This window comes from Scyliorhinus torazame, chromosome 17 (assembly GCF_047496885.1).
Source record: "Scyliorhinus torazame isolate Kashiwa2021f chromosome 17, sScyTor2.1, whole genome shotgun sequence".
Classification (NCBI taxonomy): domain Eukaryota; kingdom Metazoa; phylum Chordata; class Chondrichthyes; order Carcharhiniformes; family Scyliorhinidae; genus Scyliorhinus; species Scyliorhinus torazame.
The window spans coordinates 138,729,516-139,882,948 of NC_092723.1; the positions used below are offsets into that span (position 1 = coordinate 138,729,516).

The 1,153,433-nt window shown below is 49.5% G+C and overlaps 11 protein-coding genes and 1 long non-coding RNA gene across 27 annotated transcripts; 5 read left to right on the forward strand and 7 right to left on the reverse strand.

The window, feature by feature from the left end:
* Positions 1 to 104,559: 104,559 nt before the first annotated feature.
* Positions 104,560 to 487,650, forward strand: LOC140394184 (trinucleotide repeat-containing gene 6A protein-like). Of its 13 annotated transcripts, none has more exons than XM_072481149.1 (26): positions 104,560 to 104,864; positions 261,527 to 261,574; positions 334,706 to 334,796; positions 336,451 to 336,472; positions 337,395 to 337,547; positions 389,827 to 390,150; positions 393,342 to 393,389; positions 412,613 to 415,624; positions 427,613 to 427,819; positions 432,422 to 432,588; positions 433,961 to 434,041; positions 437,474 to 437,522; positions 437,709 to 437,851; positions 438,423 to 438,590; positions 442,039 to 442,176; positions 443,114 to 443,260; positions 444,358 to 444,432; positions 445,193 to 445,634; positions 446,214 to 446,363; positions 446,577 to 446,753; positions 455,291 to 455,431; positions 461,392 to 461,499; positions 461,975 to 462,193; positions 465,259 to 465,329; positions 466,305 to 466,444; positions 485,590 to 487,650. In XM_072481149.1, exons 3-26 carry the CDS (start codon positions 334,737 to 334,739, stop codon positions 485,960 to 485,962), a joined length of 6,615 nt encoding a protein of 2,204 aa, XP_072337250.1. In that variant the 5' UTR covers positions 104,560 to 104,864; positions 261,527 to 261,574; positions 334,706 to 334,736; the 3' UTR covers positions 485,963 to 487,650. The 13 variants fall into 13 exon arrangements, with proteins under 13 accessions (XP_072337250.1, XP_072337248.1, XP_072337252.1 ...); XM_072481147.1 differs by lacking the exon at positions 104,560 to 104,864 and adding an exon at positions 261,072 to 261,217; XM_072481151.1 differs by lacking the exons at positions 104,560 to 104,864; positions 337,395 to 337,547 and adding an exon at positions 261,072 to 261,217.
* Positions 197,346 to 261,028, reverse strand: LOC140394186 (uncharacterized). The gene is made up of 3 exons (XR_011935828.1): positions 260,947 to 261,028; positions 201,493 to 201,590; positions 197,346 to 200,370 (listed from the first exon to the last, which is right to left on the reverse strand). It is a non-coding gene; the product is annotated as an uncharacterized lncRNA (long non-coding RNA).
* On the reverse strand, positions 487,318 to 584,461 carry LOC140394185 (uncharacterized; the record flags this gene model as incomplete). The annotated part of the gene is made up of 9 exons (XM_072481160.1): positions 487,318 to 488,179; positions 489,498 to 489,651; positions 497,162 to 497,389; positions 514,115 to 514,306; positions 516,874 to 517,036; positions 520,171 to 520,334; positions 559,628 to 559,686; positions 577,297 to 577,412; positions 580,894 to 584,461. Coding segments are annotated over 9 exons (4,719 nt in total), but the record flags the coding sequence as incomplete, so codon positions are not given.
* Positions 584,462 to 586,242: 1,781 nt separating this feature from the next.
* LOC140393474 (uncharacterized) lies at positions 586,243 to 600,661 on the reverse strand. The gene is made up of 4 exons (XM_072479802.1): positions 600,534 to 600,661; positions 596,742 to 597,122; positions 586,576 to 587,169; positions 586,243 to 586,307 (listed from the first exon to the last, which is right to left on the reverse strand). The coding sequence occupies exons 1-4, from the start codon at positions 600,574 to 600,576 to the stop codon at positions 586,243 to 586,245; spliced, it is 1,083 nt and encodes a 360-aa protein (XP_072335903.1). The 5' UTR covers positions 600,577 to 600,661.
* A 6,248-nt stretch (positions 600,662 to 606,909) lies between these two features.
* On the reverse strand, positions 606,910 to 614,701 carry LOC140394187 (acyl carrier protein, mitochondrial-like). The gene is made up of 5 exons (XM_072481161.1): positions 614,500 to 614,701; positions 611,341 to 611,463; positions 609,673 to 609,760; positions 608,011 to 608,125; positions 606,910 to 607,078 (listed from the first exon to the last, which is right to left on the reverse strand). The coding sequence occupies exons 1-4, from the start codon at positions 614,662 to 614,664 to the stop codon at positions 608,034 to 608,036; spliced, it is 468 nt and encodes a 155-aa protein (XP_072337262.1). The 5' UTR covers positions 614,665 to 614,701; the 3' UTR covers positions 606,910 to 607,078; positions 608,011 to 608,033.
* Positions 614,702 to 645,981: 31,280 nt separating this feature from the next.
* On the reverse strand, positions 645,982 to 670,907 carry palb2 (partner and localizer of BRCA2). The gene is made up of 14 exons (XM_072481162.1): positions 670,739 to 670,907; positions 670,357 to 670,416; positions 668,238 to 668,337; positions 666,021 to 667,805; positions 660,764 to 661,105; positions 659,100 to 659,647; positions 658,135 to 658,227; positions 657,466 to 657,627; positions 656,872 to 656,957; positions 655,443 to 655,601; positions 654,060 to 654,176; positions 650,232 to 650,319; positions 648,510 to 648,667; positions 645,982 to 647,064 (listed from the first exon to the last, which is right to left on the reverse strand). Exons 1-14 carry the CDS (start codon positions 670,784 to 670,786, stop codon positions 646,839 to 646,841), a joined length of 3,972 nt encoding a protein of 1,323 aa, XP_072337263.1. The 5' UTR covers positions 670,787 to 670,907; the 3' UTR covers positions 645,982 to 646,838.
* Positions 670,908 to 671,316: 409 nt separating this feature from the next.
* On the forward strand, positions 671,317 to 694,266 carry dctn5 (dynactin 5). Its single transcript, XM_072481163.1, has 7 exons — positions 671,317 to 671,470; positions 674,695 to 674,763; positions 677,013 to 677,131; positions 678,543 to 678,654; positions 683,514 to 683,616; positions 685,750 to 685,881; positions 693,508 to 694,266. The coding sequence occupies exons 1-6, from the start codon at positions 671,423 to 671,425 to the stop codon at positions 685,845 to 685,847; spliced, it is 549 nt and encodes a 182-aa protein (XP_072337264.1). The 5' UTR covers positions 671,317 to 671,422; the 3' UTR covers positions 685,848 to 685,881; positions 693,508 to 694,266.
* Positions 694,267 to 704,243: 9,977 nt separating this feature from the next.
* plk1 (polo-like kinase 1 (Drosophila)) lies at positions 704,244 to 724,130 on the forward strand. The gene is made up of 11 exons (XM_072481168.1): positions 704,244 to 704,790; positions 706,635 to 706,803; positions 708,439 to 708,583; positions 708,675 to 708,768; positions 709,880 to 710,099; positions 719,450 to 719,498; positions 720,286 to 720,386; positions 721,094 to 721,171; positions 721,763 to 721,917; positions 722,917 to 723,099; positions 723,188 to 724,130. Exons 1-11 carry the CDS (start codon positions 704,434 to 704,436, stop codon positions 723,392 to 723,394), a joined length of 1,758 nt encoding a protein of 585 aa, XP_072337269.1. The 5' UTR covers positions 704,244 to 704,433; the 3' UTR covers positions 723,395 to 724,130.
* ern2 (endoplasmic reticulum to nucleus signaling 2) lies at positions 724,127 to 855,030 on the reverse strand. Of its 3 annotated transcripts, none has more exons than XM_072481166.1 (22): positions 854,835 to 855,030; positions 798,158 to 798,272; positions 790,358 to 790,391; positions 788,689 to 788,761; positions 783,610 to 783,682; positions 781,303 to 781,425; positions 771,520 to 771,621; positions 771,073 to 771,334; positions 769,940 to 770,018; positions 769,546 to 769,675; positions 765,773 to 765,891; positions 755,433 to 755,618; positions 753,984 to 754,251; positions 753,739 to 753,832; positions 750,328 to 750,517; positions 744,678 to 744,777; positions 740,831 to 741,030; positions 739,919 to 740,066; positions 732,568 to 732,695; positions 730,160 to 730,283; positions 729,990 to 730,057; positions 724,127 to 728,125 (listed from the first exon to the last, which is right to left on the reverse strand). In XM_072481166.1, the coding sequence occupies exons 1-22, from the start codon at positions 854,901 to 854,903 to the stop codon at positions 727,934 to 727,936; spliced, it is 2,877 nt and encodes a 958-aa protein (XP_072337267.1). In that variant the 5' UTR covers positions 854,904 to 855,030; the 3' UTR covers positions 724,127 to 727,933. The 3 variants fall into 3 exon arrangements, with proteins under 3 accessions (XP_072337267.1, XP_072337266.1, XP_072337265.1); XM_072481165.1 differs by having other exon boundaries at positions 753,739 to 753,829; positions 769,516 to 769,675; XM_072481164.1 differs by having other exon boundaries at positions 769,516 to 769,675.
* A 1,506-nt stretch (positions 855,031 to 856,536) lies between these two features.
* ubfd1 (ubiquitin family domain containing 1) lies at positions 856,537 to 890,900 on the reverse strand. 2 transcript variants are annotated; one of them, XM_072481170.1, is made up of 8 exons: positions 890,790 to 890,884; positions 883,573 to 883,700; positions 880,744 to 881,028; positions 874,152 to 874,360; positions 865,024 to 865,089; positions 864,125 to 864,230; positions 862,056 to 862,138; positions 856,537 to 858,946 (listed from the first exon to the last, which is right to left on the reverse strand). In XM_072481170.1, the coding sequence occupies exons 3-8, from the start codon at positions 881,009 to 881,011 to the stop codon at positions 858,836 to 858,838; spliced, it is 843 nt and encodes a 280-aa protein (XP_072337271.1). In that variant the 5' UTR covers positions 881,012 to 881,028; positions 883,573 to 883,700; positions 890,790 to 890,884; the 3' UTR covers positions 856,537 to 858,835. The 2 variants fall into 2 exon arrangements, with proteins under 2 accessions (XP_072337271.1, XP_072337270.1); XM_072481169.1 differs by lacking the exon at positions 883,573 to 883,700 and having other exon boundaries at positions 890,790 to 890,900.
* Positions 890,901 to 985,660: 94,760 nt separating this feature from the next.
* Positions 985,661 to 1,076,684, forward strand: LOC140394194 (UNC93-like protein MFSD11). Its single transcript, XM_072481171.1, has 13 exons — positions 985,661 to 985,795; positions 992,212 to 992,267; positions 997,466 to 997,573; positions 1,000,415 to 1,000,494; positions 1,000,898 to 1,000,994; positions 1,003,722 to 1,003,780; positions 1,004,671 to 1,004,809; positions 1,010,860 to 1,010,909; positions 1,017,738 to 1,017,803; positions 1,032,067 to 1,032,192; positions 1,056,049 to 1,056,223; positions 1,068,396 to 1,068,531; positions 1,075,775 to 1,076,684. Exons 1-13 carry the CDS (start codon positions 985,706 to 985,708, stop codon positions 1,075,925 to 1,075,927), a joined length of 1,335 nt encoding a protein of 444 aa, XP_072337272.1. The 5' UTR covers positions 985,661 to 985,705; the 3' UTR covers positions 1,075,928 to 1,076,684.
* A 19,159-nt stretch (positions 1,076,685 to 1,095,843) lies between these two features.
* On the forward strand, positions 1,095,844 to 1,135,187 carry ears2 (glutamyl-tRNA synthetase 2, mitochondrial). Its single transcript, XM_072481172.1, has 9 exons — positions 1,095,844 to 1,096,034; positions 1,106,187 to 1,106,342; positions 1,106,959 to 1,107,148; positions 1,109,278 to 1,109,750; positions 1,112,511 to 1,112,619; positions 1,130,667 to 1,130,820; positions 1,131,819 to 1,131,949; positions 1,132,752 to 1,132,890; positions 1,133,407 to 1,135,187. Exons 1-9 carry the CDS (start codon positions 1,095,881 to 1,095,883, stop codon positions 1,133,488 to 1,133,490), a joined length of 1,590 nt encoding a protein of 529 aa, XP_072337273.1. The 5' UTR covers positions 1,095,844 to 1,095,880; the 3' UTR covers positions 1,133,491 to 1,135,187.
* The last annotated feature ends 18,246 nt before the right edge of the window (positions 1,135,188 to 1,153,433 follow it).

Sequence of the window (1,153,433 nt, forward strand, 5' to 3'; positions counted from 1 at the left end):
TAGATTCAGCTTGTACCCCGAGAAAGACCCAAACACTCCAAGCAATTCCAATATTCCCCCGATCGACATACTCGGTTCCGACACCTATAACAGCAAGTCATCGGCATATAAGGACACCCTATGCTCTATCTCTCCGCCCCCGCACTATTCCTTTCCATACCCCCGAACTTCTTAATGCGATGGCCAACGGCTCAATCGCGAGTGCAAACAGTAGGGGGGACATGGGACATCCCTGCCTCGTCCCACGGTGGAGAGAAAAGTATCTCGAGCTGATGTTGTTGGTGCGGACACTCGCCCTCAGCTTATATAGTAGCTTTACCCAATTCACAAATCTTGGTCCAATCCCAAACCGCTGCAGAACTGCCATCAAGTACCCCCATTCTACCCGGTCAAACGCTTTCTCAGTGTCCAATGCCACAACCACCTGTTTCCTTCCCCTCTGCCGGTGCCATAACGATGTTCAATAACCTTCTAATGTTTGAAAAGAGCTGCCTCCCTCTCACGATCCCCGTCTGATCTTCACTTATCACCTTCGGGAGGCACTCCACCAGAAACCCATCCGGCCCTGCCACCTTCCCCGACTGCACCCTCCCAATTGCATCCTTTATCTCCTGCTCCACTATCGCTCCTTCTAATGTAGCCCTGTCCCCCTCCCCTAATCTCGGGTATTCCAACCCATCTAGAAATTCCTGCATCTCACGATCTCCCCCGGGTGGCTCTGACCTGTACAACCTCTCTCAAAATTCCTCAAAACCTTGTTAATCAGATCCGGCGCCACCACCAGCTTCCCTGCCCTATCCCTCACCTGCACAATTTTCCTTGCTGCTGCTTCCCTCCGGAGCTGACCTGCTAACAGCCTTGTCTCCATGTTCGTAAACTGCACCCCTTGCTCATCTCAGTTGGCGCACCGCCTTCCTGGTAGATAGTCGGTCAAAGCTCGCCTGTAGTTCCTTCCTCTTTTCCAGCTTTTCTGGGTCCCCATTCTCTGCATAACTCCTATCTACCTCCAACCTCTGCCGCTCCAACCTCTCTTTGTCCACCCTGGCCTTAAACGGGATCACCTCCCCCCTCACCACTGCCTTTAGAGCCTCCCAGACGACTGCCTTTGACACCTCACCCATATAGTTGAAACCTACATATTCCTTAATTACTTTTTCAATTTTGTCACAGAACACTTGGTGCCCCAAAAGTCCCACATCTAATTTCCACCCCGGCCTCTGCGCTATCCCCTTCTCCAGCACCATATCCACCCAATGCGGAGCATGATCTCACACTGCAATTGCCGAGTATTCCAACCCCTTAACCCTGATGTGTTAGGCAGGTTGGTTTGATGTGGACTGCACTCGGTGCAGGGAAGTTAGAAACAGACGTCTAACACAGGAGAAGATTCAACATGTTTTATTCAACTAGATGAACTGCTGTACATATTCAGCTGTGGGTCGACACTACTGATCTGACTAGTGACCTTGTAGTAGCCTGACCAGACTTACTAGCTACCGCATGGTGTTTGTGCTTGCTAGCTCGTGGGCTCTGACTGTCTCAGTAGCTGGGTCCCGAGAGAGCGGGAAACCTAGTGCCCTCTGGCTTTATAGTGGTAGTGTCCTATCTAGTGATTGGCTGTGCTGTGTTGTATGCTTACTGATCATCCTATGTGTCAATCACTGCCTGCCTACATCTCATATATATGAGTGGATATTATGACAAACCCCAGCCAACAAAGCCTTCCCCACCACAAAAAAGTCGATCCACGAATATATCTTCTGAACTGCTGAGAAGAACGAGTACTCCCGCTCCCTCAGGTGCAGAAACTTCCTCATTTCCGCTATTAGCCTAGGTAACGCCTTTGCCCCTCCTGATGGGACCAGCGAGCGCGGCCGTGACCTGTCCGACCTTGGTTCCTGCACCAGGTTCCAGTCTTTGGCACCATACTTCACCCTCAGCTTCGCTGGGTATACCATACCAAATCGCACCCACTTCTTGTACAGTGCCGCCTTCACTCGCCTGAACGGCGCTCGTCTTTTTGCCAACTCCACCGTTAAGTCCTGGTAGATCCGAACTCCAGCACCATCCCACTGCACCTCGCGCTTCTGCTTCACCCAGCTTAACACCTTCTCCTTCATGCAGTATTTATGAAAACAGATGATTACTGCTCTTGGCAGCTCATTCACTTTGGGCTTCGGCCTTAACGACCGATGAGCTCGGTCCAGTTCGTACCGAGAGGGGTTCTCACCCTCCCCCATCAGCTACGCCAACTTCTTAGCGAAATACTCTGTTGGCCTTGGGCTCTCTGTCCCTTCGGGCAAGCCCACAATTCTTAGATTGTGCCGCCTCGAGCGGTTCTCCAAGTCCTCAAGCTTTGCTCGGAGCCCTCTGTTGACCTCCACCGCCCTCCGCAACTCGTCCCCCAAGTTCTTTTTTTTTAATAAACATTTTATTGAGATATTTTTGGTATAGTCACAACAACAAATAAAACAATATACATGAAACCATAAACATAGTGCAAAAGCCATTTACCTCTCGTACAGGTCCCACCCTTATCGACCCCCTACTCTAATCAAAACTACCCCGCCCCCCATCTGCTGACGATTAATTTCCCGCAAAGAAGTCGATGAACGGTTGCCACCTCCGCGTGAATCCTTTTTTTAACCCCCCCCCCCCCCCTGGGTTGCTGCTGTTGGTCATCCGTCTTCCCTCTAACGTTCCCCTAGGTAGTCGAGAAATGGCTGCCACCGCCTGGTGAACCCTTGAGCCGATCCTCTCAGGGCAAACTTTATCTGCTCCAGTTTAATAAACCCCGCCATATCGTTTACCCAGGCCTCCAGTCCGGGGGGTTTCGCCTCCTTCCACATGAGTAGGATCCTGCGCCGGGCTACGAGGGACGCAAAGGCCACGACATCGGCCTCTTTCGCCTCCTGCACCCCCGGCTCTTCCGCAACTCCAAATAGAGCTAACCCCCAGCCTGGTTTGACCCGGGCCTTCACCACCTGCAAAATCACTCCCGTCACTCCCTTCCAATATCCTTCCAGTGCCGGGCACGCCCAAAACATATGTGCATGGTTTGCCGGGCTCCCGCCACACCTCCCACATTTGTCCTCCACTCCAAAGAACCTGCTCAATCTTGCCCCCGTTATGTGTGCTCTATGTAGCACCTTAAATTGAATCAGGCTAAGCCTGACGCATGAGGAAGAGGAATTTACCCTGCTTAGGGCATCAGCCCACATACCCTCCTCTATCTCCTCCCCTAATTCTTCTTCCCACTTTCTTTTTAGTTCGCCCACCGACTCCTCCCCCTCTTCCCTCATCTCTCTATAAATCTCTGACACCTTGCCCTCTCCGACCCACACCCCTGAAAGCACCCTGTCCTGTATCCCCTGTGTCGGGAGCCGCGGAAATTCCCTCACCTGTTGTCTAGTAAACGCCCTCACCTGCATATATCTCAAGAAATTCCCCTGGGGTAACTTATACTTTTCCTCCAGTGCTCCCAAGCTCGCAAAAGTCCCATCTATGAATAAATCTCCCACCTTCCTAATTCCCAACTGGTACCAGCTCTGAAATCCTCCATCCATTCTTCCTGGGGCGAACCTATGGCTGTTCCTGATAGGGGACCCCACCAGGGCTCCCCGCACCCCTCTTTGTCGCCTCCACTGTCCCCATATGTTCAGTGTTGCCGCCACCACCGGGTTCGTGGTGTACCTTTTCGGTGAGAACGGTAGCGGCGCCGTCACCAGCGCCTCTAGACTCGTCCCTTTACAGGACCTTCTCTCCAGCCTTTTCCACGCCGCTCCCTCACCCTCCATCATCCATCTACGTATCATTGCCACATTGGCGGCCCAATAATAATCTCCCAAGTTCGGTAGTGCCAGTCCTCCTCTGTCCCTACTGCGCTGCAGGAACCCCCTCCTTACTCTCGGAACTTTCCCTGCCCACACAAAGCTCGTAATGCTCCTATCTATTTTATTAAAAAAGGTCCTGGTGATTAAATTAGGGAGACATTGAAATACAAATAAGAACCTCGGGAGGACCATCATCTTAATTGCCTGCACCCTGCCCGCCAGCGATAAAGGCTGCATGTCCCACCTCCTAAAGTCCTCCTCCATTTGTTCTACCAGCCGTGTCAGATTAAGTCTGTGCAAGGTTCCCCAGCTCCTAGCGATCTGAATCCCCAAGTATCGGAAGTTTCTTTCCACTTTCCTTAGTGGTAAGCCTTCTATCTCTCTACTCTGGTCCCCTGGATGTATCACATATAATTCACTCTTCCCCATGTTTAACCTATACCCCGAAAATTCCCCGAACCTCCTCAAGATTCGCATAACCTCTATCATCCCCCCCGCTGGGTCCGACACGTATAGCAATAGGTCATCCGCGTATAACGAGACTCGGTGTTCTTCTCCCCCTCTAGTCACCCCTCTCCATTTCCTGGAGTCTCTCAGCGCCATGGCCAGAGGTTCAATTGCCAGCGCAAACAACAATGGAGACAACGGGCATCCCTGTCTTGTTCCCCTATATAATCGGAAATACTCCGATCTATGTTGACCTGTAACTACGCTTGCCGTTGGTGCCCCATAAAGTAGTCTAACCCAGCGAATAAATCAGTTCCCAAACCCAAACCTCCTTAACACTTCCCATAAATACTCCCACTCCACCCTATCAAATGCCTTCTCTGTGTCCATTGCCGCCACTATCTCTGCCTCCCCCTCCACTGAGGGCATCATTATCACCCCTAATAGCCGTCGCACGTTAACATTCAATTGTCTCCCTTTTACGAACCCTGTCTGGTCTTCGTGCACCACCCCTGGGACACAGTCCTCTATCCTCGATGCCAGCACCTTTGCTAGCAGTTTGGCGTCCACGTTCAATAGTGAAATAGGTCTATAGGACCCACACTGCATCGGATCTTTGTCCCTCTTCAAAATTAGCGATATCGTCGCCTCCGACATTGTCGGGGGTATTGTCCCCCCTTCCCTGGCCTCATTGAACGTCCTCGCCAATAACGGGGCCAACAAGTCCACATATTTTCTGTAGAATTCCACCGGGAGCCCGTCTGGCCCCGGGGCCTTCCTTGCTTGCATGCTTCCCAGTTCCTTAATAACCTCGTCCACTTCAATCGGCGCCCCCAGGCCTGCCACCGCCTGCTCCTCCACTTTCGGGAACCTCAACTGATCCAGGAACTGCTGCATCCCCTCCTCTCCCTCTGGGGGCTGAGACCTATACAGTTCTTCATAAAAGGTCTTAAACACCTCATTTATCTTTCCTGCCCTTCGCACGGTGTCTCCCCTTTCATCCCTAATTCCTCCTATCTCCCTCGCTGCTGCCCTCTTTCGCAGTTGGTGCGCCAACAGGCGACTAGCCTTTTCCCCATATTCATACCTCCTCCCCTGTGCCTTCCTCCACAGTACCTCCGCCTTTCTGGTGGTCAGAAGGTCAAACTCGGTCTGGAGTCGTCTCCTCTCCCTGTACAGCTCCTCCTCCGTTGTCTCTGCAAATTCCCTGTCCATCCTTAAAATCTCCCCCAGTAATCTATCCCTTTCCTTGGCCTCTGTTTTCCTTTTGTGGGCCCCAATAGAAATCAGCTCTCCTCTGACCACCGCTTTTAGTGCTTCCCAGACCACTCCCACAGGGACCTCGCCGTTGTCATTGACCTCCAGGTATCTCTCAATACACCCCCTCACTCTTGCACACACTCACTCATCCGCCATCAGTCCCACATCTAATCGCCAGAGTGTTCTCTGCTCCCTGTCCTCTCCTACTTCCAGGTCCACCCAATGTGGGGCATGATCCGAAACCGCTATGGCTGAGTATTCAGCTTCTTCCACCCTAGAGATCAACGACCTTCCTAGAACAAAAAAATCTATCCGGGAGTACACTTTATGGACGTGGGAGAAGAAGGAATACTCCCTAGCCCTGGGTCTAAGAAATCGCCATGGATCCACTCCCCCCATTTGGTCCATAAACCCCTTAAGTACCTTGGCCGCTGCCGGCCTTCTTCCGGTCCTTGAGCTGGATCTATCTAGCCCCGGGTCCAGCACCGTATTGAAGTCTCCTCCTAAAATCAAATTTCCTGCCTCCAGGTCCGGAATACGCCCCAGCATCCGTCTCATGAACCCCGCATCGTCCCAATTTGGGGCATACACATTAACCAACACGACCTCCATTCCCTCCAGCCTACCACTCACCATTACATATCTACCTCCACTATCTGCTACGATGTTCTTTGCTTCAAATGCTACCCGTTTCCCCACCAAAATGGCCACCCCTCTGTTCTTTGCGTCCAGTCCTGAGTGGAACACCTGTCCCACCCATCCTTTCCTTAGCCTAACTTGGTCCGCCACCTTTAGGTGCGTCTCTTGGAGCATAACCACGTCTGCCCTTAGTCCTTTCAAATGCGCGAGCGCTCGGGCCCTTTTTATCGGCCCATTCAGGCCTCTCGCGTTCCACGTGATCAGCCTCACTGGGGGGCTACCTGCCCCCCTCCCGTGTCGACTAGCCATTACCTTCTCTAGGCCAGTCCCATATCCCGCCTCCACGCTCCCGCTCGCTCCCCCAGCGTCGCATTCCGCCCCCGACCACCTTCTCTTTAGCCATTTCCTTTTGGATTTCCGCAGCAGCAACCCAGTTGTCCCCTTCCCCCCTCCCCCCCGCTAGATCCCTATCTAGCTTGATTGCTCCCCCCATATCACTTCCGTAAGTCAGCTGACTTCAACTGACCCCGGCTACTCCTGCTCGCTCCTCGGCCCCCCCGGTGTGAGGGAACTCCCATCCGCCTTGTGCCTGTTTTCCCGCCTTATTCTTTCTGGCGCGGGAACATCCCTTTACCTGTCCCGCCTCTTATGGCGCAGCTCCCTTTCCCCTCCCCCTCTCCTTCCCCATTCTCTGACTATGTCCCGCCTCTTCCCCCCTCACCGGCGCCCACATTTCCCCAGTGCCCCCCCCCCTTCCCTGTTTACTTCTCGCTTAACTTTCACCATCCCATTAACAAAAACAATAATAACAACAATAACAGTTCCCTGCAGCATCAGTCCCTCAGTTCCGGTCCAGTTTCTCTTCATTGATGAAGGACCATGCTTCCTCCGCTGTCTCGAAATAATAATGTCTCTCCTGATGCGTGACCCATAGTCTTGCCGGCTGCAGCATCCCAAACTTCACCTTCCTTTTGTGCAAAACCTCTTTGGCTCGGTTGAAGCTCGCCCTCCTTCTCGCCACCTCCGCACTCCAATCCTGGTAGATCCTTACCACCGCATTCTCCCATCTGCTGCTCCGCACCTTTTTGGCCCATCTCCCCCAACATCCATTTTACAATTCAAGTCCGGTGGAAAAACTGGGGAAAGATCCAAAAGTCCGACCAGAGTGGGAGCCACCAAATGTGTGACTTACTCCTTCATAGCCGCCACTGGAAGTCCTACTTCTCCCAGTTCTAATTGTGCTCTCAGCCCCCTTTTCCTATCTTCCCCTACGCCTGGCATGTCCAGTCCATCGAGGACCTATTTCATCCCCAAGACCCTTTCTGGGGGCTTCGGAGGTGTACAGCCACTGGTAGAAGGGCTCAAATGCCTCGTTGCCCTTTTCCGGCTTCGCTACTCATTTGCCTTTGTCTCTGATCTGAGCTATTTCCCTTGTGGCTGCTTGCTTTCTCAGCTGGTGAGCCAGTAAGCGGCTGGCTTTGTCTCAGTGTTTCTTGAGGATCCCCAATGCCTGGCCACTGTCCCCATCTGCTCCATGAATAGGTCAAGCTCTTTCGCCATGTTGGAGGTTTCCCCGTTTTGGGGTTCAACCTGTCTGTCCGTGGGTGCTGTACACCGTTGAAGTCCCGCCTCCCCCACCCATGATTAGTAGGTGTGTGTTGATGTCGGGAATTCCTGCCATGATCTTCTTTATAAACTCCGTGTCGCCCCAGTTGGGAGCGTACACATTCACCAGATCTAGCGGTGCCCCATCTAGGACATCGCTGACCATGACGTACTGTCCCCCTGGGTCTATAACTGTCCTTGTCATGTTGAACATCCTCCTCCGATTTAGCAGTATGGCTACCCCCCTGACCCTCCTCCCATAGCAGGAATGGTAGGTCTGTCGCAGCCTGCCCTTCCTTACCCGCAGTCAGTCCTTCTCCCTCAGGTGTGTATCTTGGAGGAAGATGATGTCGGCTTTCATACTTTTCAGGTGGGCGAAGACTCTGGATCTTTTCACTGGGCCGTTAAGTACCCTGACATTCCAGGTGACTATCCTGATTGGAATTTGACCCAGAGTTTGGCCGGGTACAGCACTCCAAATTTCATGCTGTTTTTGTACAGTGCTATCTTCCCCCTGTTGAACTCTGCCTGGTGCTTGGCCAGATCATCCCAAATGTCCTGTTAGATCGTGATCTGGTGACCTTCCCACTTACAGTTTTTCGTCTGTCTTGCCCAGCGCAGGATTCTTGCCCGGTCATTTGGTCTTCATCTACCACCACTGGTACGCAGTCCTCCAGTCTCCTGGCTAGGATCTTGGTCAGTATTATCGGTGCATTTTGCCGATTATTGCCCTGGGTTGTTCTCCAGCCTTGGGCATTGGGCAGAGCGACCGTGGGCTCTGTCTATTTCTAGTGAGTTGGGGAAGCTATCCCTTCCCACCAGATTGCACCTTTATGACAAGCACACTATCCTCCAGTTTCGTCACCTTTAATGGTTCTCCTGATCTTCTATCTTTCCCTTCAGATTCCCCTGTGTCACAACCAACCTTATTTCCTTTTCCAGGGCGGTGATCAGGTTCCTCTGGTCTGTTGAGACCTTTTCATGCTCCTTTATGGTGATCTCCTGGATAGTCACCTGGACCTCCAATCAGGATAGTCACCAGGGCCTCCAATTGCATCTCCGCCGTGTCCAGGGCCACCTGCATGGTTGCCAGAGCTTTCGCGACTCCCATCCTGACTGCAGCCTGGATATCAGCCTTTGTCTCCTCTCTATGTTCTCTCAGTTCCCTTGAGAGAAACATCCTCTGGTGAGGGGGGGCTCCTCGTGCAATGGGCCGGTCCTTCTCGTTCTGACAGGCCCAAGCTTTGTCTGCCAGCTCAGCCACTTCTCCTGGCTTTTCCCATTTTTCGACTCTGCGGTCTCTGGAGTTGCTGTTGCTCAGCATCTCCATTCGTATTGTTGTTGGGAAGGATACAGGGACACTTTATTCCCTCTATTAATGGGCTACTTTGATTAAAAGAGCCTATTTTCCAGTTCGCAGGAGCAGTCACCTGATGTGCAACTACTCAGCACATCCCCGAAGTCCTGACCTTTTCTGAGGCCCTTTTAGCCCGGAGTGACCAAAGAATTGGACCAAGATATTGGCAGGATCAGGATAATTGTTATGTCGAAGAGTAATAACATGTGCTGTACACTGGAGCAATGTTAGCAGAAACAGGTTAATATGCTGGGGTGGCACGGTGGTGCAGTGGTTGGCACTGTTGCCTCTCAGCGCCGAGGACCCGGGTTCAATCCCAGCACTGGGGCACTGTCCAAATGGAGTTTGCACTTTCTCCCCGTGTCTGTGTGGGTCTCACCCCCAAGATGTGCTGGGTAGGTGAATTGGCCACGCTAAATTGCCCCTTAATTGGAAAAGAGTAATTGGGTTCTGTAAATTTACAAATATGTATACATTCTGCCCAAAAATAGCAAATCCGTGGAAAATATCAAGGAATTTCAAGCGCAGTTCCATCCAGCGCAGATAGACTAATTTCAATCTTTTGATAATCACCATGGCAACTTTCCCATAGCCCTGTTTGCGACCCTTCCAAGATGCTCTTAACATATATTAATGACGCCTTTTAAATATTACAATATAGTCATTTATAAGAAAATGACTGACGTACATTAAAGGCTATACTTAACTATCAGCTAGTTTCATGATTTTTTTAAATTCGGGTTACTCAGATGGACTCGGCACACCTGTTAAAAACGCTTATTTTTTGTGAAAAACGCTTATTTTGTGGCAGCACGGTAGCATAGTGGTTAGCACAAATGCTTCACAGCTCCAGGGTCCCAGGTTCGATTCCGGCTTGGGTCACTGTCTGTGCGGAGTCTGCACATCCTCCCCGTGTGTGCGTGGGTTTCCTCCGGGTGCTCCGGTTTCCTCCCACAGTCCAAAGATGTGCAGGTTAGGTGGATTGGCCATGATAAATTGCCCTTAGTGTCCAAAATTGCCCTTAGTGTTGGGTGAGGTTACTGGGTTATGGGGATAGGGTGGAAGCGTGGACCTTGGGTAGGGTGCTCTTTCCAAGTGCCGGTGCAGACTCGATGGGCAGAATGGCCTCCTTCTGCACTGTAAATTCTATGATCTATGATCTTCAGTTATATTAAAATTGCACCATGTTACACTCTTAAATATATCAAGAATTAGTTTAATGCAAGGAATAGATTAAAATAATGTTCTAAAATGTTCCAAGTCAATTCCGAAAACTCATGAAACTTTCAGGGCAATTTGCATTCAATTGTCCCCAGTTGGGGGGGGGGGGGGGGGTGTAACAAGTACAGCACAGCGAGATATAAAGTATTGGACAATTAATTGTCAGGAGGTTATCTTGCTTCCAGACTCTAGTTTCAGATTCCCTCGCCGATACGTTTACCCTATTGAATCCTTTATCATTAAACACCACAATTAGGTCATTCTCTATCTGGAGAACAAAGTCTCGGCTCATTCGTATTTCCTGATAGTTTGACCCTCTGTCCGGCGTCACGTTGTAAATCTCTGCAGTGCTGTGTGTGTGTATGTGTGCAGGGCCCGCCCTGTGCAGCAGAATTCTCTCTCCCAAATCTTAATTTGCATTCCACCAGCTCCCAGCAAATGGGGGCTGCTGTTATTGTTGCTGTCCCACATAAACAAAACACTTTAGGCTCAATTTTACTGTACTCTCCTTCGACTGGACATTTTGAAAAGAAGCAGGTAAAAAGGTCACTCGGTTGAAAGGTAGATGAGAGTTGCTAATTAGTAGTATGCTGAAATTCCTTTTGCTTCATTTCTGAGACACACGTTCTGTTTTGCAGCTGCCTAAAATAGACTAAGATAAGATGGGGGTTGGGGGGACCACTGAACAACATGACACGTTTGTTGGTATAGTCCCTCCCCCCTCCTCTTGAATTTTTAAAAATGTTTTACCCCCCTCACCGCTCCTCCACTGTGGTGTGAGATACTGAGGTTCAGCAGTGGATACAGGCGCGATGCCAAGTCTCTCTAACCAAATTGGCTCTGCTCACAAATCTTGACAGCTGAAAACAACTCCAGGATTGTTGGTTGTTTTTTTTGTTGAATGTCATGGGAGAATTTTCTGGAGTTGTCTCTGCTGTCCTGGTCATCACATTCCAGGCTTGAATTTACGTAATTTAGACAAATCCAATTCCAGCTACTTTAGAAGTCATTTGTCTGTAAGTTAAACTGCTGGAATGGACACAATCAAGTGAGATTCATTGAAACATTTTGATTTGTTTTTGTTGAGATCTGTATCACTGCAAGGCTGATACCGTGTAATAGCCATTGACGGCAAGCGTTCCATGCCTGTTTTTCAAAACTTGTCTTTAGTTATTAGAGGAACTAACTTGTCTTCAGATGTTCACGACCTCTGGGCGTCCCAAAGTGCTTCACGGTCGATGAAGTACTTTTGAAATATAGTCATTATTGTCGGAAGTGTGGCAGCTAATTAACACAGTGAGATCTGACGAATAGCAATGTGATAATGACCAGATAAATTGCTTTGGTGAGAAAAGCAAAATTCCTTGGATGCTGGAGATCTGAAATAAAAACAGGAATGCTAGAAAAAGTCAGCAGGTCTGGCAGCATCTGTGGTGAAAAGATGACTTTTAGCAACAAACAGGGAACTACATTCCTTTTCAAAGAGTGCAGTGGGATCTTTAACATCCCCGTGAGGGTAGATGAAGCTTGTGTTTAACTGCTCATCCAAACGATGGTGCCTCTTACATTACAATACTCCCTCAGCATTGCAATGGAGTGTCAGTCTAAATTCTAGGCTCCAGTGCCTGTAGTGAGGCCAAAACCTACAATTAGTAAGGATTTACACTTGATACTAAACCCCAGAGTAAGCAATTTATTATTGATAAATAAATAATCTTTATTATTGTCATAAGTGGGCTTACATGAACACTGCAATTAAGTTACTGTGAAAAGCCCCTAGTCACCACACTCTGGCGCCTGTTTGGGTACACAGAGGGAAAATTCAGAATGTCCAATTCACCTAACAGAGGAATGACCTTAATGGTAAAAAGGACAATCACTAATTTAGAATGCAAACCAACAAGGTTTATTGAACAACAAAGATTAATACTTAACATTTCACAAGTTAAGGCAAGGCATGATACACAAGTTCAATATATATTGGTCTGTCTTTCTGTGGATCCCAGGACTTGTGGAGACTTCTCTTCTTGGTTCCTTGAACCTGGTCTCTTGACTCCTGACATTCTTTGAGATTTCATCTTGGTCGACTTAACTTTAACATACATACAACCTCTCTCTGCAGCTTTCAGACTTGAACTCTAGTTTCCCAGTCTATTTAACATGTAGCTTTCACCCCCCCCCCGTAACTGCTGAAGTTGTACATTTCACAGCTGCCTGCTGAATATTTCTTTCTCTCGAATTTCATGGAATTTACAGTGCAGAAGGAGGCCATTCGGCCCGTCGAGTCTGCACCGGCTCTTGGAAAGAGCACCCTACCCAAGGTCAACACTTCCACCCTATCCCCATAACCCAGCAACCCCACCCAACACTAAGGGCAATTTTGGACACTAAGGGTAATTTATCATGGCCAATCCACCTAACCTGCACATCTTTGGACTGTGGGGGGAAACCGGAGCACCCGGAGGAAACCCACGCACACACGGGGAGGATGTGCAGACTCCGCGCAGACAGTGACCCAAGCCGGAATCGAACCTGGGACCCTGGAGCTGTGAAGCAATTGTGCGATCCACAATGCTACCGTGCTGCCCCCAAAGCTGTTTCCAAACAAAGTCTATTCTCTTTCAATCTTTAGACCAAATACTGGATTTTTAAAACAATATTTTTATCAGAGCTCCTCCCATAATCCAGCGTTCAGTTCTTCCCCCAGCTCCGCATCCCACATTTGCTTAACTACTCCTGTTGATTCCCAAATTTCTTTCTCCGTCAGTCTGGCCTCAATAAAAGTTGAGATGGATTCGCACGTAAAAAGAAGTTATTTATTTAGCTTGCAAGCTTGATTCATCTTACAGAAACATAAGAGACATCCAGTTTCCTATATCCCAGAAAGCGAATGAACAAAGAAACAAAGGGATCTCTGCAAATCAATTCAAATGGTATCAAGTTTCACATACTCGACGCCCAGAGGTCAGCCTATGTCCCTCCTGACCTGTTTGATCTATTCTGATTGGCTCACTTCCAATCCCTTTCTCTGGCCCCTATCAATGCAGCATCACTCTCATAGACTCACCTCTTCCTGCTTTTTCCATGCGGTCTCAAATCCCTTTCTCTATCTGCCAGAATCAAAGTGGCTTATTTCTACATTACATTAACTAGTATCTCTAAAGTAACTATTTTATATCACATTCGTCATTCCCTCCTTTTATCATTCCATGATAACCGAACTATCCAGTCCATAGCTACGGTTCCTCATCTAAAAAGATCCGTCGCTGCATTTCCAATTCCTGTCTTAGCCCCCCTTCATCTGCCTCACCCTCATGGATTTTAACAGTTAAATTTTTTTTTTCGGTGATTGGGGCGGTGATCTGATCCAGTGCACCCCGCATTCTACCCATCACACATTTAAGGATGGCCAGGCCCACAAAGATGCAGCCGATAGCTACCACTAGATACATGGCCATATTTATCAACCAGTCCTTCCATCCTCCAAATCCCCAGTTACCCCAAGAGCCAGGATCCTTCATCCCGTCCAAGTGATCCCGTATGCGATCCATAAATTTAGTGATGTTAGCGGTCAAGTCCTGAACTCCCATGATACACTTGTCCTGTACTATGGCTCATACCCCACCCTCACGGGCCAGAAGATAGTCAAGAGCATACTGGTTCTGCATTGCAAACAACCGTAGCTGAGACAACTCCTTGGTTATTGCCCCGAGGGCTCCCAAGGTTTCATTTCCCAAGTTGGTAAGGCCGCAAATAAAATAATTCCGATCACTGACAGCCAAGGAACCCCCCACACCTCCCAGTTTATCCAACTTTGAAATGCCATTCGGGCCGCCCAGCAATGCGTAAAGCCCTAGTCCCAACAGTGATATGAGAGACATTCGCCCAGCCACAGAGGAGCTGGAGGCCGGCGTTCAATGGAACGCAAGTGGTGTTGTAACAAACGCATTGGCCAGACGCCTGGGTGATATGGCACCTCCTGTCCGTACAGGTGGGAAACAGACATGTTATATTTGTGTCCACCTCTACCAGCAAACAGCCATATCCTTCACTGCTGAAGCAATTCTCGTACGACCGGGAATCCCTATTGGGAGTGAAGTGGCTAGGTATGTGCGCCCTCCACCGTCGCAGCCTATCGTACTGTGAATGGGAATTATCCCGAGGAAGGGGAAGGCAAATAGCCGGTGGTGCTGAACCCGAATCGTAAGGAAGAGTGACCTGATCGGGCAGTGGCTCGGAATGCTGACAATGAACCACCGTTTGGGGAGTGCCCCAAAGCGGTGAAACAGAAAATAACCTAGACACCGCTGCGGGGTTTGGGTAGCAGACAACCCGTCCCTGGCCATACAAGCGGTGGTAAATCTGGTAGAAGAGATTCATACTACCCGGGTTTTCCTCAGTTTGGCCTTTAATTAACTTAAGTGTATCTCCCGGTAACCTACGTTCTAGCTGTACTTCCCTTCTCATACGCCCCGTCCTCTCTCTAGTCCCTTTCTCTTTCTCATAGCCTCTTCTGACAGCCTGATGTTACCTTTATTGTACCACTCTTAACACATCCAAAATCAAATTTACATGTATTCCAAAAACAAGGCAATGTCCATATAATGTTCCCTTCCCATCGCCGGGACCGGTGCAACTGCTTCATGACTCCTGCATTCTCCTTAACTTTGATGACCTTCCATGAGTCGATACCATGTCCTCGTATATGGGGGCAGCGAAGAACATCACCTTTGCATAGGTGATGTATCCTTGTAGATTGGTTGGGGCTACACAGATACATAATATTCCCCTTTTCCATGTCCATCGCCAATAACACGCCAAGCGAAGTGAGGCCAAATATCAGACAGACGATGCGTAGCCACTCCATCATGCTCCACACCTGTAAAATAGCACTGGAGAAGGGAGGCAGGTTAGTATCCGACCTTTTACAGTAGTGGAGATGGACTCAATTTACAGTGATGTAGGTGGACCCAAGCACTTCGCCCCTCCACTTTAACTGCTGTGGGGGTGGTAAGGAGAACTTGGAAGGGCCCGTCCCATCGCGGCTCCGACCCCTTCCTAGTCCAATTTTTGACCATGACATAACTACCGGGCTGGACTGAAAGTGAGCTAGGTACTGGTACAGTGGCTGGTGAGCCGCGCGGACTTGGCCATGGAGTTCCTTGAGCACTTGCGTAAGGGCTAGAACATAGGTGGTCATTTCTTCAGTCATCTGATGAAACTGAACCAGTCTGGGAACCTGCACGCTCCAGGGTGTTCTAAGAGGCCTGCCATAAAGAATCTCGGCGGGAGAGAGCCGGGCCGGTCCCGCAGGTGTAACCCGCAGCTGGAAGAGGGCAACGGGGAGCAACTTAAGCCATGTCAGTCCCGTGTCTGCTCTTAATTTAGCCAATTTAGTTTTGAGGGTCTGATTGTGTCTCTCAACCAACCCGGCCGCCTGCGGTCTGTAAGCACAGTGTAACTGCTGGCGTATGCCCAACTGGGAGCAAAACTCCTTGTTAATTTGTCCAATAAAATGAGGCCCATTATCAGAACTTAACTGAGCTGGTATACCGTACCGGGGAATGATTTCCCTCATCAAGACTTTAACCACAGTAGCAGCTTTATTATCGATAGTCGGATACACCTCAACCCATCTGCTGAACACATCCACAATGACCAAAACATATTTGTAACATTGACACCTTTCCAACTCAATGTAATCCATTTGGAGCGTCTCAAAGGGACCACTGGGCAATGGGGTTTGCCCCTTCCCACAAGGGATACCTTTTCCGGTGTTATATTGCTGACAAATCAAACACCGATTACTGATACTTTGGGCCAACACCTGCATTTTAGGGTGCCACCAAGTGTCCAGCAACAAATCACTAGTCCCTCGAGCCCCACAATGAGTTGCAAAGTGTACACATTCAATGACCCATAAAGCCAGCACATCAGACATACAAGTCTGATGTGCAGGCGTGGTCCATAAAGAGGAAACAGAATCATATGTACAACCTAACCGTTTCCACATTTGTTTATCACTCTCAGGAGCGTCCTCACGTAACCTTATGATGTCTTGGATGGTTGGCATTGACTTGTCAAAAGCAGACATATTTATAGTAGATCGTTTAGTCTGACTTAACATCTTAGGCACCATCACTTGCTGAATTTGCGCGGCTGTTCGCGCTGCACAATCTGCTCGTTCATTACCAACGTCAACTGGGGTTGTACCATTCGTGTGGGCAGCGCATTTAATAACGGAAATCTGCGCTGGCATAAGGAGGGCCTGCAGTAGGTCATTAACTAAACCCCGGTGGGATATTTCTGTGCCTGCCGAGGTAAGGAATCCCCTATTCTTCCAGAGTTGTCCGAAGTCATGAACTACCCCGAAAGCATATCGGGAGTCAGTGTAGATATTTACCCGGCGATCTCCCCCAAGTATACATGCACGGGTGAGGGCAAAAAGTTCGGCTTGTTGTGCTGAGTAAGGAGTCTGGAAAGCTGCCGCTTCTAAAATCAGACCATCCTGATCTATGATTGCATAACCGGACAGTCTCCGGCCAGTGGGGCTTACTAATGCACTGCCATCAACATACATAATCATGTCGGGTTGTTCTAACGGAATATCACTCAGATCGTCCCTTATTGTTGTAGTTTCCTGAATCAAGGCTAAACAGTCGTGACCAGGCGCGTCTTCATGGACAGGGGGACCGCTAAGAAAACAGGCTGGATTGATAGTGGTACAGTATTTAAATGTCAGACGTGGATTGTTCAAAAGGTATATCTCATACCTATTCTGACGAGCTGCGGTAAGATGCTGAGTCTGCAGTTGCCTCAGTAGTGCGATGACCGAGTGGGAGCTATACACCGTAATATCCTGTTGGAGGGTGAGAGCATGTAATGGCTATGCGATGGCATTGATTGAACGTAAATCCTGTACTAATCGGTACTGGTCTGGTTTGGCTGGTTTAGGCACAGCAAGTATGGGGGTGTTACATTCTGATTGGCAAGGGACCAAAATACCCTGTTTCAACAGCTCTTGAATTAATTTATCTATTGATGGAGCAGCTTGAGATTTCAGGGGGTATTGTCGAATGGAAGGTAGCTTTACATGATCCTTAATCATCACCTTAATAGGTGTAACATTTGTCTTTCCCACTTGTGATGGGTATTCCGCCCAGACCTGTGGATTGACATATTCCAACACATTATGTCCCCTGTGATGCTGCAGTCGAGTGTTAATCGTTTCAGGGACCTCAAAATATTTTATGGTAGTGCCGTCCGGCATGACTTGAAGTGCGTAGTCTGTTGGATCTGAATGATCCACTGCCCTCCTGACCATTCGCCCCATATCCCTGGCATGGTACTGGTCATGGACCTGACGTGTAATATGAGGGCTGACCGAAGCTGACTGTGGCCATAAATGTGGTGATATTGTAACAAAATCGGCTGTACCTTCTTTTCCCGTGACTGTGGCTGTAACCTTGACTGGCCATTCGGTCTCAAGTAATGGCCGGTATTCGTCCTCCAACTCCCTGTTTCGTCCAGTTCTGTCATAGGCCAGGGTAACGTGATGCAGTGACTGTTCAACGTCTAACGTCCACCACTGGGGGGTGATAGAAATATAGCACTGTTGTCTCATCCTCCTCTTCGCTGATCCACCCACCCAAAGTCACTATATTGGGGCTCCTGCTGGTAAACTACCATTTCTGCCGCTTGTTGGGGTCGCAGATCATACTTTTTCATTACATACTCAGTCTTAACCTTTGTAACTGAGCCTCCTTCTTGGCCTACACCCTCCTTCCAGTAAAATCTGACTGCCCTTGCCATCTGGGAAGGGTCGTTCTCTGTCCAATTCATGTTATTACATTTCACAGCAGTAACCACAGAAGGTGGTAGGCAATGCATTAACATAGCACAGTATTGAGGGGAATTCTGACCATTTTGATACAGCAAATCGCCTGACTGCCCCCGGTAGATTTCATTAAAACGCTCCAGAAATTCCTCTGGCTTCTCAGTCTTCCTAGGTTTTAGGTCTAAGATAACAGAAAGATTTATGGGCCTTTGAAATGTGCTATTCAACGCATTCAAGATCTGTGTCCTTCTTTTCTCTATTTGCTCTTTTTTTTTTAACTTAAAAATGTTTGAAAATTCAAATTGAATTACTGCAACTTGCAAGCTTAGCTCTGATCTCAACTTAGAACTAAATTTACAATTTGCTTAACACAAACTTGTATAACATTTACAACTTAATTATTTCTTTATCTTAACAATTTTTCTTTTAACAAGTTTTTTTTCTTTTACATACACATAAGTATTAGCAAAATCAACTATTAGCTCCAGATTGACACTTTTTAAAATGGTGTCCATGATCTTCTTTAAGTTTCTATTAATCTCCAGATAAAATGAGATAAACCTTATTTCAAGTAAGTAAAACTTAAGATTCTGGCAATTTCAATCAATTGCTTTCGAAAATAATAACTTTTATCAAAGAGGTGGAGAAACCCACTGGTTTCCTTTAATTAATTCAAAACGTAACTTTGCTGGTGTTCACTGACTCAAAGGAAAGGTATCCGATTACACTACAGACTGCTGCTGTTATCTCAAAGCCTGAGTGAGAAGCACTGTCTGTTTTCAACTTCGCCTGCTGCTGTTAACCCTTTGAGAGACTTCTGCTTCAACCAATATGCAGCATTCCCCACAATCTCAACTAGACCTCGGAACTGCGTTTTTCGCCAATACAGTCCAAGGAGACAATTTTAGCTTAATCAACTATATATTTAAAACACTCACACATAGAGTTGAACCATCTTCAGATTTAAAAACAGTTATACTGGACTGAACCTTCAGTACTGAAGTCACATCAGCCCCTGAACCCATATAATAGACTGAACCTTCATTACTGAAGTCACATCAGCCCCTGAACCCATATAATAGACTGAACCTTCATTACTGAAGTCACATCAGGCTCTGAACCCTTATACTTGGAATTGAATCATCATTTGAGATGTCCCATCAACCCAAAACCCTAACCCAAGCCGAAACAACAATATGAAATCCCATCAATTAAATTGCTAATCCCCAGACTGACCTGTGATTTCGTCGAGGCGGTCTTTCTGTGCCAACCGCGAGTGACCAGACTAATCAGACGATAAGAAGAGGGGAACAATCAATGCGCGGTCGTTTTCCAGTTCTACATTGAGGGCCCTTTGTTCCCCATCCTCCTGTTCATAATCAGTCTAATTCTGATTTCGCAGTTGGATCAGGACCGCCCTGAGAAATCCCGGTTTTCGGCACCAAATGTTGATTCCCAAATTTCTTTCTCCGTCAGTCTGGCCTCAATAAAAGTTGAGATGGATTTGCACGTAAAAAGAAGTTATTTATTTAGCTTGCAAGCTTGATTCATCTTACAGAAACATAAGGGACATCCAGTTTCCTATATCCCAGAAAGCGAATGAACAAAGAAACAAAGGGATCTCTGCAAATCAATTCAAATGGTATCAAGTTTCACATACTCGACGCCCATAGGTCAGCCTATGTCCCTCCTGACCTGTTTGATCTATTCTGATTGGCTCACTTCCAATCCCTTTCTCTGGCCCCTATCAATGCAGCATCACTCTCATAGACTCACCTCTTCCTGCTTTTTCCATGCGGTCTCAAATCCCTTTCTCTATCTGCCAGAATCAAAGTGGCTTATTTCTACATTACATTAACTAGTATCTCTAAAGTAACTATTTTATATCACATTCGTCACTCCTATCGGGGCGCCCTCCCAATCCATCAATTCTTTATATATCTCTGACACCCTGCCCTCACCAAGTTCTGTTTCCGACGCCTTATCCTGCAACACCAGGGGTGGTAGATCAGGAAAGGACGGCACCTGTTTTCTCACATAATTCCGCAACTGTAAGTATTGGAAACTGTTTTCTCTGGGCAACTCGTTCTCCTCTACCAGTCCCTCCAAGCTCGGAAAACTGCCCCCCACGAATAAATCCACAAACCGCTCAATTCCCGCCTGCCGCCAACCCTGAAACTGTCCAGTCCCCCCCGGAGCAAACCTGTGATTCCACAGATCGGAGACAAAACTGAGGCCCCTTCAAGCCTGTCGCCACTGTCTCCACAGCCTCAGGGCCACCACCTCTACTGGACTTGTGGAATACCTGTCCAGCGGGAACAGCAGAGGCGCCATCAACAGCACCCCCAAACTAGCACCCTTATACAAGGCTGCCTCCGTCCGGTCCCATCCCGACCCCTCCCCCACTACAACTTCCTCACCATGGCTATATTTGCCGCCTAGTAATAATTCATTAAGTCCTCAGCCCCCACCCCCCTCGCCCCAACAGTGCCTTCTTTACTCGTGGAGCCTTTCCCGCCCACACAAATCCCGATATCAATGTGTTAACCTTCCTAAAAAAGGTCTTTGAGATAAAAATCGGAAGGTTCTGGAATACAAACAAAAACCGCAGGAGCACAGTCAACTTTTTTTAAAAATTTGTTTCTATTAAACCTTTTTTCCAACAGAATTTTTACATAACCAATAACAGAAAAATAAAAGGAAAAAATTTAACAACACTAGGTGGGATTCTAACCTAAATTTTTAAAAAAATTTGAGTATTTGGGAACTAATTAAACATAATAACTTAATTATAATTTAGAGGATATCTAAGCCAGAGATCGGAGAGTATTATAGTTAGCTATCGCATTTCTATTAGAAATCTAGTGCTAGGAAACAGATAGTTGACAGTAACTTTGAAATTAAAAAAAAAAGTATTTAAAAAAAAAAGACAAATTTTAATTAATTGACGCAATGTCAGTTAGAGGGGTGCTGTGCTCTGACTGTGAGATGTGGCAGGTCCGGGAGGCTTCCAGCGTCCCGGATGGCTTCATCTGCAGAAAGTGCACCCAACTGGAGCTCCTCACAGACCGCATGGTTCGGTTGGAGCAGCAATTGGATGCACTTAGGAGCATGCAGGTGGCGGAAAGCGTCATAGATCGCAGTTATGTAAATGTGGTCACACCCAAGGTGCAGGCAGAGAAATGGGTGACCACCAGAAAGGGCAGGCAGTCAGTGCAGGAATCCCCTGTGGTTGTCCCCCTCTCGAACAGATATACCCCTTTGGATACTGTCGGGGGGGATAGCCTATCAGGGGAAAACAGCAGCAGCCAGAGCAGTGGCACCACGGCTGGCTCTGATGTTCAGAAGGGAGGGTCAAAGCGCAGAAGAGTTATAGTAATAGGGGACTCTATAGTCAGGGGCACAGATAGGCGCTTCTGTGGACGTGAAAGAGACTCCAGGATGGTATGTTGCCTCCCTGGTGCCAGGGTCCAGGATGTCTCCGAACGGGTAGAGGGAATCCTCAAGGGGGAGGGCAAACAGGCAGAGGTCGTTGTACATATTGGTACTAACGACATAGGCAGGAAGGGGCATGAGGTCCTGCAGCAGGAGTTCAGGGAGCTAGGCAGAAAGTTAAAAGACAGGACCTCGAGGGTTGTAATCTCGGGATTACTCCCTGTGCCACGTGCCAGTGAGGCTAGAAATAGGAAGATAGAGCAGATAAACACGTGGCTAAACAGCTGGTGTAGGAGGGAGGGTTTCCATTATCTGGACCACTGGGAGCTCTTCCGGGGCAGGTGTGACCTGTATAAGAAGGACGGGTTGCATCTAAACCGGAGAGGCATAAATATCCTGGCCGCGAGGTTTGCTAGTGTCACACGGGAGGGTTTAAACTAGTATGGCAGGGGGGTGGGCACGGGAGCAATAGGTCAGAAGGTGAGAGCATTGAGCGAGAACTAGGGAATAGGGACAGTGTGGCTCTGAGGCAGAGCAGACGGGGAGAAGTTGCTGAACACAGCGGGTCTGGTGGCCTGAAGTGCATATGTTTTAATGCAAGGAGCATTACGGGTAAGGCAGATGAACTTAGAGCTTGGATTACTACTTGGAACTATGATGTTGTTGCCATTACAGAGACCTGGTTGAGGGAAGGGCAGGATTGGCAGCTAAACGTTCCAGGATTTAGATGTTTCAGGCGGGATAGAGGGGGATGTAAAAGGGGAGGTGGAGTTGCGCTACTTGTTCGGGAGAATATCACAGCTATACTGCGAGAGGACACCTCAGAGGGCAGTGAGGCTGTATGGGTAGAGATCAGGAATAAGAAGGGTGCAGTCACAATGTTGGGGGTATACTACAGGCCTCCCAACAGCCAGCGGGAGATAGAGGAGCAGATAGGTAGACAGATTTTGGAAAAGAGTAAAAACAACAGGGTTGTGGTGATGGGAGACTTCAACTTCCCCAATATTGACTGGGACTCACTTAGTGCCAGGGGCTTAGACGGGGCGGAGTTTGTAAGGAGCATCCAGGAGGGCTTCTTAAAACAATATGTAAACAGTCCAACTAGGGAAGGGGCGGTACTGGACCTGGTATTGGGGAATGAGCCCGGCCAGGTGGTAGATGTTTCAGTAGGGGAGCATTTCGGTAACAGTGACCACAATTCAGTAGGTTTTAAAGTACTGGTGGACAAGGATAAGAGTGGTCCAAGGATGAATGTGCTAAATTGGGGGAAGGCTAATTATAACAATATTAGGCGGGAACTGAAGAACATAGATTGGGGGCGGATGTTTGAGGGCAAATCAACATCTGACATGTGGGAGGCTTTCAAGTGTCAGTTGAAAGGAATACAGGACCGGCATGTTCCTGTGAGGAAGAAAGATAAATACGGCAATTTTCGGGAACCTTGGATGACGAGTGATATTGTAGGCCTCGTCAAAAAGAAAAAGGAGGCATTTGTCAGGGCTAAAAGGCTGGGAACAGACGAAGCCTGTGTGGCATATAAGGAAAGTAGGAAGGAACTTAAGCAAGGAGTCAGGAGGGCTAGAAGGGGTCACGAAAAGTCATTAGCAAATAGGGTTAAGGAAAATCCCAAGGCTTTTTACACGTACATAAAAAGCAAGAGGGTAGCCAGGGAAAGGGTTGGCCCACTGAAGGATAGGCAAGGGAATCTATGTGTGGAGCCAGAGGAAATGGGCGAGGTACTAAATGAATACTTTGCATCAGTATTCACCAAAGAGAAGGAATTGGTAGATGTTGAGTCTGGAGAAGGGGGTGTAGATAGCCTGGGTCACATTGTGATCCAAAAAGACGAGGTGTTGGGTGTCTTAAAAAATATTAAGGTAGATAAGTCCCCAGGGCCTGATGGGATCTACCCCAGAATACTGAAGGAGGCTGGAGAGGAAATTGCTGAGGCCTTGACAGAAATCTTTGGATCCTCGCTGTCTTCAGGGGATGTCCCGGAGGACTGGAGAATAGCCAATGTTGTTCCTCTGTTTAAGAAGGGTAGCAAGGATAATCCCGGGAACTACAGGCCGGTGAGCCTTACTTCAGTGGTAGGGAAATTACTGGAGAGAATTCTTAGAGACAGGATCTACTCCCATTTGGAAGCAAATGGACGTATTAGTGAGAGGCAGCACGGTTTTGTGAAGGGGAGGTCGTGTCTCACTAACTTGATAGAGTTTTTCGAGGAGGTCACTAAGATGATTGATGCAGGTAGGGCAGTAGATGTTGTCTATATGGACTTTAGTAAGGCCTTTGACAAGGTCCCTCATGGTAGACTAGTACAAAAGGTGAAGTCACACGGGATCAGGGGTGAACTGACAAGGTGGATACAGAACTGGCTAGGCCATAGAAGGCAGAGGGTAGCAATGGAGGGATGCTTTTCTAATTGGAGGGCTGTGACCAGTGGTGTTCCACAGGGATCAGTGCTGGGACCTTTGCTCTTTGTAGTATATATAAATGATTTGGAGGAAAATGTAACTGGTCTGATTAGTAAGTTTGCAGACGACACAAAGGTTGGTGGAATTGCGGATAGCGATGAGGACTGTCTGAGGATACAGCAGGATTTAGATTGTCTGGAGACTTGGGCGGAGAGATGGCAGATGGAGTTTAATCCGGACAAATGTGAGGTAATGTATTTTGGAAGGTCTAATGCAGGTAGGGAATATACAGTGAATGGTAGAACCCTCAAGAGTATTGGAAGTCAAAGAGATCTAGGCGTACAGGTCCACAGGTCATTGAAAGGGGCAACACAGGTGGAGAAGGTAGTCAAGAAGGCATACGGCATGCTGGCCTTCATTGGCCGGGGCATTGAGTATAAGAATTGGCAAGTCATGTTGCAGCTGTATAGAACCTTAGTTAGGCCACACTTGGAGTATAGTGTTCAATTCTGGTCGCCACACTACCAGAAGGATGTGGTGGCTTTAGAGAGGGTGCAGAAGAGATTTACCAGAATGTTGCCTGGTATGGAGGGCATAAGCTATGAGGAGCGGTTGAATAAACTCGGTTTGTTCTCACTGGAACGAAGGAGGTTGAGGGGCGACCTGATAGAGGTATACAAAATTATGAGGGGCATAGACAGAGTGGATAGTCAGAGGCTTTTCCCCAGGGTAGAGGGGTCAATTACTAGGGGGCATAGGTTTAAGGTGAGAGGGGCAAGGTTTAGAGTAGATGTACGAGGCAAGTTTTTTACGCAGAGGGTAGTGGGTACCTGGAACTCGCTACCGGAGGAGGTGGTGGAAGCAGGGACGATAGGGACATTTAAGGGGCATCTTGACAAATATATGAATAGGATGGGAATAGAAGGATACGGACCCAGGAAGGGTAGAAGATTGTAGTTTAGTCGGGCAGTATGGTCGGCACAGGCTTGGAGGGCCGAAGGGCCTGTTCCTGTGCTGTACATTTCTTTGTTCTTTTGTTTGTTTGTGGCTGTTATCATTATACAAAAAGAGAATATACATTAAATGAAAAGTTCCCCACCTAAGCCCCCCCCCCCCCCCCCCCCCCGCCCCCCCCCCCCCCCCTGATTGCTGCTGCTTCTGACATTTTAACGCTCTCCTAGGAAGTCAAGGAACGGTTGCCACCGCCGGGAGAACCCCAGCAAGGACCCTCTCAAGGCAAACTTTATTCGCTCCAGGCTGAGAAACCCAGCCATGTCACTAACCCAGGTCTCCACACTCGGGGGTTTCGAGTCTCTCCACGTTAACAAGATCCGTCTCCAGGCTACCAGGGAGGCAAAGGCCAACTCCTCGGCCTCTTTCGCTTCCTGTACTCCCGGATCCTCTGACACCCCAAAGATCTCTATTGTTGGCCTCGGCTTCACCCGAGTGTCCAAAATCCTGGACATAGCCCTCGCAAAGCCCTGCCAGAATTCTTTAAGTGCCGGGCATGCCCAGAACATATGGACATGGTTCGCTAGACTCCCTGAGCATCTCGCACAGCTGTCCTCCACCCCAAAGAACTTGCTCATTCTCGCCGTCATCATGTGAGCCTGATGTACCACCTTAAACTGAATTAAGCTGAGCCTGGCACATGATTAGGAGGAATTTACCCTGCCTAGGGCATCAGCCCACAGGCCCTCATCTAGCTCCTCACACAGCTCCTCCTCCCACTTGCCCTTCAGTTCCTCCACTGGGGCTTCCTCTGCCTCCTGCAGTTCTTGGTAGATGTCCGACACCTTCCCCTCTCCTACCCAGATGCCAGACACCACCCTGTCCTGTATCCTACGATGGGGTAGCAACGGAAATGCCCCACCTGCTTTTTAAGAAAGTCACGGACTTGGAGGTATCTGAACACGTTTCCAGGGGGCAGGCTGAATTTCTCCTCCAGCGCCTTCAAGCTAGGGAAAGTCCCATCAATGAACAGGTCTCCCATCCTAATGCCTGCCCTGTGCCAGCTTTGAAAGACCCCGTCTATCTTGCCCGGAACAAATCTATGATTGTCCCGTATCGGGGTCCAAACTTAGGCCCCCTCCTCCTTCCTGTGCCTTCTCCACTGACCCCATACCCTCAGTGCCGCCATCACCACCGGGCTTGTGGTGTATCGTGCTGGCGAGAACAGCAGCGGTGCCGTTACTACTGCCCCTAGGCTGGTGCCTTTGCATGACGCCGCCTCTAGCCGCCCCCACGCCGACCCCTCCTCCATTACCCATTTCCTAATCATGGCTACATTAGCCGCCCAGTAGTAGCTACAGAAGTTCGGAAGCGCCAACCGCCCCCCCCCCCCCTCCCCAACTGCGCTGCGCTCCAAAAACAGTCTTTTAACTCGGGGGTCTTGTTTGCCCACACAAATCCCGTGATAATCCTGTTCACACGCCTGAAGAAGGATTTGGGGATGAAGATGGGAAGGCACTGGAAAACGAACAGGAATCTGGGGAGGACCGTCATTTTCACGGTCTGCACCCTGCCCGCCAGGGAAAGCGGGAGCATGTCCCACCTTTTAAAATCTCCCTCCATCTGCTCTACAAGCTGAGATAGATTGAGCCTGTGTAGGGCATCCCAGTTCCTGGCCACCTGTATACCTAGGTAATGAAAGCTCCTCTCCACCACCTTGAGCGGGAGCTCTCCCAGTTTCTCCTCCTGACCCCGAGCACCCCTACCCCAAACAGCTCACTTTTCCCCACGTTCAACTTATACCCCGAGAAGCTCCCAACGCTCTAGCGGGTCCAAAATATACAATAGCAGGTCGTCTGCGTAAAGCGAAACCCGGTGCTCCCCCCCCCCCTTCCCCCGGACCAGCCCCCTCCAGTTCCTTGAAGTCCTCAGCGCTATGGCCAACGGCTCAATTGCCAGGGCAAATAGTAGCGGGGATAGGGGGCACCCCTGCCTCGTCCCTCGGTGCAGCCTAAAATATTCCGATCTCAGCCGGTTCGTGGATACACTTGCTACGGGGGCCTGGTACAGTAGCTTGACCCATCCTATGAATCCCTCACCGAATCCAAACCTACCTAACACTTCCCACAGGTACTCCCATTCCACCCGGTCAAAGGCTTTCTCTGCACCCATTGCAGCCACTACTTCTGCGTCCCCTCCTTCTGAGGGCATCATGATAATATTTAGGAGCCTCCTCACATTTGTGTTCAATTGCCTGTCCTTGACGAAACCCGTCTGGTCCTCCTCGATCACTCCCGGGACACAGTCCTCTATTCTAGTACCCAAAATTTTAGCCAGCAGTTTGGCATCCACATCCAGGAGTGATATCGGCCTTTAGGACCCACATTGAAGTGGATCCTTCTCCCTCTTCAGGATGAGCAAGATGGAAGCCTGCGACATCGTCGGGGGGAGGGTTCCTCTCTCCTTTGCCTCGTTAAAGGCTCTTAGCAGGAGTGGGCTCAGCAGCTCCAAGAATTTCTTGTAGAATTCTACAGGGAAGCCGTCCAGTCCCGGGGCCTTTCCCGACTGCATACTTTCTAGGCCCTTAACTATCTCCTCCAACTCAATCGGGGACCCCAGTCCCTCCACCAGATCCTCGTCCACCCTTGGGAACCCAATTGGTCCATAAATTGCTTCATCCCTTCTCCTCTGACCGGGGGCTCTGACTCGTACAGTTTACAATAAAACTCCTTGAAGACTTAGTTGATCTTCTCTGGGCCCAAGACTGTGTTACCTGCCTTATCCCTAACTCCCCCAATCTCCATGGCCGCCTCTCTCCTGTGAAGTTGGTGCGCCAGCATCCTACTTGCTTTCTCCCCATATCGTAGACTGCCCCTTTCACCTTCCTCAGCTGTGCCTCCGCCTTCTCAGTGGTCAGCAGATCAAACTCCGCCTGCAGTCTCCGGCGCTCCTTTAGTAGCCCCTCTTCGGGCGTCTCCGCATACTTCCTGTCTACTCTGAGTATCTCTCCCACCAGCCTCTCCCTCTCCGCCCTCTCCCTCTTCTCTCTATGGGGCCTAATAGAAATTAACTCCCCTCTAATAACTGCCTTCATAGCCTCCCAGACCGTTGTTGCTGTTACCTCCCCTGTATCGTTTGTTGTCACATAGTTTTGGATGCTCCTCCTTATCCGCCCGCACACCTCCTCATCCGCTAGCAGTCCCACATCCAGTCTCCAGAGAGGGCTTGCCCTCCCTCCGCCCCTAGCCACAAGTCCACCCAGTGCGGTGCATGGTCTGAGACCGCAATGGCCGAATACTCGACCCCCTCCACCCTTGGGGTTAACGCCCTACTCAACACAAAAAAGTCAATCCGTGAGTACACTTTGTGAATGTGGGAGAAAAATGAGAACTCCTTCGCCCTTGGCCGCGTGAATCTCCATGGGTCTACGCCCCTCCATCTGATCAATGAACTCCCTCAGGGCCTTGGTCGCCGCCGGTCTCTTTCCTGACCTGGACTTAGACCGGTCCAATGCCGGATCCAGGACTGTGTTGAAGTTTCCCCCCCATGATCAAATTACTTGACTCCAAGTCCAGGATTTTACCCAGCACGCATCTCATGAATTCCATGTTGTCCCAGTTTGGGGAATAGACGTTCACTAACACCACCCAGGCCCCCTGCAGCTTGCCACTCACCATAATGTACCTGCCCCCCTTGTCCGCCACAATACTCCCTGCCTCGAATGCCACCCGTTTGCTAGCCAGAATTGCCATCCCTCTGGTCTTTGAGTCTAGCCCCGAATGGGACACCTAGCCCACCCATCCCCTCCTCAACCTCGTTTGGTCAGCGAGTTTTAAATGCGTCTCCTGTAGCGTGGCCACGTCCGTCTTAAATCCCTTTAAGTGCGAGAACACGCGGGCCCTCTTGACCGGCCCGTTCAGACCCCTCACATTCTTGACCCCCCCCTCTTCCTACCGACTAGCCATCTCCCTTTTTCGGCCAGCCACGTGCCCGCACCCCCCGCTCGCTCCAGCCCTCCCGCCGGAGGCCCCCTAACCCGACTCTCCATCCGTACCCAAACGTTGGCTCCCCTTCAGTCAGCAAAGCAGCGCCCCAACTCCCCAATCCCAATCCCCCATGCCAAGCACCCGCTTAGCACTGATTTCCCCCCCCAATACGCTTCCGTAAGTCAGCTGACCCATGCTGTCCCCGGCCGCTCCCGCCTCTATCCCCCATCTTGCTGTTGTTTCCTCCTTCGGGCCCCCAACCTCCCCTCCTTCACAGGGTAAGAGAGCGAGAGCCATCCAAATTCTTCCCGTGAAACGAGAAACCCATCCCGAGCGTTACCCCGCCCCCTGAAAAAAACAAAAAAAGAAAAGCGAACAACTTAACTTCTACTACCAATCTTACATTAGGCCAACACCCGGTTACACATCCCCACCAGGGCGTTTCACCCACGTGCAGCTGTCCTTTAGTTCGAGTCCAGCTTTTCATGCTTAATAAATGTCCACGCCTCGTCCGGATATCGAAGTAGTGATGCCTGTCCTGGTACATTACCCAAAGCCTCGCCGGATCCAGCAGCCCGAACTTCACCCCTTTGCTGTGGAGGGCCGCCTTAGCCCGGTTGAATCCCGCACGCCTCTTAGCCAATTCAGCTCCCAGGTCCTGGTATATATACGAATCTCGCAGTTCTCCCATTTACTGCTCCGCTCCTTCTTTGCCCAACGCAAGACACACTCCCTGTCTGTGAAGCGGTGGAACCTTATCACCATCGCTCTCGGTGGTTCGTTCGCCATAGGCTTCCTCGAGAGGACTCTGTGTGCCCCGTCCAGTTCCAAGGGCCGTGGGAAGGCCCCCACGCCCATCAGCGTCACCAGCATTGTAGTCACAAATGCTCTCGCGTCCGCCCCGTCCGCACCTTCAGGGATGCCCAGAATTCACAGGTTTTGCCTCCTAGACCTATATTCGAGGTCATCTCCTGCCATCTCTTGTGCAAGGCCTCATGCGCCTCCACCTTGACCGCCAGGCCCAGGATCTCATCCTCGTTGTCAGATACCTTTCTCTCCACCTCTTTGATCGCCTTCTCCTACACCTTCTGAGTCTCCACCACCCTTTCCATAGAGGCCTTCATAGGGGGCCAGCATCTCCGTCTTCAGCTCTGCGAAACAGCTTATTAGGAACTCCTGCTGCTCTCTCGACCACTGGGCCCACGCTGCTTGGTCCGTGCCGGCTGCCATTTTGTCTTCACGGACCCGTTCCGCTTGCTTCCCCGCAATCACTCTCTTGATGGCCCCACTCCTGGTCCCCTCCATGCAGCAGTGAGGGGAACCTCTCCAGCGTCTCTTGCCATGCCAGGAATCACCGCCGAAGTGCCGCTACAGCTCCGTTAAAGGGCCCAAATGTCCGATCTCGGCAGGAGCTGCCGTGTGTGCAACCTATTCGGACATGGTTACCGGAAGTCCCAGGAGCACAGTCAACTTAACGGACTGCATCCACCCCGCCAATGACCACGAAGGATTTCCCACCTCTTAAATTCCCCCTTCATTTGCTCCACCAGATGAGCCAGATTCAACTTGTGCAATTGCTCCCACCCCCGCGCCACCTGGATGCCCAGATACCTGAAACTCACCCCCTAAATACTGGATTATTAATCGTGATATCTATTCTTACAGCAGTCCTCAATCTGCGACAATTACATTAATCACTGTGTTCTTCTGGCAACACCTAACCTATGACAATTACCTGTCCACTGGCGATGTACCACGTAAATGCTAACTTCTTAACAGTGCCCTCCCCCTAACTCATCTTCCAACAAAATACCCCAGCAAGTATCCTTCGACAACTTCTATCCTTTGGCAAGTGAAAAGACCCTTGTGATGCATCCCTATTGATTCCCCTTTCTACAAGTAACTTTGCTAAATTTAGCACCTGGATCAACACAACTATTTACTTCTACTCAAATATTTTAAATTCTTTATCAATGGGAAGAGTGCTTCTGGATTCCCTTCAACAAACTCATCTTAACTTGAACCCTTTTGACCAGAGGCCTTGGTATATCTCGCTCTCAGGCCATCATTCTAGGTAAGGTAGCACAGTGGTTAGCCCTGTTGCTTCACAGCTCCAGGGTCCCAGGTTCGATTCCCAGCTTGGGTCAGAGTCTGTGCGGAGTCTGCACATTCTCCCTGTTTCTGCGTGGGTTTCCTCCAGGTGCTCCGGTTTCCTCCCACAGTCCAAAGATGTGCAGGATAGGTGGATTGGCCATGATAAATTGCCCTTCGTGTCCAGAAAGGTTAGGTTGGGTTACAGCGAAAGGGTGGAGGTGTGGGCTTCAATAGGGTGCTCTTTCCAACGGCTGGTGCAGTCTTGATGGGCAAAATGACCTCCTTCTGCAATGTAGATTCTATGATTCTATAATCAACATCACTGTATTGGCTTTGGTTTACTGCTAATTCTAGACTCACGGAGCCCAAATGTGCTGTAGTTATAACTCATGTGTTCTTACTTAAAGCTACAGTACAGTATTTTGGCATTTCGAGATGCCAACTTAAAGACTAACAACATCCCAATGATACATACAAATTGAGGCTTTTCATCACTAAACTTGTGTACAGTACAATTTAAGAACTTGAGTCATATTAATAACACAGATGTGACAATGGGGTGAAGTCTAACAAACTGAAATATTTGTTTAAAATTTTAAAGTTCCCCTAATTGAGCACTTTAATTTTTTTCCAATTAAGGGGCAATTTAGCATGGCCAATCCACAACCTGCCTTGGTTGTGAAGGTGAGACCCACGCATACACGGAGATTGTGCAAACTCGAACAAACATTTTTTTTAAATTTAGAGTACCCAATTCATTTTTTTCCAATTAAGGGACAATTTAGCGAGGCCAATCCACCTGCCCTGCACATCTTTGGGTCGTGTGGGCGAAACCCACGCAAGCACGGGGAGATAGTGCATACTCCACACGGACCGTGACCCAGAGCAGGGATCAAACCTGGGGCCTCTGTGCCGTAAGGCAGCTGTGTCCAACAGACATTTTAATCAGAGGCAAGAGTGCTACCCATTGAGACACAGCTGACACTGAAATGAGTGGAGGCCAGCAGAGTGTTTCCTGGCATCTCCATTTGTCTGTTAGCCAAGTTTAAGTTTAGATTGGTTGAGCATTTTTGTTGTGTATCGGAGTTCTTGGCTCAAATGAGAAGCCAAGTGTACTGCAGTAAGGGCTCTGGAATCCGTCCAAGAGCCTGGGTTCATAAAAATAGGATGATTATTTTATAATCTGCCTGGCACAGAGTTTCAAACAATGGTGCAGTGCAGAAAGCAGACTCCTGAGTGAGGGAAATGAAAATAAATACAATGAATTAACTCAGGAGCCTCAGCCCTTGACTCTGTCCAACAGGTATGAGGCACTTGCTCCCTGTGTGGATGACGAACAGGGCTGCAGGAAGGATGAGTCAGCTGACCAAGGCACCATGGTTCAGCAGGCCATTCAAGGGGAGGGAGTAAATAGGCAAGTTGTAGTTGTAGGGGATTCTATTATCAGGGGGATAGATAGTATCCTTTGTGAGCAGGATAAAGAGTCCCGCATGGTATGTTGCCTGCCCGGTGCTCGGGTGCGGGACATCTCTGACCGGCTTGAAAGGATACTGGAGAGGGAGGGGGTGGATCCAGTTGTTGTGGTCCATGTCGGTACCAACAACATAGGCAAGTCTAGGAAAGAGGATCTGTTTAGAGATTATAAAGAGCTAGGATTCAAATTAAAAAACAGGTCCTCAAGGGTCATAATCTCCGGATTACTGCCCGAGCCACGTGCAAATTGGCATAGGGAGGCAAGAATAAGGGAAGTTAACACGTGGCTGAAAGAGTGGTGTGGGAAAGAGGGGTTCCTTTTCATGGAACACTGGCATCAGTTTTGGGATAGGGGGGACCTATACCGTTGGGATGGTCTCCACCTGAACCGAGCTGGGACCAGTGTTCTGGTGAAAAGAATAAATAGGGTGGTCAATATGACTTTAAACTAAAGATTGGCGGGGAAGGGAAAGTCAGGGAACCAAGAGGTGAAGTAATCAGTGGGAAGCGTAGCTGCTTAGGAACACAAAAAAGCACGAAAAGACAAAACTCAGGAGAGGTTACGATAGTCCCCATCCCACAAAATATGACACAGTGTATGGAAAGGCTCAGTAAACCAAGGTCCACCACACTAAGAAAACAAAACGGGACGGTCAATAGAGAATTAAAGGTGCTATATTTAAATGCGCGCAGTGTACGGAACAAGGTAGATGAGCTTGTGGCCCAGATTGTGACTGGCAGGTATGATGTGGTAGGCATCACAGAGACATGGTTGCAGGGGGTTCAGGACAGGCATTTAAACATCCAGGGATTCACAACCTATCGAAAAGACAGGGAGGTGGGCAGAGGGGGCGGGATTGCCTTGTTAATTAGGAATGAAATTAAATCAATAGCACTAAATTACATAGGGTCAGATGATGTGGAGTCTGTGTGGGTAGAGTTGAGGAACCACAAAGGCAAAAAAACCATAATGGGAGTTATGTACAGGCCTCCTAACAGTGGTCAGGACCGGGGCACAAAATGCACCACGAAATAGAAAGTGCATGTCAGAAAGGCAAGGTCACAGTGATCATGGGGGACTTCAATATGCAGGTGGACTGGGTAAATAATGCTGCCAGTGGACCCAAGGAAAGGGAATTCATTGAATGTTTACAGGAGGGCTTTTTGGAACAGCTTGTGATGGAGCCCACGAGGGAACAGGCCATTCTGGACTTAGTGTTATGTAATGAGCCAGACTTGATTAAAGATCTTAAAGTAAGGGAGCACTTAGGAGGCAGTGATCATAATATGGTAGAATTCAATCTCCAATTTGAAAGAAAGAAGGTAGAATCAGATGTAAAGGTGTTACAGTTAAATAAAGGTAACTACAGGGGCATGAGGGAGGAACTGACGAAAATCGACTGGGAGCAGAGCCTAGTGGGAAAGACAGTAGAACAGCAATGGCAGGAGTTTCTGGGAGTAATTGAGGACACAGTACAGAGGTTCATCCCAAAGAAAAGAAAGGTTATCAGAGGGGGGATTAGGCAGCCATGGCTGACAAAGGAAGTTAGGGAATGCATCAAAGCAAAAGAGAAAGCCTATAATGTGGCAAAGAGTAGTGGGAAAGAAGTCAGAAGATTGGGAAGGCTACAAAAACAAACAGAGGATAACAAAGAGAGAAATAAGGAAAGAGAGGATCAAATATGAAGATAGGCTAGCCAGTAACATTAGGAATGATAGTAAAAGTTTCTTTAAATACATTAAAAACAAACGGGAGGCAAAAGTTGACATTGGGCCGCTCCAAAATGACGCTGGTAATTTTGTGATGGGAGACAAGGAAATAGCTGAGGAACTAAATAAGTACTTTGCGTCAGTCTTCACAGTAGAAGACATGAGTAATATCCCAACAATTCCGGAGAGTCGGGGCAGAGTTGAATATGGTAGCCATCACAAAGGAGAAAGTGCTAGAGAAACTAAGAGGTCTAAAAATTGATAAATCTCCGGGCCCAGATGGACTACATCCTAGAGTTCTAAAGGAGATAGCTGAAGAAATAGTGGAGGCGTTAGTTATGATCTTTCAAAAGTCACTGGAGTCAGGGAAAGTCCCAGAGGATTGGAAAATCGCTGTTGTAACCCCCCTGTTCAAGAAGGGAACAAGGAAAAAGATGGAAAATTATAGGCCAATTAGCCTAACCTCGGTTGTTGGCAAGATTCTAGAATCCATTGTTAAGGATGAGATTTCTAAATTCTTCGAAGTGCAGGGTCAGATTAGGACAAGTCAGCATGGATTTAGTAAGGGGAGGTCGTGCCTGACAAACCTGTTGGAGTTCTTTGAAGAGATAACAAATAGGTTAGACCAAGGAGAGCCAATGGATGTTATCTATCTTGACTTCCAAAAGGCCTTTGATAAGGTGCCTCACGGGAGACTGCTGAGTAAAATAAGGGCCCATGGTATTCGAGGCAAGGTACTAACATGGATTGACGATTGGCTGTCAGGCAGAAGGCAGAGAGTTGGGATAAAAGGTTCTTTTTCGGAATTAAGGGCTATGGAGAGAGAGTGGGTAAATGGAGTTGAAATCAGCCATGATTGAATGGTGGAGTGGACTCGATGGGCCGAATGGCCTTACTTCCGCTCCTATGTCTTATGGTCTTATAACTGTCCAGTGTCAACAGTTCACCATGAGAGGCTCTGAGAGATATACAGTTCACCACGAGAAGCTCTGAGATATGAGTATGTCATGGCTGGCGAGAGTCATGACTTACTCTCTGGAGTGTGAGCTGGGGCTGGCTTTGTGGCCACTGCTGCAGAGTTTCCTTTGATGTGTTACATTGGAATCCAATGCCTCAAATGAAGAACGGCTCAGAATGTTCTGATCTAAATGCATCCTCTGAGCACAATTAATTTTTCAGGTCTATTGTTTGAACTGCATAATAGAACTCCACCTATCTTTTTTTGGACTGTGGCTAAAGATTTTCTGGCACAGTTGCTGTGTAGTTGTTCTAGTTTGTTTGCTCTATGCTTTGTGTAATGTGCTGTATGCATTGTGAACTGCCAGAATGAATATGAAAGAGCCAGGAAAATAACGCTCTGTAAAAACACTTGTTTCAAGTTTTTAAAAAAGTAAATTTAGAGTACCCAATTATTTTATTTCCCAATTAAAGGGCAATTTAGTATGACCAATCCACCTAGCCTGCACATCTTTGGGTTATGAGGGTAAGACCCACGCAAACACGGGGAGAATGTGCAAACTCCACACAGTGACCCAGGGTTGGGATGGAAGCCGGGTGCTCAGCGCTGTAAGGCAGCAGTGCTAAGCACTGTGCCGCCACAACACTTGTTTCAAGTTGAAAGGGTAATTTTTTTTATTGTGGGATGCAGGCAGGATATGTATTTTGGTCAATACAATCATCTTCCTGAAGGGTTGTGCTTCAGCAAATAATACTTAACAGAAGAAAGGTTGTTGAACCAATGTACTCACCACATTCTCCCAGATGATGGGGGGAGAGGAGGGAGAGAGAAGAGAAAGCTCCATTGACTTGAGTTACATCTAGCACAAAGGGAGATAATCGTGGTTGTTGGCCAATTATCCCAGCCCCAGGGCATCACTCTAGCTGTTCCTCAGGTTAGTTCCCTAGTCTCGATCATCTTCAGTTGCTTCATCAATTACCTTCCTTCTATCACAAGGTAAGAATTGTTTAATATCATTCATAGCTCTGCAAATACTGAGGCAATCCATGCCTACATACAACAAGAACTGAGTAACATTTAGGCTTAGACTGATAAATAAATGGAAAGTAATATTGCCGAACACTTGTGTTATATAAAAGACCACGCCCAAAGAGAAGAGTTTAACCATCTCCATTTCAGGAGCGGACATTACCATCACTGATACCTCAAAGATCAATATCTTGCAGGTGGCACAGTGGTGTAGTGGTTAGCACTGATGCCTCACGGACTCGAGGACCCAGGTTCGATCCCGGCCCTAGATCACTGTCCTTGTGGAGTTCGCGCATTCTCCCCATGTCTGCCTGGGTCTCACCCCCACAACCCAAAGATGTGCAGGGTAGGTGAATTGGCCACGCTAAATTACCCCTTAATTGGAAAAAAAGAATTGGATATTCTAAAAAAAATTATCAATATCCTGAAACTTAACTGGACAGCTCAATAAATACAATAGCTATGCAAACAAGTCTGAGACTTGCAACCTACCTCCTGATTCCCAAACATTTAGCCTTCATTTAACAAGTCAGGAGAGTGATGAAATACACTCCATTTGCCGTGATGAAATACACTCCATTTGCCTGGATGAGTGCTGCTCCAACAATACGCAGAGCTCAACATCAGGACAAAACAACCTCTTTATCCCCCACCTTAATCACTCACTCCATCCACCACCAGAAGTGATGTTTATAGCATCTGCAAAATGCACTGCAACCAAGGTTCCTACAGCAATACCTTCCAGACCTACAACATATTAATAATAATATTTATTATTGTCACAAATAGGCTTACATTAACACTGCAATGAAGTTACTCTGAAAAGCCCCGAGTCGCCACACTGCAGCACCTGTTCAGTAACACTGAGGGAGAATTCAGAATGTCCAATTCACCTAACAAACACGTCTTTCGGATCTTGTGGGAGGAAACTGGAGCACGCAGAGGAAACCCACGCAGATACGGGGAGAACGTGCAGACTCCGCACAGACGGTGACCCAAGTGAGAATCAAACCTGGGAACCTGGCGCTTTGAAGGACCTAGAAGGACAAGGGAATCATGCATGGAAACACCACCAACTGCAAATTTCCTTACAAGTCGCACATAATATCCTGATGTGGAACAATATTGCTGTTCTTTTACTGTCAATTGGTCAAGATCCTGGAATTCCCTCCCTAATAGCACTCTGGGTATGCCTACACCATATGGACTTCAGGGGTTCAAGGTAGTTCATCACCACCTTCTCAAGGGAAATTAGGGATGGACAATAAATGCTGGCCAAGCCAACCATGGTCAAAATCCATGAATAAAAAAAAAAGAAAGTCAACTTCACAGCTCATTTCAAATGTAATTAAGATCATTTACACACAATCCCAATCCATGTAGACCTGGCACACATTACTTCTCACAATCCCCTTGATAGGACCTTATTGACTGCCACCTGGAAGTCCATATAAATAACATCCTATAAGATAGTCTATTTCCACTACCTCCTCAATAATTAGGTTCATTGGTGCAGTGGTTAGCACTGATGCGTCACGGTGCCGAGGTCCCAGGTTCGATCCCGGCTCTTGGTCACTGTCCGTGTGGAGTTTGCACATTCTCCCCGTGTTTGCGTGGGTTTCGCCCCCACAACCCAAAGATGTGCAGGGTAGGTGGATTGCCAAGCTAAATTGCCCATTAATTGGAAAAAATGAATTGGGTACTCTAAATTTTTTTTTAAAAATCATGAACCTATCTATCTCTGTCTTAAATACACTCAGTGAATTGGCCTCCACAGCCTTCTGCGGCAAAGAGTTCCACAGATTCACCACCTTCTGGCTGAAGAAATTCCTCCTCGTCTCTGTTTTCAAGGATCGTCCCTTTAGTCTGAGATAGTGTCCTCTGGTTCTAGTTTTTCCTACAAGTGGAAACATCCTCTCCACGTCCACTCTATCCAGGCCTCGCAGTATCTTGTAAGTTTCAATAAGATCCCCTCTCATCCTTCTAAACTCCAACGAGTACAGACCCAGAGTCCTCAAATGTTTCTCATACGACAAGTTCTTCATTCCAGGGATCATTCTTGTGAACCTCCTCTGGACCCTTCCCAAGGCCAGCACATCCTTCCTTAGATATGGGGCCCAAAACTGCTCACAATACTCCAAATGGGGTCTGACCAGAGCCTTATACAGCCTCAGAAGTACAGTCCTGGTCTTGTATTCTAGCCCTCTTGACATGAATGCCAACATTGCATTTGCCTTCTTAACTGCCGACTGAACCTGCACATTAACCTTAAGAGAATCATGAACAAGGACTCCCAAGTCCCTTTATGCTTCTGATTTCCGAAGCATTTCCCCATTTAGAAAATAGTCTATGCCTTAATTCCTCCTTCCAATGTGCATAACCTCACACTTTTCCACATTGTATTCCATTTCCCACTTCATTGCCCACTCTCTTAGCTTGTCCAAGTCCTTCTGCAGCCTCCTTGCTTCCTCAATACTACCTATCCCTCTACAGATCTTTGTATCATCCGCAAACTTAGCAACAGTGCCTTCAGTACCTTCTTCCAGATCATTAATGTATATTGTGAAATGTTGTGGTCCCAGCACAGATCCCTGAGGCACGCCACTAGCCCCAACAGAACTTATTTTACAGCCAACCCGTGGCGAAGAGAGGAGAGAGGTCCCCTACTAACTTGTGTGGACCGGACCCGCAGCGAAACGGCCAAAAAAGTGGCATTGGAGCAGCGGGAGAAGAGAGGGAAAACAAGCAAAATGGCGGCGGCCGGGGACAAAGAGGAGATGCAGGAATTCATCAAGCGCTGCTTCGAGGAGCTGCGTAAGGAGATGGTGGCGCCTATGTTGGCAATAATTGAAGGACTTGGGGCAACCCAGAAAGCCCACGAGGTGAAGATCCAGGAGATCCAGGAAAAGGTGAGTGAGAATGAGGATGAGCTCTTGGGCCTGGCGGTGAGAGTGGAGCGGCACGAGGCGCTACACAAGACGTGGGCGGGAAGACTCGAAGACCTGGAGAACAGGTCGAGGAGAAATAATCTGAGGATCCTGGGTCTCCCAGAAGGAGTGGAGGGGGCCGATGCCGCGCCATATGTGGGCACAATGATTGGGGCGCTGATTGGCGTGGAGGCCCCCCTGAGGTTGCTGGAGCTGGAAGGGGCGCAGCGGGTGCTGGCGAGGAAGTCCAAGGCAAATGAGCCGCCAAGGGCGATGGTGGTGAGATTTCACCGGTTTACGGACAGAGAGAGGGTCTTGAAATGGGCCAAGAAGAAGCGGAGCAGCAAATGGGACAATGCAGAGATCAGAATATACCCGGATTGGAGCACGGAGGTCGCTAAGCGGAGAGCGGGTTTCAACCGGGCCAAAGCGGTGCTGCATCGGAAAGGAGTTAAATTTGGAATGTTGCAGCCAGCGCGACTGTGGGTTACACATAATGGCCAACACCACTACTTCGAAACGCCCGAAGAGGCGTGGACCTTTATACTAACTGAAAAGTTGGACTCTATTGAGGGTTTGTGAGGGTGGGGGGTGTTTGAGGGTTGATGTGTGATGGTTGTTGTATATAGGGGGTCAATCACGCGCAGGAAATGTTATATGGGCTGGGGAGAGAGACAAGGCCACGACATGAGCTGCGCCAGAGGGGGCGGGGCAGGCTTTGGAAAGCGCGGGGTTCTTTTCCCACGCGCGGGAAGAAAGGCGGGAAGGGGAACGAAGGAACGTATATTGATGGGGAGACTCCCACATGGGGGGGGTCAAAGGGATGGCGGGGGAAGCCGGGGTCAGCAGGTGTCAGCTGACTTACGGGAGTGATATGAGGGAACAAAAAATCTAGACAGGGATCTAGCGGGGGAAGGGGAGGGGGGGAAGGCGGGGAAGGAGGGGGAAAAGAGTTGCTACTGCACTGGCCGAAAAGGAATGGGACACAGAAGAGGTGGTCGGGGCGGAGGTCCCCCGGCTGGAGGGTGAGGGAGACGCGGACACGGGATTGGCCCAGAAAAGGAGATGGCTAGTCGGCGGCGGAGGCACAGTGGAGGAAGGCGCAGGGGGCGACCTACGAGTACGGGGAAAAGGCCAGTTGGATGCTGGCACACCAGCTCCGTATGAGGACGGCAGCGAGGGAAATACGGGGAATCAAAGATGGAAGGGGAGCCACGGTTCAGAGTGCAACGAAAATAAACAAGGTATTCAAGGCCTTCGATGAAGAGCTGTACAGATCCCAGCCCCCAGGGGGGGAAGAGGGGATGAGACGATTCCTAGACCAACTGAGGTTCCCGAGGATGGAGGAGCAAGAGGCGGCTGGTTTGGGGGCACCAATCGGGTTGGAGGAGCTGAGTAAGGGTTTGGGGAGTATGCAGGCGGGGAAGGCCCCGGGGCCGGACGGGTTCCCGGTGGAGTTCTATAGAAAGTATGTGGACCTGTTGGCCCCGCTACTAGTGAGGACCTTTACCGAGGCAAGAGAGGAGGGGACCCTGCCCCCGACAATGTCGGAGGCGACAATTTCCTTGATTCTGAAGCGAGACAAGGACCCACTGCAATGTGGATCGTACAGGCCGATTTCGCTCCTCAATGTGGACGCTAAGTTATTGGCAAAAGTGCTAGCCACGAGGATTGAGGACTGTGTCCCAGGTGTGATTCATGAGGACCAGACGGGATTCGTAAAGGGCAGGCAATTAAATACTAATGTGCGGCGGCTCTTAAACGTGATAATGATGACATCGGAGGAGGGAGAGGCGGAGATAGTGGCAGCTGTGGACGCGGAAAAGGCCTTTGACCGAGTAGAGTGGGAGTACCTCTGGGAGGTGTTGCGTAGGTTTGGGTTCGGGGGAGGGTTTATTAGCTGGGTTAAGCTCCTTTACAGCGCCCCGGTGGCGAGTGTGGTGACGAACCGGCGGAGGCCGGAGTACTTTCGGCTGTACCGAGGAACGAGGCAGGGGTGCCCCCTGTCCCCCCTGTTGTTTGCATTGGCGATCGAACCCTTGGCCATATCACTGAGGGAGTCTAATAAATGGAGGGGGGTGGTCTGCGGGGGAGAAGAGCATCGAGTGTCGCTATACGCGGATGACCTGCTGCTGTACGTGGCAGACCCAATGGAGGGGATGGTGGAGGTCATGCAGACTCTGAGGGAGTTTGGGAGTTCTCGGGCTATAAGCTCAATGTAGGGAAGAGTGAGCTTTTTGTATTACAGGCAGGGGACCAAGAAAGAGGGATAGGGGACCTACCGCTGAGGAGGGCGGTGGGGAGTTTTCGGTATCTGGGGATCCAGATAGCCAGGAGTTGGGGGGCCCTACACAAATTGAATCTGACGAGGTTGGTGGACCAAATGGAGGTGGACTTCAAAAGATGGGACATGTTGCCGCTCTCGTTGGCGGGTAGAGTGCAGTCGGTCAAAATGGTGGTCCTTCCGAGGTTCTTGTTTGTGTTTCAGTGCCTTCCCATCGTGATCACCAAGGGCTTTTTCAAGAGAGTAGGTAGGGGTATTCTGGAGTTTGTGTGGGCGAATAAGACCCCGAGGGTAAGGCGAGGGTTCCTGGAACGCAGTAGGGACCGAGGAGGGTTGGCGCTGCCAAACCTAGGGAGCTACTACTGGGAAGCAAATGTGGCGATGATCCGCAAGTGGGTTATGGAGGGAGAGGGGGCGGCATGGAAGAGGATGGAGATGGCGTCCTGTAAAGGAACGAGCTTGGGGGCGTTGGTGATGGCACCGCTGCCGTTCTCGCCATCAAAGTATACCACGGGCCCGGTGGTGGCGGCAACGTTAAGGATCTGGGGCCAGTGGAGACGGCACAGGGGTGCAGTGGGAGCCTCGGTGTGGTCCCCGATCAGGGGTAACCACCGGTTTGTCCCGGGGAAGATGGACGGGGGGTTCCAGGGCTGGCATCGGGCGGGGATTAGAAGAATGGGGGACCTGTTCATTGATGGGACATTTGCGAGCCTAGGGGCACTGGAGGAGAAGTTTGAGTTACCCCCGGGAAATGCATTTAGATATATGCAGGTGAGGGCTTTTGTGAGGCGACAGGTCAGGGAATTCCCGTTGCTCCCGGCACAAGAAATTCAAGACAGGGTGATCTTGGGTGTATGGGTCGGGGAGGGCAAGGTTTCGGCAATATACCAAGAGATGAAAGAAGAGGGGGAAGCCCTAGCAGAAGAGTTGAAGGGTAAATGGGAGGAGGAGCTGGGGGAGGAGATCGAGGAAGGTTTGTGGGCTGATGCCCTGGGTATGGTTAATTCCTCCTCCTCGTGTGCCAGGCTCAGCCCTGATACAATTTAAGGTGGTTCACAGAGCGCACTTGACGGGGGCGAGGTTGAGTAGGTTCTTTGGGGTAGAGGACAGATGTGGAAGGTGTTCAGGGAGTCCGGCGAACCATGTCCATATGTTTTGGTCATGCCCGGCACTGGAGGGGTTCTGGAGAGGAATGGCGGGAGCAATATCTCAGGTGGTGAAAGTCCGGGTCAAGCCAAGCTGGGGGCTAGCAATATTCGGAACAGTGGACGAACCGGGAGTGCAGGAGGCGAAAGAGGCCGGAATTCTGGCCTTTGCGTCCCTAGTAGCCCGGCGAAGGATCTTGCTATTGTGGAAAGAGGCGAAGCCCCCCAGCGTGGAGGCCTGGACAAACGACATGGCTGGGTTCATAAAGCTGGAGAGGATTAAGTTTGCCTTAAGGGGGTCTGCGCAGGGGTTCTACAGGCGGTGGCAACCGTTCCTAGACTATCTCGCGGAGCGTTAGAGGAAGGTCGGTCAGCAGCAGCAGCAACCCTGGGGGGGGGGGGGGGGGGGGGGAACGAGAGATTGTTTGAGGGGACGGATGAGCAGGAGATAACATGGAGGGTGGGGGAAACTGGCACGTGAGGGCGAGAGCCAGTGTATAAAGCTATGTAAATATACCATTTTGCCATGTATACATCTTGCTCAGTGCAATTTTGTGTTATTTTGTTACGGGGGGGGGGGGTTATTGTTTGTCAGGGGAAAAAAATGTGTTGTTAAAAAACTTTAATAAATATATATATTTTTTAAAATTGTGACATAGAGGCCTGGTATTTTAAAACGCTGCCTGCTTTAGCTGTGTAACATGGTATTAAGGCATTTAACATCGGTCTTACTGGCAACTCAACATTCTTCATTAATATAATCTCCCTCCTTCATTTAGGGTAAGAAACCTGAAGAATATCTCTTCCTCAGTTCTCATATCTCGACTATCTCCACCATACTGTCTCCTTGACATTACTCTTCGTATGTTTGTTCTGTTTCTCTTTTTGTTGGTAGGTAACTGTGGATGAGAGAGAGAGGGAGGGGGGTGGTGAGAGAGGTTTGAATGGAAAGCAAAGTCCTAATCTACCTCCTAATGCATGGATTCACAATCGAGGGTCTGCGGACCCCTGGGGATCCACAAAGGGCGTTCGGGGGTCCATGGAGCTGGCGACCGCCACGTAACAGCAAACACCGGTTTGAAAGGAGCAACCGACCAATTTCAAAAATAATTACACCAATTAAATAGGGTAATCAGAACAAGGCCTCTTGGAACTGGATGCTGATAGCCTAGAGGGGGTAGGTGTGTGTGAGAGAGGGGAAGGAATGAGTTTGTGAGTGTGTGTGGGAGAGAAAGGTGAGCGAAAGACGTGTATGGCTGTGTGTGAATGTGTGAGCGATGTGAATGTGCGTGTGTTTGGGCGAGGGAGTGTGTTTGTGTGTGAGGGAGTTCGAGGTGTGTGGCTGATATGAGAATTAGATTTCCAGCAACATTTCTTCGATTAAAAATAATAAAAGTAAGACTTAAGTACATGCTTCTTCTCCCACCTTGCCCCCTGGATGCTGGTTTTGTCCCCCCGGGCCCGGCCGCAGGACACCAGGCACCATCGTTCGGCATGCGTGGGCGGAGGTGGCCGAGGCCATCAGCGCAGTCGGGCCGGTGGCCAGGACAGCTGACCAGTGCAGGAAGAAGGCGCACAACCTACTCAGGGCAGCCAGGGTGAGTACCCAGCACTGTGCCCTTGGCACCAACCCCCCTACCCCTCCCTACACACACATGTGACCCACCCCCCACTCTCAGGGGGATGGTGCCACCCCGCCCTGACCCATGCCAGCCGCAATGGCCGGATGCCCTGTGCACCGATGCCACCATAGACCAAATCGCTCAGCTGCATGCATTGGACTGTCTAACTTGCTGCTTGTGCCACCCCCACCCTCCAAGAAACGTCCGCGCTTAACCACAGGGAGCGGGAGAAAACCGGACGGGGAGCACCAGAACTGCATTCCCTCATCGTGCTTTATCCGAGGGCACTGGACGTCGTTGCCGGACCCGAGGAGCGGGAGGTTGCCCATGCCGAGATCGGAGGCACGCCACCAAGTGAGAACCCCCTGCCTGGTTGCGGCCCCTCACAACACGTGTGCTCACCCCACCCCCTCACCCTATCCCCTCACCCCTAATTCCTCACCCCATCACCTCACCACATAACGCCTCACCCCCGTCCGTCTGTCTAATCATACATGCTGTCTTGTGTTCTGCAGGGCCAGCCGGTGATGGTCACGGCCCATCCGACACCCCCCCGCACCCAGCCAGTGCCAAGGCCAGTGCCTACAGGGTTGCAAGCACCGACGGGGAGGGCAGCCGCCACAACAGCCCTGCGCTTTGATGTCTTGGGTGCTCTGGATCCGTGGAACACATACAGGCCACCAACACTTAAAATAGTACAACACTATTTTATTAAGTTAGAAACTGTTGAACATACTTTCACTGTGGGTTAACACAATGTTAGATTAAACTAAAGACCTATGCCTGTCCTAACCAGTCTATGCACTCAGCACATGGTGAAGATCTGTGCTGTAAGCTGTAAGCTCTGTCCTTCTGAGAGGCTGCATCCCGAATGAGCGGGAACTCTGATGCCCTCTGTCTATATAGTGAGTGTGCTCTAACTGGTGATTGGCTGCGGTGTTGTGTGTGTTGATTGGTCCCACTGTGTGTCCATCAGTGTGTGTGTCTGCACCATGATATACTGGTGTATATTATGACACACTTGATATGAGCCAGGACACAGCGCCACAGAACCACGGGACAAGACACAGCACACAACGACCCAGGCAACAGACACTCTGAGCCTTGCCATGTCGGGGATTCCTCGGCTGCTTCTCACGCGATTCTCCAGGCCGCACAGTGGGCGCCGCGATTCCGTTGTGTTGGGGGTTCGAAGAATCGGGAATCGGCGCCAAACTGGCGTCAACACCGATTTCGGCATCGGAGTCGATTCTCCGCCCGATTGCGTTACGCGATTTCGGCGGGAATCTTCGGAGAATCCAACCCAACATATTTCCTTATAAATCCAGTTCACCGTTCACCTCTTATGCATCTAGCACCTTTACCCGTTTTATCTCTCAACTCTCCCAGACAAGTCTCTATTTACCTTTCCTCTCCCTACAGATGCTGCCAGACCTGCTGAGAATTTCCAGCATTTTCAAGCGACATATTCCTTCTTTCAATTCTTTTCACTGTGGGGTGGCACTGCTGTCTCACAGCATCGAGGACATGGGTTAGATCCCGGCCCTAGATCACTGTCGTTGTTTGCGTGGGCCTCACCCCCACGCCCCAAAGAGGTGCAGGCTAGGTGAATTGAACATGCTTAATTGCCCCTTAATTGAAAAAAAATAATTGGGTACTCTAAATTTACAAAGAAAGTTTTAAAAAAAAAATATATATATATATATATATTCGCTGCTCGTTATATTTATTAGAAGCACACAGTCAGATAAGAGAGCCCAGATCAGGTTTGACTTGTGAGAATGTACTATCAGCTTGGTTAACACCTCACTCTTAAATTAGTAGGGTGTAATTAATAGTATCCAGACACAGAGTGTCTTTAGCTCTGCCCAGTGACTGGTGAATAAGAGGCAGGTCTTGAGCACATTGTCGCCTTTCTTTCCATTCTGCTTATTCATAGAATCCGCACAGAGCAGAAAGAAGCCATTCGGTCCATCTAGGCAGCACCAACACCTTTGCTATATTGAAGGGGAAGAGAGAATGGGAGAGCTTCTCTGAGGAGGAAAGGGACAAGAGGGAGGGACGGAAGGAATGTATAGATGCACACAGAGTTAGAGGGCCTTGGGGAGGGAGCATGGCATTGGAATTAGGTTTAGATTACTCCATTAGTGTTGTACAATGGAAATTACTGACAGCTGGCAGACTTAGTTACAGAAACATTGTTTTAGCTACACATACTAATTTTATTGCAAAACGCCTTAAACCCTGATGCACGATCAATGACCACTAAAGCGAGGTTGTAGTCCAACTGAAGGCTTTAATAAGCTAGATGTTTCCCCCAGCAGCTCAGGTACAGAAAGAAGGCTGCTGGGGCAGCATGGGCTCTTATACCCCGCCTTGCAGGGCGGAACTACCATACAGCTTGACCAATAGAAAACATACAATATCTACCAATGGTGTTCCAGCATTACCAGGTACCGTAATACCTCTACACAAACTACCACAAACCCATACTAGTAAATGTACTTAATGTGTGTGTTTTCTAAAATTCTATCATCATTCAGTAACCAAGGAAATAACCAAGGAAATAAAACATTCACAAGGTTAAAAACACACAAACACTCTGTTTTCATCTTATTATTTTACTAACAAATGCACTAAATGCACCATGTAAATAGAAGCACTGAGTTCAACGGTCAGCCATAGTGTTTATTACCAATCAGAATTGCAATTAGCCATGTCCAAATTTCCAAATAATAACATGCAGCAAATGACTAACGTATTGGATAATACTGTTGTAGCAAAGAGCTCGCACAGATATGAAAGGCTGAATGGCCTCCTGTGAAGAACTTTGGTCCATTTCTGAGACATCCGATAAGGTGCTACATGGATGTAAGTCTGTTTTGTACTCTGATTCTTATTCTGATTGTCACTCTTAAAAACTACTAGAAGTAGAGATTATGGGGAGATTACACAGAGTATTGAGAAGTGGAGTGAGTTCACAGTCTTGATTTCCAATCTCATTAATGCTAATAGAGGGGGAGGACAGACCTGTCAGATATAGCTGCTCCCAGACCTAGGCCCGTCCTTAGTCCCCCACTCCCCATTCTGGCTCCCACCAGATCCTTTGTCATCAGGTGTAATTCTTCCAATGACTATCAGTGAATCTGTTTCCCTGGTCGCTGATGAATAGTTTGTCGCTCCTATTAATAATTGAACAGATGATTAGAATCATAATTTGTTCAGAGTAATTGTTAATTTCATCCTGTGTAACATATTTAATTATGATTCCTAATGAATTGCTTTAAAGCCATTCATGGTGTCAATTTGTTGTTAATTGTGTATAAACTGCTGAATGTCACAATCTGTTTGAGAAGAGAAACAGTGTGTTGTTCAACAACATTTATTTTAATTTAATATTTAATATTAAATGACATTTATATTTAAAGAACCATGATTTGTGAGCGGGGATGATCGGAACACTGTCAATTATTTATAATATATTTTGTTCAAGATGATTCATTTTCTATTTACTTAAACACTCAAGGCAGATACAGCATGGGCTACATACAGAGGGAAACGCTCCATATATTGTCCTGTCAAATGTTTTCCGTATCGGGCGGCATGGTGGTGCAGTGGTTAGTGCTGCTGCCTCATGGCACCAAGGACCGGGTTTGATCCTGGCCCCAGTCACTGTCCATATAAAGTTTGCACATTTTCCCCGTGTCTGCGTGGGTCTTACCCCTAGAACCAAAAGATGTGCAGGGAAGGTGGATTGGCCATGCTAAATTGCCCCTTAATTGGATTTATTTTTTATTTTTTAAATTCTCCCAGGAAGGAACATAGATATTAGGCGCAGAAGTAGGCAATTCAGCCCTTCGAGTTTGCTCTGTCATTTAATCAGATGGTCTCAAATACACCTCCTTGCCTGTTCCTCATTCCCCTTTAACTCATTTTTTAAAAATCAGAAATATATCTCTCTCCTTCTTGAAACCATTTGATGATTCAGACTCCACCGGATTATGGGGCAGCAAGTTCCACAAATTTCCCAACCTCTGCAATAAGTAGTTCCTCCTCATCTCAGTTTTAAATCTACTACCTCTCAACCTATATCTGTGAAGGCATGTTAAACTTTCATAAATGTCTAGTTCGGCCTCAGCTGGTAATTGTGTACAATTCTGGTCACCACAGGGCGGCAAGTGGCGCAGTGGTTAGCACTGGGACTGCGGCGCTGAGGACCCGGGTTCGAATCCCAGCCCTGGGTCACTGTCCGTGTGGAGTTTGCACATTCTCCCCATGTCTGCGTGGGTTTCACCCCCACAACCCAAAGATGTGCTGGTTAGGTGGAGTGGCCACGCTAAAATTGCCCCTTAATTGGAAAAGAAAAATAATTGGCTACTCTAAATTTATTTTTTTTAAATTCTGGTCACCACACTTTAGGAAGAATGTCAATGCTCTGGAGAGGGTTTAGATGAGGGATGAGAGATTTCAGTTATTTGGAGAGGAGAACAAAAAACAAAGAAAAGTACAGCACAGAAACAGGCCCTTCGGCCCTCCAAGCCTGCGTCGACCATGCTGCCCGTCTAAATTAAAATCTTCTACATTTCCGGGGTCCGTATCCCTCTATTCCCATCATATTCATGTATTTGTCAAGATGCCCCTTAAACGTCACTATCATCCCTGCTTCCACCACTTCCTCCGGCAGCGAGTTCCAGGCACCCACTACCCTCTGTGTAAAAAAACTTGCCTTGTACATCTCCTCTAAACCTTGCCCCTCGCACCTTAAACCTATGCCCCCGAGTAATTGACTCCTCTACCCTGCAAAAAAGTCTCTGACTATCCACCCTGTCTATGCCCCTCATAATTTTGTAGACCTCTATCAGGTCGCCCATCAACCTCCGTCGTTCCAGTGAGAACAAACCGAGTTTATTCAACCTCTCCTCCTAGCTAATGCCTTCCATACCAGGCAACACCTGGTAAATCTCTTCTGCACCCTCTCTAAAGCCTCCACATCCTTCTGGTAGTATGGCGAGCAGAATTGAACACTATACTCCAAGTGTGGCCTAACTAAGGTTCGATACAGCTGCAACATGACTTGCCAAATTTTATACTCAATGCAATGCCCCAGCCAATGAAGGCAAGCATGCCGTATGCCTTCTTGACTACCTTCCCCACCTGTGTTGCCCCTTTCAATGACGCTATGTTCTACATAACTAGAGGAGGTTAAAGGGAGACCTAATGGAATTATTCAAAATTATTTTTTTTTTTTATAAATGTTTTATTGAAAATTTTTTCCCAAACAACAATTTTTCCCCTCTTACAAAGCAAACGCAACAATAACAATACAGAAATTTTAAACAATACACAAGTAACAAAACCCCTTTATCTTTGACCTAAACTAAACCCCCCCTCCCCCCCCCCCCCCCGGGTTGCTGCTGCTGGTCATCTGTCTTCCCTCTAACGTTCCCCTAGGTAGTCGAGAAATGGCTGCCACCGCCTGGTGAACCCTTGAGCCGATCCTCTCAGGGCAAACTTTATCTGCTCCAGTTTAATGAACCCCGCCATATCATTTACCCAGGCCTCCAGTCCGGGGGGTTTCGCCTCCTTCCACATGAGTAGGATCCTGCGCCGGGCTACTAGGGACGCAAAGGCCACAACGTCGGCCTCTTTCGCCTCCTGCACTCCCGGCTCTTCCGCAACTCCAAATAGAGCTAACCCCCAGCCTGGTTTGACCCGGGCCTTCACCACCCGCGAAATCACTCCCGTCACTCCCTTCCAATACCCTTCCAGTGCCGGGCATGCCCAAAACATATGTGCGTGGTTTGCCGGGCTCCCGCCACACCTCCCACATTTGTCCTCCACTCCAAAGAACCTGCTCAATCTTGCTCCCGTTATGTGTGCTCTATGTAGCACCTTAAATTGAATCAGGCTAAGCCTGGCGCATGAGGAAGAGGAATTTACCCTGCTTAGGGCATCAGCCCACATACCCTCCTCTATCTCCTCCCCTAGTTCTTCTTCCCACTTTCCTTTTAGTTCGCCCACCGACTCCTCCCCCTCTTCCCTCATCTCTCGGTAAATCTCTGACACCTTGCCCTCTCCGACCCACACCCCTGAAAGCACCCTGTCCTGTATCCCCTGTGTCGGGAGCAATGGAAATTCCCTCACCTGTTGTCTAGTAAATGCCCTCACCTGCATATATCTCAAGAAATTTCCCCGGGGCAACTTATACTTTTCCTCCAATGCTCCCAAGCTCGCAAAAGTCCCATCTATAAATAAATCTCCCACCCTCCTAATTCCCAACTGGAACCAGCTCTGAAATCCTCCATCCATTCTTCCTGGGGCGAACCTATGGTTGTTCCTGATTGGGGACCTCACCAGGGCTCCCCGCACCCCTCTCTGTCGCCTCCACTGTCCCCAGATATTTAATGTTGCCGCCACCACCGGGTTCGTGGTAAACTTTTTAGGTGAGATCGGTAGCGGCGCCGTCACCAGCGCCTCTAAACTCGTCCCTTTACAGGACTTTCTCTCCAGTCTTTCCCACGCCGCTCCCTCACCCTCCATCATCCATTTACGTATCATTGCCACATTGGCGGCCCAATAGTAATCGCCCAAGTTCGGTAGTGCCAATCCTCCTCTGTCCCTACTACGCTGAAGGAACCCCCTCCTTACTCTCGGAACTTTCCCTGCCCACACGAAGCTCGTGATGCTCCTGTCTATTTTATTAAAAAAGGTCTTAGTGATTAGGATAGGGAGACATTGAAATACAAATAAGAACCTCGGGAGGACCATCATCTTAATTGCTTGCACCCTGCCCGCCAGCGATAGAGGCTGCATGTCCCACCTCTTGAAGTCCTCCTCCATTTGTTCTACCAACCGTGTCAGATTAAGTCTGTGCAAGGTTCCCCAGCTCCTAGCGATCTGAATCCCCAGGTATCGGAAGTTTCTTTCCACTTTCCTTAGAGGCAAGCCTTCTATCTCTCTACTCTGGTCCCCTGGATGTATCACAAATAATTCACTCTTCCCCATGTTTAGCCTATACCCCGAGAAATCCCCGAACCCCCTCAAAATTCGCATAACCTCTATCATTCCCCCCGCTGGGTCCGACACGTATAACAATAGGTCATCCGCATATAACGAGACTCGGTGTTCTTCTCCCCCTCTAATCACCCCTCTCCATTTCCTGGAGTCTCTCAACGCCATGGCCAGAGGTTCAATTGCCAACGCGAACAACAATGGAGACAGCGGGCATCCCTGTCTTGTTCCCCTATATAGTCGGAAATACTCCGATCTATGTCGACCTGTAACTACGCTTGCCGTTGGAGCCCCATAAAGAAGTCTAACCCAGCTAATAAACCCGTTCCCAAACCCAAACCTCCTTAACACTTCCCATAAATACTCCCACTCCACCCTATCAAATGCCTTCTCTGCGTCCATTGCCGCCACTATCTCTGCCTCCCCCTCCACTGGGGGCATCATTATCACCCCTAATAGTCGTCGCACGTTAACATTCAGTTGTCTCCCTTTTACGAACCCTGTCTGGTCTTCGTGCACCACCCCCGGGACACAGTCCTCTATCCTCGATGCCAGTACCTTTGCCAACAATTTGGCGTCCACGTTCAACAATGAAATGGGTCGATAGGACCCGCACTGCAACGGATCTTTATCCCTCTTCAAAATTAACGATATCGTCGCCTCCGACATCGTCGGGGGTAGAGTCCCCCCTTTCCTGGCCTCATTGAACGTCCTCACCATCAACGGGGCCAACAAGTCCACATATTTTCTGTAATACTCCACCGGGAACCCGTCTGGTCCTGGGGCCTTCCCTGCTTGCATGCTTCCCAGTCCCTTAATAACCTCGTCCACCCCAATCGGTGCCCCCAGGCCTACCACCCCCCGCTCCTCCACTTTCGGGAACCTCAATTGGTCCAGGAACTGCCGCATCCCCTCCTCTCCCTCTGGGGGTTGAGACCTATACAGTTCCTCATAGAAGGTCTTGAACACCTCATTTATCTTTCCTGCCCTTCGCACCGTGTCTCCCCTTTCGTCTCTAATTCCTCCTATTTCCCTCGCTGCTGCCCTCTTTCGCAATTGATGAGCCAACAGGCGACTCGCCTTTTCCCCATATTCATACCTCCTCCCCTGTGCCTTCCTCCACAGTACCTCCGCCTTTCTGGTGGTCAGAAGGTCAAATTCCGTCTGGAGTCGTCTCCTCTCCCTGTACAATTCCTCCTCCGGGGTCTCTGCAAATTCCCTATCCACCCTTAAAATCTCCCCCAGTAATCTTTCCCTTTCCTTGGCCTCTGTTTTCCTTTTGTGGGCCCCAATGGAGATCAGCTCTCCTCTGACCACCGCTTTTAGTGCTTCCCATACCACTCCCACCGGGACCTCGCCGTCGTCATTGACCTCCAGGTATCTCTCAATACACCCCCGCACTCTTGCGAATTATTCAAAATTATGAGCAGTTCTGATAGAGTCAGTAAGGATAAAGTATTTCTTCTGGCAAGTGTCCAGAGGTCATAGATTTTAAAATAATTCACAAACAAATGTCTTCTCACATGGGGATAGTTAAAATTTTAAACACAGTGCCTGAAAGTGCAAGAGGGGGAATGAGATTCCATCGCAACTTTCAAATGGTAATTGGACAATTATTTGAACAGGACTGATTTGCAAAGTTATGGAGAAAAGTGAGTTATGTTGGACAACATTGTCAAAGTGCTAACACAGCCATGATGGGTTCAAAGACATTCTTCTGTACTATAAGATTCTAAGGTTTTATAACGTCAAGTCCTCACTCCCCTACCACACCCAGAGCACGGACAACCTGATTTAAATACAGAGTAGCATTCACTGTCTGCTATTTCTCACTTCATGTCTCATTTCACACTTTCTCTCTCTGCACTGATCCTCCTAATGTTTGTTTCCCCCCTGTTGTGGAAATGAGCTTTAAAGTATCAGTCTCGGCTTGGTTAAAGTCGCACTTCTGAGACTTGAGCATGTCTCACTGCAACATCATCCTGAACCATGTGCTCTAACATCAGGACTGGGGCTTGAACATTCAAAGTTCTCACAGATGAGAGTGCAAATAATTAACTATTTGATCTCAACCGAGGGCCTGAAAAAAGAAAATTGATTTCTGCTTGAGCGGGTACTTGAGAAAAACCAGCTCCCATGGTAGAGGTGGAAGGGACCAGCTCCCCAGGGTTAGTGTGGAAGGAACCAGCTCCCTGGGTCAGTGTGGAAGGAACCAGCTCCCTGGGTCAGTGTGAGAGAGACAAGTTCCCTGGGTCAGTGTGAGAGAGACCAGCTCCCTGTGTCAGTGTGAGAGAGACCAGCTCCCTGGGTCAGTGTGAGAGAGACCAGCTCCCTGGGTCAGTGTGAGAGAGACCAGCTCCCTGGGTGAGTGTGAGAGAGACCAGCTCCCTGGGTCAGTGTGGGAGAGACCAGCTCCCTGGGTCAGTGTGAGAGAGACCAGCTCCCTGGGTCAGTGTGGGAGAGACCATCTCCCTGGGTCAGTGTGAGAGAGACCAGCTCCCTGGGTCAGTGTGAGAGAGACCAGCTCCCTGGGTCAGTGTGAGAGAGACCAGCTCCCTGGGTCAGTGTGAGAGAGACCAGCTCCCTGGGTCAGTGTGAGAGAGACCAGCTCCCTGTGTCAGTGTGAGAGAGACCAGCTCCCTGGGTCAGTGTGAGAGAGACCAGCTCCCTGGGTCAGTATGGGAGAGACCAGCTCCCTGGGTCAGTGTGAGAGAGACCAGCTCCCTGGGTCAAGGTGAGAGAGACCAGCTCCCTGTGTCAGTGTGAGAGAGACCAGCTCCCTGGGTCAGTGTGAGAGAGACCAGCTCCCTGGGTCATTGTGAGAGAGACCAGCTCCCTGGGTCAGTATGGGACAGACCAGCTCCCTGGGTCAGTGTGAGAGAGACCAGCTCCCTGGGTCAGTGTGAGAGAGAGACCAGCTCCCTGGGTCAGTATGAGAGAGACCAGCTCCCTGGGTCAGTGTGAGAGAGACCAGCTCCCTGGGTCAGTGTGAGAGAGACCAGCTCCCTGGGTCAGTGTGAGAGAGACCAGCTCCCTGGGTCAGTGTGAGAGAGACCAGCTCCCTGGGTCAGTGTGAGAGAGACCAGCTCCCTGGGTCAGTGTGGGAGAGACCAGCTCCCTGGGTCAGTGTGAGAGAGACCAGCTCCCTGGGTCAGTGTGGGAGAGACCATCTCCCTGTGTCAGTGTGAGAGAGACCAGCTCCCTGGGTCAGTGTGGGAGAGACCAGCTCCCTGGGTCAGTGTGAGCGAGACCAGCTCCCTGGGTCAGTGTGGGAGAGACCAGCTCCCTGGGTCAGTGTGAGAGAGACCAGCTCCCTGTGTCAGTGTGAGAGAGACCAGCTCCCTGGGTCAGTGTGAGAGAGACCAGCTCCCTGGGTCAGTATGGGAGAGACCAGCTCCCTGGGTCAGTGTGAGAGAGACCAGCTCCCTGGGTCAAGGTGAGAGAGACCAGCTCCCTGTGTCAGTGTGAGAGAGACCAGCTCCCTGGGTCAGTGTGAGAGAGACCAGCTCCCTGGGTCAGTGTGAGAGAGACCAGCTCCCTGGGTCATTGTGAGAGAGACCAGCTCCCTGGGTCAGTATGGGACAGACCAGCTCCCTGGGTCAGTATGGGAGAGACCAGCTCCCTGGGTCAGTGTGAGAGAGACCAGCTCCCTGGGTCAGTGTGAGAGAGACCAGCTCCCTGGGTCAGTTTGGGAGAGACCAGCTCCCTGGGTCAGTGTGAGAGAGACCAGCTCCCTGGGTCAGTGTGAGAGAGACCAGCTCCCTGGGTCAGTGTGAGAGAGACCAGCTCCCTGGGTCAGTATGAGAGAGACCAGCTCCCTGGGTCAGTGTGAGAGAGACCAGCTCCCTGGGTCAGTGTGAGAGAGACCAGCTCCCTGGGTCAGTGTGGGAGAGACCTGCTCCCTGGGTCAGTGTGAGAGAGACCAGCTCCCCGGGTCAGTGTGAGAGAGACCAGCTCCCTGGGTCAGTGTGAGAGAGACCAGCTCCCTGGGTCAGTGTGAGAGAGACCAGCTCCCTGGGTCAGTGTGAGAGAGACCAGCTCCCTGGGTCAGTGTGAGAGAAACCAGCTCCCTGGGTCAGTGTGGGAGATACCATCTCCCTGGGTCAGTGTGAGAGGACCAGCTCCCTGGGTCAGTGTGAGAGAGACCAGCTCCCTGGGTCAGTGTGAGAGAGACCAGCTCCCTGGGTCAGTGTGAGTGAGACCAGCTCCCTGGGTCAGAGTGAGAGAGACCAGCTCCCTGGGTCAGTGTGAGTGAGACCAGCTCCCTGGGTCAGCGTGAGAGAGACCAGCTCCCTGGGTCAGTGTGAGAGAGACCAGCTCCCTGGGACAGTGTGAGAGAGACCAGCTCCCTGGGTCAGTGTGAGAGAGACCAGCTTCCTGGGTCAGTGTGAGAGAGACCAGCTCCCTGGGTCAGTGTGAGTGAGACCAGCTCCCTGGGTCAGTGTGAGAGAGACCAGCTCCCTGGGACAGTGTGAGAGAGACCAGCTCCCTGGGTCAGTGTGAGAGAGACCAGCTTCCTGGGTCAGTGTGAGAGAGACCAGCTCCATGGGTCAGTGTGAGAGAGACCAGCTCCCTGGGTCAGTGTGAGAGAGACCAGCTCCCTGGGACAGTGTGAGAGAGACCAGCTCCCTGGGTCAGTGTGAGAGAGACCAGCTCCCTGGGTCAGTGTGAGAGAGACCAGCTCCCTGGGTCAGTATGGGACAGACCAGCTCCCTGGGTCAGTGTGAGAGAGACCAGTTCCCTGGGTCAGTGTGGGAGTGACCAGCTCACTGGGTCAGTGTGAGAGAGACCAGCTCCCTGGGTCAGTGTGAGAGAGACCAGCTCCCTGGGTCAGTGTGGGAGAGACCAGCTCCCTGGGTCAGTGTGAGAGAGACCAGCTCCCTGGGTCAGAGTGAGAGAGACCAGCTCCCTGGGTCAGTGTGAGAGAGACCAGCTCCCTGGGTCGCTGTGGGAGAGACCAGCTCCCTGGGTCAGTGTGAGAGAGACCAGCTCCCTGGGTCAGTGTGGGAGAGACCAGCTCCCTGGGTCAGTGTGAGAGAGACCAGCTCCCTGGGTCAGTGTGGGAGAGACCATCTCCCTGGGTCAGTGTGGGAGAGACCATCTCCCTGGGTCAGTGTGAGAGAAGCCAGCTCCCTGGGTCAGTGTGGGAGAGACCAGCTCCCTGGGTCAGTGTGAGAGAAGCCAGCTCCCTGGGTCAGTGTGAGAGAGACCAGCTCCCTGGGTCAGTGTGAGAGAGACCAGCTCCCTGGGTCAGTGTGAGAGAGACCAGCTCCCTGGGTCAGTGTGAGAGAGACCAGCTCCCTGGGTCAGTGTGAGTGAGACCAGCTCCCTGGGTCAGTGTGAGAGAGACCAGCTCCCTGGGTCAGTGTGAGTGAGACCAGCTCCCTGGGTCAGTGTGAGAGAGACCAGCTCCCTGGGTCAGTGTGAGTGAGACCAGCTCCCTGGGTCAGTGTGAGAGAGACCAGCTCCCTGGGTCAGTGTGAGAGAGACCAGCTCCCTGGGTCAGTGTGAGAGAGACCAGCTCCCTGGGTCAGTGTGAGAGAGACCATCTCCCTGGGTCAGTGTGGGTGAGACCAGCTCCCTGGGTCAGTATGGGAGAGACCAGCTCCCTGGGTCAGTGTGAGTGAGACCAGCTCCCTGGGTCAGTGTGAGCGAGACCAGCTCCCTGGGTCAGTGTGAGAGAGACCAGCTCCCTGGGTCAGTGTGAGAGAGACCAGCTCCCTGGGTCAGTGTGAGAGAGACCAGCTCCCTGGGTCAGTGTGAGAGAGACCAGCTCCCTGGGTCAGTGTGAGAGAGACCAGCTCCCTGGGTCAGTGTGAGAGAGACCAGCTCCCTGGGTCAGTGTGAGTGAGACCAGCTCCCTGGGTCAGTGTGAGAGAGACCAGCTCCCTGGGTCAGTGTGAGTGAGACCAGCTCCCTGGGTCAGTGTGAGAGAGACCAGCTCCCTGGGTCAGTGTGAGTGAGACCAGCTCCCTGGGTCAGTGTGAGAGAGACCAGCTCCCTGGGTCAGTGTGAGAGAGACCAGCTCCCTGGGTCAGTGTGAGAGAGACCAGCTCCCTGGGTCAGTGTGAGAGAGACCATCTCCCTGGGTCAGTGTGGGCGAGACCAGCTCCCTGGGTCAGTATGGGAGAGACCAGCTCCCTGGGTCAGTGTGAGTGAGACCAGCTCCCTGGGTCAGTGTGAGCGAGACCAGCTCCCTGGGTCATTGTGAGAGAGACCAGCTCCCTGGGTCAGTGTGAGAGAGACCAGCTCCCTGGGTCAGTGTGAGAGAGACCAGCTCCCTGGGTCAGTGTGAGAGAGACCAGCTCCCTGGGTCAGTATGGGAGAGACCAGCTCCCTGGGTCAGTGTGAGTGAGACCAGCTCCCTGGGTCAGTGTGAGAGAGACCAGCTCCCTGGGTCATTGTGAGAGAGACCAGCTCCCTGGGTCAGTGTGAGAGAGACCAGCTCCCTGGGTCAGTGTGAGAGAGACCATCTCCCTGGGACAGTGTGGGCGAGACCAGCTCCCTGCGTCAGTGTGAGAGAGACCATCTCCCTGGGTCAGTGTGGGAGAGACCAGCTCCCTGGGTCAGTGTGAGAGAGACCAGCTCCCTGGGTCAGTGTGAGAGAGACCAGCTCCCTGGGTCAGTGTGGGAGAGACCAGCTCCCTGGGTCAGTGTGAGAGAGACCAGCTCCCTGGGTCAGTGTGAGAGAGACCAGCTCCCTGGGTCAGTGTGGGAGAGACCAGCTCCCTGGGTCAGTGTGAGAGAGACCAGCTCCCCGGGTCAGTGTGAGAGAGACCAGCTCCCTGGGTCAGTGTGAGAGAGACCAGCTCCCTGGGTCAGTGTGAGAGAGACCAGCTCCCTGGGTCAGTGTGAGAGAGACCAGCTCCCTGGGTCAGTGTGAGAGAGACCAGCTCCCTGGGTCAGTGTGAGAGAGACCATCTCCCTGGGTCAGTGTGGGGAGACCAGCTCCCTGGGTCAGTGTGAGAGAGACCAGCTCCCTGGGTCAGTGTGAGAGAGACCAGCTCCCTGGGTCAGTGTGAGAGAGACCAGCTCCCTGGGTCAGTGTGAGAGAGACCAGCTCCCTGGGTCAGTGTGAGAGAGACCAGCTCCCTGGGTCAGTGTCAGAAGGTCTGTGCAATATGAATATAATTAACAAAAACAGGATGGTGAGAGGCCACTGCTCAATGTGCTCTTTTATTTTCACAAATAATGCCTCCCCTGATATCAATGATGAATGAAATCAGGGCAACACAGTGGCACAGTGGTTAGCACTGCTGCCTCACGGCATCGTGGTCCCAGGTTCGATCCCAGCTCTGGGTCACTGTAGTTGTGGAGTTTACACATTCTCCCCGTGTGGGTTTCACCCCCAGAACCCAGGGATGTGCAGGCTAGGTGGATTGGCCACGCTAAATTGCCCCTTAACTGGAAAAAATTGGGTACTCTAAAATTTAAGAATTAAAAAAAAAATGACGATTGAAATCAGCCGAGAATTGAAGTTAGTGACGGCATGGTGGCGTAGTGGTTAGCACTGCTGTCTCTTGGCGTGGAGAACCTGGGTTCGATTCTGGCCCGGATCACTGTCCACATGGAGTTTGCACATTCTCCCTGTGTCTGCGTGGGTCTCACCCCCACAACCCAAAGATGTGCAGGTTAGGTGGATTGGCCACGCTAAATTACCCCTTAATTGGGTACTTCAATTTTTATTTTGAAGAATTGAAGTTAGAGCCAAGGTGGTGAAAGGCTCTGCTAATAATGGGGGGGGGGGGGGTGCGCGGCCGGGGAGAGAGAGTTGTATACGGCTGGGTTAAGGGAGTCGGTTGGGTGGATGGTGAAAGTGAAGAAAAGGGGAGATCTAAATATGTCCGGACAATTGAGGGTTAGGTAGAGTTTGTGAAATGTTGATGGGTTATTTTCCAAGTGTCTGGTGACAATGGATGAAGGAGAATATGATCCTCATCGGGTTTTTCCAACTGAACAATTTACAACCTAATGGCAGAAAACGAATCTCACAGTTAATTACCCTGAAGAACTGGGAGTTCCACCATTAATCCCTGCAAAGCTGGGACGTGAAATCTTGGCGGAAAATATTGATAATTTAGAAATCTAGAACTTTACAGAGCTTGAACCTTAACTAGAGGAGTCGCTGGGCAGTGATGTGTTGGGTGCTCTGCTACACAGACGAACCAACACGGTTGCGAATGGTACAACTCAGTTTTATTTCAAACATCTATTTACATTGGTAAACTGTTTACTGAGGTTTGATCATAACCCTTGAATCTGTGGACCTACTCCTAATTCTATCTTGTAGTGGCACTCAGCACATGGTGGATGTTTGAGTGGCTTGCTATGAGCTCTGTGCCCTGAGCTGTCTCGTCCTCCAGTGCCCAGGAAGTGTCGTGTTCCCTGTTTTGTACTGTGTATGCTCTTGCCTGTGATTGGCTGTCGTGTTGTGTGTGTGTTGATTGGTCCGTTGATCTGTCCATCAGTATGTATGTATGTATGTGCTATGATGTTTACCTGGATATCATGACATCCCCCTTTTTTACAAGAACATGTGCCTATGTGGTCATAAATAGAGATGTGTACTGAGTGTAGCTAAATGTGTGTGTGTGCAATATCTACAGCATGTACATGGGCCTAAACTATATACAAGGGGCGATGTCGGGTGTGACATAACAAACGAGGTTGTACCATAAACAAAGAACGGGGAAATGTAGAACGACAGAACAAATTCCTGTAACGATAAGAACAGAAACATATTAACACAGTGGTAGTATGATTTCAATGTACAAACAGTCTCATAAGTCCAGTCTAGTAGGTGGGCGACGAATTCGGGTTGACCGTTAGGGTGGCACACCATTCATCACCCGGAATGACAGTGTTAACTTGCATCGGCTGGTGGGTCCTGGCTGGAGACATTCGGTTCCCATCAATGACCGCAACATGGAAGGCGTCCCGGTCGTCTGTGTCACTGGTCTGGATATCGTCTGGGCACGACTCGTAGTAAGGAGGCTGAATGGTCCGCACGTCCCTACGAGGTTGTCGGAATTGTGGAACATTGGCAGGTTGAGCTGCTCGACAGCAGGCAGCGTAGTGGCCCACCTTGCCACAGCGGAGGCATTGTCGGGTTCTTGCGGGACATTGCTGCTTTAAATGTGTGGCTCCACAGTTGCCGCACGTCGTGACATCATGGCATTCGTTGCACCACCGCGCATGCGCAGTTCGGTCTTGTGTCGAGCGCGCCTGCGTATCACGCGCCTCAGTGTTGCCGTCGTTTTTTTTTTTTAATTAAATATTTTATTGAAAATTTTTGGTCGACCAACACAGTACATTGTGCATCCTTTACACAATATTATAACAACACAAATAACAATGACCTATTTTATAAACAAAAAATGAATAAATAATAAATAACAAAAATGAAAACTAGCCCTAATTGGCAACTGCCTTGTCACAAGTAACACTCTCCAAAAATATAATTTAACAGTCCAATATATAATTATCTGTAGCAACGACCTATACATACTATACAGTATATATTAACAACCCTGAGAGTCCTTCTGGTTCCTCCTCTCCTCCCCCCCCCCCCCCCCCCCCCCCCCGATCCTGGGCTGCTGCTGCTGCCTTCTTTTTCCCATTCCGTCTATCTTTCTGCGAGGTATTCGACGAACGGTTGCCATCGCCTGGTGAACCCTTGAGCCGACCCCCTTAGGACGAACTTAATCCGCTCTAGCTTTATAAACCCCGCCATGTCATTTATCCAGGTCTCCACCCCCGGGGGCTTGGCTTCTTTCCACATTAGCAATATCCTGCGCCGGGCTACTAGGGACGCAAAGGCCAAAACATCGGCCTCTCTCGCCTCCTGCACTCCCGGCTCTTGTGCAACCCCAAATATAGCCAACCCCCAGCTTGGTTCGACCCGGACTCCTACTACTTTTGAAAGCACCTTTGTCACCCCCATCCAAAACCCCTGTAGTGCCGGGCATGACCAAAACATATGGGTATGATTCGCTGGGCTTCTCGAGCACCTCGCACACCTATCCTCCACCCCAAAAAATTTACTGAGCCGTGCTCCAGTCATATGTGCCCTGTGTAATACCTTAAACTGAATCAGGCTTAGCCTGGCACACGAGGACGACGAGTTTACCCTGCTTAGGGCATCTGCCCACAGCCCCTCCTCGATCTCCTCCCCCAGCTCTTCTTCCCATTTCCCTTTTAGTTCATCTACCATAGTCTCCCCTTCGTCCCTCATTTCCCTATATATATCTGACACCTTACCATCCCCCACCCATGTCTTTGAGATCACTCTGTCCTGCACCTCTTGTGTCGGGAGCTGCGGGAATTCCCTCACCTGTTGCCTCGCAAAAGCCCTCAGTTGCATATACCTGAATGCATTCCCTTGGGGCAACCCATATTTCTCGGTCAGCGCTCCCAGACTCGCGAACTTCCCATCCACAAACAGATCTTTCAGTTGCGTTATTCCTGCTCTTTGCCACATTCCATATCCCCCATCCATTCCCCCCGGGGCAAACCTATGGTTGTTTCTTATCAGGGACCCCCCCAAGGCTCCAGTCTTTCCCCTATGCCGTCTCCACTGTCCCCAAATCTTCAGTGTAGCCACCACCACCGGGCTTGTGGTGTAGTTCCTCGGTGAGAACGGCAATGGGGCTGTCACCATAGCCTGTAGGCTAGTCCCCCTACAGGACGCCCTCTCTAATCTCTTCCACGCCGCTCCCTCCTCCTCTCCCATCCACTTACTCACCATTGAAATATTAGCGGCCCAATAATACTCTCACTTAGGCTCGGTAGTGCCAGCCCCCCCCTATCCCTGCTACGCTGTAAGAATCCCTTCCTCACTCTCGGGGTCTTCCCGGCCCACACAAAACCCATGATGCTCTTTTCAATCCTTTTTTAAAAAGCCTTCGTAATCACCACCGGGAGGCACTGAAACACAAAGAGGAATCTCGGGAGGACCACCATCTTAACCGCCTGCACCCTCCCTGCCATTGACAGGGATACCATATCCCATCTCTTGAAATCCTCCTCCATCTGTTCCACCAACCGCGTTAAATTTAACCCATGCAATGTGCCCCAATTCTTAGCTATCTGGATCCCCAGGTAACGAAAGTCCCTTGTTACCTTCCTCAACGGTAGGTCCTCTATTTCTCTACTCTGCTCCCCTGGATGCATCACAAACAACTCACTTTTCCCCATGTTCAATTTATACCCTGCAAAATCCCCAAACTCCCCAAGTATCCGCATTATTTCTGGCATCCCCTCCGCCGGGTCCGCCACGTATAGTAGCAAATCGTCCGCATACAAAGATACCCGGTGCTCTTCTCCTCCCCTAAGTACTCCCCTCCACTTCTTGGAACCCCTCAACACTATCGCCAGGGGCTCAATCGCCAGTGCAAACAATAATGGGGACAGAGGGCATCCCTGCCTTGTCCCTCTATGGAGCCGAAAATATGCAGATCCCCGTCCATTCGTGACCACGCTCGCCACTGGGGCCCTATACAACAGCTGCACCCATCTAACATACCCCTCTCCAAAACCAAATCTCCTCAACACCTCCCACAAATAATCCCACTCCACTCTATCAAATGCTTTCTCGGCATCCATCGCCACTACTATCTCCGTTTCTCCCTCTGGTGGGGCCATCATCATTACCCCTAACAACCTCCGTATATTCGTGTTCAGCTGTCTCCCCTTCACAAACCCAGTTTGGTCCTCGTGGACCACCCCCGGGACACATTCCTCTATTCTCATTGCCATTACCTTGGCCAGGACCTTGGCATCTACATTTAGGAGGGAAATAGGTCTATAGGACCCGCATTGTAGCGGGTCCTTTTCCTTCTTTAAGAGAAGCGATATCGTTGCTTCAGACATAGTCGGGGGCAGTTGTCCCCTTTCCTTTGCCTCATTAAAGGTCCTCGTCAGTACCGGGGCGAGCAAGTCCACATATTTTCTATAGAATTCGACTGGGAATCCATCCGGTCCCGGGGCCTTTCCCGCCTGCATGCTCCTAATTCCTTTCACCACTTCTTCTACCTCGATCTGTGCTCCCAGTCCCACCCTTTCCTGCTCTTCCACCTTGGGAAATTCCAGCCGATCCAAGAAGCCCATCATTCTCTCCCTCCCATCCGGGGGTTGAGCTTCATATAATTTTTTATAAAATGTCTTGAACACTCCATTCACTCTCTCCGCTCCCCGCTCCATCTCTCCTTCCTCATCCCTCACTCCCCCTATTTCCCTCGCTGCTCCCCTTTTCCTCAATTGGTGTGCCAGCAACCTGCTCGCCTTCTCCCCATATTCGTACTGTACACCCTGTGCCTTCCTCCATTGTGCCTCTGCAGTGCCTGTAGTCAGCAAGTCAAATTCTACATGTAGCCTTTGCCTTTCCCTGTACAGTCCCTCCTCCGGTGCTTCCGCATATTGTCTGTCCACCCTCAAAAGTTCTTGCAGCAACCGCTCCCGTTCCTTACTCTCCTGCTTCCCTTTATGTGCCCTTATTGATATCAGCTCCCCTCTAACCACCGCCTTCAACGCCTCCCAGACCACTCCCACCTGGACCTCCCCATTATCATTGAGTTCCAAGTACTTTTCAATGCACCCCCTCACCCTTAGACACACCCCCTCATCTGCCATTAGTCCCATGTCCATTCTCCAGGGTGGGCGCCCTCCTGTTTCCTCCCCTATCTCCAAGTCCACCCAGTGTGGAGCGTGATCCGAAATGGCTATAGCCGTATACTCCGTTCCCCTCACCTTCGGGATCAATGCCCTACCCAGCACAAAAAAGTCTATTCGCGAGTAGACTTTATGGACATAGGAGAAAAACGAGAACTCCTTACTCCTAGGTCTGCTAAATCTCCACGGGTCTACACCTCCCATCTGCTCCATAAAATCTTTAAGTACCTTGGCTGCTGCCGGCCTCCTTCCAGTCCTGGACTTCGACCTATCCAGCCCTGGTTCCAACACCGTATTAAAATCTCCCCCCATTATCAGCTTTCCCATCTCTAGGTCCGGAATGCGTCCTAGCATCCGCCTCATAAAATTGGCATCATCCCAGTTCGGGGCATATACGTTTACCAAAACCACCGTCTCCCCCTGTAGTTTGTCACTCACCATCACGTATCTGCCCCCGTTATCCGCCACTATAGTCTTTGCCTCGAACATTACCCGCTTCCCCACTAATATAGCCACCCCCCTGTTTTTCGCATCTACCCCGAATGGAACACCTGCCCCACCCATCCTTTGCGTAGCCTAACCTGGTCTATCAGTTTCAGGTGCGTTTCCTGTAACATAACCACATCTGCCTTAAGTTTCTTAAGGTGTGCGAGTACCCGTGCCCTCTTTATCGGCCGGTTCAGCCCTCTCACGTTCCACGTGATCAGCCGAGTTGGGGGGCTTCCTACCCCCCCCCCCCCCCTTGTCGATTAGCCATCACCTTTTTCCAGCTCCTCACCCGGTTCCCACGCAGCTGTATCTCCCCCAGGCGGTGCCCCCCCGCCCATCCTCTCCCATACCAGCTCCCCCCTCTCCCCAGCAGCAGCAACCCAGTAATTCCCCCCTCCCACCCCCCCCCGCTAGATCCCCCGCTAGCGTAATTACTCCCCCCATGTTGCTCCCAGAAGTCAGCAAACTCTGGCTGACCTCGGCTTCCCCCCGTGACCTCGGCTCGCACCGTGCGACGCCCCCTCCTTCCTGCTTCTCTATTCCCGCCATGATTATCATAGCGCGGGAACCAAGCCCGCGCTTCTCCCTTGGCCCCGCCCCCAATGGCCAACGCCCCATCTCCTCCACCTCCCCTCCTCCCCCCATCACCACCTGTGGGAGAGAGAAAAGTTACCACATCGCAGGATTAGTACATAAAACCCCTCTTTGCCCCCCACATTCGCCCCACCACTTTGTTCGAACGTTCTTTTTAATAACCCGCTCATTCCAGTTTTTCTTCCACAATAAAAGTCCACGCTTCATCCGCCGTCTCAAAGTAGTGGTGCCTCTCTCGATATGTGACCCACAGTCTTGCCGGTTGCAGCATTCCAAATTTTATCTTCTTTTTATGAAGCACCGCCTTGGCCCGATTAAAGCTCGCCCTCCTTCTCGCCACCTCCGCACTCCAGTCTTGATAAACGCGGTTTACCGCGTTCTCCCATTTACTACTCCGAGTTTTCTTCGCCCATCTAAGGACCATTTCTCTATCCTTAAAACGGAGGAATCTCACCACTATGGCTCTGGGAATTTCTCCTGCTCTCGGTCCTCGCGCCATCACTCGGTATGCTCCCTCCACCTCCAACGGACCTGCCGGGGCCTCCGCTCCCATTAACGAGTGCAGCATCGTGCTCACATATGCCCCGACGTCCGCTCCCTCCACACCTTCAGGAAGACCAAGAATCCTCAGGTTGTTCCTCCTTGCGTTGTTTTCCAGTGCCTCCAACCTTTCCACACATCGTTTCTGATGTGCCTCCTGCGTCTCCGTCTTCACCACCAGGCCCTGTATATCGTCCTCATTCTCGGCTGCCTTTGCCTTCACGACCCGAAGCTCCCGCTCCTGGGTCTTTTGTTCCTCCTTTAGCCCTTCGATCGCCTGTAGTATCGGGGCCAACAGCTCTTTCTTCATTTCCTTTTTGATCTCTTCCACACAGCATTTCAAGAACTCTTGTTGTTCAGGGCCCCATGTTAAACTGCCACCTTCCGACGCCATCTTGGTTTTTGCTTGCCTTCCTTGCCGCTGTTCGAAAGGATCCACTGCAATCTGGCCACTTCCCTCTCCTTTTTCCATCCGTATCCAGGGGGGATTCCCTTCTGGTTTACCGCACAGTGTTTTTAGCCGTCAAAATTGCCGTTGGGGCTCCTATCAAGAGCCCAAAAGTCCGTTTCACAGGGAGCTGCCGAAACGTGCGACTCAGCTGGTCATCGCCGCACCCGGAAGTCCATTGCCGTCGTTTGTGGCGCACACAAGCGCGGGAGGCCTCGAAAAGCTCACAAAATGGCCGCCCTCATCCGGGCCGCGGGCCGGGAGGAACTCGATCGCCTGGAGCCGATCGGCCGCATAGGACCCCTGCCGCGCCGATTCGGCCGCCTGAAATTGGGTATAGTGGCTAGTTGCGTTTTCGTGCAGGACACAGGCTTCGATTGCGGAGGCTAAGGTGAGGCCTTTTATTTTTAAGAGCTGCTGGCGTAGGGTGCCCGAGGTGACCCCAAAAACGATCTGATCCCGAATCATGGAATCGGAGGTGGTGTCGTAACTGCAGGACTGCGCGAGGATACGGAGATGCGTAAGGAATGACTGAAAGGGCTCATCCTTACCTTGCAGGCGCTGCTGGAAGAGATACCTCTCGAAGCTCTCGTTGACCTCGACGTTGAAGTGTTGGTCGAGCTTGAGAAGGACCATCTTGTATTTGGTCTTGTCTTCACCTTCCGCGAACACCATGGAATTGTAGACATGGATGGCGTGTTGACCTGCCGTGGTGAGGAGGATGGCGATCTTTCTGGTGTCCGAGGCACTCTCCTTTTCGTTGGCTTCCAGAAAGAGCTGGAAGCGCTGTTTGAACAGCTTCCAATTAACGCTGAGGTTTCCAGCGACTTGCAGCGGCTGCGGTGTGTTGACGGTGTCCATGGCGCAGGATGGCAGATTCCGGAGGATTTGTAGGTAGGTACCACAGTTACGCCTGGTACTATGAAGTGTTGGGTACTCTGCTACACAGACGAATCAACACGGTTGCGAATGGTACAACTCAGTTTTATTTCAAACATCTATTTACAGTGGTAAACTGTTTACTGAGGTTTGATCATAACCCTTGAATTTGTGGACCTACTCCTAATTCTATCTTGTGGAGGCACTCAGCACATGGTGGATGTCTGAGTGGCTTGCTATGAGCTCTGTGCCCTGAGTGTCTCGTCCTCCAGTGCCCAGGAAGTGTCGTGTTCCCTGTTTTGTAGTGTGTATGCTCTTGCCTGTGATTGGCTGTCGTGTTGTGTGTGTGTTGATTAGTCCGTTGATCTGTCCATCAGTATGTATGTATGTATGTGCTCTGATGTTTACCTGGATATCATGACAGGCAGAAGATCTATTTTAGGGGATTTATCAAGAGGACTCGGTAGTGCAGTCTCGAGGAAGGGGCAAACGGGAGCAGGTAAATCGAGTGCTGAACAAGGAACCTTCAAATGCTGCCCTCAACAGTTGTGAAAAGCGATCGGGAAAACCTGCGCTCGATGAATTAACTCACTGAGAAACTGGCTGAGGGTCTCAGAGAATTGTAACCACAAGTGTCCCATTGACACTGTGCCCAGCTCTTCAAATCGTTTCTTATTATTTTACACTTGTCTCAAATATGGATCCAATTCCATTTTAAATCATGTTCTAGTTTGTTCCCATCGCCTCTTGTGGTCAAGCTATCTGTGCAATATTACTGAAACATTTAATCTAAGTCTCTTCTCCATTCTAATGATAATCTTGAGTCTATGTGTCCCTTGTTGCCGATTCATCACTTAAAACCTTACACAGCGATAAAAACCCTCTCCCGGATGTCTCCTTAATCTGTTCTGTCCCTGTAAAAGCCTATGTTTTTAAAGCACTTTCTTCCTAACTCTTCACACTCACTCCTGAACTTAGTCCATTTGGCCGTTTCCTCTCCATGTACCTTCCCTGTAACTGGGAGGTCAGAGCCACATGCAGCACCGACTTGACCATTGCATAATACAAATTATTATTTCCTGTGTAGCTGTCAAGAAGCAGAGGTAGTTTTTGTTATATTACAATATGTAATATATTTGTTACTCTTGAATCAAACTGAGTTGTTAAATGATAGCTGTAAGCTTCCAGTAACAATCAAGTAATTTATTGAGTAAACAAACTAATCTCGTGAGTTCTTTTCACTTAATACTAAATTGGTAAAACAAATAAACAACTGTAGAATATTAACTATTAAATAAGTAGATGTAAAACTATGATAACTAATAACTTCTTCTCACTGGCTTTCTCACTTCTGGGGCGTCATTCTCCGACCCCCCACCGGGTCGGAGAATGGCCGTTGGCCGCCGTGAATCCCGCCCCCGCCCCCGCCGAAGTCTCCGCTCCCGGAGATTGGGCGGGGGCGGGAATCGGGCCGCGCCGGTTGGCGGGACCCCCCGCTGGATTCTCCGGCCCGGATGGGCCGAAGTCCCACCCAGAAATTGCCTGTCCCGCCGGCGTAAATCAAACCTGGTATTTACCGGCGGGACCAGGCGGCGTGGGCGGGCTCCGGGGTCCTGGGGGGGGCGCGGGGCGATCTGACCCCGGGGGGTGCCCCCTCGGTGGCCTGGCCCGCGATCGGGGCCCACCATGGGGGCACTCTTTCCCTTCCGCCTCCACTACGGCCTCCACCATGGCGGAGGCGGAAGAGACTCTCCCCACTGCGCATGCGCGGGAAACTGACAGCGGCCGCTGACGCTCCCGCGCATGCGCCGCATTTCCGCGCCAGCTGGCGGGGAAACAAACGCCATTTCCGTCAGCTGGCAGGGCGGAAATCCCTCCGGCGCCGGCCTAGCCCCTCAATGTTGGGGCTAGGCCGCCAAAGATGCGGAGCATTCCGCACCTTTGGGCCGGCGCGATGCCCGTCTGATTGGCGCCGGCTTTGGCGCCAGTCGGCGGACATCCCGCCGTTGGGGGAGAATTTCGCCCCTGTTCTCTCTGCAATCCTGACACACACTCCTCTGAAAGAGTGGGAAAACAGTTATATAGGTTCTGGTAGTGTGGCCATCTAGTGTTCATTTGCCTATACTTGCTTAACATAGTCTGACCATGTATTATTAAAAGGGGCGGTGCGGCATGTGGCGTAGTAGTTAGCACTGGGACTGCGGCGCTGAAGACCCGGGTTCAAATCCCGGCCCTGGGTCACTGTCTGTGTGGAGTTTGCACATTCTTCCCATGTCTGCGTGAGTTTCACCCCCATAACCCAAAGATGTTCTGGTTAGGTGGATTGGCCACGCTAAATTGCCCCTTAATTGGAAAAGAAAAATAATTGGCTCATGTAAATTTATTTTTAAAAATTGAAAATGCATTATTAAATACAGAGATCACTACAGTTTTAAGTGAGATATATTTATCTTGTTGGATATAGAAATAAAGTATAGATTTAAATGAGTTAATTTAGTGTTTTGTGCAAGGAAGGATAAAACTTTAGTTAAATTAAGCAAAGGTGTTTGCATGTATGGGGAGTTTTGGTTTCATTTTAACCTGCGGATGCATTGTGCGGAGAGAGTCCACGACTTGTAAAGTAAGTAAGAGATTGGAGAAAGAATGAGGTGTCGCTTCGCAGCCAGGGGCCACGTTTAGGGAAAATACCATTTTGAGTTTTGTTTTAGCTGAATTCATAGCAGATGGAACTAGGAAGCTAGACAGAGGACAACTCTCAGCTCTGCCAGGGAAGGAGTTTAGCAGTGAGAGAGGGAATATCCCCTGCCACTTTTCTGGAAGAATAAACATACAATGGAGTTAGGGGCAAGGAAGCAAGTGCCAGAAATCTAAGGAACAGTTAGTTAGGAAATCTAGAGAAATTAAGAGAAGTTCTCAGGAAGTCTGATGTTAAAGGAACCGAGGAAACTGGATCTGGAACAGGGCACTGTTCATTGAAGTCACAGTCGGAGCAGAGAAGTTGGCTGGTGAGAAGCTAAAGATATCTGAAGTGATCCAAAGTTTTGTGATATTTTACTACAGCCTGTGAAGCAACAGTTGAAGCAATTTGTGGCTGAATCTCAGAGTTTGTGTAAAAGCTTAAAAGCAATCAAGACAAACTAATACTAAAAGGAGAGTTGTAAAACCTGGTGGAAATGTTTCTTTGTTGGGAACAGTTGAGTGAAAATGCTGTTTGAAAGAAGATTCTAAAACATGTCTTTTTGAGAGTGGAGTTGTGAATCACTTGTGTGGAAGCCAGAGTCCAGCGAGAGAAGTTGACCCAATGTGTAAGAATCATCTGGGGAGATTTGAGGAGAAATCCACCAAAGATCATAAGACCATAAGAAATAGGAGCAAAATTAGGCCATTCAGCCCATCGGGTCTGCTCCACCATTCAATCCTGGCTGATGAGTTCCTTGTCCCCATTTTCCTGCCTTCTCCCCGTAACCTCTGATCCCCTTATTAATCAAGAAATCCCCTTATTAATCAATAACACCAGATTTGTGCTTGAAGTGCTGTTATCTACATGGATACAGACCAAGAACTGGAAGGTGACATTAGACAGAATAGTTCTTTCTTAGAACATAAGAACTAGGAGTAGGAGTTGGCAATTTAGCCTCTCGAGCCTGCTTCACTGTTCAATACGTTCATGGCTGATCCCATCATGGCCTCGTCTTCACCATCCTGCCCATTCTCCATAACCCTTCAACCCATTATTAATTAAAAATCTGTCTAACTCCTCAAATTTACTCACTGTCCGAGCATCCACCACACTCTGGGGTTGCGAATTCCACAGATTCGCAACCCTTTGGGAGAAGTAGTTTCTCGGTTAGGAGGGGTTATTGGGTTACAGGGATAGGGTGGAAGTGAGGGCTTGGATGGGTCGGTGCAGTCTCGATGGGCCAAATGGCCTCCTTCTGCACTGTATGTTCTAAGTTCTTCATCTCTGTTTTAAATTTGCTATCCCTTATCTTGAGACTATGACCTCTCGTTCCACAATGCCCCACAACAGTAAGCATCCTCTCAATGTCTACTTTATCCATACCTTTTATCATTTTATATACCTGAATTTGATCTTCCCCCATTCTTCTAAACTCTTTAGTACTCAATGCCCCATCCGATGAAGGCAAGCATGCCATATGCTTTTCTTTTTTTTTCTTTCTTTTAAAAATTATTTAGAGGAACCAATTAATATTTTGCAATGTAGCGTGGCCAATCCACCTAACCTGCACATCTTTGGGTTGTGGGGGGGGGTGAAGCCCACGCAGACACGGGGAGAATGTGCAAACTCCACATGGACAGTGACCCAGGGCCGGGATTCAAACCCAAGTCCTTAGCGCCGTAGTCCCAGTACTAACCACTGCGACGTGTGCCGTCCCTTCCATATGCTTTCTTTATCACCATTTCCACCTGTGCTGCCACTTTTAAGGATCTGTGGTCTTCCACGCCCAGATCTGTCTGAGTGTCTATACTCCTGATGGTTCTGCCATTTATTTTATAGCTCCCACCTGAATTGAATCTACCAAAATGCATCACCTCACATTTGTCCAGGTTAAATTCCATCTGCCATTTCGTCACCCAATTTTGCAGCCTATCTATATCCTGCTGTATTCTCTGACAAGCTTAATCACTATCCGCAACTCCTGCAATCTTAGTATCATCCGCAAACTTGCTAATCCAACCAGCTACATTTTCTTCCAAGTCATTTATATATATATATTACAAACAACAGAGGTCCCAGTACTGATCCCTGTGGAACACCACTAGTTACAGACCTCCATTCGGAAAAACACCCTTCCACTGCTATCCTCTGTCTTCTATGGCCAAGCCAGTTCTGAATCCATCTAGCTAGTTCACCCCTGACCTCATGTGATTTCATCTTTTGCACCAGCCTGACATGAGGGACCTTGTTAAATGCTTTATTAAAGTCTATGCAGACAACATCCACAGCCCTTCCGTCGTCAATCATTTTTGTCACCTCCTCAAAAACACAATTAAATTAGTGAGACTCACTGGCCTATAATTACACAGGTTACCCTTACTACCCTTCTTAAATTTTTTTTTGATGGTGGTAGGACAGATTGAGATAGCAGTTTTAAAAAACATTTAGAGTACCCAATTAATTTTTTCCAATTAAGGGGCAATTTAGAGTGGCCAATCCACCTAACCTGCACATCTTTGGGTTGTGGGGTGAAACCCACGCAAACACAGGGAGAATGTGCAAACTCCACATGGACAGTGACCCAGAGCCGGGATCGGACCTGGGACCTCGGCGCCGTGAGGCAGCAGTGCTAACCACTGCGCCATCGTGCTGCCCCTACTCTTCTTAAATAACGGGACAACATTGGATATCCTTCAATCCTCGGGGACCTCACCTGTGGCCAATGAGGAAATAAAGATTTCTGTTAGAGGCCCAGCAATTTCATCTCTGGTCTCCCTCAGTAATCTGGGATAGATGCGATCTGGCCCTAGGGATTTGTACCTTAATGCTTTTTAACACACCTAACACTTCCTCCCTCGTAATAATGACTTGTTCTAAAGTGTTTACATATCCCTCTGAGACACCACCAATCAACGTGTCCCTCTCTTTTGTGAATACCAATGCAAAGTACTCATTAAGGATCTTACCTACTTCCTTCGGTTCTAAGCATTATTACCCTCCTTCGTCCTTGAGTAACCAACTTTCTCTAGCTACCCTTTTGTTCCTAATATACATACAAAATGCCTTGGGATTCTCCTTAATCTTGTTTGCCAAGGACATTTTGTGACCCTTTTTTGCCCTCCTAACTCCCTTGAGTTCTTTTCTACTTTCCCTGTATTCCTCAAGTGCTTCATCTGTTTTTAGTTGCCTCGACCTCATGTATGCATCCTTTTTCATTTTGACTAGACTCGCAATTTCCCTGGTCAGCCACGGTTCCTGAATTCTGCCTTTTCTGTCTTTTCTTTTACCGGCACATGCCTGTCCTGCTCTCCCATCAATTGCTCCTTAAAAGACACCTACATGCCAAATGTGGATTTACCCTCAAACAGCCTCTCCCAAATAACAGCCTCTAAATCCTGCCTAATCTGGTTGTAGTTAGCCTTCCCCCAATGTAGCACCTTAACCCTAGGACAACATTCGTCCTTTTCCATGAGTATCCGAAAGCTTACGGAATTGTGGTCACTGTTTGCCACATGTTCTCCCACTGCAACTTTGATGACCTAGCCGGGCTCGTTCCCGAGTGCTAGGTCCAGTATAGCCCCCCTCTAGTCGGACAATCCACACTTTGTTCCAAAAAACCTTCCTGGACACACTTAACATCCTCACCATCCAGCTCCTTAGCCCAAAGGGATTTCCAGTCAAGATGAGGAAAATTAAATTCTTCCACTACAACAACTCTACTATTTCTGCACCTATCCAGAATCTGCTTACATATCTGTTCTTCAACTTCCTGGCACCAGAGAGGCAAACTATCGTCCTGGAGTCCCTTTCTCGGCCACAGAAGCACCAATCTGTGCCCCTGACTATTTTAAAAAAATAAAATAAATTTAGAGTACCCAATTCATTTTTTCCAATTAAGGGGCAATTTAGTGTGTCCAGTCCACCTACCCTGCACATCTTTGGGTTGCGGGGGCGAAACCCATGCAAACACGGGGAGAATGTGCAAACTCCACACGGGCAGTGACCGAGAGCCGGGATCGAACCTGGGAGCTCGGCGTGTGAGGCAGCAGTGCTAACTAACCCACTGCGCCACCATTCTGCCCTGTGTCCCTGACTATTGAATCCCCTACCACAATTGCTTTGCTATGCTTTGTACCCCCCCATCCCCGTCTGTGCCGCAGGGCTAGCCGTGGTACAGTGGTTAGCACCACTGCCTCACGGCACCAAGGACTCGGGTTCGATCCTGGCCCTGTCTCACTCCTCTGTGGAGTTTGCACATTCTCCCCATGTCTCTGTGGGTCTCACCCCCACAACCCAAAGATGTGCAGGGTAGGTGGATTGGCCTCGCTAAATTGCCCCTTAATTGGAAAAATAAAAAAGTAAAATAAAACAATTGGCAGCCATGTGACTGTTCATTCACATTTCCTAAAGAAAATGGTCTTTTGAACCAGGATTCCACTCTGCGGTCTTCCCGTCCAATAGGAACATCAAAAGGGATTGCAACAGTATCGTTGAAGTTACCTTTGCAAACCTGAATGTTTTGGAGGTGAGGAAGACATTCTCAAATCATCTTCAGCTCATGCTTGACGTGGAAGTGTTTGGCCAGTATGGGGGGGGGGGGGAGCTTTATTCCGTATCCAACCAGAAGAGAGAAAAGCTTTCATTTTTGATTTTAGTAACTCGTTAGTTGGGAAATAATCGCTTGGAGATGATAAAAATAGGTTAAACTAGAATTCATTTGAAAAAATATACTCTATAAGTTTAACAGCAAAAGTACGCAATACGAATACGTCGTTTGATTGGTTTTGTAATTGGGCTGAAGTGTAATGAAAGTCCTGAGACAGTTGTTAGTTTAATCAGCGATGGTGTTGCTTCTCCCAGCAATGAGGTGTGCAGCCGGCAGTGCCTTAATGAAGCTGTAAGAAGTATTCACAGTCTCACTGCTCACACTAGCCGGAGATTCAGACAGTTTAGTGCTGGATGATGAGTTGAGCTTGCAGAATGTGAGGAGAGTGGCAGACAATATCATTTCTAATAGATGTCTTTGACTTGGGGAAAACCCCCCCTGCTTTCTGCCGGTTACCGGGCGGGTGAACCGGATTTGGGCTTCGGTCACCAGCAGGGTCTGACAGTATGAGGCTGGGTACAATCCCTGGCCCTTTTGTAGGGGCACCTGGAATCTGGAATCCTCCCCACACACACACAAACACATTGTTTTGTTACCTGTATGGCAGGTAACATGTGCTACTCAATTCAGTTACAGCAAAGGCTTTCGGAAGAAGGCTCGAAGTCGTCCAGAAGTTTTACATAACGTTTATTGAGTAATACAACTTAAATAACTGCGTGAGCTCTTACTTTAAGAACTGTACTAGTAGAAAGGTTACAACTTTTCTATACCCTACCACTAGGCCTGACCACACAAGCAGCCCTGAGCTAAATCTCTGCCTTTGTTCACCTAACAGTCTTCTCAGCCAAAGAGCCCTTGAGGGCTGCTTGCTTCCCCCTTTATACCCGCCAGTGCTGCCCCCTAGTGGTCTTTCCATTTCCCATCAGCCCCTTCTGTACATACCCATGCAAAGATCACTACATCCCCCCCTTTTTTTTTTAGTTGCAGAGCTGCAACTACAATGGAACAAACACAGTTAATTTTATGCACGCCAAAGCATGTAGTGAGGCAGTGGGGAAGGGAACACTGACAAAGGAGAGTACTTGCAGGCACGGAGATGGGTTGAAGTGTGTATACTTCAACGCAAGAAGCATCAGGAATAAGGTGGGTGAACTTAAGGCATGGATCGGTACTTGGGACTACGATGTGGTGGCCATCACGGAAACTTGGATAGAAGAGGGGCAGAAATGGTTGTTGGAGGTCCCTGGTTATAGATGTTTCAATAAGATTAGGGAGGGTGGTAAAAGAGGTGGGGGGGGGTGGCATTATTAATTAGAGATAGTATAACAGCTGCAGAAAGGCAGTTCGAGGAGTATCACCCTATTGAGGTAGTATGGGTTGAAGTCAGAAATAGGAAAGGAGCAGTCACCTTGTTAGGAGTTTTCTATAGGCCCCCCAATAGTAGCAGAGATGTGGAGGAACAGATTGGGAAACAGATTTTGGAAAGGTGCAGAAGTCATAGGGTAGTAGTCATGGGCGACTTTAACTTCCCAAATATTGAGTGGAAACTCTTTAGATCAAATAGTTTGGATGGGGTGGTGTTTGTGCAGTGTGTCCAGGAAGCTTTTCTAACACAGTATGTAGACTGTCCGACCAGAGGAGGGGCAATATTGGATTTAGTACTGGGTAATGAACCAGGGCAAGTGATAGATTTGTTAGTGGGGGAGCATTTTGGAGATAGTGACCACAATTCTGTGACTTTCACTTTAGTAATGGACAGGGATAGGTACGTGCAACAGGGCAAGGTTTACAATTGGGGGAAGGGTAAATACGATGTTGTCAGACAAGAATTGAAGTGCATAAGTTGGGAACATAGGCTGTCAGGGAAGGACACAAGTGAAATGTGGAACTTGTTCAAGGAACAGGTGCTACGTGTCCTTGATATGTATGTCCCTGTCAGGCAGGGAAGAGATGGTCGAGTGAGGGAACCATGGTTGACAAGAGAGGTTGAATGTCTTGTTAAGAGGAAAAAGGAGACTTATGTAAGGCTGAGGAAACAAGGTTCAGACAGGGCATTGGAGGGATACAAGATAGCCAGGAGGGAACTGAAGAAAGGGATTAGGAGAGCTAAGAGAGGGCATGAACAATCTTTGGTGGGTAGGATCAAGGAAAACCCCAAGGCCTTTTACACATATGTGAGAAATATGAGAATGACTAGAGCGAGGGTAGGTCCGATCAAGGACAGTAGCGGGAGATTGTGTATTGAGTCTGAAGAGATAGGAGAGGTCTTGAACGAGTACTTTTCTTCTGTATTTACAAATGAGAGGGGCCATATTGTTGGAGAGGACAGTGTGAAACAGATTGGTAAGCTCGAGGAAATACTTGTTAGGAAGGAAGATGTGTTGGGCATTTTGAAAAACTTGAGGATAGACAAGTCCCCCGGGCCTGACGGGATATATCCAAGGATTCTATGGGAAGCAAGAGATGAAATTGCAGAGCTGTTGGCAATGATTTTTTCGTCCTCACTGTCAACAGGGGTGGTACCAGGGGATTGGAGAGTGGCGAATGTCGTGCCCCTGTTCAAAAAAGGGACTAGGGATAACCCTGGGAATTACAGGCCAGTTAGTCTTACTTCGGTGGTAGGCAAAGTAATGGAAAGGGTACTGAAGGATAGGATTTCTGAGCATCTGGAAAGACACTGCTTGATTAGGGATAGTCAGCACGGATTTGTGAGGGGTAGGTCTTGCCTTACAAGTCTTATTGAATTCTTTGAGGAGGTGACCAAGCATGTGGATGAAGGTAAAGCAGTGGATGCAGTGTACATGGATTTTAGTAAGGCATTTGATAAGGTTCCCCATGGTAGGCTTATGCAGAAAGTAAGGAGGCATGGGATAGTGGGAAATTTGGCCAGTTGGATAACGAACTGGCTAACCGATAGAAGTCAGAGAGTGGTGGTGGATGGTAATATTCAGCCTGGATCCCAGTTACCAGTGGCGTACCGCAGGGATCAGTTCTGGGTCCTCTGCTGTTTGTGATTTTCATTAATGACTTGGATGAGGGAGTTGAAGGGTGGGTCAGTAAATTTGCAGACGATACGAAGATTGGTGGAGTTGTGGATAGTGAGGAGGGCTGTTGTCGGCTGCAAAGAGACATAGATAGGATGCAGAGCTGGGCTGAGAAGTGGCAGATGGAGTTTAACCCTGAAAAGTGTGAGGTTGTCCATTTTGGAAGGACAAATATGAATGCGGAATACAGGGTTAACGGTAGAGTTCTTGGCAATGTGGAGGAGCAGAGAGATCTTGGGGTCTATGTTCATACATCTTTGAAAGTTGCCACTCAAGTGGATAGAGCTGTGAAGAAGGCATATGGTGTGCTCGCGTTCATTAACAGAGGGATTGAATTTAAGAGCTGTGAGGTGATGATGCAGCTGTACAAAACTTTGGTAAGGCCACATTTGGAGTACTGTGTACAGTTCTGGTCGCCTCATTTTAGGAAGGATGTGGAAGCTTTGGAAAAGGTGCAAAGAAGATTTACCAGGATGTTGCCTGGAATGGAGAGTAGGTCTTACGAGGAAAGGTTGAGGGTGCTAGGCCTTTTCTCATTAGAACGGAGAAGGATGAGGGGCGACTTGATAGAGGTTTATAAGATGATCAGGGGAATAGATAGAGTAGACAGTCAGAGACTTTTTCCCCGGGTGGAACAAACCATTACAAGGGGACATAAATTTAAGGTGAAAGGTGGAAGATATAGGAGGGTTATCAGGTAGATAAGGTGGTAGATATAGGTAGGTTCTTTACCCAGAGAGTAGTGGGGGCATGGAATGCACTGCCTGTGGAAGTAGTTGAGTCGGAAACATTAGGGACCTTCAAGCAGCTATTGGATAGGTACATGGATTACGGTAAAATGATATAGTGTAGATTTATTTGTTCTTAAGGGCAGCACGGTAGCATTGTGGATAGCACAATGCTTCACAGCTCCAGGGTCCCAGGTTCGATTCCGGCTTGGGTCGCTGTCTGTGCGGAGTCTGCGCGTCCTCCCCGTGTCTGCGTGGGTTTCCTCCGGGTGCTCCGGTTTCCTCCCACGGTCCAAAGATGTGCAGGTTAGGTGAATTGGCCAATGATAAATTGCCCTTAATGTCCAAAATTGCCCTTGGTGTTGGGTGGAGGTGTTGAGTTTGGGTAGGGTGCTCTTTCCAGGAGCCGGTGCGGACTCAAAGGGCCGAATGGCCTCCTTCTGCACTGTAAATTCAATGATAATCTATGATTAATCTAGGACAAAGGTTCGGCACAACATCGTGGGCCGAAGGGCCTGTTCTGTGCTGTATTTTCTATGTTCTATGTTCTATAGAACAGAGAGCAATAATTGTATCAGTCCCATGTTCACAAGTTTAGACGGTTGGGTGCACGTCTGATTCGGGTAGACCTCCTGAGTGGGCATGGAGACCCTGAGGTTTTTCCGTCCAGCTGGGCATCAGCTGCTGGTGTCCCGGGATGTCACATGATAGCGTCCTGCAGATCCAACGTCGGAAATACAGGTTGATGAGGTGGAACCTTCAGCAGGTCTCGTCGATTGCAGTGAAGCAGCATACCATCATCAGACTTCACAACGTACGATCGTGGCGATACTTGTCGGAGCACCATTGCCATGTTAGACTATCCTCCACCAGGGTGTCGCAGTCTAACCATATCGTTGATCGCTAACGGATGCAGCACTTTCGCATGTCGGTCATAGTGCTGCTTTTGTCTGTGACGCTGGTGACACAACTTGTCCAGGACTGGCGAGTGATCTGGATTGGCGAAGTGTAACGCCGGTAGCGTTGTCCTCACATCTTGATTGGAGAGCATTTGAGCTGGTGACAGCCCTGAGCTCAATGGTGACGAACGATATGATAATAGAGCCAAGTGTATGTCGGAATTTGAGTCAGTGGCCTTGCTGAGCAGTTGCTTAATAATGTGGACACCTTTCTCCACCCTGCCATTCGATTGAGGAAATTGTGGACTCGATGTCACGTGCTTAAGGTTATATTTTTTTGAGAATTCCATCCATTCCCCGCTTGCAAAGCAAGGACCATTGTCGGACATGACCGTCTGTGGGATGCCACGTCTCGCAGGCTTTGATAACTGACGGCGATGTGAGATCCGGGAGTTTCATTACTTCCAGAAAGTTGGAGTAATAATCGATGAGAAGAACATAGGGCAAAATTCTCCGTTATCGGCGGAAAGTCCGCCGATCGGCGCAAAAAACGGTGCAAATCCGACTTGCGTCACGTCGGAAAAATGGGTCGATAGTCTCCGGCCCGAAATGGGCTAGCAGCGACGTAACGGGATCCGCGCTTGCGCAGTGGTTCACGCCGTGCAGTGTCATACGCGCCGCACGGCGTGACGCCTCATAAACCGCGCTGCTCCCCCCCACCCGACCGCAACACCCGACCGCAACACACGACTGGATGGCTGGCCGTCGCTCAGCCCCGAGGTTCGAGTCACGCGATGTGGAGGCGCTCCTGGACGCGGTGGAGCAGAGGAGGGACGCCCTGTATCCTGGGCACGGCCGCAGAGTTGCCCCACGCCACAGCCGGCGTCTGTGGAGGGAAGTGGCAGAGGCTGTCACCGCTGTGGCCCTGACACCACGGACAGGCACCCAGTGCCACAAGAAGGTGAACGACCTCGTCAGAGCAGGCAGTGTGAGCCTCCCCATATCCCCCCTCCCCCATATCCCCCCTCCCCCATATCCCCCCTCCCCCATATCCCCCCCTCCCCATATCCCCCCTCCCCCATATCCCCCCTCCCCCATATTCCCCCCTCCCCCATATCCCCCCTCCCCCATATCCCCCCTCCCCCATATCCCCCCTCCCCCATATCCCCCCTCCCCATATCCCGCCCTCCCCCATATACCCCCTCCCCCATATCCACCATATCCCCCCTCCCCCATATCCCCAAGTGAATCCCGCCCTAACCTTAACCTCTGCAATGCACGCGCAACCGATGGCGTGCATTCATATACCTGCCTAAGTGTTGCCTTTTACCCCTGCCACCCCCCCCCCCCCCCACACAGGAGAAGCGCGCACACAACAATAGGGAGCATGTGAGGACTGGAGGAGGCCCCGCTGATGAGAGGCCACTGACCGAACACCAGGAAAGGGCCCTGGAACTGGCTGGCGGACCTGAGGACCGGGAGGTTGCTGATGCAGAGGTCGGGGGCGTACTAGCAAGTGAGCCACCGACAGCCCGTCCCCATATCCCCCCTCCCCTATATCCCCCTCCCCCGTATCACCTGATCACTGCCTGATGTCTAACCATGCATGCTTCATTGTGTATCGCAGGACCAAACGTCCAGGCACCCATCCCCGCAGATGCAGACCACCCTCAGGATGCCCCTCGGAGACCACGGGAGACGGAGAGACCCGCACCCTCCAGCATGCGACGCCCACAGGATGCCCCTCGGAGACCACGGGAGACGGAGAGACCCGCACCCTCCAGCATGCGACGCCCGCAGGATGCCCCTCGCACACCACGGGAGACGGAGAGACCTGGAGCAACAGGGAGACGACACCCCCGTCACGTGCGGGAGCGACCACCCAGCGACGAGGGGGGCAGCCACAGGCCCCCGTCACATCCGAGCCAGGACACCACTACCCAGGACACCACTACCCGGGACACCACTACCCGGGACACCACTACCCGGGACACCACTACCCGGGACACCACTACCCGGGACACCACTACCCGGGACACCACTACCCGGGACACCACTACCCGGGACACCACTACCCGGGACAGCAGTACCCGGGACAGCACGACCCAGGAAGACGAAATACCGGACAGTGACTCAGGGTGGATGGGTGGAGACGAACCCCCACCCCAAAGTGCCATGGACTCAGAGTGGGACGAAGAGCACGACACAACGCCACTGCTGTCACCAACACCCTCCACCATCGCAGAAACACTCACCACGGTTGGGCACTTTAGTGATGAGGCGTCTGGTACACTCACTGGTGCGCACAACACAGCCGTCCCGGTACAGCAGGTGGAGGTAGGAGCAGCAGAGGGGCCGGGCGGTCGGAGGGCAGCCCAGCCCAAGCGAACATCTGCCGCCCAGATGGATCCCGGGTTCCTGGAGTTACCACACCCACACATAGATCCGATGCAACCACCGACCCGGAGACGAGAGAAGAGGGTGACGGGTGGCTTGCGGCAGCTGCGATCGCAGGTGGAGGAGTCCACCCGCGTCCAGGAGCTGGGAGTGGTGCCGGTCATGCGTGCCACCCAGGCCGACACCGCACGGGTGGCGTCCGCGGTGAAGGCAATGGGTGCGACGGTGTCAGACATGGGGAACGGTTTGCGAGGCCTGGGGCTTTCCGTGCAGGTGGCGTCTGTGGCCCAGGAAATGGCTGCCCTCTCACAGGAGGCCATGAGCCAGTGCCAGTGCCAGATGGCAGAGGCGCTCAACGCCATAGCCCAGTCTCTGCAGGCCATGGCCCAGTCTCAGCAGGCCATGGCCCAGTCTCTGCAGGCCATCGCTGAGGGCATCGGCACCAGTGGCTATGTGCGAGCCGGCGTCGCACTGTCACAGACAGGGTTTGCCAACCCCCTGGGCTCCATGGCTGCAAACCTGCAGACCCCTGTCGATACCAGCACGGGCCTCCAGGACTGGCAACGCCAGATGTCGGGGGGGCGTCGGATGGCCAGTCCGTTCGCATCCCCCACCCATGTAGAGGCCTGGGGGCCATCGGGCACCCCGAGGGAGGAGGAGGTGGTGTGGTCCGTCCCGGCTCCCTCTGTAGGGGAGGTCCCGGTACACCGCAACACCTCGGACTCCGCCCCTTCCGTCCCAGGTGCATCGGGTGGGCAACGGGCAGGACAGGCTGGCAGCTCGCCATCCCAGTCGCCCGGGCCGCAGCCTGGCCCATCTAGGCCAGGACGCCCCAGGAAACGGCCGCCAAAGGGATCCAGTGTCAGAGGGCAGGAATCACAGGAGTCCACCTCCAGTTCTGCTGTACCGTCTGGGGAACCACGTAGACGTAGTCAAAGGGCCCGTAAGGCCAAACAATTAGACACTGAGTAAGTTGGCTCGGTTGCAGGGCACAGATGAGTTTTAGGGGCTAGGGCACGTGCATGAACTCCTTTGGTTATTAAAGTCAATGTTACACCTACAGAAGCTGCCTTTGTGCTCTGTCCAAAGTGTGCGGGGGTGTCATGTACGTTGAGCGCAAGTGTGTGTGTGAGGGGTGGTCTTACCTCAGCCCCAGGTGGGTCTGCCCCCTTCCCCCTGGGCCGCCATCAACATCCCCCAGGCAGAGGACGGGACCGTGCGCTGCAGTGTCACTACCGCATGCAGGGATGGTCCGGGTGGATGGTGGTACTGTGGCCATGGGTCAGACATAGTCCAACGATGTAGAGCCAGGAGCTCACCGCAGGGTGGGTTGTCATCATCCTCCATGGCCTGCGATAGACACGCGTCCACCCGCAACTGTGTGAGCCCGGCCCGTTGTGCTGCAGGTGGATCGGCAATGGGGGGGGGTGGGGGGTGGGGGGGGGGGGGTGTGTGCATGCGGGTGGGGTGGGTGGGGTTGGGGAGGGGGGTGAGGGTGCTGGGTGGGTGGATGGGTGGGGGGTGTGGGTGGTCGGCTGTTGCCATGGTGTGCGGTCTGTGGCCATACTACCCGATTCCCACGCCCATCTAGTCAGTGAAGCTGGCGTCTATCAGTCTGTCCCGTGCCCGCTGGGCCAGCCGGTAACGGTGGACAGCCACCCGCCTGTGTCTACCCCGTCTGCCCTGACCATTACCTCCATCCCCCTCATCTGGGGAGGACTGCGCCTCTTCCTGCTGCTCCACCACTCCGCCCTCCTCTGCCTGCGTCACATTGCCCCTCTGTTGGGCTATGTTGTGCAGGACGCAGCACACCACAATGATGCGGCCGACCCTATCTGGCCGATACTGGAGGGCGCCCCCAGAGAGGTCCAGGCACCTGAAACGCATCTTCAGCACGCCAAAGCACCTCTCGATCACTCCCCTTGTCGCTACATGGGCATCATTGTAGCGGTTCTCCGCCTCATTGCGTGGCCTCCGTATAGGCGTCATCAGCCACGATCGCAATGGGTAGCCCCTGTCACCCAGCAACCAGCCCCTCAGCCGGGGATGGCGTCCCTCGTACATGCCGGGGATGGATGACCGCGACAACACGAATGAGTCGTGTACACTGCCTGGGTGACGGGCGCAGACGTGCAGGATCATCATGCAGTGGTCGCAGACCACCTGAACGTTCATCGAATAGGTCCCGTTCCTATTAGTGAACACGGCCCTGTTATCTGCAGGTGGCCGCACGGCGACGTGCATCCCATCGATCGCGCCCTGGACCATGGGGAACCCGGCCACGGCAGAGAAGCCCACGGCCCGGGCATCTTGGCTGACCCGGTCCACGGGGAAGCGGATGTAGCGGTGCGCCATGGCATATAGGGCATCTGTCACTGCCCGGAGGCACCGGTGCACCGATGTCTGCGATATGCCGGACAGGTCCCCACTCGGTGCCTGGAATGACCCCGTTGCATAAAAGTTCAGGGCCACCGTAACCTTGACGGACACGGGGAGAGGGTGTCCCCCGCCAGTGCCACGCGGTGACAGGTGTGCCAGCAGGTGGCAGATGTGTGCCACGGTTTCCCGGCTCATCCGGAGTCTCCTCCTGCATTCCCGGTCCGTGAGGTCCTGGTATGACTGCCTGGGCCGGTACACACGGGGCGCCCTCGGGTGCCTCCGTTGCCGTGGGGCCGCAACGTCCTCCTCCCCCTCCTCGTCCTGTCGGTCAGGTGTCCCTCCAGCCTGGGCGGCTGCCGCCTGCCCCTCTGCAGCAGCCTGCGCCGCCTCTCTGGCACGCTCCTCTTCCTCCTCCTCCTCATCCAGGGCAACATAGACATGAGCGGCTGCCGCCACGGCGGCCAACATCGCTGGATGATCTGAAAACATGACGGCCTGGTGGGGGGAGGGGAACGACGACATGTCATCATTGCCCATATCTCCTCCTCCGCCCAGCCAGGTGGCATGGACCGCATGGGTCCAACTGTTGGAGGCTGGCACCTGGCCAGGTGGACCAACTCACTTGCCCTCCCATCCCCCTCCCCAGCATGGACCCCCCCCCCTCAACCTCCACCCCGGCACGGACCCCCCCATCCCCCTCCCCGGCACGGACACCCCCCCCAACCTCCACCCCGGCACGGACCCCCCCCCAACCTCCACCCCGGCACGGGCCCCCCATCCCCCTCCCCAGCACGGACCCCCCCCATCCCCCTCCCCAGCACGGACCCCCCCCATCCCCCTCCCCGGCACGGACCCCCCCCCCAACCTCCACCCCGGCACGGATCCCCCCCCCAACCTCCACCCCGGCACGGACCCCCCCCCAACCTCCACCCCGGCACGGAACCCCCCCCCAACCTCCACCCCGGCACGGACCCCCCCTCCAACCTCCACCCCGGCACGGACCCCCCCCCCTCCAACCTCCACCCCGGCACGGACCCCCCCATCCACCTCCCCATCCCCCTCCCCAGCACGGACCCCCCCCCAACCTCCACCCCGGCACGGGCCCCCCATCCCCCTCCCCAGCACGGACCCCCCCCCATCCCCCTCCCCTGCACGGACCCCCCCATCCCCCTCCCCGGCACGGACCCCCCCCCCCAACCTCCACCCCGGCACGGACCCCCCCATCCCCCTCCCCAGCACGGACCCCCCCCCCCAACCTCCACCCCGGCACGGATCCCCCCCCCAACCTCCACCCCGGCACGGACCCCCCCCCCAACCTCCACCCCGGCACGGACCCCCCCCCAACCTCCACCCCGGCACGGACCCCCCCCCCCTCCAACCTCCACCCCGGCACGGACCCCCCCATCCCCCTCCCCAGCACGGACCCCCCCCCAACCTCCACCCCGGCACGGGCCCCCCATCCCCCTCCCCAGCACGGACCCCCCCCCCATCCCCCTCCCCAGCACGGACCCCCCCCCATCCCCCTCCCCGGCACGGATCCCCCCCCAACCTCCACCCCGGCACGGACCCCCCCCAACCTCCACCCCGGCACGGACCCCCCCCCCCAACCTCCACCCCGGCACGGGCCCCCCCTCCAACCTCCACCCCGGCACGGACCCCCCCATCCCCCTCCCCATCCCCCTCCCCAGCACGGACCCCCCCCCCAACCTCCACCCCGGCACGGACCCCCCCCCCAACCTCCACCCTGGCACGGACCCCCCCCCAACCTCCACCCCGGCACGGACCCCCCCATCCCCCCCAACCTCCACCCCGGCACGGACCCCCCATCCCCCACCCCGGCACGGACCCCCGCATCCCCCCCAACCTCCACCCCGGCACGGACCCCCCCATCCCCCTCCCCAGCACGGACCCCCCCCCATCCCCCTCCCCGGCACGGACCCCCCCCCAACCTCCACCCCGGCACGGAACCCCCCCATGCCCCTCCCCAGCACGGACCCCCCCCCAACCCCCTCCCTGGCACGGACCCCCCCCCATCCCCATCCCCAGCACGGACCCCCCCCCCAACCTCCACCCCGGCACGCAGCCCCCCCCCCAACCTCCAACCCGGCACGGACCCCCCCATCCCCCCCAACCTCCACCCCGGCACGGACCCCCCCCAACCTCCACCCCGGCACGGACCCCCCCCCCCCCAACCTCCACCCCGGCACGGGCCCCCCCTCCAACCTCCACCCCGGCACGGACCCCCCCATCCCCCTCCCCATCCCCCTCCCCAGCACGGACCCCCCCCCCCAACCTCCACCCCGGCACGGACCCCCCCCCCAACCTCCACCCTGGCACGGACCCCCCCCCAACCTCCACCCCGGCACGGACCCCCCCATCCCCCCCAACCTCCACCCCGGCACGGACCCCCCATCCCCCACCCCGGCACGGACCCCCGCATCCCCCCCAACCTCCACCCCGGCACGGACCCCCCCATCCCCCTCCCCAGCACGGACCCCCCCCATCCCCCTCCCCGGCACGGACCCCCCCCCAACCTCCACCCCGGCACGGAACCCCCCCATGCCCCTCCCCAGCACGGACCCCCCCCCAACCCCCTCCCTGGCACGGACCCCCCCCATCCCCATCCCCAGCACGGACCCCCCCCCCAACCTCCACCCCGGCACGCAGCCCCCCCCCCAACCTCCAACCCGGCACGGACCCCCCCATCCCCCCCAACCTCCACCCTGGCACGGACCCCCCCATCCCCCTCCCCAGCACGGACCCCCCCCCCCCATCCCCCTCCCCGGCACGGACCCCCCCAACCTCCACCCCGGCACGGACCCCCCCCCATCCCCCTCCCCAGCACGGACCCCCCCCCCATCCCCCTCCCCGGCACGGACCCCCCCCAACCTCCACCCCGGCACGGACCCCCCCATCCCCCTCCCCAGCACGGACCCCCCCCACCCCGGCACGGACCCCCCCCCAACCTCCACCCCGGCACGGACCCCCCCATCCCCCTCCCCAGCACGGACCCCCTCCCGGCACTCCCCCGGAGCCCAGCCTACTCTAACCACCACCCCCACCCCGCCGCACACACACACACAACCCGAGACACACCTCTCCTCACGCATTCAGACTGCGGCCATTTCCTGCCCAGAGCCAACCCCCCAGGCCATCACTCACCTCCACGCTGGTCGGCGTGAACCTGGAGCACAGGGTCACGCTGATGAAAAGGAGGTTTAATTTACGTCGACGTGAACGGTCATCTCGTCGACGGGACTTCGGCCCATCCGGAAGGGAGAATATCGGCAGGCCGAAAATCGGCTGCCTTGCGCAGACCCGTGACATTCTCCGACGGCAGCGGCGACATTAACGCCCCGCCGACTTTTCTCCCTTCGGAGACTTCGGCAACCGGCGGGGGCGGGATTCACGGCGGCCAACGGCCATTCTCCGACCCTCTGGGGGGTCGGAGAATGACGCCCATAGTGTCGACTCATGGAATGAAACAAGTCAATACCAACTTTGTCCCACGGTGATGTAGCCATCTCATGTTGTCACAGTGGCTCCTTGCAATGTGCCGGCCGATGTTTTTGATACGTGTCACATGTTAGCACCATGTTTATTATGTCCTCGTTTATCCCAGGCCAGTACACGGATTGCCGTGCTCTTTTTTTGCACTTATCGACACCAAGGTGCCCCTCATGAATCCTGCGGAGCATGTCCGCCCGGAGGGCCAGTGGAATGACGATTCTGTCATTTCGCAGTACGATGCCATCCACCACAGACAGTTCAGTTTTGACGTTTTGGAACTGTGGGCACCGCCCTCTTGGCCAGCCATGCCAAGGTTGTGCTTGACCTGGAGCAGGGTCGCATCTTCTCGTGTTGCCTGACTAATTTGCTGCAGCCTCTCGTCCGTTGCCGGGCGTGTCACCCTGCACCACTGTGCATGAGCTTCTACATCAATAATGGAAGCCGGAGGTGTACTGTTAGCATCAATGGCTCGGGACAAGGTATCAGCTATTATTAGGTCCTTCCCTGGAGTGTAGACCAGCGTGAAGTCGTACCTCCTCAACTTCATCATCATGCGTTGTAGGCGCGGCGTCATGTCATTGAGATCTTTGTTGATAATGTTGACCAGTGGCCTATGATCAGTCTCCACTAGAAATGTGGGAAGGCCATACACATAGTGGTGGAATTTTGTTATACCCATGATCAATCCCAGGCACTCCTTCTCTATCTGTGCATACCTGCACTCTGTGGCGGTCATCGCTCGAGAAGCATATGCCACTGGGACCCAGTCCGACTGTTGAAGTAGCACTGCACCAATTCCATGTTGACTGGCGTCAGTGGAGATCTTTGTGGGTTTTGCCGGGTCAAAGAATGCCAGCGTTGGAGCTGCCATCAGTTGGTGCTTCAGATCCACCCACTCGTCTTGGTGGTGTGGAGTCCAGTCAAACTCCGTGTCCTTATCACATTTCGTAATGTTGTCGTCCGTGCTGCTAGGTTCGATATGAACTTGCCTGGGAAGTTGATGAATCCCAGAAACCTGAGCACCGCTGTCTTGTCACGTGGCCGCTGCATGTTCTGAATTGCCGCGATCTTCTCAGCGTCCGGCTTCACCCCGTGCTCTGATATTGTGTCACCCAGGAAGGTCAGAGATGAACGTGCGAAGGTGCACTATGATTGGTTAAGCTTCAGCCCAAATTGGTGGATTCTGTTGAAGACTTCCTTCAACCGAACAATGTGGTCTTCCTCTGTCGTTGACCATATTATGATGTCATCAACATATACACGGACGCCTTGAATTCCTTCCGTCATCTGCTCCATAATTCTGTGAAATATTTTGGATGCAGAGATAATCCCGAAAGGCATACGATTATAACAGTATCGTCCAAACGGTGTGTTGAAGGTACACAGCAGTCGGCTGGAATCATCGAGCTGCATCTGCCAGAAGCCTTGTGAGGCATCAAGTTTGGTGAATACGCGAACCTTCGCCATTTCGCTCGTTATCTCCTCTCGCTTGGGTATGGGGTAGTGTTCCCTGCGAAGTGGGGGCGCCAATTGGGGTGGAGGAGCTGGTTAAAGGACTGGGGAGCATGCAGGCAGGGAAGGCCCTGGGACCGGATGGGTTCCTGGTGGAGTTCTATAGGAAGTATGTAGACCTGTTAGCCCTGTTGCTGGTAAGGACCTTCAATGAGGCAAGGGAGGGGGGGACCCTGCCCCCGACAATGTCGGAGGCGACGATCTCTTTGATCCTGAAGCGGGATAAGGGCCCACTGCAATGCGGGTCGTATAGGCCCATCTCGCCCCTCAACGTAGATGCTAAGTTGCTGGCAAAAGTGTTGGCTACGAGGATTGAGGACTGTGTCCCGGGGGTGATTCACGAGGACCAGACTGGATTTGTAAAGGGCAGGCAGCTAAATACCAATGTGCGGAGGCTCCTAAATGTGATTATGATGCCATCGGTGGAGGGAGAGGCGGAGATAGTGGCAGCTATGGATGCGGAGAAGGCCTTTGACCGAGTAGAGTGGGAGTATCTCTGGGAAGTGTTGCGGAGGTTTGGGTTCGGGGGAGGGTTTATTAGCTGGGTCAAGCTCCTATATAGAGCCCCAGTGGCGAGTGTGGTTATGAATCGGCGGAGGTCGGAGTACTTCCGGCTGTATCGAGGGACGAGGCAGGGGTCCCTGTCCCCCCTGTTTGCATTAGCAATCAAACCTTTGGCCATGGCACTAAGGGAGTCCAGGAAATGGAGGGGGGTGGTCCGAGGGGGAGAGGAGCATCAAGTGTCGCTGTACGCAGACGACCTGTTGCTGTGTTGCTGTATGTGGCGGACCCGGTGGAGGGGATGGTGGAGGTCATGCAGATCCTCAGGGAGTTTGGGGACTTCTCGGGCTACAAGCTCAATGTAGGGAAGAGTGAGCTCTTTGTGGTGCATCCGGGGGATCAGGGAAGAGGGAATAGACGACCTACCGTTGAGGAGGGCGGAAAAGAGCTTTCGATACATAAGAACATAAGAAGATACTTGGGGATCCAGGTTGCTAGGAGCTGGGGGGCCCTGCACAAACTTAATTTGACACGGCTGGTGGAGCAGATGGAGGAGGACTTTAAACGGTGGGACATGTTGCCACTCTCGCCAGCGGGCAGGGTACAGTCGATTAAAATGGTGGTCCTTCCCTGGTTTCTTTTTGTATTCCAATGCCTTCCAATTGTGATCACCAAGGCCTTTTTTAAGAGGGTAGGCAGGAGCATTATGGGTTTTGTGTGGGTGAGTAAGACCCCGAGGGTAAGGAGGGGGTTCCTGGAGCGTAGTAGAGATAGAGGAGGGCTGGCGCTGCCGAATCTGGGTGGCTACTACTGGGCAGCCAATGTGGCGATGATCCGTAAGTGGGTGATGGAGGGAGAGGGGGCGGCATGGAAGAGGTTGGATATGGCGTCCTGTAAAGGAACGAGCCTGGGGGCGCTGGTGACGGCACCGCTGCCGCTCTTGCCGACAAGGTTCACCACGAGTCCGGTGGTGGCGGCAACGCTAAAGATCTGGGGCCAGTGGAGACGGCACAGGGGTGCGATGGGAGCCTCGGTGTGGTCCCCGATCAGGGATAACCATCGGTTTGTCCCAGGAAGGATGGACGGGGGGTTTCAGAGCTGGCATCGGGCAGGGATTAGAAGATTGGGGGACCTGTTCATCGATGGGACGATTGCAAGCTTAGGGGCGCTGGAGGAGAAGTTTGGACTACCCCTGGGAAACGCCTTCAGGTACATGCAAGTGAGGGCGTTTGTGAGGCGGCAGGTGAGGGAATTTCCGCTACTCCCGGCACAGGGGATTCAAGATAGGGTGATTTCGGGCGTATGGGTCGGAGAGGGCAAGGTGTCGGCGATATACCAGGAGATGAAAGAAGAGGGGGAGGCTTTGGTAGAGGAGCTGAAGGGTAAATGGGAAGAGGAGCTGGGTGAGGAGATTGAGGAGGGTCTGTGCGCTGATGCCCTAAGCAGGGTTAATTCCTCTTCCTCGTGTGCCAGGCTAAGCCTGATACAATTTAAGGTTGTTCACAGGGCGCATATGACAGGGGTGAGGCTGAGTAGGTTCTTTAGGGTGGAGGACAGATGCGGGAGGTGCTCAGGAAGCCCGGCGAACCATGTCCATATGTTTTGGTCATGCCCGGCACTGGATGGGTCCTGGAGGGGTGTTGCGAGAACAGTATCTAAGGTGGTGAAAGTCCAGGTCAAGCCAAGTTGGGGGCTAGCACTATTTGGAGTAGCGGACGAGCCGGGAGTGCAGGAGGCGAAAGAGGCCGGCATTCTGGCCTTTGCGTCCCTGGTAGCCCGGCGAAGGATCTTGTTAGTGTGGAAAGATGCAAAGCCCCGCAGTGTGGAAGCCTGGATAAATGATATGGCAGGGTTTCTCAAGTTGGAAAGGATAAAGTTTGCCCTGAGAGGGTTTGTGCAGGGGTTCTCCAGGCGGTGGCAACCGTTCCTAGACTATCTAGCGGAGCGTTAGGTGGAGGTCGGTCGACAGCAGCAGCAACCCAGGGGGGGGAAGAGGGAAAGGTTTTTTTTAACGGGGGGGCATCTGAGCAAGAAAATACATAAATGATCCTGAAAACTGATATGTACGGGAGGAATCCAATGTACAAAGTTCTGTATCATATTGATTTGCCATGTTTATGTCTTGCTATGCAAGTTTTCTTTTATTTTTGTCACGGGGGGGGGAGGGGGGGGTTTGTTTGTATGGTTGAAAATTTTGTTAAAAAATTCTTAGTAAACATATTTTTGAAAAGAAAGTGTTCCCTGCGAATGTTTTTGTTCAAATCTTTGGGATCTAAACAGATTCTGAGTTCACCAGACGCCTTCTTGACACATACCAACGAGCTGACCCAGTCAGTCGGCTGTGTGCCCAGTGATATGATGCCTTGAGATTGGAGGCATTGGAGTTCTACTTTTAGCCTGTCCCGAAACGGAGCTGGTACCCTCCTTGGTGCATGAATGACCGGTGTTGCATCGTCTTTGAGCAGGAATTTGTACTTATAGGGTAACGTACCCATGCCACAAAAGACGTCAGGATACTCACTGAGAAGCAGCTCGTGATGAATCAACCGTGTTCATGAAAATCCTCTGTATCAGCCGCAAATCCTTGCAGGCTCGAGCACCTAACAGTGATGTTCGTTTGTCGTCCACAATCTCAAAGCGTAGTCCTTTCGTGACTTTCTTATTGACTACTTGTAGGTGGCATGATCCCCTCGAGGTGATCTGGTTGCCATTGTAGTCTGTTAACTTGCATGCAGCAGGTATCATCTTGTGTGTCCCTGGGATGGATGCGAGGGGCGCTATTCTACCCCCCATGCTGGGTGGGAGAATCGCCGGGGCGCCGTGCCAATCGCACCACGTCGCCCCGACCCCCGCACGCGATTCTCCCACCCCCCAGAAGCAAGCGGCACGCGATTCGCACCGGGCCGCTCGGAGAACCAGCGATCAGCGATTCTCCGGCTGGATGGGCCGATGGAGTGTGGCCCGCGATCGGGGCCCGCCGATCGGCGGGCTGGCCTCTCCCCCCCCCGGGCCTACCTCCTTCCGCGCGCGGCCCCAGAACACCGGCTCCATGTTGGTGAGGGGCCGGCGTGCGTAAGACTTTCCCCGCGCATGCGCAGGATGGCGCGGCGCCCATTTGGCGCCGCGTAAGGACGATGGAGCCTGTAAAAAGACATTTTAACGTCTTTCACCTCATGGAGGATTTTCTCCGCATTTATTTTTTTAGAAACTCTAGGTACTGCTGTTTTTTCTGTTCTTGCTGTAAGCATTTTGCTATGGTAGTTTTAAAAGTTAAATCATTTTGCTACATTAATGATTCCCTTAAATTTTCATCTGAGAGACCATAGATTAATTGATCCCTGATGATGGAGTCTGTTACATCAGCATAGTTACAACCTTCTGCTAGCAATCGGAGATCTGTAACAAAATTAGAGATAGTCTCCCCATTTCGTTGGAATCTGTTACGCAGGTTAAATCGTTCCATGATTTCATTTGACTGTGATTTACAGTGTTCATCAAATTTTGTAATTATCACTTGAAAGCTATTTTTATCTTCATTGTCACCCTACGTAAAAGAGTTATAAATGTCTGCAGCTTGCCGGCCTGCCATTGAGAGTAATATCCCAATCTTTCTCCCATCAGGGGCTGCATATACATGGCATGTATATTTGAAGCTGCTGTTTATACATTTTCCAGTTACTATTTAAATTACTGGTAGTTTTTAGCAGCTCGGGAAGTGGCGTGTGGTCCATCGCTTTGGTTGGTGAGAAGTCGTCACACAACCGAGTGCCCCCCCCCCCCCCCTGCCCCCGCCCCTCAGTCAGTCAGAGGACATTTTGTGGAACTGGAGTTGGTGAAGACCACACCATGTGGGCGGGGGGGGCTGTTGGGTTTATCTGACCATCCAATGATCACATTTGTCGATTTTACCTCAGAAGGAAAGAGTTTAAGGGAGGGAGGGAGAGTCAATGAGGTGGGAGAGGGAAGGGAGTGTGATTGAGAGTGGGGAGGAGAGAATGAGGCTGGAGGCTGGGAGGGTAAGGCTGGAGCATGGGAGAGTCAGTGAGGTGGGAGAGGGAAGGGAGCTGAGTCCACAAAGATCAGCCATGATCTCTTTGAATGGCGGAGCGGGCTCGAGGGGCCAGATGGCATACTCCTGCTCCTAGTTCTTATGTTCTTATGTGATTGAGAGTGGGGAGGAGAGATGAGGCTGGAGGGTGGGAGGAATATGCTGGAGGGTGGGAAGGAGGGAGATAGAGGGAAGGAAGGGTGATTGAGAGAGAAGCGAGGATGCGGATGGAGGGAGGGAGAGTCAGTGAGGTGGGAGAGGGAAGGGAGGGTGATTGAGAATGGGCAGGAGAGGGTGAGGTTGGAGGGGAAGAGAGGGTGAGGCTGGAGGGGTGAGGGAGAGTCAGCGAGGTGGGTGGGGTGGGAGGGCGAGGAGGTGGAAGAGAGTGGGGGGAGAAAGACAGAGAGATTGAGTTGGACAGGAGGGTGGGTGGGAGAGGCAGAGGGTGAGGTCTCTAACAGCAGCCCTTCTTAACATCGCTGTGGGTGTACCTACACCTCAAGGACTGCAGCGGTTCAAGAAGGCAGCTCACCACCACCTTCTGAAGGACATCTAAGGATGGGCAATAAACACAGGTCCAGCCAGCGACGCCCACATCCCATAAATGATTATTTTGAGATAAAAATCAGCTCTTACTAGTTTGAGGTGAACATGGAGGAGTTGGGGAAAAGGCCGCTGTGGCGGGAACAAGGGGCCTGGGATTGTTCAGCGGTGGTTTCTGGAAATGAAGCCACGTCGAAAATGTTGTCCATTGGGTTTTGAAAACCTTTTTCTTATTACAGAGACATAGGTCACATGTTCGTCTGGATCATTAGCTAAGCGGGCCAGTAATGTTAACAAGACTGTGAACACCGAGAGGGATATAGCTGCGGTGTCCCAAACACACTTTCCCGGGGGCAGACTGGGACAGGAGACACAAGCAGGCTTGTTCACACAGTGAACTCTCACCCTCTCTGACACACCGACCGGGAGATTACACCCTCACCTCGACTGACGAATCAGCGGAATCTCCGTGCCGAGAGCAGAGGGCAGCTTGGGGGTGGGTGAAGGATTGTGTGAGAAGCAGGAGGTTTCTGTGTGATGTAGATCGAGCTCCAAGTCGAGCCTTTCCTTCCCCTTCTGCTTCACTGTGACTGACAGGCACTGGCATGTGCTGAGAATTTAAATACATGTCGAGTCGGTAAATGCATTTCATTTCAGGAGATAACTTTATTTTCAAATACATTTTTAATCTGACCATTGGCATAGGAGTCCCTGATTCTAAATACATCGTATTAAAAATGTAAATCGCGAGACCAATGGATTTATGTTTAACTGAAAGGATTGCCCCAGACAACGGAGCTATTCAGGTGCCACAGTGCACTCACATACACTTGTACACACATCAAATTAAGCTTCATATTTTAAGAAGACAATTTGAGGGAAAGTACGTTTAAATTTCATACATTTTGTTTCCATTCCTGAGTAAGGGCCTCAGAGAAAATGTTGGCCAACCATATTAAGTTTAATTCAAATAATTTGCAGCTATTGAGTCGCTATTTCGACTGACAGACAGAAAGGGGGCAGGCAGACTGACAGAGGGGCGGTGCAGGAATAAAGACAGTGAAAAGAAAATTAAAGAGAGAAAAATAGGCACACAAGCAACAGACAGACAATGAGGAATTCACAGCAAGGGAGAAAAGGAAATGATGCGGTGAGGTAAAATTCAGAACAGGGAGCGGAATTTAAACAAAAGCACTGAACTGATTTTATGCAGACTGATGTGTTATGTACTCTGGGATAACACAGGCTGCAACTGGATGCAGCTTTCACCAAAAGATACTCCAGACCTTGAAATTAGTTCAATCTGATTTATTGAACCAGTAGCACAGTTCTCTATGAGTTCGGCTCTCTGCTAAGTTAAGTGTGGTTACTCTGTCTGACTGAACCAGACTAGCTCTTAGCCACGTGCTGAAGGTGTGATACTGTACATACACCCTGACTCACTCTGTAGATGTTCACCAGTGGAAAGAGGCAGAGTGTGAGTGCCTCGTGCCTTTTATAGTGAGATACCACCTCTGAGTGTCCTGCCTGCTCATTGGTCATGTCCTGTTCTCTGTGTTCATTAGTTGCCTGTCTGTATATCATTATCTGCATGTCTGCATATCATGACATCTCCCCTTTTTTTAAATGCTTTGTTGGCACATGGGAACGTACTTACATGTGGTGGCATATATTAACATATTTACAAGCGGTGGCATATGTGAACGTATTTACATGTGAAGACAGCTGTCTAATGTGAGAAAACAGAACATAGCAAACAAAACAAATGTTCATAAGTCCAGTCTCTGTGGCTTGCGTCTGAAACTTGTTGACCGCCGGAGAGGTGGTGGTGGGGACGACGGCGCCTTGACAGGCGGGATGGAAGCCTGACTGGTGGCCTCGTAGTTCAAGGTATCAGGAGGTGGCAAAACAACGGACAGAAACGGAGAAGAAAGCAGTTGCGGGCAGGCAACTTTGTGCAGTGCCTGTCTGTTTCGTTGCACAACAGAACCATCAGCCATACGTACAACATACGAGCGGGGCGCAGCCTGTCGAACAACGACAGCTGGAGCAGACCAGCCACCATCCGGTTTCTTGATCCTGACAGTGTCTGCTGGGGATAACACGGGCAAATCAGTGGCATGAGCATCATAGCCCTGCTTTTGCTGGTTTCGGAGCTGCTGCACCTTCTGCAGCACCGGGAGGTGATCCAGGTTGGGCAAGTGTATGGCTGGAAGTGTCGTCCGCAGGTCCCTGTTCATCAGGAGTTGAGCCCGCAACATGCCAGTGGACAGTGGGGTCGCCCTGTACGCAAGCAGCGCGAGGTAGATGTTAGAAGCAGAATCCGCGGCTTTGCAGATGAGCTGTTTCACAATGTGCACCCCTTTTTCAACCTTCCCATTGGACTGCGGATAGTGTGGGCTGGAAGTGACAGGTTTGAAATGGTATGACTTGGCAAACATAGACCACTCGTGGCTGTTGAAGCACGGGCCATTGTCTCTCATGACAGTGAATGGGATACCATGCCTGGAGAACGTCTCCTTACAGGCCTTGATGACGGTCCGAGATGTGAGGTCTGAGAGCTTCACGACTTCAGGGTAATTGGAGAAATAGTCAATAATCAACACGTAGTCACGACCATCCGCACGAAAGATGTCGATGCCAACCTTGGACCACGGGGAGGTCTCGATTTCTGCTGGAGCGTCTCCTTGCTCTGCGCTGGATGGAAGCGTTGACAGGTCACACAGTTGAGGACCATGTTCGAGATGTCCTGGCTAATACCGGGCCAGTAGACAGCCTGCCTGGCTCTGCGTCTGCACTTCTCGACGCCCAGGTGTCCCTCATGGATTTGGCGGAGCACCAAGCTCTGGAGACTGAGTGGAATGACAATCCGATCCAGCTTGAGGAGGATACCATCAATCACCGTCAGGTCGTCCTTTACATTGTAAAATTGAGGGCACTGCCCTTTCTGCCAGCCATTGGCGAGGTGGTGCATGACACGCTGCAAGAGGGGTTCTTTGGCTGTCTCCTCGCGGATACGAACCAACTTCTCATCAGACGCCGGGAGGGTGCTAGCACACAGCTGAACCTGTGATTCAATCTGCCGGATGATTTCCAGTGGTCCATTAGGCAATGTGATGTTAAGTAATGGGTTAAGAGACATTGTAATTAGTTGTCTCATTTATGTTAAGTATCCATTAATTGACACTGATATGTAAAGGGGCTTCAGGTGGCCTCTGTCAGGTGGGTGTGTTGTTAAGAGTTTTGTGCAGAGGCTGTGGAAATGAAATAAATGGTGTTTGGTGAAAAGGAAAAAGAACTTTAGACTCTTAATTTCACAGCAACTAAAACGTCTAACAATGGTAGCAGAGGATGGTTGCTGTGCAAATGTGAAGGTTTGAAAGATACAACTTTTCCTGATCAAACCAAGGAGTGAGTGAGAAGGAAGAAAAAAAGATAAATGGCTGAACCGAGGATAAAGATGGCTGAATATGACTATCCTCCCTTATTTTCTGAAAGGGAATCATACGACCAATGGAGAAGTGCAGTAGTTATGTGGACTAAGGTAACTGCTTTGGGAAAGAGAAAACAAGGTATGGCATTAGCTCTTTCTCTACCATATGGCAGTAAAATCCGAAACAAAGTGCTTTCTGAGCTGGAATTGGAAGAGTTAGACTCAGAAGAAGGTCTGGAGACTTTATTACATTATATGGATAAGATTTATAAGAAAGATGACTTGTTAAGTGCGTATGAAGCATGGTCGGATTTTGATAAGTTCCGGAAAATGGAGGATATCTCCATGGAAGACAATATAATGGAATTTGGCAGACTATATAAAGGGCTGCAGAAACACAATCTGGAATTTCCACAGTCTGTGTTGGCCTTTAAATTACTTGACTGTGCTCGAGTGAGCAACATGGATAGGCTCCTGGTTTTGACAGGAGTTCAGTTTACTGATAAGGATACCTTATGCGAACAGATGACAAAAGCTTTACAAATGTTTCTGGGGAAACATTTGATTCCGATGGCTCTGATGACCCAAATAGGTCAGCCTGCAATAAGGCAGAATATGGAAGATACACTAGTAACAGGATGGCGAAAACATATGGCTACGAACAGGGCTCAAGACTATAGACAGAGACCGAGACAAGGAAATTATGAAAACAGAAACCCAGTTAGAACCTACAATAGGAAGATGAACCCCAGAAATGCACGGGGCATGATAAATCGATGTTTTCGATGTGGCTCTCAATACCATTATGCTTTCAACTGTCCAACTCGTTATGATAGAGTGTTTGAAGCGACACATGACACAGAAGAGTCAGAATAGGAAAAAGATAGTGACCAGAAAGAAGGCATTGTCCTATTGACAAGCAGTTTTACGCCGGTAATGAGTGTGTTGGTTGCAGAATCCTTCAACTGTGCTGTATTGGACAGTGGCTGCACATCTACTATGTGTGGATTGATTGGTTAAAATGGTACCTGGACTCTGAAAAGAGTGGTGATCCCTTGCAATATTGCCGGAGTGAATCATTTCATTAGCATGGATGTTGTATCAAATGAGATACCTTTGCTTCTGAGCAGACCATCGATGAAGAAAGCACACATGAAACTGGATATGGAAAAGGATAAGGCAACAGTTTTTGGAAAGACTGTGGACTTACAATTTACACAGTTGGGACACTATTGTATTCCATTACTGACAAATAATGTTTCAAGTATAGTGGTTAAGGATGTGTTAATGGCAGTTGAAAATGGGACTTTAGCTGATAAATAGCTTGTGGTATTAAAACTGCATAGGCAATTTGCACATCCGTCTCCTCGGAGGCTGAAACATTTCTTAAAGGATGCAGGGGTAAGGGATGACGATTATACTAAACTGATAGAACAGGTTAGTGACCGCTGTGAAGTTTGTCAGAAGTACAGAAGGACACCAGCACGACCGATAGTAACCTTACCTTTGGCCAGGGATTTTAACAACATTGTGGCCATGGACCTTAAGATCTGGGATAAAGCAAATAATATATTTATTTTGCATTTTGTAGATTTAGCAACCAGATTTAGTCAATCAACGATTGTACGAAGTAAAGAAAAGAGAGTAATTCTGGATCAAATCGTGGAAAAATGGATAGCGACAGGAATGGGTCCACCGGCAAAATTCCTTGCGGACAATGGGGGGGGGAATTTGCTAGTGATAAGTTTAGGGATATGTGTGAAAACATGAATATCAGAGTTATGAATACGGCTGCAGAAAGCCCATTTAGTAATGGTGTCTGTGAAAGAAATCATGCTGTCATCGATGATGTGCTTCGGAAAATTTTGGCAGATCGACCAAATTGCAGGCTAAATTCAGCTTTAGCATGAGCGGTACATGCAAAGAATTCATTGCAGATGGTTGGGGGCTATAGTCCTTATCAATTAGTGTTTGGTAGAAATCCTAAAATTCCGTCCATTTTGGATGAGCAGCCTCCAGCTTGGGAGGGGACTACAATTAGCTCTGGTTTTGTTGAACATTTAAATGCATTACATAGCAGTAGAAAAGCTTTTTTGGGAGCAGAAGTCTCTGAAAGAATTCGCAGAGCTTTAAGACATAACGTACGGCCATCAGATGCCGTTTTTCAGCAAGGAGGCATGGTATACTATAAGAGAGACAATTCTAATGAATGGAAAGGCCAAGGAAGATCATAGGCATAGATGGCAAAACAATTATTTTGCAACATGGTAATCAAACTGTTAGGGTACATTCATCAAGGATAATGGGTACAGATTACAAATTTTCAAATTTAGACAGAGCAGACAGACATGACGAGGAACAAGACTCATCTGGTACGCATGTGTTACAGAACTATGAGGACCAATTAACTGATATAGAAATGGTTTCTGTGGAGGAACACAACACTTCTGGTGAATTAAAACAGGCCATTTTTCCGAAAGGGCAACTGCCAAAAGTTGGTACAAAAGTGACATACTTTCCTGAAGGGTCTAGTCAATGGAAGGATGCAACTGTTATTAGTAGAGCAGGGAAGGCCACTGGAATGTATAAACATTAGTTGAATGTACAGCATTCAGGGGAAGGAGTCAAGACAATGGATTGGGAAAATGAAGTTCAAAAATGGAGGGCACAGAAACGCAGTGCCAGTTCAGATAGTACATCGGATAGTGAACAGGTCCACAGGAAAAGGTCGAGAACTATTGAAAGGACATCCCACAGCAGAAGGGAAAGATCAAGCAGTAGCAGTACAGAACGAGATACCAGGCGGGAGAGGGGACATAGTTTACCAAGATCTCGGAACATGAGTAAGACTACGAAGACTAATAGGAGTAGAAGCCCACATGCACGTGAGATTTTGGTGGCTTCAAATAAATTAGATGAAAAAGTTATTAAAGAAGCTAAACAGCAAGAATTGCATAGTTGGAGTGAATTTGGGGTATACACGGAAGTACCGGATAGGGGACAAAGAGCTCTATCCCACAGATGGATTTGCACGGAAAAGGTTCTTCCGGATGGAACTTATAAGGCAAAGGCCAGGCTCGTGGCAAGGGGATTTGAAGAAAACTTAGAAGATCAGGATTTAAGGGTAGATTCACCTACAGCAGGAAAGGTTATTTTAAAGATCTTCTTGGCTCTATTAGCCACAAAGGCATGGGAATGCAAATCTATAGATATAAAAGCTGCCTTTTTGCAGGGGCATCAGCTCCAGAGAGACATTTTTCTCTGTCCTCCTAAAGAAGCAGCTAACACAGAAGGGGTACTCTGGAAGTTGAACAAATGTGTATATGGATTAAATGATGCATCTAGAGTCTGGTATTTTTCGGTAAGGTCAGTTTTGCTAAAGTTAGGCTGTTGCCAGTTGAAAGCAGATCCTGCAATGTTTTACTGGCACTATAAAGGAAATCTTTCTGGAATTTTTATGATGCATGTCAATGATTTTTTGTGGGGTGGGACTAGTGATTGTGAAGCTATTGTAATCTCTGGTTTGAGGAAAGAATTCAGGGTTGGAAGTCAGGCTTCCGGTGCATTTAAATATATTGGACTGGAAATTGGACAGACTAAGTTAGGGGCAACTTTACGTCAGCAATCTTATTTGGAAAGCATCACCCCAATAGCAATTAGTCGTGGCCGAGTTTCACAAAAAGACGCAATGGTTTCAAAGATAGAAAAAGAGCAACTGCGAAGTTTAATTGGGCAACTGAACTGGTTAGGTAGACAGACTAGACCGGACGTGAGTTTTGATGTCTTAGAGTTGAGTACAACAATGAATGATCCCAAAGTGGAAGACATAATAAGAGCAAATAAAGCGTTGGCCAAACTAAAAATGCAGGAGTGTGTTTTGAAGTTCCCTGTTTTAGGTGACCTTAAGCACTTGAAACTCATAGTTTATAGCGATGCGTCCTACACAAATTAATGTGATGGGGTTTCAAACGCAGGAGGTTTTATAATTTTCCTTTTGGGGAACAATGGTAAATGTTGCCCACTTGTGTGGGAAACAAAGAAAATAAGGAGAGTGGTAAAAAGCACTTTGGCTGCTGAGACGTTAAGCCTTGTAGAGGCGGTGGATATGGCTTTTTATATAAGTATGATATTGACAGAAATTTTGGGATTAGGGGATTTGGGTAATATACCTATTGACTGTCACATTGGCAATAAATCCCTGTGGGAAAATGTGCACTCTATAAAAAGTGTCAATGAAAAGAGGTTACGGATAGACATCGCAAGTTTGAAGCAGATGTTGGACAGAGGGGAAATAACAAAAATTAAATGGGTCGACGGGAGCTATCAACTGTCAGACTGTTTTACGAAAAGAGGGGCGAGTTCACACAAACTTTTGGATATTGTTAATGAAGGGCGCTTGTTTCTGTGACTGTTTTTTTTTCTTTTTCGTCCAAAAAAAAAAGAGGGGGGACATCATGAATGTGTTTTTGAGTATCTTGAAATTTTGTTTTCACCTAATTTTTTTTTTCTCCAAGGAAGGGGAGACTGTTAAGTAATGGGTTAAGAGACATTGCAATTAGTTGTCTCATTTATGTTAAGTATCCATTAATTGACACTGATATGTAAAGGGGCTTCAGGTGGCCTCTGGCAGGTGGTGTGTTGTTAAGAGTTTTGTGCAGAGGCTGTGGGAGTGAAATAAATGGTGTTTGGTGAAAAGGAATAAGAACTTTAGACTCTTCATTTCACAGCAACTAAAATGCCTAACATGTGGAGTACATGCACACCACAGTATGGAGTACCCGCACACCTCAATATAGTAAGAAGTCTTACCACACCAGGTTAAAGTCCAACAGGTTTGTTTGGAATCACTAGCTTTTGGAGCGCAGCTCCTTCATCGGGTGAGCGCAGCTCCTTCACTCACCTGAGGAAGGAGCTGTGCTCTGAAAGTTAGTGATTCCACATAAACCTGTTGGACTTTAATCTGGTGTTGTAAGACTTCTTACCATGCCCACCCCAACGCCGGCATCTCCACATCGTGACTTCAGTATCGGGTACACACACCTCAGCGCAGGATGCTCTCACCTTTCTATAGGGTACACACACCTCAGTATAGGATGCACACACCTTTGTATAGGGTACACACACCTCAGTGTAAGGGACAAACCTTACTATGCATAGTATGCACATTCAGTATAGGGTACACACCCCTCATTTGTGCAGTACACACACCTTAATGTAGGGTATACAGACATCAGTATATGCATCTTAATATAATGTACAAGCACACAGGTACAGGGTACACTTACTTACCTGACTACAGGGCACATGGACCTCAGCAAGCGCAATCTGCACACCTAATTATAAGTTGTGTGTATCTCAACATGTGCTGTTCACACATTTGAGATTAGGGTATATATTCCACAGTATTCACAGGACATGCATGCTTTAAGATACATGCACTTCTGTTTGTGCAATGGACACACCATAGCAAAGGGTGCACAAACTTTAGTATATGCAGTATACATACCTGAGTAAAGGGTATATTTGGGCACCCACTCAGTAATGCACAGTGTGGACATTTCAGTACCAGGTAGACACAACTCGGTATATACAGTACATGCACCTCAGTGCACTCAGTACATACACTTCAACATCGGGTGTCCACCAACCTCAGTATCAATAGGACATGCACCTCAGGAGAGGGTAGGCGCATGTTAGCATGCATAGTTCACACCTCAATATAGGTTACCTGGACCTCAGTACAGGATACACATATGCCAGTATGTGCAGGGCACAAAGCTCAGTACACGGTGCCTTGACACACACATCACCTCAGTGTATGTGCTCCCTATGGAGTTGGTGGTGAGGAAGAGCAGCCAAGGATTAATTTTGCATTCCAGGTTTATCTGGAGTTGTGAGCAGTTTTGAAGTAGAACTTAAAACGGCAGCACAGAACTTAAAATGGCATGGTGGCACAGTAGTTAACACTGCTGCCTCACAGTGCCAGGGACCCGGGTTCAATTCTGACCTTGGGTGACTCTGCAGAGTTTGCACGTTCTTCCCGTGTCTACGTGGATTTATAATAATAACCGCTTATTGTCACAAGTAGGCTTCAATGAAGTTACTGTGAAAAGCCCTCAGTCGTCACATCCCGGCCATCCCGGCACCTGTTCGGGGAGGCCGGTACGGGAATTGAACCCGCGCTGCTTGCATTGTTCTGCATTACAAGCCAGCTGTTTAGCACAACCAAAGATGTGCAGGTTAGGTGGATTGTCCATGATAACATTTAACCTTTGTGTCCAAAAATGTGTAGGTTAGATGGGGTTATGGTGATAGGGTGGGGCGGTGGGCCTGGGTAGGGTGTGCTTTGAGGGTCGGTGCAGACTTGATGGGCCAAATGGCCTTCTGCACTGTGGGGATTCTATATGTGTAATATTTTAAAAAAATCTTTTTTTTTAAATTTAGAGTATCCAATTCGGGTTTTTTTTTCAATTAAGGGGCAATTTAGCATGGCCAATTCACCTACCCTGCACATCTTTCTGGGTTGTGGGGTGAGACACACGCAGAGTGAGACCCACACAGACACAGGGGGAATGTGCAAACTCCACACGGTCAGTGACCCAGGGTCGGGATCGAACCCGGATCCTCAGCGGCATGAGGCAGCAGTGCTAATCATTGCGCCACTGTGACGCCCTATTCTACATGTGTAATATTGGGTACCTTATTGTAGATATAATATGGCACTTCAATGTATTCAGTATATAGCACCTTGGTGTATATAGTTACACTGTACTTTTATATGCAGTGCATAAACTACTCCATATGCAGCATATAGCATCAGTCATGGTTGGTTTGGCGGTATTTGTGCCTCGGACTCGGAAGGTGTGGACTTGGGCACAAAAATACACGGCTGACACTTCAGTGCAGTACTGAGGGAGTGCTGCACTGTCAGAGGTGACCTCTTTCAGATGAGACATGAACTGAAGCGAGCTGCAAATTAGCTGCTGCGGTTCTTACACGACAACCTTGGTTGTAAAACGATTTAGGACATGGTGAAAGGCACTTTATAAATGGAGGTATTTCTTTATCTAACGCACCATGTCCACCGGCACACAGTTGCAGTGCAGCCAACGTACAGGTCCTCAGTCATTCTGTGTACACTGTCCATGGGTTCGGATTGTACGCAGTACACGGCACACTGCAGTGCTGGGAGGACGGGAGACGCAGATACAGAAGTTAACAAAGGAGAATATTGAAATTAAGTTGGCACCCGTCCAAAATAGCAGAGCTTGTAAAGTGGGAGGGAGGACACATCAATTATACATGAAAATATAGCCGCCTTGGCATTTTGCTGCACTCGGGCTCTTCTAGAAAAATAAATCTGTGTTTGATTCTGCCGTCCGCGGTGCTTATTCCTTCGATATCCGCAACCCAGACGGTGATCCGGGCAAGGACCCCCTTCGTGCCCCCGGTTACCGGCGCAATGACACTTCGTCGGCCCTTATTATCATGTGACTTGTGACCTTAGTCATGTGACCAGGTGGACCGACACCAGCGAGCAACATGTGATCCTCTAATGTTACCTGAGACCCTCAGAAATTTTAACAGGAAAAATATAAAGCAGCTCCCCCCCCCCCCGGAATCTTCACCTTCGCCGCCTGACACGGAGTCCTCAGCACAGAGGAGTTCACCTCTTCACAGCAAAGCGAGCTGAACATCACTCGGCGAGCGGGACTGGTGACTCGGTAAGTTAACAGTTACTTTCACTAATTAATTTGTGGGTTTACCCAGTGTAACTCATTAGCATGCGTGGCGCGGCGCCGGGTGTAAATAGGCGGGCAATCTCATCAGGGCCAAATTCCACAGGCGCACAATCAATCGCCACTGTCAGCTCAGTGTGAGCACTGAACTCTCTCTCCCTGTGTAATGTGTGTGTAAATCCCTCCCTGTACACTCCTACTCCATGTACGATCCAACATGGCTTTTTCATTGGATTTACTTTCTCTCTCTCATTTCTCCTGCTATAATTGCTCTTTAATTTAAACCCACGTGTCCAAGTTGCACCCGGAGCCAAGATTCCTGCAGACCCCCTCCAAAAAACAAATCACTGCTTTAACCTCTTTAAATAAAATCCGTGGGCCAATTCAGCGAAGATGTCGTCCTTTTGTTGGCTGCTGTGTCTGGGCAGCCCGGTGAACGACGATTGTGTTTCTTTATACGTTTGCAAAGCAGAACAAAAATGGATGTTGGCGCTATTGGCAATTTTTGACAGGGGCTGATATTGAAATGTGAAGTTGCTGTGTTTTTTTTAAGTAACCGAGTTAATGCAATTTTTTGGGTGGGTAATCTGAAAATGTACTGACATTGAAACTGCCGCGAAAAATCCTTCTGCAAATAAAGTGCAGCATCAATTGGGTTGATGTGGGCGGCGGAAGTCCTTGTGGGTCGTGGAAGTGTTAATTTAATCGGTCGTATTTTCTGATGAACCAGGGGTCAAGTTTCTCCCCTGTGTCCAGTTTAATTTTGAAGAGGCGGATAGCTGCCGCCAATCAAGGCTCGAGTTTAAAAACTGGGAGACAGACACAGAGAGAGGCCGGAGCCCCGACTCCGGTTAATTAAGATTCGAGCGGATGAGGTTTGGAAGGACGGGCAGTTGTTGAAAGGGTTATTGACAAACCGGTTCAATTCTTGCTCTTTTGCTTAAGGATTACTGCCACAAAGTGAGGGAAACCCCTCGGCCCCCGGGGAGGGCGGGGGGTAAATGGATCCGATTGAACAACACGCCGAGTTGGTGGTGCTAACCCTGCCACTCTCAGTTTGGGTCGATCTTAATCCAATACCGCTGGTCGGGGAATTGGCGGGATCGGCTGGTGCCCCGCCCAGTTATGGTCCTGAGACTGAAAGGACCTATAAATAAGAGCGAGGTTTTCTTTATATAGCACCTTTTAATATAGGACAACATCTCGCTTCACTAAGATATGGGACAAACAACGAGCATGCAACCAAGCTGAAGATATGAAATCAATCGCCCAGAAGTTGACCCACATGTGAGGGAGCAGAGAGATGAGGGTTTTTAGAGTTTATAGCCCAGGCAGGTGAAGTCACGGCCACTCACTAGGGACTGAGAAATGCACAGAAAATCAGAGGGGTTCCAGGGCCAGTTGTTCAATGTGCTGCTACCACAAAGCAGGAATGTCCGAGGATCATTTCTGAGCCACAATGTAATTCCTCCACCGTCACCACGTTAGGCCTGATCATAATAGCGGCAATACACCTGACCTCCGTGTTTCGCCACTAAAGAGGATGGAGGAAATTAGACTCTTTCCCCTCCTGACTCTGCTGCCCATTTTGCCCTCTGCACCACCATCCCGTGCTTGTTGACCTCCATTGGCTCCCAATTCAAAAGTGACACTTTCCTTCATGGTCATGTCCTTTCCTCTCTGTAACTTCCTACACCTCCCACTGCCTGTTCTCGACATCTCTCCAAATCTAGCTCTTTTGCAACCTGGATTTTAATTGCTCCACTTTCAACTGACTGGTCCCCAAGGTCTGAAATTCACTCCCTGATCCTCTTTAATTACTCAAAACTATCCCCGTTTGTTCAAGCGTTTGGTCAGCTGACCAAATATCATCTTATGTGACTAGGTTTCAAATTTTATTTGCATTATGAAGCTACTTGGGAAGTTTTATTTCCAAAAGGCACTGTATACACACAAACATACATAGAAAATAGAAGCAGGAGGAGGCCATTCAGCCCTTTGAACCTGCTGCGCCATTCATTGTGATCATGGCTGATTATCAAATTCAATAACCTGATCCTGCCTCCCACCCCCACCATATCCCTTGATCCTTTTCGCCCCAAGAGCTATAATCACACGTTTTATTATTTTTTAATATTTTAATTTTAAAAAAAAATTTAGAGTACCCAATTATTTTTTTTCCAATTAAGGGGCAATTTAGCGTGGCCAATCCACCTAACCTGCACATCTTTGGGTTGTGGGGGTGAGACCCACACAGACGCGGGGAGAATGTGCAAACTCCACATGGACAGTGACCCAGGAAATCACACAACATTTTCGCCTTAGTTACTTTCTGTGGTAGTGAATTCCACAGATTCGCCACTTTCTCGGTGAAGAAATTTCTCCCCTGAGTCCTAAAAGGTTTACCCCTTATCCTCAAACTGTGAGTCCCAGTTCTGGTGTCTCCCACCATCGGGAACATTCTTTCTAAATCTATCCTGTCTAATCTTGTTAGAATTTTATACATTTCTATGAGATCCCGTCTCGCTCTTCTAAACTCCACAGAATACAATCCTTTTTTTTAAATTTAGAGTACCAAATACTTTTTTTCCAATTGAGGGGCAATTTAGCATGGCCAATGGGGTGAGACCCACGCAGACACGGGGAGAATGTGCAAACTCCACATGGACAGTGACCCGGGTCCTCGGTGTTATGAGGCAGCATTGCTAACCACTGAAATGAATATAATCCTAATCTATTTAGTCTCTCCTCATATGAGAGTCCTATCATCCCAGGAATCAGCCTGGTAAACCTTTGTTGCACTCCCTCCATAGCAAGATAAGGACACCAAAACTGCAGACAATACTCCAGGTGTGGCCTCACCAACACCCTATGCGATTGCAGTAAAACATACCTATTCCTATACTCCAATCCTCTCGCTATGCAGGCCAACGTACCATTTGCCTTCTTTACTGCCTGCTGTACCTTTCAGCGACTGATGCACAAGGATACTGAGGTCTCGCTGAGTATCCACTTCTCTCAATTTACACCCATTCAAATAATAATCTGCCTTTCTATGTTTGCTACTGAAGTGGATAACTTCACGTTTATCCACGTTATACTGCATCTGCCTTATATGTGCCCACTCACTCAGCCTGTCCAAATCAAATTTATAAATGCAGGTCATTGTTGACTAACTGAGAACTCCATACCAAGAAGACAGTCGTACGCTCTGGATAATTGATAACATCCAATCATAAAGTCAGAGATTTGGTGGTAGAAAGTAAACCCCTTGGCCCATGAGATCCCAAATCCAAATCACAATTTCTTCCCTCCTCCAGTCACTGGATCTAGTGGTTTCCTCCATGTAACATCATTACCTCTCCTTATAACTACAATTTAGAATGTACTTTGTAGGCTTTGGATGGTCAGCTGAGATTTCTTAAGGGAAGGATATTTGCCTTTATTAGCTGAGGCATAGAATATAAGAGCTGGGAGAGAAAACACTGGTTAGGCCCCAGCTGAACTACTACATGCTGTCCTGGTCATTGCACAATAGGGAAGGTGTAATTGTATGAGAGAAGGTGCAGAGGAGATTTATATGGATGTTTCTTGGACAGGGGAATTTTAGTCATGAGGAAAGGTTGGATTTGCTGGGGTTGGTTTCTTTTGACCTAACTGAAGTGTATAAACTTATGAGGTGTCTAGATATGATTGGATAGGAAAACTATTCCCCTTGGTTGAAGAATCCATAACTGGCAGCATAGGTTTAAGTTAAGAAGTAGGAATTTAGAGGGGTTTCGAGGGGAAATGTTTTCTCACAGAGGATGGTGGGGATCAGGAACTTACTGACTAAAAGGATGGTAGCACCAAAATCCCTCATAATATTTAAAACGTACTTGGATATGCACTGTAACCTACAAGGCTACAGACCAAAAGCTGGAAAATAGGATTAGGCTGGATCCCTAGAATCTGTACAGTGCAGAAGGAAGCCATTTGGCCCATTGAGTGTGCACCGAACCTCCGAAAGAGCACCTTACCTCGGCCACTCCCTCACCCTATCCCTGTAACTCCACCTAACCTGCACAACTTCAGACACTAAGGGACAATTTAGCATGGCCAATCCACCTAACTGGCACATCTTTGGATGGTTACTTGTCAGGCAGCATGGCCATGATGGATTGAATGACCTCCTTTCATGATGTAAGTTTCTGATTTTTTCAATGGTTTTCATGATCATTCCATGGGGATCCCAAAACTATGCTCTAACTGTGGCCTAACCAATAGTTTGTACACTATTATTATTTCTTCTATTGATGTGGTGACATGCTGTCTTTCCTTGGCTAACATTTATTGCCCATTTCAAAATTGGTTCAGAAAGCTGTGATGCATGGGCTGCCTTTTGTACGAGCGTATCTTTGGAGAATAGTAAGGGAAATGGTGAAGAATTCCCAAGCTGGTTATCAATCTGTTGAACCAGGGTGGCATGGTGGCACAGTGGTTAGCACTGCTGCCTCACAGCTCAGCGGACCCGGGTTCGATCCTGGCCCCGGGTCACTGACTGTGCGGAGTTTGCACATTCTCCCCGTGTCTGCGGGGGCCTTGCCCCCACAATCCAAAGATGTGCAGGGTAGGTGATTTGGCTATGCTAAATTGCTCCTTAATTGGAAAAGAAATAATAGGGTACTCTAAATTTAAAAAAAAAAATCAATCTGTTGAACCACATTATGAACCCTCCTTCCGTGGTCAACAAGTCCTGGTGTTGGACTTGAATCCGGAGCTTCTGGCCCAGAGGCAGGGGAACTCCACTGTGCTACAAGACCTCCTGTGACCTTCTTGAACTGCTGGTTTGATACAACAGTGTGTCTCTTTATGTCACTTTAAAGGGCAGTTAAAAGTGAACCACTTTGCTGTGGGATTGGAATCACAGAGAAACCCAGATGGGGGAAGGATGGCAGATTTCTTTACTAAGAGGGTATTGAAGATCAAGTAGTGTTTTATGACAATACAACAACCTCATTGTCACTTTTACTGGTCCCAGAAAATTGTTTAAATTTTGAATTCAAACTTTCAAACTGCCTATGGAGGGATTCAAACTCGGATTCTCTGAATTATTCATCCAGTAACATTAGCACGGCATTAATCTACCTCTCTCAGGCCTTCTGTCAGGTGAGTGCTGAGTAGGCACATTCCGAAACAGGCAAATCCAGATTCTGAAGTCACCCATCAACCCAGCCTTCTGGACTTGTTGACCTGGGTCTTCTCATACTCCGTGAAGTGGGCACACCAAGAGTGATGTTGCTAACTTTTCGTTGGTTCAATTGCTCTGTTTTATTACCTTTGCTCTCGAGTCGCCAGGTATCTTTATGATACCACCACGAGGTTCAAGTCCGAGTAATGATCAATGACCCAATACACCGATTAGTAAAATTCAAATCAAAGCACATTTATTATACACCGTAATCGCTACTCATGCACAAATTCTACGTCTAAGCTACTTCTACAACTAACAGGCCTATACTTAACTTCGAACTGGCCCACCAGGTCAGGGGAACAAATGGCCTTTCGTTCGGGTTCTGAGTCTGCGGGATTCGAAGTTGGTACGGATTGGTAGCTAGGAGCGCCTATCTCGTAGCGAGCATTGAATTAAGACTTACATCTGTCAGTGGTCACTGCACCGGTCACGGTCAATGTTGGTTTGTGTTGCTGGGCGACCCGGGCAGGACGAAGAGGTGAAGAGAGCGATTTGAACTTGGGGCTTAACTCTTATAGTCTCCAGGGGCTTCCCGCCTTTCGGGGCGGACCCTGTACCTGGTCCCAAGTGATTGGACTTTGTCCCAATCGCTTGGTTCGATTTCTCCAATACTGGAGCGGTTCCCTGATCGATGGGCAGTCTTGAGGTATTCGTTCACCTCCTTTGTGTTGGCTCCTGCTGGCGCCGGGGAGTCTGGCTTTGCTTTGTGTGTCCCAAATGTTACTAATTGTTCCCGGGGATTACTCATCAGTATGTAGATGGCTGCTACATTGTTATGCTGATGGTCGCTGGTATCGATGTTGTCTGGCCTTTTGCAGAGTTAAATACACAACAAACCTGCACCTGCTGGTTTCTGTCTATGTTGGCTGACTTTCCCATCAGCCTTCGCTGTTCGGGAGTTGGCCAATTTAGGTGGCTACAGTGAGCAACACTGACGTATATGGATACAGGGACAGATTGGCTGCTGTTACCAGTCACTTCCATGGAATTAGCTGCTGCTGGCAGTGGTAAAAGGCATCAATAATCAGTGTAGGAGCCGCAGCAAGGGTTGGATTGCTGCTTTAATCTCTTCTAAACGTCTTTAATATAAAAACTCTCTTGAAAATGACAAATGACTGACATAATTAAGTTAATTTTGCAAATGAAGTGAAGGAGCCTCTTAAAGAACAGGTGTAGCCGGAAGCTGTGATATTGGACAATTATTTTTTTTAAATAAATTTAGAGTACCCAATTAATTTTTTCCAATTAAGGGGCAATTTAGCGTGGCCAATCCACCTAACCTGCACATCTTTGGCTTGTGGGGGCAAAACCCACACAAACACGGGGAGAATGTGCAAACTCCACACGGACAGTGACCCAGAGCCGGGATCGAACCTGGGACCTCTGCGCCGTGAGGCAGCAATACTAACCACTGCGCCACCGTGCTGCCCTATATTGGACAATTATAATGGAGAGATAAAAGTACATCTCCCTGTAACCTCAGCCTCCAAACATTGTCACAATATTGAATACTGATAGATAAGGGCATCATGCAGAGGCATCGCTGGTAGGGGAGCACGAGCTAACAGCTGGTACACTTGAGGTCTTTCATAGCTGATTGATTTGTTCAAGTTTTCTTTCGGTTTTGGTGGTTTTTGTTGCTGCAGTTTATTAGTGGTGCCTCTTTCAGATGAAGACTCAGTATTACCTCTTTTAATTGATACAGACTTGTGATCGGTTTACATTGAAGAGGTAGAAATATATTTGCCGTTGCAATGTCCCCTGAAGTGAAATTTTTGTTGAATGTTGTTTGTTAGTTTATTAATGGTGTCCCTTTAAGAAGAGGGCATTTATTATTGCTTTTAATTGATAATAATTGTAACTGGTTTTATATAAAAGAGATGGACAGGGGCGTGACCAATCCACCTAGCCTGCACATCTTTGGGTTGTGGGGGCGAAACCCACGCATACACGGGGAGAATAGACAAACTCCACACGGACAGTGACCCAAAGCCGGGATCGAACCTGGGACCTCGGCGTTGTGAGGCAACGTTGCTAACCACTGCACCACCATGCTGCCCTTGTGCATTCTCAGTTGATGATTCCTCAACGGTGAAATTTATTTCTGGTGTTGGGAAGCAGATCACTTAAACTACTATTGCAGAGAGCACAGGACAAGTAACCTTTACTGTTAAATTTGGAAAGAGCGTCTTTCACAAGCTCAGCTTGTTCCAAAGTACATTACAGCCAATTAAGTACTTTTGAAATGTAGTTACTGTTGAAATGGCAGCCAATGTTCAATCAAAAGGGAATCACAAACAGCATTGTGATAATGACGATATAATCAGTTTTAATTAAGTACATAAATAATTGCCTGGACACCAGGGAGAAGGAAAAAGAGACATGTAGAAGTGATTAGCAGTCAGGCAGCATCTAAGGAGAGAGAAACCGTTAATGGGCACTTTTCTTGGATGCAATAGAGATCTCGACCACCAGCTGGACAGCCGGTGAGAGCCCCGTGTGGCCTTCTTTCAGGAAGGCCTTTCCCAGGAACCAGGACCCCGAGGGCAGAAATCCACTGCCCCCATTCCAAAGAGCTGCTGGCCAATCAATGACCGGAAGCAGGGCATTGCTCAGCAGCACCAGTTAACCACCTGATGCCCAGAGCCACCAAGGGGCCCAGGCCACTGATGAATGATGGTGGGATGGGGGCTATGGGATAGTTGTTGTAGTGGGGGGAGGATAATCATAAGCCCCTGTCCCCCAACACACACACATACCCTCCCGACATTGGGTCCTTCTACCAGGCACCAAGTGTTTTTGATCAAGGGCAACCGCTGCCCACGTACCCCCCTCCCAGAAGCCTGCAAGTAATTCTGGTAGGCTTTGCTTATCATGCTTACTACATGGCAAGCCTCCCACCCAGTGCTGGTTGAATACCAGATGAGGCCCTCAAATGGACATTAAACACCCACTTAAAGGAGTTAATTGGTGGCAGAGCAGCCAGGTCCGTCCATGAGCCTCACTGCCTTGGACTGAATCAGGACAGAGGCAGCGGGATCCCCACCCACACCCTCCTTCCCAAATCAAATGTCTCCTCATTACAAAACTCACCTGCGTGCATTATAATTTGCCAAATGTTTCTGGTCTGTGACCTTTTATCAGAATGAGGAAAACATTAGCAATATTAAAAGTTTTCAAGTGAAAGGGGGGAGTTTGGCAAGAGGGATAAAAGGGACGATCTGTGGTAGGACAGAGGGCAGGAGGGATGAAATGACAAAAGAAAGTTTAATAGTGCAAGGCCAAAGGATGTGCAATGGGACAAGGAAAGTAAAACATTTGTTGAGAGAAGGTGTGAATAGCAGGTTAACTGCTGTCTGAATGCAAAATAAAGGAAATCAGAGAGAAATGAGAGAACAAAAAATCTACCCAGCAAAGAAACATGAAATGGGGCAGCACAGTGTCACAGTGGTTAGCACTGCTACCTCACGACGCCGAAGACCTGGGTTCGATCCCGGCCCTGGGTCACTGTCCATGTGGAGTTTGCACATTCTCCCCATCTCTGCATGGGTCTCACCCTCACAACACAACAGAAAGCGCACAGGGTAAGTGGATTGGCCACCTTAAATTGCCCCTTAATTGGAAAAAATAATTGGGTACTCTAAATTTTTTTTTTTTTTAAACATTTTAAAAAAGAAACCTGAAACAAAATGGGTGCAGAGGTTAAGTGTAAGATTGTTGAACATCAATATTGAGTCCAGAAGACTGTAAATTGCCCGTCGAAATATGAGGTGCTGTTTCTCAAACTTGCATTGAGCTTCATTGGAACCCTGCAGGAGGCCAAGGACAGAAAGATCAGAATGGGAGTAAGATGGAGAAATAAAATGACAAACCACTGGAAGCTCAAGGTCACACTTGCAGACAGAATTTGTGTTTTGTCTCCCCTTTGTCGAGACCATATCATGAGAAGTGAATACAAAATACTAAATTGAAAGAAGTATAACTGAATCGCTGTTTCTCTTGTTTGGGTTTTGGATGGTGAGAAGGGAGGAAGTTAAAGGAGAGGTGTTGCATTTCTTGAAAACTGTGGAGAATTCTCCTACTTGGCTTCAAAATATTAGAGTTCTGCCGTGAAACATAGGTTCTAAAAAAAATCATTTTGGTAACAAATCCAACCTGTGTGTTCTTAATTTTGAGGCTGTCACCTCTCACAAGCAACATTGTAAAAGAAAAATATTGGTTCAAAAAGGTCAACCATCTTCATTGGGTGGGGCAGCACGATGGCACAGTGTTTAGCACTGCTGCCTCATGGCGCCGAGGACCAGGGTTTGACCCTGGCCCCAGGTCACTGCCCGTGTTGAGTTTGCACATTCTCCCCGTGTCTGCGTGAGTCTCACCCCACAATCCAAAGATTGGCCACGGTAAATTGCCCCTTAAATGACCCCATCTTCAATGCTGTCCTTAACTACCTGCAGGTCCGGGACTTCCTACGCAGGCAGGTCTCAACTTTCTCGCTCCTACCGCCTAGGGGGATACAGGACAGGGTAGTTTCCAGAATGTGGGTGGGAGAAGGGGGGGTTCCGGACATTTACAAGGAACTCATGGGGTCAGAGGGAATGCAGACAGAGGAGCTGAAACCCAAATGGGAAGAGGAGTTGGGAGGAGAGATAGAGGACGGTGTCTGGGTGGACGTGTTGAGTAGAGTCAATGCGTCTACAACAGTGTTCTTCAAAGTCGGCGTGGGTCGCGGGCGGGTGTCGGGAGGGTCGCGGAGCCGTTGTCCGCGGCACTCCCGATCGCGCAAATCCCCGCGCAGCAGTCGGCTTTTCATAACGCCGGCTGCAAGCAGCCCCGAACATGTTTTATAAAAATAATAAATTCGGCCGCATTGCGCATGCGCGCACGATGATCGGCACGCTTGCGCAAATGCGCAGTGCGGTCGCTATTTTTTTTAACAATTGCAGCTTTTTGTTTTACAAGTTCTGTAGTGGTTTTTATTCATTTATTTTATTCATTTAATTTTTATTTTTTCATTTATTTTATTCATTTTTTTTTTTACAAGTTCGGGGGGGTTTTATTCATTTTTCCCATTTATTTTACTCATTTTATTATTTTTTTTTACAAGTTCGGGGGGGGGGGGTTTATTTGATAACATTTTACAGGAAAAAAAATTCAGAACTTTGGACAGATGGAAACTCCATATTTTCCGACATCAGAAGGCTTCACCAACAGGTTCCATTGGAGGAGCGTGTACGAGGGCCAAAGGGACCCAAAACCATTTCCTCCATTTTTGTCAGCAGCAAACAAAGTAAGAGAAAATGGTGGGTCGCGAAGGTCGGCGTGGGTCGCGAAGGTCGGCTAGCGTGGGTCGCGAATGTCGGCCGGGTTGGGTCCCGAAGGTTGGCCGGTTGGTACAAATGGATCCTCGGAGAAAAGGTTTGAAGAACACTGGTCTACAACATGTGCCAGGCTCAGCCTGATACAGTTTAAGGTCGTTCACCGGGCCGACATGACAGTGGCCCAGATGAGCAGGTTCTTTGGGATAGAAGATAGGTGCGCAAGGTGTGTGGGAGGACCGCGAATCATGTCCATATGTTCTGGGCATGTCCGAAGCTTAGGGTATTCTGGCAGGGGTTTGCGGATGTCATGTCCAAGGTGTTAAAAACAAGGGTGGCACCGAGTCCAGAGGTGGCGATTTTCAGAGTGTCGGAAGACCGGGAATCCAGGAGGAGAACGAGGCAGACGTCCTGGCCTTTGCTTCCCTGTTAGCCCGGAGATGGATATTATTAGCTTGGGGGGGACTCAAAGCCCCCGAAGTCGGAGACCTTGCTAACTGACATGGCTAGCTTTCTCTGTCTGGAGAAAATCAAGTTCGCCCTGAGAGGGTCAATGGTAGGGTTCGTCCGGAGGTGGCAACCGTTCGTCGACTTCTTTGGGGAAAATTAACTGTCAACAGAAGGGGTGTTGGGGGGTTGCTGGGGATTAGTTTAGTTTAGAGTAGCGTGTTAGAAAAGGTGGGACCTGTGAGGGAGAAAGACGGCTTTTGCACAATGTTTATATTTGTGTGTATATTGTTTCTTCTGTTGTTATAAAACCATAAATACCTCAATAAAATGTTTATTTTAACAAGTGCTGTCCTTAACTTGAGAATATGTTTTATTTTAATTGTTCAGGGCATGATTATTTCATAGAATCATAGAATTTACAGTGCAGAAGGAGGCCATTTGGCCCATTGGGTCTGCACCGGCCCTTGGAAAGAGCACCCTACGCCTCCACCCTATCCCCTTAACCCAGTAACCCCACCTAACCTTTTGAAACTAAGGGGCTATTTAACATGGCCAATCTACCTAACCTGCACATCTTTGCACTGTGGGAGGAAACCGGAGCACCCGGAGGAAACCCACGTAGACACGGGGAGAAAGTGCAAACTCCACACAATCACCCAAGGCCGGAATTGAACCTGGGACCCTGGAGCTGTGAGGCAGCAGTGCGAACCACAGTGCCACCGTTCCGCCTGTATATGAGAAATGGAATTGCTACACAATGGGCTGTGATACAAACACATTGTTAAAAACTTTGAAAGGAAGCTTTACTCTATATCTAACCCACGCTGTACCTGTCTTCTTGAGTGTTTGATGGGACAATGTTGAGGGAGCTTTACTCTGGTCTAACCTATGCTGGACCTGCACTGGGAATGTTTGGTCTCAATGCTGGATATGCTGGCAATAGAATAAAGCTTTTAGACATCAGCAGCTTATCCAAAAGGAAGGCCTATTATTGTATTATCAGCTCAGCAACATGCCTGGCATCAAAGCAGCTTGTTTCATTTTCTAATTACAAAAGCTCTGTATCTAATTCCAGGAGCTCACAGACAGTAAACTGCTCCAAATAACTCCCAGGCGGTGTGAACGTGAGTGATGTGCTCAGCATGTCAGAAAATACATGTATCAGCAAAACATGTCTTTGGTTTCTGAATTGTCAGCGATTCTTAGTGACAGTGCCTGACAGTCTGAGTCTGAAGCTGAGTCTGTCACAACAGACAACCCCCTCCTGCTTGACCACCTCATCTCTAAACCCATCTAAACTTGCCCTGTTTTCATTCTACCATGCACACCCCCAGCTTGTTACATCCCTGTCTCGCCCCTGCTCCATTTCACCTCATCATGATCCCGCCCCCCCCTTCTCTTTTGCCGTAGCTGGCAATGATCCATTATCCCACAAGGCCCTCATTCTATCTCAACCTGCGCGGTCTTGTCCCACCACGTCACACCCATTCCCACCCCATCATATCCGCAGTCCCGTCTTACCTCGGCATGTTTCATCTCGGCCCAACCCAATTTGCTCCTGCCGCTTCCCATCCCTGTTCGGTCTCAACCCTATCCTATCACACTTCACTCTTTATCAAATCTGTTAGAATCACAGAATCTGCAACACAAACTTCTAAACTGCAGTTGATATTTCACACGAGCTCCCTCTATTTCCAGGAGTTGAATTTGGGAGTGTAGGAGAGAGGGGGGTTAGTGGAGCACCTGGAGGAACTGAGAGAGGGGGGTTAGGGGAGCACCTGGAGGAACTGAGAGAGGGGGGGTTAGTGGAGCACCTGGAGGAAGTGAGCTGGAGGCAGAGGCGAATTTGCCAGGGATGATGATGACAGGTAGGGACCAGTAATGACTTGGAACAAGAGTGCCTGAGTGTAATTTGATGAGGTGCCATAATGACGCCCACCCCCCCCACCCGATGAACTGTACGTGTAATTGGCCGTGGATTTGGTACATACCCTGCAGCCGTCTTGAAGACCCCACCCAACATCGTCTCCAAATTTCGCCCCCCCCCCCCCCATTCTTACCATAGAACAGAACAGAATTCCAATAGTGCAGAAGGAAACCATTTGGTCCATCGAGTCTGCACCAATCCTCCAAAAGAGCGCACTACCTAAGCTCACTCCCCCGTCCTAACCCTATAGCCCTGCTCATTGATCATGGTCAGTCCACCTAACCTGCACATCTTTGGATTGTGGGAGGAAACCGGAGCACCCGGAGGAAACCCACGCAGACATGGGGAGAATGTGCAGACTCCGCACAGACAGTCTCCCAAGGTTGGAATTGAACCCTGGCGCTGTGAGGCAACAGTGCTAACCACTGTCCTACCATGCCACCCTGTCTCCAAGGAACAAGAATTGATCCTTTGCACAGTAATATGCTGAAACCAGCAAGTTCTGAAGCTGGGGGTAGATTGGATATTATTTCAGTGAGAAGCAAGGAGGGAAATCTGGGCATCACCCACACACTGCAGGGTGATCAGGAGTCTGTATACAGCCATTTAAGCCAAACACATTATGTGGTTAATGGAAAAAAAAATCCTTAATTTGTCAGAATGTGACAGATTAGTAAATGATGATATAATTGGGGATGTCGGCTGCACGGTGGCGCAGTGGGTTAGCCATGCTGCCTCACGGCGCCGAGGTCCCAGGTTCGATCCCGGTTCTGGGTCACTGTCCGTGTGGAGTTTGCACATTCGCTCCGTGTCTGCGTGGGCTTCGCCCCCACAACCCAAAGATGTGCTGGCGAGGTGGGTTGGCCATGCTAAATTGCCCCTTAATTGGAAAAATGAATTGGGTACTCTAAATTAAAAAAAAATAATAATTGGGGATGTCATGGGCGTGTCCCTTTTATAAAAAAAAGAAGTTTTTGTCTCATCAATGACAGTGATGTCATTGTCTGGGTGGAGCTGGGCTGTGGCTCTGGGAGTTGGGTTTTACTTCTGCTTTGGTTTGGGGCTTGTTTGTGGCTCTGAGGTTTTGCTTTTGTTTTCACATTTGGCTGCTGTACTCAGAAAGAGTAGTATCTTGGGAGTGTCTCTCTATCTTCAGTTTAAAAGCTGTTTCCAGATTACTTGATAACTTAAAAGAAATAAATGCTTTCTGGAAGGAATTCAAACCTGCTGTTTGGAAGGAATTCAAACCTGCTGTTTTGGAAAAGAAGCAAGAGCATCCAAACCAGGTCTTGTGTGCTGGGCCACACCTTGAAAAAGGGGTACTGCTTTATGAGATCTTGTTATTAAATTGGAAAAGTTAAAAGGGGGAATTTATTAAGGGTTATACATAGAGTACTGTAGCTGTGTGGGGTGTTTATGTTTGTAGTTGATAAAAATGCTTACTGTGTGTGTTTCTAAAAATGTTGACTAAATTCGTAGAATAAAGCTTGTTTCTGATTAAAAGTGCTTAAGGCCTCTGTTGAATAACACCTGAAAGCCAGGCCCTTGTGCTCAGCGTAACCAAAATAAATAAACAGTTGTAGGTCGGGTGAACTCCATGACATACCTTGGAGTTTTCTAAACCCTGGCCCATAACACGGAGGACTCTGAATGGAGCTGATGGAATCAAACGGGTGGGTTATTGTGTGGATGACAAGTATTTGAGGTGGTAGCTTTCCCCTACTGTGGCTCATGTACCTGCCTCCTGGTTAGGGGTCAGAGCTGGATAACTCTGCTTCTAACAAAACTAAATTTGTTAGAAATTTAAAAAAAAAAGAATTAGGCATTCTGTTAACCAACAGGTGGCTCATTGGGTGTACATTTCCCAATGTGGTATTGAGCCATATATAGTCAAAAGGATCTGGATTCGAGCAGCATGGTGGCACAGTGGTTAGCACTGCTGCCTCACGACACCAAGGTCCCAGGTTCGATCCCGGCTCTGGGTCACTGTCCGTGTGGAGTTTGCACATTCTCCCCTGTTTGCGAGGGTTTCGCCCCCCACAACCCAAAGATGTACAGGGTAGGCGGATTGGTCACTCTAAATTGCCCCTTAATTGGAAAAAATGAATTGGGCACTCTAAATTTATTTTTTTTAAAAAGGATCTGGATTCCATTCCATCTGTGGATGAGGGTGTCACCCACATTGCCAATCCTTAATTGCCTGTGAGAAGGTGGTGGTTAGATGCTTTCTTGAACTGTTGCAGTCCATGTGGTATAGGTACACCCAAAATGATGTTAGGGAGGAAGTTCTAGGATTTTGACCCAACAATAGTGAAAGCAATAAAGTTACAAGTCAGGATGGTGCGAGATTTGGAAGGGAACCTGCAGGTGGTGGTGTTTCTATGCGTTTGCTGCCCTCCTGCTTCTCGATGGTAGAGGTTGCAGGTTTGGAATGGTAGAGGTTGCAAGTTTGGAATATGCTATTGAAGGAATCTTGGGAAATTGCACCTTGTAGATGGTACATACAGCTGCCATTGTGTGTCAGTGGTGGAGGGAGTGAACGCTTATGGTAGCGGATGGGGTGCCAATCAAACAGGCTGCATTGTCTGAGGTGGTGTTGAGTTTCTTTAATATTGTTGGAACTGCACTCATCCAGGCAGGTGGAGAGTATTCCATCACACTGACTTGTGCCTTGCAGATTGTGGACAGGCTTTGGGAAGTCCAAAGGTAAGTTACTCACTGCAATATTCCCAGCCTCTGACCTGTTTTTTGTCATCGCAGTATAGTATTTATATATACTGTCCAGTTTAGGTTCTAATTAATGATAAGCTCCAGGATGTTGATAATGGGGAATTCAGTGATGTAATGCCATTGAATGTAAAGGGGAGATGGTTAGATTCTCTCTTGTTTGAGATGGTGTGAATGTTACTTGCCACTTATCAGCCCAAGTCTGAATATTGTCCAGATCTTGCTGCATATGGACAGGGGCTGCTTCAGTATCTGAGGAGTTCCAAATGGTGCTGAACATTGTGCAGACGTCCCTACTTCTGACTTTATGATGGAGAAGATAATTGATGAAGCAGCTGAAGATGGTCTAGGACACTACCCAGAGGAACTTCATTGATAGATTGGCTTCAATTGTCTGTCGTGCTCCTGGACTGGTTAAAGCAGAATCAACCAAGATGATCCTCCCAGAAGGTCTAGTTGAGTTGGTTATAATTGGATATGATTATGATTGTTTCAATGGCATGATGGTCTCCGTGACATTTGTTGCTTGCATCAAGCTGAAATGTTTCACCAATTTCACTGGCCTCATGCTGAAATCAGTTCATTGTCAGCAGCATCTCCCACACCCACAACATCCAGGGCAGCAGATGCATGGGAACACCAAGTTCCTCCCCACCCAACTTGGATATATATTTATATATATTGGCTGTTCCTTCATCATCGCGAGGTCAAAATCCTGGAACTTGCATTTTCCTAACACCTTTTCACTACCTCAGAATGTCCCAAAGCACTTCACAGTCAATTAGTAGGAGTGTAATGTAGGCAACACAGCAGCCAATGTGCACACGGCAAGATCCCACAAGCAGATAATCTGAATTAGTGATGTTGGTTAAGGGACAAATATTGGCTAGAACACCAGGAGAATTTCCCCTGCTCCTCATTGAAATATTGCTATGGGGTCTGTATTGTCCGTCTGAGAGGGCTGCCAGGTTTGATGTCATATTTTAATAGGTAATGCTTCCAACAATGCAGCACTCTCTCTGCACTGAAGTGTCAACCTAGATATTGTATTCCGTTGTTCACATGACACAGAGGCACGAGTACAACTCACTGAGCCATGGCTAAAAACTGCATTGTGAGAGCAACTTCAACAAACAGACTGCAATGGTTCAAGGTGGCACACCTACAGCATGGATGGGCAACAAAGGCCAGCCTTCCCAGCAATGCTCATACCCTGAAGAATGAATAAATAGGAAATGCTGGTGATTGGAGAGGTTCTGGTTTTCCTATGGATGGCTGAAATTGTAATTTCGATTTGCATCTACCTAATGGCCTTGTAAACAAACAAGGGACTGAGAGGAGGAAAAACTGTCCAATGGAAGAGAGACTGAAGGGAAGGACAGACTATTCGGAGTATTGAATGAGACACTGAGAGTGAGGGGAGGCTGTGGGACTGAGGGGAGGGACTGAGGGAGAGAGACAGAGAGGAAATTATTCAGGGAGTGCGGGAAATAACATGTCTTGTTAAAGCTCTCTACAACTTGAGTCTGTGCCACCTAGTTCCCAGTTAATAACCTCTATTCTCTGATTATGTAAACATAAGAGCCTAGTTTATAGACTCAAAAGCCAGCAGAGAGCCCTTCATTGCCTTGTCACTAAAGTACAAAGGGAAGACAATGGAATATTAGATGATGCTTGCTTCATGAACTGGAACATTATAATCAGGCACTCTGGCTGCTGACTGTGAGTGGTGTCTGTCTGACGTGTTTAATCACACTCGTTCCTACAGTGGTAATTTTACTGCAATTAATGATTTGAATTTGAATAGCAATGGAGGGTTACACTGAGTAAGCAATCAGTGAGAATCCAAGCTGGGAGGAGCGTGTTAATGAGCTACGAGAACTGATACGGGAAGGTGGCTTCATGTTTAACAGGGAAAGAATAGAGCTGAGCTGGAGATGAAGAGCGGGGAGCTGGGGAAGAGACTGCACCTGGAGTGTGTCAAGCCTCTGGCTGTACTGTAACTTTCCCACCACCACCCTAATACCCCTCACAAGATCCAAAGTGCAGTCTAATCAGTGTGTGGTGTGGATGAGGCAGTGCCAGTGTACCATTTTAAGAGGTGGTGAGGTAAACACATGAGGAGAATGGGAACAGAAAGAAAAATTGATTGGATCAGGTTAAGAGGGGTAGGAAATGGGACACGTGGAACATAAACACCGGCATAGACAAGTCGGGCCAAATGGCCTGTTTCAGTGCTATTTATTCTATGTGATAACATCAGCCTCCAGCTCTGAGTTAGCAAGGAATTGGGCTGCTCTACCCACAGTCATCAGGGGGAAAGAAATGGAAATAGGTTGGAAAGGTCATAAAGGCTATGAAAAGGGCAGCACGGTGGCGCAGTGGGTTAGCACTGCGGCCTCACGACGCCGAGGTCCCAGGTTCGATCCCGACTCTGGGTCACTGTCCGTGTGGGGTTTGCACATTCTCCCCGTGTTTGTGTTGGTTTCGCCCCCACAACCCAAAAGATGTGCAGGGTAGGTGGATTGGCCACGCTAAATTGCCCCTTAATTGGAAAAAAAATGAATTGGGTACTCTAAATTCAAAAATAAATAAAGGCTATGAAAATCTACGGTGCTTCCAAAAACTAGTTCCATTGAGGAGGAGAAAGAGAGAAAAACAATTCCACAGGTGGTTATGATCCCTGCAGAGGCCAATAACTTTTTTTCGAAGAAAAGGAACCACCACGACATTAACAGAACGAAAACTGTAACAAACCAACCAAAATCAATATATCCCAAGCATTATTTTAAAAAAAAATTTAGAGTACCCAATTATTTTTTTCCCCCAATTGAGGGGCAATTTAGCGTGCCAATCCACCTACCTTGCACATCTGATGGTTTGTGGGGGTGAGACCTACACAGACACGGGGAGAATGTGCAAACTCCACGGACAGTGGCCCGGGGCCGGGATCGAACCTGGGTCCTCGGCACCGTGAGGCATAAGTGCTAACCACTGCGCCACCATGCTGCCCCTCCCAAGCATTAGTTACCAAGTGAAGGATATTTAAAGTAAAAAAAATGTAAATTTCACTTTAATTAGTCAACACAACAAAGATACACATCATGTAGTTAAAAGCATTCACATTATCTCCCGCAAAAATGTGGCATCACGTGCAATCTCACGGCATTTCCAACTCAGCCTCCACTTTTGTAGAGCATCGCACTTCCCACTCAATTGTTTTAGCCGTTGAGTTTCATTCACCATCAGCCGTATTCCATCCAAAATCCCTGGGCCGACACTGACATGGCACACATCTACAAGCCCTCTCTCACTCTGGTTATGACAGACCTGACAGCACAAAATCCCCAGAGATTCCCCTTTCTTACCCCTTAATTGGAATAGTTGGTTCTGGCAACACTAAAACAGCAGCAGGATGTCTTGTCCAATCCACAGGGCTGGTTTAGCTCAGTGGGCTAGACAGCTGGTCTGTAATGCAGAACAAGGCCAGCAGCGGATGTTCAATTCCCGTACCGGCTGAGAATTCTGAATTCTCCCTCTGTGTACCCGAACAGGCGCCAGAATGTGGTGACTGGGACTTTTCACAGTAACTTCATTGCAGTGTTAATGTAAGTCTACTTGTGACAATAAAAATATTATTATTATTCCCTATTGTTCCTAAACATCTTTCCAACTGTATAACACACAATAACACAGTGTCTGCTCTATTCCCAGACACCTGCTTCTACAACAGGATCAGCTTTGAACTACAGGTTCTGTTCTAAACTGTCTTCCATAGCGATAGGCTGAAATCTGACACCACTGCAATTAGCTTTCTGTTTACCATTTGCTTTTTAGCTTTTCAACTCCATGGTAACCTCCGGTCACAGAGCATTTCTTGGAACTAAGCTACCTGCTAGAAAATTCATTTCCAACCGTTTCAGAATTCCTCCCAAGTTTCATTTTTTGTCTTAAATGGGACATTGCACAATTAAGGAGCAATTTAGCGTGGCCAATCCGCCTACCCTACACATCTTTGGGTTGTGGGGGTGAAACCTATGCAAACACGGGGAGAATGTGCAAACTCCACACAGACAGTAACAACAAAGATTTATTGAGTAACTATAACTATAAATGCATGAGTTCTTTACCTTAACATGGAAACTAGGGACTGGTTAACAAGATTTAACAATAATAACTAAACGTAGCTCCACTAACTTTCTATGTGATTCTGATGTTACCCTGTCCACAGTACACCCATGAGAGAGAGAGACACCGTGTGGCTGCTTTTTATACCCCTGTTGGTCCAGCCCTCTAGTGATCATGTGGTGCTGCTATTTACGCATTAACCCCTTGTGTGCATGCACCTACAGAGATCACTACTTCTCCACCCTTTTTCGTGTACTGATTTTCTGTATGGTGTAAAGAAAATTGAACAAACATAATGAATTAAGTCAACTGGGAACAGACAATACAAGTAATGATGCTGTGTACAGTATGTGATGGTAATAATGACTGTACAAAGTCAAATCAACGTTTAAATGTCCAATCGTAACGAAAAACTTTGTGAGTCCAGACCGCATGAGTTTGATCAGGTGGGTTGATCTCTTCTCCTGTCGTTGAGGTGGCAGTGTTGATGTCGTCATTTCGTTGTGACCACTATCGGTGTTTGTGTGTGTACGTGAGCACCTCACGAGATATCGGAATGGCTGAAGTAATTTGATGTTAGTAGCGGACTTTCTTTTGTGCTTGCAGTGTTGACTCTGTATGTCATCTTTTCTGCAAGCTGGGTTGGGTGATTGCTGCGGCGCAGACACAAAATCACGAGATCTGTTGTTGTTGTTGTGGTTTTGTTCACTGCTTAGATCAACAGTGGGTCAACATTTAATGTCTGCTGCTGGCTGCTCATACAAGGCAGATAGACCGTCATAGTCTTCCTTGTTCACGGCTGTCGCTCCGGAGTCGTCGCTTGTGGCCATTCTGGAGCCTGTCAACGAGCTCGCTGTGGAGGCCGGTATCACTCCCTCAGTGGAGTCAATCTGTGCTCTCTGCGTGGCGTCGCCTTCTGCTAGGATATGTGACATGTGGCTGTCATCCATGTTGTCGACGAGCTGCCATGTCGTCATGGTACTGGATTCTCCCATCATGAGACTCGTATGGGACTTGGCACCCATGTTACTGCTGTAATGACCATCAGATCCGGAGAACTGATCCATGGCTGAGTGGCATTCGTCAGCGAGCAAATCATCGCTTCTTGTCAAAGATGTGTCATGGTGCTCTATTTGTCCAATGAGGAACTCATCCCCTGAGTAATCATAGAATTTACAGTACAGAAGGAGGCCATTCGGCCCATCGAGTCTGCACCGGCTCTTGGAAAGAGCACCCCACCCAAGGTCAACACCTCCACTCTATCCCCATAACCCAGGAACCCCACCCAACACTAAGGGCAATTTTGGACACTAAGGGCAATTTATCATGGCCAATCCACCTAACCTGCACATCTTTGGACTGTGGGAGGAAACCGGAGCACCTGCAGGAAACCCACGCACACACTGGGAGGATGTGCAGACTCCACACAGACAGTGACCCAAGCTGGAATCGAACCTGGGACCCTGGAGCTGTGAAGCAATGTGCTATCCACAATGCTACCGTGCTGCCCATGAGTCATCGTCAACGAACAAATCTTTTGCTATGGATTTGTCATTGTGCTCTTCTCTTTGGGTGTTGCAAACTGTATGTGTCAGGGTGCTGCGGCAGTGATCTTTAACTGTGAGTGGAGGCTCGGGCTTCATTCTGTCGCTGGGAAAAATAATTTTTTGTTTTGAAACTTCAAACCCCTTGTTGTTCACTCTCGGGCATTTTGGATGAGGTTTGGTGACGTAAGGTTCCTCAGTTACTGTAACCGTGTCTACACTGTAGGAGTCATCATAGGCAAGGTCATCATTTTCGGACAGGTAATCACTGTACAGTGGTTGTCTGTCCATAGATGCCACGTTCCTAACGTCACAGGGTCTTAGTTGTTGTCCCGTGGAAGTCATAGGGGCTGGTTTAGCACAGTGGGCTACGACAGCTGGCTTGTAATGTAGAACAAGACCAGCAGCACGGGTTCAATTCCCGTACCGGCCTCCCCGAACAGGCGCCGGAATGTGGCGACTGAGGGCTTTTCACAGTAACTTCATTGAAGCCTACTTGTGACAATAAGTGATTATTATTATGTAGCACAGCTCGACATTTGAATGCATAGTGGTTGTATCTTCCACACATCAGGCACTGTTTGCCAAAAGCTGGACATTGCCCTTTTAAGTGGGCGTGTCCGCAGTTGTGACATATCATGATGCCGTCCCACCACGCTCGCACATGCGCAGTAGCGTTGTCAGCCGGTTCCAGTCTTTGTGCAAACTGCGCATGTGTGTGGGCCAATTCCAGATTTGCGCGCGTGGGATTGCCGGTGGAGGAGCGCCTTTGAGAAGCCTGGGTCACCATTTTAACAGATCGAACCTCGTGGTGGAGGCCTTGGTCCCAGTGAGTAAACTGTTGATATTGTGCTTCAGTGATTTCGTGAGCAGAACATAGTTGTATAGCCATTTCAAGATTAAGATTTTTGTGCTTAAAGAGGGATTTTCTGAGTCCCTCATCAGAGATGCCACTGACAATCTGGTCTCTGATGAGGGAGTCACGAAGGTTCTCATAATTACAGGATTGGGCCATCAGCTTTAAGTCAGTGAGAAAGCTGCTGAATGATTACCCTGGTCTTTGTATACGCCTGGTGAACTTGAAGCATTCAAATGTCTTATTCACCTCCGATTTGCAGTGGGTATCAAATTTTTTTATAATTATGTCCCACTTTTCCTTATCCTCCCCTTCCGCGTAGGTAAATGAGTTATACATCTCCATGGCCGGTTTCCCTGCCGCAGCTAAGAGGTAGGCTATTTTTTTTTTGGAATCTGGCGCAGCGGTCATGTCCTTAATATCCAGAAACAAATTAAATTGTTGCAGGAAAATCTTCCAATTATACTGGAGATTACCAGAGGTTCTGAGATGTTCTGGAGCTGGAAGTGATTCCATCTTACCAGTTTGTGCCCGAGAGATCCGAGTGTTGCGATGCCTTCCTTGGCCGAATATCTTATCAGAATTTTTTCTTTTTTCTTGTCTGTCGAACCTAATCTAGCTAGTTTCTGTTTTTATTGTTAAGGCCAACACTCCTTGGTACCATGTGGTGTTACCTGCATGGTTGATAACATGTGTTACTCAATCCTTGGTTGATGGTGAGGTCCTCTGAATCTTGTTGAAGAAGACTCAAACTCGTCCAGTAACAACAAAGATTTATTGAGTAACTATAACTATAAATGCATGAGTTCTTTACCTTAACATGGAAACTAGGGATTGGTTAACAAGATTTAACAATAATAACTAAACGTAACTCCACTAACTATGTGATTCTGATGTTACCCTGTCCACAGTACACCCATGAGAGCGACGGACCCCATGTGGCTGCTTTTTATATCCCTGTTGGTCCAGCCCTCTAGTAATCATGTGGTGCTGCTATTTACCCATTAACCCCTTGTGTGCATGCACCTACAGAGATCACTCCAATGGAGATGTGACTGATTTAGGTTTGGAGGAGGCCGGAGATCTCCGCTCCGGTTGATAACCTGGAATATGAGGAGGTTAAATAGCCCAGCAAAAATATCCCAGGTGTTTGGTCACTTGGGAAGGTTGAGGATGGATGTATTTTTTTTTTTGCATGAGACCTGTTTAAGAATGAAGGATCAAACAAGGAGGCAGAAGTAATGGGTGGGCGATGGTTAGGGGTTTAAGATGGTGCACAGGGCGCACCTGACTAGGGTCCGTATGAGTGGGTGTCAGCAGTGTTCTAAGAGACCGTCAAATCACAGGCACATGTTTTGGTCTGGCCCTAAGTTTGTCAGCTTCTGGATCTCCTTTCTTGATGCGTTAGCAGGGATTTTGGATGTTCAGTTGGAGCACTAAATTGTCCCCGAATTGGGGGGGGAAAAAAAGAATGGTTCTTTGAGTGGGGGCCACCCCGATAGCTAGAATAGTTAGTCAATGGAAATGAAGGGATTGGGTATCTGCGGCTCGTCCAGTGCGGGGTTTATTAAGTATGAGCTTGGTACATTCTCCCCGTGTTTGTGTGGGTTTCGCCCCCACAACCCAAAGATGTGCCGGCTAGGTGGATTGGCCACGCTAAATTGTCCCTTAGTTGGAAAAGAAATGAATTGGGTACTCTAAATTTTTTTAAAAACAGTATGAGCTTGGGGGTTATGGTAATTAGGTGGTTGGGGTTTGGTGGGGGTGGATATATCGGAGCTTTGTTGGGGTTTGCTTGGTTGTTTGGGTGTGGATTTGGTAGGAAGGGGGAGGGGTGGATTAGTTTTCTAATGGTGACTGGGGACTTTGCTTTGTCCTGTTGTATTGGGGGATCTGGTGGCCATATTCGGTGGACTTGGTGCCAGCCCTTCTTGGGGCAGGGGTGTTTAGGGATCTAGGGTGTTTGCGCACTGTAGGACTTTGAAAGCTGATGTGGTGCTGTCGCAGGAGACCCGTTTGCAGGTTAAAGATCAGATAAGGTTGCGGAAGGTTTTGGTGGGGCAGCTGTTTCATTGAGGCTTTGATAGTAGGGCTCGGGGTTAGTAATCCTGATTAAAAAGAAAATAGCCTTTTCGGTGGTCAAGATTTTGACCGATCCAAATGGGAGGTACGTGGTAGTTAGTGGGTTGTTAGCAGATGCACTGATAGTGCTGGTCAATGTATATGCCCCAAATTGGGACGATGCAACTTTTAAGCTGTTTTGGATTTGCACCAGTTAATCATGGGAGGGGGCATTCCACACTGTGGGAGACATTGAAGGTGGGTTGTTAGACAGAAGATTATCTCTTTTAAGGTGCACAAGGAGAATAACGAGCGAGTGAAGAGGCAGAGGTTGGTGGATGCCATTTTGGGGATGGACCGCCAATAAGGTGGCGCAGCGGTTAGCACTGCTGCCTCACGGCACCGAGGATCCAGGTTTGATCCTGGCCCTGGGTCACAGTCCGTGTGGAGTTTGCACGTTCTCCTCGTGCCTGTGTGGGTTTCACCTCCACAACCCAAAGATGTGCCTCGCTAAATTGCCCCTTGATTGGGGACAAAAAAGAATTCAATACTCTTTAAAAAAAATATATATATATTCAGTCAATCAGTCACTGGAGTTATTGGCTAGTAGGAAGGAACTACGGGTTTGATTTTGGACTGCTGTCAATGAATAGGGCAGTGCACCGACTGTGACGTTTGAGGAGGGGGGGGCATTTTATGAGCATGGGGAAAAGACTAGCTGCGTGTTGGCGCACCAGTTGAGGTGACAAGGGGCCTCTTCGGAAATTGTGCAGGTTAGGGACATGGGGGATAGAGTGGCCTCTGCCCCGGCCATGGTTAATGAGACATTTTATCAGAACCTTTACGAGTCAGAGCCCCTGGTGGATTAGTTGTCACATGCTAGAGTTTTGGATGGTTTGGTTATTCCGGTGGTGGATCAGGGAAAAAAGGGAGGAACTAGAGGTTCCTCTGATTTTGCAGGAGGTTATGGAGGGTACGGGTCTGATTCAGTCGGGGAAGGCGTCGGGCCGGATGGGTTCCCGATTGAATTTTATACGAAGTTTGCTGGAGTGTAAGCCCCAGTGCTGCTTGAGGTGTTTGAGGATCCTTTGACTCATGGGACATTGCCAGCCACATTGGCACAGGCGTCAATCTCCTTCATCTTAAAGAAAGATAAGAATCTGATGGGAGTGTGGGTTGTACCATCCCACTTCATTATTGAATGTGGATGCAAAGCTGTTGGTGAAGGTCTTGACTAGGCGCATGGAACCCTGCCTCCTAGAGGTCATATCGAGGAGCGGATGGGATTTGTTAAGGGAAGACCGTTGTTGGTCAATGTTTGGTGGCTGCTTGAGAATGTCAGTGTTGGCCTCAGTTTGTGAAAACCATGATTTTGTGCTGGTGGTTTTGGACTCGTCCTTTGGGGCTTGAGAGAAGAGGATTTGGAATGGTTTGGTGATCTGCTTGTTGATGGGAAGTTCGCTAGTTTTGAGGAGTGGCTGGAGAAGTACAAGCTTCCGAGAGTTAACCAGTTTTGGTACTACCAGGTGTGAAACCTTGTATGTAAGGAGGTCGCTTCCTTCCCTTTGGCTCCCCCACCCTCACTGATGGACAGAGTTCTCTCAGCAGTTCATGTAGGTGAGAGGAGGGTGTTGGAGATTTATGGTCAGCTGGTGCTGATGGAGCAAGTTGAGATTGGTCCCATTGGATGAGATTGAAAGGAACTGGGTGGAGGAGTTGGGCCAGGAGATTGAAAGGGGGGGTGGATATGGAGCAAGGCTCTGTACAGTGTGCACTAGGCCTCAGCCTGATTTTTCTTTTTATATAAATTCAGAGTATCCAATTATTTTCTTTTCCAATTAAGGGGCAATTTAGCGTGGCCAATCCACCTACCCTGCACATCTTTGGATTGTGGGGGTGAAACTCAGATAGACACGGGGCGAATTTGCATACTCCACACAGACACTGATTGAACCACCCGAGAGATTCAATTTAAGGTGGTGCATAGGGCGCATTTGACTGGGGCATGAATGAGTGGGGTTTAAAAAAATAGAAATTCCAATTAAGGGGCAATTTAATGTGTTTCCTATTTCAGGGAATTGGTCACCATCAGATGTTGGGGGGTGCAGAGGAGCATAAGGGATTGTTGTTGTCTTTTTGGGGTTTGGGGGTAGAAGGGTTGAAACTTTGAAAATTATTGTACGTATATGGATGTAAAGGTGTTGAAAATTTGTGAATAAAAATATATTTTTATAAAAGGGTTTGTTTGATATAGTGAAAATTTTGTATTATTGGTGAGTTAGTTTGTTGTGATTTTGCTTGAATAAAACATTTTACAAAAATGTGTGCGCGTGTGTTGTGCAGGATACTGCATGTCAGAACCCTGTGTCATGTGAGAGTACCTTTAAGAAATGGATGTTTAAGCAATGTACCTTTAAGAAAATAGTGATGTCAGAGAGTGGGTGGAGCTGAGCTCAGTTCAGCCATTTTGAAATTTCAGTTTTGAGGAAAAGAGCTTGGGTGTGTGTCTGTGTTTTGCAGTGAGCTGGATCTGCTGTGATCTCTGCCATGAAAGACTATCTCTGGATCATTTGGGTGATTTAAATCCTAATAGTAAAGCCTTTAACCTGATGTGTTTCTGTTTAAAGGTGTTAAGTCTCATGGATGTTGAAAGGGATAACTGAAGGATTATTTAGCGTTGTAATATTTTCAGGGTTATCTTTGAAATAAGGGGTGTTAAGAGATCCAATGTTTATTTAAGAGGTTAAGTTGAGTTCATGGAATAAACATTGTTTTGTGTTTAAAAACCCACGTGTCCATAATTGTAATATCACACCTGGAGAACAAGCCGAGTGCTTCAAAAGCAACAATCCATTAAAGGGAGAGGTTGGTTGAACTCCATGATACATTTTGGAGTTCTGAAAACGCCTCGCCCATAACAATTGGGGGCTTGAGGGGGATAAGGCTTGAGGGGGATAAGTCTATCTATTAGATTGGCTTTTGTGAATTTAAAGACCGTGAAGGTTTGTTGCTTTTCCGGTGTGGTATTTTAGTTTAAGTGGGGAGAGTGTTGTGAACAATGGCTCTTTCGGAGGCTCAGAAGTTTTTGGGGTTGGATGCGGTAACACGTGATACCTTTCGGACAGAGAGTAAAGACAGACTGTTAGGTTTGGCGAAAGCGGACTTCCGGGTGCGGCGATGACCAGCTGAGTCGCACGTTTCGGCAGCTCCCTGTGAAACGGACTTTTGGGCTCTTGATAGGAGCCCCAACGGCAATTTTAACGGCTGAAAACACCGTGCGGTAAACCAGAAGGGTGTTCCCCCTGGACACGGATGGAAAAAGGAGAGGAAAGTGGCCGGATTGCAGCGGATCCTTTGGAACAACGGCAAGGAAGGCAAGCAGAAACCAAGATGGCGTCGGAAGGTGGCAGTTTCATATGGGGCCCTGAACAACAAGAGTTTTTGAAACGCTGCGTGGAGGAGATAAAAAAGGAAATGAAGAAAGAGTTGTTGGCCCCGATATTACAGGCGATTGAAGGGCTGAAAGAGGAACAAAAGACCCAGGAGCAGGAGCTTCGGGTCGTGAAGGCGAAAGCAGCAGAGAATGAAAACGACATACAGGGCCTGGTGGTGAAGTCGGAGATACAGGAGGCACACCAGAAACGATCTGTGGAGAGGTTGGAGGCACTGGAAAATAACGCAAGGAGGAACAACTTGAGGATTCTTGGCCTTCCTGAAGGTGTGGAGGGGGCGGACGTCGGGGCATATGTGAGCACGATGCTGCACTCGTTAATGGGAGCGGAGGCCCCGACGGGTCCGTTGGAGGTGGAGGGAGCATACCGAGTTATGGTGCGAGGATCGAGAGCAGGAGAAGCTCCCAGAGCCATAGTGGTGAGATTTCTCCGTTTTAAGGATAGAGAAATGGTCCTTAGATGGGCGAAGAAAACTCGGTGTAGTAAATGGGAGAACGCGGTGATCCGCGTCTATCAAGATTGGAGTGCGGAGGTGGCGAGAAGGAGGGTGAGCTTTAATCGGGCCAAAGCGGTACTTCACAAAAAAAAGATAAAGTTTGGAATGCTGCAACCGGCAAGACCGTGGGTCACATATCAAGGGAGGCACCACTACTTTGAGACGGCGGATGAAGCGTGGACTTTTATTGTAGAAGAAAAATTGGAATGATTGGACTACGAAAATGAACGTTTGGACAAAGTGGTGGGACGAGTGGGGGGGGGGGGGGCGAAGAGGGATTGTATGATTAATCCTGCGGTATGGTAACTTTTCTTTCTCCCACAGGTGGTGATGGGGGGAGGTGGGGAGGGAGAGGAGATGGGGCGTTGGCCATGGGAGGCGGGGCCGAGGGAGAGGCGCGGGCTTGGTTCCCGCGCTATGATAATTATGGCGGGAATAGAGAAGCAGGAAGGAGGGGGCGCCGCACGGGGCGAGCCGTGATCACGGGGGGAAGCCGAGGTCAGCCAGAGTTTGCTGACTTCTGGGAGCAACATGGGGGGAGTAATTACGCTAGCGGGGGGTCTAGCGGGGGGGGGGGAGGGGGGAATTACTGGGTTGCTGCTGCTGGGGAAAGGGGGGAGTGGGTGCGGGAAAGGATGGGCGGGGGGGCACCGTCTGGGAGAAATACAGCCGTGTGGGAACTGGGCGAGAAGCTGGAAAAAGATGATGGCTAACCGGCAGGGGGGGGGGGGGGGGGGGGGGGGGGGGGTGGGAAGCCCCCCAACTCGGCTGATCACGTGGAACGTGAGGGGGCTTAACGGGCCGATAAAGAGGGCACGAGTACTCGCACACCTTAAGAAACTTAAAGCAGATGTGGTCATGTTACAGGAAACGCACCTGAAACTGATAGATCAGGTTAGGTTGCGCAAAGGATGGGTAGGGCAGGTGTTCCATTCGGGGCTGGATGCGAAAAACAGGGGGGTGGCTATATTAGTGGGGAAGCGGGTAATGTTCGAGGCAAAGACTATAGTGGCGGATAACGGGGGCAGATACGTGATGGTGAGTGGCAAATTACAGGGAGAGTTGGTGGTTTTGGTAAACGTGTATGCCCCGAATTGGGACGATGCCAATTTTATGAGGCGAATGCTAGGACGCATCCCAGACCTAGAGACCGGAAAGCTGATAATGGGGGGAGACTTTAACACGGTGTTGGAACCAAGGCTGGATAGGTCGAAGTCCAGGACTGGTAGGAGGCCGGCAGCAGCCAAGGTGCTTAAGGATTTTATGGAGCAGATGGGAGGGGTGGACCCGTGGAGATTCAGTAGACCTAGGAGTAAGGAGTTCTCGTTTTTCTCCTATGTCCATAAAGTCTATTCACGCATAGACTTTTTTGTGTTGGGCAGGGCATTGATCCCGAGGGTGAGGGGAACGGAATATACGGCTATAGCCATTTCGGATCATGCCCCACACTGGGTAGACTTGGAGATAGGGGAGGAAACAAGAGGGCGTCCACCCTGGAGAATGGATATGGGACTAATGGCGGATGAGGGGGTGTGCTTAAGGGTGAGGGGATGCATTGAAAAGTACTTGAAACTCAATGACAATGGGGAGGTTCAGGTGGGAGTGGTCTGGGAGGCGTTGAAGGCGGTGGTTAGGGGGGAGCTGATATCAATAAGGACACATAAAGGGAAGCAGGAGAGTAAGGAACGGGAGCGGTTGTTGCAAGAACTTTTGAGGGTGGACAGACAGTATGCGGAAGCACCGGAGGAGGGACTGTATAGGGAAAGGCAAAGGCTGCATGTGGAATTTGACTTGCTGACCACAGGCACTGCAGAGGCACAATGGAGGAAGGCGCAGGGTGTACAGTATGAATATGGAGAGAAGGCGAGCAGATTGCTGGCACACCAATTGAGGAAAAGGGGAGCAGCGAGGGAAATAGGGGGGTGAGAGACGAAGATGGAGAGATGGAGCGGGGAGTGGAGAGAGTGAATGAAGTGTTTAAGACATTTTATAAAAAATTGTATGAAGCTCAACCCCCGGATGGGAGGGAGAGAATGATGGAGTTTTTGGATTGGCTGGAAATTCCCAAGGTGGAAGAGCAGGAAAGGATGGGATTGGGAGCACAGATCACGGTAGAAGAAGTGGTGAAAGGAATTAGGAACATGCAGACGGGAAAGGCCCCGGGACCGGACGGATTCCCAGTTGAATTTTACAGAAAATATTTGGACTTGCTCGCCCCGCTACTGACGAGGACCTTCAACGAGGCAAAGGAAAAGGGACAACTGCCCCCGACTATGTCAGAAGCAACGATATCGCTTCTTTTAAAGAAGGAAAAGAATCCGCTACAATGCGGGTCCTACAGACCAATCTCCCTCCTCAATGTAGATGCCAAGGTCTTGGCCAAGGTAATGGCAATGAGAATAGAGGAATGTGTCCCGGGGGTGGTTCATGAGGACCAAACTGGGTTTGTGAAGGGGAGACAGCTGAACACGAACATACGGAGGTTGTTAGGGGTAATGATGATGGCCCCACCAGAGGGTGAAACGGAGATAGTAGTGGCGATGGATGCCGAGAAAGCATTTGATAGAGTGGAGTGGGATTATCTGTGGGAGGTGTTGAGGAGATTTGGGTTCGGAGAGGGGTATGTTAGATGGGTGCAGCTGTTGTATAGGGCCCCAGTGGCGAGTGTGGTCACGAATGGACGGGGATCGGCTTATTTTCGGCTCCATAGAGGGACAAGGCAGGGATGTCCTCTGTCCCCATTACTGTTTGCACTGGCGATTGAGCCCCTGGCGATAGCGCTGAGAGGTTCCAAGGGATGGAGGGGAATACTTAGGGGAGGAGAAGAACACCGGGTATCTTTATATGCCGATGATCTGCTACTATATGTGGCGGATCCAGCGGAGGGGATGCCAGAAATAATGCGGATACTTGGGGAGTTTGGGGATTTTTCAGGGTATAAATTGAACATGGGAAAGAGTGAGCTGTTTGTGGTGCATCCAGGGGAGCAGAGTAGAGAAATAGAAGACCTACCGTTGAGGAAGGTAACAAGAGACTTTCGTTACCTGGGGATCCAGATAGCTAAGAATTGGGGCACATTGCACAGGCTAAATTTGACGCGGTTGGTGGAACAGATGGAGGAAGATTTCAAGAGATGGGATATGGTAGCATTGTCAATGGCAGGGAGGGTGCAGGCGGTTAAGATGGTGGTCCTCCCGAGATTCCTTTTTGTGTTTCAGTGTCTCCCGGTGGTGATCACGAAGGCTTTTTTCAAAAGGATAGAAAAGAGTATCATGGGTTTTGTTTGGGCCGGGAAGACTCCGAGAGTGAGGAAGGGATTCTTACAGCGTAGTAGGGATAGGGGGGGGCTGGCACTACCGAGCCTAAGTGAGTATTATTGGGCCGCTAATATTTCAATGGTGAGTAAGTGGATGGGAGAGGAGGAAGGAGCGGCGTGGAAGAGATTAGAGAGGGCGTCCTGTAGGGGGACCAGCCTGCAGGCTATGGTGACAGCCCCATTGCCGTTCTCACCAAGGAACTATACCACGAGTCCGGTGGTGGTAGCTACACTGAAGATTTGGGGACAGTGGAGACGACATAGGGGAAAGACCGGAGCACTGGGGGGGTCCCCGATAAGAAACAACCATAGGTTTGCCCCGGGGGGAATGGATGGGGGATATGGAATGTGGCAAAGAGCAGGTATAACGCAATTGAAAGATCTATTTGTGGATGGGAAGTTTGCGAGTCTGGGAGCGCTGACCGAGAAATATGGGTTGCCCCAAGGGAATGCATTCAGGTACATGCAATTGAGGGCTTTTGCGAGGCAGCAGGTGAGGGAATTCCCGCAGCTCCCGACACAAGAGGTGCAGGACAGAGTCATCTCAAAGAAATGGGTGGGGGACGGTAAGGTGTCGGATATATATAGGGAAATGAGAGACGAAGGGGAGACTATGATGGACGAACTAAAAGGGAAATGGGAAGAAGAGCTAGGGGAGGAGATTGAGGAGGGGATGTGGGCAGATGCCCTAAACAGGGTAAACTCGTCGTCCTCGTGCGCCAGGCTAAGCCTGATTCAGTTTAAGGTATTACACAGGGCACATATGACTGGAACACGGCTCAGTAAATTTTTTGGGGTGGAGGATAGGTGTGCGAGGTGCTCGAGAAGCCCAGCGAATCATACCCATATGTTTTGGTCATGCCCGGCACTACAGGGGTTTTGGATGGGGGTGACAAAGGTGCTTTCGAAAGTAGTAGGAGTCCGGGTCGAACCAAGCTGGGGGTTGGTTATATTTGGGGTTGCACAAGAGCCGGGAGTGCAGGAGGCGAAAGAGGCCGATGTTTTGGCCTTTGCGTCCCTAGTAGCCCGGCGCAGAATATTGCTAATGTGGAAAGAAGCCAAGCCCCCGGGGGTGGAGACCTGGATAAATGATATGGCGGGGTTCATAAAGTTAGAGCGGATTAAGTTCGTCCTAAGGGGGTCGGCTCAAAGGTTTACTAGGCGGTGGCAACCGTTCGTCGAATATCTTGCGGAAAGATAGATAGGGGAGAACAAAGAAGGCAGCAGCAGCGGCCCAGGACTTGGGGGGATGGGGGGGGGGGGGGGGGGTGGCCTGAGACAAGGCAGTTGCCAATTAGGGCTAGTTTTTATTTTTTGTTATTTAATATTTATTTATTTGTTGTTGTTTTTGTTTAAATTTAAGAAAGGTCATTATTATCTGTATTGTTACAATGTTGTGTAAAGGATGCACAATGTACTGTGTTGGTTGACCAAAAATTTTCAATAAAATATTATTTTAAAAAAAAGGTTTGGCGAAAGCATTGCAGTTAACACTGCCTAGCAAAATATGAAAAGATGAGGTACTGGTACTTAACGCGATATCTGCGCATTTCTGTTCGCCTGTGATACATTCTGACTCATTAGATATGGCAAAGCTCCAGTTGCAGATTAAGCAATTTGAACATGAAAAAGAATTAAAGCAACTGAAAAATAATTAAAGCGGCTTGAATATGCAATGAAAGAAAAAGAAAGAGATAGAGAGGAAAAAGAAAAGGAGAGAGAAGAAAGAAACAAAGAAAGAGATAGAGAGGAAAGGGAAAAAGAGAGAGAGTTTGAACTTCGGAAAATGGCTCTGAAACATGAAAATCAGTTAAATTTGGCAGACGCAAAGGGACACATACAGTTGGAGGAGATGGATGAGGATAATGAGACAGAGCGTCATAGTCGTAGAAGTGGTGGGGATCTATTTAAATATTTCCAAGCATTGCCAAGGTTTGACGAGAAGGAGGTTGACGCCTTTTTCATTTCATTTGATAAGGTAGCTAAACAAATGCAATGGCCACAGGACATGTGGGTATGACTGATTCAAACAAAGCTGGTAGGTAGGGCTAGTGAAATGTTTGCATCACTACCGGAGGAGGTATTTGGAACGTATGAGGAGGTGAAGAAATCCATCTTAAGTGCATATGAGCTAGTGCCTGAAGCTTACAGACAAAGATTTAGAAATTTAAGGAAAGAATTTGGTCAAACATACATGGAGTTTGAAAGGCTCAAACAGAGTAATTTTGATAGGTGGATAAGGGCTTTGAAAATAGACCAAACGTATGAAGCTCTCAGAGAAATTATACTTTTGGAGGAGTTTAAAAATTCAATTCCTGATGTAGTGAGAACTAATGTGGAAGAACAGAGGGTTAAAACTACGAGATTAGCAGCAGAAAAGGCAGATGATTATGAATTAGTTCATAAATCAAAGATTGGTTTCCAACATCAGTTTCAGCTGGTGAGGGATAGAAACTGTGGACATGAGAAATACTCAAGTGGTAAAGGTAAAGGTGACCTGATGGGAGACAACAAAGAGAGTGTACCTCAGATTAAAAAAGAAATCCAGGAGGGTGGAAAAGAAATGAAAAGTTTCAGATGTTTTCACTGTAATAAACTAGGCCATGTAAAGTCACAGTGTTCGTGGTTGAAGAAAAGCACTGGGAAGGCTGATGTGGTAAAACAGGATAAGACAGTGGGATTTGTTAGAGTGGTAAAGGAAAGCCCAAGGGAAGCGAAGGAGGTGCAAACGATTGTACAGCCTGTTTAAGAAGTAATTGTTAAGAAGGTGCCAGATGTCTTTAAAGAATTTACTTGTGTGGGTAAAGTTTACTCATGTGTATCAGGAGGAGCAGGTAAAAACGTCACAATTTTAAGAGATACAGGGGCTAGTCAATCTTTAATGGTAAGAGATGAGGAATTATGTAGTTTGGGAAGAATGTTGCCAGAAAAGGTGGTTCTATGTGGAATTCAGGGTGAGAGGAGTAGCGTTCCATTATATAAGGTAAGGTTGAAAAATCCAGTGAAGAGTGGTGAAGTGGTAGTAGGAGTAATAGATAAATTATCTTGTCCAGGAATACAGTTTATCTTGGGTAATGTTATAGCTGGATCGCAGGTGAGAGTGATGCCTACTGTGGTTGATAAGCCAGTGGACAATCAGACAACTGAAGTGTTGAAGGACGAATATCCTGGGATTTTTCCGGATTGTGTAGTAATAAGGTCGCAAAGTCACAGGTTAAGACAAGAGGAGAAATCAAAGAGTGAGGATGAAGTTGAAGTGCAATTATCAGAAACTATTTTGATCAGATGGTTGAAAAAGAACAAGAACAGGTGGAGGATGAGGCGGATATTTTTAGTTCAGAAAAATTGGCGGAGTTGCATCAGAAAGATGTAGAAATGAAACGGATATATCAGAAAGCATATACGGAAGAGGAATCTGCGAGTATACCAGAGTGTTATTACCGTAAAAGTGATGACTTGATGAGAAAATGGAGACCTGTGCATATGCAGGCGGATGAAAAGTGGGCAGAAGTTCATCAAGTAGTATTGCCGGTAGGGTTTGGAAAGGAGGTGTTGCGAGTTGCACATGAGGTACCAGTGGGAGGTCATTTTGGAATAAGGAAAACTCAAGCTAAAATCCAGAAACATTTTTATTGGCCTGGACTACATAAAGATGCAGTTAAATTTTGTCAATCATGTCACACATGTCAAATGATAGGGAAACCTCAAGCAGTGATAAAACCAGCGCCCTTAATACCCATTCCAGCATTTGAGGAACATTTTACGAGGGTCCTAATTGATTGTGTAGGACCACTTCCTAAAACAAAAAGTGGCAATCCATATCTTTTGACTATTATGGATGTGTCTACTAGGTTTCCAGAGACCATTCCAGTACGTAATATTACAGCTAACAGGATTGTGGAGGAGTTACTTAAATTCTTTACCAGATATGGACTACCCACAGAAATTCAATTGGATCAACAATCAAATTTTACTTCAAAGTTATCCAAAGAAGTTATTGATAGCTTCGGAAGAAAACAATTTAAATCAACTGTGTACCATCCAGAATCGCAGGGAGTGTTAGAAAGGTGGCATCAGACATTAAAGACAATGTTGAAGGCGTATTGTCAAGATTATCCAGAGGATTGGGATAAACGAATCCCATTCGTATTGTTTGCAATTAGGGATGCAATTAATGAGTCTACCAAATTTCGTCCTTTTGAACTAATTTTTGGTCATGAGGTAAGGGGACCACTTAAATTGATTAAGGAAAAAATGGTGGGTGAGAAATCGGAAATTATACTATTGGATTACATGTCAAATTTTAGGGAACGATTAAATAGAGCAGGTGAATTGGCTAGACACCATTTGAAAGTTGCACAAAATGTGATGAAAAGGGTAGCGGACAAGAAATCCAAAGTTCGTAGTTTTGCCAGTGGGGATAAAGTTTTAGCGTTGTTACCAGTGGTAGGTGAGCCTTTAAAAGCTAGGTTTTGTGGACCATATCAGATTGAAAGGAAATTAAGTGAGGTGAATTAGGTGGTAAAAACACCAGATAAAGGAAAACTCACCGAGTGTGACATGTGAGTATGCTTAAAAGGTACTTTGAAAGGGAAGGAGAGAAAAAGGAGGTTTTAATGATTCTAACTCAAAGTGACGAACCAAATCCAGATGACTGTGAATTTGACATACCTCAAATTAAATTGGAAAATGAGGATGTTCTTAAAAATTGGGATGAATTGTTAAGTTACCTTCCAGAGGAAAAACGAACTGACCTGAAAGAGTTATTGATATCACATGGGCAAGTTTGTAGAGATAAATTGGGAAATACTAAAATGGCTCCACATGATGTAGATGTGGGAAATGCTGTTCCTATCAAACAACATCCATATAGACTTAATCCTTTAGAATTGGCTCAGGTTAACAGAGAGATTGAGAGTATGCTTAAAAATGGCATAATTGAAGTGGGTTGCAGCCAATGGAGCTCACCCATAGTGATGGTACCTAAACCAAACGGTACCCAACGGTTGTGTGTGGACTATCGAAAGGTGAATGCATTTACAAGAACGGTCTCTTACCCTATCCCACATTTGAAGGATTGCGTTGAGAAAGTGGGACAATCTGCTTTTATTTTCAACTTCCAGACATGGAAAGAACATTTTAAACATCGTATGGAGTTCTTCGGTCGACTTCAGGAGGCAGGTTTGGTGATGAACCTAGCCGAAAGTAAATTTGGAGAAGCTCGAATCACTTTCCTTGCGGAGTTTCCGATACCTTCAAGACGAAGGGAAATAATGCGATTTCTTAGCATGAGTGGATTTGATCGAACATTTGTGCAAAAGTTTGTGGTGTGATTACTCCACTGATGTACTTGCTAAAGAAACGTCAAAAATTTATTTTTAAAAATATAATTTTTATTGAAGTTTTCACAAAACATCAACAACAAAATGAAAAAGGAACCCAATAGAATTAAATACAAAACAAAATAAAACAACTCCCATGCCCCCCTCCCCCCATACATAAATAATAAATTAACACCCCGAATTAACACATAGCAAATATATACACCCCCTCAGATCCCCCAGTGTAGACAAACAAAAATAAAATAGAACCCCCCCCCCCCGGGTTGCTGCTGCTGCTGACCTTTTATCTACCGTTCCGCCAGGAAGTCCAAAAACGGTTGCCACCGCCTGAAAAACCCTTGCACTGATCCCCTTAAGGCAAATTTCACCCTTAATAAACTCCGCCATATCGTTGATCCAGGATTCCACGCTTGGGGGCCTCGCATCGTTCCACTGAAGAAGAATCCTTCGCCGGGTTACCAGGGATGCAAAGGCCAGAATACCGGCCTCTTTCGCCTCCTGCACTCCCGGCTCCCCTGCAACCCCAAATATTGTGAGCCCCCAGCCCGGTTTGACCCTGGATCCTACCACCCTCGACACCGTCCTTGCTAGGCTCTTCCAAAACTCCTCCAGCGCTGGGCACGCCCAGAACATGTGGGTATGGTTTGCTGGGCTCCCTGAGCACCTAACACACCTGTCCACACACTCAAAAAACCGGCTCATCCTTGTCCCGGTCATGTGTGTCCTGTGCAGCACCTTAAACTGTATGAGGCTGAGCCTCGCGCACGAAGAGAAAGAGTTCACCCTCCCAAGGGCATCTGCCCACGTCCCCTCCTCGATCTCCTCCCCCAACTCCTCCTCCCACTTACCTTTCAACCCCACCACCGAGGCCTCCTCCTCCTCCTGCATCATCTGGTAAGTTGCCGAGATCTTCCCCTCTCCAACCCACTCCCCCGAGAGCACCCTGTCCTGTACCGTGAGTGGCAGCAGCAGCGGGAATTCCACCACTTGCCGCCTGGCAAACGCCCTGACCTGTAGATATCTAAAGGTGTTCCCCGGGGGGGAGCCCATACTTCTCCTCCAGCTCACCCAGGCTCGCAAACTTCCCATCCACAAACAGGTCCCCCAACCTTCTTATCCCTGCACTGTGCCACCCCGAAAACCCTCCATCTATTCTCCCTGGGACAAACCGGTGGTTTCCCCACCCTATTGGGGTCCACACCGAGGCCCCCACTTCCCCCCTGTGCAGCCTCCACTGCCCCCAGATTTTGAGGGTAGCCGCCACCACCGGGCACGTGGTATACCTCGTTGGAGGGAGCAGCAGCGGCGCCGTTGCAAGCGCCCCCAGACTCGTACCCTCACAAGACGCCGTTTCCAGCCTCTTCCATGCAGCCCCCTCCCCCTCCATCACCCACTTGCACACCATCGCCACATTGGCGGCCCAGTAGTACCCACAGAGGTTGGGCAGTGCCAGCCCCCCCATCCCTACACCACTCCAGGTACACCCTTCTCACCCTCGGAGTCCCTCGCGCCCACACAAACCCCATTATGCTCCTGTTGACCCGTCTAAAGAAGGCCTTTGGGATAAGAATGGGGAGGCACTGGAACAGGAACAAAATCCTTGGGAGCACCGTCATCTTAACTGACTGCACCCTACCTGCCAGGCACCTCTTAAACTCCTCCTCCATTTGCTCCACTAACCTCGTGAAATTAAGTCTATGCAGAGCCCCCCAGCTCCTGGCCACCTGGACCCCCAAATACCTGAAGCTCCTCTCCGCCCTTTTTAGTGGGAGCTCGCCAATCTCCCTCTCCTGGTCGCCTGGGTGAACCACGGACAACTCGCTCTTCCCAATGTTGAGCTTGTACCCCGAGAAATCCCCGAACTCCCTGAGGATCCTCATTACCTCCGGCATTCCCCCCACCGGGTCCGCCACATATAGCAGCAAGTCGTCCGCATAGAGCAACACCCGATGCTCCTCCCCATCCCGCACCAACCCCCTCCAGTTCCTCGACTCCCTCAGTGCCATAGCCAGGGGTTCAATCGCCAGTGCGAAGAGCAGGGGGGACAAGGGACACCTCTGCCTTGTCCCTCGATGCAACCGAAAGTACTCAGACCTCCTCTTGTTCGTGGCCACACCCGCCATCGGGACCTTGTACAACAGCCTAACCCACCTGACGAACCCCTCCCCAAACCCGAACCTCTTCATCACCTCCCACAAGAACCCCCACTCTACCCTAGCGAAGGCCTTCTCAGTGTCCATCGCCACCACTATCTCCGCCTCACCCTCCCTCGCCGGCATCATGATAATGTTCAGGAGCCTCCGCACATTCTTGTTCAACTGCCTCCCCTTCATGAACCCCGTCTGGTCTTCGTGGATGATCTGCAGCACACAATCCTCAATCCTCGTGGCTAAGACCTTCGCCAGCACCTTGGCATCTACATTTAGCAACAAAATCGGCCTGTAAGACCCACACTGCAGGGGATCCTTGTCCCGCTTCAGGATCAAGGAGATCAGTGCCCGGGACATCGTCGGGGCCAAAACCCCCCCACTCCCTTGCCTCATTGAAGGTCCTAACCAGCAACAGGTCCACATATTTTTTGTAGAATTTGACCGGGAAACTGTCCGGCCCTGGTGCCTTCCCCGCCTGCATGCTCCCTATCCCTTTGGCCAGCTCCTCCAGCCCAATCGGGGCCCCTAATCCCGCCACCAGTCCCTCCTCCACCTTCGGGAACCTCAGTTGGTCCAGAAAGCGGCCCATCCCTCCCTCCTCCAGTGGGGGCTTGGACCGATACAGTTCCTCATAAAAGTACCTGAAGACCCCATTGATGCCAACCCCACTCCGCACCATACTCCCTCCCCTATCCTTTACTCCCCCGAACTCCCTAGCTGCGTCCCGCTTCCGAAGCTGATGCGCCAGCATCCGACTTGCCTTTTCCCCATACTCATAAATCGCCCCCTGGGTCTTCCTTCGCCTTCCTGGTGGTCAACAGGTCGAATTCGGCTGGAGGCTACGCCTCTCCCTCAACAGTCCCTCCTCAGGCACCTCCGCATACCTCCTGTCTACCCTCACCATCTCCCCCACCAGCCTCTCCCTCTGCTCTCTCCTCTTCTTGTGGGCCTTAATGGAGATCAGCTCTCCCATAACCACCACCTTCAGCGCCTCCCATACCATCCCAACTCAGACCTCCCCGTTATCGTTGGCCTCCAGGTATCTCTCAATGCTTCCTCGGACCCGCTCACTCACCTCCTCGTCCGCCCCACCTCCTAGCGCCACAACGGGCGCTGGTCCCTCTCCTCCCCCAGCTCTAGGTCTACCCAATGCGGGGCGTGATCCGAAATGACTATCGCCAAGTACTCCGTATCCTCTACTCTCGCTATCAGCGCCCTGCTCATAATAAAAAAAGTTGATCCGGGAATAGGCCTTATGAACATGCAAGAAGAATGAAAATTCCCTAGCCCCCGGCCTTGCAAATCTCCAAGGGTCCACCCCTCCCATCTGGTCCATAAACCCCCTCAGCACTTTAGCCGCCGCTGGCTTCCTACCCGTCCTAGACCTGGAGCGATCCAGTGCCGGATCCAACACCGTGTTAAAGTCCCCCCCCATTATCAGGCCCCCCCACTTCCAAGTCCGGGATCTGACCCAACATGCGCCGCATAAAACCCGCATCGTCCCAGTTCGGGGCATACACGTTGACCAGCACCACCCTCTCCCCTTGTAGCTTACAATTTCCCATTACATACCTTCCGCCATTGTCTGCGACAATGCTCGACACCTCGAACGACACCCTCTTTCCCACCAAGATTGCCACCCCCCGATTTTTCCCACCCCTTCCTCAATCTTACCTGGTCTGCCACCTTCAGGTGTGTCTCCTGGAGCATGACCACATCCGCCTTCAGCCCCTTCAGGTGCGCGAACACCCGGGCCCGCTTGACCGGCCCGTTCAGTCCCCTTACATTCCAGGTTATCAGCCGGATCAGGGGGCTACCTGACATGGCAGGCTTCCTCTGCCTGGAGAAAATTAAGTTTGCCATGAGAGGGTCTCAGCTGGGGTTCGCCCGGAGATTGCAACCATTTGTCGACTTCCTCGCAGAGAACTAATCGTCAACAGAAAGGGGGCGGGGCTAGGCTAGTGTAGGTTAGGGGGGTAAGTAATGGCAAGACCTGCAGGAGAGGGTGGTGGATTTGCACTATGTATCTAATTCTCTTGTTATTGATATTGTTGATTCTGTTGCTGTTAAAATGCCAAAGAAAATATCTCAATAAAACATTTTTTAAAAAAGGAATACAGTGCCCTATGCCTGTGATATTGAAGGTTCGTGCACCTCTTAACTTCTAGGATGCCGGCTCCTTCCAGGGGTCTGCAGGTGACCTCTGCAGCAGCTCCTAAGCAGCCATTCACCATTGCACCAAGGAGGTAACAAATGCACTGCACAAGAGGGCTGGAGAACTCATAAAATTCTGAATGGATGAGCGAGTCAGATGGAGAGGGCAGTGGGATTCACATCCATTGCCAGCTTTCTGCTTTTTTGGATAAAATGGCTTGTCCCCTTGTTGCCATCAAGGCACAATTTGAGCAGACAACTACGTTTATTAACAGAAATAAATTGTATTCTCTCAAATGTGCAGTTAATTTGTAACCTCAAGAAGTGAATCATAGCGATTTATGCTTGCTTTCCTGGTTCCAGCTGTGATTCCTCTGCGCTTCGACACACACAGATGCCACGCTCCGTTTGTACCAAGGCCCTCATCATGCATGGGTGATCAGTGAGGCAGAAGAAGGGTTGAATACCGGTCACAGCATAACAAGGAACATTATAGAGCAAACCATTATAGATCTGCTGAAGTTGTGCTTCCATTGCATTGATCGTTCAGGGGGTGTTCTCCAGTATGACCCAATAAAGGGGTTACAGATAGCTGTTTGTTGCATACCATCATCATGCGGAAGGGTGACAACCTAAGTGCGGATGGGTGACAACATAAGCCTGAAGGAAGCAAGAGGATTCAGAAGCCTCATCCGACTCAAGAGACAAGGAAATAGAGAGTCCCCTTTTCTTCTGAGGGAGTCCCTCGGGATGGCTTCCACTCTGATACGATGGTTTCTGAAATGGCTGGTAAGTCCAATGCTCATCATTTCAATGGAGCCAACTCCTCTGATTGAATCCGGCCCCCCTCAAAACCATCCCCATCAGACCTGGAAAAATTCTTTCCAACAGGGAGGGCAGTGGTGCCAAGGGAAAAGAAGGAAACGCCTTCTGCAAAAATCACAAATATGGAAATATCTAAACAAACTAGTCCCAGGAAGTTAAAAGTTTTCTGACCGCTCCTTAAAAGCTGGCAAACCTTCCTGCCACAAACAGGTTCCCAATCCTTCCCCTCCCATGCCCTAAATGTTGAGTCTAAGCCCACTGGCACAAAGAGAACTGCAAATAGGAACCCACAATGACATGAAGTTAAATTTAAAATGTTGTCTAAACTGGTTTCAGATTCTCAGGGTGGATTCAACAGCCGGATTTGAAGAAAATCTTACAGGAGGGAACGGAAGTGAGACAGTTACTAAAGCGCTCCAACTAGAGTCCTTACAAGAATTCTCCTCCATTTACCCCTGGACCGAACTTGGATCACTAAGCCACCCCAGCACTTTCCCCGTATTGGTAGCCCAATAATAAAATAACAAATTGGGTAAACCTAAACCACCTGACTGTCTCTCTCTCTCTGGCGGAATGCCCTCCAGATCCTTGGGGTCTTGCCTGCAAAATAAAAGAGGGCACTAATTTGTTAACTCTGATAAAGAAGGATTTGGGAACAAAAATGGGGAGATACTGAAAAATAAATAAAAACCTGTGGGAGGACATTCATTTTAATAGTCTGAACCCTGCCCGCCACGGACAGGGGGAGGTTATCCCACTTCTGCAAGTCAGATTTGACCCCATTCACCAGACTAGCAGCACTTAATTTATGAAGCGAGGCCCAATCATGGGGCACCCGGATTCTCTGATAACGAAAGCTAGGTCTGGCAAGGCGAAAAGGTCCACATCCCCAGATCGTCTCCCCTCCCTGGAGGGTTAACCGAGAATATTCGCTCTTGTCCAAATTCAACTTATACCCAGAGAAGGAGCCAAAATATAATATAAAGAAGCAGACCACCTGCATACAAGGACACCAGATACTCCCTCCCTCCCTGAGTAATCCCCTTCCACTCACCCAAAAATCTTAATGCTATGTCTGTGGTTCAATTGCTGAAGTAAATAGAAGTGGAGACAGTGGACAACCCTGCCTCGTCCCCCTCAGCCGCGGAAACTAACCCGAATTCAAGGCATTTGCGCGAACACTAGCGGTGGGGGCCCCTTCAATAAATAAATCCAAATATGAACTTTTGTCAAAACTAAAACTTCTGAGAATCTCAAAGATCTCACAGAGAGGCCATTCAGCCCATCGAGTCTGCACCGATCCTTCAAATGAATCCACATCTACCTATCCCCATAATCCCATAATGTAACCTGCACATCCCTGGACATTAAAGGGCAATTTAGCATGGCCAATCCCCCTAACCCGCTGTGGGAGGAAATCGAAGCACCAGGAGGAAACCCACGCAGACACTGGGAGAACGTACAAACTCCACACAGACAGTCACTCGAGGCCAGAATTGAACCCGGGTCCCTGCCGCTCCAAATATCCCCACTCCACCTTACCGAATGCTTTTTCAATATCCATAGAAATAATCCCCTCCGATTTGGGCATTTGAGAGGGTGAACGAACAATATTCAACAGCGATGTACATTGGCCGACACTAGCCGACCTTTGACGAAGCCTGTCTAGTCTTCCGAGATCACCTCTTGGAGGCAGGGTTCCAACCACCGTGCCAACACTTTTTGCAAGTAATTTAGATCTGCATTCAAAAGCGAGATGGGTTGAAACGATCCACATTCCATGGAATCCTTGTCGTTCTTCACGATCAGGGAGATAGAGGCCTGTGCAAGCGTAACAGGCAACGAACTCCGGGACAAGGAGTCCTTGAAAGGGACCACCTATCCTGCAAACGTCTTCTAAAACTCAACAGGGAATCTATCAGGGCCGCAAGCTTTACCCGGCTGCATTAGTCCAATGCATATCATAATTTCCTCAGGGGCAGGGCAGCACGGGGGCGCAGTGGTTACCACTGCTGCCTCACGGCGCCAAAGTCCCAAGTTCGATCCCGGCTCTGGGTCACTGTCTGTGTGGAGTTTGCACATTCTCCCTGTGTTTGCGTGGGTTTCTCCCCCACAATCCAAAGATGTGCAGGCTAGGTGGAGTGGCCACGCTAAATTGCCCTTTATTGGAAAAGATTTATTGGGTACTCTAAATTTATAAAATAAATAATTTCCTCGGGGGCCAATGGGGGTTCCAACTCCTCCCACCTCTCCCTCTCCATCAGCGGGAAATACAACCTATCCAAAACTCCGTCATGGCCGAACTCTCCTTTGGGCTCTGACCTATAGAGATCCCGATTTTAAAAGTATCAAAAGCTGCATTGACCTTAGTCGGGAAACCAAACTGCTACCCATGTCTCTTATCTGCACAATCTCCTGGGAAGCAGCCTGCTTCAGCTCTTGAGCTAAAAGGCGACTTTAATTAGATTCAAAGTTCTCTACTTCTCTATTGCATGGAGTTTTGTTCTTTATATTAATGCATAGTTTCCTTTCTTTTTTCAATGTTGTTCGGAGTGACATATAGTCTGCAAGTTAATGGGGGTTTTGGTATTTTCTTCATTTTTTCTATGGTTCTTTTTCTCCAGTTGGGAGTCTCCCTGCTAACTAGGGAGTTACTTAACGGGAGTGGATTTGGAGGGTTTACTGCAGCTCATTACAGTAGATTTTTTAAAGAAAATTAGTTTTGAGTTTTTGTTTTGTTATGGCAGACTGGTACAAAAGGTGAAGGCACACAAGGTCAGAGGTGAGGTGGTAAGATGGATACAGAACTGGCTCGGTCATAGAAGGCAAAGGGGAGCAGTAGAAGGGTGTTTTTCTGAATGGAAGGTTGTAACTAGTGGTGTTCCACAGGGATCGGTGCGTGGGCCTCTGCTGTTTGTGGTGTACATAAACAATTTGGAGGAAAATGTAGCTGGTCTGATTAGTAAGTTCGCGGATGACACCAAGGTTGGTGGAGTAGGCAGATAGTGTTGACGATTGTCAGAGGATACAGCAGGACAAAGAACAAAGAAAAGCACAGGAACAGGCCCTTTGGCCCTCCAAGGCTGCGTCCGTCGAAACTAAAATCTTCTACACTTCCAGGGTCCGTATCCCTCTATTCCCATCTTGTTCATGTATTTGTCAAGATGCCCCTTAAACATCACTATTGTCCCTGCTTCCACCACCTCCTCCAGCAGCGAGCTCCAGGCACCCATTACCCTCTGTGTAAAAAAAAAAACCTTGCCTCGTACATCTCCTCTAAACTTTGCCTCTCGCACCTTAAACCTATGCCCACTAGTAATTGACCCCTCTACCCCAGGGAAAAGCCTCTGACTATCCACTCTGTCTATGCCCCTCATAATTTTGAAGACCTCTTATCAGGTCGTCCCTCAACCTCCGTCGTTCCAGTGAGAACAAACCGAGTTTATTCAACCGCTCCTCATAGCTAATGCCCTCCATACCAGGCAACATTCTGGTAAATCTTTTCTGCACCCTCTCTAAAGCCTCCACGTCCTTCTGGTAGTGTGGCGACCAGAATTGAACACTATACTCCAAGTGTGGCCTAACTAAGGTTCTATACAGCTGCAACATGACCTGCCAATTTTTATACTCAATGCCCCGGCCAATGAAGGCAAGAATGCCGTATGCCTTCTTGACTACCTTCTCCACCTGTGTTGCCCCTTTCAGTGACCTGTGGACCTGTACACCTAGATCTCTCTGAATGTCAATACTCTTGAGGGCTCTACCATTCACTGTATATTCCCTACCTGTATTAGACCTTCCAAAATGCATTACCTCACATTTGCCCGGATTAAACTCCATCTGCCATCTCTCCGCCCACGTCGCCAAACAATCTAAATCCTGCTGTATCCTCTGACAGTCCTCATCGCTATCCGCAATTCCACCAACCTTTTGTGTCGCCCGCAAACCTACATATCAGACCAGTTGCATTTTCCTCCAAATCATTTATATATACTACGAACCGAACAGCAAAGGTCCCAGCACTGATCCCTGCGGAACACCACTAGTCACAGCCCTCCAAAGAGAAACGCACCCTTCCATTGCTACTCTCTGCCTTCTATGACCTAGCCAGTTCTGTATCCATCTGATCCCGTGAGACTTCACCTTTTGCACCAGTCTGCCTTGAGCGACCTTGTCAAAGGTCTTACTGAAGTCCATATAGACAACATCCACTGCCCTACCTGCATCAATCATCTTTATGACCACCTCGAAAAACTCTATCAAGTTAGTGAGACACGACCTCCCCTTCACAAAACCGTGCTGCCTCTCGTTAATACGTCCACTTGCTTCCAAATGGGAATAGATCCTGACTTGAAGAATTCTCTCCAGTAATTTCCCTACCACTGATGTAAGGCTCACTGGTCTGTAGTTCCCTGGATTATCCTTGCTACCCTTCTTAAACAATATTGGCTATTCTCCAGTCCTACGGGACATCATCTGAAGACAGTGAGGACCCAAAGATTTCTGTCAAGGCCTCAGCAATTTCCGCTCTTGCCTCCTTCAGTATTCTGGGGTAGATCCCATCAGGCCCTGGGGATTTATCTACCTTAATATTTTTCAAGACGCCCAACACCTCGTCTTTTTGGATCTCAATGTGACCCAGGCTATCTACACACCTTTCTGCAGACTCAACATCCACCAATTCCTACTCTTTGGTGAATACTGATGCAAAGTATTCATTTAGTACCTCGCCCATTTCCTCTGGCTCCTCACATAGATTCCCTCTTGCTCTTTTATATACTTGTAAAAAGCCTTGGGACTTTCTGTAACCCTATTTGCCAATGACGTTTCGTGACCCCTTTTAGCCCTCCTGACGCCTTGCTTAAGTTCCTTCCTACTTTCCTTATATTCCACATAGGCTTCATCTGTTCCCAGCCTTCTAGTCCTGACAAATGCCTCCTTTTTCTTTTTGACGAGAGATAGGTTGGAGACTTGGGCAGAGAAATGGCAAATGTGGTTTAATCTAGACAATGATTGTAAGATTCCACAGTTTTAAGGAAAAAAAGAGGGTTTATAATAATAATCTTTATTAGTGTCACAAGTAGGCTTACATTAACACGGCAATGAAGTTACTGTGAAAATTCCCTAGTCGCCACACTCGGGCACTTGTTCGGGTACACGGAGGGAGAATTCAGAATGTCCAATTCACCAAGCAAGCACGTCTTTCGGGACTTGTGGGAGGAAACTGGAGCACCCAGGGGAGAACATGCAGACTCCTCACATACAGTGACCCAAGCTGAGATTGAACCTGGGTCCCTGGAGCTGTGAAGCAACTGTGCTAACCACTGTGCTATGTGATGGGCAAAGGAACATCACGATTTCAAGTGGGAAGGCCACTCCATTAAGCTGTATGAGGACCTGGCCGTGGAATTGGTGGAAATGTGAGGTAATGCATTTTGGTAAGTCTAACCTGGAGGGGGAATATACGGTAAATGGCAAAACTCTTTGGATTATAGAAAGTCAGAGATCTGGGCGTGCAGGTTCAAAGATCTTTGAAGGTGGCAACACAATTGGACAAGGTAGTCAAGAAAGCATACGGAATGCTTGCCTTCATTGGACGGGGCATCGAGTATAAAAACTGGCAAGTCATGCTGCAATTGTATCGAACCTTGGTAAGGCCGCACTTGGAATATTGCGCACAATTCGGGTCGCCACACTGCCAGAAAGATTTGGAAGCTTTGGAGAGGGTGCAGAAGAGCTTTACCAGGATTTTGCCTGGTTTGGAGGGTGTTAGCTATGTGGGGAGGGTGTCAGCTATGTGGAAAGGCTGAATGGACCAGACTGTTTTCATTAGAGAGACGGAGGTTGAGGGGTGACCTGATAGAGGTCTACAAGATTATGAGGGGCATGGAGAGAGTGGATGAGCAGGCACTCTTTCCCAGGGTGGAGGGGTCAGTCACCAGGGGACATCGGTTTAAGATCCGTGGGGCAAAGGTTAAAGGATATGTGCAAGGCAGGTTTTCTACGCAGAGGGTGGTGAGTGCCTGGAACGCGTTGCCAGGGGAGGTTGTTGAAGCAGATACATTAACGGCGTTCAAATGGCATCTTTTAAAAAATAAATTTAGAGTGCCCAATTCATTTTTTTTCATAGAATGGGTATAGAGGGATACGGCACAAGGAAGGGTTTTGGCAAAGATTGGTATTATGAACAGTACAGGCTTGGAGGGTCGAAGTGCCTGTTCCTGTGCTGTATTGTTCTTTGTTCTAAATGTAGGTTTTAGTTTTAGGATAAGTCTTTCTTTGCCTCGCTTTTATTTGCTTTTGGGTGTGGTTACATTCAATGGCGATTTGGGGAAGGGAAGGGGAGGGGGGTGAGGAGCGTTTGCTGACAATGTCTGTTGGTTTGGCCAACTTGGATGGAACTTTTTGCTTTACCTTTTCACGTCCCTTGGTTGATCTCTTTTGGTGAGAATGGCTAACTCTGGATTAATGGGTGGTGGGAAACCTCCAATCCGTTTGGTCAACTGGAACGTTAGAGGTTTGAATGGACCAGTGAAGAGGTTGAGGCATTTGTTTATCTCGAGCTTAAATGCCGATGCTGGATTTTTGCAGGAGACCCTTATGCATGTCCAGGATCAGACCAAGGGGTGGGTTGGGCAGGTTTCGATGGCAGGGCCAGGGATGCGGTGATTTGAATTAACAAAAAAGTTCCGTTTTCCTTCTCTCAGATTATGGCTGACCCCAATGGTCGATATGTTGTTGTTTGCAGCTCCCTGGTGAATACGGTTGTCATGATTAAAATTTAAAAAAATGTTTTTGTTGGTTTTCATATTTTTATGTTTACACATTTCAGTTTGTATGTTAAATTACAAGTTGCATAACTGCGCGTAATACCGAGCAACGCAACCAAGGAAAAATTAAAATTACAAGAGAGAGATCAACCAAAGAATGGGAGGGAAAAAAAGACAAACAAACTCGGACTACTATAAATATTTACATCACATGTTTCGCCCCCTTCTGTGGTTGTGGACCCCATTTCGCCGATCAGTTGCACTGCTCAGTGTTGGCCCTAGCGTGTATTGACCCACATATTGCTGCACCCTCTGGTTTTCCGTTTGCCCCCGGGCCCGTCTCCTGCGGTTGTGCCCCGCGGTCTTGAGCCTTTGCCCTCCCCCTCCCTACCTCTTCCCCTGTTCTCTTTATGATCCTCGTCTCGTCTGATGCCCCCCACCCCCCTTCCCCGCTCTACTGCTTGATGGCTACGGACAGGTCTTGGAACAAGTTGGTGAATTGCTTCCATGTCCTGTGGAAGCTCTCTTCTGACCCACGGATGGCGAATTTTATCTGATCCATTTGGAGGAATTGCAACAGTCGGACAGTCAGTCTGCAGCTTTGGGTGGTGCTGCCGTTCACCAGCCGAGCAGGGTTCTTTGGTGGGCGATTAGGGAGGCAAAGGCGAGGGCGTCAGCTCCCCTCCCCATAAAGAGTTCTGGCCGATCTGAAACCCCGAAGACCGCCATTTTGGCTATGGCTCCACCCTCACCCCCACAACCTTGGACATTGCCTCAAAGAAGTTCGTCCAGAAGCCGACAAGTCTGGGGCATGCCCAGAACATGTGGGTGTGGTTGGTTGGGCCTCCCTGGCACCGTTTGCACTTGTCCTCCACCTCCGGGAGGAACCTGCCCATTTGGGTTCAGGTTAGGTGTTCTCTGTGCACTACCTTTAGCTGCATTAGGCTCAGCCCTGCACATGGCTACCAGCACTCGACCTCTTGAGTATTTGGTTGGAGGGGATGGGAGTGCAGTCGTGACTAGGACTCAGAGGGAGGTCCCTATGCAGGAACTGTCCTCCATCCTCACCCATTCCTTTCCCGGCTCCTTCACCCATCCCCTTACTATTTCTGTTGTGGCCGCCCAGTGGTAGAACTGAAGGTTTGGAAGGGCCAGGCCTCCCATACTTCTTTTCCTTTGTCGGAGAGTCCCACCTCTGCAGGCTCTTTTTTACTTCCTCTACCAGACTCGTCCGGTTCCATTTATGGATCCATTTCGAGTCATGGGCTTTTTGGATCCCCAGATAGTCCCGTCTCCTTTTCAGGTTCACTGGGAAGACTTCACTGTTGCTCAGGTTCAGTTTGTATATTAATTTTTTTTTTAAAAAAGAGTACCCAATTCTTTTTTTCCAATTGAAGGACAATTTAGCTTGGCCAGTTCACATACCCTGCACATCTTTGGGCTGTGATGGGGGTGAGACCCACACAGACACGGGGAGAATTTGCAGACTCCACACAGACAGTGACCCGAGGCCAGGATCGAACCCGGATCCTCAGCGTGTGGGGCAGCAGCGCTAACCACTGCGCCACCGTGCTGCCCCAGAGCTGGTTGTGTTGTCCGTATGCTCGCCATGGAAGCGGTGTACAGTAGTTCCACCGAGGCGGTGAACCCTGCTCCAACCCCAAACTGCTCCAATAACTCTATGAGGTACTTCCACTCGACTCTGTCGAAGGCCCCCAGTGGCTTTGCGGTCGGGGCGTTGGAGTACCGCCGGTCCACTTCCAGTATGGAGTCGACCAATTGTGCCTAGCTTCACTCTCCTACCTATCGCTGCACGCTTTGTTCGCAATAATTTCTCCTCTAATCACTGCCTTCAGCGCCTCCCAGAACGTGGAGGGTGAGACCTCCCCATTCTAGTTGTTGGTAATGTACTTGTCTATGGCCTGTGATATCGTTTTGCAAAATGCCTCATCAACAAGGATGGCCGTGTCCAATCTCCATGGGGCGAGGAGGTGGGGGGGTGTTGAGTCTGGCCCGTCTCCAACCTCATCCATGTCGTGTGGAGCATGGTCGGACATTACGATTGTGGAGTATTCCACTCCTACTAACCCTGGAAGCACTGATTTTACCCCGCTACAAAGAAATTGATCCTGGTGTAGACCCGGTGTACCTGGGAGAAGGAGAAGTGTGAACCTCCATGGTCCACTGACTCCCTCTCATCCACGAATATGCCTAGTTCCTCCGCCTTGTTTGATTTTTCCCCCCCCCCCCCCCTTTTGGGGTTTGATCTGTCTGTCCGTGGGTCCTGTACACAGTTTTTTTTTCTTTTCTTCTTTTTTAAATATAAATTTAGAGTACCCAATCCATTTTTTCCAATTAAGGGCCAATTTAGTGTGGCCAATCCACCTACGCTGTACACCTTTGGGGTGTGGGGGCGAAACCCACGCAAACACGGGGAGAATGTGCAAACTCCACACGGACAGTGACCCAGAGCTGGGGTCGAACCTGGGACCTCGGCGCCGTGAGATAGCAGTGCTAACCACTGCACCACCGTGCTGCCCCTGTACACAGTTGAAGTCCCCTTCATGATGAGTTGGTGTGTCTATGTCAGGGATTTCCACCACGGTGTTTTTCATGAATTTCGCGTCATCTCAGTTGGGAGCATGCACATTAACAAGGACCACTGGTGCCCCTTCCAGGACGCCACTATCCTTGCTGTACCGTCCCCCTTGGTTCAAAATCATCTTCGTCGCTGTAAATGCTGTCCTCTTACTGAGCAGTACAGCCGCCCGCCTAGCTCTCATCCCATCTCACAAATGGTAGGTCTGTCCCACCCAGCCCTTCCTTATCCGCAGTCGGTCCTTCTCCCTCAAGTGTGTTGCTTGGAGGAAGACTATCTCGGCTTTCATATATTTTGGTGGGTGAAGACTCTGGATCTTATCACTGGGCCATTAAGTCACCTGACATTGCAGATTACTATTCTGATGGGGGTTTCTGTCCCTCCCTCCCCTCCTGCGGAATCAGCCATACTTAGCTTGTGGACGCGCTCCTGCACTCCGGGGTTTCCCTTTGTTGGGGGGGGGGCCACCCAAGATGGCCATGTCACCATACTCACCATGAGGTCAGGCTCCTGTGCTCCAGGGTTTCCCTTTGTCCAGGGGCCACCCACAATGGCCGCCAACTATGTGTACGCCATGTGGGTTAGCCCCTGCACTCCAGGATTTCCCTTTGTTTGGGGGCACTTCAAAGTGGTTGTTTGCAGTGTCTTTGTGTTCCTTGCTGCCATGTGCGATCTGTCTTAGCCTGCCTCGAGGCCCCCCCCCCCTTTGTCCCTCTACTATCCCCCTGAGCCACTCTCTTTTCCACCCCCCACTTATCACCCAGATTGTAGTATTCTTCTCTCTTTCCTCCCCCCGTGGCCAGGCACCCTCTCCCCGGCGGAAGATGTGCCTCGGCCCCTCCCTCGCTCGTACTTCCTGGTGCAAGCTTACCCACTAGTGTGGTGGCCCCGCTCCTGGGCCCGATCTATACCTCCTCCTGACCACTGCGCTACTGTTTCTCCCCCCCCCCCCAACCTGCTGCTCCCTCCCCCTCCTTTCTGAGCTTTAGCTCCAGCATTCAAGACAAGGCGGTACAGTCCCACGCAGAGAGTTTCTCATTGTCCCAATCTGTTCGGGTATCTAGTTCAGTATTGGTTCTGTTGCAATCTTCCCAGTCCATGTTTGTGGACGAACCTGCCCGCCGGGTGGTGAAGTAATATTCGCTGACTTGGAAGGTCACCCAGAACTTGATGGGGTACAGCATTCCGAACTTCACATTGTTCTTATAATGGCCCGTTGTTGAGTTCTGCCCGGCACTTGGCCAGGTCTGCCCCAATGTCCTGATACACCGTATCGAGTGACCCAGTTGCAGGACCTTGTAGGTTATGCCCAGTTCAAGATCCTTTCCCAGTCTTGGCACCGGTGCAGCTTTGCAATGATGGCCCTCGGTTGTTCCCCGGCCTTGGGCTTTGGCCAGAGTGACCTGTGGGTTCTGGCGGCTTGGTAAAGCTGTCTCTTCCTAGCATTTGTGCCACATATTCTGTGGGGTTCCTGCCCTCAGTCCCCTCCGGTAGGCCCACTGTGCAGAAGTTCTGCCATTGCGACCGATTTTCCTGATCCTCCACCTTCCCCTTAATGTCCCTTGCATCGCCACCAATCTTGCCATTTCCATCTCTAATGTGGCGATCCGATCGCTCTGGTCAGTCGAAGCCTTCTCTAGCTCCCTGATCATTGTGTCCTGTGGCTTCAGCCACCTTTTCCAGAGCCGCCTGCAGAGTAATCAGCGCCTCCGCCACTTTGACCGTTGCCATCTTCTCTGTTTCAATGGTCTCCTTGAGCTCCTGGAGTTCCTTTCTAAGGCGCCCGCTCCATCCATTCATTTGCGGGGGTTGGGGGGTCAATCTCATTCAGGTGTGGCAGGAGACATGCTGCCCTGTGCACTTGCCATCTCCTCGTTCCCCCTTTCCAGGCTTCTGCTGCCTTTGCCGTCTTTCCGGCCCCTGGAATTGCTGCGGCTTGGCATGTTTTGTCCTGATGGTGTTGGAGGAGGGTGACTGGTGTTTTAATCCTGGTTTTAGCAAGCTATTTTGGGTTTCAAGTGCCTAGTTCCAAGTTTTCATGAGGAGAGCCCCCTTTCATGCATCCGCTCAGCACATCCCCCTCACCGGAAGTCCTTTTCACCATGTCATGGTAACATTCATGCCCCCAACTGGGAAGACACAAATTTTATTAACTCCCTGCTGGCCACCCTCCCCCAACTTCGACTCATATTTTTATTTTAGGTGGGGACCTGTATTGTGTTTTGGACCCTAGATTGGATTGTTCCAAGCCTAAATCTCTTGTTCCATTGGGCGTGGCCAGGACTTTGTCTTCTTTTATGACTCCGATGGGGTGCATCCTTGGCGCTTTTTGCACCCAGATGATAGAGACTTCTCGTTTTTTTCACACGTCCATCATGCATATTCCCGTATTGTTTTGTATAGGGTTCTCCTCCCTTCAATGGTGACAGCTGAGTACTCAGCAATTGTTATTTCAGACCATACCCCGCACTTTATTGATTTGTTGCTCGAGTCTGGCTGCACCCAACGTCCACCCTGGAGATTGGATACTACATTGTTAGCTGATAAAAGATTTTGTGAGCATATGTCCACTTCCATAGACAACTACATAAAATCTAACAGGTCCCTTCAATCTCACCTTCCACATTGTGGGAGGCTCTTCAGACAGTCCTCAGGGGGAAAGTTATCTCTTACAGAGCATATATGTTGAAGACAACTAAGTTGGAGCAGCAAAGGCTGGTGGATTCCATTCTCGAGATGGATCACCAGTACTCCTACTCTGGAGCTATTGGCAAGTAGGAAAATAATTACAGACACCATTCGAGCTATTATCTACGAGCAGGGCGGTATGTCAGTTACAGCGCTCCAGGGGCACTCTTTATGAGTACGGGGAGAAGGCCAGTCGTCTTCTGGCCCACCAACTCAAACAGCAGGTGGCCTCCTGGGAGATCATTCAGATACTCAATTTGGGCAGCAACCTCGTTTCTGCCCCTTCCCAGGTCAATGCGGATTTTAAATCCTTTCACCGTGATCTTTATAAATTGGAGCCCCCTGCAGATAATTAGGCTGTGTGCGACTTTCTGGACAGTCTGCCCATCCCAATGGTTGAGGTGGATAGGAGCAATGAGTTGGACTCTGTTTTATGCCCTGCCAAGATTTTAAAATTATCGGCTGATGCAGTCTGGCAAAGCCCCTGGTCCGGATGGCTTTCCGATTGAATTTTACAAGAATTCTCAGAGCGGCTAGCACCTTTTATTGCTGGACATGTCAATGATTCTTTATCCTGGGGGTTGCTGCCTCTGACCCCACTCCAGCCTCTATTTCCCTGCTTCTGTTCTATTCATCTGGAGTCTAAATTAATAATTTAAACATTTTATTGAGGTAAGTGTTAGACCTCCTTGCTCTGTCACAAGCTTAGAGATAGGCTATCCATTTAAAAAAAGTTCTCCCTTCTAATTCTGACCTTTAAATAAACACGCTGAGCTATTATTATCCCAGGTTTGTTTACCAGTTCCTCAACCAAGTGTTTCAATTTATCTACATAGAATTGTAGAATCCCTTCAGCACAGAAGGAGGCTATTCGGCCCATCAATTCGATCCCGGCCCCAGGTCACTGTCCATGTGGAGTTTGCACATTCTCCTCGCGTCTGCGTGAGTTTCACCCCCACAAACCAAAGATTTAATTTAAATAATCTTTATTGTCACAAGTAGGCTTACATTAACACTGCAATGAAGTTATTGTGAAAAGCCCCTAGTCGCCACATTCCGGCGCCTGTTTGGGTACACAGAGGGAGAATTCAGAATGTCCAAATTACCTAACAGCACGTTTTTCGGGACTTGTGGGAGGAAACCGGTGCACCCAGAGGAAACCCACGTAGATGCGGGGAGAACGTGCAGACTGCACACAGACTGGGACTCTTTCTAACTACTGTGCTACCGTGCCGCCCACAAAATCTGCATATTTTTCTCTGGCTGCTCCAGTTTCCTCCCACAGCCCAAAGATGAGCAGGTTAGTTAGATTGGCCATGCTAAATGCCCCTTAATTGGAAAAAATATGTATATAGTTGGTCCGCTAAATTTATTTTTAAAAATAAGTCTGCACTGACCGTCTGAAAGAGCACTCTACCTCGGCCCACCCACCCAAAACCTCACCTAACCATTGGACACTGAGGGGCTTTTAGCCTGGCCAATTCACCTAACCTGCACATCTTTGGACTGTGGGAGGAAACTGAGGAAACCCACAAAGTCACGGGGAGAAAGTGTAAACTCCACACAGTCACCCAACGTGGGAATCAAACCCAGGTCCCTGGCGCTGTGAGGCAGCAGTGCTAAACACCATGCCACCCAAACAATAGCAGCGGAGCTTCTGGACAACTTCAAAATGCCCATCAGGGAATTGAACCCCAGTCTCCCGCGTGACAGGTGGGGATACTAACCACTATACTAACGAGGAACTCTGCAAACATCTAACACTTTAATTTCTAAAACTAAATTAAACCTCTAAAAAAAATATGAATAATGGAATCAGATATTCACAAAATGGTGTGTGGCGAACATCTCTTTCTATTTAGCAACTAACTCTGTGTAGTTACCATCTATTTCTGTTGTGCCATCCACATTACTCTCCAATGATGATCTCTTTCCCTGTATTGCCCTTCTGACTCTGTGTAGCGACTATCTCTCTCTATGAAGAGTAACTAAATGTATCTCCTGTGTATTGGTCATCTATCTCTGTGTAGTGACTATCTCATTCTGTGTAGTGAACATCTCTTTGTAGTGACCACCTCCCCTCCCCATAACCATGCACATTCTTTATTTTCATATAAGTCTTGTTTCCTTTTTACTCTCAGGCAGTGCATTCCAAACCCTAACCACTTACTACGTAAAAAAGCTTCACCTCATATCACTTTCGTTTATTTTACTAATTACTTTAAATCTGTGCCTTTCTTGATCCTTCCATGTGTAGGAACAGTTTCTTCCTCACTCCTCTGTCTAGACCCCAAGTGATTTTGAGTACCTCTATGAAATCTCTCCTCAATCTTGTGTCTCCTCTGTACTGTCTTTTCTCTTCTGTGTTGTGTTCATCTGTCTCTCTCTGTACTGAAAGTCTCTCTCTAAGGAGTGACCATCTCTCTCTCTCTCTCTCTCTCTCTCTCTCTCTCTGCAGTGACCATGCTCTGTCTGCAGAGTAACCATATCTGTGTAGTCACCATCACTCTGGGTAATAACCACCTCTCTCTGTATAGTGAGAAACTCATGCCCTCTTTGTATTGTAACCATGGGCACGATCCTATGGCCACGCTGCGCTGGAAAAGCATCTACGCCTTGACGCAGCGTGGCCGGTGAAAGTTGGGAGACCCCACTCCCAGGATCTACCCAGCTCTCAATGCCTTGCGAGATTCAACACAATCTCTCGAAAGGTTGCAAGGGGAATCCTGCCCACAATGGACAGGATCACTTTTTAGCAAATCTGCATATTAGAGCGAGGCAGTAAGCCTTACTCTAATGTGTAGATTCCTGAGGTACCTGAGGCTTTGGGATTAAATCCCTTCAACTCAAGGGACCTCTGGCGAGCGCCGTTTGGTACTAGACCCCACAAATGGGGACCAGATGGAACGGCACTCGTGGGGGGGCACCGAGGGGATCGGAGGCCCCCAAGCCGTGTTCCCCGTTCTGGCCCCTTATTCAAAGCGAGTTGCGTTGAATAGCCATGTGTTTCTTGGCACTGCGAGTGCCGGAAACAGGCGGCTAAACCTGCTCGCTCTGAACTTTGTTCACTTTTGGGAACAGCGTGCCCCATCTTTCTCAGTATAGTGATCACCGCCCTCTGTAATGGCCATTCCTTTATCTGTATTGTGGACATCTCTCTCACTCTGTGGTGACCATCTCTTGGTGTAGTGATCACGCTCAGAGTAATTACTATCTCTTCCTGTGGTTGGCATTTCTCTCTCTGCAGTGTCTATCTCTCTCTCTTTGTACAATGACCATTTCTCGCACTGTAGTGCCCATTCATCTTTTAAAAAATATATTTAGAGTACCCAATTCATTTTTTCCAATTAAGGGGCAATTTAGCTTAGCCAATCCACCTACCCTGCACATTTTTGGGGGCAAAACCCACGCAAACACTGGGAGAATGTTCAAACTCCACACGGACAGTGACCCAGAGCCGGAATCGAACTTGGGACCTCAGTGCCGCGAGGCAGCAGTGCTAACCACTGTGCCACCGTGCTGCCCTTTGCCCGTTCTTCTTCTTGTGTTGTGGTTATTTCTCACTGTACTGATCATCTCTCTTTGTGTACTGAACATCTCTCTCTGGCTTGTAGTCACATCCCTCTCTCTTATGACCAACTTTCCTTGTAAAGGCAATTTCCCTGTATGTGATAACCATTTCTCTTGGTGTCGTGGCCATTTCTCTCTCTTTGTAATGACCATCTTTCCTTCTGTGAAGTGGCCATTCCTCCATCTGTGACTTGACTGACTCCCTTTCTGACCAACTAGTATTAAATTCAGCTGCTCACTGTACTGATGATGGTGCTGCCATATGGTACTGTGATGTACTGGTAGTGCAGTGCAGTCCTAATTCAGGAGGGCTTTGAGTGAATTGGGAGAGGCAGTCATGGGACCTCTGATAGAGAAGATGGGGAATGATGCCCACAACTGATAATTAATAACACTAGTTTAAAAAACAGCAGGACTCACTACCCCCCTTCTAACAATCAAATAATGTTACTGAGACCATGAGAGAATCTGAAGAGCATCAGCACCAGGATCTTGCCCTTAGGAGAGATGGGGAATGACCTGGCCACAGCAACCTCCAGAACAAAACTAATCAAGGGTAAAAATTACATATTCCAGACCGAGGAAGTTAAGAAACCTGTAAAATATTTTAAAAGACACAAAGTTAACATTTTTCAATTTGAACTATGGACATTGAAAAAGTACAAAAAGTAAACCCTAAGCAGAGCAAAATTTGCAGATGATATAAAACTTGGAAGGGCTTGAGGAGGAGAAAGATAGACTTCAAGAGAACACAGAAGCTGGTGGAATGGGCAGACACATGATAGATGAAACTTGATGCAGATAAGAAATAAAAATTTCGTAGGGAGAAAGAGAAACAATATAAACTAAGGATACTAACAGGAGCAGACGGACCTGGGGATATTTGTGCGCGGAAGGTGGTGGGCCAGATTGAGTAAGAGGTTAGAAAGTTAATGGGATGTATAAATGGGAGCATTGAGTACAAAAACAAGGAAATTATGACGAACATTGTTTTGGTCTTAACTAGAATAGTGTTAGATTCTGGGCACCACGCGTTAGGCAAGGTGTGAAGGGATTTGGAGAGGGTGCAGAACAGGTTCACCAAAATAGTTTGCGGGATGAGGGGGTTCAATTACATGGAAAGATAGAACAACTCCAGCATCTCCATCCAGGAGAAGGCTGTGAGGTGATTTGACAAAAGTGCTCAAAATCGAATGTGGATAGAGTAGATAATGAGAAACTGTCCCTGTTGCAGTGGAGGGGTTGAGAACCAGAGAACAAGGTGATTCGCAAAAGATGGGAGAAATTACAGAGCGAGTGTTTAGGGTCTGGGATGATCGGTGGAAGCAGATCCAATTGTGACTTTCAAAAGAGAATTGGTTCTCCGTCTGAAAAGAAACGCGCTGCCGGGCTATGGGGAAAGGCGGGGAGTGGGACTAGCTGGTGCAGACATGGTGGTGGAATGGCATGCTGTGTTGCAACAATTCTGTCGTTCTAAAGCAGGGGAGAGAGGTGCGAGCCCGCTGTGTCTGTAGCTCCTTCGCTACCTTGACCATGAGCTAATGAAACTATCCTGGTGGTCTGTGTTGAAGGTGTGAGCCGACTCTTTGTGTAATGTGAGGGAACTCGATTACTGCATAACTCCCCTCCTGCCCAGTCACCCTCTTACTGTTTCACTTGCTGCAGATACATTTGCATTTGCTGCATTCACACACAAAGCGCTGCTTTGCTGTCTGTGTCTCCACCCATGATCACATCGAGTGCTCAGAGTGGATCTCCCCACCCGCGGAAACCTCTCCCCGCGCAATACCAGTCGGCAGATACCGTTGCGATATTTTGGACGACGGAGAAGCCGGCACCTCATTAAAAAGCCAGAAGCTCCAAAGAGCGTCACCCCGCCATCACCATCACGCCGCCTCCCTGGCTGTTTGGAAACTGCCGATCCCTGCCAGCATGTAGTCGACCCCGACAGGTTGTGGACTCAGCCGCTCATCCAAGCTCAGTAAAAGCACTGTGCACACTCTCAGCATTCCCAAAGAATCTGCCCCCCCCCCCCCCCGTTCATCCATTATTATACAGGGAGAGATCCCACGGTCCTCTGGGATCCCCTCCACTCCATTCCCGCATTGCAAACATTCTAATGTTTTCTTTCAAGAATTACCTCTTTTTTTAACAAGCATTTTATTAAGGCATTTATGGTTTTATAACAACAAAAAATACAAATGTAAACATAAATCAGTGCGTAACACACCCCTCCATCCATGTTCCCACCTAAGCTAGACAAAAATAGCCTAACTCCCTAACCCCCCCTTTATAGAATCTGCTAACAGTTTAGTTTCCCCCGAAGAAGTCAATAAATGGCTGCCACCTCCGAATGAACCCTAACATTGATCCTCTCAGGGCGAACTTAATCTTCTCAAGCCTGAGAAACCCAGCCATGTCGCTAACCCTTACCCCTGATTTCGGGGGCTGTGAGTAAAGAATTACTTCTTAACCATGCCCCTTAGGCCAGTTATTTTCAAACTCGGGGTCGTGACCCGAAGGTGGGTGTCGGGAGGGTCGCGGAGCGGTCGGTTGTGGAGTTCCCGATCGTGGCAAGAAGTGCCAAACGGCTGTGCAGCCAGATTGTGGTGTGCAGGCCCAGAGCTCACCGGGGCATATCACCTCGTCCTGACGTCAACGCGCTGCTCCAGGACCAGATTTTTTGTTTTATTTTTAAAATCGCTTAAGTCATCCTGCCAGAAGTGGCGCCAGAGAGCAGGTCACGCATCCCAGGTACACTGATGTCACGTGTTCTGGGCACAAAATCATGGAGGAGACATTCTTCCATCTTGTAGCGGTCAGCAAAAAAGCGCCAGGACTGTGAAGAACTGAAGATGGATTGTTTTGTTGTAAGGAACAGAGGGCCAGAGACACAGACTGGCCAGGATCTCACAACCGAATCTACTAGAAAGAGCTTCTCATGAGAGTCCATTGCAGGACAAGGTAGTGTTGGTGTGAACTCCAGGGCCTCTGATGAATAATCCATTAAGAAAAAGCTGAAATCAGGAACCAAGCAGTATAAAGATAATTTCTTGAGGTATGGCTTTATTAATTATGTGTTATGGGCGAGGTGTTTTCAGAACCCCAAAATGTATCATGGAGTTCAACCAACCTCTCCCTTTAATGGATTGTTGCTTTTGAAGCACAAGGCTTGTTCCCCAGGTGTGATATTACAATTATGGACACGTGGTTTTTAAAACAAAACAATGTTTATTCCATGAACTCAAATTAACCTATTTAATAAACATTGGATCTCTTAACACCCCTTACTTCAAAGATAACCCCGAAAATAATACAACACTAAATAATCCCTCAAAATGTTCCTTCAAACATCCAAAAGATTTCAAACCTTCAAAACAGTAACACACCAGGTCACAGAATATATATATTTTCTGTTTGATGGCAGAGATATATCAGCTTGGTTGACTTCAGCTCCAGCACCTTGCTTTTCTTCCTGCAGCTCTCTGGAAACACACAGACACACACAAGCTGCTTTTTCAAACCTGGCTTTCTCCCTTCAAGCAGCTCACAGCAAACCAGAACTTCTCGAGCTGCTGTCTCAAACTGGTTTTCTCCTTTTAAGCAGCTCACAACAAAACAGCCAGGCACTTTCCAGCTGCTCTCAGCAAAACTGAAACCAAAAGCAGAAGTGAGCTCAGCTCCCCCCAACCTCTGACATCACTTCAGTAATATGATCAACTCCAGTCCTGAAGGTACATTGCTTAAACATCCATTTCTTAAAGGTACTCTCACATGACATATGTCAAATCAAATCAGGATGCAAAGCCCATGTGTGTTATATGCAGGGAAGTATGGCAAATGAAAGATTAAAATGCTCAAAACTTTGAAGACTAAGCATGGTGAGTTTGAGGACAAACCTCTTGATTTTTTCAAAGGCTGCAGCGAGAACTTAAATCTTCAGCTGTCCTTAGCAGAAATGTAACATTGAATGACAAAGCAAGTGGGATCGTGAGGACCAGGCAGGCTCACCTGTCGCATTAAAAATAAGTGCAAATGGTGGGTCGTGAAGTTCAGGCAGCGTGGGTTGTGAAGGTCGGCCGGCGTGGATCGGGAAGGTTGGCCTGATTGGTAAAAATGGGTCCCATGATAAAATGAATCCCTTGGAAAATAGTTTGAAAACACTGCCTTAGACACTATGTCACTGCTGCCAATCTGCAGTGACATAGGCTTACTCCCATTCACAGTCCCATCTATTTCATACCACTCACCTGGGAGCTCAATTTCTCTTTCCCACAGCTCTCCTGGATAACCAGCATATGCTCTGCAAATGAGAAGAATGGACCAACTTGCATTTATTTAGACTGTTTCATCAACGGCACCTAAAGGCCTTTATGGCCAATTAAGTACTTCAGAAGTGTAGTCATTGCTGTCATGTTGGAAAAATATGGCAGCCAATTTATGCAAGGCAAGATCCCACAAACACACATTTTCCCCATGTCTGTGCAGGTCTCACCCCCACAACCCATGATGTGCAGGGTAGGTGGATTGGCCACGCTAAACTGACTCTTAATTGAAAAAAAAATGAATTGGGTACTATAAATTTAAAAAATAAAGATCCCACAAACACTATGATAATGGTCAGATAATCTGTTTTGGTTGAAGGAATAATACCACAGAGGTCCCTGAGGAGAACTTCCCTGTTCTTCAATAATGACTTGGGTTATTTTGTATCTATCCTGGAGCGCAGACAATGATGGTCTCGTAGAAACACCCTGAGGATCAATGAAGCAGAGACTGGGCCTGGAATAAAACATAATTTAGCCCCAAAACAACATGAAACTATTTTCATCCTATGGGTCTTTACTTCGAGCCATCTGCAGCCGGACAGTGAACTGTTAATAATAATACAACTAAGCATCATAGCACAGAAGGAAGCCACTCAATCCATCATGCTTGTACTGGCTCTTTGAAAGAGCTATCCAATTAGTCCCATTTTCCTGCTCTTCTCCACAGCAGAGGTGATATTCTTTTACACATATTTATATAACTGACTTTTGAAAGTTCCAATTGAATCGGCCCCCACCAAAACTTCAGGCAGTGCGTTCCAGATTATAACAATTTGCTGTGTTTAGAAAAAAACAATGGCACGATCTATCAACCGCGTCATGCCCAAACGGGACTGCGGCGCAGCCGGTAGATGCTGGGAGAAGCCTCCCGCAGGCTTCCTGCCAGCTAATACATTTCAAGATCTCACGAGGCGTCGTGATCAAGAGCCTGCCCACAATGGGTGTGACCAAACCTCGTGGGCCTAAATAGGTTTTAAACCCACTTAGTCTTGCTCACCCGGGATCTACCGGGCTACAGGCATCTCATAGCCTCCCCAGGGAGACGCCAGCCATATGCTGTGAAGTACTGGTCCACACAAACGTGGATCCAGCAGAATGGCACCCTGGGGGTTTCCCAGGCCATCGAAGGCTCCTAAATGATCAGGGACAAGGTAGGGTGGCCCCCTGGCCCTTCCCCGGAACATAGGCACCTTGGTATTGCCAGAATGGCACTCCAAGTCGGCAGGAGCCCTGGGGGAGCCATGCCCATGAAAGGGGGGGTGGAGGTGGGGTATGAAGAGGGTGGTGTAGGATGAGTATGAAGGGGCCTCTGGTTGGGGGGGGGGGGGGGAATGAAGTGTGTGTGCCCTAGAAGGGTGGTGCCCTAAAGGGGCGTGGGAAGGCCTGAAAAGGGGGAGGGCCTCAGCGACCCGATAATGGGGTGTCAACTTGGGGGGGGGGGGGGGGAGGGGGGTAAAGTCCATGTGTGTGGGGGGGTGACATTGCCCATGGGTGGCGAGCCCATAAGTCCGCTTAGAGATTGGGGCACCCTTTCAAAATAGTGGCCCGATCTCTGAGAAGCCAGTCTGGCCAGCGAGTTCAGCTCCCCAGTGCTGAAAATAATTCTAAGTGTGGGCTTGACTCAGGAGAAACTCCCTGGGTCTCAAAAAAGTGGCTTAGTGTGGTTAGATAGTGGTGGGGAACTCACAGCAAAACCCGCTACAAATGACTTAGATCGCGCACAATGTCTCTCATGTCCTCCTGGTTTTATTGACAATTACGTTAAATCTGTGCGCTTCGGTTGCTATGCCTCTTGCCAGTGGAAACCGTTTCTGCCTATCCGATCAAACCCGTCTTAAATCTTAACAATTCTATTAAATCTTCCCTTCAGCTTCTCTGCTCTGAAGAGAGTAAATAATTACAAATTCCCCAATCTCTCTACATAACCAAAGTGCCTCACTTGTAGGGTATTTGTGGACCCCTGGTTCAGCAATTCCTCAAATTTAAAATTCTCACCTGGGTTTACAGTTCCCTCCTTGGCTTTGCCCCACCCTACCTCTATTAACTCCTCCAACCTACAACCCTCCAAGATCTTTGCACTCCTTTAATTCTCGTGTGTCAGGCAGGTGCAAGTGGGGAGAGAGACACAAAAGAAATGCCACCAGAGGGGCAGACCGAGGGATAGAAAAGGTTGGAGTTGTCTATATGACATAAATGAAATCAGAAAATGCTCATCAGATCTAGCAGCACCTGGAGAGAAAAACAGACCTAATGTATCATAGAAAGACTGAACAGGCTGGGGTTCTATTCTCTAGAAGGCTGTGAGGTGACCTGGTACAGCCTCTTCAAAAAAAAGGGTTTGGCAAGGTAGCCATAGAGTAAATGTCTGACTTATTAATAATAATTTTTATTGTCACAGGTAGGCTTACATCATCACTGCAATGAAGTTACTGTGAAAAGCCCCTAGTCACCAGATTCCGGCTCCATGGGAGAATTCAGAATGTCCAATTCACCTAACAGCAGGTCTTTCGGGATTTATGGGAGGAAACCCACGCAGTCATGGGGAGAACGTGCAGATTCCACACAGCCAGTGACCCAAGTCGGGAATCGAACCTGGAACCCTGGTGCTGTGAAGCAACAGTGCTAACCACTGTGCTACCATGCTGCCCCGTGCTGCTTGTGGGTGAGATCATAAATATAAGATGGCCAAGAGTGAATTTTCCAAGAAAATGTGGAACTTACACCAACAAGGAGTGGTTGAGACGAATTGTATAGGTATCTTCTCTTGTCCATCTAGTGAATTACACTGGTTAACAAGACCTCACTGGCACAATTGCATGTTGTTTTGGATCATTAGGGAGTAGAAGAATCAGTTCTATATTTGGTTTATGGAGCAGGGAGAACTGGGGTGGATGGGGGGTATTGCTGGAGAGGAGGTCCAGGGAGAGGTGTTTGGGAGTAGATCATGGGCCAGAGAGAGGGAGGGTACAGGAGACTGGGGAGGGTACAGGAGACTGAGAAGTAGGGGGCTGGGGTGTAAGGTCAGGAGCTGGAGAGCAGGGGTGTAAGGTCAGGAGCTGGAGAGCAGGGGTGTAAGGTCAGGAGCTGGAGAGCAGGGGTGAGGTCAGGTGCCAAGGAGAGGAGTTTGGTGCAGGGGAGGGTGATCAGAGGGTCGTGGATCAGAGAGCGGGGTTATGGGCCAGTGGGTCAGGGACGGGGCCAAGTAGAGCATCCAAGAACTACCCAGCCTCCCACACTGGCTGCATCTCAGCTCTCAGTGGTTGCACTGAAGGCAATGCAGCCACTCAGTCCTGTTAAAGTTTAAATGAATGGGCACATTGTTTCTGGCGACTGTAACGTGATTTCCACAAAGGTGCAGTTAATTTCATACTTTGCTTTTAACAACTGTAACACCATCACCTCTCAAACCAAGAACGTCTATCACCGAGAAGAACAAGGGCTGCAGATGGATGAGAACACCACCATCTCCAAGTTACATCCTATCCTGACTTGAAACTAATCACCATTCCTTTGTTGTTGCTTGATCATAATCCAGAAATTCTTTCCCAACAGTACCCGCAGGTATACCTACACCACACAGTCTCCAAGGAAGTTGAAGATGGGCAATAAATGCTGCCCTTGCCGGCAATGTCCACATCTCCGAAATTAATAAAGAAAGAGTATTTACTGTCATTGTCTCGTAAAATACAGGGGCCACAACAGAACCTTACCAGAAGCCCCTCAATCCAAAGCACCTCTGCCATTTTAATTTTACTAGCTATATTTAAATTGCTCTCCGTTGTCATTTCACAAGTTGCACAATTATCTCCATAAAAACCCATGAACTCATTCACAGACAGTGCAGCCCACTCCCAGTCTGCACACCTGCAAGAATGCTAGCTTTACTGTCAGCTGAGGAAGGAGCAGTGCTCCGAAAGCTAGTGTTTGAAACAAACCTGTTGGACTTTAACCTGGTGTTGTAAGACTTCTTACTGAGCTTTACTGTCAGTCAGTCCTAGGCTGTAGTACAACCTTACTGCACGTGTCCATTAACTGAAAACCCAGGATCTTCTTAAAGCTACTAATGCTGCCTTTGTGCCTGCGATCACCCCATCCTTTTAATTCTGCCTGTGTCACCAACTACGTCAGCGTAGCAAGTAGGCAGTCTGTCCCTGGGTGCCTGCTGGTGCTGGTCTCCTACAGAAGGAGGTGAATGAGAGCAAGTGTGTGGCGCTTTGCATGTCCAATTTCCCTCGAGTTGGAGGAGGGGCTAGTTCAAGACTGCGATATCTCCTGCAGTCGGCTGGGCGTGGGGGAAGGGATGGAAAGACAATCAGGAAAGTCCGAAAACATTCTGTGATCTCATTATCTGACACACCAGCACTGGGAAAAAATATATACTAGCAACAAATCAGCAGCCAGGAAACAGTAAGGGGTTGAAATCAGCCTGAGCAATACCAGCCGCCGAAATGTCGATTAAGCGGAAACACTGGAGCAGCATTTAGGACGGAGGCTGTGATGTCCATGAGTGGTTGAATTAATTATTGAAGGAATTAATTAGTGCCTTTCCAAACTGTGTCACAGTCTTTCTCTCTCTCTCTGTGGCATTGACTGCCTGTGATCGACTCGATGTTCTGATTCCCAGCTCCTGTGAAAATCTGTTTGAACAGAAGTTAGAACCGTTGTACACAAAGGGCTTCTTAATCACCACAGCAACGCATTAACCAGGATTGATTAATTTAAAGCCATATATAATTAGGTTTGGCAGCATTTTAGTCATTTTTTTCCCCACAGAGAAAAGTAACAATTTTTAATATTAATATTCAATTTGCAAACAGGCACCAATCTATTACCACAATCCCACTTTGAATGATATTTAACCCTCATAATTACTTAATCTGCCATAATGGCTGGTGCAGGAAACATAGAAACAAATGACATTTCAAAAAAATTGATCCCTCAGTTCCGTCTGCTCAGTATGTTACTGCTCCATAATACACTGTCACTGCTCCATGGACTCTCATCACTTCCTTAACCCTATATCTTAATAAACCAGTAAGGGTGCATGTTATTAAGTTGGTTAAATATGATCAAATAAAAACATAATTTCTGAAACAAGTGTCTTATGGCACCTGTAATTAAAAAAACAATAGCTCCAAATAAAATATGTTTAATAACGCAACAGTTTATTGCGTCAGTCTGGAGTTACCCGTTGCCCTTTGTACCTCCATATGTGCATCATAAAAGAAAAAGGAAGACTTTCATTTCTATAGCGCCTATCATGACACCAGGACACCCAAAGTGCTTTACAGCTACTGAAGTATTTTTGAAGTGTAGCCACTGTTGTATTGTAAGGAAACATCTCTTGGTTCCTGGACGTTTTTTTAAATAAATTTAGAGTACCCAATTATTTTTTTTCCAATTAAGGGGCAATTTCGTGTGGCCAATTCACCTACCCTATACATCTTTGGGTTGTGGGGTGAGTCCCACGCAGACACTGGGAGAATGTGCAAACTCCACACGGACAGTGACGCGGGGGGGGCTTGGATCGAACCCGGATCCTCAGTGCTGTAGGCAGCAGTGCTAACCACTGCACCTTTATCATATGTTCCTACAGTTAGTTACATATGAAGATATACGTGAAATCTAAAGGGAGAGTTCAATGGCTCATTAAGTGTTCTTTAGAAACGACCACTGGCTTAATGTGGAATTCACCTCTGTTAACTTATCCAATACTGACCATGGCAGGGAATAAGAGTATTTCATTGAATCATAGAATTTACAGTGCAGGAGGAGGCTATTCAACCCATCGTGTCTGCACCGGGCCTTGGAAAGAGCACCCTACTTAAGCCCACGCCTACACCCTATCCCCGTAACCCAGTAGCCCCACCTAACCTTTTGGACACTAAGGGGTAATTTAACATGGCAATCTACCTACACATCTTTGGACTGTGGGTGGAAACCGGAGCGCCCGGAGGAAACCCACACATACACGGGGAGAAAGTGCAAAGAAAATGCAGTCATCTGTGCAGCTAGATGATCAGGCAAGGCTGCAATGCTTCTAATATTTGAATACTGTATTCACAGTTTTTGCCAAAGCTAAAAATAGGGAGGATGGACACTGACCAAAGTGCTTGTCACTATAACCTTATTGTACCCAACTGTATCAAAGTGCAAATCTTCTACATCTCACTGTTTAAAAAAATAAATTTATAGCACCCAATTAATTTTTTCCAATTAAGGGGCAATTTAGTGTGTCCAATCCACCTACCTTGCACATCTTTGTATTGTGGGGCTAAACCCACTTCCCTCAAGTGTTTCTCACCCCTATATTCCACTGTTCATAATGTGTCCCCTCTATAATTCTACTAGTTCTAGTGTGTCTCCTTTATAACCCACCGTTCCAAGTGTCTATCCTCCATATTCAACTGTTCCTGTTCTTTATCTTCTATATCACATCTGTTTCCAGTGTTCTCTCTATATACCACTGTTCCTTATCTGTCACCTTCATATCCCACTGTTCTTGGTTTGTCTCTATATTGCATGGGTTCCACTATGTCCATTCTGTATCCCAGTGTGTCTCCTGTGTTTCCATTGTACCTTCTCAATTTTCAACTGTTCCCAGTGTCTATCTTTCCATTGCATTTTCTCCATCTTTCCCAATGTGACCCCTCTATATCCTACTGCTCCCAGTGTCTATCCTCAATATCCCACTACTCCCAATCTTTTACCCTCTATATCTCCCCTGTGTCTATCTTCCATGTCCCACTGTTCCTGGTGTGTCCCTCCATATTCCACTGTCCTAAGTGACTATCATTTAGAACCCACTGTTCCAATATGTCTGTATCAATAATGGATGATACATGTTCTCTCCAATTTACTGCCCAAACTGACCCTCTATATCTCATTATTATCCGTGTCCCTCTCTATCCCATTGTTCCCAGTTTGTTCAATTGTTCCCAATGTGTCCATTGCATATCCCACCATTCTCAATATATCTCACTGTTCACAGTACACTCCCTCTTTATCCCTAGGTCCCCCAATTATCCTCTCTATATTGCACTATTTTACAATGTCTCCCCTCTATATCACTGTTCCAAGCATGTGTTTTTCATAGACTACTATGTATCCTTTATATATATATTACACTGATTCCAGTGTGTATCCTTCATATTCCACTGTCCCGATGTGTCCTTTCTATATCCCACTGTTCTCCATATCCCCCTGCTCTCTAGTGTTTATTCTTTATGTATACAACTGATTCCATTGTGTGTCCTCTATATCTCACTGCTCCTTGTGTCTCCTTTGTTTCCACTGTTCCTAGCATTTATTCTCTATATCCCACTGTTCTTCAGCAGACACCCTCTTTTTATTCCATTGACCCCAGTGTGCTTTCTCTGTATACCATTATTTTTTTATCTGAGCCAGTATTCAACTGCAGTGGTTGCCTAGCACTGGACTCCCTAGCTACGCCCGTATGCTGCAATAAATTGGAGAGGACATGTATCATCCATTATTGATCAGTGTAATTAAATACCAGAAATAAACAGTTAATCAGGGAATGTCAATCAGCCAAAAGGGATTTGGGATGTAGGCCATAAATCTGGTGACATCCAGAAATCCTCTCTCTGTGTTCTTATACATTGGTTTGCTTTATTCTCCCCTTCTCATCACACCATTCAATGAATTTTCTGGAATGTTCGTAGCAAAAAATGGAATGCTATCCAAATGTCAGGTCAGGTACAGCATGGGTTAGATATAAAGTTCCCTCCACACTGTCCCCTGAAATACTCCTCGGGCAGCAAGGAAATTAGTTATAGATACAGCATAAATCTCCCTTTTGCTGAGGATGGGTGTAACAGGGAGTGTGTTATTACTGAAAGTGGAGAGTCTTAAAGTAAGTTTGGGGTGTAACCAAGAGAGTGTTTTAATCGAGAACTTTATACCAAGGCTGCGGTGAAAGTAGAATGGGACTGGGATAATCCTTAGGCATGTGGGTCCTCTTCCTGGTAGGGTTTTCCTGTGCTGTGTGTCATTACCCATTCATAGTACATGGCCCTACTAACTTTAAGACTTAGCCAAAACCATGCAAGTTGATCCATGAAGTAAATTCTGGGCTGCCAGAGTCTCGCTGTGGCCAGAGGAGTGGGGAGTCATTTTGTTCCATTTCACCTGGGGTCAGTTTATAAATCTTGGGAATTTTCAGGTGCTTGTTACCCACGTTCACCCCCATGTGAAGTATAGAGGCATTGGCAGAAATAAATGTGTAATTACAGTGTACTGTGACTTGCAGACTCTGGTTCTCTGTCAAGCTGCTGACCTGCGACAGACTGATTACTACCATCTGGTTTTGCTATAAGCAGAGCAGCCAGTTACACAGCAGTGAGTCTACAGGGGCTCCCAGTACCAATTATCCAAAGGCACAGCTCACTGTTGTCAACAGGCTGCAAAAGACAGTTAACTGCCAGAGCAGCTAGTTGGATTGGAGGGTTTCATAAGGTGGGGATCTCTGACACATTAACCAGTAAGCTATCACCCTGTCACTTCCAGATTTAGTTCATTTTGAATGCACCTCAGAGAGCATTTAAGAGTCAAACAACACATTGGTGTGGGACCACTCAGTCTAAAACTGCTGGTTTGAGAGTACCTACATGTGACCTTCTCTCAGGCCTATCTCCATTATTTTCTAATCAGGTCACAACCTGCTCTCGGCTCAGCTGAGCAGATGTCTCCCTGCCCCAGCCTTAACTACAGAAACTGCAACTTGCTGCTCCTGTGACATAAGTGGAGCTTTTGCCTTTGTGGGTCTTTGCACCCTTTTAAGGCAGCAAGAGACTGCAAAGCTTTGTTGTGACTCAAATTACTGAGACAAAGTCAGGACAAGTTTATTAAGTTCTCAGATAAACTACGCCAATAAAGTCCAAAGATGTGCAGGTTAGGTGGATTGGCCATGCTAAAATTGCCCTTAAGTGTCCAGGAGTGGGCCTAGGTCGGGTGCTCTTTCAGAGGGTTGGTGTTGACTCGATGGGCCGAATGGCCTCTTTCAGCACTGTAGGGTTTCTATGGTTCTAAATGCAGATGGTGATTTACAGTTTGACACAGAATATGCTCCCTTGCCAAGATCTGGACGGTAGAGCACACTAGATGATTTCTTTCCCAATTTCTTTGACTCTGTATCTCGCTCCATTGTTTCTAGTCTTATTTTGTTCTCGTCTCTGGATGAACTTTCTCCCCACCATGCAGAAGGCAAACTCAGGTCATCCTTTATTGTGGCTGTTATTCAATTAGCCCCTTCCTCACCCAAATCATCCTCAGCCCTGTGTGTGCGAACACACAGTTTATGTGGCTATTGCTAGCCGTACATGCATAAGTTATGTCTTTTGTATCTCAATATTTTTAGATACCATGGCTCCTTATGACGGAGAGAGACATATACCTTCCGCACTTACAAACAGCTTTTCAGACAGGCTTCAAGGTCATATCCATTTTTGCTGTGAGCAAGCTCATTATAATGTGACATAAACTACCAGGATCCCTCTACCATGGCATCTTTTCTATACTGTGCCTGACTTTTCCCACTTCACGATCATACATAGAAGGGTACCTATAAAATCAAGTGTTAGTAAACCACAAGGTTAGATGTTAGTTTCTAATTAGACTACTTTTTAACTATTAGTATTTGTGTTAGTAACCTAATAATCTTACAAAGGTGTACTTTTTTTTGCATAATGCAATTTATTTACATAATATAGACTTATTGTGTGTAAGTTTACCCGTTAATGGTCCCACACCAATGTGTTTGACTCTCGAGCGTCCTAGAAAGCTATTAAGTTGCACAACTAGAGATGGCCATATGCTGACCTTTCCCAGCAACACACACATCCCGAGAAAATAAAACTCCTCTCTCTCCAAGGATTCTGAGTGAACTGAGATTTTCAGTTTAAACTAGAAACCTGGTCAGTAAAAAGACTGCAGGTGCAATATTACTTTCTGACACAATATGTGTCACAATTGCATTCAGTAAAGACTGCCTACTGCAAAGATAGTGTGCTGCAGACATACAGGGCAGATCAGAATTACTACAAGATGATTTTCTACATTATGATTCAATTTTGGACTCCTGCAAATACCTGGAAGTTCAACAAGTAAATTGGAATGGCTGCCTAGTTTCATATCCTGCATTATATTAAATATACCACAGTGTCAGATGTAGATACGGGCTTCTGTTTGGAGTCGTCAAGTGCATGTCTGTCTAATGTTGTTCATATTGGATAATCTCGGATTTATTTTTATAATATCTGTACTATTATTAATAGTCTCCGAAACCATCAATAGAATATGGCTCCCTGGCCTGGGTCTCTCAGAACTAACCTATAATATTGGATGTTAGAAATATTGATGCTTCTTCCTGCGCATGGATTTATTAGACTCTTATAATCTTTTATTTATATCAAGATTATTAGTGTGATTTATGTACTGACCTTTGATCCTAGGTTACTTTCCTGGATCAAGTATGACTTGGGAATGAAAAGGGCTGTATTTAAAAAAAATTAATTTATGGGACATGGGCGTCGCTGTTTAGGCCAACATTTATTTCCCATCCCTAGTTGCCCTTCAGAAGACGGCGTGAGTTGCCTTCTTGAACCTTGAGGTGTAGGTACACCCACTGTGCTGTTAGGGAGGGAGTTCCAGGATGTTGCCCCAGCGACAGTGAAGGAGCGGCGATATATTTCCAAGTCAGGGTGGTGAGTGACTTGGAGGGGAACCTCCAGGTGGTCGGGTTCCCAGGTATCTGCTGCTCTTGTCCTTCTAGATTATAGTGGTTGTGGGTTTAGAAGGTGTTGTCAGAGGAACTTGGTGAGTTACTGTAGTGCAGATGGTACACAAGGCTGCCACTGTTCATTGGTGGTGGAGGGTTTGAATGTTTGTGGAAGGAGGAGCAATCAAGCGGGCTGCTTTGTCCTGGATGGTGTCGACTTCTTGAGTGTTGTTGGAGCTGCGCTCATTCAGGCAAGTGGAGAGTATTCCATTGCACTCCTTTTTAAAAATAAATTTAAGAGTACCCAATTCATTTTTTCCTATTAAGCGGCAATTTAGCGAGGCCAATCCACCTATCCTGCACATCTTTTGGGTTATGGGGGCGAAACCCACGCAAACATGGGGAGAAGGTGCAAGCTCCACACGGACAGTGAACCAGAGCCGGATTCGAACCTGGGACCTCGGCGCCGTGAAGCAGTAGCACTAACCACTGCACCACCGTGCTGCCCTTGAGGCTGCAATGCTAATCACTGCACCACCGTGCTGTACTCCATTGCACTCCTGACCCGTGCCTTGTCGATGGTGTACAGGCGTTGGGGAGTCAGGAGGTGGGTTACTTGCCATAGGATTCCTAGCCTTTGACTTGCACTGGTAGCCACAGTATTAATATGGCTAATCCAGTCAGTTTCTGATCAATGGTAACCCCAGGATGTTGATTGCGGGGCGGATTCAGCGATGGTAATGCCATTAAATCTCAAGGGGTGGTGGTTAGATCCTCTCTTGTAGGAGATGGTTATTGCCTGACACTTGTGTGGTGCGAATGTAACTTGCTACTTGTCACTCCAAGCCTGGATATTGTCCAGGTCTTGCGACATTTGGACATGGACTGCTTCATTATCTGAGGAGTCACGAATGGAGCTGAACATTGTGCAATCACCTGCAAACACCCCCACTTCAAAGGCCAGAATACCGGCCTCTTTCACCTCCTGCACTCCCGGCTCGTCCGATACCCCAAATAATGCCAATCCCCAGCTCGGCTTGACCCGGGCGTTCACCACCTTGGACATAGTCCTCGCAAAGCCCCTCCAAAACCCATCCAGCGCCGGGCACGACCAGAACATATGGACGTGATTTGCCGGGTTCCCCGAGCACCTCCCACATCTGTCCTCCACCCCAAAGAACTTACTCAACCTCGCCCCTGTCATATGCGCTCTGTGAGTAACTTTGAACTGTATTAGGCTGAGCCTGGCGCAAGAGGAGGAAGAATTAACCCTACTCTGGGCATCAGCCCACAGACCCTCATCTATCTCCTCCCCAAGCCCCTCCTCCCACTTGCCCTTTAACTCCTCCACCGAGGCCTCCTCCTCTTCCTTCAGCTCCTGGTAAATCGCCAAAACCTTGCGTTCTCCAACCCATACACCCGAAATCACCCTGTCCTGGATCCCACGTGCCGGAAGCAGCGGGAATTCCCTCACCTGCCGCCTCACAAACGCCCTCACTTGCATGTACCTGAAAGCGTTTCACAGGGGTAGCTCAAACTTCTCCTCCAGCGCCCCTAGGCTCGCAAACGTCCCATCGATGAACAGGTCCCCCATTCTTCTAATCCCAGTCTGATGCCAGATCCGAAACCTCCATCCATCCTTCCCGGGACGAACCGATGGTTCTCCCGAATCGGGGACCAAACCGAGGCTCCCACCTCGCCCCTGTGTCGCCTCCACTGCCCCCAGATCTTCAGCATCGCCGCCACCACCGGACTCGTGGTGCGCCTTGTCGGCGAGAGCGGCAGCGGTGCCGTCACCAGCGCCCTCAGGCTCGTGCCCACACAGGACGCCATCTCTAGCTTCTTCCACGCCGCCCCCTCTCCTTCCATTACCCACTTACGGATCATCGCCACATTGGCTGCCCAATAATGGCCACACAAATTCGGCAGCGCCAGCACCCCCCTGTCCCTGCTATGCTCCAGAAACACTCTCTTCACCCTCGGGGTCTTATTCGCCCACACAAATCCCATGATGCTCCTGCTTACCCGTTTGAAAAAGGCCTTGGGGATCATAATGGGAAGGCACTGGAACACAAAGAGAAACCTCGGGAGGACCGTCATTTTGACCGACTGCACCCTACCCGCTAGTGAGAGTGGCAGCATATCCCATCTTTTAAAATCCTCCTCCATCTGCTCCACCAACCGTGTCAAATTGAGCTTGTGCAGGGCCTCCCAAATCCTAGCTACTTGGATCCCTAGGTACGGAAAGCTCCTTTCCGCCCTCTTCAGCGGTAGCTCATCTATCCCCCTTCCCTGGGCCCCCGGATGCACCACAAAGAGCTCACTCTTTCCTACGCTGAGTTTATATCCCGAAAAGTCCCCAAACTCCCTGAGGATCCGCATGACCTCCGCCATCCACTCCACTGGATCCGCCACATACAACAACAGGTTGTCGGCATACAACGACACCCGGTGTTCCTCTCCCCCCCGGACCAGTCCCCTCCATTTCCTGGACTCCCTCAGTGCCATGGCCAGCGGCTCAATTGCCAGTGCAAACAACAAGGGGGATAAGGGGCACCCCTGCCTCGTCCCCTGGTACAGCCGAAAGTACTCCGACCTCCGCCGGTTCGTAGCCACACTCGCCACCGGGGCTCTATATAGCAGCCTGACCCAACTGATGAGCCCCTCCCCGAACCCAAACCTCCGCAACACTTCCCAAAGATACTCCCACTCCACCCGATCAAAGGCCTTCTCCGTGTCCATAGCTGCCACTACCTCCGCTTCCCCCTCCACCGAGGGCATCATAATCACATTGAGGAGCCTCTGCACATTTGTGTTTAGCTGCCTACCCTTCACAAATCGCGTCTGGTCCTCATGAATCACCCCCGGGACACAGTCCTCAATTCTCGTAGCCAGCACCTTCACCGGCAACTTAGCGTCAACATTGAGGAGCGAGATCGGTCTGTACGACCCACAATGCAGTGGATCCTTGTCCCGCTTCAAGATCAAAGAATTCAGCGCCCTGGACATTGTCTGGGGCAAGGTCCCCCCTCCCTCGCCTTATTAAAAGTCCTCACTAGCAATGGGCCCAGCAGGTCCACGTATTTCCTGTAGAATTCAACTGGGAATCCATCCGGCCCCGGGGCCCTCCCCGCCTGCATGCTCCCCAATCCTTTAACCAGTTCCTCCAGCCCACTCGGCACCCCCAAACCAGCCACCTCCTCCTCCTCCACCCTCGGGAACCTCAGCTGATCTAGGAATCGTCGCATCCCCTCCTCCCCCGCTGGGGGCTCAGACCTGTACAGATCCCCGTAGAAGTCCCTAAATACCTCGTTTATTCTCACCGCACTCCGCACCGTATTCCCCCCTCTATCCTTAACTCCACCAATCTCCCTCGCTGCCTCCCTCTGATGAAGCTGATGTGCCAGCATCCGACTCGCCTTCTCCCCATACTCGTACGTCGCCCCCTGCGCTTTCCTCCACTGTGCCTCTGCTTTCCCCGTGGTCAACAGGTCGAATTCCGTCTGGAGGTTCCGTCGCTCCCTAAGTAGCCCCTCCTCGGGGGGCCTCTGCATACCTCCTGTCTACCCTTAGAATCTCCCCCACCAACCTCTCCCTCTCCTCTCTCTTCTCCCTGTGGGCCCTAATGGAGATTAGCTCTCCCCTGACCACCGCCTTCAACGCCTCCCAGACTACCCCCACCTGCACCTCCCTGTTGTTGTTGGCCTCCAAATATCTTTCAATACACCCCCGCACCCGCCCTCACACCCCCTCATCCACCAGCAGTCCCATATCAAGGCGCCACAGCGGGCGCTGGTCCCTTTCCTCCCCCAACTCCAGCTCCACCCAATGCGGGGCGTGGTCCGAGATGGCTATGGCCGAATATTCTGTTCCCTCCACTTTCGGGATTAGTGCCCTACTCAAAATGAAAAAATCTATCCGGGAGTAGGCTCTATGGATGTGGGAAAAGAAGGAAAATTCCCTGGCCAGCGGCCTGGCAAACCTCCATGAATCTACTCCCCCCATCTGGTCCATAAACCCCCTGAGCACCTTGGCCGCAGCCGGCCTCTTACCCGCCCTGGACCTAGGACGGTCCAGTGCTGTGTCCAGCACCGTGTTGAAGTCCACCCCCCCATTATCAAACTTCCTACCTCCAGATCCGGAATCCGACCCAGCATGCATTTCATAAATCCGGCGTCATCCCAATTCGGGGCATATACGTTCACCAGTACCACCCGCACCCCCTGCAACCTACCACTCACCATCACATATCGACCTCCATTATCCACTACAATATTCAGTGCCTCGAACGACACCCGCTTTCCCACCAGTATTGCAACCCCTCTGTTCTTCGCATCCAGCCCTGAATGAAAGACCTGCCCTACCCATCCCTTTCTCAGCCTAACCTGATCTGCCACCTTCAGATGTGTCTCCTGGAGCATAACCACGTCTGCCTTCAGTCCCTTTAAGTGCGCGAACACCCGGGCCCTCTTGACCGGCCTGTTCAGGCCCCTCACATTCCAAGTTATCAGCCGGATCGGGGGGCTACTCGCCGCCCCCCCCTGCCGACTAGCCATATCCTTTTCTAGGCCAGCCACGTGCCCGTGCCTCCCGCACCCTCCAGTCCCCCAGGTCGTGGACCCCCGCCCCGACTACCTCTCCTACTTCCAGCTCCCTTTTGGCGAATGCAGCAGCAACCCAGTTCCCCCCCCCCCCCCGCCCCCCCGGCTAGATCCTCATCTAGCCATTTTGCTCCCCCCATGACACTCCCGTAAGTCTGCTGACCCCGGCCTCTCCCGCCATTCCATCGACCCCCCAGTGTGAGAATCCCCCCCACATCTTGGCAGTCAGTGTGTACTCCTCTCCAGCACCGCCCTTCTCTCCCCCCCCCCCCCCCCCCCCCGGCCCCACCCCCATCCTTCCCTAACACGGGAAAAAGCCCGCGCTTTCCTGAGCTGGCCCCGCCCCCTCTCGCGCAGCTCCTTTTTGCGGCCTTACCCCAACTCCCCATCCCCGGGCCGCCACCCCCCCTCTTCCTCGGTGGGGCCCTGCCCCTCCAACACCGACGCCCACACTCTCCCACAGCCCCCACATCAAATCCATTCACCCATCCTCACCCAGCACTCAAAGAAAAAGAACATTCCCCAAAACACAGTAAACAACCCTCCCACGACAAACCCTCAATTTGAGTCCAACTTTTCAGTCTGTATAAAGTTCCATGCCTCATCAGGCGTTTCAAAATAGTGGTGCCGATCTTGGAAGGTGACCCACAATCACGCTGGCTGCAGCATCCCGAACCTCACCCCCTTCCGATGGAGCACCGCCTTAGCCCAGTTAAAACCAGCCCTCTTCTTAGCCACCTCCGCACTCCAGTCCTGGTAAATTCAGATCTCCGTGTTCTCCCACCTGCTGCTCTGCCCATTTTTGGCCCATCTCAGGACACAGTCTCTGTCCATAAGGCGGTGGAACCTCACCACTACAGCCCTTGGCGGCTCGTTGGCTTTGGGTCTCCTTGCCAGGACCCGATGAGCCCCATCCAGCTCCAGGGGCCTCGGGAAGGCTCCCGCGCCCATCAGCGAATTGAGCATCGTGCTCATATATGCCCTGGCATCAGGCCCCTCCACTCCTTCAGGGAGACCCAGAATCCGAAGATTCTTCCTCCTCGACCTATTCTCCAGGTCCTCAAATTTTTCCGCCCACCTCTTGTGCAGCGCCTCGTGCGCCTCCACCTTCACTGCCAGGCCCAAAATCTCACCCTCGTTCTCCGAAGCTTTTTGCCGCACCTCCCGGATCGCCGCCCCTTGGGCCTTCTGGGTCTCCACAAGCTTCTCAATCACCGCCTTCATTGGCGCCAGCATTTCTGTCTTCAGCTCCTCAAAGCAGTGTTTAAGAAACTCCTGCGACCACTGCGCCCATGCTGCTTGGTCTCCACCCGCCGCCATCTTGCTTTTCCTCCCTCGCACTTTTCGCTGCACCAGAATCACTTTCTTAACCGCTCCACTCCTGGTCCAATCCATATAATGTCGGGGGGGACCTTGCTGTCACCTTCCCACACTGGAAGCCGTCGAACAATTGCCGTTGGGGCCCCTCTGAAGAGCCCAAAAGTCCGTTCCCGGCGGGAGCTGTCGAACGTGCGACCTACCTAGGCACAGCCGCAACCGGAAGTCAAACCTGTTGGACTTTAACCTGGTGTTGTAAGACTTCTTACTGTGCTCTTCCTTTGTGCCAGGTATGACTCCAACCAATGGAGAGTTTACCCCCGATCCTGATTCCCATTGTCTCCAGTTTAGCTAGGGTTCATTCATGCCATACTCGGTAAAATGCTGCCTTGATGTCAAAGGCAGTCACTCTCACCTCACCTCTGGCATTCAGCTCTTTTGTCCATGTTTGAACCAAGGCTTTAATGAGGTCAGGATCTGAGTGACCCTGGCGGAACCCAAACTGAGCTTCCATGAGCAGGGTTATTGCTGAGTAAGTGCTGCTTGATAGCACTGTTGATGAATCCTTTGCTGATGATGGAGAGTAGACTGATAGGGCGGTAATTGGCTGGGTTCGATTTGTCGTGTTTCTTGTGTACAGGACACACCTGGGCAAGTTTCCACATTGCCGGGTAGATGCCTGTGTCGTAGCTGTACTGGAATCGCTTGGCTAGGGTAGCAGCCAGTTCTGGAACACAAGTCTTCAGTACTATTGCCGGGATATTGTCAGGGCCCATAGTCTTTGCAATATCCAGTGCTTTCAGCTGTTTCTTGATATCAGGTGGAGTGAATCGTATTGGCTGAAGACTGACATCTGTGATGCTCGGGACCTCCGGAGGAGACGAATCATCCACTCGGCACTTCTGGCTGAAGATTGTTGGGAATACCTCAGCCTTGTCTTTTGCACATATGTGCTGGGCTCCTCTATCATTGAGGATGGGGATATTTGTGGAGCCACCTCCTCCAGTGAGTTGTTTAATTGTGCACCTCCATTCATGGCTGATGTGGCAGGATAGCAGAGCTTGGGGCTGATGTGTTTGTTGTCCAATCGCTTAGCTCGGTCTACTGCTTGCTGTTTATGCTGTTGGCACACGGGTAGTCCTATGTTGTAGCTTCACCAGGTTGACACCTCATTTTTCGGTCTGCCTGATGTTGCTCCGGGCATGCTCTCCTGCGCTCTTCATTGAACCAGGGTTGAACCCCTGGCTTGGTGATAATGGTAAAGTGGGGGCTGGAGCCGGCTCAAAGGGCCAAAAGGCCTCTTCCTGCTCCTATCTTCTATGTATGAGGTTGCAGATTGTGGTTGAGTACAATTCTGCTGCTGCTGATGGCCCACAGCGCTACATGGATGCCCAGACTTGAGTTGCTAGATCTGTTCAAAGTCTATCCCATTTAGCATGGTAGTAGTGCCACACAACACAATGGAGGAGGGTATCCTCAATGTGAAGATGGGACTTTGTCTCCACAAGACTGTGCGGTGGTCACTTCTACCGATACAATGGACAGATGCATCTGTACCAGGCAGATTGGTGAGGATGAGGTCAAGTATGTTTTTCCCTCTTGTTGGTTCTCTTATCACCTGCTGCAGTCCCAGTCTAGCAGCAATGTCCTTTACGACCTGACCAGCTCGGTCTGTAATGGTACTACCGAGCCACTCCTGGTGATGGACATTGAAGTTCCCCACCCAGAGCATATTCTGCGCCCTTGTCACCCTCAGTGCTTCCTCCAAGTGGTGTTCAACATGGAGGAGTACTGATTCATCATTGATGGTGGCCGGTACGTGGTAATCAGCAGGAGGTTTCCTTGCTCATGATTAACCTGAAGCCATGAGACTCCAGAGTCGATGTTGAGGACTCCCAGGGCAACTCCCACTCAACTATATACCACTGTGCCGCCACCTCTGCTGGGTCTGTCCTGCCAGTGAGACAGGATATACCCAGGAATGGTGATAGTGGTGTCCATAAGGTATGATTCTGTGAGTATGACTTTGTTTGGCTATTGCTTAACTAGTCTGTGAGACAGCTCTCTCAACTTTGGCACAAGCCCCAAATGTTAGCAAGGAGGACTTTGCAGGGCCGGCAGGGCTGAGCTTTTTCTTTAAATTTACAGTACCCAATTATTTTTTCCAATTAAGGGGCAATTTAATGTGGCCAATCCACCTACCCTGCATATCTCCCCACTCACACACGGGGAGAATGTGCAAACTCCACACGGCAGGACTGAGTTTGCTGTGTTGTTTCCGGTGCCTAGTAGTCCGTCCGGTTTCATTCCTTTTTCGTGTTTTCGTAATAGTTGAGTACAACTGAGGGGCTTGCTCGACCATTTCAGAGGGCAACCACATTGCTGTGGGTCTGGAGTCACATGTCGGCCAGACCAGGTACGGATGGCAGATTTTCTTCCCTTTTTTTTTTTAAATTTAGAGTACCCACCCAGACATGGGGAGAATGTGCAAACTCCACACGGACAGTGACTCAGGACCGGGATTCGAACCCGGGTCCTCAGCGCCGCAGTCCCAGTGCTAGCCACTGCGCCACATGCCTCCCTCAGATTTCTTTCCCAAAAGAACATTAGTGAACCAGATGGGTTTTTACGACATTTAACAATGGTTTCATGGTCATCATTAGACTTTTAATTCCAGATATTTCATTGAGTTTAAATTCCATCACCTGCCGTGGTGGGATTCGAACCTGGGTCCCCAGAGCATAATCCTGGGTCTCTGGATTACTAGACCAGCGACAATATCCCTATCCCAACTCCTCCCCATTTAAAAGGAGATTGCCCTCTGTGTGAGATCATCATGTAACTTTTGGTTTGGGTAGAAGCAGTGTTGAAACTAGTCAAATCACCATCTTAATCTGAGTGAGAAATGTACATGGAGCTCCCCCACCCTTCGGACTCGCTATTAGGAGCACAAGCACTGCAATTTTCCCAAGAGCCTGAAATGAGCATAGAGATTCAAAATGTTTGCATACATATGTACGCAGACACATGCATATAAATATATATGCAGATACATATGTAAATATTCACATGCAAATACTTTTACACATTGACATTCACATGTATAAATGAACATTCACAGACATCGACAAGTGACAATATATGTGTACATACATCCAGATGCACACAAGCAGTCATATGTGCATTGCAGTATTGGTGTTATATTAAGTTCTGGATACTTTGATGTCTGTGCATTGGTGTGTATGCCCATTTATATGGGGCTATGTATGTTTGTGCATTCACCTGTTTGTCTCTATACATTTACGTATTAATTTGTGTTTATGTATGCTCAATTATATGTGAATGTCAATGTGATATTTTAAAAATAAATTTAGAGTACCCAATTCATTTTTTCTAATTCAGGGGCAATTTAGAGTGGCCAATCCACCTACCCTGCACAGTGTTGTGGGAGCGAAACCCACGCATACACTGGGAGAATATTCAACCTCCACACAGACAGTGACCCAGAGCCAGGATTGAACTTCGGACCCCGGCGCCGTGAGGCAGCAGTGCTAACCACTGTGCCACCGTGCTACCCCTGTCAATGTGATATTAATGAGAAGACCAGAGCCTCCAAACCATAATATTAATGGTGTGATACTCTGATGATGTTCTGTTAGGATTTAATTCCACCTAATCTCTTCCCTGTGATCGATAAGTGCCTCGTGCACCTATACGCAGACACAGACATGGGCAAATAGACAACCATACACATACAGAGACAGATTCAGACACAAAGACAAATGAACAGACGCACATGCACAAGGACAAGCAGACACATATACAAACAGACAAAGACACACACATTCATGCACACACAAGAACAGACACAAACGCATGTTCACTGACACATTAACAGACAAATAGACATAAAGACAGACACTTAGATCTGCACACACACTGAAATGCACACAAACACACATGTCCACAGCTTTTCCTTTGCTCTTACAAAGGGTGGAAGGAGTGTAATTCCATCCACATTCCTGTAATTCCCCACAGAGTCCTATGAAGACCTTTCACTCTGCATTCATCAGTCTAAAGGAATTGCCAACATATTAGGAAGTGAATTTGAGATAATTGAAAGCCTTTTGACGCAGGCTGAAATTTTATTGTCTGAATATGAATGCAGGGAGCCTTAGGGGCAAGTCCACAGAATTAAAGAGAGTGCGATCAGCACAGCCCCTGCTATCCTTTAAAGCAATGGCAGCCAATTCAGATCAAGGCAGATAATTTGCAGTAAAAGCTCTTGTTTGTCTGCCATATCTGGACCTAGAGTTTCTGCAGCCCTCACACAAGTAATTCTCCTATCTAGTTGTTTAGATCAGGGGTCAGTGCTTGCGTCAGTGTCTGTCATGCCAGCCATGTTCAGTTGTAAATAGCTGTTTGTTTTGATCATATTGCAGGCCGGTTGAGTGAAATGATGAAACTGTTCCCAAGGGTATCATTGATGGTTTATTGTTCTCAGGTGTGAGCAGATAATGGCAAGGTCAGCATTTATTGCCCATCCTTATTTGCCCTGAGAAAATGGTTGTGCACTGCCTTCTTGCATTGCGGTAGTTCAAGTGAGACTTGCTAGGCCACATCAGAGGGCAGTTAAGAATCAACCACATTGGTGTGGAACAGGAGTCATTTACAGAAAGGCAGAAATCCTTCCTTCAACGACATCAGTGAGCAAGTTGGCTTCTCACAACAATCAACAGTTCTATTGTTAATTTTGTATTCATTATATTGTTAAGATACACAGATGAAGGGCATTGCTAAATTAAATACAGAGCTCTTATAAAGAGACTGCTGGGACACTGGGTTAAAGGTAGGAAGCAGACATGTGTAATGCTACATTCTGTAAATATATTTATTATAGAGAAAAGTATTAGAATCATAGAATTTACAGTGCAGAAGGAGGCCATCCGGCCCTTGGAAAGTGCACCCTACCTAGGCCCACACCGCCACCCAATCCCCGTAACCCAGTAACCCCACCGAACCTTTTTGGACGCTCAGGGCAATTTAGCATGGCAAATCCACCTAACCTGCACATCTTTGGACTGTGGGAGGAAACCACAGCACCCAGAGGAAACCCATGGGGAGAACGTGCAGACTCCGCACAGACAGTGACCCAAGCCGGGAATCAAACCTGGGACTCTGGAGCTGTGAAGCAACTGTGTTAACCACTGTGTTACAGTGCCTCCCCCCCTATTAGTGTCTAGTGTCACACTTCACTCACTGGCTTGGGATTGAGTTAACATGGTGACAGAGGATGTTGCCTAAAGGCGAAGATTGAAAACTAAGAAAATATTTTTTGACCAAAGATTGTAACATGGGGCAGCACGGTGGCGCAGTGGTTAGCAATACTGCCTCATGGCGCGAGGACCCAGGTTCAATCCCGGCCCTGGGTCACTGTCCGTGTGGAGTTTGCACATTCTCCCTGTGGTGGTATGTATTAGGGGTAATACGGTACACCATGATGCCGACAGGCTATTGGTAGATGAATACTGGGTCCTGATAGGATCTGCCGTCTACTGGGCTCCACCCAGAAATGCCGGTATAAGAACCCAGGTTTCTCCCAGCAGCTGCATTCTGTAACCGAGCTGCTGGGGAACAAGTTCTGCTCAATAAAGCCTTTAATTGATGTTACCTCAACCTGCCTTGCGTCATATTGATGGTCCTACAATTTATTGAGCAGACTTTTAAAAAAAAAAAACCGAAGTAGGAAAATCGAGCTCTGCATCACCCCGGAGTGCCTGCGAATCACGCCCCAAGCAGCTAACTCTACCTCTATTTTTAAACATTGGCTGGCGTGTTTTGAGGGCTACCTCCGAACGGCCCCCGGCAAACCAACGGACGAACAGAAGATGCAAGTCCTCTATTCCAGGGTGAGTCCCGACGTCTACTCACTCATCGAGGACGATTTCCCCGCGGCCATCGCCGCGCTGAAAGACATCTACATCCGGCCCGCCAACCAGGTTTTTGCACGCTACCAGCTCGCGACACGACGACAACTTCCCGGAGAATCGCTGGACGAGTTCTATAATGCTCTGCAGATCCTGGGAAGAAACTGCAACTGCCCGGCGGTAACGGCGAACGAACACACGGAGCTCCTGGTCCGCGATGCGTATGTGGCAGGTTTGGCTTCATCCCAGATCCGCCAGAGACTTTTGGAGAAAGAATCTCTGGGTCTCACAGAAGCTCGGGCCCTGGCGGCATCCCTCGATGTGGCCTTGCGAAACGCCCGGGCCTACGCCCCCGACCGCACTGCCGCCCCTTGGACTCCGTGGACCCTCGCCGCGATCGACTCTTCGGCACCCCCCCCCACCCCCGCAAACCTGCGCGGCCAGAACCCCAGACCACCCGGGGGGGCCCCGCTGCTATTTCTGCGGCCAACCGAAACACCCCCGGCAGCGCTGCCCGGCCCACTCGGCTACCTGTAAAAGCTGCGGGAAAAAGGGCCACTACACAGAGGTGTGCCAGTCCCGAGGGGTCGCCGCGATCTCCGGGGAAGAAACTGGACCACCGACTCAGCCCCCCCAGCGACCCACGTGCGGCCAACGGACGCCGCCATTTTGGGCCCCGGACGCCACGAGGGAGAGATGGGCGCCGCCATTTTGTCCACCCCAGACCGCGTGCGATCCGTGGACGCTGCCATCTTGGCTGACAGGAAAGGACCCCGACACGGATGGCTCCATGCCTGACAACGATGATCTGCTGCGGCAACCACGCTTGGCATCGATGACCCTGGACCAGTCGCGGCCCCGGACGCTCCAGACAGCAACGACTACAGTCCTGGTGAATGGGTACGAGACGCCGTGTTTAATCAACTCTGGGAGCACGGAGAGTTTTATTCATCCGGACACGGTAAGACGCTGTTCCCTTGTAATTCGTCCAAGCACCCAGAAAATGTTCCTGGCGGCGGGATCCCACTCCGTTGAGATCAAAGGGTTCTGCATCGCAAACCTAACGGTGCAGGGGAGGGAGTTCAAAAATTACCGGCTGTATGTCCTCCCCCATCTCTGCGCGCCCACACTCCAATGCAACCTCCAGAGCTTAACAGTTAAATTTGGCAGCCCTATACCCCCACTGACTATCTGCGGCCTCGCGACACTCAAGGTTGAACCGCCTTCCTTGTTTGCGAACCTTACCCCGGATTGCAAGCCCGTCGCCACTAGGAGCAGACGGTACAGCGCCCAGGACCGAGCATTCATCCGGTCTGAAGTTCAGAGGCTGCTGAAGGAAGGCATCATCCAGGCTAGCAACAGTCCCTGGAGAGCCCAGGTGGTAGTCGTAAAGACCGGGGAGAAGTAGAGGATGGTCATCGACTATAGTCAGACCATCAACAGGTACACTCAGCTAGATGCGTACCCTCTCCCCCGCATATCCGACATGGTCAATTGGATTGCTCAGTACAAGGACTTTTCCACCCTGGACCTTAGGTCCGCCGACCACCAGCTCCCCATTCGCCCCGGTGACCGCAAGTACACTGCCTTCGAAGCAGACGGGCGGCTATACCACTTTTTAAGGGTTCCATTCGGCGTCACGAAAGGAGTCTCGGTCTTCCAACGAGAGATGGACCGAATGGTTGACCAGCACGGTTTACGGGCCACGTTCCCGTACCTCAACAACGTCACCATCTGCGGCCACGACCAGCAGGACCACAACACCAACCTCCGCAAATTCCTCCAGACCGCTAACGCCCTCGACCTCACCTACAACAGGGAAAAATGCGTGTTCAGCACCGACCGTCTAGCCATCCTGGGCTACGTAGTGCGTAATGGAGCGATAGGCCCCGACCCTGAATGCATGCGCCCCCTTATGGAGTTCCCTCTCCCCCACTGTGCCAAAGCCCTGAAACGCTGCCTGGGCTTCTTTTCTTACTACGCCCAGTGGGTTCCCCAATACGCCGACAAGGCCCATTCACTAATCCAGTCCACTACTTTTCCCCTGTCGACAGAGGCATGCCAGGCCTTCAGCCGCATCAAGGCGGATATCGCAAAGGCCACGATGCGCGCCATCGACGAGTCCCTCCCCTTCCAAGTCGAGAGCGACGCATCAGATGTAGCTCTGGCGGCCACCCTCAACCAAGCAGGCAGACCCGTGGCCTTCTTCTCCCAAACCCTCCACGCTTCAGAAATTCGCCACTCCTCAGTGGAAAAGGAGGCCCAGGCCATAGTGGAAGCTGTGCGACATTGGAGGCATTACCTGGCCGGTAGGAGATTCACTCTCCTCACTGACCAACGGTCGGTTGCCTTCATGTTCGATAATGCACAGCGGGGCAAGATCAAGAACGACAAGATCTTGCGGTGGAGGATCGAACTCTCCACCTACAATTATGAGATCTTGTACCGTCCCGGAAAGCTGAACGAGCCGTCCGATGCCCTATCTCGTGGCACATGTGCCAACGCACAAGTGGACCGTCTACAAGCCCTCCATGAGGACCTCTGCCACCCGGGGGTCACTCGTTTCTACCACTTCCTCAAGGCCCACAACCTCCCTTACTCCGTCGAGGATGTCCGAACAGTCACCAGGAACTGCCAGATCTGCGCAGAGTGTAAACCGCACTTTATCAGGCCAGATAGAGCACACCTGATAAAGGCCTCCGACCCTTTGAACGCCTCAGTTTGGATTTCAAAGGCCCCCTCCCCTCCACCGATCGCAACACATACTTTCTGAACGTCGTTGACGAATACTCCCGTTTCCCCTTCGCCATCCCCTGCCCCGACATGACCACGGTCATTAAAGCCCTCTGCACCATTTTTACACTGTTCGGTTTCCCCGCCTACATCCATAGCGTTAGGGGGTCCTCCTTCATGAGTGACGAACTGCGTCAATTCCTGCTCAGCAAGGGCATAGCCTCGAGCAGGACGACCAGTTACAAACCCCGGGGGAACGGGCAGGTAGAAAGGGAGAATGTAACGGTCTGGAAGGCCGTCCTACTGGCCCTCCGGTCTAGGAGTCTCCCAATTTCCCGCTGGCAGGAAGTCCTCCCGGATGCCCTTCACTCTATCCGGTCCCTGCTGTGCACCACGACTAACCAAACGCCTCACGAGCGCCTCCTTGTTTTCCCTAGGAAGTCTTCCTCTGGAACATCACTTCCGACCTGGCTGGCAGCCCCGGAACCCATCCTGCTCCGGAAACATGTGCGGGTGCACAAATCAGACCCGCTGGTGGAAAGGGTGCATCTCCTCCACGCGAACCCGCAATATGCCTACGTGGCGTACCCCGATGGCCGACAGGACACGGTCTCCCTGAGGGACCTGGCGCCTGCCGGAGCTCTCCACACCCCCCCAACACCAATCACCCCCCCAACACCAATCACCCCCTCACTCCCGCTGGCGCATCCCGTAGCCACTCCCTTCCCGGGGGGATTGGTTCTCCTCCCAGGCCCGCCCACGAGTAAGGAAACAGGGGACAGCGCTACGCTCCCAGAGACGACAGGACTCGAGCCAGCACTATCACCATCACCCGGCTTGAGACGATCGAAAAGGACGACCAGGGCACCCACCCGGCTCGTCGAATCGCTTTAAGTCATGTCAATGTTTCAGTAGCCCAGTAAAAACATAGTTTATAGTTATGGCACAATGCCGACCCTGTTTGGCCCAGTTAAAGCGGCATTCTTGTATATAGTTAATAGTTACGGCACAATACCGACCCTGTAAACCCCTACCACCATGCGACCCACCATCCCGCCGGGTTCCTTTTTAACAAGGGGTGAATGTGGTGGTATGTATTAGGGGTAATACGGTGCACCATGATGCCGACAGGCTATTGGTAGATGGATACTGGGTCCTGATAGGATCTGCCGTCTACTGGGCTCCACCCAGAAATGCCGGTATAAGAACCCAGGTTTCTCCCAGCAGCTGCATTCTGTAACCGAGCTGCTGGGGAACAAGTTCTGCTCAATAAAGCCTTTAATTGATGTTACCTCAACCTGCCTTGCGTCATATTGATGGTCCTACACTCCCTGTGTCTGCATGGGTCTCACCCCCACAACCCAAAGATGTGCGGGTAGGTGGATTGGCCACGCTAAATTGCCCCTTAATTGAAAAAGAAAAGAATTGGGTACGCTAAATTTATAAAAGAAGAAAAAGATTGTAACATGAATTACTTATTTGAAACAACTGGCTGAAGACAGGTAATAATAATAATCTTTATTAGTAACACAAGTAGGCTTACATTAACACTGCATGAAGGTACTGTGAAAATCCCCTAGTCGCCAAACTCCGGTGCCTGTTCAGGTACACTGTATGAAGTGTCAGGGTGCGCTTATACACCATGGTTCTCAGAATATGAGCATTATAACCACTGAAAAATAGTGTGTATATGTGGACATGGGGCATGGCTTTACCAATTACAGAACAAGGTGTGACCTTGGCATTGTCACTTCCTGACAAAAGCAAAATCAGCAGCCAATTTTCTTTGTGAACTGGCTTTCCCTCAGTTGGAAACTGATGAAAGTTTGGCTATTTTATTGAGATTCATGGATAAAAATTATAAGCAAGATGATCAATTAAATGCCTACGAGGCATGGTCAGGCTTGGATAGATTTAGAAAAATGGATGGTTATTCCATTGGGAAATATATCATGGATTTATGTAAAAGATTTCAGAAATTCCATTTGGAAATTCCTGGTTCAGTGCTTATTTTAAAATTGTTGGATTGTGCTAAAGTGTCACACATGGAAAGGCTCCTGGTCTCAACAGGAGTTTGATTCAGGGCAGCACGGTGGCACAGTGGGTTAGCACTGCTGCCTCACGGCGCCGAGGTCCCAGGTTCGATCCCGGCTCTGGGTCACTGTCCGTATGGGGTTTTCTCCCCGTGCTTGCGTGGGTTTCGCCCCCACAACCCAAAAATGTGTAGGGTAGGTGGATTGGCCACGCTAAATTGCCCTTAATTGGAAAAAATGAATTGGCAGTGTCATCTGTTGATATTGCATTTTGTAATATCTTGTTACTCATTTGCTTTCTGCCAGAATGGTCTTATGCTTGATGTTCAGTAACACTCGAAGTCTTCAAATAAAGCAAATACTGTTTATTGAGTAACGATAATAAATTAACTATGAGTTTGTTCACACTTCAATAACTATAAGTGTAGATTAGATTAATAAGATTAAATATATAAAGGGCAGCACGGTGGCGCAGTGGGTTAGCCCTGCTGTCTCACGGCGCCGAGGTCCCAGGTTCGATCCTGGCTCTGGGTAACTGTCCATGTGGAGTTTGCACATTCTCCCCGTGTTTGCATGGGTTTCGCCCCCACAACCCAAAGATGTGCAGGGTAGTTGGATTGGCCACGCTAAATTGCCCCTTAATTGGAAAAAATTAATTGGGTACTCTAAATTTATTTTTTAAAAATAAAAATAAATATATATAATGAAGATTAACTACACCTGCACACTAAGCTATCTCTCTCTAACTCTGTTCACTAGTCACTCCTAATACAAAGAGGTGGGAACTCTCTCTGAGTTTACCTTTTATACCCATATCTGGTGCTGCAATCTGAAAATGAATTGAAATGAAAATCGCTTATTGTCACAAGTAGGCTTCAATGAAGTTACTGTGAAAAGCCCCTAGTTACCACATTCCGGCGCCTGTTCGGGGAGGCTGGTACGGGAATTGAACCATGCTGCTGGCCTGCCTTGGTCTGCTTTAAAAGCCAGCGATCTAGCCCAGTGTGGTAATCAAGTGGTTATCTAGCACTGGCTTATGGATGTTAACCCTTTACATACATTCAGATATACAGATCACAACATCATCGAAGATGGGGGACTCAATGATTTCAGCCTTTAAAGATTGTTCAGATGTGAGAAATGTTAATGGCACCAGGTCATAAGAGCTTGAGATCATGCCACGCATGCCATGTGGAAACCGCAACGCAGCGGGGTCTCACTTGGTTGCCCGAGGCCGACCTCTGCCTCAGTGACTGCCCTCTCTCTGGGCTCACTGACCAGGTCCCTTGCCCACCGCTCTCTGCGGTGAGGGGCTCCAATTCTGGCGGTCCCTCACCAGTTTTCTCTCTCTCTCGGCGCTTGTGGACTGCCTTCTCCTGGGGGGGGGGGGGGCAGACAATGCACAGTGTGAGACATGGATGTGAGTAGCACAGGGGACATGCAGCTGGTGGCCTTCGTGGCCAAGGCACCCGGCTATGGTGGTCGGTATGGGTGCTGGCACCAGGGTGGGGAGCGAGCACACTGTGGCAGGTGGGGTTGTTTCGCCCTCCGGTTGGGATGTGAGTTACGGGTGTGTGGGACAAGGGTTAATAGAATCATAGAATCTACAGTGCAGAAGGAGGCCATTCAGCCCATCAAGTCTGCACTGGCCCTCGGAAAGAGCACCCAACCTGAGCCCACACCTCCACCCTATCCCCGTAATCCAGTAACGCCGTCCAACCTTTTTGGAGACTAAGGGCAATTTAGCATGGCCAATCCACTTAACCTGCACATCTTTGGACTGATGCCAGGCTACCTACTCATCCTGGCTGCCCTGGGAAGGTTCTGCAGCTTTTTTGGGCAATGCTGGCCGGTCCTGGCGGTGGGGCCCACGGTGCTCACCGCTTCTGCCATCTGTGCCTAGGCCCGGCGTATGGCGATGGGTGGTAGCCTTCTTCCCATCCCGGGGAACATGGTGGTCCACCTCTCCTCCATGGCGTCCAGCAGGGTCTCCAGCTTGGCATCTTCAAACTGGGATGCCGCTCTTTGTGCTGCCATCTTGTTGGCTGGGATGAGTGTGTGTGGGGAGTGGAATCTAATATACGGCTGTAGCTTGTCAGCCTCTCGAATGGTAATCCCCAAGAAGGACAAAGGCAGCAGCGACCTATCGCCTGCAAGTTCCTCTTCAAGTTACATTCCATCCAGGCATGGAAATACATTGCTGCCTGGTGAAAATCCTGGAACTTCCTCCCTAACAACACTGTGAAGGTACTTTCCCAACATGGACTGCGGCGTTTCAAGAAAGCAGCTTACCCACCATCACTTTGTCAAAGGCAATAATAATAATAATAATCTTTATTGTCACAAGTAGGCTTACATTAACACTGCATTGAAGTTACTGTGAAAATCCCCTAGTCACCACACTCCGGCATCTGTTCGGGTACACAGAGGGAGAATTCAGATGTCCAATTTGCCTAACAAGCACGTCTTTCGGGACTTGTGGACCGGAGCATCTGGAGGAAACCCATACAGACACAGGGAGAACATTCAGACTCCGCACAGACAGTGACCCAAGCTGGGAATCGAACCCGGCTCCCTGGCTCTGTGAAGCAACAGTGCTAACCACTGTGCTACCGTGTCGCCCATTTTAAGCATACACAATAAATGCTGGCACCCTTATCCCACAACTGAATTTGAAAAAGGTGACCTTGTTCTCTCCTCTCCAGATTCTGCCCCTTTCCAGAGAATATCTTAACAAAACTGCCTGGGTGGGGATTAATAATTACTCAACTTGCAACAACTCATGTGACATAACCACAATCACAGTGGGGTGTAGGTTTTACAGACCACAATTATTATTGCTATTTAAAGTTAAATAGAGATATGAACCACAAAAGTTTGACAAAATGCAAGCAGTATAATTTATTAAACCAAGTGAGGTAGTGGTCCATAATGGGTCAGTTATCCCTGTCCCTGTAAGGCAGATCACCATCACCTTCTCAAGAGCAATCCGGGATGAACAACAAATGCTGGCCTTGCCAGCAACACTCCCATTCTATGAAAGAAAAAAAGAAAGAATTTTCGAAGAATCATAGAATCCCTACAGTGCAGAAGGAGGTCATTTGGCCCATCGAGTCTGCACCAACCCTCGAAAGAGCACCCTAACCCTGGCCCACCCCTCCACCCTACCCCATAATCTCACCTAACAGTTGGACTCTAAGGGGCAATTTTAGTATGGCCAATCCACCGAACCTGCACATCTTTGGACTGTGGGAGGAAACCGGAGCACCCGGAGGAAGCCCACACACACACTGGGAGAACGTGCAAACTCTACGCAGTTACCCAAGGCCGGAATTAAATCCGGGTCCTTGGCGCTGTGAGGCAGCAGTGCTAACCAAGAAATAGTATGTTCATTTTGGTTCTAAGAAACAAAATCCTGATTACCTGCAAGATCTGTGCAATGGGTTGTAACTTCTTGTGTAGGGCCACACAGATTGTATCGAATAATAGAACAGGGAGTTTCAATTAGCCTTTGGTGGAATCAATGCCTAGAATTCACAAGTGTCAGGATGCTGGTTAGGAGACTAGATTTTAATCCTTGATTTTTTTCTTGTCAGATTTCCAAACAATCTTAATTATATAATGGGAGAAACAGCACAAATGCCTCTCAGAAATTCACCTTTACATTCATATGTACAAATGTTCAATATAAAAAGAATCAAATAAATAAATCAAGGCAAGCGTAGTTCACAAAAAATTTCAGACCTTTTATAGCTGAACCATTTGCAATGTGTCACTCAATCCACAAGTTTCCAGTCAAATTGGTCTGTCAGCTGAGATGCAACCAATCATTCAAAATGGACCCACAATCAGCCCATTCAGACAATTAAAAAAATGTTTTTTTTAGAGTATCCAATTCATTCTTTCCAATTAAGGGACAACTTAGCATGGCCAATCCACCTGTTATGTGCCAGGGTTTAGAGAATCCCAAAGTGTATCATGGAGTTCACCTGACCCACAACTTTTAATAGATTGTGGTATGGGGAGCACATGGCTCACTCTACAGGTATGGTATAGCAGAAAATGGACCAGTGGTTTTTTAAAACAAAACAATGTTTATTCTATGAACTCAAGTTAACCTTTTTAAAACAAACAGTGAATATCTTAGCAACCAGTAAATCAAATCCCCCCCCCCAAAAAAAAGAATACAACACTAAGTAATCTGTATGCCGTCCTTTTAACATCCAAAAGACTTAACAAACCTCCAAACAGGAGCACATCAGGGTTTACATTCAAGACTGAAAACATTTATACTTCTTCTGAATTCACTATCTCTACCTCCCAGCTTTGTTTCAATCAGTAATACCCACATGTCCAGTGGCCATTTCATTTGTTTAGCTACCTTCTCAAATGAAATGAAAAAGGCTTCCACTTCCTTCTCGTCAAATCTTGGCAATGCGTGGACATATTTAAATAGATCCCCACCAAGCCTTCGACTTTGACGCTCTTTCTCACTATCCTCATCACTATCATCCAACTGTACGTTTCACTTTACGTCTGCCAATTTTAACTGACTGTCATGTTTCATGGCCATTTTCTGAAGTTCAAACTCTCTCTCTTTATCTTTTTCCCTGATCTGTATCTCCCTTTCTCTTTCTTTTTGTTCTGCTCGGGCTATTCTTTCTGTTTTCCTTTCTTCTCTCTCTTTTCCTTCTCTCTCTCCTTCTCTTTCTTTTTCCTCTCTCTCTCTTTCTTTTTCCTCTCTCTCTCTTTCGTAGTCAAGCTGCTTTAATTCTTTCTCATGTTCCATTTGTTTAATTTGCAACTGAATTTTTGCCATTTCCAATGAATCAAACTGTATCTCAGGCAACTTTAAATGCTTAACCACCATCATAATTACCTCATCTTTTCGCATTTTGTCAGGCAATGTTAACTGCAATGCTTTTGCCAAATCTAACAGTCTGCTTTTAGTCTCTGTCCGTAAGGTACTACGTGTGACAGTCTCCACCCCCAAAAACTTCTGAGCCTCTGAAAGAGCCATTGTCCACAACACACTTAAACTAAAATACCACACCTGAAAAGCAACCAAAATATGCTCACCCCTCACTGTCTTTAAATTCACTAAGCCAATCCAATAGATAGACTTTTATCCTGGACGAGCCCCCAATTGTTATGGGCCAGGGTTTAGAGAATCCCAAAGTGTATCATGGAGTTCACCTGACCCACAACTTTTAATAGATTGTGGTATGGGGAGCACATGGCTCACTCTACAGGTATGGTATAGCAGAAATTGGACCAGTGGTTTTTTAAAACAAAACAATGTTTATTCTATGAACTCAAGTTAACCTTTATAAAACAAACAGTGAATATCTTAGCAACCAGTAAATCAAATACACCCCCCCCCCAAAGAATACAACACTAAGTAATCTGTATGCCGTCCTTTTAACATCCAAAAGACTTAACACACCTCCAAACAGGAGCACATCAGGGTTTACATTCAAGACTGAAAACATTTATACTTCTTCTGAATTCACCAAATGATTGAGATAGTCCTTCATGGCAGAGATCAACAGCAGTGCAGCTCACAGACACACCCAAGCTTTCTCAAACTGAAACTAAAAAGCAGAAGTGGAGCTCACCTCCACCCACACTTTGACATCACTCCAGTAACATGAGCAGCTCCATTTCTTAAAGGTACATTTCTTAAACACTCATTTCTTAAAGGGTACTCTCACATGACACACCTGTCCTGCACATCTTTTGGGTTGTGGGGGCGAAACCCACGCAAACACGGGAAGAATGTGCAAACTCCACATGGACAGTGACCCAGAGCCGGGATCGAACCTGGGACCTCTGTGCCGTGAGGCAACCGTGCTAACCACTTGCGCCAACGTGCTGCCCTCCATTCAGACAATTCCAAATGTCATCTCCCCCTGCTCCATTTAAATCAGTGAACCAATTTGATTATTGAAACAAGCAGATAGTCTTTCTGATTCTTAATGATGAAACAAGCAAAAGCAGCATCTCAACACTTCCCTTCTCATTGCTCTGCTCTCGGTGGGCCTCACAGGATCTGCAGAGGGTGGACAACCTGTTCCTATATTCCTGTCATCACCAGTCTGAAGGTCAGCTGCTTGGAGATTGCTGAGAACATTCCACATTGACTCTGCCTCTTGCTGTGCCCCATTCCTGCACGTAGACACTCTATGTGTGTTTTCTTTTTTTGGGATACCTGGGTGAAGGGAGGTGCAGAACACAAACAAGGTTGAAATAAGTACAAGAGTTGACGAGGTAAATCAGGAAATAATGATTTGAGGACAAATGTCTGGAGATGATAGGAGATGACATCATAATAAGTTGGAATGGGAGTGCAATTTCAATCATATTGAGAGTTTGGGATAGAATTGCCAAAATATTATTGGACATATAGGTTTCATAGAACATACAGTGCAGAAGGAGGCCATTCGGCCCATCGAGTCTGCATCGGCCCACTTAAGCCCTCACTTCCACCCTGTCCCTGTAACCCAATAACCCCTCCTAACCTTTTTGGTCACTAATGGCAATTTATCATGGTCAATCCACCTTACCTGTACGTCTTTGGACTGTGGGAGGAAACCCGAGCAACCGGAGGAAACCCACGCACACACGGGGCGAACGTGCAGACTCCGCACAGACAGTGCGGAGAATTGAACCTGGGACCCTGGCGCTGTGACGTCACAGTGCTATCCACTTGTGCTACCGTGCTGCCCCTATTCATCAGATAATATCCTGCCTCCAACTGCGCCACACCCACATTGGTTGTCTTTGTAGCATATCACCATTCCGTCGGCAATTGGAAATGGAACTGACTTGCCTGTGACTTCCAGACAAAATATTTATTTGTCAATTTATGTTTTTAAAATTCTTTAATAGTTGTGGGTGTGGCTGGCATGGCCAGCATTTGTTGCCCATCCCTAATTACCTTTGAACTGCGAGGCTTGCTAGGTCATTTCAGAGGGCAGTTTAGAGTCAACCACACTGCTGTGGGTCTGGAGTCACATGTAGGCCAGACAAGGTAAGGACGGCAGATTTCCTTCCCTAAAGGACATTATTGAGCCAAATATGTTTTTACAACAATCAATGATAGTTTCATACTCGCTATTACTGAGATGAGCTTTCAATTTTATTAATTTAATTTAAATTTCACCAGCTACTGTGGTCAGATTTGAACCTGTGCCCCAGGAGACTAGAATGAGCCTCTGTATTGCTAGTCCAGTCACATTATGATACTCAACTGTTGTCACACCACCGCCCCCACTAATTAATTTTAAAATTTATAAACACAAGTATTCCGAGATAATGGAAAAAAACATACAATTTGTAGTGCCCGTGATTTTCATCTTACAGACGTCGACTGGGAGATTAATCTTCCATTTTTAGAGGTATAAGTACAATCCTGGAAGGTTGGCAACCCTAGTTCAGATGGAAAAAAATGTCAATAGTTATGTACAAGGATCAGAGATTTATAATCTTGGAAATGGTAAACACAGGTCTCACTGTCTTTGTGCTAACCCTTTCCTCCTCTTTCTGCTTGCTGTATTTGTTTATAGTCTGGCTGTTCCGACAGTGCCACGGTCATTCAGAATGTAACCAAATCTGAATGACTCCATTTTGCATCTCTTCTGCACGCACATATTGTTCAGCCAGGCTATCCAGCTCACCTCGACTTAAAACAGCAGCAAAAGGTCGTTCTTCCATAATTCTCTGCAATTTAAAGGCTGGGATTGAATTCTGTCTTTAATAACTTCAGTGCCTGTTCTCTGGGCTGCGAGCACTTGGCGTGTTGTAATAATGCTCCAAATGGAATTGAAGCCTTGAGGCAAGGCAGTGAATCTATGAGCCCAGAACTAATGGCTGCTCATTATCATGGGGATATGAGAGGCAGCAGCTGTTTAATCATGTATGACCATGTGACAGAGCTCTGTGTTGCCCATGTGCATCAGCAGCTCCAAGGAAAACATCAGTCTTTTAAATGTTGTTTGTACAATCAGCTGCTTTTTTCCGCATTTTAAATCCGGCTGCTTTAGTTAAACCATGATAAGCGCATAAGCAGCACCTCCCCTTATGGCCTTTTGGGCAAAAGCTGCACCCTGTCTTACACTACGATCTATATACTTGTAGGTCCCAGATTCAATTTTCAGGGCAGCATTCAGGTCATTAGAATTGGCCTTGTGTCCTGAGGTAGTGGGAGACTAGAATTCACCAGGGTTCTTTTTCCATTCATACATCTCCAATCTAATGCATGTGTGGATATTACGTGTGCTTGGTATTAAAGTGAAGCTCCTGTGACAGTATAGCCGACTGACACTGACTGTCTCAGCTCACATGTAAGAATTGTTTCTGCAATCCTGTGTTGGTAGCAGGAAGCTTAGCTGTGAGAAGCACAGGCCACAGATGTGTTCTCGGAATTACGTTGGCTACCAGTCTAGCAATGCCTTGATTTAAAAATTTAGATCCTAGTGTTCAAATCCCTACATGGTCTCGGCCCTCCCTATACCTCTAACCATCTGTACAGTCCTTCAATTACGTTCCTCCAATCTTAGCCTCTTATACATCCAAATTCTTTTTAAAAACATTTTTTTTTTTTCTATTTAATGTACCCAATTCATTTTTGCCAATTAAGGGGCAATTTAGCATGGCAAATCCACCTAGCCTGCACATCTTTGGGTTGTGGGGGCGAAACCCATGCGAACACGGGGAGAATGTGCAAACTCCACACGGACAGTGACCCAGAGCCAGGATCGAACCTGGGATCTCGGCGCCCTGAGGCAGCAGTGCTAACCACTAGGCCACCATGCTGCCCCCTTACATCCAAATTCTAACCGCTCCAATATCAGTTTCACTGGTTTCAGTTACCAAGTATTACGACCAGCCCCAGGTGAGGTTCCCCAAAAGTTGATGATCTGGGTGAGACCCCTTGATTTGTCACCGTCCAGCTAGGATACCACCAAATTGTTACACAACCCAGGTGAGGAGGGATGATTGGCTCCATGTCTCTATTCAACCCACCTTCTGATGGTAGCAACAAAGGTTTAATCTAACACCATTCCCATTCCCTTGGATACCTTTTCCAGACCCAATATTTTAATTTAATAAGGAACCAATTTAACCAGGCTTTCTTGAGTTAAGATAGAGTAAGTTTATTAACTGCTAAAAAGATAAGGAAAAATGGTAAAACACATGCTTCTACATTCATATGGTTTAGAAATAAGAATAGAGTCCAATGGTAAGTAAATGTAAATAAAAAGTTTTACGGAACAGTTTTTGAGTTGCGAGGAGTAGATGATGCATTGCAGCTGATACAGGTTGATTTCTGTAGTTTATTCTTCTGTTCAGGTGTTCTGTAATTCAGTGGAGAGATTTCAACTTTTTTTTTCTAGCTGCGATCCTTCTACTGCCTGATTGACTTTCACAGTTAGAGAGAGAGTTTTAGATGTTCCTGCAAAAGCTGGCTACTTTGCAGGGGCCCTGCCTCGGTCACTGTATCTCTTTCACTGTGGCAATCTTCCAGCTGCTTTTCTCACAGCACACAAACACAGATCGACCCTAGGCAGCTCTCTCAGCTAGCTTTTAACCACCATCTTTTTGTATTTCACCCAGAGTCCATTCGTCGGTCTAGGCAATTATACTCGGGGTCTTTGGATGAGTTAGACATTATGTTCCTTTGTCTTTACCAGAGAAGGTAATTCGTTTTTGGATTCTTTTACAATAATCATATCTGGGACCACAGGGAGGGGTTTCATTGTTCCTTAGGGAAACCCCCTGTAGCCATTCTTGTCAGTGGCTAGCTGTACATTCTCAGCCATCTTCAGGGTCTCTGTCCATTTTTAAAAGAGAAAACTCAGGTCTTTTTTAAAGTCCAATGTTTTTGTGTATAATTCCAGGGTTTTTTCCAACATCATCATAACACAAAGCTCTAGTGGAAATCGTTCCCCAAACATCTTCAACCCCCTCTCCTCCTTTAAATTGCTCCTTAAGGGGTGGCACGCTGGCACAGTTAACACTGCTGTCTCACAGTGCCAAGGACCCAGGTTCGATCCGTGTGGAGTTTGCACATTCTCCCCATATCTGCGTAGGTCTCACCTCCACAACTCAAAGATGTGTAGGGTAGGTGGATTGGCCAGGCTAAATTGCCCCTTAATTGGAATTTTAAAAAAAGATTGCTCCTTAAAAGCATCTCACTGTTCGAATAGCTCTTTATGTGGCTTACTGTTAGATTTTATCCAATAATGCTCCTATGAAGCACCTTGAGATATTTTACTCTGTTAAAGGCACTATATAAATGCAAGTTGTTTCTATAAAATGGATTCCCAATGGAGGTGCATCCTGTTAAGTACAGGAGTACTGCTGGCACCCATGGATCTGTCCCACAGCAAGAGTTAGCACCTGCAGGAGAAAAGGGAGGAAAAGCATATCGCTCTAAAAGCCTTTGACACAGTTGACCACACAAAACGTTTGCCTACACCTTTAGCCCAGCTTGGTGCTCCTGCTCTTACCTGCCTACCCATAGTCAGAGCATTTTTAACAATGGTTTCTCTTCCTATCCCCATATTGTTACCTCCAGATCGTCTAAGTCTTGTTCTTGACCCCCTCCTTTTTCTCACTGACATGCTGCCGCTTGATATAATTCTCAGACATGGGTCAGTTTTCGCACATGCACTGATGACACCCAACTCTATCTCTCCATCACCCCTCTCAACCTCTCCATACACAGTTTCTATGCTTTCAGGGTCCTTTGTCTAGCATCTAGTCTTGGATGGTGGTGCACCCCAAAAGGGTGTCAGTTTCTTCAGGATTCTTAGAGGCTCTGGACAATACAGCACGATGGAACTGTTCATGGGCTGTCTGCCTCCGTGTAGAGTGAGTTGTAATTTACTCCAACTTAGCATCAGGAATATAGAACATACAGTGCAGAAGGAGGCCATTCAGTCCATCGAGTCTGCACCGACCCACTTAAGCCCTCACTTCCACCCTATCCCCGTAACCCAATAACCCCTCCTAACCTTTTTGGTCACCAAGGGCAATTTAGCATCGGCAATCCACCTAACTTGCACGTCTTTGGATGATGGGAGGAAACCGGAGTACCCGGAGGAAAGCCACGCAGCTATCGCCTAGGTACAATTCCAGCCCCATTATTGGACACTAAGGCTGACGCAAGCTAATTGCCAATAGGCTATTTACCCGAGCTGAGCTTTTGACCTTTTATGCTTCCCATCACAAAGACTACCTGCTTCCATCTCTACAACATTGTCTGCCTCTGCCTTTACTATTTCAGCACATCTAGGACCAAAGAAATATAGAAAGGTTGTGGCACAGAAAGAGGGTATCAGCTTATTGAGTCTGCACCAGCCAAACAAAGCGGAAGATAAGAGAAATGATCCACTTATTTTAATCCCACTTTCCAGCACTTGGCCCGTAGCCTTGCAGGTTAAAGCACTTCAGGTGCAGGTCCATGTACCTTTTAAACAAGTTGAGTGTTTTAGCCTCACCCACCAATTCAAGAAGTGAATACCAGTTGCTCACCACCCCCTGGGTGAAAAGAAATTCCCCATGTCTCCTCTAATCCTTCCACCAATCACCTTAACTATATGCCCCTGGTAATTTACCTCTCAGATAGGGGAAACAAGTCTTTCCTATCTGGGTTCCCCATAATTTTATATATCTCAATTAGGTAATCGCTCAGCTTCCTCTGTTCTTTTTTTTCTAATAAATTTAGAGTACCCAATTAAGGGGCAATTTAGCGTGGCCAATCCACCTAGCCTGCACATCTTTGGGTTGTGTGGGTGAAACCCACGCAAACAGAGGGAGAATGTGCAAACTCCACACGGACAGTGACCCAGAGCCGGGATCGAACCTGGGACTTCGGCTACGTGAGGCAGCAGTGCTAACCACCGCCACCGTGCTGTCCCCGCTTCTTCTGTTCTAAGGAAAACAACCCGAGCCTGTCCAATCTTTCCTCATAGCTGAAATTTTTAAGCCCTGGCAACATTCTTGTAAATTTTCAATGCACTCTCTCCAGAACAAATATGGCCTTTCTGTAATGTGATGATCAGAACTGTACACAAAATTCCGTTTTATACAGTTCTAGCATTAGATCCCAGCTTTTGTATTCAATGCTTTGTCCAATATAGGAAAGCATTTCATATGCTTTCTTTACCACCATATCCCACCTGTGTTGCCACTTTCAGGGACATGTGGACATGCAATCCAAGGTCTCTCACTTCCTCAACCCCTCTCAATATTCTCCTGTTTATCGAGTATTCCCTTGCTTTGTTTACCATCCCCAAATGCATTAACTCACGCTTTTCTGGATTGAATTCTATTTATCACTGTCCCGCCCCCTCAACCAAACCATTGATATCATTCTGGAATTTACAGCAATCCTCTTATTATCAACTACATGTCCAATTTTGGTGTCATCTGCAAATTTCCTTATATTGCCTTCCACATTTAAGTCCAAATCATTAATATATACAACAACAGCAATGACCCCAACACTGAGCCCTGTGGAACACCACTAAAAAAAAATCCATCGACCATTATCCTTTGTTTACTGTCGTTGAGCCAATTTTAGATCCAACTCACTACCTTCCTCTGTAGCCTACAGGATCTCACTTTTCTGACTAGTCTGCCGTGTAGACTTTTGTTAAATGCCTTATTAAAATTCATGTAGACAACATCCACTGCAGTACCCTCCTTGTACTTCCTCAATATATTTGACTAAGTTAGTAAGACTCAATCTTCCTCCAATAAAACTATGCTGACTATCCCTGATCAATTCTTGCCTTTCTAAGTGACAGCTAATCCTGTCTGTTAAAATTGATTCCAATAATTTGTCCATCTGTTTTTTTTAAAATTCCAATTAAGGGACAATTAAGCATGGCCAATCCACCTACCCTGCACATCTTTGGGTTGTGGGGATGAGTCCCACGCAGACATGGGGAGAATGTGAAAACTCCACATGGACAGTGTCCTGGGACTGGGATCAAACCCGGGTCATCGGTGCCATGAGGCAGCAGTGCTAACCACTGCTCCACCGTGCCGCCCATTTGTCCATCTGTTGATGACATACTCATCCATACCTTTATCATTTCCAGACTTGACTTTTCTAATGCTGTACTATCTCTGAAGAAATTCCCGATGCTGGTCCTTGAGATCTCAGTGGGCTAATGCAGTGACTAGTGTGTTGTGTGTTACTCATTAGACATGGGGAATGGACAATTGAGCAGCTAAACATATGTGATACTATAGTTCAGAATGAGTTTGCACTTCAAGAGAGGAGCGGGGAAAGGAAATAGGGATCCTGCTGGTGAGAGGACTCTCTGAAAGGAGATGTAACAGTGAGACTATGAAAGAAAGACTTACATTTCCATAGTATCTTTCAGGATCTCAGGATATCTTAAAGCATTTTACAGTACTTTTGAAGTGTAGTCTATCTTGTAATGTCAGAAACATGGCACCCAATCTCTGCCCATCCTGTTCCCCAAAACAGCAGATAATGAACAGATTTTTTTGTGATATTGCTTGAGGGATAAATATTGGTTAGGACACCAGGCAGAACACCCCTGCTCTTCTTCAAAACAGTGCCATGGATATTTCCACCGAAGAAATGAAGCTCAGGTTTAATGTCTCATCCGAAAGATGGTGGGCGCGATTCTCCGCTCCCCCGACTAAGTGCCCACGCCGTCGAGGTTCACGATGGCGCGAAACGGCCCCGATCTCGACCGATTCAGGGCCCAAAAATGGGCTAGGATCGGGGCCACGAGAAACTCGGGGGGAGCGTGTCGCGAAAGCAGTGTCGTCAGTGCCCACCAGGCATTGGCGGCGCATGAAAGCGGTGCCGCGTCACCCGCGCAAGCCAACCTGCGCATGCTTGGTTGCCGTCCTCCCCGAGGCCGCCCCGCAAGAAGATGTCGGATTGATCTTGCGGGGCGCGGAGGAAAGGAGGTCCTCCTTCAGAGAGATCTGCCCGCCGATCGGTGGGTGCCGATCGCGGGCCAGACCCTTTTGAGTCCTACCCTGGTGAAAGAACCCCCCTAGCCCCCCCACAGGCTGCCCCCCTAGCGTTCCTGCGCTGTTCCCGCCGGCAGCGACCAGGTGTGGATGGCGCCGGCGGGAAGCCAGCGTTTTGGGCAGGCCGCTCGGCCCTTCTGTGGCCGGAGAATAGCGGGTGTAGCGGAGAATCGTCATTTTGAGTGTCCCGGGTGATTCTCCGGCCTGCGCCGTGCAGAACTCGACGGGGCCGTTGTCGCCGCTTGGGTGAATCGCGGGAGGGCGTCGGACCGGCGTCGCGGGGAAAAATGGCGCACCAGGCGATTCTCCGAACCGGCGCGGGAGCGGAGAATCGCGCCCGGTATCTCTGACACTGCAGCACTCCCCCAGTACTACACTGGAGTATTAGCATAGATTTTGAGCTCAAATCCCTGAACTGGGACTTGAACTCAGTACCTCATGAGAATCAGAGAGGAGACATACCACTGGAGCCACAGCTAACACTTGGGAAGTTAAATTGGCCTTGGGCAGTTATGCAAAACAGGTGATAGTGAATCAGCTGTTTGTCCGGTTTTCGATGCAAACAACATTGAGAGGATAGAAAAAGGTCAGCAATTCACCAATGCTCAGTTTGCACTTCAGCTGCAGACCAAGTTCAAACTCAATCATTCCATATATAAAAAAGCTGACAGCAAGACTAAAAGAAGTTCTGATATTGAACGTCCCTTTAATAAGGCGCGAGGTCTGTCCAGTTTTGGAAGGGGATTTCCTGCGGAAACCGAAATGACATTTGGCTGGCTCCAGTGCTCAAATACGCCTGTTATGTGGGTTCGAGAGAACAGGCAGAAAGTTTATAAAGCGTTTCAAATATCAACATTCTTTAGAGCGTTCATATACAGAATCAATTGCATTTAATCTAAAAGCTAGGACTGTCGGTGTTATTGATGTGCGTCACTCCACCACATTAGATACAGAACCCTGGGACTTTTATGGGCCCTGTAACCTTGACAGCAGACTGAGTGTGTGGGAACGCGGGATTATTTACAATCCAGCCGTGTCCTTCATCCTGTTGAACAAAAAAATACACACAAAATGAACAGTGCAAGGAGGCTCTGAGAGAAAACTAGTAACTGATAATGAACCGAGCTGGGTATGTGCCACAATTTCAAGGAGATAAGTTAAACACAGTGACTTTTCAGATCTAATTACAGTAAATGTCTAGTCTACTCAGGAGCTCTGTAGCTATTTATAGACCCAGGAGAGTAGGTGAAGGCAGCATTAAAGCACATAAACAAAACAGTAATCTTGATCAAAGATAGTGAGTAGGATGAATTTCCTTTTTGGTTTGTTAGCGATGTCCAAATGGTGCACTCCCCCCCCCCCCCCCCCCCCGCGCAGAAGCATCTTCCATTCAATTTCTGCCATTGCATTGCCTTGCTGTTGGAGACCTTCCACCTGCCGAGATATTATTAACATATTATCATGAAGGCAAGTGGCACTGCAGCCCCAATTTCCTGTTAGTACTCGATTGCAGTGTTTTTCAATCTTTTTTCCCAGGATCCACTCTTGCCATCCAGCCGACCTTAGAGACCCTTTTGTGACACACGCTTACCTTTAATGTGAAAGGTTTCCAGGCAGGGGGGTAATGGGCATATCAGCTGCAGACTTCAGCCAGTTCCTTTGTGCCGTCATCATCTTTGTGAGAATGGAAAATCTCGCACATGTAGGTCGGCGTGAAGGGCAGTAGCAATCAAATACTCCAGTGGAAACGCCTGGGAGTTGCTACTCCAGAATGCCAACAACCTCATGGACTTTTGGCATATTTTTAATGTGCTTTCAGAGGTCAGGTACAGCAGCTTAGTCTTTTAATTTGGAGTCAGTTGTAACTTAAAAACTGACTCTGGGGTCTCAAGTTCAAAGGGAATTTTTCACCCACCACTTTCAAAATCTGAAATTTCTCCTCTCATTTGCCAGTACTTCCCTGCATATAACATGTGGACTTTGCATCCTTATTTGGATTGGCACAAATGACAAAACCATACCTCAAGAAATAATCTTTATACTTCTTTGTTGCCGAATTAAGTTTCTTCTTTGTAGGCTGTTAACCAGAAGCCCTGGAGCTCTGTACAGAGTTAACCCTAGCACTGCTCTGTCCTGCCATGGATTCTCCTGAGCAGCTCTCTCCAGCAGACTCAAACGTGAGATCCTGGCCAGTAAGTACTCTGTCTATTTGTGTCTCTGCCGCCTCTTTCTTGCAACAAAACGATTCATCTTCACAGTCCTCTTGCTTTGCTTGCTAGCAGTTAGAAAATGGAAGAAGCTCTCCTCTGTGATTTAGTGCCAAAAGCACGTACATACAGGGCGCTTGACGTCAAGTGTACGTACAGGGCGTGTGACATGCTCACTGCTGCTGCTAACAGCCGGAAGACTTCACACAGCCTTATTTTGTTCTCAATAATTGGTGGTAATGGTCGCCACTCTCAATTTAAATGCTGGTAGCCTACTGTCTCACAGCGCCGAGGACCAGGGTTCAATCCCAGCCCCGGATCACTGTCCGTGTGGAGTTTGCATATTCTCATTCTCCCCGTGTCTGCATGGGTCTCAACCCCACAACCCAAAGATGTGCAGGGTAGATGGATTGGCCACACTAAATTTCCCCTTAATTGGGAAAAAAAATTGGACTATTTAAATTTATAATAAATAAATAAATAAATGCAGGCTTTGGGCGCTTCTCCTAAAATTGGGACCACTGCGGGAATGCCACAACCCTTCCGACACCTGCCTGCGACCCACCCCAAGGTTGTGACTTGCACTTTGAAAAACTGCTCTAATGTGCTCTGGATCCAGTCTTGAAAAGCTGCATGTCAGGAGTTTGTGAGCAGGACAATTTTGAGAGTTTCAGTTGTGCTTTCTGAAGCCGAGAATCATTTTGAACGGCCATTATTTTGTTCTCATTCTGCTTACAACATCTGGACTTGCTTTTCACTGAACCTAACAGGGTTATTCCACTAGTGCTCCGGTCTCACACCAATTATCCAGAATCGCCTTCATCTGCTAGCCACAAAGGCTTCTCAGGAGCAGATATAACATCCCTTTTGGGAAGGTGCTTGTATTCATTATAATGGAGGACAAACAGCATTGGATGAAGGAATGGAGACATAGGTAGCATTTAAGGAAGACGCAAACCCTCTCTTCCCATAGAAAAGCAGGCAGCACAGGTTATATGAGAGCCTTCACGTGGAGATGCGCAGAGGAAGTATGTGCTACACCAGTCAGTGTCACGTACTGCATGAGGACCTGCAGGCAAGGTCAACGGCCTGCACTGTAGCTATGGAGGTGAACAATGACTTATCCCAGCGAGCCACAATCTCTGTGATATCAGCCAGGGTGTGTGTAGCTGCATTCGCCAGATGACTGTCGCCATTCCATCCCCTTTGGCTTCACAGCTCGGCAGCAGCGAGATGGGTCCACCCACTTTCTGGGTTGCTGGCTTCACCAAGGGCTTCCACAGAAAGTGTTCAATCACCTCAAAGGGAAAGATGTCCATTCCCTCAATGTGCATATTGTGTGTGACACTACATGCCAGTACCAGATGTGCTTACAATTATCACACTATCTTCATATTTCAAAAATTGGCTTTCTCTGACTAATTCAAAGAAGAAAACAAGGTCAAATGTGGTGTCAAGGCATCTACATTTATCCCCTGTTCCCATAGACAATAACCCCAGTAAGGGTGACTAGAACAGCCACATAGTAACACATTTCCTCTTTAAAATTGGACAGGGAAAGATAGGTCAGGAAGTACTATAGATTGTGTGCCACAAATACATCCAGACTGGAGGAGCGGGGGGTGGTAGGCCTGGGGGCACCGATTGGGGTGGACGAGGTTATTAAGGGACTGGGAAGCATGCAAGCAGGGAAGGCCCCAGGACCAGACGGGTTCCCGGTGGAGTATTACAGAAAATATGTGGACTTGTTGGCCCCGTTGATGGTGAGAACGTTCAATGAGGCCAGGAAAGGGGGGACTCTACCCCCGACGATGTCGGAGGCGACGATATCGTTAATTTTGAAGAGGGATAAAGATCCGTTGCAGTGCGGGTCCTATAGACCCATTTCATTGTTGAACGTGGACGCCAAATTGTTGGCAAAGGTACTGGCATCGAGGATAGAGGACTGTGTCCCGGGGGTGGTGCACGAAGACCAGACAGGGTTCGTAAAAGGGAGACAACTGAATGTTAACGTGCGACGACTATTAGGGGTGATAATGATGCCCCCAGTGGAGGGGGAGGCAGAGATAGTGGTGGCAATGGACGCAGAGAAGGCATTTGATAGGGTGGAGTGGGAGTATTTATGGGAAGTGTTAAGGAGGTTTGGGTTTGGGAACGGGTTTATTAGCTGGGTTAGACTTCTTTATGGGGCTCCAACGGCAAGCGTAGTTACAGGTCGACATAGATCGGAGTATTTCCGACTATATAGGGGAACAAGACAGGGATGCCCGCTGTCTCCATTGTTGTTCGCGTTGGCAATTGAACCTCTGGCCATGGCGTTGAGAGACTCCAGGAAATGGAGAGGGGTGATTAGAGGGGGAGAAGAACACCGAGTCTCGTTATATGCGGATGACCTATTGTTATACGTGTCGGACCCAGCGGGGGGAATGATAGAGGTTATGCGAATTTTGAGGGGGTTCGGGGATTTCTCGGGGTATAGGCTAAACATGGGGAAGAGTGAATTATTTGTGATACATCCAGGGGACCAGAGTAGAGAGATAGAAGGCTTGCCTCTAAGGAAAGTGGAAAGAAACTTCCGATACCTGGGGATTCAGATCGCTAGGAGCTGGGGAACCTTGCACAGACTTAATCTGACACGGTTGGTAGAACAAATGGAGGAGGACTTCAAGAGGTGGGACATGCAGCCTCTATCGCTGGCGGGCAGGGTGCAAGCAATTAAGATGATGGTCCTCCCGAGGTTCTTATTTGTATTTCAATGTCTCCCTATACTAATCACTAAGACCTTTTTTAATAAAATAGACAGGAGCATCACGAGCTTCGTGTGGGAATGGAAAGTTCTGAGAGTAAGGAGGGGGTTCCTTCAGCGTAGTAGGGACAGAGGAGGATTGGCACTACCGAACTTGGGCGATTACTATTGGGCCGCCAATGTGGCAATGATACGTAAATGGATGATGGAGGGTGAGGGAGCGGCGTGGAAAAGACTGGAGAGAAAGTCCTGTAAAGGGACGAGTTTAGAGGCGCTGGTTACGGCGCCGCTACCGTTCTCACCTAAAAAGTTTACCACAAACCCGGTGGTGGCGGCAACATTGAATATCTGGGGACAGTGGAGGCGACAGAGAGGGGTGCGGGGAGCCCTGGTGGGGTCCCCAATCAGGAACAACCATAGGTTCGCCCCAGGAAGAATGGATGGAGGATTTCAGAGCTGGTTCCAGTTGGGAATTAGGAGGGTGGGAGATTTATTTATAGATGGGACTTTTGCGAGCTTGGGAGCATTGGAGGAAAAGTGTAAGTTGCCCCGGGGAAATTTCTTGAGATATATGCAGGTGAGGGCATTTACTAGACAACAGGTGAGGGAATTTCTGTTGCTCCCGACACAGGGGATACAGGACAGGGTGCTTTCAGGGGTGTGGGTCGGAGAGGGCAAGGTGTCAGAGATTTACCGAGAGATGAGGGAAGAGGGGGAGGAGTCGGTGGGCGAACTAAAAGGAAAGTGGGAAGAAGAACTAGGGGAGGAGATAGAGGAGGGTATGTGGGCTGATGCCCTAAACAGGGTAAATTCCTCTTCCTCATGCGCCAGGCTTAGCCTGATTCAATTTAAGGTGCTACATAGAGCACACATAACGGGAGCAAGATTGAGCAGGTTCTTTGGAGTGGAGGACAAATGTGGGAGGTGTGGCGGGAGCCCGGCAAACCACGCACATATGTTTTGGGCATGCCCGGCACTGGAAGGGTATTGGAAGGGAGTGACGGGAGTGATTTCGCGGGTGGTGAAGGCCCGGGTCAAACCAGGCTGGGGGTTAGCTCTATTTGGAGTTGCGGAAGAGTCGGGAGTGCAGGAGGCGAAAGAGGCCGACGTTGTGGCCTTTGCGTCCCTAGTAGCCCGGCGCAGGATCCTACTCATGTGGAAGGAGGCGAAACCCCCCGGACTGGAGGCCTGGGTAAATGATATGGCGGGGTTCATTAAACTGGAGCAGATAAAGTTTGCCCTGAGAGGATCGGCTCAAGGGTTCACCAGGCGGTGGCAGCCATTTCTCGACTACCTAGGGGAACGTTAGAGGGAAGACAGATGACCAGCAGCAGCAACCCAGGGGGAGGGGGGGGGGGGTTAGTTTAGGTCAAAGATAAAGGGGTTTTGTTACTTGTGTATTGTTTAACATTTCTGTATTGTTATTGTTGCGTTTGCTTTGTAAGAGGGGAAAAATTGTTGTTTGGGAAAAAAATTTCAATAAAACATTTATAAAAAAAAAAAAAATACATCCAGACTGCTGTGCCCTTCACAACATTGACATAATTGGGGAGGAAGCCAGAACTAAAAGGGGGAATAACATTCTGATGACTTGCAGTCAGACCGAGTGTAGTAAAGTTCTGTGTCCTTTTCTCTTGCTTATTGTCACCTCCTGTGGTGGAATGTTTGAAAAGACTGCTGCAATGAAGCTATCTGCAAGTCACATGAGACAAACACTGCTCCATCCGCTTGCCAGTCTGCTGCAGTCATATGCAAGCTGCTGTCTTTTTAAAGGCTATATTACAATTTCCATACTGTTTACATGATAACACCCATTTTAAATGGGATTTACATTAATCACTACTACTACAATAAGTATGTAACTGAATCAACCCAGAAACCCCTCATGTAAATACCTCACAAAATCACCCGTGTTCGCAAGTCTAGCGTTATAACTCACCATGTGGAAATTCTGAAGCAATGTCTCACTACATTTCCCTCTGACAGAAAGTTGGTCGGAGACACGAGGATGATTGTGTGCCTCTTTTGATATTATATAAGGATAGAATCAAGCTTTGATATGATGCCCCCTGTTGATGAACAACTGGCACATGTTGTCTAGGTTTAGATGTGAATTTTTTGGTTGAATTACAAGAGATCCATTCCCCAGCCAGAGGTGTACAGAAATAAGTGAATGGGCACAAAATTAAAGCATCTGAATAAGGGGGAATTACAAAAGGCTGTTTACACAAGGTGTAGGTAAAATGCAGAATTTTCATGGTTCATGACTTAATTTTTTAAAACTTAAATATCTGTTTGAGAATAGAATACAATAGGGTGTTGGAGTAAGATTACAATAGATAAGAAAACACAGAGATTAGAATAACTTGTGTGGTAATGAGTCAAACAAGAGAGGAGGGAAGATACATTGGAAGGTGGGAATTTTAAAAAGAATTGTGTCAGTGCTGCTATAACCCTGTCACATTATATCAGATTGGGAGTAACCGAACATTTCTATAAGTATTAATTCCTGGAGTTTCGAGATACTTGAAGTCTGGTGAAAGGCAAGACATGGTTTCTCCTAGGCCAAACAGAAGTAAGCTGATATCTCTTCCTGTTTGTATCTCACCTCAGTAAAGCTGATGCTGTTCGATGAGACAGTGCCAAGCATGGAAATCTTCATTTGACTTGCTACTGTTATTTCAGTGCTAAGGGATATAGGGTATACACGACTGGTCCTCAGTGACTCAACTAGTGGCTCCATGTAGAACTGTGGAATTGCCTCTGTCACAGACAATAGGAGAGAATGGCTGAGGTGGGTATAGTACACTCTCACAGCAACTACAAACTGATGGAAGGGTCGCTAAGAAAATGTTGAAAGCATTGTTTGTTGTGTGCAATGCCACAATTCTGCATACAAGAGATTTTGCCTGTCCTTGAGTGTTGTCAAAACAAAACTCATACTCCAGCCCAGATCTGGTCAGTCAGACCGTGGCAGCACGGTAGCATTGTGGATAGCACAATTGCTTCACAGCTCCAGGGTCCCAGGTTCGATTCCGGCTTGGGTCACTGTCTGTGTGGAGTCTGCACATTCTCCCCGTGTGTGCGTGGGTTTCCTCCGGGTGCTCCGGTTTCCTCCCACAGTCCAAAGATGTGCAGGGTAGGTGGATTGGCCATGCTAAATTGCCCTTAGTGTCCAAAATTTCCCTTAGTGTTGGGTGGGGCTATTGTGTTATGGGGATAGGATGGAGGTGTGGACCTTGGTAGGGTGCTCTTTCCAAGAGCTGGTGCAGACTCGACGGGCCGAATGGCCTCCTTCTGCCCTGTAATTTCTATGATTTCTATGAAATATTCCATCTTCCATATGTATTGAAAGAGGAACTCTAGAAAATGTTGAGCACTTACCATAACTTGGTAGCAACCTCTCACAAAAGGATAACCAGATCAGCCTTCTACAATAATAATAATAATCTTTATTAGTGTCACAAGTAGGCTTACATTAACATTGCAATGAAGTTACTGTGAAAATCCGCCAGTCGCCACATTATGGCATCTGTTCGGGTACACAGAGGGAGAATTCAGAATGTCCAAATCACCAAACAAGCATTTCTTTTGGGACTTGTGGGAGGAAACCGGAGCATCCGGAGGAAACCCACGCAGACATGTGGAGAACGTGCAGACTTCGCACAGGCAGTGACCCAAGGCAGGAATCGAACCTGGGTCCCTGGCACTGTGACGCAACAGTACTAATCACTGTGCTACCTTGCCATCCTAACAAACTACAGCAGAGAATGTTTTACAACAAAGATCCCCCCACCCCCCCCCCCAGTCAACAAAAGCCTTAGTGAACAGCTGTCGTCACCACACTCCTGTAATGCAGTGAGACCTGGACTGTGTATTAGTGATATATAAGAGCGTTAGTGAAATTCCATCAGTAATATCCTTGCCACATCCTCCAGATTCAATGGGAGGACTGTCAAACAACCACTAGTGTTCTTGGAGCCAGCTGCGCAAGTATTCCAGCAAAACACCTGTAAATCAACCTTGATGGAATGGACACTTTGTCCGGATGGCTGAAAAGCATCTCCCCTGTTGGGTCCTATTTTCTCAACTCTCAAATGGCCAGAGTTCCAGGGGAGTACAAAGAAAATGTTACAAAGATGCTCTGAAGCTCTCCTTGAAGCATAGCAGTATTAACACTAATGATTGGGAAGAGCTTGCTACCACGCGTTCAAAACGGTGACTTGTTCATCAAGCTACAAGTCTAAATGCCTTAATGATGAGGCAGAGCAGCAGCAGAGAAGAAAAAACGAGGAAGCAAATACTGCACTCTGGATCCCAGCACCTTGCAAGATGACCTGCCTCATGTACCCAAAGATCTATGGACATGCAGAAATGTGCGATCGAGTAAATATGATCCTTGAATTGAGAAACAGCTGATGACAATGACTGCTGGAGTGTCTCATTAAATCATTTGATGTTCTATACTAGGAGCAGAGCTGTTGCAATTGCATAATTTTTGAACTCTCAATTTGAGCACTGTTCTCTTCAGTTAATTGGGATTTAAATCCAGTACATGCAGTGCAAAGTAAACTGCAGTCTCTCGCTGTCAACTGTTGGAGTATAGAGTGTGATGTTTCATTGCTAAATGTTATTATAAGCATTATTAAATTAATATTAATCAATTGCTCACAATCTGTTGGTAAATTTGATGTCAGAGGTTTTTTTTGTATAAATTCAGAGTACGCAATTGTTTTTTTTCCAATTAAGGGGCAATTTAGCGTGGCCAATCCACCTAACCTGCACATCTTTGGGTTGTGGGGGTGAGACCCACGCAAACACGGGGAGAATGTGTAAACTCTACATGGACAGTGACCCAGTGCCGGGATTCGAACCCAGGTCCTCAGCGCCATAGGCAGCAATGCTAACCACTGTGCCACATGCCGCTCCCAATTTGTTGTCAGAGTTGAGAGGAGTCCAAAACTCCCTGCACAGAGCCACTCAGTGGTCAGAACCTGTAATTGTGACAGTTGACATGGCAAATACAATGGCAGATGCGAATAGAAAAATACAACCTCAATCGTGAAAACAGAAACCATTAAACATAGAAATTAGGAGCAAGTCTAGTCCTTTTGGCCCTTTGACCCTGCTCCACCATTCAAAATGATCATGGAGATTCTCTATCTCAATACCATATTCCCGCTTACCCCCATACCCCTTGATGCCATTAACATCTAAAAAATTATCTATCTCTTTCTTGAATACATTCAGTGACTTGGCCTCCATGGCCTATGTGATAGAGAATTCCACAGGTTTACTATCCTTTGAGTGAAGACATTTTTCCTCATTTCAGTCCTAAATGGTCTACCCTGTATCTTGAGAATGTGTCCCCTGACTTCCGGTTGCGGCTATGCGGAGCTAAGTCGCACGTTTGGCGGCTCCCGCTAGAAATTGATTTTTGGGCTCTTTTTAGGGCCCCCAACGGTACTTTTTCGACGATTCCCAGTGTGGGAAGGGGACAGCAATATTCCCCCGGCACTGTATGGATTGGACCAGGAGTGGAGCGGTGAAAAAAGTGGAATTGGAGCAGAGAAAGGTGCCCACCAAGTCAGGGGAACAAATGGCCTTTCGTTCGGATTCTGAAACTGCGGGATTCAAAGCCGGTATGGACTAGTAGCTAGGAGCGCCTATCTCTAGCGAGCGTCGACTTGAGACTTACTTCAGTGATGCGGCAGCTTGGACAGTTCACTCTCAAGGGTTGGTTCGCGTTGCTGAGTGACCCTGTCAAGAAGAACGATTTGAACTTGGGGGCTTAACTTTATAGTCCCCAGGGGCTTCCCGCCTTTCGGGGCGGACCCTGTACCTGGTTCCAGGTGATTGGACTTTGTTCCAATCGCTTGGTTCGATTTTTCCAATACTGGAGCGGTTCCCTGATCGATGGGCTGTCTTGAGGTGTCCGTTAACCTCTTTTGTGTTGGCTCCTGCTGTCGCCGGGGAGTCTGGCTTAGCTTTGTTTGTCCCAAATGTTGCGATTGTTCCCGGGGATCGCTTATTAGTATGTAGATGGCTACTACATTATTATGCAGATGGCTGCTTGTATCGAGGCTGTCTGAGCTTTTGCAGAGTTTAATACACAGTAAACTTGCACCTGCTGGTTTCTGCCTGTGTTGGCTGAATTACCCTGCAGCCTTTGCTGTTCTCCATTTTACATCGGGAGTTGGCCAACTCAGGTGGCTACACTCCCTCGTTGTGATCCTAACGCGAAGCGTGAAGGATCACATAACTGCGTTGCTTTCCATTTCCTGACACGGCGAGCATGCTTCGATGGCCTCTACACTGACCATAACTATGCAAATATTTTTTAACTAACAATTCTGAGGGGCGCTATGGCAAACAGGGGCATGCATTACAAAACAAGAAAATGGGAACCTCTAACTATCCTTAATACACTCACTCAAACATTTCATCACATTATCTTCCTAAACCATACAAACAAAATCATAGCAGTTTTATACACATTTTCTGGCTTGGCAGTCAAGCTCAGGATTGTACAATTGCTCATGAACATTTCTTTATTTACAACAAAACGCAAATGAATGCTCTTTATTATAGATCACGGGGGTCTGGGGAGTGAATCATTAACGGCTGGGGGAGTTGAGGTCAGGGGGTTCGCGTTCACGCGCAACCAAATGTCCATGATAACGATGAGCCACGCGGAGGATGTCCTCATGGTTCTTCTTCTCTTCTCTTCTCCGGTCCTGGAGCTTCTGGAGTTCTGTGTGATCGAGCATAGTGTCTGTTACTACCTTGTTTTAATATCTCGTACGATAGCCTGTCTGTCCTTTAGTGCCAATTACTCCCTTTATAATTGGTCACTATGTGTGACTCCCTCATTTTTTTCCCAAAAACTGAATTTCAGTACAAGACACACTTACAAATAATGAACCAGTGCGAGCCGTCTCGCAGGCTGTGCGATTTACCATCCAAATGTTTGAGGATGTAAATAGCAGAGGGTTGGCAACCTAAGGATTACCTGAAAACAAAATAAAACTTTTTGAACAAAACTTTACCGAAATGAGGTGCGTATGGGCCGCGACGGGGAAGATTTGGATGGAGTCCCCAGGTAGGACGGCGACCAATGCCGTGTGCGCTCTACCCGAGCGTAGCTGACCAGAGGGGGGGTTCCCAGGCAGGGCGGGTCCCAATGCTGTTTCTCCACTGCCTGAGCAACTGACAAGAACGGGCAAGAAATGTAGTCATTGTGGGGGGCTGCCTTATTGGTTCTTCCCTCGAACCCGAAGAGCAGTTACGAACGGGGGTCTGTGTTTCCGTCGACAGACGAGTTCCTCTGAACTGGGGTCTGGGGCATTAACAAGTCTCTGCGGACAAACTAGTTCCGCTGAACTAGTGTCTGGCCAAACTAGTTTCTCTGACTGCCAGTGGGCGTCAGAGGGGTGGTGTCGTGGGGCCGTGGAAATACAACATTTAACAAAACACTACAAACAACATAAAACATGCTGCAGGTTCCATCAGAAAGGACACCGTTTTCTCCCAAGCGGTTCCTTTTAAAACATCATCTGGACACCTCAGTTATCGGTTGCGAACAGAGTCGCAAAGGGGTTCTCGTTTTGGGAGTCAGACTCACGGTCGTCATCTTCTCCCGGATGCCAAACTCTCGAATGTATCAGGGCTGATGGGGCTGCATGGTGTGATTTTGGATCGCTCTCGTCATTCCGGACAAGTCTGTACGAATTATCCCTGTGCCAATAGGTGGTGTCTAGTTCTGTGGGGACGGAATCGGGGTCGTCATTGTAGGTCGATGTTCGGTGGTGGGGTTTGTTCAGGAAAGTGATCATGAAGGGATCACTCGAATCGTGGTCAGATTCGCTGGGTGTCGGTCCTGTTGCATGGGGATAGTAGGGAGGTGTGCTGTGGCTATTGTCCGAGTCACAGTCGCTGTCGCTGCTGCTGCTGTCTGTGGGCATTCCGGGGCGGAGTGTATATTTCGGGGGTGGAGTCGAGGTTGACTCCATGGCTGGGCTGGACGTGTTGGGGGAGGGTAGGGTTACGTTGGCTGTGGGCGGGGCGTGGTCTGCTGCGTCGAGCATGACGTGATGTGCGTGGTTAGACTGTGTTCCATATGCCTTCATCTGGTTGATATGGAACCACGCAGTCTTTCCATTGGGGTACTTTATTTTGTAGACGGAAGGGCTTACTTTGTCCGCAATGGAGTACGGACCAGAGTACTTAGGTGACAGGAATGTGCTGGGGTTGTATACGGAGAGCATGACTTGCTGTCCTACACTGAACTCAGTCGCATGCACTGTCTTATCGAAACAGGCCTTGCTCTGTTTCTTTCTTGTGCCCAGTTTCACTCCGGCTGCTAGCTGAGCCGTTTTAACATTCTCCACTAATTATTTGACTGCGTTCTCGGGTGTGAGGGCCGTCACTTTGGGGCTGGTCAAGTCTAAGCCTAATAAAAATTCTGTGCCTTTCATGGGGCGTCCGGTTATGAGGGTGTGTGGGGTGTAACCTGTGGATATGGAAACCGTATTTTGCAAAAACATCAGCGCAAAAGGGAGGACTGAGTCCCAAGTAGTGTTGTTCTGCTGGACCATTTTTCTGAGGGTTGATTTTAGGGTCCGATTCATGCGCTCCACGATACCACTCGACTGGGGGTGGTATGCAGTGTGGAATTTTTGGGTAATGCCAAATATCGTGAGGACGTTCTTCATGACGCATCCCGTAAAATGGGAACCTTGGTTGGATCAATGCTGCGGGGGAGTCCCCGTCTCGTAAAGATGTGGTGGGTGAGGATCTTGGCTGTGGTCTTTGCCATGTTTGTTCTGGATGGGAATGCTTCCACCCATTTTGTAAACGTGTCTATCACCACAAGTACATATTTATAACCATTCCTGCAAGGGGGCAATGGTCCTATATAATCAATCTGGAGGTTAGTCCAGGGGCCATTAACGGGTCGGGTGTGACTGAGCTGAGCCTTTTTTGCGTACCTGTCCGGGTTGATCTGGGCACAGATAAGACAATTCTCGATGTAGTGATTTACATCGTCCTTTAAACTCGGCCACCAGCAGAGCTGCCTGAGGTGGGCTGTAGTGGGATCAATTCCCTGATGTCCATGACCGTCATGGAATAAACAAATCAGTTGGTTCCTGTCCTGTTCAGGAACCACATAAAGGGTGTCTTTTAACACCACACCGTCATGTGTCGTCAGAGCATTTTTAAACCTCTCGTAGGGTGCTGGATAGTTTCCTTTCAAAATCTCCAAGATTGCCGTCCTGCTTCTGGGCCTGCACTAAATCCTCGCTATTAGTCTGCGAGACCTGAACTGCATTTACTGGTGCGCTTTCGGGGAGTGTCCAAAAATATCCATGCCTGGAACCTGCTTTAGCCAGTGCGTCGGCCTTTACATTTCCAGGGAGGGAGGAACGATGGTGACTATGAACTTTGACTATCCCAAAAGTCCTGTTCTGTGCTCTCTCTAAAATGTGACGGAACAATGGGGCTGAGGGGAGGGGTTTTCCGTCTGCGGAAACAAATCCTCTTGCTTTCCACAGGGGTAGGAATTCCATAAGGCTGTTGCAGACATAGAGGCTGTCCGAGTATATGTCTGCTGGGCTGGGGAAGGAATCTGGGTGTTCCACTATGTATGCGATGGCCGCAAGTTCTGCTGCCTGCACGCCTAAGTGTCCTGGAAGTTTTATTGCTATTTCCTCTAGGGCGCGTCCCTGCGCGTCCTCGACATAAATACTGCATCCTGTTATGCGCTTCCCTTCTAATATTGTGGAAGATCCATCCACATATATCCGTATGGGTTCGCACGTGTTTGTGTGCTTGGGGCTCTGGGTTGAACTACCTATCTTTCTGGGGGGTGTTTTAGCACTAAAGGGGCCTGTGTTGTGGTGTGGAGAGATAATTTCACATTCATGGGGGGTTCCAGGGTACTGTAAGTTGTCGGCTAAAAAGTGTGGGTCTTTGTCCTTTTAACAGTGATGTCCCGTCCCTGCAAAAGAAGGGTCCATCTAGCTGCTCTAATCTGACTAACTGTACCGTCCTTGAGTCGTCCGTCCAGTAAAAGTTGGGTGGGGGTGTGTTCGGTGAGAATTGTGATGGGGTTGAGTCCGGTAATGTACAAAAAATACTGTACTGCCCAAAAAACTGCGAGCAGGTGCCTTTCACAGGCTGAAAATCCCTGCTCTAAGGCATCTAAATCTCTGGAGGCGTAAGCCACGGGCCTTAACTGTTCGTGCCGTTCCTGAAGGAGCACGGCCGAAAGAGTGCGGTCTGTGCTTGCTACCTCTATAGCATAGTGGGAAAGCTGGCCTGGAACTTGTAGTGCGGGGGCTGCTATGAGTGCTTGTTTCAACGCATCCACAGCATCCGTATGCTGCGGAAGCCATTCCCAGGGGGCTCCTTTCTTAAGGAGGTCTGAGAGGGGTGCTGCCTTGCTGGCGAAACCGCCAATGTGGTTTCGGCAGTAGCCAACCAGTCCTAAAAATGACCGGAGGGCTGAAACGTTCTGGGGAAGGGGCAATTTAGCAATCGAGTCAATTCTTTTGTGCTCGATCTTGCGTTTACCATGTGTGATAATTGTACCCAAATATATCACCTGATCTTCCAAAATCTGGGCCTTTTTGGGGTTAACTTTACAACCAATTGAATGTAAGAGTTCCAGGAGTTCGGACAGAAGCTCAATGTGCTCTTCCTTGGTGTCTGACTGCAGTAGTAGGTCGTCTACGTACTGGACCAGACATTCGGGGCGAGAGAATTTGGCTAAACCATTTGCCAGCTGTCGGTGGAAAATGGAGGGGGAGTTGTGGAATCCTTGTGGAAGGCATGTCCACCTGTACTGTTGGTTTTTAAAGGTGAAGGCAAATTTGTACTGGCACGCCTTTGCCAATGGAATGGACCAGAATCCATTACTGATGTCCAAAACCGTAAAGCATCGGGAATTGAGTCCCTGCTTGAGCATGGTCTCGGGACTTGTTGCTACTGTGGGGGCTGCTGCGGGGGTGACTTTGTTGAGTTCCCGGTAATCGATGGTCAGTCGCCATGATCCATCGGGCTTTCTCACTGGCCAAATCGGGGCATTATTAGTGGAGGCTACTGATCTAAGTACGCCCTGCTCTAATAAGCTTTCGATTACTTTTGCGATTTCTCCCTCTGCCTCTTAGGGAAATCCATACTGTTTTGGGGGTCTAGGGTCAGGTCCTGTGATTTGTACTGAACCAGTCATCCGGCCACAGTCGTGCTTGTGGGTCGCGAATGCTGTCCTGTTCCTTTGTAAAACTGCCCTAACCTGCTTTTCCGTGCTAAGTGTCGTCGGGTTAAACCAAAATTCGCCTACTGTGCTGATTTTGTTGGCGTATTCGCCTATTGTGAGCGTTGGGGGGGGCTCTTGCAGATTTTGCCATCTTCCAGACACACTGGTTGACTGGATCAAATGAAAGGTGATGGGAGTTCATGAAGTCTATTCCCAGAATGTGTTCTGCTGTGTGGGGCAGGTCAACTAAAACTTCGGAGTGCTTGGTGGTGATGTTGCCGATTTGAATGGGTACAGGGGATGTGATGTGTCCCTGCTGTGAGTGGCCTGTAAAGCCGCTGAGGGTGATAGTGGCTGTAGTGGGCCACGTGTCCTTTTGGAACATGGTGGAGGAATTTATTGTGGTACGGGACCCTCCTGTGTCCCAGAGAAACTCGATGGGCTGTCCCCGTATCTTCGCTGCAACTACCGGTCGTCCGGACCTATCTCAAAGGGTGTCGCAGACCCAACTGGGGGAGCCCGAACACCGTCAGTCCGTTCCGTTCAGGTCCGTCTGATCTGAACGGGTGCTCACACTATGTATGGGCTCTGTCTTATTCCTACTTAGAGTGCCCGTCTGCTGGGCTCTCTGTGGCTTTCGTGGGGCATTGCATTCTCTTGCAAAGTGTCCCAACTGTCCACAGTTGTAACACTCCTGTGACTTTTGTGGGGGCTGTTCTTTCCTTCATTTATCCATGTGGGGTTCTGGTGTGTTTTAACTGCTTGTATGTCTGCTTCTGCCTGCTTTTCTTCAGGATTTTTAACTGCGGGTTTGTTTTGTACAGACTGCTCCCAGGCGTGGGACAATCTTTTTACGACCCATTTCTCATTATGAGCCTCCTCTGAGGGATCATAATTCGCACAAGCTTTTTGTCCTGTTTCTGTGGCATGGGAGATAAGGGTGCGGGTCCATTTGGCCATGTTGTCTGGGGACAAATGGGCGCGGTCTAAGTCTCCAAAAACTGCTGCAAAATGGATCCACAGGCGTCCAGCAAACGCTGTGGGGTGCTCGGTTTTCTTTTGCCTGCATTTATTGAGGCCATCTACGGGGTCACCCCGGTTATACCCGATCATGTCTAGGACCGCGGTATGCATTTCTGCAAGGGTGCCTCCTCCTACATTCTGTGGGTCGGGAAGGGCTGCTACGACCGAAGGGTCTAGACTCAAAACTGTGAGCTTTACATGCTCTCGCTCATCCAGGCCGTACATGGTCGCCTGCTGCTTTACTCTGGCAAAGAAATTGTGGGGTCTGAGGTGGGGAGGAACGGTGTGATTTTCTCGCACGCGTCCCGTAATTGGGTCACTGTTAAGGGGGTGGTGTACCGTTCGTATCGTCAGATGTGGCTGTGCGGTGGGTGGTTACAGGGTTCATTGGAGCCTGAACTATATGCTCTGTGGGGGGTTGGGGCGCTTTCCTCTTCTGGGGCTTTCCCTGCGCACATGTTCCCTGAACATATCTCTGCGCTGTCTCATTCAACTCTTCCCAATCAGGGCCGTCTTCCTCATCTAATTTGGCTCCAAAGGTTTCCTGGAATCCTTTTTGAACTGAAAGCAGAGATTGCAGCTCTGCAATCTGCTTCCGGCACTTTGCGTGGTCTAGTGAGCTTTGTCTTTGCTCCGTGGTGGCAGCATGGAGTGCTCTTAACGCTGCCTTCAGGTCACTACACTGCCTCTGCAATGCTTCTACCTGCTTCTCGGTTTCCTCTGGTACGACTGCACGTTGCGTGTCCTGATAGACCTTTTCATACTGGGACTGAAAGCTGCTTAAGTGCGCCAGACAAGACTGGTGTGCCCTCTTGGCATCATCCACCTCTGTCTTTTGCTGCCAACTTCTTTCTTAACTCTACCTCCTCTCTCTCTACCTCACTAACATCGACCTTGCTCATTTGATGTATGCCTTCTATCTCCTTCCGGAGCGTCCTAACGACCTCCTCTGTGCCTCGCAATTGTGCCAAGCAGGACACGATTGCCATCGGCTTGCGAGCTTTCCCTAAGCTCTTCCTGTGATTCTCGCTCAGGTTCTCCCACCAAGTATGTCCTATACTCCCGGGACCTGTTTCCTCATTGCTACAGAATTCGCTCCAAAGGGGCCATCCTTTCCCTTTGAGGTACTTCCGAATTTCTTCCTCCCATACGGGACACTGTCCTACTCTACTGCTGCTGGTCGCTGCGACCGCAATTTCTTCTGGGTTCATGAGGCGCTGCATTGCCTGCATTGCCATCTTTCCTCTCCGAATGCTTCTTTTAAATTTGGAACAGGGGAGCTAAGGCGGTGCTGTGAATACGGGTACGGCTTTCGCTAATTTCCAAAATACAAACTCCCGACAGTTTTGTCGCAACAAAAAATCTATCAGTTTACCTTATAGCCCTTTTAGTTACGCATGCATACACACACTTCCGAATTATGAGGATTGATCAGAACTGCTTGAACACTTTTGGTTTTCTGTTCCCAATTGGATCTCTAATTCCAATTTTTGGGTTCTCCCGGAGTGGTTAAGCCACTTCTAGTTCGGGTCGCGTCAGATGTCGCCAGTAATACCAAGAGTGATGTTGCTAACTTTCCGTTGGTTGGACTTCCGGTTGCGAAGCCGCACGTTTCGGCAGCTCCCGTTCTAACAGACTTTTGGGCTCTTTTTGGGAGCCCCAACGGAAATTTCTTCGGACCAAACCCAGTGTGGGGTGACAAAGTAAGGAGTCCCCCCTGGTGTGTATGGAAAGGATCGGTGGTAGTGGCCATATTGCGAAGGATCCTTTGGAGCAGCGGCAGAGAAGAGAAGGAAGAAGCAAGATGGCGACGGATGGAGCCCAGACGACATGGGGCCCGGACCAGCAGGAATTCCTCCGACGGTGCGTGGAGGAATTAAAGAAGGAGGTGCTGGCGCCGATGTTATTGGCAATCGAAGGGCTAAAAGAAACGCAAAAGGCCCAGGCGATAGAGCTCCGTGGGGTAAAGGCGAAGGCAGCTGAGAACGAGGATGAGATTCTGGGCCTAAAAATGGAGACGCACGAGGCACTACATAAGAGGTGTATTGAAAGGCTCGAAGTCCTGGAGAACAGCTCGAGGAGAAAGAACCTCCGGATTCTGGGTCTCCCCGAGGGAGTGGAGGGAGCTGACGTTGGGGCTTATGTGAGCACGATGCTCCATTCGCTAATGGGAGCTGAGGCCCCCTCGGGCCCCCTGGAGGCGGAAGGGGCTCACCGGGTCCTTGCGAGGAGACCAAAGGCTGGAGAACCACCAAGGGCGATAGTGGTGAGATTTCACCGCTTCACCGACAGAGAGGCTGTTTAGAGCTGGGCCAAGAAGGTACGGAGTAGCAGGTGGGAGAATGCGGTGATACGAGTGTATCAGGACTGGAGCGCGGAGGTGGCGAGAAGGAGAGCGAGTTTTTAAAAATATATATATTTTATTAAAGTTTTTCGATCCAACAAAAACAGAAATTTCCCGTTTTACAACTTTGTAATAATATATACATTGATCGTTTTTTAAATAAGTAATATACCAACTATCGGCAACTGCCAACAACAAAATAAGAAACTACAGAAATAGTAACTAAAATAGTAACTTCGTAAAATCTAATATACATAACTAATACATAAACACACACATAAAACCCCTGAGGACCCAAATGAGTCCTCCCCCCCCCTCCACCCTGGGTTGCTGCTGCTACCTTTCCTATTTTCCCTTATCGCTCTGCGAGATAGTCGAGGAACGGTTGCCACCGCCTGGTGAACCCTTGAGCCGAACCTCTTAGTGCGTACTTTATCCGCTCCAATTTTATGAACCCTGCCAATATCGTTGATCCAGGCCTCCACACCCGGGGGTTTAGCTTCTTTCCACATAAGTAGAATCCTTCGCCGGGCTACTAGGGACGCAAAGGCCAAAACATCGGCCTCTCTCGCCTCCTGCACTCCCGGCTCATCCGCAACCCCAAATATAGCCAACCCCCAGCCTGGTTCGACCCGGACCCCCATCACCTTTGAGATCACTTTTGCCACACCCACCCAGAACCCATGTAATACCGGACATGACCAGAACATGTGGGTGTGGTTCGCCGGGCTTGCCGCGCATCTCCTGCACCTATCCTCCACTCCAAAAAATCTGCTCAGCCTTGCTCCAGTCATATGCGCTCTGTGTAGAACCTTGAATTTTATCAGGCTGAGCCTGGCACACGAGGACGAAGAGTTTACCCTACTTAGGGCATCTGCCCACAGCCCCTCCTCAATCTCTTCCCCTAGCTCCTCCTCCCATTTTTCCTTCAGCTCCTCTACCATCGTCTCCCCCTCGTCTCTCATTTCCCTATATATATCTGACACCCTGCCATCACCCACCCATGCCCCCAAAATCACTCTGTCCTGGATCTCTTGCGCCGGGAGCTGCGGAAATTCCCTCACCTGTTGCCTCACAAATGCCCTCACTTGCATATAGCGAAATGCATTCCCAGGTGGCAGCCCATATTTTTCTGTCAGTGCTCCCAGACTCGCGAACGTCCCGTCTCAGAACAAGTCCTTCAATTTCGCAATTCCTGCTCGCTGCCAAGATTTAAATCCCCCATCTATCCTTCCCGGGACGAACCTATGGTTGTTCCTTATCGGGGACCACACTGAGGCACCCGTCACTTCCTTATGTCGTCTCCACTGCCCCCAGACTTTCAGAGTTGCCACCACCACTGGGTTTGTGGTGTATTTTTTCGGGGAGAACGGCAACGGCGCCAGTGCTTTTAGGCTAGTTCCCCTACAGGACGCCATCTCCAGTCTTTTCCACGCCGCTCCTTCCCCTTCCCTCATCCACTTACATATCATTGACACGTTGGCGGCCCAATAATAATCACTTAGACTCGGCAGTGCCAGTCCCCCTCTGTTCCTACTGCACTGCAGGAACCCCTCTTTACTCTTGGGGTCTTTCCAGCCCACACAAAGCTCATAATACTCTTGTCCACCTTCTTAAAAAAAGCCTTTGTGATCAGTACAGGGAGGCACTGGAATACAAAAAGAAACCTCGGAAGGACCACCATTTTAACCGCCTGCACCCTGCCTGCCAATGACGGGCGCCATGTCCCACCTCCTAAAGTCCTCTTCCATCTGCTCTACCAGTCGTGCCAAGTTAAGCTTATGCAAGGTTCCCCAGTTCCTGGCCACCTGGATCCCTAAATACCGGAAATCCCTTGTTACCCTCCTCAACGGTAAATCGTCTATTCCCCTGCCCTGTTCCCCGGGGTGCATCACAAACAGTTCACTCTTCCCCGTATTCAATTTATATCCTGAGAAAATTCTCCAAACTCCCTGAGTGTATGCATTATCTCAGGCATCCCCTCCACTGGGTCCGCGACATACAACAACAAATCATCCGCGTATAATGACACCCGATGCTCTTCTCCTCCTCTAAGTACCCCCTTCCACTTCCTAGAGCCCCTCAGCGCTATGGCCAATGGCTCAATTGCCAACGCAAACAGTAACGGGGACAGGGGACATCCCTGTCTTGTACCCCTATATAGTCGGAAGTGGTCAGATTGTTGCCTATTTGTAATCACACTTGCCACCGGGGCCCTGTACAGGAGCTGAACCCATCTAATGAACCCCTCTCCAAATCCAAATCTCCTCAATACTTCCCACAGGTAGTCCCACTCCACTCTATCAAATGCTTTCTCTGCATCCATCGCCACCACTATCTCCGCCTCCCCCTCCGGTGGGGGCATCATCATCACCCCCAGCAGCCTCCGTATATTAGCATTCAATTGCCTCCCTTTAACAAACCCCGTTTGATCATCATGCACCACCCCAGGGACACAGTCCTCTATCCTCGTCGCCATCACCTTGGCCAAAAGCTTGGCATCTACGTTCAAGAGGGAAATAGGCCTGTATGACCCGCACTGCAGCGGGTCTTTGTCTCTTTTCAGGATCAGCGATATCGTCGCCTCCGACATCGTCGGGGGTAGTGTCCCCCTTTCCCTAGCCTCATTAAAGGTTCTCGTCAGAAGTGGGGCCAGCAGGTCCACGTATTTCCTATAGAAATCCACCGGGAACCCATCCGGTCCCAGGGCCTTCCCCGTCTGCATGTTCCCAATTCCTTTACCACCTCCTCCACCTCAATCTGCGCTCCCAGTCCTGTCATCTCCTGTTCCTCAACCTTCGGGAACTCCAGCTGGTCTAGGAAACGAATCATTCCCGCTTTCCCTTCCGGGGGTTGAGCCTTATATAGCCTCTCGTAAAATACCTTAAACACCCCGTTCACCCTCTCTGCTCCCCGTTCCATCTTTCCCTCCTTGTCTCTAACACCTCCGATCTCTCTCGCCGCCCCCCTCTTCCTAAGTTGTTGGGCCAGCAGCCGGCTCACCTTCTCTCCATATTCATACTGCACTCCCTGTGCCTTCCTCCATTGTGCCTCCGCCTTACCCGTGGTCAACAAGTCAAAGTCCGTGTGCAATCTCCGTCTTTCCCTGTATAGCCCTTCATCTGGAGCCTCCGCATATTGCCTATCTACCCTCAAAATCTCCCTCACCAATCTCTCCCTTTCTTTACCCTCTTGTTTCCCCTTATGGGCCCTTATGGAGATCCGCTCCCCTCTAACCACCGCCTTCAGCGCCTCCCAGACCACTCCCACCTGGACCTCTCCGTCATCATTAATCTCTAGGTACCTTTCAATACATCCCCTCACCCTTACACATACCCCCTCGTCCGCCAACAGTCCCATATCTAATCTCCAGAGTGGGCGCTGTTCCTTTTCCTCTCCTACTTCCAGATCTACCCAATGTGGGGCATGATCTGAAATGACTATAGCCGAATACTCCGTTCCTGCCACCTTCGGGATCAGCGCCCTTCCCAGGACAAAGAAGTCTATCCGGGAGTACACTTTGTGGACATGGGAGAAGAAGGAAAACTCTTTACTCCTTGGCCGAGTAAATCTCCAGGGATCCACTCCTCCCATCTGCTCCATAAAGCCCTTAAGCACCTTGGCCGCTGCCGGCCTCCTCCCGGTCCTAGATCTGGACCGGTCCAGCACCGTGTTGAAGTCTCCCCCCATTACCAACTTTCCCATCTCCTGGTCCGGGATGCGCCCCAACATACGCTTCATAAAGTTCGCGTCATCCCAGTTCGGGGCATATACATTCACCAGCACCACCGCCTCACCTTGCAGTCTGCCACTCACCATCACGTATCTACCCCCACTGTCCGCCACTATGTTCTTCGCCTCAAACAATACCCGTTTCCCCACCAGTATTGCCACCCCTCTATTTTTCGCATCCAAGCCAGAGTGGAATACCTGTCCCACCCATCCTTTCCTTACTCTGACCTGATCCGCCAGTTTCAGGTGCGTCTCCTGAAGCATGACCACGTCTGCCTTTAGCTTCTTTAGGTGCGCAAGTACCCTTGTCCTCTTAATCGGCCCATTCAACCCTCTCACGTTCCACGTGATCAACCGGGTTGGGGGGCTCTTTACCCCCCCCCCCCGCCTCGTCTACTAGCCATCCCCTTTTTTAGACCAGCTCCTCACCCGGTTCCCACGCACCCGCTTATCCCCCCGACGGCGCCCTCCCGTCCCGACCATCCCATCCCGTAACAGCTCCCCCTTCCCCTTAGCAGCAGCAACCCAGTTAACCCCCCCCCCCCCGCTAAATCCCTCTCTAGCTTAGTTGCTCCCCCCATATTGCTTCCGGAAGACAGCAAACTCTGGCTGACCTCGGCTTCCCCCGTTTATCCTTAGCCTCCCATCATGTGAGGCCCCCTCCTTCCAGCGCCTTTTCCCGCCACAATTTCCTTAGCGCGGGACAAAGCCCGCGCTTCCCTCTCGGCCCTGCCCCTGATGGCGCAGCTCCCTCTCTCCTTTCCCCTCCCCTTCCCCACCGGCGCCCACATTTCTTCGTGTGTCCCCCCTTCAAGGGGAAAGAAAATTTTCCCCCATCTGATTCACAATCCCTTGCCACCACCTCACTACTTAATTTCAAACACTCTTTCTCCAATCTAGTCCAACTTCTCCTCTTCAATAAATGTCCACGACTCTTCTGCCGTCTCGAAGTAGTGGTGTTTACCCTGGTGTGTAACCCACAATCTTGCCGGCTGCAACATTCCGAACTTCACTTTCCTCTTGTGGAGCACCGCCTTGGCCCGATTGAAACTCGCCCTCCTTCTCGCCACCTCCGCACTCCAATCCTGATACACGCGGATCACCGCGTTCTCCCATCTGCTGCTCCGTGCCTTTTTCGCCCATCTCAGGACCATCTCCCTGTCCTTGTAGCGGTGGAACCTCACCACTATTGCTCGAGGTATTTCTCCTGCCTTTGGTCTTCTCACGGGGACTCGATACGCTCCCTCCACTTCCAGGGGGCCCGTTGGGGCCTCAGCTCCCATTAAGGTATGGAGCATCGTGCTCACATACGCCCCAACGTCCGCGCCCTCTGCCCCTTCGGGAAGACCCAAGATTCTTAAGTTCTTCCTCCTCGAGCTATTTTCCAGGGCTTCCAGTCTCTCCATACACCTCTTATGCAGTGCCTCGTGCGTCTCCGTCTTCACCACCAAGCCCTGTATCTCGTCCTCATTTTCGGCAGCTTTTGCCTTCACTCCACGGAGCTACATCTCTTGGGTCTTCTGCGCCTCCTTTAACCCCTCAATCGCCTGCAGCATCGGCGCCAGCACCTCCTTCTTGAGCTCCTCCACACATCGCCGGAGGAACTCCTGCTGTTCCAGGCCCCATACCAACTGGCCTCCCTCCGCCGCCATCTTGCTTCTCACTTCCCTTCTTTGCCGCTGCTCCGGAGGATCCTCCGCAATCTGGCCACAATGATCTCTTCTGTCCATTCACATCCGGGGGGACTCCCTTCTATGTCGCCTCACAATGGGTTTAGCCTTCGAAAATTGCCATTGGGACTCCCGATAAGGGCCCAAAAGTCCGTTAAAATGGGAGGTGCCGAAACGTGCGACTTAGCTGGTCATCGCCGCACCCAGAACCCAGGAGAGCGAGTTTTAATCGGGCCAAGGCGGTACTTCACAAGAAGAAAATAAAGTTTGGGATGCTGCAGCCGGCGCGATTGTGGGTCACGCACCAAGATAGACACTACTACTTTGAAACGTCGGACGAGGCATGGACCTTCATCCAAGAAGAGAAATTGGACCAAAACTGAGGGACTGATGGTGTGCGGGAGATGACGATGTTCATGTACAGAATTGTAAATTGGGGAATGGGAGGTTCACAGTATCGGGACGATAGACGGGGTTTTTTCTCTTCTTGACGGGGGGGGACACGGAGAAATATCGGCGCTGGTGGAAAAAGGGACTGAGGTGGGGGATGGGGAATGGGGGAGCTGCGCCATAGGGGGCGGGGCCGATCCAGGAAAGCGCTTTTTTTTTTTCCCCCCGCGCTAGGGAGATGATGGCGGGAAGATAGGCGCAAGGAGGATGAGAGTCCCACACACGGGGGGGTCAAGGAGAGAGCAGGGGAAGCCGGGGTCAGTTGGAGTCAGCTGACATTCGGTAGCATCATGGGGGGAGTAACCATGCTAGATGGGGATCTAGCGGGGGGTCAACTGGGTTGCTGCTGCTGGGAGCGAGAGGGAGCTGGCAAGGGAAGAGGTGGTCGGGACGGGTGGGTGCGCGGGACCTGGACGTGGGACTGGCCTAGAATAGGGGATGGCTAGTCGGTGGGGGGGGGGGGGGGGGGGGGGGGGGGGTGGCCCCCCAATCCGGCTGATCACGTGGAATGTGAGAGGCCTAAATGGGCCGATTAAGAGGGTCCGAGTGTTCGCGCACTTAAAAGGACTGAAGGCAGACGTGGCCATGCTTCAGGAGACACATCTGAAGGTGGCGGATCAGGTTAGGTTAAGGAAAGGATGGGTGGGACAGGTGTTCCACTCAGGGTAGGACGCAAAAAATAGAGGGGTGGCGATATTGGTGGGGGAAACGGGTGTCGTTCGAGGCTAGGAATATAGTGGTGGACAACGGTGGTAGATATGTGATGGTGAGTGGTAGATGCAGGGAAAGGAGGTCGTGTTGGTAAATGTATATGCCCCGAATTGGGACGACGCGGGATTTATGAAGCGGATGCTGGGACGTATACCGGACCTGGAGGTAGGAAGCCTGGAAAGGGGGGGGGGGATTTCAATACTGTGCTGGATCCAGGGTTAGATCGGTCTAGATCCAGGACTGGAAGAAGGCCGGCAGCAGCCAAGGTGCTCAGGGGGGTTATGGATCAAATGGGGAGAGTGGATCCGTGGAGATTTGCCAGGCCGTTGGCCAAAGAGTTTTCCTTTTTCTCCCATGTTCATAAGGTATACTCCCGGATAGATTTCTTTGTTTTGAGCAGGGCACTGATTTCGAGGGTGGCAGGAACGGAGTATTCAGCCATAGCCGTTTCAGACCATGTCCCGCACTGGATGGATCTGGAACTAGGAGAGGAGAGGGAACAGCGCCCACTCTGGCGACTGGATGTGGGTCTATTGGCGGATGAGGAGGTCTGTGGAAGGGTGCGGGGATGTATTGAGAGGTACCTGGAGGCCAATGATGATGGTGAGGTCCAGGTGGGGGTAGTATGGGAAGCGCTGAAGGCGGTGGTTAGGGGAGAGTTGATCTCCATTAGGGCTTACAAGGAGAAAAAAGAGGGCAAAGAAAGGGAGAGATTAGTGGGGGAGATTTTGAGTGTGAATAAAAGATATGCGGAGGCCCCGGACGAAGGACTATATAGAGAGAGGCGAAGACTTCAGACGGAGTTTGACCTGCTGGCCACAGGGAAGGCAGAGGCACAGTGGAGGAAGGCACAGGGGATGAGATACAAATATGGGGAAAAGGCGAGCCGGCTGCTGGCCCACCAGCTTCGTAAGAGGATAGCGGTGAGGGAAATAGGGGGAGTTAGGGATGAAACGGGAACCACGGTGCGGAGAGCAGGGAAGGTAAATGAGGTGTTTAAGACCTTTTATGGGAGGCTATATAGGTCCCAACCCCCGGAAGGGAAAAGAGGGGATGCAACAGTTTTTGGACCAGCTGAGGTTCCCGAGGGTGGAGGAGCAGGAGGTGGCAGGTCTGGGGGCGCCAATCGGGGTGGATGAGGTGACTAAGGGGCTGGGGAACATGCAGGCAGGGAAGGCCCCTGGACCAGACGGGTTCCCGGTGGAATTTTACAGGAAATATGTGGACCTGTTGGCCCCGCTGCTGGCGAGAACCTTTAACGAGGCCAGAGAAGGGGGGACTCTACCCCCGACAATGTCGGAGGCGACGATATCATTAATCCTGAAGCGAGATAAAGATCCGCTGCAATGCGGGTCATATAGGCCTAACTCGCTCCTGAATGTAGACGCCAAGTTGCTGGCAAAAGTACTAGCGACGAGGATCGAGGACTGTGTCCCGGGGGTGGTGCATGAAGACCAGACAGGGTTTGTAAAGGGGAGACAATTGAATGTCAACGTGCGACGGCTGTTGGGGGTGATAATGATGCCCCCAGCGGAGGGGGAGGCAGAGATAGTGGCAGCGATGGATGCAGAGAAGGCATTCGATAGGGTAGAGTGGGAGTATTTATGGGAAGTGTTAAGGAGGTTTGGGTTCGGGAACGGGTTTATTAGCTGGGTTAGACTTCTTTATGGGGCTCCAACGGCAAGTGTAGTTACAGGTCGACAAAGATCGGAGTATTTCCGACTATATAGGGGAACAAGGTGTTGAGGAGGTTTGGGTTCGGGGAGGGGTTTGTCAGTTGGGTCAAACTCCTCTATGGGGCCCCAGTGGCAAGTCTAGTCACAAATCGGCAGAGATCGGAGTATTTTCGGTTACATAGGGGAACAAGGCAGGGGTGCCCCCTGGCCCCATTGCTATTCGCGCTGGCAATTGAACCACTGGCCATAGCGTTGAGAGACTCTAGGAAATGGAGGGGGGTGGTTAGAGGGGGAGAGGAATACAGAGTGTCATTCTACGCAGATGACCTACTGCTCTATGTGGCGGATCCTGTGGAGAGGATGACAGAGGTTATGCAGATATTGAGGGAGTTTGGAGATTTTTCGGGATATAGGCTTAATATGGGGAAGAGTGAGCTTTTCGTAGTACACCCCGGGGACCAGGGAAGAGGGATAGACGGCCTGCCGCTAAGGAGAGCGGAAAGGAGCTTCCGATATCTGGGGATTCAGGTAGCCAGGAGCTAGGGAACTTTACACAAACTCAATCTGACGCGGCTGGTGGAGCAGATGGAGGAGGATTTCAAGAGGTGGGATATGCTGCCGCTCTCACTGGCGGGCAGAGTGCAGGCGGTCAAGATGATGGTCCTCCCAAGGTTTCTTTTTGTGTTTCAATGTCTCCCCATTTTGATCACTAAGGCCTTTTTAAAGAAAATAGATAGGAGTGTGATGAGTTTTGTGTGGGCAGGGAAGACCCCGAGGGTAAGGAGGGGGTTCCTGCAGCGCAGCAGGGACAGAGGGGGACTGGCGTTGCCGAATCTGGAGGATTATTACTGGGCCGCCAATGTGGCGATGGTTCGCAAGTGGATGAGGGAGGGAGAGGGGGCGGCGTGGAAGAGGCTGGAGATGGCGTCCTGTAAAGGAACGAGCCTAAAGGCGCTGGTGACGGCGCCGCTCTCCCCGAAAAGGTATACCACAAACCCAGTGGTGGTGGCAACCTTAAGGATCTGGGGGCAATGGAGGCGATATAGGGGTGTGACGGGTGCCTCGGTGTGGTCCCCGATCAGGAACAACCATAGGTTTGTCCCAGGAAGGATGGACGGAGGGTTCCAGAGCTGGCATCGGGCAGGAATTAGGAGACTGAGAGATTTGTTTATTGACGGGACGTTCGCGAGCCTGGGAGCGCTGGAGGAAAAGTATGAGTTGCCCCTGGGAATATCTTTAGATACATGCAAGTGAGGGTGTTTACGAGGCAACAGGTGAGGGAATTTCTGCTGCTCCCGACACAGGGGATCCAGGACAGAGTGATTTCCGGGGTATGGGTTGGGGAGGGCAAAGTGTCCGAAATATATCAGGAGATGAGAGACGAGGGGGAGGCGCTGGTAGAGGAGCTGAAGGGAAAATGGGAAGAAGAGCTGGGGGAGGAGATTGAGGAGGGTCTGTGGGCTGATGCTCCAAGTAGAGTAAATTCCTCTTCCTCGTGTGCCAGGCTTAGCCTGATACAATTCAAGGTTCTACACAGAGCACACATGACGGGAGCAAGGCTGAGCAGGTTCTTCGGAGTGGAGGACAGGTGCGGGAGGTGCTTGGGAAGCCCGGCGAACCACACACATATGTTTTGGTCGTGTCTGGCACTGGATGAGTACTGGAGGGGAGTGGCAAGAGTGATCTCAAAGGTGGTGAAGGTCCGGGTCAAGCCAGGCTGGGGGTTAACTATATTTGGGGTAGCGGAAGAGCCGGGAGTGCAGGAGGCGAAAGAGGCCGTTATTCTGGCCTTTGCGTCCCTGGTAGCCCGGCGAAGGATCTTACTCATGTGGAAGGAAGCGAAACCCCCCGGCGTCGAGGCCTGGACAAACGATATGGCAGGGTTCATAAAACTGGAACGGATGAAGTTTGCGTTGAGAGGATCGGTTCAGGGGTTCTCCAGGCGGTGGCAACCGTTCCTCGACTATCTCAGCAGCAGCCCGGGGGGGGGGGGGGGGGGGAGCACTATTTTTTGTTACTTTGTTAGTTCACTATTTTATTTAAATAATGTTACTTATAAAATATTGTGTTTTTTTTAACGTTGATTTGTAAGGTGGAAAAATAGTGTTTGAAAACTTTAATAAAATATATATTTTTTAAAAAACTTTCCATTGGTTCAATTGCTCTGTTTTATAACCTTTGCTCTCGAGTCGCCGGTATCTTTATGATACCGCCACGAGGTTCAAGTTCAAGTAATGATCAATAACTCAACACACCAGTTAGTAAGATTCAAATCACAGCACATTTATTATACACAGTAAATCGCTACTCATGCATAAATTCTACTTCTAAGCTACTTCTACAACTAACAGGCCTATACTTAGCTTTGGACTGGCCCACCAGGTCAGGGGAACAAATGGCCTTTCGTTCGGATTCTGAAACTGCGGGATTCAAAGCCGGTATGGACTAGTAGCTAGGAGCGCCTATCTCGTAGCGAGCGTCGACTTGAGACTTACTTCAGTGATGCGGCAGCTTGGACAGTTCACTCTCAAGGGTTGGTTCGCGTTGCTGAGTGACCCGGTCAAGAAGAACGATTTGAACTTGGGGGCTTAACTTTATAGTCCCCAGGGGCTTCCCGCCTTTCGGGGCGGACCCTGTACCTGGTTCCAGGTGATTGGACTTTGTTCCAATCGCTTGGTTCGATTTTTCCAATACTGGAGCGGTTCCCTGATCGATGGGCTGTCTTGAGGTGTCCGTTAACCTCTTTTGTGTTGGCTCCTGCTGTCGCCGGGGAGTCTGGCTTAGCTTTGTTTGTCCCAAATGTTGCGATTGTTCCCGGGGATCGCTTATTAGTATGTAGATGGCTACTACATTATTATGCAGATGGCTGCTTGTATCGAGGCTGTCTGAGCTTTTGCAGAGTTTAATACACAGTAAACTTGCACCTGCTGGTTTCTGCCTGTGTTGGCTGAATTACCCTGCAGCCTTTGCTGTTCTCCATTTTACATCGGGAGTTGGCCAACTCAGGTGGTTATAGGGGCCCCTGGAGCTGGAGGGGGCCCATCGAGTGCTGGCGAGGAGGCCCAAGCCCAGCGAGCCGCCGCGGGCGGTGCTGGTGCAGTTCCACCGTTTCGTGGACAGAGAATGTGTCTTAAGGTGGGCCAAGAAAGAGCGGAGCAGCAGGTGGGAGAACGCAGAGGTCCGGATTTATCAGGACTGGAGCGCGGAGGTGGCTAAGAAGAGGGCCGGGTACAATCGGGCTAAGGCGGTGCTGCATTGGAGAGGGGTGAAGTTCGGCATGTTGCAGCCGGCGGGACTGTGGGTCACCTACGGGGACCGTCACCATTACTTCGAGACGCCGGAGGAGGCGTGGACCTTTATTCAGGCTGAAAAGCTGGATTCGGATTGAGGGCTGGGGATGAGGGGATGCTGAGGGGGGATGGTTGGGACTGTTGTGTCGTGTTTTGGGGGGATTGTGCGGTTGGTTGGGCAATGTTTCTTCTCTGTCTGTCGGGTGGGTTCGTGGGGGGGGGGGGGGCAGGTAAACACCTGTGGGCATCGGTGGCTGGAAATGGAGATGGGGCCCCGCGGGGGGGGGGGGGGGGCCGAGCGGGGGGAATTGGGACTGGGCCTGGAAAGGGAGCTGCGAGGCGGGATCGGGTGGGTGGAAAGCGTGGGCTTTTTCCCCGCGCTAAGGGTGGAAAGGGGCGGGGCCACTGCTGGAAAGTGCGGGTTTTTCCCCGTGCTGAGAGTGGAAGGGGGCGGGGTCGGGGAGAGCCCGTTGACGGACAGGAGGGGGAGGGGAGACTCCCACACTGGGGGGGTCGTGGAAGCGGCGGGAGTGGCCGGGGTCAGGAGTCGGTTGACTCACGGGAGTGCAATGGGGGGACCTAGCTCGGGGGGAGAGGGCATTGCGGGGAGGGGGGGTGAAACCAGCTTGCTGCTGGAATGGCCAAGGGGGAGCTGGAGTCTGTAGGGGAGGTCGGGCCGGGGCTATGCCGCTGGGGGGAACAGGAAGTGAGGGGGGCGCGGGCACGTGGCTGGCCTAGAAAGAGTTATCGCTAATTGGTGGTGGGGGGGGGGGGGTGGCGGGCAGCCCCCTGATCCGGCTGATAACCTGGAATGTAAGAGGCCTGAATGGGCTGGTCAAACGGGCCCGTGTGTTCCGCACCTGAAGGGGCTGAAGGCAGATGTGGTCATGCTCCAGGAAACGCATCTGCGGGTGGCAGTTCAGGTAAGGCTAAGAAAGGGGTTGGTAGGGCAGGTGTTCCATTCGGGGTTGGATGCAAAAAATCGGGCGGTGGCGATTTTGGTGGAAAGCGGGTGTTGTTTGAGGCGTTGAGCATCGTGGCAGACAATGGAGGTAGGTATGTGATGGTGAGTGGTAAGCTGCAGGGGGTGCGGGTGGTCTTGGTAAATGTATAGGCCCCGAATTGGGACGATGTGGGATTCATGTGGCGCATGTTGGGCCGTATCCTGGACTTGGAGACGGGGGCTTGATAATGGTGGGGGGAATTCAACACGGTGTTGGATCCGGCATTGGATCGCTCTCGGTCTAGGACGGGCAGGAGGCCAGCAGCGGCCAAGGTGCTGAGGGGGTTTATGGACCAGATGGGAGGAGTGGTTCCATAGAGGTTTGCGAGGCTGGGGGCCAGGGAATTCTCATTTTTCTCCCATGTTCATAAGGCCTACTCTCGGATTGACTTTTTTGTAATGAGCAGGGCGCTGATTCCGAGGGTGGAGGACACAGAGTATTCGGCGATAGCCATCTCTCACCATGCCCCGCATTGGGTGGACCTCGAGCTGGGGGAGGAGAGGGACCAGCGCCCGCTGTGACGCTTGGAGGTGGGGTTGTTGGCGGACGAGGAGGTGAGCAGGCGGGTCCGGGGTTGTATAGAAAGGTACCTGGAGGCCAATGATAAAGGGGAGGTGCAGGTAGGGGTGGTCTGGGAGGCGCTGAAGGCGGTGATCAGGGGTGAGTTGATCTCCATTAGGGCCCACAGAGAGGGGAAGGAGAGGAGAGAGAGGGAGAGGCTAGTGGGGGAGATGGTAAGGGTGGATAGGAGGTATTCAGAGGCCCCCGAGGAGGGACTACTCAAGGAGCGACGAAGCCTCCAGGCCGAGTTCGACCTGTTGACCACCAGGAAGGCGGAGATGCAGTGGAGGAAGGCGCAAGGGGCGGTGTACGAGTGCGGAGCGAAGGCTAGCCGGATGCTGGCATACCAGCTTCGGAAGCAGGAGGCAGCGAGGGAGATCGGGGGTGTTAGGGATGGAGGGGGGAGCACGGTGCGAAGTGCGGTGGGTATTAATGGGGTCTTCAGGGACTTTTACGGAGGACTGTATCGGTCTGAGCCCTCTTCGGAGGAGGGGGGGATGGGTCGCTTTCTGGACCGGCTGAGGTTCCCGAGGGTAGAGGAGGGGCAGGTGGCGGGGCTGGGGCGCCAGTTGGGTTGGAGGAGCTGGTCAAGGGACTGGGGAGTATGCAGGCGGGGAAGGCACCGGGGCCAGATGGGTTCCCGGTGGAATTCTATAGGACGTACGTGGACCTGTTGGGCCCGCTGCTGGTAAGGACTTTCAACGAGACAAGAGGGGCTGGGGGGGGTCCTGCCCCCAACGATGTCTAGGGCGCTGATTTCTCTAATTCTGAAGCGGGACAAGGACCCTGTACAGTGCGGATCGTGTAGGCCGATCTCACTCCTTAATGTGGATGCGAAACTGCTAGCAAAGGTATTGGCCATGAGGATTGAGGACTGTGTTCCGGGGGTCATACACGAGGATCAGACGGGTTTTGCGAAAGGGAGGCAGTTGAATACCAACGTACGTAGGCTCCTGAATGTAATTATGATGCTGGCGGTGGAGGGGGAGGCGGAGATAGTGGCGGCTATGGACGCGGAGAAGGCCTTTGATAGGGTGGAGTGGGGGTACCTGTGGGAGGTGTTGAGGAGGTTTGGGTTCGGGGAGGGGTTCGTCAGCTGGGTGAGGTTGCTGTACAAGGCCCCGGTGGCGAGTGTGGCCACGAACAGGAGGAGGTCGGAATATTTCCGGCTATAACGAGGGACGAGGCAGGGGTGTCCTCTATCCCCCCTACTCTTTGCGCTGGCGATTAAGCCCTTGGCCATGGCTTTAAGGGAGTCTAGGAACTGGAGGGGGTTGGTGGGGGGGGGGGAAGAGAGAGGAACACCGGGTATCGTACGCGGACAATCTGCTATTGTATGTGGTGGACCCGGTGGGGGGAAATGCCGGAGGTGATGCGGATCCTAAGGGAGTTTGGGGATTTCTCTGGGTATAAGCTCAACATGGGGAAGAGCGAGCTGTTCGTGGTGCACCCGGGAGACCAGGAAAGGGGGATTGGGTCTCACATTTCCATGTGCAACATATCAGCCAAATAGAGTTTGAGGAAATTGTGTTGTGATCCTCGATGAATATTATGAGGCCTTTTCCCCATTGACAGGGCAAGTGTTTTATTCCACTGTTGCACATACAAGGTTTCCATAATCGCATGATTCTGAAACATAGAAACCAGCAGAAGCATAGAGTTGATGTCTCAAAATCCAAATTGAGAAGAAAAAGCAGTGCTCGGTGAGGTGGCGCAGTGGCATTGTCACTGGACAAGGAATCCAGGGGAATGCTCTGGGATCCCCGGATCGAATCCCACTCTGGCAGATGGTGAAATTTGGGCAGCACAGTGGCGCTGTGGTTAACACTGCTACCTCATGGCGCTGAGGTCCCAGGTTCGATCCCGGCTCTGTGTCACTGTCCGTGTGGGGGGGCAGCACGGTAGCATTGTGGTTAGCACAATTGCTTAACAGCGGCAGGGTCCCAGGTTTGATTCCCCACTGGGTCACTGTCTGTGAGGAGTCTGCATGTTCTCCCCGTGTGTGCGTGGGTTTCCTCCGGGTGCTCCGGTTTCCTCCCACAGTCCAAAGATGTGCGGGGTAGGTGGATTGGCCATGATAAATTGTCCTTCATGTCCAAATGTGCCCTTAGTGTTGGGTGGGGTTACTGGGTAATGGGGATAGCGTGGAGGTGTGGGCTTGGGTGGGTGCTCTTTCCAAGAGCCGGTGCAGACTCGATGGGCCGAATGGCCTCCTTCTGCACTGTAAATTCTATGATCTATGATGATCTATGAGCTATGATCCACTAAAAAGGGCAGAAAGAAGTTTTAGATACCTGGGGGTTCAGGTGGCTAGGAGCTGTAAGGCCCTGCATAAGCTCAACTTAACGAGGCTGGTGGAGAATATGGAGGAGGAGTTCAGAAGGTGGGATATGCTGCCGTTCTCCCTGGCGGGTAGGGTGCAGTCGGTTAAAATGACGGTGCTCCCAAGGTTTTTGTTTTTGTTTCAGTGCCTCCCCATCCTGATCCCTAAGGCCTTCTTTAAGCGGGTTAACAGGAGTATTATGGGGTTCGTATGGGCGATGAAGACCCCGAGGGTGAGAAGGGTGTTCTTGGAGCGGAGCAGGGTCAGGGGGGGGTTAGCGTTGCCAAACTTATGTGGGTACTATTGGGCTGCCAAAGTGGCGATGATACGTAAGTGGGTAATGGAGGGGGTGGGGGTGGCGTGGAAGAGGCTGGAGATGGCGTCCTGTGTGGGCACGAGCCTGGGGGCGCTGGTGACGGCACCACTGCCGCTTCCTCCAACGAGGTACACCACGGGCCCGGTGGTAGCGGCGACCCTCAGAATCTGGGGGCAATGGAGACGCCACAGGGGGGAGGTGGGGGCCTCGGTGTGGTCCCCGATACGGGAGAACCATCGGTTTGTCCCGGGGAAAATGGATGGGGGGTTCCTGAGTTGGCACAGGGCAGGTATTAGGAGAATGGGGGACCTGTTCATAGACGGGAAGTTTGCGAGCCTTGGGGAGCTGGAGGAGAAATTTGGGCTCCCCCCTGGAAATGCTTTCAGATAGATGCAGGTAAGGGCGTTCGTTGGACGACAGGTGGTGGAGTTTCCACTGCTGCCGGCGCGCAGGGTCCGCGACAGGGTGCTTTCGGGGTGCGTGGGTTGGAGAGGGTAGGGTCTCGGCAACTTATCAGGTGATGCAGGAGGAGGAGGAGGCCTCGGCGGAGGAGTTAAAAGGTAAGTGGGAGGAGGAGCTGGGGGAGGAGATCGATGAGGGTATGTGGGTGGATGCCCTGGGAAGGGTAAACTTTTCCTCCTCTTGCACGAGGCTCAGCCTGATACAATTTAAGATGCTGCACAGGGTGCACATGACCGGGGCAAGGCTGGGCCGATTTTTGGGGAGTGAGACAGATGTGCGAGGTGTTCGGGGAGCCCAGCAAACCACACCCACATGTTATGGGCATGTCCAGCGTTGGAGGAGTTCTGGAGGGGCTTAGCGAGGATGGTAGTCAAGGGTAATGAATTCCAGGGTTAGGCCTAGCTGGGGGCTCGCAATATTTGGGGTGTCGGACGAGCCGGGAGTGCAGGAGGCGAAAGAGGCCGGTATTCTGGCCTTTGAGTACCTGGTAGCCCGGCAAAGGATTCTGCTTCAGTGGAAGGAAGCATGGAATCCTGGATTAACGACATGGCAGGGTTTATTAAATTGGAGAAATTGGTTCATTTCATTTCATTTCATTTTCATTTCAGAAGGTGAAATTTGCCTTAAGGGGATCTGTGCAAGGGTTCCTCAGGCGGTGGCAGCCGTTCCTCGACTTCCTGGCGAAGCGTTAGGAGATGGTCAGCAGCAGCAGCAACCCGGGGGGCGGGGGGGGGGGGGGGGGGGGGGGGGGAGTTTGTGTCTGGTAGGGGATGCACTATTGTTTACTGTTTTTTACGTTTATTTATGCACTTTTGTTCTTGTTGTTTTATTATTTGTGTAATTGGGGGGGGGGGTTCTATTTTTCTGTTGTGATAATCTGCGAAAAATTTTGAATAAAAATTATATATTTAAAAAATAGAGAATGTGTCCCCTGGTTCTATATTCCCCAAACAGGGAAATCATCCTCCCTGCATCTAGTCTGTCCAGCCGGTTAGAATTTTATACATTTCAATCAGATCTCCTCTCATCCTTCTAAAGTTCAGTAAATACAGGCCCAGATGAACCAATCTCTCCACTTGGGACAGTCCTACCAATGCCAGTATCAGCCGAGTGAACCTCCGCTGCACTCTCCCTATGGCAAGTATATCCTTTGAGGTAGGGAGACCAGAACTGCAGTCAATACTCCAGGTGTGGGATTACCAAGAGTCTGTATAACTGCAGTAAGACATTCCTACTTCTGAAGTCAAATCCTCTTGCAATGAAGGCCAACATACCATTTGCCTTCCTAATTGCTTGCTGCACCTCCCTCTTTGCATTCATTGACTGGTGTACAAGGGGCAGGCCCAGAACATGTGAGCGTGGTTGGCCTAGCGTTCTGGTACCTTTCACATTTATCCTCCACCTCTGGGGAAGAACCTGTTCATTTGGGTTCTGGTTAGGTGCACTCTGTGCACCACTTTAAATTGCATGAGGCTGTGCCTGGCGCAGGAGGTAGAGTTGGCCCTACTTAGTGCTTCGCTCCAGAGTCCCCATCCTACTTCCGTCCCGTCTTCCTATTTTTGTCTTGCCCTGTCTAATAGTGTTCATGCCCTTTCCCGAAGTCGTCCGTAAATGTCCCCACGTTCTCCTTCTCCCTACTGTCTGCGCTCAGTAGTTCCGCCAGCAAAGTGTCTCTCGGGGCCCTAGGGTGCCTTGTCAGCTCCTTGTGGAGAAAGTTTCTGATTTGCAGTGCCGGAGTTCCTGCCCTTTTGGATCGACTGGACCCTCCTCTCTGGCCAGGCTGGACCCTTCCACACTGGCCCATCTGGGCCCCTCCTCTCTGGCCTGCCTGGGCCCCTCCTCTCTGGCCTGTTTGGACCCCTCCACTCTGGCCCGCCTGGGCCCCTCTAATCTGGCCCACCTGGTCTCCTCCACTCTGGCCCGCCTGGGCCCTATCCCTCCAGCTGCCTCACCCTCATCTCCAGCTCACTTGTAACCTGCCGCTGTGGTTGCCTCATGCTCTGGCCCTGAAACTTATCTTCCTACTCTTTGCTGCTCATCCAATCACAGGCTGGTTTCTGTCTGCATTTGCTGCTGATGGGCTATTCAGCAGCAAATGGAGAGAGAAAACAGCCTATGATTAGTTGAATAGCTTTACAACAATATGTCAGTTGAATGTCCAACAATGCCTTGGCAGGCTGAGTTCAAATGCCTCGGGGGCCATAACCTGACCCATGGGCCGTGAGCTTGACGAGACTTGTTTTAGAGACCCTTTTCTCACTCATTCAAATTACAGCACAATTTAGCCCTTGAAACTTTGCCCCTGACCAGTTTGCCTATCTTTTTATATTTTTGTTTATAGAATAGACGTCTTTCTTTTCTGCTCTTTCACTCTTCAGGAAATGTTCTTATATTTTAGTGATTTTCTTTTTGAGGTGGAATTCAGCGAATAGTGATTTAATTCTTCACATTTTGACCTGACATTTCTCCTGAGGGTCTTCTAGGTCAACAACAGCAGAGGACACATGCAACTCTGTGTTGAGAACAACAGGCACAGATATTTTGCCAAATAATAGTCTGATGACACTCATTGTGTAGGCCACATATGAAGAATGACCATTTGGATAAGGTGGTTGAAGGGCTGTTGCGCTCATGGAACTGCATCTTTCAGGCACTTAGGGATGGGAAGATCTTCAAAATGGAATAAATAGTCATTGCAAATTTGCACAGACATCAACTACATAGAAATTTTATGGCACAGAAAGAGGCCACTTGGCCCATTATGCTTGTGCCAACCGAAAAACACGCCATTTGGCCTGTTCCCACTTTCTAGCATTTGGTCTGTAGCTCTGCAGGTTACGGCACTTGAACAAAGAACAATACAGCACAGGAACAGGCCCTTCGGCCCTCCAAGCCCGTACCGGTCCTGATACCAACCATTGCCAAAACCCTCAGCACTTCCTTGTGCCATATCCCTCTATACCCATCCTATCCATGTGTTTGTCAAGATGCCTTTTGAACGCTGTTAATGTATCTGCTTCCACAACCTCCCCTGACAACGCTTTCCGGGCACTCCCCACCCTCTGCGTAAAAGACCTGCCTCGCACATCTCCTCTAAACTTTGCCCCACAGACCTTAAACCTATGACTGATCCTCCAGCCTGGGAAAGAGTGCCTGCCCATCCACTCTATTCATGCCCCTCATAATCTTGTAGACCTCTATCAGGTCGCCCCTCAACCTCCGTCTTTCTAATGAAAACACTCCGTGTCTATTCAGCCTCTCCACATAGCTAACACCCTCCAGACCAGGCAACATCCTGGTAAACCTCCTTTGCACCCTCTCCAAAGTCTCTAAGCCTCCACGTCCTTCTGGTAGTGTGGCGACTAGAATTGTGCGCAATATTCCAAGTGCGGCATTACCAAGGTTCTACACAACTGTAGCATGACTTGCCAGTTTTTATACTCTATGCTCCATCCAATGAAGGCAAGCATTCCGTATGCTTTTCTTAAAATAAATTGAGAGTACCCAATTATTTTTCTTTTCTAATCAAGGGCAATTTAGCGTGGTCAATCCACCTAACCAGCACATCTTTGGGTTGTGGGGGTGAAACCCACGCAGACACTGGGAGAATGTGCAAACTCCACACGGACAGTGACCCAGAGCCGGGATTCGAACCCGGGTCCTCAGCGCCGTAGTCCCAGTGCTAACCACTGCGTCACTTGCCATCCTCCATATGCTTTCTTGACTACCTTGTCCACTTGTGCTGTCACCTTCAAAGATCTGTGGACCTGCACACCCAGATCTCTCTGACTTTCTATATTTCTAAGAGTTTTGCCATTTTACGGTATAGTTCCCCTCTATGTTAGACCTACCAAAATGCATTACCTCACATTTGTCCGGATTAAACTCCATTTCCCATTTCTCTGGCCACAACGGCAACCTATCTATGTCCTGCTGTATCCTCTGACAATTCTCAACACTATCTGCCTTGTCAACACACCAACCTTGATGTCATCTGCGAACTTACTAATCAGACCAGCTACATTTTCCTCCAAATCGTTTATGTATACTAACAAACAACAGAGGCCCCAGCACAAATTTTTTTATTGGCTTTTCTCATATTTATAAACAGTTGTTGCTTATGTACATTACATTTTTCTTGCCCGCGCTAATTTGCTTTATTCTCTGTACCCTCTCTAATGCAATTATTTTGTTTCTGTAATGAGGTGACCAGAACTGCACACGGTACTCAAGTTGTGACCTAACTAATGTTTTATATGGTTCCAGCATAAACGCCCTGATCTTATATTCTATGCCTTTGTAATAAATGAAAGGATTCCATTTGCTGCCTTTTAAAAAAAATATATAATTGTTTTTTAATCCCATTCTTAAAGTTACAAAGCAAATATGCAGAGTGGATAGGGCAAATCTTTAATCCATCTCATTGCTTGCTCCAAAAACCTATTCAATTTCAAATTGAACCCAATAATTCATGGTCTCCACAAGAGAGAGATACAAGATCCAAGTTGACAAGAAAAGGCATTGCACCTCACCTCATCTTGGCCAAAAGGCCGAGAAGCGATGCCTTCTTAATCGGCTTATCAACCTGTACTGCTCCTTCAAGGATCTGTCGACACTCCCTCCAAGATCTCTCACTTACTCTATACCTCTCTATATCCTCCCATTTGTTGTGTAATCCTATGCCTTGTTTAACCTCCCCAAATGCATCACCTCATACTTCTCTGGGTTGAATTCCATTTGCCACTTTTCTGCCCACCTGACCAGTCCATTGAAATCTTCCTGCAGTCTACAGCAATCCTCCTCGCTATCAACCATCTGGCTGCATGCTGCAAACTTAATTTTGCTAAGGCCCGTTACCAGTTCCAAGGCACTGCTGAAAGGTTTCCAGTGTTTGGTCAATGTTTGTTTCCACCTACAGTCCCAAAAATGAGACTAACATGTTGACCATTTCAGTTATGTTCTTATAAGACCATAAGACATAGGAGCAGAATTAGGCCACTCGGCCCATCGAGTCTGCTCTGCCATTCAATCATAACTGATATATTTCTCATCCCTATTCTCCTGCCTTCTCCCCATAACCCCTGATCCCCTTATTAATCAAGAACCTATCTATCTCAGTCTTAAAGACACTCAGTGATTTGGCCTCCACAGCCTTCTGCGGCAAAGATTTTCACAGATTCACCACCCTCTGACTGAAAAAATTCCTGCTCATCTCTGCTTTAAAGGAACGTGCCTTTAGTCTGAGATTGTGTCCTCTGGTTCTAATTTTTCTTATAAGTGGATACATCCTCTCCAAAAATTGCTCCCTCTACTTACATTGTGGAGAATGCAAAGAACCAAACACCATTCCATTCACTCACTTAAATTTCATGAAATTCTAATGGACAGAATCCTCTCCTACTCACTCACATTATATGTAACCCCAATGGACCATACCTTTCCTATTCACTCTGTTAAATATAATCTCAATTGACCAAACCCTTTCTCATTCACTCCCATTGTGCAGAATCCCAATGGGCCAAATCTCTTCCCATTTACTCCTTTTGTACAACACTCTAGTATTACAGTTAAGTAGCCTTTAACACAATATTTTGCAGCCAAACTTAAATCCAATGTTTTATTTTTGTCTACTTCATAAAATCTGTTTTATGTTCAATCTGCTCTATTGTGTTCTTTATTTCTGAATGTATGAATTGTTCAATATGGGGCAAGGATTTGTATTTTGTTATTATTTGCAGTTTATTGTAATTCTGATTGTGATGAATGTACGAATTTCGAATATATTGTATTATATGTATTTGGTACAGTAAAAGTTAAAAGCCTGGATTACTGTATGTATGACTGCTACAGTAGTGTTTTAAAAAATCCTGGTTTGCGGGGCAGCACGGTGGCGCAGTGGTTAGCATAGCTTCTCACAGCGCCGAGGTCCCAGATTCGATCCAGGCTCTGGTTCACGGTCTGTGTGAAGGTTGCACATTCTCCCCCTGTTTGTGTGGGTTTTGCCCCCACAACCCAAAGATGTGCAGAGTAGATGGATTGGCCACACTAAATTGCCCCTTAATTGGAAAAAGTGAATTGGGTACTCTAAATTTACGAAAAAGAAAAAAGATATCCTGGTTTGCAAGACAGCTATGGGGCTGGATTCTCCGCAGCCCCGCACTGAAATCGTGTTTGGCGCGGGGGCGGAGAATCAAAGATCTCGACCGAATCGGGCCCGGCGCCACTCGTCCGCGATTTACGCCGCGCGGCTGGGTGGCCAGTGCCAGAGGCCCTCCCAGCGATACTCCGATCCCGACCAGCCGAGTTCCCGATGGCGTGGAACTAATGTGGTATGGCCGGTCAGGACTCAGTCCACTGCTGCCCTGGTGGGGGGCGGAGGGGGGGGGGGGGGAATCAAGCACGGGGGGGGGGGAGGGGGCCTTATAGGGGCCGGGGCAGCAATCGGGCATCCGATGCAGCGGCGCGTGGCTGATCGGGGGGGGGCCTAGATTGTGCGTGTTTGTCCGCAGTCCGAGTCCGCCATGGCATTCGCAGTGGCCTCTGCCGTGCACATGCGCGGATTCGGAACCAGAAATGCGGAGGCCTATATCCACAACCAGAGCTGCGTGAAGCTCCCCGGGTCCGTGCTAGCCCCCTGGAGGTAAGTGAATCACCTTTTATTTTTTGCAGGAAGCTGGGGAGTGAAATGCCACGTTTCTATGCCGGCGTGGGGACATAGCCCTATTTTGGAAGAATCCAGCCCATGATATTTGGAGCCAGAAGTGCAGTTAAAGCATTGTAAAAGTTTGGGCTAATGGACTTATATTTATATTAAGAGGGTTTTCTGCGGAGCAGTTAATTTTTTTTTAAGTTGTTAGTTAGAGGCAGTGTGTTAGTTTAGTGAGATGATGTAGTTAATGGGAGGAACCAGGGGTTGAAGCAGTCAGGTGTTAGGGGTTTTCAAAGAGTTTCATTTTTGGCTGAGACGATCTGAAGAAATACAGCCAGAGATTCTGCATTATTCTGACAGGATGTCAGGTCTCTTTCTTTGAAGCAGTTTCAAAAGATGTCTCTTTCTCAAAGTGGAGTATTCAAGACATCTCCATACAGCAAGTATTCCTGAGTGCCAACTGTATTGAAAATATGATTGGCTCTGCTGCCGTTCTCGCCGGTGCGATACACCACTAGTCCGGTGGTGACGGCGGCACTGAGGAGCTGGGGGCAGTGGAGGAGACACAGGGGAGAGGAGGGGGCCTCGGTGTGGACCCCGATACGGAATAACCACAGATTTGCTCCGGTAGGTTGGATGGGGGGTATCAAGGCTGGTATAGGGCAGGTATTAGGAGGATGGGGGACCTGTTTATAGACGGGGTTTTCCCCAGCATGCAGGCGCTGGAGGAGAAGTTCCGCCTGCCCCCGGGGAATGCGTTCAGGTACCTTCAGGTTCGGGACTTCCTTAGAAAACAGGTGGGGACATTCCAGCGGCTGCCCCCACGTAGGATCCAGGATAGGGTGGTGTCTGGCGTCTGGGTGGGGAAGGGGAAGGTGTTGGACATTTATCAGGAGCTGCAGGAGGTAGAGGAAGCCTCGGTGGGGGAGTTGAAGGATAAGTGGGAGGAGGAGCTGTGCGAGGAGCTGGATGAGGGCCTGTGGGCCAATGCCCTGGGCAGGGTGAACTCCTCCTCATCATGTGCCAGGTTCGGATTAATCCAGTTTAAGGTGGTGCATCGGGCGCATATAACGGCGGCAAGAATGAGTAGGTTTTTTGGGGTGGAGGCAGGTGCCTGAGGTGTGCGGGGAGTCCGGCAAATCATGCCCATTTGTTTTGGGCATTCCCGGCGCTTAAAGGATTCTGGCAGGGATTTGCAAGGGTGATGTCTAGGGTTTTGGACTCTCGGGTGAAGGCGAGCCCAGCGGTAGCGGTATTTGGGGTGGCGGAGGATCCGGGAGTGCAGGAAGCGAAAGAGGCCGAGGTACTGGCCTTTGCCTCCCTGGTAGCCCGGAGACGTATTCTGTTAATGTGGAGGGACTCTAAACCCCCGAGTGTGGAGACCTGGGTTAGCGATATGGCGGGGTTCCTCAGCCTGGAGCAAATAAAGTTCGCCTTGAGAGGGTCCTTGATGGGGTTCTCCCGGCGGTGGAAACCTTTCCTTGACTTTCTAGGGGAGCAGTAAGTGTCAGCAGCAGCAGCATCCTGGGGGTGGAGTTCAGGTGTTGATATAATGTGAGTTGGGCATGGAGACAAAACCCACCTTGTCTTGTTCTGTTTAAAAACATTTTTTTTTCTGTTTTGTAAGTTTCATTGTAAGCTTTGGGATATGTTTATTGTTATTTTTTATTACTATCTGTATTTCTATTTTTGTTATGTAAAAACGCTCATTGGAAATACTTTAATAAAATAAAACATTTATTTAAAAAAAAAAGAAAATATGATTGGGATCTGAGATGGTTTTGTTTGAGTGGAAACAAAGATGGCAGTCAAGGGTTACTATGTGACTATTGAATAGCATTATTTAAGAGGTAATTGTAAGCTATTTTCTTGTGTGATGTTAAGATATTTTAATACTGTGTTAGTAATACAGTTTGTTTTAATATACCATATCCTTAATTTGCGTGAACCACTTCTGGAGCGAATCTCACAATCTTATGGGGTTTCTGTCCAGTATCCTGGCCATTGTTGGGGTCTGGTCTGGGATTGTGATATGGTCCAAGCACAGCATTCTTTTGCAGAATTTCTCTGTGTTAGTCAGGATGCAGCCGTTTAGTACTCCCCTAAAGTCTAGCTTTATTTGGTACATCTTATTCACCTGTGCCATTATTTGTGACGTCCTACTATCACAATAGCGCTGAGCCTCATTAAATGACCAGGCTAGAGGATCCTTTCTTCTTTTCTCAATATTCTTCCTTTTGCCAAATCTCTCCTTAAGAACCTGACAAACCCTGGGCTACAGTTCATTAGGTATTAAGCATCCTCCAATAACTTTAGACCATTGCCTACTCTACTTGTGCCAAGCTGGAGAGTGAGAGTGACCAGGAGACTTGATGTAGCTCAGTTGGACACTATTAATCCATTGGGTCATTGTGGGCACCGAGTAAGTTTAAAAGTTATTTTCCTTCTTCAGAGAAATCAACTGCACCTACACAAGTACATCGTTTGCTGAATGTCAAGTTGCTGCTGTGGGTGGCAGGGAACGGACTCCAGGAATGTTGGGCAAATCCATCATAAATTGAAAAGAATAAATTTGCCCTTTTTATCTGACCTTTTCAAATGAATGAAATGAAATGAAAATCGCTTATTGTCACAAGTAGGCTTCAATGAAGTTACTGTGAAAAGCCCCTAGTCGCCACATTCCGGCGCCTGTTCGGGTAGGCTGGTACGGGAATTGAACTGTGCTGCTGGCCTGCCTTGGTTTGCTTTAAAAGCCAGCGATTTAGCCCAGTGAGCTAAACCAGCCCCTAGATGAACCTCCCTTGCAATAAGCCATACCAGGTGAGTACTGTACGGTGCCACACAAATTTATCAATCATTTCTGGCTGCAAAGTGCACTCAGTTGTTAAAGGAATATTGTCAATAAATGAGTGACAATCTTTACTTACATCTGACATTTCAAATGGATTATGTCCTTCCAAACATTAAATATTGCAGATTTACTGAGTTATACAGTTCATATCTTTGTATTTAAAGATGAAAAATGGCATAACCATTCACAGCATCGTACATCAGATATCAACAGTGTACCTTTGAAATGACTCCTTTTCAACCTGCTGTACAAGTTGCAGTTTCATGGCCACAACATATGGGTGTGATATATCCACAACATTATATGGTAGTTTATAATCATATTTGGCAAGGTCAAAATTTTCCCAAAGAACTAGGAAAAGAGTTGTGAAACTTCAAAACAAAAATCATGCGTTCACACAAGGCGGGCTCTGTCTCTTTAAGAACTCCTTTATGCGTAGAGTTCCTGGAACTGGTTTTTGATTGCTTTTGGTGGTCAAATGAATTTCCCAGAATCCTCCTTTCCATGAATTGGTTCAGGTCATGTTTTAAATCATTCCTCTCCCAGGAGATTGCATGGCTATGTGTGGATGGGGAGCCCTGGGGCCCGTGTTTCTAGTTGCAGCACTGCAAGCATAGGACAGACTCAATGGATCAGCTGGCCTCTCGATGTCTGCCTTTTTGAAACATTCCAACACTTGTGAGTTGATCATGAGAGATGTGATTTCTACGTCAAACTGAGCCTCTTTTGCTTGCGATCTTGTGAGAGGGTTCTGAAAACTAAGGATTTTTAACAATCCTTTTGTGTATGCTTACCGGTCTGGGAGTATGCATGACCACCTGTTGGTTGGACTCTTGCACGAGTCCAGACTCCAGAGAGCTAACAGTAGAGGAGCCTAGCGAAGTACATTGCTTTGTTAAACCTGCGCTTGAGTGAAGTTGCCTCTCACAGGGGTTTCAATCTTTTAAAAAATAAATGTTAAGTACCCAATTCTTTGTTTTCCAATTATGGGGCAATTTAGGGTGGCCAATCCACCTACACTGCACATCTTTTTGGGTTGTGGGGGTGATACCCACGCAGATATGGGGAGAATGTGCAAACTCCACAAGGACAATAACCCGGGCCCGGGATCGAACCCGGGTCCTTGGCGCCATGAGGCAGCGCTTATAACCACTGCATCACCGTGCTGCCCAGTGGTTTAAATCTTGCTTTGGTCCTCATTGTGCCTTTGTATGACAGCTTGAAACTCAAACTGAAGTTCCAAGTGATGTGAGGCAGATTCAGGCTCACTTTGGGAGATGGTGAATAACAGATACCGCACTCTTCTGAGAGTTGGGTCCTCACCTTCCTCTGTTCAGCTATCAGAATATTCAGTGTTAATTTTGACTTCAGGTGTTTACCACAAGGAGCACAGAAATCTTTGACTATCAAACTGAGCGCTCCTCTCCCTTCCTTCATTCTTCTGACAGTAAAGGCTTTAAGTATCCAACATTTGTTCCTGTTTGCTCTCTTTTTGGTTATGGTTGTGTTTGGTGTATGTATAAATGTCTTAATAAAATCATTTTTAAAAAAAAGTATCCAACATTTGAAATTACGTCCTCATGTTTTCCATTGGGGCTTCTGCTCTGTTCAACCAGGATTCTAGTTTCCATTGCATTGCTGCTTCTCCAATATGTTTGTTCCAATGCTGTGTGTAAAGCAGTCACTCACTCACTCCTTCTATCAACAGTGACTGGGGAGAGAAGAGTTAGTTCCTTTATATGTGGCTGAAAAAGTGAAAGTGGCAGGGCTTTGGGAAAAATGCAAGGAGTGGAACAAATCAGATAGACATGATCATAACTGGGTAACTGGTAGGAATTGGAAAAGATTTTTTCTGAAGCATTTTCAGATGCAGTAATATAGTTTTTTATAAAGAGCCCTAACCTGTTAGAGATTAAATAATCCAGCCACCAATGAGGTTTATAAATCTATATTGGTAAACCTATATTGGTTTATGCTTGAAAAAATAAAACTTTTTATACATTACCAGCTTTTTATACTAATCTCTTGATTTTTAAGAGCTTGTCTCATGATTTATGAGGTGGTGGGATTAGCATGTCTGCTTCTTTGCATCATAGATTAAGAGGAATAAGAGAAGAGTGAATGAAAGAAACAGAGGGTGAAATGAAACTTTCTATCCTACAAAATGAGGAGTTTTGAGAAATTGACATTTATCTGATGATATAATCAAGACTTTGGGGAATTATGTCATGTGAGAGTACCTTTAAGAAATGGGTGTTCATAAATGGGTGTGTATATAAATATCTGTAGTGAGAGTATCTTTAAGAAATGGGTGTTTACTACTGCAGTGATGTCAGAGAGTGCGTGGAGCTGGGCTGTCTGTCAGCTTTTTACTTTTGTTGCAGGGTGTGTTTTAGTTTCGTTTTCAGTGTTGGAGCTGAAGCCAGACACACCAGCTGTACTGCTGTTCTCTCTGCCAAGAAAAGAATATCTCTTGATCATTTGGTGAATTCAGAATTATAAATGGTTTCAGTAGTGACTTTAACCTGATGTGCTTCTGTTAAAGGTTTTGTTTTTAAGTCGTATGGATGTTAAATGGAAAGCTTAAAGGATTACTTAGTGTTGTAGTCTTTGGGTGTTGTATTTGAATTAATGGTTGCTAAGATGTTCACTGTATGTTTTAAAAAGGTTAACTTGAGTTCATAGAATAAACATTGTTTTGTTTAAAAAAATACTTTTCCATTTCTGCTGTACCACACCTGTAGAGTGGGCCGTGTGCTCCCCATGCCACAATCTATTAAAAGTTGTGGGTCAGGTGAACTCATGATACACTTTGGGGTTCTCTAAACCCTGGCCCATAACAAATTAGGGGCTTGAAGGGGATAAAAGCCTTATCTATTGGATTGGCTTTGTGAACTTAAAGACAGTGAGGGGTGAGCATATTGTGGTTGCTTTTCAGGTGTGGTATTTTAGTTTAAGTAGGGAGTGTATTGTGAACAATGGCTCTTTCAGAGGCTCTGAAGTTTTTGGAGGTGGAGACGGTCACACGCAGTACCTTACGGACAGAGAGGAAAAGCAGACTGTTAGATTTGGCAAAAACATTGCAGTTAACATTACCTGACAAAATGCGAAAAGATGTGGTCATTATGGCGGTGGCTAAGCATTTAAAGTTGCCTGAGATACAGTTTGACTCATTGAAAATAGCAAAAATTCAGTTACGAATTAAACAAATGGAACATGAGAAAGAACTAAAGCAGCTTGAATACGATAGAGAGGAACAAGAAAGAGAAAGAGAAAGGGAGAGAGAGGAAAAAGAGAGAGAAGAAAGGAAAACAGAAAGAATAGCTCGAGCAGAACAAAAAGAGAGAGAGAGGAACAAGAAAGAGAAAGAGAAAGGGAGAGAGAGGAAAAAGAGAGAGAAGAAAGGAAAACAGAAAGAATAGCTCGAGCAGAACAAAAAGAAAGAGAAAGGGAGATACAGATCAGGGAAAAAGATAAAGAGAGAGAGTTTGAACTTCAGAAAATGGCCATGAAACATGACAGTCAGTTAAAATTGGCAGACGTGAAGGGAAACGTACAGTTGGATGATAGTGATGAGGATAGTAAGAAAGAGCGTCATAGTCAAAGGCTTGGTGGGAATCTATTTAAATATGTCCAAGCATTGCCAAGGTTTGGCGAGAAGGAGGTAGAAGCCTTTTTCACTTCATTTGAGAAGGTGGCTAAACAAATGAAATGGTCACAGGACATGCGGGTATTACTGATTCAAACAAAGCTGATAGGTAGGGCTAGTGAAGTGTTTGCATCACTATCGGAGGAGGTATCTGAGACGTATGAGGAGGTGAAAAGATCCATCTTAGGTGCATATGAACTAGTGCCTGAAGCCTACAGACAAAAGTTTAGAAATTTAAGGAAAGGATTTGGTCAAACATACATGGTGTTTGATGGTCTCAAACAGTAATTTTAATAGGTGGATAAGGGCTTTGAAAATAGACCAAACGTATGAAGCTCTCAGAGAAATTATACTTTTGGAGGAGATTAAAAATTCAATTCCTGATGTAGTGAGAATTCATGTGGAAGAACAGAGGGTTAAAACTGCGAGATTAGCAGCAGAAATGGCAGATGATTATGAATTAGTTCATAAATCAAAGTTTGGTTTCCGACATCAGTTTCAGCCTGTGAGGGATAGAAACTGGGGATATGAGAAATACTCAAGTGGTAAAGGTAAATGTGATGTGATGGGAGATAATAAGGAGAGTGTACCTCAGAATACAAAAGAAATCCATGAGGGTGGAAAAGAAATGAAAAGTTTCAAATGTTTTCACTGTAATAAACTAGGCCATGTAAAGTCACAATGTTGGTGGTTGAAGAAAAGCACTGGGAAGGCTGATGTGGTAAAACGGGATAAGACAGTGGGGTTTGTTAAAGTGGGAAAGGAAAGCCCAAGTGAAGCGAAGGAGGTGCAAAAGATTGTACAGCCTGATCAAGAGGTGATTGATAAGAAGGTGCCAGATCTCTTTAAATAATTTACTTGTGTGGGTGAAGTTTACTCATGTGTATCAGGAGGAGCAGCTAAAGAAGTCACAATTTTAAGAGATATGGGAGCTAGTCAATCTTTAATGGTAAGAGAGGAGGAGTTATGTAGTTTGGGAAGAACGTTGCCAGAAAAGGTGGTAATATGTGGAATTCAGGGTGAGAGGACAAGTTTCAATTATATAAGGTAAGGTGGGAAAGTCCAGTGAAGAGTGGTGAAGTGGTAGTAGGAGTAATAGAGAAACTATCTTGTCCAGGAATACAGTTTATCTTGGGTAATGATATAGCTGGATCGCAGGTGGGAGTGATGCCTACTGTGGTTGATAAGCCAGTGGAAAATTAGACATCTGAAGTGTTGAAGGACGAATATCCTGGGATTATTCCGGATTGTGTAATAACAAGGTCGCAAAGTCACAGGTTAAAACAAGAGGAGAAATCAAAAAGTGAAGATGACGTTGAAGTGCAATTGTCAGAAATGATTTTTGATCAGATGGTTGAAAAAGAACAAGAACAGGTGGAGGATGAGGCGGATATTTTTAGTTCAGGAAAATGGGCGGTGTTACAACAGAAAGATGTAGAAATAAAATGGATGTATCAGTATGACAGTGGGATTACCTGCCACTTTTCTGCCCAAGCCTGGATGTTATGCTGTTCTCAGCTGAGGCATTGCCTTCTTAATCACCTGTTGCCCCTGTAAACCAACTTTTTGTAACTCATGTACACCCAGGTCTCTCTGCACAGCGGCATGTTTTAATATTTTATCATTTAAATAATAATCTCTTTTGCTATTATCCCTACCAAAATGGATAACTTTGCATTTGTCAACATTGTATTCCATCTGCCAGACCCTAGCCCATTCACTTAACTTATCCAAATCCCTCTGCAGACTTCCGGTATCCTCTGCACTTTTTGCTTTACCACTCATCTTAGTGTCATCTGCAAACTTGGACACATTGCCCTTGGTCCCCAACTCCAAATCATGTGTGTAAATTGTGAACAATCGTGGGCCCAACACTGATCCCTGAGGGACACTACTAGCTACTGATTGCCAACCAGAGAAACACCCATTAATCCCCAATCTTTGCTTTCTATTAATTAACCAATTCTCTAACCATGCTACTACTTTACCCTTAATGCCATGCATCTTTATCTTATGCAGCAATCTTTTGTGTGGTACCGTGTCAAAAGCTTTCTGGATATCCAGATATACCACTTCCTTTGGCTCCCCGTTATCTACCGCACCGGTAATGCCCTCAAAAAATTCCACTACATTAGTTAGGGACGTCCTGCCCTTTATGAACCCTTGCTGCGTCTGCCCAATGGGACAATTTCCATCCAGATGCCTCGCTAATTCTTCCTTGATGATAGATTCCAGCATCTTCCCTACTATCGAAGTTAAGCTAACTCGCCTATAATTACCCGCTTTCTGCCTACCTCCTTTTTTAAACAGTGGTGTCACATTTGCTAATTTCCAATCCGCCGGGACCACCCCAGAGTCTAGTGAATTTTGGTAAATTATCACTAGTGCATTTGCAATTTCCCTAGCCATCTCTTTTAGCACTCTGGGATGCATTCCAGCAGGGCCAGGAGACTTGTCTACCTTTAGCCCCATTAGCTTGCCCTTCACTACCTCCTTAGTGATAACAATCATCTCAAGGTCCTCAGCTGTCATAGCCTCATTTCCATCAGTCACTGGCATGTTATTTCTGTCTTTCACTGTGAAGACCGACCCAAAAAACCTGTTCAGTTCCTCAATCATTTCCTCATCTCCCATTATTAAATCTCCCTTCTCATCCTCTAAAGGACCAATATTTACCTTAGCCACTCTTTTTTGTTTTATATATTTATAGAAACTTATACTGTGTTTTTATATTCTGAGCAAGTTTACTCTCATAATCTATCTTACTCTTCTTTATAGCTTTTTTAGTAGCTTTCTGTTACCCCCTAAAGATTTCCCAGTCCTCTAGTCCCCCACTAATCTTTGCCACTTTGTATGCTTTTTCCTTCAATTTGATACTCTCCCTTATTTCCTTAGATATCCACGGTTGATTTTCCCTATTTCTACCGTCCTTCCTTTTTGTTGGTATAAACCTTTGCTGAGCACTGTGAAAAATCACTTGGAAGGTTCTCCACTGTTCCTCAAATGTTTCACCGTAAAGTCTTTGCTCCCAGTCTACCTTAGCTAGCTCTTCTTTCATCCCATTGCAATCTCCTTTGTTTAAGCACAAAACACTAGTGTTTGATTTTACATTCTCACCCTCCATCTGTATTTTAAATTCCACCATATTGTGATCGCTCCTTCCGAGAGGATCCCTAACTATGAGATCATTAATCAATCCTGTCTCATTACACAGAACCAGATCTAGGACTGCTTGTTCCCTCGTAGGTTCCATTACATACTGTTCTTGGAAACTATCGCGGATACATTCTATAAAATATGGAGAAATTATTCAGTTCACCAACACGTCTATCAATTTGGTGGGTAGAAAAACTCACCGGATTGTAAACTGTAGTGTGTATAACAAAATATCTGAATGAAAGAAATTGTAGATCAATTACAGAGAGAGTTCTGAAGAATGAAAACTCAAGAGTGAAGTCAGCCGCCGGCGAAAGTGCCAAGGGTAGAATATTCTACGAGAACAACAGTAAAATGGAGTTTGGAAACTTGAGCTTGGAAAGTACCTGATGAAGGCTGTGCGTGGGGCACTTTCCCCAGTAGAATATCACACTGACACTCCCATGAAGAATGGGAAAGGATGACCAGCACTTAGTGTGGCTTGGAACCCGGCAGGGGAGAGAGGTGGATGTGGGGAATCTTCAGCTGAATTTGTTCGCCAAGGTACAGCGCAGAAAGAGGCGATTCGGCCCACTAGGTCGTTGCCGGATCTTTGAAAGAGACATCCAACTAATCCCACTCGCTCTACTCCTTCCCCAACTCCAGTTCCAGTATGTTTCATTATTGCTATGCATACCTCTTTGAGTTGTAACTGTCGGCCTATTCCCCCAACCCTCAGGCCAGTTGCCATGGCGTCCTCCCACCCGGTTACCATGTGATCAGCCATTTGCGGACCGGAAACGCCCAGCCGCGCGCTCCTGGGCCAGTTCCTGTCAGTTAGAAGAAGATGGCGGCTGTGGAAAGGGAGCGCTGTGCTTGGCGCCGCGGCCACTCGCACTCTCACTGTTAAAGCCTTACTCGCATGTTTAGCTTTCGAATTTCTCACTGCTGCACTTTACATTAATGAGGTGGGTAGAATTGCCTTCTTTTGGGACTGTGGGAAGCGAGCCGGCTCGGGCGTTCGCATCCCCCCCCCCCCCCCCCCATGGTTTTCTTTGATGCCTTTCCGCCGCGAAACGGGGGCCCGTCGGGGGAGGGGGCTGGGCAGGAGAGAGAGAGGCAGGGCAAGTGGGGCCCTCGGCTGCTGCATCAGCCAGGACTGGGCCTGTGTGCAAACGCCGCATTGCATCGCTCTCCTCTCAAGGCCTTTCACTGCGGTTCTGTTTTTTAAAATAACACGTATAATGGCTTTCTGATTCTAACCTGTTTACTTGCAGAGGATTGGAGGCGAACGCTACCAAAGAAGCTCAAGAGAAACTAAACAGGTAAGATTTGCTTTTAATTCCTTTTGCAGTTAAATATATTAAAGTTGAATTTAGGGAGAAAAACGTGTGACCTTCACCAGCCACTATTTCAATGAAAATAAAGCCCCCGACCTTTTCTATGTCTTCTCCCCTCCCATCTGCGAATTCAGCTGTGAAGAAAAATAGTTAGTACGAGACTTGAAAATGTTGGAAATAATGAACTAAAGAAATGTGGAAACGGGGTCAGTTGGCAACTGAAGGAAAAAGGCAGGTTAACCTATGACGCGATGGGGCTATATTGCCTTTTCACAGAACTGGATCCTGACGTGTATTTTGCAGGAATCAGTCAGCCTCACTGCAAGAGAAAGAATGTAAAAATGGACTGGAGAAAGAGGTAATCTGCCGATTTCAAAATAATTCAACAGAGGGTTTCAAGTGTGATTAACCTTCAGCTAGCTACTTAATTAGTATCTGTAATTGATTACTTTAGTTATTACAGGGTGGCTGAAAATAGACTTAAAATTACTCCAAAGGAGGTTTTAACACAATATATACATAGTCACATTGGAAGTATTTATTTTGCTCCTTTTCTGAAGACAGTCACTACCTTTTGTGGGTGATAGGTGTCTCTCTGTTGTTACCTTACCAGAGTGGTCACATTTCACAGCATTTTTGTAGTACCTTTTAATGTAATAAAACATTTGTTTGAAGATGCTTCACTGGAGCATGATGAGACACAAATTTACACCGAGCCAAAGAAAGCATTAAAACAGATCATCAAAAACTTTAACTTACTAGGTTGTAAGGAGTGCCTCAAAGGAGGATAGAGACGGAAAGATTTCCAGAGCTTGCGGACCAGGCTGTAGAAGGCATGAGCAGTGGTGGTGAGAAGAAAGATGGTGTGTGGTTCAGGCCTGTTTTGGAAGAAGTTTCTCAGAATTGTGGGGGCTGGGGTAGGGTGCAGAGATGGGATAGGGAATTGCTATAGAGTGATTTGAATGTAGCATAAGAACTGTAAAATGTATGCCAGGGAGCACAGGGATGAATGGGACTAGCAGCAGTTTTGAATGAATTAATTCAGATTTATCAACACTTCGAGGCCAGTCAAGGAGATGAGTGGAATAAACTTGTCAGGGTGTTTACTTATTCAATATGAGAGAGTACTGTTTTTGTCTCATGTTCACATAACATGTAAGCTTGATTGCAGTCAGAGACTGAGAGCAAGTTGAACATTTTCTTTCTCATCTGCACTCTGGATCTAGAGCTATGGTCCCACAGACAAACAGTTCCCCAAGCTGAGATCAGCCAAGTTCCAGGGTGCACTTACCTGATAGGTTCATGCCAAAATAGCGTATTTCCACAAAGGCCAAAGAGAAGGTTAAATCCTCATACCTTTTCATTTTTGCACTATTCACAAAGCAACTTGTTGACCTTCGATGTTCAAAAGCTCACGGGTGGGGGCAGCAAGACGTAGTGGTTAGCATTACTGCCTACAGCGCTGAGGACCCTGGTTCGATCCCGGCTCCGGGTCACTGTCTGTGTGGAGTTTGTACATTCTCCCCGTTTCTGCGTGGGTTTCATCCCCAAAGGTTCAGGGGATTGGCCACGCTAAATTGCCCCTAAATTGGAAACAAAAATAATTGGGTACTCTAAATTTATTTTTTTAAAAAGCTCAAGTGGTTGGTTCCTTATGAGATGGGTAGGCAGAGGGGTTCAGGGAAATATTTCAGAGAATGAGGCTGAGGTAGCTGTAGTCAGTGGTGGTGCAAAGGGGGTGTGGGCAGGATTGGAGAGTGCCGAGCATTAATATAGGGCTGAATGAGGTTACTTAGATGGAAGCAACGAGGCCACGGAGGGATTTATCAGAAGAATAAGAATTTTATACACCCGTTACTATACTCCAAAATTTCACTTAACACTCTCAAAACTTAACCTAATCTAAAACTCCAGCCCATGTCTTAACTCTCGCCAAGTCCATTTCATCTTCCATCCTGTGTTGACTGACCTGTATTGACTCTTTGTGAAGCAACGACTTGATTCTAAAATTCTTATCCCTTGTTTTCAAATCCCTTTGTAGTCTTCGCCTTTCCTGCTTTAGTAACCTCTAGTCCTAAAACATCAGATCTTGGTGTTCCTTCAATTCGGGCCTCTTGAGCATCTGCCAAGCTGCTGAGCTTGGATTTTTTGGTATGCCAGAAGTAGCAATGGAGGATTCGGATTCTCTAAATTAGAAATTCAAATACCTGCTGACATTACTAAGAAACTCAAGGCCATGGATCTGTCTCTAGGTCCTGTCATTGAAGTATCAATCACTGATAGTGGATCAAATATTTTAGGATTTTGAAGATTTTACAGGAAATCAAACTCTTTAATGAGAGATCCTGTGGATCGTTCAATATCATTTTGGCTCAGGCCAGTGAGGAGCATTTAGCGATGTCTTTGCAAATATTCACTGTTAGGTTTATGAATAAAAAATCATTGTGAATGAGTTGGTATGTTGAAATTCCTAAACCTCACCAACTCTTCACTCACTCAAGGTGCTCCTTGAAAACTTTTCTCTTTCATCTGCCCATATTTCTCCTTAAGTGACTGTCAAGTTTTATTAACACTTGTGAAGTGCCTGAGGTTATTTTGCTGTTCGTAAAGGCATTATACCCATCCAAGTCCGTCTCCCTGCCTGTTTCTGTGGATAAGTATTTAATATTTTTAAGTGTTGGAAAACTGGTGTCTGGGGTGCTTTTTACCATAGTGTGTAGTAGGATACAACCAGTGAAGTTTTAGTTGTGCATATGTGGAGGCTGGGAGACTGGGCAAGAGACCTTCATAATAGTTCGGATGGTGGGGGGGGTGGGGGGGTTACTGTTGGGCAGAGGCATGCAATATTACAATGACAAAGTAGGTTGTCCTTTTCATGGAGAAGATATAGGATCGGTAGATCAGTTCAAAATCAGGGCAGCACGGTGGTGCAGTGGTTAGCATTGCTGCCTCACGGCGCCGAGGACCCGGGTTTGATTCCGGCCCCGGGCCATTGTCCGTGTGGAGTTTGCAGATTCTCCCCATGTCTGCGTGGGTCTCATGCCCCCCACCCAAAAAGATGTGCAGGGTAGGTGGATTGGCCATACTAAATTGCCCCTTAATTGGAAACAAAATTCAATTCGCAATCAAATATGATACTGAGCTAGTAAATAATTCTGAATTACGAGAAAGTTGCTTCCATGGTAAGTGTAATTAAACACGAGCACAAGTCTACACTTGCACTTCAACTGGTAATCTCCTGAACAGACACAAAGATGCTTCCTGTACATGAGAGAGAAGATCAAAGTGTCAGCTGGGCTCAGTTGGGAGCAGTCTCAACTGAGTGGAGATTTGTGGGTTCAAGTAGTTCAGAAATTTAGCCACTGTTGCACCGAGGAAATGCGCGTTCATAGATGTTGTCTTTAACACAAGACATAAAACTAGGTTTTGTCTGCCCCTTAAATAGATATTAAAAAATCTCCTTAATTCTAGCGGTTGACTTGAGTTGCAGTCAAAAAGGCCATTATGATGCTGCGGGGTGTCATTTGAGGACTCTTTCTCCCTACAAGTGCCACTTGCCTTTCCGGTTCTAAGGACTCTTACTAGAGAAGTGTTTAGTGCTAGGACTTATCCAAATTAACATGCAGCATATTAAGATCTTAACAGAATGTAATGACAGATAACTTGGCTGAGCTCAGTACCTCTGTTATTGGATAGTGATGAGTTATTTCGATCAATCTTTTCCTTAACCTACTGTAGCATTCATTGTTATTCTGGTTGAGATTGTCTAATTCAGCGCAGGATCAAACCTGACTGTTTGAATGAACCATATTGAACAGCAGAGAAGAGCAAACATCAGCAATTTTGTACTTGATCGGGTTTGTCTAGGAAAATTACGATGTTAATTTTACTGGAAAGCTTCCTTTGCCGCTCCTCTATTATGGAGCTTCCAAATAACCAAAGAGGAACTCTATAAACCTGATGTATATATTGAGATTTCAATATTTAGAGCTTGAGCAGCTTTCCCTGTACCTGGGGCGGATAACTAAAATTTGAGCCAGCCGATTCTGATGCATGCTGCTGATCATTGAAGTCTTGTCCTCTTTGTTCATCCTATGGACCCATTGTTCCTGGTGTTGCCATATGTGCAATGATAATGTACAGCTACTCCAGGTTGCAGAAGTTTTACTTTTGAGGGACTGGGACAAAAAATATATTAAAGGTATTCAATTATGTCAAGATTACTTCATGTTTTACAAAGATTATTTTGCAACTATCTGCTTCAAGATTTCTGTAGGCTACAGTGTTTTTCCACTTGATTAAAGTTACTGTAAATTACATAACAAACATAGGAAGCAGCTGTCAATATTTTAAAAACTGCACACTATAAGTTGTTTGACTAAAATGGACGTTGGTTTATCAGTGGCTGTGATCCAGAGCTGCAGTAAACCAGGACTGAGTCATGCTGAAGGTATCCCTTAAATAGGAAGGCAGATGATCATTATCATGCAGAAGGCTCAATGACTGAATGGTGACCTTTCATTTCTCATTGTGATTTTGCATGAGTTACATGCCCTCCAGCTCCCTGGTTGTTTCTGGTTTGTGGAAAATACATGCTCCACACTCCAGAAGTTTCCCTGTATTTTGTTTCTCACATGGATTGCTTTCCCAATTAGTGCTTAGACGCACACTGCTCTTGTTGTATAAACAAAGCTGGGTTTATTGGAACACCTAGAATAGATCAGTGGCTGAGCCTGCTAGGATCCTAGCCAATATTTCTATATCTGGTAGGTAAGCTTTTGTTTTTAAAAAATCCTACGCAATGCTACTTAACATTGGGGGCGGTGAATAATTGTGGTTTTGATGCCAGATTGTAATTTTGCATGTAGGAAAACTGAGCCAGTGTATTTTAAAGATTTTCAGTTCTGGCTTGGCATTTAGGAAATGGTCTGATGGTGAATCTTAACATATGTCAACCTATTTCTCCAGCTCACCTGAAGAGAAATGGGATATACTTGCTTAAATCCCTGAATGAGATTCTTATGTAAAAGAATATAAAGATGTGAGATGCATTGAATATGGACTTATTTAAAAATGGAAGGCATGTTTTGAGGTTATTAACCTCACTATAGTTGACTCCAAGGTAGGCGGGAGGGAATTTGCCAACCTTCGAAGTGAATGAGATGGATCCAGAGAAAATCTCTGCAGAGACGATTAAAACCTGAGGAAATTTTGAGGTAAGTGTATAGTTAGGTACCCAACTCTTAATACTGGCAAAATCATTCCATACTAGTATCATAAGTTTGTTATAATGTAATAGTTCAAAGGACTAAAGCCGAGGAACAATAATGTAACCATGTCCAAATTAAGAATAATGTTCCAATGTTTAATTTTATTTAAACATTTTAGCGAATAATCATTTTATGGATTAATACATTGTTTTTTCTTTATCTCTGTCTTTTCTTTTTGAGATTGTCTCCTTAATATTAATCTCTAGTGTAGCAAATCTTGTGTCAAAGCGAGCTAACAGAAAACTGAAAACTATTGCTGTTTGCATTGACTTACTTATTTAGAGCCTTGGGTTACATGAAAAGCTGAAAAGAATGATTTTTCCCTGTTCTCTGCGTGCTGCACTTCCTCGACATGGTGGCCTTCATCTTAATTTAGAGCCAAGGCCACTGGCAAATTGCAGATGATTGTGGCAAATCCCTAATTTCTAGCAGAAAAGTAATGTAACTTGCTAAATCTGATAAATCATATTAAAGCAAAGTGGCCATTGTTGTGGAAGATGGCTTGTTGCTGGATCATTTCCTTTATGGGTATCACTGCCCTGTTGATTGTGTTAATGTCTTTCTCCCACTACTCTTTATGGATACTGTTCTGTTTTCCCAGTTCATTGAGGTACTCCTCTTCAGTTATACCTTTCATAGGTTATTCCTCCCTCACCATACAAACTTCAGAGGCATTGGAACTATTGAAAGAAATATTTCTATTGTCAGTTTTGGACTGAGTCTTTTGAAAAATAGGTAATGATGTCTACATTTTATTATTAATGTTAATGCTGTCTCCTTTCCCTTTTTCTCCTCTTTTAAAAAAAAATAAATTTAGAGTATCCAATTCATTTTTCCAATTTAGTGGCAATTTAGCATGGCCAATCCACCTACCCTGCACATCTTTTTGGGGACTTACCTATTTTCACACTTTCCAGAATTGCTAACACCGCCTCCTTATGAACCTCAAGCCCTTCCAGTCTAGTAGCCTGTATCTCCGTATTCTCCTCGATAACATTGTCTTTTTCCGGTGTGAATACTGATGATAAAATATTCATTTAGCACCTCTCCTATCTCCTCTGACTCCCGCAAGTGGCCATTGTTGTGGAAGATGGCTTGTTGCTGGAACATTTCCTTTATGGGTATCACTGCCCTGTTGATTGTGTTAATGTCTTTCTCCCACTACTACTCTTTATAGATACTGTTCTGTTTTCCCAGTTCATTGAGGTACTCCTCTTCAGTTATACCTTTCATAGGTTATTCCTCCCTCACCATACAAACTTCAGAGGCATTGGAACTACTGAAAGAAATATATCTATTGTCAGTTTTGGACTGAGTTTTTTGAAAAATTGGTACTGATGTCTGCATTTTATTATTAATGTTAATGCTGTATCCTTTCCCTTTTCCCCCCCTCTTTTTAAAGAATAAATTTAGAGTACCCAATTCATTTTTCCAATTTAGTGGCAATTTAGCATGGCCAATCCACCTACCCTGCACATCTTTTTGGGGACTTACCTATTTTCACACTTTCCAGAATTGCTAACACCTCCTTATGAACCTCAAGCCCTTCTAGTCTAGTAGCCTGTATCTCAGTATTCTCCTCGATAACATTGTCTTTTTCCGGTGTGAATACTGATGAAAAATATTCATTTAGCTCCTCTCCTATCTCCTCTGACTCCACGCACAACTTCCCACTACTGTCCTTGACTGGCCCTACTCTTACCCTAGTCATTCTTTTATTCCTGACATATCTATAGAAAGCTTTAGGGTTATCCTTGATCCTACCTGCCAAAGGCTTCTCATGTCCCCTCCTGGCTCTTCTTAGCTCTCTCTTTAGGTCCTTCCTAGCTAACTTGTAACTCTTGAGCGCCCTAACTGAATCTTCACGTCTCATCTTTACATAAGCCTCCTTCTTCCTCTTGACAAGTGTTTCAACTGCTTTAGTAGCCTAACACTTTCACCTGAGGAGCACTCTTGTCCTCACCCTTAAGCAGCTTAAAATACAGAATTATGATGACCGTTCCCGAAATGATCTCCTTCTGAAACATCGATCACCTGGCCGGGCTCATTTTCCAGACAGTGACCCAAGCTGGGAAACAAACCTGGGAGCCTGGCACTGTGAAACAAAAGTGCTAACCACTATGCTATGTGCTGTCCTACACTCCAGGACAATTCTGAGAGTGCTGCATTGTGGGAGGTTCTGTCTCTGACATTAAAATGTTACGTCAAGACTTCCGGGTGCGGCGATGACCAGCTGAGTCGCACGTTTCGGCAGCTCCCTGTGAAACTGACTTTTGGGCTCTTGATAGGAGCCCCAACGGCAATTTTGACGGCTAAAAACACTGTGCGGTAAACCAGAAGGGAATCCCCCCTGGATACGGATGGAAAAAGGAGGAGAGAGTGGCCAGATTGCAGTGGATCCTTTAGGACAGCGGCAAGGAAGGCAAGCAAAAACCAAGATGGCGTCGGAAGGTGGCAGTTTAACATGGGGCCCTGAACAACAAGAGTTCTTGAAATGCTGTGTGGAAGAGATCAAAAAGGAAATGAAGAAAGAGCTGTTGGCCCCGATACTACAGGCGATCGAAGGGCTAAAGGAGGAACAAAAGACCCAGGAGCGGGAGCTTCGGGTCGTGAAGGCAAAGGCAGCCGAGAATGAGGACGATATACAGGGCCTGGTGGTGAAGACGGAGACGCAGGAGGCACATCAGAAACGATGTGTGGAAAGGTTGGAGGCACTGGAAAACAACGCAAGGAGGAACAACCTGAGGATTCTTGGTCTTCCTGAAGGTGTGGAGGGAGCGGACGTCGGGGCATATGTGAGCACGATGCTGCACTCGTTAATGGGAGCGGAGGCCCCGGCAAGTCCGTTGGAGGTGGAGGGAGCATACCGAGTGATGGCGCGAGGACCGAGAGCAGGAGAAATTCCCAGAGCCATAGTGGTGAGATTCCTCCGTTTTAAGGATAGAAAAATGGTCCTTAGATGGGCGAAGAAAACTCTGAGCAGTAAATGGGAGAACGCGGTGATCCGCGTTTATCAAGACTAGAGTGCAGAGGTGGCGAGAAGGAGGGCGAGCTTTAATCGGGCCAAGGCGGTGCTTCATAAAAAGAAGATAAAATTTGGAATGCTGCAACCGGCAAGACTGTGGGTCACATATCGAGGGAGGCACCACTACTTTGAGACGGCGGATGAAGCGTGGACTTTTATTGTGGAAGAAAAACTGGAATGAGCGGGTTATTAAAAAGAACGTTCGAACAAAGTGGTGGGGCGAATGTGGGGGGCAAAGAGGGGTTTTATGTACTAATCCTGCGATGTGGTAACTTTTCTCTCTCCCACAGGTGGTGATGGGGGGAGGTGGAGGAGATGGGGCATTGGCCATTGGGGGCAGGGCCAAGGGAGAAGCGCGGGCTTGGTTCCCACGCTATGATAACCATGGCGGGAATAGAGAAGCAGGAAGGAGGGGGCGTCGCACGGTGCGAGCCGAGGTCAGCCAGAGTTTGCTGACTTCTGGGAGCAACATGGGGGGAGTAATTACGCTAGCGGGGGATCTAGCGGGGGGGGTGGGAGGGGGGAATTACTGGGTTGCTGCTGCTGGGGAGAGGGGGGAGCTGGTATGGGAGAGGATGGGCGGGGGGGCACCGCCTGGGGGAGATACAGCTGCGTGGGAACCGGGTGAGGAGCTGGAAAAAGGTGATGGCTAATCGACAAGGGGGGGGGGTAGGAAGCCCCCCAACTCGGCTGAACACGTGGAACGTGAGAGGGCTGAACGGGCCGATAAAGAGGGCACGGGTACTCGCACACCTTAAGAAACTTAAGGCAGATGTGGTTATGTTACAGGAAACGCACCTGAAACTGATAGACCAGGTTAGGCTACGCAAAGGATGGGTGGGGCAGGTGTTCCATTCGGGGCTAGATGCGAAAAACAGGGGGGTGGCTATATTAGTGGGGAAGCGGGTAATGTTCGAGGCAAAGACTATAGTGGCGGATAACGGGGGCAGATACGTGATGGTGAGTGGCAAACTACAGGGGGAGACGGTGGTTTTGGTAAACGTATATGCCCCGAACTGGGATGATGCCAATTTTATGAGGCGGATGCTAGGACGCATTCCGGACCTAGAGATGGGAAAGCTGATAATGGGGGGAGATTTTAATACGGTGTTGGAACCAGGGCTGGATAGGTCGAAGTCCAGGACTGGAAGGAGGCCGGCAGCAGCCAAGGTACTTAAAGATTTTATGGAGCAGATGGGGGAGGATTTCAAGAGATGGGATATGGTATCCCTGTCAATGGCAGGGAGGGTGCAGGCGGTTAAGATGGTGGTCCTCCCGAGATTCCTCTTTGTGTTTCAGTGCCTCCCGGTGGTGATCACGAAGGCTTTTTTTAAAAGGATTGAAAAGAGCATCATGGGTTTTGTGTGGGCCGGGAAGACCCCGAGAGTGAGGAAGGGATTCTTACAGCGTAGCAGGGATAGGGGGGGGCTGGCACTACCGAGCCTAAGTGAGTATTATTGGGCCGCTAATATTTCAATGGTGAGTAAGTGGATGGGAGAGGAGGAGGGAGCGGCGTGGAAGAGATTAGAGAGGGCGTCCTGTAGGGGGACTAGCCTACAGGCTATGGTGACAGCCCCATTGCCGTTCTCACCGAGGAACTACACCACAAGCCCGGTGGTGGTGGCTACACTGAAGATTTGGGGACAGTGGAGACGGCATAGGGGAAAGACTGGAGCCTTGGGGGGGGGGTCCCCGATAAGAAACAACCATAGGTTTGCCCCGGGGGGGAATGGATGAGGGATATGGAATGTGGCAAAGAGCAGGAATAACGCAACTGAAAGATCTGTTTGTGGATGGGAAGTTCGCGAGTCTGGGAGCGCTGACCGAGAAATATGGGTTGCCCCAAGGGAATGCATTCAGGTATATGCAACTGAGGGCTTTTGCGAGGCAACAGGTGAGGGAATTCCCGCAGCTCCCGACACAAGAGGTGCAGGACAGAGTGATCTCAAAGACATGGGTGGGGGATGGTAAGGTGTCAGATATATATAGGGAAATGAGGGACGAAGGGGAGACTATGGTAGATGAACTAAAAGGGAAATGGGAAGAAGAGCTGGGGGAGGAGATCGAGGAGGGGCTGTGGGCAGATGCCCTAAGCAGGGTAAACTCGTCGTCCTCGTGTGCCAGGCTCAGCCTGATTCAGTTTAAGGTATTACACAGGGCACATATGACTGGAGCACGGCTCAGTAAATTTTTTGGGGTGGAGGATAGGTGTGCGAGGTGCTCGAGAAGCCCAGCGAATCATACCCATATGTTTTGGTCATGCCCGGCACTACAGGGGTTTTGGATGGGGGTGCCAAAGGTGCTTTCAAAAGTAGTAGGAGTCCGGGTCGAACCAAGCTGGGGGTTGGCTATATTTGGGGTTGCACAAGAGCCGGGAGTGCAGGAGGCGAGAGAGGCCGATGTTTTGGCCTTTGCGTCCCTAGTAGCCCGGCGCAGGATATTGCTAATGTGGAAAGAAGCCAAGCCCCCGGGGGTGGAGACCTGGATAAATGACATGGCGGGGTTTATAAAGCTAGAGCGGATTAAGTTCGTCCTAAGGGGGTCGGCTCAAGGGTTCACCAGGCGGTGGCAACCGTTCGTCGAATACCTTGCAGAAAGATAGACGGAATGGGAAAAAGAAGGCAGCAGCAGCAGCCCAGGATCGGGGGGGGGGGGGGGGGGGGGGGGTGGGGGGGAGGAGAGGAGGAACCAGAAGGACTCTCAGGGTTGTTAATATATACTGTATAGTATGTATAGGTCGTTGCTACAGATAATTATATATTGGACTGTTAAATTATATTTTTGGAGAGTGTTACTTGTGACAAGGCAGTTGCCAATTAGGGCTAGTTTTCATTTTTGTTATTTATTATTTATTCATTTTTTTGTTTGTTTATAAAATAGGTCATTGTTATTTGTGTTGTTATAATATTGTGTAAAGGATGCACAATGTACTGTGTTGGTTGACCAAAAATTTTCAATAAAATATTTAATTAAAAAAAAAAAAATGTTACGTCAAGATCCTGGTTGTCTTTTGGATTTGATGTAAAAATGTGCATGAAACAACAGTTTGTAGGCAATTAATTGATTGTAAAGCATTTTTTTGAAAATATTTTTATTGAACTTCTAACATTTTATACAACAGTAAAACATGTATCAACGCCCAAAAAGAGAAACTCCTATCAACAAGTATAACAACCCCCCCCCCCCCCCCCCAAGAAAACCTATAATACCCCCCCCACAACTAACAATGGCCAGACCCTTAAAGTGCAATATGAGCGGCAGCCATCTACGATAGAACCCGTTGATCGATCCCCTCATAGTGAACTTGACCGTCTCGAGGTATAAAAACTCTGTCAAATTCCCTAGCCACGATGCGGCACTGGGTGCTGTGACCAGCCTCCTACACCGAATCCGCCAGCAACAACGTGGAAGCCAAAGCATCTGCCCCATGCCAGTCCTCAATTCCGGCTGGTCCGCAGTACTCCAGATATTGCTGCTAATCGACAGGGCTCCATGTCCACGTTCAGGGTTTCTGATATGGTGTTTAAAAGAAGAACCCAGAAACCACCAACTTAGGGCAGGATCAGAACATGTGCATATGGTTCGCAGGCCCTCTTGAGCACTGCTCACACCTATCCTCCCTTAAAAAATCGACTCATTCTGGCCTTGGGGAGATGTGCCCTGAACATTACCTTGAGGTGAATCAAATTTAACCTTGTGCAGGATGATGTAGCGCTCACCCTGTGGAGGGACTCACTCCACACCACCTCCTCCAAAATGTGTCCCAGCTCCTCCCACCCCCCAAGTCCTGCCTTCTCCTTCAGCTCCTCCCTGCTGGCAAACTGACTCTCCAAAAAGGGCAGCACGGTAGCATTGTGGATGGCACAATTGCTTCACAACTCCAGGGTCCTAGGTTCGATTCCGGCTTGGGTCACTGTCTGTGCGGAGTCTGCACGTCCTCCCCGTGTGTGCGTGGGTTTCCTCCGGGTGCTCCGGTTTCCTCCCACAGTCCAAAGATGTGTAGGTTAGGTGGATTGGCCATGATAAATTGCCCTTAGTGTCCAAAATTGCCCTTCGTGTTGGGTGGGGTTACTGGGTTATGGGGACAGGGTGGAGGTGTTGACCTAGGGTAGGGTGCTCTTTCCAAGAGCCGGTGGAGACTCGATGGGCCGAATCGCCGCCTCCTGCACTAAATTCTATGAAATCTATGGTGTCTATGAGATGTCTATGATAACTACTTGTTGCCACCACCTGGCCTCAATTCAGATTCTCCTTTTGGTGCTGTACATTGCTGTATAACTTTGGTGGGTTTGTACCACCCTAACTGTCCTGAAGAGATGCACCGCATTTGAGAATTTGGTGTTGCGTGCCCTTGAGAACCTTGTTCAACTTGCCATTTATTTGATTTAGACCTTGACTTTAGGGATTTACATGTCGTTGAAGTGATAACCTGGTGACCATGCACTTTCAATAAGGTATTGATGATCAGAAGTAGTAACCTGGATAACCGTACCCATGGGAGAGACTCTGGATTGTTAAAGATGACCGGCCGAGATTCCAGGTTCAATCCCGACACTGGGTCACTGTCCGTGTGGGGTTTGCACATTCTCCTCGTGTTTGCGTGGGTTTTGCCCCCACAACCCAAAGATGTGCAGGGTAGGTGGATTGACCACGCTAAATTGCCCCCTTAATTGGAAAAAAATGAATTGGGCACTCTAAATTTTTAAAAAACGATTACCGGCGCACCAACACGGATTTTCATTTCAGGATGGATTTCAACACTAACTTCAGTAGGCGAGTGAATAAGCAACGTTTATTAAAATATAAATTTAGAGTACCCAATTATTTTATTTTCCAATTAAGGGGCAATTTAGCATGGCCAATCCACCTAGCCTGCTCATCTTTTGGGTTGTGTGGGTGAGACCCACTAAAACAAAGGGAGAATGTGCAAACTACACACTGACAGTGGGCTGGGATCGAACCCAGTTCCTCGGCGCCATAGGCAGCAGTGCTAACCACTGTGCCATCATGCCGCCCATAAATATTTGAACTTGCCAAAGTTGTAGATAAACCTTGTTGGTTTAATACATTCTTCAGGCTTTCAGCATTTGGTTCAGAAAAGGGTTTTGAGCAGTGTCAACATGGGTTCACAATTTCCAAAGTCACCTGTGTTCATAAAAATACTTGGAAGAGAGCTTACTGCAGCATCTCCGCAACAAACTTTGGTGTATTTGGGTTTGTTTTAAATGTGTGCTTTTGATGGCAGAATGGACGTGGGTCCACTTTGCCTATGATTCTACTCATGCTAGTTTGCGGCCTTGTTTGTTGTTCCATAGAGGGAACTAGATATTGAGGGCTAGATGTGGACTGAATAAGGCCATACACTTGCAGGCTTTATGTCTCAGTCTCAGATTGGTATTGGCCTTTTAAACCTGGAACTGCATGTTCGATAATGCTCTGCTACAACAAAGGGGTGTGATTAACTAGTTAGTCCTTTCTGTTAATACAGACTTTGCTTCAGTTAACTTATTTGATACAGTGAGTGCAGACTTTGGTTACTGACTGAGTGTCGGTGTATTTGGTTCTATTACGATCCAGTCGTTATCTGTTAGTAACTTCTTTTTACTGTGGATATTGTTTTGTTTTCTGCTGTATTACTTGGTGTGTAAATGATGACTTGTAGCTGGTTGATAATGGGTGCAAAATGGCTGTGCTCGACAGCTGAATATTGACATAGTTTTCCTACAAGAGATGTAGTTCACAGAGAACGGATCACTGAGTAAAAAAACATGGTATTCGGCTGGCATGGGAAGATTTCCGTGGAAACATGTGAACCAGGTGTACGCTTCGCTCTTGATGATGGAACGTGTCACGTAGTTTAGAATGTGTTCTCTATTTTCTTGTTCACTCAAACATGGTTAGTTAACTGTATGGATATCCGCTGCCAACACTCTGCTCCATTGCAGAGGCAAAAGACCAGATCTACAAAGAACTTGACACTGATCAGAATTTCAAAGCCAGAACATCTTTCACTACTGGGGGATTTCAAAACAGGTGACCGTGAGCCATAGTCCTCGTGCCTCGGATGTCATGACTGGGAAAGCTAAATGGGAATGGACAGAGACAAGTTGAGCATCGCTGCTACCAGAAGAATTTTGTTCTTTGATCAAGATAGCAAACTACAGAACCAGAGAGCCCTCAGTCATTGCTATGATTGTCCTCACATTTCATGTATGTGTTTTGACAAGGTACAATAGAGTCCGATGGTTGTACATCAAGTATTATTTTGAGGGAAATTAACTACATTCAAATCACATGGTCAGTAGAAATCAGTGAACATATGTTTGTTCTCTTGATTAAGGAATGGCAGGGAGTGCAATGTGAAGAAGAGATGCAAGGAAATATTGTTACACTAATGAGTGGTAGTGGAAATCTGTATGCATCTCATTAAACTGACCAGACTGCAGTAATTGAAAAAATGTGTCGTTATAATGAACCTGTTTACATATTAGACCTGAACAGGTGTGTTGTACTGGCATTGCTTGACCTGTATTATTAGCAGTCAGTTATGACTGAACAAGGACCGTTTCTGTAGCACTGGTTTAGAAACTGACTAATTTATATGTAAATTATCCGTTAAATGTTTCTAATGTTGACAGGTAAATAAATATATTTTTAACATCTATTTAATTGCTACATCATCTTCGTGAGACAAGGAAGGATATGAGATGGACATAGCTGTTCATTGCTTGGGAGGAACAAATAAATTGAGATTGCTTCAGGATTGTTAAATCAGTTATTCAAGCATGCACTAATCAATAAGTCCCACCAGGAGCTCTTTTGCCAAAATCATCCTGGATTTGATAGCGGTCAAGCATTAGCACTGGTTCTAGTTGCTCACCAGTCTGTTTTGTTTCCTCTTGAATGGTTTTGATCAGATTTGTTTGCAAAACATTTGTTTATCAATATTACTTGACGATCTCTAAAAGGCCTGGAGCAATGCTGTAGATAAAAGTTTCATAGGGTGGTACGGTGTTACAGATTCAGACTGAAAGTGTATATTTGGAAACAAATCACCTATGTCTTCTGCCTGACTTTATTCTCTGAAAGATGGCCTCATCTCCACATATGTATATACATATATTTTCCGAGATGGTTAGGTTACCCACAGACGGCCTGCTCACAGTTAGTTCATCTCTGCTGTCTTACGACCTTGGATAATTTGATCCCCTTTTCTGCCATTGTTTTCTTCTGCTGCTTTATGCATAATTGGTGCATCTAAATTTGTGTGGATAGGATATAACCTCCCCATTTACTAGCTTCTGGAGAATTTTAGCGTGTAGCAATAATCATGAGAGCAATATCATATTTGGAGCTAGAGAGTTTATGAAATTCTCTCCGATCAGAACTTCCCAGAGCATCTGTTTTTGGGTGGATCGTGATGACAGCATACTTGGTGACAAAGCAAAATGGAAAAAAGGTGGATGGCAACCCTGATATTAAAAACAACATCTGAATTGTAATGAGATGGGAGCTTGGCTCTCAAGAGCACAGAGTAGAAACAGCATGAATGATGATCAGAAATAGCAAAGGTCAGAAAACCATGGCTGGAATTTATTTCGCCCCTAACAATGTCTTTTTATAATGAGCGTAATACAATCATGGAGGACTTCAATGATCTTCTGGACTGGACAAATCAAATTGACAAAAAGTAGCTTGGAGAAGGAGTTTGTGGAATGAACTTGAAACCGTTTCCTAGAACAGTGCATGTTCCCAACAAGGGCTCAGGCGATTTTGGACCTAGCCGTATGTAATATGATAGTGTTAATTCATAATCTCATCGGCAATCCTCTGGGGAAGAGTGATCATAATATGATAGAATTTCGCATTGTATTCTAGAGTGGCATGCTTGTGTCTAAAACTAGAACATTGCACTTAAATCCAATTACATAGCTATGATAGACAAGTTGGCTAAGTTCGATTTGGAAATTTGTCTAAAGGGCTGCACAGTGGCGCAGTGGTTAGCATTGGGACTATCGCGCTGAGGACCAAGGTTTGAATCCCAGCCCTGGGTCACTGTCCATGTGGAGTTTGCACATTCCCCCTGTGTCTGCGTGGGTTTCACCCCCACAACCCAAACGATGTGCAGGTTAGGTGGATTAGCCATACTAAATTGCCCCTGAATTGAAAAAAAATAATTGGGTACTCTAAATTTATTTTTAAAAAAGGAAATTTGTCTAAATCTACAATCATGACTTAATATATGACAAACATTTAAAGAAATACAGTAGTTCATTAATCTCAATTTATGTTCCATTGAGAAATAAAAACTCCTTGGGAAAAGTGATCACTTCCTGGTTAATTAAAGAGATTAACAATAACACAACCACCTATCACGGCGCCGAGGTCCCAGGTTCGATCCCGGCTCTGGGTCACTGTCCGTGCGGAGTTTGCACATTCTCCCTGTGTTTGTGTGGGTTTCGCCCCCACAACCCAAAGATGTGCCGGCTAGGTGGATTGGCCATGCTAAATTGTCCCTTAGTTGGAAAAGAAATGAATTGGGTACTCTAAATTTATATTAAAAAAAAAAAAAATAACACCAGCCTCTTTAACAAAATACAATACCTCATGGCACTTAAAACAAAGACACATAAAACAAAAATCTGAGCAACACAATGCAATATTAGGGCAGGTGACCAGAAGCCTGGTCAGAGGTAGATTTTGAGCGCTTTAAATTAATGCGGAGAGGTTTTCAGAAGGAATTATAGAGCTTAGCATCCAGGTGGCAGAAGGAATGACCATCAGTGATGGAGAGATTAAAAATTTGGAAAACTGTATCTACCAGAATCCAATTAGTGAAAATTTGAGGATTGTGGGGCATGAGTTGACGGGGAAGGTGAGGCCATGGAGGGATTTGAAGGCAGGGATGAGAATTTTAAAATTGAGGTATTGTCCCTGATTTAGCAATGTATGTTCGCGAACACAAGGTGATAAGTGAACACAACCCAGTGTGAGTTGGGGTTGCAGGCAACAGAGTTTTGGATAACGTCAGGTTTACAGAGGGTACAATGTGGGAGACCAGCCAATTAAGAATACCAGATTAAAAGAAAAGGCTGGGTTGCGAGGAGAAATCACAAAACAGCACGGTAACATTGTGGATAGCACAATTGCTTCACAGCTCCAGGGTCCCAGGTTCGATTCTGGCTTGGGTCACTGTCTGTGTGGAGTCTGCACATCCTCCCCGTGTGTGCGTGGGTTTCCTCCCGGGTGATCCGGTTTCCTCTCACAGTCCAAAGATGTGCAGGTTAGGTGGATTGGCCATGATAAATTGCCCTTAGTGTCCAAATTTTCCCTTCGTGTTGGGTGGGGTTACTGGGTTATGGGGATAGGGTGAAGGTGTGGACCTTGGATAGGGTGCTCTTTCCAAGAGCCGGTGCAGACTCGATGGGCCGAATGGCCTCCTTCTGCACTGTAAATTCTATGAAATAAATTGGTGAGAGGAAATGGAATTAGTCAAGTAACAAGAAAAATTAAAATGTAAAAAAGGCTTGCATTTCTTTTATGCCTTTCACAATCACAGGGCATCTCAAAGCACTTTACAAGACAATGAATTGTAGTTGCAATCTGTTTCCTATACAAGGATGCAATAAGAAAGGAAGTGGCAAAAGTATACATGGGTCCCTTGCAGCCTGAGGATGAAATAATGGGGATCAGGAAATGGCAGAGTCATTAAACACTTTTAGATGAGATAAAAACAAATTGGGCAACCAAGAGTCCTCTAAGAGCAAGGAGCTTGCATTAATATTAGTAAAGATAAAGTACTGGAGAAATTAATGGGTCTAAATGCCGATAATGTTCTGGACCTAATGGTCTACATTTTAGTGCCTGAAGGAGGTGGCTGCAGGATTAGTAGATACATTGGTTTAAATTCTGAAACTGATTGGAATGTAGCAAATATAATCACCACTATTGAAGGAGGGAGAAAACTGTAAACCACAGGTCAGTTAACCTGACTTCAGTTATCAGGAAAATGCTGGAATCCATTAAGGGCGGTTGCTCTTTTTAGCCTTAGTTTTATTACCTCTGATTATGTCACCTTTGCTCACGAGTCGCCAGGTATCTTTCTGATACCGCCACGTGGTTCAAGCTCGAGTTATGATTAATAAGTCAGCACACCGCTTAGTAAGATTGAAATCAACGGTCATTTATTATATACAGCAATTAATGCTTACACAATAATCCTACTATCTATATCGAAACCTACCACTACTGGCCAATACTTAGTTTTAGGAAGGGCCCACCAGGTCAGGGAAACGAATGGCTTATCGAATCGGATCTGGCCCGTGTAATTCAAAAGGCTGATACGGGTCGATGGCTAGGAGTCTTTATCGGGTAGCGATCGCTGGAGTCAAACTTACAGTTTCTGGTCGATGTTCTTGCGAAGGTCGCGGGCAGGAGAAGAAGGGAGAGAGAGAGAGATCTGAACTTGGCCCCTCACTTTATAGGGCCCAGGGGCTTCCCGCCTCTCGGGGCGGCCCTTGACCCTGAGTCCCAAGTGATTGGACTTGTTCCCAATCACTGGGTTTGATATGCTCCAATAATGGGGCGATTCCTCGATCGGGGGGGTGGTCGTTCACCTGTCTTCGTTTCGGCCACTGCAGGCGCCGACAGGTCTGGCCCGGCATTCAATTGCTAATATGTTGCAATTGTTCCCGGGGATAGCCGATTAAACTGCAGATGTCTGGGTTGATGTGCTGCTAATAGTCTTGAGTATCGATCTGGGCCGACTTCCCCAGAGCCGAATACGCTATTATGTCTGCAGCTGTCCGTTTGTGTCCTGTTGGCTGCTTTTCCCATCAGCCTTTTCGGTTAGCCATTTTAAATCGAGTTTTGGCCAAATTAATAGGGAATCAGCCATTTTAGGTGGCTACAGGGCGTGTTAGCAGGGCACTTAGACGGCCGTATGATTAGGCAGAATCAATATGGTTTACTGAAAGGGAAATCATTTGACAAGTCTACTTTTTGAGGATGTAACATGCAAGGTAGATTTGGAGCCAATGAATGTAATATTTACATTTTCAAAAGGCATTTGATATGGTGCCACCTGAAAGGCTGTTAAACAAGACAAGGGTTCATAACTTTGAGGGGTAATACATTAGCATCGATAGAGGAATGCTTAAAAGGCAAAACCAAGGGAGTCAGAATAAATGGGTCATTTTCAGCTTGGCAGACTGATTTTGTGCCTTCTTACTGGTCATAGTACTTGGGCCTCAGACTTTTAAGGATGACGAAAGAAGTGGTGATCTGGTCTTTTACAGACCAAGGAGTGGTCTGAGAAAGAGCAAGAATCAGTGAAGACTTGAGAGCTGAACTCTAGAGGTAAGCAGGCAGGTGAGGGATTTGGTGAGGTCTCTGAACTAGAAGCATTGGGACTGGGAAAATATAAGCACTGTAAAATTTAGAGTATAATTAGTTGAACGACTTGATTTAACTAAAAATCATTGAATGAGGGCTTTAATTAGATAAATAAAGTAGGGCTCATCTGAAATCTGGCAGAACAGGTTGTGTGTCTGGACTGTAGAATCTGGGAGCTTGTGGACTGTGAAACTGTCCCAAGCAAACATGTCGTGGTAGATGTCTCCATTTCAAATTTCTCTGGCTGGAGTGCCCAATGATTTTTTTTCAATGAAGGGGCAATTTAGCGTGGCCAATCCACCTAAACTGCACATCTTTGGGTTGTGGAGGTGAGATCCACGCAGACACGGAAGAATGTGCAAACTGCACACAGACCATGACCTGGGGCTGAACCCGGGTCCTCAGCGCTGTAGGTAGCAGTGCTAACCACTGGGCCACTGTGCTGCCTCTTTACAGTCTATTTTAATGGCTTTGATTGGGGGTCCTCAACTGGGGGTCCATGGGACATTTCAATGGATTCACCAGTGGCTACTTGTCTCCTCCAAGCAGGCAGTTTAATGTAAATTTCATGTCAATCTGGTTTCAAAATACAGGGCCCAGATGTTTACCTTCAAGTCCCAAGTTGGAGGACTATAAGAAATTTGAAGCTAATACTTGACCCCAGGGATTTGTGGTTATCGGCCCAGCCTACTGATGACCAGTTTCAACCCAAGCATTCTGTGTGGCTTGTTGGCAACGGATGAGCAAAAGAGAGCTGGTATGACCATAAACATTATTTGTCTCAAAAGCACTCATCCGGTGAAAGTGATGGTCTACCCACTTTAACATAACTGAACCAGGATGACCATTAAGCATGCGCTTGTTCAAGATACCTCCTCTCTTGACCAAGCTACCAGCAGCCACTTTCTGTTGTGTTACGGGGCTGTCTGGTGTTGTCATAGCACAAGATACTTCAGAAGCAAAAAGGTTGAGGGGTGCAAAAAGGTTGAGGGGTGCGGGGGCAAGCGGAGATTATATAGCACCTTTTATGACCACCAAAAATCCTAATGCTGCAGGAATTCTGTGCAATGTGTCTGTAAGTTAGCTGACAACGCAGTTGGGAAAAGAAGCTGTAAGAAGTGCAACCAGAATCGGCAAAGTTATAGAAAGCATAAGTGAGAAGGCAAGAAGATAGCAGATTGACTGTCATGTGAGGTTATTCACTTTGTTAGGAATAGAATTTAAAATTAAAAAAATAAAATAAATAAATAAGTGTTGAGAAACTTCTGAGTGATATGGGTTCCCTCTACCTGAAATACAAATTTAACTTAAGGTGTAGCAAATCGTAATGCGTGGAGGTTGGAGTACACGGTTAAGAAAATGTTGCTACAATTGTAACTGGAGTTGTGTGTGCTGTTTTGTCTCCCTATTTAAGGATCGATATATTTAGCTTGGAGGGGTTCAACAAAAATTCACCAGTTTAATTTCTGGGTGGAGAGGATTGTCCAATGAGAGATTGAATAGAATAGGCCTATATTCTCTGGAGTTAAGAAGAATGAGAAGTGACCTTATTGCGACATAGATTCTGAGAGAACTTGACAGGTTAGGCACGAAGGCTGTTACCCTGGCTGGAGAGACCAGGAATAGGGGGCAGGATAAGGGAGTGACCATTTGGGAAATAAGGGCGAAAAAAATCTTGTCAGGAGAGTCTTGAAAATACTCCACACGAAAGGGCTGCGGGCTTAATTGTTAAAATCAAGTATATTCAAGGCTGAGATCAGTACATTTTTGTACTAAGGGATAATATCAGATGGGAAGGTGAAGTTGAGTTATAAGGTCGGTAATGATCTTATTAAATAGCGGAGCATGCAGAAAGGGCTGTATGGCCTCCTTGCTCGTATTTATTTTCTTAAGCTGGTCTGTGCTAAGCCATAGGTGTGGATGAAAGGGTTGGCAATGTTAGACGTGGCTTAACTTCATGCAGGCTGCTTTTATTTTAATTTGTGAAACAGGCGAAGGAAATCAGTTACTGCGTAGTATCGAAATCCAGCCTGGTTTCTGATTCTTTGTTTACCCATACACAGAAATGTAAAACATTTAGTCATTAGCCTTTTGGATCACACATTTTATAGATAGGACAGATTCTTAGTATCATGATACCCCTTCAAATTTGAATTATGTCAATGCAGTCTGTACAGCAGGGAACTGGGGACAATAATGGAGAGTAAGTGACTGATGGCAATAGGATGAATAGATTTTGTCAGCTGCCCAGCTCTGCTGATTTCAGCCTTCAATTTACTATCTGGGCTGTTTGATTTGTTATTTCTGACCAGTTTCCTCCCATTTCTCGGTGATAAGACCATAAAAAATAGGAGTAGGCCATTCTGCTACTCGAGCCTACTACGCTATTCAATGGGATCATGGCTGATCAGGCATTCCTCATATCTATTTTCCTGCCCTTTCCCATAATCCTTGATTCCCTCACTGATCAAGAATCTATCTCAGCATCAAATATACACGAGGACTCTGCCCCCACAACGCTCTGTGGCAATGAGTTCCAAAAGCACTCAACCCTCTTGAGAGAAGAAATGTCTCCTCAGCTCAGTCTTAAATAGGCAAGCCTTTATTCTGAGACTATGCCCTCTGGTCCTTCACTCCCCCAGGAGGGGAAACAGCCTCTCAGCATGTACCCTGTCAAGAACCTTAAAAGCCGATATGGTTCAATGAAATGACCTCTCATTCTTCTAAGTTGCAATGAGTAGAGCCCCAACCTGTTTAACCTTTACTCATAAAACAATCCCTCCCTCCTAGCGAACCTTCTCTGAACCGCCTCCAATGGAATAATATCTTTCCTTAACAAGGGGACCAAAACTGCTCTCAGTACTCCAGATGTGGTCTCAGCAGTACCTTGTGTGCAGTTGCAGCAAGACTTCCCTACTCTTATACTCCAACACTCATGAAATAAGGGCTAACATTCCGTTAGCCTTCCTGATTACCTGATGCATCTGTGGGGTGGCTTTGTGTTTCTTGCACAAGTATCCCCAAGTCCTTTGTGTTGCAGTTTTTCTCCATTTAAATACTACTGTTCTTTTGTTCTCGGTTCACATTTTCCCATATTATACTCCACTTGCCAACATTTAAAAAAAAAAAAATTTAGAGTACCCAATTTTTTCTTCTCCCAATTAAGGGGCAATTTAGGGTGGCCAATCCATGTACCTTGCATATCTTTGCGTTGTGGGGGAGAAACCCACGCAAACACAGGGAGAATGTGCAAACTCCACACTGACAGTGACCCAGCGCGGGATCGAACCTGGGACCTCAGCACCGTGAGGCAGCAATGCTAACCACTGCGCCACCGTGCTGCCCTCACTTGCCAACATTTTGCCTACTTAAACTATCAGTTTCTCATGCAAACTCGCAATCCCTCTCGCAATTTCCTTTTCTAACTGTTTTTGTGTCGTCTGCAAATTTGGTTGCAGTGCGTTTGCTTCCTTCCTCCAAGTCGTTAATATATATATTGTAAACAGTTGTGGTCCCACCACTAATCCCTGTGGAGTCCCACTGTTTACAGATCACCAACCTGAAAAAGAACCCCTTATCCCCACTCACTGCTTCCTGCCCATTAGCCAATTCTTCGTCCATGTTAATATACTACCAACTACCAACACCGCCTTGTTGAACGCTTTCTGGAAGTCCAAATACAACACATCTACTGGTTCCTCGCTATCCAATCTGGTTGAGATTTCCTTGCAAAACTCTTAATAAATTAGTCAGACATTATTTCCCTTTCATGAAGCCATGTTGACTCTGCTTGATTAGATTATGATTTTCTAAATGTGCGGCTATTACTGAATAATTGATCCCAGTGGCAGTGTGGTGGTGCAGTGGTTAGCACTGCTGCCTCATGGCGTGAGGTCCCAGGTTCGATCCTGGCTCTGCGCACTGTCCGTGTGGATTTTGCACATTCTCCCTGTGTTTGCGTGGGTTTCACCCCCACAACCCAAAGACGTGCAGGGTAGGTGGATTGACCATGCTAAATTGCCCCTTAATAGGAAAAATTTAATTGGGTACTCTAAATTTTTTTTAAAAATTGGTACAGTTTCCCAACAGTAAATGTTGGGCTAATCGGCTAATAGTTACCCACTTTTGCTTCCCTCCCTTTTTGAACAGGTATGTCACATTGGCAGTTTTCCAATCCTCTGGTCCTTCTCCAGAATCCAACGATTTTTGGAAAATTATAACCACTATCTCTGTAGTACTTCTGGTCTCCAGTTGTCTCTGGTTTCCCTGCCACTGGGCCAAGACTTTCTAATGAAGGGGCAATTTAGCATGGCCAATCCACCTACCCTGCACATCTTTGGGTTATGGGGATGCGACCCCTGCAAACACAAGGAGAATGTGGAAACTCCACACGGACAGTGACCCGGGACCAGGATCGAACCCAGGTCCTCGGTGCCGTACGTCTGCAGTGCTAACCACTGCACCACCATGCTGCCCCAGAAGGCCAGCTTAATGAGCAAGGTGGCAGATTTAAGGGGCATCTAGTGATGTTTAAGGGGTATCTTGACAAATACATGAAGAGAATGGGAATAGAAGGATACGGACCCCGGAAGTGTAGAAGATTTTAGTTTAGATGGGCAGCATGGTCGGTGTAGGCTAGGAGAGCTGAAGGGCCTGTTCCTGTGCTGTACATTTCTTTGTTCTTTGTATACACCTCCCTTTTGGGAAAGCAAACCAGAAGAAGAACACCGCCTCTATGGGGTTGACGTTGCCGTAAAAAAACAAATTGGTCAGATGTCTCATCAACCCCCCCTGTGGAGTGAGCAAATGACTGATGACCCTAGGGTTCACCCTAACCCAGAAACAGCACATCATAGCCTTCAGTGCCTACGCGCCAACGCGAGATTCAACGGACAAGACAAAAGAGGCATTCTACTCCAATCTTGACCAATGACTGTCCCTCATCACAAAGGGAGACCAGCTGATTCTCCTCGGCGACTTAAAATACTAAAGTCGGAAAGGACACAAACCTTTTGGATGGTCGTGTTAGGCAGGGAAGATGTGGGTAAAACAAACGCCAACGAACAAAAACAAACGTCCTCCTGACAAAATGTTTAGAACATGAGCTGGTCATCACGAACACCCTGTCCCGCCAAAGGGACAAACAGAAGATCTCATGGCAACATGCCCGCTTCAAGCACGGACACTTAATAAACTGCATCCTTATCCAAAGCAAGTGACAGCAAAGACACCTGCATCACCCACACCACGACTGGAGGCGACGACTGCTGGACTAACCACCAACTGATCCACTCTACCATCCCCATCACCCTGGATCCAAACTGACACAGGCAAACTCTGTTGGCTGGAGACTCAATGTCACTGAACTCAAAGACCCTGAGACGAAAGAGCTACTCAGTTGGCGCCTCACAGCTAACCTGACGACAACCAACGAGCCAGAGCCACAGAATGCCCACAGTACCTGGTCCACCATAGTCGACACCTGCGAGGCAATGCTCGGGCTCTCGACCAGGAAGCACCAAGACTGGTTTGACGAGAACGATGAGAAGGTCCAGGATCTCCTTGACCGCAAATGCAATGCGATCCTGAACTGGCAGCTCCACCAAAACTTGAGTGAGAGGAAACGAGCCTTCAGGCAACTGAAGGCCGAGGTGCAACAAAGAACTTGCGACCCAAAGAACAGATGGTGGGTGGAAAATGCACAGAAGACTCAGCAATTCACTGACAACCACGATGTGTGTGGCTTCTTCAACGCAATCAAAACCATCTACAGTCCAACCACCCTGTGACCCACTCTACTTGGAGCCAGAAATGGAAAAGTGTTCACCAAAGATACAGGCAGTCAATGCCTGCTGGAGAGAGCACTTCCGAAGACCTCAACAAAGAGGCAGCCTTCGACTCAAATGCCCTCGACAGCATCCCGCAACATGCTACCCACAACATGCTACCCACCACCATCTCAGCGCAACCCCACCTCATCGTGAAGTCGCAAAGCCACCCGACAGCTGAAGAACAACAAGGCCTCTGGCGTAGATGGAATCCCTGCAAAAGTATTCGGAAATTACAGAGGGATTTCCCTACTCTCCACCACGGGAAAGGTCATCGTGAGAATACTCCTCAACCGCTTCTTCCCAGTGACTAAAGAGCTCCTCCCTGAGTCTCAATGTGGCTTCTGCCCATCAAGAGGCTCAGTGGACATGATCTTCAGCGCGTGACAAATCCAGGAAAAGTGCAGGGAGCAGCATCAACCGTGGTACATGGCGGCCTTTGACTTTGTCAACCATGGGTGATTGTGGAACATTCACTTCAAATTTGGCTGCCCGCAGAAATTAGTCACCATTCTCTGCCTGCTCCACGATGACGTGCAAGCCGTGATCGTTACCAACAGCACCACCACAGACCCAATACGTGTGCAAACTGGGGTCAAACAGGGTTGCTCAGCGCACCAACGCTCTGCTCCATCTTCTTCGCAGCAACACTCCACCCCCCGCCATCCTGAAACTCCCTGCTGGAATGGAGCTAACCTACCAGACAAGTGGGAGACTGTTCAGCCTCTGCAGTATGCAGGCGACGCCTGTGTGTGCGCATATTGAGGCTGAGCTACAAAAATCACCATTGACGCATTCACCAAGACATATGAGAGAATGGGCCTCAGACTAAACATCCGGAAAGCAAAGGTTCTCTACCAACCCGCTCCTGCCACATACAATTGCCCCACGACCATCAAGACCCACGGTGAGCCCTTGGACAATGTGGATAATTTCCCATACCTCAGGACCCTCCTTTCGGTGCGAGCCGACATTGGTGATGCAATCCAGCATCGACCCCAATGTGCCAGTGCAGTCTTCGGACGCCTGAGGAACAGGATATTAAAAGACCAAGACCTCAAACCCAAACCAAACTCATGGTCACAGAGCCGTGATCCCCACCCTCCTGTATGCATTTGAAACATGGACAGTGTGCAGCAGACAGTTCAAATCCCTGCAGAGATATCACCAACGTTGCCTCCGCAAAATCAGGAAAGCATCCGCAAGCGCCCCAATCACCTTGAGCATTGTAAGGTAGAGCATGCGGAGGCCAAGTATAAACAGCGAAAGAAGAGTGCAAAAACCAGAGGGTCCCACCCACCTTATCAAACACCACCTGTGACGGAGTCTGCGGATCCAGGATCGGACTATTCAACCACCGCCCCTCTGGAGTGGAAGCAAGTCATCCTCGATGTTGAGGGATTGCTCAAGAAGAAGTAGTACTTTTAGGATCCTAGGATGCAAGCAATTGGACCTGGGACTTGTCTGCCATAAGCCACATTAGTTTGTCTAGTACTACTACTCCCTTTGTTATTATTGTCACAAGTAGACTTACATTAACACTGCAATTAAGTTACTGTCTAGTGAAGGTGATGGTATTTAATTGCTCCACCATTTTCTTTAGTATTAATGGGATGTTCAAAGTATCTACCAGTCAAGACTGACGCAAAATATCTGTTTAACTCCTCCGCCATTTCCTTCCCCATAACTATCTCCCCAGATTCAGTTTCTAAGGGTCTATGTTCACTTTGACCTCTCTTCCTTTTTATCTATTTAAAGAAGCTCTTATTGCCAGTTTTTATATTTGACGCTAGTTTGCCCTCTTAGCTTTTCTCCCCTCTTTATTATCTTTTTAGTCCTCCATTGGATTCCAAATTTATCCCAGTCTTCGGGCTATCACTGACTTTTGCCTAATGTTTTTTCTTTCAACTGTTATTGGCCAGGGTTTAGAGAACCCCAAAGTGTAGCATGGAGTTCACCTTACCCACAACTTTTTATAGATTGTGGTATGGGAAGCACATGGCCCACTCTACAGGTGTGGTAGAGCAGAAATGAAAAAGTGTTTTTTAAAAGCAAAATAATGTTTATTCTATGAACTCAAGTTAACCTTTTTGAAACATACAGTGAACATCTTAGCAACCATTAATTCAAATACAACCCCCAAAGAATACAACACTAAGTAAACCTTTAAGCTTTCCTTTTAACATCCATACGACTTAAAAACAAAACCTTTAACAGAAGCACATCAGGTTAAAGTCACTACTGAGAACATCTATAATTCTGAATTCACCAAATGATCAAGAGATAGTCTTTTGATGGCGGTACTCCTGCTTGGTCTGGCTTCAGCTCCAACACTAAAAACAAAACACCCTGCAGCAAACGGCCTAAAACAAAATTAAAAAGCTGATAGACAGCCCAACTCCACCCACTCTCTGACATCACTGCAGTAGTAAATACCCATTTCTTAAAGGTACTCTCACAACAGATATTTATATACATACCCATTTATAAACACCCATTTCTTAAAGGTACTCTCACATGACACAACTTCATACTCAACTTCCTTGGTTAGCCATGGTTGGTTATCCCTCTTTTAGAATCTGTTCTAGAATATGTTTTTACAAGGAGTCATAATGTACCTTCTTAAATGTCTGCCACTGCTTGTTTATTGTCTTTCCTGCTAATCTATCCATCTAGTCCACTTTAGCTAACTCTAGCCTCATTTCATTGTAATTCTCATTTCATTGTAATTCCCTTTATTTAAGTTGAGCACAATTGTTTCCGATCCAAGTTTATTACTCTGAAAATGAATATTAAATTCATCATGTTTTGATCACTACTCCCTCGGGAATCATTTATTTTGAGGTCATTTATTAAACCTGTCTCATTACTCATTACCAGATCTAAGATAACCTGTTCCCTGGTTGGCTCCATGACATATTGCTCTCGGAAACTATCCCCAATGCACTCTGAATTTGTTCTCGTAGCTACCCGTACCAACTTGATTAACCCAATCAACGTGAATATAAAAGTCCCCCATAATTATTGCTCTATTCTTTTACATGCTCCTATTTTTGTTGATTTAAGACTTGTTCCTACAGTGTGGCTACTGTTTGGGGGTCGATGCACTCCTACCAATGTCTTCATTCCCTTGATTTGTTTTAACCTCGACTCAAATGGACTCTACACAATCTGAGTCTAGATTGTCTCTCATAACTGTCCTCATTTAATCTCTTAATAAGAGTTCTACCCCACCACCCTTTCCTTCCTTCCTTCCTTTCCTTGCTCCCTGTTTTGATTTCCTTGTGATCATATCTCCAATGGCTATCAGATCATGTCCATTTACCTCAATTTGAGCCAACAGTTCATCTACCTTATTCCCAATGCTTTGTGCATTAAGGCTTGCCTTTTAATCATCCCAACTTTTCTTTGTACTGTGGCCCTACTTGCTCCTTGCCCTTGATTACTCTGTCTGCCATTTTTGCATTTTACTGTTCTTTTATTACTGTCCTTGTTGACGCCTTAATGAGGGGGTGGCTACTTCGGTACTGTTTACCTTTATCTCATCCTGACTGCTGCTATTTGTGTGCATTGATAGTAAGTTTTGATTAGGTATCCAACTGTATGTGGCACTGCCCTCTACTCCTGATCATAGATTGGCTGATTTCTGCCTGCATGCACTTGAGTTGCACTAGGTCTTTCCTGGCCTGTGCTTTCAGCTACTTAGTTCATATGTTTGAGCCAGGAGGGTTAATTCTACCTGCCTTGTGTGACGTCAACCTCTCTCTCTCTCTCGCCGCCGCCACCCCCCCCCCAAGCACCAACAAGGCACGTGGCCGAAGGCATAACCTTGCATCGTCTCTTATTTTTCGTTATAAATGTACAGTACCCAAAAAATTTATTTTTTCCAATTAAGGGGCAATTTAGCATGGCCAATCCACCTAGCCTGCACATCTTTGGGTTGTGGGGGCGAAACCCATGCAAACACAGGGAGAATGTGCAAACTTCCCTCGGACAGTGACCCAGAGCCAGGATCGAACTTGGGACCTTGGCGCCGTGAGGCAGCAGGGCTAACCTACTGCGCCACCGTGCTGCCCGCATCCTCTTATTGACAAGAAAATAAAACATAGACACGGAGGAGGTTGCACAGAAGGGTCTGGCTTACTTTGGTGTTAATGGTTGTTGCGCATTAACCTGGAATTAAATGCCTAATGATGACCATGAAGCCATTGTTGACTATTGGAAAAACCCATCTGGTTCACTAATGTCCTTTAGGGAAGGAAATGGCCGAGCAAGCCAATTCAGTTCAAGGGCAATTAAAGATGGGCAATAAATGCTGGCCTTGGCAGTGATGCCCACATCCCCATGTGCGAATGTTTAAAAAACATTCAAATGGCTAGTTAAGACCTGTTTGAAAAGTGGTACTGTCCAATCTGGTACATATTTGACTGTAAATGAGGGGGCATTGGCCAAAATATCCTTTATCCCTGCCTAATGAAATGCATTTTCACTTACATGCACCAGCTGCATTTCATTCGGGATTGTCAAATTGTTGTCGCTGTGGTCAGGGTATTTGTTAGGCCATACATGCAGACCGTCTATTGCAAACTCCTGTCAGTATTTGACCTTGAAAAGAGGTCAGGTTTGGTAATCAGGGATGTACTTTGCAGAGGTGGTTGTGAACATTTGTGTAAGGCTGTCTGGAGAGAAACAATTGACCCATTGTTGCGACAAAGCCAACTGCTGGCCAGCAGGAGAAAAGGTTGTTATTAAAGGGCACTGTTAAACTGTCTCCCAAACACTGAGGGAGTGAAGGGCCACATTCAAGTGCAAATGAGCATAACATTGGTTGTTGAATCATTGTTCATGGCTTTTCAGACTGTTGGTTTAAAAACACTCCATTTGTTCAGGTCTCCAATCTTTAGTGTGCTTCAAAATATCAAAATTTAGGTTTTAGGCGAAGTTTAAAGTTAATTTCAAATCTTAAAACCGTATAAAGGAGAAATGTGTATTTAGAGTCAAGCTTTTGCTTAAGAACGTGGAGATTTTGCTGCAGATAAATTCCTTTTCTACTCACTTGCTTACTTCCCGAACTAAATGCCTCATACAGAGGCCACATTGTTCCTGCTTTTGTATAATTTGAGCTGCTTTTATTAGATGTGAAGCTTGTTCTTGCACCACCAGTTCACAACACAAGGATCTTGCCTGGCATCCAAATACCGATGGTAAATTTGCCAAGTTTCACTGCGGCCTTGGTGAAAACTAGCAGATTTTACCTTCAGGTTATTCGTAAGACCCTGTATTTGGAAATTGCAGTGATAGCATTGGGGGGGTCTCCGAGTATAAAAGTAACCCTAATTCTGTTGCAACTGAATCTGTTTATACTGCAGGGAAAACTTTTGTAATGTTGAAAAATTGCACATGTGCATTTGATTGAAAGATTATGAATAAGACTGCAGTGTGGGTCCTCCTTTGATCATGAGGGAAGAGTGAATGCATGCTGCTAATGTCACTACCCTGTACTGGAACTCTGAGATGGGCTATTCCAGGCTTAAACTGGCAGACCAGATTTAGGTGCGGCTGGCAAGAAATTTATTGAAAGTTTTTCCAGCGAACTTTGGTGCCATCACTGGCAATGCTATCAAAGTCCTTTTTATTTCAGTATTTTTGGAGTAATTGTACTTGAGGAGCATTTCTGCTCTTTCTGATAGTAGTTACTGGTTAGTTCCTGCCCCCCCCCCCCCCCCCCCCCCCAATAATATTACATTGTTGCAGCCGAGGGCAGCACGGTGGCGCAGCCCTGCAGTCTCATGGCGCCGAGGTCCCAGGTTCGATCCCGGCTCTGGGTCACTGTCTGTATGGAGTTTGCACATTCTCCCCGTGTTTGTGGGTTTCGCCCCCACAACCCAAATATGTGCAGGCTAGGTGGATTGGCCACGCTAAATTCCCCATAATTGGAAAAAATTAATTGGGTACACTAAATTTTTTTTAAAACAATTGTTGCAGCCGTTTGGAACAAATGGTGGCAGCCTGGATTCACCTTTTGTTTATATGGTTTGTGCAAAAGGTGCATCAGGGGATTCCAGAAGCTGTTATTTTCACAAAAAAATCTGAAATGGTTAGAAGAATCAACAGTAACTCCGTAACAGTGTAACTCTTTGCAGTTGTATTTATATTTGGAGGAATAAAACCACTGTAAAACAATCTCTATTTTAATTAAATTTAGAGCACTCAATTCCCTCCCACCCCCCAAATTAAGGTGCAATTTAGCGTGGTCAATTCACCTACCTGCACATCTCTGGGTTGTGTGGGTGAGACTCTTGCAGACACGGGGAGAATGTATAACATCCACACGGACAGTGAATAAAACAATTTCCATAAAATCCTGACACTGCTGAAGGAGGTCATCCGGCCCATCAATTCTGCACTAACCCTCTGAAAGAGCATACTACCTAGGCCCACTCCCCAGCCCTATCCATGTAACCTCGTAACTCCACCTAACAACATCTTTGGACGATTACGGGACAATTTTAGCATGGCCAGTTCACCTATTTCGGCTTCAGGTTGACTTGGTTTCAATCCAATCACTAACACACGATGTATTGTTTACAACTCTTAATATTTTAGCAGCAGTTCACAATGCTGTTAGAGAACTGATTGCCTCAGTAGTTGATGCTGATTAGTTTGACTTTTGCCCTTGGGATGTCTTGTAAAATGTTCACTGCATGTGGTTGTGGTATGCTGAGTTATACCACATTTACATTATCAAGTCCTTGTACCCGTATGCAGTGTAGATAGACAGGAAATGACGAAAAGTTTATTGGGATTGGCTCTCCAGGCAGCAGGAACCGTCCTCAAAAATAGGTAGTTGCAGTCATGAACACGGAAGGCATAGATATTACAAAATAAACAATTAACTCCTGGTCAGTTCATGCCCAGCGTTTCTGCTGTATGGTGACCAAAAAATTCAGTGCTGTTTGACCTCAGTCTCCTGGGTTTAATGGAGTCAAATTCCACAATTCTGTAATTTTATAATTTTTTTTAAACAAACATTTTATAAAGGCATTTATGGTTTTATAACAACAAAAGATACAAATGTAAACTTAATTCAGTACGTAACACATCCCTCCATCTCCTGCCTAAGCTAGACAAAAATGGTCTAACTCTTCCCCCCCCCCCCCCCCCCCCCTTACTGAATCTGCTAACAGTTTAGTTTTCTCTGAAGAAGTCGATAAACGGCTACCACCTCCAAATGAACCCCAACGTTGATCCTCTCAGGGCGAACTTAATTTTCTCAAGCCTGCGAAACCCAGCCATGTCGCTAATCCATACCCCTGATTTTGGGGGCTTCGGATCCCTCCACGCTAGTAAGATCCGTCTCCAGACTACCAAAGAGGCAAAGGCAAAAGCGTCAACACCTCTCGCCCCCTGGACTCCCGAGTCTTCTGACACTCCAAAAATTGCCACCTCTGGACTCGCAGCCACACTTGTTTTTAGTACCGTGGACATGACATCCGCAGATCCTTGCCAGAATCCCCTGAGCTTTGGAAATGCCCAAAACATGTGGACATGATTTGTGGGCCCTCCTACACACCCCACACACCTGTCCTCCACCCCAAAAAACCTGCTCATCAAGGCCACTGTCATGGTGTGCCCGGTCATCAGACTGATCCTGGCACATAATGAAGACATGTTGACTCTGCTCAGGGCATCCTCCCACAGACCTGCCTCTAACTCCTTTCCCAACTCATCTTCCCATTTACGCTTTAGCTCACCTATCTGGGTTTCCTCCCACTCCATAAGTTCTTTATTGATTTCCGATATCTTCCCCTCCCCCATCCCAGTTCTAGAAACCACCTTGTCCTGTATCCCCTGCAGCGGTAGAAGCGGAAAGGTCAAAACCTGCCTTCGCACAAAATCCCTTACCTGCAGATACCAAAACCCATTCCCTCCCGGCAATTCAAACTCCACTTCCAGATCCTCCAAACAGGGAAAGCTCCCATCAATAAACAGGTCCCCCAGCCTCTCAATCGCTGCTCTCTGCCACCTCCGAAAACCCCCATACATCCTCCCCGGGACAAACCGGTGATTACCACAAATTGGAGCCCACACCGATGCTCCCTCCACCCCCATATGCTTCCGCCACTGTCCCCAAACTCTGAGCCGCCACCACTGGGCCGACGAGAGTGACAGAGGAGCTGTTACCAATGCCCCCAAACTTGTGCCCTTACATGAGGCCGCCTCAACCTGCTCACACACCGACCCCTCCCCCACTACCCACTTCCAAATCGTGGCTATATTTGCCACCCAGTAGTAGTTCCTAAAGGTGACCTCCGGTGGCGGCCATGGAGGAGGAGGTCGCACATTTGATAGCTCCCGCCTGTGACGGACTTTTGGACCTTTTTCTCCCGTTTCATTCCGGATTTTATTGGATGAATCGGTGGAGAGTGAGTCGGTGAGGAGAAGTCCCCCTCCAGTGCATGGGGAATTGGACCAGAAGTGGCCGTGTAAGAAGACAAAGTTTTACAAGAAAGAAGCGAGCAGAGCCGGCAACGCGGGAAGACATGGCGGATAAGCAGGGCCACGGGGAATTGGCACAGTGGTCGATGGAGCAGCTGGTGAAGTTTATTGAAGAATGCTTCGCAAGCTTAAGCACAATTGCTTCACAGCTACAGGGTCCCAGGTTCGATTCCGGCTTGGGTCACTGTCTCTGCGGAGTCTGCACATCCTCCCCGTGTGTGCGTGGGTTTCCTCCGGGTGCTCCGGTTTCCTCCCACAGTCCAAAGATGTGCAGGTTAGGTGGATTGGCCATGCTAAATTGCCCTTAGTGTCCAAAATTGCCCTTAGTGTTGGGTGGGGTTACTGGGTTATGGGGATAGGGTGGAGGTGTTGACCTTGGGTAGGATGCTCTTTCCAAGAGCCGGTGCAGACTCGATGGGCCGAATGGCCTCCTTCTGCACTGTAAATTCTATGATAATCTATGACACTGGACCCGATCAAGGCTTCGACTGATCAGGTGGTGCAGAATCAAGAAATCCACGGACGTGTGATCCAGGAGGTGAAGAAAAAGGTGTCCGAGCATGAGGATTATACAACCGTGTTGGAGACCAAGGTGGAGATGATGAATGACTGCCAGAAAAAAATGCAGGAGAAGCTGGAGGACTTGGGGAACAGGTCCAGGAGGCAGAACCTGAGAATCGTCAGCCTCCCTGAGGGCAGTGAGTGATCGGATGTGAGGGCCTATGTGACGAGCATGTTGGAGAAGTTGATGGGGGCTGAGGCGTTCCCTCGGCCCCTGGAAGTGGATAGAGTCCTCGCGAAGAAGCCCCAAGCGAACGAGCACTGGTTCCTGGACATGGAACACATTCTGCGGTGGACCAAGAAAGAGTGGAGTAGCAGGTGGGAGAATTGTGAGCTGTGCATTTATCAAGACCTGGGAGCGGAGTTGGCCAAGAGGCAAGCCGAGTTTAACTGGGCAAAATCGGCCCTCTTTAAGAAGGGGGTGAAGTTCGGGGTGCCGTACTCAGCACATCTGTAGGTCACGTATGAGGACCGGGGTGAAGTTCGGGGTGCCGTACTCAGCGCGTCTGTAGGTCACATATGAGGACCGGGGCTTCTACTTTGAAACACCGGGCTGTAGCCATCTAAGATGGTCACCTGCAAAGGACCATGGGAATTATGGCCAACCCAGGACTCTGACAGATACAGAGCCTATGTGTATCTGAAACGCCGGTAACTAGACCTGATCGAAACCCCCGCTCGTTTGCATTTTAATGGCCCACTTTCCCAGGACAACAGAACTCCAGAATCAAGCAACCGGTACAGCCACAGACTGATCGGCGCCACTCCCCTTACTCAGAAAGCCCAACTGCCAAGGTCAGTGACTGCTAAGGACCCGCCCAGCCACCAAGGCACCCACCCCTTTATTGGCCGAAATCGAAGATCGTGATCAGAGTCCTGTCGAACTATTGGGTCCAAGGTTAAGGACCGTCCCAAAGAGGGCGAAATCCCAGAGGGATAAAAGAGGACACAGCCATGTGTTCTGTCTCTTTTGGATCCGGCCTGTGCCAGCCCAATTGCAGCAGAAACAGCCAGCTAAGTCCGAGACCAACGATCGCTACCTGACGGGTGAACCCAGCAGAGACAGAGCCACTTTCTTCGAACCAGCCAAGTGAAATCCAGATAAAGGCCGCCCTGAAGTTAAGTATAGGTTATTGTAGCTGATAGGTATAGTTTAACTCGTAGTAGATATTGTGTTTACATGTCGAGATAACTCTTGTGTATGTAAATAAACCATCTTTTGAGCCAACTAACTGGTTGTGTGGTCATTTGATTGCTATAAGGGAAGGCTTGTGGTTCACCAACATTATTAATAGAGCAACTGGACGATGCATTGACTTTCATCAAGGAAAAAAGACAGGATGTGAACTAAAGACACTGGAGCCTTGGAGAGTATTGTAATGGCGATTTGTTGATAATCACTTATGCTCATTTGAATAAGTAGTGTTATGTGCAATATGGGGCTGTTTTGAGGTCTAAGTTAACTTTGTTTTACTGGGAGCGGGATGGGGGGGGGGGGGGTTCTGTGGTTGTTCGCCATTGTTTTTTCTACTGTTTGTTTACTGGGGAATGTGATGCTTTGAATATGTATGTCCAACTGGGGGGGGGGGGCGAACAATGTGGAGACGGATAGTTTGGTGCCATGAGCGGGAGCCATCAGGTCAGCTATGTCAGCTGGCTCACGGAAGCACAGTGGGGGGGCAAGCAGGTGATGAGCTGGAGCTTGATATGGGTGGGGTTGGGTTTCTGGTGCTGTCACCAGGGGGGGGCAAAGCTGCTTTGCTGACTGGGAGGAACTGCTACTAGGGGACAAATGGGAGGCCAGGGATGGCGGATGCCCGAGGGTGGGCTCAAGGAGGCCGGGGACGCGAGCTGGAAGCTGGCTTAAAAAGGGTGATGGCTAGTTGGGGGTGGGGGGGCGTCAGGGGGCGTCGAGTCCCCCGACCAGGCTGATTACATGGAACATTAGAGGGCTGAATGGGCCGGTCAAGAGGTCTCGCGTGTTCGCGCATCTGAGGGGACTGAAGGCGGACGTGGCAATGTTACAAGAGACGCACCTAAAGGTTACAGACCAGACTAGATTGAGGAAGGGGTGGGTTGGCCAAGTATTCCACTCCGGGCTGGACTTAAAGACCAGGGGTGTAGCGATTCTGATTAATAAATGGGTGGCATTTGAGGCAGGAAGAATAGTGTCGGGCACAGGGGGCAGGTACATAATGATGAGTGGGAAGCTGGAGGGGGTGCGGGTGGTACTCGTGAACGTATATGCTCTAAACTGGGACGATGTGGAATTTATGAGGCGGGTGTTAGGTAAGATCCCAGACTTGAGTCACATAACTTGATCATGGGGGGAGATTTTAACACCGTCATTGATCCTTAATTGGTTCGGTCAAAATCCGTGCCAGACGCGGCAAAGGAATTGAAGGGGTTCATGGAACAGATGGGGGGAGTAGACCCATGGAGGTTTGGACAGCCAAGAGCGAGGGAGTTTTTTTTTTTCTCCCATGTCCACAGGTATACTCTTGAATCAACTTTTTTGTTCTGAGCAGGGCTCTACTACATAGTGTGGCAGATACTGAGTACTTGGCAATCGCAGTATCGGATCATGCCCCACATTGGGTGGATCTACAGGTTAATTTGGAGGGAGGACAACGCCTGCTCTGGAGGCTGGATGTGGGGTTGTTGGCAGACAAAGTGGTCTGTGGGTGGGTAAACAAGTCCATCCAGAACTACCTGGAAACAAATGAAACTGGGTAGGTCTCTACATCAACGGTCTGGGAAGCTTTGAAGGCAGTGGTCAGAGGGGAATTAATCTCGATACGGGCCCACAGAGAAACGGTGGAATGAGCTGAGAGTGATAGGCTAGTTGGGGAGATACTCCAGGTGGACAGGAGATACTCGGAAGCACCGGACGCGGGGTTACTGAAGGAGCGGCGGAGGTTGCAGGTGGAATTTGGGCTGTTGACTACAGGGAAGCTGGGGGAACAGCTGAGGAAGGCAAGGGATAAAGGCAAGCAGAATGTTAGCGCGCCAGCTCAGAAAAATGGAGGCGGCCAGGGAGATAGGGAGAGTAAAGAGTAGAGGGTGGGATCACGGTCCTGGGCCCAGCGGGGGTGAATGAGGTGTTCAAGGACTTCTTTTACAGCAAATTATATGAGTCGGAACCCCCGGTTGGGGTGTAGGGGGTGAAGCAGTTCTTGGGTCTGTTGAGGTTCCCGAGGATGGATGAGGATCTGGTGGAAGGGCGGGTTCGCCAAATTGAAATTAAAGAAATATTGGAGGGGTTGGAGGGCCTGCAATCTGGCAAGGACCCTGGGCCGGGTGGCTACCCAGTGGAATTCTATAAGAAGCTTTCGGAGATATTGAGCCCACTGCTGGTGAGGGCATTTAATGAATCAAGAGAGAAGGGGGTCCTCCCCCCACCAATGTTGCAGGCCTCGATTTAATTGATCCTGAAACGGGAGAAGGATCCGGAGCAATGCGGGTCATACAGGCCAATTTCTCTGCTGAATGTGGATGCCAAACTGCTGGCTAGGATATTGGCCACAAGGATAGAGGATTGAGGGCAGCAGGGTGGTTAGCATTGCTGCCTCACGGCGCCGAGGTCCCAGGTTTGATCCCGGCTCTGGGTCACTGTCCGTGTGGAGTTTGCACATTCCCCTCGTGTTTGTGTGGATTTCGCCCCCACAAGCCAAAGATGTGCAGGTTAGTTGGATTGGCCATGGTAAACAATTGCTCCTTAATTGGAAAAACTGAATTGGGTACTCTAAATTTATTTTAAAAAGAAAAAACAGGATAGAGGATTGTGTTGTGATAGGGGAAGACCAGACGGGGTTTGTAAAGGGCAGGCAACTCACGGCCAATGTTCGAATGTTGTTATGATGCCCTCAGAAGGAGGTGAGATGGAGGTGGTGGTCGCGATGGATGCGGAGAAGGCTTTTGATCGAGTGGAGTGGGATTACCTGTGGGAGGTGCTGGGAAGGTTTGGGACTGGTGAGGGCTTCATTGACTGGGTGCGGTTGCTCTATCAGGCACCAGTAGCTAGCGTGCGTACGAACCGGTTGAGGTCAAGTTATTTTAAACTACACCGAGGGACGAGGCAAGGGTGTCACCTCTCCCCGCTACTGTTTGCACTGGCTGTAGAGCCACTGCCCATGGTGTTAAGAGCCTCTAGGAACGGGAAAGGGCTGGTCCCGGGGGGGCGGGGGAGGGGGGGGCACCGGGGTTCGCTTTACGCAGATTACTTGCTCTTGCGTATTTCAGACCCGTTGGAGGAGATGGGGGAAGTTATGCGGATCTTCAGGGAATTTGATAATTTTTCGGGGTATAAATTAAACATGGGGAAAAGCGAGATGTTCATGATCCTGGTAAGGGGATAGGAGAAGAGACTGGGTACGCTGCCATTTAGAATGGTAGGAAGGAGCTTTCGATTTTGGGAATCCAGGTGGCTCGGGAACGGGAGGCACTGCACATGTTAAACCCGACCCGGCTCGTGGAACAAATGAAAGGAGGACTTTAAGAGATGGGGCATGCTCCCGCTATCACTGGCTGGGAGGGTACAGACTGAAAATGACGGTCCTCCCAAGTTTTCTGTTTGTCTTTCAGTGCCTCCCATCTTCATCCCGAGGGCCTTTTTTAAACGGGTGAATAAGGTTATTTCAGGCTTTGTGTGGGCGGGTAATACCCCGCGGGTGAAGAAAGTGTTGCTGGAGTGCAGTCAGGTGGAGGATGGGTTGGCGCTGCCCAACTTCTGTAATTACTACTAGGCGACAAATATAGCCATGATTGGGTAGTGGGGGACGGGTCGGTGTGGGAGTGAATGGAGGCGGCGCCATGTAAAGACACAGGTTTGGGAGCACTGATAACAGCACCTCTCCTGTTCTTGCCGGCCCGACACTCCACAAGTCCGGTGGTGGTGGCAGCTCTAAGAACATGGGAGCAGTGGAGGATATATAAGCGAGTGGAGGTAGCATCGGTTTGGACCCCGATTTGTAATAACCATCAGTTTGTACTGGGTAGGCTGGATGGTGGTTTCTGAAGATGGCAGATGACAGGAATTAGGAAGGTGGGGACCTATTTATAGACTGGACCTGCCCCAGCATGAAAGCCTTGGAGGATAAATTTGAATTGCTACCAGGGAATGGATTTGGACATCTGCAGGTACGAGACTTTTTGAGAAGGCAGGTTCTGGCCTTCCTACTGGATGATGGAGCTGGATGAACTTCGGATCATTCGGGAGGCAGAGGTGGTCATAGATAGAAGCTTCAGGGATGTAGTTACTCTGAAGAATAAAGATAGATGGGTGACGGTGAGAGGGGCTGGGAGGAAGCAGTCAGTACAGGGATTCCCTGTGGTTGTTCCCCTTAGTAACAAGTATACCGCTTTGGATACTGTTGGGGGGGGGGGGGGGGAGACTTACCAGGGGTAAGCCATGGGGTGCAGGTCTCTGGCACAGAGTCTGTCCCTGTTGCTCAGAAGGGAAGGGGGGAGAGGAGTAGACCATTAGTCATTGGAGACTCCATAGTTAGGGGGATAGATAGGAGATTCTGTGGGAACGAGAGAGCCTCGCGGTTGTGTGTTGCCTTCCAGGTGCCGGGGTGCGTGATGTCTCGGATCGTGTTTTCGGGATCCTTAAGGGGGAGGGGGAGCAGCCCCAAGTCGTGGTCCACATAGGTACCAACGACATAGGTAGGAAAAGGGATAAGGATGTAAGGCAGGAATTCGGGGAGCTAGGGTGGAAACTTAGATCTAGGACAAACAGAGTTATTATCTCTGGGTTGTTACCCATGCCACTTAATAGCGAGATGAGGAATAGGGAAAGAGAGGAGTTGAACGGGTGGCTACAGGGATGGTGCAGGAGGGAGGGTTTCAGATTTCTGGATAACTGGGGCTCATTCTGGGGTCGGTGGGACCTCTACAAACAGGATGGTCTACACCTGGACCAGAGGGGTACCAATATCCTGGAAGGGAAATTTGCTAATGCTCTTCGGGAGAGTTTAAACTAGTTCAGCAGGGGCTTGGGAACCTGAATTGTAGCTCCAGCATACAGGAGGTTGAGAGTAGTGAGGTCATGAGTAAGATTTTAAAGTTGCAGGAGTGTGCAGGCAGGAAGGTGGTTTAAAGTGTGTCTCCTTCAATGCCAGGAGCATCCGGAATAAGGTGGGTGAACTTGCGGCATGGGTTGGTACCTGGGACTTTGATGTTGTGGCCATTTCGGAGACATGGATAGAGCAGGGACAGGGATGGTTGTTGCAGGTGCCGGGCTTTAGATATTTCAGTAAGCTTAGGGAAGGTGGTAAAAGAGGGGGAGGGGTGGCATTGTTAGTCAAGGACAGTATTACGGTGGCAGAAAGGACGTTTGATGAGGACTCGTCAATTGAGGTAGTATGGGCTGAGGTTAGAAACAGGAAAGGAGAGGACACCCTGTTAGGGGTTTTCTATAGGCCTCCGAAAAGTTCCAGAGATGTAGAGGAAAGGATTGCAAAGATGATTCTGGATAGGAGTGAAAGCAACAGGGTAGTTGTTATGGGGGACCTTAACTTCCCAAATATTGACTGGAAACGCTATAGTTCGAGTACTTTAGATGGGTCCGTTTTTGTCCAATGTGTGCAGCAGGGTTTCCTGACACAGTATGTAGATAGGCCAACGAGAGGCGAGGCCGTATTGGATTTGGTACTGGGCAATGAACCAGGACAGATGTTAGATTTGGAGGTAGGTGAGCACTTTGGTGCTAGTGACCACAATTCGATTACGTTTACTTTAGTGATGGAAAGGGATAGGTATGTACCGCAGGGCAAGAGTTATATTTGGGGGGAAGGCAATTATGATGCGATAAGGCAAGACTTAGGATGCATCGGATGGAGAGGAAAACTGTAGGGGATGGGCACAATGGAAATGTGGAGCTTGTTCAAGGAACAGCTACTGGGTGTCCGTGATAAGTATGTGCCTGTCAGGCAGGGAGGAAGTGTTCGAGCAAGGGAACTGTGGTTTACTAAGGCAGTCAAAACACTTGTCAAGAGGAAGAAGGAGGCTTATGTAAAGATGAGACATGAAGGTTCAGTAAGGGCGCTCGAGAGTTACAAGTTGGCTTGGAAGGACCTAAAGAGAGAGCTAAGAAGAGCCAGGAGGGGACATGAGAAGTCTTTGGCAGGTAGGATCAAGGATAACCCTAAAGCTTTCTATAGATATGTCAGGAATAAAAGAATGACTAGGGTAAGAGTAGGGCCAGTCAAGGACAGTAGTGGGAAGTTGTGCTTGGAGTCCGAGGAGATAGGAGAGGTGCTAAATGAATATTTTTCGTCAGTATTCACACAGGAAAAAGACAATGTTGTTGAGGAGAATACTGAGATTCAGGCTACTAGACTAGAAGGGCTTGAGGTTCATAAGGAGGAGGTGTTAACAATTCTGGAAAGGGTGAAAATAGATAAGACCCCTGGGCCGGATGGGATTTATCCTAGGATTCTTTGGGAAGCTAGGGAGGAGATTGCTGAGCCTTTGGCTTTGATCTTTAAGTCATCTTTGTCATCAGGAATAGTGCCAGAAGACTGGAGGATCGCAAATGTCCCCTTGTTCAAGAAGGGGAGTAGAGACAACCACGGTAACTATAGACCAGTGAGCCTTACTTCTGTTGTGGGCAAAATCTTGGAAAGGTTTATAAGAGATAGGGTGTATAATTATCTGGAAAGGAATAATTTGATTAGACATAGTCAACACGGTTTCGTGAAGGGTAGGTCGTGCCTCACAAACCTTATTGAGTTCTTTGAGAAGGTGACCAAACAGGTGGATGAGGGTAAAGCAGTTGATGTGGTGTATATGGATTTCAGTAAAGCGTTTGATAAGGTTCCCCACGGTAGGCTACTGCAGAAAATACGGAAGCATGGGATTCAGGGAGATTTAGCAGTTTGGATCAGAAATTGGCTAGCTGGAAGAAGACAAAGGGTGGTGGTTGATGGGAAGTGTTCAGACTGGAGTCCAGTTACTAGTGTTGTACCACAAGGATCTGTTTTGGGGCCACTGCTGTTTGTCATTTTTATAAATGACCTGGAGGAGGGCGTAGAAGGATGGGTGAGTAAATTTGCAGATGACACTAAAGTCAGTGGAGTTGTGGACAGTGCGGAAGGATGTTACAAGTTACAGAGGGACATAGATAAGCTGCAGCGCTGGGCTGAGAGGTGGCAAATGGAGTTTAATGCAGAAAAGTGTGAGGTGATTCATTTTGGAAGGAATAACAGGAAGACCGAATACTGGGCTAATGGTAAGATTCTTGGCAGTGTGGATGAGCAGAGAGATCTCGGTGTCCATGTACCTAGATCCCTGAAAGTTACCACTCGGGTTGAGAGGGCTGTTAAGAACGCGTACGGTGTGTTAGCTTTTATTAGTAGAGGGATTGAGTTTCGGAGCCATGAGGTCATGTTGCAGCTGTACAAAACTCTGGTGCGGCCGCATTTAGAGTATTGCGTGCAATTCTGGTCGCCGCATTATAGGAAGGATGTGGAAGCATTGGAAAGGGTGCAGAGGAGATTTACCAGGATGTTGCCTGGTATGGAGCAAAGGTCTTATGAGGAAAGGCTGAGGGACTTGAGGCTGTTTTCGTTAGTGAGAAGGAGGTTAAGAGGTGACTTAATTGAGGCATACAAGATGATCAGAGGATTGGATAGGGTAGACAGTGAGAGCCTTTTTCCTCGGATGGTGATGTCTAGCATGAGGGGACATAGCTTTAAATTGAGGGGAGATAGATATAAGACAGATGTCAGAGGTAGGTTCTTTACTGAGAGAGTAGTACGGGCATGGAATGCCCTGCCTGCAACAGTAGTGGACTCACCAACACTAAGGGCATTCAAATGGTCATTGGATAGACATATGGACGATAAGGGAATAGTGTAAATGGGCTTTAGAGTGGTTTCACAGGTCAGTGCAACATCGAGGGCTGAAGGGCCTGTACTGCGCTGTAATGTTCTATGTACTGCTGCCGCCACAGGGGGATACAGGACAGAATAGTTTCCAGTACATGGGCGGGAGAGGGGAAGGTATCGGACATCTACCAAGAACTTATGGAATCGGAGGAAGCTCCGGTGGATGAAGTAAAGGGCAAGTGGGAAGACTAGCTGGGGGGTGAGATTGAGGCAGGTCTGTGGGCGGGTGCCCTAAGCAGGATTAACACATCTTCATCATGTGCCAGGCTTAGCCTGATACAATTTAAGGTAGTCCACCGGGCACACATGACGGTGGCCCTGATGAGCAAGTTATTCGGGGTAAGGAGGGGGTTCCTTCAGCGTAGTAGGGACAGAGGAGGATTGGCACTACCGAACTTGGGCGATTACTATTGGGCCGCCAATGTGGCAATGATACGTAAATGGATGATGGAGGGTGAGGGAGCGGCGTGGAAAAGACTGGAGAGAAAGTCCTGTAAAGGGACGAGTTTAGAGGCGCCGGTGACGGCGCCGCTACCGATCTCACCTAAAAGGTTTACCACGAACCTGGTGGTGGCGGCAATATTGAATATCTGGGGACAGTGGAGGCGACAGAGAGGGGTGCGGGGAGCCCTGGTGGGGTCCCCAATCAGGAACAACCATAGGTTCGCCCCAGGAAGAATGGATGGAGGATTTCAGAGCTGGTACCAGTTGGGAATTAGGAGTGTGGGAGATTTATTTATAGATGGGACTTTTGCGAGCTTGGGAGCATTGGAGGAAAAGTATAAGTTGCCCCGGGGAAATTTCTTGAGATATATGCAGGTGAGGGCGTTTACTAGACAACAGGTGAGGGAATTTCCGTTGCTCCCGACACAGGGGATACAGGACAGGGTGCTTTCAGGGGTGTGGGTCGGAGAGGGCAAGGTGTCAGAGATTTATAGAGAGATGAGGGAAGAGGGGGAGGAGTCGGTGGGCGAACTAAAAGGAAAGTGGGAAGAAGAACTAGGGGAGGAGATAGAGGAGGGTATGTGGGCTGATGCACTAAGCAGGGTAAATTCCTCTTCCTCATGCGCCAGGCTTAGCCTGATTCAATTTAAGGTGCTACATAGAGCACACGTAACGGGAGCAAGATTGAGCAGGTTCTTTGGAGTGGAGGACAAATGTGGGAGGTGTGGCGGGAGCCCGGCAAACCACGCACATATGTTTTGGGCGTGCCCGGCACTGGAAGGGTATTGGAAGGGAGTGACGGGAGTGATTGTGCGGGTGGTGAAGGCCCGGGTCAAACCAGGCTGGGGGTTAGTTCTATTTGGAGTTGCGGAAGAGCCGGGAGTGCAGGAGGCGAAAGAGGCCGACGTTGTGGCCTTTGCGTCCCTAGTAGCCCGGCGCAGGATCCTACTCATGTGGAAGGAGGCGAACCCCCCCCGGACTGGAAGCCTGGGTAAATGATATGGCGGGGTTCATTAAACTGGAGCAGATAAAGTTTGCCCTGAGAGGATCGGCTCAAGAATTCACCAGGCGGTGGCAGCCATTTCTCGACTACCTAGGGGAACGTTAGAGGGAAGACAGATGACCAGCAGCAGCAACCCAGGGGGGTGGGGGTTTTAGTTTAGTTTAGGTCAAAGATAATGGGGTTTTGTTACTTGTGTATTGTTAAGAATTTCTGTATTATTGTTGCGTTTGCTTTGTAAGAGGGGAAAAATTGTTGTTTGGGGAAAAAAATTTCAATAAAACATATTTAAAAAAAAAAAAAAAAAAAATGTTTTTCGGGGTAGAGGACAGGTGTGCGGGAAGTCCAGCAAATCATGCCCACATGTTTTGGGCATGCCTGGAGCTTAGAGTGTTTTGGCAGGGTTTCACTGAGGCGATGTCCACGATACTCAAAACAAGGGTGGTGCCGGGTCAGGAGGTGGCGATCTTTGGAGTGTTGGAGGAGCCGGGAGTTCAGGGGGTGAAAGAGGCTGATGTTTTGGCCTTTGTCTCCCTGGTAGACTAATCCTATTAATGTGGAGGGTCTTGAAACCCTCCAGTGCAGAGACCTGGGTTAGACATGGCTGGGTTTCTTCGTCTCGAGAAAGTAAAGTTCTCTTAAGAGGGTCAGTGCTAGGGTTCACCCGGAGGTGGCAGCAGTTCGTCGACTTTCTCGGGGAAAATTAAAATGTCAGCAGAAGCAGAACTCAAAAGAGTTCTGAGCGGGAGGGCCAGACTGTTGTTGTTTTGTTGGGAGGTGTGAAGTTTGCAATGGGGGTGGAAATGTTTATTGTGCCATGTTTACGTCGCTGTTATTGTTATTATTATAAAAATTGCAAATATCCTAATAAAAATATATTTTTTAAAGTAGCAGTTCCTAAAGTTTGGCAGTGCCAGGCCCTCCCCCCTTCCCTCCGACTCCGCTCCAACAGCGCTTTCCTTACTTGCAAGGTTTTGCCCAGCCCCACACACCCAGATATCACCCTATTTACCCGCTTAAAAACGACCTTTGGTATAAAAATCGGGAGGCACTGGAAATCAAACAAAAATCTCAGGAGAACTGTCATTTTTATGGTCTGTACCTTCCCCGCCAGTGGCAACGGGAGCATGTCCCACTTCCGAAAGTCCTCCATTTGTTCAACGATCCGGGCCAAATTTAATTTGTGTAGCTGCTCCCATCCCTGTACCCAAGTAGCGAAAACTCCCTCACCACTTTAAACGTCAACTCCCTCAGTCTCCTCACCTGGGTCACAAAAACCTCGCTTTTTGCCATGTTCAATTTGTACCCCGAGAACAGGCCAAATTCTCCTAAGACCTGCATTGTGTGCGTGCGTGCGTCCGCGCGCGTGTCTCCGCGTCCGTGTCCGGTACAGCAACCGAACCCCGTCAGTAAAGCCCTGCCCAAATCGAAACTGTCCCAGGATCTCCCAGAAATAATTCCATTTCACCTGGTCAAAGGTTCGCATTCCACTTTGGGACTTGATCTCCCTTCAGATACTGTGTTCAGTCATCCAATAAGGAGACCCAGGATGCCAACACACAGAACCAATTTAGCATATTTACTCATGCAACATCCTTAACCTGACCATTTGCTGAGTCTGCACTGTCAGCCCAACCATTTGAGAGAGGTATATGCTTTTGCATCTACTCCGAATCACTATTTCACAATTAGAATGTTAGATGAGACCCCTCATTGCACATATTGATAAATACCGTGGAGAGTGTACAATTACAGGTATGGTGTGGAATGACGTCAATTCACTCGCTCGACTTTAATTGCCAGTTAACATACTCTTAAGAAATGAAACCAGCATTTTGCATAGAACTTGTGTGATAGCAGCTTTACTCTCTTTTCTACCACCCTCTGTCCTGACTCTCTCTACCGCCAGCTCTTTCTCTCTTCACCCCCAACTTGCGGTTTGAATAATCATTCTGTTTCTGACTGAGGATCAGATTTGCAAATACTGAAACAGATCTCTGTTCAGATTGAAGTCTCTGAAATGAGATGCATGGTAGTGTTGTAGAACTCAGTGACCCAAGTTGGTTAACAGGTCAGCAGTTTGTTACAGTGATTGTAGAGCTCCAGCAGTTAAATATTCATTAATTCATTAAACCAGCAAAAGCATCCATTACACAAATTATAGTGTAGTGCTATGTGAAGATAGTTATAGGCAATATTTTTTTAAATTCCTATAATCTGGGCTGATGTCTTGATCACAGTATAAGTAGGAGGAGGCTAAGAGCCCTGTGGCAGTTTATTTTACTGCAGATCGGGGTTGCAGGAAAATTGCATTTGTTTAAGAACTGAAGTTGAATGATTTTTGTTCATTAAATTACCTGTAATTGGAGTGGTTTCCTGCAATTCAACATAGAAATATTTTAGTGTTCTTGGTATTCTGTAGCTCCAATATATTTCCACTGTAACCTGGTCTTTTCCTCCAAGTCAGAAATTACATAGGCAGTAATGAGATGCTGCAATTTATCATATTGTGCAAATACTGGCAAGACACATTCCTCCCCCCTATTCCCCCACGCCTATCTGAGTCTAACAAGGTTAAGTTGAAATGTTTTGGAGCTAAAGATAACCAAAGGCTCCAAAATATTTCAATAATGAATTGCAGGTATGATGGCAAAGTGGAATTGAGGTTTAACATCAGCCATGATGTTGAATGACTTACAGGTTTGAAGGGCCTACTCCTATTTCTTACATTTCTACATCCTGGCCAACATTCTGCCCTCAAACAGCACAACCAGTGACAGATTGACTAATCCCTCATCTTTTTTTTTAGGTTTTGCTGCATATGTAATAATTGCTGTATATGTGATGGTTGCCATGCATTTACAATTTCAAGAGATACAGTGAATGCAATTAAAGTGCATTTTTAAGTACTGAATAGAGGTATGGCAGAAGACAAAGCAGCCTGCACAAAATCCCCAGTTCAATGTGTATCAGAGTAAAGTGAATAAATTGAGACGGTAAGGTCGATAGATCAGATTAATAGATGTTTCTGTAAGATGGAAATTCCAGGAGGGCATTGTTTTTCAGGATCTCCTTCATCAACAAAGCAATGGTTTTGATCTATTTTCTCCACAACTAATTTGAATTTATTGATTAATGGCCTCCAAATAAAAGCACCCCTAGGTAGCACCGATCACAATCGAGTTTGAAAGGGAGATGAGTGAGGTCTAAGACTAGTATCTTAAATGTAAATAAGGGCAACCATGTGGGCATGAAAGATGAGTTAACTGAAGTGAGCTGGGATACTTACCTAGAGGATAGGTCATAGAGAAGCAGTTGCAGACATTTAAAGGGATATTTTAGAATACTCAGTAAGAAAATATTACTATCATAAAGAAAACTGCTAAAGGGAGGACTCACCATCTATGGTTAACTAAAGAATTTAAGCAAAGCATCAAACTTAAGGAAGAAACATATAACTGTTCAAAGAGGAGTTGCAGGTCAGATGATTGGCCAGAATATATAGAATGGCAGAAATTGACTAAAAGGTTAATCAGGAGGAAGAAATTAGAGCATGAGAGGAAGCTAGCTAGAAACATGAAAATGGATAGCAAGAGTTTCTCCAGGTATTTAAAAGTGAAGAGACTAAGTAAAGTGAGTGTTGGTCCTCCAGTGACAGTGGGGAGTTAATAGTAGATAATAAGGAAATGAACGCATATTTTGCTTCTGTTTTCAACATAGAGGATACAAAAAAACTGTCCAATATTAGCTGTAAATTAAAGTGGAAGAGAGAGGAACTTGGTGAAATTACAATTGGCACAAAATACACGGGAGGCAGTGCTGATTGAACCGGAGCTGCGGGCCACCAAGTCTCTGGGTCCTGATGAACTTTATCCTAGAGTCTTCGAAGAAGTGACAAATGAGTAGGAATGGCGTTAGTCTTGATTTTCCAAAATTTGCTAGATTCTGGAAAGATTCCATCAGACTGGGAAATAGAAAATATAACTATTCAAGAAAGGAGGAACAAAATACTTTGGAGAAGGTATTAGAATCTATCATTAAGGAAGTTATGGATCGATACTGGAGAAACTCAAGGTAATCGGGAACAGTCAGCATGGTTTTGTGAAAGGGAAATCATGTTTAACTAATTTATTGGAGTTCTTGGAAGGAGTAACATAACCACAGATAAAGAGGGGCCTGTAGATGTACTGTACTTGGATTTCCGGAAGGCATTTGCTAAGGTGCCAAATCAAAGGTTATTGTGGAATTAAACATAAAAGTAAGGATGTTATGCTTCAGTTATACAGGGCATCACATGTTGAATACTGTGTGCAGGTATGGCCGCTTTGCATGAACAGTTCCTACAGATTGGAGGGCTACTAATGTAACCCCACTATTTAAAAGGGGGAGAGCTGAAATACTAGAGTCCATTATAAAAGAATTAATAGCAGAGCACAGTGGTAGGATCGGACAGAGTCAGCATGGATGTATGAAAGAGAAATCATCGAATCTCTACAATGCAGAAGGGCGGTCATTCGGAAAGTGCACCCTACTTAAGCCCACGCCTCCACCTTTCCCAGTAACCCCACCTAATCTTTTGGACACTGAGGGGGCAATTTACCATGGCCAATCCAGCTAACCTGCATCTTTAGACCGTGGGAGGAAATCGGAGCACCCACGCAGACTAGGAGAAAGTGCAAACTCCACACAGTCACCCAAGGCCGGAATTAAACCCGGGTCCCTGGTGCAGTGAAGCAGCAGTGCTAACCACTGCCATTGTGCCTCTTGATAAATCTACTGGAATTCTTCGAGGATAATGATATGTAACTAATAGAGTTGACGAGGGGGAGCCAGTGGATATGGTTTATTTGGACTTTCAGAAGGCTTTTGATGAAGTCCCACATAAGAGATGAGCATGTAAAATTAAAGAGCTTGGGATTGGGTGTAGTGTATTGAGATGGATAGAAAACTGGCTGGCAGACAGGAAACAGAGTAAGAATAAATGGGTCTTTTTTTCAAATGGGCAGGCAGTGACTAGTGCTAGGACCCCAGCTATTCAAAATGTATATTAATGATTTAGATGAGGGAACAAAATATAATATCTCCAAATTTAGAGATGACACTGCTGGGTGGGCGGGTGAGCTGTGAGGAGGAAGCAGAGATGCTTTCATAATAATAATAATCTTTATTGTCACAAGTAGGCTTACATTAACACTGCAATGAAGTTACTGTGAAAAGCCCCTAGTCACCACATTCCGGCGCCTGTTCGGGTACACACAGGGAGAATTCAGAATGTCTACATTACCGAACAGCACGTCTTCGGGACTTGAAGGAGGTAACCGGAGCGCCTGGAGGAAATCCACCCAGACACGGTGAGAACGTGCAGACTCCACACAGTGACCCAAGCTGGGAATCGAACCTGGGACCCTGGAGCTGTGAAGCAACAGTGCTACCCACTGTGCTACCTTGCTGCTTCAATGTGATTTGGACAAATTGAGTGAGTGGGCAATAACATGGCAGATGCAGTATACTATGGATAAATGAGAGATTATTCACTTTGGTACCAAAAACAGGAGTGGCTATAGATTGAGAAGAGGGAATGTACAACATGACCTGGGTGTCCTTGTATATCAGCCGCTGAAAGTAAGCATGCAGGTGCAACAGGCGGTAAAGAAGGTGAATGGTATGTTGGCTTTCATAGTGCGAGGATTCAAGTACAGGAGTAGGGATTTCTTGCTACAATTATGCAGGTCTTGTCGAGACCACAGCTGGTATATTGCAGTTTATGTTTCTTTATTGGAGGTAGGATGTTCTTACTATTGAGGGGGTGCAGTGAAGGTTTACTCATTCCTGGGATGGTGGGACTGTCATATGAGGAGAGATCGAGTCAGTTAGGATTATGTTCACTGGGGTTAGAAAAATGAGGTGGGATCTCAAAGAAACCTGTAAAATTCCTATACAAGCCAGGGTGGCACGTTGGTTAGCATGCTAAAATTACCCCTTGGTGCCAGGGATGTGCAGGTTGGAGGTGTTGTATCTGCCCAATTCAGCTCCTTAATTAAAGTTTACCCAAGCGGCTTTATTTATGAGGAGAACAAAATACGGACACCGATCTAATGCAACACACTTTATTAAATATAGTTCTACTCTTTTTAAAAAGATCTGATCCCCGAGTCCCTCTTTGCGAAGGTGATCCTCGCTGGCTGTTGCTTGCTTGTTTGCTTCCTTCCTGGTCTGGTCCGCTCTTGGTCGCGCCTGAGTCTCCGCTTCGAGTCCTCGCTTCCTCGATGTCCAGAGTGCCTGTTTTTATCCTCCTGTCGCCACCCACCTCCTTTACCACCTTCCTGTGGCCGTCTGCCAATGGAGTCTCGGGAGGCAGCGTCTCAGCGCCCAATGGTCTAGTTGATGACCTGTTGACAGGGCACCTGAGCCTGCCCTAGGAGGAGCGATAATGGCTTGATGGGTTATCAGGAACTGTGGACAATAGGCCAATGCATCTCAAGTAGGAGCAATAATTAATTGATATGTTATCAGGGGCTGCTCCAGACAAGCCCCGGCAGCCTGTCCGAGTTCTGTATATTCGGATTCAAGTCGGATATTCTGCAGGCCTCTTGCTGGAGTGGACAGTGGTTTTAATTTAAAGTGTCCCATTCTTTAATTTAGGATATCCATCTTAATCGGCCTTAAAGCTAGGCCCTGATTATATTGCCACACAGGGATAGGGCGGGCGCTTGATTAGGGTGGTCTTTCGTAGGACTGTGCAGACCTTGTGGACCAAATGGCCTCCTTCTGCACTGTAGTAATTCTATTCTATTCTGAGATGCAGGAAGGATGATCCTGATGGCTGGGGAGTCCAAAACCAGGTGTCAGTCTAAGGATATGGGGTAAACCATTTAGGACTGAGATGAGAAACTTCTTTACTCAGAGTGGTGAGCCTGTGGAATTTGCTACCACAGAAAGCAGTTGAGGCCAAAACATAAATGTTTTCAAGAAGAGGTTCGATATAGCTGTTGGAGCTAAAGGATCAAAGGGTATGTGGGGAAAAGTGGGGACAGGTTACTGAGTCAATTCAACATCCTGACATGGAAGTATATCAGCATTCCTTCACTGTTGCTTGGTCAGAATCCTGGAACACTCTCCCTAACAGCATTGTGGGTCTACCTACATCACATGGAATACAGGGGTTCAAGAAGGCAGCTCACCACCACCTCCTCTAGGGTAATTGGGGATTGGCAATAAATGCTGACATAGCCAGCAATTTCCACATCCACTGAATTAATTTTGGAAAGATTTGCTCTTCCTTCGTGTAGTCGCTGTTCCCACCTGCACAAGCTACAAGGGCTTGCACTGTAAGGGCTGAGGCTCCTCCATTGCCACATTCTGGATTCCCATACCCATCTCACTTGCAGTTACACCTCTTATCCCTGACCATGGACCAAATCTTAAGGGGTGTGACTGCCTCCTGGAACAAAGTGTCTAGGTAACTTTACTTCTCCTGGTGCACTGTCCAAAACTTTGTTGAATCAGGCACTGCTGGCTAGAGAAGCCAATTTGAACCAGCTACCTAATTTCAGTTGTAAAGGCATCGACTGTACACTGTGCAGTTTCACCCACATTTTTATGAGTACTAAATGTCAGCTATAGTGGCCTCCACAGTAGGGAGGAACTTAACTTTTACAATAAATTGCAGTTAAATGGTTAGTGAAAACTTGGACTAGACTTTAGAAGGGGACTAACTGTTCTAATATCCTTGTTTACCAAATACCCAAGATTACACTGACTCAAGCTGCATTTAAGTCATGAACTGGTATCTTCGTGCTAGCTTACTTGGGAGAGTATGCCAGTTTCATGCTGACATTTAGAACTCATAAAAATGTGGGTGAAACTGTGCACAGTCGATGCCTTTACAACTGAAATCTAGTGTCATGGCAACAGGTTATTGGACGCAATGATTGACAGAGTTGTGCAAATGAGGTTGGAGATGGTCAGTGTCACAAATGGGTTTATAGAAGCACTTCAAAGCTGGCTGGGTTTTTCCTGACTTGGCATCAAGCAAACTTGTGTTTTGCTGTTCTCTGTTCCTCAGTCCAGATATGATGTATTAGCTTTGTGGTGCATGTTTGTGTGAATGTTTACTCACAGCGTCACATAAAGTGGAAGGCTGTGGAATGCTGGAAATTTGAAATCAACAAAATGTCTGTCAGTACCTGTAAAGAGAAGACGGGTTACGATTATTTGGATGTGTAATTAGAACTATTTGAGAGGTAAATCCTAAATATCATAACCTGTCTTTTCTTGTTATACAGCATATATACAGGTGTGTATTTCCAGTGCAGAGAGTTATGCTGATAAATGAGGAATGATGGGAGGAAGCAAGCTCAAGTGGAGCATAGACTAATGGAGCTGAATGGTCTACTACTGCCATGTTTATTCTAATTCTCTTGAAATTCTTACTGTTTGACATTTAGTGTCACCTTACACTACACATCAGTTAATAAGGGTCTTCTAAATTTGAAGTATTTCTGTAAAATTACATGTAGTTCATGCTCTGCCATTTTTGTTTCTCTGTTGAAATTTTGTGGCTATTTGTATCATTCTCTACCCTGTGTGAATTTAGTAGGAATGTTTGAGGCATCAAGGTTATGACTGAAGACTAAAGAGCGTGACCCAGATTCCAATCCAAGATGTTTCTATAAAAGCTATTCAATGCGACCTAAAGCAGGATTACTGTAAGACAAAGCAATCTCCCTAATTTCTTTGTTTATTATTCATAAGCTATGGACTTTTCTGTGTCCAGCTATCTTGTTTTGAATTCTGAGAAATTGAGATCAGCATGTGCTGTGTCAACAGCACAGTTCAGTCATACTAGTTTTATCAGCAAGCTGAGCTCTGGTATTCTGACCTTAGTGATTCATGTTTTTTTGAGGGCTTACTGTCATGAGAAAGTCAAGTCTATTTACTAGGGCAATCTAAAAATCTAGCTTATGAATTGATAGATTTGAGTTTAAGAACTAAATAGAGGTGGAAATGACAATTATTGAATTATGTGGGCGTTGTGAGCAGAAATCTACATTACTCAGGACGACCATGGCGCCCAACTGTTTGTATTTCTAGTTCTGTTTGTGTTTCTATTTCTCCGCTAATTAGTTTGACTTGTTTTTAAAAATAAAAAAATTTTAAGTACCCAATTTGTTTCCAATTAAGGGGTACTTTAGTGTGGCCAATCCACCTACCCTGCACATTCCACGCGGACGTTGACCTGGGGCCGGGATCGAACACAGGTCCTTGGCGCAGTGAGGCAGCAGTGCTAACCACTGTGCCACCATGCCACCCTAGTTTAACTTGTGTGAATATCAAATACCTTGTGCGCCTGATTTGGGCAGTTCTTAGTTTTGCTACCCCTTTGATGGGTACAGTAATGTAGCACCTCCAACATTTATAGATTAATGGGAACATTGATTTGAATCTTGTATGTGGGCCACCAGGCTCCACATTATGCCAAGTGATCCCCAGAGGCAGAGGGTTTGCACTTGAGGGCTTGGTAGTACATTATTTTAATGGAGCTGAACTGAAATATCTGTCAGTAGAGGTGTTCAGAGTGCTAGTGCGAGCGCTCATGGCCAAAAATGCCAGTGTACTCCGGAGGCGTAGCAGTTACTGCAGTATGCTGGGCACATCTAAATAATAATAATCTTTATTGTCACAAGTAGGCTGCAATACTGCAATGAAGTTACTGTGAAAAGCCCCTCGTCGCCACATTCCGGCACCTGTTCGGCTACACAGAGGGAGAATTCAGAATGTCCAAATTACCTAATAGCACGTCTTTCGGGACTTGTAGGAGGACGGAGCACCTGGAGGAAACCCACGCAGTCACAGGGAGAATGCGCAGACAGTGACCCAAGCCAGGAATTGAACCTGGAACCATGGCGCTGCAAAGCAACAGTGCTAACCACTCTGCTATCGTGTCGTCTACAACGTCAATATGTAGTTTTAGACAAAGTCCTAAACATGCCTCATTTCCGATAATACTTTTGGTCTGGTAGAATGCTTCTTGCAAGAAAAGACTTCTGGCACTGACACAGAATGACCATCATGCTGCACAGGGGCCCTGTCGAACTTGGTCGTCCATATCTTGGAACTCATCGATTTGTCTTGGACCTCGAGTACAAGCAATTCAATAAAATGAAACTTTATTGTCAATTTTTTAAAAATACAGGCCACACCGTTGTCAGGTGGATGTACCTTTTAAGAAATGGATGTTTATCAAAAACTGCAGTGATGTCAGTGTGTGGGTGGAGCTGGGCTGTCTGTCTTTTTACTTTTGTTTTGAGCTGTGAGCTGCAGTGTGTCTTAGTTTCGCTTTCAGTTGGAGAGCTGCATTTGAAGCAAGCAGATTTATGTTTGATCTCTCTCTCTCTCTTCTTGAAAAAGAATGTCTCCTGATCACTTGGATGATTTCAAAGTAATACCTGTTTCTGTAGAGAATTTAAACCGGCTGTCTTTGTAAAAGGGTTAACTTATGGATGTTGCTGAAAAAGGTATTAAGGGTTATCTATAGAGTACTGTATCTTGTGGGGAGTTATCAGTATTGGTAGTGTGGTCAATTCATCTACCTCGCACATCTTTGGGTTGTGGGGGTGAAACCCACGCAAACACCGGGAGAATGTGCAAACTCACACGGACAGTAACGCAGAGCCGGGATCGAACCTGGGACCTCAGCGCCGCAAAGCGGCAACTGCCTCATGGCGCCGAGGTCCCAGGTTCGATCCCGGCTCTGCGTTACTGTCTGTGTTGAGTTTGCTCGCATGATAACCTAAAATCATTACCATGCCAATGTTTAAGTAGTGCTAAAGCCTGGATAACTTCATCAGTTTTTGAACGCCACTATGAACTCGTGCCAAACATCAGAAAACATCTTGGAACAAATTTACCAAAGAAGACCATCGTGCTGCTTGGCAACTGCCCTGAATACCCACCCCCAGATAACCTGGTATCACAAGATGGGAACATCAAAGCCTATCTTCTAAAACACAACATTGAAAATTCAACACCTTGACCAAAGCATCATATCACCCTTCAAACGTGGCCCCAGATACTCGAGAGAATAATTGGACAGTCAGATGAATGTGACAACTAGCCAGAAACTCTTATGTGAAAGAGGGAATCTGCACTTAGTGTTTGACATGACCGCATATAATCAAATGTATCAAACTCCTGGAAACATGCGATGGTGCTGCTTAGGAGATGGAAATCAACATGGACAAGGAGGATTTTGAAGGCTTCACTAAAGAAGAAATACACAAGTGCAAATAGAATTGTGGACCATTGTAGGTTCAGTGCCCGCGATTTAAGCAAGCAGGTTTCTTTGCTTTGAGTTAATCTAGTTACCGACAGCAGAGCATGGTTGAATATTGATGACCAAAAGACTATGATAGATGATGAAATATTGGTATGTGTAACAGATCTAAGTCCTCGAGGCATTCAGCAAGCTGAAGAAGATGACAAAGATAATGCGGAGTCTGTGCCACTCCCATCATTTCACATAGTTTTAAAAAAATTAATTAATGGAATGTAGGCCAGGATCTATTGCCCCTCCCTAACTGCCCTTGAACTAAATGGTTGGTTTACTAGTCCATTTTAGAGGTATTTAAGAGTCAAACCACATTGCTGTGGATCTAGAGTCCCATGTAGGCCTGACCAGGTATGGACAGTAGACTTCCTCCCCTAAAGGACATTGTTAAACATCCAGTTTTTGTGACAATCATAGATGGTGGTCATCATTATGTTTTTAATTCCAGATTTTTTTTCCAATTAAGGGGCATTTTAGCATGGCAAATCCACCAACACTGCACATGTTTGGTTTATGGGGGTGCTAACCACTGCACCACCGTGCTGCCCCAATTCCATATTTTATTGAATTAAAATGTCACCATCTGCCGTGGTGGTATTTGATCCCTGGTCTCCAGATTAGTAGTCCCAACGACAATACTACTACGCCACCACCTCCATAGTCATCCACTACCGAGAAGAATTGCTGAAATGGTTGGAAACCCAATGAAAGATTAACGCCTGCAAGTGTGAAAAAACCTTCAGAACACTTAGTAAGACTAAGGGAAGGGGGGAGAGGAGTAGAGCATTAGTCATTGGAGACTCCATAGTTAGGGGGATAGATAGGAGATTCTGTGGGAACGAGAGAGACTCGCGGTTGGTATGTTGCCTCCCAGGTGCCAGGGTGCGTGATGTCTCGGATCGTGTTTACGGGATCCTTAAGGGGGAGGGGGAGCAGCCCCAAGTCGTGGTCCACATGAATACCAACGACATAGGTAGGAAAAGGGATAGGGATGTAAGGCAGGAATTCGGGGAGCTAGGGTGGAAACTTAGATCTAGGACAAACAGAGTTATTATCTCTGGGTTGTTACCGGTGCCACGTTATAGCGAGACGAGGAATAGGGAGAGAGAAGAGTTGAACACGTGGCTACAGGGATGGTGCAGGAGGGAGGGTTTCAGATTTCTGGGTAATTGGGGCTCATTCTGGGGTCGATGGGACCTCTACAAACGGGATGGTCTACACCTGGACCAGAGGGGTACCAATATCCTGGGGGGGAAATTTGCTAATGCTCTTCGGGATGGTTTAAACTAGTTCAGCAGGGGCTTGGGAACCTGAATTGTAGCTCCAGTATACAGGAGGTTGAGAGTAGTGAGGTCATGAGTAAGGTTTCAAAATTGCAGGAGTGTACCTTCAATGCCAGGAGCATCCGGAATAAGGTGGGTGAACTTGCGGCATGGGTTGGTACCTGGGACTTCGATGTTGTGGCCATTTTGGAGACATGGATAGAGCAGGGACAGGTATGGTTGTTGCAGGTGCCGGGGTTTAGATATTTCAGTAAGCTTAGGGAAGGTGGTAAAAGAGGGGGAGGGGTGGCATTGTTAGACAAGGACAGTATTACGATGGCAGAAAGGACGTTTGATGAGGACCCGTCTACTGAGGTAGTATGGGCTGAGGTTAGAAACAGGAAAGGAGAGGACACCCTGTTAGGGGTTTTCTATAGGCCTCCGAAAAGTTCCAGAGATGTAGAGGAAAGGATTGCAAAGATGATTCTGGATAGGAGTGAAAGCAACAGGGTAGTTGTTATGGGGGACTTTAACTTCCCAAATATTGACTGGAAACGCTATAGTTCGAGTACTTTAGATGGGTCCGTTTTTGTCCAATGTGTGCAGGAGGGTTTCCTGACACAGTAATGTAGATAGGCCAACGAGAGGCGAGGCCGTATTGGATTTGGTACTGGGTAATGAACCAGGACAGATGTTAGATTTGGAGGTAGGTGAGCACTTTGGTGATAGTGACCACAATTCGATTACGTTTACTTTAGTGATGGAAAGGGGGAGGTATATACCGCAGGGCAAGAGTTATATCTGGGGGAAAGGCAATTATGATGCGATGAGGCAAGACTTAGGATGCATCGGATGGAGAGGAAAACTGCAGGGGATGGGCACAATTGAAATGTGGCGCTTGTTCAAGGAACAGCTACTACGTGTCCTTGATAAGTATATACCTGTTAGGCAGGGAGGAAGTGGTCGAGCAAGGGAACTGTGGTTTACTAAAGCAGTCAAAACACTTGTCAAGGGGAAGAAGGAGGCTTATGTAAAGATGAGACCTGAAGGTTCAGTTCGGGTGCTCAAGAGTTACAAGTTAGCTAGGAAGGACCTGAAGAGAGAGCGAAGAAGAGCCAGGAGGGGACATGAGACATCATTGGCAGGTAGGATCAAGGATAACCCAAAGCTTTCTATAGATATGTCAGGAATAAACAAATGACATGGGTAAGAGTAGGGCCAATCAAGGACAGTAGTGGGAAGTTATGCTTGGAATCCGAGGAGATAGGAGAGGTGCTAAATGAATATTTTTTGTCAGTATTCACACAGGAAAAAGACAATGTTGTTGAGGAGAATACTGAGATTCAGGCTACTAGACTAGCAGGGCTTGAGGTTCATAAGGAGGAGGTGTTAGCAATTCTGGAAAGTGTGAAAATAGATAAGTCCCCTGGGCCGGATGGGATTTATCCTAGGATTCTCTGGGAAGCTAGGGAGGAGATTGCTGAGCCTTTGGCTTTGATCTTTAAGTCATCTTTGTCTACAGAAATAGTGCCTGAAGACTGGAGCATAGCAAATGTTGTCCCCTTGTTCAAGAAGGGGAGTAGAGACAACCCCGGTAACTATAGACCAGTGAGCCTTACTTCCGTTGTGGGAAAAATCTTGGAAAGGTTTATAAGAGATAGGGTGTATAATCACCTGGAAAGGAATAATTTGATTAGAGATAGTCAACATGGATTTGTGAAGGGTAGGTCGTGCCTCACAAACCTTATTGAGTTCTTTGAGAAGGTGACCAAACAGGTGGATGAGGGTAAAGCAGTTGATGTGGTGTATATGGATTTCAGTAAAGCGTTTGATAAGGTTCCCCACGGTAGGCTACTGCAGAAAATACGGAAGCATGGGATTCAGGGAGATTTAGCAGTTTGGATCAGAAATTGGCTAGCTGGAAGAAGACAAAGGGTGGTGGTTGATGGGAAGTGTTCAGACTGGAGTCCAGTTTCTAGTGGTGTACCACAAGGATCTGTTTTGGGGCCACTGCTGTTTGTCATTTTTATAAATGACCTGGAGGAGGGTGTAGAAGGATGGCTGAGTAAATTTGCAGATGACACTAAAGTCGGTGGAGTTGTTGACAGTGTGGAAGGATGTTACAAGTTACAGAGGGACATAGATAAGCTGCAGCGCTGGGCTGAGAGGTGGCAAATGGAGTTTAATGCAGAAAAGTGTGAGGTGATTCATTTTGGAAGGAATAACAGGAAGACAGAGTACTGGGCTAATGGTATGATTCTTGACAGTGTGGATGAGCAGAGAGATCTCGCTGTCCATGTACATAGATCCCTGAAAGTTGCCACCCAGGTTGAGAGGGTTGTTAAGAAGGCGTGCGGTGTGTTAGCTTTTATTGGTAGAGGGTTTGAGTTTCGGAGCCATGAGGTCATGTTGCAGCTGTACAAAACTCTGGTGCGGCCGCATTTAGAGTATTGCGTGCAATTCTGGTCGCCGCATTATAGGAAGGATGTGGAAGCATTGGAAAGGGTGCAGAGGAGATTTACCAGAATGTTGCCTGGTATGGAGGGACGATCTTATGAGGAAAGGCTGAGGGACTTGAGGCTGTTTTCGTTCGAGAGAAGAAGGTTAAGAGGTGACTTAATTGAGGCATACAAGATGATCAGAGGATTGGATAGGGTGGATAGTGAGAGCCTTCTTCCTCGGATGGTGATGTCTAGCATGAGGGGACATAGCTTTAAGTTGAGGGGAGATAGATATAAGACAGATGTCAGAGGTAGGTTCTTTACTGAGAGAGTAGTACGGGCATGGAATGCCCTGCCTGCAACAGTAGTGGACTCACCAACACTAAGGGCATTCAAATGGTCATTGGATAGACATATGGACGATAAGGGAATAGTGTAGATGGGCTTCAGAGTGGTTTCACAAGTCGGGGCAACATTGAGGGCCGAAGGGCCTGTACTGCCCTGTAATGTTCTATTTTCTATCTGAAGTAAATATTAACAGTTAAATTTACTAATTTCTTCAATATACATCCATCTGTTCAGTTAATGAACTATAATTTTGTTTGTACACAATATCTTTGCTCTGAGATCTGGTCTGTGGATTTTAAGCAGCCCGATTGTTAAATTATATTCATGATTTAAAATAAATAAAACTTAATTGATTCGAATTGTCCTTTTGTTCCCCGAAGTCGTGTTTGCATCAAATTAGACGGTTTATTTGTTTGCAGTTGTTGTAATCAGCTTGTCTGTAATTCTACATTATTCTAGCTATTGGCATGGCACATTTGTAAGTATCTTGGTATACCGTGTTCAAGCTTGATGAATATCCTGCCTGTTTTCTTTAAAAAGTACTGGGGTATGAACATTTTAGGAGCAGGAGCAATCCACGCAGCTCCTACCATTTTAATAAGTTCATGGCTAATCTGACAGTAACCTCCTGCCTACCCCTGGTAACCTTTTGCCCCTTACTTATCAAGAATATAGCTAGCCCTTCCTTAAAAATATTCAAAGAATGTTCCACTGCCTTCTGAGAGAGTTCCGAAGACTCATTGCCCTCAGAAAACACTTCCTCCTCTGTGTCTTAAATGAGTGACCCATTATTTCGGTGATATTTTGTGAACCAGTGACCCCCTGGTTCTAAATTCTCCCACAGAGGAAACATCCAGATCTTTGCTCACTCGCTTAACCTATCTATGCCCCTTTGTAGCCTCCTTATGTCCTTTTCACAACTTACTTTCCTACCTATCTTTGTCATCGACAAATTTAGCAACCATCTCTTTAGTCCCTTCATCTAAGTCATCTTTAAATTGTGAACAGTTGAGGCCCCAGCACTGATCCATGTGGCATGCCACTTGTTACATCCATGCCAGTCAGAAAAGTACATACATTTAAGCATACAAAGTAGCAAAGATTAGCGGGAGACTAGAGGACTGGGAAATCTTTAGGGGGCAACAGAAAGCTACTAAAAAAAGTTAGAAAGAAGACTAAGATAGGTTATGAGAGTAAACTTGCTCAGAATATAAAAACAGATAGTAAAAGTTTCTACAAATATATAAAGCAAAAAAGAGTGGCTAAGGTAAATATTGGTCCTTTAGAGGATGAGAAGGGAGATGAGGAAATGGCTGAGGAAGTGAACAGGTTTTTTGGGTCGGTCTTCACAGTGGAAGACACATAACATGCCAGTGACTGATTGAAATGAGGCTATGACAGGTGAGGACCTCGAGAGGATTGTTATCACTAAGGAGATAGTGATGGGCAAGCTAATGGGACTGAAGGTAGACAAGTCTCCTGGCCCTGATGGAATGCATCCCAGAGTGCTAAAAGAGATGGCTAGGGAAATTGCAAATGCACTAGTGATAATTTACCAAAGTTCAATAGACTCTGGGGCGGTCCCGGCGGATTGGAAATTAGCAAACGTGACACCACTGTTTAAAAAAGGAGGTAGGCAGAAAGCGGGTAATTATAGGCCAGTGAGCTTAACTTCGGTAGTAGGGAAGATGCTGGAATCTATCATCAAGGAAGAAATAGCGAGGCATCTGGATGGAAATTGTCCCATTGGGCAGACGCAGCATGGGTTCATAAAGGGCAGGTCGTGCCTAACTAATTTAGTGGAATTTTTTGAGGACATTACCAGTGCGGTAGATAACGGGGAGCCAATGGATGTGGTATATCTGGATTTCCAGAAAGCCTTTGACAAGGTGCCACACAAAAGATTGCTGCATAAGATAAAGATGCATGGCATTAAGGGGAAAGTAGTAGCATGGATAGAGAATTGGTTAATTGCTAGAAAGCAAAGAGTGGGGATTAATGGGTGTTTCTCTGGTTGGCAATGAGTTGCTAGTGGTGTCCCTCAGGGATCCGTGTTGAGCCCACGATTGTTCACAATTTACACACATGATTTGGAGTTGGGGACCAAGGGCAATGTGTCCAAGTTTGCAGATGACACTAAGATGAGTGGTAAAGCAAAAAGTGCAGAGGATATTAGGAAGTCTGCAGAAGGATTTGGATAGGCTGAGTGAATGGGCTGGGGTCTGGCAGATGGAATATAATGTTGATAAATGTGAGGTAATCCATTTTGGTAGGAATAACAGCAAAAGGGATTATTATTTAAATGATAAAATATTAAAACATGCTGCTGTGCAGAGAGACCTGGGTGTGCTCGTGCATGAGTCGCAAAAAGTTGGTTTACAGGTGCAACAGGTGATTAAGAAGGCAAATGGAATTTTGTCCTTCATTGCTAGAGGGATGGAGTTTAAGACTAGGGAGGTTCTGCTGCAATTGTACAAGGTGTTAGTGAGGCCACACCTGGATATTGTGTTCAGTTTTGGTCTCCTTACTTGAGAAAGGACGTACTGGCACTGGAGGGTGTGCAGAGGAGATTCACTAGGTTAATCCCAGAGCTGAAGGGGTTGGATTACGAGGAGAGGTTGAGTAGACTGGGACTGTACTCGTTGGAATTTAAAGGATGAGGGGGGATCTTATAGAAACATATAAGATTATGAAGGGAATAGATAGGATTGATGCGGGCAGGTTGTTTCCACTGGCGGGTGAAAGCAAAACTAAGGGGCATAGCCTCGAAATAAGGGGAAATAGATTTAGGACTGAGTTTAGGAGGAACTTCTTCACCCAAAGGGTTGTGAATCTATGGAATTCCTTGCCCAGTGAAGCAGTAGAGGGTCCTTCATTAAATGTTTTTAAGATAAAGATAGTTTTTTGAAGAATAAAGGGATTAAGGGTTATGGTGTTCGGGCAGGAAAGTGGAGCTGAGTCCACAAAAGATCATCCATGATCTCATTGAATGGCGGAGCAGGCTCGAGGGGCCAGATGGCCTACTCCTGTTCCTAGTTCTTATGTTCTTATGTACCCATATATGCCTACTGTTTCCTGTTAGCTACCTGATCTTCTACCCATGCCAATATGTTACCCCTGCACCATGAGCTTTTATTTTCCACAATTACCTTTGTTATGACACCTTATCAAATGCCTTCTGGAAGTCTTAAGTATGGTATATCTACCGGTTCCCCTTTCTTCACAGCACATGTGATGCCTTCAAACAACTCCAATAAAAGAGTTCCCTTTCACAAAACTATGTTGACTCTGCCTGATTGCCTTGAATTTTTCTAAGTGTACTACCATAACTCTTTAATATTAGCTTCTATCATTTTCCGTATGACATGTTAAGCTAACTGGCTTGCAGTTTCCTGTTTTCTGTCTTCCCCCCCCCCCCCCCCCCCCCTATTGAATAAACAAGCTATATTTTCTGTTGTCCTATCTAATGGAATCTTCCCTGAAACTAAGGAATTTTGGAAATTAAGACCAATGCATCAACGATCTCGGTAGCCACTTCTTTAAAGCCCCGAGGATGAAGTCTATCAGGATCTGGGGATTTGTCAGCTGTTGCCCAATAACACTTCCCTGGTGATTTTAATTTTCCTGAATTTCCCGCTCATATGCATTTCCTGTTCAAAGCTATTTCTGGAATGTGATTTGTATCCTCTATAGTGAAGACTAATGCAAACTGCTTGTTTGATTCATATGCCATTTCTTTATTTTGCATTACTAATTCCCCAAATTCGCTCTACCAGCCCAACTATGTTAGCTCTTATAAATACCTACAAAACTGTTATTATCCACCTTTATATTTATTTATTTTAAAACATTTAAAAAAAATAAATTTAGAGTACCCAATTATTTTTTTCCCAATTAAGGGGCAATTTAGCATGGCCAACCACCTAACCTGAACATCTTTGTGTTGTGGGGGTGAAACTCTCTCAGGTACTGGGAGAATGTGCAAACGCCACAAGGACAGTGACCCAGGGCCGGGTTTCGAACCCGGGTCCTCAGCGCCGTAGCCCCAGTGCTAACCTGTGTGCCATGTGCCGCCTGAACCTTTATATTTGTAACCATCTTTCTCTTATACTTTTAATTTTTCCCTCCGTATTAAATTTGTCTTTCCTTTGCTGCTCTTTATATCCTGTTGTAAATGTCCTTCCTGTTTAACCCTTTTTATTTTGCCGTTATCATTTTTGATCCATGATTGATTAATGGCCATATATTTTTAAATCAAACAGGAGAGAATAAGGAATTCAGAAGTTACAGGAGAGAACACTGCTAGCCACATGAACTTAAGGGTTTTTAGCACCAGAGAGAGTTTAATTGATTGACTTGGTGGGGGGGGGTCAATAAATTGGCCCAAAAGGCCATACTCTGCCTGGTAGGTGATGGTGAGTAGATCCTATCGCAGTGGAATAATTTTCAGAGCCCTGAGGAACACATTTTGACTCTTGGAAGCACAGGGTCAAGGACTCTCTCCTCTGTATTTTCTTTGCAAAGGCTGTGAGTATTGTATTTCTGGAACTGCAGGTAACCTGAATGAATCTGCAGGAAAACCATTATACCCGCAAACAAAGACGAGGGCCTTCTCGCTCTCGTTCTCTCTCGCACTCTCTCTCTCTCCCTCCAGAAACACAGTGAGTGCTGTTTTTCAGAAACTACAGAGGCCTGAATGAATCTATAGTAAAGTCTTGGACTGAGCTTGAAGAGGAGTAAAGTGCTGGAATCATCTGAAACAAAGACTTTTCCCCCTTTTACTTTTGATTTCTTTACCCCATTCTTCCCGTCTGTGTTTGTCTGTTGTGTGTGTGTGTGTGTATATAACAATAAAATATAGGGTGGGGGCAAGTTAAAGAGGGGAATTGTGTAATTGTTCATCAGTTTTATTTGTTGCATATTTCATTACAGTTCTTGTTATTAATAAAAAGTAATTGTGTTTATATTTCCAAACCTGGTGACTGTAATTATTGGGCCTAAGACTTCTGGTATTTTTCTAAGAATTATTGGTTAATTGTGTTGTGACTCCAGATCAATTTGGGCTGGAATTGACCAGGCACTAGCCCAGGGTGTTGTAACACTGTCCAATCTTCTGATCGCCTTTGCACAATCATATGCTTCTTCTTTAAGTTTGATACTGTATTGAACTTTTTTAGTTAACCATGGATGGTGGGCCCTCCCCTTGGAATTTTTCTTTCTCATTGGAATGTATTTATTCTGAAATATTCCGTTAAGTCTGCTACTGCATCACTATTGATGTATCCGTAACCTAATTTACCTATTCACTTCAGTTAGCTCTGCTTTCATGCCCTTCTCTCCCTCAAATTGAAAATAAAATTCAGTCATATTATGACCGCTGTTAGCTAGGGGAGGCCTTCATCTGAGGTTATCAATTAATCCTATCTTGTTGCACAATACCAGGTGTTGTGTAGCTTGTTCTCCTGTTGTCTCCAGAACATGCTATTTCTAGAAACTATCCCAAAAATATCCTTCGAACTCCTCACCTATGCTACCGTTTCCCTTCTGATTTGTTTTCAGTCTGTATGTAGATTAAAATCCCCCATGATTATCACTATATTTCTGACAAGTTCCCATTATCTCTTCCTTTGCACTCTGTCCTGCTATGTAGTTACAATTAGCGGACCTGTACAAAACTCTCAAAAGTGACTTCTCGAGTTATCATTTCTCATCGCAACCCAAACCTCTTCGACATCCTTGTTTCCTGAATTTGGGCCATCTCTCTTTATTGTTCTAATAGCATAATTCACTAATAGAGCCGCCCCTCCACCTTTTCACAACTTCCTGCCCTTCCTAAATATCACGCACCTGTCAATATTCAGGTCCCAATCTATGCCTGCCTGTAGCATGTCTCTATAATGGCTATCAGATCGTACTTATTTCTATTTGCTGTAGCAATTCATCTGGTTTGTTTCAAATTCTATTTGCATTCAGATACAGAGACTTTAGTTTTGTCCTTTTATTATTTTTGTCATGTCTAGTCTGATATGCTGATTTACTCCTAAATTTGTACTCTGATCCTTCCTGGCATGGTACCTTTCAGTATCCCCCCCCCCCCCCATTTAGCCTAAAATCCTCTATGCTTCCCTAGTTATGCTATTCGCTAGAGCACCAGTCCCAGCATAGTTCAGGTGTGGACCGGTTCAATGGTACAGCCTATACTTGCCTCAGTACTCCACATACCCTGGAAGCCACTTTTCCATGCCAGTCTGTGAGCCACGCATTCATTTCTCAAATCTTATTTGCCCTCTGAAAACTTGCATGTGGCTCAGGTAGTAATCAAGAGATTCTTGTCTTTGAGGTTCTACATAATTTGCTGCTTAGCTCCTCCTCCCGACTGTGCAGAACCTCCTTACTCATCCTATGTCGTTGGTCCCGTCATGGACCACGACAACTGGATCTTCCCCCTCCCACTATACAAGTTCCTCTCCAGCACTGAACAAATGTCCCGAACCCTGGCACTGGGCAGGTAACACAGCCATCCCAACCCTTGCTTTCTGTTGCAGGGAAGAGTGTCAATCCCTCTCGTTTTACTGTCCCTATTTATCACTTCGTTGTCCACCCCCTACCTGAATTGCTTCCTGTACAACAGTGCCACGGTCAGTCAGTTCATGCACCCTGAAGCCCACACAGTCCTCCAAACAAGCTGAAGGCACCTTATACTTGTTGGATAATTGCAAAGGCCGATACCCCTGTCCTCCTGCCCCCTCGGACTCTTTACCTGCCTCAGCAGCAGTCACACTTTCCTGTTCCTGACCACCTTCCAGATCTGAAGTACCTATCCTGAGAGATGTGACTGCCTCCTGGTACAAGGTTTCCAGGTACCTCTGCCCCCTCTGATATGTCACCATGCCTGCAGCTCAACCTCCAACTCAGTGACCCTGAGCCGAAGCTCCTCAACCCACACATGCTTCCCGCAGTTGTTTGTCCTGGATCACACTGGTATCCAGGAGGTCTCACATGCTGCAGCCATGACACACTATCTGTCCTGCCACCTTGTGGTTTAATTAATTATTTAAATACAAACAATATTAGATTTTAAGAAAGTGATTTAAGGCTCCCTGAATTTACCAAACTTCCAGCAATCTGTTGAAATTACATTCCAATCTGGATATCCTGTTTGTTTTTATACCTTCAGCCACATTTTCCTCTTTGTGGAATAATGGAAAAGTGCTTGAAGGATTAGCTTTGATCTGTTATCAACCTGTTTGAACCACATCATGCACACTCCTGAAGCTTCTAGCTCAGAGCAGTGGTTCTATCTGCTGAGCCACAAACCTGCAGAGGATATCCAGTAAAAACGATGTTTGTGGTTACAATTACGCGATCATATGTGGTCTAGACACTTAATGTTGTGAAGGCTAAATTTCCCTGGGAGCGACACATCTCCCCCAGCCTTATCCTTAAGGGACACTCTCATTCCCTTCCTATCTCGAGAGTCAGCTGTGCTTTAATGCACCCACATCTATACATTCTAGGCGGGCATGCTGAGGCCAGTGCTGTTGTTCTAGCACCCAGCTGCAAACTCATAAGGAATCAGACTGATTTGCACACCTCCACCAAACTGAGTTACAAATATATTTTTACAGAGATGTTACTTTATAAATCATAGAGAGGTAATTAAAGCAGCAGCATATTTTGCTGAATTGTCTTAATCTTAAATGCTAGACCAAAAGAACTTGCATTTATGCAGTGTTTATCACAGTCATTTTCAAACACTGGGTCACGGGTTGTGTCGGGAGGGTCGCGGAGCCATGTGTCGTGGCATTCCCGATCACGGGGCCATGCGCCGCGGCATTTCCGATCACGGAGCCGCATTCCCGATCACTGAGCCATGCATCGCGGCATTCCTGCGCACGGCCATGCGTCGTGACATTCCCGATCACTGAGCCATGCATCGCGGCATTCCCGATCACGGGGCCATGCGTCGTGACATTCCCGATCACGGGGCCATGCATCGCGGGCACACCTGATCACTGGAAGTAGCGTCCAACGGCGCAACCGGCTTTTAAAAATGGCGGCCGCGACCAGCTTCAGAATGTCGGCCTTTCCGCGCAGGCATGCTCCCTCAGCAGTGCGCAGGCCCAGAGTCCAGAGGGGCAGAAAGCCGCCTCCTAACATCAGCGTGCTGACCCAAGAGCAGATTTTTTTATTAGTCGCTGGAGCCTTCCTGCCTGGAGCAACGGCAGAGAGCACCCTTTACGCTGGCGTTCTGGGCGCAAGAAAGATTCCTCCATTTTGCAACTGTCAACAGTGCTGGTGTGAACTTCAGGGCCTCTGTTGAACAACACATGTAGAAGATGTTGAAAGCCAGATCAAATTAGCATAAAGGTGATTACTTGAGGTGTAGGTTTATTAATTGTGTCACTGCAAATCAGGACTCAAAGTTCATGTGTGTTGTATACAGGGAGCACTGGCAAATGATAGTTTAAAACCCCCAACTTCAAAGACATTTGAAGACTAAGCATAGTGAGTTCGAGGACAACTCTTGATTTTTTTTTTTGTCAACGGTGCAGTGAGATCTTAAATCATCAGCTGAAGTCATTATCAGAAATGTAACATTGAATGACAAAGCAAGTGGGATCATGAGGACCAAGCAGGCACACCTGTCACATTAAAGGAAAGTAAAAATGGTGGGTCGCAAAGTTCGGCTGGCAAGGGTCGCGAATGTCGGCCGGTTAGTAAAAATGGGTCACGGGGCAAATAGGTTTAAAAAAAACACTGGTTTATCACATCCTCGGGAGATCCCAAAGCACTTTACAGACATTAAATTGTGTTTTCTGTGTCATCATTGTTGTGCAGGTTAACACAGCAGCCAATATAGAAAAGGACCCCCCCCCCCGAACAATACTTACACCACATGGACTTATCAATACCACCTCTGGGGCAGCTGGCCACTGGCAATAAAAATGTTCACCTTGCCAATAACACCGACTTTCTGTGAAAGAATAAATATAGGCAAGACAATACATTATATTCTGGAATAGGTAGGGATGTACCAACAGGGACTTGAGAGTCTTGGTCAGACTTGATTTGAATCTGCCAAATATAGAACATCAGCAAAACAAATAAATATTGAGCTGAATTGTCAAAACTGTAGAGTACAATTCAGAAAATTAACTGTACGGTGTGATCAGACTGTATATTGAGTTCTTCATCTAGATTTGATCTCCAACAATTCAAGCACAGGGCTACAAAGAATAGGCTGAAATATCCTCCTTGGATTTGGGAGATCCTGAGGAAACAAAATGGGAGTGTTTGGTTTTAAAAAGGAAGCAACTGAGATGAATTTTTAAAAAGAACAGTTAAAGTAGTTAAGTGGATAAAAAAAGGATGAATTCAGAATTACTTTCAGTCGGATAAGGTGGATGAGTTCAAATTAGTAAAGGTATGTTTTGAAACAGATTGGGATGCACTTCCCATAGAGTAATCAGTAAGGAGCAGACCTTTGTAGAAGAGTAATGAAAGCAAATACCTTTGATTCGTTGATAATCACGTCACTCCGATATTCAACAAGGGAGGTAGAGCGAAAGCAGGGAATTATAGACCAGTGAGCCTAACATCGGTAGTGGGGAAAATGCTTGAATCCATTATCAAGGACTTTATAGCAGAACATTTAGAAAGCAGTGGCAGGATCAGTCAGAGTCAGCATGGATTTATGAAGGGAAAATCATGCTTGACAAATCTGTTGGAATTCTTTGAAGAGGTAACCAGTACAGTCGACAAGGGGGAGCCAGTCGATGTGGTATATTTGGACTTTCAGAAGGCGTTCAACAAAGTCCCGCATAAGAGATTATTGTGCAAAATTAAAGCGCATGGGACTGGGGGAAATTTATTGAGCTGGATAGAAAACTGGTTGGCAGAGAGGAAACAAAGAGTAGGGATTAATGGGTCCGTTTCAAATTGGCAGGCAGTAAGTAACCAGTGGGGTACCACAGGGATCGGTGCTGGGACCCCAGCTATTCACAATATATATTAATGATTTGGATGAGGGAACAAAATATATCATCTCAAAGTTTGCAGATGATACCAAATTAGGTGGGAGGGTGAATTGTGACGAGGATGCAGAGATCCTACAGCAAGATCTGGACAGGTTGGGCGAGTGGGCTAACTAATGGCAGATGCAGTATAATTTGGATAAGTGAGGTTATTCATTTTGTAAGCAAAAACAGGAAGGCAGATGAATGGTTGTAAATTGGGAGAGGGGAGTGGGACCTGGGTGTCCTTGTGCACCATTCGCTGAAGGTAAGCATGCAGGTGCAGCAGGCGGTAAAGAAGGCTAATGGTATGTTGGCCTTCATTGCGAGAGGTTTCAAGTATAGAAGGAGGGATGTGTTGCTGCAAATGTACAGGGCCTTGGTGAGGCCACACTTGGAGTACTGTGTGCAGTTTTGGTCGTCTTCTCTGAGGAAGGATGTTCTTGCTCTCGAGGGAGTGCAGCGAAGGTTTACCAGACTGATTCCAGGGATGGCGGGACTGTCATATGAGGAGAAATTGACTAGGTTGGGATTGTTCTCGCTGGAGTTCAGAAGAATGAGGGGGGATCTCATAGAGACTTATAAAATTCTAACAGGACTAGACCGGGTAGATGCAGGGAAGATGTTACCAATGATAGGTGTGTCCAGAACCAGGGGTCACAGCCTGAGGATTCAGGGTAAACCATTTTGGACAGAGATAAGGAGACACTTCTTCAACTTCACACAAAGAGTGGTGAGCCTGTGGAATTCATTACCACAGAAAGTAGTTGATGCTAGAACTTTGAATATATTCAAGATGCGGCTGGATATAGCACTTGGGGGAAATGGGATCAAAGGCTATGGGGAGAAAGCAGGATTAGGCTATTGAGTTGGATGATCAGCCATGATCATGATGAATTGCGGAGCAGGCTCGAAGGGCCAAAAGGCCTCCTCCTGCTCCTATCTTCTATATATCTATATACTACCATGGTTGTTCTTCTGGATCTTTCTGGATGTATGGATCAAAATGGTTTGAAACAACCTACCTTGGCTATACTGACTTGGGAGTACTGCCATGGGATATTTTATGGTTGCTGCCTAGATCAGTTTAACATCCCTGACAACGCAATGCTGCAGTGAAGTACAGTGTCAACCCACATAATTGCTCATGCCCTGAAGGAGGCCTGGTACCCACAATTTTTTGCATTGCAGGTGAAAGTATTACCAACATAGCCAAGTTGACACCACAAAAATAAATTTTCTGTGCATTCACTTTCTGCCACCCCTTGTTTCCCTCGTGCTTCAATACAGCAGGATGTTGACTTTATGGAGTTTCCCTTTCCCTGTAGTGATGTGAATGAGCATTTTTGGCAAAAGCCCTGTATTTCCAATCATGACCTCGCTGAGGTGGAGCTTAAAATATTACAACGATGATGAGGCGAGCCTTTTCCTAAATGCTTTCAAAGTTGCTTCTAACCAGCCATTCTGGGACACTGTACAGGAAGCACAAATTGTATTTGCTAACTAGGTGCAATTCAGTAAGCTTCCATCAACCAATATGGGTAGCACTGTTGCTTCACAGCTCGAGGCTCGATTCCCGGCGTGGGTCACTGTCTGCGCGTTCTTCCTGTGTCTGCGTGGGTTTCCTCCCGAAAGACGTGCTGTTAGGTAATTTGGACATTTTGAATTCTCCCACTGTGTACCCGAACAGGCGCCGGAATGAGGCAACTAGGGGCTTTTCACAGTAACTTCATTGCAGTGTAAATGTAAACCTACTTGTGACAATAAAGATTATTATTATTATTATATAATCACAAGGGTTAATATCTCCTGTTTATAAAGACATTTTGGGGGTACGATAGCCTGAAAACTTCTTATGGAATGTGTGTTTGGACTGAATAATTTTGGCACTGTTTTGCACCATGGATCTTTTACCTTCACCTAGGTTTCACAAAGCACGTGTGTTTCAGCAATTGGCATTGGAGAATGATTGGTCTCTTGGGTGCCACTGTGCATTGTTTCTATAGCTACCTGGCACTGTTCTGCAGTCACTAGGCAAAAGTGGGGGTGGCACATTCAGTGGCAGCTATTGTAATCCATGAAAAAGGTTACCTAAACAGCTGGAGCAAGGGAAATTGGCAGACTTGTACTGAGAACTGCAATTGCGGGGAAGAAAAATATGAATATTTGTTGAATCCTGCAAAGCTTAGGTTGAACAGGATCCTTTTGAAATGGTAGGAAAAAGCTGTTAGTGCAGCTTTTCTCAATTCTTCAGCCTGAAGGTACAAGTGTACTTGGCCAGGCCATTGCATTGGTGTGGTTGGCCTCACACCCCAGTGGTTATTAATAGTAAATAGAAAAATGCAGAGTTGCACCAAGAGACCGATCACCCTGCAGAAACGTTTCAGTTATCTCTTAGGCTAGTTATTTTTGTGACAATAAATCCAAGCAATGCCATATTACTGTGTTTATATTCACATACAGACTAGTTACGAGCTATTTGGTTAAATATATACATGTGTTAGTGTGACTTTTAATTTTTCCATTCAAATGATTTGGGAGATTCAGAACGCTTGTAAAATTAAGGTACTTTGTGCAACATGTTTTTAAGAACAGATTGAATTCTGAAGCCAATTGACCTATTGCATAGAGGCACAATGTTTTTTCAGCTCCGAATTGGAAGGTTAAAATAAGGGTAACCCCATAAGTAGATTACACAGCTGTTCCTATTTTCAAGTTTTGTCAGATGAAGTCTTTCATTCCAACAACAAACAGATTATGGATCTTGGTAGATTGAGCGTCTTGAATCATGGTGTTTTTGTTTCAAAGGGATAGAGTGCAAGAAAAGGAAGAACAGTTGATGGAAGAAAGGAAAAAGAGAAAGGACGACAAGAAGAAAAAGGAAGCCGCTTTGAAGAAGGTACTAAATTTACTTTTGGAGGAGCAACATAACGATCAAATGAAATTCACCCTTTCTCCAGAAGACATTCAAGGATATTCATAATGCAAGAGCATAATTGTGGGGTAGGCAGTGAAGGATGCAGCTGCATGCCTTGGAGTAACACTTTTATTGGAAAGTTATTGGGAAAACTTTTGAAGTTTAATGGAATATTCGGTACCTCTGAAAAGCTATTCAGTTGACTTCGAGAAAAATGTAATGTTTCTCAGATACACAAACTATAACGTGCTCGCATGCGTACACACAGACACTTTTGTAGCTAACATGGTACTTGCATCTTGATAGGTTAGAGCCCCTACACCATCTAATTATGAAGATCTAAATATTTGTGACACTCCATGTGCTTTACCATTTGAAGGAAACCGGGATTCTTGCCCATATACCAGGAAGATTATTGAAATTACATTTTAAGAGCAAGCCTTCCAAATGAGCTATTTACTGGAGTACAGTGTGCCACGTTATATTTGCCTCATTACCAAAGCATCTGGTGCAATGCCACACATTATGCAAGCACAACTAACCCACTCCCATTTGAGGTTTTTATTTATTTTAACTGCCTTCGTTTGGCATATTGGAGGTGAGCTGCTGTCTTGATGCAGAGACTCTTATAGATTTATAAGAGGAAGCAATACTTGGACAAGGGTACCCAATGATGCAAAGTCTGTTATCGGTGCTAATCTATGGCCAACTTGCAGTCCAACTTTGCGTCTCATTGGTCGAGTATGTAATTACATTCTAGCTGTGCCATGACATTTACCCTAGGTTTACATTAACTACCAACAAAGAAAGAAAGATTTGCATTGATATGGTGACATTCATGACCTCAAGATGTCCCATAGTGTTTTACAGCATTGAAGTGTTAATCACTGTCGCAGTTGGGATTGAACGTGGTGCTATCAGTGGGGTGCAATCTCCATGGCCATCGTTCATCTTATGTTTATCGTGGGCTTCAAGACATATAAGCAGAAGCTGTTTTACATCAATGGGAAAGGGTAAAAGCACTATTGTAGTTGATGGATCTTTCCACTAGCAGATCAGAAGAGTGGAAAATTTCTTTGACTTCATTTTGGACCTTGAGGTCTCAGTTAATTTTGGACAAATTCCAGACTATGATGCCTAGAAGCTGTTAACTACAAAATGTAGTTCTCTGCACAAGATGGAACCTGAGGAGAGTCTGACGAAACTTCTCGAGCAGTTCCCCTCTAAAGTGTGTTCTCGACATTGATTACCACTTCAATGCTCTAAAATTACTCCATTATCACTTTGGTTGCCCATTTTGTTAGGTACTGTTGTACAATGAGAAAACAATGGTAACATAACTGACAGGTTTTACACCGTACCTGCCTTAATTTGGTGAATTCGTAGATGTGTATTTGCATAGATGGGAGGGTAGGTATGCATCCAAAGAAAAGATGCTTGCTCAGGTGTAATGCAAACTGTCTTTCTGTAATAAATATCTCTGCTTGTGCTGAAAATCTACAACGATGAAATCTTGTTTCTGCAATTGTTCTGACGTATAGTTGCTGTGGTGCATAAGTTTTTGTAGCGAAGTATCCTTTTCACTGATTTTAGGTGTAAGATTTATTTTTAACTGACGTACTTTCTATTGTTACAGGCAATTGAACACAAAAACAAAGGTAAGCTGACATCTGTTGCTTGGTTTATTGCATGTTTTTTGGTAAATTTTTACTGTCTCCTTGGAAGTGTTGCCATGTAACTTTGTTTCCTGACTAAATCTGGCTACGGTGTCTGCATCATTGGGTAGTACTTTCACTTTGTAGTATTGTGCTTTATAGCAAGTTTAAAGAGCTGTTTCAATGTTTGCTGTTGCAGTTAGCAGAAAAGAATAAAGATATGACTAAGTAAATTGGAGGATACCAGAAAAGGCGATTGGGACCCATGTTCTACTTTCAAAGCTGTGTGACTGTTCCAGTTCCATGTTAAGTGATCAATCTGCATAATCTAATGATAGAAACGCCTTTAAAAACTTAACAGGGCGTGCGGCATGGTGGCGCAGTTGTTAGCACTGCTGCCTCACAATGCAGAGGACTCTGGTTCGATCCCGGCCCCGGGCACTGTCAGTGTGGAGTTTGCACATTCTCCCTGTGGCTGCATGGGTCTCACCCACACAACCCAAAGGTGTGCAGGGTAGGTGGATTGGCCACATTAAATTGTCCCTTGATTGGAAAAAAAGATAATTGGATACTTTAAATATTTAAAAAAATAAAAACGAAAACTTAACAATAACTAGGTTTAAAAAAAAAAAAAAAAAAAATCTATACTGAAGGCAGGATTGCTTATAATCTGTACATGGAACCTGCAAGTTTCAAGTGAAAAAAACTGCAAGTGAAGTTATACCACTTGTTACAGCATGCTCAGCTCGAAGCACTGTTTCTTTCACTGATTTAATATGCTGGTGAAAAATTTTGGTTCAATTTATTTTCTGTAAATTAAAAACTTTTTGTTCAAAGTATCCCTGCCCCATCTCCCATATTGTGTATTCAGAGAAAACAAATTATGTCACAACATTTCTTAATGTCAATCTATTTATTTTAACAGAGATCCATTATATTGGTTGTACTTGCCTTCAGGCTGCTTCAGCTGTGTCTATGACATGGAGAAATCAGTGCATTTGCAATGATACCATTGATTGCAGTGAAGGTCATGCTGTTAGAGTGCCTGCAGTCACCTATCCTGGGAAAACATGCTATGGTCAGTCTTCATCTGTGAACAGAGACAATGAATATCACTGGTTGGAGTTAACTTTGGAAAGTTAGTCGACTGATTTGTGGTGAACATTGAAATTTACTCAAGTTGCCTGACTCCCATTGAAGTTCAACCCTCTGTTGAATTCTTACATGCAAAGCTCTCACTCGCTCTCGCGCTCTCACTCGCTCTCGCTCTCGCTCTCGCTCTCGCGCTCTCACTCGCTCTCGCGCTCTCACTCGCTCTCGCGCTCTCACTCGCTCTCGCGCTCTCACTCGCTCTCTCGCTCTCGCGCTCTCACTCGCTCTCGGGCTCTCACTCGCTCTCTCGCTCTCGCGCTCTCACTCGCTCTCGCGCTCTCACTCGCTCTCGCGCTCTCACTCGCTCTCTCGTGCTCTCACTCGCTCTCGCGCTCTCACGCGCTCTCACGCGCTCTCACTCGCTCTCGCGCTCTCACTCGCGCTCGCTCTCGCGCTCGCACTCGCTCTCGCGCGCACTCGCTCACTCGCGTGCTCTCGCTCATGCTCTCTCACTCACTCACTCATGGTCTCACTCATGCTCTGTCACTCACTCTCTTCCCCCTCACATGCTCTTTTCCAAGGCCCCTGGCAGCTAATCTTGCACATGGGATCTACAAGGAGGCCAAGGATTAATCCTTGGATGAAACCAGAGGTGGCAATGCAGGAAGAGGAGCCATGCAGTTGATTGTCTGGTGACAATGAGCTAAATAAGGATGGAATCAATGCTTAGGTCAGTTCCACCAGCTGAAGAATGGTGGAGCGATGCGCTGAAGGAGGGTGGTGTGGTCTAAGTTACAAAGGCTGCAAACAAGTTGAAAGATTGGATAGAGCGTTTATCTCTGTCACTTCTGGTACTCTAATTCTTGCATTGAAGTTCACTCCTCTGGTACCCTTATGTCTCTGGGAATGGTGTCCTGCAGTCAGCTCTAATTGGGGGAAAAATTTAACTGAGAAGCACCAGGGATAGATAAAAGTCAGAACCAGCATAATAAAGTAGTGATGAGTAATTTTAAAAAAAAATTCTTATTAAGGGGCAATTTAGCGTGGCCAATCCACCTACCCCGCACATCTTTTGGTTGTGGAGGTGAGATCCGCGCAGACATGGGGAGAATGGGCAAAGTCCACACAGACAGTGAGTACTAGCCACTGCACCACCGTGCTGTACGTGATCAGTAATTAAAAAGTAATACAAGGATAAGTAGATCGAAGTACATTAGACAAGGAGACTAAGTTTAAGGTAAGAGGAGTATCTTTTAAGTCTAAGTAATTTGAAAAGTTATCAAGTAAGGCGAAGTACATTTAAGTTTAAGACATGGCGGTGAGGTCTACCAAGTGAAATGTGTGACCTGTCATATATGGGAACCACGACAGGGGGAGTTCAGCATTGTTGTGTTCCAAAGGTGTACGGCCAGGCTGGATGGCCTCATGCTAGTTGTATTGTAAGTAAGATTAATAATGAGTGAAGAACGTGGATTGACACGGGGAATTGTGATATTGTTGCCATCACAGAGACGTGGTTGAGGGAAGGGCAGGACTCACAACTCAACATTTCGGGGTATAGGCTCTTCAAGGGAGGGCGTAAAAGAAAAGGTTGTGTCGCATTATTAATGAAGGAGTCTGTTACTGCAGTAAGGAGGGATGATATCTTGGAGGGCCTTCAAATTAAGCTTTGCGGGTAAAACGTAGGAATAAAAGGGCAGCACGGTGACGCAGTGGTCAGCATTGCTGCCTCACGACAGTGAAGTCCCAGGTTCGATCCCGGTTCTGGGTCACTGAGTTTGTACATTCTTCCCGTGTTTGCGTGGGTTTCACCCCCACAACCCAAAGATATGCTGGGTAGGTGGATTGGCTGTGCAAAGTTGCCCCTTAATTGGAAAAAATAATTGGGTACTCTAAATTTTAAAAAAAGAAGGGAAAAAAACTTGGGAATAAAAAGGGGGCAGTTACATTGCTGGTAATGTACTATATGTCCCCATAGTCAGCGGGCAATAGAGGAGCAGATATGCAGACAATTCACTGAGGTGTGTAAAAGTAATAGTAGGGTAGCAAGTAATAGTAATGTTTAGGGATTTCACCCACCCCCGCATAATAATTGGAAAAGTTATAGTGTAAAAGGTTTCGAGAGAATGGATTTGTTGAAATGTATTCAGGAGAGCTTTTTATGCCAATATATAGAAGGTCCAACAAGGGATGGTGCAATGCTGGATCTAATTCTGGGGAACGAGGCCAGACAGGTATTTGAGGTTATGGTGGAAGAGCATTTTAGTGATACAGACCACAACACCGTAGGATTGAAGTTTATGGAAAGGGTAAAATATGGTGAGTATAAAACAGTTTGGATTGGGGCAAGGCAGATTTAATTAGAATAAGGCAGAGTCTGACCAAATGGCTTTTAATGGGAAAATCTACAGTAAAGCAGTTGGGGTGTTCAAAAAGGAAATGGGGAGAGTACAGGTCCAATATGTTCCCTTTAGGGTGAAATGTAGGAGCAACAAGCCCAGAGAACCCTGGATGCCCAGGAATATTGAGGACTGGATAAGAAAGAAAAGAGGCTATTAGCAGGTACAAAGGGAGCAAATCAGAAATTACAAGAGCCACGAGGGGGCATGAAAAAGCACTGGTAAGTAGGCTTAAGGCGAATTCCAAGATAGCCTAGAAGTATATTAAGGGGAAGGAGATAACCAGTGAATGAATGGGGCCCATGAAGTAGGGTCAAGGGGGCAATCTGTGCGTGGATCTGGAGGACGTTCGTAGGGTGTTAAAAACGGTTTCTTCACGTCTCTCCCACTCGGGAGAAGGAGGATGTAGGTTCAGAATTCCGGGAAAGGGAATGGGAGGTTCTTAACAGTTTAACATAGGGAATGAAGAAGTATTAAAGGTTTTGGCGGACTTAAAATTAGACACATCCTCAGGTCCAGATGAGTTGTATCCCAGGCTGCCGTGGGAGGCAAGGGAGGAAATTACAAGGACTATGACCCAGATTTGACTACAGGGGACTTGCTGGAGGATTGGAGGACGGCTAAGGTTCCACTTTTCAAGTGGGGTGGTCGAGATGAACCGGGGAATTGCAGACCAATGAGTCTCACATCAGTGGCCGGGAAACTAAGGGAGAAAATTAATCCTCAGTTGGAGTGACAAGGTCTGATCAGGAATAGTTCTCATTGCTTTGTCAGAGGGAGGTCATGCGTGTGTTTCCTCTGGGTGCTGCAGTTTCCTCGCACAGCCTAAAGAAGTGCAGGTTAGGCGGATTGGCCATGCTAAATATAGTGTGCAGGTTAGGTGGGATTGGGGCTGGGGAAGTGGGGTTGGGTGGGGTGCTCATTCAGAGAGTCGGTGCGCACTTGATGGGCTGAATGGACTCCATTTGCAATGTTGGAATTCTATGGCTAATGAATTTGATTGCATTTTTTGAGATGTTGATTGGGTTTGTAGATGACGGTAGTACAGTTGAAGTAGTTTATATGCATTTCAGCAAAGTCTTTGACAAGGTCTTACATGGGAGACTGATAAAGAAGATAGCATATGGCTTCCAGGGTAATGTGGCAAGGTGGACCCAACACTGGCTTAGTGGTAGGAGCCAGAGAGTGGAATTTGATGGCCATTTTTGTGACTGGAGGTCGGTGTCCAGTGGCTTACTATCAATGCTAGGTCCCTTATTGTTGGACATATACATATATAAACAATAAAGATGAAAATGTGTGTGTTGTGTGGGGGGGGGGGGGGGGGGGGGGGGGGGGGGAAGAAATGATAAGTAGGTTTGCGAATTACATGAAGATTGACAGGGTGGTTAATAGTGAGGAAGAAGCTCTTCGGTTGCAGGAAGATATAGGCACGTTGGTCAGACGGGCAGATCAGTTGCAGATGGAATTTAACTCTGAAAGGTCCAAGGTGATGCATTTTGGAAGGAGTAACAGACAAGGGAGTAACAAATGATAAGCATGACACTAGGAAGTTCAGAGGGATCTTGGTGTGCTTGTCCACGGATCCCTGAAGGTAGCGGGACAAGTTATTGGGGTAGTTCAGAAGGCATACAGTACACTTGCCTTTATCAGTCGCAGCATAGATTATAAGTGCAGCAAGGTTATATTGGAGCTCCAGCTGGTTAGCTGGGGCACTGTGTGCAGTTCTGGTTGCCTCACTATAAGAAGGATGTGATTACACTGGAGAGGGCGCAGTGATGATTCACCAGGATGTTGCCTGGAATAGGGCATTTGAGCTATGAAGAGATGCTGGATAGGTTCAGGTTATTTTCTTTCGAGCAGAGAAGGCTAAAGGGGGTGAGGTGGGGGTCTGATTGAGGTGTATAAGATTGTGGGGTATGTGCAGGATGGATAGGAAGCAGCTGTTCCCCTTAGTTGAAAGATCAATAACAAGGGGGCATAATTGTAAAGTAAGGGGCAAGAGGTTGAGGGGATTTGAGGACTTTTCAGCCAGTGGGTGGTGGGAGTCTGAAATGCACGCCGAGTGGGTGGTGGGAGTCTGAAATGCACGCCGAGGCGTATAGTGGAGGTGGGAATCCTCAACCTTTAAAAAGTACGTGGATGAAATGTCGTAACATTCAAGGCTCTAGACCAAGTGCTGGAAATTGGGATTAGTGTAGATTTAATGCAGACTCGATGGGCCAAAGGGTCTCTCTTGTACTGTATGACTCTACTTTCCTATTACAATATCTAACTTTATTTTTATCTCTGCTACCTACCTGACAGGTTGTTTAAAACATGTATCACCTTTGTGAATCAAAAGATTCTCCTAGCTAAGTGGTTTTAAATGTGTTTTTTGGTCCTATTTGCCTGGCTTACTTAGAAGTCAGGATTTCTACTGGGATCCAGACACTGAATAAACTGCTCATCCGGAGCAGCTATAAATTACTAATTTTTTTTCAAAAATCTCATAATATGAATTTAGAGTACCCAATTAAGGGGCAATTTAGCATGCCAATCCACCTACCCTGCACATCTTTGGGTTGTGGGTGTGAGACCCACGCAGAAACGGGGAGAATATGCAAAGTGATCTTTGAAGAGATAACAAATAGGTTAGACCAAGGAGAGCCAATGGATGTTATCTATCTTGACTTCCAAAAGGCCTTTGATAAGGTGCCTCATGGGAGACTGCTGAGTAAAATAAGGGCCCATGGCATTCGAGGCAAGGTACTAACATGGATTGACGATTGGCTGTCAGGCAGAAGGCAGAGAGTTGGGATAAAAGGTTCTTTTTCGGAATGGCAACCGGTGACGAGTGGTGTCCCGGAGGGTTCAGGAAGGACACCTCAGGAAGGACATACTGGCACTGGAGCGGGTCCAGCGGAGATTCACACGGATGATCCCAGGGATGGTAGGCCTAACATACGCTGAACGTCTGAAGATCCTGGGATTATATTCATTGGAGTTTAGGAGGTTGAGGGGAGATCTAATAGAAACTTACAAGATAATGAATGGCTAAGACAGGGTGGATGTAGGGAAGTTGTTTCCATTAGCAGGGGAGACTAGGACCCAGGGGCACAGCCTTAGAATAAAAGGGAGTCACTTTAGAACAGAGATGAGAAATTTCTTCATCCAGAGAGTGGTGGGTCTGTGGAATTCATTGCCACAGAGGGCGGTGGAGGCCAGGACGTTGAGGGTCTTTAAGACAGAAGTTGATAAATTCTTGATTTCTCGAGGAATTAAGGGCTATGGAGAGAGAGCGGGTAAATGGAGTTGAAATCAGCCACGATTGAATGGTGGAGTGGACCCGATGGGCCGAATGGCCTTACTTCCGCTCCCATGTCTTTTAGTCTTATGGTCTTAAAGTCCACCAGGATAATCACCTGGGGCCAGGATCGAACCTGAGTTCTCGGTGCAGTGAGGCAGCAGTGCTAACCACATATTTAGAGCAGCACGGTAGCATTGTGGATAGCGCAATTGCTTCACAGCTCCAGGGTCCCAGTTTCGATTCCGGCTTGGGTCACTGTCTGTGTGGAGTCTGCACATCCTCCCCGAGTGTGCGTGGGCTTCCTCCGGGTGCTCCGGTTTCCTCCCACAGTCCAAAGATGTGCAGGTTAGGTGGATTGGCCATGATAAATTGCCCTTCGTGTCCAAAATTGCCCTTAATGTTGGGTGGGGTTACTGGGTTATGGAGGTAGGGTGGAGGTGTGGACCGTGGGTAGGGTGCTCTTTCCAAGAGCCGGTGCAGACTCGATGGGCCGAATGGCCTCCTTCTGCACTGGAAATTCTATGAATCTATGAACCGTGCCACCCCCCCAAAATCTCTAGCCTGGAAGATGCAACTGTTTTTAAAAAAAGCTACCTTGATAGGACTGGCTGGCAGAGAGCACAGCGTGTGCTTGATTGATCCCTGTAGCTATATAATGGTGTTGAATAGCATGTGATCTTTAGTGAATTTATTATCACATGGCACTTGATATTGGCTTTCTGTTTTCACAAACATTGTTTTATAATACTTTCAATTCCAAAAGCGTGCTGCTGCCAAGCTGGTGTGCACATTTGATTTGGTGAGCGTCCTGATTTGTCAGGAAGGTGAGCAAGTTCAGGCAATAATATGAAACACTCAGCTGTTATTTTTAGCCTTCCATTTATTAGCTGAGCAATTGACTTGAGTATTGGTATAAAAATGTAATTATTGCATACATTTAAGCAGGAAATTGGACTTGCTCAAAGCTTACTTCACTATTTCAAAATCAGATTTCATTGTGCACCATTTCAAAGTCCATACGAAAATAATGGCCTCTGTATACCTCCCACTGAGGGGATATTACAGTTTACATATGGTATTACAAATTTTAATCTAACTAGTTATTTTTAAAACCATCTTTTCGTTGACTACCTGGATAAATATGCTCTTTTATCAAATCCCTCCGGAAACTTTGTGGTTTCTCAGTAATTATCTGAATAGCTTTGTATCACAAACCACCACCACCAAGTAGCTTGATAATATTAACTGATCACCCTAGCATACAATTTTATAACCATGGATTTTGGATGGTCCATCAGTTATCCTATGCTCAAGGGCTGTTTTCAAAATATCATTTTCCTACATGTCTATGCTCAAAGCCTGACCCCTTTCTCCCACTGTTTAAATATTAATTTGATTCTGTACAAAAGATCAGGGGATACCATTGGACGCGTGTTGTGCATGTTTGTGTCGTCTCTGCTAGGTTTCTAGGAGAGAGATTGTTATTCCTCATGAAATCTTTTGTACTCACTGATGTTCAAGGAGATGCTACTGGTGTCATCTCCAGACCAGGGTTAGTGGAGAGGGCAAAGTATTCCTCATTGCGGATAGACACGGTGTGATGGAGCATGTGCAATACATCAAAAAAAGACTTGCATTTGTCTAACACTTGCATGGCCACGGGATGTCTTAAAGCACCTTGCAGTCAATGACGCACTTTTGAAGTGTAGTCCCTAATAAAATGCCATGCTCGGGTATAGAAAATAATTTAAAAGGCTATTGAAATGCTGACCTTTATATTTGAAGAACCAGAGTACAAGGGGGTAATTGCATACTCCTTCAGCGTACAAAGCCTTGGTCAGACCACACCTGCAATACAGCAATTCTGGGCACTACACCTGAGGCGTGGGTATATTGACCTTGGAGTGGGTAGTGTCGGCTTTACCAGATTGATGTCTGCACTCCTAGGGTTAAATTGTAAGGAGAAATTCCACAAACTCTGGTTGTAGTCCCTGGAATTTAGACGGTTAAGAAGTAAGTTGATTGAAATTTTCAAGGTATTAAGGGGAGCAGATGGGTGGTGCACTGTTGCATACGGCGCTGAGGACACTGGTTTGACCCTGGCCTCAGGTGACTGTGTGGAGGTTGCACATTTTTCCTTGTGTCTGCGTGCGTTTCACCCCCACAACCTAAAGATGTGCAGGTTAGGCGGATTGGACACACTAAATTGCCCCTTAATTGGAAAAAAAATTATTGGGTACTCTAAATTTAAAAACAAAATTCAAGGGAACAGATAAGGTAGATAGTGAGAAACTATTTCACTAGTTCAGGAATTAAGGGCCCAGGGAGTACAGTCTAAAAAATGGAGCCAACCCTTTCAGGAATGAAATTAAGGGATGCTCTAAATGCAAAGGATGGCTATTCTCTTCTCCAAATCACACTTGATGGTAGGTGAAATCTAAATTTTAAATCTGAGGTTGATAGATTTTTGTTGTCTACAGATATTAAGGGATATGAGGCAAAGGTTAAATGGAGTTTGGCTGCAGTTCAGTCATAAACTTGTTTGAATGACAGAACAGGCTCAAGGGACTTGATGTCCTACTCCTGTTCCTATGTTCAGAAGTTAGTCTTTTTCCCCCATGGAGAAAAGGAAAATTGAGAACAAGTACTTCTAAAGTTTTAGCTAAACTGTTTTTATTTTGCAGTACAAGAATGATACTAGTTTGCTAAGCTGGGTTTTGCAGACTTGTTACAAGCTGCGTATCCCTTCAGTTTATCTTGTACTGTTCTATTCCTTTTTAAAAACCTACTGAAGCTCTGCACAAGCCTCCTAAAGATGTAATGTTTTTGTGACATGTACTTTATGGAGCATACATATGTTTTTCTTCTCCCCTCCCCATCTACTTTTCTAAAGCTTTGATGTCTGGTTCTGCTAGGGGGTAATGGTGCCATTAACATTCATAAACTCTTTAAATGATCTGACTGAGAACAAGTGTCCCTCCTTTATTCATCAATATTATATGGTACTGGGGGTGCCTTCTAGAATTAAAAATTTGATTGTTAGAAATCCAGTGGCTCTGGTGGCAGCTGGGCAGAGGGAGCAGTTACACTAGTACTGTAGCGGTTATTGACTGGTGGATTAATTTTATATGTTACACTGAACTGATGTACATGGTGTGCAATGGGTAGTGGAATTGGATGTTAGTGCAATCCTGTCCTGGTTAGGTGGGACAGATGGTGTCTGAACATGAAATTAACAGCTAAATACGCAGCATGCAAAACATGTCTCTGTGTATAACACTGACAGAAAAAGAGGGAGGGCAAGCTTTCATCCTGTTTCTGGCATCAACCTTCAACGCTGCACAAGGTTTCCCGAAACCACCAAAGTATTCTAATACCATATAGAATCATATGTAGATTTCTAATCCCATATAGAATCATATGTGGAAGGGTAGCCAGTTACCATGCTTCCAAACGTTGTACAACTCATCATTCTGTCTGACTTCCTCTTTGATTCTTACCTTCTACCCATTCTTAAAGTGAATAAAAGCAGCACTGGGCTACACAGATGAGGACGTTCTCTGGCTCAATTTCTGGATGAATGAATTAATGACACAACACCTGGTCTCAGCTGACAGATGTTTCCTGGCAAGATGTGAACCTGCTGTGACAGGCAATGACATTATGTGTGATTCTGTGATCTGTGTTTTATTATTTTATCTAAAGGTATACATTGTATTTAAATTTAGTAATTAGACATGTTTATTTTCTACACTTTACATAAGGTAGTCCTTTGACTTGCAACTTGGTATTTTATTTTGGGAAACATTCAGTCTTGGTGTAATGCCTTGGTTACTGCCAGGATATAAATCAGTTAGCTGTTTGTTTCATTAGAATACTTTGGGTTTGTGATCTAGGAAGCAAATGTTTAGCTTGGTAATGTTTACGACGAGAGCAGTACCTGTCTTTGAGTCTATGATGTAACCACAGAGTTTAGAGTTAGTCGAGTAGTAATATAGGGCTTAAGAGCACAACTAAGGCCAGCACGGTAGCATTGTGGTTAGCACAGTTGCTTCGCAGCTCCAGGGTCCCAGGTTCGATTCCTGGCTTGGGTCACGGTCTGTGTGGAGTCTGCACGTTCTCCCCGTGTGTGCGTGGGTTTCCTCCGGGTGCTCCGGTTTCCTCCCACAGTCCAAAGATGTGCGTGTTAGGTGGATTGGCCATGCTAAATTGTCCTTCGTGTCCAAAATTGCCCTTCGTGGTGGGTGGGGTTACTGGGTAATGGGGATAGGTGGGGTTACTGGGTAATGGGTATAGGGTGGAGGTGTGGGCTTGGGTAGGGTGCTCTTTCTAAGAGCCAGTGCAGACTCGATAGGCCGAATGGCCTCCTTCTGCACTGTAAATTCTATGAAAAAAAACCTCTTCTTTCATTGCTGAAAATAATTAATTGGCGATGGGCAGGAGGCATCATGGATACTTCTCACTTTCCCTATGAGAGATTAAATCAATGGATTTGAGGTTTTGCTGGAAGTTTTCTCTCTTGATTTTAAATCCCAGGAAAGAGAGAAATTAATTTTGCAAGCACTTCCGTTTCCCCCATTCTCCCCCCTCCCCCCCAAAAAGTATCCCTTTATCAGACATATTCTGAATTCCTTTTTAATTTCGCATTGTCATTTCTTTAAAGATTATTGCCATTGGAAGGTTTTGCAAAACCTTCTTTTGTGATTGAAATATTATCAGTGTCAGAGGTTTACAGCATGGAAACAGGCCCTTTCGCCCGACTTGTCCATGCCGCCCAGTTTTTACCATTGAGCTAGTCCCAATTGCCCGCATTCAGCCCATACCCCTCTATACCATCTTACCCATACAACTGTCTAAATGCTTCTTAAAAGACAAAATTGTACTCGCCTCTACTACTGTCTCTGGCAGCTTGTTCCAGAAACTCACCACCCTCTGTGTAGAAAAAATTGCCCTATAGTGATAAACTAATAGTTTTAGTCTCCCCTACCTTTGGGATAAGATGTTGACTATCTACCTTTTCTATGCTCCTCATTATTTTATAGACCTCTACAAGATCAACTTCAAGACATCCCAACTCCCTGTATTCAATGTTCTGACCAATGAAACCAAGGATGCCGAATGCCTCCTTTACCACCCTATTCACCTGTGACTCCACTTTCAAGGAGCTATGAACCTGTACTCCGAGATCTCTTTGTTATATAACTCTCCCCAAAACCCTACCATTAACTGAGTAGGTCCTGGGCAGCACGATGGCGCAGTGAGTAGCACTGCAGCCTCACGGCGCCGAGGTCCCAAGTTCGATCCTGGCTCTGGGTCACTGTCCGTGTGGAGTTTGCACATTCTCCCCGTGTTTGTGTGGGTTTCGCCCCCACAACCCAAAAGATGTGCAGGGTAGGTGGATTGGCCATGCTAAATTGCCCCTTAATTGGAAAAATGAATTGGGTACTCTAAATTTATTTTTTAAAAACTGAGTAGGTCCTGCTTCGCGGGTTTCGATCTACCAAAATTCACCACCTCACATTTATCTAAATTGAACTCCATCTGCCATTCACTGGCCCAATTGGTCAAGATCCTGTTGCAAGCCTCGATAACCTCCTTCACTGTCCATTATGGCACCAATCTTGGTGTCATGCGCAAACTTACTAACTATGCCTCCTAAATTCTTATCCAAATCATTCATGTAAATAACAGTGGACCCAGCACTGAGCCCTGAGACACACCGCTGGTCACAGGCTCCCAGTTTGAAAAATAACCCTCTACAACCACCTTCTGTCGTCAAGCCAATTTTGTATCCAATTGGCTACCTCCTCCTGAATCCCGTGATATTTAACTATATGCAACAACCTACCATGCTGTACTTTGTCAAAAGCCTGCTAAAGTCCATGTAGCCTACATCTACTGCACTGCCCTAATCTACCTTCTTGGTTACCCCTTCAAAAAACTCCAAATTCGTGAGACATGATTTTCCACTCACAAAGCCATGCTGACTGTCCCTAATCAGTCCTTGCCTCTCTAAATGCCTGTAGATCCTGCCTCTCAACACTTTCTAACAACTTACTCACCACAGACGTTAGGCGCACTAGTCTGTAGTTCCCAGAGTTTTCCCTGTGGCCCTTCTTAAACAAAGGCACAACATTCGTTCCCCTCCAATCATTGGGTACCTCACCTGTGGCTGTCGACGATTCAAATATCTCTGCTAGCGGACCCACAATTTCCTCGTTAGCCTCTCACAACATCCTGGAAAACATTTCATCAGGTCCCGGGGATTTATCAACCTTTATGTGCTTTAAGACTTCCAGCAGCACCTCCTCTGTAATATGTACACTCCTCAAGACATCACCATTTTATTTCCCCAAGTTCCCTAACATCCATGCCTTTCTCAAACTTAAATACCAATGAGAAATATTCACTTAGGATCTCACCCATCTCTTGTGGATCTGCACATGGATGATCTTGTAGATCCTGAAGAGGCCCTACCCTCTCCCTATTTACTCTTGCCCTTTATGTATTTGTAGAAGCTCTTGGGATTCTCCTTTGCCCTATTTGCCAACGCAATCTCATGTCCCCTTTTTACCCTCCTGATTTCTCTGAACTCTACTCCGACAACCTCTGTACTCGTCAAGGTATCCACTTGATCCTAGCTGCTTATGCATGTCAAATGCTTCTTCCTCCTTTTTGGCCAAGGCCTCAATATCCAGAGTCATCCAGGGTTCCCTATCTTTACCAGCCTTGCCCTTCACTCTAAATCTAAAAGGAATGTGTTTAGCCTGAACCCTGGTTAACACTTTTGAAAGCCTCCCACTTACCATCCGTCCCTTTGCCTACCATCAGACTCCCGCAAATTCCTGTCTAGTACCATCAAAATTGGCCTTGCCCCAATTTAGAATTTTTTCTTTTGGGCCAGACCTATCATTCTCCATAGCTATCTTAAAACTAATGGAATTATGGTCACTGGTCTCAAAGTGATCCCTCATTAACAGTTCTGTCACCTACCCTTCCTTATTTCCCAAGAGGAGGTCAGGTTTTACCCCCTCTCCAGTCGGGCCATCCAAATACAGAATGAGAAATTCCTCCTGAATACACTGAACAAATTTCTCTCCATCCAAGCCCCATATGCTGTGGCTGACTAAGTCAATGTTGGGAAAGTTACGGTCCCCAACTATTACCACCCTATTTTTCTTGCAGCCATCTGTAATCTCCTTACTTGCTCTTCAATTTCCCGCTGACTATTTGGGGGCCTGCAGTAAAATCCTATCAAAGTGATCTCTCCCTTCTTAATTTTCAGTTCTACCCATATAGACTCAGTGGACGAACCCTCAGATATGTCCCCTCTCAGTACTGCTGTGATATTCTCAAAAACGCAACTCCCTCTCCTCTCTTACCTCCTGTTCTACCCTTCCTACAGCACCTGTGCCCTGGAACACTGAGCTGCCAGTCTCTATCGTCCTTAGCCATGTTTCGGTAAAAGCTATAATATCCCCCATGTATTCATCCATGCCCCTAGTTCATCTGCCTTGCCCGTCAGGTCTCTTGCATTGAAAGTTTTGCTCTCTGCCCTGCTTTCTCAGACCCTCTGTCCAGTCATGTTTTGTACACTCTCCCTTTGTTTTATTTCTCTTAGCTTTACTCGACCCATTCACTGAGTTCTCCACAGACTCGTACTGTGGCCCTTTTTGATGTTTGACTGGTTTCTCTGCCTTTCACTTTTCCCCCTTACTGCCTTTTGTTTACTTCCTCCGACTTCCTTCATCGGTTCCCATCCCCCTGCCACATCAGTTTAAAGCCTCCCCAACTCTCAAGCCATGTATTTATCTTATCTATCATTAAAAAAATTTTTTTTAGAGAACCCAATTAAGGGTCAATTTAGCATGGCCAATCCACCTACCCTGCACATCTTTGGGTTGTGGGGGCGAAACCCACGCAAACACGGGGGGGAATGTGCAACTCCACACGGAGAGTGACCCAGAGCCGGGACCGAACCTGGGACCTCGGCGCCGTGAAACAGCAATGCTAGCCACTGCGGCCACCTTGCTGCCCCCTTATCTTATCTACCATGACATTCCTACTCTGAGTAGCACGTGACACTGGTAGCAATCCTGAGATGACTACCTTTGAGATCCTACTTTGTAGTTTAACTCCTAACTCCCTGGGTAAATTCAGCTTGTAGGGCCTCATCACGTTTTTTTTACAGATATTGTTAGTAAGATTAAAAGCCATTGGTAGCCTATATGCACCATGACAACTGGCTATTCACCCTCTCCCTCCAGAATGTCTTGCAGCCGCTCTGAGACATCCTTGACCCTTGCACCAGGGAGGCAACATCCTGGAGTCTCGTTTGCAGCCACAGAAATGCTTGTCTATTCCCCTTACCATTGGGTCCCCTATCACTATAGCTCTGCCACTTTTTTTCCTACCCTCCTGCGCAGCAGAGCCAGCCACAGTGCCATGAACCTGGTTGCTACTGTCTTTCCCTGGTGAGCCATCTTTCCCCAACAGTATCCAAAACGGTATATCTGTTTTAGAGGGAGATGACCGCAGGGGACCCCTGCAGTGCCTTCCTACTGTTCCTCGGTTGGGTGGTCACCCATTTCCCATCTCCCTCAGTAATTTTTAACTGTGGTGTGACCAACTCACTGAAAATGCTATCCACGACTTCCCCAACATTGTGGATGCTCCAAAGTGAATCCATCCGCAGCTCCAGAGCCATCAAGCGATCTAACAGGAGCTGCAGCTGAACACACTTCTTGCACGTGAAGGAGCCAGGGGCACCGGAAGGGTCCCTGAATTCCCACAATGCACAAGAAGAGCATGACACGGGTCTGGGATCTCCTGCCATGACTTAACCCTCAAGTTAACTTACAACATCAATTACAATGCCAAGAGAAAAAAGAAAAGAAAAACTACTTACCAGTCACTAGCCAATCACTTATCTGCTGGCTGTGACGTCATGGTTCGATTGCTTTCTACCTCATAGTGTCATGGTCTGCAATTATATCTATTGCTACCAATGGCTTTTAATCTTTATGCATATCCTTTTGTAAAAGCACATAACTCTGGCAAGTTCAGCACATGTAATACTCTGAACAAGTGTTTGTGAGACTAACACCGGTACTTATAATTATTTTGACTAGAGGGCACTGAAACAGGCATCCAATCCCACCAGTCCAAAAATGGGAACTGAAAGGGTGCCACCTTGAATACAATCCTGCTGGCCCCTCATGATATGGTTGACCTTTCCTAAGTGCAAGAACTCCATAAGTTCACTTAATCAGGATGAGGCATTGGGCGGAACCGGAGTCGTCCACCCAAGCAGAACTCGCCTTCAGGCTATCAGCAAAGCAAAAGCCAGAACATCCACCATTGTCTCTGTCTGCAGCTCCAGTAAGACCGAGATCCCAAAGATACCCCCAAAGGGCAAGGCTCCAACTCAATACCAAGAATTCTTGGCATGGTGCTGAAGAGGGAGACCCAAAAGCTCTCCAGTTTAGGGAAAGACCAGAACGTATGAGTGTGATTCGCTGGGCCCCATGAACAATGCACACATCTATCCTTTATCTCTGGAAAAACCCCACTCATCGTGCCCTGGTCAGATGTTCCCTATGCACCATCCTGAACTGAATCAAGCTGACCCCAGTGCATGAGGAGGTGGAGTTGACTGTGTAAAGCTTCACTCCCTCCCCCCACCCCCATCCCCACCCCACCCCACCCCCAACACACACACACACACAAAAAGCCTGACCCAGCTTCTCCCACTTCCATTTATCCTCATCCAATGGAGCTTGCTGCATTGACAACAAGCCGATTATAAATGTCCGATATCTTCCCACTCCCCATCTCAACCATCAAAGTCCACTTTGTAGGGGAAAACTGAAGAGGAGCCGTAACCTCAAACTAGTGCTCTATACGCCCTCCTCTCCATCTGCCCCCATGTGAACTCTATCCCTAAACCATCCCCGGACTGTCTCCATATTCGCTGCCCAATATTAAATAACAGGGTTAGGCAACGCTAGGCCCCATGATTGCCTTTCCCTCTGCAAAAACACCCTGCGAATCCATGCAGCCGTACCCAGCCAAAAGAAGACATCATTTTAGTGACTCTCAAAGATTTGAGAAGGAAAACTGGGAGACACTGAAATAAAAATAGAAACCGTGGGAGAATATTCATCTTTACCGACTGGACGCTGGCCTCCAGGCACAGAGGGGGGGTGATCCCACTTCTTAAAGTCCGACTTGACCCCATTTACCAGACCCACAAAATTTAGTTTATGGAGCGAGACCCAATCATGGACTGCCCGTATTCCCAGATAATGGAAGGTGCACCTGGCCAGGCGAAAAGGCAACCTCCCCAGATCGGCTCCCCTTCCTGGGAGATTCACTAGAAAGCATTCACCTTTCCCCACGTTCAATTTGTATTCCAAGAAGGAGCCAAAATTCTTAAGCAGCTTCATTAGCTCCCCTACACTGGAAACAGGATCCATCACATAAACAATAAATCATCCGTGTACAAGGGCACCCTATGCTTGCAGGGTAAACCACGGCAAATTGAGCATTGCTCCGATACAATGCAGCCCTGGCCTTGTTGAATGCTGCGCACCTCTTGGCCAGCTCCACTCCAACATCTTGATAGACCCTCAACGCGGCCCTCCCACCTGGAGTTCCGACGATCTTTTGCCCACTGCAGAACTCTTTCTTTGTCTTTAAAACTGGACATGCATCTGGCGCAATTTTCCAAATCGTCCACCGTGGCTCAATGCTTTGTTCTCACCGGATACCCACACCATCTCCATTTCCAGAGAGGTGATCTGGACGCTTTGCCTCGAAAGAGCCATCTCCAGCTTTTTTAGCCCCGCAGTCTGCACCTATACCACTTTATCCACCTTTGCCAAGGTCGCTCAAATAAAGGACATCGCCCACTCAATCGCTCTTTCATGATTCTCAGAGACCTCCCTCCCGTAGTTTCTGAAGTTCTCCTGCTAGGATGCCTGTAAGCATCTCAGCGGTTAGTGTCGTGGCCACCAATGCTGCTGGAGCCTCTGCCGTTTTCCTCGTAGTCAGAGCTCTCGAGACTTCCGAGATTGACGATGTTTCCTTATTTTTCTGCTACCTGGTCTTGTATTTATTGATGTGGAGATGCCGCTGTTGGGCTGGGGTGAGCACACTAACAACACCAGGTTAAAGTCCACAACAGGTTTGTTTCAAATCACTAGCTTTCGGAGCACTGCCCCTGGGGAAAAGTGATTCACCTGAGGAAGGAGTAGTGCTCCGAAAGCTAGTGATTTGAAACAAACCTGTTGGACTTTAACCTGGTGTTGTATTTATTGGACATCCCTTTGACGTGGGAATCTTAACGCATCGATTTAACCAAACTCCAGCCCAAATCTCCAAAAATCGGACAAAAGGGATTAAAGAAAAGTTCTCTTGCAGGAGCCACCTCATGTGACTGCTCTTCTACATGTCGCCACCAGAAGTCAAATTATTTAATACTAACAGAGACTCAAAACATTTGTGGTGAAATTAGTTTCTTAATTACAACAGAAATTCTTTGTTGCATCCCATGCCATTCCATCTTTCCCCTGCCATCTCTCGAGGTGTACCCATCTGATTCCTTTCACCCACCCCATATCATACCTGTCCTATGTTGTCGTCTTAAGCCATTCCCAATTCTATCCTTCTGAAGCCAACCAACCCCTATCCTCCATTCCATACCTCCCATTCAACACCTCTTCTGTGCCATCCTTGGACTCCTTTTCCTCCCCCTTGGTGGCACCCTGGGACCCTCACCGTGCCACCCATAACTTCTGAGCCCCCTACCTTGACACACCCTCAAATTTGTTGAAGTAATGGTTGAGCCCAGAAGGTTCTAAAGTGCTCCAGTAAAAGATGAGGTGCTGTGCTCAAGCTTGCATTCACTATCACTGTACAGCTAAGTTGTTGGTTGGTGCGGTGAAGCCTGAGGCATTGTAAAAATTGATTGATGCATTACAATGATCCTCCTCTGTTTTACAATAAAGGTTTATCAAGACCAAGAAAACCATTTTTATTTAATCGGTATGCAAGAAGGACTGTGGAAGCAGTGATCGAACCCGGATCTTCGGCGATGTGGGCAGCAATGTTAACCAGTACACCCGGACCGTGGCTACTAATGTGTCATAAACAACATTTCTATAGGAACAATACTTCATAATGCATTACACCAAGATCTTTCAGACCATTTAGCTGTGGCACAATGCAGTGATGCTTGGCAAAATGTATGTGTAGGAGCATAGGCTCTATTTTCTGTCTAAAGCTTCAGCTAGGAATATATTTTCAAAATAATAGATGCTTTGCACCTGGGGTAGGTTGCTTGCACTGTTATCTTGGTCAAGACTGGAGTGTAAATGGGGGAGGACAAAGTGAAAAATAAACTTTCCTGCAAGTCGTTGGAATCTTTTCAGGATGTTGAGGTATGATTAATTCCCATCCAGATATTTTCAGTGATTTGATGGCGCATAGCCAAATCACTATAAATGGGGCCTTTGTGAAGGTGCTGGAGAATCAGACTCTCATTAAAAAAAATAACAGTTGTGTTAAGCATTATGGGGGAATAGCTTTGTAGCAAATTATTGTAACCCTCTTTTGACCCCGATACAATGATGATAACTCCCTGCTTATTTTTCAAGGATTTTATGTAGATAATGAAAACTAACAGTTTGCTGCAATACCGCATTTCCAGTAATTCGAAAGTTATGCTTTGCAAAGTATAAATGATTGCCTGTTCTCAGTATAGGAAATGAATCCCACCTGAAAGGTATGATTTAGCTTTATGGAATTGGAGCCATGCAAAGTACCAAGGCGATTGAAAATGCTCTGACTCGCCTCAGAAATTGATGTGTGGTTTTCTAAGTGAGGTGTTTCGAGAAACACAAAGAAATACATGCATTTATAAAGTGCTTTTTATAACTATCAGACATCAAAAATGCTTTACAGCCGCTGAAGTACTTTGAAATGTAGCTGCTGAAGTACTTCTTTGAAATATAGTCACTGTTGTAATTTAGGGGACATAGCTAATGTGCATGCAGCAAATCCTACTCCCGCAATGTGATTATAACTAGATAATCTTTTCTTTTGTGTGATGTTGATTGAGGGATAAATAATGGCCATAACGCTGGGGATAACTCCCCTTCTCTTTGAAATTGTGCCATGGGATCTTTTGCATCCATCCAAGCAGTCAAATGGGACCTAATTTCAACACCTCATCTGAGGGCAGTACTGTCTCAGTATTGCACTGGACAATTGGCCTTGATTTTTGTACGCAAGCCCTGGAGTGTAACTTGAATCTGGAACCTTTGACTCAAGAGGCAAGGGTGCAGTCGACTTAAGCCACCCCAGACACTATTGTGGAGGAATCCTTCCATGCTAATGACATAAGAGTACATTTTTTGTACTGTAAGTAATAATGTTGGAGTTTCAAATTAGTGAAATTGTCTTTTTTCCAGTTTGAACCCAACAGTGTCATTATTGGGACTGAGGATTCCTCAAAGCTGATGGTGGTATATTTTGGCTCGATCCATAAGTTTAGCATCCAGAAATGGAAATTGAGTTTTATCCAAAATTCTTGGTGGTTTCTTGAATTCATTTTTATTTGCATAAATTATTCTGTAGTGACTTGCAACCCTGAAATGCCACTTTCTGCCGTGGTGCACAAATTTGTCTGTGTGGACTGTCAAAACCCATTCAATTATTTATATAATTTGAAGATGAGATCTCAAGAAACCTGTAACCATATTCACTACCACTACCAAATGGAAAGAAGTGAGCTGGGGATGTAATGTGGCGACTAGGGGCTTTTCACAGTAACTTCATTAAAGCCTACTTGTGACAATAAGCGATTTTCATTTCATTTTACAGCTGGGTAAGATAGACTGGCTATGCTTAAAGCTGACAAGCCACCGGAACCGAATGAAATTCATCCAGGCATGCGGAGGTTCACTGCCCCCTCTGCTATATACTAAAGACTTGGATTTACAAGTGCAAACTTTGCAGATGGCAACGTATGTGATGGCAAAGTATTCTGAGCGGAGGGAGAGTTGGGGAAGCAGTGGCATAGTGGTATTGTCACTGGACAAGTAATCCAGAGACCCAGAGTATTACTCTGGAGTCCCAGGTTCAAATCCTGCCACAGCCAATTGTGAAATGTGAATTCAATAAAAATCTGGAATTACAAGTCTAGTGATGACCATGAAACCATTGTTGATTGTCGTAAAAACCCATCTGGTTCACTAATGTCCTTTAGGAAAGGAAATTTGCTTTCCTTGTCTGGTCTTTGTGTGATTCTGGACCCACAAAAATGTGGTTGACTCTTAACTGCCCCCTCAAGGGCAATAAGGGATGGGCAATAAATGCTGGCATAGCCTGTGATACCCAGGTCCCATGAACGAATAAAAAAAGTGTTAAATTTCTGTGGTTTTGCCATTCTATGATTCATGTGCTTAAGTCCTAAAATGAACACCTTTTTCAGCTCATTACTTTGGAACTTGTACCTGGGCTGACTGCTTAAACTGAAGTAAACGGGAGTTCAGGTGGATCATTTCTCCCAAAGACTAAGTGGAATAAGTAGAACGAGAAGATCATTGAACAAAGAACAATACAGCACAGGAACAGGCCCTTTGGCCCTCAAAGCCTGTGTCGGTCACATGTCCTATCTAGACCAACCGCCTACATCCTTCTACACACCGTCAGTTCATGTGCCTATGCAGATAAGTCTTAAAGGTCGCTGACTTATCTGCCTCAACCACTTCACTTGGCAGTGCATTCCAGGCCACCACCACCCTCTTGTGTAAAAAAAACTTCCCTTGCATATCTCCACTGAACCTTCCCCCCTCACCTTGAACTTGTGCCCCTTGTAATTGTCATTTCCGCCCTGGGAAAAATTCAATCTCGCCTCATAGCTCATACTTTTTTCTGGTCCTCAATCTTAACTGAGAGCTGGATTGTGGGCAGTGAGGGGAAATCACATGTGTAGTGCACTCTGCAGATATTGGGCACTAATCCAAAAGCAAGTTAAAGTGGCATGTGTGGAGAGCGAAACAGTTAATGTTTTTACTGCAGGTATTACACCTTGTCACGTGGAAAACCCACACCCAACATTTTAGCTCTACCCAAGCAGCGGACCAATCCAATTAAGATTCTTGAATGGCCCTTGGATTAAATTAAAAACAAAATACTGTGGATGCTGGAAATCTGAAATAAAAACAGAAAATGCTGGAAGCATTCAGGCCTAGCACCATATGTGGAGCGAGAAAGTGTTAATGTTTCTCGTGATTTTTCATCAGAACTAGGGAGAAGTTAGAAATGTAATAGTTTTTTAAGGAGATGAAATGGAGGAGGGTGGAAAAAGAACAACAAGAAAGGTCTGTTTTAGGGTCGAAGACGGGAAACATTAAATTACAAAACAATTGGAGGGACAGAGTCAAAGGGAGTAGTAATGGGGCTAGCAAAGAAACAGAAATGTGTCTCGGGAGGTGTGAATGCCCAAAAAATTAACAGCTGCCGTCGGATAGTAAAAATTAGAAAAAGAAGACTTAAGATTGACACCTACAGAAAGATTGGAGGGCGGGGAGGGACTTCAACTGCTTACAGGACCCACGGGAGATATTCATAGAACATATAGAACAATACAGCGCAGTACAGGCCCTTCGGCCCACGATGTTGCACCGAAACAAAAGCCATCTAACCTACACTATACCATTATCATCCATATGTTTATCCAATAAACTTTTAAATGCCCTCAATGTTGGAGAGTTCACTACTGTAGCAGGTAGGGCATTCCACGGCCTCACTACTCTTTGCGTAAAGATTCCTGCAAGGGGGAGGGGCAGAGCTGGAGGGGCTATTGTTTAAACAGGAAAGACCTCCAACATGGTGAAAGAATTTGCTTTATTCATGGAGCAGATGGGAGCGGTGGGCCCATGGCAATTCACCCACCCAGGGGAGAAGGAGTTCTCCTTCTCCCAAGTACAGTGATTCCAGGGTGGGTGAGGGCAGAGTACTTTGCAATAGTAATCTCTGACCACGCTCCACGTTATATGGATGAGAGGTTGGTGATGGGCCATGCCCAACGCATCCCATGGAGTTTGGACACTGCCCTCCTGGCCGACGAGGCTTTTTGCGAGAAAATATCACAGGCCATAGACGAGTATATTACTAATACTCCGTCTCACTCCGCCTCCTGGGAGGTGCTGAAGGCTGTGATCAGGGGAGAAATTATTGCTTTTAAAGCACAAAGGGACAAAGAAGAGAGGGCGGATGGGCAACAGCTAGTCGACTCTAGACTGGAGGTGGACCGGTGATACATCGAGGCCCCGACCGTAGAGCTGCTGGCGGAGAGGAAAAAGCTACAGATGGACTCTGATCTGCTCTCCACGAGGAAAGCAGTGCACCGAGTCCGCCAGGCACTGGGGGCCCTGAACGAAAATGGAGACTAGGCCAGCCGCCTGCTGGCTCACCACCTGAGAAAGCAGCCAGCCACGAGCGTGATTGCCCAAATTAGGGACAGCAGAGGAAAATTAGTAGTGGAACCGGACACGGTCAATAGGGCCTTCGAGACCCTTTACCATGGTCCGTACACCTCGGAGCCCCCAGCAGGGGTCTCGGGGTTGAAGCAGTTCCTTGATGGACTGGACATGCCGGTCGTGGGGTAGGATAGGAAACGGGGCCTGGAAGCACCGCTAGAACTGGGAGATGTCAAGAAGAGTATTAGCTCCATGAAGACGGGGAAGGCGTCGGGACCGGACGGTTTCCACAAAAGATTTGCGACAGCACTGGCCCCGCACCTGTGGGAAATGTTCACAGACTCGCTGGCGAGGGGCACACTGCTGTCTACGTTAGCACAAGAGTCAATCTTGTTACCTAAAAAAGATAAAGACCCAACAGAGTGCGGTTCCTACAGACTCATCTTGCTACTAAACATCGACGCAATAATACTGGCCAAAATCCCTAGTCAAAAGGCTATAGAACTGTGTGCCAAAGGTGATTGCAGAAGACCAGACGGGTTTGTCAAGGGCAGACAGCTAACTTCACACATCAGGCACCTGCTGAATGTGATCATGACCCCATCCGGGGAGAGAACTTCTGAGGTGATCATCTCCCTAGCCGCTGAAAAAGGCCTTTGACAGAGTCGGATGGAAGTATCTCATAGAGGTACTGGAGTGGTTCGGGCTTGGAACAGGGTTCGGCACCTGGATGAAAATCCTGTATAATGCCCCCACAGTGAGCGAACGAACAAACACCACCAGCTCCAAGTACTTCCAGCTGCACAGGGGCACAAGGCAGGGATGCCTGCTGTCCCCTCTGCTATTCGCGTTAGCGATCGAGCCATTCGCGATCGGGCTCAGGGTGGCAAAGAATTGGAAAGGGATCCAGAGATGAGGCAGAGAGCACAGACTCTCGCTCTATGCAGATGACCTGCTCCTCTACATCTCTGACCAGCGGAGCAGTATGGAAGGAATCATGGTGCTCTTGAAAGAGTTTGGAGTCTTCTCGAGTTACAAAAGTAACCTGAGCAAAAGCGAGATATTCCCGCAAGGGGGAGGGGCAGAGCTGGAGGGGCTACCGTTTGAACAGCCCCGGCACAAATTTGGCTACCTGGGGACCCAAGTCACCCATGACTGGACAGGGGGTTCACAAATGGAACCTGACCAGCCTGACGAAGGAAGTTAAAAAGGACCTGCAGAGATGGAACACTCTTCTACTTTCCCTGGCGGGGAGGGTGCAGGCAATCAAAATGAATGTACTGCCCAGGAACGACCTCTTGTTTAGATCCATTCCCCAAGGCCTTTTTTAATTGATTGGACAAACTGATTATGACGTTCGTGTGGGGAGGAAAAAATTCAAGTGTCTCAAAGAAAGTACTGCAGAGAACGAGATCCCTGGGGGGCTTAGCCCTCAAACTTACAGTACGACCACTAAGTATCGTCCTCGGAGAGTAAACGGGGGAATAAAGGAGCCTGAAGCCGAGTGGGTACTTGTGGAGGAGGACTCCTGCAAGGGGACCTCCCTCCTGACCCTAGCCACGGCGGCACTCCCATCCCAACCCAAGAAATAGTCAACGAACCCAGTGGTGGTTGCAACACTCCGGTTGTGGAATCAACTGCGACAACCGAAATGTCCGCCAAAGCCCCCAGCTGCAACAACCACAGGTCCGCGCCGAACTCATAGACGCCTCCTTCAAAAGATGGAGAAAGGACGGGGTGGGGGGGGGGGGGGGGGGGGGTGCTGATAGTTAGGGACCTGTACACCATCAACAGTAAACTGCTCGAGGAGCTGACCGAAGGATCCCAACTGACGGGGGGTAACAAATTCAGATACCTACAACTCAAAAACCTCGAGGATCTGCTGGATGCAGACATCCTAGGGAAAGGGAACTGCGGGGACATGTACGGACGACTGTTAAGGGGGGCCAGTACCCAATTGAATGAATCAAGGGAGAAGTGGGAGGAGGATTGACGCCCTTGCCTTTGCCTCCCTGATCGCCCACTGGAGAATCCTGCTCGGCTGGGGTCAGCAGCTCCACCCAAAGTTGCAGACTGGCTGTCCAGACATCTTTGGGACAGGGAACTGCGGGGACATGTATGGACGACTGCTAAGGGCGAAAATCAAATTTGCCATCCGAGGGTTGGAAGAAGGCTTCCACAAAACGTGGCAGCCATTTACTCGGTTGTTCCAAGACCTGTTTGAAGTCCACAACTAGGAAGCTGATGATCAGGAGAGGGTAGCCAAGACACTGAAAGGAAGGAAGGGTTGGAGGACTGGGAATGAGGTTGGGGGGGGGGGGGGGGGGCAGTCAGGGAAACAAGGGACTCGACCAAGCCCAACAGAGGAACCAGGAGAGAGAAGAAAAGCTAAGGGAAAACCGGTGGGGAGTGAAACGTAGGAGACCACGATTACTACGGCAAACAGAAAAGGAAGGCGAGACTGATGTATCTATGTAAATAATTAAAACCGATCTTGATGTAAATAATTCCAGTATTACTCCATATGTACCCTCTTGCGTTATTCACACTTCATGTTTATAATTATTTTGTATACCAAAAACCCAATTTAAAACATTTTTTAAAAAAGCTTTGGCACAGTGGTCGCACATTTAGCTGTGAATTACGTTTGTGGGGTCAAACCCCACTGCAGAGGGAGGAGCATAATCTAAGTTGACACTTAGTGTTGCACTGGATGTGTCTTTTTTTAAATTTAGAGTACCCGATTCATTTTTCCAATTAAGGGGCAATTTAGCGTGGCCAATTCACTTACCCTTCACATCTTTGGGTGTGGAGCTGATTCCCGCGTCGGCACGGGGAGAATGTGCAAACTCCACACAGACAGTGACCCGGGGCCAGGATCGAACCTGGGTCCTTGGTGCCTTGAGGCAGCAGTGCTAACCACTATGTAACCTGCCGCCCTTGGATGTGTCTTTTTTCAGATGTGATTTTAAGTGGCATATTCTCTCCCAGTATCTTCGGCTAATTTTTATCCCTTGGCCAATATTGCTGAAAATAGAGCATCTGATCATAATTTCATTGCTGTTTGTGGGAGTTTGTGCAATTATTGGTTGCTATATTTCTCTACATTACAACTGTGACTGCACTTTAAAAAAAAAAAAGTAGTGTAAAGTGCTTTTGGACGCCGATTGTGAAGGGCACTGTATTCGTGAGATGATCGATTATTTTCCTTTTTGGCTGTTGCTGACACTGCAACCGTGGGGGGTGCGCACTCACTGCACATGCTATCCCAGTGCCTGTGATGTCATTGCAGTAGCTGGCTGCGTTAAAGAATGTTGTTTAGCTGCTTCCCGATCGCTGCCATCTCCCTGGCCACTCTTGTTGACGCTGTTACTGCCCCATTAGACAAACCTTGCTCTCAACCCATGGCCCTTCCCCGAGCCCTCACTCGCAGCACGTGTGGGGGACAATGAAGATTGAGGGACCGCAAATGGCGTAGTGAGTGGAAGGTGGTAAGGGGCCATAGATGGATGATGAGCGGGGGAAGCAGGAAGGGATCACGGACGTGGGGAAAAGGGGAGGCAGCAAGTGGGTGGTGGGCGTTCAATCGCCGCTTAACAATGATATCAGCAAGTGAAGTGGGTGCCAACTCCCTGTTCCAGTTTGGTGTCGGGGAGTGTGTTTTTTGGTTGGATTCTGGTAATTCCTTTTGTTGAATGAACTGGTGTATGGTGTTTGCCATGAGATATTGCTAGGTTAGCTCTGATACAGATGTATCTGCCTGAAAGTCAAATTTCCCATCACTTGGGCCCTCAACATTCCTTAACTGATATCTCCTTGGGATATGACAAGCATAGGAAATGTACAGTAAAAACTGCAGAGGGAAGGGGTGGGGTGGCGCAGTGGTTAGCACTGCTGCCTCACGGCGGTGAGGACCCAGGTTCGATCCCGGCCCCGGGTCACTGTCCGTGTGGAGTTTGCACATTCTCCCAGTGTCTGTGTGGGTCTCACTCCCACAAGCCAAAGATGAGCAGAGTAGGTGGATTTTTTTTTAAACTGCAGAGGGGAGCAGGGAAAAAAATCTGTCTCGCTGCAGGTCTGCACGCTGAAAATGTTTTTGCACATTGTTGTGGTTGTTCAGTTTTAGATTTGTGTTGCTGAGTTGCACTGATCTTGGTTGTCTGAAGCTGTCCCATCTGCCTTTGATTTACTCTCGAGTGCGTAGGAAGTTGCTAGACTTCCCTGAAATTAACCCAGCTTTGCATTGGGCCCCTAGTACTGGAGGAGTTGGCAAACAGTGCTCTTTTGTAGCAGTAAAATGACACCATCCTCTCCTCCATTTTCTAATGAAGTTTGCAGACTAGGAAAGAAACAGAAGTTGGAAAAGACTTCCACTAAAGTCTTGCAAGCTGTTGCCATAATCCACAGCGCCTCTCTCTTCCCCCACCCACCCCACTCTCCAATCGCCATCCAAATTGTGGCTTCTGTTCAGGTTAGTTATAGATTGCACACTTACCTAGGTTCTTTGTTTTTCTAAAAGTATACATTTTAAAGGCATTTGTTAGGAGACTAAAGACTTAAAATGTGGCTGAATTTCATCTCCAGAGGCACCGAAAATAATGCCACAGGAGAAATCTGTAACAGCTGCTTATTTAATGAGATCTTTTGAAATGATTTGTAACTTGAGTAATTGAGATTTAAAGCTATGTTTTAAAGGAGCTGGGGAGTTGCACTGCAAAAGTCTGCAGAGAGGTAGCTGTAAATGGAGAAATAATTTTCCAGCAGATATACCCGATTTGAACTAGTGTGAATATGGAAATTGGTGACAACAGCCAAGCTTTATTCACTACAAAAGTGCTTATTTTGGTAGTTATTTTGGTGTATTGGAAGAGACCCAACAGCTTTAATAGCTAATTTGTGTTCCTAGTTCTTTGAAGTGTGACTTTTAGAAATCTAAAACAACTTGTCCGTTTGACCTCAAAGGGTTTAGTTGTGAACAGCAGTAATTGGAAAAACTAGGAAGAAATGATAGTATGATTATTAAACCATTGCAGTTTAAAATTTTTTGGCCAGTATCTCAGGAGCATAATCTCCTGCGTTGCTCTCTCTACCCTCTCTTTACTTTTACCGATATTGGGTTCTGTAGTGGAATATGGTGGTTCAATTGTTTTATCAGTGGAGTGTGGTGTGATAATAGATCACTCATGTCTCCCATTGGTTATAATCCCTCCGTGTTTTAGATTTATTTTGGCGCAAACAGAATGAAACAATCTGAGCTGCTTTTAGAATGTTCCTTTAGTTTGGCACCTGTACCTGTACCTGATGATAATATTGATCATTCAGCTTCCTGTAGTCTGTTGACAGGCTTGATTTTGCCAAGATGAACAGACCTGCCTCAAGATCATAAAGGTGTATATGAAGGCTGGGAGCTGGCATTAATACCTAATTGAAGAACATTGTGAAAGAAGCTAGAGTATAGGATGTTGAGAAAAAACATCAGTGGGGAGAGAGGTTGTGAAGTAAATTTTGGGAGGGATTACTGGCACATGGATTTATTCATAGAATTTACAGTGCAGAAGGAGGCCATTCGACCCATCGAGTCTGCACCGGCTCTTGGAAAGAGCACCCAAGGTTATGATGAGGAATGAAAATTATTTTTCATTTCAATTTATAAATCCACTAATTTCCTTGGATTTTCTCCATGTCTCCGAGAATATTTACAGCACAGAATAATAATAATTGATTATTGTCACGTAGGCTTCAATAAAGTTACTGTGAAACGTCCCCAGTCGCCACATTCTGGCACCAGAAGGAGACCATTTAGAATCCTTAACTTCTGGAACAGTCCCAGAGGATTGGAAAATTGGCAATGTAATACCCTTATTCAAAAAGAGAAGGAATCAAAAAACGGTTAACTATAGGCCAGTTAGCTTAACTTCCATCACTGGGAAAATGTTAAGAGTCCGTTATAAAAATGTAATAGCAGTCCATTTATAAATGCATAATATAATCAAGCAGAGCCAGCATGGCTTCAGAAAGGAAAATCATACCTGAAAAATTAATTAGAATTCATTGTGGTGTAAAGAGCAGGATAGATAATGGGGAACCAGTAGATGTAATATACTTGGATTTCCAAAAGGCTTTTGATGAGGTATTGCAGAAAAGGCTACTTAATAAGATAAGAGCCTATGATGTTGGGGGCAGTATATTGGCATAAGAGGGTTGGCGAATTGATAGAAGACCGAGTTAGGATAATAAGGGCATTTTCAGGATGGCATCCTGTAACTAGTGGAGTGCCACAAGGATCAGCTCTGGGGCCACAATTATTTATAATATATACTAATGAACATGGATGAAGGAAATGAATGTACTAATGCCAGGTTTGCAGATGACACAAGAATAGTTGAGAAGACTAGTGATGTGAATGACACTGAGTCTTCAGAGGGACGTAGACAGGTTAGGTGAATGGGCAAAAACTTGGCAGGTGAAATATAGTGTAGGAAAATGTGAAGTTATGTACTTTAGTAGGAAGAATAAAGGAGCTGAATATTATTTAAATGGGGAAAGACTGCAGAACAGAGGGATTTGGGAGTCCTCGTGCCTAAATCACAAAACGCTTGCATACACATTCAGCAGGTAACAAGAGAGAAAAATGGAATGTTGGCCTTTATTTCACAGGGAATGGAGTGTAAAAATAGGCAAGTCTTGCATAAAACTATACGTGGCACCATGTGACCACACCTGGAATATTCTGAACATTTTTGGTCCCCTTATCTAAAGAAAGATATACTGGCATTAGAGGCAGTCCAGAAAAGGTTCATTGAGTTGATCCCGAGTATGGAGAAATTTTCTTGAGGAGAGGCGGGGGGGCACGTGGGTGTGACAGGGTAGATTCTGAGGTAGTTTTCCTTTGTGGGAGAATCTAGGACCCAGAGTAAGGGGTCGCCCATTTACGACCAAGGAGGAGGAATTTCCTCTGAGGGTAGTGGAACTGTGGAATTCTTTACTTCAAGAGAGCTATAGAGGCTTGGTCGTTAAATATGTTCAAGGCTGAGACAGACTGGTTTTTAAGCAGTGAGGGAATCGAGGGTTATGGGAATAAGGCGGGAAAGTGAAGTTGAGGATTATATCAGATCGGTCATTCACTCATTGAATGGGAGAGCAGACTTGATGGGCTGAATAGCCTACTTCGGCCCCTGCGTTTATGGCCTTAGCCCTTCATATCTGTGCCAGCTAAAAAAGTCATCCAACCTAATCACACTTGGTCCATAGCCCTGTGTCCTGAATGTGATTCATGTTCCAGTGCAACACAGGTGTTAATTTTGTACTTTATGCAAGTAACTTTTAATAGTAAATGCAAACAAGGTTGGTGTGTTATTTAATGTGGGGTCATCACCAGATCCAATCACTGTCTCTCTTCCAGCTCCGCTCCTCACGTCTGTCCCGAGCATTCTGCCCTCATGAACACCTCAGCCGCCTCCGCTGTCTCGAAATAAAAGTCTTTGGCATCATACGTCACCCTCGGCTTCGCCGGGTATACCATACCAAATCGCACCCCCTTTTTGTACAGTGCCCGCTTCACTCGCCCGAATGCCGCTCATCCTTTTGCCAACTCCACCGTCAAGTCCTGGTAGATCCGAACTCCAGCACCATCCCACTGCACCTCGCGCTTCTGCTTCGCCCAGCTTAACACCTTCTCCTTCATGCAGTACTTATGGAAACCAATAATTACTGCTCTTGGCTGCTCATTCACTTTGGGCTTTGGCCTTAATGACCGATGAGCTCGGTCCAGCTCGTACTGGGAGGGGTTCTCACCCTCCCCCATCAACTCCGCCAACTTCTTGGCGAAGTACTCTGTTGGCCTTGGGCCCTCTGTCCCTTCGGGCAAGCCCACAATTCTCAGATTGTGCCGCCTCGAGCGGTTCTCCAAGTCCTCGAGCTTTGCTCGGAATCCTCTGTTGACCTCCATCGCCCTCCGCAGCTCGTCTCCCAGCGAGGTGAACTGGTCGCTGTGCTGCAACATGGCCTCCTCCACTTCCTTCATCTTCTCACCCTGCTCTCTCACCTCGGCCGATGTCTTTGCTACAGCTACCCTCACCGGGGCGATGGCCTCCTCCACCAATGACTTCAATGCGACCGTCATCTCCTTCCTCAAAGCCTCCATGTGCCTCGCAAACTGCTTTTCCGGCTCCACCGCCATCACCTCGGTCATCTTCTCCACCGTAAGTTGTGCGGCACCACCATGCGGTCCGGCATCCGCCATCATGTCAGCGCTTTTGCTGGTCGTCCTCATTCAACGGCGAGCCCACGTTTCCTCCCTTCTTCGACGCTGTGTTTTGCATCCTTTAACAACTTATTACTTTTCCCTTTATTTCACCCTTCTTTCCTCCTTCAATTTTTTGTTTGTATAGAAAAACAAAAAATTCTTCCTTCCCAAAAAAAGAAAAGAAAACTTTCACCAAGTTTTTTTAAAACTTCTTTCTCTTTTTTTTGTATTCCTCCAGAATTCCCCTGGGACCGGATTTCATTCTTACAACATTCTAGGCGGGAGACCCCGATGTGGGACATCTCGCCTACATCGCGCCCTGGCTTCGCGCCTGCTGCCACGACCTCCGTTTAGCTCCGCCCCGCTGCTCCGACCTCTGCGTGCGCTGGGCCCGGCGCCTCAGCACCAGCCGCCCGACACCCGCGCAGGGTTCCTCACCAGTTTTCAAACCGGCCCCGCTTGACGCCCGGGACGGCCCCAAAGGCCGACAATCGGGGGGGGGGGGGGAGAAAGAAGAGAGAGAACCCCCGAAAGAGCCGCAAATAGTGGCCACCACGGAAGCTCCTCTCAATGCGCATACAGGAGATTAATAAAGAGTTTATTCATGGGAATTTGGCCAGGGAAGTTTTTAAAATTTATTTTTTAATTTAGAGTACCCAATTCATTTCTTTTTACAATTAAGGGGCAATTTAGCATGGCCAATTCACCTATCCTGCACATGTTTTTGGGTTATGGGGGTGAGACCCACGCAGACATGGAAAGAATGTGCAAACTCCACACGGACAGTGACCTGAGGTCAGGATTGAATCTGGATCCTCAGAGCCGTGAGGCAGCAGTGCTAACCACTGTGCCACCATGCTGCCCTGGGCAGGGATGTTAACATAGTATTTGCTTTGTATTTTTCAAGTGTGATTGTTCTCCAATTGGTTTCTGTATTCTAAATTTAAACTTTGGTGTTTCTGGTTGTTCGGTAGGAAGGCTACCTTCAGCAACACAACAGAGTTGGCTGGTTGTTGCACATTTCTCAATGGGAAGGTGACGTTTTGCCAGAATATTCTGTTTTGCTTCTTGCTTTCTGCTAGTGGTGCTCATATATTGAAGCTGCATTCGGTAAGCACAGCTTGGAGCAAACTAATTGAACACCTGACCTTAAGATATAGTTCGAGTACAATAGATGGGTCGTTTTTTGTACAGTGTGTGCAGGAGGGTTTCCTGAAACAATATGTTGACAGGCCAACAAGAGGCGAGGCCACGTTGGATTTGGTTTTGGGTAATGAACCAGGCCAGGTGTTGGATTTGGAGGTAGGAGAGCACTTTGGGGACAGTGACCACAATTCGGTGACGTTTACGTTAATGATGGAAAGAGATAAGTATACACCGCAGGGCAAGAGTTATAGCTGGGGGAAGGGCAATTATGATGCCATTAGACGTGACTTGGGGGGGATAAGGTGGAGAAGTAGGTTGCAAGTGTTGGGCACACTGGATAAGTGGGGCTTGTTCAAGGATCAGCTACTGCGTGTTCTTGATAAGTATGTACCGGTCAGACAGGGAGGAAGGCGTCGAGCGAGGGAACCGTGGTTTACCAAGGAAGTGGAATCTCTTGTTAAGAGGAAGAAGGAGGCCTATGTGAAGATGAAGTGTGAAGTTTCGGTTGGGGCGATGGATAGTTACAAGGTAGCGAGGAAGGATCTAAAGAGAGAGCTAAGACGAGCAAGGAGGGGACATGAGAAGTATTTGGCAGGAAGGATCAAGGAAAACCCAAAAGCTTTCTATAGGTATGTCAGGAATAAGCGAATGACTAGGGAAAGAGTAGGACCAGTCAAGGACAGGGATGGGAAATTGTGTGTGGAGTCTGAAGAGATAGGCGAGATACTAAATGAATATTTTTCGTCAGTATTCACTCAGGAAAAAGATAATGTTGTGGATGAGAATGCTGAGCCCCAGGCTAATAGAATAGATGGCATTGAGGTACGTAGGGAAGAGGTGTTGGCAATTCTGGGCAGGCTGAAAATAGATAAGTCCCCGGGACCTGATGGGATTTATCCTAGGATTCTATGGGAGGCCAGGGAAGAGATTGCTGGACCTTTGGCTTTGATTTTTATGTCATCATTGGCTACAGGAATAGTGCCAGAGGACTGGAGGACAGCAAATGTGGTCCCTTTGTTCAAAAAGGGGAGCAGAGACAACCCCGGCAACTATAGGCCGGTGAGCCTCACGTCTGTAGTGGGTAAAGTCTTGGAGGGGATTATAAGAGACAAGATTTATAATCATCTAGATAGGAATAATATGATCAGGGATAGTCAGCATGGCTTTGTGAAGGGTAGGTCATGCCTCACAAACCTTATTGAGTTCTTTGAGAAGGTGACTGAACAGGTAGACGAGGGTAGAGCAGTTGATGTGGTGTATATGGATTTCAGCAAAGCGTTTGATAAGGTTCCCCACGGTAGGCTATTGCAAAAAATACGGAGGCTGGGGATTGAGGGTGATTTAGAGATGTGGATCAGAAATTGGCTAGCTGAAAGAAGACAGAGGGTGGTGGTTGATGGGAAATGTTCAGAATGGAGTACAGTCACAAGTGGAGTACCACAAGGATCTGTTCTGGGGCCGTTGCTGTTTGTCATTTTTATCAATGACCTAGAGGAAGGCGCAGAAGGGTGGGTGAGTAAATTTGCAGACGATACTAAAGTCGGTGGTGTTGTCGATAGTGTGGAAGGATGTAGCAGATTACAGAGGGATATAGATAAGCTGCAGAGCTGGGCCGAGAGGTGGCAAATGGAGTTTAATGTAGAGAAGTGTGAGGTGATTCACTTTGGAAGGAATAACAGGAATGCGGAATATTTGGCTAATGGTAAAGTTCTTGAAAGTGTGGATGAGCAGAGGGATCTAGGTGTCCATGTACATAGATCCCTGAAAGTTGCCACCCAGGTTGATAGGGTTGTGAAGAAGGCCTATGGAGTGTTGGCCTTTATTGGTAGAGGGATTGAGTTCCGGAGTCGGGAGGTCATGTTGCAGCTGTACAGAACTCTGGTACGGCCGCATTTGGAGTATTGCGTACAGTTCTGGTCACCGCATTATAGGAAGGACGTGGAGGCTTTGGAGCGGGTGCAGAGGAGATTTACCAGGATGTTGCCTGGTATGGAGGGAAAATCTTACGAGGAAAGGCTGATGGACTTGAGGTTGTTTTCGTTGGAGAGAAGAAGGTTAAGAGGAGACTTAATAGAGGCATACAAAATGATCAGGGGGTTGGATAGGGTGGACAGTGAGAGCCTTCTCCCGCGGATGGATATGGCTGGCACGAGGGGACATAACTTTAAACTGAGGGGTAATAGATATAGGACAGAGGTCAGAGGTAGGTTCTTCACGCAAAGAGTAGTGAGGCCGTGGAATGCCCTACCTGCTACAGTAGTGAACTCGCCAACATTGAGGGCATTTAAAAGTTTATTGGATAAACATATGGATGATAATGGCATAGTGTAGGTTGGATGGCTTTTGTTTCGGTGCAACATCGTGGGCCGAAGGGCCTGTACTGCGCTGTATTGTTCTATGTTCTATGTAAGCCTTGCACCCAGTTTTTGGGTGGCACAGGGTGTGGTGGTGTGCTCTTTCAAACATAATCTTGCAAAATTTGGTGATGCTAAGCTTTTATCTGTTAAACTTATGTTCTTAGGTTAAAATTAAATAGTAAGTGACCACAAGAGTGAAGAAGTTCACCAGTTGAAAACCAGAACCAGAAGCGGAGGGTATAGTTCACTAAACTCAAATGTAGCGAATATGTTGCCTTCAGATTTCACAGCACCAGTTTGGATCAGAAATTGGCTAGCTAGAAGAAGACAAAGGGTGGTGGTTGATGGGAAGTGTTCAGACTGGAGTCCAGTTACTAGTGGTGTACCACAAGGATCTGTTTTGGGGCCACTGCTGTTTGTCATTTTTATAAATGACCTGGAGGAGGGCGTAGAAGGATGGGTGAGTAAATTTGCAGATGACACTAAAGTCAGTGGAGTTGTGGACAGTGCGGAAGGATGTTACAAGTTACAGAGGGACATAGATAAGCTGCAGCGCTGAGCTGAGAGGTGGCAAATGGAGTTTAATGCAGAAAAGTGTGAGGTGATTCATTTTGGAAGGAATAACAGGAAGACCGAATACTGGGCTAATGGTAAGATTCTTGGCAGTGTGGGTGAGCAGAGATATCTCGGTGTCCATGTACATAGATCCCTGAAAGTTGCCACTCTGGTTGAGAGGGTTGTTAAGAAGGCGTTCGGTAGCTTTTATTGGTAGAGGGATTGAGTTTCGGAGCCATGAGGTCATGTTGCAGCTGTACAAAACTCTGGTGCGGCCGCATTTGGAGTATTGCGTGCAATTCTGGTCACCGCATTATAGGAAGGATGTGGAAGCATTGGAACGGGTGCAGAGGAGATTTACCAGAATGTTGCCTGGTATGGAGGGAAGATCTTATGAGGAAAGGCTGAGGGACTTGAGGCTGTTTTCGTTCGAGAGAAGAAGGTTAAGAGGTGACTTAATTGAGGCATACAAGATGATCAGAGGATTGGATAGGGTGGACAGTGAGAGCCTTCTTCCTCGGATGGTGATGCCTAGCACGAGGGGACATACCTTTAAATTGAGGGGAGATAGATATAAGACAGATGTCAGAGGTAGGTTCTTTACTCGGAGAGTAGTAAGGGCGTGGAATGCCCTGCCTGCAACAGTAGTGGACTCGCCAACACTAAGGGCATTCAAATGGTCATTGGATAGACATATGGACGATAAGGGATGGGCTTTAGAGTGGTTTCACAGGTCGGCGCAACATTGAGGGCCGAAGGGCCTGTACTGCACTGTAATGTTCTATGTTCTAATACTGCAATGAAGTTACTGTGAAAAGCCCCTAGTCGCCACATTCTGGCACCTGTTCGGGTACACAGAGGGAGAATTCAGAATGTCCAAATTAGCTAACCGCTCGTCTTTCGGGACTTGCGGGAGGAAACTGGAGCATCCGGACGAAACTCGCGCAGAAACAGGGAGAATGTGCAGACTCCACACAGACAGTGACCCAAGCTGAGAATCGAACCTGGGACCCTGGTGCTGTGAAGCAACAGTGCTAACCACTGTGCTGCGTGCTGCCCTGAAATGTAAGCTTGCAAGAGGCGATATGTAACTTGAACAGCCACTTGACTCTTGGTTAATGTGTGGAATTGATTACCAGCAACTAATGAATGCAAATTTTGTTGAAGCTTCTCCCGATTCAAAAGAGTTTGCTGATGGGTGGGGCGGCAAGGATAAGGGCTCTGCTCAAGATGGAAGGAGCTGAAGGTTCCCAGGATGCATTCAGATACAAATATTTATTCCTGTGTGGCAGAATCAAAGGGAACCCTAACAACACAGACAGCATTCTGGGTGATCTGAATGCTATTCCTTCACCATTATGTTCGACCATGTTCCTTTGAATGACAATTATATTGTGATGCCTTTATCGAAATATGTCATTTTACTTTTGACTGCTGCGGTAGGATTAGGATGGGTGGGGAACGGATGATATTTAGAAAGGGCATTTTACAAGCCTTGCCTCCATTGCCATGAACAAAAATTGTGGTTCAGACAGAAGTAAATATTTATTACTGAGTGATTTATAGATAATAGCATTGCACTTGTTTGTTTAGTCTCGAGGTAATTGCGATTGTTAATACGTGAGAATTTGAAGCTACAAAAGCCCATTTCTTTCCACTTGGCTGATCCCAGTGACTGGATGTTCATTATAGCAGCCTCTGAGAAATGGCATGCAGCTTGGAGCAGATAATACGGAAACCCTTTCCGTATGTTATTGTACTTTCACGGAGGCTTTTGATCCTGGTTTTATAATGTGGGGTTCTGTTACTGAGTGATCTTTGCTGCATCCATCTAGTACTGCCAAGGAGATTCGGCACCAGCAGAAAAGCTGCACTGCACCATTGCTTAAATTTGTACAGGAGCCAAACCTGTAATCTAAAGAGTCTGTCCAAGGCTTGCATGTTGCTTGGAGAGGAATACGTTCCCCCAAATATCTTTGTTTAGAAAAAAAGGTGCCTGGTGTAAAGATTGGAATGATGAATGGTTTTGTGTAACCCAGGAATTGAGTCTCAAGCAGCATCTTTTTTTTTAACAAACAATTTTATTGAGGTAGTTTTTGGCATTGTAAACAGTTACAGATAACAGAAATGTGCAAACATCAAAATAAAACCAATACTTCAATCAAACCATACTGCACATGCCCGCTCAGCAGTATTCGCCACCGGGCTATTGAGGAAGCAAAGGCCAGAACAACTGCCTCTTTCTCCCCCTGGACTCCCGGGTCTTCCGAAACCCTGAAAATTGCCACCCCTGGACTCCTCACCACCCTTGTTTTCAGCACCCGGAACATGACCCCCGCAAATCCTTCACAGTACCCCCTAAGCTTAGGACATGCCCAAAACATGTGAACGTGGTTCGCTGGTCCTCCCGCGCATCTAGCACACTTGTCCTCTACCCCAAAGAATTTGCTCATCCGAGCTACCGTCATGTGGGCCACCCGGTGAACGACCTTCAATTGAATCAGGCCGAGCCTGGTACATGTTGCGGTTGAGTTTACCCTACTCGGAGTTTCCGCCCACAGCCCGTCCTCCAGCTTCCCGCCGAGCTCCTCCTCCCATTTGAGTTTCAGTTACTCCGTCTGGGACTCTTCCCCCTTCATGAGCACCTTGTAGATATCCGAGACTCTACCCTCTCCTCCTTCTCCTCTAGAGACTATTCTGTCCAGGATCCCTATTGGCGCAAGGTGTGGGAAGGATGGAACCTGTCTGCGTACAAAGTCCCGCATCTGTAAGTACCTAAAGTCATTTCCCCTTACCAGCCCAAACTTCTCCAAGCCCCTCAAACTCGCAAAGCTCCCCTCCAGGAACATATCGCCCACGCCCGCCATGTTCGAAACCCTCCACCCATGTACCCGGGGGCGAATCGATGGTTATCACATATTGGAGCCCAGGCAGACGCGCGCACCCCCCCCCCCCCATACATGCCTCCTCCACTTGCCCCATATCCGCAGGGCCGCCACCACTACCGGGCTGGTGGAATACCTGGCCGGCGACAGTGGCAGGGGAGCCGTGACCAGGGCTGCCAAACTGGTGCACCTGCACAAAGCCGCCTCCACTCGCTCCCAGATAGACCCCGTACTCACCATCCACTTCCTTATTATGGCTATGTTAGCCGCCCAGTAGTAGTTGATCAAACTCTGCAATGCCAGTCCCCCCTCGCTGCGGCTTCTTTCTAGCATCGCCTTCTTCACCCGTGGGGATTTTCCCGCCCAGCCAAAGCTCATGATGATTTTGCCAGTCCTTTTGAAGAACGACCGTGGGATAAAGATCGGGAGGCACTGGAAGATGAACAGAAATCTAGGGAGGGTTGTCATCTTTACAGTCTGCACCCTCCCCGCCAGTGACAGTGGGAGTGCATCCCATCTCTGAAACTCCCTCTTCATTTGTTCCACCACCCTAGTCAAATTTAACTTATGCAACCTGCCCCAGTCTCTTGCCACCTGTATCCCCAAGTACCGGAAACTTTGCTCCACCAGCCTAAATGGCTGCTCCTTCAGTCTATTCTCCTGGCCCCTTGCCTGCACCATAAACATCATACTCTTGGCCATATTTAATTTGTACCCTGAAAACCGGCCAAACTTCCTCAATGTTTCCAGTATATTTTCCATCCCGGCCAGTGGGTCCGACACGTACAGGAGCAGATCGCCCGCATAGAGAGAGACCCCTATGTTCCACACCTCCCCCCGCCCCCATGTCATTCCCTTCCACCCCTTCGCAGCTCTCAACGCCATCGCCAACGGCTCTATGGCCAGCGCGAACAGCAACGGGGAGAGTGGGCACCCCTGTCAGGTCCCGCGATGTAGTCTGAAATAATCTGACATTATCCTGTTTGTCCTAACGCTAGCTTTTGGGGCCTGGTACAATAGTCTGACCCAATTAACCAGTCCCTCCCCGAACCCAAACCGTCCAAGCAGCTCCCACAAATAGCCCCACTCCACCCATTCGAAGGCCTTCTCAGCGTCCATTACCACCACTACCTCCACCTCCTTGCCCATTCGGGGGCATTATGATCACATTAAGCAATCTTCTCAAGTTAGCTGTCAGCTGCCTGCCTTTCACAAACCCTGTCTGATCGTCCCCAATCACCTCCGGTACGCAGTCCTCCATTCTAATCGCCAGGAGCTTGGCATCCACATTGATCAGGGAGATTGGCCTGTATGACCCGCAGGATTCCGGGTCCTTGTCCCGCTTCAGTATCAGCGAGATGGTGGCTTGCGACATCGGCGGCAGCAGGGTCCCTCTGTCCCTTGCCTCATTAAAAGCCCTTGTCAAGACCGGTCCCAATATCTCCGACAACTTCTTGTAAAACTCTACTGGGTAGCCATCCGGCCCCGGGGCTTTTCCCGACTGCATGGCCTTCAGGGGCTGGTTTAGCACAGGGCTACATCGCTGGTTTTGAATGCAGACCAAGGCAGGCCAACAGCACGGTTCAATTCCCGTAACAGCCTTCCCAAACAGGCGCCGGAATGTGGCGACTAGGGGCTTTTCACAGTAACTTCATTTGAAGCCTACTTGTGACAATAAGCGAATTTCATTTCATTTTCAGGCCCCCCAATACCTCCTCCGCTCTAATCGGGTACCCCAGCCCGTCCACTAGTCCCCTGCCTACTTTTAGGAAGGTTAGTCCATCCAGGAACCTTTTCATCTCCTCCGGCTCTTCCGGGGGTTCTGAAGTGTACAGCTTACTATAGAAGTCCCGAAATACCTTATTCAGTCCTGCCGGGTCCTCCACTCTGCTTCCCTCCCCATCAACTCCTCTACTTATTTCCCTGGCCGCCTTCCTCTTCCTGAGTTGCTGCGCTAGCAATCTGCTGGCCTTCTCCCCATGCTCATACACCACTCCCCTCGCCTTCCTATGTTGTTCCACAGCTCTACTCGTGGATAGCACCCCCAGTTCCGCCTGCAATCTCTGTCTCTCCCTGAGTAAGTCCTCCCACGTCTATCCGGTGAATTTCCCTAACCAATCTGTCCATTTCTGCTCTGTCCGCCCTGACCCTGTGAGCCCAAATTGACATCATCTCCCCCCCCTCACTACTGCCTTCAGCGCCTCCCACAGGGTCGCTGCTGAAACCTACCCTGTATCGTTCACCTGCAAGTAATTTTGCATACCCTTCCGAAGTCTCTCACATATCCCCTCCTCCGACAACAGTCCTACGTCTAACCTCCATTGCGGGTGTTGGTAATTCGCACCCCCGACCTGCAGGTCCACCCAGTGCGGGGCATGGTCCGAGATAGTGATTACCAAGTATTCCGTATTCTTTACCTCCCCTACACAGTCCCTGCTCAAGATTTTTAAAAATCAATCCTAGAATATACTTCATGAACATGCGAATAAAAACGAGTAGCCCCTTCCCGTCGGCTGTCTGGCTCTCCATGGGTCCACAGCTCCCATTTGCCCCATGAATCCTTTCAGCTCCCTTGCCATTGCTGGGAGTCTACCCATTCTGGGATATGACCGGTCCAGCCCCAGGTCAAGGACTGTATTAAAGTCCTCTTGGCCGCCTCCACCCCCAACCTCCTTTCCATTACCTACTTCAGATCCCCCCCCCCGCCCCCCCACGTCAGCAAAATAACTCTTTCCCCCCCCCCCCCCCAGCAACATCCCCCAATAACCCCACCCCTGCCATCCACTGGCTGTATTCTCCCCCCACCTGACTCCCTTGACTAGCCAATCTGCTGGCCCTGTGACTCATCGCTCTAGTGCCCCTTGTCTCACTCTCATTGTTTCCCCGAACTCATCTCCCCACTCCCCAGCAAACCATCCCCCACTCCGACCCACTGGAGCAGTCTCACTAAGATGGGAAAGATCAAACAAGATGTCAACATCAAGCAGCACCGCGAGGCTGCTCCAGGTACAATACAGTTCCAGCTGTGTACACAGAAAAGTGTTAACCCACATCCCTTTCTGAGCACTAAAAAAACAATAAAAAAATTATATAACACCGCAATAACCCAGTACCCGTACATCCCCCATCCAAAACAAACATAAAGCCCCCAACCAACATCTTTAATCCCCATTGCTGACTGGCCACCCTTTTGTTAGAATACAGGCTCCAGCGCACTCAGAGAGCCCAACAAAGGTATCCACCACACCAGAAGAAAAGAGAGAGAAAAAAAGCAATAGAAAAAAGGAAAAAGACCATACGAGAGGGGGGGGGGCTCCCGGGTCAGCTTCCCCTGCACCTTGCCTTTGTCCCTTCCTCTCCTGTTTGCGCTGCTTTCTGCTCTCTCGCAGTTCCATGCAGCTCTGCTTGCTCCTTAGCCCCCCGTGGCCGTCCTTTCAGCGCTCCACGGCCCCGCAAAACCGGGAAACCAGGTCCTCCAATCCCGCCAGAGTGAGAGCCCCCAAATGTGCGGTTCACTCACTCATTGCCACCACCGGAAGTCCCCCAAGCAGCATCCTTTTTAATTGTTTCAGTTTCTTGAGACCTGGGTAGATAACAAAGAATAGGAGCACTGTAGCAGTAGAAAGGACGTATTTATGGATATGTTGTTTTGCTGTCTGTAGTTGGTGCTTTTGCCAGCGTATTATGATATCCCTCTGAATAAACATTTTGTCCAGTACAATATACCATAACTCCATTAATTGCTTTGTAGCCTTTTTATGGTTACAAGAACTGACTGGGCAACAGTTCATTTTCTTACTGATTGTATCTAACAGCATTTTGTGGATGGTTGAGCAATGCTGCTCGCAGAGTGTTCCACTCTGGATAATTTGGAGCATTTACCTGCACATTGTTCATGATGAGATAATGTGTTGGCAGTGGCAGAGCACGGGAATACCAGAATTTTCTGGAATGTGGGAACGCTCAAGGATAAGAGGGTTCCACAGTGCAGGAGTGGGGAAAGACACATTTGTATGGTCAAAGTGAGACCAGTGAATTCACTCTTTCCTCTTTGATATTGCTGCTGAAAAATATTACTATTAAAAGGGTGGTGGAGCCTTGAGGCCAGTGCAAATGTGACTTTGTCGTACTATTGGTTTGACTTTTTTATTTGGCAATCAAAAATACATTTGTTTCAGTGATCCGTTTTAATATAGAGCTGCCTAAAATGACGACTAACCAAATAATTCGCCCCTCTGTTAAAGATCTCTCAACAGTCATATGATGAGTAAGTAGTTTCTGGTATCTTGCTAACAATTCTCCCTTTAATCTCCACAGTCAGTAACAGATTAACTAGTTACTCAGTTTTATGGGCCCTTGCTTATGCAAACAAGCCACCGTATTTCCTTGCTTAATGGTAACTACACTGTAGGGTTCCCATCCCTATTTTGTAGGTTTTATGTTTGTGTAAAGTACACCAGTGAGTAGGACCCTGCTTATAGAAGCATAGAATTTACAGTGCTGATGGAGGCCAATCGGCCCATCGAGTCTGCACCGGCCCTTGGCAAGAGAACCCTACTCAAGCCCACGCCTCCACCCTATCCCAGTAACCCCACTTAACCTTTTTGGACACTAAGAGCAATTCAGCATGGTGAACCCACCTAACCTGCACATCTTTGGACTGTGGGAGGAAACCAGAGGTAACCAATGCAGACACTGGGAGAACGTGCAGACTCCGCATAGACAGTGAGCCTAGCCAGGAATTAAACCTAGGACCCTGGAGCTGTGAAGCAACTGTGTTAACCATTGTGCTGCCCCTAAATGCTTGTTCATTCATTTCCTAAATAAGAGCTGATTTTACCCCATCCCCAAGAATTTATACGTCATTTTCTCCTGAAGCTGCTGGGGGAAGGTTTCCTGGGTACTAACAATCCTCTGATCAATGAGTTTGTGAAGCTTGATGAAGATTTGTTATTTGTGGAGGATATTACAGTGAACATGATTTTGTTTTTAGCCGCCATGTCTTGCATGCATTTCCATTGGACAACAGTCAGTGTTGGGAACCCTGCTTTTCCCATCCCGAATCCTTTTGCTTCAACTAATGTTTGAATCCAGAGTTTACAGAGTATATGGTTTCCCAGCTTCAAACTTTGAAGAAAATGTTGAAGTAACGGTGGAACATTTATAAAGGGGCACATGTTCAGGGTGGGGGGGGGGGGGGGGGAGGTTCAGTGGAGATGTGCGGGGAAGCTAGGTGGGGGGGGGGGGGGGGGGGGAGAGGTTCAGTGGAGATGTGCGGGGAAGTTAGGTGGTTGAGGCAGATACGTTGGCGACCTTTTAGACTTGTATGGATAGGACTTCCGGTTGCAGCTATGCGGAGCTAAGTCGCACATTCGGCAACTCCCGCTAAAAACTGACTTTTGGGCTCTTTTCAGGGCCCCCAATGGAATTTTTTCGATGTTTCCCGGTGTGGGAAGGAGATTGCAATAGTTCCCCGACAGTGTATGGCTTGGACCAGGAGCGGGGCGACTAAAAAAGTGGTGGTGAACCCAAAGAAGGTGCGAGGGAAGAAGAACAAAATTGTGGCGGGCGGGGACCAGGCAGCGTGGATGCAGTGGGCGCAGGAGCAGCAGGAGGTTATCCAGCGCTGCTTCAGGGAGATTAAAGCGGACCTGCTGGAGCCAATGAATGCTTCTATCGACAAGCTGCTGGAGACCCAGACGGCCCAAGAGGTGGTGATCCGCGAGGTCAGACAAAAGATCTCCGACAACGAGGACGAGATCTTAGGCCTTGCGGTAAAGGTGGAGGCGCACGAGGAGTTCCACAAGAAATGGCAGGAACGGTTCGAGGAGATGGAGAATCGGTCGAGGCGGAAGAATTTGCGGATTCTGGGCCTCCCAGAGGGGCTGGAGGGGACGGACGTGGGGGCCTATGTGGTCACCATGCTAAACTCACTGATGGGAGCGGGGTCCTTCCAGGGGCCCCTGGAGCTGGAAGGGGCCCATGGAGTGCTGGCGAGGAGGTCCAAGGCTAACGAGCCGCCGCGGGCGGTGCTGGTGCGGTTTCATCGGTTCGCTGATCGGGAGTGCGTGCTCAGGTGGGCCAAGAAAGAGAGGAGCAGCAGGTGGGAGAACGCGGAGGTTCGAATATACCAGGACTGGAGTGTGGAGGTGGCGGAGAAGAGGGCCGGATATAATTGGGCGAAGGCTGTGCTGCACAGGAAGGGGGTGAAGTTTGGCATGCTGCAACCAGCGCAACTGTGGGTCACGTACAAGGACCGACACCATTATTTTGAGTCCCCGGAGGAGGCGTGGGCCTTTGTTCAGGTCAAGAAGCTGGACACAAACTGAGGGTCGGGATGGGTGGTCGGGGATTGCTGTTGGTGTGTTACATTTTGAGGGGGGTTTCTTTGCTCTTGTTTCTTTTTGGTTCGGTGTGGATGGTTAGGGTGGGTTGGGCACTGTTTTGGTTGGGTCTGTCAGGTGGGCTCTTGGAGGGGGGTAAGTAAATGGAGTAGGGGTGGATGGCCGGTAGGAGGGGATGGGTCCCGCGGGAGAGGGTGAGGCCCGAGTCGGGGGTGAGGTGACTGGGCCTGTAAAAGGAGCTGCGTCAGAGGTGGCCAAGGAGGGGTTATGGCTAGTCGGAGGGGGGTGGGTAGCCCCCTGATCCGGCCGATAACCTGGAATGTAAGGGGACTGAACGGACCGGTCAAGCGAGCCCAGGTGTTCGCGCACCTGAAGGCGGATGTGGTCATGCTCCAGGAGACACATCTGAAAGTGGCAGACCAGGTAAGATTGAGGAAAGGGTGGGTAGGTCAGGTGTTTCACTCGGGGCTGGATGCCAAAAATCGGGGGGTGGCGATCTTGGCGGGAAAGATGGTGTCGTTTGAGGCGTCGAGCATTGTGACAGACAATGGCGGCAGGTGCGTAATGGTAAGTGGTAAGCTGCAAGGGGAGAGCGTGGTGCTGGTCAATGTGTATGCCCCGAACTGGGACGATGCGGGTTTTATGCGGCGCATGTTGGGTCGGATCCCGGACTTGGAAGTGGGGGGCCTGATAATGGGGGGGGGGGGGCTTTAACACTGTGTTGGATCCGGCACTGGATCGCTCCAGGTCTAGGGCGGGTAGGAAGCCGGTGGCGGCTAAGGTGCTGAAGGGGTTTATGGACCAGATGGGAGGGGTGGACCCTTGGAGATTTGGAAGGCCGGGGTCCTGGGAATTTTCATTCTTCTCGCATGTTCATAAGGCTTATTCCCGGATTGACTTCTTTATTATGAATAGGGCGCTGATAGCAAGAATAGAGGATACCGAGTACTCGGCGATAGCCATTTCGGATCACGCCCCGCATTGGGTAGACCTAGAGCTGGGGGAGGAGAGGGACTAGCACCCGTTGTGGCGCTTGGAGGTGGGGCTGTTGGCGGACGAGGAGGTGAGTGAGCGGGCCCGAGGAAGCATAGAGAGATACCTGGAGGCCAACGATAACGGGGAGGTCCGAGTGGGGATGGTATGGGAGGCGCTGAAGGCGGTGGTTAGGGGAGAGCTGATCTCCGTTAGGGCCCACAAGGCGAGGGAGAGGCTGGTGGGGGAGATGGTGACGGTAGACCGGAGGTGCCGGAGGAGGGACTGTTGAGGAAGAGGTGTAACCTCCAGGCCGAATTCTACCTGTTGACCACAGGAAGGTGGAGGAAGGCCCAGGGGGCGATTTATGAGTATGGGGAAAAGACAAGTTGGATGCTGGCACATCAGCTTCGGAAGCGGGACGCAGCTAGGGAGATCGTGGGAGTGAAGGATAGGGGAGGGAGTGTGGTGCGGAGTGGGGTTGACATCAATGGGGTCTTCAGGGACTTTTATGAGGAATTGTATCGGTCCGAGCCCCCACTGGAGGAGGGAGGGATGGGCCGCTTTCTGGACCAAGTGAGGTTTCCGAAGGTGGAAGAGGGACTGGTAGCGCGATTGGGGGCCCCGATTGGGCTGGAGGAGCTGGCCAAAAGGATAGGGAGCATGCAGGCGGGGAAGGCACCGGGGCCGGACGGTTTCCTGGTCGAATTCTACAAAAACTATGTTGACCTGTTGGGCCCGTTGCTAGTTAGGACCTTCAATGACGCAAGGGAGGGAGGGGCTTTGCCCCCAACGATGTCCCGGGCACTGATCTCCTTGATCCTGAAGTGGGACAAGGATCCCCTGCAGTGTGGGTCTTACAGGCCGATTTTGTTGTTAAATGTAGATGCCAAGGTGATGGCGAAGGTTTTAGCCACGAGAATTGAGGATTGTGTGCCGCAGGTGATCCACGAAGACCAGACTGGGTTCGTGAAGGGGAGGCAGTTGAACGCGAATGTGCGGAGGCTCCTGAACGTTATGATGCTGGCGAGGGAGGGGGAGGCGGAGATAGTGGTGGCGATGGAAGCTGAGAAGGCCTTAAATAGGGTAGAGTGGGGGTACTTGTGGGAGGTGCTGAAGAGGTTCGGGTTTGGGGAGGGGTTTGTCGGGTGGGTTAGGTGGTTGTTCGAGGTCCCGATGGCGAGTGAGGCCACGAACAAGAGGAGGTCTGAGTACTTCCGGTTGCATTGAGGGACCCCTGTTCCCCCTGCTCTTCGCACTGGCGATGGAACCCCTGGCTATAGCACTGAGGGAGCCGAGGAACTGGAGGGGGTTGGTGCGGGGTGGGGAGGAGCATAGGGTGTCGCTCTATGCGGACGACTTACTGCTATATGTGGCGGACCCGGTGGTGGGAATGCCGGAGGTAATGAGGATCCTCAGGGAGTTCGGGGATTTCTCAGGGTTCAAGCTCAACATGGGGAAGAGCGAGTTGTTCGTGGTTCACCCAGGGGACCAGGAGAGGGGGATTGGCAAGCTCCCACTAAAAAGAGCGGAGAGGAGCTTTCAGGTATTTGGGGGTCCAGGTGGCCAGGAGCTGGCGGGCCCTGCATAGACTTAATTTCACGAGGCTGGTGGAGCAAATGGAGGAGGAGTTCAAGAGGTGGGATGCGTTGCCGCTGTCCCTGGCAGGTAGGGTGCAGTCAGTTAATATGACGGTGCTCCCAAGGTTTCTATTCCTGTTCCAGTGCCTCCCCATGATTATCCCGAAGGCCTTCTTTAAGCGGGTCAACAGGAGCAAAACGGGGGTTGTATGGGCGCGAGGGACTCCGAGGGTGAGAAGGGTGTTCCTGGAGCGGAGTAGGGATGGGGAGGGGGCTGGCACTGCCCAACCTCTGTGGGTACTACTGGGCCGCCAATGCGGCGATGGTGCGCAAGTGGGTGATAGAGGGGGAGGGGGCTGCATGGAAGAGGCTGGAGACGGCGTCTTGTGAGGGTACGAGTCTGGAGGCGCTGGCAACGGCGCCGCTGCCGCTCCCTCCAATGAGGTATACCACGAGCCCGGTAGTGGCGGCTACCCTCAAAATCTGGGGGCAGTGGAGGCGACACAGGGGGAAAGTTGGGGCCTCGGTGTGGACCCCAATACAGGGGAACCCCCGGTTCGTCCCAGGGAGAATAGATGGAGGGTTTTCGGGATGGCACAGGGCAGGGATAAGAAGGTTGGGGGTCCTGTTCATGGACGGGAAGTCCGCGAACCTGGGTAAACTGGAGAAGTATGGACTCCTCCCCCCCCCCCCCCCGGGAACACCTTCAGATATTTATAGGTAAGGACGTTTGCCAGGCGGCAAGTGGTGGAATTCCCGCGGCTGCTGTCACGCACAGTACAGGACAGGGTGCTCTTGGGGGAGGGGGGGGGGGGTTGGAGTGGGGAAGATCTCGGAAACTTACCAGGTGATGCAGGAGGAGGAGGCCTCGGTGGTGGAGTTGAAAGGTAAGTGGGGGGAGGAGGAGTTGAGAGAGGAGATCGAAGAGGGGACGTGGGCGGATGTCTTAGGGAGGGTGAACTCTTCATCTTTGTGCGTGAGGCTCAGCCTCATACAGTTTAAGGTGCTGCACAGGGCACACATGATCGGGACAAGGATGAGCCGGTTCTTTGGGGGAGAGGACAGGTGTGTTAGGTGCTCAGGGAGCCCAGCAAATCACACCCATATGTTCTGGGCATGCCCAGCGCTGGAGGAATTTTGGAAGGGCGTAGCGAGGACGGTGTTGGGGGTGGTAGAATCCAGAGTCAAGCCGGGCTGGGGGCTCGCAATATTTGGGGTTGCAGGGGAGCCGGGAGTGCAGGAGGCGAAAGAGGCCGGTATTCTGGCCTTTGCGTCCCTGGTAGCCCGGCGAAGGATTCTTCTTCAGTGGAAGAATGCGAGGCCCCCAAGCGTGGAATCCTGGATCAACGATATGGCGGGGTTTATTAAATTGGAGAGGGTGAAATTTGCCTTATGGGGATCAAAGGGTTCTTTAGGCGGTGGCAACCGTTCTTGGACTTCCTGGCAGAACGATAGACAATGGTCAGCAGCAGCAGCAACCCGGGGGGGGGTTCTATTTTATTTTTGTTTATTTACCCTGGGGGATCTGAGGGGGTGTATATATTTGCTATGTTTGCTTTGTCTTAATTCGGGGTGTTAATTTATTATTTATGTATGGGGGGAGGGGGCATGGGGTTTGTTTTACTTTGTTCTGTATTTAATTCTACTGGGTTTCTTTTTCATTCTGTTGATATTTTGTGAAAACCCTAATAACATTTTTTTTAAAAAAAAGACTTATCTGGACAGGCACATGAACAGACGGGATATAGAAGGATACAGGTGGTTGCTCTAGATAGGACATGTGATCAGCGCAAGCTTGGAGGGCCGGAGGACCTCTTCCTGTGCTGTATTGTTCTTTGTTCACTTGTATTTGATGCCTTCTAATGTCCTCGATTACACTGCTTCACACCAGTAAATTGCTTTTATACATTAAATCGTGGTCGACTCCTTGTTCGAATGTGTTAAAGCTGCATATTATTTCATAGTCTCCTGAGGATTCTGTCACGACCAAGTCCAATGCAGAATAAGCATGTCTACTGAACTGGCAGTTCATGTTGGTGCTTGGGAAATTTCTGCAGCTGCACCATTACTGACACAACTCGACGGAGGAAGATGGGGCTGACCAAAGAAGACCTGATGAAGTACATTTAAGGAGGACTTTAAAGAATAGAGCCTCACCTGGTCTGGAGCAAATGAGATCATGATGGCCAGGGTTGGTGGCAGAGCCTTGCAGCCATTGTTTTGCATGGAATAGAGGAATAAAGTCTTAGATGGAGATTGCTTGGTAGCCATGTGGCGCGATGTTACCACGTATCAGCTCATTGGTACGGAACATTCATAATAATAATTATCTTTATTGTTACAAGTAGGCTTACATTAACACTGCAATGAAGTTACTGTGAAAAGCCCCAGTCGCCACATTCCAGCATCTGTTCAGATACACGGAGGAAGAATTCAGAATGTCCAAATTACCTAACAAACATGTCTTTCGGGACTTGTGGGAGGAAACCGGAGCACCCGGAGGAAACCCACGCGGACACTGGGAGGACATGCAGACTCCACACACAGTGACCCAAGCCAGGAATCGAACCTGAGACCCTGGTGCTGTGAAGCAACCGTGCTAACCACTGTGCTACCGTGTAGCCATGATCATCTCTGGATCATCAGCGAACATCTCCATTTCTGACCTTATAGCGGGATGGTCCATGATGAAGCAGATAAAGATTGTTGACCTTCAACATAATAGCCTTTGTGCAAGCTGTGACTGCAACAGTGGAGATTTTACCCCAATACCCATTGACATCAGTTTTGCTCGGGCTCCTTAATGCCACACACTTGGTTAAATGCTGCCTTCATGTCAAGGCAGTAACTCTCTCCTTCCATCTCGTAATCCGCTCTTTTGTCAGGAACTGAGTGGCCCTGGGCCTTGGTGTGTAGGTTATTGTTGAATAAGTGCCACAAGAACACAATATAGGAGCAGGAGAACATTTTATGGCTCGTAACATGGGATCAAGTGACCCAGTTGGTGCTATTTTGGAGCAATCTCTTCCAAACCATGACCTCTTGCTGACCGACCCTTCTGGTCGTCACCTCCAGCCTGTGGCTTGCCTCCATGAATCCTGCAAGTAGAAGCAGGTGCAGCGAGTGGGTGGTCACCAGTAGTGAGTGGGACGGCCGGGCAGTACAGCCGGCGGCGAGCGGGGAGGGCCGGGCAATACAGCTGGCGGCGAGCGGGAGGGCCGTGCACTGAGTTTGAGGATCAGGAAGCACAGCCAGTGGCAAGGAACGGGCAATAAGTCAAAAGTGTTGACCTTTATTTTACTTTTTAAATTTATTTGATAAGTTACTTTGCTAATTAATATACTAAGTTAGCATTGAAAAGTATTGAAACTTGCAAGATAGAATGTTTCAATTTTTTTCATGGCAAGAAAAGTCCCATAGATCCTAAGCTTACATGGGTTGTAATGGGAAAATCTGATTGCTTAATGTTTTTTCCTTTAAAATTGCACTTTTCAGTGACACAACTGCAACAGTAAACAAAGAATCACTGTACTGTTCTGTTTTTAGTTATCTGAATTTGATCAGGACAGCATTCCTTCCTCAACCAACACCACTAAAACCGCTTAATTAATTGTTAGTGGAATCCTACTGTGTGCAAAATGGCTGCTGCATTTGCCTGCGCAAGTCACTGCACTTACAGATAATTTGCAGTAAAGTGCTTTGAGACATTTGTGACTTAGTAATGCCCCATCAAATGCAAAGTCTTTGTATTTAGGAAATAGCGTAAAGCGTGACTTAAAAAATTACACATCCCCTTATAAGTGCATCAATGTAGCGGTTTAGCTACATTGCTGATGGTTAATAATTGATCTCTGTATCCTAGTAACAATTGTGCTGAACCTGTATTTCTTCCCTGCAGCAATTGAATTCTGCCTGTTCCATTTTAATATTTAAAGTATGATTGACAGCTGACCTCTAGATATATTTTGAAAACTCTGGTTACCATGAAGTTCAGTCTTCGTGTATACCAAGAATTTATTTATGCATGGATTTAAAAAAAATAAACATCTGAGCTTGATTTGGCCACTCCGTTGTAATGAAGACATGTTTATTCCTAGTAGAGCTTTCAGATTCAAAGATATTACTGCTGTTAACTGGCTTGCACAGTTGATCATTTGTGCAGCAAACACATGATGCATTAATGTTTAGATCTGTAGCATTCACTTTGACACTGATCTTCAAAGTTTGTAATCTACAATGCAACAGAAAGGAAGTGTTTACAGTGCAGTGGTGGTGGGGGGGGTATGGTTTTGGTGAGTGGTAGGCGAATGGGGTGGCCCTTGGAATTTGGAGATGTACAGAATAACCGATGAGCTAAGGGAAGTACGTGAACCTACCCAGCACAAGATTCCACACCATATTAGCTAGACATTGTTCACAAAATCAGTTAAAACAGTAAAAGCTCAGCTAACCAAGAGGATGCAGTTTAGAATCTTTGGGGGCGAGAGCACAGATGGGATGTATTGTTTGGAGAAAAATCCAGCAGTTTGCTTCAGAAGAATTCAGGTAATCAGACGTGCAGTATTGTTAACGTCCACTGAGCTGTCTGCTTTCAACTGCCATGTACCTGGACAGCTCTTCTGCCTGCCTCTTGTCAGTATTCACTCAGCTGTGAAATAACAGAAAATTAGGTCAGTGTCGTGCCAACCTGCTTTAGGTTGGGGGTCAGGGGCAAGGTTGGCTTCCTGTACACTGTCTAAATATCTGTTCTCTGTGCCCTTACAAATAATGCTGAGGTTTGTAGCAGCTTCGCTTTTGCATTGAGCTCTAATAATTTGAAAATTTCAGGGACTATAGCCATAGCACTACAATCCGTTTCTGTCTGAAGCTTATAACAAGTTTGATTTTACCCACAATATTTTGCATGGTGGGGACTAGTGACTGAAGAACAATTTTATTCTCAGCCTTTATATAAGGTAGTTGAAGACAATGGAATAACGCAGAGCCTTCCATGATTCCAATAGTTTAGTGTGTGTGATATTGGCTTTTTATCTAGAATGCGAGCATTGCTAATCAGTGTTAAACATGGCCAAGCCCATTTCTATCCCAGGTGGTTAATCAGAACAGCAATGGATTTGAATTTTTACTGTGGTCAGAAGTTTGTTTTTGGTGTATGTTGTGGAATGCAGTATTTTTGTGTTACATGGGCCATGAAGAATATTGCATGGGTACAGCCTCGTACGTTTCTAATCTGAGTATATTTGTTTAATATCCTACTATGAGCTCAAGGTTAAGTCAACTTCTAAAAATGTCAGGGTACCTATTTTGGCAAGTAATGTTATAAAGGCATTAAGATGCAATGGTGTAACACATTTGGAATCCGCAGAGATCCGACCAATAAGAATAGCTTGACAAAAGTTACTGTTCCTGGATTTTACACTTTGAAAGAATATTAGACCTTGCATTTTACAAGGGAGATTTGATTTGCTTTGTCCACATATTCAGAAAAATTTTCAATTCAGATTTGTCTTCATCCACTATAGTTGAGTATTTGCTTTTTAGTTAAGCAACACTGCAGCTCAGTACTTGGATTGGTGTTAACTGCCTGAGCTCCCACATGGGGCTCACAATTAACCAACTGTGTTTAGGCTTGTCTGTATGAATATTCTTGTAAATTATGTTGGAATTCTTTAAAGTACTGAAGATTTCACTGTGCTTTTACATAGCCCATTCTTTTCCTGGAAACTTGCACCATTCCTTTCCCCAAAGGAAGGGAAAGGGAAACCTCTGAAAAGTGCCACAGTAAAAGGAAGCTCTGGATTTTTGCTATCCTCTGTATTTATCAGAAATTTGAAAATTAAGTAGCCAAATTGAGTCTGTCTCTCACTCTCTCTCTCTCTCCTCACCACCCCCAAAAGAAAACATCCCTTTCCTTATCACCAGTGCTCATTAATGCAGTGAATGTTCAATAAGCTGTCCATGCAGTAGTACTTACTAGCTGATCATTTTTCTCCTCCTCTCAAGTGCCAGAACCAACCAAGACCAGTCAAAGCCAGCCTCAGCCTGCCAACGCTAACAGCGGCACTTCCACAACTACCAGCAACAATAGCAATGCCAAGCGGGTCCCAGCCAACACTCAGCAGCAAGCCTTGTCTCGTTACCCACCTCGTGAAGTACCACCGCGCTTTCGACACCAAGAACAAAAGCAACTGCTGAAAAGGGGCCAGCAGCTACCATCAACAGCTGGGACCGCAACACCAATACTGACCAGCCTGCCTGGAGGCAGCACTGTTACTCTGCAGCCAGTGACCAACGGACAGCTGCAATACAGCAGCAAAATACAAACAGGTAACTGATTCTACGGAATACAAATAGGTTAAGAAATACTTTCTCCTTCACTTAAACTGCTGATAAAATTTCATTCTTATATTACATCAGATTTGCTCAGTTGCAGTAACTTGACTATATCTTATCATTGTTGTTTTAGCACTTGGGATAGCAAATCACTATACTAAGTATGTCAGTGACTAGAATATAAGGTTTAGGGGTTTCGTTTTGAATGTTTTTGAGTTGAAGTGATAGTCCCTCTCTTCAGTTAAGAATTCTGTTAGTTGGGTTTGTTGTTGCCACTGTTACCTTTCGCTCAATTATCTGAATTCTCTGACCGTTATAGTATAGCGACCTTTATGTTAACACCTGGAAAATTCATCTTTTAGAGACAAGTGGTTGTAATGCTAGACTCTGGCATTCATTTATGTACATGTGCAATACACCATTCTGACGATGCACCCTAAAGGTTATAGGGTTCCTAATCTGTTTTAGCGCAGTACATTATGCTGCTGTGTATTATAGTCGTCTTTTGTCCTTGTTCTTCCTCCCAGCCATGGGATATAGTCTTCCTGACCAGATAACACAAATGAAGGGACCATTTCACAGTGAAAGATTTATAAGTCTGTGAAACTTAATGATGAACCAGTACAGATTGTGGGATGCTGTTGTGAAATGTTGTCATTCCTGGTGATCATAGCTACTTTGAGCTCATGCAGTTTATTTTTAAAAAATTTCAGGTGTGTTCTTAATAGACTCCCAACAACTCCTTTTCTGAGTTTCAAATGATATTTTAATGCAGGATTAATACCATTCTGATATCCATAAAATCATAGAATGGTTACACCGAAGAAAGAGGCCATTTGGCCTGGTGAGTATGTTGGGCCTCTGCCAGTGCAGTTTAGTGAATCCCACACTCCTACCCTTTTCCTGTAGATCCCAATCCACTTCAGTGCTTATCCAGCTCACCATGATTGCAAATTTGCTAAGAAGAATTGCACAATTGTATTTCAAGGCCAACCATGTATCCTAATGCTAAAACATTCCCTGTTTATATTGTGGGTCACTTTCCATGGGTGCGGCGCATGCCCAATTATAGCTCCTGTGACAATTGCACTTTGTCCACAATTTCCCACTAAGTAGCAAACAGACATGGCTGCTTCCAACGGGCATAAAGATTTATTCTTTGACTGTGGTAACATTTTGCCATCATCAACCAGCTGATAGCTTTTGCTTTGCTGAACCTTTACTAGTTTATCACAAATACAGATTGTCACCGTCCTCCTCACCCAGCCCCGTCATGACAGTTTAACTTAAATGCTGAATACTCATTGTTAAGTATACTTTTTTTTTCATTTTGAGAAGGTTGCGATAGATCAGATTGAAAAAGTAGTATTTAAGTTTTAGATGTGAATGGGAAGAAAGACGAATAGAAGTGCAGTGTGAGAATTGACATGTATGTTGGAGTTAATACTGTTATTAAGGTCTTCCTGATGTCTGTGTCTGGATTGCTAAGTTTTTATTAGTGTTGCAGCAAATTCATTGAAAGTAATCAAAAGTTGGCTCAGATAGACCTGAATCTCTCAATTGGCAATCCTAGGATTGCATATTCCATATGTAACACACCAATTGGTGGTCTCTTAGCTCATTTGTGCGTTCACTTGTATTGCAGGCTCAATTATCGCCCCGTCCCCATTATCAGTTTAATTGCACTGCCTCTTAAGGGGTCACTGAAATTAATATCCATTTAATAATGGAAAACTGAATATTAAAACTGAATATTTTGCATTTACCTGTTGATGTTGTAACTACACAAGATGTTGAATCAGGACCTCTGTTTTTTGCTGCACATTGTGTTAGGATTTCTCATTGGTGTCCTGCGTCATTATTAACATGTCAAATATAAGAACATAACATAACAACTAGGAGCAGGAGTAGGCCATCTGACCCTTCGAGCCTGCTCCGCCATTCACTGAGATGGCTGATCTTTTGTGGATTCAGCTCCACTTTCCCGCCCGAACACCATAACCCTTTATTCCTTTATTCTTCAAAAAAACTATCTATCTTTATCTTGAACACATTTAATGAAGGAGCCTCAAGTGCTTCACTGGGCAGGGAATTCCAAAGATTCACAACCCTTTGGGTGAAGAAGTTCCTCCTAAGCTCAGTCATAAATCTACTTCCCCTTATTTTGAGGCTATGCCCCCATGTTCTGCTTTCACCCGCCAGTGGAAACAACCTGCCCGCATCTATCCTATCTATTCCCTTCATAATCTTATATGTTTCTATAAGTTCCCCCCTCATCCTTCTAAATTCCAACGAGTACAGTCCCAGTCTACTCAACCTCTTCTCGTAATCCAACCCCCTCAACTCTGGGATTAACCTAGTGAATCTCCTCTGCACACCCTCCAGCGCCAGTACATCTTTTCTCGGGTAAAGAGACCAAAACTGAACACACTACTCCAAGTGTGGCCTCACTAACACCTTATACAATTGTAGCATAACCTCCCTAGTCTTAAACTTTGTATGCTTTTATATTAGCTCCTGTGTTTCGGGACTTTGGCCGACAGCATACCATGATAGGGAGAGAATTAACTGGTACATACATTTGTGTTTTTCAGTAGTTGGTTAAGGGGTAAGTGCAGGCTGGACATTCTGCTCTTCAAATAATGGCTTGGGATCTTTAGCATCCATCTTCATCTAAAAGAAAGCAGTTGTGATACTCTTCATAAGTAAACTTAGCCCAGTGGCTCACCAGCCTTTTCACTTGCTCAAGCCACATGCACTGGTGCAGCAGTGCTTCAATGTAACACTCCACTTGCACCTCCTTTGTTTTTGTTTCTCTTTCTATCCCAGAATCATGTTGTATCAAAGCTCTATCATTAATTATATTTGGTTCTTGTGATTTGGGCTGCCTTTGGTGAGTTTATTCCTGATAGAAATTGTTGTAGTTGAGTGCTGTTAAATTAATTTTTCTGCAGTATAGTGTGTTTGAGAGCCACTGTCTAGTGCACCTTGTGTCCTGGGGCAGCTTCAGTTTAAAAACCATCCAATTAGAACGAAGGGTGACTGATAAACTGGTGGCTAAAAGATATGTTATTTTTATTGCTTTAACTGTGATGAAGGAGACTAGTGTTATACTCTTTGGTTAGAAGTGAGCTGAGAATATATTGAACCCTGACACCTTTTATGGTTCTCTTGCTTTTTCTTAGGCATGCCTCCCATTCGGGATTTGGTCAGCCATTCCCCTAACCAGTCAGGTGACTAAAGCTTTATATTTTCTCTCCCTTCTCTTTTTCCTTCTGTCAGCCCTTCCATTCCCTTCCCTTCTGTCACTATCTCCAGTGTGGCTTGATTTTGCACTTCCTGAAAAATGAAGCGATTGTGGCAGTGACTGTTTACATGATACCTGCTGGGCGTGCTTGTGATTGCTGACTGGGATGTTGGTTGGGTTCAGCCAGCTTGCTTCGCTTCTTGGTGCCTCTGTCGTGTTTTATGTTTGATAGTGTTAACAGACTTGCATGTTTCTCTGAAGTGTCTTTTATGTGGCTCAGGTACAGTTTTAAAAGCTTTTCCCATTGCACCTAATGAGTAATACCAGATTTCATGTAGACTTGACTGCCAGGGATCCTCCGTATGCATCCATACATGAATAGCATTAAGATATTTTTAAAACTCAATGTTATCTGCATTACAAGGTCAGCCTGGGCTGATGAATGGTGCTAAGTTTTGTCTTCATGTGGAGTCTGAATGTTACTGAATATTAATATTGTGATCAGACTTCTGGTGTGCTGTTGAATGAGAAGTTTCATTGTAAAACTATTTTTGGCGCTGTTGTGAGGAGCTCTCTGCTTTTGCAATCCCTCTCTGGTACAAAACCACAGTCCTCCGTAGAATTGGCCAGACTTATAATTTCATGTTGATGTGTCTTGGTAGGAAGCTACAGACATTTAAATCAATTTTCCCATTAATCTACTGATATTAACAGATCTTGGGGTTGTGATTTACAATTTTTCCACCAATGGGTGAGGAGGGGTGGTGATTTGGTACGCTAATACTGATACTCGGTGATCCTTTTCCATGAAATCCTTAAATTTAATTTACAGTCTTTTGAATAATTCCAGGATGTTCCTGGGGGAAATAGTCAGCGGGCAGTGGAGCAGATATGCAGACAATTCACTGAGGTGTGTAAAAGTAATAGTAGAGTAGCAGGCAATGGTAAAGTTCGGGGATTTCAACCCCCTCAACATTAAGTTATAGTGTAACATCGTGGGCCGAAGGGCCTGTTCTGTGCTGTATTTTTCTATGTTCTATGTAAAGGGTTTGGAGGGGGTGGATTTGTTGAAATGTATGCAGGAGAGCTTTTTATGCCAATATGTAGAAGGTACAGTGTAGTGTTGGATCTAATTCTGGAGAACGAGGCCAGACAGGTGTTTGAGGTGACGGTGAGAGAGCATTTTAGTGATAGCGACCACAACACAGTAGGATTGAAGTTTATGGAAAGGGAAAAAGATAGTCTGTATAAAACTGTTTGATTTGGGGGAAGGCAGATTTTGTTAGAATAAGGCAGAGGCTGACCAAAGGGCTTCTTGTGGGAAAATCTACAGCAGAGCAAAGCAGTGGGGGTCTTTCAAAAAGGAAATGGGGAGGAGAGTACAGGTACAATATGTTCCCTTTAGGCTGAAATGTAGGAGCAACAAGCCCAGAGAACTCTGGATGTCCAGGAATATTCAGGACTGGATAAGAAAGAAAAGAGGCTTTTAGCAGGTCCAAATGGAGTAAATCAGAAATTAGGAGAGCGAAGAGGGGGCATGAAAAAGCACTGTTGGGTAGGATTAGGGCAGATGTAGGTACAGAAGTCCAGGAAAGGGACTGGGAGGTTTAACGTAGGGAATGAAGAAATATTGAAAGTTTTGGCGGGCTTAAAAATAGACAAATCCCCAGGTCCAGATGATTTCTATCCCAGGCTGCCATGGGAGGCAAGGGAGGAAATTACAAGGACTATGGCCCAAATTTTTAATTCCTTCCTGGCCACAGGGGACTTGACAGAGAATTGGAGGACGGCTAAAGTGGTTCCACTTTTCAAGAGGGATGGTCGAGATAAACCGGGGAATTACAGACCAGTGAGCCTCTCATCCGTGGTCGGGAAACTGTGGGAGAAAATTAAGCTCCCGTTGGAGTGGCAAGGGCTTCATGGCCTTGTCAGAGGGAGGTCATGCGTGGGTTTCCTCTGCGTGCTGCAGTTTCCTCCCACAGTCCAAAGAAATGCAGGTTAGGTGGATTGGCCATGCTAAATTTCCCCATAGTGTGCACGTTAGGTGGGGTTGGGGCAGGGGAAGTGGGCCTGGGTGTGGTGTCAGAGGGTAGGTGCAGACTCAATGCGCCAAATGGCCTCCTTCTGCAATGTAGGAATTCTATGCCTAACAAATTTGATTGAAACTGTATGAAAACCTCACCTAGCGTCACTCTCATGGGGTGACGTCTCTATTTAAAAGAAAACTGCAAATATTGCAGCTATACGGTATCTGAAGGTTGTGGTTCTGATTAACCTGTGCACATTCAGTTTTCCAAATGGCCACTATTTCTTTGAATTCTGTAATTGAGTCAAGCAAAGAGGTTTCCAAGACACAGTCCTAAAAGTGTAACTAGATAACCTTTTGTGTGTTATGAATTAGTGGTCCAACACAATTTTGTTCAGATATACATATACAACATATTTGCTTTTTACTGTGAGTAACATCATCTCACCTCTTGATTGAATTATGTAATTGTAATTTTCCAAAGATTTTTTTTGTGTGTTGAAGTGTGCTTTTAATTTGTGTGTTGTTTGGGAGGATGTAGCTGGTATATTATAGTAAGACTACAGTATAGGGAATATTCTGTAAGTATATTGATAGGCAATCTTCTATGTGGAGTTCACAACAGATATTCTCACCTGTAAAGGGGACTTCAATGTGTGTGATCATGCCAATTATTAAACAGTTTAGAACTTATTGATAACTATGTGTAGATTGTGTTGGGCTGGTTGATAGCAAAGGTTGGCCTGGATGTTGACTTGGGTTAGCAGTGGTCAGCTTGCTCAGTGCAGCAGTGTTCCTGTGAAAAAAGACTTAGTGAATGTTATTCTTTGTATGTGCTTATTCATTCTGCTTCTGTGACATATTTTACAGTAATACTGCACCATAATTATCTTCTGCATGGAAACGTCTACTTGGATCACATTTTTCTGTTGAGGCTTTGGCAATTTAATGGCTGGTTTGGATTGAATTAGAGCAATTGTGTTGGTACATGATTGAAGCTATGAAGTTTGTCCCTAGTAATTACCAGCAGGTTTACTGTGGCCTCTCGACAATCAAAGCAAGCTTGACCATGTAGCTGATGAATAATAAGCATCGAGCACCCTCACTTTGAAACCATTCTAGCTATCGTTATAATGAACATCACAATAAAAGTAGCAAAGTTTTTAACGTTACTTACCATCAGTTGGGTCGATTGGAGAGGAGAGAAAGTAAATGATGCCTTGGAATCCTTTGGTTTGTTTAAAAATACACAGCAGAGGTCATCAACTTTTCCATGGTGTGTTTTGTGGTTGAGGGAAGACGAGGAAAGAAATAAATTAGCATGAATTCTGTGGAATCCAGTTAAAATGTTCCATTGTTTTCAATTTGCTGTGGTGTGCAGATTGTCTTTTGTAAGCCACTGTGATTGTACAACTGAGAATGGAATGGGTAGGATATCTTGTTCTGGTCAATGCTGACATAAAGGAACCTAGTAACACAAGCCAGCAGTGTTGTAAATATCATAATATGGACGTTTAAGGGCCTATTCAGACAGGTATACAGCCAAAGTGAGCAGAAAGTGGCAAATTTTGCAAGATCCATCCATTATAATCCGCATTTTCTGTGGGTTACTGGGTTATGTTTCCCAGCCCCAAGTTGAATTCCTGTCTGTGCATGCTCTTCTGGATTGTAGGTTCATTGGTAGTTTACCTTGGAGAAAGAAAATATTTTCTCTCACTTGGCTCGAGTGAAAGATCCTGGAACCCAGTATCCAATTTCTCAATCCAGTGCGGAGAGAAATTGGCACGGCTAAAAGATGACTACTTTCCATGGAGATGCTGGGGATTGCCAGTAATTCATTCTGATTCTTATTGATTACTCTGCATACAGTTAACTTATTTGATGCCTACACTAACCAGTTGGGCCAATTGACCTGCTTCTAAGAACATAACAGAAGTAGGCCATTCAGCCCTTTGACTCTGCTCCATCATGCTATGATACTGGTCTACTTCAGCTACACATTCCTGTACTGTCCATACTTCCTTTGAGGCCCTTTGTAACAAAATATCTATTGATTTCTAATTTGAGCATACCTAACCCAGCATCCAAGCGTCGACAGCTCTCTCTGTTACAGAAGTCCAAAGATTCATAACATAACATAAGAACTAGGAGCAGGAGTAGGCCATCTGGCCCTTCAAGCCTGCTCCACCATTCAATGAGATCATGGCTGATCTTTTGTGGACTTAGCTCCACTTTCCCGCCCGAACACCATAACCCTATTTTTAAAATGAAACTGGGCGGCCCACCTGCTGTCAACCCTGGCACTGCAAACAACAACGTAAGCTCAACCCTGCAAAGCTCACCGTAATAATATCTTTGTCTTCCTTCCCAATGTTCCATGGCACCAGAATCACCATCCCTGGGTACGCCCTGTCCCACCAGCAGGACAGACCCACCCGAGATGGCAGCACAATAGTATACAGTTGGAAAGGAATGAAAACTGGAATTAAAAAGCTAGTCTCATGGTGACCATGAAATCATTGTCTATTGTACTAAAAACTGATGTGGTTCACAAATGTCCTTTGCAGCAAGAAATCTGTTGTCCATATCTGGTTTGGCCTCTGTGACCTCAGACCCACAGCAATGTGGTTGACTCTTAAATGTTCTAGTAAGCTACTCAGTTGTAGCAAACCGCTATGAACTCTGTTTTTTTAAAATTAAACTAGGATATCAACCCCGGCACTGCAAACAACAATGTAAGCTCAACCCTACAAATCCAACCTTAATAACATCTTTGTCTTCCTTCCCAGTGTTCCATGGCGCCAGAATCACCATCCCTGGGTATGTCCTGTCCCACCAGCAGGACAGACCCACCCGAGATGGCAGCACAATAGTATACAGTTGGAAAGGAGTTATCCTGGGAGTCCTCAACAATGACTCCAGGCATCATGAAGTCTCATGGCATCAGCTCAAGGAAACCTGCTGCAGATTACCACCGACCAACCTCACTTCAGCTGATTAATCAGTACGCATCCATATTGAACACAATTTGGAAGAGGCACTCGGGGTCACAAGGGCACAGATTGTGCTCTGGGTGGGGGGGCTTGGCTTCCACGTCCATAATCAAGAATGGCTTCCGGTGCAGGTGCTGTTAGGGAGGGAATTCCAGGATTTTGCCGCAGTGACAGCGAAAGAATGGTGAAATATTTCCAAGTCAGGGTGGTGAATGACTTGGAGGGGAACCTCTACGTGGTGGGATTCCCAAGTATCTGCTGCTCTTGTCCTTCTAGATGGTAGTGGTTGTGGATTTGGAAGGTGCTGTCTAAGGAACCTTGGTGAGTTACTGCAGTGCATCTTGTGGATGGTACACACGGCTACCACTGTTGTCGGTGGTGAAGGGTTTGAATATTTGTGGAAGGAGGAGCAATCAAGCTTTGTCCTGGATGGTGTCAAGCTTCTTGAATGTTGTTGGAGCTGCACTCATCTAGGCAATTGTAGAGTATTCCATTACACTCCTGACTTGTGCCTTGTAGATGGACAGGCTTTTGGGGGGTCAGGAGGTGAGCTGCTCGCCATAGGATTCCTAACCTTTGACCTGCATTGGTAGCCACAGTATTAATGTCGCTCGCCCAATTCAGTTTCTGATCAATGGTAACCCCAGGATGTTGATTGTGGGGGATTCAGCGATGGTAATGCCATTGACTGTCAGAGTGCGATGGTTAGATTCGCTCTTGTAGGAGATGGTCATTGCCTGGCACTTGTGTGGCGCGAATGTAACTTGCCACTTGTCAGTCCATGCCTGGATATTGTGCAGCTCTTGCTGCATTTGGACATGGACTGCTTCATTATCTGAAGAGTTGCAAATGCTGCTAAACATTGTGCAGTCATCCGCAAACATCCCCACTTCTGACCTTATGAGGAAAAGGAGGCCATTGTTGAAGCAGCTGCAGGAATTCCTCCGGTTAGTGTTTTAGTTCCGACCATCTTTTGTTTCTTCATCAATTGCCTTCCCGAGTCAGATGTGGGGGTGTTTGCTGATGACTGCATGCGATGATAAATGGCAAGTAATACTCACTACACAGTGCCAAGCCACCTGCAACAAGAGAAAATCAAACCATCTCCCTATGACATTGAATGGCATTACCATCACTAAATCGCCAATTGTCAACACTCAGGGAGTTATCATTGACCAAAAACTGAACTAGACCAACCATATAAATATTGTGACTACAAGAGCAGGTCAAAGGCTGGAAATTGTGCGGAGAGTAACTCACCCTCTGGCTCTCCAAAATCTGTTGTTCATCTATAAGGCGCAAGTCAGCAGTGTAATGAAATACTATCCACTCTCCTGGATGAGTGTAGCTCCAACAATACTCAAGAAGCTCAACACCATCCAAGACAAAGCAGATCGCTTGATTGGCATCCCACTCACCACCACCTACATTTCCTCCATGGATACTGACGCACAGTGGCAGCAGTTTGTACTTTCTACAAGATGCACTGTAGCAACATACCAAGCACAGTACCCTCCAAACCACAACCTCTGCCACCTTGAAGGAAAAGGTCAGCAGATGCTTGGGAATACCACCAGCTTTAAGTTCCCCTCCAAGCCCCACACCATCCTGACTTGAAACTACATAGCCATTGCTTTGCGGTCGTTGGGTGAAAAGCCTGGAACTCTCATCCTAACAGCACCATAGGTATTCCTAAAATACATGTACTGCAGTGGTACCACTTTCTCTAGTGAAGTTAAGGATGGACAATAAATGTTGTCCTAGCAGTGACCTCCACACCCCCGAATGTTTAAAAAAGTGGGTAACTTTGCATTTTATTATTCAGTTTCATCTGCCATTTTCTTGTCTGCACTTTTTTTAAAATTTGGAGTACCCAATTATTTTCTTAACCCAATTAGCAATTTAGCCTGACCAATCCACCTAATCTGCACATAAAATCATAGAATTTACAGTGCGGAAGAAGGCCATTCGGCCCATCGAGTCTGCCACCGCCCTGAGAAGGAGCACCCTACCCAAAACCACACCTCCACCCTATCCCCGTAACCCAGAAACGCCACCGAACCTTTTTTGGATACTAAGGCCAATTTATTATAGTTTATTATAGAATTTACAGTGCAAAGGAGGCCATTCGGCCCATCGAGTCTGCACCGGCTCCCGGAAAGAGCACCCTACCCAAGGTCAACATCTCCACCCTATCCCCATAACCCAGTAACCCCACCCAACACTAAGGGCAATTTTGGACACTAAGGACAATTTTATCATGGCCAATCCACCTAACCTGCACATCTTTGGACTGTGGGACGAAACCGGAGCACCCGGAGGAAACCCACGCACACGGGGAGGATGTGCAGACTCCGCACAGACAGTGACCCAAGCCAGAATCGAACCTGTGACCCTGGAGCTGTGAAGCAATTGTGCTATCCACAATGCTACCGTGCTGCCCATTTAGCATAGCCAGTCCACCTAACCTGCACATCTTTGGACTGTGGGAGGAAACCGGAGCACCCGGAGGAAACCCACGCAGACACCGAGAACGTGCAGGCTTCGCACAGACAGTGAGCCAAGCCGGGAATCGAACATGGGACCCTGGAGCTGTGAAGCAACTGTGCTGACCACTGTGCTGCCCATCTTTGGGTTGTGAGCTAAGTTTTGAACTAAGCTGAACCTCTCAAATGCTTCATTACAACAATTGACCCTACTTCATTGTATAAAACTAGCCCTGGTTCCTTGACATAGGATCTAGGAAACAATTCAAATGCATTGTATGAATTCATCCCCCATCCAATACTGCAAACTTGGTTTGCCCAGTTCATATGAAGCTTAAATCCTGATGATTACTTTGTTATAGTCATGATATGTCTGATTTTCTGACTTGTACTCTGCTTGACACTGCAACTACTGTTAGGGGCATATAAAGTACTCCCAACATTGTTTTCTGCCCTTTGTTATGTTTTAACTCCACCCAAACTGATCGTACATTTTGATTTTTGGAGCCAAGATTCATTTTATAAAAAAAAAATATATATATGTGCCCAATCCTCTCTTTTTGTTCAATTGAGAGGCAATTTAGCAAGGCCAATCCACCTAACCTGCATACCTTTGGGTTGTGGGGGTGAGACCCACGTAGATATGGGGAGAATGTGCAAACTCCACACAGACTGACCTGGGACCGGGGTCGAACCCAGGTCCTCAGCACCATGAGGCAGCAGTGCTAACTGCCCCACCGTTCCACCCCGCTAAGATTCTTTCTATCAGTTATTTTTATTCCGTCCTTTATTATTAAGGTCAACTCTTCCTCATTTTCCTTTTTGCTTGGATTTTCTAAAGGTGAAATATCCTAGAATATTTAAATCCCAACCGTGGTCACTCGGCAATCTCTCCATAATGGCTGTTGGATCTGACCCATTAATTTCTGTCTTGTTATTTACCTGTTGTGAATGCTTCATAATTTCCAATATTTTTATTTTTTTTAAATAATTTTTATTGAAGTTTTCGCAAAAATCAACAAAAAAATGTAAAAGGAACCCAATAGAATTAAATACAAAGCAACACAGTGCCCCCCTCCCCTATATATAAATAATAAATTAACACCCGCCGAAACACATAGTAAATATAGCAAATATATACACCCCCTCAGATCCCCCAGTATAGACAAACAAAAATATTCCCTCTCCAACCCACACCCCCGAGAGTACCCGGCCCTGATCGTGCGTGGCGGCAGCAGCGGGAATTCCACCACTTACCGCCTGGCAACCGCCCTTACCTGTATATACCTAAAGGTGTTCCCAGGGGGGAGCCCGTACCTCTCCTCCAGCTCACCCAGGCTCACGAACTTCCCATCCACAAACAGGTTCCCGACCCTTCTTATCCCTTCCCTGTGCCACCCCAAAAACCCTCCATCTATTCTCCCTGGGACAAACCGGTGGTTCCCCCATATCGGGGTCCACACCGAGAACCCCACTTCCCCCCCCCCCCTGTGCTGCCTCCATTGCCCCCAAATTTTGAGGGTAGCCGCCACCACCGGGCTCGTGGTATACTTCATTGGATGGGGCGGCAGCGGCGCCGTTGCCAGGGCCTCCAGACTCGTACCCTCACAGACCACAATTTCCAATATACCTTTAGCATCAACTTTTATCTTTCTTTTCGTGATGTGACCAATGCACCGTTATTTTTAAGCTCCCTTCTTGACTCACTCCGCTGATTTTTGCCCAAATAATTCTGCTCAAACCTCTATTTCTGTTATTGCTTTTATCCTTTCCTGAATCTCCCTTTTTGCTGATAATTCTGATAGATCTGGTAAATTAAATTCTATGCACTCCAGTTTGATCATCAGAATGCACAGTAATGTTTACTGTTGTAACAGGATGCATGTTTAATGCTAAAAAATATAGTTCATATACTCATTTTGCTATGTGAGCAGATTGAACTTGTGAACTACAAGGCTCTTTTATAAAACTATCCAGTGCATTTTTGAAAACTATTTAAATGATACTGTTCTCCTTGTGTATTTTACTTGTGGTGAAAAGAGGTAATGATTCTGCAATGGCTAATCATGTCCCTATGGTGGGAACTCTTACTGGAGACAGCATTGAAAAAATTTTGCTAGATTTGAAGGTTTTCAATGTAAAAACATTTTACAATCCAAGGTTTATATTTACAAAAAATATAGTTCGGTGCTTTAGATTTCAATATCCATTGAGATAGCTTGAGGTTGGTGTCCTTGGTGAATGGTCGTGTTACGTTGTCACACTTCCTCTGGGGCTTTGTACAGTTATGCTGCATTAACCCTTATCCCACTGAATATTTCCTACATTGGTGCATTGTGTGACCGTAAGCGTTACCCTGTTGAATAGACCGTAACCGTGTCAAAATATTGGCAGTTTAAACAATATATTTCACACATTAGAATATGCAACCCATTGCAACAAAGGCTAATGAAGCTGAATATTAATGGTTCCCTCCATTCAGGTACTTAAAACCTCCCTTCATCACCTCTGTGCTCAAAAATAATCCTTGTCCCTTTTGTCCTTCCAAACTGTTTCCTCAATTCTAAAATCCCTTTCTCCTTAAGTCCTTAAACATATTGCCTGCCAAATCTCTGCCCAACTTTCCCACAATTCTGTTTGTATGTCAAGGAATCAACTGGGTCCTGCACGGTGCTGAAATCAAAATCTTTGATGCAGTTGTCCACACCATCCTCCTTCATTGCCTCTTCTCTATCATCCAGCTGGATGGAACAGCCCTTGCCATGTTCCGTTCTTATCTATTGAATTGTAGGCAGTTAATCACCAGCAATCACCTTCTCTTCCCACTCCAGCAACATTATTTCTAATTCTCCCAAGGATCTACCCTTGTGCACCTGTCTCATCTACTTGCTGTCCCTCAGCAATATTATCTAAATATACATATACACTAATAAGATGCTCTATCTCACCATGATTTCTCTTGACCCCTTCTCACACTCCCAAGATTTGTCATTCTACACATCTGAGTAGAATGTCTTCCAACTAAATATTGGGAAAATTGAAACCATTGTTTGCATTTCCCAAAATCCATTTCTTTATCACTGTTTCTGTCCTTAGCAACTATCTAAAGTTGAGTTCAGACTGTTTACAGTCTTGGGTATGCTTAATCTGATTGAGTTTGGGACCACAAATTTGCTCCCTCATTTGCACCCCTATGATATCACCCAACTCTGACCCCACTTCAGTTCATCTCTGCTTTTGACTATTCCAATCATCCCATGACTGGTCTTCCATCTTCCACCTTACATAGACCCATGCTCACCCAAGACTCTGCTGCCCATATAGCAACTTGCACCATAAGACATAGGAGCAGAATTAGGCCACTCGGCCCATCGAGTCTGCTCTGCCATTCAATCATGGCTGATATTTTCTCATCCCCATTATCCTGCCTTCTCTCCATAACCCCTGATCCTCTTATTGATCAAGAACCTATCTATCTCTGTTAAAGACACTCTGTGATTTGGCTTCCACAACCTTGTGCGGCAAAGAGTTCCACAGATTCACCACCGTCAGGCTGAAGAAATTCCTCCTCATCTCCGTTTTAAAGGATCGACCCTTTAGGCTAAGACGGTGTTCTCTGGTTCTAGTTTTTCCTACAAATGGAAACATCCTCACCACGTCCACTCTATCCAGGCCTCCGCAGTATCCTGTAAGTTTCAATAAGATCCCTCTCATCCTTCTAAACTCCAACGAGTACAGACCCAGAGTCCTCAACCGTTCCTCATACAGCAAGTTCTTCATTCCAGGGATCATTCTTGTGAACCTCCTCTGGACCCTTTTCAAGGCCAGCACATCCTTCCTTAGATACAGGGCCCAAAACTGCTCACAATACTCCAAATGGGGTCTGACCAGAGCCTTATACAGTCTCCGAAGTACATCCCTGGTCTTGTATTCTAGCCCTCTTGACATGAATGCTATCATTGCATTTGCCTTCTTAACTGCTGACTGAACCTGCACGTTAACTTTTTTAAAAATGTTTTTATTCTCCATTTTCACATTTTCCTTCAAAATTTACACCCCACCAACAGGCAACAAACGGTAACAAATACAAAGTCAATACCCTTAACATCAATAACAATCCCATCCTCCCACCACCCCACCCAACTGTCAATATATGCCTCAAATAAAACAAACCCTCCCACGGTGGGAGAAAAAAAAACAAAAGCAAAAAAGAAAAAGGAGTCCGGAATCGCCCATGGCCACCATTAACCGATAGAGTGCACCCCCATGACAACACTCAATACCATCCAGCCTCCAAAGGAGTACCGTAAATGACACCCAGGAGTTGTAAACCCCCCCTCCCCAACTCCTCTCCTCCACTTCCTATTGTAAAACTCCTCCCCCCCAACCTCTGTTCCTTCCCCCCAACTTCCCCCACCTCACTCCCGTTCACTGGCCGGCTTAAACCGGCCAGCGTGGAGGCCCCCGCCCAGGTCCCTTTCCCCCTTGCCTGGCCCCAGGAAAAACCCAGAAGTCCCCTTTTAGCACACAAACCCCGCCTATCCACCTATACCCCAAAGAGCCCTCATTCCGACTGAAAGTCCCATTTCTTCCCTTGTCCAAATATACACAATGTTGGCTCCTATAGCCCATACACCAGCACGCAGTGAAACAAAAAAGACAAAAATACAGTCATGAGGCTACATTGGTACATGACCATTTCTCAATTCTGCCACAGTCCTTCTGCCTTCGCAAACTCCTCCGCTGCTTCTGCCGTCCCGAAATAAAAGTCCTTGAACTTGTAGGTCACCCTCAGCTTTGCTGGATATACAATGCCGCACTGCACCCTGCTAATGTACAGTGCCCTCTTCACCCGGTTGAAGGCAGCCCGCCTCCTCGCCAGCTCCACCGTAAAGTCCTGGTATACCCGTATACCAGCTCCAGCCCACTGCACCACCCGCTTCTGCTTAGCCCAGCACAGGACCTTCTCCTTCACACTGTACCTACGGAAGCACAGAGTCACTACTCTTGGCGGCTCACTCGCCTTTGGTACAGGCTCCACGACCGATGTGCCCGATCCAGCTCATATCGGGAGGAATCCTCCCCCTCCCCCAATAGTTTCGCCAACATCGCGGCAAAATACTCAGTCGGCCTCGGTCCTTCAACTCCTTCAGGCAGCCCCACAATCCTCAAATTCTGTTGCCTGGATCTGTTTTCCAGGTCTTCCATTTTGCCTCTCGGATCCTTGTTGATCTCCATCACCTTCCTCATCTCCTTCCCCACCGAGGTAAGTTGACCACTGTGCTGCAATACTGTCTTCCACTTCCTTCAGCGCCTCCCCTTGCTCCCGAACCTCCGCCACTGCGCTCGCCACCGCCGTTCTCACCGGGGTAATCGCCTCCTCCACCAACACTTTCAAAATCGCCCCCATCTCCTTCCTCATGTTTCGTAAACTGCCTTTCGAATTCCACGGCCATCACCGTAGTTATTTCTTCAGCCGTAAGCAATGCGGCCTCCCCTAGCGCTCCAGCCTCCATTCTTTACTGACCCCGCGGTGACCTTTTCACTCCCCGACGGACTTTCAGCTGCTTTTTTCACGGCCGTTTTTTTTGCCGGTCTTCGACATTTCCCTTCTTTGTGCTGTCTCCCGACTTTCACTGCCTTCGCTGGCCCTAAGACCGGGCGTTAACCCCCGACAATGTCGTTTCCGAATGGGAGCCCTCCAATGCACAGCTGCCTCCCGCCCCCCGTCACCGGAAGTCCCACAGAGTGGGAATCCTTTTGGCAGTGTTCGCTTCACCAATCTACCCCAAAAAGTCTGTGGAAACTCCTGAAAAAGGCCTGAGAGTCCATTCCAGACGGGAGCTGCCGAATGCGGGACCTACTCCTCCATGGCCGCCACAGGAAGCCTCGTCCCCGCTTCTTCAATGGCCTTGGTGTGATCTTTTCACAGTTGCTCCCTCTGCTGCTACAATTCACATTTAATAAAGGCCCTCAAGTCAGCTTGAAGCCTTTAAGCTTGCCCTTCCCCTGCCTGCATGCTGGAAGAGGCTTTTATCTTTACTGCAGCTCCAGCCAAATCTTTTACTGTTTCTGCCGGGTCTGGTAACCAAGAGACATACCATTCCTGGGGAACGTACCCCTCCAACATTTTCACCTACGTCTTTTCATCAAAATTCCACCCCGTATTGATTAAAAAAGAGCTCTTTTCTGTAACCTTGGGCAGGAGCTGCCTTGTGTGTGACACTTACTCCATGGTCCACACCGGAAGTCCACGTTAACTTAAGAGAATCGTGAACAAGGACTCCCAAGTCCCTTTGTGCACAAAGTCATGTTCATCTAAAACCACAGTGCTTGTTGGCTTACATTGATTCCCAGCCTAACAATGCTTCTGTTTTAAAATCCTCATGTTTGCTTTAAAATACCTCCATGGCTTGCCCCTTTCTATCTCGCAAACACATCCACGTGAAAAGTCATTGAGATATCAGCGCATCCCAGATTTTAATCATTTCATCATTGATCGTCATGCTTCCAGCTTCCGAGGCCTTAACCTCTAGAATTCCTTCAGTTAACATAGAACATAGAACTTTACAGCGCAGTACAGGCCCTTCGGCCCTTGCCCTCTCTTCCTCTCCCACTCCCTCCTCTTCCAAGGTGCTTCTTAAAATCTATGGCAAAACTTTTGGTTATTTGTCATTATGTTGTCATCTGTGATTACAACACTCCTGTTAAGCAGCTTGGAAAATTTGGCTATCTTAAAGGACAATGTAAATACAAATCATAATTATTGTTGAAACTGAATTTGACAGCTTTTAAGATTTGGGTTAGAGAGGCAAAATATTAAATGGAAAGAACAGTGCAATAGGATTAAAATGCACAGTAGGCCAGTGGTCACTTTCTGTGCAAAAATATCTGTGAACAAGCGGAAATACTCATTGGATAGGTTTTGAAATAGAAACAGGCTATCCAATTTACTGGGTGACTTCAATTATTAGGTTAGCTGCTCTGAACGCTTTTTGGTTTCTTTGGTTCACTTTTGCTAATTGTTTGAAATGATTGACATTTATGTATTTAAAAAATCATCATGTTGACAATATTTTGATCAGCCCCAGTTGTGATTGTGTACTTTTACTGGGCTGTCACCAGGCTGTACTAAATGGAAAACAGCTAGTAGAGTTTCTAATAAATTAAATATCAGTTTTACAGAGTATCTGAATATATTTAGCACGGCATTCATCAGATCTTGCATTACACTTGACTACAGCCTGTGTGATAGGAGCACTACCCTAGCAACTCGCAAGTAGCTTGCTTCACTTGAGCTTATGGCAGACAAACAGCCTCATTTGTCCTTGGTTTCTCCTTGGTAGCCAATTTCCACACTGCACTCAACCTAATGGCATGAAAACAATAAAAATGCGAGGCACCGTGGCTTGAATTTTATGTTCTGCTAATTATGCAAAATAATTCAACAAGCATGGCTTTTTCATCGTGATTTTTGAATCAATTTCCCAATTTAAGATATGAGTATAACATTAGGATGAGAAGGTGCATAGTCTCCACTTTGCCTGGAGCTCTAATGCTGGGGCTGTGGTTTCACTGTGATTTGGTTTCTGGCTGCATTTTCCCCGGCAGCCATTTCTTGAATGTCTGTAGCAAAGCTTGCGCAGTACTGCTCTGTTACTGTGGCTGTTGCTGTGCTTCTGTTGGCTACTTTTCAATATTGACTAGTGTGCACTGATGGCAAGGGTTTAAATCACCTTCCACTAAAAAGGGATTTGCGTAATTATCGCAGGGATGGTGCTAAACTGCATGACATTACATGTGCCTTGTTAATCACTGAATTTTGCTGTTAAACTAAGATTTAGGTTTCAAAATGTTGCTGCTTGGTAGTGCACGGTTTTTAGTTTTGCGTGTGACATGAGAGATTGCTCAGACTAACCTTGGCAGAGGGACAAAATCAGCTCCGGGGAGGCTTTGGCAGCCATGTTGTAGAACAATTTGAAGCTGTACAGTCCAGCTGAGGGAGAAATATGCTTTAATTCAGCATTGCTGTCTGGAGGGAACGGGATCTAAGAGAGAAAAGGTGTCTCTAGATTGAATGTTTGATATAATCTCCTGTGGATGCCCATGTGTTAGCTTAATTTATGGGATATATCCTGATGATTTCTCATTTGTTTATCTGCGAAACGGAAACAGCTGCATCATGTGTCCTGCTGAATACAACCTATCGAAGGCATGTTTTCTTTAATATTCTTCACCTGCAATTTCATTGTCAGAAAGGCTGCTCCGTTATTACTGGCACCAACTTGGTATGCGGGGCTGGACGTAGTGGCATTAAAAGATCGGCTGCTTATCTTGTAGGCTTAAGTTACAGAAAGGTGTTTTGCTAGTTAAACTTCATAAAATTAATTCGATGAGTTTGAAAAGTTGACTTTGTGCTATTGTTTCTGACTTTAATGACAAATCTATACGTTCCCCACTACCAGTTATCGGTTGGCAAGCATTCATCAGCTTAATCAAATACTTGGACAAGGGTACAATGTGAAATTGAGATTCTCCACACCTACACACAGTATGATGCACATGTTCAGTAATTTGTTTAATGGCCAACAGATGGTTTTGATTAGTTTGTGCTGGCTGGAGATGGTACCTTTGCCACCAGGGAGGAGGAAAAGCAACAAGTTGAAAATCAGGAATGCAAAAACACTTGACTTGCCAGTCATTGCACAAGAAAGGGCTGATAGGAAAGATGATTGCAATGTGCCTTCATGTGCCAAGTAAAAATTCTCTTTCTACAAACTTAGTTCAATTTTTACTCCTAGTTTTTCCATGAATTTGATCTTTTGAGATGGTTAATATTCATACATAATTATATTTTGTGCTGCACACATTTTTGCTTCCTTCCTCTGGGGTGCAATTTTATTATCCATACTTTTCTTCCCATCGCTCTCAAAATTATTGACAATTGCTGTATCATCGTTGCAATAGTGGCCAACACAATGATAGCCTAGTCTGTGAATTAGTTGAGCACAGGTAATAATTATAATGATGCTGGTTCCTGCCTGCACAAATTCACTTTCTAATTCTGGTTACTGGACAGCAATTGGGAATGGACATCCTGGTTTACTTCGCTTTCTCCATCCCTGCTTCTCTTAGCATGAGAAGATTAAGACTAACTTGACTGCCCCCCCCCCTCCAGCTGCTGACATTTTTTTATACTTTCATGGATGTGGACATTGCTGGCCAGGCCAGTGGTGAACTGCTTTCTTGGAGCCCTTGCAATTCATGTGGTGATGGCATCTCTATAGTTGGATATGAAGTCCGAGAGAGATTGAGGGGCTTGCTGGGCCATATCAAAGGACAGTTAATGATCCACTAAATTGCTGTGGGTCTGAAGTCACATATATCCACACTAGGCAGGCTAGCAGATTTCATTCTCTAAAGAAAATTGGTGAACCAGTTGGGTTTTTAACAAAAATCTGATAGTTTCATGGCCTCTTTTACTGATAGCTTTTCATTCCAGATTCATTTAATTAACCAAATTTAAATTCCCCATCTGCTATGATGGGATTTGAACTTGAGTCCAGATATCTGGATTACTAATCCAGTAATATAACCACTATACTATTAAATTCCCATCTAACTTAGTCCAAGAAATAAGTGTTATTCCAGGACTTGAGTACTGTTGATTTGAAATGGATGCAGAATCGAATCTTAATGATGAATCAGGACTAGGAAGTTAGACCTGGGTTTGATTTGCATCTGGTTACAAAGCTGAAAGGTCTGTGCCGGATACCTGTAAATGCTAATCATGTTAGCAAACTTGATCTATTTCTTTCTGGTGGCGCTACTGATATACATACTTGAGCTTTACCGTACCTTGCAATTTGTCTGTTGGTCACAGCTCAGTACAAAGTGTCTCAAAACCAGCTATCTGAAAACTAGACATTTTTATTAAGTTAGTGAAATAACTTACTGGCTTGTTCAGCTAGATGACATTGGTGCGGTGGCATGCCAGTTTCTTCATTGGTAATGCTAACTGGCGTTTTTCCACACTACCAAGTGGTCCAAATAACCCGTGACCCAGTTTGGCCCAATTTGCCCAACCCAAAATCTGGCAAGATCTGAAATCCAACAAGGGTTTGGTCCGGTGGTTGCTGGTTTATCGACACGTTGCATGTATTGGTCATTTGCTGTTTTGTAAAAAGGATAGGCCAGTCATCTCCCCTCAGGCTGTAAAATCCTGTTTGGGAGGTCTCAACCCAATTTAATGTAAAACACGAGTCCCATAATTCAAAGCTATCCATATTGCAGTATTAAACAACATGCTATGATTGGCAGGTGTCAGAAATGGAAGTATGTCCCTATTTGGATATTTATCTTGTCAAGTCTACATCATCATCCACACTTCGTTACTGATGCAGAACAAATTTTTGGAAAGATTTACCTACAGATAAAACTTTACAAGCAATTACTATTACCTTCCAGTTGTCCTCAATTGTTTACAAACTGAATTTGCCAACTGTGTTTTTGTGCAGTTGTCGTAAAGAAGCAGGCGGAGTTAACAACCATGTGCTCCAGTCTCTGAAAGTAGTATTGTGGGAAATCCACGTGTTTTTGCAAGATTACAAAATAAATACAGATAAAGAAGATTAATTGAAAACCAGACAATTCTCCTTGCCCATCTCGCAATCTTAAACTAAGGTTTTCACCGGCATTATTTTATCTGAAGACCACTTTGTATAGTGAAATTACAATGGTCCTAATTGTCCTTGCACCAGAGTTAATCAGTGCTCCCTGTCACAGAATCGTGTCATTCCTTGAAGTAGCACCCCAGACATATCTGTCCCATTAAATAATTTCCCCTTTTAAGATCACGTAGCCCAAATTTCTGCAGCCTTTGCTCATAACTTGCTCCTTGAATACCACAGACCAGTCTTGTGGATCTGCTCTGGACCAATTGCATGGGTTGAGTATTTGTTTCCCTTGTATTTGGTGATCAAAATTGAATAGCAATTGAGCTGCTATGAGACAAGACCATTTGTATAATTTTAGCATGATCTTTTCCAATGTGTACTCAACTGATTTAGCAACTAACAATATAATTCAGCATTTCATTTACTATTTGGAAGGACATATTTGTACATTTGCTGCTGACATTCCTTTACTAAAATTATGTGGTTTAGAGACAACCAGGGCAGGGTTTATGTACAGAATTTGTCTGCAATAGCTGTTCGACTTGAAGTTCTGCTCCAATGGATTCCATAAATTGGTTTGTGGGGGTCATGGTGTGCATTCAGCCCACTATTGATAAATATTGTTACAGAATTTGGCAGTTCAATACAAAATATTGTGGGTTCAGTTCTTTTGGGCAAAGCAGGAGGGATCTTTATCCTCTGAGTTGCATGTGCTGGAGATTCACTAAGTGCAGTACAAGAATCTACAACGGTCTACTTTCTACTTCCATGAAAGTGGTTAACCGTGTCCTTTTTCCCATTCTGAAAGTTTCGACGATTCTGGTCGTATATGTAGATATTTATATGGTGTGGTGGCTGCACTTTGTGACGTTTCATATTGTCATGCAGAGGAATTGAAATTGCTATTGGCACTTCTCAGGGGCCTAAATTGGTAAACAATATATTTGATATATGACCCAATGATAGTCTGATTCTATGCTGTTGCTGAGTGAATAAAATGTAAACTTTAATTCCTGTTTTTCTTACAGATTTAAATCACAGTGGTTTGGGATCGCATTATGAAAATTCTCACTGGGGACCTGTCTCTACCAATGGTGACTCTTCTACAAATTGGGATAAAGTTATTGTAGACGGGTCTGACAAAGAAGCTTGGCCTTCAATCACTGGCAGTGACCCAGAGTTAGCTTCAGAATGTATGGACATTGACTCTGCTTCAAGCTCTGGGTCAGAGAAGAACCTCAATATCATGGCTTCGGGGAGCACAGATGGTGATGGCAACAGAACAGGCAATGGAAATGGTTCTTCAAGCCAGTTTGTGGTTGGAAATGTCAGCAATAATGTAGGAAATGGAAGTATTAACGGGCCTTGGGGAGCATCTCGAGGTCCTTTGTCAAGCACATGTCAGGGTTCAGCAGAAAACATAGATGGCAAACCAGAAAGTGGCCATGGTAAACTGAATGCTTGGGGCAGCATAGGTTCCACATCAACTGGATCCTTGAATCCAAATTCCAACCTAAGTGGCTGGCCTGTTTTGGAAAATAATGGAAATACCGTGCAAGGACCTGTGCCAGGTGGTAATTCTTGCAGCAATGTTCAACGTAGCACTGTAGGTCAAATGCTGAATAATCAGAGTGTTAATATGGGACTGTCAGCTCATGGTTCGTGGGGAGGACTGCAGGAGAATTCTGATGCAGAAGTTAATGGTACAAAGAAAGTTTCATTCAGTGGACAACCTCAAAACCTTAACACTGAAATGAATGGACCAAATAACACTACTAACCCTTTGACCTCTAGCTTACCAAACTCTACTAGTTCAATGCAGACAAATGAACTGCCTAAACTTACAGGGCCTGGGGCCTGGGGTGTATCCTTAGGAATGAGCACAGTAAACCCATCTCAGCTTCAGGCCTCTTCAATTACAAATGGCACTTCTGTTTCTCAACTTGGCAATGGAGGAATTAGTGAGGGAATGAACAGTGGGTCACATGGTACGACTTGGGGTACATCCAGCACGAACTACTCTGGAGAGAAATGTCCAGGCTCAAGCAGTAATCTGGGGCAAACTAGTGGTGACACTGTGAATGCAACTCTAGCACAATCTGCTATTAATGGATCTGGGAATACGGCTTACAAAAGTAATGGGGGAAGCAATAGAGGAGGAGTTGCTTGGGAATCTGGTGTGGTCAACTCCCACAATATGGCTTGGGGGACAGGGAGCAGTCCAGGCTCTGGAGGGACTAGAAGAGTCTGGGGAAACCCAGCACCAAATGCAAACACTGGCACTAATGTCTCAAATGGGGAATGGAACAAACTGCCTAACAATCAGCATTCCAATAATGGTCTAAATGGAAGTGGTAATAGGAAGGGAACAAATGGATGGAAAAGTCTAGACGATGCTCTTTGTGGTCCGAATCAGAACTCTAGTATGTGTCAACCAAGTGAACAGAACAATATGTGGGTTAAAACACCGTCGACTTCAGGTACAGCAGACAGTGAAGGAAGCACAGAGAGCACAGGGAGTCGCCATGATAGAATGAGTGTAGGAAGTGGTGATGGCAATGGCAGACGCGGTGAAAAAAGGAAACCTGACCAGCCGGGTATGGTCCAAAGTATTCTGAGTAGAACTGACTTGGACCCACGTGTCCTTTCCAATACAGGTTGGGGGCAGATTCCAATCAAACAGAACACTGCCTGGGATATTGAACCTTCAGCGAAGAGTGAGAGAAAAACTGACAATGGAACAGAGGCCTGGGGAGGTTGTGTGTCTCAAGCTTCAAACTCAGGGGGTTGGGGGGATGGGCCTGGCCCCATCAGTAATGATACCTCATCAGTATCTGGGTGGCGGGATCCAAAGCCTGCTACAGTCTCTTGCAACACAGGGTGGGGAGACACCAAAGGCTCAAGCAGCCAAGGGGGGTGGGAGGATAATTCCGCTGCTACAGGATTGGTTAAGAGCAATCAAACGTGGGGAGGTAATAAAGAAGAGAAGTCAGCTGCGTGGAATGATGCACAAAAGGTCAAACAGGGATGGGTTGATGGGCAGAAATCTAACCAAGGTTGGGGAATATCTGGAGCTGATGGATGGGGAGAAAATTCAAAGAGTGGCCAGTGGGGAGAATCACAGGCGACTAGCTCAGGCAGTTGGGATAATGACAGTGATAGATCTGCGCCTGGCTGGAATGAACCTGGGAGACCAGGCACAGGTCGAGGTACGTGGGCAAGTAGCAGCAATTCAAATCCCAGTAATACTACAGGTTGGGGGGAGGCCACCAAGCCTATTCAGTCCCAGGGCTGGGGGGAGACTGCCAAGCCTATTCAGTCCCAGGGCTGGGGGGAGACTGCCAAACCTGCCCAGTCCCAGGGCTGGGGGGAGCCCTCCAAGGTTGCTCGGTCCCAGGGCTGGGGGGAGCCCTCCAAGGCTGCTCAGTCCCAGGGCTGGGGGGAGCCCTCCAAGGCTGCTCAGTCCCAGGGCTGGGGGGAGCCCTCCAAGGCTGCTCAGCCCCAGGGCTGGGGGGAGCCCTCCAAGGCTGCTCAGCCCCAGGGCTGGGGGGATCCCTCCAAGGTTGCTCAGTCCCAGGGATGGGGGGAGCCCTCCAAGGCTGCTCAGTCCCAGGGCTGGGGGGAACCCACCAAACCAAGTAACTCCACAGATTGGAATAAGCCACAGGACAGTAATGGTTCTTGGGGAGCGACACCTCCTGCAAATAAATCTTCTAGCTCCGGCTGGCTCAATGGCCCGATGCCAGCTTCATCAAAAGAGGAGGAACCTACAGGCTGGGAGGAACCTTCTCCAGAGTCTATCCGCCGCAAAATGGAAATAGACGATGGCACCGCAGCCTGGGGGGACCCGAGCAAGTACAACTACAAGGGCGTGAATATGTGGAACAAAAACCCACAGAACAGTGGTAATGGTTCAGAGCAGCCAGCTCCGGTCCAGCCCCCACCAACACCTCAGCAGACTCCACTGCAACACCAACAACAGCTGCCACAGCAGATGCCACCGCCAAGTGCCATGCAAAACAAGGACAACAGTGGCTCCGGTAAGATTAACATTGATTTGCAGCTTCAGAATTGTGAGAAACAAAAGGGTGAAATTTGAGGTTCTGATATTTACTTTTGTACAGTATTCTCGGGGATGTCAGTTAGAAACAGCCCTGTTATTAAGTCGCCCTGCTTAACATCATTTTGCTTCATGTCATTCAGGATTCGGGCCCTGTTCCGATTTGCATCGTATTTTGGGGTTTATGGTGTCTGCACTGTGACTATCCTGCACTGAACTCTGGGCGAACTACTGCTGTAGTCATCAGAGGCCCAGGCTGCGGATTGTGATCTGGGAGTAGGAGCGCAGGACAGAGATAGGAAGCTGCTGACCGCCAACCAGCTGGTGGAGGAGAATAACCCAGGGGGAGTGGGGTGGGAGGGAGCGAAGCACCAAAGACTTCATTCACACCTCTCCCAACAGGCTTCATCCACAGCCAATCCCCACCTGTCCACAGGTGATGACCGTAAGGGGTCCAGGCTCCAGCGCGAGAGATGGAGTGCGGGGGGGGGGCTGAGTGAGCTGCAAGAGACGACGAGGTCCAAGCAAAAAGTTAAGCTTAGTTTCAGGGTATGCTGTGGGTGTGGCACAGATACGACTCTATTTGGGGCTTGTTTGGGTGCTTTAGTGTTAGCTAATTTATACAATATTTCTGTTATATTCAGTGATTTATTTAATTTACAAGTTATTCCAGCTGGCGATGCACAGTGCTGCACATGTACGGTACAGTATTTCAACTTGTACATTGGCTTTTCTGGGCAAGAAATGTCTGAAGGAACCTAACTCTGGCTTTTGCATTGATTCCTGTGGACATCCTCGATTCACTTATAAGTTGTTTAACTTAAAGTCGTGGCTTTCAGGAACTCGGCCACAACTTGAAGTGAGAATTGAATCTGTTGTGTAGATGAGTTAATTTATTATCTCTTGCACACCCTTGGATTATGCTACCTGGGGTTTTCTGAATTGAATTGATTTATTATTGTCACATGTATTAGTATACAGTGAAAAGTATTGTTTCTTGCATGCTGTACAAGCAATGCATACCATACATGGGGAAGGAAGGAGAGACTGCAGAATATAATGTTACAGTTATAGCAAGGTGTAGAGAAAAGATCAACTTAATACAAGGTAGGTCCATTCAAAAGTCTGATGGCAGTAGGGAAGAAACTGTTCTTGAGTCGGTTGGTACGTGACCTCAAATTTTGGTATCTTTTTCCTGACGGAAGAAGGTGGAAGAGAGTATGTCCGGGGTGCATGGGGTCCTTAATTATGGTGACTGCCTTTCTGAGGCAGCGGGAATTATAGAAAGAGTCAATGGATGGGAGGCTGGTTTGCGTGATGGACTGGGCTACATTCATGACCTTTTGTAGTTTCCTGCGGTCTTGGGTAGAGCAGGTTCCATACCAAGCTGTGATACAACCAGAAATAATGCTTTCTATGGTGCATCTGTAGAAGTTGGTGAGGGTCGTAGCTGACATGCCAAATTTCCTTAGTCTTCTGAGAAAGTAGAGTCGTTGGTGGGCTTTCTTAACTATAGTGTCGGCATGGGGGGACAGGACAGGCTGTTGGTGATGTGTACACCTAAAAACTTGAAGCTCTCGACCCTTTCTACTTCATTCCCATTGATGTAGACAAGGGCATGTTCTTCACTACGCCTCCTGAAGTCGATGACAATCTCCTTTGATTTGTTGACATTGAGGGAGAGATTATTGTCGGCGCACCAGTTCACCAGATTCTCTATCTCATTCCTGTACTCTGTCTCGTCATTGTTTGAAATCCGACCCACTACGGTGGTGTCATCAGCAAATTTGAAAATCGAGTTGGAGGGGAATTTGGCCACACAGGTATAGGTGTTTAAGGAGTATAGTAGGGGTCTGAGGACACAGCCTTGTGGGGCACCGGTGTTGAGGATGATCGTGGAGGAGGTGTTGCCTTTCTTTACTGATTGTGGCCTGTGGGTTAGAAAGTTCAGGATCCAGTCGCAGAGGGAGTAACAGAGGCCAAGGCCACGGAGTTTGGAGATGAGTTTCGTAGGAATGATGGTGTTGAAGGCTGAGCTGTAGTCGATAAATAGGAGTCAGACATAGGTCTCGTTGTTATCTAGGTGTTCCAGGGTAGAGTGCAGGGCCATGGAGATGGCGTCTGCTGTGGACCTGGTGCAGCGGTAGGCGAACTGGAGTAGATCAAGGCAATCCGGGAGACTGGAGTTGATTCATGCCATGACTAACCTTTCAAAGCACTTCATGATGATGGATGTCAGAGCCACTGGACGATAGTCGTTAAGGCACGCTGCTTCACTTTTTTTTGGTACAGGGATGATGGTCGTCTTCTTGAAGCAGATAGGAACCTCAGATTGTTGTAAAGAGAGGTTGAAGATGTCTGCGAATACCCCCGCCAGCTGATCCGCGTAAGACCGGAGTGCTCCTCCGGGTACCCCATCCGGGCCAGTGGCTTTCCGTGGGTTGACCTTCGAGAAAACTCCTCTGACGTCTGCAGTGGTGATCTCAGATACACGTTCATCCGCGGCTTCTGGGGTGGAGGGCTCGCTCTCAGCTAACCTGTTGCTCAAAACGGGCATAGAATGCGTTGAGCTCATCAGGGAGGGGTGCGTTGGAGCCGACGAGTTTACATGCCTTCATCTTGTAGCCCATTATGTCTTGCAGACCTTGCCATAGACAGCGGGGATCCGTGTGGCTAGCCTGGGACTCGAGCTTGGTCCGGTACTGTCTCTTGGCATCTTTGATGGATTTCTTTAGATCATATCTGGCTTTCTTGTAGAGGTCAGGGTCGCCTGACTTGAACGCCTCAGACCTAGACTTCAGCAAGCAGTGGATATCCCTGTTCATCCAGGGTTTCCGGTTGGAAAACACACTGATTTGCTTCTTTGGCACACAGTCTTCTACACACTTACTAATTAAGTCAGTTACTGTAGAGGCGTACTCGTTCAGGCTGGTCGCAGAGTTTTTAAATACTGACCAGTCCACTGACTCTAAGCAGTCCCGTAGGAGATCATCCGATTCCTCAGACCAACAATGCACGACTTTCTTTGACGGATTCTCCCGCTTCGGTTTTTGCTTATAAGCCGGGAGCAGGAGCACAGCCTTGTGGTCAGATTTGCCAAAGTGTGGGCGGGCGATAGAGCGGTAGGCATGCTTGATATTTGTGTAGCAATGGTCCAGGATGTTTGGGCTTCTGGCGGAACAGGTGACGTGTTGGTGGTAACTTGGTAGTACGCTCTTGAGCTTGGCCTGATTGAAGTCCCCAGCTACAATGAACAAGGCCTCGGGATATTTCGTTTCAAGGCTATTTGTGGTGGTGAATATTTCGTCCAGTGCGATTTTTACATTCGCACGGGGTGGGATGTAAACTACCGCCAGGATAACGGAGCTGAACTCCCGCGGAAGGTAGAAGGGGCAGCATTTTAGCGTCCGGTATTCTAGGTCCGGGGAGCAGAAACTTGCTAGTGTTGCTACATCTAGGCACCAGGGGAGGTGTTGATTAGGAGGCTGACCCCACCTCCCCTTGCCTTGCCTGAGGCTGCCGTACGGTCGATTTGGTGGATTGAGAAGCACTCTGGTTGTAGGGCACAGTCCGGTGAAGCAGGAGTGAGCCATGTCTCCGTGAAACAGAGCACACAGCAGTCCCTTAGTTCTCTTTGAAAAGTGAGTCTGGCTTTAAGTTCGTCTAGCTTGTTTTCTAGAGATTGGACATTAGCTCGGAGTAAGCTAGGCAGAGGGGTTTTGGGGCCGCATTGTTTCACTCTCACCTGCAGGCCTGCACGTTTTCCACGCTTCCTGGAGTGACTGCTTCTTTTTGAGCCTGGGAGACGGTGAGAGTATGCAGTGTTAAGGTAATAGTTGTGTCCAATGAGGTTATTCATTCTGGTCGGTGTGTGGATGGAGGATTTGTTGCCTTGCTTGCGGTTCCTGCGTCGGTAGGTGGATCTGCGCGGTCGAGCATTGCGGGTCGCTATCAGGCTGCGGTTTGACTTCACAGGTTGGTGGATGTCCAGACCACGCTACGGCGTGGATGGGGTGGAAGCCGGTATGTAGATGACGTCTCTGGAATCGCGGTTACGGATGAGACGATGGCCGGGTCCATGTGTTGGGGTCCGCAGGATCCTTCCCTTCTGAGGACAGAGGACCTCTAGACCTGCAAGTAAATTTAGAAGAGCAGTATTAGTGATTGTTAGGCTGTGGGAGTTGAGTTTTAGGAGTGTGGGGCGACTGTAGGGGGAGTGGAGTGGAAGGAGTGCTTCTGAGGTGACAAGTGTGCTTTCTATCCAGTTATTTCATGTGAATTCTTTGTACTTCATCAAGACCCATAAATCACAATAAATTTCTAGGTCAAAATTTCTACCTTACAGAAGAATTAATTGTGATTTTTGGAAGTTTATAGGTGGACCTTTTCTCTTCCAACATTTAGGAGCAAAGTTTAATTTTCATTGACTCTCTATCTCTACTTTGTGAGCCTGTAATGTGTACAAATATGATGTCTAAATGAGGTGGATGGGGGTATTTGTTACTGCTAAAGTGGGTGGATTTATTCACCCGAGCATAATGTCCACTTCACCAAATACTATGGTATTCTACCATTCTTATCTAAGGAAAGAGACCTCGATGTTTGTCTCTAGGTCCACATCAGAACCCAACAATGTAGGTAGAATTAAAGAGTGACGTTCTGCTGAGATAGCTTGAAATGTTAGGGTCCAAATTAAATGCAGTACATCGAAGGTAGAAATCTCAGCAGTGTTAACTGAGCCATGTGCCAATTGGCATGAGATCAAGCAGATTAGAGAATTAAATTTGTGGCTGAGTCGTCTGGGAAGAAGGGATTTTGTTTCATCGGGTGCTGACACCAACACCTGAGGAAAGAGCAAGCAGTTCTGTTGGGATGGACTCTTAAACTGGGCTATGTATCCTGGTGCATTGTCTAACTGGATAGGGGTTTAAACTAAAAGCAGGGGTGCGAAGGTGAAGGACGATGTAGAGATCTAAAGACAAAGGTTGAGGCAAATGAGTGTAACGATTTGGGTAAAGACAAGTAGCAACAGGGAGGGAGTGAGGTTTAATGGTAATAGTGTATCAGAGCATTTATGTGGCTGGTGCAGTAAAGTTTCTGGTCAATGGTGATCCCCAACATTGGTGGCCAATTCAGTGACTGGTGTGCGATTGAACATCAAGGCAAGATGGCCAGAATCTGACTCTAATTGCCTGATCCTGTGTGGCGCTTGTCAGCCCAAGCCTGAATGTTGCACAGGTTTTGCTTCATGTGGACAAGAGCAGCTTCAGCATCTGAGGAGTTGAGGATAGTACTGAACATTGTTCAATCATCAGCGAACATCCCCACTTCTCACCCTGTGATGGTTGGGCTGAGAACACTACCCTGAAGAACTCCAGCAGCAATATCTTGGGGCTGAGATGATTGGCCTCCAACAACCTCAACCATCTTCCTTTGTGGTTTATATGACTCCAACCAGTGGACAGTATTCTGCTGATTCCCGTTGGCGTCAGTTTTTCCAAGACTCCTTGATGCTACATTCAGTCAAATTCTGCCTTAATGTCAAGGGCAATCACACTCGCCTCACCGCCAAAATTCAGTTCTGTCAGCGTTTTGACCAAATCGATGTGTAATATTGAGCCAAGTGGGCCTGACAGAATCAAAGCTCTGCATTGATGAGCAGGTTATTGCTGACTAATGCCACTTGATAGTGCTGTCAATGACGACTTCTATCATTTTGCCGAGGATTGAGAGTAAACTGATTTGAGTGGTATTGGACTTTTCCTGCTTTTTGTAGACAGCATGTACTGGGGCAGTTTCCTTTTCCCCGTAACCCTGCATTTGCTTCCTTTTTCAAATAATAGTCCAATTCTCTCTTGAATGACTCTATTGAACCTATCTTCACCATTCACTCTGCCACTGCATTCCAAATTTTCACCACTCAGTTCCTGAAAAAGTTTCTGCTCGTGTGTTTTCATTGCTTTTTCCAGGTACCTTAAATCTCAATCCTTCCACCATTGGGAACAATTTTCCCCTCTTTAGACAGGTATCCAGTTCTTTCTTGAAAGGCATGATTGAATCTGCCTCCACCACACACTCAGGCACGGCTGTCCAAACCTAAGCACTTGTTTAAAAAAACTTTCCTTGTGCTGCCCTTCTTTGCCTATCACTTTTAATCCGTGCCTTCTGGCTCTCGATCCTTTACCCATTGGAAACCGTTTTCCCCTGTCTGCTCTGTCCAGTCACCTCGTGATTTTCGATAACTTTATCAAATCTCCTTTCAACCTTCTCTTCTTCAAGGCCAGGGGTCATCAACAGTGCTATCAAGTGGCACTTACTCAGCAAAAGCCTGCTTGTGTAAGCTCAGCTTGGGTTCTGCCAAGGTCACTAAGCTCCTGACCTCATTACAGCCTTGGTTCAAACGTGGACAAAACAGCTGAATGCCAGAGGTGAGGCGAGAGTGACTGCCCTTGACATCAAGGCAGCATTTGACCGAGTATGGCATCAAGGAACCTTAGCTAAACTGGAGTCAATGGAATTCAGGGGGGGAACTATCTGCTGGTTGGACAGTTGGACCTGGCACAAAGGAAGATGGTTATGGTGGTTGGAGGCCATCTCATCTCCATAACATCGCTGCAGGAGTTCCTCATGGTAGTTTCCTACACCCAACCATCTCCAGCTGCTTCATCAATGACCTCTCTTCCATCATAAGGTCGGCAGTGTGGATGTTCGCACACAATTTTCACCAATTGCGGCGACTCATAATAAAGCAGTCCATTTCCAAATGCAGCAAGAACTGGACAATATCCAGACTTGGGCTGACTAGTTTCAAGTTTACACCCCCACCCCCCCCATGTCTGTCCATCATCTACAAGGCACAAGTCAGGAGTGTAATGGAATACACTCCACTTGCCTGGATTAGTGCAGCTCCAACAACACTCAAACAGCTGGACACCATCCAGGACAAAACAGCCCCGCTTTATTGCTTCCCCCTTCCACAAACATTGAAGCCCTCCACCACCGATGAACAGTGGCAGCCGAATGAAGCAACAGTGCTAACCACTGTGCTACCCTGCCGCCCATAATGTGTCTGTTTCCTCAGCTCAGCCTCTAGCTCAATAACTCTGAGCCAAAGATCCCCAAGCCGCAGATGATTACTGCAGACATGCTTGCCCTGGATAACACCAGTATCCATGAGCTCCCACATGCTGTAGCTGTGATGCATCACCTGTCCCTCCATACTTATGAACTTTAACTAATTACTTTATTATTTTATTCTAGTATTGATTTTCTTTTGGAGATTTATTAATCTTTTCACCTCTGAAGACAGATACAAAATATTTTTTCAAAGTCTGTCATTTATTTGTTTCCCATTAATTTTTTTAAAATAAACTTAGAGTGCCCAATTCATTTTTTCCAAGCGAGAGGCAATTTAGCGTGGCCAATCCACCTACCCTGCACATCTTTGGGTTGTGCTGGCGAAACCCACGCAAACACGGTTTGTTTCCCATTAATTCCGTAGTCTCATCCTCTTTAAGGGACCAATGCTTACCTTGAAGCAGTTAATGAGAATGAAGAAGGTGTACCTGAAAATGAAGAAAGTGCCCCTTGAGAGTAGCTACCTCAAAAAATGATTTTGCCCCTGCTTCTATATATGAAACTGGATTATGGGAAAAAGGCAAAAAAAAATCACATTTAAAATTAAAAGATTACATGTGCATGGCACAATGTAATCTATGCAGTCCAATATAAATAGTGCCAGATCTTTTATACAGAGGAAACAGGAAATACCTTTTTTTTTAATTTAAAGTGTCCAATTCCTTTTTCCCCAATTAAGGGGCAATTTGGCGTGGACAATCCACCTAGCCTGCACATCTTTGGGTTGTGGGGGTGAGACCAGACATTGGTAGAATGTGCAAACTCCACACGAACAGTGACCCAGGGCCGGAATCGAACCTGGGGCCTCGGAAGCGTGAGACAGCAGTGCTAGTCACTGTGCCACCCGGAAATAGGAAATATCTTGAAGACTAGATTTAAGTGGATACCTTAGCACCATTAGAACAGGGAATAAGGACAGAACTATCAACAGGTGTTTTATGTGACATGGGCTTCACTCTTTGGAAATCATGAGCCGTTTAACTATTATGAACTGAACACTATAAAAGAAAAGGGTGACGGTGAATTCCAAATTAACAAAATTACCAAACGGTTTGAATCAAATATAAGGCAGAACATATTGCACCCAGACTTAAAACTGAAAATACCCATAAAAATCCCCTGCTTGACAGGCTTCTTAATCCCTATGGATATATTAACAACCACCAATTACTTTGGACATTAACATGTATGCCTTGAAACAGCAGGGCTGGACGCTGTACGCATTCAGTTGAAAAAATAAGCACTGAGCCTAAAATAGATAACTTTCCTTGCTTATCTAACCCCAAACCCTACAATAATTTATCTAGGTTATGTGGGCCTAATAGCAGAAGCGATTTCTTTTCTTTAAAAATACATTTTGGAGTACCCAAATCATTTTTTCCAATTAATGGCCAATTTAGCGAGGCCAATCCACCTACCCTGCACATCTTTGGTTTGTGGGGGCGAAACCCATGCAAACGGGGAGACTGTACAAACTCCCACATGGAAAATGGCCCAAAGCCGGGATTGAACCTGGGACCTCGGTGCCGTGAGGCAGCAGTGCTAACCACTGCGCCACCGTGCTGCCCTGGCAGGTGCGACTTCTTAACCTCCTTTCAAAACAGCCGCCTCTTAAAATGATTAGTGATGATATAGGAATTAGGTGTAGAAGTAGGCAATTCAGCACTTCCAGCCTGCTCCAGCATTCAATCAGATGATAGCTGCGTACTTCCTTGTCTCAAATCCATCTCCCAACCTGTTCCCCATAACCCTTTAACCTGTTTTTTAATCTGAAATATATATATCTCCATCTTGAAACCATTTAATTATTCATTCCACCTCACTGTGGGGCAGCGAGTTCCACACATTCACCACCCTCTGCGAGTAGTTCTTCATCATCTCAGTTCTAAATCTACCGCCTCTCAACCTGTATCTGCGATCTCTCGCTCTAGATTGCCCTACAAGGGGAAACATTTTGTGCACGTTTACCTAACCAATCCCTTTTAGTATTTTATATACCTTGATCAGATCCCCTCTCATCCTTCTGAACTCCAGCGAGTATAAGCCCAAACTGTTTAATCTCTCCTCGTACGTCACCCCTTTTATCCTCAGAATCAATCTGGTGAACCTCCTCTGAACTGCCTCCAATGCCACCACGTCTTTCCTCAAATAAGGAGACCAAAACTGGACTCAATACTCTAGATGCGGTCTCACCAACACCCTATACAATTGCAGTGACACTTCTTTATATTTATACTCCAGTCCTTTTGCAATAAACGCTAAAGCAAACGCTAGCCAGAATAGCTGCTCCTTCAATTTCCAGCTGCCCCAGTCACAAGTTCACTCTCTCCTGCCCTTGATGCTCTTCCACTTATAGACTCTGCCTCTGACTTATCTTGCATTTGTCGCCCCATTATTGATTTTTCACAGTTTTCTGGGGACTTTCAAGGATGAATTTGCCCTCCGTTCCTTATATATTTTGAACGCTATGTAGAAACTATTACTGTTTTTATATTTCTATCTAGTTATCTTTCATACTCTAATTTCTCAATTTTATTAATGTCACCGTTTGCTTATTTCCGAAGTTTTTCCAATCTTCTGGCCTACTAATGTTTGCAGAATTGTACACCTTTTCTTTCAATTTGATACAACCGTAACTTCCTGTATTAGCCACAGATTGTGCACCCTTCTCGTAGAATTTATTCCTCAATGGAATTTATCTTTGTTGTGAGATATGAAATAACTCCTTAAATGTCTCACTGCTTCTGTACCATCATAAATTTTATTTTCCCAGTTCACTTTAGCCAGCTCTGTCTTTATACCCTTGTAATTAGTTGCCTTTGTTTAAGTTTAGGATACTAGTTTTCAACCACATGTCTCCCCCCCCAAACTGTGAAATGTTATCTTATGCTCACTCTTGCCTAAGGGACTCTTTATTATAGGGTCATTAATTAATCCTGTCACATTACATATTACAAGGTCTACTATAATCTGTTCCCTGGTTGGTTCCAGAACATATTGTTCTAAGAAATTGCATCGAATATATTTTATGAACATATGTCCCTGTATACCTTTTGTCAATTTGATTTCGTCTAATCTGTATAAGATGAAAATTTTGTATGATTATTGTAGTAACTTTCCTACAAGCCCCATATCTTCTGATTATGTACTGTGTCCTGTAACGTAGATACTGTTAGGGGGTCTCCTCCCACCACTGACTTCCTTTCTTTGCTATTTCTTATCTCCGCCCAAATTGATTCTACATTTAGGACATCTGAACCAAGATTGTTTATCACTACTATATTGACCTCGTGCTTTATTAAAAAAGCAGACCATCTCCTTTTCCATTTATTTCACCTTGTGCTCTGCTCTCAACTCATTCATCTTGTTTACAAATGCTGCAAACATTCTGATCTGGGCTCTCAATTCTGCCTTTTTACCATTTTGTCCTACTCTGATCTTATTGGCTGGTGCGCTCTTATGTTTGGAAAGTCTGCCTGCCTTTCACTCTCTGGTTATCATGACCTATATTGCTACCCTGCACTATTGCCTTGTCCTTTCTTATACACGGAGGGATAATCTTCACGCAGGGGTTAAAAGAGGCAGAACATCAGTTGAAGATTACAAAGCTGGATATTTTGAAAGGAAGGAGGGAGTGGGAGCTGTTTGGTTTGAATTAAGAATCAAGAAAAGCTAGTCTATGAAGCTCAGTCATCCTACTCGGTGGTGGTATTCACTTACAATTTCATTCCATTGGGTGAAAAGTAGCAGACGTATCATCCCCTGCTCTCTGAAGAGTACAGAGTTGAGGTGGGCGGTATGGAGGGGAGACTAATGAATTGTCAAGTCATTCAGGGGTCACTCATCTTGACACAAGTTGCATAAGACCGGGCGTGGGTGAATTGTTCCAAGTAGAACAGAAGTTAAACTTCTTAAAAACATGCACAGTAACACTGGTGTTGGTAAGTGAAGTGCCCAAAACACTAATCACTGTTGCTGAAGCTGATCTGTAGATGTCTGTTATTTTGTGATGAACGAAGCAGCTGCGTTACTGTAAGCCTTTTTGTGTGTCTCCACTGGGCCTTTACTACAGTCTCTAATGTACTGATCCAATTGGCTGCCTAGTTCAAGCTCTACCTTGATGTGGGAAATGATACCATCTAGAGGGTTCCATTCAGATTGCAAGTAGTGCTTTGTGTCGAGAACACAGTTGGTATACAGTGGGAAAGCACTGGCCTCAGTGACAGAATAAAATTTGTGCAGTTTAAATTAGAACAGTCTTCTAACATTTATTGCTAAATGTATGAGTGAAGATTTAATTGGCTAGTTGTACAGTCCAGTTGACCACTTGAATCTTAGAGTTATTGAATAGTTACAACACAGAATCAGCCCATCATGACCGTATTGGCTTCTCGCGAAGACATTTTAACTAGTCCCAATCTCCTGCCTTTTCCTCTTTGTCCTAAAGATGTGTTCTCTTCAGAATTATCCAATTCCCTTTTGATTGTCATGATTTAATCTACTTCATCTCATTTAGGCATGCATTCCAGTTCCTAACTATGTCTTTGTAAATAAAAAAATATATTGCCTCAGGTTCTTTTGCCAAGCACCTTAAATTGGTGTCCTCCACTGTTCTCCACCGATGGGAACAGTTTCTCCCTATCTACTCTCTGCAGATCCCACATGTTTTTGAATACCTCTACCAAATTTATTCTCCACCTTCTATACAGAGAACAATCCCAGCTGTCCCAATCTATCCTCTTCATTTTAGCACTGGAGTGGAAGTGCATCTTGTGTTGACAAGGATATCAACCGGGCATTTTTTTTGTTCTTTTATTTTTGTTTAATAAAGGTTGGGGAGAACCTTGCAACATTCAAACAAAACCAGAATCCTCTTGGGGAGAAGCGCCTGCTCTAACTGCGACAGTGGACAATGGAACCGCAGCTTGGGGTCAACCCATGGATACAAGAAACAGCTGGAGAGAGCCGGTTAATGATAGTGCTGGTACCTCTGGTTGGGGCAACACCCCAGCTGCCCCACCACCTCCAAATAGACCTGGTAAAACTCATAACACTTTCTAATTTCAACACTGGTATACCGTTGGAGAGTAGGTGTGATTCATTATGCATTTGGACTTTGAGAGTAATGAGCTCCATCACATGTTTGGTTTGTTACATGTAATATATGTTGGTTAAGTTAACAAGTGCACCTTGCTCTGTTCATCTAACACCTTTTTCTACCAATTGCACAGATTCAATTCTTAACATTTGGTGTAGATGTCTTAACTATTTAACCACAAAATGGTACTAATTGAGGTTTAGACCTGTTGTCAGGCATTGATGTCCCACCCCTCTTTTATTTGAATTCTTTCCCATCTTTCGGTTTCCCCAGTGTTAAGAGCCTTTCTCTGTTCAAGTACCTGTTTAGACAGCCTGCTCTTAAGGCCTTGCGAATGTCAAGTCTATCAGGCCACTCGTTAAGACATAAAGTCAGCAAAGGGTTGGGTAGGGCAGGTCTTTCATTCAGGGCTGGATGCGAAGAACAGAGGGGTTGCAATACTGGTGGGGAAGCGGGTGTCGTTCGAGGCACTGAATATTGTAGTGGATAATGGAGGTCGATATGTGATGGTGAGTGGTAGGTTGCAGGGGGTGCGGGTGGTACTGGTGAACGTATATGCCCCGAATTGGGATGATGCCGGATTTATGAAACAGATGCTGGGTCGGATTCCGGATCTGGAGGTAGGAACCTTGATAATGGGGGGGGGGCTTCAACACTGTGCTGGACCCAGCACTGGACCGTTCTAGGGCGGGTAAGAGGCTAGCTGCGGCCAAGGTGCTCAGGGGGTTTATGGACCAGATGGGGGTAGTGGATCCATGGAGGTTTGCCAGGGAATTTTCCTCCTTTTCCCACATCCATAGAGCCTACTCCCGGATAGACTTTTTCATTTTGAGTAGGGCGCTAATCCCGAAAGTGGAGGGCACGGAATATTCGGCCATAGCCATCTCGGACCACGCCCCGCATTGGGTGGAGCTGGAGTTGGGGGAGGAGAGGGACCAGCGCCCGCTGTGGCCCCTCGATGTGGGACTGTTGGCGGATGAGGGTGGGGGGGGGGGTGCGGGGGTATATTAAAAGATACTTTGAGGCCAACGACAACGGGGAGGTGCAGGTGGGGGTAGTCTGGGAGGCGTTGAAGGCGGTGGTCAGGGGAGAGCTAATCTCCATTAGGGACCACGGAGAAGAGAGAGGAGAGGAAGAGGTTGGTGGCGGAGATTTTAAGGGTGGACAGGAGGTATGCAGAGGCCCCCGAGGAGGGGCTGCTTAGGGAGCGACAGAACCTCCAGACGGAATTCGACCTGTTGACCACGGGGTAAGCAGAGGCACAGTGGAGGAAAGCGCAGGAGGCGGCGTATGAGTATGGGGAGAAGGCGAGTCGGATGCTGGCACATCAGCTTCGTAAGACGGAGGCAGCGAGGGAGATTGGTGGAGTCAAGGTTAGAGGGGGGAATACGGTGCAGAGTGCGGTGAGAATAAATGAGGTATTTAGGGACTTCTATGGGGATCTGTACAGGTCTGAGCCTCCAGCGGGGGAGGAGGGGATGCGATGATTCCTGGATCAGCTGAGGTTCCTGAGGGTGGAGGAGGAGGTGGCTGGTTTTTAGGGTGCCGATTGGGCTGGAGGAGCTGGTTAAAGGATTGGGGAGCATGCAGGCGGGGAAGGCCCCGGGGCCGGATGGGTTCCCGGTTGAATTTTACAGGAAATACGTGGACCTGCTGGGCCCGTTGCTAGTGAGGACTTTTAATAAGGCGAGGGAGGGGGGGACCTTGCCCCCGACAATGTCCAGGGCGCTGATTTCTTTGATCTTGAAGCGGGACAAGGATCCATTGCAATGTGGGTCGTATAGACGGATCTCGCTCCTCAGTGTTGACGCTATGTTGCTGGCGAAGGTGCTGGCTACGAGATTTGAGGACTGTGTCCCGGGAGTGATTCATGAGGACCAGATGGGATTTGTGAAGGGTAGGCAGCTAAATACAAATGTGCGGAGGCTCCTCAATGTGATTATGATTCCATCGGTGGAGGGGGAAGCGGAGGTAGTGGCAACTATGGACGCGGAGAAGGCCTTTGATCGGGTGGAGTGGGAGTATCTTTGGGAAGTGTTGCGGAGGTTTGGGTTCGGGGAGGGGTTCATCAGTTGGGTCAGGCTGCTATATAGAGCCCCGGTGGCGAGTGTGGCTCCAAACCGGCGGAGGTCGGAGTACTTTCGGCTGTACCAGGGGACGAGGCAGGGGTGCCCCTTATCCCCCTTGTTGTTTGCACTGGCAATTGAGCCGCTGGCCATGGCACTGAGGGAGTCCAGGAAATGGAGGGGATCTTGGGGGGGGGGGGGGGGGGGGGGGCGTCGTTGTATGCCGATGACCTGTTGTTGTACGTTGCGGATCCAGGTGGAAGCCATGAGGATCCTTGGGGAGTTTGGGGACGTTTCGGGGTATAAACCCAACGTAGGGAAGAGTGAGCTCTTTGTGGTGCACTCAGGGGACCAGGGAAGGGGGATAGATGAGCTACCGCTAAAGAGGACGGAAAGGAGCTTTCGGTACCTCGGGATCCAAGTAGCTAGGAGTCGGGGGGGCCCTGCACAAGCTCAATTTGACGCGGTTCGTGGAGCAGATGGAGTAGGATTTTAAAAGATGGGATATGCTGCCACTCTTACTAACGGGTAGGGTGCAGTCGGTCAAAATGACGGTCCTCCCGAGGTTTCTCTTTGTGTTCCAGTGCCTTCCCATTTTGATCCCCAAGGCCTTTTTCAAACAGGTAAACAGGAGCATCATGGGATTTGTGTGGGCGAATAAGACCCCGAGGGTGAAGAGAGTGCTTCTGGAGCGTAGCCAGGGACAGGAGGGGCTGGTGCTGCCGAATCTGTGTGGCTATTATTGGGCTGCCAATGTGGCGATGATCCGTAAGTGGGTAATGGAGAGAGAGGGGGCGGTATGGAAGAGGCTAGAGGCGGCGTCCTGTGTGGGCACGCGCCTGAGGGCGCTGGTGACGGTGCCGCTCTCGCCGACAAGGTATACCACGAGTCTGGTGGTGGCGGCGATGCTGAAGATCCGGGGGCAGTGGAGGCGACACAGGGGCGAGGTGGGAGCCTCGGTTTGGTCACCGATTCGGGAGAATCATCGGTTCGTCCTGGGAGAGATGGATGGGGGGTTTCGGAGCTGGCATCGGGCAGGGATTAGAAGAATGGGGGACCTGTTCATCGATGGGACGTTTGCGAGCCTAGGGGCGCTGGAGGAGAAGTTTGGGCTACTCCCGGGAAACACTTTCAGGTACATGCACGTGAGGGCGTTTGTGAGGCGGCAGGTGAGGGAATTCCCGCTGCTTCCGGCACGTGGGATTCAGGACAGGGTGATTTTGGGTGTATGGGTTGGAGAAGGCAAGATTTCGGCGATTTACCAGGAGCTGAAGGAAGAGGAGGAGGCCTCAGTGGAGGAGTTAAAGGGCAAGTGGGAGGAGGAGCTTGGGGAGGAGATAGATGAGGGTCTGTGGGCTGATGCCCTGAGTAGGGTTAATTCTTCCTCTTGTGCCAGGCTCAACCTAATACAGTTCAAAGTTACTCACAGAGCGCATATGACAGGGGCGAGGTTGAGTAGGTTCTTTGGGGTGCAGGACAGATATGGGAGGTGTTCGGGGAGCCCGGCAAACCACGTCCATATGTTCTGGTCGTGCCCGGTGCTGGATGGGTTTTGGAGGGGTTTTACGAGGACTGTGTCCAAGTTGGTGAATGCCCGGGTCAAGCCGAGCTGGGGATTGGCATTATTTGGGGTATCGGACGAGCCGCGAGTGCAGGAGGCGAAAGAGGCCAGTGTTCTGGCTTTTGCGTCCCTGGTAGCCCGGCGGAGGATTTTGCTACTATGGAAAGATGCAAAGCTCCCTAGTGTGGAAGCCTGGATCAATGACATGGCAGGGTTTATCAAGCTGGAGAGGATAAAGTTTGCCTTGCAGGAGTCTGTGCAAGGGTTCCTCGGGCAGTGGCAACCGTTCCTAGACTATCTCGCGGAGCGTCAGGAGGTGGTCAACTGCAGCCCAGGGCCTGGGGGGGGGGGGGGGGGGGTTCTTTTGGGGTGGCGTTTGGGTGAAGGTGGGGGGTTTTCCCTATTGGTTTATTCTTGTTTGGGGGGGGGGGGTGGTTTGTTGAAAATTTGTTGAAAAATTTGAATAAATATATATTTTTAAAAGACATGAAGTCAGCCTTCGTTTTGCTCCCTCTGACAGACAAAGTGCCTTTGTTGCCCCTCTCCCAACGAAAAGGTCTGCAATCTTGCAATGTCCTTCAGCTTCCAGTTGGGGTTGTGAAAATAAATATATATAAAAATCTACATATGGTTCTTTGTGTGCAGTTACAAGAGCAGCCCTGCAAAGCATGTCATGACATATCACTACTGGGTCGTAGACTACCCTTCTATTTGGGTGTTTTAACATTCCTGCATGGCATTAATCCAACTGGATGAACGTCCAAAATAAATTATGAAAAATATTACTGCGTCATCATAGGACAAGACCAACATTGCTCAGAAATGTTTACCGCCCTGGGTTTCGAAAAGGGGGTGGGAGGGAAAACGAGACCATACTTTTCTCGGCACTTGTATTCAGTGATCTGTTATTTACAGCCCCCAAACCTATGCAAGATGGCTGGGGTGATGAGGAAGCATCGGTGCCAGGAACTCGTCATTCCAGCTGGGAAGATGAAGAAGGAGAGTCGGTGATGTGGAACAGCAACATCGCGCAAGATAACAGCTCCTCTTCAAACTGGGCATCAAAAAAGATGGCTCAAAAGGTAGGCATTTTTTTTGCGAACCATATTGCTTATGACTAAATCACTAACCTCAAAGATGTACCGTGTGTCTGGTTTTGTGCCTCTTTATTTTAAAAGCACTTGCCTTTTAACCTCGCTCAATCTTTCTGCACTCGTTAGCCTTTATAGAAAATAATTGTTCAGTGATTTGGTGGGACCACACTTGGAATACTGTGCGCACTTTTAGTCTCCATATTTATGGAAGGATATACTTGCATTCAAGGCTGCATAGTGAAGGTTTGCTGGATAGGTCCTGGGGTGAGAGGGTTGTCCTATGATAGGCAGAATAAATTTTGAGTTTATATTGTCTGGAGTTTAGAAGGATGAGAAATGATCGAATTGAAACATAACATGATTCTTACTGGACCTAACAGGATAACCCAGAGATTGTTTCTCCTGGCTGGGGTATTTAGAACACTGAGGCACAGCCTCAGATAAGGAATCAATAATTTAGAACTAAGATGAGACATTTCTTTGGAATTCTCCACCCCAGATAGTTGTGGATGCTCCATCATTAAATATATTTAAGACTGCGCGGGCAGCAAAGTGGAGTTGAAACCAAAGATCAACCGTGCTCCTATTGAAAGATCGAGTAGGCTATACGGTGTACTACTGCTCCTATTTCTTATGATCCTGTGTTCTTATGTTCTGAAGTACTGTTAAATAATGTTGTTATGGGTTTAGGATGTTCGCCGTGACAAATTTAAAATTAGGTAGCTGGCAGTTTAATATATCTAATTTTAAAAGCCACTGCAAGTACCATTGTATTGCTGTAAAGGCGCTTCACTGAAGTCTGATACTGTGATTTAATCAATTAACAGTCATGTTTTGTGTAGCAGTCGGTCTGTTTTGGTGCTTTACTTTTGGTCCCTCCTGGAATTATATCCTTCAGACTATGCAGTGCCAACCTGTTGGGAGGATCATAGTAAACATGTTCTCCCAGCTCTAATACCCTGTCTGGTCTCAGGCATGGGTGTGTGATGCAGAGAGGGGAGACAGGTGAGCAAATCATGGAGAAAAACAGTGCCCACTTTGTGTCTCAAAATTAAATTATTCTCGGGCAATAAGACCATAAGACATAGGAGCAGAATTAGACCATTCGGCCCATCGAGTTTGCTCCGCTATTCAATCATGCTGGTATATTTCTTGTCCCCATTCTCCTGCCTTCTCCCCATAACCCCTGAATCCCTTCTTAATCAAGAACCTATCTATCTCTGTCTTAAAGACGGTGTGCGTGCGATGAGTGCCAGTGTGACCGAGCACAATCTTTTTCCAAGAAGGATTTGGGTTTTTGAATCTAGGTTTTGGCTTCCCTGTTCCCAGTGACATATGTGACTAGTTTTTTTCTCTATAGGGCATGATGAAAGGGGGAAACAAACCAGATGATATGTGGATGAATCAATTAATGAAGCAATTCTCTAACATTGGATTTCCTGTAAGTACAATGCAGAAGGAACCACAGATTTGAGCCAGGGAAGTGGGACGGAAATTTTAGGAAATGGGAGGAGAAGGGGATTAAGACACTAAAGATTTGTTTCTTGGGGGTCGGTTTTCAGGATTGAAGAAGCTGGGAGCGAAGTATGGACTGGAGCAGGGGGACATGTTTAGATACATGTAGGTTCGAGATTTTGCCAGGAAGGAGATACAGATCTTCCTGGTGAAGCCGGCCTCCACTTTGCTGGAGGAGCTGCTGACGACAGGGGGACTGGAGAAGGGGATGGTGTCGGCGGTTTACGGGGCTATTTTGGAAGAGGAGAAGGCACCACTAGAGGGGATCAAAGCAAAGTGGGAGGAAGAGTTGAGAGAGGGTATGGAGGAGAGGTTCTGGTGTGAGGTGCTCGGAGAGTGAACGCCTCCATCTCGTGCGTGAGGTTGGGGCTGATACAGCTGAGGGTTGTATATAGAGCACACCTCACAAATGCGAGGATGAGCCGGCTCTTTGGGGAGAAGATGTGTATGAATGTTGCGGGGGGTCCCTGCAAATCACATTCATATGTTTTGGTCCTGTCCAAAGCTGGAGGATTACTGGAAGGAGGTTTTTAGGGTAATCTCTAAAGTGGTGCACATGAAACTGGACCCGGGCCCTTGGGAGGCCATATTCGGGGTGTCGGACCAGCCGGGGTTGTAAACGGGTGCGGAGGCAGACGTTGAACCTTTCGCTTCGTTGATCGCCCGAAGGTGGATCCTGATGGGTTGGAGAGCAACCTCTCCACCCTCTGCCCTGGCGTGGCGGGGGGACCTGTTGGAATTCTTGACTCTTGAGAAGGTTAAGTTTGAACTGGGGGGACCGATGGAGTGGTTCTACAATTCATGGCCGTTATTCATTATGCACTTTCGAGAATTGGATAACGTCGAACATTGGGGGGGGGGGGGGGGGGGGGGGGGGGGACAGTGTATTAATGGTGACTATGGGTGATTCCTGATTCCTTTTTGTTAGTTTATGTTAACATGCGGGCAGTTTGGGGGTTGGTGGGAGGATGGGATTGTTGTTGTTGCTATGGGGATTGACATATTCGTTACTGCTTATTGTTTATTGTTGGTGGGTGCAAATTTGGGAGAAAATGTGCAAAAGGAGAATCAAATTTTAAAAAAAAAATTTTAAAGTACAATGCGGAAACAGTTCAGTTCTCTCATTTATCTCTCTCTCTCTTTCACCCCTTCAGTGTGCAGACAAATACCTGTCTCATACTGTGGGTTGGATTCTTCACACTAATGGTCCTGGCCAGACAGAATTGATTGGAGTTCTCTTTTAAGATAAACTGTAGGTGATGTCCTTTCCGTTCTTGTGCCCTGATTCAAACTTAATTTGGAAGAGTTGATCAGAACCCCCTTGGACTGGAAAGGATTGATTGATTTCAATCTTATTCTGGGATTTTATCATGCCTCAAAAGTACTTAGGGATTCTGAAGTGCTTGTGGCAGGAATGGGATCTTTGAGCATTTTTGAGTTTTACTCCATAGTGTTTTTTGCTTGTTAATGCAATATGGAGTGTAAATTCTTAGTAATCACTGTTTGCTAACCATGTAAAAAAAAAATAGTTTGTCGGGCAGCACAATAATTAGCACTGCAGCCTAGGGCGCTGAGGACCCAGGTTCAATCCCAGCCCCAGGCCACTGCGTGGAGTTTGGACGTTCTCCCCGTGTCTGCATGGGTTTCACCCCTACAACCCAAAGATGTGCAGGTTAGGTGGATTGGCCACGCTAAATTGCCCCTTAGTTAGAAAAAAAATAATTGGGTAATCTTATTTTATTTTTAAAAAGAAATAAAAATAATTTGTCTTTTTTCTCTTCTTTTGAGAAACACTGCTTTTCTTTAGCTAGAATCCAGAACGCTGCTGCTTTTACTATTCATGTGTTTTATCAATACCTGAGTGAGATGGTTCAGTGCTTGTTACCCAGCAGCGATAGATAGTCATGCTTCGAATAGCATTCATCTTCCCAACCCAAGGTGCTGAACTCAAACTTGCCCTTTGCCATTGACGTTCACTCGCCAACTGTTCAATTTCTTTTTTTTTTAAACTCATTTTATTCAAACTTGTATCAAAGTAGGTTACAGCAAATAAACACCCCGGGAAACCTTCTTCCCAACAATCAACTAAACAGTTTGTACAGATTTTTCTCCTTTTTCACCCCGCCCCCATCACTCACCCACCCTACCCCCCTGTGACGAACAGCTCCTCAAACACGGTCACAAACATCCCCCACCTTTTCTCAAACTCCCCTGCTGAGCCCCTTAACTCATACTTTATTTTCTCTAACTGTAGGAAGTCATACAGTCACCCAACCATGCTGCTCCCCCCGGTGGCGATGCCGACCGCCACTCCAGCAAAATTTGTCGCTGTGCAATCAGAGAGGTGAAGGCCCAGACATCGGCCTTCTTCCTCTCAATGAGCTCCGGCTTCTCTGAAACCCCAAATATCACCACCAAAGAGTCCGGGTCCACTCCCTCCTCCACTATCCTGGCTAAGACCGCGCACACTCCCGCCCAGAATCTTCCCAGTTTTTCACAACCCCAAAACATGTGCGCATGATTCGCTGGCCCCCACCCACACCTCTCACACTCATCATCTACCCCCTGAAAGAACCCACTCATTCTCGCCCAAGTCATATGCACCCTGTGCACGACCTTAAACTGTATCCGGCTCATCCTTGCACAAGAGGAGATCCTGTTTACCCTTCGCAGTGCCTCACTCCATACTCCCCAATTGATCTCCATTCCCAATTCCGCTTCCCATTTCTCCTTGATCTTCACCACCCGCTTGCCTCCCTGCTCCCCAGCCACTTGTATATATCCCCAATTCTTCCCTCCCCTTCCACATCCAGAAGCAGAAGTCGCTCCAGCAGGGTGTATCCCGGCAATCTAGGGAACCCCTTCCAGACCTTTTGTGCAAAGTCCCTAACCTGTAGATACCTGAACTCACTACCCCTTGGTAGCTCTACCCTCTCCCTTAGCTCCTCCAGACTGGCAAACCCTTCCTCCAAATACAAATCCCTCACCTTAACCAGCCCCACTTCCCTCCACCTCCTGGATACACTATCTATCCCCCCCCGGCTCAAACCCATGATTTTCACACAGCGGAGTTAGCGCCAACATCCCTTCCACCCTAAAACACCTCCTCAGCTGATTCCATATCTTCACCGTGGACTGCACCACTGGGCTACCTGAATACCTACTCGAACTGGTCAATTTCTTGACTGAGAAATGCAGAAGGGTGACCTGTTCTTAAATTACCATCCTATAAACTGAGGATGGGACAGTAACTGGGAATCAGAGAAATTATCTCTTAAGCTTCTTACTGATGATGCAGATGTGGATTTTCCTGAATGGCAAGAATTCTGATATTTAAGGTGGTTTCTACATGTTACAGAGGGAGTCTGCTGAAGACACCAAGAGCAATAAGACGGACATACCTGTTGGTAAGATGCTATTGCACCAAACTCAAATTAACATCCAGATTACCAGCATCCGCAGTATTTTGCTTTTATTTCAAATTAACATCCTCCACTCACGTACAGCAATTTTCAGTTCTGAATAGAATCATTGTTAGCTGACCACACTTAAACAACAGTGAGCAAACCTGCCTGAACCTCCCGCCTTTCCAGGTATGTTAAGAGATAAGAGAATGGAGATGGACAAGCACGGCATGAACATTGGAGAATATAATGGCATTATAGGCAAAGGACATGCTTCTCGTCCTCAGATTTCCAAAGAGTCTTCCATGGAACGCAATCCTTATTATGATAAGGTTAGTATTCCTTCCTGTTCTGGGTGTGTCATAGAAAGAGTTGGGCCCTTTTTTAAAAAATCACCTTCAGGTAATTTTGGTAGACATGAGTGGTGCAAAAGTGGGACATGGCTAATTTGGATCTGGGCGTGGGTCATCACTATTGTTTATCTGGATTCCACTCTGGAAGCAAGTCCTCAGTGTTAATTAAAACAGATCACCGATGGTAATTAAACTCCAATCCTTTGTGGATTGTATTCACTAATGAAACTAGGATTTTTGTCACTGGGGTTTGAAAGTAATACATGAGGAGTATTGTGATTTACTCAAAATTCATTATCATGCTCAAATGTTTTCCATCACGATGTGGCTATATTCACTTTGTATGCTGTATTTGGTAATAATCAGCATTTGTAATGTGACTTGTTCATTATGGAATCTTTCTGTTGGTAACAAACCATTTAACTCTGCTTGTGGACTTCAAATAGATGCTAACCCTTCATCTCTTCTCTTGTTCCTGCCATGTCCTGCCTTTCTGCAACTGATGAGCTTTCCGTTGTGTGCTTTTTCCAAACCCGCTTTCCCTGCCCAGCTGTCTTTGTCTCTGTCCAATCAAGATGGCATTATAGCAGAAGAGCCCCAAAACTTACAGTACATGTCCACACCAAGCCTGAAGCTTCCCCCTTCAAACAGTGCACTACCTAATCAGGCCTTTGGCTCAGTGGGGCTGGGCATCCAAAACTTGAATTCTGTTAGACAGGTGAGTCTGTTCACAATCTGTCATGTGCAGGGAGTCAACGGTAATGTGTTGAGCGATAACATTCATTTCCGTGTAATATTCAGGATTGTTCTAAACATTTAGCCCTTTTTTTATTTTTGCTTCATTGTTTCTCTTGCTCCTTCTCTCGCCCTACCCCAATTATCTTCCCAATGCTGAAACGGGCAATCGGTGTCTGACTCCTTTGACATGCTTGCTTGTAGATTCATGTGTGGCCTTCAATAAATATTCCTTAGAACGCTGGAGATCTATAATTTCCGCTCTGTTCTAGCACTTTCTCTCACTTGTGAGAAATGATGGGACAATCAGCAGCCAAAAGTAGAACTTAACAACAGAAAAGGGCTATTTGAGCCATTTATGTTGTGGCAGCTCACTAAGCTACCTTATTAATTCCATTATTCTGGCCTTACCATGCACCCTCTTATCTTTATTTGAATATTTTATATATTTCTCTTATCAGAGTTGTTAAGGATCCTGCCATTGTTTCTGTTCACTTGGGATGTAATATTTAAGTTATGAAGAAAGGTTGGATAGGCTTGGGTTGTTTTTGCTGGAGCAGAGAAGACTGAGAGGCGACCTGATTGAGCTTTACAAGTAAGGGCATGGATAGGGAGCAGCTGTTCCCCTTAGATGAAGGGTCAGTTACTATGGGTCACAAGTCAAGGTGAGGGGCAGGAAGTTTGAGGGTATTTGAGGGAAAATGTTTTTAACCAGAGGGTGGTGACGGCCTGGAATATACTGCCTGGGAGGGTGGTATAGGCGGGTCGCCTCAATCCTTTAAAAAGCACCTAGATGGGGACGGCGCAGTGGTTAGCACTGTTGCTTTGTGGCGCCGAGGTCCCAGGTTCCATCCCGATTCTGGGTCACAGTCCGTGTGGAGTTTGCAAATTCTCCCCGTGTCTGGGTGGATCTCACCCCCACAACCCAAAGATATGCAGGGTGGGTGGATTGGCCACGCTAAATTGCCCCTTAATTGGACAAAAAATGAATTGGGTACTTACATTTTTAAAAAATATCTGGATAAACATTTGGCACGTCACAACATTCAAGGCTATAGGCCAAGCGCTGGTAAATGGCATAAGGAAGGCAGGTCAGGTGTCTTTTTTGCACCTGTGCACGCTCGATGGGCCAAAGGGCATCTTCTGCACTATTATTCTGTGATTCACACTGCACATTGGATCAATGATATATCATGTACCCAACCCCCAAAAAAATGCTTCCTGATCCTGCCTATAGATCCTTTGTACAGACCACCTTGGGATGGATATCAAAGTATCCAGCAGCTATGACACTGCAGTGCAGCCATGATCCTGTTCTCTGGAATATTGTGCACAAGTCATTGACTGGTTCAATACAAACAATTTGCACACCTGAATGTGCTCATGGTTAGGGAAGCCATGATGTGGAGATGCCGGCGTTGGACTGGGGTGAGCACAGTAAGAAGTCTTACAACACCAAGTTAAAGTCCAACAGGTTTGTTTCGATGTCACTAGCTTTCGGAGCGCTGCTCCTTCCTCAGGTGAATGAAGAGGTATGCTCCAGAAACATATATATATATAGACAGATTCAAAGATACCAGACAATGCTTGGAATGCGAGCATTAGCAGGTGATTAAATCTTTACAGATCCAGAGATGGGGTAACCCCAGGTTAAAGAGGTGTGAATTGTGTCAAGCCAGGACAGTTGGTGGGATTTCGCAGGCCAGATGGTGGGGGATGAATGTAATGCGACATGAATCCCAGGTCCCGGTTGAGGCCGCACTCGTGTGCAGAACTTGGCCAAAAGCTACTGCTCGGCGATTCTGCGTTGTTGCGCGACCTGAAGGCCGCCTTGGAGAACGCTTACCCGGAGATCAGAGGCTGAATGCCCTTGACTGCTGAAGTGTTCCCCGACTGGAAGGGAACATTCCTGCCTGGTGATTGTCGCGCGATGTCCGTTCATTCGTTGTCGCAGCGTCTGCATGGTCTCGCCAATGTACCACGCTTCGGGACATCCTTTTGTGCAGCGGTACATACTCGTGCGACTCGGCCAACGTTGTCTACCTCATACGCTGCAGGAAAGGATGTCCCGAAGTGTGGTACATTGGCGAGACCATGCAGACGCTGCGACAACGAATGAACGGACATCGCGCGACAACCAGGTTAAAGTCCCAACAGGTTTGTTTAGAATCACTAGCTTTCGGAGCACAGCTCCTTCCTCAGGTGAATGAAGAGGTGGGTTCCAGAAACATATATATAGATAAAGCCAAAGAAGCGATACGATATATCGTATTGCATCTTTGACTTTGTCTATATATACATATATGTTACTGTGCTCACCCTAGTCCAACGCCGACATCTCCACATCATAGAAGGACAAGAGCAGCAGATACCTGGGAACCCCACCACCTGGAGGTTCCCCTCCAAGTCACTCACCATCCTGAAGTAGAAATATATGTCTCTGGGTCAAAATCCTTGAATTCCCTCCCTAACAGCATTGTGGCTGTACCTGCACCTCAAGGACTGCAGCGGTTCAAGAAGGCAACTCACCACAGTCTTCTCAAGGACAACTAGGGATGGGCAATAAATGCTGGCTGGCCAGAAATGCCCATATCCCGTTAATGAATTTTTTAAAAAAACAGGTTAATTTTTTTTTATGCAGCGTCTCGTGCACCTCCACTTTCACCACCAGGCCCAGGATCTCGTCCTTGTTTTCAGAGGCTTTCTGCTGCACCTCTCTAATTGCCGTCCCTTGAGCCTTCTGGGTCTCCACCAGCCTCTCAATCGACGCTTTCATTGGGGCCAGCATCTCTGCTTTCAGCTCTGCAAAGCAGCTTTTCAGGAACTCCTCCTGCTCCCGCGACCATTGCGCCCACTTTGCCTGGTCTCTGCCTGCCGCCATCTTACTTTATCGCGCCCGTTCTCCTCTGTTCCCCAAGATCACTTTTTTGACTGCTCCACTCCTGGTCCACACCTTGCAATGCTGAGAGAACCTTACTGCTGCCTTCCCACAATGTGAATCGACGTCCAAGTGCCACTGGTGCTCCTCAAGAGGGCCCAAAAGTCCGTTCACGGCGGGAGCTGCCGAACATGCGACCTACCCAGGCATAGCCGCAACTGGAAGTCCATCAGTTGATATATTTAACATTTGTAGATATGGTTGGTTGAAAAATAGCCACAGTGCAAATAGAAATTCAGGGATGGATAGGTTAATTTTAAAAAGGTGCAGCTAAGGGTAGAGGAGAAGGCCATGGTTCAATGTATTCAAAGGAAACAGAACAAGCAATTGTCAACATTGGACCTGTTGGTGTGAAACCTGTTGAATGTTCAGTGCATTGTTCTCTTGTTTTTTTTCCACACTGACTGTTTTTGTGGGACTTTCTAGTATGAAGCTGTGATGTATTTAAAATCATGGATCTTTGCTCTGATGATGCTTGTGCTCTCATTTACAGAATGGCAATCCTAATATATTTGGCGGCAGCAATGCAGCAGCACAAGCCAGGGGCATGCAACAGCCTCCAGCACAACCTCTTAACTCATCTCAGCCTAATCTCCGCGCTCAAGTGCCTCCTCCATTATTATCCCCTCAGGTATACAAACATTTACTTTTGTGGTTCTCTTTACTGTTCTCAGTTTCTCCCTTCTTTTGCTCCATTGAGCAAATAACTGCAATAGGAGTTTGGTCACTTGCCAAAATTTCAACTTAATTCTTGGTGTGGGTGGCAAGCATGGGTCCATAGATATGTGTTCTTTGTTCTAACTAAGATGGTTTGATGTCTCGGTGCAACTCATTCTAAATTGTTTGGGGACAGCATGGGAGGAATATCCCCTAGCCATATATCGTAAGTGTCTCTCCACTCATCTGTCCCCAGCTTTTAGGGTGATGGGTCTACTGAATGAACTGTTGTATGCTTGGAATTCAGAACTTGCTCTGCATCGTGTTTTTTAAGTATGGGTGTATATCCCATAGTGACATCAAACAAATCTTAAAAAACATTTCTGTTGCTGATAGCTATTGGTTGAGGTAATGCAATGCTTCCCACACTTGGTGGAAAGGTAAATTGGCAATGGATGTGTAATAATACGTAGCATTCCCAAGTCTCACTATGTGGCAAGGTTCTGCATGGTGCTGGTGGAGGGTACAAGGCCCTCCAGCTCATGAATGAGCATTGCAGAGGAGGCGATGGGAAGCTGTGGGGCTTCCAGAAAATGATTGATCCCTCAACCATGCATATTGCAGATTTGTTTTAACTTGCAATAATTTTCCAAAAACATGCCCTTTGTGTAGGGTGGGGTTACTGGGTTATGGGGATAGGGTGGAGGTGTGGATCTTGGGTAGGGTGCTCTTTCCAAGAGCCGGTGCAGACTCGATGGGCCGAATGGCCTCCTTCTGCACTGTAAATTCTATGATGTAGGTGGCACTAGGACAATAAGGTTACATGTCTGGATACCCATTAATAATTAGGCATGTTGAAAATATGTTTGAATCCTGGTGGCTCATTTTAAAATATTCTTTTCTTCTAAAAGGTTCCAGCATCATTACTGAAGTATGCAACAGCCAATGGGAGCCTAAACACTGCACTATTGAATTTTGGCCCCCAGCAGGTAGCCATGCTGAACCAGCTCTCCCAGTTGAACCAGCTGTCTCAACTTTCACAGATCTCCCAGCTACAGGTACAGCAACAGTTTGTTTCTATGATCCTGCTGTATACGAATAGGGACAATGAATCTCATTAACTAAGTTCATTCAGAGGACAGTGCTATTTAGACTGAATATCCTAGGTTTAATCCTTGATCTGCACCCATCTCATTAAGGGCAATGGTGTGAGTGCTGTAATGCATGTCTGTGCCTTGGATTAGCCTGGATTCATTTTGATCATTCGGTGGCCCCTGCTAAAAACATGCTTGTGGTGTTGTGAGAACAGGGTCCACTCTGTTGCAGTCACCCGAGTGACTGCTGACACTTAAGTAAGATGACAACACAACACCTCAGAATTTGTGTAGTGCCTGTCAGCATGGCATCCCCACAGCAGCCTGAAGCATTGAACAGCATTTATTGGCAATGGATAGCGAGTTTAGCTTATTCTTAGACTTGTAGAACACATATGTCTGGCCTATTTCTGGAGGGAACACCATTGTCACCCACACCCCTTCCAAACACTTGTGTAGAAAATAGCTGCAATAGGACCGGTTGGAATTTCTGTAATTATTCAATCCATCCATCAATGAAAAGGTAACAAGTGCATTCCAGGTAGGTGTGATTTCTCTATTTCTCTTCAGATACCCTCTCCCATCCCCATCCCCCAGCCATGGACTGTGATGTATCACTGGCTCATCCCTGTGTGAATCAGACTGAATGGAGTAGGGAATCCAAACTTTTCATGCCGGGATTCAGTGCTTCAACTATCAGTAAAAGCAAGCGAGGAAATGAGAAAAGTATTTGCATCTAATGCTGTCAGCCATTGCAAAGTTAAGGAGAAAAATGTCCTTTCCGATGTATGGACTTTCAGTCAGCAATAAAACAAGGTCCTGACAAATGACAGCACCCAATGTCCCTCAGTTTCTTCAGTTCCAAGCCATCTTGCAGAATTAGGTAATTACCTCCCCACAGGCCTCCGTATGCAATAACTTAAAATATCTTCATATGGGTCAAAATTACAGAATGTGACCGGTTGAGACCCACTCGAGGATCAGGTTTTTGATGTTCGATGCGTGACCAGTTAACCATTGATTGCTCCATTTACAATTTTACTGTCCTTTCTTAATATTAGCGACTGCTGCTTCAGCAACAAAAGGCACAGAATCAGAGGAACGTGCCTGGATCCATGCGTCAGTCTCAAGAGCAGGTAAAGTCTTTTCGAATATCCGCTATTAAGCTTGAGAATTCTGGAGATATCAATAGATTTCTGACTAAATATACCAATGATTTAAGTAAGACAATGACTTGAGTTGGGAAGAAATGTTCTTCTGTGTCCTAGTCAAACATGAGCTGAATTACCTGGTGTATGGAATCTGTTTTGTACCATGCCTCGCTGTACAGAAACTCTAGTGTTGTAGGGGTTGCACTGAGGCTTTGGTGGAAGGCAGTGGTGAATGGACTGGGGCCATAGTGGAGATGGATGGTGGCTGCACTGGCACCGTGGTGGAGGGAGGTTGGTGGCTGCACTGGACCGTGGTGGGATGGGTGGCTGCACTGGGTCCGTGATGGAGGAAGGTTGGTGGATGCACAGACGATGTGTGTGTTGGTTGATTTTGTGCTCGTGTCTACTCTGAAACTTCTGAATTTAGCACAAATTAACGGTAGCGTCCTTTAATAAGCTAGGCTTAAATATCGAACTCCACCAATCCCCCTGCTCCCCCTGTTTAATTCGCAATCTCTTCTGGCAGAGCTGCTTATTTCAAAAGGTACAGCAGCAGAGTCCTGGCAAAGAGGTCAAATCCTTTTCAACTTCAAAATTTCTAAAATCACTGGATTTTAGAATGTTAAAGTTTGTGTTGCTGCTATTTAATGTGGAGAGGGACTAATGGTGAGTTGCAACAAATACTAACTAGACCTTGGAATGTATTACCACTAAACGCCTGTTTTTTCCCTCCCCACATGTTCAGGCTGCTCGTGTGCTCAACATGCAACAGATGCTGCAACACCCCCGTCAACTGGATACAAGCCTTCTGAAGCAGCAGCCTCCACCGCAGCAGCAGCCAATGCATCAGACCTCCATGAAGCCCTTCCCGGAGAACCTCATGCCCCCCTCCCCTCATGAGCTGCAAGCAAAAGAGCCGCCTTCGCTCAACTCCTACAGCAGCTACCCTTTAGGTGGGTTTCCCCAACCCAGTCCAGGGCAATCCGATCCCACGGTGCCACAAGCTGCTCTTCTTTCCCCCATGCCCTCACACTATCCCTTGCCCAAAATGTTTCTTCCTGACAACAGCCCAAACCACAGCCTCCTCAGCCCTCCACTGTGTAATGCAAATAGCCACATACCAGGCTCACCCATCCATCAACATGCAGGAAGGAAGCCTTCCAGTCAAGAAAGGTCTATGTCAAGAGGTGAATAATCTGTTTGTATAATCTTTGGTCTACACGTACCTGAGTGAAATTGAAGGTGTCCCATTGACTCAGCGTCCAGTGTTCCCCTGACACTTGTAAACTGGACTATGAGTTCAGATCACATGGCAGGCATGCTGTTAAATTCAATTAAATAAAGCTGGTAATATGTGGGCTGGCACCAGAGGGAAATAACCATGAAAAACTGCCAGATCATTATTTTTTTAAAATCATAACAGGTTCACCACTGGCCTTTGGGGGAGAAAATCTGTCACAACTGCTTGGTCTGGCCCAGGCGTGACTGATGGCGGGATCAGGATCTGTCCTGAATCTCCCCAGGATAGAATGGCCTACTGACTCTCATTCGTCACGCTTTAAGGATTAACAAAGTACCAGTGAGCTGCTGTACTCTGAGTAACTATCTGAACATGTCAGTGTCATTGGAGAGAAGGATAGAGGGTGTTTATTTATCATGTATGATTTTGTGGTTCCTATAAGTTGCATTGTGAGTATACCATCTTAATGTTGCGTGTTTGGGTCTGTCCTTTTCACCCCTAACTCAAAATTGATTTGCTTCCTTAGGCTTGAATCCAAACTTGAATGTACCCCTGGATTTCGGCAGTATTGTTAACCTGAAAGAGCCACAATCTCAACAGTCCCGACTGAAGCAATGGACTGCCTCAGAGAATCTTCCTGTCAATTCCTCTCTAGATCAAAACTCCAGCAAACATGGTAAGGCACCATTGACTCCCTTAATAATTACAAGCAGAATATTAATGTGAGTCCTCGGTATTTGAATAGTCTGCACAGAGAATTTCTGGATCATGGTATTTTCTCGTGACCAGTAAAAGGCCACTTTATGCTGTTATTTGAGCTGTGCCATCTTATTTTAGTGCTGTTTTGTGGTGAAGTTTGAAACTAAGCAAGCACGTTTTCTTTCCTCAGGTGCTACTTCAAGTGGTCTTAGTATTTGTTCTGGCAAGTTGCTTGAAGAATCTCCTTTTGGTCACTTTGACATTTCCATGAACTCTCTGGCCAGTCCTCCTGGATCTGTTGGAGATGGCTGGCCAAGTGCCAAATCACCCAGTGATAAGCTGTCTAGCAATGTTAATTGGCCACCAGGTAAGACATTGGACACTCGGTAAGGTTGTAACCGATGCTAGATGCAGGATTCTGAAACCAGGATCTGCATGTGACTCCCAGGATTAAGGGTGTTAGTGACCCAGCCCCTAATGTACTCATAAATTATCCAAATACAGCAATTATGCTTACATAGCACTTCTAATGCAGTAAAACATTCCAAAGGGCAAGTAAAGAACAAAATTTGACACTGCCACTTGAGATATTAGGGCAAATGACCAAAAGCTTGATCAGCGAGGTAGGTTTTAAAGAATGTATTAAAGGAGCTTTAGGAAGGAAATTTCCTAAAAATGCAGTATTAGTGAAAATGAAATGCAATAATCTCCCTCAGTTAGCTATCTTATCACATCAGGCATGACTGCTAACTATGTGTGTGTGTGTGATTTGACCACCTTGTATCCTTTCTGTAATACTCAGTTGGAATAACAAATGTCTGCCTTGGATCTCTGAAATGACCTAGCAAGCCATTCAGTTCAAGGGCAATCAGGAATGGGCAATAAATGCTGGCCTTGGTAGTGACGCCTACATCCCCATGAACAAATTTTATAAAAGTCTGCAGCCATATCTCATTCAGATTTAATTGTGTTTGTGCCTTTGAGTGTTTTAATTATTTAATTCCCAGTGTATGTTAACATGCTTCGGCCCAGTGTAATGAATATGTTCGTTTTATCACAGAGGACTTGAGAGGTGTCAGTGGAACAGAGCAAATTGTCTGTTCAGGGATTTGGTACATCTACAGAAGAAGCGGAAAGGAAAGTTTAGATGGGCGCATGGTGACCTGTATTGTTGTTGGCATTTGTTTACTGTTTGAACGTGCCACATTGAATAAACCATATGCAGCAGTACAAATTCCACTATTGTTGATGCACTGGTCTGCTTACATGTCCAGCCAATTGAATGGAGACTCTTTAACACCACTAATACTGTAAATGTATGACATGTTAGACAATACCAGGTATAATAGAGCCATAGAGGTTTACAATGCAGCACAGGGTGAAGTAGCCCATATATTTGCCAGTTCGGATTTCTAATTACAGATTCTCTAAAATGTTAATCTGTAGCCCAGAATCAAAATCTACAGATACTGCTTCTAGAGAGTACTGAACTTGAGAGATTTGGTAGGTATGGGGGTTTAAGGGTTGATCTCTTTCTAATATTTAGTTTAGTTTTTGTGTTTAACTTTTCCTGAACATGGTTGTGTAGCTGAGACCTATTGCTTGCAATTCCTGCACCATTTGGAACTTCTGGACACTGCACGTGTCTTGTTGAAAGTGTCTCCAGTTGCTTCAGCTCAAATACAGGGGGCTGGATTCTCTGTTTCTGCGGCTATGTGCCGACGCAGGCGTGAGAACTGGCATTTTGGAACGCCAAATTTGGTGCTGTACCCTCACCGATTCCGGGACCGGTGAGGGGCTAGCAGCAGCGCTGGGTAAAACTCCCGGCACCCGTGCCAAAAATAGCCGGAGAATGGCTGGGTCCGTGGCCACACATGCGCTTGCCGATGACCTGCAGCGGTCGCGCCGTACAGCATGGCACCGGCCGTGTGTGGACCTAAATATGGCCTCACAGGACAACCCCTGACCACCCCCAACAGTCCCCCCAGCCCTTGCGGAAACCCCCCTGGCCAGCAGCACGGCTCCCGGCCAACTGTGGCGGAGCTGGATCAGTCCCCGGCTGCCACGCCGGTTCCCAACCGCTCAAATCGCACGTCAACCACGCGGTCGGGGACGGAGCATCAGGGGAGGGTCTTCCGATGATGCGTCAATGCCATTCCAATGGCGTGCAACTCGACGACGCCATTTTGGAGGGGGCGGAGACTCGAAAACTAGCGCCGCCCCCTATTTGGCCGTCGGAAGGGATTCTCCGCCCGATCGACGGTTACGATATCGTCGTCTGGCAACGGAGAATCCCACCCAGGGTTTCTGAACTTCAGTGGCAGCTGGAGTTATTGCGGAACATCAAGGAGGATGAGGGTTTCCTGGATCTCCCACCCGGAAGTGGTCACCAGAGAAGGTGATCAGGATAGTAGATCGGTATCCATCTTGAAGAGTAACGAGTCATGAAGTGCAAGAATCTTTGGAATGTGTCTCACTCTCAAACTGGCACTCGGCATCGGAGATTGCTGGGAGTGATGACACCTTGAAGGTGTGCAGTCCATACAATGGCATCAATGGGCAAAGGGACAAAGGAAAATGTAGAAATGCACCATTAAAAAAGATTCCTTAGTTAGGAGGACAGATACATTTTTGGAGTGGTCATTGTGAGTCGTGCATGATACGTTGCCTACCTGGTAAAGAGCATCCTGGGGAAAGTGCAGAATGTTCTGCAGGGGAAGGTGAGCGAGCCAAAAGTTGTGGTACTTACAGAATAGAGATGACAGGTATCGGTGTCCTATGGTCAGACTTTTAGAAACTAGGGAGGAAGTTAAAAGAGTAGGACCTCAATGATACCATTATTCAAGTAGAGAGGCAGGGATAAACTTGGAAACCACAGGCCAGTCAGCCTATCGCCAATGATGGGGAAACTGTTGGAAACAATTCTGAGACAGAATTAATCTGCATTTGGAGTGGTTGGGATTAATCAAGAACAATCAGAAATGTTTTGTTAAGGGAAGGTCATATCTGACCACTTGATTGAATTTTTCGAAGAGTTGACCAGGTGTGTAGATGAGGGAAATGCATTTGACTTAGTCTACTTGGACTTCAGCAAGGCTTTTGATAAGGTCCCACATGGGGATATTGATAACGAAGGTAAGAGCCCATGGGATCCAAGGAAATTTGACAAATTGGATCCAAAATTGGCTGAGTGGCAGGGGCAGAGGGTGATGGTCAAGGGGTGTTTTTCCAATTTTTTAAATTCAATCTTGGGATGTGGGCATCGCTGGCTGGGCCAACATTTGCTGCCCAGCCCTAATTGCCCTTAAACTGAGTGGCTTGCTAAGCCAACATTTGCTGCACAGCCCTAATTGCCCTTAAACTGAGTGGCTTGCTAAGCCATTTCAGTGGGGGGCAGTTAAGAGTCAACCGCAGCGCTGTGTGGGTCTGGAATCACATGCAGGCCAGATCGGGTAATGATGGCAGATTTCCCTCCCTGATAGACATTAGTGAGCCAGCTGGGTTTTTGCGACATTGACAATGGTTTTGTCATTAGACTTCTAATTCCAGATATTTATTGGATACAATTTCCACCATCTGCCATGGTGGGATTTGAACCCAGGACCCTAAGCTTTCCCCGGGTCTCTGGAAGCCTGTGTCCAGTGGGATCCTGCAGTTTTGGGACCCTTGCTGTTTGGTGTTTTATATAAATGATTTAGATATGAATGTAAGAAGGTTGGTCAGTAACTTTGGGGATAATATGAAAATTGATGGGGTGGTAAATAGTGAGGAGGTTAGCCTTCGATTGCTGGAGGATATAAACAGGCTGGGCTGATCAGTGACAAATGGAATTCAATCAGGATATGTGTGAGGTGATGCACTTGGGCAGGACAAACAAGGCAAGGGAATACATGATGACACACCGGGGATTAAAGGGACTTTGGTGTGCATGTACACCGGTCCCTTAAGGGCAGATGGATAAAATAGTTATGAAGGCATATGTATACTTGCCTTTATTATTAGTCGAGGCATAGATTTTAAGAGCAAGGAGATTATGCTGCAACTGTATAAAACTTTGGTTCGGCCACAGTTAGAGTATTGTGTGCAGATCTGGAATATAACTGTAGGAGGAATGTAATAGCACTGGAAAGGGTGCAGAGGAGATTTACAAGGATATTGCCTGGGCTGGAGAGTTTTTGTTATGAAGAGAGATCGGATAGACTGTGATTGTTTTCCTTGGAGCAGAGGGATAAGATTGAGATATAATTCTGAGAGGCATGGATAGATATACAGACATTTCCCCTTGGTGGAGAGATCCAGTGAGGGAAAACTTTTTCACCCAGAGGGTGGTGGGAGTCTTGGACTCACTGCCTGAAAGGGTGGTGGAGGCAGAGACCCTCATAACATTTAAGAAGTATTTAGATATGCCTCACAGCGCCGAGGACCCGGGTTCGATCCTGGCTCTGGGTCACTGCCTGTGTGGAGTTTGCACGTTCTCCGTGTCTCTGTGGGTCTCACCCCCACAATGCAAAAAGATGTGCAGGGTAGGTGGATTGGCCATGCTAAATTGCCCCTTAACTGGAAATAAATAATTTCCAGTTAAGGGGCAATTTATCATGGCCAATCCACCCCATACCTGCACATCTTTGGACTGTGGGAAGAAACCCACGCAGACACTCGAACCTGGGACCCTGGAGCTGTGAAGCAAGTGCTAACCACAATACTACCGTGCTGCCCTGGTGATTGTATTTAAGCAACGCAGACACGATTGGCTGAAGGACCTTTTCTGTGCTGTAATCTTCTATGACTATGATAGTAATCTCTGGATTACTGCCAGTGAAAGAAGAAATGGAGAGATGAGTAAGATCGATCAATGTGTGGCTTGAAGAATGATGCAGAAATGAGGGCTTCAGATTCATGGGCATTGGGACCACTTTTAGAGCAGGAAACATCTATTAAAAAGGGACCGGTTGCATCTCAACAGGATTAGGACCAGTGACTTGGGAAAGATTAATCAGTGTGTGATGATAGTTTAAACTAAATTGACACTAGCAAGCAGAAGGAGAAAATAGGAATAGAATGCATAAGGGAGTAAGAGTATTGGGTAGTACAAGAGAAGGAAGATAGGAAGGGTACAAGGAACGCAAAGACAATTTAGAATGCATGTATGTAGACACAGTGTGGTGGATAAGGAACTCCCAAATGTAAATAGCTGTGTGGAAACATGATGAAAAGACAATTCTGGAAACATGGCTTAAAAATAATGAGGACTTGCTGCTTTATATTCATCGATACAAGGTGTTCAGAAAAGATAGAGGGGTTGGATGACAGAACTGATTAGGAAAAACATGGTGTTGGGAAGAGAGTGTCCTTGAGAGGCAAAGGACTGAATCCATTTAGTTAGTTGAGAAGCCCATCATGCTTCAGGGGTTATACTACAGGCCTTCAAATAGGGAGAAATAAAGCAGCAAATCTGCAGGGCAAACACAGATCTGCAAAAACTAGAGTGCTGATCTGTGGGGGGACTTGAATCACCCAAAATATCAATTGTGATACTGTTAGAGTAAAGAAAAGGAGCAGGAAGAAATTCTGAAATGTGTTCAGGAGGACTTCCTTGATACGTTCTCAGTCCAATTAGGAAGGAGCAGTGGGTGGATCTAGTGCTGGAAGATGAATTGGACCAGGTGGAGCAAGTGGTGGTGGGGAAACACTTGGGTAAAAGTGATCATCGTATCATCAGGGATAGATCCGCAATGGAGTAGAGAAAGGAAGACCTCTAAATTGGGAGAGAGCTAACTTCAATGGGATGAGAAGGGATCTAACCAGGAGAAAATGGGATTGAAACTTGACAAGAAAAACCGAGCAATGGGTGGTCTTTAAGGAAGAGGTGTTTCAGGCACAAGCCGGCAGCAGGGGAACCAAAGACATCCTTGGATGATGAAGGAGTTTGAAAATATGAAACAAGAAAAGAGGTTCTTTGATGCATGTTAGGTGAATTCTTCCATAATCTTCCGTAAATACGGGGGATGTGTCGGTGGATTGTTCAAGGAAGTGTGTATGGACATTCCTTGCAACTATAGGCCGATCAGTTAAATATTTGTGGTGGGTACAGTTTGAGAACCAATGATCAGGAGGAAACAGTTACCAGGCACTTGGAAGAGGTTTGAGTTAATTAAGAAGAACCCTTATAGATTTGTATAGGCAGATAATGTTTAGCTAATCTAATTGTATTTTTTGAAAAAGCAACAGGAAAGGTTGGTGAAGGCGTGCAGTACATGTTGTTTATATGCTTTTTAAAGAAACGGTTCGACGGTCATATAAAGGCTCGTTAACAAAATTGAAGCTCATGAAATAGGAAGGTCAGTTAAAGCTTGGATAAAAGATTTGCTTAAGGACAGAAAACAGAGTTGTGGTAAATGGGTATTTTTCAGACTGGAGGATGGTAGACAGCAATGTTCTCCAAGGATCAGTGCTAAGACAGTGTTTTTTAGAATACAGCGTAAAATGTCAAAATTTGCCGATGATACCAAACCTGGAGGTGTGGCAACAGGATGATGCCAATTCATCACAACAGGACATAGGCTAGCAGATGGACAGACAAGTGGCAGATAAAATGTGAGGTGATGCATTTTGACAGAAGGGATAGGGAGAGACAATATGGGCTTAATGGCACAGTTCTCAAGTATGATCAGGGACAGTGACCCAGGGCTTCATATGAAGGTGGCAGAACATAATGAGTGTGTAGTTAACAAAGTTTGAGATTTAGGTTTTATAAATAGAGCTATTGAGTTCAAAAGCTAGGATGTAATGCCGAACCATATGAAGTTTAGGTTAGGTCACAACTGGAGTATTGCACCCACTTCTAGCCACAAAACCTTAGGAATGATGAGGGAATTTAGCTACACGGTTACATTGGAGAAATTAAGCTTGTTCTCCTTGGACCAAAGGAAGTTAAGGGGCGGTGTGATAAGGTATACAAGATTATGACCAGATTAGATAAGGTGGACAAAGAAATGCTGTTTACAATAGCCAATGGCACAAGGTCTGGGGGACACAGATTTGCGGTTTTGGGCAAGAGATAGCGAGGGGATGTGAGGAAGAACCATTTTTACACAGCAGGTGGTAGTGACCTGAATGAAACACACTGCCTGCAAGGGTGGTGGACGCAGAGACAATCAATGATTTTACATGGAAATTTGATAGGCACTTCAGGGAAATAAACTTGCAGGGCGATGGAGATTAAACGGGGAATGGCACTGATTAATCATGTAAAGAACCAACATTAACTCAATGGACAATGGTGGCCTTCTGTGCTGTTATGATCCTGTCTACTTGAGGTGCAAACTGGCCAGTGGGTTCCTTGTATGTTTTGTCTGACTTCCAGAATTTACAGTTGTTAATATCTATTGTGTGAATTACATAATTTTCCATTGGTTTAAAGTTCCTACTTCATGTGGTTCATTGAGCCACAGGCAATCCTGTGTCTGTCATGGGGTCATGAAGATTTTTTTATTAAGGGTGTGATGTTGGATAGAGTACAGCTGTGTTGGAGGTGTGGAATGATTCTTTTGGGGTGTGTTGCTAACTTTTGGTAGTTTCAATTGGCTCTGTTTTATAACCTTTGCTCTAGAGTCGCCAGGTATCTTTATGATACCGCCACGGGGTTCAAGTTCAAGTAATGATCAATAACTCAATACACCAATTAGTAAGATTAAATTCTAACACATTTATTATACACAGTAAATCGCTACTCATGCATAAATTCTACTTAATAAACTATCTCTATAACTAACCGGCCTATACTTAGCTTTGGACTGGCCCACCAGGTCAGGGGAACAAATGGCCTTTCGTTCAGGTCCTGAGTCTACGGGATTCAAAAGCTGGCATGGACTGGTAGCTCGGAGCGCCTATCACGTAGCGAGCGTTGACTTGAGACTTACTTGCTTGGAGGCCGCTGAACAGTTCACTCTCAGGGGTTGCTTCGCGTTGCTGAGTGACCCTGTCAAGAAGGACGATTTGAACTTGGGGGCTTTACTTTATAGTCCCCAGGGGCTTCCCGCCCTTCGGGGCGGACCCCGTACCTGGTTCCAAGTGATTGGACTTCGTTCCAATCACTTGGTTAGATTTCTCCAATGCTGGAGCGGTTCCCTGATCGTTGGGCGATCTTTAAGTGTCCGTTAACCTCTTTTGTGTTGGCTCCTGCTGGCGCCGAGGAGTCTGGCGTGGCTTTGTTTACCTTAAAATGTTTCGATTGTTCCCGGGGATCGCTCATTACTATATAGATGGCTGCTACATTACTATGCAGATGGCTGCTTGTATCGATGCTGTCTGGATTTCTGCAGAGTCTAATACACAGTAAACGTGCACCTGCTAGTTTTTGCCTGTGTTGGCTGAATTTCCCTTCAGCCTTTGCTGTTCTCCATTTTAAGTCGGGAAGTGGCCAACTCGGGTGGCTACAGGTGACATTGTTCCAGCATCTGGTGCAACTGACTGTGTTGGTCTGCAGCCTGTGCAAAGTAGCAAAAGCAATGGCCGTGAAATATTTTCATGTTGTTTCTTCCATACGTTTTGCCTCGGTCAGATGAGTAATTTGCTAAATTTAGGATAATGGGTCTGTAAAATGGAAATAAAGGCCTGGAGCTGTGATGTTAAGATAGGAGCAAGGAGGGGGAAATTTGAAATTGGGTTAATCACAAATGGACTGTGTGTAAGAAGTTAGTTGTTAAAAGTAAATAAGGGGAGGAACAGGCACTGCTTGGGTCAACTACTATTGAACTGAGGTTTTGGCCTGTTGTGTGTTTATACCCAGAGCTCTTTGTGCATTTAATGCCTCTTCTTGAGGGCTTCTCTTTTGGAGTGTGTTTTCCCAGGATCTGGCACCCTCTGGAATACCCAAATTCACTGTTTGATTCTTCTTCTGACTAGAGTTTCGCCCTGGTGAGCCTTGGAAAGGTTATCAAAACATTGACCCTGAAACTGACCCTTACGTCACTCCTGGCAGTGTGATGACCAGTCTATCGATCTCTACTGCTCGGGATCTTGATCTCCTCAGGGACAGGAACAATGGTGAGTGTCATCCTCGATGTGTTCTTTCAACAACTTCTATTTATAAAATGTCTTTAAGGTAAACTGTGCCAAAGTGCACAGGAGCACTAAAAAACAAAATATGACATAGAGATATTAGGTCAGATGACCAAAGTCTTGGCTAAAGAGGTAGTTTTTTTCGGCCCATCTTCAAGAGAAAAGAACCAGAAAGGTGTTTTGAGGGAAGTCCAGAGCTCCGCCTGGGCAGTCTAAGGCATGGCCACCAATGGCAGTGTAATTAAAATTAGAGCTGCTTAAAGGGCATGAATTAGTGTGCACAGATAACTGAGGTTTGTGGGGCTGGAGAAAATTACTGAGAAGGAGAGGGGTGAGGCCATTGATGGATTTAAAAACAAGGATGAAAATTTTAAAATCAACACTGGTCAGGAGCCAGCATGGTCAGTGAACACCGAGTTAATGAATGAACAGGAGTTGGTGTAAGTTAAGACATAGTTAGCAGAGTTTTTGGTGACCTCTGGTTTGCGATGGGTAAAAAGTAGGAAATATGCCCGGCATGCATTGGTCAAGTCTAGAAGTAATAAAGGCATGAATGAGGGTTTCAGGAAATGTGATGCAAGGGCAGCATTAGAGGTCAAAGTAGATGTTCTTGCTGCAAATATGTGATCAGAAGCTCATCTCTGGGTCAAATATGACACCAAGGTTGCTAACAGTCTGGTTAGGTTTCAGACAATTGCCAGATAGTGGAAGGAGTCAGTAGGGGAATGGAGTTAGAGTAGGGATTGGAAACAATGGCTTCAAGTCTTCCCAGTATTTAATAGCAGGAAATGTCTGACCTTGCAGTACTGGATGTCAGGAGAGCAGAATGAAAATTTAATTCAGAGTGGTGGTCACGAGGTAAAGCCGGGTGTCGGCAGCAAATATGTGAAAACTCAGGCTGTGCTTCTACATGATGTCACCAAGGGGTAACATATAGATGGGAAATGGGGGGAAACCCAAAGATAGATCCTTTGGGAATAGCAGAGGTAATCGTGCAAGAGTGGGAAAAGTAGCTGACAGGTCAAAAAGGACATGGGCAGATAATTTGCCTTTGTCATTGCTACACAGCTTGTCATTGACTTTGATTAGAACCCTTACAGTGGCAGGGGTGGAAAGCTGATTAGAGGTCTGGGAAAGAGTGGCACTGATTTGGGAGGTGGCAACTCATTCGAGGACATTGGGGAGGAAAGGAAGGTTGGAGATTTGGTGATAATTTGCAAGGATGATGGGGTCAAGGATTGTTTTTTGAGGGGACAAATGACAGCAGATATAAGAGAGTGTGGGCAACACATGAAGTTCAACTGAAGGTAAATTGTAAAGCATGCATTTCTTCATTGCAAATTGATTTGTGTTCCAGAGGCTAACATAGCTTCATAGAATTGTTACCACACAGAAGGGAGGCTGTTCAGCCTGTCCTGTGTGCCTGCCAGCACTCTGCAAGAGCAACCCACCTACTGTATTTCTCCTGGCTGTTTCATTGTAGCTCTGCAGATCTTTTCTTTTCAGATCGCCATCCAATCCTCTTCTGAAAGCTATAATTGAATCTCCTTCCACCAAACACAGGCAGTGCCTTCCAAACCTAACTACTCACTGCATAAAAAAAGTTGTTTGTGTTATCGTTGCTTGTTTTGCCAATCACTTTAAATCAATGTCCTCCAGTTCTTTATTCTTTCCCCAATGAGGACAGCTTCTTTCTATCTACTCTATCCAACACATCATGATTTTGAACAATTCTATCAAATCTTCTCTCTAAAGCTCTAGCTTTTCCAATCCATCCATAACTGAAGTCCCTAACCCTTGGAACCATTCTTACGAATTGTTTCTGCACTCTTTCTAATGCCTTCAAATCCTTCCTAAAGTGTATTGCCCAGAACTGAAGGCAATACTCCAATTAAGGCTGAACAATGTTTTACAAACTTTATGACAAACTCCTTCCTTTTGTACTCTATGCCCCTATGTATAAAGCCCAGGATTCCTTTTTATTAACTGTTCTTCCAATCTTCCATGGCAACATGAATGATGTGTACATATACCCCAAGGTCCTCCTGCTCCTACATCCCTTTAAAATTGTACCCTTTATTTAATATTGCATCTATTCATTCTTCCTACCAAAATGAATCACTTCACACTCTGCATTAAATTTCATTTGCCATTTACTACCTCATCCACCAAACTGTCTGCCATTTTGAAGTGGAGATGCCGACATGGACTGGGGTGGGCACAGTCAGAAGTCTTGCACCAGGTTAAAGTCCAACAGGTTTATTTGGAATCTCGAGCTTTCAGAGCATAGCTCCATCATCAGGTGAGTGAAGAGGTAGGTTACACAAACACAGCATATATAGACAAAGCCAATGATGGTCCATCAGAGGTCCCTGATCTTTGGGTAAGCGTTCTCCAAGGTGGCCTTCAGGACGCATGACAACGCAGAATCGCCGAGCAGAAACTGATAGCCAAGTTCCGCACTCATGAGTACAGCCTCAACCAGGATCATGGATTCATGTCTCACTACATTTAACCCCCCCACCATCAGGCCTGGACTTGCGAAATCCTACCAACTGTCCTGGCTTGAGACAATTCATACCTCTTTAACCTGCGATTATCCCTCTCTCCTGTTGCACCTGTAAAGATGTAATTTAAAAAAAAAAAAAAAAATTTAGAGTCCCCAAATAATTTTTTCCAATTAAGGGGCAATTTGGTGTGGCCAATCCACCTACCCTGCATATCTTTGGGTTATGGGGGTGAAACCCATGCAAACATGGGGAGAATGCCCAAACTCCACACGGACAGTGACCCAGAGCAGGGGTCGAACCTGGGACCACGGCTCCGTGAGGCAACAGTGCTAACCAGTGCACCACCGTGCTGCCCCTGTAAATACTTAATTACCTGCAAAGACTTGCATTCAAAGTATCATCTTGCATCATTGGTTTTGTCTATGTATGCTGTGTTTGTGTAGCCTACCTCTTCACTCACCTGATGAAGGAACTGCACTCCAAAAGCTCGTGATTCCAAATAAATCTGTAGGACTTTAACATTCTTTTTGAAGTTTAACATTATCTTCCTTACAGTTCACAATACATCCAAGTTTTAAGTCATCCATAAATTTTGAAATTGTGCCCTCTGCACCCAAGTCTCGATACTGAGCTTTGGGATACCTCACTATAAACCTAAACACAACTGTTCACCAGTATTCTGTTTCTTGTCACTCAGCCTATTTTATTCAATCAGTCTAATTTTGCCCACAAGCCTGTTGTGTAGTATTTCATCAAATGCCCTTGGAAGTCCATGTACACCATGTTAAACATATTGCTCTCATCCACCCTCTCTGTTACCTCATGAAAAAGCTTAAGTAAATTAGTTGAACACAATTTTCCCCTCAACAAATCCGTGCTGGCATTTCTGAATTAATCCGATTTGATCCTGAATTATTATTTCTAAAGGTTTTTACATCTCATCTGGTCCTGGTGACTCATCAACTTTCAATACAGCTGGTCTATCTAATACCTCTTCATTAATTGTTAGCTCATTGGAGTCTCAGCTACCTCCTCTTTCACATTAACTTGGTCAGCATCTTACTGACTCACCTGATGAAGAAGCTGCGCTCTGAAAGCGAGTGTTTGAAACAAACCTGTTGGACTTTAACCTGGTGTTGTAAGACTTCTTACTGTGCTCACCCCAGTCCAACACCGGCATCTCCACATCATAGCATCTTCCTGGGTAAAGACTGATGCCCATCCGTATCCCGGCTCCATGCATTAACGCCCTTTTAGGTCCGGAATCAGCCCCACTCCTACTTTTGCCACCCTTTTATTATTTGTATACCTATAGAAGACTTTTGGATTCCCTTTTATGGTAGCTAATAGTGTCTCCTCGTATTCTGCTTCTAATTTTTTCACTTCCCCTCTGGATCTTATATGCTGACTCTGATTCGCCATTATATATACCTGACCCCTGTCATTTGCATCCTTTTTCTGCATCATCCTACTCTGTCTTTCATTGCACAGGAAGTTCTGGATTTGTTTACCCGATTGTTGCCCCTTGTGGGAATGTACCTTGACTGTGCCTGAACCATCTTCTCGTTGAAGGCAGCCTATTGTTCAATTACACTTTTGCCTGCCAATTTATCTGGGCTAGATCCATTGTCACCCATTTAGATTGGCTCTCCCCAAATCAATTGTTCATAGCCTGGATTACTCTTGTCCTTTCCCATAGCCGACCTAAATTGTATACTACGATCACTGTCCCCTAAATGTTTCCCTATTGATCCACCTTATTCCCTGAACTAGATCCAGAAATGTCTCCTCCCTCATTGGACGGAAACATACTGATGTAGAAAATTTTCCCAAACACACACCAGAAACATTTCCCCTCTTTGCCTTTTACACTATTACTATTCCAGTCTATGTTGGGGTAGTTAAAGACCCCCCATTATAACAACTTAGAATTATTGCACCTCTTTGTAATTTCCTTCCGAAACCAGGAGCTCGACCGTCTGCAGTTGTTGAGACTTCCTGCACATTTGATTATCCAGGATGCAAGAAATGTTCTGGATATCTCACATGGGACAAGATACGCACTCCATATAGGACACGGCTGTCCTGCTGCGACTCTAGACTATCAAACACTCTACTAAAATAATGACTCTCCAGTTACGTACTGATGACTGCTTTTCCTATGTTGATATCACTTTCAGAACCTGTCAGAAGGTTAACTGAACCTTGGATTATAATTTTATTAACAATTCAAACCTAGTATCCTCTATTATTTAATTTTAACTTTATCCCCTGGATCTGCTTGAACACTGATTTCAATTATGATAAATTCTCAAATTGGCTTTGGTTTTTATACTAATGAATAGTTCAAGTCTTAGAATAGACTAAACTAAAGATTTACCGATATACTGACCAAGCCTGCATTTATCAATTCTCCGTTGATTGTACCCTCATACACTGCCTTCCCAGTCTTCAATTGTAGCCCCAATTTGCTACTTAAAGACTTGCATCTGTGCCATCTTTCATGACCTCAAGTACTTTGCAACCGATGAAGTTACTTTTTAAGTGCAGTCACAGTTGTTATGTAGGAAACGTGGCAACCAATTTGTGCAGATAACTTCCCTAAAGCAGGATTGCATCCACATGAGAGGGTAAGTAGGACTGGGGTTTAATGGCTCATCTGAATGATGGTACCTCCAACTATGTGGCACTCATTTTATTGCAATAGATTGTCAGCCTAGATTATATCGCTAGAGTGGAACTTGAACCACAATCTTTTTGACACCCAGGCCATGTGCTGCCTATTGAACAGTGGCTGATGCTTTATAAACCAAATCTGTGGGTGTAGCTGTCACCTGACTTCCTCTAGCTATCCATTACTGAAGTGGCATTTTCTGGCTGGTGCGTGTCCATTCCAATAGGAAACCCAACCCTAGTGAAGCCAGTGTTAAAACTGAAAAATGTTTAAATTGCATAAAAGGGATGTCTGGCTTCTCTCGCTCTTTGTTTGCGTTGTGCAGCCTCGCATGTGGAGGTCAGGACTTCTGTTATGCTGCTGGTGATGGGTTGATAATCAGATTGCTAGAGAGGCAGCTCCACCTGCACTGCACTGCATCCCATGCTGTCTGATTGACTGATGAAACTTGTGCAAGGAGAAGGGAGGAATCAAGAGATGTATCCTTTTTTTAAGAAAAAAGGAATCCTGAATCCTCCATATGAGGAAGGGGAAATTCCTGGATAAGAGCATACGTACTTTAGGAAACATTATGTGCCTTGTGTTTAGAAAATGTCAAGTTTTATGCTTTACTGCCTCGATCAACCTACCTCATTTAACATCCAGAAGTAACAATTTAACTCTATTAATTCTGTTTTTAAAATGTTATTTCCTGGTTTAAATAATTTATGTGCACTGCTCTCAACAAGTCATTGATGTGTCACCGTGTGTATATTCATTAGGGTCGTCCTCATCTATGAACACCACGCTGCCTTCAACTAGTGCCTGGTCCCTTGTTGGTGCCTCCAGCTACAATAGTTCCCTCAGCAGTACAGCACAAAGCACTCCAGGTAGGAATCTTCATACAGAGCTTGAACTAACCATGACCAAAATCCCCCTCTAAGCATGCCAGTATGAAAAGTCTGCTATGCAGGTTTGTTTATAATACATTTCATCCACAGCCTGTGGGTTTGTAGATGTTTCTATAACTGAGGCATTTCTTTAATCATTTTTTAATGGGAGGATTTCGATAAATGTACCTCTGTTTTCTCCATCCTGATTTTCCTCATTGGCTTGTCTTCTGGTCTGTGTGTGACTGTGTCACTATGTCACTAATGCTGTCTCGTAGCCATCCACCAGGCTGTTGTAAGGATATGCCGGGCATGATGCTTACTCCTTCACTGCTCGAACTTGGTAGAATAACCAATCTCCCCCCTTGCTCAATGAATTTGGGGGACTGACCAAAGCCAGACTGCAACTGTGTGTCTGGTGTGTAAGTATTTGATATATGAATGCTGACCTTCTATTTGTGTTTTCAATTTACAGCCAGAATCGGTGACCCCAAATCCACTTGGTCTCCTGGTCCGGTTACCAATGCTTCCCTGGCTCATGAGCTGTGGAAAGTCCCTCTGCCACCCAAAAACACTACCGCTCCGTCCCGCCCACCACCAGGGCTGACCAATCAGAAGCCTTCGTCCTCGTGGGGAAATAGCTCGCTGCGCGTGGGTGGAGGATGGGGGGCTTCCGAGTCCAGATACAACCCTGGTAAGAGACAGGTGGAATGAGGCATTTTCCTTTTCCTGTAGTGAGATAAAGGATTGGCAGCAGTTCAAAGTAAACCAACCAATTGGAAGCTTTGTTACTGTGGAGCCAATATAGTATCTGCAAAGTAAGTTTCTGAAATGTTTGTTTAAAAAACAATTGTGCATTGGTTTCTTAATGTATTTCCACCTCCGTTCCCAAACCGTTCCTCACCCACTTTTTTTTTCCTGCTCCTGGAAACTCTGAATTATGCTGGATATGATTCCACAGATACCAGCAGCAATTGGGTGCCATGTATGAACCTCAACTACTTGTATTTCTGCAGCATCTCTTAACATTGTAAAACATAGAAACAAAAACTTTACTGCACAGAAGGTGGCCATACACAGGCGGCATGGTGGCGCAGTGATTAGCACTGCTGTCTCATGGCACCGAGGACATGGGTTCGATCCCGGTCCTGGGTCACTGTCCATGTGGAGTTTGCACATTCTCGCCGTGTCTGCATAGATCCCACCTCCACAACCCAAAGATGTGCAGAGCAAGTGGATTGGCCAGGCTAAATTGCCCCTTAATTGGGGGAAAAAATAATTGGATTTTCTAAAAAAAATAATTTTTAAGGTGGCCGGACACTCCATTGTGCCTGTGCTGGCTGAAAAATAGATATCCACCCTAACCCTGTTTTCCAGTCCTTGGTCCCTTGCGTGTTACAGCATTTGAAGTGCAAACCACAAATATGCTCTTAAGTGTGACTCGGCTTCTGCTACCACTCTTGAGTTCCAGACCCCACCACCCTCTGGGTGAAAAAGATTCTTCTCAACTCTCCTTTCATCCTTCAACTAACTGCCACCGTGCTATGCTTCCTGGTTATTTAACTATTTGCTCCGGGAAATAGATCCTTCTTGCCTTTAGGGGCAGCACGATAGCACATGTGGCTAGCACTGTGGCTTCACAGCGCCAGGGTCCCAGGTTCGATTCCCTGCTGGGTCACTGTCTGTGCAGAGTCTGTACGTTCTCCCCGTGTCTGCGTGGGTTTCCTCCGGGTGCTCCGGTTTCCTCCCACAGTCCAACAACGTGCAGGTTAGGTGGATTGGCCATGATAAATTGCCCTTGGTGTTCATTAAGGTTAGGAAGGGTTATTGAGTTATGGGGATAGAGTGGAAGTGAGGGCTTAAGTGGGTCGAATGGCCTCCTTCTGCACTGTATGTTCTATGTATCTATGTAACCACTCAACCTAAACTTCTCTTCATTTAATACAGCTCAATTCGATCTCCTCTCGTTCTCCTCTGTTACAAAGAAATTAACCCCAACCAATCCAATCAAAATTAAATTCTTCATTTGTGGTAACATAATCTTTATTACTGCCACAAGTAGGCTTACATTAACACTGCAATGAGAAGCCCCTAGTCGCTACACTCTGGCACCTGTTCGCGTACACTGAGGGAGAATTCTGAATGTCCAATTCACCTAACAAGCACGTCTTTCGGGACTTGTGGGAGGAAACTGGCGCAGACACAGGAAGAACGTGCAGACTCTGCACAGACACTGACCCAAGCCGTCAATCGAACCCGAGTCTCTGGTGCTGTGAAGCAACAGTGCTGACCATTGTGCTACCGTAACATCCATCCTAGTCGATCTCTATCTTCTCAAATTTGATTACATCCTTCCTGTAATATAGTGACTGGATCTGTACCAAGTGCTCTAGCTATGGCTTAATTCATGTTTCATGCAAAAGCAAAATTCTGTAGATGCTGGAAAGCTGAAGAAAAAATACAGGAAAAGCTGGAAATAATCAGTAGGTCTGACAGCATATGTAGAGAGATAGAGTGAACATTTCAGGTTGCTGAACTTTCATCAGAATCCAGTTAAACTCTTTCTCTCCACAGATGCTGCCATATTTGCTGAGTATTTTTTTAATTTAAAGTGCGTAATTCAATTTTATTTTCCAGTTGAGGGGTAATTTAGCGTGGCCAATCCACCTACCCTGCACATCGTTGGATTATGGGAGTGAGACCCACCCAGACACGGGGAGAATGTGTAAATGTCACACAGACTCCAGGATCGAACCTGGGTCACTGTCTGTGAGGCATTTGCACATTCTCCGTGGGCAACAGTGCTAACCACTTCGCCAACCCGTGCCACCCATACTTGCTGAGTATTTACAACATTTTCTGTTTTTATTTGTGTTTTATACACTGTTCTAATTTCACGGAGGGGAGAAAATTAAAGGCAGGCTAGGAGTGCATTGAAATAGTCGGAAGTCTTTAGGTAACAGCCAAGGTTTTAGGAGATGAACTGAGATGGGGCTGGAGTTGGACAATGTTACATAGGCAGTCTTAGTGATGTTGCAGATGTTTTAAGCTCATCTCGAGGTCAACTGTGATGCCATGGTTACAATGGTCTGATTCAGCCTCCGCCAATTGTCAGGTCTGTGCCAGCAGACTATTCAAGCATGAGAAGCATCACAGTTGAACCCAATCCTATTGACCTGCTGACCAGGTGTTTCCTATCCTGTTTGAAGATTTAATTGGGTAGAGAACTGTCTTCTACCACCAATCCATTGGAGATGAGCATGGACTATATAAGATCTATATCCATCCTGTTCTGAGTTGCTTAGTAGTACAGCAGATGGTGCCTTAATTCACCTGAGCCACTGCAAAGCTTGTTTCAATGTCCATGAAGAATATTGCTCACGTGAAACCCTTTTAGTTCTGGTGCTAGTATTTTTAATTTATGGTTAAAATTTCTTTATATTCTTCCCCCATGTCCCCTGTCGTCTCCCTCAACTTATGGGTGTTTCATAATAATTGGAAAATAACTTTTAATTTCTCTTTTCTCTGCAGTTGTGGTCTTTGTAAATGGTAATCGCATTGAGTTAAGGCAAAGATTATTTAATCGGCTTTGGGAACTCCCCAATCAATCAGTGTGTAGGGTCAGGATTGGTTTCAAACAGGATGGAGCCCTGCTAATTGGCTGTACTGAAATGTTCGAGGCAATAGTATGAGTGACGGGCCAAGTGATCAGTGGGTGATGTACATCTGTTAGTTACATCCTTTTGTTTGATTTCTCAGGTCCAAACTGGGGTGACATCAGCTCAGGGAGAATAACCAACTGGCTTGTTCTCAAGAACCTCACGCCTCAGGTAAGCAAATCCATCTTATTCAAGCTGTGATTCAGTAATCCTTATGCACAGCAGCACGCCCCTTCTGTGTCCCTTCCACTGTAGTTAATTGAGTCTTGATTGAGAAGCTAAGCAGCGACCGTCTACTTATGATCCCTTACTCTTTCACCATTAAGAAACTGACAGTGAATGTGACTCACTGCAACTGGAAAGAACTACGGTTGTTTACGTATTGTAAACTTCGTCATTTTTATAGGCAAATGAACCTGTGCAACTGTCACTCAATTTCCACCTCCTCCACGGGCATTGTGTTGTGCTGTAGACCTTCTTCAAATGGCATTCACCACGTGTGATTATAGACATGGGGAGTCAACAGTCTAATCTCTCTGGGACATTTTCCAGGTCACTGGATAGCCAGAACTCTGGCTGATTAAATTGCTTCCCCGCTGCGACTCATGCTGTCATGGTTAACTTAACAGAGTTTGAACAGAAGCTGTGTGGCCCCGTATCATATTGTGTAGTTCACTCAATTGTCTATGAGCCCTATCAGTGTAGTCAATGTGACACAGACCTAACACAATTTTAATTTCTCGCCCTTCGATGATTCAGTCACTATGTAATTGCCTAACCACCCCTGGTGCTTTAGACATTGGGAGCTTCTCTTCAACACCGTTTCTTGGTTTTGCCTATCAACCAGATAGTGTGTTTTCTGGGTCCGGAATCTCTTGCCCTAATTTGACTCCCAATTATTTTACCTTGGCATTGGTGGTTGTACGTTCAACTGCCTAGAATTTCCTATACTCTGCTCCTTAAGACCTACTTGTTTGACCTTTTTTAGTCATAGTCATCTGTCCTAATATCGCCTTTTATTGCTCAGTGTCAAACTTTGTTAATCATTCCTGTGAAGCACTTTGGGATGTTTTACTTTGTTAAAGGAATGCTACAGGCCTGTATTAATCTCACTGACTGGGCTCTTGCTGTGTCTTTAACCTTCAGATTGACGGATCTACTTTGCGTACACTGTGCATGCAGCACGGCCCACTAATAACATTCCACCTTAACCTGCCCCACGGAAACGCTTTGGTCTGTTACAGCTCGAAAGAAGAGGCAGCCAAGGCACAGAAATCTCTACACATGTAAGTTGGACCTGAGTTTGATTAATGAGCTTCAAGTGAAACCTCGTTGCATTTAATGGTGGGAGAAGCTGCTATGTGAAATTCAAACTTGATATAACCAAGTCATGGGTTTGTGACAGTGAAGTGGGAGCAAGTCCTGAGACCATTTACTTTTACAATGTGGGGATCCACCTCGTTTCACAGAGGCTCTGCCTCATCCCCAACACGCAAGTGTGTTTGTAAACTGTGCAATTTGTTTCCTCCTGTTATGAGAATTTGTCTCATGGGTCAGAGAATTATTTTAGCTTAAAGAGAGCGTAGACCATGGGCCAATTGGTCTGTACATTCCATGAAATGCGATTCTAGGTTACCTCCTTCCTTTTCAGTTGGCAGAGGTAAATGAATATGGAAGAGGAAAATGTATAGAACCTTAGTTAGGCCACACTTGGAGTATAGTGTTCAATTCTGGTCGCCACACTACCAGAAGGATGTGGAGGCTTTAGAGAGGGTGCAGAAGAGATTTACCAGAATGTTGCCTGGTATGGAGGGCATTAGCTATGAGGAGCGGTTGAATAAACTCCGTTTGTTCTCACTGGAACGAAGGAGGTTGAGGGGAGACCTGATGGAGGTATACAAAATTATGAGGGGCATAGACAGAGTGGATAGTCAGAGGCTTTTCCCCAGGGTAGAGGGGTCAATTACTAGGGGGCATAGGTTTAAGGTGAGAGGGGCAAGGTTTAGAGTAGATGTACGAGGCAAGTTTTTTACGCAGAGGGTAGTGGGTGCCTGGAACTTGCTACCGGAGGAGGTGGTGGAAGCAGGGACGATAGTGACATTTAAGGGGCATCTTGACAAATACATGAATAGGATGGGAATAGAGGGATACGGACCCAGGAAGTGTAGAAGATTGTAGTTTAGTCGGGCAGCATGGTCGGCACGGGCTTGGAGGGCCGAAGGGCCTGTTCCTGTGCTGTACATTTCTTTGTTCTTTGTTGTTCTTTGAACCTGTGCAACCTTGGAAACGGTAGTCTGAAAGATGAGATTGTAGCATGTTTTCACAACAGTTGGAAGCAACTATGATTAAAGCTATTTTAGATTGAGTATTGTGTAATGAGGCAGGGTTAATTAGTTTAAAAAAATATATATGTTTATTCAAAGTTGTTCCAACAAATGTTCAACCAATTAACCCCCCCCCCCCGTAACAGAAAAAAAAAAGAGAAGGAACAGAACAAAACAGAAACATCAATCCAACATAATACAGAACTTGTACAATGGGTTCCTCCCGCACATACTGACTCTCCCATATGTTTTTCCTTTTTCAAGTGCCCCTAGAAAAACCCTCTTCCCCGCCCACCCATATACCCCCTCTCCCCCCCCCGGGTTGCTGCTGACCGACCTCCTTCTAACGCTCCACGAGATAGTCTAGGAATGGTTACCACCGCCTGAAGAACCCCTGCGCAGACCCCCTCAAGGCAAACTTTATCCTCTCCAGCTTGATGAACCCTGCCATGTCATTTATCCAGGCTTCCACACTGGGGGGCTTCGCGTCTTTCCATAATAGCAAGATCCTCCGCCGGGCTACCAGGGACGCAAAGGCCAGAATACTGGCCTCTTTTGCCTCCTGCACTCCCGGCTCGTCCGCCACCCCAAATAGTGCCAGCCCCCAACTTGGCTTGACCTGGACTTTCAACACCTTAGACATAGTCCTCGCGGAACCCCTCCAGTGCCGGGCACGACCAGAACATATGGGCGTGATTCGCCGGGCTTCCTGAGCACCTCCCACATTTGTCCTCCACCCCAAAGAACCTACTCAGCCTCGCCCCTGTCATATGCGCTCTGTGAATAACCTTAAACTGTATCAGGCTAAGCGTGGCACACGAGGAAGAGGAATTAACCCTACTCAGGGCATCAGCCCACAGACCCTCTTCAATCTCCTCCCCCCAACTCCTCCTCCCATTTTCCCTTCAGCTCCTCTACCGAAGCCTCCTCCTCTTCTTTCATCTCCTGATATATCGCCGAAACCTTGCCTTCTCCGACCCACACACCTGAAATCACCCTGTCCTGAATCCCCTGTGCCGGGAGCAACTGGAATTCCCTCACTTGCCGCCTCACAAACGCCCTCACCTGCATGTACCTGAACGCATTTCCCGGGGGTATCCCAAACTTCTCCTCCAGCGCCCCTAGGCTCGCAAACGTCCCATCTATAAACAGGTCCCCCATCCTTCTAATCCCTGCCCGATGCCAGGTCTGAAACCCCCCGTCCATCCTTCCTGGGACAAACCGATGGTTATCCCTGATCGGGGACCACATCGAGGCTCCCATCTCACCGCTGTGCCGTCCCCACTGTCCCCAGATCTTTAGCGTTGCCGCCACCACCGGACTCGTGGTGTACCTTGTCAGCGAGAGCGGCAGCGGTGCTGTCACCAGCGCCCTCAGGCTCGCTCCTTTGCAGGACGCCATCTCCAACCTCATCCATGCCGCCCCCTCTCCCTCTATTACCCACTTACGGATCATCGCCACGTTGGCTGCCCAATAGTAGCCACCCAGATTCGGCAACGCCAGCCCTCCTCTGTCCCTACTACGCTCCAGAAATCCCCTCCTTACCCTCGGGGTCTTGTTTGCCCACACAAAACCCATGATGCTCCTACCTACCCGCTTAAAAAAGGCCTTGGTAATCATAATAGGAAGGCACTGGAACACAAAAAGAAACCTCGGGAGGACCATCATTTTAATCGACTGTACCCTGCCCGCTAGCGAGAGTGGCAACACATCCCATCGTTTGAAGTCCTCCTCCATCTGCTCCACCAGCCGCGTCAAATTAAGTTTGTGCAGGGCTCCCCAACTTCTAGCTACCTGGATCCCGAAGTACCGAAAGCTCCTTTCCGCCCTCCTCAACGGTAGGTCGTCTATACCTCTTCCCTGGTCCCCTGGATGCACCACGCAGAGCTCACTTTTCCCTACATTGAGCTTCTAGCCCGCGAAGTCCCCAAACTCCCTTAGGATCTGCATGACCTCCACCATCCCCTCCACTGGATCTGCCACATACAGCAACAGGTCGTCCGCATACAGCGACACCCGATGCTCCTCTCCCCCTCGGACCACCCCCCTCCATTTCCTGGACTCCCTTAATGCCATGGCCAAAGGCTCAATTGCTAATGCAAACAACAGGGGGGACATGGGGCACCCCTGCCTCGTCCCTCGATACAGCCGAAAATACTCCAACCTCCGCCGATTCGTAACCACACTCTCCACCGGGGCTCTATATACGAGCTTAACCCAACTGATAAACCCAAACCCAAACCTCCACAACACTTCCCAGAGATACTCCCACTCCACTCGGTCAAAGGCCTTCTCCGCGTCCATAGCTGCCACTATCTCCGCCTCTCCCTCCACCGATGGCATCATAATCACGTATAGGAGCCTCCGCACATTGGTGTTTAGCTGCCTGCCCTTTACAAATCCCGTCTGGTCCTCGTGAATCACTCCCGGGACACAGTCCTCAATCCTCGGAACCAGCACTTTTGCCAGCAACTTAGCATCCACATTACGGAGCGAAATCGGCCTAGAGGACCCACATTGCAGTGGGTCCTTGTCCCGCTTCAGGATCAGAGAAATCAGCGCCCCGGACATTGTTGGGGGCAGGGTCCCCCCCCTCCCTTGCCTCATTGAAAGTCCTCACCAGCAACGGGGCTAACAGGTCCGCATACTTCCTGTAAAACTCACCCGGGAATCCATCTGGCCCCGGGGCCTTCCCCGCCTGCATGCTCCCCAGTCCTTTAATCAGTTCCTCCAACCCAATTGGTGCCCCCAAACCAGCCACCTACTGCTCCTCCGCCCTCGGGAACCTCAGTTGATCCAGAAATCATCGCATCCCCTCTTCCCCCGCTGGGGGCTGAGATCTGTACAGCTCCTCATAAAAGGCCTTAAATGCCTCATTTACTTTCACCGCACTCCGCACCGTAGTTCCACTGCCATCCTTGACTCCACCTATCTCCCTCGCTGCCATCCTCTTACGGAGCTGATGTGCCAGCATCCGGCTCGCCTTCTCCCCATACTCGTACGTCGCCCCCTGTGCTTTCCTCCACTGTGCCTCTGCCTTCCCTGTGGTCAACAGGTTAAATTCCGTCTGGAGACTTTGCCGCTCCCCCTGCTAGATCCATATCTAGCTCTTTTGCTCCCCCCATAACACTCCCGTAAGTCACCTGACACCTGCTGACCCCGGCCTCCCCCGCCATCCCATTGACCCCCCCCCCCCCCGTGTGGGAAGCTCACCCCCTCCTCCTCCCCAGCAATCAGTGTGCGCTCCTCCATTCCCCCCCCTCCGTCCTTCCCTAGCGCGGGAAAAAGCCCGCGCTTTGGCAGGGTTAATTAGTAATCTCATAGTAAAAGAAAATCCTCTGCAGAAAATAATACAGTTGAACTCACTAAGTTTGATAGCAACATGACAAACAAGAATCTCAAATAAGGCCAGTTGCATACGTGTGAGAGGAGAGCTGGCTCAGGTAATCGGGTAAGTAGGCTGAAGAGTATGGTGGTATATAACCAATGGAAAGCATTAAAATAAATTATTCAAAATGTTCAATCAAAATATATTCCATTTAAAAAATAAAACAAAGCAAGAAAGATGCATTTGTTGCTTGCTAGGTGAGTTAAGGATAGTATTAGATTAAAAGAAGAGGCTTCTAATGTTTCAAAGAATAGTAGTAAGCCTGAGGAATGGGAGAATTTTAGAAATTAGTAAAGGACAACCAAAAAATAGATGAAAAGGGAGAATGATAGACTAACCAGGAATATAGAAACAATTTGTAAGAGTTACACTCTACAAGTTTATGTAGCTACATATATAACATATATATTGCATTTAGAGGGCGAGACGAGAAGAATTATCATGGGGCATGAGGAAATGGCAGAGATGTTGAACAAATATTTTGCCTCTTCATGGTAGACACAAAATACATACCAGAAATAGGGGGTGACCAGAGAGCTAATAGGAGTGAGCAATTTAAAGTCATTAATATCAGAGAAAATGTATTGGAGAAACAAGTGACTAAAAACTCACAGATCCCTCGGACTTGATGGCCTACATCCCTGGGTTTTAAAGAGGTAGGTATGGTGATAGCCGATGCACTGGACTGGTGATCCAGAGACCCCGGGTAATACTCTGAGGACCCAGGGTCAAATCCTGCCATAGCAGATGGTAGAAATTGAATCCAATAAATATATGGAATTAAAAGTCTAATGATGACCATGAAACCATTGTCATTTTATAAAGCCCATTGTTTAACTAATGTCCTTTAGGCAAGGAAATCTGCAATCCACCTTGTCTGGCCTACATGTTGCCAGCGCCTCCAGACTCGTACCCACACAGGACGCCGTCTCCAGCCTCTTCCATGCAGCCCCCTCCATCACCCACTTGCGCACCATTGTCGCATTGGCGGCCCAGTAGTACCCACAGAGGTTGGGCAGCGCCAGCCCCTCCCTATCTCTACTCCGCTCCAGGAACACCCTCGGAGTCCTTCGCGCCCACACAAACCCCATTATAAGGGTACTTTATTTACAGACAATCAATCATGCAACTACTAGTTAACTACACCTTTTGCTAAGACAACCTGTACTTCACTTCGGGCACCCGGTTTACGTCAGGAAACAGTGGCCGCTGTTCAAGATCTCTTGGGTTCGAAGTGGTAACTGCTGCTCAGCTGGCTCGTCCTTCTGGTTGTGGGCGTTGAACTCGAACTAGCTTCTGGTGTTGCTGCAGTTGGCAATGGCCGTGACCGGGGTACCAAGGCCAAAAGAGAGCAAGCATATGACGAACTCTTCCTTTATACTTGGGGGCTTTCGCATTCGTTTGGGCGGTCCTTCATTTTGGGTCTCACTAATTGGGTGATCCCTGATCATTCCGTTCGATTCCTTAGCCAATAAGTGGGCGGGGATCTGGATGACTGGGTGTGTCTCAAGAGGTCATTGACTCTGTTGTTTGCGTTTCCCTTGGACAGGGAGTGGCGCCGAAATGTCTGGGACTGTCCTGGTTGCTGGAGCACCAGTCCTTTGTTGGGAGAGATGGGCCATCACCTGCTAATCAGCCTGATTAACATGCTAATGGGATGGGGTTTCAATACCGTCTGGACTTTGCTGACAGATATGCATTTCAGGCTCACAACCTGCCTGACTCTTGGCTTGTCCATTTTACCCATCAGTCTTTGCGAGTTGCTCTGTGCTTAGTTGGAAGTGGCCATGTCAGATGGCTACACCACTCAGTTGTATCAAAAACCTCCACAGAAGTCTGAAAGAAAAGAAACTGAACGGACCACCTGACGTATACCTAGGACGTTTACCTAGGCACTGGAAATGACACAGCAAACCCAACCCCGTCAACCCTGCAAGATCTTCCTTACTAACATTTGGGGGCTTGTGCCGAAATTCGGAGAGCTGTCTCGCAGACTAGCAACAACAGCCTGACATAGTCATATACTCATGGAATCATATAACGTCCCTGACACCACTATCACCATGCCTGTGCATATTCTGTCCCATCCAGCAGAGGTGGCGTACAGTCATAGTGAGGGAACCAACAAGAGGGAATAACATTCTAGACCTCATCCTCACCAACCTGCCTGCCGCAAATAATCTTTATTGTCGCAAGTAGGCTTACATTAGCACTGCAATTAAGTTACTGTGAAAATCCCCTAGTCGCCCACTACAGCGCCTGTTCGGGTACACAGAGGGAGAATTCAGAATGTCCAATTCACCTAACAGCGCGTCTTTTGGGACTTGTGGGAGGAAACCGGAGCACCGGAAGGAAACCCACACATACACTGGGAGAACGTGCAGACTCTGCACAGACAGTGATTCAAGCCGGGAATCGAACCTGGGACCCTGGAGCTGTGAGGCAACTGTGCTGCTCCATGTATCTGTCCGTGACAGTATCGGTAGGAGTGACCACTGCACTGTCCTTGTGAAGACTAAATCCCGTCTTCACATTGAGGATATTCTCCATCGTGTTGTGTGGCACTACCATCGTGCTAAATGGGATAGATTGAGAGCAGATCTAGCAACTAAAGACTGCACATCCATGAGGTGCGGTAGGCCGTCAGCAGCAGCAGAATTGTACTCAGCCACAATATGTAATTTCATGGTCCGGCACATTACCGAGTGTAAGAGGGAATGCCAAAAAAATGAAGTATCAATAGAATCCCTACAGTGCAGAAGGAGGCCCATCGAATTTGCACCGGCCCTCCAAAAGAGCACCCTACCTAGGCACAATTCCCACCCTATCCCTGTAACCCCACCTAACCTTTAGACAATGAGAGGCGATTTAGCATGGCTAATCTGCATCTCTTTGAACTGTGGGAGGAAACCAGAGCACCCAAAGAAAACACGTAGACAAGGAGAGAATGTGCACACTCCACAAAACTCTCCACTGGTTAGAGTCATACCTGGCACAAAGGAAGATGGTTGTGGTTATTGGAAGTCAGTCGTCTCAGTCCTGGAACATCACTGCAAGAGTTCCTCAGGGTAGTGTCCTAGGCCCAACCACCTCAGCTGCCTATTCAATAACCTTCCTTCCAACATAAGGCTATAGAATCCCTACAGTTCAGAAGGGGACCATTCAGCCCATCGGGTCTGCACCGACCCTCCGAAAGAGCACCCTACCTAGGCTTACTCCCCCACCCTTTTCCATAACCCCACGTAATTTACACATCTTTGGCCCGTGGGCGGAAACAAGACCATCTGCAGGAAACCCATGCAGGCACGGGGAGCACGTGCAAACTCCACACAGTCACCCAAGGCTGGAATTGAACCAGTCTGAGGCAGCAGTGCTAACCAGCGTGCCACAGATGTGGGGAGTTCCCTGATGATTGCACAATGTTCAGCATGTCATGACTCACTGAAGCAGTCCACGTTCAAATGCAGCAAGACGTGGACAATATCCAGGCTTGGGCTAACAAATGGCAAGTAACACTTGCGCCACACACATGCCTGGCAATGACCATCTCCAATGAGAGAGAATCATACCATCGCCCCATGACATTTAATGGCATTACCCCTGCTGAATCCCCCACTAACAACATCCTAGGGGTTACCATTGACCAAAAACTGAACTGGATTAGCCATATAAATACTGTCACTTTAAGAGCAGGTGAAAGGCCAGGAATCCTGTGGCAAGTAACTCACCTCCCAACTCCCCAAAACCTGTCCACCACTTACAAGGCACAAGTCAGGAGTGTGATGGAATACCCTCCAATTTCTTGAATGAGTGCAAATCTAACAACACTATCAAGAAGTTCAACACCATCCAGGACAAAGCAGCCCGCTCGATAGGCAGCCCTTCCACTAACATTCACTCTCTCCACCACCAGCGGTTAGTAGAAGCTGTGTACACCATCTACAAGATGCACTGCAGGAACTTACTAAGGCTCCTTAGGCAGCATCTTGCAAACCCACGGCCACTACCATCTAGAAGGACATGGGCAGCATATACACTGGAACACCACCACCTTGAAGTTCCCCTCCAAGTCACTCACCATCCTGACTTGGAAATATATCGCTGTTCCTTCACTCTTGCTGAGCTCCCTCCATAATAGCACTGTCAGTTCACCTATGCTACATGGACTGCAGAGCTCGAGAAGGTAGCTCACCACTACCTTCTCAAGGGCCATTAGGGGTGGCCACAAATGCTAACCGAGCCAACGAAGCCCACATCCCATAAAAATGCATTTTTTAAACTTATGATTTTGCAAAACCTCCTGGATTCTAGAATGGTCTCAGCAGGTTGTAAGTTAGCAAAGGAGGGAGAGAGAAAACATGGAACTGCAGGATAGTTATCCTGTCATTAGTCATCAGGATAATGCTAGACTTTATTGTTGAGTTAACAGTCACTTGGAAAACCATAGTCCGGTCAGATGAGTCAACATTGTTTTACAAGCGTGTGGCACAATGGTTAGCATTGCTGCTTGCGGCGCTGAGGACCTGGCTTTGAATCCCTGCCCTGGGTCACTGTCCGTGTGGAGTTTGCACATTCTCCCCATGTCTGTGTGGGTTTCACCCCCACAACCCAAAGATGTGCTGATTAGGTGGTGGTCACGCTAAATTGCCCCTTAATTGGAAAAATTTAAAATTGGGTACTCTTTAAAAAAAAATTTAAAAATTTAAGACATGGTTTTACAAGGGAAATCATGTTTGACAAATTTATTACATTTTTGAGTATACAGCTCTGAGGATAAACAAGGGCACCACTAGTTTTCTAAAAGGCATTCAATAAAGTGTCACATTAGATAAATATGCAAATAAGAGTTCATGGCGTTGTTAACATGGAGTGAGGTGTCCGTGTGGAATTTGCACATTCACCCCGTGCGTACGTGGGTTTCATCCCCACAACCCAAAGATGTGCAGGTTAGGTGAATTGGCCATACTAAATTCCCCTAAAGTGGAAAAAGAAATTGGGTACTCTGAATTTATTTTTAAAAAGCATGGAGTGAGGATTGGTTAACGGGCCGAAAACCGAGTCCAGATAAATGGAGCATTTTCACATTGGCATGCTACAACTAGTACTGTGACACAAGGATCAGTGCTGGACCTCAACTATTTACAATCTATATTAATGACTTGGCCGTAGAGACCAAGATTAATTTATCCAAGTTTATAGATGATACGAAGCTCAAAGGGAATGTAAGCTGTGAGGAGGACACTGAGGCTGCAAAGAGATGTAGACAGTCACTTGGTAGTCCAGAACTTGAAGATTGCTAAAAAGAGTGACGTTGCCGAAGCTTTTCATCTTTCACTCAATAGGATTTTAAAAAAATATCTTTTTATTGGCATTTTCAAAATTATATACATTGCCGTTTGTTTTAATTTATTGTACAGTCCAGACAAACACAAGAATGACCAATTTCAAGCGATCGCAACAATTTACACTGCAGGAGCAAAGAGTGCTCATTGCTTGTCAAATTGACGCTGGCCATGGCATTTCCATAGAGAACAAGGAATGCCTTGGCCAGGGTCGACTTCACAACCTCAGCACCCTTTTCTCCTGCAGTACAAGTTGTTATGATTGATTATTTGAAATTTTGCATTATTTCATTTGTCCTAATGAGTGCAAGGCAAAACTTCAGTGTGTCATATCTTGCTGAAAAGAGAGCTAAGTGAATGGGCAACAAGGTGGCTGATGGAGCATAGTGTGGGGATGGTGCGAGGTTATTCACTTTGGTAGTAAGAATAGAAAAGCGCCGGGTGCGGCGATGACCAGCTGAGTCGCACGTTTCGGCAGCTCCCGGTAAAACGGACTTTTGGGCTCTTAATAAGAGCCCCAACGGCAATTTTAACGACTAAAAGTACTGTGCGGTGAACCAGAAGGGAATCCCCCCTGGATACGGATAGAAAAAGGAGAGGAAGGTGGCCGGATTGCGGTGGATCCTTTAGAGCAGCGGCAAAGAAGGCAAGCAAAAACCAAGATGGCGTCGGAAGGTGGCAGTTTAATATGGGGCCCTGAACAACACGGGTTTTTGAAACGCTGCGTGGAAGAACTCAAAAAGAAAATGAAGAAGGAGCTGTTGGCCCCGATATTACAAGCGATCGAAGGGCTAAAGGAGGAGCAAAAGACCCAGGAGCGGGAGCTTCGGGTCGTGAAGGCAAAGGCTGCCGAGAATGAGGACGACATACAGGGCCTGGTGGTGAAGACGGAGATGCACGAGGCACACCATAAACGATGTGTGGAAAGGCTGGAGGCGCTGGAGAACAACGCGAGGAGGAACAACCTAAGGATTCTTGGTCTTCCTGAAGGTGCGGAGGGAGCGGATGTCGGGGCATATGTGAGCACGATGCTGCACTCGTTATTGGGAGCGGAGGCCCCGGCGGGCCCGCTGGAGGTGGAGGGAGCATACCGAGTGATGGCGCGAGGACCGAGAGCAGGAGAAATTCCTAGAGCCATAGTGGTGAGATTCCTCCGTTTTAAGGATAGAGAGATGGTCCTTAGATGAGCAAAGAAAACTCGGAGCAGTAAGTGGGAGTACGCGGTAATCCGCGTATACCAAGACTGGAGTGCGGAGGTGGCGAGAAGGAGGGCGAGCTTTAATCGGGCCAAGGCGGTGCTTCACAAAAAGAAGATAACATTCGGAATGCTGCAACCGGCAAGACTGTGGGTCACATATCAAGGGAGGCACCACTACTTTGAGACGGCGGATGAGGCGTGGACTTTTATCGTGGAAGAAAAATTGGAATGAGCGGGTTATTAAAAAAAGAACGTTTGAAACAAAGTGGTGGGGCGAGTATGGAGGGCGAAGAAGGGGGGAAAGAGGAGTTTTATGTTATTAATCCTGCGATGTGGTAACTTTTCTCTCTTCCACAGGAGGTGGTGGGGGGAGGAAAGGAGGTGGAGGAGATGGGGCGTTGGCCATTGGGAGTGGGGCCAACGGGGAAGCGCGGGCTCGGTTCCCGCGCTATGATAATCATGGCGGGAATAGGGAAGCAGGAAGGAGTGGATGTCGCACGGTGCGAGCCGAGGTCACGGGGGGAAGCCGAGGTCGGCCAGAGTTTGCTGACTTCTGGGAGCAACATGGGGGGTGTAACTACGCTAGTGGGGGATCTAGCGGGGGGGGAATTATTGGGCTGCTGCTGGGGAGAAGGGGGAGCTGGCATGGGGTGGGATGGGCAGGGGGGCACCGCCTGGGGGGGACACAGCTGCGTGGGAACCGGGTGAGGAGCTGGAAAAAGGGGATGGCTAATCGACAAGTGGGGGGGGGGGGTAAAAAGCCCCCCAACCCGGCTGATCACGTGGGACGTGAGAGGGCTGAACGGGCCGATAAAGAGGGCACGGGTACTCGCACACCTTAAGAAACTTAAGGCAGACATGGTTATGTTACAGGAAACGCACTTGAAACTGATAGACCAGGTGAGACTACGCAAAGGTTGGGTGGGGCAGGTGTTCCATTCGGGGCTAGATGCGAAAAACAGGGGGGTGGCTATATTAGTGGGGAAGCGGGAAATGTTTGAGGCAAAGACTATAGTGGCGGATAGCGGGGGCAGATACGTGATGGTGAGTGGCAAACTACAGGGGGAGACGGTGGTTTTGGTAAACGTATATGCCCTGAACTGGGATAATGCCAATTTTATGAGGCGTATGCTAGGACGCATCCCGGACCTAGAGGTGGGAAAGTTGGTAATGGGGGGAGATTTCAATACGGTGTTGGAACCAGGGCTGGATAGGTCGAAGTCCAGGACTGGAAGGAGGCCGGCAGCAGCCAAGGTGCTTAAAGATTTTATGGAGCAGATGGGAGGAGTAGACCCGTGGAGATTTAGCAGACCTAGGAGTAAGGAGTTTTCGTTTTTCTCCTATGTCCACAAAGTCTATTCGCGAATAGACTTTTTTTGTTATGGGAAGGGCGTTGATCCCGAAGGTGAGGGGAACGGAGTATACGGCTATAGCCATTTCGGATCACGCTCCACATTGGGTGGACTTGGAGATAGGGGAGGAAACAGAAGGGCGTCCACCCTGGAGAATGGACATGGGACTAATGGCAGATGAGGGGGTGTGTCTAAGGGTGAGGGGGTGCATTGACAAGTACTTGGAACTCCATGATAATGGGGAGGTCCAGGTGGGAGTGGTCTGGGAGGCGCTGAAGGCAGTGGTTAGAGGGGAGCTGATATCAATAAGGGCACATAAAGGAAAGCAGGAGAGTAGGGAACGGGAGCGGTTGCTGCAAGAACTTCTGAGGGTGGACAGGCAATATGCGGAGGCACCGGAGGAGGGACTGTACAGGGAAAGGCAACGGCTACACGTAGAATTTGACTTGCTGACAACGGGTACTGCAGAGGCACAGTGGAGGAAGGCACAGGGTGTACAGTACGAATATGGGGAGAAGGCGAGCAGGTTGCTGGCCCACCAATTGAGGAAAAGGGGAGCAGCGAGGGAAATAGGGGGAGTGAGGGATGAGGAAGGAGAGATGGAGCGGAGAGAGTGAATGGAGTGTTCAAGGCATTTTATAAAAAATTATACGAAGCTCAACCCCCGGATGGGAGGGAGAGAATGATGGGCTTTCTGGACCGGCTGGAATTTCCCAAGGTGGAGGAGCAGGAAAGGGTGGGACTGGGAGCACAGATTGAAATAGAGGAAGTAGTGAAAGGAATTAGGAGCATGCAGGCGGGGAAGGCTCCGGGACCGGATGGATTCCCAGTTGAATTTTACAGGAAATATGTGGACTTGCTCGCCCCTACTGATGAGGACCTTTAATGAGGCAAAGGAAAGGGGACAGCTGCCCCCGACTATGTCTGAGGCAACGATATCGCTTCTCCTAAAGAAGGAAAAGGACCCGCTGCAATGCGGGTCCTATAGACCTATTTCCCTCCTAAATGTAGACGGTAAGATTCTGGCCAAGGTAATGGCAATGAGGATAGAGGATTGTGTCCCGAGGGTGGTCCATGAGGACCAAACTGGGTTTGTGAAGGGGAGACAGCTGAATACGAATATACGGAGGCTGCTAGGGGTAATGATGATGCCCCCACCAGAGGGGGAAGCGGAGATAGTGGTGGCGATGGATGCCGAGAAAGCATTTGATAGAGTGGAGTGGGATTATCTGTGGGAGGTGCTGAGGAGATTTGGTTTTGGAGATGAGTATGTTGGATGGGTGCAGCTGTTGTATAGGGCCCCAGTGGCGAGTGTGGTCACGAATGGACGGGGATCTGCATACTTTCGGCTCCATAGAGGGACAAGGCAGGGATGCCCTCTGTCCCCATTATTGTTTGCACTGGCGATTGAGCCCCTGGCAATAGCATTGAGGGGTTCCAAGAAGTGGAGGGGAGTACTTAGAGGAGGAGAAGAACACCGGGTATCTCTGTATGCGGATGATTTGTTGTTATATGTAGCGGACCCGGCGGAGGGGATGCCAGAGATAATGCGGACACTTCGGGAGTTTGGTGAATTCTCAGGATATAAACTGAACATGGGGAAAAGTGAGTTGTTTGTGGTGCATCCAGGGGAGCAGAGCAGAGAAATAGAGGACTTTCCGCTGAGGAAGGTAACAGGGACTTTCGTTACTTGGGGATCCAGATAGTCAAGAATTGGGGTACATTGCATAGGTTAAATTTAACGCGATTGGTGGAACAAATGGAGGAGGACTTCAAGAGATGGGACATGGTATCCCTGTCACTGGCAGGGAGGGTGCAGGCGGTTAAAATGGTAGTCCTCCCGAGATTCCTCTTTGTGTTTCAGTGCCTCCCGGTGGTGATCACGAAGGCTTTTTTCAAAAGGATCGAAAAGAGCATCATGGGTTTTGTGTGGGCCGGGAAGACCCCGAGAGTGAGGAAGGGATTCTTACAGCGTAGTAGGGATAGGGGGGGGCTGGCACTACCGAGCCTAAGTGAGTACTACTGGGCCGCCAATATCTCAATGGTGAGTAAGTGGATGGGAGAAGAGGAGTGAGCGGCGTGGAAGAGATTGGAGAGGGCGTCCTGTAGGGGGACTAGCCTACAAGCTATGGTGACGGCCCCATTGCCATTCTCACCGAAGAAATACACCACAAGCCCGGTGGTGGTGGCGACTTTGAAAATTTGGGGACAGTGGAGATGGCATAGGGGAAAGACGGGAGCCTTGGTGGGGTCCGCGATAAGAAATAACCATAGGTTTGCCCCGGGGAGAATGGATGGGGGATTTGGAATATGGCAAAGAGCAGGAGTAACGCAACTGAAAGATCTGTTTGTGGATGGGAAGTTCGCAAGTCTGGGAGCGCTGACCGAGAAATATGGGTTGCCCCAAGGGAATGCATTCCGGTATATGCAACTGAGGGCTTTTGCGAGGCAACAGGTGAGGGAATTCCCGCAGCTCCCGACACATGAGGTGCAGGACAGAGTGATCTCAAAGACATGGGTGGGGGACGGTATTTCCGTATATATAGGGAAATGAGGGACGAGGGGGAGATTATGGTAGATGAGCTGAAAGGGAAATGGGAAGAAGAGCTGGGGGAGGAGATTGAGGAGGGGCTGTGGGCGGATGCTCTAAGTAGGGTAAACTCATCGTCCTCGTGTGCCAGGCTAAGCCTGATTCAATTTAAGGTGTTACACAGGGCGCATGTGACTGGAGCACGGCTCAGTAAATTTTTGGGGGTAGAGGATAGGTGTGCAAGATGCTCGAGAAGCCCAGCGAATCATAGCCACATGTTCTGGTCATGTCCGGCACTACAGGGGTTCTGGGTGGGGGTGACAAAGATGCTTTCGAAAGTAGTGTGGGTCCAGGTCGAACCAAGCTGGGGGTTGGCTATATTTGGGGTTGCACAAGAGCCGGGAGTGCAGGAGGCGAGAGAGGCCGATGTTTTGGCCTTTGCATCCCTAGTAGCCTGGTGCTGGATACTGTTGATGTGGAAGGAAGCCAAGCCCCCGGGGGTGGAGACCTGGATAAATGACATGGCAGGATTTATAAAGCTGGAACGGATTAAGTTCGTCCTAAGGGGATCGGCTCAAGGGTTCACCAGGCGGTGGCAACCGTTCGTCGAATACCTCACAGAAAGATAGAGGGAATGGAAAAGAAGAAGGCAGCAGCAGCAGCCCAGGGGGGGGGGGGGGGGGGAGGAACCAGAAGGAGTCTCAGGGTTGTTAATATATATGTATAATATGTATAGGTCGTTGCTATAAATAATTGTATGTTGGACTGTTAAATCATATTTTTGGAGAGTGTTTATCTGAGACAAGGCAGTTGCCTTTTAGTTTTCGTTTTTGTTATATATTATTTATTCTTTGTTTATAAAACAGGTCATTGTTATTTATACTGTTATATTATTGTGTAAAGGATACACAATGTACTGTGATGGTTGACCAAAAATTTTCAATAAAATATTTATTTTAAAAAAAAGAATAGAAAAGCAGAATATGTTTTAAAAAGTGAAAATTAGCCAGATTCGTACAAGGAACACATGCAAGGGCAGTAAACAATGTGGACGGCAATGGGCACACTGGCCTTTATTGCAAGGGGACTGGGGTACAAGAATAAGGAGTTCTTGGAAAATTGCATAGGGCATCATTGAGACCACACCTGGGGTAATGTATGCCGTTTCATTCTCCATTTTTAAAGAAGGGTATACTTACATTGGAGACGAAACCATGAAAATTCACTGAAGGTTCCTGTGATGAGGGCGGCACAGTGGTTAGCACTACTGCTTCAAGGCGCTGAGGACCCGGGTTCAATCCCGGGTCACTGTCCATGTGGAGTTTGCACATTCTCCCCATGTCCGCATGGGTCTCACCCTCTCAACCCAAAAGATGCGCAGGATAGGTGGATGGGCCATGCTAAATTGCCCCTTAGTGGGATTTTTTTTTTAAAGGTTCCGTGTAATGAGAGAGTTGTCCTTTGAATGGCTGAGTAAATTGGGCCTATACAATTACCTATGATTGTTTTGAATGAAGGAGCAGGCTCGAAGGGCTGTATTTCGACTCTTAATTCTTTACCTTGAGAAATTTCTGAGTAATGTACATAATCAATTAAGCAGGAAAGATTCATTAAAGGCAGGAGTTCTGTGGTTCTGCGAGCACTTTACCAATCACAGAACCTCCACCGTGTTTAGCTGTGTTAAACTGCAACTGAACTTTGGCTTCATTTAACCAAATTGGTCATGGCTCCTCACTCCCCATATACGCACTCCTACCTCATGTCCATAAATTCTATTTTCTTCAGACCGCCTAATTTCTCATTGTTCAATTGCCCTGATTGACAATTAATAGTGCTCTCTACTTGGTTTCATTTTCAAAACCAGCAGCCTTCTTTCCTCGAAATCCAACCCTGAATCTATCTCCTTTCAAACTACTGCACTACCTCTAACCTCCCTGTCCCTCCTCAGGCCTTTGAACAGGTTGCTTTCAAAGTCTATAAATGTCTGATGAAGATGCCAATTGATTATTTTACAGCCTGGTTTCTCTTCACACAGCAGTGAGGCCCTCTTGGTAATGCCATAAATCCTCTGTTATGTATTATCCATCTGCATGATATGGTTAAGTATGATATCCTCCTGGGTAGCACAGTGGTTAGCACTGCTTCCTCGCGGCGCCGAGGTACCGTGTTCAATCATGCCCTGGGTCACTGTCCGTGTGGAGTTTGCACATTCTCCCTGTGTTTGCATGGGCGTGGGTTTCACCCCCTCAATCCAAAAAAGATGTGAAGGGTAGTTGGATTGCCATGCCAAATTGCCTCTTAATTGGAAAAAATAAATTGGGTACTCTACAAAGAACAAAGAACAAAGAAATGTACAGCACAGGAACAGGCCCTTCGGCCCTCCAAGCCCGTGCCGACCATACTGCCCGACTAAACTACAATCTTCTACACTTCCTGGGTCCGTATCCTTCTATTCCCATCCTATTCATATATTTGTCAAGATGCCCCTTAAATGTCCCTATCGTCCCTGCCTCCACTACCTCCTCCGGTAGTGAGTTCCAGGCACCCACTACCCTCTGCGTAAAAAACTTGCCTCGTACATCTACTCTAAACTTTGCCCCTCTCACCTTAAACCTATGCCCCCTAGTAATTGACCCCTCTACCCTGGGGAAAAGCCTCTGACTATCCACTCTGTCTATGCCCCTCATAATTTTGTATACCTCTATCAGGTCGCCCCTCAACCTCCTTCGTTCCAGTGAGAACAAACCGAGTTTATTCAATCGCTCCTCATAGCTTATGCCCTCCATACCAGGCAACATTCTGGTAAATCTCTTCTGCACCCTCTCTAAAGCCTCCACATCCTTCTGGTAGTGTGGCGACCAGAATTGAACACTATACTCCAAGTGTGGCCTAACTAAGGTTCTATACAGCTGCAACATGACTTGCCAATTCTTATACTCAATGCCCCGGCCAATGAAGGCAAGCATGCCGTATGCCTTCTTGACTACCTTCTCCACCTGTGTAGCCCCTTTCAGTGATCTGTGGACCTGTACTCCTAGATCTCTTTGACTTTCAATACTCTTGAGGGTTCTACCATTCACTGTATATTCCCTACCTGCATTAGCCCTTCCAAAATGCATTACCTCACATTTGTCCAGGTTAAACTCCATCTGCCATCTCTCCGCCCAAGTCTCCAGACAATCTAAATCCTGCTGTATCCTCAGACAGTCCTCATCGCTATCCGCAATTCCACCAACCTTTGTGTCGTCTGCAAACTTACTAATCAGACCAGTTACATTTTCCTCCAAATCATTTATATATACTACAAAGAGCAAAGGTCCCAGCACTGATCCCTGTGGAACACCACTGGTCACAGCCCTCCAATTAGAAAAGCATCCCTCCATTGCTACCCTCTGCCTTCTATGGCCTAGCCAGTTCTGTATCCACCTTGCCAGTTCACCCCTGATCCCGTGTGACTTCACCTTTTGTACTAGTCTACCATGAGGGACCTTGTCAAAGGCCTTACTGAAGTCCATATAGACAACATCTACTGCCCTACCTGCATCAATCATCTTAGTGACCTCCTCGAAAAACTCTATCAAGTTAGTGAGACACGACCTTCCCTTCACAAAACCGTGCTGCCTCTCACTAATACGTCCATTTGCTTCCAAATGGGAGTAGATCCTGTCTCGAAGAATTCTCTCCAGTAATTTCCCTACCACTGAAGTAAGGCTCACCGGCCTGTAGTTCCCGGGATTATCCCTGCCACCCTTCTTAAACAGAGGAACAACATTGGCTATTCTCCAGTCCTCCGGGACATCCCCTGAAGACAGCGAGGATCCAAAGATTTCTGTCAAAATTTTTTTTTTTTTAAAGTATGATATCCTCTCCTCTCTCACTGACTGACTCAATGAAATGGTCAAACATGGTTCCAGTCCAACCTATCTAGACATAGCTTGTCCATCTCCAAAAATGAATTTCTTTACTTATACACTCTGGGCCTCCACAGATGTCCTGCTCTTTTGGCCTCCTCCGTACTCGAGCACTTTGTCGTGGATTAATAAATCTTCCTTCGAATCAGCATCAAGGAGGCAAAGCCCATTAACCGTTTCTCTCTCCTGCTTTAAAATCATTCACAAAACCCACTGCAAACCAGATATTGGTCACTCAACATATTTGCTAAATGGCTTGTGCCTATTTTAATTTTGTTTTTCAGGCCCTGTTTTGTAAAGCACTATAATTTGTTTTCTTTAAATTCAGGGTGCTGTATGAATACAGGTTGTTAACTGTAACTGACTTCTTCCTCTTTTGTTTACAGGTGTGTTTTAGGGAACACTACCATTCTTGCTGAGTTTGCCAGTGAAGACGAGATTAATCGCTTCTTTGCACAAGGCCAGTCGCTGACCCCCTCTCTGGGCTGGCAATCTCTGGGATCCAGCCAGAACCGCATCACATCCATTGACAGTTCCCACCCATTCTCAAACCGCAATGATCTCAATCACTGGAATGGTGCTGGGCTGTCGGGAACAGGTAGTGGAGACCTCCATGGCACTTCACTCTGGGGTACCCCCAATTATTCCACTAGCCTGTGGGGAACCCCGAGCAGCAATGACACGCGGGGAATCGGCAGCCCCTCCCCCATCAACGCTTTCCTCCCTGTTGACCACCTTGGAGGTGGAGAGTCCATCTGAACTTTACTCATGACTCAAACTGTGACCTCGACATGAAAAGCAGCACTAATTGGACTTTTCACCTACAGCGTGAGAGATGGGGAGAAGGGGTCACCTGTGGAAATGTTCCGTTCTGCACCTTTATTTCCACTTTCTTTTAGCCCAGAACATATCAGTTTTAATACTTGAATCATGCAGGCCAATAGTTAAAAAAAATGTGAAAAAGTATATATTTATACTTCCAGATAGTGCTATCCATTTAAAAAAGAAAAAAAAAACTGCTTCAAATGAGCTAGCTTGTGTGCACTCATCATGTTTATTCCTTAAATTCCAAAACTTTATTTGAGTTGGCTGATGGGAGTGTGAGCTGTTAATCTGCACTGAGTACTGTCTCCCTGTCCAATTGGCAATAGGGCGGGGTGGGGGGGAGAAGGTAGTTCAAGTGTAAATGTTTACTCAAGGATGTTCTTTTAGCAAGGAAAAAAATGGACAAAAAGTGTGCTCTTTAATATGCCTTGATATGTACTTACCTTAACGTGGTATTGTAGAGCAAGGTCAAGTTATCATACTGACCTTGCAATTTCAAAAAGTATTGCACCAACTTCTTTCTTTTCAAAACGTTTTAATAAGATGATAAAAGAAAAACCTAAAGAATTTAATCTCTACAGTGTGACACTGTGGGCAGCAGCTGTGACTTGCAACCCCACCCTGCAAGCCAGGAGGGTACAGCACTTTCAATAGAGCTTTCATTTTTTTTTTTGGAGGTGCCCTGGTCGTGCCCTCTTGTTTACAGACTTTCGAGGGGAAATGTTTACTCTTCCATCATTCATAAAAATGAAAAAAAAAATTAAAATTTTTTTAAAAAATTAAAAAAAATATTTGCGGATGAAGATGTTCTATCTCTGGGAATATTTGAACAGTGTTTTGACCATGTTCTTTTTTTTTCTATTCCTCTATATCCTGAAACGAGAGAGAGCATGGTTCTCAGGAAATAGTTCCCCCCTCCCCGCCTCTGACACATTAGAAACTCCTGGTAGATTTGTGTAGGAAATCCCCAACTTTTAGCACTGAATTAAACTGCTCTGTAAACGTTACCTTTTTTTTTTTTGCCAAGTTAAACTGCTTAAAGCTGGAGTTTCCAGTCATTGCTTTGAAATTGCTGTCTTTTTATAGTGAGTGAAGGTGGATTTTGCTGACATGTTGTAGTATATATACTTTATTTTTTCCCTCCTTTATATTCCCATTGAGTGGCTAAACGTATTTTGCTATTGTGACTGTGTCCAATTGACTGTTGTACTTAAAAAGAAAAACTGGCTGAGATCTGTAACTATGCATACTGTAACCAGCTCTGGTGGTTCACAGAATCATACCGTTCATCCGTAACAGGCCGTTTTAATGTAAGAGTTTGTGTATAAGAGTTCTACAGAAAACGAGTTACTTTACACTTCTTGTTTTGTTTTGCCACTAAATGTATTCATTTGTGCTTGTACAGAGAGCAGACAAACCAGGACATGATTTTAACACTGCAGACAATGCCACCATTTCATTGCCTTTGTTATAACTGTCTGTTGGAAGATGCAAACAAGTCAGTGGCTTTTTAACTGTTTACAAATAGAATGTGATTGTAAAATGTATAATTTGGTTGTGTTGAATTATGAAGTTACTTCAAATATTAATAAATCATGACGTTTTTGGCTGCTCAGCATTTATATCCTTTCACTTTCTGTCATTTATTTGCTGTGGTTTTATCTCTGGTCAGTGCAGTGATTGTCTCTCTCCTCTTGCAGTGTCTCAATCGAAACTTCAAAGCTGCACATGTTCTTTAAGTGCTCACGCCCCCTTCACGCTGTAGCCTGTTCACTGTTCCGTGTGTACACAAAGCAAAATGGCTTGCCGTTCAGCACAGGCCTGAGGTCAGAGTGCAGTCAGCAGATGGTGTGCTGCTTTAATCTCCTGCTTGTAGCCTGGTTCCACAGGAAGCTTGTACTTGCAGGAGTGACGTTAAACTCTGAAGCCAAGTAGATGGCTGATTGTTTTTGCACAGTGCATCCAGCACAATAACATGGAAAAAGATACTGTGGTGGTGGGTGTGCTGCTCCGAACATAAGCAGAGGAAAACATGCCTGACCTTCAGGAAAAGGATGATGACTTTTCTGCATGTTTTCAAGCTGTCCAGTTTCTTTCCATGCTCACTAGTTCCATCCCTTCACAGTATGAACGAGGCCTCCTGGCTTTAAACTGCAAGAAAGAAGTCATTTTGTTTGGTGAGGAATCTGCAACACAGAAACCGGACATTTAGCTCATCTGATCTATGGAGGTGTTTGCACTCCGAACCTCCTCCCACTTAAAAAGAACCTTTTCCATAGCTGCTATCCCTCCATCCTTTTTCCTTCATGTATACATCCAGCATCCCCTTAAGTGCAGGAATGCTACAGCTATTCCTCCTAGTGGCAATGAATTTTACATTTTCAACACGTGTAAAGACATTTCTCCTAAATTTATCTTTGTTATAATTTATGCTATTTTGTAATTAATTCCTCCTTCCTCTTTAGCTCCAGCTATTTGCCCCCCATCTCTTTCTCCTGCCAGCACTGACTTGGGCTGGATTCAGATTCATGGATGCTGGCTGCCCTATGCTACACCTGCAGTGAATATCCCCTAATTAACCTACTACAGAGAAGTGTCATAACCCAGAGTCAGTACAACACAAGGTCGTTCCAGTGCAAAGAATATGTTGTACTGAGATTACTCTGTCTTGACGTAACAAAAATCTCTGCTGGCGTGAGTTAGTAATTTAAAAAAAATTTTTTTTTTTTTTAAATAAACTGAGTACCCAGTTTATTTTTTCCAATTAAGGGGCAATTTAGCGTGGCCAATCCACTTAGCCTACACATCTTTGGGTTGTGGCGGTGAAACCCATGCAAACACGGAAAATGTGCAAACTCCACACGGACAGTGACCCAGGGCTGGGATCGAACCTGGGACATCGGTGCCGTGAGGCAGCAGTGCTAACCACTGCACCACCGTGCTGCTCTTGAGCTAGTAAACTCAGCCTAAAACCAGATTGAAACTAGTGTTAGCAGAATATTTGGTTAATAATTTTAATGTTTTCAGTACCTTCACCTGCCACTCACTGAATCCATGCTTCAACAAAGGAGTAATGGACTTTTCTGGGAATGTATGCTTTTGGAAAACTAAGTTGCCGATTGAGATATAGCATTTTGTCTGAATTTCTGTTTTGCAATGATGTGTGTGGCACATCTCTGCCCAAGGGCTGAGCAGGCCATTTTACCGGACTGATTTGATGCCTGAAGGCAAATACCCCGCATAAATCCTAATCACCAGAGTGCTGACATGGCGAATGGATACTTGTTAGCCCTACTCCATTTGCTTCCTGGTCGGAGTGGGAGCCTTCCTGCAGCGAGGAAAGAAGATCTCAAAGCATTCTTCTCTGGATATTTGCTAGTGCTCCCTGAAAATGGCCTGGAACCAGGTAATCTGAGGACTACCAAAAAATACAATAGAAAAATGAAACTGGATTGAAGTGAATACTTACAGGTCTGTCCTTGCTCAGTTGGTACAAGATTGGAAAGGGTGACCACTGGAGAGGTTCAATGGGCCAGCTGTAAACAGACAAGTCACTGGCTTTCCCGGAGTCCCCAGCGTGCTCATTGATGCTGCTGATGCTGATGTCCAGGTTGTTTTGTAAACTAAAGCAAAAAAATTAACTTGAAAATATTGACTTTTGGATACACCCGGTATGTTCAGACTACGGTGAGTGATAATTTATAGAATCATAGAGTTTACAGTGCAGAAGGAGGCCATCGAGTCTGCACCAACCCTTGGAAATAGCACCCCATTTAAGCCCACACTTCCAACGGATCTCCGTAACCCCACCTAACCTTTTTGGACACTAAGGGCAATTTAGCATGGCCAATCCACCTACCCTGCATATCATTTGGTTGTGGGGGCGAAACACACGCAAACACAGGGAGAATGTGCAAACTCCACGCGGACAGTGACCCATAGCCAGGATCGAACCTGGGACCTTGGTGGCGTGAGGCAGCAATGCTAGCCACCGTGCCGCCTGTGACCGATTTTTTTAAAATTCATTTTTATGGGTTGCGGCCTTCACTGACGAGGCCAGCATGTCCTGCCCATCACTCATGAGAATGTGGTGGTGAACTGCTTTCTCTGCAGTCCCTGTGTGTAGGTACACCCACAGAGCTGTTAAGGAGGGAGTTCCAGGATTTTGACCCAGGAATGGTGATATATTTCCAAGTCAGGATGGTGAGTGACTTGGAGAGGAACATCCAAGTGGTGGTGTTCCCATGTGTCTGTGCACTTGTCCTTTCAGATTGTAATGGTCGTGGATTTGGAAGGAGCTGCCTTAAGGAGCCTTAGTGAGTTGCTGCAGTGTATCTTATCAGGCTCTGGTCAGACCCCTTTTGGAGTCTTGTCGCAGTTTGGGGCCTGTATCCAACAAATTATGTTCTGGCCTTGGAAAGAGTGCAGAGGATGTTCACAAGAATGATCCCTGAAATGAAGAGCTTGTCATATGAGGAGCGGGTCTATACTCATTGGAGTTTAGAAGGATGAGAGGGTGGGAGGTGTTGCGTAGGTTTGGGTTCGGGGGAGGGTTTATTAGTTGGGTTAAGCTCCTTTACAGCGCCCCGGTGGCAAGTGTGGTGACGAACCGGCGGAGGTCGGAGTACTTTCGGCTGTACCGAGGAACAAGGCAGGGGTGCCCTCTGTCCCCCCTGTTTGCATTGGCGATTGAACCCTTGGCCGTATCACTGAGGGAGTCTAATAAATGGAGGGGGGTGGTCCGCGGGGGAGAAGAGTATCGGGTGTCGCTATACGCGAACGACCTGCTGCTGTACGTGGCGGACCCAATGGAGGGGATGGTGGAGGTCATGCAGACTTTGAGGGAGTTTGGGGAGTTCTCGGGCTATAAGCTCAATGTAGGGAAGAGCGAGCTTTTTGTACTACAGGCAGGGGACCAAGAAAGAGGGATAGGGGACCTACCACTGAGGATGGCGGAGGGGAGTTTTCGTTATCTAGGGATCCAGATAGTCAGGAGTTGGGGGGCCCTACACAAACTGAATCCGACGAGGTTGGTGGACCAAATGGAGGTGGACTTTAAAAGATGGGACATGTTGCCGCTCTCGTTGGCGGGTAGAGTGCCGTCGGTAAAAATGGTGGTCCTTCCGAGGTTTTTGTTTGTGTTTCAGTGCCTTCCCATCGTGATCACCAAGGACTTTTTCAAGAGAGTAGGTAGGAGTATTATGGGGTTTGTGTGGGCGAACAAAACCCCGAGGGTAAGGAGAGGGTTCCTGGAGCGCAGTAGGGACAGAGGAGGGCTGGCACTGCCAAACTTAGGGAGCTATTACTGGGCAGCAAACGTGGCGATGATCCGTAAGTGGGTTATGGAGGGAGAGGGGGTGGCATGGAAGAGGATGGAGATGGTGTCCTGCAAAGGAACGAGCTTGGGGGTGCTGGTGACGGCACCGTTGCTGCTCTCGCCATCAAAGTACACCACGAGCCCGGTGGTGGCGGCAACGTTAAGGATCTGGGGCCAGTGGAGACGGCATAGGGGGCCAGTGGGAGCCTCGGTGTGGTCCCCGATCAGGGGTAACCACCGGTTTGTCCTGGTGAAGATGGACGGGGAGGTTCCAGGGCTGGCACCGGGCGGGGATTAGAAGAATGGGGGACCTGTTCATCGACGGGTCATTTGCGAGCCTAGGGGCACTAGAGGAGAAGTTTGAGCTACCCCCGGGAAATGCATTCAGATATATGCAGGTTTCAGATATATGCAGATGAGGGCTTTTGTGAGGCGACAGGTCAGGGAATTCCCGCTGCTCCCGACACAGGAAATTCAAGACAGGGTGATCTCGGGTGTATGGGTCGGGGAGGGCAAGGTTTTGGCAATACACCAAGAGATGAAAAAGGGGGAAGCGCTAGCAGAAGAGTTGAAGGGTAAATGGGAGGAGGAGCTGGGGGAGGAGATCAAGGAAGGTTTGTGGGCTGATGCCCTGGGTAGGGTCAATTCCTCCTCATGTGCCAGGCTCAGCCTGATACAATTTAAGGTGGTTCACAGAGCGCACTTGACGGGGGCGAGGTTGAGTAGGTTCTTTGGGGTAGAGGACAGATGTGGAAGGTGTTCAGGGAGTCCGGCGAACCATGTCCATATGTTTTGGTCATGCCCGGCACTGGAGGGGTTCTGGAGAGGAGTGGCGGGAGCAATATCTCAGGTGGTGAAAGTCCGGGTCAAGCCAAGCTGGGGGCTAGCAATATTTGGAGTAGTGGACGAGCTGGGAGTGCAGGATGCGAAAGAGGCCGGCATTCTGGCCTTTGCGCCCCTGGTAGCCCGGCGAAGGATCTTGCTAATGTGGAAGGAGGCGAAGCCCCCTAGCGTGGAGGCCTGGACAAACGACATGGCTGGGTTCATAAAGTTGGAAAGGATTAAGTTTGCCTGAAGGGGGTCTGTGCAGGGATTCTACAGGCGGTAGCAACCGTTCCTAGACTACCTCGCGGAGCGTTAGAGGAAGGTCGGTCAGCAGCAGCAGCAACCCTGGCGGGGGGGGGGTTAGAGAACGAGAGATTGCTTGAGGGGACGGACGAGCGGGGGATAACATGGAGGGGGGGGGAAACTGGCACGAACGGGCGAGAGCCAGTGTATGAAGCTCTGTAAATATACCATCTTACCATGTATATATCTTGCTCAGGGTGATTTTGTGTTATTTTGTTACGGGGGGGGGGGGTTTATTGTTTGTAAGGGGAAAAAATTGTTTTGTTTTGTTAAAAAACTTTAATAAATATATATTTTTTAAAAAAAGGATGAGAGGGGATCTTATTGAAACTTACAGGATACTGAGAGGCCTAGATAGAGTAGACATAGAAAAATGGAGAGGATGTTTCAACTAGTAGGAAAAACTAGAACCTCAAGCCTCAGACTGAAGGGACAATCTTTTAAAACTGAGATAAGATGAGGAATTTCTTCAGCCAGCGGATGGTGAATCTGTGGAACTCTTTGCCGCAGAAGGCTGTGGAGGCCAAATCACTGAGTGTCTTTAAGACAGCGATAGATAGGTTCTTGATTGGTAAGGGAATCAGGGGTTATGGGGATGAGAAACATATCAGCCATGATTGAATGGCGGGGGAGCAGACTTGATAGGCTGATTGGCCTAATTCTGCTCTCGTGTCTTATGGTCTTATCTTGTAGATGTACACACTGCTGCTACTGTGTGTTGGTGGTGAAGGGAGCGAATGTGGAAAGGCTGTCAATCAAGCGGGCTGCTTCGTTCTGTGTGGTGTTGAGCTTCTTGAGTGTTGTTGGAGCTGCACTCATTCAGGCAAGTGAAGAGTACTACATTACACTCCTGACTTGTGCCTTGTAGGCGGTTGGACATGCTTCGGGGAGTCAGGAGGTGGGTTACTGGCTGCAGGATTCCAAGCCTCCGACCTGTTCTTGTAGCCACAGTATTTATGTGGCTAGTCCAGTCAGTTTATGGTCAATGGTAACCCCCAGGATGTTGTTAGTCAGATAATTCAGTAATCCCATTGAATATCATGGGGCGATGGCATGATTCTCTTGTTGGAGATGGTCAGTGCCTGGCACTTGTGTGGCACAAATGTTTCTTGCCACTTGTCAGTCAGAGCCTGGACATTGTCTAGGTCTTGCTGCATTTGCACGTGGACTGCTTCAGTGCCTGAGGAGTCGTGAATGGTGCTGGGCATTGTGCAATCATTAGTGAACGTCCCCACATCTGACCTTATGTTGGAAGGAAGGACATTGATGAAACAGCTGAAATTAGTTGGGCCCAGGTCAATACCCTGAGGAACTCTTGCAGTGATGTCCTGTGTTTGAGATGACTGACCTCCAATAACCACAACCATCTTCCTTTGTGCCAGGTGTGACTCCAACCAGAGGAAGGTTTTCCCCCTGATTCTCATTGACTCCAGTTTAGCTAGGGCTCCTCGATGCCACACTTGACAAACGCTGGCTTGATGTCAAGGACAGTCAACTCTCACGTCATGTCTGGCATTCAGCTCTTTTGTCCATGTTTGAACCAAGGCTGTAATGAGGTCAGAAGCAGAGCGCCCTGGTGGAACCCAAAACCGTATCTGTGAGCAGGTTATTGCTAAGAAAGTACTGCTTGATGATGGAGAGTAACAATTCACTGTTAACAGTGAATTGTGCAGAGAATGTTTCCGCTTGTGGGAGAATCCAGAATTAGGGGTCACTGCTTAAAAATAAGGGGTTACTCATTTAAGACAAGAGATGTGGAGAATTATTTTCACTGAGGATCTTTTTTTTAAAAAAAAAAATTATTTTCCAATTAAGGGGAAATTTAGCGTGGCCAATCCACCTACCTACACATCTTTGCGTGGATTTCACCCACACAATCCAGACACGGGGAGAATATGCAAACTCCACGCACACACACTGATCCGGGGTCAGGATTGAATCTGGGTCCTTGGCGGTGTGAGGCAGCAGTGCTAACCACGACACCATCGTGCCGCCCTCTTTCTCGGAGGGTCTTGAGTCCTTGGAACTCGCTCCCTCAAAAGCAGAGCCTTTGAATATTTTTACAGCAGAGCTGGATAGATCCTTGATTAGAAAGGGGGTGATAGTTATTGGGGGCAAACAGAACTGTGGGGCTGAGATTACAATCATCCATGATCTTACTGAATGGCAGAGCAGGCTGGAAGGGCCAAGCAGCCTGCTTCTAATCTGTATGATGTGCAGATGTCAGCACTGGACTGGGATGGGTACAGTAAGAAGTCTTACAACACCAGGCAAGGTCCAACAGATTTATTTGGAATCACGAGCTTTCGGAGCGTGGCTCCCATCACCCGACTCCACTCATTGGGACCATTCCAAGGACAACGAAAGATGGTTGTACTTGTTGGAGGCCAATCATCTCAGTTCTAGGACATCACTGTAGGATGGTCTTGGGGGTCGTGTCCTCGTCCCAACCATCTTCAGCTGCTTAATAAATGACCTTTCCTCCATCTTAAGGTCAGAAATGGGAATGTTCGCTGATTATTGCACAATATCAGCACCATTCATGACTCCTCAGATACTGAAGCAGTCCATGTGCAGCAAGACCTGGAAAATAACTTGGGCTGATCAGGGGCAAGTTACAATCACACACCAGTGCCCGGCGACAATCATCTCCAACAAGAGAATGCAACAATTTCCCCTTGACATTCAATGGCATTACCATCGCTGAACCCCCATCAACATCCTGGGGTTATCATTGACTAGAAACTGACCTGGACCAGGTATAAAGGTACTGTGGCAGGGCAGCATGGTGGCGCAGTGGTAGCACTGCAGTCTCACGGCGCCGAGGTCCCAGGTTTGATCCCGACTCTGGGTCACTGACCATGTGGAGTTTGCACATTCTCCCTGTGTTTGCGTGGATTTCGCCCCACAACCCAAAAATGTGCAGGGGAGGTAGATTGGCCATGCTAAATTGCCCCTTAATTGGAAGAAATGAATTGGGTACTCTAAAAAATGTTTTAAAGAAGGTACTGTGGCTACACGAGCAGGTCACTGGAAATTCTGCGGCATATCCCCAAAGCGTTCACCATCTACAAGGCACACGTCCCGATTCCGAGTGTAATGGAATCCTCTCCAGTTGCCTGGAAGTGTGGAGCTCCAACATTCAAGAAACTCTGCGCCAGCCAGGACAAAGCAGACCACTTTATTTGCACTCCCATCTACCACCTTAAATATTCACTCCCTCCACCACCGACAAACAATGGCAGGTGTATGTACCATCTGCAAAATGCACTGTGGTAAGTCGACAGCACATTCCAAATTCATGATCTCTACCACCTAGAAGGACAAAGGCAACGGATGTATGGGAACACCACCACCTCCTGCAAGTTTCCTTCCAAGCCACACACCATCCCGACTTGGAACTCCTTCCCTAACAACACTGGGTGTACCCACACCTACATGAACAGCTGCAGTCCAAGAAGGCAGCTCACCATCACCTTCTCACGGGCAAGTGGGATGGACAATAAATTCTGCTCTACCCAGCCAGCGATACCCACACCCAATGAAAGAATATTTTAAAATGTTGAGGCTCGATGGAGTCTGACCTTGACTCAGTGATGGGCTGGGCCCCTCATCCACTGACCTTGTGTTGGTTTTAATAAGATTAACTGGGTGGAGCTGACACTGGTAATCAGTGGGAACTAAATTCAGTTTAGCTCTTTGGGGGCTGGACTCTGCGCAGCACCTCCTAATTAACAAGGTTAAGGTTAAAGGAAAAAGCAATTACAGTCCCCTTTGATAATGCAGGATGATGAGGGGATGGGGCTGGTTTGTTGGGGTGGGGAAGCTTTGTTTGTCCCCTGCCTCGGTCACCACCCGAATCTCGCTACGGATGTTATTTCAGGATTGTGGCAAACTTCCCAACATCCACCCATCAACTGAAAATTTCAGAAACGGGAGCAAAACTTAACCTCTTGGTCTCCTAGAAATTGTTGTAATCCTGACCAGTAACATTAAACAAATGCATTTACAGTAGCAAACATCACAGGCAGTTTGAGAACCCAATTTCAGAGAAACATTTGGAATCTACAAGGTTAGGACGGAGTGTTGGTGAAGGTTGAGAGAGCCTCAGCAGCAGAGACGGGCTTTAAACCAGCCATGGCTCAGTGGGTCACAGCCTCTGAGTCATGTTTGTGGGTTCAAGACCCACTCCAAAGGCTCGAGCACAAAATCCAGTCTTATCCTCCCGTACTAACTGAGGGAGCGCTGCATTGTTGAAGGTGTTGTCTTTCGGATGGAACATTAAACCCAGGCCCTGTGTGCCCCCTCAGGTAAAGATCCACTTACACTATTCAGAAAACCATTGGAGCTAATCCCGTTGTTCTGGCCAATATTGATCTGTCAACCAACATCACTTCAAATACACGATGTGGTCCTTGTCATATTGCTGTTTGTAGAATCTTTGTAAGTTTGCTGCTGTCTTTCTTACAAGTGACTGCACCTCAAAAGTACTTCATTGACTGCAAAGCATTTTAGAACATCCTGAAGTTATGAAATGCACTAGATAAATAGACGGCTATCTTTCTTTGACTGGAAAGTCAGGGCACCAGAGTCGGGCCTGAACAGGATTTGGATGGGAGTATTTTCTTGCCCCTAACTTGTATATGATTCCAGCATCTGTAGTTTGTTCTAGAACTAATGGTCTTTACCTGTGCCTGAAGGTTGATCGATCGTGTGGGGCTGTCCTCCAGCTGCTGTAGGTGCCAGTCACAGACTCCTCATGATAGTAGCAGTAACTGCTGTCCAACATCTGCAAGTGGATTAGTTCATCTGAGTTACTGAAGCCAGGGTTGTCCAAAGAACTGACCGAGTAGTTTAGCCAGGACTGGGACTGGTATTGATTGGAGAAATCATCGAACCGACTGAAGCGCTTGTAACTGGAGGGAGAAAAATATGAAGATCACAACATCCACTCCTGGAAAAAGTGTTTGAATCTGGTCCGTGGGAACTCAGTCTGAGCTTTGTCTGGGATGATAGGGCAAGGATGAGTAGTTTCTGCCCATGTTTCTGTCCACATGCTAGAGTTCCAGCTCTGTCATCATGAGGAAGCAGGGGTTGTGTGTGTGTGGGGGGGGGGGGGGGGGGGGGGGCAGTTGGATAATTCCCCACGTTAAACTGTTATTGGCATCTCCAGGAGTCTGTTGCCTCCTGCAATCTGCTTCCAGAGTAAGGTTAAGAGGGAGAATGGCACACAGGCACGTTAGGCTCTCTTCTTCCATATGCTGGGTCAGTGGGCCAGACACTGCTCTCTCACACTGGGACAGTGGTCCAGACACTGCTCTCTCACACTGAGACAGTGAGCTCAGACATTGCTCTCTCACACTGGGACAATGGGCCAGACACTGCTTCCCACTCACACTGGGACAGTGGGCTCAGACACTGCTCTCTCACACTGGGACAGTGGGCTCAGACACTGCTCTCTCACACTGGGACAGTGGGCTCAGACACTGCTCTCTCACACTGGGACAGTGGTCCAGACACTGCCCTCTCACACTGAGACAGTGAGCTCAGACATTGCTCTCTCACACTGGGACAATGGGCCAGACACTGCTTCCCACTCACACTGGGACAGTGGGCTCAGACACTGCTCTCTCACACTGGGACAGTGGGCTCAGACACTGCTCTCTCACACTGGGACAGTGGGCTCAGACACTGCTCTCTCACACTGGGACAGTGGGCTCAGACACTGCTCTCTTGCACTGGGACAGTGGGCTCAGACACTGCTCTCTCACATTGGGACAGTGGGCCCAGACACAGCTCTCTCACACTGGGACAGTGGATCCAGACACTGCTCTCTCACACTGGGACAGTGGTCCAGACACTGCTCTCACACTGGGACAGTGAGCTCAGACACTGCTCTCTCACACTGGGACAGTGGGCTCAGACACTGCTCTCTCATACTGAAACAGTGAGCTCAGACACTGCTCTCTCACACTGGGACAATGGACCAGACACTGCTTCCCACTTACACTGGGACAGTGGGCTCAGACACTGCTCTCTCACACTGGGACAGTGGGCTCAGACACTGCTCTCTCACACTGGGACAGTGGGCCCAGACACTGCTCTCTCACACTGGGACAGTGGATCAGACACTGCTCTCTCACATTGGGACAGTGGGTCCAGACACTGCTCTCTCACACTGGGACAGTGGGCTCAGACACTGCTCTCTTGCACTGGGACAGTGGGCCCAGACACTGCTCTCTCACACTGGGACAGTGGGCCCAGACACTGCTCTCTCACACTGGGACAGTGGATCAGACACTGCTCTCTCACATTGGGACAGTGGGTCCAGACACTGCTCTCTCACACAGGGACAGTGGATCAGACACTGCTCTCTCACATTGGGACAGTGGGTCCAGACACTGCTCCGTCACACTGGGACAGTGGATCCAGACACTGCTCTCTCACACTGGGAACATGGGCTCAGACACTGCTCTCTCACACTGAGGCAGTGGGCTCAGACACTGCTCTCTCACACTGGGCTCAGACTCTGCTCGCTCACACTGGGACAGTGGGCTCAGACACTTCTCTCTCACACTGGGACGGTGGGCGCAGACACTGCTCTCTCACACTGCGACAGTGGGCTCAGACACTGCTCTGTCACACTGGGACAGTGGGCTCAGACACTGCTCTCTCACACTGAGGCAGTGGGCTTAGACTCTGCTCTCTCACACTGAGGCAGTGGGTCCAGACACTGCTCTCTCACACTGGGACAGTGAGCTCAGACACTGCTCTCTCGCACTGGGACAGTGGGCCAGACACTGCTCTCTCACACTGGGACCGTGTGCTCAGACACAGCTCTCTCACACTGGGAAAGTGGGCCAGACACTGCTCTCTCACACTGGGACCGTGTGCTCAGACACAGCTCTCTCACACTGGGACAATGTGCCAGTCACTGCTCTCTCACACTGGGACAGTGGATCAGACACTGCTCTCTCACATTGGGACAGTGGGCCCAGACACTGCTCTCTCACAGTGGGACAATGGGCTCAGATACTGCTCTCTCACACTGGGACAATGTGCCAGTCACTGCTCTCTCACACTGGGACAGTGGATCAGACACTGCTCTCTCACACTGGGACAATGGGCCAGACACTGCTCTCTCACACTGGGACAGTGGGCTCAGACAATGCTCTTTCACACTGGGACAGTGGCCCAGACACTGCTCTCTCACACTGGGACAGTGGGCTCAGACACTGCTCTCTCACAGTGGGCCCAGACACTGCTATCACACTGGAACAGTGGGTCCAGACACTGCTCTCTCACACTGGGACAGTGGATTCAGACACTGCTCTCTCACACTGAGGCAGCGGGCTCAGACACTGCTCTCTCACAGTGGGCCAGACACTGCTCGCTCACACTGGGACAGTGGGCCAGACACTGCTCTCTCACACTGGGACAGTGGATCCAGACACTGCTCTCTCACACTGGGAACATGGGCTCAGACACTGCTCTCTCACACTGAGGCAGTGGGCTCAGACACTGCTCTCTCACACTGGGACAGTGGCCCAGACACTGCTCTCTCACACTGGGACCGTGTGCTCAGACACAGCTCTCTCACACTGGGAAAGTGGGCCAGACACTGCTCTCTCACACTGGGACAGTGAGCTCAGACACTGCTCTCTCGCACTGGGACAGTGGGCCAGACACTGCTCTCTCACACTGGGACCATGTGCTCAGACACAGTTCTCTCACACTGGGACAGTGGGCTTAGACACTGCTCTCTCACATTGGGACTGTGAGCTCAGACACTGCTCTCTCACACTGGGACAGTGGGCTCAGACACTGCTCTCTCACAGTGGGACAATGGGCTCAGACACTGCTCTCTCACACTGCGACAATGTGCCAGTCACTGCTCTCTCACACTGGGACAGTGGATCAGACACTGCTCTCTCACATTGGGACAGTGGGTCCAGACACTGCTCTCTCACACTGGGACAATGGGCCAGACACTGCTCTCTCACACTGGGACCGTGTGCTCAGACACAGCTCTCTCACACTGGGACAGTGGGCCAGACACTGCTCTCTCACATTGGGACATTGGGTCCAGACACTGCTCTGTCACACTGGGACAGTGGATCCAGACACTGCTCTCTCAGACTGGGAACATGGGCTCAGACACTGCTCTCTCACACTGAGGCAGTGGGCTCAGACACTGCTCTCTCACACTGGGCTCAGACACTGCTCGCTCACACTGGGACAGTGGGCTCAGACACTTCTCTCTCACACTGGGACAGTGAGCTCAGATACTGCTCTCTCACACTGGGAAAATGGGCCAGACACTGCTCTCTCTCACTGGGACAGTGGGCGCAGACACTGCTCTCTCACACTGGCACTGTGGGCTCAGACACTGCTCTCTCACACTGAGGCAGTCGGTCCAGACACTGCTCTCTCACACTGGGACAGTGAGCTCAGACACTGCTCTCTCGCACTGGGACAGTGGGCCAGACACTGCTCTCTCACACTGGGACCGTGTGCTCAGACACAGCTCTCTCACACTGGGACAGTGGACCAGACACTGCTCTCTCTCACTGGGACAGTGGGCTCAGACACTGCTCTCTCACACTGGGACAGTGGATCAGACACTGCTCTCTCACATTGGGACAGTGGGTCCAGACACTGCTCTCTCACACAGGGACAGTGGATCATACACTGCTCTCTCACATTGGGACAGTGGGTCCAGACACTGCTCTGTCACACTGGGACAGTGGATCCAGACACTGCTCTCTCACACTGGGAACATGGGCTCAGACACTGCTCTCTCACACTGAGGCAGTGGGCTCAGACACTGCTCTCTCACACTGGGCTCAGACTCTGCTCGCTCACACTGGGACAGTGGGCTCAGACACTTCTCTCTCACACTGGGACGGTGGGCGCAGACACTGCTCTCTCACACTGCGACAGTGGGCTCAGACACTGCTCTGTCACACTGGGACAGTGGGCTCAGACACTGCTCTGTCACACTGAGGCAGTGGGCTTAGACACTGCTCTCTCACACTGAGGCAGTGGGTCCAGACACTGCTCTCTCACACTGGGACAGTGAGCTCAGACACTGCTCTCTCGCACTGGGACAGTGGGCCAGACACTGCTCTCTCACACTGGGACCGTGTGCTCAGACACAGCTCTCTCACACTGGGAAAGTGGGCCAGACACTGCTCTCTCACACTGGGACCGTGTGCTCAGACACAGCTCTCTCACACTGGGACAATGTGCCAGTCACTGCTCTCTCACACTGGGACAGTGGATCAGACACTGCTCTCTCACATTGGGACAGTGGATCAGACACTGCTCTCTCACAGTGGGACAATGGGCTCAGACACTGCTCTCTCACAGTGGGACAATGGGCTCAGACACTGCTCTCTCACACTGGGACAATGGGCCAGACACTGCTCTCTCACACTGGGACAGTGGGCTCAGACACTGCTCTTTCACACTGCGACAGTGGCCCAGACACTGCTCTCTCACGCTGGGACAGTGGGCTCAGACACTGCTCTCTCACATTGGGACCGTGTGCTCAGACACAGCTCTCTCACACTGGGACAGTGGCCCAGACACTGCTCTCTCACACTGGGACAGTGGGCCCAGACACTGCTATCACACTGGAACAGTGGGTCCAGACACTGCTCTCTCACACTGGGACAGTGGATTCAGACACTGCTCTCTCACACTGAGGCAGCGGGCTCAGACACTTCTCTCTCACAGTGGGCCAGACACTGCTCGCTCACACTGGGACAGTGGGCCAGACACTGCTCTCTCACACTGGGACAGTGGATCCAGACACTGCTCTCTCACACTGGGAACATGGGCTCAGACACTGCTCTCTCACACTGAGGCAGTGGGCCCAGACACTGCTCTCTCACACTGGGACAGTGGCCCAGACACTGCTCTCTCACACTGGGACCGTGTGCTCAGACACAGCTCTCTCACACTGGGAAAGTGGACCAGACACTGCTCTCTCACACTGGGACAGTGAGCTCAGACACTGCTCTCTCGCACTGGGACAGTGGGCCAGACACTGCTCTCTCACACTGGGACCGTGTGCTCAGACACAGCTCTCTCACACTGGGACAGTGGGCTTAGACACTGCTCTCTCACATTGGGACTGTGAGCTCAGACACTGCTCTCTCACACTGGGACAGTGGGCTCAGACACTGCTCTCTCACAGTGGGACAATGGGCTCAGACACTGCTCTCTCACACTGCGACAATGTGCCGGTCACTGCTCTCTCACACTGGGACAGTGTATCAGACACTGCTCTCTCACATTGGGACAGTGGGTCCAGACACTGCTCTCTCACACTGGGACAATGGGCCAGACACTGCTCTCTCACACTGGGACCGTGTGCTCAGACACAGCTCTCTCACACTGGGACAGTGGGCCAGACACTGCTCTCTCACATTGGGACATTGGGTCCAGACACTGCTCTGTCACACTGGGACAGTGGATCCAGACACTGCTCTCTCAGACTGGGAACATGGGCTCAGACACTGCTCTCTCACACTGAGGCAGTGGGCTCAGACACTGCTCTCTCACACTGGGCTCAGACACTGCTCGCTCACACTGGGACAGTGGGCTCAGACACTTCTCTCTCACACTGGGACAGTGAGCTCAGATACTGCTCTCTCACACTGGGAAAATGGGCCAGACACTGCTCTCTCTCACTGGGACAGTGGGCGCAGACACTGCTCTCTCACACTGGCACTGTGGGCTCAGACACTGCTCTCTCACACTGAGGCAGTGGGTCCAGACACTGCTCTCTCACACTGGGACAGTGAGCTCAGACACTGCTCTCTCGCACTGGGACAGTGGGCCAGACACTGCTCTCTCACACTGGGACCGTGTGCTCAGACACAGCTCTCTCACACTGGGACAGTGGACCAGACACTGCTCTCTCTCACTGGGACAGTGGGCTCAGACACTGCTCTCTCACACTGGGACAGTGGGCTCAGACACTGCTCTCTCACACTGAGGCAGTGGGTCCAGACACTGCTCTCTCACACTGGGACAGTGAGCTCAGATACTGCTCTCTCACACTGGGAAAATGGGCCAGACACTGCTCTCTCTCACTGGGACAGTGGCTCAGACACTGCTCTCTCACACTGGCACAGTGGGCTCAGACACTGCTCTCTCACACTGAGGCAGTGGGTCCAGACACTGCTCTCTCACACTGGGACAGTGAGCTCAGACACTGCTCTCTCGCACTGGGACAGTGGGCCAGACACTGCTCTCTCACACTGGGACCGTGTGCTCAGACACAGCTCTCTCACACTGGGACAGTGGACCAGACACTGCTCTCTCACACTGGGACAGTGAGCTCAGACACTGCTCTCTCACACTGGGACAGTGGGCCAGACACTGCTCTCTCACACTGGGACCGTGTGCTCAGACACAGCTCTCTCACACTGGGACAGTGGGCTCAGACGCTGCTCACTCACATTGGGACTGTGAGCTCAGACACTGCTCTATCACACTGGGACAGAGGGCTCAGACACTGCTCTCTCACAGTGGGACAATGGGCTCAGACACTGCTCTCTCACACTGGGACAATGTGCCAGTCACTGCTCTCTCACAGTGAGACAGTGGGCCCAGACATTGCCCTCTCACACTGGGACAGTGGGCTCAGACACTGCTCTCTCACATTGGGACAATGTGCCAGTCACTGCTCTCTCACACTGGGACAGTGGGCTCAGACACTGCTCTCTCACACTGGGACAGTGGGCCCAGACACTGCTCTCACACTGGAACAGTGGGTCCAGACACTGCTCTCTCGCACTGGGACAGTGGGTTCAGACACTGCTCTCTCACACTGAGGCAGCGGGCTCAGACACTGCTCTCTCACACTGAGACAGTGAGCTCAGACACTGCTCTCTCACACTGGGGCAGTGGGCTCAGGCACTGCTCTCTCACACTGGGGCAGTGGCCCTGACACTGCTCTCTCACACTGAGGCAGTGGGTCTAGAAACTGCACTCTCACACTGGGACAGTGAGCTCAGACACTGCTCTCTCGCACTGGGGCAGTGGCCCACACACTGCTCTCTCACACTGGGACCGTGAGCCCAGACACTGCTCTCACACTGGGACAGTGAGCTCAGACACTGCTCTCTCGGACTGGGACAGTGGGCTCAGACACTGCTCTCTCACACTGGGACAGTGGGCTCAGGCACTGCTCTCTCACACTGGTACAGTGGGCTCAGGCACTGCTCTCTCAGACTGAGACAGTGGGCTCAGACACTGCTCTTTAACAGTGGGCTCAGACACTGCTCTCTCACACTGGGACAGTGGGCTCAGGCACTGCTCTCTCACAGTGGGACAGTGGGCTCAGACGCTGCTCTCTCACACTGGGACAGTGAGCTCAGGCACTGGTCTCTCACACTGAGGCAGTGGGTCAGACACTGCTCTCTCAGACTGGGACAGTGAGCTCAGACACTGCTCTCTCACACTGGGACAGTGGGTCCAGACACTGCACTCTCACACTGGGACAGTGAGCTTAGAGACTGCTCTCTCGCACTGGGACAGTGAGCTCAGACACTGCTCTCACACTGGGACAGTGAGCTCAGACACTGCTCTCTCACACTGGGACAGTGGGCCAGACACTGCTTTCACACTGGAACAGTGGGTCCAGACACTGCTCTCACACTGGAACAGTGGGTCCAGACACCGCTCTCTCACATTGGGACAGTTGCCCAGATACTGCTCTCTCACACTGGGACAGTGGGCCAGACACTGCTCTCTCACACTGGGACAGTGGGCTCAGAAACTGCTCTCTCACACTGGGACAGTGGCCCAGATACTGCTCTCTCACACTGGGACAATGGATCCAGACACTGCTCTCTCACACTTGGACAGTGGGCTCAGATACTGCTCTGTCACACTGGGACAGTGGGCTCAGACACTGCTCTCTCACACTGGGATAATGGATCCAGACATTGCTCTCTCACACTGAGGCAGTGGGCTCAGACACTGCTCTCTCACACTGGGACAGTGAGCTCAGACACTGCTCTCTCACACTGGGACAATGGGCCAGACACTGCTCTCTCACACTGGGACAGTGGGTCCAGACACTGCTCTCTCTCACTGGGACATGGGCTCAGACACTGCTCTCTCACACTGGGACAGTGAGCTCAGGCACTGGTCTCTCACACTGAGGCAGTGGGTCAGACACTGCTCTCTCAGACTGGGACAGTGAGCTCAGACACTGCTCTCTCACACTGGGACAGTGGGTCCAGACACTGCACTCTCACACTGGGACAGTGAGCTTAGAGACTGCTCTCTCGCACTGGGACAGTGAGCTCAGACACTGCTCTCACACTGGGACAGTGAGCTCAGACACTGCTCTCTCACACTGGGACAGTGGGCCAGACACTGCTTTCACACTGGAACAGTGGGTCCAGACACTGCTCTCACACTGGAACAGTGGGTCCAGACACCGCTCTCTCACATTGGGACAGTTGCCCAGATACTGCTCTCTCACACTGGGACAGTGGGCCAGACACTGCTCTCTCACACTGGGACAGTGGGCTCAGAAACTGCTCTCTCACACTGGGACAGTGGCCCAGATACTGCTCTCTCACACTGGGACAATGGATCCAGACACTGCTCTCTCACACTTGGACAGTGGGCTCAGATACTGCTCTGTCACACTGGGACAGTGGGCTCAGACACTGCTCTCTCACACTGGGATAATGGATCCAGACATTGCTCTCTCACACTGAGGCAGTGGGCTCAGACACTGCTCTCTCACACTGGGACAGTGAGCTCAGACACTGCTCTCTCACACTGGGACAATGGGCCAGACACTGCTCTCTCACACTGGGACAGTGGGTCCAGACACTGCTCTCTCTCACTGGGACATGGGCTCAGACACTGCTCTCTCACACTGGGACAGTGAGCTCAGACACTGCTCTCTCACACTGGGACAGTGGATCCAGACACTGCTCTCTCACATATGGACAGTGGGCTCAAATACTGTTCTGTCACACTGGGACAGTGGGCTCAGACACTGCTCTGTCACACTGGGATAATGGATCCAGACACTGCTCTCTCACACTGAGGCAGTGGGCGCAGACACTGCTCTCTCACACTGGGACAGTGAGCTCAGACACTGCTCTCTCACACTGGGACAATGGGCCACACACATCACTCTAACACTGGGACAATGGGCCAGACACTGCTCTCACACTGGAACAGTGGGACCAGACACTGCTCTCCCACACTGGGACAATGGATCCAGAAACTGCTCTCTCACACTGGGACAGTGGGCTCAGACACTGCTCACTCACATTGGGACTGTGAGCTCAGACACTGCTCTCTCACACTGGGACAGTGGGCTCAGACACTGCTCTCTCACAGTGGGACAATGGGCTCAGACACTGCTCTCTCACATTGGGACAATGTGCCAGTCACTGCTCTCTCACACTGGGACAGTGGGCTCAGACACTGCTCTCTCACACTGGAACAGTGGGTCCAGACACTGCTCTCTCGCACTGGGACAGTGGGTTCAGACACTGCTCTCTCGCACTGAGGCAGCGGGCTCAGACACTGCTCTCTCACACTGAGACAGTGAGCTCAGACACTGCTCTCTCACACTGGGGCAGTGGGCTCAGGCACTGCTCTCTCACACTGGGGCAGTGGCCCTGACACTGCTCTCTCACACTGAGGCAGTGGGTCTAGAAACTGCACTCTCACACTGGGACAGTGAGCTCAGACACTGCTCTCTCGCACTGGGGCAGTGGCCCACACACTGCTCTCTCACACTGGGACCGTGAGTCCAGACACTGCTCTCACACTGGCACAGTGGGCTCAGACTGCTCTCTCACACTGGGACCGTGAGCCCAGACACTGCTCTCACACTGGGACAGTGAGCTCAGACACTGCTCTCTCGGACTGGGACAGTGGGCTCAGACACTGCTCTCTCACACTGGGACAGTGGGCTCAGGCACTGCTCTCTCACACTGGGACAGTGGGCTCAGGCACTGCTCTCTCACACTGGGACAGTGGGCTCAGGCACTGCTCTCTCAGACTGAGACAGTGGGCTCAGACACTGCTCTTTAACACTGGGACAGTGGGCTCAGACACTGCTCTCTCACAGTGGGCTCAGACGCTGCTCTCTCACACTGGGACAGTGAGCTCAGGCACTGGTCTCTCACACTGAGGCAGTGGGTCAGACACTGCTCTCTCAGACTGGGACAGTGAGCTCAGACACTGCTCTCTCACACTGGGACAGTGGGTCCAGACACTGCACTCTCACACTGGGACAGTGAGCTTAGAAACTGCTCTCTCGCACTGGGACAGTGAGCTCAGACACTGCTCTCACACTGGGACAGTGAGCTCAGACACTGCTCTCTCACACTGGGACAGTGGGCCAGACACTGCTTTCACACTGGAACAGTGGGTCCAGACACTGCTCTCACACTGGGACAGTGGGCCAGACACTGCTCTCACACAGGAACAGTGGGTCCAGACACTGCTCTCTCACACTGGGCTCAGAAACTGCTCTCTCACACTGGGACAGTGGCCCAGATACTGCTCTCTCACACTGGGACAATGGATCCAGACACTGCTCTCTCACACTTGGACAGTGGGCTCAGATACTGCTCTGTCACACTGGGACAGTGGGCTCAGACACTGCTCTCTCACACTGGGACAGTGAGCTCAGACACTGCTCTCTCACACTGGGACAATGGGCCAGACACTGCTCTCTCACACTGGGACAGTGGGTCCAGACACTGCTCTCTCTCACTGGGACATCGGCTCAGACACTGCTCTCTCACACTGGGACAGTGAGCTCAGACACTGCTCTCTCACATATGGACAGTGGGCTCACATGCTGTTCTGTCACACTGGGACAGTGGGCTCAGACACTGCTCTGTCACACTGGGATAATGGATCCAGACGCTGCTCTCTCACACTGAGGCAGTGGGCGCAGACACTGCTCTCTCACACTGGGACACTGAGCTCAGACACTGCTCTCTCACACTGGGACAGTGGCCCAGACACTGCTTCTCACACTGGGACAGTGGACCAGACACTGCTCTCACACTGGTACAGTGGGACCAGACACTGCTCTCCCACACTGGGACAATGGATCCAGAAACTGCTCTCTCACACTGGGACAGTGGGCTCAGACACTGCTCTGTCACACTGGGACAGTGGGCTCAGACACTGCTCTCTCACACTGGGACAGTGGTCCAGACACTGCTCTCACACTGGGACAGTGAGCTCAGACACTGCTCTCTCACACTGGGCTCAGACACTGCTCGCTCACACTGGGCTCAGACACTTCTCTCTCACACTGGGACAGTGAGCTCAGACACTGCTCTCTCACACTGGGAAAATGGGCCAGACACTGCTCTCTCTCACTGGGACAGTGGGCTCAGACACTGCTCTCTCAAACTGGGACAGTGGGCTCAGACACTGCTCTGTCACAATGGGACAGTGGGTCAGACACTGCTCTCACACTGGGACAGTAGGCTCAGACAGTGCTCTCTCGCACTGGGACTGTGAGCTCAGACACTGCTCTCTCACACTGGAACAGTGGGTCCAGACACTGCTCTCTCACACTGGGACAGTGTGCTCAGACAGTGCTCTCTCACACTGAGGCAGTGGGTCCAGACACTGCTCTCTCACACTGGTCTCAGACACTGCTCTCTCACACTGGGACAGTGAGCTCAGACACTGCTCTCTCACACTGGGAAAATGGGCCAGACACTGCTCTCTCTCACTGGGACAGTGGGCTCAGACACTGCTCTCTCAAACTGGGACAGTGGGCTCAGACACTGCTCTGTCACAATGGGACAGTGGGTCAGACACTGCTCTCACACTGGGACAGTAGGCTCAGACAGTGCTCTCTCGCACTGGGACTGTGAGCTCAGACACTGCTCTCTCACACTGGAACAGTGGGTCCAGACACTGCTCTCTCACACTGGGACAGTGTGCTCAGACAGTGCTCTCTCACACTGAGGCAGTGGGTCCAGACACTGCTCTCTCACACTGGTCTCAGACACTGCTCTCTCACACTGGGACAGTGGGCTCAGACACTGCTCTCTCACATTGGGACTGTGAGCTCAGACACTGCTCTCTCACACTGGGACAGTGGGCTCAGACACTGCTCTCTCACACTGGGACAGTGGCCCAGACACTGCTCTCTCACATTGGGCTCAGACACTTCTCTCTCACACTGGGACAGTGAGCTCAGACACTGCTCTCTCTCACTGGGACAGTGGGCTCAGACACTGCTCTCTCAAACTGGGACAGTGGGCTCAGACACTGCTCTGTCACACTGGGACAGTGGGTCGGACACTGCTCTCACACTGGGACAGTAGGCTCAGACAGTGCTCTCTCGCACTGGGACTGTGAGCTCAGACACTGCTCTCTCACACTGCTCTCTCACATTGGGACAGTGGGTCCAGACACTGCTCTCTCACACTGGGACAGTGTGCTCAGACACTGCTCTCTCACACTGAGGCAGTGGATCAGACACTGCTCTCTCACATTGGGACAGTGGGCCCAGACACTGCTCTCTCACACTGGGACAGTGGATCAGACACTGCTCTCTCACACTGGGACAATGGGCCAGACACTGCTCTCTCACACTGGGACAGTGGGCTTAGACAATGCTCTTTCACACTGGGACAGTGGCCCAGACACTGCTCTCTCACACTGGGACAGTGGGCTCAGACACTGCTCTCTCACACTGGGACAGTGGGCCCAGACACTGCTCTCTCACACTGGGACAGTGGGCCCAGACACTGCCCTCTCACACTGGGACAGTGGGCCCAGACACTGCTATCACACTGGAACAGTGGGCCCAGGCACTGCTCTCTCACACTGGGACAGTGGATTCAGACACTGCTCTCTCACACTGGGACAGTGGGCCAGACACTGCTCTCACACTGGGACAGTGGGCCCAGACACTGCCCTCTCACACTGGGACAGTGGGCCCAGACACTGCCCTCTCACACTGGGACAGTGGGCCCAGACACTGCTCTCACACTGGAACAGTGGGTCCAGACACTGCTCTCTCACACTTGGACAGTGGGCTCAGATACTGCTCTGTCACACTGGGACAGTGGGCTCAGACACAGCTCTCTCACACTGGGACACTGGGCCAGACACTGCACTCTCACATTGGGATAGTGGGCTCAGACGCTGCTCTCTCACATTGGGATAGTGGGCTCAGACAGTGCTCTCTCACACTGGGACAATGGATCCAGACACTGCTCTCTCACACTCGGCTCAGACACTGCTCTCTCACACTGGGACAGTGAGCTCAGACACTGCTCTCTCACACTGGGACAGTGGACTCTGATGCTCTCTCACAGTGGGACAGTGGGCTCAGACACTGCTCTCCCACACTGGGACAGTGGGGGTCAGACGCTTCTCTCACATTGGGACAGTGGGCTCAGACACTGCACTTTCATACGCTGGGACAGTGACTCACACACTGCTCTCTCACACACTGGAACAGTGGTCCAGGCAGTGCCTGCTCATACACTGGGACACTGGCTCAGACAATACTCTCTCACACACTGGGACATTGGGCCAGAAACTGCACTTTCACACACTGGTCCATAAAAATATGTTCATTCATCAAGCTCTATGCAAAGGCAGGTTGTCTGTTGAAGCTTAAACCTGAGCTGCTTTCTTGTCAATTTTCTGTCTGTTGATTTGCCATTGCCTTCCACTGTGAAGAGGCAGGTTCCAAATCCACCTCAACCAAAACAGGGATTGAACTCATGCTGTTGTCGTACATATATATGTGTGGTGTGCGCGCACACTCTCCCACTTGGCTGTGGATCCCTAACAGGTTTCTAGGTTATACCATTGCTAGATCCGGTGAGGCTGTGCTATTCTTTGTTTCTGACTCCCTGGGGCTTGTTAGTATAACACAAACAATAAAAAGGAGAATTCAGGACAGGCTTCAAGAACTTGGAGAGAGTTTCAGCTGCTGAGTCCAGGAAGCCCCCTGCTTCCACCAACAGACCTGAATTCCTACATACCGGAGTGGAAGGTTTGAGAACGTGGTACAGTGATTAAACCCCAGCGAATTAAGAGATGGTCATGTTCAGCTGTGTCACAAGCTGTGACTGAGAGAATACAGCAGGTTTCAGTGCAGTCACCAGAAGTGGCTGTACCTCGAATCAAACACAGTGCAATTATCCCTGTGACAGAGCCCCACATCCCGAGGTAAATTCACTGTCTCAAAGGGTAATTCCACCACCTGTCTGAGTTGTTAATTGCAGTCTACTCAACCAATAGTAATTGACCACTTGTACAAGGCACTGGATATTGACCAGGGTCTGGGGAATCTTCCTCAGCAGGTCAACATCTACAAAGTGGGGATTAGGGAGAGCGAGAACATGCTGGAAAACTCAGCAGGGCCAGTTAGGAGCTGACAAAACAACATATTGATGTGTTCTTCAATCGACTCAAATTCATCCACTTGTGACAATTTCGTGCCTGAACAGTTAATTCTTTTGATCTCTCACAGATGACAAGGTTTTCCAGCATTTTGTGAGAGGGGAGGAGGAAGAGCATGTGAAATGGAGGGAGATGGAGGGGGAAAGGGAAAGGGAGGGAGATGGATGAGGAAGGGGAGAGGGAGACAAGGACGAGGGGAGAGCTGAGAAGAGGGATGGACTTGGGGGAGAGGGGGAGTGAGGGAGGAGAGCGAGAGAGAGGGGGAAAAAAGAGTTAGTAGGAAAGAGGGAAAAAGTGAGTGAGAGGGGAAACTGGGAGGGAGAGGGGAAGATATGGGTACAAGGGGATGTGATTGAGGGAGTGGGGCGGATTTGAAGCAATAGGGCGGGGAAGTTGGAGTTCGGAAGGCTAATGGGAGTGAGGGAGGAAGCAGGAACGAGAAAGAAGAGAAGGTGGTGGTGACAGAGTATGGGATGGAGGGGGAGGGGATGGAAGAGTGAGCAGAGGGGAGCGGGTTCCTCCAGATCCAATGATGCAATGCCACATGTTTGAGTTTCGCAACTGAAGAAATGTAGCTCAGGTGAGCAGGAATCAAGAAACTGCTCGAGAACAGGATTCAGGAGAAAGTCCCCTATCGGAGTTTGGGTTCTGGTTTATTACTCTGTTGCCTCCACTGAATGGGCTGCAGTCTTCCAGATTTATTTTCCTGTTCATAACTTTTCACCCACCCCTGTGCCCACATATCCCCTCCACCTCCCTCACCCATCCAGCCCAGGGCTAGAATCTTCCTGATGTGTGGGTCTCCATCTAATTCTCTTCCCATATTTTCCACAGCATCCCAAAGTCATTCCATTTGTGATCATGAGAGGGGGAGTGACAAGCAAGTGGTGGATAAAAAGGGAGGGCCTTAGAGATAGTGAGATAGAGACATGGGAATATTGTAAATTGTGAGGATAGCAATACACTCAAGACGACATACACTGGTGGAGTGGGCAGACGTGGCAGATGAAAATTAATGCAGAGAAGTGCGATGTGATGCATTTTGGTAGGAAGAATGAAGTACGGCAATATAAAATAAAGAGTACAATTATAAAAGAGTAAGGAAGCTGAGAGACTTTGGGGTATATGTGCACACATCACTGAAGGGACCAGGGCATGTTGAGAAATGATTCAAAAGAGCACGCAGGGTCCTGGGCTTTATAAATAGAGGCACACAATACAAAAGTAAGGAAGTTATGATAAACATTTATAAAACATAAAACACTGTACGGTGGATGTGAAAGCTTTAGAGAGGGTGCAGAAAAGATTTATGAAAATGATTCCAGGGTTGAGGGACTTCAGTTAGATGGATAGATTGAAAAGTTCGGGGATTGTTCTCCTGAAGGTTGAGAGGAGATTTGATAGAAGCATGCAAAATCATGAGGACTCTAAGAAGGTAGTGAGAAACTGTTCTCATTGAGTCACTGATTTGAGTTTATTGGTGAAAATACCAATGGCACCGAGACCAATAAGCCATGCATATTAATGAAGCAATTAGAATTAACTTTCGGACAGGGCAGATGATGCAATGCTCACACCTTATAGATCAGTCCTGTCTGTGCTTTAGCAAGAAGCAGGTCATATCCCAATAATTAATGAGTCCTTACTGCATGTGTGCTACTATTATCATTGCCCATCCCATTCTCAGGGATCCCGTACAGCTACTTGTCTATTTTAATGCAGTTTTTGGTGTGAAATCCATGTTAATTTGCTCTCAGAGATTTGATATTTTAGCTGGTAGCATTACAAAACGGAGGAAGCAAGATCATCATATACTGCACACTGTCAGTATAGTGTTGAAAGCTTTCTACAAAGAAAAAAGAAAAAGTACAGCACACAGGTCGCTTGGATAATACCCCGTTCTTGGGGAGGGGCATTGGTAGAATTTAAATCCCTGCTGCCATGAATTTGAAGATATGACACTCACTGTTACAATGCATTAATAGTATTTATAATACAAAAACAGGCAATTTGGCCAACATATTTCCTGCAGTTGGAGGGAAATGTGGACATTTGTACCCAGTGGCAGGTCACAGATCTCTCTGCACATCCCCTCCCATTGTGAACCATTCCCATCTTCTCTCTAAGGTTGGTGTAAACTTATCTGGCAGATGTGGGAGCAGCTGTGATGGGCGTTCTCTTACCTGCTTCTCGTCTGGTCAACTTTGGCCTCAATCAACAAGATCTTGAACCTTCTCAGGACAGCGATCGTGACAGCACCCATGACAAGCAGGAGACTGAGCAGCACACCAAACACAATTCCAATCAGGCTCTGCCGGGTCATTCTGTGGTCACACCTGGGACCCATGAACCAGTAATCAATGCCCACAGGGCACCTGCAATAAAATGTGATGATTCTTCACAGGAGCCTTCATAGAATGTTTCAGCTGAGTGGTAGGCCGTTCAGCCCATCGTGTGTGTGCAAGCACTTTGTAAGCGCTGTCCAATTAAATCCCACACAGCATTTCCCCCATATCCCAGATAATGTCCAAATTCCTACTAAAGGTTGCTGTGATTTTTTTTTTTCCCCTTCACCCTTTCATTGCATTCCAAGTCAAAACAGCCCTTAAATCACACCCTCTTTTTTTTTTACATATTTATTTATTCACGAGATGTGGCAAAGCCAGAATATATTGCCCATTACTAGTTGCCTTGATAAGGTGGTAGTTCCAGGATTCTGACCCATCAACGATGAAGGAACAACAATATATTTCCACATGCGAATGGTGTGTGTCTGCCAGGTGGTGGGGTTACTGTCCGTGTTCTCGAGGTTGTGGGTTTTGGAGGTGCTGTTGAAGAAGCCTGAACAAGTTGCTGCAGTGCATCTTGTAGATGGTGCACCTGGCAGTCTCACTGTGCAAGTGGTGAAAGGAGAGAACATTTAAGGTGATGGATGGAGTGCCAATCAAACAAACCGCCTTGACCTAGGGTGTTGTTGGAGCTGCACTCATCCAGGCAAGTGGAGAGTATTCCATCTGACTTTTGACTTGGAGGAGTGTGGTGTTTGCACATTCTCCCCGTGTCTGCGTGGGTCTCACCCCTACAACCCAAAGATGTGCAGAGTAGGTGGATTGGCCACGCTAAATTGTCCCTTAATTGGGGGAAAAAATAATTAGGTACTCTAAATTTCTAAAACACCTTTTGACTTGTAGGTGGTGGACAGGCTTTGCAGAGTCAGGAGGTGAGCACTACTAGCTACAGTATTTATGCGGCCGATTCAGTTAAAAGAGAATGGCTGGTAAATAGTGATCCCCGGTATGTTGATTTGACAATGAATGTCCTGCCAAGGTTCCTATTTATATTCCAGATTTCTGAAGGGCTTTTTTCGGCAGTTGGACACAGTCATTTCAGAGTTTATATGGGCAGGGAAGGTTCCAAGGGTGAAGTGGGCCCTACTGTGGAGGCAGAAAGGGGGGTTGTTGTTACTGAATCAGCTGCAGTAAATGTAGGGTCCCTGCTTTAATGCCACCGTGCCTCAAGCTCAAAACGTCATAGTTCAAGCAGTTAGAGACACCCGTAATGTTATAGGCGATGCATTCACAGATCCCAGCTGTCCTACCATGTTAGCTGACTGACAGATACCCTTGTTAAATGGACAGAGGGGCAAGCTATATCCAGTCACAGGGCCATAATAAATCAAGCTCCTTCCCATTCACTCACTGTCAAGAATCTCAATGAATTGTGCTCCTCTCCATTCACTATTCAGTGAGAGATCTTTTTTGAATAATTTTTTTCCAATTAAGGGGCAATTTAGCGTGGTCAGTCCACCTAGCCTGCACATCTTTGAGTTGTGGGGGTGAGACCCACGCAGACACAGGGAGAGTGTGCAAACTCCACACGGACAGTGACCCAGGGCCGGGATCGAACCCGGGTCCTCAGCGCCGTAGGCAGCAGCGCTAACCACTCCACCAACGTGCCACCCCTAGTGAGAGATGTTAATGTGTTTTTTCCCACTCCCTTGTCCTCCCGCTGGCATGAGGTCTGGTACATTGGGATTCTGCGCAATGGGGATGAATGAGAACAGGTTTGGTCCATTGGGGTTTGAAACGCTGAATGAATGGGAAGGAGTTGGCCCTATGTTGTTGTCATCTGGTATCCTGTTCAAGTGGTTACACTTCACTTTTGAACCTATATTGTGGATGCGATTGGGTCAAAGGAAAAAAAACTGAAAATGGGCGAACCCTGCGAGCAAGGAAAGTGATCAATACTCCCACACCCCCTACTGCTGATGCCTCACCCCCTCCCACTGTGTGAAGACGGTTTAAATATTTGCTTTGGAATTAGACTTTCAGGTGCATTATTTCAGCAACATTTGAAGAAATGACCTCCCATCCTTCTTAGCTCCCCACTAATGACTTAACCGGAATGATAACTGTACTCAAAAGGTTAAACTATGAGGCGGGATTAAACAAATCAGAGTTGCAGTCTCTTCAATTAGAAAGCTGAGGGGTGCCTTGATCAAGGTTTTAAGATTATTAGGGAAACAGATAAGGGTAGATTGGGATGAACTATTTCCTGTCCACCAGTTAGCGAGTCTAGGACTGGGGGCATAGTCTCAAAATTAGAGGCAGACTTTTCAGGAAATTAGGAAACACTTCTTCATGCAAAGGGTGAAACTCTCTTCGGCAAGTGGAAATTGATGCTAGATCAATTGTTAACTTAAAATTGATAGACTTTTGTAAAACAATGGTGTGAGTGGGTATGAAGCACAGGTGAGTCTGTGGAGTTAGGTCAGCCGGGGTCTTACTGAATAGTCAAATAGGCTTGAGGGGTTCAAATGTGACACTTGTTGCTATGTTTGAGAGTAAGATGGATAACAGCTGCTACAAGGTTGTTTTAAATTTCCTGGTCCATCTTGAAGCCAACAAATACTCTTGAACAAATGGAAAAATGAGTCACTTACTGGCACATGGGCTCCTGGCCCTGGTTGTGAGTACAGATGCCACTGTTCTTGCAGTAGTCAGCGTGGCAAAGCGAGGTGCAGCTCACATTCCCCGTATTGCTGTGAATGCACTGGAACCCAGTCTGACAGGAAAACACCTCTCCGCACAAAGCAATGAAATCCTCTGCAGACAGAGACAAGATAAAAGCGCAAAACAACTAATTTATTGTTATGTGAGGGGATTTCCCCCTCCTTTCCTGAAGGTGTTGACTCTTTCTGGGTCAGGCCAGGGACCACTCCACCCCCTCATCAGAACTAGGAACTTCACAAAAACAGGGGGCGCGATTCTCCACTCCCGCGCTGGTTGGGAGAATCGCCTGGGCCGCCAAAATTTCTGGGGACGCCGGTCCGACGCCCTCCCGCGATTCTCCCAAGCGGCGGGAATGGCCCGGTCGAGTTTCGCGGGCCGCAGGCCGGAGAAGCGCCGGAGACACCCAAAATGGCGATTCTCCGGCACCCCCGCTATTCTGAGGCCCGGATGGGCCGAGCGGCCAGGCCAAAATGGCGGGTCCCCCCCCGGCGCCGTCCACACCTGGTCACTGCAGTCGTGGGCGGTGCGTGAACTCTGGGGGGCGGCCTGTGGGGGGGCGAGGGGGTATCCTGCACCGGGCTTCACCTGGAATGTGGGGTGGCCCGCGATCGGTGCCCACCGATCGTCGGGCCGTCCTCTCTGAAGGAGGGCCTCCTTCCTTCCGCGGCCCCGCAAGATCCGTCCCCCATCTTCTTGCGGGGCGGATTTAGAGAGGACGACAACCACGCATGCACGGGTTGGCGCCGGCCAACGCGCGCATGCGCGGATGACGTCCATTATGCGGCGCCGGCCGCGTCATCTATGCGGCGCCGCTTTTACGCGGGCGACAAGTCCTGGCGCGTGTAGATGACGCGGCCCCGATCCTGGCCCATTGTCAGGGCCTGAATCGGTCGGGACCGGGGCCGTTCCGCGCCGTCGCGAACCTCGACGGCGTTCACGACGGCGCGGCCACTTCGGCGCGGGAGTGGAGAATCCCGCCCAGGGAGGGGACAAGAAGAGGCCATTGAGCCCCTCCAGGGCAGGCATTCAGCCCCTCCAGCATGTTTCACCATTCAATCACACCCTGTCTGATGGGCATCTTATTTCCATCCACCCACCTTCATCCAATCCTTAATTTTTTTAAATATAAATTTAGAGTACCCAATTAATTTTTTCCAATTAAGGGGCAATTTAGCGTGGCCAATCCACCTAGCCTGCACATCTTTGGGTTGTGGGGGCGAAACCCACACAAACACGGGGAGAATGTGCAAACTCCTCACGGACAGTGACCCAGAGCCGGGATCGAACCTGGGACCTTGGCGCCGTGAGGCATCAGGGCTAACCCACTGCGCCATCGTGCTGCCCTCAGTAATCCTTAATAACCTTACCCTGCAAAACTATGTTCAACTCCGTTTTGTCATTTTCAGTTGACCTGACATCCACAGCCTTTTAGGGGAAAAGAGACACAGATATCCACCACCTTGGTGTGAGAAAGTGCTTCTTAGCATCACCCAAACTAGATACAAATTTCAGGTTATGCCCCTTTGTCCTGGACTCTCCATGTTCCACCTGTGGAAGTATTTCTCTCTCTATCTACCTTATCAAATTCTTTAATCACCTTAAAAATTTCATTTTGATTGCCTCTAACTCAAGAAGATTGAAAAGGAGAGAATCATAGAATCCCTACAGTGCAGAAGGAGGCCATTCAGCCCATTGAGTCTGCACCAAATCTCTGAAAAGGCACCCACCTAGGTGCACTCCCCTACCCTATCGCTGTAACCCTGGACACAAAGGGGCGATGTAGCCTGGCCAATCCACCTAACCTGCACATCTTTGGATTGTGGGAGGAAACCGGAGCACCCGGAGGAAACCCACGCAGACACGGGGAGAACGTGCAAACTCCACACAGTCACCCAAGGCTGGAGTTGAACCCGGGACCCTGGCACTGTGAAGCAGCAGTGCTAACCACTGTGCCACCATGCCGCCCTCGAAGATGTGTGTCTGTGTGAATCTGTGAATCTGCATGTGCGTGAATCTATGTGACTGCCTGTGTGAAATCTGTGTCTGGGTGGATCCCTGTGTATGTCTGTGTGTATGTGTGTGTTAATCTGTGTGCGTGTGTGAATCTGTGTGAATTTGTGTGTGTGAATCTGTGTGGCTGTGTATGTGAATCTGTGTGTGTGGATGAATCTGTGTGTGAATCTGTGTGTGGGTGAATTGGTGTGTGTGTGTGAATCTGTGTGTGTGTGTGAATCTGTGTGGCTGTGTATGTGAATCTGTGTGTGTGTGTGTGAATCAGTATGTGAATCTGTGTGTAAATCATTGCGCGTGTGTGTGTGAATCTGTGTGGCTGTGTATTTGAATCTGTGTGGGTGAATCGGTGTGTGTGTGTGAATCTGTGTGGTTGTGTGTGTGTGTGAATCTGTATGTTTGTATGTATGTGAATCTGTGTGTGGGTGAATCTGTGTGTGGCTGTGAATCGGTGTGGCTGTGTGTGTGTGTGAATCTGTGTGTGGGTAAATCTGTGTGTGTGTGAATATGTATGTGGGTGAATCTGTGTGTGTGTGTGTGTGTGTGTGTGAATCCGTGTGGCTGTGTGTGTGTGAATCTGTATGTGGGTGAATCTCTGTATGTGGGTGAATCTGTGTGTGTGGGTGAATCTGTGTGGCTGTGTGTGTGTGTGAATCTGTGTGGCTGTGTGTGTGTGTGAATCTGTGTGGCTGTGTGTGTGTGTGTGAATCTGTATGTGGGTGAATCTGTGTGTGTGTGTGTGAATCTGTATGTGGGTGAATCTGTGTGTGTGTGTGTGAATCTGTGTGGCTGTGTGTGTGTGTGAATCTGTATGTGGGTGAATCTCTGTATGTGGGTGAATCTGTGTGTGTGGGTGAATCTGTGTGGCTGTGTGGGTGAATCTATATGTGGGTGAATCTGTGTGTGTGTGTGAATCTGTGTGGCGGTGTGTGTGTGAATCTGTATGTAGGTGAATCTGTGTGTGTGTGTGAATCTGTGTGGCTGTGTGTGTGTGTGAATCTGTACGTGGGTGAATCGGTGTGTGTGTGAATCTGTGTGGCTGTGTGTGTGTGTGTGAATCTGTATGCAGGTGAATCTGTGTGTGTGTGTGAATCTGTGTGGCTGTGTGAATCTGTATGTGGGTGAATCTGTGTGAGTGTGTGTACGCAAGTGTGTCAGCATGTGTGTGTTTGCGTGTGTGTTTAGAGGTTATTGTACAGTAGTTCGGTGACGGTTACCTGAAATGTACACTGTCAGCACTCGGGCTCCGCCAATCTCAAACCCACCAGAGATTGCATCGCGGAGGCCAGAAATATTGAAGATCGAATCGAGGTCGAGCAGATAAGCTTGGATTTTCTTTGCAATGAAGAGAGCATCAAAATCAATCAACACACTCCCCGCACTGTGGAAAAAGGCCGGTAAAATAAGACAACAGCTGGGAATGAATATAAACACACAGTGTGCAACAGCCCGCACTCACACAGCGTGCAACAGCCCGCACTCACACAGCGTGCAACAGCCCGCACTCACACAGCGTGCAACAGCCCGCACTCACACAGCGTGCAACAGCCCGCACTCACACAGCGTGCAACAGCCCGCACTCACACAGCGTGCAACAGCCCGCACTCACACAGCGTGCAACAGCCCGCACTCACACAGCGTGCAACAGCCCGCACTCACACAGCGTGTAACAACCCCGCACTCACACAGCGTGCAACAGCCCGCACTCACACAGCGTGTAACAACCCGCACTCACACAGCGTGTAACAACCCGCACTCAAACAGCGTGCAACAGCCCGCACTCACACAGCGTGTAACAACCCGCACTCACACAGCGTGTAACAACCCGCACTCACACAGCGTGCAACAGCCCGCACTCACACGGCGTGCAACAGCCCACGGCATGGAACAGCCCGCACTCACACAGCGTGCAACAGCCCGCACTCACACGGCGTGCAACAGCCCGCACTCACACAGCGTGCAACAGCCCGCACTCACACAGCGTGCAACAGCCCGCACTCACACAGCGTGCAACAGCCCGCACTCACACAGCGTGCAACAGCCCGCACTCACACAGCGTGCAACAGCCCGCACTCACACAGCGTGCAACAGCCCGCACTCACACAGCGTGCAACAGCCCGCACTCACACAGCGTGTAACAACCCCGCACTCACACAGCGTGCAACAGCCCGCACTCACACAGCGTGTAACAACCCGCACTCACACAGCGTGTAACAACCCGCACTCAAACAGCGTGCAACAGCCCGCACTCACACAGCGTGTAACATCCCGCACTCACACAGCGTGTAACAACCCGCACTCACACAGCGTGCAACAGCCCGCACTCACACGGCGTGCAACAGCCCACGGCATGGAACAGCCCGCACTCACACAGCGTGCAACAGCCCGCACTCACACGGCGTGCAACAGCCCGCACTCACACAGCGTGCAACAGCCCGCACTCACACAGCGTGCAACAGCCCGCACTCACACAGCGTGCAACAGCCCGCACTCACACAGCGTGCAACAGCCCGCACTCACACAGCGTGCAACAGCCCGCACTCACACAGCGTGCAACAGCCCGCACTCACACAGCGTGCAACAGCCCGCACTCACACAGCGTGCAACAGCCCGCACTCACACAGCGTGCAACAGCCCGCACTCACACAGCGTGCAACAGCCCGCACTCACACAGCGTGCAACAGCCCGCACTCACACAGCGTGCAACAGCCCGCACTCACACAGCGTGCAACAGCCCGCACTCACACAGCGTGCAACAGCCCGCACTCACACAGCGTGCAACAGCCCGCACTCACACAGCGTGCAACAGCCCGCACTCACACAGCGTGCAACAGCCCGCACTCACACAGCGTGCAACAGCCCGCACTCACACAGCGTGCAACAGCCCGCACTCACACAGCGTGCAACAGCCCGCACTCACACAGCGTGTAACAACCCCGCACTCACACAGCGTGTAACAACCCCGCACTCACACAGCGTGCAACAGCCCGCACTCACACAGCGTGTAACAACCCGCACTCACACAGCGTGTAACAACCCGCACTCACACAGCGTGCAACAGCCCGCACTCACACAGCGTGCAACAGCCCGCACTCACACAGCGTGCAACAGCCCGCACTCACACAGCGTGCAACAGCCCGCACTCACACAGCGTGTAACAACCCGCACTCTCACAGCGTGCAACAGCCCGCACTCACACAGCGTGTAACAACCCGCACTCACACAGCGTGTAACAACCCGCACTCACACAGCGTGCAACAGCCCGCACTCACACAGCGTGCAACAGACCGCACTCACACAGCGTGTAACAACCCGCACTCACACAGCGTGCAACAGCCCGCACTCACACAGCGTGCAACAGCCCGCACTCACACAGCGTGTAACAACCCGCACTCACACAGCGTGCAACAGCCCGCACTCACACAGCGTGTAACAACCCGCACTCACACAGCGTGCAACAGCCCACACTCACACAGCGTGTAACAACCCGCACTCACACAGCGTGCAACAGCCCGCACTCACACAGCGTGTAACAGCCCGCACTCACACAGCGTGCAACAGACCGCACTCACACAGCGTGCAACAGCCCGCACTCACACAGCGTGTAACAACCCGCACTCACACAGCGTGCAACAGCCCGCACTCACACAGCGTGCAACAGCCCGCACTCACACAGCGTGCAACAGCCCGCACTCACACGGCGTGCAACAGCCCACGGCATGGAACAGCCCGCACTCACACAGCGTGCAACAGCCCGCACTCACACGGCGTGCAACAGCCCACGGCATGGAACAGCCCGCACTCACACAGCGTGCAACAGCCCGCACTCACACGGCGTGCAACAGCCCGCACTCACACAGCGTGCAACAGCCCACGGCATGGAACAGCCCGCACTCACACAGCGTGCAACAACCCGCACTCACACAGCGTGCAACAACCCGCACTCACACAGCGTGCAACAGCCCGCGCTCACACAGCGTGCAACAGCCCGCACTCACACGGCGTGCAACAGCCCGCACTCACACGGCGTGCAACAGCCCGCACTCACACTGCGTGCAACAGCCCGCACTCACACAGCGTGTAACAATTCCACACTCACACAGCGTGCAACAACCCGCACTCACACAGCGTGCAACAGCCCGCGCTCACACAGCGTGCAACAGCCCGCACTCACACAGCGTGCAACAGCCCGCACTCACACAGCGTGCAACAGCCCGCACTCACACAGCGTGCAACAGCCCGCACTCACACAGCGTGCAACAGCCCGCACTCACACAGCGTGCAACAGCCCGCACTCACACAGCGTGCAACAGCCCGCACTCACACAGCGTGCAACAGCCCGCACTCACACAGCGTGCAACAGCCCGCACTCACACAGCGTGCAACAGCCCGCACTCACACAGCGTGCAACAGCCCGCACTCACACAGCGTGCAACAGCCCGCACTCACACAGCGTGCAACAGCCCGCACTCACACAGCGTGCAACAGCCCGCACTCACACAGCGTGCAACAGCCCGCACTCACACAGCGTGCAACAGCCCGCACTCACACAGCGTGCAACAGCCCGCACTCACACAGCGTGCAACAGCCCGCACTCACACAGCGTGCAACAGCCCGCACTCACACAGCGTGCAACAGCCCGCACTCACACAGCGTGCAACAGCCCGCACTCACACAGCGTGCAACAGCCCGCACTCACACAGCGTGCAACAGCCCGCACTCACACAGCGTGTAACAGCCCCGCACTCACACAGCGTGTAACAACCCGCACTCACACAGCGTGCAACAGCCCGCACTCACACAGCGTGCAACAGCCCGCACTCACACAGCGTGCAACAGCCCGCACTCACACAGCGTGCAACAGCCCGCACTCACACAGCGTGCAACAGCCCGCACTCACACAGCGTGCAACAGCCCGCACTCACACGGCGTGTAACAACCCCACACTCACACAGCGTGTAACAGCCCCGCACTCACACAGCGTGTAACAACCCGCACTCACACAGCGTGTAACAACCCGCACTCACACAGCGTGCAACAGCCCACGGCATGGAACAGCCCGCACTCACACAGCGTGCAACAGCCCGCACTCACACAGCGTGCAACAGCCCACGGCATGGAACAGCCCGCACTCACACAGCGTGCAACAGCCCGCACTCACACGGCGTGCAACAGCCCACGGCATGGAACAACCCGCACTCACACAGCGTGTAACAACCCGCACTCACACAGCGTGTAACAGCCCGCACTCACACAGCGTGTAACAGCCCGCACTCACACAGCGTGTAACAACCCGCACTCACACAGCGTGTAACAGCCCGCACTCACACGGCGTGCAACAAACCCGCACTCACACAGCGTGTAACAACCCGCACTCACACAGCGTGTAACAACCCGCACTCACACAGCGTGTAACAGCCCGCACTCACACAGCGTGTAACAACCCGCACTCACACAGCGTGTAACAACCCGCACTCACACAGCGTGTAACAACCCGCACTCACACAGCGTGTAACAGCCCGCACTCACACAGCGTGTAACAACCCGCACTCACACAGCGTGTAACAACCCGCACTCACACAGCGTGTAACAGCCCGCACTCACACAGCGTGTAACAACCCGCACTCACACAGCGTGTAACAACCCCGCACTCACACAGCGTGCAACAGCCCGCACTCACACAGCGTGCAACAGCCCGCACTCACACAGCGTGTAACAACCCGCACTCACACAGCGTGCAACAGCCCCGCACTCACACAGCGAGTAACAACCCGCACTCACACAGCGTGCAACAACCCGCACTCACACAGCGTGCAACAGCCCGCACTCACACAGCGTGTAACAACCCGCACACACACAGCGAGTAACAACCCGCACTCACACAGCGTGCAACAACCCGCACTCACACAGCGAGTAACAACCCGCACTCACACAGCGTGTAACAGCCCGCACTCACACAGCGAGTAACAACCCGCACTCACACAGCGAGCAACAACCCGCACTCACACAGCGAGTAACAACCCGCACTCACACAGCGTGTAACAACCCGCACTCACACAGCGTGTAACAGCCCGCACTCACACAGCGAGTAACAACCCGCACTCACACAGCGAGCAACAACCCGCACTCACACAGCGAGTAACAACCCGCACTCACACAGCGTGTAACAACCCGCACTCACACAGCGAGTAACAACCCGCACTCACACAGCGAGTAACAACCCGCACTCACACAGCGTGTAACAACCCGCACTCACACAGCGAGCAACAACCCGCACTCACACAGCGAGTAACAACCCGCACTCACACAGCGTGTAACAACCCGCACTCACACAGCGAGCAACAACCCGCACTCACACAGCGAGTAACAACCCGCACTCACACAGCGTGTAACAACCCGCACTCACACAGCGAGTAACAACCCGCACTCACACAGCGAGTAACAACCCGCACTCACACAGCGTGTAACAACCCGCACTCACACAGCGAGCAACAACCCGCACTCACACAGCGAGTAACAACCCGCACTCACACAGCGTGTAACAACCCGCACTCACACAGCGAGTAACAACCCGCACTCACACAGCGAGTAACAACCCGCACTCACACAGCGTGTAACAACCCGCACTCACACAGCGTGTAACAGCCCGCACTCACACAGCGAGTAACAACCCGCACTCACACAGCGTGTAACAACCCGCACTCACACAGCGTGCAACAACCCGCACTCACACAGCGTGCAACAACCCGCACTCACACAGCGTGCAACAACCCGCACTCACACAGCGTGCAACAGCCCGCACTCACACAGCGTGCAACAGCCCGCACTCACACAGCGTGTAACAACCCGCACTCACACAGCGTGTAACAACCCGCACTCACACAGCGTGTAACAGCCCGCACTCACACAGCGTGTAACAACCCGCACTCACACAGCGTGTAACAACCCGCACTCACACAGCGAGCAACATCCCGCACTCACACAGCGTGCAACAGCCCGCACTCACACAGCGTGCAACAGCCCGCACTCACACAGCGTGTAACAACCCGCACTCACACAGCGAGTAACAACCCGCACTCACACAGCGTGCAACAGCCCGCACTCACACAGCGTGTAACAACCCGCACTCACACAGCGAGTAACAACCCGCACTCACACAGCGTGTAACAACCCGCACTCACACAGCGTGTAACAACCCGCACTCACACAGCGAGCAACATCCCGCACTCACACAGCGTGCAACAGCCCGCACTCACACAGCGTGTAACAGCCCGCACTCACACAGCGTGTAACAACCCGCACTCACACGGCGTGCAACAGCCCGCACTCACACAGCGTGTAACAACCCCGCACTCACACAGCGTGTAACAGCCCGCACTCACACAGCGAGTAACAGCCCGCACTCACACAGCGTGTAACAACCCGCACTCACACAGCGTGTAACAGCCCGCACTCACACAGCGTGCAACAGCCCCGCACTCACACAGCGTGTAACAGCCCGCACTCACACAGCGTGTAACAGCCCGCACTCACACAGCGTGCAACAAACCCGCACTCACACAGCGTGTAACAACCCGCACTCACACAGCGTGCAACAGCCCGCACTCACACAGCGTGCAACAACCCGCACTCACACGGCGTGCAACAGCCCGCACTCACACAGCGTGTAACAGCCCGCACTCACACAGCGTGTAACAGCCCGCACTCACACAGCGTGTAACAACCCCGCACTCACACAGCGTGTAACAACCCGCACTCACAAAGCGTGCAACAGCCCGCACTCACACAGCGTGTAACAACCCGCACTCACACAGCGAGTAACAGCCCGCACTCACACAGCGTGTAACAACCCGCACTCACACGGCGTGTAACAACCCGCACTCACACAGCGTGCAACAGCCCGCACTCACACAGCGAGCAACAACCCGCACTCACACAGCGTGCAACAACCCGCACTCACACAGCGAGCAACAGCCCGCACTCACACAGCGTGTAACAGCCCGCACTCACACAGCGTGTAACAACCCGCACTCACACGGCGTGTAACAACCCGCACTCACACAGCGTGTAACAACCCGCACTCACACAGCGAGTAACAACCCGCACTCACACAGCGTGTAACAACCCGCACTCACACAGCGTGTAACAACCCGCACTCACACAGCGTGTAACAACCCGCACTCACACAGCGTGTAACAACCCGCACTCACACAGCGTGTAACAGCCCGCACTCACACAGCGTGTAACAGCCCGCACTCACACAGCGAGTAACAACCCGCACTCACACAGCGAGTAACAACCCGCACTCACACAGCGAGTAACAACCCGCACTCACACAGCGTGTAACAGCCCGCACTCACACAGCGAGTAACAGCCCCGCACTCACACAGCGTGTAACAACCCGCACTCACACAGCGTGTAACAACCCGCACTCACACAGCGTGCAACAGCCCGCACTCACACAGCGTGCAACACCCCGCACTCACACAGCGTGCAACAGCCCGCACTCACACAGCGTGTAACAACCCGCACTCACACAGCGTGTAACAGCCCGCACTCACACAGCGTGTAACAACCCGCACTCACACAGCGAGTAACAACCCGCACTCACACAGCGTGTAACAACCCGCACTCACACAGCGAGTAACAACCCGCACTCACACAGCGAGTAACAACCCGCACTCACACAGAGTGTAACAGCCCGCACTCACACAGCGTGTAACAACCCGCACTCACACAGCGTGTAACAGCCCGCACTCACACAGCGTGTAACAACCCGCACTCACACAGCGTGTAACAACCCGCACTCACACAGCGTGTAACAGCCCGCACTCACACAGCGTGTAACAACCCGCACTCACACAGCGTGTAACAACCCGCACTCACACAGCGTGTAACAACCCGCACTCACACAGCGTGTAACAACCCGCACTCACACAGCGAGTAACAGCCCGCACTCACACAGCGAGTAACAACCCGCACTCACACAGCGTGTAACAACCCGCACTCACACAGCGTGTAACAGCCCGCACTCACACAGCGTGTAACAGCCCGCACTCACACAGCGTGTAACAACCCGCACTCACACAGCGTGTAACAGCCCGCACTCACACAGCGTGTAACAACCCGCACTCACACAGCGTGTAACAACCCGCACTCACACAGCGTGTAACAGCCCGCACTCACACAGCGTGTAACAACCCGCACTCACACAGCGTGTAACAACCCGCACTCACACAGCGAGAAACAACCCGCACTCACACAGCGAGTAACAGCCCGCACTCACACAGCGAGTAACAACCCGCACTCACACAGCGTGCAACAACCCGCACTCACACAGCGTGTAACAGCCCGCACTCACACAGCGAGTAACAACCCGCACTCACACAGCGAGAAACAACCCGCACTCACACAGCGAGTAACAGCCCGCACTCACACAGCGAGTAACAACCCCGCACTCACACAGCGTGCAACAACCCCGCACTCACACAGCGTGCAACAACCCGCACTGACACAGCGTGTAACAACCCGCACTCACACAGCGTGCAACAGCCCGCACTCACACAGCGTGTAACAGCCCGCACTCACACAGCGTGTAACAACCCGCACTCACACAGCGTGTAACAACCCGCACTCACACAGCGAGTAACAACCCGCACTCACACAGCGAGTAACAACCCCGCACTCACACAGCGTGCAACAACCCGCACTCACACAGCGTGTAACAACCCGCACTCACACAGCGAGTAACAACCCGCACTCACACAGCGAGTAACAACCCCGCACTCACACAGCGTGTAACAACCCGCACTCACACAGCGTGTAACAACCCGCACTCACACAGCGAGTAACAACCCGCACTCACACAGCGTGTAACAACCCGCACTCACACAGCGTGCAACAGCCCGCACTCACACAGCGTGTAACAGCCCGCACTCACACAGCGTGTAACAACCCGCACTCACACAGCGTGTAACAACCCGCACTCACACAGCGTGTAACAGCCCGCACTCACACAGCGTGTAACAACCCGCACTCACACAGCGAGTAACAACCCGCACTCACACAGCGTGCAACAGCCCGCACTCACACAGCGTGTAACAACCCGCACTCACACAGCGTGTAACAACCCGCACTCACACAGCGTGTAACAACCCGCACTCACACAGCGTGTAACAACCCGCACTCACACAGCGTGTAACAACCCGCACTCACACAGCGTGCAACAGCCCGCACTCACACAGCGTGTAACAACCCGCACTCACACAGCGTGTAACAACCCGCACTCACACAGCGTGTAACAACCCGCACTCACACAGCGTGTAACAACCCGCACTCACACAGCGAGTAACAACCCGCACTCACACAGCGAGTAACAACCCGCACTCACACAGCGAGTAACAGCCCGCACTCACACAGCGTGTAACAACCCGCACTCACACAGCGAGTAACAACCCGCACTCACACAGCGAGTAACAACCCGCACTCACACAGCGTGTAACAACCCGCACTCACACAGCGAGTAACAACCCGCACTCACACAGCGTGTAACAGCCCGCACTCACACAGCGTGTAACAACCCGCACTCACACAGCGTGTAACAGCCCGCACTCACACAGCGTGTAACAGCCCGCACTCACACAGCGAGTAACAACCCGCACTCACACAGCGAGTAACAGCCCGCACTCACACAGCGAGTAACAACCCGCACTCACACAGCGAGTAACAACCCGCACTCACACAGCGTGCAACAACCCGCACTCACACAGCGAGTAACAGCCCGCACTCACACAGCGAGTAACATCCCGCACTCACACAGCGTGTAACAACCCGCACTCACACAGCGTGTAACAACCCGCACTCACACAGCGAGTAACAACCCGCACTCACACAGCGAGTAACAACCCGCACTCACACAGCGAGTAACAACCCGCACTCACACAGCGTGTAACAGCCCGCACTCACACAGCGTGTAACAACCCGCACTCACACAGCGAGTAACAACCCGCACTCACACAGCGTGCAACAACCCGCACTCACACAGCGTGCAACAACCCGCACTCACACAGCGAGTAACAACCCGCACTCACACAGCGAGTAACAACCCGCACTCACACAGCGAGTAACAACCCGCACTCACACAGCGAGTAACAACCCGCACTCACACAGCGAGTAACAACCCGCACTCACACAGCGAGTAACAACCCGCACTCACACAGCGAGTAACAACCCGCACTCACACAGCGTGTAACAACCCGCACTCACACAGCGAGTAACAACCCGCACTCACACAGCGTGTAACAACCCGCACTCACACAGCGTGTAACAACCCGCACTCACACAGCGTGTAACAACCCGCACTCACACAGCGTGTAACAGCCCGCACTCACACAGCGTGCAACAACCCGCACTCACACAGCGAGTAACAACCCGCACTCACACAGCGAGTAACAACCCGCACTCACACAGCGTGTAACAACCCGCACTCACACAGCGTGTAACAGCCCGCACTCACACAGCGTGTAACAACCCGCACTCACACAGCGTGTAACAACCCGCACTCACACAGCGAGTAACAACCCGCACTCACACAGCGTGTAACAACCCGCACTCACACAGCGAGCAACAACCCGCACTCACACAGCGTGTAACAGCCCGCACTCACACAGCGAGTAACAACCCGCACTCACACAGCGTGTAACAACCCGCACTCACACAGCGAGCAACAACCCGCACTCACACAGCGTGTAACAACCCGCACTCACACAGCGAGCAACAACCCGCACTCACACAGCGTGTAACAGCCCGCACTCACACAGCGTGTAACAGCCCGCACTCACACAGCGTGCAACAGCCCGCACTCACACAGCGTGTAACAACCCGCACTCACACAGCGTGTAACAACCCGCACTCACACAGCGAGTAACAACCCGCACTCACACAGCGTGTAACAGCCCGCACTCACACAGCGTGCAACAGCCCGCACTCACACAGCGTGTAACAGCCCGCACTCACACAGCGAGCAACAGCCCGCACTCACACAGCGTGTAACAACCCGCACTCACACGGCGTGTAACAGCCCGCACTCACACAGCGTGCAACAGCCCGCACTCACACAGCGTGTAACAGCCCGCACTCACACAGCGTGCAACAGCCCGCACTCACACAGCGTGTAACAACCCGCACTCACACAGCGTGTAACAACCCGCACTCACACAGCGTGTAACAACCCGCACTCACACAGCGTGTAACAACCCGCACTCACACAGCGTATAACAGCCCGCACTCACACAGCGTGTAACAACCCGCACTCACACAGCGAGTAACAACCCGCACTCACACAGCGTGTAACAACCTGCACTCACACAGCGTGTAACAACCCGCACTCACACAGCGTGTAACAACCCGCACTCAGACAGCGTGTAACAACCCGCACTCACACAGCGTGTAACAACCTGCACTCACACAGCGTGTAACAACCCGCACTCACACAGCGTGCAACAGCCCGCACTCACACAGCGTGTAACAACCTGCACTCACACAGCGTGTAACAACCTGCACTCACACAGCGTGTAACAACCTGCACTCACACAGCGTGTAACAACCCGCACTCACACAGCGTGTAACAACCTGCACTCACACAGCGTGTAACAACCTGCACTCACACAGCGTGTAACAACCTGCACTCACACAGCGTGTAACAGCCCGCACTCACACAGCGTGCAACAGCCCGCACTCACACAGCGTGTAACAACCTGCACTCACACAGCGTGTAACAACCTGCACTCACACAGCGTGTAACAGCCCGCACTCACACAGCGTGTAACAACCTGCACTCACACAGCGTGTAACAACCTGCACTCACACAGCGTGTAACAACCTGCACTCACACAGCGTGTAACAGCCCGCACTCACACAGCGTGTAACAACCCGCACTCACACAGCGTGTAACAACCCGCACTCACACAGTGTGCAACAACCCGCACTCACACAGCGTGTAACAACCCGCACTCACACAGCGAGTAACAGCCCGCACTCACACAGCGAGCAACAGCCCGCACTCACACAGCGTGTAACAGCCCGCACTCACACAGCGAGGAACAACCCGCACTCACACAGCGTGCAACAGCCCGCACTCACACAGCGTGTAACAACCCGCACTCACACAGCGAGTAACAACCCGCACTCACACAGCGAGCAACAGCCCGCACTCACACAGCGTGTAACAGCCCGCACTCACACAGCGTGTAACAGCCCGCACTCACACAGCGTGTAACAGCCCGCACTCACACAGCGTGTAACAACCTGCACTCACACAGCGTGTAACAACCTGCACTCACACAGCGTGTAACAGCCCGCACTCACACAGCGTGTAACAACCCGCACTCACACAGCGTGTAACAACCCGCACTCACACAGCGTGCAACAACCCGCACTCACACAGCGTGTAACAACCCGCACTCACACAGCGTGTAACAACCCGCACTCACACAGCGTGCAACAGCCCGCACTCACACAGCGTGTAACAACCCCGCACTCACACAGCGTGCAACAGCCCGCACTCACACAGCGTGTAACAACCCGCACTCACACAGCGTGTAACAGCCCGCACTCACACAGCGAGTAACAACCCGCACTCACACAGCGAGCAACAACCCGCACTCACACAGCGTGCAACAACCCGCACTCACACAGCGAGCAACAACCCGCACTCACACAGCGAGTAACAACCCGCACTCACACAGCGTGCAACAGCCCGCACTCACACAGCGTGTAACAGCCCGCACTCACACAGCGAGTAACAGCCCGCACTCACACAGCGTGTAACAGCCCGCACTCACACAGCGAGTAACAACCCGCACTCACACAGCGTGTAACAACCCCGCACTCACACAGCGAGTAACAACCCGCACTCACACAGCGTGCAACAGCCCGCACTCACACAGCGTGTAACAGCCCGCACTCACACAGCGAGTAACAGCCCGCACTCACACAGCGTGTAACAGCCCGCACTCACACAGCGAGCAACAACCCGCACTCACACAGCGTGCAACAACCCGCACTCACACAGCGTGTAACAACTCCGCACTCACACAGCGTGTAACAGCCCGCACTCACACAGCGTGTAACAACCCGCACTCACACAGCGTGTAACAACCCGCACTCACACAGCGTGTAACAACCCGCACTCACACAGCGTGTAACAACCCGCACTCACACAGCGTGTAACAGCCCGCACTCACACAGCGTGTAACAACCCGCACTCACACAGCGTGTAACAACCCGCACTCACACAGCGTGTAACAACCCGCACTCACACAGCGTGTAACAGCCCGCACTCACACAGCGTGTAACAACCCGCACTCACACAGCGTGTAACAACCCGCACTCACACAGCGTGTAACAACCCGCACTCACACAGCGTGTAACAACCCGCACTCACACAGCGTGTAACAACCCGCACTCACACAGCGTGTAACAACCCGCACTCACACAGCGTGTAACAACCCGCACTCACACAGCGTGCAACAGCCCGCGCTCACACAGCGTGCAACAGCCCACACTCACACAGCGTGCAACAGCCCGCACTCACACAGCGTGCAACAGCCCGCGCTCACACAGCGTGTAACAGCCCACGGCGTGCAACAGCCCGCACTCACACGGCGTGCAACAGCCCGCACTCACACGGCGTGCAACAGCCCGCACTCACACGGCGTGCAACAGCCCGCACTCACACGGCGTGCAACAGCCCGCACTCACACGGCGTGCAACAGCCCGCACTCACACGGCGTGCAACAGCCCGCACTCACACGGCGTGCAACAGCCCGCACTCACACGGCGTGCAACAGCCCGCACTCACACGGCGTGCAACAGCCCGCACTCACACGGCGTGCAACAGCCCGCACTCACACGGCGTGCAACAGCCCGCACTCACACGGCGTGCAACAGCCCGCACTCACACGGCGTGCAACAGCCCGCACTCACACGGCGTGCAACAGCCCGCACTCACACGGCGTGCAACAGCCCGCACTCACACGGCGTGCAACAGCCCGCACTCACACGGCGTGCAACAGCCCGCACTCACACGGCGTGCAACAGCCCGCACTCACACGGCGTGCAACAGCCCGCACTCACACGGCGTGCAACAGCCCGCACTCACACGGCGTGCAACAGCCCGCACTCACACGGCGTGCAACAGCCCGCACTCACACGGCGTGCAACAGCCCGCACTCACACGGCGTGCAACAGCCCGCACTCACACGGCGTGCAACAGCCCGCACTCACACGGCGTGCAACAGCCCGCACTCACACGGCGTGCAACAGCCCGCACTCACACGGCGTGCAACAGCCCGCACTCACACGGCGTGCAACAGCCCGCACTCACACGGCGTGCAACAGCCCGCACTCACACGGCGTGCAACAGCCCGCACTCACACGGCGTGCAACAGCCCGCACTCACACGGCGTGTAACAGCCCGCACTCACACAGCGTGCAACAGCCCGCACTCACACAGCGTGCAACAGCCCGCACTCACACAGCGTGTAACAGCCCGCACACACACAGCGTGCAACAGCACGGACTCACACAGCGTGCAACAACCCGCACTCACACAGCGTGTAACAACCCGCACTCACACAGCGTGTAACAACCCGCACTCACACAGCGTGCAACAGCCCGCGCTCACACAGCGTGCAACAGCCCGCGCTCACACAGCGTGCAACAGCCCGCGCTCACACAGCGTGCAACAGCCCGCGCTCACACAGCGTGTAACAGCCCACGGCGTGCAACAGCCCGCACTCACACGGCGTGCAACAGCCCGCACTCACACGGCGTGCAACAGCCCGCACTCACACGGCGTGCAACAGCCCGCACTCACACGGCGTGCAACAGCCCGCACTCACACGGCGTGCAACAGCCCGCACTCACACGGCGTGCAACAGCCCGCACTCACACGGCGTGCAACAGCCCGCACTCACACGGCGTGCAACAGCCCGCACTCACACGGCGTGCAACAGCCCGCACTCACACGGCGTGCAACAGCCCGCACTCACACTGCGTGCAACAGCCCGCACTCACACGGCGTGCAACAGCCCGCACTCACACGGCGTGCAACAGCCCGCACTCACACGGCGTGCAACAGCCCGCACTCACACGGCGTGCAACAGCCCGCACTCACACGGCGTGCAACAGCCCGCACTCACACGGCGTGCAACAGCCCGCACTCACACGGCGTGCAACAGCCCGCACTCACACGGCGTGCAACAGCCCGCACTCACACGGCGTGCAACAGCCCGCACTCACACGGCGTGCAACAGCCCGCACTCACACGGCGTGCAACAGCCCGCACTCACACGGCGTGCAACAACCCGCACTCACACGGCGTGCAACAGCCCGCACTCACACGGCGTGCAACAGCCCGCACTCACACGGCGTGCAACAGCCCGCACTCACACGGCGTGCAACAGCCCGCACTCACACGGCGTGCAACAGCCCGCACTCACACGGCGTGCAACAGCCCGCACTCACACGGCGTGCAACAGCCCGCACTCACACGGCGTGCAACAGCCCGCACTCACACGGCGTGCAACAGCCCGCACTCACACGGCGTGCAACAGCCCGCACTCACACGGCGTGCAACAGCCCGCACTCACACAGCGATCAACAGCCCGCACTCACACAGCGCGCAACAGCCCGCACTCACACAGCGCGTAACAACCCGCACTCACACAGCGTGCAACAGCCCGCACTCACACAGCGTGCAACAGCCCGCACTCACACCGCGTGTAACAGCCCGCACTCACACAGCGTGCAACAGCCCGCACTCACACAGCGTGTAACAACCCGCACTCACACAGCGTGTAACAGCCCGCACTCACACAGCGTGCAACAGCCCGCACTCACACAGCGTGCAACAGCCCGCACTCACACAGCGTGCAACAGCCCGCACTCACACAGCGTGCAACAGCCCGCACTCACACAGCGTGTAACAGCCCGCACACACACAGCGTGCAACAGCACGGACTCACACAGCGTGCAACAACCCGCACTCACACAGCGTGCAACAGCCCGCACTCACACAGCGTGTAACATCCCGCACTCACACAGCGTGTAACATCCCGCACTCACACAGCGTGTAACAACCCGCACTCACACAGCGTGCAACAGCCCGCACTCACACAGCGTGCAACAGCCCGCACTCACACAGCGTGCAACAGCCCGCACTCACACAGCGTGTAACAACCCGCACTCACACAGCGTGTAACAACCTGCACTCACACAGCGTGCAACAGCCCGCACTCACACAGCGTGCAACAGCCCGCACTCACACAGCGTGCAACAGCCCGCACTCACACAGCGTGCAACAGCCCGCACTCACACAGCGTGCAACAACCCGCACTCACACAGCGTGCAACAGCCTGCACTCACACAGCGTGTAACAGCCCGCACTCACACAGCGTGCAACAACCCGCACTCACACAGCGTGCAACAACCCGCACTCACACAGCGTGCAACAACCCGCACTCACACAGCGTGCAACAGCCCGCACTCACACAGCGTGTAACAGCCCGCACTCACACAGCGTGTAACAACCCGCACTCACACAGCGAGTAACAGCCCCGCACTCACACAGCGTGTAACAGCCCCGCACTCACACAGCGAGTAACAACCCGCACTCACACAGCGTGCAACAGCCCGCACTCACACAGCGAGTAACAACCCGCACTCACACAGCGTGCAACAGCCCGCACTCACACAGCGAGTAACAACCCGCACTCACACAGCGAGTAACAACCCGCACTCACACAGCGTGCAACAGCCCGCACTCACACAGCGAGCAACAGCCCGCACTCACACGGCGTGCAACAACCCCGCACTCACACAGCGAGTAACAACCCGCACTCACACAGCGCGCAACAGCCCGCACTCACACGGCGTGCAACAACCCGCACTCACACAGCGAGCAACAGCCCGCACTCACACAGCGTGCAACAGCCCGCACTCACACAGCGTGCAACAGCCCGCACTCACACAGCGTGTAACAACCCGCACTCACACAGCGTGCAACAGCCCGCACTCACACAGCGTGTAACAGCCCGCACTCACACAGCGAGCAACAACCCGCACTCACACAGCGTGCAACAGCCCGCACTCACACAGCGTGCAACAGCCCGCACTCACACGGCGTGCAACAGCCCGCACTCACACAGCGAGTAACAACCCGCACTCACACAGCGAGTAACAACCCGCACTCACACAGCGAGTAACAACCCGCACTCACACAGCGTGTAACAGCCCGCACTCACACAGCGTGTAACAACCCGCACTCACACAGCGTGTAACAGCCCGCACTCACACAGCGAGTAACAACCCGCACTCACACAGCGTGTAACAGCCCGCACTCACACAGCGAGTAACAACCCGCACTCACACAGCGTGTAACAGCCCGCACTCACACAGCGAGTAACAACCCGCACTCACACAGCGTGTAACAGCCCGCACTCACACAGCGTGTAACAACCCGCACTCACACAGCGTGCAACAACCCGCACTCACACAGCGTGTAACAACCCGCACTCACACAGCGTGTAACAACCCGCACTCACACAGCGTGTAACAACCCGCACTCACACAGCGAGTAACAACCCGCACTCACACAGCGTGCAACAACCCGCACTCACACAGCGTGTAACAACCCGCACTCACACAGCGAGTAACAACCCGCACTCACACAGCGTGCAACAGCCCGCACTCACACAGCGAGTAACAACCCGCACTCACACAGCGTGCAACAGCCCGCACTCACACAGCGAGCAACAACCCGCACTCACACAGCGTGTAACAACCCGCACTCACACAGCGTGTAACAGCCCGCACTCACACAGCGTGTAACAACCCGCACTCACACAGCGTGTAACAACCCGCACTCACACAGCGCGTAACAGCCCGCACTCACACAGCGCGTAACAGCCCGCACTCACACAGCGCGTAACAGCCCGCACTCACACAGCGTGTAACAGCCCGCACTCACACAGCGAGCAACAGCCCGCACTCACACAGCGTGTAACAGCCCGCACTCACACAGCGTGTAACAGCCCGCACTCACACAGCGTGTAACAACCCGCACTCACACAGCGTGTAACAGCCCGCACTCACACAGCGTGTAACAACCCGCACTCACACAGCGTGCAACAGCCCGCACTCACACAGCGCGCAACAGCCCGCACTCACACAGCGTGTAACAGCCCGCACTCACACAGCGTGTAACAATCCCGCACTCACACAGCGTGTAACAATCCCGCACTCACACAGCGTGTAACAGCCCGCACTCACACGGCGTGTAACAGCCCGCACTCACACGGCGTGTAACAACCCGCACTCACACAGCGAGTAACAACCCGCACTCACACAGCGTGTAACAACCCGCACTCACACAGCGTGCAACAACCCGCACTCACACAGCGAGCAACAACCCGCACTCACACAGCGTGTAACAATCCCGCACTCACACAGCGTGCAACAGCCCGCACTCACACAGCGTGCAACAGCCCGCACTCACACAGTGTGCAACAGCCCGCACTCACACAGCGTGTAACAGCCCGCACTCACACAGCGAGTAACAGCCCGCACTCACACAGCGTGCAACAACCCCGCACTCACACAGCGTGTAACAGCCCGCACTCACACAGCGTGTAACAACCCGCACTCACACAGCGTGTAACAACCCCGCACTCACACAGCGTGTAACAGCCCGCACTCACACAGCGAGTAACAACCCGCACTCACACAGCGAGCAACAGCCCGCACTCACACAGCGTGTAACAACCCGCACTCACACAGCGTGTAACAGCCCGCACTCACACAGCGCGCAACAACCCGCACTCACACAGCGTGTAACAGCCCGCACTCACACAGCGTGCAACAGCCCGCACTCACACAGCGTGCAACAACCCGCACTCACACAGCGAGTAACATCCCGCACTCACACAGCGTGCAACAACCCGCACTCACACAGCGTGCAACAGCCCGCACTCACACAGCGAGTAACAACCCGCACTCACACAGCGTGCAACAGCCCGCACTCACACAGCGAGTAACATCCCGCACTCACACAGCGTGCAACAACCCGCACTCACACAGCGAGTAACAACCCGCACTCACACAGCGTGCAACAGCCCGCACTCACACAGCGTGCAACAACCCGCACTCACACAGCGCGCAACAACCCGCACTCACACAGCGTGTAACAGCCCGCACTCACACAGCGTGCAACAACCCGCACTCACACAGCGTGTAACAACCCGCACTCACACAGCGAGCAACAGCCCGCACTCACACAGCGTGCAACAGCCCGCACTCGCACAGCGTGCAACAACCCGCACTCACACAGCGAGAAACAACCCGCACTCACACAGCGTGCAACAACCCGCACTCACACAGCGTGCAACAACCCGCACTCACACAGCGTGTAACAACCCGCACTCACACAGCGTGTAACAACCCGCACTCACACAGCGTGTAACATCCCGCACTCACACGGCGTGTAACAACCCGCACTCACACGGCGTGTAACAACCCGCACTCACACAGCGTGTAACAACCCGCACTCACACAGCGTGTAACAACCCGCACTCACACAGCGTGCAACAACCCGCACTCACACAGCGTGTAACAACCCGCACTCACACAGCGTGTAACATCCCGCACTCACACGGCGTGCAACAACCCGCACTCACACAGCGTGTAACAACCCGCACTCACACAGCGAGTAACAACCCGCACTCACACAGCGTGTAACAGCCCGCACTCACACAGCGTGTAACAACCCGCACTCACACAGCGTGTAACAACCCGCACTCACACAGCGTGTAACAACCCGCACTCACACAGCGAGTAACAACCCGCACTCACACAGCGTGTAACAACCCGCACTCACACAGCGAGTAACAACCCGCACTCACACAGCGTGTAACAGCCCGCACTCACACAGCGTGTAACAAGCCGCACTCACACAGCGTGTAACAACCCGCACTCACACAGCGTGTAACAACCCGCACTCACACAGCGTGCAACAGCCCGCACTCACACAGCGTGCAACAACCCGCACTCACACAGCGTGTAACAACCCGCACTCACACAGCGTGTAACAGCCCGCACTCACACAGCGTGTAACAGCCCGCACTCACACAGCGAGTAACAACCCGCACTCACACAGCGTGTAACAGCCCGCACTCACACAGCGTGTAACAACCCGCACTCACACAGCGTGTAACAACCCGCACTCACACAGCGTGCAACAACCCGCACTCACACAGCGTGTAACAACCCGCACTCACACAGCGTGTAACAACCCGCACTCACACAGCGTGTAACAACCCGCACTCACACAGCGTGTAACAACCCGCACTCACACAGCGAGTAACAACCCGCACTCACACAGCGTGTAACAACCCGCACTCACACAGCGTGTAACAACCCGCACTCACACAGCGAGTAACAGCCCGCACTCACACAGCGTGCAACAACCCGCACTCACACAGCGTGTAACAACCCGCACTCACACAGCGTGTAACAACCCGCACTCACACAGCGTGTAACAACCCGCACTCACACAGCGTGCAACAGCCCGCACTCACACAGCGAGCAACAGCCCGCACTCACACAGCGAGTAACAACCCGCACTCACACAGCGTGTAACAGCCCGCACTCACACAGCGTGTAACAACCCCGCACTCACACAGCGAGCAACAGCCCGCACTCACACAGCGTGTAACAACCCGCACTCACACAGCGTGTAACAACCCGCACTCACACAGCGTGTAACAACCCCGCACTCACACAGCGTGTAACAGCCCGCACTCACACAGCGTGTAACAACCCGCACTCACACAGCGTGTAACAACCCGCACTCACACAGCGTGCAACAACCCGCACTCACACAGCGAGTAACAGCCCGCACTCACACAGCGAGTAACAACCCGCACTCACACAGCGTGTAACAGCCCGCACTCACACAGCGTGTAACAACCCGCACTCACACAGCGAGTAACAACCCGCACTCACACAGCGAGTAACAACCCGCACTCACACAGCGTGTAACAGCCCGCACTCACACAGCGTGTAACAACCCGCACTCACACAGCGTGTAACAACCCGCACTCACACAGCGTGTAACAACCCGCACTCACACAGCGAGTAACAACCCGCACTCACACAGCGAGTAACAACCCGCACTCACACAGCGAGTAACAACCCGCACTCACACAGCGAGTAACAACCCGCACTCACACAGCATGTAACAACCCGCACTCACACAGTGTGTAACAGCCCGCACTCACACAGCGTGTAACAGCCCGCACTCACACAGCGAGTAACAACCCGCACTCACACAGCGTGTAACAACCCGCACTCACACAGCGTGTAACAACCTGCACTCACACAGCGAGTAACAACCCGCACTCACACAGCGAGTAACAACCCGCACTCACACAGCGTGTAACAACCCGCACTCACACAGCGTGTAACAGCCCGCACTCACACAGCGTGTAACAACCCGCACTCACACAGCGAGTAACAACCCGCACTCACACAGCGAGTAACAACCCGCACTCACACAGCGTGTAACAACCCGCACTCACACAGCGTGTAACAGCCCGCACTCACACAGCGTGTAACAACGCCGCACTCACACAGCGTGTAACAACCCGCACTCACACAGCGAGTAACAACCCGCACTCACACAGCGAGTAACAACCCGCACTCACACAGCGTGTAACAGCCCGCACTCACACAGCGTGTAACAACCCGCACTCACACAGCGAGTAACAACCCGCACTCACACAGCGTGTAACAACCCGCACTCACACAGCGTGTAACAGCCCGCACTCACACAGCGTGTAACAACCCGCACTCACACAGCGAGTAACAACCCGCACTCACACAGCGAGTAACAACCCGCACTCACACAGCGTGTAACAACCCGCACTCACACAGCGAGTAACAACCCGCACTCACACAGCGAGTAACAACCCGCACTCACACAGCGTGTAACAACCCGCACTCACACAGCGAGTAACAACCCGCACTCACACAGCGAGTAACAACCCGCACTCACACAGCGTGTAACAACCCGCACTCACACAGCGTGCAACAGCCCGCACTCACACAGCGTGTAACAACCCGCACTCACACAGCGAGTAACAACCCGCACTCACACAGCGTGTAACAGCCCGCACTCACACAGCGTGTAACAACCCGCACTCACACAGCGTGTAACAACCCGCACTCACACAGCGTGCAACAGCCCGCACTCACACAGCGTGCAACAACCCGCACTCACACAGCGTGTAACAACCCGCACTCACACAGAGTGTAACAACCCGCACTCACACAGCGTGTAACAACCCGCACTCACACAGCGTGTAACAGCCCGCACTCACACAGCGTGTAACAACCCGCACTCACACAGCGTGTAACAACCCGCACTCACACAGCGTGTAACAACCCGCACTCACACAGCGTGTAACAACCCGCACTCACACAGCGTGTAACAACCCGCACTCACACAGAGTGTAACAACCCGCACTCACACAGCGTGCAACAGCCCGCACTCACACAGCGAGTAACAACCCGCACTCACACAGCGTGTAACAACCCCGCACTCACACAGCGAGTAACAACCCGCACTCACACAGCGTGCAACAGCCCGCACTCACACAGCGTGTAACAACCCGCACTCACACAGCGTGCAACAGCCCGCACTCACACAGCGTGTAACAACCCGCACTCACACAGCGTGTAACAACCCGCACTCACACAGCGTGTAACAACCCGCACTCACACAGCGTGTAACAACCCGCACTCACACAGCGAGTAACAACCCGCACTCACACAGCGAGTAACAACCCGCACTCACACAGCGAGTAACAACCCGCACTCACACAGCGTGTAACAACCCGCACTCACACAGCGTGTAACAACCCGCACTCACACAGCGTGTAACAACCCGCACTCACACAGCGTGTAACAACCCGCACTCACACAGCGTGTAACAACCCGCACTCACACAGCGTGTAACAGCCCGCACTCACACAGCGAGTAACAACCCGCACTCACACAGCGTGTAACAACCCGCACTCACACAGCGTGTAACAACCCGCACTCACACAGCGTGTAACAACCCGCACTCACACAGCGAGTAACAACCCGCACTCACACAGCGAGTAACAACCCGCACTCACACAGCGAGTAACAACCCGCACTCACACAGCGTGTAACAACCCGCACTCACACAGCGTGTAACAACCCGCACTCACACAGCGTGTAACAACCCGCACTCACACAGCGAGTAACAACCCGCACTCACACAGCGAGTAACAACCCGCACTCACACAGCGAGTAACAACCCGCACTCACACAGCGAGTAACAACCCGCACTCACACAGCGAGTAACAGCCCGCACTCACACAGCGAGTAACAGCCCGCACTCACACAGCGTGCAACAGCCCGCACTCACACAGCGAGTAACAACCCGCACTCACACAGCGTGTAACAACCCGCACTCACACAGCGTGTAACAGCCCGCACTCACACAGCGTGTAACAACCCGCACTCACACAGCGTGTAACAACCCGCACTCACACAGCGTGTAACAGCCCGCACTCACACAGCGTGTAACAGCCCGCACTCACACAGCGTGTAACAGCCCGCACTCACACAGCGTGTAACAGCCCGCACTCACACAGCGAGTAACAACCCGCACTCACACAGCGAGTAACAACCCGCACTCACACAGCGAGTAACAACCCGCACTCACACAGCGTGTAACAACCCGCACTCACACAGCGAGTAACAACCCGCACTCACACAGCGAGTAACAACCCGCACTCACACAGCGAGTAACAACCCGCACTCACACAGCGTGTAACAGCCCGCACTCACACAGCGTGCAACAGCCCGCACTCACACAGCGAGTAACAACCCGCACTCACACAGCGTGTAACAGCCCGCACTCACACAGCGTGTAACAACCCGCACTCACACAGCGAGTAACAACCCGCACTCACACAGCGTGTAACAACCCGCACTCACACAGCGTGTAACAACCCGCACTCACACAGCGTGTAACAGCCCCGCACTCACACAGCGAGTAACAACCCGCACTCACACAGCGAGCAACAGCACGCACTCACACAGCGTGTAACAACCCCGCACTCACACAGCGTGTAACAACCCCGCACTCACACAGCGAGTAACAACCCGCACTCACACAGCGTGTAACAACCCGCACTCACACAGCGTGTAACAACCCGCACTGACACAGCGTGTAACAACCTGCACTCACACAGCGTGTAACAACCCGCACTCACACAGCGTGCAACATCCCGCACTCACACAGCGTGCAACAGCCCGCACTCACACAGCGTGTAACAGCCCGCACTCACACAGCGAGTAACAACCCGCACTCACACAGCGAGTAACAACCCGCACTCACACAGCGTGTAACAACCCGCACTCACACAGTGTGTAACAACCCGCACTCACACAGCGTGCAACAGCCCGCACTCACACAGCGTGTAACAACCCCGCACTCACACAGCGAGTAACAACCCGCACTCACACAGCGTGCAACATCCCGCACTCACACAGCGTGCAACAGCCCGCACTCACACAGCGTGTAACAGCCCGCACTCACACAGCGAGTAACAACCCGCACTCACACAGCGAGTAACAACCCGCACTCACACAGCGAGTAACAGCCCGCACTCACACAGCGTGTAACAACCCGCACTCACACAGCGAGTAACAACCCGCACTCACACAGCGTGTAACAGCCCGCACTCACACAGCGTGTAACAGCCCGCACTCACACAGCGAGTAACAACCCGCACTCACACAGCGAGTAACAACCCGCACTCACACAGCGAGTAACAGCCCGCACTCACACAGCGTGTAACAGCCCGCACTCACACAGCGTGTAACAGCCCGCACTCACACAGCGAGTAACAACCCGCACTCACACAGCGAGTAACAACCCGCACTCACACAGCGAGTAACAGCCCGCACTCACACAGCGTGTAACAGCCCGCACTCACACAGCGAGTAACAACCCGCACTCACACAGCGAGTAACAACCCGCACTCACACAGCGAGTAACAACCCGCACTCACACAGCGAGTAACAACCCGCACTCACACAGCGAGTAACAACCCGCACTCACACAGCGAGTAACAACCCGCACTCACACAGCGAGTAACAGCCCGCACTCACACAGCGTGTAACAGCCCGCACTCACACAGCGAGTAACAACCCGCACTCACACGGCGTGCAACAACCCGCACTCACACAGCGTGTAACAACCCGCACTCACACAGCGTGTAACAACCCGCACTCACACAGCGTGTAACAACCCGCACTCACACAGCGTGTAACAACCCGCACTCACACAGCGTGTAACAACCCGCACTCACACAGCGAGTAACAACCCGCACTCACACAGCGAGTAACAACCCGCACTCACACAGCGAGTAACAACCCGCACTCACACAGCGAGTAACAACCCGCACTCACACAGCGAGTAACAACCCGCACTCACACAGCGTGTAACAACCCGCACTCACACAGCGTGTAACAACCCGCACTCACACAGCGTGTAACAGCCCGCACTCACACAGCGAGTAACAACCCGCACTCACACGGCGTGCAACAACCCGCACTCACACAGCGTGTAACAACCCGCACTCACACAGCGTGTAACAACCCGCACTCACACAGCGTGCAACAACCCGCACTCACACAGCGTGCAACAACCCGCACTCACACAGCGTGTAACAACCCGCACTCACACAGCGTGTAACAACCCGCACTCACACAGCGTGCAACAACCCGCACTCACACAGCGTGTAACAACCCGCACTCACACAGCGTGCAACAGCCCGCACTCACACAGCGAGTAACAACCCGCACTCACACAGCGTGCAACAACCCGCACTCACACAGCGTGCAACAACCCGCACTCACACAGCGAGCAACAACCCGCACTCACACAGCGAGTAACAGCCCGCACTCACACAGCGAGTAACAGCCCGCACTCACACAGCGTGTAACAACCCGCACTCACACAGCGAGTAACAACCCGCACTCACACAGCGTGCAACAACCCGCACTCACACAGCGTGTAACAGCCCGCACTCACACAGCGAGCAACAACCCGCACTCACACAGCGTGTAACAACCCGCACTCACACAGCGAGTAACAACCCGCACTCACACAGCGTGCAACAACCCGCACTCACACAGCGTGTAACAGCCCGCACTCACACAGCGTGTAACAACCCGCACTCACACAGCGTGCAACAACCCGCACTCACACAGCGTGTAACAACCCGCACTCACACAGCGTGTAACAGCCCGCACTCACACAGCGTGTAACAACCCGCACTCACACAGCGAGTAACAACCCGCACTCACACAGCGTGCAACAGCCCGCACTCACACAGCGTGTAACAGCCCGCACTCACACAGCGTGTAACAACCCGCACTCACACAGCGTGTAACAACCCGCACTCACACAGCGAGTAACAGCCCGCACTCACACAGCGTGTAACAGCCCGCACTCACACAGCGTGTAACAACCCGCACTCACACAGCGTGTAACAACCCGCACTCACACAGCGTGTAACATCCCGCACTCACACAGCGTGTAACAACCCGCACTCACACAGCGTGTAACAACCCGCACTCACACAGCGTGTAACAACCCGCACTCACACAGCGTGTAACAGCCCGCACTCACACAGCGTGCAACAACCCGCACTCACACAGCGTGTAACAACCCGCACTCACACAGCGAGTAACAACCCGCACTCACACAGCGTGTAACAACCCCGCACTCACACAGCGTGTAACAACCCGCACTCACACAGCGTGTAACAACCCGCACTCACACAGCGTGTAACAACCCGCACTCACACAGCGTGTAACAACCCGCACTCACACAGCGTGTAACAACCCCGCACTCACACAGCGTGTAACAACCCGCACTCACACAGCGTGTAACAACCCGCACTCACACAGCGTGTAACAACCCGCACTCACACAGCGTGTAACAACCCGCACTCACACAGCGTGTAACAGCCCGCACTCACACAGCGTGTAACAACCCCGCACTCACACAGCGTGTAACAACCCGCACTCACACAGCGTGTAACAGCCCGCACTCACACAGCGTGTAACAACCCGCACTCACACAGCGAGTAACAACCCGCACTCACACAGCGTGTAACAACCCGCACTCACACAGCGTGCAACAACCCGCACTCACACAGCGTGTAACAACCCGCACTCACACAGCGTGCAACAACCCGCACTCACACAGCGTGTAACAACCCGCACTCACACAGCGTGCAACAACCCGCACTCACACAGCGTGCAACAACCCGCACTCACACAGCGTGTAACAACCCGCACTCACACAGCGTGTAACAACCCGCACTCACACAGCGTGTAACAACCCGCACTCACACAGCGTGTAACAGCCCGCACTCACACAGCGTGTAACAACCCGCACTCACACAGCGTGCAACAACCCGCACTCACACAGCGAGTAACAACCCGCACTCACACAGCGTGTAACAACCCGCACTCACACAGCGTGTAACAGCCCGCACTCACACAGCGTGTAACAACCCGCACTCACACAGCGTGCAACAACCCGCACTCACACAGCGTGTAACAACCCGCACTCACACAGCGTGTAACAGCCCGCACTCACACAGCGTGTAACAACCCGCACTCACACAGCGTGTAACAACCCGCACTCACACAGCGTGTAACAACCCGCACTCACACAGCGTGTAACAGCCCGCACTCACACAGCGTGTAACAACCCGCACTCACACAGCGTGCAACAACCCGCACTCACACAGCGTGCAACAACCCGCACTCACACAGCGTGTAACAACCCGCACTCACACAGCGTGTAACAACCCGCACTCACACAGCGTGTAACAGCCCGCACTCACACAGCGTGTAACAACCCGCACTCACACAGCGTGCAACAACCCGCACTCACACAGCGAGTAACAACCCGCACTCACACAGCGAGTAACAACCCGCACTCACACAGCGTGTAACAGCCCGCACTCACACAGCGTGTAACAACCCGCACTCACACAGCGTGTAACAACCCGCACTCACACAGCGTGTAACAGCCCCGCACTCACACAGCGTGTAACAGCCCGCACTCACACAGCGTGTAACAGCCCGCACTCACACAGCGTGTAACAACCCGCACTCACACAGCGTGTAACAACCCGCACTCACACAGCGTGTAACAACCCGCACTCACACAGCGTGTAACAACCCGCACTCACACAGCGTGTAACCACCCGCACTCACACAGCGAGTAACAACCCGCACTCACACAGCGTGTAACAACCCGCACTCACACAGCGTGTAACCACCCGCACTCACACAGCGAGTAACAACCCGCACTCACACAGCGTGTAACAACCCGCACTCACACAGCGTGTAACAACCCGCACTCACACAGCGTGTAACAACCCGCACTCACACAGCGTGTAACCACCCGCACTCACACAGCGAGTAACAACCCGCACTCACACAGCGAGTAACAGCCCGCACTCACACAGCGTGTAACAACCCGCACTCACACAGCGTGTAACAACCCGCACTCACACAGCGTGTAACAGCCCGCACTCACACAGCGTGTAACAACCCGCACTCACACAGCGTGTAACAGCCCGCACTCACACAGCGTGTAACAACCCGCACTCACACAGCGTGTAACAACCCGCACTCACACAGCGTGTAACAACCCGCACTCACACAGCGTGTAACAACCCGCACTCACACAGCGTGTAACAGCCCGCACTCACACAGCGTGTAACAACCCGCACTCACACAGCGTGTAACAGCCCGCACTCACACAGCGTGTAACAACCCGCACTCACACAGCGTGTAACAGCCCGCACTCACACAGCGTGCAACAACCCGCACTCACACAGCGAGTAACAACCCGCACTCACACAGCGTGTAACAACCCGCACTCACACAGCGTGTAACAGCCCGCACTCACACAGCGTGCAACAACCCGCACTCACACAGCGAGTAACAACACGCACTCACACAGCGAGTAACAACCCGCACTCACACAGCGTGTAACAACCCGCACTCACACAGCGAGTAACAACCCGCACTCACACAGCGAGTAACAACCCGCACTCACACAGCGTGTAACAACCCGCACTCACACAGCGTGTAACAGCCCGCACTCACACAGCGAGTAACAACCCGCACTCACACAGCGTGTAACAACCCGCACTCACACAGCGTGTAACAACCCGCACTCACACAGCGTGTAACAGCCCGCACTCACACAGCGTGTAACAACCCGCACTCACACAGCGTGCAACAACCCGCACTCACACAGCGTGTAACAGCCCGCACTCACACAGCGTGTAACAACCCGCACTCACACAGCGTGTAACAGCCCGCACTCACACAGCGTGTAACAACCCGCACTCACACAGCGAGTAACAACCCGCACTCACACAGCGAGTAACAACCCGCACTCACACAGCGTGTAACAACCCGCACTCACACAGCGTGTAACAGCCCGCACTCACACAGCGTGTAACAGCCCGCACTCACACAGCGTGTAACAACCCGCACTCACACAGCGTGTAACAGCCCGCACTCACACAGCGTGCAACAACACGCACTCACACAGCGAGTAACAACCCGCACTCACACAGCGTGTAACAACCCGCACTCACACAGCGTGTAACAGCCCGCACTCACACAGCGTGTAACAGCCCGCACTCACACAGCGTGTAACAACCCGCACTCACACAGCGTGTAACAACCCGCACTCACACAGCGTGTAACAGCCCGCACTCACACAGCGTGCAACAGCCCGCACTCACACAGCGTGCAACAGCCCGCACTCACACAGCGTGTAACAGCCCGCACTCACACAGCGTGCAACAACCCGCACTCACACAGCGAGTAACAGCCCGCACTCACACAGCGTGCAACAACCCGCACTCACACAGCGTGCAACAGCCCCGCACTCACACAGCGTGTAACAACCCCGCACTCACACAGCGTGTAACAACCCGCACTCACACAGCGTGTAACAACCCGCACTCACACAGCGTGCAACAACCCGCACTCACACAGCGTGCAACAACCCGCACTCACACAGCGTGCAACAACCCGCACTCACACAGCGTGCAACAACCCGCACTCACACAGCGAGTAACAACCCGCACTCACACAGCGTGCAACAGCCCGCACTCACACAGCGTGCAACAACCCGCACTCACACAGCGAGTAACAACCCGCACTCACACAGCGAGCAACAGCCCGCACTCACACAGCGTGCAACAACCCGCACTCACACAGCGAGTAACAACCCGCACTCACACAGCGTGCAACAACCCGCACTCACACAGCATGCAACAGCCCGCACTCACACAGCGTGTAACAGCCCGCACTCACACAGCGAGTAACAACCCGCACTCACACAGCATGCAACAGCCCGCACTCACACAGCGTGTAACAACCCGCACTCACACAGCGTGCAACAGCCCGCACTCACACAGCGTCCAACAGCCCGCACTCACACAGCGTGCAACAGCCCGCACTCACACAGCGTGCAACAGCCCGCACTCACACAGCGTGCAACAGCCCGCACTCACACAGCGTGCAACAGCCCGCACTCACACAACATTTACAGGTAACAGCCCACACACACACAACATTTACAGGTAACAGCCCGCGCACACACACAGCATCCACAGGTAACAGCCCGCGCACACACACAACATCCACAGGTAACAGCCGCACACACACACCACATCCACAGGTAACAGCCCACACACACACACAACATTTACAGGTAACAGCAGCACACACACACACAACTTCCACAGGTAACAGCCCGCGCACACACACAACATCCACAGTTAACAGCCGCACACACACACACAACATCCACAGGTAACAGCCCACACACACACACAACATCCACAGGTAACAGCCCGCGCACACACAACATCCACTGGTAACAGCCCGCACACACACACAACATTTACAGGTAACAGCCCGCACACACACACAACATTTACAGGTAACAGCCCGCACACACACACAACATCCACAGGTAACAGCCGCACACACACACAACATTTACAGGTAACAGCAGCACACAGACACACAACATCCACAGGTAACAGCCCGCGCACACACAACATCCACAGGTAACAGCCGCACACACACACAACATCCACAGGTAACAGCCCACACACACACACAACATTTACAGGTAACAGCAGCACACACACACACAACTTCCACAGGTAACAGCCCGCGCACACACACAACATCCACTGGTAACAGCCCGCACTCACACAGCGTGTAACAATTCCGCACTCACACAGCGTGCAACAGCCCGCATTCACACAGCGTGTAACAGCCACACAGCGTGTAACAGCCCGCACTCACACGGCGTGCAACAGCCCGCACTCACACGGCGTGCAACAGCCCGCACTCACACGGCGTGCAACAGCCCGCACTCACACGGCGTGCAACAGCCCGCACTCACACGGCGTGCAACAGCCCGCACTCACACGGCGTGCAACAGCCCGCACTCACACGGCGTGCAACAGCCCGCACTCACACGGCGTGCAACAGCCCGCACTCACACGGCGTGTAACAACCCCGCACTCACACTGCGTGTAACAACCCCGCACTCACACAGCGTGCAACAGCCCGCACTCACACAGCGTGCAACAGCCCGCACTCACACAGCGTGCAACAGCCCGCACACACACAGCGTGCAACAGCCCGCACTCACACAGCGTGCAACAGCCCGCACTCACACAGCGTGCAGCAGCCCGCACTCACACAGCGTGCAGCAGCCCGCACTCACACAGCGTGTAACAAGTCCGCACTCACACAGCGTGTAACAGCCCACGGCATGCAACAGTCCGCACTCACACAGCGTGCAACAGCCCGCACTCACACAGCGTGCAACAGCCCGCACTCACACAGCGTGCAACAGCCCGCACTCACACAGCGTGCAACAGCCCGCACTCACACAGCGTGAAACAGCCCGCACTCACACAGCGTGCAACAGCCCGCACTCACACAGCGTGCAACAGCCCGCACTCACACAGTGTGCAACAGCCCGCACTCACACAGCGTGCAACAGCCCGCACTCACACAGCGTGCAACAGCCCGCACTCACACAGCGTGTAACAGCCCGCACTCACACAGCGTGCAACAGCCCGCACTCACACAGCGTGTAACAGCCCGCACTCACACAGCGTGCAAAAGCCCGCACTCACACAGCGTGCAACAGCCCGCACTCACACAGCGTGCAACAGCCCGCACTCACACAGCGTGCAACAGCCACACGGCGTGCAACAGCCCGCACTCACACAGCGTGCAACAGCCCGCACTCACACAGCGTGCAACAGCCCGCACTCACACAGCGTGCAACAGCCCGCACTCACACAGCGTGCAACAGCCCGCACTCACACAGCGTGCAACAGCCCGCACTCACACAGCGTGCAACAGCCCGCACTCACACAGCGTGCAACAGCCCGCACTCACACAGCGTGCAACAGCCCGCACTCACACAGCGTGTAACAGCCCGCACTCACACAGCGTGCAACAGCCCGCACTCACACAGCGTGCAACAGCCCGCACTCACACAGCGTGCAACAGCCCGCACTCACACAGCGTGCAACAGCCACACGGCGTGCAACAGCCCGCACTCACACAGCGTGCAACAGCCCGCACTCACACAGCGTGCAACAGCCCGCACTCACACAGCGTGCAACAGCCCGCACTCACACAGCGTGCAACAGCCCGCACTCACACAGCGTGCAACAGCCCGCACTCACACAGCGTGCAACAGCCCGCACTCACACAGCGTGCAACAGCCCGCACTCACACATCATTTACAGGTAACAGCCCACACACACACAACATTTACAGGTAACAGCCCGCGCACACACACAGCATCCACAGGTAACAGCCCGCGCACACACACAACATCCACAGGTAACAGCCGCACACACACACAACATCCACAGGTAACAGCCCACACACACACACAACATTTACAGGTAACAGCAGCACACACACACACAACTTCCACAGGTAACAGCCCGCGCACACACACAACATCCACAGTTAACAGCCGCACACACACACACAACATCCACAGGTAACAGCCCACACACACACACAACATCCACAGGTAACAGCCCGCGCACACACAACATCCACTGGTAACAGCCCGCACACACACACAACATTTACAGGTAACAGCCCGCACACACACACAACATCCACAGGTAACAGCCGCACACACACACAACTTCCACAGGTAACAGCCCACACACACACACAACATTTACAGGTAACAGCAGCACACACACACACAACATCCACAGGTAACAGCCCGCGCACACACACAACATCCACTGGTAACAGCCCGCACACACACACAACATTTACAGGTAACAGCCCGCACACACACACAACATTTACAGGTAACAGCAGCACACACACACACAACTTCCACAGGTAACAGCCCGCACTCACACAGCGTGTAACAGCCACACAGCGTGTAACAGCCCGCACTCACACGGCGTGCAACAGCCCGCACTCACACGGCGTGCAACAGCCCGCACTCACACGGCGTGCAACAGCCCGCACTCACACGGCGTGCAACAGCCCGCACTCACACGGCGTGCAACAGCCCGCACTCACACGGCGTGCAACAGCCCGCACTCACACGGCGTGCAACAGCCCGCACTCACACGGCGTGCAACAGCCCGCACTCACACGGCGTGCAACAGCCCGCACTCACACGGCGTGCAACAGCCCGCACTCACACAGCGTGCAACAGCCCGCACTCACACAGCGTGTAACAGCCACACAGCGTGTAACAGCCCGCACTCACACGGCGTGTAACAGCCACACAGCGTGTAACAGCCCGCACTCACACGGCGTGTAACAGCCCGCACTCACACGGCGTGTAACAGCCCGCACTCACACGGCGTGTAACAGCCCGCACTCACACAGCGTGTAACAGCCCGCACTCACACAGCGTGCAACAGCCCGCACTCACACGGCGTGCAACAGCCCGCACTCACACAGCGTGCAACAGCCCGCACTCACACAGCGTATAACAGCCACACAGCGTGTAACAGCCCGCACTCACACGGCGTGTAACAGCCACACAGCGTGTAACAGCCCGCACTCACACGGCGTGTAACAGCCCGCACTCACACGGCGTGTAACAGCCCGCACTCACACAGCGTGCAACAGCCCGCACTCACACAGCGTGTAACAGCCACACAGCGTGTAACAGCCCGCACTCACACAGCGTGTAACAGCCACACAGCGTGCAACAGCCCGCACTCACACAGCGTGTAACAGCCACACAGCGTGTAACAGCCCGCACTCACACGGCGTGCAACAGCCCGCACTCACACGGCGTGCAACAGCCCGCACTCACACGGCGTGCAACAGCCCGCACTCACACGGCGTGCAACAGCCCGCACTCACACGGCGTGTAACAACCCGCACTCACACGGCGTGTAACAACCCGCACTCACACGGCGTGTAACAACCCGCACTCACACGGCGTGTAACAGCCCGCACTCACACGGCGTGCAACAGCCCGCACTCACACGGTGTGTAACAACCCGCACTCACACGGCGTGCAACAGCCCGCACTCACACAGCGTGCAACAGCCCGCACTCACACGGCGTGCAACAGCCCGCACTCACACGGCGTGCAACAGCCCGCACTCACACAGCGTGCAACATCCCGCACTCACACAGCGTGTAACAGCCCGCACTCACACAGCGTGTAACAACCCGCACTCACACGGCGTGCAACAGCCCGCACTCACACGGCGTGCAACAGCCCGCACTCACACAGCGTGCAACAGCCCGCACTCACACGGCGTGCAACAGCCCGCACTCACACGGCGTGCAACAGCCCGCACTCACACGGCGTGCAACAGCCCGCACTCACACGGCGTGCAACAGCCCGCACTCACACGGCGTGCAACAGCCCGCACTCACACGGCGTGCAACAGCCCGCACTCACACAGCGTGCAACAGCCCGCACTCACACGGCGTGCAACAGCCCGCACTCACACAGCGTGCAACAGCCCGCGCTCACACAGCGTGTAACAGCCCACGGCATGGAACAGCCCGCACTCACACGGCGTGCAACAGCCCGCACTCACACAGCGTGTAACAGCCCGCACTCACACAGCGTGCAACAACCCGCACTCACACAGCGTGCAACAGCCCGCACTCACACAGCGTGCAACAGCCCGCACTCACACGCCGTGCAACAGCCCGCACTCACACAGCGTGCAACAGCCCGCACTCACACAGCGTGTAACAGCCCGCACTCACACAGCGTGCAACAGCCCGCACTCACACGGCGTGCAACAGCCCGCACTCACACAGCGTGTAACAGCCCGCACTCACACAGCGTGCAACAGCCCGCACTCACACGCCGTGCAACAGCCCGCACTCACACGGCGTGCAACAGCCCGCGCTCACACAGCGTGCAACAGCCCGCGCTCACACAGCGTGCAACAGCCCGCGCTCACACAGCGTGCAACAGCCCGCGCTCACACAGCGTGTAACAGCCCACGGCATGGAACAGCCCGCACTCACACGGCGTGCAACAGCCCGCACTCACACAGCGTGCAACAGCCCGCACTCACACAGCGTGCAACAGCCCGCACTCACACGCCGTGCAACAGCCCGCACTCACACGGCGTGCAACAGCCCGCACTCACACGGCGTGCAACAGCCCGCACTCACACGGCGTGCAACAGCCCGCACTCACACGGCGTGCAACAGCCCGCACTCACACGGCGTGTAACAGCCCGCACTCACACAGCGTGCAACAGCCCGCACTCACACAGCGTGCAACAGCCCGCACTCACACGGCGTGTAACAACCCGCACTCACACGGCGTGCAACAGCCCGCACTCACACGGCGTGCAACAGCCCGCACTCACACGGCGTGCAACAGCCCGCACTCACACGGCGTGCAACAGCCCGCACTCACACGGCGTGCAACAGCCCGCACTCACACGGCGTGCAACAGCCCGCACTCACACGGCGTGCAACAGCCCGCACTCACACGGCGTGCAACAGCCCGCACTCACACGGCGTGCAACAGCCCGCACTCACACAGCGTGTAACAGCCACACAGCGTGTAACAGCCCGCACTCACACAGCGTGCAACAGCCCGCACTCACACAGCGTGCAACAGCCCGCACTCACACAGCGTGCAACAGCCCGCACTCACACAGCGTGTAACAATTCCGCACTCACACAGCGTGCAACAGCCCGCACTCACACAGCGTTCAACAGCCCGCACTCACACAGCGTGTAACAGCCCGCACTCACACAGCGTGCAACAGCCCGCACTCACACAGCGTGCAACAGCCCGCACTCACACAGCGTGTAACAATTCCGCACTCACACAGCGTGCAACAGCCCGCACTCACACAGCGTTCAACAGCCCGCACTCACACAGCGTGCAACAGCCCGCACTCACACAGCGTGCAACAGCCCGCGCTCACACAGCGTGCAACAGCCCGCGCTCACACAGCGTGCAACAGCCCGCGCTCACACAGCGTGCAACAGCCTGCGCTCACACAGCGTGTAACAGCCCACGGCATGTAACAGCCCGCACTCACACGGCGTGCAACAGCCCGCACTCACACGGCGTGCAACAGCCCGCACTCACACGGCGTGCAACAGCCCGCACTCACACGGCGTGCAACAGCCCGCACTCACACGGCGTGCAACAGCCCGCACTCACACGGCGTGCAACAGCCCGCACTCACACGGCGTGCAACAGCCCGCACTCACACGGCGTGCAACAGCCCGCACTCACACGGCGTGCAACAGCCCGCACTCTCACGGCGTGCAACAGCCCGCACTCTCACGGCGTGCAACAGCCCGCACTCACACGGCGTGCAACAGCCCGCACTCACACAGCGTGCAACAGACCGCACTCACACAGCGTGTAACAGCCCGCACTCACACAGCGTGCAAAAGCCCGCACTCACACAGCGTGCAACAGCCCGCACTCACACAGCGTGCAACAGACCGCACTCACACAGCGTGTAACAACCGCGCACTCACACAGCGTGCAACAGCCACACGGCGTGCAACAGCCCGCACTCACACAGCGTGCAACAGCCCGCACTCACACAGCGTGCAACAGCCCGCACTCACACAGCGTGCAACAGCCCGCACTCACACAGCGTGCAACAGCCCGCACTCACACAGCGTGCAACAGCCCGCACTCACACAGCGTGCAACAGCCCGCACTCACACAGCGTGCAACAGTCCGCACTCACACTGCGTGCAACAGCCCGCACTCACACGGCGTGCAACAGCCCGCACTCACACGGCGTGCAACAGCCCGCACTCACACAGCGTGCAACAGCCCGCACTCACACAACATTTACAGGTAACAGCCCACACACACACAACATTTACAGGTAACAGCCCGCGCACACACACAGCATCCACAGGTAACAGCCCGCGCACACACACAACATCCACAGGTAACAGCCGCACACACACACAACATCCACAGGTAACAGCCCACACACACACACAACATTTACAGGTAACAGCAGCACACACACACACAACTTCCACAGGTAACAGCCCGCGCACACACACAACATCCACAGTTAACAGCCGCACACACACACAACAACATCCACAGGTAACAGCCCACACACACACACAACATCCACAGGTAACAGCCCGCGCACACACAACATCCACTGGTAACAGCCCGCACACACACACAACATCCACAGGTAACAGCCCGCGCGCGCACACACAACATCCACAGGTAACAGCCCGCGCACACACACATCCACAGGTAACAGCCCACACACACAAACATCCACAGGTAACAGCCCGCGCACACACACAACATTTACAGGTAACAGCCCACACACACACACAACATCCACAGGTAACAGCCGCACACACACACACAACATCCACAGGTAACAGCCGCACACACACACACAACATCCACAGGTAACAGCCCACACACACACACAACATCCACAGATAACAGCACGCGCACACACACAACATTTACAGGTAACAGCCCACACACACACACAACATCCACAGGTAACAGCCCACACACACACACACAACATCCACAGGTAACAGCCCGTGCACACACGCAACATTTAAACAGCCCACACACACACACAACATCCATAGGTAACAGCCCACACACCCACACAACATCCACAGGTAACAGCCCGTGCACACACACAACATCCACAGGTAACAGCCCGCACACACACACAACATCCACAGGTAACAGCCCGCACACACACACAACATCCACAGGTAACAGCCGCACACACACACAACATCCACAGGTAACAGCCACACACACACAACATCCACAGGTAACAGCACGCGCACACACACAGCATCCACAGGTAACAGCCGCACACACACACACAACATCCACAGGTAACAGCACGCGCACACACACAACATCCACAAGTAACAGCCCGCGCACACACACAACATCCACAGGTAACAGCCGCACACACACACAGCATCCACAGGTAACAGCACGCGCACACAGACAACATTTACAGGTAACAGCCGCACACACACACACAACATCCACAGGTAACAGCCCACACACACACAACATCCACAGGTAACAGCCCGCGCACACACACAACATCCACAGGTAACAGCCCGCGCACATACACACAACATCCACAGGTAACAGCCCGCGCACACACACAACATCCACAGGTAACAGCCACACACACACACACAACATCCACAGTTAACAGCCACACACACACACAGCATCCACAGATAACAGCCCGCACACACACACACAACATCCACAGTTAACAGCCCGCACACACACACAACATCCACAGGTAACAGCCGCACACAGACACAACATCCACAGGTAACAGCCACACACACACACACAACATCCACAGGTAACAGCCCGCGCACACACACAACATCCACAGGTAACAGCCACACACACACAACATCCACAGGTAACAGCCCGCGCACACACACAACATTTACAGGTAACAGCCGCACACAGACACAACATCCACAGGTAACAGCCACACACACACACACACACAACATCCACAGGTAACAGCCCGCACACACACACACAACATCCACAGGTAACAGCCCACACACACACACAACATCCACAGGTAACAGCCCGCACACACACACACAACATCCACAGGTAACAGCCCGCGCACACACACACAACATCCACAGGTAACAGCCGCACACACACACAGCATCCACAGATAACGTCACACTGTGTTAACTCCCAAAACATAGATGGTGTTCCCAAAGTATTAATCTCCAAGGTTACAGACTACGAATGGTGGAGGGATTAGTAGGCAGTATTAATGATGGAGAAAACGCATTAATGTTAAAAGCTCAGGTAAGTGCCATTTTGCATTGAACGAAATGGGAAAAAACTCTCAATATTAGACTAGATGAGAAGTGAATTAATCTCAGTTGAACTTTAATCACCTGAAGTGTTTAACCAGCAACTGCTGAAATCCAGGAACTTTCTTATAAAATGGAGAAACCTGCAGAATGATGAAAATTATGAAAATGATTTCACTTTCCTGTCAGATTATGTCAAACTACCAGTAAGAGTGATTGCCCAGCAACACTGCCAATGAGAGTGGTTACCTAGCAATACTGCCAATGAGAGCGGTTACCCAGCAACACTGCCAATGAGAGTGGTGACCCAGCAACACTGCCAATGAGAGCGGTTACCCAGCAACACTGCCAATGAGAGCGGTTACCCAGCAACACTGCCAATGAGAGCGGTTACCCAGCAACACTGCCAATGAGAGCGGTGACCCAGCAACACTGCCAATGAGAGTGGTGACCCAGCAACACTGCCAATGAGAGCGGTTACCCAGCAACACTGCCAATGAGAGTGGTTACCCAGCAACACTGCCAATGAGAGCGGTTACCCAGCAACACTGCCAATGAGAGTGGTTACCCAGCAACACTGCCAATGAGAGTGGTTGCCCAGCAACACTGCCAATGAGAGTGGTTACCCAGCAACGCTGCCAATGAGAGCGGTTACCCAGCAACACTGCCAATGAGAGCGGTTACCCAGCAATACTGCCAATGAGAGTGGTTACCCAGCAACACTGCCAATGAAAGTGTTTACCCAGCAACACTGCCAGTGAGAGCGGTTACCCAGCAATACTGCCAATGAGAGCGGTTACCCAGCAACACTGCCAATGAGAGTGGTTACCCAGCAACACTGCCAATGAGAGTGGTTGCCCAGCAACACTGCCAATGAGAGTGGTTACCCAGCAACACTGCCAATGAGAATGGTTACCCAACAATACAGCCAATGAGAGTGGTTACCCAGCAACACTGCCAATGAGAGTGTTTACCCAGCAACACTGCCAGTGAGAGCGGTTACCCAGCAACTCTGCCAATGAGAGTGGTTGCCCAGCAACACTGCCAATGAGAGTGGTTACCCAGCAACACGGCCAATGAGAATGGTTACCCAGCAATACAGCCAATGAGAGTGGTTACCCAGCAACACTGCCAATGAGAGTGGTTACCCAGCAACACTGCCAATGAGAATGGTTACCCAGCAACACTGCCAATGAGAGTGTTTACCCAGCAACACTGCCAATGAGAGTGGTTACCCAGCAATACTGCCAATGAGAGCGGTTACCCAGCAACACTATCAATGAGAGCGGTTACCCAGCAACACTGCCAATGAGAGTGGTTACCCAGCAATACTGCCAATGAGAGCGGTTACCCAGCAACACTGCCAATGAGAGCGGTTACCCAGCAACACTGCCAATGAGAGTGGTTACCCAGCAACACTGCCAATGAGAGTGTTTACCCAGCAACACTGCCAATGAGAGTGGTTACCCAGCAACACTGCCAATGAGAGCGGTTACCCAGCAATACTGCGAATGAGAGCGGTTACCCAGCAACACTGCGAATGAGAGCGGTTACCCAGCAATACTGCGAATGAGAGCGGTTACCCAGCAACACTGCCAATGAGAGTGGTTACCCAGCAACACGGCCAATGAGAGTGGTTATCCAGCAACACTGCCAATGAGAGTGGTTACCCAGCAACACTGCCAATGAGAGCGGTTACCCAGCAATACTGCCAATGAGAGTGGTTACCCAGCAACACTATCAATGAGAGCGGTTACCCAGCAACACTGCGAATGAGAGCGGTTACCCAGCAATACTGCTAATGAGAGCGGTTACCCAGCAATACTGCCAATGAGACTGGTTACCCAGCAATACTGCCAATGAGAGTGGTTACCCAGCAACACTGCCAATGAGAGTGGTTATCCAGCAACACTGCCAATGAGAGCGGTTACCCAGCAACACTGCGAATGAGAGCGGTTACCCAGCAACACTGCGAATGAGAGCGGTTATCCAGCAACACTACCAATGAGAGTGGTTACCCAGCAACACTGCCAATGAGAGTGGTTATCCAGCAACACTATCAATGAGAGCGTTTACCCAGCAACACTGCCAATGAGTGGTTACCCAGCAATACTGCCAATGAGTGGTTACCCAGCAATACTGCCAATGAGAGCGGTTACCCAGCAACACTGCCAATGAGAGTGGTTACCCAGCAACACTGCCAATGAGAGCGGTTACCCAGCAATACTGCCAATGAGAGCGGTTACCCAGCAACCCTGCCAATGAGAGTGGTTACCCAGCAACACTGCCAATGAGAGCGGTTACCCAGCAACACTGCCAATGAGAGTGGTTACCCAGCAACACTGCCAATGAGAGCGGTTACCCAGCAACACTGCCAATGAGAGTGGTTACCCAGCAACACTGCCAATGAGAGCGGTTACCCAGCAATACTGCGAATGAAAGCGGTTACCCAGAAATACTGCGAATGAGAGCGGTTATCCAGCAACACTGCCAATGAGAGCGGTTACCCAGCAACACTGCCAATGAGAGCAGTTACCCAGCAATACTGCGAATGAGAGCGGTTATCCAGCAACACTGCCAATGAGAGTGGTTACCCAGCAACACTGCCAATGAGAGTGGTTACCCAGCAACACTGCCAATGAGAGCGGTTACCCAGCAATACTGCCAATGAGAGCGGTTACCCAGCAACACTGCCAATGAGAGTGGTTACCCAGCAACACTGCCAATGAGAGTGGTTACCCAGCAACACTGCCAATGAGAGTGGTTATCCAGCAACACTGCCAATGAGAGTGGTTACCCAGCAACACTGCCAATGAGAGTGGTGACCCAGCAATACTGCCAATGAGAGCGTTTACCCAGCAATACTGCCAATGAGAGTGGTGACCCAGCAACACTGCCAATGAGAGTGGTGACCCAGCAATACTGCCAATGAGAGCGTTTACCCAGCAATACTGCCAATGAGAGTGGTGACCCAGCAACACTGCCAATGAGAGTGGTTACCCAACAAAACTGCCAATGAGAGTGGTTGCCCAGCAATACTGCCAATGAGAGTGGTTACCCAGCAACACTGCCAATGAGAGCGGTTACCCAGCAACACTATCAATGAGAGCGGTTACCCAGCAACACTGCCAATAAGAGTGGTTACCCAGCAACACTGCCAATAAGAGTGGTTACCCAGCAACACTATCAATGAGAGCGGTTACCCAGCAACACTGCCAATGAGAGTGGTTACCCAGCAACACTGCCAATGAGAGTGGTTACCCAGCAACACTGCGAATAAGACTGGTTACCCAGCAACACTGCCAATGAGAGTGGTTACCCAGCAACACTGCCAATGAAAGCGGTTACCCAGCAACACTATCAATGAGAGTGGTTACCCAGCAACACTGCCAATGAGAGTGGTTACCCAGCAATACTGCCAATGAGAGTGGTTACCCAGCAATACTGCCAATGAGAGCGGTTACCCAGCAACACTGCCAATGAGAGTGGTTACCCAGCAACACTGCCAATGAGAGCGGTTACCCAGCAACACTGCCAATGAGAGCGGTTACCCAGCAATACTGCCAATAAGACTGGTTACTCAGCAATACTGCCAATGAGAGCGGTTACCCAGCAATACTGCCAATGAGAGTAGTTACCCAGCAACACTGCCATTGAGAGCGGTTACCCAGCAACACTATCAATGAGAGCGGTTACCCAGCAACACTGCCAATGAGAGTGGTTACCCAGCAACACTGCCAATGAAAGCGGTTACCCAGCAACACTATCAATGAGAGTGGTTACCCAGCAACACTGCCAATGAGAGTGGTTACCCAGCAATACTGCCAATGAGAGCGGTTACCCAGCAACACTGCCAATGAGAGTGGTTACCCAGCAACACTGCCAATGAGAGTGGTTACCCAGCAATACTGCCAATGAGAGCGGTTACCCAGCAACACTGCCAATGAGAGCGGTTACCCAGCAATACTGCCAATGAGAGTGGTTACCCAGCAACACTGCCAATACGACTGGTTACCCAGCAATACTATCAATGAGAGCGGTTACCCAACAATACTGCCAATGAGAGTGGTTACCCAGCAATACTGCCAATGAGAGTGGTTACCCAGCAACACTGCCAATGAGAGTGGTTATCCAGCAACACTGCCAATGAGAGTGTTTACCCAGCAACACTGCCAATGAGAGCGGTTACCCAGCAACACTGCCAATGAGAGCGGTTACCCAGCAACACTGCCAATGAGAGCGGTTACCCAGCAACACTGCCAATGAGAGCGGTTACCCAGCAACACTGCCAATGTGAGTGGTTACCCAGCAACACTGCCAATGAGAGTGGTTACCCAGCAACACTGCCAATGAGAGAGGTTACCCAGCAACACTACCAATGAGAGTGGTTACCCAGCAACACTGCCAATGAGAGTGGTTATCCAGCAACACTGCCAATGAGAGTGTTTACCCAGCAACACTGCCAATGAGAGTGGTTACCCAGCAACACTCCCAATGAGAGCGGTTACCCAGCAACACTGCCAATGACAGCGGTTACCCAGCAACACTGCCAATGAGAGTGGTTACCCAGCAACACTGCCAATGAGAGCGGTTACCCAGCAATACTGCTAATAAGACTGGTTACCCAGCAATACTATCAATGAAAGCGGTTACCCAGCAACACTGCCAATGAGAGTGGTTACCCAGCAACACTGACAATGAGAGCGGTTACCCAGCAACACTACCAATGAGAGCGGTTACCCAGCAACACTGCCAATGAGAGTGGTTATCAGCAACACTACCAATGAGAGCGGTTACCCAGCAACACTGCCAATGAGAGTGGTTATCAGCAACACTACCAATGAGAGCGGTTACCCAGCAACACTGCCAATGAGAGTGGTTATCAGCAACACTGCCAATGAGAGCGGTTACCCAACAATACTGCCAGTGAGAGCGGTTACCCAGCAACACTGCCAATGAGAGCGGTTACCCAGCAACACTGCCAATGAGAGCGGTTAACCAGCAACACTGCCAATGAGAGCGGTTACCCAGCAACACTGCCAATGAGAGTGGTTACCCAGCAACACTGCCAATGAGAGCGGTTACCCAGCAACACTGCCAATGAGAGTGGTTACCCAGCAATACTGCCAATGAGAGCGATTACCCAGCAACACTGCCAATGAGAGTGGCTACCCAGCAACACTGCCAATGAGAGTGGTTACCCAGAAACACTGCCAATGAGAGTGGTTACCCAGCAATACTGCCAATGAGAGCGGTTACCCAGCAACACTGCCAATGAGAGTGGTTACCCAGCAACACTGCCATTGAGAGCGGTTACCCAGCAACACTATCAATGAGAGCGGTTACCCAGCAACACTGCCAATGAGAGCGGTTACCCAGCAATACTGCCAATGAGAGTGGTTACCCAGCAATACTGCCAATGAGAGCGGTTACCCAGCAACACGATCAATGAGAGTGGTTACCGAGCAATACTGCCAATGAGAGTGGTTATCCAGCAACACTGCCAATGAGAGTGTTTACCCAGCAACACTGCCAATGAGAGTGGTTACCCAGCAATACTGCCAATGAGAGTGGTTACCCAGCAATACTGCCAATGAGAGTGGTTACCCAGCAATACTGCCAATGAGAGCGGTTACCCAGCAACACTATCAATGAGAGCGGTTACCCAGCAACACTATCAATGAGAGCGGTTACCCAGCAACACTGCCAATGAGAGCGGTTACCCAGCAACACTGCCAATGAGAGCGGTTACCCAGCAATACTGCCAATGAGAGTGGTTACCCAGCAACACTGCCAATGAGAGTGGATACCCAGCAACACTGCCAATGAGAGTGGTTATCCAGCAACACTGCCAATGAGAGTGGTTACCCAGCAACACTGCCAATGAGAGCGGATACCCAGCAACACTATCAATGAGAGCGGTTACCCAGCAACACTGCCAATGAGAGTGGTTACCCAGCAACACTGCCAATGAGAGTGGTTACCCAGCAATACTGCCAATGAGAGTGGTTACCCAGCAATACTGCCAATGAGAGTGGTTACCCAGCAACACTGCCAATGAGAGCGGTTACCCAGCAACACTGCCAATGAGAGCGGTTAACCAGCAACACTGCCAATGAGAGTGGTTACCCAGCAACACTGACAATCAGAGCGGTTACCCAGCAACACTATCAATGAGAGTGGTTATCAGCAACACTGCCAATGAGAGCGGTTACCCAGCAACACTGCCAGTGAGAGCGGTTACCCAGCAACACTGCCAATGAGAGCGGTTACCCAGCAACACTGCCAATGAGAGCGGTTAACCAGCAACACTGCCAATGAGAGCGGTTACCCAGCAACACTGCCAATCAGAGTGGTTACCCAGCAACACTGCCAATGAGAGTGTTTACCCAGCAACACTGCCAATGAGAGTGGTTACCCAGCAATACTGCCAATGAGAGTGGTTACCCAGCAATACTGCCAATGAGAGTGGTTACCCAGCAATACTGCCAATGAGAGCGGTTACCCAGCAACACTATCAATGAGAGCGGTTACCCAGCAACACTATCAATGAGAGCGGTTACCCAGCAACACTGCCAATGAGAGCGGTTACCCAGCAACACTGCCAATGAGAGCGGTTACCCAGCAATACTGCCAATGAGAGTGGTTACCCAGCAACACTGCCAATGAGAGTGGATACCCAGCAACACTGCCAATGAGAGTGGTTATCCAGCAACACTGCCAATGAGAGTGGTTACCCAGCAACACTGCCAATGAGAGCGGATACCCAGCAACACTATCAATGAGAGCGGTTACCCAGCAACACTGCCAATGAGAGTGGTTACCCAGCAACACTGCCAATGAGAGTGGTTACCCAGCGATACTGCCAATGAGAGTGGTTACCCAGCAATACTGCCAATGAGAGTGGTTACCCAGCAACACTGCCAATGAGAGCGGTTACCCAGCAACACTGCCAATGAGAGCGGTTAACCAGCAACACTGCCAATGAGAGTGGTTACCCAGCAACACTGACAATCAGAGCGGTTACCCAGCAACACTATCAATGAGAGTGGTTATCAGCAACACTGCCAATGAGAGCGGTTACCCAGCAACACTGCCAGTGAGAGCGGTTACCCAGCAACACTGCCAATGAGAGCGGTTACCCAGCAACACTGCCAATGAGAGCGGTTAACCAGCAACACTGCCAATGAGAGCGGTTACCCAGCAACACTGCCAATCAGAGTGGTTACCCAGCAACACTGCCAATGAGAGTGGTTACCCAGCAACACTGCCAATGAGAGCGGTTACCCAGCAACACTGCCAATGAGAGTGGTTACCCAGCAATACTGCCAATGAGAGCGATTACCCAGCAACACTGCCAATGAGAGTGGTTACCCAGCAACACTGCCAATGAGAGCGGTTACCCAAAAACACTGCCAATGAGAGTGGTTACCCAGCAATACTGCCAATGAGAGCGGTTACCCAGCAATACTGCCAATGAGAGCGGTTACCCAGCAATACTGCCAATGAGAGTGGTTACCCAGCAATACTGCCAATGAGAGCGGTTACCCAGCAACACTGCCAATGAGAGAGGTTACCCAACAATACTGCCAATGAGAGTGGTTACCCAGCAATACTGCCAATGAGAGCGGTTACCCAGCAACACTATCAATGAGAGCGGATACCCAGCAACATAGCCAATGAGAGTGGTTACCCAGCAACACTATCAATGAGAGCGGTTACCCAGCAACACTATCAATGAGAGCGGTTACCCAGCAACACTGCCAATGAGAGCGGTTACCCAGCAACACTATCAATGAGAGCGGATACCCAGCAACACTGCCAATGAGAGCGGTTACCCAGCAACACTGCCAATGAGAGTGGTTACCCAGCAACACTGCCATTGAGAGCGGTTACCCAGCAACACTGCCAATGAGAGTGGTTACCCAGCAACACTGCCAATGAGAGCGGTTACCCAGCAACACTGCCATTGAGAGCGGTTAACCAGCAACACTGCCAATGAGAGCGGTTACCCAGCAACACTGCCATTGAGAGTGGTTACCCAGCAACACTGCCATTGAGAGCGGTTAACCAGCAATACTGCCAATGAGAGCAGTTACCCAGCAATACTGCCATTGAGAGTGGTTACCCAGCAACACTGCCATTGAGAGTGGTTACCCAGCAACACTGCCATTGAGAGCGGTTAACCAGCAACACTGCCAATGAAAGCGGTTACCCAGCAATACAGCCAATGAGAGCGGTTACCCAGCAACACTGCCATTGAGAGCGGTTAACCAGCAATACTGCCAATGAGAGCGGTTACCCAGCAACACTGCCAATGAGAGAGGTTACCCAACAATACTGCCAATGAGAGCGGTTACCCAGCAACACTGCCAATGAGAGCGGTTACCCAGCAACACTGCCAATGAGAGTGGTTACCCAGCAATACTGCCAATGAGAGCGGATACCCAGCAACACTGCCAATGAGAGTCGTTACCCAGCAACACTATCAATGAGAGCGGTTACCCAGCAACACTATCAATGAGAGCGGTTACCCAGCAACACTGCCAATGAGAGCGGTTACCCAGCAACACTATCAATGAGAGCGGATACCCAGCAACACTGCCAATGAGAGCGGTTACCCAGCAACACTGCCAATGAGAGTGGTTACCCAGCAACACTGCCATTGAGAGCGGTTACCCAGCAACACTGCCAATGAGAGTGGTTACCCAGCAACACTGCCAATGAGAGTGGTTACCCAGCAACACTGCCATTGAGAGCGGTTAACCAGCAACACTATCAATGAGAGCGGTTACCCAGCAACACTGCCAATGAGAGTGGTTTCCCAGCAACACTGCCATTGAGAGCGGTTACCCAGCAATACTGCCAGTGAGAGCGGTTACCCAGCAACACTGCCAATGAGAGCGGTTACCCAGCAACACTGCCAATGAGAGCGGTTACCCAGCAACACTGCCAATGAGAGTGGTTACCCAGCAACACTGCCAATGAGAGTGGTTACCCAGCAACACTGCCAATGAGAGCGGTTACCCAGCAACACTGCCAATGAGAGTGGTTACCCAGCAATACTGCCAATGAGAGCGATTACCCAGCAACACTGCCAATGAGAGCGGTTATCCAGCAACACTGCCAATGAGAGCGGTTACCCAGCAACACTGCCAATGAGAGCGGTTACCCAGAAACACTGCCAATGAGAGTGGTTACCCAGCAACACTGCCAATGAGAGCGGGTACCCAGCAATACTGCCAATGAGAGCGGTTAACCAGCAACACTGCCAATGAGAGCGGTTAACCAGCAACACTGCCAATGAGAGCGGTTACCCAGCAACACTGCCAATGAGAGTGGTTACCCAGCAACACTGCCAATGAGAGTGGTTACCCAGCAACACTGCCAATGAGAGCGGTTACCCAGCAACACTGCCAATGAGAGTGGTTACCCAGCAATACTGCCAATGAGAGCGATTACCCAGCAACACTGCCAATGAGAGCGGTTATCCAGCAACACTGCCAATGAGAGCGGTTACCCAGCAACACTGCCAATGAGAGTGGTTACCCAGCAACACTGCCAATGAGAGCGGTTACCCAGCAATACTGCCAATGAGAGCGGTTTCCCAGCAATACTACCAATGAGAGCGGTTACCCAGCAACATTGCCAATGAGAGTGGTTACCCAGCAATACTGCCAATGAGAGCGGTTACCCAGCAACACTGCCAATGAGAGCGGTTACCCAGCAATACTGCCAATGAGAGCGGTTACCCAGCAATACTGCCAATGAGAGCGGTTTCCCAGCAATACTACCAATGAGAGCGGTTACCCAGCAATACTGCCAATGAGAGTGGTTACCCAGCAACACTGCCAATGAGAGCGGTTACCCAGCAATACTGCCAATGAGAGCGGTTACCCAGCAATACTGCCAATGAGAGCGGTTACCCAGCAATACTGCCAATGAGAGCGGTTACCCAGCAACACTATCAATGAGAGCGGTTACCCAGCAACACTGCCAATGAGTGTGGTTACCCAGCAACACTGCCAATGAGAGCGGTTACCCAGCAACACTGCCAATGAGAGTGGTAACCCAGCATCACTGCCAATGAGAGTGGTTACCCAGCAACACTGCCAATGAGAGCGGTTACCCAGCAACACTGCCAATGAGAGTGGTTACCCAGCAATACTGCCAATGAGAGCGATTACCCAGCAACACTGCCAATGAGAGTGGCTACCCAGCAACACTGCCAATGAGAGTGGTTACCCAGCAACACTGCCAATGAGAGCGGTTACCCAGAAACACTGCCAATGAGAGCGGTTTCCCAGCAATACTACCAATGAGAGCGGTTACCCAGCAACACTGCCAATGAGAGTGGTTACCCAGCAACACTGCCAATGAGAGTGGTTACCCAGCAATACTGCCAATGAGAGCGGTTACCCAGCAACACTGCCAATGAGAGCGGTTACCCAACAATACTGCCAATGAGAGTGGTTACCCAGCAATACTGCCAATGAGAGTGGTTACCCAGCAACACTATCAATGAGAGCGGTTACCCAGCAACACTGCCAATGAGAGTGGTTACCCAGCAACACTGCCATTGAGAGCGGTTACCCAGCAACACTATCAATGAGAGCGGTTACCCAGCAACACTATCAATGAGAGCGGTTACCCAGCAACACTGCCAATGAGAGTGGTTACCCAGCAACACTGCCAATGAGAGTGGTTACCCAGCAACACTGCCAATGAGAGTGGTTACCCAGCAACACTGCCAATGAGAGTGGTTACCCAGCAATACTGCCAATGAGAGTGGTTACCCAGCAATACTGCCAATGAGAGTGGTTACCCAGCAATACTGCCAATACGACTGGTTACCCAGCAATACTATCAATGAGAGCGGTTACCCAGCAACACTGCCAATGAGAGTGGTTATCCAGCAACACTGCCAATGAGAGTGGTGACCCAGCAATACTGCCAATGAGAGTGGTGACCCAGCAATACTGCCAATGAGAGTGGTGACCCAGCAATACTGCCAATGAGAGTGGTGACCCAGCAATACTGCCATTGAGAGCGGTTACCCAGCAACACTGCCAATGAGATTGGTTACCCAGCAACTCTGCCAATGAGAGTGGTTACCGAGCAACGCTGCCAATGAGAGTGGTTACCCAGCAACACTGCCAATGAGAGTGGTTATCCAGCAACACTGCCAATGAGAGTGGTTATCCAGCAACACTGTCAATGAGAGTGGTTACCCAGCAACACTGCCAATGAGAGTGGTTATCCAGCAACACTGCCAATGAGAGTGTTTACCCAGCAACACTGCCAATGAGAGCGGTTACCCAGCAACACTGCCAATGAGAGCGTTTACCCAGCAACACTGCCAATGAGAGCGGTTACCCAGCAACACTGCCAATGAGAGCGGTCACCCAGCAACACTGCCAATGAGAGTGGTTACCCAGCAACACTGCCAATGAGAGCGGTTACCCAGCAATACTGCCAATAAGACTGGTTACCCAGCAATACTATCAATGAAAGCGGTTACTAAGCAACACTGCCAATGAGAGTGGTTACCCAGCAACACTGCCAATGAGAGTGGTTACCCAGCAACACTGCCAATGAGAGCGGTTACCCAGCAACACTGCCAATGAGAGCGGTTACCCAGCAACACTGCCAATGAGAGTGGTTATCAGCAACACTGCCAATGAGAGCGGTTACCCAGCAATACTGCCAGTGAGAGCGGTTACCCAGCAACAGTGCCAATGAGAGCGGTTACCCAGCAACACTGCCAATGAGAGCGGTTAACCAGCAACACTGCCAATGAGCGCGGTTACCCAGCAACACTGCCAATCAGAGTGGTTACCCAGCAACACTGCCAATGAGAGTGGTTACCCAGCAACACTGCCAATGAGAGCGGTTACCCAGCAACACTGCCAATGAGAGCGGTTACCCAGCAACACTGCCAATGAGAGCGGTTACCCAGCAACACTGCCAATGAGAGCGGTTACCCAGCAACACTGCCAATGAGAGCGGTTACCCAGCAACACTGCCAATGAGAGCGGTTACCCAGCAATACTGCCAATGAGAGCAGTTACCCAGCAACACTGCCAATGAGAGCGGCTACCCAGCAACACTGCCAATGAGAGTGGTTACCCAGCAACACTGCCAATGAGAGCGGTTACCCAGCAACACTGCCAATGAGAGCGGTTACCCAGCAATACTGCCAATGAGAGCGGTTACCCAGCAATACCGCCAATGAGAGCGGTTACCCAGCAATACTACCAATGAGAGCGGTTACCCAGCAACACTGCCAATGAGAGTGGTTACCCAGCAACACTGCCAATGAGAGTGGTTACCCAGCAACACTGCCAATGAGAGTGGTTACCCAGCAATACTGCCAATGAGAGTGGTTACCCAGCAACACTGCCAATGAGAGCGGTTACCCAGCAACACTATCAATGAGAGCGGTTACCCAGGAACACTATCAATGAGAGCGGTTACCCAGCAACACTGCCAATGAGAGTGGTTACCCAGCAACACTGCCAATGAAAGCGGTTACCCAGCAACACTATCAATGAGAGTGGTTACCCAGCAACACTATCAATGAGAGTGGTTACCCAGCAACACTGCCAATGAGAGTGGTTACCCAGCAACACTGCCAATGAGAGTGGTTACCCAGCAATACTGCCAATGAGAGTGGTTACCCAGCAATACTGCCAATGAGAGTGGTTACCCAGCAACACTGCCAATGAGAGCGGTTACCCAGCAACACTGCCAATGAGAGTGGTTACACAACAACACTGCCAATGAGAGCGGTTACCCAGCAACACTGCCAATGTGAGTGGTTACCCAGCAATACTGCCAATGAGAGTGATTACCCAGCAACACTGCCAATGGGAGCGGTTACCCAGCAATACTGCCAATGAGAGCGGTTACCCAGCAATACTGCCAATGGGAGCGGTTACCCAGCAACACTGCCAATGAGAGTGGTTACCCAGCAACACTGCCAATGAGAGTGGTTACCCAGCAATACTGCCAATGAGAGTGGTTACACAACAACACTGCCAATGAGAGTGGTTACCCAGCAACACTGCCAATGAGAGTGGTTACCCAGCAATACTGCCAATGAGAGCGGTTACCCAGCAACACTGCCAATGAAAGTGTTTACCCAGCAACACTGCCAATGAGAGTGGTTATCCAGCAACACTGTCAATGAGAGTGGTTACCCAGCAACACTGCCAATGAGAGTGGTTACCCAGCAACACTGCCAATGAGAGCGGTTACCCAGCAACACTGCCAATGAGAGTGGTTATCCAATAACACTGCCAATGAGAGTGTTTACCCAGCAACACTGCCAATGAGAGCGGTTACTGAGCAACACTGCCAATGAGAGTGCTTACCCAGCAACACTGCCAATGAGAGCGGTTACCCAGCAACACTGCCAATGAGAGCGGTTACCCAGCAACACTGCCAATGAGAGTGGTTACCCAGCAACACTGCCAATGAGACTGGTTACCCAGCAATACTATCAATGAAAGCGGTTACCAAGCAACACTGCCAATGAGAGTGGTTACCCAGCAACACTGCCAATGAGAGCGGTTACCCAGCAACACTACCAATGAGAGCGGTTACCCAGCAACACTGCCAATGAGAGTGGTTACCCAGCAACACTGCCAATGAGATTGGTTACCCAGCAACTCTGCCAATGAGAGTGATTACCGAGCAATCCTGCCAATGAGAGTGGTTACCCAGCAACACTGCCAATGAGAGTGGTTATCCAGCAACACTGTCAATGAGAGTGGTTACCCAGCAACACTGCCAATGAGAGTGGTTACCCAGCAACACTGCCAATGAGAGCGGTTACCCAGCAACACTGCCAATGAGAGTGGTTATCCAATAACACTGCCAATGAGAGTGTTTACCCAGCAACACTGCCAATGAGAGCGGTTACTGAGCAACACTGCCAATGAGAGTGCTTACCCAGCAACACTGCCAATGAGAGCGGTTACCCAGCAACACTGCCAATGAGAGCGGTTACCCAGCAACACTGCCAATGAGAGTGGTTACCCAGCAACACTGCTAATAAGACTGGTTACCCAGCAATACTATCAATGAAAGCGGTTACCAAGCAACACTGCCAATGAGAGTGGTTACCCAGCAACACTGCCAATGAGAGCGGTTACCCAGCAACACTACCAATGAGAGCGGTTACCCAGCAACACTGCCAATGAGAGTGGTTATCAGCAACACTGCCAATGAGAGCGGTTACCCAGCAATACTGCCAGTGAGAGCGGTTACCCAGCAATACTGCCAGTGAGAGCGGTTACCCATCAACACTGCCAATGAGAGCGGTTACCCAGCAACACTGCCAATGAGAGCGGTTACCCAGCAACACTGCCAATCAGAGTGGTTACCCAGCAACACTGCCAATGAGAGCGGTTACCCAGCAACACTGCCAATGAGCTCGGTTACCCAGCAACACTTCCAATGACAGTGGTTACCCAGCAACACTGCCAATGAGAGTGGTTACCCAGCAATACTGCCAATGAGAGCGGTTACCCAGCAACACTGCCAATGAGAGTGGTTACCCAGCAATACTGCCAATGAGAGCGGTTACCCAGCAACACTGCCAATGAGAGTGGTTACCCAGCAATACTGCCAATGAGAGCGGTTACCCAGCAACACTGCCAATGAGACTGGTTACCCAGCAATACTGCCAATGAGAGTGGTTACCCAGCAACACGATCAATGAGAGCGTTCACCCAGCAACACTGCCAATGTGAGCGGTTACCCAGCAACACTGCCAATGAGAGTGGTTACCCAGCAACACTGCCAATGAGAGTGGTTACCCAGCAACACTGCCAATGAGAGCGGTTACCCAGCAACACGATCAATGAGAGCGGTTACCCTGCAACACTGCCAATGAGAGCGGTTACCCAGCAACACTGCCAATGAGAGTGGTTACCCAGCAACACTGCCAATGAGAGTGGTTACCCAGCAACACTGCCAATGAGAGCGGTTGCCCAGCAATACTATCAATGAAAGCGGTACCCAGCAACACTGCCAATGAGAGTGGTTACCCAGCAACACTGCCAATGAGAGTGGTTACCCAGCAACACTGCCAATGAGAGCGGTTGCCCAGCAATACTATCAATGAAAGCGGTACCCAGCAATACTGCCAATGAGAGTGGTTACCCAGCAACACTGCCAATGAGAGTGGTTACCCAACAACACTGCCAATGAGAGCGGTTACCCAGCAACACTGCCAATGAGAGTGGTTACCCAAGAACACTGCCAATGAGAGCGGTTACCCAGCAACACTGCCAATGAGAGCGGTTACCCAGCAACACTGCCAATGAGAGTGGTTACCCAGCAACACTGCCAATGAGAGTGGTTGCCCAGCAATACTATCAATGAAAGCGGTTACCCAGCAACACTGCCAATGAGAGTGGTTACCCAGCAACACTGCCAATGAGAGTGGTTACCCAGCAACACTGCCAATGAGAGCGGTTACCCAGCAACACTATCAATGAGAGTGGTTACCCAGCAACACTGCCAATGAGAGCGGTTACCCAGCAACACGATCAATGAGAGTGGTTACCCAGCAACACTGCCAATGAGAGTGGTTATCCAGCAACACGGCCAATGAGAGCGGTTACCCAGCAACACTACCAATGAGAGCGGTTACCCAGCAACACTGCCAATGAGAGTGGTTACCCAGCAACACTGCCAATGAGAGTGGTTACCCAGCAATACTGCCAGTGAGAGCGGTTACCCAGCAACACTGCCAATGAGAGCGGTTACCCAGCAACACTGCCAATGAGAGTGGTTACCCAGCAACACTGCCAATGAGAGTGGTTACCCAGCAACACTATCAATGAGAGCGGTTACGCAGCAACACTGCCGATGAGAGCGGTTACCCAGCAACACTGCCGATGAGAGCGGTTACCCAGCAACACTGCCAATGAGAGTGGTTACCCAACAACACTGCCAATGAGAGCGGTTACCCAGCAACACTATCAATGAGAGCGTTTACCCAGCAACACTGCCAATGAGAGCGGTTACCCAGCAACACTGCCAATGAGAGTGGTTACCCAGCAACACTGCCAATGAGAGTGGTTACCCAGCAATACTGCTAATGAGAGTGGTTACCCAGCAACACTGCCAATGAGAGTGGTTACCCAGCAACACTGCCAATGAGAGTGGTTACCCAGCAACACTGCCAATGAGAGTGGTTACCCAGCAACACTGCCAATGAGAGCGGTTACCCAGCAACACTATCAATGAGAGCGTTTACCCAGCAACACTGCCAATGAGAGCGGTTACCCAGCAACACTGCCAATGAGAGTGGTTACCCAGCAATACTGCCAATGAGAGTGGCTACCCAGCAACACTGCCAATGAGAGTGGTTACCCAGCAATACTGCCAATGAGAGTGGCTACCCAGCAACACTGCCAATGAGAGTGGTTACCCAGCAATACTGCCAATGAGAGCGGTTACCCAGCAATACTGCCAATGAGAGCGGTTACCCAGCAATACTGCCAATGAGAGCGGTTACCCAGCAACACTGCCAATGAGAGCGGTTACCCAGCAACACTGCCAATGAGAGCGGTTATCCAGCAACACTGCCAATGAGAGCGGTTACCCAGCAATACTGCCAATGAGAGTGGTTACCCAGCAACACTGCCAATGAGAGCGGTTACCCAGCAACACTGCCAATGAGAGCGGTTATCCAGCAACACTGCCAATGAGAGCGGTTACCCAGCAATACTGCCAATGAGAGTGGTTACCCAGCAACACTGCCAATGAGAGTGGTTACTCAGCAACACTGCCAATGAGAGTGGTTACCCAGCAACACTGCCAATGAGAGCGGTTACCCAGCAATACTGCCAATGAGAGTGGTTACCCAGCAACACTGCCAATGAGAGCGGTTACCCAGCAATACTGCCAATGAGAGTGGTTACTCAGCAACACTGCCAATGAGAGTGGTTACTCAGCAACACTGCCAATGTGAGTGGTTACCCAGCAATACTGCCAATGTGAGCGATTACCCAGCCGTGGTTGAAGGGAGGTTGGAGTGCGGGGTGGTTGGGGGGAGGTGTTCTAATTTTCCCGGAATATGTTATATTGTTTCACCAAATTTGCGATATCTGTGTCGAGGGTAGGCCACAAAATGTAGCTCCTGCTGAGCATCTTTTCTCGTTTAGCGAGATATGGGTTTGTGTCATCAAAGAGCTGCCCTCGATCCCGCCGCTCAGGACCTTGTGTTTTAGTTTTGATAACGTGGAGTGATTTGTGACCAAACCTTGCTTTATTTTGCTGATACCGGGAGGGTTTCTGAGAAATTCAAGGTCACCATGGCCTCTTCTAACGTAGGCAAAGGAACCGGGCTTGTACGTGGCGGGAGGTGGCACAAGGCATCAGCATTGGCTATTCACAATCCAGGGTGATTCTCTAAGGAATATTCGTAGTCTGCCAATAATAAGGCACAACGCTGTATCCATGCAGAGGCAATAAAAATGCCCCATTATCGGAGGATTTCAGTAAACGAGACTTGTTATAACCACACATTCACTACATCATCTGGCACTGGCTGGAGTGAGGAGGACACTCGAAGTCTATAGAAATTGTCGAGTTTCTTGTCAGCTCTAAAAGGGGGAACAGGCATATCGCACAACAGCACAATTACACTCCTGTCTTAAAAGACCAACACTACCATGCAAGAAAGTGGCTGGGCCAACGATTTTATGGAATGCAGCATGATTTTGCACTCTCACCTTGTGTGTGAAATCCTCGGCCAAGTTCTGGTATTCTTCAGATGTCGCGTCTCCCAATTGGAGGGTGAAGTTCATGTCCAGAATGAGTTTTGTTGGGATCTTCACTGTGAGGCCCTCTGGAAGAGAATCATAGAATAGAATCATAGAATCCCTACAGTGCAGAAGGCGGCCATTCGGCCCATTGAGTCTGCACCGACCAACCGAAAGAGCACCCTACCCAGGTTAATCCCCCATCCTATCCCCGTAACCCCACCAAGCTGCAATTTAGCATGGCCAATCCACCTAAGCGGCACACCTTTGGACTGTGGGAGGAAACTGGAGCACCCGGAGGAAACCCACACAGACACGGGGAAAACATAGACAGTCACCCTAGGTCAGATTCGAACCACTGTGCCACCGTGCTGCCCCAGCAAGTTAAAATCCTCATCTTTGTGTCCGAATACCTCGATGGCCTTGTCCTTCCCTTTCTCTGGGAAGATGTTGGCCTAGTGGTAACGTGACTAGTGACCCAGAAACCCAGGCTAATGCAAAAACAGAAAACACAAGACAATCTCAACAGGTCTGACCACATCTGCGGAGAGAGAAGAGAGCTAACATTTTGAGACTGGATGACGCTTTGTGAAAGCTCATGCAGCAGACCTTTCTGCTTTTGCTTCAGATTCCAGCATCCGCAGTAATTTGCTTTTAGGCCAGGCTGATGCTCTGGGGAACATGGGTTCAAATCTCACCACAGCAGCTTGTGAAATTTAAATTCAGTGAATAAAATCTGGAATTAAAAGCTCATCTCAGTAATGGTGATCGTGACATCTATTGCTGACTGTCATAAAAACCCATCTGCTTCACTAATGCCACTTAGGGAAGGAAATTTGCCGCCCTTACTCCTTACCTGTGACTCCAAACCATTCCATTCATGGGCAACAAAGGTTTGAAAGAATAATAAATAAAAATTCTTCAATCCCACAACCCTTCAAAAACTCTGTACTCCTCCAACTCTGGTTGAGCACCAGTTATTATTGTTGCACATTGGCAGACATGTTTAGCTGCCAAGGCCCTAAGTTTCCAGCTTCCCTCTACTAAACCTTTACCTCTCCTCATTTACCATTACCCACTACCTCTCCTCCTCTAAACCCAATTTTCCAACCAAGCCTGTGTGATTATCTCCTTATATGGCACAGTATGAAATTTCTGACAGACTACATTCCTGTGAAGTCTCTTACTGCAATTAGGGCACTATATAAATGCAAGTTGTTATTTGGGCTGAGGATGATGGCCCTTAAAACAATCTCAGAAGATATCACTCACCATCCCTGCCCCTAGGTACCGGAGGTGCTAGAGTGACCATATTACAAAATGAAAGAAAGAACTTGTATTTTTCCTGTCCTTTATAACTGTTGCCAGTGTCTCTCCCCAATGTTCCATTGTGCAGTTCACAACCTCAGGATCTACCAAAGTGCTTTACTACCAGTGAAGTACTTCTGAAAAACCAGGGGCCAAAGATGAGCAGGTTAGGGGAATTGGATATGGTAAAATGCCCTTTAGTGTCCAAAGGTTAGGTGGGGTTTTGGGGTTACGGGGCTAGAGTGGGAGATTGGGCCTAGATAGAGAGCTCTTCGGGAGGGTTGGCACAGACTCAAAGGGCTGAATGGCCTCCTTGTGGATGGTAGGGATGCTATAAATACCAGAGAGTCATAAATAGGGAATATAGGGCAGCACGGTGGCGCAGTGGTTAGCACTGCCTGCTCACGGCACCGAGGTCCCAGGTTCGATCCCGGCTCTGGGTCACTGTCCGTGTGGAGTTTGCACATTCTCCCCGTGTTTGCGTGGGTTTCGCCCCCACAACCCAAAAGATGTGCAGGGTAGGTGGATTGGCCACGATAAACTGCCCCTGAATTGGAAAAAATGAATTGGGTACTCTAAATTTAAAAAAAACTAATTTAAAAATAAATAAATAAATCGGGAATTCAGGAGAAATGTCTTTACCCAGAGCAGAGAGTAGCAGGAATACGGAACTCACTATCACTGGGAGTGGTGAAGCAAATAGCATAAATGCATTTAAGTGGAAGTTAGATGAACACGTGGAGGAGAAAGGAACAGAAGGATGTGCTAATAAGGTGAGATAGAGGACGGTGAAGGAAGCTTGTTTGGAGGATAAACATCAGAATAGACCACGAGGGCCGAATGGTCTGTTTCTGTGCTGGAAAGTGATATCCAGAGAGAATCGTAACCCAAAAAAAGGGGTCTGACTATGACAGAGGTTGTTGCAAAATATTTTATTTGCTGATGGACAGACTGGCTTGTCTGTCAGTGCTTCAGGCTACGGAACATTTGACTGAAGCCTGGGGGTTGTATGTTGGCTGCAGTCCATCAACAGTGTTGTTTTATTGATAAGACCTTTGGAAACTTTGACCATTTTTCCACATAAACATTTAGACCAAACACTGAACACACGGCTGTAGATGAAAACATCTGAACTGACAACTTGTTGTGATTTCTCTTCTACTGCCAGTGATCCCAAACCTCCACGCCCCCCCCTCAAACCCCACCTGCCAACCTGTCCTTTAACTTTATCCAACTTTCAACTGTTCCATTGTGTGTCCCCTCTATATCCCAATGCTCCCAGTGTTCCCAATGTGTGCCTCGATATCCCAATGTTAATGGTGTACCCTCCATATCCCATCATTCCCAAGTATCCCTCACTATCCCAATGTTCCCAGTGTACCCTTTGTATCCTCTCATTCCCAATGTATCCCTCGATATCCCAATGTCCCTGGTGTACCCTCCATATCCCATCATTCCCAATGTGCCCATCGATATTCCAATGTTCCTGGTGTATCAGTCATATCCCACCATTCCCAATGTGTCCCCTCCATATCCCAGTGTTTCAAGCATGTGTCTTAATATCTCACTATCAGAGGCTGGACTTATTTGCACCCTCAGATGGATATAAAGGATCCCAGGAGACTATTATGAACAGAAGCAGGGCAGTTTTCAATAGTGTCCTGGCTAATATTTATCACTCAATCAACATCTCTGAAATGGATTATCTGGTCATTATCATTTAGTGGGATAATAAAAGCAAAATACTGCAGATGCTGGGGATCTGAAATAAAAACAGAACATGCCGGAAAAAAGCTCAGCAGCCATGGAGAGAAACTTTGAGCCCAACGTGGCTCTTTTCACTTTGCAGGATTTTTCTCTGTGCAGTTGGCCGCTAGGTCTCCTGAACTACAACAGTAGCTGCACTTCTAAACAACTTCATTGGCTACAAAGGACTTTGGGACATCCCGAAACCCTTACGGGCGCGATGTAAATGCACGTACTTTCTTTTCACTGAATCGCAAAGTTCCACAATGGAAATATGTTACCTTTGCTGTGTCATTCGTGGTGCTTTGGACAGGTCACCTTGGTGATTCTAGAGAAAGCAACACCCACAACCTCCTGTTCCCCCTCCCATCCAACTCCAGGGAATGAATTGTTCTAGCCATGTTTACAATTGCCCCGTGAACTCAGCACAATAAGTAGAGAATCTCTGGCCTCAGGTCGGAGGTCAGTTCTCACCATTCAAGCTTGTGATTGGTCAGTTGTTACCAAGCTCACCTTTGATCAGTGGCAGCTCATTCCCCACGATGAAAATTTGTTTGCGTTTCTGTGTTGGAGTGAACGACGGGACTGAGGTCATCACCTCCCCGAGTGTGCCTTGTGTAGGTTGATGCACTGTGGTTTGAGCAGCTCTTTCTGATGGTGTTGGGTTGACGTCCGAGTGCAGTGGCTGGGACGTTGGCACCAGCCATGTCGGCGTTCCCATTGCTGGGGTGGGCGTGCTTAGAGAGGTCTCATCCCTGCCCAGTGCCCAGCTGTTGTCCCCGTTATGTGTTGGGGTGGTGGGAATCCTGGGACTTAACACTGCAGCTGTTGGAAGTGATGTGGTTCCTTCAGGAGAAGCGGAGGACCCCAAGGTTGGGACTACCGCATGGCCGGTTGACAATGTCCCTAAATCAGGCTGACCCCAAGTCCAAAAGCCCTCAGTGGCGGCAGAGCGTGCAGCAGCAAGTGTTGACAATATTTCCCTTTGCCATTGTTCGCTTCCTCCAGGCTGAGGTGATTGGGATCGATTGTTGTTAAGATCCTTTGTGTCAACATGTGAGACACGAGGTCCTGGAGAACCATCGGTAGGTTCTGATCCCAACTGGTTCACCGGCAGCGTCCACGACAAGGGTACTCCCTCGCTGGTTGCTATATTTTCTTCCTCTTCGACAGAAGAAGCTGGAGGAGGAGGAATTGTAAACTTCAGATTGAGAGTGGTTGGCCAAGTCTTACCCGAGACAGAGGAGCTGCCAAGTGTTTGTGAACTCCCAATGCCAGTCTGGTCAGTAGATGGTTGAGATACTGTCTCTAAGGTGGGTACAGATGGCAGAAGCTGTGCCAGGTTTGTCACTGAAACAATGGAGTAAGTCAGCACTGGGAGGTGAGGCGGTGTTGGAGGCCTGGTGGCAGACCAAGCTTGATCCAAGGATTCTGGAGAAAAGGATGGATTTCCTGAGGCATCTACTGATCTGCTCAGTGCTGTCGCGTCCTGGAAAGCTTGGTTCATTACTGGGGCTGAAGTCTCTCTAAGCCTCTCGTCTGCAGACGTTTGTGATTCAGCTGTCCTTCCCGAAGATGACATTGGATTGGCAGGTCCGGCCATTGTGGTTTTACTTGAGGTTGGAGCAATGGTTCCTCTGCTATTGGTCAGTGATGGAGACCCCTCCAAGACTGTTGAAGTTCTCTCGAACAACCATGTGAGTGGCAGGGTGGTTGGAAAGATCTCTTTAGGTGGGGACGTGCTGTGATCAACTCCAACAGATGGCAGGCTTGCATTTGCTGGTGGCTGTGGTGTGATGGGCTCTGGTGCAGGTGGTCTTGGGCTGAATGATGGCACTATGTCCCCAGATACAAAGTTACCCTCAGTTGGAGACCCATCTGTATTTGGCCCTCCAGAATTTGATGGTGGACTGGTTCCTCCCTCAAGCCGAATGGTTTTATCAGAAGGTTCTGTGGTAACCATCATTTCAGTCATGCTGTCAGGGACAGCCTTCAATCTGTAGACATCCTGTTCAGTCCCTAATAAGTCGAAAATGACTGAGATGCCAGAACTACTTTTAGCAGCTGGAGTAACCTCTAACCTTTGGATGCGAGAGGCTGTTGCCTTGGTCATACTGTCTTTGGCAATGGTGAACAGTGTCACGTTCCCACCATCCTCCACTGGGGTGTCTCTGGTACTCTCAGTCTCAGAGCCCCTGCCTCTAACACCACCACTAACCTGCATCACTTCACTTGACACCATTTCCCCATCAGCAGAAATGGCAACAAGACTCACACCTGGAGTGAATGAAGTGGAACTGGGGGTTCTGTTGGCGAACGATACCCCTTGTGTCGTGAGGGTATTTTCACCCGTTACTGGGAACTGTGATCCAGCACTCTGTGTTGCGACAGCCCCACTCAGAGTGGCAACTGCTGGAGGTATTTCAGGGAGACGTTCACTGCCCCTGGGTCCCGACTCATAGCTCAGTGTTGCTGTATCTGTTTCAGCGCCATTAGTAACTTCCTGTGCTGGAAGGTTTGAAGAATGGGTCAGCAACTCAGGAAATTCAAATATGTTCCAGGAACTGGTCAGGGATTTAATCTTTACTTGGCTGGGAGCTGGTGTAACGGTTCCATCAAAATCTGATGTAGTGCCTTTAAAATTCAAAGCCCAACGAGTGGAGTCTGGTTGATTCACTCCTGCCACTGAATTCACCTTGAAACTGTTTACAAGGTTTTCTGTGTTTGCATTTTGAACGGAGGGTGATTCCGAGGTAGGAATGTCGGTGATGTGAGAGAAGAAAAGCATGTGTTGGTCTGACTCACTTTCCTGTTTCCTGTCTTGATCTGACTGAGGTGTGATAAGCTCAGTGAGTTTGGCAGGGACACCAGGAAGGGCGTTTTGGTCCTGGCTCTCAGTCCATGTTGTATCGCTAGCTGTACTGGATCTTTCCACCCTGTTCGCACAACCACCCCCTGGGGACATCTCCACCACTCCCTCGGCGACAAGAATACTTGAGTGAGTTGAAAGGTCGTGGGCTGGGGTCAATGTGACTGGAGCCTCCATTTTGTCCCCTGACTGGGGCCTTGTCACTAATTCAATCTCACGGTGTGCCGAAAGAGCGATGCCATATGTGTCCGAGTGGTCCTGCTGGCTACTCCTCCATTGACCAAGGGGAACCACATCTGCAGAAAGGTTTGCTGTGACCGAGGAGACTTTAAATGCCATTGCAAGAGATGGTGGGATCCTCCCTGTTGATTGGGCCTTTGATGCTTGGTCAGTTGTTATACGATCTCCTGAGATCTTTAGTGGTGATTTTGGTCGTCCCAGTGGAGTACTGACCAGGCGGCTACTGGCATCACTTCTGGTAGCCATGTCATCTTCACTGCTGGTCATCTCGGTGGCTTCCACAGACCATGCGCTGGTTAGCTGCCTGTCTTTGTTTTGAACAGCTGAAGGTGGAGTGAAATTCTTCAAACTTAATTCATTATCCACCATGGTTGTACTCTCAGGAAAGAAAGGAGAGAAAGGAAGGCTGGGGCCAAGGGGTAGGGTTGAGTTGAGGTTGGGTTTGGAGTTGAGGGTGAGAGTGAAAGCAGAGTTTGTACCAGAGCTGGAGGGGGAATTTGGGCTGGAAGGCGAGGGAGAGCTCGGACCGGGGCTGGAGGGTGAACGGGTGGTCGGACTGGGGCTGGAGGGGGAGCTCGGACCGGGGCTTGAGGGTGAACGGGTGGTCGGATCGGGGCTGGAGGGGGAGCCCAGACCGGGGCTTGAGGGTGAACGGGTGGTCGGATCGGGGCTGGAGGGGGTGGTCGGACCGGGGCTGGAGGGTGAACGGGTGGTCGGACCGGGGCTGGAGGGGGAGCTCGGACCGGGGCTGGAGGGGGAGCTCGGACCGGGGCTGGAGGGGGAGGGGGAGCTCGGACCGGGGCTGGCGGGGGAGGGGGAGCTCGGACCGGGGCTGGAGGGGGTGGTCGGACCGGGGCTGGAGGGGGTGGTCGGACCGGGGCTGGAGGGGGAGCTCGGACCGGGGCTGGAGGGGGAGCTCGGACCGGGGCTGGAGGGGGAGGGGGAGCTCGGACCGGGGCTGGAGGGGGAGGGGGAGCTCGGACCGGGGCTGGAGGGTGAACGGGTGGTCGGACTGGGGCTGGAGGGGGAGCTCGGACCGGGGCTGGAGGGGGAGCTCGGACCGGGGCTGGAGGGGGAGGGGGAGCTCGGACCGGGGCTGGCGGGGGAGCTCGGACCGGGGCTGGAGGGTGAACGGGTGGTCGGACTGGGGCTGGAGGGGGAGCTCGGACCGGGGCTGGAGGGTGAACGGGTGGTCGGACTGGGGCTGGAGGGGGAGCTCGGACCGGGGCTGGAGGGTGAACGGGTGGTCGGACCGGGGCTGGAGGGGGTGGTCGGACCGGGGCTGGAGGGGGAGCTCGGACCGGGGCTGGAGGGGGAGCTCGGACCGGGGCTGGATGGGGTGGTCGGACCGGGGCTGGAGGGGGTGGTCGGACCGGGGCTGGAGGGGGTGGTCGGACCGGGGCTGGAGGGGGAGCTCGGACCGGGGCTGGAGGGTGAACGGGTGGTCGGATCGGGGCTGGAGGGGGTGGTCGGACCGGGGCTGGAGGGGGTGGTCGGACCGGGGCTGGAGGGGGTGGTCGGACCGGGGCTGGAGGGTGAACGGGTGGTCGGATCGGGGCTGGAGGGGGTGGTCGGACCGGGGCTGGAGAGGGTGGTCGGACCGGGGCTGGAGGGGGAGCTCGGACCGGGGCTGGAGGGGGAGCTCGGACCGGGGCTGGAGGGGGAGGGGGAGCTCGGACCGGGGCTGGAGGGGGAGGGGGAGCTCGGACCGGGGCTGGAGGGGGAGCTCGGACCGGGGCTGGAGGGGGAGCTCGGACCGGGGCTGGAGGGGGAGGGGGAGCTCGGACCGGGGCTGGAGGGGGAGGGGGAGCTCGGACCGGGGCTGGAGGGGGAGCTCGGACCGGGGCTGGAGGGGGAGCTCGGACCGGGGCTGGAGGGGGAGCTCGGACCGGGGCTGGAGGGGGTGGTCGGACCGGGGCTGGAGGGGGTGGTCGGACCGGGGCTGGAGGGGGAGCTCGGACCGGGGCTGGAGGGGGAGCTCGGACCGGGGCTGGAGGGGGAGCTCGGACCGGGGCTGGAGGGGGTGGTCGGACCGGGGCTGGAGGGGGTGGTCGGACCGGGGCTGGAGGGGGTGGTCGGACCGGGGCTGGAGGGTGAATGGGTGGTCGGACCGGGGCTGGAGGGGGAGCTCGGACCGGGGCTGGAGGGGGTGGTCGGACCGGGGCTGGAGGGGGAGGGGGAGCTCGGACCGGGGCTGGGGTGTGAACGGGTGGTCGGACTGGGGCTGGAGGGTGAACAGGTGGTCGGACTGGGGCTGGAGGGGGAGCTCGGACTGGGGCTGGAGGGTGAACGGGTGGTCGGACCGGGGCTGGAGGGGGAGGGGAAGCTCGGACCGGGGCTGGCGGGGGTGGTCGGACCGGGGCTGGAGGGGGAGGGGGAGATATGAACGGGGCTGGAGGGGGAGGGGGAGCTCGGACCGGGGCTGGAGGGAGAGGGGGAGCTCGGACCGGGGCTGGAGGGGGAGGGGGAGCTCGGACCGGGGCTGGAGGGGGAGGGGGAGCTCGGACCGGGGCTGGAGGGGGAGGGGGAGCTCGGACCAGGGCTGGAGGGGGAGGGGGAGCTCGGACCGGGGCTGGAGGGGGAAGTTGGGCCCGAGGGCAAGGGAGAGGTCGGACCGGAGCCAGAGGGGGAGCTCTGACCAGGGCTGGTGGGAGAGGGAGAGCTCGGACTGGGACCAGAGGGGGAAGGGGAGGTCGGACCGGGGGTGGTGGGGGAGGGGGAGGTCAGACCGGGGTTGATGGGGGAGGGGGAGATCAGACCGGGGTGGGAGGGGGAGGTCGGACCGGGGCGAGAAGGGGTGGGGGAGGTGGGACCGAGGCTGGAGGAGGATGGCGAGCTCAGACCGGGGCCAGAGGTGGAGGGGGAGCTCGGACCGGGGCCGGAGGGGGAGCTCGGACCAGGGGTGGTGGGGGAGGGGCTCGGACTGGGTGTGGTGGGGGAGGGGCTCAGACTGGGGGTGGTGGGGGAGGGGCTCAGACTGGGGGTGGTGGGGGAGGGGCTCAGACTGGGGGTGGTGGGGGAGAGGCTCAGACTGGGGGTGGTGGGGGAGGGGCTTGGAATGGGGGTGGTGGGGGAGAGGCTCAGACTGGGGGTGGTGGGGGAGGGGCTTGGAATGGGGGTGGTGGGGGAGGGGGAGCTCGGACCGGAGCCCGAGAGAGAGGCAGGGTGTGGATCAGAACCGGAAGGGTAGGTGAAGATGGAGGCCAGATTGAGTTGGAGGCTAGGGTTGGAACTTGAAAGAGCAGCAATTTTAAGGATTCCTGGCCCTTGTGAGGTTTTAGATATTTCTGGGAGAGTGTGTGTTCCCAGAAACTTGGTGCCAAATGTGGTACTGAGATGTGACTGGGAATCCTTGGTGGCTGGAATTTCACCCGTCTGCAACTGAACTCGAGACCTGAGTCTTTGATCTGAAGGATGGGCTTGGGGCACAGAATGTCCGAGAGACGAGGATGATTGATGAGTCCAGGGAGGAACCCATCTCTCCTGCACTGGGAACAAGTTGGTGTCTCCCAGAATGTATTGATGCCCTTTTCCAGTTGAGGTAGAGAATGTCACAGCCTCTCCTTTGCTGAGATGAACTTGCTCCCCCTCCCCCCACACTGAGGAAGGTAATGGAGTCAGAGTTTGCAGCTCCATGGTCCTCGAGTCAATTCTTCGACGGTTAGCATCCGGTACAAGCACTAGAAATGAAGACAACACATGATTGGAATTTCATCAGCAGAGCCCGGCACTCAGATACAGGGCTGGAACAAAGAACAAACAACAAAGAAATGTACAGCACAGGAACAGGCCCTTCGGCCCTCCAAGCCCGTGCCGACCATGCTGCCCGACTAAACTACAATCTTCTACACTTTAATAGCACACGGACTGCATTCCTCCCCCAGCACTCACACCATGTTTAATGCTGGGTTGGCAAATCCAATTGCAGCAACATCACACAGTGACAAACACACTGAGGGGATCAGAAAATGCACAGCTGGAATTTATATATCGCCTTGCACATCCCAAGGCGGTTTCAGAGGGGTGTTGTCAATTGACACCTGAAGCCACATAACAAGATAAGAAGGCAGACGACCAATAGCTTTGTAGAAGCGGTAGGTTTGGCGTGTCTTAGGAGAAGAAAGAGGCAGCAAGGTAGAGAGTGTTATGGATGGAATTCCACAGTGTGGGATCTGAAGGCACAACTGCCAACGATGGAGTGAATAAATGTTGGAAATGTGCAAGAGGCCAGAATTGGAGGAGCAGAAATCCCGTGCATGGTGTTGTCGAGCTGGAGGAAGGTACAGAAATAGAGACGGTTCTATGTATAAAACACTAGTTAGGCCACAGCGAGAGTACTGCGTACTGTTCTGTTAGATTGAGAATTTCTTCTCTCAGAGAAGTGAATCTTCGGAATTCTTTATGGAGGCCAGGTCCTTGAACATTTCCATGGCTGAGATTGGTAATTAATCAGTAGGTGAATTAAGGGTTATGAAGATAAGGCAGGAATGTGGACCCCTTAAGTGAGTGTGAAGCGTGGCCAATTCACCTACCCTGCCCGTCTTTGGGTTGTGAGGTTGAGACCCACGCAGAACGGGAAGATTGTGCAAACTCCACACGGACAGTGACCCGGGCCGGGATTGAACCGTGTCCTCAGCGGCGTGAGGCAGCAGTGCTAACTACTATTTCTTAATGTCTTATGGTCTTCGAGGAAGGATGTGATTACACTCAAGAGGGTTCAGAGAAAATTTATACGGATATCGCCAATTAACACAGATATAGACATAAAGATAAATATACACACACAGATTAATTTGCCTACTTTCAATAGAAAGGCTGTAAGCCGTGCTTGTTCAACCTCCGGCCCATGGGCCGAATGTGACGCTGGGGGTATTTTGATCTGACCCACAACATCATTGAGCTTGACCGTTAAAGGCTTCACGGTGGGCAGCACGGTGGTGCAGTGGGTTAGCCCTACAGCTTCACGGCGCCGAGGTCCCAGGTTCGATTCTGAGTCACTGTCCGTGTGGAGTTTGCCTATTCTCCCCGTGTTTGCGTGGGTTTCACCCCCACAACCCAAAGATGTGCAGGCTAGGTGGAATGGCGACGCTAAGTTGTCCCTTAATTGGAAAAAATTAATTGGGTACTCTAAATTTATTTTTAAAAAGACTTCACGGTGAGAATTTTGAAAAAAGCTGCGAGGCTCCTCATCCAATGACAGGCTGTCTTCTCCATACAATGGCTGCTGATAGGCTGAACAGTAATTGGATGAGTGTGATGCAGTCAGTTGCTAGGTAGGTTTTAATTGTTGGCTTCTGCCTGCAGAGCTCTCAGAATGACTGCTAAGTGCAGAAGGAGTAGATGGGGGAAGAGGGAGGGTCGGAGTGGACGGGGGGTTTGGACTGGACCTCAGGTGGGGGGCAGTTGGCACATGTTCGATGTCAACCATGCCGGACTGGATTTCAGGAGGCCTCAGGCAGCCCTTAACTCAATTTCCAAAATATGGTGGGGGGAAGCCCAGGGAGGCCTATGTTGCTGCAAGCGCAAGAAGTGAGAGAGTGTGTGATGCACAATCAATTACTCTCAAGACGAAGTGATTCATAACTGAAGGCTTTAATCTGCTAGAACTCTTCCCCAGCAGCTTCGATACAGAAAGTGAAGGCTGCTGGGACGGCACCAGTTCTTATACTCCGCCTCTCAGGGCGGAGCTATGTACAACAGCCAATGGTAGACTCCTGGGTCTAACCAATGGTCATCCACCTCTCAGGTACCGCAATACCTGGTATTACCACATTCACCCCCTGTTAAAAAAAGAGCCCGGCGGGGGTGCTGGCCAGCGTTAATAGTCGCCTTTCGCATGGTATGACCAGGTATGGAGGTACCGTGATGGCGAGGGAATTTACAAAGTGTTCATAGTGCAGCAATCAGTCGATCGGGTGGCCTGGTCGTCCTTCTGGAGCGTCTGGGCCTCGGCGGTGATTCTGATGAGGGTCCCGGCGGTTGCGACTCCGGGAACGTGATGTCGTCCTCCCTGGCAGCTTTGTCACCCCTAGGTGGCGCTGTTGGGGCAAAAGGTGGAATGGGGGGGGGAAAGCGCCTGTAGGTGGCGTTGGTGTGTGGTCGGGCCTAGGCAGGAGCGGCGGGAGTACTGACCCTCCAGTCAGGTGCTGCTGGGAGAGTGGGGGTGGGGGCAATGGTTCGGGTGCGCGTGGGGCTCCCGCGGGCGCCAGGTCCCGAAGGGAGACTGTGTCCTGCAGGCCGTCAGGGAACGCTACGTAGGCGTACTGGGGGTTGGCGTGCAGCAGGTGGACCCTCTCGACCAGCGGGTCCGACTTGTGCGCCCTCACAAGTTTCCGAAGCAGGATGGGTCCGGGTGTCGCTAGCCAGGTTGGGAGCAAGGTCCCGGAGGAGGACTTCCTGGGGAAAACAAGGAGACGTTCATGAGGTGTCTGGTTTGTGGTTGTACAGAGCAGTGACCGGATGGAGTGGAGGGCCACCGGGAGAACTTCCTGCCAGGAAACTGGGAGATTCCTGGACCGTAGGGCCAGCAGGACGGTCTTCCAGACCCTTCCATTCTCCCTCTCTACCTGCCCGTTTCCCCGGGGGCTTGTAACTTGTCGTCCTGCTCGAGGCGATGCCTTTGCTGAGCAGGCCTGCCCGCTTGGTTGAGGGTGGCCGCCAGAGCTACGTTGGACGCATCGCTCTCGACCTGGAAGGGGAGGGACTCGTCAATGGCATGTATCGTGGCTTTTGCAATGTCTGCTTTGATGCGGCTGAAGGCCTGGCGAGCCTCCGTCGACAGGGGGAAGGTTGTGGACTGGATCAGGGGACGGGCCTTGTCTGTGTAATTAGGGACCCATTGTGCATAATAGCTGAAGAACCCGAGGCAGCGCTTTAGGGCCTTGGGGCAGTGAGGGAGGGGGAACTCCATGAGGGGGCACATGCGCTCAGGGTCGGGGCCTATAACTCCACTTCGCACTACGTAGCCTAGAATGGCTAGACGGTCGGTGCTAAACATGCATTTATCCTTATTGTATGTCAAATTAAGGATTTTCGCGGTCTGGAGAAATTTGCGGAGGTTGGTGTCGTGGTCCAGCTGGTCATGGCCGCAGGTGGTGACGTTATCCAGATACGGGAACGTTGCACGTAAGCCGTACCGGTCAACCATTCGGTCCATCTCTCGCTGGAAGACCGAGACCCCGTTCGTGACACCGAAGGGAACTCTTAAAAAGTGATAGAGCCGCCCATCTGCTTCGAAGGCAGTGTACTGGCGGTCACCATTACGGCTGGTGGTAGGCAGACTGGAGATCCACCGTGGAGAAAACCTTGTATTGCGCAATCCTGTTCACCAGGTCGGCTATACGGGGGGAGAGGGTACGCATCCAGCTGCGTAAACCTGTTGATGGTCTGACTGTAGTCAATGACCATCCTATGTTTCTCCCCGGTCTTTACCACCACTCCCTGAGCTCTCCAGCGACTGTTGCTTGCTTCAACGACCCCTTCCCTCAGCAGCCTCTGGACCTCCGACCTGATAAATGTCCGGTCCTGGGCATTGAACCGTCTGCTCCTGATGGCGACGTGTTTGCAATCCGGGGTGAGGTTCGCAAACAGGGAAGGCGGGTCGACCTTAAGGGTCGCGAGGCCGCAGACAGTGAGGGGGGTATAGGGCCGCCGAATTTAAAAGTCAGGCTTTGCTGATGGCACTGGAAATCCAGCCCAAGGAGGGTGGCTGCGCAGAGGTGTGGCAGGACGTACAGGCGGAAATTGTTGAATTCCCTGCCTTGGACAGTGAGGTTCGCTAGGCAGAACCTCTTTATCTCCACCGCGTGTGACCCGGAGACCAGGGAGATCCTTTGATTTACGGGATGGGTGACAAGAGAACAGCGCCTTACCGTGTCGGGGTGAACAAAGCTTTCCGTGCTCCCAGAGTCAATCAAGCAAGACGTCTTGTGGCCGTTGATGGAGATTGTCGTTGTAGCTGTTGCAAGCGTCCAGGGCTGACTCTGGTCCAGAGTCACCGAGGCCAGCTGCAGTAATTGAGGGTTCTGGCCGGGCAGCGTGTAGTCGGCTGTGCTGGGGGCCTGGGGCGTCACCCATGGGTCGCACATGGTGTCCGGGGATGAAGAAGATGGCGGCGGCGAGGGACAAAATGGTGGCACCCACCCGTCCAGCGTGGTGTCCGGGGGGCAAAATGGCCACGCCCGCGGGTCGCACGTGGCCTTAGGATGGATAGGGGGCTGAGCGCTGTGCGGTCGGGGCCTGAAGGGGGGGTTGCCGATAGTCACTGGAGACCGCGGCCACGGCATGGGCCTGGCAGACCCCCACATAGTGGCCCTTCTTGCCGCACCCTTTGCAGGTGGCAGTGCGGGTCGGGCAGCGTGGGCGGGGATGATTAGCCTGCCCGCAGAAGAAACAGCGGGGCCCGGCGGCTTTAGCGGGCCCTCTCGCCGCGCAGGCTTGTAGGGTCAGGGGGAAGGTCGGAGGGGCTGCGGGATGCCACGCAGCCCAGGGGGCCGCCACGTGGTCGGGTGCAAAAGCCAGTGCGTTTTTATAGGCAACGTCCATGGACCCTGCCAAGGCCCGTGCCTCTCTAAGTCCCAGCGTGTCCCTTTCTAGGAGCCTTCGGCGGATAGCGGGGGAGGTCATACCTGCCACGAAAGCATCCCTGATCAAAAGTTCAGTGTGCTCGCTCCCCGAAACTGGCGGGCAGCCACAGTTTTGGCCCAGCACCAGCAGCGCCCGGTAGAAGTCTTCCAACGTTTCCTCGGGGCTTTGCCTCCTAGTCGCCAGCAGGTGACGAGCATAGACCTGGTTCACAGGGCGGATATAATGTCCTTCTGGCAGCTCGATCGCGGCAGCATAATTCGCCGCATCCTCGATAAGAGGGTAGATCCCAGGGCTGACCCGTGAGCGTAGGAGATGCACCTTTTGCCCTTCCGTGGCAGTGTCGGCGGCCGTGTCGAGGTAGCCCTTAAAGCACGCCAGCCGATGTTTAAAAATAGCAGAGTTGTCCGCGTGGGGGCTGAGCTGAAGGCACTCCGGTTTGATACGGAGATCCATCCTTTCAACTGAAGTTGTAGCAGATTAAATTGATGCGCAATCAATTACCCTGAAGACAAAGTGATTCATAACTGAAGGCTTTAATCTGCTAGAACTGTTCCCCAGCAGCTTTGATACAGAAAGTGAAGGCTGCTGGGACGGCACCGGTTCTTACACTCCGCCTCTCAGGGCGGAGTTACGTACATCCACCAATGGTAGACTCCTGGGTCTAACCAATGGTCATCCACCTCTTCGGTACCGCAATACCTGGTACTACCACAGTGTGAGTGTTAGGAATGGAGAGAGTGAGTTTGCCAGTGTTGGGATTGGGAGAGTGAGTGTGCAAGTGTTTGGGAGTGAGAGAGTGAGTGTGTGTGTTTGGGAGTGAGAGAGTGAGTGTGTGTGTTTGGGAGTGAGAGAGTGAGTGTGTGTGTTTGGGAGTGAGAGAGTGAGTGTGTGTGTTTGGGAGTGAGAGAGTGAGTGTGTGTGTTTGGGAGTGAGAGAGTGAGTGTGTGTGTTTGGGGGTGAGAGAGTGAGTGTGTGTGTTTGGGGGTGAGAGTGAGTGTGTGTGTTTGGGAGTGAGAGAGTGAGTGTGTGTGTTTGGGAGTGAGAGAGTGAGTGTGTGTGTTTGGGATTGGGAAAGTGAGTGTGTGAGTGTGTGCGAGCGGGAGAGTGAGTGTGCGAGTGTTTGGGAGTGAGATTGTGAGAGCTTGTGTTTGGGAGCGAGAGTGAGTGTGTGTGTTTGGGAGTGAGAGAGTGTGTGTGTGTTTGGGAGTGAGAGAGTGTGTGTGTTTGGGAGTGAGAGAGTGAGTGTGTGTGTTTGGGAGTGAGAGAGTGAGTGTGCGAGTGTTTGGGAGTGAGATAGTGAGAGCGTGTGTTTGGGAGTGAGAGTGAGTGTGTGTGTTTGGGAGTGAGAGAGTGAGTGTGTGTGTTTGGGATTGGGAAAGTGAGTGTGTGAGTGTTTGCAAGCGGGAGAGTGAGTGTGCGAGTGTTTGGGAGTGAGATAGTGAGAGTGTGTGTTTGGGAGTGAGAGTGAGTGTGTGAGTGTGTGTGTTTGGGAGTGAGAGAGTGTGTGTGTGTTTGGGAGTGAGAGTGAGTGTGTGTGTTTGGGAGTGAGAGAGTGAGTGTGTTTGGGATTGGGAAAGTGAGTGTGTGAGTGTGTGAGTGTTTGCGAGCGGGAGAGTGAGTGTGCGAGTGTTTGGGAGTGAGATAGTGAGAGCGTGTGTTTGGGAGTGAGAGTGAGTGTGTGGGTTTGGGAGTGAGCGTGGGTTTGGGAGTGAGCGTGGGTTTGGGAGTGAGCGTGATTGTGGGATTGTTTGGGAGTGAGTGAGTGTGTGTGTTTGTGAGCAAGGGTATGAGTGTGCCAGTGTTTGTGAGTGTGCAAGTGTTTGGGAGCAGGAGAGTAAGTGCGAGTGTTTGGGAGTGAGAATGAGTATGCGAGTGTTTGGGAGCGAGAGAGTGAAGCTTGGGAGTGAGAGAGTGATTGTGTGAGTGTTTGAGAGCGAGAGAGTGTGCGGGTGAATGTTTGGGAGCGAGGGAGTGTGTGGGAGTGAGAGTGTGTCTGCCTCACTCCCAGTCTCAGGTTTCGCATTCACTCTCCCCACCGCACACCAACACATTTAAACCCGGAGACTGGCAATGCGGCAGGCACACACAGAGACTGGCCCTCTCAGACTCTGGTCATTTCTTTATCAATCACTCCTTTTTAACTGAACTATTTATTGTTACTGACATTGCTTTACTTTTGCTCAGGAATTGTTTCTTTTCTTAATGCCTGAGCTTTTTTTAATGAATTCAGTTTATTGTTATTCTGAACCATGGGCGAGATCTACCGGCTGTGTTGCGTGGGCGCGAACCCAGCAGCTGGTTAAATCGTGGGAGAGTCCGAAATCGGGAACCGCTCCAGCCACCGATCTAACCAGCCTGTTCCAGTTGGCAAGATCCGGATCCCACCGTGGTATGGCGAGAAATCAATAATCACCAGTTAAGGCTATTCTCCATCCCATTAATGGAAAGGAGCCCCTATCTAATGGTCACCCACCATCTGATAGGCTCCCCAGCGAGCGGCCACGTGGGCGCTGATTAGTACTGGTCCACACAAACATGGACCCGGCGTCACGGCACCTGGCAGGGTCTCCGAGGCCATTGGAGGCCCCTGGGTGGTCAGGGATAGGGCAGGTTGGCCCTCTGGTCCTCCCCATGGCACTGCCCAGGTGGCACTGCAAAACGGTAGCCGCATTCCCAGGTTGGCAGTGCCAGGGTTTCTGGGTGCCACGGTGACATTGCCAAGGGTCAGGACCTGAGGGGAGCTGTGCCCATGAAAGGAGGGTGGAGGGGGGGTAGGAAGGATGGGGGTGGGGGGGGGGGGAGTGCAGGGTAGGTATGAAGGGACTTCTGAAAGGTTGGGGAGGTAAAGGGTGGGGGTAGGAAGGATGGGGGGGGGGTGCAGGGTAGGTATGAAGGGACGTCTGAAAGGTTGGGGAGGTAAAGGGTGGGGGTCCTGAAAAGGGGGGGGGGGGGGGGGGGAGTTGGAAGGGGGCATGGGGAAGGCCCGAAAACAAGGGGCCCTCAGCGACATCATAGCGTAGTGCCATATGTGTGTTGGGGGGGGGGGGGGGGTGACATTCTCATGGGTTCTCACCCCTAGTCCATTACAGATCGGGACAGCCTTTCAAAATGGTGGCGCAATTTCTGAGGAGCCAGTCTGGGCAGCGAGTTCAGTTCCCCAGGGCTGAAAATAATGTTTTTAAGTGTGGGCTCGACCAGGGAGAAACCCTTCAGGGTCCAGAAAAGTGACTTAGGCCGCGATTGAATGGCCATGTACGCCTAAAAGGCAGCGCACCGTGGCGCAACATGGCCGATAGAGGCCGGGAGACTCTGCTCCCGGGATCTACCCGTCTCGCAGCGCCTTGCAAGATTTAACGTGATCTCGCGAGACATGATGTGAATCGAGCCATCACTTTTTGGCAAATCTGCATATTAAAGTGGGATAGCTAGTCTCACTTTAATATGGAATTCCCGGAGGTATCCAAGGCATTGTGGTCGACTCGCTTCGCCTTGAAGACCTCAGACGAGTGCCGTTCAGTACTAGTCTCCACAATTTTATGAATAAAGTATATTTTTAGTGAAAAAAAAATGAGGGACGCACTCAAGCTTGGGGCAGCTGCCGCCAAGGCGCAATGGGGAAAGACCACTGTGTAAGGTCTTTCCAGCAAAGGTACACCGAGGGGCGGGTAACAGTGTAAACCCCCCTCGGTCTGGGCCACCAACACTCCAATGTATAAAACAAACATGACAATGTAAATATTTAAGAAGGAATTTTAATGTAAAGAGCGATATGTGTATAATATTATCAAAATTGAATGGAAGAAAGTCAAGGGAATGTGTAACTCTGATGGAAATGTACAGTCAAGACAATTCAAAATGTTCTGTAATGCTTATGATAGATTTTATGAATAAAGTATATTTTTGGAGAAAAAACAACTAGTCTCCATAAACAGGGACCAGATGGAACAGCAGTCATGGGGGTCTCCCAGGGAAACGGAGTCTCCCAGGGGCATACCCTCTGGGCAGGGTAGTACCCTGGCATTGCTGGTGCCAGCCAGGCACCCTGACTGTGCCAACCTGGCACTGCCAAGGTACTGGGTTGGCATGGTCAATGTGCCAAGCTGGCATTTTTCACATGGCAGCGATTGGGCCAGGGGTGCCCTGTGCGAGTGTTGGGGGGGTGGGGGGGGTACCGGAGACCCCCTCATAGTGAGTTGAGGCTCGGGGGAGAGAATTGTGTGGGGCCTCCAGAGAGCTGGACATGCTTTTTAAATGGCGTCCCGAACTCTTGCTCCATCCACCGGGGAGTTCTGGCGAGCGCAGCGCCACAGTGCAGAAAACCGGGCTATGTGCGGCTCAGTGGGGGAGCATTCAATAGCGGGTGTTTCTTGGCACTGAAGGCACTGGGAGACACACAGCTAAACGCACTCCCTCTGGGACTTTGTTTCTATTTAGTTAGGTTGGATGGCAGTGGGGCTCGCCGACAGAGACGGGGGAAGCCCCCAGCAAATCTCGCCACAAATGACACTACAAAACATTTCTGTTAGATTGCAGCCATTATCTTTCCAAAATGTGCTCTTGAATGATAAAAAAAACACAAACTTGGCCTCCCCAGCGACAAGGTTGGGCCAGCCTCCTGCAAACATGTCCAAACGTCTCACATGGTATACAATACACCGCAACTCACCCGAGTACCGCAGCGTAAATCCTGGCTTCATGCCGTAGGGTGAGCGGAGGGTGACGACACCTGGCCCTTTTCCTCGAATCACTAACTTTCTACCAATCTCGGGAATACTCCGGAATGCTTCACAGAAGCGTCTTTCCCTCTGCGATGGCCCCAGTTTGATGGCCAGGTAAGCAGCGGTGCAGCTGGTGCCTGTTCGGGAGAATGTCTGGTAGGAGATAATCTCTAACTCCACAGTCTCGGAAGAGGACGCGTGCAGAGTCCAGGAGCACCTTGTGCCATTGATGGAGTCGGTCACCGGTAGAGCATACTGGAGGATTGTACCGGTGACACTGGGCAGGAGAACACCACCACAGTCTGGCTGCATCGAAGCCAGTAGAAATCCTGCAGGACACAAACCCCAATTAATGACTCAAATTCAGAAATTTGAATACTCTGCGGATAACATTCTCATCCCATGTCAAAATGCCTTGATGGCCTCCCGATCTCGTTAACCTCCTCCAGCCCCACAAGCTTCTGGGATCTCTGCATTCCTCCAGTTCTGGCCTCTCGAGCATGCCCCATTTTAATCACATCACCATTGGTAGATGTGCTCTCCACTGCCTCGGCCCCAAACCTGCAGTTCCCTCCCTAAAATCTCAGTCTCTTTCTTGTCCTTCCAGACACTTCCTAAACCTTATCTCTTTAGCTAAGCTGTTGGTCATCTATCCCACTATCAACCTTGTTTGCACCTACGATTTTTACTATGTTAAAGGTGCTACAATAATATAAGTTGTTGTTGTGTCTTTGTTTCATTCTTTCTCCCATTCTCCTGCCCTCCTAAAGGATCAGCTGTTGCCAGGTTCCATTTTCTATCTCACCTTCCTGTCAGCCATGAGCAGAGATTGAGGGGCATAAGGTTATGCAATAAGAAGTCAAAGAGATGTTTTTATTTATGTAGCACCTTTTATAACCTCAGGATACATTCACGTGCTTTACAAACTACTGTGTTCAATGTTGTAATGTGGGAAACGTGGCAGCCAGTTTGCACAGAGCAAGATCCAAATAAACAGTGTGATCATGACCAGATAATTGGTTCTTGCAACATTGGTCAAAGAATAAATATTGGCCCAGCACTCGAGGGAGAATTCCCCTGTTCTTCATTGAAATAGTCCTATGGATGGTTTGATTTTTTAAAAATAAGTTTAGAGAACCCAAATATTTTTTTCCAATTTAGCATGGCCAATCCACCTAACCCTCACATCTTATGGTTGTGGGCGTGAGACCCACGCAGATATGGAGAGAATGTGCAAACTCCACATCAGTGCCGTGAGGCAGCACTGCTAACCGTGCACAACCATGCCACCTACTATGGGATGTTTGATTACCTGTTACATACATGCTCAGTCCTGTACTAAACACACACACACCGAGTCAGTCCTGTTATACACAGCCCTGGGACAGATAATCCTATTGCACACATCGTCAGTCCTGCTACACACAGCCCTGGGACTGATAATCCTGTTACACACACAGTCAGTCAGTCCTGTTATACACAGCCCTGGAACAGGCAATCCTGTTAGATACACACAGTAAATCCTGTTATATACAGCCCTGGGACAGATAATCCTGTTACACACACACACTCAGTCCTGTTATACAGGTTCCTGGATCAGATAATCCTGTTACACACACACTGTCAGTCCTGTTATACACACCCCTGGGACAGATAATCCTGTTACACACACACACACTGTCAGTCCTGCTATACACAGCCCTGGGACAGATAATCCTGTTATACACACACACTCAGTCCTGTTATACACAGCCCTAGAACAGATAATCCTGTTTTACACACACACACACTCTGTCAGTCCTGCTATACACAGCCCTGGGACAGATAATCCTGTTATACACACACAGCCAGTCCTGTTATACACACCCCTGGGACAGATAATCCTGTTACACACACACACTCAGTCCTGTTATACACAGCCCTGGAACAGATAACCCTGTTACACACACACAGTCAGTCCTGTTATACAGGTTCCTGGATCAGATAATCCTGTTACACACACATACTGTCAGTCCTGTTATACACACCCCTGGGACAGATAATCCTGTTACACACACACACTCAGTCCTGTTATGCACAGCCCTAGAACAGATAATCCTGTTACACACACACACACACAGTCAGTCCTGTTATACACAGCCCTGGAACAGATAACCCTGTTACACACACACACACACAGTCAGTCCTGCTATACACAGCCCTGGGACAGATAATCCTGTTATACACACACAGTCAGTCCTGTTATACAGGTTCCTGGATCAGATAATCCTGTTACACACACACACTGTCAGTCCTGTTATACACACCCCTGGGACAGATAATCCTGTTACACACACACACTGTCAATCCTGTTATACACACCCCTGGGACAGATAATCCTGTTACACACACACACTGTCAGTCCTGCTATACACAGCCCTGGGACAGATAATCCTGTTATACACACAGCCAGTCCTGTTATACACACCCCTGGGACAGATAATCCTGTTACACACACACACACACAGTCAGTCCTGCTATACACAGCCCTGGGACAGATATTCCTGTTACACACACACACACACACTGTCAGTCCTGCTATACACAGCCCTGGGACAGATAATCCTGTTACACACACACACTCAGTCCTGTTATACACAGCCCTGGGACAGATAATCCTGTCACACACACACACACTGTCAGTCCTGCTATACACAGCCCTGGGACAGATAATCCTGTTATACACACACACTCAGTCCTGTTATACACAGCCCTAGAACAGATAATCCTGTTACACACACACAGTCAGTCCTGCTATACACAGCCCTGGGACAGATAATCCTGTTACACACACACACACTGTCAGTCCTGCTATACACAGCCCTAGAACAGATAACCCTGTTACACACACACACACAGCCAGTCCTGTTATACACACCCCTGGGACAGATAATCCTGTTACACACACACACACACAGACACTCAGTCCTGTTATACACAGCCCTGGGACAGATTATCCTGTTATACACACACAGTCAGTCCTGTTATACACAGCCCTGGAACAGACAAACACAGTCAGTCCTGTTCTGCACAGTCATAGGACAGATAATCTTGTTATACACACACAGTCAGTCCTGTTATACACAGCCTTGGGACAGTTAATCCTGTTATTCACACACAGTCAGTCCTGTTATACACATGATGTGAAGATGCCGGCGTTGGACTGGGGTGAGCACAGTAAGAAGTCTCGCAACACCAGGTTAAAGTCCAACAGGTTTGTTCCAAATCACTAGCTTTCGGAGCGCAGTTCACCTGAGGAAGGAGCTGTGCTCCGAAAGCTAGTGATTCGAAACAAACCTGTTGGACTTTAACCTGGTGTTGTAAGCCTTCTTACTGTTGTACACAGCCCTGGGACAGGTAATCATTTTTAACAGTCAGTGCTGTTGTTTGTCAGTCAGAGCTGGGACAATCAGGTCTGTTACAGTCGGCCAGCGCTGGATAGAAAGTCCAGTAATGTTGGCAATCAGTCCTCCTGTTACAGCTCTGCAAGAGCAACTTGTGGAGGGGCAAAGGATCCTCGAGTCAGAGGCGCCATCCCGACCCCCATCCCATGGACACGCACTGCAGGATTTACAAAAGTTTAAGGTAACATAACGGTACAGAAGACGATGCGATAAATTAGGTGCAAAACAAATGCAGGATGAGGAGGATCCGCCTGTGCGCTCCCCCGGTCCCTGTGTGGGTGAAATGCTGACCTTTACCTGCTCTGCTGAGGAGCAGCAGCCAGCCGGCCCCGGCCAACATCCTCCGGCGTCCTCGCTGCTGCCCAGTGGCCGGGAGAGGGGAGCGAGTGGCGGCCGGCCCGGGAGCTGCATTGATCGGAGTGAGAGGCAGGGGCGGCGGGGAGGATGAGTCGGAGCTGCTGATATCTGAGCGCCTGTGGGCTGGGAGGCAGCTGGAGAGGATTTCCGTCAGGGAAATGGGAGAGACCCGCGTGTCTGCCTGGGGGAGGGGCGACCCCCATCAACCTGGCTGGGGGGAGGGAGGGAGAAACCCCCATCTACCTGACCTGGGGGGGGGGGGGGGGGAGACCCCCATCAACCTGACATGGGGGGGGGAGAACCCCATCAACCTGACATGGGGGGGGGGAGAACCCCATCAACCTGACATGGGGGGGGGGAGAACCCCATCAACCTGACATGGGGGGGGGGGGGAGAACCCCATCAACCTGACATGGGGGGGGGGAGAACCCCATCAACCTGACATGGGGGGGGGGGGAGAGGGAGAGAACCCCATCAACCTGACATGGGGGGGGAGAGACCCCCATCTACCTGACCGGGGAGGGGGGGGGTAAGGGAGAGAACCCCATCAACCTGACCTGGGGGGGGGGGGGGAGAGGGAGAGATCCCCATCTACCTGATATGGGGGGGGGGGAGAGGGGGAGGCCCCCTTCAACCTGACATGGGGGGGGGGAGACCCCCATCTACCTGACATGGGGGGGCGACCCCCATCAACCTGACCTGGGGGGGGGGGAGAGGGAGAGAACCCCATCAACCTGACATGGGGGGGGAGACCCCCATCTACCTGACATGGGGGGGGGAGAGATCCCCATCAACCTGACCTGGGGGGGAGGGAGAGGGAGAGAACCCCATCAACCTGACATGGGGGGGGGGGGAGAGACCCCCATCTACCTGACATGGGGGGGGGGGGAGAGACCCCCATCAACCTGACCTTGGGGGGGGGGGAGGGAGAGGGAGAGAACCCCATCAACCTGACATGGGGGGGGAGACCCCCATCTACCTGACATGGGGGGTGGGAGACCCCCATCTACCTGACCGGGGAGGGGGGGGATAAGGGAGAGAACCCCATCAACCTGACCTGGGGGGGGGGGGGGCGGGGGGGGAGGGAGAGGGGGAGACACCCATCAACCTGACATGGGGGGGGGGAGGGAGAGGGGGAGACCCCCATCAACCTGACATGGGGGGGGGAGGGAGAGGGGGAGACCCCCATCAACCTGACCTGGGGGGGGAGGGAGAGGGGGAGACCCCCATCAACCTGACCTGGGGGGGGGGGAGGGAGAGGGAGAGAACCCCATCAACCTGACATGGGGGGGGGGGGAGACCCCCATCTACCTGATATGGGGGGGTGGAGAGGGGGAGACCCCCATCAACCTGACATGGGGGGGGAGGAAGAGGGGGAGACCCCCATCAACCTGACCTGGGGGGTGGGGGAGAGGGAGAGGGAGAGAACCCCATCAACCTGACATGGGGGGGGGGGGGGGGGAGACCCCCATCTACCTGACATAGGGGGGGGGGGAGAGACCCCCATCTACCTGACATGGGGGGGGGGGAGAGAGGGGGAGACCCCCATCAACCTGACCTGGGGGGGGGGGGGGGGAGGGCGGAGGGAGAGGGAGAGAGCCCCATCAACCTGACATGGGGGGGGGGGAGAGACCCCCATCTACCTGACATGGGGGGGGGAGAGACCCCCATCTACCTGACATGGGGGGGGGGGGGAAAGGGGGAGACCCCATCTACCTGACATGGGGGGGGGGAAAGGGGGAGACCCCCATCAACCTGACCTGGGGGGGGGGAGGGAGAGGGAGAGAACCCCATCAACCTGACATTGTGGGGGGGGTGGGGGGAGACCCCCATCTACCTGACCTGGGGGGGGGGAGAAGAGGGAAAGGGAGAGAACCCCATCAACCTGACATGGGGGGGGGGGAGAGAGACCCCCATCAACCTGACATGGGGGGGTGGGGGGAGACCCCCATCTATCTGACATGGGGGGGGGGAAGAGACCCCCATCAACCTGACATGGGGGGGAGGGAGAGAACCCCATCAACCTGACATGGGGGGGGGGGCGAGACCCCCATCTACCTGACATGGGGGGGGGGGAGACCCCCCCATCAACCTGACCTGGGGGGGGGGGAGAGGGAGAGAACCCCATCAACCTGACATGGGGGGGGGAAGACCCCCATCTACCTGACATGGGGGGGGGGGGAGAGACCCCCATCAACCTGACATGGGGGGGGGGAGAGAGGGGAGACCCCCATCAACCTGACATGGGGGGGGGGGCGGGACCCCCATCTACCTGACATGGGGGGGCGACCCCCATCAACCTGACCTGGGGCGCGTGAGACCCATCATCAACCTGACATGGGGAGGGGGGGAGACCCGCATCTACCTGACCTGGGGGGGGGGGGGGGGAGAAAGAGAACCCCATCAACCTGACATGGGGGGGGGGAGAGAGAACCCCATCAACCTGACATGGGGAGGGGGGAGAGACCCCCATCTACCTGACATGGGGGGGGGGGGGGAGAGACCCCCATCTACCTGACATGGGGGGGGGGAAAGAGAACCCCATCAACCTGACATGGGGGGGGGGGGGAGAGAGAACCCCATCAACCTGACATGGGGAGGGGGGAAGAGACCCCCATCTACCTGACATGGGGGGGGGGGGGGAAGAGACCCCCATCTACCTGACATGGGGGGGGAAAGAGAACCCCATCAACCTGACATGGGGGGGGGGGGAGAGAGAACCCCATCAACCTGACATGGGGGGGGGAAAGAGACCCCCATCTACCTGACATGGGGGGGGGCGACCCCCATCAACCTGACCTGGGGTGGGGGAGACCCCCCATCAACCTGACATGGGGGGGGGGGAAGAGAGAGAGATCCCCATCTACCTGACCTGGGGCGGGGGAGACCCCCATCTACCTGACCTGGGGGGGTAGGGCAGCGGGGGGGGGGGGGGGGGGGGTGGAAAGAGCACCATCAACCTGACCTGGGGCAGGGGAGACCCCCCCATCAACCTGACATGGGGGGTGGGGGGAGGGAAAGAGCCCCATCAACCTGACATGGGGAGGGAGACCCCCATCATCCTGACATGGAGTGGGGGGAGTCAGCACATCAACCGGTCATTGGGGGGGTGGGGGGTTGGAAGAGTCAACACATCAACCTGACATGGGGCAACATGCTGGAACTCCCACCCGAACAGCACTGTGCATGTACCTACACACTTCCGGGACTGCAGCGGTTCAAGAAAGCAGTTCACCACCACCTTCTGAAGGGCAATTAGGGGGATGGGCAATAAATGCTGGTCGAGCCAGTGACACCATGTCCCATAACCTTTTTGTTTTCTTTTAATAAATTTAGAGAATCCAATTATTTTCCAATTAAGGGGCAATTTAGCATAGCCAATTTCCCTACCCTGCACATCATTGGGTTGTGGGGCGAGAATCACGCAGACACGGGGAGAATGTGCAAACTCCACACGAACAGTGACCCGGGGCCAGGATCAAACCCGGGACCTCAGTGCTGTGAGGTAGCAGTGCTCACCACTGCGCCACCCACTCCCTTTCTAATTAAGATTACTTTACATTTGCAGCAATAGTGATTCCTGTCTGTTAAGACAGGTTTGTATTTCTTTCTAACTTGTTTTGCTGGCCCCGCCTCCCTTTGGGTCCATGGTGATCTGAGTAATTGACAAACTAAGACCATTTTCTCACCTGCCCATGTGAAATTGAAAGTCAGATTGGGGAAGGAATGGGAATCACCCAGTTTGTACTGAATATCCCACAGCCAAAACCTAAGAGCTAGTTCTGACCTCCATATCACAAAAAGGACACAAAGGTGCAAAAAAGATTTGCAACAGAACGGAGAGGTTTTAACTACCAGGGAAAGTGAACAGATTGGAATTCCTTTCTGTAGAGAAAGGTTGACCGGATAGAGGTCTTTGAAGTTATGAAGGGGTGCTCAAGGATAATGAGGTGAATCCATAGAATCCCTACAGTGCAAGAGGCCATTCAGCCCATTGAGTCTGCACCTACCCTCCAAAAGACCACTCCACCCCAGCCGGCCCACTTCCCCGCCCTATCCCCACGCATTGATCATAGCCAATCCACCTAACCTGCACATATTTAGACTGTGGTAGGAAACCTACACAGACATGTTGAGAACTTGCAAACTCCACACAATCACCAAGGGTGGAATCGAATCCCGGTGCCTGGCATTGTGAGGCAGCAGTGCTAACCACTGTGCCACCCTAACTAGGGGATCAAACATCATCAGGTATAAGCAGGAATGTGGAGGGTGAAGTTATAAGCACATCAGCCATGATTTTATTGAATGACAGAGCAGGCACAAGGTCTTGAGGGGACTCCTCCTAATTCATATGTAGATACATTGCCACTTGAGAGACATCAACACTAGGTGACATTTATAAGACAGTCATGAAGAAATCTAACAAGGAATTCATGAGATTTCTATACTCAGTGTGGCTTGTGGAATTTGCTGCTGTATGGAGTGTTTGAGAGAAATAGCATAGATGCATTTAAGATTGAACTAGATAAGTACATAGAACATACAGTGCAGAAGGCCATTCGGCCCATCGAGTCTGCACCGTCCCATTTAAACCCTCACTTCCACCCTATCCCCGTAACCTAATAACCCCTCTTAACCTTTTTGGGCACTAAGGGCAATTTAGCATGGCCAATCCACCTACCCTGCACATCTTTGGACTGTGGGAGGAAACCGGAGCACCGGGAGGAAACCCACGCAGTCACGGGGAGAACGAGCAGACTCCGCACGGACAGTGACCCAGAGGGAAATCGAACCTTGGACCCTGGCGCTGTGAAGCCTCAGTGCTAACCACTGTGATACCGTGCAGCCCAATGGAGCATGATGGAGATAGAAATCAAAGGATAGTGCAATAGTTACGTAACCCCACATACAAAATACAGCCCTTTCTTTGGCTGTCTTTATCTGATCAATGCAGTCTCAAAGCACCTTGGGATTTAACTACATGAAAGATACTATATAAATGCAATTTCTTTTATGGCTTAATGCCACACCATCACTGGGCGGAAAAATGAACTGAAACAGCCCAATTGTTGCTGTTCACTTTACAAATAGAACCATGCATATATCCTGTGAACAGAGGCACAGCCACTAGTCCTGCAACTGTCAGGAATTTAACAGTATGGCAGAGTGAATTCATTTTGTTGTGAATATCACATTCAAAAGCAAAGTGTCAAACAAACAGGAAAGAGAGGAAAGAAAATTAAGAGTCTGGGGTTTCATTTGCAGTCTAACTTCAACTTGCCAGGGACAGGTAAAGTAATGGTGGACCATTTGGTCTCTCAAGCCTGTTCTGCCATTCAATTAGATCATGACTATTCTCGACCATAACTCCATCTACTCACCTTGTTTCCATAACAAAATAATACAATGGGCCTGGAACATAGGGCTTGAAAATTGCAGCTATGAGATGAAATTGGATAGGTTTGAGGTTTTCCTTAAAACAGAGGGGGCTAAGGGGCGACTTGAGGTGTATAAAATTGAGGGGCCTAGGCAAGTTAGACAGGAAGGACTGCTTTCCTCTGGCTGAGGGGCCAATTACGAGGGGGCATAAATTTAAGTTTATTAGTGGAAGGACCAGAGGGACATCACCCAGAGGGTGGGGTCTATCTGGAATTCACTGCCCGAATTGGTGGTTGGGGATGAAACGCTCAACTCATTTACCTGGATTGGCACCGAAAGTGCTGTAACCAGCAAGGCCAGGGACCAGGTGCTGGAAAGTGGGATTAAAATGAGCGGCTATTTTCTTTTCTTGGCCGGCGCAGACACGATGGGCTGAATGGCCTCTTTCTTCACCATAACCGTTCTATGGAAGCGAAAGGGTGATTTGAGGGTTTTTATAATTTTGATGGGATACAAGAGTAGCTAAAGAGAAACTTTCATCTGTTGCTGAGTGAGACTTGGACAAGGGGACATTTTCAAATTACAGCCAGACCACTTGGGACAAAAGCTGAGAAACATTCTTCACACAAAGGGTGGCCGAAACTATGTCCCACAAAAAGCAATGGGTGCCAGCTCAATTTAACACTTTTTAAATTCAAGGTTAAGATTTTTGTTTGCTGACTGTATTAAGGGTTTATGGAGACAAGGCAGGTAAACCGAGTTTGGATTCAGATCAGCCACCGTCTCATTGAATGGTGGGACAGACTCAGCATGCTGAATGGTCTCTTACTGCTCCTAAAAAGAACAAGCATGCCCACTGATGCTTGGAAGTGTGGGTTTCACAGGGAGGAAGAGTATCATAGTGGCTTGGTGAATAAACAGCAGACACATCCAGCAAAGTCTCCAATAGTAATTTATTCATTCCTGAAGTATTCAAGAATTTGAAATATCACTGGTTAAACAAACATAATCAGACAACAAAAACCATCGAGCAGCACTTATGCTTCAAGCAGTGCTTGCGATGCCCCACACTGAGTGTTTCACATGTTCCCAGCAGCAATCACCTGCAAAGGCAAAAAACAGGTTTCAGAATTCAATATATACTTTTTCTAATTATTTACAAGACATTTCTGGAAATCAAAAAGCACCACTGATCAGCTGTGAAGTCAGTATTGATTAGGGTAAAGTAGCCTTCGTTCAGTCGAGCTCAAATCCCAAACTATGCTGAGTGAGCTGGATCTCTACAGAGGGAACAGTCCTTTAGACTCTGGAGGTTTGGGGGGTTAGGAAGGGGACAGTGGGATTCAGTCAAGTCTCTTCTCCTAACAAGATGTAGTGCCTCCTGCTGGGGAAAACAAGGGAAATCGTTGATTTCATCCTCATCACCTGAAGAAGTTAGGCTGTTGACAGAGGCCTTCCCAACACTTGTCCACACCACACCTGTGGGTCCACTTGCTGTGGCAATGTGCCTAATGATCCGTACAACAAGCTTTTCTCTCCGATTGGAAGGTTTCAGTTCCCACCTTTATGCTGAAGAGCAAGTGAAGCCAGGACAGTTCCATAGGTATCAGCCCCCTCCTCTCCCATCCCTGCGAACCTCTCGAACATCAACTTAAAAGAGACATTCTTCATACAAAGTTCAACAAGGTGCGTTAGTGTATTAGAATCATAGGGTCCCTACTGTGCAGAAGGAGGCCATTTGGCCCATCGAGTCTACACCGACCCGCTGAAAGAGCACCCCACCCAGGCCCAAGCCCCTACCCTATCCCATAACGCACCTAACGTTTTGGACACTAAGGGGCAATTTAGCATGGCCAATTCACCTAACCTGCAATCTTTGGACTTAGTTTGGACTTCAGGGGGATCTGAGATAGAATAATCCCAATCAATCCTGTCCTTACCCGACAGATATCATGAGATTGTGACAAGGCACAGCTTAATGTGAGAAAGTGCGCACTGCTCCTCCCCTTTAACTACTCATCTAACAGGTTCTTACCCTTTGTCTCCAGTGATAAAAGATTATTCATACACATCCTTCTTATCTGCGATATAAGTTACAATTTCATCAGGTGTCATTAACTTTTCTGCATCTACATCTGGAATTTCAAACCCTGCAACAGACATAGGTGAAGATCAATGACTCGTAAAGACAAATAACTTGACCGATTTACAGATTAACACCCTCCACACTGGGCACATGCACTCCTTTCACATTTTAACCCATCGATCCTTTTGGCAATTTTGAATGGAATTATGTATCACCAGCTTGAATTAACTCTGCTCAGGGAACAGTGACAGAGATTCAGCAGCTGTTCCTCACTTGGCTTATACTGTTGCCCCTGTCCTTGTTGATGGTAGAGGTTACAGGATTAGGTGGTGTCAAAGAAGCCTTGGGGTATTGTGGATGGTACACTGCAGCCAAGGTGTGCCGAGTGAAGGTGGTGGACGGTCCTGGATGATGTTGGGCTTCTGGAGTATGGTTGCAGATGCAGCCATCCAGCTAAGTGGAGAATATTTCATTACACTCTTGATTTGACTCTAAAAAAAATAAATTTAGAGTACCCAATTATTTTTTTCCAATTAAGGGGCAATTTAGTGTGGCCAATCCACCTAACCTGCACATCTTTGGGTTGTGGGGGTGAAACCCACGCAGACATGGGGAGAATGTGCAAACTCCACACGGACAGTGACCCGGGGCTAGGATCGAACCTGGGTCCTCAGCAGTGCCCTTGGCAACAGTGCCACTGTGACGCATCCCTGATTTGCCTCTTTTAAGTGAAGAGGCGGCTTTGGGGAGTCATGAGGCGAGTCACTTACCACCATAGAATATGCAGCTCCTTATCTGTTCTTATAGGCAGTGATTATGTGGCCAATCCAGGTAGTTTTTGATTAAAGGCAAATTCCCCCAGCACAACCACGCATAGAAATTTAATGGCAAGGGAGCCAATGATAGTGCTACTATTGCTTGTCAAGGGGAAGTGGTTCAGTGCTCTATTGTTGGAGACAGCCATTGCCCGACATTTGTGTGGCACAAATGTTATTTGATACTAGCAGCTTAAGCCTGAATGTCAACCAGGTCTCACTGTGAGCAGGAACTGTCTTATTCTATAAACAATTTGCAAATGGAGCTTAACACAGTATCAGTCTGTGATGCCCCTAAGGTTGAATAGGCGGAGCACTGCCTGGGCAGCACGGTAGCACAGGGGCAGCACGGTAGCACAAGTGGATAGCACTGTGGCTTCACAGCGCCAGGGTCCCAGGTTTGATTCCCCGCTGGATCACTGTCTGCACGGGTTTCATCCGGTTTCCTCCCACAGTGCAAAGACGTGCAGGTTAGGTGGGTTGGCCATGATAAAATTGCCCTTAGGCCAAAAAGGTTAGGAGGGGTTATTGGGTTACGGGGATTGGGTGGAAGTGAGGGCTTAAGTGGGTCGGTGCAGACTCGATGGACCGAATGGCCTCCTTCTGCACTGTATGTTCTAACTGGCTACTTGATCACAGTACTGAGATGCCATTCATGAGTGCGAAACCATGCATCAGGGTACAAATCACATAGGGGACAGAGAACAGCTTTACTGGATACAGACACTGAGAGGCAGGTAGGACTACAACAACATGATCGAATGAGCATGACACAATCCACCAAACACTGACTTACCAAACTCATCTTCCATGGCCATAATGATTTCTACTTGATCCAAACTGTCCAAACCCAAATCTTTCATGAAATGAGAACTTGGTACAAGCTTTAAAAATAAGGGGAGCATTTTAAATATAGGAATGCAAGAAAAGAAAATCCACAAGGAATTATTCAATATATCCAGCAACAGATATGACCCTCTAAAAAACACTGAGCAGATAATCTTAAATCTTCTTCCAAGCAAGATTGGGATTTTCTGCCTCAATGAGCTCAGAGAAGCTTTTCCTTAGAGTGGGAAGAAGACTGCGAGAGTGGGTTACCTTCCTTCTCATTTCCCGCTTTGTTGCCTTGTGGATGGGGTCTGTTAAGGTTCATTTACATCCACTGGCTGACCAGAAGTGCAAACACATACTAGTTGTGCCAACCTCCTAAAATACTTCAGCAGTCTGCGAATCCTGCGGCTCATTCTATCCAGAGATCCCCGAATCAGAAACTTAACTCAACCTGCCACATAAACACCTAAAATAGGTCAGAGGCTGGGAATTCTGCAGCAATCAACTCACCTCCTGACTACCAAGACTGTACCATCATATACAAGACACTAGTCATGAAGCTTTTTTTTCCCTATAAATAAAGTACCCAATTCATTTTTTTGCTAGTCAGCAAGCTTTATGGAATACTCCACACTTGCCTGGATGAATGTCAATGGGAAAGGGTTAGGTTCTCCCCAGTTAGGACAGCACAGTGGCGAGCTCACGGCGCCGAGGATCCAGGTTCGATCCCAGCCCCAGATCACTGTCTGTGTGGAGTTTGCACATTCTCCCCGTGTCTGATTGGGTCTCACCCCCACAACCCAAAAGATGTGCCGGGTAGGTGAATTGGCCACAGTAAATTGCCCCTTAATTAGAAAAAAAAAAGACTCCCCCCCCCCCAGTTGAAGACAGTCATTGCCTGGCACTGGTGTAGTGAGACTGTCACGTGCCACTTACCAGCCCAAGCTTCAATGTTATCCAGGTCTTGGCTGCATACAACAGTGAAACATTCTTGGACTTATCAATATCAATTTTAAGGAAACTAAAGGATTGACTAGAAACCTGGTGAAAAAGCGGAGTTTGGCTTAAAGACTGCTAAATGTCAGAAAGTTTTCACACATTTCTATTTGTAAAAGCTGTTGTGTTGCAATGTTAATAAAACTAATTGGTTAGAAAAGTAATAAAAGCTTGTGAAGAGTTAACCCAAGAGAGTTCAAGCCAAATACTGTATGATACCATGGGACAAACAGAAATGGCACCTACCTATAGCCATCTTCAAAACACATTTAACCCAGAAGCATAAAATAACCGTTTGCATTGACTGTGAATGATAAAACAAAGGTGGGCATGTGGTGGCTTACAGCCACTGGTCAGAGCTACATCCTAGCTCACCAAGCTCCTGCTACTAGTTTCTGCTCCTCAGTTTGGTCTCATCTAGTTTATATTTTAAATACCTCCTTCTTAACCTTTGTGCTTTTAAAACACAAGTGATCCAGTCTCCAATTTCCTAGCACAGAATTTGTTTGTACTGGTTAGAGAAATTGGCAATCAATTCTAGCGGACATGATTTTACTATAATTGGTCACATTTCCCAAGAGTGGCACCGATCTTCTCTCGGCAATACAACAAAAGGAGAATGAAGTTGTTTCTGTACCTTCTCGGGGCTAACTTTGTCATACAGTTTTAACACGTACAGCACTCGATCCCGGATGCTCTCCAGTGAGAGAGGAGGCAGATCCCCGTAACGACGCATTGACTGTACAAAGAGGTTACAACTCTGTAAAAAAGGGAGAAGAAAGAAACAGGTTAATTTAATATGCAAGCTATATGGTCTGAAGGCTTTGTATTTGCCCACAAAAGCACTATTGCACCAATATACTGTACAGATGAAAGACCAACATATCAACGGTCAATATAACCGCAGCCTCACATACAAAATACAGCCAACCCCTTTAATACTCATCTGGAAAAGATGTGAGCTGAAGCATAGAGAGATAGAACCAAAGAAAAGTTACGCGAGAGAAAGAGGCCATTCAGCCATGATGTCTGCGCCAGCCCCAAAAAAAGGGGGGAAAATAGCCACTTATTTTAATCCCACTTTTCAGCACTTGGGTCTGTAGCCTTACAGGTTAAAGCACTTCAGGTGCAAGTAACTTTTAAATGAGTTGAGCTTTTCAGCCTCAGCCACCAATTTGTTGTGCAATGAATTCCAGATGCCCACCACTCTCTAGGTGAAGAAGTTAGTCCTCATGTCCCCACTAATCTTTCTAAGATGTCGTGCCACTGCACCACAGACATTATTACTGCTTTAGGTAGTCAATCTGAAATTTTAATTGTTCCTCCAAAGAAGCTACCTGATCTGAGGATTTCTAGCATTTCCTGTATGTATCACAGCCCTTTAGTGGCCCATCCAAGAGGCCTTCGTTAATGTCCTGGACAATAAGTGCAGGGCTTTCAACCAGTTGGGGTGCAAAAGTCAAATCAAGGTAGGACTTTCATGGTGAATGGTAGGACCTTAGGGAGTATTGTGGAACAGAGGGACCTTGGAGTTCAGGTGCACAGTTCGCTAAAGATGGAGTCACAGGTAGATAGGGCAGTGCAGAAAGCTTTTGGCATTCTGGCTCTATCAGTCAGGGCATTGAGTTTAGAAGTTAGAAAGTTATGTTGAAGTTGTACAGGATGCTGGTGAGGCCGCACCTGGAGTATTACGTTCAGTTTTGGTTGCCTTGCTGTAGGAAAGATGTTATTAAACTGGATAAAGCGCAGAAGGGATTCACAAGGATGTTGCCAGGACTCGAGGGGTTGAGTTATAGGGAGAGATTGGACAGGCTAGGACTTTTTTCTTTGGAGCGTAGGAAATTGAGGGGTGATTTTATAGGAGTGTACAAGATCATGAGAGGCATGGATAGAGGGAATGCACTCAGTCTTTTTCCCAGGGTTGGGGAATCGAGAACTAGAGGGCATAGGTTTAAGTTAAGAGGGGAAAGAATTAATAGGAACCGGAGGAGCAACGTCTTTTACACAGAGGGTGGTCCATATGTGGAATGAGCTGCCAGAGGAAGTGGTTGAAACAGGGACATTGACAACATTTAAAAGGCATTTGGTCAGATACATGGATAGGAAAGGTGTGGAGGGATATGGGCCAAATGCGGGTAGCTTAAATGGGCTTTTTGGTTGGCATGGACCAGATTGGGCCAAAGGGCCTATCTCTGTACTATAGATTCTATGATAAAAGGGTTGGATTTTCTGTACTTTAAAATTTTGTTTTTGGGTTGGGAGACTCATTGGCAAGGTTAGCATTTATTTACAAACCATGGGATCACCATGAAGCAAGAAGCATCCTACTTAATGACACATGCCAACACGTGTTAATTGAGGGACAAATATTGTGCCACAGGATATTTTACAGGGGGAAAACAGGACCTCAGCCTAACATTTCATCTAAAAGCATTTCTGACAGCACTCCCTCTGTACTGCACTGAGAGCTATCTGAGATTATCCATCAATTGATAACACTTAGAAACATTATCACATTGCTGTTTATGGGAATTTACTATGCATAAACTTAATGCATTTCCCATGTTAAATGACATTACACTTCAAAAAGTGGTTTATTGGCTGCAAAACACTTTGGGACGAATGGGAAACAGGACAGGAAAAGTGAAGTTAAGGTTATAGACATAGAATTTACAGTGCAGAAGGAGGCCATTCAGCCCATCGAGTCTGCACCAGCCCTTGAAAAGAGCACCCTACTTAAGTCCCACACCTCCACCCTATCCCCTTTATCCCCGTAACGCCACCTAACCTTTTTGGACATTAAAGGCAATTTAGAATGGCCAATCCACCTAACCTGGTTGATGATCTCTACCCCAGATAAGGAGAAAGTTCTTCACTGAGAGGACTGCAAATCCTTGGAATCATCTTGCTGAGGGAACTGTGGATGTTCAGTTTCCGAGTTTATTCAAGCCATAGATTGATTTAATTTGATGTAGACTATATGGAAATCAGGCAGGAAAGTTTAGTTAGAATTATAGAATTTACAGTGCAGAATGAGGCCATTCAGCCCATCAATTCTGCACCAGCCCTTGGAAGAGCACCCTACTCAAGCCCACGCCTCCACCCTATCCCCACCTAACATTTCAGACACTAAGGGACAATTTAGCATGGCCAATCCACCAAACCTACAAATCTTTGTACGAAGTCTTACAACACCAGGTTACTGTGCTCACCCCAGTCCAACACCGGCATCTCCACATCATACAAAGCTTTGGACTGTGGGAGGAAACCAGAGCACCCGGAGGAAACCCACACAGACACGGGGAGAAAGTGCAAACCCCACACAGGCAGTAACCCAAGGCCAGAATTGAACCTGAGGCTAACTCACCGTGCTGAGGTAGAAGATCAGCTATGATCTTATTGAATGGCCAAGTAGGCTCGAGAGGTTGTATAGCCCACTCTGCTCCTATTTATGTTCTTATGGGATGCCATCATTAAAAAAGCAAATCTTTATCTTCCTCTTACCCAGTTTGTAGAATTGACCTACAATTGGCAGGAACACAGAGATCAGAGGAGCTTCACCTTCCCCAGGGTGTGAAGCCCACTTCAAACATCCCAATTAGTTAGGAAAAGTGATGGGACTTTTATTTTGAGTTTGGCAACCGGATTCAATCCCACGTGATGCATTTTCTCTAATTACGTATTATTATTGCAGCCCCTTCGCCTCCTGCAGAGGCATCTCGGGTCACCCTGCCCCCAGGCTCAGGACAGGAGCTCAGGTCCAGGCCCCGGCCTACTCACCATCCTCCCCTATTACCTGAGCTCTGGGCGCCGCGCCAGGAGCCCTCCTGTTGCAAACATGCTGAGAGTAGTTGCTGCTGGCTGCGGCAAGGGACTGGGCCCCGACGCTCAGGCCTGTCCTTGGCCAGCTCCAAGGTTGCGGCCACCGGCAGACACACCGAGAGAGGACACGCAGCGCCATCTTGGGAAGGGTTGTATTTCCCCACACGCACCGCGGTAGAGGTTTAACAGGGCCGCAACACGCATGCGCAGCAGCCCATCCGCTTGTGCTTGGATACCTCCCGCCGCAGGCGGCGCTGCCCGAGGAGGTAGTGCAGTCTGATAACGCAGCGCGATGGAGCAAATGGAAATAGAAAGTGCTGGAAAAAAGATTCTGGCAGCATCTGTGGAGAGAGAAACAGAATTTCAAGTCCCTGTGACTCCTCTGCAGAGTTTTTTAAAAATAAATTTATAGTACCCAATATTTGTTTTCCAATTAAAGGGCAATTTAGCGAGGCGAAGCCACCTAACCTGCATATCTTTGAGTTGTGGAGGTGAAACGTACGCAGACGCTGGGAGAATGTGCAAACTCCACACAGTGACTCGGGGGTGGGATCGAACCCGGGTCCTCGGCGCAGTGAGGCAGCAGTGATAATGACTGCGCCACCATGCCGCCCTGACTCCTCTTCTGAATTAAAGAGAGGGAGGAATGTGATGGACTTAATACTATTTATGGATGAGCACAGTACGAAGTCTTACAACACCAGGTTAAAGTCCAACAGGTTTGTTTCAATGTCACTAGCTTTCGGAGCGCTGCTCCTTCCTCAGGTGAATGAAGAGGTCTGTTCCAGAAACACATATATAGACAAATTCAAAGATGCCAGACAATACTTGGAATGCGAGCATTAGTAGGTGATTAAATCTTTACAGATCCAGAGATGGGGTAACCCCAGGTTAAAGAGGTGTGAATTGTACCAAGCCAGGACAGTTGGTAGGATTTTGCAGGCCAGATGGTGGGGGATGAATGTAATGCGACATGAATCCCAGGTCCCGGTTGAGGCCGCACTCATGTGTGCGGAACTTAGCTATAAGTTTCTGCTCGGCGATTCTGCGTTGTCCAGATACACCAGATACATCGATTACATTTTTTTCCTTTGGACCCACGGCGAAGAATCACTGAAACGACTACACAATGACATTAATAAGTTCCATCCAACCATCAGACTCACCATGGACTACTCTCCAAAATCAGTTGCATTCTTGGACACACTCGTCTCCATCAAGGACGGTCACCTCAGCACTTCGCTTTACCGCAAACCCACGGATAACCTCATGATGCTCCACTTCTCCAGCTTCCACCCTAAACACATTAAAGAAGCCATCCCCTATGGACAAGCGCTCCGTACACACAGGATCTGCTCAGACGAGGAGGAGCGTAACAGACATCTACAGACGTTGAAAGATGCCCTCGTACGAACGGGATATGGCACTCGACTCATCGATCGACAGTTCCAACGCGCCACAGCGAAAAACCGGACCGACCTCCTCAGAAGACAAACATGGGACACATCCGACAGAATACCCTTCGTCGTCCAGTACTTCCCCGGAGCGGAGAGTTCACAGCCTTCAACACGTCATTGATGACGATGAACATCTTGCCAAGGTCATCCCCACACCCCCACTACTTGCCTTCAAACAACCGCGCAACCTCAAACGAACCATTGTTTGCAGCAAACTACCCAGTCTTCAGAACAGTGACCTCGACACCACACAACCCTGTCATGGCAATCTCTGCAAGACGTGCCAGATCATCGATATGGATACCACTATTACACGTGAGAGCATCACCCACCAGGTACGCGGTACATACTCGTGCGACTCGGCCAACGTTGTCTACCTCATGCGCTGCAGGAAAGGATGTCCCGAAGCATGGTACATTGGCGAGACCATGCAGACGCTGCGACAACGAATGAACGGACATCGCGCAACAATCACCAGGCAGGAATGTTCCCTTCCAGTCGGGGAACACTTCAGCAGTCAAGGGCATTCAGCCTCTGATCTCCGGTTAAGCGTTCTCCAAGGCGGCCTTCAGGACCCGCGACAACGCAGAATCGCCGAGCAGAAACTTATAGCCAAGTTCCGCAGACATGAGTGCGGCCTCAACCGGGACCTGGGATTCATGTCGCATTACATTCATCCCCCACCATCTGGCCTGCGAAATCCTACCAACTGTCCTGGCTTGGTACAATTCACACCTCTTTAACCTGGGGTTACCCCATCTCTAGATCTGTAAAGATTTAATCACCTGCTAATGCTCGCATTCCAAGCATTGTTTGGCATCTTTGAATTTGTCTATATATGTGTTTCTGGAACAGACCTCTTCATTCACCTGAGGAAGGAGCAGCGCTCCGAAAGCTAGTGACATCGAAACAAACCTGTTGGACTTTAACCTGGTGTTGTAAGACTTCGTACTGTGCTCACCCCAGTCCAACGCCGGCATCTCCACATCATATTTATGGATGGGGTGGGGGTGTGCAGTGGGTGGAGCAAAATTTCGATTTTACTTCAGATTTCCAGCACCTGCAATATTTTACTTTTATTACAATGGAACAAATCCCCTTTGGGGTGCTACAATTCACTTTGGGAGTCCTTGATGCTGTGGCGATTAATACTTTTACATATAAAAACACTACTGGAGAAACTTAGCAGGTCTGGCAGCATCTGTGGAGAGAGAAACAAGAGTTAAGTTTCTAGTTTGTATGACTTCTTCAGATGTTTCCAGATTTATTTGTTATTAATTCAGATTTCCAGCATGGTGAATGGTTTCCAGTGATAAATGGTTACTGTACCCTTAACACCACGTAGGTGATGACCCTTTAAGACCGGGTTTGGAACCCTGGGGGACCCCGCCTCTGGCTCCGCCCACCAGGGAGCCGTATATAAGGTGACGCCCTGTAGGTGGCACTCAGTAAGCACACGTCTCGGTCACTGACTAGTTCTCTGCTTATTAAAGCCTTCATTTACCATTCTACACTCTTGTGTCATTATTGAGGGTACTACAATTTAATAAGCCGATTACGTTAGGATGGACGCCGGTCTCAAGCCTGAAAAGCTCAACCTGGAAGCATGGACACCGGAGGCCAAAAAATGTATTAACATAGAACATAGAACAGTACAGCACGCTCTGCTGCTTCGAGGCCTACATGGAATCCTCGGAAACTCCCGTCCTACGGCCTCGCAAGCTGCACCTACTCCACGCCCGGATGAGCCATAGAATCTCCGCAATGATTGAGAAAGCGACCACTTACGACGTAGCAATCGAGATCCTGTGAAAGCGTTTCGTCAAACCCATAAACGAGATACATGCACGGCACCTGCTCTCTACCTGCCGACAGCGCTCAGGGGAACGCTAGACGAGTACATGGAAAAGCTTACCGCACTCGCCAGGAACTGTAATCATCAGCACGTGACGGCGGAAGTCCACATGAACCTGCACATCCGAGACGCGTTCGTGACCGGCATCCGTTCCACCTATATCAGGCAGCGACTCCTCGAAAATGGAGCAAAACACCTTCAGGACACGGTAACGCTCGCCACCTCACTGGAAGTGGCCCGCCACAACCTAGGCACGTACCCCGCGGACCCTGCGAGCCCCCCTCGGAGTTCCCCAGACTCGGCCACGCTACATGCCTGCGCCGCGCAGCAACCCGCCCAGACCGGGGGCACACCATGCTATTTCTGTGGGCAGTCGCTGCCCAGCCCGCTCCGCCTTCTGCAGCGACTGCGGGAAGAAGGGGCATTTCGCAAGGGTCTGCCTGGCCAGGCCCAAGGCCCAGAAACAAAAAGATCACCAGGCCCGGAAATCAAGCTCACAGGCCCGCAGGCCCTGCAACGCCCCTTTCTGACGCATCGTCGGCCTCGTGCAAATCATGGGGTGGCCATCTTGGCGGCGGCCACCTTCTAGACCCGACACGTGCAACCGACGGCGGCGGCCATTTTGTGAATCCGACTCAGCTGAAGACTCGGACTACCCGCAACTGGGAGCGATCACCCTCGACCAATTGCGGCCAAAGCACCTGCAGAATTCCATGATGCAGGTCCAGATTAACGGGCGCGACACACCCTGCCTCTTCGACTCCGGGAGCACGGAGAGCTTTATCCACCCAGAAACGGTAAGGCACTGCTCCTTGCGCACCTATCCCGTCTCCCAAACCATAGTCCTCGCCTCCGGGTCCCGCTTGCTCCAAATCAAGGGGTATTGTATTGCGGATCTCGCGATCCAGGGCGCCGAATACGCTCGCTCCAAGCTCTATATCCTCCCTCACCTCTGGACCCCCCTGCTGCTCGGTCTGGATTTCCAATGCAGCCACCAAAGCCTAACCCTGAACTTTGGCGGACCCTTGCCCCCTTTCACGGTATGCAGCCTTGCAACACTGATAGTTGCACCCCCTCACGATTCGCGAACCTCACCCCCGACTGTAAGCCCGTCGCCACCAGGAGCCGGCGGTACAGTGCCCAAGATATGACTTTTATCAAGTCAGAGGTCCAGCGTTTACTGGCAGAGGGGGTCATCGAGGCTAGCAACAGCCCCTGGAGAGCACAAGTGGTGGTAGTAAGGTCCGGTGAAAAGAAACGGATGGGCGTGGACTACAGCCAGACCATAAACCGCTTCACGCAGCTCGATGCGTACCCCCTTCCCCGCATAGCAGAAATGGTCAATCAGATCGCTCAATATCGTGTATTCTCCACTGTCGACCTCAAATCCGCCCCAGCTCCCTTTCCGACCGAAAGACCGCCCCTATACTGCTTTCGATGCAGCCGGCCGGCTCTTCCACTTCCTCAGGGTCCCCTTCGGCGTCACAAATGGGGTCTCCATCTTCCAGAGGGCGATGGACCAAATGGTGGACCAGTACAGCCTGCGGGCTACTTACCCGTACTTGGACAATGTCACCATCTGCGGCCATGATCTGCAGGACCATGACGCAAACCTTGAAAAGTTCCTCCAGACCGCCTGGGCCCTCAACCTGACCTACAACGAGGAAAAATGCGTTTTCCACACAACCCAACTAGCCATCCTCGGCTAAGCCATGGAAAACGGGGTCCTAGGTCCCGACCCCGACCGCATGCGCCCCCTTAAGGAACTTCCCCTTCCCGGTAGCCTCAAGGCCCTCAAACGGTGCTTGGGGCTTTTCTCCTATTACGCCCAGTGGGTCATAGAACATAGAACAGTACAGCACAGAACAGGCCCTTCGGCCCTCAATGTTGTGCCGAGCATTGTCCGAAACCAAGATCAAGCTATCCCACTCCCTGTCATTCTTGTGTGCTCCATGTGCCTATCCAATAACCGCTTGAAAGTTCCTAAAGTGTCCGACTCCACTATCACAGCAGGCAGTCCATTCCACACCCTAACCACTCTCTGAGTAAAGAACCTACCTCGGACATCCCTCCTATATTTCCCACCCTGAATCTTATAGTTATGCCCCCTTGTAACAGCTAGATTCACCCGAGGAAATAGTCTCTGAACGTCCACTCTATCTATCCCCCTCATCTTATAAACCTCTATTAAGTCGCCTCTCATCCTCCTCCGCTCCAAAGAGAAAAGACTTATCCATTTCTTCTGACTCCATGCACAAGTTCCCACGACTGTCCTTGGCCGGCCCTATCCTCACCCTGGTCATTCTTTTATTTCCCACATAAGAGTAAAAAGCCTTGGGGTTTTCCTTGATCTCCAGATATGCGGACAAAGCCCGCCCACTCATAAAGACCACAACATTTCCACTGACGGCTGAGGCCTGGTCGGCCTTCAGTCGCATCAAGGCCGACACCATCAAGGCCGTTATGCACGCGGTGGACAAAACCATTCCTTTCCAGGTAGAGAGCGATGTGTCAGACATCGCCCTGGCTGCTACCCTCAACCAGGCAGGCAGGCCAGTAGCATTCTTCTCCCGGACACTCCCTGCCTCCGAGGTTCGACACTCTGCAGTCGAAAAGGAGGCACAAGCCATTGTGGAGGCTGTGCGGCACTGGAGGCACTACCTAGCCGGTAGGAGGTTCACCCTCGTCACCGACCAACAGCCTTCATTAAAAAAAATATATATATATTTATTCAAATTTTTCAACAAATTTTCAACAAAACCCCCCCCAACAAAAAGAAAGAAACAAGAACACAACAATCAGAAATTATACATTGGATTTCCCCCATATACAATAACCCCCCATATAACATTTAAAAACACAAATAGGGAAAAAAAAACACCTTCACCCAAACGCCACCCCAAAAGAAATCCCCCCCCCCGCCCACCCCCCCCCCCTCCCTTGGGCTGCTGCTGCTGACCTCCTGCTGACGCTCCGCGAGATAGTCTAGGAACGGTTGCCACTGCCTGAGGAACCCTTGCACAGACCCCCGCAAGGCAAACTTTATCCTCTCCAGCTTGATGAACCCTGCCATGTTATTGATCCCAGCTTCCTCACTGGGGGGCTTTGCATCTTTCCATAGTAGCAAAATCCTCCGTCGGGCAACCAGGGACGCAAAAGCCAGAACACCGGCCTCTTTCGCCTCCTGCATTCGCGGCTCGTCCGATACCCCAAATAATGCCAATCCCCAGCTCGGCTTGACCCGGACATTCACCAACTTGGACACAGTCCTCGTAAAACCCCTCCAAAACCCATCCAGCACCGGGCACGACCAGAACATATGGACATGATTTGCTGGGCTCCCCAAGCACCTCCCACATCTGTCCTCCATCCCAAAGAACCTACTCAACCTCGCCCCTGTCATATGCGCTCTGTGAGTAACTTTGAACTGTATTAGGTTGAGCCTGGCACAAGAGGAAGAATTAACCCTACTCAGGGCATCAGCCCACAGACCCTCATCTATCTCCTCCCCAAGCTCCTTCTCCCACTTGCCCTTTAACTCCTCCACCGAGGCCTCCTCCTCTTCCTTCAGCTCCTGGTAAATCGCCGAAACCTTGCCTTCTCCAACTCATACACCCGAAATCACCCTGTCCTGGATCCCACGTGCGGGAAGCAGTGGGAATTCCCTCACCTGCCGCCTCACAAACACCCTCACCTGCCGCCTCACAAACACCCTCACTTGCATGTGCCTGAAAGCGTTTCCCGGGGGTAGCCCAAACTTCTCCTCCAGTGCTCCTAGGCTCGCAAACGTCCCATTGATGAACAGGTCCCCCATTCTTCCAATCCCTGCCCGATGCCAGCTCCGAAACTCCCCATCCATCCTTCCCGGGACAAACCAATGATTCTCCCGGATCGGGGACCAAACCGAGGCGCCCACCTCGCCCCTGTGTCGCCTCCACTGCCCCCAGATCTTCAGCGTCGCCGCCACCACCAGACTCGTGGTGTACCTTGTCGGCGAGTGCGGCAGCGGTGCCGTCACCAGCGCCCTCAGGCTCGTGCCCACACAGGACGCCATCTCTAGCCTCTTCCACGCCGCCCCCTCTCCTTCCATTACCCACTTACGGATCATCGCCACATTGGCTGCCCAATAATAGTCACACAGATTCGGCAGCACCAGCCGCCCCCCCTGTCCCTGCTACGCTCCAGAATCACCCTCTTCACCCTCGGGGTCTTATTCACCCACACAAATCCCATGATGCTCCTGCTTACCCGTTTGAAAAAGGCCTTGGGGATCATAATGGGAAGGCACTGGAACACAAAGAGAAACCTTGGGAGGACCGTCATTTTGACCGACTGCATCCTACCCGCTAGTGAGAGTGGCAGCATATCCCATCTTTTAAAATCCTCCTCCAGCTGCTCCACCAACCGTGTCAAATTGAGCTTGTGCAGGGCCTCCCAAATCCTAGCTACTTGGATCCCTAGGTACGGAAAGCTCCTTTCCGCCCTCTTCAGTGGTAGCTCGTCTATCCCCCTTCCCTGGTCCCCTGAATGCACCACAAAGAGCTCACTCTTCCCTACGTTTAGTTTATACCCCGAAAAGTCCCCAAACACCCTAAGGATCTGCATTACCTCCGCCATCCCCTCCACTGGATCCGCCACATACAACAACAGGTCGTCGGCATACAACGACACCCGGTGTTCCTCTTCCCCCCCCGGACCAGTCCCCTCCATTTCCTGGACTCCCTCAGTGCCATGGCCAACGGCTCAATTGCCAGTACAAACAACAAGGGGGATTGGAGGCACCCCTGCCTCGTCCCCCGGTACTCCGACCTCCGCCGGTTCGTAGCCACACTCGCCACTGGGGCTCTATATGGCAGCCTGACCCAACTGATGAACCCCGCCCCGAACCCAAACCTCCGCAACACTTCCCAAAGATAATCCCACTCCACCCGATCAAAGGCCTTCTCCGCGTCCATAGCTGCCACTACCTCCGCTTCCCCCTCCACCGAGGGCATCATAATCACATTGAGGAGCCTCCGCACATTTGTATTGAGCTGCCTACCCTTCACAAATCCCGTCTGGTCCTCATGAATCATCCCCGGGACACAGTCCTTAATTCTCGTAGCCAGCACCTTCACCAGCAACTTAGCGTCAACATTGAGGAGCGAGATCGATCTATATGACCCACATTGCAATGGATCCTTGTCCCGCTTCAAGATCAAAGAAATCAGCGCTCTGGACATTGTCGGGGGCAGGGTCCCCCCCTCCCTCGCCTTATTAAAAGTCCTCACGAGCAACGGGCCCAGCAGGTCCACGTATTTCCTATAGAATTCAACCGGGAACCCATTCGGCCCCGGGGCCTTCCCCGCCTGCATGCTCCCCAATCCTTTAACAACTCCTCCAGCCCAATCGGCGCCCCCAAATCAGCCACCTTCTCCTCCTCCACCCTCGGGAACCTCAGCTGATCTAGGAATCGTCACATCCCCTCCTCCCCCGCTGGGGGCTCAGACCTGTACAGATCCCCATAGAAGGTCCTAAATACCTTGTTTATTCTAACCGCACTCCGCACCGTATTCCCCCCTCTATCCTTAACTCCACCAATCTCCCTCGCTGCCTCCCTCTGATGAAGCTGATGTGCCAGCATCCGACTCGCCTTCTCCCCATACTCATACGTCGCCCCCTGCGCTTTCCTCCACTGTGCCTCTGCTTACCCCGTGGTCAACAGGTCGAATTCCGTCTGGAGGTTCTGTCGCTCCCTAAGTAGCCCCTCCTTGGGGGCCTCTGCATACCTCCTGTCTACCCCTAGAATCTCCCCCACCAACCTCTCCCTCCCCTCTCTCTTCTCCCTGTGGGCCCTAATGGAGATTAGCTCTCCCCTGACCACCGCCTTCAACGCCTCCCAGACTACCCCCACCTGCACCTCTCCATTGTCGTTGGACTCCAAGTATCTTTCAATACACCCCCGCACCCGCCCGCACACCCCCTCATCCGCCAACAGTCCCACATCGAGGCGGCACAGCGGGCGCTGGTCCCTCTCCTCCCCCAACTCCAGCTCCACCCAACGCGGGGCGTGGCCCGAGATGGCTATGGCCGAATATTCCGTTCCCTCCACTTTCGGGATTAGCTCCCTACTCAAAATGAAAAAATCTATCCGGGAATAGGCTCTATGGATGTGGGAAAAGAAGGAAAATTCCCTGGCCAGCGGCCTGGCAAAGCTCCATGGATCCACTACCCCCATCTGGTCCATAAACCCCCTGAGCACCTTGGCCGCAGCCGGCCTCTTACCCGCCCTGGACCTAGAACGGTCCAGTGCTGGGTCCAGCACCGTGTTGGAGTCCCCCCCATTATCAAACTTCCTACCTCCAGATCCGGGATCCGACCCAGCATGCGTTTCATAAATCCGGCGTCATCCCAATTCGGGGCATATACGTTCACCAGTCAAACCCGCACCCCCTGCAACCTACCACTCACCATCACATATCGACCTCCATTATCCACTACAATATTCAGTGCCTCGAACGACACCCGCTTCCCCACCAGTATTGCAACCCCTCTGTTCTTCGCATCCAGCCCTGAATGAAAGACCTACCCTACCCATCCCTTTCTCAGCCCAACCTGATCTGCCACCTTCAGATGTGTCTCCTGGAGCATAACCACGTCTGCCTTCTGCCCCTTTAGGTGCGCGAACACCCGGGCCCTCTTGACTGGCCTGTTCAGGCCCCTCACATTCCAAGTTATCAGCCGGATCGGGGGGCCACTCGCCCCCCTCCCCTGCCGACTAGCCATCTCCTTTTCTAGGCCAGCCACATGCCCGCGCCTCCCGCACCCTCCAATCCCCCAGGCGGCGGACCCCCGCCCCGACTACCTCTCCTACTTCCAGCTCCCTTTTGGCCAATGCAGCAGCAACCCAGTCCCCCCCCCTCCCCCCTGCTAGATCCTCATCTAGCCATTTTGCTCCCCCCGTGACACTCCCGTAAGTCAGCTGACCCCTGCTGACCCCGGCCTCTCCCACTATTCCATCGACCCCCCAGTGTGAGAATACCCCCACCCCTTGGCAGTCAGTGTGGACTCCTCTCCAGCACCGCCCTTCCCCCCTGGCCCCACCCCCATCCTTCCCTAACGCGGGAAAAAGCCCACGCTTTCCTGAGCCCCCCCCCGGCGCAGCTCCTTTTTGCGGCCTTACCCCAACTCCCCACCCCCGGGCCTCCACCCCCCTCTTCCTCAGTGGGGCCCTGCCCCTCAAACACCGACGCCCACACTCTCCCACAGCCCCCACATCAAATCCATTCACCCCTCCCCACCCAGCAGGTGGGGGAAGAACATTCCCCAAACACAGTAAACATCCCCCACGACAAACCCTCAATTTGAATCCAACTTTTCAGTCTGGATAAAGTTCCATGCCTCATCAGGCGTTTCAAAATATTGGTGCCGATCCTGGAATGTGACCCACAATCGCGCTGGCTGCAACATCCCGAACTTCACCCCCTTCCGATGGAGCACCGCCTTAGCCCGGTTAAAACCAGCCCTCTTCTTAGCCACCTCCGCACTCCAGTCCTGATAAATTCGGATCTCCGTGTTCTCCCACCTGCTGCTCCGCTCTTTTTTAGCCCAACTCAGGACACACTTTCTGTCCATAAAGCGGTGGAACCTCACCACTGCAGCCCTTGGCGGCTCGTTGGCTTTGGGTCTCCTTGCCAGGACCCGATGAGCCCCATCCAGCTCCAGGGGCCTCAGAAAAGCTCCCGCGCCCATCAGCGAATTGAGCATCGTGCTCATATATGCCCTGGCATCCTGCCCCTCCACTCCTTCAGGGAGACCCAGAATCCGAAGATTCTTCCTCCTCGACCTATTCTCCAGGTCCTCGAATTTTTCCACCCACCTCTTGTGCAGCGCCTCGTGCGCCTCCACCTTCACCGCCAGGCCCAAGATCTCGTCCTCGTTCTCCGAAGCTTTTTGCCGCACCTCCCGGATCGCCGTCCCTTGGGTCTTCTGGGTCTCCACAAGCTTCTCAATCACCGCCTTCATTGGCGCCAGCATTTCTGTCTTCAGCTCCTCAAAGCAGTGTTTAAGAAACTCCTGCTGCTCCTGCGACCACTGCGCCCACGCTGCTTGGTCTTCACCCGCCGCCATCTTGCTTTTCCTCCTTCGCACTTTTAGCTGCACCAGGATCACCTTTTTAGCCGCTCCACTCCTGCTCCAATCCATATAATGTCGGGGGGACCTTGCTGTCACCTTCCCAAACTGGAAGCCGTCGAGCAATTGCCATTGGGGCCCCTCTGAAGAGCCCAAAGGTTCGTTCCCGGCGGGAACTGCCGTATGTGTGACCTACCTAGGCACAGCTGCAACTGGAAGTCGGTCGGTAGCCTTCATATTTGATAACGCACAACGGGGCAAAATTAAAAATGATAAAATCTTGAGGTGGAGGATCGAACTCTCCACCTACACGTACGATATCAAGTATCGTCCTGGGGAGCCCAATGAGCCCCCAGATGCCCTGTCCCGCGGCACGTGCGCCAACGCACAGGAGGATCGCCTGCGGGCTATCCACGATGACCTCCGTCACCCAGGGGTTACCCGGTGTAGCGCACAAAGACTCACGAGAGACGAATAGAGATGAAGTCGATAAGGCTTTATTAAGCGTGACTTGTTCCCCGCAGTTCAGCAACAGACTGGCCTGCGGGGGAGAACTCCTGGTTCTTATACTCCGCCTTCAGGGCGGAGCTAGAGATCAACAGCCAACCAGGACCCGGGATCTGTCAGCCAATGACATCACGGCTTCACAGTCCCACATGACCCCTAATGCATACTACCACATTCACCCCTTGTTAAAAATGAACCCGGCGGGGTGGTGCTTCGCATGGTGGTAGGGGTTTACAAGGCTGGTCCTGGGAGGAAAAAACTTTTGCATGTCATCACAGTGCCCTACACTGGGCTATGTACAGGGTTTTTTGTTTTGAACTATTTACAGTATTCGTAAGAGGGGAAAAGGAAAGAAAATTCTCGTTAAAGTCCACAACATTCTAGTGTTACACCGATGCCACGAGTCGGTCGGGCGGTCTGGTCGTCCTTGTCGATCGCCTCAGCCGCGGTGGTGGTGGTGCTTGTTCCAGTGTTGTCGTCTCCGGGAGCTTTACGGTTTCTGCTTCAGCTTCACTTCTGGTCGGATCTGGGAGGAGGACCGATCCTCCCGGGAAGGGGGCGGTCGCGGGGTGCGCCGGTGGCAGGGAGGGGGTGATTGGTGTCGAGGGGGTGTGCGTGTTGCCGGCGGGCGCCAGATCTCACAGGGAGACCGTGTCCTGTCGGCCGTCGGGGTACTCCACGTAGGCGTACTGCGGGTTCGCATGGAGGAGGTGAACCCTCTCGACCAACGGGTCCGACTTGTGCGCCCGCACATGTTTCCGGAGCAAGATGGGTCCTGGGGCCGCCAGCCAGGTCGGCAGCGACGTTCCAGAGGAGGACCTCCTGGGGAAGACAAGGAGGCGCTCATGAGGCGTTTGGTTAGTGGTGGTACAAAGCAGCGACCGGATGGAGTGGAGAGCGTCCGTGAGGACCTCCTGCCACCGTGAAACTGGGAGATCCTTGGACCGTAGGGCCAGTAGGACGGTCTTCCAGACCGTGCCGTTCTCCCTCTCTACTTGCCCGTTCCCCCGGGGATTGTAGCTGGTCGTCCTGCTCGAGGCTATACCCTTGCTGAGCAGGAACTGGCGCAGCTCGTCACTCATGAAGGAGGACCCCCTGTCGCTATGGACGTATGCGGGGCAACCGAACAGTGTGAATATGGTGTTAAGGGCTTTAATGACTGTGGCCGCTGTCATGTCAGGGCAGGGGATGGCGAAGGGGAAACGGGAGTACTCGTCCACCACGTTCAGGAAGTATGTGTTGCGGTCGGTGGAGGGGAGGGGTCCTTTGAAATCCAGACTGAGGCGTTCAAAGGGACGGGAGGCCTTGATCAGGTGCGCACTATCCGGCCTGAAAAAATGCGGTTTGCACTCTGCGCAGATGTGGCAGTTCCTTGTGACTGTACGGACCTCCTCCACGGAGTAGGGGAGGTTGCGGGACTTTATAAAATGGTAGAACCGAGTGACCCCCGGGTGGCAGAGGTCCTCGTGGAGGGTTTGGAGACGGTTAATTTGTGCGTTGGCACATGTGCCGCGGGATAGGGCATCGGACGGCTCGTTCAGCTTTCCGGGAAGGTACAAGATCTCATAGTTGAAGGTGGAGAGCTCGATCCTCCACCTTAAGATCTTGTCATTTTTAATTTTGCCCCACTGTGCATTATCGAACATGAAGGCTACTGACCGCTGGTCAGTGAGGAGAGTGAATCTCCTGCCGGCCAGGTAATGCCTCCAATGTCGCACAGCTTCCACTATGGCTTGGGCTTCCTTTTCCACTGAGGAGTGGCGGATTTCTGAGGCGTGGAGAGTTCGGGAGAAAAAGGCCACGGGTCTGCCCGCTTGGTTAAGGGTGGCCGCTAGAGCTACATCGGAGGTGTCGCTCTCGACCTGGAAGGGGAGGGACTCGTCGATGGCGCGCATCGTGGCCTTTGCGATATCCGCTTTGATGCGGCTGAAGGCCTGGCAAGCCTCTGTCGACAGGGGGAAGGTCGTGGTCTGTATTAGGGGGCGGGCCTTGTCTGCGTACTGGGGGACCCACTGGGCGTAATATGAAAAGAACCCCAGGCAGCGTTTTAGGGCTTTGGAGCAGTGAGGGAGGGGAAATTCCATGAGGGGGCGCATACGTTCGGGGTCGGGACCTATTATCCCATTGCGCACTACATATCCCAAGATGGCTAGCCGGTTTGTGCTAAACACGCACTTGTCCTCGTTGTATGTGAGGTTCAAGGCTTTAGCGGTCTGGAGGAATTTTTGGAGGTTGGCGTCGTGGTCCTGCTGATCATGGCCGCAGATGGTTACGTTGTCGAGATACGGGAACGTGGCCTGCAACCCGTGTTGATCAACCATTCGGTCCATCTCCCGTTGGAAGACCGAGACCCCGTTTGTGACGCCAAATGGGACCCTTAGGAAGTGGTATAATCGCCCGTCTGCCTCGAAGGCTGTGTACTTGCGGTCACTTGGGCGGATGGGGAGCTGATGGTAGGCGGACTTGAGGTCCACGGTGGAGAAGACCTTATATTGGGCAATCCGATTGACCATGTCGGATATGCGGGGGAGAGGGTACGCATCTAGCTGTGTGTACCTGTTGATGGTCTGGCTATAGTCTATGACCATCCTGTGCTTCTCCCCTGTCTTTACTACTACCACCTGTGCTCTCCAGGGACTATTGCTGGCCTGGATTATGCCTTCCTTCAGTAGCCGCTGGACTTCAGACCGAATGAATGTCCGGTCCTGGGCGCTGTACCGTCTGCTCCTAGAGGCGACGGGTTTGCAATCCGGGGTGAGGTTTGCAAACAAGGATGGGGGCTCAACCTTGAGGGTTGCGAGGCTGCAGATAGTGAGTGGGGGTATTGGGCCGCCGAATTGGAAAGTTAGGCTCTGCAGATTGCACTGGAAGTCTAATCCCAGTAATGTGGGCGCGCAGAGTTGGGGAAGGACGTAGAGCCTGTAGTTTTTAAACTCCCTCCCTTGCACCGTTAGGGTCACTATGCAGAAGCCTTTGATCTGTACGGAGTGGGATCCTGCAGCTAGGGAAATCTTTTGCGCACTGGGACGGATGGTCAAAAAACAGCGTCTTACCGTGTCGGGGTGGATGAAGCTTTCTGTGCTCCCGGAGTCGACCAGGCATGGTGTCTCGTGCCCGTTGATCAGCACCATTGTTGTCGTCGTCTGGAGCGTCCGGGGCCGTGCTTGGTCCAGCGTCATTGAGGCCAGACGTGGTCGTAGTGCTTCAGCGTCTTCCTCGAACCCCGTGGAGCCGTCGATGCTGGGGTCCATTGTTGCCGTCCAAGATGGCGGCGGGGGTGAACAAAATGGCCGCCCCCATGCATCGCACATGGCTGGGGGGTCCCAAGATGGCGGCGGGGGTGGACAAAATGGCCGCCCCCATGCGTCGCACAGGGCTGGGGGGTCCCAAGATGGCGGCGCCCCTCCTCCCCTCGTGGTGGCCGGGACCCAAAATGGCTGCGCCTGCGGGTCGCACATGGGGCGCTGGGGGGGGGTTGAGGAGCGTTTGAAACGCGCAGGACTCCTTCTTCTCCGGGGACAGCGGCGACCCCCCGGGACCGGCACACAGCCGCGAAATGGCCCTTTTTCCCGCAGCTCTTGCAAATCGCTGCGCGGGCCAGGCAGCGCTGCCGGGGGTGTTTCGCCTGGCCGCAGAAATAGCAGTGGGCCCCCCCGGGACGACTTGGCGTCTGAACCGCGCAAGCCTGTGGGGGGGTTGTCGCGACGGGGGTCCACGGAGCCCAAGGGGCTGCCGCGCGGTCGGGGCCGTAGGCGCGGGCGTTTCGCGCGGCCACATCTAGGGAGGCTGCAAGGGCCCGTGCCTCTGAGAGTCCTAGCGACTCTTTTTCGAAAAGTCTTTGGCGGATTTGGGGAGAGTTCATCCCTGCCACAAAAGCATCGCGAATTAACATGTCCGTATGTTCAATCGCGTTTACCGGCGGGCAGCTGCAGGCCCGTCCCAAAATTAGCAGCGCGGCATAGAATTCGTCTAGCGATTCTCCGGGACTTTGCCGTCTCATTGCGAGTTGGTAGCGTGCGTAGATCTGGTTCACTGGGCGAACATAGATGCTCTTTAGTGCTGCGAACGCCGTCTGGAAATCCTCTGCGTCTTCTATGAGAGGGTAAATTTCCGGGCTTACCCTCGAGTGCAGGACCTGTAGTTTCTGGTCTTCTGTGACCCGGCCGGGGGCCGTTCTGAGGTAGGCTTCGAAACAAGTCTGCCAGTGTTTAAAAACTGCTGCTGAGTTCACTGCGTGGCGGCTGATCCTCAGGCATTCCGGGACGATCCTGAGCTCCATAGTCCTTTAAGCACGCTTAATAAATTGTAGCGCACAAAGACTCACGAGAGACGAATAGAGATGAAGTCGATGAGGCTTTATTAAGCGTGACTTGTTCCCCACAGTTCAGCAACAGACTGGCCTGCGGGGGAGAACTCCTGGTTCTTATACTCCGCCTTCAGGGCGGAGCTAGAGATCAACAGCCAACCAGGACCCGGGATCTGTCAGCCAATGACATCATGGCTTCACAGTCCCACATGACCCCTAATGCATACTACCACACCCGGCTCGCCCACTTTATCAAGTCCCGCAACCTACCTTACTCCACCAACAAGGTCAAGGCCATGACCAGGGCTTGCCAGATCTGTGCAGAGTGCAAACCGCACTTCTACTGGCTGGACAAGGCTCTACTTGTAAAGGCCTCGGGGCCCTTTGAGCGACTGAGCGTGGACTTCAAGGACCCCCTCCCGTCCACCAACCGCAATATCTACTTCCTAACCGTCATCGATGAGTTCTCCCGTTTCCCATTCGCCATTCCCTGTCCCGACATGACCTTGGCCATCGTGATAAAGGCACTGCACAGCATCTTCACCCTGTTTGGTTTCCCCGCTTATATCCACAGCGACCGGGGTACATCGTTCATGAGCGATGAGCTGCGTCAGTATCTGCTCAGCAAGGGCATCGCCTCGAGGAGAACGACCAGTTATAACCCGCGGGGAAACGGGCAGGTGGAGAGGGAGAACGCAACAGTTTGGAAGGCTGTCCTTCTGTCCCTACGGTCGAGAAGTCTCCCAACTACCCGCTGGCAGGAGGTCCTATCCGATGCCCTATACTCCATTAGGTCACTGCTCTGCACGGCCACGAATGAGACCCCTCACAAACGCTTGTTTGTCTTCCCCATGAAGTCCACCTCTGGGGTCTCGCTTCCACCTTGGCTGACGATTCCGGGACATGTTCTTCTCCGGAGGCACGCGAGGGTTTGACTGCTACATGCGAACCCCCGATACGTCTACGTTGAGCACCAGTTCAGGTCCAGAGGCAGGAGGCTTGCTGTTTGGTGTAGTAAAGCCTCAGTTACGTTCATCACTCGTCGTGTGTTATTGATGGTGTATCAATTTAATACACTAAACTCCTAAAGATGAACTCATCACTCAAGCCTGATCGCCTGCAGCTGGATCCACAGGCAGCCGATGCCACAGAAACACAGCATTGGCTAAGCTGCTTCGAAGCGTACCTCGGATCCTTCACCGAAGACTTCACAGACCTCCAGAAGATCCTCCACGCACGGGTGAGCCCAATAATCTTTCTTCTCATCAGGGACGCCCCCTCGTACGCGAAATCGATAACGCTGCTGAAGGGACAATACGTGAAATCCGTTAACGAGGTGTATGCTAGGCACCTCCTCGTCACGAGACGGCAACGTCCGGGGGAATCACTTGCAGAATTCCTGCGTGCTTTGTGTATACTCTGCCGGAACTGGGCTTGCCGGGCGATATCGGCTACTCAGTACGCGGAGCTGCTGATCAGGGACGCTTATGTCGCAGGCATGAACTCAAACTATATCCGCCAGCGATTACTAGAAGGGGGTACACTTGACCTCCCAGAGACAGTGCAGCTCTCCAACTCACTGGAGCTGGCCTCCCAGAACATGGAAGCCTACACCTCCGACCGCGCGGCATCCTCGCTGACCTCGTGGGCGCAGCCATCAACCGACCCGGGTGTGTCGCAGGCCTGTGCCGCGCAGCAGGCCGCCAATGCCAGAAGCCCGAGGTGTTACTTTTGCGGTCAGAGTAATCATCCCAGACAACGCTGCCTGGCATGGAACGCAACTTGCAACTGCTGTGGGAGGAAGGGCCATTTTGCAAAGGCCCGATCTCCCCCTAAAACTTCTAGGTCCAGCAGCGCTGCCTGTTGCCTGTCGGGGCCGCCCCCAGCTGCCACGCCACCCGCCATGTGCGACTCGTGGGCGTCGCCATCTTCAATTTCGGCCGCCACGTGCGACCCATGGGGGCCGCCATCTTTAACGCATCCTCCAACTGCCAGGTGCGACCCACAGGGGCCGCCATCTTGGACACCATCGCTGATGCCTCCCGCCACGCACGACTCATGGGGGCCGCCATCTTGGGACCACTCCGCAGCCTCCCGGGAGCCCGGCTCACCTGATCGTACGCTGGCCGCCGCTACCTCCGACCGGCCTACCAACCGCCTTCCGAAGTTCGCATCCATCATGCTTGACCAGTCCCGGCCACACCACCTCGCGAAGTCTACGATGACCTTCCGGATCAAAGGGCATGAGACGGCCTGCCTTTTCGACTCCGGGAGCACAGACAGCTTCATTCACCCAAATACGGTAAGGCGCTGCTCCTTCCCAATCTACCCGCGACCCGGAAAATCTCCCTGGCTTCCGGATCCCATGCAGTAGAAATCCGGGGGTACTGTGTCCCGACCCTTACCGTACAAGGCGTAGAGTATGCTAACTTCAAACTCTATGTCCTTCCCCATCTCTGTGCTGCCCTATTACTGGGGCTCGACTTCCAATGCCACCTCCAGAGCCTTACTTTAAAGTTCGGCGGACCCCTACCCCCCCTCACCATCTGTAGCCTCGCGACCCATAAGGTCGCCCTACCCTCGCTCTTCGCAAATCTCACCCCGGACTGTAAGCCAGTCGCTATCAGGAGCAGATGATACAGTGCCCGGGACAGGGCCTTTATCAGGTCAGAGGTCCAGCGACTCCTGCGAGAGGGGATCATTGAGGCTAGTAACAGCCCCTGGAGAGCCCAAGTGGTGGTCGTCAAGACTGGGGAGAAGCACCGGATGGTCATCGAATACAGCCAGACCATCAACCAGTACATGCAGCTCAATGCACACCCCCTCCCCCGCATATCTGACATGGTCAATCAGATTGCGCAGTATCGAGTCTTCTCCACAGTTGATTTGAAGTCCGCGTACATACCGGCTCCCTATCCGCCCAGAGGTCCGCCAATACACTGCCTTCGAGGCAGATGTCCGCCTCTACCATTTCCTCAGGGTCCCCTTCGGCGTCACCAATGGGGTCTCGGTCTTCCAAAGAGAAATGGACCAAATGGTTGACCAGTATGGGCTGCGGGCCACGTTCCCGTACTTAGACAATGTCACCATCTGCGGCAATGACCAGCAGGACCATGACGAGAACCTCCGGCACTTCCCCCACACCGCGAAACCCCTGAACCTCACCTATAATAGAGAAAAATGCGTCTTCCGCACAACCCGCCTCACCATCCTCGGCTACGCCGTGGAACAAGGAGTCCTAGGGCCCGACTCGGCCGCATGCGCCCCCTCCTGGAACTCCCCTTCCCTCACTGCCCCAAGGCCCTGAAGAGATGCCTGGGGTTCTTCTCGTACTATGCTCAGTGGGTCCCCAATTATGCGGACAAGGCCCATCCACTGATAAAATCCACCATTTTTCCCCTGACGGCTGAGGCCCGACTGGCCTTCAACCGCATCAAGGCAGATATTGCCAAAGCCGCGATGCACGCTGTGGATGAGTCCATCCCATTCCAGGTGGAGAGCGATGCGTCGGACTTTGCTCTGGCCGCTACACTCAACCAGGCGGGCAGGCCCGTGGCTTTCTTCTCCCGTACCCTCCATGCCTCTGAAATTCAACACTCCTCTGTCGAAAAGGAAGCCCAAGCCATCGTAGAAGCTGTGCGACATTGGAGGCATTACCTGGCCGGCAGGCGATTCACTCTCCTCACTGACCAACGGGGTTGCCTTCATGTTTAACAATACACAGCGGGGCAAAATCAAGAACGACAAGATTCTGAGGTGGAGGATCGAGCTCTCCACCTACAGCTATGATATCTTGTATCGACCCGGGAAGCTCAATGAGCCCCCAGATGCCCTATCCCGTGGTACACGTGCCAGCGCACAGATAGACCGACTCCGGGCCCTCCACAATGACCTCTGTCACCCAGGGGTCACCCGTTTTTTTCACTTCACCAAAGCTCGCAACTTGCCTTACTCCATCGAGGAGGTCAGGACCGTGACCAGGGACTGCCAGGTCTGCGCGGAGTGCAAGTCGCACTTCTATTGGCTAGACAGAGCACACCTGGTAAAGGCCTCTCGCCCCCTTGAGTGCCTCAGCATCGATTTCAAAGGTCCCTCCCCTCCACTGACTGTAACGTGTACTTCCTCAACATCGTTGACAAGTACTCAAGATTCCCCTTCGCCGTCCCGTGCCCTGACATGACCTCTGCCTCCGTCATCAAGGCTCTTAACTGTCTTTTCACCCTGTTCGGGTTCCCCGCCTACATCCACAGTGATCGGGGCTCCTCCTTCATGAGCGACGAGTTGCGTCAGTTCCTGCTCAGCAAGGGCATCGCCTCCAGCAGGACGCCCAGCTATAACCCCCGGGGAAACGGACAGATGGAGAGGGAGAACGCAACGGTCTGGAAGGCCTTCCTCCTGGCCCTAGGGTCTAGAAGTCTCCCAGTCTCCCGCTGGCAGGAGGTCCTCTCCGACGTGCTCCACTCCATCCGGTCGCTCCTGTGTACAGCCACCAACGAGACTCCTCATGAACGCATGTTTGCCGTACCCAGGAAATCCACCTCCGGGATCTCGCTCTCGTCCTGGCTGGTAGTCCCAGGGCCCTTCCTTCTCCGGAAGCATGCGAGGAGCCATAACACTGACCCCCTCATCGAGAAGGTCCTGCTCCTGTATGCAAATCCACAATATGCCTACGTGGCACACCAGGACGGGCGACAGGACACAGTTTCCGTTCGGGATTTGGCATCTGCAGGTTCCCCAGTGACCATCACCATCAGGCCCGATCCTACACCGTCCTCCCCCACCCCTGCCCACCTACCTCACGAACTAGCACCCGCAGGCCCACCGCGACAATCACCACCACCTCCGCCCATCCACCGACTCAACATCTGGGTGAAGAAGAAGACAACACGCTCCCGGACGCGCAGGTCTCGACACCGGTGCCCACACCACAGCCAGGACTGAGGCGATCACAGCGGAAGATCAAGGCCCCCGACAGACTTGACCTTTAAGATCACTTCACCATCGCCGGACTTGTTTTTTTAAACAGGGGGTGAATGTGGTAAACCACGGTATTGCATTGTGTTGTGTTGTACATGCCTGGGCTTGTCCAGGCTGGCACCGCCTGTGGCTCCTCCCCTCGGGCTTATGTATAAAGGTGGCAAGTCTCTGCCTCCGACCCAGTTCGGGTCCAGAGGCAGGAGGCTTGCTGTTTAGTGTATTAAAGCCTCATATACGTTCATCACTCGTTGTGTGTTTATTGATGGCATATCACCGCCTTCGGGCGATCAGTGAGGCGAAGGCTACAACATCTGCCTCCGCACCTGTTTCCAACCCCAGCTGGTCCGACACCCCGAATATGGCCTCCCGAGGGCCCTGGTCCAGTTTCACGTGCACCACTTTAGAGATTACCCTAAAAACCTCCTTCCAGTAATCCTCCAGCTTTAGACAGGACTAAAACATATGAACGTGGTTAGAGGGGGCCCCCCCCGGAACGTTCGCACACATCTTCTACCCCCGAAAGAGCCGGGTCATCCTCGCCCTTGTGAGGTGTGCTGTGCTCTATATACCACCTGCAGCTGTATCAGGCCCAACCTCGCGCACGAGGTGGAAGCGTTCACCCTCCGGAGCACCTCACACCAGAATCCCTCCTCCATACCCTCTCCCAACTCTTCCACTTTGCCTTGATCCCTTCCAGTGGTGCCTTCTCATCTTCCAAAATAGCCCCGTAAACCGCCGACACTACCCCCTTCTCAGTGATTTGTTTATCTATTTATTTAAAATAGCCAATTAATTTTTTTTCCAATTAAGGGGCAATTTGGCATGGGTTATGGGGGCTGAGACCCATGCAGACAGGGGGAGAATGTGCAAACACCACACGGACCGTGACCTAGGTCCGGGATCAAGCCTGGGACCTTGGTGCCGTGAGGCAGCAGTGCTAACCACTGCGCCACCGTGCCGCCTTCTATATTTGATTCTAATTAATTCAGCCTAGATCCATTCTCACCCCATCAAAGTTGGTTTACCCCAGTGAACCTTACTCTAGATTTATCTCCATCCTTTTCCATAGTCAACCTAAATGTTATGGTACATTAATCACTATCCCCTAAATGTTCTTCTACTGATATCTGGTACATTTAGCTCACCTTTCATTGTACTGGAAAAATACTGCTGTAGGAAGCTCTCCTGAACTTACTTTTGCCCCTCTCTCCCCTTTACAGTTGTTACCTGAACATAGACTAGGATTTTAGTAAAGTCCTTCATTATAATTACTCTATAATTCTTGCACTTTTCTGTAATTTCCTTGCAAATTCCTTCCTCTAGCTCCTTTCCACTAATTGGCACCAACGTTCTTTCCATCACATGGCTGACTAGGAATCTCTCCTACTCTTAATGCATTTTCTGGAAAGGTTTGCAGGTTGATACACAATGCGTTTGGGGGTAAAATGAACACACCTTCCATCAAGTTCTGAGGTAAGACATGAACCCAGAGCTTCTGGCGTAGAAGCATCCATGCTACCCACTGTGCCACAAGACCTCCACATTCCCCCTTGACAAATGATGACCAACCGTCCCATTTTTTTATAGGATCATCCTATAATTGCGTTGATTGTCCTGTATCCCTTAGATTTTCTTCCTGAGCCCATATTAGTTCCAAATTTCTAGTTATTTGCTCAGCCATACTCCTAGCATCTGCCACATGGTGGCATTGGATTTTAACCCCTGCAGAAGCATGCACAGCCGCTATCTTTATAGGGGGTAATGTGCATCAAGGAGCGAATGCAGCCACGTCTTTAGAGGAGGCAATGCGCAGCCATCAATGGCCAGGAAACTGGATGAGCAGGGCCTCATCTAGTCTTGTCAATGGGAAGTCTGTAGAGCTTGATTGGAAGTAACCAAAGTATGTGAAATAATAAGTTTGACAAATTAATTTAAAGCACAGATTTTCATATTTATATAACATAATATAGTTTGAAAGGTTGCTAAGGAGACCTCTGCTCAGTCTCTCGCCAACCCCCCCCCCCCCATCCTCCCAGTGTTGGTATTTTATTTCATAAGAGCTGTTCACCCACTTTGTACCACAGTCCGTAACCCACCCACAATAAAGTGGCAAGAAAGAATAAAGATCCGATTACATGGACTTTGTCAATACGAATTTCTAAAGAAAGGATGTGCAGTGAATGTCCTCTACTTGGAAGGAACAGGTGGCTTTAGAACCAAGGCAGGATAACCAACTCTTGGGTAATAAATCAAGGGACATTTTGACATCCATGTTGAGGGACAGAGGGCATTGCCCAACCTGCAACAGTGGGCTGTCGGGAAGCCTGCGCAGGTGCAAGGACATACTACACGTGCACCAAAAAAAAAATCGAAGCACCAAATTACATTACTCACAAAGTCCTGGCAGGCGACAGCCCAGAACACAAGATATAGGGCTCAAAGAAGGGACAGTCCTGGAATATCCAGCATGGTTGGTCACCCTGAACTGTGGGCCACTGGAAATTTTCTGACCTCACGTATGGTTCTATTGCAGACTAATTGATATAGAGTGATTACTGTTATTCAACACTTCATTATCATTGTTTTAAGTATATAAAACAAAGTCTTCCTTTTGCAGGACAGTAGAAGGCAAGTTAGATGGACCCTGGCCTATTATAATCTAACAATTCCTAGGATGTGCTGCCTTGCATTGACACAAAGTTGGAGGTGCCCTCCTTCAGATGAGTAGATTAACAAACATTCAGTCTGCTTGATCCAGTGGGACTATTAAGGCCAGAATGTTTTCCTAGTTTATCCTGGCTAACATTCTTCCTTCAATACTATTAAAAATTAGAGTATTGCTGAAAAAAGAGACATGTTGACAAATACTTTCATCTTGGCAGATTTGCAAGAATACCAATTGTGAAAGGAACAACAATTTATACTGCACAAGAATCGATTGCCGATTGAATGGCAAGTGGACTCTGCTTCGTAGAGGTATTTCCATGGAGAATGCACCAGGGAACAGTTAACTGCCAAGCTTTCCTTTAAATTGAAGCCGGGCAGGTGGACTCGGATTGGGTCAAGGCATTGCCATAGATCCATAAAACCTGGAAGTAGCCCTTCGGGCCATTGAGTCAGCACTGACAAAACTACACTAATCCCACTTTCCAGCACCTGGGCCATAGCCTTGAATGTTATAACATTTCAAGTGCTCATCACATACTTTTTAAAGGTCGTGACAGTTTCCATCTCCACTATCCTCCCAGGCAGTACAATCCAGACTCCCACCATCCTCTGGATGAAAATATATTTCCTCAAATCCCCCTAATCCTTCTGCCCCTCACCTTAAAACTATGCTCCCTTGTTATTGACCCTTCAACTAAGAGGAACGGCTGCTTCCTATCCACATTCCTCATAATCATATATACACTTCATCTGGTCTCCCCTCAGCCTTCTCTGCTCTTATTTAAATGAGCAAGCTTATCCAGCCTCTCTTCATAGCTCAGCTGCTCCATCCTTGGCAACATCCTGGTTAATCTCCTCTACACCCTATCCAGTGCAATCATATCCTTCCTATAGTGAGGTGACCAGAACTGCACACAATGCTCCAGCTGTTTTGTACAGCTCCAACATAACGTCCCTATTCTTATTGTGGTGAATGTAGGAATTTCAGATATATTGTGTTATCGATATGTGGTGCAGTAAGGGTTAAATTCCTGGGTTGGTGTGGGCAACTGCTGCAGCCATGTTTTAAAAGAAATCATAGTTTGAAAAGCAAGTATATTTTGGGAGCCATGATGCAATGAAAGTATCGCAAAAAGCTTGGGCTAATGGAATTTTGTTCTGATTAAGTGAATTCCCTGTGGAGTTCATTAGATTTCAGCTCGGTAAGGTCATGTCATTACTGGGTGGAGCTAAGATATCAGGCAGTTTGGAGGAAAAGCAGGTCAGTGTAGTTCTGGATGAAGCTGTGACCACAAATCAGGTTTGCTCTCTGCAGTTCGGTTAAAAAGTGATTAACAGTCTGTAAAGCAGTGCAGACTTGTCTGAGTATAAGGGGGAGCTGAAACAAGCTCAGAAGCAGCTTTTGAAGACATAAAGCCAGAGTTTGTGCATGGGTCTAACAGGAGTCAGTCTTTTAAGCAGTGTCAAAAAGTCTCTCTTTCTCAAAGAACATCTCTGTAAAGCAAATATTGCTATGTGCCATTGGAAGTTATCAGAGGATTGAGAGCCCAGATGGATTTTGGTCTTGTAGTTTAAGTACCAATACAGATAGCAATTAAGGGTATTGTATCCACTGTATTGTTTAAGGGGTAGTTGTAAGCTATTTCTGGTGTAATGTTAATGATTTTAATACTGTGTTAGTAATAAAGTTTGTTGTAATATAGCATATCCCTATTTCCTTGTGAAATCACTCCTGGATGAAGTATCCTTTCCTCACAGTCTTACAAAATTAGAATAAAATATTGGGGTTTCTGTCCAGTATCCTAACCACTTTTAAAAACATTAAAAAAAAAATACATTTAGTGTACCCAATTCATTTTTTCCAATTAAGGGGCAATTTAGCATGGCCAACCGACCTACCCTACACGGGGAGAATGTGCAAACTCCATACGGACAGTGATCCAGAGCCGGGATCGAACCTGGGACCTCGGCGCCGTGAGGCAACAGGGCTAACCACTGCGCCACCGAGCTGCCCCAGTATCCTAATCACTTTGGCGTCTGGCCTGGGATCGTGATATTATAATCTACGCCACGACAATAAGGCAAGTGTTGTGTATGCCATAACTTCCCAGTCACCTGTCCTGCCGCCTTCAGGGATCTATGTACAAGCACCCCAAGATCCTTCTGAGTTTCCTAGAGTCCTGCCATGCATTGAGCACTTCCTTGTCTTGTTACTCTTTATAAGGGCGGCATGTGGTGCAGTGGATAGCACTGGGACTGCAGTGCTGAGGACCTGAGTTCGAATCCCAGCCCTGGGTCACTGTCCGTGTGGAGTTTGCACATTCTCCCTGTGTTTGCGTGGGTTTCACCCCCACAACCCAAAGATGTGCAGGTTAGGTGGATTGGCCACATTAAATTGCCCCTTAATTGGAAAAAAATAATTGCGAACTCTAAATTTATTTTATGTTTTTTAGTGACATTTAAGGGGCATCTTGACAAGTACATGAATAGGATGGGAATAGAGGGATACGGACCCAGGAAGTGTAGAAGATTGTAGTTTAGTCGGGCAGTATGGTCGGCACGGGCTGGAGGGCCGAAGGGCCTGTTCCTGTGCTGTACATTTCTTTGTTCTTTCCAAAGTGCATCACCTCACACTTTTCAGGGTTAAATTCCATCTGCCACTGATCTGGCCAACCCATCTCCTCTGCATACTTATTTATCATCCTCCCATCCCACATTCTCATCTATATTGTTTATGTGCGTGGATATATATATATCCCGAACAGTAGGAGACCTAGCACGGGTCCCTGTGTTACACCGGCCTTCAGTCACACAAACAGCCTTCTACCACCATCCTCTGTCTCCTACCACTAAAACAGTTTTGGATTCAACTTGCCAAGTTACCCCGGATGCCATGTGTTTTTACCATCTTTATCAGTCTCCCATATGGGACCTTGTCAAAGGTTTCACTGAAATTCACATAACCTACATCAACTGCACTACCCTCATCTTCACATCCGATCACCACCTTGAAAAATTCAATCAAATCCGTTAGACACGCTGACTATCCCTGCTCAAACCTTGCCTCGCCAAGTTGAAATTAATTTTCTCCTTCGGAATTTTCTCCAATAATTTTCCTACCATTGATGTGAGACCCATTGGTCTGTAATTCCCTGGTTTACCTCTACCATCCTCCGTGAAATGTGGAACCACATTAACTGTGCCATGGGGAATGAACCAGGGAATGGCTGTACCTAAGTTTCTGGTTAGTTGAAAAGGTACAATGCATGGACATGCTCCTTCTGTTTGCAAAGGAGAGGGCCCTGTGTGTGAATACACACAGTTTCTAACCCTTGTCATGGGAGTGTGTCTTTAAGAAAGGTTTTTGTCTTATCACATGGCTTCAGTGATGTCATTTTGTGGGTGGAGCTGAGCAGTGGTTGTGAGGTTTTACAGTTTCATTTTCAGTTTGACTGCTGTGGACGCAGAAGGAGAAAGAAGTGTTTTTTTCCCCTGTCTTTCTATGTTTTCATTTTGAAGAATTGTTCCAGTAAAAAACCCAACTCTGGCTAAGTTTGCCAATGATACAAAGATAGGTGGAGGGGCAGGTAGTATGGAGGCGATGGGGAGGCTGCAGAAAGATTTAGACAGTTTAGGAGAGTGGTCCAAGAAATGGCTGATGAAATTCAACGTGGGCAAGTGCGAGGTCTTGCACTTTGGAAAAAAGAATAGAGGCATGGACTATTTTCTAAATGGTGACAAAATCCATAATGCTGAATTGCAAAGGGACTTGGGAGTCCTAGTCCAGGATTCTCTAAAGGTAAACTTGCAGGTTGAGTCCGTAATTAAGAAAGCAAATGCAATGTTGTCATTTATCTCAAGAGGCTTGGAATATAAAAGCAGGGATGTACTTCTGAAGCTTTATAAAGCATTAGTTAGGCCCCATTTAGAATACTGTGAGCAATTTTGGGCCCCACACCTCAGGAAGGACATACTGGCACTGGAGCGGGTCCAGCGGAGATTCACACGGATGATCCCAGGAATGGTAGGCCTAGCATACGATGAACGTCTGAGGATCCTGGGATTATATTCATTGGAGTTTAGGAGGTTGAGGGGAGATCTAATAGAAACTTACAAGATAATGAATGGCTTAGATAGGGTGGATGTAGGGAAGTTGTTTCCATTAGCAGGGGAGACTAGGACCTGGGGGCACAGCCTTAGAATAAAAGGGAGTCACTTTAGAACAGAGATGAGGAGAAATTTCTTCAGCCAGAGAGTGGTGGGTCTGTGGAATTCATTGCCACAAAGGGCGGTGGAGGCCGGGACGTTGAGTGTCTTTAAGACAGAAGTTGATAAATTCTTGATTTCTCGAGGAATTAAGGGCTATGGAGAGCGGGTAAATGGAGTTGAAATCAGCCACGATTGAATGGTGGAGTGGACACGATGGGCTGAATGGCCTTACTTCCGCTCCTATGTCTTATGGTCTTATTATAGCTATCTGCTTTGGTAACTTAAAAGATGTAGTTTGCTTTCCGGAAAGTGTTAAATCTGCTGGTGAGACGGGATTCGAATCTCAGGGAAAGCCAGTCTCATTCAAGTGAGAATGCAGAGTGCTGGGCCATGCCCTTGAAAAGGGGTTTTTGGTTTATTGGATTTTGCTTTTGAATTGCAACAGTTAAGGGGCAATTCATTAAGTGTTACACATAGATTACTGAAGCTGTAGATGTCTTTATGTTTGTAATTGATAAAAATTCTTGCTGTGTGTTTTTATATATATATACATAACAGGGCAGCATGGTGGTGCAGTGGTTAGCACTGCTGCCTCGTGGCGCCGAGGTCCCAGGTTCGATCTGGCTCTGGGTCACTCACGATGTGGAGTTTGCACATTCTCCCCGTGTTTGCGTGGGTTTCATCCCCACAACCCAAAAAGACGTGCATGATATATGGATTGGCCACGCTAAATTGCCCCTTAAGTTGGAAAAAATGAATTGGGTACTCTAAATTTATATTTTAAAAATATATATGTTAACTAAGTTCTTAGAATAAAGTTTGTTATGATTAAAGTGTCTGGGAAGATTGATGAATCACACCTGAAGGGAAGGCTCTTGTGCTCATCCTAACCATATTCAACATAAAAGTTGTAGGTCAGGGGAACTTCATAATATATTTTGGAGTTTCTAAGCCCTGGCCCAAAACACCCTAATGCAAGTGGGCTGTACTGGGAGTCTCACTGAAAATCTTAAATTGGTCATCAAGGCAATTCTTAGCACAATTTAACAAGTGCTGTTCAATTGTGGAATCACATCTAATATTTGACACTATATTTTGGGTTTTGCAAGCACGGGCTGGTTGAGCATGGTCAGTACTTTGCTAGCTGTGGACAACTGATGGGTCATGCTGTTTGATACAAAGTCGTTTGGATGTACAGCCTTTTGTGCGTTAGGTAGAATATCTTTTGCACTTGACGGCAGCATCCTGTTAGCTGAGAATACCACTTGTGTTGTTACTGCATAGCACCAGTGTGAAACAGCTAGCTTCACCTCTTGCTCAAATGTTTGAGACTCTTTACTCTTCCAGGGTAATCTGAAGTTGATTGCATACTTTCCTGGACTGAAACTGGTTGCCTTAGGCCTATTCGTGAGTTTGCATCATATACAACGAGCAATGATCAGATCAGGGTAGCCTGTCTATAATTATAACTTTCCAAAATGCTTTACTCCCTCAAAGGAGGACTTTTGATGTGCAGTCACTGTTGTAAAGTAGGAGACACAGCAGCCTATTCACACATCAAATGTCCCACAAACAGCAATGAGATAATGAGCGATCATTTTTGTGATGGTGACTAAAGGATATTGTTCAGGACACCAGGGATAATACACCTTCTCTGCTCCGAAGTAGTGCCAAGTATTTCCACTTGAGGGAGTAAGTGAGGCCTTAGTTTAACAGCTTATCCAAAAAACATCTTTCGCTCAGTACAGCCCTGAAGTATCAGCATAGATCTTTGAGCTCAGATCTCTGAAGTGGGACTTGAACTCATAACCTACTGACCCCAGAAACATGACCTACAGCCTGCGCAATGGCTGACAGAACCAGCAGCTAGGAAAGGTCACTGATTCTTCCTTTGATTTTTATCACAACACTTCAGTGCCCAAGTAAAGGTTGGTGTCCGTCCATTCTCTTGAAGGTAGCTATAATCTACAACCATACGGCTGTATACCCTTCAGTGTATTCTCAATTTGTTCCGTTGTTATTCTTGTCCATATCCTTAGCATCTATTCTATTAGGTTGCAGAGTCTTTATCATTGCAGCTGTGTCTGCAATGTAATTCTTGCATGTAATGCTAGTTTGCTGTCACCATATCCACATTGATGATTCCCTCAACAGTCCACATTTGACCATGTGGGCCAAAATTCTTGAAGCCTTCACATGTTGTTTCACGGGCAAGTTGTGCCTGTTGGTAATTCTTTAGTTGGTTTCTCGACACAGAGGCAGCAAGAGCATTTTCCAGTCAATCTACACCAGTCTTTGGGACAATAAAAAATATTACCTTCAACAATACAAAGGTTACAAAACTTTGCCTTGATCAAAGACATCTTCTGGTAGACAGCTATATGACTGAAAAAGGGAAAACCCGTGGATAAAGACATCTTGTGAACTGTTGTGTGCACAGGTGCTAGAATGCATCAAAAAGCAGAGGCGGGATTCTCTGACCCCCCCACCGGGTGGGAGAATCGCCGGGGGGGGGGGCACCGTGAATCCCACCCCGCCGCCAGCTGCCTAATTCTCCAGCACCGGTTTTCGGGCGGGGGCAGGGATCGTGCCAGACGGGGATCGATGGAAGCGCCCCCCCCCCCCCCGGCAATTGTCCGGGCCCCGATGGGCTGAGCGGCCGCCCAGCGCATGGTCCAAACCGGCGGGACCTGGCTTGAAGGGCGGCTAGCGGAGTTCTCGGGGGGGGGGGGGGGAAGAAGAGGCGGGGGGATCTGGCCCCCACGGTGGCCTGGCCCGCGATCGGGCCCACCCATCTGTGGGCGCGCCTGTGCCATGGGGACATACTTTCCCTCCGCGCCAGCCTCTGTAAGGCTCCGCCATGGCCGACGCGGAGAAGAAACGTCCTGCGCAGGAAACTTGCCAGCCTAGCCCTCTGAATTGCGGAGGATTCCGCACCTTCCGGGCGGCCCGACGCCAGAGTGTTTCACACCACTCTTTGGTGCCAGTATGGGTTGCCCCGCCGATCGCGGGAGAATCCCGGCCCAGATAACTATTTACTGACTGGCATTGCAGAATTCTGACTGGGAACTCTGCTACAAGGGGCGAGATTCTCCGACCCCCCGCCGGGTCGGAGAATCGGCGAGGGCTGGCGTGAATCCCGCCCCCGCCGGTTGCCGAATTCTCCGGCACCGGAAGACCTTTGGGGCAGCGCGATGCCCGACTGATTTGCGCCGTTTTGGGCACCAGTCGGCGGACATCGCGCCGATACCGGAGAATTTCGCCCAAGGTGTTCTTGCGACTACAGTTTGAGTGGGATATTATTTCTTATGCAAGTTGTCGTTTGTTTGTGTATTTGATCATTATTTTATACAATACACACGAGTGTAGAGCAAGAATAAGTTTATTCGGCCTAGTATTAATAGAGTATTGTCCTTTTTCATCCACATGTTTAAGCTCGTACATTTAAACCAAATGTGTTGGGATAAATTTTGATTCTCCTTACATGTTCACAGTTGCTAATGGGGAAGAAGCTTGGAAGTTATATCAAAATAAACCCCAATTAGATACTGTCAATGAAAACATAAGCTTTCATACATAAAAGAAAACATAGGAAAGTGTGAATAATACACAGATATTCCCACTTTACATGCTCAGGACCTGTTTCCATCACCAATGATCAGAAGAAAATATAGTTCCATTATGAAATGAGCAAGAATATCCCTTGATGTATAAAAATACAATACAAAAAGATCACGCTGCTGTTTCCAAATCACCCAGAACAGTGGCATTGTAATACTCCACCGAACACATAAAAGGATATTTTCTATATTATACTTTTTATTTTTTAACATACAAAATTGGAGTACCCAATTATTTTTTTCCCCAATTAAAGGGGCAATTTATTGTGGCCAATCCACCTGCCGTCTATATTATACACTTAATCAAAATAATTAAAGTGCCCTCTGAACTTTTCACTGAAATAGGACAGTCCCGATTTTAATATTTGGTACTCCCCTGCAGCAATAACAGACACTGTATAACAGATCAGTACATCAAGCCAAAGATTGTGGAAGAACTTTATATAGTACACAATAAACAAAAGTAATCTTCTTCACATTGTAGTGTCGGTGTTCTACAAACATATTTTGGTGCTTTTCACTCAACTGATGAGGTAAATAAGTTTCAAATAAATAAACAAACGGCAAAGCGTTTTTTCTTGCATTGATCTTGGTGCCGTGATATCATACTGTTCTAGCTCCCACTCGTTTGTAGATATACACAGTCCGGTCATTCTTTCTGGCCAAGAGGCAGGAGTTGGCCTCTGCCCACTGGAAAAGCGACCAGTGCCCATTGGGGCCTTGCGGGAGCATGGTTGAGATGTGGCCAGACGGCACATCCCAGAGGACCAGGGTTCCAGGGGTTACAACTGCTGCAACTGATTGATCCTTCACACCTCCAACAATATACCTGTTCCAGAAAGGAATTGGTTGAAAATTTTAAAAGTGAGAAACATCTTAGCGAAATTTGATCAGAAAGAAAAAAGAACTGACTGTAAAATGGAAGCCCAGGGACTGGATTCTCCTCTGGCGGGATGCTAGTTTGCCGGCAGCCCGGGGGTTTCCCACGCTGTGGGGCAGCCCCATAATGAGAAACCCCATTGACCAGCCGGCGTAATGGAGCATCCCGCTGGCGGGGTGCAACAGAAATGTGGCTTGGCGGAGAATCCAGCCCCAAGTTTATGCCAGATATATATTTTTTGAAAATATTTTTATTGAACTTTTAACATTTTAATATAAAAAAATTGTACAAAACACATGCTTCGAAAAATTACAAACAGCAACAGTAGCCCCAGTAACAGGAATACAATCCAAACAGCCCACCTCCCCGCCCCCCCCACCATACGACTAACAGTGACCAATTCCTTAAGTACAATATGAAAGGCTGCCATCTACGATGGAACCCGGCGATCAAACCCCTCACTGTAAACTTCGAGGTACAGAAACTCCCATCAAGTCACCTAGCCATGCTGAGGCACGAGGTGGCATCACCTGTCTCCTGCTCAGCAGAATTCACCACCGAGCAATCAACGCTCACATCCTCCACTCCAGCTGGCCTGACGCCCCCAAGTATAGCTGCTAATGGACAGGGCTCTAAATCAACATTTATAATTTCCGATATGGTGCTGAAGAAAGATCCCAAAACCCCACTAATTTGGGACAGGACCAGAACATGTGCGTATGGTTCGCGGGCATTCTCGAACACCTATCATTAAACCCCCCCTCCCAAAAAATAGAATCATTCTGGCCTTGGTGAGGTGGGCCCTAACCACCTTGAGCTGGATCAAGCTCAGGATGATGTAGCATTCCCTGCGGAGGGACTTGATTTTCTTTTTTAAATTTAGAGTACCCAATTCTTTTTTTCCCCAATTAAGGGGCAATTTAGCATGGTCAGTGTACATCTTCGTGTTTGTGGGGGTGAGACCCACACAGACACAGGGAGAATGTGCAAACTCCACATGGACAGCGACCCGGGGCTGGGATCGAACCCGGGTCCTCCGCTACTTGGAGGGTCTTGATGCCCGATATTTGACAAAGAACTTGATTCTCACTCTACTTCCATTTTGGATCCACATAGTTGATGTGGGTATTCTCTCTATTAAACTCTAATCCATGTCATTGATCGAGTTAGCTTTCTTAGAAGTGACAATTGTTTAACGGCGCACCAAACAGAAATCTTACACAGAAATCTTTTCATAAACCGCTGGATGAATGTGTTACTCAAATGAATAGACTCCAACCAACACCCCATTGACATTTGCTAATTTAACCAAGGATTGAACCAGGGATCTTCCAGCATTGAGGCACTTTTCTAAAGGAGGACATTGGTGGATATTAATGCAGAATGCACCTTACCTTCCATTGCATTCCAGAGGAAGTGTATATGACATGACAGGCCTACTTTTATCATTTATTGGATTAACACCAACCATCTTTAACACACACACTCTCCGGCTGACAGATCCATCACAACTGCCAACATACCGGTGACTGAGGAGAAGGAACAATAGGCCCTAAAGCACAAGAATGAAAATTATTAAATAAAAATATTTACTTCCAAAGGACTGCCAAATTTTAATTTGCAGATCTTTCACTGCTACTTTGGGGGCTGCATTCACCATTCTGTCCACCTATAGTTAGATACTTATACCTATAGTTACATTAAGTCACTTGTTATTTTACGAGAACAGATTTTATCACTGCTCTGCAGATTTTTCAGTAAAATTCACAAACCAATGGCCTTGATCAGAAATGAACTAAGACAGTAATAATAATCTTTAGTGTCACAAGTAGGCTTACAGTAACACTGCAATGAAGTTACTGTGGAAAGCCCCTAGTTGCCACACTCTGGCGCCTACAGTAATGCAACTGCAAAGATTAAAAACAACTAGCAATGCTAAAAATGTACAACAGACTCTCACCATCTGTACAGCAGGGAAAACAGGTTTCAGGTATCAACCTCTGATCACACCTCGCGTTTGATAAAGACTTGCATGATAAACATTAACCTGTCTTTTTTAAATCTCCTCACTGAGGCACTAGATCACATTGTGCATTTTTAGTTTTGTATTGCAAATTGTTTATAATCAAGTGGCTGGCAAGTCAATTGGTCCAGATCTTTACAGTTCTAATTTCCTGGCATTGCAAAGAGTGAAAATAAATAAATGCTGTCCGTTCGTCTAGGGTTGTGAAGACTCTCCACAGCTTGGAATAGTCTATTAAAGGCAAACAACCCATTGGCATTATTGAGAATTTATTTTGTAGTATTCTTTTATTCTCAGATATATCAGGATTTTAGATGAAACTTTTATGCTTCTTGCTCTCAGTGCCAGTACTCTGTGAATTAAATGCAAAGTCACTCCTACATTTATACATTGGCGCCCAACTCTTATCAGACTGGCGTTTACGGTTTCCAACATTCGACATGGTGACCTCGGAAGCTCGAATTTACATGCAAATGATGCCAGTTTTGTGCCGTAGATTTGCACTAACTGGGAACCAGCTAAACCAATCAATTAAGACCCTTACAACCAAATACACATTTCCTTCCACCAATCTTTTAAAAAAATAAATTTAGAGTATCCAATTCATTTTTTCCAATTAAGAGGAAATTTAGCATAGCCAATCCACCTACCCTGCACATCTTTGGGTTGTGGGGGCGAAACTCACGCAAACAGGGGGAGAATGTACAAACTCCACACGGACAGTGACCCAGAGCCAGGATCGAACCTGGGATCTCGGCGCCGTGAGGCAGCAGTGCTAACCACCGTGCCACCATGCTGCCCTTCCTTCCACCAATCTGAACTGGATTCAAAGCAGGTCACCGAAGTGAAAAGTTAATGCAGGGACTCCGAGTTTTCCCCTCACATAGCTCACCTTCTCAGAGAAACGTATGCTACATGAAGCATTTCATTTTCCCCTGGACCCACTATCATTAAATCCAGAGTGCAATACAAATCCTACCCTGATAATCTGCCAATGCCCTCCCTTCTCCTGGAAGTAGCAATGTCACAAACTGGTAGCCTGCGAGATATCACCACTTTTTTCAGTTATAAAGATAAAAACATTTCTCCTTACCGACTCTGAATAGGCCTTCTGGCAGACTGTACCCGGGTAGCTTTCACTTAAATGGATCTTCTTCAGGAGATGCCCAGTCTTTAAGCTCCTAAGAGATAAACACAAAAATCAATGTGAACTGAGATTTTCTCCAAACCAAGCCTTGTTGAATATCATGTAGGAATCACTAAAACAATGGGGCAAAGCAGACAGAAAACAGAGGTTGTGGTGAGACTGGGATTAAAACACCTTCAGTAGTTTAAAAAAGTATTTTTATATTAGAAATTTACCTTGAGAAATGTCCCAAACCTTTAATTTCTTTGAAGTATATTGGTTGCTATGATAGCAGATACCATTTTTTCCTTACAAAGACCCCATTAACAGCAGTGAAATTACAGACTATTTTTCAATGGTGCTGGCTGAGGGAGGAATGTTGGCCTAGACATCTGGAGCTCATTGATTGGTGAGCTTTTTTTATTCGTTCATGGGACGTGGGCGTCGCGGGCTGTGCCAGCATTTATTGCCCATCCCTAATTGCCCTAGAGGGGCAGTCTAGTGTCAACCACATTGCTTTGGGTCTGAAGTCACATGCAGGCCAGACCAGGTAAGGGTGGCCGATTTCCTTCCCTAAAGGACTTTAGTGATCGACTATGGTTTCATGGTCATCACTAATTAATTCTTATTGAATTCAAATTTCACCATCTGCAGTGGTGGGATTTGAACCTGGGACCCCAGAGTATTCTGGGTCTCTGGATTACTCATCCACTATGCCACCACCTTCCCTGAACGTGTTGTGGCAATAATTGGCCTCATAAAAAGGGGCAAACTGGGTACTAACTTTTCCTGAATGGAAGGTGCTGAAGAAATATATGGAAGGTGAAAGAGGTTGGGGGGCTGCAGTAATTAATGAAAATATTAGCGTAGAATTTGAATACTGCTTAAAAGATGTTGGCAAACCTTTCCATCTTGTACTCATCAGAACAAATGTAAAAATACCAAATTTCAAATAATCAAAGAATTTATACCACAAAAGAAAGGGATACTCTGATTGGCTGAGGCATTACCATGGGGAATGCAACAGGGAACTAACTTTAGGCTCCCCATTCTTCCGAGAGACACAAGTTTTGAATATATCCTTTTCATTTGCAGAGAATGGATCCCTCCGTATGCCATTAGTGAGCGTAAATGAGCCACTTTATGAGCTTGACAAGATTATCTTAAATTGATTGATTAAGTATCACTATTAGCACACTCAGGATTCTTCAGCAAATGGTGCCCAATCGCAGAATCTAACAACAAACATAACGTTTTGAAAAAGTGGGCTGGTTGAATATGGCAGGTTACAGACCACGCAGAAAAGCTTTACAGGAATGGTTCCAGAGATGATTAACTTCAGTTACATCGATAAATTGGAGAAGCAGATTTGTTCTCCTTAGAGAAGAGGAGGTTACATAGAAACATACATAGAAAATAGGAGTAGGTCACTTGACTCTTTGAACCTGCTCCGCCATTCATTATGATCATGGCTGATCATCAAATTCAATACCCTGATCCTGCCATCCCCCCCATATCCCTTGATCCCTTTAGCCCCAAGAGCAATATCTAATTCCTTCTTGAAATTACACATTTTTGCCTCAACTACTTTTTGTGGTAGTGAATTCCACCGATACACCACTCTCTGGGTGAAGAAATTTCTCCCCACCTCATTCCTAAAAGGTTTACCCCTTAATCTCAAACTATTTATTTATTTATTTTATTTAAAAAAAAATTTAAATATAAATTTAGAATATCCAATTATTTTTTTTCCAATTAAGGAGCAATTTAGCATGGCCAATCCACCTACCCTGCACATGTTTTTGGGTTGTGGGGGGTGAGACCCATGCAAACATGGGGAGAATGTGCAAACGTCTCAGTGACCCAAGGCCGGGATCGAACCCGGGTCCTCGACCAGCTAAACACAGCACCAAGGGCTGCCCCAGGATTTTGGAAATTGACCACCCATCATAAAATCTCTACAGTGCAGGAGGAGGCCATTCGGCTCATTGAGTCTGCACCAACCCTCTGAAAGAGCACCCTACCTAGGATCAGGCCCCCACCCTATCCCCGTAACCCCACCTAACCTTATGGCCACCAAGGGCAATTTAACACGGCCAATCCACCGGAGCACCCAGAGGAAACCCAGGCAGACATGGGGAGAAAGTGCAAACTGCACAGTCACCCGAGGCCGGGATTCTGGCGCTGTGAGGCAGCCTTGCGAACCACTATGCCACCATGTCACCCTTCTACGATTTCTAGGGCCACTTCTTTAAGTACTCTCGGATGAAGATTATCAGACCCTGGAGATTTATCAACCATTAATCCCATCAATTTCCGCCAAATCATCTATCTACTAATACGATTTCTTTCAGCTCCTCACTGAATTAAGAGATTTGATGGAGATGTTAAAATTCATGAGAGGTCAAAACAAAGCAGCTAGAGAGAAAGTGTTTCCACTGGTAGAAAGGTCAAGAATCAAAGAACACAGATTTAAGACGACTGGCAAAAGAGCTAAAGGTGAGCTGTTAGAATCTGGAATGTACTGCCTGAAAGGAGAGTACCGGCAGATTCAATCCCAGCTTTCAAAAGAGAACTGGAAGAGCACCTGATGGGATAAAAATTTGCTGGGCAATGGGGAGGACAAGCTAAATTGCGCTCGCAGAGAGCCAGCACAGACCCATTTGGCCGAAAGTCCACCTTCTGTGCTGTATCCATTCTACAATTCCATTATCTCCTTGCTCTGCTTCAATGGGATCCTTTAATTTGAACCACCAGTAACAGTCAGGACCTGGGTTAGCGTTGTATCCAAAGGACAGAATCTGCAACATGGTGGTACTTTTAGTACTGCAGTGTCAGCTCATGTCCAAGATAGAGACTCGAATCCCCAATCATCCCCATAAGCTACCAACTGACCGAAGTTGGCACCATACCACAGTATTACCCTCTGATTAAAAGACAAGATTACACTGAAGAAAGCCAATGTTGCTGTTTTAATATTTTAGACACAGCCAATCACAGCTGACACAAGTAACTGCTATTAATCCTTGATGATTCTGTTATAAGGCAGATGCTACACATAGAAAACATGCTTTAAAGAAGGTGAGGGATGTATGGTTCACAATTGTCTGATGTTACATCAGAAGCATGTGCCCATCACACTGGCTTTAAAAATTTAAACCCCAAAACCTCTGTCTTTTAAAATTTACCATGACCTAACCGAATGGTGGAACGTGGGCAGTGGGCTGAGTGGCTACTCCCATCTCGGAGTTCCCACTTCCAAGATAGAGGGCAAGAACAGAAAAAGAGTTTCAAACTTTGTAAAAGAGATCAAAAGAATCGGGAAAAAAATTGGTTGGCTGATTAGTTTTTCTTTTCTTTTCTACCAAAAGTTGAAATAAAAATGAGAACGAGGAAGGAGACTGTATGTAGGAAATAAACAACAGCGACTGCAGGGCATGCAGAACCAGGGTGCATTTGACCATCTTAGTAAGGCTACTACTGATGCTCAAGTAGTTTATTTCTGCAAGATATTTGTACAATTAATTTCAGCCTTGCTGTACAAGCTGAAATTGTAGGAAAATGTCAGACGAGGAAGGCAGGACTTATTATAAAATCCCTACAGTATAGGATGCCATTCAGCCCATTGAATTTGCAGCAGTCCTTGAAAAGAGCACCTACTTTAGCCCACGCCTCCATCCTATCCCCGTAACCCCACCTATGTTCAGCTAAGAGGGTTAATAGAGTCAATGAATTAATCAGAAACTACCTGTATATCCAATGCTCTACTCCAGTTAGAAGCATTCACGCACTTACCAGATGACAATATTGCTCATTATAGTCGATCCAAGCAAAGCTTCTGCCTCCCCTTCGACGTCACTGAAAGCCAGTACCATCTCATTGGGTGGGACCAGCTGTGTGCATTGCTCACTCCTAAACACGAGAAAACAGGCAGTCACAAAACTGCAATTAGCTCATAAAACATTTCCTCTTCTCCCCCTGCTCCATACAGGCAACATTCCCCACTGAGGGCTCAGAGTGGGTACCACTTCAAGGACCTTCATTAAAAGTTTAGGAAATGAGAAACCATTTAAGCTGTGAATCGTGGGGAACCATGGGCGCGATTCTCCACTCCCACGCCGGTTGGGAGAATCGCCTGGGCCGCCAAAATTTCCGGGGACGCCGGTCCGACGCCCTCCCGCGATTCTCCCAAGCGGCGGGAACGGCCCAGTCGAGTTTCGCGGGCCGCAGGCCGGAGAATCGCGGGAGACACCCAAAATGGAGATTCTCCGGCACCCCCGCTATTCTGAGGCCCGGATGGGCCGAGCGGCCAGGCCAAAACGGCGGGTTCCCCCCGGCGCCGTCCACACCTGGTCACTGCAGTCGTGGGCGGTGCGTGAACGCTGGGGGGGGCGGCCTATGGGGGGGGGGGCGAGGGGAGATCCTGCACCGGGCTTCACCTGCAATGTGGGGCCTGCAATGTGGGGTGGCCCGCGATCGGTGCCCACCGATCGTTGGGCTGTCCTCTCTGAAGGAGGACCTCCTTCCTTCCGCGGCCCCGCAAGATCCGTCCCCCATCTTCTTGCGGGGCGGATTTGGACAGGACGGCAACCACGCATGTGCGGGTTGGCGCCGTCGTGAACCTCTACGGCGTTCACGACGGCGCGGCCACTTCGGCGTGGGAGTGGAGAATCCCGCCCCATGCCTTCCTGGAGTTTGCTTGATTGCACTATGTAAAGTCACTATAGTCCCAGATGATTATAGGCTGCTTTCCCCTTTATGGGGGAGAGCTGAGTGGTGGCGATTTAAACCGAGGATCACCACACCTCAGATGAGGGGAAGGTTGAGAAGGCAGGGACTTCATGAATAACCTCAGCTGGTATGGTGATTGCACCACTTACATATCCACTCTCAGACCTGGAAATGAGCATCACCATTTGTGATATCATTAACACATGGGGACAGAAAGCAGCACCACAAATAAGGACACATGAAATGGGAGCAGGAAGCGGCCATATGGTTTTGCTCTGCCATTTAATACAATCTAAACCCTTGCATCTTGCACTCATCATTTTAATTTTTTTAAACAAACATCAGACACACAACAATTAACATGCCCCACTAGCTTTGAAGTATTACTCAGCAGGCAAACCAAAACCGAAACGTGGTTAAAGAAAACAAATACAAATCAGAACTGACCTTCCTTCTTTGGATAGGGTGCTCAGTTCTATGTGTTGACTCTGGAGTGTACCACAAGAGCAGACCAGCCTCCTTCCAGGCAACCCAAGCACTGCGTTTATATCTCCGGCTTGCAGAAGCGTGCGTTCCAAACAACCTTTCTCTGTGGAGTGCAATGCTCTTAAAACAAACAGGAGCAGGAAAGAAAAAAATCAATCAGCCATGTTTCAAGAGAGACAGGCGCTGCCTGAGCAGTAATTTCACTTTGATTCATTATTAGGATTATAGCAGTACTCTGGGTTTTTTAAAAAATAGTTTGATGAAGTGAAACACATCAGTGCTGAAGACGTAAGGGATCGCCACTTTTATGCACTTGGTTTCAGCATTAGGTATGCACCCAAATTTGATGCAGTACAGGTTAGGTACAAAGCAGAGCTCCCCTACATCAAACACTCCTGATGGCAGATACAGCACAGGTTCAATACAGAGTAAAGCTCTTTACAGTGCCTGAATACTGTACTTTAGTCAAAAGTGAAGTAATTCTGTATTCGGGGGCAAAGTTGCATATGCTAAAATAAAGTTAAAGTTAAACCCTATTTAAAATGTTGCCTAATTATTAATGCACTACCATTAATCACCTCTCACTATTATGCTCTCTTTGACGATTAAAAAAAAGTCTCATCTCCCCTTATGAAGTCAAACACAAAAGTCCAAACAAGACAGAGAACAAGTAAATGTCCTGCTGCTGCAGTTCTGCTCTGTACCACAGAACTCTCAGTGTGAAGAGTAGCCCAAGTGGGCTAATGGCTGACAGTGAGTGCTTCCTGTAATTACATACCAGAGAAAATACGTGGATTAATTCCCAGCTTAACATTTAGCAACCACACCTATATGTAATGCCAATGTTCTTCCTGCAGAACTCAATTAGTCTTAGAAAACAGTTTTGCCTAGTGTCACCACACTACTTAGTATTTATCTCTAAGGATCATTGCAGGCCTTTTATCTATGCCAAAATAAATTGCAAAGAGGGGTGTCTATATGGGCCAGAGAAGACTCCCCTACTGCTTTCCTCACCCAGCATGGCAGGTGTTGGCCTGGGTTTGGTGTTCTGTGTTCACACCTCAGCCCGGCAGTGTGCAAGCTCATTTCCCATCACTGCATTATTGGCATGTGGTGACGTGGAAAGAACAATGAACGGAGAAGGGGCTCAATTCCAACAGTTTAATTATGAAACGTAACAGTACACTGTAGAATTGATTATTTTTATGAAAATAGCCAGTCTGAGAAAGTGCAAATAGCACAAAAATATCCAATTTCAGAAAAGTGTGTTAGGATACAAAAGTGCTCCACACTTTAACATTCAGTGTGAAACCCCCAATTCTCTGCAAAATAATGTGCATGCGTAATCAATCAGTTCTGCCGTATTGTCAGTCTTATCAATGTGCCTTACTTCACTTCTCTTATCTCCAGGCTTCCAAAGGCCACACACAGGATATTCACAGCATCTGGAATGGGGATGAGTTCGATTATAGGAACCTGCAAGAGACAGGGGAGTGGGGACCAAATCAACATGAAAATCAGGTTAAAAATAAAAATCTAATCGTGACAACCATGAATAGTCTTTCCTTTTTTAAAAATAAATTTAGAGTACCCAATTATTTTGTTTTTCCAATTAAGGCCAGTCCACCCACCCTGCGCATCTTTGGGTTGTGGGGGTGAGACCCACGCAGACATGGGGAGAATGTGCAAACTCCACACGGACAGTGACCCAGGACCGGGATCGAACCTGGGACCTTGGCGTCGTGAGGCAGCAGTATACTGAATCCTTCTATGGGGCAATTATAGAGATGGGCAATAGAAATGCTGGCTAGCCAGCGACACCCCCATCCCGTGAAAGAATAAAAGCAACTCTGACAGAACTGAAAGCATTTGAGTCAAACATTTACTTTTATTGCTGTTCAAAGTGAACTATTGATCACTGACCTTTAGACAGTCAGACCAGTATTAAGGTAATTTGCAACTAGAAAAGAACAGGCATCCTTACCTTATCAAAGGCCCATGTATGGATGTTAGTCCACTGGTTTAGTTGCTGTGGGGCCCACAAGAATACTGCTGTTTCACAAGCACAAGCAATACACAAAGCTTTTGTCCCGCTCACTATCCAGAACACTGTACACAAATCAGTAACACAGGAAGTGGATGGATTCTACAAATACAAGTGATAAAATAATTTAGCCTCTTTAAATATTAATACAATGATAAGCTGTTCCTCTTGCAGAGCTACTCTACTGCACAACAACCAACATGGCTACTACATAGGACCAGTTCTATCAACCGAGTGTCTCTCCCACATCCTGCACATATAATACAAAATCAAAAGGCTCCCTGCCAAGTTTGTGCATTCAGAAAGTAGGCTTCTATATCTGCCCAGTAGTTTTGAACAGTTAAAATGTGTCCTTCTGAAGAATCACAATTTCACATTTCCTGTTTAAAATAAGACAATTTGTTCCTCCTGCTGTACGTGTGATAGCTAATTTCGTGGGACTTTGTTCGCCCAGAGTTCCCAGCATCATTCCTAGGGGCTAGTACAGAACTCGTCAATAATTTAAACCATCGAGTCAGTTTTGAAATCAGGTTATATCATTGCACCTCAAGTCACTTTGCAGAGAAAACGCGACCGTTTAAATCTTGGCAGTGTTCAGTATTTACTAACCTGTAAAGTGGAGATTAACTGCAAGGTTTGTCGCTTCAGGCTTTGCTCAAACTGATGGGCAGGAGGAGCAGAAGTCAAGGCATCATCATTTCCCTACCAAAAAATCCCACAAGATTTAGTTAAAAGGCTTTTGGAAACGATAAAAGATCATTACACACACCCTATTCAAGAATGTAGAATTGGGGCAGCACCGTGGCGCAGTGGGTAGCACTGCTTCTGCCTCATGGCGCCGAGATCCCAGGTTCGATCCCAGCTCCTGGTCACGGTCCGTGTGGAGTTTGCACATTCTCCCCATGTCTGCGTGGGTTTCGCCCCCACAACCCAAAGATGTGCAGGTTAGGTGGATTGGCCACGCTAAATCGCCCCTTAATTGGGAAAAAAAATTGGGTACTCCAAATTTTTTTTTTTTTTTAAATGTAGAATTGGTGGATTCGAGGTGCCTGTACAAAGTCAGTGCTCTCCCCATCCATGGTTCAAAGGTAAATGAAAACTGCCAAGCTGCTATACGGACACATGTTCTCACTTAATGCTGTTTCCTACCAAAGGCATTTGGGACAACATTGGAGGGGGCAAGGAAACAGCCACCAAAGGTGGCAGATGTAACATAATTACAGAAATAATAATTGCTTTTCTTTTGTTTAGGTAGATTACACAGAGTTACAGGTAGGAACTGCTGCTCTCTGCAGCAGGGACAGTTCAGAGGTTCAAAGAAATATATGCTCTTTTTAATTCTGCACCTAGGTCAGTCACACATGCCTCCGGCAAGTTGCAGCAGGCTGGCTCAGCAGATTGGTCCACAGGATAAGCTAGTCCCTTGTGGGAGAGTCATTGACCTCTACTTTGAACTTCTGCCATAGCAACACACAAGGTAAAGGACTCGGTATGCCTTACCCTGCACTCAACACTTTATGGCAACAAATCTTCCACCACACGAACCAGCACGTGCCGTGAAACAAAAATCATACCTCTTCAATTACAGAGCCCGGTTCAGCAAATTTCACAGCACAATCCTTGTTCAACACCTCTGACTGACTGATCTTTGTCGCACAACTGCCGTGGAACTGCTCCGGAGGTTGTTCATCTGCATCTAGATGTTCTCTTGCAGACAGAGTGTCTCCTCTATTTACTACTGGCACCACTCCTTCAGATGTCTGTAACGTTTGCCCACAGCTCCCATCATTATTCTGAACATCCTCATACGCATGTGATAGTGCGCCAGTTTGGAGTGCACCAGTTTGGAGTGAGTCTTGATTTTGATGGTTATTTTGGGAAAGGATTGAAGAACCGAATGCAGGAGTGAAGCCAAGTGAAGGGAACACAGGGCTACCTGCACCTTGCTCACGCTGGTGGACGTTTCCTGCCTGTGGGGTACAGGAAGGTGTTGACAGCAGAACGCTGGTGGACAGTTTACTGCCAGATATATCTTCTGGTCTTTTCTGACTAGAAGGAGTAATTGCACCATCTGCTGCTGGTTCCTCAGGGGTCCTGCTCCTTTCCGTGTGGTCTAAACTCTCTAGGTGAAAAACATATATATATGTAAACCATCACCATGGACTTTTAAGACAGACAAACCAGTGCTGCAACTAGACTGATTCCGCTACCGTTGAGAGGCTAGCACCGGTGTCGCTTGGAACACAATAGTTTCCAATGAAAAATGGTGCGGGAGTCGCCGGGTCTGTGATCGACACTCGGGAGGCTGACAAGCTGCAGCCACACATACACATTACACTCCCCACACACACTCATACCAGCCAATAACATGTCACTGTTACAGCTGATGGGTCGGCTGGGGCCAGAAGGCATCCAAGGGGGGGCCCCGGGGGAAGACACCTCTCCGACCCGTGACACTAGGTTCAAAGTGGGGTGCATGCGGTGTGCGCAGTTGCATGGTTGCCTTGCCGGCTGCGGCAATGGTGTTCCATGCCCGTTCATCCCGACCCCACAGCCTACCTCCTGGTCAACCCCCGCCACTACTCCCCCCGGCCCTGGCAGAAGTGCCAGCAGCACAACTGTCAGCAAACAATGGTGATATTGGACACCTTTCGTATCCCCCCTCTCCCACTGCAGCCACCACGCCGGTTCACGATTTTTAAAAGCACAGTGAACCACAGCATCGGGAACTCAGCCCATCGGAGACGGAGATTCGCGGAGGCCCTGGAGAATACCGGATCGAGCCTGTTAATGATATGCAAACAATGTCTGCTGTCTAGAACGCACTGACGCCGTTTTCAAGGTGCTGGAGCATTGCAATTTGGAGTCAAATCGGCTTCTGCCACGATTTCAGCGTCGGAACCGATTCTTCACCCAATCACCTTTCCCGATTTCGCCGTCAGCTAATCGAGAATCCCGCCCAATATCTTCACCACTCCTGTATCACAGGCCAATATGCATACAGTCTATCGTTAATATGCAAAATATTTGTACTGTGTGGGTATGATTCATAAATAGCTTATGCAAAGATAAATCTGTACCATGATGTACTGTTTGTCTAACCTCTTGGAATATATTAGTTTATAAGGATATCTAACTTGGAAAAGGGAATAAGGTAAATGTTGGGCAATTAAAAATAAAACTGTAAATTTTGATTGGAATATTAAGATCTTCTTTAGGAATGACTGAACAATCTTACTTTGTGGGTGGTGTTCCTCGCGGCTTTCTGTCGCTTGTTTAATGTCCTGTGAATGTGGACTGTCACAATTCTCTGTTTCCACCAGAGTTTCCACAGTACAGTCAACGATATTGTGTTGGGAAGGAAGAAGCGATTTCCTCAACGATTCTGCTTTTAGCTTCTCTTTAAGTTGACCGTATTCCTCATCAGGGAGGTCAAAATCCTGGACCTCCAGGCTGTGAAACAGTTTTTTGACAACAGGCTTTTTAACAGAGAGCAATGGTTCTGAGCAGGTCAGCGTCCCACCTTCAAGTCGAGTGGTGGGTTTCCTGGAGCCTGCACGTGTTCTACGATAACAGTTACCTATTGAGAATACACAAATCACCTTATATCAAATGTACAATCTCAAATGTACAGTAAGTCCTTCTCAACACCAACTTACTATTTCACTTAAAAACTGTTCAAAAAGTAGACTCGCTTAACGCTGCCAGTTTCACTTTAACATAGTTTTCCACAGGCAGCCTCTTCTGTCACCTGTCTGCTCAAGATCCCCCCACCCCCCCCAACCTCAGTCCCTCTTCCTCCAACTCCCGGCCTTACCTCTTCACCTCCATGCTGACTCTCGACCACGCTTCTCTCTGCAACCCCAACCCCCCTTTGCCCCACCAGTTGCTGAGCCCTTGTCCTTAATTGCTAACTCCCCCACAATTCCCACCACCCCCTCTTGCCTCTGGGCATCTGTTCTTATGAGTTGTTTCGTGATTTTCAGGAAAGCAATCACAGCTTTTAAGTGAGGGTGTTTGGTTCCTCACTGTCTTCAGGTGATGTCCCGGAGGACTGGTGAATAGCCAATGTTGTTCCTTTGTTTAAAAAGGGGGGCAGCACGGTGGCACAGTGGTTAGCATTGCTGCCTACGACACGGAGGACCTGGGTTCGAATCCCAGCCCTGGGTCACTGTCCGTGTGGAGTTTGCACGTTCTCCCCGTGTCTGCGTGGGTTTCATCCCCACAACCCAAAGATGTGCAGGTTAGGCGGATTGGCCACGCTAAAATTGCCCCTTAATTGGAAAAAATAATTGGGTACTCTAAATTTTTAGATTAAAAAAAAAGAAGGGTAGCAAGGATAATCCAGGGATCTACAGGCCGGTGAGCCATCAGTGGTAGGAAAATTACTGCAGAGAATTCTTCGAGACAGGATCTACTCCCATTTAGAAGCAAATGGACGTATTAGTGAGAGGCAACACGGTTTTGTGAAAGGGAGGTCGTGTCTCACTAACTTGATAGAGTTTTTCGAGGAGGTCACAAAGATGATTGATGCAGGTAGGGCAGTGGATGTTGTCTATGTGGACTTCAGTAAGGCCTTTGACATGGTCCCTCATGGCAGACTGGTACAAAAGGTGAAGTCACACGGGATCAGGGGTGAGCTGGCAAGATGGATACAGAACTGGCTAGGTCATAGAAGCAGAGAGTAGCAATGGAAGGGTGCTTTTCTGATTGGAGGGCTGTGACTAGTGGTGTCCTGCAGGGATCAGTGCTGGGACCTTTGCTGTTCGTAGTATATATAAATGATTTGGAGGAAAACGTAACTGGTATGATTAGTAAGTTTGCAGACGACACAAAGGTTGGTGGAATTGCGGATAGCAATGAGGACTGTCAGAGGATACAGCAGGATTTAGATTGTCTGGAGACTTGGGCGGAGAGATGGCAGATGGAGTTTAATCCGGACAAATGTGAGGTAATGCATTTTGGAAGGTCTAATGCAGGTAGGGAATACAGAGTGAATGGTAGAACCCTCAAGAGTATTGAAAGTCAGAGAGATCTAGGTGTACAGGTCCACAGGTCACTGAAAGGGGCAACACAGGTGGAGAAGGTAGTCAAGAAGGCATACGGCGACTTCTGGTTGCGGCGATGACCAGCTAAGCCGCACGTTTCGGCGGCTCAAGCTCAAACGGACCTTCGGGCTCTTTTAAGAGCCCCAACGGGAAATTCTTTCGTGACGAAACCCGGTGTGGGGTGAGACAACAGGGAGTCCCCCCCAGCGGAAAAGAAAAATATCGGCGGCGGCGGCCAGATCTTGGAGAATCCTCGAGGACAGCAGCAGAAGAAAGAAAGGAGCAAGATGGCGTCGGAGGGAGCCCAGGCGACATGGGGACCGGACCAGGACGAATTTGTAAGACGGTGTGTGGAGCTGCTTAAGAAGGAGGTGCTGGCCCCGATGCTACAGGCAATCGAGGGGCTTAAAGAGACACAAAAGGCCCAGGAGATAGAGCTCCGTGTGGTGGAGCAGAAGGTAACGGACAACGAGGACGAGATCCTGGGCCTAGCGGTCAAAATGCAGACGCACGAGGCGCTCCATAAGAAGTGCACCGAAAGGATTGAAGTCCTGGAAAACAGATCAAGGAGAAAGAACCTCCGGATCCTGGGTCTCCCCGAGGGAGTGGAAGGAGCTGACGGCGGGGCTTACGCGAGCACGATGCTATGCTCGCTAATGGGAGCTGAGGCCCCCTCGGGCCCCTTGGAAGTGGAAGGGGCCCACCGGGTCCCTGCGAGGAGACCAAAGACTGGAGAACCACCTAGGGCGATGATCGTGCGATTTCACTGCTTCAACGATAGAGAGGTGGTTCTGAGATGGGCCAAGAAGGTACGAAGTAGCAGATGGGAGAATGCGGTGATACGAGTGTATCAGGATTGGAGTGCGGAGGTGGCGAGAAGGAGGGCGAGTTTCAATAGAGCCAAGGAGGTGCTGCATAAGAAGAAAGTAAAGTTTGGGATGTTGCAGCCGGCGCGATTGTGGGTCACGCACCAGGATAGACATTACTATTTTGAAACGTCGGAAGAAGCATGGACCTTCATTCAAAAAGAGAAACTGGACCAGAACTGAGGGACTAATGTTGGAGGGGAAAAGAAAATGCTGATGTATAGAGGTGTAAATTGGGGAGGGGGGGGGACACTGAGAAATGTGGGCGCCGGTGGGGGGGAAGAAGAGACACAGGCGGGGGACGGGGAAGTTCCTCACACGGGGGGTCAAGGAGAGAGCGGGAGAAGCCGGGGTCAGTTGAAGTCAGCTGACTTTCGGAAGCAATATGGGGGGAGTAACTATGCTAGATGGGGATCTAGGGAGGGGTGGGGAGGGGGGGTGGGACAACTGGGTTGCTGCTGCGGAGATCGAAGGGGAGCTGGTAAGAGAAAAGGTGGTCGAGGCGGGAATGCGCCGCCTGAGGGACGGGTGGGTGCGCGGAACCGGGACGTGGGACTGGCCAAGAGAGGGTGATGGCTAGTCGACAGGGGAGGGGGGCGGGCAGCCCCCCAGTCCGGCTGATCACGTGGAACGTGAGAGGCCTAAATGGGCCAATTAAGAGGGCCCGAGTGTTCGCGCACTTAAAGGGGCTGAAGGCAGATGTGGCCATGCTTCAAGAGACGCATCTGAAGGTGGCGGACCAGGTTAGGTTAAGGAAAGGATGGGTGGGACAGGTGTTCCACTCAGGGCTGGATGCAAAGAATAGAGGGGTGGCCATATTGGTGGGGAAACGGGTGTCGTTCGAGGCTAGGAACATTGTAGCGGACAGCGGGGGCAGATATGTGATGGTGAGTGGCAGACTGCAGGGAATGGAGGTCGTGCTGGTCAACGTATATGCCCCGAATTGGGATGATGCGGGATTTATGAAGCGGATGCTGGGACGCATCCCGGACCTGGAGGTAGGAAACCTGGTAATGGGGGGGGACTTCAACACCATGCTAGACCCAGGGTTATATAGATCTAGATCCAGGACCGGAAAAAGGCCGGCAGCGGCCAAGGTGCTTAGGGGGATTATGGACCAAATGGGGGGAGTAGATCCGTGGAGATTTGCTAGGCCGCTGGCCAAAGAGTTCTCCTTTTTCTCCCACGTCGGTACACGTGACAATAAACAAATCCAATCCAATAGGATGGGAATAGAGGGATACAGACCCTCGAAGTGTAGAAGATTTTAGTTTAGATGGGCAGCATGGTCGGCGCAGGTTTGGTTGGTCGAAGGGCCTGTTCCTGTGCTGTACTTTTCTTTGTTCTTTGTTTTGTATTGCATATGGAAATTGACAGGCAGGACAAGACCAGCTGGTCGACCAAGTCTGCCCTCGTATCAATTTAACCATATTGGGCTTTCCACAGTTATGGAAAAAGTTTGGCAAATCATTAAATGTGCAAACATTCAGGTCAGAGGTAAGTCAGTAATAACCCCTATTTTTCCAATTTAACAACACTCACGGGGCTTCTCATGAAGCATATGCCCCTCTATGGTGCAGGCACCAGGATACCCTTACCATACTGCACAGAGTTCAGTGCTTACACCGGGATCTATTACAGAACAGTGGATCCCTCCAGTATCTGATCATTTAAATTTCCCTCCCGGTGTTTGTAAAAACTGTAAATAAACTTTTCACAATTGTCCTGGCTCTTTGAAAGTCAGCACTTTCAATTCTAATTGGAAGAAGTGGACCTATTGCTCATTGATTGAAGATAATCCCAAAGGCAAAACTCAACAGAATACATAGGAGTTAGGTGGAGACCATTCAGTCTCTCAAGCCTGTTCCATCATTCCATGGGATCAGGGCGGATCGGATTGTGGCCACTTTCCTTCCTTTTTAAAAAATAAATTCAGAGTACACAATTCCTTTTTCCCAATTAAGGGGCAATGTAGTGTGGCTAATCTACCTAACCTGCACATCTTTGGGTTGTAGGGGTGAAAATCCCGCAGACACAGGGAGAACGTGCAAACTTTACACAGACAGTGACTCGGGGCTGGGATCGAACCCCGGTCTTCAGCGCCGTAGGCAGCAGTGCTAACCACTGTGCCACCGCGCCGCCCACTTTTCTTCTTACCTCCTAAACCCACATACCGTACCCGTATACCAGCCCCCTCTGACATCACACTCACCTCAGCTTAAAAATCAAAAAATACCTAGGATCCACATAACTTGGGGCTAATTAAATGATGATAATAGACTCCTTAATGACACCATGAATCCTCTCATTTCCTACCTACCCAACTATAGCTCTGTGCAATCTCTCTGCTCATCAGCCTCATCCTCCACAACAATGATTACTACACTTTATAAAGTACATCTTTTGGCTGAGTAGCATTTTGAGACCTCCTGAGATTGTGAAAGGTGCTATAGAAATGCCAGTTCTTTCTTTTCTCCTAAACAAAAACTAATGTGCTGTACCCACTCTGTAATGTCGGCACTCAAAGAATCAAGTCAGGCGACCGGCAGTCAAATCTATTAAAATTCAACAATGCGCTCACCTTTCGAGAGTCTCACCCTCCTTCTGGGCTGAGACACTTGGGCCAAAGTGTCCTCTCCGTACGACTCAATCCCCAATGGAAACAACTGCCGTGCACCATTGAAACTCTTCTTCATCGAGATGCCAAGAAAGGGATCTTGCTGAGTCTCTGGGACCATTTCCTGACTGTCGGTATCACTGTTCAATCCGCAGTGATGCTCTGGCACACCTGATACAGACTCCCTTTGTTCTGTTGATGAACCTTTTGAGTTTTCTTTGAAAGGCCTTACTAACACATCACTGGTCTGGCTTTCGATGGAATCCTGTAGTGGTTTCCCAATGTGTTTAGGTTTGGCCGAAGTCAGATTAGAACTCTTGATATTAAAGTTAGTCATGCTCGAAAAATCATGACCACCCAACTTATTTACTGTATTTCCAAACAGTTCATTAGTGTTGGGCACTGGCTGACAGAAGTTATTTTCATTCTCCTCGTTTTCTCTCTCACTACGAACATCAGAAGCTGCAACACGTTGAACATCAGAAATTGTGTGATTATTTAAAGTCCACTCCGTAACTTTCAATACCTTAGTATCATCCGTGAGCTTGGGTTTTATAGATCCTCCTCGATCTCTTTTTCTCCCTTTCACATGGTTTGATTTAATACTTTGGGAATCAACACCAGTGTTCCAGGGGTACTGTGAGTGATGCTGTGAAGAAGCTGCATTAGATGCTGCAAAATCATCCTCCTGACTGTTAAAAAGTAATAATGTGTCGCTGATCTCTCCCTCAGCCTTGGGGAGGCCTTTTGCTGGGGTGCCCTGTTCAAGTGTGGACTTCCTAGACCTCCCTCTGCCACCACTTCTACACTTTCCCAAGTGGCTGTGAATCACTGCGTTGAGATCTACCTGCCGCTGACAGCTGGTCATGCGTCGGGTTGTCCGCACATAATACTCTACAGGGAAGAGAAGGCCCTCAACAAGGGTACAAGAGTTTAGTGGGCTGTCTTCTGAAGCTTCATGTAAATCAGAATTTCCCTGCAGCCGATCTAGTTCTGACGCTACTGCCTCACTTGCAAGATTGCTCTCAGAGGCTTCAATGAGTTCCTTGGGGCAGTTTAGCTCTTCTTGCTGTGGCCGGGTGGCTTCAGCCAGTGCCTCTGGGTCCCTTGAACTGAAAGCTTCATTTTCACACACAGACACTGCTGCAGACTTGTCACCAGGACTGCAGCAAACTGTGTCATTCATAGTTTTGCCCAAGGGCGAAGTCAAGTGATTACCTTCTACCTCTTGTGCTTCATTTTTGAATGGCACAGAGTCTTCTTCACCGTGAGGAGAACCATTCTCCTTTACATCTCTACCTAGTGCCGCGGAGACACCGTTGCCTCTATTAAAGAAGGAAGATATTGCATTCTGTTCATTAACAGCTGAATCCAGTTCTTCTATTTCTTTAACAGAGGGTTCTTCAGAACTTGCCAGAGATGCATTCAGTTCACTGGCTGCTTCACACACACCCTTTTTCAGTACTTCACCGGACTTCCTTTTCTTCAGTTTCAGACGACTTGGAACTCGAATGTCTGACTTTGTGACGGGACCCGTTTCCACCGCTGGGGAAAAGGTAGGTTCTGCTGAAGGGTCTTCAAAACTTTCACACGTTCTTGTCAAAGCCACATTTGGGCCACCAATGGAGTCTCTGATTTCAGGCTCAAGGTTAAAGGTCACTGTTGATTTTTTCTCGTTGCTTTCTGGGACTTGGCTTCTCCGATATGAAGAACTTGACTGATGCGTATCCAAAAATGGCAAGGACTCACCTTTGTAAAAAGATTCAAGAAACATACATTAGGTTCTGAATTTCTTTTTCTTGTGGGAGTGGGGGAAAGAGAAGGAAACAGAGACAGATACACAATCTGAATATAAAAGGTAAACAGGGCCACGAGTTTTTTTTTTAAAATGAAAACATTGGTGTAACAACTTTACATTATCCAACAGGCAGAAGAGGCTCGAGGGGTCGAATGGTCGTCTCCTATTCCTAATCAGCATGGATGCAGAGTGGGTAGGTGACAACTGAGAAGTAAGTAAACTCCCAATTGGAATTTGCACAGAATGCAGGGGTGTCCCGGTGACATGTCACTTTAAGGTTTCCATTTGTTGTAGGAAAGTCTGTCACTGAAGTCAATATGATCAACAAGTCACCCGGGAGCAAGATCCATTCTAAAGTTTAAAATTATTTACTGAAAACGTACCAGTTGTCTGCTGGGTTGTGCTTTGCTCCTCCAGTGGCTGATTCTGTTGTGCGATGGTGTTTTTAACATGATTCCGCACAAGCTCAGCTTTCTGTGCACGCTAGTGACAGAAAAGAAAAGTTTAACAGACTCGCCAACATAAAGTCAATGAGAGGGTAGCCTCAATTATGCACTCAAGTTCTTTAATGGGGCTTGAATCAACTGCCTTCCAACTCAGAAGCAAATGCCATTAACTAGCCTAAGCCGATATACAAGCTCAATTTGGTGAAATCAATACCTTAGTATTATTCAAGGATTCAACTACAATTTGACCAGCTAAAACCACACAGAATGCTGTACCCACACCTTAATGTGTCATGCTGTTTGATGTGGTATATGTTCATTAAATATCAGATCATGTCAGCGGATGGATTTCTTCTCCTCACTCACACCAATAGTCAAGACTGCATTTGAAAATGTCAGAACTATGCAGTAGGTATAACCTGGACTGACAGAGTACCATTGGGACATCATCTTTTTGTATATATCATATTTTTAATGAGTCATTAAACCAAGGCCCATCTGTCTGCTAAGGTGGACATAAAGGGTGGGATTCTCCACTCCCACGCCGAAGTGACCGCGCCGTCGTGAATGCTGTCGAGGTTCACGACGGCGCAGAACGGCCCCGGTCCCGACCGATTCAGGCCCGGACAATGGGCCAGTATCGGGGCCGCGTCATCTACACGCGCCAGGCCTTGTCGCCCGCGTAAAAGCGGCGCCGCATAGATGACGCGGCCGCCGCCGCATAACGGACGTCATCCGCGCATGCGCGGTTGTCGTCATGTCTAAATCCGCCCCGCAAGAAGATGGGGGACGAATCTTGCGGGGCCGCGGAAGGAAGGAGGTCCTCCTTCAGAGAGGACGGCCCAACGATCGGTGGGCACCGATCGCGGGCCACCCCACATTCCAGGTGAAACCCGGTGCAGGATCCCCCCTCGCCCCCCCACAGGACACCCCCCCCCCCCCCAGCGTTCACGCACCGCCCACGACTGCAGCGACCAGGTGTGGACGGCGCCAGGGGGAACCCACCGTTTTGGCCTGGCCGCTCGGCCCATCCGGGCCTCAGAATAGCGGGGGTGCCGGAGAATCGCCATTTTGGGTGTCTCCGGCGATTCTCCGGCCTGCGAAACGCGACCGGGCCGTTCCCGCCGCTTGGGAGGGCGTCGGACCGGGTCCCCGGGATTTTTGGCAGCCCAGGTGATTCTCCCAACCGGCGTGGGAGTGGAGAATCGCGCCCAATAGGTCCCATGGCACTATCAGATGAGGCACAGGAGAGCACTTCTGTTCTGACCAGCATCAAAACTAGTCTATTGTTTATAGTCGTCACACTTTCCTTATAGTGGACAAATTGGCTGTCGACTAATAATCAGTGGTTGGACTTCAAATGACACCCGAGAAGTAGAGCCAGTCAGAATGAAGAACAACCTAAACAGAAACATCAACCTCTGTGCTTATTTCAAAGCTGATTACGCTTCCGTACATTTTCACCTATTATCACTATTCTTTTCATAAGTGCTTAATCGGCTGTAAAGCTTTTTGGGACATCAGGGGCTGTTTAGCACAGGGCTAAATCGCGGGCTTTGAAAGCAGACCAGCAGCATGGTTCAATTCCCGTAACAGCCTCCCCAAACAGGCGCCGGAATGTGGGGACTAGGGGCTTTTCATAGTAACTTCATTTGAAGCCTACTTGTGACAATAAGCGATTTTCATTTCATTCATTTCATCCTGAGGTGGTGAAAGTTGATAAAGGAACAAAAGTCTTTATTTTAAAAGTAAAAACACCCATTGGCTTTTCGAACTGACAAGGAAGGTCAGAATTCATGGACGACAAAAGGCCATGGCCCATCACGATCACCTTCTGCTGTCCTGGCAGTTGCATGATACACCGGCAATGGAATTGTTAACAAATCTTAGTAAACTATTTCTACTAATTAGTCTATAACAGACCAAGACAATGAGGCAAGGAAACTCTAACTGAGGGAGAATTTGGGCAACCAAAGCCTCAACTTCACCTCCCGCATCTAAACTGCACTCACCAGTTCTCAAATACGTGACATGTTTTAAAGAAGGGGACATTTACCTGTAATTTATAGACTGTCTTTACATATTCTTTCTTCAGCAAGGCCAATCGTTCTTTGAGCTGCAAGTGAAATGAATAATGAATTGGGTTAACATAGTTGACTGTTCAGGACAGCACGGTGGTACAGTGGGTTAGCCCTGCTGCCTCACGGCGCCGAGGTCCCAGGTTCGATCCTGGCTCTGGATCACTGCCCGTGTGGAAATTGCACATTCTCCCCGTGCTTGCGTGGGTTTCGCCCCCGCAACCCAAAAATGTGCAGGGTAGGTGGATTGGCCGCGCTTAATTGGCCCTGAATTGGAAAAAATGAATTGGGTACACTAAATTTAAAAAACATAGTTGATTGTTGTTGCTGCGGAGGGAGAAGCTGAGGGTTTCACTTTACCTGCTCCCTGGTTTCCCGGCTCAGGGGTTTTTTCACACTGTTTTCCATTGTGAGAGGGGGAATGAAGAGATAACTCTCAGTGTGGATGACAGTCAAGCAGTCAGACCGCCAACCCGCTCACCCAAGGCAGCACGCAGGCCCGGGGCCCAGGGCCAAACAGACTGCCGCCCCCCCGCCAATTGCAACCAATCAGCTCACAGGCTCGCCTCTGGCCCCGCCCACGCCCACTATAACCAATCGGCTCACAGGTTGGCCACTGGCTCTGCCCACTGTAACCAATCAGCTCACAGGCTCGCCGCTGGCTGCACCCCCGCCAATTGGAACCAATCAGCTTACAGGCTCGTCGCTGGCACCGCCCCCCCCGACCACTGTAACCTATTAGCTCACAGGCCCGATTTGCCCCGCCTCTTCCCTCCGCCTATTGGAGGACAGGCAGCGCCAGCTCTCGACGCGATTGGTCCTTCGCGACGTCAAGTATCAAATGTCCTTACCCGTCTTTTTCATTAAAACATTGATTTTCACTCCATCTTTATTCCGGGCGGCAGCTTCCTAAAGTGGGCGGTAGGGGGAGGAATCTCAATTTTTAAATCCGATCTCTCGTGTCGACGCCGGCGAGTTGTTCCCGGAAGTACACGTTGTGTTTCCGGGTGAGCAGGGGTGTAGTCGCCCCGACAACCGGTCGGTATGGAGCTGTGCGAGATCCTGTATAACAAGGCGGAGTACATTGAAACGGTAAGGGAGCGATCCCTGCTGTCTTAGGCGATATTGATCCCTCAATCCACAATACGAAAACAGGTAGTCTGGTGGGGTTTTGTGTGCAGATTGGCTGCTGTATCTCCTCCATTACACGGTTGACGGTGAAGTGCCTAGGGATGTCCTGAGGTTATGCAAGATGTCCAATAAATGCAAGTTCTTTCTTTGCTGGGTGCCCTGTATTGGGTGGAGAGGGATTAGGCTGGATAACATGTGGCGACAACTAATTATCATCCTCATTCTTCCCACTAATGTACTTTCAGGTCAGATGTCAGGCAGCAAGATGGAGGATGAAGATTTTTTGTCCCAAACTCAAAAGAGCACCTTTCCCCATTGCACCAGTGTACCATGTTTCCTCCGTGATTCTTATTGTTAATTAATGGTGTGTAGCCACAAAAAAACTGGATTGAGACCATAAGACATAGGAGCAGAATTAGGCCACTCGGCCCATCGAGTCTGCTCCGCCATTCAATCATGGCTGATATTTTCTCATCCGCCTTCTCTCCATAACCCCTGATCCCCCTATTAATCAAGAACCTATCTATTTCTGTCTTAAAGACACTCAGTGAATTGGCCTCCACAGCCTTCTGTGGCAAAGAATTCCACAGATTCACCACCCTCTGGCTGAAAAAATTCCTCCTCATCTCTGTTTTAAAGGATCGTCCCTTTAATCTGAGATGGTGTCCTCTGGTTCTAGTTTTTCCTACAAGTGGAAACATCCTCTCCATGTCCACTCTATCCAGGCCTCGCAGTATCGTGTACATTTCAATAAGATCTGAAACGACAGCTGTCATCTCTCCACAGAGGCTGTCAGACCTGCTGAGATTGACCGGTATTTTCTGTTTTGTTTCGGATTGAAGCATCCGCAGTAAGTTGCTTTTATCGTACATTTAGACATGTCTTTAAGACAGAGATAGATAGATTATTGATTAATAAGGGGATCAGGGGTTATACGGAGAAGGCAGGAGAATGGGGATTAGAAAAATATCAGCCATGATTGAATGGCGGAGCAGACTGAACCCTGTGTTTGGCATTTTTCCTGTGTCTGCGTGGGTTTTATCCCCACAACCCAAAGCTGTGCAACGCAGGTGGATTGGCCATGCTAAATTGCCCCTTAATTGGAAAAAATGAATTGGCACTCTAAATTTAAAAAAAAAAAGATCTCCCCCCCCCCCCCCCCCCCTCATCCTTCTAAACTCCAATGAGTACAGACCCAGAGTCCTCAAACGTTCCTCATATGACGAGTTCTTCATTCCAGGGATCATTCTTGTGACCCTCCTCTGGACCCTTTCCAAGGCCAGCACATCCTTCCTTAGACATGGGGCCCAAAACTGCTCACAATACCCCAAATGGGGTCTGACCAGAGCATTATACAGCCTCAGAAGTACATCCCTGGTCTTGTATTCTATCTAGCCCTCTTGACATGAATGCTAACATTGCATTTGCATTCTTAACTGCCGACTGAACCTGCACATTAACCTTAAGAGAATCGTGAACAAGGACTCCCAAGTCCCTTTGTGCTTCTGCTTTCCGAAGCATTTCTCCATTTAGAAAATAGTCTATGCCTGGATTCTCCTTCCAAAGTGCATAACCTCACACTTTTCCACATTGTATTTCATTTGCCACTTCATTGCCCACCCTAGCTTGTCCAAGTCCTTCTGCAGCTCCCTTGCTTCCTCAATACGACCTGTCCCTCTACAGATCTTTGTATCATCTGCAAACTTAGCAACAGTGCCTTCAGTACCTTCTTCCAGATCATTAATGTATATTGTAAAAAGTTGTGGTCCCAGCACAGACCCCTGAGGCACACCACTAGTCACCTGAAAAAGACCCCTTTATCCCCACTCTCTGCCAGTCAGCCAATCCTCTATCCATGCCAGGACCCTACCCTTAACACCATGGGCTTTTAACTTCTTTAACAGTCTCCTATGCGGCACCTTGTCAAAGGCCTTTTGGAAATCTAAATAAATCACGTCCACCGATTCTCCTTTGTCTAATTTCCTTGTTACCTCCTTAGAGAACTCTTAACAGATTTGTCAGACACGACCTCCCTTTGATAAAGCCGTGCTGACTCAGTCCTATTTTACCATGCACTTCCAAGTGCTTCGCGATCTCATCTTTAATAACAGACTCTAAAATCTTACCAATGACCGAAGTCAGGCTAACTATAATTTCATGTCTTCTGCCTCCCTCCCTTCTTAAACAGTGGTGTTACATTAGCCATCTTCCAGTCCTCTGGCACCCTTCCTGCCTCCAGTGATTCCGGAGAGATCATCACCAATGCCTCCACAATTTCCTCAGCTATATCTTTTAGGACCCTGGGGTGTAGTCCATCCGGTCCAGGTGACTTATCCATCTTCAGACCTTTCAGTTTCCCCGGAACCTTCTCCTTGCACTCACCTCTACCCCCTGTTTCTCCTGGAGCTCTGGCATCCCACTGGTGTCTTCCACCATGAAGACTGATGCAAAGTAACTATTCAGTATGTCTGCCATTTCTTTGTTTCCTATTATTACTTCTCCAGCCACATTTTCTAGTGGTCCATTGTCTATTTTTGCCTTTCTCTTACCTTTTATATATTGAAAAAATCTCTTCCTATCTTCCTTTATATTACTAGCTAGCTTGCACTCGTACGTCATCTTCTCCACCCTTATTGCTTTTTTAGTTGTCCTCTGCTCGCTTTCAAAGGCTTCCCAATCCTCTGGTTTCCCACTAATCCTCGCCACTTTGTGTGCTTTTTCCTTAGCCTTTATGCTGTCCTTGACATCCGGCGTCAGCCATGGATGCCTTGTCCTCCCCTTAGCATGTTTCCTCCTCCTTGGAATTAATTTCTGTTGTGCCTCCCGAATACCCCCCAAAAACTCCTGCCATTACTGTTCCACTGTCTTCCCTGCTAGGCTCCTTTTCCAATCAGCTCTGGCCAGCTCCTCCCTCATGTCTTTGTAGTTACCTCCCAGACCACCCAGACTTAGTTCATGTTGGGTCCATGCAAACTGCAGATGGAGAAAGTTTCACCCAGTTATCCTGGGATTGGTTTAAACCCAGGTGAGAGGTCAGCCTGTAACCCATGTCCCTAAGGTACATTATAATTGTGCTGTGAAATTTCTTACATAATGTCACAGCGGTAAAACTATTTTATACAGATTTTGGTTTTAAATTTTTCTATTGCTGTGTGCTAATCTTCAATAATGGTTTATGTCTGCAGGCCTCTGGTAACAAGGTGAGCAGGCAGTCTGTGCTGTGTGGGAGCCAGAACATAGTTCTCAATGGGAAGGTAAGTAGAACAGATGTGGACATGTTGTGAGAACTCTTCAAATGTACATTTGAGCAACATCAAAAACTCTGCTTCACTTATCCTGACTTGCAGCAAGTTTTGTTTACCCATTATCCAGTTTGCTGACTACATTTGCTCCTTGTCTGCACCCCCCCCCCCCTCCAATCACCCATCTCCACCTCCTATTTGAACCCAAAAGCCCCCAAGATCTTTGACTTCCTCACCAACAGACCGCAATCTGTCAGGATATGTAACAGCACCTCCTCCACAATAGGAGCCCCGCAAGGTTGTGTGCTCAGTCCTCTCCTGTACTGCCTATACACACACGACTGTGTGGCAAGATTTGACTTCAATTCTATCTATAAGTTTGCGGATGATCCGACTGTGATGGGTCATATCTCAAAGAACGATGAGTCAGACTATAGCAGGGAGATAGATCACTTGGTTGCATGGTGTACTGAAAACAACCTTTCTCTCAATGTGAACAAAACCAAGGAACTGGTCATCGACTTCAGGAAGCGTAGTATGCCCCTGTCTACATCAATGGCTCCAAAATGGAGATGGTCGATAGCTTTATGTTCCTGGGGGTCATCATCACCAACAGATTGTCCTGGTCCACTCATGTTGATGCAACGGGTAAGAAATCCCAACAATGTCTCTACTTCCTATGGAAGCTAAAGAAATGTGGCATGTCTGCATCGACTCTCTCAAACGTCTACGGATGTGCCATAGAGAGCATCCTATCCGGCTGCATCACAGTTTGGTATGGCAACTGCTCGACCCACGATCGCAAGAAACAGCAGAGTGTGGTGAACTCAGCCCAACGCATTACACAAGCTTGCCACTCTCCCATTGATTCTATCGACACCGCCTGCTGCCTCAGGAAGGCGGACTGCATTATCAGGGACCCCTCGCACCCAGGCTTTGTCCTCTTCCAGACCCTTCCATCAGGCAGAAGATACAGAAATCTGTAGACCTGTACATCCAGACTTGGGAACAGCGTCTACCCCACAATTACCAGATGCCTTAACGATTCTCCCTCGGGCTGATCTGTTTCCTATAAGACACTATTCACGGCGCTCTATGCTGCTCTTGCTTTTGTCGTACTTGCTTTGTTATTTTGCCCTTGTTCCATATTGTAACTAATTACTTATTTGTCAATGTACTGTGTACTTTTTCACAATCACTGTAACTATCTACTTTATTTATCTACTATTTTATTTTCTCTACCGTGTTCCTTGGCCGCAGAAAAATACTTTTCACTGTACTTCGGTACATGTGACAATAAATAAATCAAATCAAAGATCTCGTACTCTTCCACTTTTGGCCGCTTGTGCATCCCCCAATTTTCATTGCCATACCATTGGCAGCCTTGCATTCACTGTCTCATCCCCAGAACTCCCTGAACCTTTCTGCCCCTCTACTCCTCTCACACTCACTCCTTAAACCCTATCTCTAACCAAGGTTTTGGTCACCTGTTCTAATACTTCCTCATGTGGCTCGTTGTCGATTAAGCGATTGAGTTTTTAAAAAGTTGTACACGGGATGTGCGTGTTGCTTGTAATGCCAGCATTATTTCTACCCTTAATTGATGAGCCACCTTCTTGAGTACAATTGAGTGGCTTGCTAGGCCACCTCAGGTGGAAAATTAGGTCTGGGGTCTCATGCAGGCCCTAAAGGACATTAGTGGACCAGATGAGCTTTTGTAACAGCTTGGTGGTTTCATACTCACCATCACTGATTTTAGCTTCACAACTGAATTTAAATTCACCGGTTGCCTGGTGGGATTTGAACTCATGATTTTGGATTTTCAGTTCCAGCCTCTGGTTACTAATCTAGTAACTTAGCCACTATGCTACCGCATCCCAGTGTACCTCCCAGCACTAATGATTGGAGAACTGTCAGAGATTCTAGCTGTATTATTTTTCCCTTCTAGATCCAGGAGTGTTGATATTAATTTCAACAGCCTAATTGCTGCCATGGTTGAGATCCGATAACAGCACAGATCTGGGACCCTCTGGCCTGCGTTGCTGAGTATCGCACCTGGTAATGCATTTGCCCACTAAGAAACCAGCAACTGCCCAGATTAGTTTGTATGGATGCCTAGATTTTTTAATCTGGGAATGTTTCGTTTAAATCTATCGGCCACTTGACATCAGTAAATGCTTTGACAAGAGGTTTAACACTTAATCCTGTGTGGCTACTTCATATAGAGAACCTGTCTGACAAAATGTTATTTTTGAAATCAGACTATTGTTATGAATGATTGTATCATCCGTGGAGACCTAGCGAATGTGAGGGTTGGACGGCACTGTGTCATCAAGAGCCGAAGTGTCATACGCCCACCTTTCAAGAAATTCAGCAAAGGGTGAGGCTATTTATTGCATTCACAGACCCAGATATTACAGTAATGGGGCACTGGAAAGGGATCATACATCAATCATGTAAATCGAGTACTCACTGTCTGCTTTTCTTTGCCTTACAGAAGTTTATCTGGAATCAGATTTTTATCTGAGATTCCATTGCATAATCCAGCTTCATGATGGATTTCAGATTTGCCTCTGCTGCCATGGCTGAACAATGACGTTGCTTATAATGGTCATTGACAGGCCTGCAGTCAGCATGCGTAATCTGCATGCACAACCTGTTGAGGGGTGTGATGCTTGTTTGTTTTTGAAACAACTTCTTACTGGGAGCGGGACTGGGGGAGCTGGGAAGGGTTTGCCTATGATAGACCCAGACATTCCACACAGATACAAGGCACTCTAAGAGAAACATAAAATAGTTTGCATGTTAGAATAATCTGAATTTGTATAATAACAAGAAATTGGAATGTTCACATATGTTAGAACCTGTGATATTAATGAGCACGAGGAAGGTTTATGTATTGAACTCCGATGATACCACTTGAAAACATGTACTTTGACACAAGGCAGCAGCAGAGTTTAGCAGCAATTTAAAAAATAATTTGTGCATTTATTTTATCATGAGCATTTTCGTAATATTTTACCAATTAAATTGAGGGATGTGTAATTGGTGCTTTCAGGTGATCTCTCAGAAAGCTTGAAAAGCTCTGCCTGGATTTGAGGAGGCAGAGGGTTTAAGAAGGTGATTACAAAATGGGAATGGCAGCGGAAAGTTCTTCTCCTATGGGACGGGGTCCTTTCTGTCTTTCACCCAGTTCTCCCCGGTAAGCGTGATACTGATTTGTAGCCGCGATCAACTCTGGTTGTTAGTGAGCCAACTGCACATGCACCACACAACCTGAAGGCTTTAGCTGAAGGTTGAGTGAGAGCCAATTTGTTGGACTATACAGTTGGGCAAGTGCCCTATTCCACTCAACACTTAAGCAGGACTTCTTAGAGTAGGATGGAGGAGCAGAGCGTCCTCCCAGTAGTCTGCCTTTTCATTAACTTGTAAAAGGACAGTTGTGTCATGTGTTGGGTCAGTACACCCTCTTCTTCCTGCCCTAAAATCAAGTCCGTCTCCCTGGCAGTGGTGAAGAGCTTGACACTTCTGATCTCCTGAACAAGAATGACCTATAGAGAGGGAGTGTGACAAACTTTGATTTCAGCATGTGAGGATGCAGTGATCCTGATGAATTGCATTAGTTTGCTGATGTTAGTGGCAGCTAGACAGCATTCTGTTGCAAACATTTGTGCCAGTGCTATTGTCTGACTGTAGGTGTGTCGTGTATGGAAGTGGGTCTGGGTTAAGTCATCTGTTTGTTAACTTCCTATTGATCAATAATTGAATCAAACTTTTCCTTCATAACATAGGGTTGCTTTCTTCCCGCTACACATTGGAGACCATGTGTTCATTGAGGAAGACTGTGTGGTAAACGCTGCACAGATTGGATCCTATGTTCACATCGGGAAGAATTGTGTTATTGTAAGTACAGTGCCTCTTAGTCATTCTGACATTGTGTACACTCTGTATCTGTGCTGCACCCTCCTATTATGTAGTTAGAACAGGAGCCTGTGAGAGGTTGGTGCTTGCAAAGGGGAGTTAAAAGACCTTGAGGGTTAGATCAAAGCAGGGACATTAAGGGAATTGTTTAGGAAAGGAGTGGGGTGGCTGGGTATACTTGCAGTTACAAAGAGAAATGGTCGCGAATGAGGGAAGAATCAGAGATTTGGAAGGAAGGATTTCTCAGTGGGGGTAGTTGGATTGTCTGACCCGGTGCTGATGTTATTGCTGTGTCCAGAAATCCGCTTTTCATCACTGCAAGTGAATCCAAAGACCAAGCTTACTTTAACCCACTGAACAGATGTTTGTTGTTGATCACTGGCCAAATGTTGCAGTTTTCTCCGGTATGTGGCCCTTAAGGATAGGGGATTGTTCAGTCCCAGACAGTTGGAGATTTCCATGCTTATTATTTGTCTTTCAGTGCCATTGTTTTTCGTTAACCTAAACCGCTGAGTTTCAGCACATACCCACACTTAATTTCACGTGTATGCACCTACTCTTGCACATAGAGGAAGTTGTCATCATCGGCTGTCTGCGATTCGAGGATGAAGTCAACTCGAGGTCATGAGTTTCTGCTATGGGTCTTCATATGACTCAGCAGACCGATTCGCAACCCACATATCTTTGAGCAAATGGTGCAGGAGGTAGTAGGGATGAGCTCGTGGGATTCGGGGTGGGGTTTTGCTTACTTTTCTTCCCTTCTCTGCCGCTGCTCTGCCTCATCATTAAGACTTTGGGAACTTGGCATGATGCAGTTTGATGGACAAATTGTCACCATGGACAAATTGTCACCATTTTGAACAGCTGGTAGCAAGCTCCTCCCAATCATTAATGTCAATGCTACTGTGCTTCAAGGAGAATTTGAGTGTCTTTGAAGCGTTTTCTTTGTGCTTCCCTGAAATGTTGGCCATTTGAGTGGTTTTTGGCCATCTATTGATAATCTGGAGGATGCTGTGGAAACATTGCTGTTCAAATATCTTTAGCGCTCTTATGTGTCACTAATACATTGCATTTATCGACCTGACCAAAGCATTTGACTCAGTAAATCACAAGCCTCTGTGGATTGCGCTCCAATGATTTGAGAGAAACTTCAGCACAGTCCTGTGATTGCTTCATGATGATATAACTGCAACTGTCTTGAATGGGAGATCTGAAGCAGAGACTTTAAAATCCATACTGGTGCAAAGCAAGGCTGTGTGATATCTCCCATTCTATTTATAATTTACCTGACAGTGACTGTTTATCTCAAAGATCAGCTCCCCTCTGGTGTCATAGAGTCATAGATAAAGTCATAAGAGCACAGATACAGGCCCTTCAGCCACCATGTCTATTTCGAACATCAAATACCAATCTATACTAATCCCATTTACCTGTACTTGGTCCATAGCCTACTCAGCCTTAGCTTGTCCAGATGCTTTTTAAATATTACAAAAGTACCTGCTTCCACCACCCTCTCGGGCCGCGTGTTCCATATTTCCACCACCCTCTGGAGGACAAAATGTTTCCTCAGGTCCCTCTAAACCACTTAGTCCTCACCTATGCCCTCTGGTCTTAGATACCTTTGCCATGGGGAAAATATTCTTATAATCCACCTTCTCTATGTCTCTCATAATTTTGTATACCTCTATCAGGTCCCCCCTTAGCCTTCTCTGCTCCTGGGGAAACAAACCCAGCCTATCCAGTTTCTCCTCATAGCTGAAACTTTCTATCCCAGGCAATATCATGGTGAACCTCCGCTGCATCGCCTCCAGTGGTAATCACATCCTTCCGATGGTGCGGCAACCAGAACTGCACACAATATTCCATCTGTGGCCGAATGAATGTTTTATAAAGTTGTACCAAGACCTCCCGGCTAATGAAGGCAAGCATCCTGTATGCCTTTTTCACCACCTGTGCTGTCACCTTCAGGAATCCATGAACTTGTACACCAAGGTCCCTTTGTTCCTCAACACCCCGTAGGGAGCTACCATTCATTGTGTATATCCTACCCTTGTTAGACCTCCCAAAATTATTCTTCTCACTTATCAGGATTAAATTCCATCTGCCATTCCTTTGCCCAATTTACCAGCTGAGCAATATCAGTCTGCAACATAAGACTATCGTCCTCTCGTCAACAACAATTTTTGTGTCATCTGCATATTTACTAATTATACCTTCTACATTCACATCCAAGTCATTAATGTATATAACAAACAGCAAGGGTCGAGGCACAGATCCCTATGGTCATAGGCTTATAATCACAAAAGCAACTCTCCACCATCACCCTATGCTTCCTATTAACAAGCCAATTTTAGATCCAACTTGCTTTGGATCCCATGGGCTCTAACTTTTTTGACCAGACTACCATGTGGGACCTTGGTCAAAGGGCTGACTGAAGTCCATGTAAATCACATCAACCCGTATCAGTTACCTTTTCAAAAAACCCAATTGAATTAGTTAGCCAGGATCTCCCATCGACAAATCCGTGCTGACTATCCCTGAACAATCCCTGCCTTTCCAAGTGTTGATTAATCCTGTCCGTCAGAATCGTTTCCAATAATCTCTCCTATCACTGACGTTATACTAACTGGCCTGTAAGTACCTTGCTTATCCTTGCTACCCTTTTTCTTTTTTTTTAAATTTAGTGTACCCAATTCATTTTTTTCCAATTAAGGGGCAATTTTAGCGTGTTCAATTCACCTGCCTTGCACATCTTTGGGTTGTGGAGGCGAAACCTACGCAAACACTGGGAGAATGTGCAAACTCCACACGGACAGTGACCCAGAGCCGGGATCGAACCTGGGACCTCGGCGCCGTGAGGCAGCAGGGCTAACCCACTGCGCCACCGTGCTGCCCTTTTGCTGTCCTTCTTGAACAAAGGTAACACATTAGCTATTCTCCAATCATCTGGCACTTCACCTGTGGCCAATGAAGATTTAAATACCTGTCAGGGTCCAAGCAATCTCCTCCCTTGCCTCCCATAGCAGGCCAGGATACATCTCACTAGGATACATCTCATTAAGCTCGCTAAAAAATCTAATACCTCATCCTTATTAATCTTAACGTGCTCTCGAACTTCATCGCCCCAACTGAAATCTCCAGTTACCATGTCTTTCTCCTTGGTGCATTTAATAATATGAAAATCACTTATTTTCACAAGTAGGCTTCAAATGAAGTTACTGTGAAAAGCCCCTAGTCGCCACATTCCGGCGCCTGTTCGGAAAGGCTGGTACGGGAATTTAACCGTGCTCCACACACACATTGCCTTATTGGTCCCTTTCCTTGGTCATCCTTTTGCTCTTAATATACTTATAAAATGCCTTAAGGTTTTTCTTAATCCTATCTGCCAGTGGTATTTCTTGGCCCCTCCTTGCCCTCCGAATTTCTTTTTTTTTTTTAAGCACTCCCCTCCACTCCCTAAATCCCTGAAGGGCCTCCCAGTTTTTAGCGTTCTATACCTACCAAATGCTTCCTTTTTTTTTTCTTTTATCAACCCCTCAATATCCCTTGACATCCAGGGTTCCCTGGACTTGCCATCCTTTCTCTTCACTCTCGGAGGAAAACATTGGCCCTGAACTCACTATTTCAGTATTAAGTACCACCTAAATGGAAAACCCCTTTAATTTCAATCACCTTCATGTCAAAATTAAACTGCCCACCACATGATCTATAGTCTTTAGATGATAGCAGTGTCGTTGCCCACTCTGCAACAGATTTGCCAGTTACTTCAATTCCGCAAACAAAAACCTCAGCCTGTCCTTGAGTGAGACTCATACCTGGTCAGCCAAATATTCCACCTATAAGTGATGGATGATGGTGTCAGTAAAGTGTTCAATAGCACACATGGCCACAGTTGCCCCTTTTGATCAGAATAATAAATGGCTAATGAGGCATTATGTCTCCAGATAAAGGGCTTATCTTATATTTGTGACTGTTGTGAATGCAGATGACCGTGTTTCGTAAAGTGCTAAATGATTATGGTTTTATTTCAATTGTAGAATGGACAATAAATCAGTGTGTCCAAGAGCTGCTGTGCCCAGCTATTGAACCTTGCAGTGGAACTCCTGGTACTCTGGTCACTTAGAAGCAGAGAATCCCTACAGCACAGAAGGACGCCATTTGGCCCATCAAGTCTGCACCAACACTCTGAAAGAGCACTCCACCCAAGCTCAGTCCCCTGCCCTATCCCAATAAATCCTTAACCTAACCTACACATCTTTTTTGGACACTGAGGGTCAATTTAGCATGGCCATAAAAAACCTAGCCTGCACATCTTTGAACTGTGGGAGGAAACCGGACCACCCAGAAGAAACTCGCGCAGACACGGAAACAATGCAAATTCCACACAGACAGTGACCCAAGGCCAGAATTGAACCCAGGTCCCTGACGCTGTGAGACAGCAGTGCTAACTACTCTGTCGCCGGTGTTCCTCCGTGTTTATTAGCTTCGGGAGGGTCCAGGATTCCCACTTCTCATTGCTATGCACCGGCCACTGCTAGATGTGGGTGTCTAAGGACAGTGGTAAAATAACCAGCTGGAATTCGCTGAGCTGACACATAAAGAACCATTTTGATAGGTGGATTACAGCAGCTGGTTTTGTTATTCTGAACAGAGTTTTTGCCTCCATTATCCGTTCATGTTTCTCGGAGCCCTTTCTGAGCTTTCTTTTGTACAGCTGCAGCATGTGTGTTTGTTTTCCTTCAATTATGCTACTATATTCATGGCCATACCTGGTTATAGATTACAGTTTGTGTTCTCTGAGAGTGAAGTGTGTTCTCATTATGCCGTTTATCTCTCCATAGGGTCGGAGATGTGTTCTGAAAGATTGCTGCAAAATTCTGGACAACACTGTGCTTCCACCGGAAACTGTGGTCCCGCCTTTCACCATCTTCTCGGGCTGCCCAGGTGAATACATCAAAACACCAGCTTCACACCTACTTAGCTGGGACCACGTCTAATTGGGTTGGTCCAAAGTGATCGCCCGCTGTAGGGGAGGCGAGATGGCCATGTTTGTTGCATTTGATAGTCTGGGTAAATCCTGTTTATGGTGCCAATCATATTTAGCAGCACTGTATTACTGCCACGAGGCTTTGTAATCATGTGGCATTGCATGGGGCAGGGGCGTGGAGACTGAGGAAACTACACATAATTCAACACCGTAGGACATTTTACTATGTTAAAGGCACTATGTAAATGTAACTTGTAGTTGCAGACATCTCTGCACTTCTGATACCTCAGTGCAATTCACAGTCAGATACTTAAATACCGACAGCTGAATCTTATCGTTTCCGAATCTTTGAACTAGAGAACATAGAACAGTACAGGCCCTTCGGCCCACGATGTTGTGCCGACCATTTATCCTAATCTATGATCAACCTAACCTACACCACTTCAATTTACTGCTGTCCATGTGCCTGTCCAAGAGTCGCTTAAAAGTCCCTAATGACTCTGACTCCACCACCTCCGCTGGCAGTGCATTCCACGTACCCACCACTCTCTGTTAAAGAACCTACATCTGAGATCTCCACTATACCTTCCTCCAATCACCTTAAAATTATGTCCCCTCCTGACAGCCATTTCCGCCCTGGGGAAAAGTCTCTATCCATGCCCCTGGCGATCCACTCTATCCATGCCTCTCATCACCTTGTACACCTCTATCAAGTCCCCTCTCTTCCTTCTTCGCTCCATTGAGAAAAGCCCTAGCTCCCTCAACCTTTCTTCATAAAACATGCCCACCAGTCCAGGCAGCAGCCTGGTAAATCTCCTCTGTATCCTCTCCAAAGCATCCACATCCTTCCTTTAATGAGGCGACCAGAACTGGACACAATATTCCAAGTGTGGTCTAACTAGGGTTTTATAAAGCTGCAGCAAAACCTTGCGGCTCTTAAACTCAATCCCCCGTTAATGAAAGCCAACACACCATACGCATTCTTAACAACCCTATCAACCTTTGAGGGATCTATGTACGTGGACCCCAAGATCCCTCTGTTCCTCCACACTTCCAAGAATCCTGCCTTTAACCCTGTATTCAGCATTCAAATTTGACCTTTCAAAATGAATCACTTCACATTTATCTAGGTTGAACTCCATCTGCCACTTCTCAGCCCAGTTCTGCATCCTGTCAATGTCCTGTTGTAACCTGCAACAGCCCTCAACACTATCTACAACTCCACCAACCTTTGTGTTATTGGCAAACTTACTAACCCACCCTTCCACTTCCTCATCCAAATCATTTACAAAAAACACAAAGAGCATTTATTTGCTTTATTTCAAAGGGGTAATATTAGTTGTTAATGTTGAGGCCCATGGTAAGGGAATCTCTATGGTCTCCTTACACTCTCAATCCCACAGCTTCTCAAATGATCTGACCGAGAAAGTGTGTTTTACACTGCTTCTGACCAGGCTGTCTGTGACCTCTTGAGTGTTTGATGCTGGAAGTGGGTATCACCTTGATGGTTCCCATTTGTTTTGAATTATTTACCCTAGGTATAAATTGTGTGTTGCCCAGATTATGCAGTGTCCTTTTCAAGGTGCAGCTGTGACTCGTTGGGTAGCGCACTCCTTTGATTGTGGGTTCAAGTCCCACACCAGGATACCATCTAGGCTGACACTTGGTAAGGTACTAAAAGTGTTCTGCACTGACAGATACACTGTCTTCCTGATCAGATATTAAACCGAGATCTTGTCTGCCTCTATCAAGTGGTTGTAAAACACACATGACACTATTCAAAAAAGAGCAGTGGCAACATTTCCCAGTGCCTGATATTTATTCCTCAATCAGTATCACTAAAATAGATTATCCGTCCATTATCAAATTGCAGTATGTGGCACATTGTGTGCGCTGTCATGCTTCCTACATTATCTCAATGATTACACCTCAAAAAAATACTTCAGTGCCAGTAAAACACTTGGAATATCCCGAGGTTGAAAAATGGGCTATATAAGTGCGAGCCTTTGAGTATACAAGAGTATTTCAGATTATTGTAGATTGAGGAGAGGGGGTACTACTTTAACTGAGATTGTGGTGTTTTCTCATAGGCCTTTTCGCTGGTGAGCTCCCAGAGTGTACACAGGAGCTTATGATGGATGTCACAAAGAGCTACTACCAGAAGTTCCTGCCATTGTCTCAGATATGAGATGGGCCTTTTCTCCAGAGCACCACGAGTACAGGTACGGCGATTGAGGGAATCGGTGTTGAGTGAAACCCTTAAACCTCCAAGTGGCAGGGGTGTATAATGAGTGCAAGATCCGAGTTTAATATTTAAGCTGCTCTTGTTTCACTCTAACCCTATGGGCCCTTGACTTCCTGGGTAGAATTGCGATGGGTCTTCATATCCCAAGAATTGTGCTGGCTGAATCCTGAAGTTTTTATTTTCTTCATGATTTGTCTGCCTCTCTTCCAACTTCTGCAGTGATGTTAATTTTTAAATACTTTTCGGGGCAGCACGGTGGCGCAGTGGATTAGTCCTGCTGTCTCACGGCGCCGAGGTCCCAGGTTCGATCCCGGCTCTGGGTCACTGTCCGTGTGGAGTTTGCACATTCTCCCCTTGTTTGCGTGAGTTTCACCCCCACAAACCAAAGATATGCAGGCTAGGTGGATTGGCCACGCTAAATTGCCCCTTAATTGGAAAAAAAATGAATTAGGTACTCTTAAATTTATAAAATAAAAAAAATAAAATGTTTTAAATCCTTTCCTTTTTGGAGGGTAATAATCTGTTCTCACTCTCTGTAATTACCCCGGAACAATTTACAACTAGCTGTTCCCTGCCGGTGCACTGAACCAGGAGTTAGCATGTTGGCACTGTTCATTTAGTCAATAACACTGTCTCCACTGGCTCAGAAGGGTTCCAATACGCTAGGACTTGAGCAGATCATCATGGCTGGTGCTACATTGTCAGAAATGCTGTCTTCCAGATGAGACATTAAACCTCACCTTCATGTTCAATTCACATTCAAGGTCCCAGATCTCATAACATGTATGTAAAAGTGTCAGGAATTTTCATGTCTTTTAAAAATATATATTTTTATTCAAATTTTAAACAATCACACAACACAGCCTTTCCAACTGAAATAATCCCATGGCAACCCCAAAAATCCACCCATACTCCCCCTACCCATTAGCGACAATTAGCTCTCCAAAATGTAATATAAACAGACCCCATTTCTTGTGGAACCCTTCACTCCACCCCCCTCAAGGCAAATTTTACCTTTTCCAAACACAAACTCCATTAAATCCCCCAGACACACACAGGCAGGGGGTGGAGAAGCTGACCTCCACCCCAATAGGACCTGCCTGCGAGCGATCAACGAAGCGAAGGCTGACCCATTGCACACGCAACCGTCAGCAACTCTGGCAAGTCCGACACTCCAAATATGGCCAACGGGTTTGGGCTCCCAAGTCCACATGTCCAACATGGTTCTGAAGAAAGACCCCCAAAATCTCCCAACTTCGGGCAGGACATGTCCGACATGGTGCTGAAGAAAGACCCCCAAAATCTCCCTAACTTCAGGGAGGACATATGCACATAATTGGCTGGGCTCCTGCCACATAGTTTACACACATCCTCTACCCATTCAAACAACTGGTTCTTGACTTTGTCAGATGTGCGCTATGAACCACTTTTAATAGAACCAGCCCCAGGCTCACAGCCCCTCCCCCCCCCCCCCCCCCCCCCCCGCCAATACACACAATCCAGACCCCCACCGACAACACCTCCTCTCTTCCAACAAAGAGGAGGGTGGTGCCACTGGGAAGGTCGGGCAGACCTTTACAAAATCCCACACCTGCATTTACCTGAACCCCTCCCCCTGGGGACCCCATACGTCATCTCCAGCTCCTCCAAAATCGCAAATCGACCGTCTAAAAACAGATCCTTCATTTGCGTCAGCCGTCGTTCCTCACAACCCCAAAACCTCTCATCCATCCTCCCAGACTCCTTTTTTTGGCTCCGCCCCCAATTTAGTGCTGCCAAAACTGCCTCTAAATTCTCAACATAGCCATCACCACCGGGCTTCCCGTATATCTCCCTGGGGTAAACTGGAGTGGTGCGTTGCCAGCGACCGCAACTCCGCCCCCTTCATAAAAAATGACTTTGGTAAAAAGACCAGTAGGCACTGGAACAAGAATAAGAACCACAGCAAAATGTTCATCTTGACCGCCTGTACCCAGTCAGCCAATGATAGGGGGGACTATCCAACCTCAGCAAATTCTCCTTAACCCTGCTCACTAAACTTGTAAAGTTCAGCTTGCCAAGCCCAGTACTGTGCTATCTGCACTCCCAAATACCTAAAGTGAACTGGCGCACCAAAATGTCAACCGCCCCCACACACACATCCTCCTCCCCTCCCCCCAGAGGAGAATCTACAAATCACTCACTTTTCTCCAAATTTAGCTTGTATCCTGAAAAAGGCCCAAATCTCTTGAGTAACCCAGTTATATCCCCCACCGAAGCGCCCGGAATGTAAATATACAGGGGCACCCGATGTTCCACCATCCCCCTCCTTACGCCCTTCCATTTTTTTGAGCACCTCAGCAGTGGAAAAAAACTCTAATGTCCGCGCAAAAAAAAGGGGGGGTTGCTGTGTTGCACCCCCCTCCTCGTTCCCCAATACGAAGGAAAGTACCCTGAGTTTATCTCATTCGTAAGCACACTCGCCGTCGGGTCCTTGCCACAAACGTAGGCCCAATTCCAAACCTCAGCAGCCATGCCACAAACGTAGGCCCAATTCCAAACTTCTCCAATACTGCAAACACGGTAGCACGATGGTTAGCACTGTTGCTTCACAACGCCAGGATCCCGGGTTCCATTCCTGGCTTGGGTCACTGTCTGTGTGAAGTCTGCACGTTCTCCCTGTGTCTACGTGGGTTTCCTCCGGGTGCTCCACTCCGGTTTTCTCCCACAAGTCCTGAAAGACATGCTGTTAGGTAATTTGGAAATTCTGAATTCTCCCTCCGTGTATCCGAACAGGCGCCGGAATGTGGCGACTAGGGGATTTTCACAGTAACTTCATTGCAGTGTTAATGTAAGCCTACTTGTGACAATAAAGATTATTATTATAAAAAAACAAATAGTTCCACTCTGTCGTGATATCATGGTTGTGTTGTAATTCACCGACTGACTTCTAGGAGTCTCATTAGTATATAAGTGAATGTTAGTCAGATGACCTCAGACTAATTAGGAAGATGGAAGAGAGTGGTTGCTTGTGCATGTTAATACTGTTGTTCATTTGTTGTTTTGTCTACAGTTGACCCACAGTTAATGTTAATAAATCGTTTATAGCTTTAGCTACAAGTGTTCTTGTAATATAAATCAGGCCATCCGACAAGAACATTACATGGTACCAGGGTTGGATGGTATTAAACACTGCGAAAGCCTGCCAAGAGGTCCACAGAAATTTGAAGATTTTGCAGACTGCAAGAATTAGCCTTAGCATCCACTAATAGTCTCCGATTTCATGGTAATGTTGATAGCAACTGGCGTGTGTTTAAACAACAATTTAATCTGTTTCTTCTTACAGTAAATTTAGGAGATCAATCAGATTTGCGTACGGTAACGATGCTCCTAACATCGGCAGGACCCAAAGCAATTGCTGTGTTTAATATGTTTCAATTTGCAAACAATGAAGATAGCAAACATTTTAATGAAGTAATTCAAAGATTTGATGCACATTGCACCCCCAGAAAGAATGAAATTTATGATAGTTGTAAAGAAAAAGATTGGCAATATTCGCATCTGTATGGATCCCAAAGATCTTAACGAGAATAGCAAAAGAGAACACTACCAAATACCAAAGCATGAGGAAGTCACATCTGAGATGGCTGGTGCACAATTCTTTACGAAACTTGATGCATCTCAAGGTTTCTGGCAGCTAAAGCTAGAGGAACAAACTACTGCACTTTTAATATGCCATTTGGACAGTATTACTTTCTGGGAATGCCGTTTGGCATAATTTCGGTATCAGAAATTTTTCACTATGCCATGGAGCACAAAATCGAAGGCATCGAAGGTGTATGTGTGTACATGGATGATATCATCGTTTGGGGCTCAACCATAGAAGAGCACAATAAGAGATTGCTTAAAGTTCTAACGAGCGTCAGGGGAAATGGACTGAAGCTCAACAAGCACAAGTGCCAGTTTGGGGTCACATTTGTAGGTGATAAGCTCTCATCGCATGGCATTGAACCGTACGAGTATAAAATCCAAGCAATTCTCAACATGCCAAAACCACACGACAAGAAAGCCACACGACAAGAAAGCTATCTTAAGAGTGATGGGTATGAGGGGCGGCATGTGGCGCAGTGGTTAGCACTGGGACTGCAGCACTGAGGAACCGGGTTCAAATCCTGGCCCTGGGTCACTGTCCGTGTGGCGTTTGCATATTCTCCCCATGTCTGCGTGGGTTTCACCCCCACAACCCAAAGATGTGCTGGTTAGGTGAATTGGCCACGCTAAATTGCCCCTTAATTGGAAAAGAAAAATAATTGGCTACTCTAAATTTATATTTAAAAAAGTGATGGGTTTGATCAATTTTATAGGGAAATTCATTCCAAACCTGTCAGCAAAAACAACACATCTATGAGATCTACTGCACAAGACTATGGATTTCACTTGGACTGAGCAACATGAGCAAGAGTGGAAGCAGCTCAAGACTTCACAAACACCATGCCAGTTCTCACATTTTTTGACCCATCTAAGCAGATTTAAGTGTCAACAGACGTGTCGAAAGATGGTCTAGGAGCAGTTCTTCTGCAACTTGAGCAAGACGATTGGAAACCAGTCGCATATGCATCACGGTCCATGATGACAACAGAGCAGAGGTAAGCTCAAATCGAAAAAGAATACCTTGGTTTAGATGTAGGCTTGGAGAAATTCCACAGCTATGTTTATGAGCTTCCAACTTTCACAGTTGAGACAGATCATCGTCCTTTGGTTAATATCATCGAGAAGAATCTCAAACAAATGTCTCTGTGCATTCAGAGGTTGATGATGAATTTAAAACGCTATGATTTCAATCTCATCTACACGCCAGGCAAATATTTGTTCGTAGCAGATGCATTGAGAGCGGCGATACAAAATATTAGTAGTGAAATTTCTGAAGATTTAGATCTGCATGTCATTCTTATTTCCACACTACTGCCAGTATCGGGTACGAAACTACGTGAGATCCAAGAAGAGACCAGGAAGGATCAAACTCTTCAAGAGGTGATGAGGAACTTACACTGGCCCAGGGGTCAATGTATGGAGTTCTACAATATAAGATTTGAAATCAGTATCATTAATGGAGTGATGGTTCATTTGGACACTATAGTTATGCCTCAATCGCTTCGCAAGGATGTATTTAAGAGGCTACATAGAACATAGCACGATATGCTACCCATGTCTGCGTGGCATGCCGTTTGGCATAATTTCGGTATCAGAAATTTTTCACTATGCCATGGAGCACAAAATCGAAGGCATCGAAGGTGTATGTGTGTACATGGATGATATCATCGTTTGGGGCTCAACCATAGAAGAGCACAATAAGAGATTGCTTAAAGTTCTAATGAGCGTCAGGAGAAATGGACACCGACACAGGGAGAATGTGCAAACTCCACACAGCAGTGACTTGGGGCCAGGATCGAACCTGGGACTTTGGCGCCGTGAGACTGCAATGCTAACCACTGCAGCACCGTGTTGCCCTATAGACCAGGATATTGACAGGATGGTCAATTGTTGTGACACATGCTAGACCTATCATTGCAAGCAAACCAGAGAACCTATGCAAATATCTGATTTAACTACGGCATTGTGGCAGAATGTAGCTATGGATCTAATAATAATAATCGCTTATTGTCACAAGTCAGCTTCAATGAATCTCCTACAATGTACGGGTTGGTTTGAAGAAGAAATTGTTGAAGGGTAGTAGGGTGGTGCAGCAGTTAGCACTGCTGCCTCACGGCACCGAGGACCAAGGTTGGATCCTGGCCCCAAGTCACTGCTGTGTGGCGTTTGCACATTCTCCCTGTGTCTGTGTGGGTCTCGCCCCCACAACCCAAAGGTGTGCAGGGCAGGTGGATTGGCCATGCTAAATTGCCCCTTAATTGGAAAACAATAATTGGGTATTCTAAATTTATAAAAAAGAAATTGTTGCGCACCCTTGAAAACCAGAGAAGAATTTCACAACAACATGATGGATGACGAATCAACGTCAGCTGCAGTGTCAGATAGTTCAGTTCCTGAGCATGTGAATGACATGGAGAACATTGAATCTGCAAGTTCTGAGCAGCAAGGTCAAACTTTGAGAAGATCAACGAGAGTCAGAAACTCACAGGCTAATATCGCATGTAAATATAAGGATGATGATGTCTTAATTTATTCCTTCAAAAGAAAGGGGATGTACTGATATCAGGGTTGTGTTGTAATTCACCGACTGACCACTAGGAGTCTCATTAGTATATAAATGAATGTTACAGTCAGGTGACCTCAGACTGACTAGGGCGCTGGAAGAGAGAGGTTGCTTGTGCATGTTAATACTGTTATTCATCTGTTGTTTTGTCTATAGTTGACCCACAGTTAATGTTAATAAATCACTTATAGCTTTAGCTGCAAGTGTTCTTGTAAAATAAATCAGGCCATCCAACAAGAACATTACACACCCTACGGGGTCAAAGGCCTTCTCTGCATCCACCTCCACCTCCTTCCCTTCCGCCGGAGGAAGCACCACATTCAACAGGCGCCGCACATTAGACAACAATTGTCTTCACTTCACAAACCCTGTCTGCTCCTCCCAATCACCTTTGGAAGGCACCCCTCCAACTTAACTGCCAACACCATTGCCAAAATCTTGGCATCCACATTTAATAACGAAATCAGCCAATGCAACCCACTGTCTACTGGGTTCTTATCCTTTTTAGTGGCAAAGAAATGGGTGCCCGTCCCATCGTTGCTGGCAGTACCCCTTTCGTCACAACGTCCTCAAACATCTCCACCAACAGCAGCGCCAACTTATCCAAGAAGTTCTTATAAAAATCTACCGGGAAGCCATTGGCCCCAGTGACGTCCCTGTTGGCACCTTCCCTATCGCCACCCGCACTTGCTCTAGCCTTGCCTTCTCATCCTCTCGAATTCTTCATGACTTGACCAACATTTTCCCTCAACAACAAACTTGGCAACAACACATTAATTGGTCAAAAATGTCTGTTTGGGATCTTGATAAATGCAAAATAGTTATAGGTATTTAGCTGCATAGCATTGACTGTGTGTAGTAATGCAGTAAGACATTTTGCGAAGTTCATGATAAAACGCTATATAAATGCATGTCTCTGCTCAGGTAATTAATGAACTAGTTCTCTCTTACCCATTTGCACGAGTACGCATGCACGGCATTTCCAATTCATCCCACTACACATTAATTTCTTGAACAAGCATTTACTTTGTCTTTCAGTTTTACAGACACCTATCTGTATAGTTCCTAACTTGTCCAAAGGTTTGGTTTGTGGTCCCTATGTTTTACCAGATAACAGTACTAAAACACCTAGCTGGATGATTAATCTGGTGTCAAATCCACAAATGTATGATCTTGCATGAAGTGGGAAATATAAAAATAGCTGAACAAATGTTCAGTTATCAACCGAGCGCTGGTTTCCTCTCACTGGATCCACTGAGGGTCTTGGACGATTGCATAATCCTAACTCTGCCCCCATGTGTTTGTTACTATATGTATAATTTGCCTGAATTCTTCCATTAGTTCCCAGCCTCGAACCAGCTCCTCATGGGCATCCATCATTCTACATTTAACTTTGTCTTCTTGTTGCAGAATCCAGTTAATTGGGGAATTGAAAGTGAACAACTGGACAAACACAAGGTCTAGATTCTGCCAGGGCAACTTCCAAGTGATGGAGTGGCTCTGATCTAGGGAAACCCAGGTGTTCTGAATGATATGTGTTCACCTTTGGTCTGGGGAAGACCTGCTGCTCCTCTACTCTGAATGATTCACTGTATGTCCGTATAGTCTTCACATCACCAATTTTAAATCCTAAATTGGCTTTGCACAAAGCCGGGAAAATTCCAGAGCCTGGGAACATACCATGTTTATTCCAGAAATTATTTCTGTGGTGAAATGTTAAATCACTGAGCATCCAACATATTTTAACCAGATTTAATCTACTTGTAAAATGGAAAAGAGCTTGGATTGTGACTGAGTGTAAAGATTGTATGTTTTCTCTCTCAAGAATTCACTCATACTAGACTTAATGTTTGTGTAAAATGCCCTTCAGATTAACTGCCACCTGCTATTTGCACAGTTCATGACTGTTTAATCTACTTAACTGCCAACATGACTTGAGATCCTTGCTGTTGCAATGCAGGACACAGCTTGGAGGGTGTCGTTCAGTAGCAAAATGTGCAGCATTGTTTCAGCGTTTTGGCTGTCCCTTGGATGTTGATAGAAACTAGGGCGCAGAGCAGTTGATGGTGAGGGGCCAACCTTTCCATCAAGCCAGCGGTGATGCTTAGTTATCAAAATGTATTCAGTTTATATGAAAATGTTTCATTAAAGACCAATTCTTCAACCAAGGCATGTTGCCTGATGAAATAGTGTGATTGAAAAAGAATTGACTTCACAGGGCACCAAGGACAGAATTTTAAAGTTGATTTTTTTTTAACTGTCGGAGAAAGAAAATTACACTTTTTGAAGCCACTGCATCAAGAATGCCATGTGACAAATTTAACCCAGGCATAGATATGTGCAGTCATCGTCTTGTATAATTATGTAGACTTGTGAATTATGAATGCCCTTACTTAGAAGGAATAGTCCAGATTTTGGTGTTTTCAGGAAAGTAAGTAGGATTCAAATTGGTGTTGCTTTGGAGTACAGGGGCTCTCTGGTCATTAGGTTGTTTTTGGTATCCCTGTTGCTACTGGGTTTTGGGTAGCTGGGCAGGTCCTTTCCTACCTCCCCAAGAACACCTTTACCTGCTCGAAATATAAATGATAAATAGCAGCCATGAAGATGTTTCTAGTTCAGAGGGTAGGTGAGGGATATATCAATACAGCAGTATTTAATCTACAGACACTGTAAAATAACACCTATCTGCAAGCTTTAGAATCACAACTTTGCAACATACAAGTATGCTATTCAGCCCATTGTGCCCATAGCAGCTCTCTGAAAAAGAGATCCACATTATCCCATTACCTGGCTGTCTTTATTTTCTCTTTTAAATAAGTGTTCCCATTTCAGCTATTAAAAAGTATTTGGGTGTTACACTGAGAGGGTTGGTGCACCAGAGAGGCAAGGTTTGAATAACCGTTTCCCACTTTTGACTGTTCTTCTGCCCCAACAGCTACTCTGCCTGCACTTAGGTGACTGCTAGTGAGATTTTCAATTTGTGCCAGACGATTGGCAATTTTGCACTGAGAGCCTCCTCAGTTTGTTACGAATAAAGCCCATCTGGCCACCAACTAGCTCACCTCCAGTCGAGACTAGCTGGAGTAGCTTTACATCTCACTGTGTTGCATGTGCTCCTTGAATGAGCCACTGAAAGAATAAGGGCTCCTTGAGTGAGCCACTGAAAGAATAAGGGGTGTGAGCAGGCCTGATCTTGTGTAATTTTGCACCTTTACTTTTTTTAATTCATTTGTCATCATCTTTATTATTGTCACAAGCAGGCTTACATTAATGCTACAATGAAGTTACTGTGAAAATCTCCTAGTCGCGCAGCACGGTGGCACAGTGGTTAGCACTGCAGCCTCACGATGCTGAGGTCCCAGGTGTGATCCCGACTCTGGGTCACTGTCTGTGCGGAGTTTGCACAATCTCCCCATGTTTGTGTGGGTTTCGCACCCACAACCCAAAGATGTGCAGGGTAGGTGGATTGGCCACGCTAAATTGGCCCTTAATTGGAAAAAAATGAATTGGTAGCTCTAAATTTATTTTTAAAAAGAGAAAATCTCCTAGTTGCCACACTCCGGCACCTGTTTGAGTACACTGAGGGACAATTCAGAATGTGTAAATCACCTAACGAGCATGGTTTACGGGACTTGTGGAGGTAAACCGGAGCACCCGGAGGAAACCCACGCAAATACGGAGAATGTGCAGACTCCTCACAGACAGTGACCCAAGCCGGGAATCGAAACTGGAAGCCTGGTGCTGTGAAGCAACAGTCCTAACCGCTGTGCTACCGTGCTGCCAAGATGTGGGCATCACTAACTAGACCAACATTTATTGCCTATCTCTAGTTCCTATAGTAAAACATCCCAAGTTCTATACCGGGTAATCCACATTTGACAAGAAACCACATAAAATATTTGGACAAATTACTTACAAACTTGGTCACAGTCATACATTTTAAAGCACCCGTTATAAGCTTTAAGGAGGGATTTCAGAATCTTGGGCTTCAGCCAAGTCAATTTAAGGCATGGTGGGTTAAGAAATTGGGGAATAGCAAGAAGCCATTGGAGGAATGTAGAGTTCTCAGGATTGGAGGATTGCATTATAAAACTTATTACAACTCTGGAAAATATACAATAAATTGTTTTGTTTTGAGTGCAATAAGATGAAAGTGTAGTTATTTATTAATGGCCATGACATCGCTGTTTTCTTCAAATGGTACCATTGGAGAGTGAGTATTTGCAGAAAACTGACCCCCATTCCACTGCTACACTCGGAAAATCCCCTGCATTAATGCAGTGCTCCCTCGGTACTGCCTATCTACCAGTGCAGCACTCCCTCGTTAACATTGCCCCCTCAGTATTGTCTGTGCCAGTGCAGTGCTCCCTTGGAAATTCCCTCCGTTAATGCAGCGTTCCCTCGATACTGCCCGTCTGCCAGTGCAGTACTCCCTTGGTACTGCCCATCTGCCAGTGTAGTACTCCCTTGGTACTGCCCTTCTGCCAGTACAGTACTGTTGCTCTTATTAGCCTTAGTTTTATTAGCTCTAATTCTGTCACCTTTGCTCACGAGTCGCCAGGTATCTTTCTGATACCGCCACGTGGTTCTAGCTCAAGTTATGATTAATAATACAGCACACCGCTTAGTAAGAGTTAAAACAACGATCATTTTTATATATATATATATATATATATATATACACACAGCAATAAATACTTACACAATAATCCTACTGTCTATATCAAAACCTACCACTACTGGCCAATACTTAACTTTAGGAATGGCCCACCAGGTCAGGGAAACGAATGGCTTATTGAATTGGGTCTGGCCTGCGGGATTCAAAGGCTGATACAGGTCGATGGCTAGGAGTGTCTATCTGGTAGCGATCGCTGGAGTCAAGCTTACTTGTTTCTTTGTCGAAGGTTCTTGCGAAGGTTGCGAGCAGGAAGAGAAGGGTCGATCTGAACTTGGCCCCTATTCTTATAGTTAGCTAGGGTCTTCCCGCCTCTCGGGGCGGACCTTGACCCTGGTTCCAAGTGATTGGACTTGGTCCCAATCACTCGGCTCGATATGCTCCAATAATGGGGCATTCCTTGATCGGGAGGGGGGGTTGCCCACCTTTCTTTGTGTTAGCCTCTCTTGGTGCCGAGAGGTCTGGAGTAGCTTTACAAATGCTAATGTATAGCAATTGTTCCCGGGGATGGCTGTTCACTATGCAGATGGCTGGATTGTTGTGATGTTAAAGGTTGCATGATTTGATCAGTCTGGCTTCCCCCAGAGGCAAAAACACTGTTTTACCTGCAGCCTTCCGTTTGAGTCCTGTTGGCTGATTTTCCCATCAGCCTCTGCCGTTCGCCATTTTGGATCGGGGTTTTGGCCAAATTAATCGGGAATCAGCCATTTTAGGTGGCTACAGTACTCCCTCGGTATTTGCTCATTGAAGGCACTATTGACACAGATCTGAGGCTCTTAAGCCAAACAATATTGCAATAAAGCAGGTACTTAAAAAAATGTTAAAACATTTTTTAAAGTACCCAATTTTTTTTCCAATTGAGGGGCAATTTAGCGTGGCCAATCTACCTACCCTGCACATATTTCAGTTATGGTGGAGAGACCCAAGCAGACACGGAGAATGTGCAAGCTTCACAGGGACAGTGACCTGGGGCCGGGATTGAACCCAGGTCCTTGGCGCCGTGAGGCAGCAGTGATATCCACTGCGCTGCCATGCTGCCCTCCCTTTAACATTCTTAATTCCCTCTCAGCCTTTATCAATTACTCAGTATTGTTCCTCTCCCCACAATTTCCAGTTCCAAATCTCAGCTTTGCTAAGAAGCCAAAAGGTTAGTGTTTGTGCGACTGGAGTTAATGTGGTACCTAAATGTAGGATAAATTGATCCTGTACTGTATATAGGATACATTAAACAGAGCCTTTGGTGTGGATATAAATTACCATGTTCCCAATTGTCTAACTCGGAACCACCTCCAAAAATCCAATGTCCATGTTTTAATTATTTTACAGTAATTTTACAATAACTTCGCATGTAATTATTTTATATATTTTAAAAAAAATTTTGATTACCCAATTATTTTTTCCAATTAAGGGCAATTTAGTGTGGCCAATCCACCGACTCTGCACATTTTTGGGTTGTGGGGGCGAAAGCCACGTAGACACGGAGAATGTGCAAACTCCACACGGACAGTGACCCAGATCCGGGATCGAACCTGGTACTTCAGTGCCGTGAGGCAGCTGTGCTAACCCTAGGCCACTGTACTGCCCTATTATTTTATATTTTTGACCTGTAAGGGTCTTCTCCATCTATTTCCTGACCACTAGATTAACTTATCCCTCTCCCCAAGAAATTGCTTTATCATAAGGTCATGAAGGTCTCTGTCAACTCAAGATTGATCCCGGGAGATTGCTTTTGGGGCTGCCTCCTAATATTGCTCAATCTGCATGGGACCACAGGGATCATAGTTCAGGTAATGCTACTCGGGCAAACCCCCTCACATAGGAACAGAGGAATCGGAGCAGGAGTAGGCTTTTCTACAAGCTTGCTCTACCATTCAACTAGATCATGGCTGATCTCCTCAGTGCCATTATCCCCATATCACTTGATATTTTAATATCTCGAAATCTGCCAATCTTTGTCTAAATAGACTGAGCCTCCACAGTCCACTGAGGTAGATAATTCCAAAGATTCACCACCAGAGTGAAGAAATTCCTGCTTACCCCAGTCCTAAATTGCCTACGTCTTTTTCTGAGAAATAGAACATCATTCCTTCAATGACACTGGGTCAAAATCCTAGAACTCTCTCCTTAATAGCACAGTGTACATACACCCCATGGATTGCAGCGGTACAAGTAGGCAGCTCACCACCACCTCTTTTTTAAAAAAAATATATTTTATTCACATTTTTCGGCCAAACAAAACAATACAAAGGTTTTCCTTTTTACAACAATAAAACAATATAAATAACAGTGACCGTTTTAACAAATAAATAATAAACTAAATGGCAACTGCCATAACAAAAATAATAACTCTCCAGAAATAAAATCAAACAATCCAATATACATAACCAAGTACAAATATCGATACAAAAACACCCCTGAGGACCCACCCGAGCCCTCTGCCCCTCCCCCCCCTCCCCCCTGGGTTGCTGCTGTTACCTTCCCATTTCCTTTATCGTTCTGCGAGGTAGTCAATGAACGGTTGCCACCGCCTGGTGAACCCTTGAGCCGAACTCCTTAGTGCGAACTTTATCTGTTCTAGTTTTATAAACCCTGCCATGTCATTTATCCAGGTCTCCACGCCCGGGGGTTTGGCTTCCTTCCACATAAGCAATATCCTTCGCCGGGCTACTAGGGACGCAAAGGCCAAGACATCAGCCTCTTTCGCCTCCTGCACTCCCGGCTCTTCTGCAACCCCGAATATAGCCAACCCCCAGCCTGGCTCGACCCGGACCCCCACCACCTTCGAAAGCACCTTTGCCACCCCCACCCAGAACCCCTGCAGTGCCGGGCATGACCAAAACATGTGGGTGTGGTTTGCTGGGCTTCTCGAGCATCTCCCACACCTATCCTCTACCCCGAAAGATTTACTGAGCCTTGCTCCGGTCATATGCGCCCTGTGTAAAACCTTGAATTGTATCAGGACGACGAGTTTACCCTACGTAGGGCATCAGCCCACAGCCCCTCCTCAATCTCTTCCCCCAGCTCTTCTTCCCATTTCCCCTTCAGCTCATCCACCATGATCTCCCCCTCATCCCTCATTTCCCTGTATATATCCGACACCCTACCATCCCCCACCCATGTCCCTGAGATCACTCTGTCCTGCACCTCATGCGTCGGGAGCTGCGGGAATTCCCTCACCTGTTGCCTCGCAAAAGCCCTCAGTTGCATATACCGAAATGCATTCCCTTGGGGCAACCCATATTTTTCCGTCAGCGCTCCCAGACTCGCAAACGTCCCGTCTACTAACAGATCTCTCAGTTGCACAACCCCAGCTCTCTGCCATGCTCCAAATCCCCCATCTATTCTCCCCGGGACAAACCTATGATTATTTCTTATCGGGGACCGCACCGAGGCTCCCGTCCTTCCCCTATGTCGTCTCCACTGCCCCCAAATTTTTAGAGTTGCCACCACCACTGGACTTGTGTATTTCTTCGGGGAGAACGGCAACGGCGCCGTCACCAGTGCTTGTAGGCTGGTTCCTTTGCAGGACGCCATCTCCAATCTCTTCCACGCCGCTCCCGCCCCTTCTCCCATCCACTTACACACCATTGAGATATTGGCGGCCCAGTAGTATTCACTTAGGCTCGGTAGTGCCAGCCCCCCCTATCCCTGTTACGCTGCAAGAACCCCCTCCTCACTCTCTGGGTCTTCCTGGCCCACACAAAACTCATGACACTTTTCTCAATTTTCTTGAAAAAAGCCTTCGTGACCATCACCGGAAGGCACTGAAACACAAAAAGGAATCTCGGGAGGACTACCATTTTGACCGCCTGCACCCTACCCACCAGTGACAGGGGCACCATGTCCCATCTCTTAAAATCCTCCTCCATCTGTTCCACCAATCTTGCTAAATTAAGCCTATGTAAGGTTCCCCAACTCCTGGCTATCTGAATCCCTAAGTACCGGAAACCTTCCTCAGCGGTAAATCATCTATTCCCCTGCTCTGCTCCCCCGGATGCACCACAAACAACTCACTCTTCCCCATATTCAATTTGTACCCCGAAAATTCCCCAAACTCCCTGAGTGTCTGCATTATCTCAGGCATCCCCTCCACTGGGTCCGCAACATACAGCAATAAATCATCTGCATACAAAGATACCCGGTGTTCTTCTCCTCCCCTGAGTACTCCCCTCCACTTCCTGGAGCCCCTCAGTGCTATGGCCAGGGGCTCAGTCGCCAATGCAAACAGTAATGGAGACAGGGGACACCCCTGCCTCGTCCCTCTATGAAGACGGAAGTAGTCAGACCTCTGCTTGTTCGTGACCACACTCGCCACCGGGGCCCTATACAGCAGCTGTACCCATCCAATAAACCCTTCTCCAAAACCAAATCTCCTCAGCACCTCCCACAGATAATCCCACTCCACTCTGTCGAATGCTTTCTTGGCGTCCATCGCCACCACTATCTCCGCCTCCCCCTCTGGTGGGGGCATCATCATTACCCCTAGCAACCTCCGTATGTTCGTGTTCAGCTGTCTCCCCTTTACGAACCCAGTTTGATCCTCGTGGACCACCCCCGGGACACAGTCCTCTATCCTCGTCGCCATCACCTTGGCCAGGAGCTTAGCATCTACATTTAAAAGGGAAATGGGCCTGTAGGACCCACACTGCAGCGGGTCTTTATCCTTCTTCAAAAGGAGTGATATAGTCGCCTCCGACATAGTCGGGGGCAACTGCCCCCATTCCCTGGCCTCATTAAAGGTTCTCGTCAAAAGCGGGGCCAGTAGGTCCATATATTTCCTATAAAACTCCACCGGGAATCCATCCGGTCTTGGGGCCTTCCCCGCCTGCATGCTCCCAATCCCTTTTACCACCTCCTATATCCCAATCTGTGCTCCCAGTCCCGCCCTCTCCTGCTCCTCCACCCTCGGGAATTCCAGCTGATCCAGGAAACACATCATTCCCTCCTTCCCTTCCGGGGGCTGAGCCTTATATAACCTCTCATAGAATGCCTTGAACACCCCGTTCACTCTCTCCGCTCCCCGTTCCATCTCTCCCTCCTCATCTCTCACCCCACCTATCTCCCTCGCTGCTCCCCTCTTCCTCAGTTGGTGGGCCAGTAGCCGACTCGCCTTCTCTCCATACTCGTACTGTACACCCTGTGCCCTCCGCCACTGTGCCTCTGCCTTACCTGTGGTCAGCAGGTCAAATTCCACATGTAACCTTTGTCTTTCCCTGTACAGTCCCTCCTCCAGTGCCTCTGCATATTGCCTGTCCACCCTCAAAAGTTCTTTCAACAATCGCTCCCTTTCTTTACCCTCTTGCTTCCCTTTATGTGCCCTTATGGATATCAGTTCCCCTCTGACCACCGCCTTCAACGCCTCCCAGACCACTCCCACCTGAATCTCTCCATTGTCATTAAGCTCCAAGTACCTTTCAATACACCCCCTCACCCTTAAACATACCCCCCTCATCCGCCAATATGCCCATATCCATTCTCCAGAGTGGGTGCTGTTCTTTTTCCTCTCCTACCTCCAGGTCTACCCAATGTGGAGCTTGGTCCGAAATGGCTATGGCCGTATATTCCGTCCCTGTCACCTTCGGAATCAGAGCCCTTCCCCAGACAAAAAAGTCTATCCATGAGTATACTTTGTGAACATGGGAGAAAAATGAGAACTCCTTACTCCTAGGCCTACTAAATCTCCGGGGGTCTACCCCTCCCATCTGCTCCATGAAGTCCTTGAGCACCCTGGCCGCTGCCGGCCTCCTCCCGGTCCTGGACCTCGACCGGTCCAGCCCTGGATCAAGCACCGTATTGAAGTCTCCCCCATTACCAACTTTCCCGCCTCCAGGTCCGGGATACGTCCCAACATGCGCCTCATAAAATTTGCATCATCCCAGTTCGGGGCGTATACGTTCACCAGAACCACCGCCTCCCCTTGCAATCTGCCACTCACCATCACATATCTACCCCCACTATCCGCCACTATGGTCTTTGCCTCAAACAGTACCCGTTTCCCCACTAAGATAGCCACCCCCCTATTCACATCTAAACCCGAATGAAACACCTGCCCCACCCATCCTTTACGTAGTCTGACCTGGTCTATCAGTTTCAGATGTGTCTCCTGCAACATAACCACATCTGCCTTTAATTTCTTTAGGTGTGCGAGTACCCGTGCCCTTTTAATCGGCCCATTCAGTCCTCTCACGTTCCACGTGATCAGCCGGGTTGGGGGGGCTCTTTACCCCCCCCCCCCCCCCTTGTCGACTAGCCATCCCCTTTTTTAACCCAGCTCCTCACCCGGTTCCCACGTACCCGTATATCTCCCCGACGGTGCCCTCCCGCCTCGACCACCCCATCCCATAACAGCTCCCCCTTCTCCTTAACAGCAGCAACCCAGTTAACCCCCCCCCCTCCGCTAGATCCCCCTCTAGCGTAGTTGCACCCCCCATGTTGCTCCCAGAAGTCAGCGAACTCTGGCTGACCTCGGCTTCCCCCCTTGTCCTCGGCCCCCACTGTGCGAGGCCCCCTCCTTCCTGCGTCCCTGTTCCCGCCATAATTACCATAGCGCGGGAACAAAGCCCGCGTTTCCCACTCGGCCCCACCACCACCTTCTCATCGGTAATTAGGAATGGACAATAAATACTGGTTTAGCCCGCACCTACGAATGATAACAAAAAAAATGTAATCTCCACTGTTGGTGTTTGAGGAGAGATGGGGTCTTAGTTTAACACTCAGTGCCACACTCCCTCAGTCCTGGCAGTGTCAGCCTGGATTATATACACTAATCTCTGGGAGAAGTCTTGTCGGGCACTAGTGGCATCGTTATCTCTCAGCCAGAAGCTCTAGGTTCAGTGGCCAAGGAAGTTGCATTTGTAATGCGGCCAAATAGGTTGATGACCAGCCTGTAAATCCTCCCTTGGCGCCTGATGGCAGGAAAGTTTACTCCACAGTCACACGGCAAGCAGGCAAGGCAAACCACAGCAGTACTTTGCCAAGCTTAAGCACAGGCCGATCCAATGGAAATCCATGTTCGGCAATGCCCTTTTTGGGCATGGATACCTGGAGGAGGAGGGTGGTCTCTTGAATGGGGGCATAAACCCACAATTTTGTGGCTTTGTGGCTTCGAGGGGGGACATGGGCAGAAATCTGGCCCTGGAAAGAACTGGCGTTGGACTGGGGGTGAGCACAGTAAGAAGGCTTACAACACCAGGTTAAAGTCCAACAGGTTTGTTTCAAATCAATGTTGGACTTTAACCTGGTGTTAGCCTTCTTACTGGAAAGAACACCTCTGATTGGTGGAGAGCTGTCACCCACCCGGGTTGTTAGCGCTTCTCTGATTGGTGGAGAGAGTCGTCAATCAGCCGGGTTGCTAGGCCGCCGTCTGGGTGCATTTAAACCGTTCTCTCCCGGCATTCATCTGGGCGCCGGGTTCTATTTAAATGAAATTAGCCAATAGGGAGCTGCGCTGGGCTCGCTAACTGCCGACGCTCCGGATTTGAATCAGAGCCCGCGAGCTGGTGCCCTGGGACGGACGCGACGGCCACTGTGCCCCTTCCTCACTGAGTCAATCAGGTAGCTGAGCCCAGGGCTTTGCAGCAACCCAGCTATTCCAGGCCCGGATAGGAATCGCTCCGGGACTTTGCTTCTCTTCCCCCACTGCACTGAACCGCTTTTAAAAAATGACCACGGCGTCCGGTAAACCGTCAGCCAAGCTGGGAACAGTGGCCGCCCCGGTGGCCAAGGAGATCCCCGATATCCTGGTGAACCCCAAGACCATGAAGAAGTACATGAGGGGCCGCTTCCTGGGCAAAGGGGGGTTCGCCAAGTGCTACGAGATCTCCGACGTGGACACCAAGGAGGTGTTCGCCGGCAAGATCGTGCCCAAGACGCTGCTGATGAAGCCGCACCAGAGGGAGAAGATGTCCATGGAGATCTCTATCCACAAGAGCCTCAATCACAGTAACGTGGTGGGTTTCCACGGCTTCTTCGAGGACGATGACTTTGTCTACGTGGTGCTGGAGCTGTGCAGGCGGAGGGTGAGTGTCCGGGGTTGGAGCTGCCTATCCCCAGGTGGTTTATATTTAACCCCCACCCCCGGCCGATTGACCGTTTTAAGTGGGGAGGCAGCGGGACGAAAGGCCCCGTGGTGACTGGCAGCGCCTCGCCGCGTTCCCACCGCCGAACCAACTGTAACCACTTGGGAAGCACCGGGGAGGGGCTCGCGGGCAACGGCACCCATCAAAGCGGCTCCTCGGGGCGCGACTGCAAACAACGTACCCGGCGGGGGCCGGCCCGCGTCCCGGGTCAGTTTCCCGCACTCGGGCCTTCACTGGGTACCCTCCCCCCCCCCCCCCCCCGGGGGAGGGGGAGACTCGGGCCTGTTTGCCCCGGGGGGGGGGAGGGGGAGACTCTGGCCTGTTTGCCCCGGGGGGGGGGGGAGGGGGAGGACTCGGGCCTGTTTGCCCCGGGGGGGGGGGGGAGGGGGAGGACTCGGGCCTGTTTGCCCCGGGGGGGGGGGGGGGGGGAGGGGGAGACTCGGGCCTGTTTGCCCCGGGGGGGGGGAGGGGGAGGACTCGGGCCTGTTTGCCCCGGGGGGGGGGGGGGGGGGGAGGGGGAGACTCGGGCCTGTTTGCCCCGGGGGGGGGAGGGGGAGGACTCGGGCCTGTTTGCCCCGGGGGGGGGAGGGGGAGGACTCGGGCCTGTTTGCCCCGGGGGGGGGAGGGGGAGGACTCGGGCCTGTTTGCCCCGGGGGGGGGGGGAGGACTCGGGCCTGTTTGCCCCGGGGGGGGGGGGGGGAGGACTCGGGCCTGTTTGCCCCGGGGGGGGGGGGGAGAGGACTCGGGCCTGTTTGCCCCGGGGGGGGGGGAGAGAAGACTCGGGCCTGTTTGCCCCGTGGGGGTGCGGAGGAAGAAGACTCGGGCCTGTTTGCCCCGGGGGGGGGGGGGGGAGGACTCGGGCCTGTTTGCCCCGGGGGGGGGGGGGAGAGGACTCGGGCCTGTTTGCCCCGGGGGGGGGGGAGAGAAGACTCGGGCCTGTTTGCCCCGTGGGGGTGCGGAGGAAGAAGACTCGGGCCTGTTTGCCCCGGGGGGGGGAGGGGGAGACTCGGGCCTGTTTGCCCCGGGGGGGGGGAGGGGGAGACTCTGGCCTGTTTGCCCCGGGGGGGGGAGGGGGAGACTCGGGCCTGTTTGCCCCGGGGGGGGGGGGGAGGGGGAGACTCGGGCCTGTTTGCCCCGGGGGGGTGCGGAGGAAGAAGACTCGGGCCTGTTTGCCCCGGGGGGGGGGGGGAGGGGGAGACTCGGGCCTGTTTGCCCCGGGGGGGTGCGGAGGAAGAAGACTCGGGCCTGTTTGCCCCGGGGGGGGGGGGGGGAGGGGGAGACTCGGGCCTGTTTGCCCCGGGGCGAGGGGGGGGGGGGGGGAAGAGAGAGAGACTCGGGCCTGTTTGCCCCGGGGGGGGTGCGGACTCGGGCCTGTTTGCCCCCGGGGGGGGGGGGGGGGGGAGAGACTCGGGCCTGTTTGCCTGGGGGGGGGGGGGGGGGCTGTTGGATCGGTGACTCTGTCTCTTTAAAGGGAGTTGATATTTAAAAATCTGGCAGCTCGGAGCGGGTTGGCTGATAGTCTCTAAGAAGGCGGAGTCATTCGGCCAAGAATTGATACGCCAGTTACCCCCCCTCCATTCATTGAGCAAATGGCTGAATATATAGCAGTTAGTACCCATTACTCTCACTTCACAGGTTCCGATCTCTGCACCCCCCCCCCCCCCCCCTCAGCTGGGACTATGCCCGCCTGTTAGAGATGGGGTGCGGCGAGTAATTCTCCTCTTGTCTAGTCTATTTAATAGAACTATCTCTTTACGATAGCCATAATAAAATGTCTCCTCCAGTCTTTGTTAGAATTGCACAAGAGGCGAAAGGCTGTGACGGAGCCGGAGGCTCGCTATTACCTGAAGCAAATCATCTCGGGCGGCCAATATCTCCACGAGAACAACGTTATCCACCGAGATTTGAAGCTTGGCAACCTCTTCCTCAATGATGAAATGGAAGTGAAGATAGGTAAAGTGTCCTGTCCATGTGTCAATGCTGGATGGATAGTCCTGTAGCCAACTGAGTCACTTCAAGTATTGCTTTTCTCCTGAAAACCATGCGCTGATTTGTTACATAAACTCGCTTGCTCATAGAATATCTTCCACTTACTCGGCACATTTTTGGGTTGTGGGGGCGAAATCCACGCAGACACGTTGAGAATATGCAAACTCCACACCGACAGTGACCCAGATCGGGATCGAACCTGGAACCTCAATGCCGTGAGGCAGCTGTGCTAACCACTAGGCCACCATGCTGCCCTCATTATATATACACATCAGAATGACTAGGGAAGCTTAGTAGTGAGTGCAGGGCTAATTTTCCTCCATTCCTGTAAAGTTGGAAAAGCCGGCCTGAACACCATCGGGTTTGGGGGAGTTTTATACACCCCTAAATTCCCTGGAGATGTATCACTGTATCACTGATTCCCTAATCGGAATCCGTGTAAGGGACATGGGTGGTGGTAGGAAATTACAAGTACATTTAAAAGAGATGGGGAAATTAGAGAAATGCCCAATGCGAGTGCATCTCTATTTGCTTTGGCCACACTGAGTAACAATGATGGGAAATTTAAACCCCCCTACCTTTTGAATCTGCAGCCGACTGACCAACTCTCTGGCGCTGTCGGGTCAATGATTATGTTGGATTACATAATCCAGAAGTGTTCTTGGAACTCTACTGATTCAGCCCCTGTGAAAACTCTTTCCAGCCCAGCTGTTAACAAGTAGGGTCAACAGTGCCTATCTGTGTCGTTGGGGACAGTCAGTTGGATTTTGTGATACTGACATGCGTGCCTTCATGCAGTACCATGTCAAAAGTTTCTGAAAAGCCTTCCAGCATAATGGCTAGTCTGAGCTTTGTGTGTGTGCCATTGGCCCTTGCTGGGGAAAAGAAACTTGCATTTCACAGCACTTGACCAGATATGTGTGTGATCTTGATTGAGGAATAAATATTGGCCAGGACACTTGGGATAACTCTCCCACCCCCGTTCTTGTGAGCTGCCCAATCTCCCTCTACTTTCCAAATCCCCCTCGGATGGGAGGATTCCCACTGGGAAATGAACTAAGATAAAACAAAAGGAGAGGGAAGCATCAGCTGGGTCACTGAACCTGTCCAGCCTACCACGGTGCCACCATAGCCCTCCCACCCTCAACACCAAGCTAGCTTGAGGAGACTGGTGACTCACCTACTAACCTAACAGCATTGTCCTCTTTATTGGGTTGGTATTCTCTACTGCATGTGAGGTCAAAAGGGCTGGTGGAATGAGTGGGCATGGCAAATTACATTTTAATGCATGACAGTTGATCTATTTTGATAGGAAGATTGAGGAAAGACAATGTAAAATAAATATTACAATTCTGAGGCCTGGGGGATCAATCTGGGACACATTGCCTTGGTGTGTTGGAGGCAGATTCAATCATGATAATTATCTGTAAATAAAACATTTGCTGGTTTACAAGGGGAAAAATATAGGGGCATGGCCTAGTGTTGCTCTTGTAGCAAGCTGGGGTACATGAGACAGGCCAAATAGCTGCCTTTTGTGCTGTAACCTATGTATCTATGATTTAGGATAATCACTGACCTGTAATGTGGATTGTTTTGAAGGTGACTTTGGCCTGGCCACGACAGTACAGTTTGAAGGAGAACGCAAGAAGACTTTATGTGGAACGCCCAACTACATTGCCCCAGAAGTGATTGGCAAGAAAGGACATAGTTTTGAGGTTGATGTCTGGTCTCTAGGTTGTATTATGTGAGTATTCCATTCTTCACGAATGAGGGAATTTCAATTGGGTTTTTATAGTATCCTGCTGACACTGGTTTTAACCACCACCCCTTTACAGGTATACACTACTGGTGGGGAAACCTCCATTTGAAACTTCGTGTTTGAAAGAGACATACCTGAGGATTAAAAAAAATGAATATAATATTCCCAAGGTGAGTGTTTAGCATGGAGCTTGTATTCTGGGCAAATTACTTCAAGAATATCTGGAACATGGATGATAGCTCTTGTGTTAAATTCATAGGTTGTATGAAACCCATCAGTGGTTACAAGTCTGTCTTTAGACCATCTTGCTGAAGATGAGTTTTATGCACTTACTATTGACTTGTTGTCATGTTGACTTCTGACCGGGGCGGCAAGTGGCAAAGCGGTTAACACTGGGACTGCGGTGCTGAGGACCCGGGTTCGAATCCCGACCCTGGGTCACTGTCTGAGTGGAGTCTGCACATTCTCCCCGTGTCTGCGTGGGTTCACCCCCACAACCTAAAGATGTGCAGGGAAGGTGGATTGGCCACGCTAAATTTCCCCTTAATTAGAAAAAAAATAATTGGGTACTATTTATATTTAAAAAAAAAAAAAAAAAAAAGTTGACTTCTGACCTTCAAGCAGCTGTTGGATAGGTACATGGATTACGGGAAAATGATATAGTGTAGATTTATTTGTTCTTAAGGGCAGCACGGTAGCATTGTGGATAGCACAATTGCTTCACAGATCCATGGTCCCAGGTTCGATTCCAGCTTGGGTCATTGTCTGTGCGGAGTCTGCACGTCCTCCCCGTGTCTGCGTGGGTTTCCTCCGGGTGCTCCGGTTTCCTCCCACAGTCCAAAGATGTGCGGGTTAGGTGAATTGGCCAATGATAAATTGCCCTTAATGTCCAAATTGCCCTTGGTGTTGGGTGGAGGTGTTGAGTTTGGGTAGGGTGCTCTTTCCAAGAGCCGGTGCAGACTCAATGGGCCGAATGGCCTCCTTCTGCACTGTAAATTCAATGATAATCTATGATTAATCTAGGACAAAGGTTTGGCACAACATCGTGGGCCGAAGGGCCTGTTCTGTGCTGTATTTTCTATGTTTGCATGAAGTGGTGAGGTGTGTCGCGTGTGTTTTAAGGGAAGCTAGTTAAGTGGGAGGATGGAATAGAAGTAGAACACTGAGGACGTTGGTGTGCGTGGGCTGAATGGCCTGTTTCTGTTCAGTAAATTCTATGTAATAAGCTTTACTGATCCTCTTATTCCTTTTGTAACCAATAACCATTCTAATCCTTAACAGCACGTAAACCCTGTGGCTGCTAGCCTCATACAGAAGATGCTTCGATCAGATCCAAGTGCGCGGCCCAACATCCACGAGTTGCTGAACGATGAGTTCTTCACATCTGGCTACCTGCCTGTCCGATTGCCCACGACCTGCCTGACTATGGCTCCCAGATTTTCTCTGGCTCCTGGTGGGATTGATTCCAGTATGAGACGGCCCCTCACTGAACTCAACAAAGGTACCATACATTGGACCGTGGTGTCCAGGATGTGCTCGTGCGTATTGTGTTGCATGAATTAAGAATGTCTTAATCTGCAGCCAAGATGATCAATTTCTAAACTGACCACTTTTATATTTATAAAAATAAAAAAAAATTTAGAGTCCCCAATTGAGGGACAATTTTAGCATGGCCAATCCACCTACCCTGGGTTGTGGGAGTGAAACCACGCAAACACTGGGAGATTGTGCAAACTCCACACGGACAGTGAGCGAGCTGGGACCACTGTGCCACCGTGCTGCCACTAAACTGGCCACTTAAAAAGGCAATGTATTAATTGTGGGGACGTTTAATTTTCATGTAGACTGGGCAAATCAAATAAGCAAAGGTGGCCTGGAAAATTAATTGTAGAATGTTTTTGTGACCGCTTTCTGCTGCAACAATTTTAGGAATTCACTTGGTAAGGATTTTTTTTAAAATGTAAAAAAATATATTTATTGAAGTTTTTAAACCATTTTTCCCCCTTACAAACAATAACCCCCCCCGGTAACTAAACAACACACAATCGCCCTGAGCAAGATATATACATGGCAAAATGGTATATTTACATAGCTTTATACACTGGCTCTCGCCCACTCGTGCCAGTTTACCCCGCCCTCCATGTTATCTCCTGCTCATCCATCTCTTCAAACAATCTCTCGTTCTCTCTCTCTTTCTTTCCCCCCCCCCCCCCCCCAACCCCCCAAGGCTGCTGCTGCTGACCGACCTTCCTCTAACGCTCCGTGAGGTAGTCTAGGAACGGTTGCCACCGCCTGCAGAACCCCTGCGCAGACCCCCTCAAGGCAAACGTAATCCTCTCCAGCGTTATGAACCCAGCCATGTCTTTTATCCAGGCCTCCAGGCTAGGGGGCTTCGCCTCTCTCCACAATAGCAAGATCCTTTGCCGGGCTACTAGGGACGCAAAGGCCAGAATTCCGGCCTCTTTCGCCTCCTGCACTCCCGGCTCATCCACTACTCCGAATATTGCTAGCCCCCAGCTTGGCTTGACCCGGACTTTCACCACCTGAGATATTGCTCCTGCCACTCCTCTCCAGAACCCCTCCAGTGACGGGCATGACCAAACCATGTGGACATGGTTCGCCGGACTCCCTAAACACCTTCCACATCTGTCCTCTACCCCAAAGAACCTACTCAACCTCGCCCCCGTCAAGTGCGCTCTGTGGACCACCTTAAATTGTATCAGGGCTGAGCCTGGCACATGAGGAGGAGGAATTAACCCTACCCAGGGCATCAGCCCACAAACCTTCCTCGATCTCCTCCTCCCATTTACCCTTCAGCTCTTCTGCTAGGGCCTCCCCCTCTTTCATCACTTGGTGTATTGCCAAAACCTTGCCCTCCCCGACCCATACACCCGAGATCATCCTGTCTTGAATTTCTTGTGCCGGGAGCAACGGGAATTCCCTGACCTGTCGCCTCACAAAAGCCCTCACCTGCATATATCTAAATGCATTTCCCGGGGGTAACTCAAACTTCTCCTCCAGTGCCCCTAGGCTCGCAAATGTCCCATCAATGAACAGGTCCCTCATTCTTCTAATCCCCGCCCGATGCCAGCCCTGGAACCCCCCGTCCATCTTCCCCGGGACAAACCGGTGGTTACCCCTGATTGGGGACCACACTGCACCCCTGTGCCGACTCCACTGGCCCCAGATCCTTAACGTTGCCGCCACCACCGGGCTCGTGGTATACTTTGATGGCGAGAGCGGCAGCGGTGCCGTCACCAACGCCCCCAAGCTCGTTCCTTTACAGGAAGCCATCTCCATCCTCTTCCATGCAGCCCCCTCTCCCTCCATAACCCACTTGCGGATCATCGGCACATTTGCTGCCCAGTAGTAGCTCCCTAGATTTGGCAGTGCCAGCCCTCCTCGGTCCCTACTGCGTTCCAGGAACCCTCTCCTTACCCTCGGGGTCTTATTCACCCACACAAACCCCATAATACCCCTACCTACTCTCTTGAAAAAGTCCTTGGTGATCACGATGGGGAGGCACTGAAACACAAACAAAAACCTCGGAATGACCACCATTTTGACCGACTGCACTCTACCTGCCAACGAGAGCGGAAACAGTCCCATCTTTTGAAGTCCACCTCCATTTGGTCCACCAACCTCGTCGGATTCAATTTGTGTAGGGCTCCCCAACTCCTGGCTATCTGGATCCCCAGATACCGAAAACTTCGCTCCGCCCTCCTCAGCGGTAGGTCCCCTATCCCTCTTTCTTGGTCCCCTGCCTGTTATACAAAAAGCTCACTCTTCCCTACATTGAGCCCGAGAACTCCCCAAACTCCCTCAGAGTCTGCATGACCTCCACCATCCCCTCCATTGGGTCCGCCACATACTGCAGCAGGTCATCCGTGTATAGCGACACCCAATGCTCTTCTCCCCCGCGGACCACCCCCCTCCATTTATTAGACTCCCTCAGTGATATGGCCAAGGGTTCGATCGCCAATGCAAACAACAGGGGGCACCCCTGCCTCGTTCCTCGGTACAGCCGAAAGTACTCCGACCTCCGCCGGTTCGTCACCACACTCGCCACCGAGGCGCTGTAAAGGAGCTTAACCCAGCTAATAAACCCTCCCCCGAACCCAAACCTACGCAACACCTCCCAGAGGTACTCCCACTCTACTTGGTCAAAGGCCTTTTCCGCGTCCATCGCTGCCACTACCACTGCCTCTCCCTCTTCCGATGCCATCATTATCACTTGGTAAGGATTACTGGAAGTACTCAACTAGTTAGACTGGGGGTGGTGCAGTGGTTGGAACTGCCTCATGGCACCGAGGACCCGGGTTCGATCCCGGCCCTGGATCATTGCCCATGTGGGGATTAACATTCTCCCCATGTTTGGGTCTCATGCCCACAACTCAATGATGTGCAGGCTAGGTGGGTGGGCCTTGCTAATTGCCCTTTAATTGAGGGAAAAAAAGAATTGGGTACTCAAATTAAAAAAAATAAAAATTCCTTTGGAGGCAGGAACAGAGGAAATGGTAGAGATGGTAAACAAATATTTTATCTGACTTTACAGTAGATACAAATTACATGCCAGCAATGGAATATAACCAAGGTGCTGATAACTTAAACTCAGCAGATATTAAAGAAACTTATAAAAAAAAAATAAAAAAAAATTGTTTCCAATTAAGGTGCAATTCGCTTACCCTGTACATCTGTTTGGGTTGTGGGGGTGAGACCCACGCAGACACGGGCAATTTCCACACTGAATCGAACATGGGCCTTTGGCACCATGAGGCAGCAGTGCTAATCACTGTGCCACCATGCCGCCTGATATTAGAGAAACTTGAGGTGCTAACAGCCAACAAACCCCCAGGATCTCACTTGCCTACATCTGCGGGTTATAAAACAGAATGCAAGAAATGAGAGCTGGAATATGCCACCCAGACCCCTGAACCTGCTTTGCCATTCAATAAGATCATTTTGTCCACTGTGTACTTTTCCTTGGCCCCAGAAAAATACTCACTGTACTTCGGTACATGTGACAGTACAACAAAATTGTGGCATCAACTCTGCTTTCCTGCAAGCCCTCTTAACCTTTTGATTGTCTTTTAGATAAAGGCAGCTGCAGGGATGGTGAATGCAGTGGTTATGGTTTTGCAAAATTCTCTCTATTCCAGAATAGCTGTGACTGTGCTGCAAAGGTTCAGGGCTGTGACCTCTGCTATTAGAAGAACAAAACACTACACTGGAACAGGCCTTTCGGCCCTCCAAGCCTGGCCAATGATAGCCTGTCTAAACTAAAACCTTCTCCACTTCCGGAGTCCACATCTCTCTATTTCCGTGTGTTCGTCAAGGTGCTTCTTAACACTGCCATCTTATCTGCTTTCCAGCACATTCCAGGCACTCACCACCCTCTGTTTTTAAAAAAAAAAAAACTTGCCGCACATCTCCAAACTTTGCCCCTTGCGCCTTAAACTTGTGCCCCCTCGTGATTGACTTTTCCACCCTGGGAAAAAGCGTCTGACTGTCCACCCTGTCCATGCCACGCCACTCATAATTTTGTAAACCTCTACAGGGTCGCCCCACAACCTCTGTCGCTCCAGTGAAAACAATCTGAATTTATCCAACCCCTCCTCATAGCTAATACCTTCCAGACCAGGTAACATCCTGGTAAACTTCTTCTGTACCCTCTAAAGCATCCACATCCTTCTGAAATTGTGACCAGAATTGTATGCAATATTCAAAATGTGGCCTAACCAATGTCCTGTACAGCTGCAGCACCCTTCCATCGCTGTCCTGTCTTCCACGATTGAGCTTTCACCCTTTTGTACCAGTCTGCCATCGGGACCTTGTCAAAGGCTTACTGAAGTCTAACATCCACTGCCCACCCTTCATCAATTATCTTTGTCCGATCCTCAAATTCTTATCAAGTTAGTGAGACATGACCTCCCCTTCACAAAACCATGTTGCTTATCGTTAATTTGAGTAAATCCTGTCCCTAAATCTTTTCCAATAATTTTCCTACCACTTGACGAGGCTCACCGGCCTATAATTTCCTGGATTATCCCTTCTTAAACAAAGGAACAAAATTGGCTTTTCTCCAGTCCTCTGCGACCTCGCCTGTAGCCAATGAAGACCCAGGTTTGATCCTGGCCCTGGGACACTGTGGAATTTACACATTCTCCCCATGTCTGTGTGGGTTTCACCCCCACTACTGAAAGATGTGCAGGTTACATGGATTGGCCATGCTCAATTGCCCTTTAATTGGAAAACATTTTTTTATAAATTGAGTGCCCAATTCATTTTTTTATTTTTCAATTAAGGGGCAATGTAGCATGGCCAGTCCACTTCTCTGCACATCTTTGGGTTGTGGGGGCAAAACCCATGCAAACACTGGGAGACTGTGCAAACTCCACACGGACAGTGACCCAGAACCGGGATCGAACCTGGGACCTCGGCACCGCGAGGCAGCAGGCTAACCACTGTGCCACCGTTCTGCCCTTTAATTGGAAAATATATTTGGGTACTCCAACTTTAATATTCAAAATAAAAGTAATTCTGCCTTACCTGTTAAGTTTTCAACGTTGAAACAAATGCAGTTCAGGCCACAAATTAAATGTGTTCAGCAACTTCTCCCTGCCTTCTCTCCCTCTTAGTCTCACTGGCCTTATTCTCTACTTATCCCTCAGTTACTTCACCTGCTGCTCTGGTTCCCACCCTCATGCCACACTAGTTTAAATACTCCGGAGTGACACTATCTATATTAATAACTTGACAAAGAGACAAAGTAATACATCCAAGTTTGCTGGCAATACAAAGTTAGACCAGAATGTAAGCTGTGGGATTGACACAGGCTACAAAGATGTATTGATAGGTTGAGTGGGCAACACGATGGCAGATATTGTGTGCAAGTTAGGTTATTCTGTTTGGTTGTAAGAATAGAAAAGCGAAATATTTTTTTTAAAAGGTGTGAAACTTGTAAATGTTGTTCAGAGAGGATGTGCCTGTGCAAGGAACATAAAGTTAGCGTGCAGATACAGCAAGCAATTAAGAAGGCAAATGGCACACTGGCCTTTATTGCAAGGGGATTGGAGTACAGAATAAAGAAGTCTTCCTACAGTTAATAGGGCTTTTGAGACCACACTGGGGTGGGGGTCCGATGATAGGCTGAGCAAATTGCGTATGAGCTGATCTCATTGTCAAACCCCAGAATCTTGTACATGTCATGTGGCAAAAAGAGGTTGTTTTCCCCAGACTAGGGAATCTGGAACATCTGCATATACCTGACCCCCCCCCCCCCCCCCCCGGGACCCCATACGTCATCTCCAGCTCCTCCAAGGTTGCAAATCAACGGTCTAAAAACAGATCCTTCATTTCCATCAGCCGTCGTTTCTCCCAACCCCAAAACCTCACATCCATCCTCCCAGACTCCTTTTTTGGCCCCGCCTCCAATTTAGTGCTGCCGCAACTGCCTCTAAATTCTCAACGTGGCCACCACCACCGGGCTTCCCGTGTATCTCCCTGGGGTAAACTGGAGTGGTGCGTTGCCAGCGACCGCAACTCCGCCCCCTTCATAAAAAATGACTGGTAAAAAGACCCAGTAGGCACTGGAACAAGAATAAGAACCACGGCAAAATGTTCTATCTTTTTTTTTTTTCAAATTTAGAGTCACCAATTAATTTTCTCCAACTAAGGGGCAAATTAGCGTGGCCAATCCACCTAACATGCATATCTGGGTTGTGGGGGTGAAACCCACACAGACACGGGGAGAATGTGCAAACTCCACACGGACAGTGACTCGGGGCCGTGATTCGAACCCGGGCTGCAGTCCCAGTGCTAACCACTGCACCAAATGTCGCCCTGCAAAATGTTCATCTTGACTGCCTGTACCCAGCCAGCCAACGATAGTGGGGGACTATCCAACCTCGGCAAATCCTCCTTAACCCTACTCACTAAACTTGTAAAGTTCAGCTTGCCGAGCTCAGTCCCGTGCCATCTGCACTCCCAAGTACCTGCAGTGAATTGGCACACTGAAATGGCAACCTCCCCACATACACATCCTCTTCCCTCCCCCCAGAGGAGAAACTACAAAACACTCACTTTACTCCGAATTTACCCCAACCTTGTTCCTCAATGCGAAGGAAAGTACCCTGGGTTTATCTCCTTCGTAAGCACACTCGCCCTCGGGTCCTTGTACAACAACCTCGGCTGCCATGCCACAAACGTAGGCCCAATCCCAAACCTCTGCAATACTGCAAACACGGTAGCACAGTGGTTAGCACTGTTGCTTCACAGCGCCAGGATCTCTGGTTCCATTCAAAGCTTGGGTCACTATCTGTGTTAAGTCTGCACGTTCTGTGCCTGTGCAGATTTCCTCCAGGTGCTACGGTTTCCTCCCACGTCCTGAAAGGCATGCTGCTAGGTAATTTGGAAATTCTGAATTCTCCCTCCGTTTACCTGAATAGGTGCCGGAATGTGGCGACCAGGGGCTTTTCACAGTAACTTCATTGCAGTGTTAATGTAAGCTTACTTGTGACAATAAAGATTATATAAATTGTAACTAGAGACTGTAATAATTCATCAAACTGCAAAAAAAAAATGCATAATTCAATGACCGAAAGCAAAGCAGCACTTAATACCAACTTTCACTTCCAACAGTTAGTCTCTGACAGACTTGCATCTGCACATGTGCAGGAAGTGCTTCCCCCCCCCCCCCAATGTTGTGGTGCAAACAGACATTTGGAATACACCAACACACTATTGAGGGTGCAATGACCCAGAAAATGCAGAGGGGTGTGGCAGATGGTTAATAGAGGAATTCACCCTCAGCCCAAGCTGTAGAACCATCTACAGACCACATCAATGGCAACATTGTGCTCTTAAAGAATGGGATTTGAAGAAAGGATTATATTTGAAATCTTTGCCAATCATTGGACCCTTTGGGTTATTGCTGAAGGGGAGGACATGTAAGTTTTTTTTGCCTCCAGTCCTAGGAAATCAGTCTACTACTTGACAGCGTCATGGTTCCAATCATATTTTGTTTTAGAAAATATTTTATTGAAGCATTTGTAATTTTCACAATTTAACATAGACATTTCTAAAACAACCGCGCGGGTCGATGCACAAAATACCCCCTAAAATAACAACAAACAATAAATCAAGTACCCCACCTCTCGCCCTATCCCCAATTACCTGTATACTAAATTCCCTGTCCTTATTTAACATTACCATGCCTAGGGGCAGCACGGTGGCGCAGTGGGTTAGCCCTGCAGCCTCATGGCGCCGAGGTCCCAGGTTCGATCCCTGCCCTGCGTCACTGTCCGTGTGGAGTTTGCACATTCTTCCCGTGTTTGCGTGGGTTTCGCTCCCACAACCCAAAGATGTGCAGGTTAGGTGGATTGGCCATGCTAAATTGCCCCTTAATTGGAAAAAATGAATTGGATACACTAAATTTAAAAAAAAAAAAACATTACCATGCCTCCTCCCCACACTCCCTTTCCCTTTTTCCCCCCCTTACTGCTGACGTTCAGTTTTTGTTAAAGAAATCGATGAACGGCTGCCAACTCCGGGCGAATCCCTGTATTGATCCTCTTGGAACAAACTTGATTTTCTCCAGACTGAGAAACTACCATATCGCTAACCCACACTCTTGATTTCAAGGGCTCCGAGTCCCTCCATCTCGGCAAGATCTGTCTCCAGGCCACCAGGGAGAAGGCCAGGATATCGCCCCCCCCTTGCCCCCGGATCTTCCGACACCCCAAATATTGTTAATTCTGGACTTGGAGTTACCCTACCTTCCAGGACGTCCGACATAACATCTGCAAATCCCTGCCAGAATTCCCTCCGTTTCGGACATGCCCAAAACATATGAGCATGGTTGACCGGGCTACCCCCATACCACCCATATCTGTCCTCCACCTCTGCGAAGAACCTACTCATCCGAGCTACCGTCATGTGGGCCCTGTGGACTACTTTGAACTGAATCAAGTTTGCGTCTAGCATAGGACGAGGATGCATTTACCCTTTAAGGCTTTTTCCCACATTTCAGTTTCCAGCTGATTTAGGGGCTGGTTTAGCACGGTGGACTAAGACAACTGGCTTGTAATGCAGAACAAGACCAGCAGCGCGGGTTCAATTCCCGTTCCAGCCTCCCTAAACAGGTGCCGGAATGTGGCGACTAGGGGCTTTTCACAGTAACTTTAGTGAAGCCTACTCGTGACAATAAGCGATTATCATTATTAGCTCCCCTCCTAGCTCCTCTTCCCACTTCCTCTTCACCTCTCTGAAAGGGACCCCTTCCCACTCTTAACAATTCCCTGTATTTGTCCAAAACGTTCCCACCTCCAACCCCTGTTTTTGACAGCACTTTATCCTGTAGTCCCCTCAGGGGGAGGCGAGGAAAGCTTGGGACCTATCTCCGTACAAAGTCCCGCACTTGAAGATACCGAAACCTGTTCCCACCCGGCAAATCAAACTCCTCCTCTAATGTCTCCAAGGTCAGAAAGCCCTCCTGGATGAATAGATCCCCAAACTTCTCAATCCCTGCCCGCTGCCATACCTTAAAGCCCCCATCCAGGCCCCCCTGGGACAAACCGTTCACAGATCGGTGACCACACTGTTGCCCCTCCAGTCTCATATGCTGCCTCCATTGCCCCCACACCCTCCGGAGGCTGCCACCACCACAGGACCTGTGGAGTACCGAGCCGGCGAGAACGGCAGGGGCGCTGTAGGTAGAGCCTCCAGACTCGTACCTTTGCGGTTCCAATCATATTGAGACAGTCCATTAATAATTAACTTCCTCTAATAGTTTGAGATTCTCTAATCTGTGTCATTGCTGAATGATTGATCTTTCTAATGTTAATCCAATAGATGTTCCAGCTGGTGACAAACCAGGCAAGTCGGAAGATGGAGTGGCAAGGTAAATATTCCCTTCCTGCAGATAGCATTGGAAATGGTGTTTTATCATCTGTAGTTTCTTTCATGCAGATCAAAGGTTTTTTACTTATATGGGGAAGGAGCTTCAGCTATTCCTTCCATATGCTTTTTATTTTTTGATATGGTCCATGTGTGGGAATCCTCCCGAGTGCCTGTCTATATCTGTTGACTGCATATATTGGATTTTGTCTTTAGGCAGTAGTGGAGCTCAAACCATATGGGCTTCCAGTCAAATTGGACTATCTGTCCAGCTTCCTTTTTCCTCTTTGTCCTGTAGTCCCGGGATTGAATTTGGGAGGCTGTGTGGGTCAGTGCTGCATAATGATACTAATCTGCATCAAGCTGTTTTCAGTTCTTTAAGCTGTCCTTTAGACCTGCTGCTATGTTGGAAATGCCAGTTGATTTGCTCCCACCCTGACCATCAGTCCTCATGGACTTAGTCCGAAACCACTCGTACCATGGGTAGACTACTCCAATATTGGAAGGGAAGACACGTGGTGCTTCTTGGAATTATCAATTGCAAAACTAACCACATTTCCTGAACTCTTGGTCACAGCCAATATATTGCTCTAATCTACCAAAATGCACCCGACTGAGCAAGCAAGTGCTGCTATTTTATACAGTGACTTGTGGCTTCTCCTTAATTGCTTTTGGAATAGAAAGTAATCATAGTGTAGAGCTGTTCCTTGAGTGATCGAAGTTCTCTGTCTATTGCACAGGTTCATGAACACATGAGGATTTGTGACTAAACTGATTTCTATTTTCTACAGGGAAATGGGGGAGTGCAATGATTTCTACCTCACAGACCTATTGCAGCAGTTAAACAGTGTAATAGCAGCAAGACCAGCTGACAAAGCAGTCATCAGACAAGGTACAGAAACAGCCCTCTTAAAGTTGTAGCTCCAGCTCCTGAAGTGTTTTATTTTCTAAAGCCATTTAGGCTGACCTGGGCTGCTGGGGAAGACTGGTGCCCCAAGAATTGACTTCCCATTTTAATGGCAGTGGAATGGAGTAGGACCAACCCTTTTATACAGTTGTGATGAAATTCCTGTCAGCTAGCTTAGCAAATTACTTCAGTTACTCAACCAATCTCACATTTCCCTTATTGACTTTTTCTTTGTAGGTAATTGCGCTGTAAAACATTCACTGAATTTAAAAAAATAATTTGAGTACCCAATTCATTTTTTCCAATTGGCAATTTAGTGTGGTCAATCCACCTATCCTGCACATCTTTTGGGTTGTGGGGGTGAAACGCACGCAAACATGGGGAGAAGGTGCAAACTCCACATGGACAATGACCCAGAGCCGGGATGGAACCTGGGACCTTGGTGCTGTGAGGCAGCAGTGCTATCCACTGTGCCACCGTGCTGCCCAACATTCACTGAATTGGCCCCTTGCAGAAAAAGTATAATAAACTGCTTAATAATTTTGGGTTAATGTGTTTTTCCACTACCTATCAGCTAGGTTTATCTGTTGCAGTTTCCTTTTTTTTTTTTTCCATCCCATCCCCCATCATTTTATGTTTTTGTATCAGAACATGTATGAATGCAGTATTCATTGTTATTTCTCTCCTGGTAGAGGAGGCTGAAGACCCGGCCTGTATACCGATCTTCTGGGTCAGCAAATGGGTTGATTATTCCGATAAATATGGTTTGGGTAAGTACCAGCCTGGATAGTGCTTTTCAGGGACTTGTGACTACACTGGGATTGTTGTAACTTATCTGATTGTGCCTGATGTATAACCAGCATAGTGGATATTATCTGATTATCAAATACCAGTATTCACCATAGCTTGGGCCCTTGTCCACTTTCTTGGGTCGGGCTTGGTTACCAGCAGTGAGTCTGGATTCACTTCTTTTGCCGAGTTGTCTCGGCCCAACCTGACTGATACGTGGAAAATTGAGAGGGAACTGACTTGTCCGAATGCAACCTTGATGTGCTGGGGTATCTTAGCCTATTCAAGAAATGCTGAGGGGAGACGTTCATCCAGTGAGCGAAATGGTGGGTTCTGCCTCAAACGGGCTTTACCATCCTATCCTCCAGGCTGATCCAGAACCAAGAGGACACCTAATTGCTGTGTGGCGACATATCTCGCACTGATCCAGGACATGTGTTCCCATTTCTCCATATTTCAGCTTTTTGTTTGGGCCTTGCATGTTGGGCAGAAGAAATGTGTGTATTGTAACGTGTGCAGGTTCTGTTCTTTATCTTCTGCAGTCTACACTGACACTGCAAATCTCTCTCTAGGTTATCAGTTATGCGACAACAGCGTTGGTGTTCTCTTCAATGATTCCACTCGTTTAATCATGTACAATGATGGGGAGAGTCTTCAGTACATTGACCGTGACATGACTGAATCTTACCTGAACTTTCGATCTTACCCTCCCAGCCTAAGTAAAAAGGTGAGTACCAAGAGCAACATTGTCAAGATTCAGTAGCCGTTCAACAGATGTTTTTATCACGGTAATTGGGCTTCAAGAAGGCCCCAGATTTGTACCATTGATTGATTATAAGTATTAGATGAATTGATACTTAGTTTTCTGCACATATGTAGCCTGTCTCCTTTTGTAACTATTAATGTGACGGGGAACAAACCTTGATCGTAGTGGGTTCACTCCTTTTTATAAAAAAAAAAAAAATCAGAGTACCCAATTATTTTTTTCCAATTAGAAGGGGCAATTTAGCATAGCCAATCCACCTAACCTGCACATCTTTGGGTTGTGGGGGTGAAACCCACGTAAATGTAGTGGGTTCACTCCTGCCTCTTGACAGTAAGAGGCATGGAGACCAGATCTTCAGCCCTGAATTATAGCTTGACATTCAGTGGTATATCTGCGTGAACGTACCACCCCTTTATTTAGGTTGTGGGAGCCCGCTTTAAAAACCCAAACCATCAGCTGATAAAAATGGTTCTAGTCACAAAATGTGTATTCATAGGCTTGTTAAATATCAGCCTGCAAATGTTCTGTTAATCCTAAAGCAGTGTGAAGATGTGAAATGGCGATCTAATAGACATGTTGACTTGATGTGGGGAAATGGTAATCTGTTTATTAGCTTGAGATTACTGTGATCTGACATGGGGTTTAGCGATAAGCAAAATTAGACAGGTTATTGATCCACAGCTGCCTGTTGGAATTGGGATTGTCTTATTTCTAATACAATTGAATGGTTGCCATCTAGACTCTCTTGTCTAAAGCATTGGAGGAAGGTGGGTGGCTGCAGAACTGTTCCCCTTCCTTAAAGTGTGGGCCTTCAAAAGGAATGGTGACCGTTCATCCTAATTGGGTGAAAATCTCCCCACCCACCCACAACGCAATCCGTAACTGGAAGCATGAAAGGGATTCAACATGTAGAAGGAATAGCTAGTAGAAGAGTTGTTAATGGAAACTCTCTCCTTGCAGGCAACCCTGTTGAAATACTTCCGCAACTACATGAGTGAGCACTTGTTGAAAGCGGGGGCCAATATCACTCCCCGGGAAGGTGATGAGTTGGCAAGGCTCCCATTCTTGCGGATCTGGTTCAGGACGCGCAGTGCGATTGTCTTGCATCTCAGCAATGGGACCGTCCAAATCAACTTCTTCCAGGCAAGCACCTTTCTTTGTATCATCATTTGGAACAATCAGTTTTGGTGGAGAAATGCAAGGAATTTTAATTTTGTTCTCATTCTTCCAGGACCACACTAAGATCATCCTGTGCCCACTGATGAATGCAGTGACTTACATTGATGAGAAGCGGGAGTTTCATACATTCAAACTAAGCATGATTGAGGAATATGGCTGCTGCAAGGAGCTGGTGAGCCGCTTGCGATATGCACGTACCATGGTGGAGAGGCTGCTCACCACAAAAGCTGTGGCAACACAGGTCAAACACACTGCATGAAGACTGGAGCTTCTGATTGGCTGATTCTTTTCCTATTTTAGGGGGCAAAATGTTTGTGTAAATAACCCCTCTTTTTGTAAGGCTCGATTTTTGTATTAAAACGCCTTTTTGAAATATCCAGTGAACATGTGTTTTGAATCGAGGCACGTGGGGTGTAGAAACATGATGACTCTCCATTATGTGTAATGACTTGAGGCAGATGAGATCATGTAAATTAAGCTGTACATTGTGCACACCATCAAACTTGCTTTTTCACTCCCTTTTGCAGGTGTTCTAGCTATTTTCACTTTTATATCCTAAATGTCAAAAAGCACTTTAAAATCTTCGTTCTGCTGTTTCTCGGGCAACAGTTGTCTCATTCCTCAACCCCCCCCCCCCCCCCCCCCCCCCAAAAAAAAACCCCCAGTTCTTATCGGAGATGTGGAACTCCAATGGTTGAAGAACAGGGTATAGATAGCTGGTGCTCTTGAACAGTACGACGATGCAGTGACTGATTCCAGCTTGGCAAGTAGTTGTTCAGATGAGGGACTGAAATTGGCACTTCCCAGATAATGTCTTTTTGCTTTTACTTTGACTCCATTCTATTCCAGAAAACTTATCCCGAGAACAGCTGGACAAACCTTTAGGAACAACCTTCTGTACAGCTGTTGACACTGGTCTCTCTGTTTAATGGGAGAACATTTTGTACTTAATTTTTTAATGTAACATATTAAATAAAAATCTGTTCTTGAATAACTTTAACTTTGCAGTGTTTTAATTTAGAGATGGAATGTATAAATACAGGCATAGCACTACACATTTCAGAGCAACTTTAGTGTTCTTCTCTGGCATTAGCCCCGCAATTGGGGGGGGGGGGCTCCTTTTTGGTGCCTGTTGAAGGATATCTACAAAATTTGCTTCTAGTGAGTGGCTCAAGCATCTTGGTTGCTCAGGACATCAGATCTACTTATAAAAAGGTTGTATTAAAGTTGTGGATCCCATAATGACCATTGTCAACTTGGCACCTGAAGTAGGTCTAGTATGTTGGCATTATCATGTGGCTAGTATCTACAAGTGGAAGAACAACAAAGTCTAGCATGCTTGGCTGTTTAGGAATTTTATTTTACCCTCTACCCTCCAATACAAAAAGATTTACTATGTAAACTTTTCTATTTACAATCAATTCAAGAAATAAGACCACCGACATTATGGCAAGCTTAAATAAAACTGATTCACAAGTCTCTATTTACAAAAAAAATCATATGGCATAATTTCTCTTCCAGTCTTACAAAGGATAAGTTCATTCAGTGACTAGTATTGCTTGAAACACATTGGCATTATTTACTCATTTAAAAAAAAAAAAAACAACCTTGAATGGAAAAGGAAAGAGGTTGTAAAATAGTGTGGAGATGCCGGCACTGGATTGAGTGGGCACAGTAAGACGTCCAACAGGTTTATTTGAAATCGCAAGGTTTTGGAGTGCTGCTCCTTCATCAGGTGAAAACTTCCAGATGCTTTCCCCACAATTCTTTCCATTTAAGGATGAAGCGTCATATTAGAGCAGTGACTTTTCTGATTGCAAGCCAAACCTATGTTTGTGGTGTGAGGATGAGGAAAATCTGGCTCTGCTTCAATCTGTCTTGGGCTTTAGGTCTACATGCAACTTCATAGCAATTGTCTTCACAAAGGATTAATTGGATTCAATTTAGTCCTATTTTACTCCCTTTAAACTAGGGGCTGGTTTAGCACAGGGCTAAAGAGCTGGCTTTTAAAGCAGACCAAGGCAGGCCAGCAGCACGGTTCAATTCCCGTACCACCATGCCTAAAGCAGGCACCGGAATGTGGCAACTATGGGCTTTTCACAGTTACTTCATTTGAAGCCTACTTGTGACAAGCGATTTTCATTTATCACTGGTTCACGTAGAGCCATGTTACTGCTACAAATCTTGTAAAGAAAGTAACATCCTTCGCATTTATCAGTATCGTAGCACTGAAGGGCATCTCATGGGCGAATGGCATTACTGCTGTTGCCATTCAACCATCCACTGAAAATGCACCACCTTCGGAACCCCTTTCAGTTAAGGAATAGCCACATCTTGCCACCACATCTAAAACCATTTCATTTCTCCTAATTGACAGACCAAGCTGTGGTTCTCTTTTTTTCATTTGGGAGATTTGAACAGTGGAATAAGTGATTACATGAGGTAGGCTAGGTTGACTGACAAGACCGTGTTTGTGACCTTAATCTCTCAATATTTGCATGTGAGCTCAAACAAATATGGCAACAAAAAAAAAAAAAACGCTGTTTTCACATTGGCCTTGGGGTTTCTTACACAGCCAGCTCGGAAAGCACCAAATCCACCCAGCCAGTGATTTTAACTAAACCAGTCAAATTCAACAGGAACTATGGTGTTAGAAAATATTTATAGAAGTGCATTAGGATCTGAAGGTACAAAACTCAATAAATGGTGCAAGAATGTCAGGAAAATAGTGATTGCAAGTACATTAGGAACTGCAAGTATAAAGGCATTGAGAATTGATGACATGAATGGAACCCACACAACAAATTTTTCAAGTACCCCTCTGTAAATAGTTTATAATCTGCAAAACAGCTAGCAAGCTCTATTGCTAGATTGCAGATAAACCACTCTATTGTCTGGAAACGTTCATACCTCAGACTAAAGATAATACACTTCAGGAAGTTCCCAGTCTGTTATAAACTGTTAGAGCTTTTATTGCATCTATTCCTACAATGCATTCATCTTTAGCAACCCATTTTTCACTAACCCCAAATCGTTGGCAGTTTGATTTTAAGTTTTATTTAAAAAACACAGATTACTGTCACCTAATTCCATTATCAGAGACTGGTTTGAGTAATTGGTTGAAGTGTTTGAGGGGAATGGAGTTTTTCTTTTCACCCAAAAAGGTTGTGGGGGTCTGGAACTCTGCCTGAAAGACTGGTAGAAGCAGAAATTTGAATTGAATTTTAAAATTACTTGAACGTGCACTTGAGGTGTCAAAACCTACAGGGCCCCAGCCCAAGAACTGGAAGGTAGGATTAGACCAGCTAGATCCTTTTCAGCTGATGGGCTGAATGGCCCCCCTTCTGTGCTATAAAGCTTTATGTTTCATACCATCCAGTGTCATCAAACAGAGCACAGGTTACTGTGGTCCTGAATGGGGTTTTGCCCCTCTCTTCAGAGACGACTTTATTAAGTATCGGAGCATTAGACACCGTATGCTCATTCTCAATTGTGCAGTGCTCATTTTAAGTCTACCTCACTGGTGGACAATGCATTCGGCATGCAGAAAGTTGGGCTGGGTTTGCTGAGTTATGAACCCAAATAATACTTGGCTGTCCCTGGTGTGTGACTCATGAAGAGAGTGAGTGTTTGAGCCTTGCAGGACTGGCAGGTATTGAGATTTGTGCTGATTTAGCTGATATCAACCAGTGGTCGGGGGTTAGCGGTAGGTCCAAAAATGGTTTGTGCTCCTGACCCCACCTCCTGAAAGTATAACCCAGCAAGGCAGCAATGGTTCAGGAGAGGAGGGGAAAATTATGGCAATGTTCATAGGCATCATGGGATGGTAAGGTTTTTACTGATGTCAAAAATTGCTTTGGTGTTTCAGATATTAATAAAATCCTTTTAAAAAATAGGCTGTATTAATTACTCAATATGAAAATAGTCTCTGTAGAAAAGCTCTCTGAGCACTTGTATAATGTCATGTTGTGCCAATGCTTTCCTGTAAATGTTCATCACAAATTATTCATAAATCAACAATGCACTCTGATAATATTTCCAGAATCAACTGTTCCAATGCTGTGCAGACTGAAGTTGGGATCTGCGCTATCTTTCTTCATAAGTTTGTATCAAAGCATAAAATTCTTATCAAGTAACTTTTTGTAACTGAATAAACAGTTCTTCAGAGTGAAACTATAAACACATATAATGAAACAACCTATTGATTTGCCATCTTTATCTGCTGGCCTCTAGTTTTAACTCCTGCACCAGTCAGTGGCTGTCTAAATGGCACAAACCTTTGATTCGTCAATTCAGTCCATTTATAAACTGGAGGATTCTTTCATTTTCACCTTTCCAGTTTCTCCCAACAATATCTCCAGCACAGTTAGCCCTCCTTAACCCGGAGAGGCAGAAAGTTTTCCTCCCAGTGTGGTATCATTGTTAAAAGGTGCAGCAGTGTTGAAAGGTGTTGATGGGTCATTTCTTTCTCCCTTGTGTCTCAGCTCCTCACCTCCCTGCAGGGCAGTCCATTTGACTGGTAAAACACCACTGTGGGTGTGAATATTAGCAGAGTTGTCTCCCAATCTGTGATCAATTTCACAAATTCAAAGGGGTTAAGTGAGCCAGCATTCTCCTGTTCTCTGAGGATGTAGTCATGTTCTACCCTACATGAAGAACACCAGCTTGAAGAACACCTCCCTCAGGTCCACAGAAGGATACCTACCGCAAGCATATTGCCTGGAGCATTTCTTCCTACTTCTCTGGCTCTGCAAAGTCTTTATGTTGGCACAGTTGATGAGCAGGGAAGTATAGTGATTCATTTTTTCCCATTTCCAGCTCCCTGATGATAATATAGATGAAAGAGCCTCTCATGGCTGCATATCCGCATTGCATTGTAAGTGTGCAACAGCAGGTTTGGGAATCGACATGTGAAGTACTGCACAAACTGGTCAGGTACCTCTCCCAGTGTCTCCTGTACGTCTAGCGGCAGTTCATGGTAGTGATGTTTCTGTGAACAGCCATTTTACATCAGATTTGTGAGAGATTTTTGAAAACTATTCAAAATGTAACCCGATTTGTAAAACAAAAATGCCTGTGTACTTGGGCTCATTGACATGAGTGATGACGAAGGGAAATGGAACACTTCCATTTCAAGCACCCACTGACAGTAAAGTTAAAACCATTTCTAGAGCAAAGCTGCCTCTACTCTGCACCAATTTACTTAAATTCAAAAGATCCAATCCCTACTGCCACCATGTGACATTTAATCGGTTTCCCATACAGGACTTGAGCATCGCTGAAAAAAAGAACATTTTAAACTTTCTGTCTTGCGCGCGTCAGGACCTTCGCAAGAATACCAGATGTAAAGAGAACAACAATTTTCTGTAAAAGCAAAAAGACATTCTGTCTATTACGCTCAGAGTAATGTGATATTTGAATTTCAGTGTCAGTGTGAGGCTAGGTATGTAGGCTGTATTGTCCCTAAAAACTGGTGTATCATATCAAACAGTACTTCCCGCCAGCTGTTCACAACTGGCAAGGTACTGACAATACCCGACCAACCCGTTTTTAGTGCAAAATATTAGATCTGATTTCTCAACAATTGCGAAACAATCCTGAGTGCGCTAAGAATTATGCTTTAAAAAATTTTTTTAGAGTACCCAATTCATTTTTTCCAATGAAGGGGCAATTTAGCGTGGCCAATCCACCTACCCTGCACGTCTTTGGGTTGTGGGGGCGAAACCCACGCAAACATGGAAAGAATGTGCATACTCCACACGGACAGTGACCCAGAGCCGGGATCGAACCTGGGACCTCGACGCCGTGATGCAGCAGTGCTACCCCTGCGCCGCGTGCTGCCCCTGCTAAGAATTATGCTGACAACAAATTTAAGATTATAAATTGGGCTGACAGTGTGGCTCACTTATGTGTGCTAGAAGCTACATGTATTAAATACTCAGGGCCTGCTATTTGCAGATAGAAAGAACATGTACACACATTGTGCCTGTTTCAACTGAACAAAATAGGCAACAGCGATTCTCTGGGGCAATGTCTTGATCAATCAGACTCAACATGCTAGGTTTGAATTTAAACCTTAGTAGTTGAATTTAAGCTTAGTAGTTAACGGTCAGTCATCAGTTAACTGGTGCATTCTCCATGGCAACACCTCTATCAATCAGAGTCCACTTGCTCCAAACCAATCAACACTCTCTTCTCAAGAAGTATAAGTTGTTGTTCCCTTTATATTTGGTATTCTTGTGAATGTCATGATCAGTGCAAGATGAAAAACCTCTACAGGTCTTTTTTCAGCAATACTCAATGTGACATTTCTTAATTCTCCACATTAGCCATCCTTACAGCTATCTGAACAACATTGATAATTAGTGCCTTATTAGGGTTGTCCCATACCCACAAGGCACTGAATCGAGGCAACCCAGACTAAGCCCGAGGTAAATGACAGAGAATCCCGCCGGTGGGTCGAGGCAGAAGTGTGGCACGGCGGGGCGGAGAATCCAGCCCCATATTTTAAAATGTATATTTTTGTTTGTCATCCAAAGCTCCACAAACTCTCTGACCCAGCATGCCAGCTTACTTCACTACTCCTGGGATATTATTCTACTATGCATCCATCCCCACTCCAAGTTGATAACTTCAGCCACTTTTTGGAATTCCCTTCTGCCTTGCCACATCTCTCCCACTTCCAGCAATCTCCTTAAACTGTCCCCTAAACGTGGCTTTAGTCACCATCCCCAACTCTTCCCCTCACATTCCATCTGACGTCAAATGTCCTTTGGCAAGTTTCGCAACATTATGGATTTTATTTGAGTGATAAGTCTCTGTCATGGCTAACAGACATTGAGCCTGTTCCTCACCTTATTTCTCATGGCTCGGAGAAGATCACGCACAGAATTCCCTTTGTACGTCCGGAACTTTCTTAAATCTTGGCAAGGTGGGGGGGAAAGAAAAAGACCACTGTGAAATGGATTTTTGATGTACTTATATCTGTGTTGAATAGCATAATTCACTGTGCTGGGTATCTCACCTGTTTGCAGAGGGACAGAGATGTGCATCCTCCAATTTGTTCTTACCACCATTCTCCCATTGCACTCCAATCTACCAACGATTGGCCCTTCTAATAATTCCTTTTCTATCCGGTCACTCACATCCTAGTACAACACAAAGCAGTTTTTGAATTTCAGTATAACAGATTTCTCATGTTATGTATCTACACCTTTCAGCATGTTTCAGGCTATGCCTGTTAGGTCCCAGGTTTAAAATCTGGAAACAAGAAACAAAATCACTGAACGTAATCAGACCTCAACAAACCATAACACCTGATTCTACCAAGCATCTAATGAATAAGATAGAGACCAGAGAGTAGCTGAGTCATACAGACAAACATTGTCCCAGGTTCAATCCCTTGTTCCTGCTGCATCAACACAAACTACCAAATTAATAGATTACTAGTCCAGTAATGTAATCACTGCATTCCCTTACCCATATCATGGGATATGGTGGCATGGGGATTCTGTTACTGGACTAGAAATCAAGATGCCTGGGCTAACGATCCTGAGACAGGAGTTCAAATTGCACAACAGCTGCAGGACATTAATTAAATAATTCTGGAATACATTCCTGCAAAAATCTATCTGGTTCAGAAAGATCCTTTAGGGATGAAAATTTGCCATTCTTACTTGGACGGGTTAATATGTGGTGTAGCCACAGTAATACTCATAACTGCCCTGTTGGCTCACCAACTCCTTCTATTGGCTCACCAGCTCCTTCTAAAGAACATTAGGGGGTGGTAAATGCCTTGCCAGTGATGTCCACTTCTGATGAACAAATAAAAGAAAAATCTGCTGTCTTCAGATCTTTCTTTGTATTTTGTGGAGTTTAAATAGAAAATCCAATCGATGTCCACCTCAGCTACAAGGATAGGATCTGCATCAACTCTGGCAGATTGCAGCTTTGGGACATTAAATGTCACAAAATTAATCCAATAGTGCACTATGAGTGGAATCATCATGAGATTATACTTAATATTTCTCAGCCTATCTACTTTCAAAAACCTGGGCTGATAGTAAGAATTCTAATAGGATTACATAGGATGTACGGTACAGAAACCAGTCCTTCGGCCCAACCACTCCATGCTGGTGTTTCTGCTCAACTTGATCCTTCTCCCATCGTTCCTCATCTAAATCTACTGTGGTAATCACTATTCCCTTCAACCTAATATGCTCACCTGGTTTCCCCTTAAATGCATTCAGGCTATTTTCTTTAACCACTCCCTGTGATATCAAGTCCATGCTCTCTCCAATCTCTGGGTAAAGAAGTTTCTTCTGTATTGGATTTCTTGGTGACCATCTTATATTGATTACATCTAATTATGTTCTTCCCCGTAAGAAGAAACATTCTCTCCACATCCATTCTATCAAAACCTTTCATCATTTTAAGGACCTTGATTAGTTTGTTCCTCAGCATTTTTTTAAATGAGTAAAGCCTATCAATCCTTTTCTAATATGTATACCAAACCATCTTTGTAAATCCCCTCTGCACCCTCTCCAATGCCACGTTATCCTTTTTATAATACGGCAATGAGCAATATACACAGAAGTGTGATCTAAGCAAAGTTCGATAAGGTTTAGTATAATTTCAGTACTTTTCAATTCAATCCACCTGAATAGTATTTGGTTTGCTTTTATTTATGACCGTGCTAACCTGTGGCATAACTTCTAGTGGTTGACTTATTTGTTATTAATTTTTTACAGGATGTGGGCTTCGCTGACCATGCCAGCGTTGGTTACTCATCCCTAATTACCCTTGAGAAGGTGGTGATGAGCTGTCTTCTTGAACAGCTGAAGTCCATGTGATGGAGGTGGTGGACAGGCTTTGGGGGGGGGGGGGGGGGGGGTGTCAGGAGGTGAGTTACTCACCGCAGGATTCCTAGCCTTTGACCTGCTCTTGTAGCCACAGTATTTATATATATTTTTTATTCGTTAATGGGATGTGTGCTTCATTTACCAATTATTGCAATTCTATGAGTTATACTAGGGGAGTTCTACGCAAATAATTTCTGGTTATTGGTTTAATACTATGCAACAGAGTAGCTGACGGGCAATATAAATGTCACTCACTTTGTCAGATTTCATTAATGCAATGCGGGCTTTCCAAACAGATGTTCCAAGAAATGAGCCCTCTGGGAGTGGGTAACGTGAGTTCAAGGACAAGCTTCCCTAGATTTCCCAACCATTAGAATAAAAGAATGGAAAAACATGACAGGTAGCCCTGGGATTTCTTGACCTGTAATCTGGAGGGCAAGGCTCTGTGTCAAAGAACATTTGGAAAATCAGTCTGTCTAAGGCTGTTCGGTAGACATTCTTCCCTGCCACACTCCACCTACTTCATGTGGGCCTCGCTGACGTGGTTAATTTTTTCCTGGGAGGGAGTTACCTGAAAGAATTGAAGCTGCTTTTCTTTAGTCCAGAAGAAGGGATGTTTCAGGACACACTGAGCAGAGGGACGCTTCTGTGGCTCCTCTCTGATCATCTGTTCAATCAAGTGTCTACCCACAACATTCTCTAAAAGAAAGCAAAGTGATATCATGTAACTATTTAATTTTACAGTTGTATTAGCTATGGGACTGTGAAAGCACAACATCCAAGTCAAATCCTCTCTTTACAGGTGTACATTTGCGCCTATTCCATCAAGGGTCACTGAATGACCCTGAAGACCAAGGAATCTTGATTTATTTCCTATTCCTACACCACCCCCACCCACACCCACATTGAGGAAAGTTACATCAGTTGCATAATCAAGATCAGGCAACTCAGGTGTATTATTTACCCCCTGGACTTAGTGACGCTGACAGAAATTCCTGGTTGATTCTTTAACCACTACTGTGAGTCTTGCATGGTGTGTTGCCTCCTTGGTGCCAGAGTAAAGGTTCAATGGAGAGGGTGCAGGATATTCTGTAGGGGTTGGAAATGAGCCAAAAGATGTGATACACGTCGGAGCCAACAACATAAAAAAAGGCAGATAAGGGCACCAGGGTGGTGCAGTGGTTAGCACTGCTGCCTCATGCCACCGAGGACCGGGTATGATCACAGCCCCGGGTCACTGTCTGTGTGGAATTTGCACATTCTCTCCGTGTGTGCGTGGGTCTCACCCCTACAACCCAAAAGATGTACAGTGTAGGTGGATTGGCCAAGCTAAATTGCTCCTTAATCGGAATTTTTTTAAAAAGAGGGCAGATATTGAGGTCCTACGGTCAGACTTTCTGGATCTTGGGTAAAAGTTAAAAAGTAGGACTTGAAAAGGTGATAATCTGGGGCAGCACAGTGGTGCAGTAGTTAGCATTGCTGCCTCAGAGCACCTGGGCTCCCCGTGTCTGTGGGTCTCACCCCACAATGCAAAAAGACGTGCAGGGTAGGTGAATTGGCAATGCTAAATTGCCCCTTAATTGGAAAAAAAATGAATTGGGTACTCTAAATTATAAAAAGGTGGTAATCTCTGGATTACTCCCATTGCCATGCAACAGTGGTAGTAGAAATATGAAAATAATACTGCTTTTTGGGGTTTACCAGGACGAAGTTGCTAATAAAATATTGATAAAAGCGGAAATGGGTGAGGTGAAAATTGATAGGCAGGCTGATAAGAAAGATTAGCGTGGATAAGTTGCATGGTCTGGATGGCTTGCACCTCAGAGTGTGTGGAGATAGAAGGAGTTGTTAAAACCTTCCAAACTTTCTTCGGAGGCTGGTAGGATATTTCTAGAAACTACGGGCGCGATCTTGGCCTCCTTCTGCACTGTAGATTCAATGATAATCTATGATTAATCTAGGACAATGGTTCGGCACAACATCGTGGGCCGAAGGGCCTGTTCTGTGCTGTATTTTCTATGTTCTATATGTTCTATCTACCCAAATGGGGACAGAGTGCCGTAGCACACAAGATTAGCCGAGTGTTTCCCATCACTCAGTGTCGAGAAACATCCGGCTATCTAATGTCCTCCCGGTTGATGGGGGGGCCTCAGCGGGAAACTCCCTGGTGATGCCACACTTAGCCCTGGTTTCTGTACTGAGGAACTCCATTCACTGGAACTCCTCAGTGCAGTGAGAGATTAGGTTGCCCCGAACCACCCACCCAAACCTCAAATATAATAATAATAATAATCTTTATTAATGTCTCAAGTAGACTTACATTAACACTGCAATGAAGTCGCCTAGTCGCCACACTTCGGGGCTTATTCGGGTACACAGAGGGAGAATTTAGAATGTCCAATTCACCGAACAAGCACATCTTTCGGGACGTGTGGAAGGAAACCGGAGCACCCGGAGGAAACCCACGCAGACATGGGGAGAACGTGCAGACTCCGCACAGACAGGGACCCAAGGTGGGAAGCGAATCCGGGACTCTGGCGCCGTGAAGTAACAATGCTAACCACTGTGCTACCGTATCGCCCTTATTATAAGGGGGTCACCACCCCCCTCGCCCTCCCACTCACCCCTCCAATCACCGTCTCACAAAAACTGCCAGCTTGGCACCCTGGCAGTGCCCCTGCCAGCTGGCAGTATCACCTGGGCACCTTGGCAGTTCCATTAAAAAATAACTTATGGACAGAAAATTGCGAGTTATGATAAATGATTGTTTTTCAAACTGGACAATGGTAGACATGGGGTAGAATTTTAAGGATGGTGAGCGATTGGCGCCCGCCATCCCGCGATTCGGTGCCTAATGTGCAGCTGACGACTCTCTAAGTCCTACTGCCATTTAATGCTCACTTGAGCGGTGATTGGCTGTAAGCAGAACTTCTGGGCTCCACTGGAAGGTGGTCCCGCCCGTGAGAGCTGTCTGCCAGAAGTGGTACTGCAGAGATATACTAGAATGAGGGAGTTGAGCTACAAGGAAAAGCTGGGATTCTTGTACTTTGAAGAAGTAACGGTGCTATAATCGGTGGATGTACTTTTAAGAAGTTATTTGATAAGGTTAATATGGAAAATAATAACAAAGGTTAATATGGAAAATAAATGCTCATGTTTTAGGGGGTAACATATTGGCAAGGGTATAAGATTGGCTAGCTAACAGGAAAGTAGACATCAATGGGTCATTTACTGGGTGGCAGAATGTGGTGAGTGCTGGGCTTCTACTCATTACAATGTATATACATGATTTGGATGAAGGAACTAGTGGTATGGTTGCTAAATTTGTTGATGACACAAAGTTGTGAAGAGGACATAAGAGGCTACACAAGAATATAGGTTAAGTGTTGGGCAAATTGATTATAATGTGGAAAATGTGGAGTTATCCATTTTGGTAAGGTGAATAATGCTAGGAACACAAGGGTAGTTTTAAGAGATTTATATTTGTATTGGTAAACATTAGAAATGAGGTATAGTTTAAAAAAATTTTTTGAGTACCCAATTAATTTTTTCCAATTAAGGGTCGATTTAGCATGGCCAATCCACCTACCCCGCACACCTTTGGGGCTGTGGTGGCGAAACCGATGCAAACATGGGGAGAATGTGCAAACTCCACAAGGAGCCGGGATCAAACCTGGGACCTCAGCGCCGTGAGCCAGTAGTGCTAACCACTGCACCACTGTGCTGCCCAGAAATGAGGTATAATTTTAAGTGGGTAATTTAATGTTTCTGTGCCTCAAAGGTAAAACGTATTGTTAAATTCATGCTGGATAATGGGGTTGGTATGTGTGGGGTTTGATTATGTTCCAACTGTGTGTCTATTGTGCTTAGAGAGGGCTACAGAGTGAAGAATAAATAGAAGTAGCAGTTGTTGCTTAGCAACAGGAAGCCCTTTTAAGGGTAGAAAAGCTTTTAAGTTTTAGTTCACGCGCTGAGGACCCTAGTTCGATCCTGGCCCCGGGTCACTGTCCGTGTGGAGTTTGCACATTCTCCCAGTGTTTGCGCGGGTCTCATCCCCACAACCCAAAGATGTGCAGGGTAGGTGGATTGGCCAAGCTAAATTGCACCTTAATTGGAAAAAATGAATTGGGTACTCTAAATCTAAAAGAAATTAAGTTTTAGATGGATATATTGCAGTTAGAGACAGGACACTGGGGAGTGAACATCTCTCAACACTGCCAAGAGAAGCTGGACAGGACAAGGGAGTTGCAAAGATGTGGGCTTCCTAAGGAACAAGATACAATCCAAGTAACCAGGGAATTGGGACAGAAAGAGTTCCTAAGATGATTGAAGTTAAGAGAACAGAGACCAAGGTATTGTTCAGAAGAATTCAAGGAAGAGTAAACAGTGTTCTGAGTTAAGGAGGCAATTGCAGTAACCAGGTATAAAATGGGACAACAAACTTCAGAGGTAAATGAAACGTTTGATGCCATTTTACTAGAGTCTAGGAATTGAGAGTAAAGCAATTGTGAGCAGTTTGAGCAGCAGTCAAGACAAAGAAAGGGCAGCACGTTAGCGCAGCCTTGCTGCCTCACAGCGCCGAGGTCCCAGGTTCGAACCCGGCTCTGGGTCACTGTCTGTGTGGAGTTTACACATTCTCCCCGTGTTTGCGTGGGTTTCGCCCCCACAACCCAAAAAGATGTGCAGGCTAGGTGCATTGGCAATGCTTAAATTGTCCCTTAATTGGAAAAATGAATTGGGTACTCTAAATTTATTTAAAAAAGACAAAGAAATCCAAAAGGGGTTGGTGCAAATCCTGGACTAGATTCACTGTTAGAACTAGAGCAGAAGCCTTGTTCAAAAGTGTAATTTGGAAAACCTGGACTGGTTTTTGGAAAGCAAACCGTTAATGGAAAGCATTATTGTGAACAAAGATTATAAAGCGTGTTTTTTGGGGGGAGTGAAGTTTGGAAAGTCTCATGTGACAATCATCTCGGGGGGTGGAGGGGGGGCTGTCTGACACTAACTTGGGTTCTGAGCAGAATGTGTGTAACGGTCAATCTGTGTGCTTACAAGGGACTTTGTGGGCAGCACGGTGGCGCAGTGGCTAGCACTGCTGCCTCACGGCGCCAAGGTCCCAGGTTCAATCCCGGCTCTGGGTCACTGTCTGTGTGGAGTTTGCACATTCTCCACGTGTCTGCGTCGGTTTCGCCCCCCACAACCTAAAGATGTGCAGGCTAGATGGATTGGCCATGCTAAATTGTCCCTTAATTTGAAAAAAATAATTGGGTACTCTAAATTTAAAAATAAAAGGACTTTGTGTTAATGAGACCACTGCAGTTTAAAAAGGTACTTTGTAATCTGTATTAATCTTAAAATGTTAGTATGCAGGTGTAGTAAGCAATTAGCAAAGTGAATAGAATGTTATTGTTTATTGCAAGGGTAATTGAATACAAGAGTAGGGAGGTTATACGGGACATTGGTGAGACCACATCTGGAGTACTATGTACAGTATTGGTCTCCTTATTTTAGGAAATATGTAAATGCTTTGGAAGCAGTTCAGAGAATATTTACTAGATTAATACCAGGTATGGGAACGTTGTGTTAGGAGGAAAGACTGGACTGGTTAGGTTTGTATCTGCTGGAATTAAGGGGTGACTTGGTTCAAACATACAAGATCCTGAGGGGACTTGGCAGGGTGGATGTGGAGAGGATCCTTCCCCTTGGGGCAGAATGTAGAACTAGGGCCACTGTTTTCAATGGGCAACCCTTTATTTTTTTAGAGAGAGATGAGTTTTGTCTTAGTGCGATGAGAGACTTTGGAATTCTCTTCCTCAAAAGGTGGTTGAGGCAGAATCTTTGAGTGTGTTTACGGCAGAGGCAGATACATTCTTGATGGGCAAGGGAGTGAAATGTTATCGGGGGTAGGCAGGATTGTGAAATTTAGGTTAAAATTAGATCAGCCGTGATCTTATTGAATGGTGGTGCAAGCTCGAGGGGCCGTGTGGCCTACTTCTGTTCCTAGATCGTACATTTGTTTGTTCGTAAGATTTTCTCTTGCAAGTAAAGGCGGTTGAAGGGAGATTTGATAGAGGTGTGCAAGGTTAAAACAGGTTCAGTCAGATAAGGTAGACACAAAAAAAATGTTTATGTTAGTTGATGGTGCGAGGACTAGAGGACACAGTTTTAAAGTTTAACACGGAGATGGAGGGAAAATCTGAGGAAGAATCTTTTTATGCAGCAAGTGGCAGTGACTTAGAACTCACTGCTTACAAGAACAGTGAAAGTGGAGACAATCCACGATTTCAAAAGGAATTTAGATCGGCACTTGAGGAAAATAAATTTGGCAGGGTTACAGGGATAGAGTGGACTAATGGGAATGATTGGACTGCTTTACAGAAAGCAGTGTGGACTTGTTGGGCTGAATGGCCTCCATCAGCACCATTATGACTCCAAGCAAGATATTTTGACTGTTCACACCAGGTGGATTGGTCCCGTCAATGGCGCACCTCCGTCGCGGGTTCCCCGGCGGCATGGGGTGGATTTAATGGGAAATCCCATTGACAGCAGTGGCACCAGAAGATCCTGCCACCTGCCAACGACGGCCCACCTCCCGCCGCTGAGAAACACGCTGTGGAGAGACCAGAGAATCTCGCCCTCCACGTTAGAGGGCACCATGAAATGAAATGAAATGAAAATCGCTTATTGTCACAAGTAGGCTTCAAATGAAGTTACTGTGAAAAGCCCCTAGTCGCCACATTCCGGCGCCTGTTTGGGGAGGCTGGAACGGGAATTGAACCGTGCTGCTGGCCTGCCTTGGTCTGCTTTCAACGCCTGCGATTTAGCCCTGTGCTAAACCAGCCCCTTTGTTTTTGACATCTCCGTTCCACAACAAAGGCTCTTACAGAGATGTGCTGCCTTCTGGATGCTGACCTCCGGACAACTTGCATCATGCGAACATATATGTGGGTATGGAGGTCACCGCTATATTAAACATTTATACCAGCAGATCTTTTCAAGAGACATCGGGCGGGATTCTCCACGCCCGCGCCGAAGTGCCCACGCCGTTGTGAATGCCGTCAAGGTTCACAACGGCGCGAAACGGCCCCTATCTCGACCGATTCAGGGCCCAATAATGGGCTAGGATTGGGGCCGCGTCATCTACACACGCCAGGCCTTGTCGCCGCGTAAAGGCGCCGCCGCATACATGACGTGGCCGGCGCCGCATAACTGACGTCACCTGCGCATGCGCGTGTTGGCTGGCGCCAACCCGCGCATGCGTGGTTGCCGTCCTCTCCGAGTCCGTCCCGCAAGAAGATGGGCGCCGATCGCGGGCCATCCCACATTTGAGGTACCCCCCCAGTGCAGGATCCCTCCTCCCCCCCCGCAGGCCGCCCCCCCAGCGTTCCCGCGCTGTTCCCGACGGCAGCGACCAGGTGTGGACGGCGCCGGGGGGGACCCGCAGTTTTGGCCTGCCCGCTCAGCCCATCCAGCCCTGAGAATAGCGGGGGTGCCAGAGAATCGCCATTTTGGGTGTCTCCGGCGATTCTCCGGCCTGTGGCCCGCGGAACTCGAGGGGGCCGTTCCCGCCGCTTGGGAGAATCGCGGGAGGGTGTCGGACCGGCGTCCCGGGAAATTCTGGCGGCCCAGGCGATTCTCCACTCCAACTGGCACGGGAGTGGAGAATCTCGCCCATCATTTCCATCCTTCACACACAGCCCTGCAAAAGCTTGGCAAGTGTTTCATATCTATGTGAACAAGGCTGGAACAATATTTGTAATGAGGGTGGGGGGTTCTGCTAGTAACTTTTAAAAAAGGCTCAGGAAATTGAGCTGAGCTTTTACTGGCTATGTAGTGGCAAACCAGCCATATCCAGTGCTGAAAACACTGGGAGCTACAAAACCCACGTCATAATTATAAGCAAAAAATAAATACATTCTTACCATGTACCTCTTGCTCGAAATGCTGTAAAGTGTACTTCCCTAATGAGATGTTGCTTTGCCGTCTCAAAGAATCACCAAATGGATGTTTTCCCTCAGAAGCGACGTAGTAGAAAACACAGCCTGCTGAGAAAATGTCAACTGCATATGTCTGTTGGGGAAATACAGGTGATATTTATGACATGGTTCTAACACACATGTGCACGCACACACAACACACAAATGGTTCAATGCAGTTAAATTTTGGTTCCTTTTCTAAGACAACTAACATTTGTCCCACCCACCCCAGTTCACTTTGAAAGCGCTTCCTGTCGATCATCATTTACTGCATCCATAGGTCAGTAACTCACTCCAGATGTCAGTCCTGCTCACCTGTCCCAAATCTTGTTGCCAGTTCTGCTCACCTGCCTCGCGTTCTAATGTCAGGCTTGCTTACCTATGTTGAATTCTGATGTGGTCCCTGTTTACCTATTCTGAGTTTCAGTGACATCTCATATACTCAATGGAAAGTATTTACAGTTGCCACCTCAGCCATTCTGAATATAGAAAGGTTGGCCAAAAATGGGGATGAAGCTGCAAATATCAAGACACATGAACACATTTCTCACACTTCAATGAATGTACAGCTGAAAAGTTAGGCCCATAATTCGGAAAATGCTGGAGATACAAAGCAGGTTTGGCAGCCTCAGAGAGAAAATGCAAGTTAACTGTTTGGACAGAAGCTGTTTATCAGCATTGCTGTGACAGGTTCTGATTGAGAAGGATCTCTACTTGTCTGTTGTCTTTTAGTTGCTGACTGACCTGTTGATTACTTCCAGATTTTCTTTGTAGCCATGTCATTTTGATCTTCTGACTTTGTTTATTCAGTGTGTTTAATTTCAAGGGTAACCAGACTACCTTTGTGCTAACACTTACAGGTTTGTCTTTAGGCTCCTCCCGTAAGACCTCTGGTGCAATCCAGCCCTCTGTTCCAGGTATACCAGAGCGCAAGCTGAAACTGTGATGCCCTGCAGACAGTTTCTTACACAGGCCAAAGTCCGAGATCACTGCCCTCACATTCCCATGAGAGTTTGGCAGGGAGATGAGGATGTTGCGTGGTTTCAAATCCCGATGGACTAGAGCCAGAGTTCCAGAAATAAAGGGGCGAAAATCAGATTTGGCCGACAGCAGCAATTTACAACTGTTAACACAGCAACTGGCTCCAAAGTACTTCACTGTCAGCAAGATACAGAGTTGTCATGGGGTAAAAGTCAGTACACGCGTCTGATCTTATGGTATGAGAAGGAAATTTTGATAAGTGATGTGATAATAAGGCATAAGCATCTAGGGAGTACGGCTGGGAGACATATATTCAAGATAATAACAAAAAGAATTGAAGAGGTTAGAAAAAAAATATTCACACAGATGATTGTTAAAATGCAGACTTCTCTGCCATAAACTGTTGTTGAGGTGTAACATAGTATTTACAGCACAGAAACAGGCCATTCAACCCAACAGATCCATGCCGGTGAGTAGAGTTCATCAATTCTTTTAAAAGGGATTTAGATAGTTGTTTCAAGAGGGTGAATATCGATGTTTATGGGGAGCAAGCAAGAGATTGGAATTAAACAGGGTATAAATTTAAAGAGTGTGTGAGCAAGCAGGAGATGGTGATTAGACTGGGTGGAATATATATTTCTTTTATTCATTTACGGGTTGTGGGCGTCGCTGGTTAGGCCAGCATTTATTGCCCATCCCTAGTTGCCCTTCAGAAGGTGGTGGTGGATTGCCTTCTTAGGTCCTTAGGATGTAGGTACACCCACTGTGCTGTTAGGGAGGGAGTTCCAAAATGTTGCCCCAGTGACAGTAAAGGAGCGGCATTATATATTCCAAGTCAGGGTGGCAAGTGACTTGGTGGGGAACTTCCAGGTGGTGGAGCTCCCAGGTATCTGCTGCTCTTGTCCTTCTAGATGGTAGTGGTTGTAAGGTGTTGGCTAAGGAACCTTGGTGAGTTACTGCAGTGCATCTTGTAGATGGTACACACGGCTGCCACTGTTCGTCAGTGCTGGAGAGTTTGAATGTTTGTGGACTGTGTGGGGGTGACTGCAATCAAGCGGGGTGCTTTGTCCTGGATGGTGTCGAGCTTCTTGAGTGTTGTTGGAGCGGCACACATCCAGGCAAGTGGCGAATATTCCATTACACCCCTTACTTGTGCCTTGTAGATGGTGGCCAGACTTTGGGGGTGGTCAGGAGGCGAGTGACTCGTAGTAGGAGTCCTAGCCTTTGACCTGCCCTGGTAACCACAGTATTAATGTGGCTAGTCCAGTTCAGTTTTTGATCAATGTTAACCCCCAGGATGTTGATTGTGGGGGATTCAGTAATGGTAATGCCATTGAATGTCAAGGGGCGGTGGTTAGACCCTCTCTTGTAGGAGATGGTCATTGCCTGGCACTTGTGTGGCAGGAATATAACTTGCCACTTGTCAGCCCAAGCCTGGATATTGTCCTGGTCTTGCTGCATTTAGAATCATAGAATCTACAATGCAGAAGGAGGCCATTCGGCCCATCGAGTCTGCACCGGCTCTTTGAAAGAGCACCCTACCCAAGCACACACCTCCACCCTATTCCCATAACCCAGTAACCCCACCCAACACTAAGGGCAATTTTGGACACTAAGGGCAATTTAGCATGGCCAATCCACCTAACCTGCATATCTTTGGACTGTGGGAGGAAACCGGAGCACCCGGAGGAAACCCACGCACACACGGGGAGAACGTGCAGACTCCGCACAGACAGTTACCCAAGCCGGGAATCGAACCTGGGACCCTGGAGCTGTGAAGCAATTATGCTAACCACAATGCTACCGTGCTGCCCATAAGGACATAGAGTCATAGAGGTTTATAGTATGAAAACAGGTCCTTCGGCCCAACTTGTCCATGCCACCCAGTTTTTACCACTAAGCTAGTCCCAACTGCCCGCATTTGGCCCATATCCCTCTATACCCATCTTTCCCATATAACTGTCAAAATGCTTTTTGCAAGACAAAATTGTACCCGCCTCTACTACTGACTCTGGCAGCTCATTCCAGACACTCACCACCCTCTGTGTGAAACAATTGCCCCTCTGGAATCTTTTGTATCTCTCCCCTCTCACCTTAAACCTATGCCCTCTAGTTTTAGACTCCCCTACTTTGGGAAGGGATGTTGATTATCTACCTTATCGGGGCAGCAGGGTGGCGCAGTGGTTAGCATTGCTGCCTCATGGCGCCGAGGTCCCAGGTTTGATCCCAGCTCTGGGTCACTGTCTGTGTGGAGTTTGCACATTCTTCCCCGAGTTTGCGTGGGTTTCACCCCCACAATCCAAAGATGTGCAGGGTAGGTGGATAGGCCATGCTAAATTGCTCCTTAATTGGAAAAAATGAATTGGGTACTCTAATTATTTTTTAAAAAGACTATCTACCAGGGCAGCACGGTGGCACAGTGGGTTAGCCCTGATGCCTCACGGCGCCGAGGTCCCAGGTTCGATCCCGGCTCTGGGTCACTGTCTGTGTGGAGTTTGCACATTCTCCCCGTGCTTGCGTGGGTTTCGCCCCCACAACCCAAAAGATGTGCAGGGTAGGTGGATTGGCTCAACTAAATTGCCCCTTAATTGGAAAAAATGAATTGGGTACTCTAAATTTATTTTAAAAAGACTATCTACCTTACCCATCCCCCTCATTATTTTATAGACCTCTATAAGATCACCCTTATGTCTCCTACGCTTTAGCGAAAAATGTCCCAGTTTATCCAGCCTCTCCTTATAAATCAAACCATCAATCCCGGTAACATCCTAGTAAATCTTTTCTGCACTTTTTAAAGATTAATAATATTCTTTCTATAATAGGGTGACCAGAACTGTACACAATATTCCATGTATGGCCTTACTAATGTCTTGTACAACTTCAGCAAGATGTCCCAATTCCTGTATTCAATGGACTGCTTCATTATCTGAGGAGTCGCGAATGGTGCTGAACATTGTGCAGTCATCCGTAAGCATCTCCACTTCTGACCTTATAATGGAAGGGAGGTCATTGATGAAGCAGCTGAAGATGTTGGGCCTAGGACACTACCCTGAGGAACTCCTGCAGTGATGTCCTGGAGTTGAGATGATTGACCTCGAAACACCACAACCATCTTCCTTTGTGCCAGGTATGACTCCAACCAGTGGAGAGTTTTCCACCTTATTCCCATTGATTCCCGTTTAGCTGGTCTCCTTGATGCCATACCCAGTCAAATGCTGCCTTGATGTCAAGAGCAGTCACTCTCACCTCACCTCTGGCATTCAGCTCTTTTGTCCATGTTTGAACCAAGGCTGTAATGAGGTCAGGAACTGAGTGACCCTGGCGGAACCCAAACTGAGTGTCCATGAGCTATAAGAGTGTAGGAAGTGAGGGGAAGAGCAGGATTAGACTAGCTGGAATAATAAATAGCATGTGGAGGGAAATGGGATTAGACTGGGCAGTATATTAGAAGATATGCAGAGTGAAAAAGAGTGGGATTAAACTAACTGGAATAGTAAGGTGTATGGGGAATGAGGGATATAGCAGGATTACATTGAGTGGAAAAGTAAAGGGCATGAGCATTGAAGGGAATAGTGAGCTCAGAAGAACAGTAGTGAGTATGGGGAACAAGAGAAAGAGCAGTGTTAGGCTAGGTGGCTTATAAACAGGAACACCGTGTTAATCTGGTGTACCAAATGAACTAAAATATTTTTAAATTCTGCAGTGAATGTGAGAAGAGTCTTACCAATATTGAGGGAATGCAGGTGAGCCAGGCCAGACATGGTCTGAAAAAGCGCGGTTACAGGGTCCAGATTAACACGATCAAATTTGGAATCTTCCACATACTGTAAACAAACAGAAGTAAAATATAAAAGCAATATACTGAAATATTTCTCTCTTCACAGATGCTGCTGGATCTTCTGAATATTTCCAGCATTTCAGTTTTTATTATTGACATAAAATATTTTTCACATCTAATTTAACAAATGGGGAAAAGTAATCACACCCATTGGGAATAACTGTTCACGGCCGGCACGGTGGTGCAGTGGTTAGCACTGCTGCCTCACGCGCCGAGGACCCGGGTCCGATCCCGGCCCCAGGTGACTATCCGTATGGAGTTCGCACATTTTCTCAGTGTCTGCGTGGGTCTCACCTCGCAATCTAAAGATGTGCAGGGTCGGTGGATTGGCCACGCTAAATCGCCCCTTAATGGGGATAAAAAATGTAAGAAAGGAATAACTGTTCACCAGGGCAAGATAGAAGAATAGAACACCAGGCTCTATTGGCTCTCAGTGTTAGACTCAGAAACTCGTAGTCAAAGAACAATCAGGTAAGACACAGAATAAGGGGCGGGATTCTCTGAACCCCCCGCCGGGTCGGAGAATCGCAGGGGGGCGGCGTGAATCCCGCCCGCCACTCTGACTGCCGAATTCTCCGGCGCCATTTTTTTTGGCCGGGGGGGGGGGGGGGGGATCGCGGCGTGCTGGTCGGGGGCCGTTGGCAGTGGCCCCCCCTCCGGTACCCGATGGGCCGAGCGGCCGGCCGTTTTCGGCCAGTCCCGCCGGCGTGGATTAGACCAGGTCCATACCGGCGGGACCTGGCTACTGTGGGCGGCCTGCTTCACAGGATTCCGCACTTTCCGGGCGGCCCGATGCCAGAATGGTTCACGCCACTCTTTGGTGCCGGTACGGCCCGCTGGCCAGATACCGGAGAATCCCGGCCCAGGTTTCTGCCACAACATATCATCAATTGTTCCCAAAGCAGGCATAGCATGGGTTAGATATAGAGTGTAGCTACACTGTCCCAACAAATATTCCCACCCACGGGGTAGATACAAAGTAAAAGACACTCTACACTGTCCTATCAATTACTCCCAGGGCCAGTACAGCATTGGGTAGATACAAAGTAAAACTCCCTCTATATTAACCCATCAAATACTCTCAGAACATGTACAGCATATTGTTGAAACAAAGTAAAACTCTCTCTATACTGTCCCAAATAGTTCCAGGGACAGGTACTGTACCGCTCAGACACAGAGTAAAGATGCATCAAAGACTCTCATGGCAGGTACAGCACAGCTTTGTCGTCATCTACTGTCCCTCGATTCAAGGATGATGTGTACTCAAGGTTGTAAGTTTCTGCCAAGGGTCTTCATGTGGTTGAACAGGCTGATTCTCGACCCACAGATATTTTGGAACATAGGGCAGGATGCGGAATCTGGAATGTAGGACTTGCCTCCATTTCTTTCCTTCTCTGCCGTTGCTCAGCCTCATCATTAAGATGATTGGTAGCAAGCTCCTCCCAGTCTCTACTGACAATGCAGCTGTGCTTCAAGCAGAGCTTCAAAGCATCTTTGAAGCATTTTTTTAATCCTCCCATGGAACATTGGCCATTTCTGATTTGGGAAAACAGGGCTTAGCAGGGGAGACACTTTTCAGCCATCTGACCATAGTGACCATACGTTCGAAGTGGATTTTGCAGGGGTTTTGCTTGAATGCTTGTGGAACTGACTTCAAGAAGGACATGAGCGTTTGTTCAATGTTCCCCCCACTGAATCCAGAAGATGAGGCGGAGGTATTGTTGATGGAATTTCTCTGGTGCTTAGTATCATTAATACAGGGCGGCATGGTAGCACAGTGGTTAGCACTGGTACTTCACAGCACCAGGGACCCAGGTTCGATTCCCGGCTTGGGTCACTGTCTGTGCGGAGTCTGCACGTTCTCCCCGTGCCTGCGTGGGTTTCCTCCGGGTGCTCCGGTTTCCTCCCACAAGTCCCGAAAGACGTGCTTGTTAGGTTCATTGGACGTTCTGAATTCTTCCTCAGTGTACCCGAACAGGCACCGGAGTGTGGTGACGAGGGGAATTTTTTTAATTTTTAAAAATAAATTTAGAGTGCCCAATTCATTTTTCCAATTAAGGGTTAATTTAGCGTAGCCGTTCCACCTACCCTGCACATCTTTGGGTTGTGGGGGCGAAACATACGCAAATAATGTGCAAACTCCACACAGTGGCCCAGAGCTGGGATCGAACCTGGGACCTTGGCGCGCGAGGCAGCTGTGCTAACCACTGTGTCACCATGCTGCCCTGACTGGGGCATTTTCACAGTAACTTCATTGCAGTGTTAACATAAGCCTACTTGTGACAATAATAAAGATTGTATTACATCGACTCATCCAGCTATTCACTTTAAAGATCGACTGCCCTCTGTGTCAGTATTAAATACTACCTAAACGGAAAACTCTTTCATCGCAGTTGCCTCCGTGCCAAAACTACCACAGACATACACTATCTACAGTTTGTGGATGACTGCAGTTGTTTCTCTCTGTAGAAGGGACTTTAGTTGGCGGATTAGTTTCCTTAATACCCTGTATTCATTTTAACCAGCTGCTTGACTATATTTCATGGAAATAGGCACTTGGCAAAGCATGATGGATATTTAGCCTTATTTTTAGTCAACAAGTTCTGCATGAAACAGTCAGAAGGTCATACAATGTAAACAAACGTACAGCTGCACATTGTTTTGCTGACAGCAGACAATTTTTATTTTTCTTAGGCGAGGAACTCAAGGCCTAATTTAGAGTGCCCATCATTAAACCCTAACTCCGGCCTGCTCGCTTTTCTGTCTTTTTGCTAATCTAAAGAATGCCTTTTGTCCTAAATATTGCTTACTGTATCATATAAATTGCTTGCCTTACTTTTGTAAAGCGGGGACATTTGGAATGACCACTTTGTGGTCTCTCTAATCCCCCCACGAACTTTGTGTTAAATAAAGGACCTTTGGCGAAAACTCGAAGTGCTGACTTATAATTTCTTCAACAAATTGGCGTAGTCGTTGCAGTTTCCCTAATTTAACGGGAAGTGAACCCCGAAAGGAATCTCTAAACAGGACTCTCTCAGCTGAAAGGGAGAGAGCCATAGCGCGATCCCAGCTGAAAGGGGGGTCTGCGGCTCGGCAGCCATAATTACTGGCCAGTGACTCATGCTAGGAGACTTATCGTAGTTAATAAATTACTGATAGCTGCACGAGAAGAACAAAGGTGCCTTAGAGACTGAAAAAAACCCAAACTGAACAATCAGCAGGCTTCGAGATTCGCAAAAGGACTAACACCAGTGTGCGCTCCTTGTAATATTTGTTAATAATTTCCCGCGGTCTTTGTTGTTACATGTATATGCTCTAAAGTATTTTTCAGAAGGAATGATGAGCAATAAACTGAGCCCCCTCACAGGTCGTCCCGAAGCCTCGGTAAAGATATCCGGAGTGAGAAAGAAGGTGAACTCCTTAAAGAAGCCAGATAAGGGAGTCAAAATGAGTAAGAAAACGAAAAGAAACAATCGTAAAGCAACGGAATGAGGTAGGAAAACCTATATGTCCCGTAGCCGTGAGATGAGGCTAATGGTTAACTGAGATATTTGTGAGCTGAGAAAATCTGTGTACTTTGTTTAATCAGGTTTGCAAGCCATCTCGATCTACTCAATTTTGCATATGAGAAACTTGGCATGTCCTTGAATGCTACCAAAGTAATCTCATATATCAACCCAGACCTGGTCAGTCAAATATTCTGGGCACAATTTAACTAAATGGGAACAAATTCCCATAGCAAGTGCATTTAGCCAAGTGTTTCCCGGTGTTTGCAGCGCCGAGAAATACAAGGCTATAAAGCCACAACGTGCAGCCGAGATTGCACATAGCCCCATTTTGTGCACCGAGACCTCCGAAGGGACTCCCGACCCCAAGCCCTAATGCACTACGGCCTCCCCCCCCCATACCTACGCAGGGCACTCCTGGCCGATCGGACCCATGCTAAAATGCCAACTTGGCAGTGCCAACCTGGCATCCTGACAGTGCCACCTGGGCACATTGGAAATGCCAGGCCAGCACCCATGTGGCATTGCTCTGGTCCCAAGCTGGCAATTAGGGTGCCCAGATGGCACCAGCAGTGCCAGGGTGCTACTCTGCCCAAAGGGCATGCATCTGAGGGCCTCCCATAAGTGCCGTCCCCTCTGGTCCCCGTTTCTGTAGACCAGTAATGAACGGCGCTCACCGACGTCTCCGAGGCGAGGAAGATAGATCTCACGCCTCGGGTAATTCAGGAATCTTTACATTAAAGTGAGACTAGCTGTCTCGCAATAGGTGGGATTCCACATCACAACGTCTCGTGAGATCGCGTTAGATCTCATGAGGCGCCGCGAGCTGGGTAGATCCTGGGAGCGGGGTCTCCCAGCTTCTATCAGCCACTTTGCGCTGTGGCATGCTGCTTTTTGGGTGCAGCATTGACATTAAGCCAAGCCCTCTACCTCCCATACATACTGTAGAACAGACTCTGGACTATGTTGAGCAACCACCTCTCTCAAAGGCCACCATTGACAAGGAGGTCCAACACTGAATCAGCCTTTTTAAAACTACAGCAACAAATGTAAGTAAGACCTGGACTGTGAGAACTGGGCTAACCACTGGTTAGAAACAGAGTTGTATGCATTTCTAGAATAAAGATATATATGTACTAATAAATGTATGTATATAATTCCACTTACACAGCATCTCCTCAAGGTAAATTTGTCAGAAACATATCCAGCTGTCCGTTGAGCCCATTATACCCATCTACTTCAATGTCCTTCATTGGTAATGTATTTCATAACTGTATTATCCTACAAAACTCCAGATTCCCTTTTAAGCCCCGAATTCCCTTTTCCAAAGATGCTTCCATTGCTACTCTTAACCCTTCAACAAAGTGATCAGGGGGTTGGATAGGGTGGACAGTGAGAGCCTTCTCCCACGGATGGAAATGGCTGGCACGAGGGGACATAACTTTAAACTGAGGGGTAATAGATATAGGACAGAGGTCAGAGGTAGGTTCTTTACGCAAAGAGTAGTGAGGCCGTGGAATGCCCTACCTGCTACAGTAGTGAACTCGCCAACATTGAGGGCATTTAAAAGTTTATTGGATAAACATATGGATGATAATGGCATAGTGTAGGTTAGATGGCTTTTGTTTCGGTGCAACATCGTGGGCCGAAGGGCCTGTACTGCGCTGTATTGTTCTATGTTCTATGTAAAGTGAATAATTTACTCAGATCAACACTAATGGCTCCCTTCATAATCTCGGAACGGTCAACTGGGGTCACTTTAAAGTCTTTAAGGAGACCATAACTTCAAACTCGAGGGGGTTGTGCCCTTTGCTAAAGCCAGGTTAAAGTCCAGCAGGTTTATTTGGAATCACTAGCTTTCGGAGCATAGCTCCTTCATCAGGTGCCGAAAGCTAGTGATTCCAAATAAATCTGTTGGACTTTAACCTGGTGTTGTAAGACTTCTTACTGTGCCCACCCTAGTCCAACGCCGCCATCTCCACATCTTTGCTAAAGGGTAAGAAGAATCACAAATCATTACACAGACTCACCTCCTGCAGTGTGGCGGTGCACAGTTCAATTGCGATATAGTAGAATTGCTTGTCCCTTTCAGTACAGAAATAGCGAATGACATTGGGGTGCTCATCAGATTCGCGAAGGAGCTGAACTTCACGATCAGCAAAATTGAAACATTCAGGGAGGATTCTTTTCACAGCAACATTACGGTTATCAAAGCTGCCCCTGGGTTATGAATAGGAAATCAGTTACCACAACAACCACAAACCTTGTACTTATATAGCACCATTAATGTAGTCAAGCACCCCAAGGTACTTCAGAGGAGCACGATCATGAGGAAATATTAGGGCAGATGATCAAAAGCTTGGTCAGAGAGCTTAGAGCTCAAAGGCTACATTGCCTCATCCAACACTCACAGCAACCTACAATCCACTTACATTCCTGGGATAGTGAGACTGAATTTAGAAACACTAACCAACATCAGAACTGAGATGAGGAAGAACTTCAGTCAGAAAGTTGTGAACTTGTGGAATTCTCTACCACAGAAAGCTGTTGGGACAGTTTGTTGGATATATTCAAGAGGGAGCTGGATGTGGCCCTTGTGGCTAAGGGGATCAAGGGTATGGAGAGAAGGCAGGAGTGGGATACTGAATTTGCATGATAAGCCATGATATTGAATGGTGGTGCAGGCTCGAAGGGCTGAATGGCCCACTCCTGTACCTATTTTCTATGATCAAGAGTAAACTGATGGCTGGTAATTGGTCGGGTTGTATTTGCCTTTTTTTTGTACAGAACGTACATGGGCAATTGTCCACTGCTGGTTAGAGGCCAGTGTTATAGCTGTACTAATAGAGCTTGACTAGGAGTGTGGGCAGCACGGTAGCATAGTGGTTAGCATTATGATTCACAGCGCCAGGGTATCAGGTTCGATTCCTGGCTTGGGGCACTGTCTGTGCAGAGTCCGAACGTTCCCCCTGTGTCTGCGTGGGTTTCCTCCGGGTACTCTGGTTTCCTCCCACAAGTTTGTGGAGATTGGTGGAGTAGTGGATGAGGTGGAGGGCTGTTGTAGGCTGCAAAGAGACATTGATAGGATGCAGAGCTGGGCCGAAAAATGGCAGATGGAGTTTAACCCTGATAAGTGTGGAGTGATTCAGTTTGGTAGAAATAATTTGAATGCGGATTACAGGGTCAACGGCAGGGTTCTGAGAAATGTGGAGGAACAGAGAGATCTTGGGGTTCATGTCCACAGATCTCTGAAGGTTGCCACTCAAGTGGATAGAGCTGTGATGAAGGCTTATAGTGTGTTAACGTTTATTAACAGGGGGCTTGAGTTTAAGAGCCGCGGGGTTATGCTGCAACTATACATGACCCTGGTGAGACCACATTTGGAGTATTGTGTGCAGTTCTGGTCACCTCATTATAGGAAGGATGTGGAAGCATTGGAAAGGGTGCAAAGGAGATTTACCAGGATGCTGCCTGGTTTGCAGGATAGGTCTTATGAGGAAAGGTTGAGGGAGCTAGGGCTTTTCTCTTTGGAGCGGAGGAGGATGAGAGGCGACTTAATAGAGGTTTATAAGATAATGAGGGGGATAGATAGAGTGGACGTTCAGAGACTATTTCCTTGGGTGGATGTAGCTGTTACAAGGGGGCATAACTATAAGATATAGGAGGGATGTCCGAGGTAGGTTCTTTACTCAAGAGAGTGGTTAGGGTGTGGAATGGACTGCCTGCTGTGATCGTGGAGTCGGACACTTTAGGAACTTTCAAGCGGTTATTGGATAGGCACATGGAGCACACCAGAATGACAGGGAGTGGGATAGCTTGATCTTGGTTTCGGACAATGCTCGGCACAACATCAAGGGCCAAAGGGCCTGTTCTGTGCTGTACTGTTCTATGTTCTATGTAAGTCCCAAAAGATGTGCTATCAGGTAATTTGGGCACTCTGAATTCTCCCTCTGTGTACCCGAACAGGCACCGGAGTGTGGCAACTAGGGGATTTTCACAGCACCTTCATTGCAGTGTTAATGTAAGCCTACTTTGGACAATAAAGATTATTTATTATTATTATTATTATTATTATTATTACATGACAGCAGTAAAATCTCCCATTAGGAAAAGATTTTAATTCCCTGCCTGGAAATCCTTCCCTCCCCTTCTGCCATTCTGAATTCCAGGTTGCCGGCTCCAGCAGTGACAGCGTGGATTTCTGCGGCTGTGTAGATGGGAATGGGCGGCCATCTTGCATTGGCAGGAGACACCATGTTGACAAATGGCTGCGTTAGCTGCCAACACCGCACTTATGCAGCTCTACTGTTGTCCGCCATGTTTACTGTTTTACAGATTCATACAGCGTTGTGCCAGATTGGCAGCAGAACAGGATTTCAAATCCGCAAGGAGGAGGAGCAGAGCTGGAGGGGCTGCCGTTCAAACTGGCCCAGACCAAATTCCGCTACCAGGGGATCCAAATAGCCCATGACTGAACATGGATCCATAAATGGAACCTGACAATTCTGGTGGAGGAAGTTATAAGGGGTCTGCAGAGGTGGGGCTCATTCCCACTCTCCCTTGCAGGGAGAGTGCAGGCGATCAAGATGAACATCCTGCCCAGGTTACTCTTCCTGTTCAGATCCCTCCCGATCTGTATCACCGAAGACCTTTTTCAACACAGTTGATAAGTTAATCATGGCTTTGATTTGCAGGGGTTGTGGAGGGGAAGGAACCCGAGGATTAGAAAGAAGGTCCTGCAAAGGAGGAGGAATGTGGGAGGCCTGGCCATCCCGAACCTCCAGTTCTACCACTGGGTGGCCACCGCAGAAAGAATATGGCGGTGGGTCAAGGAATTAGGAACGGAGTGGGTGAGGATGGAGGAAGGTTCTTGTGCAGGGACACCCCTCCAGCGCTAGCCACAACCGCTCTCCCATTCCCCCCTCCGGCCAGATACTCAAAAGGCCCAGTGGTAGTAGCCACGCTCTGAACGTGGAAACAAATGAAGCAGCACTTCGGACCAACCAAAATGTCCACCATGGCCCCCATCTGCAACACTTACAGATTCACTCCCGTGACAATGGACGCCTCCTTCAAGAGGTGGAGACAGGCTGAGGGGACACTGACGGTTGGGGGCAGGTACACAGACGGTAGAGTAGCGACCCTGGGAGACCTCACGGAGAAGTTTCAGCTCCGGAGAGGGAACGACCTGAGGGAACGACAGATTAAATACTTCCTCCAAAATGTGATTTTGTAGAACTGTCTGCAAAGAGGTGTAGGAGAATGGTGTTGGGGTGATTCCCCATAACTCGAAATGGGACAGAATTCAGTCTCCACTTTGCATCTGCAGCTCAATGTTTCAGAGCATGAACTGATATCCCAGCACTAGGTGGTGAAGCATGTTGGTGCTCCAACAAGGAGCAGTTAGTGTTGTTTTCGAAACAGAGGTTTCCTTGCCTTACCGGAATACAAATGTTCCCTCGGCTCCATGACCTAGCACATCTTTTGGGTTGAAGGAAATCTTTCCAGTTGTAACCGAGTTTGCTCCATTATCTACTGGACAGGGAAGACAGAATTCCTTAATCTCTCAAGCATCAATGGGACCATGTGTCAGTTGAAGTTAATTGTTACAAATCTTTTGGAGAAGGTGCAAAATTAAAAAACAAAAATCAAAATTCCTAAACTAACAAAAGGCTCAAATACTAACCAGGAATTATTTCATCGAAACTGGCAGTGCCGTTGTGCAAACTGTAATCATGAGGCTGCTCTGAGGATTGGTTGCTCCTGTCTTGAGTTGAAGAGTTGGATCCCTGTGGGTCTTTTTGCAAGACCTGAGCTACATCTTTTGAGAATTCTGGAGACTCTGCCCGGAGTTGGTTGACAGATCGTGGTGGCTGCTGCTGAAGAAGCTGGAATTTCTCTTCCAGTTGTTGTTCCAGCTGTTCTTGCTGTAGCTTCTGCTGTTGGTGCATTCTCTGCCATAAAAAAGATGGAACTGAAGATTCAAAACAGGGTAGCGCAACTTCATAACAGTACAACAGAATATAGACAGATTCAATCCTGAGGCAAATGTCCACAATTCAAAAAGTTCAAACTCTGAATTCTTCTCCAATTCCAAAAGAGTAAACAAGGGAAAAACACTAGGCGGGATTCTCCATTGTCCAACACCAAAATCGGGAACGGGGATCAGGCGGAGAATTGCTCCTGGTGCCAAAATCACGACAGGCGCCGGGTCACGATGCTCCGTCCTCTCCAAATTGGCATTGAGCCGCGCGCTGCGCGCAGTCGCAACCCCATTGGAATGTCATTAGCGGGCCCACCCACGATGCTCTGTCCCCGATGAGCCGAATTCCCGACGGCGTGGGCGACATGTGCTCTCAGTGGTTGTGAGCCTGGTGTGGCGGCTGCACAGAGAGGGAGAAGGCACGCGGACCGTGTCCACACTCGGCCAAGATCCGTGCCGCTGGCCGGGGGGCTTCTGCCAGGGTTGGGGGGAGTGGTGAGGGCTGGTCAGGTGGTGGGCTGTGGGGTCGCATGAGCGGGTACGCGGTCCAGTACAGCCGGCATCTTTTCCGGTGCGATCGGTGCCTGTGTGGGTGTGGGAGGTGTAGCGTATGCGCGGTTGCAGCTCGTCAGCCCTGCGCATGTACAGCGTGGGCCGGGCAATTCTCCAATCGTTTTCCACGTGTTCCACGAGTGTTTCATGCTGTGCGGGTGCTAGCCCCTCACCGGTAGTGGAATCGGTGCGGGTTTCATGCCGATTTTCCCGCTGTGAAACTCCACGGATCCTCCGTTGGTGTCGGCACTTAGCCTCAGGAATGGAGAATCCAGACTACTGTATCTCAAGATTAGCATGGATAGTACAGCTTCAGATCAGTCTCATCATAGCATCAGGTTAATGGAGGTGAACTTGTGGCAGGGGTCACTGTAACACCAGGTTAATGAAGGGGAGTTGGGTGGTGAGCCCGCTTTAACACCAGGTTAATGGAGGGAACCTGTGCGGGCGTGGGGGTGTTGGGAACGGTGCGATGATGGTGGAGTTCACTGTGACACAAGGTTAATGGAAAAGAGCTGGCCGGGGGGGGGCGGTTGGGATCACTGTCACACCAGGATAATGATGCACAAAATAAAGCTCTGTGTACTCAAAATAACTTACTTTTGGATACATAATTAGAAACACCACCCATCCTCCTACTAACAGAGTGAATATGACCACAGTTAGGATATCCTGGTTTTCCAAATCCGGCATGACCTCGCTTGCAGTCTCCTGCTTTACTTCACTGGTCATCCGATAACTTTCATCAAGTGTTTTCGATTGCATCTGGCCAGGCTGCATCATAAACTAAAGGAAAGACAATTTTTTAATGTATATATGCTTCTGTTCAAAATTACATGTACCAATAAAAATCATTTGCAGCTTAGTCTGATATACATAGGCTGTTGATTTGGTGCTTCTCTACCTATCAGAGAGGTCATTAGAAAACAGTTGACACCCAAAGCTATTTCTAATATGCATCCAACAATTCAACAGTTATTAACCCTGAAGTATGTTATCCAGTCATTTCAGGCACAGGGCTTGGTTTTACTGGAGACTGTTGCATTGAACATGAGTAAAAAGACACTGTAGAAATCGCAATTCCAAACTGTAGCAAATTTGAACCCTTTCAAATATCACATGCCTTCGTGCCTCATCCATGCCTTTGATATCCTTATATTTGATTAGTTCAATGTACTTCTGACTGGCTTTCTTTCTTCAACCCTCTCTAAACTTGAGCTCATGCTAAATTCTGCAGCCAATATCCTAATTGGCATCAAGTCCTGTTCAAGCACCATTACTGTAAATAGCTTACACTGGTTCACAGCAATGGTTCCATTTTAAAATTCCCATTCTTATTTAACTTCCTGCAGCCCTACAACACTAAGATATTTGTGCTCCTCAACCTCTGGGTTTGATGCACGATCAATTGCACAAAGACTAAAGTTGAGTACAACTGTGGCTCTTTTACAATCAGATGCGTGGCCTCCTGCTGCAGCTGGCGAAATGGCAGGGCACTGGAGGTTATGCATATTTATACAGTTCTCCGTGGGCGGAGCCAGCCGGCAGGAGCTACCGGCAAACCTGTAGTGCAGGTCCTACCTTACATCTCCTATTACAGTGGTTCCCCACATTCACCCCGTTAAAAATGACTCCTGCGGGGGTGACGTGAAACTATATACAATTAGTGCAATTATGTACAGTGGTAGGGAAAGAAAAGTCCATGTTGACGGTCCGGAGTCGGTCAAAGGTTCAGTCCGTCCGGTGCTTTGGTGCTTCGTTGGGAGCGGCGTAACGGTGGCGGCGAAGTCGGTGCTGGCGGTGGTGGAGGTGGCACCTATGGCGGTGGTGGCAGTGCTGATGCTGGCCAGTCATCGGGGAACTCCGGGAGCGTGCAGAAGTCCTCTTCGTCCTCTTGTGCGGAAAAGGGGAGGGGGGGGGGTGGTCTGGTGGGGTCAATATTGGCGGAGCGGTGGGAGGTGGGTGCATTGGTGGGGGGATGTGTTGGGGTGGAACCTGACGGTGCCAGGTCCCTGAGTGAGACAGTATCTTGGCGGCCGTCGGGGAACTCAACGTAGGCATATTGAGGGTTGGCGTGGAGCAGGTGAACCCTGTCCACCAAGGGGTCCGCCTTGTGGAGTCGGACGTGCCTACGGAGAAGGATCAGTCCTGGAGCAGCGAGCCAAGTCGGGAGCGACACCCCGGATGTGGACTTCCTGGGGAAGGTTAAAACACGTTCATGGGGTGTGTTATTAGTGGCGGTGCACAATAGTGATCGGATGGAGTGTAAGCGTCAGGGAGGACCTTCTGCCAGCGAGAGGCTGGGAGGCTCCTGGACCGTAGGGCCAGCTGGACGGCCCTCCAAACCATCCCATTCTCCTGTTCTACTTGCCCATTTCCCCGGGGGTTGTAGCTGGTCGTCCTGCTGGAGGCTATACCCCTGCTGAGTAGGAACTGACGCAGCTCATCGCTCATGAATGAGGATCCCCTGTCACTGTGGATGTAGGCGGGGAAACCGAACAGAGTGAAGATGGTGCTGAGGGCCTTGATGACGGTGATAGACGTCATATCGAGGCATGGGATGGCGAAGGGGAATCTGGAGTACTCATCGACCGCACTGAGAATGTACGTGTTACGGTCGGTGGAGGGGAGGTGCCCTTTGAAATCCATGCTGAGGCGTTCAAAGGGGTGGGAAGCCTTCACCAGGCGCGCACGGCCTGGCCGGTAGAAGTGCGGCTTGCACTCCGCACAGACCTGGCAGTCCCTGGTGACTGTCCTTACTTCCTCGATGGAGTAGGGCAGATTGCGAGCTTTGACCAGATGGTACAATCGAGTGACCCCCGGGGGACAAAGGCTGTCGTGTAAGGCCCGGAGTTGGTCCACTTGTGCGCTGGCACATGTACCTCGGGAGAGGGCGTCTGGGGGCTCGTTGAGTTTACAGGGGCGATACAAGATTTCGTAATTATAGGTGGAGAGCTCAATTCCCCACCGCAAGATTTTATCATTTTTGATCTTGCCCCGCTGTGTGTTATTGAACATGAAGGCTACCGACCGTTGGTCCGTAAGAAGAGTGAATTTCTTACCGGCCAGGTAATGCTTCCAATGCCGCACAGCTTCAACGATAGCTTGGGCCTCCTTTTCGACGGATGAGTGTCGAATTTCAGAGGCATGAAAGGTGCGGGAAAAGAATGCAACGGGTCTGCCTGCCTGGTTTAGAGTGGCGGCAAGGGCGACGTCTGAAGCGTCGCTTTCTACTTGGAAAGGCAGTGACTCGTCCACTGCGCGCATCCCGGCCTTGGCGATGTCTGCTATGATGCGGGCGAAAGCATGTTGTGCCTCGGCCGCAAGGGGGAATTGGGTGGACTGAATGAGTGGGCGGGCCTTGTCCGCATAGTTTGGGACCCACTGAGCGTAGTAGGAAAAGAACCTCAGGCAGCGTTTGAGGGCCTTGGTGCAGTGGGGGAGGGGAAGTTCCATGAGGGTGCACATGCGGTTGGGGTCGGGCCCGAGAACTCCGTTTTGGACTATATAGCCGAGAATGGCTAACCGGGTCGTGCTGAACACAAACTTCTCTTTGTTGTAGATCAGGTTGAGAAGAGTGGCAGTGCGGAGGAATTTATCGAGGTTGGCATCGTGGTCCTGCTGGTCATGGCCGCAGATGGTGACATTATCTAAGTACGGAAAGGTGGCCCGCAAACCGTACTGGTCGACCATTCGGTCCGTCTCTCTTTGGAAGACTGAGACCCCATTTGTGACACCGAAAGGGACCCTAAGGAAGTGGTAGAGGCGACTGTCCGCCTCGAAGGCAGTGTATGGCCGGTCTGACTTCCGGATGGGGAGCTGGTGGTAGGCGGATTTCAGGTCAATTGTTGAGAAGACCCGGTACTGCGCAATCTGATTGACCATATCAGATATGCGTGGGAGAGGGTACGCGTCGAGCTGCGTGTATCGATTGATGGTCTAGCTGTAGTCCACGACCATCCTGTGTTTCTCCCCAGTTTTGACCACTACCACTTGGGCTCTCCAGGGGCTGTTGCTGGCCTCTATAATACCCTCCTTAAGCAGCCGCTGGACTTCGGACCTGATGAAGGTCTTGTCCTGGGTGCTGTACCGTCTGCTCCTAGTGGCAACGGGCTTGCAATCCGCAGTTAGATTGGCAAAAAGGGAGGGGGGATCGACCTTGAGGGTCGCGAGGCCGCAAATGGTAAGGGGGGGTAAGGGCCCGCCGAATTTGAGGGTGAGGCTCTGGATGTTGCACTGGAAGTCCAGGCCCAACAGGAGTGCAGCGCAGAGATTAGGAAGGACATAGAGGCGGAAGTTACTAAATTCTACGCCCTGGACTGTGAGGGTGACTGTACAAAAGCCTCGGATCGGGACGGAGGAGGCTAGGGAGATCCTTTGATTGGCAAGGTGGACCGCGAGGGAGCAGTGCCTTACTGTATCTGGGTGAATGAAGCTTTTGGTGCTCCCGGAGTCCAGCAGGCACGAGGTCGCGTGGCCGTTGATTTTAACAGTCGTCGACGCGGTGGCCAGGTTTTGCAGGCGAGATTGGTCCAGCGTCATCGAAGCGAGCTGCGGGTAGCTATCGGATGCTTCGGGTGGCGAGCGTGTGCGGTTCCGATGTCGGGATGTCCGGAGACCCTGTGGGGGACAAGATGGCGGCGCTCATGGTGCGCACATTGCGGGGTCGGGACAAGATGGCGGCACCCATGGGGCGCACGTGGCCAAAGGGGGACAAGATGCCGGCGCCCATTGGTCGCGCATGGACCCGGGAGGAGAAGATGGCGGCTCCCATTGTGCGTCTGGCGTGGGGGAGGGGGCGATAGCGGGCGCGATCGCAGCGACTGCCCGGGCCTAGCACACCGCCGCGAAGTGGCCCTTTTTACTGCAGGCTTTACAAACTGCAGTGCAGGCCGGGCAGTGTTGGCGGGGGTGCTTCTGCTGACCGCAGAAGTAGCAGCGGGGACCCCCGGGGTGCGCGGATCGGCGTGCGGCGCACGCGTATTGGGAAGGCAGGGCCCCGGCTGAGGAGGTCGTCGGCGGGGCCCAGGAGGGCTAGGAAGGAGTAGAAGGGTGGGCAGCGCACGATTGTACGTTACGTGATACGACCGTCATGGAGAGCGCCACGGTTTTCGTCTCTGCCAGTTCGAGCGTGGCCCCTTCCAGTAATCGTTCTCGGATGCGGTCCGACGCAATCCCCGTCTTGAAGGCATCGCGCATGAGGTGGTTGGCGTGTTCGGCGGCCGTAACGGCCTGACAGTCACAGTCCCGAACGAGTGGAATTAGGGCCCGCCAGAAGTCTTCGATGGACTCACCAGGTAGTTGCGAGTGGGTGGCGAGTACATGCCTGGCGAAGAGCGTGTTCGCCTTCTGCGCGTAGTGTTCCTTAAGGAGTTCCATTGCTTTTGTGTAATTCGTGGCGTCTTGGATCAACGGGAACACGCTGGAGCTCAGTCTGGAGTACAGGACGTTTATCTTCTGAGCCTCCGTTGGCTCGGGGTCCGCAGCCTTGATGTAGGCCTCAAAACATGCTAGCCAGTGAGTAAAGTCTTTTCTGGCGTCGGGCGAGTGCGGATCCAGCTGCAGGCGTTCGGGCTTAATTCGGATATCCAATCTGTGGAAAATCTGACTGTAATAAATTGATGCACGATCAATTGCACAAAGACTAAAGTTGGGTACAACTGTGGCTTTATTACAGTCAGATGCGTGGCCTCCTGCTGCAGCTGGCGAAATGGCAGGGCACTGGAGGTCATGCATATTTATACAGTTCTCCGTGGGCGGAGCCAGCCGGCAGGAGCTACTGGCGAACCTGTAGTGCAGGTCCTACCTTACATCTCCTATTACAGTGGTTCACCACAGGGTTCTTGCACATTTCTGATCTTAATCATTCCATCATTGATGTCTGTGCCTTCAGCTGCTGAGGCCCTAAGCTCTAGAGTTCCTAAAACCTCTCTGCCCCATCACTCCCTAAAACCTACCTCTTTGGCTAAGCTTTTGGTCGTCTGTCTTAATATATCCTTGTGCGGCTCAGTGTCAACCTTTGCTTGATAATAATCTGAATAACCTTGGGCTATTTTAGAATGACAATAATAATAATCTTTATTATTGTCACAAGTAGGCTTACATTAACACTGCCTGTTCGGGTACAGAGGGAGAATTCAGAATGTCCAATTCACCTAACAGCAAGTCTTTCGGGACTTGTGGGAGGAAACCGGAGCACCCGGAGGAAACCCACGCAGACACGGGGAGAACGTGCAGACTCTGCACAGACAGTGGCCCAAGCCGGGAATGAAACCCGGGATACTGGCACTGTGGAGCAACAGTGCTAACTACTGTGCTACCGTGCATTTACCTCATCTGATAAGAACATAAAAACAGGAGTAGGCCATTTAGCCCTTAAACCTGCTTTGACATTCAATGAGATCATGGCTCATGTGTCCTTTGCCTTGTATCTCTTAATACATTTCGCTAACAAAATACATCAATTTTAGTTTTAAAATGAATTTATCTAGCATCAATTGTCAATTGTGGACGAGTTTCAAACTTTGACCATACTTTCAATGAAGAAATGTTTCCTAATTTCGCTCCTGAAGAGCCTGGTTCCAATTTTTTGTCCCCTTATCCTAGCCTCCTAAAAGGGCAGAAATAGTTTCATAGAATCATAAAATTTACGGTGCAGAGGGAGGCCATTCGGGCCAACGAGTCAGCACCAGCCCTTGGAAAGAGCACCCTATTTAAGCCCACACCTCCACTCTATCCCCGTTAACCAGTAGCCCTACCTAACCATTTTTTGGACACAAAGGGCAATTTAGCATGGCCAATTCACCTAACAAGCACATCTTTGGACTGTGAGAGGAATGGGAGCACCTGGAGGAAACCCATGCAGACACGGGGAACACGTGCAGACTCCGCACAGAAAGTGACCCAAGCCGGGAATTGAAACTGGGATCCCGGAGCTGTGAAGAAACAGTGCTAACCACTGTGCTACCGTGCCGCCCCATGGATTACCCCATCCAGATTTACCCCATCTGTTCCCTTCGATATCTCAAAAACTTTGAGTAAGTCACCCCTTAACTGTCTAAATTCCAGGGAATGTAATCCTAGTTTATTTAACCTCTCCTGCAACTTGCCTTTTGGGAGTTCAAAAGGTGGGATGGAGAGCATTTACCACTCCAATTTTCATGGCATTGCACGACCCCAGCCTAATTAATTATGCAGTCAGGGGTTTCCCGACATATTGTCTGGTGGGGCGTACTGGATGGCATGTGCCCTGGCATCATATATGGCTGCCATATTTTAAAAATAAAGTATTTTGAGGTTTTTTTTTTAATAGTAGTCACATCAAAACAAAAGAAAAGGGGACAAAAACCCACAATGCAAAACACGTACATCACATAACAAAAGTCATTGCCAACATGGGAACAAGTAAGACCAGATGAGTTGGGGGGGAAATCCCCAACATGTTCTTTGAACAAATACAAGATTTGTCAACACGAAGTAGGATACAGTCAACAACACAGGGTTGCACAATACCCAGAGCCTTGAAGGAAAATAATAGAGGAATAAAAAATAACCCGAACCCCAGAGCCAAGGGGAAGTTACATTGACACCCACAATTCAAATCAAACTCCATTCCAAACCCAGGACAGAACAGACAACCATCATATAGCTATCGGACAATAAGGAGAGGGCCGAGTACCACACGTCTAAGGTAAACTTATCTTCTGTCCTCAGACCTCAAACCCTGGGTCTCCCATAGAAAATTAAGAGATTAAAAAGAATAAACAACAAGCAGGACCCTAGCTACTAAATCTCATTCACTGTATCTCAGGTCCAAGGGAAGAACAAACAACCAGGTTAACGAACAACGACATATCCTCTCAGGGGACACCAGAGTAGCTGTAAGGCATAGGACCAACACCAATATCACCAAATCACAGATGGCCAGGTGGAACCCCGCCCCAGGGAGGGGGATGGCTGTCATGGCATCCCCCAAAAGGGGAGGCACCCTGGGGGTAGAGAGGGCCAGTCCACCCGCCCAGCACCATGAAACCCGTCCTGAAAACCAGAACCATTCAGGGGTAAAAACTAAGGCTACCGCAGACCGCCTACTAAAAAGGCCTGCTCATTTGACCATGGCACCGTGACCTGCCATCTTAATATCTCACATATGCTCAGAGGAAAATCAAGAACAAGGAGAAAGTCTCAACAGAAGCCCCACCTTCAGGGTCTCTTAAGGGGAAGAAAAAAACCACGAGAAAGAACAAGAACTATCAGAACTAATTATTTGGATGATAAAGCTGCCTGGGCATGTGAAGGACAGGAGCCTACCAACTGAGCCACAGGGGAATCTCACTCCTACCTCAGGGAAAAAGAAAATAATAACCCTTGGATACAACATTTGGTCCATCCCAAAGTCATTAATCACCTCGGAACCAAATCCAGCCACACCGGCTCCCCCGATGGGTGCCCTAAAAATGGACATCACATTCCTTGGGAACAGCAGGATATTGAGTTCCAGCCTGGGCTAACTCAGCACCATCATAAAAGATTCGGGAGATTCTTTTTTTTTTAAAGGGACAATTTAGCGTGGCCAATCCACCAACCCTGCACATCTTTGGGTTGTGGGGGTGACACACACGCAGACATGAAATGAAATGAAATGAAAAAATCGCTTATTGTCACAAGTAGGCTTCAAATGAAGTTACTGTGAAAAGCCCCTAGTCGCCACATTCCGGCGCCTGTTCGGGGAGGCTGGTACGGATATTGAACCGTGCTGCTGGCCTTGCTTGGTCTGCTTTAAAAGCCAGCTGGGGAGAATGTGCAAACTCCACATGGACAGTGACCAGGGGCTGGGATCGAACCCGGGTCCTCAGCGCCGTGAGGCAGAAGTGCTAACCACTGTGACGCCAATCCTGCTCCATTCTTTTTTTAAATTTTGGAGTATCCAATTCATTTTTTCCAATTAAGGGACAATTTAGTGTAGCCAATCCACCTACCCTGCACATCTTTGGATTGTGGGGGCGAAACCCACGCAAACACGGGGAGAATGTTCAAACTCCACACGGACAGTGACCCAGAGCCGGGATCGAACCTGGGACCTCAGCGCCGTGAGGCAACAGGGTAAACCCACTGCGCCACTGTGCTGCCCACCCTGCTCCATTCTTGACAGTGAGAAACCCCATCTGATTTCCTCTTCACCCAGCATGCCAACCTCCTCCATCCTCCCCTCAAGGCCTGAAGCCCTGCACCATTTCTTAATTCCCCTCCTACCCTCTTTGCCACCTCGCCAAAAGACCCTGGCCACCAAGAGAACCATTTGCAACCTTCAGCGAGATGGTCCAATCCCTGGCGAAATCCCAGGATGAACGTCTAATCCCTGGGTGAAGTTGCTGCACCGAGAACAACCATCACCTGCTGCTGTGTGGAGAAGATCCATGTAGTTGATGTTCCACTCACCCAATCTACGTCGTGTTCCAGGTTCAGTCACTGAAAACCTCCCTCTTCTCTTCGGATCTCCGCAAGCTACCCAGGGCCTTCTTATGGGAAGTCTCAACTTTTATACGCAGTGTTGGTCCAAATGTGTTCTGGGCCAGTATGATTTCTCTGGCATCACGGACGATTGGGCACAGGTTGCACGAGTCCAGTCAGGGCTTCATTTGCATCTCATTAGTTTCATATTGGCGTCTGGTGGGAAATGTGACTTGCCACGGCTGGGAGTAGCGGATGAGCCTAACATCATTTCACACTGAAATAAAACTGATTTTTCGACCTCTTGTTGCCTTCACCCACACCTACACCCACTGTCTGCCATTAGGTCTGATGTAGGCAACATGGGAAAATCTCGCTCCAAGTTACATTCTAGTAAATCTGTGCTGCATTTCTTCAAGAGGCCAATACATCTTTCTGACAGTGTGGTGCCCAGAATTACTATGGTCTAACTATGACTTGGTATAGCTGAATCATTATTTCCACCTCCTTGTATTCTAATCCTCCAAATTTAAAGGTCAGTATTCCACTTGCTTTTTTAAATTAATCCTTGTGTGTTCAGTAAATTTGGCTTTCTATTCCATTATACAAGTTACTAATGGACACAGTGAATAGTTGAGGTCATACTTATTAAATTTTATAAATTTAGAGTACCAATTATTACTTTTTTGCCAATTAGGGCAATTTAGCATGGCCAATCCACTTAACCACTGTGCCGCCTTGTAGTTGAGGTCTTAACACGGATCCTTGTGAGATACCATTATTAACATTAGAATCTCTGCCCATTATGCCGATTCTCTTTGTGTGGCACTCAGTCAATTTCCTAGTGAGATCAATAACATACCTTCAATTACATTAGCTTCAACTTTAGCTAATAGCCTCCGATGAGTGATTTTATCAAATGCCTTCTGCAAGTCCATATAAATAACATAATAACATTGAAAGACTTTCCTGCATCCACTACTTTAGTCACATCTTCAAAAAATTCAATCAGATTCATCAGGCCCCACCTATCTTTCAAGGCTATGCAGAGTCTGCACGTTCTCCCCGTGTCTATGTGGGTTTCCTCCGGATACTCCGGTTTCCTCCCATGGTCCAAAGATGTGCAGGTTAGATGGGTTGGCCATGATAAATTGCACTTAGTGTCCAAAAAGGTTAGGTGGGGTTACTGGGTTACAGGGATGGGGTGGAGGTGTGGGCTCAAGTGGGGTGCTCTTTCCAAGGGCCAGTGCACACTCGATGGGCTGAATGGCCTCCTTCTGCACTGTAGGTTCAATGATGCGCCATGATACCCTTCAAGGCGCTATATAAGTGCAAACCATTGTTATTCTATTTTACAATAATGTTTGATATATTCAGCGCAGATTATGGTTTACATTTAATTGTTTTCGAGAATTAAAATGCACCAGAGGCACGAAAGGACATCGGAACACATCAACATAGAGCAATAAAGTGAGTTGCTTGAAACGTACTTCATCGAGAGTCCTGGTGTTAGTCTTTGTAGTGATGACAGCTTCATCATTCTTCTTCAGTGGATCTGGAAATGTCCTCAATATTGTGGTGTGTGCTACTGGTGGCAGCTCATGGTGACCTTCAAATAATAAAAATCAAATAGGCTGCTTGATTCTTGGAAATAAAAGAACTCTAACACAATATCAAATTAAAACTTGGTGTACAAGATAGCACTGTATATAAAGTTTACACAGATGTTTTTTAAAATAATAAATTTAAAGTACCCAATTCATTCTTTTTCAATTAAGGGGCAATTTAGCGTGGCCAATCCACCTACCCTGCACATGTTTGGGCTGTGGGGTTGAGACCTATGGCAGACATGGGGAGAATGTGCAAACTCTACACAGACAGTGACCCGGCGTCGGTATGGAACCTGGGTCCTCGGCACCATGAGGCAGCAGTGCTATTTTCACAGATAGTTGTACAACACAGAAACTACAAGCTGTTCACTCAGTGCCTGCCATATACCTGTTTCACATATGACTGCAGGTGTATTTATCTAGTTTACAGATATAGAAGTCATTCAGCCCTCAAGAACGCTCTGCCATACAACTTGAACAAGGTTTATCTGTACCGAACTCACCGTCGTTGCATTTCACACTTATTCATCGTGGGGTAAGCACAACATAAAGGAAAACAAATTTTGTTCAATTTGGATGGAGTATAATTTCTCAGATGACTAATCCATCTTTAATAAAAGGGAGATCTCACAGCATCTTAAACAGTCCTACTACTAAACTAATAACAATCATGTTGTCCTAAAGATCTTGTCACTTTGCTTTCACTCTATTCCAAGACATGTGGCACCTAATGTGGTTTGCATAAAGTTACATTCACTACTATTTTAATGGAGGCCTTAAATCAGACTTGTCCAACCTTTTCTCATGGGGGGCGATACACCTTCCACACCCTCTCTCTCACACAAGTGCACAGGCATGCATGCTCGCATTTTCTCTCGTGCACATGCATGCTCATATTCTCAGGCATGCTCACCGTCTCACACACACGCATGTGCACTCATTCTTTCTGGCACTCATGCAACGGCACACTCATCCTCTCGCGCGTGCACTCACCATTTCTTGCACACACCGCACGCGCTCACCCTCTCGCATGCACGCTCAACTCTCTGACTGCATGCTTACACTCTCTCTTGCACGCTCGACCTCTCGCACAAGCACGTGCATTTGCCCTCTTGCGTGCACGTTCACCCACACGCCCTCACCCTCACATGCACCCACCTTCACCCCTTGTGCCCATCCTCTCTCTCTCGAGGGCACTTGCCATCTCACTCGTGCCCGCCTTCACGCATACGGCCCTCGCACGTGCTCGCCATGTGCTCACCCGCTCTCATCTACTGGGACGCGCTCACCCTCTCTCATACACGGGGACGAGCTCATCCTCTCTCATACACGGGGACATGCTGACACTCTCATACACGGGGACGTGCTCACCCTCACTCATACACGGGGACGTGCTCACACTCTCTCATACACGGGGACTTGCTCACCCACTCTCATACACGGGGGTGCGCTCACCCTCACTCATACACGAGGACACGCTCACCCTCTCTCATACACGGGGACACGCTCACCATCTCTCATACACGGGGACGTGCTCACCATCTCTCATACACGGGAATGCGCCCACCCTCTCATACAAGGGTACACGTTCTCCCTCTCTCATACACGGGGACACGCTCACCATCTCTCATACACGGGGGTGCGCTCACCATCTCTCATACACAGGGACGTGCTCACCATCTCTCATACACAGGAATGCGCCCACCCTCTCATACAAGGGTACGCGTTCTCCCTCGCTCATACACGGGTACACGCTCTCCCTCTCTCATACACGGGTACACACTCACCCTCGCTCACACGCACGCCCTCACCCTCTCTCATACACGGGGATGCGCTCACCCACTCTCATACACAGGGATGCGCTGACCCTCTGTCATACACAGTGACGCACTCAACCTCTCTCATACACGGGGACACGCTCACCCTATCTCATACACAGCGATGCGCTCACCCTCTCTCAAACAAGGGGACAATCACCCTCTTTGATACAGGGGGTCGCGATCACACTCTCCCATACACGGGTACGCGCTCTCCCTCTGTTATACGTGAGACGCGCCCACCCTCTCTCAAACACGGGGGTGCTCTTACCATCTCTTATACACGGGGACGCCCTCACCCTCTCTCATACACAGGTATGTGCTCTCTCTCTCGCAAACATGCAGATGTGCTCACCCTCTCTCATACACGGGTACACGCTCATCCTCTCTCATACACGGGTACATGCTCACCCTCTCTCACACGCACGCCCTCACCCTCTCTTATACACGGTGACGCAATCACCCTCTCTCATACACGGGTACACGCTCACCCTCTCTCATACACGGGGATGCGCTCACAATCTCGCACCTGCACGCCCTCATTCTCTCTCATACACAGGGACATGCTGACCCGCTCTCATACAGGGGGCCGCGCTCACCCTCTCTCAAACAAGGGGACGCGCTCACCCTCTTTCATACACGGGGACGCAATCAACATCTTTCATACAAGTGGACACGCTCACCCTCTCTCATACACGGGGACGCGTTCACCCTCTCACACGCATGCACTCAGCCTCGCTCAATATCCATGTGCTCAGCCTCACATGCGTGCTACCTGCTCTCATACACCTGCGTGCTCACTTTCACTCACACCTATGCACATTCAGCCTCTCACACACACACGTGCGTGCTCACCCTCACACTCAAATCACTCACCCTACCACACACTCACCAACCCTCACACTCACTTACTCACCATCACGAACAAAATCAGCTTGGGGGTGGGGGTAGGTGTGATGAGAGCTGGAGTGACACCTGGGGCCTTTTGGCACACCATTGCGGGTGCCCGCCAAGGCGAGGGATGGGAGCCGGTTGGAAGTGGGGAAGAACTGGTGGAACGCAGGGAGGACACGTGGAGGATTGGGGAAATGCAGCTGGGCCAGAGCACCTGTAACCAGGGAAAAGCGGCCGCCGCTGAGGAAAATGGCCATAGCCAGGCCTGAGCACAACAGGGGGGGAATGTGACCACAGTCGGGCCAGAGCACCGGCTGTGGGAGGGAAATGACCACAGCTGAGCCAGAGCACCGCAGGGGGGAAAGTATGGTGAACGTATGCTCCCGAGTCTCTCAATATATCTTCAAATACTCGCAGGTGCCAGTGTTCGTTGCTCCTCCAATCACAGCCTGTTTCTCTCTCGTATTTGAAGCTGATAAGCTCACAGGGGAGGAAAACAGGCAGTGATTGGGGAAACAGACCCTGAAGGAATCTTCAAAATCACTGAACCGTCTTACCAGCATTTTCAACAATTGTTCCGGGCTCACATGAAGGGCACACAAGCCTGCCTTAAATTAATGTATGTCAGCACACATCAGTTGGGGGTACTCTCATTTCTGAGTCAGAGGGGTTGTAGCTTGGAATCCCACAGCAAGAGTTTGAGCTCCGAGACTGATATTTCATTTATTTTCCTGCTTTCAGAGGTATTAGCTCCCACCAACTCACGGTGCGGAAGTTAGCATTGCGGAAGAATCCACATATCATCACTATGGAGAGGGCCAGTGTACAAGACTTGTGTTTTTTGATTGAGGCATATGGTTAAAGATCATGAGTTTCCTGGTCATTACAAAGATTGGGAGATTAATTACATACCTATGAACAACCATTGATTCTTAGCATTACCAGATGAGAGGATATTCCCCTGTGGATATTTAACATGAGTGCTTGGAGTTCTTTCACACGCATCTCCCTCCCGCACAGTGACATCATCGGTCCTGGGGCCATCAACACGGGCAATAGTGATTCCACGAGGCTGGGGAGAAAGGCAGGAAGTTGTTTATTTTAGATTAAAACAAATACCCAATGCACCATTCTCCAAGGCCGAGTAAGCTGATGGAAGATAAGGAAGGTACTTTTTGTCCCAAGTGCATTCCCCGATACTCGTGAAAAACAAGGTTTTGTGTTGACATTTACACGTTTCATAGAGACTCACTGTTGCATTCCAGTGCAATCTCGATCAGCCTGGAGCAAGTAACTTCACAATGGTTCACTGGCCATCATAGAATTATATACTTACCACTACAGCGACACCTTCATGGACCAGTGATGCTGAGGCATAGAAGGCAGATGCATGTTTCCCGACATAAAGTGTGGGACTGTAAGAAGAGGACAAAGATTCAAATACTCGGTATGTTTAATTAGTGGAAAATCATACATGCCCATTTTCAAGAACTTAAAATAAAAATGACTTCAGTTAATGGCACTCATTAACCCAGCTGAAGTATTGTACAAGAGATAGATTGTAACACTGGTCAAATTTCTCTGCTTTAACTGTCATGCTGTATCAAGGTCATAGATATGTTTTTAAAAAATAAATTTTGAGTACCCAATTTCTTTTTCCAATTAAGGGGCAATTTAGCGTGGCCAATTCACCTACTCTGCACATCTTTGGGTTGTGGGGGTGAGACCCATGCAGACATGGGAAGAATGTGCAACTCCACACGGACAGTGACCCAGGGCCAGGATCGAACCCGGGTCCTCGGTGCCGTGAGGCAGCAGTGCTAACCACTGCGCCACCGTGCCGCCATAAATATCTGTTTTTGACCCAAGTTTACAGAATAAAATTCTGACATTGATGTTAAATAGCATAGATTAAAAACAATAAGGAAAACCTGCACAAATTCAATGTTGTGATCTATTATTGGGGCTCACTGATTGTAGCGTGAAGCACATTCAATGTACTGAGCAGAATTGTGAGTTTACTGATTGAGATACTGAAACAGTTCAGGCATGGATCAATGAGAATACTTTTTCCAAATTACATTCATCCTTTCCAGAATTACAGATTTGTACAATTTGGAAGAAGTATAATGAAATTATTAGAATGTATTAATTTCTGACCAGTCTCCCATCTTTCAACCTCTATAAGCTTGAGCTCATCCAAAGTTCTGCTGCCTGTATTCTAACCCGAATAAAACCCTGCTCACATTTCACCCTTGTGCTCGCTGACCTAAATTGCCTCCTGCTCCACTTGCCTCAATTGTAAACTCCCTATTCTTAAGTGTCAATCCATCATAGCCTCACCCCACCCAATATTTTTCCAACAGATTTTGCCTTTCATCCCATGTTATTTATTTGGGTGACGATAATGAAAACCAGTCGTTATCCATTATACATTTGGGAATTGGGATTAAGAAAGAATCAACTTACACTAGTTGTGTCTTTGTGGTGGAGGGTTGTTTAGGAAATTGGTACTTCCACTTTATCATTCGGATGTCTTGAGAGTTAAATGTGAGATATCGCAGAGTTTCCATGGCAATGTTGAGATGAGGTATCCGGTGAAGGCTGTCCTGTTGCCAAATGAACATCCCCACTACGGGGGAGCCATAGTTCTGCATCCAAAGGACGTTACCCGACTCCCTGTCTACAGTCACCACCAAACCATCCCCGTTTGATGCAAAGTGAGCCATTTCTGCACAAATCAGGAACAAGGAGACTGCTTCAATTTCACTCTTCTAATGGTGATTTCAACTAATGCGAAACTGAAATTTCACTCAGGAAATGGACTTCAATTACATGGTTCAAAGATTTTAGCCAGCAGTGACTTCTTGAAATTAAAAAAAAAAGTTTCTTAATTAAAGCAAACGCGAAACTTACTGTAGTTTGTGTTCTCGTTGCATAGAGGGGCAGAATAATCATAGTATGTAGCATTCCAGTAGAGTTCGCGAGTTTTGGTGTCATACATGGTGATCATATATTCTGACAAGATGAAAAATGCAAAAATGTTCACTATATATCTTTAGAGTTTTTCTTTATCAATATAAATTAAGGAATATTACAGGGAATTAAATGTTGCTGGTAGAATGTTAGTCTTTCATCTGCAGGACTAAATGTCAGCTCAAATACAGTGGATGATGCTCCCTGACATTACACTTCAAATGACAGGAACTATGTGATCTTTTTAGTCAAAACTGTCCTTACACATGTATCCCATTGTATAATATATCCACTACTGCCAGTCATGAGGGAGCAACCCTTATTGAAAATGTGAAAAAAAACTGCACAGAGGGACCTTGATTTTGAAATCAGCAGACACGCACCTGCACTCAACACTGGCCGTGATGAAAACTGCACACAAACTTCCAGCAATCTGTGGCATGGATTTCACTTTCCCGATGTTAGTTTGAACCTGGTGCCAAAACGAAAGGATTTCCAGGCATCCACCAACAATTATGTCATCAAGCAGGGAAAGCAGCCAATCATATTGAAGTATTCTCACAAACCAGCAAGTAAAATTCAGCAATCACTTTTATTTGAATTTTAGAGCATGAAATAAATGATTGGGGCAACATTAAAAGTTAAAATGTTATAAACAAACTTTAAAAATAAATTGTTTACAGGTACAGTACCTCAAATTTGGCTATCCAAAAACAGGCGGTGTCTGAAAAACAGACACATTTTAAAGTGGGCCATACAGGAGTTTCAAATGAGTAAAGAAAACCTTGTTCAGGGATTTGCTCTATCGGTGCGGTGTATCTGTTTCACGTGCCTAACATTTTGAATAACATAACAACCCTTGATCCCACCCGACCCAGCTTGGAAAAGTTCAGTGAGTTGCTGCTCTGAGTGGTAGGAACTTTGTCAGGAGATGGTCGAACTCACACAGGAAGAAGAAAAAGACTCTTGCGGAATCCAATGAGGTAGAATATTAGGTTGTGCATTATACCTCTTCTTGCTACAGTATTGATTTTTGATGCCATTTGAAGCGCACCCAAATAAAAGCCCACAGGCTTAAATTCAAGCATTGCACTTATTTCCCAAAAGCCTTTAAGTTCAATGGGCACTGGCTGCCTTCTTGCAACGGGTCAAAGTCAATTTAAAGAGAGCTTTTAAAGAGAACTTGTACAATCTTGCACAAATTTAAAAAGTTTTCAGTTACAACTTTTTTTAAAAAAAACATAATTTCAGCTTGATTGATCAGAGGCATGATTCAACCAAAATTTTCAATTATTTTGGCGAGTTTGGCGGGGTGTTTCCTGCTGGCTTTCGGTATTCACCCACACTTGGGGCATGACCAAACCAAAAAAAAGGTCAGTTCTGGGCAGGAATTGAGGGCCCCTTGCTTGCGCTACAAATGGCAGGAATGACCCCGCTATCTAAAGGCTCTCTCTTTTTTGTGGCCCAGCTGGGAATGCTTCTCCTCCCCCCGAGACCGCACTCAGTCATTCCTGCACCCAGTTGGCACTGCCAAGGTGCCCAGCTGGCAGTGCCACGGTGACACCCTGCCCAGAGGCCAACGATCCCCCCCCCTCCCCCCCCCCTCCCTCCCTCCCTCCCCCTCCCCCCCCTCCCCCTCCCCCCTCCCCCCCTCCCCCCCCCTCCCCCCCCTCTCCCCCCCTCTCCCCCCCCTCTCCCCCCCCCTCTCCCCCCCCCTCTCCCCCCCCCTCTCCCCCCCCCTCTCCCCCCCCCTCTCCCCCCCCCTCTCCCCCCCCCTCTCCCCCCCCCTCTCCCCCCCCCTCTCCCCCCCCCTCTCCCCCCCCCTCTCCCCCCCCCTCTCCCCCCCCCTCTCCCCCCCCCTCTCCCCCCCCCTCTCCCCCCCCCTCTCCCCCCCCCCTCTCCCCCCCCCCCTCTCCCCCCCCCCTTCCCCCCCCCCTCTCCCCCCCCCCTTCCCCCCCCCCTCTCCCCCCCCCCTTCCCCCCCCCTCTCCCCCCCCCTCTCCCCCCCCCTCTCCCCCCCCCTCCCCCCCCCTCCTCCCCCCCCCTCCCCCCCTCCCCCTCCCTCCCCCCCCCTCCCCCTCCCCCTCCCCTCCCCCCCTCCCCCTCCCCCTCCCCTCCCCCCCCCCCCCCCCCTCCCCCCCCCCTCCCCCCCCCCCCCCCCTCAAGTGCCATCCTGTCTGGTCTCCTTTTGTGGGGACCAATACTGAACAGCACTCGCCTAAGGTCTCCGAGACTAAGGGATTCGATCCCAAAGCCTCAGGTAGATCAGGCGAGCGCATCTTAAAGTGAGATTGGCCGTCTCGCTCTAATATGCAGATTTGCTAAAAGTTGATCCTGCCCACAATGGGCGGGATTTACATCGCAACGTCTCGCCAGATCTAATGCGATCTTGCTAGGCATTGGAAGCCGGATAGATCCCGGGAGCAGTATCCCGGCTTTCATCGGGCATGATGCGCCGCAATGAGCTGCTTTTTGGGCACAGCGTAGTCGTTGGATCGCGCTCATTAAATCCAATGTGTGAGAACTGAATTGACATGGACATAAAATGTAAAGTGATTTGCCATCATATCATTTGTTTTTCATGTTTTTTCTATTCACTGAATTAAGAGGTTTTGATTTTTTTTTCAGACAAGTTCTGAAATCCGGCATGGATTCAGTCCCAAGGTTGCTGTTTTTGAGACACTGTACATACATTAAAACACTTGGGGTGTGATTTAATGACCGTATTGCGATTTGCGCTTAAGTGAGAACCGACGAGGCTGTTAGATCACGGGAGAGGCTGAAATCGAGAAACACGGCAGGTGCCGATCTGTGATAGATCGGGCTGCCTCCGTGGGCGAAATCAGGATCACGTTGTAGCGTGGCGAGAAACCAATAATCATCACTTCAGGTCAATCTCCATACATTTAACGGAAGCGACCCCCTATCTAACGGCTCCCGTGATCTAATCGCCTTCCCAGCAAGTGGTCACACGGACACCGATTAGCACTCCTTTTTAAAAATGTGAAGCTGGTGGAAGGGCTGCTGCGGAGAACCGGGGAGGTGAGTGGCCATCTTCACTCCCAGGCCATGAGCCCTGGGGCACTGGGGTTGCTGTCCCAGTGCTTGGAGTGGGGCGGGGAAACCCAAAGGGGGCCAGCCTCGGTCGGGATGGGCCTCCATTGCGGGTGGTGGGGTTGAGGAGCAGGGGGCGTGGCTGACCAGGGCCCCAGCAGCGAGGACATTTCAGTGAAATCAGGATCACGCTGCAGCGTGTGCACGGGGAAGGGGACCAGCGCCCAGTCCAGGTAACGTTATGTGCTGATGTCTGGAGTACAGATCTGGTGAGTAGGGGCCCCCACTGCGGCCGGGGCTGTGTGGGTAGGGTGTGTCGGGTAGCGGGGGAGGGGTAATGGGATGGGTGTGGGGAAGCAATGAGGGAATGGGGTTCCCAGGGTGGAAGACAGCGCTGGTTGTCAGTCTCACACCCTCTCCCAATTCCTTACAGATATTACATGCAACAAAAGATATCTTGGACCCCATGGAAGCTGCCCTCGTGATGCTGCTGGCAGGCCAGGCGGACGGACGCTGGAGGAGGCAGCGGCAGCAGCGTTGATAGAGCCTCAAGGCAGCAGCCCATGTGCTTGGCCCCGCCCCACACCATGACTCGGCCGCACACCAGCCCAGGAGGGACCCAGAAGGGGAGGCCGTCTTAGCCCAAGGGGTACAGGAATCGCTGGTCTTTGGAACAGATGTTGGACAGCATGTGCTTAAGGAGGTTCTGCCTCAGCACGAGGATGGTGTATTGCGGCACGGTGGCGTAGTCCTTTGCACTGCTGTCTCACAGCGCCCAGGACACAGGTTCGATCCCGGCTCTGAGTCACTGTCCGTGTGGAGTTTGCACATTCTCCCAGTCTGCATGGGTCTCACACCCACAACCCAAAAAGATGGCCACGCTAAATTGTCCCTTAATTGGAAAAAAATAATTGGGTACTCAAAATTTATTTAAAAATTCAAGGGGACGGTGTGGCACCTGTGCCATGTCCTTGCGGACTGGCCATCGTGTGGAGGATGCGGATACCCGCTCCCGATGGCCATCAAGACGTCTACGTCTCAGGATCATTCCAGGGCTCGAACGGAGATTTCTGTGGCGTCTCACAAGCTACAGCCCACAAGTGCATCCATGAAGTCACGGATGCCCTGTTTGCCTGGGCAGCGAATTATAAAGACTTTGACATGGACCAGGCCAGGATGCCTGGGCAGCAAGATTCTCTGCCATCGACGGGATGCCCCAGATCCAGGGGCGAATAGATGGCCTTGTGCTCACCTGGCCACCTGGGAGCGCCCTACATCAACAAGAGGTTCCACTCCCTGAACGTCCAGCTTGCGTACGACCACCGCATGAAGATCATGCATGTGTGTGCACACTTCCCAGGGAGTATGCAGAACAGCTACATCCTGGGTCAGTCGGACATCACCGGCCTCTTTGAGGAGCACCCCAGGATGGCCGGTTGGTCTTGGGGACGTAAGGGCTACCTGCTGAGGACCTAGCTAATGACGCCAGTATGGAGGCTGGTGACCGATACAACAAGGGCTGTCATGGAGCAGGGCATCAGACTCAAGATGTGGTTCCAATGCCTTGAGCGCTTTTGAGGTGCACTGCAGTCCACCCTTCAGAGGGTCCCCCGCTTTGTGGTGGTCTGCTGTGTCCTCCACATACTGGCACAGAAGTGGGCAGACATGCTAGAGGTGGTGGAGGAGAAACCTGTGGCCACCTCCGAGCAGGAGAACGAGGTGGTGCTGGACAAAGAGGGGCTGGAGGACAAACCCGGGGGAGGACCCACAGGACCAGCCGGTGAATGGAAGACAGGTGGCAGCGACGAGGGCAAGCCCGGAGGGCAAGGGTGGCCCTCATCCTCGTCCCATTCACATAAGATCTGGCCTCAGCCGTCATTCTCCTTGCCACTCCCTCACACATCCTTCAGCCTCCCCTCTCCCCCACCATGTCCCACCCTCACAGGGTCTGTGTAACTGCACTCCAGGGTGATGGGACAATGTCGGCACGGTCAGCGGGTCACTGTCGTGGATGGGGGGTGATACTAACCCGCTGAGAGCTGGTGCTCCTCCATCTATGCCATAGTCTGACCCCTGCCTGTCCAGTGAGCTGGGGCCTGGGATTCGTGCTCAGCTCGCATTGCGGAGGTAAGTGCCAGAGACGTCAAATTTACAGAGTCAACTTTTTTTAATGATATACACATGTGTTCCCAACTGCCCCAATTCCCCTATGGCGCCACCCAGCTCTCCCAATCTGCCCACCCTCCAACCTTTCTCCTCCCCCCCCCCCCACCCAAGTGCCCTCTCAGTGATCCTCGACCTGCTTAGCCTTGTGTGCTCTAACGCTGCGCATAGACGTGTCCCCAAGATGCACAGAGGTGGAGACAGCCTGCTGCATCCCTTGGCTTTTGATGCCCCTGGCAGGCATCCTCTGGGGGCCCTGAGGCCGGAGGCCCCGGGCCACTTACCAGCGGCACATGACTCGTCATGCCGCCCTGTTCTGGATGTTGACTCCGAGAGTCGCCGTTGTCAGGGGGCTGGGTTGCACAGGAGCTGGTGGGCACTGTCGCCACTCCACATGGTGGCTCTGGGTTGGCACCAATTACACATATGGCTCTGGGGTTCACCTTGGGTGAGCTGGATCCAGCCCTGGCTGCCCCTGCGTCACCTGGCTCTGCCAGCCCTGGCGGCTCCCAAATGTCAGCAGCACACTGTCGATGCTCTCAGTGATGCTCCTCAGTGACTGGGACATGCTCTGGAGCACCCCGGCAATGCTCACCTGTGACTGGGGCATGTCCCGCAGCGCCTTATCGAGGTCCACTTGGTACTGGCTCACGTACCCAGCAACTGGGACAGGCTATCGAGGCACCCAGCCATGGGCATCACCGACTGAGCTACGCCTTGGACACCTGCACTCATGCTGCCAACATTGTGCACCAGGTTCTCCATTGCGGTCGCCATCCTAGCCGTGTTGGCTTCATCGCCTGCGTCCATAGCCTCTGGGATTCTTCCAACTGGCTTTGGACCTGTTGAAGTGTTGCTGACATCCCCGGCTGAATCTCTTGGCCGTACCCGAGCGTCTGCATCAGCTCCAGGTATACCTGGTCCAGAGACTCTGCATCTGACTGGGCCCAGCTTGGTCCTGGAATCCAGCAGACCTTGACTGCTATCTCACCTGGACATTCCTGCCGCCACCTTATGTGCATCAGCAACTGTGTGGTGCTCATCAGAAAGTGCCCCAGCAGCTGTCCACTGCTGACGCCCACCAAGGTGTGTGTCTCTGCGCTTGGGGGAACAGGGCATCGCATCTGGCCTCTGCCGCATCCAACAATCTGCCCAGGTCGGCATCCCCAAATCATGGGGGTGGTCTCCTCGGTGGCATGGCTGGAAGCTGGGTGGGGTTGTTTGAAGTTAAGATGTGTATAATATAATCATACTATGTCGGGCGGCATGGTGGCGCAGTGGTAGCACTGCTGCCTCACGACACTGAGGACCCGGGTTCGATCCCGGCTCCAGGTCACTGTCTGTGTGGAGTTTGCACATTCTCCACGTGTCTGTGTGGGTCTCACCCCCACAACCTAAAAATGTGCAGGTTAGGTGGACTGGTCACGCTAAATTGCCCCTTAATTGGAAAAAAAACAATTGGGTACTCTAAATTTTAAAAAATAAATAAAATAAATCATACTCAATGTCACCTAGAATTGTGTGGAATTTTCAATGGTTGAACAAATAGATTTAAATGGCTGTCTAGTTCTGTCACAGTACCTCACTTCCATCACTAGATGTCACACCCATCCTATATTAAGTACACTGACTCAGAATAATCAACTAAAATAACCGACTCTACTTCACTGGCCAACTGGTCACAGGAAATGTTTTATTATACTGAGCCATATGCTAAAGATAGAGAGCGGAATTCTCCACTGCTGAGACTAAGTGTTGACTCCGGCGCAGGATTCGTGGAGTTCCACGACAGCAAAACTGGCGCTGGACCTGGACCGATACAGTTAAGCATCTAGCACCGGCGCCACGTGGAACACAATCGATTCCAATGAGAAACGGTGCCGGATTCGCTGGTTTTGTGATTGACACTCAGGAGGCTGACAAGCTGCAGCCGCATATACATACTTCACACCCCACACACACCATCCCAGCCAACAAGAGCAGCGAGAAGAGCGGCATCTCGTTTCACAGACGCCGAGCTGGAGACCCTCCTGGATGCGGTGGAGGAGAGGCGGTTGACCCTGTACCCTGGTCCGGGAAGGAGGCTGCCAGCCACCGCTATTCGCCGTGCCTGGGCGCAGGTGACAGAGGTGGTCAGCGCCGTGGGCAACACCGTCTGGACCAGCCAGCAGTGCCGGAAAAAACTGCACAACCTCCTCAGGGCGGCCAGGGTGAGTAGGTAGCTCTGTGCCCTTGGTACTAACCCTATCCCACACACTTGTAACCCTACCGCCCCCGCCCCCTCCAACAACCCGGAGGGTGGCCGAACCCCCACCCTACACTACATGCCAGCATCCATACCAGCCACCCCCTGGGCTGCATGCGCGGACTTTCTAGCCCCCGCCATGAGCCGCGCACTGACGAGGAGAGCAGCTCAGACAGCAGCCTCGACCCAAGACACCCCGGAGCTAGAGTCGGAGGATGACACGGATTTCCCATCACAGCTGTATCCAACACCCTCCACCATCCCAGGGGCATTCACCCTGGTTGGGCACTTTAGTAAAGAGTCTCCTGGGACACTATCTGGTGCGCACCACACAGCTGATCCGGTACAGCAGGTGGAGGTAGGAACTCCTGAGGGGGCAGATGGTCGGAGGGCCGGCCTACCCCAGGAACTAGCTGCCATCCAGACGGGTTTTGAGCTTCTGGAACGGACAGTCCCATCGATTGTGAAGATGCGGTCGCAGAGTCAAGGACTACATGAGGGGTTGTTGGCGAGCATTCAGTGCCTGCAGGTGCAGTTGGAGGAGTCCAACCGCGTATAGCAGCAGAAGGTGGTGCCGATAATGCGTGCCACCCAGGGCAACACTGCACAGATGACGTCCACGGTGGAGCATTGGGGGCAACGGTTTTGGCTATGGATCAGCATGTCCAAGGCATGGGGCCACCTCACAGGCAAGTATGTGCCAGAGCCAACTGGACCGCATTGGCGCTTCTGAGCGTGGCCCAGTCACAGCAGGCCATGGCTGGGAACGTCGGCGGCATTGCCCAGGCGGTGGCCGACATGGTGCCCATTTCCAGAGGGAGATGGCACAGTCACGGGCTGATGTGACACAGACACAGAAGGTGGTGGCACAATCAATGGGTGATGTGGCGCAGTCCCAGGCAGAGATGGTCCACTCCCTGTGCTCCATGGCCGAGAGCATGCAGACCCTGGCCGAAACCAGAGCGGGCCTGAGGACTGGCAGCGCCAGGTGGCGGTGGAGCCTCAGGGATAGCTCCCATCACACCCCTGTCCCATGGAGTAGGCGGGGGCTATAGGGCACCATGAGGGAGGAGGAGGTGATGGTGCCGGTGACTCCCGCAGGGGAGGTGCTGGAACACCGCAGCACCTCAGACTCTTCCCCCCCCCCCCATTCCTGTCCGTGGCGCATCTGGTGGGCAACGGGTAGAACAGGGTGGCACCACTCCACCTGGGACACCCTAGCAGCCGGGCCCTTACAGGCCCAGTTACCCCAGAAGACGGCTAGGGGACCCAGGTCGCAGGGCGGGAATCACAGCAGGTCGCCCCCACTCCTGATGTACCATCTGGGGATCCACCAAGACATAGCATTAATGCCTGTAAGGACAGAAAGTTAGACACCAGTGAAGTTGGCACGGGTGCAGGGCACAGGTTAGTTATAGGGCTAGGGCACAAATCTGTATATATGTTGTCACATTAAACACCTGGTCACAATGTTACAACCTGCCTCGGTTCTCTGTCAGATGGGTGTGAGGGGTGGTCTGGTCTGGTGTGGTCTGGCTAGTGGGTTGCGCGGGGAGGGGGGGGTTCTGTCAACTCACCTGGTCCAATCAAATTTGGAAAGGCCAAGGGCACTAACCATGTGTACATAGATTCTAATTTTCTAGGCAGCAGTCAATGTTTTATGTGAACACTTACTGTGTACTTGATCATGATCCTAGCCATGCGAGCAGAAGAATTACTAGGAACAAGAAATGGACCAGCCATCTGATCCTTTAACTGTTTCACCCCATATCTATCTACGATGTCTCCCAAGCTCCCCTTAACAGGAGCACATCCAATTGCCTTCAGAACCCACTCCCAGTTTTAAAAAAAATTCCACATGACTTCCCCTCATACTCTAAAGGGCAATTTAACGTCGCCATTCCACCTACCCTGCACAACTTTGGGTTGTGGGGGTGAATCCCATGCAGACACGGGGAGAATGTGCAAACTCCACACGGACAGTGACCCGAGGCCAGGATCAAACCCGGGTCCTCAGCGTCGTGAGGCAGCAGTGCTAACCACTGGGCCACCGTGCCACCCGTTCCCTTCACACTCTTAACCTATTTTTAATTTGTTCCTCTGGGATTTGGATCCCTCCTCACAGTGAACAATTTTCTGGATCAATCTTTCAAAATCTCGTAAACTCTTTTTAGATCACCTCTTTTACAGAGCAAAGAACCTAGTATCCTGAATCATAACTGCCATAACTTGATTACTGAAGCCCAGAATCAGCGCTCTCACCTGTCCGCCCAATGTACAGGAGGGGCGAAGATGGACAGATGTTCTCCGACATATCTGTGGACAGTGTGGTCTGTTTTTCTCCAGTTGTGGGATCCACAACAAACCATAAATCCTGTTTCTTACCTGTTGCAAGTAAAAGAACACCTCACATACTTTAAAACTCACAAATGGGCAGCTAAGTGTCAAAATGAAAAGCTATTTTCAAAAAAGAAAACTTCCATATTTTACACAATCTCTGTGAGAAGGACATAGATGTAAAAAAAACATGCACAATTAATATAAACCACGGAATTGATGCCCAATAGCAGAAAGGTCCAATATAACGATGCAGTAAGTCCACCAGTTTGTTATTACTGAATAGGATCACAAATAGCTCCTTTGAATTAATCAATGAAACTAGACAATGTTTTGAAAATATTTGTCCATAAAGGAATAGATATGTGATACAGATAAGCACTGAAAGAGTTAGTGTTGTGTCAATGTCTTTAAAACTAGCTGGGTAAATATCTGATTGATACAGATGCTAAGGATTAGTACATACAAAGGTGAACATGATTGGTTCTGGGACCATGGAGGTGTCGTCCATAACAAGTTACGGTTGAATATGGTAGATTGTAATGTTAGATTGGAGTTTTACCATCAGTGCCAGATTGGAATTGCACAGGTACCCTTTTCTGGATATTGAATAGGTTGGTTGGAGTCCCTGACTATGTAAACTCTGTTTAGTCTGTTTGAAGGAATGGGTGAGGTGGGCCATTTCCCATTCTGGAATTTTCTTTCTTGCATTGTTTACTCCAAAAATTAGAATTATCTTAAACTCTGAGCTATTCATGTGTCTTCAATGAATACGGATACAGATACAAGCAGTCACACACAGACAATACTCCACACACACACAAAGGCATCAGCACATGTACGTGCATGCAAACACAGGTAAAATCATAAATACAAAGACATGAGCATGTGTAAACACCAATACTGTAATACTGAACCCGTTTAAATTTATAAGACCATAAGACATAGGAGCGGAAGTAAGGCCATTCGGCCCATCGAGTCCACTCCACCATTCAATCATGGCTGATTTCAACTCCATTTACCCTCTCTCCATAGCCCTTAATTCCTCGAGAAATCAAGAATTTATCAACTTCTGTCTTAAAGACACCCAATGTCCCGGCCTCCACCACCCTCTGTGGCAATGAATTCCACAGACCCACCACTCTCTGGCTGAATAAATTTCTCCTCATCTCTGTTCTAAAGTGACTCCCTCTTATTCTAAGGCTGTGCTCCCGGGTCCTAGTCTCCCCTGCTAATGGAAACAACTTCCCTACGTCCACCCTATCTAAGCCATTCATTATCTTGTAAGTTTCTATTAGATCTCCCCTCAACCTCCTAAACTCCAATGAATATAATCCCAGGATCCTCAGACGTTCATCGTGTGTTAGGCCTACCATTCCTGGGATCATCCGTGTGAATCTCCGCTGGACCCGCTCCAGTGCCAATTTATTTGAACAAAATTTATTTGAATAAAAGGTGGGTAGTATAAGCAGTGCAGCATGCTTCTCCAATGTTCTGTGCTATTATTGCTAAAATAATGATTCAAACTTTTAATTACCTATAAAGTGTGTGCCTGAACTTAGAAGTGGTGTGAGTGGGAGGAATAGGGAGTGTAGAACATGCGAAGGAGGCACTCAGTAAAGTGCACACCTCTGTCGCACTGTGATAATTCAAAGTTATTAAAAGCTTCCATATCAACCGAAGCGGCTTTAGGTCAATCTAAATCCAACAACCTGCTCTGAAACCTCTGCTCACATTTTGACAGCTGTGACAAATTGCACTGCTGCAGCTAAGGCAACCCACAACATTCTAAGTAAAACAACCTACAATATTCTTTAAAAAAAAGTCAATTTGACCCATCTCCCAATGATAACGGATCCTTTAAATCATTCCAGGACCTGGATACACATCCACATATTAATCAGTTCTTCCTTGGACTATATCCTATCAGTGCAGCAAGTTTTGTTGAAATCCTTCCATTCGTTTTTCAGGGGAAAAAATATCACCTCTGCCCGTCTTCAGTAAAAATGGCAATATTTCAGCACAACACTCTGCTGTACATCTCTTAGTGCTGTTTAAGATACATCCTTGTTCGAGACAGGAGGACCCGCTCTCTAATTTAGGAAATGATGTGATATGTTTCCTGGGAAGGCCTTACCTGGAAGGGAGAACTTAAAAATATTAAAATTATTTTTCTCTGGTTATCAAAAAACAAAGAGATAAAGAGCCAGTTAATAAACAAAATATCTTTACCGGTGTACAATATTCCATCAGAACTCCGACATGGAGAGGAATGGACCAACTCGGGGATTGTGAAGGGCAGTTTCTGAAATAAGAAACAATAGTATTTGATCATAAGCAGAGAGGATGCACTGGCTTTCAGGCAATGCTCTTCAAAGATATATTTTCTAAGTTTTATGTTATTGTACTATTCAGCAGCGTGAATGCACACAGGTCATTTTTTTTTGTTCTGACCTCCATATTGACCATTCTGTCACCCAAAATGCTACTGAACATTGCAGAAGGAATTACAAAAGTGCCCAGATTCTGCACTTTCCTCAGTTCCAGCCCTTATCAGCAACCCCAATTTGTATGGTGGTTGTGCTCATCTGAGGTGCTGGACAAATGTTAGCAGATTAAGTTGTTCCAGTTTCAAAGCCAGACCTGTGCTGGTGCAACATATTTTTCCATTTTTTGCAATGATACCATTTTATGGTATGTGCAGATGCTCCTTGGTCTGCAACACAGTTGCTGAGCTCGAGGAATATTGCTCCTTTCCTCTCTCACTGCCAGTGAAATGTGGATGTCACAGAGGAGTTAAAGTATACTGAAGTAGTATTGTAGGAACTATATCGCAACTTCCAAGTCTTTGTATTGACCTTGAGTCAGAAGAAAAATGAGGCAATTAAGTAAATTGTACTTCACTTTACACTGAAATCTAAAACGTGGAAACAGGACAGGAAATCAGGATCCTCAACCACCAAGCTAAAATGCATTGCCGTTATTAACATGACGTGGTAACCTGATACCTACAGCATCAGAGAGGTAGATGGTCTCTTTCCTTCCGGTCCTAATGGATTATCCAAGGAACAGATCACCAAGAATACTAAGCAGAGAGATGGGAGTGGTATCCTTTTCACCAGGGGTACAATACAATTGTACGATTCTCCGTTGCGAACAATAAACAAATACAGGAGCTTTTGGAACTGAAAAAATTTGCTTGGAGGTTAGGTTTGAATTATGGATATTGCTGCTGCTTGTAGCTACTAGTACCAGGAGATCTGCTGTCATGGTATGTCACACTCGTTATGAATAAATGGTCAAAAGTACAGTACAAGACATAATGGTTCCTGTGTTGCTCAGATGATAAAAACATCTATTCATCCGGGAAAGTACCGGAGATGGGAGGATCAATGAGTATTCGGCAATTTTGTTTGATTTCTTTTGGGAAATGGGATATTTGTACAGAACTTTCCTCAGGAGATTCAATGAGAAGTTTAAAGAACACCGAAGAACAAAGAACAGTACAGCACAGGAACAGGCCCTTCGGCCCTCCAAGCCTGTGCCGACCATAATGCCTGTCCAAACTAAAACCTTCAGCACTTCCAGGGTCTGTATCCCACTATTCCCTGTTGACATCAAGATGCCTTTTAAATGTCGCTATTGTACCTGCTTCCACCACCTCCCCTGGCCACGTGTTCCAAGCACTTACCACTCTCTGTGTAAAAAACGTGCCTTGCACATCTCCTCTAAACTTTGCCCATTGCACCTTAAACCTATGTCCCCCCTCGCACCTTAAACCTATAAGACCATAAGACATAGGAGCAAAATTAGGCCACTAGGCCCATCGGGTCTGTCCCGTCATTCAATCATGGCTGATATTTTTCTCATCCCCATTCCCCTGCCTTCTCCTCATAACCCTGGATCCCCTTATTAATCAAGACCCTGTCGATCTGGGTTTTAAAGGCACTCAGTGATTTAGCCTCCACAGCCTTCTGCGGCAAAGAGTTCCACAGATTCACCGCCCTCTGGCTGAAGACATTCCTCCTCATCTCTGTTTTAAAGGATCATCCCTTCAGTCTGAGGTTCTGCCCTCTGGTTCTAGTTTTTCCTACCAGTGGAAACATCCTCTCCATGTCCACTCTATCCAGGCCTCTGGTGTATCCCCCCTCATCCTTCTAAACTCCAACAAGTACAGACCCAGAGTCCTCAACCGCTCCTCATATGACAAGTTCCTCATTCCAGGGATCATTCTTGTGAACCTCCTGTGGACTCTTTCCAAGGCCAGAACATCCTTCCTTAGACACGAGGCCTGAAACTGTTCACAATACTCCAGTAATTGATTTTCCACCCTGGGAAAAGCTTCTGACTATCCACTCTGTCCATGCAACTCATAATTTTGTAAACTTCTATCAGGTGCCCCTCAACCCCTGTCATTCCAGTTGAGTTCATTATAGGTGAGATTGAGCCAATGTGCACAATGAGTGGTGTCAAGAAACAGATGTAGTTCTATATATTCTATATTGGTATTTGTGGGTGTTGGAAATAACATATCACTTTAAGTAAATTTAATTTTGTGTTTCCACCCAGGGGCTGGTTTAGCACAGTGGGCTAAACAGCTGACTTGTAATGCAGAACAAGGCCAGCAGTGCGGGTTCAATTCCCGTACCGGCCTCCCCGAACAGATGCCGGAATGTGGCGACTAGGGGCTTTTCACAGTAACTTCATTTAAGCCTACTTGTGACAATAAGTGATTATTATTATATTTCTGTGGAAGAAAGTGTTGAAAGTTCAATTAGCTCATGTGAAACAAAAGTATCTGCACGTCTATGGGTTTTGGTTTTATTTCAAACTGTGCTGACATTATAAATAAAGGGTTTACGACGTGAAAATAAAAAAGCTCAAAGAAAGACTAGGTTGTTGCTTAGCAACCAGAGGCCCATTCTGAAATGCATAAGTACTTGTGCTTCAGTTGGAACCAAGTAGCTGAAAAGAAAGGAGCTCTCACAGAAATTGCCAGCAGAGAGTCAGGACAATGGAGTAAGGGATATAAAGCAAGTCCCAGAATCTAAGGAACATTTGGTTCTAGATCTAGGGAATGAAAGAGAAGTCCCAGGAAGACTGAAGACACAAGTGGCAGAATTCTCCCAAAAAGGTACTGTCATTTTGGGTGGGAAAAATGGTAAAAACTCGTCAGCTGTTCTGGAGCGATTCCCATCGCAATCCACCCACACTTAATAATTTTTTTGGAGCGTGTTGAAATTCCCGCCAGGAAAGAGAAGTGCAGGACCTAAAGACGCCACCCCTCAGGAAGGGTGCCCCGATCTCCAGACTGCCCTGCAGCACACCATCACCCCCCACACCCAGCAAGGACGTGAACCAGATTATGTACAGTGCCACGGGCTGGGAGCATCTTGCTGCGTTTGGCACCCGGAGTGAGCCATTTAGGGACACTTAGGCTAGTCTCCAAGAATAGTGGGAGGTGCGCCGCCCGCAACGTGTTAGGAGAATTATTAGGAGAATGTGCGGAGAACTGGAATTTGAACAAGGCACTGTTCACTGAAGTTAAAGAAAGGGGCAGGGAAAAGCTCCCAGATAAAGACAGAGCTGAAATGTGCAGACTTGATGAAGTTTGTGAACAAGGGCTGGGATTCTCCCCTACCCGGCGGGGCGGGGGAATCCGGCGTAATGGAGTGGCGTGAACCACTCCGGCGTCGGGCCGCCCCAAAGGTGCAGAATTCTCCGCACCTTTAGGGGTCGAGCCCTCACCTTGAGGGGCTAGGCCCGGGCCGGAGTGATTTCCGCCCCGCCGGCTGGCGGGAAAGGCCTTTGGCGCCACGCCAGCCGGCGCCGAAATGACTTTGCCGGGCGACGCATGCGCGGGAGCGTCAGCGGCCGCTCACCACATCCCCGCGCATGCGCAGTGGAGGGGGTCTCTTCCGCCTCCGTCATAGTGAAGACCATGGCGAAGGCGGAGGAAAAAGAGTGCCCCCATGGCACAGGCCCGCCCGTCGTGGGGACATCCCCCGGGGCCAGATTGCCCCGCGTCCCCCCCAGGACCCCGGAGCCCGCCCGCGCCGGTAAGATAGGTGGTTCAATCCACGCCGGCTGGACAGCGGCGGGACTTCGGCCCATCGCGGGCTGGAGAATCGCCGGGGGGAGCCCGCCGACCGGCGCAGTGCAATTCCCGCCCCCGCCGATTCTCTGGTACCGGAGAATTCGGGACACGGCGGGGGCAAGATTCACGCCAGCCCCCGCCGATTCTCCGACCCGGCAGGGGGTCGGAGAATCGCGCCCAAGAAGTCAGACATCTGAAGTAATCCTAAGGATGGTGATACCTTATACAGTCTGTGAAGCAGTGGTGTTCTGCTGGCATGGTTGGATACCTGACATTATGTGGAAGCTTGAATGCACGTGGAAGTCCAAGACAGAGGAATATTAAAAGGAGAGATTGAAATCCTGGGAATGGATCCTTGATGAAAGCATCTGAGAGAAGTATTTTGTTTGGGATAAGATTCTTAGACATGTTTTTTCGGAGTGGAATTTGGAAACACTTGTGTAGAAGTCAGAGCATCAGGGAGACCAGTTGGCTCACAGTGCGAAAAGCATCGGGGAGGATTTGATGAGAAATCCACATAAATTATATTGGGTGGCGTCTGTCACTTGGTTTCAGAATGGGGTGTGTTAGACCACAGATGGTCTATTGATTTATATAAACTGCGTATTTACCAAGAGCATTATAGTATAAGATATATTTTGTAACTTATGTCATCCTTAAAAATCTATGTACATGTATGAAGATACAGATGGGGTGAAGGAGTGTTATAGTCAATCTTTTCATGTTTAATAAATGTTTTATTCTTTTGTTAAAAGTTAATTAGCAGTCCTGTGACTCTGTTTACCAAGTCTCTAAACAAAAAGTAAGAGTTATGGTCTATCGAGCCAGGGTTCCATTCAGGGTAACATCAACTGGGATTGTAACGGAGGGCAGAATCTATAAAAGGTAGACTGTAGGTGCAGTGTGGAGTAGCTAGTTTATGGGTTGAATGGTCTCTTCTTATTCCAACCTTTTTTGGGGTTATGTTTTATGTAAAATTTAAAGCATGAAATAAAGCAAGACAACAACGGCCATCGGTGCTCCTGTACATTAATATACAATCACGTGAGGTTTGAACCTTTCTAACAATTAAAAGATTGGAGCATCCTATTAACAATGATCTTTTGGATATGATACAGCAGACAAGAGGAGATAACACTCCTGATGTTATGGTTGAACAATATAATCAGGATCAAAACTCATTTTTGAGCTTGATGAAATATTCTGCAACTTACCATTAGCCCCTCTTTAGTTGTCCCTCCCATGACATAGAGGCTGCCATCATTTGGATCTGGAAGAAATGCTGGCCTACAATCAGAACAGAAACAAATTTCTGTATAAAACAGGCATCAAACAGATACCACAATGGAGGACATCCTGACTGAGTAACACAAACAAATGAACAAAAGGCAGTAACTGCATTTAATTTGGTTCAATAAGATCATAAGAAATAGGAGTAATAGATAATTTGACCCATTGAGCCTGCTTTGCCATTCAGTGAGATCATGGCTGATCAGATTCTGGCCTTAACAGCACTTTCTTGCCTGTCCCCCATAAGCTTTGATTCCCTTGTCAATTAAAAATCTAACTCATCTTTCAAAATATTCAATGACACAGCATCTACTGCTCTCTGAGGAAGAGAATTCCAAAGACTAATCCAAAGACAATCATGAATTATTAGCAATTCCCTCAAGATGAGAAGACAATATGAAACCCTCACTGGACCTACCTATCTGCACATCATTTTTTTTCCCCCTTTGGCTTTCTCCCATCACAAACAGAGGCTTAATGGACCGAATGATCTGTTTTCGTGTGATAAGATGCTGTGGTTCCATGGCACTGTGCCACTGGTGCTCTGCAACCAGTGAACTGGCAGACACATTGGTTTGAAAATACAAGTGAAAGGTCTCTGATGCTCAATATTTACACTGAAAATCACACTGAAAAAAATGGCTGGTTTGCTGATGGCCATTGCTCAGCATTGTCAAGGTTAGATGATTGTTTCCATCATCTCATCTGATTATTCAAAGGGACTACAGCATTATATAAGACTGTCATGCATTGAAGCTGTACTTATTTTGTACTTCCGTATTTTGAGAGGCAAAGTTTCAAAGATTACAAGTGCACAAGAGGCCATCCAATAGAAACTAGGAATGAATATACAACTGGAGGTAGAAAGCACATAGGTTAAAAAATATACATATTTTAAGAGGCTTTAGGCCATGAAACTTGGAGATAGCCAAGTCCATCACTTGTAGTGTTCTTATTGGGGGCAAAAATCACCATGAAAGGGCAAACAGTGGTTCATTATGGACTGGGAAAAATCAGACATGCATATCACCATAGAAAGGCCATGGATGGACCTAAAAACATTGCAATGATCTAAATGACTACAAGAAGAACTGTAGAAACAAAGCAGACACATGGTTGACACCAGTGAGAAAGGGCAGCGGACACCTTTAATGAGGGTAGGGAGACCAAAAAGGGCTCCTGAAGAAAGACTGGGGCAACAGGGAAGGTCAAGGGATCAAAGTTCAAATATGAGCAGTTCCTAAGTTGGCAGGAGGGGCGGGTAACTGTCATAGTGTCCAAAAGCTGCCTGATATGTTTTTGAGGTTCGTGATTGATCCCTTTTTGTTAGTGAATGGGGATTTTTAAATAGTAAATGAAGTGTGTGGTTGAGTGCCTTATGTATTTTTGATTTTGACTCAAACTTAATACTCAACCCATCGGCATGGCTCTTTTCAAATGCTCAACAATTCCCCACATCCAAGTTATATGCCAGGCACAAAACTTTACATCATGCACAAAGTCAAAAGGTGATGTCTTCATAACATAACACTTCAAGCTTGAATTCTGCAGAAATTTGCAGAGTACAAATGACAACACAAAACAGAAACTTACTCAGCTAGGTAGACTGGAACCTGAATGATTGGATCTGAAAAATAAATTATAAACAGGAATCAATGATGTTTGAGAAAAGTGCTAAACAAATTCTACCCCATGCTGAAAACTTTGTTGACACTTGCAGCCATTTTATATCTATCCAAGCTGTCCAGAAATTTGTCTTGAAATCTTTTGGTATAAAGACAGCAAGTTCCAGATCATTACTACTTGTAGAGTAAAAAAATGTTCTTCTTTATATTTCCCTGCACCCCTTGCCCAAAACCTTAAATAAGGGCTCTTTAGTCCTTGTATGATCGCCTAATGGGAATGAATGGCTTTACTTTGTCTACTTTATCTAAACCTGTCATAATCTTATGTAAAGGTTCTATGATTCCAAGTATTCAGATACTAATGATGCTCCAGTTAACTTAAAGCATCGTGTAGAACTCTCAGGCCACCGGAACAGTTCATGTCAGTTCTCACACTGATGATTAACTGTTGATTATTTAATTAGACATTATTTAACAATTTAAAACTGGTTAGATGTCAACAGTTTGCACCCTGATGTAGAGTCATTTTGTGGGGTATGGGGATTTTGATGAGATTTTTTTTGTCATTTGTTTCTGGCGTCATCTCAGGCCATCTCATACTAGTCCTCAGTCAAGGCATTGCAACCTTCACTAGTTTCTAATTTTCCTGCTTTAAAATGAATTACTTCACCTCATTCTTTGCATGCCCCTAATGAGATTGGGGACTCTTTGGGCGTGGGAACTAACGGAGAAAGAAAATCCAAGTATTATTAATGCCTGTACACCTGCATGTTTCTCGTTCTTTAATTAAGAATATTCTGCATTGTTTGACTTCCGGTGGTGGCTATGAAGGAGTAAGTCGCACATTTGGTGGCTCCCGCTCTGGTCGGACGTTTGGACCTTTCCCCCCGATTTTTTAACGGACCTGAATTGTAGAATGGATGTCAGTGGCAATTCTCTGCCGAATTCCCACCTCGGTGCATGGAGAAAAGGACTAGACGTGTTCGTAAGGGCAGAAATAAGAAGACAGAGAAGACTTGGGCTGTAGTTGCAACAGGGGACAGCATGGCGGAGGGGCGAACCTCTGGCTTGTCCACCCAGCAGTCTATGGATCAGCTGATGCAAGTCATCCAGGAAGGCTTTGCTATGCAGAAATGGGACTGCTTGGACCTGATAAAAGCGTCGATTGAGCGGCTGGAGCTCAGTTTGGACGCCCAGGATCGGGCGATCCAGAAAGTGGAGAAGGCGCTGGCTGAGCAGGAGGAGTATCAGACCGCGGTGGAGCTGGAGGTGGGGATACTGAGGGACCAGCAAAAGAAGCTTCTGGAGACGGCGGAGGATCTAGAGAATAGGTCCCGCCGGCAGAACCTAAGAATTTCGGGCCACCCGGAGGGGTCCGAAGGAACGGACGCTGGGGCATACGTCACAGGCATGTTTGAGAAGCTGCTGGGGGATGGGGCATTCTCCCGGCCCTTGGAGGTGGATAGGGCTCACAGAGCACCGCGAAGAAGCCGCGAATGGGAGATCCCCAGAGGGCTATGGTGGTAAGATTCCACAGGTTCTCGGATAAGGAGCGTATTCTGCAGTTTGCCAAGCAGACACGGAGCTGTAAGTGGGACAATAGCATCCTGCGGGTTTAGCAAGACCTGAGCGTGGAGGTGGCCAGGAGGAGAGAGGCTTCAATCAGATCAGGACGATCCTTTTCACGAAAAAGGTGAAGTCTGGACTGGTATACCCAGCCCGTCTCTGGGTCACGCATGAGGATCAGCACTTTTACTTTGAGTCGCCTGAGGGCGTGTTGGACTTTGCAAGAACGAAAGGGATGATGAAGGACTGAGAACTTTTGAACTTGGCTGCAACATTCGTGTTTCTGTTTTGTCTCCCTGTTTTTGTGAAAAGTTTCTCGTTTTGCTTGGAACCAGCAGTAGGGCTGGGTGAGTTTAGGTTTTCATTTGCACTGTTGGGTAATGGAGGTGTGCTAGTTTTGATCTTGGTGTTTTTCGTTTGGGCAATTGTGTGGAGATTTTTTGACGTTGGAATTTGTTTGCATGAGCGGGGGTGGAGGGCGGGGGGGGGGGGGGGGGGGGGGGGGGAACAATAGGTGGGAGACTATATGGTGCCGGGGATGGGGGCCACCAAGCTAGCTGGGTGAGCTAGCTTTCGGAAGCGCAGTGGGGTGAGTGCACATGTTTGGTTTAGGAAAGGGATTGGGTTACAGGGTGTTGTTGCTGGGGGGCGGGGGAGGAAGAGAGAGAGAGAGAGAGAGAGAGAATGTTCTGCTGCCGAGGGTGGGACTTGGGCTGAGGGACAGAGAGGAGGTCGGGGGCTGCCTGGGGATGGACCGGTGGAGGTGCGGGTCACGGGCTGGAGGCAGACCTAAAAAAAGGGGATGGCTGATCGGTTGGGGGGGGGGGCAATGAGCCCCCCAAGTAGGCTGATCACCTGGAATGTTCGAGGGTTAAATGGGCTGGTCAAAAGGCACGTGTGTTCGTGCATCTTAAGGGATTGAAGGCGGACGTGGTGATGTTGCAGAGACGCACCTTAAGGTAACGGACCAGGTTAGACTGAGGAAAGGTTGGGACAGCCAGGTGTTTCATTCGGGGCTAGATTCAAAGACTAGAGGGGTCGCGATCCTGATCAATAAGCGGATAGTGTTTGAGGCGGCTAGAATAGTCTCGGACATGGGAGGACGGTACATTATGGTCAGTGGGAAACTGGAGGGAGTGTAGCTGGTTTTAGTGAATGTATATGCGCCAAATTGGGATGATGTGGAGTTTATAAAAAGGATGCTGGGGAAGATACCGGACCTGGACGCACACAGGTTGGTCATGGGAGGGGACTTCAATACAGTTATGGACCCGGGCTTAGACCGGTCAAGCTCGAAAACGGGCAGGGTGCCAGCAATGGCAAAGGTACTAAGAGAGTTCATGGATTTGATGGGGGGGGGGGGGGGGGTGGATCCATGGAGGTTTGGGCAGCCGAGGGCGAAGGAGTTCTCCTTCTACTCACACGTGCAAAAGAGTGTACTCCCGGATTGACTTCTTTATTTTGAGTAGGGTCTTTCTGGCTGGGGTAGTGGACACGGGGTATTCGGCGATTACAATCTCAGACCATGCTCCACACTGGGTTGACCTGCAGGTTAGTAAAGACAGTAATCAGCGTCCGCACTGGAGGTTAGATGTGGGACTTTTGACGGATGAAGGGGTGTGCGAGCGGCTGAGGAAATGCATTCAGAGCTACCTGCAGGTCAATGACATGGGGGAAACTTCGGCAGCGGTGGTTTGGGAAGCACCGAAGGCGGTGGTAAGGGGGGAGCTGATCTTGATTCGGGCCCATAGGGAGAAGGTTGACAGGGCAGAGACGGACAGACTGGTAAAAGAGATATTACAGATCGATAGGAGGTATGCGGAGACCCCAGAGGCAGGGCTCCTGAGGGAACGGCGGAGGCTGCAGGCGGAGTTTAGCTTGCTGACCACAGGGAGGGCGGTGGAGCAGCTGAGAAAGGCGAGGGGGGCGATTTATGAACATGCTTATTTATGAGAATGCTTGCACAGCGGCTTAGGAAGAGGGAGGTAGGTAGGGAGATAGTAAAAGTAAAGGACGGTGAGGGGAACCTGGTTGGTGATTCGGTAGGGGTGAATAAGGCATTTAGAGATTTCTACAGAAGGCTGTACAGGTCGGAACCCCCCCAAGGGGCCGGAGGGGATGAGGCGCTTTTTGGAGGGGCTGAATTCCCAATGGTGGACGGTGAGCGGGTAGAAGGACTGTGGGCCCCAATTGAGCTGGAAGAGATAGTGGAGGGCTTGAAGGCCATGCAGGTGGGTAAGGCCCCGGGTCCGGACAGGTACCCTGTGGAGTTTTATAAAACGTTCTCGGAGATACTGGGGCCAGTGTTGTTGAGGATGTTTAATGAGGCAAGGGAAAGAGGGGTGCTGCCCCCGACGATGCCACAGGCAATGATTTTGCTGATTCTTAAGTGGGACAAGAAACCGGAGCTGTGTGGGTCCTACAGGCCGATCTCCCTGCTGAATGTGGATGCCAAGTTGCTGGCCAAAATCTTGTCCTCTAGGATTGAGGATTGTGTTCCAGGCGTTATTGGGAAGGACCAGACGGGGTTTGTTAATGGTAGGCAGTTGGTGGCCAATGTAAGAAGGTTGTTAAATGTGATCATGATGCCCTCGGAAGGTAGGGAGGTTGTAGCCACCTGGGTTGGTCACTTCCCGACTTAAAATGGAGAACCGCAAAGACTACAGGGAAATTCAGCCAACACAGGCAAAAACTAGCAAGTGCAGAAATCCTGTGTATTAGAACTTGCAAAAGCCCAGACAGCACTGAACCAGCAGCCATCTGCATATTAATGAGCGATCCCCAGGCACAATTGAACACTTAAGGTGAATAAGGCCAAGTCAGACTCCTCGGCGCCAGCAGGAGCCAAGACAAAGGAAGGCCAACGGACACTTAGGGAGCACCCAGCGATCAGGGAACCGCTCCAGTATTGGAGAAATCGATCCAAGTGATCGGAACGCAGTCCAATCACTTGGAACCAGATACAAAGGGCGGGAAGTCCCTGGGGACTATAAAGTAAAGCCCCCAAGTTCAAATCGGTCTTCTTGGCAGGGTCACTCAACAACGTGAAGCAACCCCTGAGAGTGAACTGCCCAGCTGCCGCATCAACCAAGTAAGTCTCCAGTCAACGCAGGCTACGAGATAGGCGCTACTAGCTACCAGTCCATACCAGCTTTTGAATCCTACAGACTCAGATCGAACAAAAGGTCATTTGTTCCCCTGACCTGGTGGGCCAATTCCGAAGCTAAGTATAGGCCTTTTAGTGATAGAGAATAGTCTAGAAAGTAGTGTTTATGCATGAGTAGTGATTTATTGTGTATAATAAATGTGTTTTGATTTGAATCTTACTAATTGGTGTGTTGAGTTATTGATCAGTACTTGAACTTGAACCTCATGGCGGTATCATAAAGATACCTGGCGACTCTAGAGCAAAGGTGATAGAAACAGCAAATTCAGTAAAGACCCAAAGGGGCAACGAATTAAGAGCCAACCAAAAGTTAGCAACAAGGTTGAGGTAGTGATCGCAATGGATGCAGAAAAGGCTTTTGATCGGGTAGAATGGGACTATCTGTGGGAGGTATTGGGACAGTTCGGATTTGGGCGGGGCTTTATTGACTGGGTCAGGTTACTGTTTCAGGCTCCTGTGGCAAGTGTGCGGATCAACAGGACAACATCGGACTATTTTAGACTGCACCGGGGGATGAGACAAGGATGCACCCTCTCCCCACTGTTGTTTGCGCTATCTATGGAGCAGTTGGCAATTGCTCTGAGAGCTTCAGGGAGCTGGAGGGGACTGATTCGGGAGGGGGGGGGGGGGGCTGCCGTTTAGGTTTAGGTCAGTAGGGGGAAGTTTTAGGTACCTGGGCATCTAAGTGGCGCAGGAATGGGACCGGCTGCATAAATTGAATCTAGCCCGGCTAGTGGACCAAATGAAGGACGATTTTCGGAGATGGGACGCACTCCCGTTGTCGCTGGCCGGGAGGGTACAAACGGTGAAAATGATGGTCCTCCCGAGGTTCCTATTTGTATTTCAATGTCTCCCCATTTTTATTCCGCGGTCCTTTTTTAAAACGGGTCAATAGGGTGATCATGGGCTTTGTCTGGGCAGGCAAGACCCTGCGGGTAAGGAAGGTAATGCTCGAGCGGAGCCGGGGAGAGGGCGGGCTGGCGCTGCCAAATTTTAGCAACTATTTCTGGGCAGCTAGCATAGCCATGGTCAGGAGGGGTGGGGGGGGGGGGTCGGCGTTGGTGCGGATGGAGGCGGCTTCTTGTAAGGGCACCAGTCTGGGGGCATTGGATACTGCGCCACTGCCGCTCCCGCCGGCACAGTACTCCACCAGTCTAGTGGTGGTGGCGGCCCTGAGAGTTTGGGGCCAGTGGAGGCGGCATATGGGAGCAGTGGGAGCATCGGTCTGGGCCCCAATTTGTGATAAGCACTGATTTGCCCCGGGGAGTATGGATGGGGAGATCCAGGTATGGCGGAGAGCGGGATTGAGAGGATGGGGAATGTGTTCATAGAGGGGAGCTTTCCGACTTTCCGAGTATGAGGGCGTTGGAGGAAAAGCTTGGGCTGGCGAGGGGAAACAAATTCAGATATTTGCAGGTGCGGGAACTTCCTTCATAAACAGGTGGCAACCTTCCTGCTCCTACTGCTGAGGGGGATTCGGGACAGGGTAATTTCCAGAGGGTGGGTAGGAGAAGGGAGCGTCTCGGACATCTATAAGGAGCTTATGGGGTTGGAGGAGTCGCAGATCGAGGAGCTGAAGCGTAAGTGGGAGGAGGAGCTGGGAGGTGAGATAGAGGATGGTCTGGGGGCAGACGCGTTGAGTAGAGTCAACATGTCCACAACATGTGCCAGGCTCAGCCTGATACAATTTAAGGTTGTGCACCGGGCTCACATGACAGTGGCCAGGATGAGCAGATTCTTTGGGGTGGAGGAAAATGCGAGGGAGGTGCACAAAATGCGAGGGAGGACCAGAGGACCATGTCCACATGTTTTGGACATATCGAAAGCTTCAGGGATTTTGGCAGGGGTTTGCGGACGTCATGTCCAAGATTTTAAAAACAAGGATGGCGCTGAGTCCAGAGGTGGTGATTTTCGGAGTGTCGGAAGATCCGGGAATCCAGGAGGAGAAAAAGGCAGATGTTTTGGCCTTTGCTTCCCTGGTAGCCCGGAGACGGATACTGTTGCCATGGAGTGACTCAAAGCCCCCAAAGTCGGAGACCTGGCTATCGGACATGGTTGGCTTTCTCTGTATGGAGAAAATTAAGTTTGCCTTGAGAGGGTCACTATTAGGGTTCTCCCGGAGGTAGCAACCGTTCGTCGACTGCCTTGCGGAAAATTAATCGTCAGCAGACCGGGGGGGGGGAGTAGTTTAGGTTAGAGTCGGGGGGGGGGGGGGGGGAGTTTAGGTTAGCGTAGGGGAGATCAATAAGGGTGGGACCTGTACGAAAGGTAAATGGTTTTTGCACTATGTTTATGGTTTCATGTATCTTGTTTATTTTGTTGTTGTTTCTATACCAAAAATACCTCATATTCTGCATGGAGAGATCATGGGTTTTGTGGTCATTGCAGCAGCTGGAAGGTTATTTACAGCCAGCAAAAAAAAAACTATTCTACAGCAGGACCAGAGTGAAACTCACTGTACCTTCACTGCCATTAACTTCCTCAGCAGTGTTATCACCGTGCAAATAATAACAGAATTTTTCTTGCAGCAGTGTTAGACCGATAATGAGCGAAGTAAAGGTTTCCACCAACTGTTTGGCAACTTTTAACTTGTGCTGGCCCAGACCCACAAGGTGCAATCTGTACTACATAGTCCAATACTTCTGAACGGAGAAAAGTCAGTGTTAGTTCTGCATCATATCACCTCACAATACCAATTGTTTGTTTGCTCTCTACTATCCAAATACACTACCCAAACATATACCTTAACTCCAACTTGGAAAAGCAGCCTCACTGCAGATTTCTGTTTACTCAGAGTGAAATTGCCAAATGAATATCATTAGCCCTGAACTGTAGACAGTTTTGTTAAGTCCATATTATTTCTAGCATTTCTCTGAGAGCCCCGGAACAGTATCAGGAAGCAGAATGGGGTGAAGAAAGTTTGCCACCAATTATCTACATCACGGTTAAACTTCAGTTATCTTCAACATATGTTTTGTTATGTATGCAGAAAGTCTCAATGGCAAATCCATTTTTTTGAACCTTAAAACATTTTACCTTCCTTTAAGGTCCATTTGATTTCCCCAGTCCGTTTACTGACAGCATGCAAGTTCCCATCGAGCGTTGATACGAAGAGCAGTGTCTCTGGGAGAGTCACTGTGCTGGCAGCACACTGTTCAAATAAAAAGAATATTTGCTGTCAAATTCAAAAATAAAGAAAATAAATCAAAATACATATCCATCCATGACTAACTTGGGTTAATGATTTTGCTCCTTAAGTTAGGGACACTGAAGGTGTAGCAGCACCTTTACTTCCTGAGATTTTCAATGCAGATTCTAACAGGCTTATCATGTACTGTACTCAAGTATTCTCACTTAGTTGTCACTGACTCTGTACCCCATTCGGTTCAGCTCTTGACATTTATTGTCTAATGCATTGTCTAAAACTTGTAAGTTAAGCAATCAAATGCCCTGAAATACTCAAGATTGCTGAAAGAGCAAAATCAACGCCTAATATCATGCAAAAAAAACCCGACAAGATATAAGCTTTTTTACACATTCCTGGTCTCAGTTGTGCTGTCATTGTTATGCATTGATTCCTAGCCAAGCACATCTTTTGTGGGAAAGAAAAGTGAATTCGAAATCGCTAACTAGCTCAGGGGCGAAAGAGTACTGTCAGCAAAGGTCAGAGTGCAGCAAAGGTCAGAGTGCAGAACACTTGTCCATGCCCTGGTCTGGGAATAGTGCAAAGCTGGACAATAGGGATGAGGTCATTTGTAAAATCAATATTTCAGCATTATTTCACAAAGGTGGTAAAACATTTGCATCGTTAAAACTTCTACACTTAGATTTCTTTGTACTGGATAAAGCGCTGTTGGCGAGGGTGGTTGGTTTGGAGTATTTTGCGATCGTGATTTCTGACCACGTGACATACTGGGTCGATCTGCAGGTGGTGGGTCAGCAGCCACAGTGGAGGATGGATGTGAGATTGCTGGCGGACAAGGAGGTTTGTGAGAGGGTGAGGGCGGCCATTCAAAATTATGCGCTGAATAACTCACAACCTCCACACTGTGAGAGGCATTGAAGGCGCTAGTACGGGGGGGGGGAATATTTATTTTGATTTGGGCGCATAGGGAGAGAGTGAAACAGGGGGAGAGACTGAGGTTAGTTGAGGACATCCTGAGAGTGGACCGGAGATATTCAGTGGCGCCGGAGGAGACGTTGTTTAAAGGAGAGGAAGGGGCTCCAGATGGAGTTTGGACTGGTGTCCACGGGAAAGGTGGTAGGGCAGGTACAGAGGACCAGAGGGACGGTTTAAAGGTATGGGAGGGAAAGCGAGCAGGATGTTGGCGCATCAGTTGAGGATGCAGGCGGCGGTGAGAAGATTTGGAAGGGTAAAAGATGCGAGAGGCATGGTGGTGTCGGAGCCAGAGGGGGTGAACGGGGTCTTTGAGGCTGTATGAATCGCAGCCTCCGACCGGGGAGAAGGGTGTGAGGCAGTTTTTGGATGGGTTGGATTTCCCAAGACTGGAGGAGGAGACAGTGCAGGGACTGGGGGCCCCGATTGGGCAGATGAAGGTAATGGACTGTGTGGAGTTGATGCAGGCGGGGAAGGCACTGGGTCCAGATGGGTTTCCAGCCAGATTTTATAAAATGTCTGGGTCGGAGCTGGGTCCTCTGCTTGTTGGGATGTATATGGCAAGGGGGGAACTCCCCAACCCCCACGTTGTTGCAAGCGTCCATATCGCTGATCTTAAAGAAGGATAAAGACCAATGCAGTTTGGGCCATACCATCCGATTTCACAGTTAAATGTGGATGCAAAGTTGTTGGTAACGGTGCTGGCGTCGTGGATAGAAGATTGATGCCAGGTGTGCTAGGGAAGGACCAGATGGGGTTTGTGAAGGGGTGACAGCTGTTGGTGAATGTATGTAGGCTGCAAAACGTTGTGATGCCGCGGGAGCGGTGCGCAAGGGCTTTCTGGGAGGTAAGTTTTTACTTTAAAAACACTTACCTTTACAGGAGCAGGCCTTTGGATTTCGGCGGGAGCAGTGCACAAGGGCTTTCTGGGAGGTATGTTTTTACTTTAAAAACACTTACCTTTACAGGAGCAGGCCTTTGGATTTCGGCGGGAGCGGTGCGCAAGGGCTTTCTGGGAGGTATGTTTTTACTTTAAAAACACTTACCTTTACAGGAGCAGGCCTTTGGATTTCGGCAGGAGCAGTGCGCAAGGGCTTTCTGGGAGGTATGTTTTTACTTTAAAAACACTTACCTTTACAGGAGCAGGCCTTGGGATTTCGGCGGGAGCAGTGCACAAGGGCTTTCTGGGAGGTATGTTTTTACTTTAAAAACACTTACCTTTACAGGAGCAGGCCTTTGGATTTCGGCGGGAGCGGTGCGCAAGGGCTTTCTGGGAGGTATGTTTTTACTTTAAAAACACTTACCTTTACAGGAGCAGGCCTTTGGATTTCGGCAGGAGCAGTGCACAAGGGCTTTCTGGGAGGTATGTTTTTACTTTAAAAACACTTACCTTTACAGGAGCAGGCCTTTGGATTTCGGCGGGAGCGGTGCGCAAGGGCTTTCTGGGAGGTATGTTTTTACTTTAAAAACACTTACCTTTACAGGAGCAGGCCTTTGGATTTCGGCGGGAGCAGTGCGCAAGGGCTTTCTGGGAGGTAAGTTTTTACTTTAAAAACACTTACCTGGTCCCGTTTCTGTTTTATTTTTTATTTAATATAAGGCGGGAACCGGAAGTTCGATCCGCGGACTTCTGGGAATGCTCCCCCCCCCCCCCCCCCCCCCCAACCAATAAATTCTGGTGGAGAGGTAACCCGAGACACTACACATGTAGTGTCTCCCACCCACCCTCCTCCTCTAACCTAATAATAAGATCCATTGGTGTGAGGTAAGTGCCATATTATATTATTATTATTACCATTATTATATTATATTATTAGCATTGCGCAGGTCAAGGAGACACAGCCTGAGTGAGAGAGATACAGACAGTGAGAATTTGGTAGTTTGGTGCAGTGAGGTAACCAGGAAAGGTAAGTGGTTAATCTAATTGTGCTGTTTTTCAGTTAAAAGTGCAGTGTAGATTAGTGTCTGATTGGCTGAAGCTGCCCCCACCATAAACTTAAATTAAACTAATTAATTAATTAGTGATGGCTGGTCAGGTGATGTGCTTGAGCTGCTTGATGTGGGAGCTGGCAGATCCCATCGCGAGCTGCAGCGACCACATCTGCAGTAAGTGTTGGCTGCTCGAAGAGCTCCGGCTCAGAGTTGATGAGCTGGAGTCTGAGCTTCAAACACTGAGGCACATCCGGGAGGGGGAGACTTACCTGGACACTGTGTTTCAGGAGGCAGTCACACCTGTCAGAGTAAGTAGTTTAAATCCTGCCAGTGGCCAGGGACAGCAGGGTGTGACTGCAAGTCAGGCAGGTAAAGGGAACCAGCAGTCAGGAACTCAGGAGCCTCAGCCCTTGACTCTGTCCAACAGGTATGAGGCACTTGCTCCCTGTGTGTATGGCGAACAGGGCTGCAGGAAGGATGAGTCAGCTGACCAAGGCACCATGGTTCAGCAGGCCATTCAAGGGGAGGGAGTAAATAGGCAAGTTGTAGTTGGGGATTCTACTATCAGGGGGATAGATCGTATCCTTTGTGAGCAGGATAAAGAGTCCCGCATGGTATGTTGCCTGCCCGGTGCTAGGGTGTGGGACATCTCTGACCGGCTTGAAAGGATACTGGAGAGGGAAGGGGAGGATCCAGTTGTTGTGGTCCATGTCGGTACCAACAACATAGGCAAGTCTAGGAAAGAGGACCCATTTAGAGATTATAAAGAGCTAGGATTCAAATTAAAAAACAGGTCCTCAAGGGTCATAATCTCCGAGCCACGTGCAAATTGGCATAGGGAGGCAAGAATAAGGGAAGTTAACACGTGGCTGAAAGAGTGGTGTGGGAATGAGGGGTTCCTTTTCATGGGACACTGGCATTAGTTTTGGGACAGGGGGGGCCTATACCGTTGGGATGGTCTCCACCTGAACCGAGCTGGGACCAGTGTTCTGGCGAAAAGAGTAAATAGGGTGGTCAATAGGACTTTAAACTAAAGATTGGGGGGGAAGGGAAAGTCAGGGAACCAAGAGGTGAAGTAATCAGTGGGGAGCGTAGCTGCTTAGGAATACAAAAAAACACGAACAGACAAAACTCAAGAGTGGTTACGACTGTCCCCATCCCACAAAATATGACACAGTGTATGGAAAGGCTCAGTAAACCAAGGTCCACCACACTAAGAAAACAAAAAGGGACGGTCAATAGAGAATTAAAGGTGCTATATTTAAATATGCGCAGTGTACGGAACAAGGTAGATGAGCTTGTGGCCCAGATTGTGACTGGCAGGTATGATGTGGTAGGCATCACAGAGACATGGTTGTAGGGGGTTCAGGACTGGCATTTAAACATCCAGGGATTCACAACCTATCGAAAAGACAGAGAGGTGGGCAGAGGGGGCGGGGTTGCCTTGTTAATTAGGAATGAAATTAAATCAATAGCACTAAACGACATAGGGTCAGATGATGTGGAGTCTGTGTGGGTAGAGTTGAGGAACCACAAAGGCAAAAAAACCATAATGGGAGTTATGTACAGGCCTCCTAACAGTGGTCAGGACCGGGGGCACAAAATGCACCACAAAATAGAAAGTGCATGTCAGAAAGGCAAGGTCACAGTGATCATGGGGGACTTCAATATGCAGGTGACTGGGTAAATAATGCTGCCAGTGGACCCAAGGAAAGGGAATTCATTGAATGTTTACAGGAGGGCTTTTTGGAACAGCTTGTGATGGAGTCCACGAGGGAACAGGCCATTCTGGACTTAGTGGTTATGTAATGAGCCAGGCTTGATTAAAGATCTTAAAGTAAGGGAGCACTTCGGAGGCAGTGATCATAATATGGTAGAATTCAATCTCCAATTTGAAAGAAAGAAGGTAGAATCAGATGTAAAGGTGTTACAGTTAAATAAAGGTAACTACAGGGGCATGAGGGAGGAACTGACGAAAATCGACTGGGAGCAGAGCCTAGTGGGAAAGACAGTAGAACAGCAATGGCAGGAGTTTCTGGGAGCAATTGAGGACACAGTACAGAGGTTCATCCCAAAGAAAAGAAAGGTTATCAGAGGGGGGATTAGGCAGCCATGGCTGACAAAGGAAGTTAGGGAATGCATCAAAGCAAAAGAGAAAGCCTATAATGTGGCAAAGAGTAGTGGGAAGTCAGAAGATTGGGAAGGCTACAAAAACAAACCGAGGATAACAAAGAGAGAAATAAGGAAAGAGAGGATCAAATATGAAGGTAGGCTAGCCAGTAACATTAGGAATGATAGTAAAAGTTTCTTTAAATACATTAAAAACAAACGGGAGGCAAAAGTTGACATTGGGCCACTCCAAAATGACGCTGGTAATTTTGTGATGGGAGACAAGGAAATAGCTGAGGAACTAAATAAGTACTTTGCGTCAGTCTTCACAGTAGAAGACATGAGTAATATCCCAACAATTCCGGAGAGTCAGGGGGCAGAGTTGAATATGGTAGCTATCACAAAGGAGAAAGTGCTAGAGAAACTAAGAGGTCTAAAAATAGATAAATCTCCGGGCCCAGATGGACTACATCCTAGAGTTCTAAAGGAGATAGCTGAAGAAATAGTGGAGGCATAAGTTATGATCTTTCAAAAGTCACTGGAGTCAGGGAAAGTCCCAGAGGATTGGAAAATCGCTGTTGTAACCCCCCTGTTCAAGAAGGGAACAAGGAAAAAGATGGAAAATGATAGGCCAATTAGCCTAACCTCGGTTGTTGGCAAGATTCTAGAATCCATTGTTAAGGATGAGATTTCTAAATTCTTGGAAGTGCAGGGTCGGATTAGGACAAGTCAGCATGGATTTAGTAAGGGGAGGTCGTGCCTGACAAACCTGTTAGAGTTCTTTGAAGAGATAACAAATAGGTTAGTCCAAGGAGAGCCAATGGATGTTATCTATCTTGACTTCCAAAAGGCCTTTGATAAGGTGCCTCACGGGAGACTGCTGAGTAAAATAAGGGCCCATGGTATTCGAGGCAAGGTACTAACATGGATTGACGATTGGCTGTCAGGCAGAAGGCAGAGAGTTGGGATAAAAGGTTCTTTTTCGGAATGGCAACCGGTGACGAGTGATGTCCCGCAGGGTTCAGTGTTGGGGCCACAGCTGTTCTCCTTATATATTAACGATCTAGATGACGAGACTGGGGGCATTCTGGCTAAGTTTGCCGATGATACAAAGATAGGTGGAGGGGCAGGTAGTATGGAGGCGGTGGGGAGGCTGCAGAAAGATTTAGACAGTTTAGGAGAGTGGTCCAAGAAATGGCTGATGAAATTCAACGTGGGCAAGTGCGAGGTCTTGCACTTTGGAAAAAAGAATAGAGGCATGGACAATTTTCTAAACGGTGACAAAATTCATAATGCTGAAGTGCAAAGGGACTTGGGAGCCCTAGTCCAGGATTCTCTAAAGGTAAACTTGCAGGTTGAGTCCGTAATTAAGAAAGCAAATGCAATGTTGTCATTTATCTCAAGAGGCTTGGAATATAAAAGCAGGGATGTACTTCTGAAGCTTTATAAAGCATTAGTTAGGCCCCATTTAGAATACTGTGAGCAATTTTGGGCCCCACACCTCAGGAAGGACATACTGGCACTGGAGTAGGTCCAGCGGAGATTCACACGGATGATCCCAGGAATTGTAGGCCTAACATACGATGAACGTCTGAGGATCCTGGGATTATATTCATTGGAGTTTAGGAGGTCGAGGGGAGATCTAATAGAAACTTACAAGATAATGAATGGCTTAGACAGGGTGGATGTAGGGAAGTTGTTTCCATTAGCAGGGTAGACTAGGACCCGGGGGCACAGCCTTAGAATAAAAGGGAGTCACTTTAGAACAGAGATGAGGAGAAATTTCTTCAGCCAGAGTGGTGGGTCTGTGGAATTCATTGCCACAGAGGGCGGTGGGGGCCGGGACGTTGAGTGTCTTTAAGACAGAAGTTGATAAATTCTTGATTTCTCGAGGAATTAAGGGCTATGGAGAGAGAGCGGGTAAATGGAGTTGAAATCAGCCATGATTGAATGGTGGAGTGGACTCGATGGGCCGAATGGCCTTACTTCCGCTCCTATGTCTTATAGTCTTATGCCCTCGGTTGGGCAGGAGGTGGTGGTGGCAATGGACGCGGAGAGGGCAATCGCTGGCTTTGAAAGCAGACCAAGGCAGGCCAGCAGCACGGTTCAATTCCCGTAACAGCCTCCCCGAACAGGCGCCGGAAATGTGGCAACTAAGGGCTTTTCACAGTAACTTCATTTGAAGCCTACTTGTGACAATAAGCGATTTTCATTTCATTTTCATTTCATTTCATTTCATTTCATTTCATTTGACCGGGTTGAGTGGGCATATCTGTTGGAGGGATGGTTCAGGTAGGGGTTTGTGGATTGGGTTTGGTTGTTTTACAAAGCGCCGAAGGCTAGTGTCCGGATGAATAGTGGGCAGTAAGGTAGCACAGTTGCTTCACAGCTCCAAGGTCCCAGGTTCGATTCCTGGCTTGGGTCACTGTCTGTGCGGAGTCTGCATGCTCTCCCCATGTCTACACAGGTTTCCTCCGGGTGCTCCGGTTTCCTCCCACAGTCCAAAGGTTAGATGAATTGCAGTGCAGGTTAGATGAACTGGCCATGCTAAATTGCCCTTAGTGTCCAAAAAGATTAGGTTGGGTTGCTGGGTTACGGGGATGGGGTGGAGGTGTGGGCTTGGGTGGGGTTCTCTTTCCAAGGGCTGGTGCAGACTCGATGGGCCGAATGGCCTCCTTCTGCACTGTAAATTTTATGATTCTATGAATAGGATTAGTTTGGAGTAATTTGGGCTACACCGGGGGACGAGGCAATGGTGCCGCTCTCCCCTCTGCTTTTTGCTCTGGTGATAGAGCTGACCGCCTGTTGTACATTACCGATCCAGTGGGGAGTTTTGATCGGATCATTGGGATCCTGGGGGAGTTTGACTGTTTCTCAGGGTGTAAATTGACTATGGGGAAAAACAAGGTGTTCCCGATAAATGCCAGGGGGCAGGAGAGGAGGCCTGGGGAGTTGCCGTTCTGGGTCGTGGGGATGAGTTTCTGCTATCTTGGGATACAGGCGGCGTGGAGTTGGGTCCAACTGCACAAGTTGAACTTGGCGCATTTGGTGAAGGGTATGAAGGCGGACTTCAAGATGTGGGATGTGTTGCTCTAGTCTTTGGCAGGGCAAGTACAGATGGTGAAAATGACAGTGCTGCCCAAGTTTCTGTTCGTATTTCAGAACCTCCCCATCTTTATTCCTAAGTTCTTTTTTAGAAAGGTGAATGGGATGATTTTGCGGTTTGTGTGAGTGTGCAAGGCCCCGTGGGTGAGGAGGGTGTTTCTGGGACGGCATCAACATGGTGGTGGTGGGGGGGGGGGGGGGGGGGGGGGGGGGGATTGGCCAAATCTGTTAAATTACTACTGGGCAGCAAACATCGCAATGGTTAGGAAATGGGCAGTGGAGGTGGCACCATGTAGGGGGACCAGTTTGAGTGCACTGTTGTTTTCACCACTGTCGTTCTGCCGGTCCGGTACTCCATGAGCCCAGTGATGGGATCAGCATTGCGGGTTTGGAACCAGTGTAGGCAACACTTCGGACTGGAAGGCATGTCGCTGTTTGCGCCGACAGGGCTTGGCGCGAGGTTCCAGGGATGGCAGCAGGTGGGGATAGAGTACTTCAGGGACTTGTTTGTGGAAGGAAAGTTCGCAGACCTGGATGAGCTGAAGGAGATGTTTCAGTTGCCCAAGGGAAACAGGTCCTGGTACCTGCAGGTGAGGGACTTTGTTAGAAAAGAGATGCCATCCTTTCTGGAGCTGCCATCTCTGGTGCTGCAAGACAGGTTGTTGCCCGAGAATGACATTGGGGAGGAGAAAGTGGTGGATATATATGGAGAGCTGGTGGATAGGAAGGACGCTCCTGTGGAGGAGGTCAGACGCAAGTGAGAGGAAGAGCTGGGGGCAGAGTTGGGGGCCAAATGTGGAGGCAAGCCCTGCGGAGGGTGAATGCTTCCTCGCCGTGTGTGAGGTTGAGCCTCATCCAAGTCAAGGTGGTGCACCAAGCCCTCTTGACGGGTTTCAAGGATTTAAAAAAAATTTTTTTTTTCGAGTACCCAATTAATTTTTTCCAATTAAGGGGCAATTTAGCGTGGCCAATTTAACTATCCTGCACATCTTTGGGTCATGGGGGCGAAACCCACGCAAACAAGGGGAGAATGTGCAAACTCGACACGGACAGAGTACCAGACCTGGGATCGATCCTGGGACCTCGGCGCCGTGAGACAGCAGTGCTAACCACTGCACCACCGTGCTGCCCGACGGTCTCAAGGATGAGCTGGTTCTTTTTGGGGTGGAGGATAGGTGTGGGCGATGTGCAGGGGTCCGACGAACCATGTGCATATGTTTTTGGGTGTGTTTGAGGTTGGGGGGCTTTGGAAGTGGTTTTTGGATGTAATGTCTGAACTTCTGGGCGTAGGGATGGCTCCAAGTCTGGAGATGGTAATATTCGGAGTGTCAGAAGATCTGGGAGTTCAGGTGGGGAGGGGAGGTGGATTGTTAGCTTTGTTACCTGTTGCCAAGGTTTGGCTTTTGTATTTTTGTATATATGAAAAATGCCTTCAATAAAAAATGTTTATTTAAAAGACCGTCTACACTGATTGCTCAGGCGGGTGCAATCTGATTAGCACACACCCAATGAAGGGGTGAAAAAAAACACACTGTGGTCGTTGTATTCTGCTGACTGCCCGGAGCTGCTGAATTCTTAGCTGCTAGGTCCACAGACATTGAAGGTCATGAAACACTTTGGGCGGGATTCTCTGAAATGGAGACAGAGTGTTCGCGCCGTCGTGAACACCGTCGAGGTTCACAACGGCGCGAAACGGCCCCTATCCCGACCGATTTAGGGCCCGAAAATGGGCTAGGAGCGGCGCCGCATCATTTACGCACGCCAGGCCTTGGCGCCACGTAAAGGCGCCGCCGCATAACTGGCGTCACCGGCGCATGCGCGGTTGCCGTCCTCCCCGCAAGAAGATGTCCGACGGATCTTGCGGGGCTGCGGAAGAAAGGAGGTCCTCCTTCAGAGAGGACGGCCCATCGATCGGTGGGCACCGATCGCGGGCCAGACCACAATTGAGGCCCCCCCCGGTGCAGGATCCCACCTCGCTCCCCGCAGGCCGTCCCCCCCCCCCAGCGTTCCCGCGCTGTTCCCGCCGGCAGCGACCAGGTGTGGACGGCGCCGGGGGGAACCCACCGTTTTGGGCAGGCCGCTCGGCCCATCCGGCACTGAGAATCGCGGGGGTATCGATGAATCGCCATTTTGGCTGTCTCGGGCGATTCACTGGACCGCGCCGCGCAAAACGCGATTGTGCCGATCTGGCCGCTTCCATGAATCGCGCGTTGGACCGGCGTCGCGGGAAAATTTGGCGACCCAGGCGATTCTCCAAAACGGCCCGGGAGCGGAGAATCGCGCCCTTTGAATTTCCAGAACACTACCTGATTATAGCATAGCTTTGTATGTTTCCCATTTTCGTTCAAAAAACCCCAGAAGATATATAATTATCTAAATGCTGAAACTGCCCACCAGTTGAGAGAAGGCATTTTTTTGCTGGCCATCAAAAAGTAGCTAAAGGGAATGGCTGGGTCCTTGTCATTAGATTGCAGAATCTTGCAGCAATCATAGTACTATTCACATTCAGGTATGAGTTGTTCGAGTTGATTAGCATTTGTTTTCACGGAATATTTGTTTCCTAGTCAAGAGTGTTTACTTACGCTGGAGCATAAATTCTGTGACTGCCACTCACTTGCTGGTATACCACCACCTAAGTGACTAGACATTCTATAGCAAGTACGAGTGTGCCAATCAGCCAGGGAGGTAACACCATGTTTGTTCTGCAGCACAATGCGTGGGATTCGCCTTAACCTAAAAACAGGTATGTGGAGATCTATTACTTCAGCGAGGATAAATGACTATCGTTTAAAAGATGGTCTCCATTTTAATTTATTGCTCAACAGTGCATCTCAAGCTACTCAGAAATCCCTTAAAATGACTGACTAATGGTCCGGCTGACAATTCGGGACCACTGGTGGCTTATAGGGAGAAAATGAATTAGAAAGTTACAAATAAAATGCTAAACTAATAGATACAGGATAGATTCCCAGTTTCAGTGAATTTTTTTTAAAACATAGAAAAGTTTTAAGAGTTTATCGCGACCGATATAATTCAGCCTTTTGTTGTTGATGTTAGTTTTGTTAAAAATAATTTTTTTCTCACCCCTTCTCCCCTGTTTCATGAAACCCATCACCTCCTTCCAGTTTAATGGCAACCACCTCTGGTACTTTTTGCAAGTGGCTTTGACAGCAAGTACTGACAAAAATTTATCAACAGAGGGAAACTGCACCACAGACAAACTGATTCAATACCCAGCATGCAATGCAGCTCCTAGTCTTAATGCAGGAGTCACTCCTGTTTCCAACTGCAGTCTACAAAAAGCAGGGCAAATCCTACCTGGCCAATTACTACCCCATCAGTCTACTCTCCAACATCAGGAAAGTGGTGGAAGGGGTCATTGACAATGTTATCAACTGGCACTTACTCAGCATTCAGGTTGGGTTTAGCCAGGGCCACTCAGCTCCTGACCTCATTACTGCCTTGGTCCAAACATGAACAAAAGAGCTGAACTCCAGAGGCGAGGTGAAAATGACGGCCCTTGACACCAAGGCAGCATTTGACTGAGTATGGCATCAAGGAGACCTGGCAAAACTGGAGTCAATGGAAATTAAGGGGAAAACTCTCCACTGGTTGAAGTCACACCGAAATAAAGATAGTTGTGGTTATTGGAGGTCAATAATCTCAGAATCTCAGTCCCAAGGCATCGCTACAGGAGTTCCTCAGAGTCATGACCTGGGCCCAACCACCTTCAGCAGCTTCATCAATGATCTTTCTTCCTTCCATAAGATGAGACTTCCCAGATACTGAAGCAGTTCATGTTCACATTCAGCAACCTCAGGCCAATATTCAGGCTTGGGCTGATAAGTGGCAAGTAACATTCGCACCACACAAGTGCCTGGCAATGACCATCTCCAGCAAGGGAGCTCTAACCATCTCCCCTTGACAATCAATGAAATTACCATCACTGAATCCCCCACTATCAACATCCTGTGGGTTACCTTTGACCAGAAGCTGAGCAGACCAACCATATAAATACTGTGGCTACAAGTGCAGGTCAGAGGCTACAGATTCTGCGAAGAGGAACTCACCTGACTCCTCAAAGCCTGTCTACCATGTACAAAGCACAAGTGTGGAGTGTGGAACACTCTCCATTTGCAGATTCAACAACGTTTAAGAAGCTCAACACCATCCAAGACAAAGCACAATCCTAAACTCATCTAACATCTACAGAAGTGCACTGTGACTGGATTTGTCATTATAACAAGCAGAATAACGATATTGACCATGTGCTACAGATAGTACAATATTTTTCGTGGCGATTAAATTGGCACAAGGATACAAAAGGAGGTTCTACTGGTCCAAAAGCAGTTGAACAAAGCGCTGATTTAATTTTTACTATTCTATCACCATCCATCTGGATGCTGGTGTAGCAACAGGATTTATGACATACCATCTGTGGGATTAATTGCAGGATGATTTCCATGAATTATAAACTTGTGCAATTGGGCCTTTTCAAATTCTAATACAAGGGTGTGGAAGAGAACAGCCACAGTATCAAACAGCTCACAGGCATCTGCTTCATGAACAACAAGTAGAAAGGTTCAACACACAGCATGCACTGCAGTTCCTGATCTCTAAGTGTATCCAACTGCTATAAAGTGATCCAATTTCTGTGAATAAACGTTGTCAGTGTTATCAATAATCTATTGGTGATCTCTCTCAACATTTACAACCTAGCAATACAGCCCAAAAGTTCTAATGGGCACGCTCTTCTCCAAAGGGAACAAAGTCCCCAAGCGAGAGAATTTAGCCATGTGTTTCCGAGAAACACATGGCTATTCAACGCGACTCGCTTTGAGTAAGGGGTCTGAATGGGAAACACGTGGCTGAGTCTGCACATAGCCCCGTTTTTTACAATGGGGAGCTCCGCTCACCAGAACTCCCCATTGTACCGAGAGATCGGGATGCCATTTTTAAATGGTGTCCCGATCTCCGAAGCCCCGAAAAAAATCCCTGATCCCCCCCCAGCCCGAATGCAACATGGGAGAATCCCCCAGCCCCTGCACCCCCCAATACCCACACCAGACAACCCCAGCGCAATTGTACGCAGTCAATAAAATGCCAGCTTGGCAGTGCCACCTGGGCATCTTCGCAGTGGCTCCCCCCCTCCCCATTCTTCCTCAAAACAGAGTCATGGATTCTCAGAAAGCAGATGAAGCCTCAGCTTAAACGATTCATCCAAAAGACCTATAACATTGGGAGTATCAGCCTGGATTTTTGTGCTTGTGGTAGTCACCACTGTTGTATTGTATATACCGCATATGAGGGGTATTACAGTAAGGCCCCTGTACTATAGATGCGGGGTTAGATCCCTGCCTGCTGGCTCCGCCCAGTAGGCGGAGTATAAATGTGTGGGCTCTCCGAGCTGCAGCCATTTCGGCAGCAGCTGCGGGAGGCTACACATCTCTGCGTAATAAAGCCTCGATTACACTCTACTCTCGTCTCGTCGTAATTGATAGTGCATCAATTTATTACGCAGTGATTGTACAACGATGGATTTCTGCATGAAGCCGGATCGCCTGCAGCTGCACCCTCAAGCAGACAACGCCAAGTCAGCCTTCGCACATTGGCTAGCTTGCTTTGAAGCATACATCGGATCTGCGACAGAACCACCCTCAGAGGCACAGAAGCTCCAGATTCAGTACACGCGGCTGAGCTCCGATATCTTTACCCTCATCCGGGACGCGCCGACCTACGCTGAGGCCATGGCGCTACTGAAGGAGAATTACACTCAGCAGACCAACAAAATCTACACCAGGCACCTCCTGTCCACGTGGCATCAACTCCCCGGTGAGTCTGTGGAAGGTTTCTGGCGTGCCCTGCATGCCCTGGTGAGAGACTGCGATTGCCAGGCCGTTGAACATTCTGACCTGCTAGTTAGAGAGGCGTTCGTTACGGGCATAGGGTCGGCCTACATCCGCCAGCGCCTCTTAGAAGGGGCTACCCTCGACCTCGCGGCGACCAAGAAACTAGCGATCTTGCTCACAGTCGCCTCACACAATGTACAGGCGTAAGCCCCCGACCGCACGGCCCACCCCTTCTGGGCATCGTGGACCCCGCCAGCGAACACTCCATCGTGGACCCCATCAGCGACCGCCCCCAGCAAATCCCAGGCCTGCGCCACGCGGCAGCCAACCAACCCTGGGGGACCCAAGAGCTACTTCTTCAGACAGATAAAACACCCCAGCAGCGCTGCCCGGCGTGGAGTGCGCTCTGCAAGGCCTGCGGGAAGAAAGGACATTTAGCTGCTGTGTGCCAGGCCCGCTCGATCGCCACTATTGTCCCTGCACCCCCCATGTGTGACCCGTGGGTGCCGCCATCTTCCTTGCCTCAGACCACGTGCGGCCCGAGGGTGCCACCATTTTGCTCGCCTCACAACACGTGTGGCCCGTGGGTGCCGCCATCTTGCTCGCCTCACAACACGTGCGGCCCGTGGGCGCCGACATCTTGCCTGCCTCAGGACAAATGCGGCCCGTGGGTGCTGCCATCTTCCCCGCCTCAGGACCCCTGCTCGTTGGCCACCTCATCGGGCCGCTCATAGCCTGCAACCGCTGCCGACCAGCCGCGTCTCACCTCCATCACAATCGACCAGTCCCGACCGCACAACCTCGCGACCGCGATGACGACAGTGAAGGTCGACGGGTACAAGATATCCTGCCTTTTGGACTCAGGGAGCACTGAGAGCTTCATCCACCCCGATATGGTAAGGCGCTGCTCCCTCACGGTACACCCCATTAACCAAATAATCTCCCTGGCCTCCGGATCCCACTCCGTGGCGATCCGGGGGTACTGCACCGCCGCCCTCACCATCCAGGGCGTAGAGTTCAGCGGCTTCCGGCTCTACATCCTCCCCAACCTCTGCGCTGCCTTGCTACTTGGCCTGGACTTCCAGTGCAACCTCCAGAGCCTTACCCTGAAATTTGGCGGGCCCCTACCACCCCTTACTGTCTGCGGTCTCACGACCCTTAAGGTTTACCCGCCTTCTCTGATTGCAAACCTCACCCCGGATTGTAAACCCGTTGCCACCAGGAGCAGATGGTACAGCGCCCAGGACAGAACCTTCATCAGGTCTGATGTCCAGCGGCTGCTACGGGAAGGTATTATCGAGGCCAGCAACAGCCCCTGGAGAGCCCAAGTGGTAGTTGTGAAAACTGGGGAGAAAAACAGGATGGTCGTTGACTACAGTCAGGCCATCAATCGGTACACGCAGCTCGACGCTTACCCCCTCCCACGCATATCTGATATGGTCAATCAGATTGCTCAGTACTGGGTCTTCTCGACAGTGGACCTGAAATCTGCCTACCACCAGCTCCCCATTCGCAAGGTGGACCGCCAGTACACCACATTTGAAGCGGACTGCCGCCTTTACCACTTCCTTAGGGTTCCCTTTGGCGTCACGAACGGGGTCTCAGTCTTCCAAGGGGAGATGGACCGAATGGTTGACTGGTACGGACTGCGGGCCACCTTCCCGTCCGTACCTGTATAACGTCACCATCTGCGGCCACGACCAGCAGGACCACAACGCTAACCTTTCCAAATTTCTCCACACCTCTAAACTCCTCAACCTAACCTACAACAAGGAGAATTGCATGTTCAGCACGAACCGATTAGCCATTAGTGGTCCAGAACGGAGTGCTAGGGCCCGACCCCGATCGCATGCGCCCCCCTTATGGAACTCCACCTTCCCCACTGCCGCAAGGCCCTCAAACGATGCCTGGGCTTCTTCTCGTACTACGCCCAGTGGGTCCCTAACTATGCGGACAGGGCCCGCCCACTCATCCACTCCACCGTTTTCCCACTGACGGCCGAGGCTCACCAGGCCTTCAACCGTATCAAGGCCGACATCTCCAAGGCCGCGATGCATGCGGTCGACGAGACGCTCCCCTTCCAAGTGGAGAGCGATGCATCAGACGACGCTCTAGCCGCCACCCTCAACCAGGTAGGCCCGTGGCATTCTTTTCCCGCACCCTCCATGCCTCCGAAATTCGGCACTCCTCCGTCGAAAAGGAGGCTCAAGCTATCGTTGAAGCTGTGCGGCATTGGAGGCATTACCTGGCCGGCAGGAGATTCACTCTTCTCCATGACCAATGGTCGGTTGCCTTCATGTTCAACAACACACAGCTCTCCACCTACAATTACGAGATTTTGGATCGCCCCGGTAAGCTCAACGAGCCCCCCGATGCCCTATCCCAAGGTACTTGTGCCAGCGCGCAAACGGACCGGCTCTGGGCCCTGCACGACAATCTCTGTCACCCAGGGGTCACCTGCTTTTATCACTTCATAAAGGCCCGCAATCTGCCCTACTCCATCGAGGAAGTCAGGGCTATCACCAGAGACTGCCAGGTCTGCGCGGAGTGTAAACCACACTTCTACCGGCCAGACCGTGCGCGCCTGGTGAAGGCCTCCCGCCCCTTTGAATGCCTCAGCGTGGACTTCAAAGGGCCCCTCTCCTCCACCGACCGAAACACGTACTTTCTTAATGTGGTCGACGAATATTCCAGATTCCCCTTCACCGTCCGATGCCCTGATATGACGCCTGGCAACGTCATCAAAGCCCTCAACACCATCTTCGCTCTGTTCGGTTTCCCCGCTTACGTCCACAGCGACCAGAGATCTTCATTTGAGCTGCGCCAGTACCTGCTCAACAGGGGCATTGCCTCGAGCAGGACGGCCAGCTACAACCCCCGGGTAAACGGGCAGGTGAAATGGGAGAATGGGACGGTCTGGAAGGCCGTCCAGCTGGCCCTACGATCCAGAAACCTCCCAGCCTCCCGCTGGCAGGATGTCCTCCCCGACGCCCTTCACTCCATTTGGTCGCTCCTTTGCACTGCGACTAACGAAACTCCCCATGAACGTCTCCTTGCCTTCCCCAGAAAGTCCACCTCCGGGGTTTCGCTCCCAACCTGGCTGGCAGCTCCAGGACCCGTTCTCCTTCGCAAGCACATGCGGCTACACAAGACGGACCTGTTGGTTGAGAGGGTACAGCTACTTCACGCAAACCCGCAGTACGCCTACGTAGCGTACCCCGACGGCTGCCAAGACACAGTCTCCCTCAGGACCTGGCACTAGCTGGGTCCCTCCCCCCTCTGCCCCGGTGCCACCTTCCCTCCCCCCAGCGCACCCCACCACAGCTCCCGCTCCAGGATGATCCGTCCTCCCCTTGGTCCCACCTGGGGATGAAGATGAGGTCGGCACGCTCCCAGAGTCACCGACGACCGAACCGACGCCAAAATCGCTACCAGAACTGCGGGGCTCGCAACGACGGATCAAGGTGCCCGATTGTCTGAATTTGTAAACTTTTCCTTAAAATGTTAAACATCTGAATGTAAATAGTTTTCCACCACCCCTGCTGGACTTTTTTTTAAACAGAGGGTGAATGTGGTAGTCACCACTGTTGTATTGTATATACCGCATACGAGGGGTATTACGGGGTAGATCCCTGCCTGCTGGCTCCGCGCAGTAGGCGGAGAATAAATGTGTGGGCTCTCTGAGCTGCAGCCATTTTGGCAGCAGCTACGGGAGGCTACACATCTCTGCGTAATAAAGCCTCGATTGCACTCTACTCTCGTCTCATCGTAATTGATAGTGCATCAGTGCTCGTCTCCGGGATGGGTGTTGAATCCACGTCCTTTTGAGGCGAGTGCTAACCACTGAGTCACATCTGACACCTCCTAAAGGAAAGTTGAGCAAATAGCAGAGCAGATTTGCTGCTTTTATCATGAGCTTTCAACCAGTAGGTGAATTATTAACAGTAACCTAAGACCTGTTTCCCTGATGGTGTTAACAACAACTTGTGCATATATCGTGTCTTTAATGTAGAAACTGTCACAAAGTGCTTTATTCAATGGCCATCCCAAGAAATGTTTTAAAGAGGGAAGGGAAGAAAAGGTGAAAGGAACGAAACAGCATATAGTGAGAGTGTTAGGAATGGAGAAGTGCAGAAATGGAGGAGATTAGGAAGATAAGTAGGGACAAGGCAACTGATGATTTCTCCCACTTTGGCCATAGGGCTAGACTTGGAGGATTGAGGTGATGGTGAAGGAACATACAGCTAGAGACAGTTGCAATGATAGAGTGGAATGAGGTCGCGGAAGTATCTGAAACTGAGGACCAAGGATCTTAAATGCTGAGACCTTTAATTCAGCTGCTCAGTGACATTTGTCAGTGTTGAATGGCCTGCGAGGCTTCCAATATGATGGACAGTAACATGAGCACATTTCTTTTTTTAAATAAATTTAGAGTACCCAATTATTTTTCTTTTTCCAATTAGGGGGCAATTCAGCATGGCCAATCCACCTAACCTGCATATCTTTTGGGTTGTGGGGGTGAAACCCACGCAGACACGGGGAGAATGTGCAAACTCCACACAGACGGTGACCCAGGGCCAGGATTCAAACTCGGGTCCTTAGCACCCCAGTCCCAGTGCTAACCACTGCGCCACCGTGCTGCCCTAACATGAGCACATTTCTGACTGCAAGTGCACCATTCCATATTAATAAAAGAAAGTAATTGGCACCCTTGCCACACCTGAAATAGGCAATCAGAATATTTGCATTTACAAATATCTAATATGTCCTCATTATCCCTCTGACACTCGAGATCAGTTCAGTGGCCCTTCTCTATATTATTGTCTTGGGGTTGGTAATTTTCCTTGTGCCCTGGTGACCAGAACTGAATGCAGCATTCAAGGTGCAGCCTGACCAAAACATTATACAGTTTCAGCAACTGCAAGTGTGAACTCACATTCCTTGGCAGGCTTCTCAACCGCACCTCCTTAAAATTAATGGAGCAATTGTTCCATCGAGTATAAGGTCAGAAAAGGGGCATTGTAGGAACCATAGAAACATACAGCAGCATGATTTATTAATCAGTTCTCAGTATTTTCAAATTCTTTTACAGGATGTCAGCATCACTGGCTAGGCCAGCAGTTATTGTAGATCCCTAATTGCCCCAGAGAACGTAGTGGTGAGCTGCATTTGTGAACTGCTGCAGTCCATGTGGTGTAGGTACACCTACAATGCTGTTTGGGAGTTCCAGGATTTTGACCCAGTGAAAGTGAAGCAACAGCGACATATTTCCAAGCCAGGATGGCGTGTGGCTTGGAGTGGAACTTGCAGGTGGTGGTATTCCTATGTATCTGCTGCCCTTATCTTTCCAGGTGGTAACGGTTGTAGGTTTGGAAGGTGCTGCCTAAGGAACCTTAGTGAGTTGCGGCAGTGAATTTTGTAGATGGTACACACTGCTGCCACTGTGCATTGGTGAAGGAGGGAATGGATGTTGAAGGTGGTGGATAGGGTGCCAATTAAGCAGGCCACTTTGTCCTAGATGGTTTTGAGCTCCTTGAACACTGTTGGAGCTTCACTAATTTAGGCAAGTGGAAAGTATTCTATAACATTCCTAGCTTGTGCCTTGTAGATGGTGGATAGGCTTTGGGGAGTCAGGAGGTGAGTTACTCGCCACAGAATTCCCAGCATCTGAACTGCTCTTGTTGTCACAGTATTTATATGGGTAGTCCAGTTCAGTTTCTGGTCAATGGTTAATCCTCCAGGATGTTGATAGTGGGGAATTCAGCAACGTAATACCATTGAAATTCAAGGGGTGATGGTTAGATTTGCTCTTGTTGGAGATGGTCGTTGCCTTGCACTTGTGTGTCGGGAATATTACTTGCCATTTATCTGCTCAAGCCTGAACGTTATTCAGATCTTGCTGCATATGGGCATAGATTAACTTCAATATATCAAAAGTCTTGAAAGGTGGTGAACATTGCACAATTATCAGCAACTATCCCAACTTTTGACTTTATGATGGAGGGAAGGTCATTGATGAAGCAGCTAAAGACTGTTGGTCCGAGGACACTACCTTGAGGAATTCCTGCAGTAATGTCCTACAACTGACCCCCAAAAACGACAACCATTTTTCTATGTGCTAGATATGTCTCCTATCAGTGGAGATTTTCCCCCTGCCCCGATTCCCATTGATACGTGTTTTGCTCGGGCACCACACTCGGTCAACTGGCAGTCACTCTCACCTCTTGAATTCAATTCTTTTTCCATGTTTGGATTAAAGCTGTAATGAGATCAGGAGCTGAGTTGCCCTGGCAGAACCCCAAATGAGTGTCAGCGAGCAGGTCATTGCTGAGTTAAGTTCTGCTTGATCACACTGTCAACAACACTTTCCATCACTTTTCCGATGATCGAGAGTTGAGTGATGGGGCAGTAATTGACAGGGTTGAATTTGTGTTGTTTTTTGCAGACAGGACACACCTGGGCAGTTTTCCACATTGTCAGGTAGATGTCAAGTGTTTTAAACTGTGCTGGAGCAGCTTGCTAAGGGCGCAGGAAGTTTTGGACCACAGGTCTTCAGTCCTATCACTGGGATGTTTTTTAAATTCCAGATTTATTAACTGAATTTAAATTCCACCAATTGATGTGATGGTATTCAAAGCCCTGTCCCCAGAGTGTTAGCCTGGGCCTCTGGATTACTTGCCTGGTGGCATTAATACCATACCACCACCTTCCAAACGTTCAGTTCTCAGTTCACTACTTTGATATAATGCATGCCGGAGAGCTCACAATGCTCATATAGTTTCTTATGTTTAAAATAGAACTGAAACAGGATATCATTCAAATACAAATATAAAATCTGAGAATTTCTTTTTTTTTTGTAAATTATTTTTATTCTCCATTTTCACATTTTCTCCAGAATTTACACCCCACCCACAAGCAGTAAATGGTAACAAATACAAAGTCAATTTCCTTACCTTTTTAAAAAAATACATATTTATTAAAGTTTTTTAATACAATTTTTCACCCTTACAAACAATAACCCCTCCCCCCCCCACCCCCGTAACAAAATAACAAGAAATCGCACAGAGCAAGATATATACATGGTAAAATGATATGTTTACATAGCTTTGTACACTGGCTCTCTCCCGCACGTGCCAGTTTCCCCAGCCCTTCATGTTATCTCTTGCTCATCCACCCTCCCAGGCAATCCCCCATTCCCCCTCCCCCCTCCCAGGACGTTCCCACCCCCCCTTGGTTGCTGCTGCTGCTGACCGACCTTCCTCTAACGCTCCGCGAGAAAGTCTAGGAACGGTTGCCACCACCTGTAGACATTAGCAAGATCCTTCGCCGGGCTACTAGGGACGCAAAGGCCAGAATGCCGGCCTCTTTCGCCTCCTGCACTCCCGGCTTGTCCACTGCTCCAAATATTGCTAGCCCCCAGCTTGGTGTAACCCGGACTTTCACCACCTGAGATATTGCTCCCGACACTCCTCTCCAGAACCCCTCCAGTGCCGGGCATGACCAAAACATATGGACATGGTTCGCCGGGCTCCCTGAGCACCTTCCACATCTGTCCTCCACCCCAAAGAACCTACTCAACCTCGCCCCTGTCAAGTGCGCTCTGTGAACCACCTTAAATTGTATCAGGCTGAGCCTGGCACATGAGCAGGAGGAATTAATCCTACCTAGGGCATCATCCAGTGCAACCTGCATAGCCTAACCCTGAAATTTGGCGGGACCCTACCACCCCTTACTGTTTGCGGCCTCGCGGCCCTTAAGGATGGCCCGTCTTCCCTGTTTGCAAACCTCAAGACAGAGTGATCTCGGGTGAATGGGTCGGGTAGGACAAGGTGTCGGCAATACACCAGGAGATGAAAGAGGGGGAAGCGCTGGTAGAGGAGCTGAAGGGTAAATGGGAACAGGAGCTGGGGGAGGAGATTGAGGAAGGCCTTCCTCAATCTCCTCCCCCAGCTCCTGCTAAGGGTAATTTAGCATGGACAATCCACCTAACCTGCACACCTTTGGACTGTGGGAGGAAACCCACGCACACACGGGGAGAATGTGCAGACTCCGCATAGACAGTGACCCAAGCTGGGAATCGAACCTGGGACCTTGGAGCTCTGAAGCAATTGTGCTAACCACAATGCTACCGCACTGCCCACCGTGCTGATACGGTCAATCAGATTGCACAGTACCGGGTCTTCTCGACACTGGACCTGAAATCTGCCTACTACCAGCTCCCCATCCGTAAGGCGGACTGCCCATACACTGCGTTTGAAGCAGACGGCCGCCTTTACCATTTCCTTAGGGTTCCCTTTGGCGTCACCAATGGGGTATCGGTCTTCCAACAGCAGATGGACTGAATGGTTGACCGGTACGGGAAGCGGGCCACACCGCCACACTCCTCAACTTAACTTACAACAAGGAGAACTGCGTGTTCAGCACAAACCGATTAGCCATCCTCGGCTTTGTGGTTCAGAACGGAGTTCTAGGGCCCGACCCCGATCGCAGGCGCCCACTCATGGAACTTCCCCCCCCCCCCCCCCCCCCACCCACTACCCCAAGGCCCTCAAACGATGCCTGGGGTTCTTTTCGTATTACGCCCAATGGATCGCAAACTATGCGGACAAGGCCCGCCCACTCATTCAATCCACAGTTTTCCCCGACGGCCGAGGCTCACCAGGCCCTCAACCGTATCAAGGCCGACATCCCCTTCCAAGTCGAGAGCGATGCATCAGATGTCACTCTGGCCGCCACCCTCAACCAGGCAGGCAGGCCCATGGCATTCTTTTCCCGCACCCTCCATGCCTCCGAAATTCGGCACTCCTCCGTCGAAAAGGAGGCCCAAGCGATCGTTAAAGCTGTGCGACATTGGAGGCATTACCCGGCCGGCAGGAGATTCACTCTCCTCACTGACCAACGGTCGGTTACCTTCATGTTTAACACACAGCAGGTTAAGATCAAAAACGATAAAATCTTGAGGTGGAGGATCGAGCTCTCCACCTATAATTACGAGATTTTGTGTTGCCCCGGTAAGCTCAACGAGCCCCCCGATGCCCTGTCCCGAGGTACATGTGCCAGCGCACAAGTGGACCGACTCCGGACCCTGTACGACGATCTCTGTCACCCAGGAGTCACCCGCTTTTACCAGTTCATTAAGACCCGCAATCTGCCCTACTCCATCGAGGAAGTCAGGGCTATCACCAGAGACTGGCTGGTCTGCGCAGAGTGTAAACCGCACTTGTACCGGCCAGACCGTGCGCGCCTGGTGAAGGCCTCCCGCCCCTTTGAACGCCTCAGCGTGGACTTCAAAGGGCCCCTCCCCTCCACCGACCGCAGCACGTACTTTCTTAATGTGGTCGACGAGTATTCCCGATTACCCTTCGCCGTCCCATGCCCCGATATGATGTCTGCCACCGTCATCAAAGCCCTCAACACCATCTTCGCTCTGTTCGGTTTCCCCACTTACGTCCACAGCGACCGGGGATCCTCATTTATGAGCGAGGAGCTGCGCCAGTACCTGCTCAACAGGGGCATTGCCTCTAGCAGGACGACCAGCTACAACCCCAGGGGAAATGCGCAGGTGGAGCGGGAGAATGGGACGGTCTGGAGGGGCGTCCAGCTGGCCCTACAGTCCAGAAATCTCCCGGCCTCCCGCTGGCAGGAGATCCTCCCCGACGCACTTCACTCCATTCGGTCGCTCCTGTGCACCGCGATCAACGAAACCCCCCATGAACGTCTCCTTGCCTTCCCCAGGAGGTTCACCTCCGGGATTTCGCTCCCAACATGGCTGGCAGCTCCAGGACCCGTCCTCCTCCGCAAGCACGTGAGGCTCCACAAGGCGGACCCATTGGTTGAGAGAGTACAGCTGCTCCATGCAAACCGGCAGTATGCCTACGTAGCGTATCCCGACAGCCACCAAGACACAGTCTCCCTCAGGGATCTGGCACCAGCTGGGTTTCCCCCCCAGGGATCTGGCACCAGCTGGGTTCCCCCCCCCCCCTGCCCCGGCGCCACCCTCCCTCCCCTGGCGCACCCCACCACAGCCCCCGCTCCAGGACAATCCGTCCTCCCCTTGCTCCCACCCGGGGATGAAGAGGATTTCGACATGCTCCCGGAGTCACCGAAGACCAAGCCGACGCCCGAGTCGCCACCTGCACTGCGGCGCTCTCAACGACAGATCAAGGCTCCCGACCATCTAATTTTGTAACCTTCTCTGTAATTTTAAAACCAATCTGTATGTATATAGTTTTCCACCACCCCCGCTGGACACATTTTTAACAGGGGGTGAATGTGGTAGTCACCACTGTTGTATTATATTGTATATATGGGTATTACGGTAAGGCCCCTGTATTACAGCTACGGGGGTAGATCCCTGCCCGCTGGCTCCGCCCAGGAGGTGGAGTATAAATGTGTGTGCTCTCCGAACAGCAGCCATTTCATAAGCTGCTGTAGGAGGCCACACATCTCTGTGTAATAAAGCCTCGATTACATTCTACTCTTGTCTCGTCGTAATTGATAGTGCGTCACTCGGGCCTTCCACTCCTTCGGGAAGACCCACAATCCTCAGATTCTGTCGCCTGGATCTGTTTTCCAAATCGTCCATTTTGGCTCGCAAACCCTCGTTGATCTCTATCACCTTCCGCATCTCCTTCCCCATCGAGGTAAGTTGATCACTGTGCTGCAATAATGTCTCTTCCACTTCCTTCAGCGCCTCGCTTTGCTCCCGTACCTCCGCCACTGCGCTCAATACCGCCACCCTCACCGGGGCAATAGCCTCCTCCACCAGCACTTTCAATACCACCCCAAACTCCTTCCTCATCGCCTCCATGTGTTTTGTGAACTGCCTTTCTAGTTCCGCGGCCATCACCGTAGTCATTTCTTCAGCCGTGGTCAATGCGGCCTCCCCGGCGCCCCAGCCTCCATTTTCCTTGCCGTCCCCGCAGTGACCTTTCCACTCCCCGACGGACTGTCAGCTGCTTTTTTCACGGCCATTTTTTTAACATGTTCTCGACATCTACCTTCACTGTGCCTTCTCCTTGCTTTTGCCGCCTCTGTTACCCCTGGGACCGGGCGTTAGACCCTGAAAATGCCGTTCCCGAGCTGGAGCCGTCCAATGTGCGGCTGCCTCCCGCCCGCCGTCACCGGAAGTCCAAAATCTGAAAATTTCTAATTACCATTTGTTGTGGTACACTTAACACAAAGTTCTCCAAATGCCCCTCAAACTGCCCACAAACCAGTTAGTAATAGAATCATAGAAATTAACAGCACAGGGAGGGGCCATTTGGTTCATTGTATCTGTGCCAGTTATTTCTTAAAACAACTCAAAATGAATTTCACCTTCCCATTCTCTCCCCATAGTCCTGTTTTCTTCACTTCGTCAAACAATTATCCTATTTTCCGCTAAGAAATTACATAAAGTTAGAGAAAGTGTTTCTCTATCAGAATAGAACTTAGTACAACTTAAACAGCAAACTTTGACCAGGAAATAATGAAATGTGTATCTAGGTAAACGCCCATGCAGCTCATCGTTTGTTTGCTTAAAGTTGTACTATGTCTACAGTGCATGTTTACTTATTGACTGAATTGTGATGCTCAAGTGACAGATGGAAAGTTTCAGATCAAGAGTATCGTATAAAACTGCAAATAGAAAATATCAGGTGCTAAATTTGCATTCAGAGATCTTCCTCTTCCAGCCATATTTTATAACTAAATCTCTATTTTCTTGCAGCAATTTAACCTATCTGTGCTTTAATTAGCGGTACTAATTATGCACTGTCATCTAATTGGGACACAAAGATTCTTTTGCCCCAAGGAATAAGTAAATGAAAAAAATGTCAAGCATCAATTACTTTAATCAATAAAATATAAATTTTAATAAAATTTTAATACAATCCAGAACAATTTAACCTAGTCCATTCACGTGCGCCTTCTCACAACAGGAGGTTCAGAACGTAATGGCATTTCCTGTGATGGGGATGTGCTGAGCGGATGCATGAAAGGTGGCTCTCTTCCTAGGAAATTGAATTTAGGCACTTTTAACTGAAAATAGCCCACCAGAACTGAGATAAAAAGCATCCTCTCATCACCCTCTTCAACCTAAAACGAAAATATAAACCAAAATGCCGAGCAACAGCTGCACCAGAGGCTGCAAGGAAACGAGAGGCGACAGGAGCCTTGAGAAACCGGTGAGCGAGACAGCGGACCCCAGCTGCACCTGAAAGAGAGGGGCCAACAAGCCGTGCACAGAACTTCCCCTCGGTGGAAAGCGGATGGAGGAGGTTCCTCTTCAGAGAGCTAAAGGAGCTCAAAGAGGACATAAGACTCGGAATCCAGGCAGCGGTTAAGGTGGCGGTCACGGAAGCACTGGCTGCCATGCAGATGACCCTTGACAAAGCGGAGAGACGAAAAGATGCGCAGGGGAGCACAATGAAGGAGCTGGAAAACATTTTCACAGATCAGAGCGACCGGATTGCCGCCCTAGAGACGGAAATAGCAAGGTTGGTGGCAGCCCAGGGGACCCTCAAGGGGAAGGTGGAAGACCAAGAGAAGTCAAGGCTCCAGGACCTAAGAATAGTGGGTCTACCAGAGGGAATGGAAGGCAAGAACCCCCTGGCCTACGTGGGAGCCGGTGGGAAGGATAAGCTTCCCCAGCACGCTGGAGATAGACAGGGTTCACAGGTCACTCCAGCTGAAACCCTGGGCCGAGGAACAGCTGAGGGCAACAACTGCAAAAATGCACCGGTACCAAAACCGGGCAAGAATCCTGGGCCAGGCAGAAAAAAAACCTGCAACTGGGACGGACATCGGATATGAATCTATCAGGACATTGGGACAGACTTGGCCAAGCGTCAGGCCGAATTCAACAGAGCAAAGGCGGTGCAGTTTAAAGGTGGGGTGAAGTTTGGGATGCTCTACCCGGCCAAGCTATGGGTAACCTTTCGGGCCAAGTTGAACTATTTTACGGCCCCTGCGGACGCAGATGAATTTGTCCAAAAGAACGGGCTGGGAAGGCAGCAGCAGAAACAGAAGTGAAGGTATCACCCTGAGAGACTGAAAGACAATTTGCGCAGGACTGTACTGCCTCGCTCTAAAACCGGAAACTAAGGCACAGAAAGCAGGGGGCCAGGGCAGCAGAGTGCAGGAAAAAGAGAGAAAGAGGAAGAGGGAAAAGGGAAGGAAAACAGCGAGTAAAGGAGAGCCTTAGACCAATCCCGGGAGGGGGACCACCACATTAGCGAGAAAGCTAGCGGTGGGAGGTACAAGGGGGGGGGGGGGGGAAGAGAGACAGACAGAACCCCCCCCCCATCAGAATAGTCACCTGGAACGTCAGAGGACTTTATGGCCCAGTGAAAAGATCCAGAGCCTTCACCCATCTGAAAAACCCCATCTAACCTTTTTGGACACTAAAGACAATTTATGATGGCCAATTCACCTATGCACATCTTTGGACTGTGGGAGGAAACCAGAGCACACAGAGGAAACCCAGGCAGACGCAGGGAGAACGTGTAGACTCAGCACAGTGACCCAATCCGGAATTGAATCTGGGTCCCTGGAGCTGTAAAGCAACTGTGTGACTGTGCTACCGTGCTGCCCCTTTTCGGGAGAGTGAGTGCTAGATTTCTATTGCTCTTTGAAAATGTGCTCCTGAATGGCATTTCCATTTTACACATCAGCCCTCACTGGGCTTTTGAATGACGTGACCAATTAGCGATACACATCACTAATTGGTCATGTCATTCAAAAGTGAGGGCTGATCTGTAAAATGGAATTGCCATGTTACTAGAGGTGAGATAAGTACAGGGAGTTACTCTTTTTCCTATGCCTGACATAGGAATGTGGATGCTGTCAAATTGCAAAAACTGGAGTATTGTTGAATTCACCAACATCAAAAACGTTCAAAGGTCCATAATTGAATTTGTCCTTTGCCCTTTTTCTGAATTTACCAATAAAATTAAGTTCAATAAAATTAAGTGATACTAACAAATCTCAAATGTAGTACACCTTCAGCTACTGCACTGGCATGACCAGCTTCTCGAATTATGTACTAAGATAATAAAATATGCAGGAGTCAAATGCTTCCTATAAATCAGCTTATTAATTTCCAGCCAGAACTATATGCTGTCATATTAATGTGTGGATTTAAAAAACAAAACTTATTTCCAGGCCTAAAACTGATCAGTTCATGATCAGCTACACAAGCAGGAAATGGTCAGTAACCTGCTTAATGCACTGGGTATGAGGTCTCTGCCAGAGATCACATTTCTCGACATAGCCAGCCTGGAACCAGATTTTAAAAGAATAACAATAATTCAACTTGAAATAAAATTGTGCATTCCAACTCTGTGGACACACGACCTTTCAATCACATTTCTCGATTAGATCCTGGGAGAAGCACCTTTTCAATTTTTGTTTCTTTTTGAGGAAGAAATTAAAACCAGGAAACCCAACATCAACCACATATAGATATTCCAGGACATATACTCACTTTCTGAGTCATAATACAGAAGTACAGGATCAGCTGCATATTCTTTAATCATTTGTTTCTCGCAGTTACCATACTTGCCTCGATGCACTCAACAAATGTGCACACACCGACTAAATGTTCTACCGTATCATTTAAATACAAGTCTCCATAAATTTTAGACAATGAAGACACGTCATATCTTGTGAACTTCCCCTATCCATTATGGGAGGTACATGGGAGGTACTGTAGGAGTCTCAGATCCCGTGATACAAAACACACAATACTTGGCTAAGGTACATTTCTGTAGTCTATTTACAATACTTAAGGTGATTATATTCAGATGAATGTACTTCCCCCAAGATAAACATCTTAGCATTTAATAGCTGTACATTTTAAAACTGCTGATCAGCAATACCTTAGCAAAATTGCAACCGAATTCAGTGATATCAAGAATGGCGATACTGCCCGGAATCCCTCGTCGCGGGTGCAGAACTTCTCCACTTAAGGGAAATTCAACTCCACATGAAAGATACCTTCTGTAAATTTCTCACCATCATGAAGGATAAAACATAGCTACAATCTCCACAAAATCCCTATCGTGCAGAAGGAGGCCATTCAGCCCATCGAGTCTGCACCTGCCCTCCAAATGAGCACTCTACATAGGCCCACTCCCCCACCCTATTCTCGTAACCCGCGCATTGATCATGGCTTATCCACCTAACCTGCCCATCTTTGGACTATGAGGGGAAATTTGAGCACCCAGAGGAAGCCCACGCAGACACGGGGAGAATGTGCAAACCTCACAGTCACCCAAAGACAAGGTTGAACCTAGGTCCCTGGTGCTGTGAGGCATCGGTGCTAACCACTGTGCCTCCATACTGCTGTGACCTATAAATCTAACCTTTAAATCTCTGTGCAGCTAAGCTTATGATTATCAATTCCGTGAGGAAAAATGCAAGCCGAAACTCAATAAACATTAAAACGGCATTTTTGGTAGAACAGCAACATCCTAGTTATTAAATACAATTCGGGGGGCACGCAGTGGTTAGCACTGCTGCCTCACGATGCAGAGGACCCGGGTTCGATCCCGGCTCCGAGTCACTGTCCGTGTGGAGTTTGCACATTCTCCCCATGTCTGCATGGGTCTCACCCCCACAACCCAAAAAGATGTGCAGGGTAGGTGGATTGGCCACGCTAAATTGTCCCTTAATTGGAAAAAATTGGGTACTCTAAATATATTTTTCAAAATAAATACAATTCTTTTAGTGCTGCTTTTATCAGTACAACAGTAATAATCTCCTAAAGAACAGGATCTGTATTGTGCCACACCCAAACCTGGCTCAATGACAAAATATTAGTCAGGTAATTTTCACAGTAAATGTTAATAAAGGTTTGAGGTCATAGGAACCTTTATTTGAAACCAGGCTCCTTCAAATTTTTAACAAAAGAGTATCAACATTTGTTCATGAATGGAGTCTTTTTGTGCAGAATTGTAAAAATTCAATTCTGCCAATTGTGTGAATGTCATGCACAGGTACATTTAACTGGACTCCAAAAGCTGCGAAATACCTCCAAAGAGCTATGTTTAGCTTTAAATTCTTGCATATTTTCAGCTACTACCACCAAACAATTCCCACTGGAAGTGATTATCCCCTATTTTCTTCAGCGAGTGAAAGCACAAGCATAACACAAGTTGCTGCCATTTAAAAAAAAATTTAGAGTGCCCAATTCATTTTTTCCAATTAAGGGGCAATTTAGTGTAGCCAATCATAACCTTTCACATCTTTGGGTTGTAGATGCGAAACCCACGCAAACACAAGGAGAATGTGCGAACTCCACATGGATAGTGATCCAGAGCCGAGATTGAACCTGGGACTTTGGCGCGTGAGGCAGCAGTGCTAGCTACTGCGATACAAGTTGCTGCCATGATAGTAACAGAGGGTATGCAGAGGATGTGCAATCTATTGTCATTAGTCCTTCATTTTAAGGACGACATCTATTCAGGGTAGTGAGTTTCTGCCATGGGTCTTTATGCACTGTTGACCTGCAAATCTTTGGACACATGGGGTTGGACTGCCCACAGGGAAGTGGGATTCAGACTGCAGTATTTGCTTCCTTGTCTTTCTTTCTCTGCCACTACTCATCATTAAGACATTGGGACTCAAAAGTTTAAATGCAGCTTGATGGATACGTTGTCACCATTCTGAATGATTAGTAGCAAGCTCCCCCCAGTCATTTATGTCAATGCTGTTTCAAGGAGAGCTTCACAGTGCCTTCGATGAACTTTCGTTGTTCTCCCTGGAAAGTTGACCATTGAGAGTTAAGGAAACAGGTCCTAGCAGGGAAGACAATTTTCTGCCATCCAGACACAGGGCGGGATTCTCCGGCCTCGTTCACCCGGCAACCAGAGAATCCCACCCGAGGTCAATGGAGTTTCTCCATTGTACGCGGAGCGCCTGTGGCGTTGTTGCAGCAGGCAGGGTGGGGGAATCCAGCCCGCAGTGTCCAGTCTATCAAAATTGAGTTTGTAGCAGTTTTGCCAGAGGGCTTGTATAGCTGGCTTCAGGAAGGTCAATGGTCCTTCCATTAAGTCAGGTGGGTGTGGTGGTGGCATTGCAGATGAACTTCTCTGGTGCTCTTATGTGTCGCTGATATACAATCCATGTCTCACTGCGGTACAGGACTATGGTGAGGACCACTGCTCTGTATACACACACACACGGAGAACCACCTCATGTGGTCACCATACATTTTCATAGCTTTAAGGAAAAAGAACAGGTCTTTCACTGAGCCAGAGAGCATTCCGATACAAAGTGAGAGGGCCACGCCATCAGGCGTTATCAGGATCTGAGTGCATACATAGCAAAAAGAGCCGTCTTCAATGGAGTAGTCATCTTATATAAAAAGAGTCAGATTCAGAATGGTTTACCCGGCTCGCCTTCGAGTGACTGTTGGGGAGAAAGATCGCCCGTTTGATTTGCCAGAGAAGGCAGAGTCCTTTGTTCAAAAACTTAATTTGGGGACTGTTTAATATGTGTTTATTCTATTTTATGATCCTGTGATCGGATGTTTCATGTTTTACCATGTTTGGGGTTTGCTGGTTATTAGTTTATAGTTTTATTATGCTTTTCATCATTGTTGCTGGGTTTGATAATTGAATACTATTGAGGCGTTGTAAATTAGACAAGGGCCGGGATTCTGCAATATTGGGGCTATGCCCCACGCCCAGCAGAAAACGGGCGGGAATCACTCTGGACTTTTGTCTAAAAAGTCCGGGGTGATTCTCCATTTTTAAGGGGGCTTGCAGGGTCCCGGCGTGCGCCGCGTAGCTCCTGCTACCGATACGGGGCCCTGCACTTCCGGGCGCGGCCCCATGCGACATGACGGACCCACTCAGCAGGCCGGCACCAACGAAGTAGCCCCCCCCACCCCCCCCCAGATCACACGCGCCCGCCCGCCGATCAGCGGGCCCCCGGGGAGGCCCCCCCCCTGGAGACTGATCCCCCACCAGGACGGCCACCGCAGCCGCAACGCCGAACTCCCGCCGGGTGGAACCATACGAGAACCACGCCGGCGGGAACTCGGTCGGTCGACCGCGGAGAATCACCTCTTTCAATGGCCCCCCCGACTGGCACGAGCGGCTGGTGGCGATTCTCCAGTCGCCGGAGAATCGCAAGAAGGCGCCATGGGTCTGATGCCCCGTTCTCCGCCCCCGCGCCGGGCGCAATTGTGGCGCAGGGGCTCGGAGAATCCCGGTCAAGGTTTTATTATATTATCCAGTGGGAGTCTCTCTGCTAATGAAGGGGTTAGCTAATGGGAGCAGTGATAGTGGGTTTGCTGCACTTCTTCACAAATAATTTGTGAAAATGAGCTTAGAATATATAATTAGTTGTGTTTTGTTAACTGTGGGTTGTGGGATAGGATATGTTTTTTTATTGTTACAAAAGAGTGTTATTGAGGTGGGGAGGGAGGGGTTTTAATATTAGTTTGCTGATGGTGTTTGTGAGTCCTTTTTTGTCGAGTTATCGGACTTAGCACGGTGGCTATCTTGGGTGGATCTCTTCACTTTATCTGTCCAAGATCTTTTGTTTGGTATTTCTCCTTGGAAATGGCTGATTCTAGGCTGAGGAGCGGTGGGAGACCTCCAAATCATTTGGTTACCTGGAATGTTCAGGGTCTGAATGGCTCTGTAAAACGGCCCAGGGCATTTGCCCATCTGAAGAACCTAAACTCAAGAGGTATTTTCTTGCAGGAAACCCACTTGCGTGTCAAAGACCAGACCAAGTTACGTAAGAGTTGGGTTGGGTTGGGTAGGTTTTTTAATGGCAGGGTCAGAGGCAAGGCAATCTTAATTCATGAGAGAATGCAATTCTCCTCCCCTCAGCTTATAGCTGACCCTAATTGTTATGTTATTGTGTGTGGCACCTTGGTGAACACTCCAGTAGTCATGGTGAACGTCTATGCATCTAACTGGGGTGACACAAACTTTATTAATTCTCTTGTGAACTCTTTCCCCAACCTTGATTCACCCCAGATGATTGTAGGAGGCAATCTGAACGTTGTCTTGGGCCCTAAAGTGGATAGTTCTAAACCAAAATCTCTTGTCCCATCAGGGATGGCCAGGGCATTGTCCTCCTTTATGTAAAGATGGGAGAGGTGGATCCCTGGTGCTTTCTACACCCGAACGATAAACACACGTCCACCATGCATATTCCCGCATTGATTTTTTAATTTTGATAGGGCTCTCAGCGATTGTTATCTCTGATCACGCCCTACATTTTGTCGATCTACTGTTAAGAGTCTGGCCCTCCCCAACACCACCCTGGAGACTAGATACCATTCAGTTTTCTTTTTTTTTTCCCGGCGAATCATGTCCACATGTTTTGGGCATGTCCAAATCTTCGGGGATTCTGGCAGGGGTTTGCGGACGTCATGTCCAAGGTTTTAAAATCAAGGGTGGTGCTGGGTCCAGAGGTGGCGATTTTTGGGGTGTCAGAGGATCCGGGAATCCAGGAGGAGAAAGAGGCAGGCGTTCTGGCCTTTGTTTCCCTGGTAGCCCGGAGACGGATACTATTAGCATGGAGGGACTCAAAGCCCCCGAAGTCAGAGACCTGGCTATCGGACATGGCTAGCTTTCTCTGTATGGAGAAAATTAAGTTCGCCTTCAGAGGTTCATTGTTAGGGTTGACCCGGAGGTGGCAACCGTTTGTCGACTTCCTCGCGGAGAATTAATCATCAGCAGACAGGGGGGGGGGGGGGGGCATAGGTTGGGGGGGGGGGGGGGAGGAGGAGCTTAGGTTAGAGTGGGGGGGGGGGTAAAAAGGGTGGGACCTGTACGAAAGGTTAACGGTTTTTGAACTATGTTTATGGTTTCATGTATCTTGTCTATTTTGTTGTTGTTTCTATACCAAAAATACCTCAATAAAATGTTTATTTAAAAACAACTGGAGAGTTTAACAACGGCGTCATCGGACCGCTATGTGTAGCGATCCTCTGCCCTAGGGGGCCGGCACGGCACTGGAGCAACCCACGCCGCTCCAGCTGCCAATACCGGCGTCAGTCTGCACGTGTGCTGCGACCGGCGCGACTGTGCGCATGCGCAGTAGCCTCCTTCTCCGCGCCGGCCCCAACGCAACATGGTGTGGGGCTACAGGGGCCGGCGTGGAGCAAAAGAGGCCCACACCACGAGAGGCTGGCCGGCCAATCGGTAGGCCCCGATCGCGGGCCAGGCCATGGTGGAGGCCCCCTCGGGGTCGAACCCCCCTTCCCCCCCACCAGGCCACCTCAGACAGGATGGACGCAGAGGTCCCGCCGGGTAAGACCACATGCGAACGGCGCCGGCGGGACTTGGCTTTTTTGGGTAGCCACTCGGCCCACCCCGGGCAGTGAATCGCCGGGGGGTCCGCGACCCCCGACCGGCACCGTACCGACGCCAATTCTCCAGTGACTGGAGAATCGGCGGACCGGCGTCGGTGCAGCGTTGCGTGTATCGCACCCGGCCCGGCGATTCTCCGACCCGGCGTGGACCGAGAGATTCCCGTCCCATGTTCCTGATCGGCAATGTTGTAAGAGCACGAAGACTATAGAGGAGACGTTGTGGCTTCCTTATTGTGCCTCTCAGGGTAAACCTGATGGTGCTCAGTTACCATTCTGTTTTCAGGCAACAAATTTTGTAAGTGTTTGTCTACCTCTATAGAGGATTTCATTAAACTCAACAAATCAGACTTAATCTCTCCCTCCACACTTTGGGAGGCTCTCATAGCCATGATTAGGGGGAAATTATTTTGTATAGGGCTTATGCCCAGAAAACAGAGATGCTGAAGCAGGAAAGGTTGGTGGACTCCATCTACAGATGGATCACCGATACTCGCTTGCCCCAACCAGATCCTGAGCACAGGAAAAACTTACAAACCGAGTTCGAACTGGTGTCCACTTGTAAGGCTATCCATCAATTACAATGCTCCAGGGGTACTTTCTAAGAGCATAGGGAGAAGGTCAGTCATTTTCTGGCTCATCAACTCAAGTGGCAAACCAGGCAGCACGGTAGGACAGTGGTTAGCATTGCTGCCTCAAGACGCTGAGGACTCGGGTTCGATCCCAGCCCTGGGTCACTGTACGTGTGGAGTTTGCACATTCTCCCCATGTCTGCGTGGGTCTCAGCCTCACAACCCAAAAAGATGTGCAGGGTAGGTGGATTGACCACACTAGAGAGCCCCTTAATTGAGAAAAAAATGAAATGGGCACTTTAAAATTTAAAAAGGACTCAAGTGGCAAACTGCCTCACATGAGATCCCCCCCCGTTTGTAGAGGGGAGATTTGCTAGTTTCAATGGGTCTATTTCAGATGTCTGGCCATATTCTGTCGTCAGATCATGCCCCTTTGGAAGGGTTGAGGGCAAGGTGGGAGAAGGAGCTGGGTCTAGAGCTTACGGATGAGGCTTGGGGGGGGAAGCCCACTATAGGGTAAACTCCACATCTTCTTGTGCCCGGTTGAGTTTAATCCAGTTTAAAGTATTACACAGGATGCACTTGACCAGGGCAAGGATGAGTGGGTTTTTCCCCGACGTGGAAGACAAGTGTGAAAGTTGTTTGCTTGTGCCAGCTAACCACACTCGTATGTTTTGGTCTTGTCCCAAACTTACCAACTTCTGGATTTCCTTTCTCAATACTCCATTGGTTCTCAAACCATGTCTATTAGTAGCCATATTTAGGGTCTCCGACTCAGTGGAATTTCACTCTGGGATAGGGGCGATGTCGTCCCCTTTGCCTCATTGGTAGTCAGGAGGAGAATATTGCTTGGCTGAAGGTCTCCCATCCTGGTGCACCATGGCTGGGCAATTTGATGTCATTTCTGTACTTGGAAAAATTAAAAATACCATCAAGGGGTCAGTGGGGAAGTTCTACCTTAAGAGGGCAACCATTTATCGTCTTTTTTAAAGATCTAGATACCGTCAGTTTAGTTATAGGGTTTAAGCTCTAATTTGTGATTTTAATGGAAGATGTAACTTTGTGACATTGTATATCTTTGTTGGTTGATTGTTAGCGTTTGCATCTAAAACTTCAATAAATATATATGTATATTTATTTTTACAGAAATTAACATATTCTGGCTGACAGGAGGTTCTGAGTGGTCAGGCTTAAAAACCGATAATCTCCAGGGCCAGATAAAATGTATCCCAGGCTGTTGAGAGAGGAAAGGGAAAAAATAACAGGGGCGCTGGCAATAATTTTCAGTTCCCAGTGTTGGGGCCCTTGCTGTTTGTGGTTTAGAGATATGATTTAGACATGAATTGTTGAAGGGTTGATCAATAAATTTGCGGATGATGCTAAAATTGGTGGGGTGGTAAATAGTGAGGAGGATAGCCTTAGATTATAGAAGGATAAAGATAGGCTGGTCGGATGGGCTGATCAGTGGCAAATGGAATTAAATCTAGATAAGTGTGAAGTGATACATCTGGGTAGGACAAACAAGACAAGGGAATACACGATGAACGGCAGAACCCTAGGTAGCGTCGAGGATCAGAGGAACCTTGGTGTACATATCGGTAGCATGGCAGGTGGATGCAGTGGTTAAGGCATATGGTATAATTGCCTCTATTAGCCAAGGCATAGAGTTTAGAGCAGGGGGGTTATGCTGGAACTGTATAAAACGTTTGTTAGGCCACATATTGTGTGCAGTTCTGGAATCCACATTATCGGAGGGATGTGATGGCACTGGATAGGGTGCAGGTGAGGTTTACCAGAATGTTGCCTGGGCTGGAGAGTTTTAGTTATGAAGGGAGATTGGATAGACTGGGATTGCTTTCCTTGGACTAGAGGAGACTGGGGTGGGGTAGGGTGGGGATGAGGAGAAGAAACATAATTGAAATTATAAAATGATGAGGGGCATAGAGTAGACAAGAAGGGACTTTTCCCCTTTGTGGCGGGTGTAATAACCAGGGGGCATACATTTAAGGTAAGGGGCAGGAGGTTTAGAGGGGATGTTAGGAATCATCTTTTCACCCAAGGGGTGGTGGGAGTCTGGAACTCACTGCCTGAAAGGTGGTAGAGGCAGAGACCCTCATTGTATTTAACAAGTATTTAGATGTGCACTTGTGATACCAAGGTATACAAGGCAATGGGCCAAGTTTTGGAAAATGGGATTATAATAGTTTTTTAAAAAATCAGTACAGACACAATGGGCCGAAGGACTTTTTCTGTGCTGTAGACATCCATGACTATAACTTTCACTCACTTGGGAAGGTATTTGTTGACAAACGTTTGCTGTCGTAGCTTGTAGAAGGCTGTGCTGACGCAGCAGATTCAGTGTTGCTTCGCCTCGTCAATGGTGGCCTTTCGCGAGAGGTGGTTGTCAAGGTATGGGAAGTGCCCAACATATTCCAGAGACTCTGGGGGATGCACAATAGATCAGCTCACCGGCTTTGAAGACCCCATCTGGAAAAACTATTGGGACCACAGACTTTGTTACATGTCTCCCATTGATGCTGATTCAGCCATGGATTCTGCCAAAGCATACTGAGGAAGCGACTAATGTAGTAGACAGGGGGTGCCTAAGCCTGTAGTTAATGTAGACTGCCAGAAGGCATTCAATAAGGTTTCACATATGATTCAGTTGCTAAATATTAATGCTCATGGAAGTGAAGGCAAAATATTGAGCCAGTGAGGAGATTGGTTATAAATTACAAGAGACAAAGTAAGGATTAACTTGCTGGGGTCTCAACTAGTCATTATATTTATTAATGATTTAGATAATACAACAGAGGACTATGATGGCTCAGTGGGTGGTATTCTTGCTCGAGTCAAAATGTTTGGAGCTCAACTCCTACTCAAGAGACTCGAGCACAAAAATCATGGCTAACTTTCCAGTGCAGTGCTGAGGGAATGCTACATTGTTAGAAGTACCATCTTGCAGATGATACTTTAAAACAGAGGCTGGCCCTGCATGTTTCCACAGGTGGCTGTAAAAGATTTCATGAGCCAGGAGTTTCCCCTGGTGTCCTGCACAATATTTATCTCGGTCAACATCAAAAAAACAGATTATCTGGTCATTATCACATTATTCATGGATATAAGCATTTTTTAAATTAATTCAAGCGATGTGGGCTTTATTGGCTAGGCCAGAATTTATTGCCCATGAGAAGGTGGCGGGGAGCTGCCTTGAAGAACCATTGCAGTCCATGTGGTTACAGATACAACCACAGTGCAGGGAGGGAGTCCAGGATTGACCCAGACGCAGCGACAGTGAAAGGATGATAACATATTTCAAAATCAGGATGGTGAGTGAGTGGCTTGAAGAGGAGCTTCCAGTTAGTGGTATTTTATATGACAACAGTGACTCAATTTCAAAAGTACTGGCTAAAACACTTTTAGGTGGGCGGCACGGTGGTGCAGTGGTTAGCATTGCTGCCTCACGGCGCCGAGGCCCCAGGTTCGATCCCAGTGTGGAGTTTGCACATTTCGTGTGGAGTTTGCACATTCTCTCAGTGTCTGCGTGGACCTCCCCCACAACCCAAAAGATGTGCAGGGTAGGTGGATTAGCCACACTAAATTGCCCTTTAATTGGAAAAAGAATAATTGGATACTCTAAATTAAAAAAAAAAACATTTTTGGGTATCCTTAGGTTGGGAAGGCACTGTACAAATGTCAGTATTCCTTTCTTTATAGACAACTTTGTCAATTAACATTGCTGTCATAGTTAATGTAGATGAAAGCATAAAGATACATTGCCAGATTATGTAAGTGGGCAAAACTGGCAGATGGAATTCAATATTTAACTTGTGTGTGAAGTTATCGATTTAAAAATAAAAAAAATAGAGCTGAAGATTGTTTTAAATGGTGAGAAGCTAGGGACAGTGGAGATCCAAAGAAATGTCAGGGGTCCATGTACACAGACCACTAAAATATGGTGGACAAGTGAAAGGATGGACCAGAGTGGGTTTGGCAGGAGAAGGAGTGGCAGCATATATTCAATGAAAACAATGTCAGTGACCCAACAGGACAGTGGGTAGGTAAATACTTGGTGAGTATTGTCATTTCTCTCTCTAAATTTGGGCAGTGGGTTAAGAAATTTAGGGACTTCCAGTGGCAGCCATGGCGTGATTGGACGCACACAATGTGGCTTGTGCCTGGAGGTGTTGGTTTTGGAGCTTTCTACCCGATTTTCAGGGGACTTTGGGTGGAAAGTTGTGAGGAGAGCGGAAGGTGATTAGTTTTCTCCCGGACTGGGATGTCTATGGGATATCAGACTCAGTTAAAGATGGTGAGAACCGGCGAACCATGTCCACATGTTTTGGACATGTCCAAAGCTCAGGAGATTGTGGCAGGGGTTTGCGGACGTCATGTCCACGGTGTTAAAAACAAGGATGGCGCTGAGTCCAGAGGTGGCGATTTTCAGGGTGTCAGAAGAGCCGGGAATCCAGGAGGTGAAAGAGGCAGACGTTCTGGCTTTTGTTGCCCTGGTAGCCCGGAGATGGATACTATTAGTATGGAGGGACTCAAAGCCCCCGAAGTCGGAGACCTGGCTATCGGACATGGCTAGCTTTCTCTGTTTGGAGAAAATCAAGTTCACCTTGAGAGGGTCACTGTTAGGGTTCACCCAGAGGTGGCAACCGTTCGTTGACTTATTTGTGGGAAATTAATCGTCAGCAGATGGGGGGGGGGGGGGGGGGGGGGGGGGGGGAGTGGCTTAGATTACAGTAGGGGGTCAATAAGGGTGGGACCTGTACGAGAGGTAAATGGCTTTTGCAGTATGTTTATGGTTTCATGTATATTGTTTCTTTTGTTGTTGTTACTAGACCAAGAATAAAATGTTTATTAAAAAAAAAAAGACGGTGAGAGCCCTGGGAGTTGGAGGGGACTCGTGAATAGATAGGTTCTCGATTAATAAGGGGATCAGGGGTTATGGGGAGAAGGGATGAGAAAAATATCAGCCATGATTGAATAGCGGAGCAGACTCGATGGGCCGAGTGGCCTAATTCTGCGCCTATGTCTTATGGTCTTATGACGCAGCACAAGCTGAGAAGATGGCAGAGGAGAAAGGGTCGTTGGCGATGGCGAACCTGCCAGTGAGTTTAATAAGGGGGAATTTCAGCAGGGGCAGCACAGTGGTTAGCACTGCTGGCTCATGGCACTAAGGACCAGGGTTCGATTCAAGTCCTGGGTCACTGTCCATGTGGAGTTTGCACATTCTCCCCGTGTCTGCGTGGATCCAATCCCCACAACCCAAAGATGTGCAGAGTAGGTGGATTGACCATGCTAAATTGTCCTTAATTGGAGAAACATTTTTTTTTAAAAAGGAGGAATTTCAGCAGCGTAGGAAGGAGATGCAGGGGGACTGGTTGAAGGTGATTGAGGGAACAGTTGCACCTCTTCGCGGGACCTTGGTTTGGATGGAGAAGTGCTTTGAGATGCAAGAGGCAATGATCCAAGAGGTGGAGAAAGTAGTGTCCGACCAGAGGGACGGAATTGTATAGCTGGAAGCAGACATGGCAATCCTGGGGGAGGAGCAAGAGAATCATCCCGTTGGCAAAATTTGCACATTGTTGGCCTGCCGGAGGGAGTTGTAGGAAGAGCGTCACGAGTTGTCGTGAAGATGTTCGCAAAGATGGTGGAGAAGGTTCTCAACAAGGCACTGGAGGTGGACCAGGCCCTCAGGTTCTTGAGGCAGAAGCAGAGAGCAGGGAGCCGCCATGGGTGTTGATTGTGCTTATGCACAAGTTTCAGGAGAAAGAATCACCCGAGGAAGGAGCAGTGCTCCAAAAGCTAGTGATTTGAAACAAACCTGTTGGACTTTAACCTGGTGTTGTAAGACTTCTTACTGTGCTCACCCCAGTCCAACGCCGACATTTCCACATCTTGAGAAAGGATGTACTGGCACTGGAGGGCTGCAGAGGAGATTCAGTAGGTTGATTCCAAACTTGAGGATTGGCTTATGAGGAGAAACTGAGTAGACTGTGACCATACTCATTGGAATTTAGAAGAAGGAGGGGAGAATCTTATAGAAACATATAAAATTATGACGGGAATAGTTAAGATAGAAGCAGGAAGGCTGTTTTCACTGGCAGGAGAAACTAGGACTAGGGGCATAGCCTCAAAATAAGGCGGAGCAGTTTTCGAACTGATTTGAGGAGGAACTTCTTCACCCAAAGGGTTGTAAATCTGTGGAATTCCCTGCCCAGTGAAGCAGTAGCCTGCCCAGGCTACCTCGTTGAATGTTTTTAAGGCAAAGATAGATAGATTTTTGAATAGTAAAGCAATTAAGGGTTATGATGAGCAGGCAGGCAAGTGGAGCGGAGTTCACAAAGTGATCAGCCATGATCTTATTGAATGGCGGAGAAGGTTCGAGGGGCCAGATAGCCTACTCCTAGTTCTTATGTCGGAGAAGTTGTTGCTTCCGGATGTGTGGAGGGATGGAAGAATTGGGGATATATAAAGATGGTTGTGAGAGAAGGGAGTGGCTATAGCGAAAGGGTTAAGTGGAAGCAGGAGTTGGGATGGGGAGTTTGGAGTGAAGGGTTTGTTGTGAGGTGGAGGTTATTTCTGTCTACGTTTGAGGACTGATTTGTCACTGGGCGGTGGGGGGCAACTGTATGTACTATGTGATGGTGCTATATGGATGGCGCTGGGAGGGGCACTATGTACTATGCAATGGTGCTATATGGATGGCGCTGGGAGAGGCACTGTATGTACTATGCGATGGTGCTATATGGATGGCGCTGGGAGGGGCACTATGTACTATGCAATGGTGCTATATGGATGGCGCTGGGAGGGGCACTGTATGTACTATGCGATGGTGCTATATGGATGGCGCTGGGAGAGGCACTGTATGTACTATGCGATGGTGCTATATGGATGGCGCTGGGAGGGGCACTATGTACTATGCAATGGTGCTATATGGATGGCGCTGGGAGGGGCACTGTATGTACTATGCGATGGTGCTATAGGGATGGCGCTAGGAGGGGCACTGCATGTACTATGTGATGGTGCTATATGGATGGCGCTGGGAGGGGCACTGTATGTACTATGCGATGGTGCTATATGGATGGCGCTGGGAGGGGCACTGCATGTACTATGTGATGGTGCTATATGGATGGCACTGGGAGGGGCACTGCATGTACTATGTGATGGTGCTATATGGATGGCGCTGGGAGGGGCACTGCATGTACCATGTGATGGTGCTATAGCGATGGCGCTGGGAGGGGCACTATGTACTATGTGATGGTGCAATATGGATGGCGCTGGGAGGGGCACTGTATGTACTATGTGATGGTGCTATAGGGATGGCACTGGGAGGGGCACTGTATGTACTATGTGATGGTGCTATAGGGATGGCACTGGGAGGGGCACTGTATGTACTATGTGATGGTGCTATATGGATGGCGCTGGGAGGGGCACTATGTACTATGTGATGGTGCTATATGGATGGCGCTGGGAGGGGCACTATGTACTATATGATGGTGCAATATGGATGGCGCTGGGAGGGGCACTGTATGTACTATGTGATGGTGCTATAGGGATGGCGCTGGGAGGGGCACTGTATGTACTAAGGGATGGTGTTATATGGATGTTTTGTCGAGTTAGTTTGGAATTTAAAAAAAAAAATTTAGAGTTTGGTTAATTTGCTAGGTTTTAGGTGAGCGCAAGTTTTTTTTTTAAAAAATACACCACGGTGGCACAGTGGTAAGCACTATTGCGACACGGCGCCGAGGTCCCATCCCAGCTCTGGGTCACTGTCCGTGTGGAGTTTGCACATTCTCCCCGTGTTTGCGTGGGTTTCAATCCCGCAACCCAAAGATATGCAGGGTACGCTAAAATTGCTCCTTAATTGGAAAAAATGAATTGGGTACTCAATAATTTTAGAATGTCTAAGTAAGTTTTTCCAGCACTTAGTTTTTATTTCTGAGCTCCAGCATCTATTGTATTTTGCTTTAATATTGCATATAGTATATCTTCCAAGATTGTTTGGGTGCGTTTAGGATTGGGTGGGATAAAGGGATTACTGGCCAGGGGATTGCCATTGTATTTGTTATTGTTCATTATTTGTTGGATGTAAATTTCATGAAAATGTGAAACGGGGGAGAATGAAAAAGATTTTTTGGATGCAGACCAAGTGGAGATTAGTAAATTAGTGCTTTATTAAATGGCCGCGGACAATTATAGCATGAGGACTCTATGGCGATTGTGTGGTCTTTATGCTTTCTTGCCAATAGAAGTCACTTACCCTGAGAAATGTGCAAATAGGGCTGGTTATTTTGATTTTTGCCCTCATCAACCTATGGTGAATGGTAAACAGCTGGCAAAAAGAACTTCCTCTCGTGGAATATTATCTAAAGATCTCTGAATGTATTTTATTTTTACCTATTGCAGTTGAGTTGGCAAGTAACAGCCGAGGGTTGGATTGCAACACCACCTGGCACTCCTTGTATTAACAGGAAATACTCAACTGGTCCTTCAGCACAGAGAAGAGAAAGGAGACACTGGGACAAGGCATGTATCCCACTTCAAAAGTTCCTCCCATTCTCACCTCCGACCTTAGTGTCTTTCTGCTTTCCTAAGCTGCTCTAGCCAAACTTAAAAGGCAACATCTCCAACATCTTCTTGCATTCTCTCCTCTGAATATTTACTCTGCCAACAGTAGATTATTTTCCTGCTGCTTCCTATTTACATTCCACTTTGCCCTGCCCATCCCACAATTGTCCCATTCACTCGTTTTCATTCTTGTGCTTTAGTGCAATTCAAATGAGACAACTTTTGCAGATGATTAAAAAAGCCATGCTACATTACTGTCGATCAACAATTTGAGTATTTCTATTTGGTATACTGGATAGATAATATTCTCTCCTCTATCTTTAATTGGGTCAAAGAAATACTTGCATTTATATAGCATCTTTCACAACCAGTGCACATCCCTAAAGCACTTTACAGCCAATTAATTATTTTTATTAACTTAGAGTACCCAATTATTTTTCTTTTCCAATTAACGGGCAACCTAGCGTGACCAATCCACCTAACCAGCACATCTTTGGGTTGTGGGGGTGAAACCCACGCAGGCAAGCGGAGAATGTGAAAACTCCACACGGACAGTGACCCAGGGCCGGGATTTGAACCCGGGGCCTCAGCGCTGTTGTCCCAGTGCTAACCACTGCACTAGGTGCCACCCCCAATTAATTATTTTTGACGTGCAATCACTGTGGTAATGTAGGAGCCACCACAGCCAATTTGCACATAGAAAATTCCAGTCAACCATAACTGTGATGTTGACTGAGGGATAAATATTGGATAGGACAATGGGAATAACTCCTTCAGATTACTGCCATGGAATCTTTTACATTCAGCCAAAAGAAGGCACTCGTCTGACAGCCACCAGTATTGTCAGAAGCTGCTGCATCTCTGACAGACAACCAAGTCTATATAACATGCTCATTTAATTACCCATATAAACTATGAGACACAACCTCCAATGTCTGAGTCAGGAGTGGGCAGAGGGTTTAGGACTCTCTTCTTTACAGTATAGTCCAGAAGAGTCTTTCCTGTTCCACGTTCTACAATTCCTGAAAAGTTTATGTTCCTCTCAACAGGTGAGCATGCCTAGGATTATTTGATTTAGCACGACTGATGAGGTTAAATGAACAGATTTGCTAGATGCTTTGATGAAGCTAACTCTAGCGTTATGTACTTGTCAGCCATGAACCAGGCATTCACTGCATTATTCTGCCAACGAATCAGAAACCAAATAAATAGCGTTCTAGGATAATCCACTCTAAAGAGACCATTTTAACAAGTCGCATGATTTCCCCATTATGTGTAACCATTGTCTTTAAAATACATTTGTGCAATAGCATACAGCACTGACAATGATTAATGCATACTGTAGTACAGAATTTCTGTTACTGGACGAGAAACCTTGAAGGAGAAGGTTCAATTTTCATTACAGAAATATATTTGAAAAAACAGAATTCAATAAATATTTATAGACTAGCACCATAAAAATGACCAAAGCTCCCAGACTATCAAAAAAACCAACTGGTTCATTATTGTCCTTCAGTGAAGGAAATCTGTCACTTCTACCTACACTTGAAAGGCCTTGCACTGTGTAGCACCTTTCACCAGCCCCAATATATTTTACATCCAAAGAAGTATTTTGAAAGTGCAGTCACTGTTGCAATGCAAGAATCGTGGCATCCAATTTGTGCATGCTCCTACCAACAATGTGATAATGACGACAAAATCAGTAGTGTTAAGTGAAGGGTGAATAGGGGCTGTTTAGCACAGGGCTAAATCGCTGGCTTTGAAAGCAGACCAAGGCAGGCCAGCAGCACGGTTCAATTCCCGTAACAGCCTCCCCGAACAGGCGCCGGAATGTGGTGACTAGGGGCTTTTCACAGTAACTTCATTTGAAGCCACTTGTGACAATAAGTCATTTTCATTTCATTTCAATAATTGGTCAGGGTTTCAGGAATAACTCTCTCGGTCTGCTTCAACATATTGCCGAGATCTTTTATATTCACTAGGGTACAAACATCTTGGTTTAACATCTCGCCCGAAAGTGCAGCACTTGCTCAATCCTGAACTGGAGGGTCAGCCTAGATTTGTGCTGTCTCTACAGTTGGACTTGAATCCATAATTATTGACTAAGAGAAAAGAACGCTACCAACTAACCCAGAGGGCACTGGATTTCAAACCCATAACATGTTCCCCTTAATGCTCTGTGTAAAGCAATCATTACAAATTATATCATCTGAAGCACTGTATTTCAAAAGGGGCCCATCACATTTCAGGGCAACTAAGGATTGACAGAAAATGCGGCTTTGCCGACTTCCGGTGACAGGGATGTGCTGAGTAGTCGCACATCAGACGGCTCTCCTCGTACGCACCTCTTTTACCCTGCTAAAGGTATCCCCACACCCTGGCAATAGCACAAGAGAAGATGCCGAACAATAGTAACTCCAGAGGCTGTATGTGGACAAAAAAATGGAAGAAACCAGGAGGAACAAACGGTAGAGACGGCAGACGCACGAGGCGAAACAGCGCCGACCACACCGGAACAAAAAGAATCGACAAACCACACACGGGGCTCCTCCTCACCGGAGGGCGGATGGAGGACGTTCCTCTCCAGGAAACTAAGAGAGCACAGGGAAGTGAGAAAGACTGACATTCGAGCTATGGTTAAGGCGGCGGTCCCAGAGGCCCTGGCAACCATGCAGGTGGCCCTGGACAAGGCAGAGAGGTGACTGGAGGCCTTGGGGAAGACGATCAAAGAATTAGAAAAAGCCTCCACAGACCGGAGTAACCGGCTTGCCGCCCTGGAGATGGAAATAACGAGGTTGGTTCCAATGCAATGAAGTCTGAAGGGGAAAATAGAGGACCGGGAGAACCAGACACAGCCCCAAAACGCAAGGATAGTGGGCCTGCTGGAAGGGATCGAAGGCAAGGACCCCACGGACTAAGTGGCCCAGATGCTGTGAAACCTGGTGGGAAGGGGCGGCTTCCCCAACCCACCAGCAATAGACAGAGCCCACCAGTCCCTCTGGAAAAAATGCAAGAATGGAGAGCAGCAGAGAGCGATAATCACCAAGATGCACCGGTACCAAGACCGGGAAAGAATCCTGCGCTGGGTCAGGCAGACAAGGACCTGTAATTGGGAACGGCACCAGATCAGCATTAACCAGGACATTGGGGCAGACTTGCCCAAGCGCCGGGCAGAGATCAACCGGCCAAAGACAGCCCTGTACAAAAGCAAAGTAAAATTTGGAATGTTGTTCCAACTGACCTGGGGAAATGAATCAAGACACATGGAAGTTAAAAACTTTCTACGTAAGGAAGCAAAGACATACCCACGGGCATCCTAGGGAGGGGAAACTGAGGAGACTGTATGGGCGACTACTGGGAAAGGCATGCTCCCCACTGGACGAGACAAGGGAAAAATGGGAGGAAGACCTAGGGTTAGAAATTGGGTGGGGACTCTGGAAGTGCAGCTCTGCACAGAGTCAACTCCACTTCCTTTTGTGCAGCCTAATGTAGCCGAAACTGGTACTTAGATCCCACTTAACCAGAACCCAAAAGTGGCAGTCTTCGGGGTATCAGAACTCTTTATGAGGAGGAGGGCCAACGCCTTACCCTCTCTAATAATCGCCCGGAGAATCTGGCTCAGCTGGCAATCGGCGGCACCACCCAAAGCTGCCAACCTAGTGAAATTTCTCCAAATGGGGGCGGCACGGTGGTGCAGTGGTTCGCACTGTTGCCTCACGGCGCGGAGGACGCGGTTCGATCCCAGCCCTGGGTCACTGTCCGTGTGGAGTTTGCACATTCTCCCAGTGTGTGTGGGTCTCACCCCCACAACGCCAAAAATGAATGTACAGAGTGGCTACACTAAATTGCCCCTTAATTGGGAAAAAATAATGTAAAAAAAAAAGGTTCCGTGTATTGCAAGTAAATTACACATTCAATGCAGGATATTGTGCCACAACATGATGCAAGTAATTCCTTCATAGGAAACTCAATTCTAGCCATGTCATTAGGAAAGACAAAACGTGGACTAGCCTTAATCTCGCACTAAATTACAAAACAGGTGGACTGATTCTGATCCACAGCCACCAATAAAAGAAAGTAGATCTCATTAATAACAGTTGAAAAGCTGAGCAGCAATCTAACCTGAAATTCTGGATTATGGTGGGGATCAAAGCAACAATGTAATTTAAGCAACTGAAAAGGAGACTTTCATGAAAGGCCCGAGGGAAGAGGGGATATTATGTACTGCAGACACTGCCTAGCATGAATACTCCACTATATTTCAATGCAATATGAATTACCTCAGCTTTTAAACTCCACAGCACCTTACTAAACAAGGCATTTTATTAACAGGACTGAAATATCTAGATTTTCAAGAAATCAAGCCTTATATCTGAATACATCAATCTCTGACAAGCTCAATCTTTCACACAACCTCAAAACTATTCATCTCTTCCCATTATCCACGATCAATTAAACCCAAATTTGGTATTACCAAATCAGTAGTGATTCATCTTGTATTCTCTCCCATCTTTTCCAGGTTGCTGGCTTCCTGTCCAACGGCCCTCCATCCGTAACTTTATAATTTAGAGAAATACGAGCTTTTCATATAGTGCTACAAGTGTTTTTTTTTAAATATTTTTATTCATAAGTTTTACATTATAACAAGGTAAAACGAAACAATAACATACACCATTGTAGGCGGCACGGTGGCAGTGGTTAGCACTGCTGCCTATGGCACTCAGGATCCGGGTTCCAGCCCGGCCCCAGATCACTGTCTGTGTGGAGTTTGCACATTCTCCCAGTGGGTTTCACCCCCACAACCCAAAGATGTGCAGGTTAGGTGGATTGGTCACGCTAAATTGCCCCTTAAAAAGAAAGAAAAACCATACACCATTGCAAAATATGCCCACCCCCAACCTCCCATAAACAATCAAAACTTAACAAAAACCAAACTACACCTCACAACCCCCTCCCCCCGCAACGGAAGGTGACTAATTCCCTGAAAAAGAAGGTTGCCACCCAGAGTAAAACCCTTCCACCGACCCCTAATTTCTCCAGATACAAAGGTTCCATCAGAACACTCAGCCAGGCCAAGGGACTGGACGGTGGGGCCCTCCACCCGAGGAGAACTCGCCCCGGACTATTACGGAGGTGAAGGCGAGGACGTCCGCCTTCACCCCCATGTGGCAGATGGTGGCACAGTGGTTAGCACTGTTGCCTCACAGCTCCCGGGAACCGGGTTCAATTCTGGACTCTCGTGACTTGAGGAGTTCGGACTTTCTTCCCATGTCTGCATGGGTTTCCTCCCACAGTCCAAAGATGTGCAGGTTAGGTGGTTTGCCAATGAAAAATTGTCCTTAGTGTCCAAAAAAAAAAGGTTTGTGGGTTACGAGGATAGAATAGAGGTGTGGGCTTAAATAGGGTGCGCTTTCCAAGATTCGATGCAGATTCGATGGCCCAAAAGGCCTACTTCTGCACTGTAAATTTTATAATTCTATGTGCAGCACCTGTAAATCCAATACCCCCAAAATAACCACCAACAGTCACGGCTCCAGTTGAATACCCAGAATCCCTGACATGGTGCCGAAAAAGGAAACTCAGAAACTTGCAGGTTTAGGACAAGACCAAAACATGTGTGCATAGTTCGCCGGTCCCCAAGCACAACAATCACACCTATCCTCCACCCAGAAAATAAACCACTCAGCTCCGCACCACCATGAACGAATCAAGCAGAGCCTAGCACAAGAGGAAGTGGAGTTGAACCTCTGAAGCGCCTCACTCCATACACCTCCCATCAAAAACTAGACCCAGTTCACTCTCCCACTTTCTCTTTATTTCCTCCAACTAGGATCCTACAAAAGAAAGATTTGGGGAGAAAGACTGGGAGACACAGAAACCAAAACCTCGGGAGCATGTTCATTTTCACAGTCTGCACCCTGCCCGCCAAGGACAGAGGGAGGACATCATACCTTTCATTCATCAGACTAGCAAAGTTGTTTGTCGAACAAGGCCTAATCAGGGGCCACCCGGATTTCCAGATAACGGAAACTAGTTCTGGCCAGGCAGGCAATTTCCCCATTGTAGCCACCTAAATTGGCCAACTCACGATTTAAAATGGCGAACAGCAAAGGCCGATGGGAAAGTCAGCCAACAAGACAGAAACCAGCGGCTGCAGGTTTGCTGTGTATTTACCTCTGCAAAAGCCAGACAACATCGATACCAGCGGCCATCAGCATAACAAAGTAGCAGCCATCTGCATACTGATGAGCAATCCCCGGGAACAATAAGTAACATTTTGGACACACAAAGAAAAGCCAGACTCCTCGGCGCCAGCAGGAGTCAACACAAAGGAGGTGAACGAGCACCTCGAGACCGCCCATCGATCAGGGAACCGCTCCAGTATTGGAGAAAATCGAACCAAGCGATTGGGACAAAGTCCAATCACTTGGGACCAGGTAAAGGGTCCGCCCCGAAAGGCGGGAAGCCCCTGGGGACTATAAGAGTTGAGCCCCAAGTTCAAATCGCTCTCTTCTTCACCTCTGCATCCTGCCCGGGTCACCCAGCAACACGGACCAACATTGACCGTGACCGGTGCAGTGACGACCGACAGAAGTAAGTCTTAATTCAACGCTCGCTACGAGATAGGCGCTCCTAGCTACCAATCCGTACCAACTTCAAATCCCGCAGACTCAGAACCCGAACGAAAGGCCATTTGTTCCCCTGACCTGGTGGGCCAGTCCGAAGTTAAGTATAGGCCTGTTAGTTGTAGAAGTAGCTTAGACGTAGAATTTGTGCATGAGTAGCGATTACTGTGTATAATAAATGTGCTTTGATTTAAATCTTACTAATCGGTGTATTGGGTTATTGATCATTACTCGGACTTGAAACTCGTGGCGGTATCATAAAGCTACCTGGCGACTCGAGAGCAAAGGTAATAAAACAGAGCAATTGAACCAAGGAGAAAATCAGCAACACCATGTCACCGGAAAGTATTCACTTTTCCCCAAATTGAGCTTATACCCAAAGAAGGAGCCAGAACTCTTATGTAGCTTCATTATCTCCTTTACATTGGAGCGGGTCTGTCATGTACAGAAGCAGATCACCCGCATATAAAAACACCCTATGTCCCCCTCCCCCACCACTCTATACCCCTCCACTCAATGGACGACCTCAATGCAATGGCCAGAGGCTCAATTGTCACAGCAAACAAGAAGAGACGATGGACAGCGCTGCCTTCTACCCCTATTCGATTGGAAGTAACCTGAACTCAGTGTACTTGTGTACACACTTGCGGTGGGGCTTGTACAGGAGCCAAATCCATATTGTAAGTTTGGCCCAAAGCCAAACCTTCACAAGATTTTCAAATAGGTCCCCCCCAGTCAACCCTATTCAACGCTTTTTCAGCGTCCATTGAAATAATCACGACTGGCTTGGGCACTAGGGAAGGGGACAGAACGTTTAACAATCTCCGTATGTTAGCAGATAACCGATAGCCCTAACCAGTCAGCAACAGTGAGATCAACTGACCTGCAAACATTTTATAAAATTCAATAGGAAACCTACCCGGACCTTTATTCGACTGCATTAACCCGATACATTTCATAACCCCCTCCGGACCGATCGTTGCCTCCATCTCCTCCGCTCCACCACCAGGAAGGACAACCCAGCTAAAAACTACATCATTGACAAGGACTTAGATATCTCTCAACATACAGCTTCAAATGCTTCATTAACCTTCCCTGGGGTGGAAACCAACCCGCCACTTAGATCCCTTATCTGCACTATCGCCTGGGAAGCAGCTGGTCACCTTAGCTGGTGCGCCAACAGACGGCTGACCTTTTCCCCATATTTTGTAGAATATCTCTTTGGAGCACCACAGCTGGTTCACTGCCTCGCCTGTAGAGAGCAGCTCAAGATCCATCTGCAATTTATTCCTACTCACCAGCAACTCTGGTGTCGGGGCAATAGAGGTTTTGGTTTCCGTGTCTCCCAGTCTTTCTCCCCAAATCTTTCTTTTGTAGGATCCTAGTCGGAGGAAATAAAGAGAAAGTGGGAGAGTGGTCCACCTTAAGAATGGAATCCACCAGCCTCATCTCCCCACCCTTTCAATTTATCCTTATGTGCCCTGTAAGATATTATCCCCCTAACAACTGCCTTCAGAACTTCAGACGGCGAAACCACCTCGTCCCTATTGAATTCAATGTACTCCCCAATGGCAGAGGATGATATATGATCACAGAATCCCTTGCCCGCCAACAAAGCCGCGCCTAATCTTCACAGAAGGTCGCTATGCAGGGCCCAGATCCAACATCCAATCCAAAGTGCTGAGCAGGATCTGAGATAATGATTGCCGAGTAACTCAGAAAGAGACCTAGCCACCATAAAGAGGTCAATCTGGAAGTAGACCCAATGGACGTGCGAGAAGAAAAACAAAACTCCTTAGCCATCGGATACATAAATCTCCACAGGTCTGCCTCCCCCAATCTGTCCAATAAAGACAATATCGCTTTCGCCACCCCTGATGGACTCAAGACTTAGAAAGATTCAAAACACAATTCAAGTTCCTCCTCCAGAATTAGTTTTTTAAAAAAACAATTTTACACATCAAATTCTCAACAAAAGAAAAAGCACAATATAGCCAACAAACCCCTCCCTCCCCCCATTGAGCACAAAACCCCAGCCAACATGGCTTACACAAACAGTGCCACCTTCCCCAACCTGCCCAGGTTCTCCTGCCTGTACTCGTCTCTCTCATGCCTCCCCCACTCGAGCTTAATTCTTCTCAAAGAAGTCGATGAACGGCTGCCACCTCTGAGCAAACCCCTCCAACGAATCCCTCGAGGCGAATTTCATTTTCTAGAGTCTGAGAAACCGCTCCATGTCGCTAACCCACACCCCCGACTTCGGGAGCTCCGACTCCCTCCACCCCAGTAAGATCCATCTCCGGGCCACCAGGGAGGCAAAGGCCAGGATGTCGGCGTCTCTCACCCCCTGGGCTCCCGGGTCTTCCGACACACCAAAGATCGCCACGTCTGGACTCGGCACCACCCTCATTTGGAAGACCTCTGACATGACGTCAGCAAATCCCTGCCAGAAACCACTCAGCCTCGGACACGCCCAAAACATATGGACATCGTACAGCGCCCACACTGGTCCTCCACCGCCTCAAAGAACCTGCGCATCCGGGCCACAGTCATGTGTGCCCTGTGGACCACCTTCAACTGTATACGGCTGAGCCTGGCGGATGGCGAGAACGCATTAACTCTCCTCAGGGCTTCCTCCCAAAACCCAGCCTCCCACTCCCCACCCAGCTCTTCTTTCCACTTTCTCTTCACCTCCCCTATCGCCCCCTCACACCCCACTCCCCCACTCCCATCAGCTCCTCTAGATCTCGGAGACTTTTCCTATTCCTGTTCTCAACACCTCCTTATACTGTAGCCCCTGGGGAGGCAGGCACGGGAACGTCGAAACCTGGCTCCGCACAAAATTCCTCACCTGCAAATACCGGAACCCATTCCCCCTGGCAACTCAAACTCCTCCTCCATGCTCGGAAAAACTCTCATAAATAAATAGATCCCCAAATCTCTCAATCCCCGCCCGCTGCCTTCTCCGAAACCCCCTGAAAGACCCCCCGGAGCAAACAGGTACCCCACCCAACCTGATATGCAGCCTCCACTGTCCCCAAGTCCTCAGGGCTGCCACCTACCGGGCTTGTGGAATACCGAGTCGGCAGAGGTGCCGTTAACAGTGCCCCCTTCCAGAATTAGTTGATGTGAATCCAGATTAGGGATAGAAGCCAACACCTTATTGATAAACGTATCATCCCAGTTTGGTGCATACACGTTGACCAGCACCACCAGTGTGCCCACCAATGACCCACTGACAATTACAGACCTCCCGCCTGGGTCTGCCAATATTTTAGCGAGCTCTACCATTGAACCAGAATGTTATATCTGTCCCACGCAGCCCTTCCACAACCTTGTTTGGTCCTTGATCCGCAAATAGGTTTCCTGTAAAAACACCACATCGGCCTTCAAATTTCTCAGGTGCGCAAACACTTGTAACCTTTTTGCTGGGCCATTCAGCCCCCTTACATTCCAAGTTATCAGCCAGAGATACCTCTCCCCTACCCCATAGTCAGCCATACCCACCATGTGGGGTAACTCAGCGAGTGCCGATACCAGGCCCACCCAAGATGGCCAACAAATCCCCCGTCACCCCATAAGACCAGAACAAGAAATCATTTATCACCGATAGCAGTTCACCCCTCCCGACCCAACCACACCCCAATAAACAAACAGCCAAAAGTAGAACAAAGGGCCCTCTCCTCATCCTCCCATCAAACAATTCAAAAATTTTAAGCTCGTTACCTAAAAAGAAAAACCCAAAGCTCATTTAGTAATAAGTTGCAGATACCCCCACTCCTTCGCTCCCATTAACTAACTTTACAGCTAGCAGGGTGACCCCCGCTCAGGGTAAAACCAGAAAATTCATACCAACTACCAGCCCCCCAACTTTAATATAAAAAGATAGAGGGAAAAAGAAAACCCATCCTACAAACAACCCCAAAAGCACAAACTACAAACTTGCCCAGAAAACCCCCTCCCCAGCAATTCCCTTTAACCATGGCCACTCACCCACAACACAAATTCCAGGGTTACAAATGCCCCTAACAATTCACATATTAGTTCGCCCCAAATCCACGTTTCTTTACAAACTCCACCGCTTTCTCCGGCACATCGAAGTAAGAGTCTTCATCTCTCTCTTTAAAAGTCACACAAAGCCAGGCCAGGTACAACACACCAAATCACACATTACTTTTATACAATGCGGCCGTGGCCTTTTTGAACGCCACACGCCTTCTAGCCAGCTCTGCTCCCATGTCCTGATACATCCCAATGGCGAGGCCCTCCCATCTAATGGCATGGCTCTCCCATTTAGTCTCTTCGCCTACCTTGGAACCCGTTCCTCATATTGGCACCTGTGAAACCCGATTATGATCGTCCTTGTTGGTTTTCATAACGGAGCTTCTGCCTTAGCGACCGATCGGGAGGGAATGGCAATTCCCCATCATCTTTCCAAATATCTTGGACATATAGTTCATAGGATTTGGGCCCTCCTGACCGCCAATGATTCTTAAATTCTGCCATCTGGAGTGATTTTCCAGATCACCCACCTTGGCCTTCAAGGCTTTATGCCCTTCAGTCATCAACACATCTCCGCCTCCAGGGAAACAATCTGGCCATTCTGGTCCAAGTGCCACCTCCACCGTTTGTATCACCACGCCTTGCTCCTTCACCTTCCGATCCGTCTTATACAAGGTCGCAGCAGATGGGGGTTAAAAGCCTCTTCCACTTCCATCGTCTTTTCACGGTCATTGGAGACCGCCTTCCACTGCTTTTTAAATTCATCCGGCAAGAAACTTGCAAACATCTCGGCTGTCCACCGAGGCCAATGTCGCAGCAGGAGCTTCCATTATTTTCTCCACCAACGAGGGGCTTCAGAGTCCGACGCGCTTCTTTTCTACCTTGTATTATATTTGTTGGGCATTACTTTTATGTGGGGACCTGATCCCATCATACTACTCAAATTCTTCTCCAAACAGCACCCATAAAATGGAGGAAAAAGGGCCAGAAACAAAGTACCCTGGCAGGAGTCAGTGTGTGTGCGTCTGCTCACCACCAGAAGTCCTAGATAGAACAGTGTTGATGTCTAAACATGGCACAAGATTCAAAGAGAATCATGTACAATTCTCCTCCCCCAGATATAGACATCTTTGAAAATGTACGACATCCAGATCCTTGGAAGCCAAGGTAGCTTACAAGTACTATTCAGAAGACAGTTTTAAATGGAACCCAAGACAAAACAATGATAGACTTTTTGGGGAAAAAAAGAAACTGTGGGGTTGTAGATTGTCAGGTTCCACAATATTACATACAAATCACAGTCAAATCCTAGGGAGAGCTCAAATAACTAAAAGTGCCCTGTTTTGAGGGGAGCAAAGTTACACACGATTTCTCCAAAATCAACCCACAGACAGCACAATAAAGGCAGCATTATTTTTACAAAGTGTATGCCACACCAATCAGATATCTTTCATACCATGCTATTCTGTGTAATGTAATTTTCACCATGGATAAATGATTTTAAAAAGTATTTTACATGATTAAGTATTACACCACATAACATTTAAGTACCAACGTCCAATAGTGAGCTAAAGGAAAACTTCTGATTTGTTCATAACCTGGGTCTTAATTATCAGAAATATACAAATTAATCACTGCTTCCAGCTACACTGTCAGATATCTGCACAATTTTGTTTAGCAAGCCCAACACGGCCACAAAAACAGGGAAACAACCAGTCGTTCAGTGTCAGCTTGCCACTACGAGCTGGTATCCTCCTACATATCGAGTAAAGAGTAAATGCTGAAAATCTGTAAGAGGTCGTCAATTAGTATCTGTAGAGACAAAGATTTAACATTTCAGATCTTCAGCTACCCCCACCTCCAATGCATGTCCTTTACATTTTATCTTGGGCAGTCAGTTTAGTGAACGGAACGGATGAAATGCTTTATTTCGTGGTTCTCTCCCCAAGACAAGAACAAATCAGTAAGAACTTACAACACCAGGAAAGACAAGTGACACCAGGAAAGGCAAGAAGTGACAAGCAAGTTTCAGATACTTAAAAGCCCAGCAGGAGGAGGCTGAAACGCAGAAGGTTAACTCTGGAACAAGCTTGTCACTCTCCACACGGATAGTATGAATCGGACAACCTCTGCCTTTTAACACCTGCTATTATTAGGTACAGCCAGCCATTGCCCCTCATGTTTTCAACGTGGTACTTCTTGACAATAAAGTCCCAAAACCTTCAATAAATTTCAGGACAAATTGTCTCCAAATATAGGAAAGAAGAATCAGCCAGGTCACATTGCCCTGCACCACATCCTTGCAGTCGCCAAGGCTCTGCCCAGGACTAAGCTGCACCATCAGGATTCCCGCAAGAGTCAATTGCTAACCTCCGGACTGCTCGGAAGGCTGCTGCTAACCCCCACCCGGGTGACCCTGGAACCCAAGCCCCAGCCTGGGCCGATATTTTAGGCTATTGAGCGGACAGGGCAGGGTGTCCGGTCCTGGGACTCCTACTCACCGGTCTTACTCCCAGCAACAACAGCAGGGCTGTTAAGAGGAGGGGTCTGAGCCGCCGGGACCCAGCCATGGCATGGCCTGCACACTGGCTCACTAAACGGGTTCCAGGTGAGGAAAAGCCGCCACCGCCGCTCGCCGGGTTCGCTGCATCGCTTCGGCCGCCAGTGGAGAACCCGCGGCGCGAGCTCCCCTCACACTTCCGCCGCCGCCGCTCGGGCACGCGCCGCGATTGGATTGGACACCCGCCAGGCGGCAAGTGAATGACGTCAATACCCACCAATCAGAAGAGGGGAAATGGAAAGGTGATTGGTCACCGAGTGGATGGGCGGGCTGGCGAGATTCAGCCAATCAGAAGCGGGGGTTCGGCAAGGGCGGGGCCTCGGTGGTGGGGGCGGGGCTTGTTAAAGTGAAAGTGACAGCTTTCTGACACGTGGAGCTGTTTTGTTTGTAAATGTTGGTGAGACACACGACTGGCAACTTCCTGTTCCGGGAGCATGCTGAACATGCAAAACCTGTTCAGTTCAAACACCACTTCACCGAGGAGCAAGGATCCAATAGAACACGTCAAGAGAAGACCTGGGTGTGCTAGTGCATGAGACGCAAAAAGTTTCATAGAATTTACAGTGCAGAAGGGGGCCATTCAGCCCATCAAGTCTGCACCGGCTCTTGGAAAGAGCACCCTACCCAAGGTCAACACCTCCACCCTATCCCCATAACCCAGTAACCCCACCCAACACCAAGGGCAATTTTGGACACTAAGGGCAATTTATCATGGCCAATCCACCTAACCTGCACATCTTTTGACTGTGGGAGGAAACCAGAGCACCTGGAGGAAACCCACACAGACACAGGGAGAACGTGCAGACTCCACACAGCCAGTGACCCAGCCGGGAATCAAACCTGTTGGTTTACAGGTGATCAAGAAGGCAAATGGAATTTTGTCCTTCATTGCTAGAGGGATGGAGTTTAAGACTAGGGAGGTTATGCTGCAATTGTATAAGGTGTTAGTGAGGCCACACCTGGAGTACTGTGTTCAGTTTTGGTCTCCTTACTTGAGAAAGGACATACTGGCACTGGAGGGTGTGCAGAGGAGATACACTAGGTTAATCCCAGAGCTGAAGGGGTTGGATTACGAGGAGAGGTCGAGTCGACTGGGACTGTACTCGATGGAATTTAGAAGGAGGAGGGGGAGGATCTTATAGAAACATATAAAATTATGAAGGGAATAGATAGGACAGATGCGGGCAGGTTGTTTCCACTGGCGGGTGAAAGCATAACTAGGGGGCATAGCCTCAAAATAAGGGGAAGTAGATTTAGGACTGAGTTTAGGAGGAACTTCTTCACCCAAAGGGTTGTGAATCTATGGAATTCCTTGCCCAGTGAAGCAGTAGAGGCTCCTGCATTAAATGTTTTTAAGATATAGTTTTTTGAAGAATAAAGGGATTAAGGGTTATGGTGTTCGTGCCAGAAAGTAGAGCTGAGTCCACAAAAGATCAGCCATGATCTCATTGAATGGTGGAGCAGGCTCGAGCGGCCAGATGGCCTACTCCTGCTCCTAGTTCTTATGAAAGGCTCCCTCCTCTGCCCATGTTGCAACACATGGCATCTGCAATCAGACAAGAGGCGAGGGAAAATCCAATCCCAACAGTCCTGAACAGTGTTAGTGAGATTTCACATAGATCCATGACAGAAGACAGCACAAATTTAATACTGTAAAGTAACAAACTTTAATTGGCAATAAAGACTAGTCTTTAGAATTAAACATTGGGCTAACTAATGGTCAGCACTAAAATCAGAAGCAGTGCAACCCTAAAACCAAGTCAACTCCCTCAGTTCAACAGATATCGGGGTGCTTGAATCATGCATTCTGCAAGTTAAGTGGCATTCAAAGTTGCATGACCCTTTACAATCATCTAAATCATAGTATCAGTTTGTGCACATGGAAAAAATTCAGAACAGGGCAAAGGATTTTTGTAAAAAGATGGTATTTACACATAAATATTGCACCTCCTTTCACGATCATCAGGTCTAAGATCTACAAACGTATCCAAAACCCATTAAATCAAAATGTTTCACAACTTTTATCTATTCATACTAATACAAGTAAGGATTATCAATGATTAGAAACTGCCATTTATTGCCACTAGTGCAAGTATTCTGTACTTTAAACACTCTCAGGGCAGCTACACAAATATTAAGAGTAAACCTCCTTCTGCAGTGTCTCATAAAATGCTCCCAGGGTAGATCAAATGCTGGTTAGATTGCCCTAAACAGTATTTTCTGAATAATTCTGAAAGTGAACTGATGGCACAACCACGCAGTCTCTGGCAAGAGGTTTACAGGATTGAGAACTTCCATTTTCTAACACCTCAACCACAAGACTACACAGCAAACAGACTGAAAACCTATCTAACCTCTTACCAATGAACACTATGGTATCAAGTGCAATATTTAAAAATTACTCCGAGGTTTTGTTCTGAAGAAGCCGGGGTGGAGAGAATTAGGTCTAGTTTCGAAATTTAAAAACACGCACCACCTTTTACTCAGTTCAACCTGTCCTGGCTGAGTGCACGGTACCAACTTCATATTAAGAGTATGGAAACACAGGATAATCCACACGAGGTGCATATGGCATTGGAGAGAGAATCCTTCCACTCCAAAGCATTAAAAATAAGCAATATTTTCTTCTCAATCAGTTTCCCTTTTCTTTTGAATAAATTTAAACTGCCCAATTCTTTTTTTTTTCCCAATTGAGGGGAAATTTAGCGTGGCCAATCCACCTACCCTGCACATCTTTGGGTTATGGGGGTGAACCCACGCAGACACGGGGAGAATGTGCAAACTCCACATGGACAGTGACCCAGGGTCGGGATTGAACCCGGGTCCTCAGCGCAGTAAAGCAACAGTGCTAACCACTGCGCCACCCTCAATCAGTTTCCATCGGAGGTGCCAGGTAAAGCGGTCATCTATCTGGAACAACTGGGCTCAATGCAGAAGGAGAGAGAAAAAAAAAAAAAAAAACTTTAGACAAAGCTGAAATACTTCAAGACTCATCCCCTGCCCCCATGTGCCACAGAAACTGAAACCAGTGAAATGGAAATGGTCATGTAACTTTAAATTGGTACCGCGTTATGGCAACAGGTTGAAATCACTCAGCACACACAGTACGATCACATGGTTCACCCAAATATGGTTTCTTTGTCCAACAAATTAGTGGAAGTACAGTGGGTTCTGCTTAATTGCATAGTGTTGGGCCTGGAAATTCTCTTTATGCAACTAGCAAAGCCAGTTAGAAATGAGATGGCAGACAAACAGAATTCACTGTGCATTTCCTCTTTGTGCTCTCCCTTTTCCTTGGATCTTGCAAACAAGGCAAGTCAAAACTGCCATTTAGGCAGCACACTCAAAAAAGGGCAACTGGGGAAGCTATTTAAATAAAAGGCATCCAACTGTAAATGTCCTGAGAACAGACATGTGATGTAAGCTGTTTATAGAAATAAACATTCCAATTAGGCTTTACATAATGTCAATATAACAGATCCACACACAGGTGAGAGGAGGAGCCAGCAGCTGAGGAGTGCAAGTAAGTAGATGCCCACTGTACTGTATTAGTGAAAGCCCTGGATGAACATTGGAAAAAAAGCCTAGATTGGGAGGTTATCCATGTCATAGAAGATGTAATAAAAGGCTTCTAGTGCATCACCTGCAAGTAATTCTGGCTCTTACATAACTTCCTGAATAATTTGGAGTTTTCCTTCTTTGCAACTGTTTTTTTTTATTTGAAGTTCATAGGTAAAGTCAAATTGGACATACCACCTCCAGCACCTGGTGAGGATCTTCCAATGCATTTTTATCAATCAATTTTATCATTGTTGGCATCTTCCAAGATTGGGAAGGGAGAGGGAAGGAAGAATTACAATCCGGGATGTGAAAGTTCCAATTGATCAGTTTTATAGTCCTTTGGTTTCAGTCTATCCTTCACTGCCAGAGGTGGAGGCACGTTCAAAAATACTGCCACTTCCCAAGGACTGTATCTTTGATTGCATCAACATACTGTGTAGGCACCCAGTAAACCCAATAATACGAAGCTTCAGTGGGACCCAGCTGAAATGCCTAGAAAGACAAAAAAGAATGAATGGAGATCCGAACTACAACAGTAACATTTCTCTTTACAGCCACAGAAATGAAATACTTGTATTTATACAACATTCCATGTTTTAGAAAGCATTTCAAAGCACTTCATGAACACTGAATTACTGAAAATACAGCACATGGAACACAGGAAATAGGAGTAGAGCAGGCCAATCTGTTCCTTAAGCCTGCTTCGCCACTCAAGATGATCAGGGCTATTCTTCCTCAATGCCATTCTCCTGCACAAAGAACAAAGAACGAAGAAATGTACAGCCCAGGAACAGGCCCTTCGGCCCTCCACGCCCGTGCCGACCATGCTGCCCGACTAAACTACAATCTTCTGCACTTCCTGGGTCCGTATCCCTCTATTCCCATCCTATTCATGTATTTGTCAAGATGCCCCTTAAATGTCACTATCGTCCCTGCTTCCACCACCTCCTCCGGTAGAGAGTTCCAGGCACCCACTACCCTCTGTGTAAAAAAAACTTGCCTCGTACATCTACTCTAAACCTATGCCCCCTAGTAATTGACCCCTCTACCCTGGGGAAAAGCCTCTGACTATCCACTCTGTCTATGCCCCTCATAATTTTGTAGACCTCCATCAGGTCGCCCCTCACCCTCCGTCGTTCCAGTGAGAACAATCAGAGTTTATTCAACTGCTCCTCATACCTAATGCCCTCCATACCAGGCAACATTCTGGTAAATCTCTTCTGCACCCTCTCTAAAGCCTCCACATCCTTCTGGTAGTGTGGCGACCAGAATTGAACACTATACTCCAAGTGTGGCCTAACTAAGGTTCTATACAGCTGCAACATGACTTGCCAATTCTTATACTCAATGCCCCGGCCAATGAAGGCAAGCATGCCGTATGCCTTCTTGACTACCTTCTCCACCGGTGTTGCCCCTTTCCATGATCTGTACTCCTAGATCTCTCTGACTTTCAATATTCTTGCGGGTTCTACCATTCACTGTATATTCCCTACCTGCATTAGACCTTCCAAAATGCATTACCTCACATTTGTCCGGATTAAACTCCATCTGCCATCTCTCCGCCCAAGCCTCCAAACAATCTAAATCCTGCTGTATCCTCCTCTGACAGTCCTCATCGCTATCCGCAATTCCACCAACCTTTGTGTCGTCTGCAAACTTGCTAATCAGACCAGTTACATTTTCCTCCAAATCATTTATATATACTATCCCCATAGCTCTTTATATCTTTAACATCTGGAAAGTTTGCATTTTGTTTGCAAAGAACAAGATTCCATAAACATCAATGCGATAAATGACCAGTTACTTTGTTCTTTTTTGTATCACGGGAGTAATGGTGGTTAGGGCACCTCACTCTTCCTCTTCAAACAATGCTGCGGAATCCTTTACCTCCATCTAAACTAAAATACTATAATCCAGGACCTGTTCAACGTCTTAATGGTGAAAAAAACCTTACTTGCTGACCTCGCTCAGCTGAAACATTGCACAAACCCACTAAAAAGGCCAAGAATCGGGACATGCCCGATCTCAGAATTGTACACTGGAAAACAAACTTGCATTCTTAGGGGCAATGTTCTCCCTTTCCTCCTTTTGAAACCAAAACTCTGCCATCTATGGACTACTTCCCAATTTACTCCAACTCAATTTCCCTGAATCTTGGTTGTTTTAGTGAGTGAGATTGTCACTGTTCATTCCGTCCCATCACAGTGAAGCTGCACTCAGCAGTTGAGGTGGTGGGAGTATGTTTCAGCTCAGTCAATTGTGGCAATCAAGTGTGCATTGAGTATAAGAATTGGCAAGTCATGTTGCAGCTGTATAGAACCTTAGCTAGGCCACACTTGGAGTACAGTGTTCAATTCCGGTCGCCACACTACCAGAAGGATGTGGAGGCTTTAGAGAGGGTGCAGAAGAGATTTACCAGGATGTTGCCTGGTATGGAGGGCATCAGCTATGAGGAGCAGTTGAATAAACTCGGTTTGTTCTCACTGGAACGACGGAGGTGGAGGGGCGACCTGATAGAGGTGTACAAAATTATGCGGGGCATAGACAGAGTGGATAGTCAGAGGCTTTTCCCCAGGGTAGAGGGATCAATTACTAGGGGGCATAGGTTTAAGGTGCGAGGGGCAAGGTTTAGAGTAGATGTACAAGGCAAGTTTTTTTTTAAATATATACACAGAGGGTAGTGGGTGCCTGGAACCCGCTGCCGGAGGAGGTGGTGGAAGCAGGGACGATAGTGACATTTAAGGGGCATCTTGACAAATACATGAATAGGATGGGAATAGAGGGATACGGACCCAGGAAGTGTAGAAGATTGTAGTTTAGTCGGACAGCATAGTCGGCACGGGCGTGGAGGGCCGAAGGGCCTGTTCCTGTGCTGTACTTTTCTTTGTTCTTTGTTCAATCATGCAGGATTTTAAATTCGGAATGTGGGAATTGAATGGTGACCGTCTCGGATAGGCACCAGCCAGGAATGGAAGGTCATTCATTACAGATAGGAAAACAAGGGTTTGGGGTTTCTGAATGTATAGCTGCATTCGTGTGCATCCCCTAGTGGCTGGTTACAGAATGGCAAAGAGCTGTTCACATGCCTTTGTGGTTATGGGATACAGGCAGGCTAAGAAAAAGGGATGGCAGGCGCTAAATCATGTAAAAATTACACCCTTCTGCATTGCCCTATCCAATGGCAGTCTGTCACAAACTAAAGCTCACCACCAACTCCACTATCTCCTTGTTCATGGTCTTGAATTCAACCAGACTGCATGCAACCTCCAGTCTCCTTTCCACGTCCAAGTCAAGCCTCCATGTCCTCTCCCAACACAAGACCATCTTTTCCCACCTGATTACATCCTTCCTTCAGCTCATCTATTGTCAAATATTATGGTTTTGTTCTGCCTGACTATCACATCTGGCCAGCCTTTCATCGTCCATCCTCTAAAAATATCAACTCACCCAATTGTACTGCCAACACCCAATCCAGCATCATATCTCACTAAACTTTTAAACAAGACCTCACCAATATTTACACACTCATACCCATAATATCCAGAAACCCTGCCCCTCCTTCCATATTTATCAGTCACAAGGCACTGACCTCAGTACTCACCATCATATGATAATCTTCATGTCCTTCAATAGGTTCAGTGATCACATTTTTGATAGAGCCCATAGGGATTTTTTCTGTTCTCTCTATTAAAAATAAAACAGTCAATCACCACAGAATCTTAACAGTAGTGAAGTCCACTGAGCCCACCATGCCTGTGCAGCACTTTGATTATCTAAATGAGCCCCACTTCTTTCCAATTGTCTCCTTTTCAAGTCTATATTCAACTCTCCAAAGGGTGGAGAGAGAAAAAAAACAATCAGCCACAATAAAGCCCATCATAAAAAGATACCAAAGCCTTGGACACCTTGCAACTTACATTTATATAGGACATATTTACAATAGACAAGGCTGAAGCATTGGCAACCATCGCCAGCTAGAAGTGCCAAGTGAATGATCCATCGGGGCTCCCTTCCAAGGGCCTCAGCAGCATGGATACCAGTCTTCAGCCAATTCAATTCACCCCAGACAGTATCAAGAAAAGAGCAAAGGCACTGGATACTTCAACAGCTATAGACCGACAACATTCAAGCAATAATAATGAAGACTTGTGCTCCAGAACTAGCCACACCCCCAACCAAGCTGTTCCAGTATAGCTACACCATTGGCATCTACCCGGAAGCGTGGAAAATTGCCCAGATATGCCCGGTTCACAAAAAGGACAGATCCAACCAGCCCAGTTACAGCCCATCAGTCTACTCTTAATCAAAGAAATGGAAGTCGTCATCGACAGTGCTATCAAACAGCACTTACTCCGCAATAACTTCAGCTAGTGTTCTGCCAGGGTCATTCAGCTCCTGACCTCATTACAGCCTTGGTCCCAAAAAAAATAGACAAAAAGAGCCGAAGCCAAGAGGGGAAGGCGGCAAGGGAGACTGCCTTTAAATTCAATGCAGCATTTGATTGATTATGGTATCAAGCAAAACTGAAGTCAATGGGAATCAAAGGGAAAAATCCCCACTGGTTGGAATCATACCAAACACAAAAGAAAGATGGTTGAGAGTGTTGGAGGTCAATCAGATCCAAATATCTTTAGCTGCTTCATCAATCACCTTCCTTTCAGGTCAAAATGGAGATGTTCTCTGACTATAGCAAAATGTTCAGCACTAGATGGGACTCCTCCGATACTGAAGCAGCTCGTGTCCATATGCAGCAAGACCTGGACAACATTCAGGCTTGGGCTGATTAGTGGGAACATTCATGCCACACAAGTGCCAGCTAATGGCCATCTCCAACAAGAAAGAATTAAACTATCTCCCCAGGCCATTCAGTGGGATTATCATTGGTGAAATCCCCATTATCAACACCCTAGGGGGTTACCATTAACCAGGAACTGAACTGGACCAAGCCATATAAATACTGTGGCTGTAAGAGTCAGTCAGAGACTGGGATTCCAGGGTAATACCTCCTAGCCCACCAAAGCCTGTCCACCATCTACAAAGGCACAAGTCAGGAGTGCGATGAAATACGCTCGCTCCACTTGCTTGGAGGGGTGCAGCTCCAACACTTTAGAAACTCAACACCATCCAGGACAAGGCAGCCTGCCTGACTGGCATCCCTTGCACCACCTTCAACATTCAGTCCTTCCACCACCAATGTATAGCGGCAACAGTGTACACCATCTACAAGATGCACTGCAGCAACTCACCAATGTTCCTTCAGCAGCACCTTCCACCCCGGCGATTTCTACCACCTAGAAGGACATGGGTAGCAAATATATGGGAACACCACCACCACCTGCAAGTTCCTCTCCCACCAACACACCATCCTGACTTGATTCCTTCACGGTCACAGGGTCAAAATCCTGGATACCCCCTCCCCAACAGCACTCATCTACATCTCATGGATTGCAGCGGTTTGAGGTGGTGGCTCACCATTTTCTACTGAAAGGTAATAAACATTGGTCTAGCCAGTGACACATATCCAGTGAATGAATTTAAAAGCCTGATTGCACCCCTCCCTCAGAGACTTAACAAATAGGATGAACCTGCAAATTGATTTCCCCATAGACGATGGGTTATAAAAAATGCGATTAACGATTAAAAAGAACATGTGCTCTCTGTAAAACATACCCTTTGTTCCAATCCAGAGCTGGTCCTGCTCTAGTTTGAAGGTCAATCTTACTTTTCCACTTGACTTGTTGTACATGCCGGATAACGGTACACTCGGTAAGCGTTCCTGCAGAGAGGTCCGGGGTCACAAGTTACTGACAGCAGCAATACAAAAAATCTCGACCTCAGCCACTTTTGAGGGATCAGGGCAGTGGATTACCTGACTGTCCCATTACTTTTAGAACAAGGATTTCAGGTTAACGGAGCAATTAAAATCACCTAGACTACCTTTTACGCACAAATTGACAGTATCATTTAAATAGTTTACAAGGACAGCCACAACAAATTAAACTGTTACATTGATACAGTGTAGGCTACTTTGAATTAGTGGATAAGCAGAGAGAGAATTTTACTCTGCACCTAGCCAGTGTTTCGTGGAAGCATCAAGGAAGCTTTACTTAGTATCTAACCCATACTGTAACTGCCTTCACAGTGCATTATGAGGCAGCTTTGCTTCTGCATGTGGTCGGAGAGTTTTATTGGCAAAAGATGACTGCTGACGCAGTCAGTGATTTTGTTGTATTTTCAAAAAGTCTTAAATAAAAATCAACAGAAACTCACCATCTCACTGCGACTGGGAACACCTGGATTGCAGCTTTGCCTCTTGGGGTCTTTTGCATCAACTGATAAAGTTGTTGCTTTACATCTCATCTGAAAGATGGTACTTGACAGTGCAACACTCCCTCAGTGCTGCACTGGACTGTCAGCCCGGATATCTATGCTCAAGTCTCTGGAGCGGGACTTCAACCCATAATCTTCTGACTCAGAGGCAAGTCAGTGATATCCAGAGTCACAGCTGATACAGGCAGAAATACCACAACCTCCACAAAGCACAGCAAACACTAAATGCAGCCACTTACCTTAACACCTTTAATGGATGGCATGATATCCTCTGGTTTTCCTTTGTCTAATACTTTCCTGTGTTGCTAGGAGAAAAAAAAAACAGTCAAAGAAACTAAAGACTCCAAGGGCATGTTCAGCAAACTCACTCAGAACTCCCATCCGAAAATAATGCTCATGTACACCGTATTTGCATTTAACAGAACTCCCTCCTGTGAACTAAAGGAACGCAAACATACAAAATTAGGAAAGGTCCACCTGATCAGTCACAAAGTTCAGTAAATTTCACCCAATACTGCCTCAAACAAGACCCAAAATTAAAAGTTACTATCAAACTCTCTTTCAGGTTCCCCACACCATCTCCCCTGGGCAGTCTGTTCCATTGTTCACCTTCCTCACTGAGCAGGGCCCATGCCACAGCCACAGAGCTTGTGTTTTATTGGGGCTCAGTTTGTCCATATCCCTTGCAAATCCAAGTCTTCAATAAAATCTTCCCTGGAGCCATCTTGCCACAAGTGTAAACATTTTGCTTAAAGCAAACAAGCAGTATTTTATTCACAGGCAGAGTGCACAAGGGGGCAGCATTCACACTGCAGTTTAATTTGCAGGGCATTGGATTTTGCTGGGTTCCCTATTCTAATTACTCCCTGCCCATTGCAGGCAAGGTAGAACACAAGAAATAGGACAATTTTGTAGACAGCAAAACATGGAATAATGCAAAGAAGTGTGAAATGATATATATTGGCAGGAAGAACAAGGAAAGGTGAGAAAATTATTAAAACAGTGCAGGAGTTGAGGGACCTGGGAGTGCAAATGCACAAATCTGGTTGGCATGGCAGACTGAGAGTGATTAATAAACCATATGGGATCCTGAGCTTTATAAATAGAAGCACAGTACAAAAAACGAGTTATGGTGAACTTTATAAATCAGTCTCAAACTGGAGTACTGTGCCAATTTTAGGCATCACACTTTAGGAAGGCTGAAAACAATGGGGGGGGGGGGGGTGCAAACCCGTGGCTTACGAATCCCTGAAAAGTGAAGATCAAGAGAAGATTTATAGCGGTGTTCAAAATCACAAGGTCCCTGGACAGAGTAGAGAGAGATTGTTCCAATCGACACGAGTCAAGAACCAAGGTGAATGGTAAAAGAACAAAGGGGACATCAGGAGAACATTTATTTGTCTCGTGTAGGTTTCAATCTGAAGTATACTGGCTGAGTGTGATGGAGATAAATTCAATAAAGGTCTTCAAAAGGGAATTGGACAATTATCTGTAGAGGAAATAAATTGCAGGGATAGCGAAAAAGGTTGGAGAGTGGGACTAGCACAGTAGCTTTTGCTGAGAGCGAACACAGACATGAAGTGCCAAATGGCCTCCTTCTGTTGTAACCATTCTATGATTCTATGAAAAAGTATAGTTTCCCTAAAGGGGAAAAAAAGTAATTTCATTGGGTGGAAAGTTAAACTTTTAATCATCCACCCTGGCTGTTTTAAACTCTGGCCACATCTATGGTTCACAGGGAGCAAGGTCAACACACACAATGAGTAAACAATAATACAGGACACCTGCCAAGCTGGCATAATATATACTCATAGATTTTGCCCAGTCCGATGCCAACTGTTCCTTCATTAGACAGTGGTGGAAGGGATTGTAGTTTGGCATTGGTGAGGGAGACCTTGTCTCAATGTATGTAAACCTGATCAAAGTGGTCAGTTCTCAGAATCAGAGAATTGTTATGACATGGGAGACTGCCACTTGGCCCATCATGTCTGCACTGGCTCATCAAATGAGCATCATGACTTAGGCCATTCCCCTGCACATTATTTCCATTCAAATGATCAACTAATGCAGTCTTGAATGCCTCAATTGAACTTTACTCCACCACACTTCCAGGCAGTGCATTTCAGACCTGAAACCAGGCAGTGCATTTCAGACCTGAAACACTCAGATTTTATTTCTCACATCACATTTGCTACTTTTGCAAATTCACTAAATCTATGCCCTCTCGTTATTGATCCTTTTACAAGGGAAAACAGTTTCTCCCCATCTACTCTGACCAGCCTCCTCATGATTTTGAACATCTCCATCAAATCTCCTCTTAGACCTTCTTCCCAAGGAGAACAGTCCCAACCTCTCCAATCTATCCTCATAACTGAAGCTTTTCATTCCCGGAACCATTCTTGCAAATCTCTTTCGCACTCTCTCCAACGCGCTCTCATTTTTCCTATAGTGTGGTGCGCAGAACAGTGCACAATTTTCCAGCTGATGTCTAACTAATGCCTTGTATAAGTTCAGCATAACCTCCTTGCTCTTCCCTCTATGTCCCTATTAAATAAGTCCAGAATAGGAGAGGCGGTGGCGTAGTGGTATTGTCACTAGACTAGTAATCCAGAGACCCGGGGCAATGTTCTGGAGTCCCGGTTTTGAATCCCATCACGGCAAATGGTGAAGTTTGAATTAAATAAAAATCTGTTAAAAGTCTAATGATAGGGCGGCATGTGGTGCAGTGGTTAGCACTGGGACTGAGGTCCTGGGTTCGAATCCCGGCCCTGGGTCACTGTCCGTGTGGAGTTTGCACATTCTCCCCATGTCTGCGTGGGTTTCACAACCCAAAAAGATGTGCAGGTTAGGTGGATTGGCCACGCTAAAATTGCCCCTTAATTGAGAAAAAAAATAATTGGGTACTCTTAATTTAATTTTTTTTTTTTTTAAAGTCTAATGATGACCCTGAAACCACTGCCGATTGTCAGAAAAGCCCATCTGGTTCACTAATGTCCTTCAGGGAAGGAAATCTGCCATTCATACCCAGTGTGGCCTATATGCGACTCCAGACCCACACAGCAATGCGGTTGATTCTTTACTGCCCCCCACTGAAATGGCCTAGCAAACCACACAGTTCAAGACAATTAAGGATGGGAAACAAATGCTGGCCCAGGCAGCGATGCCCACATCCCAAGAACAAATACAAAAATAAATACATGCTTTATTAACTGCTCTATCCACCTGACCTGCCATCTTCAACAATCCATGCATACATATACCCAGGTTCCTCAGCTCCTGCACCCATTATATTGTCTCTCCAGGTTCTTCCTAACAAAATGACCTTCTGAAGTTCGACACGGTTCTTAACAGTTTACAATACTTCCCAGTTTTGTGTCGCCCGCAAACTTTGAAATTGTCCCCTGCACACCAAGAGCATTAATATAAATCAGGTTAAGCAATACTGACCAATGGGCCGACCAATGGCGAACATTACTACAACCTTCCTCCAGCCCAAAAAAAGTCATTGACCATTACTCCGCTTCCTATTTTTCAGCCAATTTTGTATCCACGTTGCTACTGTCTCTTTTATTCCAGAACATACACATTTTCTCACAGGTTTGTGAGTGGTACTGTATCAAATGCCTTCTGAAAGTCCATGTACACCATATCAACAGCATTACCCTCATCAACCCTTTCTGTTAACGCCAGCAAGTTATTTAATAGATTTCTCCATTAGAAATCCATGCCAATCTTCCTAATCAATCCACAGTTTCCCATGTGACTACTAATTCTATCCTGAACAAATTGTTTCTGAAAGCTTGCCCATTATTGATGTTAAACTGACTGGCCTGAAATTGCTGGGCCATCCTGACAACCTTTTTTGAACAAGGGGGTAACATTTGCAATTCTCCAGTCCTCTGGCAAACCCACCCACAATTTATATTCTCACTTCCTTCAATATCCTTGGATACACCTCATCCAATCCCAGTACCGTGTCAATTTTAAGTAGTGACAGTCTGTTCCTCTTTATCAATTTTGATCCCTTCTTGGACAGTTTCCTCGTCGGTCCGCATGTCCTCCTTTGTAAAGACAGGTGCAAAGTATTCATTTAATACCTCAGCCATGCCCCGACCTCCATGTTCAAATTCCTTTTTCAGTCCCAAATCAGTCCTACTGCTTTTACAATTTATACGCCTATAGATATAGAAGACTTCAGGGTTCCCCTTGACGTTGGCTGGCAGTCTTTTCTCATAATCCCTCTTCGCTTTACTGTCATAATAACTCTTTTTCTTTCTTATTTTTAATTTCTATCTCCTTCCTCATTCAGGGAACACTGGATTGGTTTGCCGTACTTTTTCCTTTTAAGGGAATATGCCTCGACTGTGACCGGATAATTTCTGTTTTGAAGGTAGCCCATTGTTCAGCTATCTGTTTTCCCACCAACCTTTCGCTCCAGTCTAACCTGCCCAACACCCTTCCTGCCCCATTGAAGTCAACTCTCCCATGTTAATTAGTTTTCTTTTGAATTTCCTATTATCCTTTTCTATCATCTGAACCTTACAATACAATGATCACCCATCTCCTAAATGTTCCCCCAACTGACACTGGATGTACTTGGCCCACCTCATTTCTAATAATCAGGCCTAACATTGCATCCTTCCATATTCGTCTGGACACATACTGCTGTAGACAATTTCCCTGAACTCAATCTAGGAACGTTTGCTCTGCTCTACCCTTTACACATCCAGTGTCCCAGTCTACATTTTGGTAATTAAAGTTCCCTCTGTTTGCATCTCTATACTTGCCTGGCAGATTTGATCTTCTACATCCTTCGCACTAGTTGGTGGTCTATAGGCTACAGCGAGTAATATAATTGCACCCTTTTTTGTTCCTTAGCTCTAGCCAAATTGATTCTGTCCTTGAACCCTCTGGGACATCCTCTTTCTCCAACACGGTAGCACAAGTGGATAGCACTGTGGCTTCACAGCGCCAGGGTCCCAGGGTAGATTCCCTGCTGGGTCACTGTCTGTGCGGAGTCTGCACGTTCTCCCCGTGTCTGCATGGGTTTCCTCTGGGTGCTCCGGTTTCCTCCCACAGTCCAAAGATGTGCAGGTTAGGTGGATTGGCCATGATAAATTGCCCTTAGTGATCAAAAAGATTAGGAGGGGTTATTGGGATAGGGTGGAAGTGAGGGCTTAAGTGGGTCGGTGCAGACTCGATGGGCCGAATGGCCTCCTTCTGCACTGTATGTTCTATGTTCTAACACTGCAATGCTCTCCTTAATCAATACAGCCACACCTCCTCATTCCTTCCTTCAACACCTTGTACCCAGGAATATTTAACACCCAATCTTGCTCTTCCTTGAGCCAGGTCTCCGTTATTGCCACATCATATTTCACAAACGTAATCTGCACCTGTAATTCCCCAATCTTATTATACTACATACATTCACACACTCACAGTAACTCTGATTTAGATGCAATTACTTTCCCTTACTCTGCCTCCACATATTAACATACTATTCTCTAAACCAGTGTTTTCTGTCGCTCCTAGTATTGTTTTAAAAAATCATTTATGGCTCAGCCAGCATTTATTGCCCATCCCTAGTTGCCCTTCAGAAGGTAGTGGCGAGTTGCCTTCTTGAAATACTGCAGTCCTTCCTTGAGCTGCAAGTTCACCCACAGTGCTGTTTTTTGGGGGGGGGGGGGTGTTAGTTCAATTTAGTTTCTGTCACAGGATTCTGACTGCGGGATTCAGCAATGGTAATGCCATTGAATGTCAAGGGGTAATGGTTAGATCCTCTCTTGTAGGATATGCCTGGCATTTGTGTGGCGCAAATGTAATTTGCCGCTAGTCAGCCCAAGCCTGGATATTATCCAGGTCTTGCTGCATTTGGACTGTAGCCATGTAAAATGGCTAACTCCCGATTAGAATGGCCAAACCCCGATTTAAAATGGCAAACGGAAGAGGCTGATGGGAAAATCAGCCAACAGGACTCAAACAGGCAGCTGCAGGCAAAACAGTGTATTCGCCTCTGGGGAGGCCAGACAGAATCGATACCTGCAGCCATCAACAAAACAACACACCAGCCATCTGCATATAAATTAGGAATCCCCGGGAACAATATGCTACAAATTAGACACACAAAGCCAACCCAGACTTTTTGGCGCCAGCAGCAGCGACACAAAAAGAGCTGAGTGACCACCTCGAAACCGCCCATCGATCAAGGAATCGCTCCAGCATTGGAGAATATCGAACCAAGTGATTGGGATCAAGTCCAATCACTTGGAACCAGGTACAAGGTCCGCCCCGAGAGGCGGGAAGCCCCTGGGGGCTATAAGAATAGGGGCCAAGTTCAAATCGGCCCTTCGAGACCCTTCTGAAATGAGTAACGTCCTGGAGCTGAGATGATTGACCTCCAGCCACCACAACCATTTTCCTTTGTGCCTGATAATACACCAAACGGTGTTTTCTCCCTGATTTCCATCGACCCCAGTTTTGCCAGGGCTCCTTGATGCCATACTCAGTCAAATGCTGCCTTGATGTCAAGGGCAGTCACTCTCACTTCACCTCTGGCATTCAGCTCTTTTGTCCATGTTTGAACCAAGGCTGTAATGAGGTCAGGAGCTGAGTGACCCTGGTGGAACCCAAACTGAGCGTCCGTGAGCAGGTTATTGCTGAGTAAGTGCCGCTTGTTAGCACTGTTGATGACTCCTTCCATCACTTTGCTTATGATGGAGTGTAGACTGATAGGGCGGCAATTGCCTCGGTTGGGTTTGTCCTGTTCTTTGTGTACAGGACACACTTGGGCAATTTTCCACATTGCTCGGCAGATGTTAGTGTTATAGTTGCACTGGAACAGTTTGGCTAAGAGTGCAGCATGTTCTGGAGCTCATCTTCAGTACTATTGCCGGAATATTGTCAGGGCCCATAGCCTTTGCAGCATCCAGTGCCTTCAGCCGTTTCTTGATATCACGTGGAGGGAATCGTATTAGCTGAAGACTGACATCTGTGATGCTGGGGACCTTCAGAGGACCAAGATGGACCATTGACACAGCACTTCTGGCTGAAGATCGTTGCAAATGCCTCAGCCTTGTCTTTTGCACAGATGTGCTGGGCTTCTCCATCATTGAGGTTGGGGATATTTGTGGAGCCTCCTCCTCCAGTAAGCTGTTGTCCACCACCACTCAGGGCTGGATGTGGCAGGACTGCAGAGCTTAGATCTGATGCGTTCATTGTGGAATCGCTTAGCTCCATTACTTGCTGCTTATGCTATTTTGCACACTAGTCAGGTGTTGCAGCAGGTTGACACCTCATTTTTAGGTTTGCCCGGTGTTTCTCCTGCACTTTTCATTGAACCATGGTTGATCCTCTGTCTTGGTGGTAATTGTGGAGTGGGGGATATGCCAGGCCACAAGGTTGCAGATTATGGTGGAATAAAATTCTGCTGCTGCTGATGGTCCACAGCGCCTCATGGATACCCAGTCTTTTTGCCAGAACTGTTCAAATTCTACCCAATTTAGCACGGTGGTAGTGCCACACAACGAGGGCAGGTATCCTCAATATTAAGATAAGACTTTTGTCTCCATAAGGACTGTGCGGTGGTCCTTTCTACCGATACTGTCATGGACAGGTGCATCTGTGGCAGGCAGGTTGGTGGGGATAAGGTCAAGTATGTTTTTCCCTCGTTGATTTCCTCACCACCCACTGCAGTCCCAGTCTAGCAGCTATGTCCTTTAGGACCCAGCCAGCTCGGTCTGTGGTGGTAGTACCGAGCCACTCTTTGTGGCCCTTGCCACCCTCAGTGCTTCCTCCAAGTGGTGTTCAACATGGAGGAGTACTCTTTCAACAGCTGACAGTGGATGGTGCGTGGTAACCAGCAGGAGGTTTCCTTGCCCATACTTAAGCTTAAGCCATGAGACTTCATGGGGTCCAGAATCGATGTTGAGGACTCCTAGGGCAACTCCTGACTGCATACCACTGTGCCGCCACCTCTGCTGGGTCTGTCCTGCCGGTGAGACAAGACATTCCCAGGAATGGTGATAGTGGTGTGTGACCTTGTCTGTAAGATGTGATTCTGTGAGTATGACTTTGTCAGGCTGTTTGATTAGTCTGAGACAGCTTTCCCAACTTTGGCACAAGCCCGCAGATGTTAGTAAGGAGGACTTTGCAGGGTCGGCAGGGCTGGGTTTGCCATTGTCGTTTCCAGTGCCTGGGTCGATGCCAGATGGTCCGTCTGGTTTCATTCCATTTTTGTGTTTTCGTAGCGGTTGAATACACCGAGTGGCTTGCTGGGCCATTTCAGAGGGCACTTAAGAGTCAACCACATTGCTGTGGATCTGGAGTCACATGTAGGCCAGACCAGGTAAGAATGGCAGATTTCCTTCCCCAAAAGAACATTAGTGAACCAGATGGGTTTTTACCACAATCATTAGGCTTTTAATTCCAGATATTTTACCGAGTTTAAATTCCACTACCTGCCGTGGTGGGATTCGAAAGCTGGTGCCCAGATGATTATCCTGGGTCTCTGGATTACTAGTCCAGCGACAATACCAATACGCCACCGCCACCCCATATTTTGTGCATCCTGGTACTCCCTTCAAATATTTCCTTTTGGTTCCTACGCCCCTGCTGGGTTAGTTTAAAGCCCTCCTGACAGCACTAGCAAAGCATCCTCAAGGAACTCAATTACCTGTTCTGTTCAGGTGCAACCCATCTGGCTTGTACTGCTGTCATCTCCCCCAGAGACTGTCCCAGGAATCTAAAGCCCTCCCTCTTGCACCATTTTTACAGCCACACATTAATCTGCCTTATCCTCTTACTTCTGTACTCACTTTCAGATGGCACTTGGAGTAATCCAGAGATGACTACATTTTGAGGTCTGTTTGCTACCCAAGTCATTGGTACCAATGTGGACCACGATCGCTGGCTGTTCACCTCCCCCAGAAGAATGTCCTGCACAGCAGCCCCCCCCCCCCCCTCAATCCCACAAGCAGCTGCATGTAAAGTGGCAAGAGTCATCACAGTTAGTCAGCTGGGTGGCTAATCCCACTGAATCTCATCAAATCCACTTTGTTAATGTGGCTAGCTGCACATGGGTACGAAAGATGGAGGCACGAACGCAACTTAAAAACAAAATGCACTCTGGCACAGATCATTCAGCCTCACTTGCTTCCACAAAAGGCTGAGAGTTTTGTTGTGTAAGGGAGTTATGGGAAATTGAGCAAAGGCACTAAATGGAATCAATTCACAGATCAGCTGTGTTCAGACAAAATGGACATGATGGGCTGAATGGGTTGCCTCCATTGTTGTGGAACAGGTTCAAGTGGCTGAATGACGTGCTCAAGTATTACCCAATACTGATTTTTATAAATAAGGTCTTTACCTTTTGTCTACATAGAGGTTCCTTTTTAGGCTCTTCAGCTTTGGCCTCTTGTTGTACCACCTCCTTTGGTGTGTTTACTGCTAGAACATCATTAATTGTCGATCCAATCACCATTATTTTTGCACCATTTGTGACTTTAATTTCACGTAAAGTCTTATCTTCTTGGAGCAGACCCTTATACATGACTTTCTGCATTGCAGGAGTGAGACCTGACAATGGGAAGAAAAAAAGTGTTGATCTTAAGTCTAGTCCTTGGGAAAACAAAATCAGGATTAGACATTCATTACTATTATGGCCAGTGGCATGCATCAGTGTCTGCAAATTTTTAGGATCAAGGCAAGTGAAGAAATCTGCGCGACATTTCTCCCTTAACACTCCTACAATAGTTAATCCTGCCCCTTCCATTCTCTCCCCAAGTCGCTCTACATCATTCATCCCCAGTAGGAGATGGTCCCGAGATCCCTCACTGAAAAACTGTGCAATGAGAAAAGTACATGAAAAGACAGAGTACCCCACCCCTTTGTGGCACAGAACATATTAGGAACCTACTGTATGAGGAATGTGGGGGGGGGGGGGGGGGGGAAAGAGAGAAGAGAGAAAACATAGGGAGAATGACTGCTATAAATCAGCACAGCACAATACACAGGGGCTGCCATCTGTGGCTATACACAGTACCTTTGATCACAACAGCAATTTTGCCTTAACTTCTCCCCCCCCCCCCCCCCTATCCTGAAGGCACTGATCTCCCACTCAATAGAGTACACCAAACCTGACACTAGTCACCATCTGATACCGCATTAGAGAGAATATAATTACAATCTCCCACTGTTCCATCAAGTATTTCCGGGGTAGGTACAGCATGGGTCAGACATTGAATAAAGCTCCCTCCACACTCTACCATCACACACTCCTACTGCACAGATTTGATCCAAAGGAAAGCGCCCTCAACACTTCCTTAAAAGGAGGAAAACTCAAGACCTTTGAATTAGATTGAGATACAAAAGTATCAGCATTCTGAATTGTACATTTGCAGTACTATCCCAATCTTTTAGGTCAGAAAAAAAATCTCTTCCTCACAAACAAGAATGGAAACCACCAATGAACTGCTCAGCAAGCCATCAGTTTATTTAGAGAGCGGTAATCAAGACTACACAAGTGTCAGGGACCAGCGGAGGAAACAGAAATGCTGTCATACCAGTTTCCTGCCACTCAAGGAGGAATTATTTCCCCATTTTCAAGATACTTAGCACCCCTAAATCTGGGTTATATCCAGAAAATGGTGAAATTGTGGAACTCATTACTATGTGGAATGTTTGATGAAAATAGCATAGTCGGCTTCCGGTGGCGACCATGGAGGATTAGGTCGCACATTCGATAGCTCCCGCCCGGAACGGACTTTCGGACCTTTTTCCCAACTTTTCTTGGACTTTAGGCGATAGATCGGTGCAGTGGACAATATTAAGACGGATTCCCCCTCCGATGTATGGCTAATTGGACTAGAAGTGACCGTGTGAAAAGACTCAGCACGGATAGAGTGAAGCAGTCGTAGCTGGTACCGCGGCAGCATGGCGGAGGGTCAGGACCAGGGAGCGGTGGCTCAGTGGTCTAAGGAGCAACAGATGAATTTCTTTAAGGACCGTTTCACTGAGCTGAAAAAGGAAACGCTGGACCCGATCAAGGCTGCGATCGATCAAATGGTATTGAGTCAGGCGGCCCAAGGGAAAGCGATACAAGAAATTGAGCTGAAGTTATCTAGCCAGGAGGATTTTCTAACCGCGCTGGAGCACAAGGTGGAGATGTTGGATGAGCGCCACAAGAGAATGCAGGAGAAGCTAGAGGACCTGGAGAACAGGTCCAGGAGGCAGGACTTAAGGGTTGTTGGCCTCCCCAAGGAATTGAGGGGTCGAATGCGAGAGCATATGTGGCGAGCATGCTGGAGACACTGATGGGGACTGGGGCGTTTTCTCGGCCCCTGGAAGTGGATGGAGCGCACAGAGCCCTCGCAAGGAAGCCCAAGGCGAATGACCCGCCGAGAGCCGTGGTGGTTCGTTTCCACCGTTTTTCGGACAAATAACTCGTCTTGCGGTGGGCGAAGGAGGAGCGGAGCAGCAGCTGGGAGAACAGCGAGGTGCGCATCTATCAGGACCTGGGAGCGGAGCTGGCCAAAAGACGTGCTGAGTTTAATCGGGTGAAGGCGATCCTCTTCAAGAGGGGGGTGAAATTCGGGGTGCTGTATCCAGCGCAGTTGTGGGTCACGCACGAAGACCGGCATTTTCACTTTGAGGCACCGGACGATGTATGGTCATTTATTAAAGAAAATAAGTTGGAACCGTCTTAAAGGACACTTATTACGTGAAATGTGAGAGATTTGAATGGGCCAGTCAAAAGGGCTCGCGTTTTCACGCATTTAAAGGGACTGAAGGCAGACGTAGCAATGCTTCAGGAGACACATCGAAAGATTATTGACCAGATGAGATTGAGAAAGGGGTGGGTTGGTCAGGTGTTTCACTCTGGGCTGGACTCAAACACCAGTGGGGTAGCAATATTGATCAGCAAGCAGGTGGCATTTGAGGCTGGAAGAATTGCGGCAGATAAGGAGGGTAGATATATAATGGTGAGTGGGAAGTTGGAGGGTGTATGGTGGTGCTTGTGAACGTATATGCGCCGAACTGGGACGATGTGGGATTTATGAGGCGGGTGTTAGGCAGGATCCCGGACTTGGAGTCTCACGGCCTGATCATGGGGGACGGGGGACTTTAAAACAGTCATGGATCCCGATTTGGCCCGGTCAAAATCCAGGACTGGGAGGGGGCCTGCCGCGGTGAAGGAGTTGAGGGGTTTCATGGAGCAGATTGGGGGGGTGGAAGACCCGTGGAGATTCGAGCAGCTGAGGGCGAAAGAGTTTTCGTTTTTTTTCTCATGTCCATAAAGTTTACTCCCGCATTGATTTTTTTGTTCTGAGCAGGGCGCTAATTCCAAAGGTGGCGGGGACGGAATACTCGGCAATTGCAGTCTCTGATCATGCTCCGCATTTGGGTGGATTTGCAGTTGAGTGAGGAGAGAGGCCAGCGCCCTCTGTGGAGACTGGATGTGGGGTTGTTAGAGGATGAAGCGGTCTGCAGGCAGGTGAATAAGTCCATCCAGAATTACCTGGATACAAATGATACGGGTGAGGTATCAGCAGCGATGGAATGGGAGGCTCTGAAGGCAGTTGTAAGAGGGGAACTAATTTCGATTCGTTCCCATAGAGAAAAGGTGGAACGATCAGAGAGGGAGAGATTAGTGGAGGGGATACTTCGAGTGGATAGGAGATATGCGGAGGTCCCGGATGCGGGGCTCCTGAGGGAGAGTCGGAAACTACAAGCAGAGTTTGAGTTGTTGACCACGGGGAGGGCAGTGGAAGAGTTGAGGAGGGAAAGGGGGGCGGTGTACGAATATGGGGAAAAGACGAGCAAGATGCTGGCACACCAGCTTAGGAAGAGAGAAGCGGCCAGGGAGATTGGGAGAGTAAGGAATAGGGAGGGTAACATGGTCTTGGGCCCAGGGAGGGGTGATCAATGTTTTTAAAGTATTTTATAGCAAATTATATGAGTCGCTACCCCCATCTGAGGCAGTTCCTTGATTTTTTTGAGTTTCCGCGGGTGGAGGACCTGGTCGAGGGGCTGGGGGCCCCGATTGAGGCAGAGGAAATTGTTAAAGGACTGGAGGGCATGCAGTTGGGCAAGGCTCCGGAGCCAGACGGTTACCCGATAGAATTCTCAGAGGTGTTGTGCCCACTGCTGATGAGGACCTTTAACGAGGATAAAGAGAGGGGGATCCTCCCCCCAACGATGTCGCAGGCCTCGATTTCACTCATTCAAACAAGAGAAGGACCCGGAGCAATGTGGGTCATATAGGCTGCTCTCGCTTTTGAACGTAGATGCCAAGCTGCTGGCTAAGATTTTGTCCCGGGGGCGATAGGGGAGGACCAAACCGGATTTGTGAAGACCAGACAGCTCAATGCTAACGTTCAGAGGCTTTTGAACGTAATTATGATGCCCTCAGGAGAGGAGGCGGAGGTGGTGGTTGCGATGGGTGCGGAGAAGGCTTTTGATCGGGTGGAGTGGAAGTATTTATGGGAGACGCTGGGAAGGTTTGGGTTTGTTGAGGGCTTTATTGACTGCGTGCGGCTGCTCTACCAGGGGGGGGGGGGGGGGGGGGCGCACCGGGTTTCGCTGTACACAGACGATCTGCTCTTGTATATGTCGGACCCGGTGGAGGGGATGGGGGAGGTTATGTAGATCTTGCGGGAATTTGGCAGGTTTTCGGGGTATAAATTGAACATGGGAAAAACTGAATTGTTCGTGATCCAGGCAAGGGGGCAGGAGAGGAGACTGAAGGAGCTGCCACTCAGGGGGGTAGAGAGGAACTTTCGTTACCTGGGAATACAGGTGGCTCAGAAATGAGAGGCATTACAGAGGCTCAACCTAACCCGTCTGGTGGAGCAAATGGAGGGGGACCTTTAAAAGATGGGATATGCTCCCACTATCGCTGGCGGGGAGGGTACAGACTGTGAAAATGATGGTCCTCCCCAGATTTTTGTTTGTCTTTCAGTGCCTCCCCATCTTCACTCCCAAGGCCTTTTTCAAGCGGGTAAACAAGATTATTTCGGGTTTTGTATGGGCGAATAAAACCCCACGTGAAGAAAATGTTGTTGGGAGCGCAGTCGGGGAGGGTGGGTTGGCGCTGCCGAACCTCTGCAACTACTACTGGGTGGCGAATATAGCGATGATTTGGAAGTGGGTGGTGGGGGAGGGGTCGACATGGGAGTGGATGGAGGCGGCGTCATGCAAAGGCACCAGTTTGGGAGCACTGGTAACGGCACCTCTACCGTTCTCACCGGCCCGTTACCCCACTAGCTCGGTGGTGGCATTGAGGATCTGGGGGCAATGGAGGAGGTATGAGAGGGTGTAGGGTGCGTCAGTCTGGACCCCGATTTGCAATAACCACAGGTTCGCACCGGGCAGTATAGATGGAGGGTTCCGGAGCTGGCAGAGAGCAGGAATTAGACGGATGGGAGATCTATTCATAGACGGGCGTTCTCCCAGTCTGAAGGCGCTGGAGGGCAATTTCTAGTTGCCGCCGGGGAATGGTTTCAGATATCTGCAAGTGCGGACTTTGAGGAAACAGGTGCTGGCTTTCCCGCTGTTGCTGCTACAGGGGGTACAGGACAGAATAGTGTACCTGGATAGGGGAGGGGAAAGTGTTGGATATCTATCAGGAGTTGTTGGGAGGCGGAGGAGACCCCGGTGGAGGAACTGAAGGGCAAGTGGGAGAGGGAGCTAGGTGGGGAGTTAGAGGCGGGTCTGTGGGCAGACGCCCTAGGCAGGGTTAATTCCGCCTCATCATGTGCCAGGCTCAGTCTAGTACAGTTTAAAGTGGTACACCAGGCACACATGATGGCGGCGAGGATGAGCAAGTTTTTCGGGGTAGAAGATAGATGTGCGAGGTGTGCCCAGCAAACCATGTCCACATGTTTTGGGCATGCCCGAAGCTTGGAGGATTCTGGCTGGGGTTTGCCAAGGCAATGTCCACGGTGCTAGGTACCCGGGTGGTGCCGAGTCCAGAGATGGCAATCTTTGGAGTGTCAGAAGACCCGGGAGTTCAGGGAGTGAAAGGGCCGACATTTTGGCCTTTGCCTCCCTGGTAGCCCGGAGACGGATCCTTTTAATTTGGAGGAACTCGAAGCCCCCGAATGTGGAGACTTGGGTCAGTGACATGGCTGGGTTTTTCAAGCTGGAGAAAATAAAGTTTGCCTTGAGGGGGTCAATGCTGGGGTTCTCTCGGAGGTGGCAGCCGTTCGTCGACTTTCTCAGGGAAAATTTAAATGTCAGCAGAAGCAGCATTCCGAAGGGGGTAGATCCAATATGGTTAAGGGATATACACAAGGGGTTGGGTGGGAAATGTCTAGCTTACCATGTTGATGTTTATGTTATTATTTTGTTTGTTATGGTTATAAAATTTTTGCAAATAAATAAAAATATTTAAAAAAAAAAGAAAATTGCATAGTCGCGTTTAAAAAGAAACTAGATAAGCACGAGAGAGAAAATAGAAGGATGTACTTGGGTGAGGTGAAGGAGGCTTGCATGAAGTATATATATTATATATATTTTTTTTTAATTTAGAGTACCCAATTATTAGTTTCCAATTAAGGGGCAATTTAGCGTGGCCAATCCACCTACCCTGCACATTTTTGGGTTGTGGTGGTGAAAGCCACAGGCACGGGGAGAATGTGCAAACTCCACACAGACAGTGACCCGGGCCAGGATTGAACCCGGGTCCTCAGCGTCGCAGGCAGCAGTGATAACCACTGCGCCACCCATGCTCGAGTGAAGCATAAAACATCCAGTACAGACTTCTTGGGTCAAATGCTGTGTTTCTGTAATGCAAATTCTATGTAATTATACATAATTCAGGGTGATTAACAAGAAACTCCAGTATTTCTCCAAGTGTACCATGCTTTGCCATTGTTCCGCTCCTCACACCTATTTAATGCTCAACTGGAGAATGCAGCAAGAAAGTTAATATGACCTATCCGCCCAGTAAAACACACCTGTGAGTGAGTGAATCTTCTCTTTCAAACTGGCTCCTGTACTATCCAGTGGAACTCTCAGATCATATTTGTTTTTGTTCCAAATTATTTTCAGGTCTACCATTTCCTTCTCCACATCCGACTCCCCACCATTGCTGACTGAAGTTTGAGGGAGTGCATTCTCGTCCATTTGCGTGGTCAGTAAAGTTTGAGCGTCCCCTTCACCTGCAGTCCCACAGCTTGGTTTCTCTTTCTGAACAGTTGTGTCTGTGCAAGCCCCCGTTTCCATTCCACCAGTGTCTGCCTCTGGAAATAAGCATTAAAAATAACTCTTTACGGTTAATTATCTGAAAAGCAGGATCTATAATTTATCTAGAAAATATTAAAAATCTTGTGCACTTGTTCCAACTACAGACCCTTATTCCTGATGTTACATTTGGGTTTATGATGGAAACAGCCCCTGTAAACATGTCACACTGCAATTATACCCCTACCACTCCTTATGCTGTATGTAATACCTTGCATCTCCTAGTTAGCTCTTTTACTGCAGAAAGATTCTTCTGCGCCAACTAACTCCTCCTTTGAATGTCATATTAGTTAAATAAAATGCATAAAAATAAGAAGTCGCCTGCATTATGTCCATGCCCCAGTTTAACATCTATTACAGTATTAAATTCTATGGGAGAACAAAAATTTTAAATTTTTCATTCCAACCCCACCAAAATTCCCAGAGACAGCAAGTCAGTTATTGTGCAGCATTGGGTAATAAGAATGAGTTCATAGTATCATAGAATTTACAGTGCAGAAGGAGGCCATTCGGCCCATCGAGTCTGCGCCGGCCCTTGGAAAGAGCACTCTACTTAAGTCCACATTTCCACCCTATCCCCATAACCCAGTAACCCCACCTAACCTTCTTGGACACGAAGGGCAATTTATCATGGCCAATCCACCTAACCTGCATATCTTTGGACTGTGGGAGGAAACCCATGCAGACACCGGAAAAGGTGCAGACTCCGCACAGACAGTGACCCAATCTGGGAATCGAACCTGGGTTCCTGGAGCTGTGAAGCAACTGCGCTAACCACTGTGCCACCGTGCTGCCCAGTTGCCAGATAATTAGCAGGTCCTGGAAAAGCTCTCCGACATGCCTTTTCTTTATTCAACAAAATCATAAAATACCTGTGCAAGAGGCCATTCGGCCCATCGGGTCTGCACCAATCCTCAGAAAGAGCAAAAGACCCACAAATACCACCTACGAAGCTTATAATGCAAAGTTCCTTCTCAGAAACAAGTACTAGGCCAATTCACCATTAATTCATAACATTTTTTGTGCACTTGCTATCTACAGAACATTTGCCGTATTTTTCACCACTAAAATATTATTTAGTGTAGCTACACTGTCGTCAGTGGCAGTGCAGTATTTTCTTTTACATCAACCAGCTCCTGCAGAAAAACCTATTTCGCTGCAACTAGCTCTACTTCCCAAATTGGTTTGAGTTTTGCTATTTAACTATGAAATCAAAGTATTATAAAAATAATGATGAAATGTAGGACTTTGAATGTTATCTGCATATCCTGGTCCGGCTATTCTCAGGCCTCTGGCACTACTTCACTTAGTATCAACTGCCCATGTACATCACTGCAGAATGTTTTAAATTTCTAACAATGTTGAGATGATTTACTGAAAAATAAACCTAGTAGTGCAGAAAATGCCTGTGGTATTAGACAAAACTTGTTTCATATGAAAAAGGGACGTTCAGCTTCAACTTTAAAAAAAACATTAGAATGTGTTAAACAGGACAGCATGGTGGCGCAGTGGTTAGCACTGCTGCCTCATGGTGCCAAGGACCTGGGTTCTATCCAAGCCCTGGGTCACTGTCCATGTGGAGTTTGCACATTCTCCCAGTGTCTGTGTGGATCTCACCCCACAACCCAAAAAGATGTGCAGAGTAGGTGAATTGGCCCCACTAAATTGCCCCTTAAGTGGAAAGAAAGAATTGGGTACTCTAATTTTTTTTTTTAAATATATAAATGTTGAAGAGAGTAACAGCACAATAACTACACAATACAACTTATACTTCACTGCTTTGGTACCCAGCTCTAGAGAATGTCAAACAGAACTGATATAAGTGCTTCCTTCCAGTGTTAAACATTCCTCATCCATTTCAGTACACAAATAATAAAGAATTAGAGCATAAATATTTATATGAAAATGTAGGGCAGATTGTCCAGTGGTAACTGTAGCAGTGGCTTCAACAGTAAGTCTTGCAGATCAGATTCCATCCCATCAGGGATGTGGGTTTTTAATTGGCTGTAGTGTCTCAACATTGTTCGGCATCATCAGTTCTGGCATGAATACAGAGCATCACCAAATACTCCAGTGTTGCGTTGTCAGAAGTGTCAACTTCACACAGGTATTAAGAGACGACCCAAACACATGATTAGATTAAGTTTGAGCGTTTTGTGTTCTACTGACCCACAGGCATCATCAAGCAGAGACAAGTCAGTTTTCAATTTGGTGCCATTTACCTGAGCAGATTGGCTGCTCTGGATACTTACTTAACATTCACTAAGTAATTCATGAAGTGAAAACCCTTTCCAACATGCCAATTACTTGACCGTTACAATGCAAAGCAAGATTTATTTTGATTGCTACCCAACAAAACACCTACTGGACAGAATGTGCGCATTCGAGGACAGGATCAGGTTCGGCTGTAATAACTCCCAGAGGGGTAGCCTGCCGATGCACACATAAGTGGCCTGTATAAAGTACTATTGGGAAAAGATAAGACAGTGCTCACCCCTCCAATCACCTCCAATATTATCTATCTCCTAACATGAAATGCTTACACGTGAATCTAATCCAGTGGCACCAAGCAAGGAGACATCGTCAATTGATTAAACTCTGCTGATCACTTCCAAATAGCAGAGAACTGTTGCTCTCCGTAAGCTGAAAACATTCACTCAGACTTTATTTCCTGTTTAAACAAAATAAAAACTGATTTAGTTCTAGGAACAAATGGTTAATGAACTTTGTTACGCATCAAAAGAGATGGGAGTGACAGCAAAGTAGGAGAAGGTAACCTTTTCTCATAACATTCGGGCAACAGACTGGTGTAAGATTTCGGTGCAATTTAAAAAAAATAAATCAATTTTGGACTGTTAAAAAGTAGGGGGGAAAAATAGGAGAGTCTGGCACAAATGTGCATGTACTCAAGGGGAAATGAAGGCCCGCATAGCACTTTACCACATCTCTCCAAACATTTAAAAAAAACTTTGCATCAATCATTTATTTGATGTGAAGTGACTTCTTCATAGAATAAGTTTATTTTACTTTAATATAGTAGCACTTCAGGCAGCTGTGGCTTCAAGCCTCACTTTAGGATGTCAACTCAGTATCTTGGTTGACATGCCAGTGCAGTCTTGACGGGGCGCTGTGTTGCTAGAAGTCTGGTAGTCATGTTCGCTATTAAACTGAGGGCCCTTCCATGCATTTGGGTGGTTTGGATCCCCAGCCAGCAACATTTGAAGAGGTGTAGGGATTAAGTAGTTTTAAATGACTGAGATGGTGCACCTTTTAAAATTTTCATCCCATGTATTTAGTTTTAACTATGCCTCATGACCCTGGTCTCTAATTTCTAACCCTTACAACTCACCAAGATCTCTGCTCTACCCCAATTCTGGCTAATTATACAGAAGATTTCAATCTCTCCAGCCTTGGCAGTCATGTCTTCAACTGCCTGTGTCCCAAATTCTGAAATTGTCTCCCTATTCCTGGAGGTTGCATGAGAAAACGTACCTCTTTGATTAAGTCCTGCCTGCTGTTCTAGTGACTCAGTGTCAAAACTCCAGCTGGTAGTGACTCCTGTCAAAGGCCTTGTGAACTTTACTGTTAGCAGCGGAATATAAATGCACGGTGCTGTTCTGCTGGATATCAGTTTTAGAAAGAAACAGTCCTTCAGGACTACTCCTCCCAAGCAACATACATTCACTTTGCAAATTACTCATACACATATTTCATAATGGGCAGCATGGTTGTACAGTGGTTAGCACTGTCACTTCACAGCGCCAGGGTCCCATGTTCGGTTCCCACTTGTGTCACTGTCTGTGCGGAGTCTGCACGCTCTCCCAGTGTCTGCGTGGGTTTCCTCCCACAAGTTCCGAAAGACGTGTGTGTTAGGTGAATTGGACATTCTGAATTCTCCCTCAGTGTAACAGGCACTGTAGTGTAATTCCCAGCTCCACTCTGAGCCAGTTCCCATAAATCCAAAGTCATCTGCCCCTCCCAAGCAACTTACATTCACGTTGCCCAAATTACTCATACACATATTTCTTTCAGAACATAGTTATGGGTCTATCAAATTTATCTAAATTGTAACTGCTGTCATCAAGTCCCTCAAGTTGGTTCAATAGATTAAAAATATTCTGAATCTCCCACACATGCCAAGATCACAAAGTTAGCAAAGGAAGAAAAGGGTATAGGGTGGTGGTATTGATTAAGGAGAGCATTGCAGTGCTGGAAAAAGAGGATGTCCCAGACACAATCAATTTGGCTGAAGCAAAGGAACAAAAAGAAAAAGTGCAATCACATTGCTCAGTGTTGTCTATAGACCCGCAGCTAGTGGGAAGAATATAGAAGAACAAATCTGCAAGGAAATTAGAGGAGACATAACAAAACCTATAGAGTAGTTATAAAGGGGATTTTAATTATCCAAATACAGACAGGGATAGTGGTGGTTTAAAGGGCAGAGAGGGGCAAGAGTTCCTGGAGTCTTCAGGAGAATTTTCTACAGCAGTACGGATCCAGTCCAATGTGAAAGGAGGTACTGCTAGGCCTGGTTCCTGGAAATGAGATGGACCCAGCAGATCAAATATCAGTTGGAGAATATCGATTGGAGAGATCATTGTATCATAAAGTCTACAATGACTATGAAAAAAGACAGAACCCAGAGTAAGCACAATAAACTGCAAGAGTCAACTTTAATGGGGTAAGAACGGATCTGGATCGACTAAATGGAGCCAACGGTTGGCAAGAAAAATGGTAGCTCACAATAGTCTGCCTTCAAAGAGGTTAGCACCGCTGCCTCACAGCACTAGGGTTCAATTCAGGCCTTGGGTGACTGTCTCTTCTCCGGGCTCTGGTTTCCTCCCACCGTTCAAAGATGTGCAGGTTAGATGGATTGGCCATGCTAAATAGCCCCTTAAGTGTCTAAAGATGTGCAGGTTGAACAGGTTTGTGGGACAGGGTGGGGGTAGGATGCGCTTTCAGTGGGGGTGATGCAGGCTCGATGGGCGGAATGGCCTCCTTCTGCACTGTAAGGATTCTACAACACGATAAGAGAAAGTTCAGGCTGAATACAGGAGGTTCAGAGGGGAGGTGAAAAGGCAAAGATGAGAAATATGAAAACAGACTGGCTGCCAAGGGGAATGCCAAAGTCTTCTGTGAGCATATATACAGTAAAATGGTGGGAAAAGGAGTGGTGGTGCTGATTAGGGACCTAAAAGGGGATTTACACATGGAGGCAGGTGGTGCGGCTAAGGTATTAAATTCATATTTTGCTCAGTTTTCAGCAAGAAAGATGCTGCAACCAAGGCCATGGTGAAAGGAGGGGCAATTCAGTCACTACAAGGGTTTAAAATTGATACGATGGTGGTATTGGATGGCGGTCTGTACTTAAAGTTGACAAGGCATTGGGACTGGATGAGAAGCATCCAAGGATATGAAGGGAAATGAGAGTGAAAATTGCAGATGGACTGGCCAGAGGACAGGAGAATTCCAAGTTTTACACCCTTGTTCAAAAAAGGGTGTAAATGTAAGCCTGGTCAGTTTAACTTTGGTAATGGAGAAACTTCCAGAAACTCTCATTTGGGACCGAATTAATAGTCGCGTGAACAAATGGGAGTTAAGGGGCATCTTGACAAATTCATGAATAGGATGGGAATAGATGAATACGGACCCAGGAATGTAGAAGATTGTAGTTTAGTCAGGCAGCATGGTCGGCACGGGCTTGGAGGGCCTGTTCCTGTGCTGTACTTTTCTTTGTTCTTTAATTGAGGATCAGCATGCATTTCTTTAGGGAATATCATGTATAACTAACTTGTTGGAGATAGTTGGTGTGGTGTACAACACCCCAGTGAGCAAAGTTCCGCTGTAACAGTAGCAACAGGAATGCTGAACGACAGGAAACAGAGAAATGATTAATGGATATTTTACAGGCTGGAGGAATGTTTGTAGTGGAGTTCCCCAGGGTTGTATTGAGGCCCTTGCTTTTCCTGATATATATATATTCATGATCTGGATCTTGGTGTACAGGGAACAATTTCAAAACCTGCAAATAATGCAAGCATTTTAAACTGTGAGCAGGACAGTGTAGAACTTCAAAAGGCCATAGACAGATTGGTGGAATGGGCAGAGAGGTACCAGATGAAGTCCAGTCTTCCATCGGGCAGGAGATACAGAAGTCTGAGAACACGCACGAACAGGCTCAAAAACAGCTTCTTCCCCGCTGTTACCAGACTCCTAAACGACCCTCTTATGGACTGACCTCATTAACACTACACCCTGTATGCTTCACCCGATGCCAGTGTTATGTAGTTACATTGTGTATCTTGTGTTGTGTTGCCCTATTATGTATTTCATTTCCTTTTCATGTACTTAATGATCTGTTGAGCTGCTCGCAGAAAAATATTTTTCACTGTACCTTGGTACACGTGACAATAAACAAAATCCAAATCCAGTGTAGAGAAATGTGATGGGATACATTTTGGTAGGAAAGACATGAGAGACTGTATAAAAGGGCACTATTCTAAAAGGGGTGCAAGCAGCATATTGAACTTGGTGCATATGTGTATGTTATTAAACATGGCAGGATAAGTTGAGACAGTGGTTAATAAAGCACACAGTAACCTAGGCTTTATTAATAGGGGCATAGAGTACAAGAGCAAGGAAGTTATGTCGAACCATGGTATCAGACACCAATTGGACCGTAGCTCGAGAATTGCATTCAGCTCTGGGCACCGTATTTGAACACATTGGAAAGAGTACAGACTCATGAAAATGGTCCCTGGGATGGGAAATTCAATTAAAGATAGATTGGAGATTTGGACTGTTTTCCTTGGAGAAAAGGCAGCTGAGAGGAGATTTAATAGAAGTGTTCAAAATCAGTAATCAATTGACTTTAGCCATGCCCAGTCCTCCCCATAATAAACATTGTCAACATTAAGAAAGTTAACAAAGATGCCACAAACATAATTTTGTAAAAATAAACCAGCCACTTTAAAACTAGATCTGTGGCGCCACCCACCCAACCCATCATCTCTTTCCCCTCATCTCAACCCCATTCCAACCAACCCGCTCCCAGTCTCCAACCAACCCATCCCCCCCATCTCAGACTCCCTCTCCAACCCATCACCCCTCTCCGACCCTTCCAATCCCCCCCTTAACCTCTCCTCCCCAACACATCCCCCCCTCTCCGACCCTCCCCCCCCCATCTCCGTCCCATACAAACCAACCCATCCCCAACACATCCCACCCAACCCACCCCTAACTCCGACCCATTGCAACCAACCCAACCACCTCCATCTCTGACCCATTGCAACCAACCCACCAGCCCCCATCTCCGACCCATTCCATCCAATCCACCCGCCCCCCATCTCCGGCCCCCCCCCCCTCCCCCATCCATTCCAAACAACCCCCCCCCCCCCCATCTCCAACCAAACCATTTCCTCCTTCCTCCCCAACCCATCCCCTTCCTCCCCGGCCCTTCTCCCTCCAACCGATCCCCGGCCCTTGCTCCCCCCAACACATACCTCCCCCAGCCCTTCCCCATCTGGCATCCCCCAGCCCTTCCCCATCGGGCATCCCCCAGCCCTTCCCCATCGGGCATCCCCCAGCCCGTCCCCATCTGGCATCCCCCAGCCCTTCCCCATCTGGCATCCCCCAGCCCTTCCCCATCTGGCATCCCCCAGCCCTTCCCCATCTGGCATCCCCCAGCCCTTCCCCATCTGGCATCCCCCAGCCCTTCCCCATCTGGCATCCCCCAGCCCTTCCCCATCTGGCATCCCCCAGCCCTTCCCCATCTGGCATCCCCCAGCCCTTCCCCATCTGGCATCCCCCAGCCCTTCCCCATCTGGCATCCCCCAGCCCTTCCCCATCTGGCATCCCCCAGCCCTTCCCCATCTGGCATCCCCCAGCCCTTCCCCATCTGGCATCCCCCAACCCTTCCCCATCTGGCATCCCCCAACCCTTCCCCATCTGGCATCCCCCAACCCTTCCCCATCTGGCATCCCCCAACCCTTCCCCATCTGGCATCCCCCAACCCTTCCCCATCTGGCATCCCCCAACCCTTCCCCATCTGGCATCCCCCAACCCTTCCCCATCTGGCATCCCCCAAACCTTCCCCATCTGGCACCCCCCAACCCTCCCCCATCTGGCACCCCCCAACCCTCCCCCATCTGGCACCCCCCAACCCTCCCCCATCTGGCATCCCCCAACCCTCCCCCATCTGGCATCCCCCACCCCTCCCCCATCTGGCATCCCCCAACCCTCCCCCATCTGGCACCCCCCAACCCTCCCCATCTGGCACCCCCCAACCCTTCCCCATCTGGCACCCCCCAACCCTTCCCCATCTGGCATCCCCCAACCCTTCCCCATCTGGCATCCCCAACCCTTCCCCATCTGGCATCCCCCAACCCTTCCCCATCTGGCTTCCCCCAACCCTTCCCCACCTGGCATCCCCCAACCCTTCCCCACCTGGCATACCCCAACCCTTCCCCACCTGGCATCTCCCAACCCTTCCCCACCTGGCATCCCCCAACCCATCCCCACCTGGCATCCCCCAACCCATCCCCACCTGGCATCCCCCAACCCTTCCCCATCTGGCATCCCCCTACCCTTCCCCATCTGGCATCCCCCAACCCTTCCCCATCTGGCATCCCCCAACCCTTCCCCATCTGGCATCCCCCAACCCTTCCCCATCTGGCATCCCCCAACCCTTCCCCATCTGGCATCCGCAACCCTTCCCCATCTGGCATCCCCCAACCCTTCCCCATCTGGCATCCCCCAACCCTTCCCCATCTGGCATCCCCCAACCCTTCCCCATCTGGCAACCCCCAACCCTTCCCCATCTGGCAACCCCCAACCCTTCCCCATCTGGCATCCCCCAACCCATCCCCACCTGGCATCCCCCAACCCTTCCCCATCTTGCAACCCCCAACCCTTCCCCATCTTGCATCCCCCAACCCTTCCCCATCTGGCATCCCCCAACCCTTCCCCATCTGGCATCCCCAACCCTTCCCCATCTGGCATCCCCCAACCCTTCCCCATCTGGCATCCCCCAACCCTTCCCCATCTGGCATCCCCCAACCCTTCCCCATCTGGCATCCCCCAACCCTTCCCCATCTGGCAACCCCCAACCCTTCCCCATCTGGCAACCCCCAACCCTTCCCCATCTGGCATCCCCCAACCCTTCCCCATCTGGCAACCCCCAACCCTTCCCCATCTGGCAACCCCCAACCCTTCCCCATCTTGCATCCCCCAACCCTTCCCCATCTTGCATCCCCCAACCCTTCCCCATCTTGCATCCCCCAACTCTTCCCCATCTTGCATCCCCCAACCCTTCCCCATCTTGCATCCCCCAACCCCCCCCCCCCTCCGATTCACCAACCCCCCTCCCTCCGATTCACCAACCCCCCTCATCCCCATAACCAACCCTTCCAAACCCCCGACACCAGTCCCCCCACATCTTTGCACCCCGGTCGCCAGCCCGTTCTTCCCGGATCCTTGCACTCTTACACCTCCTGCCGACGCATCTAACTCTGCGCGGCCACAACTTGCACCCGCGGCCACAACTTGCACCCGAGTCCACTGCACACCCATCTCCCCTTTCATTTTAGTACCCTGACCTCACTGGGCCTTAACTCCTCATTCAACACTTGTCCCGTGACAAGAGATTCCCTGCAATGATGTTGTCAGTTTGTCGGTATGAGCAATGAAGCTGGGAGAGCAGCGCCCTGTTGTGGACAGACCGAATATCCGAGCTCAGCCCTCGGCCCTAACCGCTACCTACCTTCCCGAGCCGCCATCATTGCCCGTCGGAACCCAGGGCCCGCTGGGAGCACGCTGACAACGTCCGCTCCTCAGCCTCGTGCACCGGCACTAAAGGATGATTGGTTCTTAATGGGGGCGGGTCTATGTGATTGACAGCGGCGAGGGGCGGGGCTGGGGTTGGGAGCGCCCCTGGCAGCTGCGCAGATCCGCCTTTCTGGGCGGTGTTAGGGATGATTGACATCGGACCGGGCACGGGGCTCGGTGAATATAGCGCACCTGATTGGTGCTTTACTGCCGCTGGAAGGCGTGGTTACTTTGATTGACGGCGGTGGTCTGGGATAATGATTGGCTTTTGGCTCATCCCCTTCGCAACCGGTGGGCGTGGATAATGGACAACGACTGCTGATTAATTGTTAAGAAAGAATCATAAAATGGTTACCGCTGCAAAAGAGGCTGTTCGGCCTGTTGTGTCCATGCTAGCTCACTGCGTGAACAACATCATTTGGTGAACTTACGTTCAATACTTTTTAAAAGTCCTTTTCTCTCATGGGTGCCTAAAACTGTTCAAAGTACTTTTAATAAGGACACGGGGAGTCCACGCTGAGTTAAACAGTGTCATGTGAGAATACCTTTAAGAAATGGGTGTTTATCAGTGATGTCAGAGTGTGGGTAGAGCTGGGCTGTCTGTCAGCTTTTTACTTTCGTTTTAGGCTGTTTGCTGCAGGGTATGTTTTAGTTTCGTTTTCAGTGTTGGAGCTGAAGCCAGACAGAGCAGGTGTACTGTTGATCTCTCTGCCATGAAAAGACTATATCTCTTGATCATTTGGTGAATTCAGAATTATAAATGTTCTCAGTAGTGAATGTAAACCTAATGTGCTTCTGTTAAAAGGTGTTTCTTTTGTCTTCTGGATGTTGTTTGGGAAGTGATTAAGCATTACTTAGTGTTGTATTCTTTGGGGGATGTATTTGAATTGGTGGTTGCTAAGATGTTCACTGTATGTTTTAAAAAGGTTAACTTGCGTTCATAGAATAAACATTGTTTTGCTTTAAAAAATACTTTTCCATTTCTGCTGTACCACACCTGTAGAGTGGGCCATGTGCTCCCCATACCACAATCTATTAAACGTTGTGGGTCAGGTGAACTCCATGATACACTTTGGGGTTCTCTAAACCCTGGCCCATAACAAATGTTTTATTTACACAGACGATATATACACTACCCGTTAGACTCCGATGGGGTTCCTGCTTGGTTTGTGCCTTACTGGCCGACCTTATATACACTGGGTAATTGAGATACCCCACCCCTAGTGGGGGAGCTCGTAATCTGCAAGGAAGCACAAGCATTCCCACCCCATAGGTTCCGTGCAGGATATTACAGTACTCCCAACTGTGATCAAACCAAGTTTCATTACAATCAATTTTCTCAATGCCCCAAATATAGAAGTCAAAACTCTGATTGCAATGTCCGGGACGGACCAATTAGCCCCCCCCCCCCCTCCCCCGTGAGTCTCGTAGAATACGAGCTTCCCTGCTGAGTGGCAGGGGCCCATCAGCGGAGTAAATGGACTCTAGTATAAAAGCCGGCCCAGATGGGAGCCAAGTATGAATAATCCAGGCTGGGACTGTTGCTATATTTATTTGGTTATAAATATGGCGTGTCAATAAGGTCGCCTTCCTTAATCCTAATTATGAGTATACTTTCAGAGTCGCCAGGTATCTCTCGATACCACCACAAGGTTCAACCCGAATACCGATCAAAGAGCCAATACACCAGTTAGTTCAAAGTCAATACTATTTATTTACACACAGTAAGATCTACTCATGCACGATAATACAACAAACTAAACTATCTCTAACGCTAACACCTATACTTAACTTCGGGTGCCCACTTAAAGGAACAATGGCCGTTGTTCGGATCTGAGGCTGTTGGGTTCGAAGAGGTAACAGGAGTACAGCTAAGGTCGTCCGTCTGTTAGCGAGCGTTGACCTTGAACTTACTTGCTTCTGGTGATGCTGGTGGATGGGTCTCGCCGCTTGAGAGCCGAATCCAAGAGACTGAATCTTTTTCGGGGGTTCCTTCTTATACTTGGAAGGGTTTTGCGTGCTTTTAGGCGGGCCTTAAACTTGGTCCCAATTAATTGGGCAGCTTCTTGATCATTGTCATCGATCTAAACCAATAAAGGGATGGGTGCCCTGATGGCTGGGCGTGTCCTAGGTGGACGTTGGCCTTGCTTTGTGTCTTTCGGTTGGGGTACTGGCGCCGGGATGTCTGCGACAGTATCAGCTACCTGAGTATTAGTCCTTTGTTCCTCGGAGATGGGCCATCAATATGTTAATCGACCCAGAGTTTCTATTCCGTCTGCTGACTGCTTCTCAAATATACATTCAGGCTCTGTGCCTGCTTGTTGCTTAGTATTGTCCACATTTCCCTAGAGTCTCTGTGAGCGTCCATTTTGTGTTCTGAAGGTGGCCATCCCAGATGGCAACACACCCTCCTTGTGATCCTCAACGCAAAGCGTGAAGGATCATATTACTGAATCTTCTTTGTTCTCGGCCTAAGTCGAGCACCCGCAATCAAGGACAGGTTGTACTCTACTCTGTCCTATGGATTGGAACTTTTACCTAAATTGCTTTATATACATCACATTATTATAAAATCCTAAGGGGCGCTATGACATTCAGGCATGTATTACAATTAAAACACGGGAACCTCTAACTATTCTTATCTAAACTATCCTTAGTCAATTAAAAGAATTTACAACAGTATAAACTATACAACAGCAGTATTACATGTCTCTGTATCTTGGCGGTCAAGTACAGGATTTCACATCTTTATTAGAACAAATAAAATGTTGGAGAGGGAGTCTGAGACGGTGGGATAGGTTGGTTGGAGACTGGGAGCGGGTTGGTTGGAATGGGGTTGAGATGGGGGAAAGAGATGATGGGTTGGTGGGGGCGCCGCAGAATCTAGTTTTAAAGTGGCTGGTTTACTTTTACAAAATTATGTTCGTGGCATCTTTGTTAACTTTCTTAATGCACTTTATTCACTTAAAGCGAGTGGGGGGTTTGCTGAAGTCCGAAAATAGGGGGTCTGAAGATATATACCAGAGTGCGGGAGGCTTTCCTTCGCCATTTCCTATGTCTCAGTGTCTGGATGACACTTGTTGCTCTTATTAAGCTTAGTTTTATGAGCTCTGATTATGGCACCTTTGCTTGCTAGTCGCCAGGTATCTTTCGGATACCGCCACGTGGTTCAAGCTCGAGTTATGATTAATAAGTCAGCACACCGCTTAGTAAGATTGAAATCAACGGTCATTTATTATGTACAGCAATAAATACTGACACAATAATCCTACTTTCTATATCACTACCTACTACTACTGGCCAATACTTAACTTTTGGGGATGGCCCACCAGGTCAGGGAAACGAATGGTTTATCGAATTGGGTCTGGCTTGCGGGATTCAAAAGGCTGATACGGGTCGATGGCTAGGAGTCTCTATCGGGTAGCGATCGCTGGAGTCAAACTTACTGTTTCTTTGTTGAAGGTTCTTGCGAAGGTTGCGAGCAGGAGAAGAAGGGAGAGAGAGAGAGATCTGAACTTGGCCCCTCAATTTATAGGGCCCAGGGGCTTCCCGCCTCTCGGGGCGGCCCTTGACCCTGAGTCCCAAGTGATTGGACTTGTTCCCAATCACTGGGTTCGATATGCTCCAATAATGGGGCGATTCCTCGTTCACCTGTATTTGTTTCGGCCACTGCAGGCGGCGAGAGGTCTGGCCCGGCATTCAATTGCTAATATGTTGCAATTGTTCCTGGGGATAGCCGATTAAACTGCAAATGTCTGTGTTGATGTGCTGCTAGTAGTCGCAGGTATCGATCTGGGCCGACTTCCCCAGAGCCGACTACGCTATTCTGTCTGCAGCTGTCCGTTTGTGTCCTGTTGGCTGCTTTTCCCATCAGCCTTTTCGGTTAACCATTTTATATCGGGTTTTGGCCAAATTAATCGGGAATCAGCCATTTTAGGTGGCTACACACTGCAGAGTATCGATATAACTAACAGTGCTTCCACGATGTAGGACAGGGAATACCATGTGATAAATTTGTCACACCAGGTTGGTGTATTAGTGGCTGTCTCTGGGTGTGGGGTATGGAAGGGATGGGAAACATTCACGGCCTGTGGGGTAGGGGGTCAGGGGGGTCGCGTCCGCGTGCAACTGGAGGGATCCCGCGAAGATCCAAATGTAGACCATGATGTCTATCTTCATGTTCTCTTTTTCTTCTTGGTCTTCCTGTGCCTTCTGTTGTTCTGAATTTCCTGAATTTCCTGTGGACACAAGCATAATACCTGTTATTATCTTGTTTAAATCTCGTATGTCTGTCTGTCTGTCCTTTTATTACCAATTGCCTATTAGAATTGTCAACATATGTGACTCCCTCATTTTTTTTAAACCAAACATTTTGGGACAAGACATCCGAGAAGAAAATGCTGTCACAGCGCGAGCAGCCTCACAGCCTGTGTGATCGATGCGGTGAGTGTACCATCCAAGTGTTTGAGGATGTAAATCGCATATGGGAGAGCAACCTAATTGTTGCCGAAAACAAACAAAACTTGTGGCAAAGAACATTCTTTAAACCACTGACTAAAAGAACAGTAAAAGTGTTTCAAACCAAAACTCCGAATGGGGTGCGTATGGGCCGCGGCGGGGCAAGAATGGGTGGAATCCCCAGGTAGGACGGTGACCAGTGCCGTAAGTGCACTACCCGAGCGTAGCTGACCAGATAGGGGTCCTCCGGCAGGGCGGGGACCAGTGCCGTTACTCCACTGCCTGAGCGACTGGACAAGAATGGAAAGAATTTGTGTTCATCGTGGATACTGCCTCTTATGTTTACCTTCAAATCAGAAGAGTAGTTATGATTGGGTGTCTGCCGACAAACTAGTTCCTTTAACTGCCAGTGGGCGTTAAAAGAGTGGTGGCGTGGGGCCATGAATAAACTTTAAGTGCACAAACAACATTCAACATTTAAAGTAACAAACATTTAAAGTAACAAACTAACATAACAAAATCGGGCAGGCTCCATCAGAAGGACACCGTAAATCTCCATCGGTTCCTTTTTACCATCATCTGGACACCTCATTGCTCTATAGCGGACAGAGTCGCAAAGGGGCTCGCCTGGTGGGAGTCAGACTCTGAGTCATCATCTTCTCCCGGTTGCCACACTCGTGACTGGAGTAGCTGTGCCAAAGCTACTTGGGGCGAATTGGGGTCCATCTCATCATTCCGGATGAGTCTGTAAGAATTGACGCCGTGCCAATGTTTTGTGTCGAGGTTGGAGGTGGTAGGGGGCAATCCATAGTCGTCGGGCGGTGGGTTTGGATCAGGGGCTTTTATATACATGGTCTCAAAGGGGTCGAATGAATCTTGTTCGGAGTCGCTGGGAGTGGGGCCTAGTGCAGGAGTGTAATCGTGTCGCGGTGTCATGGAGCTGTCGGTGCTGGATGAATGAAGGAAGAGGTGGATTCGTGCCTCTGGGAGTGGAGTCGCAGTAGTGTCTGAGGATGGGCTGGACTGGTTGGGGGAGGGTAGGAATAGGTCGTCCGTGGGCGGGGCGTGGTCATCTGCTGCTGCAAGTGAGATGTGGTGTGAGTGGTTGTTCTGTGGGCCATAAGCCTTAAGCTGGTTTATGCGAAACCATCCAGACTTGCTGTTGGGATAGGTGATCTTATATACGGAGGGGCTGACTTTATCAGAAATGGAGTAGGGTCCTGCAAATTTGGGGGAGAGGAATGAACTGGGGTTGTTTAGGGACAGCATGACCTGCTGCCGTACTACAAATTCTGTGGCGGGTAATGTTTTGTCAAAGCAAACTTTACTTTGCTTCTTTCGTGTCCCAAGCCTAACAGCTGCGGCGAGCTGGGCTGCTTTTACATTATCGAGAATCTGCTGTACCGCTTTCAATTGGGTGAGGGCGGTGACTGTGGGGCTGTCCAAATCGAGCCCTAAAAAGTATTCTGTCCCCTTCATGGGTCGTCCGGTCATGAGGGTTGGGGGTTGGGGTTGGGGGTGGGGGGGGGGGTATCCTGTCGAAGTGGATATTGTGTTTCTTATGAACATTAGTGCGAAGGGGAGAACTGTGTCCCATGTGGTATTGTGCTGTTGCACCATTTTCCTAAGGGTTGCCTTGAGAGTTCCATTCATTCTCTCTACGATTCCTCTTGATTGGGGGTGATATGCAGTGTAGAATTTTTGGCGGATGCCGAAAATTGTGAGGGCATTTTTCATGATGCGTCCAGTAAAATGTGAGCCTTGGTCGGACTCTATACTGCGGGGAAGTCCCCATCTTGTAAAGATGTGCTGTGTTAGGATCTTGGCTGTCGTTTTTGCCTTGTTAGTTCTGGATGGAAAAGCTTCCACCCATTTTGTGAAGGTGTCGATGACCACCAACACATACTTAAAACCATTCTTGTAATCAATCTGTAAATTCGTCCAGGGGCCATTAACAGGGAGGGTGTGACTAAGCTGACCTTTCCTTGCATAACTGTCCGGATTATTCTGAATGCAGATTAAACAGTTTTCAATGTAGTGCGTCACATTGGATTGTCAATTCGGGCCACCAGCAGAGAGGTCTGAGGTGGGCGAGTGTTGCTTCTATGCTTTGATGTCCATGGTTGTCATGGAATTGGCAAATAATTTGGTTTCTGTCCTGGGTGGGGACTACATAAATACCTTCTTTTAAAATTATACTGTCATGTGTCGTTAAAGTGTTCTTGTATTTATCGTAGGGGGCTGGGAAGTTGCCTTTTAAAACTTTCCTGAGCTGTGCGTCTTCCTTTTGGGCCTGAGCTAAATCTTGAATGTTGGTCTGTGTGGTGAGCCACGTATGGCTACGTAAGGCTGTTGTATATCTGTTCACTATTGTTCTACTGTTCTATTATTATCATTATCTCCACTGTTCTATATACTTACTGTTATTGCTGTTCTATTATTGGTTGTTGCTGTTGTACTGTTGGAATGTTGTTATTGGTGCTGCTGTTGCTTTGCCTGTGGCTCCGCCCCTCTGAGGAAGTATAAAGCCCGTCGATCTGGAGCAGTCTTGCAGTGCGGGAGGAGCTACAGGTTGGCACACTTTTAGTCTATTAAAGCATCGGTTCACTACTACTCAGCGTCTCGACTGAATTGATGTCCATCAGTCTGTGAGTCCTGGACCGCGTGTACTGGGGCACTCTCGGGGGGGGATTCCAAAAGTGACCGTGTCTGGAACCTGCCTTTGCTAGGGCGCCTGCCTTAACGTTACCAGGGGGGGAAGAACGATGGTGGCTATGAACTTTAATGATACCATATTTCCGATCTTTAGCTGTCCTGAGAATATGCTGGAGTAATGGGGCTGAGGGTAGTGGTTTTCCATCCGCGGAAACAAATCCTCTCAATTCCCACAGGGGTAGGAATTCCGTTAAACTATTGCAGACATATAAGCTGTCGGTGTATATGTCGGCTGGGGTCGGGAACAAATCGGGGTGCTCTACAATATATGCTACGGCTGCTAATTCTGCTGCCTGTGAACCTAGATGTCCAGGCAATTTCAAGGATATCTCCTCTAACGCGTGTCCCTGCGCGTCCTCTACATATATACCACAGCCAGTAATTTGTTTACCGTTCAAAACTGTGGAGGAGCCATTCACATAAATCTTAAGGGGTGCGCCTATGTCTGTGGGCTGGGGTCTTTGGGGTGTAGTACCTGGCTTTGGGGGAGCTGACTTTGGTACAAAGGGTCCTGTGTTGTGCCTGGTGGTGATTATTTCACACTCATGTGGGGTGCCTGCGTAATGTAAATTGTCTGCGAGGAAAGTGTGTGTTTTTGTCCTCTTTACTGTAATGTCCCGTCCTTGTAAGAGAAGGGTCCATCAGGCGGCGCGAATCTGGCTGACTGTGCCGTCCTTTAGTCTACCATCTAGTAGAAGTTGGGTTGGGGTGTGCTCAGTTAAAATGGTGATGGGGTTGAGTCCTGTTATGTAGGCAAAGTATTGAACAGCCCAAAAAACTGCGAGCAGGTGCCTTTTCGCAGGCAGAAAATCCTTGCTCAACTGGGTCGAGAACTCATGAGGCATATGCTACCGGGCCTAAACGATCGTGTCTTTCTTGGAGGAGCACGGCCGAAAGGGTTCGGTCGGTGGTTGCAACCTCAATTGCGTATGGGGAGAGTGGATCTGGGACCTGTAATGCGGGAGCTGTGCTGAGGGCTCATTTTAATGCATCAACGCCATCCGTGTGCTGTGGAAGCCATTCCCATGGTGCTTGCTTTTTTAGGAGTTCGGAAAGAGGGGCTGCCTTTGTCGCAAAATCATCTATGTGATTCCTACAGTAGCCAACCAGTCCTAAAAATGACCGGAGGGCTGTGACATTATGGGGCAGGGGTAATTTGACAATGGAGTCAATGCGTTTCTGCCCGATCTCGCGTTTGCCATGGGTGATCACTGTACCTAAGTAAATTACTTTTTCCTGTAGAATCTGGGCCTTTTTGGGGTTTACTTTACATCCAATTTCTTGAAGGAGTCCTAATAATTCGGTGAGAAGCGAAATGTGCTCTCCCTTTGTGTCTGTCTGCAGAAGCAAGTCGTCTACATACTGGACAAGGCAATTGGGTCGGGAAAATTTTGCTAATCCATTCACCAGCTGTCGGTGGAAAATGGAGGGGGAGTTGTGGAAGGCACGTCCATGCGTATTGCTGTCCCTGGAAGGTGAAAGCAAATTTATATTGGCACGCTTTATCCAATGGAATGGAACAAAAGCCGTTGCTAATGTCCAAAACCAAAATTGTTTTTGACTGGAGTTCCTGTTTTAGCATTGTCTCGGGACTCATGAGGTTTGCACAGATTTCAAAATGCCGCTGTTTGAGAGACTAGATGTGTTTGATGCCAGCCGGGAAGATTGGATGCAATACGCAGAGCATATGCGCTAATTTTGATGGGCTAATGCTATAAGTGGTGATGAGCGACAGACAGTATTGCCTGTTACAGACAGCAACTGCCTGTGGAGCCCCACCATCAACGTGATAAAAAGCCTCATGTACCCGGCAGCTCTGTACTCCCAAGACAAACCATTATGACCCCAAGCTGCCGGTCATCACGCAATGGTATCAATTTAACCCGACTGAGAGGACCCCAGGGGAGTCTGTTACCGTGTTCTTTATGCGTTTGAGGAAACTAGCTGAATTTTGTGATTATGGTCCTTCCTTTCCCGAGGTGCTATGGGACCGTTTAGTTTGTGGCATGAACAATGTGGTGACCCAATGAAAGTTACTTGCCGAGCCATTATTAGACCTTCAGAGGGTGTAGAAATGTTGCTCTCAATAGAAAGTGCAGAGAAGGGGATACAGGAACTCCAAGGGATGGAGGTGAGCAATGTGGGACTTACCACTTCCTGCCATTAAGCGCCCACCCAGAATAAGACCTCCGAGGCCAGGGCCGCAGATCTAGGACTGAATTGACTAGGCAGGATACGTCCCCCGAATCGCATGAGCGAAAGCCACAGGTTGGCCAACAAACGAGGCATCCCACTTGAGGTAGGCATCAACCCAGAGTCCGCACTTTTCATTTGGAACAGCCCAATGACGAATGCATGCAGCTGAACTGCGTTGCGGCACCCAAAATTGCCCCCCAAGTAAACGTACACCCGCTCATAGTGGAATTGGACACAGGAGCCGCAGTCTGGGTCATAGGCAAACACACGTTTCAAAAAATTCAGACAGGAGTACAACGTTTGACTTTGCATGATACAGAGGCAAAACTGGCAACCTACACAGAGGAGCCACTTGCCATAGCTGGGACCATGATGACCCCGCTGATTTACGGGCAGTAATCTGTAAGGCTGCCATAAATTGTGGTAAAAGGACAAGGCCCTGTTCTGTTCGGCCGCGATTGACTGCAACATCTACGTCTAGATTGGCAACGGATTTTTCAGATGAGTGCTGGAGGCCTCTATAAGGTGTTGTGGAAATACCCCAAAGTTTTCCAAACAGAGTTGGGGAAAATCAAGGGAGCCATGCAAATATTCATGTCACCCCTGAAGCACAGCCTAAGTATTTTCGGGCCTGCCCGATTTCCCCATGTTTTACTGGCGAATGTTGAGGCAGAGCTCAGCCGACTAGAGGGCCTCAGTTCATTCAGCCAGTAAAATTCACCAATTGAGCAGCACGGTAATCCCCATCCTTAAACCAGACAGAACTGTTTGACCTTGTGGCAACTATAAAATGACAATAAATAGGGCCTCCCGATTGTATAGGTATCCGATGCCACGCATCAAGGACTTGTATGAGAAATTGGCTGGAGGTCATTCATTTACAAAGCTTGACATGAATCATGCCTATCTTCAGCTGGAGTTAGACCCTGAGTCTAGAGAATACGTGACCCTAAATGCCTTTATGAGTACACTAGATTGCCCTTCGGTGTATCGTCGGCCTGCACCATTTTTCAGTGCATCATGGATACATTCTGAGGGGTTTGCCATGTGTTTATTTGGATGATGTATTGGTCATGGGTACATCGGAGCAAGAACACTTGAGTAACTTGGGCGAGATACTCCGCTGTTTCAGAATCAGGCGTTTGCTTTAAAAGAGCAAAATGTGACGGCAGCACGGTGGCGCAGTGGGTTAGCACTGCGACCTCACGGCGCCGATGTCCCAGGTTCGATCCCAGCTCTGGGTCACTGTCCATGTGGAGTTTGCACATTCTCCCGATATTTGCATGGGTTTCACCCCTACAACCCAAAAGATGTGCAGGTCAGGTGGATTGGCCATGCTACATTGCCCCTTAATTGGAAAAAAAACTGAATTGGCTATTCCAAATTTTTTTTTTTTTTTAAAAGAGCAAAATGCGTCTTCATCGCCAGGGAGGTCATCTCTTAGGGGTACCGTGTAGATTGGGATGGGCTACACCCGGTGAAAGCGAAGGTGCAACAAATCCAACAGGCCCCCATACCGGAGAACACAACCAAGCTGTGCTCGGTTCTGGGGCTCATGAATTATTACAGAAAATTCATTCCTGGCCTCACAACCTTGCTAGCTCCCCCTTGCATGTCCTGCTGGAAAAAAACAGCCCTGGGTGTAGAGAGCGCCACAGGAAGGGGCGTTTACTCAAGTAAAGACAAAGCTAACTTCATCTTCTCTACTGACACACTACGACCCCGACAAACCACTGGTAATCACATGTGATGCCTCGCCTTACGGTATGGTTACACCACAAGGACGATGATAGAGAGCGGACAGTCACATTTGTCTCCAGAACACTGGCCACGGCAGAAAGAAACCATTCACAAATCAAAAAAGAAGGAATGGCTGTAGTTTTCGCAGTCAAAAGGTTCCATCAATATGGGTTTGGGCGACTTCCAAGTGTGGCTATGCAGAGCTAGGTCGCATATTCGGCAGTTCCCGCTTGGAACGGACTTTTGGGCTCTTTTACAGGGCCCCCACGGCATTTGTTTGACATTTCCTGGTGTGGGAAGAAGGCTGCAGCATTCCCCTGACAATGTCCCCCAGGAGTGTTGTGTCTTTTGGCTACCAGGCCCGGCAGAAGCAGTGAAAGATTTGGCTTGGGCTGCAGCAGTAGACGAGGGCCTCTTCCAGCATGCAGGCGGGGGAAGGGCAAGCTTAAAGCTGCAATCTGGCTTGACTCTATCAAAGGTGAATTCTAGCAGCAGAGGGAACAACTGTGAAAAGATCTACCAGGGCCATTGAAGAAGCAGGGACGAGGCTTCTGGTGGCGGCCATGGAGGAGTAGGTCACGCATTCGGCAGCTCCCATCTGGAGCCGACTCTCAGACCTTTTTCAGGAGTTTCCATAGATTTTTTGGGGCAGACTGGTGAAGCAAACACTGCCAACTTCTATGAAACGGACTAGAAGTGTAACGGCCAAAGGAGCGGCACTGGAGCAACGGGAGAAGCGAGGGAAAGAAAACAAAATGGCGGCGGCCAGGGACAAACTGGAGCTGCAGGAGTTCATCAAGCGCTGCTTCGAGGAGCAGCGCGAGGAGATGCGCAAAGAGATGTTGGCGCCTATGCTTTCGGCAATTGAAGGACTCGGGATCACGCAGAAGGCCCACGAAGCTAAGATCCAGGAGGTACAGAAAAGAGTCAGTCAGAACGAGGACGAGCTCGTGGGCCTGGCGGTGAGAGTGGAGCAGAACGAGGCGCTACACAAGAGGTGGGCGGGAAGACTTGAAGACCTGGAGAACAGGTCGAGGAGAAAGAATCTGCGAATCCTGGGTCTCCCTGAGGGAGTGGAGGGGGCTGATGCCGGGGCATACGTGAGCACGATGCTCGAGGCGATGATGGGCACGAAGGCCCCTTCGAGGCCGCTGGAGTTGGACGGGGCACATCGGGTGCTGGCGAAGAAGCCCCAGGCAAATGAGCCGCCAAGGGCGATGGTGGTGAGGTTCCACCGGTTCACGGACAGAGAGTGGGTCCTGAGATGGGCCAAGAAGGAGCGGAGCAGTAAGTGGGACAATGCAGAGATCCGAATATACCCGGACTGGAACACGGAGGTTGCAAAGCGGAGAGCGGGTTTCAACCGGGCCAAAGCGGCGTTGTACCGCAAAGAAGTGAAATTCGGAATGCTGCAGCCAGCGCGACTGTGGGTCACATACAAGGGCCAACACTATTACTTCAAAATGCCTGAAGAGGCGTGGACCTTTGTACAAGCCGAAAAGTTGGACTCGAACTGAGGGTTTGTGAGGGTGGGGGGGATGTTTTGGGGTTTGATGTGTGAGGGTTGTTGTATATAGGGGGTCAATCACGCACAGGAAATGTTACATGGGCTGGGGGAGAGAGACAAGGCCGCGACAGGAGCTGCGCCAGAGGGGGCGGAGCGGGCTTTGGAAAGCACGGGGTTTTTTCCCGCGCGCAGGAAGAAAGGCGGGAAGGGGAACGAAGGAATGCATATGGATTGGGAGACTCCCACACGGGGAGGTCAATGGGACGGCGGGGGAAGCCGGGGTCAGCAGGCGTCAGCTGACTTACGGGAGTGACATGGGGGGAGCAAAAAAGCTAGACAGGGGTCGAGCGGGGGGGAGGGAAGGGCGGGGGGGGGAAAGGGTTGCTGCTGCACTGGCCAAAAGGGAATGGGACACAGAAGAGGTGGTCGGGACGGGGGTCCCCCCTCTGGGGGACTGGAGGGCGAGGGAGGTGTGGACACGGGACTGGCCCAGAAAAGGAGATGGCTAGTCGGCGGGGCGTGGGGGGGGGTGAGAGCCCCTTCAATCCAGCTGATAATGTGGAATGTGAGGGGCCTGAATGGGCCGGTGAAGAGGGCTCGAGTGTTCGCGCACTTAAAAGGACTGAAGGCGGACGTGGCCATGCTCCAAGAGACACATCTGAAGGTGGCGGACCAGGTCAGGTTAAGAAAGGGATGGGTAGGACAGGTATTCCACTCGGGACTGGACGCGAAGAATAGAGGGGTGGCAATATTGGTGGGAAAGCGGGTGTCATTTGAGGCCAAGACAATTGTAGAGGACAATGGAGGGCGATGTGTAATGGTGAGTGTTAGGCTGCAAGGGATGTGGGTGGTGTTGGTAAACGTATACGCCCCGAACTGGGATGATGCAGGATTCATGAAGCGCATGTTGGGGCGCATTCCGGACCTGGAGATAGGAGACCTGATAATGGGAGGAGACTTAAATACAGTGTTGGATCCAGCACTGGACCGCTCCAAATCAAGGACTGGAAAGAGGCCGGCGGCGGCCAAGGTACTTAGGGGGTTTATGGATCAGATGGGGGGAGTGGACCCATAGCGGTTTGCAAGGCCGCAGGTCAGGGAATTTTCTTTCTTCTCCCATGTACACAAAGCCTACTCCCGGATAGATTTCTTTGTTCTGGGTAGAGCGCTCATCCCGAGGGTGGAGGGGACGGAGTATTCGGCTATAGCCGTTTCGGACCATGCCCCACACTGGGTGGAACTGGAGCTGGGAGAGGAGAGGGACCAACGCCCGTTGTGGCGGCTGGAAGTGGGACTGCTGGCGGACGAGGTGGTGTGTGGGAAGGTGAGGGGGTGTATCGAAAGGTACTTGGAGGCCAACAACAACGGGGAGGTGGGGGTGGTATGGGAGGCGTTGAAGGCGGTGATCAGGGGAGAGCTAATTTCCATTAGGGCTCATAGGGAGAAGACAGAGGGTAGGGAAAGGGAGAGGTTAGTGGGGGAGATTTTGAGAGTGGACAGGAGATACGCAGAGGCCCAGGAGGAAAGATTACTTGGGGAATGACGACGGCTCCAGGCGGAGTTTGACCTGTTGACCACAGGGAAGGCGGATGCACAGTGGAGGAAAGCGCAGGGGGCGACCTATGAGTATGGGGAAAAGGCTAGTCGGATGCTGGCACACCAGCTCCGTAAGAGGATGGCAGCGAGGGAAATAGGGGGAGTCAAAGATGGAAGGGGAGCCACGGTTCGGAGTGCAACGAAAATAAACGAGATATTCAAGGCCTTTTATGAAGAGCTGTACAGATCCCAGCCCCCAGCGGGGGAAGAGGGGATGAGACGATTCCTAGATCAGCTGAGATTCCCGAGGGTGGAGGAGCAAGAGGTGGCTGGTTTGGGGGCACCAATTGGGTTGGAGGAGTTGAGGAAGGGTTTGGGGAGCATGCAGGCGGGGAAGGCCCCGGGACCGGACGGATTCCCGATGGAGTTCTACAGGAAGTATGCAGACCTGTTGGCCCCGCTACTGGTGAGGACCTTTAATGAGGCAAGAGAGGAGGGGACCCTGCCCCCGACAATGTCGGAAGCTACAATCTCTTTGATCCTAAAGCGGGACAAGGACCCACTGCAATGTGGACAGCACAGGCCGATCTCGCTCCTCAATGTGGATGCGAAGTTGCTGGCAAAAGTGCTGGCCACGAGGATCTAGGACTGTGTCCCGGGGGTAATCCACGAGGACCAGACGGGATTTGTAAAGGGCAGGCAACTAAACACCAATGTGCGGCGGCTCTTAAACGTGATAATGATGCCATCGGAGGAGGGAGAGGCGGAGATAGTGGCAGCTATGGACGCGGAGAAGGCCTTTGACCGAGTAGAGTGGGAGTACCTCTGGGAGGTGCTGCGTAGGTTTGGGTTCGGGGTCGGGTTTATCAATTGGGTTAAGCTCCTTTACAGCGCCCCGGTGGCGAGTGTAGTGACGAACCGGGGGAGGTCGGAGTACTTTCGACTTTACCGAGGGACGAGGCAGGGGTGCCCCCTGTCCCCCTGTTGTTCACATTGGCGATCAAACCATTGGCCATGTCATTGAGGGAGTCTAATAAATGGAGGGGGGTGGTCCGAGGGGGAGAAGAGCATCGGGTGTCGCTATATACGGATGACCTGTTGCTGTACGTGACGGATCCAATGGAGGGGATGGTGGAGGTCATGCGGACTCTAAGGGAGTTTGGGGAGTTTTCGGGCTATAAGCTCAATGTAGGGAAGAGTGAGCTCTTTGTATTACAGGCGGGGGACCAAGAAAGAGGGATAGGGGACCTACCGCTGAGGAGGGCGGAGGGGAGCTTTTGGTATCTGGGGATCCAGATAGCAAGGAGTTGGGGGACCCTACATAAACATAGGTAGGGTTAATTCCTCCTCCTCGTGTGCCAGGCTCAGCCTGATACAATTTAAGGTGGTCCACAGAGTGCACTTGACGGGGGCGAGGTTGAGTAGGTTCTTTGGGGTAGAGGACAGATGTGGAAGGTGCTCAGGGAGCCCGGCGAACCATGTCCATATATTTTGGCCATGCCCGTCACTGGAGGGGTTCTGGAGAGGAGTGGCGGGAGCAATATCTCAGGTGGTGAAAGTCCGGGTCAAGCCAAGCTGGGGGCTAGCAATATTTGGAGTAGTGGACGAACCGGGAGTGCAGGAGGCGAAAGAGGCCGGCATTCTGGCCTTTGCGTCCCTAGTAGCCCGGCGAAGGATCTTGCTAATGTGGAAGGAGGCGAAGCCCCCCAGCCTGGAGGCTTGGATAAATGATATGGCTGGGTTCATAAAGTTGGAGAGGATTAAGTTCGCCTTGAAGGGTCTGCGCAGGGGTTCGACAGGCGGTGGCAACCGTTCCTAGACTATCTCGCGGAGCGTTAGAGGAAGATCGGTCAGGAGCAGCAGCAACCTTGGGGGAGGGGTGGAGGGGACGTCCTGGGAGGGGGGGGGAGGGGGGGGGAAAGGGGGGACTGCCTGGGAGGGTGGATGAGCAAGAGATAACATGAAGGGTTGGGGAAACTGGCAGGTACGGGTGAGGGCCAGTGTACAAAGCTGTGTAAATATATCATTTTGCCATGTATATATCTTGCTCTGCGCGATTCCTCATTTTTTTTTGTTACCGTGGGGGTGGGGGGGGTTATTGTTTGTAAGGGAGAAAAATTGTGTTAAAAAACTTTAATAAATATATATATTTTTTTAAAATATGGGTTTGGCCATCATTTTGTCATGTGAGAGTACCTTTAAGAACTGGGTGTTTATCAAATAGCTGTAGTGGATGTACCTTTAAGAAATGGGTGTTAATCAAATAGCTGCAGTGATGTCAGTGTGGGTGGAGCTGGGCTGGCTGTCTTTCACTTTCATTTTTGAGCAGGCAGCTACAGTGTGTTTTAGTTTCGCTTTCAGAGCTAGATAGCTGCAGGCAAAGCAAGCAGCTGTATAAGGATCTCTCTCTGCAATCTAAAGACTGTCACCAGATAATTTGAGGATTTCAAAGTAATACCTGTTTCTGTAGAGAATTTAAACCTGCTGTCTTTAAGTAAAAAGGGTTTAACATATGGATGTTGTTAGGAAAGTTATGAAGGGTTACTTATAGAATATTGTATCTGTGGGGATTATTGGTGTTGATAGTTGTTAAGATGTTTACTGTGGGTTTATAAAGTGTTCACTGGATTCATAAATCAACATGGTTTTGCTTTAAAAGTACTTTAGATCTCTGTTGCATCAGACCTGTAAAGTAGGCCCTGGTGCTCCCCATAACCACAATCTATTAAAAGTCGTGGGTCAGGTGAACTCCATGATACACTTTGGTGTTCTCTAAACCCTGGCTCATAACAATTTTACAATACTGACAGACTGCAAATCATTGTTGGGACACTTCAAGGAGGACAAGGCCATCCCACCTATCTTGCCAGCCTATATCCAGAGATGGGCCCTCTTGTTGACGGTGCATGCATACCTGTTCGAGCAGTGGCCGGGTACACAGATTGCAAACGCAGACGCATTGAGTAGACTTCCACTGCTGACACGACCGCTAACTCCCCCAGAGTTGATGAAGTGGTGGCCACATTGAACTTCATGGATACATTGTCAGTCATGGCAGTCTAAATATGTGAGTGGACACAAACAGATCCTTTATTGTCCAAGGTCTGCCGTACCATGCTATTCAGTGGTCAACATCGGAAACTTGATAACGAGTTTGGCCTTCAGTTTTTCAGCGGTAGCAGCGAGAGCAGTAACCAGGGGGCTGTCAGGAAGGTAAGTTTCCCGTTTTAAAAACTTACCTTACAGGATAAGCGGCCTTCCGTTTTTCAGCGTGTGGTAGTCACCACTGTTTGTATATATGACGTATATGAGAAGTAATATGGTAAGGCTCCTGGACTACAGATACGGGGGTAGATCCCTGCCTGCTGGTTCCGCCCAGTAGGCGGAGTATAAATGTGTGTGCTCACCGGGCTGCAGCCATTTCGGCAGCAGCTGTAGGAGGCCTCGATTACTCTCTTGTCTCATCGTAATTGATAGTTGTTGCTAACTTTTGGTTGGTTCTTAATTTGGCTCTATTTAATCGCATTTGCTCAAGAGTCGCCAGGTATCTTTCGACACCGCCACAAGGTTCAGAACCGAATACTGATCAATGACTCGATACACTAGTTAGTAAGTTCAAAAGCAATGCTCATTTATTTACACACAGTCAAATCTACTCATGCATAAACTCTAGAAACTAAACTACCACTATTACTAAAGCCTATACTTAGCTTTGGGCACCCACTCAGTCAGAGGAACAATGGCCGTTGCTCAGTTCTGAGGCTGCTGGGTTGAGCTGTTTACAGGGTAGCAACTAGGAGCGTCTATCTCATAGCGGCGTTGACTTGGAACTTACTTGGTCTGCTGTAGCTGCTAGGCTGGTCTCTCTCATCGCTGAGAGCCAAAGCCAAAGGAGAGCGTTCTCCCTTGGGGGATACCTTTTATACCCAAACGGGGTTCCTGCTCTTTTCGGCGGGCCTTGAACTTGGCCTCAACTAATTGGGTCTTTCCCAATCATCGGTATCGATTTTCCCCCAATAGAGGGGTGGTTCCCTGATCGCTGGGCGTGTCCTGGTGACTGTCAGTCAGCTTTGTCTTAGCACGACTTCCGGTTGCGGCTATGCGGAGCTAAGTCGCACATTCAGCGGCTCCCGCAAAAATGGACTTTTGGGCTCTTTTCAGGGCCCCCAAACGGAACTTTTTTGACGTTTCCCGGTGTGGGAAGGAGTCTACAACAGTTCCCAGTCAGTATATGGCTTCAACTAGGAGCGGGGCGACATAAAAGGTGGTGGTGGACCCAAAGAAGGTGCGAGGGAAGAAGGACAAAATGGCGGCGGGCGGAGACCAAGCAGTGTGGATGCAGTGGGCAGAGGAGCTGCAGGAGGGTATCCAGCGCTGCTTCAGAGAGATTAAAACGGACCTGCTAGAGCCGATGAAGGCTTCTATTGATAAGCTGCTGGAGACACAGACGGCCCAGGGAGTGGCGATCCGCGAGGCTCGACAAAAGATCTCCGACAATGAGGACGAGATCTTAGGCCTGGCGGTAAAGGTGGAGGCGCACGAGGCGCTCCACAAGAAATGGCAGGAGCGGTTCGAGGAGATGGAGAATCAGTCGAGGCGGAAGAATCTGCGGATTCTGGGCCTCCCGGGGGGGCAAGAGGGGTCGGACGTGGTGGGCTATGTGGTCACCATGTTGAACTCGCTGATGGGAGCGGGGTCCTTCCAGGGACCCCTGGAGCTGGAGGGGGCCCATAGAGTGCTGGCGAGGAGGCCCAAGGCTAACGAGCCTCCGCGGGCGGTGCTGGTGAGGTTCCATCGGTTCGTCGATCGGGAGTGTGTGCTCAGGTGGGCCAAGAAGGAGAGGAGCAGCAGGTGGGAGAACGCGGAGGTTTGGATATACCAGGACTGGAGTGCGGAGGTGGCGAAGAGGAGGGCCGGGTACAATCGAGCGAAGGCGGTGCTGCATAGGAAGGGGGTGAAGTTTGGCATGTTGCAGCTGGCGCGACTGTGGGTTACCTACAAGGACCGGCACCATTATTTTGAGTCTCCGGAGGAGGCGTGGGCCTTTGTTCAGGCCGAGAAGTTGGACACAGATTGAGGGTTGGGACGGGCGATTGGGGACTGCGGTTGATATGCTATGTTTATTTTTGTCTCGAGGGGGGCGCCTCTGTATTGCTCCAGGTTTCTTTTTCTCTGTGCTTTTTCTCTTTTGGGTCAGGGAGGGTGGCTGGGACGGGTTGGGCACTGTTTTGGTTGGGTTGGTCGGGGGGGCTCTTGGAGGTGAGATGGGGCCCGCGGGGGCGGGGGTGGCCCGAGTCGGGTGAGGGGACCGGGCCTGTAAAAGGAGCTGCATCTGAGGTGGCGGGGCCTGGTAGGTGGAAAGCGCGGGCTTTTACCCGCGCTGAAGACTGGAGGGGGCGGGGCCAGGGCGCTGAAGCGAGGGTTGTTTCCCGCGCTTAGAACAGAAGGGGGAGGGGGAGAGCCTATGGATGGGGACGGGAGAGGAGGGTGTGCCACACAATGGGAGGAGTCGAAAGAGAGGTGGGAGTGGCCGGGGTCAGCAGGAGTCCGCTGACTTGCGGAAGTGCAATGGGGGGAGTAAATCAGCTAGGATGGGTCCTAGCCCGGGGGGGGGGAGAGTTTGGTGGAGAGGAATCGAGTTGCTGCTGCTATGGTCAAGGAGGAGCTGGAGCGAGTAGGGGGGGTCGAGACGGGGGTATGCCGCTGTGGGGAACGGCCCGGGTGTGGGGTGCGGCGCGTGGCTGGCTGGGGAGGGGTCATGGCTAGTCGGCGGGGGAGGGGGGCGGGTAGCCCCCTGATCCGGCTGATAACCTGGAATGTAAGGGGACTGAATTGGCCGGTTAAGCGGGCCCGCGTGTTCGCGCACCTGAAGGGGCTCAAGGCGGATGTGGTTATGCTTCAGGAGACACACCTGAAGGTGGCAAACCAGGTAAGACTGAGGAAAGGGTGGGTAGGTCAGGTGTTTCACTCGGGGCTGGATGCCAAAAATCGAGGGGTGGCGATCTTGGTGGGAAAGAAGGTGTCGTTTGAGGCGTCGAGCATTGTGGCAGATAATGGCGGCAGGTACATAATGGTAAGTGGTAAGTTGCAGGGAGAGAGGGTGGTACTGGTCAATGTGTATGCCCCGAACTGTGACGATGCGGGTTTTATGCGGCGTATGTTGGGTCGGATCCCAGACTTGGAAGTGGGGGGCCTGATAATGGGGGGAGGGTTTAACACGGTGCTAGATCCGGCACTGGATCGCTCCAGGTCTAGGACGGGTAGGAAGCCGGTGGCGGCTAGAGTGCTTAGGGCGTTTATGGTCCAGATGGGAGGGGTGGACCCTTGGAGATTAGCCGGGGGCTAGGGAATTTTCATTCTTCTCACATGTCCATGAGGCTTATTCCCGAATCGACTTTTTCATCTTGAGTCGGGCATTGATAGCGAGAGTAGAGGATACTGAGTATTAGGCAATAGCCATTTCGGACCACGCCCCGCATTGGGTGGACTTGGAGATGGGGGAGGAGAGGGACCAGCGCTCGCTGTAGCGCTTGGAGGTGTTGGCGGACGAGGAGGTGAGCGAGCGGGTCCGAGGAAGTATAGAGAGGTACTTGGAGACCAACGATAACGGGGAGGTCCGAGTGGGGATGGTCGGGGAGGCGGTGAAGGCGGTGGTTAGGGGAGAGCAGATCTCTATTAGGGCCCACAAGGAGTGGAGGGAGGGGGGAGCGGGAGAGGCTGGTGGGGGAGATGGTGAGGGTAGACAGGAGGTATGCGGAGGAGCCCGAGGAAGGATTGTTGAGGAAGAGGCGTAGCCTCCAGGCCAAATTCGACCTGGTGACCACCAGGAAGGCGGAGGTGCAGTGGAGGAAGGCCCAGGGGGCGATTTATGAGTATGGGGAAAAGGCAAGCCGGATGCTGGCGCATCAGCTTCGGAAGCGGGACGCAGCTAGGGAGATCGGGGGAGTTAAGGACGGGGGAGGGAGTGTGGTGCGGAGTGGAGCTGGCATCAATGGGGTCTTCAGGGACTTCTACGAGGAATTGTACCGATCCGAGCCCCCACGGGAGGAGAGAGGGATGGGCCGTTTCCTGGACCAATTGAGGTTTCCAAAGGTGGAAGAGGGACTGGTGGCGGGATTGGGGGCCCCGATTGGGCTGGAGGAGCTGATCAAAGGGATAGGAAGCATGCAGGCAGGGAAGGCACCGGGGCCGAACAGTTTCCCGGTCGAATTCTATCAAAAATATATGGACCTGTTCGGCCCGCTGTTAGTCAGGACTTTTAATGAGGCAAGGGAGGGGGGGGGGCTTCGCCCCCAACGATGTCCCGGGCACTGATCTCCTTGATCCTGAAGCGGGACAAGGATCCCCTGCAGTGTGGGTCTTACAGACCGATTTCCTTGCTAAATGTAGATGCCAAGGTGCTGGCGAAGGTCTTTGCCACGAGGATTGAGGATTGTGTGCCGCAGATCATCCATGAAGACCAGACGGGGTTTGTGAAGGGGAGGCAGTTGAACGCGAATGTGCGGAGGCTTTTGAACGTTATCATGATGCCGGCGAGGGAGGGGGAGGCGGAGATAGTGGTGGCGATGGGCGCTGAGAATGCCTTCGATAGGGTAGAGTGGGGGTACCTATGGGTGGTGCTGAAGAGGTTCGGGTTTGGGGAGGGGTTTGTCAGGTGGGTTAGGCTGTTGTATGAGGTCCCCATGGCGAGTGTGGCCACAAACAGGAGGAGGTCCGAGTACTTTCGGTTGCACCGAGGGACGAGACAGGGGTGTCCCTTATCCCCCCTGCTCTTTGCACTGGCGATTGAACCCCTGGCTATGGCGCTGAGGAAGTCAAGGAACTGGAGGGGGTTGGTGCGTGGTGGGGAGGAGCATAGGGTGTCATTTTATGTGGAGGAATTGCTGCTGTATGTGGCGGACCCGGTGGGAGGAATGCCGGAGGTAATGAGGATTCTGAGGGAATTTGGGGACTTTTCGGGGTACAACATGGGGAAGAGCGAGCTGTTCGTAGTTCATCCAGGGGACCAGGAGAGGGGGATTGGCGAGCTCCCACTAAAAAAGGCGGAGAGGAGCTTCAGGTATCTGGGAGTCCAGGTGGCCAGGAGCTGGGGGGCCCTGCATAGGCTTAATTTTACAAGGCTGGTGGAGCAAATGGAGGAGGAGTGCAAGAGGTGGGACGCGTTGCCGCTGTCCTTGGCGGGTAGGGTGCAGTCAATCAAAATGACGGTGCTCCCAAGGTTTTTGTTCCTGTTCCAGTGCCTCCCCGTGTTCATCCCAAAGGCTTTTTTCAGGCGGGTTGACAGGAGTATAATGGGGTTTGTGTGGGCGCGAGGGACTCCGAGGGTGAGGAGGATGTTCCTGGAGCGGAGTAGAGATGGGTGACTGGCGCTGCCCAACCTCTGTGGATACTACTGGGCCGCCAATGCGACAATGGTGCACAAGTGGGTGATGGAAGGGGAGGGGGCCGCATGGAAGAGGCTGGAGATGGCATCTTGTGTGGGTACGAGTCTGGGGGCACTGGCAACGGCGCCACTGCCGCTCCCTCCTAGGAGATATACCACGGGTCCGGTGGTGGTGGCTGCCCTCAAAATTTGGGGGCAGTGGAGGCGGCGTAGGGGGGGAAATTAGGACCTCGGCGGGGACCCCACTACGGGGGAACCACCGGTTCGCCCCAGGAAGAACAGGTGGAGGGTTTGCGAGGTAGCACAGGGCAGGGATACGAAGGTTGGGGGACCTGTTTGTGGACGGGAAGTTCGCGAGCCTGGGTGAGCTGGAGGAGAAGTACGGGCTCCCCCCCGGGGAACACCTTCAGGTACTTACAGGTAAGGACGTTTGCCAGGCGGCAGGTGGCGGAATTCCCGCGGCTACGGCCACGCACAGTACAGGATAGGGTGCTCTCGGGGGGGGCGGGTGGGAGTGGGGAAGATCTCGGAAACGTACCAGGTGATGCAGGAGGAGGAGGAGGCCTCGGTGGTGGAGGTAAAAGGTACGTGGGAGGAGGAGATGGGAGAGGAAATTGAGGAAGGGACGTGGGCAGTCGCCCTGGGGGGGTGAACTCTTCCTCATCGTGAGCGAGGCTCAGCCTCATACAGTTTAAGGTGCTGCACAGGGCACACATGACCAGGACAAGGATGAGTCGGTTTTTTGGGGGTGAGGACAGGTGTGTTAGGTGCTCAGGGAGCCCAGCAAACCACACCCATATGTTCTGCATGCCCAGCGTTGGAGGAATTTTGGAAGGGCGTAGCGAGGACAGTGTCGAGGGTGGTAGGATCCAGTGTCAAGCCGGGCTGGGGGCTCACAATATTTGTTGTGGCAGAGGAGCCGGGAGTGCAGGAGGTGAAAGAGGCCGGAATTCTGGCCTTTGCGTCCCTGGTAGCCTGGCGAAGGATTCTTCTTCAGTGGAAGGATGCGAGGCCCCCAAGCGTGGAATCCTGGATCAACGATATGGTGGGGTTTATTAAGTTGGAGAGGGTGAAATTCGCCTTGAGAGGGTCTGTGCAAGGGTTCTTTAGGCGGTGGCAGCCGTTCTTAGACTTCCTGGCAGAGCGGTAGACATTGGTCAATGGCAGCAGCAACTCCGGGGGGGGTCACTTTATTTTTTTTTTGTTTTTGTTATTTATACTGGAGGGTCTGAGGGGTTGTTTCTACTTGTTGTATTAAGTCGGGGTGTTAATGTTAATTTATTTATGTATGGGGGGGAGGGGGGTATGGAGGGTTGTTTTTCTGGACTGTGTTCTGTACTTAACCCTGTTGGGTTTCTTTTTCATTTTGTTATTGATATTTTATGAAAACCCTTTAATAAAAATTATTTTTTTAAGAAGAAGCTTTGTCTTAGCACTTCCGGTTGCGGCTATGCAGAGCTAAGTCACACGTTCGGCAACTCCCGTTTGGAAAGGACTTTTGGGCTCTTTTCAGGGCCCCCAACGGCATTTTTTTGACATTTCCCGGTGTGGGAAGAAGATTGCAATATTCCCCTGACAGTGTATGGCTTGGACCAGGAGCGGGGCGACTAAAAAAGTGGTGGTGAACCCAAAGAAAGTGCGAGGGAAGAAGAGCAAAATGGCGGCGGGCGCAGGAGCAGCAGGAGGTTATCCAGCGTTGCTTCAGGGAGATCAAAGCAGACCTGCTGGAGCCGATGAAGGCTTCTATTGACAAGCTGCTGGAGACACAGACGGCCCAGGGGGTGGCGATCCGCGAGGTCCGACAAAAGATCTCTGACAACGAGGATGAGATCTTAGGCCTGGCGGTAAAGGTGGAGGCGCAAGAGGCGCTCCACAAGAAATGGCAGGAATGGTTCGAGGAGATGGAGAATCGGTCGAGGCGGAAGAATTTGCGGATCCTGGGCCTCCCGGAGGGGCTGGAGGGGTCGGACGTGGGGGCCTATGTGGTCACCATGCTAAACTCGCTGATGGGAGTGGGGTCATTCCAGGGGCCCCTGGAGTTGGAAGGGGCCCATAGAGTGCTGGCGAGGAGGCCCAAGGCTAACGAGCCGCCGTGGGCAGTGCTGGTGCGGTTTCATCAGTTCGCTGATCGGGAGTGTGTGCTCAGGTGGGCCAAGAAAGAGCGGAGCAGCGGAGGTGGCGAAGAAGAGGGCCGGGTACAACCGGGCAAAGGTGGTGCTGCACAGTAAGGGGGTGAAGTTTGGCATGCTGCAGCCGGCTCGACTGTGGGTCACCTACAAGGACCGGCACCATTATTGTGAGTCCCCGGAGGAGGCGTGGGCCTTTGTTCAGGTCAAGAAGCTGGACACAAACTGAGGGTCGGGATGGGTGGTCGGGGATTGCTGTTGGTGTGTTACATTTTGAGGGGGGGTTCTTTGCTCTTGTTTCTTTTTGGTTCGGTGTGGATGGTTAGGGTGGGTTGGGCACTGTTTTGGTTGGGTCTGTCGGGTGGGCTCTTGGAGGGGGGTAAGTAAATGGAGTTGGGGTGGGTGGCCGGTGAGGGGGATGGGGCCCCGCGGGGGAGGGGGGGCCCGAGTCAGGGGTGAGGGGACTGAAATGAAATGAAATGAAAATCGCTTATTGTCACAAGTAGGCTTCAAATGAAGTTACTGTGAAAAGCCCCTAGTCGCCACATTCCGGCGCCTGTTCGGGGAGGCTGTTACGGGAATTGAACCGTGCTGCTGGCCTGCCTTGGTCTGCTTTCAAAGCCAGCAATTTAGCCCTGTGCTAAACAACCCCTAAACAGACTGGGCCTGTAAAAGGAGCTGCGTCAGAGGTGGCGGGGCCGGGCAGGTGGAAAGCATGGGCTTTTTCCCGTGCTGAAGGCTGGAGGGGGCGGGGCCGGGGCAGGGAAGCGAGGGGAACCGGGTTGCTGCTGGTATGGTCAAGGTGGAGCTGAAACGAGTAGAGGGGGTTGGGACGGGGGTCTGCTGCCGTGGGGAACGGGCCGGGCGTGGGGTGCGGGCGCGTGGCTGGCCGAGGAGGGGTTATGGCTAGTCGGTAGGAGAGGGGGGCGGGTAGCCCCCTGATCCGGCTGATAACCTGGAATGTAAGGGGACTGAACGGGCCGGTCAAGCGGGCCCGGGTGTTCACGCACCTGAAGGGGCTGAAGGCAGGCGTGGTCATGCTCCAGGAGACACACCTGAAGGTGGCAGACCAGGTAAGATTAAGGAAGGGGTGGGTAGGTCAGGTGTTTCATTCGGGGCTGGATGCGAAAAATCGGGGGCTGACGATCTTGATGGGAAAGAAGGTGTCGTTCAAGGCGTCGAGCATTGTGACAGACAGTGGCGGCAGGTACGTAATGGTAAAGTGGGAAATGGTTCAGAAGGGCACTTGGCACAGAAGATGGCTGCCTGACACACAAGATGGAGACACAGAGAATAAAGCAAACATAACTGATGCCTGGAGCCCAGCGGGGTGCCAGTGGGACAGATAGGAACAGATCCAGGACAAAGGGAGCCAGACAGGAAGATTAAGAAATATGTAAATGCAGGACACCACTTGAATAAAGCTGACTTCAGCCAAGGTGTACACAATGATATGCTAATACGAATGTCTTGGGCCATTTCCTAAAACAAAGGGACAATCGATACTACCTTCCTGCCGCTGCCTGTAACCTGTAAAACCTCTTTGACTGTGGCCATGTGTAAATGGCAAAATGCTTACAAATAGCGATGTACAATCTATAAAATGTTTAAAGATAACAAGGTGATAATTGTTTTGTATCTGGGCTCATTGTGAACCCAAAGTATAAAATGAACGACTGCCATTCAAACCACGAGAAAGGCTGGCTACTGTACCGCGGGGTACGTACGCTTTCTCCCGAAGCTTCGTGTAACAATAAAACTGCACTAATTGGACACAGCAAGTCTGACTCCTGAAGTGGTTGATTTTCCCACAACAATGGTAAGTGGTAAGCTGCAAGGGGAGAGGGTGGTGCTGGTCAACGTGTACGCCCCGAACCGGGATGATGCGGGTTTTATGTGGCGCATGTTGGGTCGGATCTCGGACTTGGAAGTGGGGGCCTGATAATGGGGGGCGGGGGGGGGGGGGGGGTGGACTTTGACACGGTGTTGGATCCGGCACTGGATCGCTCCAGGTCTAGGATGGGTAGGAAGCCGGCGGCGGCTAAAGTGCTGAGGGGGTTTAGGGGTTTATGGACCAGGTGGGAGGGGTGGACCCTTGGAGATTTGCAAGGCCGGGGGCTAGGGAATTTTCATTCTTCTTGCATGTTCATAAGGCTTATTCCCGGATCGACTTTTTTATTATGAGTAGGGCGCTGATAGCGAGAGTAGAGGATACCGAGTACTCGGCGATAGCCATTTCGGATCACGCCCCGCATTGGGTAGACCTAGAGCTGGGGGAGGAGAGGGACCAGCGCCCGTTGTGGCGCTTGGAGGTGGGGCTGTTGGCGGACGAGGAGGTGAGTGAGCGGGTCCGAGGAAGCATAGAGAGATACCTGGAGGCCAACGATAACGGGGAGGTCCGAGTGGGGATGGTATGGGAGGCGCTGAAGGCGGTGGTTAGGGGAGAGCTGATCTCCATTAGGGCCCACAAGGAGAGGAGAGAGCAGAGGGAGAGGGAGAAGCTGGTGGGGGAGATGGTGAGGGTAGACGGGAGGTATGCGGAGGTGCCTGAGGAGGGACTGTTGAGGGAGAGGCGTAGCCTTCAGGCCGAATTCGACCTGTTGACCACCAGGAAGGCAGAGGCGCAGTGGAGGAAGACCCAGGGGTGTCGAGGTTGGCGCATCAGCTTCGGAAGCAGAACGCAGCTATGGAGATCGGGGGAGTTCAGGACAGGGGAGGAGTGTGGTGCGGAGTGGGGTTGGCATCAATGGGGTCTTCAGGTACTTTTATGAGGAACTGTATCGGTCCGAGCCCTCACTGGAGGAGGGAGGCATGGGCCGCTTTCTGGACCAATTGAGGTTTCCGAAGGTGGAGGAGAGACTGGTGTCGGGATTGGGGGCCCCGATTGGGCTGGAGGAGCTGGCCAAAGGGATAGGAGCATGCAGGTGGGGAAGGCACCGGGGCCAGATGGTTTCCCGGTCGAATTCTACAAAAAAATGTGGACCTGTTGGGCCCGTTGCTAGTTAGGACCTTCAATGAGGCAAGGGAGGGGGGGCCTTGCCCCCGACGATGTCCCGGGCACTGATCTCCTTGATCCTGAAGCGGGACAAGGATCCCCTGCAGTGTGGGTCTTATAGGCCGATTTCGTTGTTAAACGTAGATGCCAAGGTGCTGGCGAAGGTCTTAGCCACGAGAATTGAGGATTGTGTGCCGAAGGTGATCCATGAAGACCAGACGGGGTTCGTGAAGGGGAGGCAGTTGAACGCGAATGTGCGGAGGCTCCTGAACGTTATTATGATGCCGACGAGGGAGGGGGAGGCGGAGATAGTGGTGGCGATGGACGCTGAGAAGACCTTCGATGGGGTACTTGTGGAAGGTGCGGGTGTGGGGAGGGGTTTGTCAGGTGGGTTAGGCTGTTGTATGAGGTCCCGATGGCAAGTGGCCACGAACAAGAGGTCTGAGTACTTTCGGTTGCATCGAGGGATGAGGCAGGGGTGTCCCCTGTCATCCCTGCTCTTCGCACTGGCGATTGAACCCCGGGCTTTGGCACTGAGGGAGTCGAGGAACTGGAGGGGGTTGGTGCGGGGTAGGGAGGAGCATAGGGTGTTGCTCCATGCGGACGACTTGCTGCTATATGTGGCGCCGGTGGGGGGAATGCCGGAGGTAATGAGGATCTTCGGGGATTTCTCAGGGTACAAGCTCAATATGGGGAAGAGCGAGTTGTTCGTGGTTCACCAAGGGGACCAGGAGAGGGGGATTGGCGAGCTCCCACTAAAAAGGGCGGAGAGGAGCTTCAGGTATTTGGGGGTCCAGGTGGCCAGGAGCTGGGGGGCCCTGCATAGACTTAATTTCACAAGGCTAGTGGAGCAAATGGAGGAGGAGTTCAAGAGGTGGGACGCGTTGCCGCTGTCCCTGGCGGGTAGGGTGCAGTCAGTTAAGATGATGGTGCTCTCAAGGTTTTTGTTCCTGTTCCAGTGCCTTACCATTCTTATCCCGAAGGCCTTCTTTAGGCGGGTCAACAGGGGCATAACGGGGTTTGTGTGGGCGCGAGGGACTCCGAGGGTGAGAAGGGTGTTCCTGGAACGGAGTAGAGATGGGGGGGGCTGGCACTGGCCAACCTCTGTGGGTACTACTGGGCCGCCAATGCGGCGATGGTGCGCAAGTGGGTGATGGAGGGGGATGGGGCTGCATGGAAGAGCCTGGAGACGGCGTCTTGTGAGGGCACGAGTCTGGAGGTGCTTGCAATGGCGCCGCTGCTGCTCTCTCCAATGAGGTATCCCACGAGTCCGGTAGTGGCGGCTACCCTCAAATTCTGGGAGCAGTGGAGGCGGCACAGGGGGGAAGTGGGGGCCTCGGTGTGGACCCCAATACGGGGGAACCACCGGTTTGTCCCAGGGAGAATAGATGGAGCGTTTTCAGGGTGGCAAAGGGCAGGGATAAGAGGGTTGGGGGACCTGTTTGTGGATGGGAGGTTCGCGAGCCTGGGTGAGCTGGAGGAGAAGTATGGGCTCTCCCCGGGGAACACCTTTAGGTATTTACAGGTAAGGGCGTTTGCCAGGCGGCAAGTGGTGGAATTCCCACGGCAGCTGCCACGCACAGTACAGGACAGGGTGCTCTCGGGGGGGGGGGGTGGGTTGGAGAGGGGAAGATCTCAGCAACTTACCAGGTGATGCAGGAGGAGCAGGAGGCCTTGGTGGTGGAGTTGAAAAGTGGGAGGAGGAGTTGGGAGAGGAGATTGAGGAGGGGACGTGGGCAGATGCCCTTGGGAGGGTGAACTCTTCCTCTTCGTGCGCGAGGCTCAGCCTCATACAGTTTAAGGTGCTGCACAGGGCACACATGACCGGGACAAGGATGAGCCAGTTCTTTGGGGGTGAGGACAGGTGTGTTAGGTGCTCAGGGAGCCCAGCAAATCACACCCATATGTTTTGGGCATGTCCAGCGCTGGAGGAATTTCGGAAGGGCGTATCGAGGACGGTGTCGGGGGTGGTAGGGTCCAGGGTCAAACCGGGCTGGAGGCTCACAATATTTGGGGTTGCAGGGCAGCCGGGAGTGCAGGAGGCGAAAGAGGCCGGTATTCTGGCCTTCGCGTCCCTGGTAGCCCGGCGAAGGATTCTTCTTCAGTGGAAGGATGCGAGGCCCCCAAGCGTGGAATCCTGGATCAACGATATGGCGGGGTTTATTAAATTGGAGAGGGTGAAATTCAACTTAAGGGGATCGGTACAAGGGTTCTTCTTTAGCACACTGGGCTAAATCGCTGGCTTTTAAAGCAGACCAAGGCGGGCCAGCAGCACGGTTCAATTCCCGTACCAGCCTCCCCGAACAGGCGCCGGAATGTGGCGACTAGGGGCTTTTCACAGTAACTTCATTGAAGCCAACTTGTGACAATAAGCGATTTTCATTTCATTTTCTTCAGGCGGTGGCAACCGTTCTTGGACTTCCTGGCAGAACGGTAGACAATGGTCAGCAGCAGCAGCCTGGGGGGGAGGGGGGGGGGTTCTATTTTATTTTTGTTTGTTTCCAGTAGGGGATCTGTGGGGGGGTATATATTTGCTATGTTTGCTTTGTGTTAATTCGGGGTGTTAATTTATTATTTATGTATAGGAGGGAGAGGGGCATGGGGGCTGTTTTATTTTGTTCTGTATTTAATTCTACTGGGTTCCTTTTTCATTTTGTTGTTGATATTTTGTGAAAACCTCAATAAAAATTATTTTTTCAAAAAAACCTTTGTCTTAGCTTCTTCTGGCGCCGGGGAGTCTGTCCTAACATTGTGTATCTAAATGTTTCCCTTTTGTCCCTGGAGATGGCTCATTAATATGTAAATCATTTGGTAGTTTCTGTCCTGTCTGAGCATTTAAGGTTCTAATCAACAGACAGAGCTTGTACCTGCTTGTTTCTTAGCATTGTTCAATTTTCCCTGCAGTCTTTGCAAGTGTCCATTTTGTAATCGGGACGTGGCCATGCCAGATGGCTACAAGCCCTCCTTGTGATCCTCAACGCGAAGCGTGAAGGATCACATTACTATGTCGTCTTCATCCTCTGATCCCCGGGGCACCCATGCTTAGGCTCTACACTGTCCTATCCTGTGCAACACAATTTTACCTAAACCATTTTAAATACTTTCATTATCAAAAAATTCTACGGGGCACTATGACATTAATACATGCATTATAGGAAAAAAAAACTGGAACCTCTAACTATTCTCAATAAACTATCCTCTGTCATGATATTCACATTAACATATCATGGTGCAATCACACACACACTGATGGACAGGTAGTTGTACCAACCAACACACACACAACATCGCAGCCAATCACCAGTGAGAGCACACGCACTATAAAACAGGGAACACTACAGTTCCCGCTCATTCTACCAGGAGATAGCACAGAGCTCACAGCGTGCCACTCAGACATACACCATGTGCTGAGTGCCTCCCCAAGATAGTGAAAGGGCTGGGTCCACAGGTTAGCTGGTGAAGCACGAACCTCAGCCAGCAGTTATTAGTTGTTATTGTTTAAGACAATAAAACAGAGTTGTACCATCTACAACCGTGTTGGGTCATTTGTGTATCGGAACACCCAACACGACATCCTCATTTAAACAATCCAAAAATACAAACAATCCAAAAATAATCTATACATCTTAAACTGTACAAAATAGCAGCACACAAATTTCTCTGGCCTGGTAGACGCAGAGGTTTACATCTCTTTATTCCATAGAATACATTAAACAAAATGGATGCTCTTTAATCGTCCCAATGGGTTCGGGGGTCTGGTGAAATCCGAAAATGGGGGACGTAAATCTGTATACCGGGGTGCAGGAGCGATATGCTCTGTTTCGCCATTTCCTGACTCTAAACGTTTGCACGACACTGCAAAGTATCACCAGCACTAAGAGTGCTTCGACTACATATGAGAGTGAGTACCAGGTGATAAACTTATCACACCAGGTCGGGGTATTGCTAGCTGTCGCTGGACTCGTTATCTCAGGGTTCCGTGTATTACAGGGGTGAGAGTCATTTATGGTTTGTGTGGTAGCGGTCAGGGGGGTAGCGTCTGCGCGCAACTGAAGGGATCCCGCTAAGATCCATGTGAACACGAAGGCTGTCTTCATCTTTGTTGGACTTCTTTGTCTTCCTCTGTGGTTCCTGGGTTTCTGGAGTTCTGTGAACACAAGCATAATTTCTGTTATAATCTTGCTTAAGATCTCGTCTGTCTGTCCTTTACTGCCAATTTCCCTTTGTAAGTGGTCACCATCTGTGACTCCCTCATTTTTAAAAAAACCTGAATATTTGGACATCTAAGAAAATACTGCCATACTGCGAGCCATCTCACAGCCTGTGAGATTTACCATCCCAATGTTTGAGGATGTAAATAGCATAGGGAAGCAACCTAAGGGTTGCCAAAACCAAACCAAAGAATTTCGAACGTAACGAGCCAAAATGGGGTGCGTATGGGCCGTGGCGGGTAAGAAATAGGTGGAATCCCCGGGTAGGACGGTGATCAATGCCGTATGTGCTCTACCTGAGCGTAGCTAACCAGAGGGTGGTCCTCAGGCAGGGCGGGGACCAATGCCGTTTCTCCATTGACTGAGCAACCGGCAAGAACGGGTAAGAATGCGGTCGTCGTGGGGGGCTCTCGAATTAGGAGAGAACTATGAGTCGGGTTCTGTCGACAGACTAGTTCCTCTGAACTATTGTCTGGGACAAACTTGTACCTTTAACAATGTTCTGGTGACAAACTAGTTCCTCTGAACTATTGTCTGGGACAAACTTGTTCCATTAACAAGTTTCTGGGGACAAACTAGATCCTCTAACAGCCATTGGCCGTCAAAGGGGGTGGTGACGTGGGGCTGTGAAAAACTTTCCGAGTTTACACACAACACTTAACGATAACACTAACGAACAAACATGGTGCAGGTTCCATCAGAAAGGACACCGTATCTCTCCATCGGTTCCTTTTTTCTCCATCATCTGGACACCTCACTGCTCAATAGCAAACAGGGTCGCAAAGGGATTTGTTTGGTGGGAGTCAGACTCTAAATCATCATCTTCTCCTGGCTGCCAAACTCTTGTCTATAGTAACCGTGCTAAAGCTGCTTGGGGCGAATTGAGTTCCATCTCATCATTCAGGATGAGCCTGAACGAATTGTCTCGGCGCCAGAATCGTGTGTCGAGGTTGGAGCTACTGTGCTTCAATCTGTAATCGTCGGGCGGTGGGTCTGGGTCAGGGGCTTTGATATAAGTGATTTCAAATGGGTTGGTAGAATCATGCTCAGATTCACTGGGAGTGGGGCCTGGTGCAGGGGTATAGTCATATTGTGGTGTGCTGTGGCTATCGTCATCTTGATCGCTATCACTGTCGCTGTTGCTGCTGGTTGAGGGAAGGGAGAGGCGGAGTCGTGCCTCTGGGGGCGGAGTTGAAGTTGTGTCTGAGGGCGGGCTGGAGTGGTTGGGGGAGGGTAGGAATACGTCATCTGTGGGCGGGGCGTGCTCGTCTGCTGCTGCGAGCAGGATGTGGTGTGTGTGGTTATTCTGTGAGCCGTAAGCCTTGAGCTGGTTTATATGAAACCACGCAGACTTACCATTGGGATAGGTTATTTTGTATACTGAGGGGCTGACTTTGTCCGAAATGGAGTACGATCCGGAGAATTTTGGGGAGAGGAATGAACTGGGGTTGTAAAGGGAAAGCATAACTTGTTGCCCTACTGTAAACTCAGTGGCGTGTACTGTTTTGTCGAAACAGACCTTGCTCTGTTTCTCCCTGGTTTCAAGTCTCACTGCTGCGGCGAGTTGGGCTGCCTTTATGTTCTGTACTAGTTGTGTGACTGCGTTTTCATGTGTGAGGGCTGTAACTGTGGGGCTGGCCAAATCCAGTCCTAGTAAATACTCAGTGCCTTTCATGGGGCGTCCGGTCATGAGGGTGTGGGGGGTGTAACCTGTGGATGTAGATACTGTGTTTCTTAAAAACATCAGAGCAAATGGGAGAACTGAATCCCAGGTGCTGTTATTCTGCTGTACCATTTTCCTGAGGGTGGCTTTCAATGTCCTATTCATTCATTCTACAATACCACTTGACTGGGGGTGGTATGCCCATAACAGCCTCCCCGAACAGGCGTCGGAATGTGGCGACTAGGGGCTTTTCACAGTAACTTCATTTGAAGCCTACTTGTGACAATAAGCGATTTTCATTCATTTCATTTCATGCGATATGGAACTTGTGTCATTCCGAAAATCGTGAGGACGTTTTTCATTACACATCCGGTGAAATGGGAGCCTTGGTCGGACTCTATACTGCGTGGGAGGCCCCATCTTGTAAAGATGTGGTGTGGTTAATATTTTAGCCGTCGTCTTGGCCGTATTAGTTCTTGACGGAAATGCTTCCACCCATTTTGTGAAGGTGTCTATGACCACCAACACATACTTGTAACCATTTCTGCACGGGGGTAGGGGTCCTATATAATCTATCTGGAGATTTGTCCAGGGTCCATTAATGGGCTGGGTATGGCTAAGTTGAGCCTTTTTAGCATATCTGTCCGGATTGTTCTGGGCACAGATTAAACAATTCTCTACGTAGTGTGTGACATTGATTTTTAAATCAGGCCACCAACAAAGCAGTCTGAGGTGGGCTAGGGTGGGTTCAATTCCTTGGTGTCCATGATTGTCATGGAACTGACAAATGATCTGGTTCCTGTCTTGGCTGGTAACTATATAAAGGCCATCCTTTAAAATCACACCGTCATGTGTGGTGATTGTGTTTCTAAACTTGTCGTATGGGGCTGGGAAGGTTCCTTTTAGAACTTCCCTGAGTTTCTCGTCCTCTTTCTGGGCCTTCGCTACATCTTGAATGTTGGTCTGTGAGACCTGAACTGCGTGTACTGGGGTGCTTTCGGGGGTGTTCCAAAAATAACCATGCCTGGAGCCTGCCTTTGCTAGGGCGTCTGCTTTACCGTTTCCAGGGGGGGAAGAACGGTGATGACTGCGAACCTTAATTATGCCGTATTTCCTATCCTTCGCTGTCTCTAAGATATGGCGGAGTAATGGAGCTGAGGGTAGGGGTTTACCGTCCGCGGAAACAAATCCTCTTGTTTCCCAGAGTGGTAGGAACTCTGTCAAACTATTACAGACATACAAGCTGTCTGAATAGATATCTGCTGGGGTCGGGAACGAGTATGTATATGCAATTGCTGCCAGCTCTGCCTGCGAGCCTAAGTATCCTGGCAACGTCAAGGAAATTTCATCTAGGTGCGTCCCTGCGCGTCCTCTACATATATACCGCAACCGGTAATTCTCTCTCCGTTTAACACTGTGGATGAGCCATCCACATAAATCCTTAGGGGTGCGCACGAGTCTGTGGGCTGGGGTCTCTGGGGTGTACTACCTGTTTTCCTGGGGGGTGTTTTGGGAATAAATGGGCCTGTGTTGTGTTTCGTGGTGATGATCTCACATTCATGAGGGGTGCCTGCATACTGCAGATTTTCGGCAAGGAATGTCTAGGTCTTGGTTCTCCTTACCATGATGTCCCGTCCCTTCAAAAGAAGGGTCCAACGGGCTGCACAGATTTGGCTGACTGTGCCATCTTTAAGTCAGCCATCTAACAATAGCTGTGTCGGTGGCTGTTCTGTGAGGATGGTGATGGGGTTGAGTCCTGTAATGTATGCAAAGTATTGCACTGCCCAAAAAACTGCGAGCAGGTGCCTTTCACAGGCAGAAAATCCTTGCTCTACGGGGTCTAACATGCGTGAGGCGTGTGCTATGGGGCGTAACTGGTTGTGGCGTTCCTGGAGGAGCACGGCCGAAAGGGTTCAGTCGGTGCTTGCTACCTCTATAGCGTACGGGGAATGTGAATCTGGGACCTGTAGTGCGCTGTAGTGCACTGCGCTGAGTGCTCTTTTTAAAGCGTCCACGGCATCTTTATGCTGTGGAAGCCATTCCCAAGGTGCCTGCATCTTGAAGTTATGAAAGGGGCGCTGCTTTAGTGGCGAAACCGTCAATATGGTTTCGGCAGTAACCAACTAGTCCTAAAAATGGACGGAGGGCTGAGACATTGTGGGGAAGGGGCAATTTGACGATCGAGTCAGTTCTCTTGTGCTCGATCTCGCGTTTACCATGAGTGATCACTGTTCCCAAGTAAATCACTTTTTCTTTCAGAATCTGGGCCTTCTTGGGGTTGACTTTACAACCAATTTCTTTTAGGAGTGCTAGGAGTTCGGTGAGAAGCAAAATATGCTCTCCCTTTGTGTCTGTCTGTAGTAACAAGTCGTCTACATACTGGACCAGACAATCGGGGCAGGAAAATTTTGCTAATCCATTTTCCAGCTGTCGGTGGAAAATGGAGGGGGAGTTGTGGAAGGCACGTCCACGTGTACTGTTGCCCTTGGAATGTAAAGGCACGCTTTAGCCAATGGAATGGAACAGAAGCCATTACTAATGTCCAAAACCAAAAAAAAAATTGACTGGAGTCCCTGTGTGAGCATGGTCTCGGGACTCGTGGCTACGGTGGGGGCTGCTGCTGGGGTTACTTTGTTCAGTTCCAGGTAATCAATGGTCAGTCGCCATGGTCCATCGGATTTCCTGACGGGCCAAATCGGTGCGTTGTTTGTGGAGGCTACTGATCTGAATACGCCTTGATCCAACAAACTCTCTATTACTTGGAGATTTCTCCCTCTGCTTCCTGGGTTAAATCCGTACTGCTTCTGGGGTTTAGGGTCGGCACCTGTAATGTGCACAAAGCCAGTCAAACTGCCACAGTTGTGTTTGTGCTGTGCAAATGCTGCTTTATGTTCCTGCAGGATTGCCCTAACCTGTTTGTCTGCACTAATGGCTCGAGGGTCGAACCAGAAGTCCCCTACTGTGTGGTAATACCAGGTATTGCAGTACCTGAGCGAGGAATGACCATTGGCTAGACCGCGGGATCTACCATTGTGTAATGTACATAGCCCCGCCCTGAGAGGTGGGGTATAAGAACCAATGCCGTCCCAGCAGCATCCACTTCTGTAACATCGCCGCTGGGTACAGTTCTATCTGATTAAAGCTGAATCGATATGACTCCTCGTGGTCTCAAGAGTATTGATTGTGCATCATACTGAGCTAATCCTATTTACATATTCTCCTACTGTGAGCGTGGCGGGGGCTCATGCTGCCTTTGCCATTTTCCATACACACTTGTTAACTGGATCAAAAGAGAGGTTATGGGAGCTCATGAAATCGATCCCAAGGATATGTTCTGCTGTCTGGGGCAGATTAACTAAAACTGCGGGATGCTTGGTTGCGATGTTCCCTATCTGTATTGCTATAGGGGCTGTGATGTGTCCCTGTTGTAAATGGCCTGTAAAACTGCTGAGTGTAATGGTGTCTGTTGTGGGCCACGTGTCTCGCTGGAACATCCTGGAGGAATTGAGTGTGGTGCGGGACCCTGCTGTGTCCCAAAGAAATTCCACGGGTTGTCCCCGAACTTTGCCTGCCTCTACCGGTCTACCGGACTTTTCCCAAAGGGTGTTGCAGACCTAAGTTGGGGAGCCCGAACACCGTCAGTCAGTGCTGTACATGTCTGCATTCGCTGAACGGGCGCTAATGCTATGGATCGGCTTTGCCCTATTCCTGTTTCGGGTGCCTGTCTGTTGGTTTCTCTGCTGCTTCTGGGGCACGTTGCACTCTCGTGCAAAGTGTCCTAGCTGTCCACAATTACAACATTCCTGAGCTTTGGGCTGGGGTGGGCTGTTCCTGCCCTCATTTACCCATGCGGGGTTCTGATGTGCCTTAACTGGGTTCATTTCTACCTGATCTTCACCGGGTGTTATAAATGCGGTTTTGCCTGCAATTGATTGCTCCCAAGCGCGGGACAATCTCTTCAAAACCCATTTTTCATTGTGGGCCTCATCTGAGGGGTCATAATTTGCGCAAGCTTTTTGTCCTGCTTCTGTGGCGTGGGAGACTAGAATTCAGGTCCATTTGGCCATATTATCTGGGGACAAATGGGCACGGGCTAACTCTCCAAAAACTGTGGTAAAGTGAATCCACAAATGTCCAGCAAGCGCTGTGGGGTGCTCTGTCTTCTTTTGCCTACACTTATTTAGGTCTTCTACGGGGACTCCTCTGTTAAAGCCGATCGCATCAAGGATCGCTGTGTGCATCTCTTGGAGTGTGCCTCCTCCTACATTCTGTGGGTCGGGAAGGGCTGCTACGACTGAAGGGTTGAGGCTTAAAACTGTGAGCTTCACTTGCTCCTTTTCGTCCAGGCCATACATGGTAGCCTGTTGTCTGACTTTCGCGAAAAATTGGTGGGGGTCGGATGTGGGAAGGAACGGTGTAATTGTTCCACACATGTCCCATAATTGGGTCACGGTTAACGGGGTTGTGTAAAGGAAATCTGCTTCTCCTTCTCCTGCGGCCCTGCGGTGTGTGGTTACAGGGTTCATGGGGGTGTGTTCTGCCTGTTCGGTTGGGGATTGGGGCGCTTTCCTTTTCTGGGGTTTTTCCTGCGTACATGAAGTATGTATCTATGGGCAGTCTCGTTCAATTCCTGCCAATCGGGGCCGTTTTCTTGATCTAATTGGGGTCCGAATGTACTCTGAAATCCATTTTTCACAGACAGCAGAGATTGCAATTCTGCAATTTGCTTCCGGCACTTTGCGTGGTCTACGGAGCTCTGCCTTTGTTCCATCGTGGAAGTATGGAGTGCTCGTGGGGCTGCTTTTAAATCATTGGACTGTTTCTGCAATTTCACAACTTGCTGTTCTGTCTCTTGTCTTACCAAGACCGCACGTTGCGTGTCCTGGTAGGCCTTATCGTATTGTGTCTGAAAGCTGTTCAAATGTGCGAGACAAGACTGATGTGCCCACTTGGCATCATCCACCTCTCTGTCCCTTGCTGCTAACTGCTCTTTCAGATCTCGATTCTCTTTCTCTACCTCACTCACATCTACCTCACTGGTTCTGTCTCTCTCCTCTATCTCTCTACGGAGCGTCCTAACGACCTCCTCTGTGCCTCGTAATTGTGCCAAACAGGACACGATTGCCATCGACTTGCGAGCTTTTCCCTAAGCTCTTCTTGTGTGTCTCTGACAGGTTCTCCCACCAAGTATATCCAATACTCCCGGGTCCTGTTTCCTCATTATCACATAAATTCACTCCAAAGGGGCCATCCTTTCCCTTTGAGATATTTCCTGATCTCTTCTTCCCAAACGGGACACTGTCCTACTCTACAGGTCACTGCGACCTCGAATTCCTGGGTGTTCATAAGGCGTTCCATTGTCTTCATTGCCATTTTCTCTACTAGGGTCTCTAACGAATTTGGAACAGGGGGTGATAAAGCGGTGATGTAAACACGGGTACGGCTTATGCTAATTTCCGACCTACAAAACTCCCGACAGTTTTTCGCAACAAAATCTCTCAGGTTTACCTTATATCCCTGTTAGTACGCATGCATTAACACACTTCCGAATCGCAGAGGCTTGATCAGTACTGTTTTGACGCTTGTGGTTTTTCTTTCTGTTCCCAATTGGATTCTCAATTCAAATTTTGGGTTCTCTCGGAGTGGTTAGGCCACTTCTAAATCGAATCCCACCAGAGTCGCTAGTAAATGTTGCTAACTTTTGGTTGGTTCTTAATTTGGCTCTATTTAATCACTTTTGCTCAAGAGTCGCCAGGTATCTTTCGACACCGCCACAAGGTTCAGAACCGAATACTGATCAATGACTCGATACACCAGTTAGTAAGTTCAAAAGCAATGCTCATTTATTTACATACAGTCAAATCTACTCATGCATAAACTCTACAAACTAAACTACCACTATTACTAAAGCCTATACTTAGCTTTGGGCGCCCACTCAGTCAGAGGAACAATGGCCGTTGCTCGGTTCTGAGGCTGCTGGGTTGAGTTGTTTACAGAATAGCAACTCGGAGCGTCTATCTCATGGCGGCGTTGACTTGGAACTTACTTGGTCTGCTGTAGCTGCTAGGCTGGTCTCTCTCATCGCTGAGAGCCAAAGCCAAAGGAGGGCGCTCTCCCTTGGGGGATACCTTTTATACCCAAATGGGCTTCGCTCTCTTTTCGGCGGGCCTTGGACTTGGCCTCAACTAATTGGGTCTTTCCCAATCATTGGTATCGATTTTCCTCCAATAGAGGGGTGGTTCCCTGATCGCTGGGCGTGTCCTGGTGACTGTCAGTCAGCTTTGTCTTAGCTTCTTCTGGCGCCGGGGAGTCTGTCCTAACATTGTGTATCTAAATGTTTCTCTTTTGTCCCCGGAGATGGCTCATTAGTATGTAAATCGTTTGGTAGTTTCTGTCCTGTCTGAGCGTTTAAGGTTCTAATCAACAGACAGAACTTGCACCTGCTTATTTCTAAGCATTGTCCAATTTTCCCTGCAGTCTTTGCAAGTGTCCATTTTGTAATCGGGACGTGGCCATCCCAGATGGCTACATAGTGCATCAATTTATTAAGCAGAGATTTTACAGCGATGGATCTACGCATCAAGCCAGATCGCCTGCAGCTGCACCCTCAAGCAGACAACGCCACGTCAGCCTTCAACCACTGGCGAGCTTGCTTTGAAGCCTACATCGATTCAGTGACAGAACAACCCTCAGAAGCACAGAAACCCCAGATCCTGTACACACGATTTTGCTCTGATATTTTTGCCCTTATCCGGGATGCGCCCAACTACACTGAGGCCATGGCGCTTCTGAAAGAGAACTACACCCGGCCAATCAACAAACTCTACGCCAGACACCTCCTGTCCACGCGGCAACAACTCCCCGGTGAGTCATTGGAACATTTCTGGTGTGCCCTGCACGCCCTAGCAAGGAACTGCGATTGCCAGGCAGTTTCGGCCGTTGAACATTCCGAACTCCTAATCAGGGACGCTTTCGTTATGGGCATAGGGTCGCCGTACATCCGCCAGCGCCTCTTAGAAGGGGGTACGCTCGACCTCGTGGCGATCAAGAAACACGCGACCTCACTAACGGTAGCCTCCCGTAATGTACAAGCGTATGCCCCGACCGTACGGTGCCCCCCTCCTGGACATCGTGGACCCCACCAGCGACCGCCCCCAGCCAACCCCAAGCTTGCGCCACACGGCAGCCAACCAACCCCGGGGGGCTCAAGTGCTATTTCTACAGGCAGACAAAGCACCCCCGGCAGCGCTGCCCGGTGCAGAGCGCAATCTGCAAGGCCTGCGGGAAGAAAGGACATTTCGCTGCAGTGTGCCAGGCCCAGTCGATCGGCGCTGTAACCAGCCCCATTGTTCCTGCACCCCCCATGTGCGACCCATTGACGCCACCATTTTCGTCCCCACAACCCATGTGCGACCCGTGGGCGCCGCATCTTCCTCACATCAGAACATGTGCAGCCCGTGGGTGCTGCCATCTTCCCCCCATCAGACCTCGTGCGGCCTGTGGGCGGCGCCATCTTTAACGCCGCCCGCATCGTGCGCCCCATGGGCGCCACCATCTCGCCGCCATTTTGGACGGCGCCTCAGGACCCCTGCTCGTCGGGCACCTCATCGGGCCGCTCATTGCCCGCAACAGCCGCCGACCAGCCCGGGGCCCACCAACACCAGCCGCAGCTCGCCTCCATCACGCCCGACCAGACAACCTCACAACCGCGACAACGACGGTGAATGTCGAAGGCCACAAGATACCTTGTCTTCTGGACTCCGGGAGCACAGAGAGCTTCATCCACCCTGATACGTTGCTCCCTCGCAGTGCATCCCATTACCCAACGAATCTCCCTGGCCTCCGGATCCCACTCCATGGAGATCCGGGGGTACTGCACCTCCACCCTCACCGCCCAGGGCGTAGAGTTCAGAAACTTCCGGCTCTACGTCCTCCCCAACCTCTGCGCTGCCTTGCTACTTGGCCTGGACTTCCAGTGCAATCTCCAAAGCCTCACTGTGAAATTCGGCGGGCCCCTACCACCCCTTGCGGTGAATGTAAATACAGTTAATTCACCAGTTATGTTCTATGTTATTACCCCTGTGGGTTTTATCTGTGGGCCATTGTATGGCTTCACCCACAGGGGGAGATGTTGGAGGACGTTGGAGCATGTACGGGCTCAGCCCATGGCTCCGCCCCTTTGAAGGAGTATAAGAGTAGCTGGCCTGTGGGACTGTCCTCAGTATGTACCAGTCGCAGGCAGGCAAAGTTGATAGTTAATTAAAACCACTGTTTTACTCCGACACGAGTCCTTGAGTGAATTGATGATCGCATCACCCCTTACTGTATGCGGCCTCACGACCCTTAAGGTCGACCCACCTTCCCTGTTTGCAAACCTCACCCCGGATTGCAAACCCATCGCCACCAGGAGCAGACGGTACAGTGCCCAGGACAGGACCTTCATCAGGTCGGAGGTCCAGCAGCTACTGCGGGAAGGCCAGCAACATCGAGGCCAGCAACAGCCCCTGGAGAGCCCAAGTGGTAATTGTAAAGACTGGGGAGAAACACAGAATGGTCATTGACTACAGTCAGACCATCAATCGGTACACGCAGCTCGACGCTTACCCCCTCCCATGCTTATCTGATATGGTCAATCAGATTGCACAGTCCCGGGTCTTCTCTACAGTGGACCTGAAATCTGCCTACCACCAGCTCCCCATCCGCAAGGCGGACCGCCCATAAACCGCGCTCGAAGCGGACGGCCGCCTTTATCACTTCCTTAGGGTTCCCTTCGGCGTCACTAATGGGGTCTCGGTCTTCCAAAGGGAGATGGACCGAATGGTTGACCGGTACGGACTGCGGGCCACCTTCCCGTACCTAGATAACATCACCATCTGCGGCCACGATCAGCAGGACCATGACACTAACCTTTTCAAATTGCTCCATACCGCCAAACTCCTGAACCTAACGTATAACAAGGAGGAGTGTGTGTTCAGCACCAACTGCTTAGCCATCCTTGGCTATGTGGTGCAAAATGGAGTTCTAGGGCCTGACCCCGACCGCATGCACCCCCTCATGGAACTCCCCCTCCCCCACTGCCCCAAGGCCTGGGGTTCTTCTCATACTATGCCGAGTGGGTCCCTAACTATGCGGACAAGCCCGCCCACTCATTCACTCCACAGTTTTCCCCCTGACGGCCGAGGCTCACCAGGCCTTCAACCGTATCCCGGCCAACATCGTCAAGGCCGCGATGCACGCGGTCGACGAGACCCTCCCCTTTCAAGTCGAGTGCGATGCATCAGAAGTTGCTCAGGCAGACCCGTGGCATTCTTTTCCCGCACCCTCCATGCCTCCGAAATTCGGCACTCCTCTGTCGAAAAGGAAGCCCAAGCCACCGTTGAAGTTGTGCGGCATTGGAGGCATTACCTGGCCGGCAGGAGATTAACTCTCCTCACTGACCAACGGTCGGTCGCCTTCATGTTCAATAACACACAGCGGGGCAAGATCAAAAATGATAAAATCTTGAGGTGGAGTATCGAGCTCTCCACCTACAATTACAAGATTTTGTATCGCCCCGGTAAGCTCAACAAGCTCCCAGATGCCCTATCCCAAGGTACATGTGCCAGCGCACAAGAGGACCGATTCCGGGCCCTACACGATGGTCTCTGTCACCCAGGGGTCACCCGGTTCTTTCACTTCATAAAGGCCCGCAACCTACCCTATTCCATTGCGGAAGTCAAGGCTGTCACCAGAGACAGCCAGGTCTGTGCGGAGTGCAAACCGCACTTCTACCGGCCAGACCGAGCGCACCTGGTGAAGGCCTCCCGTCCCTTTGAACGCCTCAGTATGGATTTCAAAGGGCCCAACCCCCTCCTCCCACCAAAACACGTACTTCCTTACCGTGGTCGACGAATACTCCAGATTCCCCTTCGCCATTCCGTGCCCTGATATGACGTCTGCCACAGTCATCAAAGCCATCAATAGCATCTTCACTCTGTTCGGTTTCCCCGCTTACGTCCACAGCGACTGGGGATCCTCCTTTATTGTTAAGTAATGGGTTAAGAGTTAAGTAATGCATTAGGAGACATTGCAATTAGTTGTCTCATTTAGTTTAAGTATCCAATGATTGACACTGACATGTAAAGGGGCTTCAGGTGGCCCTTGTGTCAGGTGGTGTGTTGTTAAGAGTTTTGTGCAGAGGCTGTGGAAGTGAAATAAATGGTGTTTGGTAAAAAGAAACAGGACTATTGACTCTTCATACAACGGTAACTAAAACGTATAACAATGGTAGCAGAGGATGGTGGCTGTGCAAATGTGAAGGTTTGAAAGATACAACTTTTCCTGATCAAACCAAGGAGTGAGTGAGAAGGGAAAAAGAAAAGATACATGGCTGAACCCAGGATAAAGATGGCTGGATATGACGATCCTCCCTTATTTTCTGAAAGGGAATCGTACGACCAATGGAGAAGTGCAGTAGTTATGTGGACTAAGGTAAGTGCTTTGGGAAAGAGAAAACAAGGTATGGCATTGGCTCTTTCTCTACTATGGCAGTGAAATCCGAAACAAAGTGCTTTCTGAGCTGGAATTGGAAGAGTTAGACTCAGAAGAAGGTCTGGAGACTTTATTACATTATATGGATATGATTTATAAGAAAGATGACTTATTAAGTGCGTATGAAGCATGGTCGGAATTTGATAAGTTCCGGAAAAAAGAGGAATTCTCCATGGAAGACTATATAATGGAATTTGGCAGACTATATAAAAGGCTGCAGAAAGACAACCTGGAATTTCCACAGTCTGTGTTGACCTTTAAATTACTTGACTGTGCTAGAGTGAGCAACATGGATAGGCTCCTGGTTTTGACAGGAGTTCAGTTTACAGATGAGGATACCTTATTCGATCAGATTACAAAATCTTTAAAGAAGTTTCTGGGGAAACATTCGATTCCGATGGCTCTGATGACTCAAATAGGTCAGTCTGCTATAAAGCAGAATATGGAAGAAACACTACTAACAGGATGGCGAAATTGTACGGCTACGAACAGGGCCCAAGACTATAGAAGGAGATCGAGACAAGGAAATTATGAAGATAGAAACCCAGTTAGAGCTTACTGTAGGAAGATGAACCCCAGAAATGCACGGGACATGATAAATCGATGTTTTCGATGTGACTCTCAATACCATTATGTCTTCAACTGTCCGAAACGTTATGATAGGGTGTTTGAAGCAACACATGACACGGAAGTGTCAGAAGAGGAAAAAGATAGTGTTCAGAGAGAAGACATTGTCCTATTAACAAGCAGTTTTACACCAATAATGAGGGTGTTGGTTGCAGAATCCTTCAATTGTGCTGTATTGGACAGTGGCTGCACATCTACTGTGTGTGGAATTGACTGGTTAAAATGTTACCTGGACTCCTTGAATGCTGAAAGTCGTAACAAGGTTAAGGAATTTGAAAGTTCCACAAGTTTCAGGTTTGGGGATGATAATACTCTGAAGTCGCTGAAAAGAGTGGTGATCCCTTGCAATATTGCCGGAGTGAATCATTTCATTAACACGGATGTTGTATCAAGTGAGATACCTTTGCTTCTGAGTAGACTGTCGATGAAGAAAGCACACATGAAACTGGATATGGAACAGGATAAGGCAACAGTTTTTGGAAAGACGGTGGACTTACAATTTACACAGTCGGGACACTATTGTATTCCATTACTGAAAAATAATATTTCAAGTAGAGTGGTTAAGGATGTGTTAATGGCAGTTGAAAATGGGACTTTCGCTGATAAAAAGCTTGTTGTATTAAAACTGCATAGGCAATTTGCACATCCGTCTCCTCGGAGGCTGAAAAATGTATTAAAGGATGCAGGGGTAAGGGATGAAGACTATACTAAACTGATAGAACAGATTAGTGATTGCTGTGAAGTTTGTAGGAAGTACAGAAGGACACCAGCACGACCGATAGTAACCCTACCTTTGGCCAGGGATTTTAACAACATTGTGGCTGTGGACCTTAAGATCTGGGATAAGGCCATTTTTCCGAAAGGACAACTACCAAAAGTTGGTACAAAGGTGACATACTTGCCTGAAGGGTCTAGTCAATGGAAGGATGCAATTGTTATTAGAGCAGGGAAGGCCACTGGAAAGTATAAACATTGGTTGAATGTACAGCATTCAGGGGAGGGAGTTAAGACAGTGGATTGGGAACACAAAGTTCAAAAATGGAGGTCCCAGGAACGCAGTGCCAGTTCAGATAGTACATCAGTTAGTCAACAGGTCCGCAGGAAAAGGTCAAGAATTTTGAAAGGACATCCCACAGCAAATCGGAAAGATCAAGCAGTAGCAGTATAGAACAAGTTACCAGGCGGGAGAGGGGACGTAGTTTATCAAGGTCTCGGAACATGAGTAAGACTACGAATACTAATAGGAGTAGAAGCCCACATGCACGTGAGATTTTGGTGGCTTCCAATAAATTATATGAAAAGTTATCAAAGATGCTAAACAGCAAGAACTGCATAGTTGGAGTGAATTTGGGGTATACACGGAAGTACCGGATAGGGGACAAAGAGCTCTGTCCCACAGATGGATTTGCACGGAAAAGGTTCTTCCGGATGGAACTTATAAGGCAAAGGCCAGGCTTGTGGCAAGGGGATTTGAAGAAAGCTTAGAAGATAAGGATTTAAGGGTAGATTCACCTACAGCAGGCAAGGTTAATTTTAAAGATCTTCTTTTAGCCACAAAGGCATGGGAATGCAAATCTATAGATATGAAAGCTGCCTTCTTGCATGGGCATCAGCTCCAGAGAGACATTTTTCTCCGCCATCCTAAAGAAGCAGCTAACACAGAAGGGGTATTCTGGAAGTTGAACAAATGTGTATGTGGTTTAAATGTTGCATCTGGAGTCTGGTATTTTTCGGTAAGGTCAGTTTTGTTAAAGTTAGGCTGTTACCAGTTGAAAGTAGATCCGGTAATGTTTTACTGGCACTATTAAGGGAACCTTTCTGGCATCTTTATGATGCATGTCAAATAATTTTTGTGGGGTGGGATAGTGACTTTGAAGCTTTTGTAATCTCTGGTTTGAGGAAAGAATTCAGGGTCGGAAGTCAGGCTTCCGGTGCATTTAAATATATTGGACTGGAAATCGGGCAGACTAAGTTAGGGGCAACTTTACGTCAGCAATCTTATTTGGAAAGCATCAGCCCAATAGCAATTAGTCGTGGCCGGGTTTTCACAAAAAGATGCAAGGTTTCAAAGATGGAAAAAGAGCAACTGCAAAGTTTAATTGGGCAACTGAATTGGTTAGGTAGACAAACTAGACCGGACGTGCGTTTTGATGTCTTAGAGTTGAGTACAAAAATGAATTATCCCAAAGTGGAAGACATAATAAGAGCAAATAAAGCATTTGGCCAAACTAAAAATGCAGGAGTGTGTTTTGAGGTTCCTGGTTTTAGGTGACCTGAGGCACTTGAAATTCATAGTTTATAGTGATGCGTCCTATACAAATCAAGCACAGGAGGTTTTATAATTTTCCTTTTGGGGAACAATGGTAAATGTTGTCCTCTTGTGTGGGAAACAAAGAAAATAAGGAAAGTGGTCGAAAGCACTTTGGCTAGATGGAGCAGAATTTGTAAGGAGCATCCAGGAGAGTTTTCTAGAGCAGTATGTAAATAGTCCAACTCGGGAAGGGGCCATACTGGACCTGGTGTTGGGGAATGAGCCTGGCCAGGTGGTTGAAGTTTCAGTAGGGGATTACTTTGGGAATAGTGATCCCAATTCCGTAAGTTTTAGAATACTCATGGACAAAGCCGAGAGTGGTTCTAAAGGAAGAGTGCTAAATTGGGGGAAGGCCAACTATACCAAAATTCGGCAGGAGCTGGGGAATGTGGATTGGGAGCAGCTGTTTGAAGGTAAATCCACATTTGATATGTGGGAGGCTTTTAAAGAGAGGTTGATTAGAATGCAGGACAGACATGTCCCTGTGAAAATGAGGGATAGAAACGGCAAGATGAGGGAACCATGGATAACAGGTGAAATTGTGAGACTAGCTAAGAGGAAAAAGGAAGCATACATAAGGTCTAGGCGACTGAAGACAGACAAAGCTTTGGAAGAATATCGGGAATGTAGGAACAATCTGAAACGAGGAATCAAGAGGGCTAAAAAGGGGGTCATGAAATATCTTTAGCAAACAGGGTTAAGGAAAATCCCAAAGCCTTTTATTCATATATAAGGAGCAAGAGGGTAACTAGAGAAAGGGTTGGCCCACTCAAGGACAAAGGAGGAAAGTTATGCGTGGAGTCAGAGAAAATGGGTGAGATTCTTAACGAGTACTTTGCATCGGTATTCACCGAGGAGAGGGACATGGCGAATGTTGAGCTTAGGGATCGATGTTTGATTACTCTAGGACAAGTCAGCATAAGGAGGGAGGATGTGTTGGATATTCTAAAAAGCATTAAGGTGGACAAGTCCCCAGGTCCGGAAGGGGTCTATCCCAGGTTACTGAGGGAAGTGAGAGAGGAAATAGCTGGGGCCTTAACAGATAGCTTTGCAGCATCCTTGAACACGGGTGAGTTACCTGAGGACTGGAGAATTGTTTAAGAAGGGTAGCAGGGATAATCCAGGTAATTATAGACCGGTGAGCCTGACGTCAGTGGTAGGGAAGCTGCTGGAGAAGATACTGTGGGATAGGATCTATTCCCATTTGGAAGAAAATGGGCTTATCAGTGATAGGCATATACATGGACTTCAGTAAAGCGTTTGATAAGGTTCCCCATGGTAGGCTGATGGAGAAAGTGAAGTCTCATGGGGTCCAGGGTGTACTTCCTAGATGGATAAAGAACTGGCTGGGCATCAGGAGACAGAGAGTAGTAGTGGAAGGGAGTTTCTCAAAATGGAGAACTGTGACCAGTGGTGTTCAAAATGGAGAACTGTGACCAGGGATCTGTGCCAGGACCACTGTTGTTTGTGATATACATAAATGATCTGGAAGAAGGTATAGGTGGTCTGATTAGCAAGTTTGCAGATGACACTAAGATTGGTGGAGTAGCAGATAGTGAAGGGGACTGTCAGAGAATACAGCAGAATATAGATAGATTCGAGAGTTGGGCGGAGAAATGGCAGATGGAGTTCAATCCGGACAAATGAGAGGTGATGCATTTTGGAAGATCCAATTCAAGAGCGAACTATACGATAAATGAAAAAGCCCTGGGGAAAATTGATATACAGAGAGATCTGGGTGTTCAGGTCCATTGTACTCTGAAGGTTCACCAGGATGTTGCCTGGTATGGAGGGCGTTAGCTATGAAGAGAGGTTGAGTAGATTAGGATTATTTTCATTAGAAAGACGGAGGTTGAGGGGGTACCTCATTGAGGTCTACAAAATCATGAGGTATAGACAGGGTGGATAGCAAGAAGCTTTTTCCCAGAGTGGGGGACTCAATTACTAGGGGTCACGAGTTCAAGGTGAGAGGGGAAAAGTTTCAGGGAGATATACGTGGAAAGTTCTTTACGCAGAGGGTGGTGGGTGCCTGGAACACCTTGCCGGCGAAGGTGGTAGAGGCAGGCACGAAAGCGTCATTTAAGATGTATCTAGACAGATACATGAATGGGCGGGGAACAGAGGGATACAAATCCTTAGAAAATAGGCGACAGTTTTAGAGGATCTGGATCGGCGCAGGCTTGGAGGGCCGAAGGGCCTGTTCCTGTGCTGTAATTTTTCTTTGTTCTCTTTGTTCTTTGAGTTAAAGGTTTTTTCGACTAAAATATCAGAGTTCAGCATCGAAGACAACATCCTTTTATGGGGCACTTGTGTCATGGTCCCACACAAGGGTCAGGACTTTATACTGCGTATCTGCATAATGGACACCCAGGCATATCAAAAATGAAAATGCTCGCTCACAAATTTTGTCTGCTGGCCAGGCCTGGATGCGGCGATAAAGCGACTGGCTCAGCAGTGTGACGTTTGCCAGAAGCAGCAGAAGCTCATGCCCGCTGCACCCCATCACCTTCATGCTGACGTTGCCGGTCCTTTCCAGGACTCCCATGTTTTTAGTCATTGTGGATACCCATTCAGACGGGGCTAGAGGTCCACTGGATGTCATCCACTATTTCGAATGTGACCATTGAAAGACTGCAAATCTCATTCAGCACACACAGTATCCTGGAGGTTTTGGTCACTGACATCGACATCATAGAATTCATAGAATTTACAGTGCAGAAGGAGGCCATTCGGCCCATCGAGTCTGCACCGGCTCTTGGAAAGAGCACCCTACACAAGGTCATCACCTCCGCCCTATCCCCATAACCCAATAACCCCACCCAACACTAAGGGCAATTTTGGACACTAAGGGCAATTTATCATGGCCAATCCACCTAACCCGCACATCTTTGGACTGTGGGAGGAAACCGGAGCACCCGGGGGAAACCCACGCACACACGGGGAGGATGTGCAGACTCCGCACAGACAGTGACCCAAGCCGGAATCGAACCTGGAACCCTGGAGCTGTGAAGCAATTGTGCTATCCACAAGGCTACCGTGCTGCCCATATGCGACATGCCTTTTACTAACGAAGAGATCGGGAGTTTTATGAAGGAAATGGGGTGTGGCAGATCCACAGGGCCCGTACCACCCAGCTTTGAATGCACTGGCCGAAAGGGCGGCGAAATTGTTTAAAGGGGGCTGGAAGAAGTAAACCTCGTGGTCTCTCAACACATAACTGGCCAGATTTTTATTTTGTTACCGTACCACCCCATGGGCAGCACGGCAGCATTGTGGTTAGCACAGTTGTTTCACCGCTCCAGGGTCCCAGGTTCGATTCCGGCTTGGGTCACTGTCTGTGCGGAGTCTGCACGTACTCCCCGTGTCCGCGTGGGTTTCCTCCGGGTGCTCCGGTTTCCTCCCACAGTCCAAAGATGTGCGGGTTAGGTGGATTGGCCATGATAAATTGCCCTTAGTGTCCCAAAAATGTTAAGTGGGGGGTTACTGGATTACGGGGATAGGATAGATACGTGGGCTTCAGTAGGGTGCTCTTTGTAAGGGTCGGTGCAGACTCGATGGGCCAAATGGCCTCCTTCTGCATTGTAAAATCTATGATCTATGCCGCGACCGAAGTAGCCCCGGCTGAGCTTTTAATGGGCCGAAGACTCCAGACCCACCTCAGTCTCGCGTTCCCAGATATTTGCGGGAAATTACACAGCAGTCAGGAGCTGCAGGGACCTGTCAGGAGCAGCAGGGACCTTTCAGGAGCAGCAGGGACCTTTCAGGAGCAGCAGGGACCTGTCAGGAGCAGCAGGGACCTGTCAGGAGCAGCAGTCCGCCTGTCTTAAAAATCCGGACAGGTGGACCAGACAGTTTGGACCAGACGAAGCAGTTTACATTCAAAACTTTGGGGACGGCACCAAGTGGGAACATTAGGGAGACCGTGCTCAGGTGCCCTTCCCTGATCCACATACTCACCCTTTGGTCGCGAGGATATACCCAGTGCTGAAGCCCGCTCTTAAATGTTTGATTGTTAGCTGCTGCCTCTGTGGTTCTGGCGCTTCCCGAGGTCAGGCAAACTGTCAAGGCCTCAAAGTTTGATTGAAATGCGATGCAATAATCATCATCTGAGACATGGCATATGTACCCACAAGAATGTACTTGAGAATATTTTGTTTATTAAAAGATCAACAGTACCTTCATACTAAAAAAAATGAAAATAAACTGTCCATATATCTAACAAGGAAAAGGCACCACGCCACATCTTTTCGCTACAGAATATCGATACAAACACAAAGCCACAAGAGTGCATTTATACAAAGAAAACCAAACACACTGTAAACATTAAACAGTCAACAGTACAATAAAGTCACCAGCAATCTGCAAAAATATTTCTTCAACACCTTCAATTGATTGCCCATTCAGATCAATCCTCTTTCCTTCTCTCTCTCCCTCTCTTGCAGCTCCCAGCAGTAGATTCTCAACAGTGGAAAGTCACTTGAGGGTCGAGTAACAACACACCAGAAAGTGACACCAGTGCAGAGCATGGCAGAGGAGAGAATGTGCACCCCTTCCCCTCTTTAGCACTGGTAGCAGGTCATTTTACATCCTCCCATTCCTTGCTCCAGGCCACAGAATGAAAAGAGGCGGCAGAAATGGTCAACAATACTGGCACAGTGGATAGCACTGCTACCTACAGCGCTGAGGACTGGAGTTCGATCCCGGCCCTGGATCATTGTCCGTGTGGAGTTTGCACATTCTCCCCGTGTCTGCATGGGTTCCACCCCCACAACCCAAAGATTAGCTGGATTGGCCATGCTAAAGTGCCCTTTAATTGGAAAAACATAATTGGGTGCTCTAAATTTATTTATAAAAAACAATACCTTCATACAAAAAGGTGAAAACAACAAACTACTCAACAGTCCATATATCGCACAAACCATTAACCAACAAGGAAAAGGCACTGCACCGCACCTTTTCACTACAAAATATCAGTACAAATACACGACTACAACCGTACATTTATACAAAGAATCGAACCACACTTTATAGTCACCATCATTCGAATCGACCCGCCGCTCTCCCTGCCTTCCACAGCTCCCAGCAGTAGACTTGCATCAGTGGAAAGTCACTCAGGGTAGCGGAACAATACACCGGAATGTCACACCGACGCAGAGCACATCAGAAGATCGAAAAAGCATCCCTTGATCTTCTCCAGCACTGCTTGGCAGGTTATCTTATATCCTCCCTTTCCTTCCTCCAGGCCACAGAAGCAAAAGAGGAGACAGCAGACAAACACGTGGCCTCCAGGCATGAAACATTAAACAGTCAACAATATAATAACTCTCTCTCTCCTGCAGCTCCCAGCAGTAGACTCACATCAGTGGAAAGTTGCTCGAGGGTAGCGTAACAATACACTGGAAATTCACTCCTGCGCAGAGCATGCCAGAAGAGCGAAAGAGCACCTCTTCCCCTTCTCTGGCGCTGGTAGTAGGCCATCTTGCATCCTCCTTTTCCTCGCTCCAGACCACAGAAGTAAAACAGGTGACAGCAAACAAACACACAGCCTCCAGGTATTAAACATGAAACAGTCAACAGTACAATGAAGTCACCAGCAATCTGCAAAAGCATCACTTCCTCATGTTGCTCAATCAAATCAACACAACCTCCAGACAGCTGCAACTGCATCCAGATCAATCTGCCTCTCTCTCCCCCTCCCACAGCTCCCAGCAGTAGACTCTCAACGGTGAAAAGTCACCGGAATGTCAAACCATCGCAGAGCATGCCAGAAGAAGAAAGAGCACCCCTTCCCATTCTCCACCACTGGTAACAGGTCTTCTTACATCCTCCCTTTCCTTAATCCAAGCCTCAGAAGCAAAAGGGACGGCAGCAAACAAACACATGGCCTTCAGGCATTTGCAGCTACCAGTAGGAGTAATGAGCAAACACAACCTGTAGCACCATTTGAGAATATTTTGTTCATTAAACAATCAACAATACCTTTTATCCAAAAAGATAGAAACAGACTACTAACAGTCCATATATCGCATTAATCATTAACTGACAAGGGAAAGACACTGTTCCATACACACAGGTACCTTTTCGCTACAAAGTATCGTTACAAACACAAAGCTACAACAGTGCATTTATACAAAGGAAATCAAATACACATTAAACAGTCAACAGCACAGTGAAGTTACCAGCATCCAAATCGACCCGCCACCCTCTTCTCCTCCGCAGCCCCCAGCAGTAGACTTGTATCAGTGGAAATTCACTCGGGGGCGGGGGTAGCGTAACAATTCAATGGAAAGTCACACTGACGCAGAGCATGGTGGAAGAGCGAGAGAGCACCCCTTCCCCCTCTCCAGTACTGGTTCTGTACTCAAGGCCACAGAAGCAAAAGGTGCTGCAGTGGTCAAGCACATGGCCTCCAGGCACTAAACATTAAACAAGCAACAGTACAAGCAAACACATGGCTTCCGGACATTAAACATGAACAAACAACAGTACAAAAAGTCACCAGTAATTTGCATGGCTTCCAAATATTAAACTGTTAACAGTACAAAAAAGCCATGAGCAATCTGCAAAGACATATCTTCATGACCTTCAAGTTGCCCAGTAGAATTGGTCACCAGAAAAGGTTCCACGTGTTCACGTATTTGAGGAGCTTGAAGGCAGATGTAGCCTTTCTGCAAGAAACGCATTTGAAGATTGGGGACCAAATTAGGCTAAGGAAAGGGTGGATAGAGCAAGTCTTCCATTCAAGATTGGATATGATGATGTGGGATGTGGCGGTGCTGATAAACAAACGGGTGACGTTTCAGGTGGGGAATGTAGTGGCAAATTTGGAAGGAAGGTTTGTGATGGAGAGCAGGAAGCTGGAGGGGATGCCAGTGGTTTTGGTGAATGTTTATGCCCCAAACTGGGACGATGTTGAATTCATGAAGCGGGTGCTGGGGAAGATCCCAGACCTGGACTCGCACCGGCTGATTATGGGGGGGGGGGGAGGTCTTCAATACGGTCATCAAGCCAAATTTGGACTGGTCAGGTCCGTGGTCAGGGAGGGTGTCGGCGGTGGTGAAGGAGCTAAAGGGGTTCATGGAGCACATGGGAGGGGTGGATCCATAAAGATTTGGGATGCAGAGGGCAAAGGAATTTTCATACTTCTCCCATGTGCACAGGGTGTATTCGCGGATCGACTATTTCATAGAACATAGAACATATAGATTCATAGAATTTACAGTGCAGAAGGAGGCCATTCGGTCTATCGAGTCTGCACCGACCCACTTAAGCCCTCACTTCCACCCTATCGCCGTAACCCAATAACCTCTCCTAACCTTTTTGGTCACTAAGGGCAATTTTTCATGGCCAATCCACCTAACCTGCACATCTTTGTACTGTGGGAGGAAACCGGAGCACCCGGAGGAAACCCACGCAGACACGGAGAGAACGTACAGACTCCGCACAGACAGTGACCCAGCGGGGAATCGAACCTGGTACCCTGGCGCTGTGAAGCCACAGTGCTATCCACTTGTGCTACCGTGCTGCACGTAGTGGTGGATAAGATGCTGCTGGCGGGGGTGGTGGATTTAGGGTACTCGGCGATTGTAGTCTCTGATCATGCGCTGAACTGGATGGACTTGCAAGTGGACCAGGGTTGGCCCAGGGCCCGCAGTGGAGACTGGATGTGGGGTCACTAGTAGATGAGGAGGTATGTGAGCGGATAAGGGCCGCCATCCGAGGGTATGTGGAGCTGAATGATACCGGTGAGGTCTCGGCCGGCACGCTATGGGAAGCGCTTAAGGAAGTGTCGGGGGCGGGGGGGGAGTTTATATCGATCCAGGCGCATAGGGAAAAGGTGGAACGAGTAGAGATGGCAAGGCTATGGACGAGATCCTGCGGGTGGACAGGAGATACTCAGAGGCCCCGGTGGCAGGGTTGTTTTTTTCTCTTTAAATATATTTATTCAAATTTTTCAACAAATTTTCAACAAACCCCCCCCCCCCAACAAGAAGAAATAAACAAGAACACAACAATCAGAAATTATACATTGGATTTCCCCCAAATACAATAACCCCCCATATAACATCCCCCCCCCCCGGGGCTGCTGCTGCTGCTGACCTCCTCCTAACGCTCCACGAGATAGTCTAGGAACGGTTGCCACCACCTGAGGAACCCCTGCACAGACCCTCGCAAGGCAAACTTTATCCTCTCCAGCTTGATGAACCCTGCCATGTCATTGATCCAAGCTTCCACACCAGGGGGCTTCGCATCTTTCCATAGTAGCAAAATCCTCCGTCGGGCTACCAGGGACGCAAAGGCCAGAATACCGGCCTCTTTCGCCTCCTGCACTCCCGGCTCGTCTGACACCCCAAATAATGCTAATCCCCAGCTCGGCTTGACCCGGGCGTTCACCACCTTGGACATAGTCCTCGCAAAACCACTCCAAAACCCATCCAGCGCCGGGCACGAACAGAACATATGGACATGGTTTGCCAGGCTCCCCGAGCACCTCCCACATCTGTCCTCCACCCCAAAGAACCTATTCAACCTCGCCCCTGTCATATGCGCTCTGTGAGTAACTTTGAACTGTATTAGGCTGAGCCTGGCGCAAGAGGAGGGAGAATTAACTCTACTCAGGGCATCAGCCCACAGACCCTCATCTACCTCCTCCCAAAGCTCCTCCTCCCACTTGCCCTTTAACTCCTCCACCGAGGCCTCCTCCTCTTCCTTCAGCTCCTGGTAAATCGCCGAAACCTTGCCTTCTCCAACCCATACACCCGAAATCACCCTATCCTGAATCCCACGTGCCAGAAGCAGCGGGAATTCCCTCACCTGCCGCCTCACAAACACCCTCACTTGCATGTACCTGAAAGCGTTTCCCGGGGGTAGCCCAAACTTCTCCTCCAGCACCCCCAGGCTCGCAAACGACCCATCGATGAACAGGTCCCCCATTCTTCTAATCCCCGCCCGATGCCAGCTCCGAAACCCCCCATCCATCCTTCCCGGGACGAACCGATGGTTCTCCTGAATCGGGGACCAAACCGAGGCTCCCACCTCACCCCTGTGTCGCCTCCACTGCCCCCAGATCTTCAGCGTCACCGCCACCACCGGACTCGTGGTGTACCTTGTCGGCGAGAGCGGCAGTGGTGCCGTCACCAGCGCCCTCAGGCTCGTGCCCACACAGGACGCCATCTCTAGCCTCTTCCACGCCGCCCCCTCTTCTCTCCATTACCCACTTACGGATCATCGCCACATTGGCTGCCCAATAATAGCCACACAAATTCGGCAGCACCAGCCCCCCACCCTGTCCCTGCTACGCTCCAGAAACACCCTCTTCACCCTCGGGATCTTCTTCGCCCACACAAATCCCATGATGCTCCTGTTTACCTGTTTGAAAAAGTTCTTGGGGATCATAATGGGAAGGCACTGGAACACAAAGAGAAACCTCGGGAGGACCGTCATTTTGACCGACTGCACCCTACCCGCTAGTGAGAGTGGCAACATATCCCATCTTTTTAAATCCTCCTCCATCTGCTCCACCAACCGCGTCAAATTCTGCTTGTGCAGGGCCCCCCAACTCCTAGCTACTTGGATGCCTAGGTACCGAAAGCTCCTTTCCGCCCTCTTCAGCGGTAGCTCGTCTATCCCCCTTCCCTGGTCCCCTGAATGCACCACAAAGAGCTCACTCTTCCCTACGTTTAGTTTATACCCTGAAAAGTCCCCAAACTCCCTAAGGATCCGCATGACCTCCGCCATCCCCTCCACTGGATCCGCAACATACAACAACAGGTCATCGGCATACAACGACACCCGGTGTTCCTCTCCCCCCCGGACCAATCCCCTCCATTTCCTGGACTCCCTCAGTGCCATGGCCAGCGGCTCAATTGCCAGTGCAAACATAAAGGGGGCTAATGGGCACCCCTGCCTCGTCCCCCGGTACAGTCGAAAGTACTCCGACCTCCGCCGGTTTGTAGCCACACTCGCCACCAGGGCTCTATATAGCAGCCTGACCCAACTGATGAACCCTTCCCCGAACCCAAACCTCCACAACACTTCCCAAAGATACTCCCACTCCACCCGATCAAAGGCCTTCTCCGCGTCCATAGCTGCCACTACCTCCGCTTCCCCCTCCACCGAGGGCATCATAATCACATTGAGGAGCCTCCGCACATTTGTATTGACCTGCCTACCCTTCACAAATCCCGTCTGGTCCTCATGAATCACCCCTGGGACACAGTCCTCAATTCTCGTGGCCAGCACCTTCGTCAGCAACTAAGAGTCAACATTGAGGAGCAAGATTGGTCTATACGACCCACATTGCAATGGATCCTTGTCCCGCTTCAAGATCAAGGAAATCAGCGCCCTGGACACTGTCGGGGGCAAGGTCCCCCCCTCCCTCGCCTTATTAAAAGTCCTCACTAGCAATGGGCCCAGCAGGTCCACGTATTTCCTGTAAAATTCAACCGGGAATCCATCCGGCCCCGGGGCCTTCCCCGCCTGCATGCTCCCCAATCCTTTAACTAGCTCCTCCAGCCCAATCGGCGCCCCCAAACCAGCCACCTCCTCCTCCTCCACCCTCGGGAACCTCCGCTGATCCAGGAATCGTCGCATCCCCTCCTCCCCCTCTGGGGGCTCAGACCTGTACAGATCCCCATAGAAGTCCCTAAATACCTCATTTATTCTCACCGCACTCTGCACCATATTCCCCCCTCTATCCTTGACTCCACCAATCTCCCTCGCTGCCTCCCTCTTACGAAGCTGATGTGCCAGCATCCAACTCGCCTTCTCCCCATACTCATACGCCGCCCCCTGCGCTTTCCTCCACTGTGCCTCTGCTTACGCCGTGGTCAACAGGTCAAATTCCGTCTGCAGGTTCCGTCGCTCCCTAAGTAGCCCCTCCTCGGGGGCTCTGCATACCTCCAGTCCACCCTTAAAATCTCCCCCACCAACCTCTCCCTCTCCCTCTCCTCTCTCTTCTCCCTGTGGGCCCTAATGGAGATTAGCTCTCCCCTGACCACCGCCTTCAACGCCTCCCAGACTACCCCCACCTGCACCTCTCCATTGTCGTTGGACTCCAAGTATCTTTCAATACACCCCCGCACCCGCCCGCACACCCCCTCATCCGCCAACAGTCCCACATCGAGGCGCCACAGCGGGCGCTGGTCCCTCTCCTCCCCCAACTCCAGCTCCATCCAATGCGGGGTGTGGTCCGAGATGGCTATGGCCGAATATTCCGTTCCCTCCACTTTCGAGATTAGCGCCCTACTCAAAATTTAAAAATCTATCCGGGAGTAGGCTCTATGGACGTGGGAAAAGAAGGAAAATTCCCTGGCTAGCGGCCTGGCAAACCTCCACGGATCCACTCCCTCCATCTGGTCCATAAACCCCCTGAGCACCTTGGCCGCAGCCAGCCCCTTACCCGTCCTGGACCTAGAACGGTCCAGTGCTGGGTCCAGCACCGTATTGAAGTCCCCCCCCCATTATCAAGCTTCCTACCTCCAGATCCGGAATCCGACCCAGCATGCGTTTCATAAATCCGGCATCATCCCAATTCGGGGCATATACGTTCACCAGTACCACCCGCACCCCCTGCAACCTACCACTCACCATCACATATCGACCTCCATTATCCACTACAATATTGAGTGCCTCGAACGACAACCGCTTCCCCACCAGTATTGCAACCCCTCTGTTCTTCGCATCCAGCCCTGAATGAAAGACCTGCCCTACCCATCCCTTTCTCAGCCTAACCTGATCTGCCACCTTCAGATGTGTCACCTGGAGCATAACCACGTCTGCCTTCAGTCCCTTTAAGTGCGCGAACACCCGGGCCCTCTTGACCGGCCGGTTCAGGCCTCTCACATTCCAAGTTATCAGCCGGATCGGGGGGCCACTCGCCCCCCCCCCCGCCCCTGCCGACTAGCCATCTCCTTTTCTAGGCCAGCCACGTGCCCGCGCCTCCCGCACCCTCCAGTCCCCCAGGCGGCGGTCTCCTGCCCCGACTATCTCTCCTACTTCCAGCTCCCCTTTGGCCAATGCAGCAGCAACCCAGTGTCCCCCCCCCCCCCCCCCCCACTAGATCCTCATCTAGCCATCTTGCTCCCCCCATGACACTCCCGTAAGTCAGCTGACTCCTGCTGACCCCGGCCTCTCCTGCCATTCCATCGACCCCCCAGTGTGAGAATCCCCCCCACCCCTTGGCAGTCAGTGTGCGCTCCTCTCCAGCACCGCCCTTCCCCTACTGGCCCCGCCCCCATCCTTCCCTAACGCGGGAAAAAGCCCGCGCTTTCCTGAGCCGGCCCCGCCCCCTCTGGCGCAGCTCCTTTTTGCGGCCTTACCCCAACTCAGTTTGTATAAAGTTCCATGCCTCATCAGGCGTTTCAAAATAGTGGTGCCGATCTTGGAACGTGACCCAAAATCGCGCTGGCTGCAACATCCCGAACTTCACCCCCTTCCGATCGAGCACCGCCTTAGCCCGATTGAAACCAGCTCTCTTCTTAGCCACCTCCGCACTCCAGTCCTGGTAAATTCAGATCTCCATGTTCTCCCACCTGCTGCTCCGCTTTTTTTTGGCCCATCTCAGGACACACTCTCTGTCCATAAAGCGGTGGAACCTCACCAGTACAGCCCTTGGCGGCTCGTTGGTTTTGGGTCTCCTTGCCAGGACCCCATGAGCCCCATCCAGCTCCAGGGGCCTCGGGAAAACTCCTGCGCCCATCAGCGAATTGAGCATCGTGCTCATATATGCCCTGGCATCGGGCCCCTCCACTCCTTCAGGGAGACCCAGAATCCGAAGATTCTTCCTCCTCGACCTATTCTCCAGGTCCTCAAATTTTTTCACTCACCTCTTGCGCAGCGCCTCGTGCGCCTCCACCTTCACCGCCAGGCCCAAGATCTTGTCCTCGTTCTCCGAGGCTTTTTGCCGCACCTCCCGGATCGCCACCCCTTGGGCCTTCTGGGTCTCCACAAGCTTCTCAATCGCCGCCTTCATTGGCGCCAGCATTTTTGTCCTCAGCTCCTCAAAGCAGCATTTAAGAAACTCCTGCTGCTCCTGCGACCACTGCACCCACGCTGCTTGGTCTCCACCCGCCGTCATCTTGCTTTTTCTCCCTCGCACTTTCCGCTGCACCAGGATCACTTTTTTTAACCGTTCCACACCTGGTCCAATCCATATAATGTCGGGGGGGACCTTGCTGTCACCTTCCCACACTGGAAGCCGTCGAACAATTGCCGTTGGGGCCCCTCTGAAGACCCCAAAAGTCTGTTCCTGGCGGGAGCTGCCGAACGTGTGACCTACCTAAGCATAGCCGCAACCGCTGGAGGCAGGGTTGTTGAAGGAGAGGCAGAAGCTCCAAATGGCATTTGGGCTGGTGTCTTCAAGGAAGGCAGTGGGGCAGTTGCAGAGGGGCAGTGTACGAGTATGGGGAGAAGGTGAGTAGGATGCTGGCTCACTAACTAAGGAATCAGGAGGCGGCGAGGGAGATCGGAAGGGTGAAGGACAGGAGGGGGAGAGTGGTACTAGACTCGGTGGGGGTGAATGGGGTTTTTGAAGAGTTTTATAAGAGCTCTACAAATCAGAGCCCCCGACCTGTGGGGGAGGGAATGGAGCGATTCCTAGATGGGTTGGAGTTCCCCAAGGTGGAGGTGGACCTGGTGGAGGGGCTTGGGGCCCCGATTGGACTGGTGGATGGAGGGTATTGGGGTGATGCAGGCAGGGACGCCCGGGCCCAGATGGGTTTCCTGTAGAATTTTACAAGCCTTTTTCTGGGGAGCTGGGGTCCCTGCTGGTAAGGGCATACAACGGGGCAAGGGACAAGGGGAAACTTCCCCAAGTTATCGCAGGCTTCGATATCGTTAAGACTGAAGAACGATAAGGACCTGGAGCAGTGTGGGTTCTACCGCCCGATATTGCTGTTAAACGTGGATGCCAAACTGCTGGCAAAGACTTTGGCCTCGTGGATTGAGGACTGTGTCCCGGGAGTGATAGGGGAGGCCAGACGGGGTTTCTAAAAGGGAGGCATTTGTCGACAAACATTAGGCGATTATTAAAAGTGATAATAATGCCCCCGGAGGGGCAGGAGGTGGAGGTGGCAGTCGCGGAGAAGGCGTTCGGACAGTTTGGGTTCGGGCAGGGATTTGTCAAATATAAGAACATAAGAACATAAGAACTAGGAGCAGGAGTAGGCCATCTGGCCCCACGAGCCTGCTCCACCATTCAATGAGATCATGGCTGATCTTTTGTGGACTCAGCTCCACTTTCCGGCCCGAACACCATAACCCTTAATCCCTTTATTCTTCAAAAAACTATCTATCTTTATCTTAAAAACATTTAATGAAGGAGCCTCTACTGCTTCACTGGGCAAGGAATTCCATAGATTCACAACCCTTTGGGTAAAGAAGTTCCTCCTAAACTCAGTCCTAAATCTACTTCCCCTTATTTTGAGGCTATGCCCCCTAGTTCTGCTTTCACCCGCCAGTGGAAACAACCTGCCCGCATCTATCCTATCTATTCCCTTCATAATCTTATATGTTTCTATAAGATCCCCCCTCATCCTTCTAAATTCCAACGAGTACAGTCTCAGTCTACTCAACCTCTCCTCGTAATCCAACCCCTTCAGCTCTGGGATTAACCTAGTGAATCTCCTCTGCACACCCTCCAGTGCCAGTACGTCCTTTCTCAAGTAAGGAGACCAAAACTGAACACAATACTCCAGGTGTGGCCTCACTAACACCTTATACAATTGTAGCATAACCTCCCTAGTCTTAAACTCCATCCCTCTAGAAATAAAGGACAAAATTCCATTTGCCTTCTTAATCACCTGTTGCACCTGAAAACCAACTTTTTGCGACTCATGCACTAGCACACCCAGGTCTCTCTGCACAGCAGCATGTTTTAATATTTTATCATTTAAATAATAATCCCTTTTGCTGTTATTCCTACCAAAATGGATAACCTCACATTTGTCAACATTGTATTCCATCTGCCAGACCCTAGCCCATTCACTTAGCCTATCCAAATCCCTCTGCAGACTTCCAGTATCCTCTGCACTTTTTGCTTTACCACTTATCTTAGTGTCGTCTGCAAACTTGGACACATTGCCCTTGGCCCCCAACTCCAAATCATCTATGTAAATTGTGAACAGCTGTGGGCCCAACACTGATCCCTGAGGGACACCACTAGCTACTGATTGCCAACCAGAGAAACATCCATTAATCCCCACTCTTTGCTTTCTATTAATTAACCAATCCTCTATCCATGCTACTACTTTCCCCTTAATGCCATGCATCTTTATCTTATGCAACAACCTTTTGTGTTGCACCTTGTCAAAGGCTTTCTGGAAATCCAGATATACCACATCCATTGGCTCCCCGTTATCTACTGCACTGTTAATGTCCTCAAAAAATTCCACTAAATTAGTTAGGCACGACCTGCCCTTTATGAACCCATGCTGCGCCTGCCCAATGGGACAATTTCCATCCAGATGCCTCGCTATTTCTTCCTTGATGATAGATTCCAGCATCTTCCCTACTACCGAAGTTCAGCTCACTGGCCTATAATTACCCGCTTTCTGCCTACCTCCTTTTTTAAACAGTGGTGTCACGTTTGCTAATTTCCAATCCGCCGGGACCACCCCAGAGTCGAGTGAATTTTGATAAATTATCACTAGTGCATTTGCAATTTCCCTAGCCATCTCTTTTAGCACTCTGGGATGCATTCCATCAGGTCCAGGAGACTTGTCTACCTTTAGCCCCATTAGCTTGCCCATCACTACCTCCTTGGTGATAACAATCCTTTCAAGGTCCTCACCTGTCATAGCCTCATTTCCATCAGTCACTGGGATGTTATTTGTGTCTTCCACTGTGAAGACCGACCCAAAAAACCTGTTCAGTTCCTCAGCCATTTCCTCATCTCCCATTATTAAATCTCCCTTCTCATCCTCTAATGGACCAATATTTACCTTAGCCACTCTTTTTTGTTTTATGTATTTGTAGAAACTTTTACTATCTGTTTTTATATTCTGAGCAAGTTTACTTTCATAATCTATCTTACTCTTCTTTATAGCTTTTTTAGTAGCTTTCTGTTGCCCCCTAAAGATTTCCCAGTCCTCTAGTCTCCCACTGATCTTTGCTACTTTGTCTGTTTTTTCCTTCAATTTGATACTCTCCCTTATTTCCTTTGATATCCACGGTCGATTTTCCCTCTTTTTACCGTCCTTCCTTTTTGTTGGCATAAACCTTTGCTGAGCACTGTGAAAAATCACTTGGAAGGTTCTCCACTGTTCCTCAACTGTTTCACTATAAAGTCTTTGCTCCCAGTCTACCTTAGCTAGTTCTTCTCTCATCCCATTGTAATCTCCTTTGTTTAAGCACAAAACACTAGTGCTTGATTTTACCTTCTCACCCTCCATCTGTATTTTAAATTCCACCATATTGTGATCGCTCCTTCCGAGAGTATCCCTAACTATGAGATCCTGAATCAATCCTGTCTCATTACACAGGACCAGATCTAGGACCGCTTGTTCCCTCGTAGGTTCCATTACATACTGTTCTAGGAAACTATTGCAGATACATTCTATAAACCCCTCCTCAAGGCTGCCTTGACCGACCTGGTTCAACCAATCAACATGTAGATTAAAATCCCCCATGATAACTGCTGTACCATTTCTACATGCATTTGTTATTTCTTTGTTTATTGCCTGCCCCACCATAATGTTACTATTTGGTGGCATATAGACTACTCCTATCAGTGACTTTTTCGCCTTACTATTCCTGACTTCCACCCAAATGGATTCAACCTTATCCTCCATAGCACCGATGTCATCCCTTACTGTTGCCCGGATGTCATCCTTAAATAACAGAGCTACACCACCTCCCTTACCATCCACTCTGTCCTTCCGAAAAGTTTGATACCCTCGGATATTTAACTCCCAGTCGTGACCATCCTTTAACCATGTTTCAGTAATGGCCACTAAATCATAGTCATTCACGATGATTTGCGCCATCAACTCATTTACCTTATTCTGAATACTACGAGCATTCAGGTAAAGTACACTTATGTTGGCTTTTTTACCTCTGTTCTGAATCTTAACACCTCGATCAGTAACCTCTCCTAAGTTATATTTCCTCTTAACCTTTCTCCTAATTCATGTCGTCGAACCCATATCTTCATGTAACAACCTGCCGCGTCGCTTACCATTAATGTTTTCGTTTCCCGTTTTATTTCTTTTAGTATTCCTGGTCCTATTCACTGAGCTCCCCTCAGTCACTGTACCTTGTACTGTCGCCCTTTTTGATTTTTGAATATAATGAAGTATTTTTGGGCAACTAATATAGTTGCCCAAAAAAGTTGCCTCCACTAGCCAGGTGGTGGTCGTGGTGGCGGCCCTGCGGGTACGGGGACAATGGTCGCAGCATCTGAGGCTGCAAGGTGCCTCAGTCTGGGCACCAATTTGCGGGAATCATAGAATTGCACCGGGGTGAGGGGGGGGGGGGGGTTAATAGTTAGGTATCTGAGATTTACAAGGAGTTAATGGACTAGGAAAAATCAAATGGAAGTGGGAGGAGGAGTTGGGGGGGGGGGGAATGGAGGCTGGGTTGTGGGAGGCGGCTTTGAGGAGGGTGAATGAATCGTCTTTGTGTGCTAGGCTTAGCCTTATTCAATTCAAGGTAGTGCATAGGCGCATATTACGGTGGCTAGGATGAGCAGTTTCTTTGGGGGGGGTGGAGGATAGGTGTGGGCGGTGCGCAGGGAGGTCCACAAAACATTTCCAAGTATTTTGGGCATGTCTGAAGCTGAAGGGGTTCTGGCAGGAGTTCGCAGACATAATGGGCGTCATTCTCCGACCCCCCGCCGGGTCGGAGAATGGCCGTTGGCCGCCGTGAATCCCGCCCCCGCCCCCGCCGAAGTCTCCGAAGGGAGAAAAGTCGGCGGGGCGTTAATGGCGCCGCTGCCGCGGAGAATGTCACGGGCCTGCGCAAGGCAGCCGATTTTCGGCCTGCCGATATTCTCCCTTCCGGATGGGCCGAAGTCCCGTCGACGTGATGACCGTTCACGTCGACGTCAATCAAACCTCCTTTTCATCGGCGTGACCCGGTGCTCCAGGCTCACGCCGACCAGCGAGGAGGTGAGTGACGGCCTGGGGGGTTGGCTCTGGGCAGGAAATGGCGTGGCCGCAGACTGATTGCCTGAGAAGAGGTGTGTCTCGGCTTGTGTGTGTGTGCGGCGGGGGGGGGGGGGGGTGGTTAGAGTAGGCTGGGCTCCGGGGGAGTGCCGGGAGGGGGTCCGTGCCGGGGTGGAGGTTGTGGAGGGGGTCCGTGCCGGGGTGGAGGTTGGGGGTTGTGGAGGGGGTCCGTGCCGGGGTGGAGGTTGTGGAGGGGGTCCGTGCCGGGGTGGAGGTTGGGGGTTGTGGAGGGGGTCCGTGCCGGGGTGGAGGTTGTGGAGGGGGTCCGTGCCGGGGTGGAGGTTGGGGGTTGTGGAGGGGGTCCGTGCCGGGGTGGAGGTTGGGGGGGGGGGTCCGTGCCGGGGTGGAGGTTGGGGGTTGTGGAGGGGGTCCGTGCCGGGGTGGAGGTTGGGGGGGGGGGGGTCCGTGCCGGGGTGGAGGTTGGGGGTTGTGGAGGGGGTCCGTGCCGGGGTGGAGGTTGGGGGGGGGGGGGTCCGTGCTGGGGTGGAGGTTGGGGGTTGGGGAGGGGGTCCGTGCCGGGGTGGAGGTTGGGGGGGGGTCCGTGCTGGGGTGGAGGTTGGGGCGGGGGGGGGTCCGTGCCGGGGTGGGTGATGGGAGGGCAAATGAGTTGGTCCACCTGGCCAGGTGCCAGCCTCCAACAGTTGGACCCATGCGGTCCATGCCACCTGGCTGGGGGGAGGAGGGGATATGGGCAATGATGACATGTCGTCGTTCCCCTCCCCCCCACCAGGTCGTCATGTTTTCAGATCATCCAGCGATGTTGGCCGCCGTGGTGGCAGCCGCTCATGTCTATGTTGCCCTGGATGAGGAGGAGGAGGAGGAGGAGGAGGAGGAGGAGCGTGCCAGAGAGGCGGCGCAGGCTGCCGCAGAGGGGCAGGCGGCAGCCGCCCAGGCTGGAGGGACACCTGACCGACAGGACGAGGAGGGGGAGGAGGACGTCGCGGCCCCACGGCAACGGAGGCACCCGAGGGCGCCCCGTGTGTACCGGCCCCGGCAGTCATACCAGGACCTCACGGACCGGGAATGCAGGAGGAGACTCCGGATGAGCCGGGAAACCGTGGCACACATCTGCCACCTGCTGGCACACCTGTCACCGCGTGGCACTGGCGGGGGACACCCTCTCCCCGTGTCCGTCAAGGTTACGGTGGCCCTGAACTTTTATGCAACGGGGTCATTCCAGGCACCGAGTGGGGACCTGTCCGGCATATCGCAGACATCGGTGCATCGGTGCATCCGGGCAGTGACAGATGCCCTTTATGCCATGGCGCACCGCTACATCCGCTTCCCCGTGGACCGGGCCAGCCAAGATGCCCGGGCCGTGGGCTTCTCTGCCATTGCCGGGTTCCCCATGGTCCAGGGCGCGATCGATGGGATGCACGTCGCCGTGCGGCCACCTGCAGATAACAGGGCCGTGTTCACTAATAGGAAGGGGACCTATTCGATGAACGTACAGGTGGTCTGCGACCACCGCATGATGATCCTGCACGTCTGCGCCCGTTACCCAGGCAGTGTACACGACTCATTCGTGTTGTCGCGGTCATCCATCCCCGGCATGTACGAGGGACGCCATCCCCGGCTGAGGGGCTGGTTGCTGGGCGACAGGGGCTACCCATTGCGATCGTGGCTGATGACGCCTATACGGAGGCCACGCAATGAGGCGGAGAACCGCTACAATGATGCCCATGTAGCGACAAGGGGAGTGATCGAGAGGTGCTTTGGCGTGCTGAAGATGCGTTTCAGGTGCCTGGACCTCTCTGGGGGCGCCCTCCAGTATCGGTCAGATAGGGTCGGCCGCATCATTGTGGTGTGCTGCGTCCTGCACAACATAGCCCAGCAGAGGGGCGATGTGCCGCAGGCAGAGGAGGGCGGAGTGGAGGAGCAGCAGGAAGAGGCCCAGTCCTCCCCAGATGAGGGGGATGGGGGCAATGGTCAGGGCAGACGGGGTAGACACAGACGGGTGGCTGTCCACCGTTACCGGCTGGCCCAGCGGGCACGGGACAGACTGATAGACGCCCGCTTCACTGACTAGATGGGCGTGGGAATCGGGTAGTATGGCCACAGACCGCACACCATGACAACAGCCGACCACCCACACCCCCCACCCATCCATCCACCCAGCACCATCACCCCCCTCCCCAACCCCACACACCCCACCCGCATGCACACCACCCCCCCACTCCCAATTGCCGATCCACCGGCGGCACAACGGGCCGGGCTCACCCAGTTGCGGGTGGACGCGTGTCTATCGCAGGCCATGGAGAATGATGACAGCCCGCCTCCGATGAGCTCCTGGCTCTACATCGTTGGACTATGTCTGACCCATGGCCACAGTACCACCATCCACCCGGACCATCCCTGCATGCGGCTGTGATACTGCAGCGCACGGTCCCGTCCTCTGCCCGGGGGATGTTGATGGCGGCCCAGGGGGAAGGGGGCAGACTCACCTGGGGCTGAGGTAAGACCACCCCTCACACACACACTTGCGCTCAACGTACATGACACCCCCGCACACTTTGGACAGAGCATAAAGGCAGCTTCGGTAGGTGTAACATTGACTTTAATAACCAAAGGAGTTCATGCACGTGCCCTAGCGCCTAAAACTCATCTGTGCCCTGCACCCGTGCCAACTTACTCAGTGTCTAATTGTTTGGCCTTACGGGCCCTTTGACTACGTCTACGTGGTTCCCCAGACGGTACAGCAGAACTGGAGGTGGACTCCTGTGATTCCTGCCCTCTGACACTGGATCCCTTTGGCGGCCGTTTCCTGGGGCGTCCTGGCCTAGATGGGCCAGGCTGCGGCCCGGGCGACTGGGATGGCGAGCTGCCAGCCTGTCCTGCCCGTTGCCCACCCGATGCACCTGGGACGGAAGGGGGGGAGTCCGAGGTGTCGCGGTGTACCGGGACCTCCCCTACAGAGGGAGCCGGGATGGACCACACCACCTCCTCCTCCCTCGGGGTGCCCGATGGCCCCCAGGCCTCTACATGGGTGGGGGATGCGAACGGACTGGCCATCCGACGCGCCCCCGACATCTGGCGCTGCCAGTCCTGGAGGCCCGTGCTGGTATCGACAGGGGTCTGCAGGTTTGCAGCCATGGAGCCCAGGGGGTTGTCGAACCCTGTCTGCGACAGTGCGACGCCAGCTCGCACATGGCCACTGGCGCCGATGCCCTCAGCGATGGCCTGCTGAGACTGGGCCATGGCCTGCAGAGACTGGGCCATGGCCTGCAGAGACTGGGCTATGGCCTGCTGAGACTGGGCCATGGCCTGCTGAGACTGGGCTATGGCGTTGAGCGCCTCTGCCATCTGGCGCTGGCACTGGCTCATGGCCTCCTGTGAGAGGGCAGCCATTTCCTGGGCCACAGACGCCGCCTGCACGGAAGGCCCCAGGCCTCGCAAACCGTTCCCCATGTCTGACACCGTCGCACCCATTGCCTCCACCGCGGACGCCACCCGTGCGGTGTCAGCCTGGGTGGCACGCATGACCGGGACCACTCCCAGCTCCTGGACGCGGGTGGACTCCTCCACCTGCGACCGCAGCCGCCGCAAGCCACCCGTCACCCTATTCGCTCGTCTCCGTGTCGGTGGTTGCATCGGATCTATGTGTGGGTGTGGTAACTGCAGGAACCCGGGATCCATCTGGGCGGCAGATGTTCGCTTGGCCTGGGCTGCCCTCCGACCGCCCGGTCCCTCTGCTGCTCCTACCTCCACCTGCTGTACCGGGACGGCTGTGTTGTGCGCACCAGTGAGTGTACCAGACGCCTCATCACTAAAGTGCCCAACCGTGGTGAGTGTTTCTGCGATGGTGGAGGGTGTTGGTGACAGCAGTGGCGTTGTGTCGTGCTCTTCGTCCCACTCTGAGTCCATGGCACTTTGGGGTGGGGGTTCGTCTCCACCCATCCACTCTGAGTCACTGTCCGGTATTTCGTCTTCCCGGGTAGGGGTGTCCTGGGTAGTGCTGTCCCGGGTAGTGGTGTCCCGGGTAGGGGTGTCCTGGGTAGTGGTGTCCCGGGTAGGGGTGTCCTGGATAGTGGTGTCCTGGGTAGTGGTGTCCTGGCTCGGATGTGACGGGGGCCTGTGGCTGCCCCCCTCATCGCTGGGTGGTCGCTCCCGCACGTGACGGGGGTGTCGTCTCCCTGTTGCTCCAGGTCTCTCCGTCTCCCGTGGTCTCCGAGGGGCATCCTGCGGGCGTCGCATGCTGGAGGGTTCGGGTCTCTCCGTCTCCCGTGGTCTCCGAGGGGCATCCTGCGGGCGTCGCATGCTGGAGGGTTCGGGTCTCTCCGTCTCCCGTGGTCTCCGAGGGGCATCCTGCGGGCGTCGCATGCTGGAGGGTTCGGGTCTCTCCGTCTCCCGTGGTCTCCGAGGGGCATCCTGCGGGCGGTCTGCATCTGCGGGGATGGGTGCCTGGACGTTTGGTCCTGCGATACACAATGAAGCATGCATGGTTAGACATCAGGCAGTGATCAGGTGATACGGGAGAGGGGGATATAGGGGAGGGGGGATATGGGGACGGGCTGTTGGTGGCTCACTTGCTCGTGGGGCCCCGACCTCTGCATCAGCAACCTCCCGGTCGTCAGGTCCGCCAGCCAGTTCCAGGGCCCTTTCCTCGTGTACGGTCAGTGGCCTCTCATCAGCGGGCCCTCCTCCAGTCCTCACATGCTCCCTATTGTTGTGTGCGCGCTTCTCCTGGGGGGGGGGGGGGGGGGGTGGTGGCAGGGGTAAAAGGCAACAGTGTTAGGCAGGTATATGAATGCACGCCATCGGTTGCGCGTGCATTGCAGAGGTTAAGGTTAGGGCTGGATTCACTTGGGGATATGGGGGATATGGGGGAGGGGGGATATGGGGGAGGGGGGATATGGGGGATATGGGGGAGGGGGGATATGGGGGATATGGGGGAGGGGGGATATGGGGGATATGGGGGAGGGGGGATATGGGGGAGGGGGGAATATGGGGGATATGTGGGAGGGGGGATATGGGGGAGGGGGGATATGGGGGATATGGGGGAGGGGGGATATGGGGGAGGGTGGATATGTGGGAGGGGGGGATATGGGGGAGGGGGGATATGGGGGAGGGGGGATATGGGGATATGGGGGAGGGGGGAATATGGGGGATATGGGGGAGGGGGGGATATGGGGGAGGGGGGAATATGGGGGATATGGGGGAGGGGGGATATGGGGGATATGGGGGAGGGGGGGATTTGGGGGAGAGGGGATATGGGGGATATGGGGGACGCTCACCCTGCCTGCTCTGACGAGGTCGTTCACCTTCTTGTGGCACTGGGTGCCTGTCCGTGGTGTCAGGGCCACAGCGGTGACGGCCTCTGCCACCTCCCTCCACAGACGCCGGCTGTGGCGTGGGGCAACTCTGCGGCCGTGCCCGGGATACAGGGCGTCCCTCCTCTGCTCCACCGCATCCAGGAGCGCCTCCACATCGCGTGACTCGAACCTCGGGGCTGAGCGACGGCCAGCCATCAAGTCGGGTGTTGCGGTCGGCTGTTCCGGTCGGGTGGGGGGGGAGCTGCGCGGCCTTATGAGCCGTCACGCCGTGCAGCGCGTATGACGCTGCACGGCGTGAACCACTGCGCAAGCGCGGATCCCGTTACGTCGCTGCTAGCCCATTTCGGGCCGCAGACTATCGGCCCATTTTTATGACGTGACGCAAGTGGGATTTGCGCCGTTTTTTGCGCCGATCGGCGGAGTTTCCGCCGATAACGGAGAATTTCGCCCAATGTCTGAGGTGCTGAAGGTGAAGATGGCCCCGAGTAGAGAAGTGTCGGAAGACCCGGGAGTCCAGGGGGTGAAAGAGGCCAACGAGACAGATTTTATTGGAGTGGAGGGACTCGGACTGCCAAAGCCAGGGGTTTGGGTGAGCAACCTGGGGGAGTTCCTAAGGCTGGAAAAAGTTAAGTTCAACTTGATAGGGTCAGTGGATGGGTTTGCCCGGAGATGGAAACTGTTTATCGATTTCTTCAAGGAGAATTTTTATTTAAAAAAGAATTTGGAGTACCCAATTCAGTTTTTCCAATTAAGGGACAATTTAGCGTGGCCAATTCGCCTACCCTGCACAATCTTTTGGGTTGTGGGGGCGAAACCCACGCAAACACGGGGAGAATGTGCAAACTCCACGCGGACAGTGACTTGGGGCCGGGATCGAACCTGTGACCTCGGCGCCGTGAGGCAGCAGCATTAACCACTGCGCCACCGTGCTGCCCATGTTCAAGGAGAATTAAGGTGTCAGCCCTGTAGAAGTCAACTGTTTCGTGACACACCTAATAGGTAGAGGATAGTTATTAAGGATAAATATTAACCCCAGTTTTACCCATTTTAAATTACGGATTTCAACACTCTCATAAACCTCAGGTCATCTCAAAACATTACAGTTTACAAAACAGCATAGAAGCAGCATAATTCACTTTACTAGATTAAAACAAACACTTTAACTGATTTAATGAATACATTTTTCAAGACAGTGTCCAAGGACATAGCAACAGCCATAGCAACAGCATGGCACGACAAGATAACATGAAGGCTCTATTGTTATAACAGCTAAGCCAGCAAAAGCCAGTTTGAGCAGGCCTTGATAACAGCACAATATCGCATTCTTTAACATACACAAGTATACAGATACGAAACAATTAGAACTAATGTTGCATATTAACGATGGATGGCTTGCCGTCAAATCAGATGTGTTTGAGTCTAACCCAAACCAATTAGGATTATATTGGGGTGTGATTAGATGACTTAAGACCGATATGAAACAGTATAGCTGAAAAGTTTTGTTCGGCCATTTTTAGGTGTTGGTTTGAAGCTGGAGCTGGGCTGGATGGTTAGCTGGATTTCTTTCTCTCTCTCTTTTTCTTGAATCATCTATACTTTGATCTGAACTATTCACTGTCTCCTTGTATTCATATTTCATTTTCAGACTTTGACTTTTAAAGTTATTGTTGAGCTGTTTGCCTAAGCAAGAAGATAATTTCTGTGATTCTTTGAATGCTTCAAATTGTCTACGAATTGCCTTTTAAATGACTTTCAAATTGTAATCAATAGAAGACAAATAGGCTTCCGGGTGCGGCGATGACCAGCTGAGTCGCACGTTTCGGCAGCTCCCTGTGAAACGGACTTTTGGGCTCTTGATAGGAGCCCCAACGGCAATTTTGACGGCTAAAAACACTGTGCGGTAAACCAGAAGGGAATCCCCCCTGGATACGGATGGAAAAAGGAGGAGAGAGTGGCCAGATTGCAGTGGATCCTTTAGAACAGCGGCAAGGAAGGCAAGCAAAAACCAAGATGGCGTCGGAAGGTGGCAGTTTCACATGGGGCCCTGAACAACAAGAGTTCTTGAAATGCTGCGTGGAAGAGATAAAAAAGGAAATGAAGAAAGAGCTGTTGGCCCCGATACTACAGGCGATTGAAGGGCTAAAGGAGGAACAAAAGACCCAGGAGCGGGAGCTTCGGGTCGTGAAGGCAAAGGCAGCCGAGAATGAGGACGACATACAGGGCCTGGTGGTGAAGACGGAGATGCATGAGGCACATCAGAAACGATGTGTGGAAAGGTTGGAGGCACTGGAAAACAACGCAAGGAGGAACAACCTGAGGATTCTTGGTCTTCCTGAAGGTGTGGAGGGTGCGGACGTCGGGGCATATGTGAGCACGATGCTGCACTCGTTAATGGGAGCGGAGGCCCCGGCGGGTCCGTTGGAGGTGGAGGGAGCATACCGAGTTATGGCGCGAGGACCGAGAGCAGGAGAAACTCCCAGAGCCATAGTGGTGAGATTCCTCCGTTTTAAGGATAGAGAAATGGTCCTTAGATGGGCGAAGAAAACTCGGAGCAGTAAATGGGAGAACGCGGTGATCCGCGTTTATCAAGACTGGAGTGCGGAGGTGGCGAGAAGGAGGGCGAGCTTTAATCGGGCCAAGGCGGTGCTTCATAAAAGGAAGATAAAATTTGGAATGCTGCAACCGGCAAGACTGTGGGTCACATATCAAGGGAGGCACCACTACTTTGAGACGGCGGATGAAGCGTGGACTTTTATTGTAGAAGAAAAACTGGAATGAGTGGATTATTAAAAAGAACGTTTGGACAAAGTGGTGGGGCGAATGTGGGGGGCGAAGAGGGGTTTTATGTTCTAATCCTGCAGTGTGGTAACTTTTCTCTCTCCCACAGGGGGTGATGGGGGGAGGTGGGGAGGGAGAGGAGATGGGGCGTTGGCCATGGGGGGCGGGGCCAAGGGAGAAGCACGGGCTTGGCTCCCGCGCTATGATAATTATGGCGGGAACAGAGAAGCAGGAAGGAGGGGGCGTCGCACGGTGCGAGCCGTGGTCACGGGGGGAAGCCGAGGTCAGCCAGAGTTTGCTGACTTCTGGGAGCAACATGGGGGGAGTAATTACGCTAGCGGGGGGTCTAGCGGGGGGGGGGGTGGGAGGGGGGAATTACTGGGTTGCTGCTGCTGGGGAAAGGGGGGAGCGGGTACGGGAGAGGATGGGCGGGGGGGCGCCGCCTGGGGGAGATACAGCTGCGTGGGAACTGGGTGAGAAGCTGGAAAAAGATGATGGCTAATCGGCAAGGGGGGGGGGGTGGGAAGCCCCCCAACTCGGCTGATCACGTGGAACGTGAGAGGGCTCAACGGGCCGATAAAGAGGGCACGGGTACTCGCACACCTTAAGAAACTTAAAGCAGATGTGGTTATGTTACAGGAAACGCACCTGAAACTGATAGACCAGGTTAGGCTGCGCAAAGGATGGGTGGGGCAGGTGTTCCATTCGGGGCTAGATGCGAAAAACAGGGGGGTGGCTATATTAGTGGGGAAGCGGGTAATGTTCGAGGCAAAGACTATAGTGGCGGATAACGGGGGCAGATACGTGATGGTGAGTGGCAAACTACAGGGAGAGACGGTGGTTTTGGTAAACGTGTATGCCCCGAACTGGGATGATGCCAATTTTATGAGGCGGATGCTAGGACGCATCCCGGACCTGGAGACGGGAAAGCTGATAATGGGGGGAGACTTTAACACGGTGTTGGAACCAGGGCTGGATAGGTCGAAGTCCAGGACTGGAAGGAGGCCGGCAGCAGCCAAGGTGCTTAAGGATTTTATGGAGCAGATGGGAGGTGTGGACCCGTGGAGATTCAGTAGACCTAGGAGTAAGGAGTTCTCGTTTTTCTCATATGTCCATAAAGTCTATTCGCGCATAGACTTTTTCGTGCTGGGTAGGGCATTGATCCCGAAGGTGAGGGGAACGGAGTATACGGCTATAGCCATTTCGGATCACGCCCCACACTGGGTGGACTTGGAGATAGGGGAGGAAACAGGAGGGCGCCCACCCTGGAGAATGGACATGGGACTAATGGCGGATGAGGGGGTGTGTCTAAGGGTGAGGGGATGTATTGAAAAGTACTTGGAACTCAATGACAATGGGGAGGTCCAGGTGGGAGTGGTCTGGGAGGCGTTGAAGGCGGTGGTTAGGGGGGAGCTGATATCAATAAGGGCACATAAAGGGAAGCAGGAGAGTAAGGAACGGGAGCGGTTGCTGCAAGAACTTTTGAGGGTGGACAGACAATATGCGGAAGCACCGGAGGAGGGATTGTACAGGGAAAGGCAAAGGCTGCATGTGGAATTTGACTTGCTGACTACAGGCACTGCAGAGGCACAATGGAGGAAGGCACAGGGTGTACAGTATGAATATGGGGAGAAGGCGAGCAGGTTGCTGGCACACCAATTGAGGAAAAGGGGAGCAGCGAGGGAAATAGGGGGAGTGAGGGACGAGGAAGGAGAGATGGAGCGGGGAGCGGAGAGAGTGAATGAAGTGTTCAAGACATTTTATAAAAAATTATATGAAGCTCAACCCCCGGATGGGAGGGAGAGAATGATGGACTTTTTGGATCGGCTGGAAATTCCCAAGGTGAAAGAGCAGGAAAGGGTGGGACTGGGAGCACAGATCGAGGTAGAAGAAGTGGTGAAAGGAATTAGGAGCATGCAGACGGGAAAGGCCCCGGGACCGGACGGATTCCCAGTCGAATTTTATAGAAAATATTTGGACTTGCTCGCCCCGGTACTGACGAGGACCTTTAATGAGGCAAAGGAAAGGGGACAACTGCCCCCGACTATGTCGGAAGCAACGATATCGCTTCTCTTAAAGAAGGAAAAGGACCCGCTACAATGCGGGTCCTACAGACCAATTTCCCTCCTAAATGTGGATGCCAAGGTCCTGGCCAAGGTAATGGCAATGAGAATAGAGGAATGTGTCCCGGGGGTGGTTCACGAGGACCAAACTGGGTTTGTGAAGGGGAGACAGCTGAACACGAATATACGGAGGCTGTTAGGGGTAATGATGATGGTCCCACCAGAGGGTGAAACAGAGATAGTAGTGGCGATGGATGCCGAGAAAGCATTTGATAGAGTGGAATGGGATTATTTGTGGGAGGTGTTGAGGAGATTTGGTTTTGGAGAGGGGTATGTTAGATGGGTGCAGCTATTGTATAGGGCCCCAGTGGCGAGTGTGGTCACGAATGGACGGGGATCGGCATATTTTCGGCTCCATAGAGGGACAAGGCAGGGATGCCCTCTGTCCCCATTACTGTTTGCACTGGCGATTGAGCCCCTGGCGATAGCGCTGAGGGGTTCCAAGAAGTGGAGGGGAGTACTTAGGGGAGGAGAAGAACACCGGGTATCTTTGTATGCGGACGATTTGCTACTATATGTGGCGGATCCGGCGGAGGGGATGCCAGAAATAATGCGGATACTTGGGGAGTTTGGGGATTTTTCAGGGTATAAATTGAACATGGGGAAGAGTGAGCTGTTTGTGGTGCATCCTGGGGAGCAGAGTAGAGAAATAGAGGACCTACCGTTGAGGAAGGTAACAAGAGACTTTCGTTACCTGGGGATCCAGATAGCTAAGAATTGGGGCACGCTGCACAGGTTAAATTTAACGCAGTTGGTGGAACAGATGGAGGAAGATTTCAAGAGATGGGATATGGTAGCCCTGTCAATGGCAGGGAGGGTGCAGGCGGTTAAGATGGTGGTCCTCCCGAGATTCCTCTTTGTGTTTCAGTGCCTCCCAGTGGTGATCACGAAGGCTTTTTTTAAAAGGATTGAAAAGAGCATCATGGGTTTTGTTTGGGCCGGGAAGACCCCGAGAGTGAGGAAGGGATTCTTACAGCGTAGCAGGGATAGGGGGGGGGCTGGCACTACCGAGCCTAAGTGAGTACTATTGGGCCGCTAATATTTCAATGGTGAGTAAGTGGATGGGAGAGGAGGAGGGAGCGGCGTGGAAGAGATTAGCGAGGGCGTCCTGTAGGGGGACTAGCCTGCAGGCTATGGTGACAGCCCCATTGCCGTTCTCACCGAGGAATTACACCACAAGCCCGGTGGTGGTAGCTACACTGAAGATTTGGGGACAGTGGAGACGGCATAGGGGAAAGACTGGAGCTTTGGGGGGGTCCCCGATAAGAAACAACCATAGGTTCGCCCCGGGGGGAATGGATGGGGGATATGGAATGTGGCAAAGAGCAGGAATAACGCAACTGAAAGATCTATTTGTGGATGGGAAGTTCGCGAGTCTGGGAGCGCTGACCGAGAAATATGGGTTGCCCCAAGGGAATGCATTCAGGTATATGCAACTGAGGGCTTTTGCGAGGCAACAGGTGAGGGATTTTCCGCAGCTCCCGACACAAGAGGTGCAGGACAGAGTGATCTCAAAGACATGGGTGGGGGATGGTAAGGTGTCAGATATATATAGGGAAATGAGGGACGAAGGGGAGACTATGGTAGATGAACTAAAAGGGAAATGGGAAGAAGAGCTGGGGGAGGAGATCGAGGAGGGGCTGTGGGCGGATGCCCTAAGTAGGGTAAACTCGTCGTCCTCGTGTGCCAGGCTAAGCCTGATTCAGTTTAAGGTATTACACAGGGCGCATATGACTGGAGCGCGGCTCAGTAAATTTTTTGGGGTGGAGGATAGGTGTGCGAGGTGCTCGAGAAGCCCAGCGAATCATACCCATATGTTTTGGTCATGCCCGGCACTACGGGAGTTTTGGATGGGGGTGACAAAGGTGCTTTCAAAAGTAGTGGGGGTCCGGGTCGAACCAAGCTGGGGGTTGGCTATATTTGGGGTTGCACAAGAGCCGGGAGTGCAGGAGGCGAGAGAGGCCGATGTTTTGGCCTTTGCGTCCCTAGTAGCCCGGCGCAGGATATTGCTAATGTGGAAGGAAGCCAAGCCCCCGGGGGTGGAGACCTGGATAAATGACATGGCGGGGTTTATAAAGCTAGAGCGGATTAAGTTCGTCCTAAGGGGGTCGGCCCAAGGGTTCACCAGGCGGTGGCAACCGTTCGTCGAATACCTTGCGGATAGATAGATGGAAGGGGAAAAAGAAGGCAGCAGCAGCGGCCCAGGATTTGGGGGGGGGGGGGGGGAGGGGTGGGGGCGGGGGGGGGTAACTTGTGACAAGGCAGTTGCCAATTAGGGCTAGTTTTTATTCTTGTTATTTAATATTTATTCATTTTTTGTTTTTTGTTTATAAAAAAATAGGTCATTGTTATTTGTGCTGTTATAATATTGTGTAAAGGATGCACAATGTACTGTGTTGGTTGACCAAAAATTTTCAATAAAATATTTATTTAAAAAAAAAAATAGAAGACAAATAAACAATTCCTATTTGCACCTGAGAAGTTTTAACTTAAATTTCTACTGAGTTCCAGTAATCGCAAAGTGCTGCTGGTAACCGAATGGTTAAATCCATCAAGCGGGCTAGGTTAGTTTGAGTGATTCGAGCAAGACAGCAAATGACAGACTCGGCCAGTAAAGGATGATAATATTGTCACTCAGCAAGACGGGTTCTAGTTCATTGATTTTAACCCCTCCCACCCATGCTAGTTATCCCCTCGTCCCCCCAGTCAAACTGCCCCTGATTTTATAAAAGGTGGTCACACTCGAGCATGCCCAGCACTGCGCTGAAGTGCCAATCTAGATTTATGTGCTTATCCCTTGAATGAGATTGAACCCAGAACATGTAACTCAGACAAGCGTGTTACCAACTGAACAACAGCATGTAAAGCATGGGAGCAGTAGGGCTGTGGCAACAGCTCTTGTATAGTCATTGAAATGGGTGAGGTTTCAATTCATTCAAAACTATCCTGCACAAAGTTAAAATTGGACCAAGTATTGTGTCCAGTGGGCTTCAGCACCTCATCATGCGCCAGGGTTGAAAGGGTTCACACTCTCTTCCTGGATCACTCGACTGATCTTTAGTAGCAGAGATGGTATTGGATGTTTTTAATTTGTGTCAGCCTTGGCCCAATGGTAGGTTCCTCCATTAATGAGGCCGAAAGTCAGACTTGAGGACATAAAACACTCTCGTGCAGCAATGAGGGATACTGGGCTGTTGGAGGGGGTGTCTCTTGGATGGGACATTAAACCAAAGCCCTGTCCACTTTGGTAACAAAAACGAGAAAGCGACTTCCGGTGGCGGCTATGAAGGAGTAAGTCGCACATTTGGTGGCTCCCGCTCTGGTCGGACTTTTGTACCTTTTCCCCTGATTTTCTAACGGACTTGAATTGTAAAACGGATGTTAGTGGCAATTCTTTTCTGAATTCCCACTTCGGTGCATGGACAAAGGGACTAGAAGTGTTCGTAAGGGCAGAAACAAAAAGTTAGAGAAGACTTGGGCTGTAGTTGCAACAGGAGACAGCATGGCGGAGGGTCGGACCTCTGGCTTGTCGGCCCAGCAGTCTATGGAGCAGCTGATGCAAGTCATTCAGGAAGGTTTTGCTATGCAGAAGCGGGACTGCTTGGACCCGATAAAAGAGTCGATTGAGCGGCTGGAGCTTAGATTGGACGCCCAGGATCGGGTGATCCAGAAGGTGGAGAAGGTGCTGGCTGAGCAGGAGGAACATCAGACTGCGGTGGAGCTTGAGGTGGGGATGCTGAGAGACCAGCAGAAGAAGCTTCTGGAGAAGGTGGACGACCTAGAGAATAGATCCCGCCGGCAGAACCTAAGAATTGTCGGGCTCCTGGAGGGGTTCAAAGGAACAGACGCTGGGGCATACATCGCAGACATGTTTGAGAAGTTACTGGGGGATGGGGCATTCGCCCGGCCCTTGGAGGTGGAGGTGGATAGGGCTCACAGAGCACTCGTGAGGAAGCCGTGAATGGGAGACCCCTCAAGGGCAATGGTGGTGAGATTCCACAGGTTCTTGGATAAGGAGATTATTCTACAGTGGGCCAAGCAGAAATGAAGCTGTAAGCGGGACAATAAGTGGGACAGTAAGTGAGACCCGCAAATCCTGCGGGTTTACCAAGACCTGAATGTGGAGGTGGCCAGGAGAAGAGCAGGCTTCAACCAGGTCAGGGCGATCCTTTTCAAGAAAAAGGTGAAGTTTGGACTGTTATACCCAGCCTGTCCCTGGGTTACGTATGAGGATCAGCACTTCTACTTCGAGTCGCCTGAGGACGCGTTGAACTTTGCGAAAAAGAAAGGGCTGGTGATGGACTGAGAATTTTTGACCTTGGCAGCAACGTTCATGTTTTTGTTTTTTCTTTTTGTTTCTCTGTTTTTGTAAAAAGGTTCCAGTTTTGCGTTTTATGGAAGATGTTTGTGATGCCGTTTGCATTGATTTGGAACCAGCGGTAGAGCTGAGTGAGTTAAGGTTTTCATTTGCACTGTTGGGGTATGGAGGTGTGCTTGATTTGATCGTGGTGTTTTTCTGTTGGGCAATTGTGTGAGGATTGTTTGATGTTGGAGTTTGTTTGTATGAGTAGGGGGGAGGGGGAGGAGGGAACAATAGGTGGGAGACTATCCGGCGCCGGGGATGGGGGCCACCAAGCTAGCTGGGCGAGCTAGCTCTCTGAAGCGCAGTGGGGGATGTGCATAAGTTTGGTTTAGGAAAAGGGTTGGGTTACAGAATGTTTTGCTACGGGAGGGAGGAGGTAAATGTTCTGCTGACGAGGGAGGGACTTAGGCTGAGGGACAGACAGGAGGTCGGGGGCTGCCTGGGGATGGACCAGTGGAGGCGTGGAACACGGGCTGGAGGCGGGCCTAAAAAAAGGGATGGCTGATCGGCGGAGGGTCGGGGGGGGGCAATGAGCCCCCCAACTAGGCTGATCACCTGGAACGTTCGAGGGTTAAATGGGCCGGTCAAAAGGACACGTGTGTTCGCGCATCTTAGGGGATTGAAGGCGGTCGTGGTAATGTTGCAGGAGACGCACCTTAAGGTAACGGAGCAGGTTAGACTGAGGAAAGGCTGGGTCAGTCAGGTCTTTCACTCGAGACTAGATTCAAAGACTAGAGGGGTCGCGATCCTGATCAATAAGCGGATAGTGTTTGAGGCGGGTAGAATAGTCTCGGACACGGGAGGCTGGTACATCATTATGGTCAGTGGGAAGCTAGAGGGGGTGCAGGTGGTATTAGTTAATGTATATGCGCCAAATTGGGATGATGTGCAGTTTATTAGGAGGGTGCTGAGGAAGATACTGGCCCTGGACTCGCACAGGTTGGTCATGGGAAGGGACTTCAATACAGTTATGGACCCTGGCTTAGACCGGTCAAACTCGAAAACGGACAGGGTGCCAGCAATGGCAAAGGAACTAAGAGGGTTCATGGAGCTGATGGGGGGGGGGGGGGGGGGGGATGGATCCATGGAGATTTGGGCAGCCGAGGGTGAAGGAGTTCTCCTTCTACTCACACGTGCATAAAATGTACTCCCTGATTGATTTCTTTATTTTGAGCAGGGCCTAGCTGGCTGGGGTAGTGGACACGGGGTACTCAGCGATTACAATCTCAGACCATGCACCGCACTGGGTTGACCTGCAGGTTAGCAAAGACATTAACCAGCGCCCGCATTGGAGGTTGGATGTGGGACTTTTGGCGGATGAAGGCGTGTGCGAGCGGCTAAGGAAATGTATTCAGAGCTACCTGCAAGTCAATGACATGGGGGAAATTTCAGCAGCGGTGGTTTGGGAAGCACTGAAGGCGGTGGTCAGGGGGGGAGCTGATCTCGATCCGGGCTCATAGGGAGAAGGTTGACAGGGCATAGACGGACCGACTGGAAAAGGAGATACTACAGATTGATAGGAGGTATGCGGAGCCCCCTGAGGTAGGGCTTTTAAGGGAACGGCGGAGGTTGCAGGCGGAGTTTAGCTTGCTGACCACAGGGAGGGCGGTGGAGCAGCTGAGAAAGGCAAGGGGGGCGATTTATGAACATGGAGAGAAGGCCAGCAGAATGCTTGCACAGCAGCTTAGGAAGAGGGAGGCAGCTAGGGAGATCGGGAAAGTAAAGAACAGTGAGGGGAACCTGGTTGGTGATTCGGTAGGGGTGAATAAGGTGTTTAAGGATTTCTACAGCAGGCTGTACAGGTCAGAACCCCCTATAGGGCCGGAGGGGATGAGGCACTTCTTGGATGGGGCTGAATTTCTCAACGGTGGACGGGGAGCGGGTAGAGGGACTGGGGGCCTCAATTGGGCTGGAAGAGATAGTGGAGGGCTTGAAAGCCATGCATTCAGGTAAGGCCCCGGGTTCGGACGGGTACCCAGTGGAGTTTTATAAAAGGTTCTCTGGGATATTGGGGCCGGTATTGATGAGGATATTCAATGAGGCAAGAGAAAGAGGGGTGTTGCCCCCGACGATGTCACAGGTAACGATTTTGCTGATTCTTAAGAGGGACAAGAACCCAGAGATGTGTGGGTCCTACAGGCCGATCTCCCTGTTGAATGTAGATGCCAAGTTGCTGGCCAAAATCTTGTCCTCCAGGATTGAGGATTGTGTTCCGGATGTTATTGGGGAGGACCAGACGGGGGTTGTTAAGGGTAGGCAGTTGGTGGCCAATGTAAGAAGGTTGTTAAATGTGATCATGTTGCCCCCGGAAGGTAGGGAGGTGGAGATAGTGATCGCAATGGATGCAGAAAAGGCTTTTGATCGGGTAGAATGAGATTATCTGTGGGAGGTACTGGGACGGTTCAGATTCGGGCAGGGCTTTATTGACTGGGTCAGGTTGCTGTATCAGACTCCTGTGGCAAGTGTACAGACGAATAGGACAACTTCGGACTATTTTAGACTGCACCGGGGGACGAGACAGGGATGCCCCCTCTCCCCATTGCTGTTTGCGCTAGCTATGGAGCCGTTGGCAATTGCTCTTGAGGGCCTCAAGAGGCTGGAGGGGCTGGTCTGGGGGGGTTGGTGGAGCACAGGGTTTCGCTCTATGCGGATGATCTGCTTCTGTACATTTCAGACGCAGTAGAGGGGATGGAAGAAAACATGAAGATTTATGGGGAATTCGGCCGGTTTTCGGGGTATAAGCTAAATATGGAAAAGAGTGAGATGTTTGTGGTCCAGGCGAGGGGACAGGAGGGGCGACTGGGGGAGCTGCCGTTTAGGTCAGTAGGGGGAGGTTTTAGGTACCTGAGCATCCAAGTGGCGCGGGAATGGGACCGGCTGCATAAATTGAATCTGGCCCGGCTAGTGGACCAAATGAAGGCCGATTTTCGGAGATGGGACACGCTTCCGTTGTCTCTGGCCGAGAGGGGGCAAACGGTGAAAATGACGGTCCTCCCGAGGTTCCTATTTGTATTTCAATGTCTCCCCATCTTTATTCCACATTCCTTTTTTAAGCGGTTCAACAAAGTAATCACGGGCTTCGTCTGGGCGGGCAAGACCCCGCGAGTAAGGAAGGTAATGCTTGAGCGGGGTCGGGGAGAGGGCGGGCTGGCGCTGCCAAATTTTAGCAACTATTACTGGGTGGCTAATATAGCCATGATCAGGAAGTGGGTGGTGGGGGAGGGGTCGGCATGGGTGCGTATGGAGGCGGCTTCATGTAAGGGCACCAGTCTCGGGGCGTTGGTAACTGCTCCTCTGCCGCTCCCCCCGGCAAGGTACTCCACCAGCCCCGTGGTGGTGGCGGCCCTGAGAGTTTGGGGCCAATGGAGGCGGCATGTGGGAGCAGTGGGAGCATCGGTCTGGGCCCCAATTTGTGATAATCACTGGTTTGCCCCGAGGAGTATAGATGGGGGGTTCTGGGTATGGCGGAGAGCGGGATTGAGAGGACAGGGGATGTGTTCATAGAGGGGAGCTTTCCGAGTCTGAGGGCGTTGGAGGAAAGGTTTGGGCTGGCGAGGTGAAACAAATTCAGGTATCTGCAGGTGTGGGACTTCCTTCATAAACATGTGTCAACCTTCCCGCTCCTATCGCTGAGGGGGATTCAGGACCGGGTAATTTTCAGAGGGTGGGTAGGAGAGGGAAGCATCTCGGACATCTATAAGGAGCTTATGGGGTCGGAGGAGACGCAGACCAAGGAGCTGAAGCGCAAGTGGGAGGAGGAGCTGGGAGGAGTGATAGAGGATGGTTTATGGGAGGACCCGTTGAGTAAAGTCAACACGTCCGCAACATGTGCCAGGCTCAGCCTGATACAATTTAAGGTTGTTCACCGGGCTCACATGACAGTGGCCTGGATGAGCAGATTCTTTGGGGTGGAGGACAGGTGTACAAAATGCGCGGGAGGACCACATGTTTTGGACATGTCCAAAGCTTAGGGGATTTTGGCAGGGGTTTGCGGACGTCATGTCCACGGTGTTAAAAACAAGGGTGGCGCTGGGTCCAGAGGTGGCGATTTTCGGAGTGTCGGAAGATCCGGGAATCCAGGAGGAGAAAAAGGCAGACGTTCTGGCCTTTGCTTCCCTGGTAGCCCGGAGACGGATACTGTTGCCATGGAGGGACTCAAAGCCCCCGAAGTCGGAGACCTGGCTATCGGACATGGTTGGCTTTCTCTGTATGGAGAAAATTAAGTTCGCCCTGAGAGGGTCACTATTAGGGTTCTCCCGGAGGTGGCAACCGTTCGTCGACTTCTTTGCGGAAAATTAATCAGCGACAGATGGGGGGAGTGGGGAGTAGTTTAGGTTAGAGTAGGGGGGTAATAAGGGTAGGACCTGTACGAAAGGTACGGCTTTTGCACTATGTTTATGGTTTCATGTATATTGTTTATTTTGTTGTTGTTACAAAAATACGTCAATAAAATATTTATTGAAAAAAAAATGAGAAAGCAGACTATTATCTGAATGGCCATAAATTAGGAGAGGGGAATGTGCAATGAGACCTGGCTGTCCTTGTACACCAGTCACTGAAGGTAAGCATGCAGGTACAGCAGGCAGGAAAGAAGGCAAATGGTATGCTGGCCTTCATTGCAGGAGGATTCGAGTACAGGAGCAGGGATGTCTTGCAATTATACAGGGCCTTGGTGAGGTCACACCTGGAATATTGTGTGCAGTTTTGTTCTCCTTATCGGAGGAAGGATGCTTTTGTACAGAGTGAGTGCAGCAAAGGTTTACCAGACTTTCCTGGGATGGCAGACTGACATTTGAGAAAAGATTGAGTTAGGATTATATTCATTGGAATGCAGAAGAATGAGGGGGGATCTCATAGAAAACGTTAAAGTCTATTTTTTTCTTCATCCTTTTTTAAAATAAATTTGGAGTACTCAATTATTTTTATTCCAATGAAGGGGCAATTTTAGTTCGGATTGTGGGGGTGAGACCCACGCAGACATGGGGAGAATGTGCAAACTCCACACAGACAGTGACCCAGGGCCGGGATCGAATCTGGGTCCTCAGCGCCGTTGGCAGCAGTGCTAACCACTGCACCACCATGCCTCCTGAAACCTATAAAATCTTCACAGGACAAGACAGAGTAGATTTTTAAAAAAATTAGTGTACCCAATTATTTTTTTCCCCCCAATTAAGTGGAAATTTAGCGTGGCTAAATCACCTACTCTGCACATATTTGAGTTGTGGGGGTGAGACCCACACAGACTCCTGGAGAATGTACAAAACCCACACAGATGGTGACCCAGAGCTGGGATCGAACCCAGGTCCTCAGAGCTCTGAGGCAGCAGTGCTAACCACTGTGCCACCCAACTAGACAGGGTAGATGCAGGAAGGATGTTCCTGATGGTGGGGGTGTCCAGAACCAAGGGTCACAGCCTGAGGATATGGGATAGACGATTTAGGACAGAGATAAAGATAAATTTCTTCATCCACAAAGTGTGAGCCTGTGGAACTTGTTACCACAGGAAGTAGTTGAGGCCAAAACATTGTATGTTTTCAAGAAGCTGTTATACAAAGCACTTGGGGCGAAGGGGATCAAAGGATATGGAGGAAAAGCGGGATTAGACTATTGAGTTGGATGATCAGCCATGATCATAATGAATGGCGGAGTGGCTTGAAAGGCCAAATGGCCTCTCCCGGCTCCTATTGTCTATGTTTCTATGCTTTCTTAAATGAACACAAAATATCCATGGATCTATTTGAAGAAGAGCAAGAGGATTCCGCCCTGTAGCTGTAGTCAATATTCAACCTCAACCATCATCACTAAAATTCTAGTCATTATCTCATTGATTTTTTCTGGATGTGGAAAGAAATTATGCAGAAAGTTGTTAAGATCTGGAAGGGTGGTGGAAGGAGAATCAATAGCAACTTTCAAAACGGTATTGAATAAATATTTGAAGGGAAAACATTTACAGGGCTGTGAGGAGCAAGGAAGTGGGACTAACTAATTAGTTCTTTCAAAGAGCCCCCACAGGCAAAATAGATTCAATGGCCTCCTTCTGTCTGATATCATTCCATGATCCTTTGATTAGAACGTTGACAACACTTCAAAAGTACCTCATTGATTGATAAAGTGCTGTATGATGTTGTGAGGTTGTGAAAGCATAAATGCAAGTCTTTCATGATTCTAATTGATCAGCAGTTCTTCCCTTGAGTTAAGGATCATTACCCATTTCCTACTTACTCTAAAAATCATGTGAGCTGAATTCTATTGCCTGTATGTACAAGATAAACAGACTGTTGGCTCCACACTGACACAGAACCACTAATCATAGTATGTACATGCCTCATCTCCATTCCAGACAGCAAAGAGTTTCATTGCACAGGAATAAACCAGAAAACTAGCATACCCTTTCAAAAAATAGACCATAGGCATTCTCAGGAGCTGGGAACTAACTAATTTGATTGAGTCTTATGATGAGTTGACAGAGAGGGTTGATGAGCAAAATGCAGTTGATGTGTTGTGTATGGACTTCCAAAAGCTGTTTAATAAAGTGCCACATAACAGGCTTTCCAGCAAAGTTGAAGCCCATGGAATAAAAGGAATAGTGGCAGCAAGATAACAAAGGTAGTTGGATGACAGGGAACAGAATGCACTGGTAAAGGATTATTTTCTGAGCTGGAGGAAGATATACAGTGGTATACCCCAGGATTTGGTGCTAGGACAACTGCTTTTCTTAATATAATTAATTACTTAGAGACTTTGGCATACATTTTTTTCAGAAGAATGAGGAAAGGCAATATAAAACAAAGGACACCACATTCTCCCCGTGTTTGCGTGGGTTTCGCCCCCACAACCCAAAGATGTGCAGAGTAGGTGGATTGGCCATGCTAAATTGTCCCTGAATTGAAAAAAAATAATTGGGTACTCTAAATTTATTTTTAAAAATAAAATAAAGGATACAATTCTAGGGACCTGGGTTTTTTTTATACAGAGGGTAGTGGGTGCCTGGAACCCGCTGCCGGAGGAGCTGGTGGAAGCAGGGATGATAGTGACATTTAAGGGGCATCTTGACAAATACATGAATAGGATGGGAATAGAGGGATACGGACCCAGTAAGTGTAGAAGATTGTAGTTTAGTCGGGCAGCATGGTCGGCACGGGCTTGGAGGGCCGAAGGGCCTGTTCCTGTGCTGTACATTTCTTTGTTCTTTGTTTGTTCTTTTATGTTAAAACAAGCTTTAATTTAAACACAGACTCAATCACATTAGCAACACAGTAATAGCTCTGCAATTAATAATTGAAAGTTATTAAATAAAAGGGAAAAAAAACCTCACTATCTACATCTGTCACTATATATTCCAATTAAGCAACCCGATACAGTTTAAATGTCACTTATAAATAAAGGGCTGGATTCTTCTGCCCCGCACGCCACAAGCCGCGGGCGGGACACGGACCATGTAAACGTCCAGTGACCTTGGGCAGGAATTTACGGTTGCCAGGCGGGTGCGGCTGGAAAATTCTGCCCAAAGTTAACAATCAATGTTACATGAATCTCTGTGCAGACGTCTGGAGAGAGACCCATTCAGGAACAACCTGAAAATCCTTCTGTCTTGTAGACATTCAAGTTCCTGTTCCTGTTGTTGCTCACTAGACAATAACTCCACTCCTGTTAAGAAATGCATATACCCAGCAATGGACCGCTCCAAATCAAGGACTGGAAAGAGGCCGGCGGCGGCCAAGGTGCTCAGGGGGTTTATGGACCAGATGGGGGGAGTGGACCCATGGCGGTTTGCAAGGCCGCAGGCCAGGGAATTTTCTTTCTTCTCCCATGTACACAAAGCCTACTCCCGGATAGATTTTTTTGTTCTGGGCAGGGCGCTCATCCCGAGGGTGGAGGGGACGGAGTATTCGGCTATAGCCGTTTCGGACCATGCCCCGCACTGGGTGGAATTGGCGCTGGGAGAGGAGAGGGACCAACGCCCGCTGTGGCGGCTGGATGTGGGACTGCTGGCGGACGAGGTGGTTGGTATGTGGGAAGGTGAGGGGGTGTATCGAAAGGTACATGGAGACCAACGACAATGGGGAGGTGCGGGTGGGGGTGGTATGGGAGGCGTTGAAGGCGGTGATCAGGGGAGAGCTAATCTCCATTAGGGCTCATAGGGAGAAGACAGAGGGCATGGAAATGGAGAGGTTAGTGGGGGAGATTTTGAGAGTGGACAGGAGATACGCAGAGGCCCCGGAGGAAAGATTACTTGGGGAAAGACGACGGCTGCAGACGGAGTTTGACCTGTTGACCACAGGGAAGGTGGAGGCACAGTGGAGGAAAGCGCAGGGGGCGATCTACGAGTATGGGGAAAAGGCTAGTCGGATGCTGGCACACCAGCTCCGTAAGAGGATGGCAGCGAGGGAAATAGGGGGAGTCAAGGATGGAAGGGGAGCCACGGTTCAGAGTGCGATGAAAGCTGTACAGATCCCAGCCCCCAGCGGGGGAAGAGGGTATGAGACGATTCCTAGACCAACTGAGATTCCCGAGGGTGGAAGAGCAGGAGGTGGCTGGCTTGGGGGCACCAATTGGGTTGGAGGAGCTGAGCAAGGGTTTGGGGGGTATGCAAGCGGGGAAGCCCCCGGGACCGGACGGGTTCCCGGTGGAGTTCTACAGGAAGTATGTAGACCTGTTGGCCCCGTTACTAGTGAGGACCTTTAACGAGGCAAGAGAGGAGGGGACCGTGCCCCCGACAATGTCGGAAGCGAAAATTTCTTTGATCTTAAAGCGGGACAAGGACCCACTGCAATGTGGATCGTACAGGCCGATCTCGCTCCTCAATGTGGATGCAAAGTTGCTGGCAAAAGTGCTGGTCACGAGGATCGAGGACTGTGTCCCGGGGGTGATCCATGAAGACCAGACGGGATTTGTAAAGGGCAGGCAATTAAACACAAACGTGCGGCGGCTTTTAAACGTGATGATGATGCCATCGGAGGAGGGAGAGGCGGAGATAGTGGCAGCTATGGACGCGGAGAAGGCCTTTGACCGAGTAGAGTGGGAGTACCTCTGGGAGGCGCTGCGTAGGTTTGGGTTCGGGGGAGGGTTTATTAGTTGGGTTAAGCTCCTTTACAGAGCCCCGGTGGCGAGTGTAGTGACGAACCGGCGGAGGTCGGAGTACTTTCGACTGTACCGAGGGATGAGACAGGGGTGCCCCCTGTCCCCCCTGTTGTTCGCATTGGCGAGCGAACCATTGGCCATGTCATTGAGGGAGTCTAATAAATGGAAGGGGGTGGTCCAAGGGGGAGAAGAGCATCGGGTGTCGCTATATGCGGATGACCTGTTGCTGTACGTGGCGGACCCAATGGAGGGGATGGTGGAGGTCATGCAGACTCTAAGGGAGTTTGGGGAGTTTTCGGGCTATAAGCTCAATGTAGGGAAGGGTGAGCTCTTCGTATTACAGGCAGGGGACCAGGAAAGAGGGATAGGGGACCTACCGCTGAGGAGGGCGGAGGGGAGCTTTCGGTATCTGGGGATCCAGATAGCCAGGAGTTGGGGAGCCCTACATAAACTGAACCTGACGAGATTGGTGGAGCAAATGGAGGGGGACTTCAAAAGATGGGACATGTTACCGCTCTTGCTGGCGGGTAGAGTGCAGTCGGTCAAAATGGTGGTCCTCCCGAGGTTTCTGTTTGTGTTTCAGTGCCTCCCCATCGTGATCACCAAGGCCTTTTTTAAGAGAGTAGGTAGGAGTATTATGGGGTTTGTGTGGGCGAATAAGACCCCGAGGGTAAGGAGAGGGTTCCTGGAACGCAGTAGGGACCGAGGAGGGTTGGCGCTGCCAAATCTAGGGAGCTACTACTGGGCAGCAAATGTGGCGATGATCCGCAAGTGGGTTATGGAGGGAGAGGGGGCGGCATGGAAGAGGATGGAGATGGCGGGCTGTAAAGGAACGAGCCTGGGGGCGTTGGTGACGGCACCGCTGCCGCTCTTGCCGACAAAGTATACCACGAGCCCGGTGGTGGCAGCAACGTTAAGGATCTGGGGCCAGTGGAGACGGCATCGGGGCGCAATGGGAGCATCGGTATGGTCCCCGATCAGAGGTAACCACCAGTTTGTTCCGGGGAAGATGGACGGGGGGTTCCAGAGCTGGCATCGGGCGGGGATTAGAAGAATGGGGGACCTGTTCATTGACGGGACGTTTGCGAGCTTAGGGGCACTGGAGGAGAAGTTCGAGTTAGCCCCGGGAAATGCCTTTAGATATATGCAGGTGAGGGCTTTTGTGAGGAGACAGGTGAGGGAATTCCTGTTGCTCCCGGCACAAGAAATTCAAGACAGGGTGATCTCGGGTGCATGGGTCGGGGAGGGAAAGGTGTCGGCAATACACCAGGAGATGAAAGAAGAGGGGGAAGCGCTGGTAGAAGAGTTGAAGGGTAAATGGGAGGAGGAGCTGGGGGAGGAGATCAAGGAAGGTCTGTGGGCTGATGCCCTGGGTAGGGTTAATTCCTCCTCCTCGTGTGCCAGGCTCAGCCTGATACAATTTAAGGTGGTTCACAGAGCTCACTTGATGGGGGCGAGGTTGAGCAGGTTCTTTGGGGTAGAGGACAGATGTGGAAGGTGCTCAGGGAGCCCGGCGAACTATGTCCATATGTTTTGGTCATGCCCGGCACTGGAGGGGTTCTGGAGAGGAGTGGCGGGAGCAATATCTCAGGTGGTGAAAGTCCGGGTCAAGCCAAGCTGGGGGCTAGCAATATTCGGAGTAGTGGACGAACCGGGAGTGCAGGAGGCGAAAGAGGCCGGTATTCTGGCCTTTGCGTCCCTAGTAGCCCGGCGAAGGATCTTGCTAATGTGGAAGGAGGCGAAGCCCCCCAGCGTGGAGGCCTGGATAAACGATATGGCTGGGTTCATAAAGTTGGAGAGGATTAAGTTCGCCTTGAGAGGGTCTGCGCAGGGGTTCTACAGGAGGTGGCAACCGTTCCTAGACTATCTCGCGGAGCGTTAGAGGAAGGTCGGTCAGCAGCAGCAGCAACCTGGGGGGGGGAGCTGCCTGGAGGGGTGGATGAGCAAGAGATAACATGAAGAGTCGGGGAAACTGGCACGTACGGGAGAGAGCCAGTGTACAAAGCTGTGTAAATATACTATTTTGCCATGTATATATCTTGCTCCGTGCGATTTCACGTTCCTTTTTTTTTGTTACGGGGGGGGGGGGGGCGTTATTGCTTGTAAGGGAGAAAAATTGTGTTAAAAACTTTAATAAATATATATTTTTTAAAAGAAATGCATATACGTATCAGGATAAGTGATGGCTCTTACAACATCATGCAATTTTTATTACAATGCAAATGGATGCCATTTGGTCCAATTGTGATTCACCTGAGGAAGGAGCAGCGCTCCGAAAGCTAGTGTTTGAAACAAACCTGTTGGACTTTAAACTGGTGTTGTAAGACTTCTTACTGTGCTCACCCCAGTCCAACGCCGGCATCTCCACATCATCACTTAGTCAGGACACATACTGCTGATGAAATTTTCCTGAACACACTCTCGGAACTCTTGGCCATCCCAGATTATATTTGGATAATTAAAGTCCCTCATTATTACTACTGTATGTTTTTTGCACTCGCCTGTAATTTCCTTGAAAATTTGTCCCACTACATCCTTCCCACTAGTTGCCTGCAGACTGTACTTTCCCCCTTTAGCTCAAATTCTCACATTTGAATACTGTGTCATATCTTCCAAAGCTTGAATCTAAAAGGGTAAGTCATGGCAGGAGAACTCAAAGCCTTGGTTTGCTCCATGTGGGGGGCCAGAAACATTTCTAGTACCCGGGGCCTTCCCATGTGCAGGAGGTGTCTCCAGCTATAGCCCCTGGAAGCCCAGGTTTCAGAGCTGGAGCGACGGCTGGGGACATTGTGGAGCATCCGTGAGGTGGAGAGTGTCATGGATAGCACGTAAAGAGAGATGGTCACACTGCAGGCTGAGACTCCACAGGCAGGAAAGGGATGAGTGACCACCAGGCAGAGCGAGAGAGCTAGGCACTCAGTGCAGAAATCTCCTGTGGCCATTCCCCTGCAAAACAGATATACCATTTTGGATTCTGTTGAGGGGACTGACTTCTGAGGGGAAAGCAGCAACAGCCAAATTCATTGCACCTCGGTTGGTTCTGTTGCAGGGGAGGAGTAAAAAGTGTGGCAAAGCAATAGTTATAGGGGAATAGATAGGCCTCTCTGTGGCCGCAAACAAGACTCCAGAATGGCATTGCGTCTCTCTGGTGCTAGGGTCAAGGATGTCTCTGAGCAGTTGCAGGACATTCTGGAGGTGAAGGGTGAACATTAGGACCAGTCCTCGGGGAGGTGGGACCTGTACAAACTGGACGGGCTACGCCTGAGCAGGATCAAGACTGATGTCCTTGGGGGGGGGGGGGGGGGGGGGTACTTGCTAGAGCGGCTGGGGAGGGTTTAAACTAATATGACAGGGTTGTAGGAATCTATGGAAGGATTCAGAGCAGGAGGGATCAAGAACAAGAAAAAAAGACAGAAAGGAGAATAAGAAAAGTGATAGGCAGAGAAATCAAGCAATGTTTGCTAGTGTCACAAGGGAGGGCAGAAGGTGAAATAACTGAGGGGGAACTAGAGAATAGGGCCAGTAAGGCTCAGAGGGAGAGCAGGCAGGGAGATCATGAATCATAGAATTTACAATGCAGAAGGAGGCCATTCGGCCCATCGAGTCTGCACCGGCCCTACTTAAGCCCACACCTCCACCCCGGTAACCCAGTAACCCCACCTAACATTTTGGACACTAAGGGGCAATTTAGCATGGCCAATCCACCAAACCTGCACATCTTTGGACTGTGGGAGGAAACCGGAGCACCCAGAGGAAACCCACGCAGACACAGGGAAGAAGTGCAAACTCCACACAGTCACCTAAGGCCGCAATTAAACACGGGTCCCTTGAGCTGTGGCAGCAGTGCCAACTACTGTACCACCGTGCTGTCCTAATGGGATTGAAGGCAGCCAAATCTCCAGAGCCTGATAATCTTCATCCCAGAGTACTTAAGGAAGTGGCCCGAGAAATAGTAGACCTATTGGTGGTCATTTCCCAAAATTCTTTGGTCTCTGGAATGGTTCCTACAGATTGGAGGGTAGCAAATGTAACCCCACTATTCAAAAAGGGAGGTAGAGAGAAAACAGGGAACTACAGACCAGTGAACCTAACGTCGGTAGTGGGGAAGTTGCATTAACAAGGATTTCATAGTGCAGCATTTGGAAAGCAATGTGTAATCAGACAAAGTCAGCATGGATTGACGAAAGGAAAATCATGCTTGACAAATCTACTGGAATTCTATGAAGATGTAACTAGTAGAGTTAACCAGGGAGACCTGATGGATGTGGTTTAATTAGACTTTCAGGAGGCTTTCGACAAGGTCCCACATAGCAGATTAATATGTAAAGTTAAAATGCATGGAATTATGGGTCGTGTCTTGAGATGAATAGAAAGTCGGTTAGCAGGCAGGAAGCAAGAAGTTGGAATGAACGGGTCTTTTTCTGATTGGCAGGGATCTGTGCTAGAACCTCAACTGTTCACATTATATATTAATGATTTGGATGAGCTAACTAAATGTATTATCTCCAGATTTGCAGATGATACAAAGTTGGGTGGAAGGGTGAGCTGTGAGGAGGATGCATAGATGCTCCAGCGGAATTTGGACAGGCTGAGTGAGTGGGCACATGCATGGTAGATGCAGTATAATGTGGATAAATGTGAGGTTATCCATTTCGGGAGTAAAAATAGGAAGGCAGATTATTATTTGAATGGGTGTCAATTGAGAGAAGTGGATACTCAGCAAGACCTTGATGTCCTCGTGCATCAGTCGCTGAAATTAAGTGGACAGGTACAGCAGCCAGTAAAGAAGGCAAATGTATGTGGCCTTTATAGCGAGGGGATTTGAGTATAGGAATAGAGATGTTTTACCATAGGGCATTGGTGAGGCCACACCTGGAATATTGTGAGCAGTTTTGGTGTCCTTATCTGAGGCAGGATGTTTTCGCTATGGAGGGAGTGCAGCGAAGGTTTACCAGGCCGATTCCTGGGATGGCAGAACTGTCATATGACTGTCGGTTAGGATTATATTCATTGGAGTTCAGAAGAGTGAGAGGGGATCTCATAGAAACTTACAAAATTCGAACAGGATTAGACAGGGTAGATTCAGAAAGAATGTTCCCGATGGTGGGTGAGTCTGGGTTATAGTTTGAAGATAAGGAGTAAACCTTTTAGGACTGAGGTGAGGAGAAATCTCTTCCTCCAGAGAGTGGTGAATTTGTGGAATTTGCTACCACAGAAAGTAGTTGAGGCCAAAACGTTGTGTAATTTCAAGAATAGATACAGCTCTTGGGGCTAAAGGGCTGGGGGGGGGGGGGGGGGGAGCAGGATCAGGGTATTGAACTATAATAATTTTTAAAATAATAATAATCTTTATTGTCACAAGTAGGCTTACATTAACACTGCAATGTGCCTAGTCGGCACAGTCGGGCACCTGTTTGAGCACAGGGAGGGAGAATTCAGAATTCTCTCAGCTGGCCTTGTTCTGCATGACAAACCAGCTTTCTAGCCTACTGAGCTGGGCCCCCACTTGATGGTCAGCCATGATCATAACGAATGGCAGAGCAGGTTCAAGGGGCCGAATGGCTCCTGCTTCTATGTTTCTATATGGCTAGGCTCATACATGGAGCCGTGAGGTCCTGGAGGCTGCCTAATGCTCATATTTCAGCAAGGATGCAGAGGCACATCGCTGAAGGAATCAGAGAGGCTTTGCTGTCAGGATAAGTGAGTGACAATAGTCTGCACGCCTCTTGCGTTATCCGCACCCACAAAATATATACAGTAAGAAGTCTTACAACACCAGGTTAAAGTCCAACCCTGTTGTAAGACTTCTTACTGTGCTCACCCCAGTCCAACGCCGGCATCTCCACATCACAAAATATGGAGAACAGAGCCCCGCCCCCTGTTCTGATTGACAGTAATGGCCCCGCCCCCTTGTCTGATTGACAGTCGGAGCCGCACCCCCGTCTGATTGATAGCCTGAGCTTCGCCCCTGTCTGATTGACAGTCGGAACCCCGCCCCTTTCTGATTGACAGTCGCAGCCCCGCCCCCTTATCTGTCCCTCCAGCTGCAGCTGCCGGCGGTCAGTGTGTCAATGGGTGATCGCAGGGTGATCAATGTTTATCTCCTAGGCGTGGGCTTCATGCTCATCTTCACCGCCTTCACAACCTGCGGGAACATTGAGGTAAGTTTTAACTCTGTTTCCATGAAGTATAACCGCTGCCAGTACACATGATCAGGGTTAAGCCTAATACAACAGCAAAGTCAGAAATGCGCCGTAGGTCTGGCAGCATCTGGGGAAAGAGTAACAGAGTTAACCACTTCTCAGGTCGGCGAACCTTCCTCAGATTTGGGAATAGTTTATAAACTATTAGGTGGAGAGGAGGAAAGAAGAAACTTTATGTGATAAGATTAAAGGCAGACGATATTAAAGGACGAAAAGGGATAGTACAAGACTAATGGGATCAATAGTGAAACAAAAGATCTGATTGAATTGTGTATAAATGAGGAAAGCAGAATTACCATCAACAGTTGCCATCCAAAAAACAAGGGGCAGAGTTTGTAATCTGAAATTATTGAACTCAGTGACCTCTTTCAATTTGGTCTATTGTACTGCTCCCTAATGTGGTCTCCTCTACATTGGGGAGACTAAATACAGACTAGGTGATCACTTTGTGGAACATCTTCGCTCAGTCCGAAGCATGACCCCAACCTCACTGTCGACAGCTCACCATCCTGCTCTCATGCAGTGTTCCGGTGAATCCCAACGCAAACCGGAGGAGCGGCACCTCATCTTCTGATTAGGCACATTACAGCCTTCTGGACTTAACATCGAGTTCAGCAACTTTAGACTGTGACCTTTCTCCTCCATCTTTTTTCATTCCAAATAAAGTGAATATAGTGAGTAAATTGAAAGAATTGTAAATAGTCTCTGCTTAACCTGGAAGATATGGGCAGCACGGACTGCGGCCTCATGCACTGAGGTCCCAGATTCGATCCCGGCTCTGGGTCACTGTCTGTGTGGAGTTTGCACATTCTCCCCATGTTTGCGTGGGTTTCGCCCCCAAAACCCAAACATGTGCAGGATAGGTGGATTGGCCACGCTAAATTGTCCCTTAATTGGAAAAAATTAATTCACTCACTCTCATTCACTCTCTCGCTCTCTTGTAAGGGATGGCCGCTTGGGTGAACTATTGGAGAAGTGATGGCAAGGGGCCAGCTGGAGAAGAGAGGAGAAAATCGTAGACCTTGCAGCAGAAACTGAAATAATTGGCTGCCATTGCTATTTACCCATCAATTCACAACATATGAGTCCTTGACTGGGGCAGAAACAGAAACTCTTCTTCAAATAACAGTATGTCCCGGTAGCAACCCATGATTGTGACATAATTTGAACAGTAGTCACAGGACACAGCTTAATTAAACTCTCTGTTCAGAGTCATAATATGTTTACAGCACAGAGCAGGCCAGTCATATGTGCTGGCTCCTTGCTCAAGCAATCTAAAAAAAATACTATTGCTCAGTTCTCTCTCCAAAGCCCTGTGTTCAGATCTCTTCATAACTTTAAAAACCTCAATAAACTACCCTCCCCCTCCAATATAGATTATTCCAGGAACTCTTCTCTCTTAGCACAGAGTACTCCAACTTTAGCCCAAAGAGTGTTTGGACAGATTTATTATTTCCTCACTTGTAGACTTGTTTAGTCTTTCTTGTGCTCTCATTTTCTCTCTTTCTTTCTCTGTGTGAAAACTGCAGCACAGGTTCGTTCACCAGAATGACACCAGGGATGAGAAATTAAGTGTTTCAATTAGAACTGAAAATCTAAGCCTGTATTCAGAGTAGAGAAGGTTAAGTGAAGGTCGAAAAAGCGTTCCGTATTCTGGGAGAGTGTGGAGTATGTACTGAAACATTAATTCCACTGGTCGATGACAAGAGGACATAAATTAAGATTTGTACTAGAACAGAAGTAGGCCTTTTAGCCCCTCGAGTTTGCTCCGCTATTCAGGAAAATCATTGGCTTAATTTGAAACAGTCACTCAGAAGAACAGTACTGAATGTTAGAACTATGGAAAATAAATAGGTCAGTCTAACTTAGTGGTTACTATTCTCATCTCTGAGTCAGGGCATAGGTTTGAATCACAGGAACATAGAAACAGGAGTAGGCTAGTTAGTCCCTTGAGCCGGTTCCATCATTCAAAGAGTTCATTGCTGATCAGTGACTGAATTCCATATGCCTTTGCCCCTTGTCCCACGATAGTTTTAGCTAACAAAAGTCCATCAAACTTGGTCTTAAAGTTAACAATTAATCTAATATCAATTGCTGTTTGCGGAAGAGTGCTCCAAACTTCTGCCAATCTTTGAGCGAAAAAGTGTACCATGGAATTTCACTATGGAAAGGTCTGGTTCAAATTGTTAGACTATGTGCTCGAGCCCTAGACTCTCCAACCAGCAGAAATAATTTCTCCAAACATACTCTATTTATTACCCTTTATATCTTAAAACATTTGGTTAATCACCCCTTAGCCTTCCAAATACCAGGGGAAACCATGCTAGTTTGTTTCATCATTCTTTTTAGCTTAAGTATCATTCTATTACATTTACACTGCATTCCCTCCAAAGCCTATATATCCCTTCTAGTGTGTGGAGCCCAGAACTGCTCACAGAACTCCAGATGTGTCCTAACCAGGGCCTTGTACAGCTAAAGTTTCTATCCCATCATTTATATGTTAATGAATACAGTGAATAGTTTAAGCCCAACACAAATTCTTGCAGGATACCACTGGTCCACATCCTGCGAATTAGAGTACCTGTGTTATCCCTATTTTCTGTGCTCTACTGCTCAGTCAGTTTCTAAACTGGGTCAATAATTTTCCTTCAACTTTAGCTAACAGTCTCTCATGAAGGACTTTATCAAACGCCTTTGGAAAGTCCATACCAGTGGCATCCATAGTCATTCACCTGCCCACTACTTTAGTCACCTGTTCACCTAAATTCAATCAGATTCAATAGCCAGGACCTACCCTTTACACATCCACCTGGTTCTCTCTGATCAGCTGCAAAATTTCAAGATATTCACTTCTCTTTCCTTAATTATCGACTCTAGCAGAGCGGCACGGTGGCACAGTGGTTAGCACTGCTGCCTCACGACGCCAAGGACCCGGATTTGATCCCAGCCCCAGGTCACTGTCCACGTGGGGTTTGCACATTCTTCCCATGTCTGCGTGGGTATCACCCCCACAACCAAAATATGTACAGGGCCAGTGAATTGGCCACGCTAAGTTGTCCCTTAATTGGAAAAAAAAAATTGGGTACTTTAAATTTATAAAAAATAAATATAGACTCTAGCTATTTCTTGACAACCGAAGACTTGTCTCACAGCGAAGACAGCTATTGTCATTCACCTGAGGAAGGAGCAGCGCTCCGAAAGCTAGCGACATCGAAACAAACCTGTTTGTCTTTAACCTGGTGTTGTAAAACTTCTTACTGTGCTCACCCCAGTCCAACGCCGTCATCTCCACATCTTGACAACCGATGTCAGACTACTTGTCATGAATCCCCATGTTTAGTGGACAGGAGATACGCAGAGGCCCCGGAGGAAAGATTACTTGGGGAAAGACGACGGCGCCAGACGGAGTTTGACCTGTTGACCACAGGGAAGGCGGAGACACAGTGGAGGAAAGCGCAGGGGGCGACCTACGAGTATGGGGAAAAGGCTAGTCGGATGCTGGCACACCAGCTCCGTAAGCGGATGGCAGCGAGGGAAATAGGGGGAGACAAAGCTGGAAGGGGAGCCACGGTTCGGAGTGCGACGAAAATAAACGAGGTATTTAAGGCCTTCTATGAAGAGCTGTACAGATCCCAGCCCCCAGCGGGGGAAGAGGGGATGAGACGATTCCTAGACCAACTGAGATTCCCAAGGGTGGAGGAGCAAGAGGTGGCTGGTCTGGGGGCACCAATTGGGTTGGAGGAGCTGAGCAAGGGTTTGGGGAGCATGCAGGCGGGGAAGGCCCCGGGACCGGACGGGTTCCCGGTGGAGTTCTACAGGAAGTACGTAGACCTGCTGGCCCCGCTACTAGTGAGAACCTTTAATGAGGCAAGAGAGGAGGGGACCCTACCTCCGAACAATGTCGGAAGCGAAAATTTCTTTGATCATAAAGCGGGACAAGGACCCATTGCAATGTGGATCGTACAGACCGACCTCGTTCCTTAATGTGGATGCAAAGTAGCTGGCAAAAGTGCTGGCCACGAGTATCGAGGATTGTGTCCCGGGGGTGATTCACGAGGACCAGACAGGATTTGTAAAGAGTAGGCAGCTAAACACCAATGTGCGGCGGCTCTTAAACGTGATAATGATGCCATCGGTGGAGGGAGAAGCGGAGATAGTGGCAGCTATGGACGCGGAGAAGGCCTTTGACCGAGTAGAGTGGGAGTACCTCTGGGAGGTGCTGCGTAGGTTTGGGTTCGGAGAAGGGTTTATCAGTTGGGTTAAGCTCCTTTACAGAGCCCCGGTGGCTAGTGTAGTGACGAACCGGCGGAGTTCGGAATACTTTCGACTGTACCGAGGGACGAGACGGGGTGCTCCCTGTCCCCCCTGTTGTTCGCATTGGCGATCAAACCATTGGCCATGTCATTGAGGGAGTCTAATAAATGGAGGGGGGTGGTCCGAGGGGGAGAAGAGCATCGGGTGTCGCTATATGTGGATGACCTGTTGCTGTACGTGGCGGATCCAATGGAGGGGATGGTGGAGGTCATGCAGACTTTAAGGGAGTTTGGGGAGTTTTTGGGCTATAAGCTCAATGTAGGGAAGAATGAACTCTTTGTATTACAGGCGGGGGACCAAGAAAGAGGGATAGGGGACCTACCGCTGAGGAGGGCGGAGGGGAGCTTTCGGTATCTGGGGATCCAGATAGCCAGGAGTTGGGGGGCCCTACGTAAACTGAATCTGTCGAGGTTGATGGAGCAAATGGAGGAGGATTTTAAAAGATGGGACATGCTACCGCTCTCGTTGGCGGGTAGAGTGCAATCGGTCAAAATGGTGGTCCTTCCGAGGTTTTTGTTTGTGTTTCAGTGTCTTCCCATCGTGATCACTAAGGCCTTTTTTAAGAGAGTAGGTAGGAGTTTATGGGGTTTGTGTGGGCGAATAAGACCCCGAGGGTAAGGAGAGGGTTCCTGGAACGCAGTAGGGACCGAGGAGGGTTGGCGCTGCCAAACCTGGGGAGCTACTACTAGGCAGCAAATGTGTCAATGATCCGCAAGTGGGTTATGGAGGGAGAGGGGGCGGCATGGAAGAGTATGGACATGGCGTCCTGCAAAGGAACGAGCCTGGGGGCGTTGGTGACGGCACCGCTGCCGCTCTCACTGACAAAGTATACCACGAGCCCGGTGGTGGCGGCAACGCTAAGGATCTGGGGCCAGTGGAGACGGCACATGGGTGCAATGGGAGCATTGGCATGGTCCCCGATCAGGGGTAACCATCGGTTTGTCCCGGGGAAGATGGACAGGGGGTTCCAGAGCTGGCATCGGGCGGGGATCAGAAGAATGGGGGACCTGTTCATTGACGGAACGTTTGCGAGCCTAGGGACACTGGAGGAGAAGTTTGAGTTACCTCCGGGAAATGCCTTTAGATATATGCAGGTGAGAGCTTTTGTGAGGCGACCTGGGGGGGGTGGGTGAGCAAGAGATAACATGAAGAGTCGGGGAAACTGGCACGTACGAGAGAGAGCCAGTGTACAAGCTATGTAAATATACTATTTTGCCATGTATATATCTTGCTCCGCGCGATTTCTCGTTTCTTTTTTTTGTTACCGGGGGGCGGGGGGGGGGGGGGGGGGGGTTATTGTTTGTAAGGGAGAAAGATTGTGTTAAAAACTTTAATAAATATATATATTTTTTTAAATGAATTCCCATGTTTCCAGCTATTGTCATTCTTAAAAATCTGTCAGAAGTGCTGAGTTTCAGATGAAACATTAAACCAAAGTCCTATCGAACAGTTGGGATAGATGTTAACTATCTCATGGCCAGGAGGAGAAACCGCCCTGGTTCAACATTCCTTCCCAACCAACACCATCAAAAACAGATGAACACATTTGTGGGGAAAGGCTGCCTGGTGGCTGTGCAGCACCAGTGTGGCTGTGCTTCAATGAACTATCTCGCGGAGCGTTAGAGAACTATCTCGCGGAGTGTTAGAGGAAGGTCGGTCAGCAGCAGCACCAACCTTGGGGGGAGGGGGGGGGGTGTGGAGGGGACGTCCTGGGAGGGGGGGGGGGGAGGAAGGGGGGGAAGGAGGGACTGCCTGGGAGGGTGGATGAGCAAGATATACCATGAAGGGTTGGGGAAACTGGCACGTTCGGGTGAGGGCCAGTGTACAAAGCTGTGTAAATATATCATTTTGCCATGTATATATCTTGCTCTGCGCGATTTCTCGTTTTTTTTTTGTTACGTGGGGCGGGGGGGGCGTTATTGTTTGTAAGGGAGAAAAATTGTGTTAAAAAACTTTAATAAATATATATTTTTTAAAAAGACTATGCTTCAATGTAATCTATCAGGGCTGTACCTGAGATATCCAGAAATGTAAATGATCTCATTGTGCTTCTTTTGCAGCAAACAGTAATAAGAAGTTTGACCAACACCAGTTTCTCCGGTAGTGGTTACAACAGGTATCAGAAACCCTAGCTCTTTACTAATGGCTTTTGAATCAGTCTACAACATTTTTGGTGGACTAAGGTGCCCACCGGGGCCCCCTCAGTCACTGTGCTTCTGCTGGGTATGACCTGTCACCATACCTGAAGCTAACGGATACACCTGATCACGGGGTTTGCTCCACATTAGGGGCAGTATTTAATGGAGGTGATGGGTGGCTTGTCTGCCAGTTGCAGAGCTGCCGAGAATCCTGCTTTCAGGAAGGCCTGCTGAATTAAGTCAATCAGGCATTTAACTGAGCAGTGACGTGCTTTCCCTGGGATCAAGGACAGCAGGGCACAGATCTCCCACCCCTGAGAACTGCTGGCAATCAGAGGCTGGGAGCTGTACGTTATTTGGTAGCTTCACTGCAGGAGCAGTGACAGCCACTGCACCTACCGGAGCCCACGGTCGCTGAGGGACTCAAGCAACAGATGAATGATGGGGGTTGTTATATTACCTTACGTAATATATATATTACTCTTTGAAGCAGCTGAGTTGATGAAATGAACAATAGTCTTCTTGTAAAGATGAACTAATTTATTGAGTAATATTTGTGAGTCCTCTGTACTTAATACTCAACTAGTAAAATAAATAAAATACAGTAAAGATAACTAACTATATAATGTAATAATGAAATAACTTATAATTTCTCTCTCTCTAGCTTTTATATGTCTTGTCTGTTCACTCTCCTGAAGCACACTCTCTCAGAAAGAGCGGGAAAATCTTTCTTATACCATCTGATAGTGAGACATCGAGTGTTGAATTGACTGTACTAGTTTTACATACATTGATCATGTATATTAATATGAGATCACTACAGGGGTCACAGTAGAGGGAGTCGGCAGCAATAGCGGTGGGGGAAGAGGCTGCTCCTTATGGGGGCACCTCATTTAGACACTGCATTCCCTTAAACGATGGACACCACTAGAAGCCTGCAAGCAACTCCAACAGGATTTCCTTTTTGGACTTCTCGCATTGCGAGCCTCCTGCCCATCCTGGGTGAGTACCGGCGGTAGCTGGATGAGGCACTTCAGTTGGCACTAATTACCGTCCATGAGCTTTCTCGTCCTGGACTTAATCAGGGCGGAGGTGGGAAGACAGTGGGGTCCTGCCCAATTAAATGCTTCCTGCCATCAAACTCACCTCAGGGGAGAGCATTAAAATCCCTTTTAATTTTAAAATTTTTTATTGGCATTTTTCAATCTTTACGGAATAACAATTTAACGAATAGTGCACCTGATATTTACATGTTGTACAGTTTCTTATTTACATACTTTTTAACATACATTCTCCCCATCCACCCTTCCTCAGGAGCTGGTCCACCCCCTTGCTTATGCCCGCTGACTGTGCACTTTCTCTGCCTGTACCCTCACCTGCATTTCTCTGTTCTCGCTCTCTCCTGTGACCATGTCTTTTTGATCAGAACAAGGCAGTACAGTCCCGCGCAAATATGATAACTGTCCAATGAGTCTCTATTTCTTTAGCGATCCTCCTCTGATCAGCCTTCATCGCTGCCTTGCCCGTCCCTTGTCCAGGCCATTGGTTTGCATGAATTTGTTTGCCTCTGCCGGGGTATTGAAATCGTGCTCTTTGTTCTGGTATGTGACCCAGAGTATGGGAACAGCATACCCAATCGCACCCCGAATTTGTAAAGGGCCGACTTTGCCTGGGAGCCTGCATTTTGCCAGATCTGCTCCAATGTCTTGGTAAACTCGAATCTTGTGCCCTTCCCATGTGCTCGCCTTCGTCTGTCACTCCTACCTCAGGACACTCTCCCGGTCCTGATATCGGTGCAGCTTTGCGATGATCACTCTCAGCTGCTCCCCCGCCTTGGGTTTTGTCTTGAGCGACCTGTGTGCCCTGTCGAGTTCTGGGGAGTTGGGGAAGCACGTAGTGCTCGATGCTTCTGGCAGGCCCACATTGCGAATATTCTATTGCCGGGACCTGTTTTCCTGGTCCTCGACTTTCCCCTTTGAGCTCCCTTGGGCTGCCATCAACCTTTTAATTTGTGCATCCAGAACGACGATCCTGTCGCTCTGGTCCGTCTAGGCTCTCGTCACATCGTGGATCATCCTCTCCATTGCCTCCACTTTCTTCCCCAATCTGTCGATTGTCTTTTGCATGGTGGCCTCCATCACCGCCACTTTGACCGCCACCTGGATTTCCATCCTGATCGCCTCTTTCATGGCAGTCAGCCTCTTCATGAGGAAGGTCTTCCATTTGTCTCCAGGTGGTGGGGGTGAGACTGGTGCTCGGGTCGATGGTCTCCCTCCCTCCTGGGTGGCCGGGGCCTCCTCGCTTCGTGGGTCCGCCGGCTCGTCCGCCTGCTGCTTGTGGCCCTTTCTGCCACTTCAGCCGTCCCTTCCACCCCTCGAGCTCTCTTTGCTGGCATTTGTTTGTGGTTGTTTTCTTTTCTCCATTGAGCTTAATTTGCCTTCAAATATTTGGGCAAAATTTGCCCAAAAGTGCCTATTTGGTTCTGGTTAGGAGGAGAGCCATCTGATGTGCGTCCTCTCAGCACATCACCGTCACCGGAAGTTATATCTAAAATCCACTTTTGGAGTTCACATTCACAGGCTATGGTTGACATTAATGCTGGGTACCAGATTGTTCTCTCTTCATCCATGACATGTTGGAAATCTGGTGGTGCCCCAGGTATCGTGGATCACTGGACCCTGGTTTCAGCCTTGTCCACACGTTGTGTACATACATGGTGAGGCTAGGGTGAACTTTCAGAATCCCTTCTTGCTCTGAAGCAAATAATCTTCTGATCAAGTGATCTTGTTAGATCCAACAGCATTTCAGTTGGCAGTCAGCTTAATTCCCACATTGCAACAACAACTTCCACTTGAAATGAAATGAAAATCGCTTATTGTCACGAGGAAGCTTCAATGAAGTTACTGTGAAAAGCCCCTAGTCGCCACATTCCGGCGCCTGTTCGGGGAGGCTGTTAGGGGAATTGAACCGTGCTGCTGGCCTGCCTTGGTCTGCTTTCAAAGCTAGCGATTTAGCCCTGTGCTAAACAGCCCCTTGTATATATGTTCCGATAATGTTGTAAAATGTCCCAAGGTAAAAGGTGGGATTGTCCGGCCGCGTCCGCCCGGCGACTAGAGAATCCCACCCGAGGTCAATGGACTTCTCCATTGTCCGCGACTCGCCCATGGCATTCTTGCGTGCACGGGGCAGAAGAATCCAGCCCATAGAAGAAGATATTGGATGAAATTCAACCAAAAAGTTTCTAACGGCTGGATTCTTCCGCCCCACCCGCCGCAGGAACACCACGGCCGAGTCACGGACAATGGAGACGTCCATTGATTTCGGGCAGGATTCTCCGGTCGCCAGGCGGACGCAGCCGGAAAATCTCGTCCTAAGTGTCATTTTGGGCGAGTTTGACGGGGTGTTTCCTGCAGGCTTTTTGGGTGAGATCCACACCAGGATTTACCCACACTTAGTCATTCGTTTGGGCCTTGGGGAGTTTTTCCTCCGTCAAGCCCATACGTCGGGCTGGATTCTCCTGCCCTGCCTGCCGCAAGAACGCCACAGATGAGCCGCACACGATGGAGAACTCCATTGACCTCGGGCAGGTTTCTCTGATCGCTGGGCGGAAGCGGCCGGAGAATCCTGCCCATAGAAAATTGTTTGTCACTGGTGAGCTGAACTCGTCGGCCAAACAAGCTCCTCAGAGATTGTGCTGCCATTTTGAAATGGTGCCCTGATCTCGAAGTGAGCTGAAGGGTCCCCCACACCCCCACCCTTGGACAATGTCACCCACCGCACACATGGGTATTACCCCTCATCCCCTAAGTGAGGACACCCTGCTATTCGATCTCTTCCCCCCCTTTTGTGTCCCATCCCCTTTTAGGACCCCTACCCTTCATCCCTCCCAACCTTTATGAGGCCCCTCCATACCTGCCCTTCACCCCTAACCCTTAAGTGGAGGTGCCAGTGCCAAGGTGCCATCTGGCAGTGCCAAGGTGCCTGGATGCCAGAAGGCGAGCCAGGGTGCCACCCAGCCCTGTCCCTGACCATCCAGTGGTCTCCAATGGCTTCGGATGCTGTTACACTTGGTCCACGATTCGGTTGAATCTCACGAGACATCTCAAGCATCACGAATCTCATGAGATCCAACAGCCTTGACATGATAACAAGTCAGACGCGTAGGGGCCGGTAAATCACACCTATTAGGTCAAGTAACCAAAAGCTTGGTCGGAGGTGAGTTTTAAGGAGCATCTTAAAGGCGTTAAGAAGATTAAGCGGTTTAGAGAGTGAATTCCAAAGCTTAGGGCCCAGAAACTGAAGGCATTGTCACACAAATGGCAAAGTAGTTAAAATCGGGGATGGGTAAGATGCCAGAATTGGAGGTTTGCAGTGATATTGGTGGGATGTAGGGCTGGCGGAGACTACAGAGAGGGAGGGATGAGGCAAGGGAGGTTGAAATTAAGAATGAGAGACAAGGGGAGGCACAGTGGTGCAGTGGTTAGCACTGCTACCTCACAGCACTGAGGTCCTGGCTCTGGGTCACTGTCCGTGTGGAGTTTGCACATTCTCCCCATGTCTGCGTGGGTCTCATCCCCACAACCCAAAGACGTGAAGGGTGGGTGGATTGGCCATGATAAATTGCCCCTTAATTGGGAGAAAAAAAAATTGGATACTCTAAATTTATTTTAGAAAAGAGTGAGAGACAAGAAACAAAGCAAGAGTAAAGTTGTGGTGTTGTAGAACCTGAAGCCAATATAGGTGAGCACAAGAATTGGTGTGAGTTAGGATTGCAGGATGTAATTACGAGCTTCCAAGTTCTCCTCAGTATAAATTGGGCAATGCGCATGTCTGGTATCTTACTGCCAGTTCTAATTATCCTCATGGACACAGGCACCATCTGCTAGCTGTCCAATGTATAACCCAAGGGGGTGCAGAACATCGCAATTCTATTTCAGTCAGAAACATTTTTGCTGCAGAAGTCCTTGGTAGGATAGATTTTACATCGGGAGCAGATGAAGATTCAGAGGTTGGGTAGAGTCCATAATGGGGGAGACTTTACATGGGACATGGAAAGGGGTTCAGTGGATAAGGAGAGTCTGTAACATTGTTGCTGGTACTTGTTGCGGGAAGAGTAGGAATGAAAGGCCAAATGGCCTACCCAAGCATCACACTTCCTTGTGCTTTGTTTTGCCAGCCTTGCCATTATCTATGGAGTGTTTTCAGCTTCTAACCTCATTGCGCCATCTGTGGTTGCAGTTGTCGGACCAAAGATGTCAATGGTCTTCAGTGGAGTTGTTTACAGGTAAGTCTGATTCCTGTAGGGCTTTTGTCCCCCACACTCCTGGAATGATATGTATAGTCCAAGTATAGTAAAGGATTAACAAGATGATGTTCATGTATATCAACACTAGATGGCATCACTGAGTAGTCTAATAAAAGGCTGCGTGTCTAGGCATGCTGGGAGAAGCTGATGGAGAACACGATGTAGAAGGATAGTTTGAAGTTGAGTGTAGTTTATATATTAGAGAGATTATTAATTACTGTATCACAGATTCAGTACTGTTATTTTGTTAACTGTTACTCAGTAGAGTGTGCGAACCAAATCAAGTTCAGTAGTGTAAAATAAATTAGTTTTGATTTAAGCATATAGCTTTATGTTCTTTGTCAACACTACATCTTTGGCTATCTTGGAGAACAAAACAAGGACCATAACAACTCTAGCATGCCATCCAAGATAAAAAGTGTCCCCCCCCCCTCTATTCAATTGATAGCGTCCTGGTCTGTACCCTGAGAACGTTCCATGCTTTCTCCTCCTGAGTTTTAAAAGCACTCAGCGATGGGGAAAGGATGGGGAGTGGAATTGATTGGACAGCTTTCAAAGAGCTGGTATGGACATGATACGCCAAAGGACCTTCCTCTTTACTGTAAGATTCAATGATGGCCCAGGTGTGCCAGTTTCTGGCCTCCTTTTCCCAGTTAGTTTTCTCAGCTGTGCCACAGCAGGAGAATCCTACCCACCCACTTCATGGAAATGGCCCTGACCCATGTGGTGATTGCCATTCAGACTCTCTCAGCAAAACTGAAGGTTCTTGGGACCAGAATCCGTCGACAGTTATTGTGTGACACAGAGTTTGAGCCAATGTTATAGAAACATAGAATTTTCAGCGCAGAAGGAGGCCATTCAGCCCATTGTGTCTGCACCGGCCCTTGGATAGAGCACCCCACTTAAGCCCACGCCTCCACTCTATCCACTCCACTCCACATGAGCCGCTGCTGTTGGGAAGGGAGTTCCAGGTTTTTTATTTTTTAAATAAATTTAGAGTACCCAATTCATTTTTTCCAATTAAGAGGCAATTTAACATGGCCAATCCACCTAAACTGCACATCTTTTGGGTTGTGGGGGCGAAACCCATGCAAACACGGGTAGAATGTGCAAACTCCACACGGACAGTGACCCAGAGCCTGGATCGAACCTGGGACCTCGGCGCCGTGAGGCAGCAGGGCTAACCCACTGTGCCACCGTGCTGCCCTGAGTTCCAGGTTTTTGACCCAGCGGCTGTCTAGGAACGGCAATATAATTCCAATTCAGGATGATCTGGCTTGGAGGGAACTGGCAGGTGGTTGTGGTGTTTCCGTGTATCCGCTGCCCTTGTCGTTCTAGGTGATGCAGGCCTATGCGTTTAGAAGGCAAAGGAGCCTTGGTGAATTGCTTTCAGTCTTTTTGTAGATGCTTCACATTGCTGCCAGTGTGTGCCAATGGTGGCAATGGTGGGTTTAAGGTAACGGGTAGGATACCGATCAAGTAGATTACTTTGTCTTGGCTAGTGTTGAGCTTGTTGCATGTTATTGGAGCTACATGCATCTGCACTGGGCTACACAGCTGGTTTGTGATGCAGAACAAGGCCAACAGCTGAGAATTCTGAATTCTCCCTCTTGTGTACCCGAACAGGCGCCGGAATATGGCGACTAGGGGCTTTTCACAGTAACTTCATTGCAGTGTTAATGTAAGTCTACTTGTAACAATTAAAAGATTATTATTTTAAAAGATTATTATTATCCCCGCCTAACCCCACCTAACCTTTTGGATACTAAGGGCAATTTTGCATGGCTAATCCACCTAACCCGCACATCCTTGGACTGCGATGGAAACCGGAGCACCCGGAGGAAACCCACGCAGAAACAAGGAGAAAGTGCAAACTGCACACAGACAGTCATCCGAGATCAGAATTGAAACCGGGACCCTGGAGCTGTGAGGCAGCAGTGCTAACCATTGTGCCACCATTGCCAGCTTGCAGCAAAATTGTGTTCAGCTGTCCTCAGTTCAATCAAGTCCAAAATTAATTCTGATCATGTGTTTCCAGCAAACTATATTTAATTGAAAATGAAAAAACACTTCAAGTATTCCCCATTACCCACTGAAGAAACTGAAATGTTGCCTGAGGAGGTTTGCAGTTATATCTTTATCTGGTGCTGGGTTGGAGCTGGCACAGGCTGGTAATAAGATGCCTTATAAAACAGGTTGTGGTGCTGCTCTAATTGGGGAAAAGGAAATGTTGAAGGAGGGAGTTGAATGATTTCCTCCTGTTCCTATTTTCTTTTTGCCTTTCTATGATCGACTTTGTACCAGAAGCATCTTTGTACATTTATTATTTCACGCGGTGTGGGCTTCGCTGGCCAGGCATTTTTTGCTCATCCCTAGTTGCCCTCAAGAAGGTGGTGGTGAACTGCCTTCAATTGCTGTAGACCATGTGGTGTAGGTACAGCCACAGTGCTGTTAGGGATGGAGCTCCAGGATTTTGACCCAGCGACAGTAAAGGAACGGCAATATATTTCCAGGTCAGGATGATGAGTGGCTTTTACGGGAACCTGCAGGTGGCGGTGCTCCCATACATCCTGCTGCCCTTGTCCTTCTAGACGGTAGTGGTAATGGGTTTGGAAGGTGCCGTCTAAGGAGCCTTGGTGAATTCCTTCAGTGAATCTTTGAGATGGTACACACGGCTGCCAACGTGTGCTGGTAGTGGAGGGACTGAATGTTTTAGCTGGTAGGTGAATGCCAATCAAGCAGGTTGCTTTGTCCTGTGGCCCTGCAGTGAAGCTCTGACTGACTGGCCCTTTACTGTTGTGTTTTGTTTGTTTTTTCCAGTGGTTACGTGATTTCATTCAGCAAACCGATGACGTGGTCATTCTACATCACCTCCATCCTTATCGGATTTGCTGCAGCTGGTGAGTGGAATGCTCAGAGCTTCCTGAACAATTACTTCCAAGTCTCAGTACCAACATAACTCCTCTCCTCTCCACACACTCTCCGCCCTACATCAGATGCTTCAAGCAAGTGATCAACCTTTGTGCTTGAGCCTTGACAATGAGGATGTGCGGGCTATTAAATCATGAGGATTGGTGAGGGGGGGGTTCTGAGCTGCAGCCAACTCTGATCATGGCTTTACCTGACGTCCCTATTATCAGGGCAGCCATAGGATTGGTTGTGTCCCAGCCCTTCATCGCACCAGAGACTCCAAATTAATTTGTTGACCTGAGTTCTGTCTCACCACCAAACAGCTAACTCAGTACAGACTGGGGAGGCAGTCAGGATCCTCCAGCTCTGTACATGTTCTTTCTTTTCTTTCAGTTCTATGGACGGCTCAGGGGAGCTTCCTTATCTTGAACTCTGACTGTGCAACTCTAAACAGAAACACTGGCACCTTTTGGGCTCTGTTGCAGTGCAGGTAAGGGAACTGTAGACTCCAACAAAAGCTGGGCAACATAGCCAAAGTCCAACCCCTTAATATTCTCCCTCTGTCCATTATGATGTCCAGAGACAGACACGGCAGCATAATGATTCTGGTAACCCAAGGTCAAAAGTTCAAATCCTGACATGTCAATTTGGCAGGATTGAAGTCAATAAGCCTTGTAGTTTTCAGTTGAGATGATGCTTTAAGATCAGCTGGAACTATGGCTGAGTTCTGGAGGGGTTTGAGGTTGTGGATCAAGTTTGCAGAACATGACCATGAGGGCAGGACCATGGAGTGTGAGGGTTATGGTAAGGGACAGAGCTAGATTACAGGGTGTTGCAGCAAGGGTGATGGTAGGGTCATGGGTTATGAAGGTGATGGTGTAGTCATGGCATGTTGGGGTCATGGAGTGTGAGGATGATGGCAGGGTCACGGGGTGTGAGAGTTATGGTGGGGCCAAGAGTTGTGAGCGCAATGGTGGGGTCACTTGGTGTGAGGGTGATGTTGGGGTCATGGCGTGTGAGGGCATGGGGTGTGCGGGTGGGCTATAGGTTGTGAGGGCAATGACGGGGTCATGGGGGGTGAAGGTGATTGCATGGCACAGGGTGTGAGAGTGATGGCGGGGTCATGGGCTGTGAAGGTGATGGTGGGGTACTTTGGTGTGAGGGCAATGGTGGGGTCATCGGGTGTGAGGGTGATGTTAGGGTCATGACATGTGAGGATGATGTCATGGGGTGTGAGAGTGATGATGGAGTTACGGGGTGTGAGAATGATGGTGGGGTCAAGGGCTGTGAGAGCGATGTGGGGTCACGGGGTGTGTGGGTGATGTTGCGGTCATGGCGTGTGAGGGTGAAGTCATGGAGTGTGAGGGTGTGGGTGGGGCCATGGGTTGTGAGAATGATGGCGGAGTCATGGGACGTGAAGGTGATGGCGGGTCACGAGGTGTGAGAACGATGGTGGGGCAAGAGTTGTGAGGGCGATGACGAGGTTTTGGGTTTTTGGGTTGTGAAGGTGATGGCGATGGTGGGGCCATAGGTTGTGAGGGGTCATGGGGTGTGAGCGTGAGGGTGGGGTCATGGGGTGTGAGCGTGAGGGTGATGGTGGGGTCATGGGGTGTGAGGGTGATGTTGGGGTCACGAGGTGTGAGGGTGATGTTGGGGCGACAGGTGTGATGGATAGGCCATGGGGTGTGAGAGTGATAGCGGGTCATGGGATGTGAGGGTGAGTGCAAGGTCATGGGGTGTGAGAGTGATGGATGGGCCATGGGGTGTGAGGGTGAGTACAGGGTCATGGGGTGTGAGAGGGATTGTGGGGTCATGAGGTGTGAGGGTGATGGCGAAGTCATGGGTGTGCGAGTGATGGTGGGGTCACTGGGTGTGAGGGTGATGGCGGGGTCACTGGGTGTGAGAACGATGGTGGGGCAAGAGTTGTGAGGGCGATGACGGGGTTCTGGGTTTTTGGGTTGTGAAGGTGATGGCGATGGTGGGGCCATAGGTTGTGAGGGGTCATGGGGTGTGAGCGTGAGGGTGATGGCGGGGTCATGGGGTGTGAGGGTGATGTTGGGGTCACGAGGTGTGAGGGTGATGTTGGGGCGACAGGTGTGATGGATGGGCCATAGGGTGTGAGGGTGAGTACAGGGTCATGGGGTGTGAGAGGGATTGTGGGGTCACAGGTGTGCGAGTGATGGTGGGGTACTGGGTGTGAGGGTGATGGCGAAGTCACGGGTGTGCGAGTGATGGTGAGGTCATGGAGTGTGAGGGTGATGGCGGGGTCACGGGATGTCAGGGTGATGGTGGGGGTCACGGGGTGTCAGGGTGATGGTGGGGTCATGGGGTGTCAGGGTGATGGCGGGGTCACAGGGTGTCAGGGTGATGGCGGGGTCATGGGGTATCAGGGTGATGGCGGGGTCACAGGGTGTGCGATTAATGGTGGGATCTTGAGGGACAAATCTAGATCTTCATCATTTGAGCTATAATCTGGTAAACCCTCCTCCCCCTTATGGAATCTTAGAAACATATGACTCAGAATGAGGCCATTTGGCCCAAGTGCCCACTCTTGATTTCAGTGCGGAGCATAAACATCAGCATGGATCGGTTGGGCTGAATGGTCTGTCTCTACATTGTCAATTGTTTGTAACTCTGTGTGACCTGGAAAAGTGAAACCCAGTTTTGAACATGAAAGGAATACTGTATTGATTTTCCAGAGTGCCGTGTCCTTCTAATCAGCCCCAGAATGAGCTGCTGTGAGGGGTATCTGTGATCTGCTGTGAGGGGTATCTGTGATCTGCTGTGAGGGGTATCTGTGATCTGCTGTGAGGGGTATCTGTGATCTGCTGTGAGGGGTATCTGTGATCTGCTGTGAGGAGTATCTGTGATCTGCTGTGAGGGGTATCTGTGATCTGCTGTGAGGGGTATCTGTGATCTGCTGTGAGGGGTATCTGTGATCTGCTGTGAGGGGTATCTGTGATCTGCTGTGAGGGGTATCTGTGATCTGCTGTGAGGGGTATCTGTGATCTGTTGTGAGGGGTATCTGTGATCTGCTGTGAGGGGTATCTGTGATCTGCTGTGAGGGGTATCTGTGATCTGCTGTGAGGGGTATCTGTGATCTGTTGTGAGGGGTATCTGATCTGCTGTGAGGGGTATCTGTGATCTGCTGTGCTACTCTGGTTGGCTGATACATTTCAAGGGCTTCTAATCCTTCTGGTTTGATATATTTTTGCAGCATGTTGTTTGGAAATCTCTACGTTTACCTACAATGGAGAGATACAGCAGCGATCTCAGGTAAAAGATGTGCTGTTTGGTTTTTTTTGGGCAGGGAGAGAGGGTAAGCTCTTCTGGGATATTGGTGGTGGGTGGAGATGTTGAGCTGGGTAGAGTAAGGGTATGATGGGAGGTGTCAAAGAGAGTGGGGTAGGGGATCAGGGTGGTGAAATAATGGAATAACAAGATGATGAAGGTTGACAAGGTGGGTGGGAGAGGTGGTGGGGTGATGGGGCAAGGAAGCAATAAGTCTTATGGGAGCCTTGTGCAAGAGATTAACTTGGGTTCCAACATTTCATGAGACGTAGTAAATTCACCTGATCCAATGTGGATCCACTCGGCCCCTCCGACTGTTCTGACCTCTCTGTTTGTCTTAGCCCCTATAACCCACTCGTGGGGCAATAGCAGAGTCCTATCACAACGCCCCCACACGCTTGAGTGCTGAGTGATATAATCAGGCAACGCCTCGCTGAAGGACGGGTTCCATTTGTAAAGGGTCAGGCTCCTCATTCTGAGGCAGAAAGTCATGCGCTTGAGCCTGTTACCGCAGACTTGAGCTCATAATCAGGTTGGCACTCCACAGCAGTATTGAGGGAGTGCTGCACTGCTGAAGGTGCAGCCATTTGAATGAGCTGTTAACAGAGGACCTACGTGCCTTCTCAGGTGCACACAAACGATCCTATGCTCCACTTTGAAGAAGGGTAAAGGAGGTCTCCTCAATGTCCTGGTCAATATTTATCCTTCAATCAAGATTATCTGGCCATTGACTCATTATTTGTGGAACATTGCTGGATGCAATTAGCTACCACATTTGCTACATTACATCAGCAATGGTTGTAAAGCGTTATGAGATATCCTGAGGTCCTGAAGGACAATATAGAAATGTAAGTTCTTTATTTTTGACTTGTCAGATCATGACAGAAGCACCGTGTTTATTGTACTGTCCGTGGTCTCTCTTGCTGGGACAACCATCTTACTTCTGCTGAGAAACATCAAGCATGTGGAGAGCAGCTCTGAGATCAATGATCCCCTGCTTCAGCATTCCAGGCTGTAAGTACACAAGCGGAAATCAATGCTCTGCCTCTCCTCCTGGGTGATAGAAAAATAGAAAATAAGAGCAGGAGGAGGCCATTCAGTCCTTCGAGCCTGCTCCCCTTTTCAATATCATCATGGCTAATCACCCAACCTGTTCGCACTTTCCCCCCATATCCTTTGATCCCTTTAGCCCCAAGGGCTACATCCAACTCCTTCTTGAAAACATACAATGTTTTGGCCTGAACTGCTTTCTGTGGCAACAAATTCCACAGGCTCACCACTCTGGGTGAAGATATTTCTCCTCATCTTAGTCCTAAATGGGGCAGCACGGTGGCGCAGTGGTTAGCACTGCCGCCTCACGGTGCCGAGGACCTGGGTTCGATCCCATGTGGAATTTGCACATTTTCCTGTGTCTGCGTGGGTCTCACCCCCACAACCCAAAAAGATGAGCAGTGTAGGTGAGTTGGCCACGCTAAATTGCCCCTTAATTGGAAAAAAAGAATCTTGGTCCTAGATGGTCCACCCCGTAACTTTAGACTGTGACTCCTGGTTCTGGACTCTGTTGATCCCTCTTCAAATTTTATAGATTTCTATGAGATCCCCCTCATTCTTCTAAACTCCAGCGAATATAATCCTAACCAATTTAATCTCTTCTCATACGTCGGTCTTGCCATCCCAGGAATCTGGTAAATCTTCGCTGCACTCCTTCCTTAGCAAACAAGTCCTTCCTCAGATAAGGAGATCAAAGCTGCACACAATATTCCAAACGTGGTCTCAGCAAGGCCCTGTATAATTGCAGCAAGACATCCCTGCTCCTGTACTCAAATCCACTTCCTATGAAGGCCAACATACAATTTGCCTTCTTTACTGCCTGTTGCACCTGCATGCTTACCATCAGCGACTGGTGTCCAAGGACACCCAGGTCTTGTTGCACATTCCCCTCACGCAATCTATAGCCACTCAGTTAATAATCTGCCTTCCTGTTTTTGCTACCAAAGTGGATAACCTCATTAAAATTTTTTTTTTAAAGTACCCAATTCATTTTTTCCAATTAAGGGCAATTTAGTGTGGCCAATCCACCTACCCTGCACATCTTTTGGGTTATGGGGAGAAACCCACGCAAGCACAGGGAGAATATGCAAACTCGACACGGACAGTGACCCAGAGCCGGGATCGAACCTGGGATCTCGGCGCTGTGAGGCAGCAGTGCTAACCCACTCCGCCACCGTGCTGCCCTGATAACCTCACATTTAACCACATTATGCTGCATCTGTGTTCTTCTCACGGCTCACCCTGCCTCCCAGCTTTGTGTCACCTGCAAATTCGGAGATATTAAATTTAGTTCCCTCATCTAAATCATTAGTATATATTGTGGATAGCTGGGGTCCCAGCACTGATCCTTGCGGTACCACACTAGTCACTGCCTGTCACTTGGAAAAAGACCCATTTATTCCTACTCTTTGTTTCCTGTCTACCAACCAGTTTTCTATCCATCTCAATACACTACCCCTAATCCCATGATCTTTAATTTTACACACTAATCTCTTATGTAAGACTTTGTCGAAAGCCTTCTGAAAGTACAAATAAACCACATCCACTGACTTGTCCTCATTAACTCTATTTGTTACATCTTCGAAGAATTACAGTAGATTTGTCAAGTATAATTTTCCCTTCATAAATCCATGCTAATACTGTCCGATCCTGATACTGTTTCCAAGTGCTCTGCATTTAAATCTTTTATAATGGAGTCTAGCATTTTCCCCATTACCAATGTCGGGCTGACTGGACTATAATTCCCTGTTGCCTCGCTACTTCCCTTTTTAATAGTGGGATTGCATTACTTACCATCCGATTTGTAGGAACTGTTCCAGAATCTATAGAATCTTGGAGGATGACCACCAATGCATCCACTATTTCCAGGACCACTTCCTTATGTACTCTGGAGTGAAGATTATTGAGCCCTGGGGATTTATCAGCCTTCAATCCTATCAATTTCCCCAACACCATTTCTCTATCAATATTGATTTCCTTACGTTCCTCCCTCTCACAAAACTCTGTGTTCCCCATTATTATTATTTGTGTCCTCCTTTTTGAAGACAGAACTAAAATATGTATTTAGTTGGTCAGCCATTTTGTTTGTTCCCAATTATAAATTCCCTTGTTTTTGACTGTAAGCGATCTACATTTGTGTTCACCAATATTTTCTCTTCACCTGTCTATAGAAGCTTATGCAGTCAGTTTTTATATACCCTGCAAGCTTACTCTTGTATCTATTTTCTCCTCCTTAATCAATCCCTTTTTTCTCTTTTTGCTGAATTCTAAACTGCTCCCAATCCTCAGGTCTGCTATTTTTTTATCTGGCCAATTTGTATACCTCTTCCTTGGATCTAATACTATTTCTCATTTCCCTTATAAGCTTGGTTTGGCTACCTTTCCCATTTTATTTTTGCGCCAGACAGAAATGAACAATTATTGAAGTTCACCGGTGTGCTCTTTGAATGTTTGCCATTGTCTATCCATCGTCATCCCTTTAAGTAACATTCCCAATCCATCATAGCCAACCCGTGCCTCATTTCATTGTAGTTTCCTTTATTTCGATTCAGGACCCTAGTCTCAGAATCAACTACGTCACTCCATCTTGATGAAGAATTTTATCATATTATGGTCACTTCCCCCCAAGGGGCATCTCAATACTAGATTGCCAATTATTCATTTCTCATTGTGTTCAGTGTTCAGTTTTGGTCTCCTTACTTGAGAAAGGACGTACTGGCACTGGAGGGTGTGCAGAGGAGATTCACTAGGTTAATCCCAGAGCTGAAGGGGTTGGATTACGAGGAGAGGTTGAGTCCACTGGGACTGTACTCGTTGGAATTTAGAAGGATGAGGGGGGATCTTATTGAAACATATAAAATTATGAAGGGAATAGATAGGACAGATGTGGGCAGGTTGTTTCCACTGGCGGGTGAAAGCTGAACTAGGGGGCATAGCCTCAAAATAAGGGGAAGTAGATTTAGGACTGAGTTTAGGAGGAACTTCTTCACCCAAAGGGTTGTGAATCTATGGAATTCTTTGCCCAGTGAAGCAGTAGAGGCTCCTTCATTAAATGTTTTTAAGATAAAGATAGATCGTTTTTTGAAGAATAAAGGGACTAAGGGTTATGGTGTTCGGGCCGGAAAGTGGAGCTGAGTCCACAAAAGATCAGCCATGATCTCATTGAATGGCGGAGCAGGCCCGAGGGGCCAGATGGCCTACTCCTGCTCCTAGTTCTTATGTTCTTATGTTCTTATTACACAATACCCACTCTAAGATGGCCTGTTCCCTAGTGATTCTGAAATCGCTACCTTTGAGGTCCTACTTTTCAACTTACTTTCGAACTCCCTATGTTCCGGTTTTAGGACCTCACCCCTTTTTTACCTATGTCATTTATACTCATGTGTACCACGACCACTGGCTGTTCACCCTCCCCCTCCAGAATATCCTGCAGCTGCTCTGAGACATTCATGACCCTAGCACCAGGAAGGCAACATACCATCCTGGAGTTCCGTTTGCAGACACAGAAACGCCTTTCTATTCCCCATACAGTTTAATCCCCTATAATTATTGCGTTCCCACACTTTAAACTCCTCCCCTGTGCAGCAGAGCTTACTATGGTGCAACAAATTTGACTGTTGCTTGTTGCTGCTTTCCCCTGGGATCCATTCCCTCAACAGTATTCAAAGTGGTATATATCTGTTTTGCAGGAGATTCCTGTACTACCTGCTTAGTCCTCTTGCTCTACCTGGTGGTCAGCCATTCCCTACCTGCCTGTGGAGTCTTAGCCTGCGGTGTGACCACCTCTCTATACATGCTTCCATGATACTCTCCGCCTAGAGGATTCTCCCCAGTGTCCCCAGCCACTGCTACAGCTCTGATACCTGGGATTCCAGGAGCTGCATCTGGATACACTTCCTGCACACATGCTGGCCCGGGTACTGGAAATGTCCCTGGCTTCCCACATAGAGCAGGAGGAGCACACCATGGCTTTGAGCTCTCCTGCCATTTAAATTAAACCTTCTAGAAGATACTTAAAATCAAATATTATCAATTATTCTAAGACCCTTCGTCCCAGGTCCTCGTTACTACAGAATATAGCCCTTACAAACTATAGACCACAAAGTAAAGACCTTACAAACTATAAGCAAAAAATGTAGTAAATACGCACCTGACCATACTTACCCAATCAGCTGCTTCCATTTGCCCCACGTCACTGTTGAATCCTGACATCACCTCAGGAAGTCCAAACTCTAAGCGAGTACTCGCTCTCAGCCTTGCTCTTTCTCGTGCTCTTTTATCCCCTCAGCTCCGCTCTCAGTTTCTTTTATACTCCTGGCTCCACTCTCAGTCTTGCTCTTTTTCACACTCTTTTATCCTCCAGGCTCTGCTCTTTTTCTCACTTTTTCTTGCACTCTTCTACTCCCCGGCTCGCTCTCACTATCACTCTTTCTCAAACTCTTTTATCTCCCCTGATCAGTTCTCAGTCTCACTCTTTCCTGCACTCCTTTATTCTCCCGGCTCCGCTCTCAGCCTCGCTCTTTTTTGCGCTCTTCTATCCTCCCGGCTCCGCTCCCAGTCTCGCTCTTTCTCGTGCCCTTCTATTCTTCCGGCTCCATCTCAGTCTCATTCTTTCTTGCACTCTTTTATCCTCACAGCTCCACTCTGAGTATTGTTCTTTCTCACGCTCTTTAATGTTTCCTGCTCCACTCTCAGTCTTCTGCTTTATCGCGCTCTCTTACCCTCCCGGCTCCGCTCTTAATCTCGCGCTCTCTTACCCTCCCAGCTCCGCTCCCACTCTCACTTTTTCTCGTGCTCTCTTACCCTCTCCGCTCCATGATCCTAAGGACACAATCTACTTGCAGTTCTAAAACTAGCCACTGGAGAAGTCAGAAAGCAGCTCTACCCTGTTTCGGATAACCCTGTCTGAGATAGGGATCTCACCGTGTTGGGACTAAAATTGTGTGTCGAGCCCAAAATAAAGTATTTGAAACAAACGTATGTCAGCCTTGGCCCAATTGCTGGTGCTCTTGCCTCTGGGTTCAAGCCCCACTTTGGAGGCTTGAGCACAAAATCCAGCCTGCCACACCCTGTGCAATACTGAGGGATAAGACCATCTACTCTCTCTGGTGGATGTAAAGGATCACAGGGCACGAGTTCAAAGAAGGGTGGGGCTGTTGTCCTATTGCTTTAGTTGATGCTTACTGTTCAGTCAACACTTCATTTCCTGGTCTGGATTCTCCGATTCTGGGGCTATATCCCCACGCTGGCGTGGGAACGGTGGCATTTTACGGGAGAAACACTGTTGCAAAATAGCCACCGATTCCCCGTTTGGCTGGTGGCTAGCATGCCGGCAGAGTAGAGCACCCGGCTCTAGCTGCCGATACGCCCCGGAGAATTGGTGGGCCCGCGGCCGCGCAGTGCACGGCGGGGCCTGCAGCGGCCGTGCTGTGCAACATGGCGTCGGCCGCTCGCGGATCCGGCCCACAAAATAGTCCCCCCCCTTCGGCCGGCTCGTACGCCCCGGACCCACCCCCCCACAGTGCCTCCAGCCCCGAATAATGTCCCCCACCTGCCCGCGGATCGGCCCTCCCCCGACTGTGGCGGCGCTGGACTGGGTTCGCAGCCGTCACACCGAGTTCCCAACGGGTGAGACCACACGTCGTCGGGAACTCGGCCGGTCGGGGGTGGAGTATCGGAGGGTGGGCCTCAGGAAATGTCCTGAGGCCGTCGATACGTGGCGCAGCGTACTCCTAGAATATGCCGCTTTGGAGGGTGGGGGGGGGGGGGTGCATCGCGAACGTGTCGCGCGACCTCATTTGGGCGGGATCTTGGATTCTCCGGCCAGTCGCCGAATGCGATTTTGGAGTCGGCGACTGGAGAATCCAGCCCCCTACATTACAACATCGACTACACTGTTTAAAGCACTCTTGGACATCCAGCATTGTAAAAGGGACTATATTAATGCAAGTTCTTATATAGTCTTTACTATATTAGTCTTTACAACCGCTTGATTTGTTTCAATGTTGCTCTAGGTTTAAAGAGAAAGCGACATCTGCCATGGATCAGATCATGTCAGAGTTCTGTAAGTTGTTTCTGTGCGCCAGCAGCCAGGCTGCTCCATTCATTCTGCGTTCCTGTTAGTATTCCCAATGGAGACGTGGTTGTGATCTGACAGCACTCGGCAAGGGGGGTATGGTGGACAGTGATTGGAGGGTGTGGTGGACAGTGACTAGGAGGTCTGGTGGACAGTGATTGGAGGGTGTGGTGGACAGTGACTAGGAGGTCTGGTGGACAGTGATTGGAGGGTGTGGTGGACAGTGACTAGGAGGTCTGGTGGTTAGTGATTGAACGGTACGGTGGACAATGATTGGGGGGGGGGGCGATGCAGTGGACAGTGGTTGGGGGATATTGGTGGACAGTGATTGAGGGTTACGGTGAACAGTGGATTGGGGGGTGTACGGTGGACAGTGATTGGAGGGTTTGGTGGACAGTGATTGGAGGGTTTGGTGGACAGTGTCTAGGAGGTCCGGTGGTCAGTGATTGAAGGGTACGGTGGACAGTGGATTGGGGGGTGTACGGTGGACAGTGATTGGAGGGTTTGGTGGACAGTGTCTAGGAGGTCCGGTGGTCAGTGATTGGGGGGTATGCTGGTCAATGATTGGGGGGTCGGTGAGGTGGACAGTGATTGGGGGATATTGGTGGACAGTGATTGCAGGGTTATGGTGAACAGTGGATTTGGGGGCTGTACGGTGGACAGTGATTGGAGGGTGTGGTGGACAGTGATTGGAGGGTTTGGTGGACAGTGACTAGGAGGTCTGGTGGTTAGTGATAGAAGGGTACGGTGGACAATGATTGGGGGGGGGGGCGATGCAATGGACAGTGGTTGGGGGATATTGGTGGACAGTGATTGGAGGGTTTGGTGGACAGTGGTTGGGGGATATTGGTGGACAGTGATTGCAGGGTTACGGTGAACAGTGGATTGGGGGGTGTACGGTGGACATTGATTGGAGGGTTTGGTGGACAGTGTCTAGGAGGTCCGGTGGTCAGTGATTAAAGGGTACGGTGGACAGTGATTGGGGGGTATGGTGGACAATGATTGGGGGGTCGGTGCGGTGGACAGTGATTGGGGGATATTGGTGGACAGTGATTGCAGGGTTACGGTGAACAGTGGATTTGGGGGGTGTACAGTGGACAGTGATTGGGGGATATTCGTGGACAGTGATTGGGGGATATGGGGTCATTGATTGAAGGATACGGTGGACAATGATTGGAGGGTTACGGTGGACAGTGATTGAGGGGTATGGTGGACAGTGAATGAGGGGTATGGTGGACAGGGATTGAGGGGTATGGTGGACAGTGATTGAGGGGTATTGTGGACAGTGATTGAGGGTTATGGTGTAGTGATTGAGGGGTATGGTGGACAGTGATTGAGGGATATGGTGGACAGGGATTGGGGGGTATGGTGGACAGGGATTGAGGGGTATGGTGGACAGTGATTGAGGGGTATGGTGGACAGGGATTGAGGGGTATGGTGGACAGGGATTTGGGGATATGATGGACAGGGATTGAGGGGTATGGTGTACAGTGATTGGGGGGTATGGTGGACAGTGATTGGGGGGGTATGGTGGACAGTGATTGGGGGGTATGGTGGACAGGGATTGAGGGGTATGGTGGACAGTGATTGAGGGGTATGGTGGACAGTGATTGAGGGGTATGGTGGACAGTGATTGAGGGATATGGTGGACAGGGATTGGGGGGTATGCTGGACAGGGATTGAGGGGTATGGTGGACAGTGATTGAGGGGTATGGTGGACAGGGATTGAGGGGTATGGTGGACAGGGATTTGGGGATATGATGGACAGGGATTGAGGGGTATGGTGTACAGTGATTGGGGGGGGTGGTGGACAGTGATTGGGGGGTATGGTGGACAGTGATTGAGGGGTATGGTGGACAGTGATTGAGGGGTATGGTGGACAGTGAATGAGGGGTATGGTGGACAGGGATTGAGGGGTATGTGGACAGTGAATGAGGGATATGGTGGATAGTGATTGAGGGGTATGGTGGACAGTGATTTGGGGATATGATGGACAGGGATTGAGGGGTATGGTGTACAGTGATTGGGGGGTGTGGTGGACAGTGATTGGGGGGTATGGTGGACAGTGATTGAGGGGTATGGTGGACAGTGAATGAGGGGTATGGTGGACAGGGATTGAGGGGTATGGTGGACAGTGAATGAGGGATATGGTGGATAGTGATTGAGGGGTATGGTGGACATTGATTGGGGGTATTGTGGACAGTGATTGGGGGATATGGTGGACAGGGATTGAGGGGTATGGTGGACAGTGAATGAGGGGTATGGTGGACAGGGATTGAGGGGTATGGTGGACAGTGATTGAGGGGTATTGTGGACAGTGATTGAGGGATATGGTGTAGTGATTGAGGGGTATGGTGGACAGTGATTGAGGGATATGGTGGACAGGGATTGGGGGTATGGTGGACAGGGATTGAGGGGTATGGTGGACAGTGATTGAGGGGTATGGTGGACAGGGATTGAGGGGTATGGTGGACAGGGATTTGGGGATATGATGGACAGCGATTGAGGGGTATGGTGTACAGTGATTGGGGGGTATGGTGGACAGTGATTGGGGGGTATGGTGGACAGGGATTGAGGGGTATGGTGGACAGTGATTGGGGGGTATGGTGGACAGTGATTGAGGGGTATGGTGGACAGTGATTGAGGGGTATGGTGGACAGTGATTGAGGGATATGGTGGACAGGGATTGAGGGGTATGGTGGACAGTGATCGAGGGGTATGGTGGACAGGGATTGAGGGGTATGGTGGACAGGGATTTGGGGATATGATGGACAGGGATTGAGGGGTATGGTGTACAGTGATTGGGGGGTGTGGTCGACAGTGATTGGGGGGTATGGTGGACAGTGATTGAGGGGTATGGTGGACAGTGATTGAGGGGTATGGTTGACAGTGAATGAGGGGTATGGTGGACAGGGATTGAGGGGTATGGTGGACAGTGAATGAGGGATATGGTGGATAGTGATTGAGGGGTATGGTGGACAGTGATTGGGGGGTATGGTGGACGGTGATTGGGGGTATGGTGGACAGTGATTGGAGGGTGTGGTGGACAGTGATTGGGGGTATGGTGGACAGTGATTGGGGGTATGGTGGACAGTGATTGGAGGGTGTGGTGGACAGTGACTAGGAGGTCTGGTGGTCAGTGATTGAAGGGTATGGTGGACAATAATTAGGGGCATGGTGGACAATAATTAGGGGCATGGTGTACAGTGACTGGGGAATACGGTGTGCAGTGTCTGGGGGGTACGATGTACAGTGACTGGGGGCATACAGTGTACAATGACTGAGGGGATACGGTGTGCAGTGTCTGGGGGGTACGATGTACAGTGACTGGGGGCATACAGTGTACAATGACTGAGGGGTACAGTGTACAGTGACTGGGGGATACGGTGTGCAGTGTCTGGGGGGTACGATGTACAGTGACTGCGGGCATACAGTGTACAATGATTGAGGGGTACAGTGTACAGTGACTGGCCGGGTACGGTGTCCAATGACTGAGGGGTACAGTGTACAGTCACTGGCCGGGTACGGTGTACAGTGTCTGGAGGGTACGGTGTACAGTGACTGGCCGGGTACGGTGTACAGTGACTGGCAGGGTAAGGTGTACAGTGTCTGGGGGGGTACGGTGTACAGTGACTGGGGATTATGGTGTACAGTGTCTGGGGGTACGGTGTACAGTGACTGGCCGGGTACGGTGTACAGTGTCTGGGGAGTACGGTGTACAGTGACTGGTGTTACGGTGTACAGTGTCTGGGGGGTACGGTGTACAGTGACTGGTGTTACGGTGTACAGTGTCTGGGGGGTACGGTGTACAGTGACTGGCCGGGTACGGTGTACAGTGACTGGCCGGGTTCGGTGGACAGACACTGGGGGGTACAGTGGAAAGTGACTGGCGGGTATGGTGGACAGGGTCTGGGGGGTACGGTGTACAGTGACTGAGGGGTACAGTGTACAGTGACTGGGGGGGGGTGTACAGTGTACAGTGACTGTGGGGCACGGTGTACAGTGACTGGCCGGATACGGTGTACAGTGACTGGCCGGATTCAGTGTACAGTGACTGGCCGGATACGGTGTACAGTGACTGGTTGGGTACGGTGTACAGTGTCTGGGGATACAGTGTACAATGACTGAGGGGATACAGTGTACAGTGACTGGGGGGGTACAGTGTACAGTGACTAGCCGGGTACGGTGTACAATGACTGGCCGGGTACGGTGTACAGTGACTGGCTGGGTACGGTGTACAGTGTCTGGGGGGTACATTGTACAGTGTCTGGGGGGTACGGTGTACAGTGACTGGAGGGTACGGTGTACAGTGTCTGGGGGGTACGGTGTACAGTGACTGGCCGTGTACAGTGAAAAGTGACTGGAGGGTATGGTGGACAGTGATTGGGGGTATTGGTGGACAGTGATTCGGGGGTACAGTGTACAATGACTGGGGATACAGTGTACAGTGACTGGCCGGGTACGGTGTACAGTGACTGGCTGGGTACGGTGTACAGTGATTGGCCAGGTACGGTGTACAGTGACTGGCCGGGTACGGTGGACAATGACTGGCCGGGTACGGTGTACAGTGACTGGCTGGGTACGGTGGACAGTCACTGGGGGGTACACTGGAAAGTGACTGGCGTGTATGGTGGAGAGTGATTGGGGTGTACAGTGTACAGTGACTGGTGGGTACAGTGTACAATGACTGGGGGTACAGTGTACAATGACTGGGGGTACAGTGTACAGTGACTGGGGGGTACGGTGTACAATGCCTGGGGTTACGGTGTACAGTGTCTGGGGGATACGGTGTACAGCGACTGGAGGTACAGTGTACAATGACTGGGGGTACAGTGTACAGTGACTGGCCGCGTACGGTGGAAAGTGACTGGGGGGGTACGGTGTACAGTGACTGGGGGTACAGTGTACAGTGACTGGTAGGTACAGTGTACAGTGACTGGGGGTACAGTGTACAGTGACTGGGGGTACAGTGTACAGTGACTGGGAGGTACAGTGTACAGTGACTGGGGGTTAGGGTATACAATGCCTGGGGGGTACAATGTACAATGACTGAGGGGCGCAGTGTACAATGATTGAGGGGTACGATGTACAGTGACTGGGAGGTATGGTGTGCAGTGTACAATGACTGGTGGTACAATGTACAGTGACTGGCCCCGTATGGTGGAAAGTGACTGTGGGGTACAGTGTGCAGTGACTGGGAGGTACGATGTACAGTGACTGGGGGGTACGGTGTACAGTGACTGAAGGATATGGTATACAGTGACTGGGGGGGTACAGTGTACAGTGTCTGGGGATACGGTGTACAGTGACTGGCCGGGTATGGTGTGCAGTGACTGGGGGGTACGGTGTACAGTGACTGGGGGGTACAATGTACAGTGACGGGGGGGGTACGGTGTACAGTGACTGGCCGGGTACGGTGTACAGAGTCTGGGGGTTACAGTCTACAGTGACTGGGGGGTATGGTGTACAGTGACTGGGGGTACAGTGTACAATGACTGGGGGTACAGTGACTGGGGGGTACGGTGTACAATGACTGGGGTACGGTGTACAGTGACTGGGGGTACAGTGTACAATGACTGGGGGGTACGGTGTACAATCACTGGGGTTACGGTGTACATTGTCTGGGGGGTACGGTGTACAGCGACTGGGGGGGTACAATGTACAGTGACTGGGGGTACAGTGTACAATGACTGGGGGTACAGTGTACAGTGACTGGGGGATACGGTGTACAGTGACTGGGGGTACAGTGGACAGTGACTGGGGGGTACGGTGTACAATGACTGGGGTTACGATGTACAGTGTCTGGGGGGTACGGTGTACAGTGACTGGGGGTACAGTGTACAATGACTGAGGGTAGAGTGTACAGTGACTGAGGAGTACGGTGTACAGTGACTGGGGGCTATGGCAGGTTAGTATTTGGGGTGTGACGAGGTTGTTGTGAGAATTGGGACTGTTATGGGCCAGGGTTTAGAGAACCCCAAAGTGTATCATGGAGTTCACCTGACCCACAACTTTTAATAGATTGTGGTATGGGGAGCACACGGCCCACTCTACATGTGTGATACAGCAGAAATGGAAAAGTATTTTTTAAAGCAAAACAATGTTTATTCTATGAACGCAAGTTAACCTTTTTAAAACATACAGGGAACATCTTAGCAACCATTAATTCAAATACATCCCCCAAAGAATACAACACTAAGTAATGCTTAATCACTTCCTAAACAACATCCAGAAGACAAAAGAAACACCTTTTAACAGAAGCACATTAGGTTTACATTCACTACTGAGAACATTTATAATTCTGAATTCACCAAATGATCAAGAGATAGTCTTTTCATGGCAGAGAGATCAACAGTACACCTGCTCTGTCTGGCTTCAGCTCCAACACTGAAAACAAAACTAAAACACACCCTGCAGCAAACAGCCTAAAACGAAAGTAAAAAGCGGACAGACAGCCCAGCTCCACCCACACTTTGACATCACTGATAAACACCCATTTCTTAAAGGTACATTTCTTAAACACCCATGTCTTAAAGGTACTCTCACATGACAGGACGATCGAAGCTTCAATGAGATGCAACCCCAATGATGCATGACTAGACTCTGGAGTAACGTGTGCTGTTATTCCCATGAGGTGCAGGATATGATTCTACAAGTGGATGCAAGAAATTCTGGTGCAGGTTGAAGTAACCCTTTCATTAGTCAATGCACAGGTGTTGAAAACTGAAAACCCTGTTCCACTTCACCATTGAAGAGTAATGTAGAGTCAGGTGTGAAAACGTTCTCTCTCCTCATTCAATTCAATCTATGTTTCAGGGTCAATGTTGAGGCTATTTCGCACAAAGAACATGCTGCTACTGAGCGTGACAATAGTGTACAGTGGTGAGTAAGCTCATGTACAGTGGTGAGTTAGTATACAGCAGTGAGTAACTCTACAGTGGTGAGGGGTAATTGTGCAAAACAGTGAGTGGTGTACAGCATGAGGAGGGGTGTACAGCAGTGAGTGGTGTGCAGCAGTGAGAGGGTGTGCATACAGCAGTGAGAGGGTGTGTGTCTAGCGGTGAGAGGGTGTGTGTACAGCAGTGAGTGGTGTGCAGCAGTGAGAGGGTGTGCGTACAGCAGTGAGAGGGTGTGTGTATAGCGGTGTGAGGGTGTGTGTGTACAGCAGTGAGAATATGTGTACAGCAGTGTGTGAGTGGTGTACAGCGGTGAGAGGGTGTGTGTGTCAAGCATTGAGTGATGTACAACTGTGAGGGAGTGTGTGTACAGCAGTGAGTGGCATACAGCTGTGAGGGGGGGGGTGTATAGCAGTGAATGGTGTACAACTGTGAGAGGGTGTGTGTATACAGTGGTGAGAGGATGAATGTGTACAGCACTGAGTGGTATACAGTGGTGAGCGCGGTGAGGGGATGAATGTGTACAGCAGTGAGTGGTGTACAGCAGTGAGTGGTGTACAGCAGTGAGAGTGGCGAGGGGATGAATGTGTACAGCAGTGAGTGGTGTACAGCAGTGAGTGGTGTCCAGCAGTGAGAGTGGTGAGGGGATAAATGTGTACAGCAGTGAGTGGTGTACAGCAGTGAGAGCAGCGAGGGGATGAATGTGTACAGCAGTGAGTGGTGTACAGCAGTGAGTGGTGTCCAGCAGTGAGAGTGGTGAGGGGATAAATGTGTACAGCAGTGAGTGGTGTACAGCAGTGAGTGGTATACAGCAGTGAGAGTGGTGAGGGGATGAATGTGTACATCAGTGACTGGTGTACAGCAGTGAGTGGTGTACAGCGGTGAGTGGTGTACAGCAGTGAGAGTAGTGAGGGGATGTATGTGTACAGCAGTGAGTGGTGTACAGCAGTGAGTGGTGTACAGCAGTGACTGGTGTACAGCAGTGAGTGGTGTACAGCGGTGAGTGGTGTACAGCGGTGAGAGCGTCGAGGGGATGAATGTGTACAGCAGTGAGTGGTGTACAGCAGTGAGTGGTGTACAGCAGTGAGAGTGGTGAGGGGATGTATGTGTACAGCAGTGAGTGGTGTACAGCAGTGAGTGGTGTACAGCAGTGAGAGTGGCGAGGGGATGAATGTGTACAGCAGTGAGTGGTGTACAGCAGTGAGTGGTGTACAGCAGTGAGTGGTGTACAGCAGTGAGAGTGGTGAGGGGATGAATGTGTACAGCAGTGAGTGGTGTACAGCAGTGAGTGGTGTACAGCTGTGAGTGGTGTACAGCAATGAGTGGTGTACAGCAGTGAGTGGTGTACAGCTGTGAGTGGTGTACAGCAGTGAGAGTGGTGAAGGGATGAATGTGTACAGCAGTGAGTGGTGTACAGCAGTGAGTGGTGAACAGCAGTGAGTGGTGTACAGCAGTGAGTGGTGTACAGCTGTGAGTGGTGTACAGCAGTGAGAGTGGTGAAGGGATGAATGTGTACAGCAGTGAGTGGTGTACAGCGGCGAGTGGTGTACAGCAGTGAGAGCGGTGAGGGGATAAATGTGTCCAGCAGTGAGTGGTGTACAGCAGTGAGTGGTGTACAGCGGCAAGTGGTGTACAGCAGTGAGTGGTGTACAGCGGTGAGAGTGGTGAGGGGGTGAATGTGTACAGCAGTGACTGGTGTACAGCAGTGACAGTGGTGAAGGGATGAATGTGTACAGCAGTGAGTGGTGTACAGCAGCGAGTGGTGTACAGCAATGAGAGTGGTGAGGGGATGAATATGTACAGCAGTGAGTGGTGTACAGCAGTGAGTGGTGTACAGCGGCGAGTGGTGTACAGCAATGAGAGTGGTGAAGGGATGAATGTGTACAGCAGTGAGTTGTGTACAGCAATGAGAGTGGTGAGGGGATGAATGTGTACAGCAGTGAGTGGTGTACAGCAGTGAGTGGTGTACAGCGGCGAGTGGTGTACAGCAGTGAGAGCAGCGAGGGGATGAATGTGTACAGCAGTGAGTGGTGTACAGCGGCAAGTGGTGTACAGCAATGAGAGTGGTGAAGGGATGAATGTGTACAGCAGTGAGTTGTGTACAGCAATGAGAGTGGTGAGGGGGTGAATGTGTACAGCAGTGAGTGGTGTACAGCAGTGAGTGGTGTACAGCGGCAAGTGGTGTACAGCAGTGAGAGCGGCGAGGGGATGAATGTGTACAGCAGTGAGTGGTGTACAGCAGTGAGTGGTGTACAGCGGCGAGTGGTGTACAGCAGTGAGTGGTGTACACCAGTGAGTGGTGTACAGCAGTGAGAGTTGTGAAGGGATGAATGTGTACAGCAGTGAGTGGTGTACAGCGGTGAGAGCGGCGAAGGGATGAATGTGTACAGCAGTGAGTGGTGTACAGCAGTGAGTGGTGTGCAGCAGTGAGAGCGGCGAGGGGATGAATGTGTACAGCAGTGAGTGGTGTACAGCAGTGAGTGGTGTACAGTGGTGAGAGGGGTGAGGGGATGAATGTGTACAGCAGTGAGTGGTGTACAGCAGTGAGTGGTGTACAGCAGTGAGTGGTGTACAGCGGTGAGAGCGGCGAGGGGATGAATGTGTACAGCAGTGAGTGGTGTACAGCAGTGAGAGTGGCGAGGGGATGAATGTGTACAGCAGGGAGTGGTGTACAGCGGTGAGAGCAGCGAGGGGATGAATGTGTACAGCAGTGAGTGGTGTACAGCAGTGAGTGGTGTACAGCAGTGAGAGTGGCGAGGGGATGAATGTGTACAGCAATGAGTGGTGTACAGCAGTGAGAGTGGTGAGGGAATAAATGTGTACAGCACTGAGTGGTGTACAGCAGAGAGTGGTGAGGGGATGTATGTGTACAGCAGTGAGAGTGGCGAGGGGATGAATGTGTACAGCAGTGAGTGGTGTACAGCAGTGAGAGTGGCGAGGGGATGAATGTGTACAGCAGTGAGTGGTGTACAGCAGTGAGTGGTGTACAGCGGTGAGAGGGGTGAGGGGATAAATGTGTACAGCAGTGAGTATGTACAGCAGTGAGAGTGGCAAGGTAATAAATGTGTACAGTGGTGAGTGGTGTACAGCAGTGAGTGGTGAGGGGATGAATGTGTACAGCCGTGAGTGGTGTACAGCAGTGAGTGGTGTACAGTAGTGAGTGATGAGGGGATGAATGTGTACAGGAGTGAGTGGTGTACAGCAGTGAGTGATATACAGCAGTGACAGTGGTGAAGGGATGTATGTGTACAGCAGTGGGTGGTATACAGCAGTGAGTGGTGTACAGCAGTGAGAGTGGTGAGGGGATGTATGTGTACAGCAGTGAGTGGTGTACAGCAGTGAGAGTGGTGAGGGGATGTATGTGTACAGCAGTGAGTGGTGTACAACAGTGAGTGGTGTACAGCGGTGAGAGTGGTGAAGGGATGAATGTGTACAGCAGTGAGTGGTGTACAGCAATGAGTGGTGTACAGCAGTGAGAGTGGTGAGGGGATGTATGTGTACAGCAGTGAGTGGTATACAGCAATGAGTGGTGTACAGCAGTGAGTGGTGTACAGCGGTGAGAGTGGTGAAGGGATGTATGTGTACAGCAGTGAGTGGTGTACAGCAATGAGTGGTGTACAGCAGTGAGAGTGGTGAGGGGATGTATGTGTACAGCAGTGAGTGGTGTACAGCAATGAGTGGTGTACAGCAGTGAGAGTGGTGAGGGGATGTATGTGTACAGCGGTGAGTGGTGTCCAGCAGTGAGTGGTGAACAGCGGTGAGAGTGGTGAAGGGATGCATGTGTACAGCAGTGAGTGGTGTCCAGCAGTGAGTGGTGAACAGCGTTGAGAGTGGTGAAGGGATGCATGTGTACAGCAGTGAGTGGTGTACAGCAATGAGTGGTGTACAGCGGTGAGAGTGGTGAAGGGATGAATGTGTACAGCAGTGAGTGGTGTACAGCGGTGAGAGGGGTGAGGGGATAAATGTGTACAGCAGTGAGTGGTGTACAGCGGTGAGAGCGGCAAGGTAATTAATGTGTACAGCAGTGAGTGGTGTACAGCAGTGAGTGGTGAGGGGATGAATGTGTACAGCAGTGAGTGGTGTACAGCAGTGAGTGGTGTACAGCAGTGAGTGATGAGGGGATGAATGTGTACAGGAGTGAGTGGTGTACAGCAGTGAGTGATGTACAGCAGTGACAGTGGTGAAGGGATGTATGTGTACAGCAGTGAGTGGTGTACAGCAATGAGCGGTGTACAGCAGTGAGAGTGGTGAGGGGATGTATGTGTACAGCAGAGAGTGGTGTACAGCAATGAGTGGTGTACAGCGGTGAGAGTGGTGGAGGGATGAATGTGTACAGCAGTGAGTGGTGTACAGCAATGAGTGGTGTACAGCAGTGAGAGTGGTGAGGGGATGTATGTGTACAGCAGTGAGTGGTGTACAGCGGTGAGAGTGGTGAAGGGATGTATGTGTACAGCAGTGAGTGGTGTACAGCAATGAGTGGTGTACAGCAGTGATAGTGGTGAGGGGATGTATGTGTACAGCAGTGAGTGGTGTAAAGCAATGAGTGGTGTACAGCAGTGAGAGTGATGAAGGGATGAATGTGTACAGCAGTGAGTGGTGTACAGCAGTGAGAGTGGTGAGGGAATAAATGTGTACAGCAGTGAGTGGTGTACAGCAGAGAGTGGTGAGGGGATGTATGTGTACAGCAGTGAGAGTGGCGAGGGGATGAATGTGTACAGCAGTGAGTGGTGTACAGCAGTGAGTGGTGTACAGCAGTGAGAGTGGCAAGGTAATAAATGTGTACAGTGGTGAGTGGTGTACAGCAGTGAGTGGTGAGGGGATGAATGTGTACAGCAGTGAGTGGTGTACAGCAGTGAGTGGTGTACAGTAGTGAGGGATGAGGGGATGAATGTGTACAGGAGTGAGTGGTGTACAGCAGTGAGTGATGTACAGCAGTGACAGTGGTGAAGGGATGTATGTGTACAGCAGTGGGTGGTATACAGCAGTGAGTGGTGTACAGCAGTGAGAGTGGTGAGGGGATGTATGTGTACAGCAGTGAGTGGTGTACAGCAGTGAGAGTGGTGAGGGGATGTATGTGTACAGCAGTGAGTGGTGTACAACAGTGAGTGGTGTACAGCGGTGAGAGTGGTGAAGGGATGAATGTGTACAGCAGTGAGTGGTGTACAGCGGCGAGTGGTGTACAGCAGTGAGAGTGGTGAGGGGATGTATGTGTACAGCAGTGAGTGGTGTACAGCGGTGAGAGTGGTGAAGGGATGTATGTGTACAGCAGTGAGTGGTGTACAGCAATGAGTGGTGTACAGCAGTGAGAGTAGTGAGGGGATGTATGTGTACAGCAGTGAGTGGTGTACAGCAATGAGTGGTGTACAGCAGTGAGAGTGGTGAGGGGATGTATGTGTACAGCAGTGAGTGGTGTACAGCAGTGAGTGGTGTACAGCAGTGATAGTGGTGAGGGGATGTATGTGTACAGCAGTGAGTGGTGTACAGCGGTGAGAGTGGTGAAGGGATGTATGTGTACAGCAGTGAGTGGTGTACAGCAATGAGTGGTGTACAGCAGTGAGAGTGGTGAGGGGATGTATGTGTACAGCAGTGAGTGGTGTACAGCAGTGAGAGTGGTGAGGGGATGAATGTGTACAGGAGTGAGTGGTGTACAGCGGTGAGAGTGGTGAAGGGATGTATGTGTACAGCAGTGAGTGGTGTACAGCGGTGAGAGTGGTGAAGGGATGTATGTGTACAGCAGTGAGTGGTGTACAGCAATGAGTGGTGTACAGCAGTGAGAGTGGTGAGGGGATGAATGTGTACAGGAGTGAGTGGTGTACAGCAGTGAGTGGTGTACAGCAGTGAGTGATGAGGGGATGAATGTGTACAGGAGTGAGTGGTGTACAGCAGTGAGTGATGTACAGCGGTGAGAGTGGTGAGGGGATGTATGTGTACAGCAGTGAGTGGTGTACAGCAATGAGTGGTGTACAGCAGTGAGTGGTGTACAGCGGTGAGAGTGGTGAAGGGATGTATGTGTACAGCAGTGAGTGGTGTACAGCAATGAGTGGTGTACAGCAGTGAGAGTGGTGAGGGGATGTATGTGTACAGCAGTGAGTGGTGTACAGCAATGAGTGGTGTACAGCAGTGAGTGGTGTACAGCGGTGAGAGTGGTGAAGGGATGTATGTGTACAGCAGTGAGTGGTGTACAGAAATGAGTGGTGTACAGCAGTGAGAGTGGTGAGGGGATGTATGTGTACAGCAGTGAGTGGTGTACAGCAATGAGTGGTGTACAGCAGTGAGAGTGGTGTGGGGATGTATGTGTACAGCGGTGAGTGGTGTCCAGCAGTGAGTGGTGAACAGCGGTGAGAGTGGTGAAGGGATGCATGTGTACAGCAGTGAGTGGTGTACAGCAATGAGTGGTGTACAGCGGTGAGAGTGGTGAAGGGATGAATGTGTACAGCAGTGAGTGGTGTACAGCGGTGAGAGGGGTGAGGGGATAAATGTGTACAGCAGTGAGTGGTGTACAGCGGTGAGAGCGGCAAGGTAATTAATGTGTACAGCAGTGAGTGGTGTACAGCAGTGAGTGGTGAGGGGATGAATGTGTACAGCAGTGAGTGGTGTACAGCAGTGAGTGGTGTACAGCAGTGAGTGATGAGGGGATGAATGTGTACAGGAGTGAGTGGTGTACAGCAGTGAGTGATGTACAGCAGTGACAGTGGTGAAGGGATGTATGTGTACAGCAGTGAGTGGTGTACAGCAATGAGCGGTGTACAGCAGTGAGAGTGGTGAGGGGATGTATGTGTACAGCAGTGAGTGGTGTACAGCAATGAGTGGTGTACAGCGGTGAGAGTGGTGGAGGGATGAATGTGTACAGCAGTGAGTGGTGTACAGCAATGAGTGGTGTACAGCAGTGAGAGTGGTGAGGGGATGTATGTGTACAGCAGTGAGTGGTGTACAGCGGTGAGAGTGGTGAAGGGATGTATGTGTACAGCAGTGAGTGGTGTACAGCAATGAGTGGTGTACAGCAGTGATAGTGGTGAGGGGATGTATGTGTACAGCAGTGAGTGGTGTAAAGCAATGAGTGGTGTACAGCAGTGAGAGTGATGAAGGGATGAATGTGTACAGCAGTGAGTGGTGTACAGCAGTGAGAGTGGTGAGGGAATAAATGTGTACAGCAGTGAGTGGTGTACAGCAGAGAGTGGTGAGGGGATGTATGTGTACAGCAGTGAGAGTGGCGAGGGGATGAATGTGCACAGCAGTGAGTGGTGTACAGCAGTGAGTGGTGTACAGCAGTGAGAGTGGCAAGGTAATAAATGTGTACAGTGGTGAGTGGTGTACAGCAGTGAGTGGTGAGGGGATGAATGTGTACAGCAGTGAGTGGTGTACAGCAGTGAGTGGTGTATAGTAGTGAGGGATGAGGGGATGAATGTGTACAGGAGTGAGTGGTGTACAGCAGTGAGTGATGTACAGCAGTGACAGTGGTGAAGGGATGTATGTGTACAGCAGTGGGTGGTATACAGCAGTGAGTGGTGTACAGCAGTGAGAGTGGTGAGGGGATGTATGTGTACAGCAGTGAGTGGTGTACAGCAGTGAGAGTGGTGAGGGGATGTATGTGTACAGCAGTGAGTGGTGTACAACAGTGAGTGGTGTACAGCGGTGAGAGTGGTGAAGGGATGAATGTGTACAGCAGTGAGTGGTGTACAGCGGCGAGTGGTGTACAGCAGTGAGAGTGGTGAGGGGATGTATGTGTACAGCAGTGAGTGGTGTACAGCGGTGAGAGTGGTGAAGGGATGTATGTGTACAGCAGTGAGTGGTGTACAGCAATGAGTGGTGTACAGCAGTGAGAGTGGTGAGGGGATGTATGTGTACAGCAGTGAGTGGTGTACAGCAATGAGTGGTGTACAGCAGTGAGAGTGGTGAGGGGATGTATGTGTACAGCAGTGAGTGGTGTACAGCAGTGAGTGGTGTACAGCAGTGATAGTGGTGAGGGGATGTATGTGTACAGCAGTGAGTGGTGTACAGCGGTGAGAGTGGTGAAGGGATGTATGTGTACAGCAGTGAGTGGTGTACAGCAATGAGTGGTGTACAGCAGTGAGAGTGGTGAGGGGATGTATGTGTACAGCAGTGAGTGGTGTACAGCAGTGAGAGTGGTGAGGGGATGAATGTGTACAGGAGTGAGTGGTGTACAGCAGTGAGTGGTGTACAGCAGTGAGTGATGAGGGGATGAATGTGTACAGGAGTGAGTGGTGTACAGCAGTGAGTGATGTACAGCGGTGAGAGTGGTGAGGGGATGTATGTGTACAGCAGTGAGTGGTGTACAGCAATGAGTGGTGTACAGCAGTGAGTGGTGTACAGCGGTGAGAGTGGTGAAGGGATGTATGTGTACAGCAGTGAGTGGTGTACAGCAATGAGTGGTGTACAGCAGTGAGAGTGGTGAAGGGATGTATGTGTACAGCGGTGAGTGGTGTACAGCAGTGAGTGGTGTACAGCGGTGAGAGTGGTGAAGGGATGAATGTGTACAGCAGTGAGTGGTGTACAGCGGTGAGAGTGGTGAAGGGATGCATGTGTACAGCAGTGAGTGGTGTACAGCAATGAGTGGTGTACAGCAGTGAGAGTGGTGAGGGGATGTATGTGTACAGCAGTGAGTGGTGTACAGCAATGAGTGGTGTACAGCAGTGAGTGGTGTACAGCAATGAGTGGTGTACAGCGGTGAGAGTGGTGAAGGGATGTATGTGTACAGCAGTGAGTGGTGTACAGCAATGAGTGGTGTACAGCAGTGAGAGTGGTGAGGGGATGTATGTGTACAGCAGTGAGTGGTGTACAGCAATGAGTGGTGTACAGCAGTGAGAGTGGTGAGGGGATGTATGTACAGCAGTGAGTGGTGCACAGCAATGAGTGGTGTACAGCAGTGAGTGGTGTACAGCGGTGAGAGTGGTGAAGGGATGTATGTGTACAGCAGTGAGTGGTGTACAGCAATGAGTGGTGTACAGCAGTGAGAGTGGTGAGGGGATGTATGTGTACAGCAGTGAGTGGTGTACAGCAATGAGTGGTGTACAGCAGTGAGAGTGGTGAGGGGATGTATGTGTACAGCGGTGAGTGGTGTACAGCAGTGAGTGGTGTACAGCGGTGAGAGTGGTGAAGGGATGAATGTGTACAGCAGTGAGTGGTGTACAGCAATGAGTGGTGTACAGCAGTTAGAGTGGTGAGGGGCTGTATGTGTACAGCAGTGAGTGGTGTACAGCAGTGAGAGTGGCGAGGGGATGAATGTGTACAGCAGTGAGTGGTGTACAGCAGTGAGAGTGGCGAGGGGATGAATGTGTACAGCAGTGAGTGGTGTACAGCAGTGAGTGGTGTACAGCGGTGAGAGGGGTGAGGGGATAAATGTGTACAGCAGTGAGTGGTGTACAGCAGTGAGAGTGGCAAGGTAATAAATGTGTACAGTGGTGAGTGGTGTACAGCAGTGAGTGGTGAGGGAATGAATGTGTACAGCAGTGAGTGGTGTACAGCAGTGAGTGGTGTACAGTAGTGAGTGATGAGGGGATGAATGTGTACAGGAGTGAGTGGTGTACAGCAGTGAGTGATGTACAGCAGTGACAGTGGTGAAGGGATGTATGTGTACAGCAGTGGGTGGTATACAGCAGTGAGTGGTGTACAGCAATGAGAGTGGTGAGGGGATGTATGTGTACAGCAGTGAGTGGTGTACAGCAGTGAGAGTGGTGAGGGGATGTATGTGTACAGCAGTGAGTGGTGTACAACAGTGAGTGGTATCCAGCGGTGAGAGTGGTGAAGGGATGAATGTGTACAGCAGTGAGTGGTGTACAGCAATGAGTGGTGTACAGCAGTGAGAGTGGTGAGGGGATGTATGTGTACAGCAGTGAGTGGTGTACAGCGGTGAGAGTGGTGAAGGGATGTATGTGTACAGCAGTGAGTGGTGTACAGCAATGAGTGGTGTACAGCAGTGAGAGTGGTGAGAGGATGTATGTGTACAGCAGTGAGTGGTGTACAGCAATGAGTGGTGTACAGCAGTGAGTGGTGTACAGCGGTGAGAGTGGTGAAGGGATGTATGTGTACAGCAGTGAGTGGTGTACAGCAATGAGTGGTGTACAGCAATGAGTGGTGTACAGCAGTGAGAGTGGTGAGGGGATGTATGTGTACAGCAGTGAGTGGTGTACAGCAATGAGTGGTGTACAGCAGTGAGAGTGGTGAGGGGATGTATGTGTACAGCGGTGAGTGGTGTACAGCAGTGAGTGGTGTACAGCAGTGAGTGGTGTACAGCAGTGAGAGTGGCAAGGTAATAAATGTGTACAGTGGTGAGTGGTGTACAGCAGTGAGTGGTGAGGGGATGAATGTGTACAGCAGTGAGTGGTGTACAGCAGTGAGTGGTGTACAGTAGTGAGGGATGAGGGGATGAATGTGTACAGGAGTGAGTGGTGTACAGCAGTGAGTGATGTACAGCAGTGAGAGTGGTGAAGGGATGTATGTGTACAGCAGTGGGTGGTATACAGCAGTGAGTGGTGTACAGCAGTGAGAGTGGTGAGGGGATGTATGTGTACAGCAGTGAGTGGTGTACAGCAGTGAGAGTGGTGAGGGGATGTATGTGTACAGCAGTGAGTGGTGTACAACAGTGAGTGGTGTACAGCGGTGAGAGTGGTGAAGGGATGAATGTGTACAGCAGTGAGTGGTGTACAGCAATGAGTGGTGTACAGCAGTGAGAGTGGTGAGGGGATGTTTGTGTACAGCAGTGAGTGGTGTACAGCGGTGAGAGTGGTGAAGGGATGTATGTGTACAGCAGTGAGTGGTGTACAGCAATGAGTGGTGTACAGCAGTGAGAGTGGTGAGGGGATGTATGTGTACAGCAGTGAGTGGTGTACAGCAATGAGTGGTGTACAGCAATGAGTGGTGTACAGCAGTGAGAGTGGTGAGGGGATGTATGCGTACAGCAGTGAGTGGTGTACAGCAATGAGTGGTGTACAGCAGTGAGAGTGGTGAGGGGATGTATGTGTACAGCGGTGAGTGGTGTACAGCAGTGAGTGGTGTACAGCGGTGAGAGTGGTGAAGGGATGAATGTGTACAGCAGTGAGTGGTGTACAGCAATGAGTGGTGTACAGCAGTTAGAGTGGTGAGGGGATGTATGTGTACAGCAGTGAGTGGTGTACAGCAATGAGTGGTGTACAGCAGTGAGAGTGGTGAGGGGATGTATGCGTACAGCAGTGAGTGGTGTACAGCAATGAGTGGTGTACAGCAGTGAGAGTGGTGAGGGGATGTATGTGTACAGCGGTGAGTGGTGTACAGCAGTGAGTGGTGTACAGCGGTGAGAGTGGTGAAGGGATGAATGTGTACAGCAGTGAGTGGTGTACAGCAATGAGTGGTGTACAGCAGTTAGAGTGGTGAGGGGATGAATGTGTACAGCAGTGAGTGGTGTACAGCAGTGAGTGGTGTACAGCAATGAGAGTGGTGAGGGGATGAATGTGTACAGCAGTGAGTGGTGTACACTGGTGAGAGTCGTGAGGGGATGAATGTGTACAGCAGTGAGTGGTGTACAGCAGTGAGAGTGGTGGAGGGATGAATGTGTACAGCAGTAAGTGGTGTACAGCGGCGAGTGGTGTACAGCAGTGAGAGCGGCGAGGGGATGAATGTGTACAGCAGTGAGTGGTGTACAGCAGTGAGTGGTGTACAGCAGTGAGTGGTGTACAGCAGTGAGAGCCGTGAGGGGATGAATGTACAGACTCTAAATTTCAGGCGACCCCCCCCGGACAAATAACGCCTTCGGCAGAAACACCAGAAGGGAGTGAAATAAAAACAAAAACCTTGGTAGGATACTCATCTTGACCATCTGCACCTGCCCAACCAGTGACAGAGGGGACTGTCTCAGCTCTGCAGGTCCACCTAAACCTTGCTCACCAAACTCGTAAAGTTCAGTTTCGGCAGCTGTCCCGGGCCACCTGTACCTTCAAATGTCTAAAATGAGTACTCATCAGGCGGAATGGCAACGCCACCAAGTTAGCTCCCCTCCCCAGTGGAGTGACCAGAAAACATTCACTTTTTTCCAAATTCAATTTGTACCCAGAGAAAGCCCCAAATGCTTTAACAGCCCCATTATGTCCCCCATCATGGCAACCGGGTCCGTGATGTACAGCAACAGGCCGACAGCATATAACAATACCCGATGCTTCTTCCCCCCCTCCCCCCTATTATCCCTTCCATTTGTCCGACTTCCTCAAGGTGCTGGCCAACAGTTTAATCACCAATGCAAATAGGAGAGGGGACACGGGGCACCCTTGTCTCATTCCCCTATCATCGAATTTACAGTGCAGAAGGAGGCTATTCGGCCCGTCGAGTCTGCACCGGCTCTTGGAAAGAGCACCCTACCCAAGGTCAACACCCCCACCCTATCCCCATAACCCAGTAGCCCCATCCAACACTAAGAGCAATTTTGGACACTAAGGGCAATTTATCATGGCCAATCCACCTAACCTGCACATCTTTGGACTGTGGGAGGAAACCGGAGCACCCGGAGGAAACCCTAAAAATAACCCAAGCTTACATTGTTCATCCGAACACTGGCCTTTGGTTCCTTGTACAACAACTTAACCCATGACACAAACTTAGGTCCAAACCCGAACCGCTCCAACACTGCGAACAGGTAGCCCCACTCTACTCTACCCTATCAAAGGGCTTCGCCGCATCCAAAACCATGATCACTTCTTGTTCTCTCCCTAACAAGGTTTTTGTTTTTATTTCAGTGCCTTCTGGTGTTTCTGCCTAAGGAACAATACCACATTCAGTAGGCACCGCACATTGAAAGACAATTATCTACCCTTAACAAAATCCTTTTAATCCTCCCAATAACCTGCGGGAGATTCCCCTCAAGCTGAGCGCCAGCACCTTCGGCAACATTCAACAATGAGATTGGTCGGTATGACCCGCACTCCACCGGGTCCTTGTCCTTTTTCAATAGGAGTGAGATTGATGCCGGACTCATCATCTCTGGGAGCAACCCCTGGATCAATGAATCCTCAAATGCCTCCACCAATAACGGCACCACATGATCTGCAAACATCTTATAAAACTCTACTGGGAACCAATCCAGTCCCAATGCCTTCCCCGTCTGGATACACCAATCGCCTTCCTAACTTTCTCCACCCCCAAAGGCTCCTCAAATCCTTCCTGATCCTTCTCCTCCAACTTGACACACTCTAATCCATCAAAAAAGTCCACCTCATCCCAAGGCGGCTCCGAGCTGTACAATCTCTTATGGAACGCCTCAAATGCTTAATTCACCTCCTCCGATGCCGACTCCGACCTAGAGCCCTCTCTGGCCTCGGGCAACCCCATGATCCTCAAGATCCGCCGCCCTGATCTGTTCTCAATATTCTCCACCTTGCCTCTCACGCCTTTATTTCTGACCCCACCTTGGCTAGTTCAGCTTCCAGCTAGGTGAGTTGATCACTGTTCCTCGACAATGCCTCCTCCACCCCCTTCAGCACCTCACCCTGCTCTTGCACCACCTCTGCTGTTCTTCCAAGTGTCTCCCCTATCGGGGCAGTAGATCCTCCACAGAATGTTTGTGCGATTCCAACATCTCCCTCTCTTGCCGCTCAAAGTGCTTATTAAACTGACATTCAAATTCCACCGCTGTCACCTCCGTCAATGTATCAACCGTTATAAAGGCGGCCCCACCCAGCAAGCTTGACTCCCCCATCTTCCGTGCCAATGCACCTTTCCCTGTGCTCGACCATGCCGACCGACTAGCACTCGAATACGTCCTCCCAGCAGCTTCTCGTTGGCTCTTGGACATTCTTTACCAACTAAGTCTCACTGGGGACAAACTTCTTATGGTTTTCCCTCCAAAAAAGGGTGGAAAGTATCAAAAACCCAGGACTCTAGCGGGAGCTACCCAACATGCGACCTCCTCTCGCATGCCGCCACCGGAAGCTCCCCAGGGAGTGTTTGACGTGGACAGTGCAGAGCGAGCTTTACTCTGTATCTAATCTCTGCTGTAACTGCCCTGGGAGTGTTTGATGGGGACAGTGTAAAGGGAACTTTACTCTGCATATAGCCTGTGCCTAACCTGCCCTGGGAGAGATTGATGTGGACAGTGCAGAGGGAGCTTTATTCTGTATCTAATCTATGCTGTATAAGCTCCTAGAGTGGTTGATGTGGACAGTACAGAGCGAGTTTTACTTGGTATATAACTTGTGCTGTACCTGCTATCATGATGTTCGTGAGTCAATCGTTGTTTACCTCTTGTGTTGGGGGTGTTGATATTCCAGGGCTGGTGCTGACCTTTTACAGTGGAGTCTACGGGACATGTATTGGAGCCACCAGAGAGTTTGGGCCAGTGGCCAAAGGTCTCATTGGCCTCTCAGGGATATTCATTGGCATCGGAGAGATTCTTGGTAAGTTTGAAAAATGATTTTACCAAGCAGAGGATGGGAGGGAGGTCGGAGGATGGGAGGTTTAGGGAGGGAGATCAGTAGATGGGAGATTTGGGGAGGGAGGTCAGTGGATGGGAGGTTTAGGGAGGGAGGTAAGAGGATGGGAGGTTTGGGAAGGGAGGTCAGTAGATGGGAGATTTGTGGAGGGAGATCAGTAGATGGAAGGTTTGGGGGGGAGGTCAGTGGATGGGAAGTTTGGGGAATGGGGTCAAAGGATGGGAGGGTTGGGGAAGGGGTGTCAGAGGATGGGAGGGTTGGGGAAGGGGTGTCAGAGGATGGGAGGGTTGGGGAAGGGGTGTCAGAGGATGGGGGATTTGGGGGAGGGGGTCAGAGGATGGGAAGGTTTGGGAATGGCTTCGGTGGATGGGAGATATGGAAAAGGAGGGTGAGATATTGGGAGGGTTGGGGAGGGAGTGAGAGGTCGGGAGGGTTGGGGAAGGGGGTCAGACAATGGGAAGGTTGGGAGAACGGGTCAGGGTGGAAGGGTTGGGGAAAGGGGGTGAGAGATTGGGAGGGTTGGGCAGAGAGTTCAGAGGCTGGGAGGTTTAGGGAAGGGGTCAGAGGATGGGAGGGTTGGGGGAGGGGGATCAGAGGATGGGGGCTTGGGGAAGGGGGTCAGTGGATGGCGGAGGGGGCGAGGGTTGAGGTTTGGGGAGGGAGGTCAGAGGATGAGAGTTTGGGGGAGGGGGCAGTAGATGGTAAGGTTGGTGAGGGAGATCAGAGGATGGGAGGGTTGGGGAAGGGGGTTAGAGGATGGGAGGATTGGGGGAGGGGGTCAGTGGATGGGTAGGTTGAGGAGGGAGTCAGAGAATGGGTAGGTTGGGGAGGGAGATCAAATCTTGGGAGGAAGCTTGTGGAGGGAGGTTGGAAGTTAGGGAGAAATGTAAGAAGTCATGTGAAGTGTCTGAGGTCAAAATAAAGAGGAGCAATATTAAAATTAGAGTCCGAACATTCTCAAGGAAATCTGGAAACAGGAAAGATAGTGAACATCTGGAACTCTGTACTCAAAGGAAGATACAGATTATCCTAGATCCTAGATTATCCAAGGGTAGTGACCTAGGTCTAACCATCTTCAGCTGCTTCATCAATGACCTGCCTTCCATCAGAAGGTCAGAAATGGGGATGTTTGGGGATGACTGCACAATGTTCAGCGTCATTCCCGACTCCTCAGATAATGAAGCAGTCCATGTCCAAATGCAGCAACATCTGGACAATATCCAGTCTTGGGCTGACAAGTGGTAAATTACATTTGCGCCACACAAGTGCCAATAATTGACCATCTCCAACAAGAGAGGATCTAACCACCACCCCTTGACATTCAATGGCATTACCATCACTGAATCCCCCACCATCAACACCCTGGGAGGTACCAATGATCAGAACTGAACCGGACCAGCCATATAGTGGTGCAAGAACAGGTTAGAGGCTAAGGATACTGTGGTGAGTAACTCACCTCCTGACTCCCCAAAGCATGTCCACCATCAACAAAGCACAAGTCAGGAGTGTAATGGAACACTCTCCACTTGCCTGGATGAGTGCAGCTCCAACAACACTCAAGAAGCTCAGCGCCATCCAGGACAAAGCAGCCTGCTTGATTGATACTCCATCCACCACCTTAAACATCCATTCCCTCCACCACCAATGCACAGTAACAGCAGTGTGCACATCTACATGATGCACTGCAGCAACTCACCAAGGCAGCACCTTCCAAACCCACGACCTCTATCACCTCAAAGGACAACAGCATCAGATGCATGGGAACAGCAGCACCTGCAAGTTCTCCCCACTGCACAGCATCCAGACTCAGAAATATAGTGCCGTTTCTTCACTGCCACTGGGTGAAAATCTCGGAACTCCCTCTTAGCAGTGTGGGTGTACCTACACCACATGGACTGCAGCGGTTTAAGAAGGCAGTTCACCACCACTGAAAGAAGGGCAACTAGGGCTGAACGATAAATGCACACCTAGCCAGTGATGCCCATATTCCATTAAAGAATAAAAAACAGGGGCTTGATGGGCTGAATGGCCTCCTCTTCTTGTGTAAGAAACCCGAGAGGTTGAATGGCTCCCTTGCTCGGCTCCCTTGCTCAAATGAGCTGGTGAAGATTAGAGCACTTGGGGACTGTAGACCATAGTCTATATGGTTTCCCATTCAGAGCTGTAAGGTCTCAGTTTCGCATAAATAACTGTTCTGTTCATTTAGTATATTGGGAGCGGCCAAGTCACATCAGGCCAGAGCTAGCATTGTGCAGTTGAGATGAGAAGTTATGACTGTGGTGCTGGAAACTCGGGACGCCCCAGCCCCGTGTCCCTTTTGAGTGGTTGTTTAGGGTGATAGGGCAGGAGAGACGGCAACTTCCTTCGGCTCAGAGATCACGATCAGAAAGTGCTCAATTGGACTGATTAAAAATGAAGCCCTGGGGGTCGCGTGATATGAATGCGGGAGCGGCTGCGTTTTTCCATACTTTCGCACTGTTTGTCTTTTAATCCTTTACTTTATCCTGGTGCACATTTTATAATTGTCTTTTCTCGGGCCATATGCTTCGAAATACGTTCCTGGATGATGCTGACTGGAATTTTGTGATGAGAAGCTGGGTTAAATCGTAAAGAATCTTTGTGTGATTGAGGCGGTCGGAGTTGGCTGGGGTGGGGCCCAGCTTGCAGTGGCTTTGTTGCTGATTAGCAGGTTGTCACCTTGGTGGTGCAATGGGCATCGGGTTGATGGCCGCCTCTGAGAGTGTTATTCTGGATGATGATCTCGGCTCCCTGTCTTTGGACTTCACCTTGAGGAACCAGATAGTATCCTTGAGGGAATGATGGAGGCACAGGAGAGAATCTGTGCACATTTTTAAAAAAAATGTATTCTCCTTTTTCACATTTTCTCCCACATTTACACCCAACAATAAACAATCAGTAACGAATGTAATGTCAATCCCCATATTAATAACAACGATCCCATTCTCCCATGTTGACATAAACAAATGACAAAAAGGAATCAGGAATCAGCCACAGTCCTCCTCCCCCCAACCCTCCCAGCCCCCAACCCCCCTCATGTTCGATGTGCTCCAATTCTCGAAAGTGCATAATGAATAACGCCCATGAATTGTAGAACCCCTCCATCCTTCCCCTCAGTTCAAATTTGACCTTTTCAAGCGTTAAGAATTCCAGCAGGTCCCCCCGCCACGCCAGAGCACAGGTTGGAGGTTGATCTCCACCCTAACAGGATCCGCCTTCGGGCGATTATCGAGGCGAAGGCTACAACATCTGCCTAAGCGCCCATTTCCAACCCCGGCTGGCCCGACACCCCGAATATGGCCGCCCGAGGGCACGTGCCCAGTTTCACGTGCACCACTTTAGAGATTACCCTAAAAACCTCCTTCCAGTAATCCTCCAGCTTTGGACAGGACAAAAACATATGAACGTGGTTTGCGGGGCCTCCCCCGCAACGTTCACACACATCTTCTACCCACTCAAAGAGCCGGCTCATCCTCGCCCTTGTAAGGTGCGCTCTGTACACCACCTTCAGCCGTATCAGCCCCAACCACGCGCACGAGGTGGAGACGTTCACCCTCCAGAGCACCTCACATCAGAACCCCTCCTCCATATCCTCTCCCAACTCTTCTTCCCACTTTGCCTTGATCCCTTCTAGTGGCGCCTGCTCCTCCTCCAAAATAGCCTGTAAACCGCCAGTACTACCCTGTCGTCAGCACCTGCTCCAGCAATGTGGAAGCCGGCTCTACTGGGAAGCACTGTGTCGTGTTAGATACACTGCTCTAACATTGGCTGCAAATGGATACAGCTTAGATCAGAAAGATACTCCAGACCTTGAAGTTAGTTCAATCAGCTTTATTGAACTAAGAGCACAGTTAGCACAGTTCTCTGTGAGTTCGACTCTCTGCTAACTTAAGTGTGGTTACTCTGTCTGACTGAACCAGACTAGCTCTTAGCCACGTGGTGGAGGTGTGAGATTGTAACAACACCCTTAACTGACTCTCGAGATATTCATCAGTGGAAAGAGGCAGAGTGTGAGTGCCTCGTGTCTTTTATAGTCAGATCCCACCCCTGAGTGTTCTGCCTGCTTATTGGTCATGTCCTGTTCTCTGTGTCCATTAGTTGCTTGTCTGTATATCATTATGTGTGTGTCTCCATATCATGACATCTCTCCTTTTTTTTATGTTTGAATGACATATGTGAATGTATTTACAAGAATAGGCCAATATTAACATATATACATGCAGTGGATGTGAACATATGTACATGTGAAAACAGCTGTCTAATGCTAGAACACAGAACATAGCAAACAGAACAAATGTTCATATGTCCAGTCTCTGTGGCTTGCGTCTGATCCTGGTCGACCGCTGGAGAGGTGGTGGTGGGGACGACAGCGCATTGATGGGGTGGGTTTGAAGCCTGACTGGTGGCCTTGTGAGTCGAGGTATCAGGAGATGGCAAAACAACAGAAGGAAACGGAGAAGAATGTGGTTGCGGGCAGGCAACTTTGCTCAGTGCCCGTCTGTTTCATGCACAACAGAACCATCAGCCAGACGCACAACATACGAGCGGGGGGCAGCCTGTCAAACAACGACAGCTGGAGCTGACCAGCCTCAATCAGGGATCTTGACCCGAACAGTGTCTGATGGGGATAACACGGGCAAATCGGTGGCATGAGCATCGTAGCCCTGTTTTTGCCGGTCTCGGAGTTGCTGCACCTTCTGCAGCACCAGGAGATGATCCAGGTTGGGCACGTGTATGGCTGGAAGTGTCGTTCGCAGGTCCCTGTTCATCAGGAGTTGAGCCGCCGACATGCCAGTGGACAATGGGGTTGCCCTGTACGCAAGCAGCGCAAGGTGAATGTCAGACGCAGAATCCGCGGCCTTGCAGATGAGCTGCTTCAGTATGTGCACCCCTTTCTCAACTTTTCCGTTTGACTGCGGATCGTGTGGGCTGGAAGTGTTATGTTTGAACTGATACGACTGGGCAAACAGAGACCATTCATGGCTGTTGAAGCACGGGCCATTGTCACTCATGACAGTGAGTGGGATACCAGGCCTGGAGAACGTCTCCTTACAGGCCTTGATTTTAAATATATATATATTTATTAAAGTTTTTTAACACAATTTTTCTCCCTTACAAACAATAACCCCCCCCCCCAAACAACAAAATAACAAGAAATCGCACAGAGCAAGATATATACATGGCAAAATGATATGTTTACGTAGCTTTGTACACTGGCTCTCTCCCGCACGTGCCAGTTTCCCCAACCCTTCGTGTTATCTCTTGCTCATCCACCCTCCAAGGCAATACCCCCCCCCCCCCCCCCCCCCCACCTCCCAGGACGTCCCCGTCCCCCCCGCTGCTGCTGACCGACCTTCCTCTAACGCTCCGCGAGATAGTCTAGGAACGGTTGCCACCGCCTGCAGAACCCCTGCGCAGACCCTCTCAAGGCAAACTTAATCCTCTCCAGCTTTATGAACCCAGCCATGTCGTTTATCCAGGCCTCCACGCTGGGGGGCTTCGCCTCCTTCCACATTAGCAAGATCCTTCGCCGGGCTACTAGGGATGCAAAGGCCAGAATGCCGGCCTCTTTCGCCTCCTGCACTCCCGGCTCGTCCACTGGTCCAAATTTTGCGAGCCCCCAGCTTGGCTTGACCTGGACTGTCACTACCTGAGATATTACACCCCGCCACTCCTCTCCAGAACCCCTCCAGTGCCGGGCATGATCAAAACATATGGACATGGTTCGCCGGACTTCCTGAGCACCTTCCACATCTGTCCTCTACCCCAAAAAACCTACTCAGCCTCGCCCCCGTGAAGTGCGCTCTGTGAACCACCTTAAATTGTATCAGGCTGAGCCTGGCACACGAGGAGGAGGAATTAACCCTACCTAGGGCATCAGCCCACAGACCTTCCTCAATCTCCTCCCCCAGCTCCTCCTCCCATTTACCCTTCAGCTCCTCTACCAGCACTTCCCCCTCTTCTTTCATCTCCTGGTATGTCGCCGACACCTTGCCCTCCCCGACCCATACACCCGAGATCACCCTGTCTTGAATTTCTTGTGCCGGGAGAAACAGGAATTCCCTCACCTGTCGCCTCACAAATGCCCTCACCTGCACATATCTAAAGGCATTTCCCGGGGGTATCTCGAACTTCTCCTCCAGTGCCCCTCGGCTCGCAAACGTCCCGTCAATGAACAGGTCCCCCATTCTTCTAATCCCCGCCCGATGCCAGCTCTGGAACCCCCCGTCCATCTTCCCCGGGACAAACCGATGGTTCCCCCTGATCGGGGACCACACCGAGGCTCCCATTGCACCCCTGTTCTATCTCCACTGGCCCCAGATCCTTAGCGTTGCCGCCACCACCGGGCTCGTGGCATACTTTGTCAACGAGAGCGGCAGCGGTGCCGTCACCAACGCCCCCAGGCTCGTTCCTTTACAGGACGCCATCTCCATCCTCTTCCATGCCGCCCCCTCTCCCTCCATAACCCACTTGCGGATCATCACCACATTTGCTGCCCAGTAGTAGCTCCCTAGGTTTGGCAGCGCCAACCCTCCTCGGTCTCTACTTCATTCCAGGAACCCTCTCCTTACCCTCGGGGTCCTATTCGCCCACACAAACCCCATTATACTCCAACCTACTCTCTTGAAAAAGGTCTTGGTGATCACGATGGGAAGGCACTGAAACACAAACAGAAACCTCGGAAGGACCACCATTTTGACCGACTGCACTCTACCCGCCAGCGAGAGCGGTAACATGTCCCATCTTTTGAAGTCCTCATCCATTTGCTCCACCAACCTCGTCAGATTCAGTTTATGTAGTGCCCCCCAACTCCTGGCTATCTGGATCCCCAGATAACGAAAGCTCCCCTCCGCCCTCCTCAGCGGTAGGTCCCCTATCCCTCTTTCTTGGTCCCCTGCCTGTAATACGAAGAGCTCACTCTTCCCTACATTGAGCTTATAGCCCGGAAACTCCCCAAACTCCCTTAGAGTCTGCATGACCTCCACCATCCCCTCCATTGGATCCGCCACGTACAGCAACAGGTCATCCGCATATAGCGACACCCGATGCTCTTCTCCCCCTCGGACCACCCCCCTCCATTTATTAGACTCCCTTAATGACATGGCCAAGGGTTCGATCGCCAATGCAAACAACAGGGGGGACAGGGGGCACCCCTGCCTCGTTCCTCTGTACAGCCGAAAGTACTCCGACCTCCACCGGTTCGTCACTACACTCGCCACTGGGGCTCTATAAAGGAGCTTAACCCAACTGATAAACCCTCCCCCGAACCCAAACCTACGCAGCACCTCCCAGAGGTACTCCCACTCTACTCGGTCAAAGGCCTTCTCCGCGTCCATAGCTGCCACTATCTCCGCTTCTCCTTCCTCCGATGGCATCATTATCACGTTTAAGAGCCGCCGTACATTAGTGTTTAATTGCCTGCCCTTTAAATCCCATCTGGTCCTCGCGGATCACCCCCGGGACACAGTCCTCGATCCTCGTGGCCAGCACTTTTGCCAGCAACTTAGCATCCACATTGAGGAGCGAGATCGGCCTGTACGATCCACATTTCAGTGGGTCCTTGTCCCGCTTTAAGATCAAAGAAATTGTCGCTTCCGACATTGTCGGGGGCAGGGTCCCCTCCTCTCTTGCCTCATTAAAGGTCCTCACTAGTAGCGGGGCCAACAGGTCTACGTACTTCCTGTAGAACTCCACCGGGAACCCGTCCGGTCCCGGGACCTTCCCCGCCTGCATACTCCCCAAACCCTTGCTCAGCTCCTCCAACCCAATTGGTGCCCCCAAACCAGCCACCTCTTGCTCCTCCACCCTCGGGAATCTCAGTTGGTCTAGGAATCGTCTCATCCCCTCTTCCCCCGCTGGGGGCTGGGATCTGTACAGCTCTTCATAGAAGGCCTTAAATGCCTCGTTTATTTTCGTCGCACTTCGAACCGTGGCTCCCTTCCATCTTTGACTCCCCCTATTTTCCTCGCTGCCATCCTCTTACGGAGCTGGTGTGCCAGCATCCGACTAGCCTTTTCCCCATACTCGTAGGTCGCCCCCTGCGCCTTCCTCCACTGTGCCTCCGCTTTCCCTGTGGTCAACAGGTCAAACTCCAGCTGTAGCCGTCGTCTTTCCCCAAGTAATCTTTCCTTCGGGGCCTCTGCGTATCTCCTGTCCACTCTCAAAATCTCCCCCACTAACCTCTCCCTTTCCATGCCCTCTGTCTTCTCCCTATGAGCCCTGATGGAGATTAGCTCTCCCCTGATCACCGCCTTCAACGCCTCTCATACCACCCCCACCCGCACCTCCCCGTTGTCGTTGGCCTCCAAGTACTTTTCAATACACCCCCTCACCTTCCCACACACCACCTCATCTGCCAGCAGTCCCACATCCAGCCGCCACAGCGGGCGTTGGTCCCTCTCCTCTCCCAGCTCCAGTTCCACCCAGTGCGGGGCGTGGTCTGAAACGACTATGGCCGAATACTCCGTCCCCTCCACCCTCGGGATGAGCGCCCGGCCCAGAACAAAAAAAATCTATCCGGGAGTAGGCTTTGTGCACATGGGAGAAAAAAGAAAATTCCCTGGCCTGCGGCCTTGCAAACCGCCATGGGTCCACTCCCCCCCTTTTGATCCATAAACCCCCTAAGCACCTTGGCCGCCGCCGGCCTTTTTCCAGTCCTTGATCTGGAGCGGTCCAGTGCTGGATCCAACACTGTATTGAAGTCCCCTCCCATTATCAGGCCTCCTATCTCCAGGTCCGGAATGCGCCCCAACATGCGCTTCATGAATCCAGCATCATCCCAGTTCGGGGCGTATACATTTACCAACACCACCCACGTCCCTTGCAACCTACCGCTCACCATCACATATCGCCCTCTATTATCCACTACGATAGTCTTGGCCTCAAATGACACCCGCTTTCCCACCAATATTGCCACCCCTCTATTCTTCGCGTCCAGTCCCGAGTGGAATACCTGTCCTACCCATCCCTTTCCTAACCTGACCTGGTCCGCCACCTTCAGGTGTGTCTCTTGGAGCATGACCACGTCTGCCTTCAGTCCCTTTAAGTGCGCGAACACTCGAGCCCTCTTCACCGGCCCATTCAGGCCCCACACGTTCCACGTTATCAGCCGGATTGGAGGGGCTCTCACCCCCCCACCCCCCCTCCCTGCTGACTAGCCATCTCCTTTTCTGGGCCAGTCCCGTGTCCGCGCCTCCCTCACCCTCCAGTCCCCCAGCCGGGGGACCCCCGTCCCGACCACCTCTTCTGTGTCCCATTCCCTTTCGGCCAGTGCAGCAGCAACCCTTTTTCCCCCCCTTCCCCCCTCCCCTCCCCACCGCTAGACCCCTGTCTAGCTTTTTTGCTCCCCCCATATCACTCCCGTAAGTCAGCTGACACCTGCTGACCCCGGCTTCCCCCGCTGTCCCTTTGACCCCCCCCCCCCCGGTGTGGTAGTCTCCCAATCAATACGCGTTCCTTCGTTCCCCTTCCCGCCTTTCTTCCCGCGCGCGGGAAAAACCGCGCGCTTTCCAAAGCCCGCCCCGCCCCCTCTGGCGCAGCTCCTGCCGCGGCCTTGTCTCTCTCCCCCAGCCCATGTAACATTTCCTGCGCGTGATTGACCCCCTATATACAACAACCATCACACATCAAACCCCGAAACATCCCCCCCACCCTCACAAACCCTCAGTTAGAGTCCAACTTTTCGGCTTGTACAAAGGTCCACGCCTCTTCAGGTGTTTCGAAGTAATAGTGTTGGCCCTTGTATGTGACCCACAGTCGCGCTGGCTGCAGCATTCCGAATTTCACTCCTTTCCGGTGCAACACCGCTTTGGCCCGGTTGAAACCCGCTCTCCGCTTTGCAACCTCCGTGCTCCAGTCCGGGTATATTCGGATCTCTGCACTGTCCCACTTACTGCTCCGCTCCTTCTTGGCCCATTTCAGGACCCTCTCTCTGTCCGTGAACCGGTGAAATCTCACCACCATCGCCCTTGGCGGCTCATTTGCCTGGGGCTTCCTTGCCAGCACCCGGTGTGCCCCGTCCAGCTCCAGCGACCTCGAAGGGGCCTCTGCGCCCATCATCACCCCGAGCATCGTGCTTGCGTAGGCCCCGGCATCGGCCCCCTCCACTCCTTCAGGGAGACCCAGGATCCGCAGATTTTTTCTCCTCGACCTGTTCTCCAGGTCTTCGAGTCTTCCCGCCCACCTCTTGTGTAGCGCCTCGTGCCGCTCCACTCTCACCGCCAGGCCCAAGAGCCCGTCCTCATTCTCACTGACTCTTTTCTGTACCTCCTGGCTCTTTACCTCGTGGGCCTTCTGGGTTATCCCTAGTCCTTCAATTGCCGACAGCATCGGGGCCAACATCTCCTTGCGCAGCTCCTCGAAGCAGCGCTTGATGAACTCCTGCAGCTCCGGCCCGCACTCTGCTTTGTCCCCGGCCGCCGCCATTTTGTTTTTCCCCTCGCTTCTCCCGCTGCTCCAATGCAGCTTTTTTGGCCGTTGCACTTCTGGTCCGGTCCATAAAAGTTGGAGGGGGACCTCTCTCTTCCCTTCCCCACGGGTTGTCTTCGAAAAAAGTCCGTTGGGGCTCCTCTAACGAGCCCGAAAGTCCGTAATAGCAGGAGCTGCCGAATCGTGCGGCTTAGCTCCGCATAGCCGCAACCGGAAGTCTCCTTACAGGCCTAGATGACGGTCCGAGATGTGAGGTCTGAGAACTTCACCACTTCAGGGTAATTGGAAAAGTAATCAACGATTAACACGTAATCACGACCATTTGCATGAAAGAGTTCGATGCCAACCTTGGACCACGGAGAGGTTTCGATTTCATGCTGCTGAAGTGTCTCCTCACTCTGCGCTGGATGGAAGCGTTGACAGGTCGCACAGTTCAGGACCATGTTTGCGATGTCCTGGCTGATCCCGGGCCAGTAGACAGCCTGCCTGGCTCTGCGTCTGCACTTTTCCACACCCAGGTGGCCCTCAAGGTTTTGGCAGAGCACCAAGCTCTGGAGACCGTGTGGAATTACAATCCAGTCCAGTTTGAGGAGGATACCATCAACCACCGTCGGGTCGTCTTTTACATTGAAAAATTGAGGGCACTGCCCTTTTTGCCAGCCATTGGCGAGGTGTTGCATAACACGCTGCAAGAGAGGGTCTTTGGCTGTCTCCTCACGGATGCGAATCACCTTCTCATCAGATGCCGGGAGGGTGCTAGCACACAGCTGCACCTGTGACTCAACCTGTGACTCAATTTGCCGGATGACATTCAGTGGTTCACTAGGCACGGTGATGGAGCAGGACAGTGTCGGCAATGATGAGCTCCTTGCCAGGCGTGTAGACCAGGTAAAGAACAAAGAACAAAGAACATTACAGCACAGGAACAGGCCCTTTGGCCCTCCCAGCCTGCGCCGATCCAGATCCTTTATCTGAACCTGTCACCTATTTTCCAAGGATCTACTTCCCTCTGTTCCCCGCCCGTTCATATATCTGTCTAGATGCATCTTAAATGATGCTATCGTGCCCGCCTCTACCACCTCCACTGGCAAAGCGTTCCAGGCACCCATCACCCTCTGTGTAAAAAACTTTCCACGCACATCTCCCTTAAACTTCCCCCTCTCACCTTGAAATCGTGACCCCTTGTAATTGACACCCCCACTCTTGGAAAAAGCTTGTTGCTATCCACCTTGTCCATACCTCTCATAATTTTGTAGACCTCAATCGGGTCCTCCGTCTTTCCAACGAAAACAATCCTAATCTACTCAACCTTTCTTCATAGCTAGCACCCTCCATACCAGGCAACATCCTGGTGAACCTCCTCTGCACCCTCTTTAAAGCATCTACATCCTTCTGGTAATGTGGCGACCAGAACTGCATGCAGTATTCCAAATGTGGCCTAACCAAAGTCCTATACAACTGTAACATGACCTGCCGACTCTTATACTCAGTACCCCGTCCGATGAAGGCAAGCATGCTGTATGCCTTCTTGATCACTCTATCGACCTGCGTTGCCACTTTCAGGGTACAATGGACCTGGACTCCCAGATCTCTCTGTACATCAATTTTCCCCAGGACTCTTCCATTGACCATATAGTCTGCTCTTGAATTAGATCTTCCAAAATGCATCACCTCGCATTTGCCTGGATTGAACTCCATCTGCCATTTCTCTGCCTAACTCTCCAATCTATCTATATTTTGCTGTATTCTCTGACAGTCCTCCTCGCTATCTGCAACTCCACCAATCTTAGTATCATCTGCAAACTTGCTAATCAGGCCACCTATACCTTCGTCCAGATCATTTATGTATATCACAAACAACAGTGGTCCGAGCACGGATCGTTGTGGAACACCACTAGTCACCTTTCTCCATTTTGAGACACTCCCTTCCACCACTACTCTCTGTCTCCTGTTGCCCAGCCAATTCTTTATCCATCTAGCTAGTACGCCCTGAACCCCATACGACTTCACTTTTTCCATCAACCTGCCATGGGAAACTTTATCAAACGCCTTACTGAAGTCCATGTATATGACATCTACAGCCCTTCCCTCATCAATCAACTTTGTTACTTCCTCAAAGAATTCTATTAGGTTTGTAAGACATGACCTTCCCTGCACAAAACCATGCTGCCTATCACTGATAAGTCTATTTTCTTCCAAATGTGAATAGATCCTATCCCTCAGTATCTTCTCCAACAGTTTGCCTACCACTGACGTCAAGCTCACAGGTCTATAATTCCCTGGATTATCCCTGGTACCCATCTTAAACAAAGGGACAACATTAGCAATTCTCCAGTCCTCCGGGACCTCACCCGTGCTCAAGGATGCTGCAAAGATATCTGTTAAGGCCCCAGCTATTTTGTCCCTCGCTTCCCTCAGTAACTGGGATAGATCCCATCCGGACCTGGGGACTTGTCCACCTTAATGCTTTTTAGAATACCCAAAACCTTCCCCTTCCTTATGCCGACTTGACCTAGAGTATTTAAACATCCATCCCTAGCCTTAACATCCGTCATGTCCCTCTCCTTGTGAATACCAATGCAAAGTACTCATTAAGAATCTCACCCATTTCCTCTGACTCCACGCATAAATTCCCTCTTTTGTCTTTGAGTGGGCCAATCCTTTCTCTAGTTACCCTCTTGCTCCTTATATATGAATAAATGGCTTTGGGATTTTCCTTAACCCTGTTAGCCAAAGATATTTCATGACCCCTTTTAGGCCTCTTTATTGCGTACCTTCTGAGTTTGAGGAGGATGCGCTGCAACCGAGGCGTCATGTCATTAAGCTCCTTGTGGATAATGTGGACAAGGGGCCTGTGATCCATCTCGACTGTGAATGTCGGCAGGCCGGAGACATAGTCGTGAAATTTGAGAATGCCAGTGAGAAGGCCCAGGCATTCCTTCTCGATTTGTGCATACCTTTGTTCGGTGGGCGTCATTGCCCTTGATGCGTTGGCAACCGGTGCCCAGGATGAGATGTCATCGCGTTGCAGCAGGACCGTACTGATGCCATCCTGGCTTGCATCTGTCGAGATTTTTGTTTCCCTGTCTGGGTCGATAAATGCCAATACGGGTGCAATGGTGAGCTTGGCTTTCATCTCCAACCATTCTGCCTGATAGGCCGCCTTCCACTCAAAGGCAGTGGACTTCTTCACTCGGTTTTGTAGGGCCGTGGTGTGTGAGGCCATGTTTGAGATGAACTTGCCCAGAAAATTGACCATGCCCAGGAAGCACAATACCGCCTTCTTGTCTTCCAGGACCTTCATGGCTGCGATGGCCTTGACCTTGTCTGTGTCAGGGCGCACACCCTGCTGAGAGATCTGGTCTCCTAGGAGCTTGAGTGTCGACATGCCAAAGCAACATTTGGCCCTGTTCAGCTTCAGGCCATTGGCGTGGACACAGCGGAATACCTGCTGGAGACTGCAAACATGCTCCTCAGGGGTCGTGGACCATATGATGACATCGTCCACGTACACACGAACCCCTTTCATGCCCTCCATCATCTGCTTCATGATGCAATGAAATATCTCCGATGCCGAACGGCATACGGTTATAGCAGTACCTGCCAAACGGTGTGTTGAATGTGCAGAGCCTTCTGCTGGACTCATCCAGCTGGATTTGCCAGAATCCATGTGACGCATCTAACTTCGTGAAAAACCTTGCATGTGCCATCTCACTGGTAAGTTCCTCCCGCTTCGGGATGGGGTAGTGTTCACGCATTATATTCTGGTTGAGATCCTTGGCATCAATGCAGATGCGCAGGTCTCCAGAGGGTTTTTTAACCACCACCAACGAGCTGACCCAGTCAGTCGGTTCGGTTACCCTGGAAATGATTCCCTGCTGCTGCAGCTCCTTGAGCTGTTCCTTCAGGCGCTCCTTCAGCAGAGCCGGGACCGGGCGTGGTGCATGGACCACTGGCTTGGCATCAGGTCGCAGTGGGATCTTGTACCGATATGGCAAAGTGCCCATCCTGTCAAACACATCTGGATACTGAGCGAGGATGTCACCAATGCCAGCTTGAAGATCCACGTTGAGGATGTCACTGAATAAACCCGCTGCACCAGGTTTAGCTTTTTGCAGGCATGCGCGCCCAGTAGGGATGCCCTGTCCGGCTTGACAATTTCAAACCTTAGACGTGCATGGGTATTCCGGTTGGAGACGAGTAGATGGCAGGACCCCAGTGCCGTGATGGCATTACCGTTATAGTCCAGGGGCTGGGCGGCTGCTGGAAGAACCTTGGGGGGCTTCTTGATGCATTTGAAGTCTGCCTGTGAGAGGAGGTTGGCAGAAGCACCTGTGTCCAGCTTGAACTGGATGGAGCAGCGGTTGACCTGTATCACCGCACGCCATTCGTTCCCCGAATCCACAGCGAGGACGGACTGAATGCGAGATGAGTTGGGTGTGGATGTTCACGTGTGGTAATACTGCCCACTCGGTAGGTAGACTCCAGGCACTCGTCCTCTGGATCCGTTGTACTGCCAGGATCAAAATCCTGTAATTGTCGTTGCACATTCTGGACGTGCCGTCGTCGGAATTGGGAGCGCTGGCCTCTGACTGGTGGTGCAGACCTGCACAAGGCTGCATAGTGTCCAGGCCTCCCACAGTTTAAACATCGCATGCCTCATGCAGGGCAGTGTCCCTTCAAGTGGGCATTGCCACAGTTCGGGCACATCATGATGTCGGCGTTGTGACGCGCTGTACGTTGTCGCACATGCACAGTGCAGTGGGCAGACGTCTGCACCTGCGCAGTGTCGTCTGCTTTGTTATCCCGTTTGCATTGCGCATGTGTGGGGCTCCGGGAAAAGTGCGCAAGATGGCCACTGTCTTCAATGCTGAGGCGCTGCATCCAGGAGATGGCCTGCACACTCACTGCCTTGTGGGAGGCAAGTTTGTCATTTTCAGGCGATTTGTATTGGGAATACTGATTTTTTGCGTGCTCATGCACTGTACAATACTGTCAAACACTACTGTTTCAATCGCGACTGGCAGGGTCATATGCTTGATTTTTAAGAGCTGCTCTCTCAGAGAATCAGAGTGAACTCCAAACACAATTTGGTCTCTGATCATGGAGTCAGCAATATCACCAAAGTTGCAGGACAGCGCTAGCAGGCGGAGGTTAGTTAAGAAGGAGTTGAAAGATTCATCTTTACCTTGAAGACGTTTGAATATGTAGCGCTCGAAGATTTCATTGGTGTCCACTTCACAGTGACTATCGAACTTGTCCAGGATGGTCTGAAACTTTGTCTTGTCCTGGCCTACGGTGAAGTTAAACGAGTTCAAGAGTTTGATGGCTTGATCACCCGCTGTCGAGAGGAGAAGCACGATCTTTCTTGCATCAGACGCACCCTCGAGGTCTGAGGCTTCGAGGTACAGCATAAACCTTTGATTGAATATTCGCCAGTTGGCACTGAGATTGCCGGAGGTCCTGAGCTGGTGAGGAGCCTGAATCTTCTCCATGGTGCTGGGGTACATTTGCTGGTCGTCACGGAACAGACTGAGGTAAGCCACCTTAAATTAGTAGTCTCCTGGTATCATGTCACGTTAGGTACATTGGTCTAACACTGGCTGCAACTGGATGCAGCTTAGATCAGAAAGATACTCCAGACCTTGAAGTTAGTTCAATCAGGTTTATTGAACTAATAGCACAGTTAGCACAGTTCTCTTTGAGTTCGATTCTCTGCTAACTATAGTAAGGTTGCTCTGTCTGACTGAACCAGACTGGCTCTTAGCCGCATGGTGGAGGTGTGAGATTGTAACAACGCCCTTGACGGACTCTCTAGATGTTCATCAGTGGAAAGAGGTGGAATGTGAGCGCCTCGTGTCTTTTATAGTCAGATCCCACCCCTGAGTGTCCTGCCTGCTTATTGATCATGTCCTGTTCTCTCTGTCCATTAGCTGCTTGTCTGTATATCATTATGTGTGTGTCTGCATATCATGACACTCTGTATCTCCTTTCTGGCAAAGTGTCGAACCTGCATGTATCTAAATATTTCCCCCTGCTCCAGCGCATAATTCGCTCCCAGCAGTTTATCTTTCTCTTTCTCATCAACGATGGTGAGCGTGTGTGTTATAACCCTACAGGAGGCCCAGGGCTCTGCAACCTCAGAGTCCCTGTGGCCTCACCTGAGAATGATTTACCCAGATGAGGGGTGGGGCTACGCCCCTTTTCCTTGGACTGCTGCAACGCAAATACCCCTGGCCTGGGTGTGGGCTGGGCGCAGGAGACCCTTCGGAGAGTAGGAGGTATAAATAGTAAGGAGAATAAATCAAAACTTTTCTACAGCCATCGATTCCGAGTAGTCGCTTGCCTGAGACTTTGCACTGGCGACAAGGATTAAGTGGAGCTGTAGGAGGCGCCATTTCCTCCGGACCAGCCCACTTCGATTAGGCACTAGGAGGCCTCCATTCCAGCAACAGATAGCACATTGGTAAGCTAGAGGCATTCAACGCCGTGACAGGGGATTAGACCCAGTACATTGAGCGAATGCTCTATTTTTTTCATCCGAATAACATAGTGGTGGATGGCAGAGAGATGGTGACCCTCCTCGCAGTTTGTGGCACGGAGACCTACAGCATTATTAAAATTTTAACTTTTCCCGACTCACCTGTTACCTGCCAGTTTGTGGAGCCCGTTATGCTGGTAGCAGCTATTTGGACCCGAAACCGCCGCTAATCGTTCGCCATTTTCGTTTCCACACGGCTTCTCAACACCTGGGCGAACCTGTAACGGAATTTCTGGGTCCTTTGAGAAAACCCGCGGGGCGACCCCCCACTCTTTTCCTGGGACTGCTGGAACATAAACACCCTGGCCCGGATTGGGCTGGGTGTGGGTGACCCTTCGAGGAGTAGGAGGTGTAAATAGTAAGGAGAAAAAAATTAAAACTCTTCTACAGTCATCGCTTCTGAGTGGTCGCTTGCCTTAGACTTTACAGTGCGCCAGGGGAATACGGACCCATGATTGATTCCTGACCCTTAGTAGTTTTCTGTCCCCTTTTGTTGGGAGGTGTTAACAGCACTGATCATAATCAGAATACATAGCTGCTGGTCCTCTCTATATAATTGTATGGAATGATGTTGGTTTGTTACTGGGCCTGAGATTGGGGTTATATTGTGTTGTGTGGTATATATGTACCATCCTTTGAGAACTGGGGTTCTCGTGAATTTTCTTTGTTTTTTCTAGGGGTGGGTACAAAAAATCCGTGATTGAATTCTGCAGGGGTACAGGCGTATTTGGTATGCGAAGGAAGGAGGTGTTGGTGTGTCATTATTGCTTCTGGCACTGCTGGGGATGAGGGCAATATATATTGGTGTACATCCGAACATGCCGCGAAAAATGTAACCTGAACTCTCGTGGTAATTACGAGCAATCACCATGTGGGAAGGTGTGCACCATTTTACAATGTTGTCACGGATTTATCCTGTTCTCCCTCTTCTCCGGTGGGGCTTTTAGAGGTATCAAGTTATGTCTCATGATTGTACTGCCGTTCTCCTCTGTATTCAAGTATGTTGAGCCGTTACCTTTTCTTCTGGTACTGTGCCATTTCTGTGGTTTTGTTGTGTTTGTTCAAATGTTAAACTTCAATAAACATGATTTTAAAAAAAAGTAAATCCTTGTGGGCTGCTAGAAATCAATGGCAGGTTCCGGGTGCGGCGATGACCAGCTAAGTCGCATGTTTCGGCAGCTCCCGGTGGAAAGGACTTTTGGGCTCTTCATAGGAGCCCCATCGGCAATTTTAACGGCAAATAACACTGTGCGGTAATCCAGAAGGGAATCCCCCCGGACACGGATGGAAAAAAGAGAGGAAAGTAGCCGGATTGCGGTGGATCCTCTAGAGCAGCGGCCAGGAAGGCAGGCAAAAGCAAGATGGCGTCGGAAGGAGGCAGTTTAATATGGGGCCCTGACCAACAAGAGTTCCTGCGGCGTTGCGTAGATGAACTCAAAAAGGAGATGAAGAAGGAGCTGTTGGCCCCGATATTACAAGCGATTGAGGGGCTAAAGGAGGAGCAAAAGACCCAGGAACAGGAGCTTCGGGTCGTGAAGGCAAAGGCTGCTGAGAATGAGGACGACATACAGGGCCTGGTGGTGAAAACGGAGATCCACGAGGCACAACACAAAAGATGTGTGGAAAGGCTGGAGGTGCTGGAGAACAATGCGAGGAGGAAGAACTTAAGGATTCTTGGTCTTCCCGAAGGTGCAGCAGGGGCGGACGTCGGGGCATATGTGAGCACGATGCTGCATTCGTTAATGGGATCGGAGGTCCCGACGGGTCCGCTGGAGGTGGAGGGAGCCTATCGAGTTATGGCGCGAAGACCGAGGGCTGGAGAAATTCCTTGAGCAATAGTTGTGAGATTTCTCCGATACAAGGACAGAGAGATGGTCCTCAGATGGGCCAAGAAAACTCGGAACAGTAGGTGGGAGAATGCGGTGATCCGCGTGTATCAAGATTCGAGTGCGGAGGTGGCGAGAAGGAGGGCAAGCTTTAATCGGGCCAAGGCGGTGTTGCATAAAAGGAAGGTCAAATTCGGAATGTTGCAACCGGCAAGACTGTGGGTCACACATCTAGGGAAACACCACTATTTCGAAACGGCAGACGAAGCGTGGACATTTATTGTCGAGGAGAAGCTGGAGTGAGCGGGCCAGAAAAAGAACGTTTGGGACAAAAGTGTGGGGGGGGTGAATTTGTGGGATGAAGGGGGGAAAAGGGGGAAGAGAAGACTTCCCAGATTGTTAAACCTGCGACCCTGTAACTTCTCTCTCTTCCCCATGTCGTGGGGGAGGGGGTGAGGGAGGATGAGGAGCTGCGGGCGCCGGCCATTGGGGGCGGGGCCAAAAGGGGAAGCGCGGGCTTTGTTCCCGCGCTATGGTAATCATGGCGGGAACAGGGAAGCAGGAAGGAGGGGGCCTCGCACAGTGTGAGAGCCGAGGTCACGGGGGGAAGCCGAGGTCGGCCAGAGTTTGCTGACTTCTGGGAGTAACATGGGGGGTGCAATTACGCTAGCTTGGGATCTAGCGGGGGGGGGTTAACTGGGTTGCTGCTGCTGGGGAGAAAGGGGAGCTGGTATGGGAGGGGGGGGTCGGGGCGGGGGAGCGCCGCCTGGGGGGGATACAGCTACGTGGGAACCGGGTGAGGAGCTGGATTGAAAAAGGAAATGGCTAGTCGTCAAGGGGGGGGGGGGTAAAGAGCCCCCCAACCCGGTTGATCACGTGGAATGTGAGAGGGCTGAATGGGCCGATTAAGAGGGCACGGGTACTCGCACACCTAAAGAAACTTAAGGCAGATGTGATTATGCTTCAGGAGACGCATCTGAAGCTGACAGACCAGGTTAGACTTCGCAAAGGATGGGTGGGGCAGGTGTTTCATTCGGGACTAGATGCAAAAAACAGGGGGGTGGCCATACTAGTGGGGAAGCGGGTAATGTTTGAGGCAAAGACTATAGTGGCAGATAGTGGGGGCAGATACGTGATGGTGAGTGGCAAACTGCAAGGGGAGGCGGTGGTATTGGTGAACGTGTATGCCCCGAACTGGGATGATGCCAATTTTATGAGGCGTATGTTAGGACGAATCCCGGACCTAGAAGTGGGGAAGTTGGTAATGGGTGGAGACTTTAATACGGTGCTGGACCCAGGGCTGGACAGATCAAGGTCCAGGACTGGAAGGAGGCCGGCTGCCGCTAGGGTGCTTAAGGATTTTATGGTGCAGATGGGAGGAGTAGATCCCTGGAGATTTAGTAGACCTAGGAGTAAGGAGTTTTCGTTTTTCTCCTATGTACATAAAGTATTTTTACGAATAGATTTTTTTGTTTTGGGAAGGGCACTGATCCCAAAGGTGACGGGGACGGAGTACACGGCTATAGCCATCTCGGATCATGCTCCACACTGGGTGGACCTGGAGATAGGGGAAGAAAAACAACAGCTTCCACCCTGGAGAATGGACATGGGATTATTGGCAGATGAGGGGGTGTGTTTAAGGGTGAGGGGGTGTATTGAAAGGTACTTGGAAATTAATGATAATGGGGAGGTACAGGTGGGAGTGGTCTGGGAGGCACTGAAGGCAGTGGTTAGAGGGGAGCTGATATCTATTAGGGCACATAAAGGAAAGCAGGAGGGTAGGGAAAGGGAGCGGTTGTTGAAAGAACTGCTGACGGTGGACAGACAATACGCGGAGGCACCGGAGGAGGGACTATACAGGGAAAGGCAAAGGCTACATATAGAATTTGACTTGCTGACTACGGGTAAGGCAGAGGCACAATGGAGGAAGGCACAGGGTGTACAGTACGAATATGGGGAGAAGGCGAGTAGGTTGTTGGCCCACCAACTGAGGAAAAGGGGAGCAGCGAGGGAGATAGGGGGGGTGAGAGATGAGGAGGGGGAGATGGAGCGGGGAGCGGAGAGAGTGAATGGAGTGTTCAAGGCATTTTATGAAAGATTATATGAAGCGCAGCCCCCGGACGGGAAGGAGAGAATGATGTGCTTTCTGGATCAGCTGGAATTTCCTAAGGTGGAGGAATGGGAGAGTGGGGCTGGGAGCACAGATTGAGACGGAGGAAGTAGTGAAAGGGATTGGAAGCATGCAGGCGGGGAAGGCCCCGGGACCAGACGGATTCCCAGTTGAATTCTATAAGAAATATTTGGACTTGCTGGCCCCGCTACTGATGAGAACCTTTAATGAGGCGAGGGAAAGGGGGCAGCTGCCCCCGACTATGTCAGAGGCAATGATATCGTTCCTCCTAAAGAAGGAAAAAGACCCGCTACAATGCGGGTCATACAGGCCCATTTCCCTCCTGAATGTGGATGCTAAGATTCTGGCCAAGGTAATGGCAATGAGGATAGAGGATTGTGTCCCGGGGGTGGTCCATGAGGACCAAACTGGGTTTGTGAAGGGGAGACAGCTGAATACGAATATACGGAGGCTGCTAGGGGTAATGATGATGCCCCCACCAGAGGGGGAAGCGGAGATAGTGGTGGCGATGGATGCTGAGAAAGGATTTGATAGAGTGGAGTGGGATTATTTGTGGGAGGTGTTGAGGAGATTTGGCTTTGGGGACGGGTATATCAGGTGGGTACAGTTGCTGTATAGGGCCCCGATGGCGAGCGTGGTCACGAATGGACGGGGGTCTGCGTATTTTCGGCTCCATAGAGGGACGAGGCAGGGATGTCCTCTGTCCCCGTTATTGTTTGCACTGGCGATTGAACCCCTGGCCATGGCACTGAGGGGTTCCAGGAAGTGGAGGGGAGTACTTAGGGGGGGAGAAGAACACCGGGTATCTCTGTATGCGGATGATTTGTTGCTATATGTGGCGGACCCGGCGGAGGGGATGCCAGAGATAATGCGGATACTTGGGGAGTTTGGGGATTTTTCAGGGTATAAACTGAACATGGGGAAAAGTGAGCTATTTGTGGTGCATCCGGGGGAGCAGAGCAGAGAGATAGAGGATTTACCGTTGAGGAAGGTAACAAGGGACTTCCGGTACCTGGGGATCCAGATAGCCAAGAATTGGGGTACATTACATAGGCTTAATTTAACACGGTTGGTGGAACAGATGGAGGAGGATTTCAAGAGATGGGACATGGTGTCCCTGTCATTGGCAGGTAGGGTGCAGGCGGTTAAAATGGTGGTCCTCCCGAGATTCCTTTTTGTGTTCCAGTGCCTCCTGGTGGTGATCACGAAGGCTTTTTTCAAAAGAATTGAGAAGAGCATTATGAGTTTTGTGTGGGCTGGGAAGACCCCGAGAGTGAGGCGGGGATTCTTGCAGCGTAGTAGGGACAGGGGGGGGGGCTGGCACTACCGAGCCTCAGTGAGTACTACTGGGCCGCCAATGTTTCAATGGTGTGTAAGTGGATGGGAGAAGGGGAGGGAGCGGCGTGGAAGAGATTGGAGAGGGCGTCCTGCAGGGGGACTAGCCTGCAAGCAATGGTGACGGCGCCGTTGCCGTTCTCACCAAAGAAATACACCACAAGCCCAGTGGTGGTGGCTACATTGAAAATTTGGGGGCAGTGGAGACGGCATAGGGGAGGGATGGGAGCTTCGGTGCGGTCCCCGATAAGAAACAATCATAGGTTCGTTCCGGGGAGAATGGACGGGGGATTTGGAGCATGGCAAAGAGCTGGGGTAGTACAATTAAGAGATCTATTTGTAGATGGGACGTTTGCGAGTCTGGGAGCGCTGACGGAGAAATATGGGTTGCCCCAAGGGAATGCATTTCGGTATATGCAATTGAGGGCTTTTGCGAGGCAACAGGTGAGGGAATTCCCGCAGCTCCCGAAGCAGGAAGTGCAGGATAGAGTGATCTCAGAGACATGGGTGGGGGACGGTAAGGTGGCGGACATATACAGGGAGATGAGGGACGAGGGGGAGATCATGGTAGATGAGCTGAAAGGGAAATGGGAAGAAGAACTGGGGGAGGAGATTGAGGAGGGGCTGTGGGCTGATGCCCTACGTAGGGTAAACTCATCGTCCTCGTGTGCCAGGCTAAGCCTGATACAATTTAAGGTGCTACACAGGGCGCATATGACTGGAGCACGGCTTAGTAAATTTTTGGGGGTAGAGGATAGGTGTGCGAGATGCTCGAGAGGCCCAGTGAATTACACCCACATGTTCTGGTCATGCCCGGCACTACAGGGGTTCTGGGTGGGAGTGGCAAAGATGCTTTCGAAGGTGGTGGGGGTCCGGGTCGAACCAAGCTGGGGGTTGGCTATATTTGGGGTTGCAGAAGAGCCGGGAGTGCAGGAGGCGAGAGAGGCTGACGTGTTGGCCTTTGCGTCCCTTGAAGCCCGGTGCAGGATATTGTTAATGTGGAAGGAAGCCAAACCCCTGGGGGTGGAGACCTGGATAAACGATATGGCAGGGTTCATAAAGTTAGAACGGATTAAGTTCGTGTTAAGGGGTTCGGCTCAGGGGTTCATCAGGCAGTGGCAACCGTTCGTCGACTACCTCACAGAAAGATAGAGGGTATGGAAAAGAAGTAGATAACAGCAGCAACCCAGGGGGGAGGGGGTGGGGGGGGGGGGTGGGAGGAATCGGACGGACTCTCAGGGATGTTATTGTATATGTATAGGTATTTGGTCTATGTAACTGTATATTGGATTGTTGGATTGTATTTTTGGAGAGTATTTATTTTGGACAAGGCAGTTGCCATGTAGTTTTGTTTATATATTATTTATTTATTTGTTTAAAACTGGCCACGGTTATTTATATTGCTTTATTGTTGTGTAAAAGAAACACTACGTATTGTTATGTTTGGCCAAAAAACTTGAATAAAATATATTTTAAGTAAAATAAATCAATGGCAGGTTCTGTGATGATATAGATGGTAAGTGTGTGTCTTTCTTTTACAGGGGGTGGGATCTTTGGGCTGCTGTGCAACAATAACCAGTTCCGACGTACCTCAGCAATTCTTCTCGGAGTCATTGTGCACCTCCTTGCATTCTACCTGATCTTCCTTATAATACCAGCTGACGCTCCCTTAGAGGATGCAACCAGCAGAAGTTATGAGCCCTATCTGTCCCCCAGGTAAGACCTGTAAAAGTGACCATGAAACTGCTAGCTGGTGACAAAAATCCAACTGGTTCGCTTTAGGGAAGGAAACCTGCTGTCCTCACTTGGTCTGGACTTATATGTGACTCTAGACCAACAGCAATGAGATTGAATCTTAATGAAGTGGCCAAGAAAGACTCTCAGTTGTATCAAACTATTAACCAGTGGTTCAAGGTGAAAGCCCAGAATCACGAGCTGGGTAACTGGACATGCGGGGACAGGGGCGTGTGGGGTAGTATTTGGCTGTCACCTGGTATTGGGGTGTCTGGCAGTATTGGACAGACAGGTGATAGAGTTGCGTAGGGCAGTTTTGCATAATCTGGTTGTTGAGAAGTATTGAAATGTTGACACCATTGTGGAATGGACAATATTGGGTGTTGGACAGTTTGGAATGTTCGGCAGTAATGGGGCATTGGGCAGCATTGGGATGTTGGGCAGTATTGGGGTGTTAGACAGTATTGGGGTGTTGGACAGTATTGGGGTGATGGGCAGTATTGGGATGTTGGGCAGTATTGGGGTGTTGGACAGTATTGGGGGGTGGTACGGTGTTGGGGTGTTGGACAGTATTGGGGTGTTGGATGCTATTGGGGTGTTGGACGCTATTGGGATGCTGGACGCTATTGGGATTCTGGACAGTCTTGGGGTGTTGGACACTATTGGGGTGTTGGGCAGTATTGGGATGTTGGACACTTTTGGGGTGTTGAGCAGTATTGGGGTGTTGGGCAGTATTGGGATGTTGGGCAGCATTGGGGTGTTGGACAGTATTGGGGTGTTGGGCAGTAGTGGGATGTTGGGCAGTATTGGGGTGTTGGGCAGTATTGGGGTGTTGGGCAGTATTGGGGTGTTGGGCAGTATTGGGGTGTTGGACAGTATTGGGTGTTGGACAGTATTGGGGTGTTGGACAGTATTGGGATGTTGGGCAGTATTGGGGTGTTGGGCAGTATTGGGCAGTATTGGGGTGTTGGGCAGTATTGGGATGTTGGGCAGTATTGGGTTGTTGGACAGTATTGGGATGTTGGGCAGTATTGGGATGTTGGACAGTATTGGGATGTTGGACAGTATTGGGGTGTTGGGCAGTATTGGGATGTTGGGCAGTATTGGGGTGTTGGGCAGTGTTGGGCAGTATTGGCATGTTGGGCAGTATTGGGGTGTTGGGCAGTATTGGGTTGTTGGACAATATTGGTGTGTTGGGCAGTATTGGGGTGTTGGACAGTGTTGGACAGTATTGATGTGTTGGACAGTATTGATGTGTTGGACAGTATTGGGGTGTTGGGCAGTATTGGGGTGTTGGGGAGTATTGGAATGGGGGACAGTATTGGGGTGTTGGGCAGTATTGGGATGTTGGACAGTGTTGGACAGTATTGATGTGTTGGACAGTATTGATGTGTTGGACAGTATTGGGGTGTTGGGCAGTATTGGGGTGTTGGGCAGTATTGGGATGTTGGACAGTATTGGGGTGTTGGACAGTATTGGGGTGTTGGGCAGTATTGGGGTGTTGGGCAGTATTGGGATGTTGGACAGTGTTGGGGTGTTGGACAGTATTGGGCTGTTCGACAGTATTGGGGTGTTGGGCAGTATTGGGGTGCTGGGCATTATTGGGGGTGTTGGGCAGGATTGGCGATTTGCCAGTATTGGGATGTTGTAAAGTATTGGGATGTTTGGCAGTATTGGGGTGTTGGGCAGTATTGGGATGTTGGGCAGTATTGGGGTGTTGGACAGTGTTGGTGTGATGGACAGTATTGTGGTGTTTGGCAGTATTGGGGTGTTGGGCAGTATTGGGGTGTTGGTCAGTATTGGGGTGTTGGCCAGTATTGGGATGTTGGACAGTATTGGGGTGTTGGACTGTATTGGGGTGTTGGGCAGTATTGGGATGTTGGACAGTATTGGGGTGTTGGACAGTATTGGGGTGTTGGGCAGTATTGGGGTGTTGGACAGTATTGGGGTGTTGGGCAGTATTGGGGTGTTGGGCAGTATTGGGGTGTTGGGCAGTATTAGGATGTTGGACAGTGTTGGACAGTATTGGGGTGTTGGACAATATTGGGGTGTTGGACAGTATTGGGGTGTTGGGCAGTATTGGGGTGTTGGGCAGTATTGGGGTGTTGGACAGTATTGGGTGTTGGACAGTATTGGGGTGTTGGACAGTATTGGGATGTTGGGCAGTATTGGGGTGTTGGGCAGTATTGGGATGTTGGGCAGTATTGGGGTGTTGGGCAGTATTGGGGTGTTGGGCAGTATTGGGGTGTTGGACAGTATTGGGTGTTGGACAGTATTGGGGGGTTGGGCAGTATTGGGATGTTGGGCAGTATTGGGGTGTTGGGCAGTATTGGGCAGTATTGGGATGTTGGGCAGTATTGGGGTGTTGGGCAGTATTGGGTTGTTGGACAGTATTGGGATGTTGGACAGTATTGGGATGTTGGGCAGTATTGGGATGTTGGACAGTATTGGGATGTTGGACAGTATTGGGGTGTTGGGCAGTATTGGGATGTTGGGCTGTATTGGGGTGTTGGGCAGTATTGGGATGTTGGGCAGTATTGGGGTGTTGGGCAGTATTGGGTTGTTGGACAGTATTGGTGTGTTGGGCAGTATTGGGGTGTTGGACAGTGTTGGACAGTATTGATGTGTTGGACAGTATTGATGTGTTGGACAGTATTGATGTGTTGGACAGTATTGGGGTGTTGGGCAGTATTGGGGTGTTGGGCAGTATTGGGATGGGGGACAGTATTGGGGTGTTTGGCAGTATTGGGATGTTGGACAGTGTTGGACAGTATTGATGTGTTGGACAGTATTGATGTGTTGGACAGTATTGATGTGTTGGACAGTATTGATGTGTTGGGCAGTATTGGGGTGTTGGGCAGTATTGGGATGTTGGACAGTATTGGGGTGTTGGACAGTATTGGGGTGTTGGGCAGTATTGGGGTGTTGGGCAGTATTGGGATGTTGGACAGTGTTGGGGTGTTGGACAGTATTGGGCTGTTCGACAGTATTGGGGTGTTGTTCAGTATTGGGGTGCTGGGCAGTATTGGGGTGTTGGGCAGGATTGGCGAGTTGGACAGTATTGGGATGTTGTAAAGTATTGGGATGTTTGGCAGTATTGGGGTGTTGGGCAGTATTGGGGTGTTGGACAGTGTTGGTGTGATGGACAGTATTGTGGTGTTTGGCAGTATTGGGGTGTTGGGCAGTATTGGGGTGTTGGTCAGTATTGGGGTGTTGGCCAGTATTGGGATGTTGGACAGTATTGGGGTGTTGGACTGTATTGGGGTGTTGGGCAGTATTGGGATGTTGGACAGTATTGGGGTGTTGGACAGTATTGGGGTGTTGGGCAGTATTGGGGTGTTGGACAGTATTGGGGTGTTGGGCAGTATTGGGGTGTTGGGCAGTATTGGGGTGTTGGGCAGTATTAGGATGTTGGACAGTGTTGGACAGTATTGGGGTGTTGGACAATATTGGGGTGTTGGACAGTATTGGGGTGTTGGGCAGTATTGGGGTGTTGGACAGTATTGGGTGATGGACAGTATTGGGGTGTTGGACAGTATTGGGATGTTGGGCAGTATTGGGGTGTTGGGCAGTATTGGACAGTATTGGGATGTTGGGCAGTATTGGGTTGTTGGACAGTATTGGGATGTTGGGCAGTATTGGGATGTTGGACACTATTGGGATGTTGGACAGTATTGGGGTGTTGGGCAGTATTGGGATGTTGGGCAGTATTGGGGTGTTGGGCAGTATTGGGCAGTATTGGGATGTTGGGCAGTATTGGGGTGTTGGGCAGTATTGGGTTGTTGGACAGTATTGGTGTGTTGGGCAGTATTGGGGTGTTAGACAGTGTTGGACAGTATTGATGTGTTGGACAGTATTGATGTGTTGGACAGTATTGGGGTGTTGGGCAGTATTGGGCAGTATTGGGATGGGGGACAGTATTGGGGTGTTGGGCAGTATTGGGATGTTGGACAGTGTTGGACAGTATTGATGTGTTGGACAGTATTGATGTGTTGGACAGTATTGGGGTGTTGGGCAGTATTGGGGTGTTGGGCAGTATTGGGGTGTTGGACAGTATTGGGGTGTTGGACAATATTGGGGTGTTGGACAGTATTGGGGTGTTGGGCAGTGTTGGTGTGATGGACAGTATTGTGGTGTTTGGCAGTATTGGGGTGTTGGGCAGTATTGGGGTGTTGGTCAGTATTGGGGTGTTGGCCAGTATTGGGATGTTGGACAGTATTGGGGTGTTGGACTGTATTGGGGTGTTGGGCAGTATTGGGATGTTGGACAGTATTGGGGTGTTGGGCAGTATTGGGGTGTTCGGCAGTATTGGGGTGTTGGACAGTATTGGGGTGTTGGGCAGTATTGGGGTGTTGGGCAGTATTGGGGTGTTGTGCAGTATTAGGATGTTGGACAGTGTTGGACAGTATTGGGGTGTTGGACAATATTGGGGTGTTGGACAGTATTGGGGTGTTGGGCAGTATTGGGGTGTTGGGCAGTATTGGGGTGTTGGACAGTATTGGGTGATGGACAGTATTGGGGTGTTGGACAGTATTGGGATGTTGGGCAGTATTGGGGTGTTGGGCAGTATTGGACAGTATTGGGATGTTGGGCAGTATTGGGTTGTTGGACAGTATTGGGATGTTGGGCAGTATTGGGATGTTGGACACTATTGGGATGTTGGACAGTATTGGGGTGTTGGGCAGTATTGGGATGTTGGGCAGTATTGGGGTGTTGGGCAGTATTGGGCAGTATTGGGATGTTGGGCAGTATTGGGGTGTTGGACAGTATTGGGTTGTTGGACAGTATTGGTGTGTTGGGCAGTATTGGGGTGTTAGACAGTGTTGGACAGTATTGATGTGTTGGACAGTATTGATGTGTTGGACAGTATTGGGGTGTTGGGCAGTATTGGGCAGTATTGGGATGGGGGACAGTATTGGGGTGTTGGGCAGTATTGGGATGTTGGACAGTGTTGGACAGTATTGATGTGTTGGACAGTATTGATGTGTTGGACAGTATTGGGGTGTTGGGCAGTATTGGGGTGTTGGGCAGTATTGGGATGTTGGACAGTATTGGGGTGTTGGACAGTATTGGGGTGTTGGGCAGTATTGGGGTGTTGGGCAGTATTGGGATGTTGGACAGTGTTGGGGTGTTGGACAGTATTGGGCTGTTCGACAGTATTGGGTTGTTGGGCAGTATTGGGGTGCTGGGCAGTATTGGGGTGTTGGACAGTATTGGGGTGTTGGGCAGTATTGGGGTGTTGGGCAGTATTGGGGTGTTGGGCAGTATTGGGGTGTTGGGCAGTATTAGGATGTTGGACAGTGTTGGACAGTATTGGGGTGTTGGACAATATTGGGGTGTTGGACAGTATTGGGGTGTTGGGCAGTATTGGGGTGTTGGGCAGTATTGGGGTGTTGGACAGTATTGGGATGTTGGGCAGTATTGGGGTGTTGGGCAGTATTGGGCAGTATTGGGATGTTGGGCAGTATTGGGGTGTTGGGCAGTATTGGGGTGTTGGGCAGTATTGGGGTGTTGAACAGTATTGGGTGTTGGACAGTATTGGGGTGTTGGACAGTATTGGGATGTTGGGCAGTATTGGGGTGTTGGGCAGTATTGGGCAGTATTGGGATGTTGGGCAGTATTGGGGTGTTGGGCAGTATTGGGTTGTTGGACAGTATTGGGATGTTGGACAGTATTGGGATGTTGGGCAGTATTGGGATGTTGGACAGTATTGGGATGTTGGACAGTATTGGGGTGTTGGGCAGTATTGGGATGTTGGGCAGTATTGGGGTGTTGGGCAGTATTGGGCATTATTGGGATGTTGGGCAGTATTGGGGTGTTGGGCAGTATTGGGTTGTTGGACAGTATTGGTGTGTTGGGCAGTATTGGGGTGTTGGACAGTGTTGGACAGTATTGATGTGTTGGACAGTATTGATGTGTTGGACAGTATTGGGGTGTTGGGCAGTATTGGGGTGTTGGGCAGTATTGGGATGGGGGACAGTATTGGGGTGTTTCGCAGTATTGGGATGTTGGACAGTGTTGGACAGTATTGATGTGTTGGACAGTATTGATGTGTTGGACAGTATTGATGTGTTGGACAGTATTGATGTGTTGGGCAGTATTGGGGTGTTGGGCAGTATTGGGATGTTGGACAGTATTGGGGTGTTGGACAGTATTGGGGTGTTGGGCAGTATTGGGGTGTTGGGCAGTATTGGGATGTTGGACAGTGTTGGGGTGTTGGACAGTATTGGGCTGTTCGACAGTATTGGGGTGTTGTTCAGTATTGGGGTGCTGGGCAGTATTGGGGTGTTGGGCAGGATTGGCGAGTTGGACAGTATTGGGATGTTGTAAAGTATTGGAATGTTTGGCAGTATTGGGGTGTTGGGCAGTATTGGGGTGTTGGACAGTGTTGGTGTGATGGACAGTATTGTGGTGTTTGGCAGTATTGGTGTGTTGGGCAGTATTGGGGTGTTGGTCAGTATTGGGTTGTTGGCCAGTATTGGGATGTTGGACAGTATTGGGGTGTTGGACTGTATTGGGGTGTTGGGCAGTATTGGGATGTTGGACAGTATTGGGGTGTTGGACAGTATTGGGGTGTTGGGCAGTATTGGGGTGTTGGACAGTATTGGGGTGTTGGGCAGTATTGGGGTGTTGGGCAGTATTGGGGTGTTGTGCAGTATTAGGATGTTGGACAGTGTTGGACAGTATTGGGGTGTTGGACAATATTGGGGTGTTGGACAGTATTGGGGTGTTGGGCAGTATTGGGGTGTTGGGCAGTATTGGGGTGTTGGACAGTATTGGGTGATGGACAGTATTGGGGTGTTGGACAGTATTGGGATGTTGGGCAGTATTGGGGTGTTGGGCAATATTGGACAGTATTGGGATGTTGGGCAGTATTGGGTTGTTGGACAGTATTGGGATGTTGGGCAGTATTGGGATGTTGGACACTATTGGGATGTTGGACAGTATTGGGGTGTTGGGCAGTATTGGGATGTTGGGCAGTATTGGGGTGTTGGGCAGTATTGGGATGTTGGGCAGTATTGGGGTGTTGGGCAGTATTGGGTTGTTGGACAGTATTGGTGTGTTGCGCAGTATTGGGGTGTTAGACAGTGTTGGACAGTATTGATGTGTTGGACAGTATTGATGTGTTGGACAGTATTGGGGTGTTGGGCAGTATTGGGCAGTATTGGGATGGGGGACAGTATTGGGGTGTTGGGCAGTATTGGGATGTTGGACAGTGTTGGACAGTATTGATGTGTTGGACAGTATTGATGTGTTGGACAGTATTGGGGTGTTGGGCAGTATTGGGGTGTTGGGCAGTATTGGGGTGTTGGGCAGTATTGGGATGTTGGACAGTATTGGGGTGTTGGACAGTATTGGGGTGTTGGGCAGTATTGGGGTGTTGGGCAGTATTGGGATGTTGGACAGTGTTGGGGTGTTGGACAGTATTGGGCTGTTCGACAGTATTGGGGTGTTGGGCAGGATTGGCGAGTTGGACAGTATTGGGATGTTGTAAAGTATTGGGATGTTTGGCAGTATTGGGGTGTTGGGCAGTATTGGGATGTTGGGCAGTATTGGGGTGTTGGACAGTGTTGGTGTGATGGACAGTATTGTGGTGTTTGGCAGTATTGGGGTGTTGGGCAGTATTGGGGTGTTGGGCAGTATTGGGGTGTTGGTCAGTATTGGGGTGTTGGCCAGTATTGGGATGTTGGACAGTATTGGGGTGTTGGACTGTATTGGGGTGTTGGGCAGTATTGGGATGTTGGACAGTATTGGGGTGTTGGACAGTATTGGGGTGTTGGGCAGTATTGGGGTGTTGGACAGTATTGGGGTGTTGGACAGTATTGGGGTGTTCGGCAGTATTGGGATGTTGGACTGTGTTGGACAGTATTGGGGTGTTGGACAGTATTGGGGTGTTGGACAGTATTGGGGTGTTGGACAGTATTGGGGTGTTCGGCAGTATTGGGATGTTGGACTGTGTTGGACAGTATTGGGGTGTTGGACAGTATTGGGGTGTTGGGCAGTATTGGGGTGTTGGGCAGTATTGGGATGTTGGCCAGTACTGGGCTGTTGTGCAGTATTGGGATGTTGGACAGTATTGGGGTGTTGGGACGTATTGGGGTGTTGGGCAGTATTGGGGTGTTGGACAGTACTGGGGTGTTGGGCAGTATTGAAGTGTTGGGCAGTATTGGGGTGTTGGACAGTATTGGGGTGTTGGGCAGAATTGGGCTGTTGGTCAGTATTGGTGTGTTGGGACGTATTGTGGTGTTGGGCAGTATTGGGATGTTGGACAGTGTTGGACAGTATTGGGGTGTTGGACAGTATTGGGGTGTTGGACAGTATTGGGGTGTTGGACAGTATTGGGGTGTTGGAAAATGTTCGACAGTATTGGGATGTTGGACGGTGTTGGGCAGTATTGGGGAGTTGGGCAGTATTGGGGTGTTGGACAGTATTGGACTGTTGGGCCGTATTGGGGTGTTGGGCAGTATTGGGATGTTGGACGGTGTTGGGCAGTATTGGGGAGTTGGGCAGTATTGGGGTGTTGGACTGTATTGGGGTGTTGGGCAGTATTGGGATGTTGGACAGTATTGGGGTGTTGGACAGTATTGGGGTGTTGGACAGTATTGGGGTGTTGGGCAGTATTGGGGTGATGGGCAGTATTGGGGTGTTGGACAGTATTGGGGTGTTGGGCAGTATTGGGGTGATGGACAGTATTTGGATGTTGGACAGTGTTGGACAGTATTGGTGTGTTGGGCAGTATTGGGGTGTTGGGCAGTGTTGGGCAGTATTGGGATGTTGGACAGGGTTGGAGTGTTGGACAGTATTGGGATGTTGGACAGTATTGGGATGTTGGACTGTATTGGGATGTTGGACAGTATTGGGGTGTTGGACAGTATTGGAGTGTTGGACATTATTGGGATGTTGGACATTATTGGGGTGTTGGGGCAGTATTGGGATGTTGGACAGTATTGGGGTGTTGGGCAGTATTGGGGTGTTGGGCAGTATTGGGGTTTTGGACAGTGTTGAGCAGTATTGGGTTGTTGGGCAGTATTGGGGTGTAGGGCAGTATTGGGGTGTTGGACAGTATTGGGGTGTTGGGCAGTATTGAAGTGTTGGGCAGTATTGGGGTGTTGGACAGTATTGGGGTGTTGGGCAGTAATGGGGTGTTGGGCAGTATTGGGGTGTTGGGCAGTATTGGGATGTTGGACAGTGTTGGGGTGTTGGGCAGTATTGAGGTGTTGGACAGTATTGGGGTGTTGGGCAGTATTGGGGTGCTGGACAGTATTTGGATTTTGGACAGTGTTGGACACTATTGGGGTGTTGGGCAGTATTGGGGTGTTGGGCAGTATTGGGGTGTTGGGCAGTATTGGGATGTTGGACAGTGTTGGACAGTATTGAGGTGTTGGACAGTATTGGGGTGTTGGGGCAGTATTGGGTTGTTGGACAGTATTGGGGTGTTGGGCAGTATTGGGGTGTTGGACAGTATTGGGGTGTTGGACAGTAATGGGGTGTTGGGCAGTATTGGGATGTTGGACAGTATTGGGGTGTTGGACAGTATTGAGATGTTGGACAGTATTGGGTGTTGGACAGTATTGGGGTGTTGGGCAGTATTGGGGTGTTGGACAGTATTCGGGTGTTGGGCAGTATTGGGGTGTTGGGCAGTATTGGTATGTTGGACAGTATTGGGGTGTTAGACAGTATTGGAGTGTTGGACAGTATTGGGATGTTGGACAGTATTGGGGTGTTGGGGCAGTATTGGGATGTTGGACAGTATTGGGGTGTTGGGCAGTATTGGGGTGTTGGGCAGTATTGGGGTTTTGGATAGTGTTGAGCAGTATTGGGTTGTTGGGCAGTATTGGGGTGTTGGGCAGTATTGGGGTGTTGGACAGTATTGGGGTGTTGGGCAGTATTGAAGTGTTGGGCAGTATTGGGGTGTTGGACAGTATTGGGGTGTTGGGCAGTATTGGGCAGTATTGGGGCGTTGGGCAGTATTGGGATGTTGGACAGTGTTGGACAGTATTGGGGTGTTGGGCAGTATTGGGGTGTTGGGCAGTATTGGGGTGCTGGACAGTATTTGGATTTTGGACAGTGTTGGACAGTATTGGGGTGTTGGGCAGTATTGGGGTGTTGGGCAGTATTGGGATGTTGGACAGTGTTGGACAGTATTGGGGTGTTGGACAGTATTGGGGTGTTGGGCAGTATTGGGGTGTTGGACAGTATTGGGGTGTTGGGCAGTATTGGGATGTTGGGCAGTATTGGGATGTTGGACAGTATTGGGGTGTTGGACAGTATTGGGGTGTTGGACAGTATTGGGGTGTTGGACAGTATTGGGGTGTTGGGCAGTATTGGGGTGTTGGACAGTATTCGGGTGTTGGGCAGTATTGGGGTGTTGGGCAGTATTGGGATGTTGGACTGTATTGTGATGTTGGACAGTGTTGGGCAGTATTGGGGTGTTGGGCGGTATTGGCCAGTATTGGGGTTTTGGACAGTGTTGAGCAGTATTGGGTTATTGGGCAGTATTGTGGTGTTGGGCAGTATTGGGGTGTTGGACAGTATTGGGATGTTGGGCAGTATTGGGGTGTTGAACAGTATTGGGGTGTTGGGCTGTATTGGGGTATTGGGCAGTATTGGGATGTTGGACAGTGTTGGACAGTATTGGGGTGTTGGACAGTATTGGGGTGTTGGACAGTATTGGGGTGTTGGACAGTATTGGGGTGTAGGACAGTGTTGGACAGTATTGGGATGTTGGACGGTGTTGGGCAGTATTGGGGTGTTGGGCAGTATTTGGGTGTTGGGCAGTATTGGGGTGTTGGGCAGTATTGGGGTGTTGGGCAGTATTGGGATGTTGGACAGTGTTGGACAGTATTGGGGTGTTGCACAGTATTGGGGTGTTGGGCAGTATTGGGGTGTTGGGCAGTATTGGGATGTTGGACAGGATTGGGGTGTTGGACAGTATTGGGGTGTTGGACAGTATTGGGTGTTGGACAGCGTTGGACAGTATTGGGATGTTGGACGGTGTTGGGCAGTATTGGGTTGTTGGGCAGTATTGGGGTGTTGGGCAGTATTGGGGTGTTGGACAGTATTGGGGTGTTGGACAGTATTGGGGTGTTGGGCAGTATTAGGGTGTTGGGCAGTATTGGGATGTTGGACAGTGTTGGACAGTCTTCGGGTATTGGGCAGTATTGGGGTGTTGGGCAGTATTGGGGTGTTGGGCAGTATTGGGATGTTGGACAGTATTGTGATGTTGGACAGTATTGGGGTGTTGGGCAGTATTGGAGTTTGGGCAGTATTGGGGTTTTGGACAGTGTTGAGCAGTGTTGGGTTGTTGGGCAGTATTGGGGTGTTGGACAGTATTGGGGTGTTGGGCAGTATTGGGGTGTTGGGCAGTATTGAAGTTTAGGGGCAGTATTGGGGTGTTGGACAGTATTGGTGTTGGGCAGTATTGGGGTGTTGGGCAGTATTGGGGTGTTGGGCAGTATTGGAATGTTGGACAGTGTTGGACAGTATTGGGGTGTTGGGCAGTTTTGGGTTGTTGGGCAGTATTGGGATGTTGGACAGTATTGGGGTGTTGGACAGTATTGGGGTGTTGGGCAGTCTTGGGGTGTTGGGCAGTATTGGGATGTTGGACAGTGTTGGGATGTTGGACAGTATTGGGCTGTTCGACAGTATTGGGGTGTTGGGCAGTATTGGGTTGCTCGGCAGTATTGGGGTGTTGGGCAGGATTGGCGTGTTGGACAATTTTGGGATGTTGTATAGTATTGGGATGTTTGGCAGTATTGGGGTGTTGGGCAGTATTGGGATGTTGGGCAGTATTGGGGTGTTGGACAGTGTTGGTGTGATGGACAGTATTGTGGTGTTTGGCAGTATTGGGGTGTTGGATAGTATTGGGGTGATGGACAGTATTGGGGTATTGGACAGTGTTGAGATGTTGGACAGTATTGGGATGTTGTGCAGTATTGGGGTGTTGGACCCTATTGGCGCGATGGGTGGTGTTGGGCAGTTTTGGGGTGTTGGGCAGTATTGGGTTGTTTGGCAGTATTGGGATGTTCAAAGCTATTGGGACATTGGGCAGTATTGGGGTATTGGGCAATATGCTGGATTAGGTGTTTTTTCCCCTGTTTTGATGGTGATTTCCAGTATCATGGGCAGGACAATAACAATGTTGTATTTACAGTCCCGCTGCAGCATTAGTAAGCAGCTTCCTCCTTGGCCTTGGTGACAGTTGCTTCAACACTCAGATCTACAGCGTCCTTGGTATATTATACCCACAGCAAAGTGGCCCAGCTTTCGCTATCTTCAAATTCGTACAGGTACCGTTGCCAGAAAAACACTCATTCTACGATTTTGCATTGACTCTATTTATTCTGACTGAAATAAGTTATACCCGCAGTATCTATTTGCCTCCTCCTCACCCACTCACAGCCTCCTTCCCACTTGCTCCTTCCCCCTCCTGAAACATTGCTGCAAACCAGGGCTTGGGAGAGGGGCAGCAAAAGGGAGATTTGCAAGCAAGAGGGGTGTCAAGTGCAAGAGTCAGGGAAGAAGTCAGAGAGCAGAAGAGAGGCAGTGAACAGTAGGGTGGAGGAGTGGACTTGAGGCAGCAAATAGACCAAAGGAAAGACGTGAGAGTCGCAAACAGCCAGTGGGCTGTGTGGTGTTGGGTGCTCTGGTGCACAGATGAGCCAACACAGTTGTATGTGGTACAACTCTATTTTATTATAACTCTTATAATACAGTTCGTTCTGGATACTCTGCACGTGCTGTCTCCCTGAGTGTGTTTGGCAATAGATGTGTCCTGGTTCTCCTCTGCAGCTAATACTGACCACCGGGGGTCGTGTCTGTGCTTTTATATCTTTCTGTCATTGGTTGTGGTGTTGTGTGTTCTGATTTGTCTGTTGGTGTGTCTATCATGATGTGTGTGTTTGAATATCATGACATCCCCCCTTTTTACAAAGATAAGTGCCTACGTGGTTATAAATATAATTGTGTCGTGAGTGCATCTAAGAGTGTGTGTGTGTGTTGTGTACAGCGTGTGTTTATGACGTAACTATTTACATGGGGCGATGTCGGGTGCGTCACACTAACAAGGTTGTACCATAACAAAACTTGGATGCGAGAGAAAAAAAAACTTGAACATTGGTCCGGTCAGACGATATCTGGAACAATAAACAACAACAGGTTATAATACAGAAGTGTTTGACTTTTTGAACGTATGAACAGCGTTATAAGTCCAGTCTAATGGGTGACCGCCTCAAGAATGGGCTGGTCCTCAAGCCGGTTCAGCTGTGGAGATTTGGGGTCACACTGGTTCACCTTGGACTGTTGGAGGTGATGCTGTTGCCGAAGTCTCTACTTTACCATTTGTTGTACTTCGTGCAGTGCTTGGTTTTTTCATTCGTGCAAATATAACATTCAACATCTTTGTTAGTGGTGCCCTGGCTGTGGTTTGGTTCTGGTGGCGATGGAAGGGGCATGATCCGTGGCATCTCCACGAAGTCATCCTTGGGAACCAGTGGAGGATCCGGCGTGTGCGTACGGTGCAGTTGCGAGCGTGGAAGGCGGCACAAAGCCCGCTGATTGCGCCTACGCACCAATCCATCCGCCCTGCATGCCAGGAACAAGGTGGAGTCTGTTTTCTTTTTATGTTTGTGGTGGACGGCATCTTGTAGCCGATGGGTCGTTGCCATCGAAGTAGCACCATCACTAATATCATGCAAGGCGATGACTGTGCCAGATGTGGAAGTTGGCCGAGACCGTGTACGCTGGTTCCGGCCACCTGCTGTGCCGGAAGGGCGACTCCGCAGAGAAACGTCGAAGCATGTCGCCTTGGAGAGAGAATTGTTGCTCGCATCAACGTCTGGCGATGGCGCGAATTGGTGTGTCCATCTTGGACCGCCGGTGCTGGTTGCCACTGCCGACCCAGTGGGACTGCCACGCGATCCATTCCCTGTCGCCGTGGCATCGGCCGTCACCCTGAGCGTGCCATCACCGAGGCCGCGACACCGCCCGTCCGGAGCAAGATCTGGCGTGCGCAAATCAGAGTCGGCGCTTGGCTGCTCCCCATCTGGAGTCCGGTCTGCCTTCCGTCGATGCCCCCCGTCCGGAGTCCCAACAGGTTCACTGGAGGCAGCCGAGATTCCCTGAAGCTGCACTTCTGGAGTCGGAACATGCAGGAATGCACCAACCAGTGGAGAGGCTCGAGCCATCGAGGGTGGAAGCGGTGCGCCGCCACCGCAGTCGTCAGTGGTCCCACCGTGATCGTCGACTGCCTCGGTACGCGCTAGGCGAGGTCTGTCACCTTGCACCTTTTGCATGGGAAGTGGGATGCTGTCGTCACTCGTCTCACATCCCGTGGATAGATCGTCATTAGCAGCTTGCTGTTCACTAGGGTTGGGTAAATTGTCAGAGTTTTCATCTGGTGGTGCACACCATGTCGGTGGACTGTCATTGTCTTGCCATTGTCCTTCATTTGGGCTTTTCTTCTTTGGAACTTTAAATCTTCCCCCAGACATTGCAGAACCTTGTTTATTACCCCCAAATTCTCCCATATGTATGGTCTCGAATATAGGATCCACTGTTTCTATCGACATTGTACCATTTTCCAAAGAACATTCCGTTTCACTTTTCTTCTCAGGTACCTCATATGTAACTTTGTTTAATGTACATGCCTTCATGGTCTCTGGGTCTGATTTTGCTGGGACTGGCATGGTCACAGTCTCTCTTTTACTGTTCTCAATTGCCCACATTATACTCCCCATACATAACTGCTTAATCACTGGGGTTAGTGTGGTACAATGGATAATCGGGTCGACCTTATCTGCATCTTCACCATTAGTGGAAAGCACACTTGGTTCACTTGAAACTGCTGTGGGTTTTAAATTCGTTATCTGGCTACTCGATGTCGGTGTCCTCAGGATTCTTGCTCCAATGTTCTGCTCAATAATCAGTGGAGTGTGTATAGGTTCAATGCAATTAATGTTCCCCTCAAGGTTTGAAGAGTCATTACTGACTAACTGCTGGTCTCCGAAGTTGGGATTTTGCGGCATTGTGTTGAAGGGAGACATTTGTCCCTGCTGTAGATATGATTCAGGTTGTGTTATTTCCATTACCTGAGGATCAATGTCTTGTCCATTTTTTCGATCCGTACTAAAACACTGGCAATTCTCAGTCTGCTCCTTGCAAGTTAAACATTCAATTAATTTCGTTAGCAAATCCTCAGCATCCTTCTGTGGCCGTGCAGCATTATTAATCTCTGTTCGGCTACAATGATCCTGAAGGTCAGCGCATAAACCTTTTTTCTTCGGGCTTGGACGAGGCGATTCCTTTGGCTTGTCTTCAGTTGGGCTTGAACAGTCTTCAGCGCTGTGCCCTTCATTGTAGCATGAGAGACCGTCATGGTCATGCTGCTGTGTAGTGGAGCATGGTAGGCTGTTATAGCCTTCTTGCTGTTCACGTGAGCATGGCAGACTCGCATCGTCTGCCGCTGGTTGGTCAGGAGAGGTTGCTAGACCCTCATGGTCTTGTTCCTGCAAGGACTGCGCTCTGGAGTCTTGCGTTCCTTCCATCGTGGAGTCCGTCCACGAGCTCTCTGTGGAGGCTTGTGACACTGGAGTCACTTCTTGTTCGTGCAAGGACTGCGCTCTGGAGTCTTGCGTTGCTTCTTTCGTGGAGGCTGTCCACGAGCTCTCTGTGGAGGCTTGTGACACTGGAGTCACTTCTTGTTCGTGCAAGGACTGCGCTCTGGAGTCTTGCGTTGCTTCTATCGTGGAGGCTGTCCACGAGCTCTCTGTGGAGGCTTGTGACACTGGAGTCACTTCTTGTCCGTGCAAGGACTGCGCTCTGGAGTCTTGCATTTCTGCAATTGTGGAGTCTGTCCACGAGCTTGCTGTGGAAGCTTGTGACACTGGAGTCACTTCTGGTTCATGCGAGGACTGCACTCTGGAGTCTTGCATGTCTTCTTTCATAGAGTCGGGAACGTTGAGCGGGACGTGGACCACGCTCTGTGTGGCAGCAGGGCACTCTCCGTGTGCTTGCACCGCTCCCTGTCTGTTAATGTCAGGCTGCAGCATCATCCGGTACTGATAAGTTGGAACGTCATATCTGCTGGATTGAAGATCCTCAAATCCGAAAAATGAATCCGCATCTGCGTCGGATTCAATGTGGGGGCCGCCAATGTGCACCACGAAAGGTTCGTCCGAGTCATAGTCATATAGGACCACGGAGCTATCATTGGGCTCGCGAGGTCCGGAAACACTGTAAAAATCGTCATCGAAGTATTCAAGGTCGGAATCATCGGCTTGTGCGTAGGTAACTGCTTGTCGGAGGGTTCTTCGGAGGTTAAATTCATCTCCTGGGTCAATTTGCGGCACTGTGCTGTCATTCCAGGTGAACGAAGGTTGTTTTACAGCTTTAACAGATTTTTGTTTTTTTGATTTGGGACGTTTCCCTTTTAAATTGGATTTGGGACATTTCCCTTTTAAATTGGTGCAGTCTGGGGCCTCTGACATCCTGACGCTCGGTATGTAGCACGTAGGAAGCGACTGCGCATGCTCAGATCGCTGTTCCTTTACCGATGGCCGTTTTCTTGACTGCGCATGCGCAGCATCTCGCGCATGCGCAAACGAAACTTCCGGTTCTGCGCACTTCTCGCGCAACTGTGCTAGCGTTATACCTTTAGCAAGATGGCCGCCGACCTCGACCCAGCCTTCTCTCAGGCCCGGGATTTCGGGCTCCGGGATCCCAGCCACGAGGTGAGTACTGCAGCTTTTCTTACCTTTAAGTGCCCATTGGATTGCGTATTCTTCACAGTACTTGGAGAATTTGCCCAGGACTGCCTGGTAATCGTACCTTTGCTGCCTCCTGAAGAACCTGAACCTTCTGAATATTTCTCTTGCCCTTGCACCGGCGACGGTGAGGAGAAATTCAATTTTTTCCTTATCATCCAGGTCTTTGAGTTCAGCTGCCACCAGGAACAATTCGAAATTTTGCCGGAATCGCCGCCAGTTTTCGTGGAGGTCGCCGTGGCACTGGAGCGCCTGCGGAACCGGGAGCTCGTACATCATGCCTGGGCACTGCTGGTTGTCTGTGTACACTGAGGTATGCCGGCAGGTATCGATCTACTCCTGTACCATGTGGTGTTGGGTGCTCTGGTGCACAGATGAGCCAACACAGTTGTATGTGGTACAACTCTATTTTATTATAACTCTTATAATACAGTTCGTTCTGGATACTCTGCACGTGCTGTCTCCCTGAGTGTGTTTGGCAATAGATGTGTCCTGGTTCTCCTCTGCAGCTAATACTGACCACCGGGGGTCGTGTCTGTGCTTTTATATCTTTCTGTCATTGGTTGTGGTGTTGTGTGTTCTGATTTGTCTGTTGGTGTGTCTATCATGATGTGTGTGTTTGAATATCATGACAGGCTGCGTACTGAATAATGTTGCGATAATGCATCACATGAGCTATGATAGACCCAGTCTCCAATAGGCATCACATGACTAACATACACCCACATTACGCAGTACAATTAGAGTATGGTGTCTTTGGTCGTGTGCTTGTTGGGTGATATCAAAGACCTTGGGGAGGTACATGGGAGGGTAATTAATACCATGTCCTGTTCTGGGCTCAGTTATAAGAGGGTGTTTATGAAGTCCAGGTTGAAATGCAGTTTAAAAGAAAATATAATTGAAGTTTTTAAAAGGAGAAGGTAAGGTACTTCCTGATGGGCAGGACAGGGAAACGTTTTGGTCAAAAGGTTAGGTTACATGTTAGGAAGCATTTATTTACAGAGAGTTATTGACCTGTGGGACAGACTGAAATGTGTGGTGATTCCCTGCAGTTGCACATCTTTCTGAAAGAGCATGTTTTCAGGTACCGCAGCAGGTTTATCTGGGGTTAGAAGTGTTTCTGGAATACACCCAGGCTAGAGAATCAGGAAAAGAACTTCACACAAATCAACATAAATTTCTTCTCCCTTTTTTTTGTCCTCTGGATTTTCTCTGTCCCTTCTGTGTGGGGGGTATCCTGATTGTCTGAAATGGCTGCATCGTACCTGGACAGGGATAGGCTTGGCAGGCATTCACATTTTTAAAAATTGTAATAATAATAATCTAGGGGGCAGCACGGTGGCGCAGTGGGTTAGTCCTGATGCCTCACGGCGCCGAGGTCCCAGGTTCGATCCCGGCTCTGGGTCACTGTCCATGTGGAGTTTGCACATTCTCAAAGAACAAAGAAAATTACAGCACAGGAACAGGCCCTTTGACCCTCCCAGCCTGCGCCGATCCAGATCCTTTATCTAAACCTGTCTTCTATTTTCCAAGGATCTACTTTCCTCTGTTCCCCGCCCGTTCATATATCTGTCTAGATGCATCTTAAATGATGCTATCGTGCCCGCTACCACCTCCGCTGGCAAAGCGTTCCAGGCACCCACCACCCTCTGCGTAAAAAACTTTCCACGCACATCTCCCTTAAACTTTCCCCCTCTCACATTGAAATCGTGACCCCTTGTAATTGACACCCCCACTCTTGGAAAAAGCTTGTTGCTATCCACCCTGTCCATACCTCTCATAATTTTGTAGACCTCAATCAGGTCCCCCCTCAACCTCCGTCTTTCCAACGAAAACAATCCTAATCTACTTAACCTTCATAGCTAGCACCCTCCATACCAGGCAACATCCTGATGAACCTCCTCTATACCCTCTCTAAAGCATCCACATCCTTCTAGTAATGTGGCGACCAGAACTGCATGCAGTATTCCAAATGTGGCCTAACCAAAGTCCTATACAACTGTAACATGACCTGCCAACTCTTGTACTCAATACCCCGCGTTTGCGTGGGTTTCGCCCCCACAACCCAAAGATGTGCAGGTTAGGCGGATTGGCCATGCTAAATTGCCCCTTAATTGGAAAGAAAAATGAGTTGGGTACTCCAAATTTATATTTAACAAAAAATAATAATCTTTATTGTCACAAGTAGGCTTACATTAACACTGCAATGAAGTTACTGTAAAAAGCCCCTTGTTACCACATTCCAGCACCTGTTAGGGTACACGGAAGGAGAATTCCGAATGTTCAAATTACCTAACAGCACGTCTTTCGGGACTTGTGGGAGGAAACCGGAGCACCCGGAGGAAATCCACGCAGACACGGGGAGAACGTGCAGACTCCGCACAGACAGTGACCCAAGCCGGGAATCAAACCTGGGTCCCTGGCGCTGTGAAGCAACAATGCTAACCACTGTGCTACCATGCAGCCTTTAGAATACCCAATTCTTTTTTTTTCCAATTGAGGGGCAATTTAGCGTGGCCAATTCACTTACCCTGCACATGTTTTTGGGTTGTGGGGGTGAGATCCACGCAGTCACGCGGAGAATGTGCAAACTCCGCATGGACATTTACCCAGGGCTGGAAGCGAACCCGGGTACTCGGCGCCGTGAGGCAGCAGTGCTAACCACTGCACTACCATGCTAAAAGTATGCCAATGAGCAGAACAGCTGTCCATGAAACAGAAGAAAATTATTTCCTCATCTGTGTGACTTGTCTTTCTCCTTGGCTTTCAGTCCATTTCTGCCGCTGTGGCTTTTGGATACAGCAACTATCTGGTACTGCCATGGCAGCTCCTCATCATGACCACCTTCTGTTTCTTTGGCACGCTTTCCTTTTTCACTGTGGAGAACATTGAAGAAAATGCCTCAGGCTTGCAAGATTTCTGACCCTCAATCCTCCTGAAAGTGCGGGGTGGCGGAGAATTTCCACAGCTCTGAATTCCAGCATCTGCTTTGCAACCTGTTGGAGTTGGATGGGGAAAAAACATGGATCCACAGAGCAGAATGGAATGTGGCAATGGTTTTCCTCTGCCATTGGAGTATTTCAACCACTGGCAGAGATCACATACACCAGCGTTTTCAACCCTTCACAAAACTGTCTTAGCCTCTCATTCTTGGATATATCTGGCGTGTGTATCCCATGTCAAATTATAGGTTGAACCTACATTAACCAGTACAGCAAAAATAAGGTAGGGCCAGCCAATCTGAGAATTTCTGTGGGCACTTCAAATAAATACTTTGATATCATTTATTATCATAGTTATCATAGAATTTACAGTGCAGAAGGAGGCCATTCGGCCCATCAAGTCTGCACCCTATCCAAGGAACACACCTCCACCCTATCCCCATAACCCAGTAACCCCACCCAACAGTAAGGGCAATTTTGGACACTAAGGGCAATTTATCATGGCCAATCCACCTAACCTGCACATCTTTGGACTGTGGGAGGAAACCGGAGCACGCGGAGGAAACCCACGCACACACGGGAAGGATGTGCAGACTCCGCACAGACAGTGACCCAAGCCGGAATCGAACCTGGGACCCTGGAGCTGTGAAGCAATTGTGCTAACCACTGTGCTACCGTGCTGTCCCTATCACTGGATATCACTGGAAGTACCAAATAAATTTACAGTATTGCTTTTCACCTGCTCCTGTATCTTACTTCTGCCATACATTGACTGACATCAACAAACCAGCTTTAATTCTTGTCGGCGCTGGGAATTTATGAGCAACTGCTCATTCGTTACAAACCAAAGTATAACCATATAAGCACAGTATCTGGTAATAGGTCAGGATCGAACAGTCCAGGTTTGTTACTGTCATTTGCTCCCTCCCAAGAATTGATGGGAGGAGCCCTTTTATGTGTTCAATCTCCAGATGATCATCACTGATCATGCGAGGGGGGTGTAAGTTATACATCTACTTCATTAAAGAGGCAAGTTATTCAGTCTGTCTATCTATCACCTTCTGCTGCAGGTCTGCATGCAAACCTCACACACAAATTCTTGAGACATTGGTGGGGGGGGGGGATTCTCCGTCCTACTGCACCCGTTTTCTGGTGCACGCGCCCCCGCCGGCAGCAGGATCTTCCGTCTCAGCCTCAGTCAATGGGGTTTCCCAGTGTGGGCACCCCCATGCCATCGGGAAATCCGCGGGCATGAGTGCACTGCCAGCAAAGCGGAGGATCCCGCCGATGGAGAATCTAGCCCATTAAGTTTCAAAATTTTCATCCTTGTTCTCAAATTCCCCTCCTACAGCCCTACAACTTGACAAAATCCCATGGGATACAAACCATTGATGCAAAAATCTACTTTATGAATGAATATAAATAAGTGTTATTACTTTGGAGAAAACTATACCCCCCCCCCCCCCCCCCGCCCCCCTCCGGCCTCTGCCTCAATCAATGAGCAGGGAATTAAATAAAAACAGATTTGCTGCTGATAATATTGGGTTGTAAGAATTTCCAAGTCATGGAGATTGAATCTAGGGATGAGACTAGTTGGGTTGAAACTTGAATGGAGCGAATTGAAATGTCGGACTTGGGTCGACAATCTTTTCGCTAATCGGACACTTGACTGCAATAGTTCAAGAAAATGGCTCAACATCACCTTCTCAAGGGTAATTAAGAATGGGCAATAAATGCTGGCCTGGAGGTCGAAATCCTGAACTATCGAGCTGTGGGAAGACCTTTTGCTGCAATGCTCACATCCCATGAATGAATAAAAAGTACACTTCCTATTAGTGTCACTCTAGCTTCCTGTAACATATTCCCTGGTATACCTCATAGTAACACCTGTCCTTGTTATAAAACAAAGTATTCTCTGACTGACAAAGTGGGGGAGAACTGCCCAGTCGTGGTCCAAGTTCTTCCCTGCCAACAAACTGCAGGGTGAAAAGAGGAACCTACTCCAACATGAACGATCTTAGAGGATAGACCAGGCCAAATTGTTTTGCACTTTTCACCGATAGTAATTTCTATTGAAAGAAAGACTTATATTTATATTGTGTCTTCTATTACTACAAAATGTCCCAAAGCACATTACAGCCAATTAAATACTTTGAAGTGTAGTATCCAATTTGTGCATAGGAAGATCCCACAATCAACAATATGATAAATGACTAGATAATCTTTTTTAGTGATATTGTTTGGGGGATAAATGTTGACCAGGTCAGTGGGTAGAGCTAACCTGCTCATTTTCGAAAAGTATGATGGGATTAATTATGTCCACCTGAGAGAGCAGACATGGCCTCGGATTAATGTTTTATCCTAAGCGCAGCACCCTTAAGACATTGCAGCTATCCCAAAATACTGTGCTGGGAGTGACAGCCTGGATTATGGGCGAAGACCACGGGAGTGAGACTTAACCCACTGAGCCACAGTATGTTGAAAGCATAGAGGCCATCCAGAATTGTTCTGGCACATCTTCTGCATGCCCATCCAGGGATGCCCACAGCAGAAAGAGACAGAGTTTCAGCCCAGGCTTGCAACCAGAAAATGGCCAGATGCAGGGGTTCCCAATCTAGGGCCCATGGCGCCCACAGTGTCTGCAAGGAGATTTCAAGAGATATGCAGCTCCGTACCCTCTCCTAACACCATCAATCTTGCTCCAAAATCAGCTCAGTTTTACCGGTTATTGATTGGTAGCCATCACAGTCAACCCAATGCAAACGTTGGGATCAACCTGACCTCTTTATAATGATTCACCTGAGGAAGGAGCTGCGCTCCGAAAGCCAGTGATTCAAAACAAACCTGTTGGACTTCTTACTGTGCCCATCCCAGTCCAAAACCGGCATCTCCACATCATCTCTATAATGAGATAGCTAAAATTAGTAATGATCAACATTAAAGCAAAAAGGCTGACAACATTTTAAATACATTTTTCATGGTTTATATCCAATAAAATATGTTATTTTATGACTGTGTCATGCTTTATTCATTACTTATTGTCACACTCATCTTCCCTACACACCACCCACATGCTTCTGAATGGTGCAAGCCGTCTTTCTGTTTGAATTATCAACACCTGCAGGAATAAAAGTTGCAATAGAGAGATGCTTATGTGTGTGAAAACAATGAGGGCTCTGGGTATTGGAGACAGCGAGGGCTCTGGGTATTGGAGACAGCGAGGGCCCCGGGTATTAGAGACAGGGTGGGCTCTGGGTGTCGGAGACAGCGAGGGCTCTGGGTGTCGGAGACAGGGAGGGTGCTAGGTGTGGAGTACAGTGAGGACACTGGGTATTGGAGACAGCGAGGGCTCCGGGTATTGGAGACAGCGAGGGCTCTGGGTATTGGAGACAGCGAGGGCTCCGGGTATTGGAGACATGGAGGGTGCTAGGTGTGGCGTACAGTGAGGGCACTGGGTATTGGAGACAGCGAGGTCTCCGGGTATTGGAGACAGGGAGGGTGCTAGGTGTGGAGTACAGTGAGGGCACTGGGTATTGGAGACAGCGAGGGCTCTGGGTATTGGAGACAGCGAGGGCTCTGGGTATTGGAGACAGCGAGGGCTTTGGGTATTGGAGACAGCGAGGGCTCTGGGTATTGGAGACAGCGAGGGCTCTGGGTATTGGAGACAGGGAGGGTGCTAGGTGTGGTGTACAGTGAGGGCACTGAGTATTGGAGACAGCGAGGGCTCTGGGTATTGGAGACAGCGAGGGCTCCGGGTATTGGAGACAGGGAGGGTGCTAGGTGTGGAGTACAGTGAGGGCACTGGGTATTGGAGACAGCGAGGTCTCCGGGTATTGGAGACAGGGAGGGTGCTAGGTGTGGAGTACAGTGAGGGCACTGGGTATTGGCGACAGCGAGGGTTCTGGGTATTGGAGACAGCGGGGGCTCTGGGTATTGGAGACAGTGAGGGCACTGGGTATTGGAGACAGCGAGGGCTCTGGGTGTCGGAGACAGTGAGGGCTCCGGGTATTGAAGACAGCGAGGGCTCTGGGTATTGGAGACAGCGAGGGCTCTGGGTATTGAAGACAGCGAGGGCTCTGGGTATTGGAGACAGCGAGGGCTCTGGGTGTCGGAGACAGCGAGGGCTCTGGGTGTTGGAGACAGCGAGGGCTCTGGGTATTGGAGACAGCGAGGGCTCTGGGTGTCGGAGACAGCGAGGGCTCTGGGTGTTGGAGACAGCGAGGGCTCTGGGTATTGGAGACAGCGAGGGCTGTGGGCATTGGAGACAGTGAGGGCTCCGGGTATTGGATACAGAGTGGGCTCTGGACGTCGGAGACAGCGTGGGCTCCGGGTATTGGAGACAGGGAGGGTGCTAGGTGTGGAGTACAGGGAGGGCACTGGGTATTGGAGACAGGCAGGGATCCGGGTATTGGAGACAGCGAGGGCTCTAAGTATTGGAGACAGTGAAGGCTCCAGGTATTGGAGACAGGGAGGGAGCTAGGTGTGGAGTACAGTGAGGGCACTGGGCATTGGAGACAGGGAGGGCTCCGGGTATTGGAGACAGCGAGGGCTCTGGGTGTCGGAGACAGTGAGGACTCCGGGTATTGGAGACAGGGGGGCTCTGGATGTCGGCGACAGCGAGGGCTCCGGGTATTGGAGACAGCGAGAGCTCTGGGTGTCGGAGACAGCGAGGGCTCCGGGTATTGGAGACAGCGAGGGCACTGGGTATTGGAGACAGGAGGGCTCCGGGTATTGGAGACAGCGAGAGCTCTGGGTATCGGAGACAGCGAGGGCTCTGGGTGTCGGAGACAGCGAGGGCTCCGGGTATTGGAGACAGCGAGGGCTCTGGGTATTGGAGACAGCGAGGGATCCGGGTATTGGAGACAGCGAGGGCTCTGGGTATGGGAGACAGAGAGGGCTCTGGGTATTGGAGACAGTGAGGGATCCGGGTATTGGAGACAGCGAGGGATCCGGGTATTGGAGACAGCGAGGGCTCCGGGTATTGGAGACAATGAGGGCTCTGGGTATTGGAGACAGGGTGGGCTCCGGGTATTGGAGGCAGCAAGGACTCCGGGTATTGGAGGCAGTGAGGGCTCTGGGTGTTGGAGACAGTGAGGGCTCCGGGCGCCGGAGACAGCGAGGATGCTGGGTATCGGAGACAGCGAGGGCTCCGGGTATGGGAGACAGCGAGGGCTCCGGGTATGGGAGACAGCGAGGGCTCCGGGTATTGGAGACAGCGAGGGCTCCGGGTATCAGAGACAGCGAGGGCTCTGGGTATTGGAGACAGTGCGAGCGCTGGGTATGGCAGACAGCGAGCACTCCGGATATCGGAGACAGCGAGGGCTCCAGGTATCAGAGACTGCGAGGGCTCCGGGTATGGGAGACAGCGAGGGCTCTGGGTATTGGAGACAGCGAGGGCTCTGGGTATTGGAGACAGCGAGGGCACTGGGTATTGGAGACAGCGAGGGCTCCGGATATCGGAGACAGCGAGGGCTCCAGGTATCAGAGACTGCGAGGGCTCCGGGTATGGGAGACAGTGAGGGCTCATAGTATTGAAGACAGCGAGGGCTCTGGGTATTGGAGACAGCGAGGGCTCTGGGTATTGGAGACAGCGAGGGCACTGGGTATTGGAGACAGCGAGGGCTCTGGGTATTGGAGACAGCGAGGGCACTGGGTATTGGAGACAGCGAGGGCTTTGGGTGTTGGAGACAGCGAGGGCTCGGGTGTCGAAGATAGCGAGGGCTCCGGGTGCTGTAGGGAGGGTGGACTCTAGGTGTCTCAGACAGCGAGGACTCTGGGTATTGGAGACAGCGAAGGCTGTAGGTATTGGAGACAGGGTGGGCTCCGGGTATTGGAGGCAACATGGGCTCTGGGTGTCGGAGACAGCGGACGCTTCGGGCATTGGAGACAGTGAGGGCTCTGGGTGTTGGAGACAGTGAGGGCTCCAGGTATCGGAGACAGCGAGGGCTCCAGGTATCAGAGACAGTGAGTGCTCCAGGTATCAGAGACAGCGAGGGCTCTAGGTATCGGAGACAGCGAGGGCTCCAGGTATCGGAGACAGCGAGGGCTCCAGGTATCGGAGACAGTGAGTGCTCCAGGTATCGGAGACAGTGAAGACTCCGGGTATTGGAGACAGGGGGGCTCTGGGAATGGGAGACAGCGAGAGCTCTGGGTATTGGAGACAGCGAGGGCTCTGGGTATTGGAGACAGCGAGGGCTCTGGGTATTGGAGACAGCGAGGGCTCTGGGTATTGGAGACAGCGAGGGCTCTGGGTATTGGAGACAGCGAGGGCTCTGGGTATTGGAGACAGCGAGGGCACTGGGTATTGGAGACAGCGAGGGCTCTGGGTATTGGACACAGCGAGCACTCCGGATATCGGAGACAGCGAGGGCTCCAGGTATCAGAGACTGCGAGGGCTCCGGGTATGGGAGACAGCGAGGGCTCTGGGTATTGGAGACAGCGAGGGCTCTGGGTATTGGAGACAGCGAGGGCTCCGGGTATCAGAGACTGCGAGGGCTCCGGGTATGGGAGACAGCGAGGGCTCTGGGTATTGGCGACAGCGAGGGCACTGGGTACTGGAGACAGCGAGGGCTCTGGGTATTGGAGACAGCGAGGGCTCTGGGTATTGGAGACAGTGCGAGCGCTGGGTATTGCATACAGCGAGCACTCCGGATATCGGAGACAGCGAGGGCTCTGGGTATTGGAGACAGTGCGAGCGCTGGGTATTGCATACAGCGAGCACTCCGGATATCGGAGACAGCGAGGGCTCTAGGTATCGGAGACAGCGAGGGCTCCAGGTATCGGAGACAGCGAGGGCTCCAGGTATCGGAGACAGTGAGTGCTCCAGGTATCAGAGACAGCGAGGGCTCTAGGTATCGGAGACAGCGAGGGCTCCAGGTATCAGAGACAGTGAAGACTCCGGGTATTGGAGACAGGGGGGCTCTGGGAATGGGAGACAGCGAGAGCTCTGGGTATTGGAGACAGCGAGGGCTCTGGGTATTGGAGACAGCGAGGGCTCTGGGTATTGGAGACAGCGAGGGCTCTGGGTATTGGAGACAGCGAGGGCTCTAGGTATTGGAGACAGTGCGAGCGCTGGGTATTGCATACAGCGAGCACTCCGGATATCGGAGACAGCGAGGGCTCTAGGTATCGGAGACAGTGCGAGCGCTGGGTATTGGAGACAGCGAGGGCTCTGGGTATCGGAGACAGCGAGGGCTCCAGGTATCGGAGACAGCGAGGGCTCCAGGTATCGGAGACAGTGAGTGCTCCAGGTATCAGAGACAGCGAGGGCTCTAGGTATCGGAGACAGCGAGGGCTCCAGGTATCAGAGACAGTGAAGACTCCGGGTATTGGAGACAGGGGGGCTCTGGGTATTGGAGACAGCGAGGGCTCTGGGTATTGGAGACAGCGAGGGCTCTGGGTATTGGAGACAGCGAGGGCTCTGGGAATGGGAGACAGCGAGAGCTCTGGGTATTGGAGACAGCGAGGGCTCTGGGTATTGGAGACAGCGAGGGCTCTGGGTATTGGAGACAGCGAGGGCTCTGGGTATTGGAGACAGCGAGGGCTCTGGGAATGGGAGACAGCGAGAGCTCTGGGTATTGGAGACAGCGAGGGCACTGGGTATTGGAGACAGCGAGGGCTCTGGGTATTGGAGACAGCGAGGGCACTGGGTATTGGAGACAGCGAGGGCTCTGGGTGTTGGAGACAGCGAGGGCTCGGGTGTCGAAGATAGCGAGGGCTCCGGGTGCTGTAGGGAGGGTGGACTCTAGGTGTCTCAGACAGCGAGGACTCCGGGTATTGGAGACAGCGAAGGCTGTAGGTATTGGAGACAGGGTGGGCTCCGGGTATTGGAGGCAACATGGGCTCTGGGTGTCGGAGACAGCGGACGCTTCGGGTATTGGAGACAGTGAGGGCTCTAGGTGTTGGAGACAGTGAGGGCTCCAGGTATCAGAGACAGCGAGGGCTCTAGGTATCGGAGACAGCGAGGGCTCCAGGTATCGGAGACAGCGAGGGCTCCAGGTATCGGAGACAGTGAAGACTCCGGGTATTGGAGACAGGGGGGCTCTGGATGTCGGAGACAGCGAGGGCTCCAGGTATCGGAGACAGCGAGGGCACCAGGTATCAGAGACAGCGAGGGCTCTGGGTATTGGAGACAGTGCGAGCGCTGGGTATTGCATACAGCGAGCACTCCGGATATCGGAGACAGCGAGGGCTCCAGGTATCAGAGACTGCGAGGGCTCCGGGTATGGGAGACAGCGAGGGCTCTGGGTATTGGAGACAGCGAGGGCACTGGGTATTGGAGACAGCGAGGGCTCTGGGTATTGGAGACAGCGAGGGCACTGGGTATTGGAGACAGCGAGGGCTCTGGGTATTGGAGACAGCGAGGGCTCTGGGTATTGGAGACAGCGAGGGCTCTGGGTATTGGAGACAGCGAGGGCACTGGGTATTGGAGACAGCGAGGGCTCTGGGTATTGGAGACAGCGAGGGCTCTGGGTATTGGAGACAGCGAGGGCTCTGGGTATTGGAGACAGCGAGGGCTCTGGGTATTGGAGACAGCGAGGGCACTGGGTATTGGAGACAGCGAGGGCTCTGGGTATTGGACACAGCGAGCACTCCGGATATCGGAGACAGCGAGGGCTCCAGGTATCAGAGACTGCGAGGGCTCCGGGTATGGGAGACAGCGAGGGCTCTGGGTATTGGAGACAGCGAGGGCTCTGGGTATTGGAGACAGCGAGGGCTCCGGGTATCAGAGACTGCGAGGGCTCTGGGTATGGGAGACAGCGAGGGCTCTGGGTATTGGCGACAGCGAGGGCACTGGGTACTGGAGACAGCGAGGGCTCTGGGTATTGGAGACAGCGAGGGCTCTGGGTATTGGAGACAGTGCGAGCGCTGGGTATTGCATACAGCGAGCACTCCGGATATCGGAGACAGCGAGGGCTCTGGGTATTGGAGACAGTGCGAGCGCTGGGTATTGCATACAGCGAGCACTCCGGATATCGGAGACAGCGAGGGCTCTAGGTATCGGAGACAGCGAGGGCTCCAGGTATCGGAGACAGCGAGGGCTCCAGGTATCGGAGACAGTGAGTGCTCCAGGTATCAGAGACAGCGAGGGCTCTAGGTATCGGAGACAGCGAGGGCTCCAGGTATCAGAGACAGTGAAGACTCCGGGTATTGGAGACAGGGGGGCTCTGGGAATGGGAGACAGCGAGAGCTCTGGGTATTGGAGACAGCGAGGGCTCTGGGTATTGGAGACAGCGAGGGCTCTGGGTATTGGAGACAGCGAGGGCTCTGGGTATTGGAGACAGCGAGGGCTCTAGGTATTGGAGACAGTGCGAGCGCTGGGTATTGCATACAGCGAGCACTCCGGATATCGGAGACAGCGAGGGCTCTAGGTATCGGAGACAGTGCGAGCGCTGGGTATTGGAGACAGCGAGGGCTCTGGGTATCGGAGACAGCGAGGGCTCCAGGTATCGGAGACAGCGAGGGCTCCAGGTATCGGAGACAGTGAGTGCTCCAGGTATCAGAGACAGCGAGGGCTCTAGGTATCGGAGACAGCGAGGGCTCCAGGTATCAGAGACAGTGAAGACTCCGGGTATTGGAGACAGGGGGGCTCTGGGTATTGGAGACAGCGAGGGCTCTGGGTATTGGAGACAGCGAGGGCTCTGGGTATTGGAGACAGCGAGGGCTCTGGGAATGGGAGACAGCGAGAGCTCTGGGTATTGGAGACAGCGAGGGCTCTGGGTATTGGAGACAGCGAGGGCTCTGGGTATTGGAGACAGCGAGGGCTCTGGGTATTGGAGACAGCGAGGGCTCTGGGAATGGGAGACAGCGAGAGCTCTGGGTATTGGAGACAGCGAGGGCACTGGGTATTGGAGACAGCGAGGGCTCTGGGTATTGGAGACAGCGAGGGCACTGGGTATTGGAGACAGCGAGGGCTCTGGGTGTTGGAGACAGCGAGGGCTCGGGTGTCGAAGATAGCGAGGGCTCCGGGTGCTGTAGGGAGGGTGGACTCTAGGTGTCTCAGACAGCGAGGACTCCGGGTATTGGAGACAGCGAAGGCTGTAGGTATTGGAGACAGGGTGGGCTCCGGGTATTGGAGGCAACATGGGCTCTGGGTGTCGGAGACAGCGGACGCTTCGGGTATTGGAGACAGTGAGGGCTCTAGGTGTTGGAGACAGTGAGGGCTCCAGGTATCAGAGACAGCGAGGGCTCTAGGTATCGGAGACAGCGAGGGCTCCAGGTATCGGAGACAGCGAGGGCTCCAGGTATCGGAGACAGTGAAGACTCCGGGTATTGGAGACAGGGGGGCTCTGGATGTCGGAGACAGCGAGGGCTCCAGGTATCGGAGACAGCGAGGGCACCAGGTATCAGAGACAGCGAGGGCTCTGGGTATTGGAGACAGTGCGAGCGCTGGGTATTGCATACAGCGAGCACTCCGGATATCGGAGACAGCGAGGGCTCCAGGTATCAGAGACTGCGAGGGCTCCGGGTATGGGAGACAGCGAGGGCTCTGGGTATTGGAGACAGCGAGGGCACTGGGTATTGGAGACAGCGAGGGCTCTGGGTATTGGAGACAGCGAGGGCACTGGGTATTGGAGACAGCGAGGGCTCTGGGTATTGGAGACAGCGAGGGCTCTGGGTATTGGAGACAGCGAGGGCTCTGGGTATTGGAGACAGCGAGGGCACTGGGTATTGGAGACAGCGAGGGCTCTGGGTATTGGAGACAGCGAGCACTCCGGATATCGGAGACAGCGAGGGCTCCAGGTATCAGAGACTGCGAGGGCTCCGGGTATGGGAGACAGCGAGGGCTCTGGGTATTGGAGACAGCGAGGGCTCTGGGTATTGGAGACAGCGAGGGCACTGGGTATTGGAGACAGCGAGGGCTCTGGGTATTGGAGACAGCGAGGGCTCCGGGTATCAGAGACTGCGAGGGCTCCGGGTATGGGAGACAGCGAGGGCTCTGGGTATTGGCGACAGCGAGGGCACTGGGTACTGGAGACAGCGAGGGCTCTGGGTATTGGAGACAGCGAGGGCTCTGGGTATTGGAGACAGTGCGAGCGCTGGGTATTGCATACAGCGAGCACTCCGGATATCGGAGACAGCGAGGGCTCTGGGTATTGGAGACAGTGCGAGCGCTGGGTATTGCATACAGCGAGCACTCCGGATATCGGAGACAGCGAGGGCTCTAGGTATCGGAGACAGCGAGGGCTCCAGGTATCGGAGACAGCGAGGGCTCCAGGTATCGGAGACAGTGAGTGCTCCAGGTATCAGAGACAGCGAGGGCTCTAGGTATCGGAGACAGCGAGGGCTCCAGGTATCAGAGACAGTGAAGACTCCGGGTATTGGAGACAGGGGGGCTCTGGGAATGGGAGACAGCGAGAGCTCTGGGTATTGGAGACAGCGAGGGCTCTGGGTATTGGAGACAGCGAGGACTCTGGGTATTGGAGACAGCGAGGGCTCTGGGTATTGGAGACAGCGAGGGCTCTGGGAATGGGAGACAGCGAGAGCTCTGGGTATTGGAGACAGCGAGGGCTCTGGGTATGGGAGACAGTGAGGGCTCCGGGTATTGGAGACAGCGAGGGCTCTGGGAATGGGAGTAAGCGAGAGCTCTGGGTATTGGAGACAGCGAGGGCTCTGGGTATTGGAGACAGCGAGGGCTCTGGGTATTGGAGACAGCGAGGGCTCTGGGTATTGGAGACAGCGAGGGCTCTGGGTATGGGAGACAGCGAGGGCTCCGGGTATTAGAGACAACAAGGATTCTGGGTATGGGAGACAGCGAGGGCTCTGGGTATTGGAGACAGCGAGGGCTCTGGGTATGGGAGACAGCGAGGGCTCTGGGTATGGGAGACAGCGAGGGCTCCGGGTCTTGGAGACAGCGAGGGCTCTGGGAATGGGAGACAGCGAGAGCTCTGGGTATTGGAGACAGCGAGGGCTCTGGGTATTGGAGACAGCGAGGGCTCTGGGTATTGGAGACAGCGAGGGCTCTGGGTATTGGAGACAGCGAGGGCTCTGGGTATTGGAGACAGCGAGGGCTCCGGGTATTAGAGACAACAAGGACTCTGGGTATGGGAGACAGCGAGGGCTCCGGATATTGTAAACAGCGAGGGCTCTGGGTATTGGAGTTATGCTCTAATTCTCTCTCAATTTCTATCTACCTCTCACAGGCTCACTTCTCCCACACTCGAATAAAAGCAAAATACTGCAGGTGCTGGAAATCTGAAATGAAAACAGGAAATGCTGGATAAACTCAGCAGGTCTGGCAGCATCTGTGAAGGGAGAAAGAGTTAACGGGTTGGATCTAAATGACCCTTCGAACGTTAACTCTCTCTCTACAGATGCTGCCAGACCTGCTGAATTTCTCCAGCATTTTCTTTGTTTATCTCTCACACTCTAGCTCTCTCATACACTAAATCTTTCTCACACTATGGGCGAAATTCTCCGTTATCGGCGGAAAGTCCACCGATCGGCGCAAAAAACGGCGCAAATCCGACTTGCGTCACGTCGGAAAAATGGGTCGATAGTCTCCGGCCCGAAATGGGCTAGCAGCGACGTAACGGGATCCGCGCTTGCGCAGTGGTTCACGCCGTGCAGCGTCATACGTGCTGCACGGCGTGACGGCTCATAAGGCCACGCTGCTCCCCCCCACCCGACCGGAACACCCGACCGCAACACCCGACTGGATGGCTGGCCGCCGCTCAGCCCCGAGGTTCGAGTCACGCGATGTGGAGGCGCTCCTGGACGCGGTGGAGCAGAGGAGGGACGCCCTGTAACCCGGGCACGGCCGCAGAGTTGCCCCACGCCACAGCCGGCGTCTGTGGAGGGAAGTGGCAGAGGCTGTCACCGCTGTGGCCCTGACACCATGGACAGGCACCCAGTGCCACAAGAAGGTGAGCGACCTCGTCAGAGCAGGCAGGGTGAGCCTCCCCATATCCCCCCTCTCCCATATCCCCCATATCCCCCCTCCCCCATATCCCCCCTCCCCCATATCCCCCATATCCCCCCCTCCTCCATATCCCCCCTCCCCCATATCCCCCTCTCCCATATCCCCCCTCCCCCATATCCCCCCTCCCCCATATCCCCCCTCCCCCATATCCCCCCTCCCCCATATCCCCCCTCCCCCATATCCCCCCTCCCCATCTCCCCCATATCCCCCCCTCCCCATATCCCCCCTCCCCCATATCCCCCATATCCCCAAGTGAATCCAGCCCTAACCTTACCCTCTGCAATGCACGCGCAACCGATGGCGTGCATTCATATACTTGCCTAAGTGTTGCCTTTTACCCCTGCCACCCTCCCCCCCCCCCCCCCCCACAGGAGAAGCGCGCACACAACAATAGGGAGCATGTGAGGACTGGAGGAGGCCCCGCTGATGAGAGGCCACTGACCGAACACCAGGAAAGGGCTGGCGGACCTGAGGACTGGGAGGTTGCTGATGCAGAGGTCGGGGGCGTACTAGCAAGTGAGCCACCGACAGCCCGTCCCCATATCCCCCCTCCCCTATATCCCCCTCCCCGTATCACCTGATCACTGCCTGATGTCTAACCATGCATGCTTCATTGTGTATCGCAGGACCAAACGTCCAGGCACCCATCCCCGCAGATGCAGACCACCTGCAGGATGCCCCTCGGAGACCACGGGAGACGGAGAGACCCGCACCCTCCAGCATGCGACGCCCGCAGGATGCCCCTCGGAGACCACGGGAGACGGAGAGACCCGCACCCTCCAGCATGCGACGCCCGCAGGATGCCCCTCGGAGACCACGGGAGACGGAGAGACCCGCACCCTCCAGCATGCGACGCCCGCAGGATGCCCCTCGCACACCACGGGAGACGGAGAGACCTGGAGCAACAGGGAGACGACACCCCCGTCACGTGCGGGAGCGACCACCTAGCGACGAGGGGGGCAGCCACAGGCCCCCGTCACATCCGAGCCAGGACACCACTACCCAGGACACCACTACCCGGGACACCACTACCCGGGACACCACTACCCGGGACACCACTACCCGGGACAGCAGTACCCGGGACAGCACTACCCAGGAAGACGAAATACCGGACAGTGACTCAGAGTGGATGGGTGGAGACGAACCCCCACCCCAAAGTGCCATGGACTCAGAGTGGGACGAAGAGCACGACACAATGCCACTGCTGTCACCAACACCCTCCACCATCGCAGAAACACTCACCACGGTTGGGCACTTTAGTGATGAGGCGTCTGGTACACTCACTGGTGCGCACAACACAGCCGTCCCAGTACAGCAGGTGGAGGTAGGAGCAGCAGAGGTGCCGGGCGGTCGGAGGGCAGCCCAGCCCAAGCGAACATCTGCCGCCCAGATGGATCCCGGGTTCCTGCAGTTACCGCACCCACACATAGATCCGATGCAACCACCGACCCGGAGACGAGCGAAGAGGGTGACGGGCGGCTTGCGGCGGCTGCGGTCGCAGGTGGAGGAGTCCACCCGCGTCCAGGAGCTGGGAGTGCTGCCGGTCATGCGTGCCACCCAGGCCGACACCGCACGGGTGGCGTCCGCGGTGGAGGCAATGGGTGCGATGGTGTCAGACATGGGGAACGGTTTGCGAGGCCTGGGGCTTTCCGTGCAGGCGGCGTCTGTGGCCCAGGAAATGGCTGCCCTCTCACAGGAGGCCATGAGCCAGTGCCAGCGCCAGATGGCAGAGGCGCTCAACGCCATAGCCCAGTCTCAGCAGGCCATGGCCCAGTCTCTGCAGGCCATGGCCCAGTCTCAGCAGGCCATGGCCCAGTCTCTGCAGGCCACCGCTGAGGGCATCGGCGCCAGTGGCCATGTGCGAGCCGGCGTCGCACTGTCACTGACAGGGTTTGCCAACCCCCTAGGCTCCATGGCTGCAAACCTGCAGACCCCTGTCGATACCAGCACAGGCCTCCAGGACTGGCAGCGCCAGATGTCGGGGGGGCATCGGATGGCCAGTCCGTTCGCATCCCCCACCCATGTAGAGGCCTGGGGGCCATCGGGCACCCCGAGGGAGGAGGAGGTGGTGTGGTCCGTCCCGGCTCCCTCTGTAGGGGAGGTCCCGGTACACCGCGACACCTCGGACTCCCCCCCTTCCGTCCCAGGTGCATCGGGTGAGCAACGGGCAGGACAGGCTGGCAGCTCGCCATCCCAGTCGCCCGGGCCGCAGCCTGGCCCATCTAGGCCAGGACGCCCCAGGAAACGGCCGCCAAAGGGATCCAGTGTCAGAGGGCAGGAATCACCTCCAGTTCTGCTGTACCATCTGGGGAACCACGTAGACGTAGTCAAAGGGCCCGTAAGGCCAAACAATTAGACACTGAGTAAGTTGGCACGGTTGCAGGGCACAGATGAGTTTTAGGGGCTAGGGCACGTGCATGAACTCCTTTGGTTATTAAAGTCAATGTTACACCTACAGAAGCTGCCTTTGTGCTCTGTCCAAAGTGTGCGGGGGTGTCATGTACGTTGAGCGCAAGTGTGTGTGTGAGGGGTGGTCTTACCTCAGCCCCAGGTGAGTCTGCCCCCTTCCCCCTGGGCCGCCATCAGCATCCCCCGGGCAGAGGACGGGACCGTGCGCTGCAGTGTCACAGCCGCATGCAGGGATGGTCCGGGTGGATGGTGGTACTGTGGCCATGGGTCAGACAGAGTCCAACGATGTAGAGCCAGGAGCTCACCGCAGGGCGGGTTGTCATCATCCTCCATGGCCTGCGATAGACACGCGTCCACCCGCAACTGTGTGAGCCCGGCCCATTGTGCCGCAGGTGGATCGGCAATGGGGGGGGGGGGGTGTGCATGCGGGTGGGGTGGGTGGGGTTGGGGAGAGGGGTGAGGGTGCTGGGTGGGTGGATGGGTGGGGGGTGTGGGTGGTCGGCTGTTGCCATGGTGTGCGGTCTGTGGCCATACTACCCGATTCCCACGCCCATCTAGTCAGTGAAGCGGGCGTCTATCAGTCTGTCCCGTGCCTGCTGGGCCAGCCGGTAACGGTGGACAGCCACCCGTCTGCCCTGACCATTACCCCCATCCCCCTCATCTGGGGAGGACTGCGCCTCTTCCTGCTGCTCCTCCACTCCGCCCTCCTCTGCCTGCGGCACATCGCCCCTCTGTTGGGCTATGTTGTGCAGGACGCAGCACACCACAATGATGCGGCCGACCCTATCTGACTGATACTGGAGGGCGCCCCCAGAGAGGTCCAGGCACCTGAAACGCATCTTCAGCATGCCAAAGCACCTCTCTATCACTCCCCTTGTCGCTGCATGGGCATCATTGTAGCGGTTCTCCGCCTCATTGCGTGGCCTCCGTATAGGCGTCATCAGCCACGATCGCAATGGGTAGCCCCTGTCGCCCAGCAACCAGCCCCTCAGCCGGGGATGGCGTCCCTCGTACATGCCGGGGATGGATGACCGCGACAACACGAATGAGTCGTGTACACTGGGTGACGGGCGCAGACGTGCAGGATCATCATGCGGTGGTCGCAGACCACCTGTACGTTCATCGAATAGGTCCCCTTCCTATTAGTGAACACGGCCCTGTTATCTGCAGGTGGCCGCACGGCGAGGTGCATCCCATCGATCGCGCCCTGGACCATGGGGAACCCGGCCACGGCAGAGAAGCCCACGGCCCGGGCATCTTGGCTGGCCCGGTCCACGGGGAAGCGGATGTAGCGGTGCGCCATGGCATATAGGGCATCTGTCACTGCCCGGATGCATCGGTGCAACGATGTCTGCGATATGCCGGACAGGTCCCCACTCGGTGCCTGGAATGACCCTGTTGCATAAAGGTTCAGGGCCACCGTAACCTTGACGGACACGGGGAGAGGGTGTCCCCCGCCAGTGCCACGCGGTGACAGGTGTGCCAGCAGGTGGCAGATGTGTGCCACGGTTTCCCGGCTCATCCGGAGTCTCCTCCTGCATTCCCAGTCCGTGAGGTCCTGGTATGACTGCCTGGGCCGGTACACACGGGGCGCCCTCGGGTGCCTCCGTTGCCGTGGGGCCGCGACGTCCTCCTCCCCCTCCTCGTCCTGTCGGTCAGGTGTCCCTCCAGCCTGGGCGGCTGCCGCCTGCCCCTCTGCAGCAGCCTGCGCCGCCTCCCTGGCACGCTCCTCCTCCTCCTCATCATCCAGGGCAACATAGACATGAGCGGCTGCCGCCACAGCGGCCAACATCGCTGGATGATTTGATGGTGGGGGGAGGGGAACGACCTCCACCCTCCATCATTGCCCATATCCCCTCCTCCCCCCAGCCAGGCGGCATGGACCGCATGGGTCCAACTGTTGGAGGCTGGCACCTGGCCAGGTGGACCAACTAACTTGCCCTCCCATCCCCCTCCCCGGCACGGACCCCCCCCCCCCCCAATCCCCCTCCCCGGCACGGACCCCCCCCAACCTCCACCCCGGCACGGACCACCCCATCCCCCTCCCCAGCACGGACCCCCCCCATCCCCCTCCCCGGCACGGACCCCCCCCAACCTCCACCCCGGCACGGACCCCCCCATCCCCCTCCCCAGCACGGACCCCCCCCCCATCCCCCTCCCCGGCACGGACACCCCCCAACCTCCACCCCGGCACAGAACCCCCCATCCCCCTCCCCAGCATGGACCCCCCCCCATCCCCCTCCCCGGCACGGACCCACCCCCTCCCAACCTCCACCCCGGCACGGACCCCCCCATCCCCCTCCCCAGCACGGACCCCCCCCATCCCCCTCCCCGGCACGGATCCCCCCCAACCTCCACCCCGGCACGGACCCCCCCATCTCCCTCCCCAGCACGGACCCCCCCCCCATCCCCCTCCCCGGCACGGACCCCCCCCCCAACCTCCACCCCGGCATGGACCCCCCCATCCCCCTCCCCAGCACGGACCCCCCCCCTAACCTCCACCCCGGCACGGATCCCCCCCCAACCTCCACCACGGCACGGACCCCCCCCAACCTCCACCCCGGCACAGACCCCCCATCCCCCTCCCCGGCACGGACCCCCCCCCATCCCCCTCCCCGGCATGGACCCCCCCCAACCTCCACCCCGGCACGGACCCCCCCCAACCTCCACCCCGGCACGGACCCCCCCATCCCCCTCCCCAGCACGGACCCCCCCCATCACCTTCCCCGGCGCGGACCACCCCCCAACCTCCACCCCGGCACGGACCCCCCTATCCCCCTCCCCAGCACGGACCCCCCCACCCAGCCCCCTCCCCGGCACGGACACCCCCCCCAACCTCCACCCCAGCACGGACCCCCCCATCCCCCTCCCAGCACGGACCTCCCCCAACCTCCACCCCGGCACGGGCCCCCCCCCAACCTCCACCCCAGCACGGAGCCCCCTCCCCAACCTCCACCCCGGCCCGGACCCCCCATCCCCCTCCCCGGCACGGACCCGCCCCATCCTCCTCCCCGGCACGGACCCCCCCCCAACCTCCACCCCGGCACGGACCCCCCCCAACCTCTACCCCGGCACGGACCCCCCCATCCCCCTCCCCAGCACGGACCCCCCCCCCCATCCCCCTCCCCGGCACGGACACCCCCCCCAGCCTCCACCCCGGCACGGACCCCCCCCATCCCCTCCCCAGCACGGACCCCCCCCCAACCTCCACCCCGGCACGGGCCCCCCCCCAACCTCCACCCCAGCACGGAGCCCCCTCCCCAACCTCCACCCCGGCACGGACCCCCCATCCCCCTCCCCGGCACGGACCCGCCCCATCCCCCTCCCCGGCACGGACCCCCCCCCAACCTCCACCCCGGCACGGACCCCCCCCAACCTCTACCCCGGCACGGACCCCCCCATCCCCCTCCCCAGCACGGACCCCCCCCCCCATCCCCCTCCCCGGCACGGACACCCCCCCCAGCCTCCACCCCGGCACGGACCCCCCCCATCCCCTCCCCAGCACGGACCCCCCCCCCAACCTCCACCCCGGCACAGACCCCCCCCCAACCTCCACCCCGGCGCGGACCCCCCATCCCCCTCCCTGGCACGGACCCCCTCCCGGCACTCCCCCGGAGCCCAGCCTACTCTAACCACCACCCCCCCCCCCCTGCCGCACACACACACACACACAACCCGAGACACATCCCTCCTCACGCATTCAGACTGCGGCCACGCCATTGCCTGCCCAGAGCCAACCCCCCAGGCCGTCACTCACCTCCACGCTGGTCGGCGTGAACCTGGAGCACAGGGTCACGCCGATGAAAAGGAGGTTTAATTTACGTCAACGTGAACGGTCATCACGTCGACGGGACTTCGGCCCATCCGGAAGGGAGAATATCTGCAGGCCGAAAATCGGCTGCCTTGCGCAGACCCGTGACATTCTCCGCGGCAGCGGCGACATTAACGCCCCGCCGACTTTTCTCCCTTCGGAGACTTCGGCAACCGGCGGGGGCGGGATTCACGGCGACCAACGGCCATTCTCCGACCCTCTGGGGGTCGGAGAATGACGCCCTATGTCTCTCAGTCTCTACACAGAAGTGTATCTCTCTAATATCTCTCACATTCTATTTCTCCCTCTCTATCTTTGCCTCTGATGTGGAGTCGCTGGCGTTGGACTGGGGATGAGCACAGTGAGAAGTCTTACAACACCAGGTTAAAGTCCAACAGGTTTGTTTCAAATCACTAGCTTTCGAAGCACAGCTCCTTCCTCAGGTGAATAAAGAGGTATGTTCTGTGGCTATGACTCATCTTTCATTCTCACTCCACAGTATAAATATTTCCCACTTTCTCTGTCTGTTAGCTTTGACAAAGAGTCATCGGACTCGAAACGTTAGCTCTTTTCTCTCCCGACAGATGCTGTCAGACTTGCTGAGATTTTGCAGCATTTTCTCTATGGAAGAAGTCTGTTCATTGCCTCTGTCACTCAGCCTGGGGGCGCGTCTGTCACTCAGCCTGGGGGCGGGGTTTATGAGTTGATTGACAGGAGGTTTAAAGCGGGCAGGCCGGAAGTTGTCGTCGGCAGTTGGGCCCGGGGAGGCGGCGGGTGAGTGAGGCGTGGGAAATGTTGCTGTCAGCTGCCCGCCGACGGAGCTGGCGGCTCCGGCTTCAGATTGCCCCTTTCGGCCAGATTGTGGGGCGGGAAGCGGTGTTGAGATCCGGCCTGTGTGGAGAGGCCGGCACTGGTGTGAGGCTGCGGTTCGGGCCGAGCCCAACAGGTACAGAGATAGTCAAACTGGCTGAGAATTTATTACTTTTCAGGATATTAATATTCATATTTTAATTATGTAAATAGTCTCGCACATTGACTGTATTGACTCAACAGAGCTCTGGTTACATGGAATCTCATCCTGGGATCTGATCCCCATCGCTCCCCCTCAACCTCTCCTGTCTCCCCGCTGCCCTTTCCCCTCTCTACCCCCTCAAGCCATCCACATGTCCTTCTTTGCCCCCCCCCACCTTTTCTCCCCCCCCGTGTGCCCCCCACCTTTTCTCCCCCCCGTGTGCCCCCCACCTTTTCTCCCCCCCCCGTGTGCCCCCCACCTTTTCTCCCCCCGTGTGCCCCCCACCTTTTCTCCCCCCGTGTGCCCCCCACTTTTTCTCCCCCTGTGTGCCCCTCACCTTTTCTCCCCCCGTGTGCCCCCCACCTTTTCTCCCCCGTGTGACCCCCACCTTTTCTCCCCCCGTGTGACCCCCACCTTTTCTCCCCCCGTGTGCCCCCCACCTTTTCTCCCCCCGTGTGCCCCCCACCTTTTCTCCCCCTGTGTGCCCCCCACCTTTTCTCCCCCCGTGTGCCCCCCACCTTTTCTCCCCCCGTGTGCCCCCCACCTTTTCTCCCCCTGTGTGCCCCCCACCTTTTCTCCCCCTGTGTGCCCCCCACCTTTTCTCCCCCCGTGTGCCCCCCACCTTTTCTCCCCCCGTGTGCCCCCCACCTTTTCTCCCCCCGTGTGCCCCCCACCTTTTCTCCCCCCGTGTGCCCCCCACCTTTTCTCCCCCCGTGTGCCCCCCACCTTTTCTCCCCCCGTGTGCCCCCCACCTTTTCTCCCCCCGTGTGCCCCCCACCTTTTCTCCCCCCGTGTGCCCCCCACCTTTTCTCCCCCCGTGTGCCCCCCACCTTTTCTCCCCCCGTGTGCCCCCCACCGTGTGCCCCCCACCTTTTCTCCCCCCGTGTGCCCCCCACCTTTTCTCCCCCCGTGTGCCCCCCACCTTTTCTCCCCCCGTGTGCCCCCCACCTTTTCTCCCCCCGTGTGCCCCCCACCTTTTCTCCCCCCGTGTGCCCCCCACCTTTTCTCCCCCCGTGTGCCCCCCACCTTTTCTCCCCCCGTGTGCCCCCCACCTTTTCTCCCCCCGTGTGCCCCCCACCTTTTCTCCCCCCGTGTGCCCCCCACCTTTTCTCCCCCCGTGTGCCCCCCACCTTTTCTCCCCCCGTGTGCCCCCCACCTTTTCTCCCCCCGTGTGCCCCCCACCTTTTCTCCCCCCGTGTGCCCCCCACCTTTTCTCCCCCCGTGTGCCCCCCACCTTTTCTCCCCCCGTGTGCCCCCCACCTTTTCTCCCCCCGTGTGCCCCCCACCTTTTCTCCCCCCGTGTGCCCCCCACCTTTTCTCCCCCCGTGTGCCCCCCACCTTTTCTCCCCCCGTGTGCCCCCCACCTTTTCTCCCCCCGTGTGCCCCCCACCTTTTCTCCCCCCGTGTGCCCCCCACCTTTTCTCCCCCCGTGTGCCCCCCACCTTTTCTCCCCCCGTGTGCCCCCCACCTTTTCTCCCCCCGTGTGCCCCCCACCTTTTCTCCCCCCGTGTGCCCCCCACCTTTTCTCCCCCCGTGTGCCCCCCACCTTTTCTCCCCCCGTGTGCCCCCCACCTTTTCTCCCCCCGTGTGCCCCCCACCTTTTCTCCCCCCGTGTGCCCCCCACCTTTTCTCCCCCCGTGTGCCCCCCACCTTTTCTCCCCCCGTGTGCCCCCCACCTTTTCTCCCCCCGTGTGCCCCCCACCTTTTCTCCCCCCGTGTGCCCCCCACCTTTTCTCCCCCCGTGTGCCCCCCACCTTTTCTCCCCCCGTGTGCCCCCCACCTTTTCTCCCCCCGTGTGCCCCCCACCTTTTCTCCCCCCGTGTGCCCCCCACCTTTTCTCCCCCCGTGTGCCCCCCACCTTTTCTCCCCCCGTGTGCCCCCCACCTTTTCTCCCCCCGTGTGCCCCCCACCTTTTCTCCCCCCGTGTGCCCCCCACCTTTTCTCCCCCCGTGTGCCCCCCACCTTTTCTCCCCCCGTGTGCCCCCCACCTTTTCTCCCCCCGTGTGCCCCCCACCTTTTCTCCCCCCGTGTGCCCCCCACCTTTTCTCCCCCCGTGTGCCCCCCACCTTTTCTCCCCCCGTGTGCCCCCCACCTTTTCTCCCCCCGTGTGCCCCCCACCTTTTCTCCCCCCGTGTGCCCCCCACCTTTTCTCCCCCCGTGTGCCCCCCACCTTTTCTCCCCCCGTGTGCCCCCCACCTTTTCTCCCCCCGTGTGCCCCCCACCTTTTCTCCCCCCGTGTGCCCCCCACCTTTTCTCCCCCCGTGTGCCCCCCACCTTTTCTCCCCCCGTGTGCCCCCCACCTTTTCTCCCCCCGTGTGCCCCCCACCTTTTCTCCCCCCGTGTGCCCCCCACCTTTTCTCCCCCCGTGTGCCCCCCACCTTTTCTCCCCCCGTGTGCCCCCCACCTTTTCTCCCCCCGTGTGCCCCCCACCTTTTCTCCCCCCGTGTGCCCCCCACCTTTTCTCCCCCCGTGTGCCCCCCACCTTTTCTCCCCCCGTGTGCCCCCCACCTTTTCTCCCCCCGTGTGCCCCCCACCTTTTCTCCCCCCGTGTGCCCCCCACCTTTTCTCCCCCCGTGTGCCCCCCACCTTTTCTCCCCCCGTGTGCCCCCCACCTTTTCTCCCCCCGTGTGCCCCCCACCTTTTCTCCCCCCGTGTGCCCCCCACCTTTTCTCCCCCCGTGTGCCCCCCACCTTTTCTCCCCCCGTGTGCCCCCCACCTTTTCTCCCCCCGTGTGCCCCCCACCTTTTCTCCCCCCGTGTGCCCCCCACCTTTTCTCCCCCCGTGTGCCCCCCACCTTTTCTCCCCCCGTGTGCCCCCCACCTTTTCTCCCCCCGTGTGCCCCCCACCTTTTCTCCCCCCGTGTGCCCCCCACCTTTTCTCCCCCCGTGTGCCCCCCACCTTTTCTCCCCCCGTGTGCCCCCCACCTTTTCTCCCCCCGTGTGCCCCCCACCTTTTCTCCCCCCGTGTGCCCCCCACCTTTTCTCCCCCCGTGTGCCCCCCACCTTTTCTCCCCCCGTGTGCCCCCCACCTTTTCTCCCCCCGTGTGCCCCCCACCTTTTCTCCCCCCGTGTGCCCCCCACCTTTTCTCCCCCCGTGTGCCCCCCACCTTTTCTCCCCCCGTGTGCCCCCCACCTTTTCTCCCCCCGTGTGCCCCCCACCTTTTCTCCCCCCGTGTGCCCCCCACCTTTTCTCCCCCCGTGTGCCCCCCACCTTTTCTCCCCCCGTGTGCCCCCCACCTTTTCTCCCCCCGTGTGCCCCCCACCTTTTCTCCCCCCGTGTGCCCCCCACCTTTTCTCCCCCCGTGTGCCCCCCACCTTTTCTCCCCCCGTGTGCCCCCCACCTTTTCTCCCCCCGTGTGCCCCCCACCTTTTCTCCCCCCGTGTGCCCCCCACCTTTTCTCCCCCCGTGTGCCCCCCACCTTTTCTCCCCCCGTGTGCCCCCCACCTTTTCTCCCCCCGTGTGCCCCCCACCTTTTCTCCCCCCGTGTGCCCCCCACCTTTTCTCCCCCCGTGTGCCCCCCACCTTTTCTCCCCCCGTGTGCCCCCCACCTTTTCTCCCCCCGTGTGCCCCCCACCTTTTCTCCCCCCGTGTGCCCCCCACCTTTTCTCCCCCCGTGTGCCCCCCACCTTTTCTCCCCCCGTGTGCCCCCCACCTTTTCTCCCCCCGTGTGCCCCCCACCTTTTCTCCCCCCGTGTGCCCCCCACCTTTTCTCCCCCCGTGTGCCCCCCACCTTTTCTCCCCCCGTGTGCCCCCCACCTTTTCTCCCCCCGTGTGCCCCCCACCTTTTCTCCCCCCGTGTGCCCCCCACCTTTTCTCCCCCCGTGTGCCCCCCACCTTTTCTCCCCCCGTGTGCCCCCCACCTTTTCTCCCCCCGTGTGCCCCCCACCTTTTCTCCCCCCGTGTGCCCCCCACCTTTTCTCCCCCCGTGTGCCCCCCACCTTTTCTCCCCCCGTGTGCCCCCCACCTTTTCTCCCCCCGTGTGCCCCCCACCTTTTCTCCCCCCGTGTGCCCCCCACCTTTTCTCCCCCCGTGTGCCCCCCACCTTTTCTCCCCCCGTGTGCCCCCCACCTTTTCTCCCCCCGTGTGCCCCCCACCTTTTCTCCCCCCGTGTGCCCCCCACCTTTTCTCCCCCCGTGTGCCCCCCACCTTTTCTCCCCCCGTGTGCCCCCCACCTTTTCTCCCCCCGTGTGCCCCCCACCTTTTCTCCCCCCGTGTGCCCCCCACCTTTTCTCCCCCCGTGTGCCCCCCACCTTTTCTCCCCCCGTGTGCCCCCCACCTTTTCTCCCCCCGTGTGCCCCCCACCTTTTCTCCCCCCGTGTGCCCCCCACCTTTTCTCCCCCCGTGTGCCCCCCACCTTTTCTCCCCCCGTGTGCCCCCCACCTTTTCTCCCCCCGTGTGCCCCCCACCTTTTCTCCCCCCGTGTGCCCCCCACCTTTTCTCCCCCCGTGTGCCCCCCACCTTTTCTCCCCCCGTGTGCCCCCCACCTTTTCTCCCCCCGTGTGCCCCCCACCTTTTCTCCCCCCGTGTGCCCCCCACCTTTTCTCCCCCCGTGTGCCCCCCACCTTTTCTCCCCCCGTGTGCCCCCCACCTTTTCTCCCCCCGTGTGCCCCCCACCTTTTCTCCCCCCGTGTGCCCCCCACCTTTTCTCCCCCCGTGTGCCCCCCACCTTTTCTCCCCCCGTGTGCCCCCCACCTTTTCTCCCCCCGTGTGCCCCCCACCTTTTCTCCCCCCGTGTGCCCCCCACCTTTTCTCCCCCCGTGTGCCCCCCACCTTTTCTCCCCCCGTGTGCCCCCCACCTTTTCTCCCCCCGTGTGCCCCCCACCTTTTCTCCCCCCGTGTGCCCCCCACCTTTTCTCCCCCCGTGTGCCCCCCACCTTTTCTCCCCCCGTGTGCCCCCCACCTTTTCTCCCCCCGTGTGCCCCCCACCTTTTCTCCCCCCGTGTGCCCCCCACCTTTTCTCCCCCCGTGTGCCCCCCACCTTTTCTCCCCCCGTGTGCCCCCCACCTTTTCTCCCCCCGTGTGCCCCCCACCTTTTCTCCCCCCGTGTGCCCCCCACCTTTTCTCCCCCCGTGTGCCCCCCACCTTTTCTCCCCCCGTGTGCCCCCCACCTTTTCTCCCCCCGTGTGCCCCCCACCTTTTCTCCCCCCGTGTGCCCCCCACCTTTTCTCCCCCCGTGTGCCCCCCACCTTTTCTCCCCCCGTGTGCCCCCCACCTTTTCTCCCCCCGTGTGCCCCCCACCTTTTCTCCCCCCGTGTGCCCCCCACCTTTTCTCCCCCCGTGTGCCCCCCACCTTTTCTCCCCCCGTGTGCCCCCCACCTTTTCTCCCCCCGTGTGCCCCCCACCTTTTCTCCCCCCGTGTGCCCCCCACCTTTTCTCCCCCCGTGTGCCCCCCACCTTTTCTCCCCCCGTGTGCCCCCCACCTTTTCTCCCCCCGTGTGCCCCCCACCTTTTCTCCCCCCGTGTGCCCCCCACCTTTTCTCCCCCCGTGTGCCCCCCACCTTTTCTCCCCCCGTGTGCCCCCCACCTTTTCTCCCCCCGTGTGCCCCCCACCTTTTCTCCCCCCGTGTGCCCCCCACCTTTTCTCCCCCCGTGTGCCCCCCACCTTTTCTCCCCCCGTGTGCCCCCCACCTTTTCTCCCCCCGTGTGCCCCCCACCTTTTCTCCCCCCCGTGTGCCCCCCACCTTTTCTCCCCCCCGTGTGCCCCCCACCTTTTCTCCCCCCCGTGTGCCCCCCACCTTTTCTCCCCCCCGTGTGCCCCCCACCTTTTCTCCCCCCCGTGTGCCCCCCACCTTTTCTCCCCCCCGTGTGCCCCCCACCTTTTCTCCCCCCCGTGTGCCCCCCACCTTTTCTCCCCCCCGTGTGCCCCCCACCTTTTCTCCCCCCCGTGTGCCCCCCACCTTTTCTCCCCCCCGTGTGCCCCCCACCTTTTCTCCCCCCCGTGTGCCCCCCACCTTTTCTCCCCCCCGTGTGCCCCCCACCTTTTCTCCCCCCCGTGTGCCCCCCACCTTTTCTCCCCCCCGTGTGCCCCCCACCTTTTCTCCCCCCCGTGTGCCCCCCACCTTTTCTCCCCCCCGTGTGCCCCCCACCTTTTCTCCCCCCCGTGTGCCCCCCACCTTTTCTCCCCCCCGTGTGCCCCCCACCTTTTCTCCCCCCCGTGTGCCCCCCACCTTTTCTCCCCCCCGTGTGCCCCCCACCTTTTCTCCCCCCCGTGTGCCCCCCACCTTTTCTCCCCCCCGTGTGCCCCCCACCTTTTCTCCCCCCCGTGTGCCCCCCACCTTTTCTCCCCCCCGTGTGCCCCCCACCTTTTCTCCCCCCCGTGTGCCCCCCACCTTTTCTCCCCCCCGTGTGCCCCCCACCTTTTCTCCCCCCCGTGTGCCCCCCACCTTTTCTCCCCCCCGTGTGCCCCCCACCTTTTCTCCCCCCCGTGTGCCCCCCACCTTTTCTCCCCCCCGTGTGCCCCCCACCTTTTCTCCCCCCCGTGTGCCCCCCACCTTTTCTCCCCCCCGTGTGCCCCCCACCTTTTCTCCCCCCCGTGTGCCCCCCACCTTTTCTCCCCCCCGTGTGCCCCCCACCTTTTCTCCCCCCCGTGTGCCCCCCACCTTTTCTCCCCCCCGTGTGCCCCCCACCTTTTCTCCCCCCCGTGTGCCCCCCACCTTTTCTCCCCCCCGTGTGCCCCCCACCTTTTCTCCCCCCCGTGTGCCCCCCACCTTTTCTCCCCCCCGTGTGCCCCCCACCTTTTCTCCCCCCCGTGTGCCCCCCACCTTTTCTCCCCCCCGTGTGCCCCCCACCTTTTCTCCCCCCCGTGTGCCCCCCACCTTTTCTCCCCCCCGTGTGCCCCCCACCTTTTCTCCCCCCCGTGTGCCCCCCACCTTTTCTCCCCCCCGTGTGCCCCCCACCTTTTCTCCCCCCCGTGTGCCCCCCACCTTTTCTCCCCCCCGTGTGCCCCCCACCTTTTCTCCCCCCCGTGTGCCCCCCACCTTTTCTCCCCCCCGTGTGCCCCCCACCTTTTCTCCCCCCCGTGTGCCCCCCACCTTTTCTCCCCCCCGTGTGCCCCCCACCTTTTCTCCCCCCCGTGTGCCCCCCACCTTTTCTCCCCCCCGTGTGCCCCCCACCTTTTCTCCCCCCCGTGTGCCCCCCACCTTTTCTCCCCCCCGTGTGCCCCCCACCTTTTCTCCCCCCCGTGTGCCCCCCACCTTTTCTCCCCCCCGTGTGCCCCCCACCTTTTCTCCCCCCCGTGTGCCCCCCACCTTTTCTCCCCCCCGTGTGCCCCCCACCTTTTCTCCCCCCCGTGTGCCCCCCACCTTTTCTCCCCCCCGTGTGCCCCCCACCTTTTCTCCCCCCCGTGTGCCCCCCACCTTTTCTCCCCCCCGTGTGCCCCCCACCTTTTCTCCCCCCCGTGTGCCCCCCACCTTTTCTCCCCCCCGTGTGCCCCCCACCTTTTCTCCCCCCCGTGTGCCCCCCACCTTTTCTCCCCCCCGTGTGCCCCCCACCTTTTCTCCCCCCCGTGTGCCCCCCACCTTTTCTCCCCCCCGTGTGCCCCCCACCTTTTCTCCCCCCCGTGTGCCCCCCACCTTTTCTCCCCCCCGTGTGCCCCCCACCTTTTCTCCCCCCCGTGTGCCCCCCACCTTTTCTCCCCCCCGTGTGCCCCCCACCTTTTCTCCCCCCCGTGTGCCCCCCACCTTTTCTCCCCCCCGTGTGCCCCCCACCTTTTCTCCCCCCCGTGTGCCCCCCACCTTTTCTCCCCCCCGTGTGCCCCCCACCTTTTCTCCCCCCCGTGTGCCCCCCACCTTTTCTCCCCCCCGTGTGCCCCCCACCTTTTCTCCCCCCCGTGTGCCCCCCACCTTTTCTCCCCCCCGTGTGCCCCCCACCTTTTCTCCCCCCCGTGTGCCCCCCACCTTTTCTCCCCCCCGTGTGCCCCCCACCTTTTCTCCCCCCCGTGTGCCCCCCACCTTTTCTCCCCCCGACTTTTCTCCCCCCCGTGTGCCCCCCACCTTTTCTCCCCCCGACTTTTCTCCCCCCCGTGTGCCCCCCACCTTTTCTCCCCCCGACTTTTCTCCCCCCCGTGTGCCCCCCACCTTTTCTCCCCCCGACTTTTCTCCCCCCCGTGTGCCCCCCACCTTTTCTCCCCCCGACTTTTCTCCCCCCCCGTGTGCCCCCCACCTTTTCTCCCCCCGACTTTTCTCCCCCCCCGTGTGCCCCCCACCTTTTCTCCCCCCGACTTTTCTCCCCCCCCGTGTGCCCCCCACCTTTTCTCCCCCCGACTTTTCTCCCCCCCCGTGTGCCCCCCACCTTTTCTCCCCCCGACTTTTCTCCCCCCCGTGTGCCCCCCACCTTTTCTCCCCCCGACTTTTCTCCCCCCCGTGTGCCCCCCACCTTTTCTCCCCCCGACTTTTCTCCCCCCCGTGTGCCCCCCACCTTTTCTCCCCCCGACTTTTCTCCCCCCCGTGTGCCCCCCACCTTTTCTCCCCCCGACTTTTCTCCCCCCCGTGTGCCCCCCACCTTTTCTCCCCCCGACTTTTCTCCCCCCCGTGTGCCCCCCACCTTTTCTCCCCCCGACTTTTCTCCCCCCCGTGTGCCCCCCACCTTTTCTCCCCCCGACTTTTCTCCCCCCCCGTGTGCCCCCCACCTTTTCTCCCCCCGACTTTTCTCCCCCCCGTGTGCCCCCCACCTTTTCTCCCCCCGACTTTTCTCCCCCCCGTGTGCCCCCCACCTTTTCTCCCCCCGACTTTTCTCCCCCCCGTGTGCCCCCCACCTTTTCTCCCCCCGACTTTTCTCCCCCCCGTGTGCCCCCCACCTTTTCTCCCCCCGACTTTTCTCCCCCCCGTGTGCCCCCCACCTTTTCTCCCCCGACTTTTCTCCCCCCCGTGTGCCCCCCACCTTTTCTCCCCCCCGTGTGCCCCCCACCTTTTCTCCCCCCCGTGTGCCCCCCACCTTTTCTCCCCCCCGTGTGCCCCCCACCTTTTCTCCCCCCCGTGTGCCCCCCACCTTTTCTCCCCCCCGTGTGCCCCCCACCTTTTCTCCCCCCCGTGTGCCCCCCACCTTTTCTCCCCCCCGTGTGCCCCCCACCTTTTCTCCCCCCCGTGTGCCCCCCACCTTTTCTCCCCCCCGTGTGCCCCCCACCTTTTCTCCCCCCCGTGTGCCCCCCACCTTTTCTCCCCCCCGTGTGCCCCCCACCTTTTCTCCCCCCCGTGTGCCCCCCACCTTTTCTCCCCCCCGTGTGCCCCCCACCTTTTCTCCCCCCCGTGTGCCCCCCACCTTTTCTCCCCCCCGTGTGCCCCCCACCTTTTCTCCCCCCCGTGTGCCCCCCACCTTTTCTCCCCCCCGTGTGCCCCCCACCTTTTCTCCCCCCCGTGTGCCCCCCACCTTTTCTCCCCCCCGTGTGCCCCCCACCTTTTCTCCCCCCCGTGTGCCCCCCACCTTTTCTCCCCCCCGTGTGCCCCCCACCTTTTCTCCCCCCCGTGTGCCCCCCACCTTTTCTCCCCCCCGTGTGCCCCCGACCCTTTTCTCCCCCCCGACCCTTTTCTCCCCCCCGACCCTTTTCTCCCCCCCGACCCTTTTCTCCCCCCCGACCCTTTTCTCCCCCCCGACCCTTTTCTCCCCCCCGACCCTTTTCTCCCCCCCGACCCTTTTCTCCCCCCCGACCCTTTTCTCCCCCCCGACCCTTTTCTCCCCCCCGACCCTTTTCTCCCCCCCGACCCTTCTCTCCCCCCCCCCCGACCCTTCTCTCCCCCCCCCGACCCTTCTCTCCCCCCCCCCGACCCTTCTCTCCCCCCCCGACCCTTCTCTCCCCCCCCCCCCCCCGACCCTTCTCTCCCCCCCCCCCCCGACCCTTCTCTCCCCCCCCCGACCCTTCTCTCACCCCCCCCCGACCCTTCTCTCCGCTGAGGTTCAGGTGCCGCCATCAGACCTGCCCTGCCCCCACTGAGATATGAGATATCACCACAAGCGGGGACAATCTGGACTCCATTCCCAGCCTCCTTGGCTCTGGATTATACTAGATCACCTATATGATAGTTGGGGTGCACTCAGATATGACTTGTTGAAAGGGTCCTTCTAAAATCCTGTAATTTTGGGTTGTTTCATCAGGTTTCCTGCACCTGGGTGGTCTCCGCACAGCTCTGTATAACTACATATTTGCCAAAAAACATGGGGGCAGCTTTGTCCTCCGGATTGAAGATACAGATCAGAGCCGCCTTGTACCAGGAGCAGCGGAAAGCATTGAGAACGTACTGGAGTGGGCAGGTATAATATATGTTGGGAGGATCTCTTTAGACATCCATAATACAAAACTCAGTCTCTCTGCTACAAACCCCACTAAGTGTATGATTCACAGTTATCGCAATCTTCCTCTTATACACCTCAATCTCAGTGCAACACACAAACTTAAGACATTCTTGATTATACACCCTCGTTATAAGTTTTTAGATTATACTAATCTTTATTGCCACAGGTAGGGTTAACATTAACACTGCAATGAAGTTACTGTGAAAAGCTCCTAGTCGCCACATTCAGGCGCACACAGAGGGAGAATTCAGAATGTCCAATTCACCTAACAGCACATCTTTCAGGACTTGTGGGAGGAAACCGGAGCACCCGGAGGAAACCCATGCAGACACAGGGAATACCTGCAGACTCCACACAGACTGACCCAAGCCGGGAATTGAACCTAGGACGCAACAGTGCTTTCCACTGAGCTACTGTTCTCTATGTCCTCCCTGCTGCACACACATAATATAATATATCTCAGTTATCACACACTGTTTGAATAAGTATAATGCTCTGCGTTATATGATTCCTTGTGTTGTGCACACAGTATAAGACTCTGGGCATCTCGCACACTGTTTTATTTGTCACACAGGTATCCCCCCTGATGAAAGCCCTCAGCGAGGGGGCCCCTATGGGCCATACAAGCAGTCGGAGCGACTGGATCTGTACTTAAAAGCCACTGACACTTTGGTAATGAAGAATGCAGCATATTATTGCTTCTGCAGCCCCCAGCGTCTAGAAATATTGAAGAAGGAAGCATTGAGAATGAGACAAACACCAAAGTAGGTTTAAAGGCATTTTTGTTCTTCAATTTTACTGTCTCACTTCCTCCAAATGAAAGATGTGGCTATGGGTACGCCCTTTTTCTGTGGGGTTGTATATGGAGCATTCCTTGTTCCAGTCCTTCATGGGTCAACTCCAATAACTCTAATAAATAAAAGCAAAATACTGCAGGTGCTGGAAATCTGAAATAAAAACAGGAAATGCCAGATAAACTCGCAGGTCTGGCAGCATCTGTGGAGAGAGAAACCGAGTTAATGCTGTGAGTTCGTATGACTCTTCAGAGGTCCTTTTTGATACATCAATGACTGTATTGGTGCCACTTTTCGCTCTTGTCTAGAACTTTCCATCCCTCCCTTAACTTCTTTGTCTCCATTTCTGGGGAAAGTCTTGTCTACTAATATACATCGCAAGGCCACCGACACCCACAGCGACCTCGGCTACACTTCCTTATACTCTGTTTCCCGTAAGGACTCCATTCTATTCTCCCAGTTTCTCTCTCCATTGCATCTGTTCTGATGATGTTACCTTCCACCACAGCACTTCTGACATGTCTTCCTTTTTCCTGAAGCACGGATTACAGCCCCCGCCCTTTCACCCCATCGTTGCTATTTTTGCCACTTTCAGCATGATGCCACCACCAAACGCATCCCCCCCCCTTCCCTGTTAGCATTCCAAAGGGATCATTACATCTGCAACACCCTGGTTCACTCTATCACCCCCAGCACCTCACCCCCTTCCACAGCGCCTTTCCATGCAATTGCAGGAGGTGTAGTACTTGCCTCTTTACTCCTCTCTTCCATGTCCACAGGGCCCCAAATTCTCCTAGCTGAAGCAGCAATTTAGTTGTGTTTTTTTCAATTTAGTATTCTGTATTCACTACTCACAAAGTGGTCTCCTATACTTTGGGGACCAAGTTAACACTGGGTGATCACTTTGCGGAACACTTCTGCTCAGTCCACAAGCATGATCCTGACCTTCCTGTTGCTTGCCATTTCAATTTGCCATCTTGCTCATGTTTCTTGTCTTGGCCTGCTACAATTCCAGTGAAGCCCAACACATGCTGGAGAAACAGCATCTCCACTCCCGACCCAAGTTTGAGGAATAACACCTCATAGAATCATAGAAAGTTTACTGCAGAGAAATCTTCCGATTCGGCACTTTTCAGCCTTCTGGACTCGTGATTTCTACAACTTTCGACCATGAATTCTGTCCTCCATTTTGAACGTTTTTCCCCAAATGCGAGTTTGTATCTTGTTTTCATGATTTTACTTTCAGAACTGCCCTTTATTCTGTTATTAAAGTAAAGTATGGAAGTAAACTCAAAACTTTTAATCTTTTTCTTCCACCAAAGATGCTGCCAGATCTGCTGAGTTTTTACAGCACTTTCTGTTGTTCTGCCAAAGTAGGTTTGAAGCTGGGAGCTGTCCATGGACATGGTCATTTATCTTTCCTTTTCTTCGATTTTGTTTCTTTACTTGGAAGGGGGCTCAGCCATGATCATAGAATCTCTGCAGTGCAGAATGAGGTCATTTGGCTCATCGAACTGCACAGACCCTCCGAAAGAGCATCCTCCTACCCAGGCCCACTCTCCCACCCTATCCCCATAACCCCACCTAACGTTTGGACACTAAGGGGCAATTTAGCATGACCAATCCACCTAAACTGCGCATTTTCTTTGGACTGTGGGAGCAAATCGGAGCACCCGGAGGAAACCCACACAGCCACAGGGAGAACGTGCAAACTCCACAAAGACAGTCGCCAAAGGTCAGAATCAAACCTGGGTCCCTGGCTCTGTGTGGCAGCTGCGCCAACCACTGCCAGCCTGTCGCCCTGATTGAATGGCACAAACTTGATTGGCTGAGTGGCCTTCTCATGTTCCCGTGACTCCTTCGTGTTTACTGTGGAGAAATTGACCTGGACCACCTGCAACCTACTGCCCTATCCCCACACTCACTAACCCAACCCCTACCTCCCATTCCCCCAAACTCTTCAATCATCTCGCCTTTCATCACACTGCCAACTAGTACCATCTAGCTCTGATTGCCTAAAGAAATTGTAGAAAAATTGTTTAAAAATGTGTGTGCTGCCATTGGACTCTTCTTGTGATACAAATGCTGTCCCTTTTCAGGTATGATAACCGCTGTAGGCACCTGACTTTGAAACAGATCGAGGAGCGACTGGCACAAGGATGCCCACATGTTATTCGATTTCGCATGGAGGAGGGTGCTCAGTCCTTCGAAGATCTAGTGTATGGACTAAATAGGCTGGATCCTGCCAGCGTGGAGGGAGACCCTGTCATCATTAAGGCGGATGGGTTTCCAACGTATCACTTAGCAAACGTAGTTGATGATCACCACATGAAGATCAGCCATGTTCTGCGGGGCACTGAGTGGCTCACTTCCACTTCCAAACACTTGCTAATGTATAGGGCCTTTGGCTGGGACCCACCAGCTTTTGCTCACCTTCCTCTTCTACTGAACAAAGATGGCAGCAAACTGTCCAAGCGTCAGGGCAATCTGTTAATCCAGAACCTTTCCCAGAATGGATTCCTGCCAGAGGCTTTACTGGATATTGTCACCAACAGTGGATCTGGCTTCTCAGGTGCTGTGAATAGAGAAAGATTTTTACTGTATCTAGAATGTATTGTACAGAGATGGCACCAGACTGTACACAGACTGGATTGTGTTACACACGGGTCTGTGCACAGGCTGGGATATGTTGCACACGGGACTACACAGGCTGGGTTGTGTTGCACACAGGACTGTGCGTAGGCTGGGTTGTGTTGCACACGGGACTGCGCGGGCTGGGTTGCATTGCACACGGGACTGTGAACAGGTTGGGTTGTGTTGCATACGGGACTGTCCACAGATTGGGTTGCGTTGCACATGGGACTGTCCTTGGGTTGGGTTGCACATGGGACTTTGCACGGGTTGGGTCTCACACACGACTGTACACAAATTGAGTTATGTTGCACACGGGACTATGCACAGGCTGGGTTGTGTTGCACATGGGACTGTAAACCGGTTGGATTATTCAAAGGCTAGTTATTTAGAAGTACATAACTTGAGTATTGCTGAAAAAAAGAGACATTTTGTTGAAGCTTTTCATCTTGCAGTTGTCAGGAAAATTTGCAAGAATACAATGCAAGCAAAAACAACAAATTTATACTATTTGAGAAGAAAATGCTGATTTTGTTGGCACGTTGTCTCTGATTGGTAGAAGCGTTGCTATGGGAATGCACCAGTTGATGGTGACTGGTAGTTGACTGCCAAGCACTGTTTAAAATTTAAACCAGATAGCTTGACTCAAATTGATCAAACAATGAATCGGCTAATGACTGTCACTTATTTTGTCTAGCAGAAACAAGCGCAAAGTGTGTAAATGTTGGCCATGATGTGGAGATGCCGGTGTTGGACTGGGGTGAGCACAGTAAGAGGTCTTCCAACACCAGGTTAAAGTCCACCAGGTTTGTTTCAAATCACTAACTTTCGGAGCATTGCTCCTCCTTCAGGTGAATGAAGAGGTAGGTTCCAGAAACATATATACAGACAAAGTCAAAGATGCAAGACGATACTTTGAATGCGAGCATTGCAGCTAAATAGGTCTTTACAATTCCAGAGAGAGGGGTAATCCCAGGTTAAAGAGGTGTGAATTGTCTCAAGCCAGGACAGTTGGTAGGATTTCACAAGCCCAGGCCAGATGGTGGGGGGGGTGAATGTAATGCAACATGAATCCAAGGTCCCAGTTGAGGCCGCAATCGTGTGCGGAACTAGGCTATAAGTTTCTGCTCGGCGATTCTGTGTTGTCGCGCGTCCTGAAGGCCGCCTTGGAGAGCGCTTACCCGAAGATCAGAGGCTGAATGCCCTTGACTCTGAGGTGTTCCCCGACTGGAAGGGAACATTCCTGCCTGACGAATGCCACGCGATGTCCATTCAACCATTGTTGCTGCGTCTGCATGGTCTCTCCAATGTACCACTCTTCGGGACAGCCTTTCCTGCAGCGTATGAGGTAGACAACGTTGGCCGAGTCGCACGAATATGTACCGCGTACCTGGTGGGTGGTGTTCTCGCGTGTAATGGTGGTACCTATGTCAATGATCTGACACGTCTTGCAGAGATTGCCATGGCAGGGTTGTGTGGTGTCGTGGTCGCTGTTCTGAAGGCTGGGTAGTTTGCTGCAAACAATGGTTTGTTTGAGGTTGTGCGGTTGTGAGTACGGCCTCAACCGGGACCTTGGATTCATGTCGCATTACATTCACCCCCCCCCCCCCCCAATCTGGCCTGGGATTGCGAAATCCTACCAACTGTCCTGTCTTGAAACAATTCACACCTCTTTTAACCTGGGATTACGCCTCTCTGGAACTGTAAAGACTTGATTAGCTGCAAATGCTTGCATTCAAAGTATCGTCTTGCATATTTGACTTTGTCTATATCATATATATGTGTTTCTGGAACCTACCTCTTTATTCACCTGATGAAGGAACTGCGCTCCGAAAGCTAGTGATTCGAAACAAACCTGTTGGACTACTTACTGTGTAAATGTTATTTCTGACTGCAAAGAACAGGGTTCTGTGTGGTAATATATGTAGCTTCCAGTATAGGCAAATGCACCACACTGAGAGTTCGATTGACAATCTTAAACTGGTTGTCAGCGTAATTCCTAGTACACTGAGGATTATTTATCAAGCGTTGTCCAATAGCAAGATCAAATTTAATGTTGGATACTGTGTTTTGAGTTTTGCAAACACGGGCCGGTTGAGTAAGGTCTGTAACTTGCCCGTTGCGGAACAATGGAAGGCACATGCTGTTCGTTGTAGACAGAAACAACATGTACACCTACTGTGCCTGTTTCAGCTAAACAAAATAAATGACCATTCATTGGTTCATTCATCAGAGCAATGTCTTGTCCAATCCCAGTCAAGCTACATGGTTTAAATTTCAAACAAGGCTTGGCAGTTAACTGTCAGTTACCAGCAACTAGTGCATTCTCCATCGCAACGCCTCTCCCGATCAGAGTCTAATTGTCAAGCAATCAGCACGCTCTTCTCATACAATATAAATTGTTGTTTTCTCTTGCGTTGTATCCTTCAAAATTGTTCTGATGAGTACAACACAAAAAGCTTTGACAAAAATGTTGCTTTCTGAGCAATATTCACAGGATTGTGTACAGACTGGAGTAATTGTCTGCAGGATAGTGCAAGCTTCAGAGCAGCATGGATACCAGCTGGCAGCAGGTATTTCACTCTCCTGGTCCTCTCCTTGTAGAATGATGTGAAGTCTCAGATAAGTTGGAGAAAATGGAAAAGAAATGCAAGTGAAGTGAAGACTGTGAAAACCTGTTCTCTATATTTTGGGTTTACAGGAAATCGGCTGGGTCGAATCCTGGAGGAGCTGGTTCGCGAGTTTGATGTGACCAAGATCACAACCCACTCTGCACTCTTGGATCTTGATAAACTGCCAGAGTTCAATAGGTGTGTAAGTATCAAAGTGTGGAACATATACACACGCATACACTTTAAACACATTTCTGCACGGGTACCATCAGCAAGCGCCCTGCCCTCGCTGGCGCCGTGTGCGCCCTGCCCTCGCTGGCGCCGTGTGCGCCCTGCCCTCGCTGGCGCCGTGTGCGCCCTGCCCTCGCTGGCGCCGTGTGCGCCCTGCCCTCGCTGGCGCCGTGTGCGCCCTGCCCTCGCTGGCGCCGTGTGCGCCCTGCCCTCGCTGGCGCCGTGTGCGCCCTGCCCTCGCTGGCGCCGTGTGCGCCCTGCCCTCGCTGGCGCCGTGCGCGCCCTGCCCTCGCTGGCGCCGTGCGCGCCCTGCCTCCCACAAGTGCTGCCAACGTGTGCTGTGTTCTGTTTTTGCTATCCCGCACCAGAAGTGGGTGTCATTACTGTCAAAATGCATATTCATTTTGTTCTACCTATTTGCAGTATTGATCTAAGTATTGCACCCAGGGATAAAGTTTTAAAAGTTGTCAAGGCCAATGTTTCTAAATGGAGTGGGAAATACCTCAGCTGGTGTGGTGCTCCGTGGCTGCACTGTCACCTCCGAGAATGAGAATCCTTGATCAAGCTGTAATGTGGAGCAGCGCATATCATCCAGACACAGCATTGGGAGAGTGATGCTCTGTCTGAAGTACTGCCATTGAGTAGCACATTAAATAGTGGCACCATCAATCTGTACAGGTGGATGCTAGCTGTTGTTGGACTTTGCTGCAGTGACTGTAAAGCAGTTCATTGGCAGTGAAGTACTTTTGGATGTGCTATAGAGATGCAAGCCTGTTACTGAACCATACAGACTGACCAGTCTCAGATTTGATTCAAGGTCTGCACTGAGTTACATAATCATCTCCATTGTACTGCAACTAGACTCCATATTCTTGGGTTGATGAGGATAAAAATCAGCCAGGACCCATCCAATTAGCACACAGAATGGGATGGCCCTTGCAGTGGAATAATATACATACATACCTGTTCGGAGTGGGAGTAGGCCATTCGGCCCCTTGAGTCTGCTTATTCAGCCCAACAAGCCTGCTCCACCATTCAGTAAGATCATGGCTGATCTGATTGAGGCCTCAAATCAACTTTCCTGCATGCCCTGGATAACCTTAAATCCCCTTATTGGTCAAGAATCTATCCACCTCTGTCTTAAAAATATTTAATGACCCTGTCTCCACTGCTGCTTGGACAGAGGGTTCCAAAGACTCGCTTTGACAAAGGATCAGCTGGACTCTAAACGTTAGCTCTTTTCTCTCCCTACGGATGCTGCCAGACCTGTAAATTCTATGAGACCTGAGATTTTTCAGCATTTTCTCTTTTGGTTCCAAAGACTCACGACCCTCAGAGAGAATTTCTCCTCATCATCATCATAGAATTTACAGAGCAGAAGGAGGCCATTCGGCCCATCGAGTCTGCACCGGCTCTTGGAAAGAGCACCCTACCCAAGGTCAACACCGCCACCCTATCCCCATAACCCAGTAACCCCACCCAACACTAAGGGCAATTTTGGACACTAAGGGAAATTTATCATGGCCAATCCACCTAACCCGCACATCTTTGGACTGTGGGAGGAAACCGGAGCACCCGGAGGAAACCCACGCACACACTGGGAGGATGTGCAGACTCCGCACCGACAGTGACCCAAGCCAGAATCGAACCTGGGACCCTGGAGCTGTGAAGCAATTGTGCTATCCACAAGGCTACCGTGCTGCCCCTCGCTGGCGCCGTCTCTGTCTTGTATACCATAGAATCCCTATAGTGCAGCAGGATGCCATTCAGCCCATCGAGTCTGCACTGACACTATGAAAGAGCACCCTACCTAGGGCCACACCCCTACTCTATCTCCGTAAACCAACCCAACCTGCACATCTTTGGACACAAAGGGGTAATTTAGCAGGGCCAATCCACCTAATCTTTTGTGACTGTGGAAATAAATCGCAGCACCTGGAGGAAATCCACACAGTTACCCAAGGCTGGAATCCAATCTGGTCCCTGGCCATTCCCTTTGCAATAAACACCAAAATTCCAATTGCCTTGTCACTTGATGCACCTGCATACATGTACCAGGACACCCAGATCCCTCTGTACCTCACAGTTACGTACATATGTATACAAACATACGAATTAGCAGGAGTAGGTCACTCAATTCCTCGGGCCTGTTCTGTTATTCAATAAGATAATGGCTGATCTAATTGTAACCTCAACCCCATATTCCTGCCTACACCCAGTAACCTTTCACCCTCTTGTTAATCCGTAATCAATCTACCTCTGCCTTGAAAGTATTCAAAGATTCTGTTTTTTGAGGAAGAGAGTTCCAGAGACTCTTGGCCCTCTTGAGAAAAAACATTTCTCCTCGTCGCCACCTAAAATGAGTGTCCCCTTAGTTTTAAACAGTGACCCCTAGGTCTAGATTCTGACATGAGACATTCTCTCCCTATCCAACATGTCAATATCCCTCAGGATCCTGTATGTTTCAATCAAGTTGCCTCTTACTCTCCTTTTTAAAAAAAATAATTTTTTTATTAAAGGTTTTCATAAAATATCAATAACAAAATGAGAAAGGAAAAAGAACCCAACAGAGTTAAGTACAAAACACAATCTAAAAAAGCAACCCCCCCCCCCATACATAAATAATAAATTAACATTAACACCCCGACTTAACACAACAGGTGTATACACCCCCTCAGACCCTCCAGTGTAAATAACATAAACAAAAATAAAGTAACCCCCCCCCCCCCCCCCCCCCCCCCCCCCCCCCCCGAGCTGCTGCTGCCATTGACCAATGTCTATCGTTCTGCCAGAAAGTCTAAGAACGGTTGCCACCGCCTAAAGAACCCTTGTACCGACCCTCTCAAGGCAAATTTCACCCTCTCCAATTTAATGAACCCTGCCATATCGCTGATCCAGGATTCCACGCTTGGGGGCCTCGCATCTTTCCACTGAAGGAGAATCCTTCGCTGGGCTACCAGGGACGCAAAGGCCAGAATTCCGGCCTCTTTCGCCTCCTGCACTCCCGGCTCCTCTGCCACCCCAAATATTGTGAGCCCCCAGCCCGGTTTGACCCTGGATCCTACCACCCTCGACACCGTCCTCGCTACGCCCTTCCAAAATTCCTCCAGCGCTGGGCATGCCCAGAACATATGGGTGTGATTTGCTGGGCTCCCTGAGCACCTAACACACCTGTCCTCGCCCCCAAAGAACCGGCTCATCCTTGTCCCGGTCATGTGTGCCCTGTGCAGCACCTTAAACTGTATGAGGCTGAGCCTCACGCACGAAGAGGAGAAATTCACCCTCCCTAGGGCATCTGCCCACGTCCCCTCTTCGATCTCCTCTCCCAACTCCTCCTCCCACTTAACTTTCAACTCCACCACCGAGGCCGCCACCTCCTCCTCTTTCCCCCCCCCGGAGAGCACCCTGACCTGTACTGTGTATGGCAGTAGCGCGGGAATTCCACCATCTGCCGTCTGGCAAACGCCCTTACCTGTAAGTACCTGAAGGTGTTCCCCGGGGGGGGGAGCCCATACTTCTCCTCCAGCTCACCCAAGCTCGCGAACTTCCCGTCCACAAACAGGTCCCCCAACTTTCGTATCCCTGCCCTGTGCCACCCCGTAAACCCTCCACCTGTTCTTCCTGGGGCGAACCGGTGGTTCCCCTGTAATGGTGTCTACGCCGAGGCCCCAACTTCCCCCCATGCCGCCTCCACTGCCCCCAAAATTTGAGGGCCGCCACCACCACCGGGCTCGTGGTATACCTCCTTGGAGGGAGCGGCAGCGGCGTCGTTGCCAGCGCCCCCAGATTCGTACCCACACAGGACGCCTTCTCCAGCCTCTTCCATGCAGCCCCTTCCATCATCCACTTGCGCACCATCGTTGCATTGACGGTCCAGTAGTACCCACAGAGGTTGAGCAGCGCCAGGCTCCCCCTATCTCTACTCCGCTCCAGGAACACCCTTCTCACACTCTGAGTCCCTCGCGCCCACACAAACCCCATTATACTCCTGTTAACCCACCTGAAAAAAGCCTTCGGGATAAACACTGGGAGGCACTGGAACAGGAACAAAAACCTTGGGAGCACCGTCATTTTGATTGACTGCACCCTACCCGCCAAGGACAACGGCAACGCGTCCCACCTCTTGAGCTTGTACCCCGAAAAGTCCCCGAATTCTCTAAGGATCCACATTACCTCTGGCATTCCTCCCACCTGGTCCGCCACATACAGCAGCAGGTCGTCCGCATAAAGCGACACCCTATGCTCCTCCCCACCCTGCACCAACCCCCTCCAGTTCCTCGACTCTCTCAGTGCCATAGCCAGGGGTTCAATCGCCAGTGCGAAGAGCAGGGGGGACAGGGGACACCCCTGTCTCATCCCTCGGTGCAACCGAAAGTACTCGGACCTCCTCCTATTTGTGGCCACACTCTCCATCGGGACCTCATACAACAGCCTAACCCACCTTACAAACCCCTCCCCAAACCCGAACCTCTTCAGCACCTCCCACAGGTACCCCCACTCTACCCTATCGAAGGCTTTCTCGGCGTCCATCGCTACCACTATCTCCGCCTCCCCCTCCCTCGCCGCCATTATAACTTTCAAAAGACTCCGCACATTCGCGTTCAACTGCCTCCCCTTCACAAACCCCGTCTGGTCTTCATGGATGATCTGTGGTACACAATCCTCAATCCTCGTGGCTAAGACCTTCGCCAGCACCTTGGCATCTACATTTAGCAAGGAAATCGGTCTGTAAGACCCACATTGCAGGGGATCCTTGCCCCGCTTCAGGATCAAGCAGATCAGTGCCCGGGACATCGTCGCTGGTAAAGCGACCCCCTCCCTTGCCTCATTAAAGGTCCTAACTAACAGCGGGCCCAACAGGTCCATATATTTTTTATAGAACTCGACTGGGAAACTGTCCGGCCCTGGTGCCTTCCCCGCCTGCATGCTTCCTATCCCTTTGATCAGCTCCTCCAGCCCAATCGGGGCCCCCAGTCCCGCCACCAGTCCCTCTTCCACCTTTGGAAACCTCAATTGGTCCAGGAAACAGCCCATCCCTCCCTTCTCCCGAGGGGGCTCGGATCGGTACAATTCCTCGTAGAAGTCCCTGAAGACCCCATTGATGCCAGCTCCACTCCGCACCACGCTCCCTCCCCTGTCCTTGACTCTCCCGATCTCCCTAGCTGCGTCCCACTGCCTTTTCCCCATACTCGTAGACCGCCCCCTGGGCCTTCCTCCACTGCACCTCCGCCTTCCTGGTGGTCACCAGGTCGAATTCGGCCTGGAGGCTGCGCCTCTTCCTCAACAATCCTTCCTCAGGCTCTTCCGCATACCTCCTGTCTACCCTCACCATCTCCCCCACAAGCCTCTCCCGCTCCCTCCACTCCTTGTGGGCCCTAATGGAGATCAGCTCTCCCCTCACCACCACCTTCAGTGCCTCCCATACCATCCCCACTCGGACCTCCCCGTTGTCGTTGGTCTCCAACGTCTCTATACGTCTTCGGACCCACTCGCTCACCTCCTCGTGCACCAACAGCCCCACCTCCAAGCGCCACAGCGGGCGCTGGTCCCTCTCCTCCCCCATCTCCAAGTCCACCCAATGCGGGGCGTGGTCCGAAATGGCTATTGCCGAATACTCGGTATCTACTCTCGCTATCAGTGCCCTACTCAAAATGAAAAAGTCGATTTGAGAATAAGCCTTAGGGACATGTGAGAAGAATGAAGATTCCCTAGCCCCCCGGCCTTGCAAATCTCCAAGGGTCCACCCCTCCCATTTGATCCATAAATCCCCTCAACACTCTAGCCGCCGCCGGCTTCCTACCCGTCCTAGACCTGGAGCGATCCAGTGCCGGATCCAACACCGTGTTAAAGTCTCCCCCCATTATCAGACCCCCCCACTTCCAAGTCTGGGATCCAACCCAACAGACGCCGCATAAAACCCGCATCGTCCCAGTTCGGAGCATACACATTGACCAGTACCACCCTCTCTCCCTGCAACTTACCACTTACCATTATGTACCTACCGCCATTATCTGGCGCAATGCTCGACGCCTCGAATGACACATTCTTTCCCAGCAATATTGCCACCCCTCGATTTTTGGCATCTAGCCCTGAGTGAAACACCTGACCTACCCACCCTTTCCTCAGTCTTACCTGGTCTGCCACCTTCAGGTGTGTCTCCTGGAGCATAACCACATCCGCCTTGAGCCCCTTCAGGTGCGCGAACACGCGGGCCCACTTAACCGGCCCATTCAGTCCCATTACATTCCAGACTATCAGCCAGATCAGGGGGCCAGCCGCCCCCCTCCCCCGCTGACTAGCCATGACCCCTCCTCGGCCAGCCACGCGCCCGCACCCCACACCCGGCCCGTTCCCCACAGCAGCAGGATAAAAGCCTGCGCTCTCCACCTACCAGGCCCCGCCACCAACCAAAACAGTGCCCAATCCGCCCTCCCCAACCCGAAAGAGAAAAACACCGAGAAAAAGAAACCCAAAACAATGCAAAGGCCCCCCCCCCCCGAACCAAAAATAGGCATGACATATCCACCGCAGTCCCCAATCGCCCATCCCGACCCTCAGTCTGTGTCCAGCTTCTCGGCCTGAACAAAGGCCCACGCCTAATCCGGAGACTCTAAATAATGGTGCCGGTCCTTGTAGGTAACCCACTGTCGCGCCGGCTGCGACATGCCAAACCTCACCCCCTTCCTGTGCAGCACCGCCTTCGCTCGATTGTACCCGGCCCTCCTCTTCGCCACCTCCGCACTCCAGTCCTGGTATATCCAAACCTCCGCGTTCTCCCACCTGCTGCTCCTCTCCTTCTTGGCCCAACTGAGCACACACTCCCGATTGACGAACCGATGGAACCGCACCAGCACCGCCCGCGGAGGCTCGTTAGCTTTGAGCCTCCTCACCAACACTCTATGAGCCCCTTCCAGCTCCAGGGGCCCCTGGAAGGACCCCGCTCCCATCAGCGAGTTCAACATGGTGACCACATAGGCCCCCACGACCGGCCCCTCCAGCCTCTCCGGGAGGCCCAGAATCCGCAGATTCATCCACCTCGACCTATTCTCCATCTCCTCGAACTGCTCCTGCCATTTCTTGTGGAGCGTCCCGTGCGCCTCCACCTTTACCGCCAGGACTAAGATCTCGTCCTCATTGTCAGAGATCTTTTGTCGAGCCTCTCGGATCGCCACCCCCTGGGCAGTCTGTGTCTCCAGCAGCTTATCAATAGAAGCCTTCATCGGCTCTAGCAGGTCCGTTTTAATCTCTCTGAGGCAGCGCTGGATACCCTCCTGTTGCTCCTCCACCCACTGCCTCCACGCTGCCTGGTCTCCGCCCGCCGCCATTTTGTCCTTCTTCCCTCCCTTCTTCAGGTCCACCCCCGCCCTTTTTGTCACCCCGCTCCTAGTTAAAACCATATACTGACGGGGAGCTATTATTAACTCCTTCCCACACCGGGAAACGTCGAAAAAGTGCCCTTGGAGGCCCTGAAAAGAGCCCAAAAGTCAGTTTTTGCAGGAGCCGCCGAATGTGCGACTTGGCTCCGCATAGCCGCAACCGGAAGTCTCGAGAGGGAATCCTTTTGGCAGTGTTCGCTTCACCAATCTGCCCCAAAATGTCTGTGGAAACTCCTGAAAAAGGTCTGAGAGCCCGTTCCAGACGGGAGCTGCCGAATGCGCGACCTCCTCCATGGCCGCCACCGGAAGCCTCGTCCCTGCTTCTTCAATGGCCTTGGTAGATCTTTTCACAGTTGTTCCCTCTGCTGCTAGAATTCACCTTTAATAAAGGCCCTCAAGTCAGCTTGCAGCCTTAAACTTGCCCTTCCGCCGCCTGCATGTTGGAAGAGGCTTTGTTTATCCTGCAGTTATAGCCAAATCTTTTACTGTTTCTGCTGGGTCTGGTAACCAAGAGACATACCGTTCCTGGGGGACACTGTTGGGGGAATGTTGCAGTCTTCTTCCCACACCGGGAAATGTCGAACAAATGCCGTGGGGGCCCTGTAAAGAGCCCAAAAGTCCGTTCCAAGCGGGAGCTACCGAACATGCGGCCTAGCTCTGCATAGCCGCACCCAGAAGTCCGCCTCTTACTCTTCTAAACTCTCATGGATACAAACCTAACCTGTCCAACCTTTCCCTTTAAGATAACCCACTCATTCCTGTTATTAGTCGAGTAAATCTTCTCTGAAATGCTTCTAATACCTTTACATCTTTCCTTAAATAAAGACACTAATACTGTACACAATATTCCAGATGTGGTCTCACCAATGTTCTGTATAACTGAAGCAGAACTTCCCTACTTACTCAATCCCCCTCACAATAAACAATAACATTCTATTAGATTTCTTTTTTTTAAAAAAAAAAATGTTTATTCAAAGTTTTTCCAACAAAAATGCTCAACCAATTTAAACCCCCCCCCCCCCGTAACAGAAAAGAAAAAGAGAAAAGAACAGAGCAAAACATAAACATATCAATCAAACATAATACAGAACTTATACAATGGGTTTCTCCTGCACATATTAACCCTCCCGTATGCTTTTTACAAATACCCCTGGGGAAAAAAACCTCCCCCACCCGCCCAAATATCCCCCCCCCCTTCCCTCCCTGGGTTGCTGCTGCTGCTGACCAACCTACCTTCTAGCGCTCCGCGAGATAGTCTAGGAACGGTTACCACCGCCTGAAGAACCCCTGCACAGACCCTCTCAAGGTAAACTTTATCCTCTCCAGCTTGATGAACCCTGCCATGTCATTTATCCAGGCTTCCACACTGGGGGGCTTCGTGTCCTTCCATAATAGCAAGATCCTCCGCCGGGCTACCAGGGACGCAAAGGCCAGAATACCGGCTTCTTTCGCCTTCTGCACTCCCGGCTTGTCCGACACCCCAAATAATGCCAGCCCCCAACTTGGTTTGACCTGGACTTTCACCATCTTGGACATAGTCCTCGCGAAACCCCTCCAGAACCCATCCAGTGCCGGGCACGACCAAAACATGTGGACGTGATTCGCCGCACTTCCCGAGCACCTCCCACATCTGTCCTCCACCCCAGAGAACCTACTCAGCCTCGCCCCTGTCATATGCGCTCTGTGAATAACCTTAAACTGTATCAGGCTGAGCCTGGCACATGATGAAGAGGAATGAACCCTACTCAGGGCATCCGCCCACAGACCGTCTTCAATCTTCTCCCCCAACTCCTCCTCCCACTTGCCCTTCAGCTCCTCTACCAAAGCCTCCCCCTCTTCTTTCATCTCCTGATATATCGCCGAAACCTTGCCTTCTCCGACCCATACACCCGAAATCACCCTGTCCTGAATCCGCTGTGCCGGGAGCGACGGGAATTCCCTCACCTGCCGCCTCACAAACGCCCTCACTTGCATATACCTGAACGCATTTCCCGGGGATAACCTGAACTTCTCCTCCAGCGCTCCTAGGCTCGCAAACGTCCCGTCTATAAACAGGTCCCCCATCCTTCTGATCCCTGCCCGATGCCAGATACGAAACCCCCCATCCATCCTCCCTGAGACGAACCGATGGTTCTCCCGGATCGGGGACCACACCGAGGCTCCCATCTCACCCCTATGTCGTCTCCACTGCCCCCAGATCTTTAGCGTTGCCGCCACCACCGGACTCGTGGTGTACCTTGTCGGCGAGAGCGGCAGCGGTGCCGTCACCAGCGCCCTCAGGCTCGTTCCTTTGAAGGACGCCATCTCCAACCTCTTCCATGCCGCCCCCTCTCCCTCTATTACCCACTTACGGATCATCGCTACGTTGGCTGCCCAATAATAGCCACCCAGATTCGGCAACGCCAGCCCTCCTCTGTCCCTACTACGCTCCAGAAACCCCCTCCTTACCCTTGGGGTCTTGTTTGCCCACACAAAACCCATGATGCTCCTACCTACCCGCTTAAAAAAGGCCTTGGTAATCATAATAGGTAGGCACTGGAACACGAAAAGAAACCTTGGGAGGACCATCATTTTAATCGACTGTACCCTGCCCACTAGCGAGAGTGGCAACACATCCCATCTTTTGAAGTCCTCCTCCATCTGCTCCACCAGCTGCGTCAAATTAAGTTTGTGCAGGGCCCCCCAGCTCCTAGCTACCTGGATCCCCAAGTACCGAAAGCTCCTTTCCGCCCTCCTCAACGGTAGGTCGTCTATCCCTCTTCCCTGGTCCCCTGGATGCACCACAAAGAGCTCACTTTTCCCTACATTGAGCTTATAGCCCGAGAGGTCCCCAAACTCCCTTAGGATCCGCATGACCTCCACCATCCCCTCCACTGAATCTACCACATACAGCAACAGGTCGTCCGCATACAGCGACACTCGATGCTCCTCTCCCCCTCGGACCACCCCCCTCCAGTTCCTGGACTCCCTTAATGCCATGGCCAAAGGCTCAATTGCTAATGCAAACAACAGGGGGGACAGGGGGCACCCCTGCCTCGTCCCTCGATACAGCCGAAAATACTCCGTCCTACGCCAATTCGTAGCCACACTCTCCACCGGGGCTCTATATAGGAGCTTGACCCAACTAATAAACCCCTCCCCAAACCCAAACCTCCGCAACATGCTCCCCAGTCCTTTAACCAGCTCCTCCAACCCAATTGGCGCCCCCAAACCAGCCACCTCCTGCTCCTCCACCCTCGGGAACCTCAGTTGATCTAGAAATCGTCGCATCCCCTCTTCCCCCGCTGGGGTCTGAGATCTGTACAGCTCCTCATAAAAGTCCTTAAATGCCTCATTTACTTTCACCGCACTCTGCACCGTAGTTCCCCTGCTATCCTTGACTCCACCTATCTCCCTCGCTGCCATTCTCTTACGGAGCTGATGTGCCAGCATCCGGCCCGCCTTCTCCCCATACTCGCCCCCTGTGCTTTCATCCACTGTGCCTCTGCCTTCCTTGTGGTCAACAGGTCGAATTCCGTCTGGAGACTTCGCCGCTTCCTAAGTAGTCCCTCCTCGGGGGCCTCTGCATATCTCCTGTCTACCCTTAGGATCTCCCCCACTATCCTCTCCCTTTCCCTGCCCTCTCTCTTCTCCCTGTGATCCCTGATGGAGATTAACTCTCCCCTGACCACCGCCTTCAGCGCCTCCCATACTACCCCCACCTGCACCTCCCCATTGTCGTTGGTCTCCAAATACCTTTCAATGCACTCCCGCGCACCACCTCATCCGCCAGTAATCCCACATCCAGACGCCACAGCAGGCGTTGGTCCCTCTCCTCTCCTAACTCCAGCTCCACCCAGTGCGGGGCGTGGTCTGAGATGGCTATGGCCGAGTACTCCGTTCCCTCCACTTTCGGGATCAGTGCCCTACTCAAAACAAAAAAATTATCCGGGAGTAGGCTCTGTGTACATGAGGAAAAAAAGAAAATTCCCTGGCCAGGGGCCTAGCAAATCTCCACAGATCTCACCCCCCCCCCCCCCTCCCCAAATCTGGTCCATAAACCCCATAAGCACCTTGGCCGCAGCCGGCCCCTTCCCCGTCCTAGGTCTGGAGCAATCTAATGCTAGGTCCAACACCGTGTTGAAATTCCCCCCCCCCCCCCCCCCCCATTATCAAGCTTCCTGCCTCCAGATCCGGAATCCGCCCCAACATGTGCTTCATAAATCCAGCATCACCACAGTTCGGGGCATATACGTTTACCAATACCACGCACACCCCCTGCAGCCTACCGCTCACCATCACGTATCGACCTCCATTGTCCACTACAATATTCTTGGCCTCAAACGACACCCGCTTCCCCACCAGTATTGCCACCCCTCTGTTCTTTGCATCCAGCCCCGAATGGAATACCTGTCCTACCCATCCCTTTCATAACCTGACCTGGTCTGCCACCTTCAAATGTGTCTTCTGAAGCATGACCATGTCTGCCTTCAGTCCCTTTAAGTGCGCGAACACTCGGGCCCTCTTAACCGGCCCATTCAGGCCCCTCACATTCCAAGTTATCAGCCGGATTGGGGGGGCTCCACCACCCCAGGCCAATCCCGTGCCTCCCACACCCTCCAGTCCCCCAGATGGGGGACCCCCGTCCTGACCACCTCTTCTGTTTCCAGTTCCCCATCGGCCAATCCAGCAGCAACCCTATATCCCCCCCTCCCCTCACTAGATCCATGTCTAGCTCTTCTGCTCCCCCCATAACACTCCCGTAAGTCAGCTGACTCCTGCTGACCCCGGCTTCCCCCGCCATCCCATTGGCCCCCCCGTGTGGGAATCCCTCCTCCCCAGCAGTCAGTGCGCGCTCCTCCACACTCTTTCCCCCCCCCCCCCCCCCCCCTCCGTCCTTCCCTAACGCGGGAAAAAGCCCGTGCTTTCCTAAGCCGGCCCCGCCCCCTCTGGCGCAGCTCCTTTTGCGGCCTTATCCCAATTTCCCCCATCACCGGGCCTCCCCTCCCTCCAGCACCGACGCCCACATTCTCTCACAGTCTCCCCATCAGATCTCTTCCCCCATCCCCATCCATCACCCAAATTCTATTAGATTTCTAATTACTTGCTGTACTTGTATGAAGGGGGTGTCCTGAGATGAGATCCCTGAAAACCGGATAACACTAGTATAGTTCTACGTAAGTTAGTTTATTAAGGATTGTGATTAATCATAGAAAGTATAACCAGTAATCATTATTAACCATTAAACATTTATTTCTAGGACATAGCAGTAATAAGCATTCAAACTCTTGCTACAAGCAGTGGCCACAATGCATGATGGGATTTAAGCTAGCTAACTTGCCTATGTTTTTCAGACAAACAGGGATTCAGCAGAAATAGTGTGGTCAGCAATAACACGGTCAGCTCAATAAACAGTTCTTATCAGTGTCCCCAATATCCTGTCTTAGGCAATCCATGGTGTAAAGAGGAACCAACTTTGGCATCCTGCCCCTAAATGAACAATGAGGTGGGCAGGAACTGGCTGTGACACGTAAGCTGGGAATGTCAGAAAAAATACTTTATAATGGACACAGTATCCTAGTAAACAACAGGTGGCAGGATGGGATTAAATTATGACCTGATCACAGTGGTCATTTTAATTTTACTGGTCAATATAAAATTGACAGCTCCAAGGATTGGATCAAGTCCAACTGGGGTGGGCTATTTATTTTTGGAAAACACTACAATTGGTATGTTTGTATCAGTGTCAGACAGTGATTTTGGCATTTATCCAGATCGCTCCCATGTACATGGACCAAGCTTGGAATAATAAAGCCGTCTTAACCGGAGTTAATGTGTGTTTGCAGATGTGTTTTCAGCTGAGCTGTAACTAAGAGGGAGGAACCCCACGTTAAAGCTATCTCAATACTCAGGCCTTGGAAACGTTCCTACACTACACTCTTTTGTGATTCATGCACTCGGACACCCAGATCCCTCTGCACCTCGGAGCTCTGCAATCTCTCACTATTTAGATAATAAGCTTTTTTTATTCTTCCTGCCAAATGAACAATTTCACATTCTAACACATTATACTCCATTTGCCAGATTTTGCCCACTCACAACACCTTATACTCCATTTGCCAGATTTTGCCCACTCACTTAACCTATCTATGGCACTTTTGTAGTCCTCTACACAATTTACGTTCCTACCTATCTATATGTCATCAGCAAATTTAGTCACCAAACCTTCAGTCCCTTCATCCATAAATTGTAAAATGTTGAAGCCCTAGTACTGATTCATGTGGCACATTACTCGTCACATCCTGCCAACCAGAAAAAGACCCATTTCTGCCAACTCTGTTTGCTGTTAGCTAGCCAATTTTCAATCCATTCCCATATGTTACCTCCTGCACCAGGAGCCTTTATTTTCTGCAATAACCTTTGATGTGGCACCTTTATCCATGTCTTCTGGAAATCTAAGTACGGTACAGCCACTGGTTCCCCTTTATCCACAAGACGTCTGATTCCTTCAAAGAACTCCATCCCTGAACGGGCAGCACAATAGCACAGTTGCTTCACAGCTCCAGGGTCCCAGGTTCTATCCCGGCTTGGGTTACTGTCTGTGCGGAGTCTGCACGTTCTCCCCATGTCTGCGTGGGTTTCTTCCGGGTGCTCCGGTTTCCTCCCAGTCCAAAGATGTGTGGGTTAGGGGGATTGGCCATGCTGAATGGCCCTTAGTGTCCAAAAAGGTTAAGTGATGTTACAGGGATAGGGTGGAGGCGTGGGCTTGAGTAGGGTTCTCTTGCAAGGGCCGGTGCAGATTTGATGGGCCGAATGGCCTCCTCCTGCACTGTAAATTCTATGAACATGAGTTTGCAATTTCTCTCCATTTAAATAATATGCCCCTTTTCTAGCCTTCCTGCCAAAGTGGACAACTTCCTGTTTTCCCACATTATACTCCACCTGCTAAATATTTGCCCACTCACTTAACCTATCTCCATCCCTTTGCAGACTGCAGACTTTCACATGAGCAATGTTGGATGAGATAGCAGAGGAATCGTTCCCCAGCAGAGCGTTGATGCCTTTGGGAGAGAAGGGGAGGAGGTCTCTTTCACAAACGCCATTTGATACTAAATAAGACATTAATTTTAAATCTGGCATCTGGATTTATGTTAACCACGGGTGTTGAGTAATATAGGGCAACGGTGTGCATATTTGTCGTCATCTCGTTGAATGATGGAATAAGCTTGAGATGCTGAATAACTGATTCCCTTTCCTATATTCCTATCCTTACCCACCTGATGTCTTCCCATATTCTTCAGGAGTATAAAAGAATGGAAGTCTTACTACTCACTTCACAGCATCAGCATCACAGATGCCAATTTGTTCACCCCATGTGATATCAAGAAATGGCTCAAGGCACTGGATACTTCAATAGTTATGTGCCCTGACAACATTCTGGCAATAGTACTGAAGACTAGTCAAGCTGTGTGTTACAACACTGGCATCTAGCCAGCAATGTGGAAAATTGCCCAGCTAAGTCCTATCTACAAAAAGAAGGACTTAAGTCCAACCTGGCCAATTACCACCCCATCAATCTACTTTTGATACCAGCGCAGTGTTAGACGGTGACATCGACAGTGCCATCAAGTGGTTCTTACTCTGTAATCTGCTCACTGACGCTCAGTTAGGGTCCAGAAAGATCAGCCAGTTTCCAACCTCATTACAGCCTTGGTCCAATCATGGACAAAAGAGCTTAATCAAGACGTGAAGTGAGAGTGACTGCCCTTGACAAGGCAGCATTTGATTGAGTGTGATATCAAGGAGCCCTAGAATTGGTGGGGGGGGGGGGGGGTGCTCTCCATTGGTTGGAGTCATACCTAGCACAAAGGAAGGTGATTGTTGGGGGTCAATCATCTCAGTCACAAGACATTGGTGTAGGAGTTTGTCAGGGTACTGTTCACTTTAGCTGTTTCATCAATGACCTTCCCTCCATCTAAGTTCAGAGGTCATATTCATGGAGCTTTACAGCGCCGAAAGAGGCCCTTCGGCCCATGGTGTCTGCACTGGCCATCAAGCACCGATCTATTCTGATCCCATTTTCTAGCACTTGGCCTGTGCTATGACATTACAAGTGCTCATCAAAATACTTGGGGGCTGGTTTAGCACAGGGCTAAATCGCTGGCTTTTCGCAGACCAAGACAGGCCAGCAGCACAGTTCAATTCCCGTACCAGCCTCCCCGAACAGGCGCCGGAATATGATGACTAAGGGCTTTTCACAGTAACTTCATTTGAAGCCTATTTGTGACAATAAGCGATTTTCATTTTCATTTCAAATACTTCTTAACTGTTGTGCGGGTTTCAGCCTCTACTACCTTTTCAGGCAGTAAGTTCCAGATTCCTACCACCCTCCGGGTGGAAAAGCTTTTCTTCAAATCCCCTCTAAATCTCCTGCCCCTTACACTAAATCTATGCCCCCTGGTTATTGACCCCTTAACTAAGGGGAAAGGTTTCTTCCTATCCATCCTGTCTATGTACCTCATAATTTTGTGCACCTAGATCAGGTTCCCCCTCAGTCTTCTCTGCTCTAAGGAGAACAACCCTAGACTAACCAGCCTCTCTTCACAGCTGAAATGCTCCAGCCCAGGTAACATCCTGGTGAATCTCCTCTGCACCCTTTAGTGCAATCGCATCCTCCCTATAGTGTGGAGACCAGAACTGCACATGACCAGAATTGTATGTTTGCTGATGATTGCACAATGCTCAGCACGATTTGTTACTCCCTAGATGCTGAAGCAATCTGTGTCCATATGCAGCAAGACTTGGACAACATTCAAGCTTGGGCTGATAAGTGGCAAGTAACATTGTGAAGCACAAGTGCCAGGCAATGACTGAATACAACAAGAAAGAATCTAACCATCTCTCCTTGAAATTGAATGGTATTGCCATTGCTGAATGCCCCACTGTCAGCATCCTGGATGGAAGCTTACCATTATAGAGAAACTGAACTGGACCAAATCTATGAATACTGTGGCTATAAGAGCAGGTCAGAGAATTCTGCCTCCTGATTCTCCACCATCTAGAGTGTGATGGAATACTCTCCACTTGCCTGGATGCGGCAGCTCCAACACTCAAGAAGCTCAACAGCATCCAGGACAAAACAGCCCCTTAATTGGCACCCCATTCACCACCGAAACAGTGAAAGCAACGTGTACATCTGCAAGATGTACCGCTGCAACTCACAAAGGCTTCTCCAACAGCACCTCTCAAATCTGTGACCTCTACCACTTGGAGGACAAGGACAGCAGATACAGTGGAACACCACCATCTGCAAGTTCCCCTCCGAGCAACACACCTCCTGACTTGGAACTATCTTATCATTCTTTCACTGGGACAAAATCCTGGAATTAGCTTCCGAGCAGCACTGTGGGTATACTTGCACCTCATGGATTGCAGCGGTTCAGGAAAGAGGCTCGTCTCCAGTTTTTAAAAAAAAAAACACACAATGTGAAGAAAAACGGGAAGGGGAAACGAGCAATGGTCCAGTTAGATGATCGGTAAAAAGGAAAGAATAGAAGAGAGGGGAGGAAAGACCCCTCCGTTCTGGGTATATTTCCTAGAGCCTTTGTGTTTTGCTTTGCAATATACCTGTATCCATAACTTGTACAAAACTGTATTTCAAAACGTTTATTAAAAAGGAGGGCATCGGGGGGGGGGGGAATGGAATTGTATGCTGAGCCAGACGGCGACAGACTAAATAGAGAAACCTAAAAAGAAGCCTTTTTGCACTGTACAATAAATGAAAACGAACAGCACTGTATATAATTTTGAAAATGGCAATAAAAAGATTTTTAAAAAAAATAATCTATTAAGGAGCAATTTAGCGAGGCCAATCCACCTAACCTGCACATCTTTGGGTTGTGGGAGTGAGACCCACGCAAACATGGGGGGAATGTGCAACCTGCACACAGACAGTGACCCGAGGCCGGAACCAAACCCGGTCCTCGGCGCCGTGTGGCAGCAGTGCTAACTACTGCACCACCATCACCTCCACCTTAAGGGCAATTAGGGATGGGTAATAAATGCTGGCCTAGCCAGTAATGCTCACATCCTGTGAATATTTAAAAAAAAAAAACTCTGCAGAGCATTGGTGAAACCATACCTAGAGTACTGTGCCTAGTTTTGGTCACCTTAAGGAGGGCCCTACTTGCATTGCAGACAGTTCAGGGAAGATTGATCCTACTGATTTCTGGGATGGAGTGGTTGTCTTATGATGAAAGGTTGAGCTTTTCCTAATTGGAATTTAGAAGAATGAGAAGTGATCTTATTGAAGCATATGAGATTCTGAGGGGAAGTGGTAGGGTAGATGATGGGAGAATGATTCTTCTCATGAGGGAATCTAGAACTAGAGGACACAGTTTCAAAATAAGGGGTCTCAGAGGGTCATTAGTGCTTGGAATTCTCACCCTCAAGACAGCAAATGGAGGCTGGGTTGTTGGTTATGTTCCAGACTCAGTTTGACAGATTTTAATTGACGAGGGAGTTGATGGTTTTATGGGGATAGACAGGAATGTGGAGTTAAGGCCGCATCAGAACAGCTATGATCTTTTTGACTGGCGGAGAAGGCACGAGGGGCCAAATGGTCTACTCCTTACTCCTATTTCTTATGTTCTTACGTAGGATTCACTTGCGGCAGCGTGTTGAGAATGTTAGCTCACGGCAACAGCTAGTGACAGAGCTGCAAGCGCTGGTTGCGAAGGCATTTGGTGACGAGCTGATCGATGGCGAGGCCCTGTGCACTGATTATGTAGAGCGGGTGCTGTTACATCGTAAGGTGAGAACAATGTCATTTTCAATTTCTCCTCTTTGTGGACTGCCTCAGCCCAGAGACAGGTAATCGGCCTGGCCTGCTAATATGTAAGTGCAGAAATGATTTTCCTGTGCAGGATTGATGTTGGTCCTTTCACATGTAGCATCCAGGAACCCTAGAATGGGAATTGGGGAAAACTTTCTGTTGGTTGGAGTCATACCTAGCACCGAGGAAGATGGTTGTGGTTGTTGGAGGCCAATCATCTGTCATGAGACATTGCTGCAGGAGTTCATAGAAATCATAGACAAGTTACAGCTCAGAAGGACGCTATTCGGCCCATCTTATCCATGCCAACCCTAGGACACCCAGGTGGCCTTTCTAATCCCTTCCTGCACCCAGTCCACAGGCCTGTAGCTTAGAGCTCTTAAGGTGCAGATCGAGATCCCTTTTAAAAGAGTTTAGGATCTCTGCCTCCACCACCAATTCGGGCAGCAAATTCCAGACTCCCACTGCCCTCTTTGAGTAAAAATGTTTTTCCTCGTGTCCCCTCTACACCTTCTGCAACTTGCCTTGAATCTGTCTCTTCATTCTCAAATTCTCCACTGGGGAAACCATTTTATCCTATCCACCCTATCTCTTCCCTCATAATTTTGTTACACCTCAATTAAGTCACCCCTCAGCCTTCTTTGTTCCAAGGAAAATAACCCCAACCTATTCAATCTCTCCTTGTAGCTGCACTTTTCTAGCCCTGGCAACATTCTTGTAAATCTGAGTTCCTCGGAGTCGTGTGCCATTTCCAACCATTATCAGCTGTTTCATCAATAACATTCCCTCCATCATATTGTCAGAGGTGGGGATGTTTGTTAATGATTGCACCATGTTCAGCACCATTTGCAACTCCCACACTGCAGCAGTCTAGGTCTATAATCGGGTACACACCCAAGATATAATCAGTGAAAGTCCAGTTTTAATGAATTACAAAATCTAGTTTCTAAATTGGATGTGTTTTTTATGCTGGGCAGGGCCACATCACTCGTTTGCAGGATCTGGTGTCACCCGCCTACTCATACTTGTGGATCAGGCCTGTTGTGCCCCGTCAGCAAATGCTGAACTTGTCAACGGAGGGAGAGAAGATCTGTAGTGTGGTGGTGCGGTAAGTGTCTGCCTACACTGAAGTTGTTTTTAAAAATTAATTTACAGGATGTGGACGTCGCTGGCTAGACCTGCATTATTGCCCATCCTGAGTTGCCCTTCAGAAGGTGGTAGTGAGCTGCCCTAAAAATACTTTTCACTGTACCTCTGTACACGTGACAAAAACAAACAAATCCAAATCAAATAGCATGAGACACATTGCAGCACAGGGGATTCCCTGAAGACATTGATAAAAACCGAACATTACCCATTGATCAATACTGAACAGGGATAACAAGGTGCAAATGATTGCGAAAATAGCCGGCATAGTTATTATGTTATAAACAACACCTTTTATATTATACTCTTGTGGAACTAGTGAATGATTACTGACATTTGTCTAGTATAGGCACCTACCCATGATGAATGTGGATGCGCAAGTGTTGGAGACTGTACTACTTTTTCTATCTGTCCCATTTTCTCTGTTTCCCTGCCCCTGACTTCCTCTTTATTACTCTGCCTGTTTGTCTCTCTACCTTTGTTTCTCTTTATCCCTGTATCTCGGTGTCCCTGTCTCCTTTTTTCTTTGTCTCTGTCTGTCTCTCTGAGTCTCTAGCTCTTTCCTTCTCCTTCCTTCCCTCGCTCTTCTTCCAACTCAGCAGGCAGAATTCTTCCCATCTTCCATGGTGTTCTCCCTTACACTAACCACACCAAACCTCACCCTCACCCCATTGCATCTCCCTTGCGGCAGGGCATCCTGTAAGTCAGTTTTACAAATTCCGATTTTACTGCGAGCTAATTGGACCTGACCCTTTGAATTGCAGTTTGCTCCAGACCTGGCCGAATGACAGTGTGACCCCAGCAGAGTTGAATTCTGAACTGAGAGCGCTGCAGGCACAGTTCACAGGCACCAAGTACAGTGTAATGATGAAGTTTCTTCGACTGGTTCTCAGTGGACAGCAGGTAAGGAGCTGAAGCAATTTACCCAGGATGAGGGACTTCAGCTACCTGGAGAGACTGGAGAAGCTAGGATTGTTCTCATTAGAGCAGAGAAGGCCAAAGGGAGATTTGATTGAGGTGATCAAAATTTTGACTGGAAGTGATGGAGTAGATGAGGAGAACTACTGTAACAGGCAGGAGAATCCGAAACTAGAGAAGGGAGATGTATTTTATTTTTACTCGGCAAGTTCATATCAGTAATTTGCAGGGCAATGAGGAAAGGGGAGGTGTGGGGGGGGGAATTGGGTCTAACTGAATAGTTCTTTGAGAGAACTGACAGACACGATGGACCAAACAGCCTCCAGTACAGTAAGGTTATATGATTAAAGGCACAATGTCCAATCCAGCACCCTGTGGACAGAGAGGAAAGGATCTAATACCTGGAGCATGCAGGGGAAGGACGCCGTTAGGAAGGATATTTTAAGTAACTAACATTGCAAGTTCTAATGTTTTTCTCATACTGTTTTTGCTTCCTTGCAGCAAGGGCCAAGTGTGGCTGAGATGATGCTTTCCTTAGGTCCTAAAGAGGCGTGTCAACGTCTGCAGCGAGTGGTCAACCATTGACCACAGGTGTCCTCCTGTGACCTGTATACTTGGGAGGTCAAGTGTGATGTACTGCCCTCGGACTTGTAAGAATGCTTTTCTCTGCTGTTAATCCAGGAAGGGGGGAAATCATATATCAAAACTACTTGTAATCCAGGAAGCAGCCACTTGGTGTATTAATGACCTCTTACCATGTTGGGTTCTATCTTCCTCTGGCAAGGGGAGTTGGGGGATGATTGAGTTGCACTTCAGTTGGGAGGGAAGAAACACCTCCATTCCTGCGCACACTGCTCTGTGAGACTCATCTGCTTTCAGTCTCAAACCTGTGACTGTTGGACCGCACACAGTTTCCCGTGCTTTGGTTATCTGACTGCTGAGGACCTCAGGCCACTCGTTGTATTTATATTTCTTACTCTTGTATTGAATTTTGTATGAAGGATTGAAAGGCCTGTTTTTGGCTTCACTAGTGGATAAGTAGTAAGTCACAACATCAAATCGGAAAGCATCATAGAATTTACAGCCATGGAAACAGGCCATTTGGCCCAGTTTAAAATTTTTTTTTTAGAGTACCCAATTCAATTTTTCCAATTAAGGGGCAATTTAGCGTGGCCAACACACCTAGCTTGCACATTTTTGGTTTGTGGGGCGAAACCCACGCAAACACGGGGAGAATGTGCAAACTCCACATGGACAGTGACCCAGAGCCAGGATCGAACCTGGGACCCATTCGGCCCAGTTAGTTTATACCATCATTTATGCACCACATGAACCACCTACCATCCTACTTCATCCAATCCTATCAGCATATCTCTCTGTTCCTTCTCCACTTGTACTTAATAGATTTTCCTGAAATATATTTATACCCATTTCCTTCAACTACACCATGTGATAGCAAATTCTATTTTCTACTCTTTCTGGGTGAAGTTTCTCCTGAATTCCCTATTGGATTTATTAGGGGTTTTTTTTCTTTTACATTTTTTTTAGAATATCCAATATTTTTTTTTCCAGTTAAGGGGTAATTTAACGTGGCCAATCCACCTATCCTGCACTTTTTTGGGTTGTGGGAGTGAGACCCACGCAAACACCAGGAGAATGTGCAACCTCCACATGGACAGTGACCAGGGGCTCGGATCAAACCCGCATCCTCAGCACCGTGCTAACCACTGCGCCACCATGCAGTCTCCATTGGATTTATGAGTTGACTATTTTATATTTGCGTCCTTTAGTTTCAGCCTCCCAACACGAGGAAATACCTTCTCTATGTTGATCTGATCAAAGCCCTTCATAATTTTGAAAACCTCAGAATCATAGAATTTACAGTGCAGAAGGAGGTCATTCTGCCCATCGAGTCTGCACCTGCCCTTGGAAAGAGCATCCTACTTAAGCCCACATCTCCACCCTACACTAGTAACCCCACATAACCTTTATTTCTGGACACTAAGGGCAATTTAGCATGGCCAATCCACCTAATCTGTGCATCTTTGGACTGTGGGAAGAAACCGGAGCACCTGGAGGAAACCCACGCAGACACTGGGAGAACGCGAAGACTCCACACCGACCGTGACCCAAGCTGGGAATCGAACCCACTCAAGGGGCTGATGAGCAGATTTTGGAAAGATACATGAATTTTTAAAAAAACATGAGTATGAAGAAAATAAACAACTTGCTGTGGGGGAAAAAAAAATAAAGCAATAAATTGAGAACTTTTTTTTAATAAATGTATTTTATTGGTTTTTTGAACAAAGTATATTTACAGTTATGTACACAGAATAAAATATATATAATATATATATATATATATATATATATAGAAGAGAAGAAAAAAAACCAGTAGGATATTGTGCACTAGCAACAGCAACTCTGTACAGTTAGCAATATTATTTTTAACACACAAGTAGGCACCTGTTTGTGGGGGGAGGGGGGGAACTAGGGAGGTACATATACATCTTGGGTGCCGGAGAAACAATTGCATTAGTTATGTCCAATACAGAGCGGGCAATACGAAAATGGATCTGGTGTTGTTGTTACTTGCTTCTCCCAGACGGTTATCGCTCCCGTTGTCGTCTCGCGTTCACCTCCGCTTCGGCTGTTTGTCACGTCTTTCGCCCGTATTTTCCTTGTTCTCTGTTACTGTATTTGCCAAGGTTGTTGTTGTTTCCTGTGCTCTCCTTCTGGCTATCATTCCCTTGCCTACCCCCCTCTCTGGTTCCCCTCTATAGTTCCCTGTCTCCTCCCTCTTTCCCCCCCCCCCCCTTCTCTTTCTTTCGTCTTAGGTTTAGCTGTTTCCTCTCCCCCACCCCCCACCCCCACCACCACCCCAGTCTATCCCTTCCTCTCATGCCTTGGCTACTTTCCCCAGACTCTTGGCTACCTGGCTATTCCTCTGCTTGTTTGTTGGCCATAAACAGGTCCCGGAACAATTGGGTGAATGGCTCCCACTTCTGTGGAAGCCGTTGTCTGACCCTCCTAATGGCAAATTTGATTTTCTCCATTTGGAGAGATTCTGAGAGGTCGGACAGCCAGTCTGCAATTTTGGTGCTGCTGACCGCCAGCCAAACAGGATTCTACGGCGGGCGATCAGGGAGGCAAAGGCAAGGACATCCACACTCCTCCCCAGGAGTAGATTTGGCTGGCCTGATACCCCGAAGACCGCCACTTTCGGGCATGGCTCCACCCTGTTGTTGAAAACTCACCACTATTCTTAGAAGTCCCGCTATACCAAAAAGGGCCGACATTCTAAATGGTGAACAGGGATTCTCACTCCCTGACTCCTATGCAGGCTTTAGTGGGTGCTATTCAAGTCAAACTATGTTTTCAAGTTATCCCCCGGTATAACCCATACCTTCACAGAAGAATGTTACCTACTTACCCCTTAGTAGCATTGATATCCTGGGTCTTGCGTTGCTAAGTAAGTAAAGTAGACTTGGGAATAACCACTGTTTCAGGTTAAAACTTTTAAGTTATTTTATTATTATGTATTTTTTCTTTTAAAAGATGCAATCACTGTCTTTACAGAAAAGTAAAAAGATCTTGCTTCTGGATCCTTCTGGCTGGTTGAAGGGACCTTCAGGCCCACCTTGACAATCACTCTTCTTTAAATTCTTTTGGTCTTCCTCAGATGTATTAGCTGTTTTAGCTCTGCTGCTTTGCTCTGTCCCATGACCGAGCTGACTCTGCTTGCTTCTCTTGTTCCTTCACTGCTTCTCTCTCCCTCTCTGCCCCTTTCTCAGGGTTTATATATTTTTCTAACAGTTAAGTTTTTATGACTTTATTGTAAACTAACTTTTATTTCACTTGGATTGTAAAAGGTACCTTTAATCTGAATTTTTCTAACATGACTAAGTATTCATTTTGACATGACCCCAGCTCATAGATCTGATTACATTGCTTCCTTTGTGATGTTCAAAATGCTTTGATTTCAAGAGGGTTGTGAATTTTGATTCCTGTCATTTCTATAGTTTTATTATCGAATTGTGTCCCCAGCTCATAATTTTGACTTTGATTTTGGCTTTAAATTATGTTTCTCGTAGACTGATCGTCTCCAATTTTCTTTTAATTGACCTGATGTCAGCAGAACTTCACATCTATATATTTGTCTTCCTAGTCAATCTTTTCTATCTGCTGATTTTACTTCAATGAAGGTGTGAATCATTGCTTTTAGCGTAATGCTAAAAGTCCACTTGATTATAACTTGAAAGGTTTACACTTGTCACCTAACTCAACTGAAACCCTCATCCGTGCTTTTCCAGCTGCTTACTGAGATGGTTAATTTCAATGAAGGTGTGAGCCATTGTTTTTAGCTTCATCCAAAAATCCTGTTTGTTTGCTAAGCCTATTTGGAAGAAGGAATCTGCATTTTATAATCCTGCTCTTTGCAGCTGCTGTTAAACCTTCGTGGGATTTTTCCCTGTATCCTCATGTTTCTCTCAGACCAGATATTGCCAGACTTCCATGTTTCAAATGACACATTATCAATTGCAACCCTCATCCCCACCACTTTGGACATTGCCTCAAAGAAGGCTGTACAGTACCCCGTAAGTCGGGGGCAAGACCAGAACATGTGGGCGTGGTTGGCTGGACCGCCTTGGCACCGTTCACATCTATCCTCAAATTGATAATTTAAAGAAAAAACGCCTGTTACCTACCTACCTGCCTTGCCTCGCTCTCTCCCCTGGCCACATAGCACCTTCTCTCCTCCTGGGCTCTGCAGACCTCTCTCTCTTTGGGCTCCACAGCACCTTCTCTCTTCTTCCCCACCCAAAATCCTTCCTCTCTCCAGCACACTTACTGCTGTCTGTGATCACTGCTTGTCCGATCGGACACTGCTTCTCTTCCGCATTTGGAACTCCAGAATAAACAGCCTGTGATTGGAGAAGCAGCCCCTTGCAGAATCTTCAACCTTGCTTATCTGTCTTAATGGCATTTGGAACAGTGACTCCAGAGGCCACATAGATTGGCCATGGGGGCTGCAATCTGGCCTACACGCCGTGGGTTGGACAAACCTGTTCTACAGGATAGACATTGTGGGTTTGAAAGGTGCTGTTGAAGGAGGCTTGTCGAGTTTTGCAGTACATCCTGAAGTGGAAATTCTGGACTGTTTCTGCTGTAGCTCATTTAGTAGCACTCCTGCCTCTTGAGTCACAAGATTCGGGGTGAAGTCTCACTTGAGCACAATCTCAAAGCGCTGTCTGTCTGGCCTCTCAGATGGACTTAAACATTCCATGGTACAATTTCAAAGAAGAAAAGGGGCCAATATTTATCCCTAAATTAACATCACAAAACATTATGTAATCATGATCACAGTGCTGTCTGTCGGAGCATGCTGTGTGCAAATTAGGTGCCACATTTCCTACATTAACAGTGACCACACTCCAAAGATACACCACTGGCTGTAGATCATTATAGGATAACCAGTGGACATGAAAAGTGCTGTATAAATGCAAGTCTTTATTTTAGTAGAAAACACAATTGCATGTGCAAGTGTCAGTCCAGACAACAATGTGAATTTGAACATGCACCTTCAGTAAAACCTCTTAAAAGATGCATCACCTTCTTAATTCTAAACAATTCCTGTCAGGCATTTCCCAATCACACTATATCATGAAATGTGTAAAATCTATGATGTCTGATATGTACTGTCATATCAGGCCAGGAGTTCAACTACCACCAAGGAGAAATTGAAAAAATGAAATGAAAATTGCTTATTGTCACAAGTAGGCTTCAATGAAGTTACTGTGAAAAGTCCCTAGTCGCCACATTCCGGTGCCTGTTCGGGGAGGCTAAAACGGGAATTGAACCGTGCTGCTGGCCTTCCTTGGTCTGCTTTAAAAGCCAGTGATTTAACCCAGTGTGCTAAACCAGCCCCTAAATTTAAATTTAGTCCAGTAAATCTGGTAAATTTGTGGGCAGGCACCAGCAGAAATGACCCTGAAAGATACCAGATTGTTGTTGGAACCATAATTATGTGACCATAATTCCATTAGTTTTAAGATAGCTATGGAGAATGATAGGTCTGGCCCAAGAGTTAAAATTCTTAATTGGGGCAAGGCCAATTTTGATGGTATCAGACAGGAACTTGCAGAGGTAGATTGGGGGAGACTATTGGCAGACAAAGGGACGGCTGGTAAATGGGAGGCTTTTAAAAATGTGTTAACCAGGGTGCAGGGTAAGCACATTCCCTTTAGAGTGAAGGGCAAGGCTGGTAGAAGTAGGGAACCCTGGGTGACTCGAGATATTGAGACTCTGGTCAAAAAGAAGAAGGAGGCATATGACGTACATAAGCAACTGGGATCAAGTAGATCCCTTGAAGAGTATAGAGATTGTCGAAATAGAGTTAAGAGGGAAATCAGGAGGGCAAAAAGGGGACATGAAATTGCTTTGGCAAATAATGCAAGGGAGAATCCAAAGAGATTCTACAGATACATAAAGGGGAAAAGAGTAACTAGGGACAGAGTAGGGCCTCTTAAGGATCAACAAGGGCATCTATGGGCAGAGCCACAAGAGTTGGGTGAGATCCTGAATGAATATTTCTCATCGGTATTCACGGTGGAGAAAGGCATGGATGTTAGGAAACTAAGGGAAATAAATAGTGATGTCTTGAGAAGTGTGCATATTACAGAGGAGGAGGTGCTGGAAGTCTTAAAGCGCATCAAGGTAGATAAATCCCCGGGACCTGATGAAATGTATCCCAGGATGTTGTGGGAGGCTAGGGAGGAAATTGCGGGTCCCCTAACCGAGATATTTGAATCATCGGCAGCCACAGGTGAGGTGCCTGAAGATTGGAGAGTGGCGAATGTTGTGCCCTTGTTTAAGAAGGGCAGCAGGGAAAAGCCTGGGAACTACAGACCGGTGAGCCTAACGTCTGTAGTAGGTAAGTTGCTAGAAGGTATTCTGAGAGACAGGATCTACAAGCATTTAGAGAGGCAAGGACTGATTCGGGGCAGTCAGCATGGCTTTGTGCGTGGAAAATCATGTCTCACAAATTTGATTGAGTTTTTTGAGGGAGTGACCAAGAAGGTAGATGAGGGTAGTGCAGTAGACGTTGTCTACATGGACTTTAGCAAAGCCTTTGACAAGGTACCGCATGGTAGGTTGCAGAAGGTTAAAGCTCACGGGATCCAGGGTGAGGTTGCCAATTGGATTCAAAATTGGCTGGACGACAGAAGGCAGAGGGTGGTTGTAGAGGGTTGTTTTTCAAACTGGAGGCCTGTGACCAGTGGTGTGCCTCAGGGATCGGTGCTGGGTCCACTGTTATTTGTGATTTATATTAATGATTTGGATGAGAATTTAGGAGGCATGGTTAGTAAGTTTGCAGATGACACCAAGATTGGTGGCACAGTGGATAGTGAAGAAGGTTATCTAGGATTGCAACGGGATCTTGATCAATTAGGCCAGTGGGCCGACGAATGGCAGATGGAGTTTAATTTAGATAAATGTGAGGTGATGCATTTTGGCAGATCGAATCAGGCCAGGACCTACTCAGTTAATGGTATGGCGTTGGGGAGAGTTATAGAACAAAGAGATCTAGGAGTACAGGTTCATAGCTCCTTGAAGGTGGAGTCGCAGGTGGACAGGGTGGTGAAGAAGGCATTCGGCATGCTTGGTTTCATTGGTCAGAACATTGAATATAGGAGTTGGGACGTCTTGTTGAAGTTGTACAAGACATTGGTACGGCCACACTTGGAATACTGTGTGCAGTTCTGGTCACCCTATTCTCGAAAGGATATTATTAAACTAGAAAGAGTGCAGAAAAGATTTACTAGGATGTTGCCGGGACTTGATGGTTTGAGTTATAAGGAGAGGCTGGATAGACTGGGACTTTTTTCCCTGGAGCGTAGGAGGCTTAGGGGTGATCTTATAGAGGTCTATAAAATAATGAGGGGCATAGATAAGGTAGATAGTCAACATCTTTTCCCAAAGGTAGGGGAGTCTAAAACTAGAGGGCATAGGTTTAAGGTGAGAGGGGAGAGATTCAGAAGGGCCCAGAGGGGCAATTTCTTCACTCAGAGGGTAGTGAGTGTCTGGAATGGGCTGCCAGAGGTAGTAGTAGAAGCGGGTACAATTGTGTCTTTCAAAAAGCATTTAGATGGTTACATGGGTAAGATGGGTATAGAGGGTTATGGGCCAAGTGCGGGCAACTGGGACTAGCTTAATGGTAAAAAACTGGGCGGCATGGACTGGTTGGGCCGAAGGGCCTGTTTCCATGCTGTAAACTTCTATGATTCTATGAACCCAAAATGATTCATAATGGTATGTTGGCCTATTCTGTATGTGCCTCTGGTCCCACGTGTGGTTGACTGAGGGCAACAAAGCATAGGCAACAATTCTGACTGCCAACCTCATCCACATCCCATAACAAACAAAAATACAAATGTTCATGTCTCTCTAAAATAAGCAATGATGTGGAGATGTGGATCTGTAAAGATTTAATCACCTGCTAATGCTCGCATTCCTAGCATTGTTTGGCATCTTTGAATTTGTCTATATATGTGTTTCTGGAACAGACCCCTTCATTCACCTGAGGAAGGAGCAGCGCTCCGAAAGCTAGTGACATCGAAACAAACCTGTTGGACTTTAACCTGGTGTTGTAAGACTTCGTACTAAAATAAGCAAAATCAAGGTCTATTTAAATAAATTATTATTTACACAGGTATTGCTATAATGCATTGATGCTTTATTTGGGATGGATCAAAATCAATATAAACTGGAGAAGATGTTGGAAAACTAAAATAAAAATCGAAACTGCTGGAAATTTGTGGCATCTAAGGGAGAGATCACAGTCGCAGTTGCTGTCTGTTTCTAGACTCTTCACCTTTCACCTGATTGGTTAGTCTGCCTTTTCATTGTTTAATAATCATGTAGTGTAATAATCTTGTAGTGTATCTCCAGAACTTTCTACATTTGTGTGGTTTAGTAACTTGAGGAAGACAGCAGTAGTGGAACAAGGGTCTAATTTAATAATCTTTATAGTCACAAGTAGGCTTACATTAACACTGCAATGAAGTTACTGTGAAAAGCCCCTAGTCGCCACATTCTGGCGCTTGTTCGGGTACACAGAGGGAGAATTCAGAATGCCCAATTCACCTAACAGCACATCTTTCGGTACTTGTGGGAGGAAACCCACGCAGACACGGGGAGAATGTGCAGACTCCACACAGACAGTGACCCAAGCCGGGAATCGACCCTGGGACCCTGGCGCTGTGAAGCAGTAGTGCTAACCGCTACGTTACTATGCCACTGCGTTGAACTATCTACAAAACACTGCCTGTGGCAACACCTCTTTCCTAATTCAGTCCTTGTTGGGACAGACAACGAACAACTCTGGGGGCTGTGTCGTCTCCACTCCCTACATGGGAAGCTCGTACTCCATGACACCCATGGGGAAATCGACAATGATTTCCCGTGGTCTTCGCAGGGGTTGTGACGTGCCAAAATACTTAAGCGGGAAACTTCTTTCTTATCATTTTCTTTCCCCACAGCTGCCTCTTTGTGTCTCTCTTGGTTTCTGTCTGCTTTTTGTTTCTCTTGATTTGTCTACAATTCCCTTTTGCTCTATCCCTGGTTCCCTTCAAACTTCACCCCATATATCCCCATTCACAACCCCCGTATCCTGAAACCTTTACCCCTACACCCCATGTAGGGTGCCGCCATGTCCCTGAACCCTCATATCCACACTGCCTCATATTCTGGAACCCCTTTATCCCTCATTGCCTCATATTCTAGTCCCCCCCCTTAATCCCTTTACCCCATTGCCCCATATCTGTTTTCCCTTGTCCCTGAACGCCTTTATACCTTTACACCCCCATACCTGCATTGACCCATATTACAGAACCCCTTCATTCCTGTGCCCCATATCCGATTCCCCCTGAGCCCCATATCCCTGATTCCCCCCGCACCTCATATCCCTGATTCCCCATGCCCCATTTCCCTAATTCCCCCGTGACCCATATCCCTGATGCCCCCACGAGCCCCATATCCCTGATTCCCCTCGAGCCCCATATCCCTGATTTCCCCCCCCCCCCCCAAGCCCAATATCCCTGATTTCCACCCCGAGCCCCATATACCTGATTCCCCCAAGACCCATATCCCTTATTCCCCCCGAGCCCCTTGTCTCTGATTCCCCCCGAGCCCCATGTCTCTGATTCCCCCTGAGACCCATGTCCCTGATTTCCCCCCCGAGCCCCATGTCCCTGATTCCCCCCGAGACCCATGTCCCTGATTCCCCCGAGACCCATGTCCCTGATTGCCCCGAGACCCATGTCCCTGATTCCCCCCGAGACCCACGTCCCTGATTCCCCAGGTGCCCCATATCCCTGATTCCCCCTGAGACTCATATCGCTGATTCCCCCGAGACCCATATCGCTGATTCCCCCCGTGCCCAATTCCCTGATTCCCCCCGAGACCAATATCCCTGATTTCCCCCCCCCCGTGCCCCATATCCCTGATTCCCCCCGTGCCCCATATCCCTGATTCCCCCCGTGCCCCATATCCCTGATTCCCCCCGTGCCCCATATCCCTGATTCCCCCCGAGACCCATATCCCTGATTCCCCCCGTGCCCCATATCCCTGATTCCCCCCGTGCCCCATATCCCTGATTCCCCCGTGCCCCATATCCCTGATTCCCCCCGTGCCCCATGTCCCTGATTCCCCCCCGAGCCCCATATCCCTGATTTCCCTCCGTGCCCCATGTCCCTGATGCCCCCCGAGCCCCATGTCCCTGATTCCCCCCGAGCCCCATGTCCCAGATTTCCGCCGAGCCCCATGTCCCTGATTCCCCCCGAGCCCCATGTCCCTGATTCCCCCCGAGCCCCATGTCCCTGATTCCCCCCGAGCCCCATGTCCCTGATTCCCCCCCGAGCCCCATGTCCCTGATTCCCCTCATGCCCCATGTCCCTGATTCCCCCCGAGCCCCATGTCCCTGATTCCCCCCCGAGCCCCATGTCCCTGATTCCCCCCCGAGCCCCATGTCCCTGATTCCCCCCCGAGCGCCAAGTCCCTGATCCCCCCCGAGCCCCATGTCCCTGATTCCCCCCCGAGCCCCATGTCCCTGATTCCCCTCATGCCCCATGTCCCTGATTCCCCCCGAGCCCCATGTCCCTGATTCCCCCCCGAGCCCCATGTCCCTGATTCCCCCCCGAGCCCCATGTCCCTGATTCCCCCCGAGCTCCATGTCCCTGATTCCCCCCGAGCCTCATGTCCCTGATTCCCCCCCCCGAGCCCCATGTCACTGATTCCCCCCCCCTCCGAGCCCCATGTCCCTGATTCTCCCCCCTCCGAGCCCCATGTCCCTGATCCCCCCCGAGCCCCATGTCCCTGATTCCCCCCGAACCCCATGTCCCTGATTCCCCTCATGCCCCATGTCCCTGATTCCCCCCGAGCCCCATGTCCCTGATTCCCCCCGAGCCCCATGTCCCTGATTCCCCTCGAGCCCCATGTCCCTGATTCCCCTCATGCCCCATGTCCCTGATTCCCCCCGAGCCCCATGTCCCTGATTCCCCCCGAGCCCCATGTCCCTGATTCTCCCCGAGCCCCATGTCCCTGATTCCCCCCCGAGCCCCATGTCCCTGATTCCCCCCCGAGCCCCATGTCCCTGATTCCCCTCATGCCCCATGTCCCTGATTCCCCCCGAGCCCCATGTCCCTGATTCCCCTCATGCCCCATGTCCCTGATTCCCCTCGAGCCCCATGTCCCTGATTCCCCTCATGCCCCATGTCCCTGATTCCCCCCGAGCCCCATGTCCCTGATTCCCCCCGAGCCCCATGTCCCTGATTCCCCCCGAGCCTCATGTCCCTGATTCCCCCCCGAGCCCCATGTCCCTGATTCCCCCCCGAGCCCCATGTCCCTGATTCCCCCCGAGCCCCATGTCCCTGATTCCCCCCCGAGCCCCATGTCCCTGATTCCCCCCCGAGCCCCATGTCCCTGATCCCCCCCCCCCGAGCCCCATGTCCCTGATTCCCCCCGAGCCCCACGTCCCTGATTCCCCCCCGAGCCCCATGTCCCTGATTCCCCCCCGAGCCCCATGTCCCTGATCCCCCCCCCGAGCCCCATGTCCCTGATTCCCCCCGAGCCCCATGTCCCTGATTCCCCCCCGAGCCCCATGTCCCCGATTTCCCCCGAGCCCCATGTCCCTGATCCCCCCCGAGCCCCATGTCCCTGATTCCCCCCCGAGCCCCATGTCCCTGATCCCCCCCCCGAGCCCCATGTCCCTGATTCCCCCCCGAGCCCCATGTCCCCTATTCCCCCCGAGCCCCATGTCCCTGATTTCCACCCGAGCCCTATGTCCCTGATTCCCCCCGAGCCCCATGTCCCTGATTCCCCCCGAGCCCCATGTCCCTGATTCCCCCCGAGCCCCATGTCCCTGATTCCCCCCGAGCCCCATGTCACTGATTCCCCCCCGAGCCCCATGTCCCTGATTCCCCCCCGAGCCCCATGTCCCTGATTCCCCTCATGCCCCATGTCCCTGATTCCCCCTGAGCCCCATGTCCCTGATTCCCCTCATGCCCCATGTCCCTGATTCCCCTCGAGCCCCATGTCCCTGATTCCCCTCATGCCCCATGTCCCTGATTCCCCCCCGAGCCTCATGTCCCTGATTCCCCCCCGAGCCCCATGTCCCTGATTCCCCCCGAGCCCCATGTCCCTGATTCCCCCCCGAGCCCCATGTCCCTGATTCCCCCCCGAGCCCCATGTCCCTGATCCCCCCCCCCGAGCCCCATGTCCCTGATTCCCCCCGAGCCCCATGTCCCTGATTCCCCCCCGAGCCCCATGTCCCTGATCCCCCCCGAGCCCCATGTCCCTGATCCCCCCCCCCCGAGCCCCATGTCCCTGATTCCCCCCCGAGCCCCATGTCCCTGATTCCCCCCGAGCCCCATGTCCCTGATCCCCCCCCCCCGAGCCCCATGTCCCTGATCCCCCGCCCCCCCCCCCGAGCCCCATGTCCCTGATTCCCCCCCGAGCCCCATGTCCCTGATTCCCCCCCCGAGCCCCATGTCCCTGTTTCCCCCCCGAGCCCCATGTCCCTGATCCCCCCCGAGCCCCATGTCCCTGATTCCCCCCGAGCCCCATGTCCCTGATTCCCCCCGAGCCCCATGTCCCTGATTCCCCCCGAGCCCCATGTCCCTGATTCCCCTCATGGCCCATGTCCCTGATTCCCCCCCGAGCCCCATGTCCCTGATTCCCCCCGAGCCTCATGTCCCTGATTCCCCCCCGAGCCCCATGTCCCTGATTCCCCCCCGAGCCCCATGTCCCTGATTCCCCCCGAGCCCCATGTCCCTGATTCCCCCCCGAGCCCCATGTCCCTGATTCCCCCCCGAGCCCCATGTCCCTGATTCCCCCCCGAGCCCCATGTCCCTGATCCCCCCCCCGAGCCCCATGTCCCTGATTCCCCCCGAGCCCCATGTCCCTGATTCCCCCCCGAGCCCCATGTCCCTGATCCCCCCGAGCCCCATGTCCCTGATCCCCCCCGAGCCCCATGTCCCTGATTCCCCCCCCCCGAGCCCCATGTCCCTGATTCCCCCCCCGAGCCCCATGTCCCTGATTCCCCCCCGAGCCCCATGTCCCTGATTCCCCCCCGAGCCCCATGTCCCTGATCCCCCCCCCCGAGCCCCATGTCCCTGATTCCCCCCCGAGCCCCATGTCCCTGATTCCCCCCCGAGCCCCATGTCCCTGATTCCCCCCGAGCCCCATGTCCCTGTTTCCCCCCCGAGCCCCATTTCCCTGATCCCCCCCCCCGAGCCCCATGTCCCTGATTCCCCCCGAGCCCCATGTCCCTGATTCCCCCCTGAGCCCCATGTCCCTGATTCACCCCCGAGCCCCATGTCCCTGATTCCCCCCCCCCGAGCCCCATGTCCCTGATTCCCCCCGAGCCCCATGTCCCTGATTCCCCCCCCCCCCTGAGCCCCATGTCCCTGATTCACCCCCGAGCCCCATGTCCCTGATTCCCCCCGAGCCCCATGTCCCTGATTTCCCCCCCCCCCCTGAGCCCCGTGTCCCTGATTCCCCCCCCCCGAGCCCCATGTCCCTGATTCACCCCCGAGCCCCATGTCCCTGATTCCCCCCGAGCCCCATGTCCCTGATTCCCCCCGAGCCCCATGTCCCTGATTCCCCCCGAGCCCCATGTCCCTGATTCCCCCCGAGCCCCATGTCCCTGATTCCCCCCCGAGCCCCATGTCCCTGATTCCCCCCGAGCCCCATGTCCCTGATTCCCCCCCGAGCCCCATGTCCCTGATTCCCCCCGAGCCCCATGTCCCTGATTCCCCCCCGAGCCCCATGTCCCTGATCCCCCCCCCGAGCCCCATGTCCCTGATTTCCCCCCCGAGCCCCATGTCCCTGATTCCCCCCGAGACCCATGTCCCTGATTTCCCCCCCCGAGCCCCATGTCCCTGATTCCCCCCCCGAGCCCCATGTCCCTGATCCCCCCCGAGCCCCATGTCCCTGATTCCCCCCGAGCCCCATGTCCCTGATTCCCCCCGAGACCCATGTCCCTGATTCCCCCCGAGCCCCATGTCCCTGATTCCCCCCGAGCCCCATGTCCCTGATTCCCCCCCGAGCCCCATGTCCCTGATCCCCCCGAGCCCCATGTCCCTGATCCCCCCCGAGCCCCATGTCCCTGATCCCCCCCCCCCGAGCCCCATGTCCCTGATTCCCCCCCGAGCCCCATGTCCCTGATTCCCCCCCGAGCCCCATGTCCCTGATTCCCCCCCGAGCCCCATGTCCCTGATCCCCCCCCCCCCGAGCCCCATGTCCCTGATTCCCCCCCGAGCCCCATGTCCCTGATTCCCCCCCGAGCCCCATGTCCCTGATTCCCCCCGAGCCCCATGTCCCTGTTTCCCCCCCGAGCCCCATGTCCCTGATCCCCCCCCCCGAGCCCCATGTCCCTGATTCCCCCCGAGCCCCATGTCCCTGATTCCCCCCTGAGCCCCATGTCCCTGATTCACCCCCGAGCCCCATGTCCCTGATTTCCCCCCCCCCCCGAGCCCCATGTCCCTGATTCCCCCCGAGCCCCATGTCCCTGATTCCCCCCCCCCCTGATTCACCCCCGAGCCCCATGTCCCTGATTCCCCCCGAGCCCCATGTCCCTGATTCCCCCCGAGCCCCATGTCCCTGATTCCCCCCGAGCCCCATGTCCCTGATTCCCCCTGAGCCCCATGTCCCTGATTCCCCCCCCCCCCCGAGCCCCATGTCCCTGATTCCCCCCGAGCCCCATGTCCCTGATTCCCCCCCGAGCCCCATGTCCCTGATTCCCCCCGAGCCCCATGTCCCTGATTCCCCCCGAGCCCCATGTCCCTGATTCCCCCCGAGCCCCATGTCCCTGATTCCCCCCGAGCCCCATGTCCCTGATTCCCCCCCGAGCCCCATGTCCCTGATTCCCCCCGAGCCCCATGTCCCTGATTTCCCCCCCGAGCCCCATGTCCCTGATTCCCCCCCGAGCCCCATGTCCCTGATTCCCCCCGAGCCCCATGTCCCTGATTCCCCCCCGAGCCCCATGTCCCTGATTCCCCCCCGAGCCCCATGTCCCTGATTCCCCCCGAGCCCCATGTCCCTGATTCCCCCCCGAGCCCCATGTCCCTGATCCCCCCCCGAGCCCCATGTCCCTGATTCCCCCCGAGCCCATGTCCCTGATTCCCCCCGAGCCCATGTCCCTGATTCCCCACCGAGCCCCATGTCCCTGATTCCCCCCCGAGCCCCATGGTCCCTGATTCCCCCCGAGCCCCATGTCCTGATTCCCCCCCGAGCCCCATGTCCCTGATTCCCCCCGAGCCCCATGTCCCTGATTCCCCCCGAGCCCCATGTCCCTGATTCCCCCCGAGCCCCCATATCCCTGATTCCCCGCCATCCCCGAGCCCCATATCCCTGATTCCCCCCCGAGGTCCCTGATTCCCCCCGAGCCCCATATCCCTGATTCCCCCCGAGCCCCATATCCCTGATTCCCCCCCGAGCCCCATATCCCTGATTCCCCCCGAGCCCCATGTCCCTGATTCCCCCCCGAGCCCCATATCCCTGATTCCCCCCGAGCCCCATGTCCCTGATTCCCCTCATGGCCCATGTCCCTGATTCCCCCCCGAGCCCCATGTCCCTGATTCCCCCCGAGCCTCATGTCCCTGATTCCCCCCCGAGCCCCATGTCCCTGATTCCCCCCCGAGCCCATGTCCCTGATTCCCCCCGAGCCCCATGTCCCTGATTCCCCCCGAGCCCCATGTCCCTGATTCCCCCCCGAGCCCCATGTCCCTGATTCCCCCCCGAGCCCCATGTCCCTGATCCCCCCCCGAGCCCCATGTCCCTGATTCCCCCCGAGCCCCATGTCCCTGATTCCCCCCCGAGCCCCATGTCCCTGATCCCCCCGAGCCCCATGTCCCTGATCCCCCCCGAGCCCCATGTCCCTGATTCCCCCCCCCCGAGCCCCATGTCCCTGATTCCCCCCCGAGCCCCATGTCCCTGATTCCCCCCCGAGCCCCATGTCCCTGATTCCCCCCCGAGCCCCATGTCCCTGATCCCCCCCCCCCGAGCCCCATGTCCCTGATTCCCCCCGAGCCCCATGTCCCTGATTCCCCCCCGAGCCCCATGTCCCTGATTCCCCCCGAGCCCCATGTCCCTGTTTCCCCCCCGAGCCCCATTTCCCTGATCCCCCCCCCCCCGAGCCCCATGTCCCTGATTCCCCCCGAGCCCCATGTCCCTGATTCCCCCCTGAGCCCCATGTCCCTGATTCACCCCCGAGCCCCATGTCCCTGATTCCCCCCCCCCGAGCCCCATGTCCCTGATTCCCCCCGAGCCCCATGTCCCTGATTCCCCCCCCCCCTGAGCCCCATGTCCCTGATTCACCCCGAGCCCCATGTCCCTGATTTCCCCCCCCCCCCGAGCCCCATGTCCCTGATTCCCCCCGAGCCCCATGTCCCTGATTTCCCCCCCCCCCTGAGCCCCATGTCCCTGATTCCCCCCCCCCCCGAGCCCCATGTCCCTGATTCACCCCCGAGCCCCATGTCCCTGATTCCCCCCGAGCCCCATGTCCCTGATTCCCCCCGAGCCCCATGTCCCTGATTCCCCCCCGAGCCCCATGTCCCTGATTCCCCCCGAGCCCCATGTCCCTGATTCCCCCCCGAGCCCCATGTCCCTGATCCCCCCCCCCGAGCCCCATGTCCCTGATTCCCCCCCGAGCCCCATGTCCCTGATTCCCCCCGAGACCCATGTCCCTGATTTCCCCCCCGAGCCCCATGTCCCTGATTCCCCCCCCCGAGCCCCATGTCCCTGATCCCCCCCGAGCCCCATGTCCCTGATTCCCCCCGAGCCCCATGTCCCTGATTCCCCCCGAGACCCATGTCCCTGATTCCCCCCGAGCCCCATGTCCCTGATTCCCCCCGAGCCCCATGTCCCTGATTCCCCCCCGAGCCCCATGTCCCTGATCCCCCCGAGCCCCATGTCCCTGATTCCCCCCGAGCCCCATGTCCCTGATTCCCCCCGAGCCCCATATCCCTGATTCCCCCCCGAGCCCCATATCCCTGATTCCCCCCCGAGCCCCATGTCCCTGATTCCCCCCGAGCCCCATGTCCCTGATTCCCCCCGAGCCCCATATCCCTGATTCCCCCCCGAGCCCCATATCCCTGATTCCCCCCGAGCCCCATATCCCTGATTCCCCCCGAGCCCCATGTCCCTGATTCCCCCCGAGACCCATGTCCCTGATTCCCCCCGAGCCCCATGTCCCTGATTCCCCCCGAGCCCCATGTCCCTGATTCCCCCCCGAGCCCCATGTCCCTGATCCCCCGAGCCCCATGTCCCTGATCCCCCCCGAGCCCCATGTCCCTGATCCCCCCCCCGAGCCCCATGTCCCTGATTCCCCCCGAGCCCCATGTCCTGATTCCCCCCCGAGCCCCATGTCCCTGATTCCCCCCCGAGCCCCATGTCCCTGATCCCCCCCCCCCCCGAGCCCCATGTCCCTGATTCCCCCCCGAGCCCCATGTCCCTGATTCCCCCCGAGCCCCATGTCCCTGATTCCCCCCGAGCCCCATGTCCCTGTTTCCCCCCCGAGCCCCATGTCCCTGATCCCCCCCCCCGAGCCCCATGTCCCTGATTCCCCCCGAGCCCCATGTCCCTGATTCCCCCCTGAGCCCCATGTCCCTGATTCACCCCCGAGCCCCATGTCCCTGATTCCCCCCCCCCCCGAGCCCCATGTCCCTGATTCCCCCCGAGCCCCATGTCCCTGATTCCCCCCCCCCCTGATTCACCCCCGAGCCCCATGTCCCTGATTCCCCCCGAGCCCCATGTCCCTGATTCCCCCCGAGCCCCATGTCCCTGATTCCCCCCGAGCCCCATGTCCCTGATTCCCCCTGAGCCCCATGTCCCTGATTCCCCCCCCCCCGAGCCCCATGTCCCTGATTCCCCCCGAGCCCCATGTCCTGATTCCCCCCGAAGCCCCATGTCCCTGATTCCCCCCGAGCCCCATGTCCCTGATTCCCCCCGAGCCCCATGTCCCTGATTCCCCCCGAGCCCCATGTCCCTGATTCCCCCGAGCCCCATGTCCCTGATTCCCCCCGAGCCCCATGTCCCTGATTCCCCCCGAGCCCCCATGTCCCTGATTCCCCCCCGAGCCCCATGTCCCTGATTCCCCCCGAGCCCCATGTCCCTGATTCCCCCCGAGCCCCATGTCCCTGATTCCCCCCGAGCCCCATGTCCCTGATTCCCCCCCGAGCCCCATGTCCCTGATTCCCCCCGAGCCCCATGTCCCTGATTCCCCCCCGAGCCCCATGTCCCTGATCCCCCCCGAGCCCCATGTCCCTGATTCCCCCCGAGCCCCATGTCCCTGATTCCCCCCGAGCCCCATGTCCCTGATTCCCCCCCCGAGCCCCATGTCCCTGATTCCCCCCGAGCCCCATGTCCCTGATTCCCCCCGAGCCCCATGTCCCTGATTCCCCCCGAGCCCCATGTCCCTGATTCCCCCCGAGCCCCATGTCCCTGATTCCCCCCGAGCCCCATGTCCCTGATTCCCCCCGAGCCCCATATCCCTGATTCCCCCCCGAGCCCCATATCCCTGATTCCCCCCCGAGCCCCATGTCCCTGATTCCCCCCGAGCCCCATATCCCTGATTCCCCCCGAGCCCCATATCCCTGATTCCCCCCCGAGCCCCATATCCCTGATTCCCCCCGAGCCCCATGTCCCTGATTCCCCCCCGAGCCCCATGTCCCTGATTCCCCCCCGAGCCCCATATCCCTGATTCCCCCGAGCCCATGTCCCTGATTCCCCCCCGAGCCCCATGTCCCTGATTCCCCCCCGAGCCCCATATCCCTGATTCCCCCCCGAGCCCCATGTCCCTGATTCCCCCTCATGGCCCATGTCCCTGATTCCCCCCGAGCCCCATGTCCCTGATTCCCCCGAGCCTCATGTCCCTGATTCCCCCCCGAGCCCCATGTCCCTGATTCCCCCCCGAGCCCCATGTCCCTGATTCCCCCCCGAGCCCCATGTCCCTGATTCCCCCCCGAGCCCCCATGTCCCTGATTCCCCCCCGAGCCCCATGTCCCTGATTCCCCCCCGAGCCCCATGTCCCTGATCCCCCCCGAGCCCCATGTCCCTGATTCCCCCCGAGCCCCATGTCCCTGATTCCCCCCCGAGCCCCATGTCCCTGATCCCCCGAGCCCCATGTCCCTGATCCCCCCCGAGCCCCATGTCCCTGATTCCCCCCCCCCGAGCCCCATGTCCCTGATTCCCCCCCGAGCCCCATGTCCCTGATTCCCCCCCGAGCCCCATGTCCCTGATTCCCCCCGAGCCCCATGTCCCTGATCCCCCCCCCCCCGAGCCCCATGTCCCTGATTCCCCCCCGAGCCCCATGTCCCTGATTCCCCCCCGAGCCCCATGTCCCTGATTCCCCCCGAGCCCCATGTCCCTGTTTCCCCCCCGAGCCCCATTTCCCTGATCCCCCCCCCCCGAGCCCCATGTCCCTGATTCCCCCCGAGCCCCATGTCCCTGATTCCCCCCTGAGCCCCATGTCCCTGATTCACCCCCGAGCCCCATGTCCCTGATTCCCCCCCCCCCGAGCCCCATGTCCCTGATTCCCCCCGAGCCCCATGTCCCTGATTCCCCCCCCCCCCTGAGCCCCATGTCCCTGATTCACCCCCGAGCCCCATGTCCCTGATTCCCCCCCCCCCGAGCCCCATGTCCCTGATTCCCCCCGAGCCCCATGTCCCTGATTTCCCCCCCCCCCCCTGAGCCCCATGTCCCTGATTCCCCCCCCGAGCCCCATGTCCCTGATTCACCCCCGAGCCCCATGTCCCTGATTCCCCCGAGCCCCATGTCCCTGATTCCCCCGAGCCCCATGTCCCTGATTCCCCCCGAGCCCCATGTCCCTGATTCCCCCCGAGCCCCATGTCCCTGATTCCCCCCGAGCCCCATGTCCCTGATTCCCCCCCGAGCCCCATGTCCCTGATTCCCCCCCGAGCCCCATGTCCCTGATTCCCCCCCGAGCCCCATGTCCCTGATTCCCCCCC

What these genes read in the sequence shown, in the direction of transcription:
- palb2 (XM_072481162.1), bottom strand. Translation starts at nt 670,786, where the DNA reads ATGGAAAACAGTGTGAAAAAACCCCTGAGCCGGGAAACCAGGGAGCAG. An exon ending in AGACAGTCTATAAATTACAG is followed by an intron (nt 668,338 to 670,356) that starts GTAAATGTCCCC and finishes TTCTGTCACTAG; the next exon opens with CGTGCACAGAAAGCTGAGCT. An exon ending in ATACATGGGCCTTTGATAAG is followed by an intron (nt 656,958 to 657,465) that starts GTAAGGATGCCT and finishes TGTCTCTTGCAG; the next exon opens with GTTCCTATAATCGAACTCAT.
- LOC140394187 (XM_072481161.1), bottom strand. Translation starts at nt 614,664, where the DNA reads ATGGCGCTGCGTGTCCTCTCTCGGTGTGTCTGCCGGTGGCCGCAACCT. An exon ending in ACAAAGTTAGCCCCGAGAAG is followed by an intron (nt 609,761 to 611,340) that starts GTACAGAAACAA and finishes TTATTTTTAAAG; the next exon opens with CTTGTACCAAGTTCTCATTT. An exon ending in GGCCATGGAAGATGAGTTTG is followed by an intron (nt 608,126 to 609,672) that starts GTAAGTCAGTGT and finishes TGTCTGTTGCAG; the next exon opens with GGTTTGAAATTCCAGATGTA.
- plk1 (XM_072481168.1), top strand. Translation starts at nt 704,434, where the DNA reads ATGACCACGGCGTCCGGTAAACCGTCAGCCAAGCTGGGAACAGTGGCC. An exon ending in TGGTCTCTAGGTTGTATTAT is followed by an intron (nt 708,584 to 708,674) that starts GTGAGTATTCCA and finishes ACCCCTTTACAG; the next exon opens with GTATACACTACTGGTGGGGA. An exon ending in CCTCACTGAACTCAACAAAG is followed by an intron (nt 710,100 to 719,449) that starts GTACCATACATT and finishes TTAATCCAATAG; the next exon opens with ATGTTCCAGCTGGTGACAAA.
- LOC140394184 (XM_072481146.1), top strand. Translation starts at nt 266,747, where the DNA reads ATGAGATGGATCCAGAGAAAATCTCTGCAGAGACGATTAAAACCTGAG. An exon ending in AATTGAACACAAAAACAAAG is followed by an intron (nt 336,473 to 337,394) that starts GTAAGCTGACAT and finishes TTATTTTAACAG; the next exon opens with AGATCCATTATATTGGTTGT. An exon ending in CCATTCCCCTAACCAGTCAG is followed by an intron (nt 393,390 to 412,612) that starts GTGACTAAAGCT and finishes TTTTTCTTACAG; the next exon opens with ATTTAAATCACAGTGGTTTG.
- ubfd1 (XM_072481169.1), bottom strand. An exon ending in GAAGATTCACTCACTCACAG is followed by an intron (nt 874,361 to 880,743) that starts GTGTGTTTTACT and finishes TCCCATTGTCAG; the next exon opens with GTCTCACTCCTGCAATGCAG. An exon ending in ATGAAGATTATCATATGATG is followed by an intron (nt 858,947 to 862,055) that starts GTGAGTACTGAG and finishes TTGTCTTTCTAG; the next exon opens with GCATTTCAGCTGGGTCCCAC.
- ears2 (XM_072481172.1), top strand. Translation starts at nt 1,095,881, where the DNA reads ATGTTGCTGTCAGCTGCCCGCCGACGGAGCTGGCGGCTCCGGCTTCAG. An exon ending in GTTCGGGCCGAGCCCAACAG is followed by an intron (nt 1,096,035 to 1,106,186) that starts GTACAGAGATAG and finishes TTGTTTCATCAG; the next exon opens with GTTTCCTGCACCTGGGTGGT. An exon ending in AAACTGCCAGAGTTCAATAG is followed by an intron (nt 1,112,620 to 1,130,666) that starts GTGTGTAAGTAT and finishes GTTCTTACGTAG; the next exon opens with GATTCACTTGCGGCAGCGTG.
- LOC140393474 (XM_072479802.1), bottom strand. Translation starts at nt 600,576, where the DNA reads ATGTTGGCCGGGGCCGGCTGGCTGCTGCTCCTCAGCAGAGCAG. An exon ending in ATTTACGCTGCGGTACTCGG is followed by an intron (nt 587,170 to 596,741) that starts GTGAGTTGCGGT and finishes CTTCATTTCTAG; the next exon opens with TGCTTGTACCGGATGCTAAC. An exon ending in CCCCTCCCCCACCACCCCCA is followed by an intron (nt 586,308 to 586,575) that starts GTCTGAGCCTCT and finishes ATCCTCCTCCAG; the next exon opens with CCTCGGTCCCACCTCCCCCA.
- ern2 (XM_072481164.1), bottom strand. Translation starts at nt 854,903, where the DNA reads ATGGCTGGGTCCCGGCGGCTCAGACCCCTCCTCTTAACAGCCCTGCTG. An exon ending in GTTCCAGTCTACCTAGCTGA is followed by an intron (nt 788,762 to 790,357) that starts GTAAGTTTCTGT and finishes TTCTGATTGTAG; the next exon opens with GCCAGCATTTCTTCCAGATC. An exon ending in GAGGGAACATTTGTATTCCG is followed by an intron (nt 750,518 to 753,738) that starts GTAAGGCAAGGA and finishes TTCATAACCCAG; the next exon opens with GGGCAGCTTTGATAACCGTA.
- dctn5 (XM_072481163.1), top strand. Translation starts at nt 671,423, where the DNA reads ATGGAGCTGTGCGAGATCCTGTATAACAAGGCGGAGTACATTGAAACG. An exon ending in ACATAGTTCTCAATGGGAAG is followed by an intron (nt 674,764 to 677,012) that starts GTAAGTAGAACA and finishes TTTTGAAATCAG; the next exon opens with ACTATTGTTATGAATGATTG. An exon ending in CATCTTCTCGGGCTGCCCAG is followed by an intron (nt 683,617 to 685,749) that starts GTGAATACATCA and finishes GTTTTCTCATAG; the next exon opens with GCCTTTTCGCTGGTGAGCTC.
- LOC140394194 (XM_072481171.1), top strand. Translation starts at nt 985,706, where the DNA reads ATGGGTGATCGCAGGGTGATCAATGTTTATCTCCTAGGCGTGGGCTTC. An exon ending in TGGGCTCTGTTGCAGTGCAG is followed by an intron (nt 1,000,995 to 1,003,721) that starts GTAAGGGAACTG and finishes ATATTTTTGCAG; the next exon opens with CATGTTGTTTGGAAATCTCT. An exon ending in TCAGATCATGTCAGAGTTCT is followed by an intron (nt 1,010,910 to 1,017,737) that starts GTAAGTTGTTTC and finishes TCTATGTTTCAG; the next exon opens with GGTCAATGTTGAGGCTATTT.